This window comes from Pristiophorus japonicus, chromosome 10, assembly GCF_044704955.1.
Source record: "Pristiophorus japonicus isolate sPriJap1 chromosome 10, sPriJap1.hap1, whole genome shotgun sequence".
In the NCBI taxonomy this organism is placed as follows: Eukaryota; Metazoa; Chordata; class Chondrichthyes; family Pristiophoridae; genus Pristiophorus; species Pristiophorus japonicus.
In genome coordinates this window covers 196,180,840-197,334,272 of record NC_091986.1, presented here as the reverse complement: position 1 = coordinate 197,334,272, position 1,153,433 = coordinate 196,180,840, and the positions used below count along the sequence as shown (strand labels likewise).

General features: G+C 46.6%; 1 protein-coding gene and 2 pseudogenes across 2 annotated transcripts; all 3 read right to left on the bottom strand.

Annotated features, from left to right (window-relative positions):
- Positions 1-227,442: 227,442 nt before the first annotated feature.
- Positions 227,443-1,086,789, bottom strand: LOC139274890 (gamma-aminobutyric acid receptor subunit gamma-3). 2 transcript variants are annotated; one of them, XM_070891613.1, is made up of 10 exons: positions 1,086,737-1,086,789; positions 1,084,907-1,085,055; positions 1,063,245-1,063,312; positions 811,978-812,198; positions 745,713-745,795; positions 589,182-589,319; positions 311,147-311,299; positions 264,899-265,095; positions 244,776-244,910; positions 227,443-227,721 (listed from the first exon to the last, which is right to left on the bottom strand). In XM_070891613.1, the coding sequence occupies exons 1-10, from the start codon at positions 1,086,787-1,086,789 to the stop codon at positions 227,443-227,445; spliced, it is 1,476 nt and encodes a 491-aa protein (XP_070747714.1). The 2 variants fall into 2 exon arrangements, with proteins under 2 accessions (XP_070747714.1, XP_070747715.1); XM_070891614.1 differs by lacking the exon at positions 244,776-244,910.
- Positions 662,553-662,672, bottom strand: LOC139275426 (U2 spliceosomal RNA; annotated as a pseudogene).
- On the bottom strand, positions 683,479-684,275 carry LOC139275338 (endoplasmic reticulum lectin 1 pseudogene; annotated as a pseudogene).
- Positions 1,086,790-1,153,433: the final 66,644 nt, after the last annotated feature.

Here is a 1,153,433-nt window from a genome sequence, read left to right as displayed (position 1 = left end):
AAGTGAAATGGAGTGTGGAGGAGTCCACCTTCCACATTGTAGACAGCTCATCATTGGAGCCCATCATTGCCAGTGTGCAGAAGATAGTGGACTCGTAGACTTCGGACACACTGCTCCTCAGTGAAGTTAACATAGGAAAACTATTGACGAAACACCCCGGGTGTGTACGGCCTCTGTTGGCACATCTGTGTAAGCGTCTTCCTCTGCCCACATTCTCAATGACTTCTTCTTGTTGGTCCTGCTGTTGCAGTCCCTCTGCATCCTCCTGCTGCAGTCCCTCTGCCTGCTGCTTTTGCTCTCTTTGCCTCTCCCTCTCCCTCTCCCTCTGCCTCTGTCTGTCCCTCTCCCTCTCCCTGTTCCTCTCCATGTTCTTTTCCATGATCCTCTCCATGGGCCTCTCCCAGTGCCGGTCCCTCTCCCTCTGTCAATGCCTCTGACTGGCTAAATGACAACGTCGTTGTCTTCTGTGAACCCTCCTCCGATGGTGAGGTTGGAGGAGGTGGTCCACTGTCAACATTCAACCCATGATTGGCAAAGAATGTTGTTCTCTCCAAATGGAGCTAACAAAAGCAGGAGGAGCGATGGAAGCCAAAGGAAATTGAGGGTCAGCAATCAACGATGGCGGTGTCACAATCAAAAAACAAAATAACTGCAACCTAGGGAAAAATTTGGCCAAACAAAAAATATCTCGAACAGCATGCCTTTAAATATCGCTGGTGTTGCAGCCTGACGGCTTGAAACTGACAGCAAAAGCTGTCGTTGGCATCGGCAAGCATTAGGTAGAGGGGCGCAGGGCAACTTAACCTTCTGGGGCGGTCACGAAGCGATGCGCACGGTGATGACTCATTAGTGCTCGGTTAGCACTGGACAGAGGAGCGAATTGGCCCTGCGCAAAGAGGCAATTCCGGCCCCCTTTCTTTACTAATGAGTTCACTTCTTGGCCTCTCTCCCACTCTTTTCAATGTTTGTGATAGAAAACATAGACGTAGAAAATAGGTGCAGGAGTAGGCCATTCGGCCCTTCGAGCCTGCACCGCCATTCAATGAGTTCATGGCTGAACATGCAACTTCAGTACCCCATTCCTGCTTTCTCGCCATACCCCTTGATCCCCCTAGTAGTAAGGACTACATCTAACTCCTTTTTGAATATATTTAGTGAATTGGCCTCAACAACTTTCTGTGGTAGAGAATTCCACAGGTTCACCACTCTCTGGGTGAAGAAGTTTCTCCTCATCTTGGTCCTAAATGGCTTACCCCTTTTCCTTAGACTGTGACCCCTGGTTCTGGACTTCCCCAACATTGGGAACATTCTTCCTGCATCTAACCCGTCAGAATTTTAAACGTTTCTATGGGACCCTCTCATTCTTCTGAACTCCAGTGAATACAAGCCCAGTTGATCCAGTCTTTCTTGATATGTCAGTCCTGCCATCCCGGGAATCAGTCTGGTGAACCTTCGCTGCACTCCCTCAATAGCAAGAATGTCCTTCCTCAAGTTAGGAGCCCAAAACTGTACACAATACTCCAGGTGTGGCCTCACCAAGGCCCTGTACAACTGTTAACACCTCCCTGCCCATGTACTCAAATCCCCTCGCTATGAAGGCCAACATGCCATTTGCTTTTTTAACCGCCTGCTGTACCTGCATGCCAACCTTCAATGACTGATGTACTATGACACCCAGGTCTCGTTGCACCTCCCCTTTTCCTAATCTGTCACCATTCAGATAATAGTCTGTCTCTCTGTTTTTACCACCAAAGTGGATGTCCTGTACTATGAGCTTTGGTCCTTCCCATAAGCTAATCAGCCATATAAATATATTGAATCTATCTATCTATCTATCTATCTATCTATCTATCTATCTATCTATCTATCTATCTATCTATCTATCTATTTATCTATCTATCTATCGATCTATCTATTCTTTCCTTTCTATCTATCTATCTTTCTTTCTTTCTTTCTTTCTTTCTTTCTCTCTCTTTCTCCCTTCAATTCCAGCTTCAAATGCCATCCTGGTTTGCTAAATGAACACTGAGCTGGAAATGAAGAGCTACTAATGTCTTTAAGTAGTTTCAATGCTTGTTAAAGTATAGGGACATAATGCTAAAAGCTGTGTTGAGGAATATATATTCATTGTTTTGAATGAAAAAATATGAGCTGATTATGATAGTATATACTTAGCAGCATTTTCAATCTTCAATACACCAATCAGTCAAAACAAACCTTGTTGCCAGCCCATAATTTTGACTAATGAAAGCTTGGTTTTGCATAAATCAGTTTGGCCCATCTGCACACTGTCTCATGATCAATGATCATTTATCATCTTTCAGTATCTCCATTTTCATCACGAACCCTCTTTTATTTATTTCTTTCTACACCTGTCTACACAAGGCAGCACAGTTGCAGGATGAATACATGTAGGGCCACAATGAGGCACTTTAACCTATTTATCTTCCATGCTCTCAGTGTGATTACATATACGCCTGTATTTATTGGGGAGAAGAAAATTGCTCCGGATGTGGGTTTGCCGAATACGATGACTTCACTTCCAAGATGAAGGAGGGAGTTAGATATGGCCCATACAGCTAAGGGGATCAAGGGGTATGGAGAGAAAGCAGGAAAGGGGTACTGAGCTGAATGATCAGCCATGATCTTGTTGAATGGTGGTGCAGGCTCGAAGGGCCGAATGGCCTACTCCTGCACCTATTTTCTATGTTTCTATGTTTCTATGTTTCTAATATTTTTCCATACAAGTGAGGTCGAAATAAGTGGATGCATGTGGCAGAGGAAGGACAGTTGACAGGCATGACTGAAGTAGAGATGCTAAAATTGTGCGGTGATAGGAGGGCTTTGTGTGGGTAAAGACCCTTATATAGTGCGGATGGCAACAGAGCTACAAAGCAAAGGAAGTGGTGCTGCTATTTCTGGAGGTCAAGGGCACCATGAGTGCCTCTGTAAGTAGTGAAGTCTCTAACAGCAACATGAATGGAATTTGGAGTCTTGGAGGTCTTTGGTTTTTGCATGGACGGCCATGACATCATGGAAGGTCCGTGGCCAGAGGGGACAAGGGGGAAATTCTTCCTGTGAGTACTTTCAACTGAAAAGGTCCCATGAATACAAAGGCAAGGTGAGGTACGTCAAACTCATTGGTGAACAAGTGTTGACCGATGAATTGGTTTAGATATTATGTGCTGGACTTTCCGGTCCTTTGCGCTCCGGGTTTCGCCCCGGAGCGACGTGAATGGTGGCGGCGAGGTCTCCAGCGCACCGCTGCTCGGGTTTTGCGGCGGTGCTGACCAGCACCACCTGGAAGAACTGAGCCCAGTGTGCAACGCTCCTGGTTGTGACACCGGCGTGAGTTTTGAGTCCTGCCAGACCCGTCAGCCCGGAATTGCGCCCGCAATGACCGCCTGGGAAATCAGAGTGGTCCAGCGATCCCATCGGTGAAGAGGAAGGTAATGGACTCTAAAAGGTACGATTGTCTTTTCTTTCAATTTTTCATGCGATTTGTGTTGCGGTGACGTGGGCAAGGTTTTGGGAATGTTTTTGTGGGTTTTGTTTAGGTTCCCCCCAACTCCCCCGCCACCCGCCCCAGGCCTCTCTTGGAGCGCTCCCGGGCCGGCTCTTTAACTTGGGAGTTTCCCATCCGAGCGCCGAGAGAGGTGTACAACGCCTCCCTTAGTGCTGTGCCCCCTGACGCAGTGCCCAGATGCCCAAACTTAACAACTAAGACGCAAACTATTCCCAGTCGTAACTTTCCTGCCCCGCCTCCATTATCGCCCCCGAGAACATAAAAGCCTAAAATCAAGACCAAAGGCCCTAAGGTTGTGCCATTGATCATCATCATCATCATAGACAGTCCCTCGGAATCGAGGAAGACTTGCTTCCACTCTTAGAATGAGTCCTTAGGTGACTGAACAGTTCAATACGAGAACCACAGTCCCTGTCACAGATGGGACAGATAGTCATTGAGGGAAAAGGTGGGTGGTTTGCCGCACGTTCTTTCTGCTGCCTGCGCTTGATTTCTGCTTGCTCTCGGCGATGAGACTCGAGGTGCTCAGCGCTCTCCCGGATGCACTTTCTCCACTTAGGGCGGTCTTTGGCCAGGGACTCCCAGGTGTCGGTGGGAATGTTGCACTTTATCAGGGAGGCTTTGAGGGTGTCCTTATACCCTTTAAAATAAATAAAGAAAGAAAGACTTGCATTTATATAGCGCCTTTCATGACCACCGGGCATCTCAAAGCCCTTGACAGCCAATTAACTAATTTTGAAATGGAGTTACTGTTGTACTTTGGGAAACGCAGCAGCCAATTTGTGCACGGTAAGCTCCCACAAACAGCAATGTGATAATAACCAGATAATCTGTTTTTGTTATGTTGATTGAGGGATAAATATTGACCAGGACACCAGGGATAACTCCCCTGCTCTGCTTAGAAATAGTGCCGTGGGATCTGTTACATCCACCTGAGAGAGCAGATGGGGCCTCAGTTTAACGTCTCAACCAGAAGACGGCACCTCTGACAGTGCAGCACTCCCTCATAGCAAAGACAGGAATTTCAGATGAATGTGCTAACATTGGTATATATATCTAATTTCAGGGTGAGTGAGTTTACCTATGTGTAAAGCAAATTACTTGCTTTTTTCAGATGAATGCCTTTTTCTTTTAACAAAGGATAAATAAATTTGCGAAGTTTTGAAATGAGGAAGCAGTTTTATATCATTTTGAATTGTGTCCAGAATCTTGCAAGTTTCCCAAATGCCGAGGCTCTGTTACAGAACATTTAATGCCGTTCTAGTTTGCTTTTTGTACAACTTGTTCTGTAGAGGTGGGAGTGCTAAAATCACTGTGCCTCACCAATAGCAAGAGCAGTCCCAGACCATTAGCTTAGTGTCTGACAGACATTCATGTTGGTTATAAGCATTGTAAAGTAATTATCTTATGATCTCATAACTAATTCGAGCGTCTCGCGAAAGCCATTTTTTTGGTGCGACAAGACACTTGCTTATTAATTAATTGCAAGACGGCTACAAATCATTTGTTGAGTGAAACTGTCCTGCTATTGTAACCCAGGAGCTGAAACAATAGCTGTTAATTACCTTACTCTCAATTAAATGACTAAATGCACAGGAGGTTCTGACTGTTCATACATTAACTAGAAAAAAAAATTTTTGCAAATCATTTGCAGTTACAGGAGTGCAGCCAATAGGAGATGGGCCGGATTCCCTCCATTAGCGGCATGCTATCGTACGATGGGGCTCAATTTTCCCCAGTGATTTGCGCTGTTTTTTTGGAGCAGGCTGCTCTTTTTGGCCTAAGTTGAAAAACCAGTTTCCCCAATCAATTTGCACCAACTCAGTTAGAAACACAGAAACATAGAAACGTAGAAATTTACAGCGCAGAAGAAGGCCATTTCGACCCATCGTGTCCGCGCCGGCCGACAAAGAGCTGCACGGCCCTTGGCCACCAGCCCTAAAAATTACATATAAACCTATGAACAATGAAGGAAAGGCAAAGAGCACCCAGCCCAACCAGTCCGCCTCACACAACTGCGACACCCTTATACTGAAACATTCTACACTCCACCCTGTTATACTCATAATAAATAGTCAGACCGAGTACTGTGTGTAATGAGCAAGTGTGACCTTAGTTCCTTTATTGTAGTTCCAGAGTGCCAGCACCTCGTGGGTGACCTGCTTATATACTGTACTCCCAAGGGATGCTGAGATCCCTTGGGACTCCAACAGGTAGGCCCTCTGGTGGACAGGTGTGATGCAGGTTACAAGGTTACAAGAGGTTAGATACATAACATCACTCCCCCGTGAAGTCAACAATACACTTATTTACAAGGTGAGATGATCTGGGGCCCTGTGCTCCCTTGTCAATTGTCTCAGTACAAATGTTGGTATGGTTGGGTTAGTCAGGTCTACACTGGGCTGTTGGGCAGCCGGCCTTGCCGGGCTGCTGGGGATGATGAGTTCTGTTCTGTGGTCAACTGTGATGTCAGTTGCCACTTGTGTGTATGTTGGAAGGTCAAAGTTGGTGGTGTCTTCTTCGGGTTGTACATAACTGTCGGTGAACCGCAGTTTAATTTGGTCCAGTGGTTTCTGTGCGTTTGTCTATTGGTCAGTTTGACCTGAAACACCCTACTCCCCTCTTTGGCTGTGACCGTGCCAACAAGCCATTTGGGACCATGTCCATAATTGAGCACAAACACAGGATCATTGATCTCGATATCGTGTGACAAGTTTGCGCGGTCATGGTACACACTCTGTTCATGCCGCTTGTCTGCCACATGATCATGTAGATCAGGGTGGACCAGGGAGAGCCTTGTTTTATGCGCCCTTTTCATGAGCAGTTCGGCTGGAGGAATCCCTATGAGTGAATGTGGTCTGCTGTGGTAGCTGAGCAGTACTCGGGACAACCGGCTCTGCAGGGAGCCTTCTGACATGCATTTCAAGCTTTGCTTGATGGTCTGAACTGCCGGTTCTGCCTGGCCGTTAAATGTGGGCTTGAACGGCGCAGATGTGACATGTTTGACCCCGTTGCGGGTCATGAATTCTTTGAATTCAGCACTTGTGAAACACGGCCCATTGTCACTAACTAGGACATCAGGCAGGCCGTACGTGGCAAACATGGCTCTTAGACTTTCAATGGTGGCCATGGACGTGCTTCCAGACATTATTGCACATTCAATCCATTTTGAGAAAGCATCCACGACAACCAAAAACATTTTGCCTAGGAATGGGCCTGCATAATCTACATGGATCCTCGACCATGGTATGGATGGCCAGGACCATAGACATAGCAGTGCCTCTCTGGATGCATTGCTCAACTGAGAGCAAGCATTGCACTGGCGTACACATGATTCTAAAACTGAGTTGATTCCTGGCCACCACACGTGGGATCTGGCTATGGCTTTTGTTAAGTCCTGACTCTAATGTACTGAGACACATACTGAAGTCAAGGTCACTCAGGACCTGCACCTTTAATTCCAGCTCTCCAGTGCTGCATTTGCCTGAGACCTCCCTTTATATACCTCAGTGGGACAGGTATGGAGTGACTCCTGCAAGTGCACCCTTGATGGTAAGGTATGCTTATTGTTACAGATCATATCCAGTTACAGTCATGTATAGCATGGTAAGATACAGTTATATGCAGTAATGTGAGATACATGACATCACCCTCCCCCAAGGTCTTATTGCCTTTATAGATTCAGTCTCTCAGGTGGTCTGCGCTCTCGTGTGGAGCGTCTTAGTTGTGGATCAGTAGTTTGCCTTGGTGCCTATTTTTCATTCGGTGTCATTGCTGGGCTGTCACCTGGGCTGTCTGTTTCGTTCAGTGTGATTGCTGGTATCTCGCCTGGGCTGTCTGTTGAGACTGCCCTTTCCTCAGGTTGTTCCACCTGTCTGTCCACCAGGTGTGGTGTGAGTTCCACATTGTAGTCTGCCTCTGGTTCTTCAGTGTTATCAGTGAATCTACTTTTTTATTTGGTCTACATGCCTCCGGCAGGTTTGGCCATTGTCCATTTGTACAACCAGTAGCCTGTTTCCCTCTTTGTCTGTTACTGTCCCTGCAAGATATTTGGGACCCCGGCCATAGTTTAGCACAAACACTTTGTCCCCTATCTCATTCCACCTCCCCTCGAATTTCAGTCATGGTACTCAGTTAGCTTTTGACGCTTAGCCTCAACAATTTCATGCATGTCTGTGAGGATTAACGAGAGCCTGGTCTTTAAGGTTCATTTCATCAATAGTTGCGCGGAGGGAACCCCAGTCAACGAATGAGGACGAGATCTGTATGCCAGCAGCAGTCGCAACAGGCGGCTCTGCAGCGTGGGACCTTGGATTCTGAGCATGCCTTGTTTAATGATCTGCACTGCTCGCTCCACCTGGCCATTGGAGACCGGCTTGAAAGGTGCCGTCTTAACGTTATTTATACCGTAGCCAACTACAAAATCGTGAAATTCTGCGCTGGTGAAGCACGGACCATTATCACTGACCAATATGTCAGGAATGCCGTTGCAAACATGGTTCTAAGGCTCTCCACAGTGGTGGAGGTGGTGCTCAAGTTTAAAATGGTGCACTCGATCCATTTTGAAAATGCATCAACGACTATGAGTGACATTTTGCCCATGAATGGGCCCGCATAGTCTACATGCACCCGCGACCAATGTTTGGTGGGCTAGGGCCAGGGGCTTAGGGGGGCCTCCCTGGGGGCATTACTGAGTTGGGCACAAATGGTGCACCGATAGACACAGAGCTCCAAGTCCGCGTCAATGCCAGGCCACCAGACATGAGATCTGGCTATGGCCTTCATAAGGACTATCCCCGGGTGCTCGCAATGGAGCTCCTGGACAAATGCCTCCCTGCCTCATAAGGGCATAACTACTCGGCTGCTCCACATCAGGCAATCAGCCTGTAGTGAGAGTTCATGCATGCGCCTATGGAAGGGTTTGACCTCCTCGGGGCAGGCATCGCGAGCCTCTGCCCAGTCACTGGTTAAAACGCATCTTTTAACTAGAGATAACGTAGAGTCGCTGATCGTCCAGGCTCTGATTTGGCGAGCCGTCATGGACGAAACTGTGGATTCAAAGGCATTGATTGCCATGACCATCTCACAGTCTTATCCTTCGGACCCTTCTGTGGTTGCCAGGGGTAGCCTGCTAAGCGCGTCGGCACAGTTGTCTGTGCCTGGTCTGTGCCTTATCGTGTAGTCGTAAGCCGCCAGCATGAGTGCCCACCGCTGAATGCGCGCCGAGGCGTTGCCGTTGATTGCCTTGCTCTCGGATAGTAGGGACGTGAGGGGTTTGTGGTCGGTTTCTAATGCAAACTTGGCCCCGAAAAAGTATTGGTGCATCTTTTTGACACTGTACACGCACGCGAGTGCCTCCTTCTCAACCATACCGTACCCACACTCTGCCCGCGAAAGTGACCTGGAGGCATAAGCAACTGGCTGCAATTTACCCGCATCATTGACGTGCTGTAAAATGCACTGGACCCCATACGCTGACGCATCACACATAAGGACTAACTTTTTACCTGGGTCAAAAAAGGCTAAAACACTCTTGGAACATAGAAGGTTGCGTACCTATTTTCTGTGAAGGCGCGTTCTTGGGCGTCCCCCCAAAACCAATCGTACCCCTTCCTGAGTAGCACATGGCGAGGCTCCAGCAGCGTGCTCAAATTCTGCATAAAGTTCCCAAAGTAATTGAGTAGCCCGAGAAAGGCGCGCGGTTCCGAGACATTCCGGGGCCTGGATGCCAGGCGAATCGCTTCGGTTTTGGATTCGGTTGGGCGATTCCATCAGCGGCAATCCTTCTGCCCAAAAATTCAACCTCAGGCGCGAGAAACAGACACTTGGATTTCTTAACTCTTAGGCCTACCCGATCCAATCGACTTCGTACTTCCTCAAGATTGCGGAGATGAGAGTCGATGTCCCTGCCCGTGATGAGTATGTCATCTTGAAACACAACCGTCCCCTTGAGCAGACTTTCCATGTTGCGCTGGAATATAGCAGCTGCCGACCTGATGCCGAATGGGCATCGATTGTACACAAAAAGGCCTCGATGTGTGTTGATGGTGGTGAGTAGCTTAGACTCTTCGGTCAGTTCTTGCGTCATGTACGCAGATGTGAGGTCAAGTTTCGAGAAAAGTTTTCCTCCAGCCAACGTGGCAAATAGGTCCTCTGCTCTGGGCAGCGGGTATTGGTCCTGTAGGGAGACTCTGTTTATGGTAGACTTGTAATCCCCACAGATTTGCACGGATCCATCAGGCTTCATGAAGGGGGCGATGGGGCTTGCCCAGTCGCTGAATTCTATGGGAGAAATTGTGCTTTCCCGCAGAAGCCGGTCCAGTTCGTTTTCAATCTTTTCCCTCATCACATAAGGCACAGCTCTAGCCTTGTGATGGATCGGTCTGGCATTCTGTGTGATGTAGATTCTAACTTTAGCCCCTTTGAAGGTGCCCACACCTGGCTGAAAGAGATGTTCAAAACGGCTTAGAACTGTTGAGCAGGAGGTCCGTTCCTCTGACGACATGGCGTGAACATCATCCCATTTCCAATTAAGTTCTGCAAGCCAGTTTCTCCCCAACAGTGCTGGGAGATCCCCGGGGACAATCCACAGGGAAAGTCGGTGCACCATCCCTTTGTATGTGACTGAGAGCATGGTGCTGCCAAGGACTGGGACAATTTATTTAGTATAGGTCCTTAGTTTGGTGTCGATCTTTCTGAGTTTTGGTCTGTTGCTTTTGTGCGGGCACAGCTGTTCAAATTGTTGAACGCTCATGAGGGATTGACTGGCCCCCGTGTCCAGTTCCATGTTGACGGGTATCCCGTTGAGTAGAACCCTCATCATAATTGGAGGCATCTTGTTGTAAGAACAGTGGACATTGATCATGTTAACCCGCTGTATCTCGGCATCCCGTGCACTGTTCCAACCGTCTTCTAGTCCGCTTTCCGACCCTTCCGATTCTTATACTAGCCGAGCCACTGTTTTTCTGCACATGCGAGCCAGATGCCCTGTGTAGTTGCAGTTTCTGCAAACGGCATGCTGAAATCAACACACCCTGGTTAAGTGCCTTCCCCCACATCTCCAACACAGACCGTTTCCATTGTTTCCGAAGGATGAACTGCGTCTGGCTGATCTCCCTTGAGCTTCTCTCAATCTGTTGTTGATTGCTCGCATTGTGGGTTGATGAGGTGTGATCGGCTGTTCATGTGGCCCTTATTTTGATAGCTTCTGGTGCCACTGTCTGCTGTTGAAGGCCTGCTCTCCTGCCTTTGCCTGTGTGTGGGGGTAGTAGTTTGTTTCAAAATGTGAACCCCTTGTTCCGATGCCTCGTTTTGGTTGTCAGACCCAAAGTATAGATCAGCCTCGTTTCTTCTTCGCCTGCCAAGAACGTCTGTGCGACCAGTGCTGCTGCCTCTGGAGTCAAGTTCTTAGTCTCCATAAGCTTTCAGAATATTCCTTCAATAAAAAAGTCTCTCAGTATTTCTCTCCTTAGTTCATCGGGGAACTCACATGAACTAGCCAGCCTCCGAAGTTCCGCCACGAAGTCGGGGATGCTTTGGCCCACAAGCATCTGTATTTATAGAACCTGTGTCTGGCCATGTGTAGGCTGCTCACTGGCTTCAGGTGGTCTCTCACCAGTGTGCTCAACTCCTCAAACGACTTGCTTGCTGGTTTCTCGGGTGCCAGCAGGTCTTTCATTAAAGTATATGTTTTCGAGCCACAGCTGGTCAAGAGATGGGCTCTTCTCTTGTCTGACTTATCGTTGCCCAGCCAGTCTTTGGTCACAAAGCTTTGATGGAGCCTTTCTATGAAGTTATCCCAATTGTCTCCAGCATTGTATTTCTCATCTGAGCTGTTGGTCGCCATTCTGTGGATTCTGTGATCCCGTAACTCGTCGCCACTGTTAAGTCCTGACTCTAATGTACTGACTTACACGAGACATAAGCTGAAGTCAAGGTCACTCAGGACCTGCACCTTTAATTCCAGCTCTCCAGTGCTGCACTTGCCTGAGACTTCCCTTTATATACCACAGTGGGACAGGTATGGAGTGTCTCCTGCAAGTGCACCCCTGGTGGTAAGGTATGCTTATTGTTACAGGTCATATCCAGTTACAGTCATGTATAGCATGGTAAAATACAGTTATATACAGTAATGTGAGATACATGACAGCTTTCATCATCACGATGCCCGGGTGGGTGCTGTGTAGTTCCCCAATAAATAAGTCTCTGCCTTTCTTGGTCAAGACCACACGATTGCCCCACAAGAGATAGTCCGCCTGCAGCGACAGCTCATCTTTGCGTCCGTGGAATGGCTTAATCGCTTCCTGCATCTCCACTGGGACACTGGACTAGGTGCCATGGAGGACACAGTTTTTTACCAGGGCCAGTAGCGGATCCTAGCTGGTCCAGGTCCTGATCTGGCAGGCCGTAACGTGAATTTTCTCGTTCCCAAATGCCTCCATGACCATGAGCAAGTCCGCTGGCTGTGCCATTTCCACCCCTGTGGTGGACAATGGTAGCCGACTGAGAGCATCTGCGCAGTTCTCTGTGCCCGGTCTGTGGCGAATTACATAGTTGTATGCCGACAGCGTGAGCACCCATCTTTGGATGCGGGCAGAGGCATTGGTATTGATCCCTTTGCTCTCTGAGAATAGCGATATGAGGGGCTTGTGGTCTGTTTCAAGTTCGAACTTGAGGCCAAACAATTACTGGGGCATTTTCTTTACCCCATAAACGCATGCCAGAGCCTTTTTTTCAACCATGCTGTCGGCCCTTTCAGCCTCAGACAAACTCCAAAATGCATACGCAACCGTTTGTAAAATCCCCGATTCATTAGCCTGTTGTAACACATACCCGACCCCGTATGACAACACATCGCAAGCTACCACTAGTCATTTACATGGGTTATACAGGGACAAGTAGTTTGTTAGAACACAGTAAAGTTCTGGCTTTCTTAAAGGCAGCCCCTTGTGAATTCCCCCATACCCAGTCATCTCCCTTGCGCAGTAGCGCATGCAGGGGTTCTAGTAGGGTCCTTAACCCAGGTAGGAAATTACCGAAGTAGTTAAGGAGTCCCAGAAATGCCCGCAGCTCCGTCACGTTCTGTAGTTGCGGCGCGTTCTTCATCGCCTCCGTCTTGGCGTTGGTGGATCTGATGCCGTCTGCTGCGATCCTTCTTCCTAAAAATTCGACGTTCTGTGCCAGGAAAACACACTTTGAGCGTTTCAACCTGAGCCCCACGCAATCCAAGCGACTAAGAACCTCCTCCAGGTTCTTCAAGTGCTCCATGATGTCCCGACCTGCACCAATATGTTGTCCTGGAAGACCACTGTACAAGGAACAGACTTTAGCAGGCTTTCCATGTTTCACTGGAAGATCGCTGCAGCCGACCGAATCCCGAACGGGCACCGGCTGTAAATAAATAGACCTTTGTGCATGTTGATGCAGGTGAGGCCTTTCGAAGACTCCTCCAGCTCCTGCGTCATGTAGGCCGAGGTCAGGTCCAGCTTGGTGAACGTCTTTCCTCCAGTCAGGGTAGCAATTAGGTCGGCTACCTTGGGGAGCGGGTATTGGTCCTGCAGTGAAAAACGATTAATTGTTACTTTAAAATCACTGCAAATTCTAACTGTACCGTCCTCCTTGAGTATCGGAACAATCGGACTGGCCCAGTCGTTGAACTCCGCCGGTGCGATGATGCCCTCACGTTGTAGCCTGTCCAGCTCGATTTCCACTTGTTCACGCATCATGTACGGTACCGCCTGAGCCTTGTGGTGGATGGGTCGCGTACCGGGAGCCAAATGGATCTGCACTTTCGCCCCTGAGAAACTTCCAATGCCTGGCTCGAATAACGATGGGAACTTGCTTAGAACCTGGGTATATGCGGTGTCGTCAACTGACGAGAGCACTCTGATGTCATCCCAGTTTCAGTGGATTTTCCCCAGCCAGCTTCTGCCAAATAACATGGGGTCATCCCCGGCACAATCCATAGCGGGAGTTCATGTACTGCTCCATCATAGGAGACTTTGACTTCAGCACTGCCAATTACCGGGATTAGTTCCTTTGTATAAGTCCTTAACTTCGTATGAATGGGACTGAGCTTGGGCCTGTGTGCCTTCTTCCCCCACAGCCTGTCGAAGGTTGTTTTACTCATTATGGACTGACTTGCCCCCGTGTCCAGCTCTATAGATACTGGAATACTGTTCAATTCAACTTTCAACATTATTGATGGGCATTTCGTCATGAACGTGTGTACCCCGTACACCTCTGCCTCCTCCGTACGAGTTTCCAATTCCGTCTGATCCACTGTGGACCGATCTTCCTCTGCAACGTGGTGGTTTGCAGTGTTTGCAGCTCGCCTGCATATTCGTTGGATATGTCCCATTGTTCTGCAGCCATTGCACGCATAGTGCTTAAAGCGGCATTGATGGGGCCGATGATCAGCCCCGCAGCACCAACAGGGTGTTAATTGCCTCGCATTAACAGATAATGGCGGACTCTGGGTCAATTGAGGTCGGGCCACAGCAGCCGGCATGTACATTCTGCCCTGTACATTTCTGCTCAAAACCGACGTTACTTTATGCACAGTACTGGCCGAAGCTTCTTTGTTCTGCGAAATTTGCTTGGTGGACATAAATGTCTGGGCTATCATTATGGCTTTACTCAGATTCGGAGTTCCTACAGTCAACAGTTTGCGAAGGATTGTCTCATGTCCGATGCCCAGTACAAAAAAGTCTCTGAGCATTTGTTCTAGGAATCTCTCAAACTCACAATGTCCTGCAAGGCTCCTTAGTTCAGTGACGTAGCTCGCCACTTCCTGGCACTCCGATCGGTGATACGTGTAGAACCGATATTTCGCCATCAAAACGCTTTCCTTAGGATTTAGATGCTCCCAGACCAGCGTACACAGTTCTTCGTAGGATTTATCTGTTGGTTTAGTTGGAGCCAGGAGATTCTTCATGAGGCCATAGGTAGTGGCCCCATAGATGGTTAGGAGGATCGCCCTGCGTTTGGTCGCGTTCTCGTCCCCTTCCAGCTCGTTGGCTACGAAGTATTGGTCGAGTCTCTCCACGAAGGCCTCCCAATCATCCCCCTCTGCGAACTTCTCCAGGATGCCAACTGTCCTTTGCATTTTTGCGCGGTTTGTTACCTCGTCGCCAATTGTTATACTCGTAATAAATGGTCAGACCGAGTACTGTGTGTAATGAGCAAGTGTGACCTTAGCTCCTTTATTATAGTTCCAGAGTGCCGGCACCTCATGGATGACCTGCTTATATACTGTACTCCCAAGGGATGCTGGAATCCCTTGGGACGCCAACAGGTAGGCCCTCTGGTGGACAGGTGTGATGCAGGTTACAAGGTGTTAGATACATAACACACCACAACCGGAGCCATGTGATCTTCTGGGAGAGGCAAAAACCAGATAAAAACCCAGGCCAATTTAGGCAGCAAAAATCTGGGAAAATTCCTCTCCGACCCATCCAGGTAATCAAAACTACTCCAGGAGATCACCCTGGCAGTATGCTATTCCCCACAGTACTTACCATTATATCTGCGCCATCCAACAAAAGGTCATCCAGTCTAATCCCAATTACCAGCTCTAGGTCCGTAACCTTGCAGGTGACTGCACTTTAAGTGTCCATCCAACCATCTCTTAAAAGTGGTGAGGGTTTCTGCATCCACCACTCTTCCAGGCAATGAGTTTCAGATCCCCACAACCTTCTGCATAAAGAAGTCCCCCCTCAAATCCCCTCTAAACCTTCCACTAACCACCTTAAACCTATGCCTCCTCGTTATAGACCCCTCCACCAATGGAAATAGGCCCTTACTATTCACTATGTCCAGGTCCCTCAATATGGGGTCTCCTCTCAACCTCCTCTGTTCCAATGAGAACAAACCCAGCCTATCCAATCTGTCCTCATAACTAAGATTCTCCATTCAGGCAGCATCCTAGTAAATCTCCTCTGCACCCTCTCTAGTGCAATCACGTCCTTCCTATAATATGGTGACCAGAACTGCACGCAGTACTCCAGCTGTGGCCTAACCAAAGTATTATACAATTTAAGCATAACCTCCCTGCTCTTATATTCTATGCCTCAGCCAATAAAGGCAAGCATTCCGTATGCCTTCTTAACCACCTTATCCACCTGGCCTGCTACTTTCAGGGATCTGTGGTTAAGCACTCCAAGGTCTCTTTGTTCATCTACACTATTAAGTGGCCAACTGCCTAATGTGTATACCCTTTCCTTATTAGCCCTCCCAAAGTGCATCACCTCACACTTCTCTGAATTAAATTCCATTTGCCATTGCTCTGCCCACCTGACCAGTAGATTGATATCGTCCTGCAGCCCATGACTTTTCTCTTTATTATCAACCGCACAACCAATTTTAGTATTGTCTGCAAACTTCGTAATCATACTCCCTATATTCAAATCTAAATCGTTGATATATACCACAAAAAGCAAGGGACCCAGTACTGAGCCCTGCGGAACCCCACTGGAAACCTCCTTCTAGTCACAAAAACATCCATCAACCATTACCCTTTGCTTCCTACCTCCAAACCAATTTTGGATCCAACTCACCACTTTGCCCTGTATCCCGTGGGCTTTAACCTTCATGACCAGTCTACCATGTGGGACCTTATCAAAAGCCTTGCTAAAGTTCATATACACTACATCGTACGCACTACCCTCATCGACCCTCTTGGTTACCTCCTCAAAAAATTCAATCAGCTTAGTCAAACACGATCTTCCCTTAACAAATCCGTGCTGACTTTCCAAATGCAGATTTATCCTGTCTTTCAGGATTTTTTCCAATAATTTTCCCACCACTGAGGTTAGGCTGACAGGCCTGTAATTACTCGGCCTATCCCTTCCTCCCTTCTGAAGTTACAATTTTTTTAGGTCAGTTTTTTTTTCAGCCAAAGGAGGCGTAACCAGCCACCCGCACCAATTCTGACCATTTAGGGAAGTTTGGTCAGCTGAGAGTTACTCCAGTTGTGCTTAGGCCAGCGTATGTGGCCTCTGCAAAAAAACCTTCCGGAGAGCTAAGGAAATTGGTGCAGCAGATGCTCGGACACATTAAAAGAATTGAAAAACACATAGCAGCAACTTACCCCCAACTCCGCCCGAAGGCTATCCAGTCCCATTCTCGGTCCCCGTTTCACACACACAAGAGAGAGAGAGAGAGAGAACGAACTGAACGAACCAGTGACCGAGAATGGGACCGGGCTGGCAAGCCCTTCCGGTGGGGTTGGAGGTAAGTTGCTGCTATATATTTCAATGTGCTTTAATGTGTTGGGAGCTGGCTGTATGCTTCACTTTGCAGCCTCAGCTCGCACTGTAGTCCCTGGTTACCATGGCAGCCTGATCTTTTTGGCACAGATCAAGGCTCCACCCCCAAAACTAAAGGTTGGGTTATGCCACGCCAAAATGAAGAAATCCAACGGGGAAACTTAGAATTTTTTGGGGGGGCGTAAAATTGGGCGTAACTCTTCAAGTACGCCAAAAAAATGCTTTGGGGAAAATTGAGCCCGTAGTCTCTTTGATGTAGTAAAATGTCCCAAGGTGCTTCAAGGGGGTTAAGGACGGGGGTTTCACAAGAAAGAACCTGTCGAACTACCTCCCTTGTTTTCACTGACACAGCAGTTCGATCTCCACCTTCCACAGTGGAACAGAATGCCATTGCCACCTGACACAAAAGAGGGAAAATGGTGCTTGGAGCCGCCTCTCCCTGGACAGGTCTAAAACAACCAGGCAATGCAAACTTTGCTGGAAATTAGGTACAGAAATTTCTCCGTGTATGATGAGTCATGGATGCGTCAGAACTTAATCCAACGTCAAATCGGGAAGGCAGAAGATTGAGTTTTGGCCCCCCGCCATAAGCTCCGCTCCTTTGCTAGCGACTCAAATCCCCTCCATGGACCCTCACTCAGGCTGAATCAGATCACGTGTGAAACCTAGGCGTCTTGTTCAACCCTGAGCTTCACTCAAACCCCACATCCCATCCACTGCTTGGGGCCGAAATTGCCCACCGCCCGAAACAGGGCGCACCCTCCGTTTTTTGAAGTTTCTCTCCGCCGCAACCCACGTGATGGAGATGCCGTCGATATTCGGCACGGTGAAGTTTTTTTTTCGGGCGGTGCGGATGTTGTGGCGGCTGAGGGGCAGAAGTGCCCTTGCAGCGGGTCACCCGCGCCGACCAGTCATTTGCGCCGCGCTGATGGCATCAGCCCGACGTGGACGTGCCGTGCCGCGCTGACGTGTAACAACGTCCTTCCCCTTCAGTTAAAGGGGAGGGCCGCTGCGAGTTCTGCATATTTTTCACATAGGTTCACTGGGCCACCAGGGAAGGTTTCGGCCAGGCCAGCGGCCTGGCACTCAAGAGCGGGTGCCAGGCTGCCTATTGGCGGCCCGGTCGAACCCGGGGGCCTAACTGTTGGGCCTGACCTGACAGTTGGCTGACAATAAAAAATAAAATGGCAGTGTTGGCAGCGCCACCTCCCCTTTAAGGGCGGCCGTGTCGCCGACCAACATGGACCAACAAGGAGTGCACCGATACAAAAAGCTGTCGGGAGCACCAGCCGATGGCAGTGCCACTCCCACGGGGCAATTCCGCAAAAGGAATATTTCCCCCGGGGCAATTTTGGGAAAGGGTCGCGGCGATCGGTAAGGGGTCGGTGCATGCACTCCTTGGCGGGAAAATGGGTAGAGTGGTCCTCGACACCGCTCGACCCTGATGAAGGGCAATTTAAAAAATGGCGGTCCCTCCGCGGCGATTCAGCGACCGTCGCTTTCAAGCGCCCAGAGGCCTTATCGGAAGGGGCAGTTTCGGCCCCCTTATTTCCAACACTGCTTGCACCACCAGCATGACGATCCATGTGACTATCTGGGCAGCAGAGACCTGCTCCTCCTCAAACACTACCAGCTACGCCTCTCGTGCATTGTGACTACTGAATCACACCAACTAACTGCAACTTCCTGGGTGTCAACAGCTATGGCTGTTGCTTGCAAATGCTGATGAAGATGCTGAAGGCGCTGTGAGGTGTGGTCTTGTTGCACACCACTGGCTGTTCTAGTGGGCTGTGCCTTCAGGTCTACAACGGTGGAAGAGAGAGTCGCTTTTAAACAGATTTTGCATCAAAAATAAAAAATATCAATTTGAAAGACAATAATAGTACACAAAACTGTTGAGCAAGTATTTAAGGGTTAACATTCAATTTCTACCGCCACCCGTTACCGTGCGCGGGAGGCGGCCCGCGGGCGGCAAAGGTCTACTTTCAACAGTAAGCGACGTTCATGCCCCGGCTGAAATTCAGTTGACTCTTTGGCAGAGGTGCCAAGAGCTAACGCTGCACCGGTAAACGGCACGCACGTGGTGATGTCATCCAGTGTGCAACGGCTCCTTGGTGGCTCTGTCGCGATATTTAGTTTGAACGTCCGACTGGAGAAAGTGGTGTGTAAACAGCGGAACTTGGGCGGAATCGCCCAGAGAGCGAGGTAAGTTTTTTTCTTTATTTGTTTCTTCATTTTTTTTCATTAGTTGTAACAGTGGGGAAGCATGTGTGTGGGTCGGAGAAGTTTAAGGTTTCTTTTTCTTTCTTCCCCTTTCTTCCCGTTTTCCAGCCAGCATGGCGGCAGCCTCCCGTTGGAAAATTCAGTCGTCCTCCTGAGCTCCCACCCGAGGATCAGTGTGCAACGCCACGTTTTAGCGCTGCTCTCTCAACTTTGGGCGTAAGAACTGAATTTGTCAGCCGGAGCCTCCACCTAATGCCTGGTGGTAAAATCAGCACTCGGGCGGTAACACCACCTTAAAAATGGCGGGACCGGATTTCGACCCTTATTGCTTTTTTTAAACCCAATGCTAGTTGTATTTGATTCTTTTTGATAATGTTTTTGTTTCTCGGTCACCTTTATTTTATGCCACGCCCCTTAACCACATGCTTGCAGACAACTGAGTTGCTTGGCTGAGAGGGCAGGCAACTGATTTGCTTCTAGCTGCCTATAAGAAATATGTGCGAGGCCAGGTTGGCTTTTGAGACAAACTTCCTGGTTAAGATTGTAAACCTGCTGTATGGGAAACAGTAGCCATGAGCGTTCGAGTGGAGCCTTTATATTACAACAGTGAAGGAACAGAAGGAGTTAAATAAATAAACTATGAGTGTTAACACTGCTAACAAGAGATGGCCTGAAAGTAACCAAAAGACCTTTGCATAATCAGTAATTGGAGCTCTGTGAGTGTAGATTTGTGACATAAAGGGAAATAATTGGGTTGATGTCTAATTATATCATAGTATGTACATCACGGAAAAGGAGAGAATTAATTATGGAGATTCTAATTTGCCTAAATAGATGGTGCAGAACCATAAGTGATACAGAACCCCCCTTAGTGATAAGAGAGGTGAGATAGTGAGCCATTGGGACACATTCGAGAGTTAAGATAATAAAGCAGTGGGACCGGTGGGAGATTTGAGAGGTAAGGCAAAGGGAGAGGAAGGTCAGGCGTTATAGCGTGCTTCTCCAGAGCTTTGCTTAGTGAATCGTGCATCTTTAGCATTCATGATCCTCGGCTCTCCTCATGACGGAATAAATCTCCAGCCTCGGGGACTGGAGGCCAGATGAGAGACAGCTGCTTCTTGGCTTTCCAGGAGGGCGTTTCCAGATCTTCGGAGGATAAGCTCAGTGTCGAGGAGGTGTCATATGACCAGTCGAGACAGGCCTTGTGCCCAAACACCTTTTGGCAATTGGGATACTTAGAAGAGGTTGGGCAGCCATCGTTCTAACCTGTCTGCCCCAAATGTGGCCTGGATAATATCCAATTCTCCTGTATGCATTGGAGATTTGCACTGTTTTTGTGTTATATATTCTGTGTAATTTCTTGATTTTGAAATAATAGTTTCTCACCTATGAAAATGGGCTTATCCATGAACTATAGTAAAATCATTTCCTCCAAAGCCAATGTGTTATGATTATCAATACTGGAGAGCTTGGACGGAGAGAGTGATAATATCTGTAGGCCTTTCCTATAGTTGATTCCTAGTGTTGGTAAGATATTTATCTTTGTTATATAGGGCTTTTTCACAATCGAATGACCAAGGCAAATGCTCACTGAACATCAAGCTCTTGAACAGCTTACAGTGAAAAATGCAGAGAAACAGTCATGTAAAACCAAGGCTAGAGATTTCCTTCTCAATAAATCAGCTCCATGTTCCTGATATTTATCCTCTTCTTATCCGTTGTGGTTCGTTTACAAACTCATTATGAGATTTATTTTATTTGCTTATATTTCTATTGAATATTCGCTAAATTCAGGTCCACCATGTTGGGGAGGGAATAGATTATGTGAGTGCGAGAACTATATTGGCTTGGATACGATCAATTCCACAGATCTATGTTTAAATCGAGTTTTATATTCTTGAACTACTGAAAATCGTCTGGGTTAAGTCACATATCAACAGCTGTTGAATTGTCGTTTAAGGAACCCCAAACTGCGATATCATTATCTAAAGCTGCTGGTCCCTCCATTAAATACATTACAATTTGATTTTAATTGTTATACATTTATGCTGGTTTTATTTGGATTGAAACATTATATAAGCATACGGATTGCTGGAGTCAAGCTAAAGCGATGCCTTTGCTCGCCATCTGGCTGATAATTTATTGCAGACAACACAGGAGGAATTAAGTTTAATGTCTGGCGCAAGTGCTGTTCCTACTAATGTCTGTCATTGAATTATTCCATGCATTCACGGGAATGGTAGCATACTGGTTATGTTCCTGGACTGGTAATCCAAGGGGCCTACATTAATGATCCGGTGACATGAATTCAAATCCCATCATGGTAGCTGGGGAATTTAAATTCAGTTAATTAAATAAATCTGGAATAAAAAAAGCTAGTATCTGTAAATGGTGACCATGAAACTACTGATTGTCATAAAAACCCATCTGGTTCACTAATCTCCTTTAGGGAAGGAAATCTGTTGTCCTCATCCAGTCTGGCCTATATGTGACTCCAGACCCACAGCAATGTGGTTGACTCTTAACTGCCCTCTGAAATGGCCTAACAAGCCACTCAGTTGTCTCAGCACCACCTTCCCAAGGGCAATTAGGGATGGGCAATTAATGCTGGCCTTGCCAGTGATGCCCACATCCCATGAACAAAGTTAAAAGAACGTATTCTCAATCAGATATTAATGTCTGCAACTGATGTTAATTATTCCACACACTTGTGCAATCTCCATCAGATGTTAATGTCTGCAGGTTCACAAGATTAAAAAAAAAGTGCAAATTCTATTAAATCCTGCTGTTTGGAGCTTGTTGCAAAGCTACAATTAAATTAAGGGGGCAATATTGACAATGCCATACCTCGTGCAAGGCTTCTGCATGATGATGGTGCTGCGGAGGAGAAGATTGATTAAACAACATCAGATGAGGAACCTCAGAACACGTAGGATGATGGGCAGGAGGCCTTACTCACATCGGGTATATCGAGACAGGCATTCATACCTACACCTGAGTGATGCAGACTGTGTGAGATGGCTGTGTTTCCGCAAAGAAGTTGTAACTGAGATCTGTGAGTTAGTAAAAGCAGACTTGTAACCTTGAAGCATCAGGAGGACTGCTTTGTCAGTTGAAGTGAAAGTTACAGCTGCACTTTCATTTTATGCATCTGGGTATTCCAGGTCACAACTGGGGATGTGTGCGCCATTTCTCAACATGCAACACATGTCTGCATTCAGCAAGTGACTGCTGCACTATATGCCCGGAGGAATGTCTACATAGAGTTCCCCATGACTGCCCAGACAATGCGTGACAGGGCTATGGGCTTCTCCAGGATTTCTGGCTTCCCAAAGGTGCAGGGCTGCATTGATTGTTCCCACATCGCCTTGCTTGCACCTTTGGAGGATTCCGAGATGTACAGGAACAGAAAAGGCTTCCAGTCCGTGAATATGCAGCTCATTTGTGATGACATGAATCGCATCATGTCAGTTGATACGAGATACCCTGGGAGCACCCATGATGTGTTCATTCTACATGAGAGCGCTATATCTGCCATGTTTCAGTCGCAGCCAGAAGGGCAGAGTTGGCTGCTGGGAGACAAAGGGTACAGCCTCGCCACCTGGCTCATAACACCCCTATGCTTAACCCGGACGGAAGCTGACTGGGAATACAACATATCACACATAGCGACACGCAGCATAATAGAGAGGACTATCGGCATCAAAAAGCAGCGTTTCCGATGTCTGGACCATTCCGGGGCTATTTGCAATATTCCTCTGAGATTGTCGGTCAGTTCACTGGTGTGTGCTGCATACTGCATAACTTAGCCATCATGAGGCAGCAGCAGCTGGTAATAGAAGACCCACATGGGCTGATGGTGAGGAGGAAGATGCAGATGACGAGGAGGAGGAGGAAGCCACTCAACTACCTGAACCCGGAGCACTACGACGGAGGAGCGTGGGCCGTCATGCCCCTTTAACGATTGCTCGAGTCATGTGCCAGCAGCTCATCAATGAAGTCTTGGCTGCCTGAAGGCTCAGCGGCAACTATTCCAAATGGATCATGTTTACTGTTTAGACATGTTCCGTAATGTTGTGTTGTGTTAATGCAACAAATAATGGACATGATTCTTCTTTAGTTCAAAAAGTTGTGTTAATAATGGAACAGAAAATGGAAATGATTCGGTTGGAATTTAAAATATATTTTATTCAAAAGTTTAACACTTGTTTGTACTTAACTTAAACAAAAAATATTCTTGTATCAAACTTTAAAGTTTTCAGTTAAGATCACTTACAAACTTTAAGATCACTTAAAAACTTTAAGATCACTTACAAACTTTTAAACATAAATTTACATCACTTACAAAATGTTTTAATTTCAGAACAGTTACAACAGTAACAACAATAACAACAGCAGCAAAGAAAGGCTGCACCTATCTCTCCTCCACCTTACTCTAAGACCGCCCGCTGCGCTTGGTCTTGGTGACTCCACCCCTGCCCGCAGACAGTGGCATAGCATTTCTCAGGTTGGTCCCAAGCTTATTCTTTCGAGCATCTCGGATAATGCACACTTCTTAAGGGGCGGGGGGGGGAGGGGAGTGGGGGTGGGGGCGTGGGGGTGGGGGCGCGGCGGGGGCAGGCGGTAATGTGAAAGGCCCGGCCTGGGCCTCTTCAGAGGCTGGTTTGGGGATTGGAGTGGGAGTGGCAGTTTTGATTCTGTCAATGGGCACGGGGTCTGGGCGTGTTCCCTTATTGCAGCAGCTAACTCCGAAGTTCCCTCCCTCATGTGCCCTGATAGTGTCTCAACTACATGCAACATTGCCTCCCTATGTTTACTGACAGTGTATCAGCTACCTGTGGCATTCCCTCCCTCATGTTCCCGGACAATTTTCCCATTTCTCGCGAGAGTGTTGTTCATTCTCCCAACAGTCCCGATACCTCATCACCCACCCCACTGATGGTGTCCAGGAGTGATCACGTAAGGTCAATGCTCTCCCCACTCATTGCCATCATCTGAACCACATCTGTTACATCCTGCACCTCAGGAGAGCGCTGTCGAGCTCTCCTTCCCCTCCTCACCCTGGGTGTGGCTTGTTGCATCCCACTGGAACCCACAGCCTCGGATGGTGGGGCCCTGGGTGTGGCTCGCAGCACCCCACTGGGACCCGCAGCCTCAGACTGTGTGAAACCATGGAATGTCCCAACACTCGTACCACTCAGGAAAGGGGTTGGCACCTCAATGGGTGGCACCAGCACCTCCTCCAGAGTGAGTACAACAGTGGGGGTTTCAGCCCCTCCCCTTCCCCCTCACCCCCATGTTCTTGGTTCTGGAAGGTGGGATTGGAAGATGTTCTCCTCGTCAGGCTCATCCGCGTCTGAATCTTCTTCTCCATCGGCTTTAGCCTAGTCAGTGTTTGCCTCAAGTTCTGCAAAATATAACAGAACAGACAAATGATTAGCAGCAGAGGAGGGGGTAGGGTGGGTGGCATGAGTAGGCTCACACAGCGCAGGCAGCAGGCTGACTTAAGGGACCACGATGAATGATAGCACATTGCATCAACCGAAGTGTAGCTGATGGAGACATCCCCACGAACCGAAGCATTGCTAGCCTGCGCAGTACTTAACTTTTAGCAAAGGCAGAATGTGGAATTTGCAGGACTTACCCTCTCCCTCGAGGTGGGCCCAGCTTGTGCAGTGGTGGTCGCTTTTCTCCAGGCAGGACCCATCAAAGCAGCGATCTTGTCTTGCAACGGTGTCAGTGGATGCAGATTTGCTGGGCCTCCTCCTGTTCAAGTTCTCTCTCTTTTGTTGTGTGCCACCTTCCTCTGCAAAGATGAAATTATAACTTTTTAGAGAGGTTGTCTTTCTGCTGGGTGGGACATACAGATGGTCACATTTACAATTGCAATTCCAGTGAATACATGAAAATATTACTTACACTAACTACTTGACCAAGGTCCTACCATTTCTTTTTGTACTAGCCTCCAGACCTCGGGGTGGTCCCCATTGCACAGTAATCTTCTCAAGTTGGTTCCAGCATTTCTTCAACTCTTTTGTGTTGTGTATGCAATAACTGTTAGACTGAGTACTGTTTAACTCCGAGATATATGACCTTGGCTCTGCTTTATTAAGGCCCAAAGTGAATAATATATAAAATGGCTGGCCTTTTATACTTCGGCTCCAACAGTGATGCCATCTAGTGGCTAATGATCCCGAAAGTACATACATGACAATACCCCGTTCTGAGATATTAACACAGTCTTTTACAAATTGAGACGGTCCGGTGTTTTACCCTCCCGGGTTGACCGTCTCAGTTCAACTGCAGCCTTTGGTGAATGTTCAGAGTCTGTTGTGACTGGTAGCTGGGTGGCCGATCTGGTGGGAGTGGCAATGGCCATGTCAGGGATTGAAAGTCCATTTTCATTGAACATGTCAGTGATTGAAACTCCCGATTCACTGATGACCACTGAGTCCTCTGATGACTGGGGGTAGGTTGGTTGGTCGTCGATTGTCTCTTCCTCCGACTGTTCCGGTTCGTCTGTGTGTCGCAGCTTTGTCTGATCCATATGTGTCCTGCATGTTTGCCCATTTTTGAGCTTGACAATAAATACTCTGTTGCCCACCTTGGCCATGACAGTACCATCGATCCACTTGGGACCTTGACCATAATTCAGAACATATACAGGATCATTTATAGAACTATCACGTGACACAGCTGCGCGATCGTGATACCCTTGCTGACTTTGTCTTCAATATTCAACATGATTATTCAAGTCAGGGTGTACAAGAAATAGCTTGGTCTTAAGACCTCTCTTCATCATTAGTTCAGCAGGCGAGACTCCGGTAAGCATGTGTGGTCTTGTCCTGTAACTAAGCAGTATGCATGACAGGCGGGTCTGCAGTGATCCTTGGGTTACTCGCTTCATACTCTGCTTTATGATTTGGACAGCACGTTCTGCTTGCTCATTGGATGCAGGTTTGAACGGTGCTGACCTTACATGTTTGTTACCATTGAGTTTCATGAACTCTTGAAACTCCTGTCTGGTGAAGCACGATCCGTTGTCACTAACAACGATGTCAGGCAGACCATGTGTCGTGAACATGACATTGAGATTCTCAATGGTAGCTGTGGATGTGCTGGATGACATGATTATACACTCTATCCACTTTGAATATGCACCCACCACAACTAAAAACATCTTCCCCAGAAAGGGATCTGCAAAGTCTATGTGGATCCTGGACCATGGTTTGGACGGCCACGACCACAGACTCAGCGGCGATTCCGCTGGTGCTTTGCTGAGTTGCATGCAAGTGTTGCACTGATGCACACATGATTCCAGCTCAGAGTCAATTTCCGGCCACCATACATGAGACCTGGCAATGGCTTTCATCATTACAATGCTGGGATTTGTGCTATGTAGCTCACGTACAAATTTCTCTCTCCCTTTCTTGGGCATAACAACACGATTGCCCCACAGTATACAATCCAACTGAATAGACAGTTCGTCTTTGCGATGAATGTAAGGTTTGGTTGGGTATGGCAGACCAATCATCTTTGAAGATGCAACTCTTCACCACTGATAAAATCAGGTCCTGGCTGGTCCAGGTCTTAACTTGTTGAGCCATGACAGGGGTTCCTTCACTCTCAAAGCATCCAGAACTAACAATAGTTCTGCCGGTTGTGGCATTTCCACCTCCGGTGTGGGCAATGGCAGACGGCTCAAAGCATCAGCACAATTCTCGGTGCCAGGTCTATGGCGAATGACATAATCATGAGCAGATAATGTCATCGCCCACCTCTGGATGCGGGATGAAGCATTGGTATTGATATCTTTGTTTTCAGAGAACAGTGAAATGAGCGACTTGTGATCTGTCTCCAGTTCAAACTGAAGACCAAACAGGTACTGATGCATCTTTTTAACCCCATACACACAAGCTAGTGCTTCTTTCTCTACCATGCTGTAGGCTCTTTCCGCTTTAGACAAACTTTTTGAAGCATACGCGACTGGTTGAAGTTTACCCGACTCATTAACTTGTTGGAGTATACAACCAATTCCATATAACGAAGCATCACAGACCAATACTAAATGTTTACATGGGTCATAATGTACCAGCAGCTTGTTAGAGCAAAGCAGATTAGTGGCTTTCTCAAAAGCTCTGTCTTGAGATGCACCCCACACCCAGTTGTCGCCTTTTCTTAGCAGCTTGTGCAGTGGTTCTAATAAGGTGCTCAATTTAGGAAGGAAGTTACTGAAGTAGTTGAGTAGACCCAGGAATGAACGCAGCTCCATCACATTCTGTGGCTTGGGTGCATTCTTGATGGCCTTGGTTTTCGTGTCTGTGAGCCTGATGCCGTCAGCAGCAATTTTCCTCCCAGGAATTTGACCTCTGGTGCCATGAAGACGCACTTCGAGCATTTCAGTCTGAGTCCCACTTTGTCCAGACGATGTAGAACCTCTTCCAAGTTGTTCAGATATTCCTCGGAGTCATGACCTGTGATCAGGATGTCATCTTGGAATGCGACGGTTCTGGGAACGGACTCCATGTTCCTCTGAAATATTGCTGCAGCCGAGCGAATTCCAAAAGGGCACCTGTGATAAATAAACAGTCCTTTATTCGTGTTAATGCACGTAAGTCTCTTCGACGTCTCGACCAGCTCCTGTGTCATGTAGGCCGACGTCAAGTTCAGTTTGGTGAACAACTTCCCCCCGCCTAGCATTGCAAACAAGTCATCAGCCTTCGGTAACGGGTATTGATCCGGTTTCGAAACCCTGTTGATCGTAGCCTTGTAGTCTCCACAAATTCTGACTGTGCCATCACTTTTCAGCACAGGAACAATGGGGCTGGCCCGGTGATATGATCCCTTCACGCTGGAGTCTGTCCAATTCGATTTCGACCTTCTCCCTCATCATATACGGAACTGCCCGAACTTTATGATGGACGGGTCGTGCATCCAAGTCCACGTGGATCTGCACCTTGGCTCCCGTGCAGTTGCCGATGCCTAGTTCGAACATACTCAATATTTGGGCACATGTATCTTTCTCCTACGATAACGCCTTGATGTTGTTCCAATCGCGTCTGATTTTTTTCAGGCCAGTTCCTGCCAAACAGCGTTGGGCCATTGCCTGGGACAATCCATAGCGGTAACTCGTGAACCGCACCATCATACGACACTTTAATTGTGGCACTGCCAATCACCGTTATGAGTACGTGCGCAACTTGGCATTGACTGGATTCAGCCTGGGCCTCACAGTCTTAGTATCCCAAAGCTTGTCGAATGCCCTCTGGCTCATTATCGATTGACTTGTCCCCGTGTTCAGTTCCATCGATACCGGCACCCCATTAAATTTCACGTTGATCATTATCGGTTTGCTCTTAGTTAGGACCAAGTATAGTCCATACACTTCCTCCTCTGGTATCTCAGATTGCGTATCCGGATCCGCGCTAGTCTGACCATCATCTTCCACGTGGTGTGTTACAGCACGCTTGCTCATCTGCGGACACTTGCACTGGAGATGCCCCACTCTCAGACAGTCTTTGCAACTATATTGCTTAAATCGGCACTGCTGGTGCCGGTGATTTCCCCCACAATGTCAACACGGAGAAATCGGATGCATTCCTGCTGGCTGACTTTGGGCAGCCACAGGTTTCGCGTATGCATTCGGGTAGGTCCTGCCATGTGCCGATATGCTGAACGGCGAATCAATCATGCTTACAGTTCTTGCTGAGTTTCAATTTTTCACTGATACCTGCTTTAGACTTCTATCCATCATCATGCATGACTGAGCGATCGTGATGGCCCTGTTCAAGTCCAACGTCTCCACCGCCAGTAGTTTATGCAGGATCACCTCATGGTTGATGCCGATTACAAAGAATTTGTTGTGTATGCATGCCTGTTTACTGTGTGATGTCTGTAACACTGTTATGCCACATTGAATGTACCCTAATACTGCACACACATAACCGGTACACCAGAGTGTGCTGCTGCTGGAGACATGGGGTTGCCTGCACACGGCAGGTAACCCAGTATAAAAGGGAACTCACAGCTTGTTGTCCTCACTCAGGAGCTGCAAATAAAGGACTACAGGTCTATACAGTTTAAGTATCATACCCTGCCTCGTGGAGTCATTACTAAAGGTGGCTACATATACTACAACTGGCGACGGGAATACGAGGTCACGAACTACACGCTCAACATGTCTAACCTCAGCAACTTTCAGCAATTTATGGAGGGGGAGGATTGGGACGCTGTTGTGGAAAGATTGGAACACTTATTTATCGTCAATGACCTGGAAGGGGACACACCGGCTACACTACCGAACAAACGCAGGGCCATCCTGCTTAGCAGTTGTGGGCCCACCATCTACGGTCTCGTCAGGGACTTACTAGCCCCGGAGAAGACAACCACCAAGAGCTATGAGCAACTTGTAACAATCATACAGGAACAACTAAAACCAAAAAAAAGCATCCTCACAGCCAGGCACCGGTTCTACACTTACTGACGACCTGAGGGCCAAGAAATTGCCAAGTATGCTGCACACTTAAGAAGACTAGCTGCCCAATGTGATTTTGGTGACCACCTTAATGAAGCACTAAGGGACATATTTGTCATTGGAATCGGCCACGAAGGCCTCCTACACAAATTGCTCTCGGCTGACATCACGGTCACCCTGCAGAAAGTAATCCAAGTGAGCCAGGCACTACATGGTTTCGGCCAGCGACTCCAGGCGAATAATGACCCAGGACTCTAAGCCGGCGAGTGCAGTGCACCGCATGGATACTTCTAAAGGCAGAAATGCTGCCCCGAGTCCCGCAACCCTGAGTCCGCCACATGGGGCAAACCGGATGGCCCCGTGCTGGCGCTGTGGAGGAAACCAGAGGGCCCACCAATGCGCTACAAAGACTATGCATGCAAAGGCTGCAAAGAGAAAGGGCACCTTCAGAGAATGTGCAGAAAAGGCTGTACTCACCGCGCCTCTGATGAGTTGGCTGATCACCGGGGCTCTGACACAGATGAAGGTGAAGCTGCTCAAACCCTGGAAGAAGAGTATGGAATCTTTACCTGCTCCACTGGAAGTTCTCTGTGGATGATGGAAGTGGACATCGACGGGGTCCCAGTCTCCATGGAGATCGACACAGGGGCGAGCCAGTCTGTGATGAGCCAAATGACCTTTGAAAAAATTTGGATGAATCCTGCCACTCAACCAAAACTGTCTCCTGTCCAGGCAAAGCTGCTCACCTACACCAAAGGTAAAATCCAAATCGTTGGTAGTGTAGACGTCCAGGTCTCCCAGGGCGGCATGTTGAACAAACTCCCCCTGTGGATTGTAGCCGCCGACAGTCCCGTGCTGCTGGGCAGGAATTGGATGAACCGGGTCCACATCAGGCGAAGTGGTGCTGTGGAAGAAAAGACCACCACAGCCCTCCTGCAGGAAAGCCAGGAAATGGCTGCAGCACCAGCAGCACAAGGAGAAACATTTGTAATCAAAATGGCCACCGTCATGCCACCAGTGAGCATGGAGGAGCATCACATGACACCAAGCGGCCAATCGGATTTGAAGGTTTCCTTAAAGGAGACCGGTAACCAAAACAATTTAAAGGGAAGTTTCAACTATTTGAGTACACGGACTCTAAAGCTAAAGATGCAATTAAAGGGTGCAAGTATGAAAATGTATGCAATGTAACCATGAATTGTAATGCTGGTTTAACTAATGCGACTAATAAGATGAATGCAGGTGTCAGTAAGGTTAAGAACAAGTTTATTATGCTTAACAATAATGATAAAGAATGTGAACTGCCTAATGTAACCATGTCTGTTGAAACTAGGACACCCAAAAGTGATGCAAATGCTAGAATGTATAATGCAGGCTCGACTATGTGTGATCAGAGCCAAAGTGTCATGTATACCGGTAGGACACTGCCAAGGGACATTGGGTCCTACAGGAACCATGCTGACGCCAATGGAATTCCCCTGTGGGAGATCCCCAGGTCCAGCAGGCAAGCTGATCATGTAGCCTGGACCTTTGGAACGAATGTGATGCCCCTTGCAGGACACACACACAGGCAGTGGGAGCAGACCCACTACAGGGACAGTGGTCAATGGGCAGCCCAGCCACCAACAATGGCAACCTGCACCAGACCAGCCCTACAGCCCCTGTCCACCAGGGCCAACACCAGGAGCATGAGGCCAATACCCTCCAGCTTCCCTGGCAAACCCTGGGATGACCTGATCCTCATCCCAATTGGTGGACAAGGAGCCCACCCAGTCTTGTGGCCCTGCCCATCACCCCACAACTACCCACATCACAGTGTATACACACCACCCACTGCTGCCGTGGCTACCTCCCCGAGGGATCCCACAACAGTGGCACCCACTTGGTTTGTGTGTGAGGGAGGGGAAATGTACGAGGCCAGCCTCAAGCACAGGGGTCACACCTGGCAACCACACAACCCTCACCACAACCTCCCATAGCCCACCACTGATCACCTCCCCTGGTCATGACAATAAGGATATGAAAAATGCTCAGGGGGGAGTATTGTTGTGTATGCATGCCTGTTTGCTGTGTGATGTCTGTAACACTGTTATGCAACACTGAATGTACCCTTACACTGTACACACCTTGCCTGTACACCAGAGGGTGCTGCTGCTGGAGACCTGGGGTTGCCTGCACACGGCAGGTAACCCAGTATAAAAGGGAACTCACAGCTTGTTGTCCTCACTCAGGAGCTGCAAATAAAGGACTACAGGTCTACACAGTTTAAGTATCATACCCTGCCTCGTGGAGTCATTACTAAAGGTGCCTACACACACTACAGAATTCCTGCAGCAGGTCTGCCAACACAGCCCCGAACTTACATGGTCCCGCTAGATGTCTCAGGTCGGCAACGAATTCCGCTGCATTCTGGCCCTCTGAGCGAATGCGCTTGTAAAATCTGTATCTCGAGATAATGATGCCTTTGTCTGGCTTAAGGTGGTCCTGTACCAGTGTACACAATTCTTCATACGTCTTCTCTCAGGCAGGAGTAGATTCTGTATCAGACCATAAACTTTTGGACCACAAACCGTGAGGAACACCGCCCGGCGCCGATCTGCGTCGCCGACCTCCTCCATTTTGTTGGTCACAAAGAACTGGCTCAAATGGCTCACAAAGTCTTCCCAATCTTCTCCTTCCACAAATTGCTCCAACAATCCAATTGTGCTCATTTTTGCATCAAAGGTTCTTGTTGCCTCGTCGCCAAATGTTGTGTATGCAATAACTGTTAGACTGAGTGCTGTTTAACTCCAAGAGGTATGACCTTGGCTCTGCTTTATTATGGCCCAAAGAGAGTAATATACAAAATGGCTGGCCTTTTATACTTGGTGTGCACACACGTGCGTGCAGCCCAACGGCCTCCAACAGTGACGCCATCTAGTGGCTAGTGATTCCAAAAGTACATACATGACATTTTGGTTGAACTTTTGTGTGACCTCTGCTCGTGCCATCTGGCCTCAATTACAGTAACTAATGCCTTCTCTTGGGTGGGGTGGTTTGACCCATCCATCTCCACGGAGGTGTGTGGGGTTGCTGACCCATCCACCTCCATGGCACGAACCTGGTATTGCAGTACTTCCAGGAACGGTGCTTGGGCTCTAGGCCTTTTGGCTAAGAGCATTAGCGCAGGGTGATCCTTGATGTGTGCAAGGTGACCTCTGGCGTTTGTGATCTGACAAAGAATTGGAAAGATTGGCTACGATTTAAAAAAAAACTAATGCCTTCTCTTCCTCTTGTGAGAAATTCTTGGTCCTTGAGCTGCATTGTATATTGCAGCTCTGATTTTTTTCCACTGAAAATTAAAGTTCTCACACTCAACTGGTTCTTTAAAAATGGCTGAATGCAGACCGGGTGATGTACTGGGCATGCGCGTCCATAGCAGTCACGTAAAAAAAGTCTTTTTTATTGCCGCGTGCGTAGAAGTGGGGGACATATTTTCCGGCGCAGACATTAGTCTCCATCCCCCGAAGCTAAAGGACAGGTTGCCGGTGCCAATTAAAAAAATTAGAACGCGCAAACTTTCAAGTTATTTTTTTGGAGTAGTCGGTTCCAAAATAAACGGGCGTAACTCCTGAAATACGCCAAAAAACGGCATTGTGGAAAATTGAGCCCTTGGTCTCATTATTTAAGGAAGGAGATAATTGCACTGGAGGCAGTTCAGAGAAGGTTCACGAGTTTGATTCCTGAGATGAAGGGGTTGTCATACGAGGAAAGGTTGAGCTGGTTGGGCCTATACTCATTAGAGCTTAGAGAGTTGAGACATAGAAACATTGAAAATAGGTGCAAGAGAATGGCCATTCGGCCCTTCGAGCCTGCACCACCATTCAATACGATCATGGCTGATCATGCAACTTCAGTACCTCATTCCTGCCTTCTCTCCATACCCCTTGATCCCTTTAGCCGTAAGGCCACATCTAACTCCCTTTTGAATATATCTAACGAACTGGCCTCAACAACTTTCTGTGGTAGAGAATTCCACAGGTTCACCACTCTCTGAGTGAAGAAGTTTCTCCTCATCTCGGTCCTAAATGGTTTACCCCTTATCCTTAGACTGTGACCCCTGGTTCTGGACTTTCCCAACATTGGGAACATTCTTCCTGCATCTAACCTGTCCAATCCCATCAGAATTTTATATATTTCTATGAGATCCCCTCTCATTCTTCTAAATTCCAGTGAATATAAGCCTAGTCGATCCAGTCTTTCTTCATATGTCAGTCCTGCGATCCTGGGAATCAGTCTGGTGAACCTTCGCTGCACTCCCTCAATAGCAAGAATGTCCTTCCTCAGATTAGGAGACCAAAACTGTACATAATATTCCAAGTGAGGCCTCACCAAGGCCCTGTACAATTGCATTAAGTCCTCCCTGCTCTTATACTCAAATCCTCTCACTATGAAGGCCAACACGCCATTTGCCTTCTTCACCGCCTGCTGTACCTGCATGCCAACTTTCAATGACTGATGTACCATGACACCCAGGTCTCGTTGCACCTCCCCTTTTCCTAATCTGTCACCATTCAGATAATATTCTGCCTTCCTGTTTTTGCCACCAAAGTGGATAACCTCACATTTATCCACATTATACTGCATCTGCCATGCATTTGCCCACTCACCTAACCTGTCCAAGTCACCCTGCAGCCTCTTAGCATCCTCCTCACAGCTCAGTTGAGAGTTGATCTTATTGAAAAGGTCACTGAACAACAAGCTCTTGTACAGCTTACAGTGAAAAATGCAGAGAAGCAGTCAAGTAGAACCAAGGTTGGAGATTTCTTTCTCAATAAATCAGCTCCATGTTCCTGATATTTATCCTCTTCTTAACCATTGTGGTTTGTTTACAAACTCATTATGAGATTTGTTTTATTTGCTTATATTTCTATTGAGTATTCGCTAAATTCAGGTCCACAGTGTTAGCGAGGGATTAGATTATGTGAGTGCCAGAACTATATTGGCTTGGAAACGATCAATTCCATAGATCTATGTTTAAATCGAGTTTTATATTCTTGAACTACTGGTTTAGTGAAAATCATCTGGGTTAAGTCACATATCAACAGCTGTTGAATTGTCGTTTAAGGAACTCCAAACTGCGATATCATTATCTAAAGCTGCTGGTACCTCCATCAAGTACATTACAATTTGATTTTAATTGTTATACATTTATGCTGGTTTTATTTGGATTGAAACATTATATAAGCATACGGATTGCTGGAGTCAAGCTAAAGCGATGCCTTTGCTCGCCATCTGGCTGATAATTTATTGCAGACAACATAGGAGGAATTAAGTTTAATGTCTGGCGCAAGTGTTCTTCTCTACTAATGTCTGTCACTGACATTAATTATTCCAGGTATTCACGGGAACGGTAGCATACTGGTTATGTTCCTGGACTGGTAATCCAAGGGGCCTACATTAATGATCCGGTGACGTGAATTCAAATCCCATCATGGTAGCTGAGGAATTTAAATTCAGTTAATTAAATAAATCTGGAATAAAAAAAGCTAGTATCTGTAAATGGTGACCATGAAACTACCGATTGTCATAAAAACCCATCTGGTTCACTAATGTCCTGTAGGAAAGGAAATCTGTCGTCCTCACCTAGTCTGGCCTATATGTGACTCCAGACCCACAGCAATGTGGTTGACTCTTAACTGCCCTCTGAAATGTCCTAACAAGCCACTCAGTTGTCTCAGCACCACCTTCCCAAGGGCAATTAGGGATGGGCAATTAATGCTGGCCTTGCCAGTGATGCCCACATCCCATGAACAAAGTTAAAAGAACGTATTCTCCATCAGATATTAATGTCTGCAACTGATGTTAATTATTCCACACACTTGTGCAATCTCCATCAGATGTTAATGTCAGATGTTAATTTCTGCAGGTTCACAAGGTAAAAAAAAAGTGCAAATTCTATTAAATTTGCGGCAATTTTAATTATCGGGAAAAATGGAACTGGCTGGTGATTTTTTTCTCTACAAAAGAGAAGATTGGCGGGTATACCTAATGGAGGGCTTTAAAATTATGAAGGGGTTTGATAGGGTAGATGTAGAGAAAATGTTTCCACTTGTGGGGGAATTCAAAACTAGGGGTTATAAATATAAGATAGTCACTAATACATTCAATAAGGAGTTCAGGAGAAACTTTGTTACGCATAGATTGGTTAGAATGTGCTACCACAAGGAATAGTTGAGGCAAAAAGCATCGATGCATTTAAATGGAAGCTAGATAGACTGTGAGGGAGAAAGGGATAGAAGATAGAGGGCGGGGGGCGATGGGGGTCAGTAGGAGGGTTGTGTGGAACATAAAAACCAGCAAAGACCAATAGGGCCGAATGGCCTGTTTCTGTGCTGTACATTCTATGCAATTCAATGTAACAACAATTGATGGAATATGCCAGGATACGGCTGCACAACAGCATTCTTTCTATACCTACAGCTCGATATTAAAAAGAATAGTATTTCCATCAGAATAGCTGCACTGTACATGTTAAGTGCTAGAATATCAGCTATGTGATTATGAATGATCTGCCTTGAGGCGGTTACTCAGGAATCTATTTCTGACAGTACTCCAGTGTATATAAACAGCTGCAAAAGAGAAGGAAAAATAGAAGAGACTTTCATTTATATAGCACCTCTACCAACCTCAGGACATCCCAAAGCGCTTTATAGCCAATGAAGTACTTTTGAAATGTAGTCACTGTTGTGGGAAACATGGAAGCCAATTTCCGCATAGCAAGCTGCCACAAACAGCAATGTGGTAATGACTGGATCATCGACTTTTGGTGATGTGGGTTGAGGGACAAATATTGACCGGGGAGAACTCCCTTGCTTTTCAGAACTCCCTTGCTTTTCTCAGGAATAGACTGAAGTAACAGCTAAGATCAATAGGTGGTGATTTCCTTTTGCTGACACGTACTTTTTAAAACAAGTGCGTTTTTAGCAGGAATACTTCAACTTAGTTTTGAGTCTCGTTTACATTTTGCAATTCCAAACATGCTAACATCCACTGGACATTAAACGTGTACAAAAACAATTAAGCAGTAAAGAACAAGAGATTGTGGATCCACCAGGGATTTTTAACAAGGCATTGATTATGTTGGCATGAAGGAAGGCTGAATTGCAGAACATTCACTGGGCTGATAAGAAACCCAATGTACTCGCATGTTGAATTCAGTATTGATATTAGAGCCCATGAACACAGTTCCAACATAAATGTACAGCAGGAGCGGCGAGGTCAGGGCGAAGGAGCGGCAAGAGTTCGTAGAGGGATGTGATCGGGGCCCAGTAGAGGTGTGAGTTTGGGGTCCAGAAGAGGCGAGGGCCGAGGGGCAGCACGGGCCAGCCCACACTGTGATTGTGTGCGCACTAGATCCGTGCAGCAGAGCTGGTCTTGGTTAATCCTTGCTCCTGGACCAAGACCCAGCTCTGTCAAGCCCGTGTGGTGGCTGGTGTGCAACGGTCACCGCACGTTAAAAAAATCCACGCACAGACATCTTCCACCCTTCACGATGTAGTTCGGGATCTGGAATATTTGGTCCTTCATAGAAACACCTGTGAACTCATCCCTTTTTGGCGTGGAAGCAAGTCATCCTCGTTTCGAGGGACTGCCTATGATGATGTAATCAGTCAAGTGAAGTCAGTGTTTGATGACTGCTTTAGAGGTGAAGAGTCGGCTGTTGTTTAGTACAATACACACGTGCAGAGTTGGTATCATAGAACCTTGCACCACACAGGGAGGCCATTAAGCCATTCTTTGAAAGAGTTGTCCAATTAGATCTGCTGTCCTGCACTTGCCCCGTAGCCCGGCAAATTTTTCCACGTCAAATATTTATCTAATTCCCTTTTGAAAGTTACTAGTTAATCTGCTTCCACCCCCCTTTTCAGGCAGTGCATTCCAGATCACAATAACTTGCTGCGCGCTAAAAAAAGAATCTCCTCATATCGCCTCTGCATTCTTTTGGCAATTACCAATCTGTGGGGAACAAATTGTCCACCGCCCGAAATGGTGGTTTTTACTGCAGCTGCGGTTCAGGTCGACTCTTTCGCAAAATTGCACTCTTTGTTTTTTTTTTGGTTTTGATCTAGAAGTCGGTCTTAATGGGGGCAAAAACGCAGCGGTGACAGCAACTGAGGGGTGGAAGTTGCGGGGGGGGGGGGCGGAGACACTGCCGCGATTACGTCATCACGGCGCCGCGTCACCACGATTCTCCCCTTCACTTAAAGGGGAGAGCCTCCGCGCTTTAAAAACTTCGGCCCACTGGGCCACCAGGGAGGGTTTCGGCCGGGCCAATGGCCCAGAACCCAAGAGGGGTTGGCAGCCCGGCTGAACCCGGGGGCATATTTGACGGGCCGACCTTGCAGTCGGCCGACAAAAAACGAAAACATGGCGGCAACGGCAGTGCGCCCTCCCTGTTAAGGGAAGCTGCACCGCCACTGTAGAAGGCCACAGCCTCACTGGCCCGCATCGCAATGTGTGTACAGTCTATTGCTCCCTGCACCTTGGGGAACTTTGCAATTCTGGAGAATCCTAGAGCCCTCTCACTCTGTGCCCCCCTGGTCATAGGGTAGCTGATCAAGTCCCTCCTGCGTGCATACAGTGCTTCAGTGACCTGTCTAATGCAGTGATGTGTGGCATGCTGAGAAAGTCCGCAAATGTCGTCAGCTGTGGCCTGAAAAGAACCCGAGGCGTCAAACAACAGTGCCGCAGTGACTTTGACCTCGACGGACAGTGCAGTACTGATGGTAGGCTGCAGATCTGCCCTTATCAGCTGGCATACCTCAGTGATAACTTCTTTGTGGAAGTGCAGTCTCTGAAGGCAGGTGGTGTCGGGCAAGTCGAGGTAAGAATGCCTCTCCTTGTACTTGCGGGGGTTGTAATGTCTGCTCCTCCTCATCTGTCTGTCACTTCGTACATTGGGCACATAATGCAGTGGAGTGTTCCTTCGGTGATGTTGAGTCTGCTGCATGTATTTGGTCACCAAGAGAGGGTGAGAAAGGACAGGTCTCATTGTAGCAGCTCTCTGTTTTCCACCGATTACTCACAAACAAGGAATGTCCCGATGAACACACCTCTTCAATTCCAATCGGTCACAGTGTGGTCAAGATGTTTTTAGAGATGTTCACATCAACTCCAATGACCTGCAGAGTACATCCGAACTCCGCCGAGGTTGAAGCACAGCAACCTTTTAAAAGACGTGACATGTGATCTAGAACATGGCGTCCATAACGCTGTGATTCGTTCCGGTTAGTTCCACTTTTTGTGGGCTTTTTTTTGGGCGAGCGATATTGTGGGCAACATGTGTGCGAGGTGGTGAAATTGACGCTCGGCGATCTCCATGGCCGTTAATTTGGGTAAATATACTCTTTAAGACAAAAAACAGTGGGCAGGCATTAATATTGAATCTCGGCATTAATTCTGTGCGGAAATTAACGCTGGGTGACATTATGGGCATATAAAATTCTGACAGGACTGGACAGGTTAGATGCAGGAAGAATGTTCCCGATGTTGGGGAAGTCCAGAATCAGGGGACATAGTCTAAGGATAAGGGGTAAGCCATTTAGGACTGAGATGAGGAAAAACTTCCCATTGAATTTGTGAATTGGGACTCAATGGTCAATTAAATTTCGAGCTGTAAATTCCTTCTGTATGTTACAATGGTGAAAGGGTTATATTGCAAAGACAAAGAGAAGAGTTTGAATGGTTAAAACTGTGACATGCCCCTCCCCCCCTAGATTAGAATTGTTACTTCCTGGTCCTCCTTGCTTTGATTGTGATTGATACCTCATCATCATCATAGGCAGTCCCGTGAAATCGAGGAAGACTTGCTTCCACCCTAAAAGTGAGTTCTCAGGTGACTGTTCAGTGCAATGCGGGAATTACAGTCTCTGTCACAGGTGGGACAGACAGTGGTTGAAGGAAAGGGTGGGTGGGGAGTCTGGTTTGCCACATGCTCCTTCTGCTGTCTGCGCTTGTTTTCTGCATGCTCTCAGCGATGAGACTCAAGATGCTCAGCGCCCTCCCGGATGCACTTCCTCCACTTTGGGCGGTTTTGGGCCAGGAATTCCTAGGTGCTGGTGGGGAGGTCACACTTTATCAATTGATAAATTGATACAGTTTCCATGTTACACGCGGGTTTCACTGTTCCTTGTCAGTTTCTGAGTTGGCAGGCGCTGTTACTTTTCTGCAGTGTATCAGCGCTCTCTCCATCCTCAACAAACGTGTGAAAAAGGGCAGAAAAAGACCAGCCAGCCTATTAAGGTTGTCCTGTCCCGGCATGGTGTAACTTATTTCAGCTGTTGCTCAGTTGGTAGCACTCTCGCCTCTGAGTCAGAAGCTTGTGGGTTCAAGTCCCGCTCCAGGGACTTGAGCACAAACAAATCTAGGCTGACACTTCCCACTGAGGGAACACTGCACTGTCGGAGGTGCTGTCTTTCAGATCAGATGTTAAACCGAGACCCCGTCTGCTCTCTCAAGATAAAAGATCCCACGGTACTATTTTGAAGAAGAGCAGGGGAGTTATCCCCAGTGTCCTGGCCAATATTTATCCCTCAATCAACATAACACAAAACAGATTATCTGGTCATTATCACATTGCTGTTTGTGGGAACTTGCTGTGCACAAATTGGCTGCTGCGCTTCCTACATTACAACAGTGACTACACTTCAAAAAAGTACTTCATTGGCTGTGAAGTGCTTTGAGACATCCAGTGGTCATGAAAGGCGCTATATAAATCCAAGTCTTTCTTTATGCACACCATCGCCACCATTTTCCCTCCCCTCCCAACCGCAACCATCCCTAGGCAGTTGTGCAATATCCTGGATAAAAAGCAAGAAAAAAAACCTGAGGCCAATTTATGAAAAAACAAAATTCCCCAAAGGCAATCAAACAAGGTCCAGGGGATCACGGTGCCTGGTGCCTCTAACCCACAATGATCCTCCTACCTTCTATATGTGGACACTTGCAGGAGCTCATCCAGCTACCTTTTTTGTGTGGTGTTCATACCATGTCACAGAATCATAGGGCGCTGATATTGGTGACCATACCGCCCACTGCCGCCGAGTTTTGCCTCCGGTCTCCTCTCTCTCCCAATTTCCACTTGGGCTGGAGCCGGCGGGAAGGGAGTACCGCCGGGAACTGCCCGCTGACATCCTCTGATGGCCAAGTAGAGTAAGTGGCCTCCTGCCCGCCGAGATGCCAGAGTGGTGCGGGCGGGAGTCGGCGGGAGTCGGCGCCAGCAGGGGGAAGGACCGCTGCATGGAAGCTGTTCTAACCCCGAAGGAGGGAAAAAAAGGTTAGTGAAAATATTTTTAAAATTTATTTACAGAGACTTACCGGGATGGGGTCCCCTGAAGATGTTCCGGTGTTTTTTTTTTTGTTTCCTAAGATTTTTATTTGCAGATCTTCCACCCTCCCTGGGCCCGACTCCATCCTCGGCGGCACTTGGGAGGCAAGAGCCTTTGCCGCCGAGATTTAGAGCACCCGCCAGCTGCCGCCCAGATTGATGGCGTAGGCCGTTGTTTGGCTGCCGGGTGGTACTGCCACCTCTTAGAGGAATCTTCCTGGCAAAGTACCGCCCGGTCTCTCGGCGGCCATTGGCGGTCCTTTGGGTGGCACTTGTGCGGGCTTTGGTCTTCATCAATTTCGGCCCCATAGAAACATAGGATGGTTACAGCACAGAAGGAGACCATTCGGCCCATCGAGCCAGTGCCGGCTCTTTGCAATCTCTTTGGGTTTATAATCATTTCAGCACCTAGTCCATTGAATGACTTCTTTACTAGGAAGATAATGAGCTTACAAATAAATAGGCTCTCATTACTTTTCCAAAGCAAAACATTGGGTAGAAATATAAATCTAAGTTAAAATGGTTAAATTATGAGGGCAGGTTGCATAGACTAGGCCTGTATCCCCTGGAGTATAAAAAATTAAGGGGTGATCTAATTAAGATGTTTAAGATGATTAAAGTATTTGACAGGGTAGATAGAGTGTAAGATTCCAAAATTCGTGGAAACCTCCCAGTGTTTGGACTCACTGAGAAGGAAATTCAATTTGGGCCTATTAAACAGAAAGTTTGGGATCCTAAAATGCATATGGAAGAAAGCTACGAGTCTTAACCAAGTTTGGGATTTTAAAAGGCATGTTTGGGCCTGTGAGGAAAAGCTGCAGAAACAGAGGGGTGAGATCAGCCTTTACTTTTAGAATTTGGATATTGTAGCTAATCAGTTTGTCTGGGGGAGCTATTTAACCATAGCATGTAAAGAATCGACCACGGAAGAAACATTATCCACCCCACCCACAGGACCCAAACATAACATACATATTCCAACACCTTTTCAACATGCATAGAAATATCTGGCTCAGCCCAGACTTCCTGAAGCCAAAGCAGTGCTATTACATTGAACAAGAGCTTATCAGCTCATAAATAAGAGTACTGCGATCCCAAAGTCTATCAACGCCAGATTAAAACATTTAATCAAGTTTCAGTTAGCTAGCCCACCAAAACTTAAACAAAGAAGGCCACTTAAAATCAATGGGCAGCAAAACTTAAACAAAAGAAACGTTAGATTTGGCACGAAGATTAAGCAGCCTTTCAGAGTATAACTGAAGGCCTATCGTACCAAGAGGAAGAACTATCTGACCATCACTTCGGAACAACAAGATCAAGATCGAGAGCACATGGCGAGAAAACACAGGAATAAACATCGCAACATCGGAGAAAAGAACTTCAAAAACCAATCAGTGGACCATTAATACCAATTGACTTGGTAACAGCCATCAATCGGATCACCACGACCGACCAGGAAACCAACTGGGAAAATCAACCACTAAGAAAACCGGGGTCCACGCAAGTTTTCCACTCTACAATTTGTGCCTAGAATATACAGCGGGTAAAAATTACCTAAAGAACTTAAAACTCTATTGATAACAAAGAAAATTGGGTACTCACCAGAGATAAATCCAAAACGCGTCTAACCGCATCAGCGGACTCACCCCGACTGGCTTCAATATGCAGCAGAGGTCTTCTACCACGTCCGGGGTATGGCAAGGCAAACCGGCTATAACCAAAGAACCCTGAAACCGCGAAACAGCCCTAGCTGTCAAAGGAAGAATCTGGTGAGCATGAATCCCTGGAGCCCTAGAGTTTGACCTAGTTAGAGAGTAAGTGGGAGGTGGGAGGTATTTCTGTTGTGTTTATTACCTGTAATAAAGTATTCCCCATTGTTTAGAACCTTTTTGTAAGATTTTACAGTTTTATTGGAGTGTATTTGTGTTATTTGCTTTCTTGAATAAAACCCAAACCTTCTTTGTACAAAACAGTTGTCTGCTGTATTTTATCATACCCTGATTAATAAATCCAAGGTCGAGAACCAGGGAGTGGGAGCGACTCGAAACTGCTCTGGCCAGGAAGGCAAACTGACAGACCCACCACCCCCTACAAGAGAGAAACTATTTCCTCTGATGGGGGTCCAGGACAAGAGGGTATAATCTTAAAATTAGAGCTAGGCCTTTCAGGAGTGATGCTGGGAAGCACTTCTTCACACAATGGTTGTTGAGGCTGAGTTAATTGTGAAGCAAGGGTATTATGGGTAGATAGAGAGAGATATAGATTAGTCATGAACTAATTGAATGGTGGAACAGAACTGAATGACTTACTATGTTCCTTTTCAATTCTTCTCTGTGTATGTCTACTCTGGCTGCTGACTGTGCAGAATAGTTCTGCTCACCTCTCGCCTAATTGATTTCCACAGAAAGCTTCTGGCGAGTCACTTGTGTTGTTTACAGACAGGCCTTCAGAAAAGGTCCAAATAGGCACACAGTTAGTGCTGACTATTGATTCCCACTAAAAAACACAAACAGTTTATTCTGATCCCACAGTAAAGCATTACAGTTCACACAGGAGGATGATTAGCTGTGACAGAATTGATCCTGGTGAAGTAAGGCATCGCTGATTACGGTACAGTCCCGCTGTGCTAGACAGTCTGACCATACTTAGACAACGGGTGAATAATTTAGTCCGTATCTCTGTATGTGTTACTTCGTATTGTTTTAATAGAATATTTGTCAGAATACTGATACAAGCCAAGTGAGAAGTGCCGAAAATCTTTGAAGAAATTACTCATTTATTACATAGAATACATAGAGGCCAAAATTGATCAACTTACCGCCCATTACCAGCCACATTCCTCTGCTTGAACCGCCCAGTGCCACTTTCGATGTGGCCTGGAGCGGGCGAGAGGGGAGAGCCGCCGGGAAGCACCCGCCGACGTCAGCAGACGTCTGTTGAACGTATGTAGACTCCCGCCCACTGAGCTGCCAGATTGGTGTGGCCGGGAGTTGGTAGCAGGACGGCGGTGGACGGCTGCGTGGAGGCTGCTCTGTCCCCTACGGTAAGTGTCAAGGTCCAGAAAAAAAGGTAAGTGGAATGTTTTTAAATTATTTCTTTACAGGTACTTACCTGGATGGGGTCTCCTGAAGGTCCTCAGATGTTTCTTTTGTTTTGTTGGTGATTTTTATTTTTAGGTCTTCGACCCTCCATGGGCCCGGAGGCACTTGGGCGGCACGCACCTCTGCCGCTGAGAATGAGACTTCACGCCCGCTGCCACCCAGATTGGCGGCGTACATTGTTGATTTGCCGGCCGCCAACCCTCGAGGGACCTTAGCCATGAAAATCCCGCCAAAAGTACGATCTGGTCCCTCGGTGGCACTTTGGGTTGCACTTGGGCAAGCGGAGGCCTTGATCAAATTCAGCCGCATAGATTCTACAGCACAGAAATAGGCCATTCAGCCCAAATGGTCTATTTTTAAAAAATTAGTTAATGCGATATGGGCATTGCTGGCAAGGCTGGTAAGGGTTAAGTTACACACAACCAACCAACACATTGTAAGAGAAAAATTTGGCATTAGGGGTACCAGCGGGACAAGGGTTAAAGTGCTGGTTCCTGCACTGACCCATAAGGAGGTAAAAGGCCTTTCTTCTCATGCCTTGTACATTCCAGCACCAAGGCTCCAGAAGGTACTGTTATGGGTTGGGATACCAGTTAGTATTCCAACAAGGAATGTCAATAGGAGAGAACCTAAACAGACCGCTGATAAGGCCGTGAGAAGAGGCCTGAGATAGACTTCATGGCACCAAAGGAAATGTATAACAAATTCCAACCTAATAATACCATTCTGGGAACGGTCTAAGATGGTCACGAGATCATGGCCTGTCAGTCAGAGCTCATGACCTGTCAATCCGGAGTAGCACTGATAAGGTAGTCCAATTAGAAATCTAGGGAGGTCTTGTCCGGGAACAGAGGGGTTTTTGAAATGTATGAAAGTTGTATGATTGTGCTGATCGGGGAGCATCTCCACTCACAGGCGGCTCTGATGAGGAGTGTTCCCGGACGTTCATAATAAAGATCGTTATACTTTGCCATCCGTCTCTGTCTGCTAACTTCGAGAATTGCTACGTGGGCTGGGGCGAGCGTCGACCCTTTATATCAGTAGGCCCGCTCATGGGAAAGGAAGCCTTCTCTCACTCCCCTCAACATTTGGCGCTGCGAGCAGGGTACGGATTTCCCGAACGGAACAATGACCCAGCTGTTGGGGTGAGTATGTTTTAATTTACCATCTTCAAGTTAGAGCTGTGGCATTGTAAGCCATAAGGGAAGGATATCTGTTCAAAGAACCATCTGTAGTGAGTCCCGGAGGGACGGAGACGGAGGACAAGGACGATCTAGGGGTGGAAAGGGGTCAAAGGTATATCCTAAGACGCGCGTGTGTAGGTAGCACGGCAGTGCGAGGGCACGACGCAAGGGAAGATATAGGGGAAGGTCTATTGATCCAAAGCGGTACGAGCGCATGGTGCAGGGACGAGAGAGTGAGGACATAGAGACGACGTCCCCGCAGTGATGGGATATATTGACCCAAAGCGTGGCAGTACGAGTGTACGGCGCCAAGGGAAGACATATAGATATAAATAACGTCCTGCATACCTAACACGAATTAAAGGGAGTACCCAAGATCCTCATAGCCCGAAGAAGATGGGTAACTCGGCAAGTAAAAGAACACACGGAGCTGGTGAGGGAACGGGGACCCAGGCCATTAAACAAGGGAAGAAGGGAGAGTGTAACCGGGGACCCGAAGGGTCTCTATTCGAGTTACTAAGTAACAAATATGCAACCTTAATGGAAGGAATCAAACGGAGAGGGTGGCAGCCCCGATAGGCTGAAAAAATGGTGGGATAGTCAGACCAAAAACAGGGTTAGAATGGCTCAGGAAATTATCCTCACCTGCTACCGGGAACTAGTAATGGAAATAGATACTCATGTTGAGCTGATTCAGAGATTAAACACGAAAATAGCAACCTTAGAAAGGGTCGTAAAGGAGAGCGGTAAACCCTTACAGTGTGCACCAGAAATACCCGACCCAAAGGCAGCCCCGATAACTGCTCCACTGTACCCCTCCCTGGAGGAAATACCAGTAGGAGAGCCTCCAGATGATGGGACGCAGAGAGAGCCCCCGGCATATAATGAATACATACAGGCAGCTCCCGTACGCACGACTACCACCCCTGCACACGGACAGCAACCCGCTCCCGTCACTATACAAGAAGTTCCCCTCACCCCGCATGAGAGACAGACACTATTAAAGGATCTACCCACACCCAAATCCAATAGCAGAAATACAGAGTTCTGGCAAAAGGTTGAGGAAATATTCGATGCGCATCACTTAACCTTAGGTGACATACACAGTTTGGTAAAGGCCAAAACCGGTAGTGTAAATTGGCAGAGGGCTACCCTAGGCGTGCAAAATGGTGGCTGAATGACGATAGGGAACCGGACCAAGCCACAGCGGTTGCTAGACCTAAAACACGGGATGGATGGATGTTGGGGACCTATAAGAACTAACTGGAGCAGAATATTAAAGATAACCCAGAAGCTAAACAAAACTGCAGGAGAGTATGGGGAGCGGAAATGGCTCAAGTACAAGGACCACTCCGGTGCTAATGACCCCGAGAAAGATGACGAGGCATTCCTAGAAATGTTTAAGGATGGGCTGGGGGAGGCGCTTCAAAAAATAATTAAACTAGGATTCAAGATAGGGGATGACTATGATGAGATCTTAGAGTGGGCTCAGAATATAGAGGAGCTAAAGGCTGAGCAGAAGGAGAAAGTGTCAAAGATGGTGGCGGCAGCACTAGCAACAGAAGGAAAGGAAGGGGCTGGAGACCTCCGCGCCGCCCCCTTGACGTGTTACACATGTCATCAGGACGGACATTTTAGCAGAGAATGCCCACGAAAGGAGGCCGGGAAGGGGACGTATAGACCCAGGTGCCATAATTGCAATAAACTGGGACACATAGCAAGAAGATGCCGAGCACCGGGAGGGGGAGAGGCAGGAAAGGGTCCCCAGCAACCTGGGAAACAAGCCCCCCAAACCGGGAAACAAACTGGGACGCCCATTACCCTTGAGGAACTGGTGGAGATCCTCCAGCAAAAAACATTGCCCCCGCCGGAGCCACCCTCTAATGAAGAGCTCCTCAACCTGCTCAAACTGGTTAGTGGTGGCCGCTAGGGGTTACCGGCCCCCGAAGGAAGGTTGGAACGTCCAACGTTAGATTCCCGTATGTTCATTAGTGCGGTGTTAGGGGGCCGGCAGTGCAACATGCTAGTAGACACGGGAGCGTCGGTATCCATAACCAACCTAGACCTCCCCCTTACCCAGACCACGGTCAATATTCAAGGGAAAGAGGGGGGATTTAAAAAAGCAACATTGAGTGAAGTAGTATCTCTAGAGATACAGGGCATAATCATACCCACCCAATTCTGGTGCTGCCCTAACCCAGAAGGCACCATACTAGGGATAGACACTTTGAGGGAAGTAGGGGCACTTATAGACCCCCAGCGTAATCGGATTATATGGGGAGAAAAACATCAGACTGAACAGAAGTTCGATTGTCCGGGGCATCCGCAGCAGCGAGTGGCAAGGATAGTCCCAATACAGCCCGAATGGGAAACGAAGGGCGTGTGGGGCAGTGTCTGCCGACTATACCCGACACTGTGGGCACGGCACAAACAAGATTGCGGGCTGGCCCGGATGAACCCGGTCAATATTCCTGGGCCGGAGCATAAGGCCCATAAACAATACCCCTTAAAACCCGAGGCTGATGCAGCAGTCCGCCAAATAGTCCAAGAGTTAGAAGCGCAAGGGGTGGTGAAGTCAGTAACAGCCACCACTAATTCACTGGTGTGGCCTGTGAAGAAACCCGATGGGACTTATAGGTTCACCGTTGATTATACCGCCCTGAACAAAGTCACCCCAAGGGAATACCCGCTTGTGGTGAGCTCTTCTACTGTGTTCAACGGCCTGAACCCAGAACATAAAATCTTTACGGTACTTGACATAGCAAACGGGTTCTGGGCCATACCTTTAGAGGAGGAGTCACAGAAGAAGTTTGCCTTCACTATAAAGGGGAGACAATATACGTGGACCAGGGTGCCCCAGGGGTTTCACAATAGCCCGGGAATATTTCACCGGGATTGTCAGAGATCTTGGAACCCCTGGATGTAGGGGGAGGAAGCACTGTACTACAGTACGTGGACGATATTCTTATCGCCTCAGGTACTGAGGCACAACACCTGGTGGCCCTAACTACAGTATTAGGGGCTCGGGTTTGAAGGCTAACCCTAGGAAGGTCCAGGTCGGAAGAAGGGAGGTTACATATTTGGGATACGTAGTATCCCAAGGGAACAGACAGATGCCCGCCGATAGGAAGGAGGCTATTAGAACTATGCCTAGACCAGGGACAGTGAGAGGGGTCCAACAGATATTGGGGCTATTTAATTATTGCCGGAACTTTATCCCAGAATATGCAGAAATGGCCCAGCCAATACAGGATCTAGTGAAAGGAGGTAAACCCTCCCAGGAGCCTGTAGACAGGGGCGTCCCCAGGAGGCGACATTCACACAGCTTAAACACGCCCTTATGAGTGCACTCGCCTTGGGGTTGCCGGATCAAAATAGGCCCTTCCACCTGTATATGTACAATAGTGAGACCCACTACAATGCAGTGGTAATGCAGGATCACAGGGATAGACAAAGACCCGTCGCATACTACTCCACGAAACAAGGAGTGATAGCCGCAGGGCTATCTCGATGTGTCGCAGCCCTTGATTGTGTGGCATGGGCCGAGAGGGCTAGCGAGCCTATCATAATGACCAGGCAAATTATCCTGCATACACCGCATACTCTTGTGGAGCTGCTTAACACTGGGAGGCTAAGGACGATATCCGACGCACGACGCGCCAATTGGGAAGCAATGTTTTTGCCCCCAAATGGCGCCTTGACTATAATAAAGGATAGCGGGAATAATCCCGCAGGCTGGATAGTCACCGAAGGCAAAGAGCACCAGTGTGACCCCACGGGAAGCGAGGAAGAAGGGAGCCAGATTAGGGAAACCCCACTCGAAAGGGCAGATATGGATCTTTATATGGATGGATCCCGTCGATATGTAAACGGAACCCCCCCGGACAGGGTGGGCAGTCGTGGACAGCAATGGGCAAGACAGGGGAAAGTATGCCCTCGAGGGAAATCTATCGGCTCAGGGAGTGGAATTGGTAGCCCTTACCAAGGCATTGAAACTAGCAGCAGGAAAAAGGGTCAACATTTTCACTGATAGCCGGTATGCCTTCGGAGTGGTGCACGATTGCATGACTACTTGGAAGAGGCGGGGATACGTGACTTCGGGAGGGGGACCCATTAGGCACGAAGAGATAGTCAAGGGATTGGTAGAAGCTTCCCTCCTCCCTCAGGAATGTGCAGTAATAAAAATTAAAGCGCCCTCGAAAATCACAGACAGGCATCAACAGGGAAATGCCTGGGCAGACGAAGCTGCCAGACAGGCAGCTGAAGCAGACAGGACCCCGATTGGCTCATGTGTCACCCAAACAGAAGAAATAAACCTACTCAAGGTACAGGGAGAATCCACCCCGCAAGAAATAAAAGGGTGGGAATAGAACGGAGCAAGAAAGGGGGCGGATGGAGTGTGGAGGAGAAATGACAACATGGTGGCCCCGGAATGTCTCCGACAGAATCTATTGGGTCTCTACCAGTGTACACCCACACTGGTAGGACTGGCATGATAAGCTCCATGTCACGATGTTGGTGGTGGGAAGGAATGGGGAGAGATGTAGAAAACTATTGTAGGAGGTGTATAACATGCGCAAAATACAACCCGGGAAACAAGATAAAGGTCCGGCTGGGATACCAACCTCGCCCAAAGGGACACTGGGAAGCCCTACAAATAGATTTTACCGGGCCACTGCCCAGCCAGAGGGGAAAATGTACTGCCTGGTAGTAATAGATCAATTTACAAAATGGATAGAAGCCTTTGCTACCAGGAATTGCACCGCCGATACAGTGGCTAAAATCCTGGCTGGGGAAATAATACCCAGGTGGGGGATGCCACTGCAGTTGGACTCAGATCAAGGTACACATTTTACGGGGAAAATCATGAAACAAGCCTGTGCCCTGCTAGGGATTAAACAAAAATTCCACATCCCGTACCATCCGGAATTGTGCTGATGAATAGGACCCTAAAAATCGCATTAGGCAAGGCAATCGAGGAGACCGGGAAGGGGTGGGTGGAGTTACTTCCACGAATCCTAATAAAATTAAGAGCCACCCTGAACCGAACTACTGGACTGACCCCCTTTGAGCTAATGACAGGAAGAGCTATGAGATTGCCAGAAGTATTAGTATCTGGAAGTGAGGACGTAGGACCTTACAAGGACAAGATACGGAGGTTCGTCATGGAGCTATGTAAACAGCTACATGGATTACGAGCGCAAGCTAGGGACCAACAAGCCATTAAAGATTTAGAAATGGATACGAAGGAACAAAGGGTTCAGGTACCCCCCCCCCCCCCATAGGGAGCCAGGTCATGGTGAGGTTGAATCCCGAAGACCCGGATTCTCACCAAAATGGACCGGGCCCCACCAAGTGATCATGATCAGCGATACATGCGCTTGCATAGATATGGGGGATATTGTAGATGGAAGCACTGGACCTAGTTGAAACGATTTGGATCTTAACCGATCGGTAGACACCGGAAACGTTGTGTTTTACAGGATCCTATTCCTCCTTGGAGCCGGGACGTCCTCCGACGAAGGAAGCTACAGACCCCAAGGCCTATACTATAGAACATCTGAAACTATTAACTGTGATTCGAGAGCCTTAGTGGTGGTAGCCGGTACAACAGTAGATTTAAATTGTAGCATCGGACTAACGGGCATAACCCAACTCAACCCGGATGTCAATCAACATTGGGGGTGGACCAATAACCAGGGCATAACAGTTGTAGTAAACGAGACCGCAGTGTGCTTCGTGCGAGAGAAGAAACGGGGAAGTTGTACTCACAGGGAGGGGGCACAAATAAGGTGCATGCCTGTCTTTGCACAATTCTCGGGAGACCTCAACCAGGGGATACCAGTTGGAGAATATGCCCGGCCTCCCCGTGTGTGGGTACAGATTAGTGGTGTTGGGACATTCGGGTCCAGAATAGATCCACCTCCATTGCTCCAACAACCACTCTGGGAACTACAACTCTTTATAGTACCACCACACATCCCCCTCCCACATGCCCGTCCATAAAGACGGGAGTCACAGGGGGACTAGTAATAAAGGAATCTAAGAAGAGGATACATTTTGGGGTGCGGCAATGGCTACTTACGGTGGTCCTAAACCTCACGGCTATCATCCTTCCTAGCTTCTGTGGGAATGAGACTATAAGTCTGTACCAGAACCTGACTCAGAGAATCCTTGAAGGCCCGGAATCCACAACCATGAGATTCAATATCAGAAAGGGGATAGAACGAGATCGAACAAAAAGTGATATACTGGAAATGCTGGGCACGGGTTACACTGCGGGCCTTGCAACAGTGAATATCATAGACCTGTATGTGATAGACGATAGGGTCAATACCTTGACGCAAATCTTAAGGGGTGTACTGGGGCAGGACATAGATAACCAAGCCCTACAAGCGCGGCTGGGAGATAGCGCGCAAGGGGAACTGTTGCAGGTGGCCCATACTGTAAAGTTCTGTCCCCTCAGTACAGATTCACACGAGGCATGTAGTGAAGTCAAGGTCACTCTGGACTTGCACCCTTATTTCACAGCTCTGGAATGCTGCACTTGCCTGAGACCTGTCCTTATATACCTGTCTCTTGCAAGTGCACCCCTGGTGGTAAGGTATGCTGGTGGTTACAGGTCATATCTTATTACAGTCATGTATTGCATGTTAGGATACAGTTATATATAATAATGTAAGATACATGACATCACCCTCCCCCAAGGTCTTATTGTCTTTATAGGTTCAGTCTCTCAGGTGGTCTACGCTCTCACGTGGAGCGTCTGAATTGTGGTTAAGTTGTTTGCCTTGGTGTCTGTTTTTCTTTGGGTGTGGTTGCTGATATCTCGCCTGGGCTGTCTGTTTCGATTGGTGTGATTGTTGTTGACTCACCTGGGCTGTCTGTTGGGATTGCCCTTTCCTCAGGTTGTTCCCTCTGTCTGTCCACCAGGTGTGGTGCGAGTTCCACATTGTAGTCTGCCTCTGGTTCTGCAGTGTTGTTGGTAAATCTGCTTTTGACTTGGTCTACATGCCTCCAGCAGGTTTTGCCATTGTCCATTTGTACTACCAGTAGCCTGTTTCCTTCGTTGCCCGTTACTGTCCCTGCAAGCCATTTGGGACCCCTGCCATAGTTTAGTATAAACACTTTGTCCCCTATCTCATTTCATCTCTTCCTCAAATTTCTGTCATGGTACTCAGTCAGCTTACGGCGCTTTGCCTCAACAATTTCGTGCATGTCTTGGAGGATTAATAAGAGCCTTGTTTTTAAAGTCCTTTTCATCAACAGTTGCGCGGGGGGGGATCCCAGTCAATGAGTGCGTAGGAGATCTGTATGCCAGCAGCAGTCGCGACAGGCGACCCTGCAGCGTGGGACCTTGGATTTTAAGCATGCCTTGTTTAATGATTTGCACTGCTCTCTCCGCCTGGCCGTTGGAGGGCGGCTTGAACGGTGCCGTCTTGACGTGATTTATGCCGTGGTCAATTATAAAGTCTTGGAATTCTGCGCTGGTGAAGCACAGACCATTGTCACTGACCAATATGTCAGAGATTCTATGCGTTGCAAACATGGTTGCGAGGCTCTCCACAGTGGTGGAGGTTGTGCTCGAGGTTAAAATGGTGCATTCGATCCACTTTGAAAATGCATCTACAACTACGAGGAACATTTTGCCCATGAATGGGCCCGCATAGTCTACGTGCACCCGCGACCACGGTTTGGTAGGCCAGGGCCAGGGGTTCAGTGGAGCCTCCCTGGGGACATTGCTGAGTTGGGCACAAATGGTGCACCTTCGGACGCAGAGCTCCAAGTCCGCGTCAATACCAGGCCACCAGATGTGGGATCTGGCTATGGCCTTCATGAGAACGATCCCCGAGTGCTCGTGGTGGAGCTCCCGGACAAATGCCTCTCTGCCTCGCAGAGATATGACTACTCGGCTGCCCCACATCAGGCAGTCTGCTTGTAGTGATAGCTGTGAAAGGGGTTTAATTCCTCGGGGCAGGCATCGCAAGCCTCTGCCCAGTCACCGGTTAGGACACATCTTTTTACTAAAGATAACGTGGGGTCACTGGCCGTCCAGGCTCTGATTTGGCGAACCGTCATGGGCGAACCTGTGGACTCAAAGGCATTGATTGCCATGACTATCTCACAGTTCTGTTCGTCAGACCCTTCCATGGTCGCCAGGGATAGCCTGCTGAGTGCGTCGGCACAGTTGTCTGTGCCTGGTCTGTGCCTTATGGTATAGTCGTAGGATGCCAGCATGAGTGCCCATCATTGAATTAGCGCCGAGGCGTTGCCGTTTATTGCCTTGCTCTTGGATAGGAGGGATGTGAGGGGCTTGTGGTCGGTTTCTAATGCGAACTTTGCCCCGAAAAGGTATTGGTGCATCATTTTGAGACCGTACACGCACGCGAGCATCTCCTTCTCTACCATTCTGTACCCGCGCTCCGCCCGCGAAAGTGACCTGGAGTTGTAATTTGCCCGCATTATTGACATGTTGCAAAACGCACCCGACCCCATATGCTCATGCATCGCATGTGAGAACTAGCTTTTTATCTGGATCAAAGAAAGTCAAAACACTGTTGGAACACAGAAGGTTGCATGCCTTATTGAAGGCGTGTTCCTGGGCATCCCCCCAAAACCAATCGCACCCCTTCCTGAGTAGCACGTGGAGAGGTTCCAGCAGCGTGCTTAAGTTCTGCATAAAGTTCCCAAAGCAATTAAGTAGCCCGAGAAAGGTGCGCAGTTCTGAGACATTCCGGGGCCTGGGTGCCAGGCGAATTGCTTCTGTTTTGGACTCTGTTGGGTGGATTCCATCAGCGGCACTCCTTCTGCCCAAAAATTCAACCTCGGGTGCGAGAAACAGGCACTTGGATTTCTTGACTCGTAGGCCTACCCGATCCAACCACTTTAGTACTTCCTCCAAATTACGGAGATGGGAGTCGGTGTCCCTGCCCGTGATAAGTATGTCGTCTTGAAATACAACCGTCCCCGGGATGGACTTGAGCAGACTCTCCATGTTGCGCTGGAATATGGCAGCTGCCAACCTGATGCCGAATGGGCATTGATTGTACATGAAAAGGCCTCAATGTGTGTTGATGATGGTGAGTAGCTTGGATTCCTCGGTTAATTCTTGCGTCATATATGCAGATGTGAGGTCTAATTTTGAGAAAAGTTTACCTCCAGCCAATGTGGCAAATAAGTTCTCCGCTCTGGGCAGCGGGTACTGGTCCTGTAGGGAGACTCTGTTTATGGTAGATTTGTCGTCCCCACAGATTCGTATGGATCCATCAGGCTTCATGACTGGGACGATGGGACTTGCCCAGTCGCTAAATTCCACAGGTGATATAATGCCTTCCCGCAGAAGCCTGTCTCGTTCATGTTCAAACTTTTCCCTCATCACATAGGGTGCAGCTCAAGCCTTGTGATGGAGCGGTCTAGCATCCTGTGTGATGTAGATTTTGACTTTGGCCCCTTTGAAAGTGCCCACACCTGGCTGAAAGAGATGTTCAAATCACTTTATAACTGTTGAGCAGTTCCTCTGATGACATGGCATGGATGTCATCCCATTTCCAGTTTAATTTTGCCAGCCAGCTTCTCCCCAGCAGTGCTGGGGGGTCTCCGGGGACAATCCATAGGGGAAGTCGGTTCACTGTCCCTTTGTGTGTGACAGAGAGCATGACGCTGCCGAGGACTGGTACGATTTCTTTGGTATAGGTCCTTAGTTTGGTGTCGACCCTTGTGAGTTTTGGTCTGTCTTTTATGCGGCCACAGTTGTTCAAATTGTTGAGCGCCCATGAGAGATTGACTCGCTCCCGTATCCAGCTCCATGTTGACAGATATCCCGTTGAGTAGGACCCTCATCATTATAGGAGGCATCCTGTTGTAGGAGCAGCAGCCATTGATCGTGTTGACCCGCTGTACATCGGTGTCCCGGGTACTGTCCCCACAATCTTCTGGTCCGCTTTCTGACTCATCCGATTCGTATACCAGCCGAGCTGCCGTTTCTTTGCACATGCGGGCCAAATGCCCTGTATTTTCACAATTTCTGCAAACAGCCTGCTGAAATCGACATCCCCTTGATGAGTGCCCACCCCCACACCTCAAGCACAGACATGTTCCATTGTTCAAAGTGTTCCCAAAGAATGAGCTGCGTCTGGCTGATCTCTCTTGAGCTTCTCTCAGTTTGTAGTTGATTGTTCACATTGTGGGTTGATGAGGTGTGAACGGCCGTTCGTGTGGCCCTTGATGGCTTCTGCCTGCTGTCGAGGGCCTGTTCTCCCAGTTTTGTCTGTGTGTGGAGGTAGCAGTTTGTTTAGTGCTGTGAACTTCTTGTTCCGATATTTCATTAGTTGTCGTACCTGCATTGTAAATCAACCTCGTTTCTTCTTCCCCTACCAAGAATGTCTGTGCAACCAGTGCTGCTGCCTCTAAGGTCAGGTTCTTGGTCTCTATGAGCTTTCGGAGTATGCCTGCGTGGCCTATTACTTCAATGAAAAAGTCTCTCAGCATTTCTCTCCTCAGTTCATCAAAGAAGTCACATAAACTAGCCAACCTCCGAAGTTCCGCCACAAAGTCGGGTATGCTCTGGCCCACACAGCATCTGTAGTTGTAGAACCCTGTGTCTGGCCATGTGTAGGCTGCTCGCTGGCCTCAGGTGGTCTCTTACCAGTGTGCTCAAGTCTTCAAACGATTTGCTTGCTGGTTTCTCAGGTGCCAACAGATCCTTCATTAAAGCGTATGTTTTCGAGCCACAGCTGGTCAAGAGATGGGCTCTTCTCTTGTCTGCCTTATCGTCGCCCAACCAGTCTTTGGTTACAAAGCTTTGCTGGAGCCTTTCTATAAAGTCCTCCCAATTGTCTCCTGCATTGTACTTTTCATCTGATCCGTTGTTCGCCATTCTGTGGATTCTGTAATCCCGTAACTCGTCGCCACTGTAAAGTCCTGTCCCCTCAGTACAGATTCACACGAGGCATGTAGTGAAGTCAAGGTCACTCTGGACTTGCACCTTTATTTCACAGCTCTGGAATGCTGCAGTTGCCTGAGACCTGTCCTTATATACCTGTCTCTTGCAAGTGCACCCCTGGTGGTAAGGTATGCTGGTGGTTACAGGTCATATCTTATTACAGCATGTTAGGATACAGTTATATATAATAATGTAAGATTCCAGACACATACATTACAGAAACATGCCAAGACAATAAATTTGATTCACGCAATGGGGAACGATATAAGTAAACGATTACAGGCTGAGATAGTTTGCTCTGGGTATGAGGCCTGGATATTAAGTGAGGTACAACATAATTTGGAGCAACTCCAGAATGGAGATATACCAGATTGGATCCCGAACAGCATACTTAACAATTGGATTCTAGATAAAAAAATTAATAACACATGCCAGGTACGAAGGAATAGTCACGCATGGGTGCCAAAATTCAGCTGTATTACTGGGTGGGTGAATATGATCGGATTTGTGTTGTCCATACCACAGTATGATGTAACAAAGGGAGACCCTTTATACCAGATCGATAATATTGGTGAAGTGAGAAACCAAACACGGTTACGTTACCATCAGCCTGCCAGATAGGCGATTAAAGTTAACAATAGTTCCAAAGGCATTGCCATAACCGACTCCGATAAAAATATTTTATGTCGAGGTACGCCACGAATGACAAATGATGATTGTGGATTCCACCAGATAAACGGATGTATGCTGAGTATCACTCCTCTTGAACATGATCTTGAGACCATCGCTGCCCCGCAAGGGAACTGAGAGTGGTGCGCGAGCACGGGGGCAGCCAACTTAACATTAAGACCAGGGGAGGAGTCACCCCCTGTGTCCTCATTAGTCCTAACTTCTGCTTCAGACCCAAGGGAGAAATAGACATAGACGGATATCACATACATCCCGAGACAACGGAAATCATCCACGGAACAGTCATGGATACCCTCCGAGAAGGGTACGAAGAGGCGGTATGGGAACCGCAAGGCAAACAGATACCGGAATTAAATGAGGAACAATTACGTTTGGTGCAAGGAATCCAGAATCAAAGACGACAGTATATCTGGCTGATGGAAGAAATAGACAACTTACAGAGAGACACTAACGCAATGGTGGCTGATCAGCCCTGGTACTCAAAGCTGTGGGACATTGGAATTAATATTCAAATTCACCCATGGATAAAAATAATATCACATGTACTTGTAATAATACAGGGCCTGGTTCTGATGGTCATGATTGGATTAACATGTGCACGAATTAACCAGGCCAAATGACACGGTACAGCACGCGCTATGATTAAGGCCATAATGGATGAAAATTTAAGCAGTCCTACAGGAAAGACTTACCTTATATAACTCTGTGGGAAGGTTTCAGGAGGTCCCGAAGCTTGGGAGATGGCCACCCAGGTGAACAAAACTATTTGGAACTTGCCTACAGGGAGATAGTTATCGGGAAATATGGCCAACTTGGCGTATAGCCAAGGGCCAAAAGGGAGGATATTTAAGAGAAAAATTTGGCATTAGGGGTACCAGCGGGACAAGGGTTAAAGTGCTGGTTCCTGCACCGACCCATAAGGAGGTAAAAGGCCTTTCTTCTCACGCCTTGTACATTCCAGCACCAAGGCTCCAGAAGGTACTGTTATGGGTTGGGATACCAGATAGTATTCCAACAAGGAATGTCAATAGGAGAGAACCTAAACAGACCGCTGATAAGGCCATGAGAAGAGGCACCAAAGGAAATGTATAACAAATTCAAACCTAATGATACCATTCCCAGAATGGTCTAAGATAGTCACGAGATCATGGCCTGTCAGTCAGAGCTCATGACCTGTCAATCCGGAGTAGCACTGATAAGGTAGTCCAATTAGAGAAGTAGCAATGATAAGGTACTCCAATTAGAAATCTAGGGAGGTCTTGTCTGGGAACAGAGGGGTTTTTGAAATGTATAAAAGTTGTATGATTGGGCTGTTCGGGGAGCATCTCCACTCACAGGCGGCTGTGATGAGGGGTGTTCCTGGACATTCGTAAAAGATCGTTATACTTTGCCATCCATCTCTGTCTGCGAACTTCGAGTATTGCTACATGGGCTGGGGCGAATGTCGACCCTCTATATCAGTGGGCCCGCTCGTGGGAAAAGAAGCCTTCCCTCTCTCCCCTCAACAACATGATAGTATTGAACCTCCTTTACTTCTCTTTCATTTCCTTTGGTCTCCTTGGTAGTACATAACTGCAGAGTTATTTTTAATAGATTTACCTTGAGGAAGGAGACACGTGAATTGATCCATTTTATTCTTTGTCTCATGCTGTATAATGAACGTGAATGTATTTATTAACCATGCAATGGCTACATTGCAGAGAGCCGGCACTGACTCGACGGGCCAAATGGCCTTTCTTCTGTGCTGTAACCATTTATTGTCCATCCCTAATTGCCCTTGAGAAGCTGGTGGTGAGCCGCCTTCTTGAACCGCTGCAGTCCGTGTTGTGAAGGTGCTCCCACAGTGCTGTTCGGGAGGGAGTTCCAGGATTTGGACCCAGCGACGTTGAAGGAACTTCCAAGTCAGGATGGTGTGTGACTTGGAGGGGAATGTGGAGGTAATGATGTTCCCATGCACCTGCTGCCCTTGTCCTTCTAGGTGGTAGAGGTCACGGGTTTTGGGGGGTGCTGCTGAAGAAATCTTGGTGAGTCTATGCCGGTGTTTATGCTCCGCTCAAACCTCCTCCCATCCCTATATGCATAACTTTTTATTCCTTTCTCCTGCATGTACTTTTCTAACTTCTCCTTAAATACATCTATGCTATTAAGCTCAACTATTCCTCATGGTAGCAAGTTCCACATTCTAACCACTTTATGAGTAGAGAAGCTTCTCCTGAATTCCTTAATGGATTTATTAATGACTATCTTATATTGATTTGATTTGATACCACATAACAGACTTTTTCCAAAAATAGAAGCTCATGGTGTAAAAGGGAAGGTGGCAACTTGGGTACAGTTGAGTCCTAACCAGCAATTTTGTAAAGGTTTAGCATGGCTCCCTTGTTTTTGCATTCAATGCCCCTGTTTACAAAACCAAGTATCCCGTATGTTTTCTTAACTGCCTCGTCAACTTGTTCTTCCATCTTCAAGGTTTTGTGAATATTTAACCCCTGTTATGTACGTAAACATTATAACTGTATAAGACTTGCCACCAGAGGGCACACCTGTTGGAGGCCCAAGGGTCACCTGCACACCTTATGCAAGCGAGTAGAAAAGGTTGTCTGCCAAGCTGCTTTGGCACTCTGGAGTTTTATTAAAGAGACTAAGGTCACATCAGTTTAAGCTTACCAGTACTCAGTCTTGTGGAATTATTCTAAACATAACAATTGGCGACGAGTAACAGATCATAAACTTTCATGTGGTTATGGCTGCCATTGGTATTCTTGAGCGATTTGTAGAGGGTCATGATTGGGAAGCCTTCATTGACCATCTTGACCAGTACTTCGTGGCCAACGAGCTGGATGGGGACGATAAAGCGATCAAGCGCAGGGCGATTCTCCTCACCGTTTGTAGGTTTACAACATACAGCCTCATCAATCATCTGCTAGCACCGCCGAAACCAATGGAAAACACATATGCAGAGTTCTGTACGCTGGTTCGGGAACACCTCAAAGCGAAGGAGAGCATCTTAATGGTCAGGTATCGCTTCTATACGCACCATCGCTCCGAGGGCCAGGATATGGCCAGTTATGTCGCCAACCTAAGACATTTTGTGAGACCTTGCGATTTTGCTGGATATTTGGGGGAAATGCTGCGAGACTTTTTCGTGCTTGGAATCGGCCACGAGGTCATTCTTTGCAAGCTGCTGTCTGCTGAATCCCTCGACCCGAACAAGGCCATCACAATAGCCCAGGCTTTCATGTTCACGAATGATAATACTAAACTGATATCTTTTCAGCAGTGAAGCTCACCAGCAAGTACTGTGCATAAAATAATGCTGTTAGCAGGCAGAACTGTACATGGCAGGGCCTACACGTCGGTAGCTGCAAGACCTAGGATGACTCAGAGTCTGCCGTGGGGCGTGAATGCAAATCCTTTAACACCATGTTGGCGCTGCGGGGGTAATCATAGAGCCCATCAATATCGATTCAAGCACTACGTGTGCAAAGGCTGCGAAACAATGGGGCATCTCCAGCGAATGTGTAAACGTGCTGCGACTCATCACGTGGCAGAGTCGGCAGAAAATGGTCGATCTGACGTGGATCATGCAGAACGAGTAAGAGAGGCAACTCAACCCGAGGCAGAGGAAGAAGTGTATGGGGTACACACCTTCACCACCACGAGCCCTCCTATAATGCTGAAAGTCAAATTAAATGGCATTCCAGTTTCCATGAAGTTGGATATGGGGGAAAGTCAGTCAATTATGAGCCAGAAGACTTTTGAGAAACAGTGGAGCAACAAGGCACAAAGGCCCAAACTGAGCCCGATTTATACAAAGCTGCGCATTTACACCAAAGAGCTCATACCAGTCATTGGCAGTGAGGCAGTGAAGGTACCGTACAATGGAGCTGTGCAAGACTTATCACTGTGGATTGTACCAGGCAATTGTCCAATGCTGTTCAGCAAAAGCTGGCTAGGAAAGATTCGATGGAACTGGGATGACATCAAAGCACAATCTTCGGTGGAGGACACCTCGTGTGATCAAGTGCTGAGCAAATTTCCGTCGCTATTTGAACCAGGCATCGGCAACTTCACAGGCGTCAAGGTGCTGATCCATCTAGTCCCTGATGCACGGCCTGTTCATTACAAGGCTCGAGCGTTTCCATATATGGTGAGGGAGAAAGTCGAGATCGAACTGAGAGCGAGGGGTCATCTGTCATGGCTCGCCAGATCAGGACCTGGACCAGCCTGGATCCTGTTCTATCACTAATAAAAGGCTGCGTCATCAATGGGAGCTGGTCGGCTGTTTCTGGGTAAATGCAAGATGAAATTAAGCCGTTTCACCGAGGTAAAGATGACATGTCCATCCAGTCAGATTATCTCTTATGGGGTAATCACGTGGTTTTGAGGAGCGGGAGTCCGGGGACGTCGGAGCGGTCTATAAAGGCCTAGCAGAGTCGGAGGAGGAGGGAGTGTGAGCAGTGGGAGTCCGGGGACGTCAGAACGGTCTATAAAAGACCCAGCAGCGTCGGAGGAGGCGGGAGATCGAGCAGCGGGAGTCTGGGGATGTTGGAGCAGCCTATAAAGGCCCAGCAGAGTCGGAGGAGGAGGGAGATCGAGCAGCAGGAGTCCGGGGATGTCGGAACGGTCTATAAAAGGCCCAGCAGAGTCGGAGGAGGAGGGAGTGTGAGCAGTGGGAGTCCGGGGATGTTGGAGCGGCCTATAAAGGCCCAGCAGAGTCGGAGGAGGAGGGAGATCGAGCAGCGGGAGTCCGGGTATGTCAGAACGGTCTATAAAAGGCCCAGCAGAGTCGGAGGAGGCGGGAGTGTGAGCAGCGGGAGTCCGGGGACGTCAGAACGGTCTATAAAAGGCCCAGCAGCGTCGGAGGAGGAGGGAGATCGAGCAGCGGGAGTCCGGGGATGTCGGAACGGTCTATAAAGGCCCAGCAGAGTCGGAGGAGGAGGGAGATCGAGCAGCGGGAGTCCGGGGATGTTGGAGCGGTCTATAAAAGGCCCAGCAGCGTCGGAGGAGGAGGGAGTGTGAGCAGTGGGAGTCTGGGGATGTTGGAACGGTCTATAAAAAGCCCAGCAGAGTCGGAGGAGGAGGGAGATCGAGCAGCGGGAGTCCGGGGATGTTGGAGCGGCCTATAAAGGCCCAGCAGCATCGGAGGAGGAGGGAGATCGAGCAGCGGGAGTCCGGGGATGTCGGAACGGTCTATAAAGGCCCAGCAGAGTCGGAGGAGGAGGGAGATCGAGCAGCGGGAGTCCGGGGATGTTGGAGCGGTCTATAAAAGGCCCAGCAGCGTCGGAGGAGGAGGGAGTGTGAGCAGTGGGAGTCTGGGGATGTTGGAACGGTCTATAAAAAGCCCAGCAGAGTCGGAGGAGGAGGGAGATCGAGCAGCGGGAGTCCGGGGATGTTGGAGCGGCCTATAAAGGCCCAGCAGCATCGGAGGAGGAGGGAGATCGAGCAGCGGGAGTCCGGGGATGTCGGAACGGTCTATAAAAGGCCCAGCAGAGTCGGAGAAGGCGGGAGTGTGAGCAGTGGGAGTCCGAGGACGTTGGAGCAGCCTATAAAAGGTCAGCCGGTGCAGCTGCAGCAGGGAGAGAAGGTAAAAAAGAAGTCGGAAGAAATCGAACGGTGACTTCACAGCCAAGGGGGTAAGTGATTGGCTGGTGATTGGTGAGTAGTTTTTCTTTTTCTTTTCTTTATCAGTAAGTAACCTTTAGCATTATTGTTGCCAAATTAAGTTAATCTACGGGTTAAGTCATGGCAGGAGAGCTCGGACACATGTTATGCTCCTCCTCTACTCAATTGGGAAGTCAGGGATGCTTTCAGTGTCCCTGACGACTACATGTGCGGGAAGTGTATCCGGCTGCAGCTCCTGACAGACCGCAATGTGGCACTGGAGCTGCAGGTGGATTTACTCTGGAGCATCCGTGATGCTGACGATAATGTGAATAGCACGTTTAGTGAGTTGGTCTTACCACAGGTAAAGATTACACAGCCAGATAGGGGATGGGTGACCAACAGGAAGAGTAGTGGAAGGAAGGTAATGCAAGGGTCCCCTGCAGTCAGCCCCCTGCAAAACAGATAAACCGCTTTGGATAATGTTGAGGGGGATGACTCATCAGGGGATAGCAGCAGCAGCCAAGTTCATGGCACCATCCGTGGCTCTGCTGCACAGGAGGGCAGGAAAAAGAGTGGGAGAGCTATAGTGATAGGGGATTCTATTTTAAGGGGAATAGATAGATGTTTCTGCGGCCGCAACCGAGACTCCAGGATGGTATGTTGCCTCCCTGGTGCAAGGGTCAAGGATGTCTCGGAGCAGGTGCAGGACATTTTGAAGGGGGAGAGCCAGTTGTCGTGGTGCATATAGGTACCAACGATATAGGTACAAAATGGGATGAGGTCCTCCAAGACGAATTTAGGGAGCTAGGAGCTAAATTTAAAAGTAGGACCTCAAAAGTAGTACTGTCAGGATTGCTACCAGTGCCACGTGCTAGTCAGAGTAGGAATCACAAGATAGCTCAGATGAATACGTGCCTTGAGGAGTGGTGCAGAAGGGAGAGATTCAAATTCCTGGGACATTGGAACCAGTTCTAGGGGAGGTAGGACCAGTACAAACCGGACGGTCTGCACCTGGGCAGGACCGGAACCAATGTCCTAGGGGGAGTGTGTTCTAGTGCTGTTGGGAAGGGGTTAAACTAATATGGCAGGGGGATGGGAACCTATGCAGGGAGACAGAGGGAAATAGAAGGGGGGCAGAAGCAAAAGATAGAAAGAAGAAAGGTAAAAGTTGAGGGCAGAGAAACCCAAGGCAAAAATCAAAAAGGGCCACATTACAGCAAAATTCTAAAGGGGCAAAGTGTGTTAAAAAGACAAGCCTGAAGGCTCTGTGCCTCAATGCGAGGAGTATTCGCAATAAGGTGGACGAATTAACTGCGCAGATAGCAGTTAATGGATATGATGTAATTGGCATCATGGAGACATGGCTCCAGGGTGACCAAGGCTGGGAACTCAACACCCAGGGGTATTCAACATTTAGAAAGAATAAACAGAAAGGAAAAGGAGGTGGGGTGGCGTTGCTGGTTAAAGAGGAAATTAATGCAATAGTAAGGAAGGACATGAGCTTGGATGATGTGGAATCGGTATGGGTGGAGCTACGGAATACCAAAGGGCAGAAAACACGAGTGGGAGTTGTGTATACACCACCAAACAGTAGTGGTGAGGTTGGGGACTGCATCAAACAAGAAATTAGGGATGCATGCAATAAAGGTACAGCAGTTATCATGGGCGACTTTAATCTACATTTGATTGTGCTAACCAAACTGGTAGCAATGTGGTGGAGGAGGATTTCCTGGAGTGTATTAGGAATGGTTTTCCAGACCAATATGTCGAGGAGCCAACTCGAGGGTTGGCCATCCTAGACGGGGTGATGTGTAATGAGAAAGGACTAATTAGCAATCTTGTTGTGCGAGGCCCCTTGGGGAAGAGTGACCATAATATGGTGGAATTCTTTATTAAGATGGAGAGTGACACAATTAATTCAGAGACTTGGGTCCTCAACATAAGGAAAGGTAACTTCGATGGTATGAGACGTGAATTGGCTAGAATAGACTGATACTTCAAGGTGGAGAGGCAATGGCAAACATTTAAAGATCACATGGATGAACTTCAACAATTGTACATCCCTGTCTGGAGTAAAAATAATACGGGGAAGGTGGCTCAACCGTGGCTAACAAGGGGAATTAAGGATAGTGTTAAATCCAAGGAAGTGGCATATAAATTGGTCAGAAAAAGCAGCAAACCTGAGGACTGGGAGAATTTTATAATACAGCAGAAGAGGACAAAGGGTTTAATTATCAGGGGGAAAATAGAATATGAGAGGAAGCTTGCTGGGAACATAAAAACTGACTGCAAAAACTTTTATAGATATGTAAAGAGAAAAAGAATAGTGAAGACAAATGTAGGTCCCTTGCAGTCAGACTCAGGTGAATTTATAATGGGGAACAAAGAAATGGCAGACCAGTTAAACAAATACTTTGGTTCTGTCTTCATGAAGGAAGACACAAATAACCTTGCGGAAATACTAAGGGACCGAGGGTCTAGTGAGAAGGAGGAACTGAAGGAAATCCTTATTAGTCTGGAGATTGTGTTCAGGAAATTGATGGGATTGAAGGCCGATAAATCCCGGGGCCTGATAGTCTGCATCCCAGAGTACTTAAGGAAGTGGCCCGAGAAATAGTGGATGCATTGGTGATCATTTTCCAACAGTCTATCGACTCTGGATCGGTTCCTATGGACTGGAGGGTAGCCAATGTAACACCAGTTTTTAAGAAGGGAGGGAGAGAGAATAAGGGTAATTATAGACCGATTAGCCTGACATCAGTAGTGGGGAAAGTGTTGGAATCAATTATTAAAGATGAAATAGCAGCACATTTGGAAAGCAGTGACAGGATCGGTCCAAGTCAGCATGGATTTATGAAAGGGAAATCCTGCTTGACAAAACTTCTAGAATTTTTTGAAGGATGTAACTAGTAGAGTGGACAAGGGAGAACCGGTGGATGTGGTGTATTTATACTTTCAAAAGACTTTTGACAAGGTCACACACAAGAGATTGGTGTGCAAAATCAAAGCACATGGTATTGGGGGTAATGTACTGACATGGATAGAGAACTGGTTGGCAGACAGGAAGCAGCGAGTCAGGATAAACGGGTCCTTTTCAGAATGGCAGGCAGTGATAGTGGGATGCCGCAGGGCTCAGTGCTGGGACCCCAGCTATTTACAATATATATTAATGATTTGGATGAGGGAATTGAGTGTAATATCTCCAAGTTTGCAGATGACACGAAACTGGGTGGCGGTGTGAGCTGTGAGGAGGACGCTAAAAGACTGCAGGGTGACTTGGACAGGTTAGGTGAGTGGGCAAACGAGTGACAGATGCAGTATAATGTGGATAAATGTGAGGTTATCCACTTTGGTGGCAAAAACACAAAGGCAGAATATTATTTGAATGGCGGCAGATTAAGAAAAGAGGAGGTGCAATGAGACCTGGGTGTCATGGTACATCAGTCATTGAAATTTGGCATGCAGGTACAGCAGGTGTTGAAGAAGGCAAATGGTATGTTGGTCTTCATAGCTAGGGGATTTGAGTATAGGATCAGGGAGGTCTTACTGCAGTTGTACAGGGCCTTAGTGAGGCCTCACCTGGAATATTGTGTTCAGTTTTGATCTCCTAATCTGAGGAAGGGCGATCTTGCTATTGAAGGAGTGCAGCGGAAGTTCACCAGACTGATTCCCGGGATGGTTGGACTGACATATGAGGAGAGACTGGATTGACTGGGCCTGTATTCACTGGAGTTTAGAAGGATGAGAGGGGATCTCATAGAAACATATAAAAGTCTGACGGGACTGGACAGTTTAGATGCAGGAAGAATGTTCCCGATGTTGGGGAAGTCCATAACCAGGGGACATAGTCTAAGGATAAGAAGTAAGCCATTTAGGACTGAGATGAGGAGAAACTTCTTCACTCAGTGAGTTGTTAACCTGTGGAATTCCCTATTGCAGAGAGTTGTTGATGCCAGTTCATTGGATATATTCAAGAGGGAGTTAGATATGGCCCTTACGGCTAAAGGGATCAAGGTGTATGGAGAGAAAGCAGGAAAGGGGTACTGAGGTGAATGATCAGCTATGATCTTATTGAATGGTGGTGCAGGCTCGAAGGACCGAATGGCCTACTCCTGCACCTATTTTCTATGTTTCTATGTTTCTATGTTTGCCAAAAAAAGCCCTGGAAACGTTTATATGTACCCATCCAGGCATCGTCATGATGAAGGCTATAGCCAGGTCGCACGTTTGGTGGCCCAGCTTTGACTCGGATTTGGAGTCATGCGTACACCAATGTAACACTTGCTCACAGTTGAGCAATGCACCAAGGGAGGCTCCACTGAGTCTGTGGTCATGGCCCTCCAAACCGTGGTCCAGGATCCACGTAGATGTTGCTGGCTCCCTTCTAGGAAAGATGTTCTTAGTAGTAGTGGGCGCTTACTCTTAATGAATTGAATGTGTAATCATGTCATCCTGCACGTCCAGTGCCACCATTGAAAGCCTCCGGGCCATGTTCGCCATCCATGGCTTGCCCGACGTCCTTGTTAGTGACAATGGACCGTGTTTCACCAACTCAAATTCAACGAGTTTATGACCCGCAATGGCATTAAGCATGTCAGGTCTGCCCCGTTTAAGCCCGCATCCAACGGTCAAGCGGAATAGGAAGTCCAAACTATCAAGCAGAGCTTGTAACGCGTGACGGATGTCTCCCTGCAGACCCGTTTATCTCGGGTTCTGCTCAGCTACCGGATGCGACCCCACTCGCTTACCAGGGTTCCCCCGGCGGAATTGTTAATGAAGAGAACACTCAAAACCAGGCTCCCCTTAGTCCATCTTAATGATCAAGTGGAAACCCGGCGTCACCGGCAAAACATGTACCACAATCGCACGGCTGTATCGTGTGACATTGATGTTAGTGACCCTGTGTTTGTCCTTAATTGCGGTCATGGTCCCAAATGGGTTGCTGGCACTGTCTTGGCCAAGGAGGGGAATAGAGTGTTTATTGTCAAACTATGTAATGGACAAACATGCAGAAAGCATTTGGATCAGACCAAACTGTGATTCACTGACAACCAGGACAACTTGAAGAGTACATCACCATCATCGATCCACCAACACACACCCAACCAGCAATCGACCTCACCATCAATCAAGAGGATGAACCCACCATGCCCAACAGTCCGGTCAGATGAGCCGTGCTGCAGTGCAGCAATGGCCGAGCAACTCACCCATGCCAGGGTTCGAACTCAGGCATTCAACCAGGGAGCGAAGGGCCCCGGACTGCCTCAACTTGCAAATAACTTGTATCAAAGACTTTGGCGGGGAGTGATATTATATATGTAAACATTATAACTGTGTAAGACTTGCCACCAGAGGCCGCATCTGTTGGAGGCCCAAGGGTCACCTGCACACTTCATGTAAGCGAGTATAAAAGGTTGTCTGCCATGCTGCTTTGGCGCTCTGGAGTTTTATTAATGAGACTAAGGTCACATCAGTTTAAGCTTAAAGCACTCAGTCTTGTGGAGTTATTCTAAACACAACACCCCCAGATCCGTCAGTTCTTGCACCCCCCTCAAAAGAGGACCATTTAGATTATAATGCCGCTCCATGTTGTTTCTCACAAAGTGCATCACTTCACACCAAATGGCTTCCTTCAATACTGTAGGATTCTATGATTGATGACCCCTAGTTTTGGACTCCACACAAGTAGAAACATCTTCTCTGTGTCGACCCTATCGAAGCCCTTCATAATTTTTAAGAGCTCTATTAGGTCGCCCCTTAGCCTTCTCTTTTCTTCCCAAGTGTTGAGCTGCTATAAAATGAAACCTGCGATCACCTTTCCAACCAACATTTTCAGTCAGCCCCAGAACTGAGATCAGTATTTTTAGACTTGGGACCGTGCTTTGGTTCATTCTGTTGAGATTTATAATCGAGTGCTTGCTTAGAGGTATTTAATTACCATGAGGAGGGATGTAGCGATACATCAATTGGTAACAGAGATAAATTGTTGCAGAAATTTCCGTGTGTAGGAGGAATAATATTTATCCAAACAGGCTGAGAAGCACACCTTGTTTGGATAGACCAATATTTCAGGTAACTGACTGCACATTAATTCCAATGCGACGGTGTATTGTTATTTTATTTAGCATTAAAAGTGATATATAACAAAGCGATTTTTTTTCACTATTTGCAATTCATAGGAGCTGTAGTGGTGTTCAAGAGTATACAAAAGTCTTAAGCATCCTGGTTCCCTCAGCTCAAACCATAGCCTAAGACTTGGACATTGCACCAGGACTCCTTTCCAAAATTCCAACTATTGATGCACTGAAATAATCCTGTGTGTGTTCCACTACAATGAATAACTTCACTTGAGTATTAAAAACAACAGAGCTGAATTCCAGAAGTGAGGTGAGAGTGACGGTCCTTGACATCAAGGAAGCATTTGACCAAGTGTGGCATCAAGGACCCCTGGTAAAATTGAAGTCAATGGGAATGAGGGGAAAAATCTCCATTGGCTCAAGCCATACCTCGCACAAAGGAAGATGGTTGTAGTTGTTGGAGGTCAATCTTCTCAGCTCCAGGACATCGCTGCAGGAGTTGCTAAGGGCAGTGTCCTCGGCCCAACCATTTTCAGCTGCTTCATCAATAACCTTTCCTCCATCATAAGGTTAAAAGTGGGGATGTTCACTGATGATTGCAGTATTCAGTTCCATTCTCAACTCCGCAGAAAATGAAGCAGTCCATGCCCGCATGCAGCAAGACCTGGATGATATTCAGGCTTGGGCTGATAAGTGGCAAGTAACATTCGTGCCAGACAAGTGCCAGACAATGACTAGCTCCAATAAGTGGGAGTCTAACCACCGCCCCTTGACATTCAACGGCATTACCACGACCAAGTACCCCACCATCAACATCCTGTGGATCTCCATTGACCAGAAACTTAACTGGACCAGCCACATAAATACTGTGGCTACTAGAGCAGGTCAGAGACTGACCATTCTGCAGCAAGTGTCTCACCTCCTGATTCCCCAAAGCCTTTTCTCCATCTGCAAGGCACAAGTCAGGAGTGTGATGGAATACTCTCCACTCGCCTGGATGAGTGCAGCTCCAACAACATTCAAGAAGCTCGACACCATGCAGGACAAAGCAGTCCGCTTGATTGGCACTTCCTCCACCACCTTAAACATTCACTCCCTCCACCACCGGTTCACTGTGGCTACAGTATGTTCCATCTACAAGAGGCACTGCAGCAACTCACCACGATTTCTTCGATAACACCTCCCAAATGCGCTACCTCTACCACCTAGAAGGACATGGGCAACAGGTGCATGGGAACTCCATCAACCTGCAAGTTCCCCTTCAAGTTACACACCATCCTGACTTGGAAATATGTCCCCGTTTCTTCATCATAGCTGGGTCAAAATCCTGGAACTCCCTCCCTGGCAGCACTGTGGGAGAACCTTCACCACACACACTGCAGCGGTTCACTGCCACCTTCTCAAAGGCAATTAGGGATGAGAAATAAATGCTGGCCTTGTTGGCATGGACAACATCCCAGGAACGAATAGAATAAAAGAAAAGAAGGGATATGGAGAAAGGGCAGCAATTTTGGACTGAACAGATTAGCTGCCATGACTAACAAAATGACAGAGCAGGCTTGATGGGCCGAATGGCTGACTTCTGTTCCTATATTCCCTAATCAAAGTCATCATCATAGGCAGTCCCTCAAAACTAGGATGACTTGCTTCCACGCCAAAAAAGGATGAGTTCACAGGTGTTTCAATGATGGACCTAATATTCCAGGTCCTGAACGACATCCTGAAGGGTGGAAGATGCCTGTGCGTGGATTTTTTTAATGTGTGGTGGCCGTTGCACACGAGCCACCACACGGGCTTGACAGAGCTAGGTCTTGGTCCAGTGGCAAGGGTTACCCAAGACGACTGGACACCTGCTCTGCTGCACGGATCTAGTGTACACACATATATCGCAGTGTGGGCTGGCCTGTGCTGCCCTAGGGCCCCGAACTCACGCCTCTCCTGGGCCCCGATCACATCCCTCCACAGTCTCTCGCCGCTCCTGCTGTACCTGTCCACGCTCCAATCACCGACCTGGACCTTGATGATATCACTCTTCACTGCTATCGTCCTCCTGCACTAGCTCGCGCTGCTCCCTGAAGTGGTACGCCTCCACGCTGCTTCCAGGCCTGCCGCTGGTGTTCTCACACAGGTCGGGGCCTGCACATATAGATCAGGCCACAGCAACTGCACTATACCGGTACTATATCCTCTACCAACTCCCTCACCCTGCTCCTGGACATAATCCTGACCACACAACGACCTCAATTTTGGCCGAGCCCGTTTTTTGGCACACTTACCGGAATTGCGCCGCTTATCTATGTTCTGAGGTGCACCGAAAAATGTTGTTGCCACTTTGGTCGCTGTCCGGCCTCTTCACTGCAGTTGTGCAGCGTGGCCAGTCGAATCGGGGGTGGAACCAGAGTTCTGCGCTGGAAAATGTGCCGGGACATCTGCACATGCGCAGTGGAGTCTGCTGGGGATGTCCGCGCATGAGCGGTAGCGCTGCGAGTCTGCAACAACAGTAGGTCTCTCTCACTTTCAGAGTGTGGCATAGAAACATAGAAACATAGAAAATAGGTGCAGGAGCAGGCCATTCAGCCCTTCTAGCCTGCACCGCCATTCAATGAGTTCATGGCTGAACATGAAACTTCAGTACCCCATTCCTGCTTTCTCGCTATAACCCTTGATCCCCCGAGTAGTAAGGACTTCATCTAACTCCCTTTTGAATATATTTAGTGAATTGGCCTCAACTACTTTCTATGGTCGAGAATTCCACAGGTTCACCACTCTCTGGGTGAAGAAGTTTCTCCTCATCTCGGTCCTATATGGCTTACCCCTTATCCTTGGACTGTGACCCCTGGTTCTGGACTTCCCCAACATCAGGAACATTCTTCCTGCATCTAACCTGTCTAAACCCGTCAGAATTTTAAACGTTTCCATGAGGTCCCCTCTCATTCTTCTGAACTCCAGTGAATACAAGCCCAGTTGATCCAGTCTTTCTTGATAGATCAGTCCCGCCATCCCGGGAATCAGTCTGGTGAATCTTCGCTGCACTCCCTCAATAGCAAGAATGTCCTTCCTCAAGTTAGGAGACCAAAACTGTACACAATACTCCAGGTGTGGCCTCACCGAGGCCCTGTACAACTGTAGCAACACCTCCCTGCCCCTGTATTCAAATCCCCTCGCTATGAAGGCCAACATGCCATTTGCTTTCTTAACCGCCTGCTGTACCTGCATGCTAACCTTCAATGACTGATGTACCATGACATCCAGGTCTCGTTGCACCTCCCCTTTTCCTAATCTGTCACCATTCAGATAATAGTCTGTCTCTCGGTTTTTACCACCAAAGTGGATAACCTCACATTTATCCACATTATACTTCATCTGCCATGCATTTTCCCACTCACCTAACCTATCCAAGTCACTCTGCAGCCTCATAGCATCCTCCTCGCAGCTCACACTGCCACCCAACTTAGTGTCATCCGCAAATTTGGAGATACTGCATTTAATCCCCTCGTCTAAATCATTAATGTACAATGTAAACAGCTGGGGCCCCAGCACAGAACCTTGCGGTACCCCACTAGTCACTGCCTGCCATTCTGAAAAGTATCCGTTTACTCCTACTCTTTGCTTCCTGTCTGACAACCAGTTCTCAATCCACATCAGCACACTACCCCCAATCCCATGTGCTTTAACTTTGCACATTAATCTCTTGTGTGGGACCTTGTCGAAAGCCTTCTGAAAGTCCAAATATACCACATCAACTGGTTCTCCTTTGTCCACTTTACTGGAAACATCCTCAAAAAATTCCAGAAGATTTGTCAAGCATGATTTCCCTTTCACAAATCCATGCTGACTTGGACCTATCATGCCACCATTTTCCAGATGCACTGCTATGACATCCTTCCTCCATGTTCTTCCTCCATGTGTTGCTGGGCTCCTTTAGGTAAAGTTCTCTGCATTTATTCTGCCACCTTTATTGGGCTAGGGGTGGGCAGGAGAACTGATAGAAATCACCGGCAGACAGGAGCACTATCAGTTCTCCTGCCCGCCCCTAGTCCTGGCTGAGTGGCCTCCCAGCTGTACACAAAGAAAGCCCAAAGGAAACCCTTTGAGCATGGCTCCTCACTGAGAATGTGGGACTGCTGAGTTTACCCTATAGTTTTATGACAGAGTATCTTGGTGAATTTGTTTGTGCATTAAGATAAAGGCTGAGGAATGGAATAACTTTTTCCTTTATGGAACTGGTTGCACTTACTACCGTCAGGTTGAGCAAATGTTTTTTGCAGTGTCGAGTGTCTATTTTTACATAGCCTATCATTCGAGGCTGGCTGAATGAGATTGCAGAACTTATATTAATTAGAGGCAAAGTACAGGAGCTAGGGGCGGGCAGGAGAACTGATAGAAATCACCGGCAGGCAGGAGCATTGTCAGTTCTCCTGCTCGCCCTTAGCCCAGGCCGAGTGGCCTCCTGGTGCGATCGATCTCTTAGAAATACTAAGAGATCGATCGCACCGGGAGCCCACTCGGCCAGGGCTCGGGGCAGGCTAGCAGGAAAACTGATAGAAATCATCCTGGCAGGAGCACTATCAGTTTTCCTGCTCGCCCTTAGCCCAGGCTGAGTGGCCTTCTGCACCGGCCGGCCCACTGCCTTCCCGGGTCGGGTTTGAAGATGAAGATAGGACTTAATTCAATTTTTTATTTCTTATTGAATTCTTAGTACTATTTGTTTGCAAGGTTTGGTGCTTTGTAAGGCTTGGTAGTTTAGGTACAGGTCCTCTCCGCTGCCTGCCCGAATGGTCTCCGATGTACCTACCTGCGCCGATTTCTTTAACTTTCCGCAAGGGTTTTCTGAAGTGGCCACATACGCTGGCCTAAATATAAATGGAGTAACTATTAGCTGGCCAAAGTTGCCTAAATGGGCAGAACTGGCGTAGGTGGCTGGTAACGCCCCCTTTGGAGAAAAAAAACAAACCTAAAAAAATCATAACGAACTCTGTGGTGCAACTTGATTGGGGAAAATGGGGATTTTTAAGTTACGCCAGAAAAACCAAGTTACTCCAAAAAAACAGAACAACTCCTGGCCAAAATTGAGCCCATAAGATGTGCAGGTACCTTTTAAAAATACAATGGAGTACTGCAAACAGATGTAAGGTACACAATCTTAAGATATAGGTTTGATGTACAGAAATTGTATCATAAATGTGTCCACAGCTTCCCCCATAAAGCGTCTTGAACCTTGAGGTCTTTTGTTACATGAACAGTTTGACAGGTCTGAGCACATTTGGCTGAGGTGAGGTTGTTGTGTGGTCAGGACTAGGTCCAGGAGCAGGGTGAGGGAGTAGGTGGTAGCAGGTGTCATTGAGGAGAGGAGTCTGATGAGAGCTCATGGAGGGAGATGAGGGAAACGACGCAGTTTAGCCTAGCATCACACTTTTCTGCAGCAAACATGTGTGAAGTCTGCAATCTGCTTTTATAATTAAAAGTTACAACATGATGTACGGAGCATAAGAACTTCAATCTATGCAGCATTATTCACAATACAAAAGATAGCAAGATGCTTTATGGAGGGATGGTGAACATCGATCCAGGGAGACACACAGGTAATGTAATATACTATTAGTTTTTACTGGCTAGACACTGCAAAATGTTCTTTCATGTCCCATTATCTCAACGCACCAAAGGAAGCCTGGTGGCCTCTGTGTCAGGCAGCTTCAACCCCCTAAGGTTAATGCTGAAAGTGCTGCATTCCTCCATATGGCTGACTGCACTGATATCACTTGGTCCATGTCCCTCCATATCATCATCATGGTCGGAACAGAAGAGCTTTTGACAGTGGAATTTAATTCCTAACCCATCAACAGCTGTTATCCTGGATCACCACTATCCACGATCACTCATTCAGCAATTTCATTCCCATCACCCTGTCCATCTGGAAGCAGATTATAACTCATGTGTCACAATATCACCATTCTCAGATCTTCACGGCTGTCATCAGAACCTCAGGCGTCAACCACATGTTTAATTGTGTTCCAATCCTTTCTTCGCATTTCAGGCTCCCCGCCGTGGCTCAGTGGGTAGCATTTGCACCTCTGGGTCTGAAGATTGTGGGTTCAAGCCCCACTCCAGGGAGCTGAGTGCAAAATATAGTCTGACACTTCAGTGCAGTAACGAGGGAGTGTTGCACTGTCAGAGATGCTTTCTTTCAGATGAACTGATCAGGTGGATGAAAAGATCCCAGTGTTCTTTTTGAAGAAGAGCAGGGGAGTTCTCCCAATATTTATCCCTCAACCATCACTAAAACAGATTATCTGGTCATTTATCACCTTGCTGTTTGTGGAACCTGGCTGTGAGCATATTGGCTGCCGCGTTTCCTACATTATAACAGTTACTGCACTTCAAAAAGTACTTCTTTGGAGTTAAACATGTTTGGGACATCCTGAGGTCATGAACAGCGTGAGATAAATGCAAGATTTACTTCAGGCCTTACACTTTCCTGGACATCAGCTATCATATAGAAGACAGTTTTAAGGAATTGTTTGTAGTGTCACCAATGTCATAGAAACACATAGAAACTTACAGTGCAGAAGGAGGCCATTTCGGCCCATCGTGTCCATGCCGGCCGACAAAGAGCCGCACGGCCCTCGGTCAGCAGCCCTGAAGGTTACATATAAACCTATGAACAATGAACAATGACGGAAAGATAAAGAGCATCCGGCCCAACCAGTCCGCCCCACACAACTGCGACGCCCCTTACATTGAAACATTCTACACTGAAGCAATAATTTTCACAGCACCTGCTTCTAGTAAATTCATTTCACACTTAGATACCCTGATGCAAGGAGCTGATATTTGTTGGCAAAAGCTTCAATGACTGTATCATCAGCTAACAGACTTTTCTCCTCTGGATGCACTGCTGCCATATGGAAAAGTAAGACTGCCTTGACAAGTTGTCGAATATTTTCCAAATTAGAGTTCACAGCTGGTGCAAGCTAATTGTTAAACCAATCAGAGGACAGATCATTGTTCATCCACATGTTGCATTACAATCTAGCATACAAAAGCTCTCATGTATTGCCAACACAGTTTTGATTGACTTTCCAATAAATAGCAGGGGTTCCAGCTCCACAGGAGCATGCAAGCTGTTTAATGCAGTTATTGAAGACTGAACAATAAAGACCTGCCTCATCATTCCCCTGAGCTTGCAAATGATTCTTAAATGGTCTCAGAGCGCTTACATTTCAAATAAGTGTGTGTGCAAAGGTTTGGCTGTTGATAGACTGGATAGGAGCTTGTGGTGAGAGATGTAAAATTCACCTTGCTCCACCACCAGTGTGGTACAGTGTGAAAAAAAGGTTTCATCAATTTGTCGTGTCAATTTTGAGTGACAGAAACTAAGAATTGACATTTGTGCATTGTTTGTGCACTGGAAACAGCAATATTCTAAAATAGTTACACAATTCATTCAACAACAAGAACAACTTGTAGTTATATAGCACCTTCAACAGAGTAAAATGTCCCAAGGCGCTTTACAGGAGTATTATCAGTTAAAAAAATTGACACCGGGCCGCATAAGTAGAAATTAGGGCAGGTGACCAAAAGCTTGGTCAAAAAGGTATATTTTAAGGAGCGTCTTGAAGGAGGAAAGAGAGGTGGAGAGATTTAAGCAGGGAGTTCCAGAGCTTGGGGCCTCGGCAACAGAAGGCACGGCCACCAATGGTTGAGCGATTATAATCAGGGATCCTCAAGAGGGCAGAATTAGAGGAGGGCAGACATCTCGGGGTTTGCGGGGCTGGAGGAAATTACAGAGATAGGGAGGGGCAAGGTCATGGAGAGATTTGAAAAGTAGGATCTCAAAGGTAGTAATCTCTGGATTGCTACCAGTGCTACGTGCTAATCAGAGTAGAGGGAGTAGGATAGTTAGAATAAATACGTGGCTTGAGCAGTGGTGCAAGAGGGAGGGATTCAAATTCCTGGGACATTGGAACCAGTTCTGGGGGAAGTGGGACCTGTACAAAAGGGACGGTTTGCACTTGGGCAGGACTGGAACTGATGTCCTGGGGGTATCATTGCTAATGCAGTTCGGGAGTGTTTAAACTAATATGGCAGGGGGATGGGAACCTATGCAGCGAGACAGGACAAAGTAATATGGAGTCAGAAACAGATGGTAGAAAGGTAAAAAGCAATAGTGGAAGGCCGAGTAAACAAAGGCAAGAAACAAAAAGGGCCACACTACATCATAATTCTAAAAGGACAAAGGGTGTTAAAAAAACAAGCCTGAAGGCTTTGTGTCTTAATGCAAGGAGTATCCATAATAAGGTGGATGAATTAACTGTGCAAATAGATGTTAACAGATATGATGTGATTGGGATTACAGAGACGTGATCTCCAGGATGATCAGGACTGGGAACTCAACATCCAAGGGTATTCAACCTTCAGGAAGAATAGAATAAAAGGAAAAGGAAGTGGGGTAGCATTGCTGGTTAAAGAGGAGATTAATGCAATAGTTAGGAAGGACATTAGCTTGGATGATATGGAATCTATATGGGTAGAGCTGCAGAACACCAAAGGGCAAAAAACGTTAGTGGGAATTGTGCACAGACCTCCAAACAGTAGTAGTGATGTTGGGGAGGGCATCAAACAGAAAATTAGGGGTGCATGCAATAAAGGTGCAGTAGTTATCATGGGTGACTTTAATATGCATATAGACTGGGCTAACCAAACTGGAAGCAATATGGTGGAGGAAGATTTCCTGGAGTGCATAACGGATGGTTTTTGAGACCAATATGTCAAGGAACCAACTAGGGGGGAGGCCATCTTAGACTGGGTGTTGTGTAATGAGAGAGGATTAATTAGCAATCTCGTTGTGCAAGGCCCCTTGGGGAAGAGTGACCATAATATGGTGGAATTCGACATTAGGATGGAGAATGAAACAGTTAATTCAGAGACCATGGTCCAGAATTTAAAGAAGGGTAACTTTGAAGGTATGAGCTGTGAATTGGCTAGGATAGATTGGCGAATGATACTTAGGGGGTTGACAGTGAAAGGGCAATGGCAGACATTTAGAGACCGCATGGGTGAACTACAACAATTGTACATTCCTTTCTGGCGTAAAAATAAAAAAGTGAAGGTGGCTCAACCATGGCTATCAAGGGAAATCAGGGATAGTATTAAAGCCAAGGAAGTGGCATACAAATTGGCTAGAAATAGCAGCGAACCCGGGGACTGGGAGAAATTTAGAACTCAGTAGAGGAGGACAAAGGGTTTGATTGGGCAGGGAAAATAGAGTATGAGAGGAAACTTGCAGGGGACATTAAGAAGGACTGCAAAAGCTTCTATGGATATGTAAAGAGAAAAAGGTTAGTAAAGACAAACATAGGTCCCCTGCAGCCAGAATCAGGGGAAGTCAGAACTGGGAACAAAGAAATGGCAGACCAATTGAACAAGTACTTTGGTTCGGTATTCACTAAGGAGGACACAAACAACTTTCTGGATATAAAAGGGGTCAGAGGGTCTAGTAAGAAGGAGGAACTAAGGGAAATCCTTATTAGTCGAGAAATTGTGTTGGGGAAATTGATGGGATTGAAGGCCGATAAATCCCCAGGGCCTGATGAACTGCATCCCAGAGTACTTAAGGAGGTGGCCTTGGAAATAGTGGATGCATTGACAGTCATTTTCCAACATTCCATAGACTCTGGATCAGTTCCTATGGAGTGGAGAGTAGCCAATGTAACCCCACTTTTTAAAAAAGGAGGGAGAGAGAAAACAGGGAATTATAGACCGGTCAGCCTGACATCGGTAGTGGGTAAAATGATGGAATCAATTATTAAGGATGTCATAGCAGCGCATTTGGAAAGAGGTGACATGATAGGTCCAAGTCAGCATGGATTTGTGAAAGGGAAATCATGCTTGACAAATCTTCTGGAATTTTTTGAGGATGTTTCCAGTAGAGTGGATAGGGGAGGACCAGTTGATGTGGTATATTTGGACTTTCAGAAGGCTTTCGACAAGGTCCCACATGAGAGATTAATGTGCAAAGTTAAAGCACATGGGATTGGGGGTAGTGTGCTGACATGGATTGAGAACTGGTTGGCAGACATGAAGCAAAGAGTAGGAGTAAATGGGTACTTTTCAGAATGGCAGGCAGTGACTAGTGGGGTACCGCAAGGTTCTGTGCTGGGGCCCCAGCTGTTTACATTGTACATTAATGATTTAGACGAGGGGATTAAAGGTAGTATCTCCAAATTTGCGGATGATACTAAGTTGGGTGGCAGTGTGAGCTGCGAGGAGGATGCTATGAGGCTGCAGAGTGACTTGGATAGGTTAGGTGAGTGGGAAAATGCATGGCAGATGAAGTATAATGTGGATAAATGTGGGGTTATCCACTTTGGTGGTAAAAACAGAGAGACAGGCTATTATCTGAATGGTGACAGATTAGGAAAAGGGGAGGTGCAACGAGACCTGGGTGTCATGGTACATCAGTCATTGAAGGTTAGCATGCAGGTATAGCAGGCGATTAAGAAAGCAAATGGCATGTTGGCCTTCATAGCGAGTGGATTTGAGTACAGGGGCAGGGAGGTGTTACTACAGCTGTACAGGGCCTTGGTGAGACCATACCTGGAGTATTGTGTACAGTTTTGATCTCCTAACTTGAGGAAGGACATTCTTACTATTGAGGGAGTGCAGCGAAGGTTCACCAGACTGATTCCCTGGATGGCAGGACTGACATATCAAGAAAGACTGGATCAACTAGGGTTGTACTCACTGGAGTTCAGAAGAATGAGAGGGGATCTCATCGAAACGTTTAAAATTCTGATGGGTTTAGACAGGTTAGATGCAGGAAGAATGTTCCAATGTTGGGGAAGTCCAGAACCAGGGGTCACAGTCTAAGAATAAGGGGTAAGCCATTTAGGACCGAGATGAGGAGAAACCTCTTCACCCAGAGAGTGGTGAACCTGTGGAATTCTCTACCTCAGAAAGTTGTTGAGGCCAATTCACTAAATATATTCAAAAAGGAGTTAGATGTAGTCCTTACTACTAGGGGGATCAAGGGGTATGGCGAGAAAGCAAGAATGGGGTACTGAAGTTGCATGTTTAACCATGAACTCATTGAATGGTGATGCATGCTCGAAGGGCCGAATGGCCTACTCCTGCACCTATTTTCTATATTTCTATGTTTCTATGAAAGTAAGAATGAGAATTTTAAAATCGAGGCATTGCTTAACCGGAAGCCAATGTCGGTCAGCGAGCAAAGAGGTGATGGGTGAGCGGGACTTGGTGTGAATTAAGACAAGAGCAGCTGAGTTTTGTATCATCTCTAGTTTACGTAGGATAGAATGTGGGAGGCCAGCCAGAAGTGCGTTGGAATAGTGAAGTCTAGAGGTAACAAAGGGATGGATGCGGGCTTCAGCAGCGGATGAGCTGAGGCAAGGGCGGAGACGGGCGATGTTACGGAGGTGGAAATAGGCGGTCTTAGTTATGCTGTGGCATGTTCGCTTTGTCCACAAGTTACATTGTCCGCATGCCCGACACAAGACTCCCAAAGCAAGCGCTCTACTCGGAACTCCTACAAGGCAAGTGAGCCCCAGGTGGGCAGAGGAAATGTTTCAAGGACACCCTCAAAGCCTCCTTGATAAGGTGCAACATCCCCACTGGCACCTGGAAATCCGTAATCCCTGGCCGAAGACCGCACTAAGTGGAGGAAGAGCATCCAGGAGGGCGCTGAGCACCTCGAGTCTCGTCGCCGAGAGCATGTAGAAAACAAGCGCAGACAGCGGAAGAAGTGATTTGCAACCCAGACTCCCCACCCACCCTTCCCTTCAACCACTGTCTGCCCCACCTGTGACAGGGACTGTAATTCCCGTATTGGACTGTACAGTCACCTGAGAACTCATTTTTAGAGTGGAAGCAAGTCTTCCTCGATTTCGAGGAACTGCCTATGATGATGATGGATATGTGGCCAGAAGCTCATTTCAGGGTCAAATATGACACTAAGGTTGCAAATAGTCTGGTTCAGCCTCAGACAGGAGTTGGGGAGCGGGATGGAGTCAGAGTCTAGAGAAGAGAAAGCATTTTCTGCACTGATAACTGTATCTGGACTTGCTGGCTTAAATCTCACCTCCCTTGATCTCAGGGAAACCTGTACATCCAAATGACACATCAGTTATCTGACTGTATCTGACTGTTCTGGTCCTACAATCTTAATTTCTGTAATCGCAAATTGGCTGTTGCGTTTTCTACATTACAATGGTGACTACATTTCATTGGCTGTGGGGCATCCTGAGGTAGTGAAAGGCGCTATATAAATGCAAGCCTTTCTTTTCCAATCCTTCTCTCGCTCTGTTGAAGATGCACTTTCTGATTTTACAGATCTACACATATTAGATAATGCACTGCTGCACCTTTTATTTGAAAGACTACTAAAATAAGAATTAAAATGAAACTAAGGACTGAGAATTGAAAAATTGAAGGCCTTAGTGTCAAAAACTACGAGGCATAAATATAAGATAGTCACTGATAAATCCAATAGAGAACTCAGGAGATAGTTCTTTAACCAGAAAATGGTTTAAAAGTGGAACTCACTACTATGAGGAATAGTTGAGACGAATATCATAGGTGCATTTAAGGAGAAGCTAGATAAACACATGAGGGAGAAAGGAATAGAAGAATATGCTGATAGGATGAGATGAAGAGGGGTGGGTGGAAGCTCATGTCAAGCATCAACACAGGCATGGATCAGTTGGGCCGAATGGCCTGTTGCTGTGCTGTAAATTCTATTTTACTCTCTGTAAAAAAACACAAGGGACCCATTGTAAGGGAATAAAATCTGGTCACTAAAGTGGATACTGAAGGTAGTGAATTGACCTGACGCATGGTCCAGATTGAAGGGCACACCAGTATTAGGAGGTTCTGAGGAATCGCGAGTTCCTCTACCTTATGGTAGAGATTGTAATATATCGTAAATTGACTGATTGTATGTAAAACTCGCTTATGTATGTAAAGCACGCTTATACACTCAATAACAGTCGGTTTTAAGAAGGGGAAGCAGCAAAGCTTTCAACACAGCAAAGCTTGATGGTTAATGAACAATCCGTTGTGTTAATCTTAATACAGACTGATGGAAGCTTACGTTCAGTATTGAATAACACATCCACCAAGGACAGAAGGGAGTCAACAGTCTATTGTAGCAACATCTGAAGGGATGCTTGGGAACATAGATAGCAAACCCTGGGAAACAAGGTTAATTCACATGTCATGAGGAACTGAGGCGATGTTGACACCACTGAACAACACATTCCGGAAGGGTGACATGTGATGGGAGATGGATAAGTGGGGGTGAACCGTTCAGAGCCAGTCTGATGTAACTTCGCTGATAGCAGTCGGCCAATCGGTGGTTTTGTAGGAGCATCGCACACCTCGGAAATTGTACACCTGTAGATGTAAAACCTTTGTTCTTAGAAGGGTCACCCAAGAACCCTTCCCCTACATGCTTGAATAAAAACCGGTTGAACCGAGGTTTCGTCTGAGTGATTCCGTGGTCGCTATATGGGCGGGGATATGGGCGGGTGTCAATTTATTATATCAGGGAATCCACCTTGAAGAAGAGAAGTCTTCTTTTTATGCCAACACCCATTCACTCCGACAAGAAGAGCTGCACCATTCCAGATGTTGTGTGCAAGTTATCCTGCAGCAGATAATACAACTCTGTGACAGCCGATCTTATAAAGTGGAGCTGGGAAGACAGGTCTCCTCTGACATCTACAGGATAATGTGGCAGGATTTATAACCTTGGGACCTGGTGTAGTGACGAATGTGGCAAAATATCTCAGGTGCCATTGCATCTGCATTTGCTGTCCTCCCAAACTCTTCCTTCTCACCTAAATCATACAGCACTATGGGAACCCACTCTATATGGAACTATTTTAACGGTGGCAGATACCAAGAATAATGGAGAGTTCTGCAAAAAAACACCATGTGAAAATGCCAGACTATAAAGCAAGCCCAATGTAGGGAACAAAATGGAGGAAAACGTATTTGCAAATACAAGAGAAACCAAATGCTATTAATAGTAGCACATCATCATCATAGGCAGTCCCTCGGAATCGAGAAAGACTTGCTTCCACTCTAAAAGTGAGTTCAAAGGTGTCTGAACAGTCCAATGCGTGACCTACAGTCTCTGTCATAGGTAGGACAGACAGTGGTTGAAGGAAAGGGTGGGTGGGGAGTCTGGTTTGCCACACGCTCCTTCCGCTATCTGTGCTAGATATCTGCATGCTCTCGGCGACGAGACTCGAGGTGTTCAGCGCCCTCCCGGATGTTCTTCCTCCATTTTGGGCGGTCTTGGGCTAGGGATTCCCAGGTGTTGGTGGGGATGTTGCACTTTATCAAGGAGGCTTTGAGGATGCCCTTGAAACGTTTCCTCTACCCACCTGGGGTTCGCTTGCTGTTAGGAGTTCCGAGTAGGCGTTTACTTAGGGTGTCTCGAATCGGGCATGCGGACGATGTAGCCTGCCCAACGGAGCTGGTCAAGCATGGTCGATGCTGGGGTAACACAAATCTCTCTTTAAAAAGCCTATTTGAACAGGCCGGGCACCAGGGTATCTGATCTACCCATTGTATTTACGGGTGAAGTACAATGCCGTGGATGGATTCTTGCCTGAAGATGTGAAAAAGATGAACTTGCATTTATATTGCGCCATTCACAACATCAGGACATCCCAAAGCACTTTACAACTAACTAAGCACTTCTGAAGTGTAGTCACTGTTGTAATGTAGGAAATGCAGCAGGTAAGTTGCACACAGCAAGCTCCCACAAACAGCAATGAGATAGTGACCAGATAATCAGTTTATAGTGAAATTGGTTGAGGGATAAATATTGGCCAGTGCACGTGAAATTCAGTATGGCACCAAATTAAGATAAATATTGCATAATAATGAAGCATGTGCACACTTAGGGCCCAAGTTTCGGGCTGTGCCTAAAACAGTGCAGCCCGGACCTGGACGCCAATTTTTCGCGCCAGAAAGTGCGCCTAAAAAAAACTTACCTATTCTCCGGCTCCCTGCAGGTCCTCTGGAACTGGGCGCGGTGCAGCATGAGCTGTAGGGGGCGGAGCCAGGTCCCTGCGCTGAAAACAGTGCCGGGACCTCTGCACCTGTGCACTACAGTGGGCGCGCATGTGCAGTAGCTCCAGGCGCCCAAAACTGTGGGAGGGGCCCGAAGCATGCAGCCCCTAGCCCTGGCCGAATGGCCTCACTGGGGCTGCGTGAATAAGGCTCCTCCCACCCGACCGGACTCGACCCGACCCCCGCTCTCACGCCCCCCCCCCCCCCGGCGACTCGACCTCTACTTCCCCACCCCCCCCGGACCTCCACGACTCCCTCCCCCCACCCCCCCGGACCTCCACGACTCTCCCCCACCTCCCCCAGACCTCCGCGACGCTCTCCCCCCACCGCCAGACCTCCGCGACTCTTCCCCCCCCCCCACCCCCGCGACTCTCCCCCCCCCACCCCCCCACCGCCGGACCTCCGCGACCCCCCCCCCCGAGACACGACGCCACCTACTTGTAAATCCAGCCCGAGGTCTTGGGCCCGGCCGTTCAGCCTCCTTCTCTCCCTTCCTCCCCCTCTCTCCTTCCCTCCCCCCCCTCTCCTTCCCTTCCTCCCCCCCTCCTTCCCTCCTTCCCCCCCTCTTCTTCCCTCCCTCCCTCCTCTCTCCCTCCCTCCTCTCTCCTTCCCTCCCTCCTCTCTCCTTCCCTCCCCTCCTCCCCATCCCTTCCCTCCCTCCCTCCTCTCTCCTTCCCTCCCTCCTCTCTCCTTCCCTCCCTCCTCTCTCCTTCCCTTCCTCCCTCCTCTCTCCCTTATTTTTTATTAATTTTTTTTGATTGATTTATTGGTTGATTTATTGATGTATTTATCATTTATTATTGATGATGACTCTTTATTTGTAAAACTGAAGTGTTTAATGTTTGTAAACTTCCCTTTAACCCCCCCCCCCCCATTCCCTACGCCTAATTTGTAACCTACACCTGATTTTCTAAAGTGTAAACAAGGTTTTTTCGAATGTACAAAAATCTTCACTTACTCCATTCTGAGTTAGTTTGGAGTAAGTTTTCACTGCCTAAATTTTGAAAACAGGCGTAAGTGGCCGGACATGCCTCCTTTTGAAAAAAAAATTCTGTTCCAAAGTGAAACTGTTCTAACTGACTAGAACGGGAGCAAACTAAATGCCGAGAATTCAAATTTCTAAGATACTCCGTTCTACACCAGTTGCTCCAAAAAAACAGGAGCAACTCAGGCTGAAACTTGGCCCCTTAGAATGCGGACTCACCCCCACCCCTCCCTGGAAATTGAAAGTTATAAAATGCAATATGCATTCAGTTGGGCAAGTGAGGTCAGGGGTCAGACTTCGCAACCCTCCCCCACCTCCCATGAGGTTCCACACCACTGGTCGAGCTTTAGAAAATCGAAGCTTTTTGCCTGGACACAGTCAAGTGAATGATATCTGTCACATCGATTTGTATTGATGGAAACCTACAATATGATTCTGCAAGTGGAGTAAGTTAAACTGCAAATAACAGAAATCTTTTCATTGTCACCTGAAAACTGTGATCAATAAAGTTTACTGACCATCCATCGTGCTAAAATATGAGCAGTTGTTAACCAAATTCTTCTTGGAAGTGTCCTGTTAAACTGTCGAGGTAATTTGAGTCTATGATGCCGTGACTAAAAGAGAACATTAACATACACAGTTGGGTCTAGGTCATCCACGATGAGGTATGCAGTTGTGAGCCTTGTGGATGAACTGGTAATGTGTAGTGTGATTGCTAAACCTTTGTTAATAAACCAACGAGTTCTAAATAGCAATGTGTTGCTATGAATTTTTAAACAAAGAACCCATGATGCAAATACATTACAGAACCAGAGGAGAGATGAGTTTTTTTTCACGCAGTTATGATGATCTGGAATGCACTGTAAATTCATAGTGACTTCCAATGGGAAATTAGATCTATACTCAAAAAGGTAAAAATTTGCAGAGCTATGGGGAAGGAGCAGAGAATGTGTGACAGAAACCCGTGTACTATTCACTTCTATTATTGTCATGGTGATGCCTCAAAATCGTGTCCTCCATTAAACTCACCAATTCGAATTTGAAGTTTGACTAAAAGGCTCACTTTTCAATTTATCTCTAAAAGTTTGAAGGTCTGCATGAGTTCATTGTCAATGACCTTCATAAGGCCTTAATAATCAAAAATTGAAACATATTCTTTACTCTCCAGTAGCCTTCAGCTATTATTCTGGTAGAGTACGAATATTCAGATCAATGCTAAACACAGATGAATCACCCATAGGCACTCACCCCCCCATCCCTAATATTACATCCTTCTTGTTAAAGTTAGCAAAGCAACGAGCACCAGGCCCAACATGCCTCAGTACAAACCCATAATAGTACCCAATATTTGGCTAGGTTACCATTTTCCCCTATCTTACACCAACCATCCTGTGGCCTCTCTCAGAGGGAAATGAAAGGGAAATCATATCTTCCAAATTTGCTGGAGTTCTTTGAGGATGTAACAATCAGGGTGGATAAGGGGGAACCAGTGGATGTGGTGTATTTGGATTTCCAGAAGGCATTCAATTAGGTGCCACATAAAAGGTTGCTGCACAAGAGAAAAGTAATATATTAGCATGGATAGAGGATTGGCTAACTAACAGAAAATAGAGAGTCGGGATAAATGGGTCATTTTCAGGTTGGCAAGCTGTGACTAGTGGGGTGCCGCAGGAATCGGTGCTGGGGCCTCAAATATTTACAATCTATATTAATGACTTGGATGAAGGGACCGAATGTAATGTAACCAAGTTTGCTGATGATACAAAGCTGGGTTGGAAAGCCAATTGTGAGGAGGACACAAAAAATCTGCAAAGGGGCATAGACAGGCTAAGTGAATGGGCAAAAATTTGGCAGATGGAGTGTAATGTGGGAAAATGTGAGGTTATCCACTTTGGCAGAAATAAAAGAAAAGCAAATTATTATTTAAATGGAGAAAAATTGCAAAGTGCTTCTGCATAAAACACAAAAAGTTAGTATGCAGGTACAGCAAATAATCAGGAAGGCAAATGGAATGTTGGCCTTTATTACAAGGGGAATAGAGTATAAAAGCAGAGAAGTCCTGCTACAACTTTACAGTGTATTGGTGAGGCCACACCTGGGGTACTGCATATAATTTTCGTCTCCGTACTTAAGGAAGGATATACTTGCATTGGAGGCTGTTCAGAGAAGGTTCTCGAAGTTGATTCCAGAGATGAGGGGGTTTACTTATGAAGATAGGTTGAGTAATTTGGACCTATACACATTGGAGTTCAGAAGAGCATATTTCGACTCATAGGGTAAACTAAAACTAGGGGACATAGTCTCAGAATAAGGGGCCGTCCATTGAAAACTGAGATGATGAGGAATTTCTTCTCTCAATGGGTTGTAAATCTATGGACTTCTCTGCCTCAGAGAGCTGTGGAGGCTGTATCTTTGAATATGTTTAAGACGGAGATAGACAGATTTTTGAGCGATAAGGGAATAAAGGGTTATGGGGAGCGGGCGGGGAAGTGGAGCTGAGTCCATGATCAGATCAGCCATAACCTTATTGAATGGCGGAGCAGGTTCGAGGGACCAAATGGCCTACTCCTGCTCCTATTTCTTATGTTCTTATGTTAAAGGTGCTGCTAATTTTCTGTAATGTTTGCTGTGGGCCAATGTCCACATAGAAGCCTTGCAAGTATCAACACCTTTGAAAGTCAGTGTTCAGTATAAGGAGAGTTAAACCTAATTTATACACTTGCGACTTGTCTAAGAACGTATTGGTTCCTGCCAGGTTAGTATGTCATTCATAGTGCTTGGATCTGCTTTGAATTCTCCAGCCCAAGAGAGAGATCTGCATGTTGCTACTAATGAACACTGTTTTGGGTACTGTTGAGGGGGATGACTCATCAGGGGAGGGCAGCAACAGCCAAGTTCATGGCACCATGAGTGGCTATGCTGCACAGGAGGGCAGAAAAAGGAGTGGGAGAGCTATAGTGGAAGGGGATTCTATTGTAAGAGGAATAGATAGGCGTTTCTGCCGTCGCAACCGAGACTCCAGGATGGAATGTTGCCTCCCTGATGAAGGATAGTGTTAAATCCAAGGAAGAGGCATATAAATTAGCCAGAAAAAGCAGCAAACCTGAGCATTGGGAGAAATTTAGAATCCAGCAGAGGAGGACAAAGTGTTTAATTAGGAGAGGGTAAATAGAGTATGAGAGGAAGCTTGCTGGGAACATAAACACTGACTGCAAAAGCTTCTATAGCTATGTGAAGAGAAAGAGATTAGTGAAGACAAATGTAGGTCCCTTGCAGTCAGAATCAGGTGAATTTATAATGGGGAGCAGAGAAATGGCAGACCAATTGAACAAATACTTTGGTTCTGTCTTCACGAAGGAAGACACGAATAATCTTCCGGAAATACTAGGGGACAGAGATCTAGCGAGAAGGAAGAACTGAAGGAAATCCTTATTAGTCAGGAAATTGTGTTTGGGAAATTGATGGAATTGAAGGCCGATAAATCCACAGGGTCTGATAGTCTGCATCGCAGAGTACTTAAGTATGTGGCCCTCGAAATAGTGATCATTGGTGATCATTTTCCAACAGTCTATCGACTCTGGATCAGTTCCTATGGACTGGAGGGTAGCTAATGTAACACCACTTTTTAAAAATGGAGGGAGAGAGAAAACGGAGAATTATAGACCGGTTAGCCTGACATCAGTAATGGGGAAAATGTTGGAATCAATTATTAAAGATGAAATAGCAACGCATTTGGAAAGTAGTGACAGGATCGGTCCAAGTCAGCATGGACTTATGAAAGGGAAATCGTGCTTGACAAATCTTCTAGAATTTTTTGAGGATGTAACTAGTAGAGTGGACAAGGGAGAACCAGTGGATGTGGTGTATTTGGACTTTCAAAAAGCTTTTGACAAGGTCCCACATAAGAGATTGGTGTGCAAAATTAAAGCACATGTTACTGGGGGTAATGTACTGACGTGGATAAAGAACTGTTTGGCAGACAGGAAGCAGAGACTCGGGATAAATGGGTCCTTTTCAGAATGGCAGGCAGTGACTAGTGGGGTGCCGCAGGGCTCAGTGCTGGGACCCCAGCTATTTACAAAATACATCAATGATCTGGATGAAGGAATTGAGTGTAATATCTCCACGTTTGCAGATGACACTAAGCTGGGTGACGGTGTGAGCTGTGAGGAGGATGCTAAGAGGCTGCAGGGTGACTTGGACGGGTTAGGTGAGTGGGTAAATGCATGGAAGATGCAGTATAATGTGGATAAATGTGAGGTTATCCACTTTGGTGGCAAAAATGTGAAGGCAGAATATTATCTGAATGGTGGCAGATTAGGAAAAAGGGAGGTGCAACGAGACCTGGGTGTCATGGTACATCAGTCATTGAAAGTTGGCATGCAGGTACAGCAGGCGGTAAAAAAGGCAAATGGTATGTTGGCCTTCATAGCTAGAGGATTTGAGTATAGGAGCAGGGAGGTCTTACTGCAGTTGTGCAGGGCTTTGGTGAGGCCTCACCTGGAATATTGTGTCAATTTTGGTCTCCTAATCTGAGAAAGGACATTCTTGCTATTGAGGGAGTGCAGCGAAGGTTCACCAGACTGATTCCCGGGATGGAAGAACTGACATATGAGGAGAGACTGGATCGACTGGGCCTGTATTCACTGGAGTTTAGAAGGATGAGTGGGGATTTCATAGAAACATATAAAATTCTGACCGGACTGGACAGGTTAGATGCAGGAAGAGTGTTCCCAATATTGGGAAAGTCCAGAACCAGAGGTCACAGTCTAAGGATAAGGGATAAGCCATTTCGAGATGAGGAGGAACTTCTTTACTCAGAGAGTTGTGAACCTGTGGAATTCTCTACTGCGGAGAGTTGATGCCAGTTCATTAGATATATTCAAGAGGGAGTTAGATATGGTCCTAATGGGTAAACGGATAGATACATAGAAACATAGAAATAGGTGCAGGAATAGGCCATTCGGCCCTTCGAGCCTGCACCGCCATTCCATGAGTTCATGGCTGAACATGCAACTTCAGTACCCCATTCCTGCTTTCTCGCTATATCCCTTGATCCCCCTAGTAGTAAGGACTACATCTAACTCCTTTTTGAATATATTTAGTGAATTGGCCTCAACAACTTTCTGTGGTAGAGAATTCCACAGGTTCACCACTCTCTGGGTGAAGAAGTTTCTCCTCATCTCGGTCCTAAATGGCTTACCTCTTATCCTTAGACTGTGACCCCTGGTTCTGGACTTCCCCAACATTGGGAACATTCTTCCTGCATGTAACCTGTCTAAACCGGTCAGGATTTTAAACGTTTCTATGAGATCCCCTCTCATTCTTCTGAACTCCAGTGAATACAAGCCCAGTTGATCCAGTCTTTCTTGATATGTCAGTCCTGCCATCCCGGGAATCAGTCTGGTGAACCTTCGCTGCACTCCCTCAATAGCAAGAATGTCCTTCCTCAAGTTAGGAGACCAAAACTGTACACAATACTCCAGGTGTGGCCTCACCAAGGCCCTGTACAACTGTAGTAACACCTCCCTGTCCCTGTACTCAAATTCCCTCGCTATGAAGGCCAAGATGCCATTTGCTTTCTTAACCGCCTGCTGTACCTGCATGCCAACCTTCAATGTCTGATGTATCATGACACCCAGGTCTCGTTGCACCTTCCCTTTTCCTAATCTGTCACCATTCAGATAATAGTTTGTCCCTCTGTTTTTATCTGCCATGCATTTGCTCACTCACCTAACCTATCCAAGTCACTCTGCAGCCTCATAGCATCCTCCTCGCAGCTCACACTGCCACCCATCTTAGTGTCATCCGCAAATTTGGAGATACTACATTTAATCCCCTCGTCTAAATCATTAATGTACAATGACAACAGCTGGGGCCCCAGCACAGAACCTTGCGGTACCCCACTAGTCACTACCTGCCATTCTGAAAAGTACCCATTTACTCTTACTCTTTGTTTCCTGTCTGCCAACCAGTTCCCAATCCACGTCAGCACACTATCCCCAATCCCATGTGCTTTAACTTTTCACATTAATCTCTTGTGTGGGACCTTGTCGAAAGCCTTCTGAAAGTCCAAATACACCACATCAACTGGTTCTCCCTTGTCCACTCTGCTGGAAACATCCTCAAAAAATTCCAGAAGATTTGTCAAGCATGATTTCCCTTTCACAAATCCATGCTGACTTGGACCTATCATGTCACCTCTTTCCAAATGCACTGCTGTGACATCCTTAATAATTGATTCCATCACTTTACCCACGACCGATGTCAGGCTATAGGATGGATCAAGGGTTATGGAGAGAAAGCAGGAAAGGGGTACTGAGGTGAATGATCAGCCATGATCTTATTGAATGGCTGGAAGGGCTGAATGGCCTGCTCCTGCACCTATTTTCTATGTTTGTATTTTTCTATGAACCTGATGTGAAACTGGTTATACTCCATAAGCTGCGAGGCCCAAACGACATAAAACATTCAAGTACTTCAAGGGTCTCACAGTTCTACTCTCTGATGCCAGTTTGGGGCTTTACCCCACAGTTATCAGCGTAACTATTTGTACTGCACTTTTGTACGGCCCCGAATCATTCCCTCCAGATGCTGCCGAGACTCTGCTAAGGCTCCGTCTCGCTCCTTCCTTCCTCCCCCACCCCCGCCTCTCTCCTCTTCCCCCACCGACTCTCTTCTCCTCCCCCCCGACTCTCTCCTCCCTCTCTCCCGACTCTCTCCTCCCTTCCCCCCCCCGAATCTCTCCTCCCTTCCCCCCCGACTCTCTCCTCCCTCTCCCCCCCGAATCTCTCCTCCCTCTCCCCCCTCTCCCCTCGACTCTCTCTTCCCTCTCCCCCAACTCTCTCCTCCCTCCCCCCCGACTCTCTCCTCCCTCCCTCCCCGACTCTCTCCTCCCTTCCCCCCCGACTCTCTCCTCCCTCTCCCCCCCGAATCTCTCCTCCCTCTCCCCCCTCTCCCCTCGACTCTCTCTTCCCTCTCCCCCAACTCTCTCCTCCCTCCCCCCCGACTCTCTCCTCCCTCCCTCCCCGACTCTCTCCTCCCTCTCCCCCCCGACTCTCTCCTCCCTCTCCCCCCCAACTCTCTCCTTCTCCCCCCTCGACTCTCTCCTCCACCCCCTCCCCCCCGACTCTCTCTTCAATCCCCCTCTCCTTCCGACTCTCTCCTCCCTCTCCCCCCGACTCTCTCCTCCCTCCCCCCGACTCTCTCCTCCCTCTCCCCCCGACTCTCTCTTCCCTCCCCCCCCGACTCTCTCCTCCCTCCCCCCCGACTCTCTCCTCCCTCCCCCCGCCGACTCTCTCCTCCCTCCCCCTCCCGCCCCCAACTCTCTCCTTCTCCCCCCTCGACTCTCTCCTCCACCCCCTCCCCCCCGACTCTCTCTTCCTCCCCCTCTCCTCCCGACTCTCTCCTCCCTCTCCCCCCGACTCTCTCCTCCCTCCCCCCCGACTCTCTCCTCCCTCCCCCCCCCGACTCTCTCCTCCCTCCCCCTGCCGACTCTCTCCTCCCTCCCCCTCCCGCCCCCAACTCTCTCCTTCTCCCCCCTCGACTCTCTCCTCCACCCCCCTCCCCCCGACTCTCTCTTCCTCCCACTCCCCCCCCTCGGACTCTTTCCTCCACCCTATCCCCGACTCTCTTTCCCCGCTCTGACCCCGCTCGAGGGTCCCTGAGGGCCGGCGGCAAGCAGAGAAGTGGCGTGGGGCCGAGAGAGAGAGAGAGACAAAGAGAGAGCGAGAGACTGGGGGAGAGAGAGAGAGACTGAGAGAGAGAGGCTGGAGGGAGAGTGAGAGAGATGGGGGAGAGATCAGAGGGGAGAGAGGGAACTCAGGGAAGACAGATCACATTCTTCCAATCCCCTACAAGGGACATCGTTGGAGTGAATGATATCCAGAAGTCATGACACTGTCACAATTCACTTCATACCCAATAAACCTGTTAACAATCCGTACACAATGCCCCATCTATGGTGGTGTGGGGGAAGGGGAGGGTTGTACTTGTACTGGGGTAAGGCACTGTGGCTGGGGAAGGCATACACTTGAAGTGGGATAAGGCACTTTGGCTGCCCTTGCCCTCTTCTGGGGAGCTCTTCAGGGTGTGGCTTATCCTCCAAGGGGACCAATCATAGACAAAGGGTGGAGCATGGTGGCCATTTTTGCAGTACAAATAAGCACATCCCACAGTTATACAGTCACTTTAGCAGCATTGCGAAACAAGAAACTGTTTTTCAGTGACACTTAAGTTGCCTTATAAAACATACTATTAGTGAATAGTTCGTACTGCAGTGGCCAAGTTACACAATTAAAATGTGGCATTAATCACAATTTGGTCTAAGATCTGCTCTGCCATCGGAGAGTTCCTTTTGCTGCAGTGTGACTGTGACTGCCTTTTGTTTTGGTCTTAGCTGTGTTTTCAAAAACACTAAGCGGAGAAGTACAAGTCTAGTTGCAATCTGTCCATGTTCCATTAGCATGTTAACTGCAGCGCCAAAAACAATTAACTTTTAATGGACAGTCTCTGTTAAACCACTTGGGCTCTAGGGATCAATGAAATGGTCATTATCAAATCATCCACTCACTTTTTATTTATTCTTCATGACGAAGTAAATTGGGGCTGATGAGAGTAAAGGCTATTCATGATTAATATAATTTGATATCGTTTTGCTAACTGTCACTATTGTGGTTCCTGTTCTCAAATACATTTTGTTTGCTTCTGATTAATGTGACCTAAATTCAAATGTCAGCTGGCATTAAGATGCAAATGTCGAGGGCCAGTGAGGTTGCTCTGTGAAATTAGCCTGCCACTTTCGATCTTGAGTAATGAGTACATTGGCTGCCAACTGTTGAATGATAGAATTAATCAAAGTCACAAATGACATCCACTGCGACTGTGACCAGGAGGCATGACTCCTCCTCATTCTTCTCAACCTGTCTGCAGCCTTTGATACGGTTGACCAAACCATCCTCTCCTCAGTTATCCAACTGGCCTGCCCTTGCCTGATTCCACTCTTACCTTTCTCGTCATAGCCAGAGAATCTCTTGCAATGGCTTCTCTTCTCACCCTCTCTGGAGTCCCTCAAGGATCTATCCCTGGCCCCCTCTTATTTCTCATCTATGTGTCCCTTGGGGACATCATCGGAAGATATAACATCAGGTTGTACATGTGCCCTCGAGTTGTCGGAACAATTGGCACGGCATCCTGACCTGGATGAGCTGAAATCTTCTCCAATTAAATACTGGGAAGGCCAAAACCTCTGTATTTGGGCCCCGCCACAAAATCTATCCCCCGGCCAGGGATTCTACTCCCTTCCTTGGTCACTGCCTCAGGCTGAATCAGACTGTTCGCACCTGAGTGTCCTATTCGACTCCGAGTTGAGCTGCTGACCCCACAACCTCTCCATTACAATGATTGCTTACTTCCACATCTGTAACATCATAAACAGCTATGCCCCTTTCTCAGCTCATCTGTTGCTGAAACCCTCATCCATTCTTTTGTTACCTCCAGATTTAACTGTGACAATACGCTCTTGGCCTGCCTTCCATTTTCCACCCTGCATAAATTTGAGCTCATCCAAAGCTCTGCTGCATGTAACATAGCCCATACCCAAGTTATGTTCACCCATAACATAAGAAGCAGGAGTAGGCCATTTGGCCCCTCAAGCCTGCTCTGCCATTTAATAAGATCATGGCTGATCTGATCATGGACTCAGCTCCACTGACCTACATTGGATTGCGGTCCACCAACGCATCGGGTTCAAATCCTAACATGTCCTCATCTCTCCCTATCTCTGCAACCACCACCAGGCCTACAACCCGCCAAGAACTCTGCGTTCCTCCACCTGTTGTGCAACCTCCACTCCCTTCAGCCCACCATTGACGGCCATGCCTTCAGCCATCGGGGTCTTAAGTTCTGTAATTCCCTCGCTAAACTTCTCTGCCTCTCTCTTCTCCTTTAAGACACTCCTTAAAACCTTTCTCTTTGACCAAGCATGGAGACACCTGTCTGAATATCTTTCCCTTTGACTCGGTGTCAATGTTTCTCTGATTATATTCCTGTGAAGTGCTTTAAACAGGCGGTCACATAATTTAAATAGTAATTCAGAGGGGGGGGGGGGGGCGGGGTTTCTGCATGCCACTTGCTGACATTCTGGCACGCAGAAAGTCAATATAAATCCTGCCAAACAAAAATGTGTGGCAGGGCATCAGTAAATATACAGATCATCTGATTGCTCAGATTTCTGTTGTAACTCATTTTTCATTGATACTTACAGACCGTAAGTAAGTGCTTGTCATTCATTCATCTTGAGTCTATTGGATATTTGATTACTGCTTTAATTGTGCCTACCACTGGACTCAATATCCATGCCCTTTCCCCAACTGCGCTCTGTGGCTGCAGTATGCACAATTTACAGGATGCACCTTAGCAACTGACCAAACTTACTTCAACAGCACATCCCTGCCCTGTAACCTCTACCACTGCGAAAGACAAGAGCAGGAACATCATGGGAACACCATCACCTCCAAGTTCCTCTCCAAATCAGATGCCATCGGGGAGTTCGTGAGGCAGGATGTCGGAGAGACCAGCGGCCTATAAAAGCCCGTCAGCGAGGATTCGGGGAGTTCATGAGGCGAGACTTTGGCGAGACCAGCAGCCTATAAAGGCCCGTCAGCGAGGAGTTCGGGGCATTCATGAGGCGGGACATTGGAGAGACCAGCGGCCTATAAAGGCCCGTCAGCGAGGAGTTCGGGGCGTTCATGAGGCGGGACGACGGAGAGACCAGCTGGTGCAGCTGCAGCGGGGTGAGAAGGCAAAAAAGAATGAGAAATAAATCGAAAGGTGACGTCACAGCCCAAGGGGGTAAGTGATTGGTGAGTAGTTTTTCTTTTTCTTTTCTTTATCAGTAAGTAACCTTTAGCATTATTGTTGCCAAATTAAGTTAATCTAAGGGTTAAGTCATGGCGGGAAAGCTCAGACACATGTCATGCTCCTCCTGTACTATGTGGGAACTCAGTGCCTGCAGCACCTGACAGAACACCTTGCGGCACTGGAGCTGCGGGTGGATTTACTCTGGAGCATCCGTGATGCTGAGGATGACGTGAATAGCACGTTTAGTGAGTTGGTCTTACCGCAGGTAAAGGTACACAGCCAGATAGGGGATGGGTGACCAACAGGAAGAGCAGTGGAATGAAGGTAGTGCAGAGGTCCCCTGCGGTCATCACCTTGCAAAACAGATACACCGCTTTGGGTACTGTTGAGGGGGATGACTCATCAGGGGAGAGCAGCAGCAGCCAAGTGCATGGCACCATGGGTAGCTCTGCTGCACAGGAGGGCAGGAAAAAGAGTGGGAGAGCTATAGGATAGGGGATTCTATTGTAAGGGGAATAGATAGACGTTTCTTTGGCCACAACCGAGACTCCAGGATGATATGTTGCCTCCCTGGTGCAAGGGTCAAGGATGTCTCGGAATGGGTGTAGGACATTTGAAGGGGGAGTGTAAACAGCCAGTTGTCGTGGTGCATATAGGTACCAACGGTATAGGTAAAAAACGGGATGAGGTCATATGAGACAAGCTTAGGAAGCTGGGAGCTAAATAAAAAAGTAGGACCTCAAAAGTAGCAATCTCAGGATTGCTACCGTGCCACGTGCTAGTCAGAGTATGAATCACAGGATAGCTCAGATGAATACGTGGCTTGAGGAGTGGTGCAGAGGGGAGGGAGTCAAATTCCTGGGACATTGGAACCGGTTCTGGGGGAGGTGGGACCAGTACAAACCGGACGGTCTGCACCTGGGTAGGACCGGAACCAATGTCCTAGGGGGAGTGTTTGCTAGTGCTGTTGGGGAGGAGTTAAGCTAATATGGCAGGGGGATGGGAACCTATTCAGGGAGACAGAGGGAAGTAGAATGGGGGCAGAAGCAAAAGATCGAAAGAAGAAAAGTAAAAGTGGAGGGCAGAGAAACCCAAGGCAAAAAGCAAAAAGGGCCACATTACAGCAAAATTCTAAAGGGGCAAAGTGTGTTAAAAAGACAAGCCTGAAGACTCTGTGACTCAATGCGAGGAGTATTCGGAATAAGGTAGACAAATTAACTGTGCAGATAGCAGTTAACGGATATGATGTAATTGGCATCACGGAGACATGGCTCCAGGGTGAGTAAGGCTGGGAACTCAACATCCAGGGGTATTCAACATTTAGGAAGAATAGACAGAAAGGAAAAGAAGGTGTAGTGGCGTTGCTGGTTAAAGAGGAAATGAATGCAATAGTAAGGAAGGACATTAGCTTGGATGAAGTGGAATCAGTATAGGTGGAGCTACGGAATACCAAAGGGCAGAAAACACTAGTGGGAGTTGTGTACAGGCCACCAAATAGTAGTAATGAGGTTGGGGACAGCATCAAACAAGAAAATAGGGATCCGTGTAATAAAGGTACAGCAGTTACCATGGGCGGCTTTAATCTACTTATTGATTGGGCTAACCAAACTGGTAGCAATGCGGTGGAGGAAGATTTCCTGGAGTGTATTAGGGATGGTTTTCTAGACCAATATGTCGAGGAGCCAACTAGAGGGCTGGCCATCCTAGACTGGGTGATGTGTAATGAGAAAGGACGAATTAACAATCTTGTTGTGCGAGACCCCTTGGGGAAGAATGACCATAATATGGTAGAATTCTTTATTAAGATGGAGAGTGACACCGTTAATTCAGAGACTAGGGTCGTGAAATAAGGAAAGGTAACTTCGATGGTATGAGACATGAATTGGCTAGAATAGACTGGCGAGTGATGCTTAAAGGGTTGACGGTGGATAGGCAATGGCAAACATTTAAAGATCACATGGATGAACTTCAACAATTGTACATCCCTGTCTGGAGTAAAAATAAAACGGGGAAGGTGGCTCAACCGTGGTTAACAAGGGACATTAAGGATAGTGTTAAATCCATGGAAGAGGCATATAAATTGGCCAGAAAAAGCAGCAAACCTGATGACTGGGAGAATTTTATAATACAGCAGAGGAGGACAAAGGGTTTAATTAGGAGAGAGAAAATAGGGTATGAGCGGAAGCTTGCTGGGAACATAAAAACTGATTGCAAAAGCTTCTATAGATATGTGAAGAGAAAAAGATTAGTGAAGACAAACGTAAGTCCCTTGCATCAGATTCAGGTGAATTTGTAATAGGGAACAAAGAAATGGCTCACCAGTTAAACAAATACTTTGGTTCTGTCTTCACGAAGGAAGACACAAATAACCTTCCGGAAATACTAAGGGACTGAGGGTCGAGTGAGAAGGAGGAACTGAAGGAAATCCTTATTAGTCAGGAAATTGTGTTAGGGAAATTGATGGGATTGAAGGCCGATAAATCCCCAGGGCCTGATAGTCTGCATCCCAGAGTATTTAAGGAAGTGGCCCTAGAAATAGTGGATGCATTGGTGATCATTTTCCAACAGTCTATCGACTCTGGATCGGTTCCTACGGACTGGAGGGTAGCTAATGTAACACCACTTTTTAAGAAGGAAGGGAGAGAGAAGTCAGGTAATTATAGACCAGTTAGCCCGACATCAATAGTGGAGAAAATGTTGGAATCAATTATTAAAGGTGAAATAGCAGCATATTTGGAAAGCAGTGACGGGATCGGTCCAAGTCAGCATGGATTTATGAAAGGGAAATCCTGCTTCAGAAATCTTCTGGAATTTTTTGAGGATGTAACTGGTAGAGTGGACAATGGAGAACCAGTGGATCTGGTGTATTTAGACTTTCAAAAGGCTTTTGACAAGGTTCCAAACAAAAGATTGGTATGCAAAATTAAAGCACATGGTATTGGGGGTAATGTACTGACGTGGATAGAGAACTGGTTGGCAGACAGGAAGCCGAGAGTCGGGTTAAACGGGTCCTTTTCAGAATGGCAGGCAGTGACTAGTGGAGTGCCGCAGGGCTCAGTGCTGGGACCCCAGCTATTTACAATATACATTAATGATTTGGATGAGGGAATTGTGTGTAATATCTCCAAGTTTGCAGATGACACTAAGCTGGGTGGCGGTGTGAGCTTTGAGGAGGACGCTAAAAAGCTGAAGGGTGACTTGGACAGGTTAGGTTAGTAGGCAAATGAGTGGCAGGCGCAGTATAATGTGGATAAATGTGAGGTTATCCACTTTGGTGGTAAAAACACAAAGGAAGAATATTATCTGAATGTTGGCAGATTAGGAAAAGGGGAGGTGCAACGAGATCTGGGTGTCATGGTACATCAGTCATTGAAAATTGGCATGCAGGTACAGCAGGTGGTGAAGAATAGAATGGTATGTTGGCCTTCATAGCTCGGGGATTTGCGAATCGGAGCAGGGAGGTCTTACTGCAGTTGTACAGGGTCTTGGTGAGGCCTCACCTGGAATATTGTGTTCAGTTTTGGTCTCCTAATCTGAGGAAGGACGTTTTTGCTATTGAGGGAGTGCAGCGAAGGTTCACCAGACTGATTCCTAGGATGGCAGGATTGACATATGAGGAGAGACTGGATCGACTGGGCCTGTATTCACTGGAGTTTAGAAGGATGAGAGGGGATCTCATAGAAACATATAAAATTCTCACCGGACTGGACAGGTTAGATGCAGGAAGAATGTTCCCGATGTTGGGGAAGTCTAGAACCAGGGGACCTAGTCTAAGGATAAGGGGTAAGCCATTTAGGACCGAGATGAGGAGAAACTTCTTCACTCAGAGAGTTGTTAACCTGTGGAATTCCCTACCGCCGAGAGTTGTTGATGCCAGTTCATTGGATATTTTCAAGAGGGAGTTAGATATGGCCCTTACAGCTAAACGGATCAAGGGGTATGGAGAGAAACCAGGAAAGGGGTACTGAGGGAATGATCAGCCATGATCTTATTGGATGGTGGTGCAGGTTCGAAGGGCCGAATGGCCTACTCCTGCACCTATTTTCTATGTTTATATATTTCTATGTTTGTATGACTCGGACATGTATTGCCCTTCCTTGATGACCACTGGGTTAATATTGTGGAATTCCCTACCTAACACCTTCACATAAGAACATAAGCGCATAAAAAATATGAGCAGCAATAGGCCATACGGCCCCTCAAGCCTGCTCTGCCATTTAATAATATCATGGCTGAACTTCTACATCAGCTCCACTATTCCTATACTCCATGATTTCCTCAGTGCCCAAGAATCTATCAATCTCAGTGTTGAATATACTCAACGACTGAGCATCCACAGCCCTCTGAGGTAGATAACTCCAAAGATTCACTACCCTTTGATTGAAGGAATGACTCTTTATCTCAGTTCTAAATGGCCCACTCCTTATCCTGGGACTATTTCCCCTAGTTCTAGACTTTCCAGCCAGGGGAAACAAGCTTCCAATATATCTACCCTGTCAAGCCTTCGAAGACTTTTATACATTTCAATGAGATTACCTCTCATTCTCCTAAACTTCAGGGAATATAGACCAATTCTACTTAATCCAATCATTCCTCATAGGACAGTCCTTTTATCCCAGGAATCAATCTAGTGAACCTTCGTTGCACTTCCTCTAAGGCAAGTATATCCTTACTTAGGTAAGGAGACCGAGGGCTCAATTTTCTCCAATGCCATTTTTTGGCGTACTGCAAGAGTTATGCCAGTTTTTTTCGGTCCAGACTACTCCAAAAAAAAACTAGCAAGTTTCCCTGTTCTATTTTTTTAATTTGGCACCGCTCAGCCTGTCGTTTAGCTTCGGTGGGTGGAGCCGAATGCCTGCGCCGAAAAAATGATGCCCCCCCCACTGTTATGCTCAAAGTAAGGTGTGACCGTCGTCCTTTATTACAGATCTCAGAGTGCCTCTCCAGGCTGTGGGGCCTCCTTATATACAGGTGCTCCCAAGGGATTGTGGGATCCCTTGGGACTCCAGGGGATGAGCCCTCTGGTGGTTAGACATGGTATTTACAGGTTTACATACATAACAACCCCCCTTCTGTGCATGCGGGAGAAAAAAAAGGACATTTTTGACATGATTGCTATGGGGTGCGCATGCCTAGTACAGCTCCCGGTCTGCATTCGGCCATTTTTAGAGAGCCAGTTACAATTTTAATTCTCATCGGAAAAATCGGAGCTGCAATACAAGATGCAACGTGGCTCAAGGACCAAGAATTTCTCACAGGATGAAGTGGAGGCACTGGTTACTGTAATTGAGGCCAGATGGCACGAGCTGGACACCAGCAGAGGTAACATAAAAGTTGGACCAAAAAAAATGAAGAAATGCTGGAACCAACTTGCAGAAGATTACTGTGCAATGGTGACCACCTTGAGTTCTGGAGGCAAGTGCAAAAAGAAGCGGCAGGACCTTGGTCAAGTAGTTAGTGTAAGTAATATTTTAATTTTTTCAATGGAATTGCAATTATAAATGTGACCACCTGTATATGTCCCACCCAGCAGAAAGACACTCTCTCTAAAAAGTTACATTTTCTTCTTTGCAGAGGAAGGTGGCACAAAACAAATGGGAAAGAACTCGAACAGGAGGAGGCCCGGCAAATCTGCAGCCACTGATACCCTTGGAAGACAGGGTTGCTGCTTTGATGGGTCCAGCCTGGAGAAAAGCAACCACCACTGCACAAGCTGGGCCCACACCCGAGGGAGAGAGTAAGTCCTGCAAATTCCACAGTCTGGCTTTGCTAAATGTTATGTCCTGCATGGACTAGCCATGCTTTGGTTCATGGGGATGTCTCTGTCAGCTCGGCTTCGGTTGATGCAATATGCTATCATTCATCATGGTCCTTCAAATGAGCCTGCTGCCTACAGTGTGTGTGCCTCCTGATGCCACCCTGCCCCTCCTCTGCTACTAACCATTTGTCTGTTCTGTTATATTTTGCAGGTTGAGGTCAACCCTGATGAGGCTGCAGCTGATGAAGAAGAAGATTCGGACGCGGACAAGCCTGAAGAGGAGAACATCTTCCAATCCCACCTTCTAGACCAAGAGCATGGGTGTGAAGGGGAGGTGATGGATGAAGCCCCCACTGTTCTACTCACTCTGGAGGTGCCAGGCCCTTTCCTGAGTTGTACAAGTGTTGGTGGGACATTCCATGGTTTCTCACAGTCCAAGGATGCAGGTCCCATTGGAATGCAGCGAGCCACACCCAAGGCCCCACCGTCCGAGGCTGCGGGTCCTAGTGGGATGCAGCGAGCCACGCCTAGGGTGAGGAAGGGAAGGAGAGCTCGACAGCGCTCTCCTGGGGTGCAGGATCTAACAGATATGGTTCAGATGATGGCAATAAGTGCAGAGAGCATTGACCTTACACTCCTGGACACCATCAGTGGGGTGGTTGATGAGGTATCGGGACTGTCGGGAGAAGGAACAACACTGTCACGAGAAATGGGAACACTGTCCGGGAACATGAAAGTGGGAATATCTCAGGCAGCGAATACACTGTCCGAGCACATTAGGGAGGGAATGTCACAGGTACTTGAGACAGTGTCAGGCACTTGAGGGAGGGAATGTCGAAGTTAGCTACTGCAATAAGGGAACACGCCCAGACCTCGCGCCCATTGACAGAATCAACTATCACTCCCACTCCAACCCCCACACCAGCCTCTGAAGAGGCCCAAGCTGGGCCTTCCACATTACTGCCTGCCCCCACCCCCATCAAGAAGTGCACATTACCCGAGATGTTCAAAAGAATAAGCTTGGTACCAACCCGAGAGATGCTGTGCCACTGTCTGCGGGCAGGGGTGGAGTCACCAAGACCAAGCGCAGCGGGCAGTATAAGAATGGCTGCAGCCTTTCTTTGCTGCTGCTGTTTTTCTTATTATTGTTGTTACTGTTGTAACTGTTCTCAAATTAAAAGTTTTTTGTAAGTGATGTAAATTTACAAGTTTAAAAGTTTTGTAAGGATCGACTCCCTAAGGATTGCATTTTAATCCCCAAGAATGTTTTGGTTATCTAGACCTTGCGTTTTAATTTCTCACTGCAGAAAAATGCTGGAAGCCTTTTGTGGGAGGGGCCCAGGTACTTTTTCCATGTTGGACTTGGAATGATGGGCAGGGGTTCTGGGAAGACTGATATGTCCTTACTATACAGTACAAATGCACACGAGGCCCATGCTAGAGAGAAGGTCACTCTGTGACCAGCAACTTTTATTCCAGCCTTGAAGTGATGAAGGTGGATGGAGCTTCCCCTTTTTTCCTGAAAGACCAGGTTAGGAGTGTCTCCCACAAGTTCACCACCTAATGGTCAATGTTCTTACAGTGTACAACTAGTCAGTTTATACATGGGTTACAATGACAGTTAAATACATGACAAAGACAATGGCCAAGATAAGGCAATTTATTGCAGGAGAGTCCATTTGTTAAGCAATGTGAACTCGTCAAGTGAACTGATCACTGATCGAGCCATTACCTGGATGAGATACCAGAACAATAGAAAGCCATTAAGCCTACACTGCTCGGAAGCGAAACCGATTACTAGAAAAACAGGAAACTTCGAAACAAAGGAAAAAAACTTTATTGAGCCAAAAAGAAGACACACAGGAAGCCTTGAAACTTTATTCAGGCTGAAAGGGGCGGATAGTATGGGGGTATAAAAGAAGGCCATGTGGACACAACTCTTTCTCTTGCCTCACTGCTTCACCTCTACTAGAATTCAAAACTCCGTATGGGACGGAGAGAAGAAACCAGAAGAGACAGCTTTTCATCAGAAGCAGAAGCGAGTAAGCCAGCGAATCGGTGAGCATCATCTTTGCACACACATCTTTTAAGAACACAGCTACGGTGTGAGAGGGTATCGTGCATTCTCCCAACCAAATTCTGAGGGGTTTTCAGGGGAGAGGTTAGATGTGTGTACTTCGCATTAGGGGCCCGTTTAGATGGGTCAAACTGTGTATTGTTTTGCATTTGTTTGTTTTACACACCAGGTCGTGTGTTGTTTTACTGAGTGCAGGAATGTGCTTTAATTTTAATAAAAGCATTGCCGCTTGAGGCCAAGGGATTCGTTCATGACTCAGTCATCTGTTCAGTACAATACTCACTCCCAGCTCTAGAACTATTGTAAAGTGGCTTCACCCAAGGGAAACCACTTACAGTTTGTAAGTGACCTTAAAGTTTGTAGGTGATCTTAACGGAAACTTAACTTTAATAAAAATATTTTTTAATCAAATTTTAAAGTTAAGTAGAAACGTTAAACTTTTGAATAAAATATATTTAAAATTATAACTGAATCATTTCCATTATTTGTTCCATTATTAACACAACTTTTCGAAGTAAGAAATCATTTTCATTATTTGTTCCATTAACACAACACAACATTATAGAACAGGTCCAAACAGTAAACATGGTCCATTTGGAATAGTTGCCGCTGAGCCTTCAGGCAGCAAAGCGCTCAGGGCTGAGCTGCTGGCGCAAGGCTCGAGCAATCATTAAAGGGACATGATGGCCCGCCCTTCTCCGCCGTTGTGCTCCAGGTTCAGGTAGTTGCACGGCTTCCTCGTCCTCCTCGTCATCTGCATTCTCCTCCTCATCATCAGCCACTCTCACCTCACGTGGGTCTTCTACTACCAGCTGCTGCTGTCCCATGATGGCTAAGTAATGCAGCATGCAGCACACAACAGTGAACTGACCGACAATCTCAGGGGAGTACAGCAAGTAGCCTCCGGAATGGTCCAGGCATTGGACACGCTGCTTCAAGATGCCGATGGTCCTCTCTATTATGCTGCGTGTCGCAATATGCGACATGTTGTATTCCCGGTCAGCTTCCATTCGGAATTTGCATGGGGGCGTCATAAACCAACCAGATGGCGAGGCCATATCCTTTGTCTCCTAGCATCCAGCTCTGCCCTTCTGCCTGCTGCTGAAACGTGGCAGATATAGCGCTCTTGCTTAGGATGAATGCATCATGGCTGCTCCCAGGATATCTCGCATCAACTGACATGATGTGATGCATGTCGCCACACACGAGCTGTACATTACTGGAGCGGAAGCCTTTTGTGTTCCTGTACATCTCGGAATCCTCCAAAGTTGCTCGCATGGCGATGTGGGTACAATCAATGCAGCCCTGTACCTTTGGGAAACCAACAATCCTGGAGAAGCCCATTGCCCTGTCATGCATTGCCTGGGCAGTCATGGGGAACTCTATGTAGTCATTTCTCCGATTATATAGTGCAACAGTCGCCTGCCAAATGCAGATATGTATTGCATGTTGAGAAATGGTGCACACATCCCCAGTTGTGGCCTGGAATGATCCAGATTGTAAGAATAAAAGTTTAGTAATGACAAAATTGATTCTGTATATATATAAATGTTAAAAAATGAGATTATACGAAAAGACAGCTTTAAAAGAGACAAAATGGAAGCTCACAGACATCCAGCATGTTCTGTTTGTATATTGTCTTCTGGCTGGACAGAGCTTCAAGGAACAAAAGTGTTAATTGGAAAGCCATTAACCTAATCAAGGTATGGCACCGGGTCCTCGCAACAGACACATGTATGAGGCGATATATATATATATATATATATATGTGTTTTAGCGCCCCAAAAAAACCAAAAAAAAACTACAAAAAACCCCAAAATAAACAAAAAAAAAAGGGCCCAGAAAAATGGTTGGAGTGTCCCCCAGAGTGGGGGGCACTCGATTTAACTGGTTAATTTTGTCTCCTCTAAAAAGAGTTGTGTGAGGAGAACCAATAAGGAACTGCCCTGGAACCAAGAGCCAATCCTGGGGCTTTCTGAGAAACAATGTACTTAAGGACTATAAAGACCCAAACACTGGGTCTCTCTTCTTCTCTCCTGGTCCTCTCAAGACCAGCCCAAAGGGCAGGCTGTGTGCGCGGCCAGCCAGCCAGAGGAAAGTGAAGTATATGTTTTTATAATCTATTGTAACTAAGTCGATCCGTAAGATAGCAGATTACTGCTGATCGATGTGTGTGTGTGTGTGTGTATGTGTGTGTGTCAATTTACTGGCAGAGATTTAGAAATCTTACAAAATGTTTAGAAAGAAAGTGCAGCTGTAACTTTCACTTCAACTGACAAAGCAGTCCTCCTGACGCTTCTAGGTTGCAGGTCTGCTTTTACTAACTCACAGATCTCGGTTACAACTTCTTTGCGGAAACACAGCCATCTCACACAGTGTGCATCACTCAGGTGCAGGTATGAATGCCTGTCTCGATATACCCGACGTGGGTAAGGCCTCCTGCCTATCACCCTACGGGATCTGAGGTTTCTCATTTGATGACATTGCATCAATCGTCTACTCCGCAGCACCATCAGGCAGAAGGCTTGCTCGAGGTATGGCATTGTCAGTATTGCCCCCATGATTAAATTGTACCTTTGCAAGAAGCTCAAAACAGAAGGACAAGCTTCTTTGTTCTCTCTCTCCCCAAGGTCGACGCCCTAATATGGACCACACCCAGGTCTGCGCATGTGCAATAGGCTTGCTTAGAACCGGAATATCGGCATTCAAATGAGGATATTTGGGATAACCAAGTCTAATGTAATTCTTTAATTTTAGATTTTTTTCAAAGTACCACCCCACCACTGACCGAACATCTTCTCACCAGGGTCGAGGGTCGGCAGACAGAATCGCTCCCTTGCCCGGACCCTGGACACAGGGGCTTGGCTTCTTTTGATGCTGCTGCATTGTGTAATGGTTCTCATCCCTTCAATTCAGCTTCCACAACCCCTCCAACCCCCTGGACTGCTTTTGATGTTGCTGCATATTGTAAGGGTTCTCATCCCTTCAGTTCGGCTTCCACATACACCTGGGCTTCTTTTGAAGCCGAGCCCCTGTGTCCGGGCAAGGGACTGATTCTGACAGCCGACGCTCTGACCCTCGAGCCCGGTTTGGAGATGGCGTGGCACTTTGAAAAGAATCCAAAATTAAAGAATTACATTAGACTTCCATTTTCTGCATTTTAAGTTTGGAAAAAATTAAGCTCATTGATGCATATTTAATGTATTCTTGACTCCCTTCAAAACTTCACCTAAAAACAATGGCGTCTTTCTTCGTTGATTTTTTAATGTGCACTGCTTTTTCTTAAGTGCCCAGAAGACTTTTTGGGAGTAGTCACATACGCCATCCTAGGAAAAATGTAAGTTGGCCAAACTTGCATAAATGTGAAAGTCTGGCGCAGAAATCAGGTTACGCAACAAAAGCTAACCTAAAAAAAATCGTAACTGAGTTACGCTGGCGCACAATCTTTGGGGAAACTTGGATATTTTAAATTAGGCTAAAAAAATGACGTCAATCAGTGGGGCAAATTGAGCCCCAAGACTGTATACAGTACTCCAAGTGTGGTCTCACCAAAGCCCTATATAATTGCAGCAAGACATCTTTACTCTTGTACTCCAACCCCCTTGCAATGAAGGCGAACATGCCATTTGCTTTCCTAATTGCTTGTGTACCTGCATGTTAACTTTGTGATTTGTGTACAAGGACACCCAGGTCCCTCTGAATACCAACATTCAATATCTCTCACAATCAAAAAATATCCTGCTTTTCCATTCTTCCTACCAAAGTGGATAATTTCACAGTTTCCCACATGATACTCCATCTGCCACCTTCTTGCCCACTTAACCAGTCTACATCCCTTTGCAGTCTCTTTGCATCTTCCTCACAGCTAACTTTCCCACCTAGCTTTGTATTATCTGCAAAGGTGGATACATTACACTTGGTCCCCTCATCTAAGTCATTGATATAAATTCCCACATTACAACAATGACTGCATTCCAAAAGTACTTCATTGGCTGTAAAGCGCTTTGAGACGTCCGGTGGTCGCGAAAGGCACTATATAAATGCAAGTCTTTCTTTCCTTGCTTTAAATAGCTGAGGCCCAAGCACTGATCCTGGTGGCACTTCACTAGTTACACCCTGCCATTCTGAAAATGACCCATTTATTCCTACTCTGTTTTCTGTCCCTTAACCAATCCTCAATCCATGTTGATATATTACCCCCAATCAAATGAGCCTTATTCTTGAGTAACAACCTCTTGTGTGGCACCTTATCGAATGCCTTCTGAAAATCAAAATATACTACATGTACTGGTTTCCCTTTATCTGCCCTGAAAAAAGTCCAATAGATGTGTCAAACACAATTTCCATTTCATAAAGCTATGTTGACTCTGCTTAATCTTATGATTTTTCAAGTGCCCTGTTACCACATCCCTTATGTGTCAGCTGTGACTCAGTGGGTAGCACACTCGCCTCTGAGTCACAGGGTTGTGGGTTCAAGTCTCACTCCAGGGGCTTAAGCACGTAAATCTAGGCGGACACTCCAGTGCAGTGTTGAGGGAGTGCTGCACTGTCGGAGGTGCTGTCTTTCAGATGAGACATTAAACTGAGGCCCCATTTGCCCTCTCAGTTGGAGGTAAAAGATCCCATGGCACTATTTCAAAGAAAGCAGGGAAGTTATCTCCAGTACCCTGGCCAATATTTATCCCTCAATCAACATAACAAAAACAGATTATCTGGTCATTATCACATTGCTGTTTGTGTGAGCTTGCTGTGCGCAAATTGGCTGTAGCGTTTCCCACCAGTGACTACACTCCAAAAGTACTTCATTGCTATAAAGCGCTTTGAGACGTCCGATGGTTGTGAAAAGCACTATATTAATGTAAGTCATTCTTTCTTTCTAATAATAGATTTTAGTATTTTCCCTACTACTGATATCTGGCTACTGGCGTATCGTTCCCTGTTCTCTCTCTCCCCCCTTTCTTGAAAAGCAGGGTTATATTTTCTACCTCCTAATTTACGAGTACTTCTGCAGAAGTACTGCAATAGTTCAAGGAGAAGATATAGCAGCACCTTCTTAGGGGAACTAGGATGGGCAATAAAAGTTGGTCATTATTTCCCACGTCTCAGGAACCATTGAGAGTGAAACCTTTAGCTTGTGACTCTGTGCAGTGGAGCCAATTTTTTTATTATAAAAGATAAGATTCTTGAAGGTGACTGACCGACACGACTTTCCTTTGTCTATTCTGACAATCAAAATACATTAAAAACAGATACCAAGCAACAGGTGAGAATGTAACTTTGACATCCATGTCAGCTTAATAACCACAAGGTACTGTGGGTCTTGCCGGGAAGAGACAAACATTATCAATACTCAGTACCACTGTTATGACATTAATATTGACATATGCTGTATTTCACTCTGGAGGCGAAGCTGCATTATCAGGGTGATGGTGCTTAATTAAGATTATGGCACTAGATATTACTTTCAAATAGAATGCCAGAGTATTTTAATTCCTGATCTTTCTACTGACCTTTTCCGTGCTGTATTAACAACCACTGCAGTCCCAGAACCTGGATTTATGTCTTGGCAGGAATACTGAAAGGAAATGGTTGAGTATCGATGAAGGTGGATGTGTATTTTGTTTTATGCCGCATGCTGATAAAGAGCATGATTTGCGCCTCCGATTCCGTCACGTGGGAGAATAAGATTCAAAGCACATCCTCTTAACACAAGGTTAAAAATTCCCTAATTATACAATTTTAACATGACTGAGAGCAATTGCAGCCATATTAAAAAAATATATATCAGCATTTATATTTACAATTAATTTAGCTTCCGGTTTTCTTTTGATTTTTAAAATCATAATTGAGTGCTTTTATTTGGAGGGGAATGATATAACTACAACAGGATACCGCACCTCAGGGAAGTTTCAGGTTAGTGATGTGAGTAATTGAGGTTAATGAGGTGTTAATGATGCTGGACTGCTTAACCTAGTTAGTCTAAGGGATGTAGATTAAACCATTAAGGTAGTGGAAATCAAAAAAACTGCTAAAACACCTTAGGTCATACAAGAATTCTGTTCCGCCCAGTTTTCAGAGCTGAGTTTAGTCATGCCAGCCCTCCTTATGAAGCCCTAAATAGTGAAAGTGTTGACCAGAATCATTACGAAGGTGAATGAAGATTGATGTTAAACTCCAAGGCAGCAGGGAAACTCAGCATGTAGCTTGTAAAATCTAAGCAAGTGAAACAAAAAAAACTTGATATTGATTTTGCCACGGGGTACGGAGGGACTAGAGAATGGTCTGTTTGTGCTCCATATTGGCATCATTGCTTTGGTAGAGGGGGAGAGGGAAAGACTTCATTGTAATACCGTGCTGTAGATAGTGAGTCATTCAGCCGATGTTGATTCCATCCATCTTGACAAAAAAGGTGATGATTTGCCAACCCATTAAAATGTAATTATCAGCATGGCCCCTATTATTACAGCAATGTGCTGGCAAAGCTTCGAAATTGAAACAAATGCACATTTGACAACCTGGGACCACCCATTCACTCATATATAATTATAAAGAATTTGGCAGAAATTCCCTCTTTTCTGTCATCAGTCATCAGTGCTACAATTGAAAACGTGATGAGGTTAATCATGTGGCTGTACCTACTGTGCCAGCCGTGCCAGTTCTACACACACCAACACTGTTCACAGTTTTGGTCCCCATACCCAAGGAAGGATATACTTGCCAAAGAGGAAATGCAACATAGGTTCCTGAAAATGGGGGGATTGTCCTATGAGGAGAGATTGAGTAGACTGGGCCAATATTCTTTAGAGGTCAGAAGAATGAAAGGTGATCTCATTGAAACATACAAAATTCTTAAAGGGCTTGACAGGGTAGATGCAGGGAGATTGTTTCCCCTGGCTGGGGATTCCAGAACCAGGGGTCACAGTCTCAGAATAAGGGGTTGGCCATTTAGGACTGAGATGAGGAGAAATGTCTTCACTAAGAGAGTGCTGAATCTTTGGAATTCTCTACCCCAGAGAGCTATGGAGGCTCAGTCTTTGAGTATATTCAAGATGCAGATCGATAAAGTTTTGCATATTAAGGGAATCAAGGGATATGGGTATAGTGCAGGAAACATGGAAACATAGAAAATAGGTGCAGGAGTAGGCCATTCGGCCCTTCGAGACTGCAGCACCATTCAATAAGAACATGGCTGATCATTCACCTCAATATGCCTTTCCTGCTTTCTCTCCATACCCCTTGATCCCTTTAGCCGTAAGGGTCATATCTAACTCCCTCTTGAATATATCCAATGAACTGGCATCAACAACTCTCTGCGGTAGAGAATTCCACAGGTTAACAACTCTCTGAGTGAAGACGTTTCTCCTCATCTCAGTCCTAAATGGCTTACCCCTTATCCTTAGACTGTGTCCCCTGGTTCTGGACTTCCACAACATCGGGAACATTCTTCCTGCATCTAACCTGTCCAGTCCCATCGGAATTGTATATGTTTCTATGAGATTCCCCTCTCTTCCTTTTAAACTCCAGTGAATATAGGCCCGGTCGATCCAGTCTCTCCTCATATGTCAGTCCTGCCATCCTAGGAATCAGTCTGGTGAACCTTCATTGCACTCCCTCAATAGCAAGAATGTCCTTCCTCAGATTAGGAGACCAAAACTGAACACAATATTCCAGGTGAGGACTCACCAAGCCCCTGTACAACTGCAGTAAGACCTCCCTGCTCCTATACTCAAATCCCCGAGCTATGAAGGCCAACATACCATTTGCCTTCTTCACCGCCTGCTGTACCTGCATGCCAACTTTCAATGACTGATGTACCATGACACCCAGGTCTTGTTGCACCTCCCCATTTCCTAATCTGCCGCCATTCAGATAATGTTCTGCCTTCGTGTTTTTGCCATCGAAGTGGATAACCTCACATTTATCCATATTATACTGCATCTGCCATGCATTTGCCCACTCACCTAACCTGTCCAAGTCACCCTGCAGCCTTTTAGTATCCTCATAGCTCACACCAGGAAAGTGGAGTTGAGTTCGATGATCAGCCATGATCTTATTGAATGGTACAGCAGGCTTGAGGGGCCGAAAGGCATACTCCTGCTCCTATTTCTTATGTTCTTACACATGGATGGGCTGACACCATCTAACCTGGCTAGCGAGTATCAGGGGCATAGTGTTGGGAAGCCACAGCCAGTGACAGGCTGTGCTGTCTGCCCGTTGTGTGGTGAGTAATTGTCTCGCGAGGGGGGCAGGAATGGTAATGGTGCCAAGAGACACCAGCCCCAAATCTTTGCAACACTTTAATGGTTGCAGTGGCGTGTGACTGGAGCACTGGTCACACACCCCAGTCACATTAAGGGACTATCACCTAATTAGCATTATAGTCGGGGGGCCGAATGATCCAGAGCTTTTGCACCGTCTACCAGCTGCCCCTTTCGCGTTTGCCAGCTGCGATGGGGTGTGCTGGGTGCATTGTCGACCTCGCTCCTCCATACCTGATTTTTTGGGGCTCCTGCCCCAATCTTATTGCTAGCCCTTGGTTATGCACCAAAGTAAAATGGTGATTTTAACCCAGATCAAACCGATTCCTCATTAGCCAAGAAAGAAAGACTTGCATTAATATAGCGCCTTTCATGCCACCGGACGTCTCAAAGCACTTTACAGCCAATGAAGTACTTTAGGAGTGTGGCCACTGTTGTAATGTGGGGAATGTGGCAGCCAATTTGTGCACAGCAAGCTCCCACGAACAGCAATGTGATAATAACCAGATAACCTATTTTTGTTATGTTGATTGAGGGATAAATATTGGCCAGGGCGCGAGGATAACTCCTCTGCTCTTCTTCGAAATAATGCCATGAGATCTTTTATGTCCTCCGAGTTTAATGTCTCATCTGAAAGATGGCACCTCCGACAGTGCAGCACTCCCTCAGCACTGTATTGGAGTGTAAGCCGAAGAATTCAAAAACATCAGAACATAAGAAATAGGAGCAGGAGTAGACCATTTGGCCCCTCGAACCTGCTCCGCCATTCAATAAGATCATGGCTAATCAGATCATGGACTCAGCTCCACTTCCCTGCCAGCTCCCCATAACCCTTTATTCCCTTATCGCTCAAAAATCTGTCTATCTCCGCCTTAAATATATTCAATGACCCAGTCTCCACAGCTTCCAGGGGCAGAGAATGCCACAGATTTACAACCCTCAGAGAAGAAATTCCTCCTCATCTTAGTTTTAAGTGAGCGGCCCCTTATTCTGGGCCCAAGTTTCGGGCCGCGCCTAGAACGGCGCAGCCCCGACCTGGACGCCCGTTTTTCGCGCCACAAAGTGCGCCTAAAAAAAACTTACCTATTCTCCGGCTCCCTGCTGGTCCTCTGGATCCGGGCGTGGCGCAGCACGAGCTGTGGGGGCGGAGCCAGGTCCCTGCGCTGAAAACAGTGCCGGGACCTCTGCACATGCGCTACAGTGGCCGCGCATGTGCAGTAGCTCCAGGCGCCCAAAAGTGTGTGGGAGGGGCCTGAAGCATGCAGCCACTAGCCCTGGCCGAATGGCCTCACTGGGGCTGCGTGAATAAGGCTCCTCCCACCCGACCGGACCCGACCCGACCCCTGCTCTCACGCCCCCCCCCCCCCGGCGACTCGACCTCTGCTTCCCCACCCCCCCCGGACCTCCGTGACTCTCTCCCCCCACCCCCCCGGACCTCCATGACTCTCCCCCACCTCCCCCAGACCTCCGTGACTCTCTCCCCCCACCCCCCCGGACCTCCATGACTCTCCCCCACCTCCCCCAGACCTCCGCGACGCTCTCCCCCTTCCCCGCCTGACCTCCGCGACTCTTCCTCCTCCCACGCCCAGCTCCTGCTTTCTCCCGACCCGACTCGACTCCCGCTATCCCCCACCCCCCGCCCCCGGACCGGACCCGACCCCAACACCGACCCCGACCCGACTCCCGCTTCCCACCCACCCGGACCCGACCCAACCTGACCTCCCTTCCCCCGCCCCCGACACGAACTGACCCGACCCGACCCGACCTCCCTCTGCGCCCCCCTCCCCGCGACCTGAACCGAACCGACCCGACCCGACCCACGCTCCCGACCCCGACCCGACCCAACGCCACCTACCTGTAAATCAGGTGCTGGGGACGGGCCCTGCCCGAAGTCTTGGGCCCGTTCAGCCTCCCTCCCCCTTCACCTTTCCCCCCCCTCTCCTTTCCCCCCCTTCTCCTTTTCTTTCCCCCCCTCGCCTTCCCCTTCTCCCCCTTCTCTTTCCCCTTCTCCCCCCCTCTCCTTCCCCTTCTCCCCCCTTCTCTTTCCCCTTCTCCTCTCCCCCCCTTTCCCCTTCTCCTCCTCCCCCCTTCCCCTTCCCCTTCTCCTCCTCCCCCCCTTCCCCTTCCCCTTCTCCTCCTCCCCTCCTTCCCCTTCTCCTCCTTCCCCCCTCCCCCTTCCCTCCCCCTTCTCCTCCTTCCCCCCTCCCCCTTCCCTCCCCCTTCTTCCCCATCCCTCCCTCCCCCTCTGCCTCCCTCCCTCCCCTCCCCCTGCTCCCCCCCTCTCTCCCTCTAACCCCCTCCTCCCCCTCCCCTCACTGTCAGAAACACAGACACTGACAGACAGAGAATGAGAGACACGCACAGACAGACAGACAGAGAGATAAAGACACTGACACATACGCACTGGGGAGGACCGTCCCAGCACGCTGTTGGAGGGCTCCCGGTGCTGCAGTCGGTAAGTAGAAAATGTTTTATTTATTGATTTTAAAAAAAATTATTTCTAATTAATTTATTTTGATTGATTTATTGGTTGATTTATTGATATTTTTATCATTTATTATTGATGATGGCTCTTTATTTGTAAAACTGAAGTGTTTAATATTTGTAAACTTCCCTTTAAACCCCCCGCCCCCTCCATTCCCTACGCCTGATTTGTAACCTACGCCTGATTTTCTAAAGTGTAGGCAAGGTTTTTTCGAGCGTACAAAAATCTTCACTTACTCCATTCTAAGTTAGTTTGGAGTAAGTTTTCACTGCCGAAACTTTGAAAACAGGCGTAAGTGGCCGGACACGCCCCCTTTTGAAAAAAAAATTCTGTTCCAAAGTGAAACTGTTCTAACTGACTAGAACTGGAGCAAACTAAATGCCGAGAATTTGAATTTCTAAGATACTCCGTTCTACACCAGTTGCTCCAAAAAATCAGGAGCAACTGAGGCCGAAACTTGGGCCTTCTGAGACTATGTCCTCTAGTATTAGTTTCCCCAATGAGTAGAAATATCCTCTCTGCATCTACCTTGTCAATCCCCCTCATTATCGAATAGGTTTCAATAAGATCACCTCTCAGTCTTCTGAACTGCAAAGTGCATAGGCCCAACCTACTCAACCTATCTTCAGAAGTCAACCCTTTCATCTCCGGAATCAACCTAGTGAACCTTCTCTGAACAGCCTCCAACGCAAGTATATCCTTCCTTAAATACGGAGACCAAAACTGTTGCGAGTGCATGCTTTACAGATACACATGTTCCGCCACCAGGGAGTGCATCACCTGAAGTCCCAAGGGATCCCAGCATCCCTTGGGAGCACTGTATATAAGCCGGCCCCTAAAGCCTGTTCCTCACTCTGGAGTGTCTGAATAAAGACTGAGGTCACTGTTACTTTAACCTCCCTGTGTGCAGTCTCATCTGTGTTAGGAACACAATAACTGGCGACGAGTATACGAATCCAACGCATAGATGCAGCAAACTGTGGGTATCCTGGAGAAGTTCTCGGAGGGTGAGGACTGGGAAGCCTATGTCGAACGGCTAGACCAGTACTTTGTAGCCAACGAGCTGGACAGAGAAGGAAGCACTGCAAAAAGGAGAGCGGTCCTCGTCATGGTCTGCAGGGCACCGACCTACAGCCTCATGAAGAATCTTCTGGCTCCGGTGAAACCCACAGATAAGTCGTATGAGGAGCTGTGTACACTGGTTCGGGAGCATCTTAACCCGAGGGAGAGCGTGCTGATGGCAAGGTATCAGTTCTACATGTACCAACAATCTGAAGGTCAGGAAGTGGCGAGCTAAGGCGATTTGCAGGACAATGTGAGTTTGATGGCTACCTGGAGCAGATGCTCAGAGATTTTTTGTACTGGGCAGTGGCCACGAGACCATCCTATGAAAACTTTTGACTGTATAGACACCGACCCTCAGCAATGCCATTGCGATAGCACAGGCATTTATGTCCACCAGTGATAACACCAAACAAATCTCTCAGCACACAAGTGCTAGCGGTGTTCATAAATTAACGGGAACTGTGTTTAGGAGCAGAAATGTACAGGGCAGAAACCACGACACTGCAACTGCCAGCAGGCCTCAGGTGACCCAGATGACTCGGAGTCTGCAACGAAGGATGAATGCAAGGCAATTCACACCTTGTTGGCGTTGTGGAGGCTTTCATTCAGCCTATTCATGCCGCTTCAAAGGGTATGTTTGCAAGAGCTGTGGAACAATGGGGCACCTCCAACGAGCTTGGAGACAAGCTACAAGCTCTGCAAAACATGCTAACCACCACGTGGCAGAGGAAGATCGGTCCATGGTGGATCAAAGCAATTTCAAGCCTCAGAGAGAGGAGGCAGATGCTGAAGTATACGGGGTACACACATTTTCGACGAAATGTCCGCCTAAAATGCTAAATGTACCCGTAGCCATGGAACTGGACACTGACCCTAGCCAATCCATCATGAGGAAAAAGATGTTTGAGAGACTGTGGTGCAACAAGGCACTCAGACCAGCCCTGAGCCCCATCCATACAAAAGTGAGAACGTACATCAAAGAGCTCATCACTGTCCTGGGCAGCGCCACGGTCAAGGTCACCTACGAAGGCACAGTGCACGAACTGCCACTCTGGATTGTCCCGGGCGATGGCCCCTCACTGCTTGGAAGGAGCTGGCTGGGCAAAATCCGCTGGAACTGAGATGACATCCGAGCGCTATCACGTGTCGATGAGGCCTCATGTACCCAGGTTCTAATCAAATTTCCTTCCCTTTTTGAGTCAGGCATTGGAAACTTTTCCGGGGCAAAGGTGTGGATCCACTTGATCCCAGAGGCACGACCCATTCACCACAAGGCGCGAGCGGTACCTCACACGATGAGGGAGAGAGCGGAAATCAAGCTGGACAGGCTGCAACATGAGGGCATCATCTCCCCAGTGGAATTCAGCGAGTGAGCCAGTATTCAAAGGTGATGGCACGGTCAGGATTTGCGGCGATTATAAAGTAACCATTAATCATTTCTCGCTACAGGACCAATACCCGCAACCTAAGGCAGACGACCTATTTGCGACACTGGCAGGAGGCAAGACATTCACCAAGCTCAACCTGACTTCGGCCTACATGATGCTGGAGCTGGAGGAGTATTCGAAGGGCCTCACCTGCATCAACACGCACAAGGGACTGTTCATCTACAACAGATGCCCTTTTGGAATTCGGTCGGCTGCAGCGATTTTCCAAAGAAGCATGGAGGGCCTACTCAAGTCGGTACCACGCACGGTGGTTTTTCAGAACGACATATTGGTCATGGGTTGGAACACCGTTGAGTACCTACAAAACCTGGAGGAGGTCCTCCAGCGACTGGATCGCATGGGCTGCGGCTGAAGAAGTCGAAATGCGTCTTCATGGCAACAGAAGTGGAGTTTTTGGGGAGAAAGACCATAGCGGACGGCATTCGGCCCACAGACGCCAAACAGAGGCTATCAGGAACGCGCCCAGGCCACAGAACATCACAGAGCTGCAGTCGTTCCTGGGACTTCTCAACTATTTTGGTAACTTCCTACCGGGGTTAAGCACCCTCTTCGAGCCCCTACATGTGTTATTGTGCAAAGGTGAGAACTGGGTATGGGGGAAAAAAAACAAGTAATTGCTTTTGAGAAAGCCAGAAACATTTTATGCTCCAACAAGCTGCTTGTATTGTATAACCTGTGTAAAAGACTTGTGCTAGCATGTGATGCATCGTCATACGGAGTCGGGTGTGTATTACAACAAGCTAACGTTGCGGGGAAGTTGCAACCTGTCGCCTATGCCTCCAGGAGCTTGTCGCAGGCCGAAAGGGTCTACAACATGATTGAGAAAGAGGCATTAGCGTGTGTGCTCGGGGTAAAGAAAATGCATCAGTACCTGTTTGGCCTCAAATTTGAGCTGGAAACCGATCACAAGCCCCTCATATCCCTGTTCGCTGAAAACAAGGGGATAAATACTAATGCCTCAGCCCGCATACAAAGGTGGGAACTCACGCTATCAGCGTATAATTATACCATCCGCCACAGGCCAGGCACCAAGAACTGTACAGATGCTCTCAGTCGGCTACCATTGCCCACCACGGGGGCGGAAATGGCGCAGCCTGCAAACTTGTTGATGGTGACGCAGCCCGCAGACTTGTTGATGGTCATGGAAGCGTTTGAAAATGATAAATCACCTGTCACATCCCGCCAGATTAGGACTTGGACCAGCCAAGATCCTCTGCTGTCCCTAGTAAAAAACTGTGTACTGCATGGGAGCTGGGCCAGCATCCCCGTTGAAATGCAAGAGCTAATCAAGCTGTTCCAGCGGCGAAAGGACGAACTGTCCATTTAGGCAGACTGCCTGTTGTGGGGTAACCGTGTAGTGCTACCCAAAAAAGGGCAGGGAGATGTTCATCTCGGATCTCCGCAGCACACACCCGGGTATAGTAATGATGAAAGCGATAGCCAGATCCCACGTGTGGTGTCCCGGTATTGACTCTGACTTAGAGTCCTGTGTACGGCAATGCAGTGTGTGTGCTCAGTTGAGCAACGCGCCCAGAGAGGCACCACTAAGTTTGTGGTCCTGGCCCTCCAGACCATGGTCAAGGATCCATGTCGACTATGCGGGCCCGTTTCTCGGTAAAATGTTCCTGGTGGTGGTGGTGGATGCTTTTACAAAATGGATTGAATGTGAAATAATGTCGGGAAGCACCGCCACCGCCACCATTGAAAGCCTGATGGCCATGTTCGCCACCCACGGCCTGCCTGATATACTGGTCAGTGACAACGGGCCATGTTTCACCAGTGCCGAATTTAAAGAATTCATGACCCGTCATGGGATCAAACATGTCACCTCGGCCCCATTTAAAACAACCTCCAATGGGCAGGCAGAGTGGGCAGTACAAATCATCAAACATAGCCTTAAATGAGTCACAGAAGGCTCACTCCAAACCCGCCTGTCCCGAGTACTGCTCAGCTACCGCACGAGACCCCACTCGCTCACAGGGGTGCCCCTGGCTGAGCTACTCATGAAAAGGACACTTAAAACCAGACTCTCCCTGGTTCACCCCAACCTGCATGATCAGGTAGAGAGCAGGCGGCAGCAACAAAATGTAAATGATGGCCACGCCACTGTGTCATGGGAAATTGATCTGAATGACCCTGTGTATGTGCTAAACTATGGACATGGTCCCAAGTGGATCGCGGGCACGGTGATAGCTAAAGATAGTAAATAATGGACAAATTTGCAGAAAGCACCTGGACCAAACGAGGCTGCGGTTCACAGACTGCCCTGAACAACCCACAGCAGACACCACCTTTTTCGAGCCCAAAAACACACCCAAAGGATTAACGACACCACCCCGGACCAGGAAATTGAACCCATCACGCCCAACAGCCCAGCAAGGCCAGGCTCACCCAGCAGCCCTGCAGGGCCAACAACACGCCAGCCCAGTGAGGGCACAGCCAACACACCAGAACAGACATTTGTACCGAGATGGTCCACCAGGGAAAGAAAGGCTCCCGACCGCCTCACCTTGTAAATAGTTTTCACTTTGACTTTGGCGGGGGGAGTGATGTTGTGCATCTGTAAAGCATGCACTCCCATGTTCCACCACCAGGGAGCGCATCCCCTGAAGTCCTAAGGGATCCCAGCATCCCTTGGGAGCACTGTATATAAGCCGGCCTCTAAGGCCTGTTCCTCACTCTGCAGTGTCTTAATAAAGACTGAGGTCACTGTTACTTTAACCTCTCTGTGTGCAGTCTCATCTGTGTTAGGAACACAATAAAAACTGTACGCAGTACTCCAGGTGTGGCCACACCAATACCCTGTACAATTGTAGCAGGACTTCTCTGCTTTTATACTCCATCTCCCTGGTAATAAAGGCTAACATTCCATTTGCCTTCCTGATCACTTGCTGTACCTGCATACTCACTTTTTGTGTTTCATGCACAAGGACCCCCAGGTCCCTGTATACTGCAGAACTTTGCAATTTTTCTCAATTTAAATAATAAATTTGCTTTTCTATTACTTCTGCCAAAGTGGATAACCTCACATTTTCCCACATTTTACTCCATCTGCCAAATTTTTGCCCACTCATTTAGCCTGTCTATGTCCCTTTGCAGATTTTTTGTGTCCTCCTCACAATTTGCTTTCCTGTCCATCTTTGTATCATCAACAAACTTGGCTACATTACACTCGATCCCTTCATCCAAGTCATTAATATAAATTGTGCATAGTTGAGGCCCCAGCACCGATCCCTGCGGCACCCCACTAGTCACTGTTTGCCAACCGGAAATTGACCCATTTATCCCGACTCTATTTTCTGTTAGTTAGCCAATCCGTTATCTATGCTAATATATTACCCCCAACCCTGTGAGCTTTTATCTTGTGCAGTAACCTCTTACGTGGCACCTTATCGAATGTCTTCTGGAAATCCAAATACACCACATCCACTGGTTCCCCCTTATCCACCCTGCTTGTTACATCCTCAAAAGAACTCCAGCAAATTTGCCAAACATGATTTTCCTTTCATAAAACCATGCTGACTCTGCTTGATTCATGTGTTCAAGTCCCTGGCGTGGTACTTGAACCCACAACCTCTGACTCAGAGGCGAGAGTGCTACCCACTTAAAAAGAAATATTAATATTTATTGAACATTAATAACATCGTGATCATTCCATTGTATCATAAAAATTAATTCCGCCCCTCTGCACAGCCATTCCTCCAACACATATTAGCAAAGCCTGAAGTTTAATTTGTCTCCTGTAACATATAATAATCTATTGTACTTTACAATTTGATCATAAAATACCATCTTTAAATTCTTTTCTGAATAAAACATCTGCAGAGCCTTATTGTGATGTTTTAGTTTATATTTAAAATACTTTTAGGTTTATTCTCTTCCCCTTAAAAAGCAAAGCATTGCTTCTTTGCATAATCACAAATCTAGTCAAACTGAACATGAAATTAATTGCCGCTCCGCTAGACTCGGGCAGACTCTCCTGCAATCCCCATCTCAAAATTGAGTCCCACGGGATTCCCATTCTTGCTCTTTGGTCCTCACCCAGCAAGAAAACCTCAGACAACTGTTGAACATAGTACTTAAAATCCTTTAACTGCGGACATAACGCCAGCAAATGGGATAGTCTCATCCGCGTCCCACACACTGGGCAAGTTGCCACCTCTATTTGCCCAATCTTAAATAAGACTATCATGGTAAAAATCTGGTTTTGAGCCAATTTGAAATCCAATTCAATCCACTCTGGACATTTAACATTCGGACACACTCCCTTCCAAAGCCTGTTGAAGTTCAACTGTGGGTATATATTCTGCCTTGGACCAACTGCTCCCCTTTCTCCAGCAGAAAGCTTGGAAAAGCGGGACGCATTATACCTCTCCTTTGGAAATTTGCGTATTTATTTCTTTCATCCAATCCTGTGGCATTGCCCTCACAGTCTTCTCATACACGATCTTAATTGCTTTTTCCTCTACCCCCTGATCCTGCTCCCAAACCATGTCCCTCACTACCGTTTCCGGCAACCAAACTGGAATTAACTCATAAAATACATCTTTCACATTTATAAAAGCTTGATTAAATAATACCTCTCCTTCAATGTTGATCCACCTGTTCAAAAATAAGGGCTGTTCTAAAAATTCCTCAGCACCTTTGGGCATAAACTGTACACTTTAAAAAAGAATTGGGCCCAAGTGTCTACAACCCCTTATAAAACCTCGGGAGAGGTTTAATCAATTTCAAAAACATATTGTTTTATTCCATATAAGATATTCCCTGTCCTCCTATCCCACTTAATTAAAAAAAATGCTGGCAACAACTCTTCCAAAAACTTGTATTTGACTTCTGAAGAAATCTCTTCACCCATTTAATTCTAAAGGATTTTTTCTTCAAATCAATATCTGGGAGATTGAGCCCTCCCTGATTTCACTGTCCAATGATGGTATTGTAAGCAACCACGGTTGGTTTCCCTTCCCATAAAAACTTTACACAAGCCTCTCAGATCGACTTTCTGCCCACTCAGAAATATCCTCACCGTCATAGTTTAGATAGCAGGAGAGCTGCCACCACTGTCGCTCTTCCTTGCACTTTCAACCACCTTCTTTCCCATCTTCACAAAATCTTTAATTTTCATAACCTTCGGTTCCAAATTTAGTCAATTCACTTCATCCCTATCCTTCTTGCACCCTATATGTACCCCCAGAACTTCTAAAACCTCCACCACTTTAAAAGGACTTTCTTCCAACCACTTCCCCCGACTCCTTCCCATTACAAGGCATTGGGACACTATCATTTACTCTGGCTCCTGAAGCTCTACAATACTCCTCCACTACTCCCATAGCTTTCCTCACTGACTCCCCATCTCTCAATGTTAAGGTGGTGTCATCTGCATATTGGTGTATCGCCAATACCTGCCCGGAACTGGGAACCACAATCCCGACTGCACCTTGATCCTTTTGCATCATGTAACCTAATGGTTTTGCTACCAATGTGTACAACAATGGGGACAGGGGACAACCCTGTCTCACTGATCCCTGTATTGGAAAATACTTGGATAAAAAAACCATTACATTAACACAGCTAAACGTGTTTGAATAAAAAATCCTTAGCAACCTAATGACATTTTTCCCAAGAGCAAATGCTTCCAAAACCATCAATAAAAACTCATGAGGGACTCTATCAAAGGCTTTCTCTTGATCCATCTTCAGCACATAAGCTTCCCTCCCACTTTCTTCCATGAGTTCTATCGCATCTCGGATTGAGACCACAGAATCAGCGATGTCTCAGCCAATGAACTCCATAGGATTGAGAGGGTGAAACTATCTGCGGCATCACCTCCCTCATACGATTTGCCATAACCCTCGACACGATATAATCCACATTTAATAATGTGATGGGCCTCCAGATCCCTTCTATCCCCTTTATTTTTATGTTAAGCTTATAATACCTCGCCTCATAGATGAGGCCAGGCTTCCCTCAGTTTTAATCTCCTTAAAAACCTCCAAGACCAATGGACATAATGTAGTATATGAAATGATACAATGAACGCCGTACTGTGAGCCAGTGACCAGGTGTAACCTGATCAGTCTTTAATGGCTTCCAGAAGTGCAGACACAAAGGTGAAGTTCAGGTTATATAATGGGCCCAGCACAAGTGTGCCTATGACCTTTGGATCTCCCACGGTAATGCCCCCGGTGGTGGACAGACCTTATGTACATACATTACATCATTCCCTCACCACCCCCCCCCACCCCCCCACCCCAGTTCTTGGCACAAGTCCATATTACAAGTTCAGACGGTCCGGAGCCCTTCGTTCCCTGGTTGACCGTCTCAGTACAATCCCAGTGCTTTCCGAGTCTCTCACGACTTGGGACTGGGGGTTGACCACAGTGGGTTCTTCTGATGGCTGGACGTGAGTTGGTTGGTCGTCTAAGCTCGCGGTGTCTTCTTCCAACTGTTCCGGTTCGTCAATGTGTCTTAGCTTGATTTGATCAATGTGTTTCCTGCACATCTGCCCATTCTTGAGCTTAACCATATACACCCGGTTACCCCCCTTATCCGTAACATTGCCCGGGAGCCACTTGGGCCCTTGACCATGGTTAAGTACATACACTGGGTCATTTACAAATATGTCGCGTGACACTGCGGCGCGGTTGTGATACCACTGCTGGCATTGACGAGGGGTTTCGACATGATCGTTAAGGTCAGGATGGACGAGTGAGAGAGACTGATTTTGAGGCCACTCTTCATCAATAGTTCCACAGGCGGGACCCCGGTGAGCATGTGTGGCCTTGTCCTATATCTGAGCAGTATGCGTGACAGGTGTGTCTGCAAGGAACAGAGAGTTATGCGTTTCAGGCTCTGCTTGAACTGCCTGCTCCGCTTGACCATTGGACATGGGTTTGAATGGGGCTGACCTCATGTGTTTTATGCCGTTGTGTTTCATGAACTCTTGAAACTCCAGGCTCGTGAAACACGGTCTGTTGTCGCTGACACCGATGTCTGGCAGACCATGTGTGGCAAACATGCTCTCAGGTTCTCAATGGTGGCAGTGGAAGTGCTGGATGACATGATCACACATTTATATTCATTTGGAATATGCATCCACTACCACAAAAAACATTTTATCGAGGAAGGGGCCCACAAAGTCGATGTGGATTCTAGACCACCGTTTGGATGGCCATGACCACAGACTGAGCGGAGTTTCCTTTGGGGCATTGCTTAACTGCACGCAAGTGCTGCACTGATGCACGCATGACTCTAAGTCCGAGTCAATGCCAGGCCACCAAACATGGGACCTGGCGATGGCCTTCATTATGACAATACCGGGATGCGTACTATGTAACTCCCGTACAAATCTCGCCTTGCCTTTCTTGGGCATTACAACATGATTATCCCACAGTAAACAGTCGGCCTGGATGGAAAGCTCATCTTTGCGACGGCTGTACGGTTTGGTTTCATCACCCATTTCTTTGGGGATGGTCGACCAGTCCCCGTTAAGAACACAATGTTTTACAACCGATCCTGGGTTGGATCCTGGCTGGTCCAGATCTTACCATGTTGAGCAATGACAGGCGACACTTCACTCTCAAATGCTTCCATGACCATGAGTAGAACTGCGGGCATTGGTGTTTCCACCTCCGGTATGGGCAACGGTAACCAGCTCAATGCATCAGCGCAGTTGTTGGTGCCTGGTCTATGGCGAATGACATAATCATAGGCAGATAATGTCAGCGCCCACCTCTGGATGCGGGATGATGTGTTGGTATTGATACCTTTATGTTCCGAGAACAACGATATAAGCGGCTTGTGATCAGTTTCCAGCTCGAAGCGAAGCCCAAACAGATACTGGTGCATTTTTTTTTACCCCATAAACACATACTAAAGCCTCTTTCTCTACCATGCCATAGGCTCTTTCCACCCTGGACAGGCTTCGCGACGCGTATGCAACTGGTTTGCCTGACTCACTGGCTTGCTGGAGTACGCAGCCGACCCCATAGGACGACGCATCACAGGTCAAAACTAGATGCTTGCACGGGTCATACAGTACCAGTAGCTTGTGGGAACACAACAGATTTCTAGCCTTCTCAAAGGCTCTGTCTTGAAGTTCACCCCACACCCATTTGTCTCCTTTCCTGAGCAGCTTATGCAAAGGCTCTAATACTGTGCTCAATTTGGGTAAGAAGTTACCAAAGTAGTTGAGAAAACCCAGGAACGAACACAGCTCCGTCACATTCTGAGGCCTGGGCACATTTTTGATGGCCTCTGTTTTCGCATCTATAGGCCTGATTCCATCTGCAGCAATCTTTCGTCCAAAGAATTCGTCCTCTGGTGCCATGAAAACGCACTTCAAACGTTTCAGCCTGAGTCCCACTTCGTCCAGACGATGCAGAACCGCTTCCAGATTGTGCAGGTGCTCGGCGGTGTCACAATCTGTGACTAGGATGTCTGTCATGTATGTAACCATCACACAACTGTAACCTTCATGTAACTGTAACCTTCATGTAACCACTGCACACTGTACATATATCCTAGAAATGCACACCTTGACCACAGGGGGTGAACTTGTGGGAGACGCTCCTCACCTGGGCATTCAGGTATTTAAAGGGAGGTCCCACGCAGGGTCATCACTTCTTGGTCCTGGGAATAAAGGTTAAGGTCACGTAGTGACTGTGTCTGCAGTACATGCCTCGTGTGATTTTGTAGCAAGGTGCAGGGACACCACATTTGGCGACGAGAAACGGGAATCACCGAACCACGAGGATGGCCACCGGTAGCACAGAGGAACGTTACTGTGTGGGTGAGGACTGGGACGATTTGGTGGAGAGACTCCAGCAGAGCTTTGTCACGAAAGACTGGCTGGGAGCGGCAGCGGCTGACAAGCGGAGGGCGCATCTACTGACGAGCTGCGGACCAAAGACGTATGCGTTGATGAAAGACCTGCTCGCACCCCAGAAGCCGGTGGACAAGTCCTTTGAAGAGCTCAGCCAGCTGATCAGTGAGCATCTCAAACCGGTGAGTAGCGTACACATGGCCCGGCACCGGTTCTATACACACCGGCGTCGGGAGGGACAAAACATCTCGGACTTCGTTGCGGACCTGCGGCGCTTGGCCAGCCTCTAAGTTCACAGACGCCTGCAGGGGTGAGATGTTAAGGGATTTCTTCAGTGAGGGCATTAGTCATGCTGGGATTTTCAGGAAGCTCATAGAGACCAAGGACTTGACGTTAGAAAGGGTGGCGTTGATAGCTCAGACCTTCATGGCAGGGGAAGAGGAGACCAAGCTAATTTATGCACGCAGCCCTGGTTCCAACGTGGCGATGGACCAGGGAATTAACATGGTGAACGCAGCTCAGGACCCCGCAGGCAGGCAAGGGCATTTTGAAACCGCCCAGGCAGCAACAGACTCTAGGGTGGGCCTGCGACAGGGACAATGGAAAGGGGATCGGCAATTCACGCCATCACGAGGAACAATGCGTCCTGTGATGGGACCATTGACACCCACCACCAGAGTGCTTAGAAACAACCAAAGGGACAATCAGAGAGGAATGTCTGGTAACAGTCCTTTTGTTAACAACAATCTCAGCTTATGCTGGAGGTGCGGGGGTAGACATACTGCGAAAAGCTGCAGGTTCCAGCAATTTATCTGTAGGAATTGTAACGTCAGTGGACATTTGGCCAGAATGTGCAGAAAGGCTGTAGCGAGGCTAATCTATGAGACAGAGGAACCAGACGAGGGGTCTGCAATGCAGGATGATGCTTGGGGCAAAACCATGGATGCTGAGGCTCAGCGGGTTCATGTGGATGACGTCCACAGCTCATACACCAAAACGCCACCCATGATGATGAAAGTTTTATTGAATAGCATCCCGGTGCGCATGGAGCTGGACACAGGAGCCAGCCAGTCACTTATGAGTGCCCAACAATTTGAGAGACTATGGCCACACAGAGCTAGCAGGCCCAAACTGGACACGCAGCTAAGGACGCACACCAAAGAGATCATCCCAGTGCTAGGCAGTGCAAACTTGGTGGTAATACATAATGGATCACAGAACTGGCTGCCACTCTGGATTGTCCCAGGAAATGGCCCCGCGCTTTTGGGGAGGAGCTGGCTAGCCGAGATGAACTGGAAATGGGGGGGCGGGGGATGTGTACGCCATTTCATCAGTGGAGCGAAGTTCATTCTCACACGTCCTACAGAAATTCGGGTCACTGTTTCAACCTGGTGTCGGAACTTTCAAGGGCACCAAAGTAGTGATACGTATCACCCGGACGTCAGACCAGTGCACCACAGAGCGGTGCCGTATGTGATGTGTGAGAAAATTGAAAGTGAATTGGACAGGCTGCTCAGGGAGGGCACAATTTCGCGTGTGGAATTCAGTGACGGCAAGCCCCATCGTTCCTGTCCTTAAAGCAGATGGCTCAGTCAGGATTTGTGGCAACTACAAGGCCACTATCAACCGAGTGTCCCTGCAGGACCAATACCCGCTTCCGAGAGCGGAGGACCTTTTTGCCACGCTGGCAGGTGGCAAGCTGTTCACTAAGTTGGACCTCACTTCGGCCTACATGACTCAGGAACTGGCTGAAGAATCCAAGCTTCTGACCACCATCACGACGCAAAAGGGGTTATTTATCTACAATAGGTGTCCATTTGGCATTCGTTCGGCGGCTGCTATCTTTCAGAGGAACATGGAAACCTTGCTCAAATCCATTCCTGGAACAATCGTATTCCAAGACGACATCCTAATAACAGGACGAGATACCGAGGAACACCTTCACAACCTGGAGGAGGTGCTACGCTGACTGGACCGGGTAGGCTTGTGGCTGAAAAAGGCCAAGTATGTGTTTTTGGCCTCAGAGGTCGAGTTTTGGGCAGGAGGGTTGCCGCAGAGGGATCCGGCCTACTGAATCTAAAAGAGAGGCGATCCGTCGTGTGCCCAGGCCCAGCAACACATTGGAGTTGCGATCATTCCTGGAACTTTTGAACTATTTCGGGAACTTTCTGCCGAACTTAAGCCATTACACCTGCTCCTGCATAAAGGTTGTGAATGGTTTTGGGGGGACTGTCAAGAACGGGCTTTCAATAGGGCGAGGAACCTGCTTTGTTCTAACAAGCTGTTGACCTTGTACGACCCCTGTAAAAAAAATGGTTTTAACGTGTGATGCATCATCCTACGGGGTTGGGTGCGTGTTGCAGCAGGGTAATGATGAAGGCCGACTCCAACCGATGGCTTATGCCTTCAGGTTGCTCTCCCAGGCAGAGCGTGGATACGACATGGTCGAAAAGGAAGCACTTGCTTGTGTTTACGGGGTGAAAAAGATACACCAGTACCTTTTCGGTAGATGGTTCGAATTAGAAACGGACCACAAAGCTGTTAACATCCCTGTTGTCCGACAGCAAGGCTGTCAATGCCAATGCGTCAGCTCGTATACAGCGATGGGCTCTCACGCTGGCTACGTATGACTACATCATACGGCACCGGCCAGGTACCGAAAATTGCGCTGACGCGCTCAGCAGGCTCTCACTGGCCACCACGGAGCGGATATCGGAGCAAAGTGCTGAGATGGTCATGGCCGTTGAGGCTTTTGACACCGTAGGCTCCCCTATCACAGTCCACCAGGTCAAAATCTGGATCAACAGAGACCCCCTTCTGTCCATGATAAAGAAATGTGTTCTAACTGGGGATGGGGCGTGCCATGAGGTCAGACCGTTTCACAAACAGATGGATGAGCTCTCCATCCAAGCCGACTGCCTGTTATGGGGCAGCTGGGTAGTCATGCCCCAGAAAGGAAAGGAAGCATTCATCAGGGAACTCCACAGCGAGCACCCTGGCATCGTGCTAATGAAGGCCATTGCCCAGTCACATGTATGGTGGCCGGGAATGTACTCAGACCTGGAACACTGGGTTCGCAGGTGCACGACGTGCGCCCAGCTGGGCAATGCCCCCAGGGAGGCCCCACTCAACCTGTGGCCCTGGCCCACCAGGCCATGGTCACATATTCACGTAGACTACGCGGGCCCGTTCATGGGAAAAATGTTCCTGATTGTTGTCGATGCACACTCGAAATGGATCGAGTGCATCATATTAAACTCGTGCATGACATCCATCACTGTGGAGAGTCTGCGTACGGTTTTTGCGACCCACGGCTTGCCGGACATTCTGGTCAGCGACAATGACCTGTGCTTCACCAGCCATGAATTCCAGGAGTTTATGTCGGGTAATGGTATCAAACACGTCCGGACAGCGCCGTTCAAGCCGGCTTCCAATGGCCAGGCGGAACGTGCGGTCCAAGTCATAAATCAAGGCATGCTCCATATCCAAGGACCCTCCCTTCAGTACCGCCTATCGCGCCTCCTGCTGGCCTATAGGTCCCGCCCGCACTCACTCACGGGAGTCCCGCCAGTGGAACTCCTCATGAAATGCACGCTTAAAACGCGGCTGTCCCTCATTCATCCAGCCCTGGCAGACATTGTTGAGGGCAAGCGCCAGTCCCAAACCGAGTGCCATGATCGAAACTCAAGGGAGAGGTGCATAGAAATGGATGACCCCGTATTTGTTCTTAACCATGCTTTGGGACCCAAGTGGCTTAAGGGCACCGTAATTGGCAAAGAAGGGAATAGGGTCATGGTGGTCCGACTAAACAATGGGCAGATATGCCACAAACACTTGGACCAAGTAAAGAAAAGGTTCAGCATAGACAATGAGGAACCCGAGGAAGAGCATGAGATGTCACCCACACCACTGCCAGTGGACGAGCAACAAGGACATTCACCAGCATGCACAGTCCCTGCGGCCAGCCCGGACAGGCCGGAATCACCTCAGGTGACAGACGCATGCCAAGACTCAGCCACCAGAGCCACAATTGCGGCGCTCCACGAGAGAGCATCGACTGCCTGAAAGACTTGACCTTTGACACAAAAAGACATGAGGAGGGAGGTGATGTCATGTATGTAACCATCACACAACTGTAACCTTCAGGTAACTGTAACCTTCATGTAACCATTGCACACTGTACATATATCCTAGAAATGCATACCTTGACCACAGGGGGTGAACTTGTGGGAGACACTCCTCACCTGGACATTCAGGTATTTAAAGGGAGGTCCCACGCAGGGTCATCACTTCTTGGTCCTGGGAATAAAGGTTAAGGTCACGTAGTGATTATGTCTGCAGTACATGCCTCGTGTGATTTTGTAGAAAGGTGCAGAGACACCACAGTCGTCTTGGAATACCATGGTACTGGGGACGGATTTCAATAGGCTCTCCATGTTTCTCTGAAATATAGCTGTCGCCGAACAAATGTCAAAAGGGCACCTGTTGTAAATAAACAGTCCTTTGTGCATGTTGATGCACGTAAGTTTCTTTGATGATTCAACCAGTTCCTGTGTCATGTAGGCCGATGTTAGATCCAATTTGATGAATGAATTTCCCTCGGCTAGCGTTGCAAACAGGTCATCAGCTTTTGGTAGCGGGTACTGATCTTGTTTCGAAACTCAGTTGATCGTGACTTTGTAGTCTCCACAAATCCTGACCGTGCCATCGCTCTTTAACACCGGAACAATGGGGCTGGCCCATTCATTAAATTCGACCGGTGAGATGACCCCCTTGCGTTGTAGCCTGTCCAATTCGAGCTCGACCTTTTCTCTCATCATGTGCGGGACTGCCCTGGCTTTGTGATGGATGGGCTTTGCGTCTGGGCCTAGGTGGCTGTGCATCCTGGCTCCCTTGAAGCTGCTAATTCCTGGTTCAAACAGTGAGGGAAATTTGCTCAGCACTTGAGCAAAGAAATCATCATCTGCTGATGACAAAGCTTTTGATATCGTACCATTTCCATTTTATTTTCCTGAGCCAACTCCTGACAAATAATGATGGGCCGTTGCCTGGGATAATCCATAACGGTAGATCATGAACCATTCCCTCGTATGACACTCTTACTGCTGCACTACCGATTACTGGTATGAGCTCTTCGGTGTAGGTACGCAACTTCGTATTTAGCGGACTCAACTTGGGTCTCTCTGCCTTGGTCTCCCACAGCTTTGCAAAAGTCCTCTGGCTTATTATCGATTGACTCGCACCCGTGTCTAATTCCATGGATACCGGCACGCCATTTCATTTTACCTCCATCATTATCGGTTGGCTCTTTGTTAGAAATGCACGTACACTATACACTTCCTCCTCGGAGCTATCAAATGCCTTGGGCTGCATCACCAGATCCACACTGGATTGATCATCATCCACCATGGTGTGTCGCAGCTCGCTTGCTCCACTGAAGATGCCCAGTCTTCGCACACCCTCTACATACATACTGCCTGAAGCGGCACTGATGGGGTCGGTGATTGCCCCCACAACGCCAACACGTTGAGGTCGGATTTACGCCCGATGGCGGGCTTTGAGCGGCTCCCGTTCTCGCATACGCAGTCGAGTAGGCCCTGCCATGTGGAGCTCTGCCAGCCGTCAATACAATTTTGTACACAGTACTTCCTGTGGAGTTTCTGTTTTGTCACGATATCTGCTTCATGCTTTTCTGCGTGGACATGCAAGCCTGGGCGATGGTGATGACCTTGCTGAGGTTCGACGTTTCCACAGCCAGCAACTTACTTAAGATCACCTCATGGTTGACCCCGATCATGAAAAGGTCACACAGCATGTCTTCCAACGCAGGCCCAAATTTGCAAGGCACTTCAAGATGGCTCAGGTCGGCAACAAATGCCGCTACGTCCTGGCCTTCTGGACGAACGTGCATATAGAAGCGATATCTGGATATGAGGATTCCTTCTGTGGGTTTAAGGTGTTCCAGAACGAGAGCGCACAGTTCTTTGTAATCCTTTTCTGTAGGAAGAGTGGGTGAAAGCAGATTCTTGATGAGTGTATAGATCGTGGGGCCACAGACAGTGAGAAGAACTGCCCTGCGCTTCTCTGTATCCTCGTCTTTGTTTTGGTCATTTGCCACGAAATACCGGTCAAGATGATCCGTGAAATCACCCCAATCCACTCCCTCATTGATTCTCTCGAGAATTCCAACAGTGCTCAATCGTGGTGTGCTCGCCATACTTTTGCGTGGGTTCGTATTTGCCTCATCGCCAGTTGTGGTGTATGAAATGACACAATGAACTCCGTACTGTGAACCAGTGACCAGGTGTAACCTGGTCAGTCTTTAATGGCTTCCAGAAGTGCAGATACAAAGGTGAAGTTCAGGTTATATACCGGGCCCAGCACGAGTGTACCTATGACCCTAGGACCTCTGACGGTAGTGCCCCCTGGTGGTGGGAAGAGTTTATGTACATACATTACACTTAAAATCTCTGGAAAATTCTTTATAAAATTCTGCACTTAGTCCATCTGACCCTGGGCTTTCCCCACCCCCGCCCCCCCGCCCGCCCCCTTCATTCCACTTATTACTACTTTTATTTCCGCTAATCCTACTTCTTTGTCACACATGCTTCTCTCATCCTCCTTTAAACCCTCTTCAATAAAAGCACACGAACCTTCTCCATCGCCAATTTGGAAATGTATTATTTTGTATATAACTCTTCATAAAAGCTACTGGCACCTCCATAATCTCCCCACTTTCATTAATGATCTTTTCCCCAACCTTCAACTCTCCAATTAATGATAACCTTTGTCGCAACTTCTCTTGCTCTAGAAAATATCGAGTGCATCTTTCTCCCTCCAATGTATCTTTAGCCTTTGCACGGAGAATGGACCCCTTGCATTTTTCAGCTTGCAATAATTCCCACTCTTCCTTTAAAACCTTCCACTTAGTCTATGCTCCCTTATCCCCTCCGTCAACTGCTTTACAGATATCTGTAAACCTTCTGTTTATATTCTCTTCTTGACGCCAGTTATCTGTTGCTCTTTCTTTCCCATAACGTACCGAAAAACTTTTACCTCATATTTGAAATTGTCCCATTAAATTCTTTCTTCTTTCAAGAATAAAGGTCCCTCTGAACATTCTTTATTATATTTAAAATCCCTTCTTTAAAAGCAATTTCTTTCAGGTACTGATTGTTTAAAATCCACACCCCTGGACCGATCTTAACGCTGCTGTTCCTAATTTTAAGAACCAAAGCCGAGTGGTCATTAAAAAATACTTTTTTATAATAAATCTCCATCACCTCAGAACTTAACCCTTCCCGCATTAACACAAAATCTATTCGGCTCTGTTTTAAAACATCACTGATCCCTCCATAAGTCTCTCAAATTTAAATTTGCCATCATTTTTACAATCATCTCTCTGGAGTTATCATCCTTAAAGGTCATCTGGGCTGAAATGTTCATCCGAGATAAAAATACTTTAAAATCCCCCACTATACAAGGGTTTTCTGCCTCTGCCACTTCTGTGAATAACCACCGAAAAAACTCACGACACTTACAATGGTCATTTGGCACATAGATATTACAGAGATCACAATCCAATGAATCCATTTGTACCTTTAGCTGTAAAAGTCTCCCCTCAGTGTCCTTGTCCACCAATGCAACATTCTCTTTTATGGGCGAACTCACTAAAACAGCCACCCTTTTATGGTTATTATTTGCACAACTTGCAAACATTTCTCCCTTCCAAACCTTCCGAACTCTTTCTAGGATATCCTCATCCCAAAAGGTTTCTTGCAGACACAACAGGCCCGTGCCTTTAAAACACGACAACAACTGCTGCAATTTCTTCTCCCCCCTCAGTCCGTTCACATTAATCGAGACCAATGTAATCATTGCTTCTAATAAAAGTGTGCCTGATAATCCCCCCCATCATCATTTAATCTTTGGGCCTTCCTCCTCTCATGCTTCTTCCCAACCTTCTGGGCAGCTGTGCTTTCTCCTGCAGCCTCCGGCTCTTTTTCACCTCCTGTTTGAACCTTCCCTACAGTTTCAGCCTCATCCTTACATTAAATTTAGACCGTGGAACTGCCTCTACTCCCTCCTTCTGCCCCTCACTAATCTTTCCCTTTCCACATGATGCCCCACCCACCCCGCCACTTCCATGTCTCCATCCTCTTCTAACTCCTCACTCTCGAGCTCTTCTGTAATCTCCCGCCCTGTTCCCCATCAGATACAGAATCTCCCTTAGAGAGTCCTCCTGCTAACATGGTTTCTCCAACAGTGCCACTCCCTTCGGCCTCACCTCCACCGCTGACACTTGCTCCCTGTTTCTTCTCTCTCTGGGGCAATGGCGTGTCTCTAACCATCTTGCTCCCTTTTGGCATCTTTGTTTCCCTGCTCCCGTCCTGCTGCTCCTTTAAGGCTCCTGCCTCTTGCACCCTTTCCTGGTCTTGCCCCCTCCTGCTCCCCAAGATATACAACTCCCCGTCTCTCTTTGGAGTACTTACACTTACACCCGCCTCTGCTCCCCCCACGGACACCTGAAGGTGAACCATATTATGGCTCGATTCTGTCCCTGACCCATGATGTTCTCCGCTGTCTTTGTCCTTTTCCACCATACTTGGTGTGCTTTCCACTATCCCCATCCTGTTTTCTGCTCCGCAATTTTCTGCCTTTTCTTGCGCTCTTTCCTCATTCCGTTCGGCGGCTATATCCTCCGCCTTCTGGCCACTTCACTCACACTTCCTCCCATTTCCTCGTCACTCAAGGAGCTTCCTTCTGCCTCACACTCACAGCGGGTGCGGCCTTTGCGACAAACCGCACAGCTCTCTGCCTTGCAGTTCCGAGCGATGTGTCCAGACTTACCACGGTTATAACAGTGCAGGTCTGGACAGCTTCTTACTAAATGGTCATGTCCAAGACAGTAATAGCAAACCTTCAGTTGGTAATCATGCAGAACCCGGAAGTATTGCATTCCTTCTATTGTCTCAAATTTCATGCTGTAGGGTAATGACTTCACCCCCAGGAAACTGCACTTTTACATAACTGGTTCCATTGGCTACCCGCATTCCAGGATAGTATCTCCTCTTTATGACGGAGCAAAGTTTAATGTCCCACGGCTCCAACATTTTTATCAGCACATCATCCTCAACATAAACCGGCAGGTTTAAGAATGAAACTACCACCTCTTCGGAATACAGCAAAGATACTCACCAACCTTCAGGCTCAGTAAAAGTCTTTCCACCTCCTCCCGGCCACTGACCGTCACTTTGAATCTAACATTCGGCTTTGGTCGGCAAACAAAGCAGGTTCCCTCACCGCAGTCCTCAAGTACTGCCTGGATAATATCCCAAGCTCGCATCTCCTTATTCTGGCAGTGAACCACCACGTTTTCTTTTCCAAGCCTCCTGGGGTCCCGACTCAAATCTTTGGGCCTTTTATTCTTCCTTCTCAAGACATTCTCTCCTCTGACTAAATTCACAATGGGAGCATTGTCCTCTGAGGGGCCTGGAGGCCACTCACCAGCCATCTAGTTGATGTGTATGGGGCAAAAAGGCCCAAAAATTTGAAAAAAAAACCCTAAAAGCCCACCACCAATTTTTTACAAACTCACTCCAACTCCTGCAGTAATCAGCAGCACCTGCTCACTCCTAGCCCCTCCCACCTAAAGCGTGCTACCCACTGAGCCACAACTGACACTAAGCTGTAATGATGAGCCAATCTAACAACCTGATAAAACCTCACTGAGTGCTATGTCCAGTATTGGGCTTTAGAGAGGCTGTTGTTGATATGAAGAACTAATTGATTTGCACCTCGGTCACATGTGTCACGATGAAAATTCAAAGCAGAGGATTTGTACTGTTAAAAAGTTCAAGGAAACTTGTGTTTATGGCAATAATGGCAGAAATGTACCCACGTGTGCTAAATCTCCTTGAATTTTCAGCCCAATGCTAGCGTAACAATGGCGGAAAGCATTATGGATACTCCCTGGATATTGGGCATTGACTGCCATGATGTGCTGAGTATAGTCGCAGACGATCTGTACATTCATGGAGTGGAATCACTTTCAGTTTCAGAAAACCTCTGCATTCTATAAAGATGCTCACAGGGCAATGTGCGTACAGTCAACGGCATCCTGAATCTTGGGGAAACCAGCCAATCGTCCAAAACCTACAGCCCTCTCACTTTAGGTCTCACTGGTCATTGGGAAGTTTATGAAGTCCATTCTGCATGAGTATAGTGCATTAGTCACCTGGCAAATGCAGCAATGTGTAGTGTGCTTGTGGAAGTAGGGGCCATAAGGTCACTGGTCTGGGCAGACAACGCGGAGCCAATTTTCCCCAACACAAAGACCGAGTATGCACTGTCAATTTATGAGAATTGGCAGCAGGAAAGAAGCTAATTACCTTAGACTTACTGACCTAATCACCTCAGATTTACTGGCACCAACTCGACTAGCTAGGCATGAAAAGCAAGGTATAAAGATAGACAGGTTCGGACAGTCCACAGCGAGGACCTAGGAGTAACACTCGAAAGAAGTAGGCACCAGGGAAGAGACCCTTGACGGAACAGGCAGAAGTAGGCACCAGGGAAGAGACCCTTGATGGAACAGTGTTAGGACGGACTGATCATCCAGGGACATATTGGGTAACTATAAAGTATAAGTGGTGAGTCTTGTACGTCTTCTGTATTAAACGAACATTAACGGGACCACCATTGTCTAGTGTGTCATTTGGTATTTAACTCAAGAACCGTCGCAGGCAACTACTAGTCATACGACTAGCGAAATTGCCGTTCGAGCAACAGTGACGACCCAGATGGGACGATTCTGAGTTAAAACTATGGGAAAGACATAGGAGAAATGGCAGGAATCTCCCAGTCGTGGGAAGAGCAGTTTAACCAGTTCAGGGGATGGCTTGAAACAATGAGCTCACCCGGATTTCCCTGAGGAGACTCATTTTTCGACAAAATTAAAAAGGAAAAGAAAAGGAGGGAGTCTAAATGTGTCTTATTGGCAGCATGTTATGCAGAATTACTTAAGCAGAGAGACCCCAACAAAATGTCACAAAACCAATGTGAGCACGAAAAATCAGGACGTCAGACAGATGTAGGAAAATTGACAGAAAACAGAGCAGACCATACTCCGTGCAAGAAAACTATCAAAGAATTAGAAAGCCAATTGATCATGCAAAAGGGTGTTATGCATTCTTTTGGGGAAGACGGCCCCCAAGTGCTCCGACAAAATAGGGAGAAGCAGGGAGGGACATGTAAATGTGACCCCTGCGGCGGTGATTGTAGCTCAGATACGGACCGTTGGGAGTATCATCCACCCCCTCAGGCACCTGGCCATGACCCACCCCCATACCCAGGACCCCCAAGGAGCGATCCTATCCCCATGCACCCCGTAACTACTACCCGTACTCCTGGAGCAGATGCCAATGCAAACTCCACATACGTAACCCCCCTTCTCCATAACCCAGTTGAAGGATTTAGCTAAGGAAGTGACCCCGTTTGAAGAACTACCACTTATGGAGAGCAGCTGTAGACCGCAGTAACAGGTGGTTTAGACAAAATGGAGACGGTTAAATTTATACCCGTATGTGTGAGGCCCATTATTTTCGGAGCTCTCCCCCGAGAACAACAGCAAGGCGCAGGCAGCCTAACTGACATGTGGGTAGCCGTGGAGGCAGCCGCTGGAGAAGCTAGTAAAAACCCAGTGGACAAAATGGCTCAATTTAAACAGGGAGACCAGGAACACCCTGTCGCCACTGCAGGAAGATTGTGGGTTGTATTTAAAACCATCTTTGGGGCAGGTTTAGATAGAACAACTTTGACAGACACCCTAAGTTCACAGTGGCGGGAAAACCTTATGGTCCCACGCCAATGTTCATGATAAAGCATCGGTAAAGCATTTTGAAGCCTCCGATGAGAAACATGGATCATTAGGCGCGTGACTATTGCATGGAGAGAGTACCAGGAAAACCCCAAACCCACAGTCCATAAGGGACGAGTGCATGCATATCAGACAGCCCCCGGACATGGGCACGGGTAGAGGAAAGCTGGACTAAAACCTCTGATGTTTCAGTGTGACTGGTAAAGTTAAAAGCATGTGGATGGTTTTTAACTTGTCTTTAAGTGTGTGTGTGTGTGTGTGTCTGTATAGTTTTTTCAACTGGAACTGGTTAGTTTGAAATTGGTTTGAATTAATTTGGAGTTATTGAGATTAATTAACCTGTGAAAACCAAACTTTCATTATGGCCATGGCGGAATTTTGGTTGGTTTAATTTGGGTGAAAAACCTCTAGTTCCAGACATGAGGCAATCACATATATTTGGTATTTTAAAATAAAAATTTTCAGACCAATTCAAGAATGTGGGCCAGTGGAGAAAAGGGTGTATACTGCTATTATGCATGAAAGAGAAAACCATTGTAATGTGTAAGCTATTGGTATGCGTAGTACCATGTATTAGGATGTGTGTTTGTCGAACTGATAAAATGCAGGAAGAAAAAGGTAACACTCTGTACAAGCAGAAAGCAACACCTTGTCAAGAGTCAAATAATGCGGGTCAATCCCAAGAGTGTTATAACTGTGGGAATTTGGGACACTGGAGCAGGGATTGTAGGCTGCCGAAAGGAGGGAAGCCAGGTTACAAGGATGCTGAGGCAAAACAGAGCTACAGGAAGGCAGCCGACGACCCAGTACAAATTTTAGTGGCTGCATTACAGCAGGTTATGGGACATGGGAGGATCGAGAAGCTGCCTCAGTAGTAAACACCAATTCACACATGATGAAATCAGTGACCAGAAAGTCTTACTTAGTGGCTTTACTGGCCATAGCCTAATGGCAACGTTCACTGAGCCATTAGAGATAGGATTGGGACACTATTTCTTTCAACATTCATGCCTATCCACTCCACCCATCATGGGAGAGACAGATATTATAGGAATTGATTTTATGAGAATTTATAATTTAGCCTATGACCCGGCCAATAGATGTATATGGAAAATGTCAGACTTAATGCAGCAATTCGAGGTACCCACCGGAACGTAGGATGCGCAGGTGTGTTGCATGAAAACTTTCACTTTTAACCCTTCAGAGATGACCACCTCCCCAAAACGACAGGATCAATGGGCATCAGGGAATGGATAGGACCATGGCCAAATTGAAGAAGCTATGCTGATGGCCTGGAATACAGCAAGAAGCGGAAGGGTATGTCAAAAACTGTGCCCAGAACAATCCAACACAGTACAAAAACCAGTAAGAATTAGGACATACTGGATAGGGCTAGGGCCCTTGAACTCAACTTCAGATAGACTATGTAGGACCTTTACCCACCTACCCCGGTAGTAAGAAATACATCCTAGTAGTGGTGGACGTATTCTCCAAATAGATCGAAGTATTTCCAATTAACAATAATTCGCCCGCCAGAACCACAAAAATACTTACAGAAGAAGTGTTCTCCAGATGGGGATTGCCAGAGGGCATCGATTCTGACCAGGGAACACATTTCACGGGACAAGTTATGCAGCAGGTCATGCAATTGGCAGGGGTAAAACAGAAATTCCATATCGCCTATCACCCGGAATCAAGCGGAGTGGTAGAGCGCATGAATCGCACATTATAAACAATGTTACAAAAATGAGTACAGCAGAACCACATGTCCTGGAACAAGGTCCTCCCTTACGTATTAATGGCCATCCGAAACACAGTGGTAGCCTCTACAGGCTATTCGCCCCACGAGCTAATGATGGGCAGAGTCATTAGAGGTGTCCAAGCCTTCATGGGATTAGATTTGAACGAGATCCAGAAAACTTCCCTGTCAAGTATTTGGAAGCTGCTCGAATGGCTGCTATCCCTGATTTCCCTTGATAGCCACGGTTGAGCCACCTTCCCTTTTTTATTTTTACGCCAGACAGAGATGTACAATTGTTGTAGTTCATCCATGCGGTCAGGGGCCCAGGGGCAGCACGGACCAGCCCACACTGCGATATGTGTGCGCACTAAGTCCGTGCAGCAGAGCAGGTCTCCAGTTGTCTTGGGTAATCCTTGCCACTGGACCAAGACCTAGCTCTGTCAAGTCCGTGTGGTGGCTGGTGTGCAACGGCCACCACACGTTTAAAAAAATCCACGTACAGGCATTTTCCACCCTTCAGGATATAGTTCGGATTCTTCATTCGAAAGACCTGTGAACTTATCCTTTTTATTGGCATGGAAGCAAGTCATCCTCATTTCGAGGGACTGCCTCTGATGATGATAATACCTGTCTTGCCGCCTATCCAAAATTTAGAGGCCACAAGTAGTTCAGTGGAAGTCACCAAAGAAGAAGGTAATGATTCAGAAGATGACCAGGTAGCCACCCCAGGGACACCTGACAAAGCCCGTGCTCCCACGATGAGATGGCACCAAGTCCGACAGACAGTTTGTCACGGAGTTTCGAAGCTATGAGTCTCACATCTCGAGTCACCCGCTCCCCCCCCAGCCAAAAGAAGGAAGTGAGGACGATGGTTCCCAGAGAGAGAAAGAAACACAGTCGCGTGGGCTAGAAACCATCCAATACCTTTGCCTGGCTCTGCCCCGGGTTCAAGGAGATTGAGAAGACCTACTCCGTAAGGAGAGCACCTGATACTGTGTTTTATTATCCTACAGGGTGGAATCAGAACATTTTTGTGTTTTGTGTGTTTGTTTATTACTGTAATTTGATGACAATGTACAGTATGAGTTGATATCTGTTGTACTTAATATAAGTAATATTCAGTTGCTCAACTGGTGCCTGGACAATTTAAGGAAATTGTATCAGGAGCTGACTTTACCACTGTCGAGACAAGAAATAGGACCGAATAAGACGGAAAGTAAGAGTCGGCGGAAAAGAAGCATTGCAAATGACATAGGTACAGTGTACGGGGCAGGAATGGCCACCGTCAATACCTTAGATATTACTAATTTGAACGCTAAGATAAAGGGATTGACCGGACAAATAAAGCAGGTTTTAAATAGTTTAAATAATAATCAGACACAGGTAATGGAGGCAGGAAAAAAAGGACGGTAAGCTGGAGAAAAGAATGGTCGCCATATTGGAAAGTCACACTCAGACTATCAACCAATTAATCAATGTTGCCAAGAAAGCAGAGAACCATACTCAGGCGCAAGTTATGGAAACTGGATAATAGAATAAATACGGGAAAACCTGCAGGACACCAAAGAGGGTAGAGTCCCCACCTGGATCAATAATACTCAAATTCAGAGTCTGACCTCGAACAAGGGACCCAGCCTCCTGATGGATGCCAGCTGTGGTTTCAAGACCAGCACCGCCAAGAACTGTACTCTGACCATGTTGAATGTGAAGACCCAAACATTCGTCAGGAGTGCCTATTTGGGAAATGGGACTTACTGTTTCACCGCCACCAAAAGGACCTACCATTATGGAACACAAATTTGCCCAATACCCAAACCAAGCTTCTGCATTCAACCGTTGAGACCTACGAGAATTAGAAACGAAGAAATTATCGAAAGAAGAGGACAAGTACAAAGTGGACGCCGTATCGAAGCCGAAACCCTACTGTGATCAAATCATTATGTATTTCTATGATGATTGATCAAAGGGAGGAATGTGGAAGTACAGGCCATAATGTCTGGGCAGACAAAGCGGAGCCAATTTTCCCCAACACAAAGGCTGAGTATGCACTGTCAATTTATGAGAATTGACAACAGGAAAGAAACTAATTACTTTAGACTTACTGACCTAATCACCTCAGACTTACTGGCACCAACTCAACAGTAGGAAAGACCCTGATCACCTCAGACTTATTGGCACCAACTCAACTAGTTAGGCATGAAAAGCAGGGTATAAAGATAGACAGGTTCGGACAGCCCATACCGAGGACCTAGGAGCAATACTTGGCAGAAGTAGGCACCAGGGAAGAGACCCTTGACGGAACAGAGTTAGGACGGACTGATCATCCAGGGACTTATTGGGTAACTATAAAGTATAAGTGGTGAGTCTTGTACTTCTTCTGTATTAAACGAACATTAACGGTACCACTATTGTCTAGTGTGTCATTTGGCATTTAACTCAAGAACCGTCGCAGGCAACTACTAGTCACACGTTTAGTGAAATCGCCGTTCGAGCAACAGTGCTGCAAGATGGAGCATATGTCCCCCGCTGATGCCTGAAATGAGCCAAAGGCATAGAAGGCAAGTGCTACAGTCACCTTCAACTCAACGGGTAGTGCAGTCCTGTTACCGCTGGTAGGCTGCAGGTCTGCCTGTATGAGCTGGAATATCTCTGTGGACCACCCCATTTCAGAAGTGCAGCTTTCTAATGCAGTGTGCCTCAGAGAGCTGGAGGTATGAGCGATGTTTGCTGTAAACTCGTTGGGGTAAGGCCTCCTCCCCATAAGTCTGCGACCTCTTCGATTACGTTGCAAATGATCAACAATAAGCCTTCTTCCAGCTTGAAGTCATATGGCAACAGAAGCCAGGATTACTGGCTCCCGACCTTGCATGGCCCCCATCTTTTAAAATGTCCTTAAATGTCCTTTATAAACAAACTTGAAACTCACATAAAACTTCACAATCAAAAGTATGCAGTAACGCAGAGTACTTCTCCCAATCCTTTTATTCACTCACAATTGCGACTTTCTCCTTCGTTTTCAACATGGCGGCTGTTAGTGCCTGGTGCGCCCTGGGTCCATCCGTTTTTTCTGGGCGGATGCTGAATTGGGTGAAATGCTCGAAAGTTCCGCCCAGGGTGCTAGTGCAGCGATGCACGCCGATTTACGCCATCCAAACGGTCAAAACAGCGGCGGGCCAGTCATTTTTAGCATCGCCGCGAAACCATTGGCGCAAGTTCTGCCCGGGCGCAAAATCTTGTGCCCCTCGTTTCATGCCCAAAATTCATTTTTGTGCCCCGCCGAGGCGCTAAATGGGGAGCAAAGCAGCCGAAAATGCAGCCCTTTTGTGTTCAAAGGTACATCACATCGATGTAATTCCGGGCCAACATTTCTACGCGGATGTACAAACTGTTTGAGGGACGGAGGACACTGCTGCACACTTGAAGCAGACAGATGTTGAAGCACGGCTTACAGTAAAATTAACAGTCATTCTGAAGTATGTGGGCATTCAGTCCCTAAAGCACTGAGGTTCCCCGCATGCTCATTTGGGAACGATGCATGGCAAATACATTCAAACTGAGGGAAAGAGGATATTTTAAAAAAGGATTGTTATGGGATCCTGTTAGCCCGAGGCAGGAGTCTGAGCAGTTAAAAAAACAGTTTTGAATCTTAGCCTTTGGTTCACTCGAGCGCAAGCTCTCAGCCATTTAATGCAACCAGCCTTTGGAGAACATCGTAGAGCTTACTGCAAATAAGGCAGACTTAGTCCTCTTATGCTTGCTCAAGCTCCTGACTGGATGCCTATCGTACTGATCAGGCCATCTGGTTTATTGTTGCTGATACACCAAATTCTGTTTCGGTCATGCGATTAGAGTATTTTCTGAGATTTAAGGGATTTATCTGTGAAAATCATCAATCGGTATCCTTGCGAATGAAGCCTGTTACAGTGCGTACACACTATACTGTTATCAGCTGTCTGTACAGATGGCTGCCAGGGTGGTAAGTCCGTAGGGAGATCCCCCGCTCCAAACAACTCCCACAAAAAAGCCAATGCCGGAGCACTTAAGGACCCAGCTAAGAGAGCTCTTTACAGCCAGCGCCTCACAGCTAACCAAGCGCATTCTGATCCCGAGATACAGAATGCGCTTGGTCTGCCCTCCAGGCCTCCATAACCAGTGCCTGCAAAGAGACGCTCAGTCACTCAACCAGGAAACACCAGGACTGGTTTGATGAGAATGATCAGGAGATCCAAGAGCTAAAAGATCGCAAGCGCAGGGCATTTCTGAGCCTTAACAACAACCCAACACATGAGCAGCAAAGCAGCATTACAGACGGTTCAAGGCTGAGGTCCAACAAAAAGCCCAGGACCTAAAGAACAGGTGGTGGATGGAGAAAGCACAGGAGATACAGCAGCTGGCCGACAGCCATGATGTATGAGGATTCTTCATCGTAGTCAAGGCCACCTACAGGCCAAACACCCAAGGCCCCACCCCACTGCTGGCCAAGAACGGGGAAACACTCATCAAGGACATCGAGGCAGTCAGGGCCCGCCGAAGGAGCACTTCAAAGATCTCCTCAATCGAGACTCTGCCTTTGACTCGAGTGTTCTTGACTCCATCCCGCAGCATGCGACCCGCCACCACCTTAGTGAGACCCCAACACTGTACAAGGTAGAAAAAGCCATAAGGCAGTTTAAAAACAACAAGACTGCAGGTGCGGATGGAATCCCTGCTGAGGCATTGAAGTATGGCGGAGAGGCACTGCTGGCGCGAATACACGACCTCATCTCTCTCATCTGGAGGGCGGAGAGCATGCCGCGGGATCTCAAAGATGCAGTAATCATGACCCTCTTTAACAAAGAGGACAAGTCCGACCAGCAACGACAGAGGAATCTCCCTGCTGTCAGCCACTGGGAAAGTTGTCGCGAGAGTCCTCCTCAACCGTCTTCTTCCCGTGGCCGAGGAGCTCCTCCCAGAGTCTCAGTGCGGATTTCGCCCCTACAGGGCACAACGACATGATTTTTGCAGCGTGACAGCTGAAGGAAAAATGCAGGGAACAGCGCCAGCCCTTATACATGGCCTTCTTCGACCTTACAAAGGCCTTTGATACTGTCAACCGCAAGAGTCTGTGGAGCGACCTCCTCCATTTCGGATGCCCCCAAAAGTTCGTCAACATCCTCCGCCTGCTCCATGACGACATGCAGGCCGTGATCCTTACCAATGGATCCAGTACAGACCCAATCCACGTCCGGACCGGGGTCAAACAGGGCTGCGACATCGCCCCAACCCTCTTCTCAATCTTCCTGGCTGCCATGCTCCACCTCACAATCAACAAGCTCCCCGCTGGAGAGGAACTAAACTACAGAACCAGTGGGAAGCTGTTCAACCTGCACCGTCTCCAGGCCAGGTCCAATACCACCCCAATCTCTCGTCGAGCTACAGTACGCGGACGTAGCCTGCGCCTGCGCACATACGGAGGCTGAACTCCAGGACATAGTCGACGTATTTACTGAGGTGTACAAAAGCATGGGTCTTACGCTAAACATCCGTAAGACAAAGGTCCTCCACCAGCCTGTCCTCACCGCACAGCACTGCCCCCCCCAGTCATCAAGATCCACAGCGCGGCCCTGGACACCGTGGACCACTTCCCCATATCTCGGGAGCCTCCTATCAACAAGAGCAGGCATCGACGACGAGATCCAATACTGCCTCCAGTGCGCCAGTGCAACCTTCGGCCGCCTGAGTAAAAGAGTGTTTCAAGATCATGCCCTCAAAACTGCCACCAAGCTCATGGTCTACAGGGCTGTAGTAATACCTGCCCTCCTGTACGGCTCAGAGACATGGACCATGTACAATAGACACCTCAAGTCACTGGAGAAATACCACCAACGATGTCTCCTCAAGATCCTGCAAATCCCCTGGGAGGACAGGTGCACCAACGTCAGTGTCCTCATTCAGGCTAACATCCCCAGCATTGAAGCACTGACCACACTCCATCAGCTCCGCTGGGCAGGCCACATCGTCCGCATGCCAGACACGAGACTCCCAAAGCAAGTGCTCTACTCAGAGCTCCTTCACAGCAAACAAACCAAAGGTGGACAGAGGAAACATTACAAGGACACCCTCAAAGCCTCCCTGATAAAGTGCAACATCCCCATTGACATCTGGGAGACCCTGGCCCAAGACCGCCCTAAGTGGAGGAAGTGCATCCGGGAAGGCGCTGAGCACCTCGAGTCTCAACGCCGAGAGCATGCAGAAACCAAGGGCAGACAGCGGAAAGAGTGTGCAGCAAACCAGTCCCACCCACCCCTTCCCTCAATGTCTATCTGTCCCACCTGTGACAGAGTCTGTGGCTCTCGTTTTGGACGATTCAGCCACCAAAGAACTCACTTCAGGGGTGGAAGCAAGTCTTCCTCGATTCCGAGGGACTGCCTATGATGATGATGGTCAGCTGTGGCTCAGTGGGTAACATTCTCATCTCTGCGTCAGAAGTTTGGGGGTTCCAGCATTGCTCCAGAGACTTGAGCACAATAAATCTAGGCTGACACTTCATTGCAGTACTGAGGGAGTGCTGCACTGTCAAAAGTGTCTTTCGGATGAAACGTTAAATCGAGGCCCCGTCTGCTCTCTCAAGTGGATGTTAAAAGATCCCATGGCACTATTTGAAGAAGAGCAGGGTGTCTTGGATCATATTTATCCCTCAATCAATATCACTGAAACAGATTATTTGATCATCATCACATTGCTGTTTGTGGGATTGTGCTGTGTGCAAATTGACAACATTACAACAGTGACTGCACTTCAAACATACTTTATTCACTGTAAAGCACTTCAGGCCATCCTGAGGTTGTGAAAGTTGTTCCGAGATTTCTGCGCTCCTCCAATACTGCCCTCTGGCACGTCCTCGATTGTTATCCTTCCACCATTGGTGGCCGTGTCTTCAGCTGCCTAGGCCCTAAGCTCTGGAATTCCCTCCTTGAACCTCTGCCTCTCCACATCTCTCCCCTCCTTTAAGGCGCCTCTTACAAACTACCTCTTTTACCATGTTTTTGGTCATCTGTCCTCATTTCTTTTCATGTGGCTCGGTGTCAAATTTTGTATGATAATGTTCCTGTGCAGTGACTTGCGACTTTTTACTAAGTTAAGTTGTTGTTGCTGATGGAAAATCCTGATTTTTGAGTGGATCCGAGTGATAAAAGAAAGACTTGCATTTATATAGCGCCTTTCATGACCTCAGGACGTCCCAAAGCACTTCAGAGCTAGTGAAGTACTTTTGAAGTGTAGTCACCGTTGTAATTTAGAAAACAGCGGCAGCTGATTTGCGCACAGCAAGCTCCCACAAATAGCAATATGATAATGACCAGATAATCTGTTTTCGTTATGTTGATTGAGGGATAAATGTTGGCCACAGACCAGCGATAACTCCCCTGCTCTTCCTTGAAATATTGTCATGGGATCATTTACGTCCACCTGACAGAGCAGACAGGGCCTCGGTTTAACGTCTCATCTAAAAGACGGCACCTCCGACAGTGCAGCCTTCCCTCAGCACTGCACTTGAATGGCAGCCTAGATTTTTGCACTGAAGTCTCTGGAGTGGGACTTGAGCCCACAACTTTCTAGACTCAGAGGATGGAGTGTTACCCACTGAGCCACGGCTGAGACGTTTCCCAACTAGGACCTCAAGCAGGCCTCGGTTAACGATTCTGATGTGCAGACAGTGTACATGGACTTCAAAGTAAAATGTCTCCCATGCTTGGAGATGTCCTGGCAGAACGAATAGAGCCCAGTGAAAAAACGCAGGCGATGCTGGGCATGAACTTCATAAAGAAGCTGTCAGCATCTCACCAACATTTGAATAGCACAGTGCTTCTATTTTAGTCCAGGAAGAATTGGCTGTGAAGCAATCTGTCGAAATGCATAAGTAGTCACGGTGTTTTAGCTTTCAAGCAGTATTTTGGAGAGCAGTGGGGAGGTCTCGAATTCTGACAGCTTCTTTCTTCTCTGCTTCTCCACCCTGTTGAGCTCGCGAGACTGGATATCCGTCTCCCTCTTGTATGACGGCTGCTTTGCATTTTATATGCTAGCGGGAAATATCTATTCATTTGTAATTCTCGCTTATGTCTGGTGAGCTGTCCTACAGTCTCTTTCTGTTTTCCTATCCTGTGCCCTTTGCTTTGCTTTTTTCTGACGTCATTTACATGAGAGCTTGCTCTTTCGCTTTGACTGTGCCTCTAATTCCTGTGCTTTTCACGAATCAAAAGACCAGGCTAGAAAGCCCCTGCTCTCTTTGTTATCACCCCCACCACTCTGGCCCTCAGAAGCTGGAAGTGATAATCGTACAGAAGCAGTGGGAATTTCCTGATAGCGGCATCTATTATTCTCAATGATAAAACCGAATTAGCGAATATTTCTATCAGCATAAAAAAGTGTGAATGAGTACGGCCGGCTTCAAAGGTATATGTAAATACGGTCTTAAGTGACTGTTCCGTGTGCACCTCTTGGATTTGGTTAGATAATTAAAAAGGTCATGGTAAATTGTTTTATGAGACAGTTACTGAAGAGAAGACATTTTATAAGAGAATAATTTAACAAACATTTGTCGTCCACCATCTTTATCAAAATTGAAACCCTAATGATTAGGCTACCTGAGTTTTGAGGAGTCACTCATGCCACCCAGTAAGAAAGATCTATTAGCGTTAACTCCCTCCCTTCCCATGCCTCATCTCTCCCTGCCTTCAAAAGTCTTATGTTCTTATGTAGGAGGAACCATTATAAGAAATAGGAGCAGGAGTAGGCCATTTGGCCCCTCGAGCCTGCACCGTCATTCAATAAGATCATGGCTGATCTGATCATGGTCTCAGCTCCACTTCCCTGCCAGCTCCTCTATGCGCTTTCATAGGAACAAAGGAATTTCTAGACGCAAAATCATCTCGGTCCATCGAGCTCGACTTCTATCATCCTGGTAGTAACATGATACAGCAACAATGGAGTTGGTGACGAATCATGGCAATCAATATCTATCAATGAGTTTACAGCAGACCCAGACACGAGGTGAGGAAAACCCCCAGTGGGAACCATAGGTCCAAGCGTGCTACACTCACCACTCATCAGGTCTCAAATTACATACATACTGGATCTTAAAATGATGCATTCTGAAATAAATTGATCTAATTAGCATTTGAATGAATGAATACCAACTGATTCTACCGTCTTCCAAGGGAATCTGTTCCATAGATTGAGCACTTGTTCACTGAAATATCGGGTTGAACTTTAACACCCAAAAACGGATGGGATGTAGTCGGGTCAGATGTTAAAATGTAAAAAATCTGGAACCCGAGCCCAACCCGCCCACTCCCAGGTTTAATGGAGGTGGGACAACGGGTGGGCAGCCAACCCGCTCGCAAGAGGTGGGTTGGCAATTTAAATATGTTAATGAGGCTGGCAGCCTCTGCTTTGCAGGTTTCGCAGTGGGCGGGCAGGTTTCCCAGGCCTTGGGAAACCCGATAGCTGAAGGGAGGTGAGGAGAGCTTCGGGGAAATGTTAAGTGCCTTTACAGCATGGCTTGTGGGTCAGCATACGTAGGAATGCTTCCCCCATTGCCATCCAAGTTCCTGGATATCAGACCCCGCCCCCATACAAAGACTCTCGAGGTCGGGGATTGGAAGCCCCCGGAACCGTCCCACCCACCCCTCCCCCGGGGCCTATTTGCTCCTGTGGCCTGCTCCGGAGTCCTCACCGCCTGATTGGAAGCAAGCCTGTCAATCAGGCTGACTTCTGGGTGGGGAACCTGTCAATGACAAAAAAACAAGGGTTTCCTGTCTGAAACTCCACCCCCCGCTTACATAACCCGCCCCTGTTAATAACCAGGCCATTATTTCCGTAGATTCGTTTTGAATTTACCCCCCCTTCAAGCGCAAGATCGTGTCCTCTGGTTCCATGGTACTGGGCAAGGTGAAACAGCTCGACACGGTCAAGATTATCGAGTCCCTTTAGAATCCAAAAAACAGCAATCATCCCACCTCTCAATCTTCTCAAGTCCAGTGTGACCATGCTCCTCAGAATTCAATGCTTCCTTTCCCCGTCATCCTAACCTCGCTCTTCTTCCAGCTCAATGTCCACTCATTGGGGGAGAAATTCACTGTCGACCTGTTTTGGGCATTCATTTGTAAAAGTTTGAAATGTTAGCATCAGGCGCGAACGATTTCAAACTTTTAAAACATTCGTCATTTGAAGTGAAGCGCTAAATCAAGCACTGCAGTTCCTTCTTGGAGTGCAAACAGCAGCAGGTGGGGCGGAGACTTCGACAGCGTTGCACACTGGGCCGTGCAGCACGACCGTGTTCAAAGGCTTCTTCCCTCTCTTAAAGGGAAGGGCCATCACTGCAGGCTCTGCAAAATAAAAATTACCTGGTGGCGGTGCTTCCCGACATTATTTCACATTCAATCCATTTTAAAAAAGCATCCACCACCACCAGGAACATTCTACTGAGAAACGGGCCCGCATAGTCGACATGGATCCTCGACCATGGTCTGGAGGGCCAGGGCCACAAACTTAGTGGTGCCTCTCTGGGCGCGTTGCTCAACTGAGCACATACGCTGCATTGCTGTACACAGGACTCTAAGTCAGAGTCGTCACCGGGCCACCACACGTGGGAGCTGGCTATCGCTTTCATCATTACTATACCTGGGTGTGTGCTGTGGAGATCCAAGATGAACGTCTCCCTGCCCTTTTTGGGTAGCATTACGCGGTTACCCCACAACAGGCAGTCTGCCTAAACGGACAGCTCGTCCTTATGCCGCTGGAACGGCTTTATTAGCTCTTGCATTTCAACGGGCTCCCATGCAGTATACAGTTTTTTACTAGGGACAGCAGAGGATCTTGGCTGGTCCAAGTCTTAATCTAGCGGGCCGTGACAGGTGATTTATCATTTTCAAATGCTTCCATGACCATCAACAAGTCTGCGGGCTGCGCCATTTCCACCCCCATGGTGGGCAATGGTAGCCAACTGAGAGCATCCGCACAGTTCTCGGTGCCTGGCCTGTGCCGGATGGTATAGTTATACGCTGATAGCGCGAGTGCCCACCTTTGTATGCGGGCTGAGGCATTAGTATTTATCCCCTTAATTTCAGCGAACCGGGATATGAGGGGCTTGTGATCGGTTTCCAGCTCAAATTTGAGGCCAAACAGGTATTGATGCATTTTCTTTACCCCGAACACACACGCTAATGCCTCTTTTTCAATCATGCTGCAGGCCCTCTTGGCCTTAGACAAGCTCCTGGAAGCATAGGCGACAGGTTGCAACTTCCCCGCAACGTTAACTTGTTGTAATACACAACTGACTCCGTACGACAACGCATCACATGCTAGCACAAGTCTTTCACACGGGTTAGACAATACAAACATCTTGTTGGAGCATAAAATGTTTCTGGCTTTCTCAAAAGCAATTACTTGGTTTTTCCCCCATACCCAGTTCTCAGCTTTACGCAATAACACATGTAGGGGCTCTAAGGTGGTGCTTAACCCTGGTAGGAAGTTAACAAAATAGTTGAGGAGTCCCAGGAACGATCGCAGCTCCGTGACGTTCTGTGGCCTGGGCGCATTTCTGATAGCCTCTGTCTTGGCATCTGTGGGCCAAATGCCGTCCACCGCGATCTTTCTCCCCAAAAACTCCACTTCTGTTGCCATGAAGATGCATTTCGACCTCTTCAGCCGCAGCTCTACGCGATCCAGTCGCTGGAGGACCTCCTCCAGGTTTTGTAGGTGCTCGACGGTGTCCTGACCCGTGACCAATATGTCGTCCTGAAAAACCACCGAGCGTGGTACCGACTTGAATAGGCTCACCATGTTTCTCTGGAAGATCGCTGCAGCCGACCGAATTCCAAACGGGCATCTGTTGTAGATGAACGGTCCCTTGTGCATGTTGATGCAGGTGAGGCCCTTCGAAGACCCCTCCAGCTCCTGCGTCATGTAGGTCGAAGTCAGGGCGAGCTTGGTGAATGTCTTGCCTCCTGCCAGCATCGCAAATAGGTCATCTGCCTTAGGTAGCGGGAATAGGTCCTGTAGCGAGAAACGATTAGTAATTACTTTATAATCGCCGCAAATCCTGACCGTGCCATCACTTTTGACTACTGGAACAATCGGGCTGGCCCACTCGCTGAATTCCACTGGGGAGATGATGCCCTCGCATTGCAGCCTGTCCAGCTCGATTTCCACTCTCTCCCTCATCATGTGAGGTACCGCTCGCAGCTTGTGGTGAATGGGTCGTGCCTCTGGGATCAAGTGGATCCACACCTTCGCCCCGGAAAAGTTTCCAATGCCTGGCTCAAAAAGGGAAGGAAATTTGTTAAAAACCTGGGTACATGAGGCCTCATTGACATGTGATAGCGCTCGGATGTCATCCCAGTTCCAGCAGATTTTGCCCAGCCAGCTCCTTCCAAGCAGTGTGGGTCCATCGCCCGGGACAATCCAGAGTGGCAGTTCGTGCACCGTGCCCTCATAGCTGACCTTGACCATGGCACTGCCCAGGACAGTGATGAGCTCTTTTGGTGCACGTTCTCAGTTTCATGTGGATGGGGCTCAGGGCTGGTCTGAGTGCCTTGTTGCACCACAGTCTCGCAAATATCTTTTTACTCATATGGATTGGCTAGCGCCAGTGTCCAGTTCCATGGCTACGGGTAAGCCATTCAATTTTACATTTATCATTATAGGCGGACATTTCATTGAAAATGTGTGCACCCCGTATACTTCAGCATCTGCCTCCTCTCTCTGAGGCTCGAAATTGCTTTGATCCACCATGGACCGATCTTCCTCTGCCACGTGGTGGTTAGCAGGTTTTGCAGAGCTTGCAGCTTGTCTGCAAGCTCGTTGGAGGTGCCCCATTGTTCCACAGCTCTTGCAAACATACTCTTTGAAGCGGCATGAATAGGCTGAATGGAAGTCTACACAACGCCAACAAGGTGTGAATTGCCTTGCATTCATCCTTTGTTGCAGACTCTGAGTCATCTGGGTCACCTGAGGCCTGCTGGCAGTTGCAGACTCATGGGTTCTGCCCTGTACATTTCTGCTTGCAAACACAGTTACAATTAATTTATGAACATTGCTAGCACTTGTGTGCTGAGAGATTTGTTTGGTGTTATCACTGATGGACATAAACGCCTGTGCTATCGCAATGGCCTTACTGATGGTCGGTGTGTCTACAGTCAAAAGTTTTCATAGGATGGTCTCGTGGCCAATGCCCAGTACAAAAAAGTCTCTGAGCATCTGCTCCAGGTAGCCATCAAACTCACATTGTCCTGCAAGTCACCTTAGCTCAGCGACGTAGCTCACCGCTTCCTGACCTTCAGATCGCTGGCACGTGTAGAACCGATACCTCACCATCAGCACGCTCTCCCTCAGGTTAAGATGTTCCCAAACGAGTGTATACAGCTCCTCATATAACTTATCTGTGGGTTTCCCTGGAGCCAGAAGATTATTCATGAGGCTGTAGATCGCTGCCCCGCAGACCGTGAGGAGGACCGCTCTCCTTTTTGCAACGCTTCCTTCTCCGTCCAGCTCGTTGGCTACAAAGTACTGGTCTAGCCGTTCGACATTGGCTTCCCAGTCCTCACCCTCCGAGAACTTCTCCAGGATGCCCACAGTTTGCTGCATCTTTGTGTTGGATTCGTATACTCGTCTCCAGTTATTGAGTTCCTAACACAGATGAAACTGCACACAGGGAGGTTAAAGTAACAGTGACCTCAGTCTTTATTAAGACACTCCAGAGTGAGTAACAAGCCTTAGGGGCCGGCTTATATACAGTGCTCCCAAGATGCTGGATCCCTTGGGACTTCAGGGGATGCGCTGCCTGGTGGTGGAACATGGGAGTGCATGCTTTACAGATACACAACACTTTCAATAAGGATTACACTGTGTATATACATTCTGGCACCACTTGAGGGTGCAACTGGTGGAGACCGGGGTTTCCTTCCCTGTGGGCAGGGGCTGTATAAAAGGGGAGCCACCATGCGGTTGCCTCACTCTGAAGTTACGAATAAAGGACCAAGGTCACTACAGTTTGAGCATAACACATTGACTCGTGGAGTCATTCATAGGTACATTACAGACATAACAGACCTGACTACTATGGTACATGGAGGTTCCTCACCATGTCCCGATGCTGTCGATTGCTGCATGGCTTCGACGGTGTCGGCGATTCGCTCCATCTCAGGGATCATACGCAACCTTTCCTAACAGCTGCGATGTTAGTGCCTATTGTAGTCATGGCCTTGAGCAGCTCTCAAACTATGTCGAGGCTGGCCTGTAACAATTTTGCAGTGGCATACACTCCGTGCGTCCGCCGCTGTGGTGTTGGGGTGGATGGTGCGATGGGTTCATCTGCAAGCTCCTCGTCATCCTCCTGCCCCTCATTGTCCTCCTTCCACCTCTGTCTCCTGCACTCTCTCCTCAGGTGGTCCCACAGTCCCCTGTGGCAATTCCTGTCCCCCGCATGATTGCTAAATTATGCAACATGCAGCAAACTACTGTGAACTTGGCAATCTGCCTCCCAAGTGGTCCAAGCATCGAAACCACAATTGTCTTTTTAATTATGTTACGTGTGGCTATGTGGCTTTTATTATATCATTACTCGACTTCTGTCTGAGGGTTCAGCAGGGGTTTCAAGAGCCAGGTGGCGAGGGCATACCCTTTGTCCCCCAGCATCCAGCATTTAACTTGTGGCTCAGACTTCAACAGGTCAGACAATGCTCTCACACAAGATATGCGCATCATGGATGCTCCCTGGACAGTAGGCATTCACTACCATTATACACTATGTATGGTCGCAGATGAGCTGCACGTTGAGGGAGTGAAATCCTTTACGGTTTCGGTACACCTCCGCCTTTTGTAATGGTGCTCGCAGAGCAATATGGGAACAGTCAACAGCACCCAGCACCTTAGGGAAGCCAGCATTGCATGCAAATCCGAAAGCCCTGTCACTCTGAGCTTCCCTCATCATTGGGAAGTTTATAAATTCCATCTGGCATGGATACAGTGCTTCGGTTACCTGTCGAATGCACCAATAAGTAGCATACTGAGAAATACAGCATATGTCCCCAGCTGATGATTGAAAAGTCACATGCATAAAAGGAAAGTGGCACAGTCACCTTCATCTCGACAGAGAGTGCAGTAATGTTGGTGGCACTGGGCTGCAGGTCTGCCTTAATGAGCTGGCAAATCTCAGTGATGATCTCTTTTCAGAAGCGCAGCCTTCGGACACACTGTTGATCGGTCAGGTCCAAGTATGAACACTTCTCACTGAAGATCCTTTGTGGGTAAGGCCTCCTCCTCCTTATTATCATTCTGTGATCTCTTCCATGAGCCTTATAACTCTGCTCAATAAACTTCCTCACATCTGGTTCCTCCATGAGACAGGTTGTCAGCAATACAGGCTGAGATAACACAGGCCTCATTATTTTTAAACTTCCACAATATTTTTCGATCAAAAAAAATTAATAAAATGCCTTTCTAGCTTAATAATTTACTCAGTAATATTAAATATACCTTTTCCAATCAAAGCCGCACTCTAAAATCACTTTTCACCTCAGAGATACAGAGCTGCTGCTTTCGCTGACATTTTCCGATTTCAGTTTAACATCTCATCCATCATCATCATCATAGGCAGTCCCTCGAAATCGAGGAAGACTTACTTCCACTCTAAAAGTGAGTTCTCAGGTGACTGAACAGTCCAATACGGGAATTACAGTCTCTGTCACAAGTGGGACAGACAGTTGTTGAAGGAAAGGGTGTGTGGGACAGGTTTGCCGCACGCTCCTTCCGTTGCCTGCGTTTGGTTTCTGCATGCTCTCGGCAACGAGACTCGAGATGCTGACATGCTGCCGACATAATGCCGAAAAGTTTCTCACCAATTTTGCCTTCTTCGGTCTCGGCGGTATGCCGGTGGTACGAAACGACATACTGCCAGCAGACCGCCGAGAAATGGACGGACCATCGATATCGACCAATTTCTGCCCCTAGGTGTTTGTGCACCTGAAGCTCTCCAGGCAAAGACACATTTCTGCGGAGAGAGAAATCAGTGTATCCTTGCCTGGAGGTTTTTCCGTTATTTTCCTCACGTATGCAGTGTTGATTAACAGTTTGATATTCCTGTCAGATTAAAATAAAATGTCAGCAAAACCAAGATTGCAGCCTTCAAGAAAACATATGACCATTTGTGCCGTGCGATGCATGCTGTGCTCACAGCAAGAAGCCTGCTGATGGATCCCAGCCACTTACAGCGCGTAAATACGCAGTTAGCTCCCTGCCCATTGACAGCCTCAGTGCTTTGTCACTCTTTGCAATTTGTCACTCTTTGCAATTTCCCTCCCACTCGCAAGTTTCACTTTTTACAGACTCTCACCCACTCTTCTGCCTCCATCTTTGGCTGGTATGCACCCAGATTAACGTGAACTTCACTAATTAATGGGTTATCTTCCTTCAACTTGCACTGAAGTATAGTTTTGTAGCCTTATAACTGTTTATAATGAATGTGGCCACAGTCGTGCCTGAATGCTGAGTAAAATAATGAATCAACAAAACCCATTTTGGTTGTTTCTGAAACAGATGGAATGTGATTGAAGATTGTATAAGTGCAGGAGACTGAAAGAGAGAGGAGTTCAGAATAAAATGAATTGCATTTACAGACTGTCTTATATCTCTCCTAAACATGTCAAAACACATCATACAGAGAGTGCAGTGACTTGTTATACACCAGTAACTTGCACCCAGCAAGATTTTTAAAGCAGCAATGAGAAGAATGAACAGTTAACATGTTTTTGAGAGTGCCGGTTGAATTTTGGCGAGGACAGTGGGGAGAATTCACTGCTGCTCTTTCAAGTCAGACCACAGGGTCTTCAACATCCACCGAGACCACCGGAGCAGGCAGACAGCACCTTGATTTAACGTTTCATCTGAAGGAGTGTAAGTTTGCCACTCACACATTACTGCACTGGAAGGCCAGCAACGGCCATGGGGATAACTTTCAATTATAGCGAGGGCAAGAAACTGGCAGAATAGGCCCCGGGGCTCATTATGTACCACAACTGGTTTTGTTTTCAATTGGGCAGAGGATTTGATACTGCCAGTTTTCTGCCTCCACTGTAGTTGAAAGTTACCGTCATGTTTAAATGCTGGACTGGGGTCTGAACACACAATATTTCGATCAATGGTTAAGGTGGAATTAGTTAAGAGGTATGTACTCCTGGCCCTAGGTAATCACTTACCCTCTCCTATAAGCATATAGTCCTGCTAATTTGTCTGACTTTGGCCTTTGTTAAGAAAGAACCTGCATTTATATAGTGCCTTTGAGCACCCCGGGACGTCCCATTGGTTCACAGCCAATTAAGTACTTCTGAAGCCTATTCATGGCTCCAATGTAAGGAAACGCAGCAGTCGATTTGTGCAAAGCAAGGTCTTCCAAACAGCAATGAAAAATGGGCAGATAATCTGTTTCAGTGATATTGGTTGAGATATAAATGTTGGCCAGGACACCAGGAGAATGTTCCTCCTCTTCTTTGAATGCTGTCGTGGGATCTTTTACATCCATCTGGAAGGGCATAGAAACAGAAACATAGAAAATTGGTGCAGGATTAGACCATTCAGCCCTTCGAGCCTGCACCACCATTCAGTAAGATCATGGCTGATCATTCACCTCAGTACCCCTTTCCTGCTTTCTCTCCATACCCCTTGATCCCTTTAGCCGTAAGGACCACATCTAACTCCCTCTTGAATATAGCCAATGAACTGGCATCAACAACTCTCTGCGGTAGAGGATTCCACAGGTTAACAACTCTCTGAGTGAAGACGTTTCTCCTCATCTCAGACGTAAATGGCTTACCCCTTATCCTTAGACTGTGTTCCCTGGTTCTGGACTTCCCCAACATCGGGAAGATTCTTCCTGCATCTAACCTGTCCAGTCCCATCAGAATTTTATATGTTTCTATGAGATCCCCTCTCATCCTTCTAAACTCCAGTGAATACAGGCCCAGTTGATCCAGTCTCTCCTCATATGTCAGTTCAGCCATCCCGGGAATCAGTCTGGTGAACCTTCGCTGCACTCCCTCAATAGCAAGAATGTCCTTCCTCAGATTAGGAGACCAAAACTGAACACAATATTCCAGGTGAGGCCTCACTAAGGCCCTGTACAACTGCAGTAAGACCTCCCTGCTCCTATACTCAAATCCCCTAGCTATGAAGGCCAACATACCATTTGCCTTCTTCATCGCCTGCTGCACCTGCATGGCAACTTTCAATAACCGATGTACCATGACATCCAGGTCTCGTTGCACCTCCCCTTTTCCTAATCTGCTGCCATTCAGATAATATACTGTCTTTGTGTTTTTGCCACCAAAGTGGATAACCTTACATTTATTCACATTACACTGCATCTGCCATGCATTTGCCCACTCACCTAACCTGTCGAAGTCACCCTGCAGCCTCTTAGCATCCTCCACACAGTTCACATTGCCTCCCCCCATCTTAGTGTCATCTGTAAACTTGGAAATATTACACTCAATTCCTTCATCTAAAACATTGATGTAAATTGTAAATAGCTGGGGTCCCAGCACTGAGCTCTGAGGCACCCCACTAGTTACTGCCTGCCATTCTGAAAATGATCCGTTTATCCCGACTCTTTGCTTTCTGTCTATCCAGTTCTCTATCACATCAGTACATTACCCCCAATATCATGTGCTTTAATTTTGCACACCAATCTCTTGTGTGGGACTTGTCAAAAGCCTTTTGAAAGTCCAAATACACCACATCCACTGGTTCTCCCTTGTCCACTCTGCCCGTTACATCCTCAAAAAATTCAAGAAGATTTGTCAAGCATGATTTCCCTTTCATAAATCCATGTTGACTTGGACCGATCCTGTCACTGCTTTCCAAATGCACTGCTATTTCATCTTCAATAATTGATTCCAACATTTTCCCCACCACCGATGTCAGGCTAACCAGTCTATAATTACCCGTTTTCTTTCTCCCTCCTTTTTTAAAAAGTGGTGTTACATTAGCTACCCTCCAGTCCATAGGAACTGATCCCAAGTCGATAGACTGTTGGAAAATAATCACCAATGCATCCACTATTTCTAGGGCCACTTCCTTAAGTACTCTGGGATGCAGACTATCAGGCCTGTGGGATTTATCGGCCTTCATTCCCATCAATTTCCCTAACACAATTTCCTGACTAATAAGGATATCCTTCAGTTCCTCCTTCTCTCTAGATCCTCAGTCCCCTAGTATTTTCGGAAGGTTATTTGTGTCTTCCTTCGTTCCCCATTATAAATTCACCTGAATCTGACTGCAAGGGACCTATGTTTGTCTTCACTAAGCTCTTTCTCTTTACATATCTATAGAAGCTTTTGCAGTCAGTTTTTATGTTCCCAGCAAGCTTCCTCTCATACTCTATTTCCCCCCTCCTAATTAAACCCTTTTTCCTCCTCTCTGAATTCTAAATTTCTCCCAGTCCTCAGGTTTGCTGCTTTTTCTGGGCAATATATATGCCTCTTCCTTGGATTTAACACTATCCTTAATTTCCCTTGTTAGCCACGGTTAAGCCACCTTCCCCGTTTTATTTTTACTCCAGACAGGGATGTACAATTGCTGAAGTTCATCCATGTGATCTTTAAATATTTGCCATTGCCTATCCACCGTCAACCCTTTAAGTATCATTCGCCAGTCTATTCTAGCCAATTCATGTCTCATACCATCGAATTTACCGTTCCTTAAGTTCAGGACCCTAGTCTCTGAATTAACTGTGTCACCCTCCATCTTAATAAAGAATTCTACCATATTATAGTCGCTCTTCCCCAAGGGGCCTCGCACAACCAGATTGCTAATTAGTCCTTTCTCATTACACATCGCCCAGTCTAGGATGGCCAGCTCTCTGGTTGGTTCCTCGACATATCTCAGTTTAACATGTTTTTTCTGAAAGACAGCACAGCACTCCCTCAATACTGCACTGAAGCGTCAGCCTGGATTATGTGCTCCAGGATCTGGAGTGTGCTTGAACCCTCAACCGTCTGATGAAAAGCCAGAGAAATGCTGCTGAGCCATGGCTGATGCCTTTCTTGTCTAATATAGTAGTGATAATCCGATAAAGTAAGAATTTCATAAGTGCATGTTCATATCTGCATAAAATAAGTCAAATAAAGAAGCATTTGTTCCTGTAGTCCCGATGTCACATCATGAAGGTGACAGTAAAGGTGCTGACTGGTACTCCAGTATTCTACTATCCAGAAGAGCCGAGGGCCCAGGGGCAGCACGGGCCAGCCCACACTGCGATATGTGCGCGCACTAGGTCCGTGCAGCAGAGCAGGTCTCCAGTCGCCCTGGTTAACCCTTGCCACTGGACCAAGACCTAGCTCTGTCAAGCCCGTGTGGTAGCTGATGAGCAACGGTCACCACACGTCAAAAAAATCCACGCACAGGCATCTTCCACCCCCTCAATTGGAGTTCAGGACTGGAACATCGGATCCTTCATTGAAACATCTGTGAACTCATGTGGAAGCAAGTCATCCTCGTTCGAGGGACTACTTTTAATGATTCTACTATCATTCAATACATTTGGATGGAAGCTGCTGTGATCCTGGTTGGCATGGTTTCATGCTGAGAGTAGAAAGTAGAGCATTTCCCCTGGGTACATGCTGAGTTTTAACATAACCAGTCATTTTTAAGATACAGCATCCCCACTGATTTGCAATCACCTTGTGTTGATTATGCCTGCTAGTCCAGTATTGGGTTGGACCTGAGCTCTGGAAGCCAGGACACACAGCGTGGTGACTCATTTCTGCACTGAATAATTGTACGTCTTTACAACCTTACATTGCCTGAGGCCAGTGCAACTGTGTGTGTGTGACCCTGTGGTGCAGGCCCCCAGTGCTTTCAATGCTGATTCCGAGGCACTGGGATGAGGATGGGGCTCCTTGGACTGGACATTGAAAAGACGTGCTCCTACTCCAGCTTCTCCTCACTTTGAAATATATAATTCTACCGGTCCCACCCCTTCCATGGCTGGATTGGTGTCTCTGTAACAATGACAATGTTGAATGGTAGAGGTCGATTGAAGTTGTTAATGTCCAACACCAGTGCTACTAACAAGAAGCAGTATCACAATAGCCAATGACATTGGAACTGGCGCAGTGTTGCAGAACATTCCTGCCCACATTAACCCTTCATTCTGACTCAGCAGTGAGAGTGATACCAACTGAGCCAAGCTGAGCAAGCTCATCACAAAACAAATAGCTCAAATGCATTATAAATCTGTCCTTGGATACTTATCAGGAAAGGCTTAACAGGCTAGGGCTCATTTTTCTAGAGAAGGAGAAGGCTGAGGGGTGACCTGACTGAAGTCTTTAAGTTAATGTACAACAACAACAACTTGTATTTATATCAGAGTGACTGTTTTTTCTGCGCCTATGTCCTCTAGACACCGTCCCTGTCGCCTCTCGCGCATGCGCAGACTCCTCGGACCCAAAACCGGAAATCGATGGGAGAGTGAGAAGAGAGAGAGAGAGATGTGTGGCGGGGGGGAGAAGAAAGACATGGGGGGGAGAGAGAGAGACGGGGGTGGGGCGGGAAGAGAGAGACACTGGGGGGAGAGAAAGAGAGAGATGGGGTGGTGGGGAGAGAGAGACACAGGTTGGGGGGAGTGATAGAGAAACGGGGTGGTGGGGAGAGAGACGGTGGAGGGGGAGAGAGAGAGACACATGGGGGGGTGGTGGGAGAGATAAAGACATGGGGGGGGTGGGGATGGAGAGAGATGGAGGAGGAGGGAGAGAGAGACACGGGGCGGGGGGGTGGGAGAGATAGAGACAAGGTGGGGTGGGGAGAGAGAGAGATGGAAGGGGAGGGAGAGAGACACACACGCGGGGGGGCGGGGGAGAGAGATAGAGACTTGGCGGGGTGGGGAGAGAGAGAGATGGAGGGGAGGGAGAGAGAGAGACACGGGGGGTGGGAGAGAGAGAGAGACGGGGGAGGGAGAGAGACACACGGGGGGGGGGAGAGAGAGATGGGGGGACAGAGAGATAGGGAAGCGGGAGGGGGGATCAGAGGGGAGCGAGAAACTCATGGAAGACGTATCACGTTTTTCCAACCCCCTTTACACCCACAACCGATATCTCGGAAAGCTCGGTGCGTGTGTTATAAGGGACATTGTTGGAGTGGATGAAATTGGAAGTCATAACACTGTCACTATTCACTTCATACCCAATAAACCTGTTAACAATCCATGACCCACACACAATGCCCCATCTATGGCTGCGCAGCGGTGTGCGGTGGGGAGAGAGGCGGTGCTGGTGCGGGGGTAATGAACTTGGGCTTGGGGGAGGCATGAACTTGGGCTGGGGGGAATGAACTTGAACTGGGGTAAGGGACTTTGGCTGGAACTTGGGAGGCTTTTGCTGGGTTGGTGGAGATCCATCCTCTCTGGCTTCTGAAAGTAGAATCGATCGAATTACACTGTGCAAAGTCACTCAGAACTTAGGCTGGACGGTTCCAGTTACACATTCCAGAGAAACTTCTGGGTATGGCTTATCCTCCAAGAGGACCGATCAGCAATAAGGTCATGGGACAATGGAGAGCCAATCCGAGAAAATGTGGCCATTTTGACAGTGCAAATAACTGTGTCCTATTTATATAGCACCTTTAACGTAGTATTCACAGGAATATTATGTAATAAAAATTTGACACCGAGCCGCATAAGTAGAAATTAGCGCGGATGACCAAAAGCTTGGTCAAAGTGGTATGTTTTAAGGAGAATCCTGAAGGAAGAAAGAGAGGTAGAGAGGCGGAGAGGTTTAGGCAGTGAGTTCCAGAACTTGGGGCCTAGGCAACAGAAGGCACGGCCACCAATGGTTGAGCAATTACAATCAGGGATGCTCAGGAGGGCAGAATTAGAGGAGCCCAGACATCTCGGGGGGGAGGGGGCAGAGGGGTTGTGGGGCTGGAGGAGATTACAGAGATAGGAAGGGGTGAGGTCATGGACAGATTTGAACATAAGGATAAGAATTTTGAAATATAGGTGTTGCTTCACCGGATGTCAATGTAGGTCAGCGAGCACAGGGGTGATGGGTGAGCAGGATTTGGTGCGAGTTAGGACATGGGCAGCCGAGTTTTGGATCACCTCAAGTTTACGTAGGGTAGAATGTGGGAGGCCAGCCAGGAGTGCATTGGAATAGTCAAATCTAGAGGTAACAAAGGCATGGATGAGAGCTTCAGCAGCGGATGAGCTGAGGCAAGGGCAATGTTATGGAGATGGAAATAGGTGGTCTTAGTTATTCTGCGGATATGTGGTCGAAAGCTCATTTCAGTGTCAAGTATAACACCAAGGTTGCGAATAGTCTGGTTCAGCCTCAGACAGGAATTGGGGAGAGGGATGGTGTCAGAGTTTGTGGCGGGGACCAAAGACAATGGCTTCATTCTTCCCAATATTTAATTGGAGAAAATTTCTGCTCATCCAGAACTGGATGTCGGACAAGCAGTCTGACAATTTAGAGACCGTGGAGGAGTCGAGAGAAGTGGCAGAGAAATGTAAAGGTTTAATAGGGTAGACATAAAGAAAATATTTCCATAGGGTCTATAAATATAAGAAAGTCACTAATAAATCCAATAGGGAATTCAGAAGAAATTCTTTACCCAGAGAGTGATGAGAATGCGGAACTTGCTACCACAAGGAGTAGTTGAGATGAATAGTATAGATGCATTTAAGGGGAAGCTAGATAAGTAGATGAGGGAGAAAGGAATAGAAGGATATGCTGATAGGGTTAGATGAAGTGGGGTGGGAGGATAAATGCCGGCATAGACCAATTGGGCCAAATGGCCTGTTTCTGTGCTGTACACTCGATGTAACGTTATGTCATTTATTCTGTCGTAATTCCACAGGACTCTTCTCATTCAGTTAAACCTTTTCAGAAAAAAAGAACAAACATTTGCAAATCCATGTTTTTTATTCCATTTAAGAAGCTACGGAAAATGGAAGCCATGAATTTGGCTGTTTCTGTCCCGTTCGAAGCTTAATAAAATACCCAGCATTAATTGTGTTGAGAATCGAATACGCGCAGTATTGCATGATGTAGACCCTGCCCAAGAATTTCCCACATTACAACAGTGACTACACTCCAAAAGTACTTCATTGGCTGTAAAGTGCTTTGAGACGTCCAGTGGTCATGAAAGGCGCTATATAAATCCATTTCTTTTTTTCTTTCTTTCTTTAGATTGAAAGCTTAAAGTAGGTTTAAAGGATTATAGGTAACAATTTTATGTAGTGGTTAGTGAATCTATGGAACAGAATATAGCTTTGCGCTGTAACTATTACATTTCAGAAAGAAAATGCTTTCAAAATGATTGAAAGTTGATTAACATTAAACTTTAGAGATGGGTGCTGATCTCCCCTATTGCATTTATTTATCACCTTTAAGGTCCCAAGACCCTTCACAGTGGCAATTTCAAACAAAATTTGATAACGATCCACATAAGGAGATATTAGGACAGGAAGACATAGATTTAAGAGCATCTTAAAAGAGGAGACAGAAGTGGAGATCAGAGCAGTTTAGTGAGGGAATTGCAGAGCTTAGGGACTGGGCAGCTGAAGGCACGGCCGCCAATGGTGGAGGGAAGAAAATCAGGGATGTGCAAGAGGTCAGAATTGGAGGAGCGCAGAGATCTCGGAGGCTTGTAGGGCTGGAGGAGGTTGCAGAGAAAGGGAGGTGTGAGGTCTTAGAAGGATTTGAAAATAAGGATGATAATTTTTAAATCAAGGCTTTGCCAGACCAGAATCAATGTAGGTCAGCAAGCACAGGGGCGATGGGTGAGCGGGATTTGGTGAACGTCTGAAATAGGCATTCATTAAACTGGTCACCTATATAAGAATACCAGCAACATAAGTGTTGGCAATCACGGACTGGGGATGTGCGCTTTCCAAATGTGCATTCCCAGTGTGTGTTCGAAGTGCCAAAGTGGAAAATCTTCCCTATGTTTAGTGTCTTATTACAACAACAACGTATTTATGTATTTATATAGCGCCTTAACGTAGTGAAACGTGCCAAATTGTGTAATGTATGCACCTGTGAGAATACCCACAGGTTTGTAGAGCTGTTGCATTGTGAGTGGCTTAGTCAGTCACGTGATGTTCACAAGACTCAATAAAACCCCAGCCAGTTGAGTCTAGGTCATCCACGATGGGGTATGCAGTTGTGAGCCTAGTGGATGTGTAGTGTGATTATTAAACCTTTGCTAATAAACCAACTAGTTCTTAATGGCAATGTGTTGCTATGAATTCTTCAGCAAAGAACCCATGAAGCAAGTACATTATATGTTGTTTACAAGTTAATTATTTGAATTTCAGCCATGCTTTATGGTCTGATGTGTTTCTTTGCCAGCCAGCTGACTGTCCCTTAAGCTTTTGTCTGACTCAACTCTGTACAGCACTCCATCTGATCCTGGACAGCAGAGAGGGTCAGGAGGTGAGCTGGGACAATAACACGATGACAAGGATGCAGGTTGGAGAGTACTAAGCAGACAGAGATTCTGGTTTAACAAGAATCCTTGGCTCATCTCTCCTTTGTTTCTCTAATAGATTAGCCTCCATTCTGGACAAATAAAACAGAATTTTCTAATTCACGATGTAATCCTCTTGGCTTGTTCCTTATTGCGTTTGACACTTGGACGAGTACCAAACTATGGCACTGAGCTTTATTTCACTCTATACAGTGGCTTAGGGGAATAAGATGGGCAGAAGGGTTTTGAAAATGCAGTATCTAACAATAATTGCTAAACCGTTAACATATGTTGAATTAGGGAGGTAAACTGTGCTGTATTTACATCACAAATCTAGACAAATTGTAAATCCCTTGTGTAGTCTGCCCTTTACTTTCTTCTGTGGTTGCTATGGTAACAATAGAAATGCTGAGCCACAAATGTCAGCATATCAACCAGCAAGGCTTCCTGTATATTGACAGAACAGCACCTTATACCTCCATATATACGTATCTTTATGCATATTCCTTTTTATATATGCTCTACCCCCACTTTGTTCCCCACCTCCTTCCACTTCCCCTTCTGGCAGTTTGCCAACGCCAGGGCCTAAATGGAAGTAATCGCCACCACATCCTCTAATAAACTAATTTTCCTGTAATGATGCATAAGTTGTTTCTTCTGCTTTCAGTGAGAACTATGCTTTACATCAGATGACAGGTTTGGATTAAAATGATTGTGGCCACAGTTGTGCAGAATAAAGACTGAAGTAAGCAAAGGGAATACATTCTGGTAGATACAGCCTACATAACAATCACCGCACAAACGTAATTCATCGTTTGAAGCACTTTGAGATTTTTTCACAGGATTACATAGGATATACGACACTGAAGCAGGCCATTCGGCCCAACCAGTCCATGCTGGCGTTTATGCTCTACTCAAGCCTCCTCCCATCTTTCCTCATCTAACTCTGTCAGCGTAACCCTCTATTCTCTTCTCCCTCATATGCTTATCTAGCCGCCCCTTAAATGCATCTATACTATTTGCCTCAACCAATCCCTGCAGTCACGAGTTCCACATTCTCACTACTCTCTGGGTAAAGAAGTTTCTTCTGAATTGCATATTTGATTCGTTGGTGACTATCTTATATTGATGGCCTCTAGTTATGCTCTTCCCCACAAATGGAAACATTCTCTCTGTCCTCAATTAGGGCACCCCTCAGCCTTCTCTTAGCCTGTTCATCCTTTTCTGGTTTTCATGTGACAAGGTGCGATATAAACGCAATCATTTCATTCTTTTTTAGCTACTGAGGTAGAGGAATAGGCTGGAGAAAGGAGGGATATCATGCAGGCTTGATTCACTCTGCTTTACATAGCATTATATAGAATTTACATCACAGAAACAGGCCATTTGGCCCAACTGGTCTCTACTAGTACCTATGCTCCATACCAGCCTTCTCCCACCATACTGCATGTCGCTCAGTCAGCACATCCTTAAAGGCATTGGTTTCTCCTCTCAGTAGTAACATTGTGAGAAAGCAATGAGTGGATGTAAAGTCCTTACACAATACCACAAATCCACACGAGGCACATTCTATGGACAAGGTCACTCTGTGACCGACACCTTTATTCACAGGACCAAGAAGTGATGACCCTGCGTAGGACCTCCCTTTATATACCTGGTGACCAGGTAAGGAGTGTCTCCCACTTCACCCCCTGTGGTCAATGTGTGCATTTCGCAAGTATATACAGTATTGCAGTGTTGTTACATGAAGGTTAAATACATGACATCACCACCCCCCCCCCCCAATGTCTTATTGGGATCACAGGTTAAGTCTTTCGGGTGGTCTGCGCTCCCTCGTGGCGCGCCGCAGTTGGGGCTCTGGCTGTTGTGCCTTGGCCTGCGTGTCTATCCCCTGTGGTGATTCCGGCCTGTCCGGGCTGACTGCAGGGACTGTGCATGCTGCTGAATGTTGTTGTTGCTTGTTCACTGGCGGTAGTGTGAATACCATCTCATGATCTTACTCAGGTTCCTCAGAGTCCATGCTGAACCTTTATTTCAACTTGGCCCAGATGCTTGCGGCTTGCCCATTGTTAAGTTTAACCACGATGACCCTATTCCCCTCTTTGTCTATTACAGTATCTTCAAGCCATTTGGGCCCCAAAGCGTGATTGAGAACAAATACGGGGTCACCAATTTCTATACATCTCCCCCTTGAATTATGGTCATGGTACTCATTTTGGGACTGGCGCTTGCCTTCAACAATGTCGGACAAGACAGGATGAATGAGGGACAGCCGAGTTTTGAGTGTACATTTCATAAGGAGCTCCGCGGGCGGGACCCCCGTGAGCGAGTGCGGTCGGGACCTATAGGCCAGCAGGAGGCGCGATAGGCGGCATTGAAGGGAGGGACCTTGAATCCTGAGCATGCCTTGTTTTATGACTTGGACTGCACATTCCGCCTGGCCATTGGAGGCTGGCTTGAACGGTGCTGTCCTGACATGGTTGATGCCCTTACCTGACATGAACTCCCGGAATTCGTAGCTAGTAAAACATGGGCCATTATCGCTAACAAGGATGTCTGGCAAATCGTGGGTCGCAAAGACCGCACGTAGACTCCACAGTGGTGGATGTCGTGCACAAATTCAAAATGATGCACTCAATCCATTTTGAGTACGCATCAACCACGATGAGAAACATTTTCCCCATGAATGGACCCACGTAGTCTACGTGAATGCGTGACCATGGCCTAGTGAGCTAGGGCCACGGGCTGAGCGGGGCCTCCATGGGGGCATTTCCCAGCTGAGCACATGTCGTGCACCTGCGAACACAGTGTTCCAGGTCTGAGTCAATTCCCGGCCACCAAACGTGTGACTGGGCAATGGCCTTCATCAGCACGATGCCTGGGTGCTCGCTGTGGAGTTCCCTGATGAAAGCTTCCCTGCCCCTCTGGGGCATGACTACCCGGCTGCCCTAGAGTAGGCAGTCGGCTTGGATGGAGAGCTCATCCATTCGCCTGTGAAACGGTCTGACCTCCTCACTCCTCAGGGCATGCTCCGTGTGCGGGCGCCCAATCCCCAGTCAGAACACATTTCTTAATCAAAGATAGGAGGGGATCTCTGTTGGTCCAGATTTTGATCTGGTGGGCTGTGATGGGGGAGCCTGCGTTGTCAAAGGCATCAATGGCCATGACCATCTCAGCGCTTTGCTCTGCTGCCCCCTCAGTGGTGGCCAGTGGAAGCCTGCTGAGCACGTCAGCGCAATTTCAGTGCCCGGTCGGTGCCGGATAGAAACATAGAAACATAGAAAACAGGTGCAGGAGCAGGCCATTCAGCCCTTCTAGCCTGCACCGCCATTCAACGAGTTCATGGCTGAACATGAAACTTCAGTACCCACTTCCTGCTTTCACGCCATACCCCTTGATCCCCCGAGTAGTAAGGACTTCATCTAACTCCCTTTTGAATATATTTAGTGAATTGGCCTCAACTACTTCCTGTGGTAGAGAATTCCACAGGCTTACCACTCTCTGGGTGAAGAAGTTTCTCCTTATCTCGGTCCTAAATGGCTTACCCCTTATCCTTAGACTGTGACCCCTGGTTCTGGACTTCCCCAACATTGGGAACATTCTTCCTGCATCCAACCTGTCCAAACCCGTCAGAATTTTAAACGTTTCTATGAGGTCCCCTCTCACTCTTCTGAACTCCAGTGAATACAAGCCCAGTTGATCCAGTCTTTCTTGATAGGTCAGTCCCACCATCCCGGGAATCAGTCTGGTGAATCTTCGCTGCACTCCCTCAATAGCAAGTATGTCCTTCCTCAAGTTAGGAGACCAAAACTGTACACAATACTCCAGGTGTGGCCTCACCAAGGCCCTGTACAACTGTAGCAACACCTCCCTGCCCCTGTACTCAAATCCCCTCGCTATGAAGGCCAACATGCCATTTGCTTTCTTAACCGCCTGCTGTACCTGCATGCCAACCTTCAATGACTGATGTACCATGACACCCAGGTCTCGTTGCACCTTCCCTTTTCCTAATCTGTCACCATTCAGATAATAGTCTGTCTCTCTGTTTTTACCATCAAAGTGGATAACCTCACATTTATCCACATTATACTTCATCTGCCACGCATTTGCCCACTCACCTACCCTATCCAAGTCACTCTGTAGCCTCATAGCATCCTCCTCGCAGCTCACACTGCCACCCAACTTAGTGTCATCCGCAAATTTGGAGATACTACATTTAATCCCCTCGTCTAAATCATTAATGTACAATGTAAACAGCTGGGGCCCCAGCACAGAACCCTGTGGTACCCCACTAGTCACTGCCTGCCATTCCAAAAAGTACCCATTTACTCCTACTCTTTGCTTCCTGTCTGACAACCAGTTCTCAATCCACGTCAGCACACTACCCCCAATCCCATGTGCTTTAACTTTGCACATTAATCTCCTGTGTGGGACCTTGTCGAAAGCCTTCTGAAAGTCCAAATATACCACATCAACTGGTACTCGTTTGTCCACTTTATTGGAAACATCCTCAAAAAATTCCAGAAGATTTGTCAAGCATGATCTCCCTTTCACAAATCCATGCTGACTTGGACCTATCATGTCACCATTTTCTAAATGCGCTGCTATGACATCCTTAATAATTGATTCCATCATTTTACCCACTACTGAGGTCAGGCTGACCGGTCTATAATTCCCTGCTTTCTCTCTCCCTCCTTTTTTAAAAAGTGGGGTTACATTGGCTACCCTCCACTCGATAGGAACTGATCCAGAGTCAATGGAATGTTGGAAAATGACTGTCAATGCATCCGCTATTTCCAAGGCCACCTCCTTAAGTACTCTGGGATGCAGTCCATCAGGCCCTGGGGATTTATCGGCCTTCAATCCCATCAATTTCCCCAACACAATTTCCCGACTAATAAAGATTTCCCTCAGTTCCTCCTCCTTAATAGACCCTCTGACCACTTTTATATCCGGAAGGTTGTTTGTGTCCTCCTTAGTGAATACTGAACCAAAGTACTTGTTCAATTGGTCTGCCATTTCTTTGTTCCCCGTTATGACTTCCCCTGATTCTGACTGCAGGAGACCTACGTTTGTCTTTACTAACCTTTTTCTCTTTACATACCTATAGAAACTTTTGCAATCCGCCTTAATGTTCCCTGCAAGCTCCTTCTCGTACTCCATTTTCCCTGCCCTAATCAAACCCTTTGTCCTCCTCTGCTGAGTTCTAAATTTCTCCCAGTCCCCAGGTTCGCTGCTATTTCTGGCCAATTTGTATGCCATTTCCTTGGCTTTAATACTATCCCTGATTTCCCTAGATAGCCACGGTTGAGCCACCTTCCCTTTTTTATTTTTACGCCAGACAGGAATGTACAATTGTTGTAATTCATCCATGCGGTCTCTAAATGTCTGCCATTGCCCATCCACAGTCAACCCCTTAAGTATCATTAGCCAATCTATCTTAGCCAATTCATGCCTCATACCTTCAAAGTTACCCTTCTTTAAGTTCTGGACCATGGATGGAGTAGTCCTAAGGATGGAGTAGTCATACGCAGCCAGCGTGAGAGCCCATCGCTGTATGTGAGCTGACACATTGGCATTGACAGCCTTACTGTCTGACAACAGGGATGTTAATGGCTTGTGGTCCATTTCTAATTCAAACCTCCTGCCAAAAAGGTACTGGTGCATCTTTTTCACCTAGACACATGCGAGTGCTTCCTTCTCAACCATCCCATATCCACGTTCTGCTTGAGAGAGCGAACTGGAGGCATAAGCCATAGGTTGGAGTTGCCCCTCAGCATTGTACTGCTGCAACATGCACCCAACTCCATAGGACGATGCATCACATGTCAGAACCAATTTCTTACAGTGGTTGTACAGGGTCAACAACTTATTTGAACAGAGTAGGTTGCGCGCCCAATTGAAAGCCCGTTATTGACAGTCTCTCCAAAATCAATCGCAACCCTTACGCAGGAGCACGTGTAGCAACTCGGATGTGTTTCAGGGCCTGGGCGCTCGGCGAATCGCCTCTGTTTCGGATTCGGTAGGCTGAATCCCGTCTGCAGCAACCCTCCTGCCCAGAAACTCGACCTCGGGAGCCAAAAACACACACTTAGGTTTCTTGAGTCGCAGGCCTACCCGGCCCAGTCAGCGTAGCGCCTCTTCCAGGTTGTGGAGGTGTTCCTCGGTGTCCCGACCCATGATAAGGATATCGTCCTGGAATACGATCATTCCAGGAATGGATTTGAGCAGGCTTTCCATGTTTCTTTGAAAGATCGCGGCCGCTGATCGAATGCCAAACGGGCACCTGTTGTAAACAAACAGTCCCTTGTGCGTGGTGATTGTGGTCAGTAGTTTGGATTCGTCGGCCAGTTCTTGGGTAATGTAGGCTGAAATGAGGTCCAAATTGGGGAACAGCTTGCCGCCTGCCAGCATGGCAAAAAGATCCTCCGCTCTCGGAAGCGGGTATTGGTCTTGTAGGGACACCCGGTTGATAGTGGCCTTGTAGTCACCACAGATCCTGACCGAGCCATCCGCTTTTAGGATGGGAACAATGGGGCTGAATTCAACGGGCGAGATGATGCCCTCTCTCAGCAAATGGTCCAATTCGCTTTCAATTTTCTCCCACATCACATACAGCGCAGCTCTGGCTTTGTGGTGCACTGGTCTGGTGTCCGGGGTGATGCGAATCACTACTTTGGTACCTTTGAATGTCCCGATGCCAGGTTGAAATAGCGACTCAAATTGCTGTAGGACCTGTGAGCATGAACTTCGCTCCACAGATGACACTGCGTGCACATCCCCCCATTTCCAGTTCATCTCAGCTAACCAGCTCCTCCCCAACAGTGCGGGACCATTGCCCGGGACAATCCAGAGCGGCAGCCGATTCACTGATCTATTGTGTGTGACAGCTAACATTGCACTGCGTAGCACTGAAATGATTTATTTGGTGTACATCCGTAATTGAGTCTCAATGCGTTCTAGTTTGGGTCTGCTGGCTTTAAGTGGCCATAGCTTTTCGAATTGTTGAACGCTCATGCGTGACTGGCTGGCCCCCCTGTCCAGCTCCATGCGTACCGGGATGTCGTTTAATAGGACCTTCATTATCATAGGTGGCGTTTTGGTATATGAGCTGTGAATGTTTGCCACATGAACCCGCTGAACTTCAGCATCCATTGATTTGCCCCACGCGTCATCCTGCCTCGCAGACCCCTCTTCTGGTCCATCCGCCTCGTAAATTAGCCTGGTCGTAGGCTTCCTGCACATTCTGGCTAAATGGCCACTGAGGTTACAATTTCTGCAGGCGAACTGTTGAAACCTGCAAGTCCTGGCAGCATGTCTGCCCCCACACCTCCAGCATGAGCTGAGATTCCCACTGTTGTGAACAAAAGAGCTGTTACCAGGCATTCCTCGCTGATTGTCCCTTTGTCTGCTCTTGAGCATCCTGTTAGTGGGTGTCAATGGCCCCATCCCAGAACGCATTGTCCATTGGGATGGCATAAATGTCCGTTCAGCCTGCCATTGTCTGTGTTGAAAACCTGCTCTGGAGTCTATTGCTGCCTGGGGTGTGTCGAACTGCCCTTGCCTGCCTGCTGGGCTCTGAGTCGCGTTTATGATATTGACCCCATGATCCAGCGCCACGTTGGAGTCAGAGTTGCGCGCATATATTATCTTGGTTTCCTCCTCCCCCGCCATAAAAGTCTGAGCCAGCAACGCCGCCGCTTCCAAGGTCAAGTCCTTGGTTTCGATTAACTTTCTGAAAATCCCGGCATGACCGATGCCCTCAATAAAGAAATCCCCCTGTAGGCGTCTGTGAACTTACAGAGGCTGGCCAAGCGCCAGAGGTCTGCAATGAAGTCCAGTATGCTCTGTCTTTCCCGACGCCGGTGGGTATAAAATCTGTGTCGGGCCATGTGTAAGCTGCTCGCCGGTTTGAGGTGCGCACTGATTAGCTTTCTGAGCTCTTCAAAGGTTTTGTCCGCCGGCTTCTCGGGTGCTAGCAGGTCTTTCATGAGCGCGTAAGTCTTAGATCCACAGCTGGTCAGTAGATGAGCCCTTCGCTTGTTGGCCGCTGCATCTCTCAGCCAGTCCTTCGTGACAAAGCTCTGCTGAAGCCTCTCAATGAAATCGTCCCAGTCCTCACCAACACAATACCGTTCCTCTGTGCTACTGGTGGCCATTCTCGTGGGTCGTTGATTCCCGTTTCTTGTCGCCACTGTAAAGTCCTTACACAATACCACAAATCCACACGAGGCACATTCTATGGACAAGGTCACTCTATGACCTGAACCTTTATTCACAGGACCAAGAAGTAATGACCCTGCGTGGGACCTCCATTTATATACCTGGATGACCAGGTGAGGAGTGTCTCCCACAAGTTCACCCCCTGTGGTCAATGTGTGCATTTCTCAAGTATATACAGTATTGCAGTGTTGTTACATGAAGGTTACATACATGACAGTGGAGACTAGGTCTCCTTCAGAGGAAAGGAAGAAAGTTGAAGGGAGGTAACACTTGGGCAACCCCTAGAAACTATCTGAGGAACACTGTTATCAGAGTTCTGGGATAGGAAGGTGTGTCACCAGAAAGGAACAGAAGGGAAGAAATCAAAAACACAGGAGCTGGAATGTGATGGAAAAAGAGGTTTTGTCAATTCTGATAAAAGAAAGACTTACATTTATCTAGTGCCTTATACGACCACCAGACGTCTCAAAGCGCTTTTATAGCCAATGAAGTACTTTTGGAGTGTCGTCACTGTTGTAATGTAAGAATGTTATAAAGTTTTAATGAAATCTGCTAGAATATATTCACTTTTGTAGCAGTACGCCAATTTTTCTGGTTATTTTCTTGCTGCCCCTTTTGAGATTTCCTTGAACAATAAATTGACTGTGGGCAAAAGCCCCGGTGAGCAATCTGTGCCTAGTTGCCCCAGTTTGTGCCAGTCTGCAGCCAGCTGGCAGGCGAGGGATGAAAGCAGATAGCCCTGCTAGTTTTCTCTCGAACATTCAAATAAAAGTGTTATCATAGAGATGGTAACAGGCACGCAGTTAGATGATAAAATTATGCAGTTTAGTTCCCCTCTGGATTGTTGCCTTTCAGAGAAAGCCCGACAGCAAAGTTTATTTAATTGTCACATTATCAGAAAACAGAGAGTCGGGATGCACGGGTCATTTTCCGGTTGGCAAACAGTGACTAGTGGGGTACCGCAGGGATCGGTTCTGGGGTCTCAACTATTTACAATCTATATTAATGACTTGGATGAAGGGTCCGAGCGTAATGTAGTCAAGTTTGCTGATGACACAAAGATGGGTGGGAAAGCAAATTGTGAGGAGGGATATAGACAGGCTAAGTGAGTGGGCAAAAATTTGGCAGATGGAGTATAATGTGGGAAACTGTGAGGCTATCCACTTTGGCAGAGAAAATAGAAAAACAAATTATAATTTAAATGCAGAAAAATTGCAAAGTGGTGCAATACAGAGGAACCTGGGTGTCCTTGTGCATGAAACACAAAAAGTTAGTGTGCAGGTGCAGCAAGTAATCAGGAAGGCAAATAGAATGTTGGCCTTTATTGCAAGGGGGATGGAATATAAAAGCAGAGAAGTCCTGTTACAACTGTACAGGGTATTGGTGAGGCCACACCTAGAGTACTGCGTACAGTTTTGGTTTCTGAATTTAAGAAAGGATATACTTGCAGTGGAGGCTGTTCAGAAAAGGTTCACTAGGTTGATTGCAGAGATGAGGGGTTTGAGTTATGAAGATAGGTTGAGTAGATTGAGCCTATATTCATTGGAGTTCAGAAGAATGAGAGGTGATCTTGTCAAAACATAAAAGATAATGAAAGGGTTTGACAAGGTGGATGCAGAGAGGATATTTCCACTCATAGGGGAAACTAAAACTAGGGGGCATAGTCTCAGAATAAGGGGCCACCCATTTAAAACTGAGATGAGAAGGAATTTCTTCTCTCAGAGGGTTGTAAATCTTTGGAATTCTTTACTCCAGAGAGCTGTGGAGGCTGGGTCATTGAATATATTTAAGGCGGATATAGACAGATTTTTAAGCGATAAGGGAATAAAGGGTTATGGAGAGCGGGCAGGGAAGTGGAGCTGAGTCCATGATCAGATCAGCCATGATCTTATTAAATGGAGGAGCAGACTCGAGGGGCCAAATGGCCTACTCCTGCTCCTATTTCTTATGTTCTTATGTTCTTATCCTCCCCCCCTAATGGATTTGCTAAAGTTTTGAACAGACACGACTTGGAGATATGTTTTGCTCTGTGAGTCAAGTTCAAGATTCAATTTCTTTTACTGAATAATCATTACTCTATAACAGCAGTTTGGTAAAAAAAAAATCTCTTTAACTTTACAGACCTTTTACTGTGAAGGGTAGGTATTGTGGTAGGTACTTTACATTGACAGTACCTACAATGTGTTTTCTTTTCTTTTAAATTCTAAAATGTCTGTTGATGTTATATTAATCTGCTTGTTAATTGTATCTGGTAAGAAGGAAAGAACTTGCATTCATATGACATCTTGTTACATCTTTCAGGATGTCCCCAAAGTACTTGTGCAAAGCCACCATACCACATCTGGGGACACCCAACTTCATGGTCCTCTACAGGATAAAAGCTTAAACATAGTCATCAGCATCGTTAATTGGGTTGCAAGGGACAGCCAAGGTACATGGACTAATTCTTTTTCCCACTTGCTTCCTACATCTTTTCGATGATTTTTAAGTTCTCTCTTCACAGCTCATCAGGCTGGGGGGATTTGCAAGAATTTCTTTCATGTCAGTTGCAATCCCTAGCTATGTCACCTTTCCAGCGAGATTAAACAACAAACATGTCGGCAAGTCTGAGTTAAGTTGACAGACGGGAGAGTTACATCCCAAGGTGGGACGGCAGGAGATTGATCTCCTCCACAAGACGCCTTCTGAATGCAGGAGAATTGGCAGATCTGATTGCAAATCTGTACCGCTCTGTACTTTGTGCTTTGTTCACTCATCTTTTCATGTCAGTCATTTTACATGGACTTTTAGCCTTGGCTGCACTCAACAATTATTGGCATTTGGAAGAGAATATTTCAGTTACCAAAATACGTAGAATTTTATGGCCTGAACTTGGTCAAAGCCAAGGCCTGCCCAAGTGCCGCCCAAAGGACTGCCGATGGCCACCGAGAGACCAGGTGATACTTTGCTGGGAAGATCCCTCTAAAAGAGGTGGCAGTATCGCCTGGCGGCCAAATAACGGCTTACGCCGTCAATCTGGGTGGCAGCGGACGGGAGCTCTCAATCTCGGCGGCAACTGCAATCCTCGGCAAAGTGCCACTGAGGATTGATTCGGGCCCAGGGAGGGGGGAACACTGAAAATAAAAATCTTCACAAAAAAAAAAATACCTTCAGGGGACCCCCATACAGGTAAAGCACTGAAAAAGAAAAAATTAAAACAAGTTCACTAACCTTTTGTTGCAGGTCTTCGTACTTATCGTCGGGGTTAGACCCGCCTCCATGCAGTGGTCCTTCCCCCTACTGCTGCTGACTCCCACCGACTCCCGCCCGCACCAATATGGCAGCTCAGTGGGTGGGAGGTCACTTATGTGACTTGGTTGCCAGTGGGTACTCTCCTCCCGCCATCAGCAGACCAAGAGGAATCTGTCACCGAGGGGAGACTGCCGAAAAAACTCGGCGGCAGTTGGCGGCAGTGGGCGGTAAGGCCACCAATTTCGGGTCCTTAATCTTTGACATTGTAGTTAGTGCCTCAGTAATAGAGAAGCAAAATACTGCGGATGATGGAATCTGAAATAAAAACAGAAAATGCTGGAAATACCCAGCAGCTCAGGCAGCATCTGTGTTTCTTAACTTGCCCCATTATCATCTCCTTTTCGATCTGAAACGTTAACTCTATTTCTCTCTCCACAGATGCTGCCTGACCTGCTAAGTGTTTGCAGCATTTTCTGTTTTTATCCCCTATGTAACTCTCACGTAACTGAAGCTCGGGAAGGCAATCTTTTAGAGAAGCTTGGTTGTGTTTAATCTGTACAGTGATTTGCTCTAGCGTTCTTTGATCGCGCTATTTAACCATTGCACATGATGCCCAGAGCCAATCAAGATCATTTCAGACTGACACTGAGGACATCAACAACATAAGCCAATCAGCTGTCCATGGATATATATAAAGCAATTGTCCAATTCCTATTTGCTCAAGCAAGCAACTTCATCTGCCAATGTGGCCATTGGGTGATGCAATTTGATGAAATAACAGGAGTCCCAAAGGTTCAGGGGTTATAAATTGAACCCAGGTGGCTCTTGTTATGTATGTAACCCTAGGCAACCTGTATCATACCACCACCAGAGGGCCTACCTGTCGCAGTCCCAAGGGATCCCAGCATCCCTTGGGAGCACTGTATATAAGCTGGCCTCTTATGCTCTACCAGCATTCTGGAGTTTAAATAAAGGAGCTAAGGTCACACTTACTCACTGTCTACAGTACTCAGTTGCATTACTTTATTATGAGCATAGCAATTGGCGACGAGATAATGAACAACCACACGAAAATGCAAAGCACTGTTGCTATCCTGGAGAAATTCTCAGAAGGGGATGATTGGGAGGCCTTTGTGGAGCGACTCGATCAATACTTCGTGGCCAATGAGCTGGAAGGAGACGAGATCACTGCCAAACGAAAGGCGATCCTCCTTACTGTCTGTAGGGCAACAACCTATGGTCTCATGCAGAATCTTCTAGCTCTGGTGAAACCACCAACCAAATCCTATGAAGAACTGTGTACACTGGTCCAGGAGCACCTAAATCTGAAGGAAAGCGTTTTGATGGCAAGGTATCCGACACGTGTCAACGGTCTGAAGGCCAGGAAGTGGCGAGCTACGTCGCCGAACTGAGGCGCCTTGCAGGACATTGCGAATTTGATGGATTCTTGGAGCAAATGCTAAGAGACTTCTTTGTGCTTGGCATTGGCTATGAGGTTATCCTTCACAAACTATTGACTGTTGAAACACCGAATCTGAGCCATAACGATAGCCCAGGCATTTATGTCCACCAGCGATAACACCAACCAAATTTCACAGCATAAAGAGGTTTCGGCTAGTACTGTACATAAATTAACATCGTTTTCAGGCAGGAATGCATATGGCAGAACGTACACGCCGGCAGCTGCACGACGTCAGATGACCCAGAGTCCGCCATCAATCGTTAATGCGAGGCAGTTAACGCCTTGTTGGCGCTGCGAAGGTGATTGTCAAGCCCATCAATGCCGCTTCAAGCACTATGCGTGCAAAGGCTGTGGAACAATGGGACACCTCCAGCGAATGTGCAGATGAGCTGCAAACCCTGCAAACCACCACATTGCAGAGGAAGATCGATCCATGGTGGATCAGGCTGAACTAGAGACTTGAACCAAGGAGGCAGAAGTGTACGGGGTACACACCTTCACCAAGAACTGTCCACGATCATGTCAAAAGTTGAACTGAACGGAATTCCAGTATCCATGGAACTGGATACGGGTATCATCAGCAAAAAGGCCTTTGACAGGCTGTGGTGCAACAAGGCACACAGGTCCAAGCTGAGCCCCATTCACACCAAGCTAAGAATTTAGACCAAAGAGCTGATTCCTGTTATTGGTAGCACAGAAATAAAAGTCTCCTGTGATGGAGCAGTGCACGAACTCCCATTATGGATTGTACCAAGAGATGGCCCCACACTGTTCGGCAGAAGCTGGTTGGAAAAAATCTGCTGGAACTGGGACGACATCCGAGCGCTCCCGTCCGTCGATGACGCCTCATGTGCCCAGGTTCTGAGCAATTTCCCGTCGTTGTTTGAGCCAGGCATTGGAAATTTCTTGGGGGCGAAGGTGCAGATCCACTTGGTTCCCGGTACACGACACATCCACCACAAGGCACGGGCGAGAGAAAGGGGAAATTGAGCTGGACAGGCTGCAGCGAGAAGGCATAATCATGCCGGTGGAGTTCAACGAGTGGGCCAGTCCGATTGTTCCGGTTCTCAAAGGCGACAGCACGGTCAGAATTTGTGGGGTCTATAAAGTAACGATTAACCGTTTTTCACTACAGGACCAGTACCCGCTACCCAAGGCAGACGACCTATTTGCGACCCTGGCTGGAGGAAAGACATTCGCCAAGTTGGACCTGACCTCGGCTTACATGACGCAGGAGCTGGAGGAATTGTTGAAAGGCCTCACCTGCATCAACGCGCACAAAGGCCTGTTTATCTACAGTAAATGTCCATTTGGGATTCGATCAGTCGCAGCAATTTTCCAAAGGAACATGGAGAGCCTGCTAAAGTCGTTTCCGCGCACCGTGATTTTCCAGGACGACATACTGGTCACAGATCGGGACATCATCGAACACTTGCAGAACCTGGAAGCGGTTCTTAGTCGGCTAGATCGCGTGGGACTCAGGTTGAAATGCTCGAAGTGTGTTTTCTTGGCGCCAGAGGTCGAGTTCTTAGGGAGAAGAATCATGGCAGACGGCATCAGACCCACCGACGCCAAGAAAGAGGCCATCAAGAAAGCGCCGAGACCACAGAACTTGATGGAACTGCGGTCGTTCCTGGGACTCCTCAACTATTTTGGTAATTTCCTACCCGGATTAAGCACCTTGCTAAAACCCTACATGTGCTACTACACAAGGGAGACGACTTGGTATGGGGGAAGTCACAAGAGGCTGCTTTTGAGAAATCCAGAAATCTGTTATGTTCCAACAAACTGCTTGTTCTGCATAACCCATGTAAATGATTAGTGCTAGCTTGCGATGCGTCTTCATAGGGGGTCGGGTGTGTGTTACAACAAGCTAACGAATGGAGAACATTGCAACCGGTCGCCTATGCGTCCAGGAGTTTGTCCAAGGCCGAAAGGGCTTACAGCATGATTGAAAAAGAAGCTCTGGCATGCGTTTACGGGGTGAAAAAAATGCACCAGTATCTGTTTGGTCTCAAGTTTGAGCTTGAAACTGATCATAAGCCGCATAGATCGCTATTCTCAGAGAGCAAAGGGATTAACACCAATGCCTCTGCCCGCATCCAAAGATGGGCGCTCACGCTGTCTGCATACAACTATGTAATCCGCCACAGACCAGGCACAGAGAACTGCGCTGATGCTCTTAGTCGGCTACCATTGCCCACCACCGGGGTGGAAATGGCACAGCCTGCAGACTTGCTCTTGGTGATGGATGCATTCGAAAATGAAAAGTCACCCGTTACGGCCCGCCAGATCAGGACCTGGACCAGCCAGGATCCTTTACTGTCCCTTGTAAAAAAACTGTGTCCTCCATGGGAGCTGGTCCAGCGTCCCAGCGGAAATGCATGAAGAGATCAAGCTGTTCCAGTGGCGCAAAGACAAAATATCCATACAGGCGGACTGTCTTTTGTGGGGTAATTGCATGGTTTTGCCTAAGAAATGTTCATACGCGACCTACACAGTACCCACCCAGACATAGTAATGATGAAAGCTATAGCTAGCTCCCACGTGTAGTGGCCCGGCATCGACACAGACTTAGAGTCATGTGTGCGCCAATGCAACATTTGCACTCAACTGAGCAATGCACCCAGAGAGGCATCGCTAAGTTTGTGGTAATGGCCCTCCAAACCGTGGTCTAGGATTCACATTGACTTTGCAGGTCTTCTAGGCAAAATGTTTTTGGTTGTTGTAGATGCATATTCAAAATGGATTGAATGTGTAATAATGTCTGTAAGCACGTCCACTGCCACCATCGAAAGCCTACGAGTCATGTTTGCCATGCATGGCCTGCCTGATGTCCTTGTCAGTGACAATGGGCTGTGCTTCACTAGTGCTGAATTCAAGGAATTCATGACCCGCAATGGGATTATGCATGTCACATCTGCCCCGTTCAAGCCCGCATCCAATGGCCAGGCAGAACGGGCAGTCCAAACCATCAAGTAAAGCTTGAAACATGTGTCGGAAGGCTCCCTGCAGACCCGCCTGTCCCGAGTCTTGCTCAATTACCGCATCAGACCTCATTCGTTCACTGTTGTTCTGCCAGCCGAGCTGCTCAAAACAAGGCTCTCTCTTGTCCACCCTGATCTCCATGATCATGTCGAGGGCAGGCAGCATCAACAAAGCATGTACAATGATCGTGCAAACTTGTCACGTAATATTGAAGTCAATGACCCTGTATTTGTACTCAACTATGGACATGGTCCCAAATGGCTTGCTGGCACTGTCATAGCCAAAGAAGGGAGTAGGGTGTTTCAGGTCAAACTGGTCAATGGACTAACTTGCAGAAAACATTTGGGCCAAACCAAACTGCGATTCACAGACAGCCACGAGCAACCTGAAGAAGACACCACCAACTTCGCCCCTCCGAAATACACACAAGTGGCAACTGACATCATAGTTGACCACGAAGCTGAACTCACCATCCCCAGCAGCCCAGCAAGACCAGCTGCCCAGAAACCCAGCAACCCAGCAAAGAACCAACCAACTCACCCACACCTGCATTTGAACCGAGACGATCGACAAGGGAGCGAAAAGCCCCAGATCATCTCACCCTGTAAATAAGTGTATTATTGACTTTGGGAGGGAGTGATGTTATGTATGTAATCCTAGGCAACCTGTATCATACCGCCACCAGAGGGCCTACCTGTTGGAGTCCCAAGGGATCCCAGCATCCCTTGGGAGCACTGTATATAAGCAGGCCTCCCATGCTGTACCAGCACTCTGGAGTTTAAATAAAGGAGCTAAGATCACACTTATTCTATTCTACAGTACTCAGTTGCATTACTTTATTATGAGTATAACAGCTCTACGTGCTCAATTTCACAACGCCACTAGGCCAAATGAATTGCAAAGGAGTACACTCTATGTTATTTTGAAGAACATAAGAGCATAAGAAATAGGAGCAGGAGTAGGCCATATGGCCCCTCAAACCTGCTCCATCATACATAGAAAATAGGTGCAGGAGTAGGCCATTCGGCCCTTCTAGCCTGCACCGCAATTCAATGAGTTCATGGCTGAACATGCAACTTCAGTACCCCATTCCTGCTTTCTCGCTATACCCCTTGATCCCCCTAGTAGTAAGGACTTCATCTAACTCCTTTTTGAATATATTTAGTGAATTGGCCTCAACAGCTTTCTGTGATAGAGAATTCCACAGGTTCACCACTCTCTGGGTGAAGAAGTTTCTTCTTATCTCGGTCTTAAATGGCTTACCCCTTATCCTTAGACTGTGTCCCCTGGTTCTGGACTTCCCCAACATTGGGAACATTCTTCCTGCATCTAACCTGTCTAACCCCGTCAGAATTTTAAACGTTTCTATGAGGTCCCCTCTCATTCTTCTGAACTCCAGTGAATACAAGCCCAGTTGATCCAGTCTTTCTTGATAGGTCAGTCCCGCCATCCCGGGAATCAGTCTGGTGAACCTTCGCTGCACTCCCTCAATAGCAAGAATGTCCTTCCTCAGGTTAGGAGACTGTTAGCGTGAATGTTTTCTCAGAAGAATCACTCAACACTCAGAGTCGGTTCCAACGCCAATGCGGCCTTTATTAACGCCAGCAGGGAGGAAGCCTCAGGACTGGATCCAGGCACTTCACTCCGCCAAACAAAGAAACTCATCGATATTTATATGTTTTACAATAGTTCTTTACAGTTACTCAGCCCACTTTGGCTGGACACAATCCAATCATAACGATTATAGATTACATATAGATTTCTTTAACCCAATGGAATTTCCCTGACACCTCAGGAACTGCATGTTCGGTTTTTGTCAGCTCGGGCTGATTAATGACCTCGTTATGTGAGGCAGGTTCTCCCCTTATCTCTCTTCCTCGGGCTTCGGCTGTGTGAAATCACTGGTTCATTATAATTATCTTGTATCCAAGGCATTCCTGGTAGTGGGCCTCACAGGGTCATTGCTCGGTCATTGCTTGGTCAGTCCCAGTTCATTACTTGACTAACGGGGTTCCCATCATGCTTGGGCAGCCATTTTATATGTGGCCGCTTTAAACTTATATGAGTTTAGATATATTCAGCAGGTGCCTAATGCCTAGTGTTTTATATATTCAGCAGGTGCCTAATGCCGACAACAATTCCCTCCTTTCGGTAAAGGGACTAGTCCTAGACCCCCTTTAACCGACCGCCCTACTTTTATTAGATTCTGTGCACGGCCTAGTACTCCCTGCCTCAACGTGCTGGCCAGTCACGCGGTTTCAGGAGTCCCGATTGCTTAAATTAAATTGACAAAGGCCAAATCCTCCTGCCCCTTCATTAGATAGGCTTGTTTAGTATTTGGGGACCGATCATGGGTCCCTCTTCGTTGTGCTTGGTGCCTGCATGCCTGGCAGGTCATTACGCCCCATGTTATCGCTAAGATCAATTGTATCCCGACCAGTATGTGTGACATTATTCGAATCCAAGGATGGATGTTCACATTTATTCCCCAGTCCCAGACCTTTCTCCACCAACTCTGACTTTGTAAGTCTACCTCGGTATCTTCTTCCAGTACTTTGATTTTAGTTTGCAATTGGTGGTAGAGCTTTACGGATTGACCCACCCTGAGCCTCAACTCTCATAATACTTCGGTTAGATGTGGGATAGGGACCTGATCTGGCTCATCATAATCCTGCACATGATCATGGAGCTGATCGATTATCTCAATAACTTCGGACTTCCGGCGCCTAACCTGGGTGATATGTGCTTGCCCAATCGTGACAGGTCGTAGTGGCATAAAGCAAAAGTTTGGCTGTGGTATAGGGCACTGCAGGTCATTATACTGGTATGAACGCTCTGTGGTAGAGATGCAGTATTTCCCTTCCCTCCGTAGCCTGCCCTCGCGAAGTGCCTGTGTGCGGGCACTATTTCTAGTACACATCCGTCGGTTCGGTTAAACCCGCACACGTCCAGCTCACCTCAACCTACCGGGGGAGGGCATACTATGATCTCCCCCCTTTGCTTGCAATCTGTTAGGGAAATCCCGGTAAGTATGTTGTTTCGACGAACGGCGGAGGTGGTGGTCAGATAGTAACGCATGAAAACATTTTCCCCTATTACTCCGATATTCTCTAGTTGGTACAGGGGCATCGGCCCTGAGTCCGGCGTGGCTATAGGGATCATCAGGACTATCCCTATCCCAGTATTCCTACCCATCTGGCAATCTGGAATTGCTGGGTATACTCGGGTCAGTCCCTTCAGAGTACAATTATCCAGTGTCCCCTTCTGGCTTGCCAACTGAGCTAAATGTGAACTGTCTGTCCAATCGGGTACTTCCCCGCGTTGGATCTGGTCGAGATTGTGGCGGATCTGTCCCACCATCCACAGACCATAAGCGTGACAGAGTTGCCCCTGTCTTTGCTTTCCGGTATCTTCTTTTTCTCTATCAATGAGGTGATTGATGGTTTTGGCGTGAGCTTCCAGGACTGAAATGCCATCCAACTGGATTTCGGCACCCTCCTTTTCTATGTTGGCTTGGTCTTCCTGGTTTTGCTCCACCCTCTCTAATAACCCCTTCATCACCCCTCTAAGCTGTTCCACCCTCTCATTTAACCCTTGTATGTCTATCGAGTTTATTACGGAGGTCCCTGTATTGAAAACGGTAGCAATATCATTAACTATTTCCCTCTTTATCCTGGGGGCTGACCCCTGTCCTCGGAATCTACTGGCACCCATTGCATCGGCAGCCTGCTGCATTACAACTTTACTTCATACATTGTACATCTTCATTGACTGTTCTGTACAGTATTCCGGCATCTGGATGCCTGAAATATTGATCAGGACAGGCACAATTTCATGCTTAACATTATCATACAATAATTCCCCTTCGTTGTACATTACAATCCCATTTTCTGGTCCCTTAGTAGTTTTGGGACAAGGCAGTCCCTCGGGCAATGTAGTGGTTCTTATGGGGCGCGGTGTCGGAGGGGGTGAGAAGCATACATACAATGATATTGCAGCCGCCCCCACCTCCTCGTAGTACCCACACAGCCCCACTCCCTTTTTGCGGATGACTGATTGCTGGGACTGTCCCGGAGGCGCGCAAATTATGCCGAAAGTACATTTATCGGGTCCTTTGACATCCCTCTGTTTAATGCAGCTGCTCCTTATACCCATGGGACTCTGTACACATACCCGGTTCTTGTGAGGATTTACTTGTAACCATGCATTAAAATAAGTCCTGTCCTTGCTCCAGTCCTTGGCTGCTGGGATGCACATTCCATCCGTTAAATTAAACAAGACTCCATAGTTCATGTAGTTGTTTATTTCCTGAGTGCGCTGCAATCCGTTGGTATCATCCAGTGTTTGCGTGGGTCTTGAGGTTCCCAGCATCATGAAGTCACCACTGCGGTCCCATCTTGGTGAGTGTTTTATCTGAAAATTTTAAACAGATAGCCTGGTCGTCACCAGGTGTTAGGTTCTGGTCTACTTGTGTCGCTGTCACTCTATGGAATCGAAGGTAAGGATTAGGTTAACCATATTCTTTATAGTCGTACCATCTCTATCACTTCATGTCCCTGTCTGGGCTGCCGTCGGTTTTGCGTTTGAGCCTGCTGTGCTCGAGCCTGCACGATGACCCATCTAAATATTATCCAAACTCCAATCAACACCAATGCCACCATTATTCCTCCAGACATCGCTGTCTGCTTTACCGTTAGGTTGGGTTTGTGGACTACACCTATCCACCGTGGGGTACATTGGCTCTATTGCCATAGGTGATGGTGCTATGGCTGCGCACTGCACTATCCGTCTAGTCCCGTTTTTTTTTAAAACATCTCTTCCAGCCTGTTTATCTTAGCTTTTAACTCTTGACCACCTAGTTCCGTTTTATTTTTATTCTGAATATCCCACCATTTCCTCTGTTTGTCAGGTGAGTCTTCTTTATTTTATTAAGAAATCCAAATTAATAATGTCTAGTATAAAACAGCTGTCAATGGAAAAGGTTAACTCCTTTACAGGTTTGTAAGAAAGCCTGATGACAATACGTGACTTCACGTAATCATCCGAAAAATTTTCTTTTTTTTTAAATTGATTTAAAACGAGACCACACATTTTTAATAGCAATTTTGTTTACTGAAATTCAATTTTGTTTTTTTTTAAATTTCTCTCTCAGCACAAAATCTAAACTTCTGTGCCAGTTCCATTTTCTATAAGAATTTAAGAATTCAGTAAGATTCTCTAATTCCCAGTTTTTTTTTTCTGTGCTGAGTTCGCATAGCTTAGATCTTCAAAACCCTCCTGCTTGTTTAGACTGTTCGGGACTTTTCTTGATAAACATTGTCCATCCATGTAGAGTGTTTTTTACCTCTTCCAATGTTTTTTTCTTCTAATTAAACCAATATCTTTTTCACAGCAAACATCAACTAGTATTTAGTAAGTTATGTCTTTTTCCATCACAAATACATTTGTTAATTTAAAATCATTTATTTACTTTCAAAGTGGCGTCTTTATCTTTTTCTTTTCTCCATAACTGGAATGGAGTCCAGCTTTGAGGGTTTGAGGGCTGCTTTTTGTTATCTCAAAATGCTCCAGTTTCAAAGTCGTTAAAATGTCTCTTCTAAACTGCTAAAGCTTGCTGTTATTAACATTTTACAAAAGTTCCTTTTACACCTTCGCAGATAGCTCGCCACTCGCCCAGGAGTTTAACCTGATCAGATTTTTTTTTTGAATCCACCTCAGTATTTTCTGTGCCTTCTCTGAATATCTCAAAATCCCAATTCAAACTTTGTAATTTCAATTTAAAACCTTTTTTTTTGTTTTGAGCTAGAAGCTTTCTTAAAAGGCATTCTTTATCTCATTCCGAGACTAAATTTATGTCTTTCAATCCAATGTAATCAATCATTGCATGTTTTCTTTCGACAAGTAAATTCTTTTTTTTTTATCATGTATTTTTTATCTTTTGCTCAACAAACCTATTCTGTGTACATTTCCTAGCTCCGTAACTTATCATCCGAATAAATCCACACCTGCGTTTCTAACTTAAAATGTCTTAAAACTTCCCACATACAGGACAACACTACAAAGGGTTAGCTAAAATAAACAGACACTTGCATTCCTCTTCCAACCAGGCTTTCAGAAACATGACAACATAAAAATTCATTCCGCAGTCACAAAATCACACAGGGACTCTCACTCAACGACCAGACATTTACAACAGTCTCTCTTCTTTCCTATTAATTGTTTTGGCCAGCTCTATTGTTTTGGATCCATGACCTTTCAGGGAATTCGTAGTTTTATCTAAATAATTCCTCACATAACTTTTGTAGTGGACTACCGGTATTGGTTTTTCCGTTCCTTCACCCACCATTCCTGTTGGGCTGCTGGCAAGTCCTGAGGATCCCACCCTGCTCTAATCATTTTCTCGATTAGTTTCTTTTGCTTTTCCACCAGATGGCGGGTAAGGGACCCTTCTGATTCCCACTCGAGTTTATCTGCTTTATCTGGCCATTCCTGGGTAGGACTAGAACCGTTAGGAATCTACTCTCAGAGGTTTGCCTTTTACCTCGCACAACTTGTAGTAGACCGTCTCTGGGCTGCTGCCAGGTCACAAGTCTGCTGTTACACAAACTTATACAATTCTTAAAACGTGTTTAAGCAATTTCCGCAGTGCTCTACGTATCCTTAACGACTACCTACCACCGCTCTGCCCGTTGGTCCGACCCTGTTCACAGGTTTGGATTCCGTTAGCCGCTGTACACTGCTTGGTTCTCCACCGGGGTATATTTCAAATCACACTACTGGGTCCGGAAGCTGTCTTTCAGTATCACGATCCCACGGTCTAAGTGTGTTCCCTACGCCTACTTGGTTCCTGGCCGTCACGTGGGACAAAAGTCCTCTTAATTCAGGCTCAGGCTAGGCATTTGAGATATTAGACTGTCTCCTCATGTCAATAAACCGGCTTCCACCTTCCACACCCTTTATAATTAAAAATCATTTTTTATACTCACCCGGGTTTTTCCAAGGGCGTCCAGGGACTCCGGGAAATCCTGCCGACTATGCCACTGTTAGCGTGAATGTTTTCTCAGAAGAATCACTCAACACTCAGAGTCAGTTCCAACGCCAATGCGGCCTTTATTAACACCAGCGGGGAGGAAGCCTCAGGACTGGATCCAGGCACTTCACTCCGCCGAACAAAGAAACTCATTGATATTTATATGTTTTACAATAGTTCTTTACAGTTACTCAGCCCACTTCGGCTGGACACAATCCAATCATAACGATTGTAGATTACATATAGGTTTCTTTAACCCAATAGAATTCCCCTGAAACCTCAGGAACTGCATGTTCGGTTTTTGTCAGCTCGGGCTGATTAATGACCTCGTTATGTGAGGCAGGTTCTCCCCTTATCTCTCTTCCTCGGGCTTCGGCTGTGTGAAATCACTGGTTCATTATAATTATTTTGTATGCAAGGCATTCCTGGTAGTGGGCCTCACAGGGTCATTGCTCGGTCATTGCTCGGTCAGCCCCAGTTCATTACTTGACTAACGGGGTTCCCATCATGCTTGGGCAGCCATTTTATATGTGGCCGCTTTAAACTTATATGAGTTTAGATATATTCAGCAGGTGCCTAATGCCTAGTGTTTTATATATTCAGCAGGTGCCTAATGCCTACAACAGAGACCAAAACTGTACACAATAATCCAGGTGTGGCCTCACCAAGGCCCTGTACAACTGTAGCAACACCTCCCTGCCCCTGTACTCAAATCCCCTCGCTATGAAGGCCAACATGCCATTTGCTTTCTTAACCGCCTGCTGTACCTGCATGCCAACCTTCAATGACTGATGTACCATGACACCCAGGTCTCGTTGCACCTCCCCTTTTCCCAATCTGTTACCATTCAGATAATAGTCTGTCTCTCTGTTTTTACCACCAAAGTGGATAACCTCACATTTATCCACATTATACTTCATCTGCCATGCATTTGCCCACTCACCTAACCTATCCAAGTTGCTCTGCAGCCTCATAGCATCCTCCTCGCAGCTCACACTGCCATCCAACTTAGTGTCATCCGCAAATTTGGAGATACTACATTTAATCCCCTCATCTAAATCATTAATGTACAGTGTAAACAGCTGGGGCCCCAGCACAGAACCTTGCGGTACCCCACTAGTCACTGCCTGCCATTCTGAAAAGTCTCCATTTACTCCTACTCTCTGCTTCCTGTCTGACAACCAGTTCTCAATCCATGTCAGCACACTACCCCCAATCCCATGTGCTTTAACTTTGCACATTAATCTCTTGTGTGGGACCTTGTCGAAAGCCTTCTGAAAGTCCAAATATACCACATCAACTGGTTCTCCCTTGTCCACTCTACTGGAAATATCCTCAAAAAATTCCAGAAGATTTGTGAAGCATGATTTCCCTTTCACAAATCCATGCTGACTTGGACCTATCATGTCACCTCTTTCCAAATGCACTGCGATGACATCCTTAATAATTGATTCCATCATTTTACCCACTACCGATGTCAGGCTGACCTGTTTTCTCTCTCCCTCCTTTTTTAAAAAGTGGAGTTACATTGGCTACCCTCCACTCCATAGGAACTGATCCAGAGTCAATGGAATGTTGGAAAATGACTGTCAATGCATCCGCCATTTCCAAGGCCACCTCCTTAAGTACTCTGGGATGCAGTCCATCAGGCCCTGGGGATATATCGGCCTTCAATCCTATCAATTTCCCCAACACAATTTCCCGACTAATAAGGATTTCCCTCAGTTCCTCCTCCTTACTAGACCCTCTGACCCCTTTTACAATCAGATCATGGCAGATCTTTGACCTCAACTCCAATTTACCCACCCCGATCTCCATATCCCTTGATTCCCCTTAGAGTCCAAAAATCTATACTCAATGATTCAGCATCCACAGCCCTCTGGGGCAGAGAATTTCAAAGATTCACAACCCTCTGAGTGAAGAAATTCCTCCTCATCTCCGTCTTAAATGGCCGGCCCCTTATCCTGAGAATGTGACCCCTCGTTCTAGACTCTCCAGCCTGGGTAAACAACTGCTCAGCACCCACCCTGTCAACCCCCCCTCAGGCTCTCAAACAAAAAAATCGAGATCAGACGTTGCTAGCCTGAGTTTAATATGCCTTTTCTACCCGTGTTGAACAATCCTGTTCTCCAGCTGTGGGCTTTATTTCAGCTGTCGGTTGTTCTGGAAACTGGCATTTAAGAAATCATTTTACACACTGATATTAATCAATAACAACAAGAGACAGGAAATATAAATGTACCATCCGTGCAAACACATTAAATCAGAAGGATTGCATCAGACCTTACACTGTGAACATGGTTGTGGTTACAATCGGTTGTGTAATATTTCTTCCTGAATAAATTACAAAGGAAAAAACTAATTTGTTACTGATTTTATGCCACAGGAGATAACTGGTGTTAAAAAGTTACTTCCTCGCAACAGCTTTGTTTACAGAATGTTGTTTTTCAAACTATGGCCACTCATTTGATTTTGTGGTTTTATTACTACATATCGGGCTAGATGATCTGATTAGGAATTAGTTAGGATTAGTAGCTCCTTAAAACCCACCTCTTTAACCAAGCTGTTGGTCATCAGCCATAATTTCTTCTTATGTGGTTCTGTGTCAACTTTATCTGTTTTGTCTTATAACACTATTGTGAAGCGCCTTGAGACGTTTTACTACGTTAAAGGCGCTATATTAATAAAAGTTGTAGCAAACTGATGGGCTAGTAAGATCAAAATTATTATAAGCACAACAGTAAACTTAACTGAATCGCAATATGTTACATGAGCTGCATCTCACTTACTAACAAGAGAACAGATACATTCAATGTCCACGAATGCCATTCAAGGTTAAGTAAGTTAACCACATTATGACACTGATATTCTTCTGTTCAGTCTATTCTTTGGATGACATAAACGTAAAGCTCTACAATGTATTCTCTTGGGTAGAAAGATGACTGTGGAATTGGGTAGTTCTACCTTCCTTTGTGATGTTTTACGTTCATCTCTGGGTTGCGTCTGACATAAGTTGTTCTCTTTGTAGTTGGTCAGAAGGTTGTGGGGTTCAAGTCCCACTCCCAGGGACTTGAGCATAAAAATCCAGGCTGACACACCAGGGCAGTACTGAGGGAGTGCTGCACTGTCGGAGGTGCCGTCTTTCTGATGAGACGGTAAACGGAGGCCACTGTCTGCTCTCTCAGGTGGATGTAAAAGATCTCATGGCCCTCTTTTCGGAGAAGAGCAGGTGAGTTATCCTCGGTGTCCTAGAATCATAGAATCATAGAATGGTTACAGCACAGAAGGAGGTCATTTGGCCTGTTGAGCCCGTGCCGGCTCTCTGAAAGAGCACTTCAGCTAGTCACACTGCCCCGCCTTTCCCCCGTAGCCCTGCAATTTTTTTTCCTTCAGGTACTTATCCAATTTCCTTTTGAAAACCACAATTGAGTCTGCCGCCACCATTTCAAGGCAGTGCATTCCAGATCCTAACCACTCGCTGCGTAAAAAAAGTTTATCCTCATGTCGCCTTTGGTTCTTCTGCCACTCACCTTAAATCTGTGTCCTCCACCTCTCGACCCTTCTGCCAATGGGAACAGTTTATCTCTATCTAGACCCCTCATGATATAGGATTACGTGAAGGGGCCACACTGTGGTATAGCTACAACTGTACAGGATGTTGTTGAGACCACACCTGGAGTACTGCATACCGTTTTGGTCTCCTTATTTAAGGAGGGATGTACTTGCATTGGAGGCAGTTCAGAGAAGGTTTACTAGGTTGATTCCTGAGATGAAATGGTTGTCTTATGAGGAAAGGTTAAGCAGGTTGGGCCTATACTCATTGGAATTTAGAAGAATGAGAGGTAATCTTATTGAAACATAAGATTCTAAGGGGGCGATACAGGGTAGATGCTGAGAGGATGTTTCCCCTCGTGCCGCAATCTAGAACTAGGGGGCATAGTTTCAGAATAAGGGGGCGGCCATTTAAGATGGAGATGAGGAGCAGTTTCTTCTCTCAAAGGGTCGGTGAATCTTTGGAAGTCTCTACCCGAGAGTGCTGTGGAGACTGGGTCTTGAATATATTCAAAGTTGAGATAGATAGACTATTGAACTGCAGGGAGTGAAGAGTTAATGGGAGCAGGCAGGAAAGTGGAGTTGAAGCCATGATCAGATCAGCCATGATCTTATTGAATGGTGGAGCAAGCTTGAGGGGCTAAATGGCCTACTCCTGCTTATGTTTTTATGATTTTAAAGGATTACATCAAACTGCTAGCACAGGATTAAATTAAACGGCCAGCAAATTGGGAATTAAAATAAATTGACTGTTCTTAAACTTTCTAACATTTCATTCTAAACCCTTCCTCGACTTTCTGATCCAATGTTCTCCTTACCAGACTGGTAAAACCTTCATGATTTATGTAAACAATGTCTGACCTTAATAAAATCCTATTTCAGGTTCTCTGATTAATCACAGAATAATTAGGTTGTGCAGGTTACTTTCTAAGGTGTTATTCAACTAAACAGCCGTGTCTTAGACATCACTGTAATATTAATTCTTTCAACAGCTGAGAATTATAGTAGGACGGCGTGTTTTACCGATAATGTTCTGGAAAAAGTACAATACACAATCTAATTGGCGTAAGACTTGCGTGCTTCTTGCTTTTATCCAAAGCTCAAGTTTGCTTGACTAAAAAAATAAGTCCCACTTACCACTTCGTATAAGGACAACTATTCGATGTTCTGCTCAGATCAGGGTTCACCATCCGGAGAGTGCTGCAAAATCGGGCAGGTCGATCCAAGTGCATTTTGCATTAAATTCTCGATTCTGCAGGAGAGGAGGTTCTTAGAATAGTTGAGGTTATCGCTTCAAGCATGGACTGGCCGCATTATTGCACCAATTCCTCTGCGCCAAATCATTTTAAATTATGGAGATTGGTCCCAAGACAAATACCCCGTGCTCTTTGCAAGACAGCTCTGCCTTCACCGAAGCACCTCTTTACATGTGGTGCTGTAAGACTTACCTGTTCTCTGCAGATCCGCAAGGCTTAAAGCTTGGCTGCCTGACTTGTGAAAATTGGACCCTTCTTGCTGTTTTTTGACTTGCCGTATTGAACTCTTAACATGCCAATCATGGTCCTATGACACACAGAGGACCCCCGACTGCAATCGACACGTGCGAGTGGATGGTTTCGTGCACTGTGTATGCTCTGCCAAGTTTTACCGGGCAGTACAACAACAACAACTTGTATTTATATAGCGCCTTTAACATAGTAAAACTACCCAAGGTGCTTCACAGGACAAAAAATAAATACATTTGATACCGAGCCACATCGAAGAAATTATAGGTAGATGAGCAAAAGCTTGGTCAAACAGATAGGTTTTAAGGAACGTCTTCAAAGAAGAAAGAGAGGTAGAGAGGCAGAGAGGTTTAGGCAGGGAGTTCCAGAGCTTGGGGCCCAGGCAACAGAAGGCCACCAAAGGTTGAGTGATTATAATCAGGGATGCTGAAAATGGCAGAAATAGAGGAGCACAGACATCTCAGGGGGGTTGTGGGACTGAAGGAGGTTACAGAGATAGGGCGGGGTGAGGCCATGGAGCGATTTGAAAATAAGGATGAGAATTTTGAAATCGAGGCATTGCTTAACCGGGAGCCAATGTAGGTCAGTACAGCAGAGGAGGCACCAAAAAAAGTGAGTTTAAAATTATTGTTGTGGGGCCAGGAAGAACAGGGGTGCTCCTCTGGTCTCAACAAGAATGATGTGGACTGCTGCCGCCCTGGGCTCTATCCACACTGCCACCTCCCCCACGTTCCTCACACCAATACACCTTGCTGCAGGCAAGGCTGGCCAATGGGCTGCATAAGCCTGGGTGCCTCAAAATGGACATGGCTCGTAAAACTGGCCTTATCCGATAGTTAAAATTGAACCTATCGTGAGCAGTGCCACAGGAGATCGGCTAGTATATATTGTTTTGGTCAGTGACACTTCAGGTGTCACACTTTGTTAGAGATGTTCAAAAACAATGTTCAAAAAAAGGAAAAAAAACTAGTTATACCCTGCTGGCTTTTCTGACCTTGAAGATTAGCCAGGGATTGACAAGTACCCATCAGACTTGCTTAAAGGAATGATCCTGTTATTAAGCTAGAATGCGCTTCTTTCCAGCAATTCGACTATATGGGGTTAATAGGAGACACTCCATCTTAACATCCAGGTAATATATTGGGGGTCAATTTCATCATTACAGCTTGGGTGGTAGGCTGGCACAGTGAGTGCCTTTCTATTGTGATCCTAACACAGATGAGACTGCACACAGGGAGGTTAAAGTAACAGTGACCTCAGTCTTTATTAAGACACTCCAGAGTGAGGAACAGGCCTTAGGGGCCGGCTTATATACAGTGCTCCCAAGGGATCCCAGCATCCCTTGGGACTTCAGTGGATGAGCTCCCTGGTGTCGGAACATGGGAGTGCATGCTTTACAGATACACAACGTCACTCCCCCGCAAAGTCAAAGTGAAAACTATTTACAAGGTGAGGCGGTCGGGAACCTTTCTTTCCCTGGTGGACCGCCTCGGTACAAATGTCTGTTCTGGTGTGTTGGCTGTGCCTTCGCTGGGCTGGCGTGTTGTTGGCCCTGCAGGACTGCTGGGTGAGCCTGGCCTTGCTGGGCTGTTGGGCGTGATGGGTTCGATTTCCTGATCTGGCGTGGTGTCGTTGATTCTTTGGGTGTGTGTTGTGGGCTCGGAAAAGGTGGTGTCTGCTGTGGGTTGTTCAGGGCAGTCTGTGAACCGCAGCATCGTTTGGTCCAGGTGCTTTCTGCAAATTTGTCCATTGTCTAGTTTGACGACAAACACCCTATTCCCTTCTTTAGCTATCACCGTGCCCGCGATCCACTTGGGACCATGTCCATAGTTTAGCACATACACAGGGTCATTCAGATCAATTTCCCGTGACCCAGTGGTGTGACCATTGTTTACATTTTGTTGCTGCCGCCGCCTCTCTACCTGATCATGCAGGTTGGGGTGAACCAGCGAGTGTCTGGTTTTAAGTGTCCTTTTCATGAGAAGCTCAGCCGGGGGCACCCCTGTGAGTGAGTGGGGTCTCGTGCGGTAGCTGAGCAGTACTCTGGACAGGCGGGTTTGGAGTGAGTCTTCTGTGACTCGTTTAAGGCTCTGTTTGATGGTTTGTACTGCCCGCTCTGCCTGCCCATTGGAGGCTGGTTTTAAAAAGGCAGAGGTGACATGTTTGATCCCATTGCGTGTCATGAATTCTTTAAATTCGGCACTGGTAAAACATGGCCCATTGTCACTGACCAGTATGTCAGGCAGGCCGTGGGTGGCAAACATGGGCCTCAGGCTTTCAATGGTGGTGGCGGTGCTTCCCGACATTATTTTACATTCAATCCATTTTGAAAAAGCACCCTCTACCACCAGGAACATTTTACCGAGAAACGGGCCCGCATGGTCGACATGGATCCTTGACCATGGTCTGGAGGGCCAGGACCACAAACTTAGTGGTGCCTCTCTGGGCGCGTTGCTCAACTGAGCACATACGCTGCATTGCCGTACACAGGACTCTAAGTCAGAGTCGATATTGGGCCACCACACATGGGATCTGGCTATCGCTTTAATCATTACTATACCCGGGTGTGTGCTGTGGAGATCCGAGATGAACGACTCCCTGCCCTTTTTTGGCAGCACTACGCGGTTACCCCACAACAGGTAGTCTGCCTGAATGGACAGCTCGTCCTTTCGCCGCTGGAATGGCTTGATTGGCTCTTGCATTTCAACAGAGATGCTGGCCCAGCTCCCATGCAGTACACAGTTTTTTACTAGGGACAGCAGAGGATCTTGGCTGGTCCAAGTCCTAATCTGGCGGGCCGTGACACGTGATTTATCATTTTCAAACGCGTCCATGACCATCAACAAGTCTGCGGGCTGCGCCACCATCAACAAGTTTGCAGGCTGCGCCATTTCCACCCCCGTGGTGGGCAATGGTAGCCGACTGAGAGCATCCGCACAGTTCTCGGTGCCTGGCCTGTGGCAGATGGTATAGTTATACGCTGATAGCGCGAGTGCCCACCTTTGTATGCGGGCTGAGGCATTAGTATTTATCCCCTTGTTTTCGGCGAACTGGGATGTGAGGGGCTTGTGATCAGTTTCCAGCTCAAATTTGAGGCCAAACAGGTACTGATGCATTTTCTTTACCCTGAACACACACGCTAATGCCTCTTTCTCAATCATGCTGTAGGCCCTCTCGGCCTTAGACAAGCTCCTAGAAGCACAGGCGACAGGTTGCAACTTCCCCGCAACGTTAGCTTGTTGTAATACACAACTGACTCCGTACGACGATGCATCACATGCTAGCACAAGGCTTTTGCACGGGTTATACAGTACAAGCAGCTTGTTGGAGCATAAAATGTTTCTGGCTTTCTCAAAACTAATCACTTGTTTTTTTTCTCCATACCCAGTTCTCACCTTTGCGCAATAACACATGTAGGGGCTCTAAAAGGGTGCTTAACCCCAGTAGGAAGTTACTAAAATAGTTGAGGAGTCCCAGGAACGACCGCAGCTCCGTGACGTTCTACGGCCTGGGCGCATTACTGATAGCCTCTGTCTTGGTGTCTGTGGGCCGAATGCCATCCGACGCGATCTTTCTCCCCAAAAACTCCACTTCTGTTGCCACGAAGATGCATTTTGACCTCTTCAGCCGCAGCCCTACGCGATCCAGTCGCTGGAGGACCTCCTCCAGGTTTTGTAGGTGCTCCGCGGTGTCCTGACCCATGACCAATATGTTGTCCTGAAAGACCACCGTGTGTGGTACTGACTTGAGTAGGCTCTCCATGTTTCTCTGGAAGATCGCTGCAGCTGATCGAATTCCAAACGGGCATCTGTTGTAGATGAACAGTCCCTTATGCATGTTGATGCAGTTGAGGCCCTTCGAAGACTCCTCCAACTCCTGCATCATGTTGGCCGAAGTCAGGTCGATCTTGGTGAACGTCATGCCTCCTGCCAGCGTCGCAAATAGGTCGTCTGCCTCAGCTAGCGGGTATTGGTCCTGTAGCGAAAAACGATTAATACTTACTTTATAATCACCGCAAATCCTGACCGTGCCATCACTTTTGAGTACTGGAACAATCGGGCTGGCCCACTCGCTGAATTCCACTGGAGAGATGATGCCCTCGCGTAAAAATAAAAAAGGGAAGGTGGCTCAACTGTGGCTATCAAGGGAAATCAGGGATATTATTACAGCCAAGGAAGTGGAATACAAATTGGCCAGAAATAGCAGTGAACCCGGGGACTGGGAGAAATTTAGAACTCAGCAGAGGAGGACAAAGGGTTTGATTAGGGCAGGGAAAATAGAGTACGAGAGGAAGCTTGCAGGGAACATTAAAATGGACTGCAAAAGCTTCGATAGATATGTAAAGAGAAAAAGGTTAGTAAAGACAAACGTAGGTCCCCTGCAGTCAGAATCAGGGGAAGTCATAACTGGGAACAAAGAAATGGCAGACCAATTGAACAAGTACTTTTCTTCGGTATTCACGAAAGAGGACACAATTAACCTTCCAGATATAAAAGGGATCAGAGGGTCTAGTAATAAGGAGGAACTGAGGGAAATCCTTATTAGTCGGGAAATTGTGTTGGGGAAATTGATGGGATTGAAGGCCGATAAATCCCCAGGGCCTGATGGTCTGCATTCCAGAGTACTTAAGGAGGTGGCCTTGGAAATAACGGATGCATTGACAGTCATTTTCCAACATTCCATAGACTCTGGATCAGTTCCTATGGAGTGGAGGGTAGCCAATGCAACCCCACTTTTTAAAAAAGGAGGGAGAGAGAAAACAGGGAATTATAGACCGGTCAGCCTGACCTCAGTAGTGGGTAAAATGATGGAATCAATTATTAAGGATGTCATCGCAGTGCATTTGGAAAGAGGTGACATGATAGGTCCAAGTCAGCATGGATTTGTGAAAGGGAAATCATGCTTGACAAATCTTCTGGAATTTTTTGAGGATGTTTCCAGTCGAGTGGACAAGGGAGAACAAGTTGATGTGGTGTATTTGGACTTTCAGAAGGCTTTCGACAAGGTCTCACACAAGAGATTAATGTGCAAAGTTAAAGCACATGGGATTAGGGGTAGTGCGCTGATGTGGATTGAGAACTGGTTGTCAGACAGGAAGCAAAGAGTAGGAGTAAATGGGTACTTTTCAGAATGGCAGGCAGTGACTAGTGGGATACCGCAAGGTTCTGTGCTGGGGCCCCAGCTGTTTACATCGTACATTAATGATTTAGACGAGGGGATTAAATGTAGTATCTCCAGATTTGCAGATGACACTATGTTGAGTAGCAGTGTGATCTGCGAGGAGGATGCTATGAGGCTGCAGAGTGACTTGGATAGGATAGGTGAGTGGGCAAATGCATGGCAGATGGAGTATAATGTGGATAAGTGTGAGGTTATCCACTTTGGTTGTAAAAACAGAGAGACAGACTATTATCTGAATGGTGACAGATTAGGAAAAGGGGAGGTGCAACGAGACCTGGGTGTCATGGTACATCAGTCATTGAAGGTTGGCATGCAGGTACAGCAGGTGGTTAAGAAAGCAAATGGCATGTTGGCCTTCATAGCGAGGGGATTTGAGTACAGGGGCAGGGAGGTGTTACTACAGTTGTACAGGGCCTTGGTGAGGACACACCTGGAGTATTGTGTACAGTTTTGGTCTCCTAACTTGAGGAAGGACATTCTTGATATTGAGGGAGTGCAGCGAAGGTTCATCAGACTGATTCCCAGGATGGCGGGACTGACATATCAAGAAAGTTTGGATCAACTGGGCTTGTATTCACTGGAGTTCAGAAGAATGAGAGGGGATCTCATAGAAACGTTTAAAATTCTGACGGGCTTTGACAGGTTAGATGCAGGAAGAATGTTCACAATGTTGGGGAAGTCCAGAACCAGGGGTCACAGTCTAAGGATCAGGGATAATTCATTTATGACCGAGATGCGGAGGAACTTCTTCACCCAGAGAGTGGTGAACCTGTGGAATTCTCTGCCACAGAAAGTTGTTGAGGCCAATTCACTAAATATATTCAAAAAGGAGTTAGATGAGGTCCTTACTACTAGGGGGATCAAGGGGTATGGCGAGAAAGCAGGAATGGGGTACTGAAGTTGAATGTTCAGCCATGAACTCATTGAATGGCGATGCAGGCTAGAAGGGCCGAATGGCCTACTCCTGCACCTATTTTCTATGTTTCTATGAGATGAGGAGAAACCTCTTCACCCAGAGAGTGGTGAACCTGTGGAATTCTCTACCACAGAAAGTTGTTGAGGCCAATTAACTAAATATATTCAAAAAGGAGTTAGATGAGGTCCTTACTACTAGGGGGATCAAGGGGTATGGCGAGAAAGCAGGAATGGGGTACTGAAGTTGCATGTTCAACCATTGAAAGGCGTTGCAGGCTCGACGGGCCGAATGGCCTACTCCTGCACCTATTTTCTTTGTTTCTATCTTTCTATGTTGCAGCCTGTCCAGCTCAATTTCCACTCTCTGCTTTAGCATGCGAGGTACCGCTCGCGCTTTGTGCCTCTGGGAGCAAGTGGATCCGCACCTTTGCCCCGGAATAGTTTCCAAAATCTGGCTCAAAAAGAGAAGGAAATTTGTTAAGAACCTGGGTACATGAGGCCTCATTGACATGCGATAGCGCTTGGATGTCATCCCAGTTCCAGCGGATTTTGCCCAGCCAGCTCCTTCCAAGCAGTGTGGGGCCATCGCCCGGGACAATCTAGAGTGGCAGTTCGTGCACCGTAGCCTCGTAGGTCACCTTGACCATGGCGCTGCCCAGGACAGTGATGAGTTCTTTGGTGTACGTTCTCAGTTTCGTGTGGATGGGGCTCAGGGCTGGTCTGAGTGCCTTGTTACACCACAGTCTCTCAAACATCTTTTTACTCATGATGGATTGGCTAGCGCCAGTGTCCAGTTCCATGGCTATGGGTAAGCCATTCAATTTTACATTTAGCATTATAGGTGGACATTTTGTCGAAAATGTGTGCGCCATGTGTACTTCAGCATCTGCCTCCTTTCTCTGAGGCTTGAAATTGCTTTGATCCACCATGGACCGATCTTCCTCTGCCACGTGCTGTTTAGCAGGTTTTGCAGAGCATGCAGCTCGTTTGCAAGCTCGTTGGAGGTGCCCCATTGTTCCACAACTCTTGCAAACATACCGTTCGAAGCGGCATGAATAGGCTGAATGGAAGCCTCCACAATGCCAACAAGGTGTGAATTGCCTTGCATTCATCCTTTGCTGGGGACTTTGAGTCATCTGGGTCACCTGAGGCCTGCTGGCAGTTGCATACTCGTGGGTTCTGCCCTGTACATTTCTGCTCGCAAACACCGTTCCAGTTAATTTATGAACGTTACTTGCACTTGAGTGCTGAGAGATTTGTTTGGTGTTATCATTGGTGGACATAAATGCCTGTGTTATTGCAATGGCCTTACTGAGGGTCGGTGTCTCTACATTCAAAAGTTTTCGTAGGATGGTCTCGTGGCCAATGCCCAGCCCAAAAAGTCTCTGAGCATTTGCTCCAGGTAGCCATCAAACTCACATTGTCCTGCAAGTCTCCTTAGCTCGGCGACGTAGCTCGCCACTTCCTGACCTTCAGATCGCTGGCACATGTAGAACCAATACCTCACCATCAGAACGCTCTCCCTCGGGTTAAGATGCTCCTGAACCAGTGTACACAGATCCTCATACGCCTTATCTGTGGGTTTCACCGGAGCCAGAAGATTCTTCATGAGGCTGTAGGTCAGTGCCCCGCAGACTGTGAGGAGGAACGCTCTCCTTTTTGCAGCGCTTCCTTCTCCGTCCGGCTTGTTGGCTACAAAGTACTGGTCTAGCCATTCGACATAGGCTTCCCAGTCCTCACCCTCCGAGAACTTCTCCAGGATGCCCACAGTTTGCTGCATCTTTGCATTGGATTTGTATTCTCTTTGCCAGTTATTGTGTTCCTAACACAGATGAGGCTGCACACAGGGAGGTTAAAGTAACAGTGACCTTAGTCTTTATTAAGACACTCCAGAGTGAGGAACAGGCCTTAGGAGCCGGCTTATGTACAATGCTCCCACGGGATGCTGGGATTCCTTGGGACTTCAGGGGATGAGCTCCCTGGTGGTGGAATATGGGAGTTCATGCTTTACAGATACACAACACTTTCCATTATAGAACTCACCCCATTTTCATTTCCATTGGGCGTTCGGCTCCTCCAGTGGTGAAAATGAAAATTAACTAGCTTGTGCATTGTACAATGATCTGTCCTTATAAAACATCCAGCTCATAGCTAGAAATTAATAGGTTTGCCCAAATAGTCATTATGGAGATGTGGTTGCAAATTGACCAAGGTTGGGAACCAAATATTCCAGGATACTAAACTTTTAGAAGAGATAGGCTAATTGGAAAAGGTGGAGGCGTAGCCCTGATAATAAAGGATGGGTAAAAACATTAGAAAGGATCTTAGCTCGGAAAATCAAAAAGTAGAATCAGTTTGGATGGAGCTAAGAAACAGCAAGGGGCAGAAAACTTTGGTGGGATTTGTTTATAGGCCCCCAAATAGTAGTTGTAATGTAGGGCAGAGTATAAATCAGGAAATTAGAGGCGCATGTAACAAGGGTAATATGGTAATCATGGGAGACTTTAATCTACATATAGACTGGGCAAATCAAATTTACAGTAATAATGTGGAGGATGAATTCATGGAATGTATACAAGATAGTTTTCTAGATCAGAATGTTGAGAAACCAACTAGGGAGCAGGCTATTTTAGATCTAGTATTGTGCAATGAGAAAGGGTTAATTCATAACCTTGTAGTAAAGGGGCTCGTAGGGAAGAGAGACCATAATATGATAAAATTTTATAGAATTTAGTTAAATCCGAAACTAGGGCTTTAAATCTAAACAAAGCAAACTACGTAGGTATGAGGGGTGAGTTGGCTAAGGTAGATTGCGAAACTACATTAAAAGATATGTCAGTAGATGAGCAATGGTTAGTAATTGAAGAATTAATACATAATTTCCAACAAATATTCATTCCTTTAAGGTTCAAAAACCCCACAGGAAAAGTGGTCCAACCGTGACTAATAAGAGAATTTAACGATATTATTAGATCAAAGGAAAAGGCTTATAATGTTGCCAAAGAGAGCAGTAAGCCTGAGGACTGGGAGGATTTTATAATTCAGCAAAGGAGGACAATGAAATTGATAAAGAAAGGAAAAATAGAATATGAGAGTAGACTAGTGAGAGACGTAAAAGCAAGTTCTAAAAGCTTCTATAGGTGTGTAAATGCAAAACATTAGCGAAAGTAAATGTGGGCCCCTCATAGGCTGAGACAGGAGGAATTATAATGGGGAATAAGAAAATGGCAGAGAAATTAAATAAATACTTTGGGGTGGAAATTTGGTCGCCCGTCAGTTGGGGCGGTGTCTCGGGCAGAGGGGTAAATTTTGCGCTGGCAGTTGGTTTTGTGTCTGCTGCCACAAAATTCATCAGCTGAACCTGAAGTTTGGAACGGAGCACTAAAGGAGGCGTTGCACGCCTCTTTTAGGGTGCTAGTCCGGCTGAGCAAGGGACAATCTCAAGCTATACCACCGACCTCGGAGTGCCATGACAGAGGCCTGGGGATGGGGGCGGGGTAGCTGAAAAAAATCCCCACCAAAATCACGCCACCGCAACATAAATCTCATAGAAAAACAATCACACTTACCTGAGGTCGGCATTACCTACCTCACTGCAGCCGCTACAGCTGGGAATGCCTGCTTTCACAGACATTCCCACCAGGGCGCGCTACAGAGTGCTATGGGTCGAGCAGCAACCAAGAATCGAGCCGGTGTCGCAACCAAGGGCGTTGCACACCGGCTCGCCTCTCCCTGGTGGTACTGCTCCCGTCGCTACCGGCACCAAATGTCCCAGCGGGGTGCTGGAAGCTGGCCGGCCGGGCGCAACTGCTTTCCATCGCCATTGCCAAACCCTCCAGGGCGCTAAGAGGGGTGGCAGAAGACTGAATTTCCACCCCACAGTGTCTGTTTTCACGGAAGAAGATGCAAAAAAACATCCCGGAAATAGTGGAGAACCAAGGGTCTAGCGAGAATGAAGAACTGAAAGAAATTAATATTGGCAAAAAAATTGTACTGGAGAAATTAATGGGACTGAAAGCTGATAAATCCCCTGGACCTGATGGCCTACATCCGAGGGTTTTGAAAGAGGTAGCTTTTGAGATAGTGGATGCATTGATTGTCATCTTTCAAAATTCCATAGATTCTAGAATGGTTCCCGCAGATTGGATGGTAGCAAATGTAACCCTGCTATTTAAGAAAGGAGGGAAAGAGAAAACGGGAACTACAGACCAGTTAGCCTGACATCAGTAGAAGGGAAATTGCTAGAATCTATTATTAAGGACATGGTAACAGGGCACTTCAAAAATAATAATCGGATTGGGCAGAGTCAACACGGATTTATGAAAGGGAAATCATGTTTGATGAATCTGTTCGAGTTTTTTGAGGTTGTTACTAGCAGAATAGATCAGGGGGAACCAGTGGATGTGATGTATTTGGATTTTCAGAAGGCATTCGATAAGGTTCCACACAAATTAAATTAGGACTCATGAGATTGGGGGCAATACACTAACATGGATTGAGGATTGGTTAATGGACAGAAAACAGAGAGTAGGAATAAAGGGGTTATTTTCAGGTTGGCAGACTAGTGGGGTACCGCAAGGATCATTGCTTGGGCCTCAGCTATTCACAATCTATATCAATGATTTGGATGAGGGGACCAAATGTAATGATACAAAGTTTGCTGAAGATACAAAGCTAGGTGGGAACGTGAGTTGTGAGGAGGATGCAAAGAGGCTTCAAGGGAATATAGACAGGCTAAGTGAGTGGACATGAACATGGCAAATGGAATATAATGTGGAGAATTGTGAAATTATCCACTTTGGTAGGAAAAATAGAAAAGCAGAGTATTTTTTAAACGGTGAGAGATTGGGAAATGTTGGTGTTCAGAGGGACCTGGGTGTCCTTGTACATGAATCACTGAGCGTTTACATGCAGGTACAGCAAGTAATTAAGAAAGCAAATGGTATGTTGGCTTTTATTACAAGAGGATTTGAGTATAAGAGCCCTTAGGCTAGATTTTCGGTTGTCGTTTACCGTTTTAGCTGCGCTACCGTTTTTAGGCCTAAATTTCGGCCTTTACTTCTGCGCCGGGCAGTAAAGTCGGCATTGCACGAGGATTCGCGGTGCAAAAAAGCGATTTTCGGCAACTTTAGTCTGAGGCCAGTAGTGCTGCGAGAGAGGCCTTGGGAGGGGGGGGTTGGAACAAATTGCAAAAATCATTCAAAAAACATTCACAAAACATTCACAAAACCTTTACCTACTAAATCACTGAAAAATAATTAAAAAATAAAAACTTTAACTAACTTTTTTTTGCAGACCTTCATACTTACCACTGCTGGCAGTGCTGCACCGACAAGTTTGACCTGTTGGTATTCTGGGCATGGCGGAGAGTGACGAAATTACGATGGTAACGCAGTCCGTGGCGTTACACATCATTTCATGTTGGTGCACCTCTCCCCGGCGGTGCGTGGAAGCGTCACTGCAAAAAGATGTCCAAAGATCCCACCGAGCGGGTTTTCGCCGCAGAGGGTCAAATCGCGGCGAGAACCTGGTGGCAAAGTCGGTGAAATTCTAGCCCAAGATGTCTTACTACAATTATATAGGGCCCTGGTGAGACCGCACCTGGAGTATTGTGTACAGTTTTTGTCTCCCTACCGAAGGGCTCAAAATTGGCCCACTCCTTTTTTCAGCGCACTCACCAGAGATGCGCCGATTTTGTGGGCTGAAAAGGGCGCCGATAAAATGTCGCCCAATTCTGGCCGCTGTGTTGCCTCTCTCGGGGCTTGGCACGGTGTGGCCAGTCGATTGGGAGGCGGAGCTAGGGCCCTGCTCTCCACATGCGCATTGGAGTGTGCGCGCATGCGCAGCAGCTCCTGCCCCCAGCCTCTGTGTGCGTGCTGCAGCGTGGGACCCGATGCATCCCGTCCCTATCCCAGGCCGAGTGGTCTCCCGCACAGGCCGGCCTGCTGCCTTCCCGGGCTAGAAGGCCACAACAAGCAGGTTGGTGCGGGGCCCAAGCCGGGGCAGTGGGTATGGGGGGGGTGGGGTGAGGAGTTTTGATCCTGGGGTGGCTGAGTTTTGATCGGGGGTGGGGGGGGGTGTAGTTTTGATCCAGGGGGGAGGGAGTTTTGATCCCTGGGGTGGGGAGTTTTGATCCCGGGATGCGCGGGGGTGGGGGGGGAAGGTGGGGGAGGAGGGTGACGCGAAGTGATAACTGTGTAGCCAGTAATTTTAATGAGCTTACTCAAGACTTTCCTTAACCCTGTTGATTGAAAATACTTTCCTAACCAAGTTAATAGAAAATACTTTCAAATACATCATAATCAATTCTTGAACATTAGATTTGGTGGAATAATTTTGCTTGAATTTTCAAAATATTTAAAAGCATTAAACAAACAGTAAATTTCCTGGCTATATGGTATAAAATATCTCTATGATGGTGGGTGAGCTTAGGCGGCTGGGAGAACATAAGAACATAAGAATTACGAGCAGGAAATACTTCTATTTTTTAATTTGGATACTTTGAAATAATTATGTAAATATGTTTTGTCTCTTTACTTCTTTTATTTTCGCAGTTTAAGCTTCCATGAATGCTTCTGTTGTATAGTAAATTAACTTTGCGAAGTTTGTCATATGATGTCCTGTATAGCTGTTTGATTCTATTCACATTCTTTAGTCAAGTCATTAAGTTCTCCTAGCCTCCGATGTACCTACCTGCGCTGATTTCTTAACTCTCCGCGAGGGTTTTCTGTGCGGCCACAAGTGGCCACATACGCTGGCCTAAGTTAGTTTGGAGTAACTATTAGCTGGCCAAAGTGGCCTAAATGGCCAAAACAGTTGTAGGTGGCTGGTAAATCCCCCTTTTGAAAAAAACTAAACTAAACTAAAAAAAAACTAACTAACTCACTTACACTGGTGCAAATTGAATGTGCAAAATGGGGATTTTTAAGATACTGCAGAAAAATCAAGTTGCTCCAAAAAAAACGGAGCAAAGCCTGGCCAATTTTGAGCACTAAGGAAGGATATAATCCTGCTCCTATTTCTTATGTTTTTATGTTCTCATGAAGAACGTTGTCACGGGAGAACTGCGATTATAAGGAACATTTACATCTGTTATTATGCATAATTTTATATATTTACCTAATTTTTAGATTCAGATTTTTCCTGGATTGGATAATATTTATACAATTAGATCTGTTTGCAATGATTATATAATATTGGTATTTAACCTAATGTATTGCATATTATTTGATGAAAGGTCATTGACCTGAAACGTTAATTCTGTTCCTCCCTCCACTGCCTGACTTGCTGAGTATTTCCAGCATTTTCTGTATTGTATATTCTGTGTGTTCCTGATGCTCATCCAGCAACACGTTTATTAATCTATTTATGTAACTGGGACGAGTGAGAGGAGGTGGATCGATTTATTTATTTCATCAGATCGATATGGCTGAGTGAGTCGATTCGGTTGATATTAGCTCATCCATTCAATAACAAAGCTAAATGCTCCCATCACAGCATCCATCCATTTCTGAAACAAGTCCAGAGTTTTTGTTTCCACTGCCGTTGTTTTTTCTGCACCGTCTCCAGAGTCTAGGAACAAAGAACATTTCCGTCAGATCAGTCATCATCACTGTGCCTCTCGGGTCCTTTCTCTGGCCCTTGGAATGCTCCACTCCCAGGCCATTAATGCCTGCTCACAACCTACCAAGCTCCCCTCGCTGGTGCCGATCCCTGTCCCCACCCCCACCATGTATACTGGTCCCAGTCGCCCCCCCCGCCACCCCCCACCCCCCCCCCCCCCCTGCTGCTCTACTTCCAGAGATCTCAGTGCTCCACTTACACAAATCTGTGCTCTCCGGTGCACAGCCCACTGCTTTCTATTCCAAAATCCCACGCTGTTTCCCTGACTTCGAAAGGGACTGCGTTAAACATCACCAACAGTGCCTCGGACCACCCAGCGTAAACTCAAACAAAAGATCAGCGAGCACCTATATGAGAAAGGCTTTGAAAGAGATTTCAATTATTGCGATATTAATCCAGGGAATAGCCCAATTGCAGGTGAGCCACTGTGTGCTTGTTGATGCCTTTCATGATGGTGCCCAGCATTGAAGCACTGACCACACTCGATCAGCTCCGTTGGGTAGGCCACATAGTTCGCATGCCAGACACGAGGCTCCCAAAGCAAATGCTTTATGCGGAGCTCCTTCACGGCAAACGAGCCAAAGGTGGGCAGCGGAAACGTTGCAAGGACACCCTCAAAGCCTCCCTGGCAAAGTGTGACATCACCACTGACACCTGGGAGACCCTGGCTGAAGACCGCCCGAGGTGGAGAAAGTGCATGCGGGAGGGCGTTGAGCTCTTCGAAACTCAACGCCGCGAGCGTGAAGAGGTCAGGCGCAGGCAGCGGAAGGAGCGTGCGGCAAATCAGTCCCACCCCCCCCCCCCTTCCCCTGATGAACGTCTGTCCCACCTGTGACAGGGTCTGTGGCTCTCGTATTGGACTGTTCAGCCACCAAAGGACTCACTTTAGAAGTGGAAGCAAGTCTCCCTCCATTCCGAGGGACAGCCTATGATGATGATGATGATGGTAGGTGCCTTTGTTGTCACAGCAGCCAGTGCCTCTCAGTTGATGGAGACGTGGCAATATAGGTTGTGAGTGCTACTTCTGCTAAACAAAGCCCTTGGATAAATGCAGCTTCACTGAAGCATATCCCAAACTCCTCCAGTTCATGATGAGCACAGCATCAAGCGAATGAAAGATGGGTAGCTTTTTTTATCTTTCACAGCTGGCGCTCATTTTAGATTCATCGATCGTGGCTGAAAAGAGAAATAAGTTTCATTTTAAGTCCCATTGCTACATGTTTTTTTTGAGGCTTTGACATTATCAGACAAAAATGTTTGCATATGTTGGTAAAATGCGTTACAATGAAAATGATCTGCCACAAGAATCGCACTTGTTGTATTGTCACTGCTGAAGGGTTGCAATTACTGTCAGTTTTGCATGAAGCACACAAGTGAGCTTCCTTGGCAGTTCAAACCAAGTTAAGTGTAAGAAAGAACCTTGCCAGATTGACTTAATAAATTAGACAGTAAGTATTTGTCAAAGGATGGAATGGGATTGCCTTTCTCATTGACAGCATGCCATGCAGCAGTGGTATTTGACCCTGAAATGAGCTTTCAACCACATATCCGCAGCATAACTAAGACCGCCTATTTCCACCTCCGTAACATCGCCCGTCTCCGCCCTTGCCGCAGCTCATCCACTGCTGAAGCCCTCATCCATGCTTTCTTAACTCGAGACTTGACTATTCCAAGCACTCTATGCACTCCTGGCTGACCTCCCACATTCTACCCAACGTAAACTAGAGGTCATCCAAAATTCGGCTGCCTGTGTCCTAACTCGCACCAAGTCCCGCTCACCCATCACCCCTGTGCTCGCTGACCTACATTGGCTCCCAGTTAAGCAACACCTCGATTTCAAAATTCTCATCCTTATTTTCAAATCGCTCAATGGCCTCGCATAAGAACATAAGAACATAAGAATTAGGAACAGGAGTAGGCCATCTAGCCCCTCGAGCCTGCTCCGCCATTCAACAAGATCATGGCTGATCTGGCCGTGGACTCAGCTCCACTTACCCGCCCGCTCCCCATAACCCTTAATTCCCTTATTGGTTAAAAATCTATCTATCTGTGACTTGAATACATTCAATGATCTAGCCTCAACTGCTTCCTTGGGCAGAGAATTCCACAGATTCACAACCCTCTGGGAGAAGAAATTCCTTCTCAACTCAGTTTTAAATTGGCTCCCCGTATTTTGAGGCTGTGCCCCCTAGTTCTAGCCTCCCCGACCAGTGGAAACAACCTCTCTGCCTCTATCTTGTCTATCCCTTTCATTATTTTAAATGTTTCTATAAGATTCCCCCTCATCCTTCTGAACTCCAACGAGTAAAGACCCGGTCTACTCAATCTATCATCATAAGGTAACCCCCTCATCTCCGGAATCAGCCTCGTGAATCGTCTCTGTACCCCCTCCAAAGCTAGTATATCCTTCCTTAAGTAAGGTGACCAAAACTGCATGCAGTACTCCAGGTGCGGCCTTACCAATACCCTATACAGTTGCAGCAGGACTGCCCTGCTTTTGTACTCCATCCCTCTCACAATGAAGGCCAACATTCCATTCGCCTTCCTGATTATCTGCTGCACCTGCAAACTAACTTTTTGGGATTCATGCACAAGGACCCCCAGGTCCCTCTGCACCGCAGCATGTTGTAATTTCTCCCCATTCAAGTAATATTCCCTTTTTTACTGTTTTTTTTCCCAAGGTGGATGCCCTCACACTTTCCGACATTGTATTCCATCTGCCAAACCTTAGCCCATTCGCTTAACCTATCTAAATCTCTTTGCAGCCTCTCTGTGTCCTCGACACAACCCGCTTTCCCACTAATCTTTGTGTCATCTGCAAATTTTGTTACACTACACTCTGTCCTCTCTTCCAGGTCATCTATGTATATTGTAAACAGTTGTGGTCCCAGCACCGATCCCTGTGGCAAACCACTAACCACCGATTTCCAACCCGAAAAGGACCCATTTATCCCAACTCTCTACTTTCTGTTAGCCAGCCAATTCTCTATCCATGTTAATACATTTCCTCTGACTCTGCGAACCTTTATCTTCTGCAGTAACCTTTTGTTTGGCACCTTATCGAATGCCTTTTGGAAATCTAAATACACCACATCCATCGGTACACCTCTATCCACCATGCTCGTTATATCCTCAAAGAATTCCAGAAAATTAGTTAAACATGATTTCCTCTTCATGAATCCATGTTGCGTCTGCTTGATTGCACTATTCCTATCTAGATGTCCCGCTATTTCTTCCTTAATGATAGTTTCAAGCATTTTCCCCACTACAGATGTTAAACTAACTGGCCTATAGTTACCTGCCTTTTGTCTGCTCCCTTTTTTAAACAGAGGCGTTACATTAGCTGCTTTCCAATCCACTGGTACCTCCCCAGAGTCCAGAGAATTTTGGTAGATTATAACGAATGCATCTGCTATAACTTCCGCCATCTCTTTTAATACCCTGGGATGCATTTCATCAGGACCAGGGGACTTGTCTACCTTGAGTCCCATTAGCCTGTCCAGCACTACCCCCCTAGTGATAGTGATTGTCTCAAGGTCCTCCCTTCCCACATTCCTGTGACCAGCAACTTTTGGCATGGTTTTTGTGTCTTCCACTGTGAAGACCGAAGCAAAATAATTATTTAAGGTCTCAGCCATTTCCACATTTCCCATTATTAAATCCCCCTTCTCATCTTCCAAGGGACCAACATTTACTTTAGTCACTCTTTTCCGTTTTATATAATCGGTAAAAGCTTTTACTATCTGTTTTTATGTTTTGCGCAAGTTTACCTCGTGATCTATCTTTCCTTTCTTTATTGCTTTCTTAGTCATTCTTTGCTGTTGTTTAAAATTTTCCCAATCTTCTAGTTTCCCACTAACCTTGGCCACCTTATACGCATTGGTTTTTAATTTGATACTCTCCTTTATTTCCTTGGTTATCCACGGCTGGTTATCCCTTCTCTTACCGCCCTTCTTTTTCACCGGAATATATTTTTGTTGAGCACTATGAAAGAGCTCCTTAAAAGTCCTCCACTGTTCCTCAGTTGTGCCACCGTTTAGTCTGTGTTTCCAGTCTACTTTAGCCAACTCTGCCCTCATTCCACTGTAGTCCCCTATGTTTAAGCATAGTACGCTCGTTTGAGACACTACTTCCTCACCCTCAATCTATATTACAAATTCAACCATACTGTGATCACTCATTCCGAGAGGATCTTTTACTCGGAGATCGTTTATTATTCCCGTCTCATTACACAGGAAAAGATCAAAGATAGCTTGCTCCCTTGTAGGTTCTGTAACATACTGTTCTAAGAAACAATCCCATATGCATTCTATGAATTCCTCCTCCAGGCTACCCTGTGCGATTTGATTTGACCAATCGATATGTCGGTTAAAATCCCCTATGATTACTGCCTTTCCTTTTTCACATGCCTCCATTATTCCCTTGATTATTGCCCGCCCCACCGTGAAGTTATTATTTGCCCACCAGTGACTTTTTCCCCTTACTATCTCCAATCTCCACCCACAATGTTTCAACATTTTGTTCATTAGAGCCAATATCGTCTCTCACAACTGCCCTGATATCATCCTTTATTAACAGAGCTACCCCACCTCCTTTCCCTTCTTGTCTATCTTTCCGAATTGTCATATATAGTGTGTGTGTATTCTCACGCTTCATTTCCCAGCTTCTGTAAGTACTGTCCTGCACAGACCATTGAGTCTGGTTGGCATTGCCTACCAGGCAGAGTGGCCCCTGGTTATACCCTGGAGCTCCAAACCATGAAACCATCCTCGCCCCCACCTCATGCAGCCACACATCTACTTACATCAGGGTGCTGCAGCATTCCATCATTTGCCCACCGATTCTTCGCTTATTTTTTGGTGGCATTTTTCCATCGCCTTGGCAAAGGCTGAAAGGTATTTGAAATGCCTTTAAGTTTGAGCTGCAGTCTTTTGAGAGCTGCATTCTTTTGAGAGCTGCATTTAAGCCAGATTTCCCACCTGCGCCCTTAGACTAGTTCACAAGACCAGAGCTTCACAGAGATTTCAGGATAATTGCGTAATGAGTTGACGCCGGAAATCTGCAGTCCGTCAGCTCACTGGGCTTTTGGCTCACTTTTTTAGCTATCAGCTTCTGATTCCCAGATCCACGGCCAATATTGTCTCTCACAACTGCCCTGATATCATCCTTTATTAACAGAGCTACCGCACCTCCTTTCCCTTCTTGTCTATCTTTCCGAATCGTCAGATTGTATGTTTAATTCCCAGTCTTGGCCACCCTGCAACCATGTTTCTGTAATGGCCACCAAATCATACCCATTTGTAATGATTTGTGCCGTCAACTCATTTACTTTATTTCGAATGCTGCGTGCGTTTAGGTAGAGTGTTTTAATACTAGTTTTTAAACCATGATTTTTAGCCCCTCCGTATCTCTGTAATCTCCTCCAGCCCCACAACCATCCGAGATGACCGCGCTCCTCTAATTCTGCCCTCCTGAGCATCCCTGAAGCTCAACCATCGGTGGCCGTGCCTTCTGTTGCCTAGGCCCCAAGCTCTGGAACTCCCTGCCTAAACCTCTCCGCCGCTTTACCTCTCTTTCCTCCTTCAAGACGCTCCTTAAAGCTATTGGTCACCTGTGCTAATTTCTACTTATGCAGCTCGGTGTCAAATTTTTATCACGTAATACTCCTGTGAAGCGCCTTGGAGCATTTCACTATGTTAAAGGCGCTATATAAATACAAGTTGTTGTTGTATAATGCCTTCCAGCACGATTGAAGAACTACTGTTCTTATATTCAATTGAGACTGATTAACATCTGTGGATTTTGTTTACAAATTACCCGGCATTGCTAATGCAGTCCAAAATCATGTCTGTTGTCCTGCTGTCCCCATAACCACCTTTATCTGCTTCTAAATGCTTGTTCATTTTTTCCTTGTGAAGCGCAACAGTCTCGGACTCAAGTACTCCCTGTCACAAAGCTTGCCATGTCCCCAGTAACTCTTTGAGTGAAGGAAACCTTTGCCATTACCTTGAATCCCCAACTCAACAGATAGGATGGACCAAAAGAGTTACGCACAGTAGTGTCGTTGTCATGTTACTGGGCTTGTAATTCAACAGCCTGGACTAATAATCCGCAGAATGTGAGTTCAAATGGCAGTTTGAGAATTTGAATTCAGTCTAAAAGCTTGCAAATAAAAAGGTGATGTCTAAAAAAAGTGAATATGAAAAAGACTTGCATTTATATAGCGCCTTTCACAATGTCAGGATGTCCAAAAGTCAATTACAACCAATGAAATACTTCTGAAGTATTGTCACGGTTGTAATATGGGAAATGCAGCAGCCAATTTGCACACAGCAAGCTCCCACAAACAGCAATGTGATAATGACCAGATAATGTTTTGTTATGTTGATTGAGGGATAAATATTGGCCAGGACACTGGGGATAACTCCCCTGCTCTTCTTCAAAATAGTTCCATGGGATCTTTTATATCCAGCTGAGAGGACAGGGACTCAGTTTAACAACTTATCTGAAAGACGGCACCTCTGACAGTGCAGCACTCCCTCAGTTCTGCACTGGAGTGGCAGTCTAGATTTTGTGCTCAAGTTCCTGGAGTGGGTCTTGAACCCACAACCTTCTGCCTCAGAGGTGAGGGTGCTACCCACTGAGCCACAGCTGACACTGGGGCGATTTTGTAACCGCTGCTTGTGAAACTGGTATAGACATGCATGATCCTGTTGCGGTGATCACAGACCAGCTGGACATTAATGGAGGTGAAAGCTGCTGGCTTGTCTTCTGGAGCCTCGATGGCTACATGAGTGCAGTAATGAATCTAGGCAAATCGGGGCCTTATGATGTCATCAGGACCTCAAATCCCTTTTCATGACAAAAATCAGAAGTACTGTCTGGAGTCCAACCCGCTCAGTAAAACCTCGTAGGATTGGATTGGGAGGCCAACTGGAAGCACTAGTTAAAGGGGCGCTCAGCTTTTAAGGATCTGTGTGCCATTGGGTTTTATGGATTTTCAAGGGATTCTTTTGAGTTCGGAGATCGCTTTTTCCTGATCTTTTTTGCCTTACTCACCCTGCATAAATTTGGTTCAATGTCGATGTTTTGACTGGAACTGAAGTAAAATAATAAAACATGGCAGTATAATTAATCATTTCACATATGCTATAATTTCAACACTTTTCAGCAGGACCCAGAGAGTTAAGAATGTTCTTTCTAAATGAGATAGCACTTTACTACATTTTTCGGTTGCCTCGGCCCCAAGCTCTGGAACTCCCTCTCTGCCTCTCTACCTCTCTTTCCTCCTTCAAGATGCTCCTTAGCCCTACCTCTTTGACCAAGCTTTTGGTCATCTGCTGTAATTTCACATCTGGCTCAGTATCAATTTTTTTTTATCTTATAAGAGCTTTGGGATATTTAGCAACGTTAAAGGCACTATATAAATACAGGTTGTTGCTGATGTTGTTGAAATATCTTAACGTGCTTCCGATGAGTTACTTTGAAATGCAGTTACTATTGTCATGTGGCCAAGGCTCTTGAACTCCCTCCCTAAACCTCGCCGCCTCTCTACCTCTCTCTCCTCCTTCAAGGCACCCCTTAAAACCTACCACTTTGACCAAGCTTTTGATCACCTTACGTGGCTCGCTGTCAAATTTTGTTTGTTAACACTCCTGTGAAGCTTTGCTATGTTAAAGGTGCTATATAAATGCAAGTTGTTGTTGTAGCAAAATGCAGCCGTCTTTTTTGGGCACAGCACAATCCCACATGCAGCAATTAAATGAATAAGGAGTTTGTCCATACGTGGTAGTGTTGGTCGAGGGAGGAATGTTGTCAGGGTACCTCGAGAACTCTGTGTTGTTCTTTAGTGTCAGTTTAACATTTCATAGCAAGGACAGCACCTCTGACAATGCAGCTCTCCTCCAATACTGTACTGGAAGATATGCTTAGATTGGATCTTCAAGGCTTCAACCCCAAGCCTTCTCATTCAGAGGGGAGAGTGCTACCAATTGAGACATGCTGGCATTTTAACATTCACGATAATATAATAACAACCACTCCAACATTGGTAAAAAAGTTTGATTGGTCATTTGACTCATTGTTGTTTGTGGGACCTTGCTGTGCACAAATTGGCGGCGGAATTTCCCTATACAGGTTCGACCTCCAAAATCTGGAGTTCCGGAATCCAGAATGTTCCGGAATCCGGACACCGGGCCGATCCGTGGCGGGGTCGTCCGGAAACCGGAAAATGTTCCGATATCCAGACTCCCCCGCCTTAGCGAACCGACTTTGCCCGCCCCGACCTTGCCATGGCCCGACCTTGCCATGGCCCCCCTCCCTCCCCTTTGCCTCGTCTGCCCGACCCCACCTACCTCGGGCCAGACAAGGTACTCCTCCACGGCGGAGCCCCACCCGAACATCTCCACGGCAGGGCCCCGCACTAACAACATCTCTTTGGTGAGGCCCCGCCCGAACACTTGCACGGTGGTGGGGCCCCACGCGGCGATCTGAACAGCTCATCGACGAGCCTCCTCCGCCCCCCCTGCCCCCTTTGTGACATTCCGAAATCCAGCAATACCCGAACTTGGGCTCGGGTGTTTCCAGATTCGTGATGTCAGAAAGACGTTCCAAAATCTGGCAAAACACAAAATCCGAAACGGCCTCAGTCCCGAGGGTTCCGGATTCGGGACGCTGCACCTGTATTACAACCATGACTACACTTCAAAACAATGTCATTGGACGTAAAAGCACTTTGGGACATCCTGGAGCTTTGAAAGACGTAAAATAAATGCAAGTTCTGTCTTTCTTCGTTGTATCAAGATTTCACAGCAGAGAAACATTTTTGGACCCGTTGCCCACTATATTGCGGGGAGGTGGGGAGAGTGCAGGTGAGGCCAAAAACTGCCGAAGACCCTGTCAAGGCCGGGGACGTGGAGGTCTTGCTGACCTTAACGCCAAGGCCTCATTTGCACCTTGTATGTCTGCCTCCTGCCCGGCAGCTGGCCGAATGGACAGTCTGGCCAGTGGACAGGAGGGCTGAAGGGAGGAGGTCTGCAATCGGGAAGGCTGAGGAGGAGGCGAGGAGACTGGAGTTCGGGACTGGGGGGGGGTTCAATGGCTTCATTGAGGGGACTGGGAGGGAGCACTCCAGCTCCTCCCGGCCCACAAGGAATGCTGAAAGAGCCACTTACCTTTGGGATACAGCAGTTCGCGCCTCTGTTTCACTGCCGAATTTCCTGACCCGCAGGAAACACGTGCAGTGGCAGTTAATTGTTAATCGGGCTCCCAATTACACTCAAGGAGCATGATTTGAATGTGTTAATAAGCTTCCAGCCTCTCCACAGCGGGACACTTGGATGCCCCAATATCCGCCGTCATACATGGCAGGTTGGGGTCAGCTTACACGGATTTCACGTTTAAGTCCACTCCCTCCGCACCCTCTCCTGCCCATCATGGCGAGGTTATTTCTGTAATCCCCTCCAGCCTCACAAACCCCCGCGCTCCTCAAATTCTGCCCTCTTGAGCATCCTTGAGTATAACTGCTCAACCATCGGTGGCCGTGCCTTCAACTGCCTGGGCCCTAAGCTCTGGAATTCCCTCCCTAAACCTCTCCGCCTCGCTATCCTCCATTAAGACGCTCCTTAAAACCTACTCTTTGCCGTAATTTATTCTTAAGCGGCTCGGGGTCAAATTTATTTGTTTTGTCTTATAACACTCCTGTGAAGCGCCTTGTTTTTTTTTTACCACGTTAAAGGTGCTATATAAGTTGTTTTTGTTGTATCGAGGTTTCTGTGCTGATGGCACTGCCAGGGTCCCTGAGAGTCACTAAACCACACTGTAGAGATAGGGAGAGTGAAACAATTGGAAGCAGCACAAAACCATGGCTGGGAAGCTCCTAGGAGCTGTTCCTACTGTGCCACGTGTAAACGGGATTTCTACCGCACTTCCCGTGAAGTTACAGTGGTGGGGCGGGAGCAAATTCCTGACTAAAAGTCACTCTTCCTTTTTACTTGAATTTTAATTTTTTTTTCTACCTGATCTAACCTGCTTTATCTATAACTTGTTTAATCAAGCCATAAACTCTTTACTTTCCTTTTTTTGTAAAACAAAAAGTCCCACTTGACTTCCCGCCTTACTCCGAACTGAGCAACCCTCAGTCGTGGATTAATATTGCCAATTCTCCATATGGGTGGTGAACCTGTGGAATTCTCCACCACAGAAGGCTGTGGAGGCCAAGTCACTGAATATATTTAAGAGGGAGATTGAGAGATTTCTAGAAATAAAAGACCTCAAGGGGTATGGGGAAAAAGCAGGAATATGGCGTGAGATAGAGGATCAGCCATGATCATATTGAATGGCGGTGCAGACTCGAAGGGCCGAATGGCCTACTACTGCTCTTATTTTCTATGTTTCTATGTCTATGTTTCTATAATGTTGAAGACTTCAATTCAGTCACTTTTGAAAGCTCCTCTTCTCCACAGAGAACAAACCCACCTTTCTTATCCTTCAGCTGCCTGATGCTCATTCTGTACTATCTCAAGGACAGTGAGATCCTTCAATTATTTAGCGACCAGAACTCTACAGTTGTTCTGGAAAGAATTTTGAGGGGATCTACTGCTTGATCCGCAACACACTGAATCAGATACACATTGGATATTGAAACAAAAGAATGTGGCATACAATCTCTACTCATAAAATAGTTTTATTTGTTGTAAATACATTTCACTAAAACACTTATAAAGTGCATGGATAAAGTTAATAATTCTTAAACAGAAATGATAAAAACAAAGGTTGATTTTCTTCAGTGGCTTAATGACCTATACAGTTGCCTCACCATTCGATACAGAAATGCGTCATTAACCCTTTGAGTACTGAATTTCTTTTGCTGATACAGGTACATGTCACCTCCCTGTCCCAGGATCATAATTGTGTGGAACTGTTATGCTGAATATTATCAGTTGAAAGTTAGAGACGTGTACAGGGCAACATTATTCAATGCTCCTCGAGGAAACTGAAACATTATAAAGGTCTGTATTTCCTACATTCCTTGTCACTCCCCAGTACCATTAGTTACAAGGGTGGGTAACTCTCGATATCCCCATGGCCATTATTAATACTAATCTACGGTGGCTGACCTAAGGTGCACTCTGATTGAAGGGGAGGCTCTCTGTCGATTCTTTCGCTCCCTCCAGCCCTCCATTGGAACCCCTCACCATTAGCTGGAGATAGCTTACTGGACAATGCAGTTTAATCAGAGAAAGCAGCCACCTTCAAATGGCAGCGACTAGCACTTAAAATGGGATTTTCTGAAGGGGAGTGGTAGTGTGTTACAGTTAAAGTTTATACCTTGTCCCACAAAATTGGAAACTTGTTATAGGGGGCGTTCTGGTGATGTTATAAATGATCATTAACACGGCTGAGGTGTCCATATTAGCCATCATTCTACTGCATGCTGCCAAGGGTGCAATTAAATGAATATATGTGCAAAATTGTGAACTGTTGGGGGGAAATTGGGGGGAAACTGTTGCGGCCACTACGTGTAATAACATTATAAATTGTTCATGATGATTTCCTCTGGTCGGTATTTCTAGCGAAACTGTGACCTGGGTAATAATTTCCCCTTCACTCATTGCACTGTTCAATGGTGGTATTAAATATCAATAAAAACCCAATAATGGTTTTAAAGTGAGATGTATTTGAGCCCAGATTTTATCAGTTATTAGTTTAAAATAAAGAACAATGGGGGTAGTTTTAACCTAACCACCCCTCGGAAAACTGACAGGATCAGGTGCAAAGCTTGCTTTATACCTTGCCCGATTTTACCCTCCATTAAAGTCAATGAAGAGTAATAGTGGGCGGGGTGTTAAACCCAATCCTGTGAGCTTCCCGCCCGGCAAGTTGGGTTAAAGTTAGCCACAATGTTTCTTTTAGTCAAAAAACATCCACGTACAATGACTGATAGTGTGGCCTAAAACATGGAGGAGAAGGAAAGTGAAGCGAAAGAACTGATGGCATTTAAGAACATAAGAAATAGGAGCAGGAGTGGGCCATTCGACCCCTTGAGCCCGCTCCGCCGTTCAATAAGATCATGGCTGATCTTACATAGTTACATCTAGTATTCATAGCACAGAAACAGGCCATTCGGCCCAACAGATCCATGCCAGTGTTTCTGCTCCACACGAGCCTCCTCCCACCCCTCTTCACCTAACCCTATCAACATATTCTTCCATTCCTCAACTCCTTGATGGATGTGCAGGATATAGATCGACAAATGATTATAATAAGGGACTAAACAGTGAGCGGTGGGTCATACAGAACAAGAAAAGTTAACGATGTTGTAGTTTATTTTACAGAGCAACGAGCGATATCACAACTATCAGAAGGGAGGAGATGGCAGCAAAAGGGGAACTACCAGAAGGAATATGGGCTAAGCAGGAAAACAATGCAATAGTTCATGGCTGCCCCTGACTGCCAGTACAACATAGGTACGAGCAGAAATTACTGCTGGTGATGTCAAAGAAAGAAAGACTTGCATTTATATAATGTTTTTCACAATGACCGGATGTCTCAAAGTGCTTCACAGTCAATGAAGTACTTTTAAAGTGTAGTCACTGTTGCAATGTGGGAAACGCGGCAGCCAATTTGCGCACAAGCAAGCTTCCATAAACAGCAATTTGATAATGACCAAATAATCTGTTTTTGTTATGAGGGATAAATATTGACCAGGACACCGGGGATAACTCCCATGCTCTTCTTCAAAATAGTGCCATGAAATCTTTTACATCCACCTGAGAGAGCAGATGGGACCTCGGTTTAATGTCTCATCTGAAAGACAGCACGTCCAGACACTACAGCACTCCCTCAGTACTGCACCGGAGTGTCAGCCTAGAGTTATGTGCTCAAGACCCTAGAGTAGGAATTGAACCCACAACCTTCTGACTCAGAGGCAATTGTGCTACCCACTGAGCCACAGCTGTCACTTCATCTGAATGCTTAATAATGGAATTCCTCTCTCTGATATCTTAGAACTATTAACCCATTTCAGTTTAATGTCTTAATTAAAGGCAATTGGTAGGAGCATATTAAGCATCCCTATGATAATGTTACTATCATTACTTTCTCCCTAATGAGAATTGCTTACAGAAGAAACAGCAGTTAGAGCGAATTGCAGTGCGATAATGATGGGGTTTCAATATTCTATAAAGTGAACAGATCAGCGACGAGCAAAGGACTAGAAGTAATGGAATTCTCGAGGTAAGCATTGACATCTATGGCAGAAACAGTGCTGGATTTTATCTCTAGCCACCCACCAGAATGGAAAGCAACCTGGAAATGAGTGAATATTTGGGTTCCTGTCTAATTGAGTTCAACATCATAATTGACATTGAAGTTCAAACCTAAGGATGTACAAATCTTTCAAGCTGCAAACTGGGAAGGACTCAAGGATGGATTAAGTGTGAAATATCAATGGAAAAAAGTTGATTTTGAATTAAAAGACTTGCATTTATATCGCGCCTTTCACGATCACCGGTCGTCCCAAAGTGCTTTATAGCCAATGAAGTACTTTTTGAAGTGTAGTCACTCTTGTAATGCAGGAAAAGCGGCAACCAATTTGCGCACAGCAAGCTCCCACAAACAGCAATCTGATAGTGATCAGATAATCTGTTTTAGCACTATTTTAAAGGACCTTGTAGAGAATAAATTAGTAGAAAGATAAACATAACATGCCCCAAGTAACAGTGGATGAATAAAAAGGTTGGATTTAACCTGAAGGTCAAGCAGAAGAATTTGACAGTAGTAAAAACTCCCATCGTGCTGCTCACAGTAAGGCAGAAGATGCACTGATCTTTAATGATAAGAGCACTATAATATGTGATGTAATACGTATCACTGCATAACAACAAGGGGAATGCTTATGGCTTGACAGCCTTTTCCTCGTAGTCATGAGGCAACTTCATCAAGGAAAGTTACCTGTTGCTATGTTTAAACTGATTTTCTGGTAAAGGCTACAAAATCTAAGTGCATGAGGAAGCAAATCCTGAGGTCAATTCAGAAGCTAAGAGAAGTTTCTGTGTAAGTTGGCAGTTGCTTGTAAATCCCTGGTTGCTCCCTTTGGGGAGGAGTGAAATTTTCAAGGCCATAAATTTGCCATAACACTGCATGAGCAATAGTAGCAGAAGAATCAGGGGAGATGGTTGAAGAGATAGGTTTTTGAAGGTTGCGGTTATTTGTATCAAGTCAGAGGGCGATCCCCAGTGTCAGGAGCGTGTATGAAGAGGGATAACATGATAAACTTGATCAATCTTGAGATGAAACATCTCGTAGGGGAACGTGTAGGTGTATGTAAGATACTTAATGGTATTGTAAAAGGTAAACATGAAGATTATGTTCAGCTGTGGCAGGCAGAAGGACGCGAGAATTCAGGCTCAGCGTTGCAGGGGGAGAGATTCAACTCGTGCCTGTTTCCAATGCAAAATGGTTGGCGTGATCAGAACGTGCGTCTTAAGACGTCAGCCTGAGGCCTGACCAAAATTCGGCCTTGGGCCTCATTTGCATTAACCATGAGAGCCGTGGACATCAATCAGCCATCCTGATGCAGCTTGCCAGCCTGGGATTCACCGGCTGGCTCTTACTCCGTCCGAGTTGGCCCGCAGGGAAGTCCTGAAGAAAAGGGAAGAAGGCCAGTCCCTTCAGGGACCGCTAGTTAGGCCGCTCAAGTCCCAAACCGCTCGGCAAAGCATGCACAGCGCAAGCTCCGCCCATTTCCTGACTAATTTCAATCTGGTCCTAAAACTGGCATTAGGAAATGAATAGAATGCACAAGGCAGCTAATATCTGTTCAAGTGTCCTGCATACCTAGAAATCCCTAATTCCAAATTGGCAGCCGGTATATTTACAGGGGAGATCGGGCGCAAGAGATAGCCACCTAACATTGGTCGCCCCAACATTGATTTTACACCCAAAAAGTGGGCGTATTGATGCTGAATTTCTCCCTCGTTGTGCAAGCTGAGTTGAGGACAGAATTAGGAAGTACTTCTTTATACAGAAAGTGATTAATGGCTGGAATGAGTTGCCAGAAAATGTGTTTGAGGCCAATATAGTGGACTCATTTAAGAAACGCTGGATTCAGTAATGGAAGATTGTTATTGTGGAAGGATGAGATCTGGCAGGGTGATGGGCACCAGGATGAAAGGCCTGAGAGGAAAAACAAGGTGCACAGAGGACTGGGAGAGACTAAAGCACGAGAGTAAAGAATAGTTCAGAAATAAGACTAATCAGACAGCGGGCAAATGTGAGACAGTCTGAGATGGATTTAGAGTAAATGAACATAAATACATATAACGTGGTGAATAAAGTTGGTGAGCTGCAGGCATAAGTCGCCTCATGGGACGATGATATATTGGCAATAACAAAGACCTGGTTCAAAGAAGGGGAGGATTAAGAACTTAATGGCCCTGAAATTCCAGTCTCCCCAGGTCTGTACGGAGTTCCTACGGACCCGGGAAGGCATCGGAAATGCCGGTTTCAAGCGCGCAATGCGCATGCGTTGGAAACTGGCATTTCCGATCCGTCAAGTTTCTGGCTTGACAGATGGCCGCATCCCGGGAGCGCGGACACTTGTAAGTGGAAATTTCTGATATTTACGCTTACAAATGTCCTCAAAAATCTTGCGCCTGAAAAAGCAGTTGCATAGCCTACTTTTACAGGCGCAAGTGTTTTAAAAAACACAAAAACATATTTAAAAAGTTATTAACACATATATTATCATTAAAAACCCTCCCCACAATGGAACGTTTATTTTTAAAAACTTGTTTAAAAATCAGGAAATTATTTTTTTAAGACATTAATAACTTTAATTTAAATGAATGTAGTGTAATTATTTTCTATTTTTTATTAGTGTTTTGGGTGTTTGGGGCTGTGTTTTGGGTGTTTCGGGCTCTATCGCAATCATAGTAATAGAAGTTTAGGACCCTGCGGAACTCCGATTACTATGATACTTTACCTGATTGGCTGCCCAGAGCCATGTGACTCCAGCTCGCGGCCTGTGCACGCGTCGACGTGCACACGCTGCGAATCGCAGTCGAAGGAGGCCTCAGCATCGGAAAGTTCAACGTGGGCACCAGCTTAAGGTAGGTGCGTATTTTTTCTCTAAAATGCCCGTGGGAAGGCCAAAATGGAATTTCAGGGCCATTATTCCTGGCTACAAGATATTCAGGTTGGGTGTACACTTTAAACAATCAAATAGTGAGAAGGAGAAAGGGGAGCAAATTTGCAAGCTAATTACAGAAAAATGCAAGAACTATAGAGTAGTGATAAGGGGGAGCTTCAATTAACCTAAAATAGACTGAGTTAGTAACAGCATAAAGAGCAAAGAAGGGAAAACATTCCTCAAATATGTATCTTTATCCTTGTGTTTCCAGCCACATGAGGAAGAAAGCAATGCTGGATCTAGTTCTGGGGGATGAAATGGACAAATGCAGCAGTATTCAAAGTAGAAGACATCCGGTCCGGATGGGATGCATCCTCGGATACTGAGGGACGTAAGGGTGTAAATTTTGGAGGCTCTGGCCACAGTCTTCCAATCCTCACTAGATATGCGGATATTGCCAGAGGACTGGAGGATTGCAAACATTACACCCCTGTTCAAAAAGGGGTAAGGGATAAACCCGGCAATTACAGGCCAGTCAGCCGAACGTCGGTGGTGGAGAAGCTTTTAGAGAATCCGAGACAAAATTAATTGGCACTTGGAAAATTATTGGCTTATAAAGGAGAGCCAGCATGGATTTGTGAAAGGCAAATCGTGTTTGACTAACTTGATTGAATTCTTTGAAGAAGTAACAGAGAGGGTTAATGAGGGTAGTACGGTTGTTGGGTATATGGACGCTCAAAAGCTGTTTGATAAAGTACCACATAATAGAACTTGTAAGCAAAATTAAAGCCCAAGGGATTAAAGTGACAATGGCAGCGTGAATATGAAATTGGCCAAGGGACAAAAAACAGAGTAGTGATGAACGGTTGTTTTTCAGACAGGAGGGAATTATGCTGTGGTGTCCCCCAGGGGTTGGTATTAGGACCACTGTTCTTTTTGATATATATTAATGACCTGGACTTGGGTATACGGGGCATAATTTAAAAGTTTGTAGATGACACGAAACTCAGAAATGTAGTAAACAATGAGAAGGATAGTAAAAGGCTTCAGGAGGTCAAAAATCGACTGGTGAAATGGGCAGACACATGGCAGATGCAATTTAACGCAGAGAAGTGTGAAGTGCTACATTTTGGAAGGAAGATTGAGAAGAGGCAATATAAACTAAATGGTACAATTTTAAAGGGGGCGCAGGAACAGAGAGACCTGGGGGTACATGTACACAATCTTTGAGGTGGCACGACAAGTTGAGAAAACTGTTAAAAAAGCATATGAGATCCTTGGCTTTATTAATAGAGTCATTGAGTACAAAAACAAGGAAGTCATGTTAACCTTTATAAAACACTGGTTAGGGCTCAACTGGAATATTGTGTTCAATACTGGGCACCGCACTTTAGGAAGAATGTCAAGGCCTTAGAGAGGGTGCAGAGGAGATTTCCTAGAATGGTACCAGGGATGAGGGACTTCAGTTAGGTAGAGAGACTGGAGAAACTGGAGTTGTTGTTCTTAGAGCAGAGAAAATTAAGAGGCGATTTGATAGAGGTGTTCAAAATCATGAATGGTTTTCATAGAGTGAATAAGGAGAAACTACTCCCATTGGCGGACGACTCGGTAACCAGAGGACACAGGTTCAAGGTGATTAGCAAAAGAACCAAAGGCGACATGAGATTTTTTTTACGTAGCGAGTTGTTGTGATCTAGAATGCATTGCCTGAAAGGGTGGTGGAAGAAGATTCAATAGTAACTTTCAAAAAGGAATCATTTGCAGGCTATGAGGAAAGAATAGAGGAGTGGGACTAATTGGAGAGCTCTTTCAAAGAGCCGGCAAAGGTATGATTGGCTGAATGGCCTCCTTCTGTGCTGTATTGTCCTATAATTCTATTGTAATGGTCCAAAGTGACTTCTGCATCTGAAGCTATCTTGCGAATCCTTGAAGACATGACAAATTAGTAATTGAGAGTTGTCTAGGTGATGTACTTGCATTTTTAAAAAGTATTTTGTATAGTTCTAGTTGTGAGACTTTACAAAAATGAGACCCATGGAAATAATAGTGAGCTCGCTGCTCGAATTGGAATTGGCTTGGTAATAGAAAGTAGCAGGTGAGGATAAATGGAATAATCTCTGTCACTGATCTATTTTTCCAGAAAATAGTAGAGCTGTGGAACAGGTTGCCAACTTGTGTGGTGAGCGCTGTCATATCTTCAAAGGTGAGCTGGACATGTTTCTGGCTAGAGCAGAGATCACGTTGAACAAGAGTCTCCTGGACTAGTTTCAATCGCTTAAAAAGCTGGAGAGCAATTTGCCAGATCTTTTTCACACCCTACCCCCCCGGATTAGCCTCGGTGTTTATCTGCTTTCCGACCTCTCCCAGGAGATTGCATGGCTCCGAGTGGGAGGGAGGGTCTATATCATGATACATAAGGCATATTGACATTGGGGCAGGCTCAATGGACCTGGTCTTTTCCTGTCCGACATGTTTGTATCTCAGTTGGGGCAGCAGTTGAAGTGCTACAACCAACTAGGCTAAGGATGGGAAAGTCAGCCAAGGTTCCTGCAGTCAATTGCTACCTGGTGGCCTCCGTTGAAAACGCTGTATTTGTATGTGTGTGCGTCTGTATAGTGGATGAAGACAGGATTAGGAGATTAGTATCAGCTACGTTGTCCCCATGTTAAGAAACCTGCTAACACATGCGGGCACACAACTGAAGAATGGGCACTTGGACAATGTATTGGAGGCAAATACTGAGCTGCTGAATCCATGGAAATGTAATGCTATGTGAAACAACTAGTTAGTGATGAATACTTTCTAATGTAGAATTAGACAAATATTCTTGAACATTCCTCTTTTGGGGTGGAGTGGGCACTGGGGGGTTGTGGAATGATTGTACATGGGTTGCAAGAGGAGATTAATTAGGTGGATAGATCCTGTCTTCATTCACTATCTATGCACATACACAGAGTTTTCAGCAGGGGTCCATGATGGAACACGTTTACATGACTATTTCAAAGATAATTTTTTTCTCTTTCATGCCCCTCTGCAATTATCTGCCCTTTGTCTCTTATTCTCTGGAGTACGGTACACCGGCATTGACAGACATCTGTCCAAATAGCCATTCATCATATATAAGCAACACAGAATTGTAGCAAACTCACCCCTACCCAGGCTTAGATCACAAGCCAGAGATTGAACCTCATATTCTCTTGGTATATATGGCTCAACGGTACATCACACGTATGTAACTACAAAGCCATTGGAGAGCATGAGTTCATTCCTTCATATTTTCTTATACTCTTATTATTTCTGTTATTGACAGCATGTTCTCTTCCAATTTTTTCCTCCAAGTTCCACAATTTATTTGATGTGAATTTTTGTTCTTTTTTTGTTGCGACTTTTTTTAGAATCATAGAACGGTTACAGCACAGAAGAAGGTCATTCGGCCTGTTGAGCCCGTGCCGGCTCTCTGCAAGAGCACTTCAGCTAGAGCCACTTCCCCGCCCTTTCCCCGTAGCCCCGAATTTTTTTTTTCCTTCAGGTACTTATCCAACTCCCTTTTGATAGCCACGATTGAGTCTGCCTCCATCACCCTTTCAGACAGTGCATTCCGGATCCTAACCACGCGCTGTATAAAAAAGGTTTTTTCTTATATCGCCTTTGTTTCTGCTGCCAATCACCTTAAATCTGTGTCCTCTGTTTCTCGACCCTTCTGCCAGTGGGAACAGTTTCTCTCTATCTACTCTATCCAGACCCCTCATGATTTTGAACACCTCTATCAAATCTCCTCTCAATCTTCTCTGCTCCCCAGGAGAACAACCCCAGCTTCCCCTGTCGATCCATGTTACTGAAGTCCCTCATCCCGGGAATCATTCTTTTCTGCACCCACTCTAAGGCCTTCACATCCTTCTGAAAGTGCGGTGCCATGAATTGGACACAATGGTTTATGGCAGAATCAATGTGAGATCTTAAAGGTTTTATGTTTTCCAGGTAGTGATACATAGTTCAAAGTTGGTGGCCAATATAATGACCACATTTGTGATCATCGTCTCATCACAGCACAGCTATTGAGGCTATGTTTAATTCTTTTCCCTGCTTTCGACTCCCCTTGTCCAAGTCAAACTTGCAGATATCTCCACAGATACCATCAATGCTACTCTTTCGACCTACCGGAAGATGCACTTTAGTGATGTGGGAAAAGCCCCTATGCTCTCCTGGGTGAGGCAGGCATATGTGCCACTCGAGGAGCTGGTGAATGGGAATTAGCCAAGACCCAAGACTTAGATTTGGCTTTTGTTAAATTTGGGTACACAAATACGAACTCAGTCCTCAAAGGGCTAAAGAGAATTGTGATCATTTTTAAGGATGAATGAATGAACCACCTTGTACCTAGTTAATGTTTCATCAATAATTTCAGCTAGTTTATCTCAGTCACCTCTAATATCGTACTACAAAAGAAACCCCACTTAAAAATATGAAGTGCTGTATAATTTTCCAAAACAGTCTAACACTTTGTTCACCCAACACTGTTTTGAAATTTCAATTAATGAAAAGACACAGCATACACAGACACTCCTAGATTTTTTTTCAAAAGAAAACTTTGCAATCCTTCAAAAGACCTGTCTGCACCTCTGGATCCTGTCAAATATAAATGGGTTCACATGAATCGTCTTTAATTTAGAAAGAAAAGAAAAGCTTTTCATGGGTTGCTATGGCCAGAAATGCTTTAATTTATTCTAATTAGCTTGGTAAGAGGAATATGCTTCGGTCTAGTTTGCTCTTAGCTAACTCTTTACTTTTTCTTCATGCAACTATTTAAAAATCGAGTCTTTTCTGACTATCCAGCAAACCTGTGAATAGTTACTCTAACAATGCTGCTGGTTGCAAAACCGAGAATACAGTCCGTGGAATCATTAGGATCAGTCTATTCTCTTTAAGATGCTCAAAAATATTTCAACTGATGACCTTGGAGAGATGCCTTGTCAGCTATGTACACTTTCCGCACCTTTCTCCTTCCATTCGCAGTTTGTATATGAAGGGTGGGAAAAAAAGGAACCAATGCTTTTACTTCATCCCAGATAGCTTCACTTTTCTGACAACATCCAGAGATATATATCAGAGTTACAGGACAAGTGTCAATGAAAGAAGTCTTCACCGGTACAGGCAGAAGCTTAAAGGTAGAGGTATCCAACCCAGTAGACGAGATTAAATAGCAAAAATGTCGTAGGAAAAAACACGCGTGAATAAGTGTCTAATTTCAAAATGTCTACATGGACACGGCCTTTGCGCCACGAGCCTGATTTACATTCCTTGTAGCAGCAGAAGAAGCTCTGGCAGTCTTTACCATCCAGGCATTCATATACGCAGGCTTCCTCAAAGTCCTGCCAGTACATAGAATTGTTTATGGTAATAACTGAAGATGCCGGCCCCAGGTTCAACACAGAGTAGTTCTGGAATGAAGAGAAAAATTAGGTTTAAAATACTGTCAACAGTACAGGGAGCTACCCTCTCCAAAATACTTCCAATTACTAACAAAATGTAAATACAAGCAGTTCTAACGTAGTATAGATATATTTTTTTTCATCTAGAAAATCTTAGCACTTTGCAGATTGCTATATCCTATGAAAAGCATCAGATACAATCCCAGCCATTTTCTTCAGTGTTTTCCAATTACAATGCTGCAAAATGCCTTTTCTTGTCATCTGCCACAAATAAAGTACCAATAGATGCAAGAAAGTAATGGTGATTCCAATGCACTCAAGTTGCACTCACCAAACTCCCAGATAGCAACCAACATGAGTAGGATAGCATTATAGCCTATAAGACATTCTGAGAATTTATAAGTAAATCATGCTTTTCTTTGGAAGCTGAAGACATTGCCCTTGTTGCACCTTATGTTTCATACTTCAGTCTGCATTGAAAGCAAATTGTTTCCCCACCCCCGCTCCCCTCTCTTACCAATGATTAAATTAGATGTCTAAGGGGTTGTACCTGTGAGTATATTCACAGGTTTGTACAGCTGTTGACCTCCCCTTAGGACTGGCCTTGGGCCTCGCCAATGTGGCCATTAACTGGTCCAGGCAGTGGGCAGTCGAGGGGGTCTTTCAGCCCGACTGCCTGCCTCTGTACCGCGGATACATTCGAGCCAGGGTGTCCCTGGAGATGGAGCACAGGGTGTCCACCGGTATGCTCGCGGCCTTCCGCGAGAGGTGGGCACCAGAGGGATTGGAGTGCATCATCACCCCGGCAACCAAATTCTAATTTGATTTAAGTTTCCATTAAAGTTTATTTGGAAATTTGTGGGTTCTAGTGCCCTTGCCAAAAGGGGGCACTTGATTTAATGTTCTACTTTAAAATAGTTGTAGAGCTGTTGAAACCAAATTTTAATTTGATTTATTTAGTTTGCTAGTTCTTGTGCCCCTTTTACAAAAGGGGGCACTTGGTTAATTGTATTTTTAAAAGAGTTGTAGAGCTGTTGAGTTGTGAGTTGCTTAGCCCGTCACACAATGGTCACAAGACTCAATAAAATCCCAGCCAGTTGGATTCAAGGGATCCATGGTGAGCGGGTGGTTGTGAGCCTGGTGGATGGACTGGTCATGTGTAGTGTGATTGTTAAACCTTTGCTAATAGCAATGTATTGCTATGAATTCTTAAGCAAATACATTACAGAGGGGATTCTTAAAACCCACTCTCCCAGGAGGGAGCTGTGCTGATGAGGAGTGCAGACTGGAGAATGGAAACTGCAACCTTGCAGCCCTATCAGCGATTCACGTGCCCTCCAAGCATGGCTTCTCTGCCGAGAGTGTGGGATTGGAGCGTGTTCTTTAATCAGATTTTCTTCATTTGTAGGAAGGAAAAACAAGCAACAATTACAGAGCAGAGTAATCATTTGGCTTGATATTTGGATTGCAATGGCTTTGCATGGGGCACGTGATTCATGGATTGCTACCTTTTGTGTTTTCATTTTACCTTTCGCTAGCTTTTCCTTCCTTATTTTGAGTTCAACACCTTTCTGTCGGGCTGGTGGGAGAGTTCTAGTCTTAGATTTCGCCACAATTATTGTAAATGCTGCAGTTAAATCAACTGGCAGGAAATGAGATGAAAATCTGGAGAGATGTATAACGGGCAGCGGAATCCATATCACCCAAAGTCAAAGGGTTAGATTTTCCCCATGTTGCCGCCTCTGATGTAATTGAGATTACGGAGACATGGCTCCAGGGTGACCAAGGCTGGGAACTCAACATCCAGGGGTATTCAATATTCAGGAAGGATAGACAGAAAGCAAAAGGAGGTGGGGTAGCGTTGCTGGTTAAAGAGGAAATTAATGCAATAGTAAGGAAGGACATTAGCTTGGATGATGTGGAATCTGTATGGGTAGAGCTGCAGAATACCAAAGAGCAGAAAACACTAGTGGGAGTTGTGTATAGACCACCAAACAGTGGTAGTGAGGTTGGGGACAGCATCATACAGGAAATTAGGGATAAGTGCAATAAAGGTACAGCAGTTCTCATGGGTGACTTTAATCTACATATAGATTAGGCTAACCAAACTGGTAGCAATACAGTGGAGGAGGATTTCCTGGAGTCTATTACGGCTGGTTTTCTGGACCAATATGTCAAGGAACCAACTGGAGAGCTGGCCATCCTAGACTGGGTGTTGTGTAATGAGAGAGGATTAATTAGCAATCTTGTTGTGCAAGGCCCCTTGGGGAAGAGTGATCATAATATGGTAGAATTCTTCTTGAAGATGGAGAGTGACACAGTTAATTCAGAAACTAGGGGGTCCTGAACTTAAAGAAAGATAACTTTGATGACGAGACGTGAATTGGCTAGGATAGACTAGCGAATGATACTTAAAGGGTTGATGGTGGATAGGCAATGGCAGACATTTAAAGATCACATGGATGAACTTCAATAATTGTGCATCCCTGTCTGGCATAAAAACAAAACGGAGAAGGTGGCTAACAAGGCAAATTAAGGAAAGTGTTAAATCCAAGGAAAAGGCATATAAATTGGCCAGAAAAAGCAGCAAACCTGAGGACTGGGAGAAATTTAGAATTCAGCAGAGGAGGATAAAGGGCTTAATTAGGAGGAGGAAAATAGAGTGTGAGAGTCGGCTTGCAGGGAACTTAAAAACTGACTGTAAAAGCTTCTATAGATTTGTGAAGAGAAAACGATTAGTGAAGACAAATGTAGGTCCCTTGCAGTCAGAATCAGGTGAATTTATAATGGGGAACAAAGAAATGGCAGACCAATTGAACAAATACTTTGGTTCTGTCTTCACGAAGGAAGACACAAATAACATTTCAGAAATACTAGGGAACCGAGGGTCTAGTGAGAAGGAGGAACTGAAGGATATCCTTATTCGGTGGGAAATTGTGTTAGGGAAATTGATGGGATTGAAGGCCGATAAATCCCCAGGGCCTGAGAGCCTGCATCCCAGAGTACTTAAGGAAGTGGCCCGAGAAATAGTGGACACATTGTTCATCATTTTCCAACATTCCGTAGACTCTGGATCAGCACCGATGGATTGGAGGGTAGCTAATGTAACCCCACTTTTTAAAAAAAGAGTGAGAGAGAAAAAAGGGAATTATAGACCAGTTAGCCTGACATTGGTAATGGGGAAAATGTTGGAATCAATTATTAAAGACGTAATAGCAGCGCATTTGGAAAGCAGTGACAGGATCGGTCCAAGTCAGCATAGATTTGTGAAAGGGAAATCATGCTTGACAAATCTTCTGGAATTTATTGAGGATGTTTCCAGTAGAGTGGACAAGGGAAAACCAGTGGATCTGGTGTATTTGGACTTTCAAAAGGCTTTTGACAAGGTCCCACACAAACGATTAGTATGCAAAATTAAAACACATGGGATTGGGGGTAATGTATTGACATGGATAGAGAACTGGTTGGCAGACAGGAAGCAAAGAGTAGGAATAAACGGGTCCTTTTCAGAATGGCAGGCAGTGACTAGTAGGGTACCGCAAGGTTCAGTGCTAGGACCCCAGCTCTTTACAATATACATTAATGATTTGGACGAAGGAATTGAATGTAATATCTCCAAGTTTGCAGATGACACTAAGCTGGGTGGCAGTGAGAGCTGTGAGGAGGATGCTAAGAGGCTGCAGGATGACTTGGACAGGTTAGCTGAATGGGCAAATGCATGGCAGATGCAGCATAATGTGAATAAATGTGAGGTTATCCACTTTGGTGGCAAAAACAGGGAGGGAGAATATTATCTGAATGGTGACAGATTAGGAAAAGGGGAGGTGCAACGAGACCTGGGTGTCATGATACATCAGTCATTGAAGGTTGGCATGCAGGTACAGCAGGTGGTGAAGAAGGCAAATGGCATGTTGTCCTCGTTAGCGAGAAGATTTGAGTATAGGAGCAGGGAAGTCTTACTGCAGTTGTACAGGGCTTTGGTGTGGCCACACCTTGAATATTGTGTTCAGTTTTGATCTCCTAATCTGAGGAAGGACATTCTTGCTATTGAGAGAGTGCAGCGAAGGTTCACCAGACTGATTCCCGGGATGGCAGGATTGACATATGAAGAAAGACTGGATCGACTAGGCTTATATTCACTGGAATTTAAAAGAATGAGAGGGGATCTCATCGAAACATATAAAATTCTGACAGGATTGGATAGGTTAGATGCAGGTAGAATGTTCCCGATGTTGGGGAAGTCCAGAACCAGGGGTCACAATCTAAGGATAAGGGCTAAGCCATTTAGGACCAAGATGAGGAGAAACTTCTTCACTCAGAGAGTTGTGAACCTGTGGAATTTTCTACCACAGAAAGTTGTTGAGGCCAGTTCGTTAGATATATTCAAAAGGAAGTTACATGTGGCCCTTACGGCTAAAGGGATCAAAGGGTATCGAGAGACAGCAGGAATGGGGTACTGAAGCTGCATGATCAGCCATGATCATATTGAATGGTGGTGCAGGCTCGAAGGGCCGAATGGCCTGCTCCTGCACCTACTTTCTATGTTTCGATGTGCCCCAAAGGGACGATAATGGCAGTGGGGATGGTTTCCGGGCAGGCGGCCAGTTCCCTGCGCTCCACCGGGAAATCTGTTGCTGGTTTTGCAGGGACGCAGAGCAGCACCGCCCGGGAGTGTCGAGCCGGTTTCGACAGCACGGTGAAATTTGTTGTGCGCTGAACCTATCGCGTGCCGTGGTAGGACCGCTGGCAAAACCAGGCAGTCAGAGAGCTGTCTCTGCAGAGGTGAGTAATGGAATTGGTGAATGAGGTAAGTTTGATTGTTTTGTTTACTTTTATTTTTGCGAAGTAGGAGGAGGCGGAGCGGGACGTCGGTGAGGGCGACAAGAGGCCAGCGTCGATTCGGGAGGCCCAATAGGGAGTCGAGGAGGCGGAGCATCGTCGCAGAGGCCTACAAGAGGCCAGAGTTGAGTCGGGGAGGCAGCGGGGAGTTCGAGGCGGTGGAGCAGCATCGGAGAGGCCTACAAGAGGCCAGCGTCGAGTCGGGGAGCCAGCGGGAGGTCGGTGAGCCCAGCCGGTGCAGCTGCAGCAGGGAGGCAAAAAAGAAGTAGAAAGAAATCGAAAGGTGACGTCACAGCCAAGGGGGTAAGTGATTGGCTGGTGATTGGTGAGTAGTTTTTATTTTTCTTTTCTTTATCAGTAAGTAACCTTTAACATTGTTGTTGCCAATTTAAATTTATCTAAAGGTTGAGACATGGCAGGAGAGCTCGGACACGTGTACTGTGTGGGAAGTCAGGGACACTTCCGGTGTCACTGACGACGACATGTGCGAGAAGTACATCCGCCTGCAGCTCCTGACAGACCACATTGCGGAACTGGAGCTGCGGGTGAATTCACTTTGGAGCATCCACGATGCTGAGAATGACGTGAATAGCACGTTTAGTGAGTTGGTCTTACCGCAGGTAAAGGGTACACAGCCAGATAGGGATTGGGTGACCAACAGGAAGAACAGTGCAAGGACATAGTGCAGGGGTCCCCTGCGGTCATCCACCTGCAAAACAGATACACCGCTTTGGATACTGTTGAGGGGCATGACTTATCAGGGGAGGGCAGCAGCAGCCAAGTTCATGGCACCATGGGTGGCTCTGCTGCACAGGAGGGCAGGAAAAAGAGTGGGAGAGCGATAGTGATAGGGGATTCAATTGTAAGGGGAATAGATAGACGTTTCTGCGGCCGCAACCAAGACTCCAAGATGGTATGTTGCCTCCCTGGTGCAAGGGTCAAGGATGTCTCGGAGCGGGTGCAGGGCATTCTGAAAAGGGAGGGTGAACAGCCAGTTGTCGTGGTGCATATAGGTACCAATGATATAAGTAAAAAACGGGATGAGGTCCTACGAGATGAATTTAGGGAGCTCGGAGCTAAATTAAAAAGTAGGACCTCAAAAGTAGTAATTGTCGGGTCTCTGCACCTTGTTACAAACTCACACGAGGCATATATATATATATCAGACACGGTCACTCTGTGACCTTCACTTTATTCCCAGGCCCAAGGAGTGCTGACCCTGGGTGGGACCTCCCCTTTTATACCTGGAAACCCAGGTGAGGAGTGTTTCCCGCAAGCTCAACCCCTGTGATCAGGATGTGCATTTCAAGGGTAAAGGTACAGTGTACATGAGTTACAGTTACATAACTATTGTCATTGCAAGATGGTGAAATACATGACATCACCTCCCCCCTTAGGTTTTTTTGTTTCAGAGGTTAAGTCTATCGGGTGGTCGATGCTCTCTCGTGAAGCGCCGCAGTTGTGGCTCTGGTGGCTGAGCCTCAGCACGCGTCTCTGTCACTTGAGGTGATTCCGGCCTGTCCGGGCTGGCCGCCGGGACTGTGCATGCTGAGGGCTGTCTTTGTTGCTCATATGCTGGCAGTGGTGTGGGTGCTATCTCATCATGCTCTTCTTCCGGTTCCTCCGTGTCTATGCTGAACCTTGTCTTTACTTGGTCCAAGTGTTTGTGGCATATCTGCCCATTGTTTAGTCTGACCACCATGATCCTGTTTCCGTCTTTGCCAATTACGGTGCCCTCAAGCCGTTTGGGTTCCAAAGCATGGTTAAGAACAAATACCGGGTCATCTATTTCGATACACCTCCCCCTTGAGCCTCGATCATGGAGCTCGGTTTGGGACTGGCGCTTGCCCTCAACAATGTCTGCCAGGTCTGGGTGAATGAGGGACAGCTGTGTCTTGAGCGTGCGTTTCATGAGGAGTTCCGCTGACGGAACTCCCGTGAGCGAGTGCGGGCGGGACCTGTAGGCCAGCAGGAGGCGCGATAGGCAGTACTGAAGGGAGGGTCATTGGATGCGTAGCATGCCCTGCTTTATGACTTGGATCGTCCGTTCCACCTGGCCATTGGAGGCCGGCTTGAACGGCGCTGTCCGGACGTGCTTGATCCCATTGCCCGACATAAACTCCTGGAATTCATGGCTGGTAAAACACGGGCCATTGTCGCTGACCAGGATGTCTGGCAAGCCGTGGGTTGCGAAAACCGTACGCAGTGATGGATGTCGTGCACGAGTTCAATATGATGCACTCGATCCACTTCGAGTATGCATCGACTACGATCAGAAACATTTTCCCCATGAACGGGCCCACATAGTCTACGTGAATACGTGACCATGGCCTGGTAGGCCAGGGCCACAGGCTGAGTGGAGCCTACCTGTGGGCATTGTCCTGCTGGGCACATGTCGTGCACCTGCGAACCCAGTGTTCTAGGTCTGAGTCAATCCCCGGCCACCATACTTGTGACCGGGCGATGGCCTTCATTAACACGATGCCAGGGTGCTCGCTGTGGAGTTCCCTGATGAACGCTTCCCTTTCTTTCTGGGGCATGACTACCCAGCTGCCCCATAACAGGCAGTCGGCTTGGATGGAGAGTTCATCCATCCGTCTCTGAAACGGCCTGACTTCCTCGGGGCACGCCCTGTGTGCAGACGCCCAATTCCCAGTCAGGACACATTTCTTTATCATGGATAGGAGGGGTCCCTGTTGGTCCAGAGTTTGATCTGTCGGACTGTGATGGGGGAGCCCGCAGTGTCAAAAGCCTCAACGGCCATGACCATCTCGGTGCTCTGCTCCGATGCCCCCTCGGTGGTGGCCAGTGGGAGCCTGCTGAGTGCGTCAGCGCAATTTTCAGTGCCTGGCCGGTGCCGTATGGTGTAGTCATACGCAGCCAGTGTGAGGGCCCATTGCTGTATGCGAGCTGATGCATTAGCATTGATAGCCTTGCTGTCGGACAACAGGGATGTAAATGGCTTGTGGTCCATCTCTAGCTCGAACTGCCTACCGAAAAGGTACTGGTGCATCTTTTTCACACCGTACACACATGCGAGTGCCTCATTCTCAACCATGCCATATCCACGCTCTGGCTGGGAGAGCGACCTGGAGGCATAAGCCACCGGTTGGAGTCGGCCGTCATCGTTACCCTGCTGCAATACACAGCCAACCCCGTAGGATGACGCATCGCATTTAAAACCAGTTTTTTTACAGGGGTCATACAAAGTCAACAGTTTGTTGGAACACAGCAGGTTCCTCGCCTTATTGAAAGCCCGTACTTGACAATCGCCCCAAAACCATTCACAACCTTTACGGAGGAGCATGTGTAATGGCTCCAACAATATGCTTAAGTTCGGCAGAAAGTTCCCAAAATAGTTCAAAAGTCCCAGGAATGATCACAACTCCGACGTGTTGCCGGGCCTGGGCGCCCAGCGAATCACCTCAGTTTTTGATTCAGTGGGCTGGATCCCATCTGCGGCAACCCTCCTGCCCAGGAACTCAACCTCTGGGGCCAAAAACACGCACTTGGCCTTTTTCAGTCGCAAGCCTACCCGATCCAATCGGCGTTGCACCTCCTCCAGGTTGCGGAGGTATTCCTCGGTGTCTCGACCCATTATAAGGATGTCGTCTTGGAATATGACCGTTCCAGGGATGGACTTGAGCAAGCTTTCCATGTTTCGCTGAAAGATAACCGCTGCCGAACGAATGCCAAACGGGCACCTGTTGTAGACAAATAATCCTTTGTGCGTCGTGATGGTGGTCAGAAGCTTGGAATCTTCCGCCAGTTCCTGAGTCATGTAGGCCGAAGTGAGGTCCAGCTTCGTGAACAGCTTACCACCTGCCAGCATGGCAAAAAGGTCCTCCACTCTCGGGAGCGGGTATTGGTCTTGCAGCGACACTCGGTTGATGGTGGCTTTGTAGTCGCCACAAATCCTGACCGAGCCATCTGCTTTGAGGACGGGAACGATGGGACTTGCCCAGTCGCTGAACTCAATGGCCGAAATTATGCCCTCTCTGAGCAGCCTGTCCAGTTCACTTTCAATTTTCTCACGCATCACGTACGGCACCGCTCTGGCTTTGTGGTGCACTGGTCTGGCGTCCGGAGTGATGCGTATCACTACTTTAGTGCCCTTGAACGTTCCAACACCGGGTTGAAAGAGTGATTCGAATTTTTGCAATACCTGCGAGCATGAACTTCGCTCCACGGATGAAATGGCGTGCACATCCCCCCATTTCCAATTCGTCTCAGCTAGCCAACTCCTCCTCAAAAGCGCGGGGCCATTTCCCGGAACAATCCAGAGTGGCAGCCGGTTCTGTGATCCATTATGTGTTACCACCAAGTTTGCACTGCCCAGCACTGGGATGATCTCTTTGGTGTGCGTACATAGCTGCGTCTCAATGAGCTCCAGTTTGGGCCTGCTAGCTCTGTGCGGCCATAGTCTCTCAAATTGTTGGGTACTCATGAGTGACTGGATAGCTCCCGTATCCAGCTCCATGTGCACCGGGATGCCATTCAGTAAGACTTTCATCATCATGGGTGGCGTTGTAGTGTAAGAGCTGTGGACGTCAGCCACATGAACTCTCTGAACTTCAGCATCCATGGTTGTTCCCCAGGCCCCATCCTGCATTACGGACCCCTCGTCTGGTTCCTCTGTCTCGCAGACTAGCCTCGCTATTGCCTTTTTGCACATCCTGGCCAAGTGTCCACTGACATTACAAATCCTACAGGTATAAAGTTGGAACCTGTAGCTTTTGGCAGTGTGTCTCCCCCCACACCTCCAACATGAGCAGAGATTGCTGTTAACAAAAGGACTATTCCCAGACATTCCTCTCTGATGGCCCGTTTGGCTGTTTCTAAGCACTCTGATGGAGGGTGTTAATGGTCCCACCACGGGATGCATTGTTCCTCGTGATGGCGTGAATTGCCGATCCCCTTTCAATTGTCCCTGTTGCAGGCCCACCCTGGAGCTTGTTGCTGCCTGGGCGGTTTCGAATTGCCCTTGCCTGCCTGCCTGGGCAGTGTCAAATTGCCCTTGCCTGCCTGCGGGGTTCTGTATCACTTTTACAACATTAACTCCCTGGTTCATCGCAACGTTAAAACCGAGGGCTGCGTGTGTAAATTAACTTGGTCTCCTCTTCCCCTGCCATAAAGGTCTGAGCTATCAACGCCGCCCCTTCTAAAGTCAGGTCCTTAGCCTTTATGAGCTTCCTGAAAATGTCGGATTGACTAATGCCCTCGATGAAAAAGTCCCTCAACATCTCCCCCCTGCAGGCATCAGAGAACTTACAGAGACTGGCCAAACGCCGCAGTTCCGCCACGAAGTCCGAGACATTTTGAACCTCCCGACGCCGGTGAGAATAGAACCGGTACCGGGCCATGTGTACGCTACTTGCCGGCTTGAGATGCTCACTGATCAGCTGGCTGAGCTCTTCAAAGGACTTGTCCACTGGCTTTTGGGGTGCGAGCAGGTCTTTCATCAGCGCATACGTCTGTGGTCCGCAGCTGGTCAGTAGATGCGCCCTCCGATTGTCAGCCGCTGTCTCTCCCAGCCAGTCCTTTGTGACAAAGCTCTGCTGGAGTCTTTCCACAAAGTCATCCCAGTCCTCACACACACAGTAGCGTTCCTCTGTGCCACCGGTGGCCATCCTCGTGGTTCGGTGATTCCCGTTTCTCGTCGCCAGATATAGGGGCTCTGCACCTTGTTACAAACTCACACCAGGCATGTATATGTCAGACACAGTCACTCTGTGACCTTCACTTTATTCCCAGGACCAAGGAGTGCTGACCCTGGGTGAGACCTCCCCTTTTATACCTGGAAACCCAGGTGAGGAGTGTCTCCCGCAAGCTCACCCACTGTGGTCAGGGTGTGCATTCCAAGAGTACAGGTACAGTGTGCATGAGTTACAGTTACATAACTATTGTCATTGCAAAATGGTGAAATACATGACAGTAATCTCAGGATTGCTACCAGTGCCACGCCTCGTCAGATTAGGAATCGCAGGATAGCTCAGATGAATACGTGGCTTGAGGAGTGGTGCAGAAGCGAGGGATTCAAATTCCTGGGACAATGGAACTGGTTCTGGGGGAGGTGGGACCAGTACAAACTGGACGGTCTGCACCTGTGCAGGACCGGAACCAATGTCCTCGGGGGAGTATTTGCTGGTGCTGTTGGGGAGGAGTTAAACTAATATGGCAGGGGGATGGGAACCTATGCAGGGAGACAGAGGGAAGTAGAATGGGGGCAGAAGCAAAATATAGAAAGAAGAAAAGTAAAAGTGGAGGGCAGAGAAACCTAAGGCAAAAAGCAAAATGGGCCACATTACAGCAAAATTCTAAAGGGGCAAAGTGTGTTAGAAGGACAAGCCTGAAGGCTCTGTGCCTCAATGCGATGAGTATTCGGAATAAGGTGAATGAATTAACTGCGCAGATATTAGTAAACAGGTATGATGTAATTGGCATCATGGAGACATGGCTCCAGGGTGACCAAGGCTGGGATCTCAACATCCAAGGATGTCCAAAATTTAGGAAGGATAGACAGAAAGGAAAAGGAGGGTGGCATTGCTGGAAATTAATGCAATAGTAAGAAAGGACATTAGCTTGGATGATGTGGAATCGGTATGGGTAGAGCTACGGAATACCAAGGGGCAGAAAACGCTGGTGGGAGTTGTGTATAGACCACCAAACAGTAGTAGTAAGGTTGGGGACGCATCAAACAAGAAATTAGGGATGCATGCAATAAGGGTACAGCAGTTATCATGGGTGACTTTAATCTACATATTGATTGGGCTAACCAAACTGGTAGTAATGCGGTGGAGGAGGATTTCCTGGAGTGTATTAGGGATGGTTTTCTAGACCAGTAGGTTGAGGAAACAACGAGGGAGCTGGCCATCCTAGACTGATGTGTAATGAGAAAGGACTAATATGCAATCTTGTTGTGCGAGGCCCCTTGGGGAAGAGTGACCATAACATGATAGAATTCTTTATTAAGGTGGAGAGTGACACAGTTATTCAGAAATTAGGGTCCTGAACTTAAGGAAAGGTAACTTCGATGTTTTGAGGTGTGAATTGGCTAGAATAGACGGGCAAATGATACTTAAAAGGTTGACAGTGATAGGCATCGGCAAACATTTAAAGATCACATGGATGAACTTCAGCAATTGGACATCTCTGTCCGAGTAAAAATAAAATGAGGAAGATGGCTCAAACGTGGCTAACGAGGGAAATTAAGGATAGTGTTAAATCCAAGGAAGAGGCATATAAATTGGCCAGAAAAAGCAACAAACCTGAGGACTGGGAGAAATTTAGAATTCAGCAGAGGAGGACAAAGGGTTTAATTAGGAGGGAGAAAATAGGGTATGAGAGGAAGCTTGCTGGGAATATAAAAACTGACTGCAAAAGCTTCTGTAGATATGTGAAGAGAAAAAGATTAGTGAAGACAAACACAGGTCCCTTGCAGACAGAATCAGGTGAATTTATAATGGGGAACAAAGAAATGGCAGAACAATTGAACAAATACTTTGGTTCTGTCTTCACGAAGGAAGACACAAATAACCTTCCAGAAATACTAGGGGACCGAGAGTCTAGTGAGAAGGAGGAACTGAAGGATATCCTTATTAGGCGGGAAATTGTGTTGGGGAAATTGATGGGATTGAAGGGCGATAAATCCCACAGGCCTGATAGTCTGCATCCCAGAGTACTTAAGGAAGTGGCCCTAGAAATAGTGGATGCATTGATGATCATTTTCCAACAGCCTATCGACCCTGGATCAGTTCCTATGGACTGGAGGATTGCTAATGTAACACCACATTTTAAAAAGGGAGGGCGAGAGAAGACGGGTAATTATAGACCGGTTAGCCTGACATCAGTAGTGGGGAAAATGTTGGAATCAATCATTAAGGATGAAATAGCAGCGCATTTGGAAAGCAGTGACAGGATCAGTCCAAGTCAGCATGGATTTATGAAAGGGAAACCATGCTTGACAAATCTTCTGGAATTTTTTGAGGATGTAACTAGTAGAGTGGACAAGGGAGAACCAGTGGATGTGGTGTATTTGGACTTTCAAAAGGCTTTTGACAAGGTCCCACACAAGAGATTGGTGTGCAAAATCAAAGCACATGGTATTGGGGGTAATATACTGATGTGGATAGAGAACTGGTTGGCAGACAGGAAGCAGAGAGTCGGGATAAATGGGTCCTTTTCAGAATGGCAGGCAGTGACTAGTGGAGTGCCACAGGGCTCAGTGCTGGGACCCCAGCTCTTTACAATATACAGAGACCATGGTCCAGAACTTAAAGAAGTGTAACTTTGAAGGTATGAGGCGTGAATTGGCTAGGATAGATTGGCGAATGATACTTAAGGGGTTGACTGTGGATGGGCAATGGCAGACATTTAGAGACCGCATGGATGAATTACAACAATTGTACATTCCTGTCTGGCGTAAAAATAAAAAAGGGAAGGTGGCTCAACCGTGGCTATCAAGGGAAATCAGGGATAGTATTAAAGCCAAGGAAGTGGCATACAAATTGGCCAGAAATAGCAGCGAACCCGGGGACTGGGAGAAATTTAGAACTCAGCAGAGGAGGACAAAGAGTTTGATTAGGGCAGGGAAAATGGAGTACGAGAAGAAGCTTGCAGGGAACATTAAGGCGGATTGCAAAAGTTTCTATGGGTATGTAAAGAGAAAAAGGTTAGTAAAGACAAACGTAGGTCCCCTGCAGTCAGAATCAGGGGAAGTCATAACGGGGAACAAAGAAATGGCAGACCAATTGAACAAGTACTTTGGTTCGGTATTCACTAAGGAGGACACAAACAACCTTCCAGATATAAAAGGGGTCAGAGGGTCTAGTAAGGAGGAGGAACTGAGGGAAATCTTTATTAGTCGGGAAATTGTGTTGGGGAAATTGATGCGATTGAAGGCCGATAAATCACCAGGGCCTGATGGACTGCATCCCGGAGTACTTAAGGAGGTGGCCTTGGAAATAACGGATGCATTGACAGTCATTTTCCAACATTCCATTGACTCTGGATTAGTTCCTATCGAGTGGAGGGTAGCCAATGTAACCCCACTTTTTAAAAAAGGAGGGAGAGAGAAAACAGGGAATTATAGACCGGTCAGCCTGACCTCAGTAGTGGGTAAAATGATGGAATCAATTATTAAGGATGTCATAGCAGCGCATTTGGAAAATGGTGACATGATAGGTCCAAGTCAGCATGGATTTGTGAAAGGGAAATCATGCTTGACAAATCTTCTGGAATTTTTTGAGGATGTTTCCAGTAAAGTGGACAAAGGAGAACCAGTTGATGTGGTATATTTGGACTTTCAGAAGGCTTTCGACAAGGTCCTACACAAGAGATTAATGTGCAAAGTTAAAGCACATGGGATTGGGGGTAGTGTGCTGACGTGGATTGAGAACTGGTTGTCAGACAGGAAGCAAAGAGTAGGAGTAAATGGGTACTTTTCAGAATGGCAGGCAGTGACTAGTGGGGTACCGCAAGGTTCTGTGCTGGGGCCCCAGCTGTTTACATTGTACATTAATGATTTAGATGAGGGGATTAAATGTAGTATCTCCAAATTTGCGGATGACACTAAGTTGGGTGGCAGTGTGAGCTGCGAGGAGGATGCTATGAGGCTGCAGAGTGACTTGGATAGGTTAGGTGAGTGGGCAAATGAATGGCAGATGAAGTATAATATGGATAAATGTGAGGTTATCCACTTTGGTGGTAAAAACAGAGAGACAGACTATTATCTGAATGGTGACAGATTAGGAAAAGGGAAGGTGCAACGAGACCTGGGTGTCATGGTACATCAGTCATTGAAGGTTGGCATGCAGGTACAGCAGGCGGTTAAGAAAGCAAATGGCATGTTGGCCTTCATAGCGAGGGGATTTGAGTACAGGGGCAGGGATGTGTTGCTACAGTTGTACAGGGCCTTGGTGAGGCCACACCTGGAGTATTGTGTACAGTTTTCGTCTCCTAACTTGAGGAAGGACATTCTTGCTATTGAGGGAGTGCAGCGAAGATTCACCAGACTGATTCCCGGGATGGTGGGACTGACCTATCAAGAAAGACTGGATCAACTGGGCTTGTATTCACTGGAGTTCAGAAGAATGAGAGGGGACCTCATAGAAACATTTAAAATTCTGACGGGTTTAGACAGGTTAGATGCAGGAAGAATGTTCCCAATGTTGGGGAAGTCCATAACCAGGGGTCACAGTCTAAGGATAAGGGGTAAGCCATTTAGGACCGAGATGAGGAGAAACTTCTTCACCCAGAGAGTGGTGAACCTGTGGAATTCTCTACCACAGAAAGTAGTTGATGCCAATTCACTAAATATATTCAAAAGGGAGTTAGATGAAGTCCTTACTACTCGGGGGATCAAGGGGTATGGCGAGAAAGCAGGAAACGGGTACTGAAGTTTCATGTTCAGCCATGAACTCATTGAATGGCGGTGCAGGCTAGAAGGGCTGAATGGCCTACTGCTGCACCTATTTTCTATGTTTCTATCAATGATTTGGATGAAGGAATTGAGTGTAATATCTCCAAGTTTGCAGATGACACTAAACTGGGTGGCGGTGTGAACTGTGAGCGGGACTCTAAGAGGCTGCAGGACGATGTGGACAGGTTAGGTGAGTCGGCAAATGCATGGCAGATGCAGTATAATGTGGATAAATGTGAGGTTATCCACTTTGGGGGCAAAAACGCGAAGACAGAATATTATCTGAATGGTGGCAGATGAGGAAAAGGGTAAGTGCAACGAGACCTGGGTGTCATGGTTCATCAGTCATGAAAGTTGGCATACAGGTACAGCAGGCGGTGAAGAAGGCAAATGGTATGTTGGCCTCCATCGCTAGGATATTTGAGTATAGGAGCAGAGAGGTCTTACTGCAGTTGTACAGGGCCTTGGTGAGGTCTCACCTGGAATATTGTGTTCAGTTTTGGTCTCCTAATCTGAGGAAGGACCTTCTTGCTATTGAGGGAGTGCAGCGAAGGTTCACCAGACTGATTCCCGGGATGGCAGGACTGACATATGAGGCGAGACTGGATCAACTGGGCCTTTATACATTGCAGTTTAGAAGGATGAGAGGGGATCTCATAGAAACATATAAGATTCTGACGGGGCGGGACAGTTTAGATGCAGGAAGAATGTCCCCGATGTTGGGGAAATCCAGAACCAGGGGACACAGTCTTAGGATAAGCGGTTGGCCATTTAGGACTGAGATAAGGAGAAACTTCTTCACTCAGAGAGTTGTTAACCTGTGGAATTCCCTGCCGCAGAGAGTTGTTGATGCCAGTTCATTGGATATATTCAAGAGGGAGTTAGATATGGCCCTTACGGCTCAGGGGATCAAGAGGTATGGAGAGAAAGCAGGAAAGGGGTACTGAGGGAATGATCAGTCATGATCTAATTGAATGGTGGTGCAGGCTTGAAGGGCTGAATGGCCTACTCCTGCGCCTATTTTCTATGTTTCTATGTTTCTATGTTTCTATTGTGGGGTGTTTAAGGTATTGGCAATGTTTGTAGTGTTTTTAGGTGCGATAACTCCCCCCCCCCATACACAGAGAAGCCTCTGTTAGGGCGCTCCGAAGCCGGCTCTTTAACAATGGATTTTCAGTTGCTCAGCTGACCTTGCACCCTAAAAGAGGTGTGTAACGCCTCCCTTAGCCCTCTGCCCCACACGCAGGGCCCAGGTGATGAATTTTGCTGACTGAGGCACAAACTTTACTGCCCCACTGCCATTACCGCCCCGAAATGATCCGAACTGAAAATCCGGCTCAGAATGACTGCCCACAGAATTTCCAAAGAAATGTGCAAGTCTGACAGAGAGAATGCAATTGATCCTCGCTGGAGAGTCAAGAATGTCACTAAACGATAGGGTTTGACAAGTGGTGACTGAGGGCAGCTGTAGATGGAAATGCCACAAGTCTGACAGACTGACAGACTCATTAAGGAAAGAAACTAACATTGCCTGACTATGCACTGGGTGCTTGGCATTTCTTGGCCTGTCACACAAGTGACATTTCTCCCTCAATCACCGCCTACCAGTACCCGTTATTTTTCTGCACTCTGCCCAATCGGGAAGCACTGTATTATTTGCCAGACTCGTATTTCCTGCATCCACCTCCACAGATGCCTTCATCTGTCGGCAGCACGCTATCCTTTTGATTTAACGCCTTGGTTTCTTAGGTGATTACAGACCCTGTATTTCGAATCAGAGCTGCAATTGTTACGGATAAAGTACCTCTTGGGATCCTTTTTGCTGGGTGAAGAACCATTCACGTCTGCGCTCCCCTTTCCAGTCCTGCTCACATTGACTCGGGAACCCATGACAGTGAGAATTGGGTTTAACTCGACAGCTGAGGGCTGAATCCGGGAGCTGGGAAAGCACAAATGTTTCCATGTGTAGGTAAAATATTCCAACAATTTTGAGCAATCGTCAATACAATTATTAGACCTAGCAATGGAATTGCAATGTCCTTTTACCACCAGAACTTTGGTTTCAGTACAATTCGGAGTGATGTGGAGAAAGTCTCCACCAGCTGCAGGGGCCCGACGTGAAAACCCAGTTTATACTGGCCGTGGTCCCACAACACAAGACAATAGCTTACATTTTTTTATAATACGTTTAACATAGTAAAATTTCCCAAAGTGCTTTCCAGTGCTTTTAAAAAAAACGAACCACATAGGAGATATTAGGACAGGTGATCAATGTAGTGTATGGAGAAAGAGTCAGACTGAACACTGTGAGCTCAAAGTAAAGTGCCTCTCCAACCTGTGAAGCCTCCTTAAAAACCTGTGCTCCCAAGGGATTATGGGATCCCTTGGGACTCCAGGGGATGAGCCCTCCGGCTGTACAGAGTAAATACAAGTCCACATATATAACAACACTCCCCCTCAAAATCAATGGTGTAACTATTTACAATGTGAGTCAATCTGGGGCCCTTCTTACCCTGGTTGATTATCTCAGTGTGAAAGCTGGTGTTGTTGAATCATTTGTTGGGCCCTCACTGGGCTGCTGTGCAGCTGGCCTTGCTGGGCTGCCTGGTGTGTTGGGCCCTGCTGGGCTGCTGGGTGCTGTGGATGATGGGTTCTGTTGCCGGTGGTGCTGGTGCCGGTTGCCATTGGTGTGTATGTTAGGGGATCAAAAAAGGTAGGGTCCAAGGTGGGTTGCTCAGGATAGTCCATGAATCTGAGTTTGATTTGGTCCAAGTGTTTCCGGTGAATGAGTCCATTTGAAAGTATGACCCGAAACACCCTGCTCCCCTCTTTGGCCATGACAGTGCCGGGAAGCCACTTGGGACCTTGTCCATAATTTAATACATATACAGGATCATTGATTTCAATCTCGCGTGACACATTTGCGCTATCATGGTATGCACTTTGTTTAAGCCGCCTGCTCTCTACCTGTTCATGTAGATCAGAGTGAACTAACGAGAGCCTTGTCTTAAGTGCTCTTTTCATGAGCAGTTCAGCAGGTGGGATCCCAGTGAGCGAGTGGGGTCTCATACGATAGCTAAGCAGGACTCGGGATAGGCGAGTCTGCAGTGAGCCTTCAGTTACCCTCTTCAAGCCTTGCTTGATGGTTTGCACTGCTCTCTCTGCCTGTCCATTGGACGCTGGTTTAAACGGGGCAGATGTGACATGTTTGATCCTGTTCCGGGTTATGAATTCTTTGAACTCAGCACTGATAAAACATGGCCCGTTGTCGCTCACCAGGACATCGGATAAGCCGTGAGTGGCAAACATGGCCCACAGGCTTTCAGTAGTGGCAGCGGACGTGCTAGTCGACATTATCTCACATTCAATCCACTTGGAGTACGTGTCTACAACCACAAGGAACATTTTACACAAGAACGGGCGTGCATAGTCAACGTGTACCCTAGACCACGGTTTGGAGGGCCAAGACCATAAACTTAGCGGCGCCTCCCTGGGTACATTACTTAACTGCGAGCATGTATTACATCTGTGAATGCAGGACTCTAAGTCCACATCGATACCGGGCCACCACACGTGGGATCTGGCTATCGCTTTCATCATTACGATGCCTGGGTGGGTACTGTGGAGGTCATTGATAAAAGTGTCTCTGTCCTTCTTGGGGACCACTGCTCGATTGCCCCACAGAAGGCAGTCTAGACATTTCATCTTTGCGCTGCTGGAACGGCTTTATCTCTTCCTGCATTTCCACTGGGACACTGGACACAGCTTTTGACTAGAGATAATAAGGGGTCCTGGCTTGTCCAGGTTTTTATCTGCCAGGCAGTGACGGGTGATTGCTCACTCTCAAATGCTTCCATAACCATGGCTAGATCTGCGGGCTGCACCATTTCCATCCCCGTGGTGGGCAATAGCAGCCTACTGAGAGCATCGGCGCAGTTTTCTGTGCCTGGCCTGTGGCGGATGGCGTAGTTGTATGCGGACAATGTGAGCGCCCATCTCTGGATGTGGGCTGATGCGTTGGTATTTATCCTTTTACGTTCAGAAAACAGGGATATAAGTGGCTTATGGTCAGTTTCCAATTCGAATTTTAGCCCAAACAGGTATTGATGCATTTTCTTTACCCCATAGACACACGCTAATGTTTTTTTTTCAATCATGCTGTAGGCTTTCTCAGCCTTAGATAGACTCCTGGATGCATAAGCAACCGGTTGCAGTTTCCCAAAATCATTAGTTTGTTGCAATACACACCCGACGCCATATGACGACGCATCACATGCTAGTACCAAACGCTTACATAGATCATACAACACATGCAATTTGTTTGAGCATAACAATTTTCTCGCTTTTACAAAGGCATTTTCTTGGCTTTTGCTCCAAATCCATTACCCCCTTTTCATAGTAAGACATGCAGTGGTTCTAGCAGTGTGCTGAGACCCGGTAAGAAGTTACCAAAGTAGTTCAAGAGTCCCAGAAACGACCGCAGCTCCATCACACTCTGTGGCCTCGGTGCGTTCTCGATTGCCTCTGTCTTCGCGTTGGTGGGCCTGATGCCGTCCGCTGCAATCCTCCTTCCCAAGAACTCCACTTCAGGCATCAGGAAAATGCACTTCGAGCGTTTTAATCTGAGCCCCACTCGGCTGAGTCGACTAAGAACCTCCTCCAGGTTCTGCCGGAGCTCGACTGTGTTCCGAACTGTGACCACGATGTCGTCCTGGAAGATCATGGTGTGCAGGACCGACTTCAGTAAACTTTCCATGTTTCTCTGGAATATCGCCGCCGCTGATCGGATTCCAAACGGGCATCTGTTATAAACAAAAAGACCCTTGTGCGTGTTGATGCAGGTGAGGGCCTTCGATGATTCCTCCAATTCCTGCGTCATGTAGGCTGAAGTCAGATCCAGCTTCATGAACGTCTTTCCTCCCGCCAGCGTTGCAAAGATATCTTCGGCTTTTGGTAGTGTTCTGGTCGTGCAGGGAGAAACGATTGATAGTTACTTTGTAATCGCCATAGATTCTGATGGTGCCGTATCCCTTGAGGACTGGGGCAATAGGACTGGCCCCACTTGCTGAACTCGATTGGTGAAATGATGCCCTCTCTTTGCAGCCAGTCTAGCTCGATCTCTCCCCTTTCTCTGATCATGTACAGTACTGCTCTCGCCTTGTGTTGGATGGGTCGTGCCCCCGGAATTAGGTGGATCTGCACTTTTGCTCCTTGGAATTTCCCGATGCCTGTTTCGAACAGAGAAGGAAATTTGTTTAGGACCTGGGCACACGAAGTGTCGTCAGCTGGCGATAGCACTCGGACGTCATCCCAGTTCCAGCGTATCTTTCCCAGCCAGCTCCTGCCAAGCAGCGTGGGACCATCGCCCGGTACCACCCAGAGTGGTAGCTTGTGCACCGCTCCATCGTAGGAGACCTTCACGGTAGCACTGCCGATTACAGGAATCAGTTCTTTAGTGTAAGTTCTTAGTTTTGTGTGAACTGGAGTTAAGAATGGCCCTGAGGCCTTGTTGCACCACAACCTCTCGAAAGTCTTTTCGCCCATGATGGACTGGCTTGCGCCTGTGTCCAGCTCCATTGACACCGGGTGTCCATTTAGTTCAACGTTCAGCATTATCGGGGCACAATTCGTGGTGCCTCTGCCTCCTCTATCTGAGACTCTGGTTCATCGTGATCTTCTGTGGATCTGTCCTCCTCTGCAACGTGGTGGTTTACAGGTTTAACAGGCTTAGCAGCTCGCCTGCACAGTCGTTGGAGGTGTCCCATTGTTCCACAGCCCTTGCAAACCTGCTCTTTGAATCAGCATGAATGGAAACAATGATCACCCCCGCAGCACCAACAAGGTGTTAATGGCCTTGCATTCATCACCCTTGATGGTGGACTCTGAGTCTTCTGCGGACGTGTAGCTGCAGATATGTGTGACCTGCCCTGTCCGTTATGATTCTAAAACAACATCACTTTGTTCACAGTACTTGTAGCAGTCTTTGTGTGTTGAGAGATTTGCTTTGTATTGTCACTGGTGGCAATGAACGCCTGTGCTATCGCTATGGCCTTACTCAAGGTTGGGGTCTCTACAGTCAAAAGTTTACGAAGTATGGTTTCGTGGCCAATGCCAACTACGAAAAAGTCTCTGAGCATGTGCTCCAAATGTCCTTCAAATTCGCAATGTCCTGCAAGGTGTCTCAGCTCGGCCTTCAGACCTTTTGTAGGTGTGGAACCGGTACCTCGCCATCAGAACGCTTTCCTTCGGGTTCAAATGCTCTTGGACCAGTGTGCACAAATCATCATACGATTTCTCCGTGGGTTTCGCTGGAGTGAGCAGATTCTCCATGAGGCCATACGTTGATGCCCCACAGACGGTGAGGAGGATCGCCCTTCGTTTGGCAGCGCTCTCTTCCCCATCTACCTCCTTGGCCACGAAGTATTGGTCAAGTCGCTCCACAAATGGTTCCCAATCATCTCCCTCCGAGAATTTCTCCAGGATGCCCACTGTTCTCTGCATCTTTGGGTTCGCTATCTGTATCTCGTCACCAGTTGTCGTGTATGGAGAAAGAGTCAGACTGAACACTGTGAGCTCAAAGTAAAGTATGACCGTAATCTTTTATTGCAGGTCTCCAGAGTGCTTCTCCAACTTGTGAAGCCTCCTTAAATACCTGTGCTCCCAAGGGATTATGGGATCCCTGGGACTCCAAGGGATGAGCCCTCTGTGGCTGGACAGAGTAAATACAAGTCCACATTTTCAACAGTCAAAAAGGAGCAACTTAAAGGAGGGGAGCGAGGTAGAGAGGCGGAGCAGCTTAGGGAGGGAATTCCAGAGCTTAGGCCTCAGTCAGCTGAAGGCGAGGCGAAGGAAATCGGAAATGCGTAAGCAGCCAGATTTGGAGGAGCGCAGAGTTCTCGGATCATTGTATTGATGGAACTGGTTATCAGGTGCTGCATATAATGGGCAGCCGATCCGATACCGTCGGTTTTGTGCCACTGCCCGAGACGAATTTCACAGCCTTTGTATCTACCGTGCAAGCACTGGAACTTCATGCCGCTCAATGCATTTGGCTGGGGAGCCAGGCAGCGAGTTGCCGTTTTCACAAAGCTAACAATGGAGTGGCGCATCTCCAATGGCAACGATTCGATTTCCGCGTTTAATCATGCATCTGCCTTGGCCTGAAGTTGCTGTAGCATTTGCACTTGCATAACAGCGAGCGATATTAGCCTCATCGCTATATTGACAGCAATCTTTGAGCCAATGCTTTTTTTTTGGTTAATTTGTTTTCTCCATGCTTCACATCTTCAATCTGGGTACAAGCTGACTGTTGGGCAAATCCATGTGTACAAAAGCACACGCTGTAAGAAAGGACTTCATGTAACTGCTCCAAATATGCTTTGCAGGACGACTGCACTGTAACTGGGTGGTAAATGTTTGTCTTGGATGTTTCTTGCACAGAGTTCAGAGTACCATGGGTGCTTTAAATGAAAATGTACCCTTATAAGGTAAAAAAAATAACAAAATTAAAAGGAAATAATCAATTCCACCTCTGCCACTCGATGGACACAATGCTGTCAATCAAACATCCAATATTGTAACTCTCTCTATTATTAATTATGCCTATCATGTTGCTTTCATACTAACTCCAGGGAATTGTCTGTTCATAGACCAAGTGTTCATAACAGTAAACTATCCCTCTTCGTCTTTCTTGACCTGTCTGCAGCCTTTGCCAAGGTTGACCACTCCATCCTCCTCCAACCCCTCTCCTCCGTCCTGCAGCTGAGTGGGACTGTCTTCACCTGGTTCCATTCCTATCTCTCCTTTCACAGCCAGAGAATCACCTGCAATGTCTTCTCTTCCTGCTCCAGCACCGTTCCCTCTGGAGTCCACCAAGGATCTGTCCTTGCCACTTGCCACTTCTCCTATTGCTTATCAAATGCTGTCTATTGCCCATCTATCCTAATATCTCCGAATATAGGCTGAACTCCAGGACACAGTCGATGTATTTACTGAGGCGTACGAAAGCATGGGCCTTACGCTAAACATCTGTAAGACAAAGGTCCTCCATCAGCCTGTCCTGGCCACACAGCACTACCCCCATTTATCAAGATTCATGGTGCGGCCCTGGACAACGTGGACCACTTCCCATATCTCGGGAGCCTCTTATCACCAAGAGCAGACATTGACGACGAGATTCAACACTGCCTCCAGTGCGCCAGTGCAGCCTTCGGCCGCCTGATGAAGTGTTCGAAGACCAGACCCTCAAAACTGCCACCAAGCTCATGGTCTACAGGGCTGTAGTAATACCCGCCCTCCTGTATGGCTCAGGGACATGGAACATGTATAGTAAACACCTCAAGTCACTGGAGAAATATCACCAATGATGTCTCCGCCAGATCCTACAAATCCCCTGGGAGGACAGGTGCACCAACCTCAGTGTCCTCGCCCAGGGTAACATCCCCAGCATTGAAGCACTGACCACACTCGATCAGCTCCGCTGGGCAGACCACATAGTTCACATGCCAGACACGAGACTCCCAAAGCAAACGCTCTACTCGGAACTCTTTCACGGCAAACGAGCCAAAGATGGGCAGCGGAAACATTACAAGGTCACCCTCATAGCCTCCCTGATAAAACACCAACTGCTGCAGGAGGTGCCCATCGGGAGGCCGGGCACTTCGGGGGGCAATGCTTAAAGGCGAGGTGGCCGAGGTAAGTAAGAAAAATATTTCGTAGCCCGCTTTGATTTTTTTCAGATCTTCTTCGCCAGTGATCGGTCAGCCCGGCACTCTGCTGCAGTGTATCGGGCTGATCGGGCCGGATCGCGGCTGCCGTCAGAGACCAGGTAAGTTTTTATTTTGCAGAGCCTGCAGCAATGGGCCTTCCCTTTGCACAAGTACCGCCCCACCTGCCTTACGTTGCGCTCCAGGAAGGAAATGATTTAGCGCTCCCTTTCCTTCCTGGAGCGCTAACCCCAATTTTTTTTTAAAGTAGAAAAATATTAGCACCTGGCGCAAATTTTTTCTACTTTTCAAAGTTAGCGCCACGCTCCCGAATTTCTCCCCCCAGGTCTGCCCCAAGTCGGGCTTAATATCTTCTCCTGTCCCCTTCTTACTCACTCCTACATAGGTTTATATCTTGTACCTTCACCAGATGGAATGCAAAAGTTCAAGAAGGTGGCTCACCACCACCTTCTCAGGGGCAATTAGGAATGGGCAATAAATGCTGGCCTTGCCAGCGATGTCCACACCTTGTGAACAAATTAAAAAAATACTCACACTGCCTTGCAATGAAAGCTCTGTTTGAGGGTATGTTGAGGAACAGGCATTCCAACATTTGTGCCTTTGCTGCCATTGTAGGTGTGGAAGAATAACCTCATCAACAAACAACGGGTGCTACCGATCCCAATTTCGCGCCCAGAATGCGCTTCAGAGGCACGGTGTTTGCACCTGGAAATCTGCAGGATTCAAAATCCCTGTACTATACAAGGTTGCCCCATATCGCACCAACATAATAACAGCCTTTGTACTCAGCTTGGTCGTGGGCGATGTATTCCACCATCTCCTAGCCCAGTTCATCTCTGTGTACTTGAGGCCACCGGCAGGATTGGAGACCTGAAAGGTATTGATGGGTAACTTTATGGTTCAGTGGGATTTATGGTTGACTGTCACAGACATAGAATTTCCCTAAAGGGCTAAACTGTCAGTATCTGACATTTTACAGTTGCCAATATGATTATAGTACAAGTTTAATCATTTAATAAATAGGCACTGTTAGACCAATGTACTTTTGACATTGACGTGCAATTTTGATAATCACTGCCATTTTGCTCTCAGGTCAAGTTTAACAAAGGATGTCGAACCTTTCTAGCACTTTTAATATTTTTAATTCGGAGTCTGCACGGAGAGTTGTTAATGATTATTCTAAAAAAAAGGGTTGGCTAAGAGAAGTAAACATCTATTGCATATTGGTAAATGATTATGATGAAGTGAATCAGCCCCTGAAAGTTGGTGACTGGGGTTATCTAAAGTCATAATATTCATAATATAATATCTATGCAAATTGATCCATCTCTGATGCCCTGCAGTACTGAGGGTCTGACACATAGGAAAAGATACATGCTGCTTTGCAGAAGGAAAGAAATGAGTTTGCAAACAAGGTCACTCATCCTTGCTGCATCTATGGATAGCCAGCTGACTGATTTGGCTTATGTCGACAGTGGTGGCTTGGAAAGAACTTCCACTTTATTGGTACCTTTTATAACCTCAGATGTCTCAAAGTGCTTCACAGCCAATGAAGTACTTTTGAAGTGTAGTCACTGTTGTTATGTCGTGAAACACAACAGCCAGCTTACACATAATCAGGTTCCACAAACAGCAATGAGATAAATGACCAGATAATCTGTTTCAGTGTCGATGACTAAAGGATAAATATTGGCCAGAGGATTGGGAGGACGCTCCTGCTCCTCGTTGAATAGTGTCATGTGATAATTTACGTCCATCTGAGAGGGCAGACAGGGCTTTGTTTTTTTGGAGGGGGTGTAACAAGGCTTGGTCAAAGAGGTGGGTTTTAAGGATGGTCTTAATGGCAGAGCGGGCGATGGAGAGGCAGAGAGTTTATGGGAGGAAATTCCAGAGCATAGGGTCTAGAGAGCTGATGGCACAGCTACCAATGGTAGGTCGAAGGGAGTGCGGGACGCACGAGATCAGATTTGGAGGAATTGATAGTTCTTGAAGGGGTGGAAAAGGATATAGGGATGGGCGTGGCGGAGGGGGCTGGTGGCAGTAGGGGGGACGTAGGGACTGGTGGTAAGCCCATGAAGGGATTTAAATATGAGGATGTTGAATTGTAAATTTAAGGCGTTGGGGGTCTGGGAGTTATTGTAGGTCAGGGAACACATAGGTGATGGGTGAACGGGACTTGTACGGGCTAGGATGCTGGCAGCAGACTTTTGGATGAATTGAAGTTTATGGGGGGGGCGGTGGATGAAGGAATGCCAGCCTTGAGAGCATTGGAATAGTCATGTCTGGAAATAACAAAAAAAATAGAAAGACTTGCATTAATGTAGCACCTTTCACGACCACCAGACGTCTCAAAGCGCTTTACAGCCAATGAAGTACTTTTGGAGTGTATTCACTGTTGTAATGTGGCCAACATGCACACAGCAACTCCCACAAACAGCAATGTGATAATGATCAGATAATCTGTGTTTTTGTTATGTTGATTGAGGGATAAATATTGACCAGAACACCAGTGATAACTCCCCTGTTCTTCTTCAAAATAGTGCCTTGGGATCTTTAATGTCCACCTGAGAGGGCAGACAGGGCCTTAGTTTAATGTTTCATCCGAAAGACGGCAGTGCAGCACTCCCTCGGCACAGCGCTGGAATGTTAGCCTAGATTTTTGTGCTCAAGTCTCTGGATGAGTGTTTCAGTAGCAGATGGGCTGAGGCAGGGGTGATTTTACTGGGGGGCCTATTATCAGCAAGGGCAGACATAGACGACGAGGTTCAACATCGCCTCCAGTGCTCCAGCGCAGCCTTCAGCCACCTGAGAAAGAGAGTGTTCAATGATCAGGCCCTCAAACTTGGCACCAAGTTTATGGTCTACAGGGCTGTAGTAATACCTGCCCTCCTGTATGGCTCATAGACATGGACCATATACAGTAGACACCTCAAATTGCTGGAGAAATACCACCAGTATTGTCTCCGTAAGATCCTGCAAATCCCCTGGGAGGACAGACGCACCAACGTCAGTGTTCTCGATCAGGCCAACATCCCCAGCATCGAAGCACTGACCACACTCGACCAGCTACATTGTACACAAGACTCCCAAAGCAAGCGCTCTATTCGGAACTCCTACACGGCAAGCGAGCCCCAGGTGGGCAGAGGAAACATTTCAAGGACACCCTTAAAGTCTCCTTGATAAAATGCAACATCCCTGGCCAAAGACCGCACTAAGTGGAGGAAGAGCATCCAAGATGAGGAGAAACTTCTTCACCCAGAGAGTGGCGAACCTGTGGAATTCTTTACCACAGAAAGTTGTTGAGGCCAATTCACTAAATATATTCAAAAAGGAGTTAGATGTAGTCCTTACTACTAGGGGGATCAAGGGGTATGGCGAGAAAGCAGGAATGGGTTACTGAAGTTGCATGTTCAGCCATGAACTCATTGAATGGCGGTGCAGGCTCGAAGGGCCAAATTCCCATATTGGACTGTTCAGTCACCTAAGAACTCACTTTTAGAGTGAAAGCAAGTCTTCCTTGATTTCGAGGGGCTGCCTATGATGATGACGATGATGATTTTACGGAGTGGAAGTGGATGGCTTTTGTGATGGATAGGATATGACGTTGGAAGCTCAGCTTAGCGGCAAATAGGATGGCAAGTTTGTGAACTGTCTGGTTGAACCTGAGACAGTGGGAGTGGAATGCAATAGGTGGCAAGTATAAGGAGTTTGTTGTGGGGGCCGAAGACAATGGTTTCATTCTTCCCAATGTTTAACTGGAGGAAATTGTGGCTCATCCAGGATGATCCCACCATAACTGAATTTCAGCCCAATTTTTACTTCACAGCTCCTAAATTTTTCCACTCCAGTTATGAGAGTTTGGGCACTACAGTATCTGAAACCAGAGAATGGGAACAGATGACATTTTGGTCAATATACCAAAAATGTACAGGAATATTGCACACTATAGAAACAGCAGCGTTTTGCAAGATTAATTTACACAGATGGAAAATCATGTGGCTGCAAATGGGCAAGCTGATCTCCACAAACAAATTCCTGATACTTAAAAATTAGGAGCAGGAGTAGGCCATACGGTCCATCGAGCCTGCTCTGCCATTCAATAAGATCATGGCTGATCTTCGACCTCAACTCCACTGTCCCTCCCTATCCCTATATCCCCTTGATTCCCTTAGTGTCCAAAAAAAACCACACTCCCGTCATGTGAATTTCTGCACCGGGAACACCAAACAATGACCGTTACCCTTTATATGAATATGGAGGTTAGCTAAAATGCGCCTTACAAAATTGAATCTCAAAAATATTATCTGCTCAGTGAAAATGATGACAGCCTTTGAAATGAAAATGCAACTTCTACAATCATTCTATTCTCATCAGGCAAGTACAACGGCAGTACCATTCTCCTCCCACTGATGGCAGATAATCAAGATCAAAGTTCCTGTTGAACCAGACACAAAGAAATAACAAATGAGGAAGACGGCTAACTTTCTATTATACCACTGGTAGGAAGAGGATTCAAACCCTATTCATTGTGAGTGCCTTCAGAGATTGAATCCTTAATTTGCCACTAAGTGATTAAAAGAACAGATAAATTGAAATAAATCACAAGACTAACTGGACCTGAAATTCGTTAGAGATTCTACCAGTCTCTTGCTGTCACTCCTGAAGAAGATTGATGGAACCCACAGTCTAAGCTCAGTGGAAGCACTCTCGTCCCCGAGCTAGAAAGTCTTAGGTTTAAGGCTCACTCCAGAGACTTTTAGCATGCAGTCTAGGCTGACATTCCGTACAGGTCTGACAAAGTACTGACAAGTGTCATCTTTCAGATGAGACATTAAACAAAGGTCCTCTGTAATCTCCTTCAGCCTCACAACCCCCTGAGATGTCTGCGCTCCTCAAATTCTGCCCTCTTGAGCACCCCTGATTATAACTGCTCAACCATTGGTGACTGTGTGTTCAGTTGTCTATGGCTCAAGCTCTGGAACTCCCTCCCTCAGGGGTCAAGTTTCAGCCTGAGTTGCTCCTATTTTTTTGGAGCAACTGGTTTAGAATGGAATATGTTAGAAATTGCAATTCTCGGCATTTAGTTTGCTCCAGTTCTAGTCAGTTAGAACAGTTTCATTTTGGAACAGATTTTCTTTTTCAAAAGGGGGCGTGTCTGGCCACTTACACCTGTTTTGAAAGTTTAGGCAGCGAAAACTTACTCCAAACTAACTTAGAATGGAGTAAGTGTAGATTTTTGTACGCTCAGAAAAACCTTGCCTACACTTAGAAAATCAGGGGTAGGTTACAAAGGGAAGAGAGATTGGGGGGGGGGGAGTGGGGGAGAGAAAGGGAAGTTTACAAACATGAAACACATCACTTTTACAAATAAAGAGCCATCAATAATAAATGATAACTAAATCAATAAATCAACCAATAAATCAATCAAAAAAAATTACTAAAAAATTAAAAAATTAAAAAAGCAACTTGCGTTTCTACTCACCGACTGCAGAACCAGGAGCCCTCCAACAGCGTGCTGGGATGGGGCCCCCCAGTGTGTCTCTCTCTGTCTCTGTCTCTCTCCCTCTGTCTGTCAATGTCTCTCTCTCTCTCTGTCTGTCAGTGTCTATGTGTTTCTGACAACGAGGGAAGGGGGGGGGAGGAGGAGGGAGGGAGGGAGGGAGGAGAGGAGAGGGAGGGAGGGGCGGAGGGGGAAAGGAGAGGGAGGGAGGGGGAGAGGAGAGGGAGGGAGGGGGAGAGAAGGGGAGTGGAGGGGAGGGGAAGGGAGGGGAGGGGAGGGGAGCGGAAGGGAGGGGAGAGAGAGGGGAGGGGGAGGGAGAGGGGGAGGGAGAGGGGAGGGAGGGGGAGAGGAGAGGGTGGGTGCGGGGAGGAGGAGAGCGGGGTGCGGGGAAGAGGAGAGAGGAGGGGTGGAGAGGTAAGGGAGGAGGCTGAACAGGCCCGGCCGACGTGAAAAGGCCGGGCCGAAGACTTCGGGCGGGGTCCGCCCCCAGCAAGATGCCGGGTGGGCGGGCACCGCCGAAGGAAGAGGGAGCGGAGCAGGAGCGGGGGGAGAGTATGCAGCGGAGCGGGAGCTGGGGGGGGTGAGCGGGCAGCGGAGCAGGAGCTGGGGGGGGGCGGCAGCGGAGCGGGAGCTGGGGGCAGGGGGAAGGGGGGGTGAGAGAGCCAGAGGGAGCGTGAGCTGAACAGGGGAGGAAGCTGGAGCCCACAGCCAGAGCAGGAGCTGGAGGAGGGAGGTGCAGTCCGATCTTCACCGCCCCAGTGAGCCCATTCGGCCAGGACTCGGGGCGGCATGCCTCGGGCCCCTCCCACACAGTTTCGGGTGCCTGGAGCTACTGCACATGTGCGCCCACTGTAGCGCGCATGTGCAGAGGTCCCAGCACGGTTTTCAGTGCGGGGACTTGGCTCCGTCCCCCACAGCTTGTGCTGCACTGCGCCGAGGGCTTGGATCGACCTGAGGGAGGTAAGTTTTCGGCGTGGTTTTGAGCGCGGAAATCAAGCATGGCACGCGGGGCTGCGCCATTCTAGGCACGGCCCGAAACTTGACCCCCATATCTCTTCGCCTCTCGACCTCTCTTTCCTCCTTTAAGACGCTCCTTAAAACCTACTTCTTTGAGCAAGCTTTTGTCATCTGCTGTAATTTCTTCTTGTGTGGTTCGGTGTCAAATTTATTTGTTTTGTCTTATAATGCTCCTGTGAAGCGCCTTGGGACGTTTTACTACTTTAAAGGCGTTATATAAATACAAGTTGTTGTTGAGGTCTTGACTGCCCTCTCGGGTGGATGTTAAAAATCCCATGGTGCTATTCAAAGAGCACATAAGGTCTCCTGCACTCCTGGCCAATATTAATCCCTGCATCACTAAAATAGATTTTTTCACTTTTTTTCATTTTTGTTTGTGGTACCTTACCGTGTATAAGTTAGCTATCATATTTCTCTGCACTACAAGAATGATTTAATTGGCTGAGAAGCACATTAGAACCTCCTGAGTTGATGAAAGGCGCTATAAGTTGTTTCATTCTCAGTAAAATGGCATGAATGGCTAAAAACGGCCATAGCTCTGGTGGGACACCAGTAGAACTCCAGCCGAATTTATGGGTTTCTCCCCAGCAATTATAAGAGAGGAAGGTACTTTAAGAGGGAAGAAATAGCGAACAGCAACCTGAAAAGAGGACACAAAACCACCTTTCCTGGGGTAGGGTAGCAGAGAAGTGATGAGGTATCCCCACTGAGGGTGTCATGGTACGTCAGTCATTGAAAGTTGGCATGCAGGTACAGCAGGCGATGAAGAAGGCAAATGGCATGTTGGCCTTCATAGCGAGAGGAATTGAGTATAGGAGCAGGGAGGTCTTACTGCAGTTGTACAGGGCCTTGGTGAGGCCACACCTTGAATATTGTGTACAGTTCTGGTCTCCTAATCTGAGGAAGGACATTCATGCTATTGAGGGAGTGCAGCAAAGGTTCACCAGACTGATTCCCGGGATGGCAGGTCTGACCTATGAAGAAAGACTGGTCGACTAGGCTTATATTCACTGGAATTTAGAAGAATGAGAGGGGATCTCACAGAAACATAAAATTCTGATGGGATTGGACAGGTTAGATGCAGGAAGAATGTTCCCGATGTTGGGGAAGTCCAGAACCAGGGGTCACAGTCTAAGGATAAAGGGTAAGCCATTTAGGACTGACATGAGGAAAAACTTCTTCACTCAGAGAATTATGAACCTGTGGAATTCTCTACTACAGAAAGTTGTTGAGGCCAGTTTGTTAGATATATTCAAAGGGGAGTTAGATGGCTAAAGGGCTCAAGGGGTATGGAGAAAAAGCAGAAATGGGGTACTGAAGTTGCATGATCAGCCATGATCATAATGAATGGTGGTGCAGGCTCGAAGGGCCGAATGACCTACTCCTGCTATTTTCTCTGTTTCTATGTTTCTATGTAGCAGGTGATGTATTTTCTGGCCAGGGTGGGCTGGCAGACAATCGCCCTTCGCACCATGGGCACCCACTGGCTACAGGTTAATTTCACGCTCTCACTCCTCACCTACATACTCCAGCAGAGTCAGCACTGGTGGGCACCAGGGCACAATCTTAGTGTAACCTTTTCCGCTGTGCCTCTGTGGATTGCGCCAATCTACACGGCAAGAGATTGGGGGGGAAAAACCCTTCTCAAAATGTTACCTCAATGACACCTGAAGATCTTTTTGAAACACAAAGAGGGATTTGAACCCGAGTCTACCATTAGGGAATTCATTCTGTGGTCTCAATTAAACGATCTACTCCTCTCTGTTCGAAAGAGTGAGGAGAGAGATGAGAAAACACAGGAGAGCTGGAAGACCAGTCTGGGGAGAGCGGGGAGAGTGATGAAACGCCGTGGAAGAGTGAAGCTAGGACCTTGACGCTGCAGGAGAGCAGTTTCTGAGAGAGCCAAATGAATGGCAAGAAGCTGCTGGGCAGAGGTGTGCAGCCGTAAGAGATCTGAAATCTAATAATGGATCAGTCCATGCCCTCATGCAGCAAGTCCTGGATGACATTTAGGCTTGGGCTAATAAGTGGCAAGTAACATTCGCGCCACACAAGTGCCAGGCAATGACCATCTCCAACAAGCGAGAGTCTAACCACCGCCCTTTGACATTCAACGGCATTAACATTGCCGAATCCCCCACCATCAACATCCTGGGATTCACCATTGACCAGAAACTTAACTGGATCAGCCACATAAATACTGTGGCTACAAGAGCAGGTCAGAGGCTGGGTATTCTGCGGTGAGTGTCTCACCTCCTGACTCCTCAAAGCCTTTCCACCGTCTACAAGGCACAAGTCAGGAGTGTGATGGAATACGCTCCACTTGCCTGTATATGAGTGCAAGTCTAGCAACACTCATGAAGCCCGACACCATCCAGGACAAAGCAGCCTACTTGATTGGCACCCCATTCGCCACCTTAACCATTCATTCCCTCCGCTACCGGTGCACTGTGGCTGCAGTGTGTACCATCTACAAGATGCACTGTGGCAACTTGCCAAGGCTTCTTCGGCAGCACCTCCCAAACCTGCGACCTCTACCACCGAGAAGGACAAGGACAACAGGCGCATAGGAATACCTGCTAGTTCACCTCCAAGCTACACACATTCCTGACTTGGAAATATATTGTTGCTCCTTCATCGTCGCTGGGCTAAAATCCTGGAACTTCCTCCTTAACAGCCCTGAGGGAGTACCTTCACCACACGGACTGCAGCTGTTCGAGAAGGCAGCTCACTACCACCTTCTCAAGGGCAATTAGTGATGGGCCTTGCCAGTGACACCCACATCTTGCGAACGAATAAACAAAAGTGCTGCAAACAGCCATAGGATAGACGGGAGAAAGGCAAGTAGCTATGCTAGAGTAGGAAGATTAACAAGTGGCTGTGGGGGAACTGGGAGAGCAGCGAGTAGCCACCATAGAACTGGAAGACTGTCGAGCTGCAGTGACACAATTAGACCACCGGAGGACTACTCCTCTACTTCTGAAAAAAATTTAAAAAGCAAATATTTTGTGTCCCCACTCCCCTACAATTATTATTCATCATGGTTTAGCAAAGTAGCTGATTTACTGCTGTCAGAAGAACATCTGTACACATTTTTGTATAGCACATATCATAGAATCATCAAAAGTTACAGCACGGAAGGAGGCCATTTCAGCCCATCATGTCCGTGCTGGCCAACAAGGAGTTATCCAGCCTAATCCCACTTTCTAGCTCTTGGTCCATAGCCCTACAGGTTATGGCTCTTTAAGTGCACATCGAAGTAGTTTTTAAATGTGATGAGGGTTTCTGCCTCTACCATCCTTTCAGGCACTGAGTTCCAGACTCCCAACACCCTCTGGATGAAAAAATATCCACTCAAATCCCCTCTAACCCTCCCACCAATTACTTGAAATTTATGCCCCCTAGTTCTTGACCCTCTGCTAAGGGAAATAGGTCCTTCCTATCCACTCTATCTAGGCCCCTCATAATTTTATACACCTCAATAAGGTCACCCCTCAGCTGCCTCTGTTCCATAGAAAACAACCCCAGCCTATCTAATCTTTCCTCATAGCTAAAATTCTCCAGGCAACATCCTTGTAAATCTCCTCTGCACCCTTTCCAGTGCAATCACATCTTTCCTGTAATGTGGTGACCAGAACTGCACGCAGTACTCTAGCTGTAGTCAAGCATAACCTCCCTGCTCTTGTATTCTGTGCCTCAGCTAATAAAAGCAAGTATCCCGTATGCCTTCTTAATCACCTTACCTTCAGGGATCTGTGGACCTGCAATCCAAGGTCCCTTTGTTCCTCTACACTTCTCACTGTCCTACCATTTAATGTGCATTCCCTTGCCTTGTTAGACCTCCCCAAATGCATTACCTCACACTTCTCCGGATTGAATTCCATTTGCCACTGTGCTGCCCACCTGACCAGTACACTGATATCTTGAGCACAGAGCACAGAAGGCGGCCATTCAGCCCATCCTGTCTGTGCCAGCATAGGTTTGATTACACTGGTGCTAATAGAATCTATGGGCCCAAATTTCCCTAACCTCTTTTTCTGGCGCCCTCACTCGAGCTGCGCCGCTTTTATCCGCCTCCAAACGCGCCGAAAAAAGACCTCCGTATTTTGGCTGCTCCCCAGCCTCTCCTCCGTTGTGGCACAGCGTGGCCCAATGGATTGGGGGCGGAGCCAGGTCCCGGCGCTGAAATAGCTGAACAGTGTCGGGACCTCTGCACATGCGCGCTAGAGTCTGTGCACATGTGCAGTAGCTCCTGGCAGGCCGTTTCTGCAAACGCGCTCGACAGGCTGTGTGGGAGGGGCCTGAAGCACGCCGTCCCTAGCCCTGGCCGAATGGACTCCCTCATCGGCGGCCCCCTGCGTTCCCTAAGGTAGGACTTCTATTTTTTATTTGTTATTTACTGATTGATTTTGGTGCTTTAGGTGCAGGGTTCCTTCTACCTTTTTACTTGTTATTGATTGATTGCTTATTACTTTTTATGCTTTGCTTGGTGCCTGGTGGTGCTTTAAATGTAGTTACTTGTGCCGATTCCTTAACTGTAAGTAAGGTCTTTCTGTGCAGACAAAAGTGGACACATATGCTGCCCTAAGTTAGTTTAGTACAACTTTTTTCTGGCCAAATTGGCATAAATGGTGTAAGTGGCTGGGAACCCCCCCTTTTGGAAAAAAAAACTGACCTAACAAAAAACCTAACTAACTCACTTACACTGGCGCAAATTAAATGGCCATATTTGCAACTAAAAAGATACACCAGAAAAATCAAGTTACACCCAAAAAAACGGTGCAACTCATGGGGACATTTGGGCCCTATGTACCAGCAATATATAGTTAACATGCCCAGCCACCTGTAAGGCCAGCTAAACTCACAGCAACATCGTTTGTTAATATTACCACTCACTGGAAAGCCCAGGTGGTACTCTGCTGGCTCTGCTGGGGAAGGTTTCCCTCCCTCGTGATTTCACAAACAACGCACCAGGATTTTCAATATTTCCAGTGAAATTATAAACAGCTTTCGAACAGAGCAGGCTTTAAATTTCACGGGAATAGCGAGAAAGAAGAAATTCTCCTGCTATGTTTGCAATGTTTCTAAAACATAAGGACGAAAGGAAATTTCCCTCGCTGTGTTTACAATACAATGGGACCAGATGAATTTCCCTCACTGTGTTTACAATGTTGTTAAATGGTATGTTGGCCTTTATTACAAGAGGATTTGAGTGTAAGAGTAAAGCTTGGGGTAGAAATTCACCTCCGCCCGAAATGGGGCACACCTTCCGTTTTTTAAATTTTTTTCCCGCCACATGGGTTGCGGCGGAGATGCCGTCGATATTCGGCACTTGGAAGTTTTTTGGGGGGCTCGGGGCGGATGTAGTCGCGGCTGAGGGGCGGAAGTGCCCTTGGAGCGGTTCGGCCGCCCCGATCACTCATCAGCGGCGTGCTAATGACGCCAGCATGTCGCTGATGACGTCAGCACGATGGGGATGTGCCGCGTCGTGCTGATGCGTCACAACGTCGCTCCCCTTCAGTTAAAGGGGAGGGCCGCTGCAAGCTCGGCATATTTTTAAGCTAGGTCCACTGAGCCACCAGGGAAGGTTTCGCCCAGGCCAGCAGCCTGGCAGCCAAGAGGCCCGAACCCGGGGGCATAATTGTCGGCCCGACCTGGCAGTCGGCCGACAATAAAATATAAAATGGCGTTGCCAGCAGCGCCACCTCCCCTTTAAGGGCGGCCGTGCCGCCGACCAACCAAAAGCTGTCGGGGGTATCGGCCAGAGACGGCGCCGCTCCTGCAGGGCAATTCTGCAAAAGAGATATTTCCCACGGGGCAATTTCGGGACGTAATTGCCGCCAGTCGGTAAGGGGTTGGCGCGGTGGGAAAACGGGCAAGGCGGTCCCCTACACCGTTCCGCCCCTGATGAAGGGCAATTTGCAAAATGCTGGTCCCTCCGCGGAGAGTCGTCGGCCATTCTGCGCCACCCTGTGGCTGCCGCTTTCAGGCGGCCAGAGGCCTTATCGGAAGGGCAATTTCGGTCCCAAGGTGTCTTACTGCAATTATACAGGGCCCTGGTAAGACAACACTTGGAGTATTGTGTACAATTTTGGTCTCCTTACCTAAGGAAGGATATACTTGCCATTGAGGGAGTGCAACGGAGGTTCACCAGACTGTTCCTGAGATGGAGAGATTGAGTAGACCAGGCTTACATTCTCTCGAGTTTTGAAGAATGAGAGATGATCTCACTGAAACATACAAAACTCTTACAGGGCTTGACAGGGTAGATGCAGGGAGGATGTTTCCCTGGGCTGGGGAGTCTAGAGCCAGGGGTCACAGTCTCAGAATTAGGGGTCGGCCATTTAGGACTGAGATGAGGAGAAATTTCTCCACTCAGAGGGTCATGAATCTTTGGAATTCTCTACCCCAGAGAGCTGTAGATGCTCGGTCGTTGAGTATATTCAAGACAGAGATCGATAGATTTTTGGATATTAAGGGAATCAAAGGATATGGGGATGGGCCGGGAAAGTGGAGTTGAGGTCGAAGATCAGCCATGATCTTATTGAATGGCGGAGCAGGCTCGAGAGACCGAATGGGCCACTCCCGCTTCTAATTCGTATGTTCTTATGTTAACACAGTCCTTAAATTATTCAAGGAAGCACATTTCTCTGCGATCGGCGGAATAACGTCAGACGAGCTTACCGTCCTTTTCTTTTTCGTGCAAGTGGGCTTCCTGCAGCACGTGTAGTAATTGAGAGCTGCGTACTCCATCAACGCCGCAAAGACGAATAAAAAGCACACGGTGACGAATAAATCCATCGCAGTGACGTAGGAGACCTTCGGTAGTGATTTTCTTGCTATACTGCTGAGTGTTGTCATGGTTAGTACTGTTGTGATTCCTGTTTTGTGAAGGGGAAGAAATCTGGTGCAAGTTAACATGAGACAAACACTCCAAGTCCATTTTTACAAATGCCCGATGTTCATTTTATTAATTTATTGATCACTCAATGAGCTACGAGGGTAGTCTAATGCAATGTTCTGCATCCAAGGCAGAAGCCAGCATGCAGAACTATAGAACAGTAAAGTACTTGGCTATGCACTTGAAGTACCATAACCTATAACAACAACAACTTGTATTTATATAACACCTTTAACATAGAAAAACGTTCCAGGGCACTACACAGGAGTTTTATAAGACAACATGTAACACGGGACCAACATAAAAAATTAGGTCACATGACCAAAAGCTTGGTCAAAGTGGTAGGTTTTAAGGAACCTCTTAAAGGAGGAAAGAGAGGCGGAGAGATTTAGGGAGGGATTTCCAGACCCTCGGGCCTATACAGCTGAAGGCATGGCCACCAATGGTTGAGCGATTATAATCAGGGATGCTCAAGAGGGCAGAATTAGAGGAACGCAGACATCTCCGGGCGGGGGGTGTGGGGGGGCGGGTGGGGGGTGGCAGGGGGTCAAGGGTTGTGGGGTTGAAGGAGATTACAGAGATAGGGAGGAGTGAGGCCATGGAGGGATTTGTAAACAAGGATGAGAATTTTGAAATTGAGGTGTTGCTTAACCGCGAGCCAATGTAGATCAACGAGCATAGGGGTGATGGGTGAACAGGATTGGTGTGAGTTAGGACACAGGCAGCTGAGTTTTGGATGACCTCCAGTTTACGTAGGGTAGAATGTGGGAGTCCAGCCAGGAGTGCGTTAGAACAGTCAAGTCTACAATGCTACAAACCAAGAGCTGGAACGTGGGATTAGGTTGGATAGCTCTTTTTTGGCCAGTGCAGACACAATTGGCCGAATGGCCTCCTTCTGTGCAGTGAATTTCTATGATTCTACTAAAATACAATAGCAAATACCATTATGGAACATAAACACATATATAATCATGCAAAATGGCTGCCACATTTCCTACACTACAACAGTTAATGGGACTGGACAGGTTAGATGCAGGAAGAATGTTCCCAATGTTGGGGAAGTCGAGAACCAGGGGTCACAGTCTAACGATAAGGGGTAAGCCATTTAGGACTGAGATGAGGAGAAACTTCTTCACAACATTCCCTACCGCTGAGAGTTGTTGAGGCCAGTTCGTTAGATATATTCAAAAGGGAGTTAGATGAGGCCCTTATGGCTGAAGGGATCAAGGGGTATGGAGAGAAAGCAGGAATGGGGTACTGAGGTGAATGATCAGCCATGATCTTACTGAATGGTGGTGCAGGCTCGAAGGGCTGAATGGCCTACTCCTGCACCTATTTTCTATGTTTCTATGTTTCTAAAAGCGCGCTTCATTGGCTGTAAAGCACTTTGGGATGTCCTGAGGTTGTGAAAGGTGCTTATAAATTAAAGTTTTTCTTTCTTTAAATGACCTGCATTGAATGCTATTTGCTTTGTGAGTGAACACAGCAGTCAATTTACAAGCAGCAAGCTCCCACCAACAGTTATGTAAAGAATAGATTGTCGATCCATTTTTAGGGGAGCTGGTTGAGTGAGGGACATTACAAAGCATCCCTCCTTCCAAAAATGCCACAGGATCTTTGACATCCACCGGAACTGGTAGGCTGGGCCTTGGTTTACCACCATGAACAAGGCAGTAACTATCTCAGTGCTGCACTGGAGCATCAGTCTAGACCATGAGCTGTCTTCCTGGTACAGGACTCTAACCCATACCGTTCTGGTTCACAGAGAAGAGTTTTACCAACTGAGCCAAACTTCCATTGCTACACAGATACTAGAACAACCAGTCAATTTACAATGGTCAAAAAAATAGCCAGAGCCAACAATAGTGCCTCCTAGCCTCCTGATAGTGGTCCAACCTCCCACTTTGCGATTTTATAAATTCTTAATTTAAATTTATCTTTCTTTTCAGGCAATCGAAAAATGTGGAATTTTGATCAACGCAAAGGTCGCATGGACTTTAATGGGTTAATGCATCAATTAAAAAAAAATCTTATTGTTTTTCTATGATTTATAGTGTGAACTTTTAAAACTACTAATCAGGAAGCTGGAGCCAGAGCCAGTGGCTGAGAAAGGCAACTGTTGATAGCCATGGCGTTACACCATGTTTCTTTTGGGGGAAGTACAGTCATATTTATCTTGGGCATTGGAGTCATGTTTCTTGGGCATTATATCCATGTTTCTTGGGCATTGGAGTCATGTTTTGTTTGGACATTACAGCCAAGGTCTTGGGGGCATTACAGCCATGTTTCTTGGGCATTACGGCCATAGTTCTGTTGGGCATTGGCGCCATGCTTCTTGGGCATTACAGCAATGCTTCGGGGGCCGTTACAACCATGTTTATCTTGGGCATTACAGCCATATTTTTTGGGGGCATTACTGCCATGTTATTCCCATACTTTCTATGATCCCACAATGCGATATGTGTGTGCACTAGGTCCGTGCAGCAGAGCAGGTCTCCAGTTGTCTTGGGTAATCCTTGCCACTGGACCAAGGCCTAGTTCTGTCAAGCCCGTGTGGGGGCTGGTGTTAAAAAAATCCACGCACTGGCATCTTCCACCCTTGAGGCTGAAGTTCGGGTTCTTCATTCGAAACACCTGTGAACTCATCCTTTTTTTGGCGTGGAAGCAAGTCACCCTCGATTTGAAGGACCACCTATGATGATATGATGAGCCCACCTGGCGGTACAAATCTAGGTGCTTTGACAAGCAGAAGTCTGTGCTTTTGAATGCTCAGATCCAGAAGTCTGGATCGAAACAGCAATTGGATTTAATGGTGAGGGTTCATAAGAAACACAATAACAACTATTTACTGCTGATTCACAAAGCACAAATTGTAGCCCTGAGCAACCATGGGTGAAACCTTAGCTGGTCTGTACTAGTATTGAATCTGAGGAGTATGATTGCAACATATACCAACCACAGGTTATGTGTTACAGGTATCCTTATTGCCTTCCATTACAGCTAATATTTTTATTAAACAACAACTAGTTACTCCTCCCAGGGAGAACAATGCTTCATTGCACATTACGCAAAGGTGGACACTGAACAGGAAAGAAAAGGGCAAAACACAGTTGTGGAAGAAACACAAAATCAATGTTTTAAGAGAAGGGTTTAGGGAAGCATTTGAAAGCCAGGAAAAGAAGTTCCAGAGGATGGTGACATAGTAGCCGAAGGAAGGGCTGCCGATTGTGGAATGGAGGGAGCAGAGACACCAGAAGCAAACTCGTGCTGCAAGAATGAAGGGGACATGTGCGGCTGGAGGAGGTCACGGAGGGGGAGCGGAAGGATTTGAACACGAGAGCAAGGATGTTAGGGTACAGGATGCCAGTGAAACTTGGCGTAATCGGTAAAATGGAGGTGCAGGTTTTGTGCAGGAAGAAATGTGGGCTATCCCCGAATGTAGAATTGAATTCAGTTTAATGTACATGAGGGGAAAATTCCCTGCATATCAAAATCCTTAATGTGTGTATAACGAACATGTTTATGATCGCAAAAGAAGAAATCTTCTCACATTTTTATTCCCCCCCGTCCAATTTTCTCCCCTTCATTCCTGACTGTGGTGAATTATGATGGAACAAAGTAGCATAGATACTGGCAGCCCTCTCGTACCTCATCCAAGTGGACACACGTGAACCTGGATTTGAAGCCGATTTGACTATGAGCCAAGCTTTCCTGTCCTCATCCAAGATCAGGGAGGTCACTAGATGGTAATCAGGAGCTCATTTCCATCGAAATTTGTTTCATTTTTAATTTGCTTTTCAGAGTTGAAGCTGGAGTTGTTACCCTGACACCACATTCGGAGCCAGCAGAGCACGTAACTGTTGCCTGGCAACAAATGTAGCTTGGCAACATGTTGCCTAGCAACAACTGTAGACCAACAGTTCAGCAGTAAACATGGCTGTTGTAGAAGCCTTGCTATTCATAGAATCATAGAATGGTTCCAGCACAGAAGGAGGCCATTCAGCCCGTCGAGCCCGGGCCGGCTCTCTGCAAGAGCACTTCAGCTGGTCTCACTCCCCCTGCCCTTTCCCCACAGCCCTGCAAAAAATGTTCTTTCAAGTACTCATCCAATTCCCTTTTCAAAGCTACGATTGAGTCTGCCTCCACCACCCCTTCAGGCAGTGAATCGCAGATCCTAACCACTCGATGCGTAAAAACATTTTTCCTCATGGCACCTTTGGTTCTTCTGCCAGTCACCTTAAATCTGTGTCCTCTGGTTCTCGACCTTTCCGCCAATGGGAACAATTTCTCTCCAATCGTGGGAGAAGACAAATATCTGGTCGGGGAATTAGCTCTGCACGCCGGCGGTAGCTTTCGGACTTACCTGCTAAGGGGGAAAACGGACAGAATGGATTCGCCCAACCATTAGAGAAGCCATCTGGTTATCAAATAAACCGGATGGGCACTGTAGCGGGCAGACAAGCCGCTCCACCAGTTTATCATCCAAGCAGTTCAGGGGGAAAACTACGTCATTGTTCAAAAGGAAACAGCTCTTCCAGGACTTTTTAAAAGAAAAACTTTTCTTTTGTGCTCTCCTGAAGTCACTGATTTAGAATCCTAGCAATTACAGCACATGAAGATATAAGAGCAGGTCGCTTAAGTTGAAGCGCTCGCACTGATACACACTTATCGTGCCGATGCCAGTGCGAGCTGTCTCAACTAAAGCTGCCTACTCCAATCTCATTTCCCATTGCCCTGATTTATGCTGGGGTTATTCTCCTTAGAACAGAGAAGGTTAATGAGCGATTTAATTGAGGTGTTCACATTTTGAAGGGTTCTGATCGAGTAAATGCGGAGCAACTGTTTACGCTGACAGGAGGGTCGGGAACTCGAGGACACAGATTTAAGAAGAATCACAGGGGAGATGAGGAGTATTTCTTTTACGCAGCGAGTTGTCATGATCACTGCCTGAAAGGATGGTGGAGGCAGATTCAATAGTAACTTTAAAAAGGGAATCTGATCAATACTTGAAAATAATAAACATTGTAAATACTTGAAAAGAGTAAACATTGTAGGACCTTGGAGACAGAGCTTGGGAGTGGGACTAATTGGATAGCACTTTCAAAGAGTGGTCCGAATGGTCACCATCCGTGTAGTACGATTCTGTGCGGGGGTACAGCCACCGCCCCCGCAATATCTAAACCACATCCAAAAGACAATTTCTCATCTGTGACCTTAGACAGTGAGTGCCTACAGGCTACCTCACCTGTTGAGCACAATCCCGACCTCACCCAACAACTACCTTTTCCATTACGAATGTAAGCAAGGACAAGAATCCTTGCTGATTATCCCCATCTCTAGCCCAAGGCAACTCAATCCAATTATAACATCCCTCATGCTGCCCAGGCTGAGACTGGATAATTCAGCAAAGAGTTCGACACCTTCTTGATCTTAGCAGCAAAACATAGCTGTCAGCCAAGGTACACCGAGCTAACAATAGTCATGGTTCACCTTTTAATAATTTGAAGAGCTAGGAAAAGCATCCAAAGAAAAAAGGTCATGTAGGCAGCAAGGGGGAAATTTTGATTTTTTAAATTTATTCATGGGATGTGGGGCATTGCTGGCCAGGCCAGCATTTAATACCCATCCCATATTTGCCCTCGAAGATAGTGGTGAGCCTTCTTCAGCAACTGCAGTCCGTGTGTGATAGTGTGATTTTTATTTACCGGGCTGCTGACTTGCTATCACCCGGTTTACTCTATCGCACAGAGTCAGGATCTACCCCCAAGCCTGCTCCTTCCACAAACCACGTACAATCTGTTTTATCATAAACTACCTCAAAGGCGCGATATAAATGCAAGCTGTTGTTTTTGTTAAATGCAATCAAACAACATTCCAGAATATTAAACCATCCTCACATGCCACAGAAAAGTTCTGCATAAATACTCCCCGATCCCAATGGTGTAACCACCACCTGGGATAGTGAGGAAATACTCCGCCAACATTTCCTGATCTCCCATTTTGGCTTGGGTGATTTTTTTTCCCTTTCTTTTGGTATTAATAAATAATTTCCAACTGTATTTTATTTCCTACCCATCTAACACTGTTGCATTAAATGAGGAGAAGAATAATGTCAGACTGTTTGGGCTGGAAGTGCTTTGTCACCAAGTTACAACCTAAAAAAAAAACATGGTTGCTTCTGGATGGGAGTATTACTGCATCATCTGTGAGCAGGTGTGAGGGGGGGAGTCGGAATCACCGTTTACTATAATCTGATCTTCTTGAGAGCAACTTTGTCCCTATTTTAGGTTTGCCTGATAAGTTCCCGATTCGATAAGGAAGTCTTAACATTAAAAAAAATGAATTCACAGGATGTGGGCATTGGTGGCAAGGCCAGCATTTATTACCCACCCCTAATTGTCCTTGAGAAGGTGGCAGTGAGCCACCTTCTTGAACCGCTGCAGTTAAGAGTCAACCCCATCGCTATGGGTCTGGAGTCACATATAGGCCAGACCAGGTAAGGATGGTAGATTTCCTTCCCTAAAGGATATTAGTGAATCAGAGGGGTTTTTAACACCAAGTTGGTAAGTGTCCATAGTCAACATTTCTAGCACTAGCTTTTTATTCCAGATTTATTTAATAAACTGAATTTAAATTCCCCAGCTGCTCTGGTGGGATTTGAGCTCATGTCACAGATCATTAGTCCAGGCCTCTGGATTACAAACAAAACCACCATGCTACCATCCTTGAGTCTACGAGTAGCTCTTGGACAGTAAGGTACACAGAAGATCTGAAGGGCAAAGTGGCCTTTTTATTCGGCAAACTATTGCATTGCAACCAATCACTCCCATAGGTATTTAATCAGAGCTTTAATATCCTATTTGTGGTATATGATTTTCCAATCACTATCGTGTTCATGTCGAGTCAGAATCCAATAGCCAATATGCTTGAGTGGCAATTACATTCTGAACTGTTTGTTGAGAATTCACTTTGACTATGAAAATCCAATTCAACTCAAACTATATTTGGACTGCATGATCTGTACTCACCGTTCACAGCAACAGTGCACCCCATAAGTTTACAAGTAACAGCTGAGGCTAGGTTGACCATGGTGGCTGTGGGCATGGCTAATGCCAGTGCTCTGGGCACCATTTGACCCGTGCTTGCATCACTACCTGACCTCGATATTCTTCGCTTCACCATTGGCGGCCGTGCCTTCAGTTGCTCTGGAATTCTCCATCTTTCTCCCTCTCTCACCTCCTTAAAATCTATCTCTTTGACCAAGCGTTTGCTCACCTGTCCTAATATCTCCTTATATGGCCCTGTGTCAAATATTGTTTGCTAACACTCCTGTAAAGCACCTTGGGATGTTTTACTATGTCAAAGGCGCTCTTTAAATGCAAGTTGTTGTTGTTGTTGTTGTTAAAGGCAATCAAACAACATTCCAGAATATTCATCCATCCTCACATCTCCATTGTTCAACCCTGGACTTCTGACAACATTGGCCCCTTCTGTGGGCCTGAGAAATGCAAGGCCCCTCATGTCCCACAGGGCATTTAACTGTCTTGGTCTGTATCTGTCCCTATAACCACTGCCAGATATTGATACTTTTCTTTAAGGAATTAGGGGAAGAAATTCAGGAGTGCCTCGTCTGGGGCGGTAACTTTAAAAAGTTGAAAAAAATTTGCCTCAGGTGCTAATCATTTTCAACTTTGAAAAAAATCCGGGGTTTGTGCTCTCGGAAGGAAGTGGAGCGCTAAATCAAGTGCTCCATATCCTTCCTGAAGTGTAACAGGCAGCAGGCGGGGCAGTAGGTGTGCAGCGATGCACAATGGGCCGTGTAGGGCTGCCGTGTTCAAAGGTTCCCTCCTTCTCTTAAAGGGAAGGTCCATTGCTGCAGGCTCAGCAATGGAAATACTTACCTCGTCCCCGATGGCAACCGCGATCCGGCCCGATCAGCCCGATACACTGCCGCAGAGTGCCGGGCTGATCGATCGCGGCCGAAGGGGAAACAAAAAAAAAGGCTAAACACCATTCTGGAAATGTTTTTACTTACCTCGGTCACCTCGCCTTTCAGCATCGCCCCCGAAGTGCCCGGCCTCCCGATCAAAGCCTCCTGCAGCTGCCGGTGTTTTCGCCCAGCGATGCTACAGGGGACGGAACCCAAGTTCGGGTCCAGGCTTTTATGTCACCCCTCCTAACAGTTCATTCTTTGGCCTGGCATCCATTTTGTTTTTGAGTGCAGTTCTATGAAGTTAATTTGAGGCATTTTTCTACATTAAAGGAGCTCTATAAATACATATTATTATTCTTCAGAGAACTATGGAGTGGTACAGTGCAGTCATTAACTTTTCAAATTTAGCATTTTAAAAAATTTCAAAAATAATTAAAATTTGAAGAGATACTTGTAATAGTTAATTTTCAGTGCCAGAGAGGTTGTTGGCAGCAATTAACACTCATCATGTTGGTAAAAGGGTACTTAGACTGGAATGGACATGACTTAGCTGACTGTGGCGAGTCTGGTTCATATCTGCCACGCAACTACAGCAACTTCACGCTATTAACAGCAATTTGCAACTCAGACAGCAACATTTGGATATTTGTGTTTAACCGAGCAACTGCCCCTTGCCTGAAGTTGCTGCACCATTTGCTCATAAATAACATCAAGTGCCATTAGCCTCACTGTTATTTTAACAGGAAAATCTGAGCCATTAAGCCTTTATCATAAACATAAACAACAACAACTTGTATTTATATAGTGCCTTTAACGTCCCAAGGCGCTTCACAGGAGTAATATGAGATTAAAAATTTGACACTGAGCCGCATAAGTAGAAATTAGTGCAGTTGACCAAAAGCTTGGTCAAAGAGGTAAGTTTTAAGGAGTGTCTTGAAGGAGGAAAGAGAGGGAGAGAAGCGGAGAGGTTTAGGCAGGGAGTTCCAGAGCTTGGGACCCAGGCAACAGAAGACACAACCACCAATGGTTGAGCGATTATAATCAGGGATGCTCAAGAGGGCAGAAATAGAAGAGCACAGACATCTCGGCGGGTTGTGGGGCTGGAAATAGAGGAGCACAGACATCTCGGTGGGTTGTGGGGCTGGAGGAAATTACAGAGATAGGGAGGGGTGAGGTCATGGAGGGATTTGAAAATAAGGATGAGAATTTTGAAATCGAGGCATTGCTTAACTGGAAGCCAATGTAGGTCAGTTTCTAATGTGGATAAATGTGAGGTTATCCACTTTGGTGGCAAAAACACGAAGGCAGAATATTATCCGAATGGTGGCAGATTAGGAAAAGGGGAGGTGCAACGAGACCTGGATGTCATGGTTCATCAGTCATTGAAAGTTAGCATGCAGGTACAACAGGCGGTGAAGAAGGCAAATGGCATGTTGGCCTTCATAGCTAGGGGATTTGAGTATAGGAGCATGGAGGTCATATTGCAACTGTACAGGGTCTTGGTGAGGCCTCACCTGGAATATTGTGTTCAGTTTTGGTCTCCTAATCTGAGGAAGGACATTCTTGCTATTGAGCGAGTGCAGCGAAGGTTCACCAGACTGATTCCAGGGATGGCTGGACTGACATATGAGGAGAGACTGGATCAACTGGGCCTGTATTCACTGGAGTTTAGAAGGATGAGAGGGGATCTCATAGAAACGTATAAGATTCTGATGGGACGGGATAGGTTAGATGCGGGAAGAATGTTCCCGATGATGGGGAAGTCCAGAATAAGGGGTAGGCCATTTAGGACTGAGATGAGGAGAAACTTCTTCACTCAGAGAGTTGCTAACCTGTGGAATTCCCTGCCGCAGAGAATCGTTGATGCCAGTTCATTGGATATATTCAGGAGGGAGTTAGATATGGCCCTTACGGCTAAAGGGATCAAGGGGTATGGAGAGAAAGCGGGAAAGGGGTGCTGAGGTGAATGATCAGCCATGATCATATTAAATGGTGGTGCAGGCTCGAAGGACTGAATGGCCTATTCCTGCACCTATTTTCTATGTTTCTATGTTTCAGCGAGCACAGGGGTGATGGGTGAGCGGGACTTGGGGCGAGTTAGGACGTGATAATCAAAAAGATAATTTTGATTGAACAGTGCTGCTCTCCAATTATCTCTTTGCCCTCTACTCTCTCTTCTTTCCTAGTTTGTCTGTTCTTTTGCACGCTTTTATTTTTTGCTTACCTAATGTAAAAAACTCACTGTAAAATGCAACTTATTTTTCTTCCTGCTTTCTCCGGACGCTTTCTGCAGTTGAGAACAGCTAGCAACAAAGTGGATTTGATTGGTTAATCACCAATTCCAAAGGCATGTTTTTAATCAGCCAAGAAGCCAAGTTTGAATAAGTCATAGCAGTTTCTGCATTTTTATACAATTGATAGAATAAAGGGCTGCCCACCCAACGAATCACAGCCAGACAAATATGTTTGTCCATAGTACACCGAGGGTGCAATCGGGGACGGCTTGGCAATTGAAGTAAGTCATACCGGGAGGGCAAGGGCATGGAGATATTCCTATCATTGCTTGGGATCGATGCAACCTCGAATTGTTTTTCCGTACGCGACCCCTTTAAATTTGCTGAGCGGTGTCTCTCCCAGCGGCAGCAGCTTGTCCCGACTGATGCGCGGAGCGGGCCTGCACATCTGAGGGGGAATGTTGGATGGGGTTATTCCAAAAATATCCTCCTCACTTTAGGCAAAGGCCAGAATTTTGCCGACGCTCAGATGACGGGATCGCAGCAGGTCAGCTGTGAAATTTGAGCTGATTGACAGTGGGTCGGGACCCCGGGGTTAACCTGCCTCCACACTAATCTCCCAGATGTCGGGTCTATCAACGTTGAACAGACCCAACACGCAGTGGTGGGGGAGGCAGTTTAGGTTATTATTAAAAGGCTGTTTTGATGCCAACTTACCATTTTTCCAGGTTTTCTACAAGGTTTTAGCTGCTCGGGGATCACATCAGGAACAACATCTGGAGTTGTGTGACCATGAATTTATTTCATTACCTGGCAGCTGCAAGTGTGCTATAAAAGCTCCCATCTCACAACTGTTCACTTTCCAAGATCAGAACCTCTTGCTTACTGCATTTGGAAGGCACATTGAGCTTTATGCAGGTTGCAAATCTTTGGAGCCAACTCTCTATCCAGTGTCACCTCATTGGAACAACCTCTCTCACCAGTGACAGATTGCTTCTGTCATCTCTACTTCATCTGCCATCTATTACATTAGCATCAGTGCCCTTGATACTAACTTAACTTAGACCTCAGAATTCTACCATGATCATCCCCAACACCAGCAGCACTGGGCACACCAGCAGCACCAACAACAACACCAACCTTTTCCGCAATCAACTGATGCTGCCCAGGACACAGGGCATCTGCACCCGACCACATTGCTGCCCGAGATGCCAGGGATGGCCTCATCATGGCCACATTGACTTCACTTGACGCTGTACCCCCTGGCTGCCACATGATGCACTAGGTTGGCACCACCCCACACCAACATCATAAAGCATTCCAACAATGCCCAGGCCATTTCTTTCACACTCATCACCATTGCGGGGGGTATCCTTATGTCTCATCATTCATTGTAACTCACTAAGCCACTTCCAAAGGTGCACACAAATCATCCAAGAAGACAAAATGTTGAAAGTAAAGATTTCAATGTTTGACAACACATTAACAGAAACTTCACATGAACATTGGCTAAAACACACAAGTTCCTACCCTTGTGGGTATGATTGCACTCGAATGAGGATGAGTGTGAGGGATAGCGAGTGAGATGGGAAAGTGATAATGTAGATAGAGAAAGGGATTGGTGGAGGTGCAAGGTCAGTTGGTGTGAGTAAGGATGTGTAGAAGCAGGGTAGGGAAGGCAGAGTGATGGGGATGTGATGAGTGGCACAACAGGATGAGGTTGAGTGTTGCTTTGCAGTAATGTTTCGTGATCTACTGAGATCATTGAAAAGTTTGAGCCACTACAGCCAGGTCCTCCTGACCACATCCCTGCTTGTGCCCTCCTGTGCGTTGGTCTCTTGGGGGCCGGGGAGGGGAGGGGGTCTCTTACACCCATGGGAAGGGATGAGGACCCCCCTGCATGCTGTGACTCCCTCCATACACATATGGAGGGAGTCATGGGAGAGCCTGGTTGCAGCTGTGCACCTTTGTGCAGTGCTTGCAGCACCTCAATGCTGCAGATCACTGACAGCACCACTGTCAAAATCAATTTGGCCATGGCCCCTTTAGGGAAACTGGCTGATGATGCATCATCAAATGATGTCATCAGACCCACTGGGCAGGCTTAACAAGCGCAATCAACGTAAAATCACTTCTACAGAGTGGGCTGGGGCCAATAGTGGGTTCGGACCCCGCTACCGACCCCGGATGCACCGAACCTGCCTCAGTCGACGAAATCATGGCCGAAGTTTCCTATCCCAACTCTGGAGCCTAAAGAGGAAAAACACAAGTTGTGGGGTGTCTATTATTCTCGCTCACTTTCCTCACCCCTTCTGTCGCTCAGATTTTATCTTCCACTCTCCTTTGCTGTCTATGCATTCTTCCATCGTGGCATCTGGGATTCTAATTGAGTACAATACTAAAAGGCCTGAGGATTTGTCATTAGGTTTGAAAGTATGTGTTGATCTAATATCAAATGATGCATAGCATAAGCAGCATATATTGTGGAGTTTGGTGCATTCTGTACAAAAGAAAATGACCTGGTTGGCAAACCGTCATACGTTTGTATTAATAGACTGATGTAAAAATAGAAAATGCTGCAATTATACAGAATGCTTGTCAGCAAACCTACTAATGGACCTGCCACCTATTTCCGATTTCTCCTATTTTTTTTATTTCAGATTTCCAATAATTCACACTTTTTCCTCTTTTACCACCATTGATACTGTGCTTTCTGATTCTTTTGGATGAGACTTTAAACCAAGGCTGCATTTGCCCTCTCAGGTGGACGTAAAACATCCAATGGCGCAGGCCATACTAGGTTTAGTAATGAGTTATGAGGCAGATTGAGTGAATAATCTAACAGGAAGGGAACATTTATCTAACAGTGATCATAATATGATCGAATTCAATGTTAGGTTTGAAAAGGAGGAACTTAAGCCATGAACTCATTGAATGGCGGTGCAGGCTCGAAGGGCCGAATGGCCTACTCCTGCACCTATTTTCTATGTTTCTATGTTAACAAAGTTAATAAGATTCTAGATTTTGGTACGGCTAATTTTAACGAGTTGAGACTGATGATAGCAAACTGGTCAAAACTGTTATTGGGTAAAACTACAGATGAACAGTGGGAGGTATTGAAAAAAGAATTTAGCACAATACAGGACCAGTATATATACCTAAGGAGCAAGAGCACTACTTACCAAATAAAACAGTCATGGTCATGAAGAGAGGTGAGAGATAACATAAAACCAAAGGAACATAAGAAATAGGAGCAGGCCATACGGCCCCTCAAGCCTGCTCCGCCATTCAATAAGATCATGGCTGATCTTCTACCTCAACTCCACTTTCCCGCCTGATCCCCATATCCCTTGACTGCCCTATAGTTCAATAATCTGTCTATCAACCCTCAACATATTCAATGGCCCAGCCTCCACAGCTCTCTGGGGTAGAGAATTCCACAGACTTATGACCCTCCTCATCTCTGTCTTAAATGGGCAACCCCTTATTCTGAAACTATGCCCCCTAGTTCTAGATTTCCCCACAAGTATTCAAATCACAGATAGATAGATTTTTAACCAATAAGGGAATTAAGGGTTATGGGGAGCGGGCGGGTAAGTGGAGCTGAGTCCACGGCCAAATCAGCCACGATGGCCTACTCCTGTTCCTAATTCTTATGTTCTTAAGTTCTCTCTGCACCTACCTTGTCAAAGGAAAGAACATATAAATGTGCAAAGAATAATGCAGATCCAGGGGACTGGGATAGTTATAAAGAACAGCAAAAGAAGACAAAAAAGATTGTAAGAGATGCAAAAAGAAATACAAAAAGAATTTGTGAAGGGATATCAATATTAACACACAACGTTTTGACAATTATACTAGAAGAAAAAAGGTAGTCAAAGATAATGTGGGCTCTTTAAAAACAGATGGGTGTAATATTGCAACTGAAAATAAAGAAATGGCAGATTTATTGAATAATTGCTTTGTGTCGGTCTTCACAGTAGAGGAAGAGGACAGTATATCTGACATTCCAGGGAAACTAATAATGAATCAAGGACTGAAACTCACTGAAGTTAACATAAGTGAGAATACAGTATTATAAAAAAGTAATGGCACTAAAGACTGAAAATCCCCAGGGTTTTAAAGGATGCAAGTGAGGAAATTGCAGGTGCTTTAGCCACAATCTTCCAAATCTCTCTCGATTCAGGAATTATCCCTTTGGATTGGAAAATTGCAAATGTAACTCCATTATTTAAGATGAGCGAGAGGGACCATGAAATTAGAGACCTGTTAGCCGAATGTCTGTTGTGTGGAAGTTATTGAAATCTATATTTAAGGGTTCAGTGACTGAGCGTTTTGAGAAATTTGATTAGAGAGAGCCGACATGGATTTATAAAGGGTGGGTCATGACTAATGAATCCAGTTGAATTTTTTGAGGAAGTAACTAAAGTAGTAGACAGGGGAATGTAGTTTATTAGACGTCCAGAAGGTATTTGATAAACTTTCACATAAGAGACTGTTTGCTAAAATTAAAACTCACAGAATTGAAGGCAAATTAGTGACCTGGTTAGGAGATTGGTTAGGCGGAAGAAGACAGAGAGTAGGGATAATGGAGGATTTTAACCTCCATATTGATTGGACAAATCAAATTGGTTAGGGTAGCCTTGAGGAAGAGTTCATAGAGTGCATAAGGGATGGGTTCCTTGAGCAGTATGTAACGGAACCAACCAGGGAGCAGGTTATTTTAGATCTGGTCCTGTGTAATGAGACAGGATTAATAAACAATCTCCTAGTAAAGGATTCCCTTGGAATGAGTGATCATAGCTTGATTGAATTTTAAATTCAGATGGAGGGTAAGAAAGTTGGATCTCTAACCAGCATACTAAGCTTAAATAAAGGAGACTATGAAGGTATGAGGGCTGAGTTGGCTAAAGTGGACTGGGAAAATAGATTAAAGTGTAGGACGGTTGAAGAACAGTGGTGTACATTTAAGGAGATATTTCACAACTCTCAAGAAAAATATATTCCAATGAGGAGGAAAGGGCATAAGAGACAAGAGAGTCATCCGTGGCTAACTAAAGAAATAAAGGACGGTATCCAATTAAAAACAAGGGCATACAATGTGGCCAAAACTAGTCGGAGGACAGAAGATTGGGAAGCGTTTAAAAGCCAACAAAGAATTACTAAAAAAATGATTAAGAAAGGGAAGATAGACTATGAAGTAAACTAGCACAAAATATAAAAACAGATAGCAAGAGTTTCTATAGGTATATAAAAAGGAAAAGAATGGATCGAGTAAATGTCGGTCCCTTACAGGACGAGACCGAGGAATTAGTAATGGGGAACATGGAGATGGCAGAAACTCTGAACAAATATTTTGTATCAGTCTTTATGGTAGAGGACACTAACAATATTCCAACAGTGGATAGTCAAGGGACTATAGGGGGGGAGGAACTTAACACAATCACAATCACTAAGGAGGTGATACTCAGTAAGATAATGGGACTAAAGGCAGATAAATCCCCTGGACCTGATGGCTTGCATCCTAGGGTCTTAAGAGAAGTAGCAGCAGGGATAGTGGATGCATTGGTTGTAATTTATCAAAATTCCCTAGTTTCTGGTGAGATCCCAGCAGATTGGTAAACTGCAAATGTAATGCCCCTATTTAAAAAAGGAGGCAGACAAAAAGCAGGAAACTATAGACCAGTTAGCCTAACATCTGTGGTTGGGAAAATATTGGAGCCCATTATTAAGGAAGCAGTAGCAGGACATTTGGAAAAGCAAAATTCGGTCAGGCAGAGTCAGCATGGATTTATTAAGGAGAAGTCATGTTTGACAAATTTGCTAGAATTCTTTGAGGATGTAACGAACAGGGTGGATAAAGGGGAACCAGTGGATTTGGTGTATTTGGATTTCCAGAAGGCATTTGACAAGGTGCCACATAAAAGGTTACTGCACAAGATAAAAGTTTACGGGGTTGTGGTAATATATTAGCATGGATAGAGGATTGGCTAACTAACAGAAAATAGAGAGTCAGGACAAATGGATCATTCTCATAGAAACATAGAAACATAGAAAATAGGTGCAGGAGCAGGCCATTCGGCCCTTCGAGCCTGCACCGCCATTCAATGAGTTCATGGCTGAACATGCAACTTCAGTACCCCTGCTTTCTCGCCATATCCCTTGATCCCCCTAGTAGTAAGGACTATATCTAACTCCTTTTTGAATATATTTAGTGAATTGGCCTCAACAACTTTCTGTGGTAGAGAATTCCACAGGTTCACCACTCTCTGGGTGAAGAAGTTCTCGGGTTGACAATCAATGGGGTGCCGCAGTGGGGCACCGCAGGGATCAGTGCTGGGACCCCAACTATTTACAATCTATATTAACGACTTGGAGGACGGGACTGAGTGTAACGTAGCCAAGTTTGCCAATGAAACAAAGATGGGAGGAAAAGCAATGTGTGAGGAGAACACACAAAATCTGCAAAAGGACACAGACAGGCTAAGTGAGTGGGCAAAAATTTGGCAGATGGAGTATAATGTTGGAAAGTCATGCATTTTGTCAGAAAAAAATCAAAGAGCAAGTTATTATTTAAATGGAGAAAGATTGCAAAGTGCTGCAGTATAGCGGGACCTGGGGATACTTGTGCATGAAACACAAAAGGTTAGTATGCAGGTACAGCAAGTGATCAGGAAGACCATTAGGATCTTGGCCTTTATTGCAAAGGGAATGGAGTATAAAAGCAAGGAAGCCTTGCGACAGTTGTACAGGGTATTGGTGAGGCCACATCTGGAATACTGCGTGCTGTTTTGGTTTCCATATGTACGAAAGGATATACTTGCTTTGGAGGCAGTGCAGAGAAGGTTCACAAGGTTGATTCCAGAGATGAGGGGGTTGACTTATGAGGAAAGGTTGAGTAGGTTGGGCCTCTACTCATTGGAATTCAGAAGAATGAGAGGTGATATTATCGAAATATATAAGTTATGAGGGGTGTGACAAGGTGAATACAGAGAGGAAGTTTCCACTGATAGGGGAGACTAGAACTAGAGGGCATAATCATAGAATAAGGGGCTGCTCATTTAAAACTGAAATGAGGAGAAATTTCTACTCTCAGAGGGTTATGGATCTGTGAAATTCGCTGCCTCAGAGAGCTGTGGAAGCTGGGACATTGAATAAATTTAAGACAGAAATAGACAGTTTCTTAAACGATAAAGGAATAAGGAGTTATGGAGAGCGGGCAGGGAGGTGGACCTGAGTCCATGATCGAATCAGCCATGATCGTATTAAATGGCGGAGCAGACTTGAGGGGCAATATGGCCTACTCCTGCTCCTATTTCTTATGTTCTTATGTTCTTATAATGGCTATATGCTTGAATTGGAAGGAAATGATCTGTGGTGTCCCACAAGGATCTGTGCTGGGACTTCAACTATTCACTATATTTATTAACGATTTTTTTGGAATTTTCTTAAAATGTTAGTTTTGACACTGCCCAAACCCCAGTTACACCAACCCTTTGGGTCTAACATTTAATGGGATATTTAACAGCGGTATTACCACAGAAGAGCCAAAGTTTTTGTCAGTTTCTCTGATTTCACAGATTACACTGATTGGCGGCTGTGGGGGTGCGGAGGGGTGGTGAGGATGGGGTGGGGGTAGCGGGGGGGAGGCACAGCACAGCCAGTGTCGGAGCAGTGAATGACAGACTGTAACTGCAAGATTTCCGCGTTAGGATGCACATGTGCTAAATTCTGAAGTTGCGGTCAGTTTCAAAGGGGCAATAACAGCTACAGACTCACCGCAGATTCTGGGCCATTGTATTAGTATCTGATCTGCTGTTCTAACTTTGATTGTGTGTTTCAAACCAAGTTTTTAGCCCAGCCTATATGGTCTGTCAGTGTGCCAATTCGATGCGATTAAAAGGAGATGGACCTCAGCCGACAGAATTTCCAGAGCACACTCACCTCTGAGTCAGAGGTTGTGGGTTCAAGTCCCACTCCGGGGACTTGAGCACAAAAATCTAGGCTGACACTCCGGAATAGTGCTGAGGGAGCGCTGCACTGTTGGAGGTGCCGGCTTTCGGATGAGACGTTAAACCGAGGCTCCATCTGCTCTCTCAGGTGGATGTAAAAGATTCCATGGCACTATTTTGAACAAGAGTTATCCCCGGTGTCCTGAACAATATTTATCCCTCAATCGACATAACAAAACAGATTATCTGGTCATTATCACATTGCTGTTTGTGGGAGCTTGCTGTGCGCAAGTTGGCTGCTGCGTTTCCCATATTAGAACAGTGACTGCACTTCAAAAGTACTTCATTGACTGTAAAGCGGTTTGAGACGTCCGGTGGTTGTGAAAGGCGCTATATAAATGCAAGTCTTTCTTTCTTTCAATGGTAAAAGGTTTATTGTTTGATTGGCTCCATTCCTAGGAAGCATGGGCTTCCCTTTTGTGTTCAGTACGAGTAGAAATGTGGAAAAATTGCTCGATGTCCTGGACACTCCCTGACGCTAAATTTGATGTTAAATTAGTTTAAACCATATTTTTACACAGTGTCATGGAAACATGCTCATCCTCTCTTCCCCAGTTCACAGAATCATGCTTGTGGACCCTCTCTCCCAGTTGTTTCTGGCTCTCTCCTCTCCCTACTCCCCGCCCTCCATCCACCTCATGAATCTGTCCCCCCTCAGCACGTACTCCCTCTCCAACCTGATGTTGCTGGCTACAGGGGATGGACCTCTGCTGTGGGCAGGAATTCCTAATCTTGCAAAACAATTGTGGGAATTCCTTGACACGGTTCCATCCCTTGGATTGACAGCAGCAACAGGTCGGAGCCGGGACTGAGAGTGAGGAGACAGTGATTTTCATCTGCAAATGCAGAGAAGCAGACACTGAGTTCAAAACACTGAACACCTGTGCGAGACATAGAGGATTGGCACGATTGTTAAACCGAGCTAAAATGCTAGATTGTTAATTGTCAATTAGGAGACCCAGATTCAAATCCCAATCTTGACTGATGTTCGCATTGAATTTTCGAGCCAGCAAGTAGTCAGAAGCAGTCACAGTTATCATAGAATCATCGAAATTTACACTACAGAAGGAGACCGTTCAGCCCATTGTGTCTGTGCGAGACGAAAAAGAGCTATCCAGCCTAATCCCACTTTTCAGCTCTTGGTCTGTAGCCCTGTAGGTTACGGCACTCAAATGCTTATCCACATAACTTTTAGATGCGGTAAGGGTTTCGGCATCTACCACCCTTTCAGACAATGCGTTCCAGACCCCCACCACCTCAACTTTCTCTCTAATACTTCTATCAATTACTTTAAATCTATGCCCCTTTGGTTATTGACTTCTCTGTTAAGAATCTTGGAATCATAGACATTTACAGCACAGAAAGAGGCCATTTTGGTCCATCATGTCCACGTTGGCCAACAAGAGCTATCCAGCCTAATCCCATTTTCCAGCTCTTTGTCCATAGCCTTGTAGGTTACGGCACTTCAAGTGCACATCCAAACACTTTTTAAATGTGTGGTGAGGGTTTTTGCCTCTACCACCCTTTCAGGCAGTGAGTTCCAGACCCCTACCACCCTCTGGGTGAAAAGAAATCCCCCCAAATCTCCTCTAAACCTCCTAACCAATTACTTTAAATCTATGCCCCCTGGTTATTGATTCCTCTGCTAATGGAAATATCCACTCTATCTGGGCCCCTCATAATTGTATTCACCTCAATAAAGGTCTTCCCTCAGCCTCCTCTGTTCCACAGAAAACAAAGCCAGCCTATCCAATCTATCCTCATAGCCAAAATTCTACAGTCCAGGCAACATCCTTGTAAATCTCCTCCATACCCTCTCTAGTGCAATCACATCTTTCCTGTAATATGGTGACCAGAACTGCACGCAGTACTCTAGCTGTGGCCTAACTAGTGTTTTATACAGTTCAAGTTTAACCTCCGAACTCTTGTATTCAATGCCTCAGCTAATAAAGGCAAATATTCCATATGCCTTCTTAACCATCTTATCTACCTGGCCTGCTACCTTCAGGGATCTGTGGACATGCACTCCAAGGTCCCTTTGTTCCTCTACACTTCTCACTGTCCTACCATTTAATGTGTGTTCCCTTGCGTTGTTAGTCCTCCAAAAATGCATTACCTCACATTTCTCCGGATTGAATTCCATTTGGCACTGTTCTGCCCGCCTGACCAGTTCATTGATATCTTCCTGAAGTCTGCAGCTTTCTTCTTCATTATCAACCACACCGCCGATTTTAGTATCATCTGCAAACTTCTTCATAAACCCCCTACATTCAAGTCTAAATGATTGATATATGCCATAAAAAGCAAGGGACCTAGTACTGAGCCCTGCAGAACCCCATTGGAAACAGCCTTCCAATCACAAAAACACCCATCAACCATTACACTTTGCTTCCTGCCTTTGAGCCAAATTTGGATCCAACTTGCCACTTTGCCCTGGATCGCATGGGCTTTTACTTTTGTGACCAGTCTGCTATGTGAGACCTTATCAAACATCTTGCTAAAATCCATATACACTACATCAAATACACTATCCTCATCGACCCTCCTTGTTATCTCCTTAAAAAATTCAATTAAGTTAGTCAGACATGACCTTCGCTTGACAGACCGATGCTGACTGTCCTCAATTAATCCGTGTCTTTCCAAATGAAGATTTATCCTGTCCCTCAGAATTTTTTCCAATAATTTTCCCACCACCGAGGTTAGGCTAACTGGCCTGTAATTACTCGTTCTATCCCTTTCTTCCTTTTTAAACATAAGTGCAACATTAGCAGTCCTCCAGTACCAAGCCTGTAGCCAGAGAGGTTTGGAAAACGATGATCAGAGCCTCTGCTATTTCCTCTTTTGCATCTCTTAACAGTCTGGGATACACTTCATCCGGGTCTGGGGATTTATCCACTTTCAAAGGGAAATAGATCTTTCCTATCCACTCTATCTAGGCCGCTCATAATTTTATACACGTCAGTCGTCACCCCTTAGCCTCCTCTGTTCCAAAGAAAACAACCCCCGCCTATCCAATCTTTCCTCATAGCTAAACTCTCCATTCCTGGCAACATCCTCGTAAATTTCCTCCATAGCCTCTCTAGTGCAATCACATCTTTCCTGTAATATGGTGAGCAGAACTGTACCCAGTACTCTAGCTGTGGCTTATCTATTGTTTTATACAGTTCAAGCCTAACCTCCCTGCTCTTATATTCTCTGCCTTGGCTAATAAAAGAAAGTAACCCATATCCCTTCTGAGACACCTTATCTACCTGTCCTGCTACCTTCAGGGATCTGTGGACATGCACTCCAAGGTCCCTCTGTTCCTCTACACTTCTCAGGATGTTAACATTTAATGTATATTCTCTTGCCCTGTTAGAGTCCCAAATGCATTACCTCACACTTCAATGGAATTGAATTCCATTTGCCACTTTTCTGCCCACTTGACCAGTTCGTTGATGGCACCTGCAATCTACAGCTTTCTTCTTCACCATCAACCACACGTTCAATTTTTGAATCATCGGCAGACTTTTTAATCATTCCCCCTGCATTAAAGTATACCACAAAAAGCAAGGGACCTAGTACTGAGCCCTGTGGAACCCCACTTGAAATAGCTTTCCGCAAAAACATCCGCCGGCCATTACCCTTTGCTTCCTGCCACTGAGCCAATTTTGGATCCAACGTGCCACTTTTCCTTGGATCTCCCAGGCTTCTACTTTTCTGACCAGCCTGCCATATGATCTGAGAAGGGAAATAGCCAGGGAGGAAATGCCTCTCTCTTGCATTATTTAAGAATTCCTTGGGTAAGCTCATCTAATGGGTTGTAAAAAGAATGCAGTTCCACTATTTAACACTCATAGCATACTGAATTTTCTTTGTATTCATTCATTCATGGGATGTGTGCATTGCTGGCAAGGTGGTAATGAGCCGCCTTCTGGAACTGCCGCAGTCCGTGTGGTGAAGGTACTCCCACAGTGCTGTTAGGGAGGGAGTTCCAGGATTTTGACCCAGCAACAATGAAGGAACGGCGGTATCTTTCCAAATCAGGATGGTGTGTGACTTGAAGGGAAAATTGGTGATGATGGTGTTCCCATGCACCTGCTGCCCTTGTTCTTCTAGATGGTTAAGGTTGCGGGTTTGGGAGGTGCTGCCGAAAAAGCCTTGGCGAGTTGCTGCTGTGCATCTTGTCGATGGTACACACTGCAGTGACGTTGTGCCGCTGGTGAAGGGACAGAACGTTTAAGGTGGAGTGCTTTGTCCTGGATGGTGTCGAGCTTCTTGAGTGTTGTTGGAGCTTCACTCATCCAGGCAAGTGGAGAGTATTTAATGCTGACTTGTGCCTTGTAGGCAGTCAGCATTAAACAGAATATCTAAATTAGAGGGATATGAATCATATAACATCTTATATCAAATAATCTTGAGATATAAATTTTTAAGAAGCTAAGTTATTAATATTTTCCTGAGGTCTTCCCAATCTTTCAGACAATGTCCATACAAAGGGCAGTATGTGTGCTCCCAGGCCTCTGATAATCTTGTTCTGTAAATAGGAGAAGCATTAGAGTGACAACAGGTGATGCTCCCTTAGATTCTCCTTCCCACCCTATGAGAAAACGGCAGCCATGTTCCCTCCCTCCTCGGATGACATGGTCGCGTCTAACAAACCCCCCCCCGTCCCCCACCACCCCCGAGGAAATTCAGTGTGAAAGTTTGTGAAGATGGGACTCAAATCCATGTTGCATTACCTCATTTCAAGTCTATATTTTGCGATATTTATAAAGTACCTGAGCTCAAATGCGAGGAATTGAACTGCACAAGTTCGCTGATGTGTCCCTGTTTGGATACGAGCCACTACCACCAAAGTAAGATACCAACATCATTACAGCTTTGCAATTATATAATATCAACTCTAAAATGTGGACAAATAGAACCTGGAGTCTATTCATCAGATTAGTTTAAACTGTACTTTTTTTCATAGATTGAATTAAAATAGAATCGAAGGATATGCAGATAGGGTTTGATGAAGCAGGTTGGGAGGAGGCTTGTGTGGAGCATAAACATTGGCACAGAGCAGTTGGGCTGAATGGCCTGTTTCTGTGATGTATATTATATTGCAATCTGGATTATTTTAGTTAGCAAGCAACAAGCTAAAATTTTGACCTGTATTTGTCATCTACTGTGATGTCGCTATGGGGGAAAATCTCTTCTGTGCAATAACTGAATTTTAAACACATTGGTTTTATCAACAGAATCTTCTTCAGCATCAGATCTCATAGATTAGAGCCTGCTTTGTAACAATCCTTGGCACTGCATATAAAGTGGACTAACAATCTTCTGTGCCACCAGGATGCACCATTTTCACCACAATGCTCATGATTTCTGTTCCAACAGTTATGAAATCCCAAAGCCCCACACTCATCTTGTGGGTACCGTACTCAATAAAACTGCAGAAAAGTGTGTTTAAGAGCGGTACAGGGCAGTGCATCCGTACCCTTATGCCAAATGTACATGTCTCCAACAACCCTTCATGGGTTAACCTTATTCTTATCTTCAGCACAATGACCAGCATATTCCAGAATGCTTGCAATTCATTGCTTGAAGCTTCTCCACTGAACATATTGAAGTTCAGTGAGTCTTGAGGCAATCAGTTAAAACAACCAAGAAAAGTACCCTGCAGCACTCAAGGTGAAAATTAACTGAAAGCTCCGTTTCCTCCACTATCAAAAAATCCTACACCACCATGGCAGAGGTTGGCGGTACTTTTGGAGCACCATGGTCCCATACACTTGGGTATCTCTGCTTCTTCTTCTTAAGTGGTCCCTCGTATCGAGGATGATGCTTCCACGCCAAAAAGGGATGAGTTCACAGGTGTTTCAATGAAAGACCTAATATTCCAGGTCCAAAACTACATCGTGAAGGGTGGAAGATGTCTGTGCGTGGATTTTTTTAAAGTGTGGTGGTCGTTGCACAACAGCCACCACACGGGCTTGACAGAGCTAGGTCTTAGTCCAGTGGCAAGGATTACCCAAGACGGCTGGAGACCAGCTCTGCTGCACGGACCGAGTGCGCACACATATCGCAGTGTGGGCTGACCCGTGCTGCCCCTGGGCCCTCGCTTCTTCTGGGCCCTGAATTCACGCCTCTCCTGGACCCCGATCACTGGAACAGTAGTAAAGCAAGTGTCACAAATCAAACACTACATCATGATCTCAAGATCTTGTTTTACACAAATATGCAGCGCACACTATAATCCCCCCTATTGTTTTGTATATGTCAGTTCTTTGGATGGTGTATGACACAATTCTACATACTGCAGAGACGACAAGCCTTGTTATACAAGAAGAGTTTTGCTTAAACCTACTGAATATAAGTCATCTGCTTTTTCTTCACAGAACTTGACATATGTTCATTAATATTTATCAAACAAAGAGACATCGCTAGGCAGGTGAAGACTGAAGGTGCATTTACAAAAATGTGTTGCATGGGAAATGTATGAGTATAGAGATAATGCTAGCAGTTCATCTCTCATAACCTGAATTATTTCTTGATAGAAATTTGCACCTGAACTTATGAGCTTGAGACATTCGGAAATCAGTGCAACATAAATAGAAACAGGAGATGGTAGAAAACACTTAGCAGATCCAGGAGTATCTTTGGTCGCAAGATCATCGACTTGAAACGCTAACTCTGTTTCTCTCTCCGCAGATGTTGCCTGACCTGCTGAGCAGTTCCAGCACTTGTGTTTTTATTTCAGATTTCCAGCATCTGCAGTATTTTGCTTTTTAATCAACGCTCATCATCATCATCATCATAGGCAGTCCCTCGGAATCGAGGACAACTTGCTTCCACTCTTAAAATTAGTCCTTAGGTGGCTGAATAGTCCAATGCGAGAACCACAGTCCCTGTTACAGTTGGGACAGATAGTCGTTGAGGGAAAGGGTGGGTGGGACAGGTTTGCCGCACGCTTCTGCGCTTGATTTCTGCATGCTCTCGACGATGAGACTCGAGGAGCTCAGCACCCTCCCAGATGCACTTCCTCCACTTAGGGTGGTCTTTGGCCAGGGACTCCCAGGTGTCGGTGGGGATGTGGCACTTTATCAGGGAGGCTTTGAGGGTGTCCTTGTAATGTTTCCTCTGCCCACCTTTGGCTCATTTGCCATGAAGGAGTTCCAAGTAGAGCGCTTGCCTTGGGAGTCTCGTGTCTGGCATGTGAACAATATTTGGGCGTGGCATCTTTGCAAAGAAAGCAGTGTCACAAAGTGTTTCCAGAGTGTACCAAAGCAAGAGTATCTCATTATTAGTCCCCTGATCATTTTCAGTTCTTTAACTGACACCATCTAAATTAGCTTGTCCCCTCTGTGGTTTTTAAAAACTTTTCTTAGCTTATAATAATATTACAATTTCTAACCCCATTTTGGATCCCATGAATTTAAATTTTTTTATCCTGCCTGTTACCTCATAAAATGAAACTCACGCTGTCATTTTATAAATGTGTGTTCCTGCTATGGAGCATTATGGATATTGTTGTTGCATAATCAGGTGGAATTGACCAATTGAGCCAATCTAAAAATTTGTATGTTAAAAGAAAGAAATCAGATTAGAAGGTGGAAATAAACTGTCTCTCTGCATGTCTCACTGTCTCTTTGTCTCTCTACCGCTCTCTCTCGCTTTCTTTCTCCCTCAACTCATAGATGTTAGAAATTCTGCCTCACAGGTGAAGATAATTTTGACCTTTTTCAACTGCAAACAAAACATAAAACTGGTTGCTTTCCAAAAAAATATTTTAATTGAGCATTAAATGAAAAAACTCTCACCCCGTCACTTTCTCTCTCTAATATTTTCTCTGACCTTAGTCTTTCTTTCTCTCACACTCACACTCTGATTCTATTCTGTCTCTAGCTCTTACTCTCACTAATGCCGTCACTCTCTCCCTCAGTTTAATACACTTTCTGAGGCTTATAGAACAAACAAATCAACATTTGCGTGCCATTTTCTGCTCTCTTCCACCCCCACCCCTCCCACACACAGTTTTCATGCTTAAAACACTCTAGAGTCATGTTAGCTCAATAAACGCTTTGACATATTCAAAGTTATTTGAAGAAAAGTGACTGAGTAGAAAGTGCTAGAAGCTAAATAAAAATATTACATTGGCACTACTGACTGAATGGTAGAGGAATATTTGAAAATTAATTTCAGTGTATATGCTCAAACTGCAACATGTGAATTTAATTAACAGTCACAGCTCGAGGCAAAATGGTCAAGTCTAAACCCAGGCTTTTGAGAGAGGCTGAAGCCATTGAGTAAAAACTTTAATAGAAAGATTAAGGGATACAAAAGACTCAATAAATGTTATCATGCTATTGTGAAATAAGTACTTTTTTGACATTTCTATTTTGTTTACACCCTCATTTTGGCTACAAAAAATGGCAGTTACTGAGAAAAAAAACTGGCAGATGAAAAAACTTTCAGAAAGTATTTTGAATGTTTTGTGAGAACCCGGTTGCCAGACTGCACAGAGCAATAAGTTTACATAGGCAAAAGCATAATAAACATGGACATGGGAATTTGTAATGGGATAACGATGATACAACGGAAATTCTATTACGGGTGATGGATCTGCAACACCAGTTTTATGCACAAGTAGCAAGTTGAAAATCTCTCCCAAATATGAGACAAAAGTCAAGCTGTAGAGCCAGGAAGTGTTTGCAACAATATTTTACAGCTTCCATGTAGCCGGCTCACCGACTTTTCAATAGGAAGAACAGCGCATGTGCGGGCGCTGAAATTGTCCTTTGCCCGAAGCGGTCGCACCCTACTGCATTTAAAGTGTTCCATCCGTTCCAATGTATGGGGCGGACAATCCGGAGAAATTCAGGTCTTGGCATTTTGTTTCCAGTCGGAGCGGTGTTGGTGTTCAGTTAAAGGGGAGGGCTGCTGCGAACTCTGCAGAATTTTCAGTTAGGTCCACTGAGCCATCAGGGAGGGTTTTGGCTGGGCCCAGCTGAACCTGAAGGCATAATTGTCGGTCTGACCTGGCAGTTGGCCGACAATAAAAAGTAAATATGCTGGCGGCGGCAGCGAGATCTCCCCTTTAAGGGCGGGCGCACTGCCCAGACACAGCTTCCCGACAGAAATTTCCCGCGGGGGTCGGAAAGTGGGTTGCCGCCAGTCAGTAAGGGATCGCGCTTGCTCGACGCGACGGGAAAATGGGCGGTGCCGGAACCCGTTCCCGCCGCTTCCAGCATGCAGGCAATTTCAGAGGAGTCGGCCCATCCGTCTGCCCTTAGTCAGTACGGCCTCTCCGTTCCATTCCCGCCTCTCAGAGGTGATGATGGAGCTTATGGAGGGGGAAATTTTGGTCCTGTGATATTTTGAATGGACTGCACCCAAAAAAATTAAAGGGAACAGTGGTGTGAGAATGTAAGATGTTTAGTTTAGATATACAAGAAACATTCCTTGTATATTAATTTGGAGTCCGAGGATAATAATTTCTACAAAAGCAAAATACTGCAGATGCTGGAAATCTGAAATAAAAACAGAAAATGTTGGAAATGCTCAACATGTCAGGCAGCATCTGTGGAGAGACAAGAGTTAATGAAGGATCATCAACCTGAAATGTTAACTCTGTTTCTCTCTCCATAAATACTGCCTGACCTGCTGAACAGTTCCAGCATTTTCTGTTTTTACAATAATTTGTGGACTCTGGAATCCTGAAATTGTGAAACTCAGTTCTCAGAACAGAGTCTTGCTCAGTGGGAGCACAGGTCTCAGAACCAGGCATGGGGGTTACAGTGCCTGATCATGGCTGGAAAATCCAGAGTACTGTTAATCAGGAACGTTGACCTCAATGGCCAATTTCCCGATTTATGAGACTCAATCGAAGTCGAAGGACATTGCATGACACAGACTAACGGGTAGAAATTCATTATCGCCCCTTGGGGCTGAAGTCTCACCCCTCTCCGAAAATTCAGGTTACAGCCCCCCGAAGAAAGTGGAGCACTAAATCAAGTGCTCCCCTTCCTTCCTGGGACGCTAATGGAGCAGACTTCTCAGCAGCAGCGCTGTCTTTGCCGAAGGGCCCTTCCCTCACTTAAATTCACCGATGGAGTGGGGGTTCCTCGCGATCAGCACGGCACTCAAGCAGAGTGTCAGGTTGAGCCATCGCGGCAAAGACCCCGCGAAGAAATCCGATCAGCTGCGTCAACAAGAAGGTACGTTTTTGTTTATTTTTCACTCGGCCACTTCGCCTTTAATCACCGCCCCGGTAGCGGCCAGCCGCCCGAGCTGTGCCTCTTGCAGCTGTCGGTGTTTTCGCCCGGCGCTGCTGCAGGGGGCGAAGGTGAATTTCGGGGCCGGGGCGATGCGCACGGTGATGACATCACGAGCTCCGGGCGCAGGAGATTGGGGCACAAAGCCATAGCGCCGCCTCTAAACTCCTGCCCAATATGGTGGGAGGCGTTAACAGCGCCGCGCCTGGGCAGTAACTCATTTGCACCCCTCCCCCCCCCGCTAACGGTAGGCACAAACGCGTTGAATTTCTAGCCCCAAGTCTCACAATTTTTTATGTGTGCATGAAAAGAATGGGGATGTTGTAGGGTTCGTAGTGATGCTGAATCTGAAAATTGCTTTAAATTTATCAGCAGCCTTCTGTTTCCGAAGGGGCAGCGATCAAACTGGTGCCTGAAGCTACTCATTTTCCTGAACTAGCACTTGAATTACCAAATGTTGCAAAGTAATTTCACAGGCAAAAATATTTTTCTATGTAGCTGATAGTCTATGACAATTAGCTGACACTAGATGACAGCATGTAAAATGTTTGTCTTTTAGATCGAAGTTTTCTTATCCCAATACTTTCACAGCCGCCAATCAAACTGGCAGCTGCCGCCAATTTTCCTTCTTTCGATTTCGTGAAACATATTCTCGATTGTAGCAATGCCATTTTCCTACAAACAGTAAGGGTGACTCAATAAAACAAACAATATAAGAATGATAGATTACTGCATAATTTCCATTAAGTTAACTATAAGCTTTACAGTCAACCATTTGGTGATGTTGATTGCTTCATGTACATGGGACCAATGCCAGGAGAGAATTATTTTACATTCTTCATTTGCACCGTTGCAAACTGTGTAGCACGTATTCAAATATTAATCATGCTTCTTGTAAAACCTTAAGCAGGAAAATTTACAAGGCATCTGTCAAAACCAACTGGTGTCAGCATGTTTTGTTGAACAATTTTGGGCAGATTTTTCTCATTTGCACTTATGTATTATATAATTGCCTGGGTGAAGTGCTTAGAGCGAAAATTGGGTGAAGAGAACTGCAGGCCCAAAATGGAGCCTGGGCCATTTCACATCCACTTAAGTTAATGCAAAGTGCACAAAAGGAAAATCAGCCCCACAAACATTTAACAAAAGAAAAGGGGAATAACCTGAAGGAACAACACTTAAAATACCTCAATGTTTAAATGAACAATTAGCAAATGTCATATAACGAGTGCTAATTAGTTAAAAAGTACTTAAATCATTAATTTTATAAAACCTTCAAATTAGGGAGGAAAAAACCTGCCTATTTGAGATGCTTACTCCCATTTGAGAATTCTGGTATATCCAATTATGACTTGATCAATTTTCAAGACATCTTACAGTAACCAGATTATAGACAAGGGGGGAGAAATTTGCATGGTTTGCGACTGCTGTTGGTACCTCTAGGGAGATTTTAATAGAATTATTATATGAGGTGAGTGGAAATTGCCTACCACTGCAGTTTAGAAAGGAGGAGGCCTGTTACCGCTGGTCATCAGCAGCTAATGGTCCACACTGCAGGAAATTGAGAGATAACAATTCATATCATGTTCTGGTGTCTTTTTCTCCATGTACAGATTGTATTAGTAAACACTAATGAGAGTTTTGTTCACAAAAGACATGACGTTGATGTCAAATCCTTCAAATCTTTGTGAAGGCCACACAAAGGAAAACAATAAGGACCTAGTCAAAATGTTAACAAATTTGGTCCTCTTCAGGCAAGTACGTTGAAAATATTATTTCAATTTCACTTAATTAAGTTTTTTTTGTTAGTGTAAAGCACAAGTGAAGGACCAAGAGCCACAGTACAAGGTTGAAAAGAGTGCAAAAGATGAGTTAAATTAATTGGTCTGCCGAGAGTAATGTTCATTAAAAACATAGGAAAAGATGACAAGAAAGGATTATTCAGCGCATTGAAGCTGCTTCGTCTAGTGATATGGATATGATAACATAGTGGTTATGTTATTGGACTAGAAATCCAGAGGCCCGGACTAAAAATTCGGCGATATGAGTTCAATCCCACAATGGTAGCTGTGGAATTTTAATTCAGTTAATTAAATACATATGGAATGAACAAGATACTCTCAGTAATGGTGACCATGAGACTACCGGATTGTCGTAAAAACCCATCTGGTTCACTAATATCCTTCAGGGGAGGAAATCTGCCGTCCTTACCCGGTCTGGTCTATAATGGGGTACTGCAGTTGCATGTTCAGCCATGAACTCATTGAATGGCGGTGCAGGCTCGAAGGGCCGAATGGCCTACTCCTGCACCTATTTTCTATGTGTCTATGTTTCCAAGTGTGACTCCAGACCCACAGCAATGTTAACTGCTCTCTGAAATGGCCTAGCAAGCCACTCAGTTGTACCAAAACATGGTGACAAAGTCACTGTGAGAGTACCTTCACCACCTGAACTGCAACAGTTTAATAAAGCGGCTCATCACTACATTCTCAAGGGCAATTAGGGATGGACAATAAATGCCGGCCTTGCCAGCAACGCCCACATCCCGTGAATGAATTCAAAAAAAGATTCTCCCATTATGGTATCCAATTGGATTTTGAAAGTCCCTAACTTTTTTTCTTTTACTACTCACTCATGCAATCAAATGACTCTCTTGGAGTGATATCGTATGTGATGATACCTTACAAATGCTTTACATACAAGTATAAGATTCCCTTGTTCATCGCATTAACAGAAGAGTTAACCGAGCTATTTCAAATGGATTTGCATGCTAACATCTCAAGTATTATTTTAACTAATTTGAGTAAAAAGCTCATCTTAATGTCTGTCTTAAACTTAATTTAATTTATGTCTTCTGATCCTATTCTCTTGGTTTAACTGGAAGCATTATTCTGGTTTACCTTGTCTATACTATTCATATATGCAATTGTCCAAACCTTGTGCATGTTCTTTATGGTGTGGTGACCAAAATAAAAAGCAGTAGTCGAACTGTGTTCTGAACAAAGCATTGTAAACATCCAACATAACCTCTGAAGAATTGTGTCTTACTATTCCTGGTATATAATCCAGCATTCTATTTGTTTTATTCCTTGCAGGCTCACATTGTCCAGTCATTGAAGGATAGGAGTCCACCATCATTCCCGGATCCTTTTCTACATCTCCTTTTGCAAATTCAACCCAAATTCATCGTGTACTTATAATTCCCGTTTTTTTCAAACGGTGTGCAACATTTTAGTTTAAATTAGGTTTAGTTTTTTAAAAAAAACATTAACTACGACTAAATTAACGCAAAAATTAGATACCTGACATCGTGATGTGACGCATTTACCATCTGCAATGCCCCCTTTCATGACAGATTGATTCATTTTAATGCACTTTAATTTGTTTCTATAGTCCTCTCCAGAGCCGCTCCAGACCAGATATTCAGCATGTTTGTGGGTTTACTGTGTGACTCTGGCTTTATAAGCATCACTAATGCACTGCAAGCCACATAGTTTTAAGCAAATATTTGGACTTGAAATCTGTCGTACAGAGAAGCTTACTGCACGCGCTCAGTCCTGACCTTGATGGCTCAGATAAGGCGGGGAGCTCACCATGACGTGAACTCTTTCCCTCGCATTCTGGGACACAACTTTCAGCTTGCCAAAAATCTGAAAAATCCATTGCAAATACACAGTAGAGAACCGTGTTTGGCAGGCTAATAGTAAGACCTTTAAAGGCCTTTCATTTTTTTAATATGGCTTGCACACTTTAAAGCTTCGATGAGTACAGCAGTCGGGTGTTGAATTTAGAGCCTGAGTCAGGTGCAATGATGCAGACTGCAGCACATTTATTGGCTCTGTCTCTCAGCACAACGAGCTCTCTGGGAAATGGTGTCAGAATACAAATTGATGGGAATACGAGTTCGCAGTTGAGAAATTCCCAAGTCGCTGTGCGCTTTAAAAAAGTGGGTTTTTAAAAAAAAGTAATTTTTTTTTTTCCCCTTTTCTTAAATTTCTCTCCCTGACTATTCACCATGATCAAAGCTATGGACAGATGATCTGCTCCTGAACCTCTGTCAAGCTCACTCCTAAGCTAATTGCTCGAAGTGTGCACAAATGGCTTGCTGTGGCCTGCCCGCCCTGCCTGTAACTCAGTGCCTCGCTACTGATGGCATGACGGAGCTTGGGAAACAACTACATGGGAAACAAACTGACCTATAATTGCAGAGAATTTACAGTGCAGAAACAGGTTATTCGGCTCAGCAGGCGGTGAAGAAGGCAAATGGCATGTTGGCCTTCATAGCGAGAGGATTTAAGTATAGATGCTGGGAAGTCTTACTACAGTTGTACAGGGCCTTGGTGAGGCCACACCTTGAATATTGTGTACAGTTTTGGTCTCCTAATCTGAGGAAGGACATTCTTGCTATTGAGGAAGTGCAGCGAAGGTTCACCAGACTGATTCCCGGGATGACAGGACTGACATATGAAGAAAGGCTGGATCGACTAGGCTTATATTCAATGGAATTTAGAAGAATGAGAGGGGATCTCATAGAAACATATAAAATTCTGACGGGATTGGACAGGTTAGATGCAGGAAGACTGTTCCTGAGGTTGGGGAAGTCCAGAACCAGGGGTCACAGTCTAAGGATAAGGAGTAAGCCATTTAGGACTGAGATGAGGAGAAAGTTCTTCACTCAGAGAGTTGTGAGCATGTGGAATTCTCTACCACAGAAAGTTGTTGAGGCCAGTTCGTTAGATATATTCAAGAGGGAATTAAGATGTGGCCCTTACGGCTAAAGGGATGAAGGGGTATGGAGGGAAAGCAGGAATGGGGTACTGAGGTGCATGATCAGCCATGATCATACTGAATGGCGGTGCAGGCTCGAAGGGCCAAATGGCCTACTCCTGCACCTATTTTCTATGTTTCTATGTTTCTAACTGGTCTATCCTGATCTTTATCCTCCAGACGAGCCTCCACCCACCCTACTTCATCTCACCCTATTAGCATATCCTTTTATTCCTTTCTCTCTCGTTTGCTTATCTAACTTCCCATTGAATGCATCTATGCTATTCCTCTCAACTACACCATGTGTTGGAAGTTCCACATTCTCACCACTCTCTGGATAAAAAAGTTACACTGGATGTATTAGTGACTATCTTATGACCTCTGGTTTTATCTATAACTGCAGATGTGAACCAACACTTTTTTCATCAAGGTGATGGACTTGGGTTCAAAGTGCAGAACCGTCTTGATGCTCTTGTTGAAATTTATGGCCTCCGGTTTTACTTTACGAGCTTAATTTGAAGTAATGTTCTATGTTTATCTTATCTATTCCATTTCGTATTATATACTTCAATCAGGACTTTCTAAAATTCTTCCTTTCGAGACTGTCACGCTAGAACATCTCAAACATTTACTGAGAGGAGGAAAATAACAACATAAGAAAAGTAATGGACACTAGGATAGCAGTTGGGCCTACAAAATCCATCAATTGTGTACCTTTAATCGGGTTGTCAATCCTCCAAAAAAAGTTTATTTTACATATCTTTTGTGATGTCATAAGCAACCCAGGAAAAATCACAGGGGAATTTTAAAAAATAGGTGTTTTTTTCCATTTTCTTTTTAGAACACTTCCATTTATAATTTATAAAAATATTGAAGGTGGGAAAAAGGTTGTTTTGACAGACATCCAATCAGCTTTTCAATTGGCATGGAAATCAGCGCGGTCCAGGCCTGCAAGACCATCAGCAGGCCGGGGCCATTGGAGGGAGCAGCGTGAGGCCTCATACCACTGCAGGGAGCAGTGCGTGCTGCTGCAGGAGGGCGACGGCTTCGAAGCCAGGTTGCTGATTGCAGTGCAGGCGGGCACAGCAGGAGGGGCGAAAGAGCGGCAAGAGTCCATAGAGGGAAGGGCCCAGGAGAGGTGTGAATCTGGGGCCCAGAAGAGGCAAGGGCCCAGGGGCAGCACGGGCCAGCCCACACTGCAATATGTGTGCGCACTCGGTCTGTGCAGCAGAGCTGGTCTCCAGTTAGTCTTGGGTAATCCGTGTGGTGGCTGGTGTGCAACGGCCACCATACATTAAAAAAAATCCAAGCACAGGCTTCTCCCACCCTTCACGATGTAGTTCGGGATCTGGAATATTAGGTCCTTCATTGAAACACCTGTGAACTCATCCCTTTTTTGCATGGAAGCAAGTCATCTTCACTTCGAGGAACTGCCTATGATGATGATCAATTGCCATGGGAAGGATGTGCACTGTGAGGATGGATGAGATGGGTGACTAATGGCGGGAGTGTGAGGCGGGGTAGTTAAAGGCAGGAAACCAGGAATACATGCAACTACAAGTTGGCACCTCTTATGTATCTGGACTTGTATATACTCTGTACAGCCACCAGAGGGCTCATTCCCCAGAGTCCCAAGGGATCTCATAATCCCTTGGAGCACAGGTATTTAAGAGTGCTTCACAGGTTGGAGAGGCACTCTGGAGACCTGCAATAAAAGACTAAGGTCACACATTACTTTGAGCTCACAGTGTTTAGTCTGACTCTTTCTCCATGCACTACAGCACCCATAACCTTAAATCTATCAGCCAACTTTATTTTGAATTGCCCTGCTCGACTGCATTGTGAAGATGACGTAAATCAAGAAGTAATGGATGGTGACACCAAGATTTATAGGAGAAAGGGGAAGTAGTGGGAAAGAACAAGTTAGAGTAGAGATGGCGGGCCAGAAATTGCGGTTGGAGGCTTCCGACAAAATTCTTTTTTTACGAAAGTACCTGGTGGTCCCAGAGGAACAAACACTTCCTGTCCGACGCCCAGATGCGGAGCCCAGCGCAGAGGCCCACACATCCCAGGAGCGCATGCACTTCCTGGGATCACGTGGGCCTGGACCTCCAATGAAAATGGAGTATTCTCATTGATAATAATGGTGAGTTCCATTTGTACGGAGCTCCCATTACTATCAATGAGAATACCCCAAAACGGAGAAACATAATACACAAATAAAAAAAACATCTCACATATTTAAAATGAATTGAAATTGAATTGAATTAAATGTTTTCGAAAAAAAAATTGAAATTATTTTTACGAGTTAAAAATAAACCTACTTTAATGGACATCGTTTTTAAATATAAAAATTAGTGATAACATTTAATTTTTTTATCTTTTAAAACACTTACGCTGGTAAAAGCAGGCCTTACGCAGGCAAATAGTCTAAATCTCCATCCGCAAAGGCCCTTCTCCCAGGGATGCATGTGATCTGTCGAAAGACATTTTGACAGATTGCAAATGCCGGATTTAGGCGCATGCGCTTCGCCGCCTAAACCCGGAACTTGAGGTCCCTTCGGGCACGTCCGCACATTGTACGCACCCAGTGTAACCCAATCTAATCGTTTCGATTTCAACAGTATGCTGATGCAAGAGGGAGGGAGAGCACAATGATTGCCGTATTGGGAGTTTCGTATACACAAAAGAGGTGGGTTTAAAGTCGGTAAACTGCAAGAAAGTCTCTGATGGAGAAAGTATAGTGTGGGAGAGTGAAGGTGAAAGAGAGACACCTATCAGAGGACAAGCTTTTCTATCCTGTTCAAGAATGAAAACGAGACCCTCTTCAGTTATAGGGAGTAAGGTTCAAGTCTAAGGCATTGTTTCCATTTGCCATTTTTTGGAGTTCAATGACAACTTTTTCAAAACACATCAAGAGGTGAAATTGGTCGTTGGTGATAGCTCAAAACTGCGGATGGCGAATCAGCAGCCCCCGATACACCCCGCCCGATATACTTTCCCATTGTGCCTGGTGTGCGCTGCAGCCCAAGACTAATTTCACTCCCATTATCAGTTTGTTTGGACATTGGTGGAAGCAGATTCATCATGTTAGCGATTTTACTCCACAACAAACCAGTCAACTGTGGCAGGATTTCTCCTTTAAAGGTGTGAAATGACGTCAGCCCTAATAATCCGGCAAGGTGCACTTTACCAGTTCAGGCTCAGCTGTGGAAGAAAAATACAGTTCTATCAAGCCCCGACCTCTACCACCTAGAAGGACCAGGGCAGCAGGTGCATGGGAACACCACCAGCTCCCAAGTTCCCCTCCAAGTCACACACCATCCTGACGTGAATGTATATCGTCATTCCTTCATCATCGCTGGGCCAAAATCCTGGAACTCCCTCCCTAACAGCACTGTGGGAGCACATTCACCACACGGACTGCAGCGGTTCAAGAAGACGGCTCACCACCACCTTCTCAAGAGTAATTAGGGATGGACAATAAATGCTGGCCTTGCTAGCGATGCCACATCGCAGGAACAAATAAAATAAAAAGCTTGTCGAATAATCTAACGTGAGGTCTATCAATTCAAGAGTCTGTTGCGCCGTGATGCACAACTTCTTTGACCTCATGAGCTAGAATATATATCCTGTCTGACATACCAAGCACCAACCCTATGATCAAATTGATGTAAAATTTAAACATATGGGCCTAATTTCTCAGGTGCTAAACAGCTTCCTAAGCCTCCAATATGGCAAGCAGGAAGCACCCGCTCATTATGAGCCAGACGCACGCAACCTGCCACATTGGTAAAGGCCAAAAGAATCCGTGTGCTGTGCCCGTGCCTGAAATAAGCATTAGGCCACTTTCATACGGATATAAGAGGTCTAACACCTGATTGAGTCAAGATTGATTTGCCCTGAGGTGCAAACACTGGCACTGACTGCACTCTGGAAAACCAGGCCTACATGCATCCTAACAGGTGCTCCTTCAAAGGGCCATCAGTTAGTCCACAACCACCGAGGTAAGTTTTGAAAATATACTTAGCTGAATGTGGAGTCAAGGGGAGCAGGAGTGGGAATTGTGTGAAATGCTGCTCCTGGTGTCCAATCCTGCTAGGTGGAAGCAGGTATCGGAGATACAGCTATAATTCAGGTCAGCCATAAACTAATTCAATGTGGTACAGTTACGAGGGACTGAATAGCCTATCCTGCACCGATGGGTCAATTCTGTGATCCATGCTCCCAACTAGTGAGGCTCTAAATCATCACAACATTGCCCCTCATATGCAAAATATTACAAAGTATTACAAAGTATTTACAGCACAGAATCAAGCCATTCGGGCCAACAGGTCAATGCCAGTGTTTATGCTCCACACAAGCCTCCTCCCACCCTGCTTCACCTAACCCCATCAACATATCCTTCTATACCTTTCTCCCACATGTGTGAATCTAGGTTCCCCTTGAAGGCATCTCTGCTATTGGTCTCAATTACTTCTTGTGATAGCGAATTCCACATTCTAATCACTCTCTGGCTGAAGACGTTTCTCCCGAAATCCCTTCTGGATTTATTGTCGACTATTTTTTTATTTATATTCCTGAGTTCTGGTCTCACCCACAAGTGGAAACATCCTCGCTATGCTGAGCCAATAAACCCTCTATCAGTTCACACCTCGGTCTTCTCTTTTATAGAGAAAAGAGCAGCAGCCTCTTCAACCTTTCCTGATAGGTATTGCCTTTCAGTTCTGGTATCATTCTAGTAAATCTTTTCTGCACCTGCTCCACTGCATCCTTTTTATAATATGGAGACCAGGGGGAAGAAATTCCCCCGTGCCCCGATTGGTGATGGTGACCAGCTCAGGGCTGGACTTCCTGAACCCGGCGCGGAATGCCACCCCGACCGCGAAATTGCGGTTACCGCCGCTCACAGGAAATGGAGCGCAATCTCGTACGCTCCACTTCCCTTGGGCCAGGTCCCAGCGCGATGCTGTGGCACGAACGGCAGCTCTATGCGGATGCGGTTCAACACCCCTCCCATTCATAAGAACATAAGAAATAGGAGCAGGAGTAGGCCAACTGGCCCCTTGAACCTGCTCCGCCATTTAATAAGATCATGGCTGATCTAATCTTGGGCTCAACTCCACTTCCCTGCCTGCTCCCCATAATCCTTCACTCCCTTATCGTTCAAAAACCTGTCTATCTCTGCCTTAAATATATTCAATGGCCTAGCTTCCACAGCTCTCTGGGGCAAAGAATTCCACAGATTTATGACCCTCTGAGAGAAGAAATTTACATAGAAACATAGAAAATAGATGCAGGAGTAAGCCATTCGGCCCTTTGAGCCTGCACCACCATTCAATATGATCATGGCTGATCATGTAACTTCAGTACCCCATTCCTGCTTTCTCTCCATACCCCTTGATCCCTTTAGCCGTGAGGGCCACATCTAACTCCCTTTTGAATATATCTAACGAACTGGCCTCAACAACTTTCTGTGGTAGAGAACTCCACAGGTTCACAATTCTCTGAGTGAAGAAGTTTCTCCTCATCTTGGTCCTAAATGGCTTACCCCTTACCCTTAGACTGTAATCCCTGGTTCTGGACTTCGCCAACATCGGAAACATTCTTCCTGCATCTAACCTGTCCAATCCCGTCAGAATTTTATGTTTTATGAGATACCCTCTCATTCTTCTAAATTCCAGTGACTATAAGCCGAGTCGATCCAGTCTTTCTTCATATGTCAGTCCTGCCATCCTTGAATCAGTCTGCTGAACCTTTGCTGCACTTCCTCAATAGCAAGAATGCCCTTCCTCAGATTAGGAGACCAAAACTGTACACAATATTCAAGGTGTGGCCTCACCAAGGCCCTGAACAACTGCAGTAAGACCTCCCTGCTCCGATACTCAAATCCTCTCGCTATGAAGGCCAACATTTCTCCTCGTCTCAGTTCTAAATGGGCGACCCCTTATTCTTAAACTATGTCCCCCCCCCAGTTCTAGATTCCCACACGAGTGGAAACATCCTCTCTGCATCTAACCTCTCAAGCTACCTCAGTATCTGATATGTTTCAATAAGATCACCTCTCATTCTTCGAAACTCCAATGTGTATAAGACCAACCTGCTCAACATTTCTTCATAAGTCAACCCTTTCATCTCAGGAATCAACCTAGTGAACCTTCTCTGAACTGCCTCCAATGCAAGTATATCCTTCCTTAAATAAGGAGACCGAAACTGTATGCAGTAACTAAGGTGTGGCATCACCAATACCCCTGTACAGTGGTGTCACCAACAGTTGGAGCAGTACTTCCCTGATTTTATACTCTATCTCCCTTGCAATAAAGGCCAACATTCCATTTGCCTTCCTGATTACTTGCTGTACCTGCATGCTAACTTTTTGTATTTCATGCACAAGGACCCCCGGGTCCCTCTGTACTGAAGCATTTTGTAATCTCTTTCCATTTAAATAATAATTTGCTTTTTTATTTTTTTACCAAAGTAGACAACCTCACACTTTCCCAAATTATACTCCATTTGCCAAATGTTTGCCCACTCACTTAGTCTATCTATATACCTTTACAGATTTTTTGTGTCCTCCTCAAAACTTGCTTTCCCACCCATCTTTGCATCATCAGCAAACTTGTCTACATTACACTCTGTCCCTTCATCCAAGTCATTAATATAGATTGTAAATAGTTGAGGCCCCAGCACCGATCCCTGTGGCACCCCACTCGTTAACGTTTGCCAACCGGAAAATGACCCATTTATCCCGACTCTCTGTTTTCTGTTAGTTAGCCAATCTGATATCCATGCTCATATATTACCCCCAACCCCATGAGCTCTTATCTTGTGTAGTAACCTTTTATGTGCACCTTATCGAATGCCTTCTGGAAATCCAAATACACCACATCTACTGGTTCCCCCTGATCCATCCTGCTCGATACATCCTTAAAGAACTCCAGCAAATTTGTTAAACATGATTTCTCCTTCATAAAACCATGTTGACTCTGCTTGACTACATTCTGCTTTTCCAAATGTCCTGCTACTGCTTCCTTAATAATGGACTCCAGCATTTTCCCAACAACAGATGTTAGGCTAACTGGTCTATAGTTTCCTGCTTTCTGTCTCCCTCCTTTTTTAAATAGGGGCGTTACATTTGCGGTTTTCCAATCCACTGGGACCTATCCAGAATCCAGGAAATTTTGGTGGATTACAACCAATGCATCCACTATCTCTGCAGCCACTTCTTTTAAGACACTAGGATGCAAGCCATCAGGTCCAGGGGACTTGACAACCTCTCGTCCATTATTTTACCGAATACCTTTTCTTTAGTGATAGTTCCTCCCTCCCTATAGCCCCTTGATTATCTATTATTGGGATGTTTTTAATGTCTTCTACCATGAAGACCGATACAAAATATTTGTTCAAAGTCTCTGCCATTTCCCTGTTCCCCATTATTAATACCCCAATTTCATCCTCTAAGGGACCAACGTTTACTTTAGCAACTCTCTTCCTTGTTATATACCTGTAGAAGCTCTTACTATCTGTTTTTATATTTCTTGCTAGTTTACTTTCATAATCTATCTTCTCTCTCTGTTATTTTTTTAGTCATCCTTTGCTGTTTTTAAAAACATTTCCCAATCCCCTGGCCTCCCTCCAATCTTGGCAACTTTGTATGCCCTTGTTTTCAATTTGATACCATCCTTTACTTCCTTAGTTAGCCACGGATGGTTCTCCCTTCTCTTAAAGTCTTTCCTGCTCACTGGAATACATTTTTGTTGAGCGTTACAAAATATCTCCTTAAATGTCTGCCACTGCTTATCAACCATCACACACTTTAATCTATATCCCCAGTCTACTTCAGCCAACTCTGCTTTCATACCTTTGTAATCACTTTATTCAAGATCAAGACACTGGTTTGAGATCCAATTTTCTCACCCTCAAACTTAATTTGAAATTCACCCATGCTATAATCACTCTTTCCTAGAGGATCCTTTACTATGAGATCATTTATTAATCCTGTCTCACTACACAGCACCAGATCCAAGATAGCCTGATCCCTGGTTGGTTCCACAATGTACTGTTCAAGGAAACTATCCTGGATACACTCCATGAACTCTTCCTCAATGCTGTCTCTTCTTACAAGCCTCCATTATTTTTTGATTTATACACCATCCAATAGTGTAGCTACTGTTAGGGGGCCTGTAGACTACGCCCACCAGTGACCTCTTTCTTAATTATTTCTTATCTCCAAACTGAACATAAGAACATAAGAATTAGGAACAGGAGTAGGCCATCTAGCCCCTCGAGCCTGCTCCGCCATTCAACAAGATCATGGCTGATCTGGCCGTGGACTCAGCTCCACTTACCCGCCCGCTCCCCGTAACCCTTAATTCCCTTATTGGTTAAAATGCTTCTACATCTGCTTCTACATCTTGATCTTCTGAGCCAATATCATTTCTCACTACTGCACTGATCTCATCCTTAATTAGCAGGGCTACCCCACCTACTTTTCCTTTCTGTCTATCTTTCCAAATTGTCAGATATCCCTGAATGTTCAGTTCCCAGCCTTGGCCACCTTGCAACCATGTCTCTGTAATGGCTATCAGATCATACCCATTTGTATCTATTTGTGCCATCATATCATCTATTTTGTTATGAATGCTGGCTGCATTCATATAAAGAGCTTTAAATTTTGTCTTTTTACCATTTTTCCCCGTTTTGACCTCACTTTCTGATACACTCTTATTTTTATACGTTCTGTCCCTTCCTGTCACACTCTGGTTATAATTTCCCCCAGTGCTAGCCCGCTCTATTGCCTTCTCCTTATTCTTTGACTTTTACCTACCTACCTCACTCGTAGTCACACCCTCTGTCCCTGACCATGGACCAAATTTGAATTAATTAATCTGAGAGGTGTGACTGCATCCTGGAACACAGCGTCCAGATAACTCTCCCCCTCCTTGATGTGTCGCAGTGTCTGCAGCTCGGACTCCAGCTCATCAACACGGAGCCGAAGTTCCTCGAGCTGCAGACACTTACTGGTGGTCGCCGTGGACCTCAATGGGGTCAACCAGCTCCCGCATACAACAGCAATAACTCATCGCCTCCCCTGCCATCCCTAATGTATTTAATGAATTAAGTTCTCAAGTTTATAACGTTTAGTTTTTAATCCCGGCTGTTAATTTAAACCAATGTCCAAGAAAAGAGAGAAAAATTCACCAACCAATCACTTCCCTGCTTGCCTGTGACATCACACTTTGATTTCTTTTAACTTCTTATCTTCCCAGATCGGTTGGTGCTGCTGCAGCCCGCTGCTTTTGTTCTCCCGCCACTCAGCTACTCTCGCGATGCTCAGACCCGCTGCTTTTGTTCTCCCGCCGCTCAGCTACTCTCGCGATGCTCAGACCCGCTGCTTTTGTTCTCCCGCCACTCAGCTACTCTCGCGATGCTCAGACCCGCTGCTTTTGTTCTCCCGCCACTCAGCTACTCTCGCGATGCTCAGACCCGCTGCTTTTGTTCTCCCGCCACTCAGCTACTCTCGCGATGCTCAGACCCGCTGCTTTTGTTCTCCCGCCACTCAGCTACTCTCGCGATGCTCAGACCCGCTGCTTTTGTTCTCCCGACGCTCAGCTACTCTCGCGATGCTCAGACCCGCTGCTTTTGTTCTCCCGACGCTCAGCTACTCTCGCAGCGCTTCCACTAACTTCCATGCAATTTTGCGGGAGCCGGTAGCCCACGTTGGCCAAAATATTTAGTGCCCCCAGAGGCGTTAATGGGCGTCACATGAAGGGGCAATTCCGGCCCCCAGATCTGTCCACAGTACTCCAAATGTGGTCTAAGCAAGGTTCTATACCAATTTAACATAGCTCTCTGCTTTTCAATTCTATGCCTCTAGAAATGAACCCTAGTGCTTTGTTTGCTTTTTTTGTCGTGGCCTTATTAACCTGTGATGCTACTTTTTGTGATCTGTGCATTTGTACCCAGATCCCTCTGTTCCTCCACCATTTAGACATTTATTTTACAAGGAGTATGTGGCTTCCTGATTCAATCCTACCAAAATTTATTACCCCACATTTATCTATATTATAGGCCAATAATTTTAAGGGGTAATTACCCAACTTTGCAGGGAGCCTTGCCTGTTTGCACCACATATTAGAAATTCCAGCTTAATTTTACAATCAGAACAGTCAGAAATACTTGCACAATGTGCTCTTGAACTTCCAAATATGGGCTCCCGGTGGGGAAGGCCCCTGCCAAATATGTTAGGCTGGGAAAAGACTCATTCATGTAGTCACAGCAATGCAACACATAAAAGTAAAATTGATATAGAAACAAGAGATTCTCAAATATTGACAATAATTATTAAAATGAACAACAAATGCCAGATACAACATCCCCCAGCCTACAGGGAACACTCTTGGCCCAGCTCTTTTGAAGATTCACCATGGGCAGGATGAAAGAAGCGAGTGGGCCGGATTTGGCCTGCAGACATTATGCTGTGCTGCACGCCTGAAGGGATGGCCTAGTTTTGCCTCAATAAAATGTAGAATGCCTTGAATTTTCTTGGCAACCATGAAACAAAGGAAAATTTAGAATGTGATTACTTGCAATGAACATAAGAACATAAGAACATAAGAAATAGGAACAGGAGTAGGCCATACGGCCCCTCGAGCCTGCTCCGCCATTTAATAAGATCATGGCTGATCTGATCATGGACTCAGCTCCACTTCCCTGCCCGCTCCCCATAACCCCTTATCCCCTTATTGTTTAAGAAACTGTCTATTTCTGTCTTAAATTTATTCAATGTCCCAGCTTCCACAGCTCTCTGAGGCAGTGAATTCCACAGATTTTCAACCCTCAGAGAAGAAATTCCTCCTCATCTCTGTTTTAAATGGGCGGCCCCTTATTCTAAGATCATGCCCTCTAGTTCTAGTCTTTCCCTTCAGTGGAAACATCCTTTCTGCATCCACCTTGTCAAACCCCCTGATAATCTTACACGTTTCGATAAGATCACCTCTCGTTCTTCTGAATTCCAATGAGTAGAGGCCCAACCTACTCAACCTTTCCTCATAAGTCAACCCACTCATCCCCAGAATCAACCTCGTGAACCTTCTCTGAACTGCCTCCAAAGCAAGTATATCCTTTCGTAAATATGAAAACCAAAATTGCATGCAGTATTCCAGGTGTGGCCTCACCAATACCTTGTATAGCTGTAGCAAGACTTCCCTGCTTTTGTACTCCATACCCTTTGCAATAAAGACCAAGATACCATTGGCCTTCCTGATCACTTGCTGTGCCTGCATCCTATCCTTTTGTGTTTCATGCACAAGTACCTCCATGTCCCGCTGTACTGCGGCACTTTGCAATCTTTCTCCATTTAAATAATAACTTGCTCTTTGATTTTTTTTCTGCCAAAGTGCATGACCTCACACTTTCCAACATTATACTCATCTGCCAAATTTTTGCCCAGTCACTTAGCCTGTCTATGTCCTTTTGCAGATTTTTTGTGTCTTCCTCACACATTGCTTTTCCCTCCCATCTTTGTATTGTCAGCAAACTTGGCTACGTTACAATCAGTCCCTTCTTCCAAGTCATTAATATAGATTGTAAATAGCTGGGGTTCCAGCACTGATCCCTGAGGCACCCCACTAGTTACTGGTTGTCAACCAGAGAATGAAACTCTTTTTGGAGTTCACCTGCAAAAACATAATACATTAAACGGTGCCACCCAAAACAACCAGAGAATGAACCATTTATCCCGCTCTCTGTTCTTTGTTAGTTAGCCAATCCTCTATCCATGCTAATATATTACCCCCAACCCCGTGAACTTTTATCTTGTGCATTAACCTTTTATGTGGCATCTTTTCAAATGCCTTCTGGAGATCCAAATACACCACATCCACTGGTTCCACTTTATCTTCCCATTTTTTAAGTACACTCTTTAAATTACTGACTGTCTGTGCTGGGAATTGCAGCCTTAACAGAGGTTTCTAAATATTGACCTAGCAAATAAATATCTACAAACAGTTTTCTCAACTACCCTTTGATTTATCACTGGGAAGTTTAGGCGAAGGCGAAGTCTATAATGTAGCACTTCACTGGGGCTGAGAAGTTGCCAAAATCAAGAAATAATGAAATGATCATACCATGTGAGTTTTAAAAGCCTATAAATTGTAGGATGATGAATTTATAGAAATAGAAAAAAAGAAAGGTTTGGATTTATATAGCGCCTTTCATGACCACCTGTAAAGCAATTTACAGCTGATGAAGTACTGGTGTGTATTCACTGTTGGAAACACAGCAGCCAATTTGCACACAAGCTCCCACAAACAGCAATATGATTATAACCAGATAATCTGTTTTTTTGATTGAAGGATAAATAATGGGCAGGTCACAGGGATAACTCCTTCTTCAAAATAGTGCCATGGGATCTTTAACATCCACTTGAGAGCAGCGGGACCTCAGTTTCACAACTCACCCTCAACATCAGCTGAGATTTTTTTTGTGCTCAAGTCCCTGGAGTGGGATGTGAACCCACAACCTTCTGGCTCACAGGCAAGTGCGCTACCCACTGAGCCATTTGGCCCATCCCGCTGGTGCCAGTGCTTTGAAAGAGCTATCCAATTAGCCCCACCCGCTCTTTCCCCATAGCCCAGCATTTTTTTCCTGCTCAAATATTTATCCAATTCCCTTTGGAGAATTCTAATTGAATCTGCTGCCACCACCCTTTCTGGCAATGCACTCCGGATCATAACAACTCATTGTGTAATTTCTCCCCCCTCCTTCCCCACTCATGTTGCCTCTGGCTCCTTTACCAATCAATGAAGAATCTGGGAACTAAATGGGACACAAAACCTACCCAGTGCGGTCCTGGCTGGAGTTGCATCCTTCTTAATCCAGAATGACACCCACGATAGGACGACTGTCAATATGCACGGTATGTAGGTCTGAATCGTGAAATATCCCATTCTTCTACTTAAATCGAAGTACACGGTCATGACGACATATTCTCCTGATTAAGAGAAAAAGACTGTTAATGTCATTTCCAATCGTCGATCAAGGATCCCGTACTCCCAGCCAGAGAGCCACGCTCGAAAAGGAGCACAGGTTGGAGTTGGGGCTACCGCACCCTGCCCCCGTTCTCTGACCCGCGCTCTTTTCAAGGGTGACCCCGCCCCCCCCCCCCCCCCCCCCGAGCTGGTATCGGGGGATCTGCAAGTTAACCCCCATTGCTTTTTGCATACATTGCAAATAATCACATTCTAAAGACACCAAGTCAGTGGGACCGACATGAAACTTTGAATACAATTTCCAGGGCTTTCCAAGGAATTCATCTTATTTTTTGTGCAAATATTGGGTGTCTACTAACATTCGTCACTGTCATTTTAAAACTAAATAGCAGGACTGTAGAAATTGTGGGCTTTCTGCCAAAATAAAAAATAAAATAAAAATACCAGAACTGAGAGGTTATCCCTATCGGGAGAGATTGAACAGACTGGGGCTCTTTTTGTTAGCAAAGAGGAGGCTGATGGGTGACCCGATAGAGGTCTTTAAGATGATGAAAGGGCTCGATAGGGTAGATGTAGAGAAGATGTTTCCACTTGTGGGGGCAGACCAAAATAAGGAGCCATAAATAAAAGGTAGTCACCAACAAATCCAGGCATTAAGAAGAAACTTCTTTACCCAGAGAGTGGTTAGAATGTGGAACTCACTACCACAGGGAGTGGTTGAGGCTAATAGTATAGATGCATTTAAGGGGAAGCTAGATAAGTATACGAGGGAGAAAGGAATAGAGGGTTAAGCTGATAGGGTTGGATGAAGAGGGATGGGAGGAGGCTCGAATGGAGCATAAACACGGGCACAGACCAGTTGGGCCGAATGGCCTGTTTCTGTGCTGAACATTGTATGTAATTCTACCTAACAATTAATGGGTGCTCAAAAATATTGTTTCTTTACACAATAGTGAAGAATAATTATCCAAATTATCCTTTATATCACTGGGAAGGTCTGTCAGCAGATATTAATTGCGATGTTCTTGGCATGCTATTATATTATTCTACTGCAAAGGCTTCCAATTATTATGCCCGCTTGGCCTATCAAACTGAACACAATGCGTGACATGCAGTGGGATCATAATAAAGATAAGAACAAATGTACGGCTGAAGACATAAACAGGAAAGCAAAAAGGGAAGAAGAAAGCCAAGTACAGACGTGAGACAGATGGCTGGAGAAATATCATTCGGAAAGTGTGGAGAGATTAAAGGATTAACTCAAGGAGTAGGACTGTTCAAATAATAATGTGGTAATGGAGCGGGTCACGGATCAGTCACACCTTAGCTGAGTGCAAAATTATTTTTGATACCTGTGCATATTAAATCCACATTATTTTTGACTAGTTAACATAGAGAACATTTTGAATACGTGACAGCTGACACTCCGGTGCACTGTGTGGCAGTAATATATTGTCAGAAGTGCGATTGTTTGAATGAGATGTCAAAGCAAGGTCCTGTCAGCCTAATCTGGTTGATATTAAAGAACCGATTGCATTATTTAAAGAAGAATACGGCATTCTCCCACTTTCCTGGCCTACATTCGTCCCTCAATCTACATCACCAATGGATCAGATGATCATTCATTTTATTGCTGTTTGTGAGAACTTGCTGCAGGCAAAATGGCTGCCCATATTTCCCTCCACATCAGCTGTTATCGCACTTGGAAATAATTTACTGTGTGTGAAGCACTCTGAGACATTCCTGAGAGAAATGGTATGTAAAGGCAGATTTAATCACATTAAATTAAACATTCTTTTAACCCTCTTCTGTATCTGTGACATGGACGGGGTGATTTTAACCCTATCCGTCTGTCAAAAACCAGGCAGTGGGCAATTAAAATAAGCTGGGGTGACTTGCCTTCCAACGTCCCACACGAAGCTTGCCGTCTTCAATTTTAAGCTGCTGTTCTGCACAGATGACAAGTACACCCGCCTTGAACTCTTTAAATATGCAGATTACACGGGCCCCGGCTGCAATTTTAACTGTGACCTGAGTGGGGAAGCCAGGCGAAGATGGCAGCAAGAGGTTCTGGGACCAAAAAAGGCCTGAATGTGTCAGTTTTTCTTTTGCTTTCCTAGTGGGGCCAAGGGTGCTCCTGAGGACCCCAAGAAGGTGGTTTAGGCCTCTCCTGTCCCATATTCTGACCTGTAATGTCTGTAAACTTGTAATGTTTGGAGCTCCACACTCTGGATGTGGACGTATTGTGTACTGCAATTGCACAGTTAATAATTAAACAGAACCAGGCAGATTTCCGGAGGCTTCCGAGAGAGCTGCCTGCCATGTTGGAAGCTGTGTGTGCTTGTGCTCTGTGAAGATATCACATGACCCTTCCCTCCTTTCCCTAAAAACCCCCTCCCTGCGAATTTGCCTCAGTATCGGCGAGTCTCCCTTTGGTGCGAGCTGCCTGAAATTCTGCTCATGCCTGTGGGATAGCTGCCCGTCTGAAACATGCATGAGGATGAGACCCAGTAGTTAAAATTGTCTGGGCATCACGTCGCCGTGGTCGAGGGCGGGCGGGGGCGGAGAGGAAGTGGGGATACTTCAGTGCTCACCGACCCCTCCACCTGCCTGCCCGATTCGCACTCCAGATTAAAATTGGGCCAGTCGTTTCTGACAAATATCCTACCCATGTGGAGAATTTACTGTTGCCAATAAAAAAACCTTCACCGCCTCACTGGAAACAGCCTTGACACTCACGCACATCACACTGGCTACATTAGCTGTCAGAAAGTAGCTTCATCATTGACTCATTTCTCGATACCAATCCAGAGGTGACAGTTATTTAATGACATAGAACATAGCACTATGCTAAAACTGCTGTGCACTTGGTTTGCAGAATAGGAAGTCAGCATAATTCCTAAGATAGTACTAATGAATCCAATAGGGAATTCAGGAGAAACTTCTTCACCCAGAGAGTGGTGAAAATGTGGAACTCGCTCCCGCAGGGAATAGTTGAGGCGAATAGCATCGATGCATTTAAGGAAAAGCTAGATAAGTACAGGAGGGAAAAAGGAATAGTGGGATAGTAGGAATAGTGGGATATGCTGATTGGGTTAGATGAAGTCGGGTGGGAGGAGGCTCGTGTGGATCATAATCACAGGCACAGACCAGTTGGGCCGAATGGCCTGTTTCTGTGCTGCATACTCCATGCAATTCTACGTCGTAATTCGAATCATAAGGAGGTTTGTGAAGATAATATTCCTGGTCCCGTGCCTGCAGTTTTGTAAATAGCACGATAATATAAAAACGTTACCACTTCTTTGAGTGTTTAGGTCGCTTTCTTGCCTTATCCCACAGATGTTCTAGCCTTCAAGCTTCAGCTGGGTCCTACTGAGGTTGGAGAAGTGGATACGCCAATCATAGGGAATGTCTACCCCACATCTGACACTCGGGAGCATGTATGGGGGAAGTCGGAGACTCCCCACAAGTAAAGGCCCTTCTACACTCTCAGGAAAGGCATCAGTGTATACAGGTCCCTGGAGCACACTGCTGTGGTCATTATTCCCATATAAATATGTATTTATGTAAAGCAAGAAGCAACTATTTACCACAGAGGGCTGGCCTTATCCTGAAATCCATCACGTTAAGCTAAAGCGCTACATAATGTTCAATGGGTTTTCTCCTTGTTTGGCTCCATTCTTATCTATTCAACAATAGCCATTGTATCTCCAGCAATGGTTTCTCTTTCTGTTCTTTCAGCAGTATCTCCTGAGGTCCCCATGGATCTATCCTTAGCCCCCTCGCTTCCTCACTTCAATTTCTGCCCCTTGGTGACATCATTCACAGATATGGGCCCATATGTACTCTAATGGTGCTCAGCTCTACTTGTCCAACACCTCTCCCAACCCTTTCGCTGACTCAGTGCTGTCAGCGAAACAGGAAAACTAAAGCCACAAACTCCATACCATTGCCATGGACTCTATCCCCATAATTGTGGCTCAAGAGTGGCACTCACGCCTCTGAGTCAGAAAGTTGTGGGTTTAAGCCCCACTCCAGAGACTTAAGCACACAATTTAGGCTGACACTTCAATGCAGGATTGAGGGTGTGCTGCACTGTCGGAGGTGCTGTCTTTCGGATGAGAAGTTAAACTGAGGCCTCGACTGCCCTCTCAGGTGGGAGTAAAAGATCCCATGGCGCTATTCGAATATGAACAGGGGAGTTATCCCCGGTGTCCTGGCCAATATTTATTACTCAAACAACATCACTAAAATAAATTATCTGGTCATTATTTTGCTGCTGGTTTGTGGGAGCATGCTGTGCGCAATCTGGCGGCCACGTTTCTTACGTTACAACAGTGACACAGAAACATAGAAACATAGAAAATTGGTGCAGGAGTAGGCCATTTGGCCCTTCGAGCCTGCACCACCATGCAATATGATCATTGCTGATCATGCAACTTCAGTACCCCATTCCTGCTTTCTCTCCATACCCTGTGATTCCTTTAGCCGTAAGGGCCACATCTAACTCCCTTTTGAATATATCTAACGAACTGGCCTCAACAACTTTCTGTGGTAGAGCATTCCACAGGTTCACAATTGTCTGAGTGAAGAAGTTATCCTTATCCTTAGACTGTGACCCCGGTTCTGGACTTCCTCAACATCGGGAACATTCTTCCTGCATCTAACCTGTCCAATCCCATCAGAATTTTATATGTTTCTATGAGATCCCCTCTCATTCTTCTAAATTCCAGTGAATATAAGCCTATTCAATCTAGTCTTTCTTCATATGTCAGTCCTGCCAACCCAGGAATCAGTCTGGTGAACCTTCGCTGCACTCCCTCAATAGCAAGAATGTCCTTCCTCAGATTAGGAGACCAAAACTGTACACAATATTTAAGGTGTGGCCTCACCAAGGCTCTGTACAACTGTAGTAAGACCTCCCTGCTCCTATACTCAAATCCTCTCATTAATGAAGGCCAACATGCCATTTGTCTTCTTCACCACCTATACTTCAAAATTAATTAATTCACTATAAAGCACTTTGGGGTGCCCTGAGGTCATGAAAGATGCTATATAAATGCTAAATGTTTAGGGGATGGAAGTGAATGTATTGATTGATGTAGCTCTGTGGATAAGTCAGGATAATTTTGCTTCCTGCCTCCCTCAGATCCGTCAATCTGAGGGAGGGGAGAACTCCAGTATAAGGCCCAATGCCAGCTTCTTGGAGCACCAGCTGGAATGGATGTCTGCGGGCTGCAGGTACAGGAAATTTAAGGTAATCACAAAAAGAATTAAAGGGGAGGTTAAGTAAGAGTTGTTCAAACAGAAAGCATTAATTCACTGCCATAAACCTTTCTGGAAGCAGGGTCCATGGTGTTTTTAGAAAGGGATAGTATGAGACTGGAATTAGAATAAGAAGTTCATGTGCAGAAAAAACCCCAGCATAAAGTTGATGGGCCAACATTCTGTGACTATCTGATACTTTTAATAAACCTATTTCGTATTTACAGCCTTGATCACAATCTGATAGAATGCTTATTCTGTGTCTTTCCAAAGGCTAGGATATCACCAGGTGGTTCATGTCATATTCAGCAAGCTGGAATCATGACTGTTGCAGATGCTGTTGAACCAGGGCTGAATCACACTGTTCACAACCATGGCGTCCTATTTGACCCTGAGCTGAGCTTCCGACCCCACAGCCTGTCCATCACCAAAACCGCCTACTTCCATCTCTGTAATATTGCCCATTTCCGGCCTGCCTCAGTTCATCTGCTGCTGAAACCCTCCAGACTCAACTATTGCAACGCTCTCCTGGCCAGCCTCCCACCTTGCAATCTTGGTAAAACTGAGATCATCCAAACCTCTGCTGCCCATATCCTAACTCGCACGTGATCCCGTTCACCCATCACCTGTGCTCGCTGACCTACACAGGCTCCTTATATAAATGCAAGTTCCTGTTCTTTGTATTCTTCTTAGGCAGTCCCTTGGAATAGAGGATGACTTCCTTCCACGCTAAACATGAGTTCACATGTGACTAATGAGTCGAATGCAGGACCTGTCTCTGTCACAGGTGGGGCAGAATGGTGTTTGAAGGAACGGGTGGGTGCCATGCTTGGGATGCCATTCACTCCTTCCGCTCTTTACGTTTGGTTTTAGCTTGCTCTCGGAGTAGAGACTTGAGGTGTCCAGCGCCTTCCTGGATATTTTTCCTCCACTTTGTGCGATCTTGGGCCAGGGATTCCCAGGTGTCGGTGGGGATGTTGCACTTTTTCAAGGAGGCTTTGAGGGTGTCCTTGAAGCGTTTCCTCTGCCCACCTAGGGCTCGCTTGCCGTGTAGGAGTTCTGAGGAGAGCGCTTGTTTTGGGAGTCTCATATCGGTCATGGGGATGACGTGGCCTACCCAACGGAGCTGATCGAGTGTGGTCAGTGCTTCGACGCTGGGGATGTTGGCCTGAGCGAGAACGCTGATATTGGTGCGCCTAGCCTGCCAATGGATTTGCAGGAACTTGAGGAGGCCGTGTTGGTGGTACTTCTCCAGTGCTTTGAGGTGCCTGCTGTACATAGTCCATGTTTCTGAGACATATAGGGGGGCGGGTATCACTACTGCTCTGTAGACCATGAGCTTGGTGCCGGGTTTGAGGTTCCAGTCTTCAAACATTCTCTTCCTCAGGTGACCGAAGGCTGCACTGGCACACTGAAAATGGTATTGGACTTTGTCATCAACATCAGCCCTTGTTGGCCGTAGGCTCTCAAGGTATGGAAATTAGTCCACGTTGACCAAGGCCTTGTCGTAGACTTTGATAATCAGGGAGCAGTGCTATGTAGCCGGATCAGGTTGGTAGAAGACCTTTGTCTTATGGATGTTTTAAGAAAGGCCATGCTCTCGTACGCTTCGATGAAGGTGTTGACGATGGCTTGGAATGTGGCCTCCGAGTGTGCGCAGACGCAAACTTCATCTGCATACTGTAGTTCAATGACAGAGGATGGGATGACCTTGAATCTGGGCTGAAGGCGGCAGAGGTTGAACAGTTTCCCATTTGTCCTGTAATTTAGCTCCACTCCAGTGGGGAGCTTGCTGAGGGTGATATGGAGCATTGCAGAAAGGAAGATCGAGGAGAACGTTGGTGTGATGACACAGCCTTGCTTGACCGCGGTCCGAACATGAATTGGGTCAGTAGTGGATCCATTGGTCAGGATCGCGGCTTGCATGTCGTCGTGAAGCAGGCGAAGGATAGTGACAAATTTTTGGGGGCATCCGAATTTTAGGAGGACACTCCATAATCCCTCATGGTTGACAGTCGAAGGCCTTTGTGAGCTCAAAGAAGGCCATGTACAGGGATTAGTACTGTTCCCTGCATTTCTCTTGGATTTGCCACGCGGTGAAATTCATGTCCATTGTGCCCCTTAGTGGGCGGAATCCGCATTGCGACTCTGGGAGGAGCTCTTCAGCCACGGGGAGAAGGCGATTGAGGAGGATTCTTGTGATGACTTTCCCTGTGGCAGACAGCAGGGAAACTCCTTTGTAGTTACCGCAGTCGGACTTGTCTCCTTTCTTGAAGATGCTCACGATTACAGCATCTCTGAGATCCCTTGGCATGCTCTCCTCCTTCCAGATGAGAGAAATGAGATCATGTATTCGCAGCAATAGTGCTTCTCCGCCATGTTTTAGTGCTTTGGCGGGGATTCCATCTGCTTCTGTGGCCTTGTTGTTTTTCAGTTGTCGGGTGGCCTTTTCTACCTCATGCCGGGCTGGGATTGTGCTGAGATGGTGGCAGGTAGCATGTTGCGGGATGGAGTCGAGGACACTCACATTGAAGACAGAGTCTCGGTTGAGGAGGTCTTCGAAGTGTTCCTTTCAGTGGGCACTGACTGCCTCTCTGTCCTTGATGAGTACCTCTCCGTTCTTGGCCAACAGTAGGGTAGAGCCATGAGTCCTTGGGCCGTAGGTAGTCTTGACTGTGCTGAAGAATCCACGCATGTTGTGGTTGATGGCTAGTTGCTGGATCTCCAGTGTTTCTCTATCCACCATCTGTTCTTTAGGTCATGAGTTTTTTGTTGGACCTCGGCCTTCAGACATCTGTAGAGCTGCTTTCTTGCTCTCGAAATGTGTTGCTGTTTCCAGTCCAAGAATGCTCCTGGATCTCTTGGTCATTCTCGTCGAACCAGTTTTGGTGTTCCCTGGTCGAGTGAGCGAGCGTCTCTTCACAGGTGCTAATTATGGAAGCCTTGAGGGTAGACCAGGCGCTGTGGACATTCTGCATTTCTGGGTCACTGAGAGTCGTCAGGTTGGCAGTGGGAAGCTGGCTGAATAGTGCTTTCTTACCCGGGTCATGGAGTGCTCCAGCCTTGATTTTCCTGCAGCATTGTTTCTGTTGCCGTCGCTGTTTGGGACTACGTAGATAATGATGCCAGAACGGATTAGGCGGTGGTCCATCCAGCAGTCATCAGCTCCGTCATGACGTGGGTGATGCGCACATCCTTGCGGTCTCTCGCTCGGATGATGACATAGTCTAGCAGATGCCAGTGCTTGGAGCGAGGGTGCTGCCATGAAGCTTTATACTTGTCTTTCTGATGGAACAGGGTGTTGGTTATGATGAGCCCATGTTCTAAGCATTTTATCAGGAGGGGGGTACCATTGGAGTTGGATTTCCATACACCCTCCCTGCCAATCACACCTCCCCAGAAGTCTGTGTCCTTTCCAACTCTGGTGTTAAAGTCACGCTTTAAGGGAGTGCAGGCTCGTTCCGTGCGTTCCACAGAACTTGAAATATTAAGCCTCTTTGGAGATGCAGTGCACTGCTGGGAATATCCCATACTATTTTAATTTTTTCCCCCACATATTATATGGCTAAGACAAAAGAAGGCAAGCTCGTTTGAACATAAGAACATAAGAAATAGGAGCAGTAGCAGGCCATTTGGCCCCTCGGGCCTGCTCCGCCATCCAATAAGATCATGGCTGATCTGATCCTGACCTCAACTCAACTTTCCTGCCCGCTCCCCAAAACCCTTGACTCCCTTACACCCTTGATAAAGATGGGTGGGAAAGCAAATTGTGAGGAGGACACAAAAAATCTGCAAAGGGATATAGATAGGCTAAGTGAGTGGACAAAAATTTGGCAGATGGAGTATAATGTGGGAAAATGTGAGGTTATCTACTTTGGCAGAAAAAATAAAAAAGCAAATTATAATTCAAATTGAGAAGAATTGCAAAGTGCTGCAGTACAGAGGGACCTGGGGGTCCTTGTGCATGAAACACAAAAAGTTAGTATACAGGTATAGCAAGTGATCAGGAAGGCAAATGGAATGTTGGCCTTTATTGCAAGGCGGATAGAGTATAAAAGCAGAGAAGTCCTGCTACAATTGTACAGGGTATTGGTGAGGCCAACTGCGTACTGTTTTGGTCTTCTTATTTAAGGAAAGATATACTTGCATTGGAAGCTGTTCAGAAAAGGTTCACTAGGTTGATTCCGGAGATGAGGGGGTTGACTTATGAAGATAAGTTGAGTAGGTTGGGCCTATACTCATTGAAGTTCAGAAGAATGAGAGGTGATCTTATCGAAACATATAAGGTAATGAGGGGTCTCGACAAGGTGGATGCGAGAGGATATTTCCACTCATAGGGGAAACTAAAACTAGAGACATAGTCTCAGAATAAGGGGCCGTCCATTTAAAACTGAGATGAGGAGGAGTTTATTTTCTCAGAGGGTTGTAAATCTATGGAATTTTCTGTCCCAGAGAGCTTTGGAGGCTGGGTCATTGAATATATTTAAGGCGGAGATAGACAGATTTTTGAGCGATAAGGGAATAAAGGATTATGGGGAGCGGGCAGGGAAGTGTCCATGATCAGATCAGCCACAAACTTATTAAATGGCGGAGCAGGCTCAAGGGGCCAAATGGCCCACTCCTGCTCCTATTTCTTATGTTCTTATGTTCTTATCGTTCAAAAATCTGTCTCCACCTGAAGTATATTCAATGACCCAGCATCCACAGCTCTCGGGGATAGAAAATTCCACAGATCCACGACCCTCTGAGAGAAGAAAGTCCCCTTCATTTCCCCTTATGGGTGACCCCTTATTCTGAAATGTGTATTGAAACGGCTGGATTTTCAGGTGCTTTGTGACCATGTTTTCGCCGCGTTTTGACCCTCCGCGGCGAAAACTCGCTCGCTAAGCCCGATCGCGATCCTTGGCTCCTTGTTTGCAGAGGCGCTAGGAAGCACCGCCTGGGAGAGCTGCGGCGGACGTGCAACGACTTGGATTGCGTTACGTCCGAATTTCGGCACTCACCCGACCCGAACGGCGCGTGCCGAAGGCGGCCAGGTAAAACCTAGCAGTGCAGCCCTGCCAGCAGCGGTAAGTTAGAAAACCTGTAAAAAAGATAAGTTAAAGTTTTCATTTTTTTTGCAGCAATTTGTTAAGCAAGAGTCTTGGTAATGTTTTTTGAATTTTTTTTGAATTTCTCCCCCGTCCTCAGGCCTCCCCCATCCCCCGGCCCCGCACTAAAGTTGGTGAGGATCGCATTTTTGCGCCCCGAATAATTGTGCAACGCCTCCCTTTGCGAGACCCCAAAGGCTGAAAGTTAGGCCTTAAATTGGTAACGTGGCAAAAACGGTAATTTTCACGTATCGCTTACGTTTTCACCCGAAAACGGAGAATCCCGAAAATCCAGCCCATAGTATTCCATTCGCAACCCTCCAGATACAAGCAAGAAAAGTGTGATTTAACCGAATCGAATGGAGCCAAGTGCTTCAGCATTCTAAGATAATAAATAGCTTATGATATACAATGGGGTGATAATAAGCAGTTGCCCCTACAGTTCATTCTTCACATAAATGTCTGTCGTGCTTCATTTCGCTGTCTCCCACTGCTGCTTGAGCTGCCTATTATTTACAGCGTTCCTCCATTATGTATTGCAAGACAACCTTAGATTAATACATTGATGTAGCGACTGTGCCATTTTGAACCACTTTTTTTCAATTATTATTTGATTATGATGTCTCCCAGCAGGTCGGGTTTGATGTCAATTTGCTTCGTACAATTACTCCTTTCAAGGTAGTGATTCTATTTTTGTTATCCATTCTCACGATGTGGGCGTCACTGGCAAGGCTGGCATTTATTGCCCATCCCTCACTGGCCAGAGAAGGTAGGTCGGCCTTCTTGAACCACTAGTTGGTGCGATTTCACACAACCCAGTGGCTTGCTAGGCCACTTCAGAGGGCAGTTAAGAGTCAACCATGTTGATGTGAGACTTGGGTCATATGTAGGCCAGACCGGGTAAGGACGTCAGGTCTCCTTCCCTAAAGGACAGTTGATGAATAGGTTGGGGTTTTACGACAATCCAACAGCTTTACAATCAATATTACTGATACCAGCTTTCTATTTCCAGATTTACAAAAAAAATGCATTCAAATTCTCAAACTGCCACGGTGGGATTTGAATGTAATTTAATAACTATCCAGGATCAACAAGCGGCTAATGGAGTCTTTTGAATTTGAAAGCAATGTTAATCTAACTTAGGGAGCAAAGGCTGAATGTGGGAGCAGAACAAGCTTTGTGAAAGAAGCATACTCATAAAGGCTGTACTTAATCCTATTACGTTAATATGCCAATCTTTTTTTTATAGGGAGTGGGAGGGAATGCATGCTACTTTTTTCTCCCTTACCACAGATTTCTCTCACCTCAGTCGGGAAGGAGAAAAAGGCAGACACACTGGGGCATATGCGATAGTGTTAAACAAGTGATAGCTAGTCAGCAGCCTGACTTCATTGTCTCTCCTGAAGTCAATGGAAATAAAATCCAAGAGAGATTTATAATGGGCTACTGACTCACTATCACCCATTAAAATATTATCTCACAAAGTCAAGATCTACTCCATTTTCTTTAATTTTGGAGTTAGCCGTTAGCAAGCACTATTTGACTTTTATTTTGTCTGGTTTGCTCTATCTTGTTTACGTTAATGATTTTTTATATATATCTGAGTGACAGTTATGCAACAAAATGGAGCACTTGCCCATTTGCAACATCGTGAAGCTCTGACTGGTTCCCCTTGACCACATGACCTGATTGCTGATTGGTCCCCTTGGAGGATAAGACACACCCAGCAGTTTCTCTGGAATGTGTAATTCGAACCCCCCTGCCTACGTACTCAGTGACGTTGCAAAGTGTAATTAGAGCCATTCTGACTGCCGACTCCAGACAGATAAGAGCTCACTTGGAACAGACAGGACTTACTCTCATGGGTTAAAACCTTCTCCCACCCCCCCCAAACAAGTCCTTATCCCACCTCCCATCGCCCAAGTGCCTGACTGTTGTGCATCTGTAAAGCATGCACTCCCAAGTTCCACCACCAGGGAGCGCATCCCCTGAAGTCCCAAGGATCCCAGCATCCCTTGGGAGCACTGTATATAAGCCGGCACCGAAGGCCTGTTCCTCACTCTGGAGTGTCTTAATAAAGACTGAGATCACTGTTACTTTAACCTCCCTGTGTGGAGTCTCACCTGTGTGAGGAACACAATACCTTCACTCCCCCCGCCAAAGTCAAAGTGAAAACTATTTACAAGGTGAGACGGTCAGGAGCCTTTCTTTCCCTGGTGGACCGCCTTGGTACAAATGTCTGTTCTGGTGTGTTGGCTGTACCCTCGCTGGGCTGGCGTGTTGTTGGCCCTTCAGGGCTGCTGGGTGAGCCTGGCCTTGCTGGGCTGTTGGGCGTGATGGGTTCGATTTCCTGGTCCGGGGTGGTGTCGTTGATCCTTTGGGTGTGTGTTATGAGCTCGAAAAAGGTGGTGTCTGCTGTGGGTTGTTTCAGGGCAGTCTGTGAACCGCAGCCTCGTTTGGTCCAAGTGCTTTCTGCAAATTTGTCCATTGTCAAGTTTGACGACAAACACCCTACTATCTTTAGCTATCACCGTGTCCGCGATCCACTTGGGACCATGTCCATAATTTAGTATATACACAGGGACATTCAGATCAATTTCCCGTGACACAGTGGCGCGATCATCGTTTACATTTTGTTGCTGCCGCCTGCTCTCTACCTGATCATGCAGGTTGGGGTGAACCAGTGAGAGTCTGGTTTTAAGTGTCCTTTTCATGAGTAGCTCAGCCGGGGGCACCCCTGTGAGCGAGTGGGGTCTCGTGCGGTAACTGAGCAGTACTCGGGACAGGCGGGTTTGGAGTGAGCCTTCCGTGACTCGTTTAAGGCTCTGTTTGATTGTTTGTACTGCCCCCTCTGCCTGCCCATTGGAGGCTGGTTTAAACGGGGCCGAGGTGACATGTTTGATCCCATTGCGGGTCATGAATTCTTTAAATTCGGCACTGGTGAAACATGGCCCGTTGTCACTGACCAGTATGTCAGGCAGGCCGTGGGTGGCAATCATGGCCCTCAGGCTTTCAATGGTGGCGGTGGCGGTGCTTCCCGACATTATTTCACATTCAATCTATTTTGAAAAAGCATCCACCACCACCAGGAACATTTTACATAGAAACATAGAAACATAGAAAATAGGTGCAGAAGCAGGCCATTCAGCCCTTCTAGCCTACACCGCCACTCAATGAGTTCATGGCTGAACATGAAACTTCAGTACCCCCTTCCTGCTTTCTCGCCATAACCCTTGATCCCCCGAGTAGTAAGGACTTCATCTAACTCCCTTTTGAATATATTTAGTGAATTGGCCTCAACTACTTTCTGTGGTAGAGAATTCCACAGGTTCACCACTCTCTGGGTGAAGAAGTTTCTCCTCATCTCAGTCCTAAATGGCTTACCCCTTATCCTCAGACTGTGACCCCTGGTTCTGGACTTCCCCAACATTGGGAACATTCTTCCTGCATCTAACCTGTCTAAACCCGTCAGAATTTTAAACGTTTCCATGAGGTCCCCTCTCATTCTTCTGAACTCCAGTGAATACAAGCCCAGTTGATCCAGTCTTTCTTGATAGGTCAGTCCCGCCATCCCGGGAATCAGTCTGGTGAATCTTCGCTGCACTCCCTCAATAGCAAGAATGTCCTTCCTCAAGTTAGGAGACCAAAACTGCACACAATACTCCAGGTGTGGCCTCACCAAGGTCCTGTACAACTGTAGCAACACCTCCCTGCCCCTGTATTCAAATCCCCTTGCTATGAAGGCCAACATGCCATTTGCTTTCTTAACCGCCTGCTGTACCTGCATGCTAACCTTCAATGACTGATGTACCATGACACCCAGGTCTCGTTGCACCTTCCCTTTTCCTAATCTGTCACCATTCAGATAATAGTCTGTCTCTCTGTTTTTACCACCAAAGTGGATAACCTCACATTTATCCACATTATATTTTACCGAGAAAAGGGCCCGCATAGTCGACATGGATCCTCGACAATGGTCTGGAGGGCTCAACTGAGCGCACACGCTGCATTGCCGTACACAGGACTCTAAGTCAGAATCGATACCGGGCCACCACACGTGGGATCTGACTATCGCTTTCATCATTACTATACCCGGGTGTGTGCTGTGGAGATCTGAGATGAACGTCTCCCTGCCCTTTTTGGGTAGCACTATGCGGTTACCCCACAACAGGCAGACTGCCTGAATGGACAGCTCATCCTTTCGCTGCTGGAATGGCTTGATTAGCTCTTGCTGGCCCAGCTCACATGCAGAACACAATTCTTTACTAGGGACAGCAGAGGATCTTGGCTGGTCCAAGTCGTAATCTGGCGGGCCGTGACACATGATTTATCATTTTCAAATGCTTCCATGACCATCAACAAGTCTGCGGGCTGCGCCACCATCAACAAGTTTGCAGGCTGCGCCATTTTCACCCCCAGGGTGGGCAATGGTAGCTGACTGAGAGCATCCGCACAGTTCTCAGTTCCTGGCCTGTGGCGGATGGTATAGTTATAGGCTGATAGCGCGAGTGACCACCTTTGTATGCGGGCTGAGGCATTAGTATTTATCCCCTTGTTTTCAGCGAACAGGGATATGAGGGACTTGTGATTGGTTTCCAGTTCAAATTTGAGGTCAAACAGGTACTGATACATTTTCTTTACCCCGAACACATACGCTAATGCCTTTTCTCAATCATGCTGTAGGCCCTCTCGGCCTTAGACAAGCTGCTGGAGGCATAGGCGACAGGTTGCAACTTCCCCGCAATGTTAGCTTGTTGTAATACACACCCGACTCTGTACGACGACGCATCACATGCTAGCACAAGTCTTTTACACGGGTTATACAATACAAGCAGCTTGTTGGAGCATAAAATGTTTCTGGCTTTCTCAAAAGCAATTACTTGGTTTTTTCACCATACCCAGTTCTCTCCTTTACGCAATAATACATCTAGTGGCTCCAAGAGGATGCTTAACCCCGGTAGGAAGCTACCAAAATAGTTCAGGAGGCCCAGGAACGACCGCAGCTCCGTGACTTTCTGTGGCCTGGGCGCGTTCCTGATAGCCTCTGTCTTGGCGGCTGTGGGCGAAATGCCGTCCGCCGCGATATTTCTCCCCAAAAACTCCACTTCTGTTGCCATGAAGACGCATTTCGACCTCTTCAGCCAGTCGCTGGAGGACCTCCTCCAGGTTTTGTAGGTGCTCGGCGGTGTCCCAACCCGTGACCAATATGTCGTCCTGAAAAACCACCGTGCATGGTACCGGCTTGATTAGGCTTTCCATGTTTCTCTGGAAGATCGCTGCAGCTGACCGTATTCCAAACGGGCATTTGTTGTAGATGAACAGTCCTTTGTGAGTGTTGATGCAGGTGATGCCCTTCAATGACTCCTGCAGCTCCTGCGTCATGTAGGCCGAAGTCAGGTCGAGCTTGGTGAATGTCTTGCCTTCTGCCAGCTTCGCAAATAAGTCGTCTGCCTTAGGTAGCAGGTATTGGTCCTGCAGCGAGAAACGATTAATAGTTACTTTATAATCGCCGCAAATCCTGACCGCGTCATCACTTTTGAGTACTGGAACAATCGGGCTGGCCCACTCGCTGAATTCCACTGGGGAGATGATACCCTCAAGTTACAGCCTGTCCAGCTTGATTTCCACTCTCTCCCTCATCATGTGAGGTACCGCTCGCGCCTAATGGTGAATGGGTCGTGCCTCTGGGACCAAGTGGATCCGCACTTCACCCCGGAAAAATTTCCAATGCCTGGCTCAAAAAGGGAAGGAAATTTGTTAAGAACCTGGGTACATGAGGCCTCATTGACATGTCATCCCAGTTCCAGCGGATTTTGCCGAGCCAGCTCCTTCCAAGCAGTGTGGGGCCATCGCCCGGGACAATCCAGAGTGGCAGTTCGTGCACCATGCCCTTGTAGGTGACCTTGACCATGGTACTGCCCAGGACAGTGATAAGCTCTTTGGTGTACGTTCTCAGTTTCGTGTGGATGGGGCTCAGGGCTGGTCTGAGTGCCTTGTTGCACCACAGTCTCTCAAACATATTTTTACTCATGATGGATTGGCGAGCGCCAGTGTCCAGTTCCATGGCTATGGGTAAGCCATTCAATTTTACATTTAGCATTATAGGTGGACATTTCGTCGAAAATGTGTGCACCCCCGTGTACTTCAGCATCTGCCTCCTCTCTCTGAGGCTCGAAATTGCTTTGATCTACCATGGATCGATCTTCCTCTGCCACATGGTGGTTAGCAGGTTTTGCAGAGCTAGCAGCTCGTCTGCAAGCTTGTTGGAGGTGCCCCATTGTTCCACAGCTCTTGCAAACATACCCTTTGAAGCGGCATGAATAGGCTGAATGGAAGCCTCCACAACGCCAACAAGGTGTGAATTGCCTTGCATTCATCCTTTGTTGCGGACTCTGAGTCATCTGGGTCACCTGAGACCTGCTGGTAGTTGCAGACTCGTGGTTCTGCCCTGTACATTTCTGCACGCAAACACAGTTCCAGTTAATTTATGAACATTGCTAGCTAGCAATTGTGTGCTGAGAGATTTGTTTGGTGTTATCAATGATGGACATAAACGCCTGTGCTATCGCAATGGCCTTACTGAGGGTCGGTGTCTCTACAGTTAAAAGTTTTCGTAGGTTGGTCTCGTGGCCAATGCCCAGTACAAAAAAGTCTCTGAGCATTTGCTCCAGGTAGCCATCAAACTCAAATTGTCCTGCAAGTCTATCGACTCTGGATCAGTTCCTATGGACTGGAGGGTAGCTAATGTAACAACACATTTTAAAAAAGGAGGGAGAGAGAAAACAGGAAATTATAGACCGGTTAGCCTGACATCAGTAGTGGGGAAAATGTTGGAATCAATTATTATCGATGAAATAGCAGCGCATTTGGAAAGCAGTGACAGGATCGGTCCAAGTCAGCATGGATTTGTGAAAGGGAAACCATGCTTGACAAATCTTCTGGAATTTTTTGAGGATGTAACTAGTCAAGGGAGAACCAGTGGATGTGGTGTATTTGGACTTTCAAAAGGCCTTTGACAAGGTCCCACATAAGAGATTGGTGTGCAAAATCAAATCACATGGTATTGGGAGTAATGTACTGGCGTGGATAGAGAATTGGTTGGCAGACAGGAAGTAGAGAGTCGGGATAAACGGGTCCTTTTCGGAATGGGAGGCAGTGACTTGTGGAGTGCCGCAGGGCTCAGTGCTGGGACCCCAGCTCTTTGCAACATACATTAATGATTTGGATGCAGGAATTGAGTGTAATATCTCCAAGTTTGCAGATGGCATTAAACTGGGTGGCGGTGTGAGCTGCGAGGAGGATGCTAAGAGGCTGCAGGGTGATTTGGACAGGTTAGGTGAGTGGGCAAATGCATGGCAGATGCAGTACAATGTGGATAAATTTGAGGTTATCCACTTTGGTGGCAAAAACACAAAGGCAGAATATTATCTGAATGGCGGCAGATTAGGAAAAGGGGAGGTGCAACGAGACCTGGGTGTCATGGTTCATCAATCATTGAAAGTTGGCATGCAGGTACAGCAGGCGGTGAAGAAGTCAAATGGTATGTTGGCCTACATAGCGAGGGGATTTGAGTATAGGAGCAGTAGTACAGGGCCTTGGTGAGGCCTCACCTGGAATATTGTGTTCAGTTTTGGTCTCCTAATCTGAGGAAGAATGTTCTTGCTATTGAGGGAGTGCAGCAAAGGTTCACCAGACTGATTCCAGGGATGACTGAACTGACATATGAGGAGAGACTGGATCAATTGGGCCTTTATACACTGGAGTTTAGAAGGATGAGGGGATCTCATAGAAACGTATAAGATTCTGATGGGACGGGACAGGTTAGATGTGGGAAGAATGTTACCGATGTTGGGGAAGTCCAGAACCAGGGGACTCAGTCTTCGAATAAGGGGTAGGCCATTTAGTACTGAGATGAGGAGAAACTTCTTCACTCAGAGAGTTGTTAACCTGTGGAATTCCCTGCCGCAGAGAGTCGTTGATGCCAGTTCATTGGATATATTCAAGAGGGTGTTAGATATGGCCCTTACGGCTAAAGGTATCAAGAGGTATGGAGAGAAAGCGGGAAAGGGGTACTGAGGTGAATGATCAGCCATGATCCTATTGAATGGTGGTGCAGGTTAAAAGGGCCGAATGGTCTTCTCCTGCACCTATTTTCTATGTTTCTATGTTTATATAAGTCGCCTTAGCTCAGCGACGTAGCCCTAACCCTAACCCTAACCCTAACCCTAACCCTAACCCTAACCCTGACCTTCAGATTGCTGGCACATGTCGAACCCGATACCTCGCCATCAGCATGCTCTGCCTCGGCTTAAGATGCTCCCGAACCAGTGTACACGGTTCCTCATATGACTTATCTGTGGGTTTCACCGGAGCCAGAAGATTCTTCATGAGGCTGTAGGTCGGTGTCCCGCAGACCTTGAGGAGGACCGCTCTCCTTTTTGCAGCGCTTCCTTCTCCGTCTAGCTCGTTGGCTACAAAGTACTGGTTGAGCTGTTTGACATAGGCTTCCCAGTCCTCACCCTCCGAGAACTTCTCCAGGATGCCCACAGTTTGCTGCATCGTTGCATTGGATTCGTATACTCGTCGCCAGTTATTGTGTTCCTAACACAGATGAGACTGCACACAGGGAGGTTAAAGTAACAGTGACCTCAGTCTTTATTAAGACACTCCAGAGTGAGGAACAGGCCGTAGGGGCCGGCTTATAGACAATGCTCCCAAGGGATGCTGGGATCTCTTGGGACTTCAGGGGATGCGCTCCCTGGTGGCGGAACATGGGAGTGCATGCTTCACAGATACACCTCCCCTGAGTTTCTGACCTTCTCCAACTTCGCAAGTTTCTAACCTACACCCCACAAGTTTCTGACATTCTCTCCCACCCCCAAGTTCCTGACTTGCTCCCTCTGCCCAAGTTCCTCTCCCATGGATTCATGACCCTCTCCCCCCAACAAGTTCCTGATCTTACCCACCCTCCCACCCGCCACAGGCATTGTGTGTAGGTCTGTAGGGGAGGACGAATATCCCCTCAATTTACCCAGAAGGAAAAGGGCTGTGGGATCGGTCTGTGCTGCAACGTGATTTGAAACCGAGACGGTTTGACCTTGGCAGAGCAGTGATTGGACGGGGGAGGACACCGGAGGGCCCATGGTGGGACAGAGTCAGCCCAAAGCATGGGGCTTTCAAACCAATGGGAGAGCACTTGTTCGAAAACTGTGGGACTGACTGTCTTCCCCATGTTTACACTATGGAGGGAAATTATGCAGACCTTCAGAAAACTAGGGAACCCAAAACAAACCAAGGGCCTACACAATGGCTACAGGAGGCCAATGCAATCAACACCTACTCAAACCTTGGGTAGGTTAACATCAGTGGAAAAAACCCGCAATAATCTAAAACTGCTGCATTTTTCAAAATCACAAAGCCCACCAATGGGAAGGATCGCTTTCAGCACGAGAGGCGGACTGGATAATTTGGCTATAAAAAGGGGTTTCTGACGCAGTGTGTGTGGTTCCCTGCTCTCGTGATCCAACAACCAGCAAGCCTCTCGACACTGAAGGAAAACCAGTGTCCGAAGACACCGAAGATAGAAGAAACAAACCACCAGACTGCAGAAGGCACAGTAGTGAGTATACCCTCTGGTCCCCAGAACTCCCAACTCAGTTAGGCCAGGAAAGGTGGGAGGTTGGGCATTGTACTACTAAACTTGTGTAAAGATTTTCGTTGTGTCCGTTTAGTGGGAATTAGGGGGATTGTTTTGTTGGTGTATTGCTGTTTGTTGAGATATACCTTGTCAAATAAATTGGAAACCTAAGTTCCTCTTGGAATCACCTTGTCTCAGTTCTATTGTATTACATCTCCTGATCATGAGTCTTATGTCAAAACAGTGTAAGGGAAGCTAGGAGCGCCTCAAAAACGCTCAACTGTGTGTCACAGGCTAGGGAAGAAGGGGTTAGGAGTGTTTGACACTCACAGGTGCCTCACAGGCTAGGCATAAGCTGTGGGGATGCACGAGTCTCAAAACCCCCTTCATAAGCTGTGGACACAGTCTCTCCAGGGGTGCTCTTGCAGCATTCAGGGTACCTCACAGGCCAGGCATAAGCTGTGAGGGCAGAAGCCCAGAGAGAGACACCCAAGGCACAACAACACTCCCCGGGAACCCCTTACAGAACATGGTGACCACGAAGGGACATAAGCAAACAGGAGATGTTAATATAACAGATGAGGTGATAAGAGAGGAAACTAAAATGGAGGAGAGAATTTCCTCATACATTTTTGGCAAGGTGAACCTCACCAAACCTTGGGTGCAAGCCCTCACACGGGCAGAGCGCCCAGTGGATGCTGCTGCTCAGTGGACAGCAGGGAAGGACCACAACCACAGGGTGGAAAAGGCCATCTGGCTTATCTGCCTCACCCGCCAAGTCCGAAAGCTCGACCAGCGGGTGAAGGACTTGGAACAGAGTCTCCAGAAATCAGAGGAACTCCCTGCTATCCGGGCTGCGGTTGGGGACAACCTGCTGGCTGAATTAGCTGAGGAGCAGCAAAGGAACAGGCAGTTGGAGGAGACCTTCCGAAATAGCTGGGACTATCTTCAGTGTCAGGTCACTGAGGCCAAGGGTAGTGAGGGGTCCCTCCGGGAACAGAACTCTCGGTAGACCCAGACAATTTGGGAACTCGAGAATAAATTAAAAGACGTACAGGCAGCCTATAAAGTGGCCAGTAGCAGTGAGTTTGCAGATCACGGTCCCTGCCAGGAGAGGATTAAACTCTCACCCATGCTCTATCCCAGGCAAAGGTGATGGTCGCCCTGATAGGACCTGGAGGGTCCACAGGGGACAAAGGAGAGTATTGGGGGGTAGAATCCAAAGGCAAGAGACGCCCGACCACCTCCTGAGGCACCGGTGGTTTGTCCAGTGGGGTACCAGGAGGAGCGGGGCACGCAGGTAGTAGCATACCCAGGGCTGGGGGCAGGACCAATGTGTCCCACTCGGCAGCAGGGATGTGAGGCTCCCACCGAGGGTCAGTTAAGGGCTGAATCACGTGACCAGGCACTGTCTGTTGTACCGGGTATGGCGTGACAGCCGGAAGTAGAGGGACCAGCGCAGAAAGATCCTGAACCAGGGCGGATGTGCCCGGTCAGGCAGCGCAAGTACGGTCCTCCACAGCGAGGTGGCCAAGGTCAGGGAGCGTTGGAGAGCGACTTTTTTATTCCCCATGGAGTTCAATCACTCAGGGCCATGGTGGCCCATTTGGCCAAACTTACTCGCAGCGGGGACCCGTCTATCCACTTCATGGAGGTGATGCAGGCAAGGAAAATTAATGGGTGCAACCAAGCTGCTGCTCTTCTCTCTGGACAGCAAATTGTACCAGGCCCTACCGGCAGAATGCCGGAGGGGGCAGCGCACATTTACTGAGGTCCAGAGGGCCATCCTTGAGGCTATGGGCTTCGATGACGGCAGTCCTTTCGAACGGGTCGAAAGGACAAGGCAGCTCGCAGGGGAAACCCCGCAGGCGTTTGCGGACAGGCTGTGGGTGGTATACCACGCAGCCTGTGGGGAGCTCCTCGACCAGGCGAATCTTTCCGCGGTACAGACTGGCCGCTGGCTGAGGATGCTGGTGGCAAACTGCTTGCCCCGGCTCAAGGCCAGGGCAGAACTGTGGTTCGATTCCCGGGACCCCAACCTCACCGAGGAAGCAGTGGTCAGGCAACTGGCACTGGTCCAACGGAATGGAGGAAGGGAGGAGGAGAAAACCTCCCAAAGGTCGGGTAAATGAAGTAAAACCCAACTCGATTCCCAAAAGGTAATGGCACCAGGAGGGTGGCCGCTTGTCTGATAAGGAGGGAGTGTGCTACGGGTGCGGGAAAGCTGGGCATTTTAAAAGGGATTGTAGGAGCCCAGTAAAGAGATATGGGGGGAGAAGTCCTTCAGGAGCCGCCCAGAGTGGGAGAAGTAGAGGGAGCTCCTCACCATCCCTTGACGAGATAGTAGCTGCAGTAAGGACAGTGCTGGAGGGGACTGGGAAGGTAGCCATGGCAACAGGCAGGGAAGCACCAGCAACCCTGCCAGTACAGAGGCCGTGACTAGCCCAGACACAGCCTGCATACCTGTGCCCACTAGAATACGACCCCTGGGGATGACCCTGGGTCAAGATGGAGGTTGAGGGTGTATTGGGTATTACTTACCTTTTGGACACTGGTGCTTCCAGCACGATAGTCCATTCAGAGGACCCCGCAACCTCACCTCTATCAAACGGGGTGCCGTATCAACTAGTTGGGTTCACAGGAAATGAGAAGGCTGGGTTTTTCTCAGTCCCGCTCGCAGTTCGTTTAGGAGCACTCCAAACACAATGGAAGTACGTCCTGATGAACTGGGAGCAGGTTGGAAAAGGGATCTTGGGGGCTGATTTCATCATCGCTCGCCAGATCCTAGTAGACTTGAGGAATCACTGTCTATGGGGCACAGTGGGCACGGGAGCAAAGGGAGAAGTCATGGTTATTGATAAGAAACAGGGAAAAGGGACTCTGTGTACAATGAAGCCAAAAGTGGGTTACGACCTGGAGGTTCTGGTCGGTAACCCCCGGCCGAGTACCGGGCCTATGTGCAAGCAAATCTTGCAGCATTTGCCACCCAAAAACACGATTGTGGGAGAGTCACAGGAGTGGAGGTTAGAATCGATGGGGATCCCATGTCCCGCCCGCAAAAGCAGTATGGCTTTCCCCGAGAGGCAGAAGCAGACTTGGAGACAGCTTTAAGCTCGCTCAACGAGCAGGGTGTTTTGAGACCCATAGCCACCCATGTCAACTCCCCACTTTAGCCGGTTAGGAAACCGGACAATTCTTGGAGGGCTACGGTGGATTATAGGGTGCTCAATAAAAACATCCCAGCTTGTGCTCCCACAGTAGCGGCGGTTGCGGATCTGATAGGGGAAATCCCTGCATCCGCAACCACGTTCACAGTGTTGGACATATCCAACGGGTTCTGGTCTATCCCTGTACGGAGGGAAGACCAGTACAAGTTTGCCTTCATCTTCCGGGAACAGCAGTATACATGGAGCTGCCTCCCACAGGGCTTTAATAATAGTCCCAGCATCTTTCACCAATGCATGGCGAACTGCTTAAAAGGCTTCAGCCAGCCACACCAGCTGGTCCAGTATGTGGACGACCTGTTGTTGTTCACAGACAGCAGTGAGGAACACGGTCCACTGCTGGCCGAACTGCTGGTCTTACTGAAGGAAGGGGGTTTTAAAGTTAACCCCAAGAAAGCCCAGATAGGTCTAGGAGAAGTAAAATTCCTGGGCCTGACGATAAGGGCAGGAGAAAGGGCCATTGATGAGGCTAGAAGAAAGGCAGTGCAGGAACTCCCTGTCCCTAGGGATGTGTCGGGGGTAAGTTCTTTCCTGGGAATCACTGGCTACTGTAGGGACTTCATCGAGGACTATGCAGCCACAGCCGCCCCTCTGCTCAGACTCCTCCATAAGGGGGTCGAGTGGGAATGGGACGAGGGCTGTGAGGCAGCATTTGTCCGTCTTAAGAGAGACCTGCAGGTAGCACCAGCCCTAGGGGCAATTGATGGGGGGGAGGAATGCTTCCTGGAGGTGGCAGCCAGTGGCGACAGCTTAAGTGCAGTGTTGCTCCAGGGGCGAAACGGTCAGCTGAGACCAGTGGTGTACTCCTCCAGGGTCCTCACGGAGGTAGAAAAGGAATACTACAATTGTGAGAGGCACTTGCTGGCCACCCACTGGGCAGTAAAGAGAGCTTAGATCTTTACCGGAATATCCCCCATTACACTCCTCACCCACCATACCCCGACGCAGATGCTGTAGGACGGGAGGATTAAGGACAGGACAGTGAGCAGTGCTAGAATCACTCGCTGGACCCTCCTCCTCTCCCAAATGACTTTAAAGGTCAAGGGCCTCTGTGAGCCCAGGCTCGCAGCAAATTTAATCTATCCAGGGCAGCCACATAGATGCTCTGTGGAGGGGGTATGGGACATTAACTTTGGATTTCGTGCAGGGATACACCCCACAGGCCGCGAGATCTACGTTGATGGCTCCAGTTCAGTGTCCGCGGACACAAGACTCATGGGCTGCAAGTGTTTGGGATCCCAAGGCAGGGATTGCCTTGGCTCTTAAACTCCCATGAACCCTGAGCGCCCAGCAGGCGGAACTCTCGGCGGTGATGTATGTGGTCACACACCCCGAGGAATTCCCTACCCCATACACGATTTGCTCGGACAGCATGTTCACTTGCAATTCGTGTACAGAGTATCTGACGATTTGGTCACGCCGGGGGTACACCTCTACGGATGGGAAGCCCCTTTTGACCAAACCCCTGCTAGAAAAGATCGTGGCTGCAGTGGGAGAAACCGGGGATGTATATATCCATAAGGTAAAGGCCCACTCCAAAACTGAGCCACGGGGGGAAGGTAACCAGCAGGCAGACCTGCTGGCAAGGGAAGGTGCTCATACAGGTCGCCCATGGGACCCATACGAGGCAGGCATGATAGCAGCAGCAAGAAGCAAGCCAGGGACACAAGGGAGCGTAGGGGCGGCTGCGGCCCCGGACCTTAAAGTAGTCCAGATGCAGGATCCGATCCTGAAGGCTGCCTTGGCTGCTATCAAAAAGGGGGAAAAGGCGAAGGGCCCATACAGTGCTGCAGATATTGCTGTGAGGGAAGGCATGTTGTTTAAAGGGGACAAATGGGTAGTGCCACCACAACACCGGAGGGAATTCCTTCAGCTGGCCCATGAGGGTCCAGCTGCGGGACACCCCGGGCCGGAATCTACCTGGCAACGGGTAGAAAAGGCAGGGTGGTGGCCAGGCCTCCGGGAAGACGTCCGCAACTTCTGTGCGGGCTGTCTGGTTTGCGTTGCAAACAACCCGGACCCTCAGAAAAGGAAGGTGTCTATGGGACACGTCAGGCGGGTAGAGGGACCATGGCAGTCGATCCAGATTGACTACATCGGACCCCTACCGGCCGACCAGGGAGGTTATAAATACTGCCTCGTCCTGGTGGATGTGTTTTCCAAGTGGGTGGAAGCCTTCACTTGCCGAACAACTACCGCGGTGGGGACTGCAAAAATCCTGGTGAGGGAGGTGTTCTCTCGGTGGGGTCTACCTCAAATCGTGGAGTCTGATCGGTGAAGCCACTTCACCGGCCAGGTGATGCAGGCCACCCTAAAGGTGCTGGGGATAAGAGCCAAATGGCATGTCGCCTACAACCCTCAGTCCTCAGGCCCCGTAGAACGCCTGAACCGGACCCTAAAGGAAAGGCTGCGCAAGGAGACGGGAGACTCACCGAACAAGTGGGTGGAGGTCTTACCGTTGGTCCTCATGGGAATCCGGGCCAGTCAGTCAAAGAGCACAGGGTACTCACCCCATGAGCTGATGGCGGGCCGGATCATGAGAACCCCAGTGCATGTGTTGGCGCCGGTTCTCACCGAAGGGCAGCTTCGAGAGGTGAACCGGGACCACTTCATCAGGAATCTGTTTGAACAGCTTCAACAGATTCACTGGCAGGCGGCAAACAACATGGATAAACAGCACCGTGCCAATCGGCTGCTGCTGCAACCCCACAGTCACCATGATCGGGAGGTGGTGACTAGGTGATGGTGAGAAGCTTCGCCCGGGTCGGGGTATTTGAACCACTGTATATGGGACCATACAGCATAGTCGACAAGGCTAGCCCTATGGTCTATGCGGTTCAATTGCCTCGCCGGGTGAAGTGGTATCACATTAATCAGTGTAAATTGTTTGACCCCAAAAGAGGTAAAAAAAACCAGAGGGGACGAGCAAGGGAAGGGAATCAGGCACTGGGGGAAGAACAGGCCCCGGTGGATTTGGAGGCTCCGGAGGAGGCAGCGAGCCTCGAAGCTCTACAGCCGGGGCTGGTTCACTGCTCCTGTAAGGCTATCCCACCACTGGGTAGAGGTTCCCAGCCCACTAACAGAAGTAGGGAGAAAGGCTCTACCATTAGCAAGGTCCAAGGGGAAGCTGAACCTCCCATGGTGGATCAGCTGGGGCTAGCCCAAGAGGTGGAGGAGATAGCATTGCAGCCCATAACGTGGGACTCTGCACCGACAGTAAGGAGAAGTCACAGAGTGCCACAGCCCAGGGCGCCGTGGTCCCCTGTTTACTTAGCTCCCCGCCCCAGACCGAGAAGGCGAAAGACAACAGGGAGGGTGCTCTGTTGCGCTAGCAAGGGTCTCCCACCAATTATCCGGGGCTCGGGAGCGCCTTGGAGGGCAACACAAGACTCATTAAGGGAGTCTATACGAGCCCCTCAGCGGAGGGCATCCTGGTCCCCAGGGTACGGTCAGCCGAGTGGTCGACGACGCCTGTACAGTGACAGGATGTAGCCTGGCCACCCGAGGACGGGTGGCGGTGTATATATTTTCCCTTCCTGTTTTGTTACTTTGTGTTGTGTGCATATGTGTTTAGGTAAGGCAGTGACGGTTGGGTACAGCATTTTTGTGTTCGGAACATGTTACGCGGGCCGAGCCTGGAGAGGTCTCTCAAGGCAAGGCCATGTTCTTCTTGCCTTTTAGACGTCAACACCTCCCTACTGGACGTTGGTGATGCTGGTATCGCTAAGGATCTGCACCGGGCACCGAGGGGACACCGAGGACTCCCTGGTTTTCGGATGCTCCGGGGGCAGAGCGCAGACAGTGACCACAGGAGAAGGGACTCCGGCGGCGGATGGCCGGGTCACCTACTCCCACGAGGGGAGATGGCCTGGGTGGTTGGGATCGAACTCCACCAAGTACTCCAACCATAAGGACTTTACCTACGGAGAGGCCTCCATCCCCTGCCCGGAGATCACTGTGGCCACTTCCAGAGTGAGAGTGACAGACTTGTACAAACAGTGGGATAGGACCGAACCGGGCAGGCAGAGGTGTGGCACTTTAAATGACATTTTCACGGGGTTTAACACCGGGGCGTCCGCCATAAACAGTTTGGATAACATGCAGCTGGCCCTCCAGATAAATGGGTTAAAGAATCAGCTGCGTAAAATGATGGGGGACGAGAATACCGTAGTGGGATCCGCGCTCCACGAAGAGGTGGCAATGACAATTCACTTAAAGGAGATTATCTCTCGATTGGAGGCACAGGCCAGGGCTGAAATCGCCTTGATTCGGGAGGATAGAAACGCCTCCGATCAAGCCGCCCAAAATGAGGTGTGCATGCTCAATGGGGCCTGGTTGCTGGGAGAGGGACGGAGTAACCTCGAGGATCTGAGACAGGGACAGGTCCCCTCCTGGATCAGCAACCAGCACTTAGCAGCACTGCACCCTTATGATAATGCTTTGAGTCCTTGCCAACTTCGTGTAGCGTCAGAAGCCTACCCGGTACCGGTGGACTGTGGAAAGTCAAAGCATACCATCATGGGTGTGGTGGTCAGGATGCCCGTGATGGGGGCGTCCCCATGACCAGCACCCCTGTACCGAGTGGAGAATGTGGGAGTCATTCGTGGAGGGGTGCATGTTCGATTCCAAGAGGTCCCACCTTATGTCACAATGTGGGAGCACACTGTGACAGGTACAGACCTCTCGGGTTCTCGGAGCAGGGGAGCACAGGTAATCCTGTGCCCCCAGCACTTGAACGCTTTTGCAAAGCCACAATGCGGGTTCAGCACTGCTGGGGCAGAGCCTATCAATTGCACAATGGAGGTAATGGCCCCTAACCACATGCCTCCACAAGTAGCATATGTAGTCGGTGGGACATATTGTGTCACCACAAGTGCCCAATGGTATGAACATGGACCGGGAAGGTGGTGTCCAATACTGTACAGCAGCTTTTGTTTTAAACCCAGGGCAGAGGTTCAAGTGGCACACACCAGAATCACACCCATCCCTGAACCTTCCACGATTCACCTCACGGTACAAAACAACCTCAGCCACCTACAACATATGTCGTTCATTTTGGCTATCCCACTGCCCCACTACCTGAGAAACTTACAGCCCTCCTCCAGGCAGTGGATTTGTCTCAAAAACGTTTTTACACCATGGAGCAGAAAACTGAAATTCTAGCAGGGGAGATTGCCCAGATTAAACCCCCAGCATGGTGGGATTTGGGAATACGGGCAGACATACCTGCGTGGATCCGGGTGGGATCGCTTGCCTTAGTAATCGTCCAACTCTTGATTGTAGCTTATCTGCTAGTTACAAGCTGTAAGCTCAAAAAAAAAGAAAAAGAAAGCAGTTCCTCAGGCTACTACACAGACAGGAGAGCCGTTGCTAAACACTCAAAGCGTGTAAACAAAGCTGGACCGTGACACTTAGGCGGTTTTGTTATTCCCAGGGATGACTGCGTTTTCATACATGGCCCCTGGGGAGTTTGCAGGGCAGGTTTCTTTGTTTTACGGTTAAGAATGAAATGAGACTCAATGTACAATTACTGCTGTAACCTTAAGTACATATATGTATATTGCTGTCGTATATTGTAACCTGTTGGATTCTGTGTTTTGTACCGCGTTAAAAGGAATTACGATATATATCGACGGGATCAGTTTAGAGTTAAACTGGGGAAAGTTGGGCCATTTGGGAGACCTAGGGTTTTCTCACCACCCTGAACTTTGACACACTCGAGTGGTGTCTGACTGTGTCAGATGGGGGATTATGTAGAGGAGGACGAAAACCCCCTCATTTTACCCAGAAGGAAAAGGGTTGTGGGATCGGTCTGTGCTGCAATGTGAATTGAAACCGAGATGGTTTGACCTTGGCAGAGCAGTGATTGGACGGGGGAGGACACCGGAGGGCCAATGGTGGGTCAGAGTCAGCCCGAAGCATGGGGCTTTCAAACCAATGGGAGAGCACTTGCTCGAAAACTGTGGGACTGACTCACAGCCATTATCGGACTATTGCCTTCCCCATGTTTACACTATGGAGGGAAATTATGCAGACCTTCAGAAAACTAGGGAACCCAAAACAACACAATGGCTACAGGAGGCCAACGCAATCAACACCTACTCAAACCTTGAGTAGGTTAACATCAGTGGAAAAAACCCGCAATAATCTAAAACTGCTGCATTTTTCAAAATCACAAAGCCCACCAATGGGAAGGATCGCTTTCAGCACGAGAGGCAGACTGGATAATCTGGCTATAAAAAGGGGTTTCTGACGCAGTGTGTGTGGTTCCCTGCTCTCGTGATCCAACAACCAGCAAGCCTCTCGACACTGAAGGAAAACCAGTGTCCGAAGACACCGAAGATAGAAGAAACAAACCACCATACTGCAGAAGGCACAGTAGTGAGTATAACCTCTGGTCCCCAGAACTCCCAACTCAGTTAGGCCAGGAAAGGTGGGAGGTTGGGCATTGTACTGCTAAACTTGTGTAAAAATTTTCGTTGAGTCCGTTTAGTGGGATTTAGGGGGATTGTTTTGTTGGTGTATTGCTGTTTGTTGAGATACACCTTGTCAAATAAATTGGAAACCTAAGTTCCTCTTGGAATCACCTTGTCTCAGTTCTATTGTATTACATCTCCTGATCGTGAGTCTTATGTCAGAACAGTGTAAGGGAAGCTAGGAGCGCCTCGAAAACGCTCAACTGTGTGTCACAGGCTAGGGAAGAAGGGGTTAGGAGTGTTTGACACTCACAGGTGCCTCACAGGCTAGGCATAAGCTGTGGGGACGCACGAGTCTCAAAACCCCCTTCATAAGCTGTGGACACAGTCTCTCCAGGGGTGCTCTTGCAGCACTCATGGTACCTCACAGGCCAGGCATAAGCTGTGAGGGCAGAAGCCCTGAGAGAGAGACACCCAAGGCACAACAACACTCCCCGAGAACCCCTTACAGGTCTCAGATTGTTAACAGATTGATTAGGTAAGAAGTGAATAGCGACAGTGTTGTGACTTCTGGATTTCGTCCACTCCAATGATGTCACTTGTCACACATGCACCGAGCTTTCCGAGAAATTGTGTACAGGGGAGGCGTGCGGGAAAGTGGTACGCTGTCCAATCCCCTTGCCCCCAGTTCCTCTATCTCTGCCCCGCTCTCTCTCTCTCTCTCTCTCTCTCAACTGCAGTTTCTCTCTCTTTCTCCCCCAGCCTCTCTCTCTCACCCCCAGTCTCTCTCTCTCTCACCCCCAGTCTCTCTCTCTCTCAACCCCAGTCTCTCTCACTCTCACCCTCAGTCTCTCTCTCTCTCTCTCTCACCCTCAGTCTCTCTCTCTCTCAACCCCAGTCTCTCTCTCTCTCACCCCCAGTCTCTCTCTCTCACTCACCCCCAGTCTCTCTCTCACTCACCTCCAGTCTCTCTCTCTCACCCCCAGTCTCTCTCTCTCTCACCCTCAGTCTCTCTCTCTCTCACCCCCAGTCTCTCTCTCTCTCACCCTCAGTCACTCTCTCTCACTCACCCCCAGTCTCTCTCTCTCTCACCCTCAGTCTCTCTCTCTCTCACCCCCAGTCTCTCTCTCTCTCACCCTCAGTCTCTCTCTCTCACCCCCAGTCTCTCTCTCTCTCACTCCCAGTGTCTCTCTCTCTCACCCTCAGCCTCTCTCTCTCTCACCCTCAGTCTCTCTCTCTCACCCTCAGTCTCTCTCTCTCACCCCCAGCCTCTCTCTCTCTCACTCCCAGTCTCTCTCTCTCTCAACCCCAGTCTCTCTCTCTTTCTCCCCCAGCCTCTCTCTCACCCCCAGTCTCTCTCTCTCTCACCCTCAGCCTCTCTCTCTCTCACTCACCCCCAGTCTCTCTCTCTCTCACCCCCAGTCTCTCTCTCTCTCACCCTCAGTCTCTCTCTCTCACTCACCCCCAGTCTCTCTCTCTCTCAACCCCAGTCTCTCTCACTCTCACCCTCAGTCTCTCTCTCTCTCTCTCACCCTCAGTCTCTCTCTCTCTCAACCCCAGTCTCTCTCTCTCTCACCCCCAGTCTCTCTCTCTCACTCACCCCCAGTCTCTCTCTCACTCACCCCCAGTCTCTCTCTCTCTCACCCCCAGTCTCTCTCTCTCTCACCCTCAGTCTCTCTCTCTCTCACCCTCAGTCTCTCTCTCTCACTCACCTCCAGTCTCTCTCTCTCACCCCCAGTCTCTCTCTCTCTCACCCTCAGTCTCTCTCTCTCTCACCCCCAGTCTCTCTCTCTCTCTCACCCTCAGCCTCTCTCTCTCACCCCCAGTCTCTCTCTCTCTCACCCTCAGCCTCTCTCTTTCTCACTCCCAGTGTCTCTCTCTCTCAACCCCAGTCTATCTCTCTTTTGCTCCCCTAGCCTCTCTCTCTTACTCCCAGTCTCTCTTTCTCTCAACCCCAGTCTCTCTCTCTTTCTCCCCCAGCCTCTCTCTCTCACCCCAGTCTCTCTCCCTCTCACCCTCAGCCTCTCTCTCTCTCACTCGCAGTCTCTCTCTCTCTCAACCCCAGTCTCTCTCTCTTTCTCCCCCAGCCTCTCTCTCACTCTCTCTCCCAGCCTCTCTCTCAACCCCAGTTTCTCTTTCTTTCTCCCCCAGCCTCTCTCTCTCACCCCCAGTCTCTCTCTCTCTCACCCTCAGCCTCTCTCTCTCTCACTCCCAGTCTCTCACTCTCTCAACCCAGTCTCTCTTTCTCCCCCAGCCTCTCTCTCTCATTCCCAGTTTCTCTTTCTCTCAACCCCAGTCTCTCTCTTTCTCCCCCAGCCTCTCTCTCACTCTCTCTCCCAGCCTCTCTCTCTCTCCCTCAGTCTTTCTCTCTCAACCCCAGTTTCTCTCTTACTCCCTCAGCCTCTCTCTCTCTCTCACTCCCAGTCTATCTTTCTCTCAACCCCAGTCTCTCTCTCTTTCTCCCCCAGCCTCTCTCTCACTCTCTCTCCCAGCCTCTCTCTCTCACCCAGTCTCTCTCTCTCTCTCTCCCCCAGTCTCTCTCTCTCTCTCCCCCAGTCTCTCTCACCCCCAGTCTCTCTCTCACCTCCAGTCTCTCTCTCTCGAGCTGCCCAGTTTCTCTCTCTCTGCCCCACCCCCAGTCTCTCTCTCTCTCACCCTCAGCCTTTCTCTCTCTCCCCCTAGTCCCTCTCTCTCTGCCCCACTCTTACTCTCTCTCCGCCAGTCTCTCTCTCTCCCACCACCAATTTCTTTCTCTTTTAAAAGACGCGAAAATGTTCGTGTAGATAATCACAGCAATATTTTAGGCAAAAGTCCTGGAGATAACCCAAAAGCCCTCGAAGCAGCTCCAGTGGCAATGAGCTCCTCACGAATCGTGGTTTGGCCGCATTTCCGGCTTCCTCATATATCGCACTGCGCATGCGTGATCGGATCGAACACGCATGCGCAAAAAGGGGGCGGAGTCCAAGGTGTGCATGCACAGAAAGACACAAAAAAGTTATCGTAAATAATCACTCTGTTACAGATACCCATGGCCTATCAGAAACATGGCACAGCAGGACTTCTGCCTGCCCATGCGATCCTGCTAACAGCCAACAGCATGTTCACATGGGGGGAACGGAAAGAGGTAACAATATGCTCAACATATTTAAAGTGGGAATTCCACACCTGCCTGATGCTCTGCTACTGAGAGGGAGAGAAAGCTAATTTAACTGCAGAAGTTAAAGGGCTGCTGTAGCTTACAGGTCCAAAAGCTCAGAAATGAGAGAAGGAGAGAGAGTGAGTGCACGAGAGGAGGATTCAAAAGGAAGAATGTGAAGCAGCACTGGGGGTGCCTGCTGTGACCAAAACGCCAAGGTTCGCAGGAGTTTCCAGGAAGGTAATGTTGGCCCAAAAGAGGGCAAAGAGAGACATGCTCTTTGGCAAGACAGTAAGCTCCATAAAATTGTGGCACAGGCAGTAGGAAGGAGGTATCTCAGACAGTCAATGCCACCTCAACTGCCCCAAAAATGGCAATACAGTGCCGGAAATGTTTTCATGATCTCACCAGATTGGCCAAGGTATGTGAAGGCACGAATACACAGGCAGCTCCTGCGATAATACTGGAAGAATGACTCATCCTCATACCATCCATCCCCACACAGTATAAATCCAGTCAATATGCACAAGATACTTTATTAACCGCCCAGAGTCACATCATTACTCCTGCACCTATTTTCTATGTTTCTATGTTTCTATTCTCCCTCCATTCCGCTGTTCCTTATTTCAATTCCTGAGACCAAGGTTGGGAGGGTTTGAGAAAAAGGCGATCGTTCCTTGCTTTGTTCACTGTATAATGACGTATAAAATTTCCAGCATGTCTTCAGTATTAATTTGGAAAATTGAACTAAATATGCAGTTTTAGTGTTCAAAAATGAATGGTTTTATCTTCTTTTCACAAAATTCCCAAATCGCTTACAAATGTCAAAGCAACATACTACCCCAGCAATATGTAAATGGGCAACTGATCCATTGATTGGTTCCCTACAGAGGGAATAGGAGGGCGACTTGCTCATCATTCACATTCAGGTGAGCAAGGGTCTGGAAATTGCATGGCTGGCAGTCCAGCTTGGTCACTGCTGGAAATACAGCACTTTTTAAAATATTATTTCATGTCATGTTTCCAGTATTAATTTTCAGCTCATGTTAATGAATTTCCCCCCGTCTTTTCTGAATCAGACCATGGAGGAATCAGTTACGTAATGAAGAAAATGGCTGAATCATCATTACTAATATCACAGACAAACGGACTTTGCAGCAATGTTTTCTGAAGAAGAACAACAATCTGTATTTATATAGCGCCTTAAAGCAGTGAAATGTCCCAAGGTGCTTCACGGGAGCATTATGGGATTTAAAAAATTGGCACTGAGCCACACAAGTAGAAATTAGCGCAGGTGAACAAAAGCTTGGTCAAAGAGGTAGGTTTTAAGGAGCGCCTTAAAGGAGGAAAGAGGTAGAGAGGCAGAGAGGTTTAGGCAGGGAGACCCAGAGCTTGGGGCCTAGGCAACAGAAGGCACGGCCACCAATGGATGAGCGACAGGGTAGATGCAGAGAGGATGTTTCCCCTCGTGGGGGAATCTAGAACTAGGGGGCATAGTTTCAGAATAAGGGGTCATCCTTTTAAAACGGAAATGAGGAGGAATTTCTTCTCTCGGAGAGTCATGAATCTTTGGAATACTCTACTCCAGAGAGCTGTGGAGGCTGGGTCATTGAATATATTTAAGAAGGAGATAGACAGATTTTTGAATGATAAGGGAGTCAAGGGTTATGGGGAGCAGGCAGGGAAGTGGAGTTGAGGCCAAGATCAGATCAGCCATGATCTTACTGAATGGCAGAGCAGGCTCGAGGAGCCCAATGGCCTACTCCTGCTCCTATCTCTTATGTTCTTATGTATAATCAGGGATGCTCAAGAGGGCAGAATTAGAAGAGCGCAGACATCTCGGAGGACTGTGGGGTTGGAGGAGATTACAGAGATAGGGAGGGGCAAGGCCATGGAGGGATTTGAAAATAAGGATGAGAAGTTTGAAATTGGGGCGTTGCTTAACTGGAAGCCAATGTAGATCAGCGAGCACAGAGGTGATGAGTGAGTGGGACTTGGTGCGAGTTAGGACACGGGCAGCCAAGTTTTGGATCACCTCTAGTTTACGTAGGGTACAATGTGGGAGGCCAGCCAGGAGTGATTTGGAATAGTCAAATCTAGAGGTAACAAAGGCATGGATGAGGGCTTCAGCAGCGGAAGAGCTGAGGCAAGGGTGGGCAATGTTACGGAGGTGGAAATAGGCGGTCTTAGTTGTGATGCAGGAAGAACCTTAAAGAAGTTATAGAACGGGAAGAACCTTAAAGGAAACGGGATGTGTGAAGTGACCCCCCCCCATATCAACGTTGACACCACCTACAATCTCACCACTATGTCACACAATGCAGTCACGCCCCTAGTTTAGCAGTAGTGCCTTCCACAGGGTTAGAACACATTCAGTCAGTCAGATGCATATAACACCACAGCTGCTTCCTACCAGCGCTGTGCACCAACCTGAAAGTCAATGCTAAGAAATGCATGAGGAAAGTATTAATTGTGCAGGGCAATGGTTAAAGAGCTGCAGCTCAGGGTCAGGCATATCTTGGTGAGCAGATCCATACCCTGGGCCAATGATTAATGATCTTGGACTTGTTTCAAAAGTCTAATAAAATGATAAAAAGGTTTTATTAATAAAAAATCTAAAAGCAGAAGGACTTTAAAAAAATACTTTCTAATCTATTTTGTCCCCAAAAGTATATTCCATTTTGTGAAATTAGCTATATTATTCACACTGAGATTACGAGATACTGGAAATGAAAAATAGAAAAATTCAATTTGCTTTGTTCTGTGAAATAGCACCACTCAGCTGCTCGTACTATCGCACATTTTGCTGGCTCTCTCAGAGCAAATTATCTTTATTACAAACCTCTTTATAAAGTGCATCCTTTTTAAAAGATTCCTTTCATTGATTTCTTTTGGAGGGTTGAACTTTTATTTTTATCATGGGGAGCACTGTCAGTGGCGGGGAATAAATTGCTTTTTCCACTTCGCGTCCTTGCTTTCAAACACTCCAAGCTCAGACACAGCACAGAATATACGACTACACCAGGGTCATTTCAGCTGAAGTATCTTGACATCATTGTTATTTTTTTTTGTCCGACCAGCTTCGTGTTTGCCGTACTCTGTTTGCACTTCATTCTTCCCGACACTTGGCGCCATTATGGCAGGAAGAGGAACTTTCATCCTGTCGGTCTTGTCCGGATTTCATCCATCCATCTCAGGATGGTTGGGTGTAAAGGGCGAGACGGCACAACAAAAGGCACAGGGGGCTGGATTTTCCCGGGTCCCACCTGTACAATGCAGAGGGGGATAGCAGGAAACCCGGAACGTCGGGATTCCCGATGGCATGCGAGTGACGTCAGGGGCGGGTTCGAAAGAACTTAAGAAATAGGAACAGGAGTAGGCCATTCGGCCCCTCGAGCCTGCTCCGCCATTTAATAAGATCATGGCTGATCTGATCTTGGCCTCAACTCCACGTCCCTGCCCACTCCCTATAACTCTTGACTCCCTTATCGTTCAAAAATCTGTCTATCTCCACCTTAAATATATTCAATGACCCGGCCTCCACAGCTCTCTGGGGCAGACAATTCCAAAGATTTATGACCCTCTGCGAGAAGAAATTCCTCCTCATCTCTGTTCTAAATGGGCGACGCCTTATTCTGAAACTATGCCCCCTAGTTCTAGATTCCCCCACGAGGGGAAACATCCTCTCTGCATCTACCCTGTCAAGACCCCTCATTTCAATAAGATCACTTCACATTCTTCTAAACTCGAATGAGTATCGGCCCAACCTGCTCAATTTTCCTTCATAAGACAACCCCTTCATTTCAGGAGTCAACCTCGTGAACTTGCTCTAAACTGCCTCCAATGCAAGAGAGGTCTTAAACGGAGTGGAGTTAAATAGAGTGGTTTATTCGGGAATTTGGAAAGGGTGGGAATTCGGAGAAGAGCTGGGATTATAAACTAAACGTTTAAAACTTAAAAAAATAACTAATTGAATACATTAGAGATGGCAGGGCAGGTGGTGTGTTTCTGCTGTTGCATGTGGGAGCTGGTTGACCCCACTGAGGTCCACAGTGGCCACATCTGCAGCAAGTGTCTGCAGCTCGAGGAACTTCGGCTCCGTGTTGATGAGCTGGAGTCCGAGCTGCAGACACTGTGACACATCAGGGAGGGGGAGAGTTACCTGGAGCGATCCAGGAGCTAGTCACACCAATTAGAGTAATTAATTCAAATTCAATCCGTGGTCAGGGACAGGAGGGTGTGACTCTGAATTAGGAAAATATGGGGACTCAGGATGCAGTGATGGAGGAGTCGCGGCCCTTGCTCTTGTCCAACAGGTTCAAGGCTCTTACTCCCTGTATGGACGAGAGCAGGGTCTGCAGGGAGGATGAGCAAACTGATCACAGCACCGTGGTACAGGGGGCCATTCAAGTGGGGGGAGTAAAAAGAAACATAGTAGTGGTATGGGACAGTATCATTAGGGGGATAGATAAGGTTCTCTGCAGCCAAGAGCATGAGTCCCGAAGGCTGTGTTGCCTGCCCGGTGCCAGGGTTAAGGACATCTCCTCAGGGCTGGAAAGGAACTCGGAGTGGGAGGGGGAAACATAGAAACATAGAAAATAGGTGCAGGAGTAGGCCGTTCAGCCCTTCGAGCCTGCACCACCATTCAATAAGATCATGGCTGATCATTCCCTCAGTACCCCCTTCCTGCTTTCTCTCCATACCCCTTGATCCCCTTAGCCATAAGGGCCATATCTAACTCCCTCTTGTATATATCCAATGAATTGGCATCAACAACTCTCTGCAGCAGGGAATTCCATAGGTTAACAACTCTCTGAGTGAAGAAGTTTCTCCTCATCTCAGTCTTAAATGGCCTACGCCTTATCCTAAGACTATGTCCCCTGGTTCTGGACTTCCCCAACATTGGGAACATTCTACCCGCATCTAACCTATCCAGTCCTGTCAGAATCTTATACGTTTCTATGAGATCCCCTCTCATCCTTCTAAACTCCAGTGAATAAAGGCCCAGTTGATCCGGTCTCTCCTCATATGACAGTCCAGCATCCCTGGAATCAGTCTGGTGAATCTTCGCTGCACTCACTCAATAGCAAGAACGTCCTTCCTCAGATTAGGAGACCAAAACTGAACACAATATTCCAGGTGAGGCCTCACCAAGGCCCTGTACAACTGCAGTAAGACCTCCCTGCTCCTATACTCAAATCCCCTAGCTATGAAGACCAACATACCATTTGATTTCTTTACCGCCTGCTGTACCTGCATGCTCACTTTCAGTGACTGATGAACCATGACACCCAGGTCTCGTTGCACCTCCCCTTTTCCTAATCTGCCGCCATTCAGATAATATTCTGCCTTCGTGTTTTTGCCCCCAAAGTGGATAACCTCACATTTATCCACATTATACTGCATCTGCCATGCTCACTGACCTAACCTGTCCAGTTGTCATGGTCCACGTGGATACCAACAACATAGGGAGGACAAACAAAGAGGGATTATGAGCAGCTAGGGGCCAAATTAAAAAGCAGAAAGACCAAGATAATAATCTCTGGATTACTACCTGAGCCACGAGCAAATTTGCATAGAGTAAATAAGATCAGGGAGTTAACATGTGGCTCAAAGATTGGTGTGGGAGAAATTAGTTTTGGTTCGTGGGACACTGGCACTAGTACTGAGGTAAGAGGGAGCTATTCCGTTCGGATGGCTCCATTTATACCGTGCTGGGACTAAGGTCCTGGCGAATCAAATAACTAGGGCTGTAGAGAGGGCTTTCAACTAATTAGGGGAGGTGAGCGGAAATTTTAACAGTCAAAGAATAAGGAGAAGGCACTAGAACAGGATAGCACTGGGGGAAATGAAAACCAGAGTGTGACAGGAAGGGACAGATTGTATAAACATAAGAGTGAATCAGAAAGTGGGGTCAAAGCAGGGAAAAATGGTAAAAAAACAAATTTAAAAGCTCTTTATCTGAATGTACATAGCATTCATAACAAAATAGATGATTTGACGGCACAAATAGGTACAAATGGGTATGATCTGATAGTCATTACAGAAACGTGGTTGCAAGGTGATCAAGGCTGGGAACTAAATATTCAGGGGTATTTGACAATTCAGAAGGACAGACAGAAAGGAAAAGGAGGTGGGGTAGCTCTGTTAATAAAGGATGTGCTCAGTGCATTAGTGAGAAATGATATTGGCTCAAAAGATCAAGATGTTGAATCAGTTTGGGTGGAGATAAGGAATAATAAGGGGAAAAAAATCACTGGTGGGCGTAGTCTATCGGCTCCCTAACAGTAACTACACTGTTGGACAGAGTATAAATCAAGAAATAATGGAATGGCAATTAATCATGGGCGATTTTAACCTTAATATTGATTGGATAAAACAAATTGGCCAGGGTAGCCTTGAGGAAGAGTTCATAGGATGTATCCAGGATGGTTTCCTTGAACAGTACGTTGCGGAGCCAACCAGGGAGCAGGCTATTTTAGATCTAGTACTGTGAAATGAGACAGGATTAATAAATGATCTCCTAGTAAAGGATCCTCCAGGAATGAGTGACCATAGCATGGTTGAATTTCAAATTCAGTTGGAGGGTGAGAAAGTTGGATCTCAAGCTAGTGTTCTAATCTTAAACAAAGGAAACTACAAAGGTATGAAGGCAGTGTTGGCTAAAGTGGACTGCGAAAATAAATTAAAATATAGAAACATAGAAACATAGAAAATAGGTGCAGGAGCAGGCCATTCAGCCCTTCTAGCCTGCACCGCCATTCAATGAGTTCATGGCTGAACATGAAACTTCAGTACCCCATTCCTGCTTTCTCGCCATAACCCTTGATCCCCCGAGTAGTAAGGACTTCATCTAACTCCCTTTTGAATATATTTAGTGAATTGGCCTCAACTACTTTCTGTGGTAGAGAATTCCACAGGTTCACCACTCTCTGGGTGAAGAAGTTTCTCCTCATCTCGGTCCTAAATGGCTTACCCCTTATCCTCAGACTGTGACCCCTGGTTCTGGACTTCCCCAACATTGGGAACATTCTTCCTGCATCTAACCTGTCTAAACCCGTCAGAATTTTAAACGTTTCTATGAGGTCCCCTCTCATTTTTCTGAACTCCAGTGAATACAAGCCCAGTTGATCCAGTCTTTCTTGATAGGTCAGTCCCGCCATCCCGGGAATCAGTCTGGTGAATCTTCGCTGCACTCCCTCAATAGCAAGAATGTCCTTCCTCAAGTTAGGAGACCAAAACTGTATACAATACTCCAGGTGTGGCCTCACCAAGGCCCTGTACAACTGTAGCAACACCTCCCTGCCCCTGTATTCAAATCCCCTCGCTATGAAGGCCAACATCCCATTTGCTTTCTTAACTGCCGGATGTACCTACATGCTAACCTTCAATGACTGATGTACCATGACACCCAGGTCTCGTTGCACCTTCCCTTTTCCTAATCTGTCACCATTCAGATAATAGTCTGTCTCTCTGTTTTTACCACCAAAGTGGATAACCTCACATTTATCCACATTATACTTCATCTGCCATGCATTTGCCCACTCACCTAACCTATCCAAGTCACTCTGCAGCCTAATAGCATCCTCCTCGCAGCTCACACTGCCACCCAACTTAGTGTCATCCGCAAATTTGGAGATACTGCATTTAATCCCCTCGTCTAAATCATTAATGTACAATGTAAACAGCTGGGGCCCCAGCACAGAACTTTGCGACACCCCACTAGTCACTGCCATTCTGAAAAGTACCCGTTTACTCCTACTCTTTGCTTCCTGTCTGACAACCAGTTCTCAATCCACGTCAGCACACTACCCCCAATCTCATGTGCTTTAACTTTGCACATTAATCTCTTGTGTGGGACCTTGTCGAAAGCCTTCTGAAAGTCCAAATATACCACATCAACTGGTTCTCCTTTGTCCACTTTACTGGAAACATCCTCAAAAAATTCCAGAAGATTTGTCAAGCATGATTTCCCTTTCACAAATCCATGCTGACTTGGACCTATCATGTCACCATTTTCCAGATGCACTGCTATGACATCCTTAATAATTGATTCCATCATTTTACCCACTACTGAGGTCAGGCTGACCGGTCTATAATTCCCTGTTTTCTCTCTCCCTCCTTTTTTAAAAAGTGGGGTTACATTGGCTACCCTCCACTCCATAGGAACTGATCCAGAGTCAATGGAATGTTGGAAAATGACTGTCAATGCATCCGCTATTTCCAAGGCCACCTCCTTAAGTACTCTGGGATGCAGTCCATCAGGCCCTGGGGATTTATCGGCCTTCAATCCTATCAATTTCCCCAACACAATTTCCCGACTAATAAAGATTTCCTTCAGTTCCCCCTCCTTACTAGACCCTCTGACCCCTTTTATATCCGGAAGGTTGTTTGTATCCTCCTTAGTGAATACCGAACCAAAGTACTTGTTCAATTGGTCTGCCATTTCTTTGTTCCCTGTTATGACTTCCCCTGATTCTGACTGCAGGGGACCTACGTTTGTCTTTACTAACCTTTTTCTTACATACCTATAGAAACTTTTGCAATCCACCTTAATGTTCCCTGCAAGCTTCTTCTCGTACTCTATTTTCCCTGCCCTAATCAAACCCTTTGTCCTCCTTTGCTGAGTTCTAAATTTCTCCCAGTCCCCAGGTTCGCTGCTATTTCTGGCCAATTTGTATGCCACTTCCTTGGCTTTAATACTATCCCTGATTTCCCTAGATAGCCACGGTTGAGCCACTTTCCCTTTTTTATTTTTACGCCAGACAGGAATGTACAATTGTTGTAATTCATCCATGCGGTCTCTAAATGTCTGCCATTGCTCATCCACAGTCAACCCCCTGTATGGGACAGTTGATGAGCAGTGGCACACATTTAAGGTGATATTTCATAACTCTCAGCAAAACTATATTCCAATGAGAAGGAAAGACTGTAAGAGAAGGGATAACCGTCCGTGGCTAACTGAGGAAATAAGGGATGGTATCAAATTGAAAACAAGAGCGTACAAAGTGGCCAAGATTAATGGGAGGCGAGAGGATTGGGAACATTTTAAAAGCCAGCAAAGAACGACTAAAAAAATAATAAAGAGGGAAGATAGATTATGAAAGCAAAGTAGCACAAAATATAAAAACAGATAGTAGGAGTTTCTACAGGTACATAAAAAGGAAAAGAGTGGCTAAGGTAAACGTTGGTCCCTTAGAGGAGGAGTCTGGGGAATTAACAATGGGGAACAGGGAAATGGCAGAGACTTGGAACAAATATTTTGTATCGGTCTTCATGGTAGAAGACATCAAAAACATCCCAATAGTGGATAATCAAGGGGCTATAAGGAGGGAGAAACTTAATACAATCTCATCACTAAAGAAGTAGTACTCGGTAAAATTATGGGATTAAAGGCGGACTAGTCCCCTGGACCTGATGCTTGCATCCTAAGGTCTTAAAAGAAGTGGCTGCAAAGATAGTGGATGCATTGGTTGTAATCTACCCAAATTCCCTGGATTATGGGGAGGTCTGAGCAGATTGGAAAACCGCAAATGTAATACCCCTATTTAAAAAAGGTGGCAGACAAAAAGTGGAAACTATAGAGCAGTTAGCATAACATCTGTCCTTGTGAAAATGCTGGAGTCCATTATTAAGGAAGCAGTAGCAGCAAGACATTTGGAAAAGTATGGTTCAATCAAGCAGAGTCAACATGGTTTTATGAAAGGGAAATCATGTTTGACAAATTTGCTGGAGTTCTTTGAGGATGTAATGAGCAGGATGGATAAGGGGGAGCCAGTGGATGTTGTGTGTTTGGATTTCCAGAAGGCATTCGATAAGGTGCCACATAAAAGGTTACTACACCATATAAAAGTTCACGGGTTGGGGGTAATATATTAGCATGGATAGAGGATTGGCTAACTAACAGAAAACAGAGAGTCGGGATAAATGGATCATTTTCCAGTTGGCAAACAGTAACTAGTGGGTTGCCGCAGAGATAGCTGCTGGGGCCTCAACTATTAACAATCTATATTAATGACTTGGTTGAAGGGATCGAGTGTAATGTAACCAAGTTTGTTGATGATACAAAGATAGGTGGGAGAGCAAATTGTGAGGAGGACACAAATAATCTGCAAAAGGATATAGACAGGCTAAGTGAGTGGGCAAAAATTTGGCAGATGGAATATAATGTGGGAAAATGTGAGATTATCCTCTTTGGCAGAAAAAATAGAAAAGCAAATTATAATTTAAATGGAGAAAAATTGCAAAGTGCTGCAGTACAGAGGGACCTGGGGGTCCTTGTGCATGAAACACAAAAAGTTAGTATCAGGTACAACAAGTAATCAGGAAGGCAAATGGAATATTAGCCTTTATGGATGGAGTATAAAAGCAGAGAAGTCCTGCTACAACTATACAGGGTATTTGTGAAGCCACACTTAGAGTACTGCATACAGTTTTGGTCTCTGTATTTAAGGAAGGATATACTTGCATTGGAGGCTGTTCAGAGAAGGTTCACGAGGTTGATTCCGGAGATGAGGGGGTTGACTTATGAAGATAGGTTGAGTAGGTTGGGCCTATACTCAATGATGTTCAGAAGAATGAGAGGTGATCTTATCAAAACATATAAGATAATAAGGGGGCTCGAGAAGGTGTGTGCAGAGAGGATATTTCCACTCAAGGAGGAAACTACAACTAGGGGGCATAGTCTCAGAATAAGGGGCCGTCCATTTAAAACTGAGATGAGGAGGAATTTCTTTTCGCAGAGCGTTGTAAATCTGTGGAATTCTCTGCCCCAGAGAACTGTGAAGGCGGAGATAGACAGATTTTTGAGCGATAAGGGAATAAGGGGTTATGGGGAGCGAGCAGGGAAGTGAAGCTGAGTCCATGATCAGATCAACCATGATCTTATTAAATGGCGGAGCAGGCTCGAGGGACCAAATGCTCCTATTTCTTATGTTCTTATATTCTTATCCCTCCTTAAATAAGGAGACCAAAACTGTAAACAGTACTCCAGGTGTGGTCTCACCAATACCCTCTACAGCTGTAGCAGGATTTCCTTACTTTTATACCCCTTGCTATAAAGGCCAAGATTCCATTTGTCTTCCTAATTACTTGCTGTACCTGCATGCAAGCTTTTTGTGTTTTGTGTACAAGGACCTCCAGATCCCTTTGTACATTTTGTAATCTCCCACCATTTAAATAACAATTTGCTTTTTTATTTTTCCTACCAAAGTGGATAACCTCACATTTTCCCACATTACCACACCTTGAGTATTGTGTGCAGTTTTGGTCTCCTAATCGGAGGAAGGATATTCTTGCTATTGAGGGAGTGCAGCGCAGGTTCACCAGACTGATTCCCAGGATGGCAGGACTGACAAATGAAGAAAGATTGGATCGACTAGGCTTACATTCACTGGGATTTAGAAGAATGAGAGGGGATCTCATAGAAATATATAAAATTCTGACGGGATTAGGTAGATTAGATGCAGGAAGAATGTTCCCGATGTTGGGGAAGTCCAGAACCAGGGGTCACAGTCTAAGGCTAAGAGGTAAGCCATTTAGGACTGAGATGAGGAGAAACTTCTTCACTCAGAGAATTGTGAACTTGTGGAATTCTCTGCCACAGAAAGTTATTGAGGCCAGTTCATTAGATATATTCAAAAGAGAGTTAGATGTGGCCCTTTCGGCTAAATGGATCAAGGGGTATGGAGAAAAAGCAGGAATGGGGTACTGAAGTTGCATGATCAGCCATGATCTTATTGAATGGTGGTGCAGGCTCGTAGGGCCGAATGGCCTACTCCTGCACCTACTTTCTATGGGCCCAAGTTTCCACAGGATAAAAAACGGGCGCCCCTCCGAGCTGGGCGCCCGTTTCTCGCGCCTAAAACGGCACCAGAAAAAAACTGCGCTATTCTCGAGCGCTTTGCAGCTCCTTGTCTGTTTGGCGCGGCGCCCAGGGGGGGCGGAGCCTACACTCGCGCCGATTTTGTAAGTGGGAGGGGGCGGGTACTATTTAAATTAGTTTTTTTCCTGCCGGCAACGCTGCGCGTGCGCGTTGGAGCGTTCGCGCACGCGCAGTGTGAAGGAAACATTGGCACTCGGCCATTTTTGTAGTTCTTTGTAGTTGTTTAATTTTTGAACATTTTTAAATAAAAGCACATTGCCATCAGCACATCAGCACTGAGGCTATCCTTCTCACTGTCTCCTTCCCCTCCCTCCCCTCCGCGGCGGCAACAAACCGCTGTCTCCTTCCCCTCCCTCCCCTCCATGGCAACAAACGGCGGTTTCCTTCCCCACCCCCGCGGGAACGAACGATGGCTGAAGCACTTTCACACAGGTAGGAAGATGGTTTATTTAATCTTTTCTTTGCTTATAAATGTTTATTCAGGTTGGATTTATTTGTATAATATTTGTAGAAGTATAAATAAGGATTTATTGTAGAATTTAATGACTTCCCTTCCCCCCACCTCGTTCTGGACGCCTAATTTGTAACCTGCGCCTGATTTTTTAATGTGTAGAACAGGTTTTTTCAGTTCTACAAAAATCTTCACTTGCTCCATTCTACTTTAGTTTGGAGTACGTTTTCACTGTGGAAACTTTCAAATCAGGCGTCAGTGGCCGGACACGCCCCCTTTTGAAGAAAAAATTCTGTTCCAAAGTAGAACTGTTCTACCTCACTAGAAATGCAGAAAAAAAAAATGTGGAGAATTGCGATTTCTAAGATAGTCCGTTCTCCACCAGTTGCTCCTAAAAATCAGGCGCAAATCATGTGGAAACTTGGGTCCAAAGTTTCTATGTTTATACTCCACCTGCATCACTCAGGTGCAGGTACGAATGCCTATCTCGATATATCCAACGTGGGTAAGCCCGGGCGGGGAGGTGGGGGACTGGGGAAGGCAATCAGAAGGCATCAGAAGCCTGTACTATCAATCAAATGCAGCCTGGGTGGGTGGGTGGGGGGCTCTGAGGTTCGTGATGCAAAGACATTGAATCAATTGTCTCCTCCGCAGCACCATGCTGCAAAAGGCTTGCACAGGGTATGATATTGTCAGTATTGCCCCCATGCTTAAATTTTACCTTTGCAAGAAGCTCAAAATGGCAGGCCAGCAGGACAAGGTTCTTTGTTCTCTCTCCCCACAGGTCTGTATGGACCACACCCAGGTCTGAGCAGGCACAGCGATTGGGAACATCCCAACCCCCTCCACCCCCAACCCCCCCCTAAGGCTTCATTTGATGTGTACTGCAGGCTTCTGATGCCTTCCGATCACCTTCCTCAGCCCCCCACCCACCCGGGCTACATTTGATGGCTAGTGCAGGCTTCTGATACCTTCCGATCACCTTGCTCAGCCCCCCACCCACCCGGGCTACATTTGATGGCTAGTGCAGGCTTCTGATACCTTCCGATCACCTTCCTCAGCCCCCCACCCACCCGGGCTACATTTGATGGCTAGTGCAGGCTTCTGATACCTTCCGATCACCTTCCTCAGCCCCTCACCCACCCGGGCTACATTTGATGGCTAGTGCAGGCTTCTGATGCCTTCCGATCACCTTCCACAGCCCCCCACCTCCACGCCCGGGCTTCTTTTGCAGCCGAGCTCCAAGCCCCTGTGTCCGGTCGCGGGACCGATTCTGCCTGCTGACGCTCCGACCCTCCAGCCCTGTTTGCAGACGTTCGGTGGTGGCATGTCAGTCGAAAGAATATGAAAAGTTACAGAATTCCATCAAACTTCCATTTACTGCATTATAAGGTAAAAAAAAACTTTATTATGTATATTTAAGTCCTTTTGACACCCTCCAAAACTTCGCTGAAAAACAACGGTGTCTTTCTGCGCCGATTTTTCAATGTGCGCTGCTTTTTCATAACTCAACAGAAGGTTATTCGGCAGTGGTCAGATGCGCCGTAATTGGTATCAATAGTCGTAAATCACAGCTATTCACTCTCAGCTTTAAACCAAACCAGAATACTCAGTGCTTAAGAAACTGGACACTCTGCCTAAAACTGGTAATACATATAAGGTTATGACTATTATCCCAATGGCCTGAGAAGAAAATGAATCAGCCACAGCTTCAGACCACAATCAACTAACCTCGCTTTAGTACTTCTGGTTTTAGCTCCAGTGAATGGAACATCAAATCAGTGGGCCCCTGACTTTCTCATATGTGCTCTCAGCACACAAAGATCTTCACAGAGAGCACTAAAGAAGATTATTTATCCCAGTATGATTGATGTAAAGTTGTTAGGTTATATTTACCTTTTTTCTTCAAAAAGATAGCACTTGCATTATGCAGTGCAATAAGAAATCGTGAATTGAAAGAAATTGTGAATAGTAAAAAAAAATGATGGTTTCATAAAAGAAATGTGTTTGCCTAGCTCAGCAGCCAGGACAAACTGATGACGCAGAAGAATTTCAATCCTGTCAGATAATGATTGGAGCACTAAGAGCTGAGGTCGTTTATAAATGCAGGAACAGGCCTTCATGTAGGCATGACTGGAACTGTTAAATGGATTGCGTAAGGAGCCACATGATAGACAAACTGTCTAGAAGAGGTAGCAAAATGTCCAAACAAGAGATAAGCAAAGGAATGATCTCATGGGACAGAAGTTTGGTTTGTATGAACAGCTCTTCAGCTGACGGCCTTTCTTCCTCTCATCTAGACCTGCCAAGAATGTTCACTAAAGTCAGCATGGGTCCACCTTCAGAAGAGTGTTAGACCAGTCTCACTCTTGGGAACTCTCCCCTCCACCATCTGTGCTAAAGGCTCTTTAGATCTCTCTTTTATTCTCTTTTTACTGGTGGGTCTGGGGTAAAATATGGACAGGACTATCTAACCTGTAAGGGCTCTTCCTAAACTAAGGTGCCCAATGGTATGTCGAGTTCTTTGTCTCAACTTTCAGATGAAAACCTGTCCCATCGGGACCGGTACCAGCTGCTTGCCATGGTCGTATGTCTTGGGTAGTGTCAGCTGTGGCTCAGTGGGTAGTACTCTCGCCTCTAGGTCAGAAGGTTGTGGGTTCAAGTTCCCACTCCACGAAATAAAGTACATAAATCTAGGCTGACACTCCAGTGGAGTGCTGAGGGAGTGTTGGAGGAGCCATATTTCAGATGAGACGTTGAACTGAGGCCCTGTCTGCTCTCTCAGGTGGATGTAAAAGATCCCATGGCACTATTTTGAAGAAGAGCAGGGGAGTTATCCCCGGTGTCTTGGCCAATATTTATCCCTCAATCAACGGAACAAAAAAAACAGATTATCTGGTGATTATCATATTGCTGCTTGTGGGAGCTTGCTGTGCGCATTTTGTCTGCCGCGTTTCCTTCATTACAAAAGTGACGACACCTCAAAAGTAATACATTGGCTGTAAATGCTTTGGAATGTCCAGTGGTCATGAAGGGCGCTACATAAATGCAAGTATCTCTTTTTATCATCCTTTAACACCTTGCAAGGCACTACCATAAAGGTACCATAAAGAATGACCATTGGATTTATCGAGCCTGCCCCATCTAGAGTCCATGGGGTGGAATATCTGCAAGAGTTCCCCTGATCATCCACTGCAACTGTGACAACCCAGAGAAAAAGCGTTAAATGTGGAAGAAGGCTACACTAAAGAGACTGCCTTCATTTGAGTAAAAACAGCACCAATGTCTTTTCAAAGAGGAAAGATAGAGCCTTAAACTTATATGGCAGTGGGGACAAGGAATGTCCAGGTTTGAGAGGGAAACAAATATTAATAAAGCTTTGGGAATAATAGTTGAAATAAATAGCGACAAAATATTATCAGAGGAGAAAGAGAAAGAATAGGTTCGAAAGGTGGTGGAAGGAAAGGGGAACAAAGGGATACGAGAACCGAGCAAGCACATGGAATTAGGACTAATGCTTGTATAAAGGATAACCACCAACAAGGACTGGTTGGGCTAAACAGTCTGGTGGGAATTTAGAATTCTGGACCCGTCAGGTACGGGAGGGGGGAGTGGGGGATGTACTAGCACCCACCCCCACCACATGCTGTGAGTGACATCACTGACAGGTTCCCCACCCGGAAGTCAGCCTGATAGATGGACTTGACTTTCAGTCGAACGGGGAATGCTGAAAAGAGGCCAAAGACCCTGGGAGGTGTGAGCCCCAAACCTGGGAGGTGGGGGGGGGCAGCAATTACTGACTAGGGAGGGCACTGATCCTGGGGGCGGGGGGGGGAGGGCCTGTTGTATGGGTCAGGGAGATGTCGGAGGGGGAGGGAGGTCAGGGGGAGGCACTCCTGCTTCTCCCGGCCCACAAGGATTGCTCCCCGGGCTCTCCTTGCCTTACTGTAGCGACCTGGATTCCTGAGGCCAGGGATCCCCAGTGGGTGGGGGGGTGGGGGGGCTGGCCACAGGCTAAATCCAAGGCTTCCAGCCTCATTAACATATTTAAAGTGACCCCCCCCACAAAGATCTGCCTCCATTAAAACCGGACGGGTGTGTTGGAGGTGGATTGGGGTCGGGATTCAGGTTTGTATCACTTTAACCTGGGTGTCATGGTTCATCAGTCATTGAAAGTTGGCATACAGGTGCAGCAGGCGGTAAAGAAGTCAAATGGTATGTTGGCCTTCATTGCTAGGGGATTTGAGTATAGGAGCAGGGAGGTCTTACTGCAGTTGTACAGGGCCTTGGTGAGGCCTCACCTGGAATATTGTGTTCAGTTTTGGTCTCCTAATCTGAGGAAGGACATTCTTACTATTGAGGGAGTGCAGCGAAGGTTCACCAGACTGATTCCCGGGATGGCAGGACTGAGAAATGAGGAGAGACTGGATCAACTGGGCCTTTATACATTGGAGTTTAGAAGGATGAGAGGGGATCTCATAGAAACATACAAGATTCTGACGGGACGGGACAGGTTAGATGTGGGTAGATTGTTCCCGATGTTGGGGAAGTCCAGAACCAGGGGACATAGTCTTAGGATAAGGGGTAGGCCATTTAGGACTGAGATGAGGAGAAACTTCTTCACCCAGAGAGTTGTTAACCTGTGGAATTCCCTGCCGCAGAGAGTTGCTGATGCCAGTTCATTGGATATATTCAAGAGGGAGTTAAAATGGCCCTTATGGCTAAAGGGATCAAGGGGTGTGGAGAGAAAGCAGGAAGGGGGTACTGAGGGAATGATCAGCCATGATCTTATCGAATGGTGGTGCAGGCTCAAAGGGCCAAATAGCCCACTCCTGCACATATTTTCTATGTTTCTATGTTTCTGTGTAACCTCCCACCTGATCCAAATCCACCTGTTTTTGGGGGTTAAAATTCCCCTCCCTGTTTCTGCATTGTCGTTTCTAAGCAATTTCCAAACCTGCCACCTTGTGACCTCTTCCAACAAGTTGAGGGGCCATTTCCTCCAGGAACTGGACTGAGCCAGTCCAACTCATTTCACAATGGACTCCTTCACCAAGAGGAGGAAGCTTTAACTTGTGGATTTTGGGCTGGATGTGAAGCGGGGTTCCACATGTGCCCAGCCAGTGCACAAAACTAATGAGCCGTCTCGTTCCTTGCAGGGAACTGAGACAATGTCAGATTATCCAGGAACACAAATGATTATCACGAAAATGCAATATTGCAAGAAAAGAAACTAATTTCCATCAAGAGCCTATAAATTATGTCAGCAATGGTAGGTGTCATATTCACTGACAGAAGAAATAATAATGTAGTGCAGCAGAACCTGAGTAAACTAAGTGTAATAAGAAAAGACCTTTGAATATCAAAAAGGATCTCTCGGTCAGGTACGTGATTCCAGTTTAGAGAGATTCTGTTCTTTGCATTCAACAATAATTTAAAATGGTAGCTGCGAGGAGCAATTGTTTATCATGTCACTTGGATAAATGTGTTTCACCTTCAAAGTAAAAGCTCAGGGCTTATCACAGCTTCCAGCATTATGACCACAGAAGGAACAGAGTAGTGCTAGGAACAAATATAAAGCATAATAATTTACTAATCAGTGTTTACGCAGGGAAGAAAACCCAACTTCATTACAACTAGAATAAATAATTAATAGTTTTATCGTGCTGGATAGTTGGCGGAGCAGGTTCTACTGAGACAAAATATAGTGTGTCTGAACTAGAAGAGGTGGACGGATTTTCTTGACGATCCTTTGCTTTCTGACTGTGTCTCCGTTGTTTGGTGGAGTTGGGTGCACCACGGGTGCGCATTGCAGCCTTTCACCATTGGCACCCAGGCTCAAATGCCAAGCCAGCCTGATGGGATGGAAACAAGCCTCTTTTCTCTGTTTTCCCCTTGGCTGCGTGTGTTGCAAATTAGAGGGCTATTCTGCGCAGTATCTTTCAAAACAATTGCCAGTTGTAACAATTGAACACAATAACTGCATAGTGACTGTTTGTAATTAGTAAGGATTAGTGATGTGGAAGACAGCAACCTGAAAATGGAGCTTAATGAAGTGCAAAAAGATTCCTGTCTCTCATGACAGTAATAGCAATGTAACATTCAGTCACACCTGACTGTACAGCTGACAGCTCATTGGCTAAAAGCTACTTCGCTAACCATGACTGATGTATACCTTGGATCAGTTGATGTGATCTTGATGAATGTTGCTCTATGTTGGAGCTATCCATTCTAATTAAATCTATATACTTGAGCTATTTTTCCACTTTACTTAGATTAAGAGGCAGGTAGAGGAAGCAGCACGAGATCAACAATTACAGAGCAACAGCAATCTTTTAAGAACATATAAGAACAAGAAATAGGAGCAGAAGTAGACCATTCATCCCTTCGAGTCTGCTCCACCACTCAATAAGATCATGGCTGATCTTCTCCCTCAACTCCACCTTCCCGCACTATCCCCATCTCCCTTGATTCCCTTAAGAGTCCAAAAATCTACCTATCTCTGTCTTGAATACGCTAAACGACTGAGCCTCCACAGCCCTCTGGGGTAGAGAATTCCAAAGATTCACCACCCTCTGAATGAAGAAATTTCTCCTCATCTCAGTCCTAAATGGCCAACCACATATTCTGAGACTGTGACCCCTGGTTCTAGACTCCCCAGCCAGAGGAAACATCCTCCCTGCATCTACCCTGTCAAACCCCTTAAAAATGTTATACGTTTCAATGAGATCACCTCTAATTAGAAACATAGAAAATAGGTGCAGGAGTAGGCCATTCGGCCCTTCAAGCTTGCACCACCATTCAATGAGTTCATGGCTGAACATGCAACTTCAGTACCCCATTCCTGCTTTCTCGCCATACCCCTTGATCCCCCTAGTAGTAAGGAGTACATCTAACTCCTTTTTGAATATATTTAGTGAATTGGCCTCAACAACTTTCTGTGCTAGAGAATTCCACAGGTTCACCACTCTCTGGGTGAAGAAGTTTCTCCTCATCTTGGTCCTAAATGGCTTACCCCTTATCCTTAGACTGTGACCCCTGGTTCTGGACTTCCCCAACATTGGGAACATTCTTCCTGCATCGAACCTGTCTAAACCCATCAGTATTTTAAACGTTTCTATGAGATCCCCTCTCATTCTTCTGTGAATACAAGCCCAGTTGATCCAGTCTTTCTTGATATGTCAGTCCCGCCATCTCGGGAATCAGTCTGGTGAACCTTCGCTGCACTCCCTCAATAGCAAGAATGTCCTTCCTCAAGTTAGGAGACCAAAACTGTACACAATACTCCAGGTGTGGCCTCACCAAAGCCCTGTACAACTGTAGCAACACCTCCCTGCCCCTGTACTCAAATCCCCTCGCTATGAAGGCCAACATGCCATTTGCCTTCTTAACCGCCTGCTATACCTGCATGCCAACCTTCAATGACTGATGTACCATGACTCCCAGGTCTCATTGCACCTCCTCTTTTCCTAATCTGTCACCATTCAGATAATAATCTGTCTCTCTGTTTTTACCACCAAAGTGGATAACCTCACATTTATCCACATTATACTTCATCTGCCATGCATTTGCCCACTCACCTAACCTAGCTAAGTCACTCTGCAGCCTCATAGCATCCTCCTCGCAGCTCACACTGCCATCCAACTTAGTGTTATCCGCAAATTTGGAGATACTACATTTAATCCCCTCGTCTAAATCATTTATGTACAATGTAAACAGCTGGGGCCCCAGCACAGAACCTTGCGGCACCCGACTAGTCACTGCCTGCCATTCTGAAAAGTACCCATTTACTCCTACTCTTTGCTTCCTGTCTGCCAATCAGTTCTCAATCCATGTCAGCACACTACCTCCAATCCCATGTGCTTTAACTTTGCACATTAATCTCTTGTGTAGGACTTTGTCGAAAGCCTTCTGAAAGTCCAAATACACCACATCAACTTGTTCTCCCTTGTTCACTCTATTGGAAACATCCTCAAAAAATTCCAGAAGATTTGTCAAGCATGATTTCCCTTTCACAAATCCATGCTGACTTGGACCTATCATGTCACCTCTTTCCAAATACGCTGCTATGACATCCTTAATAATTGATTCCATCATTACCGATGTCAGGCTGACCGGTCTATAATTCCCTGTTTTCTCTCTCCCTCCTTTTTTAAAAAGTGGGGTTACATTGGCTACTCTCCACTCCATAGGAACTGATCCAGAGTCTATGGAATGTTGGAAAATGACTGTCAATGCATCCGCTATTTCCAAGGCCACCTCCTTAAGTACTCTGGGATGCAGACCATCAGGCCCTGGGGATTTATCGGCCTTCAATCCCATCAATTTCACCAACACAATTTCCTGACTAATAAGGATTTCCCTCAGTTCCTCCTTCTTACTAGCCCCTCTGACCCCTTTTATATCCGGAAGGTTGTTTGTGTCCTCCTTAGTGAATACCGAACCAAAGTACTTGTTCAATTGGTCTACCATTTCTTTGTTCCCCGTTATGACTTCCCCTGATTCTGACTGCTGGGGACCTACGTTTGTCTTTACTAACCTTTTCCTCTTTATATATCTATAGAAGCTTTTGCAGTCCGTCTTAATGTTCCCTGCAAGCTTCCTCTCGTACTCTATTGTCCCTGCCCTAATCAAACCCTTTGTCCTCCTCTGCTGAGTTCTAAATTTCTCCCAGTCCCCGGGTTCGCTGCTATTTCTAGCCAATTTGTATGCCACTTCCTCGACTTTAATACTATCCCTGATTTCCCTTGATAGCCACAGTTGAGCCACCTTCCCTTGTTTATTTTTACGCCAGACAAGGATGTACAATTGTTGTAGTTCATCCATGCGGTCTCTAAATGTCTGCCATTGCCCATCCACTGTCAACCCCTTTAGTATCATTCGCCAATCTATCCTAGCCAATTCATGTCTCATACCTTCAAAGTTACCCTTCTTTAAGTTCTGGACCATGGTCTCTGAATTAACTGTTTCATTCTCCAGCCGAATGTAGAATTCCACCATATTATGGTCACTCTTCCCCAAGGGGCCTCGCACAATGAGATTGCTAATTAATCCTCTCTCATTACACAACACCCAGTCTAAGATGGCTTCCCCCCTAGTTGGTTCCTCGACATATTGGTCTAGAAAACCATCCCTTATGCACTCCAAGAAATCCTCCTCCACCGTATTGCTTCCAGTTTGGTTAGCCCAATCTATATGCATATTAAAGTCACCCATGATAACTGCTGCACCTTTATTGTATGCACCCCTAATTTCCTGTTTGATGCCCTCCCCAACATCACTACTACTGTTTGGAGGTCTGTGCACAACTCCCCCTTTGGCATTCTGCAGCTCTACCCATATAGATTCCACATCATCCAAGCTAATGTCCTTCCTAACTATTGCATTAATCTCCTCTTTAGCCAGCAATGCTACCCCACCTCCTTTTCCTTTTATTCTATTCTTCCTGAATGTTGAATACCCTTGGATGTTGAGTTCCCAGCCTTGATCATCCTGGAGCCACGTCTCTGTAATCCCAATCACATCATATCTGTTAACATCTATTTGCAAAGTTAATTCATCCACCTTATTACGGATACTCCTTGCATTAAGACACAAAGCCTTCAGGCTTGTTTTTTTAAACACCTTTGTCCTTTTAGAATTATGATGTAGTGTGGCCCTTTTTGTTTCTTGCCTTTGTTTACTCGGCCTTCCACTATTGCTTTTTACCTTTCTACCATCTGTTTCTGACTCCATATTACTTCGCCCTGTCTCGCTGCATAGGTTCCCATCCCCCTGCAATATTAGTTTAAACACTGCCGAACTGCATTAGCAAATGTTACCCCCAGGACATCAATTCCAGTGCTGCCCAAGTGCAAACCGTCCCTTTTGTACAGGTCCCACTTCCCCCAGAACTGGTCCCAATGTCCCTCCCTTTTGCACCACTCCTCAAGCCACGTATTTATTCTAACTATCCTGCTCCCTCTACTCTGATTAGCACGTGGCACTGGTCGCAAATCTTTGAGGTCCTACTTTTTAATTTAACTCCTAGCTCCCTAAATTCAGCATCTAAATTCTAGAGAATATAGGCTTAGTCTACTCAAAACATACCCAAACAAAATGAAGGAGCTAATGCCACAATGCAGAAAGTCAAATAAATAAAAGTAGATGTGTGGAGAAATCGTTTGAGAAAATGCCATTGAATTTGTCTAGAAAACAGTGGAGGATCTGTGTTCAGATTTGTACTAAAGATGATTAGTAATTGCTTTATGGTTGCATATTGTGACACCACTATTGCTGGCAAGAATTAAGATGATTGGGTAATTCCCTTGTCAAACATGCCTGGAGAGCGCACTGCTGTAAGTGACTGGGATTGATTCTATGCACACATCATTCGGTATTACATAATCGTCCACTAACTCTTTTTTGCTGGAGAAATCACCCTACTTTTATTGGGAGAATTTGCTGCAGCTTTTGGCTTGAGCTCCATTTGCTGCAGTTCGTAGAAACTCATTTTAAGTAGACTATGTAAATAGACTTTGCTTGCGGTAAGTCCTGCTGTACCACTCCACCACCAAATCATTAGAACATAAGAATTAGGAGCAGGAGTAGGCCATACGGCCCCTCGAGCCTGCTCCGCCATTCCATAAGACCATGGCTGAGCTTCAACCTCAATTCTACTTTCCTGCACTCTCCCCATATCCCTTGATTCACTTAATATCCAAAAGTCTATCGATCTCTGTTTTGAATATATTCAAAGACTGAACCTCCACAGCCCTTTGAGGTAGAGAATTCCAAAGATTCACCACCCTCTGAATGAAGACGTTTCTCCTCATCTCAGTCCTAAATGGCCGACCACTTATTCTGAGACTGTGACCCCTGGTTCTAGACTCCCCAGCTAGGGAAAACATCCTCCCAGGATCTACCCTGTCAAACCCTGTAAGAATTTTGTATGTTTCAATGAGATCACTTCTCATTCTTCTAAACTCTAAAAAACATAGGCCTAGTCTGCTCAATCCCTCCTCATAGGACAATCCCCCCCTTCCCAGGAGTCAGTCTGGTGAACCTTCGTTGCACTCTCTCCTTCCTTAGGTAAGGAGACCAAAACTCCAGGTGCGGTCTTACCAGGGAACTATATAATTGCAGTAAGATATCTTTACTCTTATATGCAAATCCTCTTGTAATAAAGGTTAACATATCATTTACTTTCTTAATTACTTGCTGTACCTGCAAGATAACTTTCAGTGATTCGTGTACAAGGTCACCCCAGGTCCCCCTGAACACCAACAGTTTCCAATCTCTCACCATTTAAAAAATACTCTGCTTTTCTATTTTTCCTACCAAAGTGGATAACTTCACATTTCTCCACATTATATTCCATTTGCCATGTTCTTGCCTACTCACTTAGCCTGTCTATATGCCCTTGAAGTCTCTTTACATCCTCCTCACAACTTACATTCCCACCTAACTTTGTATCATCAGCAAACTTGAATATATTGCATTTGGTCCCTTCATCCAAATCATTGATATAGATTGTGAATAGCTGAGGCCCAAGCACCGATCCTTGCGGCACCCCACTAGTTACAGCCTGCCAACCTGAAAATAACCTGTTTATTCCCACTCTCTGTTTTCTTCCATTAACCAATCCTCAATTCATGCTAGTATATTACTCCCAATCCTATGAGCCCTAATTTTGTTTAATAACCTCTTGTGTGGCATCTTATCGAATGCCTTCTGAAAGTCCAAATACATCACATCCACTGGTTCCCCCTTATCTATTCTACTAGTTACAACCTCAAAAAACACGAACAGATTTGTCAAACATGATTTCCCTTTCATGAATCTGTGTTGACTCTACTCAATCGTAATATTACTTTCTAAGTGCCCTGTTACCACGTCCTTAAGAATAGATTCTAGCATTTTCCCTACGACTGATGTCAGGTTAACTGGTTTATAATTCCCTGTTTTCTCTCTCCCTCCTTTCTTAAATAGCAGGGTTACATTAGCTACCTTCCAATCTGCAGGAACCATTCTAGAATCTATGCAATTTTGGAAGATGACAACCAATACATCTATTATCTCTATAGCCACCTCTTTTGCAAAACCCTAGGATGTAAGCCATCGGGTCCAGGGGATTTATCGGCTTTCAGTCCCATTAATTTCTCCAGTACTATGTTTTTTACTAATATTAATTTCTTTCAGTTCCTCATTCTCGCTAGACCCTTGATTCTCCACTATTTCCAGGAGGTTTTTTGTGTCTTCTTCCCTGAAGACAGACACAAAGTATTTGTTTAATTTCACTGCCATTTCCTTATTCCTCATTATAATTTCTCTTGTCTCAGCCTCGTAAGGGACCCACATTTACTTTTGCTAATCTTTTCCTTGTTACATACCTAGAGAAGCTTTTACCATCAGTTTTTATGTTTCTCACTAGTTTACTCTCATATTCTAGCTTCTCTTTCTTTATCAATTTCTTGGTCCTCCTTTGCTGAATTCTAAAATCCTCCCAATCCTCAGGCTTACTGTTCTTTTTGGCAATATTATAAGCCTCTTTCTTTGGTTAACCTTTGTTTCTTGCTATTGCTTCCACCATTTATATAAGAAATAAAAGAACATGCAGTTATAGAGCACCTTAACAGCACATCCTCGAGTGCTTCACATTCAATGAATAAATTCTCAAGTGCTGTCACTCTTTTCATGTGGGTCAATGAAATATGTGAAAATCGGGCAGGGTGTATAACGGTCTGTTGATTTGATTTTGCCCGTTTTACCTGCCTGCCAAAGTTGAAAGTTCCGCCCCATAAATGTGTAAAAAAGTAACCATAGCAACTGAATGGTTGAGATTCTATTCCTGCTGCATTGGTGGCACTAGTCTATTTTGCCCAGAACATTTTGTACAGAGGGAATCTGGGTTTTCTGCTGCCCCCTTGTTTAAATGTAGCTGGTGTACCTCGAGTGTGAATTGCGACATGCACCGGGAGAGTAGAGGTCAGGAGATCCAGCACTTTGCGCTGATGACAAAGACTGAAATTGGACATTTCTGCTGCGTATTGTGCTGAGATAAGGCAGGAACCTCCTGACTTTGAGGGAGCAGACAGGACGGCCTATGTCAGGCAAAGTGTGTTGAACGGTGTGCTCCAAGGCAAAAGGAAACTAATAAACATTCAATTCAAAGAAACAGACAATGATGCGAAGCCAAAGTTGGCAGAATAAAATGACGAATCTCATCAGAAGGTCAATCCACATACCTTTAAAACAATTTCCAGTTCCTGTGGGCCTGCAGGATTCTGGTTTGTTCCAACTTTTAAAGGGGCACAGCTCTGGTCTGGTGCAGAGGGTACAGCACATCCGAATTCCTTGGATAGCCATCGAAACACGGCTTATGAATGCTGTAATGAGAATGAATCATGGAGCAGCGCATTCCTCTTCCGGTGGAAAATCCAGGGGAAAGTACAAGTCTGCTGCACTCACTCTGATCCCAGTTATCCCCTCTCTCCAAGTCGAGAGCATGCCATCAGTGTATGGGAGTAGAATGTCAACCTGTGTTCCTACTTCACTTCACTGTCAACATTCCCACCGACACCTAGGAGTCCCTGGCCAAAGACTGCCCGAAGTGAAGGAAGAGCATCCGTGAGGGCGCTGAGCATCTCGACTCTCATCGCCAAGGGCACGCAGAAGACAATCGCAGGCAGTGGAAGGAGCGTGCTGCAAACCAGTGCCACCCACCCTTTCCCTCAACCACTGTCTGTCCCACCTGTGACAGAGACTGTAATTCCCGTATTGGACTGTACAGTCACCTGAGAACTCATTTTTAGAGTGGAAGCAAGTCTTCCTCAATTTTGAGGGACTGCCTATGATGATGACTGTGAGGAGCAACTGGCAGTATCTATGGGCTGCTTCGGACTATCCTAACTTTCCCTTCATAGTCCTATGAGCAGGCGGTCTCCAACTTGATTGAGCCAGTTCTGTTGATGGCCATGTCTACAGTGTTAACATCTCCTTCTGGTTCAAGTACCAATTGGGCCGCTGCGCACTTCTAGTTGATAGGTCGGGAATTTCCTCTGAACTGCTGAAGCTCTGCCCCCATAACTTAATTGGAAGTGTGGCGGAAAACACCCCAGCTATTGACAATTGCCGGCAAAGTTACTGCAGTGGAGCGGGAGCAGCGGTTTCTCTGGGATCCGTGGGGGCTCCATATTGCAGGCAAGCAGCATCATCACAGCCGACAGCTGATACCGGTGGGCCGTTGGCATTCCAGAGGCAGTCAGGAAATTTGTTTGCGCTCCTTTGACTGCCAAACCGATTATCGGAAGAAGCCTCGGCAGAATGGCGACATTTATTCCCAAACTGGTCTTAAGTTAAAATAAGTTGAGCCGTTAAGCTATATTTTTGAATCAGTGAACCCTTCCTCCAGTTAGCTACGATAGTTTGGTACGTAATGAATATTGCATTCGAGGTTTCACGGCGCCCTTTCGCAGAGAACGTGAACTGTCTCTGCACTAACACGGCCCTGAATTCACATCGTCACAAATCTGTCTTAGCAATGCTTTGCTGCAAGCCATGTAAATATGCGTCCAGTGGGAATATTTTGTGCAGTTTACAATGGGATTCCAGATTTTTCACGGTTAAGCCAGATGCAGATTAATCCTTTTTGAATCGCAAATTGTATTCGGTTGCGCTCAGAGGAATACTCTTTATTTCTATTTAGTGTTCCACCTGAGGTAGCTGAAGTAATCAATTATGTTTTTTCAGCAGTTCTCAACAGTAATGAGATAAACACATGCCTGCAGGGAATGGTCTGAGCAAGCACTTTATTTTTACATCAGAGGTCAACAATTGAAGGCTGGGCCCTCGAATTCTCCTCATCAGCACTTCAGGAGCAAGAAGCACGTTGCGTGCCAGGGAAGCTCGTTAAGGGTAAGCTCGAAGGATCCTCCTGATTCGTCACATTCCCTAGGAGAGGGAAAGGCCAATTCATTGTCCGCTGCTTGTTACTTTCCTGTACTTCATTTGTAATCGGCTGCGTAGTTTTTTTTAATGAATTGTTTTCTCGTCACCATCATCACCCTGTGAGAAATGACATTTTATTGTACTTTTGCCTTTGAAACAAGTGGAAGTCGCCCCAAAACACTTCTGCTCAGAATTTCCACAGATGTTCTTTCAATCTCCTGTTGTAACATCGGCAGGAGATCGCTGGACGCCCGGAAAATGGAGCAAATAGATGTTTATGTCATTTCTCTAGGTGTAATTTATTTGCTTCATGGGTTCTTTGCTTGAGAATTTATAGCATCACATTGCTATTAAGAACTAGTTGGTTTATTAACAACATAGAAACATAGAAAATAGGAGCAGTAGTAGGCCATTCGGCCCTTTGAGTCTGCACTGCCATTCAATATGATCATGGCTGATCCTCTATCTCAACACCATATTCCCTCTTTCTCCCCATACCCCTTGATGCCTTTTGTGTCTAGAAATCTATCTATCTCCTGCTTCAATATATTCAGTGACTTGGCCTCCACAGCATTCTGTGGTAGAGAATTCCACAGGTTCACCACCCTCTGAGTGAAGACATTTCTCCTCATCTCTGTTATGTATGTAAACCTGTAAATACCATGTCTAACCACCAGAGGGCTTATCCCCTGGAGTCCCAAGGGATCCCACAATCCATTGGGAGCACCTGTATATAAGCAGGCCTCACGGGCTGGAGAGGCACTCTGAGATCTGTAATAAAGAACTACGGTCACACCTTACTTTGAGCTTGCAGTATCTAGTCTGACTCTTTATTCAATACATAACAACTGGTGACAAGATACAGATGACGAACACCACCGCAACAATGCAGAGAACTGTGGGCATTCTGGAGAAATTTTCGGAGGGAGAGGATTGGGAAACCTTCGTGGAGCGACTCGACCAATACTTCGTGGCCAACGAGCTGGAAGGAGAAGTGAACGCTGCCAAACGAAGGGCGATCCTCCTCACCGTTTGCGGGGCACCAACGTATGGCCTCATGAAAACCTGATCGCTCCAGCGAAACCCACAGACAAGTCATAGGTTGAGTTTTGCACCTGGTCTGGGAGCATCTAAACCCGAAGAAACGCGTTCTGATGTCAAGCTATCAATTCTACATGTACAAGAGGTCTGAAGGCCAGGAAGTGGCAAGCTACGTCGCCGAGTTAAGGCGCCTTGCAGGACATTGCGAATTTGAAGGACACTTGGAGCACATGCTCAGGGACTTCTTTGTACTTGGCATTGACCATGAAATAATACTTCGCAAACTTTTGACTGTAGAGACCCCACCCTTGAGTAAAGCCATAGTGAGAGCCCAGGCGTTTATTGCCATCAGTGACAATACCAAACAACTTTCTGAGCACACTAGTGCCGCTTCAAGAACTGTGAACAAAGTAACCTTGTTTTCAAATCGAAATGTACATGGCAGGACTTACACACCTACAGCTGCGCATCCACAGATGACTCAGAGTCCACCGTCAAGGGTGGTGAATACAAGGCCATTAACACCTTGCTGGCGCTGCGGGGGTGATTATCATTTCCATTCATGCCACTTCAAAGGATACATTTGCAAGGGCTGTGGAACAATGGGACACCTCCAATGCATGTGCAGGCGAGCTGCAAATCCTGCTAATCCTGCAAACCACCATGTTGCAGAGGAGGCAGATCTACGGTGGATCATGATGAACCAAAGCCTCAGACCGAGGAGGCAGAGGTATATGGGGTGCACATATTTACCACAAAGTGTCCCCCAATAATGCTGAAAGTTAAATTAAATGGACTCCCGGTGTCCATGGAGCTGGACACGGGTGAAAGACAGTCCATAATGAGCAAAAAGACTTGCGATAAATTGTGGTGCAGCAAGGCTTTAAGGCCAGTCCTGACTCCCATTCATACTAAACTGAGAACGTACACAAAGGAACTGATTCCCATAATTGGCAGTGCTACCGTAAAGGTCTCCTACGATGGAGCGGTGCATGAGTTACCACTCTGGGTGGTACCGGGCGATGGCCCCATGCTGCTTGGCAGCAGCTGGCTGGGAAAGATACGCTGGAACTGGGTCGACGTCCGAGCGCTTTTGTCCGTCGACGACATCTCATGTGCCCAGGTCCTAAGCAAATTCCCTTTGCTGTTCGAACCAGGCATCAGGAAGTTCCAAGGAGCAAAAGTGCAGATCCATTTGATTCCGGGAGCGCGACCTATCCATCACCAGGCGAGAGCGGTACCTTACATGATGAGAGAGGGTGGAGATCGAGCTGGATAGGCTGCAATGAGAGGGCATCATTTCGCCGATCGAATTCAACGAGTGGGCCAGTCCGATTGTTCCAGTCCTTAAGGGAGATGGCACCGTCAGAATCTGTGGTGATTACAAAGTAACTATCAATCGTTTCTCACTGCAGGATCAATATCCACTACCAAAGGCAGACAACCTATTTGCAATGTTGGCGGGAGGAAAAACGTTCACGAAGCTGGACTTGACCTCGGCCTACATGACGCAGGAGCTGGAGGAATCATCGAAAGGCCTCACCTGCATCAACACGCACAAAGGTCTCTTCATTTATAACAGATGCCCGTTTGGGATTCGATCGGCTGCAGCGATATTCCAGAGGAACATGGAAAGCTTGCTGAAGTCAGTCCCGCACACCGTGGTCTTCCAGGGCGACATCTTGGTTACAGGTCTGGACACCGTCGAGCACCTGCAGAACCTGGAGGAGATTCTTAGTCGTCTTAATCGTGTGGGGCTCAGGCTAAAACGCTCGAAGTGCGTTTTCCTGGTGCCTGAAGTGGAGTTTCTGGGAGAAGAATTGTGGCGGACGGCATCAGGCCCACCGAGTTGAAGATGGAGGCAATCAAGAACGCACCGAGACCATAGAACATGATGGAGCTGTGGTCGTTTCTGGGACTCCTGAACTATTTTGCTAACTTCTTACCGGGTCTCAGCGCATTGTTAGAACCCCTGCACTCTTTACTGCGTAAAGGAGATGAATGGGTGTGGGGTAAAAGCCAAAAAAATGCCTTTGAGAAAGCTAGAAAACTGTTATTTTCAAACAAATTGCTTGTGCTGTACGATCCATGTAAGCGTTTGGTACTAGCATGTGATGCATCATCGTACGAGGTCGGGTCGAGTGTGTATTGCAACAAGCTAATGAATTTGGGAAATTGCAACCAGAAGTCTGTCTAAGGCTGAGAGGGCCTACAGTATGATCGAAAAACATAAGAACATAAGAACATAAGAACATAAGAACATAAGAATTAGGAACAGGAGTAGGCCATCTAGCCCCTCGAGCCTGCTCCGCCATTTAAAAAGATCATGGCTGATCTGGCCGTGGACTCAGCTCCACTTACACTCCCTCTCCCCGTAACCCTTAATTCCCTTATTGCTTAAAAATCTATCTATCTGTGATTTGAATACATTCAATGAGCTAGCCTCAACTGCTTCCCTGGGCAGAGAATTCCACAAATTCACAACCCTCTGGGAAAAGAAATTCCTTCTCAACTCGGTTTTAAATTGGCTCCCCCGTATTTTGAGGCTGTGCCCCCTAGTTCTCGTCTCCCCGACCAGCGGAAACAACCTCTCTGCCTCTATCTTGTCTATCCCTTTCATTATTTTAAATGTTTCTATAAGATCACCCCTCATCCTTCTGAACTCCAACGAGTAAAGACCCAGTCTACTCAATCTATCATCATAAGGTAACCCCCTCATCTCTGGAATCAGCCTAGTGAATCGTCTCTGTACCCCCTCCAAGGCTAGTATATCCTTCCTTAAGTAAGGTGACCAAAACTGCGCGCAAGCCAGTCCATAATGAGCGAAAAGACTTGCGATAAATTGTGGTGCAGCAAGGCTTCAAGGCTAGTCCTGACTCCCATTCATACTAAACTGAGAACGTACACAAAGGAACTGATTCCCGTAATTGGCAGTGCTACCGTAAAGGTCTCCTACGATGCAGCGGTGCATGAGTTACCACTCTGGGTGGTACCGGGTGATGGCCCCACGCTGCTTGGCAGCAACTGGCTGGGAAAGATATGCTGGAACTGGGTCGACGTCCAAGCGCTTTCGTCCGTCGACGACATCTCATGTGCCCAGAGCTATAGGCATTAAAGAAAGAAAGATTTGCATTTATATGGCGCCTTTCAGGACCACTGGACGTCTCAAAGCACTTTACAGCCAATTAAATACTTTTGGAGTGTAGTCACTGTTGTAATGTGGGAAGCGCAGCAGCTAATTTCTGCACAGCAAGCTCCGACAAACAGCAATGTGATAATAACCAGATAATCTGTTTTTTTTAATGTTGATTGAGGGATAAATATCGTTCAGTACACCAGGGATAATTCCTTGCTCTTCTTCAAAATAGTGCCATGAGATCTTTTACGTCCACCTGAAAGGGAAGACAAGGCCTCAGATTAACGTCTCATCCGAAAGATGGCACCTCCAACAGTGCAAAGCTCCCTCAGCACTGCACTGGCGTGCTCAAAGTCCCTGGAGTGGGACTTGTATCCACAACCTTCTGTCTCAGAGGTGAGTGTGCTACCAACTGAGCTACAGCTGATACTCCAACAATTTATAAACAACAATTTATAAATTTTAAAAGAACCCACTCTGTCTTTTGCCGTAGCTTTTTGTATAAGACATTAGGAAAGAGTGCGATTTGTGCTGACTTGATGAGTAATGCACAGAGCCACCAGTTTTGGGGGATCATCCTAATTTCAATATTCCCGATGAGTTGTCAGCATTAAGAATGCCATATGGTGGGAGCTTGTCCATTATAGGAGGAGGAGAGGGGGACTGGCATTTAAAGGCCTGTAGCTGCTTAAAGGGGCAGACTTCCACCTGACCAGATTGATTCCTGAACAGAAAACCTTCTTCGGCAAAAGTATCTGTGAGGTCTAAAGGAGGGGAGAGAGAGACCTGAAGTATCACTCAAAATGTGAGTGCTGCTTGCTGATGGAAATCAGGCAGAGGCACAATGTGGAATAGAGTGACATAGACCCCCAAGGAGAGCAGCACAGGAGCAGTGGAATGTAAACATTCCATGCATGGTGACTCAGTGCTGGAAAAAATAATTAATGACCTTACCAGAACGGCAAATTAAATGAAACCAGCCAAGAATGCATGGGCATGTCGACCATGTGCACTGATCCCCCATCACATTGAGCTAAAGTGCTTGAATTGCTTTCTATCAATGCCCAAAAAGGAAGCACTGTACCTCTTATGCCTTCACCTAGATATGTTCCTTTACTTACAGCCTCATATGCAGTCACCCCATGAAAGCCTCACAAAGAATCTAGTTGCTTGGTTCCCCTGCCAATGCATCCATTATGGGCTGCATGCAAACATTTTGGCTTTACTGCAAAAATTCTCACTTTTTGCTTTTCTTTTTAAGGACATGACAGTTGATAACCCAAGAGAGGGAGAGAGAGAAATACAACACGTGGCAAAACCTCCAAACCTCTGGCCTCCTGCAGATGTACCAAGGAAGAAGAACCCAGTGCCCAGATCCCAGTGCATTTGTCTCTGCCAGCACTTCAGAATAATGTCACTCACTCCATCCCGCTAAGTGTAAACCCAACAGTGCATTGGGTGATACAAAAAGCTGAGTGAGCAAGAGCAGTTGGTGCTGCAATGGGAGGAGGCAGGTCTCCCTTTGGTTGAAAAGCCTGTAGATTCAGATCTCTCAGGTCCTGATTTTGACAAGAGCAGCGGAGCATATGTGGAAGCACTGTGAGATTGCAGCCAATATCGCGACAGTATGTGGTAAATTAGTTCATAACTGCAAACCAGTGACAAACAATGGCCCGGAAATTGTGGTTTCCTGATGGCACACTCTCAGAGAATGCAGTTGTAATCCATTTGAAAGGTCCCGCAAGTTCTGGGTTGCGCCTGCATGACCCGGGACTCGCGATCTCTCAAGGTACGCCTTGACAAATCATCTGAACCACATGCAAAATCAGTATTGCTGGCATAGAGTTGGACTATTTGACCACCAACAGCCCAGCAGTTGCCCACAAAATTCTTACGGCTGGTAATAGCAGATGTAGGACATGCTTTCATCAGCCTAAGTATATAGATATATATAAGCCTTAAATTAAACATTTAAAAATCAAAAATGATGCACATACACTTTCAATTAGTTTACGTCTCGCAGTGGAATACCTAAATAATTATACAACTTAGACAATTCTAATTAAATATAAATGTACTGAATTGCAATTCAAAATTAATTATTTTTAAAGTTGGGTGCAATGAAGGGACTTATGAATAGAATTGCAATTCAGTACATTTATAATTATTAGAATTGTCTAAATTGTATAATTATTTGGGGATTCCATTGCGTCTCGCAATGAATTGCAATTCTTTAGGAACTACCTTCGTAAATGATTACAACGGAATCCTCCTTTGTGATAGGAGGACCTGGCCCACATGATCCCAGGGACACTTCCGAACCACCTGCATCCCTGGGATCCGTGGGCCTTTACGCTGCCCTCCGCCTGGCGGCCCGACACCACAACTCTCCGTAGCCCAGACGCCTGGAGGTAGGTTCAGATTTGTTTCACGGGTCAGAGACGTACTCCAGACATATACCTCCCACCGCAATTTCTACCCCCATTGAAAATTCCGTTTCAGTGGAACTCAGGACTGATGATGATCATCATCATATCATAAGCAGTCCCTCGATCCGAAGATGACTTGCTTCCACGTCAAAACGTTCACAGGTGTTTCAATGATGTACCTAAAATTCCAAGTCCGAACTAAATCCGACCAGAGACCTGCTCTGCTGCACGGACCTTGTGCGCACACATATCGCAGTGTGGGCTGGTCCGTGCTGCCCCTGGGCCCCTGGCCCCGAACTTGCACCTCTTCTGGGCCCCGATCACGTCCCTCTACATTCTCTCGCCGCTCCTTCGCCCCGACCTCGCCGCTCCTGCAGTGCCTGTCCACGCTCCAATCACCGACCTGGACCTTGATGACGTCACCCTTCACTACCGTTGCTCTCCTGATCCAGCACGTGTTGCTCCCTGGAGTGGTATGACGCCACGCTGCCCCTTCCACTCCCCAGCCTGCTCCGATGGTGCTCGTAGGACAGGTGCTGCTCAGCCTGCTGGGCTTGGCTGCCACACTGCTTCTTCCGCTGCCCGGCCTGCTCCGATGGTCTCTCACAAGCCGGAGGCTGCGCAGAATGCTGGGCTAGGCTGCCAAGCTGCTCCTCTGCTCCCTGGCCTGCTCCGATGGTGCTCGCAGGCGGGGGCCACTCAGCTTGATGGGCTAGGCTGCCACACTGCCCCTTCCGCTCCCCGGTCTGCTCCCATGGTCTCAGATGGTGATGAGCTCATAATAAAGGATGAAACTGAGTACTGTGAGCAATGAGTAAGTGTGACCTTAGCTCCTTTAATAAGACTCCAGATTGCCGGTACCACGTGGGTGGCCTGCTTATATACCGTGCTCCCAATGGATGCTGGGATCCTTTGGAACTCCAACAGATGGGCCCTCTGGTGGTGGTGTGATACAGGTTGTCAAGGGTTAAATACATAACATCACTCCATCGTAAAGTCAATAGTACACTTATTAACAGTGTACCCTAGACCACAGTTTGGAGGGCCAAGACCATAAACTTAGCGGCGCCTCCCTGGATGCATTGCTCAACTGCGAGCATGTATTACATCTGTGAACGCAGGACTCTAAGTCCGCATCGATACCGGACCACCACACGTGGGATCTGGCTATCGCTTTCATCATTACGATGCCTGGGTGGGTACTGTGGAAGTCATTGATGAAGGTGTCTCTGCCCTTCTTGGGGACCACTACTCGATTGTCCCACAGAAGGCAGTATGCCTGTGTAAACATTTCATCTTTGTTCCGCTGGAATGGCTTTATCTCTTCTTGCATTTCCACTGGGACACTAGACCAGCTCCCGTGAAGCACACAGCTTTTGACTCGAGATAAAAAGGGGTCCTGGCTTGTCCAGGTTTTGAGGAGGCTTCACCGGTTGGAGAGGCACTCTGGAGACTCTCTGGGTGCATTGCTCAGTTGAGAGCAAGTGTTGCACTGGCGCACGCATGACTCTAAATCTGAGTTGATGCCGGGCCACCACACATGGGTTCTGGATATGGCTTTCATCATTACAATGCCTGGGTGGGTGCTGTGTAGGTCACAAATGAACATTTCTCTGCCTTTCTTGGGAAGACCACACGATTACCCCACAAAAGACAGTCCGCCTGCAAGGACATTTCGTCTTTGAGCCTGTAGAATGGCTTAATCGTCTCCTGCATCTCCGCTGGGACGCTGGATCAGCTCCCATGGAGGACGCAGTTTTTTACTAGGGACAGTAAAGGATCCTGGCTGGTCCAGGTCCTGATCTGGCGGGCCGTAATGGGTGACTTTTCGTTTCCGAATGCATCCATCACCATGAGCAAGTCTGCAGGCTGTGCCATTTCCACCCCGGTGGTGGACAATGGTATCCGACTGAGAGCATCAGCGCAGTTCTCTGTGCCTCGCCTACGGCGAATTACATAGTTATATGCAGACAATATGAGCGCCTATCTTTGGATGTGAGCAGAGGCATTGATATTAATACCTTTGCTCTCTGAGAATAGTGATGTGAGCGGCTTATGGTCCGTTTCAAGCTCAAACTTGAGGCCAAACAAATATTGGTGCATTTTTTCACCCCGTAAATGCACGTCAGACGTTCTTTTTCAATCATGCTGTAGGTCCTTTCGGCCATGCACAGACTCCTAGACTCATGGGCGACCGGTTGCAAAATCCCCGATTCGTTAGCTTGTTGTAACACTCATCTGACCCCGTATGACGACGCATCGCAAGCTAGCACTAATCGTTTCCATGGGATATACAGAACAAGCAGTTTGTTTGAACATAATAGATTTCTGGATTTCTCAAAGGCAGCATCTTGTGAATTCCTCCATATTCAGTCGTCTCCCTTGCACAGTAGCATATATAGGGGTTCTAGCAAGGTGCTTAACCCGGGTAGGAAATTAGTGAAATAGTTGAGGAGTCCCAGGAACGACCGCAACTCCGTCACGTTCTGTGGTCTTGCCACGTTCTTGATGGCCTCCGTCTTGGCGTCGGTGGGTCTGATGCTGTCCGCTGAGATTCTTCTTCCCAAGAACTCGACCTCCAGCGCCAGGAAAACACACTTGGAGCATTTCAACCTGAGTCTTACCCGATCCAACCAAATTAGAACCTCTTCCAGATTATTCAAGTGTTCGATGGTGTCCCGACCTGTGACCAGTATGCTGTCCTGGAAAACCATGGTGTGAGGAACCGACTTTAGCAGATTCTCAATGTTCTGTTGGAAAATTGCTGCGGCTGAACGAATCCCGAATGGGCAGCTGTTATCGCTGAACAGACCTTTGTGCGTGTTGATGCAGGTGAAGATTCCTCCAGCTCCTGCGTCATGTAGGCCGAGGTCAGGTCCAACTTGGTGAATGTCTTCCCTCCAGCCAGGGTCGCAAATAGGTCGTCTGCCTTTGGTAGCAGGTACTGGTCCTGTAGCGAAAAACGGTTAATCGTTACTTTATAGTCCCCACAAATTCTGACTGTGCCATCACCTTTAAGTACAGGGACAATCGGACTGACCCACTGGTTGAATTCCACCGGCGCGATGATGCCTTCTCGCTACAGCCTGTTTAGCTCAATTTCCACTTTCTCTCGCATCATATACGATACTGCCCGTGCCTTGTGGTGGATGGGTCGTGTACTGGGAACCAAATGGATCTGCATTTTCGCCCCCAAGAAACTTCCAGTGCATGGCTCGAACAATGATGGAAATCTGCTCTGAACCTGGGCACATGATGCGTCGTCGACAGACAAAAGCGCTCGGATGTCATCCCAGTTCCAGCGAATTTTTCCCAGCCAGCTTCTGCCGAATAGTGTGGGGCCATCCCCTGGCATGATCCACAGTGGGAGTTCGTGCACTGCTCCATCATAGGAGATTTTGACTTCTGCACTGCCAATTACAGGGATCCAGGGATCAGTTCTTTGTTTAAGTTCTTAGCTTGGTGTGAATGGGGCTGAGCTTGGGCCTGTGTGTCTTGCTGCACCACAGCCTGTCGAAGACCTTTTTGCTCATTATGGACTGACTCGCACCCATGTCCAGTTCCATGGATACTGGAATTCGATTCAGTTCAACTTTTAATATTATTGGTGGACATTTTGTGGTGAAGGTGTGTACCCCGTACACTTCTGCCTCCTCGGTTCGAGTCTTTATTTCAGCCTGATCCACCGTGGATCGATCTTCCTCTGCAACGTGGTGGTTTGCAGGGTTTGCAGCTCGCCTGCACATTCGCTGGAGGTGTCCCATTGTTCTGCAGCCGTTGCACGCATAGTGCTTGAAGCGGCATTGATGGGCCCGATGATCACCTCCACAACGCCAACAACGCGTTAACTGCCTCGCATGAACGATTGATGACGGACTCTGGGTCATCTGAGGTTGTGCAGCAGCTGGCGTGTACGTTCTGCCATGTATATTCCTGCTCGAAAACAACGTTACTTTGTGCACAGTACTGGCTGAAACCTCTTTATGCTGCGAAATTTGTTTGTTGTTGTCGCTGGTGGACATAAATGCCTGGGCTATCGATATGGCTTTGCTCAGATTCGGTGTTTCCACAGTCAATAGTTTGCAAAGGATTACCTCATGGCCAATGCCAAGCACAAAAAAGTCTCTCAGCATTTGTTCTAGGAATCCGTCAAATTCGCAATATCCTGCGAGGTGCCTTAGTTCAGCGACATAGCTCGCCACTTCCTGGCCCTCCGACCGTTGACACGTGTAGAACCGATACCTCGCCATCAAAATGCTTTCCTTAGGATTTAGGTGCTCCCGGACCAGCGTACACAATTCTTCATAGGATTTGGTTGTTGGTTTTACCGGAGCTAGAAGATTCTTCATGAGGCCATAGTTTGTTGCCCCACAGGCGGTAAGGAGGATCGCCCTTCATTTGGCAGTGTTCTCATCCCTTTCCAGCTAATTGGCCACGAAGTATTGGTCAAGTCTCTCCACGAAGGCCTACCAATCGTCCCCTTCTGAGAACTTCACCAGGATATCAACTGTTCTTCGCATTTTCGTGTGGTTGTTCGTTATCTCGTTGCCAATTGATAAGCTCATAATAAAGGATGAAACTGAGTACTGTGAGAAATTAGTAAGTGTGACCTTAGCTCCTTTAATAAGACTCCAGAGTGCCAGTACTGAGTGGATAGCCTGCTTATATACAGTGCTCCCAAGGGATGTTGGGATCCCTTGGGACTCCAACAGGTAGGCCCTCTGGTGGTGGTGTGATACAGGTTGCCAAGGGTTAAATACATAACAGATGGGACCTGAATTCTGTGGAGGATCTGCTAGTCTCCTGCTGATGTTGTGAAACTGGGAGAACCCCACCCCCTCTCATTCTCCCTGGAATTTTGAAGCCACTTCCTCCAAAATGAAGCAACCTGTATTGCTATCACACTACCCAGCCTGCTGCTACAGGTGGCAGCTAAAGAAGAGTGTCAAGGCATCCTGTGACTCATGCTTATAGGCTGCCGCCATATCATAATTTGTCTCATTTGTAAACGCCCACCCAAAACTGGTGAAAATGCCACTGGTAGATGGGGTGGTCGTAAAATGCAATAGAGATCTCTGCCCCCTTTCCCACTGCTGTCTATCCAATTACCGGTATGAAATCAGGCCGAAGGCGTCAGAAATTCTTGGCTTGTGCTTTTCAGAGGATCTCAGAATTGACTTGCTATCAAACTATCCAGCCCACTGGTACAGGTAACACCTAAGGAAATGACGCAAGTGATCCTGCAGCATCGATGACATGTATTGGAGAAATCTTGGCCTAGAAATTGGCCTCCTTATCGCCTCCTGTTATCGCCTCGGAGTGTGGGGGACGGTGGTGGGGGGGCTGCGATAACATGCGCTAACCACTTACCGACCGGGCGCAGCAAGATGATTGGCTCCCGCTAGATTCGCCCGGAGATTGTGACATCATCGCCGTGCGCATCGCCCCGGTAGCACCCCGGACCTGAACTTCGGATCCGAACGCTGGAACAAGGGCGGGCAAAAATACTGGCAGCTGCAGGAGGCGTTCATGTGGAGACCGGGCGTTTCGGGGATGATGCTTAAAGGATGCGAGGCGGCCGAGGTAAGTGAACAAGATCTCAAAAGTGGTGTCTGTCAATTTATTTGCATCCCCTTCTCCAGTGATCGATCAGCCCGGCACTCTGCTGCAGTGCATCGGACTGATCGGGCCAGATCGCGGCTGCCGTCAGGGATGAAAGGCGATGGCCTTTCCATTTAAGGGAGGGGAGAAGCCTCCAAACGCGGCAGCACTGCACAAGTACCATCCCACCTGCATCCTGTTGCACTCCAGGAATGAAGCGGAGCATTTGATTTAGCGCTCCACTTCCTGGAGCACAAACACCGAATTTTTTAACGGTTGAAAATGATTCACGCTTGGCACTAATATTTTCAGCTTTTAAAAGTTAGCGCCTCAATCGGGCTGCTCCGAATTTCTCCCGTGTCTTTTCTAAGTTACCATAACCTTCGGCAATAGCTGGCTACACCAGTAATGATTTCATGTGCTGGAATACTTCTCATATTTTTGTTGTGTATGGAGGAAGAGTCAGACTGAACACTGTGAGCTCAAAGTAAAGTGTGACCGTAGTCTTTTATTGCAGGTCTCCAGAGTGTCTCTCCAACCGGTGAAGCCTTCTTAAATACCTGTGCTCCTAAGGCATTATGGGATCCCTTGGGACTCTGGGGAATGAGCCCTCTGGTGGCTGTACAGAGTAAATACATGTTTACATATAAAACACACCCATGGACCAATAACCTGGCACCATTCATAGAAACATAGAAAATAGGTGCAGGAGTAGGCCATTTGGCCCTTCGAGCCTGCACCACCATTCAATAAGATCATGGCTGATCATTCACCTCAGTACCCCTTTCCTGCTTTCTCTCCATACCCCTTGATCCCTTTAGCAGTAAGGGCCATAGCTAACTCCCTCTTGAATATATCCAATGAACTGGCATCAACAACTCTCTGTGGTAGAGAATTCCACAGGTTAACAAGTCTCTGAGTGAAGAAGTTTCTCCTCATCTTGGTCCTAAATAGCTTACCCCTTATCCTTAGCCTGTGACCCCTGGTTCTGGACTTCCCCAACGTCACTCTCTGATGCCATGCATGAAGGAGGTGGATACTTGTTGGAGATACTAGAGTCTGCCCAGGAACACGTAAAGGGGCATGAAGAAGGAAAATCGAGGAAGAAAGAAAAAATAGTGACATTAATATCTCTGTTGTTCATGAAGGGAAACTTGCAGCATTATGGGGAAAGAGCAGGGGAGTGAGACTAATTGGGTAGCTCTTCACAGAACCGGTACCAGGAACGATTGGCCAAATCGCTTCTTTCTGTGCTGTATGATTCTATGAAAACAGACAGCTCGAACGTTGGTCTCCCATCTAACTTGAAGTGCAAAGAGCAGCATTCCTCAACTCCTCAAAGTAAATGTTGGTCCCCTGGAGGATGAGACTGGAGAATTAATAATGGAGAACAGGGAAATGGCAGAGATGTTGAACAAATATTTTGTATACGTCTTCTCGGTAGACGACACTAAGGGCAAGATTTTACACTTTTTTGCTTATCGCCCAAAAATGGGCGTTATTTCTGGCGTGGGCAGTAAAAATAGGTTTACAGTTCGCCGGCTTCTCACCCATTCTCAAAGCACCTAGTATCCATTTTTGAAATTGAGCATTATCATGAGCGATATGAAATGGGCGGTAGCGTTAAATCTCGCTGACCTTCTGCCGTAAAGTGTCGCCGTCCTAAGCAACGGCATGGCAACGCTCGATTCCTGCGATTCAGGAGGTCAAGGGTCATCATGAAATGCGCAGAAGAGGAACATAAGAACATAAGAACATAAGAACTAGGAACAGGAGTAGGCCATCTAGCCCCTCGAGCCTGCTCCGCCATTCAACAAGATCATGACTGATCTGGCCGTGGACTCAGCTCCACTTACCCGCCCGCTCCCCATAACCCTTAATTCCCTTATTGGTTAAAAATCTATCTATCTGTGACTTGAATACATTCAATAAACTAACCTCAACTGCTTCCCTGGGCAGAGAATTCCACAGATTCACAACCCTCTGGGAGAAGAAATTCCTTCTCAACTCGGTTTTAAATTGGCTCCCCTGTATTTTGAGGTTGTGGCCCCTAGTTCTAGTCTCCCCGACCAGTGGAAACAACCTCTCTGCCTCTATCTTGTCTATCCCTTTCATTATTTTAAATGTTTTTATAAGATCACCCCTCATCCTTCTGAACTCCAACGAGTAAAGACCCAGTCTACTCAATCTATCATCATAAGGTAACCCCCTCATCTCCGGAATTAGTCTCGTGAATCATCTCTGTACCCCCTCCAAAGCTAGTATATCCTTCCTTAAGTAAGGTGACCAAAACTGCACGCAGTACTCCAGGTGCGGCCTCATCAATACCCTATACAGTTGCAGCAGGACCTCCCTGCTTTTGTACTCCATCCCTCTCGCAATGAAGGCCAACATTCCATTCACCTTCCTGATTACCTGCTGCATCTGCAAACTAACTTTTTGGGATTCATGCACAAGGACCCCCAGGTCCCTCTGCACCGCAGCATGTTGTAATTTCTCCCCATTCAAATAATATTCCCTTTTATTGTTTTTTTTCCCAAGGTAGATGACCTCACACTTTCCGACATTGTATTCCATCTGCCAAACCTTAGCCCATTCGCTTAATCTATCTAAATCTCTTTGCAGCCTCTCTGTGTCCTCTACACAACCCGCTTTCCCACTAATCTTTGCGTCATCTGCAAATTTTGTTACACTACACTCTGTTCCTTCTTCCAGGTCATCTATGTATATTGTAAACAGTTGTGGTCCCAGCACCGATCCCTGTGGCACACCACTAACCACTGATTTCAAACCCGAAAAGGACCTATTTATCTCGACTCTCTGCTTTCTGTTCGCCAGCCAATTCTCTATCCATGCTAATACATTTCCACTGACTCTGCATACCTTTATCTTCTGCAGTAACCTTTTGTGTAGCACCTTATCGAATGCCTTTTGAAAATCTAAATACACCACATCCATCGGTACACCTCTATCCACCATGTTCATTATATCCTCAAAGAATTCCAGTAAATTAGTTAAACATGATTTCCCCTTCATGAATCCATGCTGCATCTGCTTGATTGCACTATTCCTATCTAGATGTCCCGCTATTTCTTCCTTAATGATAGTTTCAAGCATTTTACCCACTACAGATGTTAAACTAACCGGCCTATAGTTACCTGCCTTTTGTCTGCCCCCTTTTTTAAACAGAGGCATTACATTAGCTGCTTTCCAATCCGCTGGTACCTCCCCAGAGTCCACAGAATTTTGGTAGATTATAACGAATGCATCTGCTATAACTTCCGCCATCTCTTTTAATACCCTAGGATGCATTTCATCAGGACCAGGGGACTTGTCTTCCTTGAGTCCCATTAGCCTGTCCAGCACTACCCCCCTAGTGATAGTGATTGTCTCAAGGTCCTCCCTTCCCACATTCCTGTGACCAGCAATTTTTGGCATGGTTTCTGTGTCTTCCACTGTGAAGACCGAAGCATGTTCTTATGTTCTTATGAGGGAGAGGAGGAGGCATCATCGCATGCTGTGGAGATTGACAGTGGAGAGACCAGTGAGGTGGGAGGGGAGCACATTGGCGGGCGCAAAAGAGTGAGGAGGTTCTCGAACGAGGCAAATGCCTCCCTCCGGCAGGAGGTCGAGACACGCTGGGGTGATTGCACACAGGGAGGGCATGGGAAGCCCACCCCAAAGGCCTACCAGAATATATAGGCTGAGATGGCAGAGGTGATCTCGTCGGTGACCAATGAGGTGCATGAGGGCAACCAATGCCGCAAACGATGGAATGACCTTGTGGGGTCCGGAAGAATAAATTTTACATTGATTTACATGTATTTATATATTTGTATAATTTGATTTGTAAAAGTCATGAGTGACTATCAGCAGATGTGAGGTATTTCACTTTTACCGGGAATGTTTTACTCAAAGCCTGCGGTCACGGTGTACGTCTTTAGGTAAAGAATGATAATTATCATAATAATCATTATTACATCTGTCGGTTATGTGTTGTATCAGTCTCTGTGACAGTACCTGGCAAAGATATCACGCAATGATCACATGCCATATCGTCCTGTCACCTTTTACAAAAGAAGCTATCGATGATGAGGTCCGTGCAGAGGTGAATAGGTGGGGGGGGCCACCAGTCCCCAGTAACATCACTGAGATGGAGGAGCGGGTGCTCGAACTCATGGGGAAGCACCCCCGGACAGCCACGGAAGCATCTGCAGACACTGAAGTGATGCCACATGAGTAAAGTTTACACCATTGCGTGATGTAAAGTCAATAGGTGCCAACCCACTCATATTTGAATAATCATGTATGATAGATGATTTCTAAAATTGTCATAACAATAATGCTGGCCGAATGAAAATCAGTGCAATGCAAATGTGTTGATGGTCATGAATTGTAATGTCTGTGATGATTTTGAGAGCGGTGGTGCTTTTATCGAGCATATGTTATGTGTAGCGCTGGAATCACCTTGTGACCGTAGCACCCCCTTCTCCTCTAATAACCTAATTTGTGTTTTGCAGCTCAGCCAGCAGCGCGTCTCAAGGCAAGACCACAGAGGCCAAAACGTGAAGGCGGGGGCCGGACTCACTGGACGATCCTACATCTGGTGCTGAGGAGCTCCGATTCTCGCCCGTCAATCTGCAGGATCTGTTCTCTACAGATGAGAACGCGGAATTTAAGGAACCTGCATCGCCACGCTCCAGAAGCCATTCCACCCCAAGGCCATCTAGTGGTCCTCCGGTCATTCCTGCCTCTTCTCTGGAGGTACCAGCCCCAAGCACCTTGCCACAGGGCACCCCATTTGTCCCCAGGATGGCACCGACCCCGCGAGGCCTCATGGACACGGCAGGTCTGGTCCACGAATGCCACATGAGAGCGGAGAGATGGTACAGTTGTCCAGGAGGACTGTAGACATTGGTGACCAGCTTATCGAAGCATTGGGGGGCATATCCCGACAGCTGGCCACCATGACTGAGTACGTTCCGCAGATGGCGGAGGCCCTGGATGCGATAGCCAGAAACACTGCTGGCACAGACCTCCCAGTGGTCCCAGAGCGCGACACCCCACCCCAGGTTCCGCACTGTTATGTCTTTAGATGCTCTGATAATGACTCCATGAGGCAATGTATTGTACTTGAACTGTAGTGACCTTAGTCCATTCAATGTAACTCCAGAGTGAGGATCACACATGGTGGCCTGCCTTTTATACTAGGCCTGGCACACCTGTGCAGGTAACCTACAAGTCTCCCACCGCAGTGCCCTCTGGTGGCACACCTTAGTGACCATACAGCTGGTGTACAAATTTCCCATATTAGTGCCCTCTGGTGGCGCATCATGTGTAATAGTACAAGCAGTAAACATGTTTGGATACATGACATCACTCGCCCCCAAGTCCTTAGTGCAAATTGTCTTCATGCATTGACTGTGCTCTGGGGTTAGCTCTATCTGGTTGACCCGTGGAGGGTCATTTCCACCTTGGGTGAGTGGGTGGTGTTTCGTTGGCAGTAGAGCTGCTGGAGGTTTCTGTTTGTGAGTCCTTGATCACTCCATTCTCACCCCCCCACATATAGATTATGCCGGTGGCTCACTACATTCATATACATTCAAGTCCAGAAAAAAAAAAATTAATTTACATCATTACATTTGCGGTACAGTTGTGAGGCAAGTACATTTGACTGGTGAGGTAAATACTTGATACATACTTGGAATCAGTACTGGTGTCAGTACCGGTGCGTGAGGACAAACTAGTTCCAGAACTGCTGGATAGTGTCCAGGTAGTCTGGTGCCCAGTGCTGGCAGTGGGAACCCGGTAGGCTCAAGTTGCTAGTGTTTGCTAGTTCTGGTGGGAGGGGTTAAACTGATATGGCAGGGGGGTGGGAACCTATGCAGGGAGACAGAGGGAAGTAGAATGGGGGCAGAAGCAAAAGATAGAAAAAGGAAAAGTAAAATGGAGGGCAGTGAAACCCAAGGCAAAAATCAAAAAGGGCCACATTACAGCAAAATTCTAAAGGGGCAAAGTGTGTTAAAATGACAAGCCTGAAGGCTCTGTGCCTCATGTGAGGAGTATTCGTAATAAGGTGGATGAATTAACTGCGCAGGTAGCAATTAACGAATATGATACAATTGGCATCACGGAGGCATGGCTCCAGGGTGACCAAGGCTGGGAACTAAACATCCAGGGGTATTCAACATTCAGGAAGTAAGACAGAAAGGAAAAGGTGGGGGTAGCGTTGCTGGTTAAAGAGGAAATGAACACAATAGTAAGGAAGGACATTAGCTTGGATGATGTGGAATCTGTATGGGTGGAGCTGCGGAATACCAAAAGGCAGAAAACGTTAGTGGGAGTTGTGTACAGGCCACCAAACAGTGGTTGTGAGGTTGGGGATGGCATCAAACAAGAAATTAGGGATGCGTGCAATAAAGGTACAGCAGTTATCTTGGGTGACTTTAATCTACATATAGATTGGACTAACCAAACTGGTAGCAATACAGTGGAAGAGGATTTCCTGGAGTGTATTAGGGATGGTTTTCAAGACCAAAATGTCGAGGAACCAACTAGAGGGCTGGTCATCTTAGACTGGGTGATGTGTAATGAGAAAGGACTAATTAGCAATCTTGTTGTGCGAGGCCTCTTGGGGAAGAGTGACCATAATATGGTAGAATTATTTATTAAAATGGAGAGTGACCGTGTTAATTCAGAGACTAGGGTCCTGAACTTAAGGAAAGGTAACTTCGATGGTATGAGACGTGAATTGGCTAGAACAGACTGGCGAATGATACTTGAAGGGTTGACAGTGGATAGACAATGGCAAATTTTAAAGATCACATGGATGAACTTCAACAATTGTACATCCCTATTTGGAGTAAAAATAAAATGGGGAAGGTGGCTCAACCGTGGCTAACAACGGAAATTAAGGATAGTGTTAAATCCAAGGAAGAGGCATATAAATTGGCCAGAAAAAGCAGCAAACCTGAGGACTGGGAGAAATTTAGAATTCAGCAGAGGAGGACAAAGGGTTTTATTAGAAATGGAAAATAGAGTATGAGAGGAAGCTTGCTGGGAACATAAAAACTGACTGCAAAAGCTTCTATATATATGTAAAGAGAAAAAGATTAGTGAAGACAAATGTAGGTCCCTTGCAGTCAGATTCAGGTGAATTTATAATGGGGAACAAGGAAATGGCAGACCAGTTGAACAAATACTTTGGTTCTGTCTTCACGAAGGAAGACACAATTAACCTTCCAGAAGCACCGAGGAGACCGAGGGTATAGAGAGAACGAGGAACCGAAGGAAATCCTTATTAGGCAGGAAATTGTGTTAGGCAAATTGATGGGATTGAAGGCCGATAAATTCCCAGGGCCTGATAGTCTTCATCCCAGAGTACTTAAGGACGTGGCCCTAGGAATAGTGGATGCATTGGTGATCATTTTCCAACAGTCTATCGACTGTGGATCAGTTCCTTTGGACTGGAGGGTAGCTAATGTAACACCACTTTTTTAAAAAGGAGGGAGAGAAAATGGGTAATTATAGACCGGTTAGCCTGACATCAGTAGTGGGGAAAATGTTGGAATCAATTATTAAAGATGAAATAGCAGCGCATTTGACAGTCAGCAGGATTTATGAAAGGGAACTCATGCTTGACAAATCTTCGAGAATTTTTTGAGGATGTAACTAGCAGAGTGGACAAGGGAGAACCAGTGAATGTGGTGTATTTGGACTTTCAAAAGGCTTTTGACAAGGTCCCACACAAGAGATTAGTGTGCAAAATCAAAGCACATGGCATTGGGGGTAGTGTGCTGACATGGATTGAGAACTGGTTGTCAGACAGGAAGCAAAGAGTAGGAGTAAATGGGGACTTTTCAGAATGGCAGGCAGTGACTAATGGGGTACCGCAAGGTTCTGTGCTGGGGCCCCAGCTGTTTACACTGTACATTAATGATTTAGACGAGGGGATTAAATGTAGTATCTCCAAATTTGCAGATGACACTAAGTTGGGTGGCAGTGTGAGCTGCGAGGAGGATGCTATGAGGCTGCAGAGCGACTTGGATAGGTTAGGTGAGTGGGCAAATGCATGGCAGATGAAGTATAATGTGGATAAATGTGAGGTTATCCACTTTGGTGGTAAAAACAGAGAGACAGACTATTATCTGAATGGTGACAGATTAGGAAAAGGGGAGGTGCAGCGGGACCTGGGTGTCATGGTACATCAGTCATTGAAGGTTGGCATGCAGGTACAGCAGGCGGTTAAGAAAGCAAATGGCATGTTGGCCTTCATAGCGAGGGGATTTGAGTACAGGGGCAGGGAGGTGTTGCTACAGTTGTACAGGGCCTTGGTGAGGCCACACCTGGAGTATCGTGTACAGTTCTGGTCTCCTAACCTGAGGAAGGACATTCTTGCTATTGAGGGAGTGCAGCGAAGGTTCACCAGATTGATTCCCGGGATGGCGGGACTGACCTATCAAGAAAGACTGGATCAACTGGGCTTGTATTCACTGGAGTTCAGAAAAATGAGAGGGGACCTCATAGAAACATTTAAAATTCTGACGGGGTTAGACAGGTTAGATGCAGGAAGAATGTTCCCAATGTTGGGGAAGTCCAGAACCAGGGGACACAGTCTAAGGATAAGGGGGAAGCCATTTAGGACCGAGATGAGGAGGAATTTCTTCACCCAGAGAGTGGTGAACCTGTGGAATTCTCTACCACAGAAAGTTGTTGAGGCCAATTCACTAAATATATTCAAAAAGGAGTTAGATGAAGTCCTTACTACTAGGGGAATCAAGGGGTATGGTGAGAAAGCAGGAATGGGGTACTGAAGTTGCATGTTCAGCCATGAACTCATTGAATGGTGGTGCAGGCTAGAAGGGCCGAATGGCCTACTCCTGCACCTATTTTCTATGTTTCTCTATGTTTCTATGTTTCTATGTATGTTGGCCTTCATAGCTAGGGGATTTGAGTATAGGAGCAGGGAGGTCTTACTGCAACTGTACAGGGCCTTGGTGAGGCCTCACCTGGAATATTGTGTTCAGTTTTTGTCTCCTAATCTGAGGAAGGACATTCTTGTTATTGAGGGAGTACAGCGAAGGTTCACCAGACTGATTCCCGGGATGGCAGGACTGACATATGAGGAGAGACTGGATCAACTGGGCCTTTATTCACTGGAGTTTAGGAGAATGAGAGGGAATCTTATAGAAACATATACAATTCTGACGGGCCTGAACAGGTTAGATGCGGGAAGAATGTTCCTGATATTGGGGGAGTCCAGAACCAGGGGACACAGTCTAAGGATATGGGGTAAGCCATTTAGGACTGAGATGAGGAGAAACTTCGTCACTCAGAGAGTTGTTAACCTGTGGAATTCCCTACCGCAGAGAGTTGTTGATGCCAGTTTATTGGATATATTCAAGAGAGAGTTAGATATGGCCCTTACGGCTAAAGGGATCAAGGGGCATGGAGAGAAAGCAGGAAAGAGGTACTGAGGTGAATGATCAGCCATGATCTTATTGAATAGTGGCGCCGGCGCGAAGGGCCGAATGGCCTACTCCTGCACCTATTTTCTATGTTTCTATGTAAGTCTGAAATGCTCTCGGAGCCTTTGCCATTGCTCCTAGCGTCGGGCAGGTTCACAGATGCCTGTGACCACCCTGTCCTTTCCATATGCCGCAGGTTGTTGCTGCTCCCTGAGGAGCAGTCATCTGGTAGTGCGCTAGGAACTGGTGACTCGCTTGCCTGGGCGTTATTTGGTTTGGGATCCTGGCTGGTCCCGGTCCCATTTGGGAGAACCATTGCAGGTGACCCTTTGTTCCTGGGTGTAGCCTTGGTGGCGGTGGGGTCTGGGAGCTGCGTCTTAGCGCGGTTTGCTCTTTCAGGCTCGTGGCGGTTGGTGCCATCGGGTGCCTGAGAGGTGGAGCCGATCAGAGGCAGAGTATCGATACCCTTGCTGTTGTCCTCCTGAGGTCGCTTGCTCTGCAGCTTATCTATTTTAGCTGCTTATGGCCACACTCCATAGTGCATCACTCTGGTCCCAGGGACACAGGCTGCTACATTGGGTAGCTCGCTGGACCTGTGTGCTCCCGATGGGTCTTTGCCTGCTCCATTAACTGAATGCAGTTGAAATCCTACATCGCACAATGTTTCATTACTCATTGTAGATAAACTGTAGCTCCGATCGCAATCGCACGACTTTTCTTTGCTTAGTACATGTATAAAACTCTGATCATCATTCACAAGCTTTACATTTAACTCAGAGTTGCTATTACATTGATTGAGAATGTGGACCTGTCCCTTTAAGTGTGATGGGTATCTGGCCTCCTTTAAGGAGTCTTGCTATCTTTAACCCAATCCTCTTCTTCGCTGGGTACCACGTGTTGCTCCATCAGCGCTGCACCTCGTGGTCTGGCCGGCGCCATCTTTTTCTTCAGCGCTTCACCTCGTGGTTTGGGCACCATCTTTCCTCCATCCACGATGTCAACTGCTGTGATCCTCTTCTCCTCGGGTTCTGTCACCGAGGCTGGGAAGTCGCCTTTGGATCCGATTTTCTTCCTCCGGAGTCCTGCCACTGGAGCCTGGGTCATCTCAGCTGGATCATCTCCACGCAGTCGTGCTGAGTGGTCTGTGCCTCGGATGCTGTGCTAGTCTGCTCTCTGGTGCCGGATCCAACTTCAGGTGAGGGCTTGGTTTGCCTCTAAGCGCAGGGGACATCAATCGCTGGAGGGATGGAATCTTCCCAGCTCCAATGGATCTTCTCCATCCACCTTCTTCCGAGTAGCGTTGGTCCATCACCTGCAACAATCCACAGTGGTAACTTGTGCATTGCACCTTTATGGAGTACCTTTACATCTGCACTACCAATGACTGGGATAAGTTCATTGGTGTAGGTGCACAGCTTTGCCTGAACCGGGACCAACTTGGGTCATTCAGCTTGATTGTCCCATAGCCTCTCGAAGGCTTCTTGATTCATCACTGACTGGCTCGCCCCTGTGTCCACTTCCATGAAGACTGGAACGCCATTTATCTTGACATCCATCCTCAAAGGGCAGGTGGCATTATTGAATCTCGGCGTTAATTCCATGTGGAAAGTAACGCTGGGCGATATTATGGCCGTTGATGGCTGATGATTCTGCCCCAAAAAAGTGGGCAGGCGGTATTATTTTTCCCCGGCGTTACGTATATGGGGAAACTAACTCTCGGCGATAAATTTCTGAAAAATGATGGGCAGTTTCCATTTTGTGGCTAAATGGGCGATATATGGGCATTATACGTCATTTCAGCGGTAAAATGGACATTAAGTGGGCGTTAAGCATGCAAAAAAATGAGGAAAATCTAGCCCATAGAACATCCTAATAATGGATAATCAAGGGGCTATAGGTAGGGAGGAACTTAATACAATCACTATCACTAATGACGTAGTACTAGGTAAAATAATGGGACTAAAGGCGGACAAGTCCCCTGGACCTGTTGACTTACATCCTAGGGTCTTAAGAGAAGTGGCAGCAGAGATATTGGATGCATTGGTTGTAATCTACCAAAATTCCCTGGATTCTGGGGCGGTCCCAGAAGATTGGAAAATCGCAAATGTAACGCCCCTAATTCAAAAAAAGAGGCAGACAAAAAGCAGGAAACTATAGACCAGTTAGCCTTACATCTGTCATTGGGAAAATGCTGGAGTCCATTATTAAGGAAGCAGTAGCAGGATATTTGGAAAAAGCATGATTCAATCAAGCAGAGTCAGCATGGTTTTATGAAAGGGAAATCATGTTTGACAAATTTGCTGGAGTTCTTTGAAGATGTAATGAGAAAGGTGGATAAGTGAGAACCAGTGGATGTGGTGTATTTGGATTTCCAGAAGGCATTTGATAAGGTGCCACATAAAAGGTTACTGCACAAGATAAAAGCTCACAGGGTTGGGGGTAATATATTAGCATGGATAAAGGATTGGTTAACTAACAGAAAACAGAGAGTCGGGATAAATGGGTCATTTTGCGGTGGCAAACAGTGACTAGTGGGGTGCCGCAGGGATCGGTGCTGGGTCTCAACTATTTACAATCTGTATTAATGACTTTGATGAAGGGATCGAGTGTAATGTAGCCAAGTTTGCTGATGATACAAAGATGGGTGGGAAAGTAAATTGTGAGGAGGACACACAAAATCTGCAAAAGGACATAGACAGGCTAAGTGAGTGGACAAAAATTTGACAGATGGAGTATAATGTGGGAAAATTTGAGGGAACCCCCTCTTTGGCAGAAATAATAGAAAAGCAAATTATAATATTGAAATGGAGAAAAATTGTAAAGTTCTGCAGTACAGAGGGACTTTGTGCAGGAAACACAAACAATTAGTATGGCGGTACAGCAAGTAATCAGGAAGGCAAATGGAATGTTGGCCTTTATTGCAAGGGGGATGGAATATAAAACCAAGAAATCCTGCTACAACGGTACAGGGTATTGGTCAGACCACACCTGGAGTACTGCGTACAGTTTTGATCTCCGTATTTAAGGAAGGATATACTTGAATTGGAGGCTGTCCAGAGAAGGTTTACTAGGTTGATTCCGGAGATGAGGAGGTTGACTTATGAGGATAGGTGGAGTAGGTTGGGTCTATACACATTGGAGTTTAGAAGAATGAGAGGTGATCCTATTGAAACTTATAAGATAATGAGGAGGCTCGACAAGGTAGATGCAGAGAGGATATTTCCACTCATAGGGGAAACTAAAACTAGGGGACATAGCCTTAGATGAGGAGAAATTTCTTCTCTCAGAGAGTTGTAAATCTATGGAATTCTCTGTCCCTGAGAGCTGTGCAGGCTGGGTCATTGAATATATTTAAGGCGGAGATAAACAGATTTTTGAGCGATAAGGGAGTCAAAGGTTATGGGAATCAGGCAGGGGAGTGGAGCTGAGTCCATGATCAGATCAGCCATAATCTTATTGAATGGTGGAGCAGGCTCGAGGGGCCAAATGGCCTACGCCTGCTCCCATTTCTTATGCTCTTATTAACTCAGTGTTGGGTGACCATCAGCAGGATTGAGCACAACGTCTCAGACTGTGTTTGAACCTCATTGTGCTCTGATCTGGGGAAGAGAAACATGACCAACTGACAGTTATCTGATAAAGTAAATATTTTCAAAAAAACACAAATTGACAATCGCATTTGCGACTCTCTCTTTTAACTTTCAGCTATCCTAATTTATTCTGCAAGGAATAATTTGTGTTTTCTTGCCATATAAGAACTATGCAAGCTTTGAAGGACACAAAAAGTTCAAGCTTACATGAAAAAAATAGATCAAGGAGGAGGGACTAGAGGGAAAAATGACATAAATATCTCTGAAAGCTTTTGATAGAGTAGACAGAGAGAGAGAGTTTCCACTTGTGGGAAAGAGCAAAACGAGAGGCCATCAGTATGAGATAGTCACCAAGAAATCAAATCGGGAATTCAGACAAAACTTTACCTGGAGAGTGGTGAGAATGTGGAACTTGCTACCACAGGGAGTGGTTGAGGCGAATAGTATAGATGCATTTAAGGGGAGGCTCGACAAGCACAATAGGGAGAAGGGAATAGAGGGTTATGCTAATAAAGTGAGATGGGGAAGGATGGGAGGAGGCTCAAGAGGAACACACGGTAAGAGCTTCTACAGGTATATAAAAAGGAAGAGAATAGCTAAAGTAAACATTGGTTCCTTAGAGGATGAGACTGGGGAATTAATAATGGGAAACAGGGAAATGGCAGAGTCTTTGAACAAATATTTTGTATCGGTCTTCATGGTAGAAGACACTAAAAGCATCCCAATAATAGATAATCAAGGGGCTATAGGGAGGAGGGAACTTAAAACAATCACTAGCACTAGAGAAAAAAATACTAGGTAAACTAATGGGCCTAAAGGTGGACAAGTTCCCTGAACCTGATGGGCTGCATTCTAGGATCTTAAAAGAGGTGGCTGCAGAGACAGTGAATGCATTGGTTGTAATCTACCAAAATTCCCTGGATTCTGGAGAGGTCCCAGCGGATTGGAAAACCGTAAATGTAATGCCCCTATTTAAGAAAGGAGGGAGGCAGAAAGCAGGAAACTATAGACTAGTTAGCCTAACATCTATCATTGGGAAAATGCTGGAGTCCATTATTAAGGAAGGCAGGACATTTAGAAAATCATAATGCAGTCAATCAGAGTCAGCATTGGTTTGTGCCACTGCAGCCAGGTCCTCCTGACGACATCCCTGCTTGTGCCCTCCTGTGCAATGAGGAACCAGATTGCGTTGGTCCCCTGGGGAGGTCTCTTCCATCCATCGGACGGGAAGAAAACCTCCCTGCATGAAGTGACTCCCTCCATAAGCATCTGGAGGAAGTCATGGGAGAGTCTTGGTGCAGCCGTGCACCTCTGTGAGTGCTTATCAGTGTTTGCAGCAGCTCAATGCTGTAGAATCCTGACAGAAGAACTGTCAAAAAAAGTTGGCCATGCTCCTTTTAAGGAAACCGACTGATGACATGTCATCAGATGACAGCATCAGACCGGCTTCCTGTTAATTGGCCGGGAAGCCCGCAGGGCGGGCTCCCATCATAGGAAGTTTACTGTCAGAGGGTGGGCTGCTGATGGGAGCACATTTCCTACACACCACCGATACTACCCACACCCAACTCGCTCCCGTTGGTGAAACCGAGGTCATGTGCTCTACTGCTGGCAATGTATTCTCTAGACTTTGGCTACAGACACTGAGAGCTTTGAAGGTCTTCATCGAAGGCCTGGACCATTCTGCAGATTGACACGACAGTTTCAGTTGCCAAACACAGTTTGTTTCTGCCTCTGCCCACATTCTGCCTGAGTGGCTTCTGCTGAAGCTTGGTATAAATAGCCTGGGATATTTGACAACTTTTTGGCATGAGCGCGCATAGCCTTTTCTGCCCTTTGCTAAGTTTACAGCATTATGTACTGCTGGGGTTACATCAGAAGCACCATTGTATTATGGACATAACCTTGTTGAGATTGTTTAATATCTTTCTGTATTGCCTTTTAGAGTGCAGTTTTCCTGCCATTTTCTCATAAAGCCAACAAAACAATACTGTAACTCAGAGGTGCAATGGCCTCTCCAGAAGGCCATTTCACTCCAGTCACTCCATCAGTCTTAAAGATCTGAAGTGAAGTCTCCCTCAGCCCATCTGCTGCTGAAACCCTCATCCATACTTTAGTTGCCTCCAGACTTGACTATTATAATGCTCTCCCGGCCTGCCTCCCATCCTCCACCCACCAGAAACTCATCATCATCATAGGCAGTCCCTCGAACGAGGATGACTTGCTTCCACATGAGTTCACAGATGTTTCAGTGAAGGACCCGATGTTACAGTCCTGAACTCCAGTTAAAAGGGTGGAAGATGCCTGTGCGTGGATTTTTTTAACGTGTGGTGACCGTTGCACATCAGCCACCACACGGGCTTGACAGAGCTAGGCCTTTATCCAGTGGCAAGGGTTAACCAGGACGATTGGAGACCTGCTCTGCTGCACGGACCTAGTGCACACACATATCACCATAAACTGTCCGTATCCTAGCTCCCATCATCCCACTCACCCATCACTCCTGTGTTCGCTAACCTACATTGGCTCCCGGTCCACCAAAACGTTGATTTTAAAATTCTCATCCATTGTATTCAAATCCCTCCATGGTCTCTTCCCTCCCTATCTCTCTAACCTCCTCCAGCACTACAACCTATGGGCTCCTCCAATTCTGGCCTCTTGTCCATCCAGTTGTCTAGGCCCGAAGCTCTGGAATTCCCTCTCTAAACATCTCCACCTCTCTCTCTCTCCTCCTTTAAGAAGCCCCCTAAAACTTACCTCTTTGACCAAGCTTTTGGTTACCTGTCCTAATGTCTCCTTCTTTGGCTCAGTGTCAACTTTTGTCTGATTAGCTCCTGTGAAGTTTTGCTACATTAAAGGTGCCATATAAATGCAAGTTGTTGTTGTTATGTTCCTGATGGATCAATGCAGTGTGATAGATGTGTGAGGAAGTTTGAAAAATCTATTGGGTCCAAAGAAAAGCTCTAAATTAAGCAATGAATAATATTGTGACACATACCTTTGCTTACACAGCTTTTTAATGGAGACCACATTCAGAAGGGAATAAGTTGTGCTCCTTTGAGAATGCAAAGAAATTCCATAATGCAGAATAAGATGAAATGGGCCTGCTTCCTACATAAGGAATGCTGAGAAATATGCAGCTCACACAGTAAGCAAGCAAAAACTGGCAGTGCAATTTCGTGGCAGTGCAGGTAGCATTGCAACACCTTCACTGAGGCATACAAGAGCATGGCCCTCTACCAACCTGACCCCACCACACACCACTGTCCCCCCGATTATCAAAATCCACGACGAGGCCATGGACAACGTGGACCATTTTCCATACCTCGGGAGCCTACTGTCAGCAAGAGCAGACATTGACGACGAGATCCAACACTGCCTTCAGTGTGCCAGTGCAGCCTTCCGTCGCCTGAGGAAGAGAGTGTTTGAAGTCCAGGATCTCAAATCCGGCACCAAGCTTATGGTCGACAGGTCAGTAGTGATACCCGCCCTCCAATATGGCTCAGAAACCTGGACTATGTACAGCAGACACCTCAAAGCGCTGGAGAAGTACCACCAGCGCTGCCTCCGCAAGATCCTGCAAATCCATTGGCAGGATAGACGCACCAACGTCAGTGTTCTCAGTCAGGCCAACATCCCCAGCATCGAAGCATTGACCACGCTCTATCAGCTCCATTGGGCAGGCCACATCGTCCACATGCCCAACACGAGACTCCCAAAGCAAGCGCTCTATATGGAGCTTCGACACGGCAAGCGAGCCACAGGAGGGAAGAGGAAATCTTCAAGGACATCCTCAAAGCCTCCTTGATAAAGTACAATATCACTACCGACTCCTGGGAATCCCTGGCCCATGGCTGCCCAAAGTGGAGGAAGAGCATCCGGGAGGGCGCTGAGCACCTCGCGCCTCATCGCCGAGAGCAAGCAGGAACCAAGCGTAGACAGTGGAAAGAGCATGCGTCAACCCAGGCTCCCAGCCACCCTTTCCTTCAACCATTGTCTGCCCTGCCTGTGACAGAGACTGTAGGTCCTGCACTGGTCTTCTCATTCAGCTGAGAACTCACTTTTAGAGTGGAAGCAAGTCATCCTCGACTCCGAGGGACTGCCTATTATGCTGATGATTGTAACATCAATCTACCTTCATTATGCATTATGTCAGAGGTACTGTCAGTATAATGTGTGCCTTTGAGCACTCCCACAATGGTCTTCTCCTTTCAAGTGAGGCCAACGTTCAATGGTCTGAGCAAAAGCAGATGTTGGGGGAATGGGTGGAAGGGGGCAGCTGAGCTACAAAGCTCACTTCTTTTATGAAGACCATTACAGTGTCAGCTGTGGCTCACTGCGTAGCACACTCACCCCTGAGTCAGAAGGTTTGTGGGTTCAAGTCCCCAACCAGGGACTTGAGCACATAAATCTGGACTGAAAGTCCAGTGCAATGCTGAGTGAGTGCAACACTGTCGGAGGTGCCGTCTTTCAGATGAGACGTTAAACTGAGGCCCTGCGTCTGGCCTCTCAGGTGGATGTAAAAGATCCCATGGCTATATTTCGAAGAAGAGCAGGGGAGTTATACCTGGTGTCCTGGCCAATATTTATCCCTCAATCACCATCACTAAAAAAGCAGATTATCTGGTCATTATCACATGACTGTTTGAGAGAGCTTGCTGTGAGCAAATTGGCTGCCATGTTTCCCACATTACAACAGTGACTACACTCCAAAAGTACTCTATTGGCTGTAAAGCACTTTGAGATGTCCAGTGGTAGTGAAAGACGTTATATAAATCCAAGTCGGTGCTGTTTATGCAACATAGTTAATAAGTAGATCATACAGTGCACGTGTACTGAGAGAGAAGATGCGCAGGGATTTCAAAGGCCATGCACTCAAGATGTCACATATTTTCTTTCGAGTGAAATACAAGAAGAATCAGAGCTGGAGCCTAGACCTTTCCAGTAAACTCCCACAGCACAACACCCTATGTCAGCACCACTCAAAGCAGGGGCCAACTCGTGACAGCCAGGCAGACCTTGCTGCATAAATGTTGCGGTTTCTGGCCACTCTCAAAGCCACAGACACTGCAGTGCTAATGATGACCGTGTCAGGAAGTCTACTTCAATCCGACAGCTCAGATTAATGACTGCCTACCCGCTCAAGCACAGCCTCCTGAGGCACTGATGCTCAATTAAATCTAGGTAGCTGTTCCTGGGTTGGTAAACATGTCGCCTTGGGTACGGCTGACTGCTGTATATATTCCCTCAGCACCCTCCATGCTCCTGGGCTGCTCTCTCTCCTCCTCCCCTTTCACACACAAACAGTGGCGGCTACTCACTGCCACGCCCATGCTGCTGCGAAGACAAAAAATACCAGTCTAGAAATTGGTTCACACAGCACCTCTTTCACACGTGTAAAATGGGTGCCGAAGGACCCAATATGGTGGGCGGTGTACATGGGCCTATTCCATGCTGGAAGTGTGCCACCCGCCATACTGGTAAAGGCTCCTCCATAGGTGTCTGGGGCGCGCTCCTCCTGCTGCTGGTCACCATCCGTCTCCCCCACCACGCCCCCTGCCCACCCACCACTCCTGATTGCTTTACCCACCCTCCCCTGCCTTACCCCCGTCCCTTCGCCCCCTCTCTTGATTGCCTTACCCCCGCCTTCACTACCTTATCCCTCCTCCCCCAACACTTTTATGCCCTCGGCCGGTGTCTGAGTTGGCCAATCCTGGTCCCTCTTGGCACCAGCGAGCTGCCTCTGAGTCCGTGGCCGACAGACCAATTTGCCATGGTCCTGCCACCGCGCTTCTTTGGGCGCATGCAACATGCTCGATCGCACCACGCTTTGTGCACCATCCAATTTCTCGGCCATAATGTTCTCTGAAATGGAGCTCCGCAAGATCACTTCACGGAGGACACCAGAGATTTGCTGTGGTCCATAGAAACCGAATCTTTTCTTTCGTCCTCCTATTTGTAGCTTTCACTATACGGTAACACATTCTGGAGTGACTTGGTCATGAGCCCCTGGCATTCTGGAGCCAACAGCTGCCTACGTGCAGCGAGTGGACCAAGAAGACTGAGACTCTCCTGTTTTCTGCCTCTTGCTGTGAGGAATGGTCCAGCCACTGCTGGTCTCTTCTCCTGAATAGCACAGCTGAGATCAGGAACTGAGCAATGGAGCCAATTTTTCTCGTCACTATATTTGGCAATACTGTAAATAGGTTCTCGAAGATGATCTCCTCAGTGTTTCTAACCATAGAATTATAGAAATTTACAGCACAGAAGGAGGCCATTCAGCCCATCGTGTCCGTGCCAGCCGACAAAGAGCTATCCAGCTTAAACCCACTTTCCAGCTCTTGGTCTGTAGCCCTGTAGGTTTCGGCTCTTCAAGTGCACATCTGAGTACTTTTTAAATGCTATGAGGGTTTCTGCCTCTACCGCCCTTTCAGGCAGTGAGTTCCAGACCCCCACCACCCTCTGGGTGAAAACATTTCTCCTCACTTCTATTGAAATTGCTTACATATTCTAAGAGAACGTGCTTTCCATTTCATCAAGAAAATCTTCCAAAGCTGTTTTTACAAGGTTGTTACACTGGTCGACCAAAGGTATTTTCATCTGGATACAGACAACCGCAGCAACTGCTTATCACTCCATGGTGACTCTGTGCTGCTCTTGGGTGAACTGCTCTCTGGCCGGCTGCAGTCCTGCTTTGAAGCAATGACTGAGGCAAATATCTCCTATTTGTGGATGAGCTCTCAAATCTCTGAAAGCCAAACTAATCTGCACAGGGGAGATTCTGAAGACCGATTCCGATTCATTGAGATTTTGGGATGGCAGATTTGTAGATATGGCGATAGTTGTTGCTACAGATGATGCCTAATTCTATTCATTTAAGCCACAAAATAATCCAAAATTTAAATGATCCTAATACAGATTTGGATTAAGCAACAGATCAAAAATATAAAGCCTAAATTTTGACTCAAACAACGTTGCTGACCCATGCTCGAGAGCGGGATCATCTCCTGCTTAGTTCAGTCCCAGGGTCATAAAGTCAGTCTTTTCTCAGGATATGTTCGACTCTGCCAGAAACACAGGAAACATAGAACAGCTTATAGCGACAGCATTTTTATTTATTTGTTCATGGATGTGGGTGTCGCTGGCAAGGCCAGTATTTATTGCCCCTCCCTAAATGCCCTCGAGAAGATAGTAGTGAGCCAGGATCAATAAACAATCTCCTAGTAAATGATCCCCTTGGAATGAGTGATCATAGCATGATTGAATTTCAGATTTAGGTGGAGGGTGAGAAAGATGGATCTCTAACCAGCGTACTAAGCTTAAATAAAGGAGACTATGAAGGTATGAGGGCAGAGTTGGGTAAAGTGGACTGGGAAAATAGATTAAAGTGTAGGACGGTTGATGAACGGTGGTGTACATTTAAGGAGATATTTCACAACTCTCAAGAATATATTGCAGTGAGGAGGAAAGGGTGTAAGAGAAAAGATAGCCATCCGTGGCCAGCTAAAGAAATAAAGGACGGTATCCAATTAAAAACAAGGGCATACAAAGTGGCCAAAACTAGTGGGAGGACAGAAGACTGGGAAGCTTTTAAAAGCCAGCAAAGAGCGACTAAAAAAATAATTAAGAAAGGGAAGATGGACTATGAAAGTAAACTAGCACAAAATATAAAAACAGACAGCAAGAGTTTCTATAGGTATATAAAAAGGAAAAGAGTGGCTAAAGTAAATGTTGGTCCCTTAGAGGACGAGATCGGGGAACTAGCAATGGGAAACATGGAGATGGCAGAAACTCTGAACAAATATTTTGTATCAGTTTTTACGGTAGAGGACACTAACAATATTCCAACAGTGGATAGTCAAGGGGCTATGGGGGGACGGGAGGAACTTAACACAATCACAATCATAAGGAGGTGGTACTCAGTAAGATAATGGGACTAAAGGCAGATAAATCCCCTGGACCTGATGGCTTGCATCCTAAGGTCTTAAGAGAAATAACAGCAGGAATTGTGGATGCACTGGTTGTAATTTACCAAAATTCCCTGGATTCTGAAGAGGTCCCTGCAGATTGGAAAACTGCAAATGTAACACCCTATTTAAAAAAGGAGGCAGACAAAAAGCAGGAAGCTATAGACCGGTTAGCCTAACATCTGTGGTTGTGAAAATGTTGGAGTCCATTATTAAAGAAGCAGTAGCAGGACATTTGGAAAAGCAAATTTCGGTCAGGCAGAGTCAGCGTGGATTTATGTTTGACAAATTTGCTGGCATTCTTTGAGGATGTAACGAATAGGATGGATAAAGGGGAACCAACGGATGTGGTGTATTTGGACTTCCAGAAGGCATTTGACAAGGTGCCACATAAAAGGTGACTGCACAAGATAAAAGTTCACAGGGTTGGGTGTAATATATTAGCATGAATAGAGGATTGGCTAAATAACCGAGAACAAAGAGTCGGGATAAATGGTTCATTCTCTGGTTGGCAACCAGTAACTAGTGGGGTGCCGCAGGGATCAGTGCTGGGACCACAACTATTTACAATCTGTAGTAACAACTTGGAAGAAGGGACTGAGTGTAACGTAGCCAAGGTTGCTGATGATACAAAGATGGGAGGAAAAGCAATGTGTGAGGAGGACACAAAAAATCTGCAAAAGGACATAGACAGGCTAAATGAGTTGGCAAAAATTTGGCAGATGGAGTATAATGTTGGAAAGTGTGAGGTCATGCACATTGGCAGAAAAAAAATCAAAGAGCAAGTTATTATTTAAATGGAGAAAGATTGTAAAGTGCCACAGTACAGTGGGAGACCTGGGGTACTTGTGCATGAAACACAAAAGGTTAGTATGCAGGTACAGCAAGTGATCAGGAAGGCCAATGGAATCTTGCCCTTTATTGCAAAGGTGATGGGGGGAAGCAGGGAGGTCTTGCTGCAGCTAGACAGGGTATGGGTGAGGCCACACCTGGAATACTGCGTGCAGTTTTGGTTTCCATATATACGAAAGGATATACTTGCTTCGGAGGTTGTTCAGGGAAGGTTCACTAGGTTGATTCTGGGGATGAGGGGGTTGATTATGAGGAAAGGTTGAGTAGGTTGGGCCTCTACTCATTGGAATTCAGAAGAATGAGAGGTGATCTTATTGAAATGTATAAGATTATGAGGGGGCTTGACAAGGTGGATGCAGAGAGGATGTTTCCACTGATGGGGGAGACTAGCACTAGAGGGCATGATCGTAGAATAAGGGGCCGTCCATTTAAAACAGATGAGGAGAAATTTCTTCTCAGAGGGTTGTACGTCTGTGGAATTCGCTGCCTCAGAGAGCTGTGGAAGTTGGTACATTGAATAAATTTAAGACAGTTTTTTAAACCATAAGGGGATAAGGGGTTATGGGGAGCGGGTGTGGAAGTGGAGCTGAATCCATGATCAGATCAGCCACGATCTTATTGAATGGCGGAGCAGGCTCGAGGATCCGTATGGCCTACTTCTGCTCCTATTTCTTATGTTTTTATGTTCTTGAACTGCTGCAGTCGATGTGGTAAAGGTGCTCCCATAGTGCTGTTAGGGAGGGAGTTCCAGCCACGATGAAGGAACGGCGATATGTTTCCAAGTCAGGATGGTGTTTGAATTGGAGGTGACGGTGCTCCCATATGCCTGCTGCCCTAGTCCTTCTAGGCGGTAGAGGTCGCAGATTTGGGAGGTGCTGGCAAAGAAGCTTTGGTGAGTTGCTGCAGTGGATCTTGTAGACGTATTGCATTGTATATAACAGCAAGAGATTCTGGCATACCACAATATGTGCCATATTACATACAGTTTGATGCTTTAATTTGCATCGACTGAAAAATCAACCGGAGGGACACCATCCCGCTCCCTAGCATTTGTCTGAGGCTGAACCAGACTGTTCACAACCTTGGTGTCATATTTGACCCTGAAATGAACTTCTGGCCACATAGCCGCGGCATAACTACAGCAGTCTATTTCCAGCTATGCTCACTATCTGCCTCCGCATTTGCCTCAGCTCCTCCGCTGCTTAACCCTCATCCATCCCTTTGTTAACTCTAGACTTGACTACTGCAATGCACGCCTGGCTAGCCTCCCACATTCTACCCTACATAAATTTGAGATTATACAAAACTCAGCTGCCCGTGTCCTTAGTCACACCAAGTCCTGTCATGTACCTTACCTTATTATATATAACTGTATCCTAACATGCTATACATGACTGTAATAAGATATGACCTGTAACCACCAGCATACCTTACCACCAGGGATGCACTTGCAAGAGACAGGTATGTAAGGGCAGGTCTCAGGCAAGTGCAGCATTCCAAAGCTGTGAAATAAAGGTGCAGGTCCAGAGTGACCTTGACTTCACTACATGCCTCGTGTGAATCTGTACTGAGGGGACAGGACTTTATAGTGGCGATGAGTTACGGGATTACAGAATCCACAGAATGGCGAACAACGGATCAGATGAAAAGTACAATGCGGGAGACAATTGGGAGGACTTTATAGAAAGGCTCCAGCAAAGCTTTGTAACCAAAGACTGGTTAGGCGATGATAAGGCAGACAAGAGAAGAGCCTATCTTTTGACCAGCTGTGGCTCGAAAACTTACGCTTTAATGAAGGATCTGTTGGCACCCGAGAAACCAGCAAGCAAGTCGTTTGAAGAATTGAACACACTGGTAAGAGACCACCTGAAGCCAGCGAGCAGCCTACACATGGCCAGGTTCTACAACTACAGACGCTGTGTGGGCCAGAGCATACCCGACTTTGTGGCGTAACTTCGGAGGTTGGCTAGTTTATGTGAGTTCTCCGATAAACTGAGGAGAGAAATGCTGAGAGACTTTTTCATTGAAGGAATAGACACACAGGCATATTCCGAAAGCTCATAGAGACCAAGAACCTGACCTTAGAGACAGCAGCACTGGTTGCACAGACATTCTTGGTAGAGGAAGAAGAAACGAGGTTGATTTACAATGCAGGTACGACAATTAGCGAAATATCAGAACAAGAAGTTCACAGCACGAAACAAGCTGCTACCCCCACACACAGACAAAACCAGGAGAACAGGCTCTCAACAGCAGGCAGAAGCCATCAAGGGCCACGGGAACGGCCGTTCACACCTCATCAACCCACAATGCAAGCAATCAACTACAAACTGAGAGAAGCTCAAGAGAGATCAGCCAGACGCAGCTCATTCTTTGGGAACACTTTGAACAATGGAACAGGTCTGTGCTGGAGGTGTGGGGGTGGGCACTCATCAAGGGGATGTTGATTTCAGCAGGCTGTTTGCAGAAATTGTGAATATACAGGGCATTTGGCCCGCATGTGCAAAAAAACGGCAGCTCGGCTGGTATACGAATCAGATGGGTCAGAAAGCGGACCAGAAGATGGTGGGGACAGTACCCGGGACACCGATGTACAGCGGGTCAACACGATCAATGGCCGCTGCTCCTACAACAGGATGCCTCCTATAATGATGAGGGTCCTACTCAACGGGATATCTGTCAACATGGAGCTGGATAAGGGAGCGAGTCAATTTCTCATGGGTGCTCAACAATTTGAACAACTGTGGCCGCATAAAAGAGACAGACCAAGACTCACAAGGGTTGACACCAAACTAAGGACCTATACCAAAGAAATCGTACCAGCCTTTGGCAGCACCATGCTCTCCGTCACACACAAAGGGACAGTGAACCCCTGTGGATTGTCCCCGGAGACCCCCCCAGCACTGCTGGGGAGAAGCTGGCTGGCAAAACTAAACTGGAAATGGGGTGATGTCCATGCCATGTCATTAGAGGAATGGACCTCCTGCTCAACAGTTATAAAGCGATTTGAACATTTCTTTCAGCCAGGTGTGGGCACTTTCAAAGGGGCCAAAGTCAAAATCCACATCACACAGGATGCTAGACCGGTCCATCACAAGGCCAGAGCTGTACCCTATGTGATGAGGGAAAAGATTGAACACGAACTAGACAGGCTTCTGTGGGAAGGCATTATATCACCTGTGGAATTTAGCGACTGGGCAAGTTCCATCATCCCAGTCATGAAGCCTGATGGATCCGTACGAATCTGTGGGGACTACAAATCTACCATAAACAGAGTCTCCCTACAGGACCAATACCCGCTGCCCAGAGCGGAGGACTTATTTGCCACATTGGCTGGAAGTAAACTTTTCTCAAAATTAGACCTCACATCTGCATATATGACGCAAGAATTGATCGAGGAATCCAAGCTACTCACCACCATCAACACTCATCGAGGCCTTTTCATGTACAATCGATGCCCATTCGGCATCAGGTCAGCAGCTGCCATATTCCAGCACAACATGGAGAGTCTGCTCAAGTCCATCCCGGGGACAATTGTATTTCAAGACGACATACTTATCACGGGCAGGGACACCGACTCCCATCTCCGTAATTGGAAGGAAGTACTAAAGCGGTTGGATCGAGTCAAGAAATCCAAGTGCCTGTTTCTCACACCTGAGGTTGAAATTTTGGGCAGAAGGATTGCCGCTGATGGAATCCGCCCAACAGAGTCCAAAACAGAAGCAATTCGCCTGGCACCCAGGCCCCGGAATGTCTCAGAACTGCGCGCCTTTCTCGGGCTGCTCAATACTTTGGGAACTTTATGCAGAACTTAAGCACGCTGCTGGAGCCTCTCCACGTGCTACTCAGGAAGGGGTGCGATTGGTTTTGGGGGGACGCCCAGGAACGCGCCTTCAATAAGGCACGCAACCTTCTGTGTTCCAACAGTGTTTTGACTTTCTTTGACCCAGGTAAAAAGCTAGTTCTCACATGCGATGTGTATGGGGGTCAGGGGCGTTTTGCAACATGTCAATAGTGCGGGCAAATTACAACCCATAGCTTATGCCTCCAGGTCATTTTCGCGGGCGGAGCGCGGATACGGAATGGTAGAGAAGGAGGTGCTCGCGTGCGTGTACGGTGTCAAAAAGATGCACCAATACCTTTTCGGGGCCAAGTTCATGTTAGAAACCGACCACAAGCCCCTCACATCTCTCCTATCCAAGAGCATGGCAATAAACGGCAACGCCTCGGCGCGAATTCAACGGTGGGCACTCACGCTGGCGTCCTACGACTATACCATAAGGCACAGACCAGGCACAGACAACTGTGCCGACTCACTCAGCAGGCTACCCCTGGCGACCACGGAAGGGTCTAACGAACAGGACTGTGAGATAGTCATGGCAATCAATGCCTTTGAGTCCACAGGTTCGCCCATGACGGCTCACCAAATCAGAGCCTGGATGGCCAGTGACCCCACGTTATCCTTAGTAAAAAGACGCGATCTAACCGGTGACTGGGCAGAGGCTCGTGATGCCTGCCCCGAAGTCCGTGCTTCACCAGCGCAGAATTCCAAGACTTTATAATTGACCACGGCATAAATCACGTCAAGACGGCACCGTTCAAGCCGGCCTCCAACGGCCAGGCGGAGAGAGCAATGCAAATCATTAAACAAGGCATGCTTAAAGTCCAAGGTCCCACGCTGCAGGGTCGCCTGTCGCAACTGCTGCTGGCATACAGATCTCGTCCGCACTCACTGACTGGGATCCCCCCCGCGCAACTGTTGATGAAAAGGACTTTAAAAACAAGGCTCTCATTAATCCTCCCAGACATGCACGAAATCGTTGAGGCAAAGCGCCATAAGCTGACTGAGTACCATGACAGAAATTTGAAGGGGAGATGGAATGAGATAGGGGACAAAGTGTTTGTACTAAACTATTGCAGGTGTCCCAAATGGCTTGCAGGGACAGTAACGGGCAAGGAAGGAAACAGGCTACTGGTAGTACAAATGGACAATGGCAAAACCTGCCGGAGGCATGTAGACCAAGTCAAAAGCAGATTTACCAACAACACTGCGGAACCAGAGGCAGACTACAATGTGGAACTCACACCACACCTGGTGGACAGACAGAGGGAACAACCTGAGGAAAGGACAATCCCAACAGGCAGCCCAGACGAGTCAACAACAATCACAACAATCGAAACAGACAGCCCAGGCGAGATACCAGCAACCACACCCAAAGAAAAACAGACACCAAGGCAAACAACTGAACCACAACTCAGACGCACCACGCGAGAGCGTAGACCACCTGAGAGACTGAACCTATAAAGACAATAAGACCTTGGGGGAGGGTGATGTCATGTATCTTACATTATTATACAGAACTGTATCCTAACATGCTATACATGACTGTAATAAGATATGACCTGTAACCACCAGCATACCTTACCACCAGGGGTGCACTTGCAAGAGACATGTATGTAAGGACAGGTCTCAGGCAAGTGCAGCATTCCAGAGCTGTGAAATAAAGGTGCAGGTCCAGAGTGACCTTGACTTCACTACATGCCTCGTGTGACTCTGTACTGAGGGGACAGGACTTTACAAGTCCCATTCATCCATCACCCCTGTGCTCGCTGACCTTCATTGGCTCCCGATTAAGCAATGCCTCGATTTCAAACTTTTCATCCTTGTTTACAAATCCCTCCATGGCCTCGCCCCTCCCTATCTCTGTAATCTCCTTCAGCCTCACAACCTCTGAGATATCTGCACTCCTCAAATTCTGCCCTCTTTAGTATCCCTGATTATAAATGCTCAACCATTGGTGGCCACACCTTCAGCTGCCTGGGCCCTAATCTCCGGAACTCCTTCCCGAAACCTCGCCGCCTCGCTACCTCTCTTTCCTCCTTTAAGGCGCTCCTTAAAACCTACCTCTTTGACCAAGCATTTCTTCTTATATGGCACGGTGCCAATTTTTTTTTTGTCTTGTGAAGTGCCTTGGGACGTTAGAGGTGCTATATTAATGCAAGTTGTTGTTGTTATTATGCAAGAACATCCAATAACACCATTTGCCATTCCTGGTCAAGCACAATACATATCTGGTATGTCCTTTTGGGATCCAGGCAAAGAGGAGCAAAACAGAATGACGTAGAATTTAAGGGAAGAAAGATGGATGCTACATATGTATCCACCTGATGAGAAGTGAATCTCCCTGTACGGCATTGCTCACTGTCAAAGACTGATGTTTGACTGCAATGCAAGTGCGTCAGGGAAACCACAGATGCAACAAGAAGCAGAATAGATGAGCAGCTATTTAAATAAATAAAATATACAAAGATTTGGAGCAGAAGTGGATATCAAAAGCAGTGTCAGTTACCATAAGCTTGATGTAACCCATCATATCATAAGCAATGAATCTTTTCTATTGTCACTCCGAGAGAATGTTTCAGCTGGTGTATGTTCCAACTCATGGGGTCCAATGAGCACAGTAATTTTGTCAGCAGCACTGTCACAGTGCAGTTCACAGATGGTTTGCATTCTTAAGCCAGCAGAATACAGTATGGGAAGGGAAAGGGGTTACCAGCATTGCTTTAACACTGTCAATCAGCAAAAGGCCATTCTCAGCAGGCAACGAGAATCCTGCCTCCAGTCATAAACTCTTCAACTGTCCAGGGTGGATGGAAAATAGGTCATTCTGCTGAGAAACAGAGCATGCACTGTTTATTTTTGAAAAATTATATGTTTCATCAGGACTTTTTTAAGGTTGGAATTGGAACTGGTACATTTGCAAATGTCTCCTTAAACATTCACTCCCTCCACCACCGGCGCACCGTGGCTGCAGTGTGCACCATCTACAAGATGTACTGCAGCAACTCGCCAAGGCTTCTTCGGCAGCACCTCCCAAACCCGTGACCTTTCCCACCCAGAAGAACAAGGGCAGCAGGCTCATGGGAACACCATCACCTCCAATTTACACACCATGCTGACTCAGAAATATATCACCATTCCTTCATTGTTGCTGGGCCAAAATCTTGGAACACCCTCCCGAACAGCACTGTGGGAGCACCTTCACCACATGGATTGCAGCGGTTCAAGAAGGTGGCTCACCACCACCTTCTCAAGGACAGTTAGGGATAGGCAATAAATGCTGGCCTTGCCAGCGATGCCCACATACTAGGAGCAAAGAAAAAAAATGCACCATTGCAAGAAAAGAAGAAAAAAATTTTGTATTTATATATCGCCATTCATGATCTCAAGACGTCTAAAAGAACAGTGTCAGTTACCTTAAGATTGATTTATCCATCATATCATAAGCAATGAATCATTTCTATTGTCACTCCGACAGAATGTTTCAGCTGAAGTCTGTTCCAACTCATGGGGCAAATTAAATGCTTTTGAACTGTAGTCACTGTTGCAACATGCAACTAATTTGTTGTACACACCAAGGTCCCACAAACAGCAATATGATAATTACCAGATAATCTTATTGGGGTGATGTTGGTTGAGAGATAAATATTAACCAGGACACCGCAGAGAATACCCCAGCTCTTCTTCGCAACAGTGCCATGGGATCTTTTATGTCCATTTGAGAAGGGGCAGACCGGACCTCGATTGAACATGTCATTCGAAAGACGGCACCTCCGACAGTGCAGCACTCCCTCAGTACTGCACTGAGGTGATGGCTTAGAATATGTGCTCAAGTCTCTGGAGAAGGACTGGAACTCACAATCTTGTGACCCAGAGGCAAGAGAGCTACCATCTGAACCACGGTTGGCACCTGGCATTCCCATTCACATCAATTACATATTATCATATAGAAACCACCTCCACACACAACAAAGCACCAGCGATGGTGAGATCAACATACCAAAGTCTAGACCAAGCAAATTCCATTAAACCGTTGACAGCACGACCTGATCGCCCCCTACTTTAAGTAACACTGAAGGGTAAATCGTACCATTTAGCGCACCTGGTGCAGAGCTTTGTGTGACCAGAACACATATCGGCAATTTAGCTGTGAAGGTAAATTGACCTCCGGCTCAAATTTCCGAAAGGAGCCCTTATTACATGAACTCTGCATCAGGGGCAACAATTGTAAAAAAAAATCAAGGAGCATAAATTCAGAGAAATGCCAGGTTCCCAAAAATGTAAGATTGAAAACATTTATAAGGCCTAAAAATTCGATACCTGGGGGGGGGGGCGCTAACTGGTCGCAAATGTGTTAGCGCCCGGGCGTGGCACTGACAACGACTCCCGCCATCCCGGCCACGAAATTGGCTTTCAATCCCCTGCAGCAGTGCCAGGTGAATACACCGACAGCTGCAGGAGGCATGGATCGGGCCAGCCGTTACCGGGGCAATGATGAACGGTGAGATGGCCGAGGTAAGTAAAAAAAAAAACAACATACCTTTGTTTTTGCTGTTTTGGCCCATTTTCTTCGCAGTGTCCCTCCTGCGATCGCTCAGCCCACCATTCCGCTTGAGTGCCGGGCTGATCGCGCGGGTCCCCCGCTCCCTAGGTGGTCCAGGTAGGTGAATCTTTATTTGCAGAGCCTACAGCGATGGCCTTTCCCTTTAAGGGAGGGAAGGGCCCTTTGTATGCAACAACGCTGCACGACCCAGAGTGCAGCGCTGCTGAAGCACGCGCCTTGTTAGCGCTCCAAGGAGGAAGTGGAGCATTTTATTTAGTGCTCCACTTCCTTCCAGGAGCGCTAAACACAATGTTTTGAGAGGGGGTCAATATTAGCACCTGCTGCCAGGTTTTCCGCTATTTCAAAAGTTACCGCCCCCAAATGGGACGATAATCAATTCTCCCCCTAGTATCCCAGTTAGCCATTGGTTTTTAAACAGCATTGGGTTCATGTTAACAAATTTGGCAGCCAAATATTATTTCAGGAGAAGACCACATTCTATTTGCAGCGTATGCAAATGTTTATTGACACAAATTCTATCATTGCCTTCTCTATGTAAATGAGCCAACAAAGATTTATTCAATGCTTTTCATGATTCTTTTATTTGTAAGGCTCTTTTTTTATTTAACATCCGCTTCTGTATTAGAAAAACACGGTTTATGTGGTTGTTTTATTCATGGACAGATTGGAGCAGATTGCTGCTGTCAGTGTAATGAAATTTAGATTTTCACATGGTAATGAAGCTGATGCACTTAGTTCATGTCTTTCTTGTTAGGAGATCATTGTTGCCCTCAGAAGTCCAGTTAAGGAATATTGAAGGATAAATTGCATTTTCGGTCAGGGTAATGACAATATAAACCACAGCATTTGGAATGCATCATCAATGTAAAATAAATTTTCAAAGAATTTCACAGATATGTGACTGGAAATGATTCCCAGCCAGCAAAGAAGAGAAACAAAATAAAAATACTGTGGGTGCTGGAATCTGAAATAAAAACAGAAAATGCTGGAAATCTCAGCGGGTCAGGCAGCATCTGTGGAGAGAAAAACAGAGTTAACGTTTCGGGCCGATGACCCTTCGTCAGAACTGGCAAATGTTCGGAAAGAAAACATTCTTAAGCACTGAAAGGGGGAGGGGAAGAAGGAACAAAAGGGAAGGTCTGTGATAGAGTGGAAGGCAGGAGAGATTAGAGACAAAAGGGATGATGGGCCGAATCGAAATGGTAATGGCAGAAGTTAGAAAAAGGTTCATCTAGATAGGATGTGAATGGTGGAATAATGACCAGCTGCCATTGGAGACAAAGAGAAAAAAACATAAGATGGCAGTGGGGTGGGGGTGTGGGGGGGGGGGGGGGGAAAGCCAAAGATGGACAGAGGTTATGCTCTGAAATTGTTGAACTCGATGTTGAGTCCAGAAGGCTATAAAGTGCCTAAACGAAAGATGAGTTGCTGCTCCTCGAGCTTGCGTTGAGCTTCATTGGAACAGCGCAGGAGTCTGAGGACAGAGATATCAGAGTGGGAGTGGAGTGGAGAATTCAAGTGACAGGAGACTGGAAGTTCAGGAACGAAGAGATGCAGTGACTGACACATTGCCAAGGTAAGCTTTCCAGTGGCACAGGGGAGAGGGAAAGAAATTGGTGACACTCAATGCTGAACAATTTGACACTTTAATTAATGTTCTCAATGAAACAAGGAGCTGCATGATTATGATTAGAAAGGGACTAGAAAGAAAGTTTGATACCTCAAGGCATTCTACCAGAGGTCCGTTTTTCCTTTTTTTTTTATGAGCCTAAGTTCTATGTCCCCGAACATTTATATTCTTGACGCAAAGGAGCGCTGAAGGTGAAAATCTTTTGCTACATCAATTAAGTTTGGGAGTGGATCCCACTGTTCAGACCAATCAGCAATAAACTGAGATTCTCAGAGAAGCTAATAGGGAAATAGAGCTATCACACTGCTGCACTGGTGATGGCTACTCTCCTGAGGTGACGGGTTGAGGGACATTGTTGGGTCAGACTCGAGGAAGTTTATTTTGCAGCTGGCTACACTGTACTTGATCTGACATTGCTTAGTATTGACGTTGAATGCCACAAGTGGAAAATTATTCTATTTACACTCACCGATCTCCATTGGACAACTCCAGTTGAAGAGCCAGCATTGGTATGTCCACTGCCACAGGCACAATTGTTTGAATGGTTTCCATTGCACCATTCTACGATCAATGTTGTGCCATTGTGCTATCTATACAAATATTTCTTTATTTCTACCTGATCAAAGTGCACAGTAATCCATGGCATCAGTCAAATTACCATTGGTCCAAAAATTGCTGTCCAGCTAAAAGTGAGGCTAATAGCACGCGCAGTGCAAATGCCATGGCAACTTCAGACAAGGGCAGATGCATGGCTTAATACAGAAATCGAGAAGTTGCTGTTGGAGATGCGTCGCTCCGCTCTGCCATTAGCTTTGTGAAAACGGCATCTTGTTGTCTGGCTCACCATTTAAAATACATTGAGTGGTATGAAGTTCCTGTACTTGCATGGTAAATTGAAATAAACTTACCAAGGAAAGTTAAGTCAAGTCATTTCAAGTCTAAGTACTCTTTTAACAATGTGATAAGTGTTAATTACTGCCAGTAACCTCTCTGGCACTGACAATTAACTATTATATGTATGGAGTCTCATTCCTTCAGGTTTTAATTGTTGTTGGAGTATTTTTTAATTGAAAATTTAATTTTTCTTTCTGTCTCTTTTTTCTCTCTCTCTTAATCTAATCTTTCTTTCCCTCTCTTCATTTTTTCTTTCTGTACCTGATTTGACATTGAATTCACCATTCAAACTTACACTTCCTTGTACAGACTTTGCACTGTTCATTTCACAATATTTCAATCTGATTGGTTACCGGAATTTTTGGGCCATTGTCTCAGTCACCTTAGGCCTCATCTCATATGAGATATTGGCTTAGCTTAGAAGACTATCGCACCACCTTCTCAACAACCCTTCACTAGCAATACAGAGCTAAAGAGATATTGTTCTCTTGGATCCAATGACTATACCTATATTCATATTTCTAGGTTTTATTTCATCTATTGCAACAGAAAAAAGCATGTATTCTAAGAACAAAGAGGTGGTACTTGGTGCTGGGAGCAACATCAGAGTTATATATTCCATGTATCTTGTCAACAGCCACTATGCTTATCCTTACTCTTAACACTGCTACAAACATAAGAACATTCCTGGGGCATTGGAACCGGTTCTGGGGAAGGTGGGACCAGTACAAACTGGACGGTCTACACCTGGGCAGGACTGGAACCAATGTGCTCGGGGGAGTGTTTGCTAGTGCTGTTGGGGAGAAGTTAAACTGATATGGCAGGGGGATGGGAACCTATGCAGGGAGGCAGAGGGAAATAAAAGGGAGACAGAGGCATCAGATAGAAAGGAGAATAGTAAAAGTGGAGTGCAGAGAATCCCAAGGCAAAAAACAAAAAGGGCCACATTACAGCAAAATTCTAAAGGGGCAAGGTGTGTTAAAGGGACAAGCCTGAAGGCTCTGTGCCTCAATGCGAGGAGTATTCGGAATAAGGTGGACGAATTAACTGTGCAGATAGCAGTTAATGGATACAATGTAATTGGCATTACAGAAACATGGCTCCAGGGTGACCAAGGCTGGGAACTCAACATCCAGGGGTATTCAGCATTGAGGAAGGATAGACAGAGAGGAAAAGGAGGGGGTGGTGTTGCTGGTCAAAGAAGAAATTAATGCAATTGTAAGGAAGGACATTAGCTTGGATGATGTGGAATCTGTATGGGTGGAGCTGCGGAATACCAAAGGGCAGAAACTGCTGGTGGGAGTTGCGTACAGGCCACCAAATAGTAGTAGTGAGGTTGGGGAAAGCATAAAACAAGAAATAAGGGATTTGTGCAATAAAGGTACAGCAGTTATCATGGGCGACTTTAATTTACATATAGATTGGGTTAACCAAACTGGTAGCAATGCGGTAGAGAAGGATTTCCTGGAGTGTATTAGGGATGGTTTTCTTGACCAATATGTGGAGGAACCGACTAGAGAGCTGGCCATCCTCAACTGGGTGATGTGTAATGAGAAGGGACTAATTAGCAATCTTGTTGTGCGAGGCCCCTTGGGGAAGAGTGACCATAATATGGTAGAATTCTTCATTAAGATTGAGAGTGACACAGTTAATTCAGAAACTATGGTACCAAACTTAAGGAAAGCTAACTTCGATGGCATGAGGCGTGAATTGGCTAGAATGGACTGGCAAATGATACTTAAAGGGTTGACGGTGGATAGGCAATGGCAAACATTTATAGATCACATGGATGAACTTCAACAGTTGTACATCCCTGTCTGGAGTAAAAATAAAACAGGGAAGGTGGCTCAACCGTGGCTAACAAGGGAAATTATGGATAATGTTAGATCCAAGGAAGAGGCATATAAATTGGCCAGAAAAAGTAGCAAACCTGAGTACTGGGAGAAATTTAGAATTCAGCAGAGGAGGACAAAGGGTTTAATTAGGAGGGGGGAAATAGAGTATGAGAAGAGGCTTGCCGGGAACATAAAAACTGACTGCAAAAGCTTCTATAGATATGTGAAGAGAAAAAGATTGGTGAAAACAAACGTAGGTCCCTTGCAGTCGGACTCAGGTGAATTAATAATGTGGAACAAAGAAATGGCAGACCAATTGAACAAATACTTTGGTTCTGTCTTCACGAAGGAAGACACAAATGACCTTCCGGATGTACGAGGGGACCGAGGGTCTAGAGAGAAGGAGGATCTGAAGGATATCCTTATTAGGCGGGAAATTGTGTTGGGGAAATTGTTGGGATTGAAGGCCGATAAATCCCCAGGGCCTGATTGTCTGCATCCCAGAGTACTTAAGGAGGTGGCCCTAGAAATAGTGGATGCATTGGTAATCATTTTCCAACAGTCTATCAACGTTGGATCAGTTCCTATGGACTGGAGGGTAGCTAATGTAACACCACTTTTTAAAAAAGGAGGGAGAGAGAAAATGGGTAATTATAGACCGGTTAGCCTGACATCAATAGTGGGGAAAATGTTGGAATCTATTATTAAGGATGAAATAGCAGCGTATTCGGAAAGCGGTGACAGGATCGGTCCAAGTCAGCATGGATTTATGAAAAGGAAATCATGCTTGACCAATCTTCTGGAATTTTTTGAGAATGTAACTAGTAAAGTGGACAAGGGAGAACCAGTGGATGTGGTGTATTTGGACTATCAAAAGGCCTTTGACAAGGTACCACATAAGAGATTGGTATGCAAAATCAAGGCACAAGGTATTGGGGTAATGTACTGGCGTGAATAGAGAATTGGTTGGCAGGTAGGAAGCAGAGAGTCGGGATAAACGGGTCCTTTTCGGAATGGGAGGCAGTAACTAGTGGAGTACTGCAGGGCTCAGTGCTGGGACCCCAGCTCTTCACAATATACATTAATGATTTGGATGAAGGAATTGAGGGTAATATCTCCAAGTTTGCAGATGACACTAAACTGGGTGGCGGTGTGAGCTGTGAGGAGGATGATAAGAGGCTGCAGGGTGATTTCGACAGGTTAGGAGAGTGGGCAAATGCATGGCAGATGCAGTATAATGTGGATAAATGTGAGGTTATCCACTTTGGTGGGAAAAACAGGAAGGCAGAATATTATCTGAATGGCGGCACATTAGGAAAAGGGGAGGTGCAATGAGACCTGGGTGTCATGGTTCATCAGACATTGAAAGTTGGCATGCAGGTACAGCAGGCGGTGAAGAAGGCAAATGGCATGTTGGCCTTCATAGCGAGGGGATTTGAGTATAGGAGCAGGGAGATATTACTGCAATTGTACACGGCCTTGGTGAGACCTCAACTGGAATATTGTATTCAGTTTGGTCTCCTAATCTGATGAAGGACATTCTTGCTATTGAGGGAGTGCAGCGAAGGTTCATCAGACTGATTCCAGGGATGGCTGGACTGACATATGAGGCTAGACTGGATCAACTGGGCCTTTATACACTGGAGTTTAGAAGGATGAGAGGGGATCTCATAGAAGCGTATAACATTCTGACGGGACGGGACAGGTTAGATGCGGGAAGAATGTTCCCGATGTTGGGGACGTCCAGAATCAGGGGACACAGACTTAGGATAAGGGGTAGGCCATTTAGACTGAGATGAGGAGAAACTTCTTCATTCAGAGAGTTGTTAACCTGTGGAATTCCCTGCCGCAGAGAGTCGTTGATGCCAGTTCATTGGATATATTCAAGAGGGAGTTAGATGTGGCCCTTATGGCTAAAGGGATCAAGGGGTATGGAGAGAAAGCGGGAAAGGGGTACTGAGGTGAATGATTAGCCATGATCATATTGAATGGCGGTGCAGGCTCGAAGGGCCGAATGGCCTACTTCTGCACCTATTTTCTATGTTTCTATGTTTCTATGTAACATAAGAATTTGGAGCAGGAGTTTCGTGGTCAACTGCTGTGTCGGTTGCCACTGGTATGTATGTTGAGGGGGTTAAAGAAGGTAGTGTCGAAAGTGGGTTGCTCAGGATAGTCCGTGAATCTGAGTTTGATTTGGTCCAAGTGTTTCCGGTGAATGAGTCCATTTGAAAGTTTGACCCGAAACACCCTGCTCCCCTCTTTGGCCACAAGAGTGCTGGGAAGCCACTTGGGACCTTGTCCATAATTTAATACAAATACAGGATCATTGATTTCACTTTTGAGTGACAGATTTGTGCTATCATGATATGTACTTTGTTGAAGCTGCCTGCTCTCTACTTATTCATGTAGATCAGGGTGAACTAACGAGAGCCTTGTCTTAAGTGCCCTTTTCATGAGCAGTTCAGCAGGTGGAATCCCAGTGAGCGAGTGGGGTCTCGTGTGGTAGCTAAGCAGGACTCGGGATAGGCGAGTCTGCAGTGAGCCTTTAGTTACCCTCTTCAAGCCTTGCTTGATGGTTTGCACTGCTCTCTCTGCCTGGCCATTGGATGCTAGTTTGAATGTGGCAGGTGTAACATATTTGATCCCGTTATGGGTCATGAATTCTTTGAACTCGGCACTGGTAAAATGGCCCGTTGTCACTCACAAGGACATCAGGTAGTCCGTGCGTGGCAAACATGGCCCGCAGGCTTTCAGTGGTGGCAGCGGATGTGCTTGCCGACATTATCTCACATTCAATCTATTGGAGTATGCATCTACAAACACAAGGGACATTTTACCACAAAACGGGCCTGCATAGTCGAATGGACCATGGACCACGGTTTGGAGGGCCAAGACCATGAACTTCGTGGCGCCTCCCTGGGTGCATTGCTTAACTGCGAGCATGTGTTACATCTGTGCATGCAGGATTCTAAGTCCGCATCAATACCGGGCCACCACATGTGGGATCTGGCTATCGCTTTCATCATTACGATGCCTGGGTGGGTACTGTGGAGGTCACTGATGAAGGTGTCTCTGTCCTTCTTGAGGACCACTACTCAATTGCCCCACAGAAGGCAGTCTGCCTGTATAGACATTTCATCTTTGCGCCGCTGGTACGGCTTTATATCTTCCTGCATTTCCACTGGGACACTGGACCAGCTCATGTGAAGCACACAATTTCTAACTAGGGACAGTAATAGGCCCTAGCTCATCCAGGTTCTAATCTGTCAGGCTACGACGAGTGATTGCTCACTCTCGAATGCTTCCATAACCATGACTAAACCTGTGGGTGGCACCATTTTCACCCCCATGGTGGGCAATGGCAGCCTACTGAGAGCATCGGCACAGTTTTCTGCGCCTGGCCTGTGGCGGATGGTGTAGTTGTATGTGGACAACATGAGCACCCATCTCTGGATGCGGGCCGATGCATTAGTATTTATTCCTTTACTCTCGGAAAACAGGGATATTAGTGGCTTATAGTCAGTTTCCAATTCAAATTTTAGCCCAAACAGATATTGATGCATTTTCTTTACCCCATAGACACATGCTAACGCTTCTTTTTCAATCATATTATAGGCTTTCTCAGCCTTAGACAGACTTCTGAATGCATAAGCAACCGGTTACAATTTCCCAGAATCATTAGCTTGTTGCAATACACACCCGACGTCGTATGATGACGCATCACATGCTAGTACCAAATGCTTACATGGATCATACAACACAAGCAATTTATTTTGAGCATAACAATTTTCTCGTTTTTACAAAAGCATTTTCTTGGCTTCTACCCCATACCCATTCATCTCCTTTATGCAGTAAGGTGTGCAGTGGTTCTAACAGTGTCCTGAGACCCGGTAAGAAATTACCAAAGTAGTTCAGGAGTCCGAGAAACGACCGCAGCTCCGTCACGTTCTGTGGCCTTGGTGCGTTCTCGATTGCCTCCGACTTCGAATCGGTGGGCCTGATGCCGTCCGCCGCGATTCTCCTCTCCAGGAATTCCACTTCAGGCGCCAGGAAATCGCACTTTGAGCGTTTTAACCTGAGCCCCACGCGGTTGAGTCGACTAAGAACCTCCTCCAGGTTCTGCAGATGTTCAAATGTGTCCCGACCTGTAACCAAGATAGCATCCTGGAAGACCACCGTGCGCAGGATCAACTTCAGTAAGCTTTCCATGTTTCTCTGGAATATTGCCACGGATGATCGAATTCCAAACGGGCATCTGTTATAAATGAAGAGACCTTTGTGCGTGTCGATGCAGGTGAGGCCCTTCGATGATTCCTCCAGCTCCTGCGTCATGTAGGCCGAGGTCAAGTCCAGCTTCGTGAACGACTTTCCTCCCACCAGCGTAGCAAAAAAGTCGTCGGCCTTTGGTAGTGGGTATTGATCTTGCAGGGAGAAACGGTTGATAGTTACTTTGTAATCACCATAGATTCTGCCGGTGCCGTCTCCCTTGAGGACTGGAATGATAGAACTGGCCCACTTGTTGAATTCGATCAGCGAAATGATGCCCTCTCGTTGCAGCCGGTCGAGCTTGACCTCTACCCTTTCTCTCATCATGTACGGTCCTGCTCTCGCCTTGTGATGGATGGGTTGCGTCCCTGGAATTAAGTGGATCTGCACTTTTGCTCCTTGGAACTTCCCGATGCCTGGTTCGAACAGCGAAGGGAACTTGTTTAAGACCTGGGTACACGAAGTGTCGTCAGCGGGCGAAAGCGCTCGGATATCATCCCAGTTCCAGTGTATCTTTCCCAGCCAGCTCCTGCCGAGCAGCGTGGGACCATCGCCCGATACCACCCAGAGTGATAGCTTGTGCACTGCTCCATCGTAGGAGATCTTTACAGTAGCATTGCCGATTACAAGAATCAGTTCCTTTGTGTAAGTTCTCAGTTTCGTGCGAATGGGAGTCAAGACTGGCCTTGAGGCCTTGCTGCACCACAATTTTTCGAAAGTCTTTTTGCTCATAATGGACTGGCTCGCGCCCGTGTATAGCTCCATTGACACCGGGAGTCCATTTAATTCAACCTTCTGCATTATCGGGGGACACTTTGTGTTAAAAGTGTGCACCCCATATACCTCTGCCTCCTCGGTCTGAGGCTCTGGTTCATCGTGATCCACCGTGGATCTGTCCTCCTCTGCAACATGGTGATTTGCACGTCACCTGCACATACGTTGGAGGTGTCCCATTGTTCGATAGCCTTTGCAAACTTACCCTTTGAAGCGGCATGAATGGAAATGATGATCACCCCCGCAGCACCAACAAGGTGTTAATGGCCTTGCATTCATCACCCTCGATGGTGGACTCTGAGACATCTGCGATGTGCAGCTGCAGGCATGTGGGGCCTGCCTTGTATGCTGCAATTTGTAAACAACAACACTTTGTTCACAGTACTTGTAGCAGCACTCGTGTGCTGAGAGATTTGCTTCGTATTGTCACTGGTGACAATGAACGCCTGGGCTATTGCTGTGGCCTTACTCAAGTTTGGGGTTTCTACAGTCAAAAGTTTGTGAAGTATCATTTCATGGCCAGTGCCAAGTACGAAAAAGTCTCTGAGCATGTGCACCAAATGTCCTTCAAATTCACAATGTCCTGCAAGGCGTCTTAGCTCGGCGACATAACTCACCACTTCCTGGCCTTCAGACCTTTTGTAGGTGTAGAACTGATACCTCGCCATCAGAACGCTTTCCTTTGGGTTCAGATGCTCCTGGATATGTGTGCACAAATCATCGTATGATTTCTCTGTGGGTTTCGCTGGAGTGAGCAGATTTTTCATGAGGCAACATGTTGGTGCCCGCAGACGGTGAGGATAATCGTACTTCATTTGGCAGTGTTTGCTTTTCCTTCTAGCTCGTTGACCATGAAATATTGATCGAGTCGCTCCACGAAGGTTTTCCCAATCATCTCCCTCTGAGAATTTCTCCAGGATGCCCACTGTTCTCTGCATCGTTGGGTTCATCATCTGTATCTCATTGCCAGTTGTTATGTAGGAATAAAGAGACTGACTGGATACTGTGAGCTCAAAGTAAAGTGTGACCTTGGTCTTTTATTGCAGGTCTCCAGAGTGCCTCTCCAGCCTATGAGGCCTCCTTAAGTACCTGTGCTCCCAAGGGATTGTGGGATCCCTTGGGATGCCAGGTGATGAGCCCTCTGGTGGCTAAACAAGTTTACATATATAACACTGGCTTCAACAACTTTCTGTGGTAGAAAATTCCACAGGTTCACAATTCTCTGAGCGAAGAAATTTCTCCGCATCTTGGTCCTAAATGGTTTACCCCTCATCCTGAGACTGTGACCCCTTTGGACCTTTTCAACTGAACACATCTGATATGAAGCAGGTCCTACATGATGGTAGTGCGGTGTCACTGTAAAGCCTGACTGATATTCCTGTATCTGTGTGTTTTTATTACTCAACTTTTTGTGGGTCTTTCTACAGCCACTGGGGAGTAGTAAATGTTACAGCAAATGGCACAATTAACACATGATTCACTGTCAATATCAATAAATGAGAATGCAAAAGGTTGCTGGATAATGGAATAAAATGAAATAATGCAAAGGCTGCAGGCAAGTGTTGTGTATATTCAGTGAGGCATGTGGCCAAAATGGAAGACAAACTACACCAGCCTCAGGCAAATCTTGTATTGATTCACTGACTATAATTCTGCTTTTCAGATGTGATATTTTCTTATTGGTCACGGACCTGGATCATGCATTAATGCTGTTTGAGAAAATCAGAGAGCTTAGGATCCGAAAAAGTCATTTCAGCAGGAACCTGTACGTGCTCTAATCTTAATGAAATCTATAGGGGCTGAAATTGATGGCCTTACTGCCCATTGCCGCCGACATTCATCCAGTCGAACCGCCCAGTGCCACTTTCGACGTGGCCTGGAGCGGGATGGAGCGGGCGGGAGGGGAGAGCTCCCGGGAAGCGCCCGCTGACGTGGGCGGACGGCCGAGTCGCGCAACTGAGCTCCCGCCCGCCGAGATGCGATATTCATGCGGGCGAGAGTCGCCGGGACTCGGCGGCAGAACGGGGGTGGGCCGCTGGCTGGAGGCTGGTCTGTCCCCGACGGCAAGTAGGAAGATGCTGAAAAAAGGTTCGTGAACGTTTTGAAATTTATGTCTTTACCGGGACTTACCTGGATGGGGTCCCCTGAAGGTCTTCAGATGTTTTTTTTTTCTTCTTGATGCTTTTTCTTTCTAGCTCTTCCGCCCTCCGTGGTCCCGCCTCCAACCTCGGCGTCACTTAGGCGGCAACCGCCTTTGCCACTGAGATTGGGAGCTCCCGCGGCTACCGCCCAGATTGGCGGCGTAAGTCACTCATTTGCCGCCCGCCGACCTTCGAGGGACCCCTTCTTCATGAATATCCTGCCCAAAGAACCGTCAGGAACCTCGGCGGCCATTGGCGGTCCTTCAGGCGGCACCTGGCCGGGCAGAGGCCTTCATCAATTTCGACCCCAAAGACCTTAATAAAAGCTTTTAATGACATTGCTTTAGCAAAAATAGGCGGGACACACTTTTTTAAGTCATACTCTTACGAGTACATACAGTGATGACACCCAGCTCTGCTACCCAACTTTCTTTCCCTAACCCTCCACTTCCTCAATGCTGTTCGACTGTCTGACATCCAGTCTTGGATGAGCCACGATTTCCTCCAGCTAAGCATTGGGAAGCCATCATCTGCAGCCCATCTATTCGGAACAGGTTTATAATTTTGCCGGAAATAACGGAGGAAATTTTCACTGATGTATTGGTTATGTTGCTTTCATCATCATCATAGGCAGTCCCTCGAAATCGAGGAAGACATGCTTCCACTTCTCAGGTGACAGTACAGTCCAATAAGGGAATTACCGTCTCTGTCGCAGGTGGGGAAGGCAGTGGTTGAAGGAAAGGGTGCGAGGGACAGGTTTGCCGCACACTCCTTCCGCTGCCTGCGCTTGTTTCCGGAAGCTCTCGGTGACGAGACTCGAGGTGCTCAGCGCCCTCCCAGATGCTCTTCCTCCACTTAGGGCCGTCTTGGGCCAGGGATTCACAGGTGCCGGTGGGGATATGTTACTTTATCAAGGAGGTTTTGAGGGTGCCCTTGAAACGTTTCTTATGCCCACCTGGGGCTCGCTTGCCGTGTAGGAGTTCCGAGTAGTGCGTTTGCTTTGGGAGTCTCGTTTCGGGCATGCGAACAATGTGGCCCGCCCAACGGAGCTGGTCAAGTGTGGTCAGTGTTTCGATGCTGGGGATGTTGGCCTGATCGAGAACACTGACGTTGGTGTGTCTGTCCTCCCAGTGGATTTGCAGGATCTTGCGGAGGCAGCGCTGGTGGTATTTCTCCAGCACTTTGAGGTAGAAAAAGCCATCAATCAGCTCAAGAACAAGGCATCAGGAGCAGATGGAATCCCCGCCGAGGCACTAAAGTATGGTGGAGAAGCACAATTGGCACGAACGTTGCTTTACATAGCAAGCAGAGGACTTCGTGTCCTTTATTTCTTAACTTAAATTTCTGATAATGGATTTTTCAATATCAAAGCCAAACACCTCTGAAGAGTTGGGCAGACTATAACACAGCACTACTAAAATACAAAAGGCCACTCTCATTTGATCGGGGAGATCTCAAGCAGTTCCAGTTTATGGAATGTTCTGGTCCAAAAACTCTACTGTCATGAGAACATGTTGGCTATTATGGCACATTTTCACTGTATCAGATGTTATGCAGCAGATTAGAGAGAAAAAAAAATCCATTCGAGTGTTTATTAAAACTATAAAGATAAAAAGAACCAAAAGAAAAAGCTATAACTGATGACATAGTATATAGAAATACATAGAAGTTGTAACACATAAACAGGCCTTTCAGCCCAACAATTACAACAAAGGCCATATAGCCTCTCGAGCCTGCTCCGCCATTCAATAAGATCATGGCTGATCTGACCATGGACTCAGCTCCACTTCCCCGCCCACTCCCCATAGCCCCTTAGCCCCTTATCATTTAAGAAACTGCCTATTTCTGTCTCAAATTTATTCAATGTCCAAGCTTCCACAGCTCTCTGAGGCAGCAAATTCCTCAGATTTACAACCATCTGAGAGGAAACACTTCTCATTTCTGTTTTAAATGGGCGGCCCCTTATTCTAAGATCATGCTGCCTAGTTCTCGTTTCCTCCATCAGTGGAAACATCCTCTCTGCATTCACCTTGTCAAGCTCATCATCATGGCCCCAAGTTTCGCCATGATTTGCTCCTGATTTTTAGGAGCAACTGGTGTAGAACGGAGTATCTTAGAAATCGGAATTCTCGCCATTTAGTTTGCTCCAGTTCTAGTCAGTTAAAACAGTTTCACTTTGGAACAGAATTTTTTTTTCAAAAGGGGGCGTGTCCGGCCACTTACGCCTGTTTTCAAAGCTTCGTCAGTGAAAACTTACTACAAACTAACTTAGAATGGAGTAAGTGAAGATTTTTGTTCGCTTGAAAAAACCTTGTCTACACTTTAGAAAATCAGGCGTAGGTTACAAATCAGGCGTAGGGAATGGGGGGAGGGGGGTTTAAAGGGAAGTTTACAAACATTAAACACTTCAGTTTTACAAATAAAGAGCCATCATCAATAATAAATGATAAAAACATCAATAAATCAACCAATAAATTAATTTAAAAAAATCAATAAATAAAACATTTTCTACTTACCGACTGCAGCACCGGGAGCCCTCCAACAGCGTGCTGGGATGCCCCCCTCAGTGTGTCTCTGTCAGTGTCTCTATCTCTCTGTCTGTCTGTGTGTGTCTCTCATTCTCTGTCTGTCAGTATCTGTGTTTCTGACAGCGAGGGGAGTGGGAGGAGAGGGGTAGAGGGAGAGAGGGGGGAGCAGAGGGAGGGAAGGGAGAGGGATGGGGGAGAAGGGGGAGAAGGGGGGAGGAGGAGAAGGGGAAGGGGGAGGAGGAGAAGGGGAAAGGGGGGAGGAGGAGAAGGGGGAAGGGGGAAGGGGGAGGAGGAGGAAAAGGGGGGGAAAGAAAAAGGGGGGAAAGGAGAAGGGGGGAAAGGAGAAGGGGGAAAGGAGAGTGGGGAAAGGAGAGGGGGGAGGAAAGGAGATGAGGGGGAAGGAGATGGGGGGGAAAGGAGATGAGGGAAAGGAGATGGGGGGGAAAGGAGATGGGGAAAGGAGATGGGGGAAAGGAGATGGGGGGGAAAGGAGATGGAGGGGCGGAAGGAGATGGGGGGGGAAAGGAGAAGGGGGAGGGAGGCTGAACGGGCCGGGCCTGAGACTTCAGGCAGGGCCCAAGACTTCGGGCAGGGCCCGTCCCCAGCACCAGATTTACAGGTAGGTGGCGTTGGGTCGGGTCGGGGGCTGCGCGGGTCGGGGTCAGGAGCGCGGGTCGGGGTCGGGGGGGTGGTGGGAGGGAGGTCGGTTCGGTTCGGGTCGGGGGGAGGGAGAGAGGTCAGGTCGGGTCCAGTCGGGGGCAGGGGCGGGGGGGAAGCGGGAGTCGGGTCGGTGTCGGGTCCGGTCCGGAGGCGGGAAGCGGGAGTCGAGTCAGGTCGGGAGGAAGCAGGAGCTGGCCGTGGGAGGAGCCTTATTCACGCAGCCCCAGTGAGGCCATTGGGCCAGGGCTAGGGGCTGCGTGCTTCGGCCCCTCCCACACAGTTTTTGGCGCCTGGAGCGACTGCACATGCGCGCCCACTGTAGCGCGCATGTGCAGAGGTCCCGGCACTGTTTTCAGTGCAGGGACCTGGCTACTCCCCCTGCAGCTCGTGTTGCGCTGCGCCAAGCCCCAGAAGGCCTGCAGGGAGCTGGAGAATCTGGAAGTTTTTTTTAGGCGCACTTTGTGGTGCGAAAAACGGGCGTCCAGGTCGGGACTGCGCCGTTCTAGGCGCGGCTCGAAACTTGGGCCCTATCATAGGCAGTCCCTCGGAATGGAGGAAGACTTGCTTCCATTCCTAAAGTTTGGTGGCTGAAAAGTCCAATGCGAGAGCCACAGACCCTGTCACAGGTGGGGCAGACATTCGTGGGGGGTAGTGGTGGGGTGGGACTGATTTGCCACATGCTCCTTCGGTTGCCTGTGCCTGATCGCTTCACGCTCGCGGCATTGAGATTCGAAGAGCTCAACGCCCTCGAGGATGCACTTTCTCCACCAAGGGTGGTCTTTGGCCAGGGACTCCCAGGTGTCAGTGGTGATGTCGCAATTTACTAGGGAGGCGTTGAGGGTGTCCTTGTAACGTTTCTGCTGCCCACTTTTGGCTTGTTTGCCGTGAAGGAGCTCCGCATACAGCAATTGCTTCAGGAGCCTCGTATCTGGCATGCGAACTGTGTGGCCTGCCCAGCGAAGTTGATCGAGTGTGGTCAGTGCTTCAATGCTGGGGATGTTAGCCTGGGCGAGGATACGGATGTTGGTGCGCCAGTCCTCCCAGGGGATTTTCAGGATCTTGCGGAGACATCATTGGTGATATATCTCCAGCGACTTGAGGTGTCTTCTGTACATCGTCAATGCCTCTAATCCATACAGGAGGGCGGGTATTACTGCAGCCCTGTAGACCATGAGCTTGATGGTAGATTTGAGGGCCTGGTCTTCGAACACTCGTTTCCTCAGGCGGCCAAAGCCCCCTCATAATCTTATACGTTTTGATAAGATCACCTCTCATTCTTCTGAATTCCAATAAGTAGAGGCCCAACCTACTCAACTTTTCCTCATAAGTCAACCTCCTCATCCCCGGAATCAACCGAGTGAAACTTCTCTGAACTGCCTCCAAAGCAAGTATATCCTTTCGTAGATATGGAAAACAAAACTGCACGCAATATTTCACTTGTGGCCTCATCAATACCCTGTATAGCTGTAGCAAGACTTCCCTGCTTTTATACTCCATCCCCTTTGCAATAAAGGCCAAGATACCATTGGCCTTCCTGATCACTTGCTGTATCTGCATACTATCTGTTATGTCCCTAATAATGTAATGTGACTGAGAACTGTAGACATGCGTAAGCGTGACCTTAGTCTCTTTATTCTAACTTCAGAGTACTGGTACAGCATGGGAGGCCTGCTTATATACAGTGCTCCCAAGAGATGTGGGGATCCCTTGGGACTCCAACAGATACGCCCTCTGGTGGCAGTAGAATGCTGGTTACATAGGGTTGCATACATAACATTACTCCCTCCCATCGTCAATTGTACACTTATTTACAGGGTGAGACGATCTGGGGCTTTTCGCTCCCTCGTCGATCGTCTCGCTACAAATGCAGGTGTAGGTGAGTTGGCTGGTTCTTCGCTTTGCTGCTGCACAACTGGCCTTGCTGGGCTGCTGGGGATGATGAGTTCAGCTTCGTGGTCAACCGTGGTATCGGTTGTCACTTGTGTGTGTGTCGGAGAGTCGAAGTTGGTGGTGTCCTCTTCAGGTTGCTCATGGCTGTCTGTGAATCGCAGTTTGGTTTGGTCCAAATGATTTCTGCAAGTTAGTTCATTTGCGAGTTTGACCTGAAACACCCTACATCCTTAGAAACATAGAAACATAGAAAATAGGTGCAGGAGCAGGTCATTCAGCCCTTCTAGCCTGCACCACCATTCAATGAGTTCATGGCTGAACATGAAACTTCAGTACCCCCTTCCTGCTTTCTCGCCATACCCCTTGATCCCCCGAGTAGTAAGGACTTCATCTAACTCCCTTTTGAATATATTTAGTGAATTGGCCTCAACTACTTTCTGTGGTAGAGAAATCCACAGGTTCACCACTCTCTGGGTGAAGAAGTTTCTCCTCATCTCGGTCCTAAATGGCTTACCCCTTATCCTTAGACTGTGACCCCTGGTTCTGGACTTCTCCAACATTGAGAACATTCTTCCTGCATCTAACCTGTCTAAACCCATCAGAATTTTAAACGTTTCTGTGAGGTCCCCTCTCATTCTTCTGAACTCCAGTGAATACAAGCCCAGTTGATCCAGTCTTTCTTGATAGGTCAGTCCCACCATCCCAGGAATCAGTCTGGTGAATCTTCGCTGCACTCCCTCAATAGCAAGAATGTCCTTCCTCAAGTTAGGAGACCAAAACTGTACACAATACTCCAGGTGTGGCATCACCAAGGCCCTGTACAACTGTAGCAACACCTCCCTGCCCCTGTACTCAAATCCCCTCGCGATGAAGGCCAACATGCCATTTGCTTTCTTAACCGCCTGCTGTACCTGCATGCCAACCTTCAATGACTGATGTACCATGACACCCAGGTCTCGTTGCACCTTCCCTTTTCCTAATCTGTCACCATTCAGATAATAGTCTGTCTCTCTGTTTTTACCACCAAAGTGGATAGCCTCACATTTATCCACATTATTCTTCATCTGCCATTCATTTGCCCACTCACCTAACCTATCCAAGTCACTCTGCAGCCTCATAGCATCCTCCTCGCAGCTCACACTGCCAACCAACTTAGTGTCATCGCAAATTTGGAGATACTACATTTAATCCCCTCGTCTAAATCATTAACGTACAATGTAAACAACTGGGGCCCCAGCACTGAACCTTGCGGTACCCCACTAGTCACTGCCTGCCATTCTGAAAAGTACCCATTTACTCCTACTCTTTGCTTCCTGTCTGACAACCAGTTCTCAATCCACGTCAGCACACTACCTCCAATCTCATGTGCTTTAACTTTGCACATTAATCTCTTGTGTGGGACCTTGTCAAAAGCCTTCTGAAAGTCCAAATATACCACATCAACTGGTTCTCCTTTGTCCACTTTACTGGAAACATCCTCAAAAAATTCCAGAAGATTTGTCAAGCATGATTTCCCTTTCACAAATCCATGCTGACTTGGACCTATCATGTCACCATTTTCCAAATGCGCTGCTATGACATCCTTAATAATTGATTCCATCATTTTACCCACTACTGAGGTCAGGCTGACCGGTCTATAATTCCCTGTTTTCTCCCTCCCTCCTTTTTTAAAAAGTGGGGTTACATTGGCTACCCTCCACTCGATAGGAACTGATCCAGAGTCTATGGAATGTTGGAAAATGACTGTCAATGCATCCGCTATTTCCAAGGCCACCTCCTTAAGTACTCTGGGATGCAGTCCATCAGGCCCTGGGGATTTATCAGCCTTCAATCCCATCAATTTCCCCAACACAATTTCCCGACTAATAAAGATTTCCCTCAGTACCTCCTCCTTATTAGACCCTCTGACCCCTTTTATATCCGGAAGGTTGTTTGTGTCCTCCTTAGTGAATACCGAACCAAAGTACTTGTTCAATTGGTCTGCCATTTCTTTGTTCCCCGTTATGACTTCCCCTGATTCTGACTGCAGGGGACCTACGTTTGTCTTTACTAACCTTTTTCTCTTTACATACCTATAGAAACTTTTGCAATCCGCCTTAATGTTCCCTGTAAGCTTCTTCTCGTACTCCATTTTCCCTGCCCTAATCAAACCCTTTGTCCTCCTCTGCCGAGTTCTAAATTTCTCCCAGTCCCCGGGTTCGCTGCTATTTCTGGCCAATTTGTATGCCACTTCCTTGGCTTTAATACTATCCCTGATTTCCCTTGATAGCCACGGTTGAGCCACCTTCCCGTTTTTATTTTTACGCCAGACAGGAATGTACAATTGTTGTAATTCATCCATGCGGTCTCTAAATGTCTGCCATTGCCCATCCACAGTCAACCCCTTAAGTATCATTCGCCAATCTATCCTAGCCAATTCACGCCTCATACCTTCAAAGTTACCCTTCTTTAAGTTCTGGACCATGGTCTCTGAATTAACTGTTTCATTCTCCATCCTAATGCAGAATTCCACCAGATTATGGTCACTCTTCCCCAAGGGGCCTCGTACAATGAGATTGCTAATTAATCCTCTCTCATTACACAACACCCAGTCTAAGATGGCCTCCCCCCTAGTTGGTTCCTCGACATAATGGTCCTTCTTTGGTCATGACAGTGCCAGCAAGCTATTTGGGACCATGTCCATAGTTGAGTACAAATATAGGGTCATTGACTTCAATATTGCATGACAAATTTGCGCGATCATGGTACATGCTTTGTTGATGCCGCCTGCCCTCGACGTGATCATGGAGATCAGGGTGGACGAGAGACAGCCTTGTTTTGAGTGCCGTTTTCACGAGCAGCTCATCTGGGGGAACCCCGTTGAGCGAGTGGGGTCTGTTGCGGTAGCTGAGCAGGACTCGGGACAGGCAGGTCTGCAGGGAGCCTTCTGACACGCGTTTCAAGCTTTGCTTGATGGTTTGTGTTGTGTATCTGTAAAGCATGCACTCCCATGTTCCGCCACCAGGGACCGCATCACCTGAAGTCCCAAGGGATCCCAGAATCCCTTGGAGCACAGTATATCAGCCGGCCCCTAAGGCCTGTTCCTCATTCTGGAGTGCCTGAATAAAGACTGAGGTCACTGTTACTTTAACCTCCCTGTGTGCAGTCTCATCTGTGTTAGGAACACAATAACTGGCGGCGAATATACGAATCCAATGCAAAGATGCAGCAAACTGTGGACATCCTGGAGAAATTCTCAGAGGGTGAGGATTGGAAAGCCTATGTCAAACGGCTAGACCAGTACTTTGTAGCCAACGAGCTGGACGGAGAAGGAAGCGCTGCAAAAAGGAGAGCGGTCCTCCTCACGGTCTGCGGGGCACCAACCGACAGCCTCATGAAGAATCTTTTGGCTCTGGTGAAAGCCACAGATAAGTTGTATGAAGAGCTGTGTACACTGGTTCTGGAGCATCTTAACCCGAGGGAGAGCGTGGTATCGGTTCTACACTTGCCAGCGATCTGAAGGTCAGGAAGTGGCGAGCTACGTCGCCGAGCTAAGGTGACTTGCAGGACAACGTGAGTTTGATGGCTACCTGGAGCAGATGCTCAGAGACTTTTTTCTACTGGGCATTGGCCATGAGACCATCCGACAAAACCTTTGACTGTAGAGACACCGACCCTCGGTAATGCCATTGCGATAGCACAGGCGTTTATGTCCACCAGTGATAACACCAAACAAATCTCTCAGCATACAAGTGCTAGCAATGTTCATAATTTAACTGGAACTGTGTTTGCGAGTAGAAATGTATAGGGCAGAAGCCACGAGTCTGCAACTGCCAGCAGGCCTCAGGTGATCCAGATGACTCAGAATCTGCAACAAAGGATGAATGCAAGGCAATTCACACCTTGTTGGCGTTGTGGAGGCTTCCATTCAGCCTATTCATGCCGCTTCAAAGGGTATGTTTTCAAGAGCTGTGGAACAATGAGGCACCTCCAATGAGCTTGCAGACGAGCTGCAAGCTCTGCAAAACCTGCTAACCACCTCATGGCAGAGGAAGATCAGTCCATGGTGGATCAAAGCAATTTCAAGCCTCAGAGAGAGGAGGCAGATGCTGAAGCACAAGGGGTGCACACATTTTCGACGAAATGTCCACCTATAATGCTAAATGTAAAATTGAATGGCTTACCCGTAGCCATGGAACTGGACACTGGCACTAGCCAATCCATCATGAGTAAAAAGATGTTTGAGAAACTGTGGTGCAACAAGGCACTCAGACCAGCCCTGAGCCCCATCCACATGAAACTGAGAACGTACACCAAAGAGCTTATTACTGTCCTGGGCAGCGTCATGGTCAAGGTCACCTACGAGGGCACGGTGCACGAACTGCCACTCTGGATTGTCCCGGGCGATGGCCCCACACTGCTTGGAAGGAGCTGGCTGGGCAAAATCCGCTGGAACGGGGATGACATCCGAGCGCTATCACATGTCGATGAGGCCTCATGTACCCAGGTTCTTAACAAATTTCCTTCCCTTTTTGAGCCAGGCATTGGAAATTTTTCTGGGACAAAGGTGCGGATCCACTTGGTCCCAGAGGCATGACCCATTCACCACAAGGCGCGAGCGGTACCTCACATGATGAGGGAGAGAGTGGAAATCGAGCTGGACAGGCTGCAACGCGAGGGCACCATCTCCACAGTTGAATTCAGCAAGTGGGCCAGCCCGATTGTTCCAATACTCAAAAGTGATGGCACGGTCAGGATTTGCGGCGATTATAAAGTAACTATTGATCGTTTCTCGCTACAGGACCAATACACGCTACATAAGGCAGACAACCTATTTGTGACGCTGGCAGGAGGCAAGACATTCACCAAACTCGACCTGACTTCGGCCTATATGATGCAGGAGCTGGAGGAGTCTTCGAAGGGCCTCACCTGCATCAACGCGCACAAGGGACTGTTCATCTACAACAGATGCCCGTTTGGAATTCGGTCGGCTGCAGCGATCTTCCAGAGAAACATGGAGAGCCTACTCAAGTCGAAACCACGCACAGTTGTTTTTCAGGACGGCATATTGGTCATGGGTCAGGACACCGTCGAGCACCTACAAAACCTGGAGGAGGTCCTCCAGCGACTGGATCGCGTAGGGCTGCGGCTGAAGAGGTCGAAATGCGTCTTCATGGCAACAGAAGTGGAGTTTTTGGGGTGAAAGATCGCGGCGTACGGCATTCGGCCCACAGACGCCAAGACAGAGGTTATCAGGAATGTGCCCAGGCCACAGAAGGTCACGGAGCTGGGATCGTTCCTGGGAATCCTCAACTATTTTGGTAACTTCCGACTGGGGTTAAGCACCCTCTTAGAGCCCTTACATGTGTTATTGCATAAAGGTGAGAACTGGGTATGGGGAAAAAAAAACAAGTAAATGCTTTTGAGAAAGCCAGAAACATTCTATGCTCCAACAAGCTGCGTGTATTGTACAACCCGTGTAAAAGACTTGTGCTAGCATGTGATGCGTCTTCGTACAGAGTTGGGTGTGTATTACAACAAGCTAACGTTGCGGGGAAGTTGCAACCTGTCGCCTATGTCTCCAGGAGCTTGTCAAAGGCCGAGAGAACCAACAGCATGATTGAGAAAGAGGCATTAGCGTGTGTGTTTGTGGTAAAAAAAAATGCATCAGTACCAGTTTGGCCTCAAATTTGAGCTGGAAACCGATCACAAGCCCCTCATATCCCTTTTCGCTGAAAACAAGGGGATAAATACTAATGCCTCAGCCCGCGTACAAAGGTGGGCACTCGCGCTATCAGCGTATTACTATATCATCCACCACAGGCCGAGAACTGTGCGGATACTCTCAGTCGGCTACCATTGTCCACCACTGGGTGGAAATGGCGCAGCCTGCAAACTTGTTGATGGTGGCGCAGCCCGCAGACTCGTTGATGGTCATGGAAGCGTTTGAAAATGATAAATCACTTGTCACGGCCCGCCAGTTTAGGACTTGGACCAGCCAAGATCCTCTGCTGTCCCTAGTAAAAAACTGTTTACTGCATGAGAGCTGGGCCAGCATCCCCGTTGAAATACAAGGGCTAATCAAGCCGTTCCAGCTGTGAAAGGACGAGCTGTCCATTCAGGCAGACTGCCTGTTGTGGGGTAACCGTGTAGTGCTACCCAAAAAGGGCAGGGAGACGTTCGTCTCGGATCTCCACAGCACATACCCGGGTATAGTAATGATGAAAGCGATAGCCAGATCCCACGTGTGGTGGCCCGGTATCGACTCTGACTTAGAGTCCTGTGTATGGCAATGCAGCGTGTGTGCTCAGTTGAGCAACGCGCCCAGAGAGGCACCACTAAGTTTGTGGTCCTGGTCCTCCAGACCATGGTCGAGGATCCATGTCGACTATGCAGGCCCGTTTCTCGGTAAAATGTTCCTGGTGGTGGTCGATGCTTTTTCAAAATGGATTGAATGTCAAATAATGTCGGGAAGCACCGCCATCACCACCATTGAAAGCCTGAGGGCCATGTTTGCCACCCACGGCCTGCCTGACATACTGGTCAGTGACAATGGGCCATGTTTCACCAGTGCCGAATTTAAAGAATTCATGACCCGCAATGGGATCAAACATGTCACCTCGGCCCCGATTAAACCAGCCTCCAATGGGCAGGCAGAGTGGGCGGTACAAACCATCAAACAGAGCCTTAAACGAGTCACAGAAGGCTCACTGCAAACCCACCTGTCCCGAGTACTGCTCACCTACAGCTCGAGACCACACTCGCTCACAGGGGTGCCCCCGGCTGAGCTACTCATGAAAAGGACTCTTAAAACCAGACTCTCGCTGGTTCACCCCAACCTGCATGATCAGGTAGAGAGCAGGCGGCAGCAACAAAATGTAAACGATGGTCGCACCACTGTGTCACGGGAAAATAATCTGAGTGACCCTGTGTATGTGCTAAACTATGGACATGGTCCCAAGTGGATCGCGGGCACGGTGATAGCTAAAGAAGGGAGTAGGGTGTTTGTAGTCAAACTAGGCAATGGACAAATTTGCAGAAAGCACCTGGACCAAACAAGGCTGCGGTTCACAGACTGCCCTGAACAACCCACAGCAGACACCACCTTTTTCGAGCCCACAACACACACCTAAAGAATCAACGACATCACCCCGGACCAGGAAGTCAAACCCATCATGCCCAACAGCCCAGCAAGCCCAGGCTCACCCAACAGCCCTGCAGGGCCAACAACACGCCAGCCCATCGAGGGCACAGCCAACACACCAGAACAGACATTTGTACCGAGGCGGTCCACCAGGGAAAGAAAGGCTCCCGACCGCCTCATCTTGTAAATAGTTTTCACTTTGACTTTGCGGGAAAGTGATGTTGTGTATCTGTAAAGCATGTACTCCCATGTTCCGCCACCAAGGAGAACATCCCCTGAAGTCCCAAGGGATCCCAGCATCCCTTCGGAGCACTGTATATAAGCCAGCTCCGAAGGCCTGTTCCTCACTCCGGAGTGTCTTAATAAAGACTGAGATCACTGTTACTATAACCTCCCTGTGTGCAGTCTCATCTGTGTTAGGAACACAATAGTTTGAACTGCCCATTCTGCCTGGATGTTGCTTGCGGGCTTGAACGGGGCAGATGTGATGTGCTTGATTGATTGCGGGTCATGAATTCCTTGAAGGCAGCGCTGGTGAAGCGCGGCCCGTTGTCGCTGACAAGGACATCAGGCAGGCCGTGTGTGTCAAACATGGCTCGTAGGTTTTCGATGGTGGCAGTGGACATGCTTACAGATATTATTACACACTCAATCCACTTTGAATAAGCATCCACAACAACCAAGGACATTTTGCCTCGAAACGGGCCAGCGAAGTCAACGTGGATCCTCGACCACGGTTTTTAAAGTACCATCACCACAAACTTAGCGGTGCCTCTCTGGGTGCATTGCTCAGTTAAGAGCAAGTCTTGCATTGGCGCACGGAGGACTCCAAATCTGAGTCGATGCCGGGCCAGCACACATGGGATCTGGCTATAGCTTTCATCATTACTATGCTTGGGTGGGTACTGTGTAGGTCGCGTATGAACATTTCCCTGCCTTTCTTGAGCAAAACCACGCGATTACCCCACAAAAGACAGTCCGTCTGTATGGACATTTAGCCTTTACGCCACTGGAACGGCTTGATCTCTTCATGCATCTCTGCTGGGACGCTGGACCAGCTCCCATGGAGGACACAGTTTTATATAAGGGACAGTAAAGGATCCTAGCTGGTCCAGGTCCTGATCTGGCGGGCCGTAACGGGTGACTTTTCGTTTTCAATCATCTATCACCAAGATCAAGTCTGCAGGTTGTGCCATTTCCACCCCGGTGGTGGGCAATGCTAGCCAACTGAGGGCGTCAGCGCAGTTCTCTGTGCCTGGCCTGTGGTGAATTACATAGTTATATGCAGACAGCATGAGCACCATCTTTGGATGCGAGCAGAGGCATTGGTATTGATACCTTTGCTCTCTGAGAATAGCGATATGAGTGGCGTATGGTCAGTTTCTAACTCGAACTTAAGACCAAACAGATATTGGTACATTTTTTTCACCCTGTAAACGCATGCCAGAGCTTCTTTTTCAATCATGCTGTAGGCTCTTTCGGCCTTGGACAAACTCCTGGAGGCATAAGCGACCGGTTGCAATGTTCCCGATCGTTTGCTTGTTGTAACACACACTCGACCCCGTACGAAGACGCATCGCAAGCTAGCACTAAACGCTTACAAGGATCATACAGGACAAGCAGTTTGTTGGAACATAACAAATTTCGGGATTTCTCAAAAGCTGTCTCTTATGATTTCCCCCATACCCAGTCATCTCCCTTGCATAGCAACACATGTAGAGGTTCGAGCATTACCAAAATAATTGAGGAGTCCCAGGAACGACTGCAGCTCTGTCACATTCTGTGGTCTCGACGCGTTCTTGATGGCTTCCGTCTTGGCGTCGGTGGGTCTGATGCCGTCTGCCGTGATTCTTCTCCCGAAGAACTCGACCTCTGGCGCCAGGAAAACACACTTGGAGCGTTTCAACCTGAGTCCCACACGATCTAGCCAACTTAGAACCTCTTCCAGGTTCTGCAAGTGTTCGATGGTGTCCCGACCTGTGACCAGAATGTCGTCTTGGAAAACCACAGTGCGCGGAATCGACTTTAGTAGACTTTCCAAGTTCCTTTGAAAAATAGCTGCGGCTGATCGAATTACAAACGGGCATCTATTGTAGATGAACAGACCTTTGTGCGTGTTGATGCAGGTGAGGCCTTTCGCCTGCCAGCGTCACAAATAGGTCGTCTGCCTTGGGTAGCGGGTACTGGTCCGGCAGCGAAAAACGGTTAATCGTTACTTTATAGTCCCCGCAAATTCTGACCGTGCTGTCGCCTTTGAGAACAGGAACAATTGGACTGGCCCACTCAGTGAACTCCACCGGTGCGATGATGCCCTCTCGTTGCAGCCTGTCCAGCTCGATCTCCACTTTCTCTCGCATCATGTATGGCACCGCATGTGCCTTGTGGTGATGGATGGGTCGTGTACCGGGAACCAAGTGCATCTGCACCTTCGCCCCCGAGAAACTTCCGATGCCTGGCTCAAACAACGACGGAAATTTGCTCAGATCCTGGACACATGCGACATCATCGAGAGACGAAAGCGCTCGGATGTCGTCCCAGTTCCAGCGGATTTTTCCCAGCCAGCTTTTGCTGAACAGTGTGAGGCCATCTCCTGGTACTATCCATAGTGGTAGTTCGTGCACTGCTCCATCATAGGGGACATTTACTTCTGCGCTGCCAATTACAGGGATCAGTTCTTTGGTGTAAGTTCTCAGCTTGGTGTGAATGGGGCTCAGTTATGACCTGTGTGTCTTGTTGCACCACAAACTGTCGATGGCCTTTTTGCTCATGATGGACTGACTCGCACCTGTGTCTAATTCCATGGATATTGGAATTCTATTCAGTTCAACTTTGAACATGATCGATGGACATTTCGTGGTGAAGGTGTGCACCCCAGTGAAAAAGAAGGGCGGTCAGAGAAGGGATAACCAGCCGTGGATAACCAAGGAAATAAAGGAGAGTATCAAATTAAAAACCAATGCGTATAAGGTGGCCAAGGTTAGTGGGAAACTAGAAGATTGGGAAAATTTTAAACGACAGCAAAGAATGGCTAAGAAAGCAATAAAGAAAGGAAAGATAGATTACGAAGGTAAAATTGCGCAAAACATAAAAACGGATAGTAAAAGCTTTTACAGATATATAAAACAGAAAAGAGTGACTGAAGTAAATGTTGGTCCCTTAGAAGATGAGAAGGGAGATTTAATAATGGGAAATGTGGAAATGGCTGAGACCTGAAACAATTATTTTGCTTCGGTCTTCACAGTGGAAGACACAAAAACCATGCCAAAAATTGCTGGTCACAGGAATGTGGGAAGGGAGGACCTTGAGACAATCACTATCACTAGGGGGGTAGTGCTGGACAGGCTAATGGGACTCAAGGTAGACAAGTCCCCTGGTCCTGATGAAATGCATCCCAGGGTATTAAAAGAGATGGCGGAAGTTATAGCAGATGCATTCGTTATAATCTAGCAAAATTCTCTGGACTCTGGGGAGGTACCAGCGGATTGGAGAGCAGCTAATGTAATGCCTCTGTTTAAAAAAGGGGGCAGACAAAAGAAAGGTAACTATAGGCCAGTTAGTTTAACATCTGTAGTGGGGAAAATGCTTGAAACTATCATTAAGGAAGAAATAGCGGGACATCTAGATAGGAATAGTGCAATCAAGCAGACGCAGCATGGATTCATGAAGGAGAAATCATGTTTAACTAATTTACTGGAATTCTTTGAGGATATAACGAGCATGGTGGATAGAGGTGTACCGATGGATGTGGTGTATTTAGATTTTCAAAAGGCATTCGATTAGGTGCCACACAAAAGGTTACTGCAGAAGATAAAGGTACGCGGAGTCAGAGGAAATGTATTAGCATGGATAGAGAATTGGCTGGCTAACAGAAAGCAGAGAGTCGGGATAAATGAGTCCTTTTCGGGTTGGAAATCAGTGGTTAGTGATGTGCCACAGGGATCGGTGCTGGGACCACAACTGTTTACAATATACATAGATGACCTGGAAGAGGGGACAGAGTGTAGTGTAACAAAATTTGCAGATGACACAAAGATTAGTGGGAAAGCGGGTTGTGTAGAGGACACAGAGAGGCTGCAAAGAGATTTAGATAGGTTAAGTGAATGGGCTAAGGTTTGGCAGATGGAATACAATGTCGGAAAGTTTGAGGTCATCCACCTTGGGAAAAAAACAGTAAAAGGGAATATTATTTGAATGGGGAGAAATTACAACATGCTACGGTGCAGAGGGACCTGGGGGTCCTTATGCATGAATCCCAAAAAGTTAGTTTGCAGGTGCAGCAGGTAATCAGGAAGACGAATGGAATGTTGGCCTTCATTGCGAGAGGGATGGAGTACAAAAGCAGGGTGGTCCTTCTGCAACTGTATAGGGTATTGGTGAGGCCGGACCTGGAGTACTACGTGCCGTTTTGGTCACCTTACTTAAGGAAGGATATACTGGCTTTGGAGGGGGTACAGAGACGATTCACTAGGCTGATTCCGGAGATGAGGGGGTTATCTTATGATGATAGATTGAGTAGACTGGGTCTTTACTCGTTGGAGTTCAGAAGGATGAGGGGTGATCTTATAGAAACATTTAAAATAATGAAAGGGATAGACAAGATAGAGGCAGAGAGGTTGTTTCCACTGGTTGGGGACACTAGAACTAGGGGGCACAGCCTCAAAATACCGGGGAGCCAATTTAAAACTGAGTTGAGAAGGAATTTCTTCTCCCAGAGGGTTGTGAATCTGTGGAATTCTCTGCCCAAGGAAGCAGTTGAGGCGAGCTCATTGAATGTATTCAAGTCACAGATAGATAGATTTTTAACCAATAAGGGAATTAAGGGTTATGGGGAGCAGGCGGGTAAGTGGAGCTGAGTCCACGGCCAGATCAGCCATGATCTTGTTGAATGGCGGAGCAGGCTCGAGAGGCTAGATGGCCTACTCCTGTTCCTAATCCTTATGTTCTTATGTTCTTCTGCCTCCTCGGCTTGAGTCTCTAGTTCAGTTTGATTCGCCATGGATCGGTCTTCCTCTGCAACATGTTGGTTTGTAGGGTTTGCAGCTTGTCTGCACATTCGCTGGAGGTGTCCCATTGTTCCACAGCCTTTGCACGCATCGTGTTTGAAGCGGCATTGATGGGCTCGATGATCACCTCTGCAGTGCCAACAAGTTGTCAATTGCCTCGCATTAACACTTGATGGTGGACTCTGAGTCATCTGAGGTCGTGCAGCTGCAGGCGTGTACGTTCTGTCATATGCATTCCTGCATGAAAACGACGTTACTTTGTGTACAGTACTTGCTGAAACATCTTTATGCTGAGAAATTTGTTTGGTGTTATCGCTGGTGGACATAAATACCTGGGCTATCGTTATGGTTTTGCTCAGGTTCGGTGTTTCAACAGTCAATAGTTTGCAAAGGATAACCTCTTGCCAATGCCAAGCACAAAAAAAGTCTCTTAGCATTTGCTCCAGGAATCAAACTTGCAATGTCCTGCAAGGCACCTGAGTACGGCGATGTAGCTCGCCACTTTCTGGCCTTCAGATCATTGACATGTGTAAAATCGATACCTTGCCATCAGAACGCCCTCCTTCAGATTTAAGTGCTCCCGGACCCAGTTCTTCATACAATTTGGTTGTTGGTTTCACCGAAGCAAGATGATTCTTTTAAGAGGCCATAGGTTGTTGCCCCGAAGACGGGGAGGAGGATCGCCCTTCATTTGGCAGCATTCACACTCCCTTCCAGCTCATTGGCCATGAAGTATTGGTCGAGTCGCTCCACGAAGGCCTCCCAATCATCCCCTTCTGAGAATTTCTCCAGGATACCAACAGTTCTCTGCATTTTCGCGTGATGGTTCGTTATCTCATCGGCAGTTGTTATGTCCCCTATAAAGTAACGTGACTTAGTACTGTAGACAAGAGTAAGTGTGACCTTAATCACTTTATTCTAACTCCAGAGTACTGGTGCAGCATGGGAGGCCTGCTTATATACAGTGCTCCCAAGGCATGCTGGGATCCCTTGGGACTCCAACAGATACGCCCTCTGGTGGCGGTGTAGTGCTGGTTACATAGAGTTGTATACATAACACTATCCTTTTGTGTTTCATGCACAAGTACCCCCGGGTCCCGCTGTACTGCAGCACTTTGCAATCTTTCTCCATTTAAATAATAACTTGTTCTTTGATTTTTTTCTGCCTAAGTGCATGACCTCATGCTTTCCAACATTATACTCCATCTGCCAAATTTTTGCCCACTCACTTAGCCTGTCTATGTCCTTGTCCTTTTGCATATTTTTTGTGTCCTCCTCACACATTGCTTTTCCTCCCATCTTTGTATCATCAGCAAACTTGGCTACGTTACACTCAGTCCCTTCTTCAAAGCCATTAATATAGATTGTAAATAGTTAGGGTCCCCGCACAGTTGCCAAACAGAGAATGAACGTGTTGGTATTTTCTGTCCACCTGATCAAATAGTCTTCGTCACATTTACCTCACCTGTTCCCATATCCCTTTAACCCTTCCCCTTCAACAACAACAACAACAACAACTGGTGTCATCCATTTCCAATCTACTTTTGAATGTTGACATGGTTTCTGCCTCTTCTGTGATGTCATCATGGTTAAGTTTCCTGCTGGCACACATTGTCAAGGCTCACACAAGAATAACGGATACTTTGATGGAGTAGGCTCGAGGGGCCATATGGCCTACTTCTGCTCCTATATCTTATGTTTTTATGTTCTTAAACTGGGACCCGTAAAGCCCAGCAAGCAGTTAATGGCTTCAGGGGAAGGAAGCAAAGGTGAAAATTGGTAGTAGAAATCAGCGAACACCTTTTGCTTTACTCTGCTCATAACTTCTTTACAGGCTGAACTGCCTCTTAAATTGTCGCTCCCCAGACATCAACTAATGGCTAGGAAATCACTCTCAGATATTCATTATTATCCATTTAATCACTGTACTTAGGTATACATTAAAGAAAGAACTTGCATTTATAAAGCTCCTTCAACAACCTCAGGACGTCCCAAAGCACATCACAGCCAATTAAATACTTTTGAAGTGTAATCACTGTAATGTAGGAAACACGGCAACTGATTTGCCCACAGCAAGCTCCCACAAACAGCACAAAATAATGACCGGATTAGTGGTGCCAGTTGAGGGACAAATATTGGCCAGGACTTTGGGGAGAACTTTCCTGCTCTTCTTTAAAAAATGCCATTGAGAATGTTTACGTCCACCTGAGAGGGCAGATCAGGCCTTGGTTTAACATTTCATCTGAAAGATGGCAGCTCTGACAGTGCAGCACTCCCTCAGTGCTGCACTGGAGTTTCGGCTTGGATTGTGTGCTTAATTCTTTGAATTGACTGGGTAATCACTCCGAGGTCTCCATTATTCACTATTCAATGATTCACAAGTATCCCATTGTTTGACTGTGTAATTACCCTGTTTTTTTGGATATTAAGGGATTCAAGGAATATGGAGATAATGCAGGAAAGTGGAGTTGAGGTGGAAGATCAGCCATGATCTTATTGAATGGTGCAGCAAGCTTGAGCAGTCAACTGGCCTACCCCTGCTCCTATTTCTTATGTTCTTATGTTCTTATCCATTATTCATTATGTATTGACATACAGGTATGTACTATTCAGTGTGTAAGCACCCACTGCTGACCATTATTCATATGTAAATAGGCCAGGGATCTATTATTCATTGAGTAATCATTCCCAGGTATCTATTATTCAGTTACATAAATACATAGGCCTCCAATTTTATCTCAGTACCGGGGAGGGAGTGAGTGGGGAGGTGGATTTTATGGTCAGGTCAGGTCCTGCTGAATTTAATGATTCCCACTTTTTATCTGTGTTTACCGGCTGAGATTGAGAGGCTGGCTGTCTGTCGGGCAAGTAGGCCTTTGGCACCAGGCTGTAGCCAGGGAGCGAAGAGGAGGGAAGTTGGAGACCAGAAAGAATATTGGAGACTGGGGGGTCAATGGAAAGTCAGGGTCTGGAGCGGGGTGGGATGGCGGGGGTGGGAGAGGGGGGGGTGGTGGGGGAAGGGTGTGGAGATTGGAGGCAGGAGAGGGGAGATCGGAAGGGTCAGGGAGAGATTGAAAGGGTTGGGGGAGAGATCAGAACGGTCGGGGTGGGGGTGGGGGGGGGGAAGAGATAGGGTGGAAATAGATCGGAAGGGTGTCCTATCGCCGTAAAATCCAGCAAGCAAGGGTATACATTTAAAATGATTGTTAAATCTGAAATACGCAGCCTCATTACAATACTTAAATGACAAATCTGCCTCCTGTGAGCAGGTTGGTTGCCTGCCCTCCCCCCCCATTCTGGGTTAGGGTCGAGTTTCAGATTTTTAACATTTTTACATCGCACTCAACCCAAACCCACCAAATTCCCCCCTACAGCACAGAAACAGACCATTCAGCGCAACAGGTGGTGTTTATCCTCCACACAAGCCTACTCCCACCTATCTTCATCTTAAGCCTATCACCTTCTATTCACTTCTCCCTCATGTGCTTACATAAGAACAAAAGAACATAAGAAATAGGAGCACGAGTAGGCCATACGGCCCCTCGAGCCTGCTCCGCCACTTAATACAATCATGACTGATCCAATCATGGACTCAGATCCACTTCCCCGCCCGCTCCCCATAACCACTTATTCCCTTATCGTTAAGAAAGTGTCTATCTCTGTCTTAAATTTATTCAATATCCCAGCTTCCACAGCTCTCTGAGGCAGCGAATTCCACAGATTTACAACCTTCTGAGAAAAGAAATTTCTCCTCGTCTCTGTTTTAAATGGGCGGCCCCTTATTCTAAGATTATGCGCCTTAGTTCCAGTCTCCCCGATCAGTGCAAACAATTTCTCTGCATCCACCTTGTCAAGCCCCCTCATAATCTTATCCGTTTCGATAAGATCACCTCTCATTCTTCTAAATTCCAATGAGTAGAGGCCCAACTTACTCAACCTTTCCTCATAGGTCAACCCCCTCATCTCTGGAATCAACCGAGTGAACCTTCTCTGAACTGCCACCAAAGCAAGTATATCCTTTTGTAAATATGGAAACCAAAATTGCATGCAGTATTCCAAGTGTGGCCTCACCAATACGCTGTATAACTGTAGCAAGACTTCTCTGCTTTTATATTCCATCCCCTTTGCAATAAAGGCCAAGATTCCATTGGCCTTCCTGATCACTTGCTGTACCTGCATACTAAACTTTTGTGTTTCATGCACAAGTACCCTCAGGTCTCGCTAGACTGTAGCATTTTGCAATCTTCCTCCATTTAAATAATAACTTGGTCTTCGATTTTTTTCTGCCAAAGTGCATGACCTCACACTTTCTAACATTATACTCCATCTGCCAAATTTTTGCCCACTCACTTAGCCTGTCTATGTCCTTTTGCATATTTTCTGTGTCCTCCTCATACATTGCTTTTCCTCCCATCTTTGTATCATCAGCAAACTTGGCTACATTACACTCGGTCCCTTCTTCCAAGTCGTTAATATAGATTGTAAATAGTTGGGGTCCCAGCACTGATCCCTGTGGCACCCCACTAGTTAATGATTGCCAACCCGAGAATGAGCCATTTATCCTGACTCTCTGTTTTCTGTTCATTAGCCAATCCTATATCCATGCTAATATATTACCTGCAACCCTGTGAACTTTTATCTTGTGCAGTAACCTTTTATGTGGCACCTTGTCAAATGCCTTCTGGAAGTCCAAGTACATCACATCCACTGGCTTCCCTTTATCCACCCTGTTCGTTACATCCTCAAAGAATTCTAGCAAATTTGTCAAACATGACTTCCCCTTAATAAATCCATGCTGACTCTGCCTGACCAAATAATGTTTTTCCAAATGTCCTGCTACTACTTCTTTAATAATGGACTCCAACATTTTCCCAACCACAGATGTTAGGTTAACTGGTCTATAGTTTCCTGCTTTTTGTCTGCCTCCTTTTTTAAATAGGGCCGTTATATTTTCAGTTTTCCAATCTGCTGGGACCTCCCCAGAATCCAAGGAATTTTGGTAAATTACAACCAATGCATCCACTATCCCTGCTGCTACTTCTCTTAAGACCCTAGGATGCAAGCCGTCAGGTCCAGGGGATTTATCTGCCTTTAGTCCCATTATCTTACTGAGTACCACCTCCTTAGTGATTGTGATTGTGTTAAGTTCCTCCCCCCCCCTATAGCCCCTTGACTATCCACTGTTGGAATATTGTTAGTGTCCTCTACTGTAAAGACTGATACAAAATATTTGTTCAGAGTTTCTGCCATCTCCATGTTCCCCATTTCCTCGAAGGGACCAACATTTACTTTAGCCACTCTTTTCCTTTTTATATACCTATAGAAACTTTTGCTATCTGTTTTTATATTTTGTGCTAATTTACTTTCATAATCTATCTTCCCTTTCTTTATCATTCTTTTAGTCATTCTTTGCTGGCTTTTAAAAGCTTCCCAGTCTTCTGTCCTCCCACTAGTTTTGGCCACTTTGTATGCTCTTGCTTTTAATTGGATACCATCCTTTATTTCTTTAGTTAGCCATGGATGGCTATCTTTTCTCTTACACCCTTTCCTCCTCACTGGAATATATTTTTCTTGAGAGTTGTGAAATTCTCCTTAAATGTTCACCACTGTTAATCAACCGTCCTACACTTTAATCTATTTTCTCTGTCCACTTTACCCAACTCTGCCCTCATACCTTCATAGTCTCCTTTATTTAAGCTTAGTATGCTGGTTAGAGATCCAACTTTCTCACCCTCCATCTGAATTTGAAATTCAATCATGCTATGATCACTCATTCCGAGGGCATCCTTTGCCAGGACATTGTTTATTAATCCTGTCTCATTACACAGGACCAGATCTAAGATAACCTGCCCCCTGGTTGGTTCAGTTACATACTGCTCAAGGAACCCATCCCTTATGCACTCTATGAACTCGTCCTCAAGGCTATCCCTTAACTGCATCTGTGCTATTCGCCTCAGCTACTCCTTATAGCAGCAAGTGCCACAATCTTTGGTGAAGAAGTTTCATTCGAATTCCCTATTGAGCTTATTAGTGACTATCTTATATTTATAACCTCTAATTTTGGACAACCCCACAAGTGGAAATATGTTTAACCTATCAAACTCTTTCATTATCTTAAAGACCTCAACCACGCCACTCCTCAGCCTTCTCTTTTCCAGAGAAAACAGTCCCAGTCTGTAATAGAAACATAGACATAGAAAATAGGTGTAGGAGTAGGCCATTCGGCACTTTGAGCCTGCACTGCCATTCAATAAGATCATGGCTGATCATTCCCTCAGTATTCGCTTCCTGCCCTCTCTCCATACCCCTTGATCCCCTTAGCTGTAAAGGCTATATCTAACGCCCTCTTTAATATATCCAATGAATTGGCATCAACAACTCTCTGCGGCAGGGAATTCCACAGGTTAACAACTCTCTGAGTGAAGAAGTTTCTCCTCATCTCAGTCCTAAATGGTCTACCCCTTATCCTAAGACTATGTCCCCTGGTTCTGGACTTCCCCAACATCGGGAACATTCTTCCCGCAACTAATCTGTCCAGTCCCGTCAGAATCTTATATGTTTCTATGAGATCCCCTCTCATCCTTCTAAACTCCAGTGAATAAAGGCCCAGTTGATCCAGTCTCTCCTCATTTCTCAGTCCAGCCATCCCTGGAATCAGTCTGGTGAACCTTCGCTGCACTCCTTCAATAGCAAAAACGTCCTTCCTCAGATTGGGAGACCAAAACTGAACACAATATTCCAGGTGAAGCCTCACTAAGGCCCTGTACAACTGCAGTAAGACCTCCCTGCTCCTATATTGAAATCCCCTAGCTATGAAGGCCAACATACCATTTGCCTTCTTCACCACCTGCTGTACCTGCATGCCTACTTTCAGTGGCTGATGAACCATGACACCCAGGTCATTGCACCTCCCCTTTTCCTAATCTTCCGCCATTCAGATAATATTCTGCCTTCGTGTTTTTGCCACCAAAATGCATAACTTCACATTTATCCACATTATATTGCATCTGCCATGCATTTGCCCACTCACCTAACCTGTCCAAGTCACCCTGCAGCCTATTAGCGTCCTCCTCACAGCTCACACCGCCACCCAGTTTAGTGTCATCCGCAAACTTGGAGATATTACACTCGATTCCTTCATCTAAATCGTTAATGTATATTTTAAAGAGCAGGGGTCCCAGCACTGAGCCCTGCGGCACTCCACCAGTCACTGCCTGCCATTCTGAAAAGGACCCGTTTATCCCGACTCTCTGATTCCTGTCTGCCAACCAGTTCTCTATCCACGTCAGTACAATACCCCAATACCATGCGCTTTGATTTTGCACACCAATCTCTTGTGCAGGACCTTATCAAAAGCCTTTTGAAAGTCCAAATACACCACATCCACTGGTTCTCCCTTGTCCACTCTGTTAGTTACATCCTCAAAAAATTCCAGAAGATTCGTCAAGCATGATTTCCCTTTCATAAATCCATGCTGACTTGGTCCGATCCTGTCACTGCTTTCCAAATGCGTTGTTATTTCATCCTTAGCAATTGATTCCAACATTTTCCCCACTACTGATGTCAGGCTAACCGGTGTATATTTCCCCGTTTTCTCTCTCCCTCCTTTTTTAAAAAGTGTTGTTACATTAGCTACCCTCCAGTCCATAGGAACTGCTCCAGAGTCGATAGACTGTTGGAAAATGATCACCAATGCATCCACTATTTCTAGGGCCACTTTCTTAAGTACTCTGGGATGCAGACTATTAGGCCACGGGGATTTATCGGCCTTCAATCCCATCAATTTCCCAAACACAATTTCCCGCCTAATAAGGATATCCTTCAGTTCCTCCTTCTCACTAGACCCACTGTCCCCTAGTGCATTCGGAAGGTTATTTGTGTCTTCCTTCATGAAGACAGAACCAAAGTATTTGTTCAATTGGTCTGCCATTTCTTTATTCCCCATTATAAATTCACCTGAATCCGACTGCAAGGAACCTGTGTTTGTCTTCACTAATCTTTTTCTCTTCACATATCTATAGAATCTTTTGCAGTCAGTTTTTATGTTCCCTGCAAGCTTCCTCTCGTACTCTATTTTCCCCCTCTTAATTAAACCCTTTGTCCTCCTCTGTTGAATTATAAATTTCTCCCAGTCCTCAGGTTTGTTGCTTTTTCTAGCCAATTTATATGCCTCTTCCTTGGCTTTAACACTATCTTTAATTTCCCTTGTTAGCCATGGTTGAGCCACCTTCCCTGTTTTATTTTTTACTCCAGACAGGGATGTACAATTGCTGAAGTTCATCCATGTGATCTTTAAATGTTTGCCATTGCTAATCCACCATCAACCCTTTAAGTATCATTTGTCAGTCTATTCTAGCCAATTCACGCCTCATACTGTCAAAGTTAACTTTCCTTAAGTTCAGGACCCTAGTTTCCAAATTAACTGTGTCACTCTCCATCTTAATAAAGAATTCTACCATATTATGTTCACTCTTCCCCATGGGGCCTCACACAACAAGATTGCTAATTAGTCCCTTCTCATTACACATTACGAGGATGGCCAACTCTCGAGTTGGTTCCTCGACATATTGGTCTCGAAAACCATCCCTAATACACTCGAGGAAATCCTTCTCCACCGCATTGCTACCAGTTTGGTTAGCCCAATCAATATGTAGATTAAAGTCGTCCATGATAACTGCTGTACCTTTATTGCATACATACTTATTTCTTGTTTGGTGCTGTCCACAACCTCACTACTACTGTTTGGTGGTCTGTGCACAACTCCCACTAACTTTTTCTGCCCTTTGGAATTTCGCAGTTCAACCCATACCGATTCCACATCATCCAGGCTAATGTCCCTCCTTACTATTGCGTTAATTTCCTCTTTACCAGCTTTTCCTCTCTGCCTATCCTTCCTTAATGTTGAATACCCCTGGATGTTGAGTTCCCAACCTTGGTCACCCAAGAGCCATGTCTCCATGATGCCAATTACATCATATCCATTAACTGCTGCCTGCGCAGTTAATTCATCCACCTTATTCCGAATACTCCTCGCATTGAGGCACAGAGCCTTCAGGCTTGTCTTTTTAACACACTTTGCCCCTTCAGAATTTTTCTGTAATGTGGCCCTTTTTGTTTTTTGCCTTGGGTTTCTCTGCCCTCCACTTTTACTATTCTCCTTTCTATCTTTTGCTTCTGCCTCCATTTTATTTCCCTCTGTCTCCCTGCATAGGTTCCCATCCCCCTGCCATGTTAGTTCAACTCCTCCCCAACAGCACTAGCAAACACTCCCCCGGGGACATTGGTTCCGGTCCTGCCCAGGTGCAGACCGTCCGGTTTGTACTGGTCCCACCTCCCCCAGAACCGGTTCCAGTGTCCCAGGAATTTGAATCCCTCCCTCTTGCACCACTGCTCAAGCCACGTATTCATCTGAGCTACCCTACGATTCCTACTCTGACTAGCACGTGGTACTGGCAGCAATACTGAGATTACTACCTTTGAGGTGCTACTTTTTAATTTAGCTCCAAGCTCCCTAAATTCGTCTCGTAGGACCTCTTCCCTTTTTTTAACCTATATCATTGGTACCTATATGTACCACGATAACTGACTATTCACCCTCCATTTTCAGAATGTCCTGCACCTGCTCCGAGACATCCTTGACCCTTGCACCAGGGAGACAACATACCATTCTGGAGTCTCGGTTGCGGCCACAGAAACGCCTATCTGTTCCCATTACAATCGAATGCCCTATCACTATAGCTCTCCCACTCTTTTTATTGCCCTCCTGTGCAGCTGGGCCACCCACGGGGCCATGAACATGGCTGCTGCTGCCCTCCCCTGATGAGTCATCCCCTTCAACAGTAACCAAAGCGGTGTATCTGTTTTGCAGGGGGATGACCACAGGGGACCCCTGCACTACCTTCCTTGCACCACTCTTCCTGCTGGTCTTCCATTCCCTATCTGGCTGTGTACCCTTTACCTGCGGTAAGACCAACTCGCTACACGTGCTACTCACGTCATTCTCAGCATCGTGGATGCTCCAGAGTGAATCCACCCTCAGCTCCAACTCCGCAATGCGGTCCGTCAGGAGCTGGAGGTGGATGCGCTTCCCGCACACGTAGTCGTCAGGGACACTGGAGGCATCCCTGACTTCCCACATTGTACAGGAGGAGCATAACATGTATCCGAGCTGTCCTGCCATAACTTAACCCTTAGATAAACTTAATTTGGCAACAGCAATGCTAAATGTTACTTACTGATAGAGAAAAGAAAAAAGAAAAGCTACTTACCAATTACCAGCCAATCACTTACCCTTGGCTATGACGTCACCTTTCAATTTCTTTCGACTTCTTTTTTGCCTTCTCTGCCTGCTGCAGCTGCACCAGCTGGCCTCTCACCGACTCACCAACTCCCCCTGCCTCTCGCCGACTCACCAACTCCCCCTGCCTCTCGCCGACTCACCAACTCCCCCTGCCTCTCGCCGACTCACCAACTCCCCCTGCCTCTCGCCGACTCACCAACTCCCCCTGCCTCTCGCCGACTCACCAACTCCCCCTGCCTCTCGCCGACTCACCAACTCCCCCTGCCTCTCGCCGACTCACCAACTCCCCCTGCCTCTCACCGACTCACCAACTCCCCCTGCCTCTCACCGACTCACCAACTCCCCCTGCCTCTCGCCGACTCACCAACGCTGGGCCTTTTTATAGGCCTCCCCACGCTGCCTCTCGCCAACTCACGAACTCCCGCTGCCTCCAGACGGCACTACCGTGGGAGGTCCTCGGGTCATAGGTACACTCGTGCTGGGCCCAGTATATAACCTGAACTTCACCTTTGTATCTTCACTTCTGGAAGCCATTAAAGACTGACCAGGTTACACCTGGTCAATGGCTCACAGTACAGAGTTCATAGTATCATTTCATACACCATGCAGTCTGTTCCGAATTTCCAAATAAGTATATTCTCTCAGTTCTGGTATCATCCTTGTGAATCTTTTTACCACATTCTCCAATGTCTCTTTATCCTTTTTTTATAATATGGAGATCAGAACAGTGCACAGTACTCCTATTATGGTCTAACCAAGGTTCTATACAAGATTAACATAACATAGCCTTGTTGAAGTGAGCCTCGGTGCTTGGTCTGTTTTTTACTATGGCTTCATTAACTTGTATCGCTACTTTTAATGATTTGTGTATCTGTACGTCTGGATCCCTTTGCTCCTCTACCCCCAGTATGTGGCCTCATTATTCTTACTGCCAAAATGCACCACCTCATACTTATCTACCAATTTGCCAATTACACGCCCATTCTGCAAGTTTATTAATGTCTTCCTATATTTTGTTGCACTCTTCCTTTATATTAATGACCCCTCCCAATTTGGTTTAATTATTCCCAGGCGTCCACTATTCTCTATTTGGAAACACTTAAACCAGCAATGTTGTTCTCAGTACATTGCTCCGAGAAATATTTCATTCCAGGCTTCCTCTGAAATTAATTGATGGGAATGACTGATGTGTTGAATGTAAATGAAGAACATTCTGCAAGGTTAAGGACATGAAGCTAACGGTAATATCTCTCTGCATAATTTTTCCTGTAGTATTCAATAATTCAATGGGTAATTGGAAATAACCAGATAATAGACCTCTTCTCTTTCCCAGCCTGTGAAATTTTTGGCATGCAATATGACCTTGCAAAGCGATAAAAATAAACACAAGCACATAAAACTTAACTAAACAAGCTAAGCAACAACCAATCCTTAGTGAGACATATCATTCCAGGCTCCTTCTATTCTGCTAGTTTTTGTTCTTTCAATCTCACTTTGTGCTTTTTCCCCCTCTCCTCTCTTGAAAGCTGAGGTTTAGTTCTACAGGCAACGACAACCATTCAATACCTCACCCATGGGCCTGGGTAGTGAATATCAGCAACTATTCTACAATGCAGGTCATCCCTTGCTGAACATGATCTCGGCATTATTTCATTTTTGGAGACACCTGCACAGTTATGACAGGTACGGGCAACCTTTGGTGTGGTGGGAGGGAAAGGGGAAAGGGAAAAAGGGAGGGAAAAAGGGAAAAGGAAAGGAAAAGGAAGGAAGGAAGGAAGGAAGGAAGGAAGGAAGGAAGGAAGGAAGGAAGGAAGGAAGGAAGGAAGGCAGGAAGGTTGATGCATTTATATAGCACCTTTCATGACCTCAGGATGCCGTGAAGTGCTTCTCAGCTAAGGAAGTACTTTGAAATATAGTCATTGTTGTAATGTAGGAAATGCGGCAGGCAAATTGCACAAAGCTAGATCCCACAAACAACAATGAAATGAACGACCTGATTATCTGTTGTAGCGATGTTGGTTGAGGGATAAATATTGGTCACGACACTGAAATAATGTCGTGTGAACATTCACCTCCACCTGTGATGGCAGATGGGGGCCACGGTTTAACGTTTTGTCGGAAAGATGGCACCGGTGACAGTGCAGCACTCCCTCAGTACTGCACTGCTGAGAAAGATTATGAGCCCAGGATCGTTATGTCCTTGTGGAAGTTTGCCAAACAAGGACAACCAGTTGACCGTGCATGATTCAGTAAGGTCAGCCAATGAATAGAATTGGAATGAACTCCCTGCACCATTTTCATGAGTGCAGAGTGTGCTATGATTGGCTGTGAGCAGGTATATCTGCTCCTTAGCTGCTGCTGGCCTCACTTCAAACCAATCTGGTTTTTCAGCTGCAGGGCCACCAATGGAAAGTGGACAAGGAAACTGTTATATATGTAAACCTGTATATATCTTGTATAGCCACCAGAGGGCTCATCGGGAGCACAAGTACTTATGGAGGACTCACAGGCTGGAGAGGCACTCTGGAGACCTGCAATAAAAGACCAAGGTCACACTTGACTTTAAGCTCACAGTATCCAGTCAGATTCTTTATTCCTACATAACAACTGGCAATGAGATACAGATGATGAACCCAACGATGCAGAGAACAGTGGGTATCCTGGAGAAATTCTCAGAGGGAGATGATTGGGAAACCTTCGTGGAGCGACTCGACCAATACTTCGTGGCCAACGAGCTGGAAGGAGAAGCGAACGCTTCCAAATGAAGGGCGTTTCTCCTCACCATCTGCGGGGCACCAACATATGGCCTCATGAAAAATCTGCTTGCTCCAGCGAAACCCACAGAGAAATCGTACGATGATTTGTGCACACTGGTCCGGGAGCATCTGAACCCGAAGGAAAGTGTTCTGATGGTGAGGCACCGGTTCTACACCTACAAAAGGTCTGAAGGCCAGGAAGTGGTGAGTTATGTCGCCGAGCTAAGACGCCTTGCAGGACATTGCGAATTTGAAGGACATTTGGAGCACATGCTCAGAGTCTTTTTCGTACTTGGCATTGGCCATGAAGTGATACTTCGCAAACTTTTGACTGTAGAGACCCCAACCTTGAGTAAGGCCATAGCGATAGCCCAGGTGTTCATTGCCACCAGTGACAATACTAAACAAATCTCTCAGTACTGTGAACAAATTGATGTTGTTTTCAAATCGCAACATACAGGGCAGGCCCCACATGCCTGCAGCTGCACGCCCGCAGATGTCTCAGAGTCCACCATCAAGGGTGATGAATGCAAGGCCATTAACACCTTGTTAGCACTGCAGGGGTGATCATCGTTTCTATTCATGCCGCTTCAAAGGGTACATTTGCAAGGGCTGTGGAACAATGGGACACCTCCAACTTAGGTGCAGGCGAGCTGCAAACCCTGTTAATCCTGCAAACTACTATGTTGCAGAGGAGGACAGATCCACGACAGATTACAACAAACCAGAGCCTCAGACCAAGGAGGCAGAGGTAGATGGGTTGCACACATTTACCACGAATTGTCCCCCAATAATGCTGAAGGTTGAATTAAATGGACTCCCGGTGTCAATGGAGCTGGACACGGGCGTGAGCCAGTCCATTATGAGCAAAAAGACTTTCAAAGAATTGTGGTGCAGCAAGGCCTCAAGGCCAGTCTTGACTCCCATTCGCACGAAACCGAGAACTTACACTAAAGAACTGATTCCCATAATCGGCAGTGCTACTGTAAAGGTCTCCTACGATGGAGCGGTGCACAGGCTACCACTCTGTGTGGTACCGGCGATGGTCCCACGTTGTTTGGCAGGAGCTGGCTGGGAAAGATACGCTGGAACTGGGACGACGTCCGAGCGCTATCGCCCGCTGACGACACTTCGTGTGCCCAGGTCTTAAACAAGTTCCATTCGTTGTCCGAACGAAGCATCAGGAAGTTCCAAGGAGCAAAAGTGCAGATCTACCTAATTCTGGGGGCTCGACCCATCCATCACAAGGCGAGAGCAGTACCGTACATGATGAGAGAAAGGATAGAGATCGAGCTAGACTGGCTGCAATGAGGGGGCATCTTTTCGCCAATCAAATTCAATGACTGGGTCAGTCCGATCATTCCAGTCCTCAAGGGAGACGGCACTGTCAGAATCTGTGGTGATTACAAAGTAACTATCAATCGTTTCTCCCTGCAGGATCAATGCCCACTACCAAAGGCTGACGACATTTTTGCTACCCTGGCGGGAGGAAAGACATTCACGAAGCTGGACTTGACCTCGGCCTACATGACGCAGGAGCTGGAGGAATCATCGAAGGGCCTCACCTGCATCAATACTACGCACAAAGGTCTCTTCATTTATAACACATTCCCGTTTGGAATTCGATCAGCTGCGGTGATATTCCAGAGAAACATGGAAAGCTTACTGAAGTCGGTCCAGCGCACGGTGGTCTTCCAGGACGACATCTTGGTTACAGGTCGGGACACAGTCAAGCATCTGCAAAACCTGGAGGAGGTTCTTCGTCGACTCAACTGCGTGGGGCTCAGATTAAAATGTTCGAAGTGCGTTTTCCTGGCGCCTGAAGTGAAGTTCCTGAGGAGAAGAATCGCGGCGGACAGTATCAGGCCCACCAATTTGAAGACGGAGGCAATCGAGAACGCACCGAGGCCACAGAACGTGACGGAGCTGCGGTCGTTTCTAGGACTCCTGAACTACTTTAGTAATTTCTTACCGGGTCTCAGCACACTGTTAGAACCACTGCACGCTTTACTATGTAAAGGAGACGAATGGGTATGGGACAAAAGCCAAGAAAATGCCTTTGTAAAAGCGAGAATATTGTTATGCTCAAACAAATTGCTTGTGTTGCATGACCCATGTAAGCGTTTGGTGCTAGCATGTGATGCATCGTCGTGCGGAGTCGGTTGTGTATTGCAACAAGCTAATGAATCTGGGAAATTGCAACCGGTTGCTTATGCACCCAGAAGTCTGTTTAAGGCTGAGAGAGCCTACAGCATGATTGAAAAAGAAGCGTTAGTGTGTGTTTATGGGGTAAAGAAAATGCATCAATATCTGTTTGGGCTCAAATTTGAATTGGAAACTGACAATAAGCTACTGATAGCCCTTTTTTCCAAAAGGGGATAAATACCAATGCATCGGCCCGCATCCAGAGATGGGCGCTCACGTTGTCCGCATACAACTACGCCATCCGCCACAGGCTAGGCACAGAAAACTGTGCTGATGCTCTCAGTAGGCTGCTATTGCCCACCACAGGGGTGGAAATGGCACAGTCATGGTTATGGAAGCATTCAAGAGTGAGCAATCACCCGTCACAGCTCGACAAATTAGAACCTGGACGAGCCAGGACCCCTTACTGTCCCTAGTAAAATTTGTGTGCTTCACGGGAGCTGGTCCAGTGTCCCAGTGGAAATGCAGGAAGAGATAAAGCCGTACCAGCGGCGCAAAGATGAAATGTCTATACAGGCAGACTGCCTTCTGTGGGATAATCGGGTAGTGGTCCCCAAGAAGGGCAGTGACACTTTCATCAGTGACCTCCACAGTGCTCACCCAGGCATCCTAATGATGAAAGCAATAGCCAGTTCCCACGTGTGATGGCCCGGTATCGATGCGGACTTGGAGTCCTGCATGCACAGATGTAACACATGCTCGCAGTTAAGCAATGCACCCAGGGGACGCGCCGCTAAGTTTATGGTCTTGGCCCTCCAAACTGTGGTCCAGGGTCCATGTCGACTACGCAGGCTGGTTTTTGGGTAAAATGTTCCTTGTGGTTGTAGATGCGTACTCCAAATGGATTGAATGCGACATAATGTCGGCAAGCACATCCGCTGACACCACTGAAAGCCTGCGGGTCATGTTTGCCACGCACGGAGTGCCTGATGTCCTTGTGAGCGACAACCGGCCATGTTTCACCAGTGCCGAGTTCAAAGAGTTCATGACCCGCAACGGGATCAAACATGCTACATCTGCCCTGTTCAAACCAGCATCCAATGGCCAGGCAGAGAGAGCAGTGCAAACCATCAAGCAGGGCTTGAAGAGTGTAACTGAAGGCTCACTGCAGACTCATCTATCCCGAGTCCTGCTTAGCTACTGTACGAGACTCCACTCGCTCACTGGAATTCCACCCGCTGAACTGCTCATGAAATGGGCACTTAAGACAAGGCTCTCGTTAGTTCACCCTGATCTACATGAACAGGTAGAGAGCAGGCGGCTTCATCAAAGTACATATCATGATAGCGCAAATGTGTCACGCGAAATTGAAATCAATGATCCTGTATTTGTGTTGAACTATGGACAAGGTCCCAAGTGGCTTCCCGGCACTATCGTGGCCAAAGAGGGGAGCAGGGTGTTTCGGGTCAAACTTTCAAATGGACTCATTCAACGGAAACGCTTGGACCAAATCAAACTCACATTTAGGGACTATCCTGAGCAACCTACCTTTTTTGACCCCCCAACATACACACCAGTGGCAACCGACACCGTGGTTGGCCAAGAAGTAGAACCCATCATCCACAGCAACGCAGAGGACTCACCACACCAGGCAGCCCAGCAAGGCCAGCTGCACAGCAGCCCAGCGAGGGCCCAACAAACGATTCACCAAGACCAGCATTTGCCCCGAGACGATCAACCAGGGAAAGAAAGGCCCCAGATCGACTCACCTTGTAAATAGTTACACTGTTGACTTTGGCAGGGGGGGGGGGCGGTTTGTTATATATGTAGACTTATATATACATTGTGTAGCCACCACAAGGCTCATCCCCTGGAGTCCCAACGGATTCCACAATCCCTTGGGAGCACAGATACTTAAGGAGGCCTCACAGGCTGGAGAGGCACTCTGGAGACCTGCAATAAAAGACTAAGGTCACATTTTACTTTGAGCTCACAGTATCCAGTCAGACTCTTTATTTATACATAACAGAAACATGGACCAAACTGCCCCATCGAAGATCACAGCCTAAACATTCTCCCAGCAGAGTTGCAGCCGGGGAGGGTAACTATCTTTGGGACTGAGGGGAATTCTATTCTGCACTTCAAATGGCAGAAGGTGATAGATCGAGTCCTCGCCAACTCCCATATCCATAGGTCACATGGATGAGAACAATCACTGTACTCTTGACCTGACGCAGCCTCAGTGAAGGAACATGAGAAGAACCACACAACCTTTCACACCTGCATTTCCGTCTCTGTCTGGCTGCAAGTTGAGATTTGCATTCAAAAATGCGTCTAAGAAAGAACGAACTTACATTTATATAGTGCCCGTCAAGACCGCAGGACTTCCTCAAAGCGCTTTACAACAAATTAAGAATTTAAAAAATGTAGTCGTTATTGTAATGTAGGAAACGCAGCAGCGAATTTGCAAACAGCAAGCTCCCGCAAACCATCACGATCAGTTCCTATGGAGGGGAGGGTAGCCAATGTAACCCCACTTTTTAAAAAAGGAGGGAGAGAGAAAACAGGGAATTATAGATCGGTCAGCCTGACATCGGTAGTGGGTAAAATGATGGAATCAATTATTAAGGATGTCATAGCAGCGCATTTGACATGATAGGTCCAAGTCAGCATGGATTTGTGAAAGGGAAATCATGCTTGACAAATCTTCTGGAATTTTTTGAGGCTGTTTCCAGTAGAGTGGACAAGGGAGAACCAATTGATGTGGTGTATTTGGACTTTCAGAAGGCTTTCGACAAGGTCCCACACAAGAGATTAATGTGCAAAGTTAAAGCACATGGGATTGGGAGTAGTGTGCTGACGTGGATTGAGAACTAGTTGGCAGACAGAAAGCAAAGAGTAGGAGTAAATGGGTACTTTTCAGAATGGCAGGCAGTGACTAGTGGGGTACTGCAAGGTTCTGTGCTGGGGCCCCAGCTGTTACATTGTACATTAATGATTTAGACGAGGGGATTAAATGTAGTATCTCCAAATTTGCGGATGACACTAAGTTGGGTGGCAGTGTGAGCTGCGAGGAGGATGCTATGAGGCTGCAGAGTGACTTGGATAGGTTAGGTGAATGGGCAAATGCATGGCAGATGAAGTATAATGTGGATAAATGTGAGGTTATCCACTTTGGTTGCAAAAACAGAGAGACAGACTATTATCTGAATGGTGACAGATTAGGAAAAGGGAAGGTGCAACGAGACCTGGGTGTCATGGTACATCAGTCATTGAAAGTTGGCATGCAGGTACAGCAGGCGGTTAAGAAAGCAAATGGCATGTTGGCCTTCATAGCGAGGGGATTTGAGTACAGGGGCAGGGAGGTGTTACTACAGTTGTACAGGGCCTTGGTGAGGCCACACCTGGAGTATTGTGTACAGTTTTGGTCTCCTAATTGAGGAAGGACATTCTTGCTATTGAGGGAGTGCAGTGAAGGTTCACCAGACTGATTCCCGGGATGGCGGGACTGACATATCAAGAAAGACTGAATCAAATGGGCTTGTATTCACTGGAGTTCAGAAGAATGAGAGGGGATCTCATAGAAACGTTTAAAATTCTGACGGGTTTAGACAGGTTAGATGCAGGAAGAATGTTCCCAATGTTGGGGAAGTCCAGAACCAGGGGTCACAGTCTAAGGATAAGGGGTAAGCCATTTAGGACCGAGATGAGGAGAAACTTCTTCACCCAGAGAGTGGTGAACCTGTGGAATTCTCTAGCACAGAAAGTTGTTGAGGCCAATTCACTAAATATATTCAAAAAGGAGTTAGATGTAGCCCTTACTACTCGGGGGATCAAGGGGTATGGCGAGAAAGCAGGAATGGGGTACTGAAGTTGCATGTTCAGCCATGAACTCATTGAATGGCGGTGCAGGCTCAAAGGGACGAATGACCTACTCCTGCACCTATTTTCTATGTTTCTATGTTTCTAAATGACCAGATCATCTAGTTTTAGTGGTGTTAGTTGTGGAATAAATATTAGTCAGGACTCCAGTCTTTTACAGTATAGTACCACAGGATCTTTTACATTTACCCGAGAGGGCAGACAGTGCCTCGGTTTAACAACTCATTCGAAAAACAGTGTAATGTATGCACCTGTGAGTATGCTCAGGTTTGTAGAGCTGTTGCACTTTGTCATCCTCGTCTGCCATCCTGACATGCCATGGCGCACCATTTTGCCGTCTGGAGGAGGCGGGGGTCCCCAATGGAGTGCTCTCTCCACGGGCGTCCTCCCTTTATTTATTGGAGGCTTGGCCTGGAGGGTGTTGCCCTGTGTAATCGGTTTTTAAGTCGGATCACGGACGCCCAGGCCGTTTGGAGGAGTCCGCGTTCCATGTGTATGTTCACTGTGTGAGGTTGCAGCCCCTCTTTCAATATGTGAAGGGGCTGCTCCTCAAATTCTGGTTGGACTTCAGTGCCACCCTCCTGATCTTTGGGCATCTGTGCGGAGGGGAGCGGGCAAGTCGGAAGGCCTCCTCGTGGGCCTGCTCCTGGGCATGACCAAGGTGGCTATCAACCGGTCCAGGCAGCGGGCGGTCGAGGGGGTCATTCAGCCCGACTGTCTGCCTCTCTTCCACGGTTACATCTGAGCCAGGGTGTCCTTGGAGATGGAGCACGAGATGTCCACCGGTACGCTCGCGGCCTTCCGCGAGAGGTGGGCACCTGAGGGACTGGATTGCATCATTTCAACAGGGAACAAAATTTAAATTTAATTTGATTTGTTAAGGTTCCCTTTAATGTTTATTGGCTAATTCATTTTGTGCCCTTTTGTGCACTTGAATTAACGTTCTACCAAAATAGTTTTGGAGCTGTTGTCCCTGACTCCACTAGGCGTGTTGAGGAGGCTCAAGCATGTGGGGCGATCCCATCTGAATTGACCACCGTCCGTGGAATCACTGCCTTTCGCGAACGGTGGTCACCGGAGGGACTGGAGTGCATAATCACCCCCAGGAACCACATTTTGATTTAATTTGTTAGGTTTTTTACTTCAACAAGGGGGCACCTTTTTAATAGTATAATTTAAAATAGTTGTGGAGCTGTTGCACTGTGAGTAGCTTAGCCAATCATGTGGTGTTCACAAGACACAATAAAACCGCAGTTAATTGAGTTCAGGTTCTCCATGATGAGGTGTGCAGTTGTGAGCCCGGTGGATGAACTGGTGGTGTTCAGTTTGATTGTTAAACATTTGCTAATAAACCAGCCAGTTCTTTACAGTGAATGTGTGGCTGTAAATTCTTAAGCAAAGAATCCATGAAGCAAATACACTACAACATTGTTGATAATTGACCAGCCAGCCTCACTCACTGATAGCACCTGAATTGTACGGCCTGTCTCTGGGAACTTGGATTCTTCCCAATTGGCTGCAGATATTCCCGCAACCCTGGGCAGTGTTATCCGAGCTGGAAAAGCACTGGAAGCTTACCGGTAAGTGATGCTCGTAAGTTGTTTAGTTTTAGTCGATGGTCTGAAAACCTTTGGTTCTTTGACAATTTGCATCTAACTATAGAAGAAGCTGGTGGACTTCTTCTGGAACAACAGGAAGCACTGGGTCTCTGTTGCGGTTTTGAGACTCCCACTTAGGGAGCACGGTCAGGCGTTGGTGTGCGTCAGCACCCAGCATGTGACTTTCCATCTTCAGACCCTGCAGAGATACCTCTACGTTGAGCCCCCTCCTAGGTGGTGTGCGCTGGCGACGTATTTCTTCCATCAGCAGTACAGTCTCAATTACGACATGCAGCTCCTGTTTGTGAGCCTGGGGGGCATCAGGTCCGCCATGCGGGGGCTGCCTGTCTTTTATCAGGAACTCATCAGGGTCTGGAACAGAGTTGCCACCAAGCACAGTTCTCCCCCGTCTGGAGTGGCGGTTGTCCTGCAGGAGCCGCTGTTCAGGAATCCATACCTCCACGACCGTGGTTTTAGGTGGCAGGCGGACGAGGGGGCTGTGGCTGGCAAGGTGACCAGGATCAGGGACCTGCTCGATGGCGGAGGAGCGGGCTAGATGGCGCCAGACGTGCTGGCACAGCGTCTAAACTGGGCCGACGTCCGGCGCGCGGCCAATGCCATCGAGTCGCTAAAAACAGCGCTGGGCCCTGACTCCGTTCGGTGTGTCGAGGAGGCTCAAGCAGGTGGGGAGATCCCGTCTGAACTGACCCCCGTCCGGACGGAATTCCTCATCGGCGCCAACCCCGAAACCTCCCTCGGGAGCCGGCGCCTCACAACTTGAGCCGCCTCGGAGAAAATCCCCTCTGTGCCTTTCAGTTCTGTGTGGAGGGGTTTCCTGTACGGGCTGCTCTTGCACACTCTCAACTTTGCCATCCTCGCCTGCCATCCGGACATGCCATGGCGTACCATCTTGCCGTCCGGAGGAGGCGGGGGTCCCCAGTGGAGTGGAGTGCACTCTATGTGGGAGTTCTCCCCCTATTCATTGGGGACTTGGCCTGGAGGGTGGTGCATGGAGCAGTCCCGTGCAATAAATTTTTAAGTCAGTTCACGAGCTCCCAGACCGCCTGCAATTTCTGCGGTCTGGAGGAGTCCGTGTTCCATGTTTTTTATGGAATGTGCGAGGTTGCAGCCCCTATTCCAATATTTGAAGGGGTTGCTCCTCAAATTCTGGTTACACTTCAGTCCCTCACTCCTGATCTTTGGGCACCCTGTGCGGAGAGGAGCGGGTAGGTCCGAGGGCCTCCTCGTAGGACTACTCCTGGGCACGGCCAAGGGGGCCATCAGCCAGTCCAGGCAGCGGGCGATGAAAGGGGTCGTTCAGCCCGACTACCTGCCTCTCTTCTACGGTTACATCCGAGCCAGGGTGTCCCTGGAGATGGAGCATGCGGTGTCCACCGGTACGCTCGCGGCCTTCCGCGAGAGGTGGGCGCCGGAGGGACTGGAGTGCATCATCACCCCCGGCCAGCAAATTTTTATTTGATATTTGTCTAAAGTTTAATTTGTTTAATTGCTGGTTTTAGTGCCCCCCGCCCCCCCGTTTTAGCCAGGGGCCACTTGTATAATTTGTGTTTTTAGTGCCCTAAAAAAAATGGCACTTGAAAAGTTTTTGGAGTGTCTCCCCCTTTAATCAGGGGGCACTTGATTTAATGTTTATTTTGTTCGCAACAAAAAGAGTTGTTGACCTGTTGCACTTTGTCATCCTTGTCTGCCATCCGGACATGCCATCACGCAGCATTTTGCTGTCCGGAGGAGGCGGGGGTCCCCAATGGAGTGCTCTGTCCACGGGCGTCCTCCCTCTATTTATTGAGGACTTGGCCTGGAGGGTGTTGCATGGGGCAGCCCTGTGTAATCATTTTTTAAGTCGGTTCACGGACTCCCAGGCTGCCTGTAATTTCTGCTGTTTGGAAGAGTCCGTATTCCATGTGTATTTTCACTGTGTGAGGTTGCAGACCCTCTTTCAATATTTGAAGAGGCTGCTCCTCAAATTCTGGTTGCACTTCAGTCCCACGCTCCTGATCTTTGGGCACCCTGTGTGAAGGGGAGCGGGCAGGTCAGAAGGCCTCCTCATGGGCCTGCTCCTGGGCATGGCCAAGGTGGCCATCAACTGGTCCAGGCAGCAAGGGTCGAGGGGGTCGTTCAGCCCGACTGCCTGCCTCTCTTCCGCGGTTACATCCGAGCCAGGGTGTCCCTGGAGATGGAGCACGCGGTGTCCACCGGTACGCTCGCGGCCATCCGCGAGAGGTAGGCGCCGGAGGGAGTGGAGTGCATCATCACCCCCGGCAACCAAATTTTAATTTGATTTGTTTAACGCCCTAAGTTTACTTTGTTTAATTTGTTGGTTTTAGTGCCCCTTTAATAAGCGGGTACTTGACTTATAGTTTCAACAAAATAGTTGTAGAGCTGTTGCATTGTGAGTGGCTTTGCCAGTCACGTGATGTTCACAAGACTCAATAAAACCCCAGTCAGTTGAGGTATGCAGTCATGAGCCTAGTGGATGAACTGGTAATGTGCAGTGTGATTGTTAAACATTTGTTCATAAACCAACTAGTTCTGAAAAACAATGGCCTGGAAATCGCGGCATCCCTGGGCCCGTACGAATGTGCATGCACTGAAAACCGGCTGGAGCTTAACAGATCCTCCTTATCTCGGGAGCGAGGACATTTGTACGGGCAAGATTGCGGTATTTACCCATATCTTGCCTAGCAAATGTCCTCAAAATTCTTGCGCCTGAAAAAGCAGACGCATAGCCTACTTTTACAGGCGTAAGTGTTTGAAAGCACGCACAAATATAATTTAATTAAATTTAAAAATCACACTCTGTTGTAAAAAACCCTGCCCACTACGTTACATTTATTTTTAACCATAATTAAAAAAACTTGTTAAAAATTTGGAATTTTTTTTTCGATAAGATATTTATTAACTTTAATTTTAATTATGTGAGGTCTGTTTTTTATTTTTTATTATATGTGTTAGTGCGTTTGTTTGTTTTTTCCATTAATAGCAATGAGAACTCGTAGACATGGAGTTCTCATTGCTATTAATGGGAAAGCTGTGGAATACAGTACCTGATTGGCTGAGCAGTCACATGTGACTGCACCTTCTGCGTGGGAACCTGGAGGACGGGAGCGCGCTTTGCAGCGTGGGAAGAGAAGGCCTCCCCGCCGGAATCCCACGCTCCCGGACCACCAGGTATTTTCGTAGAAATGTTTCTGGTCGGAGACAATTGTCGGTCAGGTCAGGTCGGAAACCTCCGACCACAATTTCAGGGCCATTGTGTTGCTATAAATTCTTAAGCAAACAACCCGTGAAGCAAATACATTACAAATGGCACCTCTGAAAATGCAGATCTCTATCAGTACTGCAGTGGAGTATCAGTAATGTGACGCATAACTTCTGTATGTAATCTGCCCAAATCAAATTGACACCTGAAAATATTTGAATGCCTATTTGTCCTGCACTTACAGAAGGTAAATGTAGCCTGTGTGCTTTGCACTGGGATGACCACGCTCGGCTTTTCCAAATTACTAACATCCATAACTGGGAAAACTGCAAGCTGCGAATATGCAATTTCACAGTGTGCCTTCCCAGCATGCACGGAAACAAAATTTTAGATTTTGTATGGCTTTAAACGGCAAGACTTCTCACAACCACGGGCAGACAAAATGGACCACAGCCAGACCTGGCAACTCAGAAGACGCAATTAACATAAGGAAGTACCTTGCAAACAGCTGGAGTAGAGTTGATTGAGGGTAAGGGTCAAATTTTGTCGGCTTCATGTAAGCACAGCATGCATAGCATCCTCGTTCATTTAATCTTCTTACTGCCCTTTTAAGCTCACTCCCTGAGGCCACGGCAGATTTGCAACACAGCAGCATGGTATGCAACGCATTTGCACAGGAGCTCGGTGCACAACATTTCGTGCAGCGCCATTCTAACAATGTTTCTTCATATCAGGGCCTCCCAGGGTGACATGGCTGGCAGCGGAGCTTATCAGAATGCTCGCTTCCACCTCAGCAGCACCACTCACTCATTCCTGATGGCACAGCCATCACCTCAAAAGCATCCACTTTGGGGGATTCAGATGGTCAGGAGGGAGCACACGGTGAAGCACGTAAAGGAAATGAGGAGGAGCAAGTGTAAGGGGGTGAGGGGGGGGGGGGGAGGCAGGCTCCAGGTGAAAGAAGACAAATCCTCAGATGTTCCTCAACTGCAGGCCAGAAGTTGCCTGGAAATATTCCATTACACCAAATATCATCATTTACTTATACTTATTTGGGGATGTTTTAACTCCTGTAGGAAATGCATCAACATTACACAATTTTTATCGGGAAGAAGGTAATCATGATCCACGCACACCATGGGTAATTCTGTGCTCCCCATGCTATCTTTGGGGATAGGTTAGAATCATAGGACCCTAAGTTCCGCCCATGTACCGTCGAAAGGACCGCTAAGATCCTGACAGTACTTTGGGCGGAAGTTTGGTGAAAAAATGTGGGGAAAACCGCCCGGCGGAAAATATGGGCCTTACGCGCCGATTCTCGGCGGTAGGTCGCATTCTGGGTGGCAAATGCGATCCTCGGCAAAGTAACGCCGAGGTTAGAGTCGGGCACGGATGGGTGGGAAATGTGAAAAAAAACTGTCAGAACATTAAAAAAAACACTACAAATCTTTCAGAGGACCCATCCGCCAAAATTCCTGCAAAAGAAATAAAGAAAACCAGTGCACTAACCTTTTTTTGCAGGTCTTCATACTTACCGTTCAGGTCCCTTCTGCTGCTGGAGCGGAGGACCGCCGGGAGCAATCTGGGGAGTGAACGGGCGGGAGGACTTTTGTCGGCGTTGCACGCTGACGCACGCCAGCGGACGCTCCCCGGCGGCCTTCCCTCTCCGGCGGCCGTGAGGACCTGACCAAACTCGCTCGGAGGGGAGAGCGCCCAGAAAACATCGAGGCTATCGAGCTTTCTCGGTGGCAGCCGGCGGTAAGTCGACCAAACTCGGGCCCATGGAATCATAGAATGGTTACAGCACGGAAGAAGGCCATTCGGCCCGTCGAGCCCGTGCCGACTCTCAGCCAATCCCACTCCCCTGGCCTTTCCCCCTTAGACCTGCAAATTTTTTTCCTTCAGACACTTATCCAACTCCCTTTTGAAAGTTAAAATTGAGTCTGCCTCCACCAGTGCATTCCAGAGCTTTACCACTCGCTGTGCAAAAACGTTTTTTTTTACGTCGCCTTTGGTGCTTTTGCCAATCACCTTAAATCTGTAGCCTCTGGTTCTCAATCCTTTTGCCAATGGGAACAGTTTCTCTCTATCTACTCTGTCCAGGCCACTCATGATTTTGAACACCTCTATCAAAATCTCCTCTCAATCTTCTCTGTTCCAAGGAGAACAACCCCAGCTTCTCCAGTCTATCCACGTAACTGAAGTCCCTCATCCCTGGAATCATTCTCAAACCTTCACATCCTTCCAGTTGCGGTGCCCAGAATCAGACACAATACTCCAGTTGGGGCTGAACCAATGTTTTATTCAGGTTCATCATACTTTCCACACTTTTGTACCCTATAACTCTATTTATGAAGCCCAGGATCCCGTAAGCCTTTTTAACTGCTTTCTCAACCTGCCCTGCCACCTTCAACAATTTCTGCACACATACCACCATGTCTCTCTGTTCGTGCACCCCCTTTAGGATTGTACCCTTTAGTTTATATTTCCTCTCCTCATTCTCTCTACCAAAATGCATCACTTCACACTTTTCTGTGTTAAATTTCATCTGCCACGTGTCCGCCCATTTCACAAGGCGTGCAGATTGGAAATAAGGCTGGTTGTAGCCATGATTCTCCGATCAGCATTCCTTAGGAGCACGGGGTTGTGGGATTGCCTCCAGTGTCTGCAGCCACCAGATAAACAGAAAGATTAAGACGCATTAGTGTTATCCAGAAGGCATCCGACTAAAAGCTAATTATAGCCTTTAGCGAGTCAAAGGGGTTTGAGATTGACACCACTGGCTACGTTTACCACAATTCGTCAATTTAAGCAAGAAAAAAAGATGCAAGCATAAACGAGAGAGTATTGTTTTATGTATGCAATTATTTTTCACAAAAATTAATGAGCAGAGCAACACACACCCTGAAGTTTTAGTAAAGGGCCTTTGGTTGCTATGAGTAACAGAACTATAAGGGTCTCCTAGTAGAATTATCAAAATAAATCTTTAAATAAAAATGGATTCTGGATGTCCGTACATACAGAAATTATAAAAACTCCTGCCACACCCTCTTCATCAAACGTCGCTACCTCACCGCCCGACCACCCCACAGCACACATTCCCACCCCATAATCATTCCAGTGGCTACTTGAGGCACCAAGATGATTATAAAAACTGTCTAAAGGTGTTGTCATAGCAATGCAATCTGTGTGATATCACAGGCGGCACCAACCACACAGTCCACCAGCAAGAACGCACAGGGTGCTCCCGGAGCTGTGTTTGAAATGCCGTACCACTGATAGTAATTAGGTTTCATTAAAGAAATGAGCAGGGTCAGTTTCATTCACATTAAAATGCAGCAAAAGAAATATCCTGGAGGTAAAAAAAAAATAAGCATCGACAGTGTGAGACGAAAAGGGAAGCTAATCCTGTTTGCGATCTGATTCGCTGGAAAACAGTCCACATTTCAGGGTTACAGATTACGAGGGCCGTTTTTAACCCTGCGCGCACAATGAGAACTAAACGTGCGTATGTGGCGGGGAGGGGGTTAAAATGGAGGCAGCTTGATGCTGCACTCACTCCAGGCCAGTCTATTAACTCCACTGTTTCGGGGAAGAGTGCAAGACAGGCAGGAGGAGGGGTGGGGGGGTCTCATTAAAATGGAAAAGTCGGTGTCTGATGATGTCATTCAGACGCCAACGCCGTTTTAATTTGCATGTTGCAGATTCAGCGTCCGATGCCCAGCCTCGCCAGGAACACCAGGTGCCAATATACGGCAGGCCCAGAACAAGGCCAAAAAGGTAAGTTTATTTATTTTCTTACAAAAGATATCATTGTCGGCCAGAAGGAGGAGGAGTCTTCCCCCCTCCCCCCAGAAACCTTGGGCCTTCCCAGCCTGGGTTCCCCCAAGTAACCTCCTCGCCCACCTCACACTTAGCTACGCGAGAGACTGTTCACGCGGGTCCCAGGTACCGCACTCACTGCCACTGCCTGCTGAAGCAACGGCAGTTAAAATCACGGCTGTGGTAATTAGATTTTCCGTAAGGAGTCGGTGGAACAAAGATTTTATAAAAATTGAAAACCAAAGGGAAGCCAATACACTAAGGGCTGGATTCTCGGCTTTATTGATTTCGGGCGGTAATGGCGATGGGGCGGTCCTGATACTGCCTGAAAACGTTTGCACCCTCGTCTACAAATTTCGCCAAAAAATGAGGATCCGTGATCAGGGGCACTAAATCAGGTGTTACACCACAAACTTTGTGCTCCCGAGCCAAAACTCGCGGTTTTAAAAAAGGTGGCCATTTTGCGCATGCGCAGACGCGTTTACGTTTTCCTGGGCGCAGTCGATACTTTAGGGCGCGGCGGTTTCTTGCGTGCATGCGCAGATGACCCGACCCACCTCTGAGACTTCGGCACAGATGGTGCAGCAGGAGGGCAGGCAGCGTGCCAGAAGATTCTCCTCAGAAGCCTTAGTGCATGCCGTTGAAAGGAAGTGGTCTGCACGCCATCTGGTTGGAGGAGGGAGGCCGCTGCCCAACGTTTATAAATGGATCCGGTGTGAAATCACACAGAAGGTGTCAGCGGCAGGCACGGTGGCCAGAACTGGCACACAATGCCTCAAGAAGTTCAATGACCGCACGAGGGTCGTCAGGGTGAGTACCCTTCACATTTATGTAGGCTTGCCATCCTTCTAACATCAACATCTCACACAATGTGAATTAATGTGGAGCTGCCCCTTCTCAATGTTTTGAAGGCCATGGTGTGGGTTGTAGAATTCAGCAGAAAGCTGAAGGCTCACTTCTCCAGCCATTGCCTCTGCATTAAGGATGCACTTGCCCTCTTGCACCCAAATCATTGTCAAGCCTCCTCGCACCACTCCCACTGCTGATATGCGTCTTACAAACATCACCCTGAGCCGCTGTGCTACCTGCCCCTCACCTCCTCCCAATCTTTGAAAAACCTCAGTCACCAGCCACACAGTTTGAAGTAAAAACATTTGCACATTCACACAGTGGTAACTATTGAACGATAGAAGGCACATGTGGCACAACAGGCGGTGGACCCTAACTGAACCCTTCTTATTCTTCTTATTGCAGGCCAAGCTCTTGCACAATAGACACGAGCAGTGACGTACAGGAGGGGGCAGCTGGAGCTGCTGGATCTAAGTGATGTTGAGCAACGAGTGTCGGCCCTCATGGGCACCCCCAGTTCGGACAGTGGCCGGGGTGATGCTGACCCCCTTCGGGTAGTGAGGGTATGTAAATGGAACATGCACCTGATGTGACTTCATTGACCACTAATATCAAGTGGCCTAGCCCCTTTACATGAACATGTCCAATGCCATCTTCCTGTATCACCCTGACCTCTCCCTTGGTGCTAACCACATGTCTGTTGTTTTCTGCTTGCAGATGACCAGCCGCCAGCGCAAAACCTTTCTCGGGAGCCATCCACATCTGGCCATGGAGGAGATGATGAGGGAGGGGATGAAAGTCTCCTTCAACCAGACAGCCCAGTAGTGGCTGCAGAATCCACATCTGGGGACGCTGCCAATTTCCCGGGGTTTGAGGACTCTGAGGCCCCAGGCCCCAGTGGACTACAGCAACGCCGAGCAGGAGGGGAAGCTCGGAGGCCAGCTCCCCGGACGGTGAGTCGGCACAGGCAGATGTGGACCTGGACTTGGTGGCAATGTCCAGAGAGAACACGGAAATGCCCCGCGAGCTCATGGGTGCATTGGGGAGGGTCCCCGAGAGCATTGACAAACGTGCTGCGAGTATTGCAGAGGCTGTCACTCATTGTCCCTGCATCTCAGGACTCCAGCGAGGCCACCCCGGCCCACTCACAGAGGCAGGCGGCCTCCAGCAGCAACAGTGGCGTTCCAGAGTGTGTGGCACGTGCCATTGATTACGTCATAGCATCGATTGAATCGCAGGCACAAGCTACGCTGCAGCTTCGTGATATCATGCGGTCACTGACTGCTGCCATCCTCTCTGTCTTCCTCACTGTCCAACGGCGAAGTGACGGTACCGATGCAGGCCAGCAAGTTGTGGTGACACATCGTGCTCTGGATGCTGAGGCCCAGCCCCGTCTTAGAGTGTCATTGGAAGGTGCTGTCCTTCCTCAGGATGGCAGCATTCTGGCTCCCACCATGACTCTCCCACCATGCACTTTACTCGGTCCATGCCACAGCCGATGGTGACGCACAGCAGTCCGTAGCCGAGCCTTCGAGGCCCAGAGCTGGTCCAGGGCATCGTCATACACCGTCTGCACTGTATTCCCCCACAAACACAGCAGCCCTCAAGCAGCCTTGCTGTATGCACTAAGGCCTCATTGAGGAACAGCAGCAGGTGTGGGAGGGGGATACAGAGAATGGGGGGGAAATGTCAGGGCAAGTTCCATTAAGAGGTAGCACAACCTTGTGCAGCTGCATTAGTATGTAATGACGATGCCTGTAACTAGTTTTTTTGGATAAATTAACTTGTTGATCACTGAGTTGCAGCAGAACACTATTTATTGTTTTGTTTGCTTTTGCTGGTTTATTGTTGTTTGGTGTTGTTGGGGGGTATTGTTTATTACTTGTTTTGATAAAAATGTTACGGTGACCATTTGCCATTGGTGTCCTGTGTATCATTCCAAAGTTCACTGGAGATGTGCCTTTATGGTGGCACATGGCATGTCCAATATTAGCTCCATCCCTCAGCTTCCTCCATTCAAGCGAACCAATCCATTATGAGCTGACGACATGCTCCGGCAGCATCTCAATGCTGGCTCCCCTGTGGATGGGGTGGCTGCCCAATCGGTGCTTGCCAGGCTCCTCTTCATTGTCCTCCTCCTCCTGAGGTGGGCCTGCAATCCCACTGGCAATGCATGGCCCCTCATGATGGCCAAGTTATGCAACATGCAGCACACCACAATGAATTCCGACACCTGTTGAGGGGCATATTGAAGGCCGCTCCCAGAGCGGTCTGGGCATCGGAAGTGCTGCTTAAGCACCCTAATTGTCTGTTCGATTATGTTGCGGGTGGCCGCATGGCTCTCATTGTAGTGTTGCTCTGTGGTGGGGTTGCGGAGGGAGGTCATGAGCCAGGTGGCTAGGCCATATCCTTTGACCCCGACCAGCCAGACATGCCCTTCCCTTTGTCGTTGAAACATTTGTGAGACACTGCTCCCACACAAGATGAAAGCATCATGTGCGCTCCCTGGATAGCGGGCATTAACTGCGAGGATGCGCTGCGTGTGGTCGCACATTAACTGGACGTTTAGGGAGTGGTATCCCTTTCGGTTTATGAATAACTCCGCGTTGTTGAATGGTGCTTGCAAGGTGACGTGTGCACAGTCAATGGCACCTTGAACCTTCAGGAAGCCTGCAATCCTGCCAAACCCACATGCCCGCTCATTCTGTCTCTCCCTGCTTATTGGGAACTTTATGAAGTCCATTCTGCGGGAGTAGAGAGTCTCTGTAACGTGCCAAATATAGCGACATTTAGCGTATTGACAGATGCTGCATATGTCCCCTGCTGCCTGGAAGGAGCTGGAGGCTTAGAAGGCTAGCGCCACCTTCACTGCGACAGGAAGCGCAGTCCTGTTGCTGCTGGAAGGCTGTAGGTCTGCATGCAGGAGATGGCAGATCTCTGTCAGCACTTCCTTTCAGAAGTGTAGCCTTCTCACACATTGCTCCTCAGAGAGCTAGAGGTATGAGCATTGGTGCCTGTAAACCCGTGGGGGGGTAAGCCCTCTTCCCCAGACGTCTTCAGTCTCTCCTCATCCGTGGCCCGACATGGCCAGCAGTCCTTCTTCTAGCTTGATGCCACCTGGCAATAGCATGCAGCATGATGCAACTAGTATTGCCCCCATTAAATTCTCTCACTGACCTTGTAAGGACACTGTAATGGCAGATAAAACTGCCATTTTCAACTCAGAGCTTCACACAGCGTGCTGTGCGCAACCTTTGCAGTCAATGTGACCTGCGCTGTACGATCCTCCTGTCTCAATTTAAATACGGCGCCAATTCCGCCTGCTGCACCCTGGGACCGCCTCTTTTTTCAGACGTTTCCTGGGGCGGGCTTTTATTGAGGCGTTAGAGCCAAAATTTGTATCCAGGGCACTAGCGCAGCGTTATGATCTCAGCGAAACAAGAGGGCAGGGCGGTAAGTTTTAGCACCACCACAAACCGTGAGCCGAATTTGCCGGCAGTAAAAGCTGGATGCCTGGCGTTACGCCTAGAAATACCACTTACTGCACCTTCGGGGCGCCTACGGAGGCACAACTGAGCCGAAAATCCTCCCCTAAGTGAGGAGAACTGGATTGCAGGGTGGTACCTATGATTAAAATATGTGCATTGCTGCACTGTTTACAGAGTGATTTATAACCCAAGTACTGCTTTTTTGCATAAACTATCCCCAAGGTAGTGAAAGTTCCACTTTCTGAGAGGAACCGAGTGATGATAAACCACAAAAACCACTTGCCCTATGGATAATACAATGTAAACCAATCACCAACAGTAGCTGTGCCAGTGTAGAGTGATACCAAGTGGTTAACATACCTCAGAATCTCTCGTGCTTTTGTTTACAATCGCCCTTTACATTCATCCTTAAAACTGACTTTTTTTTTATGATGCCCAGTCCTTATTGCGAGTTGTTTGTCTTCCCATCCTTCAAAGTAATTCTTCTCTGGCCTTTTGCTTATTTTTGACCTTCTTATTCAGCCACTATGAACGTTGTCTTTCTATATTTATCCTGTGTTTATCCTGATTCTCAAAGGGATACATTTTCTTTCCACACCACATGTTACGGTCTTTGAAACATTAGAACCTTCTCTTACTTTCCAGCTCCACCTCCCAGTTGGTTGTCCCCAGAGCTGCTCTCATCCTCCTAATGTTTGCTCATCTGAAGCATTGTATAAACACATTGTTATTTTTGGCTTTGGCCCTAATTACTGGAACCCAGGAGCTGACCTACTTCCAGGATACCAAACATTAAATCTAACACAACATCTGCACTGGTTCTCTGCTTCATACGTCATATTCAGGACCAGGCACAGATTGCCACTTTGTGGTTTCCCCCATCTTCCCAAATGTCACTTCTTTGCCCATGTTCCCTCTAGGACATTGACCCATGATTATCACATTATAACTCCTCATAACATCTCTTACTTGCCTAGGCAGCTTGTTATCAGGCTACGCATGGTGAGCTGGTCGTGATACAGGTTGCAGTTTATTACTTAGTTGTTCTTATCATTCACAATTTCCACTGTCAGCTGTGGCTCAGTGGGTAGCACTCTCACCTTTGAGCCAGAAGGTTGCAGTTTTGTGCTCAAGACGCACTCCAGGGACTTGAGCACAAAATATCGAGGCTGAAACTCCAGTACCGTACTGAGGATGCTGTTTTTCAGTTAAACCCTGTGTGATCTTGCAGGTGGGCGTAAAAGATCCTGTTGCAGTATTTCAAAGAAGAGCAGGGGAGAATTGCCCTGGCCAATACTTATCTCTAAACCCACATCACTAAAACAGATTATCTGGTCATTACCACATTGTTGTTTGTGGGACCTTGCTGTGCGATAATTGACTGTCACGTTTCCTACATTACAACAGTGACTGCACTTCAAAAAGTATTTAATTGACGATAAAGCGCTTTTGGATGTCCTGAGGTCATGAAAGGCACCATATAAATGCAAATTCTTTCTGCTTATCTATAATATCATGTTTTATTCTGCTGTCACACCCCATTGCTTTCTAATAATACCACTATTTGTGAAATATATACCTTTGCAGCTCCCATCATTATACATCTATTGCTCACAGCCATGTCTCGGTGCTAACTCCAGTATTCTCACCAGCTATAAGCAGGGCTGACTTGAAGCGGAGGAGTAGTCCAACCATCTTATCTGTTCACTGATCACAAGGGCAAGGTCATGATTTTATAATCAATATTCTTAACTCACTGAGAGCACTCACCTGAAGCATTGAGAGCTAAAGACAAGCTAGTTTTTATTCCTGACTTGTTTTGTTTTATTGCACGACCAGGAAAACAGAATATTGCTGACTTTGGATAATTAATGCTCAAGTGACGAGCCAAGCATATGTCGAGTGGTTACATTGGCAGCTTATCACAATAAATAGCGCACAGTACACCAAGTTCAACTGTGCACTTTTGGATGTTTCTGTGCAAATGGAGAGAACAGGGAGACAGAAAAGTTGTGTTCACTGTTAAGCTCCTGGACGTTTTTGTAGAGAATGTGACTGAGCGGAGAGATGCCCTGAGAAAGTATAGAAAGGAAGCCAGTAGCAAACAATGGTCTGCCAATGTGCTTAACGATGACCATAGAATCGGAGAATCTTACAGCACAAAAGAAGAGCATTCGGCCCACCGTGCTTGTGTTGGCTCTTTGAAAGAGCCATTCGGCCCATCATGCCTCTTTCAATGAGCTCCACTCCCCTGCTCTTCCCCTGCAAATCTTCCCTTTTCAAGTGCATATCCGATTCACTTTTGAAAGTTACTATTGAAGTTACTTCCATCAGCTTTTCAGGCAGTGGATTCCAGATCATAACAACTCGCTGCCTAAACTGTATATTGATCATGTGCCATCCTTCCTTTTTACAGAAAGCCAAGAACTCATGGCGTAGCGAGACAGTCCCTCAGGCCTACAATCAACATAATAACATTCTGTATCACCCACATAACCTGCACCAGACATTGGACACCTATTGCATAAATTTACGCAAGTTGTAAAGAGAAAATGAGCCAGCAGCATTCAGCAGACTGTTAATACTTCAAAGGGGTCCAATCACTCCATCCAAATTCACACCATTAGTTATTACACTTTGAAAGGCAACAAAATGCCTTCGGCAGTGTGAAATTGTGTCTCTCGTCTTCCAAGGACTTACTGTTGTATGGTGTCAACAACAACTTGCATTTATATAGACATTTAACATAGGGAATTATCCTAAAGTGCTTCACAGAGTCACAAGGAAAAGAATGGATGTCGATCCAAAGAAGCAGCTATTAGGAGAGATGATTGAAAGCTTTGTCAAAGAGGTGGGTTTTTAAAGCAGGTCTTAAAGGAGGAGGGGGGGTGAAGGGAGAGAAATTCCGAAGTGTGGGGCCAAGGAGGATGAAGGCACAGCTGCCAAGGGTGAGGTGAAGGGAGGGGGAGATGGACAAGAGGCCGGAGTCTGAGAGCTCAGGAAAAGTGTTGTGAAGGTGAAGATTACAGAGATCGGGAGAGGTAAGAACAGGGATGGATTTAAACACAATGATGAGAATTTTAAATCTAAGCTGTTGGGAAACTTGGAACCAGTGTAGGTCAGCAAGGAGCAGGGTGATGGCCAAGCAGAATTTGGTGTGGGATAAGATACAGGTAGTAGAATTTTTAAATGAGCTCAACTGCACAGAGGGTGGCGAATGGGTTGCTGACCACAGGCCAATCAATTGGGAGATGTGTCCCACAGACCAGTCAAGCAATAGCCCAACATAGTCATACTCGTCTTTCAGCCAACGTCCCAGACTCCTCCATCAACATCCCTGGGCAGGTTTTTTCCCAACAGTAGGACAGACCCACCAAAGGTGGCAGCACATTGGTATACAGTCGGGAGGGAGTGGCCCTGGGAGTCGTCAACATTGACTCTGGACCACATGGAGTCTCATAGCACCAGATCAAATCTGGGCAAGGAAACCTCCTGCTGTTTATCACCTACTGCCCTCCCTCAGCTGATGAATCAGTACTCTTCCATGTGGAACAGCATTTGGAAGAAGCACTGGGAGTAGAAGGGTACAGAATGTACTCTGGGTGGGGGACTTCAATGTCCATCTCCAAGAGTTGCTCGGTAGCACCAATACTATCTGAGCTGGCCGAGTCCTGAAGGACACAGCTGCCAGTCTGGGCCTGCTGCAGGTGGTGAGAGAACCAAGACAAGGAAAAAACCTACTTGGCCTCGGCCTCATCAATCTACCTGTTGGGACAACCACCTTGCTAAATGGGATAGATTCAGAACAGAATAGCAGCTCCAAACTGGGCATCCATGAGGTGCTGTTGGCCATCAGCAGCAACAGAATTGTATTCCACCACAATCTGTAACCTTATGGCCCGGCATATCCCTCACTTTACCATTACCATCAAGTCAGGGGACCAACCCTGATTCAATGAGGAGTGCAGAAGAGCATACCAGGAGCATAAGATCATAAGAAATAGGAGCAGGAGTAGGACATTCAGCCCCTTGAGCCTGTTCCGCCATTCAATAAGATCTTGGCTGATCTTCTACCTCCACTCCACTTTTCTGTAATATCCCCAATATCCCTTGATTCCCTTAATATTCAAAAATCTATCGATCTCGGTCTTGAATATACTCAACGACTGAGCCTCCATAGCCCTCTGAGGTAGAGAATTCCAAAGATTCACCACCCACTGAGTGAAGAAGTTTCTTTTCAACTTAGCCCTAAATGGCCGACCCCTTATTCTGAGACTGTGATCCCTGGTTTTAGACTCCCCAACCAGAGAAAACAACCCCCCTCATCTACCCTGTCAAGCCCTGTAAGAATTTTGTATGTTTCAATGAACAGCACTCGGCGTACCTAAAAATAAAGCTACAACATGCATGCTAAATAGCGGAAGCAGCATGCTACAATCAATGGATACGATCCTGGGCAGTCCTGCCATGTCTAGTCGTGAATGGTGGTGGACAATTAAACAACTAATGGGAGGAAAAGGCTCCATGAATATCCCCATACTCAATGATGGCAGAGTCCAGCACGTGAGTACAAAAGACCAAGGCTGAAGCATTTGTAACCATCTTCAGCCAGAGGTGCAGAGTGGAAGATCCATCTCGGCCTCCTCCTGAGGTCCCCACCATCGCAGAAGCCAGTCTTCAGCCAATTCGATTCACTCCACGTGATATCAAGAAACACTGGATACATCAAAGGCTATGGGCCCCGACAACATCTCGAATGTCGTGCTGAAGCTTTGTGCTCCAGAACTAGCCGCGCCTGTAGACAAGCTGGTCCAGTACAGCTACAACAATGGCATTGAACTGACAAAGGAGAAAATTGCCCAGGTATGTCCTGTCTATAAAAAGCAGGACATATCCAATCTGGCCAATTACCACCCCAACAGCCTACTCTCAATCATCAGCAAAGTGATGGAAGGTGTCGTTGACAGGAACAAATGAACAAAAGGTTGCATTTATCTCGGGCATTCTCAAGACCTTACTTTTCAAGTGTAGTCATTGTTGTTCGGTACACATAATCAGCGTTTAATTTGAAGACACCAACGTCCCACAAACAACAATGAAGTCAATGATGTAAATGTTGGTTGAGGACTACTTGATGGTCAGGACACTGGGAGAAGTCCTCTGATCCTCTTCGAATAGTTCCATGGGATCTTTTACATCCATCTGAGATGGCAGACGGAGCCTCGGTTTAACGTCTCATCCGAATGTGTCAGCCTTATTCTGCAGTTTACAATGTGCTGGACACTGCAGTCAGAGGCTTCCCGCGGACGAATGCCTCTGAACCACAAGTAAACTTTGCACCTCCCTGGTGCCTCTGTACCTTCGAAGACTCCCGCTCGTGGGCCTGCCGGTGTACGCCTAGATAAAGGCCCGCTTATCCCAGGAGTGCATGCGGTTCACAAAAGTTCCTGATATCATGTGGGCTGGCCCAACCAATCACAAAGGGGGATTCCGTATTGGACTGTTCACCCACCGAAGGACTCATTTTAAGAGTGAAAGCAAGTCTTCCTCGATTCCGAGGGACTGCCTATGATGATGATGATAGAGATTCCATTTATGTACGGAATCTCCACAAGCACAATAGGATTCCCTGAAAAAACACACTTTCACAGCACTTAAATAAAAATAAATGATCACATGTTCAAAATTTAAAAAATTACAATTTAATTAAAAATTTAAAACAAAAATTAAATTTTTTGAAAAATAAATTTAAGCATTTTTCAAGGGGCCAAAAATAACCTAAACTAATTTTAGCGGTTTTTGTATGGTTAAATCATTTAAAAAATATATTTTAATATTTATTTAAACCCTTACGCTGGTAAAAGAAGGCCTTGCGTCTGCAAATAGCCCAACCCTGAGCCAGCGAATTTCCTGCGGATCCGTGCGATTTGCCAAGCAGAAACTTGACAGATCTCAAGTATCGGGTTTTCGCGTATGCGCATTGCATGCAGAAACCCGGAACTTCTTGGGCACTTATGACTGTGGGCGCTTGCATATGGGATCACAGACCCCAGAATATCCAGGCCAATGTTTGATAAAATGTGAATATAATCTCCTGAAAATTCTACAAAAAAAACTTCAGCTCAAGTACATAAGAAAGATCCTATATAATTTAATCTTGAGCACATTTAAACTAGGCAAAGTGATTAAGTTGTGCACAGACCTGAAATTAATCATTTTAAGCAAAACATTACCTCCCACTCATAACATTTAATCTTAAAGTCAACTTGATTCAACCAAGCTCAAAGTCTTAATTTTTTCCACGTTATTTTCAATATAACCCACTTAATTAAATGGATTAATTTGTGTACGCCACTTATTTAAATTCAGGCCTTCATCTTGATCCTGGCAATTTTATTTACATATTTCATTCCAAATTGGTCTCCAGATTCTCTAATCAAAATCTCCACTGATTTGACAGACAAGTAGCAGAATGCGTGCGTTGTAAGGTACAAATGTCAGAACTCCAAATATAAAGCTGATGATTAACTGTCTCTGCTTATTGGAGGAGTTTCTACAGTTCTCTTGCGAATGGATCTGATAGGGAACTACAAGTGCTCCTATTACGGAATTGCAAGTAGGGCTGATTCCTCATTCATTTCCATGGAGATTGCTTAATTGCAAAAACTTGGTTACTTGCACTAAGGTTCCTCATCCAATGTTACGCAGTTAGAAGGGATGCAGTGCAGCTCCCCAGGGTTATTATCAATAGCCACAGATTAGGTGCAAATGAATCGTAATTAGCTTCCAGGTTACCCTAACTGGAGCTTTGAAAACAAGCACAGAGTGTTCCTTCAAAGCAGCTTTCAACCGCCTATCAAATTAAAATATATCATTCTAATTTTGTTGGGATTACATAGCGCTGCGTACTGTCTCTGCTCGGATTTGCCATATGTCTTCCCTTTGCATGTCGAAGAACCAAAGTCTACATCATCATTCCTGGGGCTTGCCAAATCTTCCCCCAGTGCTGGATTCCTCAGGTACTTCGCACTGCCTATTTTTCCTGAACTTCAGGCACAGATACACATTTTTTTTTTTAAAGTAACACGTGAGGGAAGCGGGAGGTGCAGTGGGTTAGACAAGGGCCTTTCACTGCTGGGACTCCGGAGGTAAAATTAGACATGTTTTTCTGGGCGGGAAACCAGGTGCATAGAAGTCCAATTTAGTGGGGACAACCTCCTGCGCACGAATAAAGCCGGAAGCACGTGCAACACTGCATTAGTTCAGACACTCCGGAGGTGTCAGCCTTAAACAGGCCTTACTCCCCTTGAATAGGCTTAAGTCCAACATCTGTTTTAGAACCCCTTGCTGAAATTGGCCAAAAACTAGCTGGGGTTTGCACCACACAGACTCTGACGAGTTCTACAGTGTCCTTAAAGGGAGGGCTGGAGGCTGCCAAAGATCAGGCAAATATCGGACGTTCAACTTGTTAAAGCTTAACTTCACGTGGCGCCACTGCCACAACAATACTGCAGCTCACTGCCGGCCCACGAACACCCTCCCTCCCGATTGCCTTACTCCCCTTCTGGGTCGTTTCTGAGAGCTGCCGCTGCCAAGGCTGCTGCCCGAAATTCATCTCCGCCTCTCCGGCGAGCCGTCTGGTGAATAAGATAGCCAACTTTGACTCTCTTATCCGATTGGAGGATTCTTGGCTGTTGGTCAAACTGCTTTTTTCTCCGATCTCAAACGTTTCTATAACTGATAAACAAGAGCCTTCAAAGAAAATGAAAAAAAACATATATTTTTTTTAATACCCTGATGATTATTCTCCCGGGGTTTTCCTTGCAGCAGTGTCCTGCAGGTTAACCTTTAATTCCTGGCTACTTTGGGACAATCCTGGCAAGTTGGCAACTGTGGCATTGGCAGGCATCCACAGCTCGCCGGATTTATTGAAATGGGGCCCGAGGCCCAATATCGATCGGGCCTCGGGCCTATCTGTTCTAGGGCAGGGTTCATCCTCTGCGTCCAGTTTGCCTTGTGGCCTGAATACATTTGTGGCCTTAAATCCAGCCCAGCCTGATGAGATGCAAGTTTCCCCTGTGTGCTGGCTGTGTAAGGATCTATGTGCAATGTGTGCAGGCAGCCTTATCCAGTTCCTAGTGGACATGGGCTTTCAACAGAAAAGTGCCTGTAACTCAGCGGCACTTGGCTATCTCAGTCACAGAGACTACAGAATGGCTGATGCAGAAAGAGTTGGTGTGCTCGTCTGAGGCAGGCCATTTGGGGCAGAGTAAAGTCACTTTTACTCTGCATCTGGCTGTGCTCCACCTCAGCTGGGAAGTCTTATTGCATAGGATTACATAGGATATACAGCGCAGAAACAGGCCATTCAGCCCAACCAGTCCATGCCGGCGTTTATGCTCCACTTGAGCCTCATCCCGTCTTTCCTCATCTAAATCTATCAGCATAACCCTCTAGTCCCTTCTCCTTCATATGCTTGTCTAGCCTCCCCTTAAATGCATCTATAATATTCACTTCAACCACTCCCTGTCGTAGCGAGTTCCACATTCTCACCACTCTCTGGGTAAAGAATTTTCTTCTGAATTCCCTATTGGATTTTTTGGTGACAATCTTATATTGATGGCCTCTAGTTATGCTCTTCCCCACAAGTGGAAACATTCTTTCTGTAACCACTCTATCAAAATCTTTCATAATTTGAAAGACCTCTATTCGGTCAAGAGAAAAGAGACCCAGCCTGTTCATCCTTTCCTGATACGTATACCCTCGCATTTCTGCTATCATCCTTGTAGATCTATTTTTTGCATTCACTGGGTGCCTGAAATGGGAAATGTTCCATCCTCCACTACTAACATCCTCTAACTACAGCACAAAAATTGATAAAAGGGGAAAAAGTAATATATAAATACAAGAATCCAACTAAAAACTGTCTCACAGCTTATTAGTCAGGGGTCAGGAAGCACTTGGCAGCTCCTAGATCCCAGAGCACAATTTTCTGAACTAAATTGGCTCCCGGTCCTGCAACACCTCAATTTTAAAATTCTCATCCTTCTTTACAAATGCCTCCATTGCCTTGCCCCTCCCTACCTCTGTAATCTCCTCCAGCCCTGCTACCCTCCGAGATATCTGCGCTCCTCCAATTCTGGCCTCTGGCCCTGATTATAATCGCTCTACCATTGGCGGCTGTGCCTTCAGCTGCCTTGGCCCTAAGCTCTGGAACTCCCTAAATCTCTCCGCCTCCCTACCTCCCTCACTTCCTTTAAAATTTCCTTAAAACCTATCTCTTTATCTGGCCTAATATCTCCTTATGTGGTTCGGTGTCAAATTTTGTTTGATAACGCTCCTGTGAAGCAACTTCGGACGATTAACTACGTTAAAGGCGCAATATAAATACAGGTTGTTGTTATTGATGTTGTTGTCGCTGAAATCACCTCCCGAATGTTATCAGTCTATACGGGTCATGGCTCCAACAAACAATCCAAACATGCTGTAATCCTCGGTGCGCAATAGACATCTGCTCCACAGAACAGTTCCTCACATCATTCTTTCTCACTTGTTCATGGAATCCTTTCACTTGGTAAATTAACTGCTGCAGGCCTGAGATTTGTTGCGTTTCATTTAACTAGCTTCCGATATTACTGAATCCTGTTTCCTTTTGTGACATGCTCCCAGGAGAACTACCCTAGTTTCAATGTTTGGGCTACACATAGCATTTGTGGGTCCCGCAGGATGCAGAGTATTGGATTGCGGGGGACGCACTTGATCCAGTTTGTTGGACTAGCAGTCTAAGGCCTAGTTCCAGAAGGCCTGAGCTGAGGCTGTTGCCATGGCAAAGTGCCGTAAGGTCCCTTTCCATTTGTTACACTGCCAATTCCTCGGAGTAGGGCAAATCCCTAAAGTTCTTAAACCTAAACATATCTTTTTTCCAGTTTCTCTTTGATCTCCCCTCTTAATCTCTCCAAACTCATCTTATCCATGAGACCCACTTCCTGCTCTCTTGATCCTATTCCCACTAAACTGCTGATCACCCAACTTCCTTTTCTGGCTCCTATGTTAGCCGATATTGTTAACGGTTCTCTGTTCCCCTCTCCCTCACATCTGCTGTCATCATCGCTCTCCTCAAAAAACCAACCCTTGACCCCACTTTGCTTGCTAGCTATTGCCTCATCTCCAACCTCCCTTTGCTGTCCAAAGTACTTGAATGTGTTGTTGCCTCCCAAATCCGTGATCATCTTTCCATGAATTCAATGTTTGAATCCCTTCAATCTGGCTTTCGCCCCTGCCACAGTACCGAAACTGCTCTCATCAAAGTCACAAATAACATCCTTTGTGACTGTGACAAAGATAAACTATCTCTCCTCATCCTTCTGGACCTGACTGTAGCCTTTGACACAGTTGACCACTCCATTCACCTCCAACACCTCTCCACCAATGTCCAGCTGGGTGGGACTGCACTCGCCTGGTTCCATTCTGATCTAACTAATCGTAGCGAGAAAATATCCAGCAATGGCTTCTCTTCCCACTCCCGCATCGTTACCTCTGGTGTCCCCCAAGGATCTGTCCTTGGTCCCCTCTTATTTCTCATCTATATGCTGCCCCTTGGCGTTATCAGCCGAAAACACGGAGTCATAAGAACATAAGAACATAAGAACATAAGAATTAGGAAGAGGAGTAGGCCATCTAGCCCTTCGAGCCTGCTCCGCCACTCAACAAGATCATGGCTGATCTGGCCGTGGACTCAGCTCCACTTACCCGCCCGCTCCCCATAACCCTTAATTCCCTTATTGGTTAAAAATCTATCTATCTGTGACTTGAATACATTCAATGAGCTAGCCTCAACTGCTTCCTTGGGCAGAGAATTCCACAGAGTCACAACCCTCTGGGAGAAGAAATTCCTTCTCAACTCAGTTTTAAATTGGCTCCCCTGTATTTTGAGGCTGTGCCCCCCAGTTCTAGTCTCCCCTACCAGTGGAAACAACCTCTCTGCCTCTATCTTGTATATCCCTTTCATTATTTTAAATGTTTCTATAAGATCACCCCTCATCCTTCTGAACTCCAACGAGTAAAGACCCAGTCTGCTCAATCTATCATCATAAGGTAGCCCCCTCATCTCCGGAATCAGCCTAGTGAATCGTCTCTGTACCACTTCCAAAGCTAGTATATCCTTCCTTAAGTAAGGTGACCAAAACTGCACGCAGTACTCCCGGTGCGGCCTCACCAATACCCTATACAGTTTCAGCAGGACCTCCCTGCTTTTGTATTCCATCCCTCTCGCAATGAAGGCCAACATTCCATTCGCCTTCCTGATTACCTGCTGCACCTGCAAACTAACTTTTTGGGATTCATGCACAAGGACCCTCAGGTCCCTCTGCACCGCAGCATGTTGTAATTTCTCCCCATTCAAATAATATTCCCTTTTACTGTTTTTTTTTCCAAGGTAGATGACCTCACATTTTCCGACATTGTATTCCATCTGCCAAACCTTAGCCCATTCGCTTAACCTATCTAAATCTCTTTGCAGCCTCTCTGTGTCCTCTACACAACCTGCTTTCCCACTAATCTTTGTGTCATCTGCAAATTTTGTTACACTACACTCTGTCCCCTCTTCCAGGTCATCTATGTATATTGTAAACAGTTGTGGTCCCAGCACCAATCCCTGTGGCACACCACTAACCACCGATTTCCAACCCGAAAATGACCCATTCATCCCGATTCTCTGCTCTCTGTCAGCCAGCCAATTCTTGATCCATGCTAATACATTTCCCCTGACTCCGCGTACCTGTATCTTCTGCAGTAACCTTTTGTGTGGCACCTTATCGAATGCCTTTTGGAAATCTAAATACACCACATCCATCGGTACACCTCTATCCACCATGCTCATTATAGCCTCAAAGAATTCCAGTAAATTAATTAAACATGATTTCCCCTTCATGAATCCATGTTGCGTCTGCTTGATTGTACTATTCCTATCTAGATGTCCCGCTATTTCTTCCTTAATGATAGTTTCAAGCATTTTCCCCACTACAGATGTTAAACTAACCGGCCTATAGTTATCTGCCTTTTGTCTGTTTAAACAGAGGCGTTACATTAGTTGCTTTCCAATCCGCTGGTACCTCCCCAGAGTCCAGAAAATTTTGGTAGATTATAACAAATGCATATGCTGTAACGTCTGCCATCTTCCACATGTACGCAGACGACACCCAGCTCTACCTCTTCACCACTTCTCTCGGCCCCTGCTTGGTATCTAAATTGTCAGATTGCTTGTCCAACAGCCAGTACTGGATGAGCAGAAATGTTCTCCAATTAAATATTGGGAAGACCGAAGCCATTATCTTTGGTCCCTGCCTCAAACTGCGTTCCCTAACCACCGACTCCATCCCTCTCCCTAGCATCAATCTGAGGGTGAACAATCCTGTTCACAACCTAGGTTCATACTAAACCCTGAAATCAGTTTCCAGCCACATATCCGCGGCGTAACTAAAACTGCTTTTTTCTACCTCCGTAACATTGCCTGCCTCCAACCCTGCCTCAGCTCCTCTGTTGCTGAAACCCTCATTCATGCCTTTGTTACCTCTAGACTTGACTACTCCAATTGACTCCTGGCCGGCCTCTCACATTCTGCACTTCGTAAATTTGAAGTCATCCAAAACTCAGCAGCCCGTGTCCTAACTCGCACCAAGTCATGACCACCCATCACCCCTGTGCTTTCTACCAACATTGGCTCCCAGTTAAACAATGCCTCGATTTCAAAATTCTCATCCTTGTTTACAAATCACTCCATGGACTCGCCCCTCCCTATCTCCGTAACCTTTTTCAGCCTCACAAGATATCTGTGCTCCTCAAATTCTGGCCTCTTGAACATCCCTCATTATAACTCCTCAATCATCGGTGGACGTGCCTTCAGCTGTCTGGGTCCTAAGCTCTGGAACTCCCTCCCTAAACCTCTACACTTCTCTACCTTTCTTTCCTCCTTTAAGATGCTCCTTAAAGCCTATCTCTTTAAACAAGCTTTTGATCATCTGCCTTAATTTCTTCTGTGGCTGGGTGTCAAATGTATCTGTTTGCCTGTAACACTGCTGTGAAGTGCCTTGAGACATTTTACTACGTTAAAGGCGCTATATAAATAAAAGTTATGATAATTATGTCATGTGAAACCTAGTTATAGTATTAAATTGGATCAATCGGAGGTCAGTGTTGCATGCAGTGCTCTGTAATCCAAATTGTACTCGCAGGTTGATATCCTTCGCTTCTCTCGCTACACCTTCACTTTGATTCACTATTTTTTTTTTGGCTGCGGTAATGCTGCATATTTTGGATACGTCCCAAACTCACTCCCTACTGTACACCCGGCCGTTTATGGGAGAGACAACATGTGCTCCATGCTGTTAAATACCTACTTGAATCTATGAGCACTAACAAAACAAACAGTGGGCAGACCATCACACACAGCTTTCCCTTCAGCCAGCCTGTACCAGCTGCGTGCCTTAATTATTTCACATTTTCAAATCTCTGGCCATAGATTTTTCATCCCTTGTAATTTCCCCTGCTCCATTAGCAGGCACCGTCCCAACCCAGAAGCTTTTGTATGGACTCCACGGAAGCCACTGTCGATGTTGAACAAGTGCTACCATTTCTTTGCTAAACTTTTAAGCTCACCCCAATGGCGCCAAAGCCCCAGCTAACATTCTCCTTACCCCCACGTTACATGGGGCTTGATTTCCGCACGGGCAATCTGACCATCAAAGGAAATACAGAGAAAGAAGCAGAATCGACTGAACATGTCTGGGATCCTCACGACTCTGATGATCATTATTTTTGAAATTTATGCAGAATGGGATTGTGCAGCACAGGGGATTAGCACCCTGCTCAGTTAGTAATGAAAGCTGGATTCGTGTCTAGAGAAAATTGATAGGATTAAAGTGGCTTCGATCTGCTAACTTTAAGGATCATAAATTAATGAGTTGCACTTTTCAACCCAGCTCCTGATGTCCTAGATGCCAACCATTAAGAAGACACTGGCACTAAAAGGGTAATCTCATTAACGTTCACGCTAAACTGCGTGCTCGTTCACCAGCTTTTACAGGGAGGAAATCATACACGCACAAAAATGTGAATGGATAATACAACCAGCTAAAGGGACAGAGTGAATTGGAAAGTCTATTTCCTTTCGTTGGTGAGCCAGGGGCGAAGAGTCAGCCACTTAAAATTGTCAACAAGTGCAGAGAGCGTGTCGGAGTAATGACTTTACACAGAGAGTTGTTAGAGCGTAGAATGCTTTGCCACAGAGAGCAGTGGAAACAGAGACCATGACATCTTTTAAAGGAAGAGTATGCAAACATTTGAAGCAAGGTAAAAGGCTATGAAAATCTTGGCCTCAAACACCTTTTCCCCGACTTGTGCAGTCGGTGAATCGGCATTCTCTGAGGGAAACAATGAAGGTAATCAGCCTCCACATGTCTAGGTGGATTGGGGATAGTTTCATTGTGCAACTTCCTCCCAACAACTTTTATTTATATAGCACCTTTAAAGTAGTAAAACATCCCAAGGCGCTTCACAGCAGCGTTATAAGACAAAACAAATAAATTTGACACCGAGCCACATAGGAAGAAATTAAGGCAGATGACCAAAAGCTTGGTGAAAGAGGTAAGTTTTAAGGAGCGTCTTGAAGTTGGAAAGAGAGGTAGTGGGGCGGAGAGGTTTAGTGAGTGAGTCCCAGAGCTTAGGGCCCAGGCAGCTGAAGGCACGGCCACTGATGGTTGAACAGTTCTAATCAGGGATGCTCAAGAGGGCAGAATTTGAGGAACGCAGACATCTCGTGGGGTTGTGAGGCTGAAAGAGATTACAGAGATAGGGAGGAGCAAGGCCATGGAGGGATTTGTAAACAAGGATGAGAATTTTGAAATCGAGGTGTTGCTTAACCGGGAGCCAAAGTACGTCACGCACATAAAGGTTTCCATAATAACTGCTGTCTGCTACTATCACTCTCATAATTAATATTGTCCCTTTCTCAGACTCCTTGCAGGACCTGACCTGTGAAATTGGTTATTCTCACTATGTATATCAGATCAGTTTTAATTTACCAAATCTCCCTCCCCTCAATTGTGGAGGAAGGTATTTCTGTTTTTGATCACTCAGCATTTTCTGTACTGTTGGTAGGTTAAAAAATGTGTGCCAAAGGCTATAATGTTTGCTTCGACTTTATTCTTCACTTCATCAAAATTTCATTTAGCTGGAAACTGCATGGATTTGCAGTAATAACTCAGAAGTAACTATTTCGAAAATAAAATGGTGCTTTGTTACATTAAAATGGCATAACATTTATATTGAACTGTAAAGTGCAAATTGAGAGTTTAGCACTTTCCTGCACTTAAAAACCCGTGAACTTCTCCCTCTATAAAGGTGCTTACTTCCACTGGAGTATGGTTTTATGCTAACCAGTAGCCTTCCAGTACCTTCACATGTGAACCTAAATGATAAATATTATTGTTTAATCATGAGGGAGGCTTTACATCCGCACTTATCCACACATGCACTTTTTCACCAGTAAGCAACACTTCGATGTTCCCGCTCTCTCTGAGATTAGCACAAATTACTGATTGAACCCAGAATTGAAAATGGAAATTTCCTTCCTTTATAAACTAAAGGGTATAATTCTAAAGAGGTCGCACGAACAGAGAGACCTGGGGGTATAGGTGCCCAAATTGTTGAAGGTGGCAGAGCAGGATGATAAGGTTAAAAAAGCATACGGGATCCTGGGCTTCATAAATAGAGGCATTGAGTACAAAAGTAAGGAAGTTATGATGAACCTGTATAAAACACTGGTTCCGCCACAACTGGAGTATTGTGTCCAATCCTGGGCACCGCACTTTAGGAAGGATGTGAAGGCTTTAGAGAGGGTGCAGAAAAGATATAAAATAATGGTTCCAGGGATGAGGGACTTCAGTTACGTGGATAGACTGGAGAAGCTGATGTTGTTCTCCTTGGAGCAGAGAAGAAAGGAGATTTGATAGAGGTGTTCAAAATCATGATGTGGCTAGACAGAATAGATAGAGAGAAACTGTCCCCGTTGGTGGAAGTGTTGGGAACCAGAGGACACAGATTTAAGGTGATTGACAGAAGGTCGAAAGGCGACATGAGAAAAAAATGTTTGCGCAGCGAGTGGTTAGGATCTGGAATGCACTGTCTGAAGGGATGGTGGATTCAATCACGGCTTTCAAAAGGGAATTGGATAAGTACCTGAAAGAAAGAAATTGCAGGGCTATAGAGAAAAAGCGGGGGGATTAGGACTAGCTGAAGTGCTCTCGCAGTGAGCCGGCATGGGCTCGATGGGCTGAATGGCCTCCTACTGTGCTGTAACAATTCTATGATTCTATGTAACGGCCAGTGTCAGTTGTGGCTCAGTTGGTAGCACTCTCACCTCTGAGTCAAAAGGTTGTGGGTTCTCGGCTGACACTTCAGTGCAGTGCTGAGGGAGTGCTGCACTGTGGAGGTGCTGTCGTTCGGATGAGACGTTAAACCGAGGCCCATCTTCCCTCTCAGGTGCATGTAAAAGATCCCATGGCACTATTTCGAAGAAGAATTATTCCTGGTATTCTGGCCAATATTTATGTTATGTATGCAACCCTATGTAACCAGCATTTTACTGCCACCAGAGGGTGTATCTGTTGGAGTCCCAAGGGATCCCAGCATCCCTTAGGAGCACTGTATATAAGCAGGCCTCCCATGCTGTACCAACACTCTGTGTTAGAATAAAGAGACTAAGGTCACACTTACTCACGTCCACAGTACTCAATCACATTGTTTCACTCGAGACTAACAATTTATCCCTCAATCAATATCACTAAAAATAAAAAAGAGGAATTAATATTTTTACTCAGCAAATTATGAGGTACTTAAACAACTGGAATAGCACTGGCAGAGCAAGGCGAATAATTACTGTGGAATTTTAAAAAAAGAAAAGACTTTTAGATTATCTGGCCATTATCAAATTGTTGTTTGTGGGAGCTTGCTGTGCACAAATTGGCTGCCGTGTTTCCTACATTACAACAGTGACAATACTTCTAAAAGTACTTCATTGGCTGTAAAGAGCTTTGAGACGTCCGGTGGTTGTGAAAGGCGCAATATAAATCCAAGTCTTTTCTTTTTTTTCCACAGCAATTTCGCCTTGCTCTGTCCGTGCTATTCCAGTTGTTTAAGTATCTCATAATTTGCTGATTAAAAATATTAATTCCTCTTCTTTTTCATTTAATGCGTGGGAGATATGACTCATCTCTTAGCCCACAGACTAAAAACAGGAAAACCGTGTGTAAACCGGCAAGCTGCATCACACCCAAAAACATTTTGTAACCCTGCACTGTGCAGTAAAAGTGATTTTTATACTATAGTCATGAAAGACATTTTCTCCTAAAAGGCCATGCTCTAAAAATAATGATATTGTGTGATATTAGTATGCCCACAGTTAGTGCATTCATATGAAATTTTTTTATTTGCATTTTTTAAATGGAAGTATTAATGCATTTAAAATATGGGAACAAATAGAGTCCTGTGTCAGCATAAGTGCAGAGTATGGGGTTGCATACAAGGACATCCATTTGAGGTTAAAGGAAAAGGAGTTTGAAACAATGGGCCCAAGTTTCGGCCTCAGTTGCTCCTGATTTTTTGGAGCAACTGGTGTAGAACGGAGTATCTTAGAAATTCAAATTCTCAGCATTTAGTTTGCTCCAGTTCTAGTCAGTTAGAACAGTTTCACTTTGGAACCAAATTTTTTTTTCAAAAGGGGGCGTGTCCAGCCACTTACGCCTGTTTTCAAAGTTTCGGCAGTGAAAACTTACTCCAAACTAACTTAGAATGGAGTAAGTGAAGATTTTTGTACGCTGGAAAAAACCTCGTCTACACTTTCGAAAATCAGGCGTAGGTTACAAATCAGGCGTAGGGAATGGGTGGGGGGGGTTTAAAGGGAAGTTTACAAACATTAAACACTTCAGTTTTACAAATAAAGAGCCATCATCAATAATAAATGATAAAAACATCAATAAATCAACCAATAAATCAATCAAAAAAAATTAATAAGAAAGAATTTTTTTTTTAAATCAATAAATAAAACATTTTCTACTTACCGACTGCAGCACCGGGAGCCCTCCAACAGCGTGCTGGGATGCCCCCTCCCCCCTCCCCACAGTGTATCTCTGTCAGTGTCTCTATCTCTCTGTCTGTCTGTGTGTGTCTCTCATTCTCTGTCTGTCAGTTTCTGAGTTTCTGACAGTGAGGGGAGGGAGAGGAGGGGGGTAGAGGGAGAGAGGGGGGGCAGGGGGAGGTGAGGGAGGGAGGTAGAGGGGAGGGAGGGAAGGGGGAGGGATGGGGGAGGGGGGGAGAAGGGGGAGGGTGGGGAGAGAAGGGGGGGAGATGGAGAAGGGGAAGGGGGGAGAAGGGGAAGGGGAAGAAGGGGAAGGGGGGAGGAGGAGAAGGGGAAAGGGGGGAGAGAGGAGAAGGGGAAAGGGGGGGAAGAGGAGAGGGTGGGTGGCTGAACGGGTGGGGGGGGGGAGGCTGAACGGGGGGGGAGGCTGAACAGGGGGGGAGGCTGAACGGGGGGCGGGGGGGGGGAGGCTGAATGGGCCGGGCCGGGCCTGGCGGACCGGGCCCAGAACTTCGGACAGACCGTCCCCAGCACCAGATTTACAGGTAGGTAGCGTTGGGTCAGGTCGGGAGCGCGGGTCGGATCGGGTCGGGGCCAGTCCAGGGACGGGGGGGGGGGGGGCGGTCGGGAGCACGGGTCGGGTCGGGGACGGGGGGAGGAGGGAGGTCGGTTCATGTCAGGGGCAGGGGGAGGGAGGTCAGGTTGGGTCAGGTCCGGTCCGGGGGGGGGGGGGCGGTCGGGAGCGCGGATCGGGTCGGGGGGGTGGTGGGAGGGAGGTCGGTTCGGTTTGGGTTGGGGTGGGGGTGCGGGTCGGATCCAGTCCGGTCCAGGGGTGGGGGGGGGGGGGGGGGGAAGCGGGAGTCGGGTCGGTGTCGGGATCGGGTCCGGGGGCGGGGGAGCGGGAGTCGAGTCGGGTCGGGAGGAAGCAGGAGCTGGGCATGGGAGGTGCCTGATGCACACAGCCCCAGTGAGGCCATTCGGCCAGGGCTAGGGGCTGCATGCTTCGGGCCCCTCCCACACAGTTTTGGGCGCCTGGAGCTACTGCACATGCGCGCCCACTGTAGCGCGCATGTGCAGAGGTCCCGGCACTGTTTTCAGCGCAGGGACCTAGCTCCGCCCCCCACAGCTCATGCTGCGCCGCGCCGAGGGCCAGAGGACCAGCAGGGAGCCGGAGAATCTGGACGTTTTTTTTAGGCGCACTTTGTGGCGCGAAAAACGGGCGTCCAGTTCGGGGCTGCGCTGTTCTAGGCGCGGCCCGAAACCTGGGCCCAATGGATTTAAATCATTTTTATGCCTATATTGGTAATAGAAAATAGTGATTTTATTAATATAAATAAATATATACTATAAAACATTAAAATAGATGAAATAACAAATCACTCCATTCATTATAATAGCAGAAAAGGAATTTAGGACCAACTATTTAATATCATATGTCATTATTTCAAAACATTGTTTCATTTCATTTTTCAATCTGGATGTAAATGCAAATAGTAAATAGATTGTTCATTATTCTCAATATTAGCAAATGGAATACAAATTAAATGAAACAATGTAAAGTTGGAATAAAAATCTCATCACTGTAAGTAAAATATTAAAATTAACATTTGTGTTGTATGCAATTTATACTTTAGGTCATTTGACACATTCGGAGGCTTTGTGAAAACTAATTTCAGTCATCCACTCAGCCGTAATTTCTGTAACTGAAAGACATCAGGACAGGTAGCCACACTGACGAAAAATCTAATAGCAAAGACAGGTGTGATGACATTAGAGAAAGAAAGGAAAAGCTGCTTGTATCCCACTACCATCCAGTCAAATAAATTCAAATTTCAGTGGTGCTATGTAACAGTTGCATTGCATACAACATTTATATGCAAGGCTCAGCTATGATCACCTTAAACATTCACTCCCTCCACCACCGGTGCACCGTGGCTGCAGTACATACCATCTACAAGATGCACTGCAGCAACTCGGCAAGGCTTCTTCGGCAGCACCTCCCAAACCCACTTAGAAGGACAAGGGCAGCAGATGCGTGGAAACACCATCAAGTTCCCCTCTAAGACACACATCATTCTGACCAGGAAATATATCGCCGTTCCTTCATAGGTGCTGGGTCAAAAGCCTGGAACTCCTTCCCTAACAGCACTGTGGAAGTTCCTTCACCACACGGATGGCAGTGGTTCAAAGAAGGTGACTCACCACCACCTTCTCAAGGGCAATTAGGGATGGGCAATAAATGCTGGGCTTGCCAGCGACACCCACATCCCATGAACAAATTAAAAAAACTACAAGTCTCCCTCTTCTACCACATCTTCTTGCTTATTTCTGTTTCCACTACTCTGACCCCGCAGCCTGGAAATTTCCCCCAGTTGCTTCACCATTATACTCTTTCATTGCAAACTCTCTCTCCACTGGCCCTCCACCTGCCATGAAATCATTGCCACTGTTGACCTACTCAACAGTTCTCTGAGTTCTGCCTTTGTTCCTCTTGTCTCTGCTATTTCCAATGGTACAATTCATGCCTCTGTACCTCAAGTCCGGAGGCTACAGATTCAAGCACAACTGCCAAACATCTAGCCTGGCCATCCACCACCAGGCCATGTCAATAATCACCACACCTCCCTCTCCGTGGCCAATTCCTTCAACTGCTCAGGGATTGGGCTTGAGGATAAGGATAATCCCAAACTCCTCTTCTCAAAAGTCCAATTGCTCCTTCAACCCTTTAGCTCCGCCCTCTCAATCCTCCCCTCCAACACCTAGTGTGATCAACATGGAGTAGAGATTCTGCTTTGGGTGCAATTGTTTATTTGGGCCCAAATTGCACTTGGAATTGAGCTGGTTTTCTGAAGTGAAGTTATGGTTCAAGCTTCTGCTCAAACTATTTTGCATAATCACAAAGATAAAGGGCTCGATTTTACCAATCTCGGAGGGTCCGTGGCAGGCGATGTCAGTGGTGGGTTCCGGCCTTGCTGCTGGCTCCAACCCACTGTGTAAATGATTTCCCCTCCCAATGGGCTTGCTAAGCCCGCCCTTGCAAGGTTCCCGGCCAATTGAAGGAAGTGAATCTGATGACATCATTTGATGACCCATCCACAGCTGGTGTCCTTAAAAGAACCATGGCCAAATTGATTTTGACATTTTTGCTGTCAGGGTTCGACAGCATTGAGGTGCTGCAAACACTGGCAAACACTGCAGAGGTGCACGGCTGCATCCAGGCTCTCCCATGACTCCCTCCATATGCTTATGGAGGAAGTCACAGCATCCAAGGAGGTTCTCTTCCTTTCCAATGGCTGGAAGAGACCTCCCCAGGACACCAACGCAGCCTGGTTGCACACTGCACAGGATGCCACAAGCAGAGATGTCATCAGGAGGAGCTGACTACAGTGGCACAAACCTTTCAATGATCTCAGTAGATTACGAAATGTTACTGCAAAACCACACTCAACCGCATCCTGCTGTGCCACACATCACATCCCCATCAGTCTGCCTTCTCTACCCTGCTCCTGCACATCCTTACTCATACCAACTTACCTTGCACCTCCACCAATCTGTCTCTATCTACATTATCACATCCACATCTCACTAGCCACGTACACTCACCCTCATCCTCGTGCAAGCATATCAACTAACAACACACAAGGGGAAGCACTTGTGTGTTTTAGCCAATGTTCATGTGAGGTTTCTGTTAATGTGCTGAGACCTTTATGTTCAACACTTTGTGTTCTTGGATAGATCTGTGCGCACCGTTGGAAGTGGTTTCGTGAGTTGCAGTGAATGGTGAGACATAACGATTCATTCCGCAATGCTGATGAGTGTGAAAGGAATGGCTTGGGCATTGTAGGGATGCTTTATGTTGTTGGTGTGGGGTGGTGCCAACCTGGCACATCATGTGGCAGCCAGGGTGCACAGCGTCAAGTGAAGTAAATCTGGCCATGGTGAGGCCATCCCTAGTGTCACCGGCAGCAATGTGGTCGGGTGCTGATGCCCTCTGTCTTGTGCAGCATCAGGTGATTGTGGAGAAGGTTGGTGTTGTTGTTGGTGCTGCTGGTGTGCCCAGTGCTGCTGGTGTTGGAGCTGATCGTAGTGGGATTCTGAGGACCAAGGTGGGATAGTTTCAAGTGCACCGATGCTGATGGAATAGATGGTAGGTGAAGTAGAGATGACAGAAGCAATCTGTCAAGATGGGAGAGGTGATGAGGTCAGACTGGATGGAGACTTGTGTAAAGACTTGCAGAATCCTGAATCTATAGTGGTAATGCAGTTTAGAGAAGCTAGTGCCTAAGGGGACATTTCTCAATCAGCTGGGAGCTTTGACTTGACATTTGAAGCTGTCAACTCATCAGCTGAAACAATGGCCAGTAACCTCCCGCCTCAGCTTCACTGACGAGGTCTAGGCACAGCGGGAAACCCGTGTGCCACCTGTCAAAATCAAAAATGGGGGAAAAAAGCATTGTTAAGTGGCTGTAAACAAGCCACTAATGATTTCAATTGCCTCCCCTGCTGCTGCGTGTCAGGTTTGCTCAGTGTTGGCAGACCCGACATTTTGGAAAGGCGCGCAGCGGCGGGTTGACAGTGGGGTCCTGACCGACCCACCCTGACCCGCCACTGATCATGGCTGCTGACCACCCCCCCACGCACAATTCTGCCCAAAAACCTTCTGTGAACCGTCGTAATCGGGCAGCGTAATAGAACGTAATTGTTTATTTCCTTGCATGAAAAAATATTCACTGATATATTTAAGAGTGGCAAGTTGGTGCAATTTTATTAATACAGCTGAACATGGGTTTTTCATAAAACGTAAGCATTTTCAATAAGAGTGTCTCGTCCAGCCCCTCTGAGTAACCTGATTTTAAATCACTGAAAATTACTTAAAAAAAGCTACAGAACCATCTATTAGTTTAAATGGTGTATATTAGTCAGTTTCTTAGTAAATTACATGTTTTTGAATATTTAAAACATTTTAAAATGTGCCTTCGAGTACCTAGTGCCTAAACAAAGGGCTTAATTTGAAGAGTCTCCTGGAAGGGTTGTAAATGGCCATTATTGGCGGATACTCATCATGATAATTCATTCGATCCGGAAGCTCGATTTATGCACACGGCGACTTGTGCTTAAAATGCTCCGATCTTTTTGGCCGATTTCGGGCAAATTGCACTGGTAAACCAGCACAAACTAGCGGAAACTCCGGGTCCCTATATTTTTGTTCCTGAGAATGCAATCATGAAAACTTTTTCATTTTTAATGTAATTAATTTTGATGCGATAATAATGTATTCAACGGCACTTATGCCCGTAATCCCTAAGTCTTTTATGCCGAAAATTGGCGTAACTTTGTACTAGCCCTCGTATATTCCAAGGAAATTCCGAGCTTAAGCACCTAACCACATTGGGTTATTTAGGCTGCAGCATTAATAAAGAATAGGCCCTTTCTTTCCAAAATTCTATAAATAGCAGTTTTAAAAACAGCGGGAAACAGCCTAAACGGTAAGTGAGTACATAGGATAAAGGACACAGAAACACGCCATTCGGCCCAACCAGTCCATGCTGGCATTTATGCTCCACTCAATACCACAACCCCACTATAACCTGTTTGGCACTGGCATTAAGCTTTAATCCAGCAGCACTATCTAGGCTTATCTAATTTAGCTTTGACTTGCTAAATTTTCGCAATAAATCTGAACACCAAGTGCAAAATGAAGGTGAAATGCACTTAAAAGGCGGACCCAAAGCGGACCGTCGCAGAAGATTCAGCAGAGATATGTGTTCCTGGAATTATAAGCAAGGGCTTGGCTTTCCGCCCAGAGCTGCTGTTAAGAAAGCCTCCAGGGAATGAGGTTTCAGAGGTTGACAAGTATGTGCTGATCGCAGATCCAGTACAATTCATACTGAGCCTCATCGTTCCTCCAAGTAACACATCTGACACCCATCTGATGCTTTGTATTAAATAAAATCTGTTTTATGCAAAGTCATTGCGATTTAACTCATTTAGTATTGACTCGTTTTTTTGTTCAAATCTCAATTTAGCATTAATTTTAATGAATTAAATTTGACAGTGCCAGAGCTTCCCTTCGCTATTAATACCGCAATCATATTTCAGGTAACTGGCTTGAGAATAGTGCAGACTGACAGCTCTGACCTTTGTGACCCACTCACAAAGCTCTCTATTCACTTAAAAGGGAGAGAGTACTGTTAAAGGTGGGGCTCGGTGTACCAAGATTTAAATGTATGTGCAGCGTCCGCTCAGCAGTAACCGCGTAATATTTACGAACATTAAGGGGCTGAAATTCGGAGCCGCCTACGAAGAGGCGGTGATACCGCCTGGTCGCTAACTTTAGCGCTGGGCGATGTTTATCGCCTCCAACCGGAATATTCTCGTTTAGCGCCTCAAGAGGGGAGTGGAGCACTAGCGGAAGCGTTCCACACTCCTCTTAGGGCGCTATCCGTGATTCCTGGGGCGCTATCGCGGGAGCACTGCTGGAGTTCTGGCGCTAGGAAAGCGGCATCCCAGCGCCTAAAGGAGAGGTCAGCTGGACCACCCGAAAAGTTACAGAAAAGCCAAGGCAGTGAAACGACAGTGTCCAGCATCTAGAAGAGATGCATTAATGGGAAACATTTTTAAGATAACTGCCCACCTGCTCCCCCTCGGACATATCGCCCGGCAGCTTTTCCGTGACACCTGCTCTCCCTGTCGGGAGTAACGCCGGGCGCTACGGCAGGCAAAAGCCGTCGAGTTCGTGACCGCGGCACTCCGGAGGCGCTGCACACTCGGTGATGTCACCAAGTGGGCGGCGCTAGAGTGAGCACAGCGCAAACTCTCAGCGCACCGCTAAACCGTCACTGAAGTTCACGTCAGGCATTGACAGCACGGCGCTCGGGCGGAAGGCACTTTGGCTAAAGCTAAACAACCGAATTTCACCCCCTAAAAATCTGAAGGCCATTCTGCAGATTGCCTGGGGATCGTAAACTTTAATATTAAAGCTTAAAAAGTTTTCTTTGCACCAATTGCAGCTCTCCTATAACTGGTGTGAAGGCAAAGAGGGGTGCGACATCCTCCTTCAGGCAGTCTCACACTGCTTTTATAATGAATTGATTAAAAGACCTCAACCTGCAACTATATTACGAGATTGTGCATCGGGCTGTACAAAAACTGCAGCAAATCAATGCACTGTCTGTATTATAATTGGCCTATTAATCATCGGCATCTGGCAGTATGATGACATATGTCCACAGTTTTCTGATCTTGTCAATAAAATGGTCGTTAAATCTAGAAGAGAAACAAAGGCTGTTTATGTTTACACAGAGCTGGCAGTGAGAAACGAAATATGCTCAAAGGATCAGGATGTTGAAACAGTTGGGGTGGAGATAAGGAATAATAAGGGGAAAAAGTCACTAGTGGGCATAGTATATAGGCCCCCAAACAGTAGCAACTCTGTTGGTTGGAGCATAAACCAGGAAATAGTGGGGGCTTGTAAAAAGGGAACAGCAATAATCATGGGTGATTTTAACCTCCATATTGATTGGACAAATCAAATTGGTCAAGGCAGCCTTGAGGAAGAGTTCATAGAGTGCAATATGTAACGGAACCAACCAGGGGGCAGGCTATCCTAGACCTCGTCCTGTGTAATGAGACAGGATTAATAAATAATCTCCTAGTAAAGGATCCCCTTGGAATGAGTGATCATAGCATGATTGAATTTCAAACTCAGATGGAGGGTGAGAAAGTTGGATCTCTAACCAGCGTACTAAGCTTAAATAAAGGAGAATATGAAGGTATGAGGGCAGAGTTGGCTAAAGTGGACTCGGAAAACAAATTGAAGTGGTGTGCATTAAAAGAGATATTTCACAATCGCAAGAAAAATATATTCCAGTAAGGAGGAAAGGGTGTAAGAGAAAAGATAGCCATCCGTGACTAACTAAAGAAATAAAGGATGGTATGCAATTAAAAAAAAGGGCATACAAAGTGGCCAAAACTAGTGGAGGACAGAAGATTGGGAAGCTTTTAAAAACCAGCAAACAATGACTAAAAGAATGATAAAGAAAGGGAAGGTAGACGATGAAAGTAAACTAGCACAAAATATAAAAACAGATAGCAAGAGTTTCTATAGATATATAAAAAAGAAAAGAATGGCTAAAGTAAATGTTGGTCCCTTAGAGGACGAGACCGGGGAATTAGTAATGGAGAACATGGAGATGGCAGAAACTCTGAACAAGTATTTTGTATCGTTTTTTTCGGTAGGGGACACTAACAATATTCCAACAGTGGATAGTCAAGGGGCTATACGGGGAGGAACTTAACACAATCACAATCATTAAGGAGGTGGTACTCAGTAAGATAATGGGACTAAAGGCAGATAAATCCCTTGGATCTGATGGCTTGCATCCTAGGATCTTAAGAGAAGTAGCGGCAGGGATACTGGATGCATTGGTTGTAATTTACCAAAATTCCCTGGGTTCTGGGGAGGTCCCAGCAGATTGGTAAACTGCAAATGTAATAAACCCGATTCAAAAAAGGAGGCAGACAAAAAGCAGGAAACTATAGACCAGTTAGCCTAACATCTGTGTTTGAGAAAATGTTGGAGTCAATTATTAAAGAAGCAGTAACGGGGCATTTGGAAAAGCAAAATTTGGTGAGGCAAAGTCATCATGGATTTATGAAGGGGAAGTCGTGTTTGACAAATTTGCTGGAATTCTTTGAGGATGTAATGAACAGGGTGGATAAAGGGGAACCAGTGGATGTGGTGTATTTGGACTTCCAGAAGGCATTTGACAAGGTGCCACACAAAAGGTTACTGCACAAAATAAAAGTTCACGGGGTTGGGGGTAATATATTAGCATGGATAGAAGATTGGCTAACTAACAGAAAACAGAGAGTCGGGGTAAATGGTTCATTCTCTGGTTGGCAATCAGTAATGAGTAGGGTGCTGCAGGGATCAGTGCTGGGACCCCAGCTATTTACAATCTATATTAATGACTTGGAAGTGGGGACTGAGTGTAACATAGCCAAGTTTGCTGACGATACAAAGATGGGAGGAAGGGCAATGTGTGAGGAGGAGAAAAAGAGGCTGCAGGAGGACATAGACAGGCTAAGTGAGTGGGCAAGAATTTGACAGATGGAGTATAATGTTGGAAAGTGTGAGGTCATGCACTTTGGCAGAAATAAATCAAAGAGCAAGTTATTATTTAAATGGAGAAAAATTGCAAAGTGCTGCAGTACAGTGGGACCTGGGGGTACTTGTGCATGAAACACAAAAGGATAGTATGCAGGTACAGCAAGTGATCAGGAAGGCCAATGGAATCTTGGCCTTTATTGCAAAGGGGATGGAGTATAAAAGCAGGGAAGTCTTGTCACAGTTGTACAGGGTATTGATGAGGCCACACCTGGAATACTGCGTGCAGTTTTGGTTTCCATATTTACGAAAGGATATACCTGCTTTGGAGGCAGTTCAGAGAAGGTTCACTAGGTTGATTCCGGGGATGAGGGGGTTGACTTATGAGAAAAGGTTGAGTAGGTTGGGTCTCTACTCATTGGAATTCAGAAGAATGAGAGGTGATCTTATCGAAACATATAAGATTATGAGGGAGCTTGACAAGGTGGATGCAGAGGGGATGTTTCCACTGGTGGGGGAGACAAGAACTGGAGGGCATGATCTTAGAATAAGGGGTCACCCATTTAAAACAGAGATGAGGAGAAATTTCTTCTCTCAGAGGGTTGTAAATCTGTGGAATTCGCTGCTTCAGAGAATTGTGGAAGCTGGGACATTGAATAAATTTAAGATAGAAATAGACAGTTTCTTAAATGATAAGGGGATAAGGGGTTATGGGGAGCAGGCAGGAAAGTGGAGCTGAGTCCATGATCAGATCAGCCATGAACGTATTGAATGGCGGAGCAGGCTCGGGGGGCCGTATGGCCTACTCCTGCTCCTATTTCTTATATCCTTATGTTTTTATCCTGGAGATTCATTTACTTTTCAAGGGTGATGTTAACCGTGTCTTCTCAGCGGGAACCTGGCGGGGGGGGGCAAGGTTAAAAGCACGCATGGTACTTGCTGTCTTTCTGCAAGTTCCGATTTTAACCCGCTCTCCGAGCAGGCGGGAGAAAGAGGTGCCTGCCGGAAACCAGTGGGGTCCTTCTTTACACATGCAGATCCGGTTCACAAACCTCAATCCAAAACCCTGTGATGCCATCTCCCACACAGTGTAAAAACACAGGAAAATCCAGGAATGGCCTGTTCAGCCCATCAAGTCTACTCCATCCAGAACATGTGTATGAACTCCTTGTAAGACACTGAAAGGGCGAAATTGCCTCTTTTTAAAGTCCTGTTAGTGCCTCCGGGGAGCGCTAATGGGGCATAAACTAGTTTCCGCCCGGGAGAGGCGGATGCTACCGTCTCCTGGAAATTTCCCATAGGTACGGAGGCTCTGGTTTGGTTGCGCCACGCCCCCGCGTTAGAGCCCCGGGATGCCGCGCCACCAGTGATGACATCATTGCCCTCACCGCCCCATGGGGGAAATTGCTCGGCGGGCCGCGATCTGCTCTTCGGGCGATAGTTAAAGTGGAGGGCGCTAGTGACCCGGGCCGCCATCTTTTTTGGTCGGCCGACTCTTAGGCCGGCTCGACCATGGTGGCCCTCTTGTGGACCGGGCCGCCAGCGTGCAGCCCAGCACTCCGTCTTGGGTGCTAGGCTGGTGACCCGGTCTCACGCTGCCCCGGTGGCCCAGCGGCAGCCACCAAAGGGCCTGCAGAGTGCTCAGCAGTCCTCCCCTTTAATCGAAGGAGAATGCCATTGTAGCGCGTGAGTGCTATGTGGAGCATGCGCATAGCATTTGACTGAGCGCCTCAGTCGTGCCCCACCCCTGCAGGAAGTGGAGTGCTGAAGATTGCGCTCCGATTCCTTTGAGGGGCGGTAAGCCTAATTCAGAATCGGGGGCAGGACTTCCACGCCAGGCGCTAAAAGCCCTGGCCCCGGACGGTAACCGCGCCCAATCAGGGTGCGGGGCAATTTCGCCCCCTAAAGGAATCATTTTGTTGGACTCCGTTGCTAGATAAATGGAGTTTGAGGCTGTTGTGGTATAACCCTATCTCTGCCTGCATTTACATTTCGCAAGATTCATACCAACAGGTGTCGGCCATTTAGCCACCTACTCCCCCACTTCCCGCTGCCCCCCGCCTGTTTCGCCATTCAATTAAGTCATGGTTAATCTCTAGCTCAACTTCATTTCCCCGCCTTTGATCACTACCGCTTGATAACCTTACCTAACAAAAATCTATCTTAGTCTTGAAAATTTCAATTGACGTAGCATCCACAAAAAAGAAAGACTTGCAATTATATGGAGTCTTTCACAATCTCAGGAACTGTACTCACTTTTTGGGGGGTGTAAAAATAACCCTGGCTTCTCTTCTCTACCATCAACCAACGTATTAAACCCCTTTCCCCTTCCCCTTCTGTTATGTTCACAATAAAGTGGTGTAACTGAGTACTGTAGACATGAGTAAGTGTGACTTAGTTCCTTTATTCTACTCTAGAGTGCCAGTACAGCATGTATACAGTGCTTGTATACAGTGCTCCTAAGGGATGCTGGGATCACTTGGGACTCCAACAGTTATGCCCTCAGGTGGCAGTACAATACTGGTTACATAGGGTTGCATACATAACACCTTCCACCTCCAACAAGTGTGAGGAGTTCATGGGCAGCTTTGTCAGTAAGATTGGGGCCATCCGTTCAGCTGCCTCTTTCCCTTTTGCCCACTAAGCCAAACTTCTCACAAGGCTCCACCACTGCCCTAGCTGTGAACTCACAGCTTCCTCTATTTTCTCTCCAATCTCCCCTCAGCCCTCTCCGAGATCCAGCTCCTGCTCTTTTGACCCAACTCCAACTAAACTGATGACCACCCAACTCAAGGCTGCGATAGATAGATTTTTGGAGTCTAGGGGAATCAAGGGATATGGAGATTGAACGGAAAAGCGGAATTGAGGTCGATGATCAGCCATGATCTTATTGAATGGCGGAGCAGGCTCAATGGGCCGTAGGGCCTACTCCTGCTCCTACTTCTTATGTTCTCATGTTTCGTTCCTGGCATCCATGTTAGTTTAAAACTGAACGCAGTGCTCCAGTTGGGGTTTGGGCTCTGTACAACTGAAGCATAACTTCCCTCCATTTTGTATTCCAGCTCCCTTGTTATAAAGGCCAACATTCCATTCGCTTTTTTATTACTTTTTGTATCTGTGCCCTAGCTTTTAATAACTTGGAGGAAACAATGTCTTTCCATTGGTTCAGCTGACATTCAAGCTCATATTTCAGAATTTTAAACAAATACATAAAAAGAATCAAATGAGTTACACAGCAAAAGGTGGCCGGAGGTTCTGACTGAAAGTAGTAAGTGTCATGGCTGCCTTTCTTTTCATGGTGGAATTGAGTCTTAGATCTGATTGGCCCGTGTTGGACATGTGTGTGGGAATGACATGTGGTTAGCGATTAGCAAGCCAGATTGAACTGTACAGTTATATATTCTTACAGCGTAACAGACAGAAATGTTGTTAGACAGATGGGTAGATTGGTGTCAGCTTAGCTTAATGATGGCACATGCATCAGGCAGAAGGTAATGGGTTGAAGCCCTGCTCCAGGACTTGACCACATCATCTAGGCTGACATTTCAGTGCAGTATTGATGAAGTGAGTACAAACTGGCGACATAGCAACAGCAGCTGTATATCAAAAGTACTTCATTGACTGTAAACATAGAAACATAGAAATTAGGTGCAGGAGTAGGCCATTCGGCCCTTCGAGTCTGCACCACCATTCAATATGATCATGGCTGATCATGCAACTTCAGTGCCCCTTTCCTGCTATCTCTCCATACCCCTTGACCCCTTTAGCCATAAGGCCACGTCTAACTCCCTTTTGAATACATCTAACGAACTGGCCTCAACAACTTTCTGTGGTAGAGAACTCCACAGGTTCACAATTCTCTGAGTGAAGAAGTTTCTCCTCATCTCAGTCCTAAATGGCTTACCCCTTATCCTTAGACTGTGACCCCTGGTTCTGGACTTCCTTTGGGAGCGCTTTGGGATATCCTGAGAATTTGAAAGGTGCTATATAAATGGAAGTACATTCTTTCTTTCTCAATTGGTTGGATTTACATAAATGAAAAGCACCGAGAAAAGTATAGAAATATTGTAATTTGTTTTCTTGGGCTGTTTGCCGTCATATGTACAAAGGAAAAATACAGAAAAACTAGTCAGAAAATGCAGGAAAAATGTGGGGTGAATATGATCACAATCACTTTGTACTTTCTTTGTAAGTCACCCATTAGACATTTAATATGACTTTTAACATTTATTTCCGTTATTTCAGCAGTGGGAAAGGAGGACAATTTCATCATTTAAAACTATTATTGATAATGGCAGCGTGACCCACTAAGGAATTCTGAATGCCATAAAATCTTTAAGGAGTAATTGAATAAGGGAGAATAGTTCTGAGGGTGGGTGTAATGGATGATGGTGAATGGGCAGCCCATTTTGCACATCGCCTGATTTTCATTCCCCCCCCGCTCCTCCCCCCACGAGAAAATCGGGCAAAGTGCCAAACGGTTTGCCAATTCACCATCACCCATTTTACATTCAAGGATAAAAGTTAAAATGACCCCGAGTATGTGAGAGAGAAATAGAGGAAGAAAGAGAGAGCATGAAAGAAAGAGAGCTGTTGTTGTTGAGTATGTGCAATGACTTATTATCAGGCCTACCACATCAGTCATATGACATTTGTCATATTAGAAAGATTACTTTCAAATTCTGTCATCTGTTCAATGAACACAACCTTTCCTGATATTTTGAAAAATGAGAACTTTACATATCTATGAAATTAAATTTAAAAATAGACTCCAGAGTGGATTTACTGTCATCCCTTATTTTGATTATTTAGCTATCATAGACAGATGCACCAAATAGACTTCCTACCACACCTATTAGAATCCTGCTGTGCTCACAAATAAAGCTGTCAGATATGAAGAATCCTGGACGATGGTGGAGAGAGAGCAGTAAAGAGAACACCTACAAGAGGCACGATAATAATCTGAGGAGTTCATAGATAGCTGTCAACCTTGGGCTATTCATAAGTGTGAGATTTTCAAGTGAGCTGCATTCCTGAAGCATCGTTACATAAACACAATGATGATTATATAAAATTATGGTGTGCACACACCAAACAAAAGGTCCCTTCATGTACCCAATAGTCATCCATCTTTTGCCCATCTATTATTAGTTTACAATACATACTGATACTGTGCGTGTTTGCATGATGTGACTGCTTTGTAATTAATACTAGGCATCGATTAGCTCCTCCGAATAAGCAATAAAATGAAACTCAATTTGATTGTGAAAGCTTGCTAATGACCAATACACCGGGTGACAGAAAGCAAAAGGTTTGCCAACATTGGAATAAGCCGCCCACTCAGAAATGACAAAATGGCTCTGAAATTCCGAGTACGTACAATGTATGCACGGGCCCAAAGAGGCATCGCACGTTCCGGTTTCAGGCGTGCAATGCGCATGCGCCTAAATCCGGCACTTGCGAATTGTCAAACGCATAAGGCCTGCTTTTACCAGCGTAAGAGATTTAAAAGGTAGAAAAATTTAATTTTAACACTCATTTTTATATTAAAAACTCTGTCCATTAAGGTAAGTTTATTTTTAACCCTATTAAAACATGTTAAAAACATTTTCAAAAACATTTTTTTTTCCGTAAACATTAATTTAATTCAATTTCAATTAATTTTAAATATGTGAGGTGTTTTTTTTTTAATTTATTGTTTGTGTTTCTGTGTTTTTGGGGATATTCTCATTGATAGTAATGGGAGCTTGTACAAATGGAACTCACCACTATTATCCATGAGAATACTCCATGTTCATTGGTGGTCCAGGCCCACATGATCCTAGGATGTCCTTACGTTCCTGGGATGAGGGGCCTCTGTGCTGCACTCCGCATCTAGGCCTTGGACCGGAAGTGTTCATTCCTCCAGGAACACCAAGTACTTGCATAAGAATAATTTTGGTCGGAGACATCCGCCCATGGGAAGCCTCCGACCGCAATTTTTGGCCCATTATTTTTAAAAGTCTTATGTACATCAGTTCCTGTAAGCATCACACTTAGGTCCTGTCCCATATTCAAAATCACATTTCAGATGTCACACTTTAGCAAATCTTCTGGCTCACTGCAAGACTACATAATATATGTTACATCGAAATAATACTGACCAGCGTGTTTGTGGAATAGGACATATATCAGGGCTGAGATAGGAAGAGAAGGAAAGCCAGAAAGCAACAGTTTCTGCCAGTACATGCATTCCTGGGGTTCGGGGGATGGCAAATTGGTTCACCTGCAAAGTGATAGCCCAATTAAAATGGAAAGAGATTCAGGGGATGTGACCAAAGCAGCCCAACGTGTGCTCTTAAACTCCAATGGAAAACTGACGGAAAGCTGCAATAAAAAAGAGGTTAATGTGGGTCAGAAGATGGTGGGTCTTAGCCCAATTAGTGGATGGAAAATCATGGTTCTCCAGGCCTGGAATGATTTACATCCTCTCTGGGAGTATGTAAGGAAACCTCTTAAACTCAATTAAATGATTCCTCATGATTCAGGCTCGAGCGTATTGTCCAAATGCAAGGTTATTACTCAGACACCAATAGTATAATAACTATTATGGTTATATAATAGACTCAGACCCAAGGTGATCAAGCTTGGCCTCTGTAGGTGTTGCACAGAAACATAGAAACATAGAAAATAGGTGCAGGAGTAGGCCATTCGGCCCTTCAAGCTGCACCACCATTCAATAAGATCATGGCTGATCATTCCCTCAGTACTCCTTTCCTGATTTCTCTCCATACCCCTTGATCCCTTCAGCCGTAAGGGCCATATCTAACTCCCTCTTGAATATATCCAATGAACTGGCATCAACAACTCGCTGCGGCAGGGAATTCCACAAGTTAACAACTCTCTGAGTGAAAAAGTTTCTCCTCATCTCAGTCCTAAATGGCCTACCCCTTATCCTAAGACTGTGTCCCCTGGTTCTGGACTTCCCCAACATCGGGAACATTCTTCCCGCATCTAACCTGTCCAGTCCAGTCAGAATCTTATATGTTTCTATGAGATCCCCTCTCATCCTTCTAAACTCCAGTGAATACCGGCCCAGTTGATCCAGTCTCTCCTCATATGTCAGTCCAGCCATCCCGGGAATTAGTCTGGTGAATCTTCGCTGCACTCACTCAATAGCAAGAATGTCCTTCCTTAGATCAGGAGACCAAAACTGAACACAATATTCCAGGTGAGGCCTCACCAAGGCCCTGTACAACTGCAGTAAGACCTCCCTGCTCCTATACTCGAATCCCCTAGCTATGAAGGCCAACATACCATTTGCCTTCTTCACCGCCTGCTGTACCTGTATGCCAACTTTCAATGACTGATGAACCATGACACCCAGGTCTCATTGCACCTCCGCTTTTCCTAATCTGCCGCCATTCAGATAATATTCTGCCTTCGTGTTTTTGCCCCCAAAGTGGATAACCTCACATTTATCCACATTATACCGCATCTGCCATGCATTTGCCCACTCACCTAACCTGTCCAAGTCACTCTGCAGCCTCTTAGCATCCTCCTCACAGTTCACACCGCCACCCAGTTTAGTGTCATCTGCAAACTTAGAGATATTACACTCAATTCCTTCATCTAAATTATTAATGTATATTTTAAAGAGCTGGGGTCCCAGCACTGAGCCTTGCGGCACCCCACTAGTCACTGCCTGCCATTCTGAAAAGGACCCGTTTATCACGACTCTCTGCTTCCTGTCTGCCAACCAGTTCTCTATCCATGTCAGTACATTACCCCCAATACCATGTGTTTTGATTTTGCACACCAATCTCTTGTGTAGGACCTTGTCAAAATCCTTTTGAAAGTCAAAATACACCACATCCACTGGTTCTCCCTTGTCCACTCTACTAATTATATCCTCAAAAAATTCCAGAAGATTTGTCAAGCATGATTTCCCCTTCATAAATCCATGCTGACCTGGACTGATCCTGTCACTACTTTCCAAATGCGTCGCTATTTCATCTTTAATAACTGATTCCAACATTTTCCCCATTACTGATGTCAGGCTAACCGGTCTATAATTACCCATTTTCTCTCTCCCTCCTTTTTTAAAAAGTGGTGTTACATTAGCTACCCTCCAGTCCATTGGAACTGATCCAGAGTCGATAGACTGTTGGAAAATGATCACCAATGCATCCACTATTTCTAGGGCCACTTCCTTAAGTACTCTTGGATACAGACTATCAGGCCTCGGGGATTTATCGGCCTCAATTTCCCATCAATTTCCCTAAAACAATTTCCCGCCTAATAAGGATATCCTTCAGTTCCTCCTTCTCACTAGACCCTCGGTCGCCTAGTACTTCCGGAAGGTTATTTGTGTCTTCCTTTGTGAAGACAGAACCAAAGTATTTGTTCAACTGGTCTTCCATTTCTTTGTTCCCCATTATAAATTCACCTGAATCTGACTGCAAGGGATCTACGTTTGTCTTCACTAATCTTTTTCTCTTCACATATCTATAGAAGCTTTTGCAGTCAGTTTTTATGTTCCTGGCAAGCTTCCTCTCATACTCTATTTTCCCCCTCCTTATTAAACCCTTTGTCCCCCTCTGCTGAATTCTAAATTTCTCCCAGTCCTCAAGTTTGCTGCTTTTTCTGGCCAATTTATATGCCTCTTCCTTGGATTTAACACTATCCCTAATTTCCCTTGTTAGCCATGGTTGAGCCACCTTCCCCATTTTATTTTTACTCCAGACAGGGATGTACAATTGTTGAAGTTCAACCATGTGGTCTTTAAATGTTTGCCATTGCCTATCCACCATCAGCCCTTTAAGTATCATTTGCCAGTCTATTCAAGCCAATTCACGCCCCTTACCATCGAAGTTACCTTTCCTTAAGTTCAGGACCCTAGTCTCTGAATTAACTGTGGCACTCTCCATCTTAATAAAGAATTCGACCATATTATGGTCACTCTTCTCCAAAGGACGTTGCACAACAAGATTGCTATTTAGTCCTTTCTCATTACACATCACCCAGTCTAGGATGGCCAGCCCTCGAGTTGATTCCTCGACATATTGGTCTAGAAAACCATCCCTAATACACTCCAGGAAATCCTCCTCCACCTTATTCTACCAGTTTGGTTAGCCCAATCTATATGTAGATTAAAGTCGCCCATGATAACTGCTGTACCTTTATTGCATGCATCCCTAATTTCTTGTTTGATGCTGTCCCCAACCTCACTATTACTGTTTGGTGGTTTGCACAGAACTTCCACTAGCGTTTTCTGCCCTTTGGTATTCCGCAGCTCCACCCATACCGATTCCACATCATTCAAGCTAATGTCCTTCCTTACTATTGCATATCCACCTTACTATTGCACTTCCGATCGTCCCATGAGCTCTCCCTACAGGAAGGCTGCTACTTGTTCTTTTGTGTTCCTCTTTTGTCATCAGTCAGATGTTCAAAAACCTTCCAGGCATCCTTAAAGTACCCTCCCCTTTAACGTGAGTCATATCACATGATGCCCAGAATGTATTTTGAAGCGAGGTTTCTGCTCACCAAACCTCCAGACTTGACACAATGGCCATCTTGATGGTTTAACTGTTAACCAGTTTAACCTGACATCCTGCCTTTAACATTACAAAAGAAACGGGTTGACCGAGACAAACCCAGAAAGTTAATGTGATACTGCGTGGGTGCTTCCATTGTTCTGGCCAAGTCCTGATACTCACACCTCACATGGGAAGTAGCCATCCTGTCTCCTATTGGCGGCTCCCATTGTCCCGACTAATCTCCAATATTAGTATATCCTAATGGGACAATGGCCTAGAGATATATGATGGGACCCCTGACACAGAAAAGCAAGTTCTAACAGAGTACTCAACTGGGGACCAGCCTTATGCTTTTACTAATAAACAATGAGCTTTTTTTAACAATTCCTTTTCAAATTAAATGTATATAAATAAGCTCCTGAACTCTAGGTCTACATCCACAGTGTTCAGCAGTTGGCTTCCAAACTGCAGGGACCACCTCGATTGCTCAAGTGAATCTTTTTTGACCTTCCACTGGATTGACGGTAAAGTGGCTTTCTGATATATGCACAACAACAACAACTTGCATTTATACAGCGCCTTTAATTTGGTAAAACGTCCCCAGGAGCTTCACAGTAGCGTTATCGGACAAAATTTGACTACATATGGAGATATTAGGACAGATGACCAAATGATTGGTCAAAAAGTTAGGCTTTAAGGAGCTTCTTAAAGGAGGAGGTAAAAAAGGAAGACTTACATTTATATAGCGCCTTTAACAATCTCAGGACATGCCAACGCGCTTTACAGCCAATGAAGTACTTTTGAAGTGTAGTCACTGTTGTTAGGTAGGAAATGGGGCAGCCAATTTGCGCACAGCAAGCTCCCACAAACAGCGATGAGATAAATGACCAGATCATCTGTTTTAGAAATTATGATTGAGGGATAAATATTGGCCAGGACACTGGTGATAACCCCACTGCTTGTCTTTGATATAGAGCCACGGGATCTTTTCTGTCCACTTGAGAGAGCAGATGGGGGCCTCGGTTTAATGTTTCATCTGAAAGACGGCGCCTCTGACAGTGCAGCACTCCCGCAGCACTGCACTGGCGTGTCAGCCTAGATTTTTGAGGTGGAGAGGTTTAGAATTCGAAAGCTTAGGGCCGAGGCAGCTGATGGCACGGCCACCATGCTCTGTATTCGGGGATCAGGAAGCATTGACCATGATATTCCACGGTGGTTCTCTCGATTGATCGCTGTAACTTCAGAGGAAGAATCCTCAGAAAAAAGTTGTGAACAGCGGAAACCAGCCCCCATCATGTTTTGTGGGTCTTTTAAGGGGGAGAGACGGGTGATTAGCCGAGAGCTGGAACTAGAATTACTGCAGGGAAACCAATATTTTCTGCAGTGCAGAATGATACCTGGACGCCAAGGGTGAAGTTAAGAGGAGAGACTGCATAAATTAGGGATGTGTTCTCTAGCATCTAGGTTAAGGGCTGATCTGATGAAAGGAGCGGAGATCGAGACCAGTGAGACCCAGAGATCGAGACCAGCGAGGCCCAGAGATCGAGACCAGTGAGGAGCGGATATCGAGACCAGCGAGGAGCGGAGATCGAGACCAGCGAGGCCCGGAGATCGAGACCAGCGAGGCCCGGAGATCGAGACCAGCGAGGCCCGGAGATCGAGACCAGCGAGGCCCGGAGATCGAGACCAGCGAGGAGCGGAGATCGAGACCAGTGAGACCCAGAGATCGAGACCAGAGAGGCCCGGAGATCGAGACCAGCGAGGCCCGGAGATCGAGACCAGCGAGGAGCGGAGATCGAGACCAGTGAGACCCAGAGATCGAGACCAGCGAGGCCCAGAGATCGAGACCAGCGAGGCCCAGAGATCGAGACCAGCGAGGCCCAGAGATCGAGACCAGCGAGGCCTGGAGATTGAGACCAGTGAGGCCCAGAGATCGAGACCAGTGAGGCCCGGAGATCGAGACCAGCGAGGCCTGGAGATTGAGACCAGTGAGACCCAGAGATCGAGACCAGCGAGGCTCAGAGATCGACACCAATGAGGCCTGGAGATTGAGACCAGTGAGGCCCAGAGATCGAGACCAGTGAGGAGCGGATATCGAGACCAGCGAGGAGCGGAGATCGAGACCAGCGAGGAGCGGAGATCGAGACCAGCGAGGCCCGGAGATCGAGACCAGCGAGGAGCGGAGATCGAGACCAGCGAGGCCCAGAGATCGAGACCAGCGAGGCCCAGAGATCGAGACCAGCGAGGCCTGGAGATTGAGACCAGTGAGGCCCAGAGATCGAGACCAGTGAGGCCCGGAGATCGAGACCAGCGAGGCCCAGAGATCGAGACCAGCGAGGAGCGGAGATCAAGGCCAGTGAGGCCCAGAGATCGAGACCAGTGAGGCCCGGAGATCGAGACCAGCGAGGAGCGGAGATCGAGACCAGTGAGACCCAGCGATCGAGGCAAGCGAGGCCCAGCGATCGAGACAAGCGAGGCCCGGAGATCGAGACCAGTGAGGAGCGGAGATCGAGACCAGCGAGGCCTGGAGATTGAGACCAGCGAGGCCTGGAGATTGAGACCAGCGAGGCCTGGAGATTGAGACCAGCGAGGCCTGGAGATTGAGACCAGCGAGGCCTGGAGATTGAGACCAGCGAGGAGCGGAGATCGAGACCAGCGATCCCAGAGATCGAGACCAGCGAGGCCCAGAGATCGAGACCAACGAGGCCCATAGATCGAGACCAACGAGGCCTGGAGATTGAGACCAGCGATCCCAGGGATCGAGACCAGCGAGGCCAAGTGATCGAGACCAGCGAGGCCCAGAGATCGAGACCAGTGAGGCCCGGAGATCGAGACCAGCGAGGCCCAGGGATCGAGACCAGCGAGGCCCAGTGATTGAGACCAGTGAGGCCCAGGGATCGAGACCAGCGAGGAGTGGAGATCGAGACCAGTGAGGCCCAGAGATCGAGACCAGCGAGGCCCAGAGATCAAGACCAGTGAGGCCCAGAGATCAAGACCAGCGAGGCCCAGGGATCAAGACCAGTGAGGCCCAGAGATCGAGACCAGCGAGGAGCGGAGATCGAGACCAGTGAGACCCAGAGATCGAGACCAGCGAGGCTCGGAGATCGACACCAGTGAGGCCCAGAGATCGAGACCAGCGAGGCCCAGAGATCGAGACCAGCGAGGCCCAAAGATCAAGACCAGCGAGGCCCAGAGATCGAGACCAGTGAGGCCCAGAGATCGAGACCAGTGAGGCCCGGAGATCGAGACCAGTGAGGAGCGGAGATCGAGACCAGTGAGACCCAGAGATCGAGACCAGTGAGACCCAGCGATTGAGACCAGTGAGGCCCAGAGATCGAGACCAACGAGGCCCATAGATCAAAACCAACGAGGCCCAAAGATCAAGACCAGCGAGGCCCAGAGATCGAGACCAGTGAGGCCCAGAGATCGAGACCAGTGAGGCCCGGAGATCGAGACCAGTGAGGAGCGGAGATCGAGACCAGTGAGACCCAGAGATCGAGACCAGTGAGACCCAGCGATTGAGACCAGTGAGGCCCAGAGATCGAGACCAACGAGGCCCATAGATCGAAACCAACGAGGCCTGGAGATTGAGACCAGCGAGGCCCAGAGATTGAGACCAGCGAGGCTCAGAGATCGAGACCAGCGAGGCCTGGAGATTGAGACCAGCGAGGCCTGGAGATTGAGACCAGCGAGGAGCGGAGATCGAGACCAGCGATCCCAGGGATCGAGACCAGCGAGGCCCAGGGATTGAGACCAGTGAGGCCCAGAGATCGAGACCAGTGAGGCCCGGAGATCGAGACCAGCGAGGCCCAGGGATCGAGACCAGCGAGGCCCAGAGATTGAGACCAGTGAGGCCCAGGGATCGAGACCAGCGAGGCCCAGAGATCGAGACCAGTGAGGCCCAGGGATCGAGACCAGCGAGGAGTGGAGATCGAGACCAGTGAGGCCCAGAGATCGAGACCAGTGAGGCCCAGAGATCAAGACCAGCGAGGCCCAGAGATCGAGACCAGTGAGGCCCAGAGATCGAGACCAGCGAGGAGTGGAGATCGAGACCATTGAGGCCCAGAGATCGAGACCAGCGAGGCCCAGAGATCAAGACCAGTGAGGCCCAGAGATCGAGACCAGCGAGGAGCAGAGATCGAGACCAGCGAGGCCCAGAGATCGAGACCAGCGAGGCCCAGAGATCGAGACCAGCGAGGCCCAGGGATCGAGACCAGCGAGGCACAGAGATCGAGACCAGCGAGGCCCAGAGATCGAGACCAGTGAGGCCCAGAGATCGAGACCAGCGAGGCCCAGAGATCAAGACCAGTGAGGCCCAGAGATCGAGACCAGCGAGGCCCAGAGATCGAGACCAGTGAGGCCCAGAGATTGAGACCAGCGAGGCTCAGAGATCGAGACCAGCGAGGCCTGGAGATTGAGACCAGCGAGGCCTGGAGATTGAGACCAGCGAGGAGCGGAGATCGAGACCAGCGATCCCAGGGATCGAGACCAGCGAGGCCCAGGGATCGAGACCAGTGAGGCCCAGAGATCGAGACCAGTGAGGCCCGGAGATCGAGACCAGCGAGGCCCAGGGATCGAGACCAGCGAGGCCCAGAGATTGAGACCAGTGAGGCCCAGGGATCGAGACCAGCGAGGCCCAGAGATCGAGACCAGTGAGGCCCAGGGATCGAGACCAGCGAGGAGTGGAGATCGAGACCAGTGAGGCCCAGAGATCGAGACCAGTGAGGCCCAGAGATCAAGACCAGCGAGGCCCAGAGATCGAGACCAGTGAGGCCCAGAGATCGAGACCAGCGAGGAGTGGAGATCGAGACCATTGAGGCCCAGAGATCGAGACCAGCGAGGCCCAGAGATCAAGACCAGTGAGGCCCAGAGATCGAGACCAGCGAGGAGCAGAGATCGAGACCAGCGAGGCCCAGAGATCGAGACCAGCGAGGCCCAGAGATCGAGACCAGCGAGGCCCAGGGATCGAGACCAGCGAGGCACAGAGATCGAGACCAGCGAGGCCCAGAGATCGAGACCAGTGAGGCCCAGAGATCGAGACCAGCGAGGCCCAGAGATCAAGACCAGTGAGGCCCAGAGATCGAGACCAGCGAGGCCCAGAGATCGAGACCAGTGAGGCCTAGAGATCGAGACCAGTGAGGCTGGAGATTGAGACCAGTGAGGCCCAGAGATCGAGACCAGTGAGGCCCAGAGATCGAGACCAGTGAGGCCCAGAGATCGAGGCCAGTGAGGCCTGGAGATTGAGACCAATGAGGCCCAGAGATCGAGACCAGTGAGGCCCGGAGATCGAGACCAGCGAGGAGCGGAGATCGAGATCAGTGAGACCCAGAGATCGAAACCAGCGAGGCCCAGAGATCGAGACCAGCGAGGCCTGGAGATTGAGACCAGTGAGACCCAGAGATCGAGACCAGCGAGGAGCGGAGATCGAGACCAGCGAGGGTCGGAGATCGAGACCAGCGAGGAGTGGAGATCGAGACCAGTGAGACCCAGAGATCGAGACCAGCGAGGCCCAGAGATCGAGACCAGCGAGGCCTGGAGATTGAGACCAGTGAGGCCCAGAGATCGAGACCAGTGAGGCCCGGAGATCGAGACCAGCGAGGAGCGGAGATCGAGATCAGTGAGACCCAGAGATCGAAACCAGCGAGGCCCAGAGATCGAGACCAGCGAGGCCTGGAGATTGAGACCAGTGAGACCCAGAGATCGAGACCAGCGAAGCCTGGAGATTGAGACCAGTGAGGCCCGGGGATCGAGACCAGCGAGGAGCAGAGATTGAGACCAGCGAGGCCCAGAGATCGAGACCAGCGAGGCCCAGAGATCGAGACCAGCGAGGCCTGGAGATTGAGACCAGTGAGGCCCAGAGATCGAGACCAGTGAGGCCCGGAGATCGAGACCAATGAGGCCCAGAGATCGAGACCAGCGAGGAGCGGAGATCAAGGCCAGTGAGGCCCAGAGATCGAGACCAGTGAGGCCCGGAGATCGAGACCAGCGAGGAGCGGAGATCGAGACCAGTGAGACCCAGCGATCGAGACCAGTGAGGCCCAGAGATCGAGACCAGTGAGGCCCGGAGATCGAGACCAGCGAGGAGCGGAGATCAAGGCCAGTGAGGCCCAGAGATCGAGACCAGTGAGGCCCGGAGATCGAGACCAGCGAGGAGCGGAGATCGAGACCAGTGAGACCCAGAGATCGAGACCAGTGAGGCCCAGCGATCGAGACAAGCGAGGCCTGGAGATCGAGACCAGTGAGGAGTGGAGATCGAGACCAGTGAGACCCAGAGATCGAGACCAATGAGGCCCAGAGATTGAGACCAGTGAGGCCCAGGGATCGAGACCAGCGAGGAGTGGAGATCGAGACCAGTGAGGCCCAGAGATCGAGACCAGCGAGGCCCAGAGATCAAGACAAGTGAGGCCCAGAGATCAAGACCAGCGAGGCCCAGGGATCGAGACCAGCGAGGCCCAGAGATCGAGACCAGCGAGGCCTAGAGATCAAGACCAGCGAGGCCCAGGGATCGAGACCAGCGAGGCCCAGAGATTGAGACCAGTGAGGAGCGACGATCGAGACCAGTGGGGAGCGGCGATCGGAGGCGGTGAGCAGTGGAGGATTGATGATGGGAGCGGTGGGGTCGTGGCCCAGGAGCGGTGGTGTCGGAGTAGAGGAGCGAAGGGGTCATGGCCCAGGAGCGGCACAGCATATACCAGCAGCGGGGTCAGGGCCGTGGAATGGCGCAGCAGAGCTGGTCTCCAGTCATCTTGGTTAACCCTTGCTATTGGACCAAGACCGAGCTCTGTCAAGCCCGTGTGGTGGCTGGTGTGCAATGGCCACTCCACGTTAAAAGAATTCACGCATGGGCAAATTCCACCCTTCAACATGTAGTTCTGGACCTAGAATGTCAGGTCCCTCATTGAAACACCTATGAACACATCTTTTTTTTGGTATTGAAGCCGGTCATCCTCGACTCGAGGGACTGCCTAATATTACTATAAAACAAATACATTGCATTTTTGAGAGCTTTAGCTCAAGTGAGATTTTAAATGTCAAATTTTTTTTAATGCGTTCATCGCAGTTGCAAGCAAAGGAACAAGGGGATTCTAGGCCATTCAGGGGTAATGTCCGGAATCACTTCTTCACAGAGCAGTGGAATTCTGGAAATCTCCACAAAAAAGCTGTTGAGGCTAAGTCAATTGAAAATGTCAAAACTGAGATTGATTAGATTTTTGTAAGGTAAGGGTATTAAATGTAACTTAAATACACCACATCCACTGTTTCTCGCTTGTCCACTCTACAAGTTACATCTTCAAAAAATTCTAGAAGATTTGTCAAGCATGATTTCCTTTCCTAAATCCATGCTGACTTGGACCGATCCTGTCACTGCTTTCCAAATGCGCTGCTATTAAATCTTTAATAATTGATTCCAACATTTCCCCCACTACCAATGTCAGGCTAACCGGTCTATAATTTCCTGTTTTCTCTCTCCCTCTTTTTTTAAAAAGTGGGGTTACATTAGTTACCCATCAATCCATAGGAACTGATCCAGAGTCTATAGAATGTTGGAAAATGACCACCAATGCATCCACTATTTCTAGGGCTACTTCCTTAAGTACTCTGGGATGCAGACTATCAGGCCCTGGGGATTTATTGCCTTCAATCCCATTAATTTTCCTATCAAATTTCCTGACTAATAAGGATATATTTCAGTTCCTCCTTCTTGCTAGACCCTCGGTCCTCTAGTATTTCCGAAAGGTTATTTGTGTCTTCCTTAGTGAAGACAGAACCAAAGTATTTGTTCAATTGGTTTGCCCTTTCTTTGCTCCCTATTATAAATTCACCTGATTCTGACTGCAAGGGACCTACATTAGTCTTCACTAATCTTTTTCTCTTCACATATCTATAAAAGCTTTTGCAGTCAGTTTTTATGTTCCTTGCAAGCTTACTCTGATACTCTATTTTCCCCCTCTTAATTAAACCCTTTGTCCTCCTCTGCTGAATTCTAAATTTCTCCCAGTCCTCAGGTTTGCTGCTTTTTCTGGCCAATTTATATGCCTCTTCCTTGGATTTGGCACTATCCCTAATTTCCCTTGTTAGCCATGGTTGAGCCACCTTCCCCGTTTTATTTTTACGCCAGACAGGGATGTACAATTGTTGAAGTTCATCCATGTGATCTTTAAATGTTTGCCATTGCCTATCCACCATCAACCCTTTAAGTATCATTGCCAGTCTATCCTAGCCAATTCACATCTCATACCATCTAAGTTACCTTTCTTTAAGTTCAGGACCCTAGTCTCTGAATTAACTGTGTCACTCTGCATCTTAATGAAGAATTCTACCATATTATGGTCACTCTTCCCCAAGGGGCCTTGCACAACCAGATTGCTAATTACTCCTCTCTTATTACACAACACCCAGCCTAGGATGGCCAGCTTTCTCGTTGGTCCTCGACATATTGGACTAGAAAACCATCCCTTATACATGCCAGGAAATCCTCTTCCACCGCATTGCTACCAGTTTGGTTAGCCCAATCTCTGTGAAGATTACAGTCATGATGGGCGGAATGGCTTCCCTCTGTGCTGTGTCATTCAATGATTCTGTGATTAGACAATACCCTTTGTACCAGCATTCAAACACTGAAGGCTCTCACACAGGGCTTTCAGGATCTGATAGCTACTCTTGGACCAGCTAACCTGCTGACCACTGGACACGTAGTTGGGGTGGGGAAGAATTAAACAGCGACACACAGTGATGGGGTTAGGGTGGAAGGATTAAACAGTGACACACAGTGACGGGGGGGATAGGGGAAGGATTAAACAGTGACACACAGTGACGTGGGTGGGGCAAGTATTAAACAGGGACACACAGTGACGTGGGTGGGGGAAGGATTAAACAGTGACACGCAATGATGGGGGCGCAGGGTAAGGATTAAACAGTGACACACAATGACAGGGGGAGAGGGGAAGGATTAAACAGTGACACAGTGACTGGGGTCGGGGAAGGATTAAAGTGAAATGGTGGTATCGGGAAGTGACCTACATAAGGCTGCAATTTCCCAAGGTGTGCGCTGCCTCCGGCCTATCGCCTTGGTCCACAGTGCAAGGTGTCCATGCACAAAAATCAATAAAAGTTAGTGCACAGGTACAACAAGTAATCAAAAAGTGTAATGCTTTGTTGGCTTTTATGTCAAGGGGATTGGAATTCAATAATGAGGAAGTGAAGACCTTTTTTTGCCTTCGTCATGTGAAGGCATCTGTCTGTACGTATTGAGCACCAACATAATGGAGGCTCACAGATAGAGAAGAATCTGTTTAGAATCAGCTGTAAGAAATGTGTAACTTCTATTTCCAACAGATATTGAAAGCTCCGAGTTATTCAATTTAAGCGCTGCTGAGGAATAGTCCACTTGAAGCGGTAATGTAATACAACAAAGAGGCATTTAATTCCTTTTCCACCATGGGCCAGCATTATAGTTTTATCCAAAATGCCTCCAGGGTTGGCAATATCCAACATTATTGCACTGCTGTTTTCATTCTTTTGTTGATCAATAATACTTCACGTTTGTAAGGCGTTCAAGGAATACAGAATTGACACAAAAGTTGTTACATTTAAACTTTGGCTGCAAGAGTTTTGATGTTACACTTAAATGCAATGGCCCAAAATTTCCTGGAGAGTTTCGGCGTAACTATGGAGTAACAGCAGAGCTGTGTGTGGCGTTTTACATGCTGTAAATTTGCACATGACTGATTTACAGCAGTTGTATACCGAAACATCAGTCTGCACGAATTATCTCGATCATTTGCGACACTCCGGACACGTGCCTGCCAAACTGCTCCGCCCCCATGTGACAGACCAGAGATTGCAAGTTTCCTGTATTTACACCACTTCGAAGTGGGTGTAGATTTATGCCCTAAATTTTAGGTGCAGCTGAACATATAGTCACTGCCTCTGGTGTTTATAGCGACTTATTTTTAGCCATTTTTTTTCTCCTTACACAGACCTGCAATGTATTTTCTTTATCTTTGAACGCCTTGTTTTTTACTGCATCAGAATCTGTTACAATAAAAAAAGAAAAGTTCTACAATTACATTTTCTTAAAAATGCTGGCGGTAAAATTAAACTTTGCAGGATGCAAACGGGCGATAGCGAATCGAGTCCCTATTATACACCTGACCCCATGAATATCAGGCGGATGTATGACGGGCAACTGATCCACTACTGACTGTGTTAAGTATGGAAGAACTCCACAAGACTGAGTACTGTGAGCTAAAACTGATGTGACCTTAGTCTCTTCAATACAACTCCAGAGTGCATAAGCAGCCTGGCAGACAATCTTTTATACTCCCTTGCACAAGGTGTGCAGGTGACCCTTGGGCCTCCAACAGTTGCACCCTCTGGTGGCAAGTCTTACACAGTTACAATGTGTACACACACAACAGACTGATTTCCCCCCCTCCTGTCGCATAGATTCTACTCCTGCTGTGATTAATGTGCATAAATGATGGATTGATAACTTCAAATTTTAATTTTCATAATATCAATAAGATATTGAAGGATTGGAAAGAAAGACTACCGGACGTCTCAAAGCACTTTACAGACAATCACTGTGTTAATGCATAGAAGGAAGATAGCACATGTTCCGCATGTTCCTTGGGACTTGATTGTTTCCGTCTGTTTTATGCCGATTTTTCCATGCCGCGAAGGCCAATAGGGTTCATTTCGGCATAGGTTTCCATTGGCGTGAAAATGGGCACAAATTTCTGGGTAATTTAGATGCAGGAAATTCCAGGCCATTGTGTTTTCTCTTCAGAGAAATAAAAGTGTTTTACCCCTCATGTGCTAAACATCAACAAATCCAACAGCACATGAGCAAGCAACTGGCACATTTAAGTCAGGTGAAGTATTTCATGCCTCTGTCCAACTATGCTTCAAGAAAATTAGAAATAGGATTATTTGATACTTATTCATGATTCCACCAGTACCAAGGAATAAGATGGTTCCGTGAGGAGGACTACAGTGAAATAACATAGGAACATAGGAACAGGAGTAGGCCATTCAGCCCCTCGAGCCTGTTCCGCCATTCAAGTAGATCATGGCTGATCTGTAACTTAACTCCATCTACCCGCAAGGTCCCACAAGAGATTAGTATGCAAAATTAAAGCACGTGGTATTGGGGGTAATGTATTGATGTGGATAGAGAACTGGTTGGCAGACAGGAAGCAAAGAGTAGGAATAAACGGGTCCATTTTCAGAACGGCAGGCAATGATTAGTGGGGTACCGCAAGGTTTATTGCTGGGCCCCCAGCTATTTACAATATACATTAATGATTTAGACGAAGGAATTGAATTTAATATCTCCAAGTTTGCAGATGACACTAAGCTGGGTGGCAGTGTGAGCTGTGAGGAAGATGCTAAAAGGCTGCAGGATGACTTGGACAGGTTAGGTGAGTGGGCAAATGCATGGCAGATGCAGTATAATATAAGTAATGTGAGGTTGCTCACTTTGGTGGCAAAAACAGGAAGGCAGAATATTATCTGAATGGTGACAGATTAGGAAACAGGGAAGTGCAATGAGACCTGGGTGTCACGGTACATCAGTCATTGAAAGTTGGCATGCAGATACAGCAGGTGGTGAAGAAGGCAAATGGCATGTTGGCCTTCATAGCGAGAGGATTTGAGTATAGGAGCAGGGAGATCTTACTGTAGTTGTACAGGGCCTTGGTGAGGCTACACCTGGAATATTGTGTACAGTTTTGGTCTCCTAATCTGAGGAAGGACATTTTTGCTATTGAGGGAGTGCAGCGAAGGTTCACCAGACTGATTCCCGGGATGGCAGGACTGACATATGAAGAAAGAACGGATCGACTAGGATTATATTCACTGGAATTTAGAAGAATGAGAGGGGATCTCATTGAAACATATAAAATTCTGATGTGATTGGACAGGTTAGATGCAGGCAGAATGTTCCCGATGTTGGGGAAGTCCAGAACCAGGAGTCATAGTCTAAGGTTAAGGGGTAAGCCATTTAGGACCGAGATAAGGAGAAACTTCTTCACTCAGAGAATTGTGAACCTGTGGAATTCTCTACCACAGAAAGTTGTTCATTAGATATATTCAAAATGGAGTTAGCTTTGGCCCTTATGGCTAAAGGATTCAAGGGGTATGGAGAGAAAGCAGGAATGGGGTACTGAAATGCATGATCAGCCATGATCATATTGAATGGTGGTGCAGGCTCGAAAGGCCGAATGGCCTACTCCTGCACCTAATTTCTATGTTTCTATGTTTCTATGCCTGTGCCGGCTCTTTGGTAATCCCACTCTCCTGCGCTTTCTCCTAGTCTGCAAATTTTTTCCGTTCCTGAATTTATCCAATTCTCTTTTGAATGTTACTATTGAATCTGGTTCCACCACCCTTTTAGGCAGTGCATTCCAGATCACAACAACTCGCTGCAAAAGAAATGTTTCCTCATGTTGCCTCTGGTTCTTTTGCCAATTACCTTAAATCTGTGTCCTCTGGTTACTGACCTTCTGCCACTGGAAACAGTTTCTCCTTATTTACTCCATGAAAACCATTCATGATTTTGAACACCTCTATCAAATCTCCTCTTAACCTTCTCTGCTCGAAGGAGAGCAACCCCATCTTCTCCAGTCGATCCACATAACTGAAGTCCCTCATCCCTGGTACTATTCTAGTAAATCTCTCTCGCACCCTCTCTAAGGCTTTGACATCCTTCCTAAAGTGTTGTGCCCACAATTAAACACGACACTCCAGCTGAGGCCTACAGGTTTGGCATAACTTCCTTGCTTTTATACTATATTCCTGTATTAATGAAGCCAAAGGTTTCACATGCTTTTTTAAAAGCCTTCTTAACTTGTACTGCCACCTTCAAAGATTTGTGTACATACACCCCCAGGTCTATCTGTTCACAACAACATAACAACTTACATTTATATAGTGCCTTTGACATAGTAAAGTGACCCAAGGTGTTTCACAGGAGTGTTATATGATACCGAGCCACATAAGGAGAAATTAGGACAGGTGACCAAAAGCTTGGTCAAAAGGTGAATCAAAAAAAGCCCGACTTCATGAGACACTCAGAGGAGCAGTTTGGTGTGCGAGGCTGGAGCTGTGGGCAAATCAACAAAAGCTAGCCACCACGGCAGCAGAATCAACAACGCAGAGGTCGGAAGCGGCGAGGAGCGGAGGTCGGGAGCGGGGAGGAGTGGAGGTCGGGAGCGGCGAGGAGCGGAGGTCGGGAGCGGGGAGGAGCGGAGGTCGGAGGGGTCAAGGAGTGGAGGCCAGAGGGGTCAAGGAGCGGAGGTCGGAGGGATCAAGGAGCGGAGGTCAGAAACGGCGAGGAGCGGAGGTCGGAGGGGTCAAGGAGTGGAGGTCAGAGGGGTCAAGGAGTGGAGGTCGGGAGCGACGAAGAGCAGAGGTCAGAAGCGGCGAGGAGTGGAGGTCAGAGCGGCGAGGAGTGGAGGTCGGGAGCGGGGAGGAGCGGAGGTCGGGAGCGGCGAGGAGCAGAGGTCGGGAGCGGCGAGGAGCGGAGGTTGGAGGGGTCAAGGTGCGGAGGTCGGGAGCGGCGAGGAGCGGAGGTCGGGAGCGGCGAGGAGCGGAGGTCAGAGCGGCGAGGAGTGGAGGTTGGGAGCGGCGAGGAGCGGAGGTCGGGAGCGGAGAGGAGCGGAGGTCAGAGCGGCGAGGAGTGGAGGTTGGGAGCGGCGAGGAGCGGAGGTCGGGAGCGGAGAGGAGCGGAGGTCAGGAACGGGGAGGAGCGGAGGTTGGGAGCGGCGAGGAGCGGAGGTCGGGAGCGGAGAGGAGCGGAGGTCAGGAACGGGGAGGAGCGGAGGTCGGGAGCGGCGAGGAGCGGAGGTCGGGAGCGGCGAGGAGCGGAGGTCGGGAGCGGCGAGGAGCGGAGGTCGGGAGCAGCGAGGAGCGGAGGTCGGGAGCGGCGAGGAGCGGAGGTCGGGAGCAGCGAGGAGCGGAGGTCGGGAGCGGCGAGGAGCGGAGGTCGGGAGCAGCGAGGAGCGGAGGAAGGGACCGACTGGAGTGGAGGTCAGAGCGGCGAGGAGCGGAGGAAGGGACCGACTGGAGTGGAGGTCGGAAGTGGTGTGGAGCGGAGGAAGGGACCGACTGGAGCGGAGGTCAGAGCGGCGAGGAGTGGAGGAAGGGACCGACTGGAGTGGAGGTCGGGAGCGGCGAGGAGTGGAGGAAGGGACCGACTGGAGTGGAGGTCGGAAGTGGTGTGGAGCGGAGGTCCAACGGGACGAGGAGCGGAGGTCGGGAGCGGCGAGGAGCGGAGGTCGGGAGCAGCGAGGAGCGGAGGTCGGGAGCGGCGAGGAGCGGAGGAAGGGACCGACTGGAGTGGAGGTCGGAAGTGGTGTGGAGCGGAGGTCCAACGGGACGAGGAGCGGAGGTCAGAAGCAGCAAGGAGGAGTCAGAAGCGGCGAGGAGCAGAGGTCGAAATCGGGGAGGAGCGGAGGTCGGGACTGGCGAGGTCTGGAGATCGGAAGCGGAGAGGAGAGGATGGATGAGGCATGGAGGAGCGGAGAGGTCAGAGCCCAGAGGTGGAGCAGCGTGGACAAGACTCCTCCTGGCACGGGCCAATAGCAAGGCTGTGAGGTCATGAGGCTCACATTGTGGACTATGAATTCCATGTAGAGAGGTGTCCTGTGGGAAGGAGGAAGGAAGGAGGACATTAGGAGAATGTTTGAGTTTGTGTGTATGTATTGGCACATGTGGCAGAGCCTGGTCTCCAGTCATCTTGGATCCCTTTACTACTGGACCAAGACCTTGCTCTGTCAAACCAATGTGGTGGCTGGTGTGCAACGGCCACCCCATGTTAAAAGAATTCACGCAGAGGCATCTTTCACCATTTAAAATGAGTTCATCAGTCACCTGAGTGCTCATTTTTAGTGTGGAAGCAAGTCATCCTCAACCCTGAGGAACTCCCTATGATGATGATGGTCAAAGTGATAGGTTTTACGGAGTGTCTTAAAGGAGGAGAGAGAGGTGGAGAGGCAGAGAGGTTTAGGGAGGAAATTCCAGAGCTTAGGACTTAGGCAGCTGAAGGCACGGCTGGTAATGGTGGAACGACTAAAATCGGGGATGAGAAAAAGGCCAAAATTGGAGGATCGCAGTGACCATGCAGGGTTGCAGGGCTGGAGGAAGTTACCGAGATTAGTGCAACCAGTCGGTCTGTCCTTCCATGCAGGAGGAATCATGGACTGGTCCCTGGCTGCTTCTGAGGTGTGGGGCTCTCGCATGCTAGAGAGCTAGAGACTCCAGAATCACATCCTTGGACAATGACCTCTGCATGTAGAGGTGATGTTCCTTGAACATAGTTTACAGGCCAGTACCTGTGAGTCTTCTCCACAGCCTCGGCTGGGAAGTGGCATGTCCTCATGCCTCAGACTCCCTCGTGCTCTGTTACTCACCCACCGTCACATCTTCACTAACACTATATAAATCCCTCTGGGTGACAGGACCAGAGCTGGTGCTGGTGTACGGAAGTGATGAAGCAAATGACACAGGGGGTGACATCCAGGCGGTTGTGGCAGCGGAACATGGGGTAGGATGTTGCTCTGAGGACCCCTGTGTAGCGTTGTCCTCATCAGCCTGTTCTTCCTCCTCATCAGCCTCGACAGCAGTGCCATGCTTATCAATATAGTCAAAAAGGAAGATAATTCCGGCCTCCTGCTTCTCCTCCTCTCCATCATCTTCTCTGCTCCAGTGCTGCAATGGCTCTTCAGGAGAGGAAACCATAAGATAAGAATGGATGAGCATAACCCCTCTTTGGATTAAGGAAACAGAAAGGTGTGAGAGCTTCTGGCTACTACTGCTTCACAGAGATGCCACGATGACTATCTAAGTGCGCACCCACTAACTTGCACAGCCCCACCAATCCTGCCATCTCCCATGGCTACAACAGCATATCCTCCCCCTAGCAGCAACAAGGCCTCCTCCTTGTGGAGGGTCAGTGTTCTAGTCCCCAGACCCTCCCCTCCACCGCCCTGCTTCTTTCAAACACGTTTTTTTCCTTGAACACGATTGAGTGCATGAAATGAAGGCTAGCATTTGATTCTCAACGCCGATAGCATGCAAAAATCAAGCGCAGGCAGCGGAAAGAGCGTGCGGCAAACCAGTCCCACCCTCTCTTTCCCTCAATGACTGTCTGTCCCACCTGTGACAGAGTCTGTGGTTCTCATACTGGACTGTTCAGCCTCCTAAGGACTCATTTTTAGAGTGGAAGCAAGTCTTCCTCGATTCCGAGGGACTGCCTATGATGACGATGAGCATTTGATAGATAGAAAGACTTGCATTTTTATAGCGCCTTTCACGACCACCAGATGTGTCAAAGCACTTTACAGCCAATGAAGTACTTTTGGAGTGTAGTCACTGTTGTAATGTGGGAAACGAGGCAGCCAACTTGCACACAGCAAGTTCCCACAAAAAGCAATGTGATAATGACTAGATAATCTGTTTTGTTATGTTGATTGAGGAATAAATATTGGCCAAGACACCGGGGATAAGTTTCCTGCCCTTCTTCAAAATAGTGCCATGGGATCTTTTACATCTACCTGAGAGAGCAGACGGGGCCCCGGTTTAATGTCTCATCCAAAAGACGGCACCTCCGACAGTGCAGCACTCCCTCAGTACTGCATTGGAGTGTCAGCCTAGATTTATATGCTCAAGTTCCAGGAGTGGGACATAACCCACAACCTTCTGCCTCAGAGGCATTTGTGCTACCACTGAGCCACAGCTGTCACTGATGTCTGACAGGTAGCATCAGGCAGCTGATGTAATCTGTCAGGATCATGTGTTAAACTGGAGGAGCGGGTTTTAAGGTTTTCCATACAAATAATTGCTGTAACTGCAGATGGCGAGACATATATTGTTACATCCATAGTCAGTAAACTGCTTTTCTGCGCTGTAGTGTGAAGGGTTACTTGTGCACTGATTAATTTTAGAGAGTGAACAGTGAGATAAAGCCCACTGTGCCCAAGGAAGAAAAGATCTCAATCCTCATATTTGCATGAAGTCTGCATGTGTACTTTAACATTTTGTGCGTTTGTTGGTTAAAATGCTATGACAAAAAGCCAAGTGTGAGAGTGTCTTTTGATCGTTGTATGTGTCATGTATCTTACATTATTATATATAACTGTATCCTAACATGCTATATATGATTGTAACAAGATATGATCTGTAACCACCAGCATACCTTACCACCAGGGGTGCACTTGCAAGAGACAGGTATATAAGGACAGGTCTCAGGCAAGTGCAACATTCCAGAGCTGTGAAATAAAGGTGCAGGTCCAGAGTGACCTTGACTTCACTACATGCCTCGTGTGAATCTGTACTGAGGGAACAGGACTTTACAGTGGCGACGAGTTACGGGATTATAGAATCCACAGAATGGCGAACAATGGATCAGATGAAAAGTACAATGCAGGAGACAATTGGGAGGACATTATAGAAAGGCTCCAGCAAAGCTTTGTAACCAAAGGAGATGACAAAGCAGACAAGAGAAGAGCCCATCTCTTGACCAGCTGTGGCTCGAAAACATACGCTTTAATGAAGGATCTGCTGGCATCCGAGAAACCAGCAAGCAAGTCGTTTGAAGAATTGAGCACACTGGTAAGAGACCAACTGAAGCAAGTGAGCAGCTGACACATGGCCAGGCACAGGTTCTACAACTACAGATGCTGTGTGGGCCAGAGCATACCCGACTTTGTGGCGGAACTTCGGAGGTTGGCTAGTTTATGTGAGTTCTCCGATGAACTGAGGAGAGAAATGCTGAGAGACTTTTTCATTGAAGGAATAGGCCATGCAGGCATATTCTGAAAGCTCATAGAGACCAAGAATCTGACCTTAGAGGCAGCAGCACTGGTTGCACAGAAACTCTTGATAGGGGAAGAAGAAACAATGTTGATTTACAATGCAGGTACGACAACTAACGAAATAATGCAACAAGGAGTTCACAGCATTCGACAAGCTGCTACCCCCACACATAGACAAAACCGGGAGAACAGGCTCTCGACAGCAGGCAGTGGCGCCAGAAGCCATCAAGGGCCACAGGAACGGCCATTCACACCTCATCAACCCACAATGCGAGCAATCAACTACAAACTGAGAAAAGCTCAAGAGAGATCAGCCAGATGCAGCTCATTCTTTGGGAACACTTTGAACAATGGAACCGGTCTGTGCTGGAGGTGTGGGGGTGGGCACTCATCAAGGGGATGTCGATTTCAGCAGGCTGTTTGCAGGAACTGTGAATATACAAGACATTTGGCCCGCATGTGCAAAAAAACGGCAGCTTGGCTGATATACGAATCGGATGGGTCGGAAAGCGGACCAGAAGATGGTGGGGATAGTACCCGGGACACTGATGTACAGCGGGTCAACACGATCAATGGCCGCTGCTCCTACAACAGGATGCCTCCTACTCAACGGGATACCTGTCAACATGGAGCTGGATACGGGAACGAGTCAATCTCTCATGGGCGCTCAACAATTTGAACAACTGTGGCCGCATAAAAGAGACAGACCAAAACTCACAAGGGTCGACACCAAACTAAGGACTTATACCAAAGAAATCGTACCAGTCCTCGGCAGTGCCATGCTCTCTGTCACACACAAAGGGACAGTGAACCGACTTCCCCTGTGGATTGTCCCCGGAGACCCCCCAGTACTGCTGGGGAGAAGCTGGCTAGCAAAATTAAACTGGAAATGGGATGACATCCATGCCATGTCATCAGAGGAACGGACTTCCTGCTCAACAGTTATAAAGCGATTTGAACATCTCTTTCAGCCAGGTGTGGGCACTTTCAAAGGGGCCAAAGTCAAAATCTACATCACACAGGATGCTAGACCGGTCCATCACAAGGCCAGAGCTGTACCCTATGTGATGAGGGAAAAGATTGAACACGAACTAGACAGGCTTCTGCAGGAAGGCATTAATTAACCTGTGGAATTTAGCGACTAGGCAAGTTCCATCATCCCAGTCATGAAGCCTGATGGATCCGTATGAATCTGTGGGGACGACAAATCTACCATAAACAGAATCTCCCTACAGGACCAGTACCCGCTGCCCAGAGCAGAGGACTTATTTGCCACATTGGCTGGAGATAAACTTTTCTCAAATCTAAACCTTACATCTGCATATATATGATACAAGAATTGACCGAAGAATCCAAGCTACTCACCACCATCAACACACATTGAGGCCTTTTCATGTACAATCAATGCCCATTCGGCATCAGGTCGGCAGCTGCCATATTCCAGCGCAACATGGAGAGTTTGCTCAAGTCCATCCCGGGGACGGTTGTATTTCAAGATGACATACTTATCACGGGCAGGGACACCGACTCCCATCTACATAATTTGGAGGGAGTACTAAAGCGGTTGGATCGGTTAGGCCTACGAGTCAAGAAATCCAAGTGCCTGTTTCTCGCACCTGAGGTTGAATTTTTGGGCAGAAGGATTGCCGCTGATAGAATCCGTCCAACAGAGTCCAAAACAGAAGCAATTCACCTGGCATCCAGGCCCCGGAATGTCTCAGAACTGCGCGCCTTTCTCAGGCTACACAATTACTTTGGGAACTTTATGCAGAACTTAAGTATGCTGCTGGAGCCTCTCCACATGCTACTCAGGAAGGGGTGCGATTGGTCTTAGGGGGACGCCCAGGAACGCACCTTCAATAAGGCATGCAACCTTCTGTGTTCCAACAGTGTTTTGACTTTCTTTGATCCAGGTAAAAAGCTAGTTCTCACATGTGATGCGTCAGCATATGGGGTCGGGTGCGTTTTACAACATGTCAATAGTGCGGGCAAATTACAACCCATAGCTTATGCCTCCAGGTCACTTTCGCGGGCGGAGCGCGGTACGGAATGGTAGAGAAGGAGGCGCTCGCATGCGTGAACGTGTCAAAAAGATGCACCGATACCTTTTCGGGGCCAAGTTCGCGTTAGAAACCGACCACAAGCCCCTCACGTCCCTCCTATCCGAGAGCAAGGCAATAAACGCCAACGCCTCGGCGCGAATTCAACGGTGGGCACTCATGCTGGCGTCCTGCGACTATACCATAAGGCACAGACCAGGCACAGACAACTGTGCCGATGTGCTCAGCAGGCTACCCCTGGCGAACACGGAAGGGTCTGACGAACAGGACTGTGAGATAGTCATGGCAATCAATGCCTTTGAGTCCACAGGTTCGCCCATGACGGCTCGCCAAATCAGAGCCTGGATGGCCAGCGACCCCATGTTATCCTTAGTAAAAAGATGTGTCCTAACCGGTGACTGGGCAGAGGCTCGCGATGCCTGCCCCGAGGAATTAAAACCCTTTCACAGATGCATGCATGAGCTATCACTACAAGCAGACTGCCTGATGTGGGGCAGCCGAGTAGTCATGCCTCTGCGAGGCAGAGAGGCATTTGTCTGGGAGCTCCACCGCGAGCACCCAGGGATCGTTCTCATGAAGGCCATAGCCAGATCCCACGTCTGATGGCCTGGTATTGACGCGGACTTGGAGCTCTGCGTCCGAAGGTGCACCATTTGTGCCCAACTCAGCAATGCCCCCAGGGAGGCTCCACTGAGCCCCTGGCCTACCAAACCGTGGTCGCGGGTGCACGTAGACTATGCGGGCCCATTCATGGGCAAAATGTTCCTCGTAGTTGTAGATGCATTTGCAAAGTGGATCGAATGCACCATTTTAAACTCGAGCACAACCTCCACCACTGTGGAGAGCCTTGCAACCATGTTTGCAATGCACAGAATCCCTGACATATTGGTCAGTGACAATGGTCCGTGCTTCACCAGCGCAGAATTCCAAGATTTTATAATTGACCAGGGCATAAATCACATCAAGATGGCACCGCTCAAGCCGGCCTCCAACGGCCAGGCGGAGAGAGCAGTGCAAATCATTAAACAACGCATGCTTAAAATCCAAGGTCCCAAGCTGCAGGGTCACCTGTTGTGACTGCTGCTGGCATACAGATCTCGTCCGCACTCATTGACTGGGATCCCCCCGCGCAACTGTTGATGAAAAGAACTTTAAAAACAAGGCTCTCATTAATCCTCCCAGACATGCACGAAATCGTTGAGGCAAAGCACCGTAAGCTGACTGAGTACCATGACAGAAATTTGAGGGGGAGATGGAATGAGATAGGGGACAAAGTTTTTGTACTAAACTATGACAGGGGTCCCAAATGGCTTGCAGGGACAGTAACAGGCAAGGAAGGAAACAGGCTACTGGTAGTACAAATGGACAATGGCAAAACCTGCCGGAGGCATGGAGACCAAGTCAAAAGCAGATTTACCAACAACACTGCGGAACCAGAGGCAGACTACAATGTGGAACTCGCACCACAACTGGTGGACAGACAGAGGGACCAACGTGACGAAAGTGCAATCCCAACAGACAGCCCAGGCGAGTCAACAACAATCACACCAATCGAAACAGACAGCCCAGGCGAGATACCAGCAACCACACCCAAAAAAAAACAGACACCAAGGCAAACAACTGAACCACAACTCAGACGCTCCACGCGAGAGCGTAGATCACCTGAGAGACTGAACCTATAAAGACAATAAGACCTTGGGGGAGGGTGATGTCATGTATCTTACATTATTATATAGAACTGTATCCTAACATGCTATACATGACTGTTATAAGATATGACCTGTAACCACCAGCATACCTTACCACCAGGGGTGCACTTGCAAGAGACAGGTCTAAAAGGACAGGTCTCAGGCAAGTGCAGCATTCCAGAGCTGTGAAATAAAGGTGCAGGTCCAGAGTGACCTTGACTTCACTACATGCCTCGTGTGAATCTGTACTGAGGGGACAGGACTTTACAATATGTGATTTAAATCCTTGGTTATTGCTTATTAGGTATCTGCTAAAATGGTGTGTGACCCGGGTGAAAAAGCCAGCCTTTATCACCATGGAAACACCAGCAACATTGCAGGGAGAAGGTGGTTGTCATCATGTTCGGCTTGACTAATTGTAATAGCCACTCCAGGCCAGCAGATGAAAGCCAGCCCAATCGATAACGAGCAGCTCCAACAGGGCACGTCATGGCAAAGGGCAAAGGGCAGAGGGCAAGCAGCATCCAACCGCGTGATAGAAGGAGGGTAGGGCTCAATCTGGTGGGACTCGCTGTGTGAGTCGATGTTCTCAGCAATCACTCTGACGAAGTCAAAGTACTGCTCACAACTGCTGGACAAAAACCTCGAAAATGCACTAAGATGTGGCATGTCTGTAGAATTTACCAATATTTCATGAAGATTCCTGTATCCTTTCCTCTGCAGAGGAGAAGAATCCCTTTCTGGACTTTTAAAAATGGAAGGAAAATCTTCGGGACACAAATGAGTTTAAAGGGGCAGACAACGTCTGCAGGGGATAAAAGGGGATGCATTCATGGAGATACCCCCTCCCCAGTGTTTGGACTCATAGGAAAGGGAATTTAATTTGGAACTATCGACCAGAAAGTTTGAAATCCTCAAGTGCACATGGAAGAAACTACGAACTTTAATCGAATTTGGGATTTTTAAAAGGTAAATGTTGGGTCTGCAAGAAAAGGGGTGGGGTCAATCTCTGAAGGGCCAGTTTGGACATTGGAGCTAATCAAATTGTCTGGGAACTGTTTACCATTGAAACTTGCCCCTCGAAAACATTAGCATTCAAACAATCGACCATGGAAGAAACATTATCACCCCACCCAGAGGACCCAAATGTCACATACATATTCCAACACTTTTTCAACAGGGATAGAAATATCTGGCTCAAGCCAGACTAGCACAATGGACGAGAGCTCATCAACTTCGAAAAGCCTATTAACACCAGATTAAAACCTCTGCGGGTCATCGGGTCTTGTGGAGCGTTTAAACCGCGCCATTAAAGAAAGGCTGCGAAAGGAGATGGGAGACTCACCCCAAAAGTGGGTGGAGGTCTTACCGTTGGTCCTAATGGGGATCCAAGCCAGCCAGTCAAAGAGCACGGGGTATTCCCTATATGAGCTCATGACTGGCCGGATCATGCGGACCCCCACCCATGTCCTAGCCCCGGTGCTCACAGAAGGTCAGCTCAGAGAGGTGAACCAGGACCGGTTTGTCAGAAACCTGTTTGAACACCTCAAACAGATTCACTGGTAGGCTGCTAGTAACATGGGCAGACAGCATCAGGGGAACCGATTGCTGCTAGAACCCAGCAAACACCACGAATGGGAGATAGGGGACCAGGTCATTGTGAGGAACTATGCTCGGGTAGGGGTTTTTGAAGCATTATATATGGGGCCATACAGCATTGTCGACAAGGCAAGCCCGATGGTCTATGCCATAAAGCTGCCCCGCCGTACTAAGTGGTTCCACATCAACCAGTGCAAGCTGTACAACCCAGGGTCAGCCAAGCACAGAGGGCAGCCGGGAGGGGTGTACCATCCTCAGGATGGGAACCCTCCGTTGGCCACCCCCGACGGTGGAGGACCCACAGGGAATGTGGCAGGCTCAGAAACCATGCCCATAGGGGTGGTGAATTGCAGTACTGGAGGGGCTATCCCACCCATCGTTTGGGATTTGGACGCACCCCCAGTAACCCAAGCCCTGAGAAGGAGCCTCCGTACACCACGGCCAAAGATACCGTGGTCACCGGCATCTGAGCCTCAGCGATTCTACCCTAGGAGAAGGGCAGCCCAACAGGGAAGGCCAAAGGTCAGAAGTACAGAGGCCGCTCAGAGTAGTGACCCCCAGCCAGCCGCCTCCAGCGGTGAGGGTCTCACAGGAGCAGTAGCAATGAGCTGTCCCAGAGACAAGAGTCTCCAGCTCACCGGCTGCGGGGAAACCCTAGCATCAAGGCGGCTATCAGGCCGCACAAGACATGGGCCTGACAGGGACTAACCAGGCCACCTGAGACGGGTGGCGGTTGTACATAGCTCTAATTTTTAGTTTAAGGCAGTTGACTGCACCATCTTACATTTTAAGGTTTAGTTTAGAATTGAGGATAATGTTGCAGTAATGTTTAGATGATGGTTTTGAGTTTGTCTTGTGTATCAGCCAGCCTGAGAGCAGTTCTCAAGGGCAGGATCCAGACATTACCGGGTGATGGACAAACCTCAGGAGACCAATTGATGTTGTTTAATTTTAATCTATGTTCTTCTTTCTGTAAAGTGGTTGTACGTTGCCTACATGCTGGTGAATATAATGTAACTGAAATGAAATGTAACTATGCTGAAATGCATTTGTAGTGATTGAACCCCCCCCCCCCTCCAAGCTGGGGGGGTGTAAATGTAAAACGTTTGTACCTGTAAAGGGAAAAGTGTGCATCTATGGTGATGTTGCATAAGTGTAATGCATATTTTGGGTATTAGTTTAGTTAATTTATGGGGAAGGTTATCTCTTGGGAGTCAGGAATTTTGCTCACCTGGAAGATGATACCATAAGTGGTATGGTATCACAGGGGGAAGTGTAGAATTTACCAATATTTCGCAAAGATTCCTGGTACCTTTCCTCTGCAGAGGTGAAGAATCCCTTTCTGGACTTTTAAAAATGGAAGGGAAAACTTTGGGACACAAATGAGTTTAAAGGGGCAGACAACGGGGATGCATTCATGGAGATCCCCCCTCCCCCAATGTTTGGACTCATATGAAAGGGAATTTAATTTGGAACTATCGACCAGAAAGTTTGAAATCCTCAAGTGCACATGGAAGAAACTACAAACTTTAATCGAATTTGGGATTTTTAAAAGGTAAATGTTGGGTCTGCAAAAAAAGGGGTGAAGTCAATCTCTAAAGGGCCAGTTTGGACATTGGAGCTAATCAAATTGTCTGGGAACTGTTTACCTTCGAAACCTGCCCCTAGAAAACATTAGCATTCAAACAATCGACCATGGAAGAAACATTATCAGCCCACCCAGAGGACCCAAATGTCACATACATATTCCAACACCTTTTCAACAGGCACAGAAATATCTGGCTCAGGCCAGACTAGCACAATGGATGAGAGCTCATCAACTTCGAAAAGCCTATTAACGCCAGATTAAAACCACATAATCAAGTTTTAGTTAGCTGGGCTGCAAAATCGAAACAAAGAGCTGGGCTACATTTGGTGGGAGATAAGAAAGCCTCTTGGGGGTATATCTATTCCCAGTTTTACCAGGAAAATACACAGATTCGAACACAGACAGACACAAGCAGCCGGAGCTAGGGAGTGAAGAAATGGAGTAGTGAAGGAAACTACTTGAACTCATCAAGAACTAACCGAGCACGAGGCCCACAAAACAGGACCAAATTGACAACCACTCTACAATCTACTTCTGAATGACCCAACAGGTGAGAAATTACCAAAAAGGACTAACTAAAACTATTCCTAACCAAAGAAAGTGGGCACTTACCCCACACATCCAAAACGCAACTTACCGCATCAACGGATGCACCCCAACCGAAGACTACGCAGTCCGAAGTCCTCTCCTCCATCCGGGGTACGGCTCACCTAGAAGGCCAAGTGCAGCGAACCCCGAAACTACGATTCACCGGCAACTGTCAAAAGGGAGTGGTGAGCATAGCTCCTGAACCCCCAGAGCTATAACTTAGTTAGTTAGGGGAATTGGGAGGGGAGAGGCTGGGATAACCTGTGTAAATGTATCTGCATTCTCCTCTTTACCCCATTTAGAGTTTAAGCTGTATTCTTTTCCCCACAGGCTGTAATTTGACATTTTATTCAATGTGTTGTACCCCTCAGTGTGTATTGGTATTACTATTCTGTGTGTGTTATTAAAGGTGTGCCTTTTACTTCTTTTTAGACACAATAAAGCCATACCTGCTTCCTACCTTGAAACCGATTGTCTGTCCAAGTCTGTCACAGTCCCTTCATAATTCCAGAGTCTAGAACCAAGGCTGTGGGAGCGATTTGGAACCGCTCATATAAGGTCAGAAGGGAAAGCTGACCCCCTGAAAACCACCCCTTACATGTCTGACAAATTCATGGCAGAAATCCAAATTTTGGTCAAAGAAAAAGCCTGGAAAGTTTTGCATTGAATGGTGATAAATGTTTGTCAAGTGAATAAACACGTGAAGTACATTTACATGTATTGTGTGTAAGGTATTTTCTGCATGTGGCTAAAATGATGTTGTTGTGGTCATGGCTGTAGCCTAGTCAGCGATTTCTAGTGGACTACAAATAAGTCTAAAATCAACATATATTCTGTTCCAACAGAATCCAACAAGGACAATGAACAGACTTGCAATGATTCCTTTTGAAAGTCACAATTCAAGTGTGCAGATTTACAAAAAGACACAAGGGAGCTACCTTTGGCTTGTGATTGAATTGCAAAAGACAGGTCATTAATAGTAAAGGCGTGCAATTTGTATGGTAATATTGCAAATGGCACTGGAGGATAGCATTTGTAGCGAAGCCCCTTTCCAACAAGCAGGGTGCCACTTTAAAGATAGGGAAATCTCCAAGGCCTGTACAAAGGGCCAATGGGGCACCAAGGAGTCAGATAGAGTGCAAAGCAAAGGTAGTAGTCATACTCGATAGAGAGAGGGCCTCACCCACTTCCTCCATCAATTATTCTCCCCTTCCCTTGCCTTCTGAAGGTGATCACTCCTTGCAGGGGGGGAAAGTTCAATGGGTACCACTAATACCTGGCCCAGGTTGCCATTATCAATGTGTGCACCTTGATGATGAGTGTCAGCGGGCTATTTAATAGTGGTGGGGGGGGGGGGGGCAGGGTCATTATTGAGTCTGTTGTTGCCTTCGGCTGTTGCTTGCGTCTTTCCAACATGAGATAATTGGATAACTATCCGAAGTGGAAACCCTGCTTCAGTTTTCCCAATCCCCATCCCTTGCTGCTGAAGCCAGTTCCATTGCCTCTACTGCTGCCCCACCTACGGGATCGGCAACCTCTAGCCTGGGGACCATCCTGGTCTATGAGGCTTAGCTACTTACTGGACAGACTCTCTTATATTTCATAGAATTACACAGAATTTACGACATAGAAACAGGCCATTCAGCCCAACGGGTCCAAGCTGATGTTTATCCTCCACATCAGCCTCCTCCAACCCGATTGCATCCAACCCTATCAGCATATCCTTCTATTCCTTTCTTTCGCCTCTAATTATCTTGCTTCCCCTTAAATGTAAACATAGAAACATAGAAAATAGGTGCAGGAGTCGGCCATTCGGCCCTTCGAGCCTGCACCACCATTCAATAAGGTCATGGCTGATGATTCACCTCAGTGCCCCTTTCCTGCTTTCTCTCCAACAGAAACTGTTCGCCTCGACTGCTGAGGGAGAGAGTTCCACATTCTAACCGCGTCCTGGGTAAAGAAGTTTCTCCTGAATTCCCCATTGGAGTTATTCGGGTCTCTCTTCCCGCTAAACTACATGGCCACGCAGTCACCTGCAGGGCCCCACGCAGGCCGGTCACCGGCGTTTCCACTGTAAGTAGCACGCGTGCGCAATCGTCTGTGAGCCGTATGTTGGGGGAGGCAGGCTGCACCGGAGGCAGCGGAGCTTACATTGGACCTTGTTTATAACCCCTAGGGGTAGAAATTCGGTCGCTTAGCCCCCCCCTGGAAAGGCTCGGAACAGGGGCGCGAAAGGTATTGGAGCCGCGAGCACCGGTATTCGCGCCGCTTGGCACATTCAGTGTGCCGGTGCTAGCGGTGTCGACCAGTACCGCCCACGGGCCTCGAGCCGGTGTGCAATACCTCCGGATTCGACAGTGCAGTGATTTTTGTTTGCCGCTGACCCTGTAGCACCCTGTAGCGCGCCCTAGTGGGGCCGCCTGGGAGAGCAGGCGGTCTGAGCTGTTCCGGCGGCTGAGGGAAGGAACGAATACATCAGGTAAGTGTCATTATTTTTTGTTTTTTTCCTTTCACGATTTACGTTTATGTGGGATGAGCAAGGCTTTGGGAATGTTCTTTTTGGCGATTTTGTTTATTCCAGGGAAGCCTCTCTTAAGGCGCTCCGAGGCCGGCTCTTTAGCTCGGGATTTTCAGTTGCCCAGCCGGCCTAGCGCCCTAAGAGAGGTGTGGAACACTTCCCTTAGCGCCCTGCTCCACACTCAGGGCCCAGCTGCTGAATTTTATAACTGCAGACGCAAACCATTTCCCGCCGCAAAATTTACTGTCCCGCCGCCATTAGCGCCCTAATTAGCCCCTAACCGAATTTCCAGCCCCCAACCGAATTTCCAGCCCCCTAGTTTTGAAATCCCCCACAAGCGGAAACATTTTCTCTGCATCTACCCTGCCAAACCGCTTCATTATTTTAAAGACCTCTATTAAGCCAACCCTCCACCTTCTCTTTTCTGGAGAATGAGCCCCAGCCTGTTGAATCATCGAATCTTTGGGAGAGCCGTAAAAAGAGACATCCCTTCAGAGATTTCAAATGGTAAATGTGACATATCTGCATGGCCCTGACCTCCCTGATGCACTGTGGCAAGCGACTGATGACCTGCTCACCTCGTCCACTGAAAACAATAATGTGGAACAGGAAATCCAGAAGGTGACTGTGCAATTCAGATGCAAAACACTAATGGCTTTATGGTATTACATTGACTTTCAAATCAATTCGACAGTTTGGACAGCCGAATAAAACCATGATATGAAAAATCTATGAGTATAAAATGATTCTCTCCACTGCCACAGCAATAGATTTCTCATGACACGCTTTCAGTTTTATTCATTGAGGCTTTAAAGTCAGAGCCGATCACTCTTGTAGGTCACAGTAATGCCTCAAAGATCTATTTACACTTTTGGTCTCCTTTACTAAGGAAGGATATGCTTGCCTTAGAGGGAGTGCAACGAAGGTTCACCAGACTGATTCCTGGGATGGGGGGGATTGTCTTCTGAGGAGAGATTGAGCAGACTAGGGGGCCATAACTGCCCCTTTCTGAAAGGCTCGTTCGCACCTCCAGGAGGCGCTAACGGGATGATAAAGACTTTTTGCCTGGGGGCAGGCAACGGAAGTGACACGGCAGCAATTGCCCCTGGGATGGCGGTGGAGAAAACGGCGCCCTGTAGTTTGCGCTCCAGGCAGTGGCGCTCACAGTGATGATGTCATTGCCCCACGCGCAATGCCTTATATCCCCGGGCCGACTCCTTTGTGCCCCATGGGGGAAATTGCCCCATGGTAGCGAGGTTGGTGCAGGGCGATGCCACCGACAACTTTGAGGGTCGCATAGCTGTGGTGGCTGGAGCACCCCGTCTGCCCTTAAAGGAGAGGGCCTTGCACCGTGGCGGCAATTTTCTGTCTGTCGGGCAAATTTGCAGTCGGCACGATTGAGCTCGTAGGTGTGAGGGCTGAACTTTCGACCGATTGGTTTTGGAGACGAAAGTGAAGATCCGAGGTTATGACTACGGTTTGGGCGCGTAACTCTGACCCAATCTCCGTTCTTCAGTTGGGGCTTTTGAGCGTGTCGTTTTGTGTCAGTGTACGACTTTGCTTTTCTTTTGCGTTCCAAAATCTGAGATGCGAATGTGGTTATCTGCACCCTACTCGGAACTCCTACATAGGAAGCAAGCCCCAGGTGGGCAGAGGAAACATTTCAAGGAATCCCTCAAAGCCTCCTTGATGAAGTGCAACATCCCCACTGACACCTGGGAGTCCCTGGCCAAAAACCGCCCTAAGTGGAGGAAGAGCATCCACGAGGGCGCTGAGCACCTCGAGTCTCGTTGCCGAGAGCATGCAGAAAGCAAGCAAAGGCAGCAAAAGGAGTGGGCGGCAAACCAGTCCCACCCACCCTTTCCTTCAACTGCTGTTTGTCCCACCTGTGACAGAGACTGTAGTTCCCTTATTGGACGGTTCAGTCACCTGAGAACTCACTTTTAGAGTAGAAGCAAGTCTTCCTCGATTTCGAGGGATTGCTTATGATGAGATTTGGCTGGGGGTTTGAGAATGTCCAGTAGCTAGCGAAGATTCTGCCCAATCATGAGTTCAGCCCCGTTAGCGAGTGCTTTGTTGAACGGCATGTGCGGAGAATGGTTTGAACCGCTTCATTGAATGTTTGGCCGCTCAACACCTCAGTTGCTTTGAGGATTGTACCAAGCAGTAAGGCGATGCTCGATAGCATGACGAGTGAGGAAATCCGTGAACTGGTCGGACACAAATTGTGGTCCATTGTCAGTGATTGTGACCTCTGGGAGGCCCCACTTCGTGAACAAACGCTGCAGAATAGTGATGATCGTTGATGAGATCACTGAATTTGTTATAGTGATTTCTGACCATTTGGAATGCAGGTCATGTACTACAACAAGGAACGCTGGTGCTGTGGACTGAAGATATCCAACTGAAATTGGTGCCATGGTCTTTGTGGCCATGGAATGGGCTTCATTGGTGTTAGTCGGATGTTTGTGCCCTTTTCGCTCAGACTGCATGCTTCGCAGTGTCAAACAAACACCTCGATGCGAGTGTCAATCCCATGCCACCATACTGTATCGCAAAATCTCTGCTTCATGTGGATAATGCCATGTGCAAATGAGAGAATGAGCTGTTGAAGCGACTTGGGAATTTCTGCTCGATCACCACGAGCTAGGCAACCATTGTTCCAAATGGAAAATTCATCGCAAAGTCTGTGGAAGGTTTTCAGCTCTTCCGGAATTTGCTTAGGCCACTCAGTCTGGAGGAAGGGGCACATCTGCTGGAGCGTAACATCATGCTGTGGTTCGGTTTTGAGTTCGTCGCAGGAGACAAGGTTTTTGATGGATTGAGTGACGATCGACGTGACATATGTGTCATCATCTGTGAACAAGTCAGCACCAGAGTCCGAAACAGGAGTCGAGCAGCTGAGCATGTCAACTATGTGGTTGTGACTGCCAGCGATGTGCTGTACATCAAAGTTATACTAATGAAGGCGATCTGACCATCGGTTGATTCGTAGTGGTCTGTGCCCAGATCCAGTTGTAGTAAGTAGCATAGTTAGCGCTTGGTGATTCGTGCGGAGGGTAAATTTCCTGCCATAGAGGTAGATGTGCCAGCATTCACACGCGTAGATGCAAGCGAGTGTTTCACGTTCACAGCCAGATAGGGAATGGAAGACCAACAGGAAGAGCAGTGCAAGGAAGGTAGTGCAGGGGTCCCCTGCGGTCATCCCCCTGCAAAACAGATACACCGCTTTGAGTACTGTTGGGGGAGATGACTCATCAGGGAAGGGCAGCAGCAGCCAAGTTCAAGGCAGCGTGGCTGGCTCTGCTGCACAGGAAGGCAGGAAAAAGAGCGGGAGAGCGATAGTGATAAGGGATTCAATTGTAAGGGGAATAGATAGGCGTTTCTGCGGCCGCAACTGAGACTCCAGGATGGTATGTTGCCTCCCTGGTGCAAGGATCAAGGATGTCTCGGAGCGGGTGCAGGACATTCTAAAAAGGGAGTTGTCGGTAAAAAAAGGGATGAGGTCCTAAGAGACGAATTTAAGGAGCTAGGAGCTAAATTAAAAGGTAGGACCTCAAAAGTAGTAATCTCGGGATTGCTACCAGTGCCACGTACTAGTCAGAGTAGGAATCGCAGGATAGCTGAGATGAATACGTGGCTTGAGCAATGGTGCAGCAGGGAGGGATTCAAATTCCTGGGGCATTGGAGCCGGTTCTGGGGGAGGTGGGACCAGTACAAACCGGACAGTCTGCACCCAGGCAGGACCGGAACCAATGTCCGAGCGGGAGTGTTTGCTAATGCTGTTGGAGAGGAGTTAAACTAATATGGCAGGGGGATGGGAACCTATGCAGGGAGACAGAGGGAAATAAAAAGGAGGCAGAAGCAAAATATAGAAAGGAGATGAGTAAAAGGGGAGGGCAGAGAAACCCAAGGCAAAAAACAAAAAGGGCAACTTTACAGCAAAATTCTAAAGGGTGAAAGTGTCTTAAAAAGGCAAGCCTGAGGGCTTTGTGCCTCAATGCGAGGAGTATTCGGAATAAGTTGGACGAATTAACTGTGCAGATAGCAGTTAACGGATATGATGTGGTCGGCATTACGAGACATGGCTCCAGGGTGACCAAGGCTAGGAACTCAACATCCAAGGGTATTCAACATTTAGGAAAGATAGACAGAAATGAAAAGGAGGCGGGGTGGCGTTGCTGGTTAAAGAGGAAATTAATGCAATTGTAAGGACAGACATTAGCTTGGATGATGTGGAATCGGTATGGGTGGAGCTACGGAATACCAAAGGGCAGAAAATGCTAGTGGGAGTTGTGTACAGACCTCCAAACAGTACTTGTGATGTTGGGGAGGACATCAAACAGGAAATTAGGGGTGCATGCAATAAAGGTACAGCAGCTATCATGCGTGACTTTAATATGCATATAGATTAGGCTAACCAAACTTGAAACAATACGGTGGAGGAGGATTTCCTGGAGTGCATAAGGGATGGTTTTCTCGACCAATATGTCAAGGAACCAACTAGGGGGGAGGCCATTTTAGACTGGGTGTTGTGTAATGAGAGAGGATTAATTAGCAATCTCGTTGTGCGAGGCCCCTTGGGGAAGAGTGACCATAATATGGTGGAATTCTACATTAGGATGGAGAATGAAACAGTTAATTCAGAGACCATGGTCCAGAACTTAAAGAAGGGTAACCTTGAAGGTATGAGGTGTGAATTGGCTAGGATAGATTGGCGAATGATACTGAAGGGGTTGACAGTGGATGGGCAATGGCAGACATTTAGAGACCGCATGGATGAACTACAACAATTGTACATCCCTGTCTGGCGTAAAAATAAAAAAGGGAAGGTGGCTCAACCGTGGCTATCAAGGGAAATCAGGGATAGTATTAAAGCCAAGGAAGTGGCATACAAATTGGCCAGAAATAGCAGTGAACCCGGGGACTGGGAGAAATTTAGAACTCAGCAGAAGAGGACAAAGGGTTTAATTAGGGCAGAGAAAATAGAGTATGACAGGAAGCTTGCAGGGAACATTAAAATGGACTGCAAATGCTTCTATAGATATGTAAAGAGAAAAAGGTTAGTAAATACAAACGTAGGTCCCCTGCAGTCAGAATCAGGGGAAGTCATAACTGAGAACAAAGAAATGGCAGACCAATTGAACAAGTGCTTTGGTTCGGTATTCACTAAGGAGGACACAAACAACCTTCCGGATATAAAAGGGGTCAGAGGGTCTAGTAAGAAGGAGGAACTGAGGGAAGTCCTTATTAGTCGGGAAATTGTGTTGGGGAAATTGATGGGATTGAAGGCCAGTTGTTTACATTGTACAATAATGATTTAGACGAGGGGATTAAATGTAGTATCTCCAAATTTGCGGATGACACTAAGTTGGGTGGCAGTGTGAGCTGCGAGGAGGATGCTATGAGGCTGCAGAGTGACTTGGATAGGTTAGGTGAGTGGGCAAATGCATGGCAGATGAAGTATAATGTGGATAAATGTGAGGTTATCCACTTTGGTGGTAAAAACAGAGAGACAGACTATTATCTGAATGGTGACAGATTAGGAAAAGGGGAGGTGCAACGAGACATGGGTGTCATGGTACATCAGTCATTGAAGGTTGGATTGCAGGTACAGCAGGCGGTTAAGAAATCAAATGGCATGTTGGCCTTCATAGCGAGGGGATTTGAGTACAGGGGCAGGGATGTGTTATTACAGCTGTACAGGGCCTTTGTGAGGCCACACCTGGAGTATTGTGTACAGTTCTGGTCTCCTAACTTGAGGAAGGACATTCTTGCTATTGAGGGAGTACAGCGAAGATTCACCAGACTGATTCCCGGGATAGCGGGACTGACATATCAAGAAAGACTGGATCAACTGGGCTTGTATTCACTGGAGTTCAGAAGAATGAGAGGGAATCTCATCGAAACTTTTAAAATTCTGATGGGTTTAGACAGGTTAGATGCAGGAAGAATGTTCCCAATGTTGGGGAAGTCCAGAACAAGAGGTCACAGTCTAAGGATAAGAGGTAAGCCATTTCGGACCGAGATGAGGAGAAACTTCTTCACCCAGAGAGTGGTGAACCTGTGGAATTCTCTAGCACAGAAAGTTGTTGAGGCCAATTCACTAAATATATTCAAAAAGGAGTTAGTTGTAGTCCTTACTACTAGGGGGATCAAGGGGTATGGTGAGAAAGCAGGAATGGGGTACTGAAGTTGTATGTTCAGCCATGAACTCATTGAATGGCGGTGCATGCTCGAAGGGCCAAATGGCCTACTCCTGCACCTATTTTCTATGTTTCTATGTTTCTATGTTCCCCTGTAGAATATTTACGTACTGCAGATGAGAGCATGCAAAAGGCGAAGGCTACTGTGCGTTCCAGGCCGTCAATCCATTGCGAAAGCTGTTGAAGGGCAAAATTCGTGGGAACCCCCCCCCCACCCCCGAGTGTTTGGACTCATTGGAAAGGAACCAGAAAGTTCGAAATCCTCAAGTGCACATGGAAGAAACTATGAACTTTAATCGAATTTGGGATTTTACAAAGCAGATTGAACCTGTGTGTGCAGGGCTAAGGAACTATCTCTGAAAGAAGCCAGTTTGAGTATTGAAACTGCCTGGGGCATTGAGACTAAAGTAAATTGTCTGGAAATGAATATTCGAAAACTCTTCTCCACAAGAGACATTAACATTGCAACAATTAACTCAGAGATGGCCAGCCATCAACCTGAACCTTGAAAGCCATTTTCAGCCTATGCATAAAAACAAAAGGCTCACTCCAGCCTGCATGTAAAAACCAAGCACAAAGAACATTGCGATTAGCAAGCTAATATTTCCATCAAGAAACAGATTTAGAAGATCAGCCCACCCGAGACATTTTAACTTTTAACGAGCCTACCACAATATGACACAGAATTCGCGGGCCCGCCAAAATTAAACAAAGAATCATGGACTGATTTGGCGTGAAGATTAGGACAGCTCAAAACGTTTAACTGGGCCCTGCTTTAAAAAAGGGTATGATATGCTATGCTTTGCTTTGCTACTGCTTATGCTACTGCCTTGAGAGACACTGCTTGTGCTAGTGCTAGTGCCATACTACGCCTATGCCATCAAGAAGGGAAAGAAACCAATGCGACAGTTGTAAACTAACTTCTCCAGCCTCGACATCCTGAAATCAAAAAGGAAGGAAGAACATCACCATCGCGGCAGCAACTGACCACAGCCAACGTGGTACCACTAAAACAACCGCGATCGACCAACCTCGAAACAAAACTTCACAAGGAAGAAACAGAAGAATCGAAGGTTTCCACTCTCCAATCTAGGCCTGACGACCAACAGGTGAAAACATTCCCGAAAAGGACTTTGAAACCTATTTCTAACGAAAGGAAACGGGTACTTACCCCACAAATCCAAAAGGTGCCGACCACATCAGCGGACTCAACCTAACTGAAGACTGCACAGTAAGAAGTCCTCTCCGACGTTTGGGGTACGGCAAGCAGAACCTACAGAATCCAACGAACCCTGAAACCGCGAACTACCGATAACTGATCAGAAAGGATTGATAAGCATAGTCCCTGTCTGCCCTGGAGTCTAACCTAGCCAGTATTAGGTATTTGGGAGGTGGGAGGTGTAATTTTCACTGCAACCCCTTTGAATGTTTGATGTACTGTTCTTTATTAGTGTAATTATAAGTGTGACATTGTACTTTCCTTTCCTTAATAAAATCAAAGTTCTTTTGCATCAAACCAGTGGTCTTTGCACTTTATCACATCCCCCAAATATATCCAGAGTCTACAACCCAGGGAGTGGGAGTGATTCGAACTGCTCAAGTAGGTTAGAGGTGAACCTGACCCCCGGGACCACCACTTACAAAGCACAGCACCCATGGCGGTGCCTGATGCATCCGTGGTGACGTACGTAGTGACATTCGGATCAAAGTGCGTGAGGATAGGAGGGGGTGTGATTTTCTCCTTAAGCGTGGTGAATGCCTGAGCCTGGGAATCTGTCCATTCCCACGGGACGTCCTTGCGCAGCAATTTGCGAAGTGGTTCAGCAATGTGCGCGTAGTGCGGGACGAACTTCAGATCGAAATTGCAAGTGCCAAGGAATGATGAAAGTTATTAAATGTTGGTAGCCTCCTGCATTCGCTGGATCGCGTCAATGTTGCCAAGCGTCGGCTTGACACCTTGTGCTGTGACTTTGTAGCACAGAAAGATTATTTCTCCAGCAGCGAATGTACACTTATCGGCATTAAGTGTAATGTTATGTGTAGCAAGTCTAACCATAACTGCGTGAAGTCACTGGTCATGTTCTTCCATTGTCCGTCCATGGACGACAATATCATCAAGCAGATTAAGGGCTCCCTCTATACCTGCTTGCATATTAGTGACAATCTTCTGAAATGCACTTGGTGCAAAAGATAGTCCATAGGGCATGCGTCGATACTGATACAGACCATCATGCGTCATGAATGCCATGAGCGGTTTGCTGTCCCCAGCTAGTGGTATTTGCAGGTAACTGCGGCGCATGTCGAGTTTCGTAAAAACTACTCAGCCGTGGAATTCTGAAAACAGTTTGTCGATGTTTGGAAGAGGGTACTTGTCGGGGATGATAGCCGAGTTGACCTCTTTCAGGTCGATGCATAGGCGGCTCTCCCCATTATTATGCCAAGCAATGACTAAGTTCGAGATCCAGGATGAGGAGTCGATGCTCTCAATAATTCCCTGGGATTCGAGTCGCGTTAATTCTGCGGATACTTGGTTGCGAACTGTGAATGGGAGAGGGCGAAGTCGCTGTGTAACCGGTTTGACGGAAGGGTCAACGCGGGGACGATGGCAGAATTTTTTTGTCACTCCAAACCCTGTGAAGATTGAGGGATACTGCTTGTCAAAGTCCACCGTGTACCCAGATGTGCCGGTTGGGTCATAAACTTTGAACCCAAGCTTGTCATGAACCCAACACCCATGAGGCTTCGTCCCTTCACGACATGAAAGGAAAAGTTCTCCAGTGTTATGTCCTTGTAATATATTGGGACAGATATGACTCCCAAGTACCTCAATTTTGGAGTCGGAGTACGCATGTAGAGTGGAAGTTGCAGGCTGCAGTTGACAGTGCGTGAAGTGGGTTTTGTGCACAGCTTCGTTTAATATGGAGACTTTGGCTCCAAGGTCAATGAGGAGGCAGATGGACATGCCATTAATGTTTACATCACAGTCCTTGAATTTGCCGGGACCGATGTGCGAAATGTCACTAACAGTGTAAACCATACTGGGTTCATCACTATCGGGCTTGTCCATATGTCGAATATGCTGCAATGAGTGACAGACACCAGCAAAATGGTTCATTTTACCACATGCAGAGCATTTCTTCCCACATGCAGGGCAGTTAGGACTTTGCTGAGTGTGATTTGTTCCCACAGTTAAAGAAGTGGAAGTTAGGCCCGCGATCCATAGTGGGTGGCTTATTACTAACACTAGGGCTCTGCTGTGATTTCCGCTTTGGACCAACGCCTTGCACATGGGCTGTAGCTGAAGTCTACTGCACAGGGAGAGCAGGAGATCTGATCGCTTTTGAATTGGAGAGCGCTAATTCGATTTGGATGGCCAAATTAGTTGCATTGTCCAATGTTAATTTGTCATCCTCCATTAGCAACTGTTCCCGAATGCAAGGAATCGTTGTTTTCTCAATAATTTGATCCCTGATCATTTCCTCTGTGAGTGCCCCAAAGTTACAGGTAGCGGCCAGTTCAGTTATTGAAATGATATACTGTTTGAATGGTTCACCATTCCCTTTCCCCCTTTGACGAAAATTGTATCGCTCCATCACAATATTTTTCTTTGCCCCAAAAGATTTCTCTAGGGCGTTTGCTGCTTTGTCGTAGAACTCCATGTCTTCGATTTGGCCAAAGCTGCGTTGGCCTTCGGTGCCGAGGCAGTGGATAAGTATTGCACGATGGCGAGTTGGTGTTACGTTGTCTCCGTCTAAATCACTCGCCATGATGTAGGTAGAAAAGCTTTTTGTCCAACTCGGCCACAGGATTGGAGGGTCCCCAGGTGTGGAGAGGAAAGGCGGGGGCTTAGGGAGGTTAATTTGTTTCATCCTCATCGTCAAATTATGTTGTGTACATAAATAAACAGACTAACTGAAACAGGAGTAATGTAACTTAACAGTGTCCTTGATAGCAATTCCTAAAATGGTGTCCCTAACCAGCATGAGTTCAGAAGAATGAGAGGGGACCTCATAGAAACGTTTAAAATTCTGACGGGTTTCGACAGGTTAGATGCAGGAAGAATGTTCCCAATGTTGGGGAAGTCCAGAACCAGGGGTCACAGTCTAAGGATAAGGGGAAAGCCATTTAGGACCGAGATGAGGAGGAACTTCTTCACCCAGAGAGTGGTGAACCTGTGGAATTCTCTACCACAGAAAGTTGTTGAGGACAATTCACTAAATATATTCAAAAAGGAGTTAGATGTAGTCCTTACTACTAGGGGGATCAAGGGTTATGGCGAGAAAGCAGGAATGGGGTACTGAAGTTGCATGTTCAGCCATGAACTCATTGAATGGCGGTGCAGGCTAGAAGGGTCGAATGGCCTACTCCTGCACCTATTTTCTATGTTTCTATGTTTCTATGAACCAGCATGTTTACAGCAGTGTGTGAATAGCTCCCGCAGGGTCTTAATACCTGTTTCGAGATGTTTCGGGTAACAAACAAATAGAGTATGAATACAACAGGCCCGCCCAGCCGAAAGCCTCCCTGGTCGCCGAATGGGCACCTCGGAAGAGGCTGCAGAGTTCGCAGTGGCCCTCCCTTTTAAGAAAAGGGGAGGGACATTGTGGCATGTCCGCGTCGCGCTAATGACATCAGCGCTGCACTGACGTGGTTAGTGCGGCGTTGAGTGACATCACTGCGCTTCTACCCCTCTCTCGCCCCGCTACCGTCCCGCAGTGGCGCAGAGTGCCTCCGATACCGCCTGGATGTTTTTTCACACACCAAGATCCAATTCCATAGAAATATAGAAACATAGAAAATAGGTGCAGGAGTAGGCCATTCGGCCCTTCGAGCCTGCACCACCATTCAATAAGATCATGGCTGACCTTTCACCTCAGTACCCCTTTCCTGCTTTCTCTCCATACTCCTTGATCCCTTTAGCCGTAAGGGCCATATCTAACTCCCTCTTGAATATATCCAATCAACTGGCATCAACAACTCTCTGCGGTAGGGAATTCCACAGGTTAACAACTCTCTGAGTGAAGAAGTTTCTCCTCATCACAGTCCTAAATGGCCTACCCCTTATCCTTAGACTGTGTCCCCTGGTTCTGGACTTCCCCAGTATAGGTAACATTCTTCCTGCCTCTGACCTGTCCAGTCCTGTCAGAATTTTATATGTTTCTATGTGATCCCCTCTCATCCTTCTAAACTCCAGTGAATACAGGCCCAGTCGACCCAGTCTCTCTCATATGTCAGTCCTGCCATCCCGGGAATCAGTCTGGTGAACCTTCGCTGCACTCCCTCAATAGTAAGAACGTCCTTCCTCAGATTAGGAGACCAAAACTGAACACAATATTCCAGGTGAGGCCTCACTAAGGCCCTGTACAACTGCAGTAAGACCTCCCTGTTCCTATACTCAAATCCTCTAGCTATGAAGGCCAACATACCATTTGCCTTCTTCACCGCCTGCTGTACCTGCATGCCAACTTTCAATGATTGATGTACCATGACACCCAGGTCTCGTTGCACCTCACCTTTTCCTAATCTGCCACCATTCAGATAATATTCTGCCTTCGTGTTTTTGCCACCAAAGTGGATAACCTCACATTTATCCATATTGTACTGCATCTGCCATGCATTTGCCCAATCACCTAACCTGTCCAAGTCACCCTGCAGCCTCTTCGCGCCCTCCTCACAGCTCACACCGCCACCCAGCTTGATGTCATCTGCAAACTTGGAGATATTACACTCAATTCCTTCATCTAAATCAGTAATGTATATTGTAAATAGCTGAGGTCCCAGCACTGAGCCCTGCGGCACCCCACTAGTCACTGCCTGCTATTCTGAAAAGTACCCGTTTATCCCGACTCTTTGCTTCCTGTCTGCCAATCAGTTCTCTATCCATGTCAGTACATTACCCCCAATACCATGTGTTTTAATTTTTCACACCAGTCTCTTTTGTGGGACCTTGTCAAAAGCCTTTTGAAAGTCCAAATACACCACATCCATTGGTTCTCCCTTGTCCATTCTACCAGTTACATCCTCAAAAAATTCTAGAAGGGTATGGTGGGAGAGCAGGAATGGGGTACTGAAGTTGCATGTTCAGCCATGAACTCATTGAATGGCGGTGCAGGCTAGAAGGGCCGAATGGCCTACTCCTGCACCTATTTTCTATGTTTCTATGTTTCTATGTATTTCCCTTTCATAAATCCATGCTGACTTGGACCGATCCCGTCACTGCTTTCCAAATGCGCTGCTATTCCATCTTTAATAATTGATTCCAACATTTTTCCCACTACTGATGTCAGGCTAACCGGTCTATAATTACCCGTTTTCTCTCTCCCTCCATTTTTAAAAAGTGGTGTTACATTAGCTACCCTCCAGTCCATAGGAACTGATCCAGAGTCGATAGACTGTTGGAAAATGATCACCAATGCATCCACTATTTCTCGGGCTACTTCTTTAAGTACTCTGGGATGCAGACTATCAGGCCCCGGGGATTTATCGGCCTTCAATCCCATCAATTTCCCTAACACAATTTCCTGACGGTAAAGGATTTCCTTCAGTTCCTCCTTCTCACTAGACCCTCGGTCCCCTAGTATTTCCGGAAGGTTATTTGTGTCTTTCTTCATGAAGACAGAACCGTTTATTTAACTGGCCTGCCATTTCTTTTTTCCCATTATAAATTCACCTGAATCTGACTGCAAGGGACCTACGTTTGTCTTCACTAATCTTTTTCTCTTCACATATCTATAGAAGCTTTTGCAGTCAGTTTTTATGTTCCCAGCAAACTTCCTCTTATATCCTATTTCCCCCTCCTAATTAAACCCTTTGTCCTCCTCTGCTGAATTCTAAATTTCTCCCAGTCCTCAGGTTTGCTGCTTTTTCTGGCCAATTTATTTGCCTCTTCCTTGGATTTAACACTATCCTTCATTTCCCTTGATAGCCACGTTTGAGCCAGCTTCCCCGTTTTATTTACTTTTTTACTTCAGGCCATGTAGAAGGGCTGTCACTGCTCCCTGCATTTTTCCTGCAGTTGTCGTGCTGCAAAGATCATGTCCGTTGTTCCCCATAGGGATGAAATCCGCAATGCGACTCCAGGAGGAGCTCCTCGGCCACAGGGAGAAGACGGTTGAGGAGGACTCTAGCGACAACCTTCCCAGTGGTTGATAGCAGGGAGATTCCCCTGTAGTTGCCGCAGTCGGATTTGTTCCCCTTTTTAAAAATGGACACGATCACTGCATCTCTGAGATCACCTGACATCTTTTCCTCCCTCCAAATGAGCGAGATGAGGTCATGCATCTGCGCCAACGGCGACTCTTCGCCATGTTTTAGCGCCTCAGCAGGAATTCCATCTTCACCTGTAGCCTTGTTATTCTTGAGCTGTTTTATGGCTTTGCCAACCTCGTGCAGCGTTGGAGTTTCACTGAGGTGCTGGCGGGTTGCCTGTTGCGGGATGGAGTTGAGAACACTCGAGTCAAAGGCAGAGTCTCGATTGAGGAGACTCAATCTATGTAACCATTCTATGATTATATGAAGTAGAGGAGTGCCAGATTGTATTGAAGGGGGAGGAAAAGAAATAAAAAATTGATAATGAGGTTCTTTCATTCAATTCGGCAGGACCTCTGCATTACTGGTTTTCCCCCCGCCCCCCACCTCATTCTACTATCGCGCTTCCTCCCCATCTCCCCATAAATATCGGGACCATAGAATCATACAGCCCATCGTGCCTGTGCCAGCTCTCTGAAAGAGCTAATCAATTAGTCCCACTCCCCCACTCTTTCCGCATGGCTCTGAAAATTTTAAATAATGAGGCTCGACTGTTAAAATCAACTGTGCCTCCCTCTGCTGCTCTTGAATAGGCCGGTCGCTCGCTAGACTGCATTCCTGCCTGGGAGTTAAAATTCCTCCCCAAGACTTTTCTGCTGTTTTACTTGGGAATCTTCCTCAGATACTCCTACTTTCCCACCATGAATTCACCAGCAGTGAGGCAGAAACCCTGTTTACATACATCATCATGTATGCTGATTTTCTGGAAGTTCATCAGCCAATACCAACCTACAACAACACCTGAAGATCCTGTGAAATCCATGAAAGAAACACAAGATCCCGGACAGGTCAGATCCAAGGAACAAAATGTTTAATACTCTGATATCTGTCAAATCTAAAATGCTCCTGCAGAGAGGCTAGTAATTTTGTTTCAAAGAAGAGCAAAGGACCTTTAGCTAGGAAGAAAATGAAGTGAACCAACGACACGTGCTGAGGATTTATATAATGTGGGAGTTAGAGACCACAGATAGTACTAGCTATCTGCAAGGTTATGATGACATTATCATGTATGTGTTCAGAACCAATCAAGCTAGGTTGAACTACTCAAGATAATGTGGGGAATGTGGAATTTAAAAGAAAAAAAAATTCCGGGTCATGTAGGCTCCGTTTTCGCCGGCCGATAAGTTGTTAATTAATTTGAATTGTGTGCCCCAAACGGGGAGTGGGGCAATTTCACCCCTGAGGCCTATATTCTCTCGAGTTTAGAAGAATGAGAGGTGATCTCATTGAAACATACAAAATTCTTACAGGGCTTGACAGGGTAGATGCAGGGAGGATGGTTCCTCTGACTGCAGAGTCTAGAACCAGGGGTCACAGTCTCAGAAGAAGGGGTCGGCCATTTAGGACTGACATGAGGAGAAATTTATTCACTCATAGGGTGGTGAATCTTTGGAATTCTCTGCCCCAGAGGGCTGCTGAGGCTCAGTCATTGAGTATATTCAAGACAGAGATTGGTAGATTTTTGGATATTAAGGGAATCAAGTCATATGTCAGTAAAGTGGAGTTGAGGTAGATCAGCCATGACCTTATTGAATGGCGGAGCAGGCTTGAGGGGCTGAATGGCCTACTCCTGCTCTTATTTCTTATGTTCCTATGTTCTTATAGCTAAGAATTTAAAGTTACAGTGGGATCTCAATCATCTGCAACAATGCGGAGGAAATTCTGGTTGCTATTTGAAGCTGGATGGTAATTGAATTGTGGCTCACTGCCAACAAGACATCCGAGGGAACCCACATCTCCATTTGAAGAGGAAGCCTAACAGTTAAAAGAAACCCAGTAGAAGATGAGAGCCAAACCCAGACCCTCGATCTCACCTGAAGCTCGAGCTAACTTCAATCATCGACCTGATCTGACCCAGGGATTGTGTGCAGCATGCTCTATTGTTCTTCAGTCACTAGCTCCAACATATAGCAAGGATCTCGCACGGACAACAATTACACCAATCTGAACATGCCAGATTTTTTTTCAGAACATCGCTGAGACCCATTTTTGATGGGTCTTCCTGGGTGCTGCCAACATACGGCATACAAAATGACTAAATGCAGGAGAAAGACTGTTAGAAGCTAATGCAATTAAACATCTGGAGAGATGTAAAACGGGCTCCCGACTCGCCATCGCACAAAGTCGCGATCTACGCCAGTAACTACACTGGGAATTTCCGCTTACCTGGTTAAGTCCAGATCTGGCGTCTCCATGGAGGTCAGTATGCCAAGTGAAATGAGGCATACTGGCCCCCAAATGGGCAAAAGCAGACCGACTATGGTCGGGGTCCATGTCAGGTAATTATAATGGACAACCAAAGAAAGGTTGCATTTTATTTTTTTAAATCATCGTCGATTGATAGATAATACGTGAGGCAGAAGGAGGAGGTGGCTGGGGCGTGGACAGCCCCCCTTTTCCAGGTGGTGGGCTGGTGCCAGTTTATCCAGCTGCAGAGGGCAACAGGCACCAGAGATGCACTCGCAGTGCCATTTGCAGTTTTATGGTTCTGGGAACTCTGAGTGTAGACCGTGAAGGAATACATTTTTGTTTCATTTAATTTATCAAGGGGTTGGAAATTCGGTCTTCTGCCACCCCTCTTAGCGCCACGGAGGGGCGGCCATGGCGTCAGAAAGCACGTGCACCCAGGTAGCCAGCCTCCAGCGCCCCGCTGGGACATTCGGTGCTGGTATTGACAGGACGCGGAGCATTAGCGCCCGGGAGAGGCAAGCCGGTGTGCAACCCACCCCTGGTTGCGACACCGGCTCGATTTTTGGTTGCCGCCCGACCCGTAGCGCTCCTTGGTGGGAACGTGTGTGAAAGCATGTGTTCCAAGCTGACGCAGCCGCAGTCGGGTACGTAATGCCGACCTCGGGCAAGTGGGATTGTTGTGGTGGCGTGGGCTATGTAATGAAAATGTTTTTGCTGGGGTTTTTTCAATCCTCCCCCAGGCCTCTGTTATGGCGCTCCGAGGCCGGCTGTTTAGCTTGGGAACTTCCCTTGCTCAGCTGGCCTAGCGTCCTAAAAAAGGTATGCAACGCCTCCCTTAGCACCCCGTTCCAAACTCCGGCCCCACTGATGAATTTTGCGGCGGCAGACACAAACCGTTCCACCCGGGACACCGCCCTTGCTGAGGCACGACCGAATTTCTCTCCCAAAGTGTTTTTCTGATAATATTTTTCCAAGTTTGAGTGTTTCACTGCTGTGTCCCTTTCGGTTATTACAGTAGGTGTTGGTGGTTTACACTAGCTGGTGGTTGAAAGGGCTCAACTGAATCCTGTGCTTTCAGTTATATCAGATCATGATAAATGTCCTTTGCACACATTTCATTTCCTCCCTCAATGAAACCGAAAGCAGCTTTACACATATGTGACTTGTCACTTAACTGGTATCATCACATTAGCAGAGGTGGAATAACTTTGAACTGAGCCACAACAACGCAGATTGAATAAATAGCACACTGAAGCAGATACTGACATGTCCCAGCTGCTGATAACCTTCACAACTTGTTATCTGATGTAACACCAAAGATAAGAGAAAAAATCGTACATTTTACGAGAGCTACATTTTCCCTGGTAACCAGGCATAAGCCCTGTGCATCATTCCCATATATATATAACAGCAGCAACTTTAACGTAGTGAAATGTCCCAAGGCGCTTCACAGGAGCGTAAAAATTGACACCAAACCAAAAAAGGAGACATTAGGACAGATGACCAAAAGCTTGGTCAAAGAGATAGGTTTTAAGGAGAGAGAGAGAGGCGGAGAGATTTAGAGAGGGAATTTCAGAACTTAAGGCTGAGACAGCTGAAGGCACGTCCACCAATGCAATGAAAATCGTGGATGCATCAGTTATCAGTTATCAGTATATGTGAAACAAAATGTTACCAACTGTGATCATAGGGTTAACGAGAAATCCGACACATTTCAGGAGAGTTTAGACGGCTGCAAAGTGAAAGTGAAAGTCCTTTCTTTTGTCTCATAATACTCCTGTGAAGCGCCTTGAGACGTTTCATTACATTCATCGTCATCACAGACAGTCCCTCGGAGTTGAGGAAGACTTGCTTCGACTCTAAAAGGGAGTTCTCAGGTGACTGTACAGTCCAATGGGGGACCTACAGTCTCTGTCACAGGTGGGGCAGACCGTGGTTGAAGGAAAGCGTGATCGTGGAGCCTGGGTTGACGCACGCTTCTTCCGCTGTCTACGCTTGGTTTCTGCTTGTTCTCGGCGATGGGACTCGAGGTGCTCAGCGCCCCCCCCCCCCGGATGCTCTTCCTCCACTTTGGGCGGTCGTGGGCCAGGGATTCCCAGGTGTCAGTGGGGATGTTGCACTTTCTCAAGGAGGCTTTGAGGGTGTCCTTGAAGCGTTTCCTCTGCCCACCTGGTGCTTGCTTGCCGTGGTCGAAGCTCCGCGTCAAGCGCTTGCATTGGGAGTCTCGTGTCGGGCATGCGGACGATACCGCCCGCCCAACAGAACTGATCATGGGTGGTCAATGCTTCGATGCTGGGGATGTTGGCCTGAGCGAGAACATTGACGTTGGTGCATCTGTCCTGCCAATGGTTTTGCAGGATTTTGCGGAGGCAACGATGGTGGTACTTCACCAGCGCTTTGGAGGTGTCTGTTGTATATGGTCCACATCTCTGAGCCTTATCGGAGGCTGGGTATCACTACTGCCCTGTAGCTTGGTGCCGGATTTGAGGTCCCGGTCTTCAAACACTCTCTTCCTCAGGCGACCGAAGGCTGTATTGGCGCACTGAAGGCGGTGCTGGAATGTCGTCAATGTCTGCCTATGCTGATAATAGGCTCCCGAGGTATGGAAAATAGTCCATGTTGTCCAAGGCCTCGTCGTGGATTTTGATAACCGGGGGGCTGTGCTGTGTGGTGGGGCAGGTTGGTAGAGGACCATTGTCTTACAGATGTTTAGCATAAGGCCCATGCTCTCATATGCCTCGGTGAAGGTATTGATGATGGCTTGGAGTTCAGCCTCCGAGTGTGTGCAGACGCAAGCGTCGTCTGCGTACTATAGTTCAATGACAGAGGATGGGACAACCTTGGATCAGGGCTGGAGTCAGCGGACGTTGAACAGATTCCTAACTGTTCTATAATTTAGCTCCACTCTGGTGGGGAGATTGCTCAGGGTGAGATGTAGCATTGCAGCAAGGAAGATTGAAAAGAGCGTTGATGCAATGATGCAGCTCTGCTTGACCCCCGGTCCAGATGTGGATTGGGACTGTGGTGGGTCCATTGGTCAGGATCACGGTTTGTATGTCATCGTGGAGCAGACGGAGGATGGTGACAAACTGTTGAAGGCAGCCGAAACGGAGGAGGACGCTCCATTGACCCTCGCGGCTGACAGTGTCAAAGGCCTTTGTGAGGTCAAAGAAGGCCATGTACAAGGGCTGGTGCTGTTCCCTGCATTTAAAAAAGGAGGCAGTCAAAATGAAGGAAACTATAGATCAGTTAGCCTAACATCTGTGGTTGGGAAAATGTTGGAGTCCATTATTAATGAAGCAGTAGCAGGACATTTGGAAAAGCAAAATTCGGTCAGGCAGAGTCAGCATGGATTTATGAAGCGGAAGTCATGTTTGACAAATTTGCTGGAGTTCTATGATGATGTAACGAGCAGGGTGGATAAAGGGGAACCAGTGGATGTGGTGTATTTGGACTTCCAGAAGGCATTGACAAGGTGCCACATAAAAGGTTACTGCACAAGATAAATTTCACTGGGTTGGGGGTAATATATTAACATGAATCGAGGATTGGCTAACTAACAGAAAACAGAGAGTCAAGTTAAATAGTTCATTCTCGCATTGGCAATCAGTAATTAGTGGGGTGCCGCAGGGATCAGTGCTGGGACCCCAGCTATTTACAAACTATATTAACGACTTGGAAGAGGGACTGAGTGTAACATAGCCAAGTTTGCTGATGAGACAAAGATGGGAGGAAATGCAATGTGTGAGGAGGACACAAAAAATCTGCAAAAGGACATAGACAGGCTAAGTGAGTGGGCACAAATTTGGCAGATGGAGTATAATGTTGGAAAGTGTGAGGTCATGCACTTTGGCAGGAAAAATCAAAGAGCAAGTTATTATTTAAATGGAGAAAGATTGCAAAGTACTGCAGCACAGCGGGACCTGGAGGTACTTGTGCATGAAACACAAAAGGATAGTATACAGGTACAACAAGTGATCAGGAAGACCAATGGTATCATGGCATTTATTGCAAAGGGGATGGAGTATAAAAGCAGGGAAGTCTTGCTACAGCTATACAGGGTATTGGTGAGGCTACACCTGGAATACTGCGTGCAGTTTTGGTTTCCATATTTACGAAAGGATACACTTGCTTTGGGGGCAGTTCAGAGCAGGTTCACTAGGTTGATTCCGGGGATGAAGGGGTTGACTTATGAGGAAAGGTTGAGTAGGTTGGGCTTCTACTCATTGGAGTTCCGAAGAATGAGAAGTGATCTTATCGAAACATATAAGATTATGAGGAGGCTTGACAAGGTGGATGCAGAGAGGATGTTTCCACTAATGGGGGAGACTAGAACTAGAGGGCATGATCTTAGAATAAGGGGCCGCCCATTTAAAACTGAGATGAGGAGAAATTTTTCTCTCAGAGGGTTGTAAATCTGTGGAATTGACTGCCTCAGAGAGCTGTGGAGGCTGGGACATTGAATAAATTGAAGACAGAAATAGATAGTTTCTTAAACGACAAGGGGATAAGAGGTTATGGGGAGCGGGCGGGTAAGTGGAGCTGAGTCCATGATCAGATCAGCCATGATCTTATTGCAGGCTCGAGAAGCCATATGGCCTACTCCTGTTCTTATGTTCTTATGTTCTTATTTCTCTTGTAGTTGTCGCGCGGTGAAGATCATGTCTGTTGTACCCCTCAGTGGGCGGAATCCGCATTGCGACTCTGGGAGGAGCTCTTCAGCCACAGGGAGAAGATGATTGAGGAGGATTCTTGCAATGATTTTCCCAGTGGCTGACAGCAGGTAGATTCCTCTATATTTAAGGCAGTCGGACTTGTCCCCTTTTTTGAAGATGGTCACGATTACGGCATCCCTGAGATCTCCTGGCATGCTTTCACTACACTAAAGGTGCAATATAAGTACAAGTTGTTGGGATTGAAATCCTTGGGGATAAGTATGGACTATGATCAAATGTCTCGCATTTATTGCTTATCACTAGTTGCCCTTGAGAAGGTGGTGGTGAGCTGCCTTCTTGAATGGTTGCAATCCGTGTGGTGAAACTGCTCCCACAGTGCTGTTAGGGAGGGAGTTCCAGGAGTTTGACCCATCGACGATGAAGAAACAGCCGATATATTTCCAAATCAGGATAATGTGTGACTTTGAGGGGAACATGGAGGTGGTGGTGTTCCCATATGCCTGCTACCCTTATCCTTCTAGGTGGTAGAGGTTGCAGGCTTGGGAGATGATGTCGAAGAAGCCTTGGTGAGTTGATGCAGTGCATCTTGTAGCTGGTACACACTGCAGCAACAGGTGCGCCGGTGGTGGAGGGAGTGAATGTTTAAAGTGGTGGATGGGGTGCCAATCCACTTGGCTACTTTGTCCTGGGTGGTGTTGAGCTTTTTTAATGCTGTTGGAGCTGTATTCATGCAGGCAAGTGGAGAGTATTCCATCACACTCCTAACTTGTGCCTTGTAGATGGTGGAAAGGCTTCGGGGAGTCAGGAGGTGAGTCACTCGCCCCAGAATACCCCGCCTGGTGTAGCACCAGGGATGAGGGACTTCAGTTACGTGGAGAGACTAGGGAAGCTGGGGTTGTTCTTCTTAGAGCAGAGAAGGATGAGGGGAGATTTAATAGAGGTGTTCAAAATTATGAGGGGTTTTGAGAAGAATAAATAAGGGGAAACTTTTCCGAGCAGCAGAAAGCTTGGTAACTAGAGGGCACCGATTTCAGATAATTGCAAAAAAGCCAGGGGTGAGATGAGTAGAATTTTATTTACGCAGCAAGTTGTTTTGATTAGGAATGTGCTGCCAAGAAGGGAATTCGATAAATACTTCCAGGATAAAAAATTTGCAGTGCTATCGTGAAAGGGCAAGAGAGTGGAACTGATTGGAGAGCTGTTTCAAAGAGCCTCCTTCTGTGACGTATCATTCTATGATTCTGGAATAATGTTTTGATTCTTTTGTGATGTCAAAAGATAAGGAGATTTTCATTGCATAATTCTGTGCTACATTCACATCGAGGTGAAAGCATTTATCCAATTCCCTTTTGAACGTTACTATTGAATCTGTTTTTGCCACCCTTTGAGGTGAAAGGTTATTTGGATAACGTTCTGAATCTCAGCCAATGGGAGGGCTGATCGGACAATCAGCCACACATGATTGCCAGCCCTTCTGAATTTTCCAATTCACATTTTTTTCCAGAATGTAGATTGAAATGCAGAACTTTCTTTTCTTTAATCTTATGGCCATGGTTGGTAAATGTAGAATCTGCTTTCACACGTAACTGATGTCATATGGCACAAGGAACAATGCACATGCATAGTTACTGGAGGAGAATTGGGCGCCTTGGCATGGCGTACAAAAAACATGTCGGATTCATGGGCCTAAAATCGATCACCTTACTGCCCACTGCCGCCGACTGCCACCCACTGCCGCCAACACTCCTCGTGCAGATCCGCCCAGTGCCACTTTCGAGGTGGGCTGGAGCGGGCGGGAGGGGAGAGCCACCGGGAACCACCTGCTGATGTCAGCGGATGGCCAAATGGCGTAAGTGGACTCCCGCCTGCCGAGATGCCAGATTGGTGCGGTCAGGAGTCGGAAGAAGTCAGCGCCAGAACGGGGGTGGACCTCTGGCTGGAGGCTGGTCTGTCCCCGACGGTAGGTATGAAGATCCTGAAAAAAAGGTGAGTAAACTTTTTTTTTCACAGCGACTTACCTCAATGGGATCCCCAGAAGGTCTTCCGATGGATTTTTTTTTCTAATGATTTTAATTTTCAGCTCTTCGACCCTCCGTGGGCCCGACTCCATCCTTGGTGGCACTTGGGCGGCAAACCCTCTACCGCCGAGAATGAGAGCTCCCGCTGGCTGCCGCCCAGATTGGCGGCGTACATCACAGATTTGCCGCCCGCCGACCTTCGAGGGACCTGGGTGATGAAAACCCCGCCCAAAGAACCGTCAGGAACCTCGGCGGCCATCAGCGGTCCTTTGGGCGGCACTTGGGTGGGTGGGGGCCTTCACCAAATTCGACCCCCATATCTTCTCCTCAGTGTAGTAGGTGACATAGTCTATTCTGCCAAATGTATATCTTGAATATTCATCAGCTGGTGTTTATCAACCAGACAAAATGAATGGAAACATGAAAAATGAAAGCCTTTCACAAGATAAGGAGTAGCAGACTAAGTTGCAAATTACAAGGCTTAACCATGCAGCGAAGAGGGGCCCCAATGACTCCGGAAACTCTGAAAGCAACGCTTGAGCAATTTATGAGTGCCATTAGGACTCCATGTTTTCTTTGTAAGGTGCTTCAGGGTATGTGCTGTTTTATATAGGGTACAAGAGCATGGTGGTTATGTTACTGGACTAGTAATCCAGAGGCCTGGACTAATCATCGAGAGACGTGAGTTCAAATCCCATCATGGCAGCTGGAGAATTTAAATTCAGTTAATTAAGTTAAAGTAAATTTGGAATTAAAATGCTCGTATCAGTAATGGTTACCATGAAACTACTGGATTGTCGGAAAAATCCAACTGGTTCACCTTTAGGGAAGGAAATCTGCCATCCTTACCTGGTCTGGCCGATATGTGACTCCAGATCCACAGAAATGTGGTTGACTCTTAACTGCCCTCTGAAATGGCCTAGCAAGCCACTCAGTGCCAAACAGCAATGACAAAGTCAGCACTGTAACAGTACCTTAATCACAAAGACTGCAGCGATTCAAGAAGGCGACTCATCATCACTGTACTGTATGCACCGGTGGGCATGCTCACAGGTTTGTAGAGCTGTTGAATTGTGAGTGGCTTTGCCAGTCATGTGATGTTCACAAGACTCAATAAAACCCCAACCAGTTGCGTTTAGGTCATCCACGATGAGGTATGCAGTTGTGAGCCTAGTGGATGAACTGGTAATGTGCAGTGTGATTGTTAAACCTTTTGTTAATAAACCAAACTAGTTCTTAATAGCAATGTGTTGCTATGAATTCTTAAGCAAGAACCCAGGAAGCAAATACATTACTACCACCTTCTCGAGGGCAATTAGGGATGGGCAATAAATGCCGGCCATGCCAGCAATGCCCACATCCTGGAACGAACAAATAAAAAAGAAATATAGTTGCTGTATGGACAAGTACGACAGCTTTAGTGAGCTTAGGAAGTACTGAGGAATCTGCACGTGAGCGTCGCAGTTCTGCTGTGATTGTTGTATGCTGAAGAAATTGACTTTATAATCTCTTCACCACACGACCCTCTTCCATTACTGAGAGGAATCTTGCAGAGGTTTGAGGTAAGCTAACATGTTTGCCAATAACTTGAAGTGGATTTCGATCAGTGCAGCAAATGCAAAGGGCTATTTTGCTACTAACTGATGTTGAAAGATACAATAGCAAATAAAAAAAAAGTAATGTGAGATAATGTCACGTGACAGAAGTCAATGTGATTATGTCTTGAATTGCGATACCAATCTGGCTGATGAAAATAATGAGGAAGTGTGTCAAGTGGAAAAATCCCCACTGAGATTCAGGTTAGGGTGTGTTGGGGAATATTATCTCTGGCCCCTGCTTTTATCAACGTCGCAAACGTGTTCTTTTAGAATTCTTTTTACGAGTTCACATGGAAACCTCGGGCATCCCATGCCCCCGGCCTTCCCTTCCGAGGGCACATTACAACCAATGGCATACTTTTGAAGTGTAGTCACTGTTGTTATGTAGGGCAATGCATCAGCCAATTTGCACACAGCAAGATCCCAAATCAGCAGTGAGATAGTGACCAGATAATCTGTTTTTAGTGTTGTTGATTGAGGGATAAATATTGGCCAGGGCACCGGGGATAACTCCCCTGCTCTGTCATGTTGATGCTTAATTATTTTGTTTGCTGCTCACATATCAACACAAAGATATACATCATTGGGACTGTTATGCTTGAGACCAATTAGCAAAGGTTAGACACAAGGGTTATCTGCACTTTCAAGTAAATCACTTTCAGTCAACTCTTTTAATTTTATCTCAATTTTCTTCCGCTGAGGAATTGATATCTTACAATGGGGCTGAGCAACAGGAATAACATGCATGTGAATGCCCAGTTTGATCTGCGTACCCCTCAGCTTTCTTATACTGTTGAATACTTGAGAGGATTCACTGCAAATTGCATCCCCCGGCGTTGTTTTATTGATGGTACACAGCGCTGCAGGTAGACTAATGAGACCACAGTGCTCGAGCTGTATGTAGGCCAAGTAGACAGACAGGCCTTCCTTTTCATGACAAACATCAGCTGTGACTGCTTGTTCGCCTAATTCACCTCAGCACTGGAGGAGATGCTTTTGTGTCAAATGAAAACTGCATCTGCATGGGGTGTTGTGCCACTCAGATTCTGCACCAGCAACAATAGGCTAGTAACTGGATTTGTCAATAATATTGCGTGGACACCAGGGGTTGGATTTCCGGCTGGGCGCCATTCGGGCGATAATGGCGACAGGGGGGGGGGGGGTACATTTTGTGCCAGAAAATGGTTTGCGTTTGCAGCCACAACATTCAGCAGCTGGGCCCTGAGTGTGGAGCGGAGCGCGAAGGGAGGTGTTCCACACCCCTCTTAGGGCGCTAGGCCGACTGAGCAACTACAAATCCCGAGCGAAAGAGCCGGCTTTGGAGTGCCCGAAGGGAGGCCTCTCTGCCAAAATAAAATCGGCACACAAAACACAGAAAACATTCCCAATATTTTACTGACCCCAAAGATAAATCGCAACAGGGGGAAAAAAAACAATCACACTTATCCCGTGCAGCCAGTCCTTCCCTTACCGCCCCGGGACAGCTCGGACCTCCCGCTTTCCCTGGCGGTCTCACTCGGGGCCGCTCCAACCAAAAATCAGACCGCTGTCGAAACCGGGGGGCGTTGCACAATCGGCACGGCGCTCCCGGGTGGTACAGCTCAGCGCCTCCGCAAAACCGGCACCACATTTCCCGGTGGGGCGCTAGAAGCTGGCCGCTCAGATGAAACCCATTTCTGAACCCCATTATCGTCCCTCTGGGGCATTAACCGAGGCACAATCAAAACAAAAATCCAGCCCCTGGAATCACCACTGACTTGAACTGGTCCACCTTTGAAATGCTGCTGATTACTGAGTTGATGATGACCAGCTCCGTGGGGCGGGCCACATCGTCCGCATCCCTGGCATCCCAAAGCAAGCGCTCTACTCGGAACTCCTACACGGCAAGCGAGCCCCAGGTGGGCAGAGGAAACGTTTCAAGGACACCCTCAAAGCCTCCTTGATAAAGTGCAACATCCCCACCGACACCTGGGAGTCCCTGGCCAAAGACCGCCCTAAGTGGAGGAAGAACATCTGGGAAGGTGCTGAGCACCTCAAGTCTCGTCGCCGAGAGCACGCAGAAAACAAGCACAGACGGCGGAAGGAGTGTACGGCAAACCAGGCTCTCCACCCACCTTTGCCTCCAACCACTGTCTGTCCCACCTGTGACAGAGACTGTAATTCCCGTATTGGACTGTACCGTCACCTGAAAACTCATTTTTAGAGTGGAAGCAAGTCTTCCTCGATTCCGAGGGACTGCCTATGATGATGATGTGCTTTTCTGATACAGTAAATAAATAAGTGTTATCATTTCCAGTGCTAACGACAGTAAGTTCTCGTTCAGTAACTTGCTGCAGATTGTGCTATTCTGATCGGCTGCTTTTGCCGATATGTACCCAGGTCACCACGTTTCATTGATACTATTGTAGAAACACAGAAACATATAAAATAGGTGCAGGAGTAGGCCATTCGGCCCTTCGAGCCTGCACCACCATTCAATAAAATCATGGCTGATCTTTCACCTCAGTATCCCTTTCCTGCTTTCTCTCCATACCCCTTGATCCCTTTAGCCATAAGGGCCATATCTAACTCCCTCTTGAATATATCTAATGAACTGGCATCAACAACGCTCTGCGGTAGATAATTCCACAGGTTCACAACTCTCTGAGTGAAGAAGTTTCTCCTCATCTCCGTCCTAAATGGCTTACCCCTTATCCTTAGACTATGTCCTCTGGTTCTGGATTTCCCCAACATCGGGAACATTCTTCCTGCATCTAACATGTCCAATCCCGTCAGAATTTAATATATTTCTATGAGATCCTCTCTGATTCTTCTAAACTCCAGTGAATACAGGCCCAGTCGATCCAGTCTCTCCTCATATGTCAGTCCTGCCATCCGGGAATCAGTCTGGTGAACCTTCGCTGCACTCCCTCAATAACAAGATCATCCTTCCTCAGATTAGGAGATCAAAACTAACACAATATTCCAGGTGAGGCCTCACCAAGGCCCTGTACAACTGCAGTAAGACCTCCTTGCTCCTATACTCAAAACCCCTAGCTATGAAGGCCAACATACCATTTGCCTTCTTCACCACCTGCTGTACCTGCATGCCAACTTTCAATGACTGATATACCATGACACCCAGGTCTCGTTGCACCTCCCCTTTTCCTATTCTGCCACCATTCAGATAATATTCTGCCTTTGTGTTTTTGCCCCCAATGTGGATAACCTCACATTTATCCACATTATACTGCATCTGCCATGCATTTGCCCACTCACCTAACCTGTCCAAATCACCCTGCAGCCTCTTAACGTCCTCCTCGCAGCTCACACCATCACCCAGCTTAGTGTCATCTGCAAACTTGGAGATATTACACTCAATTCCTTCATCTAAATCATTAATGTATATTGTAGAGGTCTATAGTTGAATCACGAGTGCAGGGAGAATGCTTTTATTTCCTGTATTTGTCTGGACGATCACCCCTATGGGGTCATTTTCGCTGCAGTAAAGAAAGAAAGATTTTCATTTATATAGCGCCTTTCACAACAATAGGACATCCCAAAGCACTTCACAGCCAATTAAGCATTTTTGAAGTGTAGTCACTGTTGTACTGTAGAAAGCGCAGCAGCCAGTTTGCGCACGACAGGGTCCCAAAAACAGTAATGTGATAATGACCAGATAATTTGTTTTTTAGTGATGTTGGTTGAGGGATAAATATTGGCAAGAGAACTCCCCTGCTCTTCTTCGAATATTGCCATGGGATCGCTTACAGCATCTTCATATGCAATCCCTCAGGGTCGAGGATGACTTGCTCCCACACTAAAAACGAGTACTCAGATGACTGATAAACTCATTTTAAATGGTGGAAGATGCCTGTGCGTGAATTCTTTTAACGTGGAGTGGCCGTTGCACACCAGCCACCACACGGGCTTGACAGAGCCAGGCCTTTGTCCAGTGGCAAGGGGATCCAAGACGACTGGAGACCAGGCTCTGCCACATGTGCCAATACATACACACAAACTCAAACATACCCCTAATGTCCTCCTTCCTTCCTCCTTCCCACAGGACCTCTCTCGACGTGGAATTCATCGTCCACAATGTGAGCCTCACCGCATTCACCTGAGCGGGCAGACAGGTCCTCGGCTTAACATCTCATCCGAAGGACCATACAACATAAACGACCTTAGAATAAGGGGCCGCCCATTTAAAACTGAGATGAAGAGAAATTTCTTCTCTCAGAGGGTTGTAAATCTGTGGAATTCACTGCCTCAGAGAGCTGTGGATGCTGGGTCATTGAATATATTTAAGACAGAAATAGAGAGTTTCTTAAACGATAAGGGGATAAGGGGTAATGGGGAGCGGGCAGGGAAATGGACCTGAGTCCATGATTAGATCAGCCATGATCTTATTGAATGGTGGAGCAGGCTCGAGGGGCCGTATGCCCTACTCCTGTTCCTATTTCTTTTGTTCTTATGTTCTTATGACTGGAGTTGACTTGGTTGACTGGTTTTTGCCGTGGCTTGCTGCAGTTTAAGCTCGACACTGATCCAGTCGATGATTTGTTGCTTAGTTTCCACATCTGCTGCATGACATTTGACTCGACAAAGAGCCCTGACTGGTTCTGAAAGCTCACCTCTGGTACACTCATTCTCCAGGGATCGGCAGCACAAGATTTTAGATGAACTTCCTTCTATAATCTGGTTTGATTTCCCGATCGGCATCAGTGACATCGCGCCCTGCTGCTCGTCGACATAAGCACGTGCAAAAAGCATCAATCAATCAAATTTTGTGCTGTGCAGCCTATTGGAATGTGATTGTATTTTTTTTGGCGTGGAAGGGAAATCAGTTGTGGCTTTCTTAGCCTTATCACAGTCTGCATCATTTCAAGTCTCTAACAGTGTTAAATATATCTTGTCAATGTTCTGACCCACAACGCATCAACAACATCAACTTGCATTGATATAGCACCTTTAACATGGTAAAACATAAGAACATAAGAAATAGGAGCAGGAGTAGGCCATACGGCCTCTCGGGCCTGCTCTCGAGCCTGCTCTGCCATTTAATACGATCCTGACTGAACTGATCATGGACTCAGCTCCATTTCCCTGCCTGCTCCCCATAACCCCTTATCCCCTTATCGTTCAAGAAACTGTCTATTTCTGTTATAAATTTATTCAATGTCCCAGCTTCCACAGCTCTCTGAGGCAACGAATTCCACAGATTTACAACCCTCTGAGAGAAGAAATTTCTCCTCATCTCAGTTTTAAATGTGCGGCCCCTTATTCTAAGATCATGCCCTCTAGTTCTAGTCTCCCCCATCAGTGGAATCATCCTCTCTGCATCCACCTTGTCATAATCTTATACGTTTTGATAAGATCATCTCTCATTCTTCTGAATTCCAATGAGTAGAGGCCCATCCTACTCAACCTTTCCTCATAAGTCAACCCCCTCATCCCCGGAATCAACCCAGTGAACCTTCTCTGAACTGCCTCCAAAGCAGGTATATCCTTTCGTAAATATGGAAACCAAAACTGCACGCAGTATTCCAGGTGTGGCCTCACCAATACCCTGTATAACTGTAGCATGACTTCCCTGCTTTTATACTCCATCCCCTTTGCAATAAAGGCCAAGATTCCATTGGCCTTCCTGATCACTTGCTGTATCTGCATACTAACCTTTTGCGTTTCATGCACAAGTACCCCCAGGTCCCGCTGTACTGCAGCACTTTGAAATCTTTCTCTATTTAAATAATAACTTGTTCTTTGATTTTTTTCTGCCAAAGTGCATGACCTCACACTTCCCAACATTATACTCCATCTGCCAAATTTTTACCCACTCAATTAGCCTGTCTATGTCCTTTTGCAGATTTTTTGTGTCCTCCTCACACCTTGCTTTCCTCCCATCTTTGTATCGTCAGCAAACTTCGAAAGGCGTTTCATAGGAGCGTTAGCAAACAAAATTTGACACTGAGTCACATAAGTAGACATTAGGACAGGTGAGAGGTAGGTTTTAAGGAGTATATTAAAGGAGGAGAGAGAGGTAGAGAGGACGAGGCAGCTGAAGGCATGGCCACCAATGGTGGAGCAATTAAAATCAAAGATGTGCAAGAAGCTAGAATTGGTGGAGTGCAGAGATCTCGGAGGGTTTTAGGACTGGAGGAGGTTACAGAGATAGGGAGGGGCGAGTCCAATGATGGATTTGAAAATAAAGAGGAGCATTTTAAATCAATTACCATCAGTGGTGATAGGTACAGGAGTTGGCCATTCAGGTACTTGAGCCTGTTCTTCCATTCAATGAGGTCATGGCTGATCTGTATCTTAATTCCATCTACCTGCCTTGGTTCCGTATCTCTTAATACCTTTGCCGAACAAAAATCTGTCAATCTCAGTTTTTTAATTTTAAAATGATCTCCCCCAGCCTCAACAGCTTTTTGGGGGAGAGAGTTCCAGATTTCCACTACCCTTTGTGTGAAGAAGTGCTTCCTGGCTTCACCCCTGAACAGCCTCGCTCTAATTTTAAGTTTATGTTCTGGCCTCTCGCACCAGAGGAAATAGTTTATTTCTATCTAAACTACCAACTCCTTTAACGATCCCATTACAATGAATTATGTAGGCAAAGGTGTTTCACGTGAACTAGGGCAATTTATTTGGTACGCCACAACACCCTGCGACAAACTTGTCTAGCTGCCTTAGTAATGCAGTTACGCACTTAAAACTCCCTGAGGGCATGAAAATGCATTGTTTCTGAGCAGATCAGAGCGCTAACAAATCGCTTGTCACAACAAATAATTTTCCTTAATGTTAACCATACATCTAAAGCGTTATTCCTCTGGACTGGTCAATATTGGATCAATGTCAGAAGGTTCTAAACACTCGTGACATTTATTCATTTGGGATTCCCTTTTCTATATTTGTACCATTTATTATTTTGATTTGTTTAACACTTTCACTGGCAAAAATAAGTTTCATTTCGAAATATATAACGAGGGTGGTATCAATCCGTGTCTCTGCATATCTTTGAATTTGGTTCAAACAAGTACTGTAAAATGTTGTGAACGGGTAAAAGATGCAATAAAATAAGGGACCAGTAATTAATAAACAGAAGCTCTCCTCAGACGTTGTCTCCGAATAAACGCTCAAATTGCTGTGGCAATAACTAATTGTTTTCATTTACAAAAGCCTCTGAAATCTTCCATCAAAGAATCACAACAACATGAGCTACCTTGCAGTGTAATTGTTACAATGGGGCAAGAATTGCGGTGACTTCGACGGCATATGTTCAGATTACGCCATCCTAATCATTTGGAAAGGCCCTGCAATTTCGTGTTCCCATACGCATGTGCGAAAACCCGGAACTTGCAATCTGTCAAGGTGTGCCATGACAGATCATACGAACCGAATGGAAATTCATTTTCGCTTGCACAGAGTTGGGCTGCTTGCCCAACAACTGCGCAGTAATTGCTCACGATACTCTTACGGCTGGTACATAGAAACAGAGAAAATAGGTGCAGGAGTAGGCCATTCGGCCTTTCGCTATTCAATATGATCATGGCTGATCATGCAACTTCAGTACTCCATTCCTGCTTTCTCTCCATACCCCTTGATCCCTTTAGCCGTAAGGGCCACATCTACTCCCTTTTGAATATATCTAATGAACTGGCCTCAACAACTTTCTGTGGCAGAGACTTCCACAGGTTCACAACTCTCTGAGTGAAGAAGTTTCTCCTCATCTCGGTCCTAAATGGCTTACCCCTTATCCTTAGACTGTGACCCCTGGATCTGGATTTCCCAACATCGGGAACATTCTTCCTGCATCGAACCTGTCCAATCCCGTCAGAATTTTATACGTTTCTATGAGATCCCCTCTCATCCTTCAAAACTCCAGTGAATGCAGGCCCAGTCGATCCAGTCTCTCCTCATATGTCAGTCCTGCCATCCCAGGAATCAGTCTGGTGAACCTTCGCTGCACTCCCTCAATAGCAAGAATGTCCTTCCTCAGATTAGGAGACTAAAACTGTACACAATATTCAAGGTGTGGCCTCACCAAGGCCTTGTACAACTGCAATGAGACCTCCCTGCTCCGATACTCAAATCCTCTCGCTATGAAGGCCAACATGCCATTTGCCTTCTTCACCGCCTGCTGTACCTGCATGCCAACTTTCAATGACTGAGGTACCATGACACCCAGGTCTCGTTGCACCTCCCCTTTTCCTAATCTGTCACCATTCAGATAATATTCTGCCGTCCTGTTTTTGCCACCAAAGTGGATAACCTCACATGTATCTACATTATACTGCATCTGCCATGCATTTGTCCACTTACCTAACCTGTCCAAGTCACCCTGCAGCCTCTTAGCATCCTCCTCACAGCTCACACTGCCAACCAGCTTAGTGTCATCTGCAAACTTGGAGATATTACACTCAATTCTTTAATCCAAATCATTAATGTATATTGTAACTAGCTGGGGTCCCAGCACTGAACCTTGCGGTACCCTACTAGTCACTGCCTGCCATTCTGAAAAGGACCCGTTTATTCCTACTCTTTGCTTCCTGTCTGCCAACCAGTTCTCTATCCACATCAATACATTACCTCCAATACCATGTATTTTAATTTTGCACACTAATCTCTTGTGTGGGACCTGTCAAAAGCCTTTTGAAAATTCAAATACACCACATCCATTGGTTCTCCCTTGTCCACTCTACTAGTTACATCCACAAAAAATTCTACCACAGACGATTGTTGAGGCCAGTTCATTAGATATATTCAAAAGGGAATTAGATGTGGCCCTTAAAAGGATCAAGGGGTATGGAGAGAAAGCAGGAATGGGGTGCTAAAGATGCAAAAATCATCAGTCATGATCATAGTGACTGGTGGTGCAGGTTCGAAGGTCCAAATGGCCTACTCCTGCACCTATTTTTTATGTTTCTATTTTACTATGTAGTAGATTTGTCAAATATGATTTCCCTATCATAAATCCATGTTGACTTGGACCGATCCTGTCACTTATTTCCAAATGCGCTGCTATTTCATCTTTAATAATTGATTCCAACATTTTCTCCACTACCGAAGTCAGGCTATACGGTCTATAATTCCCTGTTTTCTCTCTCCCTCCTTTTTTAAAAAGTGGAGTTACATTAGCTACCCTCCAATCTATAGGAACTGATCCAGAGCCTATACAATGTTGGAAAATGATCATCAATACATCCACTATTTCTAGGGCCACTTCCTTAAGTACTCTGGGATACAGACTATCAGGCCCTGGGGTTTTATCGGCCTTCAATCCCATCAACTTCCCTAACACAATTTCCTGACTAATAAGGACTTCCTTCAGTTCCTCCTGCTCGCTAGACCCTCGGTCCCCTAGTATTTCCAGAAGGTTATTTGTGTCTTCCTCAGTGAAGACAGAACCAAAGTATTTGTTCAATTGGTCTGCCATTTCTTTGTTCCCCATTATAAATTTACCTGATTCTGACTGCAAGGGACCCACTAATCTTTTTCTCTTCACATATCTATAGAAGCTTTTGCACTCACTTTTTATGATCCCTGCAAGCTTACTGTCATACTCTATTTTCACCTTCCTAATTAAACTCTTTGTCCTCCTCTGCTGAATTCTAAATTTCTCCCAGTCCTCAGGTTTGCTGCTTTTTCTGGCCAATTTATATGCCTCTTCCTTGGATTTACTCTCCTTAATTTCCCTTGTTAGCCACGGTTGAGCCACCTTCCCCGTTTAATTTTTACGCCAAACAGGGATGTACAATTTTTGAAGTTCATCCATGTGATCTTTAAATGTCTGCCATTGCCTATCCACTGTCAACCCTTTGAGTATCATTCGCCAGTCTATCCTAGCCAATTCACGTCTCATAGCATCGAAGTTACCTTTCTTTAAGTTCAGGACCTTAGGTTCTGAATTAACTGTGTCAGTCTCCATCTGAATGAAGAATACTACCATATTATGGTCACTCTTCCCCAAGGGGTCGCGCACAACAAGATTGTTAATTCATTCTCTCTCATTGCACAACACCCTGGTCTAGGATGACCAGCTCTCTAGTTGGTTCCTCGACATATTGGTCTAGAAAACTATCCCTTATACACTGCAGGAAATCCTCCTCCACTGTATTGTTACCAGTTTGGTTAGCCCAATCTGTATGTAGATTAAAGTCACCCATGATAACTGCTGTACCTTTATTGCACGCGTCCCTAATTTCCTGTTTGATGCCATCCCCAACCTTACTACTACTGTTTGGTGGTCGGTACACAACTCCCATGAGCGTTTTCTGCCCTTTGGTGTTCCGCCGGTCTACCCATACAGATTCCACATCATCCAAGCTAATGTCCTTCCTTACTATTGCGTTAATTTCCTCTTTAACCAGAAACGCTAACCCACCTCCTTTTCCTTTCTGTCTATCCTTCCTGAATATTGAATACCCCTAGATGTTGAGTTCCCAGCCTTGGTCATCCTGGAGCCATGTCTCCGTAATCCCAATTACATCATATCTGTTAACAGCTATCTGCGCAGTTAATTCATCCATCTTATTACGAATGCTCCTCGCATTGAGACACAGAGCCTTCAGGCTTGTTTTTTTAACACTCTTTGTCCTTTTAGAATTTAGAATTTTAGAATGTAATTGTCCCATAGAGCCTGCTTTCCTCAGCGTAAGGGTCATTATAAATCATAAATTAAAAATTGATGCACAAACACTTAAAATTAGTTTCGGAAAATATTGGCCAGGATTAAAATGTTTAAAATTATTTTCCAAATATTTTTATTTTTATTGTATTTGGTATACCCAACAGTTGGGAAACTGACATGGAGGTGGGCTGAAAGTGGACTTCTGCCCGCTGTCAATCACTGCCATTTTGACAGCTGACCCGTCTCCAAATTCGGACTAGCCGCGCCGGTAAAATTCCGGCCATCGTGGTCCCTTATCTTGGCTGTTAAGACCTTAGACCCACGATCTCTGTAATTAATTAAGTGGATTGTTTCCATATAGGGAAATAGCGTGCTCTCCAAATTAGACAAACAAAAATTCCAACTGTGTTGTTAGGTTTGAGGTCTCTTCCGGTGCACTTACAATACAACTTCAGTAAAGTGTCAGTACACACTCACAGTAAAGTTGTAAGAGCCAAAATTGTACGGGAATCTGTCAGTTTTCCCACCATAAATCTGGTGGGAGATGGAGAGAACCTCCAGGAAAGTGGCTGGAGACTACTCGGGGTGGAAATTCAGGCGGAGCGGTGAATTTTGTGCCGGGAAATTGGTTAGTGTCCCCAGTTGCAAGATTCACCAGCTGGGCCCTGAGTGTGGAATGGAGCGCTAAGGGAGGTGTTGTAAGGTTTCTAAATCTCTGGCATTAAATTGACAGCGATACGATTCTTTTAAAACAATTCGGAACAGTTTATTAAACACACATACATTTATCAGCAGTCATCGTTACCCTATGGATCTTATTTTGTTACAACAGCTACAATGTTACAATAATGATTTATAAAAAGGAATACGTCACTTTCCTTTTGTTGGCTGGCTGAACACATGGCCTGCTATTGCGGCCAGTCTTTAAGCGGGCGTTTTTCCAAGTGCCCAGGAGAGAAGGAGAGAGAGCAAACTGTAGCTTGAGTTTTTTTATATCCCTTCAGTCCATTGTTCCTCTGAAATCCTCAGGATTGGACCTTATTGGCTCTCCTCACTCATGTCTGCTGGACTGCCCCAGTCGTCCCTTGATTAGATTTAATGGCTTTCCAATTAAGACAATACACAACCACCATGCTGGAGGTTTGTGAGCTTCCATCTTGAATCTTTCAAAACTGTTTTTTCATATAGTCTACACTTTCAACATTTATACATACACAGAATCAATTTTATTACTGAACATTTTTATTCTTACAGCATTCCACACCTCTTTTAGGGCACTGAGCAACTGGAAATCCCAAGCTAAACAGTCGGCCTTGGAGCACCTTAAGAGAGGCTTCCGTGGAAAAAAAATCTGAAAAAACCCACCAAAAACATTCCCAATACATTACTGACACCACATCGACATGTATCATAAAATTAAAAAACTAAGAAATAATCACACTTACCTCAGGTCGACATTATTTTACTCACTGTGGCTGGTACAGATCGGACCACCAGCTTTCACAGGCGGTCCCACTAGGGCGCGCTGCGGGGCGCTATGGATCGGGCGAGTTTCAAATTTTGAGCCGGTGTCGCAACCAGGGGCGTTGCACACCGTACTGTTCCGCGTTCCCGCAAACCTGGCACCGAATGTCCCGGAGGGGCGCTGGAAGCTGGCTGCCCGCCCGGAAATGCTCTCCGTCACCATTACCGCCACTCCTGGGCAAAAACAGAGGCGGCAACAAACCAAAAATCTAGCCCCTTATAGCCTTACAAGGAAATAAACTTCCATCTGACCCTTACAAGGCAAATGACGCCCAGGGGCGGAGCCAATGACGGTCAGGGGTGGAGCTAATGGTGGCCAGGGGCGGAGCCAATAGCGGCCAGGAGCGGAGCCAATGGTGACCAGGGGTGGAGCCAATGGTGGCCAGGGGCGGAGCCAATGGTGGCCAGGGGCGGAGCCAATGATGTAGCTTCCCTACTCTGGGAGTTCCTGTTTCCGTTAGTGCTGAGTGAGTAGATACACGCTAGCCTCCACAAGAGCAGAATTGGGCCCATTGATAGAGTTTAGAATTTTTTGTAAAGAAAGTATGTGCAGATTATGTACAAATTCCGACAAACTGACATGTCCCCCATCTCCATCAAAACTAGACCGTATCTACAAATTACACTTGGTGGTGAATGCCTTATAACACTTCTTACTTTCAAGAGGAGCTTTGTTATTAGACTGAAGAAGGTTGGAGGCTTGATTCTAATCAATGCTGAGCTGTCTTAAGTTGGTGTATCCCATTAAAAGCAAATGAGATACGTGAGGCTGAAACAGCTGAGTGCTGATTAGAATTGAGCTCCTGCTCTGCAGGTCAATCAGTCAAAAACTGAGATAATCGTTAGAAGTGGTCTTCTAGTTTATCAAACATTCCTCACTAGTGTATTATCTGAAGCTAATACAAAATAGAACTTATCCTTGCAGGTCCTTGTGACAATGCCAGCCTTCAAGATCACAAGATGAGTCTGGATAGGAAGGCCATTCAAGCTCATTTTAGCTTATCTCCCCAGAAAATCCTACATTCCTTCCTTTTAACATCCAACTGTTTCTTAATAGACTCCAGCTCTATCTACAAATACATTCTATGCATTGATCTCTCCATATGAAGGAGCTGTGCTTAACATCATTCCTAAGATTGCTTTTTTATCAGTTTGAACCTACATCCCTTTATCTTTCTTTGCAATTTAGTTCAAAGCAACCTTTGGATCTTTTTTGTTTATGTCATTCACTATCCTGTAAACCTCCTTTCAAAGTTGAAAAGCCCTTAAGTTTCTCCAGTCTTTCTTCATACCTCCATCTTCTGATGCTACGGACCAGCTTTGTGGCTGGTCTCTGACCTGACTCCATTATCTAAATATTTCGCTGGCCAAAACAGCACACAGTACTCAAGGTGTGGTCCGACCAGAACAATCTGGTAGATAGAATGTGGTGTTCCCACCAAAAACCATTGTTAAAACTGATTCCATAAATTCTATTAAAAGGGAATTAGACAATTGCTTGAAAAAAAAATATCATTCGGAGTGAAGACTCACTGAGAATGAGAGTGGGATAGGATTGATGTTGATGTTGTGAATCACCCTGATGCAGACGTAATGGGCCAAATGGCCTGTTTCTGTGGTGTAACGTTCTATGATTCTGTATAGTTTGAGTATGACTTCCAGTAACTTGTAGATATTTCACCCCCTTCCCCCCACTTCCCCCCCCCCCCTTCCCCCAAATGCAGTACTATACACTTCCCTGTATTAAATTACATCTACCATTGGCTCTGTCTAACTCATTTTCTGGATCCAGAGCAGCCTCCTCAGAATCACGGGCCTTTCTTATTTTAGCACAGTTTGCAAAATTTAACTAGTTTTCACTGAGTCATGAATGGATGTGGTTAATGAAAGTGTAAGTGCGAACCAGTAATGGTCCCAACACTGACAAAACAATACACAAATTAATTTTGTTTCCCACTGGAAGAGCGAATGTAAGTACTTTGGGAAATTTGCAATAATTTTGATGGAGTTGAGTATTCACTGATGTTTACAATTGTAAACCAATTATCTGTAAGTGCGGGGAATACATCACCATGATGGTCACCAAGGCGATGGGTACAGTGAGGCAGAAGATTTGTGCCCACCCAAAGTGGCACATCCCATTAAACCCAACATTTGGGTCGGGGCTCATTACTTATGAACAGAGTGTCAGCTGTGGCTCAGTGGGTAGCCACTCGCCTCTGAGTCAGAGGGTTGTGGGTTCAAGTCCCACTCCATGGACTTGAGCGCATAAATCTAGACTGACAGTCCAGAGCAGTGTTGAGGGAGAGCTGCATTGTTGGAGGTGCTGTCTTTCAGATGAGACATTAGACGTCTGCCTTCTCAGGTGGATGTAAAAGATTCCGTGGCACTATTTCGAAGAAGAGCAGGGGAGTTATCCCCGGTGTCCTGGCCAATATTTATCCCTCAATCAACATAACAAAAAAAAAATTATCTGGTCATTATCACATTGCTGTTTGTAGGAGCTTGTTCTGCGCAAATTGGCTGCCGCGTTTCCCACATTACAATAGCGACTACACTCCAAAAGTACTTCATTGGCTGTAAAACAATTTGGGATGGCCTGAGGTCGTAAAAGGCGCTATACAAGTGCAAGTCTTTCTGTTTATCCTTTTGATCTTGCCTTCCCTATGGATGAGTCTCCTCTTGCACCTGCCCCATAGATAGGTCTCTGCAGAGACAACAATGATCATGGAGATCTTGATGGGGGGCATATTGCAAGATTCTCCTGACCTAGTCAAAGATTTGACTGCTGCTTCAAGATGCCAATTTGTCTATTATTGCCCTGGCAGATGCATGAACCTTATTCTATCTGTGTTCGGCTTCTATCTATGACTCTCTGCAGGGTGTCAGGGGATAGCTTGGGTCTGATAGATCCCATTGTGCAAACAAACCAGTCACAGAGGAATGCCTTAATATAGAAGAATCATGACTAGTGCTGGAAAGCAGGTTTAGGCTGCATGATGCTGTGTGACTAATCACTGGCTGCCTGGATATTGATGACACCGAAGCTGTCGGGGCTCCTGAACACATGACATCGTATCCAGGGGCTGGATATCAGCCCGAGCGTCATCAATAACCCCCTGGACTTCTACAGCTCCTGTCATATGAAAGAACTGCAGCAGAATCTCAATTTGCTTTTGCTGTTCCATTGAGAAAACATTTAAGGTGTTTGTTTGTCCAAGTGAATAAAGATTCAGCGACCTGTTTGACGCCTCTGTGCATCGTGTGTTGACCAATGTTGCCGCTCTCCCCTGTGACAGCTTGGAAGAAGTAGAAGGTACAGAAATCCAGGCCAGTGGTAACCCTGACTGCCAGTGGTAGATCACTCCTGTGGTGGAAGTGTTGCAGGCCAGAGAAACAAGAAACGGCACAACATCAGCATTGCAGCCCCAGCCTGCAAAGTCGGTTATCTTTTAGACATTCCCCAGTTGGTTGTGCCTGGATCTATGAATGCAGTCGCATGGTTAATGCTGCGTTCAAGCAATCTGTTTCTGGGATAAATCCACCTCACTCAACGTCTCTTCTATCCCAACTTCAAAACACTCAAGTAGGGAGAAGCCTTATTGCGATACCCAATTTATGCTTTTTTTTGATCTAGCAACCAAAAATACCTCAGCTTCCCTTTAAGAAGTCGCTTCCAGAGGTCTCAATGTTGCTGACTTTTATGTCTACTATTTATGAGCGGTTGTTGTGCACAGAGAGACCTTGTTGCCAAACATGGTGTTTTGTGTCTGCACCCATCTCCATCTGATTAACATCCAAGTGATTATCAAACTGCTGCTCTTGTACAAGTTGTTCATGCTGTCCAAAAGGAATGTCCAGAAATTCCCGCTCAGCGTGAGTTGAGTGGATAGCAGATTACGGACAAGGGCAACAGGCGCATGGGAACACCGTCACCTCCAAGTTCCCCTCCAAGTCACACACACCATCCTGACTTGGAAATAAATCGCCGTTCCTGCATCGTCGCTGGGTCAAAATCCTGGAACTCCCTCCGTAACTGTTCTGTGGGAATACCTTCACCGCAAAGGCTGGCGCGGTTTAAGAAGGCGGCTCACCACCATCTTCTCAAGGGCAATTAGGGATGGGCAATAAATGCTGGCCATGACAGTGACACCCACATCACACAAATGAATTAAAAAAATGCAGTAACTATGACACTGGACTAGCAATCCAGAGGGAGTGAATTCAAATTCAACCGTGACAAGTTGTGAAAGTGAGTTGAAAAATATGGTCATTTGTGGCTAACTATGGTCTACATGTGATTGCAATCCCATACTATGTGATTGACTCTTAATGCCCTTTAAAATGGCCTGTTGTAAAAACAATTAACTCAATAAGATGGCCCATCGCCACCTCCTAGGGGTAACTAGATGTGGGCAATCAATATAGTCTTGCCCACACCCTGAAAGCAAGTGAAAGCAATGGGTTGTCACCTGGTTTCATCTCCCCTGCATGCATTGTAATGTTTGCACCTGTGAGGATGCTCACAGGTTTGTAGAGCTGTTGAGGTGTCCACCGGTACGCTCGCGGCCTTCACCACCGGCAACCAAATTTTAATTTGATTTTAATGTCTAAAGTTTAATTTGTTTAAGTTGTCAGTTTTAGTGCCCCCCGCCTTTTTAGCCAGGGGGCACTTGTATAATTTGTATTTCTAGTGCCCTCAAAATCCCCCCCAAAAAACAAGGGGGCACTTGAAAAGTTTTTGGAGTGTGCCCCCCCTTTAATCAGGGGGCACTTGATTACTGATGCAACTAAAATAGTTGTAGAGCTGTTGAGGTGTCCACCGGGAGAGGTGGGCACCGGAGGGACTGGAGTGCATCATCACCCCCAGCAATCGAATTTTAATTTGATTTAAGTTTCCGTAAAAGATTATTTTGAAATTTGTGGGTTCTAGTGCCCTTGCCTAAAGGGGATGCTTGATTTTACGTTTCTACTAAAATAGTTGTTGAGATGTTGAGTTGGGAGTGGCTTAGCCCGTCACGTGATGTTCACAAGACTCAATAAAACCCCAGTCAGTTGAGTTCGGGGGATCCACGATGAGGCAGGTGCTTGTGAGCCTGGTGGATGACCTGGCAATGTGTCATGTGATTGTTAAAGCTTTTGCTAATAAACAAACTAGTTGTTAATAACAATGTGTTGCTATGAATTCTTAAGCAAAGAACCCATGAAACAAATGCATTACATACATGTTCTCTGTCTTTTACGCCAACCAGAATTTCTGGCACCGGTAGTCTCTATTGCAGATCTTTTGCTAAATACTTAAGTTATTTGTACAATGTCTTATCGACTCTCTGATTCCAAAGGTTTGGGTTTCTTGAGCACATAATTAAAGCTGACATTTCAATGCCCTGCTGAGGAAATGCTGTACTGCAGCGGTGGTGTTTTTTTGGATGAGATGCCAAGCTGAGGCCCCATCTGCCTTTCCGGATGGATGTAAAAGATCCCGTGACATTATTCGAATAAGCAGCGAGTTCTCTTGGTGTCCTGGCTAACAGGCTTTCTTCATCTGGCAACCACCAGAGCTTTACAAAGGTGCAATGAATTCAAAGAGGTCATATGAATTCTATACTAACAAAGTTAAATCTGAACAGTTAATTAACATTCAGTAAAACCAGAGATCATATTATCGTCTTGAGCTAACTCATTGATGGATGCAATCAAAAAATTAAAAATGATCTGTTATTCCTCAATGATTTTATTTATTTGTTTTCATTATCAATCTCTTCTCTAATATTTGGCTTACGATCCTGATTACTTCTGTAGTACATTTTTTTTCATGATTCCTTTCATGACTTGTGCAAAAATTATATTTAGCTTTCTGTTGAACAACATGCAGGTATGATTTTAATTATGTACAGCATAACTTGTGATTAAATCTCATTACTAAAGCAATTCGTACGTCTGCTGTAGGGATGTGAGCAAACAGTCTTGTCTGGATGATGATGATATCTGGACTGTGCCTGGGGTGTGACAGGACAGGAGAGATCAAGGGCTGGTGCATGGACAGTGTACCTTTGCTACATGGTTAAGTTCACAGTGAAGAAGTTAACAATGGCTTGAGTTCAGCTTCTGAATGTGCGCAGATACAAGCGTCGTCCGCGTACTTTACTTCGATGACGAAGGATGGGACGACCTTGAACAGGTTCCCATTGGTTCTACAGTTTAGTTGAGAGTGAGATGGAGCATTGCAGCGAGGAAGATCGTGAAGAGCGTTGGTGCGATGATGCAGCCTTGCTGGATCCTGGTCCAGAAATGGATTGGATCTGTGGTGGATCCGTTGGTCAGGATCACGGCTTGTATATCATCGTGGAACAGGCGGAGGATGGTGACAAACTTTTGGGGGCAGCCGAAACGGTCAAAGCCTCTTTGATAACGTGCAACATCCCCACCGGTACCTGGGAATCTCTGGCCCAAGACCGCCCTAAGTGGAGAAAGAGCATCTGGGAGGACACTGAGCACCTCGAGTCTCATCGTCAAGAGCATGCAGAAAACAAGTGCAGACAACGGAAGGAGCATGCGGCAAACCAGACTCCCCATCCACCCTTTCTTTCAACCACTGTCAGTCCCACCTGTGACAGAGACTGTAATTCCCACATTGGACTGTACAGTCACCTGAGAACTCACTTTTAGTGTGGAAGCAAGTCTTCCTCGATTTCGAGGGACTGCCTATGATGATGATGTTCAGAGTAGAATTACGGCATGGCATGCTTGTGATGACAACCAAAAGGCTTCATATTGAAGCATTATTTTCTATTGCCAAACCATGCGTTGTCAGTCCATAAATCTGCAGCAATTACAGCATGATCAGCACTCATTCAATGAGCAATTCACCACATCAATTCATCAAGGATTGATAGATAACGCATGGGCCGTGTAATTTCCTTGACTGGTTTCGATCAGCTGAGGAGAACGAAAGAAAGACTTGGATTTATGTAGCGCCTTTCACGACCACCAGATGTCTCAAAGTGCTTTACAGCCAATTAAGTACTTTTGGAGTGTAATATTGTTAAAGAATTTTCCAGGGTATCTTTTTTCTTATTGCCCCTGGTATTTTTCTTTGGGTATTTTTTTTCTTCTCCCAGGAGATTACATGGTTGCAGGAGGGTGGGGGGGCGACGGGCAGGTGGGGGGGGGGGGGGGTGGTGGGTGGGGGGGAGGGTGGGCGAGGACTGATTGATCATGACACATCATGAGTGTGGGGCAGGCTTGATGGACCAGCTTGTCTTTACCTGCCCGTCATTTTAGTATGTTTCTATGAATTGAATGGAGCGTCCTCCATTGGGATAAACTATGATAACTGTAGAGCAAATATAAAGGCTCCCATCCCATTCGAGGAATCAGGCCACAGTGAACAGAACTGAAGTTTTGCTTTCACTGTTTGCGATGCAGTCTGAACTCTTCAGTGAGATCACATAGTCTTATAACCATGACTGGTCATTGGCCCCGATTCGGTGACAGTCAGAGAAGTGAAGATGTGGACACAGGTATTGAAGGGGAACAGGGCAGACTGCACCAAATTCTGCAATGTAAGGCCCCCTCCCTTACTGGCCGGGGCATGGACAGGGAGTTAAGTCTGCCAGCAGGCTGGTTGCTAGCCGCAGAGTTGGGCCTACCAGCTGCACGTAAAGGGAGGAGGCCCACACTTAAAATGGAGCCAGTCTTCAGGCACCTGAAACTACAGAGAAGTTGGTGAATTGTGGGCAATTCTGCCCTGGATGTCTAGCGGTGGGAAGTCCAGCAACAGAAGGTGGCTCTTCTTGGGGCAGAGGACCACCCTCTGGTGAAGGTGGCAACACAAGCAACATTACACCAATAAGAAAGACTTGCATTTATATTGCGCCTTTCACGACCACCAGACGTCTCAAAGCGTTTTACAGCCAATGAAGTACCTTTGAAGTGTAGTCACTATTGTATTGTAGGAAACGCAGCAGCCAATTTGCACACAGCAAGCTCCCACAAACAGCAATGTGATAATGACCAGATAATCTGTTTTTGTTATGTTGATTGAGGGATAAATATTAGCCAGCACACCAGGGATAACTCTCCTGCTCTTCTTCGAAATAGTGCCATGGGACTTTTTATGTCCACCCAAGAGAGAGACGGGGCCTCTGCTTAACGTCTCATCCGAAAGACAGCACCTCCGACAGTGCAGCACTCCCTCAGCACTGCACTGGAGTGTCAGCCTACATTTTTTAGGTGCTCAAATCCCTTGAGTGGGACTTGAACCCACAACCTTCTGATTCAGAGGTAAGCGTGCCACCCACTGAGCCACAGCTGACAACAGGGACTTGCATTTATGTCGCTTCTTTAACATAGCAAAATGACCCAAGGTGCTTCAGAGGACAAAATTTGACAGCGAGCCACATTCGGGCAGATGACCAAAAACTTGTTCAAAGAAATGGGCAGAAGGTCCCGACAGCAGCAAATCTTTTTCGCCCGGCGATACTTTTGCGCTCCCTGAAAAGTTATCGTCCCAAACAGGGCACGACGCAATTTCTCGCCCTTTGTGTCTCAGATTCGGGTTTATAGTGTACTCGACAATATTCGCAATGAATGTTACTCACATTGCACAGCCCAGTTCAAATCACGTTGAGCATATCTACTTTAGAAGGCCAGGTTAGCTGACCTGTGAAAGTCACAACTCGTCAATCACGAGCAACAGCAGTGAAGGAAGAAACTTCAGCAACATCGCAGGCAAGCGAGGGAATTCTGCCTTCCAGGGTACAAGCCAGTTATGCACGGAGCATAAAACGCCTGCTTTGCAAATGTCTCCGGTGACACCGCACTGCCCTTGCAAAGGTTTCATTATAAACGTGTGGAGGAGGGCCAGGTAACAATATCTGGAAAAATATGACAGATTGGCTGCACCTGAATCTCCTTCAAGAAAACAGTCAGGTCATTGCAAGATCAATTTGGAACAGGCCTCTACGGGTTTCAGACAAAATTGCAACTGCTGCACTTATCGCACTGTTATTCTCCAAATGGCACAGCTTCATTCTGCATTCAGTCAGCACCAGAGGCAAAGTTATTTATCTAGCGCTTATTATATGAACTCATACAATCCAACACTCTGATTGACTTCCGACTATCCTTACAGATGCAGGTTTGGCCCCTTCGATTGCACTGGGGATCATTTTCCCGCCTTCTGCCGGTGCCAATTGCCCACCTATCACAGAGCGTGCCTGGGTTTAGTTACTCGCGATACAAATGTTCGATAATGGGCGGGCAATCTGCTCCGTCCGTTTACCGCCCACTGGGTGAAGGGTAAAAATGACCCGCATTATGCTGCAGCCACAACAGCATGCCTTTATATAGCACATATTACAATGCCTCAAGGCGCTTCACAGGGGGCAATTATCAAACAAAAAATTTGACGCCGGCCCACATAAGAACATAAGAAATAGGAGCAGGAGCAGGCCATACAGCCCCTCGAGCCTGTTCCACCATTTAATATGATCATGGCTGATCCAATCATGGGCTCAGGTCCACTTCGCTGCCTGCTCCCCATAACCCCTTAATTTCTTATCGGTTAAGAAACTGTCTATCTCTGTCTTAAATTTATTCACTGTCCCGGCCTCCACAGCTCTCTGAGGCAGCGAATTCCACAGATTCACAACCCTCTGAGAGAAGAAATTCCTCCTCGTCTCAGTTTTAAATGGGCGGCCCCTTATTCTAAGATCATGCCCTCTAGTTCTAGTCTCCCCCATCAGTGGAAACATCCTCTCTGCATCCACCTTGTCAAGCCCTCTCATAATCTTATACTCAGATAGTAAGACAGGTGGCCAAAAACTCGGTCAAAGATTTAAGGAGCATCTTAAAGGAGGAGAGAAAGGTAGCGAGGCGGAGAGATGCAGGGAGGTTATCCACTTTGGTGGTAAAAACAGAGAGACAGACTATTATCTGAATGGTGACAGATTAGGAAAAGGGGAGGTGCAATGAGACCTGGGTGTCATGGTACATCAGTCATTGAAGGTTAGCATGCAGGTACAGCAGGCGGTTAAGAAAGCAAATGGCATGTTGGCCTTCATAGAGAAGGGATTTGAGTACAGGGGCAGGGAGGTGTTACTACAGTTGTACAGGGCCTTGGTGAGGCCACACCTGGAGTATTGTGTACAGTTTTGGTCTCCTAACTTGAGGAAGGACATTCTTGCTATTGAGGGAGTGCAGGGAAGGTTCACCAGACTGATGGCGGGACTGACATATCAAGAAAGACTGGATCAAATGGGCTTGTATTCACTGGAGTTCAGAAGAATGAGAGGGGATCTCATAGAAACGTTTAAAATTCTGACGGGTTTAGACAGGTTAGATGCAGGAAGAATGTTCCCAATGTTGGGGAAGTCCAGAACCAGGAGTCACAGTCTAAGGATAAGGGGTAAGCCATTTAGGACCGAGATGAGGAAAAACTTCTTCACCCAGAGAGTGGTGAACCTGTGGAATTCTCTACCACAGAAAGTTGTTGAGGCCAATTCATTAAATATATTCAAAAAGGAGTTAGATGTAGTCCTTACTACTAGGGGGATCAAGGGGTATGGCGAGAAAGCAGGAATGGGTACTGAAGTTGCATGTTCAGCCATGAACTCATTGAATGGCAGTGCAGGCTCGAAGGGCTGAATGGCCTACTCCTGTACCTATTTTCTATGTCTATGTTTCTATGTTTCCAGATATCAGAGCCCAGGCAGGTGAAAGCTCGGCCGCCAATGGTGGAGCGATAAAAATCATGCTTGTGCATTACAGGCTCCAGTGCTGATCTGAAGATTGATGGAAATAAAAGTACGGTCAGCCTCTTCATTAAAGAAGCAATTTTCTTCCATTTTTTGAACGATATGATTAGATAAGAATAACCTACTTGCAGTTAGGAATGGAGGGCATTCTGGTTGACGAACGGATGTTCCTTGTGATCTAATCGCTCAACTGGCCAGCCTATCCCCAACCAAAAGAACAGTGCACATCCCCGTACAGGTGATCCTGCAGACTAAGTGGCGGTTTCTCATGAATCCTTGCCTACACCACGCAGATTTCACCATTCACAACCGCACGCAGTGTTACCGTACCATTTACATACAGTGAACACATTATCTGGTACATGTGAGTGACATTAACATGCACTTCAGCACATTTAAATCATCAAAGTCGAATCCTTCTTCAGATGGCACGTAGATTCCTGCTGTCTCACACACTTTGAGAGACTCTGCCAAGCAACCCTGCCTGTGGATCATCTCTAGAACAACAGCAGGCTCCTGCTTGCTCACTGCTCACTTATAAATAATAACTTCTCCACTCTGTAGACTGAGGAAGGTTGAGTGGAAATACTGCAAGAATCTAGTGGAAACACTGACAGGAACCGAAAGTGCTGTCCATGGGTGAATGATAATCGCCTGGAATTTCCGCTGGGGTTCTCCCAATTGAGGTTGAAGCAGATTCCCTTTCAAAAGGAATCGGATAAATACTGGAAAGGGGAGCATTTGCAGGGCTATGGGGAAAGAACCATGGAGTGGGACTAATTGGACAACTCTTTCAAAGGGTTGACAGAGACACCATGGGCTCGATGGCCTGCTTCTGTACTGTATGATTCTATGGGGGAGGAATTCCCCTTCTGTTAATGGGGAGGACCCCTGCACACTCTGCAGAACCTCTGATGACCTCCATTGGACCACCAGGGTGGTGTGGTGACGTGGCCGCAACCCGGCACTAAGACGGAGTGTTGGCCTGCACGATGGCAGCCCGGATTCATGCCACACACCATCAAGACGGGCCGATCGGTGAGTCGGCCAAAACCACAAAATGGCGGCGTGCAGCGCACCTCCCCTTTACATTCCGCCCCGCGAGCAAAGGTCGGTGACCCGCGAGACTGGCGGTGACACCGCTTGCGTCCGGACAGAAAAGGGTTGCTGCGGGGTGCAAAGGGCGCGGCGTTATCACTGGTTGCGCGGCGGCCCGGGGTGCTCCCGGCAGGGCGCGACACAACTGTGATCGCGCCTCTGCTAATTACCGTGTAATTTCGTGGGAGCTGGTAGCACCCCCTCCATCCGGACAAAAACAGGTTCGCGTCACATTAGTGCCCCACCCCCCGCCCCAAAAGGCACACAACTGGGAAATTTTGTCCCCTGTGATTCTTAGCAGCTAGAAGATTTATCTTGGCACTGCCCACTGCCAGCCCAGGATTGCAGCTCCTGATGTTTGCTTTGGCTCCGCACTCACCACTTGCCATTTCCAATTTGTGCTCAATTACTACCTCTCACTTCTCCGTCCATAGTGCACAAAATGAACATTTATACATTTACACAGTATTCAGCTTCCATTTTATTTTTTTCTTCCTCCAAGTACAAATGTTGTCCATTCTAGGAACGTGAGGCAGGGAACATTTCTCTGGCATGCAGTGGGCCTTTATAGAAGAGGCTTGCACCAGTTTTTCTTACCAATGCAAACAGACACCGTAGATGGGCTGGCTTCCTATTTAATCAGGGGAAGTTGTCTTTGAAGAATTAAGAACAGGTAGGAATTTAGCACTGTCCAACTCAGAGTAAGTGGGAGGCACTCGAGCAATCCCTCCCCTCATCCCAACAGTCACTCACTTGCTGCCACGTCCATTTACAGGATTTTGGACCAATCATCTGTAAATAGTGTTGATGGGCGGTTCAGGTGAGATGAAGGTATGAACCTGGACTTGGGTGAATGAATGGCTGGGGCCCAAGCTGACAGTGCTGTCAGCAGAGCTGGGCTTAGTGGAGAATAGGCAACGGGGTGGGATGAGCAGAGGGTGGTTTGAGAAAGAGGGATGGGGTATTGCCTGTGGAGGTCCAGGAACCAGCAGAGGCTCAGTGAGCAGTGGGATCAGGAGACCCAGGAGCCTATAAAGTGACAAAACAGTGGTATCAAGGTAGGGGTAGGCTGCAAAATGAGTGTTACACAAGTTCTGGGACCTGACACACAAGAGGCTCAAGTGGGCAGCTTCATGATGCAGCAGGATACATAGAACAAGGACCGAGAGTGAGAGAGTCGGAGAGCGGGAGATGGTAATCATGGCTGAGGTTGACATTGAGTTTATGAGAAGTGGTGGGGGGGGGGTGGGGGAATGGTAAATTCTCTGGATGCCAAAAACAGGGTGAAATCTTTGGGATTTAATGTGATTAGTTCCGCATGTGGGTTTTAATTAGATTCCTTTTAGTGAATGGGATCTTTTTTTTGAAAAAACAAAAAGAAAGAAGCTTTTATATAGCATTTTTCACAACTTCAGGATGTCCCAAAAGGGCTTCGCAGCCAACAAAGTTTTTTCTGAAGTGCAGTCACTGTTGCAATGTTTTGAAACCTGCCAGCCACTTTATGGGGTGCCCGAAAAATCGCTTGACCCAATATGGGGGTCGGACATATTTCAGGCGTCACTGTGGGACACAGCCCCACAAAATTGATTCTTCTTGCCCCTTTATCCATCTAGACGCACCAAGGTCCAAGTTCTAACCCACTTTTTAAAAATTGCTAAAATGACTAATACAGTAAATCCTAAATTGACCAAAAAGTCATATTGACTTCATTTTTAGTATAGCAAGCTGTGCTCACAATAAGTGAGTTTGAATCTGCAATCCAGTTTCATTATTTGCTCTGCACCTTGGAGCTATGTCGTTTCCTTCAATTGATCCAATTGATTGAAAGTACATGAAATAACACTTGTCGACTATAACATTCAACTGCAAGCAATATTGCTAACCAAAGGTTCATGCTCCATAACCTGAGGGACATAAGGCACGTCAATGTTAAATTTAATATATAACAACTTACCTGCAGTTGTTTCAATGATTTTTGTCGTGTTTCTTAAGCCCAGGAAATCAAATTGGTAGAGTCGCCAGGACTTCTGATCAGAAGCTTTTACTGAATGTTTCTTCCATTTGTAGACCATCTCTTCTTTCGGGTATCCGTCTGGGAAGAGAGCACAGGAAGAAAGCCTCATAGGATTCCATAGATATGCAACACAGGAACAGGACATTCAGCCCAACCAATCCATGCCGGCGTTAATGCTCCACCCAAGCACCCTCCTGTCATTCCCCCTCTATTCCCTACTCACTCATATGCTTGTCTAACCTCCCTTTAAATGCATTTATACTATTTGCCTCAACCACTCCCTGTGGTAGCAAGTTCCACATTCTCACCACTCTCTGGGTAAAGAAGTTTCTTCTGAAGTCTCTATTGGATTTCTTGGTGACTATCTTATATTGATAGCCTCTAGTTTTCCTCTTCCCCACTAAGTGCAATCACTCTCTCTGGGCCAGCGGGCCAGCGGGCCAGCGGGCGAGATTGGTGGTAAGTCGGGTGGGGAAAAAGCTTTTTTTTTTGACAGCGGGTCAGGACCTCGCTGTCAATCCGTCACCACGTGCCGTTCCCAAATGTTGGGTTTGTCAGCACTGAGCAGACCCGACATGCAGAGATGGGGGAGGCAATTTCGGTCATTATGACCTTGTTAACAGACCATGAAGAACTGTTATCAGCTCAGCTTCAGAGGTTATTAGGTCACCCACAGGGTCCACACTGCTCGGGGATCATGCATGTTAAGCTGGGCGGGAATTGAATGGCTATGGAATCATCTCATTACTTGACAGCTGCAAATGCGCTATAAAAGCTCCCATCTCACAGCTGTTCGCTTTCCAAGCTCAGAAGCTGTTGCTTATGGCATTTGGAAGAGACATTAAGCTTTATGCAGGTTGCAAGTGTTTGGAGCAAATTCTCTATCCAACATCAGCTTATTGGATCAACCTTTCTCACCATTGACAGATTGCTTCTGTCATCTCAAGTTCACTTGCCATCTATTACATCAGAATGGGTATGGATTATACTGTCTCAGCTTGGTCCTCAGAATCCCACCATGATCAGCCTCAACACCAGCAGCACCAGGTACACCAGCAGCACCAATAACAACACCAACGATCTCTGCAATCAACTGATGCTGCACAGGACACAGGGCATCAGCATCTGACCACATTAGTGCCCGGGAGGCCAGGGATGTCCTCACCATGGCCACATTTACTTCACTTGATGTCATACACCCTAGCTGCCACATGATGCTCCAGGTTGGCACCAACCCACATCAACACCATAAAGCATCCCTACAATGCCCAAGCCTTTCACACTCACAGTGTTGCGGGGGTTACTATTATATCTCACCATTCACTGCAACTCACTAAGCCACTTCCAAAGGTTCACACAAATCTGTCCAAGAATGCAAAGTATTGAAAATAAATATTTCAATGTTTGACAGTATATTAACAGAAACTTCACATGAACATTGGCTAAAACATACAAGTGGCTATCCTTATGTGTTGTTAGTTGGTATGATTGTACTAGGATGAGGGTGAGTGTGAGGGTGGCTAGAGGGATGGGGAAATGATAATGTAGATAGAGAGGGATGGGTGGAGCTGCAAGGTAAGTTGGTGTGAGTAAGGATGTGCAGGAGTAGGGTAGGGAAGGCAGAGTGATGGGGATGTGATGAGTGACACAGCAGGATGAGGTGGAGTGTGGCTTTGCAGTAATATTTCGTGATCTACTGAGATCATTGAAAGGTTTACGCCACTGCAGCCTGGTCCTCCAGATGACATACCTGCTTGTGTCCTCCTGGGCAGTGTTCAATCAGGCTGCGTTGGTGTCTTGTGGAGATGTCTTACGCCCATTGGCAAGGAATAAAATCTCCCTGTGTGCTGACTCCCATAAAAGCTTATTAAGGGAGTCATGGGAGAGCCTAAGTGCAGTCCTGCACCTTTGTCAGTGTTTGCAGCATCTCAATGCTGTGGAACCCTGACAGCACAAATGTCAAAATTAAGTTGTGCATGGTCGCTTTAAGGAAACCGGCTGAAGACGTGTCATCAAATGACGTCATCAGACCCGTTTCCTTCAATTGGCTGGGAAACGCGTTGGGTGGGCTTAACAAGCCCAATCAGAGGAAAATCATTTTGGACAGTGGGTGGGAGCCAGCAGCAAGGCCGGGACCCACCACCAACACTGCCAAATGCACAGCACTTGTACCAGGGGTATTGTAACAAAAAAAAACACTTTTGATTGATGGACTAGTTTCGATTGCCAAAGAGAGTCAGAGAGGAATTTTCCAGATTGTCTTTCCCCTGATTCGTCTGGGCTTCTATCTCCCAGAAATCGCATGACTTCGGGTATGGTGGGGCATGCATATAATGTGATGCACAAGGCATCGCAATTGTGTGGGACAGGTTGGATAGGCCAGTGAGTCTTTTTCTATCCGCCATTGTTTGTATGTCTTCTTGCCCTTTTGAAATACAGAAATCTGAACTAAGGATATTTATATTCCCTTCCAAAATGAAAAAAAACATGCCTTTAGGCAAGAGCCTATTGCCAGTTCCTACCCTTGTCTTAGTCATTATTTTCAGGAGTAGTTTTGTTTGTTCCCGTTCAATGATAAGTGCAAAAAAAGACTTGCATTTATATAGCGCCTTTCACGCCCTCAGGATGGCCCAAAGCACTTTACAGCCATTTGTAATACTGTGTGATACATAGCGCCATCTGGTGGACTTCTGTGGTACTGCAGCCAGTGTTGTTTATAATAAAGAGGGAACTGGTCACCTGACTTGAGTTCCGGAGTGTTCTGCCATCTTAAGGCTGTGTGTGTGTTTGTGAGTTATACTGAAGATATAACACCAATGAAGTACTTTTGAAGTGCAGTCACGGTTGTATTGTAGCCAATTTGTGCACAACAAGCTCCCACAAACAGCAATGTGATAATGACCAGATAGTACTTTTTCTAGTAATGGTAGTTGAGGGATATATATATTGGTCAGGCCACTGGGCAGTACTCCACTGCTCTTCTTCAAAATAGTGCCATGCAATGTTTCCTCTCATTTTTTTTGTGTGCGTGATCCCTTTACTATCTCTTCCAGTGGCAGCAGCTGGTGATTGGCCTGCGCGGGCCTTGCGATTGGTGCACTGCCGCATTGGTGCCATGGAATCTTTTACATCCACCTGAGAGGGCAGACAGGGCCTCGGTTTGGCATCTCATCCGAAGGACAGCAACTCCAGCAGTGCAGCACTCCCTCAGCACTGCACTGGATTGTCAACCAGTGAGCTAATTAGCTACATATCCACTGGGCTCTTCATAGTTTTGATTTGACATAATTGGGGGATGATATTGTTATTTACGATATACAATGAGAAACAAGAGGATTAAGATCAATATCTCCAACCCATATCCTTGCAGACATCAAACCAATAACATTTTGTTACAACCAGGATTGACGATTTCTGTACCAAATACCAACTGGTAAAAATACTTCACGGAATACATTAGGCCTAGAAATTTGGGCATACCCATTTTTGCATGAACAGGGGACACAGGCTATGTTCCCTGCGTCTGAATGGTGAAACCTGATGCGCCCCCGCTATTGGGCCTCGAGCCTCCTACCAAGGGAGCTATCAAGCTGCACAGAACTGCCGGCGGATCAGGACTGAAGATTGGGCCATGCAGCAGCCCTCAGGTAAGTGAGGAAGGGTGGGCCGCCGGGTCAGGATGGGGCGCAATCGTTGGCCAGGGATGTGGTATTGGGGAAAAGGGAGGGATTGGCCCGGGTTCTGCGTTCTTTAATTTGTGGGCTCAGGAGGACCAAGCTCGACATTCAGTTAAGTATGGGAGCTTTATTGCTGGTTAGCGCCACGTTGCACTGTGCAAGTTCAGTACGTGGCAAGTGAAGGCACTGGGGCATTTGAAAATTGAGAACGGCACAATAAACGCAGGATAAACGCTAATTTAAATCAATTATTTCCACTTTGTAAAAGTTGCCAGAATATGCTCCTCCTTTACCAATACGGCAGGGTACACTTCCTGTCCGCCGTATTGGGGGCTTAGTAGGCCGGTTAACGCCTGAAAAACCTGCACTGCGTAGCTGACTTCATTGGCCATTGTATTTTCCTTATATTATTTGAAGGAACTGAAATTGACAGAGACGTGTTCATTTCACAGCTCCGGGGAGAATAGCCTTTCTCTCTTATCTGGAGAGCTTTGATGCTCCTGGCTTCTGTCTTTAATCCAGCTTTGCAGCTTCATTTACTGACTTCCTGCTGTCTGTCATTAAAGTCCGGGAGCCACGATGGTCTCCACACTACTGAATCCCTGGGCCATAGATATCGGGCAGCTCAATAATCCATTCTTTAATTTGTATCCCATGAACATCTGCAATGTAACAACACTCTGGATTAGCCTGCTGTTTGAACTGTCCTGCTGATTTCAGGTGGGCGAGGGAGGAAAGCAGATGGAATTTTTATAGGTACGGTGCTGTATCGCTGTGTTAAAAATTAAAAACTGCCATAGGAGAATATTATATGTGCTGCAGCTTAGCGCAGCAGTCATAACTATTTGTTATTTTGGTGGGGGTAGTTAACAACAACAACAATTTTTATTTTTATAGCACCTTTAACGTAGTGAAAGTCCCAAGGCGCTTCACAGGAGTATTATAAGATAAAATATTTGACACCGAGCCGCATAAGTAGAAATTAGCCCAGGTGACCAAAAGCTTGGTCAAAGAGGTAGGTTTTAAGGAGCGTCTTGAAGGAGGAAAGAGAGACACAGAGGCGGAGAGGTTTAGGCAGGGAGCTCCAGAGCTTGGGGCCCAGGCAACAGAAGGACGACCACCAATGGTTGAGCAATTATAGTCAGGGATGCTCAAGAGGTCAGAATTCGAGGAACGCAGACACATCGTGGGATTATGGGGCTGGAGGAGATTACAGAGGTAGGGAGGGGCGAGGCCATGGAGGAATTTGAAAATAAGGATGGGAATTTTGAAATCGAGGCATTGCTTAACCGGAAGCCGATGTAGGTCGGCGAGCACAGGGATGATGGGTGAGCGGGACAGTGTGAGTTAAGACACGGGCAGCCGAGTTTTGGATCACCTCTAGTTTACGTAGGGTAGAATGTGGGAGGCCAGCCAGGAGTGCATTGGAATAGTCAAGTCTAGAGGTAACAAAGGCATGGATGAAGGCTTCAGCAGCGGATGAACAGAGGCAAGAGCGGAGATGGGCGTTAAGCTTAAAATCTGCTTAAAATATACAGTGTCACTTATTCTTTTACTGTTCCATAAACTTATTTGGCTTTCCAAGAGTGGAGGAAGATCACATGATTAACATGTGGCAAGCCAAAATAATGACGCTATTTGTTTGATCCTGGGCTGACTGTGAACTTACTTAGAGACCTGAGGACTGAAAGCGTTCCCTGGGGTGCAATGAGCGAAGGGCCACTTACAGGAACAGTGTGGGATGCTAAACCCCAAAATATCCAGAATTAAACAATAGGAAAAGAACTTGAGTGACAAAACAATCACATCTCTCCAAAATGACCTGTGGCATTTCACATTCAATGACTTAATTTGGAGCACAGTCGCTGTTGGTCTGTAGGTGAACATAGCCAGGTCTCACAAAAATAAGGAACAACAATGCGTAGGGCGCTGCAATTGCTACTTCACTGATCTTGAAATTCAGAGGACTCGGCTGATAATCCAGAGAATGTGAGTTCAAATCCCACCATGCCAATTTGAGAATTTGCATCCAGTTTACAGAACTAAGCAAATAAAAAACTGGTATCTGTAAAAGTGACCATGAAGCTGCCGGATTGCCGTAAAAACCCAACTGGTTTACTAATGCCCTTTAGAGAAGGAGTCATGCCTATATGGGACTCCAGTCCCACACCAATGTGGTTGACTCTCATGGGCCCTGTGACGTAGCCTAGCAAGACTGTCAGTGGTATCAAACCGCGACAAAGAAGATGGCCCACCACCACCTTCTCAGGGGAGCAAGGGAGAACAATAAATGCCAGTGGGTAAGTACCACAACTTCACACGCTTCACGTGTTTTGATGCCGAATCTACCAGTGAGGTACTTCAGTAGCCGAGCTTGTGAAGGAGCAGGGAAAATCAGGACAGCAACTTCCTGATTTCTGCGATTAACTGCGCATGGACGGATGTCGAAAGTTGCTGCCCGATTGATGCCGATAGCCCCTCCCTTATTCTTACAACAACAACTTGCATTTATGTAGTGCCTTTTACATAGTGAGATGGCTCTCGGTGTTTCACAGGAGCGTTATCAAGCAAGATTTGACAGTGAGCCACATAAGGGGACATTAGGGCAGCAAAGCGGTAGGTTTTAAGGAGGGTCTTAAAGGAGGATAGAGAGGTAGAGAAGCAGAGATGTGTAGTTAGGGAATTCCCAAACTCAGGGCCTAGGCAGCTGAAGGAACGGCCACCAGTGGTGGAGCGAGAAAAATCGGGGATGCTCAAGAGGCCAGAATTGGAGGAGTGCAGATATCGCAGGGGATTGTAGGGCTGGACAGGTTACAGAGATAGGGAGGGGCAAGGCCATGCAGGGATTTGAAAACAAGGGATGAGAATTTTTAAATCGAGGCGTGGCTCAATCAGGAGCCCATGCATATTCCACCGTAAATCTGAGCCAACATGTCACTTTATGTCTATGAAATGTGCCCAAGTGAGAGAACCAGAGCAAAATGACTTTCATGAGACTTTCTGTTCCTCCAATTTGATCCATTTCATGCAAAGTATCAAATGTTCAAACTAAGATTTGGTGACCATAAGGTTGGAGCAGACCGCAAGCCCACATGTGTGTTAGAAATACAAGGAACTGGAACAGATCATTTGATCTATCAATACAGTCAAGGGTTAACCTTAGCTTACTTTCACATCATATTCCCCGCTTTCTCCAGAACATCACCTTGTCTCCTAAATCCATTCATAGTTTCCCCAGCAACTTATTCTGTCAATCTATTATCTTTTGCATGAAACATCTTTGTGTGTTTTTAAAACAAAGTCATTCAAAATCAGTAAATAGGTTAAAGACTTCATTCAAATAATGAACAGAGAAATTTCTATGAGCTTATTAACCAGGTTATTACAAGTAGCAAACGGAAGTATTACAGCCCCCCTTAGAAACATAGAAACATAGAAAATAGGTGCAGGAGTAGGCCATTCGGCCCTTCTAGCCTGCACCGCCATTCAATGAGTTCATGGCTGAACATGCAACTTCAGTACCCCATTCCTGCTTTCTCACCATACCCCTTGATTCCCCTTGTTTCAGACATCTTCTCCAGTACTACACTGTAACCAAGGGAGACATCATGTGTGGTGAAGTTGTTCAGCCAAGTCTGGCCTTTGTGACTCCAGTCCCACACCAACGTGGTTGACTCTGAACTGCCCTCTGAAGTGGCCTAACAATCCACCAGTTTCTCAGGGCAACGAGAGAAGTGCAATAGCTACTCTCCTTGCCAGCGACGCCCACATCCTGTGAATGAATTTTGAAGAAGGGCTTAGAACCTTAAGCAGCAACCCCTTTACATTGCAGCGAATCGAGATCACCTCAACAGCCTCCCACACAACTTCCCCTGACACTGGTAAAGTAATGCAGCACCAGGTAGCTACGGGCAGCAACATGGACAGCACGAGTGTAGTGCAGCAAAGACACACTGCGCCTATTAACTTTATGGAAGGCAGAGGTATTAGGAATACATTGAATACTAATTGCTGTAGAACTTCCGAGCGGATAGGCAATTAACTTTCAGTGGTGAACAAAGTCATTTGTCTAACAAGTCACAAGAAGACTGGCTGTGCACACAGACAGTAGTGATGTCTATCTCTTTCCTACTGTGTGCAGAGAGAAGATAGACCATCAGTCCTGCCTAAAACCTCAGCCCATTGCGGACGGTGTCTTTGTTTCCATTCAGATTTGTGTTGTTTGCTTTGAATAATTGAATCGAAGTTCCGTTGAATTTTGTTCCCTGTGCATTGCAGCACTGCTTTGTTTACCATTGTCAGCCACTGTGGAAATGCCACAGAATAAATATTAATGAGATTGTTATCAGCAATACCGAGGATGCTTTTACACTGGCACATTGTGCCTATATTTTACTGGACGGGATATCGAGGAGGCAAATGTTCTGCCCATATCATTCTCTCCCCTTTCAGTACACGGGGCCCGAAAGCCCTGTGGGTGGCGATCCTGGCAGTAACGCCAGTATTGTGCCCTCTGGTGCCATCCAGCACTGGTCTCACTGGAAGATGTAGGGTCAGTAGAAGGGCACCTCACTTTCATAGGCCAAACAGGTGTCCACACCACAACAGGTGCCTCTCTAGCACCTGCCAGCCCCATACTCCCATGCTGCAGGGAACTCCAGTGGGCCTGTATTCACTGGAGTTTAGAATGATGAGAGGGGATCTCATAGAAACACATACAATTCTGACCGGACTGGACAGGTTAGATGCAGGAAGAATGTTCCCAATGTTGGGGAAGTCCAGAACTAGGGGTCACAGTCTAAGGATAAGGGGTAAGCCTTTTAGGACTGAGATGAGGAGAAACTTCTTTACTCAGAGAGTTGTTAACCTGCGGAATTCTCTACTGCGGAGAGTTGTTGATGCCAGTTCATTGGATATATTCAAGAGGGAGTTAGATATGGCCCTTACGGCTAAAGGGATTAAGGGGTATGGAGAGAAAGCAGGAAAGGGGTACTGAGGTGAATGATCAGCCATGATCTTATTGAATGGTGGTGCAGGTTCGAAGGGCCGAATGGCCTACTCCTGCATTTATTTTCTATGTTTCTATGTTTCTATGATTGGTAGCCATCCTGGAGGAGTGCCTCATCCCAACACCCCTCTTTCTCCCAGAGATATCTCTTTGGTGGTTCTGTTAGCCAAAACAAAAACAAACGATTCTCCTCTTCATCAGGGGTTTGAGCTATTTCCCTGACCTGAACCCTCCTAAATCTTCCTGGTGGGACACACACGCATCTTTCTGAAGATCGATATACCTTCACCTGACTGGGCAAACCAGCCTCCAGACATAAGCCATTGTAATGTATGCACCTGTGAGTACACTCACAGGTTTGTAGAGCTGTTGGCCTGGCCAAGGTGGTCATCAGCCGGTCCAGGCAGCGGGCGGTCGAGGGGGTCGTTCAGTCTGACTGCCTGCCTCTCTTCCGCGGATACATTCGAGCCAGGGTGTCCCTGGAGATGGAGCACGCGGTGTCCATTGGTACGCTTGCGGCCTTCCGCGAGAGGAGGACGCCGGAGGGACTGGAGTGCATCATTACAGCAGGGGACAGAATTTTAATTTGATTTGGCATGGTTCCCTTTGATGTGTATTTGATCATTTGTGGGTTTTGGTGCCCTTACAAATGGGGGCACTTGGTTTAATGTTAGAATTAAAAGGATGCATCTCTTTGTACTAACTGAAATGCAGCTGATTCTCTGATTGGCTCTGCAGACTTATTGCTGATTGGTCCCCTTGGAGGACAAAAACAGCCATTGCAAAGAATGCTCATTTCCTTTCACATAATTTGTGTTTGTTTGGATTTGTTTGTACAATGCGATTTATTCAGTCCAATCCAGTCGTCTTTTTCACAGCCATGACCCTCATGAACTGACTCGCGCGGTATCTTGAAGTGGTACACTCCACGCTGCTCCTTTGAAGACCCCGATCTGATGATGGTCCTTGCAGGTCAGGGCCTTGCAGGTCACCAAGGTCCAGGTCGATGATTGGAGTATGGGCAGATGCAGCAGGAGCGGCGACGTCGGGGCGAAGGAGCGGCGAGAGATTTTAGAGCAACGTGATCGGGGCCCAGGAGAGGCGTGAGTTACGGGGCCCAGAAGAGGCGAGGGCCCAGGGGCAGTACAGGCCAGCCCACACTGCGATATGTGTGGTCCGTTCAGCAGAGCTGGTCTCCAATTGCCTTGGCTAATCCTTGCCACTGGACCAAGACCAAGCTCTGTCAAGCCCGTGTGGTGGCTGGTGACATCATCATTATAGGTGTCATGTATGTAACCTTTATGTAACAACATTGCAATACTGTATATACATTAGAAATGCACACCTTGACCACAGGGGGTGAACTTGTGAGAGACACTCCTCACCTGGTCATCCAGGTATATAAAGGGAGGTCCCATGCAGGGTCATCACTTCTTGGTCCTGTGAATAAAAGTTCAGGTCATGGAGTGACCTTGTCCATAGAACGTGCCTCGTGTGGATTTGTGATATTGTGTAAGGATTTATGTTGGCGACGAGAAACGGGAATCAACCACCCACGAGAATGGCCACCGGCAGCACAGATGACCGGTACTGTGTTGGTGAGGACTGGGATGATTTCTTTGAGAACCTCCAGCAGAGTTTTGTCACAAAGGACTGGCTGGGAGACGCAGCGGCCGACAAGCGAAGGGCTCATCTGCTGACCAGCTGTGGACCTAAGACTTACGCGCTCATGAAAGACCTGCTAGCACCCGAGAAACCGGCAGACAAAACCTTTGAAGAGCTCAGCAAACTAATTGGTGAGCACCTCAAACCGGCGAGCAGCTTACACATGGCCCGACACAGATTCTATACCCACCGACATCGGGAAGGACAGAGCATACTGGATTTCGTTGCGGACCTCCGGCGCTTGGCCAGCCTCTGTAAGTTCACAGACGCCTGCAGGGGGGAGATGCTAACGGATTTCTTTTTTGGGTGTATCGGTCATGCTGGGATTTTCAGAAAGCTAATTGAGACCAAGGACTTGACCTTGGAGGTGGCGGCGTTGATGGCTCAGGCTTTTATGGCAGGGGAGGAGGAAACCAAAATAATATACGTGCACAATTCTGCCTCCAACGTGGATCAAGGAGTCAATATCATAAACACGACTCAGAGCCCTGCAGGCAGGCAAGGGCAGTTTGACACACCCCAGGCAGCAATAGAACCAATAGAACCAAGAGTAAGTCTCCAACAGAGACAAAGGCAGGCTGAACGGACATTTACGCCGCCCCAGTGGACAATGCGGCCCGGGATGGGGCCATTGACACCCACTAACAGGGTGCTTAAGAGCAGTCAAAGGGACAATCAGTGAGGAATGCCTTCTAACAGCTCTTTTGTTCACAACAATGGGAATCTCAGTTCATGCTGGAGGTGTGGGGGCAGACATGCTGCCAGGACATGCAGGTTTCAACAGTTCATCTGCAGAAACTGTCAGTGACCAGTTAGCCAGAATGTGCAGAAAGCCTGCAACCAGGCTAATATACGAGGCGGATGAACCAGATGAGGGGTCTGCGAGGCAGGATGACGCTTGGAGCAAATCAATGGACGCTGAAGTTCAGTGGGTTCATGTGGCAAACATTCCCAGCCCAAAACGCTACCTATGATGATGAAAGTCCTATTAAACGGCATCCCTGTACACATTGAGCTGGACACGGGGGCCAGCCAGTCACTCATGAGTGTTCAACAATTCAAAAAGCTATGGCCACTCAAAGCCAGCAGACCCAAACTAGAACGCATTGAGACACAATTACGGACGTACACCAAAGAAATCATTCCAGTGCTAGGCAGTGCAATGTTTGCAGTCACATACAATGGATCGGTGAACCGGCTGCCGCTCTGGATTTCCCCGGGCAATGGTCCCGCACTGTTGGGAAGGAGCTGGCTAGCTGAGATGAGCTCGAAATGGGGGGATGTGCACGCCACGTCATCTGTGGAGCGAAGTTCATGCTCACAGGTCCTACAGCAATTTTAGTCACTATTTCAACCTGCCGTCGGAACGTTCAAAGGTACCAAAGTAGTGATACACATCACCCCAGACGCCAGACGGTGCACCACAAAGCGAGAGCTGCACCGTATGTGATGCGGGAGAAAATTGAGAGCGAGTTGGACCGGTTGCTGAGAGAGGGCATCATCTCGCCCGTTGAATTCAGCGAATGGGCGAGCCCCATCGTTCCCGTCCTGAAAGCGGATGGCTCGGTCATGATCTGTGGCGACTACAAGGCCACTATCAACCGGGTGTCCCTATAAGACCAATACCCGCTCCCAAGAGCGGAGGAACATTTTGCCACGCTGGTAGGTCGCAAGCTGTTCACCAAGTTGGACCTCACTTCAGCCTACATGACCCAAGAGCTGGCCGAAAAATCTAAACTAGTGACCAACAGCACAAAGGACTGTTTGTTTACAACAGGTGTTGGTTTGGCATTTGATCAGCGGCCACGATTTTTCAAAGAAACATGGAAAGCCTGCTCAAATCCATTCCTGGAACAATCGTATTTCAGGACGATATCCTCATCACCGGTCGTGACACCGAGGAACACCTCCACAACCTGGAGGAGATGCTACGCCGACTGGACCGGGTAAGCCTGCGACTCAAGAAGTCTAAGTGTGTGTTTTTGGTTCCCAAGGTCGAGTTTCTGGGCAGGAGGGTTGCTGCAGACGGGATTCGGCCTACCAAATCCAAAACAGAGGCGATTCGACAAGCGCCCAGGCCCTGCAACACATCGGAGTTGCGTTCATTTCTGGGACTCTTGAACTATTTTGGGAACTTCTGCCAAACTTAAGCACATTGTTGGAGCCGTTACATATGCTCCTGCGTAAGGGCTGCGATTGGTTTTGGGGGGGACTGTCAGGAACGTGCTTTCAATCGGGCGAGGAACGTACTTTGTTCAAATAAGTTGTTGACTCTGTGGAACTCCTGTAAGAAATTGGTTCTGACATGTGATGCATCGTCCTATGGGGTTGGGTGCGTGTTGCGGCAGTGTAATGCTGAGGGCCAACTCCAACCTGTGGCTTATGCCTCCAGGTCGCTCTCTCAAGCTGAACAGGGATATGGGATGGTTGAGAAGGAAACATTTGCATGTGTCTATGGGGTGAAAAAGATGCATCAGTACCTTTTTGGCAGGAGGTTTGAATTAGAAATGGACCACAAGCCATTAACATCCCTGCTGTCAGACAGCAAGGCTGTCAAGGCCAATGCATCAGCTCGCATACATCGATGGGCTCTCACGCTGGCTGCGTATGACTACACCATCCGGCACCGGCCCGGCACTGAAAATTGCGCTGACTCGCCACCACTGAGGGGACAGTGGAGCAAAGGTCAAAGATCATGGCTGTCGATGCCTTTGACAGCGCAGGCTCCCCCATCACAGCCCACCAGATCAAAATCTGGACCAACAGAGATCCCCTCCTATCCTTGATTAAGAAATGTGTCCTGACTGGGGATTGGGCGCCCACACACAGAGCATGCCCTGAGAAGGTCAGACCGTTTCACAGACGGATGGATGAGCTCTCCATCCAAGCCGACTGCCTACTATCGGGTAGCCAGGTAGTCATGCCCCAGAGGGACAGGGAAGCATTCATCAGGGAATTCCACAGCGAGCACCCAGGCATCGTGCTGATGAAGGCCATTGCCTGGTCACATGTGTGGTGGCCGGGAATTGATTCAGACCTGGAACACTGTGTTTGTAGGTGCACAACGTGTGCTCAGCTAGATAATGCCCCCAGGGAGGCCCCGCTCAGCCCGTGGCCCTGGCCCACCAGGCCATGGTCACGTATTCATGTAGACTACGCGTGCCCGTTCATGGGAAAACTGTTTCTCATTGTGGTTGATGCCTACTTTGAAATGGATCGAGTGCATCATTTTGAATTCGTGCACGACATCCACCACTGTGGAGAGTCTGTGTGCAGTCTTTGCGACCCACGGCTTGCCGGACATCCTGGTTAGTGATAATGGCCCATGTTTCACAAGCTACGAATTCCGGGAGTTCATGTCGGCTAATGGCATTAACCATGTCAGGACAGCACCGTTCAAGCCGGCTTCCAATGGCCAGGCGGAACGTGTGGTCCAAATCATAAAACAAGGCATGTTCCGGATTCAAGGACCCTCCCTTCAATGCCGCCTATCACGCCTCCTGCTGGCCTATAGGTCCCGACCGCACTCGCTCACGGGGGTCCCGCCCGCGGAGCTATTCATGAAACGAACACTCAAAACTCGGCTGTCCCTCATTCATCCAGTCCTGTCCGACATTGTTGAGGGCAAGTGCCAGTCCCAAAACGAGTACCATGACCAAAATTCAAGGGGGAGATGTATAGAAATTGATGACCTCGTATTTGTTCTCAATCACGCTTTGGGGCCCAAATGGCTTGAGGGTACTGTAATAGACAAAGAGGGGAATAGAGCCATAGTGGTTAAACTTAACAATGGGCAGATATGCCGCAAGCACCTGGACCAAGTAAAAAAAAGGTTCAGCATGGACACTGAGGAACCTAAGGAAGATCATGAGATGGTATTCACACCACCGCCAGTGAACGAGCAACAAGAACAGTCAGCAGCATGCACAGTTCCTGCGGTCAGCCCGGACAGGCTGGAATCACCACAGGTGACAGACACGCATACCAAGGCTCAACAACCAGAGCCCCAACTGCGGCGCTCCACGAGAGAGCGCAGACCACCCGAGAGACTCAACCTATGATCCCAATAAGATGTTAAGGGGGAGGTGATGTACTGTATATACGTAAGAAATGCACACCTTGACCACAGGGGGTGAACTTGTGGGAGACACTCCTCACCTGGTCATCCAGGTATATAAAGGGAGGTCCCACGCAGGGTCATCACTTCTTGGTCCTGTGAATAAAGGTTCAGGTCATAGAGTGACCTTGTCCATAGAATGTGCCTCATGTGGATTTGTGGTATTTTGTAAGGACTTTACAATAGGCCGTCACTCAGAATTGAGGAAGACTTGCTTCCACTCCCAAAGTGAGCTCTTTGATGGCCAAACAGTCCGATACGAGAGCCACAGACCCTGTTACAGGTGGGACAGACATTCGTCGAGGGAAGGAGTCGGTGGGGTTGGTTTGCCACGTGCTCCTTCCGCTGCCTGCGCCTGACCTCTTCACGCTCTTTGCATTGAGACTCGAAAAGCTCAACGCGCTCCCGGATGGACTTTCTCCACCTCGGGCGGTCTGCGGCCAGGGTCTCCCAGGTGTCAGTGGTGATGTCGCACTTTACCAGGGAAGCTTTGAGGGTGTCCTTATAATGTTTCCGCTGTCCTCCTTAGACTTGTTTACCATGAAGGAGCTCCGCATAAAGCATTTGCTTAGGGAGTCTCGTATCTGGCATGCGAACTATGTGGTCTGCCCAGCGAAGCTGATCGAGTGTGGTCAGTGCTTCAATACTGGGGATGTTAGCCTGGTCGAGGACACTGATGTTGCTGCGCCTGTCCTCCCAGGGGATTTGCAGGATCTTGTGGAGACAGCGTTGGTGATATATCTCCAGCAGTTTGAGGTGCCTTCTATACGTCGTCCATGCCTCAGATCCATACAGAGAGCGGGTATTACTACAGCCTTGTAGACCATGAGCTTGGTGGTAGATTTGAGGGCCTGGTCTTCAAACATTCTTTTCCTCAGACGGCCAAAGGCTGCGCTGGCGCACTGGAGGCGATGCTGAATCTCTGCATCAATGTCTGCCTTTGTTGATAAGAGGCTCCCGAGATATGGGAAATGGTCCACGTTGTCGAGGGCTACGCCGTGAATCTTGACGATTGGAGGGCAGTGCTGTGCGGCGGTGACAGACTGGTGGAGGACCTTTGTCTTACGGATGTTAAGCGTAAGGCCCATGCTTTCATATGCCTCAGTGAATACATTGACTATATCCTGGAGTTCAGCCTCTGAATGTGCACAGACGCAGGCGTCATCCTCATACTGCAGCTCAACGACAGAGGTTGGGGTGATCTTGGACCTGGCCTGGAGGCGGCATAGGTGAAACAGCTTCCTACTGGTTCTGTAGTTTAGTTCCACTCCAGCGGGGAGCTTGTTGATTGTGAGGTGGAGCATGGCGGCGAGGAAGATTGAGAAGAGGATTGGAGCGATGATGCAGCCCTGTTTGACCCCGGTCCAGACGTGAATTGGGTCTGTAATGGATCCATTGGTAAGGATCACGGCCTGCATGTCATCATGAAACAGGCGAAGGATGTTGACAAACATTTTGCGCATCCGAAATGGAGGAGGACGCTCCATAGACCCTCACGGTTGACAGTGTCAAAGGCCTTTGTAAGATCGAAAAAAGCCATGTATAAAGGCCTGGCGCTGTTCCCTGCATTTTTCCTGCAACTGTCGTGCTGCAAAGATCATGTCTGTTGTGCCCCGTAGGGGACGAAATCCACATTGTGATTCCGGAGGAGCTCCTCGACCACAGGGAGAAGACGATTGAGGAGAACTCTAGCGACAACTTTCCCAGTGGCTGATAGCTGGGAGATTCCCCTGTCGTTACCGCAGTCGGACTTGTCCCCCTTTTTAAAAATGGTCACAATCACAGCATCTCTGAGATCTCCCGGCATGCTCTCCTCCCTCCAGATCAGAGAGATGAGTTCAGGGGAGGTCATGTATCCGCGCCAACAGCGCCTCTCCGCCATACTTTAGCGCCTCAGCAGGGATTCCATCCACACCCGTAGCCTTGTTATACTTGAGCTGTTTTATGGCTTTGCCAACCTCGTGCAGCGTTGGAGTTTCACTGAGTTGATGGCGGGTCGCATGCTGCGGGATGGAGTTGAGAACACTCGAGTCAAAGGCAGAGTCTCGATTGAGGAGATCTTCAAAGTGCTCCTTCCATCAGGCCCTGACAGCCTCAGTGTCCTTGATGAGTGTTTCCCGTTCTTGGCCAGGAGTGGGGTGGGGCCTTGGGAGTTTGGACCGTAGGTGGCCTTGACTGCAGTGAAGAATCCTCGCATAGCGTGGCTGTTGGCCAGTTGTTGTATCTCCTGTGCTTTCTCCATCCACCACCTGTTCTTTAGGTCTCAGATTTTTTGTTGGACCTGAGCTTTGAGCCGTCTGTAATGTTGTTTTGCAGCTCCCGAGTTGGGTTGTTGCTTGAGGCTCAGAAATGCTTTGTGCTTGCGATCTATTAGTTCTTCGATCTCCTGATCATTTTCAGTAGACACTTCAAAGCACTGGAGAAGTACCACCAGTGCTGCCTCTGCAAGATCCTGCAAGTCCATTGGAAGGATAGATGCACCAATGTCAGTGTTCTTGCTCAGGCCAACATCCCCAGCATCGAAGCCCCGACCACACTTGACCAGTTCCGTTGGGTGGGCCACATCGTCCGCATGCCCGACACAAGACTCCCAAAGCAAGCGCTCTACTCGGAACTCCTGCACAGCAAGCGAGCCCCAGGTGGGCAAAGGAAAGGTTTCAAGGACACCCTCAAAGCCTCTTTGATAACATGCAACATCCTCACCGGCACCTGGGAATCCCTGGCCCAAGACCGCTCTAAGTGGAGGAAGAGCATCCAGGAGGGAGCTGAGCACCTCGAGTCTCGTCGCCGAAAGCATGCAGCAATCAAGCGCAGACAGCGGAAGGAGTATGCAGCAAACCAGACTCCCCAACCACCCCTTTCCTTCAACCACTGTCTGTTCCACCTGTGACAGAGACTGTAATTCCCATTTTGGACTGTACAGTCACCTGAGAACTCACTTTTAGAGTTGAAGGAAGTCTTCCTCGATTTCGAGGGGCTGCCTATGATGATGATGATGCTCTTGCAGAGAGCCGGCATGGGCTCGACTGGCCGAATGGCCTCCTTCTGTGCTGTGACCATTCTATGATTCTATAAGGGCTCGGCCATTTCATAGAAACATAGAAACATAGAAAATAGGTGCAGGAGTAGGCCATTTGTCCTTCGAGCCTGCACCGCCATTCAACAAGATCATGGCTGATCACCCATCCCAGCACCGCCCCCCACACCCCCTCCACACCCCCCGACCCCCCCAGCCACAAGGACCACATCCAACTCCCTCCCGAACACATCCAATGAACTGGCATCAACAACCCCCCGCGGTAGGGAACCCCACAGGCCAAAAACTCCCCGAGTGAAGAGGTTCCTCCCAATCCCAGCCCCAAACAGCCCACCCCCCCATCCCAAGAGCGTGCCCCCCCCCACCCGGCTCTGGTCCCACCCAGCACCCAACCCGCCCCGTCCCGTCAGAATACTTCCCAAATGCCGAACACCCCCCAGATGTCGAGCCCCCAGCCCCAGCCACCTTGGAGCCACGCCCCCGCGACGCCAACCACACCACATCCACCAACCACCATCTGCGCAGTCAATCCGTCCACCCCACTCCGAACACTCCCCGCACCGAGGCACAGAGCCCCCAGGCCCACCCCTCCAACACACTTCGCCCCCCCCAGACCTCCGCTGCAATGTGGCCCCTCCTGTCCCCTGCCCTCGGTTTCTCCGACCCCCACCTCCACCACTCTCCCTTCCATCCCCCGCCCCCGTCTCCCCTCAACTTTCCTCTGCCTCCCCACACAGGCTCCCATCTTGGGGGCGGTAACCTTCTGGGGCAGGGAATTTTAGCCCCCAGCATGGAAGTCCTGCTCCCACTGCAGAATTGACCTTACCACTCCTCAATGGAAGCGGAGTGCAATTTTGAGTAGGTTGGACCTATACACATTGGAGTTCAGAAGAATGAGAGCTGATCTTATTGAAACTTGTAAGATAATGAGGGGGCTCGACAAGATGGATGCAGAGAGGATATTTCCACTCACAGGGGAAACTAAAACTAGGGGACATGGTCTTAGAAAAAGGGCCGCCCATTTAAAACTGAGATGAGGAGAAATTTCTTCTCTGAGGGTTGTAAGTCTATGGAATTCTCTATCCCAGAGAGCTGTGGAGGCTGGGTCTGAATATATTCAAGGCAGAGATAGACAGATTTTTGAGTGTTAAGGGAGTGAAGGGTCACGGGGAGCGGGCAGGAAAGTGGAGCCGAGTCCATGATCAGATCAGCCATGATCCCATTGAATGGCGGAGCAGGCTCGAGGGGCCAAATGGCCCACTCCTGCTCCCATTTCTTATGTTCTTATTCACTGTGTGGTGCTTGACAGTGAGCATCGGCAGACTATTTCACTGCTGGATACATTAAAACTGATCCTAATCCTGTTCCCACAAATAATCCACACAAAATTCTGTCAGGGTAACTGGATAGTGTGAACTCTGGCCAATTTTACCCACACCGAGACCCAGTTGAGGTAGTGTAACCCAGCACTGACCAAGGAGTGAATCAAGGATATTCCTGGTTCCTGTATGGCTCAGGCAGTCACTGGACAAAATTGGTAGGCCATTGAGGGATTTCAAAATTTCCAAGGGTAATTACGGCACCTTAAAATGAATTGAGAGGATGCACAGCAGCATAAAAAATTACTTTCCTCTCAACATTTCAGGGAAATAACTGAAATTCTTTCATCCTGTTCCAATTTATATTTGTTGCAAAGTGATGTCCATATTCCTTAAGGAGTTACTCTAGTAAACTACACTTTCTGCTCTACTTTGGTAAAAAAAAATCTTTTAGTGTTAAGAATTAATATTTGATATTTTCTGAATTCAGAATCTAAACTCTTTTCAGTTTCTCAGCTGTTTATAAAGTGAGTCAGTAGGATGTTTCAGAATACAATTTTGAAGCAAGTCTTCACCTATATATGAACAGATTTTTAAAAATAAAAGCAATATTTACATACAATAGCTTCACAGCAGAAAAATACTATTATGCATAACGTAAACATGTGCAGTACAATATTCTTGCTCATATTAAAATGTATTTAAAACGCTGATAAACACATAATTTAAAAATGAATAATGTAAAGAAAAGTGCATGCCAATTGTGATTTTATCAGTCCGTGCTCTTTTCCTTTGTTTTAAATGAGCTACAATGCAGGATCAAGGGCAGTTATAGGAATATTAAAAATGCCACTTTTATAACATTTTCCTTGAACTATTTTATTGTGGTAGATACTATAACATTTTTTTCTTTAAAGAGAGTTAGGAGTGTACTTTCAAATGCTCTCCAAAAGGCAATGTTAGTATCTTCGGTATCATCCATGGGAATCAATTGGTTAATTCAGTCACTGGGGCTGGTTTGAGAATTATGCAAGCTTTCCATTTTCTTTCTCCTGTATTGCCTGAAGACTTGGTTTGGACTTCACCTCCTTATTTCGGACTGAGATGAGGAGGAATTTCTTCATTCAGAGGGTTGTGAATCTTTGGAATTCTCTCCCTCAGAGGGCTGTGGATGCTGAATCGGTGAGTATATTCAAGGCTGGGATAGTTAGATTTTTGGACTAGGTGAATCAAGGGATATGGAGATTGGGTGGGAAATTGGAGTTGCGGTAGAAGATCAACCATGATCTTATTGAATGGCGGAGCCGGCTTGAGGGGCCGTATGGCCCACTCCTGCTCCTAATTATTTTATTCATATGGAAATTCACCCAACTCTCATGGAATTGCAAGAATAGCTGGAAGAAATAATGCACCAACCAACCTGCAAGTAGTTTGACGATCCCTTTAAATAGTGCTGCAGGGGGCCCTGCATAGCGTTGAACGCAGGTTCAGCTGTGCGAGGTTAAGGGAGTGTGTATGCTGCAACATGGAGTTTCAAAACGGCAGTGCTGGTGCAAATCATGATAATGGTGCATTATATGATAAGACACGCTGTGGTCCCAGATCCCTGTCGGGGGCGCTGCGCTGAACCGCATCTCTCATTACTGGAAGCTGCCGCGCTAAAGCCCATGAAAGGTCTGTAGGCAGCTGAAGAGCGAGCGCCGCTCGTTCGCCGCTGACCGCAAAATCTGGGACATTGTTAACTCCATCCTGTTGGCCTGCAAGTTGTCATCGACCTCTCAGTTTTAATGTTGACTTCAATACATCGAGGAGGTGCCAACGATCGGATCTACTGGGGTGGGAATGCGGTTGTCCATCGCTTCGGTTAGCGGCCAGAAGCGGCGTTAAAGTGTGCGTAATAGTTTAGAGACCAGGCACGCGGCTTTTGGCATCCCGCCAGAAAATTCAGTCGCGGACTCACTGGGGCGTGAAACGCTAGCGCCTGGCTGCTGACTATCAGTCCGATCGTGACATCAGTCGGGTGCAACAACCGCACCAGTGGCCCAGACGATAAATGCGGTGTGGCCGCCTCATTTAGTGACCACCACTAATCACGTCGGTACAGCCTTCCACAGTCGTTAACTGGTGGCTACCTAAAGGGATGAGGAGGTGCTTTCCTCGGCGATCACAGTGAGTGCAACGTTTACACAGAGCACGTTGCGTGAGCAGCAGACACACCTACCCTTACAGCTTGCTAACAACTGAATTTGAAAGCTTTAATGGGTGCATTACTAGTCCGACAGCAGGATTTCAAATCGGACTTCGGAGCTTGCGCAATGGATCCCAGAATTTAACGCGAGGATTTTTGTTAGTGCCCGCCCCCCCCCCCAGGTCTGGTGTGTTACAGCTGATTTAGCGCCCATGTCAGCTCTTGGCACGATTCAACCGAATTTATCGGCGGGAGTTGCAAACTTTTTCAAGGCGCTGTACTTACCGCTCCGCCTGGATTAACGCCTCAAAATGGGCGATAACGAATTTCCACCCCATTATCTTCAATCTTAGATGTCAGCAAGGCTATTTCCTGGCAGCCAGCATTCCTCTTCAATCATACAGCTTGGATATGGTGAAAGGGCTTGTGGTTTGATGGGGCACAGGTAGTAATGAAAGGTTGGGTAATAGCACTCGTTCTTTGGCTAGGACAAGAAGTCCTCAAGATTGAATGGCATTTTATGAATTTCTATGGCTATAAGGCACATTGTACTTATGATTTGTCTGACCTTTGCTACGTGACTAACTCTGCTCATCACCTCAGAGGATGGGATCAAACTTGCCGAAGGGGCTTCTTCACCTAAACGTATCTAATTAAAATTGAAATCCAATTAAAATCAAATCTAATTAAAACTATATTGAAGAGGAATTGTTCATACTACATATTTCTTACAGCAAAAAGGCAGCTCTAATTAACATAACCAAGGTCTAGTTCTTTACGAGACATTCATAGAGATACTGAGATAGATTGTTAACTTCCACCTGGGAATAAAACCTGCACTGTGGATCAGCCAGCTGGGATTGATATCGCCTGATATCCCTGTTCCCTGATCGCCTGTTTCCAGTTTGGAAATTAAAATCTCAACGGGCAGCCCATCTGCAACGCTAAATTTATGCCTGGGCGGCTAGTTTAAAATCCAACCCCACTAAAAAGAAAGATTTGCATTTATATAGCGCCTTTCATGACCTCAGGATGTCCCAGAGCACTTTACAGCAATAAATTACTTCTTTGAAAGTGTAGTCACTGCTGTAATGTAGGGAAACGCAACAGCCAATTTCCCACAAACAGCAATGTGATAATAACCAAATAATCTGGGTTTTTTTAGTGATGTTGGTTGAGAGATAAATATTGGTCAGGAAACCGGGGATAACTCCCCTGCTCTTCTTCGAACTAGGATCTTTTACGTCCACCTGAGCGAGCAGACGGGGCCTCGGTTTAACATCTCATCCGAAAGACCGCACTCCCTCAGCACTGCACAGGGGGTGTCAGCCTAGATTTTTATGCTCTCGACCTGCTGGTTCAGAGGGGTACTCGGGCTTTACCGAGGTCTGGTCACAGACATTTGCCCGACACGGTCCGTTTCAGGACTCGGTGCTTTGGTGCGGAAATCCTCTCCCGCCCGCCCGCCAATCCCGATTTTGTGATGTTGCAGCATTTGTCCTCCAGCAGCTGCAAGTCTTTCGGAATTTACAAAACCCAATTGCGTCTGCGGGAAGCAAACAGCAATAATCAACAGTTTGTTGGTTAGCCTCATAGCGGCTGTCAAACATCAATATGCAGCCCGTTTCCACACACAGACACACACACACACACACACAAAGTTCATACTTGTTCCAGCTGCTGTTGATTTAGTAACATGCGCTGCTTGGGGCTTCTATCATTCAGCAACGTGTGGGAGGTTGAAAGTGATGTTGGGTTCTATTATTAGTAAAGCTCGCAGATGCTGAGATTATTTTCACGGTGCACTGCTGTAGAAGTTATTAATATATTCTGTCCCTTTTTTTAATGTGCAGCTGTTGGTACTTGAAGCTGCTGCCAGTTAATGTCTGTCGAGTTGTGCCCCGCTTTGAATTATTTCATCTTCCCTTCGTTTGCTTTCTTTATCTGGCTTCTCCACCGCAATATGTCAGTTATTATCAGCGGTACAGCCTTTTGGAACATTAAGCCTTAGACGACCAGCAGATCCGAGGAAATAATCATTTCCTCCCGAGCCAAGATTTTAGAAAGACCACACTAACATAAAATATCAATCAACAGCTACAGGAACGCAAAGCTCCATCTGGAAAGAAAGACTTGCAACTCTATAGCGCCTTTCACGACCTCAGGATGTCTCAAAGTGCTTTACGCCCAATGAAATACTTTTTGGAGTACAGTCACTGTTGTAATAGATAACTGATACAAAGATGGGTGGGAAAGCAAACTGTGAGGAGGACACAAAAAATCTACAAAGGGATATAGACAGGCTAAGTGAGTGGGCAAAAATCTGGCAGATTGAGTATAATGTGGGAAAATGTGAGGTTATCCACTTTGGCAGTAAAAATAGAAGAACAAATTATAATTTAAATGGAGAAAAATTGCAAAGTGCTGCAGTACAGAGGGACCTGGGGGTCCTTGTGCATGAAACACAAAAAGTGAGTATGCAGGTACAGCAAGTGATCAGGAAGGCAAATGGAATGTTGGCCTCTATTGCGTGGGGGATAGAGTATAAAAGCAGAGAATTTCTGCTACAACTGTACAGGGTATTGATGAGGCCACACCTGGAGTACTGCGTACAGTTTTGGTCTCCATATTTAAGGAAGGATATACTTGCAGTGGAGGTTGTTCGGAGAAGGTTCACTAGGTTGAATCCGGAGATAAGGGGGTTGACTTATGAAGATAGGAAGAATGGCCTACAGACATTGGAGTTTAGAAGAATGAGAGGTGATCTTATTGAAACTTATAAGCTAATGAGGGGGCTCGACAAGGTTGATGCAGAGAGGATATTTCCAATTATAGGGGAAACTAAAACTAGCGGACATAGTCTCAGAATAAGGGGCCGTCCATTTAAAACTGAGATGAGGAGGAATTTCTTTTCTCAGAGGGTTGTAAATCTATGGAATTCTCTGCCCCAGAGAGCGGTGGAGGCTAGGTCTTTGAATATATTTAAGGCGGAGATAGACAGTTTTTTGGCAATAAGGCAGTAAAGGGTTATGGGGAGCGGGCAGGGAAGTGGATCTGAGACCATGATCAGATCAGCCATGATCTTATTGAATGATGGAGCAGGTTCGATGGGCCAAAGGGCCTAATTCTGCTCCTATTTCTTATGTTCTTATGTACTTATGTAATATGGGAAACTTAGCAGCCAATTTTCACAGAGCAAGATCCCACAAACAGTAACGTGATAATGACCAGGTAATCTGTTTTTGGTATGTTGATTAAGGGATAAATATTGGCCGGAACATTGGGGATAACTCCCCTGCTCTTCTTCGAAATAATGCCCGTGGCATCTTTTACATCCACCTGAGAGAGCAGACGGGGCCTCGGTTTAACGTCACATCCAAAAGACAGCATGTCCGACAGTGCGGCACTCCCTCAGCACTGCACTGGAGTATCAGCCTAGATTTTTGTGCTCAACTGGAGAATGGAGATGTTCCAGAGTGCGATCCTATCCGCTGTTTCTACCTGTCGTTGCTCTGTTCCTCCAACATTATGATATGAAGATGGTCATATTTCCCTGCCAACTTGAGCCCTGGTACCTGCTTTAAAACTTTATCCTCCCTCTATCTGTCCTGCTGGGTCATCTGCGATTTTCAAACTGGTAATAGAGAGAGATAGAGAGCAATAGAGAGAGAGGTGCCATTTTAATGTCACAGCAGTGGAGGAGTGGTGTGCCTTGCTGTCTGCTGATGCTCTGTTCCGCACCCTGTGATATCTAAATGTGGCTCTGCCTCCAGACTTTCGACTTCACTCCAGATCCATCCCACTGATTTCACAGAATCTGAGAATCAGATGGCACAGATGGAGGCCATTCGGCCCACGGGTGCCATTTTTGGCTCTTTGAAAGAGCTGCCGAATTACTCCCATTCCCCTATTCTTTCCCCATAGTCTTCAAATGTTCTCTCCTTCAAGCATTTATCCAATTCCCTTTGGAAAATTACTACTGAATCTGCTTTTACCGCCCCTTCAACAACAACAACAAAAACGTGTACCTATATAGCGCCTTTAATGTAGTGAAACGTCCCAAGGCGCTACACAGGACTATTATGAGACAAAAAATTTGACACCGAGCCGCATAAGTAGAAATTAGCGCGGGTGACCAAAAGCTTGATCAAAGAGGTAGGTTTTAAGAAGCGTTTGAAGGAGGAAAGAGTGGTGGTGAGGTGGAGAGGTTTAGGCAGGGAGTTCCAGAGCTTGGGGCCGAGGCAGCTGAAGGCACGGCCACAGTTCAGGCAGCGCATTCCAGATAACAACGACGCGCTGCGTATTAAAACGCCTCCTCATCTCGCTGTTGGATAACATGATTCAAATTGGGAAAAGGTCCAATGGCGAGTCAGGTAGCGGCTCGGGGCCTCAAACATTTAGAGACCGATTTTCATCAAGGCCTCCGCCCTCCCAAGTGCCGCCCAAAGTGCCGCTGATGGCCGCCGAGGTACGGACGGTGCTTTGGGCGGGATATTCGTCGCCAAGGTCCCTCAAAGGTCAGCGGGCGGCAAATGGACGACGTACGCCACCAATCTGGGCGGCAGCGGGCGGGAGGTCACATTCTCGGCGGCACCCAAGTGCTGCCGAGGATGGAGTCGGGCCCACGGAGGGTCGACGACCTGAAAAAAAAAAAATCACAAATGAAAAATACCAAAACTATCTGAAGACCTTCAGGGGACCCCCATCCAGGTAAGTTGCTGCTGAAATTTAAAAAAAAAATGTTCCCTTACCTTTTTTACAGGTTGTTTAGACTTACCGTCGGGGACAGACCAGCCTCCAGCCAGCGGTCCATCCCCGTTCTGCTGCTGAGTCCCGCCGACTCTCAAGCACAGGAATCTGGGAACTCGGCGGGCGAGAGCTCAGTTGCGCCACTCGGCCGTCCGCTGACGTCAGCCGGCGGCTCCCGACCTCCCGTCTGCTCCAGGCCACCCCGAAAGTGGCACTGGGCGGATCTGCAGGAGCAATGTCGGAGGGAGTGGGCGGCAGTCAGCGGCAGCTGCTGAAAATCACCCCCTTAGATATTTTAAGTGTATCATCATCACAAGATGTTGCGAATCTGGCGTTATGTATGCATATCTTTGTTTGAATCGAACTTCACAGCTCTGTATTCGCCCTCTTCCTCCCGATGCTTGAATTGTGTTATGACCGCAGGCGCTCTCCAGCAGCACCTCAAGATCTGACAAGTTTATTGGCGTCAATGGAGCCTCATTTGAGCAAGTACCATTCCAAACAGTTTTTAACCATTGAACATATGAAATATTTCATCATTTGACTGTCACTCATTGAAAATATGCAGCAAATCATTATCTGTTACAGGCAGTAAATATAGGATAATTCATTATCTAACTGTGACAGTCCATACAGAATTATTTGCTATCTACCATGATGTTAATACTGAATTATTTATCATCATATTGCGATGAGTTGTGTGATTTTGGAATAACTCATTATCTGTGACAGGCAGTAAATATAGAATAATTTATTATCTAACGGTGGATTGTAAATATGGAACACTTTATTTTTTAAGAGCGAAGTGCACATAAGTTACCACAAGGCGACACTGAACATATAGAGTAAATATGGAACCATTCACCTAACTGTGGCAGATATGTGCCTAGAAAGTACACGGAAGCAAGATAAAATCAGAGAAAGCCATACAGGAGTAGAAAATGGGCAGAGCCTGGTTGTGTACCCGATGACAGCAATGCCACTGGTCCAAGACCTAGCTCTGTCAAGCCCGTGTGGTGGCTGGTATGCAACTGACACCACACGTTAAAAAAATCCGTGCACAGGCATCTTCCACCCTTCAACATGTAATTCGGGACCTGGAATATCAGGTCCCTCATTGAAACACCTGTGAACTCATCTCTTTTTGGCATGGAAGCAAGTCATCCTCGATACGAGGGACTACCAATGATGATACTGTGTCGGCCCAAACTGGGACGCCCAAGGCCGGCCCTGAAATTGGGCCTCGGGCCTCATCTAAATAATCTAAAAGAAAGACTTGCAATTATTTAGCGCTTTTCACAGCCTCAGGAAATCCCATAGTGCATTGCAGCCACTTAAATGCGAAGTGTAGTCACTGTTGTAATATAGGAAATGGGGCAACCAACTTGGGCACAAATAGCAATGTGATAATGACCAGATCATCTGTTTTAGTGAGGTTGGTTGAAGGATAAATATAGGCCAGGGCATCGGGGATATCCCCTGCTGTTCTTCTTCAAAATAGTGCCATGGGATCTTATAATTCCATCTGAGAGTGCAGACACTGGAGTATCAGCCTAGATTTATGTGCTCAAGTTCCTGGAGTGGGACTTGAACCCACGACCTTCTCATTCAGAGGTGATGGTGCTACCCACTGAGCAATGGCTGATGCAATCTGGGTTACTCGTTGGCATCTATTGCACCACGCTGGCACCGGCAGTTCGCCCTTGCACAGAAACTAATTTTGGGCAGCGGCCCTCAGATAAGTGCCGGGTGGCATTAAGGATAGTGGGGGTGGGAGGGGTGCTGGCGATCGAGGCTGGTAATGGCCATCAGGAACGCTATGGAGCTGGGAGGATCACTCCTGTTTCTCCTGACTCCACATGAGTTGCCTTTTAGGTTAAAATTTACCTGTTCAGAGGTGGCCAGTTCCTAGGCCACATCCATGCCATGCAAACCCGAGCAGGAGCAGGCCTCATGCCATGCTGAGGCCTGTAAGGTATTTGCTTCATGGGCTCTTTGCTTAAAAATTCATAGCAACACATTGCTATTAAAACTAGTTGGTCGATTAGCAAAGGTTTAATAATCACGCTGCACATTACCAGTTCATCCACCAGGCTCAGAACCACCTGCCTCATTGTGAATCCCCTATACCCAACTGGCTGGGGTTTTATTGAGTCTTGTGAACATCACGTGACTGGCTAAGCCACTCACAATGCAACAGCTCTACAAAACTGTGAGCATACTCGCATGTGTATACATTACAAGCTCAGGGTAGGTTTTAAGGGGCGTCTTAAAGGAGGAAAGAGAGATAGAGGGGCGGAGAGTTTTAGGTGGGAATTCTTGAGATTAGAGCCTCGGCAGCCGACGGCACAACCGTCATTGGTGGAGCGATTAAAATCGGGGATGCAGGACCTCCAGAGTGCTGAGTGGCTGCACAGCTTACAGGGAACATTGGCTACAGAAATAGAGAAGGATGAGGCATGGAGGGATTTGAAAACAAGGATGAGAATTTTAAAATGGAGGCATTGCTTAACCGGGAGTCAATGTATAGAGGTGATGGGTGAGTTAGGAACATGGTGCGAGTTAGGATATGGGCAGCAGAGTTTTGAATGAGCTTAAGTTTATGGAGGGTGGAAGATGTGAGGATGGCACATGGGTGGTGGTGAGTGTATTGGAATAGTCAAGAAAGAGGTAACAAAGGCACAGATGAGGGTTTCAGCAGCAGATGAGCTGAGGCAGGGGCAGAGACTATAACGATGGCTGAGCTACACCCACAGTTCTAAGACCAACCAGCGAATTGAAAATCTACCCCACGATGTTGATTTGACTGATTGGGTTGCTGCAGTTTGATGGGAATTGTGACACCTGATTTTGGATTTCAGATGTCTTTTCAGCATTGAATAACCTCCATCTTATCCACATGGACATAGTGGGTGTAATGTAATATAACACATTGCCATTAAGAGCGAGTTGGTTTATTAACAAAGTTTTAACAATTGAACTACACAATACCAGTTCATCCACCAGGCTCACAACTGCATACCTCATGACCTCGACCCAACTGACTGGGGTTTTATTGAGTCTTGCGAACATCAAGTGACTGGCTAAGCCGCTCACAACCCAACAGCTCCACAAACCTGTGAGCATACTCACAGGTGCATACATTACAGTGGGGTAGATCGTGACATTGCGCAGTAGTCATCATCATCTTCATAGGTGGTCCCTCGAACGACCATGACTTGCTTCCACAAGGGATGAGTTCACAGATGTTTCAATGAAGGACCGATATTCCAGTCCTAAACTCCAATTGAAGGGGTGGAAGATGCCTGTGCGTGGATTTTTTTAACGTGTGGTGACCGTTGCACATCAGCCACCACACGGGCTTGACAGAGCTAGGCCTTTATCCAGTGGCAAGGGTTAACCGGACGATTGGAGACCTGCAGTAGTATAATGCGGGTGATAGCGAGTGGACAGCCTGTTTCGCATCACTCTCTCTCTCGATTATTATTTCCAAATAGGGAGAGATGTAAAAAGGGCTGTTGACTCGCTATCACTCGTTTTACACTGTCGCACAAAGTCATGGTCTCGCCCAGTGTGTTACTGTCATTCCCAGGAGGACGAAGAGAGGAACTGAGTATGATGCTGGAAACAGATTTGTAATGTATGTGATACTAATGTGCTGCTAACTGTTAGCAATTAGCACAATTAATATTTGAGGAAATAACTGATTTCCTAATTACTGTATGGTGTCCAAGTCGAGCAGGTGTCATAATAATTAGTGAGAACTCAAATTGTGCAATATCTTTTTTTTGAATCAATATAGCGTGCCTGTATGACTGAATATTCTTCATTTCTCGCCAAATTGTCTGCCCTCTCCTCCTCTCCTGAAAGTGTTGACTTCTTCCTGGGCATCTTTCCACACATGCCCACAGCTTGCTGAACCTTGTCAGAGCAGCCATTATGCAGGTGTTAGCTGCGGCAAGGAGAGTTAATCGGAAATCCACCATAGAGGGATTGGCCAGCATGAACATAAATGAGACTCTCGGGGCGAGAGAACCTTGCCCTTTTTTCCTAGAAGACTTCCTTCAAGTCTCCTCTTTCTGCAGGATGCCAGGCTGCAACAGGAAATACATTTTGGGGGAGACTCCATCCACTTCCCAGTGAATGCTTTCCACACCACAAAAGTGCCCACAATTCAACACAAACATGGCTGTTTACTGGCAATCTCAGCGAGGTAACAAGGTTAGTCAGAGAGGGAAATGAAAAGGCCATAGAAGAAGGATGTTCGTCTGAGAATGAGGTTGCGATAGACTATTGGACCAGAATACGAAGAGCTTTAAAGTTCTTGATATATCTTGTCTTGTTTCCGACTCATTCAATTTCAGTGGTATCCTGATTATGAGCATTGGCCCATCGCCGAGGATTATCACTAATTTAAAAAAATACTTGGAGCACTTGAAGCTGACAAAAAGTGCAAAGTGAAAAAATGTCTCCTTCCCCTTTTTCTATCATCACGAGAACATAAATATTCAAGCCATTTCTGAATACAGCTATCAGTTGTAATGAGAACTACAGGAATAACACAATAGGCCGGGGAATGGGAGAAAATGTTATCTTAATTCTTCCCCCAGCCCTCTCCTGAAGGCATGACTTGTGTTGGAGCAGTTTCATGAAATCTAGGTGTCTCCCAGTTCCTCGTCCTTTCTTCAATCCTCAGCCAGGGTAGTGAGTGTCATTGTGCTGGTAGGACACCACAACCATGCCACATCCTGTTCTCAACTGGCTTTCACACATCAGCACTTTCCAGGAGGGATCAGGAATAGGAACCCTGTCTGCTCCAGAGGTGCTGCAGACTGTTGTGCAGCCCAATCACTGCCCTAGCTAAGATCAGCAAAAGCAACATGGATCACCACGGAACGGGGGAAGCTCTCTCAATGACTCATTTGGTAATGGCCAGAGTAGAACTGAACTATACAAACCTGGATGATTCCAGGAACATTCCCTAATCAATGCTGATCTCATCAAAGATGGCAGTAAAAGCATCCATGGGCTAGGGAAAGGAAAACATCGTTCTTCGGCAGCACCTCCCAAACCCGTGACCTCTACTTCCTAGAAGGTCAAGGGCAGCAGGTGTATGGGAACACCACCACCTCCACGTTCCCCTCCAAGTCACACACCATCCTGACTTGGAGATATATTGCCATTCCTTTATCGTTGCTAGATCAAAATCCTCCCTAACAGCGCTGAGGGAGTATCTTCACCATGCAGACTGCAGCGGTTCAAGAAGGTGGCTCACCACTACCTTCTCAAGGGTGATTAGGGATGGGCAATAAATGCCGGCTTGTCAGTGACGCCCACATCCCAGGAATGAATTAAAAAAGCTTCAGCCCGGGTTCCTACTTCTGATTACTATCCAGAGGCAACTGCACAAGGTACGATAGTGCTTATGTCACTGGAATAGTAAACTGGAGGCCTGCACTAATGATCCGGAGACATGAGTTCAAATCCCACAATGGCAGCTGGGGAATTCAGATTCAGTTAATTAAATAAATCTAGAATAAAAAGCTAGTGTCAGTAATAGTGACCATGAAGCTACCGGATTGTCGTAAAGACCCATCTGGTTCACTAATGTCCTTTAGGGAAGAAAGTCTGCCGTCCTTACCTGGTCTGGCCTATATGTGACTCCAGACCCACAGTAATGTGGTTGACTCTTAACTGCCCTCTGAAATGGCCCAGCAAGCCACTCAGTCGTGCCAAACCGCTATGAAAAACAATAAGAAGAATTCACCACACGGACTGCAGCGGCTCAAGAAGGCGACCACCACCTTCTCTCAAGGGCATTTCAGGATGTGATGCACCTTGGGACGTTTTACTACATTAAAGGCGCTATATAAATACAAGCTGTTGTTGTTGTTGATGGGCAGTAAATGCCGGCCTTGCCAGGGTCACCCACATCTCAGTAATAAATTTTCAAAAACTGCCAAAAAAGGAACATGTGGATGTCTAAGCCGCCGAACATCTTGTCAAAACCGACTATCGAGACTTACAAATGAAATATGGCCACCCAACAACACATTAGCCAACACCTTCCTGAGAGAAATTTGAAGGGACACCAGAAAAAGTCACTTACACAGAGAAACTAGAGGTGACAAAAAAATAATAGCAATGTTCAGCAGCTACGAAACTATTAGTTGCTGCGGCCTTTTCACACATTCCCGGCTTTTAACTGTTCTATTAATGTTCTCTGGCAGTAGTAAGGGCTGTTTCCAATTGGTCAGGAGAGATGTAATAGTTCATGACATAGTCGAGAAGGGAATATCTTTGACTAGTGTAGCTATTTTATTGCTACAGAAAAGCTTCCAACAAAGTCTTAATTAGCTGATTACCTGACAAAATCTTACAGGGACTGTCATGCACTTTTTTAAATCACCCCATTTTACCACCCGCGTTCTCATCACAAGCAGAACAATGCGTTCATTTCTGTTAGAGATATGTCTTTAACGAATGCACTGTATCATAACTAAAGAGAAACTAACGTCCATTCCTTTCATTCCATTCTGACTTTCTTATCCTTTAATTACTCAGAATGCGAGTCAATTAATATAATAAAAGGAAGAAGCTGATTATTGAAATGTCATTCTGCTAAAGTCCCTAAAGTCCTAAATAATGTATTTTCCAAAAAAAAACAAATTACACGTCAGAATTCAATATCACATCAGCACAAACAGTTGAACAAGATTGTTTCATTCTGCTATCTTGCATTTAAAGACCCCTTTTTATTGGAATTGAATATACTGCGTCTTTAATTTATTGGCACTTAGACCAAAAATAGCAAATGATGTTACCTTGCCCTCCCTCTTTATTTTATCATTTTGTTAATGTTGCACATGTTTTTCTCTTGACCTTCGCGCTATTCCTCATGTGACCCCAGATTGACCTTTGCTCTACGCCCAAGATCTTTTGGACAGACGTGTAAAGCTGTTGAACATTTATTTCCACTCGAAATTTTACTCTCACATTTCTGTTGATGGGTCTTGTGTGATTTTAAAAACTCAAATGTCCAACTCACTCACCAGAGATCTGTCATGTGGCAGACAAAATGATGGAAGTAGGACAGGAACCTTTTCATCGACTAGACAACAGGTGACTTTGATGTAAGGAAAGTCTTGCCTGTCGAAAATCCTTCAAGCATGCAATTAAAATGATGTGAGATCCATCACATTTACTTCAGCGGCGGAGTGAAATTGAATCTAATTCAAAAAAACATGTCATACCTTTTCAGAAATTACCTGTTTAATTCATAAAGATAATGATTCATTAATAGATGGTAGCTAAATCCAATTTGGGTAGGAAGAAAGAACTCGCATTAACATAGCTGCTTATCATGACCACGGGACATCCCAAGACACATAAATCTCGTCATTGAAGAGGACATTACGCCGTGAAGTATCAGCCTTAACTTTCGGAGGCGGGTTTAATTCATATTTCTGCAGCAAATGCAGGACTATTTCTTGAAACTCATGGGGGGGTTTGGTGACAAGCTCTAGATTTCACGAGGTTAACGGCTAATTGTCCTGCAATTTGTGGCGATTCACAACTCATGCCGTATGTCCTCCTGGCCGCAAACTGCTGGGTTATTTACACGCTAATAACAGCGTGTGCGTTAAACCCACCGTTACTTTCCAAACGAGTTCTGGGCCAACAGGTTTATGATACTGCTAGAAATACCAGCCAGTGAAAATCTATGAGAAAAAACCGACTGTGTCATACACCAAGGAACCAGTGGATTTCATTCCTAATTGCTCGGGCGTTTTACAGCCCTAACTGATACCAACACCAGGTGCAAAAGTTGAAAGTCGCCCAGTGCTATATTAAAGTCGGATGTCTCTGTGCTGCCAGTTATATCATATTCATTAATTGCTGCCTGTGCAGTTAATTTGTCCACCTTATTTTGAATACTCCTCGCATTGAGGCACAGAGCCTTCAGGCTTGTCTTTTTAACACACTTTGCCCCTTTAGATCCACCGTGGATCTATCCTCCTCTGCAACATGGTGGTTTGCAAAATTAGCAGCGTTTGCAGCTCACCTGCACATACGTTGGAGATGTCCCATTGTTCCACAGCCTTTGCAAACGTATCTTTTGAAGCGGCATGAATGGAAACGATGATCACCCCCGCAGCGCCAACAAGGTGTTAATGGCCTTGCATTCATCACCCTTGATGGTGGACTCTGAGACATCTGCGGACGTGCAGCTGCAGGTATGTGAGGCCTGCCCTGTACGTTATGATTCGAAAACAACATTACTTTGTTCTTAAGGATAATGCTAAATCCAAGGAAGAGGCATATAAATTGGCCAGAAAAAGCAGCAAACCTGAGGACTGGGAGAAATGTAGAATTCAGCAGAGGAGGACAAAAGGTTTAATTAGGAAGGGGAAAATAGAGTATGAGAGGAAGCTTGCCGGGAAAATAAAAACTGACTGCAAAAGCTTCTATAGATATGTGAAGAGAAAAAGATTAGTGAAGACAAACGTAGGTCCCTTGCAGTCGGATTCAGGTGAATTTATAATGGGGAACAAAGAAATGGCAGATTAGTTGAACAAATACTTTGGTTCCGTCTTCACGAAGGAAGACACAAATAACATTCCGGAAATACTAGGGTACCGAGGGTCTAGTAAGATGGAGGAACTGAAGGAAATCGTTATTAGGCGGGAAATTGTGTTGGGGAAATTGATGGGATTGAAGGCCAATAAATCCCCGGGGTCCGATAGTCTGCATCCCAGAGTACTTAAGGAAGTGGCCCTAGAAATAATGGATGCATTGGTGATCATTTTCCAACAGTCTTTCGACTCTGGATCAGTTCCTATGGACTGGAGGGTAGCTAATGTAACACCACTTTTTAAAAAAGGAGGGAGAGAGAAAACGGGAAATTATAGAACAGTTAGTGTGACATCAGTAGTGGGGAAAATGTTGGAATCAATTATTAAATAACAGCACATTTGGAAAGCAGTGACCGGATCGGTCCAAGTCAGCATGGATTTATGAAAGGAAAATCATGCTTGACAAACCTTCTAGAATTTTTTGAGGATGCAACTAATAGAGTGGACAAGGGAGAACCAGTGGATGTGGTGTATTTGGACTTTCAAAATGCTTTTGACAAGGTCCCACACAAGAGATTGGTGTGCAAAATTAAAGCACATGTTATTGGGGATAATGTACTGACGTGGATAGAGAACTGGTTGGCAGACAGGAAGCAGAGAGTCGGGATAAATGGGTCCTTTTCAGACTGGCAGGCCGTGACTAGTGGGGTGCTGCAGGGCTCACTGCTGGGACCAGCTATTTACAATATACATTAATGATTTAGATGAAGGAATTGAGTGTAATATCTCCAAGTTTGCAGATGACACTAAGCTGGGTAGCGGTGTGAGCTGTGAGGAGGATGCTAAGAGGCTGCAGGGTGTCTTGGACATGTTAGGTGAGTGGGCAAATGCATGGCAGATGCAGTATAATGTGGATAAATGTGAGGTTATCCACTTTGGTGGCAAAAACACGAAGGCAGAATATTATCTCAATGGCGGCAGATTAGGAAAAGGGGAGGTGCAACGAGACCTGGGTGTCATGGTAGATCTGTCATTGAAAGTTGGTATGCAGGTACAGCAGGTGGTGAAGAAGGCAAATGGCATGTTGGCCTTCATAGCTAGGGGATTTGAGTATAAGAACAGGGAGGTCTTACTGCAGTTGTACAGGGCCTTGGTGAGGCCTCACCTGGAATATTGTGTTCAGCTTTGGTCTCCTAATCTGAGGAAGGACGTTCTTGCTATTGAGGGAGTGCAGTGAAGGTTCACCTGACTGATTCCTGGGATGGCAGGACTGACATGAGGAGAGACTGGATCGACTGGGCCTGTATTCACTGGACTTTAGAAGGATGAGAGGGGATCTCATAGAAACATATAAAATTCTGACAGGACTGGACAGGTTAGATGCAGGAAGAATGTTCCTGATGTTACATAGAAACTTAGAAACATAGAAACATAGAAAATAGGTGCAGGGGTAGGCCATTCGGCCCTTTGAGCCTGCACCGCCATTCAATGAGTTCATGGCTGAACATGCAACTTCATCAGTACCCCATTCCTGCTTTCTCGCCAGACCCCTTGATCCCCCTAGTAGTAAGGACTACATCCAACTCCTTTTTGAATATATTTAGTGAATTGGCCTCAACAACTTTCTGTAGTAGAGAATTCCATAGGTTCACCACTCTCTGGGTGAAGAAGTTTCTCCTCATCTCGGTCCTAAATAGCTTACCCCTTATCCTTAGACCCCTGGTTCTGGACTTACCCCTTATCCTTAGACCCCTGGTTCTGGAACATTCTTCCTGCATCTAACCTGTCTAAACCCGTCAGAATTTTAAACGTTTCTATGAGATCCCCTCTCATTCTTCTGAACTCCAGTGAATACAAGCCCAGTTGATCCAGTCTTTCTTGATATGTCAGTCCCGCCATCCTGGGAATCAGTCTGGTGAACCTTCGCTGCACTCCCTCAATAGCAAGAATGTCCTTCCTCAAGTTAGGAGACCAAAACTGTACACAATACTCCAGGTGTGGCCTCCCCAAGACCCTGTACAACTGTAGTAACACCTCCCTGTCCCTGTACTCAAATCCCCTCGCTATGAAGGCCAACATGCCATTTGCTTTCTTAACCGCCTGCTGTACCTGCATGCCAACCTTCAATGACTGATGTACCATGAAACCCAGGTCTCGTTGCACCTCCTCTTTTCCTAATCTGTCACCATTCAGATAATAGTATGTCTCTCTGTTTTTAAACCAAAGTGGATAACCTCACATTTATCCACATTATACTTAATCTGCCATGCATTAGCCCACTCACCTAACCTATCCAAGTCACTCTGCAGCCTCATAGCATCCTCCTTGCAGCTCACACTGCCACCCAACTTAGTGTCATCCGCAAATTTGGAGATACTACATTTAATCCCCTCGTCTAAATCATTAATGTACAATGTAAACAGCTGGGGCCCCAGCACAGAACCTTGCGGTACCCCACTCGTCACTGCCTGCCATTCTGAAAAGTACCCATTTACTCCTAATCTTTGCTTTCTATCTGCCAACCAGTTCTCAATCCACGTCAGCACATTACCCCAGTCCCATGTGCTTTAACTTTGCACATTAATCTCTTGTGTGGGACCTTGTCGAAAGCCTTCTGAAAGTCCAAATATACCACATCAACTGGTTCTCCCTTGTCCACTCTACTGGAAACATCCTCAAAAAATTCCAGAAGATATGTCAAGCATGATTTCCCTTTCACAAATCCATGCTGACTTGCACCTATCATGTCAGCTCTTTCCAAATGCGCTGCTATGACATCCTTAATAATTGATTCCATCATTTTACCCACTACTGATGTCAGGCTGACCGGTCTATAATTCCCTGTTTTCTCTTCCCCTCCTTTTTTAAAAAGTGGGTTTATTTTGGCTACTCCATAGGAACTGATCCAGAGTCTATGGAATGTTGGAAAATGACTATCAATGCATCCGCTATTTCCAAGGCCACCTCCTTAAGTACTCTGGGATGCAGTCCATCAGGCCTTGGGGATTTATCGGCCTTCAATCCCATCAATTTCCCCAACACAATTTCCAGACTAATAAGGATTTCCCTCCGTTCCTCCTTCTTACTCGACCCTCTGACCCCTTTTATATCCGGAAGGTTGTTTGTGACCTCCTTAGTGAATAACGAACCAAAGTACTTGTTCAATTGGTCTGTCATTTCTTTGTTCCCCGTTATGACTTCCCCTGATTCTGACTGCAGGGGACCTACATTTGTCTTTACTAACCTTTTGCTCTTTACATATCTAAAGAAGCTTTTGCAGTCCGTCTTAATGTTCCCTGCAAGCTTCCCCTCACACTCTATTTTCCCTGCCCTAATCAAACCCTTTGTCCTCCTCTGCTGAGTTCTAAATTTCTCCCAGTCCCCAGGTTCACTGCTATTTCTGGCCAATTTGTATGCCACTTCCTTGGCTTTAATACTATCCCTGATTTCCCTTGATAGCCACGGTTGAGCCACCTTCCCTTTTTTATTTTTACGCCAGACAGGGATGTACAATTGTTGTAGCTCATCCATGCGGTCTCTAAATGTGTGCCATTGCCCATCCACTGTCAACCCCCTAAGTATCATTTGCCAATCTATCCTAGCCAATTCACGCCTCATATCTTCAAAGTTACCCTTCTTTAAGTTCTGGACCATGGTCTCTGAATTAACTGTTTCATTCTCCATCCTAATGTAGAATACCACCATATTATGGGCACTCTTCCCCAAGGGGCCTCGCACAACGAGATTGCTAATTAATCCTCTCTCATTACACAACACCCAGTCTAAGATGGCCTCCCCCCTCGTTGGTTCCTTGACATATTGGTCTAGAAAACCATCCCTTATGCACTCCAGGAAATCCTCCTCCACCGTATTGCTTCCAGTTTGGTTAGCCCAATCTATATGCATATTGAAGTCACCCATGATAACTGCTGCACCTTTATTGCATGCACCCCTAATTTCCTGTTTGATGCCCTCCCCAACATCACTACTACTGTTTGGAGGTCTGTACACAACTCTCACAAATGTTTTTGGCCCTTTGGTGTTCTGCAGCTCTACCCATATAGATTCCACATCATCCAAGCTATTGTCCTTCCTAACTATTGCATTAATCTCCTCTTTAACCAGCAATGCTACCCCTATTCCTTTTCCTTTTCCAATCCTATTCCTTTTATTCTATCCTTCCTGAATGTTGAATACCCTTGGATGTTGAGTTCCCAGCTCTGATCATCCTGGAGCCACGTCTCTGTAATCCCAATCACATCATATCTATTAACATCTATTTGCACAGTTAATTCATCCACCTTATTACGGATACTCCTTGCATTAAGACACAAAGCCTTCAGGCTTGTTTTTTTAACGCTCTTTGTCCTTTTAGAATTATGATGTAGTGTGGCCCTTTTTGTTTCTTGCCTTTGTTTACTCAGCCTTCCACTATTGCTTTTTACCTTTCTACCATCTGTTTCTGACTCCATATTACTTCGCCTTGTCTCGCTGCATAGGTTCCCATCCTCCTGCCATTTTAGTTTAAACACTCCCAAACTGCATTAGCAAATGTTACCCCCTTGGACATCAGGGGAAGTCCAGAATCAGGGGACACAGGATAAGGGGTAAGCCATTTAGGACAGAGATGAGGAGAAACTTCTTCACTCAGAGAGTTGTTAACCTGTGGAATTCCCTGCCACAGAGAGTTGATGATGCCAGTTCATTGGATATATTCACAATTGAGTTAGATATGGCCCTTACGGCTAAAGGGATCAAGGCGTATGGAGAGAAAGCAGGAAATGGGTACTGAGGTGAATGATCAGCCATGAACTTATTGAATGGTGGTGCAGGCTTGAAGAGCCGAATGGCCTACTCCGGCACCTTTTTTCTATGTTTCTATGTTTCTATGTCCACCCTGATCTGCATGAACAGGTAGAGAGCAGGGCGGCTTCAACAAAGTACATATCATGACAGCGCAAATGTGTCATGCGAAATTGAGATTAATGATCCTGTATTTGTGTTGAACTATGGATAAGGTCCCAAGTGGTTTCCTGGCACTGTTGTGGCCAAAGAGGGGAGTAGGGTGTTTCGGGTCAAACTTTCAAATAGACTCATCTATAGAAAACACTTGGACCAAACCAAGCTCAGACTCATGGACTATCCAGAGCAACCCACATTAGACCCTACCTCTTTTGTCCCCCAACACACACACCAGTGGCAACCGACACAGCGGTTGACCACGAAGCAGAACCCATCACCCGCAGCAGCCCAGTAGGGCTCCCCACACCAGGCAGCCCAGCAAGACCAGCTGCACTGCAGCCAGCGAGGGACCATCAAACGATTCACCAAAACCAGCATTTGCACCGAGACAATCATCCAGGGAAAGAAAGGCCCCAGATTGACTCACCTTGTAAATAGTTGCACTATTACTTTGGGGGGAGTATTGTTATATATGTAAACCTGTAAATACCTTGTTTAACCACCAGAGTGCTCATCCCCTGGAGTCCCAAGGGATCCCACAATCCCTTGGGGGCACCTGTACTTAAGCAGGCCTCACAGGATGGAGAGGCACTCTGGAGACCTGCAATAAAAGACTAAGGTTACACTTTACTTTGAGCTCACAGTGTCTGTTTAGACTCTTTATTCATACACTACAGTCCACTAATTAGTTTCCTTGGTTAATTTGTTTTTCTCCATCTCCGTATTTCCTGCATGGTGCTGGATGTTATTTGAACAGGGATTTTCCTGTCAGGTTTTCATAATATTGTTATTCTGTAAGAGATATTATTAATATTTCTTCCCTTCATCATTAATTTCTCTTGTTCTCTCTTGAAGATATTAACCCTTTGCCAGAAGAAGATGCCACAAGCACATGTCACCTTTCTAGGATGAGCCGAGACAGCGAGTGCCAGCAGTGACCAAGGACATGCTGTTATGGCTGGGCCAGTTCTACCCGTATTCGATGTCTATTCAACCTTACTTTCCAGCAAGGGTTACTGCAATCATCGGGGGTGGATGGGGTGTATATTCATTCTCGGGATGTGGGCACGCTGGCATATATTGCCCATCCCTGGTTACCCTTGAGAAGATGGTGGTGGGCCTTCTTCTTGAATCTTTCCGAGTTAGCAGCTTGACACAACTGCGTGGCTTGCTAGATCACTTTAGAGGGCACTTTAAGAGTCAACCATGTTGGTGTGGGACTGGGGTTCAGGATTGAGTGCAGGATGAAACTCTGGCTAATTCACTCCACAACCCCCACCTCCCTCCCTAACTGATGAGTACTGAGGTGCCCCTACCAACCCTATGGCTGAACTCGGGTTGGATCCACACAGAGCTTGGCACATTTCTGGTGATTACAGCTGGGTTGCTGCACCACAGGAGAGTTCTTTCTCATTTGCTTTAGTATTGCAAGTGATTAAAGATAAATAAATATTTGCTAAATTGCATTTGTACTTTTTGGTGGGGTAATCATTCAAACACATAGTTGTGAGGGGAGGGGGAGTCTCGAAACAACGAAAGGCTTGCATTTATATAGCGCCTTTCACTATCACCGGATGACCCAAAATGTTTTACAGCCAATGAACTACTTTTTTGGAGCGCACTCACTGTTGTAATGGAGGAAATGCAGCAGCCAATTTGCGCACAGCAAGCTCCCACAAACAGCCATGTGATAATGACCAGATAATCTGTTTTAGTGATGCTGATTGAGGTATAAAAATTGGCTGGGACACCAGGGATAACTCTTCTTCAAAATAGTACCATGGGATCTTTTATGTCCATCTGAGAGGACAGACAGGGCCTCGGTTTAACATCTCATCCAAAAGGCGGCACCTCCAACAGTGCAGCACTTCCTCAGCACTGCGCTGGAATGTCAGCCTAGATTTCTGTGCTCAAAGTTCTGGAGTGGTGTTGTGAACCCCCAACCTTCTGACCCAGATGTGAGGGTGCTACCCACTGAGCCACAGCTGACACTAGATTGAGTCAAAACTCCACCAGCACACAGTTGGAAACTACCACTAATGCAGATGTTAAGAGCAGCCTAGGCTCTGTGGTAAATGATATCTCATTCATTGTGGTTGGTACAGTTTGACAATGGTGATTTAAAAACAGTTCTGGCGGTTTGTCAACATGTTGGAATTAATACACCATTGAAGGACGAAATGGTCTCACGTTGTAAAGGAAATGAAAGGGCCTTTGCCTGCTTGGGCAGTGGACAATGTTCTCACTGCCCCCTATAGGCAGACAGCAATAATGCCATTAAAAACCACCACCTCACTTAGTCAGAAAAAAGTAAATATTCTTTGATCAGCACAATTGATTCTAGTACATAGTCTGACTCTGTTAAAGTGGGAATGAGAGACAGTCCTAGCTCTCTAGTTAAGGTAATCAAGAAAAGAATTGCTTCCAAATTTTGCCTGGCCTACTAACTCTATGCTGAGTTAACTGGAAAGTGGTAGGGGTACTACTAGTGGCTTTAGTGTTTATGGGTTAGGAGATCCCAAACCTGATCAATACCCACTGCTCTTGCTGGAAGTGCCATGTGATGGCACTTTGAAAGAACAGGATTGGGCATAACCATGATGCCATTCATAATTTGCGGATAACACTAAGTTGGGTGGCAGTGTGAGCTGCGAAGAGGATGCTATGAGGCTGCAGAGTGACTTGGATAGGTTAGGTGAGTGGGCAAATGCATGGCAGATGAAGTATAATGTGGATAAATGTGAGGTTATCCACTTTGGTGGTAAAAACAGAGAGACAGACTATTATCTGAATGGTGACAGATTAGGAAAAGGGGAGGTGCAATGAGACCTGGGTGTCATGGTACATTAGTCATTGAAGGTTGGCATGCAGGTACAGCAGGCGGTTAAGAAAGCAAATGGCATGTTGGCCTTCATAGCAAGGGTATTTGAGTACAGGGGCAGGGAGGTGTTACTACAGTTGTACAGGGCCTTGGTGAGGCCACACCTGGAGTATTGTGTACAGTTTTGGTCTCCTAACTTGAGGAAGGGCATTCTTGCTATTGAGATTGAGGGAGTGCAGTGAAGGTTCACCAGACTGATTCCCGTGATGGCGGGACTGACATATCAAGAAAGACTGAATCAACTGGGCTTGTATTCACTGGAGTTCAGCAGAATGAGAGGGAATCTCATAGAAACGTTTAAAATTCTGACGGTTTAGACAGGTAAGATGCAGGATGAATGTTCCCAATGTTGGGGAAGTCCAGAACCAGGGGTCACAGTCTAAGGATAAGGGGTAAGCCATTTAGGACCGAGATGAGGAGAAACATCTTCACCCAGAGAGTGGTGAACCTGTTGAATTCTCTACCACAGAAAGTTGTTGAGGCTAATTCACTAAATATATTCAAAAAGGAGTTAGATGTAGTCCTTACGACTAGGGGGATCAAGGGGTATGGTGAGAAAGCAGGAATGGGGTACTGAAGTTGCATGTTCAGCCATGAACTCATTGAATGGTGTTGCAGGCTCAAAGGGCAGAATGGCCTACTCCTGCACCTATTTTCTATGTTTCTATAAATCTGCTAACAATCACGAGAAGGCTCAGTAGGAGAGGCCTGGTACCAATGGAAAGAAATGCAGGATGCCTGGTACCAATGGAAAGAAATAGAACATAAGAACATAAGAACTTAAGAAATAGTAGCAGGAGTAGGCCATTTAGCCCCTCGAGCCTGCCCCACCATTCAATAAGATCATGGCTGATCTTATCTAGGCCTCAATTCGACTTTCCTGCCCGTTTCCCATAACCCTTGACTCCCTTATCATTCAAGAATCCATCTAACTCCACCTTAAATATATTCAATGACCCAGCCTCCACAGCTCTCTGGGGCAGAGAATTCCAAAGATTCACGACCCTCTGAGAGAAGAAATTCCTCCTCATCTCCGTTTTAAATGGGCAACCCCTTAGTCTGAAACTATGCCCCCTAGTTCTAGATTCCCCCACGAGGGGAAACATCCTCTCTGCATCTACCCTGTCGAGCCCCCTCAGAATTTTATGTTTCAATAAGATCACCTCTTATTCTTCTAAACTCCAATGAGCATAGGCCCAACCTGCAGATTCTCCTCTTCTTGTGCTTGGGCCTGAAGTACAAGAACATAAGAATTTGGAGCAGAAGTTGGTCTTTTGACACCTCGAGCCTGCTCCGCCATTAAAAAAGACCATGGCTGATCTATACTTTTTTGTGGCAGTTTAATATAACTGAGGGGCTTGCTAGGCCATTTCAGAGGGCAATTAAGAGTCAGCCACAGTGCTGTGGGTCTGGAGTCACATATAGGCCAGCAGATTGCCTTTGGGCATTAGTGAACCAGATGTTTTTTTACAATAATCCAGTAGTATTTCATATTCACCATTGCTGATACGAGCTTTTTATTCCAGATTTATTTAATTGAATTTAAATTCCCCAGACCGTGGTTGGATTTTAACACATGACTCCAGATCATCAATCCAGGCCTCTGGATTACTAATCCAGTAACATAACCACTACATTACTGTTCCCAATCTTTTTTTAGGAAATCACAGTAGGAAAATTAGATGGGGAGGATGACATACTGGTAACAGAGCCCACCCGATTTTATGTTTGCTTAAATTAATGTGTGGAGATATGTGGTGATATCTTTTATGGGTGTGCAATCCTTCATATGCGATTCTTCTCTGTGGCCAAATGATTTATGCCCAAGCACAATTAAAAGGAAAATCTGCCCCATTATATAAACCATTTCTTTATCAATCATGAATTAGCAGACTTGTTCTTATACATTCAGACCTGCTCTGATCAGTATTTACCAGGTTAAAAGTAGACAGGGGCCGCTTGCCAGCAAGGAAAAGCAAAAGCGAAGGAAATCCCATTATCGTTAAAGAGATAAGGACATAAGAAAAAAAAAGGAAAATGGACAAACACGTCAGCACATTGGCAAAGGTGGTCAGATTTACAGTCAAAACTGTGATGGCCACCTTCGAGCAAAGTGACTGTGAGGAATACGCTAAACATCCGTAAGATAAAGGTCCTCCACCAACTTGACCCCGCCACACAGCACTGCCCCCCCCGATCATCAAAATCCACAGCGTGGCCTTGGACAACGTGGATCATTTTCCATACCTCGGGAGCCTACTGTCAGCAAGGGCAGACATCAATGACGAGGTCCAACACCGCCTCCAGTGTGCCAGCGCAGCCTTCGGTCGCCTGAGGAAGAGAGTGTTTGAAGACCAGTACCTCAAATCTGGCATCAAGCTTATGGTCAACAGGGCAGTAGTGATACCCACCCTCCAAATGGCTCAGAGACGTGGACCATATGCAGCAGACATCTCAAAGCACTGGAGAAGTACCACCAACGCTGCCTCCACAAGATCCTGCAAATCCACTGGGAGGATAGACGCACCAACGTCAGTGTTCTCGCTCAGGCCAACATCACCAGCATCGAAGCACTGACCACACTTGACCAGCTCCGTTGGGTGGGCCACATCGTCTGCATGCCCAACTTGAAACTCCCTAAGCAAGTGCTCTACTCGGAGCTCCTACACAGCAAGTGAGCTCCAGGTGCATAGAGGAAACGTTTCAAGAACACCCTCAAAGCTTCCTTGATAAAGTGCAACATCCCCACCGGTGCCTGTGAATCCCTGGCCCAAGACCGTCCAAATTGGAGGAAGAGCATCCGGGAGGGCGCTGAGCACCTCGGGTCTCGTCGCCAAGAACATGCAGAAATCAAGCACAGACAGCGGAAGGAGCGTGCGGCAAACCAGACTCCCCACCCACCCTTTCCTTCAACTACTGTCTGTCCCACCTGTGACAGAGACTGCATTGGACTGTACAGCCACCTGCGAACTCACTTTTAGAGTGGAAGCAAGTCTTCCTCGATTTCGAGGGACTGCCTATGATTATGATGATGTGGGAATGGAGGATTTGCATTTAAAAGAAGAGTTAAAGGGGAGGACACAGCTTGTGTGCATGCAGTCATGATAATGGTATTTCTCAAAGATACTTTTTCCTGTTTTATCTAATTGGTTGTGAAAGACTACAGCACTTTTTTCCTTCACATTTCCTGCTAATAAATGTGCTGGCAAACTGCTCCAAGATGGCTAAAACCATGGGTTGACCATTTTTAGTGACCCACAAGGCTGTGCTATTCCAAAAGACTTTCTCATGAGTTTTAACATCTGACAGCTGTACAAGACTTGTCTGGGAACTGTAGAAAAAGTATGTCTGGGAGATAAGAGAATGAAAGACCTATTCATCGTGACAGATTGTCCCTTTGTTTTAAACCTAGACAATTACGTACACGTTGAGCAGACATCCAGAAAAAACAGTGTAAGATGGTTGTAACACGTAAGATCAAACACTGCAGTCAAGAGATTAGTAACCTGGTCAGCTACTAAGAGAATCAGTTCCGATTCATTTCCGATCGTTGACCACAACTGGAATTAACTCTGTGAGGGTGTCTTTGCTTTCTATTAATCACTTAGGGAATAGGCAATTTTATCTGTTGTACGGTACTTCAATGGGACAGGTTGGTGTGGGCTAAAAATTTGAAATCATTGTGCATTTGATGCTATTGTAAATTTCTTGTATTTCTTTTGATTATTCTCAGTAAAGATCACCCCTGGATAGGGGTGAGTGAAGAAACATCCTGGGGCCGTGTCATTGGTCTCACAAGTCCGAACTCTGCAAAGTGTAGGGTCAAGACAATATCTTACAGACTAAAACCTGTTTTATTAAGATAAGCCTTGACTCTATTATAGTGGAAAGAAAAGACAAAATCTTACAGGCTAAAACCTGTCCTTATAAAAGATAAGTCTTACAGTTGATCAACATTTTTTTTCTTTGAATGCCTAACCAAAATGTATATACCGTAGCCAAAAGAAAATGACCAACCTTTTTCTGACAGAAAATCTAATGTTCTCTCTCCCTCAATCAAAAGACACAGACGATAACTCATTTAGATTTGAAATTGTTGTTACAGGAGAGACTGACCTGCGGAGTATTTCCAGCATTGTCTGTTTTTATTGCAGGAAAGCCCCTCATCCTTCCAATAATGGTCAGAGTTAATGCTTAAGGTTATCTTGTCCCCATGTACAGTACAAATCCTATTCGCTGTGAGGTCACTTATTGTTGATAAGATCACTGCTTTCTAATCTTGTTTAAGACCACATTTTTAGGTCACTTTATCAGTCCAAGGTCATTTAAGAACAAACTTAGGCTATTATCCTCGTTTCATAGCACATCACTAAGTATTTGAGTCATTGGAAGTGTAGTTAAAAACATTGAGACAAATAAAGGAAGCAGGTGCTAAAAGCATAACTTGAGGGGAAAAAGAAAGACATGCATTCACACAGCACCTTTCACAACCTCGGGGCATCCCAAACTGCGTTACAGCCAATCAGGTGCTTTTGAAATGTAGTCACTGTTGTAATGTAGGAAACACGGCCGCCAATTTGTGCACAGCAAGCTCCCACAAACAGCAGTGTGACAATGACCAGAAAATCTGTTTTAGTGATGTTGATTGAGGGATAAAAATTGGCCAGGACACTGGGGATAACTCCCCTGCTGTTCTTCTAAATAGTGCCATGGGATCTTTTCATCCTCCAGAGAGGACAAACGGGGCCTCGGCTTAACATCTCATCTGAAAGACGCCACCTCCAACAGTACCGCACTGACTCAGTACCGCACTGGATTGTCAGCTTAGATTTTTGCGATCAATTCTCTAGAGTGGGACTTGAACCCACAACCTTCTGAATTTTAGACAAGAGTTCTACCTGTAATGTACGCACCTGTGAGGATGCTCACAGGTTTGTAGAGCTGTTGGTCAAGGTGTTCCTGGAGATGGAGCACGCGGTGTCCACCGCGAGAGGTGGGCGCCGGAGGGACTGGAGTGCATCTTTACCCCCGGCAACCAAATTTTAATTTGATTTTATATGTTTTAAAGTTTAATTTGTTTAATTGCAGGTTTTAGTGCCTCCCCGCCCCCACCCCCTTTTAGCCAGGGGGCACTTGTATAATTTGTGGTTTTAGTGCCCCAAAAAATCCCACGAAAATAAAATCACAAACCCCCCCCCCCCAAAAAAAAAGGGCACTTGAAAACTGTTTGGAGTGTCCGCCCCCCCTTTTAATCAGGGGGCACTTGATTTAATGTTTGTTTTGTTTGCAACAAAATAGTTGTAGAGCTGTTGGCCAGGGTGTCCCTGGAGATGGAGCACGCAGTGTCCACCGGTATGCTCGCGGCCTTCCCCCGGCAACCAAATTTTAATTTGATTTAAATTTAAATTGTTAATTTGTGGATTACAGTGCCCTTGCCAAAAGGGGTACTGGATTTTACTTTCTCACCAAAATAGTGTAGAACTGTTGGATTGTGAATGGCTTAGCCAGTCACATGATGTTCACAAAACTCAATGAAACCCCAGTCAGTTGAATCTCGGTCATCCACGATGAGGTATGCAGTTGTGAGCCTCGTGGATGAACTGGTAATGTGTAGTGTGATTGTTAAACTTTTGTTAATAAACCAACTAGTTCCTAATAGCAATGTGTTGCTATGAATTCTTAAGCAAAGAACCCCTGAAACAAATACATTACATTACCCACTGCGCCAAGGCTGATAGAAACAGGAATAATGAAGAGCAATATAATATAGGTGCATTGATAGAGGCGGCTCTTTATTCACTATAGCATTTCCTTAAGAAGAGTGATGATAGCATGATTTGTGAAGTTTTCTTTTCATGCCATGAGATGTTTACGTTATATATTGAAAACATCCTGAAGAAGAATCGTTACAAAGCAACCAATCACATCCAATGCTTTAAAAAATCTCTTGAAAAAGAGTTTTATATTTTTCTCAAAAATGCTGGAATAAAATTGCTCTTTTATCGTTCATATATTTGACTTTTTTCTCTTTGTTCAAGAAAAAAAGTTCCAACAACGGAATAGATTCAAGTGAAGCAAAATCAAGGCATATTTTGATTCAAAATAGATATAATACAAGTCGAGAAAGGACAGAAGATTTGAAGTGAAAATAATAGCTGAAAGTATCTCAAGCTTATTCATTGCCTGTAAAATGTCAAAAGAAATATCTTTCATTTATATCGTGCCTTTCATGACCTTAGGACATAAATTGCTTCACAGCCAGTGAGTAGTTTGGAAGTGTAACAACTGCTATAATGTCGCATGATTAATTTATTATTTATAAATCATTCCTTTTGTATGTTGTTCTTTTTACACAGTAATATGTATGTACAATACAGGAAAAGGCTAGTGGGGACCACCTTACTGGTCTCGTAGTTTAAACAAATCTATACAGTAGAGTAGAAATTGCTCAATTCACGCCAACTTCCATAATTATAGATCTTTAGAAATCATGTTTTCTCTTTACATCGCTGCAGAGTTGCCGGTGGTGTAACTGCGTGGGGAGTACCGCGACAAGACTCACTCCTAACCCCCAAAACATGTTCAGTAGAAAGCACCCTGAGGACATATGAAAACTACACCCACTAGGGAAGTAAATAGTCACCACTGACATTAGTGTCGAACTGAACAACTGCATTCAGAGCTGCTTATCTCCTTGTTTGAAGGACCTTCACGAGACTCCCTCCTATGATGCAGAATTGCTGAGCACCTCTGCTTCATGTTAAAGGAGTCTCAATATTGCTCTCAGTGTGGATCTAAGTGCATTCGAATGATGCCATCAAGCAGAAATAGAATTCTGCAATTACCTTTTTATTATTTGGCGACAATTCTTCAAATACCAGCAAGTGACATCGTGAATTGTAGATTATCTCAGGAGGCTGGATAATAATGTATAATATCCTCCTGAACGCAGACAAATTGCTAAGACTTCAAACTGTTACAGCTGCAAAGGCACTAGCAGCTTGAAGGCAAATATTTCTGTGTGCGCCAGCATTAAAACAGATACATTGTTAAAATACAATTGAAACTAACTAATCTTACAGGCTGTGTTTTGTTGGGCTGTATGTAGAGCAATGATGGTAGAAGTAGAATCTACAATAACTTTTAAATTGGTTTTCAATGCTAGTGCAAAAGGAGCTACTCTGAAATATTTTGTACTGGTACAGCTTTTATGGAATTCGAAATGATCCGATTACAATCTCACCTTCTCTCAGTTCCTCTCGGGCACTTGCGAATTTATACCTGTCCCTTACCCCCGGCGGCTTTGCCTTCTACCACTTTTTTTCTATCCTTCCAAGCTCACTGCCCAAGCTTATGCTAAGGGAATAATGCATTGGGCTAGATTTTCGGTTCTGCTCATTTCGGGGCGGTAATCCGAAACGGAGGAGGACTCTCCATAGACCCTCACGGTTAACAGTGTCAAAGGCCTTTGTAAGATCGAAAAAGGCCATGTATAAGGGCTGGCGCTGCACCCTGCATTTTTCCTGCAGCTGCTGCGCTGCAAAGATCATGCCCGTTGTGCCCAGTAGGGGACGTAATCCGCACTATGATTCCAGGAAGAGCTCCCCGGTCACAGGGAGAAGACGGTTGAGGAGAACTCTAGCGACAATTTTCCCAGTGGCTGATAGCAGGGAGATTCCCTTGTAGTTGCCGCAGTCGGACTTGTCCCCTTTTTTAAAGATGGTCACGATCACTGCATCTCTGAGATCTCCCAGCATGCTCTCCTCCCTCCAGATGAGAGAGATGAGGTCATGTATCCGCGCCAACAGAACCTCTCCGCCATACTTCAGTGCCTCAGCAGGGATTCCATCCGCACCCGTAGCCTTGTTATTCTTGAGCTGTTTTATGGCTTTGCCAACCTCGTGCAACGTTGGGGTTTCACTGAGTTGATGGCGGGTCGCATGCTGCGGGATGGAGTCGAGAACATTCAAGTCAAAGGCAGAGTCTCGATTGAGGAGATCTTCGAAGTGCTCCTTCCAGCGGGCCCTGAAAGCCTCCAGGATATAGTCAGTGTATTCACCGAGGCATATGAAAGCATGGGCCTTACACTTAACATCCGTAAGACAAAGGTCCTCGTCGCACAGCACTGCCCCTCAGTCATCAAGATGCACGGCGCGGCCTTCGACAACGTGGACCATTTCTCATACCTCGGGAGCCTCTTATCAACAAAGGCAGACATTGATGCGGAGATTCAACACCGCCTCCAGTGCACCAGTTCAGCCTTTGGCCGCCTGAGGAAAAGAGTGTTCGAGGACCAGGCCCTCAAATCTACCACCAAGCTCATGGTCTACAGGCTGTAGTAATACCTGCCCTCCTGTATGGATGATGTACAGAAGACACCTCAAGTTGCTGGAGATATATCACCAACAATGTCTCTGCAAGATCCTGCAAATCCCCTGGGAGGACTGGTGCACCAACATTGGTGTCCTCATCCAGGCTAATATCCCCAGCATTGAAGCACTGACCACACTCGATCAGCTTCGCATGCCAGACACGAGACTCCCGAAGCAAATGCTTTATGTGGAGTTCCTTCACGTCAAAAAAGCCAAAGGTGGGCAGCAGAAACGTTACAAGGACACCCTCAATGCCTCCCTGGTAAAGTGCGACATCACCACTGACACCTGGGAGACCCTGACCGAAGACCGCCCGAGGTGGAGAAAGTGCATCTGGGAGGGCGTTGAGCTCTTCGAATCTCAACGCTGCGAGCATGAAGAGGTTAAGCGCAGGCAGCGGAAGGAGCGCGCGGCAAACCAGCCCCACCCAACCCTTCCCTCGACGAATGTCTGTCCCACCTGAGACAGGGTCTGTGGCTCTCGTATTGAACTGTTCAGCCACCAAAGAACTCATTTCAGGAGTGGAAGCAAGTCCTCCTCGATTCCGAGGGACGGCCTATGATGATGATGAATGTCGGCAGGGCGGTGAAGTTTGCACCCGGGATCAGTTTGCGCCTCAGTCATCCAAATTCAGCAGCTGGGCCCTGAGTGTGGGGCAGAGCGCTAATGGAAGGCATTCCACAGCTAGGCCGGCTGAGCAACTGAAAATCCCGAGCTAAACAGCCGGCCTCGGAGCGCTGTAAGAGAGGCCTGGGTGGTTTAAAAAAAACCTGAAAACCCCCCACCAAAAACATTCCCAATAAATAACACGCCATCTCAACATCAATCGCAAAAAAATAAAAATAATAAACAATCAGACTTACCTAAGGTCGGCATTACCTCACTGCAGCCGCTACAGCTCGGACCTCCCGCTTTCACAGCTGGACCCAGTAGGGGGCGCTCTATGGAGCACTACGGGTCTGGCGGAAGCCAAATATCGAGCCGGTGTTGCAACCGAGGGCGTTGCACACCGGATCGCCTCTTCCAAGCGGTAATGCTCTGCACCTCGTCGAAACCGGCACCGAAAGTCCCGGCGGGGCACTGGCCGCCTGCCCCGAAGTGCCTACCGTAACAGGGGCAACAGAAAACCAAAAATCCAGCCCCATAAGTATAAGTATTTCCTGCTTCTCATCTTTATTTTAGCTCCCTCTGTCTCTCTCTGTGTTTCCTATATTACATCAGTGAATATACTTCAAAAGTACTTCATTGGTTGTAAAGTGCTTTGGGATATCCTGAGGTTGTGAAAGGCGCTATATAAATACAAGTCCTTCTTCAACAGAGCAAGTACAATTAAAGACAAAACACAACAAGCAAAGTATTGCAGAGAAAAGTCAGCAGAAGCTACAGCAACAAAATCATTTGCACTTTACTCCAAACTGTGTAGAGAATGTTAAGAGGACTAGGTTAGCACCTTGGCCTATTATCTCTGAGACCTGGGTTCAAATCCAGCCTGACTAATGGAATACAAGTCTCCTCTGTTTGTTGGCTGTTTGCTAAGTTCAAATGGAGATCAGTCTGGGCAGCTCCGACTGGGAATGGGCTCACAGCAGCAACAAATCTGGCCCTAATCTCATGGGATAACTGATGTGGAAATGGCGAAATGTCACTCTATTGCAGTGGAACGCAATCTTCAGCTGTTCGCTTGAGGCTGAAGGTAGGAGTATAATCTGCATCTAACCATGAGGCTAAACCTGACCAGTGCTTGTTGTGGCAACGGGCATTCAAAATGGCCAAATGTTCAATTCCACCTCGCACATCTGCAGCAGCTCCCTAAAAGAGGGATCCACTTAGTCCCATATCCCCTCCCGCCTTTTCCCTATCCACATCTATTTTTCCTTTTCAAGTATTAAACATCTTGGAGGTAAAATGAGTCCTCGGCAGTTACACAAAGTGAGCGATAGTGATTCGGTTTTATACCTCACTTGATTTGCTTTTCCATGAATTTGAAGAAAAGAGATTCGGGTCGGGTATAGAACAATCCGTCGAATTGGCTGTCGCCTGTTTTATGCTGCCATTGAAGTCCAATGCATTGAAGGATATACTTGCATTGGAGGCTGTTCAGAGAAGGTTCACTAGGTTGATTCCGGAGATGAGGGGGTTGACTTATGAAGATAGGTTGAGTAGGCCTATACTCATTGCAGTTCAGAAGAATGAGAGGTGATCATATCGAAACATATAAGATAAGGAGAGGGCTCGACAAGGTGGATGCAGGGAGGATATTTCCACTCATAGGCGAAACTAAAACTAGGGGACATAGTCTCAGAATAAGGGGCCGTCCATTTAAAACTGAGATGAGGAGGAATTTCTTCTCTCAGAGGGTTGTAAATCTGTGGAATTCTCTTCCCCAGAGAGCTGTGGAGGCTGGGTCATTTAATGTATTTAAGGTGGAGATAGACAGATTTTTGAGCGATAAGGGAGTAAAGGGTTATGGGGAGCGGACAGGGAAGTGGAGCTGAGTCCATGATCAGATCAACAATGATCTTGTTGAATGGCGGAGCAGGCTTGAAGGGTCAGGTGGCCTACTCCTGCTCCTATTTCTTATGTTCAATATGAACCCCTGTGTCCTTCGAAAGCTATTATAGATTCTGCTTCCACCATTGTTTCTTGTGGTAAATTCAACATTCTAACAATCCTCTGAGCAAACAGATTGTTGCTAACCTTTCCCTTCATTCTGTTGGTGATGATCGTAAATTGATGCCCTCTAGTTACAGTCTCATTGAGCAATGGAAGTTGTTTCCTCTGATTTGCCTTATCAAGGCTCCTCACAATTTTGAACACCTCTGTCAGACATCCTCTTGACCTTCGCGATTCTAATGAAAAGAGTCCCAGTTTCTCTAGATCCAATTACGAAAGCTTTTCATTCCTGGTATCTTCTTGATGAATCTCTTTTGCTCCTTCACCACAGCTTTAACATCCTTCCTGATGTAACTGGACACAATATACTGATTATGACTAACAATTTTTTTTTTAGAATTAGCATTAACTCTTTGCTTCTTTACTCAAAGATTCCATTCATAAAACCGAGAGGGGTAGAATTTCAACTTGCCATCCATGCATCAATCTGGCATTATGGATCAGCTGCCAAGAAACAATCTTGAAATCATCCAAAACTCTGCTGCCCCGTAACCTAACTCGTTCACACATCACCCCTGTGCTCGCTGACCTACATTGGCTCCCGATCCAGCAACGCCTCAATTTTAAAATCTCAACCTCGTTTTTAAATCCCTCCATGACCTCGGCCCCTCCCTATCTCGGCAAACCTTCTCCATCCCTAAACCCGACAGCAACAACTTGCAATCACACTGTGCCTTTAACATAGTGAAATGGCCCAAGGCTTTTCAGAGGAGCATTAGCAAACAACATTTGACACTGAGCCACATAAGGCGAAATTAGGGCAGATGACCAAAAGCTTGGTCAAAGAGTTGTAAGGCGCGTCTTAAAGGAGGATAGAGAAGCTGAGAGCTGGAGAGGTTTAGGGAGGGAATGAGACAATTCCAGGGTTTAGGGTCTCGGCAGCTGAAGGCACGGCCGCCAATGGTGGAGCAATTAAAATCGGGGATGCACAAGGGGCCAGAATTGGAGGAGCGCAGATATCTCGGAGGGTTGTAGTACTGGAGGAGGGTGCAGAGATTTAGGGAAGGGCAAGGCTATGGAGGGACTTGAAAACAAGGATGAGAATTTTTTTAATCGAGGCGTTACTTAACCAGGTGCCAATGTAAGTCAGCAAGCACAGGGTTGATGGGTGAATGGGGCTAAGTGCAAGTTAGGATATGGGCAGGTAGAGTTTTGGAAGGCCTTAAGTTTATGGAGGAAGGAAGATGGGATGCCAGCCAGTTGGAATAGTCGAGTCTAAAGGTGACAAAGGCATGGATGAGGGTATCAGCAGCAGATGAGCTGAGGCAGGGGTGGAGCTGGGCGATGTTACGGAGGTGGAAATAGGCGGTCTTCGTGATGGCACAGATATGTGGTCATGGTTCTCCAATTCTGGCCCCTTGTGTACCGCCTACTTTAATCACTCCACCAACGGCGGCCGTGCCTTCAGCTGCCTCAGGCCAAGGCTCTGGAGTTCCCTCCCTAAACTCCTCCCCCTCTCCTCCTCAGTTAAGAAGCTCCTTAAAACTTACCTGTCCCGATATCTCCCTATGTGGGTCGGTGTCAAATTATGTTTGATAACGCTCCTGTGAAATGCCTTGGGACATTTTACCAGGTTAAAGGCGCTACATAAATGCAAGTTGCCGTTGTTGTTGAAATTAATGTAAATGGCAATTGAACTGTTTCTGGAATGAGTGGCCAATCCATAACGCCGGTTTTACGCAGGAGTGAGCAAGTTGAAAATTTACCTCAGGTTCTCATATGCTTATTTTTTTCCAACTTTATCAACTTCTGCCATAGATTTTCAAAGATATCACTATGTTTCTTTGCACTCCACTCCTTTTAAAGATTTACCATTTAATGTGTGGAGTAGGTGTTCATTATCACTGCCTGGGCAGTAATTTGTGGAGTTGATTGACTGCAATGGAATAAAAATTGAACGGTTCCCCTAGGACCACAACAGAACAGCCTCGCAGCGATTATTCTAGCCCCACCTCAGATGGGCAGCAGAACAGTACCATAAACAGCCTCACAACCTCGTTAAGGTATCGAAATGCCCTGATACCAGACAATAGACTGGGCACAACCATGGGATGGGCAGAAAGATAATTGGGCTCAGAGTAAGAACATTTGTGACCATCCCTTGAAGCACAAGGTTAGGGCTAAAGAAATGTTTCTCTTCTCCTTACAAGATGACTGATGATCCCTGGAGCTTGAGCCAGATAGCAACTAGGAGCAGGGCTACAGACTCTATGGGGTAAATGCTCATCATATGGGTGGTAATCTGGCACAGCGGATCACCCTCCTCTGATAGAATCCATCGGCAGGTTCTATAATGGGCGGGCAATCCATTCCAATAGGTTACAGCTCACGTAGTGAAGGCGGACATTTATCCCACGAATCTAAAGTGCAGCGAAATGGGATTTCAAAATTCTCATCCTTGATTTCAAATTCCTCCATGGCCTCGCCCCTCCCTACCTCTGTAATCTCCTCCAGCCCCACAACCCCCGAGATGTCTGCACTCCTCTAATTCTGCCCTCTTGAACATCCCTGATTATAATCGTTCAACCATTGGTGGCCGTGTCTTCTGTTGCTTTGGCCCCAAGCTCGGGAGTTCCCTGCCTAAACCTCTCCACCTCTCTTTCATCTTTCAAGACGCTCCTTAAAACCTACCTCTTTGACCAAGCTTTTGATCACCTGCCCTAATTTCTCCTTTTTGTCTCATAATACTCCTATGAAGCGCCTTGGGACACTGCACTCTGTTAAAGGTGCTATATAAATACAAGTTGTTATTGTATGTGGATTGCTCTTTTAGAGAGCCAGCACAGACACCATCTATAAGATGCTCTGCAGCAACTCGCATGGCTTCTTCGGCAGCACCTCTCAAACCTGTGACCGCTACCACCTAGGATGAAAGCAGCAGGCACATGGGAACACCATCACTTGCAAGTTCCCCTCCAAGTCATATACGATCCTGACTTGGAAATATATAGCCACTCCTTCATCGTCGCTGGGTCAATAGCTTGGAACTCCCTCCCACCAACACTGTGGGAGTATCTTCACCACACGGACTGCAGCGGTTCAAGAAGTTGACTCACCACCATCTTCTCAAGGGCAATTAGGGATGGGCAATAAATGCTGGCCTTGCCAGCAAGGCCCAAATCACGTGAACAAATAAAAAAATATGATAAGCCGAATGACCTCTTTCTGTGATGTAAAATTCTATGATACTACAAAATCAGACATGAGATGGGGCCAGATATGTTCAATTATAAAATACCACTTCACAATTTTTAACACCTATATAACAGAAAGTATTATATTACAAACAGTATAAGAACATAAGAACATAAGAAATAGGAGCAGGAGTATGCCATATGGCCCCTCGAGCTTGCTCCACCATTTGATACAATCAATCATGGCTGATCCGATCATGGACTCAGTTCCACTTCCCTGCCTGCTCCCCATAGCCCTTCTTCCCTTATCGGTTAAGAAACTATCTAACTCTGTCTTGAATTTATTCAATGATCCAGCTTCCACAGCTCTCTGAGGCAGCGAATTCCACAGATTTACAACCCTTTGAGAGAAGAAATTCCTCCTCATCTCAGTTTTAAATGGACAGCCCCTTATTCTAAGATTATGCCCCCTAGTTCTAGTCTCCCCTATCAGAGGAAACATCTTCTCTGCAACCACCTTGTCAAGCCCCCTCATAATCTTATTCGTTTTGATAAGATCTCCTCTCATTCTTCTGAATTCCAACCTTCTCAACCTTTCTTCATAAGTAAACCCCCTCATCTCTGGAATCAACCCAGTGAACCTTCTCTAAACTGCCTCCAAAGCAAGTATATCCTTTCTTAAATATGGAAACCAAAACTACACACAGTATTCCAGGTGTGGCCTCACCAATACCCTGTATAACTGTAGCAAGGCTGTGTGACAGAGATTACTGAATATCAATAATTGTGTCACCAATTTTTCCACCCCTTCACTGGGAAGCTCCAATCGTCCTCGGTGGCAAATGTTAACCGATAAACTAAGAAGCCTTGCGAAATTTTGCATATGCTTCAACAATGCTGCCTTCATTGTGAGTGGATTTTTTTTTTTCTTTTTATATAGTTAGGATTTTCCTGATCTTGTGTTTATTGAGAGAAAAATGTAGCTACGCCTTGTCAGAAAAGCCCAGCGATCAGTCCACGCAGCCGCCGATCACAGTGTGGACTATAATGCAGATGCCTGTGGAAGAATGGAACAGGTGTGGAGAAGCAGATGGCCTAACTAACTGATAGATAACTGAATTCTGACATTCACGTCAATGTGTTTCATCACTGCACCAATTAGCTGCTCTCGCACCCGGCAGCGAGCGCGCAATAAAATGTCCCTGTTCTAAGCATCATCGTTACAACACTGATAGCTCAAGGTCAAATGTCACCTGCCTCGGGATGGATGTATTTTCTTAAATACCTGTCAACTTTTGCAAACAGAACCTTGCGTGGTAACCCCATCTGTTGACGGAGTGGGCCAGCAAAACCTGATCAATCCAATTCTGTTACAGCGGAGTGCGTCATCTAGGGTTAAGGCCTAATGCCAAAAAGTAAGTGCAACCTGGGGGCAAGGAGCAATGTGTTCAATGCAACTGGTGAAAGATCTATCAAAAGGTGTTAGGATCAGCAAGACTGGTGGGTGGCCATTTTGAATGATCAATTATTGGAGTTGTGAGCATCTGAATTTCGGCAACCTATGCATATTAATGGTTCATCCTTAGACAACAACAACAAACTGCATTTATTTAGCGCCTTCAACATCGAACAATATCACAAGCCGCTTTGCAGAGGCATAAGCAGACACAAATAAGCGCTGGGCCAAGGAACCAGATGTTAGGAGGAGTGATGAAAAGATTGGTCAAAGAAGTGGGATTTAAGGAGAGTTTTAAAGGGGAAGAGGGAGGCAGAGAAGCAGATCGGTCAAAGAAGGAAATTCCAGAGCATGGGGACAAGATGTCTGAAGGCAGGACTACTATTATGGCCAAGGGAGTGAGGGAATGCACAAGAGACCAGAGTCAAAGGAACGGAGAGTTTTGGGGTTGGACGGCTAGAAGAGGTTACAGAGATCGTTCTCAATTGCCCCAACAGACTTGAGTTCAGTTATTTTGGTGCAAATGATTCCGATTTCATATATATGTACATTCATGGGTTAAATTTATTTTTTACTGCATTCCTTTTCTTATTTGATCTTTCCGCTATGAAGTTCCTTTCTTGTTTGTCTGTTTTGATCATCCCTCTCATCCACCTTACTAGTTAACAACTTGCATTTATATAGTGCCTTTAATGTGGTAAAGCATCCCAAGGCACTTCACTGGAGCGTTATCAAACAATCTAGGTGTTGCCGGACCGGGAGGCAATATAGGTAAGCGAGCACAGGGGTTAAGGGTTGCACGAGACAGGCAGAAGAGTTTTGGACGAGCTCAAGTTTACGGAGGGTGCAAGGCAGGAGGCCAAACAGCAATTTATTTCTCCCTCGCTGCCCTGTTTAGCTTTTGTGCAAGGACATGGGCTCAATAGCCAATTGAAACCTGTCTCAATCACTGTAGGAAACTTTTTTTGATTAGTATACAACAACAGTCAATCAGAAGAAAAAAGGAGAATTCTCGAGACACAGTGTTCGTGGCACATAGACTGCCGAGTCTCAGACAAACGAAGATCCGATGACCTCGCAGTGCACTCTGAGATCCCCTTGTGGACCCCAGTTTGAAAAGTGATGCACTTGACAGCTAGGGTCAGATCCATTATCTGCCAGTTCTGACAAGAATTAGTCTACTGGGGAATGACAGCAGTCGTCAGCAAAAGATTTGTTTGTTTTTTTAAAATATCACTTGTCATTGTTAATGTAGCATGTCAATTCCATAGCACTTGCCAGATATATTATTAAAAAGAAACACTTGCATTTATATAGCGCCTTTCACAACTACCAGACAACACAAAGCGCTTTACAGCCAATGAAGTACTTTTTGGAGTGTAGTCACTGTTGCAATGTGGGAAACACGGCAGCCTATTTGCACACAGCAAGCTCCCACAAACAGCAATGTGATAAAGACCAGATAATCTATTTTAGTGATATTGATTGAAGGATAAATATTGGCCAGGACACCGGGGATAACTCCACTGCTCTTTTTTAGAATAATGCCACGGGATCTTTTACATCCACCTGAGAGAGCAGATGGAACTTCGGTTTGGAGACTCATCAAACAGACGGCACCTCCGACAGTGCAGCACTCCCTCAGCACTGCGCTGGAGTGTCAGCCTAGATTTTTGTGCTCAAGTCTCTGGAATGGGACTTGAACCCACAACTTTCTGACTCAGAGGTGAAAGCACGACTCACTGAGCCACAGCTGACACAGATTAATCCCGTGAAGATGAATGTGACTGCTTCCCCCACTCGCCCAGTCCAGAAAACAATTTGAATCTGAATTCAGTGCTCCTGAGTTTTGGGAATCTGAGCAATCACATTTCAGATCAGTTGAGGCGGGGATATCGGGGATATGCGTTCATATCTAGCAGCTGGTATGGAAACATGTCTTAATGCCAAAATCAGTCAAAGTTCTCCATGAATTCCCGCCTTTCTTGGCTGTCATTTTAAAACTGAGGCTGGATCACTGAGCCCTTTCCATGGAGTAATTTCCATATACAACACATCACCTTCAGATTTAGCATTAATAACAATTATAAAACTGAATTTTACACATTCTTTTCATACCCAACAGTGTGTTAAAATCTTCATGGCATCAGGATGTAACTGTGACCTTCACACTTATTCTTTGATTTGTTTTTCCACATCAGATATGCCCCCCTCCCTTGAAGTTGTTAATTCATCGCACTGGTGCTTCTTGAACCAGTCAGACTCCAGTAATGCATCTAAATGGCTGTTATTCATGTGTGAATTTTGTCAGGCAGCTGCTCAACTCCAGGGGCCACCACAGTCAATTCTGATCCTGCCTTCGTCCAATATCCATACACCATACTTCTGCTGGCAGGCCTCATAGGCTAGTGAGCGGGGATGTAACCCTCCATAACCCAGGGGCATTGAGGTCAATTGTAGCGCGCTAACTATTGACCAGGCCAAGACCAGCTAACTCAGCACAAACCAAAGATTTGGTACTCGATACGGCTCAGATGCACTCTAGGTAAACTCGTTGTGTCACTGGGGAAACTTTGTATTTTGCGCTTAAACGTTGTCGTCAGATGAATTTACCTCACCGTGACATTAGCAAGCTGCTGCAAAAACAGAACATTTATTGACATATGTTCAGCCTGAATAGTTGGCGTTTCATTAACAAACACCGCCTCGACTGGTATAGTCTGTAACATTGTCAAACACAAGAGAGCTGTGAATATTGTAATTGGTGGATGGAGTCCATGAGAAGAGGCATCAGTGATTACTCATGTGGAGAGATTAGTTGGGAGGAGACAAAAGTCATGTATTGGAAAAATGCTAAATATGAACACTGGTTGCACAGCATTCATGAGAGTGGTGCAGAGATCAGAACGATTTCTTCACGGGTTTCTTCATTGCTAATCTGTAGATGAAGCAATGAAAAATACAGATAAAAATGGCATGAGCTATCGCTGCTTGAATGCTGGTTCCCCTCTCTATTTAAATATCCAAAATTATTTTTTAAAATGTATAAATCTGTCAGTTTTATCAACTAAACCTCATCACCTCTTGGTAAGTGTTGTAAGTGGTGATAATGGGCCAGATTTTTCTGTCAAAATAACAATGAGGCTAATGGTGCTCGCTGTGATTTACGAGCAAATGGTACAGCAACTTTAGGCCGGGGCTGATGCATAGTCACACTCAAAAGTTCAAAGTTTGCTGTCTGAGTTTCACGTCTCGCTGTGCATTTCAAAAACTGACATGCATTTAACGGCATGAAGTTGCTGGATTTACACAGTCGATTCGAAATAAACTCACCGCAGAAGCCCAAGTCATTTCAAGTCGAAGTATGTTTTTAATGGCGTGATAAATGTTCGTTACTGCCAGTCTACATAGAAATATAGAAACATAGAAAATAGGTGCAGGAGTAGGCCATTCGGCCCTTTGAGCCTGCACCACCATTCAATAAGATCATGGCTGATCATTCACCTCAGTACCTCTTTCCTGCTTTCTCTCCATAACCCATGATCCCTTTAGCCGGAAGGGCCATATCTAACCCCCTCTTGAATATATCCAATGAACTGGCATCAACAACTCTCTGCGGTAGGGAATTCCACAGGTGTGATATATTCACAGAGCACAGCACACACAGCTTCCTAACATGGCAGGCAGTTCTCGCTGAAGTCTCCGGAATCTGCCTGGTTCTGTTTATTATTAACCCTGCACTTGCAGTACACAATACGTCCACATCCACAGTGTGGAGCTACAAACATTACAAGCTTACAGACATTACACTTCTCCCTCCTTAATGAAGAAGCCATCATAATAAACATCATACATAACTTTCATGTTTGTACATAACACAGGATATAAACTTATTTTTTTTTCCATTTTTACAAATTTAACTTCAGCACTTGTTTTCTGTTTCGAAGAGGATACCTTCGCTCTCAAACAGAACCTTCCAAACATGGTGTCGATTTCACACTCATTCGAGGCTCATCCTGAGGAACGTTTTCCTCCATGGAATTTCCTTGATTTTCATTTGATCTCACTCTAACTGTAGGCTCTTTGTTTTCCTGACTCGGACTCAGACTTTCATTCTGATTCTCTCCTGGATTTGTTTCCAGTACATTGGATTTAGGATTTGCTATTAGTATATCAAAACTATCTGATGAGTCAGAAATAATTGAATCATTCCCACCTTCAACTCTTTCCATGTCTATAGGTAAAATATGATCAATATGAACAAACCTAACCTGTCCATTATCAAACATCTTTACCAAATATGTGCGAGGACCACATATCTTCACCAATCTTCCTGGTAACCACTTTAACCATTTATGGTGATGGTTTTTCACTCTCACCTTCTGGTTTAATTTCACACATCTCTCTTTTACTCTACCTCTATCACGATTCTCTTTCTGTCTTAATTGTGTCTCTTCTACGGACTGTGCCAAATTTGGCTTTAACAACAAGAATCTGGTTCGTGGCTGTCGTTTGAGAAACAACTCTGCTGGTGTTCTACCAGTAGTCGTATGAGGAATATTTCAATATGTAATCAAAAAGTTAGCCAATTTGTGATCCAATGACAACTGTCATTTCCTTGGATTTGGATCTAACATTTGCTTTATGAGGGAACGTTTTACAATTTGTATAGTGCGCTCTGCTGCACCATTCGAAGCAGGATGGTACGGTGGAACCTTGGTATGTTTCACACCATTTTTGCTTGTGAATTGTGCAAATTCTTCTGAATGAAATTGTGGTCCATTACCCGAAACAATTTCTTCAGGGAGGCCAAATGAAGAAAATAATTTTCGTAAAATGTCCAATGTTTTACTTGTTGTTTTTTTCCACATTGGAAACACCTCAACCCACTTCGAATGGAATCACAATGAACAATTGTTGTCCTTCTAACTCAGCATCATCAATATGTAACCTTTGCCACACCCTAGGAGGCTGTAATGGTACTGGTGGTGGTTGCTTGCTTACCGATTGACATGTTGTACACTGACTCACGACGTACTCTATATCTTTATCAAGACCTGGCCACCATAACTAACTGTGTGCAAAACTCTTGGTCAAGCACATTCCCAGGTGCTGGTCATGGAGGTCTCCTAATAATTTGGACCTGAATTTATTTGGTATAACTCTTGCACCCCACATGATACAATCTTTATCGACTGATAATTCATTCCTACGAATGAAGAATGGATGTGTATCTTTGTCTGTTACCTGGTTTGGCCATCCATTTGCAATATACTCATAAACCTTTGACATCACTGGGTCATGTTTGGTTGCTCTACCAATCTCTTCAGCTGTGACTGGCAGTTCATCGATGTATGAAAACTAAAATAATTCTTCCCTATCGGGTGTAACTTGTGATGGGGAAGGCAATCTAGACATTGCATCAGCATTACTGTGATCAGTTGATCATCTGTATTCAATATCATATGTATATGCTGACAAAATCAAAGTCCATCTCTACATTCGGGCTGCAGCTAATGTTGGAACTGGGGACTTTGGATGGAGGATTGCTGTTAGGGGCTTATGGTCCGTAACGATGGTAAACTTACGACCATACAAGTATTTGTGAAACTTCTTGACCCCAAAAATTAATGCCAAAGCTTCCCTTTCAATTTGTGCATAATTACTCTCACTGGCACTGAGAGTGCGTGAAGCAAAAATAATTGGTCTCTCCTCCCCACTACTTAATACATGAAAGATTACTGCCCCAACTCCATATGGAGTGGCATCACATGCTAGCTTAAACTCCTTATATATGTCATAGTGAACTAATATGGTGCTCTCTACCAATTTGCTTTTACACACCTTGAATGCTGTATCGCATTCTTTTGACCACTTCCAATGGACCTGTTTTTTCAAAAGTTCATTCAGTGGATGTAATACTGTAGCCAAATTTGGTGTGAACTTCCCATAAGAGTTCAAAAGACCCAAGAATGAACGAAGTTCAATGACATTCCTGGGAGTGGGTGCATTTCTAATTGAATCCAATTTTTCCATGGTTGGATGTAAACCATCTTTGTCTACTCTGTACCCTAAGTACTCCACTGAGTTTTTAAATAACTCACACTTACGAGCAGACACACGTACTCTGTGCTTCTCTAGCCGTTTGAGGACTTCATTCAATATGTTATTATGAATTTGCCTAATTGGTGCTGAAATTAGTATGTCATCCAAATAACATACTATCCCTTCAGTACCTTGCAAAACCTGGTTCATCACCCCTTGGAACATGGCAGGGGCAGAAGATTCTCCAAACGGTAGCCTATTAAATTGATATAGGCCTAGATGAGTATTTATTGTCAAACATGATTGGACTCCTCATCCAGTTCAAGCTGTAAGTAGGCATTCGTAAGATCCAGTTTTGAGAAGATCTGACCACCTGTCAGTGTTGTGAACAAATCTTCTATATTTGGCAATGTCTTGGGGACATTACCCTCTAGAACCTGGTTTATGGTTACTTTATAATCACCACGCAATCTTACCTTACCATCGGACTTAGGTACAACAACAATGGGTGTAGCCCAATTACATCGCTCTATCTTAGAAATAATGTTCTCAGTCTCTAGTCTTTTGAGTTCTTGCTCAACTTTCTCCTTGAGTGCATATGGTACGGAATGTGGCTTGTAGTAAACTGATCTAGCGTCCTTCTGTCACTCGCCTTGAAGCCTTGGATTGGACTGCCCATTTCGCAGAACACCTTCGGATACTGCTTGATAACCTCATCCGTTGATGAAAATCTCGCTTCCACACAGAAAATCTTACTCCAATCCAGCTTCAGTGAGCTTAACCAATTTCTTCCTAGTAAGGCCGGCTTGTCTCCTTTCATTACTATTAGAGGCACGTTCTGAAATTGAGCTTTATGTTTCACCGGTACGGTGATACGAACTACCACAGGAATTTTCTCTCCTGAGTAGCCTCGCAGCTCTATCTTGCATTTCTCCAGTTGAAAATCCCGCAATTTGTCGAGGTACTGTGACTCCGGTACTACACTCATGGAAGCACCCGTGTCAATTTCCATTGGTACCTTGAATCCCGCAACATCTATGTGGATTTTGATGCTCTCCGAATCGCTGTCCGTTAACCTCGTGCTCCTGATGACGTGTAACTCTAACATCTCCTCGTCCTGTTGTTGTTCTTCCATGCTATGTAATCTCTTGGGATTTCTACTCATAGCTTTGAACGCTGGACTCATAGCTTTAAAAGCAGATTTACCCGTCAGTCGTCATGCCTTCACAAGATGCCCAGACTTCCTGCAGAAGAAACACTCTGCCTTCATGTATGGACAACTTTGAGCAATGTGTTGTCTCAGGCACCTATAGCATGACTTCGACGCTCTGTTAGAATTTCCAGTTTCTGAGACTTTGGGCCCCCATCGTCTTTTACTTTGAACCTGCAGGTGATTTACCTCGGTTGACTGACGACCGTAATCATTATTTAATTCTCGGGAATATTGTTCGGCCATGTCCATCGACCTCGCTGTCTGACAAGCAATCCCAAAAGTCAAGTCATCCGTCATCAATAACTTCCTTCTGATCGCATAATTTTTCACCCTACAAACAAAACGATCCCGTAATGCTCGGTTTTGAAAGCTTCCAAAATTAAAGTGCATCAATAGCTTTTTTAATGCAACGATATAATCACTGATACTTACATCAGCCTTTTGATTCCGAATCCTGAAACGATAGCTTTCAGCAATTTCTAATGGTTTGGGGTTATAGTGCTGCTCCAGCTTCGCTAAAATTCCTTTAAACGTTTGGCTCGTCAGGCACAAGCAGATTTACAAGAGTGTCATATAATGCCGGACCTGCCTTCGATAAGAAAATCATTTTCTTACATTCCAACACAGCCCGGTTCTGGACTGCATTGTCTGGAACTTCGATTATGTTATTTGCAATGAAATACATTTCTAGCCGATCCACATACGCTTTAAAACGTTCCTGGTCGTGTCTATATTCTCCCAAATATCCCAATCCACCTGCCATTTTAATCTCTAGCTGTTCACACCATGTGTTGTATTTTAGCTCGGATTTTTGTAGCTTTTTCCAAAGACAGAAACTTCTAAAGTCTCTCTGTTGGCTGGCTGAATCCTTCACCAACAAAATTTAAGCTTTAAATCATCCGAAAAATCCCATCTTCTGTTGCCAAATGTGATATATTCACAGAGCACAGCACACACAGCTTCCTAACATGGCAGGCAACTCTCTCGGAAGTCTCCGGAATCTGCCTGGTTCTGTTTATTATTAACCCTGCACTTGCAGTACACAATACTTCCACATCCACAGTGTGGAGCTACAAACATTACAAGCTTACAGACATTATAACAGGTTAACAACTCTCTGAGTGAAGAAGATTTTCCTCATCTCAGTCCTAAATGGCTTACCCCTTATCGTTCGACTATGTCCCCTGGTTCTGGACTTCTCCAACATCGGGAACATTCTTCCTGCATCTAACCTGTCCAGTCCTGTCAGAATTTTATATGTTTCTATGAGATCCCCTCTCAACCTTCTAAACTTCAGTGAATAAAGGCCCAATCGATCCAGTCTCTCCTCACATGTCAGTCCTGCCATCCCGGGAATCAGTCTGGTGAACCTTCGCTGCACTCCCTCAATAGCAAGAACGTCCTTCCTCAGATTAGAGGACCAAACTGAACACAATATTCTCGGTGAGGCCTCACTAAGGCCCTGTACAACTGCAGTAAGACCTGCTCCTATACTCAAATCCCCTACCTGTGAAGGCCAACATACCATTTGCCTTCTTCACCACCTGCTGTACCTGCATGCCAACTTTCAATGACTGATGTACCATGACACCCAGGTCTCATTGCACCTTCCCTTTTCCTAATCTGCCGCCATTCAGATAATATTCTGTCTTCGTGTTTTTGCCACCAAAGTGGATAACCTCACATTTATCCACATTATACTGCATCTACCATGCATTTGCCCGCTCACCTAACCTGTCCAAGTCACCCTGCAGCCTCTTAGCATCCTCCTCACAGCTCACACTGCCACCCAGCTTAGTGTCATCTGCAAACTTGGAGATATTATAGTCAATTCCTTCCTAGCTCTCTGGCACTAAAAATTAACTATTACAAGCGTGGAGTCTCATTCTTTCAGGTTTTAATTGTTGTTGGCGATTTAAAAAATGTAAAATTATATAATGTAACTTTACTCTCCTGTCTCTTTTTTCTCTCTCTCTTTGTCCAATCTTTCTCTCTCTTTATTTCTCTTTCTGTACCTGATTTGACATTGAATTCACCCTCTCTAATTTACACTTCCTTCACAGTCCTTGCGCTGTTCATTTCACAATTCTTCAATTGGATTGGTTAGGGAGATAAGGACATAAAAACTCAGAGCAGGAATAGGCTATTGTGCCCCTTGAGCTTGCTCCACTAGTCAACAAGATCATGGCTGATCTTCTATCTCAACACCACTTTCCTGCACTATCCCCATATCCCTTGATCCCCTTAATATTCAAAAATCTATCGATCTCTGTCTTGAATATACTCAATGGCTGAGCCTCCACAGCTCTCTGAGGTAGAGAATTCCAAACATTCACCACCCTCTGAGTGAAGAAATCTTTCCTCATCTCAGTCCTAAATGGCCGTTCCCTTAATACACAAATACACAGATACACAGTTGCTTACTCTGTTCACTCAGGCCCCAGAGGCCCTGTCCCCTCGCTGTGTTATTATCAGCTCTGTTATAGTTAAATGTAGCCCACTGCTATAGTATTTGCAAATTTATATTTTTGAAAGGTGATTGATCATTTCTCTCCTTCCCACGTTGGTGTTAAAATTGAAATTAAGAGGGGGAGAAATTCGTTTAGGCCCATTATTAGGAGTGAAATGGTTGCTGTTTCCGAGGCTTGTCTGAAATCGGGCCTTAGGCCTCATCAACATAATTCCGGCAAAATGCAGATGCCAATCAGACATCCCAATGCAACTAGCTGGTTTCAAAGACACCAATTTGTGGGCCTTTAGGTAGATCCTGTGAGGCGGGTGTGGGGTGTGGGAGAACGGGAGGGGCTAAGAACGGGTTGGCAGGGGTCCGCCGAGACGCTGCATACTAAAGTAGGTTAAAATTCAAAAAAGGTACCTTTTTGTTGGCCGCTATCAGCAGTCCCTTTAGGGACCACTAGTTCGGTTGCAGAAGAACTCGGTTGAGCATAGTGCTGGGACCGCCTGTGAAAACGGACGGTCCAAGCTGTAGCGGCTGTAGTGAGGGAAGTAATGCCAAGTTAAGTGTGATTTGTTTTTTTTTGCAATTTATGTAGTGGTGGCGTGAGGTATTTTTTGGGAATGTTTTTGGTGTTTTTTTTCAGTTTTTTTTCTCCCCAGGCCTCTCTCAGAGTGCTCCGAGGCCGGCTCTTTAGCTCGGGATTTTCGCTTGCTCAGCCGGCCTAGTGCCTTAAGAGAGGTGTGCAACACCTCCTTTAGCGCTCTGTCCCACACTCAGGGCCCAGCTGCCCAATTATGCTAACTGAAGTGCAAACTTTATCCAGGCAGTATCAGGACCACCCCACCGTCATTAACTCCACAAAATCTTAAAAGCTGAAAATCCTGCCCGTACTGTATGCACCTGTGAGTATGATTACAGGATTGTGGAGCTGTTGCATTGTGAGTGGCTTAGCCAGTCATGTGATGTTCATCAGACTCAATAAAACCCCAGTCAGTTGGGTCTAGATCATCCACGATGAGGTATGCAGTCGTGAGCCTAGTGGATGAACTGGTAATATGTAGTGTGATTGTTAAACCTTTGTTAATAAACCAACTAATATATTGCTATGAATTCTTAAGCAAAGAACTGATGAAGCAAATACATTACAATAATTACCAGATAATCTGTTTTTGTTATAATATAAATTTAACCCCAGAGTGTCATATGAAGAAAAGACCAAAAACTGCAAATATTGTAAGAACATAAGTAATAGGAGCAGGAGTAGGCCACCTGGCCCCTCGGGCCTGCTCTGCCATTTAATAAGATCATGGCTGATCTGATAACGGAGATTACTCTGTAGTTGCTGCAGTCGGACTTGTCCCCTTTTTTAAAGATGGTCACGATTGCTGCATCTCTGCGATCTCCCGGGAACAGCATCAAACCTTGTACATGGCCTTCTTTGACCTTACAAAGGTCTTTGACACTGTCAACTGCGAGGGACTATGGAGCATCCTCCTCCATTTCGGTTGCCCCCAAAGGTTTGTCACCATCCTCCGCCTGCTCCACGACAACATGCAAGCTGTGATCCTTACCAATGGATTCATCACAGACCCATTCCACGTCTGGACCGAGGTCAAGCAGGGCTGCGTCATCACGCCAAACCTCGTCTCGATTTTCCCCATTGCAATGCTCCACTTCACACTCAACAAGCTCCCCGCTGGAGTGGAACTAAAGTACAGAACCAGTGGGAACCAGTTCAACCTTCGTTACCTCCAGGCCAGGTACAAGACTGTCCCAACCTCTGTCATCGAACTATGGTACACGGATGACGCTTGCGTCTGCGCTCATACAGAGACTGAACTCCAAATCATAGTCAACATCTTCACTGAGGCGTACGAAAGCATGGGCCTTACACTAAACATCCGTAAGACAAAGGTCCTCCACCAACCTGACCCCGCCAACAGCACTGCCCCCCATTCATCAAGATCCACGCCACGGCCCTGGACAATGTGGACCATTTTCCATACCTCGGGAGCTTATTATCAGCAAGGACAGACATCGACGACGAGGTTCAACACCACCTCCAGTTCGCCAGCGCAGCCTTCGGCCGCCTGAGGAAAAGAGTGTTCGAAGATCAGGCCCTCAAATCAGCCACCAAGCTAAGCTCATGGTCAACATTGCTTGCATTCCTGACAAAAGATTCCCAAAGCAAGTGCTCTACTCAGAACTCCGACATGGCAAGCAAGCCCAAGGTGAGCAGAGGAAACATTTCAAGCACACCCTCAAAGCTTCCTGGATAAAATGCAACATCCCCTGGCTAAAGACCGCCCTAAGTGGAGTATTGCTGGAGGGTGCTGAGCACCTCAAGTCTCGTCGCCGAGAGCATACAGAAAACAAGCGCAGGCAGCGGAAGGAGCATACGGCAAACCAGACTCCCCACTCACCCTTTCCTTCAACAACTGTCTGTTCCACCTGTGACAGAGACTATAATTCCCGTATTCGACTGTACAGTCACCTAAGAACTCACTTTTAGAGTGGAAGGAAGTCTTCGTCGATTTCGAGGGACTGCCTCTGATGATGGCTGATCTGATCATGGACTCAGCTCCACTTCCCTGCCAGCTCTCAATAACCCTTTACTCCTTTATCGCTCAATAATCTCTCTATCTCCGCCTTAAATATATTCAATGACCCAGCCTCCACAGCTCTGGGGCAGAGAATTTGATAGATTTACAACCCTCCGAGAGAAGAAATTCCTCCTCATCTTTAAATGGGTGGCCCCTTATTCTGAGACTAGTCCCCTAGCTTTAGTTTCCCCTATGAGTGGAAATATCCTCTCTGCATCCACCTTGTCGAGCCCCCTCATTATCTTATATGTTTCGATAAGATCACCTCTCATTCTTCTGAACTCCAATGTATATAGGCCCAACCTACTCAACCTATCTTCATAAGTCAACCCCCTCATCTCCGGAATCAACCTAGTGAACCTTTTCTGAACAGCCCTCAATGCAAGTATATCCTTCCTTAAATACGGAGACCAAAACTGTACGCAGTACTCCAGGTGTGGCCTCACCAATACCCTGTAGCAGGATTTCTCTACTTTTATACTCTATCCCCCTTGCAATAAAGGCCAACATTCCATTTGCCTTCCTGATTACTTGCTGTACCTGATACTAACTTTTTGTGTTTCATGCACAAGGACCCCAAAGGTCAATCTGTCCTGCAGCACTTTGGAATTTTAGTAGATTACAACCAATGCATCCACTATCTCTGCAGTCACTTCTTTAAAGACCCGAGGATGTAAGCCATCAGGTCCAGGGGACTGGTCCGCCTTTAGTCCCATTATTTTACCGAGTACTACTTCATTAGTGATAGTGATTGTATCCTCCCTCCCTATAGCCTCTTGATTATCCAATATTGGGATGTTTTTAGTTTCTTCTACTGTGAAGACTGATACAAAATATTTGTTCAAAGTCTCTGCCATTTCCCTGTTCTCCATTATTAATTCCGCAGTCTCATCCTCTCGGGGACCAACATTTACTTTAGCCACTCTTTTCCTTTTCATGTACTTGAAGAAACTCTTACTATCTGTTTTATATTTCATGCTAGTTTACTTTCATAATCTATCTTCCCGCTCTATCATTATTTTAGTCGTTCTTTGCTGGCTTTTAAAGGTTTCCCAATCCTCTGGCCTCCCACTAGTCTTGGCCACATTGTATGCCCTTATTTTCAATTTGATATCATCCCTTATTTCTTTAGTTTGCCACGGATGGTTATCCCTTCTCTTACAATCTTTCCTTCTCATTGGGATACATTTTTGTTGCAAGTTATGAAATATCTCCTTAAATGTCTGCCACTGTTCATCACCGTCCCATACTTTAATCTATTTTCCCAGTCCACTTTAGCCAACTCTACCCTCATACCGTTGTAGTCTCCTTAATTTAAGCTAAGGACACTGGTTTGAGAACCAACTTTCTCACTCTCCAACTGAGTTTGAAATTCAACCATGTTATGGCCACTCATTCCTAGAGAATCCTTTACTGCAAGATCATTTATTAATCCTGTCTCAGTACACAGTACCAAATCTAAGATAGCCTGTTCCCTGGTTGGTTCCGCAACGTACTGTTCAAGGAAACTATCCCGGATACACTCTATGAACTCTTCCTCAAGGCTACCCTGGCCAATCTACTTTGTCCAAACAATATGAAGGTTGAAATTGCCCATGATTATTGCCGTTCCTTTATTACAAGCCTCCATTATTTCTTGATTTATACTCCGTCCAACAGTGTAGCTACTGTTATGGGGCCTATAGACTATGCCCACCAGCGACTTTTTCCTCTTATTGTTCCTTATCTCCACCCAAACTGATTCTTCTGAGCCAATATCGTTTCTCACAAAAGCACTGACCTCATCCTTTTCCTTTCTGTCTGTCCTTCTGAATTGTCAAATACCCCTGAATATTTAGTTCCCAGTCCTGGTCACCTTGCAACCATGTCTCCGTAATGGCTATCAGATCATACCCATTTGTATCTATTTGTGTTGTCAACTCATCTATTTTGTTACGAATGCTCCATGCATTCAGATAAAGAGCTTTTAAATTTGTTTTTTTAAATTTTTTCCTGATTTGACCCCATTTTCTGATTCACCTTTATGTTTATACATTCTGTCCTTTTCTGGCATGCTCTAGTTTTCATTTTCCCCAGTGCTACCCTGCTCTATTGCCTTCTCCTTATTCTTTGACTTTTTAAATTTTCGCTCACCTGAATCCTCCCCACCACTAATTAGTTTAAAGCCCTCTCGACAGCCCTAGTTATTTGATTCTCCAGGACCCTCGTCCCAGCACAGTCTATTCTAGCTTCAGACTCACCGCAGATGGAAATATCTGGGAGGACCGATCTGAAGATATTTAAAGGGATTCACATGATTAAAGTCCGAACAGAAAATGCTGGATATACACAGAGGGGCTGTCAGGATCTGAAAGAGAAAAGGCAGGCTAGCATTTGATTCTGGAGAGGAATTTCTACCTGAAATATTAATCTGCCCATTCTGTTTCCCAGAATTCACTACTTTTCTTTTTTTATATCAACTTAAGACAAACAAAAACTCAATTTCTTTGGGGCGGGAAGGTGGAGTTGAGGTCGAAGATCAGCCATGATCTTACTGAATGACAGAACAGGTTCGGAAGGGCCATATGGCCTACTGCTATTTCCTATGAAAAGCAAAATAGAGGGCAAAAGAATTTCATATAAAGGTGATAACACAATAGCTACTGATGTCGGATCTGATATTATCCCAGTAAAATGCCCAATGAACACATTGATGTTGATTATAACCATACCCATCCAACGGAAACTGAATTGGTTAGTTACCTGCTCACAACTCACCCCTTTCCTGCCACCTATGATCTTAACTTGGATGGTCCTGCAGGCAGGTAGGAACCTCATGAATGTAATCAAATCAGGGGTCTTTTACATCAACAACAACTTGCATTTATATAGCACCATTAACGCAGTAAAATGTCCCAAGGTGCTGCACAGGAGTGTACGCAGACAAAACTTTGAAACCGAGCCACATAAAGAGATATTAGGACAGGAGGCCAAAAGCCTGGTCAAAGAGGTTGGTTTTAAGGAATATCTTTTTTTCTATTCATTCATGGGATGTGAGCGTTACTGGCAAGGCCAGCATTTATTTATTTATTTATTTTTAAATTATTTTTTTTAAAATCCAATTTCTTTCCAGATCAACTCTAACGCCAAAGATCACTTTGCGCCAATGTGTTTGATCTTAGGCCAAAAGGCCGAGAGGCGAAGTTGCACCGTTCCTGGAAATATTGCAAAACCAGATCGGTGCATGGAGTGGACGGGGCAGGCCCCTGATCCAGCTCCCTGTCCAAAAATCAATTCAATATCATGTCCCCATAGATACAGCATTTATTGCCCATCCCTAATTGGCCTTGAGAAGGTGGTGGTGAGTCGCTTTCTTGAAGTGCTGCAGTCTGTGTGGTGAAGGTACTCCCACAGTGTTGTGAGGGAGGGAGTTCCAGGATTTTGACCTAGTGACGATGAAAGAATGGCAATATATTTCCAAGTCAGGAGGGTGTGTGCCTTGGAGGAGAACTTGAAGGTGGTGGTGTTCCCATGCGTCTGCTGCCCCTGTCCTTCTAGGTAGAGGTTGCGGGTTTTAGAGGTGCTGTCGAAGAATCCTTGGCGTGTTGTGACAGTTAAGTTTCCGGTCAATGGTGATCCCCAGGCAGTTGATGCTGGGGGATTCGGTGATGGTAATGCCGTTGAATGTCAAGGGGATGTGATTAGACTCTCTTGTTGGAGATGGTCACTGCCTGGCACTTGTGTGGCGTGAATGTTATTTGCCACTTATCAACCCAAGCCAGAAGAGAAAGGCCAAGAGGTTTAGGGAGGGAATTCCAGAGCTTCGGACCTAGACACCCTAAGGTATGGCCGCCAATGGTTGTGTGAATGAGCTGGGCGATGTACAACAGGATGTATTAGAGGAACGGAAAGTTTTCCGTGGGCTGGAGTAGGTTACCGAAAGAGGGAGGGGCGAGTCCAGGGAGGGATTTAAACACAAGGATGAGAACCCACGTGAACAGCTTGCGATGAGCATGCTGAGTTCGATACAACGTGGTATAGAACACCTTCCCGCTCTCTCCCCCTCTTTCCCCCTATTGCATGACCCAGGTGGAGATGGACCACACGTGCTCTGGGACCATAAACCTAGCGACCGGCAATATTACAGTGGAGGATTTGAGCAATTTCATCACCTCCAACTGCGATGCCCAGGCTTACCCACATGAAAGCGAGCTCAGAGGCAGAGTGCCGGCGCTGGATCCTGGCTAGATCAACAGGATCGTGACTGAATTTCAACCCACGCCTCGGGAGTCGCCTCAGATTTCCCACTGGTTGGCAACTATTGGGAAGGCCGAAGAGGCCCGAAGGCAAGTCAGAAACCTTCTCTTGTGGGGCAAAGGGGCAAATAAAATAACACCTGGAGGTTAAAATCAGCCAAAGGCTCCCCATTCCCACCAACGGGTGGAAATTCATGGACTGGAGGGGGTTTCCCCTCAGAAAATCACAACGATTTAAAATCTATTCCCTTCTCTGCCACCTCACACCATGGATTCTGATCGCTCATCCATGGCCAGGCCATGGAAGCAATTTTTTCCACTGCTGGAAAACTGCCAAAGTAAGATCGCTAAACAAAGGGTTGGAATAGACAGGCAGGTCGCAGTGCACTCATTTAGCTGATTGTAGAAATCAGAAACAGGCCCACTAATGGGAAAACAGGATGAAGCTTCGCTGGATGTACTGGAACACAACATAAAATGGTACTGAAACTGGTTGTAATCGTTTTGGAAGGAAAAAGAAAGCTTGAAGCCTCTTGGTTTCTGATGTAGTTTTAAGGCTAGAAATTGCGTTGCGCCCCGTTTGGGGCGATCATTTTTGAAATCAGGGAAAAGTATCGCCAGGCGATAATCCTTTTTTGATTCCAGGAAATTCAGCTTTAGCGCTCCAAGGGGGAAGTGGAGTGTCTAAATCAAGCGCTAACCACTTTCCTTGAGGCGCTAACGTGTGCGAGAGGGGCGGTAGTGGCAGAGTGCTGAAGAATGTGCTGTACAGTGCTGCCGGCATCAGACGCTCCTTGCCTCGCTTCGAGTGGAGGGCTGAGGCATCGCGCAGCGATGAGACGCGAAAACAATTAGCAGGCACCAGACTGGTACGAAAAATAGCCACTACTGCCTTTAATTATCGCTCCCCGAACGGCCAGCCGAGGTGGCAACGCCTCCTGCTGCTGACTTCTGGCATTGCAGTAGGAGGCAGGAGTGAATTTCAGATCCGGGGCGGTAACGGGGCGCTGCGCACTTGATGACGTTACAATCTATAGGGCGCTAAAGAGCGAGGCGGTAAGTGTTAGCGCCAGCGCAAAACCGCCAGGGACGTTCACAGGCGTTGCTGAATTTGCCACGCCCGGTAGGTAACCCCTTAACACCCCATTACTGCACCCACCCCCCGCAGGTGCTAACAGGAGGCACAAAGCAGCCAAATCTCTCCCCACCCCCTCACCCCCCATGGCGCCTATTAAAGAAACAGCTCCGTTTGGAACATACTGAATAAAACACATAGGCCGAGACATTCAGTTTCCTCCCAAATCGGGCACGGGATTATGATGAGATTGCAACCCGCGTCCCTTCGTAAGTGTGATGTTATGTATTGATGTGTGTATCGTCCTGGTACCTTCAATGTAATGTAAGTACTATGCTACACCACAGAGGGCGCTGTGGTGGGAAACCTGGAAGTACCTGCAACAGGCACTATAAAAGGCTGACCACCACATCTGAGAGGCACTCTGGAGCTGAACAATAAAGGACAAAGGTCACAGCAGTTAGATTTACACCAGACCATGTGGAGTTAGTGATTTGTGTGCTACATACACCACAGTCAGGCTGCAGGCAGCATGTAAAATTTGTGTTGCCTGCTACTTTACATGATTTTAGCATTCAGCCCAACACTGTACGTGCTGCTGAGTGGCTGAAAGCTCAGCAGGGGTCCCCAAGTTCATGCGAGGCCAGCTCCAATTAAAGCTAGCCTCCACTTCTTAAAGGCAATCTGCACCTCTTAAAGGGGAGGTGTTTTCTGCCTGCAACCGGTGCTAGAAATGGTTGTGGGGGCAAGTGTTATAAAGAAGATGACTGAGTAATAGGTTAACAGGCCCCAAAGTTCTCGGATGCAGCACTGGAGGCCTTGGTCCAGGAGGTCAACTCCAGGAAAAGTCCTATTTCCGCAGGGGGCCAGGAGGCCCTGCAAGCAACAGACAAGACTTCAGTAGGAGCAGATAGCCAATGTTGTAAATGCCAACAGTATAGCCCCAAGGCCCTGGACTTGCCCAGGAAGAAGCTTAATCACCTCACATGAGTGGTCAAGGTAAGTGAATTCCTTTTCAAATGCCATCTACCACCATCTGCACCACGAGCCTCAGAAACTGTTCAATGCACTACACCTCCATCACTTACCTACCAACAATTTCTACCAAACATGACTCACACCTCACATTCATAGCTTTACCTCACCTGCATACACTTACCACTGCTGGAAGCCTCACACCCACATGGCACAGCTTGAACTGTCAGCTATTCAACCATGGCAGGCATATCACTCAAACACATTCAACTACACTCATTGACACATTTCTCTTTCCTTTGCAGGAAAAGGTGGCGTATAACCGGAGCCAGCAGACCTCACCCGGCGGGAGACAGGCTCACATGCATGACATCACCCTTTTGCACAACACGCTGCTGGCCTTTCTTGGCAGGGGCAATGACGGTATCCTCATATGTTATCCTCCTTCTCACATCCCACTTCCCCCTCATCCCACAATCTCTTCTGATTTACAATCTGCACATCTTCCCCCCTCCTCTCTCCACAGCCCCACCCTAGTGCCTTTCCCATTTCAGATACACTTAAGAAATCCAGCCTGCCCAGCCAGTGGGTCAACATGAAGAGGGAGAAGAGAATGAAGAAGAAGAAAAAACATCATCAGTCGATTTCACACGACCAGCCAACAGCTCTGATACTGACACGCTGCGTACTTTAGAGGATAGGTGAGACATGGGATCTGCATGTGGTGAGACACCAGGCATAAGTGGCCCGCAGCCAGGGCAGAGGGAAACGGTCGCTCAGGTGACAGCTCCCGAGAGGGCGAGGTCACTCGCGAGCTGTGCTGCACAGGACTCAGGTGAAGACTTCGGTGGGATGGCCGACAGAAGAACGCTGATGTGTATGCACAATGACATGCTTGGTGCATTGACAAGCCTGCCTGAAAGCCTGAGTGCAATGTCAAGGAGCATGGAGGAGTCAAGCTCCAGCCTTGCACGGGGCTTTGGGCATAGCTTGAAGCCCATCCTTTCCAGGGTGGAAGTGGTGGGCAGATCCATCAGCACACTCGTGGACCTAACCATGATGCTGCGTCTGATGGCCCAAGTCCCAGCTTCCATCACAGCACAAGCAGAAGCCATCCACTGTCTGAGTGCTGCAGTCGGAGATCAGACTGAAGTCGCGCAAGGTCAGACAGCTCTCATGCAAGCTCAGCTTGTTGCCATGCAAGCACCGACTGTTACCACCATGGCTGTGTTTACCAGTGCTGAAAGGTGCTTGCAGTGTGTCACAGCAGCCCAGTGGTCTGTACTCCAACAGCTTACTAGGATTGCTGAGGAACTTCATTACTGAAGCTATTACTTAAGTGGAGAAAGATTGCAAAGTGCTGCAGTACAGCGGGACCTGGGGGTTCTTGTGCATGAAACACAAAAGGATAGTATGCAGGTACAGCAAGTCATCAGGAAGGCCAATGGAATCTTGGCCTTTGTTGCAAAGGGTATGGAGTGTAGAAACATAGAAAAATAGAAAATAGGTGCAGGAGTAGGCCATTCGTCCCTTCGAGCCTGCACCGCCATTCAATGAGTTCATGGCTGAACATGCAACTTCAGTGCTCCATTCCTGCTTTCTCGCCATACCCCTTGATCCCCCTAGTAGTAAGGACTACATCTAACTCCTTTTTGAATATATTTAGTGAATTGGCCTCAACAACTTTCTGTGGTAGAGAATTCCACAGGTTCACCACTCTCTGGGTGAAGAAGTTTCTCCTCATCTCGGTCCTAAATGGCTTACCCCTTATCCTTAGACTGTGACCCCTGGTTCTGGTCTTCCCCAACATTGGGAATATTCTTCCTGTATCTAACCTGTCTAAACCCGTCAGAATTTTAAACATTTCTATGAGATCCCCTCTCATTCTTCTGAACTCCAGTGAATACAAGCCCAGTTGATCCAGTCTTTCTTGATATGTCAGTCCCGCCATCCCGGGAATCAGTCTGGTGAACCTTTGCTGCACTCCCTCAATAGAAAGAAGATCCTTCGTCAAGTTAGGAGACCAAAACTGTACACAATACTCCAGGTGTGGCCTCACCAAGGCCCTGTACAACTGTAGTAACACCTCCCTGCCCCTGTACTAAAATCCCCTCGGTATGAAGGCCAACATGCCATTTGCCTTCTTAACCGCCTGCTGTACCTACATGCCAACCTTCAATGACTGATGTACCATGACATCCAGGTCTCGTTGCACCTCCCCTTTTCCTAATCTGTCACCATTCAGATGATAGTCTGTCTCTCTCTTTTTACCACCAAAGTGGATAACCTCACATTTATCCACATTATACTTTAGCTGCCATGCATTTGCCCATTCACCTAACCTATCCAAGTCACTCTGCAGCCTCATAGCATCCTCCTCGCAGCTCACACTGCCACCCAACTTAGTGTCATCCGCAAATTTGGAGCTACTACATTTAATCTCCTCATCTAAATCATTAATGTACAATGTAAACAGCTGGGGCCCCAGCACAGAACCTTGCAGTACCCCACTAGTCACTGCCTGCTATTTTGAAAAGTACCCATTTACTCCTACTCTTTGCTTCCTGTCTGCCAACCAGTTCTCAATCCACGTCAGCACACTACCACCAATCCCATGTGCTTTAACTTTGCACAGTATAAAAGCAGGGATATCTTGCTACAGTTATACAGGGTATTGGTGAGGCCACACCTGGAATACTGCGTGCAGTTTTGCTTTCCATATTTACGAAAGGATATACTTGCTTTGGAGGCAGTTCAGAGAAGGTTCACTAGGTGGATTCCAGCGATGAGGGGGTTGAATTATGAGGAAAGGTTGAATAGGTTGGGCCTCTACTCAATGGAATTCAGAAGAATGAGAGATAATCTTATCGAAACGTATAAGATTATGAGGGGGCTTGACAAAGTGGATGCAGAGAGGATGTTTCCACTGATGGGGGAGACTAGAATTAGAGGACATGATCTTAGAATAAGGGGCCGCCCATTTAAAACTGAGCTGAGGAGAAATTTCTTCTCTAGAGGTTTGTAAATCTGTGGGGTTCACTGCCTCAGAGAGCTGTGGAAGCTGGGACATTGAATAAATTTAAGACAGAAATAGACAGTTTCTTAAATGATAAGGGGATAAGGGGTTATGGGGAGTGGGCAGGGAAGTGGAGCTGAGTCCATGATCAGATCAGCCATGATCTTATTGAATGGCGGAGCAGGCTCGAGGGGCCGTATTGCCTACTCCTGCTCCTATTTCTTATGTTCTTATTGTTGTGTATCTGTAAAGCATGCACTCCCATGTTCCACCACCAGGGAGCGCATGCCTTGAAGTCCCAAGGGATCCCAGCATCCTTTGGGAGCACTGTATATAAGCCGGCCCCTAAGGCCTGTTCCTCACTCTGGAGTGTCTTATTAAAGACTCAGGTCACTGTTACTTTAACCTCCCTGTGTGCAGTCTCATCTGTGTTAGGAACACAATAACTGACGACGAGTATACGAATCCAACGCAAAGATGCAGCAAACTGTGGGCATCCTGGAGAAGTTCTCGGAGGGTGAGGACTGGGACGCCTATGTCGAACGGCTGGAACTGTACTTTGTAGCTAACGAGCTGGACGGAGAAGAAAGCGCTGCAAAAAGGAGAGCGGTCCACTTCACGGTCTGCGGAGCACCGACCTACAGCCTCATGAAGAACCCTCTGGCTCCGGTGAAACCCACAGATAAGTCATATGAGGAGTTGTGTACACTGGTTCAGGAGCATCTTAACCCGAGGGAGAGCGTGCTGATGGTGAGGTATTGGTTCTACACGTGTCAGCGATCTGAAGGTCAGGAAGTGACGAGCTACATCACCGAACTAAGGCGACTTGTAGGACAATGTGAGTTTGATGGCTATCTGGAGCAAATGCAGTCTTTTTTGTACTGGGCATTGGCCATGAGACCATCCTACGAAAACTTTTGACTGTAGAGACACCGACCCTCAGTAAGGCCATTGCGATAGCACAGGCGTTTATGTCCACCAGTGATAACACCAAACACATCTCTCAGCACACAAGTGCTAGCAATGTTCATACATTAACTGGAACAGTGTTTGCGAGCAGAAATGTACAGGGCAGAAACCACGAGTCTGCAACTGCCAGCAGGCCTCAGGTGACCCAGATGACTCAGAGTCCACAACAAAGGATGAATGCAAGACAATTCACACCTTGTTGGCGTTGTGGAGGCTTCCATTCAGCCTATTCATGCCACATCAAAGGGTATGTTTGCAAGAGCTGTGGAACAATGGGGCACCTCCAACGAGCTTGCAGATGAGCGGCAAGCTCTGCAAAGCTTGCTAACTACTACGTGGCAGAGGAAGATCGGTCCATGGTGGATCAAAGCAATTTCGAGCCTCAGAGAGAGGAGGCAGATGCTGAAGTACACGGGGTGCACACATTTTCGACGAAATGTCCACCTGTAATGCTAAATGTAAAATTGAATGGCTTACGCATAGCCATGGAACTGGACACTGGCGCTAGCCAATCCATCATGAGAAAAAGATGTTTGAGAGACTATGGTGCAACAAGGCACTCAGACCAGACCTGAGCCCCATCCACACGAAACTGAGAACATACACCAAAGAGCTCATCACTGTCCTGGGCAGCGCCATGGTCAAGGTCACCTATGAGGGCACAGTGCAAGAACTGCAACTCTGGATTGTACCAGGCGATGGCCCCACACTGCTTGGAAGGAGCTGGCTGGGCAAAGTCCGCTAGAACTAGGATGACATCTGAGGGGTATCACATGTCGATGAGGCCTCATGTACCTAGGTTTTAAAAAAACTTCCTTCCCTTTTTGAGCCAGGAATTGGAAACTTTTCCGGGGCGAAGGTGCGGATCCACCTGAGGCACGACTCATTCACCACAAGTCGCGAGCGGTACCTCACATGATGAGGGAGAGAATGGAAATTGAGCTGGACAGGCTGCAAAGCGAGGGCATCATCTCCCCAGTGGAATTCAGCGAGTGGGCCAGCCCCATTGTTCCAGTAATGGCACGGTCAGGATATGCGGCAATTATAAAGTAACTATTAATCGTTTCTCGCTGCAAGACCAATACCCGCTACCTAAGGCAGACGACCTATTTGCGACGCTGGCCGGAGGCAAGACGTTCACCAAGCTTGACCTGACTTCGGCCTACATGATGCAGGAGCTGGAGGAGTCTTCGAAGGGCCTCATCTGCATCAACACACACAAGGGACAGTTCATCTACAACAGATGCCCGTTTGGAATTCGGTCGGCTACAGCGATCTTCCAAAGAAACATGGAGAGCCTACTCAAGTCGGTACCACACATGGTGGTCTTTCAGGATGACATATTGGTCACGGGTCAGGACACTGCCAAGCACCTACAAAACCAGGAGGAGGTCCTCCAGTGACTGGATCGCGTAGGGCTGCGGCTGAAGAGGTCGAAATGCGTCTTCATGGCAACAGAAGTGGAGTTTTTGGGGAGAAAGATCGCGGCGGACGGCATTCGGCCCACAGACACCAAGAAGACAGAAGCTATCAGGAAAGCACCCAGACCACAGAATGTCACGGAGCTGCGGGCGTTCCTGGGACTCCTCAACTATTTTGATAACTTCCTACCGGGGTTAAGCACCCTTACTGTACAAAGGTGAGAACTGGATATGGGGTAAAAACCAAGTAATTGCTTTTGAGAAAGCCAGAAACATTTTATGCTGCAACAAACTGCTTGCATTGTATAACCCGTGTAAAAGGCTTGTGCTAGCATGTGACGTGTCATCGTATAGAGTCGGTGTGGATTACAACAAGCTAACGTTGCAGGGAAGTTGCAACCTGTCGCCTATGCTTCCAGGAGCTTGTCTAAGGCTGAGAGGGCCTACAGCATGATTGAGAAAGAGGCATTAACGTGTGTGTTCAGGGTAAAGAAAATGCATAAGTACCTGTTTGGCCTCAAATTTGAGCTGGAAACCAATCACAAGCCCCTCATATCCAAGGGGATAAATACTAATGCCTCAGCCCGCATACAAAGGTGGACACTCGCGCTATCAGCGTATAACTATACCATCAGCCACAGGCCAGGCACTGAGAACTGTGCGGATGCTCTCAGTCGACTACCATTGCCCACCACGGGGGTGGAAATGGCGCAGCCTGCAGACTTGTTGATGGTCATGGAAGCTTTTGAAAATGATAAATCACCTGTCACAGCCCGCCAGATTAGGACTTGGACCAGCCAAGATCCTCTGCTGTCCCTCGTAAAAAACTGTGTGCTGCATGGGAGCTGGGCCAGCATCCCCGTTGAAATGCAAGAGTCAATCAAGGCATTCCTGTGGCGAAAGGACGAGCTGTCCATTCAGGCAGACTGCCTGTTGTGGGGTAACCGCGTAGTGCTACCAAAAAAGGGCAGCGAGACGTTCATCTTGGATCTCCACAGCACAGACGCGGGTATAGTAATGATGAAAGCGATAGCCAGATCCCACATGTGGTGGCCCGTTATCGACTCTGACTTAGAGTCCTAGACGGCAATCGGCGAGAGGCGGGAGCAGCGTGAGTGAGGCCTATAAAGGCCCAGCGGGAGTTCCTGAGGCGGCGGCAGTCGGCGAGAGGCGGGAGCAGCGTGAGTGAGGCCTATAAAGGCCCAGCGGGAGTTCCTGAGGCGGCGGCAGTCGGTGAGAGGTGGGAGCAGTGTGAGTGAGGCCTATAAAGGCCCAGCGGGAGTTCCTGAGGCAGCGGCAGTCGGTGAGAGGTGAGAGCAGTGTGAGTGAGGCCTATAAAGGCCCAGCGGGAGTTCCTGAGGCAGCGGCAGTCGGCGAGAGGTGGGAGCAGTGTGAGTGAGGCCTATAAAGGCCCAGCGGGAGTTCCTGAGGCGGCGGCAGTCGGTGAGAGGTGAGAGCAGCGTGAGTGAGGCCAATAAAGGCGGAGCTTGTACAGCTGCTATGGGGGAGAGAAGGCAAAAAAGAAGGAAAAAGAAATCGAAAAGTAATGTCACAGCCAAGGGGGTAAGTGATTGGCTGGTGATTGGTAAGTAGCTTTTCTTTTTCTTTTCTATTTCAGTAAGTAACCTTTAGCATTGTTGTTGCCAATTTAAGTTAATCTAGGGGTTAAGTCATGGCAGGAGAGCTCGGACACGTGTTATGCTCCTCCAGTGGGAAATCAGGGACGCCTCCGGTGTTCCTGATGACTACGTGTACGGGAAGTGGATCCGCCTCCAGCTCCTGACGAACCGTGTTGCGGAACTGGAGCTGCAGGTGGATTCACTCTGGGAGCATGCACGATGATGAGAATGATGTGAATAGCACATTTAGTGAGTTGGTCTTACCGCAGGTAATGGGTCCACAGCCAGATAGGGAATGGACGACCAACAGGAAGAGCAGTGCAAGGAAGGTTGTGCAGGGTACCCTGCGGTCATCCCCCTGCAAAACAGATACACCGCTTTGGGTATTGTTGAGGGGGATGACTCATCAGGGGAGAGCAGCAGCAGCCAGGTTCGTGGCACCGTGGCTGGCTCTGCTGCACAGGAGGGTAGAAAAAAGAGTGGGAGAGCAATAGTGATAGGAGATTCAATTGTAAGGGGAATAGATAGGCGTTTCTGCAGCCGCAACCGAGACTCAAGGATGGTATGTTGCCTCCCTGGTGCAAGGGGCAAGGATGTCTCGGAGCGGGTTCAGGACATTCTGAAAAGGGAGGGTGAACAGCCAGTTGTCGTGGTGCATATAGGTACTAACGATATCGGTAAAAAATGGGATGAGGTCCTACAAGATGAATTTAGGGAGCTAGGAGTTTAATTAAAAAGTAGGACCTCAAAAGTAGCAATCTCAGGATTGCTACCAGTGCCACTTGGTAGTCAGATTAGGAATCGCAGGATAGCTCAGATGAATACATGGCTTGAGCAGTGGTGCAGAAGGGAGGGATTCAAATTCCTGGGACATTGGAACCGGTTCTGGGGGAGGTGGGACCAGTACAAACCTGACGGTCTGCACCTGGGCAGGACCGGAACCAATGTCCTAGGGGGAGTGTTTGCTCGTGCTGTTTGGGAGGAGTTAAACTAATAAGGCAGGGGGATGGGAACCTATGCAGGGAGACAGAGGGGAATAAAATGGAGACAGAAGCAAATGATAGAAAGGAGAATAGTAAAAGTGGAGGGCAGAGAAACCCAAGGCAAAAAACAAAAAGGACCACTTTACAGCAGAATTCTAAAGGGTTAAAGTGTGTTAAAAAGACAAGCCTGAAGGCTCTGTGCCTCAATGCGAGGAGTATTCGGAATAAGGTGGACGAATTAACTGCACAGATAGCAGTTAACGGGTATGATGTGATTGGCATCACGGAGACATGGCTCCAGGGTGACCAAGGCTGGGAACTCAACATCCAGGGGTATTCAGCATTTAGGAAGGATAGACAGAAAGGAAAAGGAGGCGGGGTGGCATTGGTGGTTAAAGAGGAAATTAATGCAATTGTAAGGAAGGACATTAGCTTGGACGATGTGGAATCGGTATGGGTGGAGCTACGGAATACCAAAGGGCAGAAAACGCTAGTGGGAGTTGTGTACAGGCCACCAAATAGTAGTAGTGAGGTTGGGGACAGCATCAAACAAGAAATAAGGGATGTGTGCAATAAAGGTACAGCAGTAATCATGGGCGACTTTAATCTACATATTGATTGGGCTAACCTAACTGGTAGCAATGAGGTGGAGGAGGATTTCCTGGAGTGTATTAGGGATGGATTTCGAGACCAATATGTCGAGGAACCAACCAGGGAGCTGGCCATCCTCGACTGGGTGATGTGTAATGACAAAGGGACTAATTAGCAATCTTGTTGTGCGAGGCCCCTTGGGGAAGAGTGACCATAATATGGTAGAATTCTTTATTAAGATGGAGAGTAACAAAGTTAATTCAGAGACTAGGGTCCTGAACTTAAGGAAAGGTAACTTTGATGGTATGAGGCGCGAATTGGCTAGATTAGATTGGCAAATGATACTTAAAGGGTTGACGGTGGATAGGCAATGGCAAACCTTTAAAGATCAAATGGACAAACTTCAACAATTGTACATCCCTGTCTGGAGTAAAAATAAAACCGGGAAGGTGGCTCAACTGTGGCTAACAAAGGAAATTAAGGATAGTGTTAAATCCAAGGAAGAGGCATACAAATTAGCTCAAAAAAGTAGCAAGCTGGAGGACTGGGAGAAATTTAGAATTCAGCAGAGGGGGACAAAGGGTTTAATTATGAGGGGGAAAATAGAGTACGAGAGGAAGCTTGCCAGAAACATAAAAAATGACTGCAAAAGCTTCTATAAATATGTGAAGAGAAAAAAATTAATGAAGACAAACGTTGATCCCTTGCAGTTGGAATCGAGTGAATTTATAATGGGGAACAAAGAAACGGCAGATCAATTGAACAGGTACTTTGGTTCTGTCTTCACAAAGGAAGACAAAAATAACCTTCCCGATGTACTAGGGGTCCGAAGGTCTCGTGAGAAGGAGGAACTGAAGGATATCCTTATTAGGCGGGAAATTGTGTTGGGGAAATTGATGGAATTGAAGGCCGATAAATCCCCAGGGCCTAATAGTCTACATCCCAGAGTACTTAAGGAAGTGGCCCTAGAAATAGTGGATGCATTGGTGATAATTTTTCAACAGTCTATCGACTCTGGATCAGTTCCTATGGACTGGAGGGTTGCTAATGTAACACCACTTTTTAACAAAGGAGGGAGAGAGAAAACTGGAAATTATAGACCAGTTAGCCTGACATCAGTAGTGGGGAAAATGTTGGAATCAATCATTAAGGATGAAATAGCAGCACATTTGGAAAGCAGTGATAGGATTGGTCCAAGTCAGCATGGAATTATGAAGGGGACATCATGCTTGACAAATCTTCTGGAATTTTTTGAGGATGCAACTAGTAGAGTGGACAGGGGAGAACCAGTGGATGTGGTGCATTTGGACTTTCAAAAGGCTTTTGACAAGGTCCCACACAAGAGATTGGTGTGCAAAATCAAAGCACATGGTATTGGGGGTAATGTACTGACGTGGATAGAGAACTGGTTGGCAGACAGGAAGAAGAGAGTCGGGATTAATGGGTCCTTTTCAGAATGGTAGGCAGTGACTAGTGGAGTGCCGCAGGGCTCAGTGCTGGGACCCCAGCTCTTTACAATATATATTAATGATTTGGATGATGGAATTGAGTATAATATCTCCAAGTTTGCAGACGACACTAAACTGGGTGGCGGTGTGAGCTGTGAGGAGGATGCTAAGACACTGCAGGGTGATTTGGACAGGTTAGGCGAGTGGTTAAATACATGGCAGATGCAGTATAAGGTGGATAAATGTGAGGTTATCCACTTTGGGGCAAAAACACGAAGGCAGCATATTTTCTGAATGGCGGCAGATTAGGAAAAGGAGAGATGCAGCGAGACCTGGGTGTCATGATTCATCAGTAATTGAAGGTTGGCATACAGGTACAGCAGGCGGTGAAGAAGGCAAATGGTATGTTGGCCTTCATAGCAAGGGGATTTGAGTATTGGAGCAGGGAAGTCTTACTGCAGTTGTACAGGGCCTTGGTGAGGCCCCACCTGGAATATTGTGTTCAGTTTTGGTCTCCTAATCTGAGGAAGGACATTCTTGCTGTTGAGGGAGTGCAGCGGAGGTTCACCAGACTGATTCCTGGGATGGCAGGACTGAGAAATGAGGAGAGACTGGATCGACTGGGCCTGTATTCACTGGAGTTTAGAAGGATGAGAGGGGATCTCATAGAAACATATAAAATTCTGACGGGACTGGACAGGTTAGATGCAGGAAGAATGTTCCCGATGTTGGGGAGTCCAGAACCAGGGTACATTGTCTTAGGATAAGCGGTAAGTCATTTATGACTCAGATGAGGAGGAACTTCTTCACTCAGAGAGTTGTTAACCTATGGAATTCCCGACCGCAGAGAGTTGTTGATGCCAGTTCATTGGATATATTCAAGAGGGAGTTAGCTGTGGCCCTTGCGGCGAAAGGGATCAAGGGGTATGGAGAGAAAGCAGGAACGGGGTACTGAAGGAATGATCAGCCATGATCTTATTGAATGGTGGTGCAGGCTCGAAGAGCCGGATGGCCTACTCCTGCACCTATTTTCTATGTTTCTATGTACGGCAATGCAACGTATGTGCTCATTTGAGCAACGCGCCCAGAGAGGCACCACTAAGTTTGTGGTCCTGGCCCTCCAGACCATGGTCGAGGATCCATGTCGACTATGCGGGCCCGTTTCTCGGTAAAATGTTCCTGGTGGTGGTGGATGCTTTTTCAAAATGGATTGAATGTGAAATAATGTCGGGAAGCACCACCACCACCACCATTGAAAGCCTGAGAGCCATGTTTGCCACCCATGGCCTGCCTGACATACTGGTCAGTGACAACGGGCCATGTTTCACCAGTGTCGAATTTAAAGAATTCATGACCCGCAATGGGATCAAACATGTCACCTTGGCCCCGTTTAAACCAGCCTCCAATGGGCAGGCAGAGCGGGCAGTACAAATCATCAAACGGAGCCTTAAAAGAGTCACAGAAGGCTCACTCCAAACCCGCCTGTCCCGAGTACTGCTCAGCTACCGCATGATACCCCACTCACCCACAGGGGTGCCCCCAGCTGAGTTGCTCATGAAAAGGACACTTAAAACCAGACTCTCGCTGGTTCACCCCAACCTGCACGATCAGGTAGAGGGCAGGCGACAGCAACAAAATGTAAACGATGGTCGCGCCACTGTGTCACGGGAAATTGATCTGAATGATCCTGTGTATGTGTTAAACTATGGACATGGTCCCAAGTGGATCGCGGGCACGGTGATAGCTAAAGAAGGGAATAGGGTGTTTGTAGTCAAACTAGACAATGGACAAATTTGCAGAAAGCACCTGGACCAAACGAGGCTGCGGTTCACAGACTGCCCTGAACAACCCACAGCAGCACCACCTTTTTCGAGCCCACACCACACGCCCATAGGATCAACGACACCACGCCGGACCAGGAAAACTAACCCATCACGCCCAACAGCCCAGCAAGGCCAGGCTCACCCAGCAGCCCTGCAGAGCCAACAACATGCCAGCCCAGCGAGGGCACAGCCAACAGACCAGAACAGACATTTGTACCGAGGCGGTCCACCAGGGAAAGAAAGGCTCCCGACCGCCTCACCTTGTAAATAGTTTTCACTTTGACTTTTGGGAGGAGTGATGTTGTGTATCTGTAAAGCATGCACTCCCATATTCCACCACCAGGGAGCTCATCCCCTGAAGTCCCAAGGGATCTGCATTGTATATAAGCCGGCCCCTAAGGCCTGTTCCGCACTCTGGAGTGTCTTATTAAAGATTGAGGTCACTGTTACTTTAACCTCCCTGTGTTTAACCTTATCTGTGTTAGGAACACAATACTGTCAATCTCCCTCAGAATCTTATACATTTCAATGAAATCACCTCTCATTCTTCTAACTTAAGGAGGTGGCCTTGGAAATAGCAGATGCATTGACAGTCATTTTCCAACATTCCATAGACTCTGGATCAGTTCCTATGGAGTGGAGGATAGCCAATGTAACCACACTTTTTAAAAAAGGAGGAAGAGAGAAAACAGGGAATTATAGACTGGTCAGCCTGACATCGGTAGGGGGTAAAATGATGGAATCAATTTTTAAAGATGTCATTGCAGCGCATTTGGAAAGAGTGACATGATAGGTCCAAGTCAGCATGGATTTGTGAAAGGGAAATCATGCTTGACAAATCTTCTGGAATTCTTTGAGGATGTTTACAGTTGAGTGGACAAGGGAGAACCAGTTGATGTGGTGTATTTGGACTTTCAGAAGGCTTTCGACAAGGTCCCACACAAGAGATTAATGTGCAAAGTTAAAACACATGGGATTGGGGGTAGTGTGCTGACGTGGATTGAGAACTGGTTGTCAGACAGGAAGCAAAGAGTAGGAGTAAATGGGTACTTTTCAGAATGGCACGCAGTGACTAGTGGGGTGCCGCAAGGTTCTGTGCTGGGGCCCCAACTGTTTACATTGTACATTAATGATTAGACGAGGGGATTAAATGCAGTATCTCCAAATTTGCGGATGACACTAAGTTGGGTGGCAGTGTGAGTTGCGAAGAGGATGCTATGAGGCTGCAGAGTGACTTGGATAGGTTAGGTGAATGGGCAAATGCATGGCAGCTAAAGTATAATGTGGATAAATGTGAGGTTATCCACTTTGGTGGTAAAAACAGAGAGACGGACTATTATCTGAATGGTGACAGATTAGGAAAAGGGGAGGTGCAACGAGACCTGGGTGTCATGGTACATTAGTCATTGAAGGTTGTCATGCAGGTACAGCAGGCAGTTAAGAAGGCAAATGGCATGTTGGCCTTCATAGCGAGTGGATTTGAGTACAGGGGCAGGGAGGTGTTGCTACAGTTGTGCAGGACCTTGGTGAGGCCACACTTGGAGCATTGTGTACAGTTTTGGTCTCCTAACTTGAGGAAGGACATTCTTGCTATTGAGGGAGTACAGCGAAGGTTCACCAGACTGATTCCCGGGATGGCGGGACTGACATATCAAGAAAGACTGGATCAACTGGGCTTGTATTCACTGGTGTTCAGAAGAATGAGAGGGGATCTCATAGAAACGTTTAAAATTCTAACGGGTTTAGACAGGTTAGATGCAGGAAGAATGTTCCCAATGTTGGGGAAGTCAAGAACCAGGGGTCACAGTCTACTCCTGCACCTATTTTCTATGTTTCTATGTTTTTATGTAAACTCCAGAGAGTATAGCCCCAATCTACACAATTTCTCCTCATAAGACAGCCCTCTCATCCCAGGAATCAATCTAGTGAACCTCCGTTGCACCGCCTCCAAGGCAAGTATATCCTTTCTCAGATAAGGAGACCAAAACTGTGCACAGTACTCCAGGTGTGGTCTCAGCAAGGCCCTGTACAATTGTAGTAAGACTTCCTTACTCTTGTACTCCAACCTCCTTGCAATAAAGACCAACATACCATTCGCCTTCCTAATTGCTTGCTGTATCTGCATGCTTACTCTCTGTGTTTGCTGTGCAAGGACACCCAAATCTCTCTGAACACCAACATTTAATAGTTTCTTACCAATTAAAAAATATTGTTTTTATATTCTTCCTACCAAAGTGAATAATCTCACAGATCCTCACATTATACTCCATCTGCCACCTTATTGCCCACTCACTTAACCCGTCCATATCCCTTTATCGACTCTTTGTGTCCTCCTTACAGCTTACTTTCCCACCTAAATAGCTGAGGCCCCAGCACTGGTCCTAGTTACTGCCTGCCATCTGGAAAATAACCCATTTATCCCTACGCTCTGTTTTCTGTTCATTAACCAATCCTCTATCCAAGCTAATATATTACCCCCAACCCCATGAGCCTTTATCTTGCGTAGCAACCTTTTATGTGGCACCTTATCGAATGACTTTTGGATATCCAAATATTTGATATCCACTGGTTCCCCTTTATCTACCCTGCTAATTACATCCTCACAAAACTCTAATAAATTTGTTAACCATGATTTCTCTTTCATAATGACTGGGAGAAAGTGGTCTGACCGGAACCCCTGAAGTCAGAAGCAAGTCTTTCTCCACTTGCAGCACCTCTCCTCGTCACCTCAACAACTTTAAACAACTCTAGAAAACTCCACACAGTTCCACAAACTTACACAGTGCAGAGAAATCCAAAACGAGTTATCGGAAAGTTGTTCACAATCCCTTTAAATAGCGCTTGTGGGGTGGTCCTTCCTGCTGCTGAATGCACATTCAGCCGTGCGAGGTTAATACAGGGTGATGACGCCGAAAATGTCAGTGTTGCACGCTGATTGACATCATGATCTACCTACTTACCATCATCCCCGACGCATGCTCCAAACGGCCAAACTACCACCCTCACCAAAATGGCAACTGGCGTGGCCCGCGCGCTGCTCAGACATCACTTTGGACCTAACTTGGCACCTGTAGCGCCCACACAACCAAATTTCTAGGCCATAAAATGTTAATCCACTCAAATTAGCAGCACAATAGAATCCCTTAAGGTGAATGTATGCGTAACTACAAAGATCTGACATGAGAAAGCTCCCAACTTTACCGTCTGAAGTTTGACAAGCAATGCCGAAACTCACAAACCGAAGAGCAGCCGTTTTGTGGGAGTGCGGTGTGTCAAAAATTATCCTTTCATCTCTGGGTCTTAAATCAGACAGGGTGAAAAATCTCGTTGGTAATGAGTTATACAGAAGAAATGGATGTCACCAGTCCCATTCGGTGGATGGGATTCCAAGGGACATAATCACCACAGTTTGGCAGTATTTTGGGACTAATTGGCAATTTTGATGAGAGCAGCCATAAGATCTCTAGTCTCTGGGATTTGTTGGAGCAGTGTGAAAGGAGTTTTACCCTACGTCTGATCCCTGTAATAACTGGCTTGGAAATGCGACATACTGACAGTAAGTGCAAAAAAACAGAAATCAGTCCACTTCCCGGCACAACAATTCCTTGGCATCTAAAGGAAATAAAAAGGGAGGGAACAGGAATAAATTGCTAGCAGAATCGCTGAAGGCAACAGAAAAAAGCAAAGTACCTGGGGGCGATTTTCAGCAGCACGTTCAGGCGATTAGGATCCTTTGAGGTGGCCAAGGGGTCTTCAGCTGAAACACCAGTTTAGCTGGTGTTAAAGGACTGATCGCCATGTAAAATGCCAGCTCGCACTCAATGAGGAGGCTGCACAGCATTATGGTGGCTCATGCTTGTCGTAAAGCCCGCTCCTAACATCGAACAGCTGTTTGGGAATAAAAGGCATTTATGTGAATTTCTAGCTCTACTTAATGGGATACTGACCATTTCCTGTTCACTTGCTGCCAGAGCTGTTTAGAGGACCTCTGAAACACAGCGGGAGACTTCCTGGCACACTTTGTCAAGATGTCACCAACACACTGTGCAAATTTGTTCTCCAAATTCTCGAAGGACTTCACCTCAGAAGAATAGTGTTGTGCTACTCCACCTTATTGGACAGCTTGTAAGGGTCACCAGGAGAAAAGGAAGTGCGTGGTCATGGGTATCTTGCTCGGGGTCCCCCTTGATCTGGATGAGGAATACGAGGAGGAGATGAGGCCAGGCAGAGTAGCACCAGCTGCTGCAGGAGAGAGAGACAGGATGGTGAGGAGGATAAGGTGGAATCCTTCCCCCCCACCGCCCCCGTGGGTACAGGACATCCTTCCTCATCTGGACTTCCTCCACCAGGACCTCCAATGCCACGTCCGAGAATCTCCTCGGTCCCTGAGCTATCCTGCAACATGTCACTGTGTGCCAGCCACAGCACTCCACGCCTTCAGTGGAAGTGGGTGCAAGGTGCCCACATATACTGCTCCACGAAAATAGTGTCTAATCAGCACTTGAGTGCTAAACTTGCAGGTGTCTGATTTAGCGCCTCCAGGCAAGTTCAAATTATAGTAATCAGAAATTAGGACCAAAATTGTGTGCTAAATCTAGACCTTCAAACTGACATGTCTTATTAGCACAGCACTCATTTAGCACCTGTTTTCACAGTTTCACCAAAATAACCCCCTCTATCTTCCACTCACCTTCATACAACAAGGAAAAAAGATAATTGGCCTGATAAATGGACCAAATCCCCAGTCAACCTTCAAATAATTCTGACGTGCCATTCTGGCATGATGGTGAACTTTGAAAGTTATCTCAGAGTGTGTATGGATGAAAGGCATGACAGAATTAACAGGAGAGCAAGCTGGCTTAAGGAATACCAGAGGTAAATAAGACTGGAGGCCCAACATTCCATAGGGGTCCCAATGGTGTCTCGACCCAATTATATCGGGAAACCGGCAATATTATTAATAAATAAATAAAAATATTTGAGATGGAGCATCAAGCCAGTGAATCAAAAAACGGGAGTTTTTTTTCCTCCATTTGATAATGTCAGTATACTTTATAGTGGCATCAATCTTACCGTTATCATTAATGAATAACCCGCTCTTAGGGTTGCCAACTGTGGTTGGATGTATTCCTGGAGGTTTCAACACATGACACCCTGCCTCTCACTGCCCTGCCCCCATGCTCCTGCCATTTCTTGTCCAAAACGTCCATCCCCATGGCACACCATCTTCCCGTGCCAATTAGAAAGTGAACAGGTTCTTCATGACTCACAATAAGAACATAAGAAATAGGAGCAGGAGTTGACCATTCGGCCGCTCGAGCCTGCTCCGCCATTCAATGAGATCATGGCTGATCTTCCACCTCAGCTCCTTTTCCCGCACTATCCCCATGTCCCTCAATTCCTCTGTCTTGAATATACTCAACGACTGAGCCTCCACCGCCCACTGGGATAGAGAATTCCAAATATTCACCACCCACTGAGTGAAGAAATTTCTCCTCATCTCAGACCCTTTATTCTGAGTCTGCGACCCTTAGTTCTAGATTCTCCAGCATCTACCCTAGTAAGGCCCTTATTTTTTTTTTCTGGAAAAAAGTTTAAATTTAAAATTTACATTTTTATAAAATTACACTTAGCACATCAGATGTACAAGTTTCAAGTATCATTTCAAGCGTTATACAAGTTCAAAGGTATCGCAATGCAGTCTACTTCTTTTTATACAGTGTATTTACAACCACGCATCACAGTGGATGGCTTACTCCACTGTTTCCTTATGCTATTTAGATATAAATGTCCATCAAATACTTATTTCCAGGTGTCCATTTTAAAAAGCAACTGATATGTAATAAATGCTGATAATGAAATATTGCACTAAATCTGTGTATTTATTCCCACAAATAGTCAACACTGTAAATTTTGTTCTACCGACAAAAATGTAGTCTGTTCAGTCGTTTAGCTGGGGACTGAAAGCAATCTATTTTCATCAGCTGTATCCAGAATTTTACAAATTACCAGTGATTCCACCCGCAGAATGTATTGCCAGGTTTTTGGCTCAAGCATGTAAATTATGACTGCACGAGGAGACTCTGATTCCTTACACTTCAATTTTACAACTACTTGTCGTGGTTTTCCTGTCAAATCACAAGGATCACCGTTTCTGTAAAAATGTGAAACCTCCCTCATTTTCTGTGTTCCATCTTCTCTCTATTTGTAAGACCTTGCTGAATTTTTTGCAGCCCACGTGATGTGCTCTTCTTTATTCTCGGTTCCAACCACTATGATGCTTTTTCCAGCTCCTTCATCCTCACCATAGCAGAATTCGTATTTCCACCATCCTACACCCCATGAAAACAACAGGGGCCACTTAGAAATTCCTCAATGAGCTGTTCATCAGTCAGTTTTAGAGAGGTGAGTAGTTCCTACAGCAACTGGCTGTTGTCCACCAACACTGATAGACTTGTGGGATGAAAACTTTTAATCTCTTGTGGATGTCGCATCTATTTCCTCGTGGGCTCTTTGGGTAGCGAAAGGTGGTCATATCTTCTTGCTGTTTATCTAACTGCTCAAGACTTTGAGGCCTTAATGGTGAGCCATGTGCTGACTGGCAAAATAGGTCATTAACTGGGGAGGATTTAAATCTGTATTTAAGGATGGCTGCACAATAGCGGTGTCAAGATTACTAATTCATATTCGCAGGTGGTGACTTCAGCAACTGAGAGGATCTCATGTTTGAATTTCAATGAGATCATCTCTCAACTGGATGATTATCGATTGTCAAACAGCCTTTTACCCCAACTCCTATATTTTTACAACTAAAAAATGAAAACAATTGTTTTAACTATGATTTTTTTTCCCTGGGTTAGAAACATAGAAAATAGGTGCAGGAGTAGGTCATTCGCCCTTCGAGCCTGCACCACCATTCAATAAGATCATGGCTGATCATGCAACTTCAGTACTCCATTCCTGCTTTCTCTCCATACCCCTTGATCCATTTAACTGTAAGGGCCACATTTAACTCCCTTTTGAATATATCTAACGAACTGGCCTCAACAACTTTCCGTGGTAGGGAATTCCACAGGTTCACAATTCTCTGAGTGAAGAAGTTTCTCCTCATCTCGGTTCTAAATGGCTTACCCCTTATCCTTAGACTGTGACCCCTCGTTCTGGACATCCTCAACACCGGGAACAGTCTTCCTGCATCTAACCTGTCCAATCCCATCAGAATTTTATATGTTTCTATGAGATCCCCTCTCATTTTTCTAAATTCCAGTGACTATAAGTCTAGTCGATTCAGTCTTTCTTCATATGTCAGTCCTGCTATCCCGGGAATCAGTCTGGTGAACCTTCGTTGCACTCCCTCAATAGCAAGATTATCTTCCTCAGATTAGGAAACCAAAACTGCACACAATAGTCAAGGTGTGGTCTCACCAAGGCCCTGTACATCTGCAGTAAGCCCTCCCTGCTCCGATACTCAAATCCTCTCGCTATGAAGGCCAACATGCCATTTGCCTTCTTCCCGCAGCAGTGTCCAGGAGATTAATATTCAATTCGTGGCAACTCCAGGACAATCCAGGAGGGTTGGCATTCCGACCCACTTTGCCACCGATTATATATGGATTTGCACAGGTTCAGCAACTGAATAAAGGAGAAGGGAAGTGCAGAGGGAAATAGTTCCATTAGGTATTGTTAAAGACTATCATAAACACTAGCTGGTAGGAGATACTCACTTTCAGGAACACGAGAAACAAGAACATGCCTTTTGGTCAATCAAACCTACTCATTCCACATATATAGGTAAACCACATTATCATGGCCTCTACCCAACCCATTTAATCTCTGAGGAAAGACTCTACAAAGTTTTACCAGATTCCCTAAAGTGAATTCAAGTAAAGCTCCAGAATAAACAATCTTCCTTGCTACATTAAACATTGTAAATTACTTGCTTTGCCCTGGTCCTGCGATGACCCAAGAAGTGCTAACATTCCACACATCTGTATCTATAGCTATATTTCACAGTCCTCAGTCAAAATCCAAGCCAGAAATGTGTCTAGTTCCTTTTCTAAAGATTTCTGCGGACACAAATCAAAGCCTACCTTCTCCAATGTTTTGTCAGCGGTTCCATACCACATTCCCAGAATTTTCTGAGGCGTAACAATTCCTTCTCATTTCAAATCTTGTCCGAGGCTAATTAACCTTGTTCACCAGTTCTGTGCCTTGCTGATAACAGCTGCACATTGACTTTCAGTCTTGTTGCTAACGGTTTTGAAATGATTAGCTACTCTTTTGTCCATTTTCCATCTTTGCTAATGCTTCATGTTTCCCTTACATTTATCCATTTTACAAACCATTTGCCATTCCATTTTCCATCCATTCATGGATCCAGGTCTCTTAAGTGTGCTATCAATCTCTCTCATACTTATCACCTACCCTTATAGCTTGATGTTATCAGCAAGACTACTGGTTTGCCATTTCCACAGAGAAATGGAAAGAATCGTGGACTGTGATCCCATTAATAATGTCAGAAACTAACATAACTAAAATGGAATTTGACGAAGTCAGTCACCATAAACCAGCGACCTTGGCCAAATGCTGTAATGTTACAAGAAAGACTTCGCTATATCCCATTGCTATATGCAACGAGGACCAAGAACAAATCCCTGCACTACTCATCACCCCGAACCAGAGCTTTCTCTATATTTGCATTACCAAAAGCTTGGTTAGGGATTTTAAGCAGCGTTTTAAAGGAGGATAGGGAAGTGAAAAGACAAATGGGTTTAGAGAGGGTATTCCAGAGCATGGGGCTTATGTGGCTGAAGTTACATTTGCCAATGGAGAGGGGCATGCTCAAAAGGCCAAAGAGATGAACTTAAGGCTTTGGGGGACCAGTTGCCAATGTAGGTCAGTGAGGACAGGCGCACTGGTGAGCAGGACTTGATACGCAACAGGATACGTATAGGGGTATGGTAGCATAGTGGTTATGTTACTGGACTAGTAATCCAAAGGCCTGGACTAATGATCTGAGAAACATGAGTTCAAATCCCACCATGGCAGCTGGGGAATTTAAATTCAGTTAATGAAATAAATCAGGAAAAAATAGCTAGTATTAATAATGGTGACCATGAAACTACTGGATTATTATAAAAACCCATCTGGTTTACTAATGTTGTTCAGGAAAAAGAAATCTGCTGGCCTATATATGACTCCAGACCTGTGGTTGACATTTAACTGCCCTCTATTGTTCAAGAAGGCAGCTCACCACCACCTTCTCATGGGCAATAAATGCACGCCTTGCCAATGACCCCCACATCCCAGGAACAAATAAAAGAAAAAAATACGTGCAGCATATTTTTGAATGGAGGTGGATGAATATTATGTGAATGGTGACAGATTAGGGAAAGGGGAGGTGCAACGAAACCTGGGTGTCATGGTACATCAGTCATTGAAAGTTGGCATGCAGGTACAGCAGGCGGTGAAGAAGGCAAATGGCATGTTGGCTTTCATAGCGAGAGGATTTGAGTATAGGAGCAGGGAGGTCTTACTGCAGTTGTACAGGGCCTTGGTGAGGCCTCACCTTGAATATTGTGTTCAGTTTTGGACTCCTAATCTGAGGAAGGACATTCTTGCTCTTGAGGGAGTGCAGCGAAGGTTCACCAAACTGATTCCCAGGATGGCAGGACTGACATATGAAGAAAGACTGGATCGACTGGGCCTGTATTCACTGGAATTTAGAAGAATGAGAGGGGATCTCATAGAAACATATAAAATTCTGAGGGGACTGGACAGGTTAGATGCAGGAAGAATGTTCCCAATGTTGGGGAAGTCCAGAACCAGGGGTCACAGTCTAAGGATAAGGGATAAGCCGAGATGAGGAGAAACTTCTTCACTCAGAGAATTGTGAACCTGTGGAAGTCTCTACCACTGAAAGTTGTTGAGGCCAATTCACTAAATATATTCAAAAGGGAGTTAGATGTGGCCTTTACGGCTAAAGGGATCAAGGGGTATAGAGAGAAAGCAGGAATGGAGTACTGAAGTTGCATGATCAGCCATGATCATATTGAATGGTGGTACAGGCTCGAAGGGCCGAATGACCTATTCCTGCACCTATATTCGATGTTTCTATGTTTCTATGGGGTCAAGTTTCGGCCTGAGTTGCTCCTATTTTTTTGGAGCAACTGGTTTAGAATGGAGTATCGTAGAAATTGCAATTCTCGCCATTTAGTTTGTTCCAGTTCTAGTCAGTTATAACAGTTTCATTTTGGAACAGATTTTTTTTTTCAAAAGGGGGCGTGTCCGGCCACTTACGCCTGTTTTGAAAGTTTAGGCAGTGAAAACTTACTCCAAACTAACTTAGAATGGAGTAAGTGTAGATTTTTGTACGCTCAGAAAAACCTTGCCTACACTTAGAAAATCAGGCGTAGGTTACAAATCAGGTGTAGGGAATGGGGAGGGGGGGGGCGGAAGGGGAGTTTCCAAACATTAAACACTTCAGTTTTACAAATAAAGAGCCATCATCAATAATACATGATAAATACATCAATAAATCAACCAATAAGTCAATCAAAAAAAATTAATAAAAAATAAAAAAAATAAAAAATCAATAAATAAAAGATTAAGTTTCTACTCACTGACTGCAGCACCGGGAGCCCTCCAACAGTGTGCTGGGATGGGGACCCCCCCCCAGTATGTCTCTCTCTCTGTCTGTGTCAGTGTCTCTCTCTCTCTCTCTCTGTCTGTCAGTGTCTCTCTCTCACTCTCTGTCTGTCAGTGTCAGTGTCTCTCTCTCTGTCTGTCAGTGTCTATGTGTTTCTGACAGCGAGGGGAGGGGGGGAAGGAGGAGGGGACAGGAGGAGGAGGAGGGAGGAGGAGGGGGGGAGGAAGAGAAGGAGGGAGTGAGGGGGGAGAGAGGGAGAGGAGAGGGAGGGAAGGGAAGGGAGAGGAGAGGGAGGGAAGGGAGAGGAGGGGGAGGGAAGGGAGAGGGAGAGAAGGGAGGGAATGGGAGAGGGAGGGAGGGGGAGAGGAGAGGGAGGCGGAGAGGAGAGGGAGGGAGAGGAAAAAGAGAGGGAGGGAGGGGGAGAGGAGAGGGAGGGAGGGAGGGGGAGAGGGAGGGGGAGAGGAGAGGGAGGGAGGGAAGGGGAGAGGAGAGGGAAGGAGGGAGCGGGAGAGGAGAGGGAGGGAGGGGGAGAGGAGAGGGAGGAAGCTGAATGGGCCCGGCCGAGGTGAGGAAGCCGGGCCCAAGACTTCGGGCGGGGCCCGCCCCCAGCAAGATGCCGGGCGGGCGGGCCCCGCCGAAGGAAGAGGGAGCGGACCGGAGTTAAAGGTAGGGGGCCGGGGGAGCCGGAGCAGAGCAGAGCGGGAGCTGGGACGGGGCGGAGCGGGAGTTGGGGGGTGGGGGGCAGCGGAGCGGAGCGGGAGCTGGCGGGGGGGCAACGGAGCGGGAGCTGGGGGGGGGGGGCGTGGGCAGCGGAGCGGGAGATGGGGAGGGGAGGCAGGCAGCAGAGCGGGAGCTGGGGGGGAAAGAGAGCCAGAGGGAGCGTCAGCTGAACAGGGGAGGAAGCTGGAGCCCACAGCCAGAGCAGGAGCTGGATGAGGGAGGTGCAGCCTGATCTTTGCCGCCACAGTGAGCCATTCGGCCAGGGCTAGGGGCTGCGTGCTTCGGACCCCTCGCACACAGTTTCGGGCGCCTGGAGCTACTGCACATGCACGCCCACTGTAGCGCGCATGTGCAGAGGTCCCGGCACTGGTTGCAGCGCCGGGACCTGGCTCCGTCCCCCACAGCTTGTGCTGCGCCGCACCGAGGGCCTGGATCGACCTGAGGGAGTGGAGAATACCGAGGTAAGTTTTCGGCGTGGTTTTGAGTGCAGAAATCAGGCGTGGCTCGCGGAGCTGCGTCATTCTAGGTGCAGCCTGAAACTTGACCCCTATGTTTCTATGATGGGAGTCAGGCCTGGAGGGCATTGGAATAGTCGAGTCTGGAGGTCACAAAGGCATGGATAAAGGCTCAGCAGCAGATGAGCTGATAAAACTCCACAAAAATAAAGGAAAGTATATTTCTACCACAGTGCCGAGTCTGTTACTGGGAATGAGAGAAAGCACAGTCAGTAAAAGTTGGGTACGGAAGAACATAAGAATTAGGAGCAGGAATAGGCCATTTGGCTCCTCGAGCCTGCTCCGCCATTCAATAAGATCATGGCTGCTCTTCTATCTCAATTCCACTTTCCTGCACTATCTCCATATCCTTTAATTCCCTTAATATCCAAAAATGTATCGATTCCTGTCTTGAATATATTCAAAGACCGAGCCTCCAGAGGCCCCTGGGGTAGAGAATTCCAAAGATTCACCACCCTCTGAGTGAAGAAGTTTCTCCTCATCTCTGTCTTAAATGGCTGACCCCTTATTTTGAAACTGTGACTCCTGGTTCTGGACTCCCCAGCCAGAGGAAACATCCTCCCTGCATCTATTCTGTGAAGCCCTGTAAGAATTGTATATGTTTCAATGAGATCACCTCTCATTCTTCTAAACTCTAGAGAATATAGGTCTCGTCTACTAAATAAAACTTTTGCAATAGTTATTATTAGATTCACACCCAGACGTTGTGCCTTTACCTGTCTCGCACTTCAACAACAACAACATCTTGTATTTATATAGTGCCTTTAACATAGTGAAACGTCCCAAGGTGCTTCACAGGAGTACGATAAGACAATAAAATTGACACCGAGCTACATAAGTAGAAATTAGCACAGGTGACCAAAAGCATGGCAAAGTGGTAGATTTTAAGAAGCGTCTTAAAGCAAGAAAGAGAGGCGGAGAGGGTTAGGGAGGGAATTCAAGAGCTTGGGGCCTTGGCAGTTGAAATCAGGGATGCACAAGAGGCCAGAATTGGAAGAGCGCTCAGTTGGTTGTAGGGCTTGATGAGGTTACAGAGATAGGGAGGGACGAAGCCATGGAGGGTTTGCAAACAAGGATGGAGAATTTTAAAATGGAGGCGTTACTTAAACGGAGCCAATGTGCGTTGATGGGTGAACGGGGCTTGGTACGAGTTAGGTTACGAGTTGGATGACCTCAAGTTTATGTAGGGTAAAGATAGTAAAGATGAGAAGTTGGATTAATTTGAATTGCAGCTTCAGAGGGTCATCTGACAGTCAGTGTTTAATTTACCAGGTTGCTTCATCTGCCTCAACTGCCTCCCTAGTTTACCAGTCTGTATAGAGTTATGCATCAAAATTAATGAATGTAGCTTACAAACAGCAGGGGCCTCAGCACCAAAACCTGCAGCACTCGATTCACTGCTTACCCCACCCAATATTCCCCCGACATGCATCCACTATTTTCTTTCCTTCAGCCTATTCTTTATCCATGCCCAGCTTGTAACTTAAATTCTCATTACTTTCTGCCTAAGTAGTAGCCTTTTGTGAAGAACTTTATCAAAGCCATTTTACAAACCAAAGTACAGCAGGGGAGAATTTTAATTGGGTTCTCCCGATCTCCCACCACAACTTGAGCGGAAATCCAGAAGAAAAAGCGTAAATGGGCATTCACACCGTATCTGATCTTTCTACATTACCACTGTGACTACACTTCAAAAGTACTTAATTGGCTGTAAAGCGCTTTGGGATGTCCTGAGGTCGTAAAAGGAGTTATATAAAATGCAAGACTTTCTTTTTCCACCAAAGTTACAGCAGCAGATTGCGAGAACCCCCCCGTGGAAATTCTTGGCAAACATTTCACTGTCCATATGAGATGTCACTTCCTCAAAAAACATTCAAGGAACATTCATAAGATTATTCTCATGCATCCATGGCTCAGTGGGTAGCACACTCTGAGTCAGAAGGTGGTGGGTTCAAGTCCCACTCCAGGGACTTGAGCACAAAAATCTCGGCTGACACTCCGGCGCAGTGCTGAGGGGGCGCTGCACTGTCAGGGGTGCCGTCTTTCGAATGAGACATTGAACCGAGGTCCTGTCTGCTCTCTCAGGTGGACATGGCACTATTTTGAAGAAGAGTTATCCCCGATGTTCTGGCCAATATTTATCCCTCAATCAACATAACACAAACAGATTATCTGGTCATTATCACATTGTTGTCTGTGGGAGCTTGCTGTGTGCAAATTGGCTGCCGTGTTTCCTACATTACAACAGTAACCACACTCCAAAAGTACTTCATTGGCTGTAAAGGGCTTTGGGATGTCCGGTGGTCATGAAAAGCGCTATATAAATGCAAGCCTTTCTTTTACTCTGAAGTTTGGACCAGATGATTTCTCCCTTTATTTCACCAACATTACAATCACACCTCCACTCGTCTGATTTACTTGCTTGCATTGGTAAACATCCTCCAGCTGGTGTAGGAAATGATACATCAAATGCATAAGCCAACTGAGGTGCAGACTAAAATATTTCTGCAGATCAGACATACAAAGTTGTGATTGCAAGGCTTCGGTTGGAATACAATCGGGAACTTTAAAATCAATGCAGGTGGAAATCAATCACTAACCATGATAAAAATCAATGAACAGGGAAGGGAGCAGGAACTTCTGCTCCTTCATATATATTTGATTTACTGCAAATTTATATCTCCTCATCAGTATAAGGCAACTCATTAAATATTAGTGAGATGACATAACAATTTTCCCTCACCGCCAGGAAACTACAATTAATCAAAGGAAGATCTGAATACTTAAATGTTGGCTGGAAAGTATGAAGAATGCAGCAGCGATCAGCTGTCTGGTACAAAGGATGTGGATTAATGATTTATCTGGTGTCTGATTTGCCTTTTATCCAACCTGATAAGGTTTGCTCTTGGCCGTTCTCCTGCAGCGTACTTATCTTCTCTGAATAAATAAATCTCCTATTGTTAAGGTGTCTACAGACTGAGCCGCACAGTGTAATATCAAAGACACAACAGAAAAGCCATGGACATCGTGGCCCTGAAAACTGTTGGGCGCCGCCAGGATGAACATCAATAAATAGCAAATTGTATTCATTTTTAAAGTGGTGGCTTGACGTGAGGAGTTCTCCAGTGCATTGACAACCCAGCCAAGTATTGACAACGGCCGATGCTGCTAGTAACACTATCTTTAAGCAATGCTACCGATAGGCAGTGTGACATTGATAATGATGCAATAATATGTGCGCACTCGGCCCGTGCAGCAGAGCTGGTCTCCAGTCATCTTGGGTATTCCTTGCTACTGGACCAAGACCTAGCTCTGTCAAGCCCGTGTGGTGGCTGGTGTGCAACGGCCACCACACGTTAAAAAAATCCACGCACAGGCATCTTCCACCCTTCGAGATGTAGTTCGGAATCTCGAATATTAGATCCTTCATTGAAACACCTGTGAACTCATCCCTTTTTGGCATGGAAGCAAGTCATCCTCATTTCGAGGGACTACCTATGATGATGAGTATGGTTCTTGAAACATTTGATATCTATTTGTATTTCTTGTCATTGCGAAACAGCAGTGCCACCTATTTTCAGTTCCCACTAGATATCTGACAGCGCTTATCTTTCAATAAATTACAATGTTCTTCCAACGGCAAACCACTGGGAAATCAATGACTGGGCAGGAAATAGTGACTATATTGGGCTGGTCCTCAAGTCTACACTTAATTGCCAGAAAATCCTCACAGCGCACATTTTTGCTACCATTGCATCAACCCTCATACTTGAGGCTCCTTAACCTAATTATCAGCCCTTATGATACTTTATACTTGACTCTCCCATGTTAAATATGTCATTATCATCATCATCATCATAGGCAGTCCCTCGAAATTGAGGAAGATTTGCTTCCACACTAAAAGTGAGTTCTCAGATGACTGTACAGTCCAACACAGGAATTACAGTCTCTGCCACAGGTGGGGCAGACAGTGGTTGAAGGAAAGGGTGGGTGGGGAGTCTGGTTTGCTGTACGCTCCTTCAGCTGTCTGTGCTTGTTTTCTGCATGCTCTTGGCGACGAGACTCGAGGTGCTCAGCTCCCTCCCGGATGCTCGTCCTCCACTTAGGGCGGTCTTTGGCCAGGGATTCCTAGGTGTCGGTGGGGATGTTCCACTTTATCAAGGAGGCTTTGACGGTGTCCTTGAAAGGTTTCCTCTGCTCACATGGGGATCGCTTGCCGTGTATGAGTTCCGAGTAGAGTGCTTGCTTTGGGAGTCTAGTGTCAGGCATGCAGACAATGTGGCCCGCCCAACAGACCTGGTCGAGTGTGGTCAGTGTTTCGATGCTGGGGATGTTGGCCTGATCGAGAACACTAACGTTGGTGCATCTATCCTCCCAGAGGATTTGCAGGATCCTGCGGAGACAGCGTTGGTGATATTTCTCCAGCAATTTGAGGTGTCTACTGTATATGGTCCATGTCTCTGAGCCATATAGGAGGGCAGGTATGACTACAGCCCTATAGACCATAAGTTTGGCACCAGATTTGAGGTCCTGGTATTCAAACACTCTCTTCCTCAGATGACCGAAGGCTGCACTGGTGCACTGGAGGTGGTGTTGGACCTCGTTATCGATGTCTGCCCTTGATGATAGTAGGCTCCCGAGGTATGGAAAGTGGTCCACATTGTCCAAGGCCGCGCCGTGGATTTTGATGACCAGGGGACAGTGTTTTGTGGCGGGGTCAGGTTGGTGGAGGACCTTTGTCTTTCAGATGTTTAGCGTAAGGCCCATGCTTTCGTATGCCTCGGTGAAGATATTGATGATGATTTGGAGTTCAGCCTCTGAATGTGCGCAGACGCAAGCGTCGTCTGCGTACTGTAGTTCAATGACAGAGGATGGGACGGTCTTGGATCTAGCCTGGAGGCGATGAAGGTTGAATAGGTTCCCACTGGTTCTATAGTTTAGTTCCACTCCGGCGGGGAGCTTGTGGAGCGTGAGATGGAGCATTGCAGCGAGGAAGATCGAGAAGAGGGTTGGCGCGATGACGCAGCCCTGCTTGACCCCGGTCTGGATGTGGATTCGGTCTGTGGTGGATCCGTTGGTCAGGATCACGGCTTGTATGTCGTCGTGGAGCAGGTTGAAGATATTAACGATGGTGACAAACCTTTGGCAACAAACAAATTAAATATGTGCTGTACCATTCCGTACCAGATGACATTTGCTGTATGCTTGCTTTGTTCTGATTTCTCCCATGTCATTCTTTACCACCCTATCCCTTTGAAGTTTTGCTTTGTCTTTACTTCTCACAGTTCCTCTGCTGCTTTTATTTTGACAGTGTTGCACGTAAAAAGCTGACAATTCACTCACAACTGCTAATAAATGGCTTATGTGCGGCTCAGGAATGACTCTGACCTGTACAAGTGTTGCAAACTGAGCAACTGTACGCTCTTTACAAAAGCACCAGGAAGCAGAAAGACATTCATCTTCATTAGGCCGAGAGCACATACAAAATACCCTATCATGGGCTTTCCATGAATTAATTCATTTCCTAAGGGGGATGTTCTGCAATATTTCCCTCTGACACCACCGCCTCTCCCAGGTAACTAGTTGAAACTCCCCACTTATAGCCTCTGTTCTTCCAAAGTTGACATATCACTGTTCCCGGTACCTCAAGAGGTACGCTGCCCATTAATCACTTACACATCTCTGTCCTTACTTATTCTCAAAGCCTTCAATACTGTTCCCAACCACATTATCATTTGGCCCGTTTTCTGAAGGAACAGCACTTCAAAAGAGAAAAAGGAAATGAGAGAAGGTTATCACGACCTCTCCTTCCATATACTACATTCAATATAACCTTTCATAGACTCGATCGAGTCCTTTAGTCTCCTGAGGGGAAGGTTTGTGTAAACACTCCCTAAAAATGAAAAAAATTCACTGAATATTCCTGTATCTTCACATTGCCACTATTGTGACCCAGTCCATTTACACAGCGTTCATCCATTCACTGACCCAGCATCCTGTCCTGTGAAATAGTTGATCATTTCAGACTGTAACTATTCCTATAATCAACAAAGCTATTCCCAAGCAGATATTTGACTAGCTCCTTATTGAAGAATTTCAGCCTCAACTGCTTTTACCATGATTCTGTTCCAAATACTTTGGGTTGGAAATTAGGTTGATGGTTTTTTGAGGCGTTAATGCCAGGCGATGGATAAAGTTAGCGCCTGGAAATGGTTTGCGTCGGCAGCCAAAAAATTCAGCAGCTGCGGCATGACAGTGGAGCGGGGCGCTAAGGGAAGCATTGCACACTTATCTTAGGGAGCTTGGCTGGTTGAGCAACTGAATATCCGTTGCTAAAGAGCCGGCTTCGTAGCGCCCTAAGAGAAGCCTCCCTGCCAAAAAAAAAGAACAAAAATCACAAAAAACATTCCCGATAAAGTATTCCCACCAAATAAAGGTGAATTGCAAAATAAAATCAGAGAAATATAAATTTTACTTAACTTTTTCAATCATTCCTTCCCTTAACGCCCTAGGATAGATCTGTACGCCAGCTTTCTCTAGCGGTGTCCCTACGGGGTGCCGTTCCAAGCAAATATTGCAACATTGTCAAAGCTGGGGTTGTTGCACACCGGCGGGTTGCTCCCAGGCGGTACTGCTCATCGCCACTGGCACCAGCATACTGAATGTGCTGAGGTAATACCGTCGCTCGTGGCCCCGACCCCCTTAGTGCACCTCTTCCGACCCTTTCCAGGGGTGCTAAGCGACCGAATTTCTAGCCCGATGTATTGCAGGAAGAAAATCTCATCTGAGGCTGGTTAAAAACTGCATCCTCCGGTTCAATGTCAACAGTGTCAGTCAGATAGCCAGTGGACATATATTATGGGGCGCTACTTCTATAAAACAATTGTACATTCCTGTCTGGCGTAAAAATAAAAAAGGGAAGGTGGCTCAACCGTGGCTATCAAGGGAAATCACGGATAGTATTAAAGCCAAGGAAGTGGCATACAAATTGGCCAGAAATAGCAGCGAACCCGGGGACTGGGAGAAATTTAGAACTCAGCAGAGGAGGACAAAGGGTTTGATTAGGGCAGGGAAAATGGAGTACGAGAAGAAGCTTGCAGGGAACATTAAGACGGATTGCAAAAGTTTCTATAGATATGTAAAGAGAAAAAGGTTAGTAAAGACAAACGTAGGTCCCCTGCAGTCAGAATCAGGGGAAGTCATAACGGGGAACAAAGAAATGGCGGACCAATTGAACAAGTACTTTGGTTCGGTATTCACTAAGGAGGACACAAACAACCTTCCGGATATAAAAGGGGTCGGAGGGTCTAGTAAGGAGAAGGAACTGAGGGAAATCCTTATTGGTCGGGAAATTGTGTTGGGGAAATTGATAGGATTGAAGGCCGATAAATCCCCAGGGCCTGATGGACTGCATCCCAGAGTACTTAAGGAGGTGGCCTTGGAAATAGTGGATGCATTGACAGTCATTTTCCAACATTCCATTGACTCTGGATCAGTTCCTATCGAGTGGAGGGTAGCCAATGTAACCCCACTTTTTAAAAAAGGAGGGAGAGAGATAACAGGGAATTATAGACCGGTCAGCCTGACATCGGTAGTGGGTAAAATGATGGAAACAATTATTAAGGATGTCATAGCAGTGCTATTTGGAAAGAGGTGATATGATTGGTCCAAGTCAGCATGGATTTGTGAAAGGGAAATCATGCTTGACAAATCTTCTGGAATTTTTTGAGGATGTTTCCAGTAGAGTGGACAAGGGAGAACCAGTTGATGTGGTATATTTGGACTTTCAGAAGGCTTTCGACAAGGTCCCACACAAGAGATTAATGTGCAAAGTTAAAGCACATGGGATTGGGGGTAATGTGCTGACATGGATTGAGAACTGGTTGTCAGACAGGAAGCAAATAGTAGGAGTAAATGGGGACTTTTCAGAATGGCAGGCAGTGACTAGTGGGGTGCCGCAAGGTTCTGTGCTGGGGCCCCAGCTGTTTACATTGTACATTAATGATTTCGACGAGGGGATTAAATGTAGTATCTCCAAATTTGCGGATGACACTAAGTTGGGTGGCAGTGTGAGCTGCGAGGAGGATGCTATGAGGCTGCAGAGCGACTTGGATAGGTTAGGTGAGTGGGCAAATGCATGGCAGATGAAGTATAATGTGGATAAATGTGAGGTTATCCACTTTGGTGGTAAAAACAGAGATACAGATTATTATCTGAATGGTGACAGATTAGGAAAAGGGGAGGTGCAAAGAGACCTGGGTGTCATGGTACATCAGTCATTGAAGGTTGGCATGAAGGTACAGCAGGCGGAAAAGAAAGCAAATGGCATGTTGGCCTTCATAGCGAGGGGATTTGAGTACAGGGGCAGGGAGGTGTTGCTACAGTTGTACAGGGCCTTGGTGAGGCCACACCTGGAGTATTGTGTACAGTTTTGGTCTCCTAACCTGAGGAAGGACATTCTTGCTATTGAGGGAGTGCAGCGAAAGTTCACCAGACTGATTCCCGGGATGGTGGGACTGACATATCAAGAAAGACTGGATCAACTGGGCTTGTATTCACTGGAGTTCAGAAGAATGAGAGGGGACCTCATAGAAACGTTTAAAATTCTGACGGGGTTAGACAGGTTAGATGCAGGAAGAATGTTCCCAATGTTGGGGAAGTCCAGAACCAGGGGACACAGTCTAAGGATAAGGGGTAAGCCATTTAGGACCGAGATGAGGAGGAATTTCTTCACCCAGAGTGGTGAACCTGTGGAATTCTCTACCACAGAAAGTTGTTGAGGCCAATTCACTCAATATATTCAAAAAGGAGTTAGATGAAGTCCTTACTACTAGGGGGATCAAGGGGTATGGTGAGAAAGCAGGAATGGGGTACTGAAGTTGCATGTTCAGCCATGAACTCATTGAATGGCGGTGCAGGCTAGAAGGGCCGAATGGCCTACTCCTGCACCTATTTTCTATGTTTCTATGTTTCTATGTTTCTAAAACAGATACATGAAACGTGCTTAGAATCATAGAATAACATAGCACAGAAGGAGGCCATTCAGCCCATTGAATTGTGCCGGCTCTTTGAAAGAGCTATGTAAGTAGTGCCCTTCCCCCATAGCCCTGCAAAGTTATCACTTTCAAGTATGTATCCAACTCCCTTTTGAAATTTATTGTTGAATCTGCTTCCACCACACTTTCAGTCAGTGCATTCCAGATTGTAGCAACTCGCTGTGTAAAAAGAAAAAAAACTCTCATCTCGCCTCGTTTGCCAATTACCTCAAATCTGTGTCCACTGGTTCCCGACCCTTCTGCCAGTGGGAACAGTATGTGCCAAATTTTTCTCAGTACGTATCATACCTCTAACAGTTTCTGAGGACCTTATATTCCTGTGTTTTCAAAGAATGCATTTCTTCCCTGAACTATTTTATTTTACAGGATATTTTCTGTCAACGTGCCGAATGCTGAGTCATAATTTAACGACTGTGCATTCGATGCACCGATTGGTACCTTTTACCTTTCTCTGCGACTACAATATCCCATTCTTTGAATTCAGCATTGTTCTTCTGAGAGCAATCTATAATCTCAGCAGCATTGCTTCAGCCCCCCTACAGTGATTCCTGGAGGTGTATCTTCCACTGACTGTGATTGTCATCTTTGTGTGGTAGTTGCGTTCATTAGGACTGAGGGGCTGTTGGTTAGCATTAGGTGTGGGGGGAAAAATAACTAAAAGTTGTCTTCTCAAACGTCCAGGCTCACAGTGTTCAAACAGAACAATCCTGAAACTAAGAATTATAGAAAGAAGAAAGAAAGACTTGCATTTATATATGGGATGTCCCAAAGCGCTTCACAGCCAAGTAAGTATTTTTGAAGTGTAGTCACTGCTGTAATGTAGGAAAGGCAGCAGCCAATTTGCACACAGCAAGCTCACACAAACAGCAAAAAACTAGATAATCTGTTTTTTTAGTGATGTGGATTGAGAGATAAATATTGGCCCAGGATACCGGGCATAGCTCTCCTGCTCTTCTTCGAAATAGCCATGCAATCTTTTACATCCACCCAAGAGGGCAGACGGGGCCTCGGCTTTAACATCTCATCCGAAAGACGGCACCGCTGACAGTGGAGTGCTCCCTCAGCACTGCACTGGAATGTCAACCTAGCTTTTTGTGCTCAAGTCTCTGGAGTGGGACTGTGAACCCACAACCTTCTGACTCAGAGACAGGGGTGCTACCCACTGAGCCATGGCTGACACAAATAGGCACCAAAAGGACTGAGTTGCCTAGGCTTCAAGAACTGGATTCTCTGAGCTTGATGGCTGCATGGATCCCAGGACCATATGTCGGGTACGTCTGAATTGGAGGGCGTTTGTTACTTTGTAAATTGACAAATTATTGGTCAATCCCTGTCTCTTCACCAAGGCCAGAAAAACCAGCAAGAAGGGACTGGCTGGTACATCCTCTGGCAGGTGCAATGCCTCGTGCAGCACATTACATCAAATCAGTGTTCACCTCAGGAGGCAGCAATCTGTTCCACACCTTTACTATTCTCTGGGAAAAGAAGAACTGCCTAACATCTCAGCTAATTCTGCCCTTACGTAACTTGAGAGCGTGACTGGATATAACAAAGGCTATTGCCACCGACAACATCCCGGCTGTAGTGCTGAAGACTTGTGCTCCAGAACTAGCCTCGCCTCTAGTCAAGCTGTTCCAGTACAGCTACAACACCGACAATGTGCAAAACTGCCCAGTTATGTCCTGTGCACAAAAAGCAGGACAAATCTAATCTGGCCAATTACCACCCCATCAGTCCAGTTTGTGTTCCGCCAGGACCATTCGGCTCCAGACCTCATTACAGTCATCACAATCCCAGGACATCGCTGCAGGAGTTCTTCAGGGCAGTGTCCTAGGCCCAATCATTTTCAACTGCTTCATTAATGATCTTCCCTCCATCATAAGGTCAGAAGTGGGGATGTTCGCTGATGACTGCACAGTGTTCAGTGCCAATCGCAACTCCTCAGATAATGGAGTAGTCCATGCCCGCATGCAGCAAGACCTGGATGATATTTAGGCTTGGCCGATAAGTGGCAAGTAAAATTCGTGCCACACAAGTGCCAGGCAATGACTAACTCCAACAAGCAAGAGTCTAACCACTGTCCTTTGACATTCAATAGCATCACTATTGCCGAATCCCCCACCATTAACATCCTGGGAGTCACCATTGATCAGAAACTTAACTGGACCAGCCACATAAATACTGTGGCAACAAAAGTAGGTCAGATGCTGGATATTCTGTGGCGAGTGTCTCACCTCCTGACACCCCAAAGCCTTTCCACCATCTACAAGGCATAAGTCAGGAGTGTGATGGAATACTCTCCACTTGCCTGAATGAGTACAGTTCCAACAACACTCAAGAAGCTCAACACCATCCAGGACAAAGCAGCCCACTTGATTGGCACCGCAGCTACCACCTTAAACATTCACTCCCTCAATCACTGGTGCACTGTGACTGCAGTGTGTACCATCTACAAGATGCACTGCAGCAACTTGCCAAGGATTCTTCGGCAGCACCTCCCAAACCTGTGACCTCTAGAAAGACAGGGGCAGCAGGCTCATGGGAACACCACCACCTCTAAGCCTCCAAGGCATACACCATCCTGACTTGGAAGTATATCGCTGTTCTTTCATCATCGCTGGGTGAAAATCCTGGGACTCCCTCCCTAACAACACTGCAGGATTACCTTCACCACACGGACTGCAGCGGTTCAAGAAGGCAACTCACCATCATCTTCACAAGGGAAATTATGGATGGGCAATAAATGCTGGCCTTGCCAGCGACGTCCACATCCCATGAACAAATTTTTAAAAATCAACCCTGGTCCTCCCTAGCCTATTTGGTTGAGACAATTTGTCTACACAAGCACAATCTATTCCCTTTTAGAACTGGAGAACATGTCCTACGTCTTAGCATAGTAAAAACACAGCAGTAACAATCAGCATCCTAAAGCATTAAACATAAGAATTAGGAGCAGGAGTGGGCCATATGGCCCCTCGAGCCTGCTCCGCCATTCCATAAGATCATGGCTGATCTTCTACCTCAACTCCACTTTCCCGTCCGATCCCCATATCCTTTAATTCACCTAGTGTCCAAACATCTATCCATTTCAGGCTCGAATGCCTGTACACATTTAGGAATCTTAGCCTGCCTAAGATGTTAAAGATTATTATAATGCTGTGTCCTTTGCCCTACAAAGGGGAAGGCCAGGGAGCAGATGGGAGGAGAAAGGCAGATGCAACCGGAAGCAGATGATGACTATGACTGCGAGGTAGAAGCTGTGTCTTCACAACAAGCCACCACGCAGTCTGTGATAGGCCAAACATTTAACGGAGTACTTGAAACCTCTGAAGCACAGAAGTAATTTCCATGTGGACTTGGTATCTTAGTCTCCATTAACCTGAGCCAAGACGCGCGAACACCACATTATTTCAAACCAGCTACTGCAATCGGCTTCATATGAAAAGAATGTATTTCAGGGGCAGATGTCAAAGTGTGTGCTGCAGGTCTGTGTAGTATGTCTTTCCCCATATTTGTGATGTTAACCTTTACTTCCTAATCATGGGCTCTTTTTAACTGTTTCCCCGGTGGAAGGAGGAAGTGTGGTGGATGGCTCCTGGATGTCAGTATTTACCTCCAAGGATGGAGGTTACTCAATACCTCCTTTTGCTACATCACTAGATGGCTGTGCAATAACTGCATTCCCAGTGTTAGAGGGATGAGATAGAAGAGTGAATTCCCAGTGTTAGAGGGATGAGATAGAAGAATGAATTCCCAGTGTTAGAGGAATGAGATAGAAGAGTGAATTCCCAGTGTTAGAGGGATGAGATAGAAGAGTGAATTCCCAGTGTTAGAGGGATGAGATAGAAGAGTGCATTCCCAGTGTTAGAGGGATGAGATAGAAGAGTGAATTCCCAGTGTTAGAGGGATGAGATAGAAGAGTGCATTCCCAGTGTTAGAGGGATGAGATAGAAGAGTGAATTCCCAGTGTTAGAGGGATGAGATAGAAGAGTGAATTCCCAGTGTTAGAGGAATGAGATAGAAGAGTGAATTCCCAGTGTTAGAGGGATGAGATAGAAGAGTGAATTCCCAGTGTTAGAGGGATGAGATAGAAGAGTGAATTCCCAGTGTTAGAGGGATGAGATAGAAGAGTGAATTCCCAGTGTTAGAGGAATGAGATAGAAGAGTGAATTCCCAGTGTTAGAGGGATGAGATAGAAGAGTGAATTCCCAGTGTTAGAGGGATGAGATAGAAGAGTGCATTCCCAGTGTTAGAGGGATGAGATAGAAGAGTGAATTCCCAGTGTTAGAGGGATGAGATAGAAGAGTGAATTCCCAGTGTTAGAGGGATGAGATAGAAGAGTGAATTCCTAGTGTTAGAGGGATGAGATAGAAGAGTGAATTCCTAGTGTTAGAGGGATGAGCAATGAAGAAAGATTTTATAAGTTGGGACTATTTGGAAGGAACTTTATAGTGATGTAAAAGATACTTAATTGTCAGGAAAATTATTTTCAGACATATAAGAACATAAGAAATAGGAGCAGGAGTGAGCCATTTGGCCCTTTGAGCCTGCTCTGCCATTCAATAAGATCATGGTTGATCTTCAACCTCAACTCCACCTTCCTGCTCTAACTCCATATCCAATGTTTCCATTTGTATCCAAAAACCTATCGATCTCTGTCTTGAATATACTCAATGACTGAGCATCCACAGCCTGGTGGGGGAGAGAATTCCAAAGATTCCTCCCTCTAAGTGAAGAAATTTCTCCTCATCTCAGTCCTAAAAGGCCAACCTCTTATTCAGAGACTGTGACCCCTTGTTCCAGATTCTCCAGTGAGGGGAAACATCCTCCCAGCATCTACCCTGTCAAGGCCTTTAAGAATTGTATATGTTTCGTTGAGATCAGCTCTCATTCATCTAAACTCTAAGAAATATAGGCCATGTCTATTCAATCCCTCCTCCTAGGACAATCACCTCATCTGCCAAGGCAACAGGACATGAGGGAACACGTTTGAGGTTGTGACGAACCAGTTAACATAAGAACATAAGAACATAAGAATTAGGAACAGGAGTAGGCCATCTAGCCCCTCGAGCCTGCTCCGCCATTCAACAAGATCATGGCTGATCTGGCCGTGGACTCAGCTCCACTTACCCGCCCGCTCCCCGTAACCCTTAATTCCCTTATTGGTTAAAAATCTATCTATCTGTGATTTGAATACATTCAATGAGCTAGCCTCAACTGCTTCCTTGGGCAGAGAATTCCACAGATTCACAACCCTCTGGGAGAAGAAATTCCTTCTCAACTCAGTTTTAAATTGGCTCCCCCGTATTTTGAGGCTGTGGCCCCTAGTTCTAGTCTCCCCGACCAGTGGAAACAACCTCTCCGCCTCTATCTTGTCTATCACTTTCATTATGTTAAATGTTTCTATAAGATCACCCCTCATCCTTCTGAACTCCAACGAGTAAAGACCCAGTCTACTCAATCTATCATCATAAGGTAACCCCCTCATCTCCGGAATCAGCCAAGTGAATCGTCTCTGTAACCCCTCCAAAGCTAGTATATCCTTCCTTAAGTAAGGTGACCAAAACTGCACGCAGAACTCCAGGTGCGGCCTCACCAATACCCTATACAGTTGCAGCAGGACCTCCCTGCTTTTGTACTCCATCCCTCTCGCAATGAAGGCCAACATTCCATTCGCCTTCCTGATTACCTGCTGCACCTGCAAACTAACTTTTTGGGATTCATACACAAGGACCCCCAGGTCCCACTGCACCGCAGCATGTTGTAATTTCTCCCCATTCAAATAATATTCCCTTTTACTGTTTTTTTTCCAAGATGGATGTCCTCACATTTTCCGACATTGTATTCCATCTGCTAAACCTTAGCCCATTCGCTTAACCTATCTAAATCTCTTGGCAGCCTCTCTGTGCCCTCTACACAACCCGCTTTCCCACTAATCTTTGTGTCATCTGCAAATTTTGTTACACTTAACTCTGTCCCCTCTTCCAGGTCATCTTTATATATTGTAAACAGTTGTGGTCCCAGCACCGATCCCTGTGGCACACCACTAACCACCGATTTCCAACGCGAAAAGGACCCATTTATCCCGACTCTCTGCTTTCTGTTAGCTAGCCAATTCTCTATCCATGCTAATACATTTCCTCTGACTCCACGTACCTTTATCTTCTGCAGTAACCTTTTGTGTGGCACCTTATTGAATGCCTTTTGGAAATCTAAATACACCACATCCATCGGTACATCTCTATCCACCATGCTCGTTATATCCTCAAAGAATTCCAGAAAATTAGTTAAACATGATTTCCTCTTCATGAATCCATGTTGCGTCTGCTTGATTGCACTATTCCTATCTAGATGTCCCGCTATTTCTTCCTTAATGATAGCTTCAAGCATTTTCCCCACTACAGATGTTAAACTAACCGGCCTATAGTTACCTGCCTTTTGTCTGCCCCCTTTTTTAAACAAAGGCGTTACATTCGCTGCTTTCCAATCCGCTGGTACCTCCCCAGAGTCCAGAGAATTTTGGCAGATTATAACGAATGCATCTGCTATAACTTCCGCCATCTCTTTTAATACCCTGGGATGCATTTCATCAGGGGACTTGTCTACCTTGAATCCCATTAGCCTGTCCAGCACTACCCCCCTTGTGATAGTGATTATCTCAAGGTCCTCCCTTCCCACATTCCCGTGACCAACAATTTTTGGCATAGTTTTTGTGTCTTCCACTGTGAAGACCGAAGCAAAATAATTGTTTAAGGTCTCAACCATTTCCACATTTCCCATTATTAAATCCCCTTTCTTATCTTCTAAGGGACCAACATTTACTTTAGTCACTCTTTTCCGTTTTATATATCGGTAAAAGCTTTTACTATCTGTTTTTATGTTTTGCGCAAGTTTACTTTCGTAATCTGTCTTTCCTTTCTTTATTGCTTTCTTAGTCATTCTTTGCTGTCGTTTAAAATTTTCCCAATCTGCTAGTTTCCCACTAACCTTGGCCACCTTATACGCATTGGTTTTTAATTTGATACTCTCCTTTATTTCCTTGGTTATCCACGGCTGGTTATCCCTTCTCTTACCGCCCTTCTTTTTCACTGGAATATATTTTTGTTGAGCACTATGAAAGAGCTCCTTAAAAGTCCTCCATTGTTCCTCAATTGTGCCACCGTTTAGTCTGTGTTTCCAGTCTACTTTAGCCAACTCTGCCCTCATCCCACTGTAGTCCCCTTTGTTTCAGCATAGTACGCTCGTTTGAGACACTACTTCCTCACCCTCAATCTGTATTACAAATTCAACCATACTGTGATCACTCATTCCTAGAGGATCTTTTACTAGGAGATCGTTTATTATTCCTGTCTCATTACCCAGGGCCAGATCTAAGATAGCTTGCTCCCTTGTAGGTTCTGTAACATACTGTTCTCAGAAACAATCCCGTATGCATTCTATGAATTCCTCCTCAAGGCTACCCTGTGCGATTTGGTTTGACCAATCGATATGTAGGTTAAAATCCCCCACGATTACTGCTGTTCCTTTTTCACATGCCTCCATTATTCCCTTGATTATTGCCCGTCCCACCGTGAAGTTATTATTTGGGGGCCTATAAAACTACGCCCACCAGTGACTTTTTCCCCTTACTATCTCTAATCTCCACCCACAATAATTCAACATTTTGTTCATTAGAGCCATTATCATCTCTCACAACTGCCCTGATATCATCCTTTATTAACAGAGCTACCCCACCTCCTTTCCCTTCTTGTCTATCTTTCTGAATTGTTAGATACCCCTGTATGTTTAATTACCAGTCTTGGCCACCCTGCAACTACATTTCTGTAATGGCCACCAAATCATACCCATTTGTAATTATTTGTGCCGTCAACTCATTTACTTTATTTCGAATGCTGTGTGCGTTTAGGTAGAGTGTTTTAATACTAGTTTTTAAACCATGATTTTTAGTTTTGACCCTTCCTGCATCCCTTTTATATTCATACATATTGTCCCTTCCTATCACCTTGTGGTTTACACTTACCCCAGTGCTACTCTGCTCTGTTGCATCCTGCCTTTTGCATTCTTTCTTGGGGTCCTGTTCATCTGAGCTCTCACCCACTCTAACTAGCTCAGAGCCCTCTCCTGGGTTCCAAATACGCCTTGCATTGAGGCACCGAGCTTTCATGCTTGCCTTTTTATTACACTTTGACCCTTTAGAATTTTGCTGTAGAGTGGCCCTTTTTGTTTTTTGCCTTGGGTTTCTCTGCCCTCCACTTTTACTCATCTCCTTTCTGTCTTTTGCTTTTGTCTCCATTTTGTTTCCCTCTGTCTCCCTGCATTGGTTCCCATCCCCCTGCCATATTAGTTTAACTCCTCCCCAACAGCACTAGCAAACACTCCCCCTAGGACAGCAATTATTTATTTTTTACTGAAAAGCACAGAGGGGACCAACAGCTCTACAACTCTTTTTTACGAAACAAATTAAACTATAAAATTAAGTGCTCCCTGATCTGGGGGACACTCCAACACTTTTCAAGTGTCCTTATTTTTTTTTGTTTTTATAGCTTTTTTTTAGGGCAGTAAAACACACAAATTTTACAAGTGCCCCCTGGCTAAAAGGGGGGGCATAATAAAACCCGGCACAATAAACAAATTAAACTTTAAACATATAAAATCGAATTAAAATTTGGTTGACGGGGGTGATAATGCAATCCAGTCCCTCCAGCGCCCACCTCTTGCAGAAGGCCGCGAGCTTACCGGTGGACACCACGTGCTCCATCTCCAGGGACACCCTGGCTCGGATGTAACCGCGGAAGAGAGACAGGCAGTCGGGCTGAATGACCCCCTCGACCGCCCGCTGCCTGGACCGGCTGGTGGCTCCCTTGGCCATGCCCAGGATCAGTCCTATGAGGAGGCCCTCGGACCTACCCACTCCCCTCCACACAGGGTGCCCAAAGATCAGGAGTGTGGGACTGAAGTGCAACAAGAATTTGAGGAGCAGCCCCTTGAAATAATGGAATACGGGCTGCAACCTCACACATTCCATAAAAACGTGGAACACGGACTCCTCCAGACCGCAGAAATTGCAGGCGGCCTGGGAGCCCGTGAACCAACTTAAAAATTTATTGCAGAGGACTGCTCCGTGCACCACCCTCCAGGCCAAGTCCCCAATAAATAGTGGGAGGACTCCAGCGTAGAGTGCACTCCATAGGGGACCCTCGCCTCCTCTGGACAGCAAGATGGTACGCCATGGTGTGTCTGGACGGCAGACGAGGATGGCAAGTTGGGGAGTGTGCAGGAGCAGCCCTTGCAGCTAAACGGATCAAGGGGTATGGAGAGAAAGCAGGAAAGGGGTACTGAGGGAATGATCAGCCATGATCTTATTGAATGATGGTGCAGGCTCGAGGAGCCAAATGGCCGACTCCTGCACCTATTTTCTACGTTTCTATGTTTCTATGTACAGGAAACCCCTCCGCACAGAACTGAAAGGAATGGAGGGGATTTCCCCGAGGAGGCTCAAGTTGTGAGGTGCCGGTTCCCAAGGGACGTTTCAGGGCTTGGCACTGGTGAGGAATTCCATCTGGACGAGGGTCAGTTCGGACGAGATCTCCCCACCTGCTTGAGCTTCCTCGACACACCTAACGGAGTCAGGACCCAGCGCTATTTTTAGTGACTCGATGGCATTGGCCGTGCACTGGACGTCGGCCCAGTTTAGGCGCCATGCCAGCACGTCTGACAGCATCCAGCCCGCTCCTCCACCATTGAGCAGGTCCTTGACCCTGGTCACCTCACCAGCCACAGCCCTCTCGTCCGCCTGCCACCTAAAACCGTGGTTGTGGAGGTACGGATTCCTGAGCAGCGGCTCCTGCAGGAGAGCCGTCACTTCAGATGGGGAGAGCTGCGCTTGGTGGCGACTCTGTTCCGGACCCTGATGAGTTCCTGGTAAAAGACAGGCAACCCCTGCACGGCGGTCCTGATGCCCCCCAGGCTCACAAACAGGAGCTGCGTGTCATAATTGAGGCAGTACTGCTGGCGGAAGAAATACGTCGCCAGCGCACACCACCTAGGAGGGGGCTCGACATAACAATTATTTCTTTACACTGATTGTGATCAACAGTTTGCCATGATAGGTGTTTGAGAGTAGGGCACTTACTCATTCAAAAAACAGTTAATACTAATGGATAAATGGTAGGGTTGGGAGAGAAGACGATTAAATGGGCCAAAAGGCCCTGTTTATCCAAATTTATCTCATAATCCTATGTAAATTTGTTTTCGTATTAAGAAAAGAACAGGATATCAAAATCCTTACCTAATTATATCAAATCAATATTTAATGAGAAAGTAAAATGAAAATCTACCAGTAATTAGAATTTCATCAGTGTGTAATCCCTACCTGAAAGGGTTTGTTTTCTACTTACATAATTAACCCCGTTTCTACAAGATAGCTTCTTTTCCCTAAACAGTCGAATTCCAACAAAGGGATTGTTCACATTTGCACTAAAACCTTACACCCACAAAACAATACAGAAAGCAGGGTTAGAAAATGATGAAGTCATTCTTCAATTTCAATATAAGCCTAAGAGTAAATCACTCTGACGCGTGTTCTGAGGCAGCCATACATTTTAAGGTTAGCTGATGATGATCTGTCTGTTCAGTTCCTTCAAGTGCGACTGCCTTGGAAAAGACTGCAAACAATGTTATCCCATATAAACATCAGGTGATGGACTGTGTAGAGTAAATTAAATCCTGTCTCAAATATTTTAATACCATCATTAACCTGTTTATTTTCAAGATGAAAATCAACAACCGAGAAAAATAAATTCCAGGGAAAGATGATTCTCTATTCATCTAGAATGCGGTACAACACATATAATTAGAAATGTGTGCGGCACCGGTGATAGATTCAGGATTACGCCGTAGATCCAAGGGGTGCTGTTAGAAATGATTTGATCCGTCTAAAACGTCTGTCAATAAACAGAGTGAAATGCATGCCTTTGTCATCAGCTTCCTGATACATTGAGCAAATACCAGTGGGTCTCCTGAGTCGATTTTTTGGGGTGGATTTTGGGCTCCTCTCCGCTCTGGGTGAAAAACAGCGGCAATGGCGCGCGGTGAGGTGTTCTGGGCGGGCAGTCAGCCTCTAGCGCCCCGCAGCGATCCTGGGGGGTCTGGTTTTGCGGTGGCGTGGAGCAGCATCGCCTGGAAGAGCTGCGCCGGTGTGCAATGCCGCTGGTTGCGACATCAGCCCGAGTTTTGACGCTTGCCCGACCCGTACGTCCCGAAGCGTGCCCCGCAGTGAATGCCTTGGGAAATCAGCGGAGAGGTAAGTACTGGGCCCCTGAGGTAACTGTGATTGTTTTATCTTTACATTTTTTTTTGCAATTTGTGTTGTGCTGGTGTAGGCAATGTTTTGGGAATGTTTTTGGGGCTTTTTTTTAAGGGTTTTTTCCCTCCCCACCCTGGCGTCTCTCGGAGCTGCTCTTTAGCTCGGAAGTTTCCCATGCTAGCGCCTAAGAGAGGTGTACAACGCCTCCCTTAGCGCTCCGCCCCCTGACTCAGGGCCCAGCTGCCCAATGTTACTTGCTGAGACACTAACTGTTCCCAGGCACAAACTTTATTGCCCCACTGCCATTACCGCCCCAAAAGCCAGAAATTCAGTCCCTTATTTTTACTGACCAGGCATTAAGTATTGCCTGGATAGAATGCAGAAAGGAAAATCTGGCAGAAGGGTTCACATGCTCTTTTCAGAATACGCTTGATTTTCCTTCCATGCATAAGAATTAGGATCAGGAGTAGGCCATATGGCCCCTTGAACCTGCTCCGCCATTCAATAAGATCATGGCTAATCTTCTCCCTCCACTCCGTTTTCCCGCTTTATCACCATATCCCTTGATGCCCTTAGAGTCCAAAAATCTGTTGATTTTTATCTTAAATATACTCAACGACTGAGCATCTACAAGCCCTCTGGGGCAGAGCATTCTGAAGATTCACAACCCTCTGAGTGAAGAAATTTCTCCTTATCTCAGTTCTAAATGGCTGACCCTTTATTATAAGACTATGACCTCTAGTTCTAGATTCCCCAGTGAGGTGGAAACATCTACCCTGTCAAGACATTTAAGATTTGTATATTTTTCGATGCGATTGCCTCTCATTCTTCTAAATTCTAGGAAATATAGACCAAGTCTATTCAATCCCTCCGCATATGACAATCACCTCATCTGCCAAGGCAACAGGACATGGGGGAACCCTGTGAGTGAAGTCATTTCTCCTTATCCCAGCCTGAAATGGCCGACACCTTAACCTGAGAATGGAATTAATTAATGGATGGACTGAAATTGTTACAGGAACAATGGAACAAGATAATGGCAAGATAATCCGGTTGGACCTCTAAGGGATGTGCAAACTTTCCTTTTCCATTTGGCCTCTGCAATGCTAAATGCCTAGATAATAACAGGAAAAATCTACTCCCTGTCTCATTGCTCATGGGAAGTCAGAGGAACTGAGTCATATCGCCAAAAATGTATTAATTAATTAAAAGTAGTGGCCATTTAATAAGAGAATAAGGGGTTATGGGGACCGGGCAGGAAGTGGAGCTGAGTCCATGATCGGATCAGCCATGATCGTATTAAATGGCGGAGCAGGCTCGAGGGGCCGTATGGCCTACTCCTATTTCTTATGTCCTTATGAATGGAATTCTTCAAAAAATGTCGCACACGACTGCTGCCAATGAAGTGTGCAGTCTCAGTGTTTTTCGGTTGTTCGCTAACTGAAAAGAAAATACTGTCGCCATCACAAAGAAAACACTTCCAAAGAGGGAGGAGGTGTGGGGAGCGGTGGGGGGAGGTGAGGGAAAGAGATTGCCACTGCCGAACAGAGCTGCGTCAGGAAAAGAAAATCTGTGGCCAGCAAACCGCAGTAATCATCCATTTTTATTCACTTTTCATTCATTTATTAATCTTCTTCTCCTTTCCCTTCACACCGAGCTCGCACTCCCTACAAATTGATCTCCGTAACCCTCCCCGCGTGAAATTACTACACATTAATACTTAAACCAACTCACGCCGTTATTATACATTATTAAATCAACCCAGAGCTCCATAGATTCTAACAACAACTTGTATTTATATAGCACCTTTAATATAGTGAAACATTCCAAGGCGCTTCACTGGAGTATTCTGAGACAAAAAATTTGACATTGAGCCTCATGAAGAGAAATTAGGGCAGGCTTGGTTAGAGAGGTCGGCTTTAAAGGAGCGTCTTGAAGGAGGAAAGAGAGGTAGAGAGGTGGCGAGGTTTAGGCAGGGAGTTCCAGAGCTTGCGGCCTAGGCAACAGACGGCACAGCCACCAATGGTGCAGCGATTATAATCAGGGATGCTCAGGAGGGCAGAATTATAGGAGTGCAGACATCTTGGGGAATTGTGGGGCTGGAGGAGATTACAGAGATAGGGAGGGGTGAGGCCAGGAAGGCATTTGAAAACAAGGATGAGAATTTTGAAATCGAGGCATTGCTTAGCCAGGAGCTAATGTAGATCAGCGGGTCCATAGATTTAGGCGTGTGATATGACTATATTATTATACATTTGAACTGAAACCACCACAGATTAATGTGCAGAACGCCTATGCACAGCTTCCGGTTGTTGCCAGCAGTCACTCCGAAAAACATATGACTTAAATACAAGCAGTTGCCATTTGATGGTATTGGGGTTGGCCATTTTACATGGCTGCATAAATGTATTTATTAAATAAGAAGGAACGGTCATTAATCCAAGAGGATTCCTCTATAATGTGTTGCCCCCAAAATGTATAAATTAGATCATTGAAGAAAACATTGTAGTGCAATTTATTAATGAAATAAAGGCATCTGTCTTTGTTAGATTAATTAGACAGCAGGTGGGAGCAGGCATAAGAATATTTTCAAATCAATTAATGCAGCAGCGGAGATTTTAAAATTAATTATCCAGCAGTGGGGACGGCGATTGGGACCGGGAATGTTTGATAAAAATTAATTTTGCAGCTGCAGCCTGGAGGGAGGCCAAAGGAGCAGGGACATTCATATCCTTCAATTCAGTTGCATTGCTGCTGGGAGTTGGGCCTGAGGTGCAGGGTTGAAACGGACAACAAAGGTCCAAAGAACATGGCTGGTCTGGGCTGGGAAGATTTTGCCGCGGGCAGCTAGGGTCTAAGGAGGAGGGCTGGGCCAGAAACATTTCTCAACATTTTGTTTTTTAAATCAGGACCCGGCGAGTGTAGCCTAGGGTATTTGCCAACTCTGTGGCTGAATGTATTCCTGGAGCTTTCATAGAATGATGGAATCTTACATCACAGAAGGAGGCCATTCAGCCTGCCATATCTGTGTCGGCTCTGTGTAAGTGCTGGTCAATTTAGTCCCACAACCAAGCTTTTCCCACATAACCCTGCAAATCAGTCCTCTTCAAGTACATGTCCAATTGCCTTTTGAGAGTTCCGGTATAATGTGCTTCCCCCACCCCTTCAGGTAGTGCGTTTACAGATCTTAACAACCGTCTGTGTGAAAACTAATCTCCTCATTTCCCCCCCTGGCTTTTTGGCCAATTAACTTACGTCTGTGCCTTCTGGTTACCGCTCCTCCTGCCAGTGAAAGCAATTTCTCCCTTTCTACTCTATTAAAACACCTCGTAATTTTGAACACCTCTATTAAATCTCCCCTTAACCTTGCTCCAAGGTTGATTAAACTTAATTGCATTTCCTGGTTTTTAAAATCCTTAGGGCCCGAACTTGATGGACCTACTGCCCGCTGCCATCGGCTACCGTCGAGTTTTCTGGGCGATCTCCCCTCGGTGCCAGTTTCCTCTAGGCCTCCCGCCGGCGGGGGCGGGGGGGGGGGGAAGGAGGGGAGGGGAGGACCGCTGGGAACGGCCCACTGACGTCCGCTAGCGCGCAAGTTGCATAAGTATCCTCCCGCCCGCCGAGCTGCCAGATTGCTCCGGGTGGAAGTCGGCAGCAACAGCGGGAAGGACCGCTGTGTGGAGACAGGACTAACCTCAACGGTAAGTATGAAGACCTGCAAAAAAAGGCTGGTAAACTTTTTTTTTTACAGTGATTCGGGTGGATGGGGTCCACTGAAGGTTTTCCAATGCTTTTTTTTGCGTAAATTTTTATTTTTATATGTTCCCCCCCACCTCCCTGGGCCTGACTCAATCCTCAGCAGCACTTTGGCGAGGATTGCATTTGCCGCCGAGATTGGGAGCTCCCGCCCGCTGCCACCCACATTCAGGGCGTAAGTTATTTTTTTGCCACCGGGCGGTCGTTGCAGGTCTTTCTGAGGAATCTCCCTGCCAAAGTACCACCAGGTATCTCAGCGGTCCTTTGGGCTGCACTTGGGCGGGCCTTAGCTTTGACCAAGTTCGGGCCCTTAGATTCTTGAACTATAGGGGAGTCAAGGGTTGTGGGGACCAGACAGGAGAGTGGAGTTGAGGCCAAGATCAGATCAGCCACGATCCTGCTCCTATTTCTCATGTTCTTATGTTAAGTTCTTATTGAAACAACTTGAAGACCAAGAGCTGACCATGTTGGTGTCACAAGAGGAACCTGGCAATTTGAACTTGCACTGTGAATTTGGCCGTTGATGCACAACGTCAATCAACATCACTGAAAAATAGATTATCCCGTCATTATCATATTGCTGTTTGCGGGAGCTTGCTGTGCGCAAATTGGGTGCGGTGTATTCGCAATTACAACAGTGGCTACACTTCAAAAGTACTTCATTGGCTGTAAAGTGCTTTGGGGCATCCTGAGGTGGTGAAAGGCATTATATAAAAGCAAGTCTTTTTTTCTTTTACTCTGTGTTGTGTTTCTATATCATTCTTTCTTCTATAGTCTCTTTTTTTCCCCTATTCATCTGGGGAAGTCAAGTGATGCTAAAAATGTTTAGTCAATATCTAAGTGATTTTACCCAGTTGACCAAACTACGATTATTGAATAAATAGGCTGCTTCATTGAGCTAGAAGGGGGTTCCTTATAGTGAGAATGAGCCTAAAACTTAAGTAAAAGGATTAAATGAAAAGATATGTTTCTTTCTTACCAAACATTGTTGCAACAGTATTTATTGTTGCTAAAGAGTTGTGTATAACCAATCTAAATTCAGGAACTTTGTATTGTAGTAAACAATGAGGCGGATATAGACAGACTGGTGAAATGGGCAGACACATGGCAGATGAAATTAATACAGAGAAGTGTGAAATGATTCATTTTTGGTAGAAATATTTTCCCCAATATTTGCACTTTTTTTTGGAGCAGGCTGCCTTTTCTGGCCAAACTTAAAAATCCCCAGTTTCCCCAATCAATTCGCACCAGCGTAACTCAGTTAGTTACAAATGTTTTAAGTCAGTTGTTTTTTCAGCCAAAGGGAGCGTAACCAGCCATCTACACCACTTCTGGCCATTTAGGGAAGTTTGGCCAGCTGAGAGCTACTGCAGTTGTGCTTAAGCCAGCGTATGTGGCCTGTCTGGAAAAACCTTCCTAAGAGTTAGGGAAATTGTGCAGGTAAGGAAAGCGGTGCAGCAGATGCCCGGACACACTGAAAGAATTGAAAAACACATAGCAGCAACTTACCTCCAACCCCGCCCGAAGGCTGTCCGGTTCCATTCTCGGTCCCTGGTTCACACATACACAGTCCGAGGGGGCGGGGGTGGGGGGAGAGAGAGAGAGAGACCCGAACGAGCGACCGAGAATGGGACCAGACCGGATAGCCTTCGGGCGGGGTTGGAGGTAAGGTGGTACTATGTGTTTTTCAGTGTTGGGAGCTGGCTGTATGCTTCACTTTGCAGCCTCAGCTCGCATTGTGGTCCCTGGTTACTATGGCAGCCTGATCTTTTAGGAGGCGCAGATCAAGGCTCCACCCTCCCTCAGTATAGGCCACACCAAAATGAAGAGATCCAATGGCGAAACTTACAACACTTTTGTTTTGGCGTACTTGAGCCCCCAAAAATCGGGCCTAACTCTTCAAGTACACCAAAAAAATGCTTTTAGGAAAATTGAGCCCAATGAGCAGCAATATGAGCAAAATGGTACAGTTTTAAAGAGGGTGCAGGAACAGACAGACCTGTGGGTACACCTACACAAATCATTGATGGTGGCAGGACGAGTTGAGAAGGCTGTTAAAAAAGCATATGGGATACTGGGCTTTATTAATAGAGGAATAGAATACAAAAGCAAGGAAGATATGCTAAACCTTTATAAAACACTGGTTAGGCCATGGCTGGAGTACCGGCCTGGATTTTGTGGTCAGCGGTGAAGGAACGGCTCAAAGTTCACCTCACTGGCAATTCCCACATAGATTTGACCAGCTTTAGAGCAGAGACTGCTTGTCATCAGGCATCTGTTCCAGTGTGGTGCCCTCTACAGGGGATCTGTGGCATCTGTGAGCAGGTAAAAGAACAGTGAAGCTCTTAAACCAATCAGACTGAAGATTCCTCACTGATTCCTCGCAGAGTCCAAACCAGGAAGTATAAAGCAGGAAATATAAATTATATTTATATAATGTACAGAAGGCAAATTAAAGATTGGGAAATACAAATTGAATTAAGGGAGAGAGGTATAAAAGAGACAGACAGAAAAAGTTTTTTAAAGTTTTGTAATTAAAAAAAAACTCGAACATCAATTTTCTTCTGAGGGAATAGTACTTGTAAAAATCATTTTTCAGGACTAGGGAAGTTGTTCAGCAGTAATAATCACTTATCATGCTGTTAAAAACTCATTTACCCCTGAATGCACCAGCCACAACTTTTTCAGATGTATTTAGGGAGAACTAGTGGGCAAGTACAGCAAGTTCACACTGTTGCAGTAATTTCAATGCCGAGTCTATCGGCGAGGACTGCAACAGCGCACCCTGTGGAGGAGCAGGGTATCTCTGACAGCAACATCTGGATTTCCACGTTTAACTGCGCATGTGAAGACGCCAGATGTTGCTGTCTGATTTACCCCGTGTCGGTGAGTGCTGACAGCCTTATCGTTATTATTAGTACAAAATCCAGCCCATTGTGTCCAATTCTGGGCACCACACTTTAGGAAGGATGCCAAGGCCTTGGCAAGGGTACAGAAGAGATTTACTAGAATGGCACCACGGATGAGAGACTTCAGTTATGTGGAGAGACAAGAGAAGTTGCAGTTGTTTTCATTAGAGCGGAGAAGAAGATTAAGAGGAGATTTGGTAAGAGGTGTTCAAAATCATGAATGGCTTTGATAGAGTAAATAAGGAGAAACTGTTTCCTGTGGCAACATGTCAGTAACCAGAGGACACGGATTTAAGGTGATTGGCAAAAAACCAGAGGCAATATGAGGAAACATTTTTATTACGCAGCGAGGTGTTGTGATCTGGAATGTACCACCCGAAACATAGAAACATAGAATCATAGAAATTTACAGCGCAGAAGGAGGCCATTTTGACCCATCGTGTCCACGCCGGTTGACAAAGAGCTACATGGCCCTTGGTCAGCAGCCCTAAAGGTTACATATAAACCTATGAACAATGACGGAAAGGCAAAGAGCACCCAGCCCAACAAGTCCGCCTCACACAACTGCGACACCCCTTATACTGAAAACATCTAAACTCCATCCCATTGGAGCCATGTGATCTCCTGGGAGAGGCAAAAACCAGATAAAAACCCAGGCCAATTTAGGGAGACAAAATCTGAGAAAATTCCTCTCCGACCCATGCAGCGATCGAAACTAGTCCAGGAGATCACCCTGGCTGTATTCTATTCCCTGCAGTACTTACCATTATATCTGCGCCGTTCAACAAAACGTCATCCAATCTAATTCCAATTACCAGCTCTAGGTCCGTAACCCTGCAGGTTACTGCATTTTAAGTGCCCATCCAACCATCTCTTAAAAGTGGTGAGGGTTTCTGCATCCACCACGCTTCCAGGCAGCGAGTTCCTCTGCGTAAAGAAGCCCCCCCCTCAAATCCCCTCTAAACCTTCCACCAATCACCATAAAACTATCCCCTCGTAATAGGCACCTCCACCAAAGAAATAGACCCTTACTATCCACTATGTCCAGGCCCCTCAATATTTTGTACACCTCAGTGAGGTCTTCTCTCAACCTCCTCTGTTCCAATGAGAACAAACCCAGCCTATCCAATCTGTCCTCATAACTAAGATTCTCCATTCCAGGCAGCATCTTAGTAAATCTCCTCTACACCCTCTCTAGTGCAATCACGTCCTTCCTATAATACGGCGACCGGAACTGCATGCAGTACTCCAGCTGTGACCTAACCAAAGTATTATACAATTTAAGCATAACCTCCCTGCTCTTATGTCTTGGCCAATAAAGGCAAGCATTCCGTATGCCTTCTTAACCACCATTCCACCTGGCCTGCTACTTTCAGGGATCTGTGGACAAACACTCCAAGGTCTCTTTGTTCAGCTACACTATTAAGTGGCCTACCGCTTAATGTGTATACCCTTTCCTTATTAGCCCTCCCAAAGTGCATCACCTCACACTTCTCTGAATTAAATTCCATTTGCCACTGCTCTGCCCACCCAACCAGTAGATTGATATCCTCCTGCAGCCCATGACTTTCCTCTTCATTATCAACCACGCAGCCAATTTTAGTGTCGTCTGCAAACTTCTTAATCATACTCCCTATATTCAAATCTAAATCGTTGATATATACCATAAAAAGCAAAGGGACCCAGTACTGAGCCCAGTGGAACCCCACTGGAAACATCCTTCCAGTTACAAAAGCATCCATCAATCATTACCCTTTGCTTCCTACCTCCAAGCCAATTTTGGATCCAACTTGCCACTTTGCCCTGTATCTCATGGGCTTTAACCTTCATGACCAGTCTACCATGTGGGACCTTATCAAAAGCCTTGCGAAAGTCCTTCTATACTACATCGTAGGAAATGGTGGTGGAAGCAGATTCAATAGTAACATTCAAGAAAGAATTGGATATATACTTCATGGGAAAAAATAATAGGCTCTGAGCAAAGAGCAGGGGAGTGGGATTAATTGGTAGCTCGACCAAAGAGCCGCCACTGGCATGATGGGCTGAATGGCCTCCTTCTGTGCTGTATCATTCTATGATTCTCTGGCGAGAAATTCGTTGGCTTAGCACCACCCGTTAGGTGCCCGAGAGGGGCGTTAATGGGCCGCTATGCACCTACCATGCTGACTATTACTAACGTTTCTTGCAATGTTTGCCTGGTCCACCTCACCTCTTCTTTAGGCCCTACGATGCTGGTATCCTAGCACCTCAATTTCAGTAGTGCTACCATCCCCTTAGCACCCTAAGAGGAGTGTGGAACGCTTCCCTTAGCGCTGCACAACCCTCTTGGGGCACTAACAGTGAATATCCAGGTTGGAGGCGCTAAAGTTAGACATTGATTTGTCTTTGCTCCAAAGAGTTGCTAAAAGCCACAAAGGCAGCTTGCTCTGCGATTATTGTACAGTTGTACCTCTCCAGTCCGGCACCCTTGGGACCTGACCAGTGCCGGACCGGAGAATTTTCCAGACCACGGGTGGTCACGCTGACCTTCAACTTACCGGGTCCTGTTGACCGCGCGCGGGCCCCTGAACACCTCCACCATGCTCCGACTGCAAAACTCCGGCCTCACTCCTTCTCCGCGTTGCTTTGTTGATCGTTGCCTGACAAGATGGCGTCCCGACCCTGAAGCTGGATTTGCGTATGCGCTTACCTCCATGAATAGCGGGACCCTCCATCAACAATGCGGGACCCTCCATCAACAGCACAGGGCCCTCCATGAAGAGCTCGGGTCACCAGGAACAATGCCGGACCAGGGAAGTTGCCAGACCAAAGAGTCCCGGACTGGAGAGGTACAACCTGTACTTGGAGCACGCAATAGATTCCAGCTGAGAGGTGTTAGCCAAGAGCTTCAACCATCAGAGGCTTTGTGCTTGTGTAAGCTAATTGGACCAATTTTACTATTAAGCAGTTAAATTTGACTAATATCTCTCAGCTGGAATCTATTTATTGATAAAAATATAACAATCATGGGAAACATCTTTATGCAGCAGTAACTCGTGTGTCAGAGAAAAGGCAAATCAGAAGCAAGTGTCACGTGATCTGTGAAAAGAGAGCGAGTCTGGTAAATGAAGAGAATATTAATTTCACACGGGTGAAATTCATTGTGCAGTTACTCAACAGACTGTGTTATTTTCCAGTGATTGATTGTAATTAGCACTCGTTAAACCTGCACCAATTAGCTGGTTATTCTGCTAGTGTGAGACAACGCGGTACAAAATAAATGCCCATTTGACCGATCAAGCTGATTCCACCCACCCTCCCACAAGCTATACGTGATTTTTCTAAGAGCTGCATTGTGTTGAAGATTAGCAGCAGCTCGCCTGGGGAGGACAGAAGAACAGATTTTTCCCTGCCAGTTAGCAACAGCAAATGAGCAGATCCATGTCCATTTTTTACCTATGTTAAAATTTCTTCCAAAAGTGCAGAGCAGGTGTTGCAAGCCCCCCGCACCTATGTGACGAGCAATCTAACGATGTGGTAATGATGGAGATATGTACCGTTATTGTGACCGTAGCAATGCTTGGGTGACTGGGAATGCTTGTATATGTAATGTATGCAATTGTGAGTACGCTCACAGGTTTGTAGAGCTGTTGCATTGTGAGTGGCTTAGCCAGTCATCACGTGATGTGACTCAATAAAACCCCAGTCAGTTGGAGCTAGGTCATCCACAATGGGGTATGCAGTTGTGAGCCTCGTGGATGAACTGGTAATGTGTAGTGTGATTGTTAAACCTTAGTTAATAAACCAACTAGTTCCTAATAGCAATTTGTTGCTATGAATGCTTAGGGAAAGAACCCAGGAAGCAAAAACATTACAGTTTACAACAGATGTCCAGCATTGATAGGGCCATTTAAAAATGAACTGGCCCACCATAGTGAGTTCAATTGGCTGTGTTGTAAGAGTGACATCTGGCCCCTTTAAACTGCTGCAGACATCACATTCCAGTAACAGCAATCACTTTCCAACTCCCTGATGCAGTCAGAAACACACCGTCTGCCTGCCAAAGAATATTCAAATTAGTCTGGCCTTGGGAAAGGGGATCATTGGCTCAACAGTCACATGGGCAGGAGTCCTGCCTCCACCAACTTCATGGTGGCACTGCCGCCAATCAGGAAAATCTCAGCACCTTACCTGTGGAGGTGCAAGTTAACTGTTATCATGCAAGGGAGAAGGAATAAATTAAATTCAAGATGTGGGGGTATCATTATGGACTGTTACACATAATCATCCAGAAAAAAGGTAAATAATTGTGGTGTATGTAGCACACAAATCACTGACTCCACACGGTCTGGTGTAAGTCTAACTGCTGTGACCTTCGTCCTTTATTGTTCAGCTCCAGAGTGCCTCCCAGATGTGGTGGTCAGCCTTATATAGCACCTGTTACAGGTACTACCAGGGTTTCCCACCGCAGCGCCCTCTGTGGTGTGGCATAGTACTTACAATACATTTAAAGTACTGGGACGATACACACATCATTACATAACATCACCTTCCCCCCGTCCACCTGGACGCAGGACAACGATACACACATCATAACATAATATCACACTTGTCCAACGGAAAGCAGGTGGGCATAGACAGTGCGTTAGTATGGTACATTTTATCTGGTACATTATCTGGTTATTGACTGGTAGCGGAACCTTGATTTCCTTGTTAGCCGTTATCATTAATTGTACTTCATCCATTATTTTACACAAATACAGTAGCCATTCAGCATAAAAAAAAGTAATTCTTATTATAAATTCACTATCTCACATTAACATAGCTCATTTTAGACTCGCTCTGCCAAACAGAAGTCCTTTGTGGGGACCACCTCTTTGTAAGGCCCTTTTAAGACTCCCAGGTGCATTTCCTCTTTAAGGCGCCATCTTTGATGCAGGAGGATGCCACGAGGCTTCTCCTTGGGCGCCGCCATCTTTGATGCTCTGCAGCTCCGACACGATGCCGCCGCCATTTTCTTCTCCGCCAACGCAGCCTCTGCTCCCCTCCGCTGCCACCTGACTTGCCGTCTCTCCTGCGGCCGTCGTGGCCTGTCCAGCGGCCGCACTTGCCGCGTCCCTCGCGGCCTCCGTAGCCCCCGACCTCCAGCTGCTGCCGCCGCCCGACGCTAACAGTTCCTCTGCGGGGCTCTTGCGATCCGCCGGCCACTGGATCCCTCAGCACCCCGCCCAAAGCGCCCCGCCGGCTCAACTCCCACCCCCCCTTGGGCCCCTCTGTGCAGGGCTGCTTGCCTGTGGGGGCTGGGGCTGCGGGATCTCTGGGGCCTGAGGTCAGGGCCTGGGACTTGCCTGTGGGGATTAAGGCTGCAGGGTCTCTGTGTGAGGTCCGGGCCTGGGACTTGCCTGTGGGGATTAAGGCTGCAGGGTCTCTGTGTGAGGTCCGGGTCTGGGGCTTGCCTGTGGGGGCTGGGGCTGCAGGGTCTCTGTGTGAGGTCCGGGCCTGGGACTTGCCTGTGGGGGGTTTGAGGCTGCAGCTCCAGCTCGGTCAGCGCTGCTCTCTGGGGACCCGGGGCACGGCAGCACCCCGGGGAGCAGCAGCCTGTGGAGTGATGAAGTCTTCCCAGCTCCCACGGACCTTCCCCATCCACCTCCGGCCGAGGAGTGTCGGCCCATCGCCTGCAACGATCCACAGAGATAAAGCGTGCGTCTCGTCCCCGTGGGATACCTGCACCATCGTTCTGCCAAGAACAGGTATTAGTTCCCTGGTGTAGGTACGCATCTTCACCGTGACCGGGACCAGCTTGGGTCATGCAGCTGGGTTAATCCACAGTTTATCAAAAGTTCTCCGACTCATCAACGACGGACCTGAGCCTGTGTCCACTTCCATACTCACAGGGACTCCGTTGATTTATACTTCACTTATCACTGGGGGCGAATCGTCGGCGTATGTATACAGTCCAAGCACCTCATCTTCCCCCATCTCCTCAGCCACATGGTGAGTCTGATTTCTTTTACACATATGCTGAAGGTGGCCTTTAACGTGGCAGGTATTGCACGTGTACTCCGCAAACCTGCACCGGTCAGCCCCATGGCTTCCTCCACAACGCCAGCATGGTACTGCTTGATTGGCCCCCCTCGGCGGACTCTGAGTTCCAGGACCCCGAGGTCCGTGCTCTCTGCCCCGGGCAGAGCCACGTTCTGCAGTTTTGTCCGTGGTGGGCGCTATCCTGTGGACAGTGCCTGCCGGGTTCGAGACTGTGTGGATCATTTGCTCGGTGCTGCAAGTCGAGGTCATTTGTGCCCAGCTGATGGTGATGGCCTTTGTCAGGGTGACTGTGGGTTCCGTGGCCAGCAGCTTGTGAAGGAGGCCCTCGTGGCCAATCCCCATAACGAAAACGTCCCGCAAAGCCTCGTCAAGGTGTGCCCCAAAATCACACGGCGCCGCGAGTCTCCTGAGGTCCGCAGCATATTTAGTGACATCCTGGCCCTCAGGTCTGCAGTGATGGTAAAATTTGTATCTGGCCATGAGGATGCTCTCCTTCGGTTTCAACTGGTCACGAATGAGTTCAGTCAGCTCCTCGTATGACTTGTCCCTGGCGCTCCCGGGTGCCAGCAAATTCCTGACGAGACAGTAAACCTCATCTCCACAACTGGAGAGCAATATCGCCTTACGCTGATCTCTCATTGCCTATGTGTCCTCCGTCAGGTCATTTGCTGTGAAGTAGTACTCGAGCCTTTCCGTAAAGGCCTCCCAATCATTGCCCACGGTAAAATCCTTTAGCGAGCCCAGAGTAGCCATGGTTGCGTGGAGTTCGTCCACTTCCTCGTTGCCAATGTGGTGTATGTAGTACACAAACCACTGACTCCACACAGTCTGGTGTTCATCTAACTGCTGTGACCTTCGTCCTTTATTGTTCAGCTCCAGAGTGCCTCCCAGGTGTGGTGGTCAGCCTTATGTAGCCCTTGTTACAGGTACTACCAGGGTTTCCCACCGCAGCGCCCTCTGTGGTGTGGCATAGTACTTACAATACATTTAAGGTACTGGGACGATAAACACATCATTACATAACATCAATGATGTGTATTGTCAGCAAGGATCCACAAACAGCAATTAAATAATTGACAGATCATCTGTGTTTTTTTAATTTATTAATTCCTGGGATGTGGGCGTTGCTGGCAAAGCCAGCTTTTATTGCCCATCCCTAATTGCCCTTGAGAAGGTGGTGGTGAGCTGCCTTCTTGAACCGCTGCAGTCCGTGTGGTAAAGGTACTCCCATAGTGCTGTTAGGGAGGGAATTCCAGGATTGTGACCCGGCGATGACAATGGAACGGCGATATATTTCCAAGTCAGGGTGGTTTGTGACCTGGAGGGGAACTTGGAGGTGATGGTGTTCCCACGGACCTGCTGCCCTTGTGCTTCCAGGTGGTAGAGGTCGCGTGTTTGGGAGGTGCTGTCGAAGAAGCCTTGGCGAGTTGCTGCACTGCATCTTGTAGATGGTGCACACTGCAGACACGGTGAAAGGATTAAATGTTTAAGGTGATTGATAGCTGCTTTGTTGGGGATGGTGTCGAGCTTCTTGAGTGCTGTTGGAGCTGCACTCATCCAGGCAAGTGGAGAGTATTCTTGTAAAGGCACTAGGGTGTCAGGAGGTGAGTCACTCACCACAGAATACCCAGTCTCTGACCTGCTCTTGTAGCCACAGTATTTATGCGGCTGGTCCAATTAGGTTTCTGGTCAATAGTGACCCCAAGGATTTTGATAGTGGGGGATTTGACAATGGTAATGTCATTGAGTGTCAAGGGGAGGTGTTTAGACTTTCTATTGTTGGAGATGGTCATTGCCTGGCACTTGTGTGGCGCGAATTTTACTTGCCACTTATCAGCCCAAGCCTGAATAAGAACATAAGAACATAAGAAATAGGAGCAGGAGTAGGTCATTTGACCCCTCGAGCCTGCTCATGGCTGATCTGATCATGGACTCAGCTCCACTCCCCATAACATTTTATTCCCTTATCGCTCAAAAATATGTCTATCCCTGCATTAAATATATTCAATGACCCAGTCTTCGCAGCTCTATGGGGCAAAGAATTTCACAGATTTACAACCCTCTGAGAGAAGAAATTCCTCCTCATCTCAGTTTTAAATGGCGGCCCCTTATTCTGAAACTATGGCTCCTAGTTTTAGTTTCCCCTATGAGTGGAAATATCCTCACTGCATCCACCTTGTTGAGCCCCCTACTCAACCTATCTTCAGGCCCAACCTACTCAACCTATCTTCATAAGTCAACCCCCTCATTTCCGGAATCAACCTCGTGAACCTTCTCTGAACAGCCTCCAATGCAAGTATATCCTTCCTTAAATACGGAGACCAAAACTGTACGCTGTACTCCAGGTGTTGCCTCACCAATACCCTGCAGCAGGACTTCTCTGCTTTTATACTCTATCCCCCTTGTAATAAAGGCCAACATTCCATTTGCCTTCCTGATTACTTGCTGTACCTGCATATACACTTTTTGTGTTTCATGCACAAGGACCCAATGTTATCCAGATCTTGCTGCATGCAGACATGGACTGCTTCATTATCTGAGGAGTTGCGATTGGAACTGTTGCGAATTATGAATGAGCATCCCTACTTCTGACCTTACGATGAAGGAAATGTCATTGATGAGGCATCAGGTGTCGATTGAGGGAGAAATGTTGGCCAGTACACCGAGGAGAACTCCTCTGCTCTTCTTCAATCAGTGCCGTGGGATCTTTCCTATCCTCCTGTGAGGGGAGACTAGGCCTTGGTTTAATGTCTCATTTGAAAGACAGCATTTCCAACAGTGCAGCACTCCCTGGGTACTGCACGGATGTGCCAGTCTAGATTATGATCTCATGTCCCTGAAGTGGGGTTTGAACCCACTGACTCTTCTGACTCAGAGGCAACCACTGTGCCAAGCGTGACATACTGCTTTCCAGAAGACCCACAGAGCAATGGATCTCCTTACCTGCCTCAGAATTTCTTCTCTCTTATATACTACAGACTTTTAACACCCAAGCGTTGTGTTGTCCAATCGCTTCTTCTCTCAGCTGTTCATCCTACCCTTGTCAGTATTGGTGGTGCCCTGCAGCTCAAGCCTGGGCTCTTCATTTCCATTTCTCAATGATAATCTAAGGAATCTAAGAACCTTCCTTTCTAGCCCTGATTAACACTAGGGCCCTGCTGTTGAATGACTCCTGTCCTTTCACAATGTTATTCTGACATTTTTTTTAATTTTTTTCGTTCACGGGATGTGGCATTTATTGCCCATCCCTACTTGCCCTTGAGAAGGTGGTGGTGAGCCACCTTCTTGAACCGCTGCAGTCCATGTGGTGAAGGTACTCCCACAGCGCTGTTAGGGAGGGAGTTCCAGGATTTTGACCCAGCCACGATGAAAGAACGGCGATATACTTCCAAGTCAGGTTGGTGTGTGGCTTGGAGGGGAACTTGGAGGTGATGATGTTCCCATGTGCCTGCTGCCCTTGTCCTTCTAGGTGGCAGAGGTCGCGGTTTTGGGAGGTCCTGCCGAAGGAGCCTTGGCGAGTTAGAAACATAGAAACATAGAAAATAGGTGCAGGAGTAGGCCATTCGGCCCTTCGAGCCTGCACCGCCATTCAATGAGTTCATGGCTGAACATGCAACTTCGGTACCCCATTCCTGCTTTCTCGCCATACCCCTTGATCCCCCTAGTAGTAAGGACTACATCTAACTCCTTTTTGAATATATTTAGTGAACTGGCCTCAACTGCAGTGCATCTTGTAGATGGTACACACTGCAGCCATGGGGCACCGGTGGTGGAGGGAGTGAATATTTAAGGTTATCGAGAATAGAAGGAAGAACACCAGCTTACTTCTCTAGCCAGGGGAGCAGGTAATACCGTTTTGCTTATTCCTCTGTACTATTGCTGAAGTGATTGGGACCGAAATTGCCCTCCATCCGAAACGGGGCGCACCTACCGAGTTTTAAGTGTTCCGTCCGCCCTAATACATGAGGCGGACAATTCGGAGATTTTCAGCACTTTGTTTCTTGTTTCCGGTCGGAGCGGTGTTGGTGTTGGGAGAGGGGCGAAAGTGCGGGTGGGTGAGTGACCGTCGTTAGTGGGGCGGAAGTTGGGGTGTGTCAGAACAGCCATCGCTCCAAGTCATCAGTGCTGCGCTTCAGTTAAAGGGGAGGGCCGCTGTGAACTCTGCAGCCACTTTAGTGTACACCCACTGGGCCATCAGGGAAGGTTTCGGCCGGGCCAGTGGCCTGGCATACAAGAGGGGTTGCCAGGCTACCTGTTGGGCATAATTGTCGGTCCGACCTCGCAGTCAGCCGACAAGAAAAAATAAAATGGTGTCGCCGGCAGCGCGACCTCTTCTTTAAGGGCGGACGTGCTGCCCGGCCACAGACAGCTCCACACTGGGCAAAGCCATCAGCGGCACCGACCGGCCACTCCCGGGGAGCAATTCCGCACGGGGCAATGTCCCATGGTGGTCGGAAAGCGGGTCGCCGCCGGTGGGTAAGAGGTCGGTGCGTGCACGACGCGGCGGGAAAACGGGCAGGGCAGTCCCGTACACCGCTCCAAAAATAAAGGTCAATATACAAAATGGTGGCCCCTCCGCACCGACCGAGCGGTGAGTCATTGCTGACCCGTGGCCGCCTCTTTGAGCCGGTCACGGCTCTTATAGAAAGGGGCAATTTCAGCCCCATTGTATTTACTTCAACTTATTCTGTTTCAATAAAGTCATCACATATCCATTATGGAGCCTCAATCCAGTGCTTACAGGCCAGAGAACATTAGCCATAGTTGCCCCCTGATGATTTTTATCCAGCGAACCTTTCTGGAAAGTGTGTGCATGAACCCGTCCGGTAAAAACAGGACTGAAATGAGCTTATCTTTAACTTCCACCGCTGTTGAATCCCCTACCGACACCCACTTTATGGGCTCACGCAAGAAGAATAAGCACTTGGTCAAGGTGCCCTTGGGACGCAGCACAACTCTGAGCCGTAGGGAGAGGCAAAGAGAGAAAATCGGCAAGAAGAGGAGTCGATTGTGAATGGTCTGGTTGTTGAGATTTTATTCCAAGGTGGTAGAACCCAGCATCATTACATCCTTCAGCTCTCAGCTTCCATTGCTCAGTGCCGTTTTCGTATCTCCTTCATGCTTTGTTGATGACACAATGTTCCTTTTACACCTCACTAATCCCAGTTGTGCTGTATGCACACGTGAAGCAACAACCCCCTACAGAAATATAAGGCTGTTGATATATTTTTATAACATGAAATAACCAAACACTGCCAGTCCTTGGGGACCGAAGGGGGGAAATGTTTTTGATGCGTTTTTGTTACTAATTTAGAAAAAATTATCATAACCTAAAACGTTTCTAAATCAATGGCAATGACATTACTGGAAAATATGAAATGATTAAAAGATGAAGCATTTGAAAATTGAGCGGGATGTTTTTGGGCCTCTTCCTCTAATTCGAGATCCAGCCAGAGGACACAAGGCAGAAGGTAAAACCCCACACTGTTAAATGTGGTCACAATGTAACATCAATTGCTCGTGCATTTCAGAATCTATTCTCTTAGTGCCTGTGTAACGATCCTGTGTAACATGTTTAAAGGGGAGGGTCACTGTATTAGGGAGTTTTGTTATCCACCTTCAGTTTTCTGAAGTTCGCAATTCATTCTGAGGTACAGTTTCATGGTGCCAGCTACCTCGCCCAAGTGGCTATTTTCCATATGTGAGCCTCAATAATAAGCTACCAGGTTATCTGACTGTAGGGGTACAACAGAGCAGCTCGATCCTTTCCTCTGTACACATGTGCCTTACAGCAGGGGTCCTTGGAGTTCGACACCTGACTTTTGTTTTCTGCACTTTCCCTGCGATAGCCAAGGTCTATTGCGAACATACTTATGAAGAAAGGTTGAGCAGGTTGGGCCTATACTCATTGGAGTTCAGAAGAATGAGAGGTGATCTTATTGAAACAGGTAAGGTACTGAGGGAGCTCGACAAGACAGATGCAGAGAAGATATTTCCACGCATGAGAATAAGGGGTCACCCATTTAAAATGGAGATAAGAGGAATTTCTTCTCTCAGTGGGTCATAAATCTGTGGAATTCTCTGCCCCAGAGAGCTGTGGTGGCTGGGTCACTGAGTATATTTAAGGTGGAGACAGACAAATTTTTGAATGATAAGGGAGTGAAGGGTTATGGGGAGTGGGCAAGGGAATTGGAGCTGAGCCCAAGATCAGATCAGTCATGATCTTATAAAATGGCGGAGCAGGCTCGAGGGGCCAATGGCCTACTCCTGCTCCTATTTCTTATGTTCTTATATCTATGTAAATATGAACATACAAAATTCTCAGGCAGGAAAGGACCAGCTGGTGCATCAATCCTGCCCCACACACCATGACCACTGGAACATTATGACTAGTGGAAGCCCCGACCTGTGAGGGAACATCAGCGGCAGGTCGGGGCCATAAAAGGAGCAGCGAGTGGCGGCCATGGGCAGCATGGAGGCATACACAGTCGCGAGCTGGTGCAGGAGGACGACGGCAGCAAAGAGTGACATCATTAAGATCCAGGTCGGTGATTGGAGCATGGGCAGATACAGCCGGAGTGGTGAGGTCAGGGCCCACGGGAGGCATGAGTTCGGGTAGGGGGCCCAGGGGCAGCACGGGTCAGGCCACACTGCGATATGTGTGCGCACTCGGTCCATGCAGCAAAGCTGGTCTGCAGTTGTCTTGGGTAATTCTTACCACTGGACCAAGACCTAGCTCTGTCAAGCCCATGTGGTGGCTGGTGTGCAACGGCCATCACACATTAAAAAAATTCATGCACAGGCATCTTCCGCCCTTTAGGATGTAGTTCAGGTCCTTCATTGAAACACCTGTGAACGCGTCCTTTTTTTGGCGTGGAAGCAAGTCATCCTCGTTTCGAGGGACCGCCTATGAAAATGAATGACTGGACACTTCCCACCCCATCCCCTCCCCTCCGCAGCCACCAAATCTCCGGGGAGAAGCAAAAAACCCAAGGCCAGTAACGGAAAAAATATTCTGAAATGAATGTCCTCTCTGACTGTTGTAGGAGGTAGGCACCTTTAGAATATACCAGAATACTAGGCATTAGGCACCTGCTAGATATATCTAAACGCATATAAGTTCAAAGTGGCCACACATAAAATGGCTGCCCAGGCATGATGGGAAATCACGTAGTCAAGCTGTGAACTGTTGAATGTTCAATGACCAAGCAATAACCCTGTGAGGCCCACTATAGGAATGCCTTGGATGCAGGATAAGAATAATGAGGAGAGAACCCATCTCCCGTAGTCAAGGCCATAAACCAATTAATTCCCCAGGAAGAAAGAGATAAGAGAACCCATCTCCTGTAAACAAGGTTATAAACCAATTATTTCTCCAAGAAGAAAGAACTAGTGAGAGAACCTATCTCCTATTGTAAAGTCATCAATCAGCCCAAGCTGACAAGAGACGAACACATGGTTCCCGAGACACTAGGGGAATTCTATTGGGTTAAAAGAACCTATATGTAATCTATAATCGTTGTGATTGGCTTGTGTCCAGCCGTGATGGGCTGTGTAACTGTAGTAAACTGTTTGTAACTGTTGTGAAACATATAAAAGTGAATGTAACCCTTTGTTCTGTGGAGAGAAGCCTGGACTCAGTCTTGTGATTTCCTCCCTGCTAAGCGTAATAAAAGCCGCATCAGCATTGGAACCGACTCTGAGTGTTGAGTGATTCTTCTGAGAAAACACTAACGCTAACAGTGGCGTAGTCGGCAGGATTTCCCGGAGTCGCTGGACGCCCTTGGAAAAACCCGGGTGAGTATAAAAAAAACAATTTTTAAGTATAAAGGGTGTGGAAGGTGGAAGCTGGTTGATCGACACGAGGAGACGGTCTAATATCTCAAACACCTAGCCTGAGCCTGAATTAAGAGGACTTTTGTCCCACGTGACGGCCAGGAACCAAGTAGGCATAGGGAACACACTTAGACCGTGGGATCGTGATACCGAGAGACATCTTCCGGACCCAGTAGTGTAATTTGAAATACCCCGGGGTAGAACCAAGTACAGCGGCTAACGGAATCCAAACCTGTGAACAGGGTCGGACCAACGGGCCGAGCGGTGGTAGGTAGTCGTTAAGGATACGTAGAGCACTGCGGGAATTGCTTAAACGCGTTTTTAAGAATTGTATAAGTTTGTGTAACAGCAGAACTTGTGACCTGACAGTAGCCAAGAGACAGTTTACTACAAGTCGCGCTAGAAAGAAAGTGGACCTCTGAGAGTAGATTCCTAACGGTACTAGTCCTACCCAGGAATGGCCATGAAAACAAGTAAACTCGAGTGGGGACCAGAAGGGTCGCTTACCCATCACCTGGCGGAAAAACAAAAGAAGCTAATTGAAAAAATGATTAAAGCATGGTGGAATCCTCAGGAACTAGTTATGTGAGGAATTATTTAGATAAAACTACGAATTCCCTGAAAGGTCATGGATCCAAAAATAGAGCCGGCCAAAACAAGAAGAGAGACTGTTGTAAATGTCTGATCGTTGAGTGAGAAGTGTCTGTGTGATTTTTGACTGCAGAATGAATTTTTTATGTTTTCATGTTCCGAAAGCCTGGTTGGAAGAGGAATGCAAGTGTCTGTTTATTTTAGAAACAGAGTGAAAGTTTTTTTTTAATCCTTTGTAATGTTGTCCTGTATGTGGGAAGTTTTAAGACATTTAAGTTAGAAACGCAGGTGTGGATTTATTCGGATGATAAGTTACGGAGCTAGGAAAATAAACAAATAAAGGATAGGTTTGTTGAGCAAAAGATTTATTTGACACGCTCACTTACTTGCCGAAAGAAAACATGCAATGATTGATTGGGTTGAAAGACATAAATTTAGTCTCGGAATGAGATAAAGAATGCTTTAAAAAAAAAGAGCTTCTAGCAAAAAAAAAAAGTTTTAAATAAAGATTGAAATTACAAAGTTTGAATTGGGATTTTGAGATATTCAGAGAAGGCACAGAAAATACTGAGGTGGATTCAAAAAAAAAAAATTATTAAATTAAATCTGATCAGGTCAAACTTCTGGGCGAGTGGCGAGCTATCTGCGAAGGTGTAAAAGGGACTTTTGGAAAATGTTAAAAACAGCAAGCTTCAGTAACGACTTTGAAACTGGAGCATTTTGAGATAACGAAAGGCAGCCCTCAAACTCTCAAAGCTGGACTCCATTCCAGTTATGGAGAAAAAGAAAAAGATAAAGACGCCACTTTGAAAGTAAACAAATGATTTTAAATTAACAACTTTATGGAGTTACGAACCCTCCGTGTAAAATACAAAACCTAATTTGAAGAAAGAAAAAAAAGATGTAACGGACTAAATGGAAAAAGACATAACTTACTAAATACTAGTTGATGTTTGCTGTGAAAAAGATATTGGTTTAATTAGAAGGAAAAAAAAATAGGAATAAGTAAAAAACACTCTACATGGATTCGAATTTTAAATTATGAAAAAGTTTCAATGCAGTTTGAAAAGATTTCCAAAATGGACAGTGTTTATCAAAAAAAGTCCCGAACAGTCTAAACAAGCAGGAGGGTTTTGAAGATAACGAGGAGAAAGAGAGAAATAAAAAAAAGCAGAATTGAATTTCAGTAAACAAAATTGCTATTGTATGTGTGGTCTTGTTTTAAAACAATAAAAAAAAATTATTTGGCAAGTACTTGAATTAGAAGTTAAGAAAACATTGGAGTTTACTCTAATGATTTATGCTGTTTAACGGATTCCTAATTTCGAAGCCAGTTTTGAAGGCACAAAGACTTTTTTTCAGATGATTACGTGAAGTCACGTAATGACATCAGGTCTTCTTACAAACCTGGAAAGGAGTTAACCCTTTCCATTGACAGCCGTTTTATACTGAACATTATTAATTTGGATTTCTTAATAGGAAAAAAAAGACTCACCTAACAGAGGAAACAAAAATAAAAACAGAACTAGCTTATGTAATAATACTTGCCTGATACAATAAAGAAATAGATACTCAATAAAACAAATTGAAGAGTTAAAAGCTAAGATAAACAGGCTGGAAGAGATAACGGGACTCGACGGATAGTGCAGTGCGCAGCCATAGCACCATCACCTCTGGCAATAGAGCCAATGTACCCCACGGTGGGTAGGTGTAGTCCACAAACCCAACCTAACGGTAAAGCAGACAGCGATGTTTGGAGGAATAGCTTTGGCCTTTGTCATAGGAGTTTAGGTAATATTTAAGTGGGTAAAGACACGGGCGCACGCCCTACAGATTCAGCTCGAAATGGTTCGATTATAACCTTGTGCTTCTGATTTTGCAGGGTGACAGGGACACTCGTAGAGCAAAAAAACTTAACCCCTGGTGACGACCAGGCCGTCTGTTTAAAATTACAGATAATACTTACCGGAATGGGAATACGAAAGGCGCTACTCGTAATATGGATAGCCCTGCGACATGCACGTACCCTGGGCAACACCGACGGACAGCAGAGCACGCTGGAAATAAACAACTACATGAACTATGGAGTCTTGTTTAATTTAACGGACGGAATGTGCATCCCAGCAGCCAAGGACTGGAGCAAGGACAGGACTTATTTTAATGCATGGTTACAAGTGAATCCTAATAAGAATCCTAATAAGAATCAGAGTATGTGTACAGTGCTCCACGGGTATAAGGAGCAGATGCATTAAACGGAGGGATGTCAAAGGGCCTGATGAATGTACTTTCGGCATAATTTGCACGCCTCCGGGACAATCCCAGCAATCAGTCATCCGCAAGAAGGGAATGGGGCTGTGTGGGTATTACGAGGAGGCGGGGGCGGCTGCAATGTCACTGTATGTATGTTTCTCACCCCCTCCGACACCGCGCCCCATAAGAATCACTACATTGCCCGAGGAACTGCCTTGCCCCATAACTACGAAGGGACCAGAGAATGGGATTGTAATGTACAACGAGGGGGAACTGTTGTATGATAATGTTAAACATGAAATTGTGCCTGTTCTGATCAATATTTCAGGCATCCAGATGCCGGAATACTGTACAGAACAGTCAAGGAAGATGTACAATGTATTAAGTAAAGTTGTAATGCAGCAGGCTGCCGATGCAATGGGTGCCAGTAGGTTCCGGGGACAGGGGTTAGCCCCCAGGATGAAGAGGGAAATAGTTAATGATGTTGCTACCGTTTTCAATACAGGGACCTACGTAGTGAACTCGATAGACATACAAGGATTAAATGAGAGGGTGGAACAGCTTAGAGGGGTGATGAAGGGGTTATTGGAGAGGGTGGAGCAAAACCAGGAAGACCAAGCCAACCTAGGAAAGGAGGGTGCCAAAATCCAGCTGGATGGCATCTCAGTCCTGGAAGCTCACGCCAGAACCATCAATCACCTCATTGATAGAGAACAGGAAGATACAGGGAAAACAAAGACAGGGGCAACTCTGTCACGCTTATGGTCTGGTGGATGGTGGGACAGATCCGCCACTATCTCGACCAGATCCAACGCGGGGAAGTACCCGATTGGATAGATAGTTCACATTTAGCTCAGTTGGCTAACCAAAGGGGGACACTGGATAATTGTACTCTGAAGGGACTGACCAGAGTATATCCAGCAATTCCAGATTGCCAGATGGGTAGGACTACCGGGATAGGGATAGTCCTGATGATCCCTATAGCCACGCCGGACTCAGGGCCGTTCCCCCTATACCAACGAGAGAATATCGGAATAATACGGGAAAATGTCTCCATACGCTACTACCTGACCACCACCTCTGCCGTTCGTCGAAACAACATACTTACCAGGATTTCCCTAGCAGATTGCAAGCAAAAGTGGGAAATCACAGTATGCCCTCACCCGGTGGGCAGAGGGGAGCTAGACGAGTGCGGGTTTAACCGAACCGACGGGTGTGTACTAGAAATAGTGCCCGCACACATGCACTTTGCGAGGGCAGGCTACGGAGGGAAGGGAAGATACTGCGTCTCTACTACTGAGCGTTCATTCCAGTATAATGACCTGCAGTGCCCTATACCACAGCCAAACTTTTGCTTTACACCACTACGACCTGTCGCGATCGGGCAAGCGCATATCACCCAGGTTAGGCGCCGGAAGTCCGAAGTTATTGAGGTAACCGATCAGCTCCATGATCATTTACAGGATTATGACGAACCAGATCAGGTCCTTATCCCACATCTAACCGAAGTATTACGAGAGTTGAGGCTCAGAGTGGGTCAATCCGTAAAGCTCTACCACCAACTACAAACTAAAATCAAAGTACTGGAAGAAGATACCGAGGTAAACTTACAAAGTCAGAGTTGGTGGAGAAAGGTCTGGGACTGGGGAATAAATGTGAACATCCACCCATGGATTTGAATAATTTCACATATACTGGTCGGGATACAATAACATGGGGCATAATGGCCTGCCAGGCATGCAGACACCACGCACAACGAAGACGGACAAATCACCGTTCCCCGGATACTAAACAAGCCTGTTTTATAAGGGGGCAGGAGTATTTGGCCTTTGTCAATTCGATTTAAGCAACTGGGACTCCTGAAACCGCGTGACTGGCCAGCACGTTGAGGCAGGGAGTACCGGGCTGTGCACAAAATCTAATAAAGGTCGAATGGTCGGTTAAAAGGGGACTAGGACTAGTCCCTTTACCGAAAGGGGGAGTTGTTGTAGGAGGTAGGCACCTTTAGAATATACCAGAATACTAGGCATTAGGCACCTGCTAGATATATCTAAACGCATATAAATTCAAAGTGGCCACACATACAATGGCTGCCCAGGCATGATGGGAAATCACGTAGTCAAGCTGTGAACTGTTGAATGTTCAATGACCAAGCAATAACCCTGTGAGGCCCACTATAGGAATGCCTTGGATGCAGGATAAGAATAATGAGGAGAGAACCCATCTCCCGTAGTCAAGGCCATAAACCAATTAATTCCCCAGGAAGAAAGAGATAAGAGAACCCATCTCCTGTAAACAAGGTTATAAACCAATTATTTCTCCAAGAAGAAAGAACTAGTGAGAGAACCTATCTCCTATTGTAAAGTCATCAATCAGCCCAAGCTGACAAGAGACGAACACATGGTTCCCGAGACACTAGGGGAATTCTATTGGGTTAAAAGAACCTATATGTAATCTATAATCATTGTGATTGGCTTGTGTCCAGCCGTGATGGGCTGTGTAACTGTAGTAAACTGTTTGTAACTGTTGTGAAACATATAAAAGTGAATGTAACCCTTTGTTCTGTGGAGAGAAGCCTGGACTCAGTCTTGTGATTTCCTCCCCGCTAAGCGTAATAAAGGCCGCATCAGCATTGGAACCGACTCTGAGTGTTGAGTGATTCTTCTGAGAAAACACTAACGCTAACACTGACATTCTCTCCAATCCAGGGGATCACATGGGCCATCTATAAAGACACTTGCCTTCTATTGCAGCATTCAGTCTGCCTCCACTGAGATTGACTAACTCAGGACAGACTGAGGATAGAAACTGGGATGTCATTGGTCCATATCACTCAGCTTTCCAAGCATTATGTCATGTATTCAACCAGCATTGTAACCCATGTATAATCTGACCTAAGTTGTACACTGTGAGAACAATGACCACTAGGTGGGAGACACTCCTAACCTGGACCTTCAGGTATAAAAGGGGAAGCTCCACCCACCTTCATCACTTGAGTGCTAAGGAATAAAGGACAGGTCACAGACTGACCTTCTCTCAAGCATGGGCCTCGTGTGCATTTATACCGTATAGTAAGGACGTATCAACGGCGACGAGAAACTGGGATTTAAATCATGCGAGCATGGCACTAGCAGAACAGACGAGAGGTACTGTGTTAAGGAATGGTTGGGACAGAGATTCAACATTGTTAAAGCACACACAGTTCTCCAGGCAAACAAGGGCAATCGGGCATGCCCCAACATGTAGTCGAACCCAGAGGGGGAGTTCGACAGAGACAATGGCAAGCTGAACGGCGATTCATGCCATTGCAAGGGACAATGCGGCCAGTAATGGGGCCATCAACACCTGTTAATGGCACACTCAAGGACAGTCACAGGGGCAGCCAGGGATGATCGACTGGCAAGGGACCTTTTGTTTCAAACAACAGCTCATGTTGGATGCGTGGAGGCACGCACTCAGCCGGAGTTTGCAGAGATGATCAAAATACCTGCAGAAATTGAACGCTGGGGGAAATCGCTGGAAGCTGAATTTCAGCGAGTTCATGTGGAGAACGTATACAGTTCATACATCAGGACGCCACCGATAATAATGAAAGTGCTCCTCAATGGCATCCCAGTATCAATGGAGTTAGACACGGGGGCCAGCCAGTCCCTGATGGGTATCAAACAGTTCGAAAAGTTGTGGGTGTCCAAGGCCAGGAGGCCAAAATTATCGCCGATTGACGCACAGCTACAAACTTACACAAAGCAGATCATTCCAGTGCTAGGCAGCGCCACAGTAGTCGTGACCCACAAAGATTCGGAGAACAGGTTGCCACTCTGGATTGTCCCAGGGGACGGTCCAGCACTACTGGGGAGGAGTTGGCTTGCTGTCATGAACTGGAAATGGGGCGATGTCAATGCAATTTCCTCTGTGGAGCGAATATCATGCTCACAGATCCTGGACAAATTTGACTTATTATTTCAACCCGGCATCGGCACTTTCATGGGGGCCAAAGTAGTGATTCACATAAACCCGGACGCCAGGCCAGTACACCACAAGGCCAGAGCGGTGCCGTACGTGATGCGGGAAAAGATAGAAGGCGAATTGGACCGCCTGCTGAGGGAAGGCATCATCTCGCCAGTCGAATTCAGTGACTGGGCGAGCCCGATCGTGCCGGTGCTCAAGGCGGATGGGTCGGTCAGGATATGTGGCGATTACAAGGCCACCATCAATCGGGTGTCACTCCAAGACCAGTACCTGCTACCGAGAGTGGAGGACCTCTTTGCGACGCTATCCGGTGGCAAACTTTTTTCAAAATTGGACCTGACCTCAGCTTACATGACCCAGGAGCTGGCGAGTGAGTCGAAGAAGCTGACCACCATCACGACACACAAGGGGTTGTTTGAGTACAAGAGGTGTCCATTCGGGATTCGCTCGGCCACCGCGATCTTCCAACAAAATATGGAAAGCCTCCTCAAGTCCATTCCAGGGACGGTGGTTTTTCAGGACGACATCCTCATCACGGGTTACGATACTGAAGAACACCTCCACAACCTGGAGGAGGTGCTACGCAGACTGGACCGGGCAGGGCTGCGACTGAAAAATGCGAAGTGCGTCTTCCTAGCTCCAGAGGTAGAATTCCTGGGGATGAGGGTAGCAGCAGACGGGATCAGCCCTACTGCGTCCAAGACAGAAGCGATCCAGAGAGCACCCAGACCCCGTAACACGACGGAGCTGCGTTCGTTCCTGGGGCTCCTGAACTATTTTGGTAACTTTCTTCCTAAATTGAGCACACTGCTAGAGCCGCTACACGTGCTCCTATGCAAAGGTCATGAATGGGTCTGGGGGGACAGCCAGAAAAGCGCTTTTAATAGAGCACGCAATTTGTTATGTTCCAACACTCTGTTAACACTATACGACCCATGTAAGAAACTTGTGTTAACGTGCGATGCGTCGTCCTATGGGGTCGGGTGTGTGTTGCAGCATGTTAATGCCAAGGGTCAGTTACAGCCGATAGCTTATGCCTCCAGAAGTCTGTCCCAGACAGAACGGGGCTACAGGATGGTAGAAAAGGAAGCGCTTGCATGTGTATATGCAGTAAAAAAAATGCACCAGTACCTGTTTGGCAGGAAATTTGAGCTGGAGATAGATTACAAGCCCCTAACATCCCTTTTGGCCGACAACAAGGCCATAAATGCAAACGCATCGGCCCGCATACAGAGGTGGGCACTCATGTTAGCCGACTATGAATATACAATTCGGCACAAACCGGGCACCGAAAACTGCGCCGATACACTCAGCAGGCTCCCACTACCCACCACTGAGGGGGCTACCGAGCATGCTGCTGAGATGGTCATGGCTGTTGAAGCTTTCGGAAGCGAAGGCTCACCCGTGACAGCCCATCAGATTAAAGTCTGGACAAATAGAGACCCGCTATTGTCTCTAGTCAAGAAATGTGTCCTGAATGGGGACTGGGCAGCCACGTACAGGGCATGCCCTGAGGAATTTAAACCATTTCACAAGCGCAGGGATGAACACTCAATTCAGGCCAATTGCCTACTATGGGGAAACCGCGTAGTCATGCCCCAGATGGGCAGAGAGGTGTTCATCAGAGAACTCCACAATGAGCACCTGGGCATTGTCATGATGAAGGCAATTGCCAGGTCACACGTTTGGTGGCCAGGGATAGACGCAAATCTGGAACTTTGTATTCGCAGGTGCAACACGTGTACCCAGCTGGGCAATGCGCCCAGGGAAGCCCCCCTTAGCCCCTGGCCATGGCCCGCCAAGCCTTGGTCACGCGTCCATGTTTTTGGTTGTCGTAGATGCCTACTCCAAATGGATCGAGTGTGTCATTTTAAATTCAAGCACAGCCTCTGCCACAGTAGAAAGTCTATGGGCAATGTTCGCCACCCACGGTCTACTGGACATCTTGGTCAGTGACAATGGCCCATGCTTCACAAGCACTGAATTCCAGGACTTCATGGCAGGCAATGGAATTAACCATATCAGAACGGCACCGCTCAAGCCAGCCTCAAACGGCCAGGCAGAACGAGCAGTGCAGATAATCAAACAGGGGATGCTCAGAATCCAAGGGGGTTCCTTACAAACCCACTTATCATGCCTCCTGTTGGCCTATAGATCCCGACTACACTCGCTCACAGGGGTTCCACCCGCAGAGCTGTTAATGAAAAGGATGCTCAAAACCCGGTTATCCCTTATACACCCCACCATGAAAGAAATTGTCGAGAGCAGGCGCCAGCCACAATATGGCTACCATGACAGGAATGCGAGGGCGCGATGTATTGATGTAAATCATCCTGTTTTTTTCCTCAACTATGCTGCAGGGCCCAAATGGCTCGCAGGCACTGTGATTGCCAAAGAGGGAAATAGGATTCTGGTAGTTAAACTTACCAACTTACCAATGGACAAATCTGCCGCAAACACGTGGATCAAAAAAAAAGGAGGTTCAGCAACCCCATAGAAGAAGCAGAGGAAGAACACTCCACTACAGGTGACCGAACACCGGAACCAAAGGGAGGAGAGCCCAATCACTGTGGGCAGTCTGGATAGGCCTGAGGCACCGCAAACAGCAGACACTCAGGCCAGCGCCCAACAACCGGAGCCCCAACTCAGGCGCTCTACAAGGGAGCGTAAACCACCAGAGAGACTCAACCTGTGATCCCAATAAGATTTTGGCGGGGAGGTGATGTCATGTATTCAACCAGCATTGTAACCCATGTATAATCTGACCTAAGTTGTACACTGTGAGAACACTGACCACTAGGTGGGAGACACTCCCAACCTGGACCTTCAGGTATAAAAGGGGAAGCTCCACCCACCTTCATCACTTGAGTGCTAAGGAATAAAGGACAGGTCATAGACTGACCTTCTCTCAAGCATGGGCCTCGTGTGCATTTATACTGTATAGTAAGGACGTATCACATTACATGTCATATTTATCCATTGAACAATCACAAAAACCTTACTGGGGATTTTATTGGGACTAGTAGATTGTCTACTTCAAACAAGCATGTCTACCTCAGTAGTTCCCAAAGCATGTAGATGTGTACATCCACTGAGGAACCTAAAACTGAGGATGTCTCTAAAATATAACAGCAAAACAGATGGAAGCTTTTTGGGTGTTTCATAGTAACACTAGCTCCCAATGACCTTTTATTTTAAGTATTGGTATTTTGGTATTCCATCCACTTGTGTTTGCCACCTTTTACCAAATGAAAAACCAGACAGATGGCATGATAAAGGAGGGCCATAGTAATAGCCCCAGCAATGAATGCCTCCACATCATCAGGCACCAAAGTGGAAAACATTTACATTTTACTTTGAAAAAAGAAAGAGCTAAAAATTTATTTGCTTAGCGCCACCTGTTAGTGCCCGAGATGGGCGCTAACAGGCCACTCAGCTCTTACCGACCGAGCGCTGCCTCAAACCGAGCTGAATTTATAGCCCTTTAAAGACTTCTAAATATAAAAATGACTGCTGGTGATGATGCCAGTGGAAGCACTCCTGACGTGTTTTTCTGAAATTCACCTTTCCGTAGTTCGTAGAACAATTAGCCGATTACACTCCTCCACTAAATGCAGAGAGAGATGGTTTCAGAGCAACAGATCAAGCGATTGTCTGTTACAACCTGGGCTTTCACTCTGTACCAATCTTTAAACGCCCCACTCAAAAAAAAAACATTCCATTTCAGCCCCGAAACCAGACGGGTGGTAACCCTGCAATGCTACAATGTCCTTTGAATTAGTGAAATATGTGCTGACGATGACTGCGGTCTCCATGAAAGATACTATAACACAACAGGACCGCTTTAATTGCAACGCTGTGCAATCCAATCCAGAATAATGCTCATGACAGATAATGCAGCAGATTTCACACTTTTTTGAATTTAACATTTCAAAAGATCCTTCAGGGAACACGCCCCCAGACACCCCCGTGCTTTGAATCAAGTGTGGGATTCAGAAAAACACCATCCTGTCAGCACCGGCTTGCTGCAAGAACCCGGGGAATCCCTGTGCTGCACATCTAGGATAATTGCCAATTCAAGTCACATACACAGCGTTTCATCGCAGATCTTATAATAAATTATTAACACTGTTTACTAAACTGTGGCTCATATTGAAGGCATTCATAATTCAGTTATGAAATCACGTTATTGTTTTAAAAATATGTCTAAACTTAAGTCAGTTTATATTTACAGTGCTTTACACAAGAACATAAGAAATAGGAACAGGAGTAGGCCATTTGGCCCCTCGAGCCTGCTCCGCCATTTAATAAGATCATGGCTGATCTGACTTTGGACTCAGCTCCACTTCCCTGCCCACTCCCCATAACCCTTGACTCCATTCAAAAATCTCGCTGGGCAGGCCACATAGTTTGCATGCCAGATACGAGACTTTCTAAGCAAATGCTTTATGCAGAGCTCCTTCATGGTAAACGAGCCAAAGGTGGGCAGCGGAAATGTTACAAGGACACCCTCAAAGCCTCCCTGATAAAGTGCGACATCACCACTGACACCTGGGAGACCCTGGCCGAAGACCGCCCGAGGTGGAGAAAGTGCATCCGGGAGAGCGTTGAGCTCTTCGAGTCTCAACGCAAAGAGCATGAAGAGGTCAAGCGCAGGCAGCGGAAGGAACGCGCGGCAAACCAGCCCCACTGATCCCTTCCCTCAACGAATGTCTGTCCCACCTGTAACAAGGTCTGTGGCTCTCGTATTGGACTGTTCAGCCATCAAAGAACTCACTTTGGGAGTGGAAGCAAGTCTTCCTCGATTCCGAGGGACTGCCTATGATGATGAAATATATTCAATGACGAACAGGTTAGTTCCAATGTGCTTTGGAACTAACCTGCTTGATCTGCATACTGTTGGTTAACGAAAGAAAGGACTTGCATTTCTATAGCGCCTTTTACGTCCTTGGGACGTCCCAAAGTGCTTTACAGCCAATGAATTACTTTTGAAGAGCACTCACTGTTGTAGTGTAGGAATGAATTGAAGCAAAGCCTATCTCTGATTAAAAAAAAGGCATGCTAGAATCTGAAATATAAACAGAAAATACTGGAGATATTCAGCGGGTGGAGAGAGAAAGTTAACATTTCAGTTCTGTGTTCTGACGAAGGGTCACAGACCTAAAACATTAACTCTGTTTCTCTCTTCAGCAGATGCTGCCTGACCTATCTGTGCAGATAGGTTCCTTGAAGAGCAAATATCATCAGTACTCTTCTAAAATTATAAACTATTTTTATCCTGTTGTTTTGAATAATGTTGTTTAATTTTTTTTAAATTCCTTCAGTTCTGTTCACACTGTTTCCTCATCCACCACCATCCCACTCTCACAGTATCTAATTTCTATCTAACTTGTAACTTTTAGCATTTAAAAGAAAATTTCAAAGCACTTTCATTATAGGCAGGGGGACGGGTTGTGTGGGTGCAGATGGTTAGAATGCCTTTGGATGTTATGTGCAGCAACATCATAAACATTTTCTGTTTGATATTTCGAGTGGAACCTTAACCACATTCTAGAGGATCTCCTTCATGACCTCAATAGTAATAGGAATCACAGGAGATCTTTACAAATGTATTTGCCAACAGAGTGACAGAACCAAAAGCTCTTGCTAACGAAGCGGAAGGTGCCTTCCACATATAAATCTATGGTGGTTTAATTATTATTGTATAACAATATCGTAATATCGCATAAATCTGTGATGGTTTAATTAGTATTGTATTACAATATCATAACATATCGCATAAATCTGTGATGGTTTAATTAGTATTCTCTTACAATATCATAATATATCGCATAAATCTGTGATGGTTTAATTAGTATTGTATTACAATATCGTAATATCGCATAAATCTGTGGTGGCTTAATTATTATTGTATTATAATATCGTAATATCGCATAAATCTGTGATGGTTTAATTAGTATTGTATTACAATATCGTAATATTGCATAAATCTGTGATGGTTTAATTAGGATTGTATTACAATATCATAATATCGCATAAATCTGTGATGGTTTAATTAGTATTGTATTACAATGTCATAATATCGCATAAATCTGTGGTGGCTTAATTATTATTGTATTACAATATCGTAATATCGCATAAATCTGTGGTGGTTTAATTGGTATTGTATTACAATATCATAATATCGCATAAATCTGTGGTGGCTTAATTATTATTGTATTATAATATCATAATATCGCATAAATCTGTGGTGGTTTAATTAGTATTGTATTACAATATCATAATATCGCATAAATCTGTGATGGTTTAATTATTATAATATTACAATATCGTAATATTGCATGAATCTGTGGTGGTTTAATTATTATTGTATTACAATATCGTAATATTGCAGAAATCTGTGGTGGTTTAATTATTTTGTATTACAATATCGTAATATCGCATAAATTTGTTAGTCTAATAATGTATAATAATATTGCGGGCTGGTTTAAGTATTAATGTTTAATCATTTTGCAGGGGAGGGTTGCGGAGATTTATTTGTATGGAGCGCGATCTCCGTATGAAGGGAATCATAGAATCAGAAGTTTACAGCATGGAAGGAGGCCATTTCGGCCCATCGTGTCCGCGACGGCCAACAAAAAGCTATCCAGCCTAATCCCAATTTCCAGCTCTTGATCCATAGCCCTGTAGGTTATGGCACTTCAAGTGCACATCCAAGTACCCTTTAAATGTGATAAGGGTTTCTGCCTCTACCACCCTTTCAGGCAGTGAGTTCCAGACCCCCACCACCCTCTGGATGAAGACACTTCCCCTCAAATTCCCTCTAAAGCTACCAATTACTTTAAATCTATGCCCCCTGGTTGTTGACCACTCTGCTAAGGGAAATAGGTCCGTTCTATCCACCCTATCTAGGCCCCTCATAATACATGGACATGGACTCCAAGATCGCTTTATTCCTCTACACTTCTCAGTGTCCTACCATTTAATGTGTGGTCCCTTGCCTTATTAGCCCTCCCCAAATGCATTACCTCACATTTCTCCGGATTGAATTCCATTTGCCACTGTTCTGCCCACCTGACTAGTTCATTGATATCTTCCTGCAGTCTACAGCTTTCTTCTTCATTATCAACCACACAGCTGATTTTAGTATCATCTGCAAACTTCTTAATCATACCCCCTACATTCAAGTCTAAATCATTGATATATACCACAAAATGAAAGGGACTGGGTATTGAGCCCTGCAGAATCCCACTGGAAACATCCTTCCAGTCACAAAAACGCCTATCAACCATTATTCTTTGCTTCCTGCCTCTGAACCAATTTTTGAATTCAACTTGCCACTTTGCCCTGGATCCCATGGGCTAATTTTACTTTTGTGACCAGTCTGCCATGTGGAACCTTATCAAAAGCCTTGCTTGAATCTATATACACTACATCAAATGCACTACCCTCATCGACCCTCCTTGTTACCTCCTCAAAAAATTCTATCAAGTTAGTCAGACACGACCTTCCCTCAACAAATCCATGCTGATTGTCCTTGATTAATCAAAAGGAAAGAAGAAAATTCATTAATATTGGTGAATATGAGTCCATTAACCGTAATCCCCCTGCTGTGTTACAATCCTGAACTGCACTTCGAACCGAGACCACAATCGCCGCTCTGTCACTGTTCGACTTCTTCCACCAGGAGTCTCGGCTCTGGTTTAGCTCCCGCCGCAGCTGCTGTGAAAAGGGATCAATCCATAATCTGAAACTACTTGTACAAAGATTGAGCTTGAATATATGTTGTGAATTATCCTTTATCCAAAATGTTACATGTTGAACGAGGATGGCGAATAAACCCACATTTGGAGATCGGATCACAAAAGCAGAGTGTGGAATTAGTGCTGGGCAATGTGTAGAACCCACGGTTGTAAAGAGAGAGACTATAATATCATAAGACAAAAAAACATTGATACTGCGCATGCGCAACCAATTAATTTTGTTGGCAGAAGTCACGTCCATTATATAACTAGGTCAGGCACTGGGCCTTAAATGGCTGAACGTTGGCCCTTACAGCCTGCCTGTAGTGCCCGCCTCCAAAATGGATAGTGGAGTAGGGAGGCAAAAAAAACCTATGATGTGAGAATTGCTCTGGATGATATGCATAGCGACATTGGGAAACTGTCTTCAAGGACCAGCGTTCAGCCATTTAAGGCCCAGAAGTATAGAGCCTGGCTGAGTTATATAATTGACATGATCAAGTCAATCTTTGATACAATTTGTCAGAGTCAAATCGAACCACTCTTATTCATGAGTGACAGGTTAAAGGGTGAGATTAACCTCTACGTTATTTTCAAAGTTTCACACAGATCATTTGCTAAAGGATGAGAGAGCGAGAGCAATAGCGTTCTCGTCAACGTTCCTTCAGCAACTCCCTGATTGCACATTAAGATTGGGAACTGTTAACTGGGAATCACCCTGGGATACAACATGCTGAAGCACCACCAACACAGTTCGTGGCTTCCGAAGAGCAAACAACCGAGCTGCCTAAAACAAAAATAATTCGGTGGGTAATTAGATTTTTATCCGACGTGAATTATGTTTGACTGAGGTAATACTTACAGCTGGAGAAGATGAGGGGACAGGAATGTTCATCCATTGGAAAGTTCTGGAGCTGCAGTTGGCACTCTGCGATTATTGTAAGCCTGTGAAAAGGTATTGTTTATTAATATCAATGCATTTTAGAACTCTGGCACTGCTACAACATTGTTGCAGAGCGGCAAGTGGAAGTGCCAATGTCGATGGCATTATATCTTCCTTAATCCTCCGGCTGACGCAATGAAGAAACTGGCCACAGATAAAAGTAAAGAAAATCTTATACTCACGAACAGAATCTAATCAGATGTTTCTATTGTTAGAAGCAACTAATAACGTATGAAATAACACAAGAGCAGTGGTCATTGTAACTCAGCTAACCTATCCTCCTCAACTGAGTTTTCATATCGATCCAAGAATCCACGTGACTCCTTTCTCAGGAAGAGAATGTTCAAGTTGGACCTGATGTCTAAAGCAACTTTTTCACCAGTTCGTGAAGCCTGTGCAATCTTTACTGATCTTCCCCTTCGACTGCTGGAAAACTGGTGCAAGTGTCCTCTTATTTGGCAAGTGGTGTAATATAAAAGTATTTCCTCACCTTGTGTTCAAATATACCAAAGTGTATCCTCTTTTTCATCATTGTTATAATAAAACGTTCACTCAGGCTTTGGCTTTGAGTCAATGGTTAGGCAGTTACATTTTTGGATGAGACAGGATGGGATAGAATAGGGTGGTTTGCAGCAGAAGATACAATTTGCTTAATCTGATCCCAAAGAGAATCTGAATCTTTTGACTAGTGCCCGATGCCAATCTGAGATATTAATAGCACTCCAGCTGGCCTTGTTATATAAAAAGATAAAAGAAAGACTTGGATTTACACAGCGCCTTTCAACAACCACCAGACTTTAGACCCAATGAAGTATTCTTGGAGTGCAGTCACTGTTGTAATGTGGGAAACATGGCAGCCAATTTAGCACACAGCAAGCTTCCACAAACAGCAATGTGATAATCTGTTTTAGTTATTTGATTGAGGGATAAATGTTGGCCAGGACACCAGGCATAACTTCTTCTTCTTCGAAATAGTGCCAAGAGATCTGTTACATCCACCTGAGAGAGCAGACAGGGCTCTCGGTCTAATATCTCATCTGACAGACGGCACCTCCAATAGGGCAGCACTCCCTCAGAACTGCGCTGGAGCAACAGTCTAGATTTTATGTGCTCAGTCCCTTGAGTGGGACTTGAACCTGCAACCTTCTGCCTCAGTGCTACCCACTGAGCCACAGCTGACACGTGCTTGATATTCCTTTCAATATTGCAAGCCAAATAATGGTCAGAGATGTCATATAGTGCCATGTCAAGTGCCATCCAGTTATATTTGAAGAACTGTCATTCTTTTGGAAGCCTCCATTGTGCCTGCCTTCAAACTTCACTGCTCTAAAGATGACATCAATCAATTTGTCCTAGTAGATAAACCTTCTGCTTTTTAATTTTTGGATTGAATCAAAGCAGCAGTTCGCATCACCTTTGTTTAAGCTCTCAGGGTGAAATGTATTGGCGGGGGATGTTCAGAGAATGGAGTCCAAAACAGGTGTGGGACTTAGGGATTTACATAATAATAAGAGAAGTTTACAGAGTTGAACTTGTTTTTACTGGAGTGAAAAGATTCCAAGCGGACAAGTTCTAGGTCTGTAAAATTTTGAGGACTGTGGTTACTGTAGATGTAAAAGGATATTTAGCTTGACTTCTTGGCTTGGTTTAAAATCAAAAAGCCTGAAGTGATAGATTATTGTTCTTCACATATTAGTGTAAATTCCAGATAATTAAACTAATGCTTGTAAATCTAATTTTTTTTTAATATTGTTGAATATTGTCACGAGAGGTGATCCAAAACTCGGCTGCACTGGCACCAAGTCCCGCTCACCCATCGCCCCTGTAATCACTGACCTACATTGGCTTCCTGTTAAGCAATGCCTCGATCTCAAATTTCTCATCCTTATTTTCAAATCTCTCCATGGCCTCACTCCCACCTAACACAGTAATCTCCTCCAGCCCCACAACCCCTCCGAGATGTCTACGCTCCTCTAATACTGCCCTCTTGCGCATCGCTCATTATAATCGCTCAACCATTGGTGGCTGTGCCTTCTGTTGCCTCGGCCCCAAGCTCTGGAACTCCCTGCCTAAACTTCTCTGCCTCTCTACCTCTCTTTCCTCCTTCAAGACGCTCCTTAAAACCTATCTCTTTGACCAAGCTTTTGGTCACCTGCGCTAATTTCTATTTATGCGGTTCGGTGTCACATTTTTTATCTCAACATACTCCTGTGAAGCACCTTGCGATATTTCACTACGTTAAAGGCGTTATATAAATGCAAGTTGTTGTTGTTGTTGCACGGCCAACATAGGAACAGGAGTAGGCCATTCAGTCCCTTGAGCCTGTTCTGGCTGATCTCTGACCCAGTGCCACATACAGGTTGAACCTCTGGACCTAGCCTGTTCCGAATGAGGGATATTTCTGGATAAGGGAAAGTCACGTGTTTTCAGTGTGTGTGTGCGCCGATTGGCTGGAACGACTGTTAGTCAGACAGTCAGTCAGTCAATGTGGTGTTGGTGGGCCAGTGGGCCCCGAGGTGTCGGCAGGCCCCGAAGTGTCAACTCCGAAGTTGGGTAAATTTATTTGACATGAATATTTTGAGAGGATTTTGAGTAAATTTATTGTGGGACTGTAAGCGCAAATGGGCAAGTTTTCTTTCATTGATATTTTTCGAGGGCTTTGACCTGCCACGTGTGCGCATGCGACACCCGGCGGCTGGGAATGATTCCGAACGAGGGGTGGTTCTGGATAAGGGAGTTCCGGATAAGGGAGGTTCAACCTGTACCTGCCGTTGCCCCATATCCCGTAATACAGTCAGTCTAACAACAGTAGACACGCTTGCAAAAAGATGGCACCTGGGCACTTACGAGGGCCTCAAGTATGCTATTTTCGTGGCGCATTTAATTTGAGGGCGATTGATTGTGTTTTGGAACTCAGCATTTTAGGGGCAGACTGTGCTTTCCCATCCTCCCTCCTTGTGGACTTCCCCTTGCCCCAACCACCACCCCCGAGTCTGCCACTCCAAATTCCGCAGGCATCTGCCCCTTTCATTCACATGACCCTGTCTCCTGGATTTGGGATTGAGGGGGAGGGTCAAGGCAAGGTCAAGCAGCCGGGTGGAAATCACGCCTGACTGCAATTCCAGTGGCAGAGCTGAGCTGCTGGAATTTCAATGCATTTTTCATTGGCCCGGAAACTGCGGCCTGTCCGGGTGTGTATGATATGCGCACGCACCCGAAGAGGGGTCGCGAGTTCCGGCCTGAGGCACGCCAAGCGCATGCACAGAGACTCGCCACTTGCGATCCGTCAAAGTGTCAAAATGTCTTTTGACAGATCGCATGCATCCCCGGGAGAAGGGCCTTCACGGGCGGAGAGTTGGGCTATTTGCCCAACTCTTGCCCAGCGAATGTTCTTCAAATGCTTGGTAAAAGCAGACGGAAGGCCTGCTTTTGCCAGCGTAAGAGTTTTAATAGATAGAAAAAAATTAATGTTATTACTTATTTTTATATTTAAAACCCTGTCTATGAAGGTAAATTTATTTTTTAATTCTAAAAAATACATTTGAATTTTCAATGCAAATTCTATAAATTTTTTTTTAAACTTAAGGGCTAGAATTTGCATTGTTTCGCTGTCCGGTTTCTTGGCGGTTTTGGCCATTTTGGGCGAGAACTGGGTCGGCGAGAAATTCCTCAGCTGAGTTATGCCGGCAGTTTCGAAGTACCGCTGGGGAGTGGACCGCCGGCGTGCACCGTCCACAGATCGCTCTGGCACGATATTTGGCTCAGCGGCGACCCGTAGGTAAGTATAAAAAAAAACACGCCCACAAGAATCAGCGGAGCTGGGTGGTAGGTAGTAGCCCTGCAAGAAAAAGGTAAGTAATTGGTTTTCTACTACTTATTTTAAAATTCTCTTGTCGTGATTTAAGTGAAAAGTGTCCTGAGAATGTTTTTATGATTTTTTATTTTATGTTTTTTTAAAAATATTTTTTGTGTTTTTCTCCTCCGAGGCCCAAACCGCAGCCTCAGGGTAAATTTTCAGTAAATTTATTAATTATCGCCCATTTTCTTTAAAAACCATCCAATCAGCCCAAGATTCCACTTTTTCACCGAGAATCGGGATGCAACGCCCATTTTCTTTTGCTGGGCGGATTTCTTTTTGGGGAGGGATTTTTCGGCGTTGATGATGTTGGGAATCTTAGCGGTCTTTTGGGCGGTAATCGGGCGCTGGTGGGTTGTTTGCATATTTTAGCCTTAAGTGCTTTTTAAAAATTTATATTTGTGTTGCATTTGATTTTAGGAGTACTCTCATTGAGAGTAATGGGAGTTCGGAGGGGGCTCCCATTACTATGAATGAGAATACTCCATTTTGATTGGTGGTCCAGGCCCATGTGATCCCAGGCTCCCGGATGAGGGGCCTCTGCGCTGGACTGCGCATCCAGGCCTCAGAGCGCAAGTGTTCGTTCCTCCGGGACCACCAGGTGCTTTTGTAAAAAGCCTCCAATTGCAATTTTTGTCCCCTTATATTTTGTAGATGTACAAAAAAGATTGAACTTTGAAAAAAAAAATACTTAGTAAATTCTAAATAATTTATGTTCTGACTTCCAGCAGTTCATTACCAAGTAAAACTGCAATACATTGTTAATCACCTAGTTATTCCGCCTGTACTATAATCAGTTTTTATTTGCTTTTTTAATCAGCAAAATTTCAGATAATCAACTAAGCAAATAGACTGTGTCACGGCAATCATCTAGATTAGTTCAACAAAACATGAAAGTGTTATAATCTAACTTTTTCAATTAAGAATTTAACTGCTCTTCATTAAAAGTCCACTGAATTTGTGTTTTTATGTGCTAATGACAGTCTTAGGTTACAGCATTTGTAGTAAGAGCAGGTTGGTATTATTCTACAGACAATTATTCCAAGGTTAAGAACTTAAATAAAAGACTAGATATAATACTCCTCCAACGGCTTAGTTCAGGTGTTTGATGCTGGATTAGGCCATACACCTCTCACCTCTCAGTCAGAAGGTCAGGAGTCAAGTTCCACCCTAGAGGCATGAGCACAAAATCTGGGCTGACACTCCAGTGCAATACCGAGGGAGCGCTGCCCTGACGAAGATGTCATCTTTCGGGTGAGATGTCTCGGGCGAGCGTAAAAGATCCCACGTCACTATTTGAAGAAGAGCAGGGGAGTTTTCCCCGGTGTCCCGGCCAATATTTATCTCTCAACCAACAGCGCTAAAACAGATTATCTGGTCATTATTATATTGCTATTTGTGGGAGTTTGCTGTGCGCAAATTGGCTGCCCTGTGTTCTACATTACTACAGTGGCTACACTTTAAAAGTACTCCTTTGGCTGTAAAGCGTTTTGGGACATTGAGTTCGCGAAAGGCACTGTATAAATGTTTTTTTTTGCAGATTAAAAGGTTTGATAACTCAGTCTACGCTGGGTTGGGTGATCTAAGTCATGATGGTCATTTGGGCACTAAATTGTCATCGCCCCAGAATATAGTAAATTTTAAAAAATGTAAGCTTTCCTAATTTTGATGTCCACGTCCTCTTAAAGTGCTGTATTGCTGCACTGGTTTGTGACGGAGGAGCGGCGAGAGATCATGGCGGAGGTGCGACAGCTGAGGGTACAGGGCCCAGAAGAGCCGAGGGCTCAGGGGCAGACTGGGCCAGCCCACACTGCGATATGTGCGCACACTAGGTCCATGCAGCAGAGCAGGTCTCCAGTCATCCTGGTTAACCCTTGCCACTGGATAAAGGACTAGCTCTGTCAAACCCGTGTGGTGGCTGGTGTGCAATGGTAACCACACGTTAAAAAAATCCACGCACAGGCATCTTCCACCCCCTCAACTGGAGTTCAGGACTGGAACATCAGGTCCTTCATTGAAACATCTGTGAACTCATGTGGATGCAAGTCATCCTCGTTCGAGGGACCGCCTATGATGATAAGATAAAATTATCCTCCACATCATATAAAATAGTTTGGAGACAAGAGCCAGAGGTCCCATGTAGTAACTCTAGCTGCCCATTAGGCATCTATGAAATTGTACACCAGCATGCAATGGTCAATGCCTTTATAAAGGAGGAGAGAAATGGAGCAAAATAAATAAAACCTATGAATTCTGAAATAAAATGAACTGTAGCTTTTTATTTACATCTCTAAAGTGTGTTATTTTCAGGTAACAGTCAACAAAATAAAAGTCACTAAAATAAATCATATAATGCATTATCATTATGGTTTAAGTGCAAAAGTCACTGCTTTTTTTAAGAGGTCCCCCTCATATCCCTCATAGAATCATAGAAATTTACAGCACAGAAGGAGGCCATTTTGGCCGATCATGTCCGTGCCGGCTGACAAAGAACTATCCAGCTTAATACCACTTTCCAGCTCTTGGTCCGTAGCCTTGTAGATTACAGCACTTTAAGTAAACATCCAAGTACTTTTTAAATGTGGTGAGGGTTTCTGCCTCTACCACCCTTTCAAACAGTGAGTTCCAGACCCCCACCACCCCTCAAATTCCCTCTAGACCTCCTACCAATTACTTTAAATCGAGGCCAGCCAGAATTCTTTTCATTCCTCAAAGCCAGTAGGATGTGGATTGGGCTGGCAGCCTGCCAGCTGCTGTTTTGGACAACAGACTGAAGGCCCGGGAACTGGCAGCAGTGACTAGATCTCTACCCTCACTGACAGGCACAAGGCCCTCGCTAATGTAAGTGATCTATACTCATTGGAGTTTAGAGGAATGAGAGGTGATCTTATTGAAACTGTATAAGATTCTGAGGGGGTTTGACATGGTAGATGCAGAGAGGATGTTTCCCTTTGTGGGGGAATCTAGAACTAGGGGGCACAGTTTCAGAATAAGGGGTCGCCCATTTAAAACAAAGATGAGGAGCAATTTCTTCTCTCAGAGGATCGTAAATCTATGAAATTCTTTACCCCAGAGAGCTGTGGAGACTGGGTCAGTGAATGTATTTAAGGTGGAGATAGACAGATTTTTGAAAGATAAGGGAGTCAAGGGTTATGGGGAGCGGGCAGGGAAGTGGAGCTGAGGCCAAGATCAGATCAGGCATGATCTTATTGAATGGCGGAGCAGGCTCGAGTGGCCAAATGGTCTACTCCTGTTCCCCTTTCTTATGTTTTTAAGATTGCACAAATACAGGTGGGTTCAGGTCAGGTCAGGCACAGTGCAAATCGGGAACATGGATTGAAGACATTAACAAGCAGTTAACAAGATGTTTTTATTCGTCGTCTGCTTTTGTTTAATTTGCCACTCTCAGCATTGTACCCATGGGAGGAAAGCATATGTAGACAAGGAAAAACCACTTAACTGACAATCATCACCATTTGACTCATCTTTTTACTATTATTTTAAAACACGAGAAAAACAAAACCTGATGTTTTAAGAGCAGAAATCTACTGATTGATGGGTTCAGATGTAGCTGACAAATGGCTCTCGCCTGCTCTGGTTTATGAGGTTATCTGGACTCTTCTGTTGCTATCTTGTGCTCATTAAGTGTTACTTATAAAACTCCAAGTAACAATAACCCTCCTACACTTGGAAAAAAAATACACATTTTACTGTCAACAGTAAAAATGAAACATGTTTACAGTTGTTCCCGGCACTACTGAAAAAGAGCTTCAGACAGGTTGGAGTATAGAGACTATTAACATTGTCCTGTCTTGAATGAATGTCACATCCCATGAGAAACAAAAGAAAGGCGTCCAATTACAGAGCACCTTTGACGACTTCAGGACCTCCCAAAGTGCTTTACAACCAATAAAGTACTTTTTGAAGTGTAGTCACTTGGTAATGTAGGAAACACAGCAGCCGATTTGCACACAGCAAGCTCCCACAAACAGCAATGAGATACATGACCAGATCATTATAGTTTCGGTGGTGTTACTTGAGGGATAAATATTGGCCAAGACATCAGGGAACAACTGTCCTGCTCTTCTTCGAAATAGTGCCATGGGATCTGGCAGGATTTAACATCTCATCTGAATGACAGCTCCTCCAAAAGTGCAGCACTCCCTCAGCCAAGAGTTGGTTCTCCAGTCTTTGGAGTGGAATTCTAATCCAGAACCTTCTGACTCACGGTACGAGAGCACACTTAAAATAAATCTGTGAATAATGGCAATGCCCTAATGAGCATCACAAAATCAGAGTTGAAACAGTACAGCTGGTAGGTGGATAAAGCAGCAAGGATTTTAGTTTAATGAATTCACGGGATGTGGGCGTCGCTGGCAAGGCCGGCATTTATTGCCTATCCCTAATTGCCCTTGGGAAAGTGATGCTGAGCCGCCTTCTTGAACCACTGCAGTCCGTGTGGATTGTACTTCTCTTTGTGGAAGCAGTTTGATACAACTGAAGGCATTTCGGAGGCAGTTAAGAGTCCACTGGAGTCACATATAGGTTAGACCGTGTAAGGCCAGCAGGTTTCTTTCCTTTCGGTCTAGACGTTACTGAACCACTTGGGTTTTTATGACAATCCGTTATCTTTATGTTCACCATCACTGACACTGGCTTTTTAATTTAATTAACTGAATTCAAATTCACAAATTGCCATCGAGATATTGAACTTACATCTCCGATTGTCACTAGTCCAGTGTCATAACCACTGTGCTACCGTACCTGAACAGAGTTAGTGAAGTTGGCACCAAAGAGGTTGCTGGCAGGAGAGGAATGCCCAACTGATTTCCCTCCCGCCTCCTGCCACCCCCACCCCACCCCCTAACCCCCATTTAGTTCAGCGGTGACAAGACCAACAGCAGTTACTCGAGTCCCAGCTTGGTTGAGCTCAATTAACCTTGCCCAGAAATAAGAAGCCACCACAGAATCTTGCTGGTCATCACCAGGCAGTGCATCTACTAAGTGAGCCAACAGGAAAACCTTTGGGGATTTTCAATGCAAACACAACGAAAAAGTTCAACGATGTTTTACAAGATTACGGGAAATATTAAAGCACCTCCGCACTTTAAATCAAAGTGCTTTCTCCATACTTATGTTACTGGTAAAGTCATTGCATGAATATAATACTCTGTGCAATACAATTTTTACTTCACTGGAAAGAGCTTCGTAATTTTCTTTTGCAACGTGTGAGATTTTAGTCAATGGAACACTTCTTTTTAGCACCAAAGGCCGATATCAACTATTTTCAGGTGGGTATAACACAATTTTATTCCAGTCAATGCTCCCTTCAATTTTTTTTTGAGTGCGCGGCCCCTTTAAGGGGCTGTACAGCCCATTCAGATTACCGCACATGCGCGTTTTTTCCTATTTAAAAGCCAGTGAGCCGGCTGTACAGGAGTTGCACAGCTTAAAGGGAACATTGATTGCAGTACCATCCACTACCATAACTGTTATGTGTTTAATCCCTTGTAACCTGCATTTCACCTGACCACCAGAGGGCTCACCTGTTGGAGTCCCAAGGGATCCCAGCAGCCCTTGGGAGCACTGTATATAAGCAGGCCACCCACGAGGTACCTGCACTCTGGAGTCTTATTAAAGGAGCTAAGGTCACACCTGCTCATTGTACACAGTATTCAGTTACATCCAAATTACGAGTGTACCAATTGGCGATGGGGTAATGAACAACCGCGCGAAAATGGAAAGAACAGTCGGCATCCTGGAGAAGTTCTCAGAAGGGGACAATTGGGAGGCCTTTGTTGAGAGACTCGACCGATACTTTGTGGCCAATGAGTTGGAAGGGGACGAGAACGCTACCAAATAGAGGGTGATCCTCCTAACTGTCTGTGGGGCAACAACCTAATGGCCTCATGAAGAATCTCCTGGCCCCGGCAAAACCAACAGAGAAATCCTATGAAGAATTGTGTACGTTGGTCCGGGAGCACCTAAATCCTAAGGAAAGCGTTTTGATGGCAAGATATCGGTTCTACACGTGTCAATGATCGGAGGACCAGGAAGTGGCGAGCTATGTTGCCAAACTAAGGCGCCTCGCAGAACATTGTGAGTTTGAGGGATTCCTAGAACAAATGCTCAGAGATTACTGGGCATTGGACATGAGACAATCCTTCGCAAACTGTTGACTGTAGAAACTCCGAATCTAAGTAAAGCCATAACAATAGCCCAGGCATTTATGTCCACCAGCGACAACACCAAACAGATTTCGCAGAGTAAAGAAGTTTCGGCCAGTACTGTGCATAAAGTAACGTCGGTTTTGAGCAGAAATGTACAGGGCAGAACGTACACGCCGGCTGCTGCGGCCCGAACTCAGTTGACCCAGAGTCCGCCATCAATCGTTAATGCGAGACAGTTAACACCTTGTTGGCGTTGCGGAGGTGATCATCGGCCCCATCAATGCCGCTTTAAGCACTACGCGTGCAATGGTTGCAGAACTATGGGCCACTTCCAACGAATGTGCAGGCGAGCTGAAAACCTTGCAAAGCACCACGTTGCAGAGGAAGATCGATCCACTGTGGATCAGGCTGAATTGGAGACTCGTACCGAGACTGAAGTGTACAGGGTTCACACATTCACTACGAAATGTCCATCAATAATATTGAAAGTTGAACTGAACGGTATTCCAAAATCTATGGAACTGGACATGGGTGTGAGTCGGTCCATAATGAGTAAAAAGGTCTTCGACAGGCTGTGGAGCAAAAAGGTACACAGGCCCAAGCTCAGCCCCATTCACACCAAACTAAGGACTTGCACCAAGGAACTAATCCCTGTAATTGGCAGTGCAGAAGTCAAAGTCTCCTATGATGGAGCAGTACATGTACACCTGCTGTGGATTGTGCCAGGGGATGGCCCCACATTGTTCGGCAGAAGCTGGCTGGGAAAAATCCACTGGAACTGGGACAACATCCGAGCGCTTTCGTCTGTCGACGACGCCTCATGTACCCAAGTTCTGAGCAAGTTCCCATCATTGTTCGAGCCAGGCATTGAAAGCTTCTCGAGGGCAAAAGTGCAGATCCATTTGGTTCCTGGTACACGACCTATCCATCACAAGGCACGGGCGGTACCGTACATGATGCGTGAAAAAGTGGAAATTGAGCTGGACAGGCTGCAACGAGAAGGTGTCATTGCGCCGGTGGAATTCAACGAGTGGGCCAGTCTGATTGTCCTGGTACCTAAGGAGGGCAGCAAGGTTAGAATTTGTGTGGACTATAAAGTAACGATTAACCATTTTTCGCTGCAGGACCAGTACCCGCTACCCAAGGTAGCCGACCTATTTGCGACCCTGGCTGGAGGGAAGACGTTCACCAAGCTGGACCTGACCTCGGCCTACATGACGCAGGAGCTGGAGGAGTCTTCGAAAGGCCTCACCTGCATCAACACGCACAAAGGTCTGTTCATCTATAACTGGTGTCCGTTCGGGATTCGGTCGGCCACGGCTATCTTCCAGCGGAACATGGAGAGCCTGCTAAAGTCGTTTCCTTGCACCGTGGTTTTCCAGGACGACATACTGGTTACAGGTCAGGACACCATCCAGCACTTGAAGAATCTGGAAGAGGTTCTTAGTCAGTTGGATCGCGTGGGGCACAGGTTGAAATACTCGAAGTGTGTTTTCCTGGCACAGGACGTTGAGTTCTTGGGAAGAAGAATCGCAGCTGACGGCATCAGACCCACCGACGCCAAGACGGAGGCCAGCAAGAACGCGCCAAAACTACACAACATGACAGAGCTGCGGTCGTTCCTGGGACTCCTTAACTATTTTGGTAATTTCCTACCTGGGTTAAGCAACCTGCTAGAACCCCTACATGCGCGACTGCGCAAGGGAGACGACTGGGTATGGGGGAAATCACAAGAGGCTGCCTTTAAGAAAGCCATAAATCTGTTGTGTTCAAACAAACTGCTTGTCCTGTATACGATTGTAAACGATTAGTGCTAGCTTGCGATGCGTCGTCATACGGGGCCGGGTGTGTGTTACAACCGGCTAATGAATCGGAGAATTTGCAACCGGTTGCTTATGTGTCCAGGAGTTTGTCTAAGGCTGAAAGGGCCTTCAGCATGATTGAAAAAGAGGCTCTGGTGTGCGTCTACAGGGTGAAAAAAATGCACCAGTACTTGTTTGGCCACAAGTTTGAGCTTGAAACTGACCACAAGCTGCTCATATCACTGTTCTCTGAGAGCAAAGGGATTAATACCAATGCCTCTGCCCGCATCCAAAGATGGGCGCTCACGCTGTCAGCATACAACTATGTAATCCACCACAGATTGGGCACAGAGAACTGCACAGATGCTCTCAGTCGGCTGCCATTGACCACCACCAGGGTGGAAATGGCACAGCCAGCGGACGTGCTCATGGTCATGCAGGCATTCGAGAATGAGAAGTCGTCGTTACGGCCCACCAGATCAGGACCTGGACCAGCCAGGATCCTTTACTGTCCTTGGTAAAAAACTGTGTCCTCCATGGGAGCTGGTCCGGTGTCCCAGCGGAGATGCAGGAGGCGATTAAACTGTTCCACAGACGCAAAGACGAGTTGTCCCTGCAGGCGGATTGTCTATTGTGCGGTCTTGCCCAAGAAAGGCAGAAATACATTCATATGTGAACTGCACAGCACCTAACCCAGGCATTGTGATGATGAAAGGCATAGCCAGATCCCATGTGTGGTGGCATGGCATTGACTCAGATTTAGAGTCATGTGTGCGCCACTGCAACACTTGCTCTCAGCTGAGCAATGCACCCAGAGAGGCACCGCTAAGTTTGTGGTCATGGCCCTCCAAACCGTGGTAGAATATGCGGGCCCATTTCGAGGCAAAATGTTTTTGGTTGTGAACACTTACTCAAATGGATTGAATGTGCCATAATGTGTGTAAGCACGTTCACGGCCACTATTGAAAGCCTACGAGCCATGATTGCCTGATGTCCTAGTCAGCGACAATGGGCTGTGCTTCACCAGTGCTGAATTCAAGGAATTCATGACCCGCAACGGGATCAAACATATCACATCTGCCCCGTTCAAGCCAGCATCCAACGGCCAGGCAGAACGGGCAGTTCGGACCATCAAGCAAAGCTTGAAATGTGTGTCGGAAGACTCCCTGCAGACCCGGCTGTCCCGAGTGCTGCTCAGCTACCGCACCAGACCTCACTCACTCACCGGGTTTCCCACAGCCGAGCTGCTCATGAAAAGGGCGCTTAAAACAAGGCTCTCTCTTGTCCACCCTGATTGCCATGATCACGTGGAGGGCAAGCGGCATCAACAAAGTGTGTACCATGACCGCGCATATTTGTCACGCGATATTGAGATCAATGATCCCGTGTTTGTGCTCAATTATGGTCCCAAATGGCTCGCTGGCACAGTCACAGCCAAAGAGGGGAGTGGGGTGTTTCAGGTCAAATTGGCCAATGGATAAGCACACAGAAAACATTTGGACCAAATCAAATTGCCATTCGCCAACAGCCACGAACAACCCAAAGAAGACACCACCAACTTTGACCCTCCAACACACACACAAGTGGCAACTGACATCATGGTTGACCACGAAGCCGAACTCATCATCCCAGCAGCCTGGCAAAGCCGGCTGCCCAACAGCCCAGTGAAGAACTGACCAACCCACCCACACCCAGGGAGCGCTAACGGGGCACAGAACTGTTTGGTCCAGGGTGGGCTACCGGCTCTCGTGAAATTGTGTGGGAGTTAATGGCGGCGTGAAAATGGTAGTATCGTGCCCCCATCGGTAGAACCCCAGGCCATCGCGTCACCATTGATGACCTCATCGTCTTGCGCGATGACCCCTTTCCGCCCCACGGCGGAGATTATTCAGCGCCCCGTGAGGCCACCGTGAACGATGCCTGCTCCAGCCTCGCCGGTTGTCTATCGCAGGGCGAACCTTAAAGGGCCAGCAGAGTTCGCAGCATCCCTCCCCTTTAACGGCAGGGGAGGGGCGTTGAAACACGTCAGCGCTATGCGGAGAGGCCGCGTAGCACTCCAGAACCCGCCCCAAAAGGAAGTGGAGCGCGCGACATTGCTCTCCACTTCCTGTGAGGGGCGGTAACTGGAATTTCGCAGCCGGGGGCGGGACTTCTGCGCTGAATGCAGGAAGTCCCGCCTCACCTCAGTTACCGGCCCCAAACGGGGCGAAATCAAATTTCAGCCCCTGAATATTCTGTGCAAGCGCTATGTAACTGCAAGTTGTTGCTGTTGTTGTTGTTATTCATTCTATCTTAATTCATGATGTAAGATGTCTGGTGATTATTTTTTTTAGAAATCTATGAATCACAACATTATAACTGTAGATTTTCTGGAAGTTATTTGAATGGAATGGTTTCACTCAACTCAGGTGTGTCCAAAGTGAAGCCCGTGGATCGCACAAAGCCCCCGAGCTGGGCCCTGGCTATCTGGCTCCAGAAACCTAGGCAACAGGGTCTTATTTGCGTTTTTATTTCTCATTGACTTCTTTGAGCTGTTTGAATTTTGTGGGCCTGGAGGTTCGGAAAGGGCGGTGCTCAGTGCTGTTGATGGATTAAACCCTAAATAAAGCAGCAAGATCTGTTTATATTCACAGCTTGGGATACATGCAAATAACGAGAGAACTTAAATGGTCACTAAATCAATGCAAACCATAAAGACAAACTGCTTCATGACATCATTGCCCTTGTCTGTAGTTTAATCTCTTAAATGATTCACTACCAACAATCTATCAATTAAGAAGATCTATTGCATGCAGAGCATATTTTTTTGCAGCAATCTTTTGTTGCTCTACACTCACTAACCGAATGTCAACCCTTTAGTGTGTGTATATATAAAAATAAAAGTTGTTGTTTACGCACTTAAGAACATAAGAAACAGGAACAGGAGTAGGCCATTCGGCCCCTCGAGCCTGCTCCGTCATTCCATAAGATTGTGGCTGATCTGATCATGGACTCAGTTTCACTTCCCTGCCCGCTCCCTCACTTATCGATCACAGCTCTCTGGGGCAGAGAATTCCACAGATTTACAACCCTTTGAGAGAAGAAATTCCTCCTCATCTCAGTTTTAAATGGACGACCCCTTATTCTGATGCTTCAGTGAGACAGAACACACTGGCAATGATGCCCCACATGATGCTTTTACTAAAGCTAGCCCAGATCGTTTGCTGAGTAAAACCAACCCCATTCATCCCACAGTGTTGGGTATATAAAAGAAAATGGGAATTCGGAGGTTTCAGCGATGTTCCCGTTATGTTGTGTGGCCACACAGTGGTCTTGACGATCCGCGCAGACCATTTACCGGCTAATGTATGGGAAAAATCACGCACCGCGTGAAAATTTGAATGTGTCGGGCAGTCAGTTAAAGGGCCCGCGTACCGAACCGAAAAGAGGGAACATTGGGCATAGGCGCTTCAAGGCTCGGGATTTTTAACCTCTTGGTGAGATTGCTGAGTTGTCTTCAATCCAATATATCTCACTTGCTCGCGTGTGTGCGTGTGTAAGTTTATGTGGTAGAGAACACCAGTTAGCAGGCCACGATTGCCACGTAGAATGGTGGCGGATGAGCGGACTGCAGCTGAGCTGTCACCCACTCAACGTTCGACCCTGCTTCCCAGCTACTGCAGAGGCAATGGGCACCCACCACAGCTGTCATAAGAAATAGGAGCAGGAGTAGGCCATTCGGCCCCTCGAGCCTGCTCCGCCATTCAATAAGATCATGGCTGATCTTCGACTTCAACTCAACTTTTCCGCCTGATCTCCATGTCCCTTGATCCCTTAATATTTAAAAATCTATCGATTTGTCACTCGGGAGAGGTAGAACCAGGTGAGCTCGGAGCTCCTGAATCAACTATTTAAGAAAGTTAAGCGTATGGGCAGGTAATTTTTGGAGTCTATGCTGCCATAGGCAAGGCTCCCTGGAGGTGATGTTAACTTTGGGCGATGGTGTAAAATGGGTGATATTGATTTAGCCGCCTGTTGTACATCTTTCCCGATTTTCATTTTCATTGAAGTTGGCTGAATTGATATTGTCTGTTTCACATTCGACTAATCCTGCTCCTATTTCTTATGTTCTTATGTTACACCATCATCCAAAGTCAAAATGACCCCCTCTGTCAGCATGGTGGATTCTTACAATGACACGTTTTTGATTTAGAAGGATATTGGTACACTTCAATTTTGATATTGTTGCCTGACAGTAAACCATCACTCATAAAGAAAGAAAGACTTGCATTTATAGAGCCCCTTTTATGACTTCAGGATGTCCCAAAGCACTTTACAGCCAATGAAATACTTTTGAGGTGTAGTCACTGTTGCAATGTAGGAGATTAATTGTAAATGAATGGAAAGATGGATATCTCCGACGATCATAATAGCTAACGATCACAATAAATCATCAGGAGTGCATTACTGGGGTTCCTCTCAGTTGCAGAGTCTGCTAGTTATGTCTCGTGAATCATTTGCTTTCAGCAGGTGAAGGTAATTTATGGCGTGTTTATTTCTCAGTATTCCATCACCGTCAGAGAGAGATCCAGTGCTGCTGTCGGAGCGTTTGTCATGCAATTCCACGGCCCGTGAGGTACTGCGTCGATATCATCGTTCACCCGATGTCAATGCAGTCTTGGGTTTTCCAGTCATGGAGTATTTCACACCCAGATGGATGGAAACCTTGGCAAACTGGACCAGAAGTGGAGTATCCACACCACGAGGGCAAACTGGACCAGAAGTGGAGTCTTAACACCAGTTTTGCTCAGCTAGTTCATTCGCATGGTTATTTATCGCTCCATGCTGGGCAAGGAGGCAGACTAATAAGGGAAGGACTGAAAATTTGTAATTCAATTGAAATTTAAAGGGATCTACACATTTAAAAGTAGGTGGCAGAATTGAGGGGCAGAATCCCATGGAAAAGCTTAAAAAGCATTTCAACCCATTTGCAACCGTTTCGTTTCTGGGGGGAGGAGAAATGCAGGTCGTTTGCGTCGCCGGGGGCCGCTGTTGATTGCCACGAAATTCCGTGGGAGTTAGCGGCGGCGCTAACCAGCAGTGCCCCGCTCCGGATGACAACATCATCACCGTGTGCAGTGATCCGTTTTCGCCCCGGAGTGAAAGTTCAGCAGCGCCCCGTGACGCTTCCGCGGTCGCTGTCCGCGCCAACTTCCCGGGTCGCGAACCGGGCTTCAGTCCGCTCGCGGGCCGAAAATTAAACAGGAGGCCCGGCAGGCACTGACATATTTTTTTAAATGGCCGCTTTACCGGTCGTGGCCTTGCCCTCTTCAGATCGCGGTGGGTCCGTGCCACAATGTTGCAGCCCGGCACTCCGCTTCTGTGCTGGGCTGCTGCCACTGCACCCTGTTCCCTAGTGGCCCCTTCTCCCGAATGCAGAGTTCACAGCGTGCACTCCCCCTTTAACAGAAGGGGAGGGCCCTGTGCTCCTGCCCGTTGCAAAATTCTCGATATTAGCGCCCCGGTCCCGCCCCCGGGCAGGACGAGGAGTGCGCGACATTGCGCTCCACATCCTCTCTGGGCGGTAACCCCAATTTAGCTGCAGGGGCGGGACTTCTGCGGCTGGCACAGGAAGACCCACCTCATAGCTGGTACTGGGACGGTATGCAATTCTGCCCCCCTTCTTTTTAAACCTTCTTATCTGTGATTATTCCAGCTCTTACAATTCAGATCATTCTGATGGACAAGGTTCATACTCCCTAAACCTTCTTAAGAACAGAAGAACGTAAGAAATAGGAACAGGAGTAGGCCATACGGCCCCTTGAGCCTGCTCCGCCATTCAATAAGATCATGTGTCTATCCAGCCTTGAAATTTGGAATAGGTTTAGATAATGTACCCGGAATACAAACAGGAAATGCTGTTTAGTAATTGCGAGTAGTTACTGTACTATCTTATGCCTCCATAAGATTTTAGTTCAGTTATTTTGGAAGTGGTAGATCTTATCTTTATAACATGAAGCAAATTCATTACACAAATAATGAACAAGTGAATATTTTCACGGTGATATAATACTATATATTTATATCAGAAGGTATATTATCTATCTCCTCAAGTAGACAAAATAATAAAAAAGAACTCAACTCTAAGAACTAATTCAATCTCTTATAAACGACTTAAAAAAAACAACACTTTTGTTTCTTATTTAATTAGGAATTCCAAACTGTGACAGGTTAATCGTCTCAGATTTTTCAATTGTCTCTTCACGAGAGATTCTCCAATGGATACGCATCCCACGCTCCCCTCTCCCTTTCCCACAGCACCCCCCCCCACCCGCAGCCCTCTAGCAATCCCCCTTCCTCAAAGCTCACGCAAACTGCCTCTGCCTTCATGATGTTCCCAAGCCCCGAAACCGTCCCCGTCGCTGCCATACACCAGTCGTCCCATCCTTCTACATCCATATTCCCTATCCCCCCGCCGGACCCCCATCCCCAGTATTCCCAGGCCCCAGAGACCCCTCCCCAATACTTTCAGGCCTGACAACTCTCCATTTCTCTCAATCCCCATGACCTCTTCCTAATGCTACAGAACACTTAAGCACCCTCCCAACACTCCTAAACCCTATAAGCCCTCCCTTCTATAAGCCCCCCCTTCTGTCTGCCTGCAGCCTGGAATAAAATGGCACATCATCATTGTAGACAGTCCCTCGAAATCGAGAAAGACTTGCTTCCATTCTAAAAGTGAGTTCTTAGGTGGTTGGACAGTCCAATGCGCGAATTACAGTCTCTGTCACAGGTGGGGCAGACAGTGGTTGAAGGAAGGGTGAGGGGAGGAGTCTGGTTTGCCGCACGCTCCTTCCGCTGTCTGCGTTTGTTTTCTGCACGCTCTCGGCGACGAGACTCGAGGTGCTCAGCGCCCTCCTGGATGCTCTTCCTCCACTTTGGGCGGACTTGGGCCAGGGACTCCCAGGTGCCGGTGGGGATGTTGCACTTTATCAGGGAGGGTTTTGAGGGTATCCTTGAAATGTTTCCTCTGCCCACCTGGGGCTCGCTTGCCCTTTAGGAGTTCCGAGTAGAGCGCTTGCTTTGGGAGTCTCGTGTCCGACATGTGGACGATGTGGCCTGCCCAATGGAGCTGGTTGAGTGTGGTCAGTGCTTCGATGCTTGGGATGTTGGCCTGAGCGAGAACACTGATGTTGGTGTGTCTGTCCTCCCAGTGAAATTGCAGGATCTTGCGGAGGCAGCATTGGTGGTACTTCTCCAGCGCTTTGAGATGTCTGTTGTATATGGTCCACATCTTTGAGTCATATAGGAGGGCGAGTATCACTACTGCCCTGTAGACCATAACCTTGGTGCCAGATTTGAGGTCCTGGTCTTCAAACATGCTCTTCCTCAGGCGACCGAAGGCTGTGCTGGCACCCTGAAGATGGTGTTGAACCTTGTCATTGATGCCTGTCCTTACTGATAGTCGGCGCCCAAGCTATGGAAATTGGTCCATGTTGTCCAAGGCCATGCCAAGGATTTTGATGACTGGGGGGCAGTGCTGTGTGATGGGGTCAGGTTGGTCGAGGACCTTTGTCTAATGGATGTTTAGCGTAAAGCCAATGCTTTCGTACGCCTCGGTGAAGGTGTTGACGATGGCTTGGAGTTCGGCTTCTGAGTGTGCGCAGATGCAAGCATCGTCTGTGTACTGTAGTTCAAGCAGGTCTTTTGAAGGTAGGTAACATATCCATGTACATGTGGAGGGGTCTATAAATGTGGGTCCCAGAACAGTGTAATTCCATCTTAATTTGTTGGCTATCCATGCTGAAATCATACAGCTCATTATTAAAATCACGCAGCACTTTTACAAATATCCAAAGGAATTCTAATGCTCACTGGTCTGTCCTGTGCAATTTAAAGGTCAGCAGGAACCAGGGGGGAAAATGCTGCAATGGAGGGATACCCAGCAATACAAATTAATGATTGTAAAAGAATGAATTAGTTGCATTTATATACCTATGGGCATCCCAAAGCACTTTACAGCTAATGAAGTACTTTTGGAGTGTAGTCACTGTTGTAATGTAGGAAACGCAGCAGCCAATTTGTGCACAGCAAGCTCCCACAAACAGTAATGTGATAATGACCAGATATATTGTTTCAGTGGTGTTGGTTGAGGGATAAATTTTGACCAGGATACCAGGACTCCCTTGCTCTTCTTTGAAGTAGAGCCATACAATCTTTTAAGTCCACCTGAGAGGGCAGACAGGGCCTCGTTTTAATGTCTCATCCAAAAGACGGCACCTCCAACAGTGCAGCACTCCCTCAGTACCGCACTGGGAGTGTCAGGCTAGATTTTGTGCTCAAGTCTCTGAAGTGAGACTTCAGCCCACAACCTTCAGACTCAAGGACAATAGTGCTACCGCTGAGCCGTGGCTAACACGTAGCAAAATGCATCAAAATATAATTTAAAATTAAAAGAACAAGAAGATTTCTGGCAATTGCTGCAACGGCCATCTCTGTTTAAGAAGTCTACTCGAGCAGGGCGAGTCCAAGAACACCTGAGGAACCATCTTGTTGAGGTGAGTTTCAGGCCATGTGCCTCACCAACATCCTAATTTGGCGTGGGATCTGTGAATGAGGTCTCTGGCTGTTTGGAACGCTGCCTCAGTTTTTGGCTTCAAATCGTGAGCTGTAAAATGCCCCCATCTGTAACCAGAATCGTGTCTCAAGCACCTCTTGTACTTGCAACACATGAACGAGGGCTCCTAATAAAAAGCACATATTATTTGACAGTGCACCGCACCTGTAACAACAACCATGAGCCGTACAAATATTAACAGGAGTCCTCTCCAGAGGGTTGCAGACTGATCCATTTCCAAAGAGAGGCTGCTCAACTGTTGCAGACACAGCTACAACAAACACATCTAAAAATTGGCCACTGTAGGAGTGTGGTTCAAAGACACAGCAATCTGCTCTGGGTCCATTTCAGTTTGAACAATGCGATTAATATCAGCATATTTAATCATTTCCAACTGGTTGATAGAATTTTCCACGCTGTGCAATTTCATGGACGGAAAGTCCTACGGGGCCTTCCTGCCCAAATGTGGTCCTGGTGTGCGAGGCCCCATTCCAGGGAGAAACTCGGTCACGCCTCTGTTCTGGCGTTAATCCAGGCGGAGCGGTACTTTTAGTAGCTTGAAAAAGTTTGCGCATCGCACCCAGAAATTCAGCAGATTCGGTCGAAGAGCTGACAGGGGCGTTAAATCAGCCGTTGCACACCAGAGCTAGGGGGGTGCGGTTGATGATAACGAAAGTTTGGTCGGTACATTTTCCAGACCCATTGCGTATGCGCAGAACTCCGAATCAGATCCTGGGAAAAGTCGCGTCTTAGAGGCGCAGTGTAGTAATGCACCCATTAAAGTTTTCAAAATCTTTTCAGCCTGCACTGTTATGTCTGTCTGCTGCTGCAAACTGGGAGGCTCACGCACCGTGCTGGGTGTAAACGTTGCACCGACTGTGACCTCCGAGGCAAGCGCTTCCTCATCCCTTTAAGTAGCCACCAATTAACGACTCCTCAAGCCTGTACCGACTGTTTTCCAGATGTTGTTATTGGCGGGCGCTCATTGAGGCGGCCGCATCGAATTTACCATCCAGGGCGCAAGTGTGCGCATTGCACCAGGAATACGTCGGAGTGATCGTAAGCAGCCAGGCGCTAATGGTTTGCGTCCCTGGTGAGTCTCCACTGAATTTTCTGTTAGGGCGCTAAAAACTGCGCGCCCGGTCACTAAGCTCCAACGCTCGCACTAACACCCACTCTGGGCGCTAACTGAGGCTATAGACAACCAAAAATCCAGACCATGAGTTTTATCTGCCAATTTGGCTTGGTAAGGAAGATCTTGCAGGTTCCTCATCACTTACAGAAACCCAGCCATTTACTGTGTCTGGGGGTTATGCAGACAAGGTCAGTTATAAGAATGGATTAATGGCTATTTACATGACGGCATTAAAGATGTTTAACTTGCCATTTTGAAGAGATCAGGTGGTGATAGATTTTGCAGTTATTCAGCAAGTCCACTCATATCAGTAAGATCACCACCTGCCATTTCAGCCCTTCATGTAATTGTCGACAAATGTCACCAGATGTTGAATTGCAGTCTAAAGCTGACATTTTCTGCCATCAAATTCATTTTGAACCCATTTTCTTTTAGCACTTAATTCACTTCTGATCAAGATGACACAATGTTATCATTTGAAACCACCAATAATTCCAGGAAGTATTTTTCCCCACTGATACCCATGACATAAAATGATACAAAATAGTTTGAATTAATATAAGAAATAAGAGTAGGCCATTTGGCCCCTCAAACCTGCTCCATTATTCAATGAGATGGCTGATCTGATCATGGCCTCAACTCCACTTCCCTGCCGCTCACATATCCCTTGATTCCCTTAATATCCAAAAATCTATCGAACTCGGTCTTGAATATACTCAACGACTGAGCCTCTGGGGTAGAGAATTCCAAAGATTCACCACCCTCTGAAGAAATGTCTTCACTTTCTGAGCAAAGAAATTTCTCATCATCTCAGTCCTAAATGGCCAACCCCTTATTCTGAGATTGTGACCCCTGGTTCTAGACTCCCCAGCAACCACCCTGTCAAGCCCTGTGAGAATTTTGTATGTTTCAATGGGATCACCTTTCATTCTTTTAATCTCTAATCTACTCAATCTTTCTTCATAGGACAATCCCAACATCCCAGGAATCAGTCTGGTGAACCTTCATTACACTCCCTCTATGGCAAGTCTATCCTTCTTTAGGTAAGGAGACCAATAGACACAAAACTATACACAATGCTACCTGCTCTATTTTCTAAGTTTACTACCGTGTTGTAAGTCACATATCCGATTTAATACCTAAATGCTGAGTATTTGTATTATTGTGTCCCTTCCGTAACGGGTGAGATTTTTTTCCCTGTCTACCTCCCAAAACCAGCAGTACCAGGACGGATGGAGGAGGGAAACCTGCTTGGTGCCCATTCCATCGGGTACCCGCTGGGATCACCACTTTCGGGATTTTCCTCCGGAAGTGATTGTGGGCACTGAATACACCCACCTCGATTTAGGGAGGTGTATTCAAATAGTATGTTAATGAAAGGAATGGGGGGGAATTTTAACGTGAAAAAAACGGGTGGGTTGGAGGTGGCTGGAAGATAAATTTTTAAAAATCTTATTCCCGACCCACTCAGGCAGGGGGTGGGGGGGGGGAGGGGGGTTCGGTGTGCAGCCAATCTGCTGCGAGGAGGTGGGTTGGCATTTTAATACGATAATGAGGACCGAAGCCTCCACTTTAACCTGCCGTGCAGGTTTAACTGCAACCAGCCGGGCTTCCTGGTAACTGCTGCTGGCAGTGCTTCCTCCCATTCCCCCAAGCTCTCCCACCAGCAGCCCGCCATACAACCCGCCCCCTTCCCCCGGACTCGGGGATCAGACCCCTTCCCCCGAGGTTCAGATATCCGTCCTGAGATTGAGCTCTCCTGGACTCGGGGATCAGAGCACCGCCCCCACCCAGGGGATCAAATCCCCCACCGCAGGAGATCGCCCCCCCCCCCCCAAGCCGCTAGAGATCGGACCCTTCTAGGGGACATAGTCTCAGAATAAGGGGCCGCCCATTTAAAACTGAGATGAGGAGAAATTTCTTCTCTCAGAGGGTTGTAAATCTATGGAATTCTCTGCCCCGGAGAGCTGTGGATGCTGGGTCATTGAATATATTTCAGGCGGAGGTTGACAGATTTTTGAGCGATAAGGGAGTAAAGGGTTATGGGGAGCGGGCAGGGAAGGGAGCTGAGTCCATGATCGGATTAGCCATGATCTTATTGAATGGCGTAGCAGGCTCAATGGGGGTGAATGACCTAATCCTGCTCCTATTTCTTAAGTTAGGTTCTTATGTTCCCCCCGCCCCCACGGCTTGGAACCCCTCACCCCTTGGACCCCACACCTACCTGATGATTCTCCAGCATTCCCCACAGGACTGGAAGCAAGCCTGTTAATCAAGCTGGCTTCCGGGCGGGGAACCTACCCATGATGTCACACACATGCTGTGGATGTAAAACTCCGCAGTTTGCGGGGAAACCCGGACTGACTTCCTGTGGTCTACCGGATCCCCGCGACCAGGCGGGTCGGACAATTCATAATTCAGCCCAATATGCCGTAGCAATGCTGACTGGCAGGAATGCCACTGCATTTAGTAGTTCAACATGGCTAAGGAGGTAGAGTTGAATTCCACACAAGGCAAATGTGATCAATCATGGAACAATCAGTTGCACTCAGCCAGTGTGTCCATTTTAGGACCATTGGTCATTTAGCCCCTTGAGCCTGTTCCACTATTCATTTAGATCTTGGCTGATCTGTGTCTTAATTCCATCTACCCACCTTGGTTCTGTAACGCTTAATACCCTTGCCTAACAAAAATCTATCAAGCTCAATTTTGAAATTTTCCATTGACCCCCAGCCTCAACAGCTTTTTGAGGGAAGAGAGATTTTACATTTCGTTTTAAATTTGGGCTGCAGCAGCAGCAATATTCAGCTCATCGTGCATACCCGCCTCAGAGACGAGCCCCCTGCTACCACCAGAGATCTCACTGGGGAACAAAGCAAAAATATGCTTTGATTGACAAAAAAAGTGGACGACAGCAAACCAGTCACAGATTGACTCTTTATAATGAAAATAAGACCAATGTGAAGTAAAAGGTACCAGTTCAAAGAGAACCCATTAAGATAAGAGAGTTGGCACGTGTTTGAGCAAAGTGACAGCTTTCAGCCTTAGTCTATTTATACTGTGAAAGTGTCTTTGATTACATGTCACTAGAAGAACATCCATTGTACAAGATAGAGATGCAGAATATCCTCTTGCAACCTGATTTCATTCCTTGCCACTCAACGCTAAGTGTAGCTAGGATTCAACTATGGCTCAGAAGGTAGCACACTTAACTTTGAGTCAAAAGGTTATGTGTTCAAATCCCATTTGAGCACATAAATCTAGGATAATAGTGCAATGCAGTACTGAGGGAGATCTGCACTGTCGGAGGTGCTATTTTTCGGATGAGACATTAGCCCTGTCTGTTCTCTCAGGTGGACGTAAAAGATCCCATGGCACTATTTTGAAGAAGAGCAGGGAGTTCTCCCCGGTGTCCTGGCCAATATTTATCCCTCGGTCAACATAACAAAAACAGATTATCTGGTCATTATCACATTGGTGTTTGTGGGAGCTTGCTGTGCGCAAATTGGCCACTGCGTTTCCCACATTGCAACAATGACTACACTTCAAAAGGATTTCATTGGCTGTAAAGGGCTTTGAGACATCTGGTGGTCGTTAAGGGCACTATATAAATGCAAGTCTTTCTTTTTATTTCAAACCATTACTGAGCACCATTTTCTTAAGATGCTGTTTTCACTGATAGTCACGAGGTAGATCTTTGACCAGAAATTATAAGTCATGCACAATTACGCAAAATCATAAAGAAGCATGCACACACACAGAACCTTCTTTGTTATCGCAGTTGCATCTAGTAGGAAAGTTTAGAGCAGCCACCACACAATAATAAATGTTATGAATGCATGGACCCCATAGTTTTCCATCCATTGTGGCCACAATTAAAATCAGCGAAGTTAATAACTGATATTCCATTGCTATCAAGAACTGCTTTTAGAACATAAGAACATAAGAAATAGGAATAGGCCATATGGCCTCTCGAGCCTGCTCCACCATTTAATACGATCATGGACTCAGGTCCACTTCCCTGCCTGCTCCCCATAACCCCTTATTCCCTTATCGGCTAAGAAACTGTCCAACTCGGTCTTAAATTTATTCAATGTCCCAGCTTCCACAGCTCTCTGAGGCAGCAAATTCCACAGATTTACAACCCTCTGAGAGAAGAAATTCCTCCTCATCTCAGTTTTAAATGGGCGGCCACTTTTTCTAAGATTATGCTCCCTAGTTCTAGTCTCCCCTATCAGTGGAAACATCCTCTCTGCATCTTGGTAAGCCCCCTCATAATCTTATATGATTCGATAAGATCACCTCTCATCCTTCTGCATTCCAATGAGTAGAGGCCCAACCTGCTCAACCTTTCCTCATAAGTCAACCCCCTCATCTCCGGAATCAACCTAGTGAACCTTCTCTGAACTGCCTCCAAAGCAAGTATATCTTTTCTTAAATATGGAAAGCAAAACTGCACGCAGTATTCCAGGTGTGGCCTCACCAATACTCTGTATAGCTGTAGCAAGACTTCCCTGCTTTTATATTTCATCCCCTTAGCAATAAAGGCCAAGATTCCATTTGCCTTCCTGATCACTTGCTATACCTGCATACAAACCTTTTTTGTTAAATGCACCAGGACCCCCAGGTTCTGCTGTACTGCAGCACTTTGCAATTTTTCTCCATCTAAATAATAACTTGCTCTTTGATTTTTTTTCTGCCAAAGTGCATAACCTCACACTTTCCAACATTATACTCCATCTGCCAAATTTTTGCCCTCTCACTTAGCCTGTCTATGTCCTTTTGCAGGTTTTTTGTGTCTTCCTCGCGCATTGCTTTTCCTCCCATGTTTGTATCATCAGCAAACTTGGCTATGTTACACACGGTCCCTTCATCCAAGTCGTTAATATAGATTGTAAATAGTTGGGGTCCCAGCACTGATCCCTGAGGCACCCCACCAATTAATGATTGCCAACCCGAGAATGAACCATTTATGCCGACTCTCTGTTTTCTGTTCGTTAGCCAATGTTCTATCCATGCTAATATATTACCCCCAACCCCGTGAACTTTTATCTTGTGCATTAACCTTTTATGTGGCACCTTATGTAGCGTGACAGTTCAAAAGTGTAGGGTAAATTTTATGAATTCACGGTCCCAGTAGAGACTCACACACTCACTAGAAGCATAAGTCAGCTGTAGCTCAGTTGAAGAAATCTTGCCTTGGAATTAGAAGGTTGTGCACATAATCTTGGCTAACACTTCAGTGCAGTACTGAGGGAGTACTCATCTTTCAGATGAGACATTAAACCGAATCTCCATCTGTCCTTCCAGATGGACGTAAAAGATCCCGTGGCACTATTTCGAAGAAGAGCAGGCGAGTTCCTCCAGCCAATATTTACCCCTCAACGAACATCACTAAAACAGATCATATTGCTTGTGGGAGCTTGCTGTGCACAAATTGGCTGCTGCGTTTCCCACATTACAATGGTGACTACACTTCCAAAGTGCTTCATTGACTAAGCACTTTGGGACATCCTGAGGTTGTGAAAAGCACTATTCAAACGCAAATCTTTCATTCTTTCCTCATGTGGGGAACGTTTCCCTTCACCTGCACCCCATCCCCCCGGCCCCTGAATATCAGATGGTACCAGTCACTGAGGTCTCCGCAGGATGGGTTAATGCACGGGCCCATTTCCAGGGGCCCAAGGCAAACATGTCCCCCCCGCCCCCTTTCCTAGTAAAGTTCACACTGCTGTGCATAACTGCTGGATAAAAATATTCTAGCTTTTAAAAATACTGTCAGAAGGGGACAAGACAGTGTCGGCCCATGAGTTACAATGTAAACACTGATGCATGTTTATTGCAGTTCATGGTTGTGTTTTATTGGATCGGGGGGATTGCACCGGGGCGGGTACAGAGGGGACCCAACTGCGCTTGATGCCCAGGACCCCAAGTATTCTTATATTGCCTTCAAAATTGTAGCACATTTTAGCCTTCCTGTCGTGTATCGATAGATCATGCAAAAAGGTCGATAGGGCAGAAAATCCCGATTGGTTCAAATTCCCAGGGATCAGTCAGAATTTTTCAACATTATCCACTTACCATGATTGTCTTTACTCTTGAAGCAATAAGAATAAAAGGATGGTGCTTATATTTTTTCATTGCATCGTTCAAAATTGGAGCCAATCAAAAAACACTTCAACATGAATCATAGAAACAGAGAAACATAGAAAATAGGTGCAGGAGTAGGCCATTCGGCCCTTCTAGCCTGCACCGCCATTCAATGAGTTCATGGCTGAACATGCAACTTCAGTACCCCATTCCTGCTTTCTCACCATACCCCTTGATTCCCCTAGTAGTAAGGACTTCATCTAACTCCTTTTTGAATATATTCAGTGAACTGGCCTCAACAACTTTCTGTGGTAGAGAATTCCACAGGTTCACCACTCTCTGGGTGAAGAAATTCCTCCTCATCTCGGTCCTAAATGGCTTACCCCTTATCCTTAGACTGTGTCCCCTGGTTCTGGACTTCCCCAACATTGGGAACATTCTTCCTGCATCTAACCTATCTAACCCCATCAGAATTTTAAACGTTTCTATGAGGTCCCCTCTCATTCTTCTGAACTCCAGTGAATACAAGCCCAGTTGATCCAGTCTTTCTTGATAGGTCAGTCCCGCCATCCCGGGAATCAGTCTGGTGAACCTTCGCTGCACTCCCTCAATAGCAAGAATGTCCTTCCTCATGTTAGGAGACCAAAACTGTACACAATACTCCAGGTGTGGCCTCACCAAGGCCCTGTACAACTGTAGCAACACCTCCCTGCTCCTGTACTCAAATCCCCTCGCTATGAAGGCCAACATGCCATTTGCTTTCTTAACCGCCTGCTGTACCTGCATGCCAACCTTCAATGACTGATGTACCATGACACCCAGGTCTCTTTGCACCTCCCCTTTTCCTAATCTGTCACCATTCAGATAATAGTCTGTTTCTCTGTTTTTACCACCAAAGTGGATAACCTCACATTTATCCACATTATACTTCATCTGCCATGCATTTGCCCACTCACCTAACCTATCCAAGTCGCTCTGCAGCCTCATAGCATCCTCCTCACAGCTCACACTGCCACCCAACTTGGTGTCATCCGCAAATTTGGAGATACTACATTTAATCCCCTCGTCTAAATCATTAATGTACAGTGTAAACAACTGGGGCCCCAGCACAGAATCTTGCGGTACCCCACTAGTCACTGCCTGCCATTCTGAAAAGTCCCCATTTACTCCTACTCTTTGCTTCCTGTCTGACAACCAGTTCTCAATCCATGTAAGCACACTACCCCCAATCCCATGTGCTTTAACTTTGCACATTAATCTCTTATGTGGGACCTTGTCGAAAGCCTTCTGAAAGTCCAAATATACCACATCAACTGGTTCTCCCTTGTCCACTCTATGGAAACATCCTCAAAAAATTCCAGAAGATTTGTCAATGATTTCCCTTTCACAAATCCATGCTGACTTGGACCTATCATATCACCTCTTTCCAAATGCACTGCTATGACATCCTTAATAATTGATTCCATCATTTTACCCACTACCGATGTCAGGCTGACCGGTCTATAATTCCCTGTTTTCTCTCTCCCTCCTTTTTTAAAAAGTGGGGTTACATTGGCTACCCTCCACTCCATAGGAACTGATCCAGAGTCAATGGAATGTTGGAAAATGACTGTCAATGCATCCACTATTTCCAAGGCCACTTCCTTAAGTACTCTGGGATGCAGTCCATCAGGCCCTGGGGATTTATCGGCCTTCAATCCCATCAGTTTCCCCAACACAATTTCCCGACTAATAAGGATTTCCCTCAGTTCCTCCTCCTTACTAGACCCTCCGACTCCTTTTATATCCGGAAGGTTGTTTGTGTCCTCCTCAGTGAATACCGAACCAAAGTACTTGTTCAATTGGTCCGCCATTTCTTTGTTCCCCGTTATGACTTCCCCTGATTCTGACTGCAGGGGACCTACGTTTGTCTTTACTAACCTTTTTCTCTTTACATATCTATAGAAACTTTTGCAATCCGTCTTAATGTTCCCTGCAAGCTTCTTCTCGTACTCCATTTTCCCTAGAACCAATCACGAGATAAATCACAAGAAAAATCTAGATGTGGGAAAACGTTTAGCTCATCATAACTGATTTATTCAGGAGGGAAAAAAGCTCACGGTTCCCTCCACCACACCATCCTGCTGGATCTTGAATAAATCTTTTTGCCAGCACTACCCTGCCTGGAATAATATTTGAAGTGTTTGATCATTCTTAGCAAGCAGAAGCTCTTCCTGACATCGGCATAAATTGCCTGTCACCATTTTGACCTGTGTCTCCGACTTTACAGCACTTCTGAACTACTTAATTGGCTGTAAAGCGCTTTGGGACATCCTGAGGTTGTGAAAGGCGCTTATATAAATGATGGGGTGATCCTAACCAATGGATCCACCACAGACCCAATCAACATCCGGACTGGGGTCAAGTAGGGCTGTGTCATCGCGCTAACCCTCTTCTCGATCTTCCTCGCTGCAATGCTCCACCTCACACTCAACAAGCTCCTCACTGGAGTGGAACTAAACTACAGAACCAGTGGGAACCTGTTCAACCTTCGTCGTCTCCAGGCCAGATCCAAGACCGTCCCATCCTGTGTCGACGAACTACAGTACGTGGATGACACTTGTGTCTGCGCACATTCAGAGGCTGAACTCCAAGTCATTGTCAACATCTTCACCGAGGCATATCAAAGCATGGGCCTTACACTAAACATCCATAAAACAAAGGCCCTCCACCAACCTGACCCCACCACACAGCACTATCCCCCAGTCATCAAGATCCAAGGCACAGCCCTGGACAACGTAGACCACTTTCCATACCTCGGGAGCCTATTATCAGCAAGGGCAGACATCGACAACGAGGTTCAACACCGCCTCCAGTTCGCCAGTGCAGCCTTCGGCCGCCTGAGGAAGAGAGTGTTCGAAGATCAGGCCTTCAAACCTGGCACCAAGCTTATGGTCTACAGATCTGTAGTGATACCCGCCCTCCTATATGACATGGACCATATACAGTCGACACCGCAAATCGCTGGAGAAATATCACCAACGATGCCTCCGGAAGATCCTGCAAATACCCTGGGAGGACAGACGCTCCAACATCAGTGTTCTTGATCAGGCCAACATCACCAGCATCAAAGCACTGACCACTCTTGATCAGCTCCGTTGGGCGGGCCACATTGACTGCATGCCGGACACAAGGCTCCCAAAGCAAGCGCTCTCCTCGGAACTCCTACACGGCAAGCAAGCCCTAGGTGGGCAGAGGAAACATTTCAAGGACACCTTCAAAGCCTGCTTGATAAAGTGCAACATCCCCACCGACACCTGGGAGTCCCTGGCCAAAGACCGCCCTAAGTGGAGGAAGAGCATCCTGGAGGGCGCTGAGCACCTCGAGTCTCGTCGCCGAGAACATGCAGAAAACAAGCGCAGGCAGTGGAAGGAGCGTGCAGCAAACCAGACTCCCCACCCACCCTTTCCTCCAACAACTGTCTGTCCTACCTGCGACAGAGACTGTAATTCTCATATTGGACTGTACAGTCACCTGAGAACTCACTTTTAGAGTGGAAGCAAGTCTTCCTCGATTTTGAGGGATTGCCTATGATGATGATAAATGCAAGACTTCCTTTCTTTCTATGACTCCATACCTTGAAATTAGTGCTCAGGATTAATCCGGTGTGTATATTTTTAATACTTTACATCCGTCAATAAGGGCCTCTCAGTCACCTCATTTCTAGATTTTTTTTTCTCATAATTAAATCCTCCAACACTCAGGATCTGCCTTGTGGTTCTTCGCTGCACCACCCATGAGGCATGAAGATTTTCTTCTAAAAAGAGCAGGGGGAGTTCTCCCGGCCAATACTTATCACTAAAACAGATCATATTGCTGTTTGTGGGAGCTTGCTGTGCACAAAATGGCAGCCATGTTTCCTACATTACAACAGTGACAACACTTCAAAAGTACTTCATTGGGTGTAAAGTGCTTTGGGACATCCTGAGGTTGTGAAAAGTCTTATGTAAATGCAAATCTTTTGACCGTTCCTTAAATGGGAAATTTGCCGGACCCACCCCTGTACCTCTCCCAATGAATTTCAGATGCAGTCACCACTATCATTCACTGGGTTGGGTTTTCGGGTTTCGGGGCATTAATCACGGCGGGGCGGTCCTGATAGTGCCTGGAAAAAGTTTGCGCCTCCGTCCGTAAAATTCGGCCGAAACTGAGGTTCAATGATCAGGGTCACTAAATCAGGTGTTATGCACCTGTGCTTGGTCACCCCAGCCGAAAACCAGGTCGCACAAAAGCTCTAAACTTTGCGCATGCACAGACGCACTCCGAGCTTCCCGAGCCCAGGCGAAAGTTCAGAGCGGGCCGGTTTCGTTTGCACATGCGCAGATCCACCGGCCTACTTTGCTCAGAGCAAGAGACATGGCTCAGCAGGAGGGACGCCTGAGAGCACGCCGCTTCTCTGCAAGGGCCGTTGCGGCCTTAGTTGGCCTGCACTGCATCCAGTGGGAGGAAGGAGGCCCGTGCCAAGGGTCTTCAGGGGATTTGGAGGGAGATAGCGCTGGAGGTGTCAGTGGCAGACACGGCGGCCAGAATTGCCACCCAATGCCGCAAGAAATTTACCGACCTTACAAGGGTCGTCAGGGTGAGTAGCCGTTACATTTATGGACCCCTGCCATGGTTGCAAGATCACTGTCTCTCACAATGTAAAGTCTTTGATGGAGCTGCCCCTTCTCTATGTGTTGCAGGCCATGGTGTGGGTTGTTGAAGCCACCTGAAAGCTGGAGGCTAAGTTCACCAGCCATGCCCTGCGCATTCAGGCGGCACGGCCACTCTTGTCCACTTATCATTGTCACCCCTCCTCGCACTCCCCTTCCACTGTTGATATGCATTGGCCAAACTTCACCCTGAGCTTCAATGCTACCTGGCTCTTACCTCCTCCCATTGTTTCCACATGCTCAGTCTGCAGCTGTGGTGTATGAAATGATACTATGAACTCCGTTCTGTGAGCCAGTGACCAGGTGTAACCTGGTCAGTCTTTAATGGCTTCCAGAAGTGAAGATACAAAGATGAAGTTCAGGTTATATACTGGGCCCAGCATGAGTGTACCTATGACCCTATGACCTCTGACGATAGTGCCCCCTGTGTTGGTGGGCAGACCTTATGTACATACATTACATAATTTCCACCCCCTCGCTCAGTTCTTTGCACAAGTCCATATTACAAGTTCATATGGTCCGGAGCCTTTCGTTCCCTGGTTGACCGTCTCAGTATAATCCCAGTGCTTTCCGAGTCTCTCACGACATGGGGCTGGGCATTGACCACAGTGGCTTCTTCTGATGGCTGGTCGTGAGTTGGTTGGTCGTCTAAGCTCACGGTGTCTTCTTCCAACTGTTCCGGTTCATCAGTGCGTCTTAGCTTGATTTGATTAATGTGTTTCCTGCACATCTGCACATTCTTGAGCTTAATCATATATACCAAGCTCATGGTCACGGTTGTAGTAATACCTTCCCTCCTGTATGGCTCAGACACGTAGACTATATACAGTAGACACCTCAAATCGCTGGAGAAATACCACCAACGATGCCTCCACAAGATCCTTTAAATCCCCTGGGAGGACAGACGAACCAACGTTTGTGTCCTCGATCAGGCCAACATCACCAGCATCGAAGCACTGACCACACTCGACCAGCTCTGTTGGGCGAGCCACATTGTTTGCATGCCTGACACAAGACTCCCAAAGCAAGCGCTCTACTCAGAACTCCGACATGGCAAGTGAGCCCAAGGTGGGCAGTGTTAAGTATGGAAGAACTCTACAAGACTGAGTACTGTGAGCTAAAACTGATGTGACTTTAGTCTCTTTAATACAACTCCAGATTGCCTAAGCAGCATGGCAGACTCCCTTGCACGAGGTATGCAGGTTACCTTTGGGTCTCTAACAGTTGCGCCTTCTGGTGGCAAGTCTTGTACAGTTACAATGTTTACATACATAACATCACTCCCCCGCAAAGTCTGATACAAATTATTTACAAGTTGAGACGATCCGAGACTCTACATTCCCTGGTTGATCGTCTGAGTTCAAACTCTGGCATGGGTGAGTTGGTCAGACCATTGTTGCACTGCGGCACAGCTGGTCTGACAGGTCTGTTGGGAATGGTGGTTTCATCCTCTTGGTTGACAGTGAGGTCGATTGCTGGTAGGGTGTGTGTTGGTGGATCGATGATGGTGATGACCTCTTCAGGTTATTCCTGGTTGTCGGTGAACTGCAGTTTGGTCTGATCCAAATGCTTTCTGCACGTTTGTCCAGTCAATAGTTTGACTATAAAAACGGTATTCCCCTCCTTGGCCAGACAGTTCCAGTGACCCATTTGGGACCATGACCGTAATTAAGGACAAATACAGGATCGTTAACATCAATGTCACGCGATACAGTCGCACGATCGTGGTACATGTTTTGTTGGTGACGCCGGGTTTCCACATAATCATTTAGATCCGGGTGGACTAGGGAGAGCCTGGTTTTGAGTGCTCTCTTCATTAACAATTCTGCAGGGGTACCCCAGTGAGCGAGTGGGGTCGCGTCCGGTAGCTGAGCAGAATCCAAGATAAGCGGGTCTGCAAGGAGCCTTCCGTCACACGTTTCAAGCTCTGCTTGATAGTTTGGACTGCCCGTTCTGCTTGACCGTTGGATGCGGGCTTAAACGGGGAAGACCTGACATACTTGATGCCATTGCGGGTCATAAACTCGTTGAATTATGAGCTGGCGAAACACAGTCCATTGTCACTAACAAAGACATCGAGCAAGCCATGGGTGGCGAACATAGCCCGGAGGCTTTCAATGGTGGCAGTGGATGTGCTGGATGACATGATTATGCATTCAATCCATTTAGAGTAAGTGTCCACTACAACTACAAACATCTTTGCGAGAAAGCGGCCAGAAAAATCTACGTGGATCCTGGACCACGGTTTGGAGGGCCATGACCACAGACTCAATGGAGCCTCCCTTGGTGCATTGCTCAATTGTGAGCACGTGTTGCACTGGTGTACGCATGACTCTAGGTCCGAGTCAATGCCAGGCCACCAAACATGTGACCTGGCTATAGCCTTCATCATGATTATGCCTGGGTGGGTATTGTGTAGGTCGCATATAAACGTTTCCCTGCCTTTTTTTGGCAAAGCCATGCAATTACCCCATAAGAGACAATCCGACTGCATGGACATTTCATCTTTGCGTCGGTGAAACGGCTTAATTTCATCTTGCATTTCCCCGGGAACGGCCGACCAGCTCCCATTGAGGACGCAACTTTTTACAAGTGATTGCACGGGATCCTGGCTGGTCCAGGTCCTGATTTGGCGAGCAGTGACAGGTGACCCCTCGCTCTCAAAAGCATCCATGACCAGAAGCAAGTCTGCAGGCTGCGCCATTTCCACCCCGGTAGTGGGCAATGGTAGCCGACTGATGGCATCAGCACAGTTTAGTTTTCCGTGCCTGGTCTGTGGCGAATAACATAGTCATAGGCGGACAAAGTTAGTGGCCATCTTTGGATGCGGGATGAAGCATTTGTGTTTATACCTTTGCTTTCTGAAAACAGCGAAATGAGCAGTTTCTGGTCGGTTTCAAGCTCAAATCGAAGTTTAAATAGGTATTGGTGCATTTTCTTAACCCCATATACACATGCTAACACTTCTTTCTCGACCATACTGTAGACTCTTTCAGCCTTAGACTTCTAGACGCATATGCAAACGGTTGAAGTTTGCCCGATTCATTGGTTTGCTATAACACAAAGCTGACCCCGTACGAAGATGCATCACAAGCTAGCACTAATCGTTTACACGGGTCATACAGTACAAGTACATTATTCGAACAAAGTAGGTTTCTGGCCTTCTAACATAAGAACATAAGAATTAGGAACAGGAGTAGGCCATCTAGCCCCTCGAGCCATGGCTGATCTGGCCATGGACTCAGCTCCACTTACCCGCCCGCTCCCCGTAACCCTTAATTCCCTTATTGGTTAAAAATCTATCTATCTGTGACTTGAATACATTCAATGAGCTAGCCTCAACTGCTTCCTTGGGCAGAGAATTCCACAGATTCACAACCCTCTGAGAGAAGAAATTCCTTCTCAACTCGGTTTTAAATTGGCTCCCCCGTATTTTGAGGCTGTGCCCCCTAGTTCTAGTCTCCCCGACCAGTGGAAACAACCTCTCTGCCTCTACCTTATCTATCCCTTTCATTATTTTAAATGTTTCTATAAGATCACCCCTCATCCTTCTGAACTCCAACGAGTAAAGACCCAGTCTACTCAATCTATCATCATAAGGTAACCCCCTCATCTCCGGAATCAGCCTAGTGTATCGTCTCTGTACCCCCTCCAAAGCTAGTATATCCTTCCTTAAGTAAGGTGACCAAAACTGCACGCAGTACTCCAAGTGCGGCCTCACCAATACCCTATACAGTTGCAGCAGGACCTCCCTGCTTTTGTACTCCATCGCTCTCGCAATGAAGGCCAACATTCCATTCGCCTTTCTGATTACTTGCTGCACCTGCAAACTAACTTTTTGGGATTCATGCACAAGGACCCCCAGGTCCCTCTGCACTGCAGCATGTTGTAATTTCTCCCCATTCAAATAATATTCCCTTTTACTGTTTTTTTTCCCAAGGTGGATGACCTCACACTTTCCGACATTGTAGTCCATCTGCCAAACCTTAGCCCATTCGCTTAACCTATCTGAATCTCTTTGCAGCCTCTCTGTGTCCTCTTCACAACCTGCTTTCCCACTAATCTTTGTGTCATCTGCAAATTTTGTTACACTACACTCTGTCCCCTCTTCCAGGTCATCTATGTATATTGTAAACAGTTGTGGTCCCAGCACCGATCCCTGTGGCACACCACTAACTACTGATTTCCTACCCGAAAGGACCCATTTATCCCGACTCTCTGCTTTCTGTTAGCCAGCCAATTCTCTATCCATGCTAATACATTTCCTCTGACTCCGTGTACCTTTATCTTCTGCAGTAACCTTTTGTGTGGCACCTTATCGAATGCCTTTTGGAAATCTAAATACACCACATCCATCGGTACACCTCTATCCACCATGCTCGTTATATCCTCAAAGAATTCCAGTAAATTAGTTCAACATGATTTCTCAAAGACTGTCTCTTGAGATTTACCCCAAAGCCAGTCATCATCCTTATGTAGCAACATGTGCAACGGTTCTAGCAAAGTGCTTAACCCAGGTAGAAAGTTACCAAAATAGTTGAGGAGTCCCAGGAACGAACGCAGCTCCGTCACATTCTGTGGTCTGGGTGCATTCTTGATGGCCTCTGTCTTTTAGTATGTGGGTCTAATGCCGTCTGCCGCAATCTTTCTCACCAAAAATTCAATCTCTGGCACCAGGAAAACATACTTGGAGCCTGAGTCCCACTCTGTCTAGTCAACTTAGAACCTCTTCCAGGTTGTGCAGGTGTTCGGTGGAGTTACGACCGGTGATCAGGATGTCGTCTTGAAACACAACGGTGCGCAGAACAGATTTCAGCAGACTCTTCATGTTCCTCTGGAAGATGGCAGCAGCCGAGTGAATCCCAAAAGAGCAGCTTTTATAAGTCCTTTGTACGTGTTGATGCACGTCAATCTTTTCGAAGATTCAGCCAGCTCCTGTGTCATGGAGGCGGAGGTTCGGTCCAACTTGGTGAATGACTTCCCCCCTACTAACGTTGCGAAAAGGTCATCCACCTTGGGTAGCGGGTACTGGTCCTGTAACGAGACTCTGTTGATTGTTACCTTGTAGTCTCCGCAGATTCTGACCGTGCCATCGCTTTACAACACTGGAACAATCGGACTGGCCCACTCGTTGAACTCGACTGGCGATATGATTCCCTCTCGTTGAAGTCTGTCCAGTTCGATCTTGACTTTCTCCCTTATCATCTATGGAACCGCTCAAGCCTTGTGATGAACAGGCCTTGCATCGGGGACTAGATGGATCTGCACCTTGATGCCTGTGAAGTTGCCGATGCCTGGTTCAAATTGCAACGGAAACCTGCTCAGCATTGGGCGCACAAGGCATCATCCACTGAAGATAGTGCTTTGATGTCTTCCCAGTTCCATCAAATATTTCCCAGCCAGCTTCTGCCGATAGCGTTGGGTCATCGCCTGATACAATCCACAGTGATAAATCATGCACAGCTCCATCGTCGATACCTTAACTGCCGCACTGCCAATAACTGGTATGAGCTGTTTGGTGTAGGTGCGCAGCTTTGTCTAAATCGGGCTCAGTTTGGGCCTTTGTGCCTTGTGTGATATATTCACAGAGCACAAGCACACACAGCTTTCTAACATGGCAGGCAGCTCTCTCGGAAGTCTCCGGAAACTGCTGCTTCTGTTTAATTATTAACTCTGTAGTTGCAGTGCACAATACGTCCACATCAACAGTGTGGAGCTACAAACATTACAAGCTTACAGACATTACACTTCTCCCTCCTTAATAAAGATGTTATTATAACAAACATCATATATAACTTGCATGTATATATATAACACAGGATAAAGACTTATTTTTTCCCATATTTACAAATTTAACTTAACCATTTATTTTCTATTTCGAAGAGGATACCTTCGCTCTCGAACAGAACCTTCAAAACATGGTGTCGAATCTAAACTCATTCGAGGCTCATCCTGAGGAGCGTTTTCCTCCACGGAATTTCTTTGGTTTTTATTTGAACTCACTCTTAACTTCAGGCTGTTTGTTTTCCTGAATCGGACTCAGACTTACATTCTGATTTTCTCTTGGATTTGTTTCCAGTACATTGGATGTAGGATTTGCTACTGGTGTATCAAAACTATCTGTTGAGTCAGAAATAATTGAATCATTCCCACCTTCAACTCCTTCCATGTCTGTAGGTAAAATATAATCAATATGAACAAACCTAACCTGTCCATTATCAACCATCTTGACCTAATATGCGCGACGACCACATATCTTCACCACTCTTCCTAGTAATCACTTTAACCATTAATTGTGATGGTTCTTCACTCTCACCTTCTTAATTTCACACTTCTCTCTTTTACTCTACCTTTATCGTGATTCTCTTTCTGTCTTAATTGTGTCTCTTCTATGGACTGTGCCAAATTTGGTTTTAACAATGAGAATCTGATTCGTGGCTGTCGTTTGAGAAACAATTCTGCTGGTGTTCTACCAGTAGTTGTATGAGGTGTATTACGATACGTAATTAGAAAATTCGCCAATTTGTGATCCAATGACAACTGTCATTTCTTTGGATTTGGATCTAACATTTGTTTTATGAGGGCACGTTTTACAAGTTGTACAGTGTGCTCTGCTGCACTATTCGAAGCAGGGTGGTACGGTGGAACCTTGATATGTTTCACACCATTTTTGCTCATGAATTGTGCAAATTCTTCTGAATGAAATTGTGGTCCATTATCCAAAACAATTTCTTCTGGGAGACCAAATGAAGAAAATAAACTTTTCAAAATGTTCAATGTTTTACTTGTTGTTAGTTTCCACATTGGAAACACCTCAACCCACTTCGAATGGCTATCAATCAAAATGAACAATTGGTGTCCTTCTAACTCAGCAAAATCAATATGTAGCCTTTGCCACAACCTGGGAGGCCATTTCCATGGCTGTAATGGTACTGGTGGTGGTTGCTTGCTTACCAATTGACATGTCGTACACTGTCTCACGACGTACTCTATATCTTTATCAAGACCTGGCCACCATAAATAACTGTGTGCAAAACTCTTGGTCAAGCACATCCCCAGGTGCTGGTCATGGAGGTCTCCTAATAATTTGGACCTGAATTTATTTGGTATAACCACTCTTGCACCCCACATGATACAATCTTTATCGACTGATAATTCATTCCTTTCAATGAAGAATGGATGAATATCTTTGTCTGTTATCTGGTTTGGCCATCTATTGGCAATATAATCATACACCTTTGACATCACTGGGTCATGCTCTTCAGCTGTGACTGGCAGATCATCAATGAATGAAAAATAAAACACTTCTTCCCTTTCGGGTGTAACTTGTGATGGGGAAGGCAATCTCGACATTGCATCAGCATTACTGTGATCAGCTGATTGTCTGTATTCAATATCATATGTAGATGCTGACAAAATCAAAGCCCATCTCTGCATTCGGGCTGCAGCTAATGTTGGAACTGGGGACTTTGGATGGAGGATTGCTGTTAGGGGCTTATGGTCCGTAACGATGGTAAACTTATGACCATACAAGTATTTGTAAAACTTCTTGACCCCATAAATTAATGCCAAAGCTTCCCTTTCAATTTGCGCATAATTACTCTCACTGGCACTGAGAGTGCATGAAGCAAAAGCAATTGGTCTCTCCTCTCCACTATGTGATACATGAGAGATCACTGCCCAACTCCATACAGAGAGGCATCACATGCTAGCTTAATCTCCTTAGATATGTCATAGTGAACTAAAATGGCGCTCTCTACCAATTTGCTTTTACACTCCTTGAATGCTGTATCGCATTCTTTTGACCACTTCCAATGGACCTGTTCTTCAATAGTTAATTCAGTGGATGTAATACTGTAGCCAAATTTGGTAGGAACTTCCCATAATAGTTCAAAAGACCCAAAAATGAACACAGTTCAGTGACATTCCTGGGAGTTGGTGTATTTCTAATTGCATCCAGTTTTCCCATGGTTGGATGTAAACCATCTTTTTCTACTCTGTACCCTAAGTACTCCACTGAGTTTTTAAATAACTCACACTTACAAGCCGACACTCGTACTCTGTGTTTCTCTACTCGTTTGAGGACTTCATTCAATAGGTTATTATGAATTTGCCTATTTGGTGCTGAAATTAGTATGTCATCTAAATAACATACTACCTCTTCAATACCTTGCAAAATCTGGTTCATCATCCCTTGGAATATGGCAGGGGTGGAAGACACTCCAAACGGTAGCCTATTTAATTGATATAGACCTGGATGAGTATTTCTAGTCAAACATTACTTGGACTCCTCATCTAGTTCAAGCTGTAAGTAGGCATTTGTAAGATCCAGTTTTGAGAAGATCTGACCACCTGTCAGTATTGTGAACAAATCTTCTATATTCGGCAATGTATTGGGGACATTACTCTCTAGAACCTGGTTTATGGTTACTTTATAATCACCACACAATCTTACCTTACCATCGGACTTAGGTACAACAACAATGGGTGTAGCCCAATTACATCGATCTATCTTAGAAATAATGTTCTCAGTCTCTAGTCTTTTGAGTTCTTGCTCAACTTTCTCCTTGAGTGCATATGGTACGGAACGTGGCTTGTAGTAAACCGATCTAGCGTCCTTCTGTACCCTGACACTCGCCTTGAAGCCTTGGATCGGGTACTGCTTGATAACATCATCCGTTGATGCATATCTCGCATCCACACGGAAAATCTCACTCAAATTCAGCTTCAGTGATCGCCACCAATTTCTTTCTAGTAAGGCAGGCTTGTCTCCTTTCACTACTATTAGAGGCAAGTTGTGAAATTGATCCTTGTATTTCACCGGTACAGTGATACGACCTACCACAGGAATTTTCTCTCCCAAATAGCCTCGCAGCTCTATCTTGGATTTCTCCAATGGGAAATAACCCAATTTGTCGAGGTATAGCGACTCCGGTACTACACTCACGTATCTTGAATCCTGCAACATCTATGTGAATTTTGATACTTTCTGAATCGTTGTCTGTTAACCTCATGCTCCTGATGACGTGTAACTCTAACATCTCCTCGTCCTGTTGTTGTTCTTCCATGCTATGTAGTCTCTGGGGATTTCTACTCATAGCTTTGAACTCTGGACTCATAGCTTTGAAAGTTCGTTTACCCTTCAGTCGGCATGCCTTCGCAAGATGCCCAGTCTTTCTGCAGAAGAAACACTCTGCCTTCGCATATGGACAACTTTGAGCAATGTGTTGTCCCAGGCACCTATAGCATGACTTCAATGCTTTGTTAGAATTTTCAGTTTCTGAGACTTTGGGCCCCCACCGTCTTTTACTTTGAATCTGCAGGCGATTTACCTCGCTTAACTGATGACCGTAATTATTCTGAAATTCTCGAAATATTGATCGACCATGCCCATCGACCTCGCTGTCTGGCGAGCAAGCTCAAAAGTCAAGTCATCCGTCGTCAATAACTTCCTTCTGATCGCATCATTTTTCACCCCACAAACAAAACGATCCCGCAATGCTCGGTTTTTGAAAGTTTCAGAAATTACAGTGACTAGATAGCTTTTTTAATGCTACAATGTAATCACTGATACTTTCGTTAAACTTTTGATTCCGTATCCCGAAATGATAGCTTTCAGCAATTTCTAACGGTTTGGGGTTATAGTTCTGCTCCAGCTTCGTTAAAATCTCTTTAAGCGTTGTGTCCTTTGGCTTGGCAGGCACAAGCAGATTTCTCAGTGTTTCATACAATTCCGGACCAGCTTCCGATAAGAAGATCGCTCTCTTACGTTCCAATATCACCTGATTCTGGACTGCATTGTCTGGAACTTCAATTATATTATTTGCAGTGAAATACATTTCTAACCGATCCACATACGCTTTAAACCTTTCCTGGTCGTGTCTATATTCACCCAAATGTCCCATTACGCCTGCGGGTGCTGCCATTTTAATTTCTAGCTGTTCACACAGTGTGCTGTATTTTACCTCGGATTTTGTAGCTTTTTCCAAAGACAGAGAAGCTCCCAAAGTCTCTCTGTCGGCTGGCTGAATCCTTCACCAACAAAATTTCAGCTTTAAATCATTCGAAAAATCACATCTCGCTGCCAAATGTGATATTTTCACAGAGCACAAGCACACACAGTTTCTCAAAAGCCTTCTGGCTCATAATTGACTGACTCGCCCCCGTGTCCAACTCTATTGATAACGGAATACCATTTAATTTGACTTTCAGCATGATAGGAGAGCTTTTGGTGGTGAAGGTGTGTACCCTATACACTTCTTCCTCGGGTTGAGTTGCCTCTCTTGTTTGTTCTGCGTGATCCGCGCCGGATCGATCATCCTCTGCCGACTCTGCCACGTGGTGAGTCGCAGCACTCGTGCACATTCGCTGGAGGTGCCCCGTTGTTTCGCAGCCTTTGCACACGTAGTGCTTGAATTGACATTGATGGGCTCGACGATTATCTCTGTAGCACCAACATAGTGCTAATGGATTTGCATTCACGCCCGATGGCGGACTCTGAGTCATCCTAGGTCTTGCAGCTACAGATGTGTAGATCCTGCCATATGCCGTTCTGCCTGCTAGCGAAATTATTTTATGCACAGTAATTGCCGGTGAGCTTCGATGCTGGGAAGATATCTGTCTGGTATTATCGCTTGTAGATATGAATGCCTGGGCTATCGTGATGGCCTTGCTCAGGTCTATGGATTCGGCGGACAGCAGCTTGCGAAGAATGACCTCGTGGCCGATGCTAAGCACAAAAAGGTACCGCAGCATTTCCCCCCAAAATCCAGCAATTCACAAATTCCCGCAAGGTGTCTCAGGTCGGCGACATAACTCGCCACGTCCTAGCCCTCGGAGCTTGGGTGCATGTAGAAGCGATACCTGGCCATTAAGACGTTCTCCTTCGGCTTGAGGTGGTTCCGAACCAACGTACACAACTCTGGATATGTCTTCTCTGTTGGTTTCTCCGATGCTAGCAGATTCTTGTTGAGACCGTCTATTGTGGACCCATACATGGTGAGGAGAATCGCCCTGCGCTTGATCGCTTTATCATTCCCATCCAGCTTGTTGGCCACGAAGTACTGGTTGAGATGCTCAACGAAGGCTTCCCAATCATCACCCTCTATAAATCTCTCAAAAATACCAACGGCAGCCATGACCGCATGAAAGTTCATAATCTGTTACTCGTCGCCAATTATTAAGTATGGAAGAACTTCACAAGACTGAGTACTGTGAGCTAAAACTGATATAACCTTAGTCTCTTTAATACAACTCCAGAGTGGCTAGGCAGCCTGGTAGACAACCATTTATACTCCCTTGCACGAGGTGTGCAGGTGACCCTTGGGCCTCCAACAGTTGCGCCCTCTGGTGGCAAGTCTTACACAGTTACAATGTTTACATACATAACAGGCAGAGAAAATGTTTCAAGGACACCCTCGAAGCCTCCTTGATAAAATGCAACATCCCCACCGACACCTGGGAGTCCCTGGCCAAAGACCGCCCTAAGTGAAGGAAGTGCCTCCAGGAGGGCGCTGAGCACCTAGAGCCTCGTCGCCGAGAGCATGCAGAAACCAAGCACAGGCAGCGGAAGGAGCTTGTGGCAAGCCAGACTCCCCACCCACCCTTTCCTTCAACCACTGTCTGTCCCACCTGTGACAGAGACTGTAATTCCCGTATTGGACTGTTCAGTCACCTAAGAACTCACTTTTAGAGTAGAAGCAAGTCTTCCTCAATTTCGAGGGACTGCCTATGATGATGATGACACATGACCAGCCAGAAGCGCAGCAGCCTTCCCGTGGGCCGTCCACATCTGGGGACAGAGAAGATGATGAGGAAGGGGATGACACTGTGCTCCCTGAGTGAGAGCCCTTCAGTCCCACCAAATGGGGACACAACTTCGGGAGAGGAGGCTGATTTTGAGAGGTTTGATGACTCAGAGGTTTCTGGCCCCAGTGGACTACAGCAACAGTGAGCGGGGTTGGAGGCTCGGAGGCCAACTCCCCGGGGGATGAATTGGTCCAGTAGTCCCGCTCAGAGACAGGCAGACATGGACATGGACTTGGTGGCTATGTTCAAGGAGAACACGGAAATGTACCACGACCTCATGGGTGCATTGGGTAGGGTCCCATGGAGCATCGTCGTACTTGCTGTGCATGTGGTGAAGGCAGCCTCACGCATTGCCCGTGCATCTCTGGAGTCCAGCGAGCTCATTCTTGACCACTTACAGAGGCAGATGTGCTTCAGCAGTGGAGTCCCAGAGTGGATGGCGCGTGCCATGGATGACGTGGCAGCGGCTATTGCATCAGAGGCATAAGCCACGCAGCAGCTAGTTGATGCTATGCAATCACTGACTGCTGCCATCCTCTCTTTGTTCCCTACAGTCCAACGGGGAAGTGATGGTGCCAAAGCAGGCCAGCAAGTTGTGGTGACACATCATGCTCCGGTCGCTGAGTCTCATCCCCGAGTGAGTGTCAGTGGTCCCCTGGAAATGGAAGATGCTGTCCTTCCTCAAGATGACAGCATTCCGGCTCCCAGCACTGCCACTCCGACCTTGCACCGAACGCGGTCCACACCTGAACCATCACAGACTGCTGCCGTCGATCCTGAGGCGGCGGAGTCCAGGCCCAGAGCTGATACAGGGCATCCTCGTAAACCTTCTGTACTGTCTCACTCACACACACAGCAGCCCTCAAACAGCCTTGTTGTAGGCACTGAGGTCTCATTGAGGAGGTGCAGTAGGCATGGGAGGGGGGTAAAAGTTAGGGGGGCAAAAGTCTGGCCAAGTCTGATTAAGGACTAGGACCACGTTAGGGGCATGCACTGAAAATTGTTAATCAGGCCTGTATATAGTTAAGGTACACTGCTGCACTTCATTGTGGTTGAGTGCTTTGCAACAGAACGCTGTATTTTTTTTGCGGGGGGGGGGGGTTTGGGGGGTGTTTGTTTGTTTGTTTCAGTTAAACGTTAGTTTGACCATTGGCATCTTGTGTGTCATTGAAAACTTTACCGGAGATGTGCCATTAGGGTGGAACATAGCGCGGCCAGTATTAGCTGCATCCCTCAGCTTCCTCTATTCAAGAACCAAACCATTACAAACTGCTGACATGCGGCTCTTGGAACGCCAGCATCTCCACGCTGCCTCCCCCGTGGATGGGGTGGCTGGCCATTCGGGGGCCTCGCCAGGCTCCTGTTCATCGTCCTCCTCCTCCTGAGGTGGGGCTACAATCCCCATTGGCAATGCCTGACCCCTCATGATGGCCAAGTTGTTTAACATGCAGCACACCGCAATGAATTCCAAGACCTGTTGAGGGACGTATTGAAGGCTGCCTCTCGAGCACTCCAGGCATTGGAAACGTTGCTTCAGCACTCCTATTGTCTGCTCAATGATGTTGTAGGTGGCTGCATGGTTCTTATTGTAGTGCTGCTCCGCTTCTGTGCTGGGATCATGGAGATGGGTCACGAGCCACGTGGCTAGGCCGTATTCTTTGTCCCTGAGCAGCCAGCGGTAAAAGCTGACCGACCAGCAGTAAGCATTTAGACACCCTTTACCGTCTCTCCGGGCGCTACCAGAGGCGCAAGCCAGCCGAAAAATCCAATGCACTGAGTTCTCCACAGGATAGTTTAATGCTCGGGCCTATTCCCAGGGTCCCCAGGCAAAAATACCACCATCCGCCCCCTGCACTTGCCAGTAAAATTCACCCTAATACTGAAAGATTGCACACAACTGCATGATCAAAATATTCCATTCCAGTGGACCATTTTCCATACCTTGGGAGCTGACTGTCAACAAGGGCAGGCATTGATGCTGAAGTCCTACACCGCCTTCAGTGTGCTAGTGCAGCCTTCGGTTGCCTGAGAAAGAGAGTGTTTGAAGACCAGGATCTCAAACCCGGCACCAAGCTCATGGTCAAAAGAGCAGTAGTGATACCCGCCCCCCTACATGCTTCAGAGACATGGACAATGTATAGCAGGTACCTCAAAACACTGGAGAAGTACCACCAGCGCTGCCTCCGCAAGATCCTGAAAATCCGTCGGCAGGATAGGCACACCAACGTCAGTGTTCTCTCTCAGGCCAACATCCCCACCATCAAAGCATTGACTTACACTCGATCAGCTCCAATGCATGGGTCACATCGTCTGCATGCCCAATACGAGACTCCAAAAACAAATGCTCTATTCAGAGCTCCGACATGGCAAGCGAGCCCCAGGTAGGCAGAGGAAATGCTTTAAGGACACCCTCAAAGCCTCCTTGAAAAAGTGCAACATCCCCACCGACACCTGGGAATCCCTGGCCCAAGACTGCTCAAAATGGAGGAAACATAGAAACATCGAAACATAGAAAATAGGTGCAGGAGTAGGCCATTCGGCCCTTCGAGCCTGCACCACCATTCAATGAGTTCATAGCTGAACATGTAACTTCGGTACCCCATTCCTGCTTTCTCACCATACCCCTTGATCCCCCTAGTAGTAAGGACTACATCTAACTCCTTTTTGAATATATTTAGTGAATTGGCCTCAACAACTTTCTGTGGTAGAGAATTCCACAGGTTCACCACTCTCTGGGTGAAGAAGTTTCTCCTCATCTCGGTCCTAAATGGCTTACCCCTTATCCTTAGATTGTGACCCCTGGTTCTGGACTTCCCCAACATTGGGAACATTCTTCCTGCATCTAACCTGTCTAAACCCGTCAGAATTTAAAACGTTTCTATGAGATCCCCTCTCATTCTTCTGAACTCCAGTGAATACAAGCCCAGTTGATCCAGTCTTTCTTGATCTGTCAGTCCTGCCATCCCGGGAATCAGTCTGGTGAACCTTCACTGCACTCCCTCAATAGCAAGAATGTCCTTCCTCAAGTTAGGAGACCAAAACTGTACACAGAGGAGAAGCATCCGGGAAGGCGAACACTACGGGTCTCTTCGCCGGGAGCACGCGGAAGCCAAGCGCAAACAATGGAAGGAATGCACAACAACCCAAGCACCCCACCCATTCCTCCAACCACCGTCTGCCTCACCTGTGACAGAGACTGGAGTCCTGCATTGGACTCATCAGTCACCTGAGGGGTGAGATATTAGTGTGGATGCAAGTCAGACTCGACTCCAAGGGACTGCCTAAGAAGAAGAAGCATGATCAAAATATTCCAACTTTTAAAAATACTGTCAGAAGGGGACAAGCTATTACAATATAAATACTGACACTTGTTGCTGCAGCTTGCATTTGTGTTTTATTGGATCGGGGGAATGCACAGGAGTGGGTACAGAGGGGACCCGACTATGCTCGATGCCCAAGGCCCCAAGTATTCTTAGTCCGCCCATGGTTGTCTGTTTTTGTCGGTGACATTGAAAAAAGCAATATATAAACTAGAATTCAGCCAGAGTTTTATGTCTGATTATTGACGTATATATTTAGAAACACATTTGAAAATTTAAGTATGGTTTACAATCACTTTCAAAATTGTAGCACATTTCAGCCGACCTGTCGTGTATCAATAGATCAAGTGAAAATGTCTATAGGGCAGAAAATACCGATTGGTTCAAAATCCCAGGCATCAGTCAGAACGTTTCAACATTGTCCAATTGCCCTGATTATGTCTAATCCAGAACCAATAAGAATAAAAGGATGGTGCTCACATTTTTCATTGATGATGATGATGATGATGATGATGATTCGTTCAAATTTGGAGCCAATCAAAAAATACTTCAACATAAGTCACTTATGATTGGTTCTAGGAAATTTGAAGCAATCACGAGATAAATCACAAGACAAATCTCGATGTGGGAAGACATTCACATCATCATAACTGATTTATCCAGGAGAAAAAACACTCACAGTCCCCTCCATCACACCAGCTAGCTGCATCTTGAATAAATCTAAGCTTTTTGCCAGCACTACCCTGCCTGCAAGAATATTTGAAGTGTTTGATCATTCCTTGCAAGCAGGAGCACTTCCTGACATTGGCATAAATTGCCTGTCACCATTTTGACCTATGTTTCCGACATTACAGCACTTCTGAAGTACTCTATTGCTGCGAAGCACTTTGGGACATCGTGAGGTTGGGAAAAACGCTATATAACTGCAAGACTTTGGGGCAGAAATTCATAACAGCTGTGAGGCGGGATGTCTTGTATCTTGGTAGCCAAAACTGGAAGGGTTTCGGCCGGGCCAGCGGCCCAGCACCCAAAAGGGGTTGCCGAGCCACATGTTTGGCTGACATTGTCGGGCCAAATGCAAAGTTGGACAACAAAAAAAAAGATGGCCTGCGGAATTGTCGTTGGCATCGCCCCATGCCAAGCTCACGTCCCCCTGGGCAAATTCCCCCGTGGGGCGCAAAGGGAGAAAAAAGGGCGTAAAGGCACCTCCGCCTGGGGAGAAAAGTAAAGGTTGGAGTGCAAACCTATTTTCGCTCACGGCATCCCAGGGGCAATCCCGGGCAGGTCCTTTCTGCCGCCCTGCCCCGGGCGATAAATTATTAGCGCCACATCTTAATGGGGCCATAAATAGGGGCAATTTCGGACACATCATTTATTGCTGCTCCATGGCAATTGCATATATTGAAGATCAAACCTACAATCAGCTCTCTCAACAGCTTCAATTTAACCTTTAGCTATGTCTATGCCCTCTGGAATATACAGCAACTTTCTGTATTAAATGTTACCTATCGTTGTTTGTCTATTTACATGTTTTAGTTAACTTCTGGTTTGTTTCCTTTGATTCAAATAACTTGCATTGATTTTCAGAAACAGTACAGGCCCTGCACAGATGGTTGGGGCGCTTGATACAATACATCCCTCCACCGTGAAATAATTTCCTACTAAATCCCCGAGGCTTCCTTTACCTCAAAAACAAGTTGCACTTACCGAGTAAAATGTCCCACAGCGCTTCACAGCAGCGTTACCAAACAAAGTTTAACACCGAGCCACATGAAGAGATATTAGGACAGGCTGGTAGGTGTTAAGGAGCATCTTAAAGGAGGAGAGAGATGTAAAGAAGCGGAGAGGTTTAGGAAGAGAATTCAAAACTTTAGGGCCTTGGCAGCTGAAGGCATGGCCACCAATGGTGGAACGATTCAAAGCGGGGATGCATAACAGGCCAGAATAGGAGGTGCGCGGAGATCTCAGAGGCTGTAGGCTGGAGGAAGTTACAGAGCTAGGAAGGGGTGAGGCCATGGAGGGATTTGAAAACAAGGATGAGAATTTTCAAATTGAGGGGTGCCGGACCGGGAGCCAATGTAGGTCAGCGAGCACAGGGGTGATGGGTGAATAGAACTTGGGATGATTTAGGGTACGGGCAGCAGGGTTTGGGATGAGCTGAAGTTTATGGAGGGTTGAAGATGGGGGTGCCAATCAGGAGTCAAGTTTAGAGGTAACAATGTTATAGAGGTAACGTCAACAAATCTCTTAACCATTTTTAGGTTTTGCTATCAATTACCATTATTTTCTGCTTTTGCAATCTGTTTGGGATATTGTTTTTGAGCCTGTGGATGGTGTCACCACACAGCAGTATTATTTAGAGTACTAGGTAGCAAAATGCCCCTTTTTATAGCCCTATTTGTGCCTCCGGGAGTCGTCAATGGGGCACAATGATGTTTTCGCCTAGGAGAGGGGCGTGCTACTGCCTCCCGGGAAATTGCCCTGGAGGTTTGGGGAACGTTGTCCCGGCAATGTCCCAGCGATGACTTCATCGCCATGCGCGCCGATCGCTTTGCGCCCCGTGGGGGAAATTTCCTCTCGGGCCGTGAGGATGGCATGAGCGGATGTCAACGCCAGCTTTGCACGGCACCACTTAGAGGGGAGGCCTTTAGTGCCGCGGGTCGCCATTTTTATTTATCGGTCAACTCTTGCGTCGGTCCGACAATGGTTAGACCCCCGGGCTGGGCGATAAACGTCCCAGCCCTGGAAGGTTACCGCCCCCAATCAGGGCGAGGGATATTTTCACCCCCTAGACTAATGACCAAGTGAATGTGAATTCAAATCCATCTATTCAATAACGTGTGCTAACAGCAGCAAAGTGACCATGAAATCTATTGGTTCACCAACGCTCTTCAGGTCGGAGAACCTGCTACCCTACCCAGTCTGGCCTAGTAGCCACTCCAATCGCATGCTATGTGCTTCACTCTTAATGATTTCAGGCCTACTATGGGTAGACAGTAAATGCTGCCTCACCAGAATTGTTCACATCCCAAGAACAAATAGTTAAAAAAAAAACTGTGCTTCTTACACATTTTAGCATGATAGCACAGGAAAGTTTGCTGGACAGAAACAGTGCTCCATTAGAATGTGAAAAACAGGCATAAGAACATAAGAAACAGGAGCAGGAGTAGGCCATCAGCCCCTCGAGCTTGCTCCGCCATGGCTGATCTTCGACCTCAACTCCACTTTCCCGCCCTTTCCCTATATCCCTTGATTCCCTTGGTATCCAGCATGAGGCCTGCTTGCCAATATCCTAATTCCAGCTCACTCGACGGCAGCGAGAACAATTGGCAAAGCAGACTGCAAAATCTACTTTTATAACTCATGAACAGAAGAAGCTGGTGGATTGGTGAGGATGAGGTCAAGTAGGTTATTTCCTTGCACGAGCAATCGCACCACCTGCCACAAATCCAATCTGGCTGCTATGTCCTTCAGGTCAGAGGTGGTATTGCCGACCTGCGAGAGGACACCACCGCAGGTCGGGAGGATAAAACAGCTGCAGCGCGGGCCCTACAACAGCGTGGGCATACCACTACAACTTCCAGCGCGAGCCCTTCCAAGTCTGCAACGACATCGAGGTGGGGCGACTGGGTGACGTCATCAAGGCCCAGTTCGCCATGTGGAGCCTGGACAGGAACATCGGCGGGGGCCAGGCACAGCGGGGGAGAGAGAACGTCGGGATGGATGAGCGGCGAGAGATCGTGGTGGAGATGTGGCAAATGAGCGTGTGGGGCCCAGAAGAGCCGACGGCCCAGGGGCAGCACGGGCCAACCCACACTGTGATATGTGTGCGCACTAGGTCCGTGCAGCAGAACAGGTCTCCAGTCGTCCTGGTTTACCCTTGCCACTGGATAAAGAACGTAAGAACATAAGAAATAGAAACAGGGATAGGCCATTAGGCCCCTCGAGCCTGCTCCGCCATTCAATAAGATCATGGCGGATCTGATCATGCACTCAGCTCCACTTCCCCGCCTGCTCCCCAAAACCCCTTATCCCCCTATCTTTTAAGAAACTGTCTATTTCTGTCTTAAATGTATTCAATGTCCCAGCTTCCACAGCTCTCTGAGGCAGTGAATTCCACAGATTTACAACCCTCAGAGAAGAAATTGCTCCTCATCTCTGTTTTAAATGGGCAGCCCCTTATTCTAAGGTCATGCCCTCTAGTTCTAGTCTCCCCCATCAGTGGAAACATCCTCTCTGCATCCACCTTGTCAAGCCCCCTCATAATCTTATACATTTTGATAAGATCACCTCTCATTCTTACCGAAACATATAAGATCACTTCTCATTCTTCTGAATTCCAATGAGTAGAGGCCCAACCTACTCAACCTTTCCTCATAAGTCGACCCCCTCAGCTCCAGAATAAACCGAGTGAACCTTCTCTGAACTGCCTCCAAAGCAAGTATATCCTTTCGTAAATATGGAAACCAAAACTGCACGCAGTATTCCAGATGTGGTCTCACCAATACCTTATATAGCTGTAGCAAGACTTCGCTGCTATTATACTCCATCCCCTTTGCAATATAGGCCAAGATATCATTGGCCTACCTGATCACTTGCTGTATCTGCATACCATTCTTTTGTGTTTCATGCACAAGTACGCCCGGGTCTCGCTGTACTGCGGCATTTTGCAATCTTTCTCCATTTAAATAATCACTTGCTCTTTGATTTTTTTCTGCCAAGGTGCACGACCTCACACTTTCCAACATTATACTCCATCTGCCAAATTCTTGCCCACTCACTTAGCCTGCCTATGTCCTTTTGCAGATTTTTTGTGTCTTCCTCACACATTGCTTTTCCTCCCATCTTTGCATCGTCAGTAAACTTGGCTACGTTACACTCAGTCGCTTCTTCCAAGATGTTAATGTAGATTGTAAATAGTTGGGGTCCCAGCACTGATCCCTGGGGAACCCCAATAGTAACTGGTTGCCAACCAGAGAATGAACCATTTATCTCAATTCTCTGTTCTCTGTTAGTTAGCCAATCCTCTATCTATGCTAATATATTACTCCCAACCCCATGACCTTTTATCTCGTGCAGTAACCTTTTACGTGGCACCTTGTCAAATGCCTTCTGGAAGTCCAAATACACCGCATCCACCGGTTCCCCTTTATCCACCCTGTTCATTACATCCTCAAAGAACTCCAACAAATTTGTCAAACATGACTTCTGTTATGTATGTAACCCTTGGCAAACTGTATCATACCACCACCAGAGGGCCTACCTGTTGGAGTCCCAAGAGATTCCAGCATCCCTTGGGAGCACCTTATATAAGCAGACCTCCCATGCTGTACCAAAACTCTGGAATTTAATTAAAGGAGCCAAGGTCACACTTACTCATTGCATACAGTACTCAGTTGTAACACCTGGAGTATTGTGGCCACACCGAGAATATTGTGTACAGTTTTGGTCTCCTAACTTGAGGAAGGGCATTCTTGCTATTGAGGGAGTGCAGCGAAGGTTCACCAGACTGATTCCCGGGATGGCGGGACTGACATATCAAGAAAGACTGGATCAACTGGGCTTGTATTCACTGGAGTTCAGAAGAATGAGAGGGGATCTCATAGAAACGTTTAAAATTCTGACGGGTTTAGACAGGTTAGATGCAGGAAGAATGTTCCCAATGTTGGGGAAGTCCAGAACCGGGGTCACAGTCTAAGGATAAGGGGTAAGCCATTTAGGACCGAGATGAGGAGAAACTTCTTCACCCAGAGAGTGGTGAACCTGTGGAATTCTCTACCACAGAAAGTTGTTGAGGCCAATTCACTAAATATATTCAAAAAGGAGTTAGATGTAGTCCTTACGACTAGGGGGAATCAAGGGGTACGGCGAGAAAGCAGGAATGGGGTACCGAAGTTGCATGTTCAGCCATGAACTCATTGAATGGCGGTGCAGGCTCGAAGGGCCGAATGGCCTATTCCTGCACCTATTTTCTATGTTTCTATGTTTCTATGTTATTATGAGCATAACAATTGGCGATGAGATAACGAACAATCACGCGAAAATGCAAAGAACTGTTGGTATCCTGGACAAATTCTCAGAAGGGGACGATTGGGAAGCCTTCGTGGAGCGACTCGACCAATACTTCGTGGCCAACGAGCTGGAAGGGGACGAGAACGCTGCCAAATGAAGGGCGATCCTACTTATCGTCTGTGAGGCAACAACCTATGGCCTCATGAAGAATCTTCTAACTCCGGTGAAACCAACAACCAAATCCTATGAAGAACTGTGTACGCTGGTCCGGAAGCACCTAAATCCGAAGGAAAGCATTTTGATGGCAAGGTATCGGTTCTACACGTGTCAACAGTCTGAAGGCCAGGAAGTGGCGAACTACGTCGCCAAACTAAGGTGCCTTGCAGGACATTGGAATTCGATGGATTCCTTGAGCAAATGCTAAGAGACATTTTTGTACGTGGCATTGACCATGAGGTTATCCTTCGCAAACTATTGACTGTTGAAACACTGAATCTGAGCAAAGCCATAACGCTACCCCAGGCATTTATGTCCACCGGCGATACGACCTCAGATGACCCAGATGCGAGGCAGTTAACACCTTGTTGGCGCTGTAGAGGTGATCATCGAGCCACCAATGCCACTTCAAACACTATGCGTGCAAAGATTGTGGAACAATGGGACACCTCCAGTGAATGTGCAGAAGAGCTGCAAACCCTGCAAACCACCACGTTGCAGAGCAAGATCGATCCATGGTGGATCAGGCTGAACTAGAGACTCAAGCCGAGGAGGCAGGTGTACGAAATGTCCACCGATCACGGAATTCCAGTATCCATGGAACTGGACACGGGTGCGAGTCAGTCTATCATGAGCAAAAAGGCCTTCGACAGGCTGTGGTGCAACAAGGCACACAGGCCCAAGCTTAGCCCCATTCACACCAAGCTAAGAACTTACACCAAAGAGCTCATTCCTATTCTTTGGCAGCGCAAAAGTAAAAGTCTCCTATGATGGAGCTGTGCACAAACTCCCACTATGGATTGTGCTCGGAGATGGCCCCACACTGTTTGGCAGAAGCTGGCTGGGAAAAATCCGCTGGAACTGGGACGGCATCCGAGTGCTTTCGTGCGTTGACAACGCCTCATATGCCCAGGTTCTGAGCAGGTTCCCATTGTTGTTTGAGCCAGGCAGTGGAAGTTTCTCGGGGGCGAAGGTGCAGATCCACTTGGTTCCCGGTACACGGCCCATCCACCACAAAGCAGGGGCAGTGCCATATATGATACAACAGAAAGTGGAAATTGAGCTGGACAGGCTACAGCGAGAAGGCATCATCGCACCGGTGGAGTTCAACGAGTGGGCCAGTCCGATTGTTCTGGTTTTCAAAGGCGACGGCACGGTCAAAATTTGTGGGGACTATAAAGTAATGATTTACAAGACCAGTACCTGCCACCTATTTGCGACCCTGGATGGAGGAAAGACGTTCACCAAGTTGGACGTGACCTTGGCCTACATGACGCAGGAGCTGGAGGAATCTTTGAAAGGCCTCACCTGTATCAACACGCACAAAGATCTGTTCATCTACAACAGATGTCCATTTGGGATTCATTCGACCATGGCAATTTTCCAATGGAACATGGAGAGCCTGCTAAAGTCGGTTCCACGCACCATAGTCTTCCAGGACGATATACTGGTCACAGGTTGGGACACCATGGAACACTTGCAGAACCTGGAAGAGGTTCTAAGTCGACTAGATCGCGTGGGTCTCAGGTTGAAATGCTCAATGTGTGTTTTCCTGGCGCCAGAGGTCAAGTTCTTAGGAAGAAGAATCGCGGCAGATGGCATCAGACCCACCGACGCCAAGACGGAAGCCATCAAGAACGCGCCGAGACCACAGAACGTGACAGAGCTGCGGTCGTTCCTGGGACTCTTCAACTATTTTGGTAATTTCCTACCCGGGTTAAGCACCTTGCTAGAACCCCTACATGTGCTATTGTGCAAGGGAGATGACTGGGTATGGGGGAAATCACAAGAGACTGCTTTTGAGAAAGCCAGAAATCTGTTATGTTCCAACAAACTGCTTGTTCTGTATAACCCATGTAAACGATTAGTGCTAGCTTGCGATACATCGTCATACGGGGTCGGGTGTGTGTTACAACAGGCTAACGAATCAGGAACATTGCAACCGGTCGCCTATGCATCCAAGAGTTTGTCCAAGGCTGAAAGGGCCTACAGCATGATTGAAAAAGAAGCTCTGGCGTGTGTTTATGGGGTGAAAAAATTGCACTAGTATCTGTTTGGTCTCAAGTTTGAGCTAGAAACTGACCATAAGTCGCTCATATCGCTATTCTCAGAGAGCAAAGAGATTAACAACAATGCCTCTGCCCGCATCCAAAGATGGTCTCATGCTGTCTGCATACAACTATGTAATCCGCCACAGACCAGGCACAGATAGCTGCGCTGATGCTCTCAGTCGGCTACCATTGCCCACCACTGGGGTGGAAATGGCACAGCCTGCAGACTTGCTCTTGGTGATGGATGCATTTGAAAACGAAAAGTCACCCGTTACGGCCCACCAGATCAGGACCTGGTCCTGCCAGGACCCTTTACTCTCCCTTGTAAAAAAAACTGTGTCTTCCATGGGAGCTGGTCCAGCGTCCCAGTGGAGATGTATGAAGAAATCCAGCGGCGCAAAGATGAAATATCCATACAGGCGGACTGTCTTTTGTGGGGAAATTGTGTGGTTTTGCCTCAGAAAGGCAGGGAAAGATTCATACGTGACCTACACAGTACCACCCAGGCATTGTAATGATGAAAGCTATAGCCAGATCCCATCTGTGATGGCCTAGCATCGACTCAGACTTAGAGTCATGCGTGCGCCAATGCAACACTTGTTCTCAACTGAGCAATGCACCCAGAGAGGCACCGCTAAGTTTGTGGTCATGGTCCTTCAAACTGTGGTCTAGGATCCACGTTGACTTTGCAGGCCCATTCCCAGGCAAAATGTTCTTGGTTGTTGTGGATGCTTATTCAAAATGTGTAATAATGTCTGTAAGCATGTCCACTGCCACCATCGAAAGCCTACGAGCCATGTTTGCCACACACGGCTTGTCTGATGTCCGTGTTTCACCAGTGCTGAATTCAAGGAATTCATGACCCACAATGGGATCAAACACGTCACACCTGCCCTGTTGAAGCCTGCATCCAACGGCCAGGCAGAACGGGCAGTCTAAACCATCAAGCAAAGCTTGAAACGTGTGTCGGAAGGCTCCCTGCAGACCCGCCTGTCCTGAGTCCTGCTCAGCTACTGCACCAGACCCCACTTGCTCTCCGGGGTTCCCCCAGCCGAGCTGCTCATGAAAAGGGCGCTCAAAAAGGGCTCTCTCTTGTCCACCCTGATCTCCATGATCATGTCGAGGGCAGGTGGCATTAACAAAGCACGTACCATGATCATGCAAACTTGTCACGTGATATTGAAGTCAATGACCCTGTATTTGTACTCAACTATGGACATGGTCCCAAATGGCTTTCTGGCACAGTCGTAGCCAAAGAAGGGAGTAGTGTGTTTCAGGTCAAACTGGCCAATGGACTAATGTGCAGAAAGTATTTGGACCAAACCAAATTGCAATTCACAAACAGCCACGAGCAACCCGAAGAGGACACCACTAACCTCGACCCTCCAACACACACACAAGTGGCAACCGACATCACGGTTGACCCCGAAGCTGAACTCACCAGCGCCAGCAGCCCAGCAAGGCCACCTGCCCAGCTGCCCAGTGAAGATTTAACCAACTCACCTGCACCTGTATTTGTACTGAGAGGATCGACAAGGGAGCGAAAAGCCCCAAATCGTCTCACCTTGTAAATATGTGTACTATTGACTTTGGGAGGGAGTGATGTTATGTATGTAACCCTTGGCAACCTGTTTCATACTACCACCAGAGGGCCTACATGTTGGAGTCCCAAGGGATCCCAGCAACCCTTGAGAGCACTGTATATAAGCAGGCCTCCCATGCTGTACCAACACTCTGGAGTTTAATTAAAGGAGCTAAGGTCATACTTACTCATTGCATACGGTACTCAGTTGTATCACGTTATTATGAGCATAACAACTTCCCCTTCATAAATCCATGCTGACTCTGCCTGACCGAATTGTGTTGATCCATATGTCCTGCTACTGCTTCTTTAATAATGGACTCTGACATTTTCCCAACCACAGATGTTAGCCTAACTGGTCTATAGTTTCCTGCTTTTTGTCTGCCTCCTTCTTTAAAAAGGCCTAGCTCTGTCAAGCCCGTGTAGTGGCTGATGTGCAACAGTCACCACACGTTAAAAAAAATCCACGCATGGCATCTTCCACTCCTGGAGGTCAGGACTGGAATATCATGTCCTCCATTGAAACATCAATGAACTCATCCTTTTTGGTGTTCGAGGGACCGCCTATGATGATGAGTACTACCGAGCCACTCTTGGCGATGGACATTGAAGTCCACCACCCAGAGTATATTCAATGCCCCTGTTACCCTCAGTGCTTGCACAAAATGGTGTTCCACAATGGAGGAGTATCGATTCATCAACTGAGGGAGGGCGGTAATTATTAAGAGGTTTCCTTGCCCATGACCTGAAACCTTGAGACTTCATGTGGTCCAGAATCAATGTTGAGTACTCTCAGGATCACTCCTCTTTGATAGTAAACTACTGTGCCCCCACCAGTTGAACATAAACATAAAGAACATAAGAAATAGGATCAGGAGTAGACCATCTGGCCCCTCGAGCCTGCTCCGTCATTTAATAAGATCATGGCTGATCCGATCAAATAACTGTTGAATTTTTCCATAAATGATCAGTTGGACAGGAAATACCCAAGAATGGTGACAGAGAAGTCTGGGATGTATGATTCTGTGAGTATGACTATGTCAGGTTGTTTCTGTCTGTGGGATAGATCTCCCAAATTTGGCATTAGTCCCCACACATCAGTGAGGAGCACTCAGCAGGGTCGATTGCGCTGAGTGTAGCTTTGTTCTGTCCTGATTCGATGGCTGGGTCATCAAGTCCATTTCTTTCTTGTTATTTTTTGCAGAGGTTTGATACAACTTACTAACATTGGGAGGGCAGGTCAGAATCAACCCCAAGTTGATGTGGGACTGGTGTCAGATATCAGCCAGACCGGTCAGTTAAGGATGGCAGGCTTCATTCCCTAAAGAACATTTAATGAATCAGCAAGAGGTTTTCCGACATCCAGACAGCTTCATGATCACTTATACTGGTATCAGCTTTATTTCTAAATTGATGTTGAAACTGAATTCAAATGCTGAAGCTGCCATGATAGTATTTCAACTCGCGTTCTCTGGATTAATAGTTCAGTAACATAACCACAACACTACATATCCTTATGGGATGGGGAACCTATGCAGGGAGACAGAGCGAAGTAAAATGGAGGCAGAAGCAAAAGATAGAAAGAAGAAAAGTAAAAGTGGAGGGCAGAGAAACCTAAGGCAAAAATCAAAAAGGGCCACATTACAGCAAAATTCTAAAGGGACAAAGTGTGTTAAAAAGACAAGCCTGAAGGCTCTGTGCCTCAATGCGAGGAGTATTCGCAATAAGGTGGACAAATTAACTGCGCAGGCAGCTATTAACGAATATGATCTAATTGGGATTACAGAGACATGGCTCCAGGGTGACCAAGGCTGGGAACTCAACATCCAGGGGTATTCAACATTCAGGAAGGATAGACAGAAAGGAAAAGGAGATGGGGCAGCGTTGCTGGTTAAAGAGGAAATTAACGCAATAGTAAGGAAGGACATTAGCTTGGATAATGTGGAATCTGTATGGGTAGAGCTGCGGGATACCAAAGGGCAGAAAACGCTAGTGGGAGTTGTGTACAGACCACCAAACAGTAGTAGTGAGGTTGGGGACAGCATCAAATAAGAAATTAGGGATGCATGTAATAAAGGTACAGCAGTTACCATGGGCGACTTTAATCTACATATAGATTGGGCTAACCAAACTGGTAGCAATGCGGTGGAGGAGGATTTCCTGGAGTGTATTAGGGTTGGTTTTCTAGATCAATATGTCGAGGAACCAACTAGAGGGCTGGCCATCCTAGACTGGGTGATGTGTAATGAGAGGGACTAATTAGCAATCTTGTTGTGCGAGGCCCCTTGGGGAAGAGTGACCATAATATGGTAGAATTCTTTATTAAGATGGAGAGTGACACAGTTAATTCAGAGACTAGGATCCTGAACTTAAGGAAAGGTAACTTCGATGGGATGAGACGTGAATTGGCTAGAATAGACTGGCGAATGATACTTAAAGGGTTGACGGTGGATAGGCAATGGCGGACAATTAAATATCACATGGATGAACTTCAACAATTGTATATTCCTGTCTGGAGTAAAAATAAAACGGGAAGGTGGCTCAACCGTGGCTAACAAGGGAAATTAGGGATAGTGTTAAATCCAAGGAAAAGGCATATAAATTGGCCAAAGAAGCAGCAAACCTGAGGACTAGGAGAAATTTAGAATCCAGCAGAGGAGGACAAAGTGTCTAATTAGGAGGGAGAAAGTAGAGTATGAGAGGAACCTTGCTGGGAACATAAAAACTGACTGCAAAAACTTCTATAGATATATAAAGAGAAAGAGATTAGTGAAAACAAACGTAGGTCCCTTGCAGTCAGAATCAGGTGAATTTATAATGGGGAACAAAGAAATGGCAGACCAATTGAACAAATACTTTGGTTCTGTCTTCACTAAGGAAGACACGAATAACCTTCTGGAAATACTAGGGGACAGAGGATCTAGCGAGAAAGAAGAACTAAAGGAAATCCTTATTAGTTGTGTTCGGAAAATTGATGGGATTGAAGGGCGATAAATCCGCAGGGCCCGACAGTCTGAATCCCAGAGTACTTAAGGAAGTGGCCCTAGAAATAGTGGATGCATTGGTGATCATTTTCCAACAGTCTATCGACTCTGGATCAATTCCTATGGACTGGAGGATAGCTAATCTAACACCACTTTTTAAAAAAGGAGGGAGAGAGAAAACAGGGAATTATAGACTGGTTAGCCTGACATTGGTAGTGGAGAAAATGTTGGAATCAATTATTAAAGATGAAATAGCAACGCATTTGGAAAGCAGTGACAGGATCGGTCCAAGTCAGCATGGATTTATGAAATGGAAATCATGCTTGACAAATCTTCTCGAATTTTTTGAGGATGTAACTACCAGAGTGGACAAGGGAGAACCAGTGCATGTGGTGTATTTGGACTTTCAAAAAGCTTTTGACAAGGTCCCACACAAGAGAATGGTGTGCAAAATTAAAGCACATGATATTGGGGGTAATGTACTGACGTGGATAGAGAACTGGTTGGCAGACAAGAGGCAGAGAGTCGGGATAAACGGGTCCTTTTCAGAATGGCGGGCAGTGACTAGTGGGGTGCCACAGGGCTCAGTGCTGGGACCCCAGTTAATTACAATATACATCAATGATTTAGATGAAGGAATCGAGTGTAATATCGACAAGTATGCAGATGACACTAAGCTGGGTGGTGGTGTGAGCTGTGCGGAGGATGCTAAGAAGCTGCAGGGTGACTTGGACAGGTTAGGTGAGTGGGCAAATGCATGGCAGATGTAGTATAATGTGGATAAATGTGAGGTTATCCACTTTGGTGGCAAAAACGTGAAGGCTGAATATTATCTGAATGGTGGCAGATTGGGAAAAGGGGAGGTGCAACGAGACCTGGGTGTCATGGTACATCAGTCATTGAAAGTTGGCATGCAGGTACAGCAGGTGGTGAAGAAGACAAATGGCATGTTGCCCTTCATAGTGAGAGGATTTGAGTATAGGAGCAGGGAGGTCTTACTATAGTTGTACAGAGCCTTGGTGGGGCCTCACCTGGAATATTGCGTTCAGTTTTGGTCTCCTAATTTTGGAAGGACGTTCTTGCTATTGAGGGAATGCAGCGAAGGTTCACTGGACTGATTCCCGGGATGTCAGGACTGACACATGAGGAGAGACTGGATCGACTGGGCCTGTATTCACTGGAATTTAGAAGAATCAGAGGGGATCTCATAGAAATATATTAAATTCTGACAGGACTGGACAGGTTAGATGCAGGAAGAATGTTCCCGATGTTGGGGAAGTCCAGAACTAGAGGACATTGTCTAAGGATAAGGGGTAAGCCACTTAGGACCGAGATAAGGAGAAACTTCTTCACTCAGAGAGTTGTGAACCTGTGGAATTCCCTACCGCAGAGCTTTGTTGATGCCAGTTCGTTCGATATATTCAAGAGGGAGTTAGATATGGCCCTTATGGCTAAAGGGATCAAGGGGTATGGAGAGAAAGCAGGAAATAGGTTCTGAGGTTGAATGATCAGCCATGATCTTAGTGAATGGTGGTGCAGGCTTGAAGGGCTGAATGGCCTACTCCTGCACCTATTTTTTATGTTTCTATGTTTCTCTGCTATTGGCTGGTGTTCTGCTTTGAACAATCTCTTCAAAACTTTTAGGTAAATCTGGTACCAGTAATTAGGAAAACAGTTAAGTATAGAACGGGTCAGTTCATTTGACTGACCCTCAAAATATATACTTCTCAATTGCCCACTCCCTTCTTGATCACTTGCTGTACCTGCATACTATCCTTTTGTGTTCCATGCACAAATACCCCCAGGTCGCGCTGTACTGCGGCACTTTGCAATCTTTCTCCATTTAAATAATAACTTGTTCTTTGATTTTTTTTCTGCCAAAGTGCATGACCTCACACTTTCCAACATTATACTCCATCTGCCAAATTTTTGCCCAGTCACTTAGTCTGTCAATGTCCTTTTGCAGATTTTTTGTGTCCTCCTCACACATTGCTTTTTCTCATCTTTGTATCGTCAGCAAAGTTGGCTACGTTACCCTCGGTCCCTTCTTCCAAGTCGTTAATATAGATTGTAAATAGTTGGGGTCCCAGCACTGATCCCTGCAGCACCCCACTAGTTACTGGTTGCCAACCAGAGAATGAACCATTTATCCCAACTCTCTGTTTTCTGTTAATTAGCCAATCCTCTATCCGTGCTAATATATTACCCCCTACCCCATGAACTTTTATCTTGTGCAGTAACCTTTTTTGTGGCACCTTGTCAAATTTCTTCTGGAAGTCCAAATACACCACATCCACTGGTTCCCCTTTATCCACCCTGCTCGTTACATCCTCAAAGAACTCCAGCAAATTTGTCAAACATGACTTCCTCTTCATAAATCCATATGACTCTGTCGAACCGAATTTTGGTTATCCAAATGTCCTGCTGCTGCTTCTTAAATAATGGACTCCAACATTTTCCCAACCACAGATGTTAGGCTAACTGGTTTATAGTTTCCTGCTTTTTGTCTGCCTCCTTTTTTAAATAGGGGCGTTACATTTGCTGTTTAGCAATCTGCTGGGACCTCCCCAGAATCCAGGGAATGTTGGTAAATTACAACCAATGCATCCACAATCCGTTCTTTACAATATATTGTTGTCATGGTCACCATGTTATTATTTATTACAAATGCTTCATATTTCATGACAACTGCAACATTTATGATATGACTTCTAATAAAAATATTTCCCTCTCAAATGTTTCTTACAGCACGTCCTGTTGTAAATCCCCAATTGTGGCTAACTCATTATTAACAAGTCTGAGATAAACTTCAATTCTTCAATCCAAGATAAGTCTCGGAATGCTTGAAACAAAGACAATTACAACTTTTAAGGGAAATGAATATTGAAAGCAGAGGATGATTTAGAGCTCTGGGGAGAGTGCGGAGCAGTGGGATTAGTTTTCCATTGCTCGAACAGAGAACCAGCACAGACACAATGGACCAAATTATCTCGTTCTATGGTGCAACTAGTTTGGATCCCATGTAAGGTTGTAACGCAACCTGGGGCTAAGCTCAAAAGAAAATAGCAGGTTTCATCAGTACGCATGATAAAGGCTTCCTCCTGAAACCTATCATCCTCTTTCAGACATTTGAAATTCTTGGGGCCGAGTGGAGCCCCTGTATTGACCTTGCCCAGAGTTGACGGCACCATCCCACAGTACAAAGAAGCAGTCATTTGAATAGTCAGGGCAGGTGCATTCAACCTACAAGGATACTGTAATGTATGCAGCTGTGAGTATACTCACAGGTTTGTGGGCACCCTGTGTGGAGGGGAGCGGGCAAGTCCGAGGGCCTCCTCGTAGGACCGCTCCTGGGCATGGCCAAGGGGGCCATCAGCCAGTCCAGGCAGCAGGCGGTCGTTCAGCCCGACTTCCTGCCTCTCTTCCGCGGTTACATCCGAGCCAGGGTGTCCTTAGAGATGGAGCACGCGGTGTCCACCGGTATGCTCGCGGCCTTCCGCGAGAGGTGGGCGCAGGAGGGACTGGAGCCCATCATCACCCCTGGCAACCAAATTTTAATTTGATTTTAAATGTCTAAAGTTTGATTTGTTTAAATTGTCGGCTTCAGCGCCACCCCCCCCTCCCCTTTTAGCTAGGGGGCATTTGTATAATTTGTGTTTTAGTGCCTCAAAAAACCCCCAAAAAAACAAGAGGGTACTTGTCTGAAAATGTTTGGTGTGTCCCCCACCTTTAATCAGGGGGCACTTGATTTATTGTATTACAAAAAAAATAGTTGTAGAGCAGTTGAGCCTGGGGGGTGTCAGGTCCGCCGTGCAGGGGTTGCCTGTCTTTTACCAGGAACTCATCAGGGTCTGGAACAGAGTCGCCACCAAGCGCAGCTCTCCACCGTCTGGAATGGCGGCTGTCCTACAGGAGCCGCTGCTCAGGAATCTGTACCTCCACGACTGCAGTTTTAGGTGGCAGGCAGACGAGACGGCTGTGGCTGGCGAGGTGACCAAGGTCAGGCACCTGCTCGATGGCGGAGGAGCGGGCTGGATGGCGCCACACGTGCCATCGAGTCGCTAAAAACTGCACGGGGCCCTGACCCCATTAGATGTGTCGAGGAGGCTCAAGCACGTGGGGAGATCCCGTCCGAACTGACCCCCGTCTGGACGGATTTCCTCATCGGCACCAAGCCCCGAAACCTCCCTCGGGAGCTGGTGCCTCACAACTTGAGCCGCCTCGGGGAAATCCCCTCCGTGCCTTTCAGTTCTGCGCGGAGGGATTTCCTGTACGGGCTGCTCCTGCACACTCTCCACCTTGCCATCCTCGTCTGCCGTCCGGACACGCCATGGTGTACCATCTTGCCGTCCAGGGGAGGCGGGGGTCCCCAATGGAATGCACTCTACGCAGGTGTCCTCCACTATTTATTGGGGACTTGGCCTGGAGGGTGGTGCACGGAGCAGTGTCGTGCAATAAATTTCTAAGTTGGTTCACGGGCTCCTCGGCCGCCTGCAATTTCTGCGGTCTGAAAGAGTCCGCGTTCCATGTTTTTATGGAATGTGCGAGGTTGCAGCCCCTCTTTCAATATTTGAATGGGCTTGCACCTCAAATTCTGGTTGCACTTCAGTCCCACACTCCTGATCTTTGGGCACCCTGTGCGAAGAGGAGCGGGCAGGTCTGAGGGCCTCCTCGTAGGACTGCTCCTGGGCACGGCCAAGGGGGCCATCAGCCGGTCCAGGAAATGGGCGGTCGAGGGGGTCGTTCAGCCCAACTGCCTGCTTCTTTTCCGCAGTTACATCCGAGCCAGGATATTCCTGGAGATGGAGCACGCGGTGTCCACCGGTACGCTCGCGGCCTTCCGCGAGAGGTGGACACCAGAGGGACTGGAGTGCATCATCACCCTCGGCAACCAAATTTTAATTTGATTTTATATGTCTAAAGTTTAATTTGTTTAAATTACCGGTTTTAGTTTCCGCCCCCCCCTCCTTTTAGCCAGGGGGCACTTGTAAAATTTGTGTTTTTTAGTGCTCCAAAAAAAAAACACAAAAAGACAAGGGGGCACTTGAAAAGTTCTTAGAGTGTGACCCCCCTTTAATCAGGGGTCACTTGATTGGTTGCAACAAAATAATTGTAGAGCAGTTGTGTTGTGAGTGGCTTGGCCAGTCACGTGATGTTCACAAGACTCAATAAAACCCCAGCCAGTTAGGTTTGGGGGATCCACGATGAGGCAGGCGGTTGTGAGCCTGGTGGGTGAACTGGTAATGTGTAGTGTGATTGTTAAACTGTTGCTTATAAACCAATTAGTTCTTAATAACAATGTGTTGCTATGAATTCTTAAACAAAGAATCTAGGAAGCAAATAGATTACAGATACTTCAGCAGCGCTCGCCCTGATCTGTTAGTTGCAACGTTGGAATGGCCCTCGGCTTCTCCGGTAGCAGATTGCAGACCCAGCAAGTGCTCAGCAGAAAACAATCTTTCGTATCCTCTGCTTCAGTAGAGCAAGTGTGCCTCTTTGGGAGGGTAATTTGCCCCATTTGGTTATAAAATCCATTAGCTTCTTGTTTGGGGTCTTCCTAAGGCACTCAGCAGGACTCGTGTTAGGTCTCAGTTGGCGCGAGCTCCCCTAAGGCCTTATAAAGGTCAGAAAGATCAGAATTTTCTCGGGTAGCCCGGGGACTCCCTTGTTACTCCTCCTTGACGTAAGGTGGTGTGGGGCAGAAGATCCACTCATGCCCCTCCCTCCACTGGAATCGAAAGGGAATAAATGGAACAGAATCCTGGTAGAACCAAGCCCCCCCCCCCCCCCCCAAATGGTTTTTCTCCCCATAATTGGAACGACACAAAAACTTTTAGTTATATAGATCTTGTCATGTGGTTCATAACTCACCTCAAAGTGTACAAGATTTTCCCATCATTCCATATCCTCAGCAGCTGATTGGGTGTGGTGATCCAATGAGCATCTGCCGTTTTGGAATTCCTGAAGATCGTGTCTGGTATCCATATGAGACCGACCATGTTGCTATTCAGGGTGATGATTTTCATTGTACTGTTAAACTGCAGGCGACTGTCAGTCCAAGTCTGAGCAAAAAAGATGTCAATGGTATACTCCTGTAAAACAAAGACAATACCCAGTAAATCCAACAGAGCTGAGCTTAGAGTAACAAAAACCCCCATACGTCAATGATACAACCCTTACCGAGCAGCTTTTGAAGGAAAGATTTTATTTTAGAGTGTGAACCTTTTAATTACGCAATAATTTTTTTCTCTCCTAAGGAAATGTCACATACGTTTGTCAGCTTTCTCTGTTTGACATCAAGGCTGTGGAACAAGATTAACTTCAGTGGGGAGGGAACAATGGAGTCCCTTTATTGGTAGAAAATATATATCTAACTGGAGATTAAGTAAAAGAACATTTGACATTACTATAGTGTCCTAAATTGTGATTTTAATCTTTACAAAAGGGCAATAGATGATATAACTTTACTTAATGCTTTCATAGTGTCAGCTGTGGCTCAGTGGGTAGCACACTTGCCTCTGAGTCAGAAGGTTGTTGGATCATAATCCCACTCCAGGGACTTGAGCACATAAATCTAGGCTGACACTCCAGTGCAGTGCTGAGGGAGGGCTGCACAGTCGGAGGTGCCGTCTTTCAGATGAGACGTTAAACCGAGGGCCCATCTGCCCTCAGGTGGACGTAAAAGATCCCATGGCACTATTTCAAAGAAGAGCAGGGGAATTATCCCCAGTGTCCTGGCCAATATTCATCCCTCAATCAACATAATAAAAACAGATTATCTGGTCATTTATCACATTGCTGTTTGTGGGAGCTTGCTGTGTGCAGATTAGCTGCCGCGTTTCCTACATTACCACAGCGACTACACTCCAAAAGTACTTCACTGACTGTAAAGCGCTTTGAGATGTCCGGTGGTTGTGAAAGGCGCTATATAAATGCAAGTCTTTCTTTTTTGTTTTGATTTTCCTGTTTCATTCTCACTGTGTTGAAATTTAGACTCAGCGGACCCTTTTCAACTCTAACTCCTTCTTTCACATGACTTCAAGACTGTGAAATGTCTCCTTCAGTCTTTTCTTCCTCCCATGACTTGCAGGATTTTATAACTCAAGTTGCATCCTGATTTATTTCATATTCGGTCAACCTTACTTGACTGCTGCACTTCAGGCCTTGGCTCTTCACTCAGGGTATTTTTGACAAAAGGAAAAAAAATATTTGACTATTAATAATAAAAACTATGACATTCTCAAAATATCTTTGATGATCAATAAAGAGAAGCTGGGAAACATTTTTTTTTTGGGGGGGGGGGGGGGGCGAAATTTGCACTCTGCCCACCTGGTGGAGAGTGAGTGGATGGGCAGTTAAATGTCCTGAGTTACTTGCCCAATGGATAGCCGCCCAGATCCTGCCATTTCTGATGTTAATGGACACCTCTGGACAGGCGGCTAAGCCACCCGCGCAAAGCCAGCAGGACCACAATTAACATATCCTAATTGGGGCCCAATAACAGTATAACAGTAGCAGGCTCCGACACTGATTTTAACTACAGCCTGAGCAGGGAAAAAGAAAAGAAAGACTTGCATTTATATAGCATCTTTCACATCATCGGATGTCTGAAAGCACTTTACAGCCAATGAAGTACTTTTGGAGTGTAGTCACTGTTGTAATGTGGGAAACACGGCAGCCAATTTGCGCACAGCAAGCTCCCACAAACAGCAATGTGATAATGACCAGATAATCTGTTTTTTTTTGTTATGTTGATTGAGGGATAAGTATTGGCCAGGACACCGGGGATATCTCCCCTGCTCTTCTTCAAAATAGTGCCATGGGATCTTTTATGTCCACCTGAGAGAGAAAACGGGGCCTCGGTTTAACATCTCATCTGAAAGACGGCACCTCCGACAGTGCAGCACTCCCTCAGCTCTGCACTGGAGTGTCAGCCTAGATTTATGCGCTTAAGTTCAAGGGGAAATGAATGCAGTCTTCGTGCCAGGTGAAGGCCAGCATGTAGAGGATCAGAAAGCTGAAGAGGCTTTCCCTGACCTGGGCATCCCCCTTACCTCGCATGAGACCATTCCCTTCCCTGTTCCCTCAGAACCCCCTTTCTTACACTTTGTCAGATTCGCCTGATTTCTGGAGGATGGCAGCCAGCTCCTGTCCATTGTGAGCAGGAACTGGACTGTTGGCATGGCAATGAGGCCCAGCGGTTGTTGTTATTTTTATATCTTCACACTCTTCCCCTGGGGAACAGCGCAAAGTAGCGGAAGGAATCACAGGCTGATCGGCAATCCGACAGGCCTTGAGGTGAATGCTCCTTCTCTGGCCGTAACCATCTTTGTACCAGCTGGTAGACGGCTTAGTCCTGCATGGTTGGAGGTTTTTTTTGTACTCATCGAGCCCATGCAATAAGTGAATGGGGGGGGGCACTCACACTGAGCTGGTATCCAACTGGATGTCAATCGAGAACTCAAGACCAGTGCTCCAGTCGCCACTCGCTGGGACTGTCTGGAGCGACTTTCAAACCCTGCACCTTTTGACTTAGAGGCAGAAATACCAGCGCTAAAGTCTCACTCCTGGGATACACCGGAGAACTAATGGTTTCCCACCAGAAACTCACTGACAGTTAATATTCCCCTTTTGTGAAAGTTGGCAAACGAATGACAGGGCAAATTGAGGAGCCTCGACTACTGGTGAATTTTGCAAATGTTAGGTTTCTATATTTAGGATAATTTACATCCAGGAGTTAGCCATGTCTCAGTGGGTAGCACACTCACTTGTGAGTCAGAAGGTTGTGGGTTCATAGGAACTGGAACACTAAATCAAGGTTGACACTCCAGTGCAGTACTGAGGGAGTGCTGCACTGTCGGAGGTGCTGTCTTTCGGATGAGATATTAAACCGAGGCCCCGTCTGCTCTTTCAGGTGGATGAAAAAGATGCCATGGCACTAATTCCAAAAAGAGCTTGGCCATTCTTCCCAGTGTCCTGGCCAAGATTTATCCAACAGTGACTACACTTCAAAAGTACTTCATTGGCTGTAAACGCTTTGGGATATTGGAGGTTGTGAAAGACATATGTCTTTATTTCTTGTTAAAAGGCATGTGTTTTATAAAAGGTTATTCAGCTGATGTTGTAAACATGAGAGGAAATCTGAAGTGATGCATAATAACTACGGAAACCCAGGGAATAAATGCCAGCCTTGAAATCACCACCCCAAAGTGTATTTCTATAATATACAAGTTAAATCACAATTCAAGACTGAAATTTTAAAATCTACCCATCTGTGTGAACTTTATTGAGGTGACCTGATTATATCCTGGCTCAATTGTTCTGGATGAAGGCCTGTGTGTTCCATTCCTGAAGGATAATCAAGGCTTGTAATCACTGCAAATGTATTGAGTGATAATCAACACTTGATTACTGAGTAATACGAGTTACTGTATGTTATAAAATAATTAGTACCTGAATCACAGATATTAGGCAGTTGCCAACATAATGTCCACTGAATACGAAAGCAACTCATTATTTATGAAGGCATCAAGACATTACCCAGACACGATCAGTCACTATATAAATAGAAATCTTTCTGTTTTGGTGATTCGGTTATGTGCCTGATACAGTTGAGGGGAGTTGATTGAGTTGCATTTTGATATTGACTTCTGCTGCTATGCAGTAGTGCAACTCAATCAACAAAATAAGCTAAGTGAAATATTATTAACATTAATAAAAATGCATAATTAATAACCAAGTTCCAAATATTCATACATTTTGGCTGTAAACAACACTCAACTACTGCAGTGATGAGGGGGACTCAGGGCATTTTAAACAAATGCACTCAAAGATGATCTTTCACTATCAATTATTTTTGACAAGCTCAAAAGTCATACATTTTTAATTTGTGCCCATTTGCAAAAAGTCACTGAAACCACCATCTGTATTACAATTCTTGTTGGTTTTTAAACTTAAGAAAGAAGCCATTTTTTCCCTCTCTTTTGCAGCAATGTCCCAGAAGTCCATGAGAGTGTTGGTAGGAATGGCCACCGCATAGTCCTTGTGGAGACAAAGTTCCTCCTTCATACTGAGGACACCTTCCATCCTATTGTGTGGCACTACCACCGTGCTAAATGGGATAGATTCAGAACAGATCTAACAGCTCAAATCTGGGCATCCATGAGGCGATGTGGGCCATCAGCAGCAGTAGAATTGTATTCCACCACAATTTGTAACCTCATGGACCTGCATATCCCTCACTCTACCATTACCATCAAGCCAGGGGACCAACTCTGGTTCAATGAGGAATGTAGAAGAGCTTGCCAGGAGAAACACCAGGCGTACCTAAAAATGAGTGAAGCTACAACTGCATGCTAAACAGCAGAAGCAGCATATTATAAACAGAGCTACCCCATCCCACAACCAACAAAGCATTTCAAAGCTCTGCAGTCCTGACGCACCCAGTTGTGAATGATGGTGGACAATTAAACAACAGGAGGAGGCTCCGTGAGTATCCCCATCCTCAATGATGGTGGAGCACAGCAGGTGAGTGCGAAAGATAAGGCTGAAGCATTCACAACCATCTTCAGCCAGCAGTGCCGAGTAGATAATCTATGCCAGCCTCCTGAGGTCCACACCATCTTCTCAGAAGCCAGTCTTCAGCAAAACGATTAACTCCACATGATATCAAGAAACGGCTGAGTGCATTGGATACAGCCAAGGCTCTATCCCAATATCCCAGCTGTCATGCTGAAGACTTGTGCTCCAGAAATAGCCACACCTCTAGTCAAGCTGTTCCAGTACAGCTACAACACTGGCATCTACGCGACAAAGAGGAAAATTGCCCAGGTATGTCCTGCCAACAAAAAGCAGGACAAATCCAATCTGGCCAATTACCGCCCCATCAGTCTACTCTCAATCATCAGCAAAGTGATGGAAGATGTCGTCGACAGTACTCGCAGCATTTACTGATCAATAACCTGCTCACCGATGCTCAGCTTGGGATCTGTCAGGACCACGCAGCTCCCAATCTCATTACAGCCTAGGTCCACACATGGACAAACGAGCTGAATTCCAATAGTGAGGAGAGGGTGACCGCCCTTGACATCAAAGCAGCATTTGACCGAGTGTGGCATCAAGGAGCTCTAGTAAAATTGCAATGGGAATCAGGGAGAAAACTCTCCACTGCCTGGAGTAATAACTAACACAAAGGAAGATGGTTGTGGTTGTTGGAGGCTAATCATCCCAGCCCCAGGACATCGCTGCAGGAGATCCTCAGGGCAGTGTCCATCTTCAGCTGCTTCACTAATGACCTTCCCCCCCATCATTAGGTCAGAATTGGGGATATTTACTGATGACTGCACAGTGTTCAGTTCCATTCGCAAATCCTCAGATAATGAAACAGTTTTTGTCCACATGCAGCAAGACCTAAATGACATTAAGGCTTGGGCTGATAAGTGGCAAAGAACATTTGCACCACACAAGTGACAGGCAATTGACATTCAATTGCATTACCATCGGCAAATCCCCCACCATCAACATCCCGAGGGTCGCCATTGGCCAGAAACGTAACTGGGCCAGCCACATAAATAATGATCAGGACAGGGGCAGCAGGTGCATGGGAACACCATGACCTTCAAGTTCACCTCCAAGTCACACACCATCCTGACTTGGAAATATATCACCGTTCCTTCATCATCGCTGAATCAAAATCCTGGAATTCCCTACCTAACAGCACTGTGGGAGGACCTTCACCACACAAATTGCAGCGGTTCAAGAAGGCAGCTCACCACTACCTTCTCAAGGGCAATTAGGGATGGGCAATAAATGCTGGCCTTGTCAGTGATGCCCACAACCCATGAATGAATAAAATAAAAGTTCCTTTGCATCACTTTCTGTTTAGAACAGGAACGTCCTCAAATGACATACACGAAGCAGTTCATTTTGTTACTTTACTTGTTTCTTCATTCACATTTATCGTAAATAAAGCAGTGTAATGTATGCACCTGTGAGTATGCTCAAAGATTTGGAGAGCTGTTGACTGGGCCCTGACTATGTTAGGTGTGTCGAGGAGGCTCAAGCACGTGGAGCAATCCCGTCTGAACTGACCCCCGTCCAGACGGAATTCCTCAACGGCGACAAGCCCCAAAACCTCGCTCGGGAGCCGGCGCCTCACAACTTGAGTCTCCTCCGGGAAATTCCCTCCGTGCCTTTCAGTTCTGCGCGGAGGGAATACCTGTACGGGTCGCTCTTGCACATTCTCCACGTTGCCATCCTCATCTGCTGTCCGGACACGACATGGCGCTCCATCTTGCCGTCCGGAGGAGACGGGAGTCCCCAATGGAGTGCTCTCTATGCAGGAATCCTCCCTTTATTTATTGGGGACTTGGCCTGGAGAGTGTTGCACGGAGCAGTCCCGTGCAATAAGTTTTTAAGCCGGTTCACGGGCTCCCAAGTCGCCTGCAATTTCTGCGGTCCGGAAGAGTCCGTGTTCCATGTCTTTACTGAGTGTGTGAGGTTGCAGCCCCTCTTCCAATATTTGAAGGGGCTGCTCCTCAAATTCTGGTTGCCCTTCAGCCCCAAACTCCTGATCTTTGGGTACCCTGTGCGGAGGGGAGCGGGCAGGTCCGAAGGCCTTTTTGTCGGATTGCTCCTCGGCATGGCCAAGGTGGCCATCAAGTGGGCGGTCCAGGCAGTGGGCGGTCGAGGGGGTCGTTCAGCCCGACTGCCTGCCTCTCTTCCGTGGTTACATCCGAGCCAGGGTATCGCTGGAGATGGAGCACGCGGTGTCCACCAGTATGCTCGTGGCCTTCCGTGAGAGGTGGGCGCCAGAAGGACTGGAGTGCATCATCACCCCCGGCAACCAAATTTTTATTTGAATCACGTAATGTCTAAAGTTTAATTTGTTTAAGTTTGTCGGTTTTAGTGCTCCCCCCACTCCTTTTTAATCAGGGGGCACTTGTTTTAACGTTTTATTGTTTTACAGATACAACAAAACAGTTGTAGAGCTGTTGAGTTGTGAGTGGCTTAGCCAGTCACGTGATGTTCACAAGATTCAATAAAACTCCAGTCAGTTGGGTTTGGGAGATCCACGATGAGGCAGGTGGTTGTGAGCCTGGTGGATGTACTGGTAATGTGTATTGTGATTGTTAAACCTTTTGCTTAATAAACCAACTGGTTCTGAATAGCAATGTGTTGATATGAATTCTTAAGCAAAGAACCCATGAAGAGAATACATTACAGGTTGTTTTTATTATTTAAGTAAAGAGACGGGGGTTTTCCACAGGGATTCCCATAATCATCCCCTTCGTACCACCAGGCTGCCATGAGAACTTGGAGTTAACGATACATATTGGGGGTGAACCTCTGCTGGGTTCTCCAAATTGTCCGTGGTAACTTCAACAGAAGAGCCATGGAAATCCCAGAAAAATTCTGTAAATGCCACCACACGATTTTGCTGGGGGTTTCTGCGGCACTTCTGGCTAAAGTTATGGCGGACGATTCAGAGAATCCTTACGGAAATGCACCTCCAATATGTATAGTTAACGCCAAGCTCTCACAGTCGGCTGAAGGGGCAGGAGTAGCTTAAGTGTTGAAGGAACTTACAAGCCAAATGCACATGAATTGCAGAGTTAAGTGACAAAGACTATCCACCAAAGTATTGCAAGGTCACTTCCTATCCATAGTTCTAAAGGAAATTGTAATGTATTTGCTTCATGGGTTCTTCGCTTAAGAATTCATAGCAACACATTGCTATTAAGTAGTTGGTTTATTAACAAAAGTTGAACAATCATACTACACATTACCAGTTCATCCACCAGGCTCCCAACCACCTGCCTCATCGTGAATGACCTAGACCCAACTGACTGGGGTTTTATTGAGTCTTGTGGCTAAGCCGCCCACAATGCAACAGCTCTACAACTATTTTCATAGAAAACTTTTAATCAAGTGCCCCCTTTTGACACTAGAACCCACAAATTAACAATTTAAACAATTGCAACAAAAACCTTTAATCAAATTAAAATTTGGTTGCCGGGGATGATGATGCACTCCAGTCCCTCCGGCGCCCACCTCTCATGGAAGGCCGCGAGCGTACCCATGGACACTGCGTGCTCCATCTGCAGGGACACACTGACTCGGATGAGAGGCAGGCAGTCGGGCTGAACGACTCCCTCGACCGCCCGTTGCCTGGACCGGCTGATGGCACCCTTGGCCGTGCCCAGGAGCAGTCCTGCGAGGAGACCTTCCGACCTGCCCACTCCCCTCCACATAGGGTGCCCAAAGATCAGGAGTGTGGGACTGAAGTGCAACCAGAATTTGAGGAACAGCTCCTTCAAATATTGGAAGAGGGGCTGCAACCTCGCACATTCCACATAGACGTGGAACATGGACTCCTTCAAACCGCAGAAATTGCAGGCAGCCTTGGAGTACGTGAACCAACTTAAAAACCTATTGCACGTGACTGCTCCGTGCAACACCCTCCAGGCCAAGTCCCCAATAAATAACGGGCGGACTCCCGCGTAGAGAGCATTCCATTGGGGACCCCCGCCTCCTCCAGACAGCAAGATGGACAACAGCTCTACAACTATTTTTGTTGTATCTGTAAAACAATGAATCATTAAATCAAGTGCCCACTGATTAAAGTGACGAAGTGGGGGGGGGGGGGGCACTAAAACCGACAAACGTAAACAAATTAAACTTTAGTCATAACGTGGTTCAAATTAATATTTGGTTGCCGGGGGTGATGATGCACTCCAGTCCCTCCGGCGCCCACCTCTTGTGGAAGGCCGCGAGCGTACCGGTGGACACCACATGCTCCATCTCCAGGGACACCCTGGCTCGGATGTAACCATGGAAGAGAGGCAGGCAGTCAGGCTGAACGACCCCCTCGACCACCAGCTGCCTAGACCGGGTGATGACCCTCTTTGCCATGCCCAGGAGCTGTCCTACGAGGAGGCCTTCCGACCTGCCCGCTCCCCTCAGCACTGGGTGCCCAAAGATCAGGAGCATGGGACTGAAGTGCAACCAGAATTTGAGGAGCAGCCCCTTCAAATAATGGAAGAGGGACTGCAACCTCACACAATGTACATTGCAGGCGGCCCGGGAGTCCGTGAACTGACTTAAAACTGTTGCACGGGACTGCTCCATGCAACACCATCCAGGCCAAGTCCCCAATAACTAAAGGGAGGACTCCCGCGTAGAGAGCACTCCATTGGAGACCCCCGCCTCTTCCGGACGGCAAGATGGTGCGTCATGGCGTGTCCGGACGGCAGACGAGGATGGCAAAGTGGAGAGTGTGCAAAAGCATCATCATCTTCATCATAGGCAGTCCCTCGGAATGGAGGAAGACTTGCTTCCACTCCTGAAGTGAGTTTTTTGGTGGCTGAACAGTCCAATACGAGAGCCACAGACTCTATGTCACAGGTGGAACAGATAGTCGTTTAAGGAAAGGGGTGGGTGGGACTGGTTTGCCACACGCTCTTTCCGCTGGCTGCGCTTGATTTCTGCATGCTCTCGGCGTTGAGACTCGAAGTGCTCAGCACCCTCCCAGATGCACTTTCTCCACTTAGGGTGATCTTTTGCCAGGGACTCCCAGGTGTCAGTGGGGATGTTGCACTTTATCAGGGAGGCTTTGAGGATGTCCTTGTAACATTTCCACTGTCCACCTTTGGCTCGTTTGCCATGAAGGAGTTCCGAGTAGAGCACTTGCTTTGGGATTCTGGTGTCTGACATGCGGACTATGTGGCCTGCCCAGTGGAGCTGATCAAGTGTGGTAAGTGCTTCAATGCTGGGATGTTAGCCTGGACGAGGACCCTGATGTTGGTGCACCTGTCCTCCCAGGGGATTTGTAGGATCTTGCAGAGACATCGTTGGTGATATATCTCCAGCGACTTGAGGTGTCTATGTATAGGAATCCCCTTAGCGCAGAACTGAAAGGCACAGAGGAGATTTCCCGGAGGAGGCTCAAGTTGTGAGGCGCGGGCTCCCGAGGGAGATTTCGGGGATTGGCAACAGCTCTACAACTCTTTTTGTTGTATACTAATTAACAAATTAAATCAAGTACCCCCCTGATTAAAGGGGGAGGACACTCTAAACATTTTTCAAGTGCCCTTTTTTGGGTTTTTAAAAATTTTTTGTGGGGGGGGGGGGTGGTTTTTGTGGGTTTTTTGGGGCACCGAGAGGCAAATTATACAAGTGGCCCCTAACTGGGGGGGACACTAAAACCCGGCAATAAAACAAATTAAACTTTAAAACATGTAAACTCAAATTAAAATTTGGTTGCCGGGGGTGATGATGCACTCCAGTCCCTCCGGCGCCCACCTCTCGCAGAAGGCCGCGAGCGTACCGGTGGACACCGCGTGCTCCATCTCCAGGGACACCCTGGCCCGGATGTACGTGCGGAAGAGAGGCAGGCAGTTGGGCTGAACAACCCCCTTGACCGCCCGCTGCCTTGACCGGCTGATGGCACCCTTGGCCGTGCCCAGGAGCAGTCCTACGAGGAGGCCCTCGGACCTACCCGCTCCCCTCCCCACAGGGTGCCCAAAGATCAGGAGTGTGGGACTGAAGTGCAACCGGAATTTGAGGAGCAGGCCCTTTAAATAATGGAACAGGGTCTGCAACCTCGCACACTCCATAAAAACGTGGAACAAGGACTTCTCCAGATGGCAGAAATTGCAGGCAGCCTGGGAGCCCATGAACCTGCTTAAAAATTTATTGCATAGGACTGCTCTGTGCACCACCCTCCATCCAGGCCAAGTCCTCGATAAATAGTGGGAGGACTCCTGTGTAGAGTGCACTCCATCGGGGACCCCCGCCTCCTCCAGACGGCAAGGTGGTGCGCCATGGCGTGACCGGACGGCAGACGAGGCTGGCAACGTGGAGAGTGTGCAGGAGCAGCCCGTACAGGAAACCCCTCCGCGCAGAACTGAAAGGCACGGAGGGGTTTTCCCCGAGGAGGCTCAAGGTGTGAGGCACCGGCTCCCGAGGGAGGTTCCGGGGATTGGCAACAGCTTTACAACTCTTTTTGGTTGGAAATAAAAGTAACAGTTAAATCAAGTGCCCCTCCGATCTGGGGGACACTCCAAACACTTTTCAACTGCCCTTTTTTTGATTTTTTTGTTTTTTTTTGTGGAGTTTTTTTGTTTTTTTGGGGGGGGGATTTTTGGGCTCTATAATCATAAATTTTACAAGTGCCCCCTATAAAAGGGGAGCGGGACACTAAAACCGGCAATTAAAACAAATTAAACTTTAAAACATATAAAATCCAATTAAAATTTGGTTGCCGGGGGTGATGATGCACTCCAGTCCCTCCGGCGCCCACCTCTCGCGGAAGGCCGCGAGCGTACCGGTGGACACCGTGTGCTCCATCCCTAAGGACACCCTGGCGCGGATGTATGCGCGAAAGAGAGGTAGGCAGTCAGGCTGAACAACCCCCTCGACTGCCCGCTGCCTGGACCGGCTGATGGCACCCTTGGCCGTGCCCAGGAGCAGTCCTACGAGGAGGGCCTCGGACCTACCCGCTCCCCTCCACACAGGGTGCCCAAAGATCAGGAGCGTGGGACTGAAGTGCAACCAGAAATTGAGGAGCAGCCCCTTTAAATAGTGGAACAGGGGCTGCAACCTCGCACACTCCATAAAAACATGGAACACGGACTCCTCCAGGCCGCAGAAATTGCCTGGGAGCCCGTGAACCGACTTAAAAATTTGTTGCACGGCACTGCTCCGTGCACCACCCTCCAGGCCAAGTCCCCGATAAATAGTGGGAGGACTCCCGCGTAGAGTGCACTCCATCGGGGACCCCCGCCTCCTCCGGACGGCAAGATGGTACGCCATGGCGTGTCCGGACGGCAGACGAGGATGGCAAAGTTGAGAGTGTGCAGGAGCAGCCCGTACAGGAAACCCCTCCGCGCAGAACTGAAAGGCACGGAGGGGATTTCCCGGAGGAGGCTCAAGTTGTGAGGCGCCGGCTGCCGAGGGAGGTTTCGGGGATTGGCAACAGCTCGACAAACCTGTGAGCATGCTCACAGGTGCCTGCATTGTCGGGACAACACAGGCAAAATGGCAATTAAAAATTGAAGATGCTGGATAAATAAATGTTGCAGCTCCACCAGCATCTGAAAAGACAGAGAAAAAAAAGGTTCATCTTTCAGGTAGAGAGCCAACTGGAAAGGGAAAGTAGTTGGAACTATTCTGGCTGGACATATTCCTGGAGCTTTTATCATATAATCTCCTGCCTGCCCGCCATGATCTGACCGCTGAATCAAACAGCCTTTTGTCCCATCTAAAATGTTTTTACAACTCGTAATCAAAGAAAACGAGTAAAACAGGCGATTTTTTTGTTTGAATGATCCGTCGATTTTTCTCTGGGTTTGCTCACAGCAGTGTCCAGGAGATGAACCTTCAACCCCGGGGCAATCCTGGAACACTGGCAACCTTCGAAGGCAGGTGAGTCCCTTTTACTGGACTGCAAAATGGCCTCCTCTTTGCACCGTCACACCGAGAGAATTGAATGCCGGCTCTGACATCAGCAGCTGTGCACAGTTGGACACAAACAAACAATCAGTATAATTGTAAGTGACCTTTCAGCTTATTCACAATTATAATTAGGGTGGATTTGTTCTTTGAAATTATGGCAGAGGCAACATGAATTTGCATCATCAGTGCCCCACTGCATCAACAAATAATATGTAATTTCTGTCAAGCATATACCGCATTATACTCCAAGGATTGGAAACTCAATATCTTTTAAGTGATACATCATAAGCAGGTTGAAATGGCACTTGCAACGATCAGAACCATTTTATTTTTTAGTTGATACGAAGCGGATTAGTGGAGACCTTTCCTAACCAGTCTCCCGGAGCACAAAACAAGCCTAATCTTGCAATTATGTTTAAATCCGGCAAGTTGCCTTCAAGTCCGCGCCCATCAGAATTTTGCTGATCAAATAAATGGGCATTTGATATCGTTGCTAACGGACGCAATACCTTCTGGGCCTCTTCTGGTCCAGGATCAGGCTCCCGACAGGCTTGGTGTGATGGACAAGCCAATACTGCAATCCCCAACCCCCATCGCCCCACACAGGGCTCGGGTTGAAATTGTAGGTCTGTATATTTAAAGGAGAACCCCCTAAAGTAGGGTTTCCAACCCCCCCAGCATTGAAAGGCTAATCTCCAGGGCACTGCTGTGGTCCAATCAGAGGTCATTATAAAAAGTGCGGGTTTTCTTTAGTCGATTTTTTTGTGTATTTTGTTTACGAGTTATTAATACACTGGACATGGGAAAAAGGCTGTTTGACCAACAGTCAAGAATCATCCAATCGGGTAATGAAGAGTCTTCCGATTGGCCGTGGGAAGGCAGGGCACCTCGAGTGTGGTCATGCTTGGCGACCAATGGCGGGAGTGTGAGGGCGGGGCCTGTGGGAAACAGGAGGTCATGTGATGATACCTCCAGGAATATATCTGACCAGAGTTGGCAACCCAGTCCTGTGGGTGTCATGCTCAAAAGAGCAAGTTAATATGGGGACACTGTGGGAAGGAAGCGGGGTTAGAGGGGGTAAGTGACTCGTCTTATTTTAACTACGACCTGCTCCCTTGGTTTCTACCGGGCGGGGTGAAGGTTAAATCAGTACAAATATACTTCCTAGTTCTAAAGTAACACTGAGCATACAGAAATATGGAATACAGAATTTATTCTCCACATAAAAATGTGTGGAAGAGAAAAGCCCATCCATTTCATCAAGACTGCTCCTTCCAACAGACAACAGATTACATAGGATATACGGCACAGAAACAGGCCATTCGGCCCAACCAGTCCATGCCGGCATTTATGCTCCACTCCAGCCTCCTCCCCTCTTTCCTCATCTAAATCTATCAGCATAACTCTCTATTCCCTTCTCCCTCATGTACTTGTCTAGCCTCCCCTTAAATGCATCTATACTATTCGCTTCAACCACTCCCTGTGGTAGTAAGTTCCACATTCTCACCACTTTCTGGGTAAAGAATTTTCTTCTGAATTCCCTATTGAATTTCTTGGTGACTTTCATATATTGATGGCCTCTTCCCCACAAATGGAAATACCCTCTCTGTATCCACTCTATCAAAACATTTTATCATTTTAAAGACCTTTATTAGGTTGCCCCTCAGCCTTCTTTTTTAAGAGAAAAGGGACCCAGCCTGTTCATCCTTTCCTGAGCTGCACCATCATGGATCCTCCTTAACTCAGTCTCTTATCGGAAGTGAATAGACATTTGGAAGCAGAGAAAATTCTGAAACATCTCCTTAACAGCAATTGACCAAACCCTTCAGTGTCTCACAATAACCTTCCAATCTAGATGAGTAAAAAATCAGAGTAACTATTTGTACTAAGTCTCCCTTCTGCCCCCCACTGTGCCACAAGCCCTGAGCAAGGGGGGAAGAGAGAGACACGGGGGGAGAGAGCGTGGGTGGGGGCGGGGGGCTGAGAGAGAGAGAGAAGGGGGAGGAGAGAGAGAGAGAGAGACACAGGGGGGGGGGAAGAGAGACACGGGGGTGGGGGTGAGAGACAGAGACACAGGGGGGCAGAGAGAGACACGGGAAGAGAGAGCCTGGATGGGGGGGGGGAGAGAGAGAGACACGGAGGGGGTTGGAGAAGAGAGAAGAGAGATATGCGGGGTTTGGGGGTGAGAGAGAGAGACGGCGGGGTGGGGGGAGAGAGAGCATGGGGGGGCAGAGAGAGCACTGAGGGGCAGGGGGGAAAGAGACACAGGGGGCAGAGAGAGCACTGGGGGGGGGAGGGAGAGAGGGGCACAGGTGGGGCAGGGATTGGAGGGGAGAGAGGGAACTCAGGGAAGATGTATCACATTCTTCCAACCCCCTGGTGCGTGCAAGCTTGGTGCGTGTGTCACAAGGGACATCGTTGGGGTGGATGAAATCCAGAAGTCACGACACTGTCACTATCCAATAAGCCTGTTAACAATCTGCACACAATGCCCCATCTATGGCAGGGGGTGGGGTAAGGTTGGGTAACGGTCTTCAGCTGGGGGCGGAATGCACAAATAAACGCATCCGTAAATAAACAGTTGCATTCCGCAGAAGTAGCCAAAAGAGCAGAAGTTAACGTGATTGTTGTAATTAGCTCTATAACATTTAATCCTGTTTCTAAAAGGCATATGGCTAGTTCCTTTTCAAATGAGTTGATCAATTAGGCACTCTCCAATTTGCATGGGTATCTATTCTACATATCTATTACCCTATATATTCATTTCTTGTGGAAGATCGACGGGCAGATTATCCTATTTTGTGTGCTTGGATATAAATCACCTGGATGGGGCGTTTAGAAAAAATTCGGGCAACAATTGAAAGCTTGTGCACCCATAAATGGATGCAGAAATGGGGCAAGCTCCTGGAAAATGTTCTTATATAAGCTCTGTCCAGGTGATTTTTTATGCTGAAGCCTCAAAAAATGAAAATCTGCCCCATGAGTGATGAGATTATGAAGAGAATTTTAATTTCCCCTCACCCAACATAAAATGGGTGCAAGGGCAGTTAAAATTGCCTGATGTTTCAAGGCATATGAGGTGCCGGTCTGAGTCAGGAAAATAAATCTTTTGCATTCCTGCAATTGAACAGAAATTCCGGATTCATAAGTAGAGATAATGGTGACAATCTATGATCCCTCACACAGGTAAGCAAATTGCGGTCCAATTACTTCAGTAATATCCCAATGTCATCTTAGCACAAAAGAGTGCAGCAGCTAAACCCATTTGTGATCGAAGAGGCTTTCTGCTGTGAGTAGATTCGCTCCTCCGCGCCCCTCCCCTCCCGTGCACCACAAACTGTCCTGAAGCCCCCATCCACACTTGTCCCCAAACTTACCCTGGGCCGAGCAGGCAGCTTCTGGGCCACCCAACTTTCCGCGGCTTCCCTCCCATTTTGGGCAGCAGCAGGTTAAGTTGAAGTTGGTTGGGCCTCCAGCTGCCGCTTCTGAACGTTCGCTCGGTCTCTTACCCATCAGGGAATTAAACATTCACATCCATGATTGTTGAGGTTTCTTCGTGCGGTTTAATTCTCACAATTTCACAAAGACGGAGTTTTGAAATATATTGTAGCCACAAATGGTTTCAAGAACCTTCCAATAACAATGATTGCGCAAAAAGTGGAAGATGCTACATATTCCTCAATAAGGTCATTAAAATTCCTATCAGCTTTCAACATTTTTCAAGTGTCTGAGATTTATCCCACAACACACAGCTACAATCGATGATTTGCTCATTATCACGTTTCTGTTTGTCAGACTGTGCTGTACGCAAATTAGCTACCACATTTCCTACATTACAACAGTGACTACACTTCAAAAAGTGCTTCACTGGTTGTAAAGCGCTTTGGGGTGTCGTGAGGTTGTGAAAGGTGCTATATAAATGCAAGTCTTCTTTTTTCTTTCTTTCTCTCAGAGTGGCTGCTATACGTGAAAGATCCCTTAGTGGGAAATAAAATGCGAAGCTCGAGTGGACAATTCGACTCCAATTAAATAAATTGGAAAGCGCAGTCAATGGGCTACAATGGAGCTCACCCTCTGCCACACAAAAGAGACTCCAAAATAAATCTAAAAGCATTTTTAAAACCAGAGTTCACTTGCTGGGACACAGGGAATGAAAACAAATAGTTACACATAATGAACAGCTGATCAGAACATAAGAACATAAGAAATAGGAGCAGGAGTAGGCCATACGGCCCCTCGAGCCTGCTCCGCATTCAATACGATCATGGCTGATCCGATCATGGACTCAGGTCCACTTCCCCGCCCACTCTCCATAACCCCTTATCCCCTTATTGTTTAAGGAACTGTCTATTTCTGTCTTAAATGTATTCAATGTCCCAGCTTCCACAGCTCTCTGAGGCAGCGAATTCCACAGATTTACAACTCTCTGAGAAAAGAAATTTCTCCTCATCTCAGTTTTAAATGGGCGGCCCCTTATTCTAAGATTATGCCCCCGAGTTCTAGACTCCCCTATCAGTGGGAACATCCTCTCTGCATCCACCTTGTCAAGCCCCTCATAATCTTTGTTTCGATAAGATCACCTCTCATTCTTCTGCATTCCAATGAGTAGAGGCCCAACTTATTCAACCTTTCCTCATAAGTTAACCCCCTCATCTCCGGAATCAACCTAGTGAACCTTCTCTGAACTGCCTCCAAAGCAAGTATATCCTTTCGTAAATATGGAAACCAAAACTGCACGCAGTATTCCAGGTGTGGCCTCACCAATACCTTGTATAGCTGTAGAAAGACTTCCCTGCTTTTATACTCCATCCCCTTTGCAATAAAGGCCAAGATTCCATTGGCCTTCCTGATCACTTGCTGTACCTGCATACTATCCTTTTATGTTTCATGCATAAGTACCCTGGTCCCGCTGTACTGCGGTACCTTGCAATCTTTCTCCATTTAAATAATAACTTGTTTTTTGATTTTTTTCTGCCAAAGTGCATGACCTCACACTTTCCAACATTATATTCCATCTGCCAAATTTTTGCCCACTTGCTTAGCCTGTCTATGTGCTTTTGCAGGTTTTTTTGTGTCCTCCTCACACATTGCTTTTCCTCCCATCTTTGTATCATCAGCAAACTTGGCTATTTTCCACTCGGTCCCTTCTTCCAAGTCGTTAATATAGATTGTAAATGCTAGAGTCACACCTATGTTCCATTCCATTTTGGCACAATACAAGCCATATGAAAAACATGGCCACCATACCTTTTTCCTTTTCTATTCATCTACTGTATACACTTATTAAACGTTTCCAATTCCAATCTGTATGGCCCTATATTATTAGAACATAAGAAATAGGAGCAGGAGTAGGCCATACAGCCGCTTGAGCCTGCTCCGTCATTCAATAAGATCATGTCTGATCTTTTACCTCAACTGCACTTTCCTGCACTATCCCCATATCATTTGATGCCCTTAATATTCAAAAATCTGTCGCTCTCTGTCTTGAATATTTTCAACGACTGAGCATCCACAGCCATCTGGGGTAGAAAATATATTCAATCTATCTCAGCCTTGAATATATTCAGAGACCCAGCCTCCACAGCTCTCTGGGGCAGAGAATTCCAAAGAGTCACGACCTTCTGAGTGAAGAAATTCCTCCTCATCTCTGGCCGACCCCTTGTCCTGAGACTATCCCTTCAGTTCTAGACTCTCGAGTCAGGGGAAACAACCTCTCAGCATCTACCCCGTCAATCCCCTTCAGAATCTTGTATGTTTCAATGAGATCACATCTCATTCTTCTAAACTCAAGAGAGTGTCGGCCCATTCTACACAATCTCTCATCATAAGACAGCCCTCTCATCCCAGGAATCAATCTAGTGAAGCTCCGTTGTACCGCCTCCAAGGCAGGTATATTCTTCCTTAGATAAGGAGACCAAAACTGTGCACAGTACTCCAGGTGTGGTCTCACCAAGGCTTTGTACAATTGCAGCAAAAGACTTCCTGGGGCCAAAATTCAGGTCCCCAGAAAGCTGGCACACCTACCTTTTTTTGTAGTTTTTTTCCATTAGGTGCTTTGAGGTGGCCTTTCCATTGATTTTCAGGACTTAGTATTTTTCTTTTCGTCGGACTGGAAGTCGGTCATAGTGGGGGCGGAAGTGAGGCGGTAAGGCAGGCTGAAGGGCGGAAGTAGGGGCAGGATCAGGAGTCCACCGCTGTCAGTCAGCGATGGAGCGGTGGTGACATCTCAATGCGTTAAAGGAGAGAGAATCTGGCATTTTTTAGGTTCAGCCACTGGCCCACCAGGGAGGGTTTTGGCCGGGCCAGCGGCCTGGCACCCAAGAGGGGGTGCCAGGCTGTCTGTTGGCAGCCCGGCCAAACCTGGGGGCAATACTTTACCGGCCGATCGGGAAGTCGGTCGTCAAAAATAAAAACATGGCGGCTGTGGCAGTGGCCCCCTCCTTTAAGGGCCGCCGCGCTGCCGGGCCACACACATACAGAAGGTGCACTGACAGAGAAAGCTGTCGGGGGCACTGTGCGGCGGGCAGCAATTTTTGTCACTAAATTTCTGTCAGGGTCTTCTGGAGGTGGGGGAGAGTGGGCAGAAATGGGGAAAGGCCGAAAAATCCCCAACCTGAATTTGGGTTGGGACGGCCATTAGACTGCAACACAGCAGCCACTTGATTCCGTCGCATGGCCGCCGGAAAATGGTGAAAATGGGCCTTATACAGACCCTGAATTTCGTCCCCCCTTACTCTTATACTCCAACCCCCTTACAATAAAGGACCACATGCTATTTGCCTTCCTTATTGCTTGCTGTAGCTGCATGCAAGCTTTCTGTGTTTCTCGCACAAGGACACTCAAATCTCTCTGGACACCAACATTTAAAAGTTTCTCACCATTTAAAAAATATTCTGTTTGTCTATTCTTCCTACCAAAGTGAGTAACCTCACATTTCCCTACATTATGCTCCATCTGCCACCTTACCAGCCACCCATTTCGTCGACCTGTATCCTTTTGCAGATGCTTGGTGTTCTCTTCACAGCTTACTGTCCCACCTAGCTTTGCATTGTCAGCAAACTTCGATACATTACACTCGGTCCTTTCATCTAGGTCATTAATATAGATTGTAAATAGTTGAGGATCCAGCACTGATCCTTGCGGCACCCCACGAGTTACTGCCTGCCAACCTGAAAAAGACCCGTTTATCCCTACTCTCTGTTTTCTGTTCATTAATCAATCCTCTTTCAACATTAAATGCAATCTGTTTACAGGGTACTACTTAATTCATCCAATCATAAAACTTGTCCACACATGTCAAGTTTTGTTTGATGACGCTCCTCTGAAGTGCCTTGGGATGTTTTACAATGTTAAAAGCGCTATATAAATGCAAGTTGCTGTTGTTGTTGTACTAGTCACATAAAGTCACCAAGATCCAGGTCGGTGATTGGAGTGTGGGCAGGTACAGCAGGAGCGGCGAGGTCGGGGGCGAAGGAGCAGCAAGAGATTGTAGAGGGATGTGATCGGGGCCCAGGAGAGGCGTGGGTTCGGGGCCCAGAAGAGGCGAGGGCTAGGGGAAGCACGGGCCAGCCCACATTGTGATATATGTGCGCACTAGGACCGTGCAGCAGAGCTGGTCTCCAGTCGTCTTGGTTAATCCTTGCCACTGGACCAAGACCTAGCTCTGTCAAGCCCGTGTGGTGGTTGGTGTGCAACGTTAAAAAAAATCCACGCACAGGCATCTTCCACCCTTCAAGATTTAGTTCGGAATTTTAGGTCCATCATTGAAACACCTGTGAACGTTTTTGACGTGGAAGCAAGTCATCCTCGATTCGAGAGACTGCCGATGATGATGATGATTTCAGATGAGTCTTTTTCATAAATCACCTAAAAAAAATTCTCCGGTATTGGGTTACATTTGCCAGTTCGGTGCTTCTGATGTTTCATCCGGTGATGATCCTGTAAATGTACTGACCTGTTCACATCACTCTCAAGACCAGCACTAATCCTCCTCTATTGTCTTTGCTCCATGTGAAAACACAATCAATCCTGCGAGCCTCTCGACACGGGGAGAGATTTCCTCTGTGCATTGTTCGTAACCAAACTGCAACCAGGTTAAGAAAGAATCCAATTAAGAATTTGCTACCCGCAGTACACAGAGGAAATCATCATCCCAATCACTCAGAACTAAACTCTGAAATAATTGAAGTCAGTATTTCTAAACCATCTCCAGTGCATTAATGTGCTTTCAAAGGTGAGCTGGCCCAAATAATAACACATATTCCTAATGTGATTTTACCAGTGAATTATGCAGGTTTGAAATAGCTTGTTTTTACTCATCATTAAACGCCCTTGAGATGTGTTCAAGTACTTGATTAGCCTTGTTGATAACAGCTTCACATTGACACGATGCAATGATGGATAATTGCATCCAAATTATTTTCCTCCTTCATCTTTCCAAATGGACACCCATTGATTATGAAGCTTTCATTTTTCTAGCAGCGATCTGCACAACTTTCCTTTTATCCACAGGAAAATCCAACTGTTCATCCATTTAGGTTGTTCAGAGTACTTTGAATGATACCCGTGCACCTATATTGATCACGTATCCTGCTGTCATGTAGACTTCTGTCTTGTACAGCCAGGTGTTGGACAGCAGGGAGAATCATCACCAGGATTCAAATCACAAAACCAAGTTGCAAGGAAATCCATACCAGTAGAATTTACTTTTGCCTGATGCACATTGTCTTCTTGCTGGGATAGAGCCTTTTTCCCCTATGACCATCAGAAGTCAGATGCAAATTGTGAAAGAGCCAAAGGCTTTGAGACCCCCAAAGTGTGTATAAAACCACACAACTTACTAGCATCAATTACCGGTAAGCTTCCAGTGCTTTTCCAGCTCGGACAACACTGCTCAGAGTTGCGGGAATATTTGCGACCAATTGGGAAGAATCCAAGTTCCCAGAGACAGGTCGTACAATTCAGGTGCTATCAGTGAGTGAGGCTGCCTGGTCAATTATCAACAATGTTGAAGTGTTTTTGCTTCATGAATTCTTTGCTTAAGAATTCACAGCCACACATTCACTGTAAAGAACTGGCTGGTTTATTAGCAAAGGTTTAACAATCAAACTGAACACCACCAGTTCATCCAGCGGGCTCACAACTGCACAACTCATCGTAGAGAACCTGAACGCAATTAACTGCGGTTTTATTGCATCTTGTGAACATCACATGACTGGCTAAGCTACTCACAGTGCAACAGCTCCACAACTATTTTAAATTATACTATTAACCATGTAGTGTCCCTGCACCTTACTACCAACTCACACGAGGCATGGATATATCATACACGGTCACTCTGTGACCTTCACCTTTATTGCCAGGACCAAGGAGTCTTGACCCTGGGTGGGACCTCCCCTTTTATACCTGGAAACCCATGTGAGGAGTGTCTCCTGCAAGTTCACCCCCTGTGGTCAAGGTGTGAATTTCTAGGGTACAGGTACAGTGTATATGAGTTACAGTTACATGACTATGTAATTGCAAGATGGTTAAATACATGACATCACCTCCCCCCTTAAGTCTTTTTGTTTCAGAGGTTAAGTCTGTCAGGTGGTCGACGCTCTCTTGTGGAGCACCGCAGTTGTGGCTCTGGTGGCTGAGCCTCGGCACGTGTCTCTGTCATTTGAGGTGATTCTGGCCTGTCCGGGCTGGCCGCGGGGACTGTGCATGCTGAGGGCTGTCTTTGTTGCTGGCAGTGGTGTGGGTGCCATCTCATGCTCTTCTTCAGGTTCCTCCGTGTCTATGCTGAACCTTTTTTTTACTTGGTCCAAGTGTTTGGGGCATATCTGCCCATTGTTTCATCAGACCACCATGATTCTATTCCCTTCTTTGCCAATTACGGTGCCCTCAAGCCACTTGGGTCCCAAAGCATGGTTAAGAACAAATACCGGGTCATCTATTTCTATACACCTCCCCCTTGAGTTTCGGTCTTGGAGCTTGGTTTGGGTCTGGCGCTTGCCCTCAACAATGTCTGCCAGGGCTGGGTGAATGAGGGACGGCCGCGTCTTGAGCGTGCGTTTCATGAGGAGTTCCGCTGGCGGGACTCCTGTGAGCGAGTGCGGGCGGGACCTGTAGGCCAGCAGGAGGCGCGATAGGCGGTACTGAAGGGAGGGTCCTTGGATGCGTAGCATGCCCTGTTTTATGACTTGGACCGCCCGTTCCGTCTGGCCATTGGAGGCCGGCTTGAACGGCGCTGTCCGGACGTGCTTGATCCCATTGCCCGACATAAACTCCTGCAATTCATGGTTGGTGAAACACGGGCCATTGTCGCTGACCAGGATGTTCAGCAATCCATGGGTCGCGAAAACCGTCCACAGACTCTCCACGGTGATAGATGTCGTGCACGAGTTCAATATGATGCACTCGATCCACTTCGAGTATGCATCGACAACGATCAGGAACATTTTCCCCATGATCGGGCCCACATAGTCTACATGAATACATGACCATGGTCTGGTGGGCCAAGGTCACGGGCTGAATGGGGCCTCCCTGAGGGCATTGCCCAGCTGGGCACACGTCTTGCACGTGCGAACCCAGTGTTCCAGCTCTGAGTCAATCCACGGCCACCATATATGTAACCAGACAATGGCCTTTATTAACACGATGCCAGGGTGCTCGCTGTGGAGTTCCCTGATGAACGCTTCCCTTCCTTTCTGGGGCATGACTATTCGGTTGCCCCATAGCAGGCAGTCGGCTTGGATGGCGAGCTCATCCATCCGTCTCTGAAATGGTCTGACTTCCTCGGGGCACGCCCTGTGTGCGGGCACCCAATCCCCAGTCAGGACACATTTCTTTATCATGGATAGGAGGGGGTTTCCCTATTGGTCCCGAGTTTGATCTGGCAAGCTGTGATGGGGTAGCCCGCTGTGTCAAAAGCCTCAACGGCCATGACCATCTCAGCACTCTGCTCCGAAGCCCCCTCGGTGGTGGTCAGTGGGAGCCTGCTGAGCGCGTCAGCGCAATTTTCGGTGACTGGCCGGTGCTGTATGGTGTAGTGATACGCAGCCAGCGTGAGGGCCCAGCGCTGTATGCGAGCTGATGCATTGGCATTGACAGCCTTGCTTTCGGACAACAAGGATGTTAACGGCTTGTGGTCCGTCTCTAGCTCAAACTATCTACCAAAAAGGTACTGGTGCATCTTTTTCACACCGTAAACACAAGTGAGTGCTTCCTTTTCGACCATGCCGTATCCACACTCTGCCTGGGAGAGCGACCTGGAGGCGTAAGCCATCGGTTGGAGTCGGCCGTCATCGTTACCCTGCTGCAACACACACCCAGCCCCGTAGGATGACGCATCGCATGTTAAGACCAGTTTTTTACAAGGGTCATACAAAGTCAACAGTTTATTGGAACACAGCAGGTTCCTCGCCTTATTGAAAGCCCGTTCTTGACAGTCCCGCCAAAACCATTCACAACCTTTATGCAGGAGCATATGTGACGGCTCCAGCAATGTGCTTAAGTTCGGCAGAAAATTCCCAAAATAGTTCAAAAGGAAAGATCGCAACTCCGACGTGTTGCCGGGCCTGGGCACCCGGCGGATCACCTCCGTTTTTGATTCAGTGGACCGGATCCTGTCTGCGGCAACCCTCCTGCCCAAAAACTCGACCTCTGGGGCCAAAAACACACACTTGGCCTTTTTCAGCCGCAAGCCTACCCGATCCAATCGGCGTAGCATCTCCTCCAGGTTGTGGAGGTGTTCTTCGGTGTCTCGACCTGTTATGAGAATGTCGTCTTGGAATACGATCGTTCCAGGAATGGATTTGAGCAAGCTTTCCATGTTTCTGTGAAAGATGGCTGCTGCCGAACGAATGCCAAATGGACGCCTGTTGTAGATAAATAATCCCTTGTGCGTCGTGATGGTGGTCAGAAGCTTGGATTCTTTAGCCAGTTCCTGAGTCATGTAGGCTGAAGTGAGGTCCAGCTTCGTGAACAGCTTGCCACCTGCCAGCGTGGCAAAAAGGTCCTCCGCTCTCGGGAGCGGGTATTGGTCTTGCAGCTATACTCGGTTGATGGTGGCTTTGTAGTCGCCACAAATCCTAACCGAGCCATCTGCTTTGAGGACGGGAACGATGGGACTTGTCTAGTCGCTGAATTCAACGGGCAAAATTATGCCCTCTCTGAGCAGCCTGCCCAGTTCACATTCAATTTTTTCACGCATCACATACGGCACCGCTCTGGCTTTGTGGTGCACTGGTCTGGCGTCCAGAGTGATGCATATCACTACTTTAGTGCCCTTGCACGTTCCGACACCAGGTTGAAACAGTGACCCGAATTTTTGCAGGACCTGTGAGCATGAACTTCGCTCCACGGATGAAATGGCGTGCACATCCCCCCATTTCCAATTCATCTCAGCTAGCCAACTCCTCCCCAAGAGCGCGGGGCTATTTCCTGGAACGATCCAGAGTGGCAGCCGGTTCTGTAATCTATTATGTGTTACCACCAAGTTTGCACTGCCCAGCACTGGGATGATCTCTTTGGTGTACGTCCGTAGCTGTGTCTCAATGCGTTCCAGTTTGGGCCTGCTAGCTCTGTGTGGCCATAGTCTCTCAAATTGTTGGGCGCACATGAGTGACTGGCTAGCTTCCGTATCCAGCTCCATGTGCACCGGGATGCCATTCAGTAAGACTTTCATCATCATGGATGGCGTTTTAGTGTATGAGCTGTGGACGTCAGCCACATGAACCCGCTGAACCTCAGCATCTATGGCTTTACCCCAGGCCTCATCCTGCATTGCAGACCCCTCGTCTGGTTCCTCTGTCTCGCAGATTAGCCTCGCTACTGCCTTTTTGCACATCCTGGCCAAGTGTCCACTGACATTACAAATCCTACAGGTATATTGCTGGAACCTGCAGCTTCTCGCAGTGTGTCTATCCCCGCTCCTCCAGCATGAGCTGAGATTGAGATTGCTGTTAACAAAAGGACTATTACCAGACATTCCTCTCTGATTGCCCATTCGGCTGTTTCTAAGCATTCTGATAATGATCCCATCGCGGAACGCATTGTTCCTCGAGATGGCGTGAATTGCCGATCCCCTTTCCATTGTCCTTGTTGCAGGCCCACCCGAGAGTCTGTAGCTGCCTGGGCGGTTTCAAAATGCCCTTGCCTGCCTGCGGGGTCCCAAGCCGCGTTCACTATGTTAACTCCCTGGTCCATCGCCACGTTTGGACCAGGGCTGCGCGCGTAAATTAGCTTGGTCTCCTCTTCCCCTGCCATAAAGGTCTGAGCTATCAATGCCGCCCCTTCTAAAGTCAAGTCCTTAGTCTTTATGAGCTTCCTGAAAATGACAGCATGATTAATGCCCTCGATGAAAAAGTCTCTTAACATCTCCCCCTTGCAGGCATCAGAGAACTTACAGAGACAGGCCAAGCGCCGCAGTTCCGCCACGAAGTGCGAGACGTTTTGTCCCTCCCGACGCCGGTGAGAGTAGAACCGGTGCCGGGCCATGTGTACGCTACTCGCCGGCTTGAGATGCTCACTGATCAGCTGGCTGGGCTCTTCAAAGGACTTGTCCACTGGCTTTTGGGGTGCGAGCAGGTCTTTCATCAGCGCATACACCTGTGGTCTGCAGCTGGTCAGTAGATGCGCCCTCCGCTTGTCAGTCGCTGTCGCTCCCAGCCAGTCCTTTGTGACAAAGCTCTGCTGGAGTCTTTCCACGAAGTCGTCCCAGTCCTCACCCACATAGTAACGTTCCTCTGTGCCACCAGTGGCCATCCTCGTGGTTCGGTGATTCCCATTTCTCGTCGCCAAATGTAGTGTCCCTGCACCTTACTACAAACTCACACGGAGGCATGGATATATCAGACACGGTCACTCTGTGACCTTCACCTTTATTGCCAGGACCAGGGAGTCTTGACCCTGGTTGGGACCTCCCCTTTTATACCTGGAAACCCAGGTGAGGAGTGTCTCCCGCAAGTTCACCCCCTGTGGTCAGGGTGTGCATTTCTAGGGTACAGGTACAGTGTACATGAGTTACAGTTACATGACTATGTCATTGCAAGATGGTTAAAGACATGACAAACCAAGAGCCCCCTTGTTGAAGTAAAAAATCTAACAAATTAAATCAAAATGTGGTTCCTGAGGGTGATTATGCATTCCAGTCCCTCCAGTGTTACCGGTCGCGGAAGCCCGTGAGCCTACGGACGGTGGTCAGTTCAGATGGGATCGCCCCATGTGCTTGAGCCTCCTCAAAATACCTAGTGGAGTCAGGGACAAAGCTCCAAAACTATTTTGGTAGAACATTAATTCAAGTGCTTCCTTTTGTAAGGGCACACAAAAACGCAAATTAACAAATAAACATTAAAGGGAACCTTGACAAATTAAATTAAAATTTTGTTCCCTGTTGAAATGATGCATTCCAGTCCCTCCGGTGTCCACCTCTTGCGGAAGGCCGTGAGCGTACCGATGGACACCGCATGCTTCATCTCCAGGGACACCCTGGCTCGGATGTAACCACGGAAGAGAGGCAGGCAGTCTGGCTGAACGCCCCCTCGACCGCCCACTGCCTGGACTAGTTAATGGCCACCTTGGCCGTGCCCAGGAGCAGTCCTACGAGGAGGCACTCCGACCTGCCCGCTCCCCTCCGCACAGGGTGCCCAAAGATCAGGAGTGTGGGACTGAAGTGCAGCCAGAAATCGAGGAGCAGCCCCTTCAAATAATAGAAGAGGGGCTGCAATCTCACACATTCTATAAAACATGGGTATGGGGCAAAAGCCAAGAAAATGGCTTTGAAAAAACTAAGAAGCTGTTATATTCAAACAAATTGCTTGTGCTGTATGATCCAAGTAAACGTTTGGTACTAGCATGCGATGCGTCGTCGTACGGGGCCGGGTGTGATTGCAACAAGCTAATGAATTTGGGAAACTGCAACCAGTTGCTTCTACATCCAGAAGTCTGTCCAAGGCCGAGAGGGCCTATAGTATGATCGAAAAAGAAGCGTTAGCATGTGTTTACGGGGTAAAGAAAATGCATCAATATCTGTTCGGGCTCAAATTTGAATTGGAAACCAACCATAAGCCACTTATATCCCTCTTTTCTGAAAATAAGGGGGTAAATACGAATGCATCGGCCCGCATCCAGAGATGGCGCTCACGTTGTCCGCAAACAACTATGCCATCTGCCACAGGTCAGGCACTGTGCCGATGCTCTCAGTAGGCTGCTATTGCCCACTACTGGGGTGGAGATGGCACAACCTGCAAATTTAGTTATGGTAATGGAAGCATTTGAGAGTGAGCAATCACCTGTCACCACCCGACAGATTAGAACCTGGACGAGCCAGGACCCCTTATTGTCCTTAGTAAAAAAACTGTGTGCTCCACAGGAATTGGTCTAGTGTCCCGTTAGAGATGCAGGAAGAAATAAAGCCGTACCAGCGGCGCAAAGATGAAATGTCCTATGGGGTAATCGGGTAGTTTTGCCAAAAAAGGGCAGGGACACTTTCATTAGTGATCTCCACAGCACCCACCCAGGCATTGTAATGAGGAAATCAATAGCCAGATCCCACGTATGGTGGCCCGGTATCGATGCAGACTTAGAGTCCTGTGTGCCCAAATGTAATACATGTTCCCAGTTAAGCAATGCACCCAGGGAGGTGCCACTAAGTTTATGGTCTTGGCCCTCCAAACCGTGGTCTATGGTTCATGTCGACTATGCAGACTCATTCTTGGGAAAAATGTTTTTAGTATTTGTAGATGCGTACTCCAAATGGATTGAATGTGAGATAATGTTGGCAAGCACATCTGCTGCCACCATTGAAAGCCTACGGGCCATGTTTGCCACGCACGGCCTGCCTGATGTCCTCGTAAGTCACAATGGGCCGTGTTTTACCAGTGTCGAATTCAAAGAGTTCATGACTCGCAATGGGGTCAAACATGTCACGTCTGCCCCATTTAAGCCAGTGTCCAATGGTCAGGCAGAACGAGCAATTCAAACAATCAAGCAGAGCTTGAAAAGGGTAACTGAAGGCTCACTGCAGACTCTCTTACCTGAGTCCTGCTTAGTTACCACACAAGACCCCACTCGCTCACCGGGGTCCCTCCCGCTGAATTGCTCATGAAAAGGGCACTTAAGATAAGGCTCTCGTTAGTCCACCCTGATCTACACGAACAGGTAGCGAGCAGGCGGCTTCAACAGAATACATATCATGATCGTGCAAATGTGTCACGCGAAATTGAAGTGAATGTTTCTGTATTTGTGTTGAACTATGGACAAGGTCCCAAGTGGATTTCTGGCACTGTTTTGGCCAAAGAGGGGAGTAACGTGTTTGTGGTCAAACTCGCAAACGGACTCACCTGCAGAAAACACTTGGACCAAACCAAACTCAGATTTACGGACTATCCAGAACAAACCACAATGGACTCCACCTTTTTCGACCCTTCAACACACACACAAGTGACAACCGACGCAACGGTTGACCACGAAGCAAAACCCATCACCTGTAGCAGTCCAGCAAGGCTCACCACCCCCAGCGGTCCAGCAAGGCCAGCTGAGCAGCAGCCCAGCGAAGGCCCAACAAACGACTCACCAACACTAGCATTTTCACCGAGACGATCAACCAGGGAAAGGAAGGCCCCAGATTCACTCACATTGTAAATAGTTGCACTATTGACTTTGGCGGGGGGAGGCGGGGGAGTGTTGTTATGTATGTAAACCTGTCAATACCATGTCTAACCACCAGAGGGCTTATCCCCTGCAGTCCCAAGGGATCCCAAAATCCCTTGAGAGCACCTGTATATAAGGAGGCCTCACAGGCTGGAGAGGCACTCTGAGATCTGTACTAAAGGACTACGATCACACTTAATTTGGGCGTGCAGTATCTAGTCTGACTCTTTATTCAAGACATAACACGACTATCATATATAGGGAGGCTTTTCCAACCCTTCTCCTACACTCTAGAGAGGATACAAAAAAAATCTTTCCTTCTCATAGGTGACCCCTCTCTTTCCTGTACGTTCCAACCTCTCTTTCCAATACACGCCTTTCTCTACTTTATCACTGCTCTGATGGTCAGTGCTGCTTGAACTCTTCACTTGTTCCTTTCCAAATGGCAAATATACCCTCTCTTCTTCCTCCCTGCACACTCACTGAAGTCAAGACTCATAGCACAATCTCTATTTAAACCATTCTTTCCCAGATCGCTCAGAAATGCTTTATATTCTTCAATGTTCTCCTCCTCCTATGATTTCAAAACCCAACCTTGGCAACACCAAATGACCGATGTACCTTGTGTTCTGTTTTCTTTTTTTCCAACTAGTGATATCTCAATCAAAATAAATCAAAGAGGAACTTACAACCACAGCAACAACAACTTGTATTTATATAGTGCCTTTAACATTGTGAAATGTCCCAAGACGCTTCACAGGAGTATTATGCGATAAAAATTTGATACCAAGCAGAAATTAGCGCAGATGAGCAAAAGCTTGGTCGAAGAGATAGATTTTAAGGAGAGTCTTGAAGGAGGAAAGAGAGGTAGAGAGGCGGAGAGGTTTAGGCAGGGAATTCCAGAGCTTGGGCCTAGGCAACAGAAGGCACGACCACCAATGGTTGAGTGATTACAATCAGGGATGATCAGCAGGGCAGATTTAGAGGAGTGCAGACATCTTGGGGGGGTTGTGGGTATGGAAGAGATTACAGAGATCAGGAAGGTCGAGGCCATGGAGGTATTTGTAAGCATTGCTTAACTGGGAAGTGTGATATATTCTTTACGACATCACTAAGCATACTACACACAAGATAGTTCTATAGAAAACTGTCATGTGACCTTATCACAAGATCCTTTTATTATATACATCATTAGTTGCATTACCACTGTAGTCCACTAGGTGGAGCAATAGTCCACTAGGGGAGCTCTATATTACACTTTTCCCTCTTAATGAAAAAGTAATCATAACAAAATATGGCTTTGGTCTTCAATTGGAGAAAATTTCTGCTCATTCAGAACTGGATGTCAGAAAAGCAGATGACAATTTAGAGACCGTGGAGGGTTCGAGTGAAGTGGTAGTGTGGTAGAGCTGGGTGTCATCAGCATATATGTAGAAACTAACGCTGTGTTTCCAGATAAATTAACTATCCCATTTTTGTTAAATAACACAGCATGGAGGAGATCAGTTGGAATAGTGGCTGAATACATTATGCATGATCTCTATGAGCTGTATTGTGAGTCCAACTTAGACTGAAGGTTTGAGACTGACTATTGTAAAAATCCTAAGTGAAATAGTTAGACAGACTTGGTGTAAATTCCCATGACTCCACAATTCAAAACTACCCTTAATTTGACATTACCATCTACAATGTGCACTGCAGCAACTCGCCAAGGCTTCTTCGACAGCATCTCCCAAACCCACGACCGCTGCCACCTAGAAGGACAAGAGCAACAGGCGCATGGAAACACCACAACCTCCAAGTTCCCCTCCAAGTCACACGCAATCCTGACTTGGAAATATATCGCCTTTCCTTCGTCACTGGGTCAAAATCCTAAAACTCCCTCCCTAACAGCTCTGTGGGAGCGCCTTCACCACACGGACTGCAGCGGTTTAAGAAGGTGGCTCATCACCACCTTCTCAAGGGCAATTAGGGATGGGCAATAAATGCTGGCCTTGCCAGCGACACCCACATCCCACGGGTGGATAAAAAAAAATTGGCACTCTGGAATGGGACTTGAACCAATCATCTTATAACCTAGAGATGAGTGTGCTATCCACTGAGCCGCAGCTGATGCTGCGGGGCCGAAATTGCCCTTTCCGATAACGCCTCTGGTCGGCTGAAAGCGGCAACCATAGGCCAGCATGGAATGGCCACCGAGTCTCCGCAGAGGGGCTACCATTTTGAAAATTGCCCTTCCTCGGGTTGGGAGCCATGGAGGGGACCGCTCCGCCTGTTTTCCTGCCATGGCGTGCATGCGCTGACCCCTTACCAACTGGCAGGGACCCCTTCCTGAAATTGCCCCTCGGGATATTGCCCCTTTCCTGGTATTGCCCCGCGGGAGCGGCGCTGCCGCCGATCAGTGCCCCCAATAGCTTTTGTTGTCGGTACACTTTCTATGGCTTGGTGGTTCAGCCGCCCTTAAAGGCGAGGTATCTTTCGTCGACCGACTGCCAGGTCAGGCCCACAATTATGGGCCCGGATTCGGCCGGGCAGCCTGGCAGCACCTCTTGGGTGCCCGGCTGAAACCCTCCCTGGTGGCCCAGTGTTGGCCACCACAGCGGCTGCAGAGTTTGCAGCGGCGGTCCCCTTTAACTGAATGGGAGAGACGTGTGACGTGAGACGTGTGATGATGACATCATCAGCGTGGCGCTGATGACTTGCAGCGTCGGCCACTCCATCGCACCCCCACCTCCGCCCCCATGATGAGGCCACTTCTGCCCCGCTCCAAAAAAATCCCCGAAGTGCGGTGGGCAATTTCGGTCCCATGGTTTGTCCCACTGCACGGACTTCCTCTCCTTGAAAAGCATAAGCATTCGCAATATAAGGAAACCAAAGCTTATTAGTAGCACAAAAATAAAATTCCACAGAAATAAACGTATCGTAGAATTAAATCTAATTTGCAGCACAAGAACAGGCCATTTGGCCCATCTGGTCCATGCTGGTGCTTATGCCCCACACAAGCCTCCTCCCACCTCTCTTCATAATTCTGTCAGTATATCCTTTTATTCCTTTCTCCCTCATGGGCTTACCTACCTTTCCCCTAAGTGCATCTACGCTATTCGTCTCAACTACTGTGGCAGTGAGTTCCATGTGCTCTCTGGGTAAAGTAGTTCCTTCTGAATTCCCTACTGGATTTATTAGTGACGATCTTGTTTTTATAACCCCTAGTTTGGGACTCGCCCACAAGTGGAAATTTTTCTCTGCATCTACCCGATCAAAGCCCTTGATGATGTTATAGACCTCTATCAGAAGAAATTTGAAATTATAATGAGTATCTGGCCCTCTCACTTCTAAAAATGATTTTGACAGAGAATGTAACACTATTTTCTATGTTTCTATGTTTCTATGTAACACTGTACAGTTGCTAACCACAAGCCACAAGTCAAAATACAGTGCCATTCCCTATAGCAATCATCTTGATGCATCTTAATTCACCCTAGTTTTCACTGATACCTGCAGCTGCTGCATTTTCAATGGCACCAGGTACCAGCTGGTTTAAGTGACATTGTCATCTGGTAGATTGCCTCACAAGACAATTTTCCAGGGTAGTAAATGGAAGAGAGTCAATGACGCATTGCCAAAGGGATCTGCCAGTAAAAATGTTCTATTTATAATAATGTACAAACAGCAAAGTAAATCTTCACCCTTCAACAGAGTGCGCACCTGGATTTGTTGGGACAGGCTTTTCCTGGTTTAACCAATTATGATACCTGCTCAAAAGCTTTTGATCAAAAGATCCTGTGAGAGCTAAGATACTCTGTTTACATGACAGCGTAAGACGTCAAAACAAAAGATGCTGGAAATCTCAGCAGGTCAGGAAGCATTTGTGGAGAGAATCAGAGTTAACGTTTCGGGTCTGTGAGCCTTCTCCAGAACTGGAAAAGTTCGAGATGCAACAGATACTTGAGGAAGTGCAGGGGCAGGGAAAGGGGGAGGGGATGAAAGAACAAAAAGGGAAGGTCTGTGATAGGGTGGAAGGCAGAAGAGATTTAAGTGACTAAAGGGATGATGGGCAAAAAAGAGATGGTAATGGCACCAGTTAAGAAACAAAAGATGTAAGATATGTTGGCTATCAGAACAAAGCACATGTGGGTGTGAATGCGGTAAAAGGGGTGTGATATAGCTCCACCTAGTGAACTACCGTGGTAATGCAACTACTGGTGTACAACAATAAAAGTGTCATGTGACAAGTCACATGATGAAAGTTTCCAGTAAGAGCCATCTTGTGTAATGTGTGTGTTAGTGATGTCGTAAAAAATATATCACAAGGTGCTCACAACAGGATTTGAAATGTTTAAAGTTATCCGAACCCTCTATGTGAAACTGAAGTAGCAACCAAAGTTCCCGCTACGGTGTACGCGTGTGGCTGCGCAGTAATTGGAAAGGCCCCGCGCAGGCCGCTCACTGGTTTACCGCGCATGCGCAGAGATTTAAAGGGACCACGCATTAAAAGGATCAGGCCGTGCAGAACCAAGCGCAGCTTACAGGGGACATGGGTAGTGACCATTTGAGATTTACAAATGAAAGTCTTATTTGTAAGTGAACGGAGCTGTAATGGAAAGCTGCTAAAAATAAAAGCTATATTGTAAATGTCAGAACGACTCTGCCTCCCCAGATGGGTCTAAAATGCCAGCTCTTATATAAAAACAGACTCTCTGGGGGTAGTTTTGACTTTGTGCAATAGTGCAAAATGAGCGATAGCGAGTTAGCAGCCTGTTTTACATCTTTGCTGATGTTCTTTTCCGCTGGCTTCGATGGGGACAGATGTGTATCGGGCAGCTGCCTGGCTGTCGTCCATTTTGTACGAATGCAGAAAATGAAAATGACCCCCTCTGAGACTAGTTTTGCCAGATTCACCAGTGACGAGGGCAGTGATGGAGTTAGGACCACAGCGTGGTCACTCAGTATATCCAACCTGCTAGCAGGGCTTGCAGAATTATCCCCTCTGACTGGGAACATTGACATTTTATGGGACACTGTTAAAGCATGTGGTTCATTTGTAGAAAAGGTTTCAATTTATTTAACCTGCACAATAGTCAGGCAGTTAAAGTAAGTGAGGGTTTTGTAGGATTCATATCAAATTTATGTGCATAGAATCTACACTGTATTCTCAGGAAGTGCTGGAGTCAAGGATATTGACACTCGGTTGGATCATCTGAATAGCCAAGGCAGGCAATCTGCGTCTGTATGGGCCCAATAGAGATGCCCACCCGACTGCTGGCAAGAAAATCAGGATGGCACCATGCCATTCCAATGGGGGACCCTGAGGTCCGGCAATGGGCACAAACAAATAAGTAAGTAATTTTTCCCTTCTAGTCCTAGTGAACAAATTGGCATCTTTCTAAAGCTGACCATTAATTGGATGGGATTTCCAGCGTAGCAGTGGAGCTCCCAAGACACGCCCACAAAGCAATCTCAGGATGTAAGGATGGTTGGGAGGGGGGGGGGGGGTGGGGGGGCCAAGCAGAGGACTTGTTTTCCGCCTTGTTTGGAATTTGGGATGGAACCGAAACGGCGTAGGAATCCATGTTTCGCCTATAATTCCTGCGCCTCCTCAGGTGAGCCACCCACGTTCCGTCCTCTCCCACCCCAGAAACTTTAAGCCCGCATCTTTTGTGTCAGCAGGCAGATATTTCCAAATTGGCAATGACCTTCTGGCTTAGGTTTACTTCATAGAAACACGGGCATTCAACAGGCACCAGAGTCAGCTCCTGTGGAGTGTGTAGAATCTGTGGATACGATATCACTAAACCATTTGCACTGGACACTTTTTTTAAGCTGTTCTGAACTTTTAAAAAGAGGATCTCAATGATGATTAATTATAGTCTTAACCATTGTGCCGACAGTGCCTGCATCTGCACGACATAGGTTAATGGAATATTCTGCGAAAGAACCACAAAATCCCTATATAGAGGAACTTTCTACATGCATCTGATGGGAAGCACTCTGTAAGAAGAGATAAGAACATAAGAATTAGGAGCAGGAGTAGGCGATTCGGCCCCTCAAGCTTGCACCGCCATTCAATATCATGTCTGATCTTCTACCTCAACTCCATTTTTCTGCACTATCCCCATATCCCTCGATTCCCTCAATATTCAAAAATGTATTGATCTCTGTCTTGAATATCCTCAACGACTGAGCCTCCACAGCCCTCTGGGGTAGAAAATTCCAAAGAAATTTCTCCTCATCTCTGCGACAGATCATAAAAACATAACAAATAGGAACAGGAGAAGGCCATTTGGCCCCTTGAGCCTGCTCCACCATTCAATAAGATCATGGCTGATCAGACCCTGGTCTCAACTCCACTTCCCCGCCTGTTCCCCATAACCCTTGATTCCCGTATCGTTCAAAAATTGATCCAAAGGCACTGGGCAGAAAGGATGTTGTGTATCAATTGCGAGGACAAGAGTGGCCAACACTTAATGCATGTCTGTGCTCCAATAAGAAGACTGCGTTGGATACAGACAGATGCTTGAACTTCAATACCCTTGGAAGCTAATGGAATGGGTTCCAGCTGTGAAAAGCCCACAAGTAATATCAAAGCTTGGATGGTGCATGGAAAACTGAACAAAGCACAGCCAAACAGCTGTGGCAGTTGGCAGAGGGAAAGTACGATTGACAAGGCCTTGGTCCATGGTTGGCTTGGTTATAACTTAATTTAAGCTGGCCACCTAACTAGCAATTTTCTCCATCTGCTCCAAATTCACCAAAATGATTTAGATTATATCTCTTTTGTTTTAAAGTCAAGAGACACAACTGAAAACGTTAGGCTGCGTTCATATTGTAGTTAGACTGATAGCGAGAGAACTGATTCCAGCCCGATAGAACCTGAATTATGCTACCTGGCTATGAATCAATCTCTTAGCGCCTAGAGATGGCCCTCTCAAAGCATTTAAATAAGCTCTGCTTATGTTTAGAAAGTGTCCAAATCATTTTTGAACGATGAGTGACAATGGAGTGCCAATTCAGGTTGTGAGTAAATCTCCTGAAGCCGAACTCACACTGTTCTGCTCTGGGATTACACCAGAGCCTGACTCTACTCTCACATCTGTTGTAGAAGAAGCCTTTCAAATGATTTTGAAAATTTTCGGGGGCAAATGACAAATACCTTGGGGGAACATTTCCTCCATTGTGTTTTTTCCACATTTAGGATTCAATTACAAATAGAAAACAGTGAAAACCCTGAAAGCAGGTTAGTTGGATATGACTTCCCTTCTTGAATCACTATTGACTGCTCTTGCTGAGATATAATGGAAAAGTATAATGCAGATGTGAGATCAATGCATTTTGGGATTGTACAGCTTAGCTGGCAACTAGGTCGCTCATCAGCTGTTTATTGAGATAATAGGGTTTGAGGATTAAGGTAAGAAAGCAAGTGCGGTTGATGTTTGAATAAAGTAACAGCCTTTTCATTGAATCACAACAGCAACTACTTGTATTTATATCGTGTCTTTAACATAATAAAGCGTCCCAACAGTTGAGCCCGAGGAGAGTTTTTCTCCAAGGGCAACCCTTGATCAATATTTTGACACTCTACAACTTCAGACTGTTTGTCTGCCTGACTCGGATTCAGACTTAAATTCTGACATTCTCTTGGATTTCTTTCTAGTACATATGATGTAGGATTTGCTACTGGTACTCTACTTGTAACTGTTGTGTTCCTAACACAGATGAGACTGCATACAGGGAGGTTAAAGTAACAGTGACCTCAGTCTTTATTAAGATAATCCAGAGTGAGTAACAGGCCTTAGGGGCCGGCTTATATACAGTGCTTCCAAGGAATGCTGGGATCCCTTGGGACTTCAGGGGATGAGCTCTCTGGTGGTGGAACATGGGAGTGCATGCTTTACAGATACACAACATCACTCCCCACCAAAGTCAAAGTGAAAACTATTTACAAGGTGAGGCGGTTGGGAGCCTTTCTTTCCCTGGTGGACCGCCTTGATACAAATGTCTGTTCTGGTGTGTTGGCTGTGCCCTCGCTGGGCTGGCGTGTTGTTGGCCCTGCAGGGCTGCTGGTTGAGCCTGGCCTTGCTGGGCTGTTGGGCGTGATGGGTTCAATTTCCTGGTCCGGCGTGGTGTTGTTGATCCTTTGAGTGTGTGTTGTGGGCTCGAACAATGTGGGGTCTGGTGTAGGTTGTTCAGGGCAGTCTGTGAACCGCAACCTCATTTGGTCCAGGTGCTTTCTGCAAATTTGTCCATTGTCTAGTTTGACTACAAACACCCTACTCCCTTCTTTAGCTATCACCGTGCCCGCGATCCACTTGGGACCATGTCCACAGTTTAGCACATATATAGGTTCATTCAGATCAATTTCCCGTGACACAGTGGCGTGACCATAGTTTACATCTTGTTGCTGCCACCTGCTCTCTACCTGTTCATGCAGGTTGGGGTGAACCAGCGAGAGTCTGGTTTTAAGTGACCTTTTCATGAGTAGTTCAGCTGGGGACACCCCTGTGAGCGAGTGGGGGCTCGTGCAGTAGCTGAACAGTACTCGGGACAGGCAGGTTTGGAGTGAGCCTTCTGTGACTCATTTAAGGCTCTGTTTGGTTGTTTGTACTCCCCACTCTGCCTGCCCATTGGAGGCTGGTTTAAACGGGGCCGTATGACATGTTTGATCCCATTGCGGGTCATGAATTCTTTAAATTCGGCACTGGTGAAACATGGCCCGTTGTCACTGACCAGTATGTCAAGCAGGTCATGGGTGGCAAACATGGCCCTCAGGGTGGCAGTGCTTCCCGATATTATTTCATGTTCAATCCATTTTGAAAAAGCATCCACCACCACCAGGAACATTTTACCGACAAACGAGCCCATTTACTGTTACTTTAACCTCCCTGTGTGCAGTCTCATCTGTGTTAGGAACACAACAACTGGCCATGAATACACGAATCCAACGCAAAGATGCAGCAAACTGTGGGCATCCTGGAGAAGTTCTCGGAGGGTGAGGACTGGGAAGGCAATGTCGAACGGCTAGACCAGTACTTTGTAGCTAACGAGCTGGACGGAGAAGGAAGCGCTGCAAAAAAGAGAGCGGTCCTCCTCACAGTCTGCGGGGCTCCGACCTACAGCCTCATGAAGAATCTTCTGGCTCCAGTGAAACCCACAGATAAGTCGTATGAGGAGCTGTGTACACTGGTTCGGGAGGATCTTAACCCAAGGGAGAGCGTGCTGATGACGAGATATCGGTTCGACATGTGGCAGCGATCTGAAGGTCAGGAAGTGGCAAGCTACGTCGCCGAGTTAAGGCGACTTACAGGACAATGTGAGTTTGATGACTACCTGGAGCAAATGCTCAGAGACTTTTTTGTACTGGGCATTGGCCACAAGATCATCCGAAAAAAACTTTTGACTGTAGAGACACCGACCCTCAGTAAGGCCATTGTGATAGCACAGGCGTTTATGTCCACCAGTGATAACACCAAACAAATCTCTCAGCACACTAGCGCTAGCAATGTTCATAAATTAACGAACTGTGTTTGCGAGCAGAAATGTACAGGGCAGAAACCATGAGTCTGCAACTGCCAGCAGGCCTCAGGTGACCCAGATGACTCAGAGTCCGCAGCAAAGGATGAATGCAAGGCAATTCACACATTGTTGATGTTGTAGAGGCTTCCATTCAGCCTATTCATGACACTTCAAAGGGTATGTTTGCAAGAGCTGTGGAATTATGGGGCACCTCCAACGAGCTTGCAGACGAGCTGCAAGCTCTGCAAAACCTGTTAACCACCATGTGGCAGAGGAAGAGCGGTTCATGGTGGACCAAAGCAATTTTGAGCCTGAGAGAGAGGAGGCAGATGCTGAAGTACACGGGGTACACACATTTTCAACGAAATGTCCACTTATAATGCTAAACGTAAAATTGAATGGCTTACCCGTAGCCATGGAACTGGACACTGGTGCTCACCAGTCCATCATGAGTAAAAAGATGTTTGAGAGACTGTGGTACAACAAGGCACTCAGACCAGCCCTGAGCCCCATCCACATGAAACTGAGAACGTACACCAAAGAGCTTATCACTGTCCTGGGCAGCGCCATGGTCAATGTCATCTATGAGGGCACGGTGCATGAACTGGCACTCTGGATTGTCCCGGGCGATGGTCCCACACTGCTTGGAAGGAGCTGGCTGGGCAAAATCCGCTGGAACTGGGATGACATCCGATCGCTATCACATGTCGATGAGGCCTCATGTACCCTGGTTCTCAACAAATTTCCTTCCCTTTTTGAACCAGGCTTTGGAAACTTTTCCGGGGTGAAGGTGCGGATCCACTTGATCCCAGAGGCAGGACCCATTCACCACAAGCTGCGAGCGGTACCTCACATGATGAGGGAGAGAGTGGAAATCGAGCTGGACAGGCTGCAACGCGAGGGCATCATCTCCCCAGTGGAATTCAGCGAGTGGGCCAGCCCGATTGTTCCAGTACTCAAAAGTGATGGCATGGTCAGGATTTGCGGCGATTATAAAGTAACTATTAATCGTTTCTCGCTGCAGGACCAATATCCGCTATCTAAGGCAGACGACCTATTTGCGACGCTGGCAGGAGGCAAGACATTCAGCAAGCTCGACCTGACTTCGGCCTACATGACGCAGGAGCTGGAGGAGTCTTCGAAGGGTCTCACCTGCATCAACACGCACAAGGGACTGTTCATCTACAACAGATGCCCGTTTGGAATTCGGTCGGCTGCAGCGACCTTCCAGAGAAACATGGAGAGCCTACTCAAGTCGGTACCACGCATGGTGGTTTTTCAGGACGACATATTGGTCACGGGTCGGGTCACCGTCGAGCACCTACAAAACCTGGAGGAGGTCCACCAGTGACTGGATTGCGTAGGGCTGCGGCTGAAGAGGTCTAAATGCGTCTTCATGGCAACAGAAGTAAAAACTATTTACAAGATGAGGCGGTCGGGAACCTTTCTTTCCCTGGTGGACCGCCTCGGTACAAATGTCTGTTCTGCTGTGTTGGCTCTGCCCTCGCTGGGCTGATGTGTTGTTAGCCCTGCAGGGCTGCTGGTTGAGCCTGGCCTTGCTGGGCTGTTAGGCGTGATGTGTTCGATTTCCTGGTCTGGCGTGGTGTCGTTCATCCTTTGAGTGTGTGTTGTGGGCTCGAAAAAGTTGGTGTCTGCTGTGGGCAGTCTGTGAACTGTTTGGTCCAGGTGCTTTCTGCAAATTTGTCCATTGTCTAGTTTGACTACAAACACCCTACTCCCTTCTTTGTTGTTGTGTTCCTAACACAGATGAGACTGCACACAGGGAGGTTAAATTAACAGTGACCTCAGACTTTTTTAAGACACTCCAGGGTGAGGAACAGGCCTTAGGGGCCGGCTTATATACAGTGCTTCCAAGGAATGCTGGGATCCTTTGGGACTTCAGGGGATGCGCTCCCTGGTGGCGGAACATTGGAGTGCATGCTTTACAGATACACAACATCAACAAGACGATCTGACTCTTCAGAAATAATTGAATCATTCCAACTTTCAACTCCTTCCACATCTGTAGGTAAAATATGATCAGTGTGAACAAAACTAACCTGTCCATGAGCAAACATCTTGACCAAATATGTGCCACGGCCATATAGCTTCACTATTCGTCCTGGTAACCACTTCAACAGACAAAAATTTGACACCGAGCCATAAAAGAAAAAATTAAGGCAGATGTCCAAAAGTTTGGTCAAAGAGGTAGATTTAAAAGAGCATCTTAAAGGAGGACAGAGAGGTAGAGAGGTTTAGGGAGGGAGTTCCAGAGCTTAGGGCCTAAGCAGCTGAAGGCACAGCCAGCGATGGTTGAGCGCTTATAATCAGGGATGCTCAAGAGGGCAGAATTTGAGAAGCCCAGACATCTTGGGAGGTTGTGAGGCTGAAGGAAATTACAGAGATATCAAGGGGCGAGGCCATGGAGGGATTTGTAAGCATTGCTTCATCGGGAAGTGTATTCTTTACGACATCACTAAGCACACTACACACAAGATAGTTCTATAGAAAACTATTATTTGACCTTGTCCTTTTATTGTATGCATCATTAGTTGCATTACCACTGTAGTCCACTAGGTGGAGCAATAGTCCACTAGGGGAGCTCAATATTACACTTCTCCAGCCTTAATGAAAAAGTAATCATAACAAAATAACCATTATACATGGTTATATACAACAAAAGATATGGACTTATTTTGCATTTTTAGAAATCAATTTTAACCACTGGTTTTCTGTTTCAAAGAGGATACCTTCACTCTCGAACAGAACTTTCCAAACTTGGTGTTCAACTTAGACTCATTCTAGGCTGAGCCTGAGGAGAGATTTTCTCGAAGGGCAACCCCTGATCTACATTTTGACTCTGTACAACTTAAGACTGTTTGTCTGCCTCACTCGGACTCAGACTTAAATTCTGACATTCTCTTGGATTTATTACTAGTACATCTGATGTAGGATTTGCTACTGGTACTCTACTTGTAACAAGACTATCTGACTCATCAGAAATAATTGAATCATTCCAACTTTCAACTCCTTCCACATCTGTAGGTAAAATATGATCAATGTGAACAAACCTAACACTGTCCATGATCAAAAATCTTGATGAAATATGTGCGACGGCCACATACCTTCACAATTCGTCCTGGTAACCACTTTAACCATTTATGGTGATAGTTCTTCAGTCTAACCTGATTCATTTCACATTTCTGTCTCTTACTCTATCTCTATCAGGATTCTCTTTCGGTCTTAATTGTTTTTCTTCTACTGACTGTGGCAGGCTTGGCTTTAACAACGAGAACCTGGTTCATGGCTGTCATTTGAGAAAAAACTCTGCTGATGTTCTACCAGTAGTTGTATGAGGGGTATTACGATAAGTAATCAGAAAATTTGTTAGTTATTGATCCTTGACAACTGCATTTCTTTGGATTTGGATCCAACATTTGCTTCATGAAGGCACGTTTTACAATTTGTACTGTGCACTCTGTTGCACCATTTGAAGCAGGGTGGTACAGTGCAACCTTGCTATGTTTCACGCCATTTTTCTCACGAACTTGCAAATTCTTCTGAATAAAATTGTGGCCCATTATCAGACACAATTTCTTCTGTGAGGCCATATGAAGAAAACAATCTTCGCAAATAGTCTAGTGTTTTACTTGTTTGTTATTTTCCGCATCGGAAACACCTCTACCCACTTTGAATGGCTATCAATCACAATGAACAATTGTTGTCCTTCTATCTCAGCAAAATCTACATGTAACCTTTGCCACACCCTGCGAGGCCATTTCCATGTCTGTACTGATGGTGTTTCTTGCTTACCAATTGATGTGTTGTACACTGACTAACAATGTACTCTATATCTTTATCTAAACCTGGCCACCATAAGTAACTGCATGCAACACTCTTGGTCAAGCACATTCCCAGGTGCTGGTCATGAAGATCTCCTAACAATTTGGACCTGAACTTATTTGGAAAACTACTCCTGCACCCGACATGATACATTCTTTATCCACTGATAATTAATTCCTATGAACAAAGTATGGATCAATATCTTCCTCTGATACCTGGTTTGGCCAGCCATTTGCTATGTAATCATATACCTTTGACATAACTGGGTTATGTTTGATTGCTCTACCAATCTCTTCAGCTGTGACTGACAATTTATCAATGTATGAAAATAGAACACTTCTTCCTTATTGGGTGTAACTTGTGATGAGGATGGCAACCTGGACATAGCATCAGCATTAATGTGATCAGCTGATCACTGTACTCAATGTCATACATATATACTGTCAAAATTAAAACCCACCTCTGCATTTGAGCTGCAACTAATGTTGGAACTGGGGACTTTGGATGGAGGATTGCTGTCAGGGGCTTATGGTCGGTAACGATGGTAAACTTACGACCATAAAAGTATTTGTGGAACTTCTTGATCCCAAAAATCAATGCCAAAGCTTCCCTTTCGATCTGCATATAATTACCCTCACTGGTACTGAGAGTGCGTGAAACAAAAGCAATTTGTCTCCCCTCCCCATTATGTAGTACATAAGAGATCACTGCCCCAACTCCATATGGAGAAGCGTCACATACTAGCTTGATCTCCTGAGATACATCATAGTGAACTGACATGGTACTCTCTATCAATTGGCTTTTACACTCTTTGAATGCTGTGTCACATTCTTCTGACCTGTTTTTTCAACAGCTCATTCAGTGGATGCAACACTGTAGCCAAATTTGGTAGGAACTTATAAGAACATAAGAACATAAGAATTAGGAACAGGAGTAGGCCATCTAGCCCCTCGAGCCTGCTCCGCCATTCAATAAGATCATGGCTGACCTGGCCGTGGACTCAGCTCCACTTACCCACCCGCTCCCCGTAACCCTTAATTCCCTTATTGGTTAAAAATCTATCTATCTGTGATTTGAATACATTCAATGAGCTAGCCTCAACTGCTTCCTTGGGCAGAGAATTCCACAGATTCACAACCCTCTGGGAGAAGAAATTCCTTCTCAACTTGGTTTTAAATTGACTCCCCCGTATTTTGAGGTTGTGCCCCCTAATTCTAGTCTCACCGACCAGTGGAAACAACCTCTCTGCCTCCATCTTGTCTATTCCTTTCATTATTTTAAATGTTTCTGTAAGATACACATCATTAGTTGCATTACCACAGTATTCCACTAGATGGATCATTAGTCCACTAGGGGAGCTCTCTATTACAGGATGATATTCACGAAGGCAGATATTCATAGCAATGGATTGCATGAACGCAGTGAGCATTGGAACATCGGGTGGGTGGCAGTGAACCCTTGTCAAGGAACCCATCCAATTTGCCTCCATTGATTTAAATGGAGGACAATCAGGTGGCTCCCTTTACAGATCTATGCTCTGACATTCCCAATTTTCCGATGATGGCTATGCCCAGTGCCCCTGAGCTCTTCAACTAGAGCAGCTTCATCCCATTCCCCTGCCCTTTTATAACTGCCCTTTGCAGATACTCATCCAATTCTCTTTTAAATGATGCTATGGCTTCTGCCTCAATACAGCTTATGGTAAAGCTACCTTGTTCTGATAATACTCTGTATGCAGGAATTTCCCCCTGTCTTTGTTCTTCTAGTAATAATCCAGTCTACACCCCTTTATTACCCTTTCATTAACCAGTAGAAATAATCTTTCATATTTTGGTGTTCCTAAAATTTCTTGAGGTGGAATTCTTACCATGACTTCAGTGGAAGGTAAGTGGAAACATGGGAGAAATGGTGTAAGTGATGGAAATTCTACCCGCTTCTGGTATTATTTCTCAGATCAAGAGCTAACATATGTTATGGGAGGTTTGGAGCTCTGATTCTTTACCATCTGAAACGGATATTAGATGCGGGCCCACGAATCCAGGCCTCCTTTGTATTGTCAACATGCTGTCAAAGCAGCTCCAGAGGCAAGGGATGGAAATGTCACAACAGCCTCTGGAGGAGGGAGTGCTCTTCTGAGACCGAGGCTGAGGCTTAAGTCACGTGATTGGAGCAGAATAGGAGGAGTTTTATCCTTTATCTAATCTTTGCTATACCTAACCTGTGAGATGCAGAGACTCATAGACTGAGTCATAGAATGGAGTGCTGGGCCTTGGAACATCATGGGCCGCCCCGACCTGTGTGAGAACACCAACGCAGGTCGGGGCTATAAATAGAGCTGGAGCGCCGGGCACTGGTGGGCGAAGGTGTGGAAAGGAGGGTACAGGGCCCAGAAGAGCCGAGGGCCCAGGGGCAGTACGGGCCAGGCCACACTGCGATATGTGGGCTGGCCCGTACTGGGTCCGTGCAACAGAGCGGGCCCTTCATTGAAATACCTGTGAACTCTTGTGGAAGCAAGTCATCCTCGTTCGAGGGACCGCCTATGAAGATGATGAGAATGGTTACAGCACAGAAGGAGGCCATTCGGCTTATCGAGCCCTGTGCCAGCTCTCTGCAAGAGCACTGCAGCTTGTCACACTCCCTCGCCCTTTCCCCGTAGCCCTGCAATTCTTTTTCCTTCAGGTACTTATTCAACTCCCGTTTAAAAGCCACGATTGAGTCTGCCTCCACCACTCTTTCAGGAAGTGCATTCCAGATCCTAACCACTCGCTGCGTAAAAAAGGTGTTCCTCCTGTCACCTTTGGGTTCTTCTGCCATCAATTATTCTCCGGCTTTAGTGGTTAAATTGGCCAAATTGACAATAACTCCCCTTAGCCTATGGTGTATGCCTACCCAGTGCCCCTGGATGGTGTCAGGTTCATATGCATTTCCTTTACTGCCTCATTAACACTCTGTCTCTGACTGCGCTCTCATTCACTACCCCTTATCAGTCTCACTATAACCTGAACAATATTATCAGGAATTAGCTGTTCTCATTAAAATAATCTAATTTGAATGTGCACATGTGAGGGATAATTCTTCAAGTGTTTGATGCTAGCAGGGAGCCTCAGACAGCAGCAGGACAGACTTGTAAAATAATCCACGTGGTGATTTTCTGTAACGTATTGTACACTACAGGATTCTGTGCTGGCAACAGAGCTTCACAAAATTGCCCCCTGTATCGTGCTTTTGTGTGAGTTTTGAGATAATAATAACATCATTAATTAAATCGCAGTTTTTCGCAAAGCAACCTATTGATGCATTTTTATTGTCCCTTGAATTATTGATGCTTAAAAAATATATTGACTACCCTCTCAATTTATGGTCCTCAATGTGGTCTTGGCAGTTGTTATATTTAAATAAAAGCTGCTTGATGTCAACTCTATACTTGACAGTGAAGTGGGTCACAGCTGAACCGTAATCTGTCCTCACACAATTTCCACAGATGTAGACTTTCCACCGAAGGTCACTAGACGATAACAACGAGACTCATAGAATGAATCATAGAATCATAAAATGATTACAGCACAGAAGGAGGTCATTTGGCCCATCGAGCCCGTGCCGGCTCTCTGCCAGAGCATCTCAGCTATTCCCACTCCCCCCGCCCTTTCACCGTAGCCCTACAATTTTTTTTTCCCTTCAGGTACTTATCCAATTACCTTTTGAAAGCCGTGATTGAGTCTGCTTCCACCACTCTTTCAGGCAGTGCATTCCAGATCCTAACTGTGGCTCATTTTCCCTCCTTAGCCTGGCCATGTTGAAGCCGACTAATGTACCGCTATACTCAGTGAACTGAGTTAACAGCACACAGACAAAGAATGTAAGCTGGCACCTTCATGGCATGCCTGGCTTTGTAGCACACCCTACAGGCGCACCACACAGGAGAACTTATCCATTGAGCCAATGGAGAACTTACAATGTGACCCTGAAATCTTCCAATCTTCCCGCCTTAACTTCAACAAGAGGATGGTAGAATCCTTGGGGAAACGGTGTAAAAGGCAAAAAGAGCAGGTTGCACCATTGACCTGGGGTCCCCGCTGGCCTCCCACTGGTGGTAGGCCAGGAGAACCTCGGTGGAATTTTGGGGCCCGTGTGCATTCTCGTTGGGTTGGACGGTACTGCTTTTCTCTATTCAGGATTGTTCGGGGCTTCAGGTTCCTCACAAACCTTTCTTCTATTATTTCTTGTGCTACGGACTGTTATTTCTATCTGAATGCACTGACATGAGTGAAACAGAAAAATTGCCTTTGCAAACTGTGAAGGGATTATTTGAGCAATTTGATTGGTAGGGTGTAAGGCTCATGAGTGGTAGTTTAGCAAAAAGCAGTGAAGTGATTTTGATTGCTGAGCATCTTTACTTGTTGCCCAATTATTACTTTTTGGTTTGCTCACATTTGGGGACCCAGTTCAATATTCCTTCATTCCCAGCAAAAGGGAAGGTCTGTGATAGGACGGGTGGCAGGAGTGATTAAATGACAAAAGGGGTGATAGTACAAAGGAAAAGTAGTTGGTAATGGGGCAAGTAAAGAAACAAAAGATGAGTCGAGTTGTGTTGTAAATGGGAATGGCAGAATCATCAACAGCTGCCATGTTAAACAATAGGAGCAGAGGATGTGCTCTGAAATTGTTGAATTCGATGTTGAGTCCAGAAGGCTGTAAAGTGCTAATCGAAAGATGAAGTGCTGTTCCTCGAGCTTGTGTTGAGCTTCACTGGAACAATGGAGGAGGTCGAGGACAGAGAGGTCAGAGTGGGAGTGGAGCAGGGAATTAAAATGACAGTTGACCGGAAGCTCGGGGTCACGCTTATAAGAACATAAGAACATAAGAAATAGGCCATACAGCCCCTCAAGTCTGCTCCGCCATTCAATAAGATCATGACTGATCCGATCATGGACTCATCTCCACTTCCCCGTCCGCTCCCCAGAACCCCTCATCACCTTATTGTACAGAAACTGTCTATTTCTGTCTTAAAGTTATTCAATGTCCCAGCCTCCACAGCTCTGTGAGGCAGCAAATTCCACAGATTTACAACCCTCTGAGAGAAGAAATTTCTCCTCATCTCAGTTTTAAATGGTGGCCCCTGATTCTAAGATCATGCCCACTAGTTCTAGTCTCCCCTATCAGTGGAAACATTCTCTCTGCATCCACCTTGTCAAGCCCCCTCATAATCTTATACGTTTCAATAAGATCACCTCTCATACTTATGAATTCCAATGAGTAGAGGCCCAACCTACTCAACCTTTTCTCATAAGTCAACCCCCTCATCTCCGTAATCAACCGAGTGAACCTTCTCTGAACTGCTTCCAAAGCAAGTATATCCTTTCGTAAACATGGAAACCAAAACTGCACGCAGTATTCCAGGTGTGGCCTTACCAATACCCTGTATAGCTGTAGCAAGAACATAAGAACATAAGAATTAGGAACAGGAGTAGGCCATCTAGCCCATCAAGCCTGCTCCGCCATTCAACAAGATCATGGCTGATCTGGCCGTGGACTCAGTTCCACTTACCCGCCCGCTCCCCGTAACCCTTAATTCCCTTATTGGTTAAAAATCTATCTATCTGTGATTTGAATACATTCAATGAGCTAGCCACAATTGCTTCCTTGTGCAGAGAATTCCACAGATTCACAACCCTCTGGGAGAAGAAATTCTTTCTCAACTCGGTTTTAAATTGGCTCCCCCGTGTTTTGAGGCTGTGCCCCCTAGTTCTAGTCTTCCCGACCAGTGGAAACAACCTCTCTGCCTCTATCTTGTCCATCCCTTTCATTATTTTAAATGTTTCTATAAGATCACCCCTCATCCTTCTGAACTCCAATGAGTAAAGACCCAGTCTACTCAATCTATCATCATAAGGTAACCCCCTCATCTCCGGTATCAGCCTAGTGAATCGTCTCTGTACTCCCTCCAAAGCTAATATATCCTTCCTTAAGTAAGGTGACCAAAACAGCACACAGTACTCCAAGTGCGGCCTCACCAACACCCTGTACAGTTGCAGCAGGACCTCCCTGCTTTTGTATTCCATCCCTCTCGCAATGAAGGCCAACATTCCATTCGCCTTCCTGATTACCTGCTGCACCTGCAAACTAACTTTTTGGAATTCATGCACAAGGACCCCCAGGTCCGTTGTAATTTCTCCCCATTCAAATAATATTCCCTTTTACTGTGTTTTTTTCCAAGGTGAATGAGCTCACATTTTCCAACATTGTATTCCATCTGCCAAACCTTAGCCCATTCGCTTAACCTATCTAAATCTCTTTGCAGTCTCTCTGTGTCCTCGACACAACCCGCTTTCCCACTAATCTTTGTGTCATCTGCAAATTTTGTTACACTACACTCTGTCCCCTCTTCCAGGTCATCTATGTATATTGTAAACAGTTGTGATCCCTGCACCGATCCCTGTGGCACACCACTAACCACCGATTTTCAACCCAAAAAGGACCCATTTATCCCGACTATCTGCTTTCTGTTAGCTAGCCAATTCTCGATCCATGCTAATACATTTCCTCTGACTCCGCGTACCTTTATCTTCTGCAGTAACCTTTTGTGTGGCACCTTATCGAATGCCTTTTGGAAATCTAAATACACCACATCCATCGGTACACCTCTATCCACCATGCTCGTTATATCCTCAAAGAATTCCAGCAAATTAGTTAAACATGATTTCCCCTTCATGAATCCATGTTGCGTCTGCTTGATTGCATTATTCCTATCTAGATGTCCCGCTATTTCTTCCTTAATGATAGCTTCAAGCATTTTCCCCACTACAGATGTTAAACTAACCGGCCTATAGTTATCTGCCTTTTGTCTGCCCCCTTTTTTAAACAGAAGCGTTACATTAGCTGCTTTCCAATCCGCTGGTACCTCCCCAGAGTCCAGAGAATTTTGGTAGATTATAACGAATGCATCTGCTATAACTTCCGCCATCTCTTTTAATACCCTGGGATGCATTTCATCAGGACCAGGGGACTTGTCTACCTTGAGTCCTATTAGCCTGTCCAGCACTACCGCCCTTGTGATAGTGATTATCTCAAGGTCCTCCCTTCCCACATTCCCGTGACCAGCAATTTTTGGCATGGTTTTTGTGTCTTCCACTGTGAAGACCGAAGCAAAATAATTGTTTTCGGTCTCAGCCATTTCCACATTTCCCATTATTAAATCCCCCTTCTCATCTTCGAAGGGACGAACATTTACTTTCGTCACTCTCTTCCGTTTTATATATCGGTAAAAGCTTTTACTATCTGTTTTTATGTTTTGTGCAAGTTTACTTTCGTAATCTATCTTTCCTTTCTTTATTGCTTTCTAAGTCATTTTTTGCTGTCGTTTAAAATTTTCCCAATCTTCTAGTTTCCCACTAACCTTGGCCACCTTATACGCATTAGTTTTTAATTTGATTCTCTCCTTTATTTCCTTGGTTATCCACGGCTGGTTATCCCTTCTCTTACCGTCCTTCTTTTTCACTGGAATATATTTTTGTTGAGCACTATGAAAGAGCTCCTTAAAAGTCCTCCACTGTTCCTCAATTGTGCCACCGTTTAGTCTGTGTTCCCAGTCTACTTTAGCCAACTTTGTCCTCATCCCACTGTAGTCCCCATTTGTTTAAGCATAGTACGTTTGTTTGAGACACTACTTCCTCACTCTCAATCTGTATTACAAATTCAACCATACTGTGATCACTCATTCCGAGAGGATCTTTTACTAGGAGATCGTTTATTATTCCTGTCTCATTACACAGGACCAGATCTAAGATAGCTTGCTCCCTTGTAGGTTCTATAACATACTGTTCTAAGAAACAATCCCGTATGCATTCTATGAATTCCTCCTCTAGGCTACCCCGTGCGATTTGATTTGACCAATCGATATGTAGATTAAAATCCTTCATGATTACTGCCGTTCCTTTTTCACATGCCTCTATTATTCCCTTGATTATTGTCTGCCCCACCGTGAAGTTATTATTTGGGGGCCTATAAACGACGCCCACCAGTGACTTTTTCCCATTACTATCTCTAATCTCCACCCACAATGATTCAACATTTTGTTCATTGGAGCCAATATCTTCTCTCACAATTAACAGAGCTACCTCCTTTCCCTTCTTGTCTATCTTTCTGAATTGTCAGATACCCCTGTATGTTTAATTCCCAGTCCTGGCCACCCTGCAACCATGTTTCTGTAATGGCCACCAAATCATCCCCATTTGTATGAATTGTGCCATCAACGCATTTACTTTATTTCGAATGCTGCGTGCGTTTAGGTCGAGTGTTTTAATACTCGTTTTTAAACCATGATTTTTAGTTTTGACCCCTCCTGCAGCCCCTTTATATTCATACATATTGTCCCTTCCTATCACCTTGTGGTTTACACTTACCCCAGTGCTACTCTGCTCTGTTGCCTCCTGCCTTTTGCATTCTTTCTTAGGGTCCTGTTCATCTGAGCTCTCACCCACTCTAACTATCTCAGAGCCCTCTCCTGGGTTACGAATACTGCTCGCATTGAGGCACAGAGCTTTCAGGCTTGCCTTTTTATTACACTTTGACTCTTTATAATTTTGCTGTACAGTGGCCCTTTTTGTTTTTTGCCTTGGGTTTCTGTGCCCTCCACTTTGACTCATCTCCTTTCTGTCTTTTGCTTCTGTCTCCATTTTATTTCCCTCTGTCTCCCTGCATTGGTTCCCATCCCCCTGCCATATTAGTTTAATTCCTCCCCAACAACACTTCCCCGAGGACATTGGTTCCGGTCCTGCCTAGGTGCAGACCGTCCCTGCTTTTATATTCGATCCCCTTTGCAAGAAAGGCCAAGATTCCATTGGCCTTCCTGATCACTTGCTGCACCTGCATAATATCTGTTCTATATGTAAACTTGTATTTACTCTGTACAGCCACCAGAGGGCTCATTCCCTGGAGTCCCAAGGGATCCCATAATCCCTTGGGAACACAGGTATTTAAGGAGGACTCACAGGTTAGAGAGGCACTCTGGAGACCTGCAATAAAAGACGACAGTCACACTTTACTTTGAGCTCACAGTGTTCAGTCTAACTCTTTCTCCATACATAATAACTGGCGACGAGATACAGATAGCGAACCCAAAGATGCGGAGAACAATGGGCATCCTGGAAAAATTCCTCAGAGGGAGATGATTGGGAAACATTTGTGGAGCGACTCGACCAATACTTTGTGGCCAACGAGCTGGATCAGGAAGAGAACGCTGCCAAACGAAGGGCGATCCTCCTCACCGTCTGTGGGGCACCAACGTATGGCCTCATGAAGAATCTGCTCACTCCAGCGAAACCCACGGAGAAATCGTACGATGATTTGTGCACACTGGTCCGAGAGCATTTGAACCCGAAGGAAAGTGTTCTGATGGCGAGGTACCGATTCTACACCTACAAAAGTCTGAAGGCCAGGAAGTGGCGAGTTATGTCACCGAGCTGAGACGCCTTGCAGGATATTGCGAATTTGAAGGACATTTGGAGCACATGCTCAGAGACTTTTTCATTCTTTGCACTGGCCACGAAACCATACGTTGTAAACATTTGACTGCAGAGACCCCAATCTTGAGTAAGGCCAAAGCGATAGTCCAGGCGTTCATTGCCACCAGTGACAATACGAAGCAAATCTCTCAGCACACAAGTGCTGCTACAAATACTGTGAACAAAATGATGTTGTTTTCGAATCACAATGTACAGGGCAGGTCACACATTTTAACAGCCGCATTTCCTCAGATGTCTCAGAGTCCACCATCAAGGGTGACGAATGCAAAATCATTAACACCTTGTTGGTGCTGCGGGGGCGATCATCGGTTCCATTCATGCCGATTCAAAGGGTATGTTTGTAAGGGCTGTGGAACAATGGGACACCTCCAACGTATGTGCAGGCGAGCTGCTAATCCTGTTAAACCTGCAAACGACCACATTGCAGAGGAGGACAGATCCATGGAGGATCACGATGAACCGGAGCCTCAGACCGAGGAGGTAAAGGTATATGGGGTGCACACATTCACCACGAATTGTCCCCCGATAATGCTGAATGTTGAACTAAATGGAACTGGACACGGGAGCGAGCCAGTCCATCATGGGCAAAAAGACTTTCGAAAGATTGTGGTGCAACAAGGCCTCAAGGCCAGTCTTAACTCCAATTCGTACGAAACTAAGAACTTACACGAAAGAACTGATTCCCGTAATCAGCAGTGCTACCATAAAGGTCTCCTACGATGGAGCGGTGCGCAAGCTACCACTCTGGGTGGTACCGGGCGATGGTCCCACGCTGCTTGGCAGGAGCTGGCTGGGAAAGATACACTGGAACTGGGACGATGTCCGAGCGCTATCGCCCGCTGACGACACTTCGTGTGCCCAGGTCTTAAACAAGTTCCCTTTGCTGTTCGAACCAGGCATCGGGAAATCCCAACGAGCAAAAGTGAAGATCCACCTAGTTCCAGGGTTAGTCGGAAACTAGAGGATTGGGAAAATTTTAAGCAACAGCAAAGAATGACTAAAAAAGCAATAAAGAAAGGGAAGATAGATTACGAAGGTAAACTTGCACAAAACATAAAAACAGATTGTAAAAGCTTTTACAGATATATAAAACGGAAAAGAGTGACTAAAGTAAATGTTGGTCCCTTAGAAGATGAAAAGGGGGTTTAATAATGGGAAATGTGGAAATGGCTGAGACTTTAAACAATTATTTTGCTTCCGTCTTCACAGTGGAAGACACAAAAACCATGCCAAAATTTGCAGGCCACAGAAATGTGGGAAGGGAGGACCTTGAGACAATCACTATCACTAGGAGGGTAGTGCTGGACAGGCTAATGGGACTGAAGGTAGACAAGTCCCCCGGTCCTGATGAAATGCATCCCAGGGTATTAAAAGAGATGGCGGAAGTTATAGCAGATGCATTCGTTATAATCTACCAAAATTCTCTGGACTCTGGGGAGGTGCCAGCGGATTGGAAAGCAGCTAATGTAACGCCTCTGTTTAAAAAAGGGGGCAGGCAAAAGGCAGGTAACTATAGGCCGGTTAGTTTAACATCTGTAGTGGGGAAAATGCTTGAAACTATCATTAAGGAAGAAATAGCGGGACATCTAGATAGGAATAGTGCAATCAAGCAGACGCAGCATGGATTCATGAAGGGGAAATCATGTTTAACTAATTTGCTGGAATTCTTTGAGGATATAACGAGCATGGTGGATAGAGGTGTACCGATGGATGTGGTGTATTTAGATTTCCAAAAGGCATTCGATAAGGTGCCACACAAAAGGTTACTGCAGAAGATAGAGGTATGCAGAGTCGGAGGAAATGTATTAGCATGGATAGAGAATTGACTGCCGAACAGAAAGCAGAGAGTCGGGATAAATGGGTCCTTTTCCGATTGGAAATCAGTGGTTAATGGTGCGCCACAGCGATCAGTGCTGGGACCACAACTGTTTACAATATACATAGATGACCTAGAAGAGGGGACAGAGTATAGTGCAACAAAATTTGCAGATGACACATAGATTAGTGGGAAAGCGGGTTGTGTAGAGGACACAGAGAGGCTGCAAAGAGATTTAGATAGGTTAAGCGAATGGGCTAAAGTTTGGCAGATGGAATACAATGTCGGAAAGTGTGAGCTCATCCACCTTGGGAAAAAAAACAGTAAAAGGGAATATTATTTGAATGGGGAGAAATTACAACATGCTGTGGTGCAGAGGAACCTGGGGGTCCTTGTGCATGAATCCCAAAAGGTTAGTTTGCAGGTGCAGCAGGTAATCAGGAAGGCGAATGGAATGTTGGCCTTCATTACGAGAGGGATGGAGTACAAAAGCAGGGAGGTCTTGCTGCAACTGTATAAGGTATTGGTAAGGCCGCACCTGGAGTACTGCATGCAATTTTGGTCACCTTACTTAAGGAAGGACATACTAGCTTTGGAAGGGGTACAGAGACGATTCACTCGGCTGATTCCAGAAATGAGGGGGTTACCTTATGATGATAGATTGAGTAGACTGGGTCTTTACTCATTGGAGTTCAGAAGGATGAGGGGTGATCTTATAGAAACATTTAAAATCATGAAAGGGATAGACAAGATATAGGCAGCGAGGTTCTTTCCACTGGTAGGGGAGACTAGAACTAGGGGGCACAGCCTCAAAATACGGAGGAGCCAATTTAAAACCGAGTTGAGAAAGAATTTCTTCTCCCAGAGGGTTGTGAATCTGTGGAATTCTCTGCCCAAGGAAGCAGTTGAGGCTAGCTCATTGAACGTTTTCAAGTCAAAGATAGATAGATTTTTAACCAATAAGGGAATTAAGGTTTTCGGGGAGAGGGCGGGTAAGTGGAGCTGAGTCCATGACCAGATCAGCCATGATCTTGTTGAATGGCGGAGCAGGCTCGAGGGGCTAGATGGTCTACTCCTGTTCCTAATTCTAATGTTCTTATGTTCTTATGACCCATCCATCACAAGACGAGAGCAATACCGTACATGATGAGAGAACGGGTAGAGATTGAGCGAGACCGGCTGCAACGAGAGGGCATCATTTCACCGATTGAGTTCAACGAGTGGGCCAGCCCGATCGTTCCTGTCCTCAAGGGAGACGGTTCTATCAAAATCTGTGGCGATTACAAAGTAACTATCAATTGTTTCTCTCTGCAGGACAAATTCCCACAACCAAAGGTCGATGACATGTTTGCAACGCTCGCGGGAGGAAAGACGTTCACGAAGCTGGATCTGACTTCAGCGTACATGACGCAGGAACTGGAGGAATCATCGAAGGGCCTCACCTGCATCAACACGCACAGAGGTCTTTTTATTTATAACAGATGCCCATTTGGAATTCGATCAGTGGCGGCGATATTTCAGAGAAACATGGAAACCTGACTGAAGTCGGTCCCGCACAACATGATCTTGCAGGACGACATCTTGGTTACAGGTCAGAACACAGTCGAGCATGTGCAGAATCTGGAGGAGGTTCTTCGTTGACTCAACCACGTGGGGCTCAGGTTAAAATGCTCAAAGAGCATTTTTCTGGTGCCTGAAGTGGAGTTCCTGGGAAGGAGGATTGCGGCGGACGGCACCAGGCCCACCAACGCGAAGACGGAGTCAATCGAGAACGCACTGAGGCCACATAACTTGATGGAGTTGCGGTCGTTTCTTGGACTCCTGAACTACTTTGGTAACTTCTTACCGGGTCTCAGCACACTGCTAGAACCACTGCATGTCTTACTACGAAAAGGGGACGAATGGGTTTGGGGCAAAAGCCAAGAAAATGCCTTTGTAAAAGCGAGAAAATTGTTATGCTCTAACAAATTGCTTGTGTTGTATGATCCATGTAAGCGTTTGGTACTAGCATGTGATGCGTCGTCATATGGCGTCGGGTGTGTATTGTAACAAGCTAATGATTTCGGGAAACTGCAACCGGTTGCTTATGCATCCAGGAGTCTGTCTAAGGCTGAGAGAGCCTACAGCATGATTGAAAAAGAAGCGTTAGCGTGTGTCTATGGGGTAAAGAAAATGCATCAATACCTGTTTGGGCTAAAATTCAAATTAGAAACTGACCATAAGCCACTTATATCCCTGTTTTCTGAGAGTAAGGGGATAAATGCTAATGCATCGGCCCGCATCCAGAGATGGGTGCTCACGTTGTCCGCATACAACTACACCATCTGCCACAGGCCAGGCACAGAAAACTGTGCCGATGCTCTCAGTAGGCTGTCATTGCCCACCACGGGGGTGGAAATAGTGCAGCAAGCAGATTTAGCCATGGTTATGGAAGCATTTGAGAGTGAGCAACCACCAGTCACTGCCCGGCAGATCAAAACCTGGACGAGCCAGGACTTCTTATTGTCCCTCGTCAAAAACTGTGTGCTTCACGGGAGCTGGTCCAGTGTCCCAGTGGAAATGCAGGAAGAGATAAAGCCATACCAGCGGCACAAAGATGAAATGTCTATACTGGCAGACTGCCTTCTGTGGGGCAATCGAGTAGTGGTTCCCAAGAAGGGCAGAGACACCTTTATCAATGAACTCCACAGTACCCACCCAGGCATCATAATGATGAAAGCGATAGCCAGATCTCACGGGTAGTGGCCGGATATCGATGCGGACTTAGAGTCCTGCGTTCACAGATGTAATACATGCTCGCAGTTAAGCAATGTACCCAAGGAGGCGCCGCTAAGTTTATGGTCTTGGCCCTCCAAACCATGGTCTCGGGTACATGTCGACTATGCAGGCCCGTTCTTGGGTAAAATGTTCCTTGTCGTTGTAGATGCGTACTCCAAGTGGATTGAATGTGAAATAATGTTGGCTAGCACGTCCGATGCCACTACTGAAAGCCTGCGGGCCATGTTTGCCACACACGGCTTACCCGATGTCCTGGTGAGCGACAATGGGCCATGTTTTACCAGTGCTGAGTTCAAAGAATTTATGACCCGTAACGGGATCAAACATGTCACATCTGGCTCGTTTAAACCAGCGTCCAATGGTCAGGCAGAGAGAGCAGTGCAAACCATCAAGCAAGGCTTGAAGAGGGTAACAGAAGGCTCACTGCAGTTTCACCTATCCCGAGTCCTGTTTAGCTACTGCACGAGACCCCACTCTCTCACTGGGACCCCACTGCTGAACTGCTCAAGAAAAGAGCACTTAAGACAAGGCTCTTGCTAGTTCACTCTGATCTACATGAACAGATAGAGAGCAGGCGGCTTCAGCAAAGTACGTACTATGATAGCGCAAATGTGTCATGCGCGATTAAAATCAATGATCCTCTATTTGTATTGAACTATGGACAAGGTCCCAGAGGCTTCCCGGCACTGTCATGGCCAAAGAGGGGAGCAGGGTGTTTCGGGTCAAACTTTCAAATGGACTCATTCACCGGAAACACTTGGACCAAATCAAACTCAGATTCACGGACTATCCTGAGCAACCCATCTTGGACCCTAACTTTTTTGATCCCCCAACATACACACCAGTGGCAACCGGCACCACGGTTGACCACGAAGCAGAACCCATCATCCACAGCAGCCTTAGCAGGACCCAACACACCAGGCAGCCCAGCAAGGCCAGCTGCACAGCAGCCCAGTGAGGGCCCAACCAATGATTCAACAATACCAGCTTTCACACCGAGATGATCAACCAGGGCAAGAAGGGCCCCAGATCGACTCACATTGTAAATAGTTACACTATTGACTTTGCGGGGAGGTGGGGGTGGGAGTGTTGTTTTATATGTTAACTTGTATTTACTCTGTACAGCCACCAGAGGGCTCATCCACTGGAGTCCCAAGGGATCCCATAATCCCTTGAAGCAAAGGTATTTAAGGAGGCCTCACAGGTCGGAGAGGCACTCTGGAGACCTGCAATAAAGGACTAAAGTCACACTTTACTTTGAGTTCACAGTGTTCAGTCTGACACTTTCTCCATACATAACAGTATCCTTTTGTGTTTCATGCACAAGTACCCCCAGGTCCTGCTGTATTGCAGCACTTTGCAATCTTTCTCCATTTAAATAATAACTTGCTCTTTGATTTTTTTCTGCCAAAGTGCATGACTTCACACTTTCCAACATTATACTCCATCTGACAAAGTTTTGCCCACTCACTTAGCCTGTCTATAGAAACATAGAAAATAGGTGCAGGAGCAGGCCATTCAGCCCTTCTAGCCTGCACCGCCATTCAATGAGTTCATGGCTGAACATGAAACTTCAGTACCCACTTCCTGCTTTCACGCCATACCCCTTGATCCCCCGAGTAGTAAGGACTTCATCTAACTCCCTTTTGAATATATTTAGTGAATTGGCCTCAACTACTTCCTGTGGTAGAGAATTCCACAGGTTCACCACTCTCTGGGTGAAGAAGTTTCTCCTTATCTCGGTCCTAAATGGCTTACCCCTTATCCTTAGACTGTGACCCCTGGTTCTGGACTTCCCCAACATTGGGAACATTCTTCCTGCATCCAACCTGTCCAAACCCGTCAGAATTTTAAATGTTTCTATGAGGTACCCTCTCACTCTTCTGAACTCCAGTGAATACAAGCCCAGTTGATCCAGTCTTTCTTGATAGGTCAGTCCCACCATCCCGGGAATCAGTCTGGTGAATCTTCGCTGCACTCCCTCAATAGCGAGAATGTCCTTCCTCAAGTTAGGAGACCAAAACTGTACACAATACTCCAGGTGTGGCCTCACCAAGGCCCTGTACAACTGTAGCAACACCTCCCTGCCCCTGTACTCAAATCCCCTCGCTATGAAGGCCAACATGCCATTTGCTTTCTTAACCGCCTGCTGTACCTGCATGCCAACCTTCAATGACTGATGTACCATGACACCCAGGTCTCGTTGCACCTTCCCTTTTCCTAATCTGTCACCATTCAGATAATAGTCTGTCTCTCTGTTTTTACCACCAAAGTGGATAACCTCACATTTATCCACATTATACTTCATCTGCCACGCATTTGCCCACTCACCTAACCTATCCAAGTCACTCTGTAGCCTCATAGCATCCTCCTCGCAGCTCACACTGCCACCCAACTTAGTGTCATCCGCAAATTTGGAGATACGACATTTAATCCCCTCGTCTAAATCATTAATGTACAATGTAAACAGCTGGGGCCCCAGCACAGAACCCTGCGGTACCCCACTAGTCACTGCCTGCCATTCCGAAAAGTACCCATTTACTCCTACTCTTTGCTTCCTGTCTGACAACCAGTTCTCAATCCACGTCAGCACACTACCCCCAATCCCATGTGCTTTAACTTTGCACATTAATCTCCTGTGTGGGACCTTGTCGAAAGCCTTCTGAAAGTCCAAATATACCACATCAACTGGTACTCCTTTGTCCACTTTATTGGAAACATCCTCAAAAAATTCCAGAAGATTTGTCAAGCATGATCTCCCTTTCACAAATCCATGCTGACTTGGACCTATCATGTCACCATTTTCCAAATGCGCTGCTATGACATCCTTAATAATTGATTCCATCATTTTACCCACTACTGAGGTCAGGCTGACCGGTCTATAATTCCCTGCTTTCTCTCTCCCTCCTTTTTTAAAAAGTGGGGTTACATTGGCTACCCTCCACTCCATAGGAACTGATCCAGAGTCAATGGAATGTTGGAAAATGACTGTCAATGCATCCGCTATTTCCAAGGCCACCTCCTTAAGTACTCTGGATGCAGTCCATCAGGCCCTGGGGATTTATCGGCCTTCAATCCCATCAATTTCCCCAACACAATTTCCCGACTAATAAAGATTTCCCTCAGTTCCTCCTCCTTAATAGACCCTCTGACCACTTTTATATCCGGAAGGTTGTTTGTGTCCTCCTTAGTGAATACTGAACCAAAGTACTTGTTCAATTGGTCTGCCATTTCTTTGTTCCCCGTTATGACTTCCCCTGATTCTGACTGCAGGGGACCTACGTTTGTCTTTACTAACCTTTTTCTCTTTACATACCTATAGAAACTTTTGCAATCCGCCTTAATGTTCCCTGCAAGCTTCTTCTCGTACTCCATTTTCCCTGCCCTAATCAAACCCTTTGTCCTCCTCTGCTGAGTTCTAAATTTCTCCCAGTCCCCAGGTTCGCTGCTATTTCTGGCCAATTTGTATGCCATTTCCTTGGCTTTAATACTATCCCTGATTTCCCTAGATAGCCACGGTTGAGCCACCTTCCCTTTTTTATTTTTACGCCAGACAGGAATGTACAATTGTTGTAATTCATCCATGCGGTCTCTAAATGTCTGCCATTGCCCATCCACAGTCAACCCCTTAAGTATCATTAGCCAATCTATCTTAGCCAATTCATGCCTCATACCTTCAAAGTTACCCTTCTTTAAGTTCTGGACCATGGTCTCTGAATTAACTGTTTCATTCTCCATCCTAATGCAGAATTCCACCATATTATGGTCACTCTTCCCCAAGGGGCCTCCCACAATGAGATTGCTAATTAATCCTCTCTCATTACACAACACCCAGTCTAAGATGGCCTCCCCCCTAATTGGTTCCTCGACATATTGGTCTAGAAAACCATCCCTTATGCATTCCAGGAAATCCTCCTCCACCGTATTGCTTCCAGTTTGGCTAGCCCAATCTATGTGCATATTAAAGTCACCCATTATAACTGCTGCACCTTTATTGCATGCACTCCTAATTTTCTGTTTGATGCCCTCCCCAACATCACTGCTACTGTTTGGAGGTCTGTACACAACTCCCACTAACGATTTTTGCCCTTTACTGTTCTGCAGCTCTACCCATATAGATTCCACATCATCCAAGCTAATGTCTTTCCTAACTATTGCATTAATCTCCTCTTTAAACAGCAATGCTACCCCACCTCCTTTTCCTTTTATTCTATCCTTCCTGAATGTTGAATACCCCTGGATGTTGAGTTCCCAGCCCTGATCATCCTGGAGCCACGTCTCCGTAATCCCAATCACATCATATTTGTTAACATCTATTTGCACAGTTAATTCATCCACCTTATTGCGGATACTCCTTGCATTAAGACACAAAGCCTTCAGGCTTGCTTTTTTAACACCCTTTGTCCTTCTAGAATTTTGCTGTACAGTGGCCCTTTTTGTTCTTTGCCTTGGGTTTCTCTGCCCTCCACTTTTCCTCATCTCCTTTCTGTCTTTTGCTTTTGCCTCATTTTTGTCTCCCTCTGTCTCCCTGTATAGGTTCCCATCCCCCTGCAATATTAGTTTAACTCCTCCCCAACAGCACTAGCAAACACTCCCCCTAGGACATTGGTTCCAGACCTGCCCAGGTGCAGACCGTCCGGTTTGTACTGGTCCCACCTCCCCCAGAACCGGTTCCAATGCCCCAAGAATTTGAATCCCTCCCTGCTGCACCACTGCTCAAGCCATGTATTCATCTGCGCTATCCTGCGATTCCTACTCTGACTAGCACGTGGCACTGGTAGCAATCCCGAGATTACTACTTTTGAGGTCCTACTTTTTAATTTAGCTCCTAGCTCCTTAAATCCTTTTCGTAGGACCTCATCCCTTTTTTTACCTATGTCGTTGGTACCAATGTGCACCACGACAACTGGCTGTTCTCCCTCCCATTTCAGAATGTCCTGAACCCGCTCCGAGACATCCTTGACCCTTGCACCAGGGAGGCAACATACCATCCTGGAGTCTCGGTTGCGTCCGCAGAAACGCCTATCTATTCCCCTCACCATCGAATCCCCTATCACTATCGCGCTCCCACTCTTTTTCCTGCCCTCCTTTGCAGCAGAGCCACCTACGGTGCCATGAACTTGGCTGCTGCTGCCCTCCCCTGATGAGTCATCCTCCCCAACAGTACTCAAAGCAGTGTATCTGTTTTGCAGGGGGATGACTACAGGGGACCCCTGCACTATCTTTCTTGCACTGCTCTTCCTGCTGGTCTTCCATTCCCTATCTGGCTGTGGACCCTTCTCCTGCGGTAAGACCAACTCACTACACGTGATACTCACATCATTCTCAGCATCGAGGATGCTCCAGAGTGAATCCACCCTCAGCTCCAATTCCGCAACGCGGACCGTCAAGAGCTCGAGGCGGATACACTTCCCACACACGTAGCGCCCAGGGACACCGGAAGTGTCCCCGAGTTCCCACATGGTACAGGAGGAGCATATCACATGGCCGAGCTCTCCTGCCATGTCTTAACCTTAGATACCCTTAAATTGGTAATAACAATAAAAAGAAAAGAAAAGCTACTCACCAATCACCAGCCAATCACTTACCACATTGGCTGTGACGTCACTTTTTGATTACTTTCTACTTCTATTTTGCTTTCTCTCCCGCTGTAGCTGCACCGGTATGCTTTTGACAGGTCGCTCCCCTCTCACCAACTGCTGCTGGCTCTCGATCTCCCGCTGGGCTTTTGACAGGTCGCTCCCCTCTCACCAACTGCTGCTGGCTCTCGATCTCCCGCTGGGCTTTTGACAGGTCGCTCCCCTCTCACCAACTGCCGCTGGCTCTCGATCTCCCGCTGGGCTTTTGACAGGTCGCTCCCCTCTCACCAACTGCTGCTGGCTCTCGATCTCCCGCTGGGCTTTTGACAGGTCGCTCCCCTCTCACCAACTGCTGCTGGCTCTCGATCTCCCGCTGGGCTTTTGATAGGTCGCTCCCCTCTCACCAACTGCCGCTGGCTCTCGATCTCCCGCTGGGCTTTTGACAGGTCGCTCCCCTCTCACCAACTGCTGCTGGCTCTCGATCTCCCGCTGGGCTTTTGATAGGTCGCTCCCCTCTCACCAACTGCCGCTGGCTCTCGATCTCCCGCTGGGCTTTTGACAGGTCGCTCCCCTCTCACCAACTGCCGCTGGCTCTCGATCTCCCGCTGGGCTTTTGACAGGTCGCTCCCCTCTCACCAACTGCCGCTGGCTCTCGATCTCCCGCTGGGCTTTTGACAGGTCGCTCCCCTCTCACCAACTGCCGCTGGCTCTCGATCTCCCGCTGGGCTTTTGACAGGTCGCTCCCCTCTCACCAACTGCCGCTGGTGTCCTTTTGCAGATTTTTGTGTCCTCCTCACACATTGCCCTTCCTCCCATCTTTGTATCGTCAGTAAACTTGGCTACATTACATTCAGTTCCTTCTTCCAAGTCATTAATATAGATTGTAAATAGTTGGGGTCCCAGCACTGATCCCTGCGGTACCCCACTGGCTACTGATTGCCAATCCGAGAATGAACCATTTATCCCAACTCTCAGTTATCTGTTAGTTAGCCAATCTTCTATCCATGCTAATATATTCCCCCCAATCCCGTGAACTGTTATCTTGTGCAGTAACCTTTTATGTGGCACCTTATTGAATGCCTTCTGGAAATCCAAATACACCACATCCACTGGTTCCACTTTATCCACCCTGTTCGTTACATCTTCAAAGAATTCCAGCAAATTTGTCAAGCATGACTTCCCCTTCATAAATCCATGCTGACTCTGCCTGACCGAATTGTGCTTTTCCAAATGTCCTGCTACTGTTTCTTTAATAAGGAACATTTTCCCAACCACAGATGTTAGGCTAACTGGTTTATAGTTTCCTGCTTTTTGTCTGCCTCCTTTTTTAAATAGGGACGTTACATTTGCAGTTTTCCAATCTGCTGGGACCGCCCCAGAATCCAGGGAATTTTGGTAAATTACAACCAATGCATCCACAATCCCTGCCTCTACTTCTCTTAAGACCCTAGGATGCAAGCCATCAGATCCAAGGGATTTATCTGCCTTTCGTCCCATTATTTTACTGAGTACCACCTCCTTAGTGATTGTGATAAGTTCCTCTCCCCCCCATAGCCCCTTGACTATCCACTGTTGGAATATTGTTAGTGTCCTCTACCTTAAAGACTGATACAAAATGTTTGTTCAAACTGAACCGAGGTGTTATGGACTAAACCAATGTGTTCTGCCTTCCACTCTATCACAGACCTTCCCTTTTGTTCTCCCCTCCCCCCATCTCCACTTTCACTGCCTCTGCACCTGCTTAAAACCTGTTACATCTCTAACTTTTTCCAGTTCTGACGAAAGGTCATCGACCCGAAAGGTTAACTCTGTTTCTCTCTCCACAGATGCTGCCTGACCTGCTGAGTATTTCCAGCATTTTCTGACAACTTATTAGCTCATATTAAATAAACAGATTAAATATTTTGTTGAAATAGTGGACAATTGATTTTGAACACGTTAACCAGTGTATTAGAAATAGTGCACAAAAGAATATCAATTCTTGCTGCGTTATGAAGGTGACGACACTCAGTGTGGGGTTCTTGGCTTCTCCATGTTTACTACAAGCATTCAGATATCCTTGGAAGAAGAGGATAGAGTTTCAGGGGTCTGCTTCCAGCTGTGCCTGGAGTATTCTTGACTGAGAGAATTGCTGAGTTTGAAATGAAGAAAAGTGTCACCATCTCCTGTTCGTGATTACTGCAGCCTCTGTCATTACAGCTGTTAATGACCATTATCAGTCTCATCAACAACCTGGGGGTACCGCAGCAATTGGGACTCATTAATCTGTTCAGCATGGAGCCTAGATGTCTTGCACTTTCCTGTGCTAATGTCATATTTATAGTACAGAGATACTGTCAAAAGTAACTCTGTACACTGCTTCACACAAAGGGGAGTGGAAATCCATAACCATCTCCCCTAAATAGCTGTTGAGGCTGGGGGTCAATGGAAAATTTAAAAACTGAGATTGATAAATTTTTGTTGGACAAGGGTATTAAGGGTTACGGAACCAAGGCGGCAGATGGAGTTAAGGTACAGATCAGCCATAATCTAATTGAGTGGCAGAACAGGCTCGAGGGGCTGAATGGTGTACTCCTGTTCCTAATCTCATGTGTTGGTAAAATAGTCTTGATTCTAGTTGTGAACAGAAAAGGTGGCAACTGCCAGTCCAACTAACTCCTGATCGGCTTTGAACTCCAATTGTAATAGATGCGACCTCTACCACCTAGAAGGACAAGGGCAGCAGGCGCATGGGAACACCACCACCTCCAAGTTCCCCTCCAAGTCACACACCATCCTGACTTGGAAATATATCGCCGTTCCTTCATCGTCGCTTTGTCAAGATCCAGGAACTCCCTCCCTAACAGCATTGTGGGAGTGCCTTCACTGCAGTGGTTCAAGAAGGCGGCTCACCACCACCTTCGCAAGGGCGGGCGATAAATGCTGGTCTTGCCAGTGATGCTCACATCCCATGAACGACTAAAAAAAAACTCTACTAGTGTTGAATCATTCAAATGCAAACGAGATAGATTTCTTTCAGAAAATAATGGGGTAGAATTTGCAGTCGGGACCTGGGGGCCCAGGAGGTTCTGCAACTTGCGGTCCCGGTCCTCTATGCGTAGGCCTGCCTAGGGCCCCACGTATCCCAGGGGCGCAGACGTTTCGCGAGCACCCCTGGGATCACGTGGGCCAGCCCAACCAGTGAAAGTGGGGGATCCCTATTCATACTTAATGGTGAGTTCCGTTTTTACGGAGCTGCCATGTGTATGAATGGGAATAGCCCAAAAATACACAAACACTTGAAAGAAAGAAATTTTAAAAACACATTACATATTTTAAATTAAAATTATATGTTTGAATTTTTAAAAATATTTTAACGGGTCGAAAAAATAAAATTACCTTAATGGACAGAGTTTTTAATGTATAAATGACTGAAAAAAAATGTTTTCCTATTTTTTAAAACTTCTTGGGGTGGAAATTCAGTCACCCCTTAGTTGGGGCGCTGCCCCAGGCAGAGCGGTAAATTTTGCGCTGGGAAACGGTTTGCGTCTGCCACCGCAAAATTCAGCAGCTGGGCCCTGAGTGTGGAGCTGAGCGCTAAGGGAGGCGTTACACACCTCTTTTAGGGCACTAGGCCGGCTGAGCAACTGAAAATCCTGAGCTAAACAGCCGGCCTCGTAGCTCCCCAAGAGATGTTTCCGTGGAAAAAAAATCTGAAAAAAAAAACCACCAAAAACATTCCCAATATTTTACTGGCACCACAAAATAAATCGCAAACAATTTAAAAAACAATCACACTTACCTCAGCTCCACATTACTTCACTCACTGTGGCCGGTACAGCTGGGAACGCTTGCTTTCACAGGCGGTCCCACTCGGCCGTAACTACGGATCGGCCAAATTTCAAATTTCGAGATGGTGTCACAACCAGGGGAGTTACACACCGGCTCACCTCTCGCGGGTGGTGCCGCATCCGTGCCCCCTCAAAACTGGCACCGAATGTCTCAGCGGGGCGCCGGATGCTGGCCGCCCACCCGGAAGTGCTTTCCGCTGCCATTGCCACCCCTCCGGGGCGCGAACAGTGGCGGAAAAAGACTGGAAATCCAGCCCATACACTGGTAAATGCAGGCCTTACGCTGCTTTTACCAGGCATAAGAATTTCCAGGGCACTCGCTGGGCAGAAGTTGGGCAAATGGCCCAACTCTCCACTTGTGAATGTCCTTTTCTGTCAGATTTGTACAAATTCCGGGTTTCGGTGCATGCGCAGTGCATGGCTAAAGCCGGAACTTGCGGGGACCCAGGGAAACGTGCGCACCTCGCACACACCCGTAGGGGACGCAAATTCAGCCCCAATATTTTGGGACACAGTATATGAATAATTTGAGACACACATGTTGTATGTGTAGCAAGCTTTTGAGGAAGAGCTGACTTGGAAGTATGGTTCCCCAAAGCTTTCTTCCAGTGGGGGATTTCCTTACCTCATGTCTGGATCTACTGTAGACTAATTGATAAAGATTGATTGGTATGATTAATGTTGTATTATTCAATTAATGTTGTATTATGTGACTACCAGAATGGTAGAAGGTGAACTTGATCGACCTTATATATTATATTTTCATAGACCTTGTTTTTTGTTATCTAGCAATTCCTATTCTTTTCTTACTGCTTGAAATGGAGATGCTTGAAAAGTCGCTCCAAAAATCCGTGATTTCGCTCCACCGTCTTGACAATGACGAAATGGGACTTCCTTTGCACTTATAGCCCTGACCCTATCGGAATAATGAGGGAGTGCCTCAACCGTTGGAGGTGCCGTCTATCGGACGCGATATAAAACCAAGCTGCTCTCTCAGGTGGATATAAAAGATCCCATGGCACTATTTCGAAGAAGAGCAGGAGAGTTCTCCCCGGTGCCCTGGCCAATATTTATCCCTCAATCAACATCACTAAAACAGATTATTTGGTCATTATCACATTGCTGTTTATGGCTGCCATTTTTCCTACATTACAACAGCGACTACACCTCAAAAGTACTTCATTGGCTGTAAAACGATTTGGGACGTCCTGAGGTTGTGCAAGGCACTATATAAATGCAAGTCTTTTTACCCTGCCTGGTGACAGACCTGCATTGGAGAGCATGCAGGTCAGGAAATTCAGGGACATCTCTTTCTTCTTACAGGCACAGTGCAGTTCCGGTAATGTTTCACCGCGCGAGGGCACAGGAGGAAAATTAGGCCTGCACAAAACTCCGATTATTGGATTACCACTAAAAATAATTTACCGAGAATACTAGTCACACGGAGAAATAAACAGTCCACTGATACAATCTACACAGAACAAGCATGACATTAAAAGGCACTGTCCAGGAGACATTGATAAAATGGCTGCTTAGAAACACGTATCAACTGCGTATAAGAGCGCAAGAATAAATAAGAAGCATTAACTGTAATGTACACAGTACAACTTTCAGTAACAGGATTAAATACCACGGATGTCCATAAATAATAAGTTGTTGAGTGCAGAGCACGTGTGGCAATTTCTCGGATTCATTGCCATTACGGTTTCCATTGGTATTAAAACCACGAAGTGCTTACTGGTACAGGCCGCATGGAAATTGGATCCGAATCTTATGATGGATGGAATTCAATGGGAATTTGCTTATTTTCCAGAGTTATCTGCAAAAGGCAAAGATAAGCTCAGCCAGAAAGCCTCACTCTCTCTGAAGCCACGCAGCCAGTGGAAGCCTCACCAACCAGCACCATATGTTGGACATTCCCACAGGGCACTGCGGTTGCTTCTCTGACCAATTGTGGACATCCAACTTTCCAATATGCTCTGCGAGTGGGTCAGGTTCCCCATTGGCAGAACAGACTCGTAAAATTTCTGTCCCCTAACAATTAACTCCTTTCCCTTGCTCTCCTTATCTCCTGAAGGCACTGGCTCCTTGTTTGGTTATAGTTCAATAGGATTCTTGAACAAAATGCAAAATTGCAGATGATGCAAACCTGAAACAGAAGCAGCAATATGTTGGAAATACTCCGCAGGTCAGGCATCGTCGGCGGAGAGAACAGATAAGTTGATGTCTCACGTACGAACAAAAATATATCCCAATGAGAAGGAAAGACTGTAAGAGAAGGGATAACCATACGTGGCTAACTAAGGAAATAAGGGAGGGTATCAAATTGAAAACAAAGGCATACAATGTGGCCAAGATTAGTGGGAGGTCAGAGGATTGGGAATGTGTTACAAGCCAGCGAAGAACAACTAAAAAAATGATTAAGAGAGGGAAGAGAGATTATGAAAGTAAACTAGCACGAAATATAAAAACAGATAGTAAGAGTTTCTACAGGTGCATAAAAAGGAAAAGAGTGGCTAAAGTCAATGTTGGTCCCCTGGAGAATGAGACTGGGGAATTAATAATGGAGAACTGCGAAATGGCAGAAACGTTGAACAAATATTTTGTATCGGTCTTCACGGTAGAAGGCGCTAACATCATCCCAATTGTGGATAATCAAGTAGCTACACGTAGGGAGAAACAATACAATCATTATCACTAATGAGGTAGCACTAGATAAAATAATGGGACTAAAGGAGGACCTGATGCATTACATCCTCGGGTCTTAAGAGAAGTGGCTGCAGAGATAGTGGATGCATTAGTTGTAATCTACCAAAATTCTCTGGATTCTGGGGAGGTCCCAGCAGATTGGAAAACCTCAAATGTAACGCCCCTATTTAAAAAAGGAGGCAGACAAAAAGCAGGAAACTATAGACCAGTTAGCCTAACATCTGTCATTGGGAAAATGCTGGAGTCCATTATTAAGGAAGCAGTAGTGGGACATTTGGAAAAAGCATGATTCAATCAAGCAGAGTCAGCACGGATTTATGAAAGGAAAATCATGTTTGACAAATTTGCTGGAGTTATTTGAGGGTGCAACGAGCAGGATGGATAAGGGGGAACCAGTGGATGTGGTGTATTTGGATTTCCAGAAGGCATTCGATAAGGTGCCACATAAAAGGTTACTGCACAAGATAAAAGCTCATGGGGTTGGGGGTAATATAATAGCATGGATAGAGGATTGGCTAACTAACAGAAAACAGAGAGTCGGGATAAATGGGTCATTTTCCAGTTGGCAAACAGTAATTAGTGGTGTGCTACAGGGGTCGGTGATGAGGCCTCAACTATTTACAATCTATATTAATGATTTGGATGAAGGGACTGAGTATAATATAGCCACCTTTGCTAATGATACAAAGATGGGTGGGAAAGCATATTGTGAGGAGGACACAGAAAATCTGTAAAGGGATATAGACAGGCTAAGCGACTGGGCAAAAATTTGGCAGATGGAGTATAATGTGGGAAAATGTGAGGTTATTCACTTTGGCAGAAATAATAGAAAAGCAAATTATAATTTAAATGGAGAAAAATTGTAAAGTGCTGCAGTACAGAGGGATCTGGGGGTCCTTGTGCATGAAACACAAAAAGTTAGTATGCAGGTACAGCAAGTAATCAGGAAGGCAAATGGAATGTTGACCTTTATTGCAAGGGGGTTGGAGTAAAGAAGCAGAGAAGTCCTGCTCCAACTGTACCGGGTATTGGTGAGGCCACACCTGGAGTACTGCTTACAGTTTTGGTGTCCGTATTTAAGGAAGGATATACTTGCTTTGGAGGCTGTTCAGAGAAGGTTCACTAGGTTAATTCCAGAGTTGAGGGGGTTGACTTATGAAGATAGGTTGAGTAGGTTGGGCCTATACACATTGGAGTTCAGAAGAATGAGAGGTGATCTTGTTGAAACTGATCAGATAATGAGGGGGCTCGACAAGATGGATGCAGAGAGGATATTTCCACTCACAGGGGAAACTAAAACTAGGGGACATAGTCTTAGAATAAGGGGCTTCCCATTTAAAATGAGGAGAAATTTCTTCTCTCAGAGGGTTGTAAATCTATGGAAGTCTCTTCCCCAGAGAGCTGTGGATGCTGGGTCATTGAGTATATTTAAGACGGAGATAGACAGATTTTTGAGCGATAGGGAGTAAAGGGTTATGGGGAGCGGGCAGGGAAGTGGAGCTGAGTCCATGATCAGATCAGCCATAATCTTATTGAATGGCGGAGCAGGCTCGAGGGACCAAATGGCCTACTAATGCTCCGATTTCTTATGTTCTTATGTTCTTATCAATCTCATCCAGTACTTGACTTTAAGAAGGTTGCTGGAAAATGTAGCTAAAGCCTTGAAATTGATGGTGATGGTGGTGAAAAACAGATGTGTGCCTCTTGTGGAAGTTGCTGCCATACTTGTAGGTCATCTTACTGAGGGTAGCATGCACATTGTGAATAGGAGAGAACTAATTATCCTGTCCTGGGACACACTAGAGGTGCCTATGAGCATGAGAGGGGAAACAGGTTGCGAATGTACAGTTCCGACATTGTGTGGAACTCAAGGGAGTGATGGACCAAGGAGGAATGGCGGTGGAGGAGAGGAGAGGGATTCATAGTTGTAATATATGCATCTATGAGTATGCTCACGGGTTTGCTGTGCTGTTGCATTTTGAGTGGCTTAGCCAGTCACGTGACATTCACAAGATTCAATAAAACCCCAGTTAGTTGAGTCTAGGTCATCCACGATGAGGTATGCCATTGTGAGCCTCGGGGATGAACTGGTAATGTGTAATCTGATTGTTAAACCTCTGTTAATAAACCAACTAGTTCTTAGTAGCAATGTGTTGCTATGAATTATTAAGCAATGAACCCATGAAGCAAATACATTACAATAGTGTTGAGCAGTAGCATCAGCAAAGAAATTCAAAATAAGGGTGTCTATTGGCGACTAAAACCAGGGTAGTTGTGGGTGCTGTGGGATAGTTGAAAGCCATATTGGAGGGAATCAGATACCGTAGGTGAGTGAGGTGAACTTATAGTTTAAAGGCAGTGATATATTCAAAAACTTGAAGAGAAAGTATCAGTTGTATGGTAGAATGGTAGTGAGATAAAATACACAGATTCAGGGTGAGATTTTTAAGAGGTGGAGAAAGTCTAAATGGGCAGACAGTCGTAGCCAGAGAATCACCTACAATAGCTTCTCTTCCCGCTCCCGCATAGTTACCTGTGGTGTCCCTCAAGGATTTATCCTCGGCAGTCTCCTATTTCTCATCAATATGCTGAGCCTCGGCATCCGAAAACACAGCGTCAGTTTCCACATGTACGCCGATGACACCCAGCCTCACCTCTACCTCACCACCACCTCTCTTGGTCCCTGCAATGTCTCTAAATTGCCTAACTGCTTGTCCAACATTCAGTACTGAATGAAATATTGGTAAGCCCGAAGCCATTGGCCTGTAAATTGCAGTCAGTGATGAAATAACGGTAATTGCCATTGACCTCGCTGACAGCTATCCAAGGGGATCTCGCGAATTCTGTGGCGAGAAATTGAGCTTCCTCAAGGTGAAATTGATTGTAGCGCAGCCAACAGAGGATTCCTAGCATCGAACAGCAGTGACGTCATCAAGCTGTCTCAGCAGCCAATCATATTCAATAATTCTCACGGACAGTAAACCAGGAAATGAAAAGCACTGAGTGAAATAAAGATTGGGACATACACATGGGGTTAAGGAAGAAGCTGAAATGTCATAAACAAACTTTAAAAAATATATATATTTTTTAAATCTAGTAATTATTATCAGAATGCAGTAATTTGACTTTCCGTAAATATAAAACTACTTTTTCAGGGTCATAACATTTGTTTAGCAGTCAGTACGCTGTAAAAACGCCAGTTCCGCCTATTCCAACAGGGCATAACATTTAATGGGGAGTTTAACAACGATATTAGCATGGAAAAGCTTAAGTTTTCATCAGTTCCACTGATTTCACTAATTGCTGGATATGGGTTGGGTGACGGGTGTGGGGACAAGGCGGGGTGCCACAGTGCAGCCAGGGTCGGAGCAGTGAATGACTGACTGCAACTTCAGGATTTCCGTGTTTAGCTGCACGTGCACTAAATCCTGAAGTTGCAGTCAGTTTCAGAGGAGTAATGATGTCGAACGCTGACAGTTCGCCGTCATTACCCACGGCAAAATCCGGGTCATTGTCTTCGGTGCCCGCCACAAAATCCGTCCATGCCTTTGTTACCTCCAGACTTGACTATTCCAACGCACTCCTGGCTGGCCTCCCATCTTCCACCCTCTGTAAACTTGAGGTCATCCTGAACTCTGCTGCCCGTGTCCTAACTCGCATCTAAGTCCCGCTCACCCATCACCCCTGTGCTTGCTGACCTACACTGGCTCCCAGTAAAGCAACGCCTCGATTTTAAAAGTCTCATCCTTGTTTTCAAATCCCTCCACGGCCTCACCCCTCCCTATCTCTGTAAGCTCCTCTAACCGTTCAACCCCCCGAGATATCTGCGCTCCTCCAATTCTGGCCTTTTGCACGGCCCCGATTTTAATCACTCCACCATTGGCGGCCGTGCTTTCAGCTGCCGAGGCCCCAAGCTCTGGAATTCCCTCTTCAAACCTCTCTGTGTCTCTTTCCTCATTCTGCCTTAAGATCTCCTTATATGGCTCCGTCTCAAATTTTATTTGATAATGCTCCTGTGAAGCGCCTTGGGACGTTTTATTATGTTAAAGGCGCTATATGAATACAAGTTGCTGTTGCTGAGTGCTGCAATGTGTCAGGAAGAGGGAAGAAAGTGTTGGAGGCAGAGACCAGAAAGCGGCAGATGAGATTAAGGATCACTGGAAGGCAGAAAGGGTGTAGACAGAGTAGATCGGGCCTGGAATGTTGGTCAATAATTGCATGTGAGTGGACGTGAAAAAACTAAGTTGATAACACTGAGGAAGGCACAGACTGTGCTGTTACCAAAGCTAGAAAGTGGTGTTGAGGCCGGAATGGGCATCAAAATTCAAGGCTTGACTGGAAGTTATAGATAAGGCCTGTCTGGGAGCCATGGCCCATGGGATGCCTTGAAGATTGTAGTTCAAGGCCACTGTCTGACAGCTGGAGATTTGGGAATGGCCGGGGCATTGGAGTTCAAGGTCTATTTGGAGATTGAAGCTTGGGGCCTTCCCAGAGGTAGAGGCATGTCTTGAGGCTTGGCTATATGGTACAGCAGCAGGACAGTCTGGGTTTCTCATTAACATAGGAACCTCGGAACAGTTAAGACATTTACGTCTCGAGCCTGTTCCACCATTCAATGAGACCATGCTTGAGCTGTGACCTAACTCCATTTACCCGTCTTTACCCCATATCCCTTCATACCTTTAGTTAACAAAAAATCTATCAAGCTCAGATCTTGCATCAATTGCCGTTTGTGGAAGAGAGTTCTAAACTTCTACCACCCTTCATGTGGAGCTATTTCCTTGCCCCAACTCCTTAGCTTGTGCTTTGCCACCGCAGGGTAATTGAGTGAGGCGGACGCCAGCGACCAGCTGTGAACTTTGGCAGTATTGTCTGGCTGCATCCTGCATCAGTTAAATCAGTCAGGTTCTGGTTGGTTGCTGCGATTCCCTTGCCCACCCCGTCGCCACAGCTCAGACGTGCAGTCGGACAAAGTGTGAATTGTGCAAGGTACTGTTCCCGTCAGCGGAGGGTGGGTATTCTATCTATTGGTTAGATCTCTTGAGTCCGAGGTGACGATGTGAGCAGGTCTCATGGAAAACATGGAGTCAGCTGGGCTGCAGATCACAAAGGGGATAATGTTTTGTGCTTTCATAAAATCATAGAAAAATGAGAAAAACTGTGCTTTCTCTTCCTTTGGAGATGGGGGGCGTACTCATGGGTAAGGGAGTCTGTTGTTAGAGTAAGATAGATTGTTCTGAGGCACTGTGCAGCACTTTTGCCATCTGCTTCACTGGCCTGCAGCCAGATTTAATTCCCTGCAGTGTTCTTTTGCAACTGCAACAAGTAGATGAGCTGAGAGATCATCTGCGGAGAGAGCAAGTAGATCACGGCCCCTGAATCGTGTAGGCTGGTTGGACGCTATAAGGGGTTATGTCAGCACTGGGTACCAGTATGGTTACCTGTACAATTTGAAATAAGTCCGAGTACAGGACAGGCAATGTGCAGAGTAAATCTTCCTCTGCTCCTTTCTCCGCCTACTAGTATCAAGCAGCCAAAGGGGGCGATAATTGTCCCACGCTCTGTTTGGAGGTGGCCGGGACATTTGTCGCCCAGCCCGAAGGTTCCGCCCTAGCCACGAAATTCGTCCCTTCTGCTCCACGTCCATGGAGGGGCTCTCCCGGGGTGGTGCCGAGCCCAGCGCCCCACCGGCAATGTCAGCGCTACATTCCGTGTAGCACTGATGCGGTAGAACGCCCCTCCCCTTCAATTAAAGGGGAGGTTCATTGCGCGCTCAGCGGCCCCTTTGGCAGCCACCACAGGGCCACCAGGGACGCCTTCGACCCTGCCAACAGCTCGGCACCCAAGTGCCAAGCTGCAGGATGGCGGCCTGGTCGAGGCGAGGGCTGCCATTGTCGGGCTGACAGAAAAGTTGGCCGACATAAAAATATGGCGGCCCACGGCGCAAACGGCTTCCCCTTTAAGGGCCGCCCTGGCGGCGGATGTCTGCCAGCTTCGCCTCCCGCGGGCGATGAGGGGTCAGCGCGCACGGCGATGACGTAATCACCATGCGTTCAGCAGCCCGGGGTGCAAATGCAGGGCACGGCACTAACGGCACACTGCCCTCCAAACTTTCCACAGGCACTATCAACCCTGTCCCCTGGGCGATAACCTTGTTGTGCCCCATTAGTGCCCCGGAGAAGCGAATGGGGCTATAAAAAAGGGCAATTTTGCCCCCAAAGTCTCTCAATCGATTGTTAAATGTGCTTGAGATGGAACTTAGTACTTGTATAGCCTTGTTAGTAACAGCTTCACATTGACTTGTATCTTTCAGCTATCTCAAGGACTGGCTGCCTCACTGGGCAGCATAATATCAATCATGTGTGATTTTAAAGAAAATCAGCTTTGTGAAATGTTTTCATGTATGGACAGCAGATGGTGGATGTCACTGAGGTTGGCCAACCCAAGTTGCATAGCTGCACAGTTATATAGAGACTTAGCTATAATGAAACCCAAGTAAGGACAAAACAGTGACTATCCTGAAGGTTTCATAAGAACATAAGAAATAGGAGCAGGAGTAGGCTATTCAGCCCTTCGAGTCTGCTCCACCATTCAATAAGATCATGGCTGATCTTCGACCTCAACACTTTCCTGCACGATCCCCATATCCCTCCCTGACTGAGGGTAGAAAATTTCAAAGATTCACCATCTTTTGAGTGAAGAAATTTTTCCTCATCTCAGTCCTGAAAGGCCGACCCCTTATTCTGAGACTGTGACCCCTGGTTCTAGACTCCCCAGCCCAGGGGAAACATTCTCCCAGCATCTACCCTGTCAAGCCCTGTAAGAATTTTATATGTTTCAATGAGATCACCTCTCATTCTTCTAAATGCTAGGGAATATAGGCCTAGTCTACTCAATCTCTCCTCACAGGACAATCCCCCCATCTCAGGAATCAGGCTGGTGAACCTTTGCTGCACTCCCTCTAAAGTTCAAATATCAGGAAACGCACAAGTTACAACAGGAGAAGTTAGGAGTAAGAAGGGAAAGCTGGCAGAACTACGTCTCCCAGAGAGTAATAGATCTGCAAAATAATTTATCAGGGTAGGCCACTGAATTAGTCAGTGCAAATTAGTTCAAGGGGCAACTAGATGCAGTTCTGGAGAGAGAAGAGATTGAATGATTTTAAGGCTCCTGAGATTACTGCTGCCGATACTACTGCATTAATTCTTGCTGTTCTTGTGTCAAATTCCTAACCACACTCTTTTAAAGGAGGAATTAATCTGGTTATAAAATAAATAGGTAAATCTCTCCGTTAAAATAGCAGAGAGGGATCCGATATGAGCATATTGGACATTTGCACACTGACCACTATGCCCAGACTATGTTGAGAAGCCGAGGGGGTAGGTTGATTGCTGAGAAAGGAAAGTGCTTCTTGGATTGATACGTTTTTTTTCCTGTTCCTAAAAATTCTTTATGTAAGTGCTTCGAACAAAACAAAGGCCGTGTCGTTTGTAACAAACCCAGCACAACACAAGCAAATTGTGTCCTCTTTGTTTTTTTGGGGGGGGTGGGGGGGGGGGGGGGTGAATTCTATTCTCACCTTAGCAGATACAGAAATGCTATTGTCAGACTGTAGAAAATCCCCACAAAAGCAAAGCATTGATTTTGTTTTCAGCTCTGCTGTGCACAGAAATGGATTATCAGGGGAATTTGCAAAGCGACTAATTGATTTTGATTAGTTCTGCCACCCTTAATTACGACTGCACTTGAAACATGCTCAGTGGCCAGGAAATAGTGTGATGAGGAAGGTAACATTCAGAACTGAGATAATCAATCGAGATATTTACAGGCCACCATTCTACAGTGAAGCTTTCTCTCTTGGAAATTGGTGGAAGTATCGGCCATTGATTTGGGAGAAACATTGGTTCATCATGATTACTGAAATGGAGCGATGAGTAATTGGCTAATACCATCATAGACTCCCACCCTACTCTTACATTTGTTCTTTGATACGCAAATTGCCAGAAGAGAACTATTTTTTCTATAGTTTATGCCATATTATCCTGAAGACATCCGAGTCTGGATGAGGTACTTTATCGCAGGCAATAAGAACATAAGAACATAACAATTAGGAGCAGGAGTAGGCCATACGGCCCTTCAAGCCTGCTCCGCCATTCAATAAGATCATGGCTGATCTTCAACCTCAACTCCATTTTCCTGCTCGAGCCCCATATCCTTTGAATCCTCGAGAGTCCAAAAATCTATCTATCTCAGCCTTGAATATACTCAACGTCCACAGCCCTTTTGGACAGAGAATTCCAAAGATTCACAACCCTCTGAGTGAAGAAATTCCTTCTCATCTCTGTCTTAAATGGCCAAGCCCTTATCCTGAGACTATGCCCCCAAATTCTATACCCTCCAGCCAGGGGACACAGCCTCTCAGCATCTACCCTGTCAATCCCCCTCAGAATCTCATATATTTCAATCAGATCACCTCTCATTCTTCTAAGCTCAGAGAGTATAGGCCCAATGGTATCGGCACAGACACGATAGGTCGAATGGCCTCCTTCTGTGTCGTAATTTTTTCATGACTATGATTCTATTTGCTCAATCTCACCTCATAGGACAATCCTATATAATGACTACTCTGGTACCCTCTCCAAAGTGACCATCCTTCAGAATGAGACTATGTCATGTGCCCCATTTTAATTTAATTTTAAAATTTTCTGCTCGTCCAAGGAAGTCCAGCTTTTACTTTACCACCTTTTCTTCTTGTGGGAATGTGCCTAGTCTACCTTAATCTCCTGTTTAAATATTTCCCATTGTTTATCCACTTCTCTTTTTAATTTAGCTCCAATAGTTCCATTTTTATCAAAATGAAATTGTCTCTTTTCAACAACAACAACTTGCATTTATATAGTGCCTTTATTCACCAGCTGGGCCCTGAGTGTGGAGCGCAGCACTATGGGAGGCATTCCACAAGTCTTTTAGGGCACTAGGCCAGCTGAGTACTGAAAATTCTGAGCTAAGCAGCCAGCCTGAGAGCGCCATAAGAGAGGTATCTGTGGAGAAAAAAACCTTGAATAAAACCCACCAAAAACATTGCCTGTTCATTACTGACGCGGCCCCAACATAAATTAAAAAAATAAAAACAATCACATTTACCTGAGGTAGACATTTCTTCAATCACTTCGGCTGGTACAGCTTTGAAAAACAGCTTTCACTGGCATTCCCACAAGGGGGCGCTATGAGGCGATACAAAGTGGGTGCGATCCAAATTTCGAGCTGGTGTCACAACCAGGGACATTGCACACTGGCTCGCCTCTCCCGGGCGGTACTGCTCCACGCCCCCACAAACCCGGCACCGAATGAGCTGGCGGGGCGCTGGAAGCTAGCCGCCCGGGCGCAACTGCTCTCCGTCGCCATTGCCGTCGCTCCGGGGCGCTAAGAGGGGTGGAAAAATCCAGCCCTTAGCGTACTGCATACAGTTCTGATCGCCATATTATAAAAAGGATATACAGGCACTGGAAAGAGTGTAGAGAAGATTTACAAGGATGATACCAGAAATGCAAGGATATACATATCAGTAAAGGGCGAACAGGTCGGGTCTCTTTTCTCTTGAAAAGAGAAGGCTGAGGGGTGACCTAATAGAGGTCTTTAAAATTATGAAAGGCTTTGATAGAGTGGATACAGAGAGAATGTTTCCACTTGTGGGGAAGAGCATAACTAGAGGCCATCAATATAAGATAGTCACCAAGAAATCCAAAAGGGAATTCAGAAGAAACTTCTTTACCCGGAGAGTGGTGAGAATGTGGAACTCGCTACCACAGGGAGTGGTTGAAGCAAATAGCATAGATGCATTTAAGGGAAAGCTAGGCAAGCATATGAGGGAGAAAGGAACAGAGGGGTGTGTGGATAGGTTTAGATGGGGAAAGTCAGGAGGAGGCTCAAGTGGAGCATAAACGCTGGCATTGACTGGTTGGGCTGAATGGCCTGATCCTATGCCGTATGTCCTATGTAATCCTATGTAATATAATATATTCTCAATAAAATATAGTTTCTTTCTATTTCTTAACTCTAACCAAATAGATTCAGCTTTGGTACCATTCTCATATCATCCTGATGTGCTGGTGCTGTAATGAAATCTTCTGACATCCCTCCATATTTTATTCCTGCTCTATCCCACCTGATCTCTTTGTAACTAGGAATGTTCAGCACCCAGTCCTGTCCTATCCACGTCTCTGTTCCATCATACGCCTCGTAGCAATATGTGCCTCTAGCCCACCAATTTTACCAAAAATATGTACATACTTCAACCTGCCAACCCTTTTGTCAATTTTGCTCCTTGTTATCTCTCGTGTCCTCAGAATGTTCCGAAGCATTGTACATCCAATGAATCACTGAGCTGTCAGTAGCGATTGAATATAAACACTGGTTTAAAATTCAGCTGTGCAAATCCCGTTTTTAGGTGCTAAATGGCCTCCTAAATCTTCAATATGACGGGTGGCAAGCGCACACTCATTACAAACCGGAAATGCACCAACCGGCATATTGGCAAAGGTCAAATATATCAGCGTGCAGTGCTCATGTATGAAAAAGTCATGAGGCCCTTTGCAAACACAAGTAAGGAGCCCAACGCTTGTTTGAGGCACCCTGTGCAAGATTGGTTTGCGCTGAGTAGCTGGCACTGGCTGCTCTCAGGAAAACCAGGACGACATGTGGCCTACTAGCTGCGCCTGTTATGCCAAAATCAACAAGGTAAGATTTTAAAATATCCTTAGCTGAATGTGGAGCTGGGAGGAGCTGCAGTGCATCTCCCAACCCAATGTTCAAAGAATGCAGGCCACAACCGCCCTCCGCCCCAGATAGCAGCCACGACCTCCAACTAGCCATCACTACTTCCCAAATCATACTTGATTGGCACCTCATCCACCACCTTAAACTTTCACTCTCTCCACCATCTGCGCACCGTGGCTGCAGTGTGTACCATCTACAAGATGCACAGCAGCAACTCGCCAAGGCTTCTTTGACAGTACCTCCCAAACCAGCGACCTCTACCACCTAGAAGGACAAGGGCAGCAGGCACATGGGAACACCATCATCTTCACGTTCCCCTCCAAGTCACACACCATCCTGTCTTGGAAGTATATCGCCGTTCCTTCATCGTCGCTGGATCAAAATCCTGGAACTCCCTCCCTAACAGCACTGTGGGAGTTCCTTCACCACACGGACTGCAGCGGTTTAAGAAGACAGCTCACCACGAACTTTGCAAGGGCAATCAGGAATGGGCAATAAATGCCAGCCTTGCCAGCGACGCCCACATCCCTTGAATGAATCATTTAAAAGAACAATTGCACCCATTTCCTGAAAATGGGTGCCCTCAAATTTCAGGTCACGGAGTGGATTAAATCATACCAATATAGTTTGATGATAACAATGAATTCTTGTACATATTTGTTGTGTATAGAAGAACTCCACGAGGCTGAGTACTGTGAGCTAAACTTAGTGTGACCTTAATCTTCTTTATTACAATTCCAGCGTGCCTAAACAACATGGCAGCCAACCTTTTATACTGGCCCTGCACGTGTGTGCAGGTGACCATTAGGACTCCAACAGTCGCGCCCTCTGGTAGCAAGTATTATATAGTTACATACATATCAATATTGGCCGCACTTAAGAAATGCTTTTGTAACTTTGCACATTTGGTGGCCCTTCCACACCCAGCTGATTCCGATGATTAAGCCAGTTATTTTTTGAGGTAACTGAGAAAAAAATCTCTATTAATGTAATTCTGCAATGCAAATGTTGGCACATATAGACAGGTCAATGAGATGGAGTATAATAGTGACATTTTAGTAAAATAGTGAATATTGTAATACATTGGAAAGCTAAGTAAACCAGCCAAACATACAAACTGTCTGAATATATAAACCGGTTGGATATGAAATCGATTATCAAGTAATGAAACGTATTTGAGATATATAAGAAATTCTTCTTTGCTAAATCCTGTTAGCTTTTCACCTCTATAGCTGTGCTGTATGAATTAAGTGTAAGGCAGCTCTCCTAGCTGTTGCTCTGAATGCATTGTCATTTGTATCTACACAGCAAACAGCAGTCCTTACCCGGTCTAGCCTGTATGTGACTCCAGACCTACAGCAATGTGGTTATCTCTTAACTACCCTCTGTACTGGCCTCACACTCAGTTTTCAATAAGGCGGCTCCCCACTACCTTCTCAAGGGCCATTGGGGATGGGCAATAAATGCTGGCCTTGCCAGCAATGCCCACATCCCGTGAATGAATTCAAAAAAAACTACATACACTCAATAGAGATGAGAGTCAATATGGTCTGAATTGGGCTTCGAGCTACCAAGGAGGCATAGACTGCCAACTAGGTCTTTGAATTGGTTGAAGGATTTGAAGGGGAACTGGACTGATTCATAATTCAGAAGATTGTGCGGGAATCTGGGTTTGGAGCAGGTGTCAAACTGAGCACTGAAACAGGGCACAGGTAACACCGGATGGGTAGTGTTGTGTATGCATGCCTGTTTACTGTGTGATGTCTGTTACACTGTATGCAACATTGAATGTACCCTTGTACTGAACACACCTTACCGGTACACTAGAGGGTGCTGTTGCTGGAGACCCAGGGGTTACCTGCACACGGCAGGTAACCCAGTATAAAAAGGAACACACAGCTTGTTGGCAGGCATTCAGGAGCTGCTAATAAAAGACTGCAAGCCTGCAGAGTTTAAGACCATACCCTGCCTCGTGGAGTCATTACATACACTACAACTGGCGATGGGAATACGGAATCACAAACTACACGCTCAACATGTCTAACCTCAGCAACTTTCAGCAATTTATGGAGGGGGAGGATTGGGACGCTGTTGTGGAAAGACTGGAACACTTATTTATCGCCAACGACCTGGACGGGGGCACACCGGCTACACTACCGAACAAACGCAGGGCCATCCTGCTTAGCAGTTGTGGACCCACCATCTACGGTCTCATCAGGGACTTACTAGCCCCGGAGAAGACAACCACCAAGAGCTATGAGCAACTTGTAACAATCATACAGGAACAACTAAAACCGAAAGAAAGCATCCTCACAGCCAGGCACCGGTTCTACACTTACCGGCGACCTGAGGGCCAAGAAATTGCCAAGTATGCTGCACACTTAAGAAGACTAGCTGCCCAATGTGATTTTGACGACCACCTTAATGAAGCACTAAGGGACATATTTGTCATCGGAATCGGCCACGAAGGCCTCCTACACAAGTTGCTCTCGGCTGACATCACGGTCACCCTGCAGAAAGCAATCCAAGTGAGCCAGGCCTGTATGGTTTCGGCCAGCGACTCCAGGTAAATACTGACCCAGGACTCTAAACCGGCGAGCGCAGTGCACCTCATGGATACTTCTAAAGGCAGAAATGCTGCCCCGAGTCCCGCAACCCTGAGTCCGCCACATGGGGCAAACCGGATGGCCCCGTGCTGGCCCTGTGGAGGAAACCAGAGGGCCCACCAGTGCCGTTACAAAGACTATGCATGCAAAGGCTGCAAAGAAAAAGGATACCTTCAGAGAATGTGCAGAAAAGGCTGTGCTCCCCGCATCCCTGATGAGTTCGCTGATCACCGGGGCTCTGACACAGATGAAGATGTAGCTGCTCTAACCCTGGGAGAGGAGTATGGAATCTTTACCTGCTCCACTGGAAGTTCTCCATGGATGATGGAAGTGAACATCGACGAGGTCCCAATCTCCATGGATATCGACACAGGGGCGAGCCAGTCTGTGATGAGCCAAAAGACCTTTGAAAAAATTTGGAGGAATCCTGCCACTTGACCAAAACTGTCCCCTGTCCAGGCAAAGCTGCTCACCTACACCAAAGGTAAAATCCAAATTGTTGGCAGTGTAGACGTCCAGGTCTCCCAGGGCGGCGTGTTGCACAAACTCCCCCTGTGGATTGTAGCCGCCGACGGTCCCACGCTGCTGGGCAGGAATTGGATGAATCGGGTCCACATCAGGCAAAGTGGTGCTGTGGAAGAAAAGACCACCACAGCCTGCCTGCAGCAAGACCACAGAAAGACTGCAGCACCACAAGTATGTGGAAGAAAAGAGCACCACAGCCTGCCTGCAACAACACCACAAAATGGCTGCAGCAGACCTGCATTCAAAATGGCCTCCTCCATGCCATGAGTCAACATGGAGGAGCATCATGTGACATCGAGTGGCCAATCGGATTTGAAAGCTCCCTTAAAGGAGACCGGTAACCAAAAACATTTAAAGGGGAAGTTCCAACTATTTGAGTACACGGACTTTAAAGCTAAAGATGCAATTAAAGGGTGCAAGTATGAAAATGTATGCAATGTAACCATGAATTGTGATGCGGGTTTAACTAATGTGACTAATGAGATGAATGCAGGTGTCAGTAAGGTTAAGAACAAGTTTATTATGCTGAACAATAATGATAGAGATTGTGAAATGCCTAATGTAACCATGTCTGTTGAAACCAGGACACCCAAAAGTGATGCAAGTGCTAGAATGTATAATGCAGGCTCGACTATGTGTGATCAGAGCCAAGGTGTCATGTATGCCGGTCGGACACTGCCAAAGGACATTGGGTCCTACAGGGACCATGCTGATGCCAATGGAATCCCCCTGTAGGAGACCCCCAGGTCCAGCAGGCTACCCGACCATGTAGCCTGGACCTTTGGAACGAATGCGATGTCCCTTGCAGGACACACACAGGCAGTGGGAGCAGACCCACTACAAGGACAGTGGTCAATGGGCAGCCCAGCCACCACCAATGGCAACCTGCACCAGACCAGCCCTACAGCCCCTGGCCACCAGGGCCAACACCAGAAGCATGAGGCCAATACCCTCCAGCTTCCCTGGCAAATCCTGGGATGACCTGACCCTCATCCCCATTGGTGGACAAGGAGCCCACCCAGTCTTGTGGCCCTGCCCACCACCCCACAACTACCCACATCACAGTGTATACACACCACCCACTGCTGCCGTGGCTACCTCCCCGAGGGATCCCACAACAGTGGCACCCACTTGGTTTGTGTGTGAGGGAGGGGAAACGTACGAGGCCAGCCCTCAAGCACAGGGGTCACACCTGGCAACCACACAACCCTCACCACAACCTCCCATAGCCCACCACTGATCACTTCCCCTGGTCATGACAATAAGGATATGAAAAATGCTCAGGGGGGAGTATTGTTGTGTAAGCATGCCTGTTTACTATGTGATGTCTGTAACACTGTATGCAACACTGAATGTGCCCTTTACTGTACATACCTTACCGGTACACTAGAGGGTGCTGTTGCTGGAGACCCAGGGGTTACCTGCACATGGCAGGTAACCCAGTATAAAAAGGAACACACAGCTTGTTGGCAGGCACTCAGGAGCTGCTAATAAAAGACTGCAAGCCTGCAGAGTTTAAGACCATACCCTGCCTCATGGAGTCATTACTAAAGGTGCCTACACACACACTACAGGTCGAGTTACAATCTTCACCACCAAGCAATGGGTCACCATAAAAGATGAAGCAGAATTACCATACTAACATGCTTGCCATTAGTAAGGCAGGATAATTAAAATCAATTATGTATTTTAAAACTGTAATTTTGCTGCACCAAGGGGTTTTATTGTATCCTTTTTATTGCCCGGGCTCTCTGCAGTTGTGATGTTTGTCACAGTGTTGTGCATTGCAGTAACAGTAAAAACAAAGCTTGGAAATTATGTTGTGTGATATTAGCATACAAAGCATCACAAATTCAATTTGTCTGATATTTTAAAGGCATTAACCTGCCAAAAATGTTTACTTGTCCAGTAAAGTGTTGGCAAAGGTATTTCATATGAACTCTAAATGCTTGGTCATTAGTATCACCCTGCATAAATTCTAGATTAAAAAATAAAAATATGATAATCGGGAATATTAAATTCTCAGTCCTAACCTAATATAAACCATTTCTCTGATACAGAAACATATTTTTTTACAATTATTCATGTATCTATCTCTCTAATTTTGTACATATCACTTAATTCTGACTCCAATATTTTTGAAACATTGACCCTTATTTTCCTTGCCGACCATCCCTTTTGTCTCTCGAATCTCTCCTGCCTTCCACCCTATCACAGACCTTCTCTTTTGTTCTTTCCTCCCCTCTGCCTTTCACTACCCCTGCACTTCCTTAAGAACCTGTTACATCTCAAACTTTTCCAGTTCTGACGAAGGGTCATCGATTTAAAACATTAACTCTGTTTGTCTCCACAAATGCTGCCTGACCCGCTGAGATTTCCAGGAATTTTTGTTTTTATTTCAGATTCAAGCATCCGCAGTATTTTGCTTTAGTCCCTTATTCTTCTTCCTGGTTTTCTCATTTAATCTTTTGACACTTGGTTAGTTTTACAACAATGGCCCTGGATTTCCATGGACGTTCTCGCCATCTCTTGCGTAACATTAATGGAAGGAGCTAAAGCTGAAGATCAGCAGGGTGTTTACATAAGAATATAAGTACATAAGAATTAGGAGCAGGCGTAGGCCATTTGGCCCCTCGAGCCTGCTCTGCCATTCAATAAGATCATGGCTGATCTTCTACCTCAACTCCACTTTCCTGCACTATCCCCATATCCCTTGATCCCCTTAATATTCAAAAATCTATCGATCTCTGTCTTGAATGTGCTCAACGACTGAGCCTCCATAGCCCTCTGGCATAGAGAATTTCAAAGATTCACCACCCTCTGAGTGAAGAAATTTCTCCTCATCTCAGTCCTAAATGGCCGACCCCTTATTCTGACACTGTGACTCCTGATTCTTGACTCCCCAGCCAGGGGAAACATCTTTTCTGCATCTACCCTGGCAAGCCCTGTAAGAATTGTGTATGTTTCAAGAGATCACCTCTCGTTCTTCTAAACTCGAGAGAATACAGGCCTAGTCTACGCAATCTCTGCTCACAGGACAATCCCTCCATCCCAGGAATCAGTCTGGTGAACCTTTGTTGCACTCCCTCTATGGCAATATATCTTTCCTTAGGTAAGGAGACCAAATCTGTACATAATACTCCAGGTGCGATCACACCAGGACTCTATACAATTACAGTAAGACACTTTTACTCTTATACTCAAATCCTCTTGTAATAAAGGCCAACATACCATTTGCTTTCTTAATTGCTTGCTGTACCTGCATGTTAATGCTCAGTGATTTGTGTACAAGGACACCTAGGTCCCTCTGAACACCAACAGTTTACCAATCTCTCACCACTTAAAAAATTACTCTGTTGTTCTATTTTTCCGACCAAAGTAGATAACTTCACATTTCTCCACATTATATTCCATTTGCCATGTTCTTGCCCACTCACTTAGCCTGTCTAATCCACTTGAAGTCTTTTTGCATCCTCCTCACAGATTACATTCCCACCTAGCTTTGTATCATCAGCAAACATGGATATATTACATTTGATCCCCTCATCCAAATCATTGATATAGATTGTGAATAGCTGAGGCCCAAGCACCGATCCTTGCGGCACCCCACTAGTTACAGCCTGCCAACCCATTTATTCCTACTCTCTGTTTTCTGTCCATTAACCAATCTTCAATCCATGCTAGTATATTACCCCCAATCATATAAATGTATGTGCAGGTATTAATAGGCATTCTCAGAGAATGTGCGCTATGTTGTGAGTCAATTGGGGAAGTTCACTACCTGGCTCTGTAGCACCTTAATGGATGGCAATCCAGCATGATATGATAGGGGCCCTAAAGACAGGTTTAATTTTTGGCATGGATGTTTGAACTGCTGCCTCCGGAGATCGCGTGGGGGGCAGTGGGCTGCAGTATTTAAAGGGTTTGCTTGTTGGGCCTGGAGGGAACACTCAATCAAACTGAGCCCTGCACCAATTTCACAACTGCACAACTCATCATGGGGAACCTGAACTCAATTAACCGGGGTTTTATTGAGTCTTGTGAACATCACAGGACTGGCTAAGCCACTCACAGTGGCAACAGGTCCACAAACCTGTGAGGTGCATACATTACAGCAGTCTTGTTGCATAGCACATTGACAACTTCTTTTGTGCTGAACATCCTCTATAAGCACGGTCAGCTGGAGATAGAAGTGTATTCTAGTGTGGGGGCAGTGGAGGGTGGGGACGGTGGGAAGGGTGGGGGAGGGCATTGGTTACTGTTCATCGCTTGTGCTGCCTGACCAGCCATTTGCTCCTCTTCTCTGATACATATGCTTATCACTATAATAAATCACACGTGGCCCATGCTGGAGCTGATCACCTTGTGACCTTTAGGTTTAATGTAAACTCCAAAAGTGAGCACTGCAGGGGGAGCCTGCTTTATATTGGGAGGTAGCACGAGGTGCAGTAATGTGTGCCTCCCGAGCTTTCCCCATCTGTTGGCTATTACATGTAATTTCATGGTACAGAGCACGGCTGCAAATACATCACATTCTCCCTCCAAAAAGTGTCGACACGGGAGTGTTTCCTGTGGGAAATCCGTAGTGGCCTCATTGGAACTGGGGTTGAGGAGGAGCAAGAAATGGGAGCCCCAGAGCAGGGAGCACAAAGATAGATGGTGAAGCAGTTGTCAGCAATAAAAAAAAATGCCTTTAAGGAATCCTTTTACAATAGCTGCTTGTCCCTTTAAGCCAACTTCTGCCTTTTCTTTATCACCTAGCAATGCTGGATACCCATTTTATGCAGGTTTGATGTATGTCTGGTGCTAATGAGACTGTACTGATGGAAAATGGGATGTATAACATCACCATATTATTATCGCCTCATTTCAATATGCCCGTCCACTTTAACATGGTCGCTCCCATGGTCGGTGACAAAGTACAGCAGCGGAGGAGCATTAAAGTGGGCCAAGATCTGGCAGGAGGGGTCCTCTTTCTAACACCCACCTCTTCCTGCCTGAGAAGCAGAGGAGAGTGTCGGATTTAGATTCCGATTTTTAAAATCAATGTCAGCTTCATGCCTGGGCACAAATTTAACTCATCATATCACTAAAAGAATGCTTTCGATATTCACTCAGCTTCCCTTTGGCCACAGAGGGGGTTTTCTCCTCGTTCTGACTGCACTGTAATGCACTGCGATTTTCCTTCGTGTACGACAGAGCTGTGAGCCGCAGCACTCGCTGCTAATACTGTACAGGAATAATATTCAGGGGGCTCCTAGTTCAGTCCGCTGTGGATTTCCTTCCCCGTGGCTATCCCATTTCACTTTCTGCAAAGCAACAACACTGCAGTACCTGCTGTTCGCAGTCACATGTCTGCCGCCCACTCAAACTGAAACTGGCAGCAAACGAGAAAAGAACAATCGACCCTAATCTGTTCTGACTGCATTATCACTCTCTGCTCTTCACCCCCATCTCCCTTCATAGCTTTTCTCTCCCTCACGAGCATCTCACTCTATTCCACCCCTCTCACCTCTCATTTAAAATTCTCGTTCTCTACCGCCCACTCAAGTACCATTAAAATGTTATTACCGAGATTTCTTCACTACTTCCCTCCCTCAGCCTCTGCACCGAGCGACTTCTCATTCTCGGTGATTTCAACCTCCGTCTCAATTCATCATGCTCCCTCTCCTCTGAGTTCACTAGCCTCCTCTCCTCCCTTCTTCTCCCTCTCCACGGAAACTCCCCAACCCATAATCACGGCCAGCCCCTCGAACTTGCCATCTCTCGTGGCCTCGTTACACTCATCGTGTCAATCGCAGAGAAGGCCAGCTTTGACCACTTGCTCGTATCGCTCTCCACCTACATCGCCCTTCTATCACCCCTCCACCCCCAACCCTACCTCCTTCTGTGTCCGCCCCTGGAAAAAACTCTCTCCTGACTCTCTTACAACTACATTTTTATCAACTCCCAATGGTCCAGCCTTTGACCCTTCATTCACTATGACATCTTTGCAACTAGCGATCTGCTCAATCACACCCTCACCACAACCTTTGATGCCCTAGACCCTGTTAAAACAATTACTCTCTCTCACCCTGGCCGTTCCCCCGGTACAGCCCTGATCTTTGCTCCCTTAAGTCCAAGAGACGTAGACTTGAATGGATATGGCGGACAACTGGTTTAGCCATTCACCGCCAGGTCTGGCTGGACTGCATAAAGCACTATCGGGTCCTGCTCTCGACTGCCACAATCGCTCGCTATTCCAGAATAATTCTGGAATGTAAAGATAAACCCCAACTTCTTTTCTCCACTGCTAACCGGCTTTTTAAACCCCTCTTCCCAGTCTCCACCCTCAACTCTGACAATAGTGTGAGGAGATCATGAGGAGCTCAGGGAAGTGGAGTTGAGGCCAAAATCAGATCAGCCATGATGTTATTGAATGGTGGAGCAGGCTCAAGGGGCCAAATGGCCTATTCCTGCTCCTATTTCTTATGTTCTAATGACTTCTTTGTCTCTCAGATTGAGACCATCCGTTCGGCTGCCTCCGCCTCTTCCCTTCCTTCCCTTAGCCCACTGGGCCAAACTTCCTCTAAGGATCCCCCCTGCCCTTGCCCTGACCTCACATCTTTCTCCAGCTTCTCGCCGATCTCCCCTCATGACCTTTCCGAGCTCATCCTGCCCATGAGACCCACTTCCTGCTCCCTTGACCCTATTCCTATCAAATTGCTGACCACTCAACTTCCTTTTCTGGCTCCCATTTTAGCTGACATTGTTAGCGGTTCTCTCTCCTCAGGTACTGTCCCCCTCTCCCTCACATCTGCCGTCATCACCCCTCTGCTCAAAAAAACAACCCTTGATTCTCCGTCCTTGTAAACTACCGTCCCATCTCCAACCTCCCTTTCCTCTCCAAAGTCCTTGTTGCCCCCCAAATCCGTGCCCATCTTTCCCACAATTCCATGTTTCAATCCTTCCAATCCAGTTTCCGCGCCTGCCACAGTATCGAAACAGCTCTCATCAAAATCACAAATTACATCCTTTGTGACTGTAACAAAGGCAAACTATCCCTCCTCACCTTTCTTGACCGGTCATTTAGCCTTTAACATGATTGACACTCTATCTTCCTTCAACGCCTCTCCAAATGTTGTCCAGCTGGGTGGGACTGCACTCGCCTGGTTCCATTCTTATCTATCTAATCACAACCAGAGAATCACCTGCAACGGCTTCTCTTCCCACCCCCACATCGTTACCTCTGGTGTTCCCCAAGGATCTATCCTTGGTTCCCTCCTTTTTCTCATCTACATGTTGCCCTTGGTGACATCATCCGAAAATACAGCATCAGTTTCCACATGTACGCTGATGACCAGCTCTACCTCACTACCACTTCTCTCGACCCTTCCAAGGTCTCTAAATTGTCATTCCTCTGGATGAGCAGAAATTATCTACAATTGAATACTGGGAAGACCGAAGCCATTATTTTCAGTCCCAGCCACAAACTCCGTTCCCTAGAATCTGACTCCATCCCACTCCTCAACTCCTGTCTGAGGCTGAACCAGACTGTTCGCAATCTTGGTATCATATTTGACCCTGAAATGAGCTTTCGACCCACATGTCCGCAGCATAACTAAGACCATCTATTTCCACCACCGTAACATCGTCCATCTGCACCCTTGTCTCAGCTCATCCGCTGCTGAAGCCCTCATCCATGCCTCCCACATTCTACCCTGCATAAACTAGAGGTGATCCAAAACTCAGCTGCCCGTGTCCTAACTCGCACCAAGTCCCGCTCACCCATCACCCCTGTGCTCGCTGATCTACATTGGCTCCCGGTTAACCAGCGCCTCGATTTCAAAATTCTCATCTTTATTTTCAAATCCCTCCATGGCCTCACCCCTCCCTATCTCTGTAATGACCTCCAGCCCCACAAACCCACAAGATGTCTGTGTTCCTCTAATTCTGCCCTCCTGAGCATCCCTGATTATAATCGCTCAACCATTGGTGGCCGTGCCTTCTGTTGCCTGGGCCCCAAGCTCTGAAACTTCCTGCCTAAACCTCTTTGCCTCTCTACCTCTCTTTCTTACTTCAAGGCGCTCCTTAAAAATACCTCTTTGACCAAGCTTTTGGTCACCTGCCCTAATTTCTACTTATGCGGCATGGTGTCAAATTTTTATCGCGTAATACTCCTTCCTGTATTGGAAGGCCGTGGAATGTTTCACTACAATAAGGAACTATATAAATACAAGTTGTTGTTGCTGAGCACAAATTCTCTCTTTGCTTCCCTCAGAATCAAAAGCCTATATTTTTTTCATGGGATAATGAATGATCCCTACCGGAAGTATGTAGGGCCAGGATATCTTCCGATTAGCATCACAGCTGCTCCCACCTCAGTATTAGCTGTGCCACCAGGTGCAGTAATTTGTAACACCAATACCTAACATTATTTTTACAAACTAAGGCCTAGAAATTGGCCCCCTTAGCGCTTCCCGTTATCGCCTACAGGGGGTGCTAACTGGGCGCTAACGAATTATCGATCGGCATGGCGAGAAGATCAACTCCGGCTAACTTTGGCGAGAGGCTTGTGGCGGCGGTAAGACATTGCACCCCGATCTCCATCGCCCGAATATCGTGATGCCATTGCCGTGCATATCGCCCCGGTAGCACCCCAGACCAAGACTTGGGTTCCGCCCCCTGCAGCATCGCCCGTTGCTGCAGGAGGCTGTTGTTCGGGAGGCCGGGAGCTTCGAGGGCTAAAGGTAAAGGGGAGCGCAAACAGAATTTTAAAGAAGGCTGGGAACCATTACTGCCTGGCTTTCAAAAGTTAGTGCCCAAACGGGGCACTCCGTAATTTATCCCCCTAACTCATTCTTGGCCTAGGAATAGGAATAGGATTAGGCCATTGAGCGCCTCAAGCCTGTACCACCATTCAATGAGATCGGTGACCTAACTCCATATACTCTCCTTTGGCCCATATCCCTTAATACCTTTGGTTGACAAAAATGATCAATCTCATATTAAAAATTAACAATTGATGTAGCGTCAATTATTGTTTGCAGAAGAGAGTTCCTAACTTCTACCACCCTTTGTGTGTAGAAGTGTTCCTTAATTTCACTCCTGAAAGATCTAGCTCTAATTTCTGGCCTTATTCACCCACTGCGGACTTGGGGCCCGAAATTCAGTACCACTGGAAAGCTAGTGCTCCGACCACCTTTTTGGGGCCATTCGCGGCAAAATTTTTTCGTGGCTGGGCCACCCCATATTCAGCTCCAAAATTGAAAAAATGCATTCCAGCACTAATGAATCCTTCCAAAGTGGATTTTTCAGCGGTGTGGCTGTCTTAATTTGAGCATTATCGCCGCTGAGAAATTCAGCATGCAGGTAAGGGTTTCTAATGAGCCAGCTGCTCCCTGGCCTTTTTAAAGGCCAAGGTTTGCAGCAAGGCCCTGAGCGGGTAAGGAGTTTGGAAGGAAGTTGGAAGGAGTTTGGAAGGATGGCTGGTGTAAGAGGTGCAAGGAGAGCCAACAGCTTCACTGATAGGTAGCTAGAGGCACTGATGGACAGTGTGGAGGACAGAAGAAGAATAATGTTTCCTGATGTGGGGAGACCTGGCAGACTGCCAGTACATAATGCATGGAGGGAGATTGCAGGGGAGGTGTCAGACACCTCCATATATGTGAGGACGCACCCTCCAAGGAGGGTGCTGGCCAGTCTGCACCCAGCCCTTTCAGGCCCAGAGGTCTTCCAGTGCATCCTAGAAGGACAGCTGTAGGTCCCAGGCAACAAACACAGCAGCCTTCCCGGACCCATGATGCAGCCACAGGGATGACAGTTAGGCGTAGTGTTAGGGTAGTCACGCGTAACAAGTGTTATAGTGAGATGCACAGGGATAAAAAAATGATTGCAGTGTTATTATATTGTTCTTTATGTTCTGTTTTTGCAGTGATTTGGATAATTGGATAAATCTTTATTTTTGGTACATATATCTGTTCAGGTGTTTCATCTGGGAGTGGGCAATTCTGCATTAAGGCACTCATTGCGATGGCCATTGAAAGCGGGACCTGAAGGGTCCTGTGTGGATGGGATTATCTGAAGCGAGCAGCTATGAGACGCAGCTGCACCTCCCTTCCAGGGTTGCAATAGGGATGACACCTCCTAGCTCTGAGGCGACAGGGATCCTCCTCCTCCTCCTCCTGCTGCGCCTCCTCTTCCTCCTCCTCAGGTGGTACTGCTGGCTCGATCTCCAGCGACTGTCCCCTCATGATAGCCAGGTTGTGCAGCATGCAGCAGACCACAATGATTATGGAGACCCATTGAGGAGAGTATTGGAAGGTGCCACAAGAGCGGTCCAGGCTCCGAAACCTCTGCTTAAGGATGCCTATGCACTGCCTGGTGGCACAATGAACGTCATTGTAGGCATGCTCTGGCCCTGTCCTGGGGTTCTGCAGAGGAATGAGCAGCCAAGTGGACAGGGGATATCCCTTGTCCCCAAGCAGCCAACCGCAATCCTGGTTCAGGCCGGTGAAGACGGCGGGCATACTGGTCTGGCGCAGAATGAACAAATCATGGCTGCTGCCTCCTGTGCCCACTGCCCTTCTGAATGGTGTTGATGGCGATGCCTTCTCCTGCGTGTATCTGAGCAGATGTACCAGGTGTCGCCCTCCCAACACTCCTACCATCCTCAGGGTGAACCCTGTCACTGCAGCCCAGAATGAGGCCTACAGACCTCCACTAAAGAGTCAGACCTGAAAGTCCTCCAAAAGTCTCTCAAAACCTCTGAGCTGCACTCAGCAGGTTCAATGGAGGCAACAAAAAAAAATCCACTCCTTTATCATTACACCTGTACTTGCAACTACCAGGATATGAGAAGTCAAAGTAGATGGACATTAGTCTTTTTTTGTCTAACAATTCCTATGTTTCTAAAGAATTTCCTCTCCCCTCATTCTTTTAGTGATGATCTTAAATTTATGCCTTACAATAAATGACTGACCAGTGGAAATATTTTTTTCCTACTATACCTTATCAAAACACTTCATGAATTTCTAGTCCTCAATCCAATCTCCTCTTTAACCTTCTTTGTTCCAATGAACAGAGCCCAAATTTATTGACACTATGTTCATGGTTAAAGCCCCTCATCCCTGCTACTATCTAATTGAGAAAGGAAAACGAAAAAGTGCACCCGACCGTCGGAAGAGTCCAGCGGTGTCGCGTTTGAGAACCGACAAAAAACGGCGTGCGGGCACTGCCGGAAAAAATCCTACCTTTTTGACGCTCAATATCACTGGCCTGGCCGTTTCCAGCGGCCCACACGCTGCTGAGGTCACCGCTGTACAACTACCTTTACCGCGGCTTCACCGCACCATTTCCGGTGGAGGTGCGCACTACTGGAATCCCTCCCAAGCTGAATATGGCTCGGGGACGAAAAAACAACCGAACATGGTGGCTGTTTGATTTTTTTTCAATCGGCCGCCCAAACTCCACGGTAACTGTCCCTTCAGGGACAGTGAATTTTGGCCCCTTGAACTTTTTATTCTCCTTTTTATCCACACTGGGATACATTTTTTCACATTTGTTACAAAAGAAAATGATTGTTTTCCTTCTATAATTTTATTCCCTCCCATTTAATTTTATTTAGAATGAATCTCATTACTCCTACGCACTTCGGCACATCTGTGTTGCTAGCTTTGGCTTTTACTGTGACATCAAATCCAAGCAACCTGTGATCATCAAAGCATAAGTGCCCACCAGGTGACTAATTAGTTTGGGTGGACTAAACATTAAATCAAATATTACACCAAATAATATATGTCCTGGAACCCTGCCTCGCATCTTGTGTTGGAAAAGTCTGGTACACTGTATCAGATTTTCGTTTCCAAATTTATACTGATTGGTCTACTTACACTGAAGACTGAGGAGAAGATGGCCATGGTTAAGGGGAAGGTCTGGGCAATTGGAAAAAGGCAGGGCTTTGGGATTAAATTGGACAGCTCTTTCCAAGAGCTGGCACAGGCATGACGGGCCGAATGGCCGCCTTCTGTGCTGTAAGATTCTATGTTTCTATAACCCATGGTGGGTGGGTAGCAGAGTTTCCGGACAAATGGGGCAGGTACGTGCTGGAAATTCATCTGTAACATAATGTGCCCAGGTTCCCGAAGCCATTGAGGTGAGCTCCCGCTGACACCACCAACTACAGCGGAGCTAACATTGGGAGTCAACAGTAGAACTGCCAAGATCGGGTCCTGTAGATTTTCAGTCATCTTTTGGGCTTTCCAGGGTGCAATGCCTCAATGTAGCAACACGTTATACAACAGAGTGCAGAGGTCTGGGCTTGTAGCCAAGATATTGATTCAGAATTTGAGGTCGGTATGAAATACCGCCTTCGAAATTGACCCCAATGATTGGGATTTCTGCATGCGCTTGCGCATGCGCTAAATCCAGAACTTGCGATCTGTCAGTTTCCAACTTGACAGACCATCCGCTACGACTGTGAAATCTTCATTGCTGATGTAGAGTAGGACCAATTGCCCACAAATTGCCCACCAATTACGCAGGAAAATTTAACAGCTGGTGCAGACAGGCGCAGGAGTCTGCTTGCACAATGTAAGTGGAGGCGGGGTAGTTGTCCATACTGTTTCAATATTCAACATAGGTTTGTATTGCCGTATAAACACTGCCATTACTTTGTATTGTTCTCACTCTGCTGTCCATCACTCTGATTACGAATTATTCCCAGCCACTAGAAGGTTTGCATAATAAAGTAATTCATTATTGTTGAAACAAGATTTGCTGCCTAATATTTCTTTGCTGTACCTCACTTTGAATAATTGTGGATTTTATTCATTTCACTCTATGTAAGTAAAACTGGACAGATCCTCGAAAAGGGATCAGTGTTTATTTTACAAAACAGATTCCTTTACAGTTTAGCTTGAGGTTGTAATGATTATCATTATTAATTACAGTGGGAGTGATATGTCGTCAATTCAAATCAATATTCACGCCACTTCATTTAAAATTTGGTTGATGTCGGGCAACGGAGATTTCTGTTTCCTGATTGGCTCACCACCCCACGTGATCCCAGGTATGCCTACACACAATGTGCGGTCCTGGGATCCACGGGCCACTGCGCTGTGCTCAACTCCACAGCGAAACAATGCAAGTTGTTGAAGGAGGCTTCGCACCAGATAAGTGTGGATTCCTGTCTGAGGTCAGCGGAGTACACCTTTGTTACACCGCCGACCGCAATTTCGGCTCAATTGCTTTAAACCAAGGCAGCTACGGTAGACATTGAAAGAATGAACATAAGAACATAAGAATTCCGAGCAGGAGTAGGCCATTCAGCCCCTCGAGCCTGCTCCGCCATTCAATAAGATCATGGCTGATCTTCCACCTCAACTCCATTTTCCTGCACTTTCCACATATCCCTTGATTCCCTTAATATTCAAAAATCTATCGATCTCTGTCTTAAATATATTCAAAGACTGAGCCTCCACAGCCCTCTGGGGTAGAGAATTCCAAATATTCACCACCCACTGAGTGAAGAAGTTTCTCCTCATCTCAGTCCTAAAGATATATTCAGCAAAAATATATTCCAGTGAGAAAGAAAGACTGTAAGGGAAGGATGAACCATCCGTGGCTAACTAAGAAAGTAAACATAATCATAAGAACATAAGAACATAAGGAATAGGAGCAGGAGTAGGCCATATGGCCCCTCGAGCCTGCTCCGTCATTCAATAAGATCATGGCTGATCTGATTATGGACTCAGCTCCACTTCCCTGCCCGCTCCACATAACCCCTTATCCCTTTATCGTTTAAGAAACTGTCTATTTCTGTTTTAAGTTTATTTAATGTCCCAGCTTCCACAGCTCTCTGAGTTCCACAGATTCACAACCCTCTGAGAGAAGAAATTTCTCCTCATCACAGTTCTAAATGGGCGGCCCTTATCATGTCCTCTAGTCCTCTAGTTCTAGTCTCCCCCACTAGTGGAAACATCCTCTCTGCATCCACCTTGTCAAGCCCCCTCATAATCTTATACGTTTCGATAAGATCACCTCTCATTCTTCTAAATTCCAATGAGTAGAGGCCCAACCTACTCAACCTTTCCTCATAAGTCAACCCCCTCATCCCCGGGAACAACCTAGTGAACCTTCTCTGAGCTGCCTCCACAGCAAGTATATCCTTTCGCAAATATGGAAACCAAAACTGCACGCATTATTCCAGGTGTGGCCTCACCAATACCCTGTACAGCTATAACAAGACTTCCTTGCTTTTATACTCCATCCCCTCAGCACCAAGATTCAATTTGCCTTCCTGATCACTTGCTATACCTGCATACTATCCTTTTGTGTTTCGTGCACAAGTACCCCCAGGTCCCGCTGGACTGCAGCACTTTGCAATCTTTCTCCATTTAAATAATAACTTGCTCTTTGATGTTTTTTCTGCTAAAGTGCATGACCTCACACTTTCCAACATTATATTCCATCTGTCAAATTCTTGCCCACTCACTTAGCCTGTCTATGTCCTCCTGCAGCCTCTTTATGTCCTCCTCACACATTGCCCTTCCTCCCATCTTTGTATCGTCAGCAAACTTGGCTACGTTATACTCAGTGCCCTCTTCCAAGTCGTTAATATAGATTGTAAATAGTTGGGGTCCCAGCACTGATCCCTGTGGCACCCCACTCGTTACTGATTGCCAACCAGAGAATGAACCATTTATCCCGACTCTCTGCTTTCTGTTTGTCAGCCAATCTTCTATCCATGCTAATATATTACCCCAACCCCGTGAACTTTTATCTTGTGCAGTAACCTTTTGTGTGGCACCTTGTCAAATGCCTTCTGGAAGTCCAAATATACAACATCCACTGGTTCCCCTTTATCCACCCTGTTCGTTACATCCTCAAAGAATTCCAGCAAATTTGTCAAACATGACTTCCCCTTCATAAATCCATGCTGACTTTGCCTCACCAAATTTTGCTTTTCCAAATGTCCTGTTACGGCTTCTTTAATAATGGACTCCAACATTTTCCCAACCACAGATGTTAGGCTAACTGGTCTATAGTTTCCTGCTTTTTGGTCTGCCTGCTTTGTTGTTTCGGGGCATTACATTTGCAGTTTTCGAATCTGCTGGGACTTCACCAGAATCCAGGGAATTTTGGTAAATTACAACCAATGCCTCCACTATCCCTGCTGCTAGTTCTCTTAAGACCCTCGAATGCAAGCCATCAGGTCCAGGGGATTTATCTGCCTTTAGTCCCATTATCTTATTGAACACTGCCTCCTTAGTGAATGTGATTGTGTTAAGTGCCTCCCCCCGAGTAGCCCTTGACTATCCACTGTTGGAATATTGTTAGTGTCCTCTGCCATCTCCATGTTCCCCATTACTAATTCCTCGGTCTCGTTCTCTAAGGGACCAACATTTACTTTAGCCACTCTTTTTTTATATTTTGTGCTAGTTTACTTCATAGTCTATCTTCCCTTTCTTAAATCATTTTTTTAGTCATTCTTTGTAGGCTTTTAAAAGCTTCCCAGTCTTCTGTTCTCCCACTAGTTTTGGCCACTTTGTATGCCCTTGTTTTTAATCGGATACCGTCCTTTATTTCTTTAGGTAGCCATGGATGGCTTTCTTTTCTCTTGCACTCTTTCCTTCTTACTGGAATATATTTTTCTTGAGAGTTGTGAAATATCCCTTTAAATGTACACCACTGTTCATCAACCGTCCCACACTTCAATCTATTTTCCCAGCCCACTTTAGCCAACTCTGCCCTCATACCTTCATAGTCTCCTTTATTTAAGCTTAGTATGCTGGTTAGAGATCCAACTTTCTCACCCTCCACCTGAATTTGAAACTCAATCATGCTATGATCACTCATTCCAAGGGGATCCTTTACTAGGAGATTGTTTACTAATCCTGTCACGTTATACAGGACCAGATCCAAGATAGCCTGCCCCCTGGTTGGTTACAAACAGTATCAAATTGAAAACAATGGCAGGGAAATAGCAGAGACTTTGAACAAATATTTTGTATTGGTCTTCACGGTAGAAGACACTAAAAGCATTGATAAATTGATAATCAAGGGACTATAGGGAGGGGAGAGCTAAAAACAATCACTGTCATTAGAGAAAATGTACGAGGAAAACTAATGGGACTAAAGGTGAACAAGTCTGCTGGACCTAATGGCCTGTATCCTAGGGTCTTTAAAGAAGTGGCTGCAGAAATAGTGGATGCATTGGTTGTAATCTACCAAAATTCCCTGGATTTTAGAGAGGTCCCAGTGGATTGGAAAACTGCAAATGTAATACCCCTATTTAAGAAAGGAGGGAGACAGAAAGCAGGCAACTACAGACCAGTTAGCCTAACATCTGTCATTGGGAAAATGCTGGAGTCCATTATTAAGGAAGTGGTAATAGGACATTTAGAAAATCATAATACAGTCAAGCAGAGTCAGCATCGTTTTATGAAAGGGAAATCATGTTTGATGAATTTGTTGGAGTTCTTTGAGGATGTAATGAGCAGGGTGGATGAAGGGGAACCAGTAGATGTTGTGTATTTGGATTTCCAGAAGGCATTCGATAATGTGCCACATAAAAGGTTACTGCACAAGATAAGAACTCCTGGAGTTGGGGCAATATATTAGCATGGATAGAGAATTGGCTCATTAACAGAAAACAGTGAGTCGGGATAAATGGATCATTTTCAGGTTGGCAAACTGTAACTAGTGGGGTGCCACAGGGATCTGTGCTGGAGCATCAATTATTTACAATCTATATTAATAACTTGGATGAAGGGACCGAGTGTAATGTAGCCAAATTTGTTGATGATACAAAGATAAGTGGGAAAGCAAATTGTGTGGAGGACGCAAAGAATCTGCAAAGAGATATAGATAGGCTAAGTAAGTGGGACGTAATCTTGCAGATGCAGTATAATGTGGAAAAATGTGAAGTTATCCACTTAGGTAGGAAAAATAAAAAAGCAAATTATTATTTACATGGGGAGAGATTACAAAATGCTGAGGTACAGAGGGATCTAGGGGTCCTTGTACATGAAACACAAAAAGTTAGCATGCAGGTAGAGCAAGTAATTCGGAAGGCAAATGTAATGTTGGCCTTTATTGCAAGAAGGATGGAGTATAAAAGTAAGGAAGTCCTGCTACAACTGTGAGACCACACCTGATGTACTGTGTACAGTTTTGGTCTCCTTATTTGAGGAGCAATCTATTTTCATTGGAGGCAGTACAGAGAAGGTTTACGAGGTTGATTCCTGAGATGAAAGGGTTGTCTTATGAAGAAATGTTGAGCAGGTTGAGCCTATATTCATTGGAGTTTAGAAAAATGAGAGGTGATCTTATTGAAATGTATAAGATTCTGAAGAGGCTTGACAGGGTAGATGCTGAGAGCATGTTTCCCCTCGTGGGGGAATCTAGAACTAGGGGGCATAATTTCAGAATAAAGGGTCGCCCATTTAAAGCGGAAATAAGGAGGAATTTCTTCTCTCAGAGGGTTGTAAATCTTTGGAATTCTCTGCCCCAGAGAGCTGTGGAGGCCAGGTCACTGAATATATTTAAGGTGGAGGTAGACAGATTTTTGAATAGTAAGGGAGTCAAGGGTTATGAGAGCCAAGGGTTATGGGAGCAGGCAGGAAGTGGAGTTGAGGCCAAGATTGGAACAGCCATGATCTTATTAAATGTCGGAGCAGGCTCAAGGGGCCAAATGACCTACTCCTTCTCCTATTTCTTATGTTCTTATGTAAATGGTTGACCCCTTATTCTGAAATTGTGACCCCTGGTTCTAGACTCCCCATCTGGGGGAAATATCCTCCTGCATCTACCCTGTCAAGCCCTGTAAATATTTTTTATGTTTCAATGAGATCACATCTCATTCTTCTAAGCTCGAGAGAATATAGGGCTAGTCTACTCAATCTCTTCTCATCGGACAATTCCCCCCATCCCTGGAATCAGTCTGGTGAACCTTCATTGCACTCCCTTTATGGCAAGTATACACTTTCTTAACTGTAGACAATACTCCAGTCTTACCAGGGCCCTGTATAATTGCAGTAAGACATCTTTACTCTTATACGCAAATCCTCTTGTAATAAAGGCCAACGTACTATTTGCTTTCTTAATTGCTTGCTGTACCTGCATGTTAACGTGCAGAGATTTGTGTACAAGGACACCCAGGTCCCTCTGAACACCAACATTTCCCAATCTCTCACCATTTAAAAAAATATTCTGCTTTTCTAGTTTTCCTACCAAAGTGGATAACTTCACATTTCCCACATTATATTCTATTTTCCATGTTCTTGCCCATTCACTTGAAGCCTTTATGCATCCTCCTCATAGCTTGCATTCCCACCTAGCTTTGTATTATCAGCAAACTTGGATACATTACAGATGGTCCCCTCATCAAAATCATTGATATAGATTGTGAATGGTTGAGGCAGAGCTGAGAGCATCATCAGTTCACTCCGTTAGATGAAAAAAATAAGTACAATGCAAGAGTCTTCTAAAATACCTTTAAAGATTGTGACATTGGGATATAAATAAATCATGTAGGTTGCAGGATAAGTTTAAAGGAAAAGTTGCAAACATTTTTGTGCATGGGTTGTCTCCAGCGCTATCTGGGACATGGAAAGAATGAGCAGGACACTTGACATCACTGTCTGGTTATTAAAATGCTGTGCAAAGCAGAAAATTGAATTTGTAGTCAGATATCGAGATTTCACAGGTAAAAATGCTTGCCTTTATTAGCCGAGGCATAGAATATAAGAGCAGGGAGGTTATGCTTAAATTGTATAATGCTTTGGTTAGGCCACAGCTGGAATACTGCGTGCAGTTTTGGTCGCCATATTATAGGAAGGACGTGATTGCATTAGAGAGGGTGCAGAGGAGATTTACTAGGTTGCTGCCTGGAATGGAGAATCTTAGTTATGAGCGCAGATTGGATAGGCTGGGTTTGTTCTCATTGGAACAGAGGAGATTGAGAGACCTCATTGAGGTGTACAAAATATTGAGGGGCCTGGACATAGTGGATAGTAAGGGCCTATTTCCATTAGTGGTGGGGTCTATTACGAGGGGCATAGTTTTAAGGTGGTTGGTGGAAGATTTAGAGGGGATTTGAGGGGGGCTTCTTTTGGCAGAGGGTTGTGGGGATCTGGAACTCGCTGCCTGGAAGAGCGGTGGATGCAGAAACCCTCATCATTTTTGGTTGGATGGGCACTTAAAGTGCAGTAACCTGCAGGGTTACGGACCTAGAGCTGGTAATTGGGATTAGACTGGATGACCTTTTGTTGGGCGGCACAGATATAATGGCAAGTACTGCAGAGAATAGAATATGGCCAGGGAGATCTCATGGACTAGTTTTGATCACCTCTGAGAGGAATTTTCCCAGATTTTTTCTCCCTAAATTGGCCTGGATTTTTATCTGCTTTTTTGCCACTTCCAGGAGATCACATGGCTCCGGTGGGGGTGGAGTGTAAAATGTTTCAGTATAAGGGGTGTCACAGTTGTGTGAGGCGGACTGGTTGGGCTGGGTGCTCTTTGCCTTTCCCTCATTGTTCATAGGTTTATATGTAACCTTTAGAGTTGCTGACCAAGAGCCATGTGGTTCTTTGTTGGCCGGTGCGGACACAATGGGCCGCAATGGCCTCCTTCTGTGCTGTAACTTTCTATGTTTCTATGTTCTAAAAAGAATTATGGGCTGTGCAGATTCATATGGGGAGCTAAATTGTTAGCACAAATTGTGAAAACAGTAATTTGGATTGATTTAAACCTGACTTGTGATTAAGAAACTGGTAAATAAAAAGAATACGGGAGTTCTGCTCAGAGGCAGATGAAAACAATGTACAATGCAAAGGAGAGAATGAAAATACATATAAGTTGCTAATTATTCCCCCCTATTCTTCCCTCTCCAAAGACTTTCACTCATGGTACGACATGGTTCGTACAGGCCTCAATGCATCACCCAAGTTGCCATTTTTCACGTGTACAGAATACCAAGTTACTTTTTACTGTTTTCCTGGGTCCAGAGTGTTGTGCATGGAGAAAGAGTCAGACTGAACACTGTGAGCTCAAAGTAAATTGTGACCGTAATCTTTTATTGCAGCTCTCCAGAGTGCCTCTCCAACCTGTGAAACCTCCTTAAATACCTGTGCTCCCAAGGGATTATGGGATCCCTTGGGACTCCGGGGAATGAGCCCTCTGGTGGCTGTACAGAGTAAATATAAGTCCACATATATAACAACATTCCCCCCCAAAGTCAATAGTGCAACTATTTACAATGTGAGTCAATCTGGGGCCCTTCTTGCCCTGGTTGATCGTCTCGGTATGAAAGCTGGTGTTGTTGAATCATTTGTTGGGCTCTCGCTGGGCTGCTGTGCAGCTAGCCTTGCTGGGCTGCCTGATGTGTTGGGCCCTGCAGGGCTGCTGTGGATGATGGGTTCTGCTTCGTGGTCAACCATGCTGTCGGTTGTCACTGGTGTATGTGTTGGGGATCAAAAAAGGTAGGGTTCAAGGTGGGTTGCTCAGGATAGTCCGTGAATCTGAGTTTGATTTGCTCCAAGTGTTTCTGCTGAATGAGTCCATTTAAAAGTTAGACCCGAAACATCCTGCTCCCCTCTTAGGCCACGGCAGTGCCGGGAAGCCACTTGGGACCTTGTCCATAATTTAATACAAATACAGGATCATTGACTTCAATCTCGCATGACACATTTGCGCTATCATGGTATGCACTTTGTTGAAGCCACCTGCTCTCTACCTGTTCATGAGCAGTTCAGCAGGTGGGATCCCAGTGAGTGAGTGCGGTCTCGTGCGGTAGCTAAGCAAGACTCGGGATAGGTGAGTCTGCAATGAGCCTTTAGTTACCCTCTTCAAGCCTTACTTGATGGTTTGCACTGCTCTCTCTGCCTGACCATTGGATGCTGGTTTAAACGGGGCAGATGTGACATGTTTGATCCCATTATGGGTCATGAATTCTTTGAACTCAGCACTGGTAAAACATGGCCCTTTGTCGCTCACTGGGACATCGGGTAAGTCGTGTGTGGCAAACATGGCCCGCAGGCTTTCAGTAGCGGCAGCGGACGTGCTAGCCGACATTACCTCACATTCAATCCACTTGGAGTACGCATCTACAGCCACAAGGAACATTTTACCCAAGAACGGGCCTGCATAGTCGACGTGTACCCTAGACCACGGTTTGGAGGGCCAAGACCATAAACTTAGCGGTGCCTCCCTGGGTACATTGCTTAACTGCGAGCATGTATTACATATGTGAACGGAGGACTCTAAGTACGCATCAATACCGGGCCACCACACGTGGGATCTGGCTATCGCTTTCATCATTACGATGCTGCATGGGTGGGTACTGTGGAGGTCACTGACGAAGGTTTCTCTGCTCTTCTTGGGGACCACTACTCGATTGCCCCACAGAAGGCAGTCTGCCTGAATAGACATTTCATCTTTGCGCCACTGGAACGGCTTTATATCTTCCTGCATTTCCACTGGGACACTGGAACAGCTCCTGTGAAGCACACAGCTTTTGATGAGAGATAATAAGGGGTCCTGGCTTGTCCAGGTTTTGATCTGCCGGGCAGTGACAGGTGATTGCTCACTTTCAAATGCTTCCATAACCATGGCTAGATCTGCGGGTTGCGCCATTTCCACCCCTGTGGTGGGCAATGGCAGCCTACTGAGAGCATCGGCGCATTTTTCTGTGCCTGGCCTGTGGTGGATGACATAGTTGTATGCGGACAACGTGAATGCCCATCTCTGGATGCGGGCCGATGTGTAGGTATTTATCCCTTTACTCTTGGAAAACAGGGATATAAGTGGCTTATGGTCAGTTTCCAATTCGAATTTTAGCCCAAACAGGTATTGATGCATTCTCTTTACTCCATAGACACACACTAACACTTCTTTTTCAATCATGCTGTAGGATCTCTCAGCCTTAGACAGACTCCTGGATGCATAAGCAACCGGTTGCAGTTTCCCAAAATCATTAGCTTGTTGCAATACACACCGATGCCACATGACGACGCATCACATGCTAGTACCAAACGCTTACATGGATCATACAACGCAAGCAATTTATTAGAGAATATCAATTTTATCGCTTTTACAAAGGCATTTTCTTGGCTCTTGCCCCAAACCCATTCGCCCCCTTTTCGTAGTAAGACATGCAGTGCTGAGACCCAGTAAGAAGTTACCAAAGTAATTCAAGAGTCGCAGAAACGATCGCAGCTCCGTCACATTCTGTGGCCTTGGTGTGTTCTCGATTGCCTCCGTCTTCGCATTGGTGGGCCTGATGCCATCCGCCGCAATCCTCCTTCCCAAGAACTCCACTTCAGGCGTCAGGAAAACGCACTTTGAGCGTTTTAACCTGAGTCCCGCGCAGTTGAGTCGACGAAGAACCTCCTCCAGGTTCTGCAGGTGCTCGACTGTGTTCCGACCTGTGACCACGATGTCATGCTAGGAAGACCACGGTGTGCGGGATCGACTTCAGTACACTTTCCCTGTTTCTCTGGAATATCGCCGTTGCTGATCGGTTTCTAAATGGGCATCTGTTATAAACAAAAAGACCTTTGTGCGCATTGATGCAGGTGAGGGCCTTCCTACATCATGTATGTTTAAGTCAGATCCAGCTTCGTGAACGTCTTTCCTCCCGTCAACATTGCAAAGAGGTCGTCGGCCTTTGGTTGTGGGTATTGGTCCTGCAGGGAGAAACAATTGATAGTTACTTTGTAATCGCCACAGATTCTGACGGTGCCATCTCCCTTGAGGACTGGGACAATAGGACTGGCCCACTCGCCGACCTCGATCAGTGAAATGATGCCCTCTTATTGCAGCCGGACTAGTTCGATCTCTACCCTTTCTCTCATCATGTACGGTACTGCTCTCACCTTGTGATGGATGGGTCGCGCCCCCGGAATGAGATGGATCTGCACTTTTGCTCCTTGGAATTTCCCGATTCCTGGTTTGAACAGCGAAGGAAATTTGTTTAAGACCTGGGCACACGTAGTGTCGTCAGCTGGCAATAGCGCTTGGACATCGTCCCAGTTCCAGCGTATCTTTACCAGCCAGCTCCTGCCAAGCAGTGTGGGACCATCGCACGGTACCACCCAGAGTGGTAGCTTGTGCACCGCTCCGTCGTAGGAGACCTTTATGGTAGCAGTGCCGATTACAGGAATCAGTTCTTTCATGTAAGTTCTTAGTTTCATGCGAACTGGAGTTAAGACTGGCCTTGAGGCCTTGTTGCACCACAACCTTTTAAAAGTCTTTTTGCCCATGATAGACTGACTCGCGCCTGTGTCCAGCTCCATGGACACCGGGTGTCCATTTTGTTCAACATTCAGCATTATCAGGGGACAAGTCATGGAGAATGTGTGCACCCCATGTACCTCTGCCTCCTCGGTCTGTGGCTCTGGTTTGCCATGATCCTCCATGGATCTGTCCTCCTCTGCAACATAGTAGTTTGCAGGTGTAACAGGCTTTGCAGCTTGCCTGCACACTCGTTGGAGGTGTCCCATTGTTTCACAGCCCATGCAAACATACTCTTTGAATCAACATGAATGGAAACGATGATCACCCCCGCAGCGCCAACAAGGTGTTAATGGCCTTCCATTCATCACCCTTGATGGTGGACTCTGAGTCATCTGTGGACATGCTGCTGCAGGTATGTATGACCTGCCCTGTACGTTACGATTCGAAAACAACATCAATTTGTTCACAGTACTTGTAGCAGCACTTGTGTACTGAGAGATTTGCTTTGTATTGTCACTGGTGGCAATGAACGCCTGGGCTATCGCTATGGCCTTACTCAAGGTTGGGGTCTCTACAGTCAAAAGTTTGTGACGTATGGTTTCGTGGCCAATGCCAAGTACGAAAAAGTCTCTGAGCATGTGCTCCAAATGCCCTTCAAATGCGCAATGTCCTGCAAGGCTTCTTAGCTCGGTGACATAATTCGCCAGTTCCTGACCTTTTGTGGGTGTAGACCCGGTACCTCTTCATCAGAACGCTTTCCTTCGGGTTCAAATGCTCTCGGACCAGTGTGCACAAATCGTCGTATTTCACTGGAGAGAGCAGATTCTTCATGAGGCCATATGTTGGTGCCCCACAGATGGTGAGGAGAGTCACCCTTCGTTTGGCAGTGCTTTCTTTCCCCATCTAGCTCATTGGCCACAAAGTATTGGTTGAGTTGCTCCACAAAAGTTTCCCAATCATCTCCCTCCGAAAATTTCTCCAGGATGCCCACTGTTCTCTGCATCTTTGGGTTCGCTATCTGTACCTCGTCGCCAGTTGTTGTGTATGGAGAAAGAGTCAGGCTGAACACTGTGAGCTCAAAGTAAAGTGTGACCCTAGTCTTTTATTGCAGGTGTCCAGAGTGCCTCTCCAACCTGTGAGGCTTCCTTAAATACCTGTGCTCCCAAAGAATTATGGGATCCCTTGAGACTCCAGGGGATGAGCTCTCTGGCGGCTATACAGAGTAAATACAAGTCCACATATATTACAATAATGATAATGGGAGATGTGCTAATGAGGTGTTAATTGTTTCAACAAATTGTACACTAAGTGAAATGTTTAGCTTGTCTGCAGTGCTTTTTTCCATTGAAAGCAACACTGTCAAACACTGATGGAAAGTCATCAATCAATTCACAGAAGAACCACACTGAACTCGCTGTCCTGAAGAAGACCATTGCTCCTCTTCCCAGTCACAGAAAAAACAAGACATAAAGATATATCATCCATGTTATTCTATTAATACTTTGAAGTGTGTTTAGGTTTTTTTGTGGGAGAATCACATTTAATCCTCTTGGGCAACGTGACCTAAGTCACAAACTGCTGCACAGTTCAATACTCAATAAATCTCACACATTAGCCCTTTTAGCATTTGTGGTTACATTGTTACGAATGTTACTGGTTTAATTGTTGCAGTAAATTCTGGGTGTTGTGAATATTCTGCAGCTACATTTGAACATTGAAAATAATAAAGCCTGCAAATATAAATTCATCCTGAAAACATTTATATTATCGTTTTGCACCATTTTTGAGATAGAAACACATGCAAGTGATGCGACCATCCTGTGACTATCCTGTCAATCATTCAAGACATGCAGCATACTGATGTCACTGCGCGACACATTGATCGCGAGATATTGCTTTTAGTTTTCCTGTCTCAGTCAGTCACGGGGCATCAACCTGACAGTGAATAATGACATTAACTTTCTGCATATTGGTGACCCTTAAGGCAGAATTTGTGCTTCTGAACAAATGAAGATAGAAGTTACCTTCGCTGATGTGAATTTTAACCGAAGCATTAATTGTTTTAAAACATACAGGTTAAAGCCTCCGTTAAAATAGCAGAGGAATTTGCCGGGGGGGGGGGGGCGATAATGCGCTGCGCTAGGTTTGGGGTGCATAATTCGAATAAAGTGAAAATTTATCGCCCGCCACCAAAGAAAGGAAAGTGACCCGGAATCAGGGTCATTAACTTGAAAAAATTGTGAACATTATCGGAAGCGCTCTGTGCCTGCGTGAGGCAGGAGCGTGGCGCTGTCAGTCAACGCTGCACTGATGCATCATAATGTCCCTCCCCTTCTCTTAAAGGGGAAGGCCGCTGCGAACATTGCAGCCACTTCTGTGGCACCCACTGAGCCACCAGAAAGGGTTTCGGCTGGGCCAGCGGCCCGGCACCCAAGAGGACGTGCTAGGCTCCCTGTTGGCGGCCCGGCCGATCCAGCGGCCGCCATTGTTGTGCCAACTGCAAAGTCGGCCGACGAAAAAAAGATGGCGGCCGTGGCGCAAGGCCTTTGCGGGCGGCCAGGGCACACCTGTCACCACAACTTTGCGACCCGCGCCCCACGCCCACTTCGCTCCCGCGGGCAATTTCCATCGTGGGACGTTTTCGCTACTGGCACAACAGCCCCAAACCTCTGGAGCAATTTCCCCGGAAGCACTATCGACCCTTTCCCCCGGGCGATAACCTCGTTGCCTCCCAATAGCGCCCTTCGGAGGCGCTCATGGCACTATTAAAAAAAGGGTCCTTTCATCCCCTTGGTGTGAAGGAGTTAGGTATTCACACAATGATGTTACTGGTCATAATTTCTACCCTGTGGAGCTTTTGAAGATTCCTATGTGTCACTAGCAGTAAAACTGTTTCATGTTTATGCCCCTTTGTTTGGTCTTCACTTTCTCACTTACCAATTGATTATTTTAATAATGGTTTCCTCTTTCTAAATTATCAATTGATTTTCTTGGTAGTGGCTTTCTCTTTCTAAATTATTATTATTATTTATTCTTGGGATGCAGACATCGTTGGTAAGGTTGGCCTGCAAGGCCCTATCCCTAGTTGCCCTGATTGAGTGACTTGCTGGGCCACTTCAGTGGGCAGTAAGAATCAACCACCTTGGTGTGAGACTAGAGTCCTATAAAGGCCAGATCAGATAAAGAGGGTAGGTTTTCTTCCTGGAGGGACATTAGTGAACCAGTTGGGTTTTTTCAACAATTTTATCAGCTTTTTGGTCACTTTATTTTGCTGGTTGATTATCTTGGTATCGGTTTTCTCCTTCTAAATTATTGACATATTATCCCAGTAACGGTCTTCACTTTCCAAATTACTTTTGCTTTATCCTTTTGAAATTAATAATTTTTCATTTTGGTATTGATTTTTCCTAATAAAAATTATTGCATTATTATTTTAGTGGTGATTTCCTGGGGCCGAAATTCAGGGCCACCAGAAACCTTTTTTTAAAAGTTTTTTCCGTCAGGAGCGTTGAGGCGGTCCTTGGATTGGTTTCAGCACTTAGAATATTTTTTAATGTTGGACCAGAAGTCGGTCATAGTGTAGTCAGAAATAAGGCAGGCTGAGGAGTGGAAGTTGGGACGGCATTGAATTTCCGCCGCGGTCACTCAGAGGTGGTGATGTCACAGCGCGTGTGTGTCACCATTTTAAAGGGGAGAGAATCCAGCATTTTTTATTTTTGGCACTGTGCCACCAGGGAGGGTTTTGGCCAGGTCACCGGCCCCCAGCACCCAAGAGAGGATGCCAGGATGCCTGTTGGTGGCCTGGCCGAACTTGGGGGAGCAATAGTCCGGCCGACATGGAAGTCGGCCGGCAAAAAATATAAGACGGCGGCCGTGGCATTCGGCCCTTGTCTTTAATGGCCGGTGCACCGCCGGGCAGAGAGCAAACAAGGTGCACCGACAGAGAAAGCTGTCGGGGGCACCGCGCAGCGGGGGAATGCTTTTTTCCACTAAATTTGGGGCAGAGTATTCTGCAGGTGAGGGAGAGCGGCAGTGCGCATTTTGATGATGTGCTTGCTGCAGTCATCAGCAGCGATGCGGAATTGGGGACAGACCGAAAAACCGCCGACCTGAATTTGGGTCGGGGTGGCCAATGGACTGCAGCACAGAGGCCACTCGATTCCACCATATGGTCGCTGCAAAACGGTGAAAACGGGCCTTATATGGACCCTGAATTTCGGCCCTCTCTTTCTAAATTATTAATTGATTATCTCTGTATTGGTGTTCTCTTTATAAAATACAAATTGATTATTTCAGTACTGTATTGGTATTCTTTTTCTAAATAACTGGTTTGACTATCTTAGTATTGATGCCTTTCTTTATTTCTAACCCCCCCACCCCGCCCACTGGTCACTTGTCCGCTGTGCCTCAGTTGATAGCACTGTCAGAAGAGCGTGGGTTCAGAACCTGGAGAACATAAATCTAGGCTGACACTCCAGTGCAGTGTTGAGGGAGTGCTGCATTGTCCCAGGTGCCATCTTTTGGATGAGACGTGAAAACGAGGCTCTCTCAGGTGGATGTAAAAGATCCCATGGCACTATTTCGAAGAAGAGCAAGGGAGTTCTCCCTGGTGTCCTGGCCAATACTTATCCCTCAACCAACATCACTAAAACAGATTATTTGACCATTGTTATTTCTGACAGCTCGCTGTGCGCAAATTGGCTGCCGCGTTTCCTACATTTCAAAAGTACTTCATTGGCAGTGAAGCACTTTGGGACATCCTGAGGTTGTGAAAGGCACTATAGAAATGCAAGTCTTTCCTTTTTTTCTTTCAAGTTAAATATGTTGGGGCTGAAATGCCTTGGAGGTTCCGCCGGGCTCCTGCTATAATTCTGGCAAGAGACCAGCAAAATGCCCCTGGAAAATGGTGGAGTCTTGGTTGAGCCAGGGATGGGGACTCTCTACGTTGGGAGTTGCCACCCATTGGCTCAGCCGGTATCCATAATATCGGTGGAGGTTGTTAAACCAAGTGATTCAGATGTACCAGTCTCCAGAAGGGGGCATGTGGATCTCACCTGTAGGATCCACATGAAAAAAATAGTGCTCTGTGTCAAGTATGTAACCTCAATGTAACACCACTGTATCACTGTCTATACTCAACCTGGATGCACACCTTGACCACAAGGGGTGAACTTGTGGGAGACACTCCTTACCTGATCACACAGGTATAAAAAGGGAGGTCCCTCGCAGGGTCATCACTTGGAGTCCTGTGAATAAAGAGTTACGGTCACCTTGTTCCCAGAATGTGCCTCATGTGGTTTCATGCTGTAGAGTAAGGACTTTACATTGGCGACGAGAAACGGGAATTCACGACCCACGGGAATGGCCACCGGTAGCACAGAGGAACGGTACTGTGTTGGGCAAGACTGGGACGATTTTGTCGAGAGGCTTCAGAAAAGCCTCGTTACAAAAGAATGGCTGGGGGATGCAGTGGCCGACAAGCGAAGAGCTCATCTTTTGACCAGCTGCAGACCAAAGACACGCTCATGAAGGACTTACTAGCATCCGAAAAGCCGGCGGACAAAACCTTTGAAGAACTTAGCAAATTGATCGGGGTGTACCTCAAACCAGCGAGTAGCATACATATGGCCCGACACAGATTCTACACCCACTGACATCAGGAAGGACAGAGCATACCGGACTTCGTAGCGGACCTCCGGCATTTGGCCAGCCTCTAAGTTCACAGATGCCTGCAGGGGGGAGATGCTAAGGGACTTCTTTATCGAGGGCATCGGTCATGCAGGGATTTTCCGCAAGTTAATTGAGACCAAAGATTTGACCTTGGAAGCGGCGGCGTTGCTAGATCAAACTTTCATGGCGGGGGAGGAAGAGTCGAAAATAATATATGCGCGCAATTCTGCCCCTAATGCGGCGAGGGATCAGGGAGTCAACATCATCAATGCGACTCAGAGCCGCGCAGGCTGGCAGGGGCAGTCCGACACTCCCCAGGCAGCAATAGACCCCAGAGTAGGACTTCAACAGAGACAATGGCAGGCTGAACGGACATTCTCGCCATCACAGCGGACAATGCAGCCCGGGATGGGGCCACTGACACCCACCAATAGGGTACTTAAGAGCAGTCAAAGGGACAATCAGCATGGAATGCCTGGCCATAGTCCCTTTGTTCCCAACAATGGAAGTTTCAACTCATGCTGGAGGTGTGGGGGAAAATACCCAGCCAGAACTTGCAGATTTCAACAGTTTGGCTGCAGAAATTGCAATCTCAGTGGTCATTTAGCTCAAATGTGCAGGAAGCCTGCAATCAGACTAATATATGAGGCGGATGGACCAGAAGAGGTGAACTTGTGGGAGACACTCCTTACCTGATCACACAGGTATAAAAAGGGAGGTCCCATGCAGGGTCATCACTTGGAGTCCTGTGAATAAAGAGTTAAGGTCACAGAGTGGCCTTGTTCCCAGAATGTGCCTCGTGTGGTTTCATGCTGTAGAGTAAGGACTTTACACTCTGGACCCAACAAAATAGTAAGAAATAACTTGGTAATCTGGCACACGTGAAAAATGGCTAGTTGGGCGATGCATTGAGGCCTGTACAAACCATGTCGTACCATGAGTGAAAGTCTTGGAGATGGAAGAATAGGGGGGAATAATTAGCAACTTATATGTATTTCAATTCTCTCCTTTGCATTGTATATTGTTTTCATCTGCCTCTGAGCAGAACTCCTATATTATTTTTATTTACCAGTATCTTAATCACAAGTCAGGTTTAAATCAATCCAAATTACTGTTTTCACAATTTATGCTAAGAATTTAGCTCCCCATATGAATCTGCACAGCCTATAATTCTTTTTACCTGTGAAATCTCCATATCTGACTACAAATTCAATTTTCTGCTTTGCACAGCATTTTAATAACCAGACAGTGAAGTCAAATGTGCTGCTCATTCTTTCCATGTCCCAGATAGCGCTGGAGACAACCCAGGTACAAACTTGTTTGCAACTTTTCCTTTAAACTTATCCTACAACCTACATGTTTTCTTTATATCTCAAAGCCACAATCTTTAAAGATACTTTACGAGACTCTTGCATGGTTCTTATTATTTCAACTGATGGACTGAACCGGTAGCTCTTCCAGTTTGCTTCCAACTTCGTCTCCACTCTTTCAATGCCTACCCAAGCTGGCTTGGTTTAGAGCAATGGAGCCTAACATTGCGGAGAGAGGAGTAACTAAGGAGTAAGCCACCGATCACCGAAAGAAATCCGCACTTACCCGGTGCGAAGTCCCCTTCGACAACCTGCATTATTTCGCTGCGGGCTTGTGCACAGCATAGGGCCCGTGGATCCCAGGACTGCACCATGTGTGTGAGCGTACCTGGGATCATGTGGAGCGGTGCGCCAATCAGGAAACAGAAATCTCTGATGCCCGACATCAATCAAATTTTAAATTAACTGGCAAGGAATACACTCAAGCTGAACAGGCAAGGAATATTTTTTGCAAAATAAACACGGATCCCTTTTTGAGGATCTGTCCAGTTTTACTTTCATAGAGTGAAATGAATAAAATCCACAATTATTCAAAGTGAGGTATGGCAAAGAAATATTAGGCCGGAAATCTTGTTTCAACAATATCCAATTACTTTATCATACAAAATGTCCGGTGGCTGGGAAAATTCGTAATCAGAGTGATGGACAGCAGAGTGAGAACAATACAAAGTAATGGCAGTGTTTATACGGCAATACAAACCTATGTTGAATATTGAAACAGTATGGACAACTACCCCGCCTCCACTTACATTGTGCAAGCAGACTCCTGCGCCTATCTGCACCAACTGTTAAATTTTTCTGCGTAATTGGTGGGCAATTTGTGGGCAATTGGTCCAACTCTACATCAGCAATGAAGATTTCACAGTCGCATCGGATGGTCTGTCAAGTTGGAAACTGACAGATCGCAAGTTCTGGATTTAGCGCATGCGCAAGCGCATGCAGAAATCCCAAACATGGGGTCAATTTCGAAGGCGGTATTTAATACCGACCTCAAATTCTGAATCAATATCTTGGCTACAAGCCCAGACCTTTGCACTCTGTTGTATAACGTGTTGCTACATTGAGGCATTGCACCCTGGAAAGCCCAAAAGATGACTGAAAATCTACAGGACCCGATCTTGGCAATTATACTGTTGATTCCCAATGTTAGCTCCGCTAGAGTTGGCAGTGTCAGCGGGAGCTCATCTCAATGGCTTTGGGAACCAGGGCACGTTATGTTACAGATGAATTTCCAGAACATACCTGCCCCATTTGTCCGGAAACTCTGCTACCCACCCACCATGGGTTATAGAAGCATAGAATCTTACAGCACAGAAGGCGGCCAAACAGCCCGTCATGCCTGTGCCAGCTCTTGGAAAGAGCTGTCCAATTTAATCCCAAAGCCCTGCCTTTTCCCAATTGCCCAGACCTTCCCCTTAACCATGGCCATCTTCTCCTCAGTCTTCAGTGTAAGTAGACCAATCAGTATATATTTGGATACGAAAATCTGATACAGTGTACCAGACTTTTCCAACACAAGATGCGAGGCAGGGTTCCAGGACATATATTATTTAGTGTAACATTTGATTTAATATTTAGTCCACCCAAACTAATTAGTCACCTGGTGGGCACTTATGCTTTGATGATCACAGGTTGCTTGGATTTGATGTCACAGTAAAAGCCAAAGCTAGCAACACAGATGTGCCGAAGTGCGTAGGAGTAATGAGATTCATTCTAAATAAGATTAAATGGGAGGGAATAAAATTATAGAAGGAAAATAATAGTTTTCTTTTGTAACAAATGTGGAAAAATGTATCCCGGTGTGGATAAAAAGGAGGAAAATAAAAAGATCAAGTCTGCAGTGGGCGAATAAGGACAGAGATTAGAGCCAGACATTTCAGGAGTGAAATTAGGAAACACTTCTACACACAAAGGGTGGTAGAAGTTAGGAACTCTCCTCCGCAAATGGCAATTGACGCTAGATCAATTGTTAATTTTAAATCAGAGATTGATAACTTTTTGTTAACCAAAAAGGGATCTGGGCCAAAGGCGGGTATATGGAGTTAGGTCGCAGTGTGAATGTTCGAAAATGTATAGAGACATTGAAGTTGAGAACGTGGGAATTATATATGGACAGTATAAGCTAACAAAGAATTCATGGAGGAATAGCCATGACATCTCAGACTCGAGACTGCAAAATGTTACAACACTAACACATATTGAAACAAAACCCACAGCTTGCAGAAAAACCTCAAGGTCTTAGTAACTCATAATGGGCCTTTGTGTAAAATCATACCATTCTTAGATTGGCTTATGAGTGGACAATGGTAAAGAGGGATCAAAGAGGAGAGGCTGAAATAGGATGTCACTCTAATTGTATCTCGTTATCTTTTACCGAAAATGTATAACCGTCGTCCCTTTACAATGTAAACTCACTTTGTCCGTAGGAAGTGAGTGCAATCTACCAGGAAGCATTCCTTCTGTCTGATAAGGTTCCCGATCGGGATTTGCTTTTTAAATAAAAGCTTGCTTTGTTTAAAGCACAATCGGTATTCGACTCAGTGATTTCACTGAACCAGATTGAGGGAAAAGAATCCAGAAATCAACATTAAATCAGCCATGATCTCAATGAATGGCAGAACATTCTCCAGGGGCTCAAATGGCCTACTCCTGTTCCGATGTTCCTAAATTATTAGTAGGCCAAGCATAAAAGTTAGGGGGAGAAATTTGGGAGCGCTCGTTTTGGGCACCAAGTTTTGAAAGCATCAGGCGCGAATGATTCCCAGCTTTTAAAAAATGTGGTGTTTGCGCTCCAGGACATAGGGCTGCACGATGGGCCGTGCAGCGCTGTCGTGTTCCGAGCTTCTTCCCTCCCTTAAAGGAAAGGGCCATCACTGCTGGCTCTGCATTGGGCCCAGTGAGCTGGTCCCCGACTGCAGCCGTGATATGGCCCGATCAGCCCCATGCACTGCAGCAGAGTGCCGGCCCAGTCTATTGTGATCCTAACACAGATGAGACTGCACACAGGGAGGTTAAAGTAACAGTGACCTCAGTCTTTAATAGGATACTCCAGAGTGAGGAACAGGCCTTAGGGGTCGGCTTATACACAGGGGCTCCCAAGGGATACTGGGATTCCTTGGGACTTCAGGGGATGAGCTCCCTGGTGGCAGAACATGGGAGTGCATGCTTTACAGATACACAACATCACTCCCGCCCCAAAGTCAAAGTGAAAACTATTTACAAGGTGAGGTGGTCGGGTTCTTTCCCTGGTAGACCGCCTTGGTACAAATGTCTGTTCTGGTGTGTTGGCTGTGCCCTCACTGGGCTGGCGTGTTGTTGGCCCTGCAGGGCTGCTGGGTGAACCTGGCCTTGCTGGGCTGTTGGGTGTGATGGGTTTGATTTCCTGGTCCAGCGTGGTGTCGCTGATCCTTTGGGTGTGTGTTGTGGGGTCGAAAAAGGTGGTGTCTGCTGTGGGTTGTTCAGGGCAGTCTGTGAACCGCAGCCTCGTTTGGTCCAGGTGCTTTCTGCAAATTTGTCCATTGTCTAGTTTGACTACAGACACCCTACTCCCTTTTTTAGCTATCAGCGTGCCCGTGATCCACTTGGGACCATGTCCATAGTTTAGCACGTACACAGGGTCATTCAGATCAATTTCCTGTGACACAGTGGCGTGACCATCGTTTACATTTTGTTGCTGCCGCCTGCTCTCTACTTGATCATGCAGGTTGGGGTGAACCAGCGAGAGTCTGGTTTTAAGGGTCCTTTTCATGAGTAGCTCAGCCGGGGGCACCCCTGTGAGTGAGTGGGGTCTCGTGCGGTAGCTGAGCAGTACTCGGGACAGGCGGGTTTGGAGTGAGCCTTCTGTGACTCGTTTAAGGCTCTGTTTGATGGTTTGTACTGCCCGCTCTGCCTACCCATTGAGGCTGGTTTAAACGGGGCCGAGGTGACATGTTTGATCCCATTGCGGGTCATGAATTCTTTAAATTCGGCACTGGTGAAACATGGCCCGTTGTCATTGACCAGTATGTCAGGCAGGCCGTGGGTGGCAAACATGGCCCTCAAGCTTTCAATGGTGGCAGTGGCGGTGCTTCCCGACATTATTTCACAGTCAATCCATTTTGAAAAAGCATCCACCACCACCAGGAACGTTTTACCGAGAAACGGGCCCGCATAGTCGACATGAATCCTCAACCATGGTCTGGAGGGCCAGGACCACAAACTTAGTGGTGCCTCTCTGGGTGCGTTGCTCAACTGAGCACACATGCTGCATTGTCGTACACAGGACTCGAAGTCAGAGTCGATACCAGGCCACCACACGTGGGATCTGGCTATCGCTTTCATCATTACTATACCCGGGTGTGTGCTGTGGAGTTCCGAGATGAACATCTCCCTGTCCTTTTTGGGTAGCGCTACGCGGTTACCCCACAACAGGCAGTCTGCCTGAATGGACAACTCGTCCTTTCACTGCTGGAATGGCTTGATTGGCTCTTGCATTTCAACGGGGATGCTGGCCCAGCTCCCATGCAGTACACAGTTTTTTACTAGGGACAGCAGAGGATCTTGGCTGGTCCAAATCCTAATCTGGCGGGCTGTGACAGGTGATTTATCATTTTCAAATGCTTCCATGACCATCAACAAGTCTGCGGGCTGTGCCACCATCCAGAAGTTTGCAGGCTGCACCATTTCCACCTCCGTGCTGGGCAATAGTAGCCGACTGAGAGCATCCGCAGTGCCTGGCCTGTGGCGGATAGTATAGTTACACGCTGGTAGTGCGAGTGCCCACCGTTGTATGCGGGCTGAGGCATTAGTATTTATCCCCTTGTTTTCAGCCAACAGGGATGTGAGGGGCTTGTGATCGGTTTCCAGCTCAAATTTGAGGCCAAACAGTTATTGATGCATTTTCTTTACCCCGAACACACACGCTAATGCCTCTTTCTCAATCATGCTGTCGGCCCGCTCAGCTTTAGACAAGCTCCTGGAGACATAGGCGACAAGTTGCAACTTCCCCTCAACGTTAACTTGTTGTAATACACACCCGACTCCGTTCAACGACGCGTAACATGCTTGCACAAGTCTTTTACACGGGTTATACAATACAAGCAGCTTGTTGGAGCATAAAATGTTTCTGGCTTTCTCAAAAGCAATTACTTGTTTTTTTCCCTATACCCAGTTCTCACCTTTACGCAATAACACATGTAGGGGCTCTAAAAGGGTGCTTAACCCCGGTAGGAAGTTACCAAAATAGTTGAGGAGTCCCAGGAATGACCGTAGCTCCATGACGTTCTGTGGCCTGGGCGCGTTCCTGATAGCCTCTGTCTTGGCGTCTGTGGGCCGAATGCCATCTGCCGCGATCTTTCTCCCCAAAAACTGCACTTCTGTTGCCATGAAGACGCATTTTGACCTCTTCAGCTGCAGCCCTATGCGATCCAGTCGCTGTAGGACCTCCTCCAGGTTTTGTAGGTGCTCAGCAGTGTCCTGACCCGTGACCAATATGTCGTCCTGAAAGACCACAGTGTGTGGTACTGACTTGAGTAGGCTCTCCATGTTTCTCTGAAAGATCGCTGCAGCCGACCGAATTCCAAACAGGCATCTGTTCAAGATGAACAGTCCCTTGTGCGTGTTGATGCAGGTGAGGCCCTTCGAAGACTCCTCCAGCTCCAGCATCATGTAGGCCGAAGCATGTAGGCCGAAGTCAGGTTGAGCTTGGTGAATGTCTTGCCTCCTGCCAGCGTTGCAAATAGGTCATCTGCCTTAGGTAGCGGGTATTGGTCCTGTAGCAAGAAATGATTCATAGTTATTTTATAATCGCTGCAAATCTTGACCGTGCCATCACTTTTGAGCACTGGAATAATCGGGCTGGCCCACTCGCTGAATTCCACTGGGGAGATGATGCCCTCACACTGTAGCCTGTCCAGCTCGATTTCCACTCTCTCTCCCTCATCATGTGAGGTACCGCTTGTGCCTTGTGGTGAATGGGTCGTGCCTCTGGGACCAAGTGGATCCGCACCTTCGCCTCGGAAAAGTTTCCAGTGCCTGGCTCAAAAAGGGAAGGAAATTTGTGAAGAACCTGGGTACATGAGGCCTCATCGACATGTGATAGCACTCGGATGTCATCCCAGTTCCAGCGGATTTTGCCCAGCCAGCTCCTTCCAAGCAGTGTGGGGCCATCGCCCGGGACCATCCAGAGTGGCAGTTCATGTATCGTGCCCTCGTAGGTGACCTTGACCATGGAGCTGCCCAGGACAGTGATAAGCTCTTTGGTGTATGGATGTGAGACCTGGACACCCTACAGGCGACACACCAAAAAGCTGGAAGCTTTCCACATGCGCAGTCTCAGGTCTATACTCCACATACGCTGGCAAGACCGGGTGTTCTGGAGAGAGCACAATCAACTAGCATTGAGGTGATGATCATGCGAGCCCAGTTCCGGTGGGCTGGACATGTCATCCGCATGGATGAGTCAAGGGTTCCTCATCAGCTTCTTCACGGCGAGCTCTGTGAAGGCCGAAGACACCAGGGGCGTCCCCGCAAGCGCTATAAAGATTGCATTAAGGCTAACCTCCAGTACTGTGGCATCCGACGAAAGGACCTCGAGAATACAGCAGCTAATAAAATCCAGTGGCGCACCTTCATGAGGACTGCTTGCCAGACCTTCGAAGAAAGCCGATGTCAACGCCTGCGGGACACGAGAGATAGACGACATCAGGTGGCAGTACTGTCAGCATCAGGCACACTAAACTTCTCTTGTCTGGTGTGCAAGAGACTATGTGCATCCAGAATTGGCCTATACAGCCACTTGAAGACACATGCCATTGATGATTAGCACAACAACGTCATTGTTGGATACGACAGACTACCAAGAAAGTACATTCTCAGTTTCTTGTGGATGAGGCTCAGGCTGGTCTGGATGCCTTGTTGCACCACAGTCTCTCAAACATCTTTTTACTCATGATGGATTGGCTAGCGCAATTGTCCAGTTCCATGGCTACGGGTAAGCCATTCAATTTTACGTTTAGCATTATAGGTGGACATTTCGTCGAAAATATGTGCACCCCGTGTACTTCAGCATCTGCCTCCTCTCTCTGAGGCTCGAAATTGCTTTGATCCACCATGGACCGATCTTCCTCTGTCACGTGGTGGTCAGCAGGTTTTGCGGAGCTTGCAGCTCGTCTGCAAGCTCGTTGGAGGTGCCCCATTGTTCCACAGCTCTTGAAAAAATACTCTTTGAAGCAGCATGAATAGGCTGAATGGAAGCCTCCACAACACCAACAAGGTGTGAATTGCCTTGCATTCAACCTTTGTTGGGGATTCTGAGTCATCTAGTCAACTGAGGCCTGCTGGCAGTTGCAGACTCGTGGGTTCTGCCCTGTACATTTCTGCTCGCAAACACAGTTCCAGTTAATTTATGAACATTGCTAGCACTTGTGTGCTGAGAGATTTGTTTGGTGCTATCACTAGTGGACATAAACGCATGTGCTATCGCAATGGCCTTACTGAGGGTCGGTGTCTCTACAGTCAAAAGTTTTCGTAGGATGGTCTTGTGGCCAATGCCCAGTACAAAAAAAGTCTCTGAGCATTTGCTCCAGGTAGCCATCAAACTCACATTGTCCTGCAAGTCGCCTCAGCTCAGCGACATAGCTCGCCTCTTCCTGACCTTCAGATCACTGGCACGTGTCGAACCGATACCTCGCCATCAGCATGCTCTCCCTCAGGTAAAGATGCTCCCGAACCAGTGTACACAGCTCCTCATATGACTTATCTGTGGGTTTCACCAGAGCCAGAAGATTCTTCATGAGGCTGTAGGCCGATGCCCCGCAGACTGTGAGGAGGACCGCTCTCCTTTTTGCAGCGCTTCCTTCTCCGTCCAGCTCGTTGGCTGCAAAGTACTGGTCTAGCCGTTCGACATAGGCTTCCCAGTCCTCACCCTCCGAGAACTTCTCCAGGATGCCCACAGTTTGCTGCATCTTTGCATTGGATTCATATTCTCGTCGCCAGTTATTGTGTTCCTAACACAGATGAGGCTGCACACAGGGAGGTTAAAGTAAAAGTAACCTCAGTCTTTAATATGACACTCCAGAGTGAGGAACAGGCCTTAGGGGCCGGCTTATATACAGTGCTCCCAAGGGATGCTGGGATCCCTTGGGACTTCAGGGGATGAGCTCCCTGGTGGCGGAACATGGGAGTGCATACTTTACAGATACACAACACAATCGATCGCGGCCGAAGAGGAATGAGAAAAATTGTAAAACAGTATTGCTGAAATGTTTGTACTTACCTCAGCCAGCTCTCCTTTTCCTTTCTGCCCCGAAGCTCCGGGCCTCCCGAGCAATGCCTCCTGCAGCTGCCGGCGATGCTGCAGGGGGCAGAACCCAAGTTCGAGTCCAGGGTGCTACCTGGGGCGATGCACACGGCAATGATGTCACAATCTCCGGGCAAAGGAGATCGAGGCGCAACATCTTACCGCCGCAGCAAACAACTCGCCGAAGTTCATTCGGTCGGTAAGTCGCTTTGGGATGTCCTGAGGTTGTGAAAGGTGCTACATAAATGCAAGACTTTCTTTTTTTTTTGAACTATTCCAGAAGGGCCAATGAGTCAGCTTGGGTGGCTGCCTGTCAAAGCGAGCAGTATGTATTCTGATGGGAGTGACAGAAAATTAAGAGATTAGAGCAGAGGGTAGGCATGCATCTTCTGGAACAGACAAGAATCCAGCAGAACAGTAGGATAGCGATTCAATGGTGAATGAGCGATGGATGGAATCGCAGAACAGGATGGGCAACAGGCAATGTGTCATGGAGGAGGGAGGAGATTATGAAGAAGGAGATTGGGAGCACATGAAGGTAGGGAGGCAACTAAAGTGACAGGTGTTCATTGCAGCAGCCATAAAGAGGCCTTAGAAAGGGTGCAGAGGAAATTCGCTGGAATGGTATAAAGCATGCAAAACTTATGTGGAGAGACGAAAGAAGCTGGGGTTGTTTTCAAAGGTTAAGGGAGATTTAATAGAGGTGTTCAAAATCATGAGCGGTTTTGATAGAGTAAATAAGGAGAAACTGTATTCTGTGGCAGAAGCATTGGTAACCAGAGGACACAGATTTAAGGTAATTGGTAAAGAATGAGAGGTGAGTTGAAAAGAATGATTTTGCTGCAGTGAGTTGTGATCTGGAATGCTCTGCCTGAAAGGGTGCTGGAAGCAGATTCAATAATAACTTTCAAAAGGGAATTTGATAAACACCCAAGGGGTAAAATCTGCAGGACATGGGGAAAGGGCAGGCGAGTGAGACCTAATTGGATAGCTCTTTCAAAGAGCACGACTGAACGAATAGTCTCTTTCTGTGCTGTATCATTCGATGTTTTATCATGCTGGGAGTAGTTTATGTACATAGGGAGGCTGTGGATGCTTGGGTATGTGCAGACTCTGCTTTAATAATCTGCTGAAGTGTATTGTTGGGGGTTCCATGGAGAGCTTGCCGAGAGTTTGGAAACAGATCCTGCCTGCGATCGAAGTCACGATCGGCTTGGGCTCAAAGTTAAGGTCTGGTTAGAGATCAGAACACAGGTTCAGGGATACAGGAATTGACTGGACACCATGATTTGATTTGCCAAAGGAGCCAGGCAAAGAGGTGATTAACATTGATGATCCCATGCATTACTGTGTGCCATGCGCTTTGGTCCTGTTCCAAAAGCTTGTTAGCAGAGAGGAGCAGAAGCAGCAGGGATAGAGGAGTGTTGTCTTTTACTGTTGTTTTTTATATTTCGCTGTAGTGGTAATGAGGAACTGCTATTGGGTGGAGAAAATCTCGGGACTCATCAATATCCTTCATCAATCCCTCCCAAAGCTAAGCAATTTACCTCAGTCTTGTCGTTCAATGCTGAGAATGCATTTAATCAGATTGATTGACAATTCAATTCTTGGTGAATTACTGTTCCCACAAAAGGTTTTAGAGATCTTAGCAGCGTTTTTAACAGATTTATTTGGCTCAGTAAGTAATCAAAGAACCAGGCTGAAGTTCGAGCAAATTAAGTATTTTTTCAAAGAGCTGAGAACAAAGAGTTGTACCCCAAACCGCTAAATAAAGAACAGCGGTTCTTCTCGAGGGCACTTAGAGATGGGCAATAAATGCCAGCCTTGCTGACAATGTCCACATCCCCCGTGAACGAATAAATAAATAAAAAAGGTTAGGGTATGAGATCTTCAAAATCATGAAAGGCAAAGATAATGTAAGCAGCGATAGATGTTTACACTCAGCAAAACAGGTCACAAATTTAACATCAACAACAAAAACTTGCATTTATATAGCGCCTTTAATGTAGTGAAGCTTCCCTACTGGCATCTGGAAATCCCTGGCCCAAGACCGCCCTAAGGTGGAAGAGCATCCGGGAGGGCGCTGAGCACCTCGAGTCTCGTCGCCAAGAGCATGCAGAAAACAAGCGCAGACAGCGGAAAGAGTGCGGCAAACCAAACTCCCCACCCTCCCTCTCCTTCAACCACTGTCTGTTCCACCTGTGACAGACTGTAATTCCCGTATTGGACTGTTCATTCACCTGAGAACTCACTTTTAGAGTGGAAGCAAGTCTTCCCTCGATTTCGAGGGACTGCCTATGATGATGATGATGACATCCCAAGGCACTTCACAGGAGTATTATGAGATTAAAAATTTGATACCGAGCCGCATAATAGAAATTAGCATCGGTGACCAAAAGCTTGGTCAAAGAGGTATGTTTTAAGGAGCGTCTTAAAGGAGGAAAGAGAGGTAGAGAGGCAGAGAGGTTTAGGCAGGGGGTTCCAGAGCTTGGGCCTAGCCAACAGAAGGCACGGCCACCAGTGGTTGAGTGATTATAATTGGGGATGCTTAAGAGGACAGAATCGCAAAATAATTAAGGCGGGGAGGGGGGGGGAGCGGGGAGGTGATGGTGAAAACATTTCTTTACATATAGGGTGTCTAGAATGAAGAATTAGCTGCCACAAACTGTTGTTAAATCATGGCTAATAAGTCTTTTTAAAAAGGAATTAGATAGTTGGTTGAAGAAAGATTAATATTGAAGATTATGTTGATGTTGGGATGTGGTGGCTCATATGGAGAATAACACCATGAAGGATGAGTTAAATGATCTGTTTCTGTACTACGATAAGCCGTCCTGTGCCAAAATGCTGATGGCATGATCAAGATCAGGTATTCCCAAGAAAATATACAGCAGAATAGTGCACGGTTTCTCCAATGGCAGATTATAGTCAGGAAACAGACTGTGAGGGCATTTTGCTTGGACCACGCCAGGCTGCAAGATGCAAGCACCAAGGTGCAATTGTATGAAGAAAGACGACTAAGCCAAGGTCAGTCGGCTGTCAGAAACTTGTGGGGATTTGTGTTCGAAGTTAACGTTCATGTTTCATGCTCTGCTCAATGACGAGTTTCAAAAACATTATCAATAAGTCTTTTCTACATTTTATGTAACTATCCCATGAGAGTAAAATTGTTACCCGATACAACACATGAGAATTGGAGAAAGCAATCGGGTACAGCAATAGCAGTGTGACCCTGGATTGTTAGACTGTTCTTTCTACATTATGGGATAGTGTTTCCACTTTGGGTGCAATTGGCAATTCGGGCGAAAATTGTGCCCAAAATTGCACTAGTTTTGAGCAGTGTTTTTTTTCCCTCAAGTTTCCATTGAAACTCATAAGAACATAAGAAATAGGAGCAGGAGTTTGGCCCCTCGAGCCTGCTCCACCATTCAATAAGATCATGGCTGATCTGATCATGGACTGAGCCACCAATTCACTGCCCGCTCTGCCTTAAATATATTCAATGAACCAGCCTCCACACCTCTCTGGATCAGAGAATGCCATAGATTTACAACCTTCTGAGAGAAGAAATTTCTTCTCATAAGAACATAAGAACAAAAGAAAGAGGAACAGGAGTAGGCCATACGGCCCTTCGAGCCTGTTCCGCCATTCAATAAGAACATGGCTGATCTGATCATGGACTCAGCTCCACTTCCCTGCCCACTCCCCATATCACCTTATCCCCTTATCGTTTAAGAAACTGTCTATTTCTGTCTTAAATTTATTCAATCTCCCAGCTTCCATAGCTCTCTGAGGCAGCAAATTCCACAGATTCAGAACCCTCTGAGAGAAGAAATTTCTCCTCATCTCAGTTTTAAATGGGCGGCCCCTTATTCTAAGATTATGCCCTCTAGTTCTAGTCTCCCCCATCCGTGGAAACATCCTCTCTGCAACCACCTTGTCAAGCCCCCTCATAATTTTATACGTTTTGATAAGATCACCTCTCATTCTTCTGAATTCCAATGAGTAGAGGCCCAACCTACTCAACCTTTCCTCATGCCCCCCCCTCATCTCTGGAATCAACCTAGTGAACCTTCTCTGAACTGCCTCCACAGCAAGTATATCCTTTCGTAAATAAGGAAACCAAAACTGCACGCAGTATTCCAGGTGTGGCCTCACCAATACCCTGTATAGCTGTAGCAAGACTTCCCTGCTTTTATGGTCAATCCCCTTTTCAATAAAGACCAAGATTCCACTGGCCTTCCTGATCACTTGCTGTACCTGCATACTATCCTTTTGTGTTTCATGCACAAGTACCCCCAGGTCCCGCTGTTTTGCAGCACTTTGCAATCTTTATCCATTTAAATAATAACTTGCTCTTTGATTTTTTTTCTGCTAAAGTGCACAACCTCACACTTTCCAACATTATACTCCATCTGCCAAATTTTTGCCCACTTACCTAGCCTGTCTATGTCTTTTTGCAGATTTTTTTGTATCCTCCTCACACAATGCTTTTCCTCCCATCTTTGTATCATCAGCAAACTTGGCTATGTTACACTCATCTCAGGTTTAAAAGGGCAGCCTTTATTCTGAGACTATGTCCCCTAGTTTTAGTTTCCCCTATGAGTGAAAATATCCTCTCTGCATCCACCTTGTCGAGCCCCCTCATTATCTTACATGTTTCGATATGATCACCTCTCATTCTTCTGAACTCCAATGAGTATAGGCCCAACCTACTCAACCTTTCCTCATAAGTCAACCCCCTCATCTCCAGAATCAACCTAGTGAACCTTCTTTGAACAGCCTCCAATGCAAGTATATCCTTCCTTAAATACGGAGACCAAAACTGTACGCAGTTCACCAGGTGTGGTCTCACCAGTATCCTGTACAGTCATCTGCATATGTAACATCTGCCATGAACCAGCGCAATCGAGCAGCATTTTATAACATTATTTTCAAAAAACAATTTACTTTAAAACTATTCCTTGCTATATTTAACAGTCGTAACTTGATGCAGTTTGATTAATACAACTGGAAATGGGTTTATCACAAACAATAAGCATTTTTAATTACTGTCTATTCCAGCAACTGCGAGTAATCCCATTATAAATAACTGAAAATGAGTGAAAAAAAAATATGGAACCATTTGCTAGTTATATTAGTGTAGAGTAGTCGGTTTCTTAGTGAATTAAATATATATATATATTCAAAAGCTTTTAAAACATGCCTATTAGTGTCCTTGCACCCAAAAGAACTGGCTTCATTTTAAGAGCCTCCCCGAAGGCCTGCAAATGGGTGCAATTCGATCTGGGGGTGTGGCCATTCCTGTGGATAGGGCCATCTTCGAGCACAATGGAGGAGAAATTGATTACCGCCCCAATTGGGGGTGGTAACTTGTGAGTGGCGGGAAACTTAGCGGCGCTAATGTTTCACCCCTTTCAAAAAATTTGCAATGGCGCTCCCAAAAGGAAGTAGGAGTGCTAAATCAAGTGCTCCAGTTCCTTCTTGGAGCGAGAATGGTGTTACTGCCTTGAAAGGGAAGGGCCATTCCTGCAGGCTCTGTAATTAAAGAATCACCTACCTGGACCACCTAGGGAGTGGGGGACCCGTGCGATCAGCCTGACACTCGAGCACAGTGCCGGGCTGAGCAATCGTGGGCAGGACCCCGTGAAGAAAACAGTGGAACACAGCGAAAACAAAGATAACTCTTTGTTTTACTTACGTCAGCCACCTCGTCTTCAATTATCGCACCGGTAGTAGCCGGCTACCCGATCCATGCCTTCTGCAGCTGTCGGTGTTTTCGCCCAGCGCTGCTGCAGGGATCGAAAGTCAATTTCAAGTCCGAGGCGCCAATGGAGCAATGCGAACAGTCATGATGTCATGATCCCCGGGCACAGGGGATCAGGGTGTAACGCCGTAGAGCCTCCGCTAAACTCCCATCCAATATGGCGGGAGTTGTAGTCAGCGCCATGCTCAGGCGCTAACAGGTGGTGCAAATGCACCGGATTTCTCAGCCAATGTTTTTAAAAGGCGCGCGACAGATTGCAGCTTGTTTTGTGCTGGATCTAATTTGCGCCTGATATTCCGCAATCTTTTGCGCTGGTTTGACCGATTTCGGGTGAATTGCACTGAAAAAGAATTGCCACCTAGCAGAAACTCAGTCACAAGAAGGGCCTGTCTCAACAGGCCCTCCCCTCCTCCCCATGTTAGCAGGCTCCCTCTGCACGAGAAAGGAGCATAAGGCCAACAGTGCAAATGGAATGCGGCATACCCTAAATGATCAGGATTTTAACAGAGTAAATAATCGAGAAGTGCCAATAGAGATCTAGTTAAAGGTTGGGGTGCATGTGTAAAGGTTATAAAACCTCAAATGAGATTCTAGATTGTATACATAGGGGAATACAAATAACAATAAGGAAATTATGTAAATGTGCAAGACATTAGTGAGGGCCACAGTTGGAGTATTGCAGGCAGGTCTTTAGAGCCTGGAAGTGGTACAGCAAAGTTTCACTAGACTGATACCAGGGGCTATAATTATGAACAAGAGCTGGGAAATTTGAGGCTTTTTCCCACAGGAACTGAATAGTTAAACAGGTGGATCTAATTGAGGTTTTCAAAATTCTATTATGCTCAGAGAGGGCAAACAGTGAAAGAAGGGTTGGTGAATCAGTAACAGGGAGACACTGGGATAGAAATTTGTCTTATGTGGATGCTTAAAATGGGCGGTATCGCGTCTGCCACCTGATGTATGCCCGGCTTGATATTCAGTTCGACTGAAATCAACGGATCTGAATATCAGACAGGGCGTATAACAGACTGCTGATCTGAACCTGACCGCTTTGAATTTCTACCCCCATAGACTCAGGTATATCCACATCCACAAGGCACAAGACAGGGGTGTGATGGAATACTCTCCACTTGCCTTGATGAGTGCAGCTTCAACTTAAGAATCTCGACACCATCCAGAACAAAGCACCACACAAGTGCCAGGCAATGACTATCTCCAACAAACAAGAGTCGAACAACTGCCCCTTGACATTCAATGGCATTAACATCACTGAATTCCCCCACCATCAATATCCTGGGGGTCACCTTAGACCAGAAACGTAACTGGACTAGCCACATAAAAACAAACGCAGGGCAGAGGCTGGGTGTTCTGCGGCGAGTGTCTCACCTCCTGACTCCCCAAAGTCTTTCCACCATCTGCAAGGTACAAGTCAGGTGTGTGATGGAAAAATCTCCACTTGCCTGGCTGAGTGCAGCTCCAACAACATTCAAGAACCTCAACACCATCCAGGACAAAGCAGCCCTCTTGATTGGCACCCCATCCACCACCTTAAACATTCACTCCCTCCACCACCAAGATGCACTGCAGCAACTCCCTGAGTTTTCTTCGGCAGCACCTCCCAAACCTGCGACCTCTACCACCTGGACGGACAAGGGCAGCAGGCGCACTGGAACACCATCACCTCCATGTTCACCTCCAAGTCACACACCATTCTGACTTGGAAATATATCGCTGTTCCTTCATCGTTGCTGGGCCAAAATCCTTGAACTCGCTCCCTGACAGCACTGTGGGAGTACTTTCACCACAAGCGGTTCAAGAAGAAGGCCCACCACCACCTTCTCAAGGGCAATTAGGGATGGGCAATAAATGTTGGTCTTGCCAGCGATGCCCACATCCCATGAACAAATGTTTTAAAAATCACCCGAAGAATGAAGAGAGAAGTTACGATATTTTATTTCCACGTACAGCATTATTAGAATGATTTACCACAAGTGGAGACTGAGGCAGAAACTCTGACATCAATTCAAAGTGAATTGGATTAGTATTTGAAAAGTAAGAGCATAAGTGAAATCAGGGGAAAATGGGATTAAAGTAGACAGCTCCAGTTGTAGATCGTTGCAAGTGCAACGAGCTTAATGGCTTCATATGGGGCTGATAGAGAATTTAAACAGGCTGCATTCAGACAGGCTGTGACAATTCACAGACCCCAAGTCAAAGCTGCTACGTGCAACTCAGCATGTTGCATTAAGTCATCAATCAACTTGACATTTTAGGACTTTGGGTAGCGAGTCAATTAAAGGTTAACAGACTATCAAATGAGCCAATAAGGTCAAAGAAGGCGAGTTCTTTTCTGTAAATTGAACCAGGTATAAGTACAGCCATTTTGGCCATATGGTCTCAGAAGGACAAAGGCCTGGCTTAAAGCCAAGAGCTTGTTGCTGCTGTCAGAATAAAATTACATTAAAACTACAATCGGAGTTCGTATTTCATTGGAAATTAAGAGATCTAACAATTTTGGCGTCACGCACACGATCACTGAGGGTAGAAATTGAATTTTGGACATCGGACCTACATACTGAGGTAAGGACTCCTTTTTATAAAAGTTCTCGGTCAAAAGTCTAAATTCGCCACTCCTTCTACGCGATTCCGAAAGCCTCCGGTTTGCGAACCCTCCAGTTGGTAGTCGGCTCCAGGTCCCATAGACGTCTAAGTTCGACAGTGTGTTAGTTAATTAATCACCGACCCACTGATCAGCTGGAAAGCCTACGACTCGAGACCCCAGTAAAGAAATCAGTTTTATGGCAGCAGGAGATAAGAGCAAAGAATTGCCTACAACTGTTAAAGGCGGGCGGGCACCACCTGAGGATTCGATAGATGAAATCTTCGAACAGTTGAAAGAATACATAGAGCAACAATTCAACTTATCTAAAACCTGTATTAAGATCGAACAAAAGTACGGTACCTCCAAAGGACAATGGTCCTTGGACGAGATTAAAAGGGTCTGGGGAAAAATGACCCGTATGAAAAATAAAGAGCGAACTAGATGGTCCTGAGCCGTTATGGGACAGATCCGAAAGCAGAACATGATCGAGAACTGACCAGTACAAAGGACCAATTGCAAACTGTTTTTGCACAGCTACGACAGAAAAGATTTGAACTTGAAAAGTCGGAAGCAGAAGTTAAAGATCTTAAAGGTGATATTAAAGAATGGAAAAAATCATTAGGTCAAGAGACAGTAATAGGAAAAGGAAAATGTATCGGTCAATTCCCAGGGTACCCATGTTTGGATAAATTAAAAGCGCAAACCCGAAGACACGACCGAGGAATAGATATGGATTCTGAATCCTCCGACAATACAGGGTCGGAGGATGAAGAATTAGGGGCGCACTTTGCCCCATTTAAAAAAAGACAAGTTGTAGTCAAATCAGAAGAGACTGCGGATGAGGGCAGAACCAAAAAAACGAGGAAAAGGGTGTATGCAGAATACTTATTTCATGATCCGGCAGACCCAGAGAAAATTGATAAATGGTCCAAGGAGTTGCCCAATCCAAAGAAAGGGGGAGTGAAAACGTGGGACCAATTGGACCGCTTAAAAAATATATATCAACTTCATCAATGGGACGGAGTGCAAATTTTGACCATAATGGTGCCAAAAACACAAGGAAGAAAATTGCATGACAAGGTAGAAGAAGCTTTGGGGCAGGATGAGCAAGAATTAAACGCAGGGTGGGAGGCGATTAAACACTGGCTGCAAGCCTTCAGTCCAGCTAAGACAGGCTGGGGAAAAATTGCAGCCTGCCAACAGAAAGGAACAGAGGAGGTCCTGGAGTATGACGAGCGGTTTAGATGCACATGGCTAGAACATTCGGGTATGAATAATACGGATGAGGAAATGGATGAACAAGTGTTTGGACCCCTGAAAGCAGCTTTCATGGCAGGTCTAAAGCCAGAACTGTCCAAAATGCTTAAGGTAGTGTTACCGGACTGGGAAGGTAGAGGAACTACCTTTGCAGCATTGGTGGATCGATGTAACCAATTAGACAGGGATATGGGAGCTAAAGTCCGAGCTGTACAGGCTGTGGGATGGAAATCCCAGGATTCCGATAAACAGTTATTAGGAAAATTACCCGGAAAATGTCATTATTGTGGGAAAGAAGGTCACTGGGCCAAGACGTGCAGGGCAAAACAGAAAGGTCGCAGCCGGGGAAGAGGACGCAACCAGGGATACAATTCAGCCAACAAACCAGGCTTGTCACAAGATACCGACCTCATAGAAGCTTTTAAGCGACTGACAATACAACAACAGAAGGAGTTACTTGGGATAGCAAAAAATGATTAGAGCCCACCCTGGTCCACCTCCTTGCACTAATATAACAAAGGGGAGATGGCTATATATAACTGTGAGGGTGGGCGATAAGGATGTGGACTGTCTTTTAGACACGGGCGGAATTAACATGCTTACCCCTACAATATGGAGACTTTTTGCTGTTGGATGATAGGGCACGTACAGCCTACGGAGTTGGGGGCCATAAAATGGAAATTAAAAGGACAACTTATAGGGCTGGGTCCACATGAACTAACCACGCCGGTCTGGATAGGCCCAGTAGATCAACCCCTTTTGGGAATGGACGTTCTAATCCAAATAGATTCATCGTTGCATTTCGAGAATGGCCGGGTGACATGGTTAATTAGAACTTTGAAGAAAGAAGAATTGAAGGAACATCCGATATGGGCTAAAGATAAGAACGATTGTGGCCTACTCCAGATGGAGCCTGCGTCATTTACCGGGACCAAGCCTCCATGCACTAAACAGTATCCCATCAGTCCAACTGCCATCACGGGAATCTTACCGGTTATTCAGCAATTGGAGAAACAAGGGGTGCTTATTAAAACGCATAGCTCCTCCAATAGCCCCGTGTGGCCGGTACAGAAATCTAATGAGACTTGGCGTTTGACTGTCGATTATAGGAAAGCTAACCAGTGTATTGATCAAAAAACTCCTTTGGTCGCAGATCCCTCCACCATTTTTAATGCCCTCAAACCGGAACATAAATATTTCTCGGTTCTCGATATGGCCAACGGATTTTGGTCGGTGCCTCTGGCACCGGAGGTTCGACAGTGGTTTGCTTTCATGGTCCAAGGACAACAGCATACTTGTACCCAGTTACTGCAGGGTTTCCACAACAGCCCTATGGTATTCCACATGGCTTTACAAAGCCATTTGCGAGAATTACCTCCCCTGTCATCCACAGTCATCCAATATGTAGACAATATCCTGCTAGCTTCAAACACGGAAGAACAGCATGAACAAGATTTACGAGCTTTGCTGGACCACCTTTGGCTGAAAGGACATAAAGCCAGCATCGACAAAGCACAAATATCCTGGGACAAAAGATTTCACAAGGAAAGAGAGAACTTACCCAGGATAGAACTGCAGCCATTCGGGCTGCTAAAAAACCCACCACTATTCAGGAACTAAGGTCTTTTTTGGGATTGTGTAACTTTAACAGAAATTGGATTGACTCCTTCACATAGCTTGCTCAGCCACTGAATGATATCTTAAAGGGGAAATGTGCCTCTAAAGAAGCCATCGCCCTCACTAAGGAACAGCAAGAGGACTTCCTGAGTTTGAAAAAGGCTTTGTGTTCGGCACCGGCTCTGGGAATCCCCGACAGTGGTAAGCCATTTACTCTGTTTGTCCATGAGAAAGAAGGATATATGACAGCTATACTGACACAAGAACATGGGGATCGGCAAAGACCTATTGGCTATTATTCGGCAAAACTGGATGCGGTAGCCCTCGGATGGGGAAGTTGCCTAAGGGCCATGGAAGCTACATGTCGAGCGGTAATGATCACTGCGGGTCTAGTCCTCGACCAAAAGTTGATTGTCCAGTGTCCCCACACCGTACATGCTTTGCTGTCTATGAATAGAATGTCTCAGGTGACGGCAGCTAGATGGACCCGCTGGACAGCAGTTTTGGAAACTCCTAATCTCCATATCGTCCGGGCCAGCCCGGTTAATCCTGCAACTATGCTCCCGATGTCAGAATCGAGGGAGCATGAGAGGGGAGAATATGAAGAGCATGACTGCGTGGAGATTTTTAAAGAAACAGAAGAAGCAGCCTTAGCAGCAGAGGAGCCTCTGCACAACCCAGACCTCATCCTGTTTACAGATGGTTCCTCCTTTGTTGACAATGGTACCAGAAAAGCAGGATGGGCAGTTACAACCTTATATTAGGTAGTGGCAAAAGGATGTTTACCCTCAGGAATGTCAGCACAACAGGCCGAGTTACGGGCTCTGTCAGAAGCATGTCGAATAGCAGAAGGACAGACAGCTAATGCCTACACAGATTCGCGTTATGCTTTTGGAGTCGCTCACGCCTTTGGTCTGTTATGGCGGAAAAGGGGATTCCTCACTGCTGCTGGTACCCCTGTCCGAAATGGAAAAGAAGTCTGAGACTTACTAGAGGCCATACAATTACCTCAGGAAGTGTCCATCCTGAAGAGTAAGGCCCATACCAAGGAAAATACCACAGAAGCACAGGGAAATGCCCTAGCCGACCAGGCAGCTAAAGATGCCGCCTCACAGAGCGTTCCCCCAGAAGAACCAACACAGATGTGCAGATTGAAAGCACTCAGGACTCTGACACGAGACCTTCAAACAATGCAAGGCGAGTGCTCCAGAGAGGAAAAATGGACATGGATTGAGGCAGGAATTAAGCTATGCGAAGATGGTGTCTGGAGACAAAGAGTTACCGACAAGCCAGTCGCGCCACAAGCACTTATGCCTTTTTTAGCCCAACAGATCCACTCGTGGGGACACTTGGCCTCACAACAGATGACGGCACGGTTCCAGAAAAGCTGGTGGGGTCGGGGATTTAAAAAACATGCCCAGCTGGTAGCAGACTGCTGTGTGGTCTGTCAGAAAAATAATTCTGGACCTATCACGGTAATGCCCCAACTGAGGCCCCTGCCCATCGGACCATTCCAGCATCTGCAGGTTGATTATATATCTTTTCCTTCATGCCAAGGATACACTAACATTCTTGTCATGGTCAATAGATTCTCTAGATGGATAGAAGCTGTCCAAACTAAAAGAGCCACAGCCAATCACACTGCAAAGGTCTTGTGTAAGGATTACATTCCCCGATGGGGAGTCCCGAGTAGCATTGACTCAGATCAGGGAACACACTTCACAGGTGCTGTCTGCCAAGAAGTCTGTAGGTTACTGAACATTACATGGGATTTACACTGTCCTTATCATCCACAATCATCAGGACAAGTAGAGCGAATGAATCGAACTCTGAAACAACAGCTTGCCAAATATCACCAAGAAGGAACACCATGGCCCCAGGCACTACCAATAGTGCTATGTAGCATTAGGGCAACCCCAAACAGAACTACAGGTCAAAGCACATTTGTAATTATAAAAGGAAGACCCATGTCACTGCCAGGAACTATTGATTTAAGGAAAGCTGATGTTCACTTAATGAGTGACACTTTGTTATCATACTGTCAGAACCTAACCAATCCTATTAGTTCTGTTTCCCGACAGGTATCGGCAGCTTGGGGTAATCCACCCGAAGGAGGACACGACATCATCCCGGGAGTCTGGGTGTATGTGAAAAAGTTGCATAAAGAACCTTTGGGTGCCAAGTGGGAGGGACCTTATTAAGTGTTATTGACCACCCAGGCAGCTGTTAAAGTCCAAGGAAAGAAAGCCTGGATCCACACTCCACACGTTAAACGAGCACCCGTAATTGAAGCTGAAATCTAATAAGGACAATTACTTTTTGCCAAAATGTATAAATTTACTGTACTACTGATTGTAGGTATTCTAGGCATAGGCCTACTTCTTACTAGCCGACCCTCTGCACCAAAGGGAAATAGTAAGGTAGCAAGGGAATTACATGTAAATACCTTTTTATATATGTCATACATTTATGCCAAACAAGGTAACATTTCTAGTTGTTGGGTGTGTGCGCATATTCCTATTCACTCAAAGGGAGGGATTCCCTTGAGGCCAGTTCCCTTGAATATCTCGGAAATGGCTGAGTGGATAATTAATCAAAACAAAACAGGCAATGCGTTTCAGGATACGGAAAAATGGGCACGTAAATGGAAGTCAGCAGGTTACAATCTGACTACCTTTGAAGGGGGATACCAACCGTGCTACAATAATTCCAAACGGCCCCCATTTTTTGTTATCACGAATACAACGGGAATAGGAAGACCGGGGGAATCGGTCTGTCTGATTAGAAACATCAAAGGAGGCCAAAATATGGGTTATAGTAACTGCTCCCGGAATTATAATATAATCAAGCCACGGAACCGCCCAAACTGGGCCGAGGTGGGAATTTTTAACGTAACGGGGATTCTGAATAAAACAGATGGAAAAGCCTGGACAGGCCTCGGAGTGTTGCTGACAAAGAAACAGCTAACCTTCATTGCCTATAATGGCACCTATTGGGTGTATGGCCACAAGGCCTACCCTTGGCTGCCCCAGAATTGGACAGGATCCTGCTATTTAGCCTACATTGTGCCATATTTGTATCATATAAAGTCACTGGAACATTTACACCGTCCTAAGAGAGCTATCACAGAAACAGAGCGGTTCTTTGCCATTCTGATCCCCAGGTATGGGTCCGCCAGACTGGCAAGGGAATCCATTAACATGGCATCCATTGTGGAATGGGTAGCCAATGATACCTCAGAGACCCTAGTTAAAATCAATGCAGAAATGGTAGCAATCCGCACAGTAGCCCTACAGAATAGACTGGCCCTTGATTACATCCTGGCTGAAAAGGGAGGTACTTGCGCCCTACTCGGAACTGAGTGTTGCACATATATCCCAGATAGCTCCGAAGAAATTACCCACTTAGTGGAGCATATCCAAAAGGAGGTAGAAAACCTTAAGCAACCCCCATCATTCACTTTGTGGAGCGGAGCCACTGAATGACTAGGTTCAATAGGAACTTCATTGGTGGAAGGTTTAATTCTAGTCGTTGTAATTATTTTACTTTTATATTGTTTGTTCATGTTGATTAAATGTTGTTGTGACCAGGCGGCTGTAGATGCTGTCCCTTGCAGGTCCCAGCAGTCTGTCTGTACGTGGTACAGGGGTATGTTATGCTTAAGGGAAGGTTGTTTACTGGTTGAATTAAGATATTGATTTGGATTAAATTGGAATAACATAGAAACATAGAAACATAGAAAATAGGTGCAGGAGTAGGCCATTCGGCCCTTCTAGCCTGCATCGCCATTCAATGAGTTCATGGCTGAACATGCAACTTCAGTACCCCATTCCTGCTTTCTTGCCATACCCCTTGATCCCCCTAGTAGTAAGGACTTCATCTAATTCCCTTTTGAATATATTTAGTGAATTGGCCTCAACAATTTTCTGTGGTAGAGAATTCCACAGGTTCACCACTCTCTGGGTGAAGAAGTTTCTCCTCATTGCGGTCCTAAATGGCTTACCCCTTATCCTTAGACTGTGACCCCTGGTTCTGGACTTCCCCAACATTGGGAACATTCTTCCTGCATCTAACCTGTCTAAACCCGTCAGAATTTTAAACATTTCTATGAGGTCCCCTCTCATTCTTCTGAACTCCAGTGAATACAAGCCCAGTTGATCCAGTCTTTCTTGATAGGTCAGTCCCACCATCCCGGGAATCAGTCTGGTGAACCTTCGCTGCACTCCCTCAATAGCAAGAATGTCCTTCCTCAAGTTAGGAGACCAAAACTGTACACAATACTCCAGGTGTGGCCTCACCAAGGCCCTGTACAACTGTAGCAACACCTCCCTGCCCCTGTACTCAAATCCCCTCGCTATGAAGGCCAACATGCCATTTGCTTTCTTAACCGCCTGCTGTACCTGCATGTCAACCTTCAATGACTGATGTACCATGACACCCAGGTCTCGTTGCACCTCCCCTTTTCCTAATCTGTCACCAGTCAGATAATAGTCTGTCTCTCTGTTTCTACCACCAAAGTGGATAACCTCACATTTATCCACATTATATTTCATCTGCCATGCATTTGCCCACTCACTTAACCTATCCAAGTCACTCTGCAGCCTCATAGCATCCTCCTCGCAGCTCACACTGCCACCCAACTTAGTGTCATCCGCAAATTTGGAGATACTACATTTAATCCCCTCGTCTCAATCATTAATGTACAGTGTAAACAGCTGGGGCCCCAGCACAGAACTTTGCGGTACCCCACTAGTCACTGCCTGCCATTCTGAAAAGTCCCCATTTACTCCTACTCTTTGCTTCCTGTCTGACAACCAGTTCTCAATCCATGTCAGCACACTACCCCCAATCCCATGTGCTTTAACTTTGCACATTAATCTCTTGCGTGGGACCTTGTCGAAATCTTCTGAAAGTCCAAATATACCACATCAACTGGTTCTCCCTTGTCCACTCTACTGGAAACATCCTCAAAAAATTCCAGAAGATTTGTCAAGCATGATTTCCCTTTCACAAATCCATGCTGACTTGGACCTATCATGTCACCTCTTTCCAAATGCGCTGCTATGACATCCTTAATAATTGATTCCATCATTTTACTCACTACTGAGGTCAGGCTGACCGGTCTATAATTCCCTGTTTTTTCACTCCCTCCTTTTTTAAAAAGTGGGGTTACATTGGCTACCCTCCACTCGATAGGAACTGATGCAGAGTCAATGGAATGTTGGAAAATGACTGTCAATGCATCCGCTATTTCCAAGGCCACCTCCTTAAGTACTCTGGAATGCAGTCCATCAGGCCCTGGGGATTTATCGGCCTTCAATCCCATCAATTTCCCCAACACAATTTCCCGATTAATAAGGATTTCTCTCAGTTCCTCCTCCTTACTAGACGCTCTGACCCCTTTTATATCCGGAAGGTTGGTTGTGTCCTCCTTAGTGAATACCGAACTAAAGTACTTGTTCAATTGGTCTGTCATTTCTTTGTTCCCCATTATGACTTCCCCTGATTCTGACTGCAGGGGACCTACGTTTGTCTTTACTAACCTTTTTCTCTTTACATATCGATAGCAACTTTTGCAATCCGTCTTAATGTTCCCTGCAAGCTTCTTCTCGTACTCCATTTTCCCTGCCCTAATCAAGCCCTTTGTCCTCCTCTGCTGAGTTCTAAATTTCTCCCAGTCCCTGGGTTCGCTGCTATTTCTGGCCAATTTGTATGCCACTTCCTTGGCTTTAATACTATCCCTGATTTCCCTTGATAGCCACGGTTGAGCCACCTTCCCTTTTTTATTTTTACGCCAGACAGAAATGTACAATTGTTGTAGTTCATCCATGCGGTCTCTAAATGTCTGCCATTGCCCATCCACAGTCAACCCCTTCAGTATCATTTGCCAATCTATCCTAGCCAATTCACGCCTCATACCTTCAAAGTTACCCTTCTTTAAGTTCTGGACCATGGTCTCTGAATTAACTGTTTCATTCTCCATCCTAATGCAGAATTCCACCATATTAAGGTTAATTAACCTACTCAAATCAGACTTCCATTGTGGCCACGATGGAACTCGGGTTGGTGTAAATTTGTGTGGCAGCTACTAGTCCGGACATGTGGTGAAACACATCAACAAATTTTAGAAGGAAACTCTGTTAACATATATGAAATTATTTTGTAGAATGTTTAACCAGTGATAGCTGATGTTTTATGATTCAGTTTGTGAAAGAATCAAAGGGGGGGATTGATAGAGAATTCAAACAGGCTGCATTCAGACAGGCTGTGAAAATTCACAGACCCCAAGTCAAAGCTGCTACGTGCAACTCAGCATGTTGCATTAAGTCATCAATCAACTTGACATTTTAGGACTTTGGGTAAAAGTTAACTAAAGGTTAACAGACTATCAAATGAGCCAATAAGGTCAAAGAAGGCGAGTTATTTTCTGTAAATTGAACCAGGTATAAGTACAGCCATTTTGGCCATGTGGTCTCAGAAGGACAAAGGCCTGGCTTAAAGCCAAGAGCGTGTTGCTGCTGCCAGAATAAAATTACATTAAAACTACAATCAGAGTTCGTATTTCATAGTAAATTAAGAGATCTAACATGGGCTGTAGTTTCTATATGTCTATAAGAATGAGAAAGGGAAGGAACACTGAACATCAGAAAAATTAATTTGCAACCTAAAATAAAATATTATTAAAAAAGGGATTTTTCAAAAAATATATCTCATGGATTACACTGAAGTTAGAAATTTAAAACCACATTTAAAAATACAGACCTTTATTAGCGAACAAAGATGTGTGTAAACCTTCCTGTATAAATGACAGATTGTTCTAAGCCTGTAATGCCAGTGAGCTCTCTGTATTCTAGATATCAGTGGTCTTGGAGCATAAGGAGAGAGTATCCAGAAAAAGAATAAGAGAGGAAGGTCAGAAAGTAATAAGGAGAGATTAACGGAGAGAACACAACAAAATGAAGGGAATTTAGGACATTATCCTCATGGGCGAGGTGGGGGGGGTGCGTGTGCTATTGATGTTGGGGAGGGTTTAAACCAGCGTGGTGGGGGATGGGAACCTGAGCATAGATTCACAAGGGAGTGAAGCAAAGCTGGAAATAGAAGGCAGAAAATGAGTAAGTGAGTTTGGAAGGCAGAGTAAACAAAAGCGAGAAAATAGACAACAAAGGTGTTCAGCAGTGCTTAAATGGTATTTACTTTAAGGCAAGGAGTAAGATAGATGAGCTGAGGGTCCAGACATACACATGGAAGTACGATACCATAGATATTACTTTAACATGGCTGAAAGAAGGGCAGGAATGGTAGCTCAACATTCCTGGTTACAGGGTTTTGAGACGAGATAGAGAGGGGGATTAAAAAAGGATGGGGGGGGTGGTCGCAATATTGGTTAAATAAACAATTATAGCTGTGAGGAGGGATGATATGTTAGATGAGATCATATGGGTTGAACTGAAGAACAAAAAAGGGGCAATCACAATGCTGGGCGTGTTCTATAGACCTCCAAATAGTCAGAAGGAGATAGAAGAGCAAATATGTAGGCAAATTTCTGAGAGGTGCAAAACAATAGTAGGGGATTTCAGCTACCCTAATATTAACTGGAATAGAATCAGTTCAAAAGGTAAAAGGCTAAACGTTCCCTGAAGCCTCCCACTGCCAGATTGCTGCCCAAAAAGACCGCTAAGATTCTTCAAGTAACGCTGGTGAAAAATTCCATAAAAAGGGGAATAAATACCACCCGGTGAGAAAATGGATCTTACAGGTAGATTATCGACGGTTTATCGGTGGTTAAATGCAAAACTTGGCAAAATGGGCAGTTCTTACCAGAATGGACTGTAGGTACTCAAAATTTAGACCAAGGCTGCGGTTGGGCCTAGGAAGGGGGGAAAACTCCCAAAATATTTTTTTAATGAAACAAAAAAAAAAAAAATTTAGAAAACATTCTCAAGACCCTTTTTAACTTAATCGTCATGAAAGAATTTTTAAATAATTATTAAAAAAACCTTTTAACTTACCTTTCTTTGCAGGGTACATACCTACCGCCCTGTTTCCGGGCGTTTTTTTCGATCTTACATATGGGTCACCATTGAGGCAAAACTCAGGATATGGCGGTTTTCTCGGCGTTGCACGCCGGTGGTTCGCTCCCCAGCGGTATTTTGAAAATGTCGGCGGAACTCTATAACAAATGAAGAGGAAACTTTCGCCGGGTGGTTTTCTGCCAAAAAGGAGCTGTACCGCCGAGAAAACGGCCGAAAATGAAGAGGAATGTCTCGTCCATAGAAGGCACAGAATTCCTAAAATGCATTTAGGAGAACTTTTTGAGCCAGTATGTCGGCTCTGGGGAGTTTTAATTGAGGTGTATAAAATTGTGAGCGGTCTGGATAGAGTGGATAGGAAGGACCTATTTCCTTCTGCAGAGAGATCAATAACCAAGGGGCATAGATTTAAAGTAATTAGTAGAAGCATTACCGGGAGTTGAGGGGAACCCTTTTCACCCAGAGGGTGGTGGGGTCTGAAAGGGTGGTAGCGGCAGAAACACTCAATGCATTTAAAAAGTACTTGGATGTGCACTTAAATTGCCGTAACCTACAGGTCTACGGACCAAGAGCTGGGAAGCGGGATTAGGCCGGATAGCTCTTTCGACTGGCGAAGACACAATGGGATGAATGGTCTCCTTCTGTGCCATAAATTTCTATGACTCTATGACCGAGTCAGAGGAAGTGTATTAGGCATAGGTAATTAGTAATAGAGTGAAAAAGAAAAAAACCCACTTCTATTGACATAACAAAAAATGGTTGAGGTCGAGTTTGATCTGGATTGATGAATGAGGTAGGTAGACCTTGTCTGAATATAACTTGCATTGCCAAGAAAGTGAGGACCTTTCAGTATTTTAATGATGGCAGGTTTCATATGGGCATGAGGATTTATTCTGCCATAAATATATTGATAGCAGTATAGAGCACCTTCTTTGAAAGGAAATTGGAGTGAGACAGCATGCCAGTGCTCCATTATCATGTTATTTTAGTAACCTTAATCTCAAAGTGACATCCCCTTCCTTCGACAGTGTGAAATTTTCCAATTCCAATACCAGCTCTCTTCCTGGTTCCTTCGACTGAGATTACCAATTTCTGTTGAACATTTTCCAGAAAAGATTTCATACGAATGAAATCCTATCAAACCTCAGAACGATCTCAAAGTGATTCACGTGCAGCAGGTTACTTTGAAGAGGAGCGACGGCTTGGCCTGGAGATTTCACTCGACTGCGTTGGTTTTTTCAGCGCAACTCCCCGATTTCGGCGTTACCGCGTAAAAGATTGCTGAACTCGCGCCGGATTCGCATCCAATGCGGAAACTATAACTCTAGCCAAATATGGCAGCCATTTTACCTACAGCAAGATCCCTAAATCAGTCATAAGATGATTGAACAGTTAATTTATTTCTGGCAATGTTAGGTCAGGGAGAAATTCTACCCAACCAGAGAAAGATACACTGATTATTTATCATTTAATGTTCATGGGACCTTGCTGTGCACAAACTGTTCACTGCGTTTACCTGCATACTGTGACCCCCCTAACCTCCCATTCTGAACCCCAGTGGGCCACTGACTCTCCCAGTGCCTGCCCCCAGCCAAGGGATTAACGAACGCCTCAAGACTCTTCGACTCACACTATCCCAGAATCAATGTGCCAAGTCATTAATGCATATGCCCCAACACTCAATGCAACAGATGAGACCAAAGAGGGTTTCTACTCCAAACTCGAAAAATCTCTGTCCTGCGTCCTCGCGGACAACAAACTTATCCTCCTCGGTGAATTCAACGTCAGGGTCGGCAAGGACAGAGCCCTCTGGGGAAGCGTGATTGGCAGAGAGTGGGTAGGGAAAGCCGACTCCAGCGGCACACTACTCCTGACAAAATGTCTGGAGCATGAACTTGTCATCACCAACAACTTGTTCCACCAGAGGGACAAATACAAGGCATTGTGGCAACACCCTCGCTCCAAAAACTGTCACCTGCTCGACTGTGTCATCATCCGAGCCAGGGATCGCAAGGATGTGCGCATCACCTGCGCCATGACAGGAGCTGATGACTGCTGGATGGACCACCACCTAATCCAATGCATCATTGACATCAACTTAGCCCCAAAGCGGAGGGGGCAGCAGAAGCAGTGCCGCAAAAAAGTCAATGCCGGGGCACTTAAAGACCCAGCTAAGAGAGCCCTTTACAATCAGCTTCTCACAGCTAACCTGGCATGCCTTGATGATGCAGAATGTCCACAGCGCTTGGTCTGCCCTCCAAGCCTCCATAACCAGTGCCTGCAAAGAGACACTCGGTCACTCGACCAGGAAATACCAGGATTGGTTTGTTGAGAATGATCAGGAGATCCAAGAGCTAATAGATTGAAAACGCAGGGCATTTCTGAGCCTTAAGCAGCAACCCAACTCCGGAGCAGAAAGCAACATTACAAATGCCTCAAGGCTGAGGTCCAACAAAAAACCCGGGAACTAAGAACAGGTGGTGGCTGGAAAAAGCACAGGAGATACAGCAGCTGGCCGACAGCCATGACGTGCGAGGATTCTTCATCGCAGTCAAGGTCACCTACGGTCCAAACATCCAAGGCCCCACCCCACTGCAGGCCAAGAACGGGGAAACACTCATCAAAGACACTGAGGCAGTCAGGACCCGCTGTAAGGAGCACTTCGAAGATCTCCTCAATCGAGACTCTGCCTTTGAGTCGAGTGTTCGCGACTCCATTCCACAGCATGCTACTCGCCACCACCTCAATAAAACTCCAACAGTGCACGAGGTAGAAAAAGCCATAAGACAGCTTAAGAACAACAAGGCTTCGGGAGCAGATGGAATCCTTGCCGAGGCACTGAAGTATGGTGGAGAGGCACTACTGGTGCGAATATATGACATCATCTCTTTCATCTGGAGGGAGGAGAGCATGCCGGGAGGTCTCAGAGATGCAGTGATCGTGACCATCTTTAAAAGAGGGGACAAGTCCGACTGCGGCAACTACAGAGGAATCTCCCTGCTATTAACCACTGGGAAAGTCATCGCTAGAGTCCTCCTCAACCGTCTTCTCCCTGTGGCTGAGGAGCTCCTCTCGGAGACACAGTGCAGAGTTCATCCCCTTCAGGGAACAACGGACATGATTTTTGCAGCGCAACAGCTGGAGGAAAAATGCAGGGAACAGCACCAGCCCTGATACATGGCCTTCTTCGACCTTACAAAGGCCTTTGACACTGTCAACCACAAGGGTCTATGGAGCGTCCTCCGTTTCGGATGCCCCCAAAAGTTCGTCATTATCCTCCGCCTGCTGCGCAGGCCGTGATGCTTACCAATGGATCCTTTACAGACCCAATCCACGTCTGGACCGGGGTCAAACAGGGCTGCATCATCGCCCCAACCATCTTCTCAATCTTCCTCACTGCCATGCTCCACCTCACAGTCAACAAGCTCCCCACTGGAGTGGAACTAAACTACAGAACCAGTGGGAATCTGTTCAACTTTCACCATTTCCAGGCCAGATCCAAGACCGTCCCAACCTCTGTCGTCGAGCTACAGTACGCGGATGACGCCTGTGTCTGCGCACATACAGAGGCTGATCTCCAAGATATAGTCAACGTATCTACTGATGTGTACGAAAGCATGGGCCTTATGCTAAACATCAGCAAGACAAAGGTCTTCCACCAGCCTGTCCTCACCGCACAGCACTGTCCCCCAGTCATCAAGATCCACGGCACGGCCCTGGACACCGTGGACCACTTCCCATATCTCGGGAGCCTCCTATCAACAAGAGCAGGCATCAACGACGAGATTCAACACCGCCTCCAGTGCGTCAGTGCAGCCTTCAGCCGCCTGAGGAAAAGAGTGTTTGAAGAACAGGTCCTCAAATCTGCCATCAAGCTCATGGTCTAAAGGCTGTAGTAATATCCGCCCTCCTGTATGGCTCAGAAACATGGACCATGTACAGTAGACATCTTAAGTCGCTGGAGAAATAGCACCAACGACGTCTCCGCAAGATCCTACAAATCCCCTGGGAGGACAGATGCACCAACATTAGCGTCCTCGACCAGGCCAACATCCCCAGCTTTGAAGCATTTACCACACTTGATCAGCTCCACTGGGCAGGCCACATTGTTCGCATGCCAAACACGAGACTCCCAAAGCAAGCACTCTACTCGGAACTCCTTCACGGCAAACGAGCCAAAGGTGGGCAGCGGAAACATTACAAGGACACCCTCAAAGCCTTCCTGATAAAATGCAACATCCCCACTGACACCTGGGAGACCCTGGCCAAAGACCGCCCTAAGTGGAGGAAGCGCATCGGGGAGTGCACTGAGCACCTTGATTCTCGTCGCCGAGAGCATGCAGAAATCAAGCGTAGGCAGCGGAAGGAGCGTGCAGCAAACCTGTCCCACCCACCCCTTCCCTCAATGACTATCTGCCCCACCTGTGACAGAGACTGTGGTTCTCGTATTGGACTGTTCAGCCACCTAAGAACTCATGTTGAAAGTTGAAGCAAGTCTTCCTCGATTCCAAGGGATTGCCTATGATGATGATAATAACAGCACCTACACTCCAGAAGTAACTCATTAGTTGTTTGGAGCTTTGGGACATTCTGAGGGCATAAAGGCCTAGAAATTCATTATCGCTATGTTAGGGGGAAGTAACATCCGGGAGGCACAAAACTTTGCACCAGGAGCGGAGGTCCCACCCCACTCGAACAACTCGGCTGACCATCCCCAGAAGGAAGTGGAGCGCTAAGTGCTTGACTTCATTTCTGGGGCGCTTCGGGGTGGACATCTCAGCAGTTCTACACTCTGTGACGCGTAGCACTGCCTCGTCCGAGGGGCTCAGCCCTCAATTAAAGGGAAGAGCCCGAGCTGCATATGCCAAAGAAGAAGCCACTTACCTGGGGTTGCCGCATGATCAGCCCGGCACTCGAGCAGAGTGCCAGGCTGAGCGATCGCGGTCCTGACCCCCGCAAAGAAACCGCAACCGGAGCGGCTACGAAAAGGTCAGATTTTATTTCTCCGAAGTCGGCCACCTCCCCTTTAATTTTCGCCCCCGTAGCAGCCATCCGCCCGGTACGCATCCCCTGAAGCATTTCACCCGGCGCAGCTGCAGGGGGCGAAATCCAATTTAGGGTCCGGGTCGCTAACGGGGCGATGCGAGGCGGTGACATCACGATCTCCGGGTGCAGGAGATCGGGGTGCAACGCCATAGCACTGCCACTAAACTCCTGCTGAATATGGCGGGAGTCACTGTCAGTGCCACGCCTGAGCGGTAAGGCATTTACGCCCCGCTAGCTTCCCCCGGGGGGCGCTAACAGGAGGCACAAATGCACTGAATTTCTCTCACAAATTGTATTATATAAAGTCCTTCTTCCTTCTTTCTGTAAGCCCAGATTTGGGTTATTATAGTCAATGGATTGAGTGCAACTGGTACACAATGAATTGCATACAATCTAACAAAGACATGTTGTCTCACCTCCGTCTGCTCAACCAGACTCATTGGCCAGAATTTTATCGGTTTGGTAGCGGGCGTGATCGGTGGCGGGTCAGGTGGGAAAGTTGTTAGTTTTGATGGTGGTTCGGGAACCTGATGACATCTCGCTCCCACCTGCCTTTCCCCCAGGCGTGCCTGTCATCGCAGAGCCGATCAGACTAGCAGCAGCGGGTGACCCAATTGAGATGATTGACAGCTGGTTGTCAGACCCTTAACCGTTTTTTTTGACTTACTTTTAAAATTTCCCTGCATGGCCATGGCAACCGCATTGCTCGGGAAGCAGATCTGTCAACCTGAGACGGGAGTTCAATGGACATTGCTCCAGCTGATTGCTTGACAGCATCAAATGTACAGTAAAAGCTCCCACCTGACAGATGATCACTTTCCTCAGGCAGAAGCTGTTGCTCAGTCCATTTCCAGCACAGATTCTGCAGGCTGCAAGTGTTTCCAGCAAAGTCTCCATCCAGTCTCACCTCGTTGGAAGAACTCGCTCACCATTGACAAAATGCTTCTGTCATCTGTACTCCACCTGCCATCTATTCCATCAACTTGGGAGCCGTTTATACTCTCTCACCTTGGCCCTCAGAATCAGACCATGATCAGTCCCAACACCAGCAGCACCAGGCACACCAGCAGCACCATCAACAACACCAATCTTCTCCACAATCACCTGATGCTGCACAGGACACAAGGCATCAGTACCCAAGCACGTTGCTGCCCAGGAGGCCAAGGATGGCTTCAACATGGCCAGATTTAGTTTACTTTATGCTGTGCAGCCATATGGCTGTCACATGATGCACCAGATTGACGACACCCCACAACGCCACCATAAAGCATCCTTACAAAAACCAAGCCATTCCTTTCACACTGACCACCATTGCTGTAGGTATTGTTATGTCTCACCATTTGCCGGCGAAAAATTTACCGCTCCGCCTGGATTAACGCCGCAACAGTGGCATGACCGAATTTCCATGCCAATATGTTTGACAGCACATTGAAACAAACTTCATATAAACATTGGATAAAACATCCAAGTGGCTACCCGTATGTGTTGTTAGTTGGTATAATTGCACTAGGATGAGGGTGTGTGTGAGGGATGGCTAGTGAGATGGGGAAGTGATAATGTAGATAGAGCGGGATGGGTGGACAAGCAAGGTGTGAGTCAGGATGTGCAGGAGTAGGGTAGGGAAGGCAGAGTAGTGAGAGGCATGGCAGGATGAAGTTGAGTTTGGCTTTCTACTGATGCTTCCTGATGTAAAGCGATAATTGAAACATTTGCAACACTACCCAAGTCCTCCTGAACACATCTCTGCTTGTGACCTCCTCTGTAATCTGCATCCAGGTTGTTTTGGTCTTTTGCACACCTGCTCCCAACCAGCCATGGAACAACACTGACAGCAGCCTGAGCAGAGCTCAATACAAATCCTCATTCTCAGAATATGGTGATTGGAAGATAGCAGGATGGGGACCAGAGGAAGAGCAGCAAATTTAGAAAAATGGGAATAAGAAAACAAAGGCCAGAAATATTCAGGGATAATACAATTTACACAATTCCTAGTTAAATAGAAATCTCAATATGCTGTCTCTGGTAAACTGCTTAAAAAAATGTATCACTTCACGCATATCAGCGTTATATGTGTTGATGAATGTCTCATATTTTCACAACTCCAATCACTATTTAATATGTTTTAATTTAGACTCATTTTACCAAAAGACCAATGTATCTGCCTCATATTAGCATCTGTATTTTGCTCATGTCAGGTGATAAAATATATTTGGAAATATGGGCCATATGTTTTACCCCTCTCTGTTGAATTAAATACTAAAAATTCTTTCAGACTAATGTTTTATATAGTGTTGCAGGGAATGATTTTTTTGAATTTGTTTACGAGATGTGGACATCGCCGGCAAAACCATCATTTATTGCCCATCCCTACTTGCTCTTGCGAAGGTAGTGGTGAGCTGCCTTCAGAATCGTTGATACGGTTTGGTACAACTGAGTGGTTTGCTAAGGCTATTTCAGAGTCATTTCATCATTTTTCATAGGCAGTCCCTCGAAACGAGGATGACTTGCTTCCACGCCAAAAAAGGATGAGTTCACAGGTGTTTCTATGAAGGACCTGAACAACATCCTGAAGGGTCGAAGATGCCTGTGCGTGGATTTTTTTAACGTGTGGTGGCCGTTGCACACCAGCCACCACACGGGCTTGACAGAGCTGGGTCTTACCCAAGACGACTGGAGACCAGCTCTGCTGCACAGACCTAGTGCGCACACATATCGCAGTGTGGGCTGGTCCTTGCTGTCCCTGGGCCCCTGGCCCCGAACTCGCGCCTCCCCTGCACCCCGATCACATCCCTCTCCAGTCCTTCGCCCCGACCTCGCCGCTCCTGCTGTATCTGCCATGCTCCAATCACCGACCTGGACCTCTTCACAGCCGTCACCCTCCTGCACCAACTCGTGCTGCTCCCTGCAGTAGCATGCCTCCACGCTGCTCCCGAGGCCTCCATGCCGCTCCTTTTATGGCCCCGACCTGCTGTCAACCACATTGCTGTGTGTCTGGAGTCTGGAGTCACATATAGGCCAGACCAGGTATGGACGGCAGATTTCCTTCCCCAAAGGACATTAGTAAACCAGCTGGGTTTTTACAACAATCCGGTAGTTTCACAGTCACCATTACTGACACTAGCTTTTTATTACAGAGTAATTTAACTGAATTTAAATTCCCCAGCTGGTGGGATTTGAACTTATGTCTCTGGATAATTAGTCCAGGTCTCTGACAGTTTGGGAAAAACAGTATTGCACTTACAGAAGATTTATATGAGTTCTGCTTGATGTACTTTTGGTGCAATAAAAATTATTAGTCTTCATTTGTTTGTATGGTATCAACCTTCAATATCGATTAAAGCATTTGTGGGTATTTGGAACTGTAGATATATATTCAAATATTCCATGTAAGATAATGCTTTCCTGTGTTCTGGATCCCAGGAAGATCATCTTTGGTATATAATGGCTACAGCAAAATAGGAACATGAGTAGGTCATTCAGCCACTCGAGCCTGTGCTGCCACTCAATTAGAACATGACTGATCTGTACCTCAACTCTATTTACCTGCCTTTGATCCATATTCCTTGATGCCTTTGCCTAATAAATATTTGTCAATCTCAGACTTGAAAATCTCAATCGAACCAACAGCCGCAGCCTTTTGTGAGAGAGAATTTCGGATTCCTGCTCCCCTCTGGGTGAATAAGTGCTTCCAGATTTCACTCCTCTAATGTTCTGGAATCCCGCACCAGAGGAAATCGTTTCTCTGTATCTACTCTATCGAATTCTTTTGTCACTAGAGATGCGGAAATGGATTGATATTCTGTAGCTTTGCTCGATTATCCCCAGAGTTCAGGCAGTTATTATGCCGAGCCTTCCCTCAGTACATAAGAACATAAGAAATAGGAGCAGGGGTAGGCCATTTGGCCCCTCGAGCCTGCTCCGCCATTTAATACGATCATGGCTGATCTGGACATGTACAGACGCAGATCACATTAGACTCCATGATACGGTAAATTCTACATGGAATGGGCTGGATGGTCCAAATGGACCACTGGTTAATGGTTAAACCCTGACTGCAGGACAAGGATTTAATCATGGCTGCAGGAGTGAACCAGTTGGGTTTTTAAGAGAATCCGACAGCTTGATGGCCACTTTGGAACTGATGCCACTCTTTTTTAATTTCCAGATTTTGTTTTTAACTGAATTTAAATTCTCAAACTGCCGTGGTGGGATTTGAACTGACGTTTTCTGGATTATTAGTCCAGGCCTCAGGATGACAACACTGGTAACATAACTACTTGATGTTATGGTACAGCACCACAAAAGAAGGACAATCACGTTCAATTTCCATCTGTGCAAGCGCGGTGTTATATCTCATAACAAAGGTAATTATTTTGAATAATGTCCTTAATCAAATATCCCTTTCAGTAGTGTAATGCAATACGCAATGTCAAACTATACAAGTGATGGTAATGGAGGGCTTCTGTGTGACTTGCCAGTTGAAATTGTGTTGGTTCGGCTGCCTTCCTAAATAAATGCCATCTGCTGTGATTGGCTGTCCTCTGCGGAATACATTACCTGACCCTATGCTAACGAAGTGCAAAAAAAGTTTACGCAGATGATATATCATTCTGTCTGCTTTAGCTTCTTTGCTACATTAGTAATATACTGTACATCCCCGGTGAACAGTTAGACTGGGAATCAAATTAATCTTGGAGTCCAAATTTGCCGTATAAGAATTGATTACACTGCAGGAAAAAAGCAAGCAAAATTAAAAATAGAAGGAACTGCGTAACCCGAAAAAATTAGGTCATTTAACTACTCCCAGTGTAACCCTTTTATACCAAGTATTCCTGTGAGCTTTCAAGATATACATTTTTTTCCTTACGTCCATTCTAATGAAGGTATTATCAAGAGGGTTTAGAAAATTGAATGGACCATTTTTTTTTACACAGAATATATCAGTTTTTTCTCCTCCTGATAATTCCGGGATTTTATTTACAAAATTAAATTCTACTGCAGTTCACAAAGGGTTTGTGTTACTTTGCACTCCCCATCACCAACTCCTGCGGGCACCACCTCTTGCTGGGATGGTCTCGCGGTTACCAGGGGACCTCCAGTACCTCGCGGATGTGGCCATCCTCCATAAGTGAGTCTGGACATTGCCCATCAGTAGATTATTTGACTCTGAGGAATTGCACAGACGAACCTAATCCTGTTCACCAACTAAACGTGCACTCACTGGCAGAAGTCACTGTATGGTGGACAGGAGCAGGAACACTGGACTGGTTTCCCATTCTCTAGCCCACCTGCAAGATTTAAGACAGATGTATTCAGGTGGGTGGTGGATCGCTCCATTCGTTTGATGACCCCGAGCACTCTTTGGCTACGGGGTTTTTAAAAAGGGTTTGGAGTGGGTCTTCATGAAGACAGCCACAATTCATGGTGCCTCTCCATATCTCATGGACTGGTATTTGTCCTATCTGTTTATCGTGGGGAAGTTGGGTTGAGTCAGAATTATCTGATGTAACATCTCACTGCAAGCAGAGAGTGAGACTTGCAGCACGAGAGTTGTGGAAGAGCCTTGCCTTCCTGATGGATACGAGATGGGTCTTGGGAAGCTGCAGCACCAGCCATATCCCTTGCTACTACATGCAGCTTAAATCCCACCCTCATTCCATATCCAACCTTACCCGTTCCATTTGCTTAGCTAAGCCCCCGTGGCATGGAACATCCTTAGCTCTAACCAATGTGTTGGAATTCTCAAATAAATACAGCTCTCTTCTGGATAGACATCTGTTTTGGGTGCCAGAGATTTATTTGTTTTTCTGCACTTTTCCAATACGACCCAACAAAGTAAGCTTTTCTTGGTGAACAGGTAGGACAAGGGAAATTTGTGCATTTCAGACAGATTAAATGCGCTGTGTCATACTGTTTGACATGTTATGATTTTTATGACCTGATTAAGGTAACATGACATTTCAAGGTTTCATTTCGTACTTTCCCAAAAATGGGTCAATTGAAGAGTGGAGTTACAAAATAAAAATAACTCCAGTATTCAGAAAGGACAAAAAAATGTTCAAATGATTTACCTCTTTCCTCAAGAAACATGCCTGACATCATATTAAAAAATCTGCCATCCTTGACAAACCTTGGAAAGCTGAGGTCGTTGGCGAAGCTCCTTGACCAAAATATAATTGTCTGTAACAAAGGAGATGCAAAAATAATGTAAACACTAGTGATCTCCCCTGCCATTGCTCACAGGTCAGAGGAGAAAACAAGTATGTTATAGCATGTTGTTGTGTGTGGAGAAAGAGTCAGACTGAACACTGTGAGCTCAAAGTAAAGTGTGACCTTAGTCTTTTATTGCAAGTCTCCAGAGTGCCTCTCCAACCTGGGAAACCTCCTTAAATACCTTTGCTCCCAAGGGATTATGGGATCCCTTGGGACTCCAGGGAATGAGCCCTCTAGTGGCTGTACAGAGTAAAAACAAGTCCACATAAAAACAACACTCCCCCTCCAAAGTCAATAATGTAACTATTTACAATATGAGTCGATCTGCGGCCCTTCTTGCCCTGGTTGATCACCTCAGTGTGAAAGCTGGTGTTGTTGAATCATTTGTTGGGCCCTAACTGGGCTGCTGTGCAGCTGGCCTTGCTGGGTTGCCTGGTGTATTGGGCCCTGCAGGGCTGCTGTGGATGATGGGTTCTGCTTCGTGGTCAACCGTGGTGCCGGTTGCCACTGGTGTGTATATTCCGGTGAATGAGTCCATTTGAAAGTTTGATCCGAAACACCCTGCTCCTCTCTTTGGCCACAACAGTGCCGGGAAGCCACTTGGGACCTTGTCCATAATTTAAAACAAATACAGGATCATCGACTTCGATCTCGCGTGACACATTTGCGCTATCATGGTATGCACTTTGTTGAAGCCAACTGCTCTCTACCTGTTCATGTAAATGAGGGTGAACTAACGAGAGCCTTGTCTTAAGTGCTCTTTTCATGAGCAGTTCAGCAGGTGGGATCCCAGTGAGTGAGTGGGGTCTCGTGCGGTAGCTAAGCAAGACTCGGGATAGGCGAATCTGCAGTGAGCCTTCAGTTACCCTCTTCAAGCCTTGCTTGATGGTTTGCACTGCTCTCTCTGCCTGACCATTGGACGCTGGTTTAAACGGGGCAGATGTGACATGTTTGATCCCGTTACGGGTCATGAATTCTTTGAACTCAACACTGGTAAAACATGGCCCGTTGTCGCTCACCAGGACATCGGGTAAGCCGTGTTTGGCAAACATGGCCCGCAGGCTTTCAGTAGTGGCAGCGGACGTGCTAGCTGACATTATCTCGCATTCAATCCACTTGGAGTATGCGTCTACAACCACAAGGAACATTTTACCCAAGAAAGGGCCTGCATAGTCGACGTGTACCCTAGACCACGGTTTGGAGGGCTAAGACGATAAACGTGGTGGCGCCTCCCTGGGTACATTGCTTAACTACGAGCATGTATTACATCTGTGAACATAGGACTCTAAGTCCGCATCAATACCGGGCCACCACACGTGGGATCTGGCTAGCGCTTTCATCATTACAATGCCTGGCTGGGTATTGTGGAGGTCATTGATGAAGGTGTCTCTGTCCTTCATCAATGACCTCCAAGGACATTCTTGCTATTAAGGGAGTGCAGCGAAGGTTCACCAGACTGATTCCCGGGATGGCGGGATTGACATATCAAGAAAGACTGGATCAACTGGGCTTGTATTCACTGCAGTTCAGAAGAATGAGAGGAGATCTCATAGAAACGTTTAAAATTCTGACGGGTTTAGACAGGTTAGATGCAGGAAGAATGTTCCCAATGTTGGGAAAGTCCAGAACCAGGGGGTCACAGTCTAAGGATAAGGGGTAAGCCATTTAGGACCGAGATGAGGAGAAACTTCTTCACCCAGAGAGTGGTGAGCCTGTGGAATTCTCAACCACAGAAAGTTGTTGAGGCTAATTCACTAAATATATTCAAAAAGGAGTTAAATGTAGTCCTTACTACTAGGGGGATCAAGGGGTATGGCGAGAAAGCAGGAATGGGGTACTGAAGTTGCATGTTCAGCCATGAACTCATTGAATGGCGGTGCAGGCTCGAAGGGCCGAATGGCCTACTCCTGTACCTAGTTTCTATGTTTCTATGTTTTTTCTTGGGGACCACAACTCGATTGCCCCACAGAAGGCAGTCTGCCTGTATAGACATTTCTTCTTTGCGCCGCTGGAACGGCTTTATCTCTTCCTGCATTTCCACAGGGACACTGGACCAGCTCCCGTGAAGCACACAGCTTTTGACTAGGGATAATAAGGGGTCCTGGCTTGTACAGGTTTTGATCTGCCGGGCAGTGACGGGTGACTGCTCACTCTCAAATGCTTCCATTACCATGGCTAGATCTGCGGGCTGCACCATCTCCACCCCTATGGTGGGCAATGGCAGCCTACTGAGAGCGTTGGCGCAGTTTTCTGTGCCTGGCCTGTGGCGGATGGCGTAGTTGTCTGCGGACAACGTGAGCACGCATCTCTGGATGCGGGCCGATGCCTTGGTATTTATCCCTTTGCTCTCGGAAAACAGGGATATAAGTGGCTTATGGTTAGTTTCCAATTCGAATTTTAGCCCAAACAGGTATTGATGCATTTTCTTTACCCCATAGACACACGCTAAGGTGTGTTTTTCAATCATGTTGTAGGCTCTCTCAGCCTTAGACAAACTCCTGGATGCATAAGCAACTGGTTGCAGTTACCCAAAATCATTAGCTTGTTACAATACACACTCGACGCCATATGACGACGCATCACATGCTCGTACCAAACGCTTACATTGATCATGCAACGCAAGCAATTTGTTTGAGCATAACAATTTTCTCGCTTTTACAAAAGCGTTTTCTTGGCTTTTGCCCCAAATCCATTCGCCCCGTTTTCGTAGTCAGACATGTAGCGGTTCTAGCAGTGTGCTGAGACCCGGTAAGAAGTTACCAAAGTAGTTCAAGAATCCTAGAAACGACCGCAGCTCCGTCACGTTCTGTGGCCTCGGTGCGTTCTCCATTGCCTCCGTCTTTGCGTTGGTGGGCCTGATGCCGTCCGCCGAAATCCTCCTTCCCAAGAACTCCACTTCAGGTGCCAGGAAAATGCACTTTGAGCATTTTACCCTAAGCTCAACGCGGTTGAGCCGACTAAGAACCTCCTCCAGGTTCTGCAGGTGCTCAACCATGTTCCGACCTGTGACCAAGATGTCATCCTGGAAGACCACGGTGTGCGGGACCAACTTCAGTAAACTTTCCATGTTTCTCTGTAATATCGCCGCCGCTGATCGGATTCCAAACGGGCATCTATTATCAACAAAAAGAGCCTTGTGCGTGTTGATGCAGGTGAGAGCCTTCGATGATTCCTCCAGTTCCTGCGTCATGCAGGCTGAAGTCAGATCAGCTTTGTGAACGTCTTTCCTCCCGCCAGCGCTGCAAAGAGGTCGTCAGCATTTGGTAGTGGGTATTGGTCCTGCAGGGAGAAACAATTGATAGTTACTTTGTAATCGCCATAGATGCTGACGGTGCTGTCTCCCTTGAGGACTGGGACAATAGGATTGGCCCAATCACTGAACTCGATCGGTGAAATGATGCCCTCTCATTGCAGCCGGTCTAGCTCGATTTCTACCCTTTCTCTCATCATGTACGGTACTGCTCTCGCCTTGTGATGGATGGGTCGTGCCCCCGGAATTAGGTGGATCTGCACTTTTGCTCCTTGGAATTTCCTGATGCCTGGTTCGAACAGCGAAGGAAATTTGTTTAAGACCTGGGCACACAAGGCGTCGTCAGCAGACGATAGCACTTGGACGTCGTCCCAGTTCCAGCGTGTTTTTCCCAGCCAGCTCCTGCCGAGCAGCGTGGGACCATCGCACGGTACCACCCAGAGTGGTAGCTTGTGCACAGCTCCATCGTAGGAGACCTTTATGGTAACACTACCGATTACAGGAATCAGTTCTTTCGTGTAAGTTCTTAATTTCATGCGAATTGGAGTTAAGAATGGCCTTGAGGCCTTGTTGCACCACAACCTTTCGAAAGTCTTTTTGCCCATGATGAACTGGCTCATGCCTGTGTCCAGCTCCATTGACACCGGGAGTTCATTTAGTTCAACATTCAGCATTATCAGGGGACAATTCGTGGTGAATGTGTGCACCCCATGTACCTGTGCCCCCTCTATCTGAGGCTCTGGTTCGTCGTGATCCTACGTGGATCTGTCCTCCTCTGTGGTTTGCAGGTTTAACAGGCTTAGCAGCTTGCCTGCACACTCATTGGAGGTGTCTCATTGTTCCACAGCCCTTGCAAACATACTCTTTGAAATCGGCATGAATGGAAACCATGATCACCCCCGCAGCGCCAACAAGGTGTTAATGGCCTTCCAGTCATCACCCTTGATGGTGGACTCTGAGTCATCTGCGGACGTGCAGCTGCATGTATGTGTGACCTGCCCTGTACGTTATGATTCGAAAACAACATCACTTTGTTCACAGTACTTGTAGCAGAGATTTGCTTCGTATTGTCACTGGTGGCAATGAACACCTGGGCTATCGCTATGGCCTTACTCAAGGTTGGGTCTCGACAGTCAAAAGCTTGTGAAGTATGGTTTCATGGCCAATGCCAAGCTCCAAATGTCCTTCAAATTCGCAATGTCCTGCATGGCGTCTTAGCTCGGTGACATTAGTCACCACTTCCTGGCCTTCAGACCTTTTGTAGGTGTAGAACCGGTACCTCGCCATCAGAATGCTTTCCTTTGGGTTCAAATGCTTGCAGAACAGTGTGCACAAATTGGCATACTATTTCTCCGTGGGTTTCACTGGAGTGAGCAGATTCTTCATGACGCCATACGTTGGTGCCCCACAGATGGTGAGGAGGATCGCCCATCCTTTGGCAGCGCTCTCTTCCCCATCTAGCTCGTTGGCCACAAGGTATTGGTCGAGTCGCTCCACAAAAGTTTCCCAATCATCTCCCTCCGCAAATTTCTCCAGGATGCCCACTGTTCTCTGCATCTTTGGGTTCGCTATCTGTATCTCGTGGCCAGTTGTTTTGTATGGAGAAAGAGGCAGACTGAACACTGTGAGCTCAAAGTAAAGTATGACCTTCGTCTTTTATTGCAGGTCTCCAGGGTGCCTCTCCAACCTGTGAGGCCTCCTTAAATACCTGTGCTCCCAAAGGATTATGGGATCCCTTGGGACTCCAGGAGATGAGCCCTGTGGTGGCTGTACAGTGTAAATACAAGTCCACATATATAACACATGTAATGTACAATTTATTATTATATTACACCGGTGGATCATTGAAGGAATTTCACTTGGTAAGTCTGAGAATATCGTCACTCTTTGCCTTTCCCTCTTGCCTTTGCGTGCTGTTTGGCGCTCAACCATTGGTGGTCGTGCCTTCTGTTGCCTAGGCCCCAAGCTCTGGAACTCCCTGGCTAAACCTCTCCACCTCTCTACCTCTCTTTCCCCCTTCAAGACGCTCTGTAAAACATACCTCTTTGAGCAAGCTTTTGGTCACCTGCGCTAATTTCTACTTATGCAGCTCGGTGTCAAATTTTTTATCTTGTACTACTCGTGTGAAGCACCTTGGGACGTTTCACTACGTTAAAGGCACTATAAAAATATACATTGGTGTTGTTGTTTGACTATTCCAAGGTCAAGAAATTACTTTTGGGCTGAACGGAGCTGTAGCCAGACTTGCTCCAGTCAGGATTCTTCAGCATCCTCCACCTAAAGTTATTGTTTTTTTAATTTCTAAAAATCGTTGCCCCCACCTGGAAAATAACTTACTTGCTGAGCAACACATCAAACCACGTAGAATTTATCAAACACCCCAAGAATATAAATTCCTGTAAAGCATGCATATGTGGATGCACCTAGCTGCAATTATTCACACACATGCACAAAAATTTAACTCCCCCCAGCTATCTCCTTCCCCAGACAAAAAAAATGACCATGCTATCAGCTTTCAATTCACAATGACACAGCTAGCGTTGCATTGTAACAAAGGAAATCATGGAAAAAGACTTAAATCTTAATGGGATTTGCTCTTAAAGAGGATATCAATGTTTAAACCATTGATTCCAAAGAAATCAAGCTAATGTCCTTTCATTTTTCTATATTTTATCCAGTTAAACCAACGTTGTTGATACCATCAACAATGACAACAACATGTATTTATATAGAGCCGTTAAAGTAGTAAAATTTCCTAAGGCGATTCACAGGAGCGATTATCAACCAAAGATTTGACACTAAGCCTAATAAGGAGATATTAGGACAGATGAAAGAGGTAGGTTTTAAGGAGTATCCTTAAGGAGAGAGAGGTGGAGAGGTTTAGGAGGGAAATCGAGAGATTTAGGGCCTAGGCAGCTGAAGGCACAGCCGTGGAAGGCCGGGCGATGAAAATCAGGGAAGCGCGAGAGGCCAGAATCGGAGGAGTGCAGAGATCTCAGAGCATTGTAGGGCTGGAGGAGGTTACAGAGATATGGAGGGTCAAGGTCATGGAAGGATTTGAAAATAAGAATGAACATTTTTAAATCGAGGCACTGCCGGACCGGGTGCCATTGTAAGTCAGCGAGCACAGGGGTGATAGGTGAACGGGACTTGGTGTGAGTTAGAATATAGGAAGCAGAGTTTCGAATGAGCTCATAGAGGAACAGGCTGACAATTCCTAACTCCTTTCTGACATCAGTCCTGAACCTCCATTTTACTGATACCTATCTATGACCCTTGTTATGTCTTGGATAAAGAGTCAGACTAGATACCGCAAGCTCAAAGTAAGTGTGACCATAGTCCTTTATTACAGATCTCAGAGTGCCTCCCCAGCCTGTGAGGCCTCCTTATATACAGGTGCTCCCAAGGGATTGTGGGATCCCTTGGGACTCCAGGGGATAAGCCCTCTGGTGGTTAGACATGGTAATTACAGGTTTACGTACATAACAACCCTTTGCCCCACACTCCTGCTTTATTGGCCTTTTCTATTCCACTTGGTATCTTACATACCTCTGTATTCCTTAATCGCTTCTCTCCAGGAAAACAATGAGATGCTTCTTGAAATAATTTACTATTAACATGAATGTCTTTCCTAATAATTGTTTTCCTTTACAATATAAGTGCCAATATAATACAAGGCTATGCCCCTTGGAGTGAAAAAGATCTGTCAGATTTTCCCCCTTTACTCTTAATTTCCTAAGTTATTGCATTTTGCTTCTCATTCTGATTTTATCCCCTCCTCTCCTGAATGGGTTGACTCCCTTGCTTGGAGTTAAGGTTCCACAGGTAACGGTGCTTTCTAATACCTTGCCCATGGAGAATGCAAACAGTGAGTGCTGGCAGGGTATTTAAGTGCAGGGGACAGCGCGACTAAGAATGACCTCCGATCTTTGCACATGGCCCCGTCCAATAGGAGCTGCTGGGCAGCAGTCAGAAGTGAAAGCCATTGGCTGATTTTGTCTTCCCTGGTCTGTGGCACTGAGGCTAACCGCAGTATCCCAAATGTCGCCCCTGGGTGAGATCAGTTGGCTTAGCACAGACCGGGAATCAAACCTTGGACCTTCCAGGTCTTAGATCTTGGCCCCTGGCTCCGAGCAAGTGAATGCCGAAACTGCTACCCACTCCCTGAAGACAGCAGGGATAGCAGCTGCAACAGGATCAGTACAAAGGCAGTGCTGATTCAGGTCTTCAAAATGTTGAGGTAAGCATACAGCAGAATCACAAGCAGATGCTCAGACAAACTCACAAGAACATTTAGGGCTTCTTACATCCAACAGTACATCAATTAGAATGACCATGACTCATCGGTACACTTTGCACAAATGACATCATATTAACCAACACCACAAATCCATTATTATTCACTATCGCTGACATAAAGATACAATATACCACTTTTACCATCATGCAGACATTGTATTCTTTCAAAATTAACATTTTCCAGATAAGCAGTGGTACACAAACATTATTAATGGGAAAAAAGGGGAAATTGAAATTGAATGAAAAACAGAAAATGCTTTAAATACTCCTCAGGTCAGGCAGCATCTGTGGAGAAAGTAACAGAGTTAACGGCCGCAATTTCCCCAACTGAGGCGGGCGACATCGGGGGCGGATTCAAATTCCGCTCCTGGCTCCATGTCGGCTTCCCCCCACGACTTTCCCCTTGTTAATCCCGCCCTGCGAGTTTCGCAGCCAATCATCAGCCGGATTCCATAAAGGTACCATTGTCCATATTCATTTTGCCAGTTGTGCTGTCAGTGTTCTGCAGCAGTGAGGTGCTGCAAACACTGCACAAAGGTGTACGGCTGCACCCAGGCTCTCCCATGGCTCCCTCCATATGCTTATGGAGGGAGTCACAGCACACAGGGAGGTTCCCTTCCCTTCCAATGGACGGAAGAGACCTCTCCAGGACACCAACGCAGCCTACTTGAACATTGCACAGGAGGACACAAGCAGGGATGTCATCAGGAGGACCAGGCTGCAGTGGTACAAACCTTTCAATTATCTCAGTAGATCACAAAGCGTTACTGCAAAGCCACACTCAACCTCATCCTGTTGTGCCATTCATCACATCCCCATCACTCTGCCTTCCCTACCCTACTCCTGCACATCCTTACGCACACTAACTTACCTTGCACCTCCACCCATCCCTCTCTCTCTATCTACATTATGAAGACCCCATCTCACTAGCCACCCCTCACACTCACCCTCATCCTAATGCAATCATACCAACTAACATCACACAAGGGTAGACACTTGGGTCTTTATCCAATGTTCATGTAAAGTTTCGGTTAATGTGTTGTCAAACATTGAAATCTTTATTTTCAACACTTTGCCTTCTTGGACAGATCTGTGTGCTCCTTTGGAAGTGGCTTAATGAGTTGTAGTGAATGGTGAGATATAAGGGGGCCTCCCCGGAATGATGAGTGTGAAAGGAATGGCTTGAGCATTGCAGAGATGTTTTATGGAGCTGGTGTCGGGTGATGCCAACCTGGCACATCATGTGGCAGCCAGGGTGTACAGCATCAAGTGAAGTAAATGTGGCCATGGTGAGGCCATCCCTGGCAGCACTGTGGTCATGTGCTGTGTCCTGTACAGCATCAGGTGATTGAGGAAACCGTTGGTGTTGTTGTTGGTGATGATGGTGTGCCTGGTGATGCTGGTGTTGGGGCTGATCGTGGTGGGATTCTGAGGACCAAGGTGAGATTTTTTCAAGCGCACCAATGCTGTTGGAATAGATGGCAGCTGAAGTTGAGATGACAGAAGCGATCTGTCAATGGTGAGAGAGTTTGTTCCAATGAGGTAACACTGGATAGAAAGTTCACTCCAAACACTTCCAACCTTCCTAAAGCTGAAACGTGTATTCCAAATCCTGAAGGTGCCAGCTGATAACATTGGAAAGTGAACAGCTGTGAAATGATAACTTTTTTACCAGTTTTGTAGCTGTCACCAATTCAAAGCAGTGGGGAGTCACTGAAAACCCAACGCACTTACCTGATGTGATCCCCGAGCGACAGGAACCTCGTGAAAAAGTTGGAAAATAGTAAGTAAGTGGTAAAATGCTGTTCAACTACCTTTAAACACCCTCTTAACTATTTCAATTGGCTCACCCGTCACTTAGTGCCGGCACTTGAGAAATTTACACGGAGGTGGGTTCAGAGCGGGATACCTCCCCACTGTCAATCTTTTAGATTTTGATAACCGACCCACTTCCGAACCCGCTCTCTGAACGGCGGTAAAACTTCATTCCAACATTTCAGGGCAGTGAAGTATTAACTCTGTTTCTCTCTCCACAGAAGCTGCCTGACCTGCTGAGTATTTCCCGCGTGTTCTATTTTTATTTCAGATTTCCAGCACCTACAGTATTTTGGTTTGTAAGCTGGTAAATCCACATTTGCTCTGCTTCTGTTAATTCCTCCGCCTCCACCGTGGCTTAGTGCATCTCCTCCATAAACAAGAGGGTGCCGTGTTTTGCAGTGTTTTGTATAACACCTTGGCCTAAAAATTGGATCCTGCCCGAATCCCAGGGCAGCTGGCGGCAGAACCATGCTGGTTATGGAACGGGAACGAGTACGGCAGGTTCGAGGCTGGCCGAGGTTCTTAACAGAGTCCGGCGGGTGGGGAGATAGTCAATCAGGAGGGGTAGAGGGAGAAGATGCAGTATAATGTGGATAAATGTGAGGTTATCCACTTTGGGGGCAAAAACGCAAAGACAGAATATTATCTGAATGGCGGCAGATTAGGAAAAGGGGAGATGCAACGAGACCTGGGTGTCATGGTACATCAGTCATTGAAAGGTGGCATACAGGTGCAGCAGGCTGTGAAGAAGGCAAATGGTATGTTGGCCTTCATAGCTATACTCATTTGAGTATAGGAGCAGGGAGGTCGTACTGCGGTTGTACAGGGCCTTGGTGAGGCCTCACCTGGAATATTGTGTTCAGTTTTGGTCTCTTAATCTGAGGAAGGAGGTTCTTGCTATTGAGGGAGTGCAGCGAAGGTTCACCAGACTGATTCCGGGATGGCTGGACTGACATATGAGGAGAGACTGGATCAACTGGGCCTTTATACACTGGAGTTTAGAAGGATGAGAGGGGATCTCATAGAAACATATAAGATTCTGACGGGACGGGACAGGTTAGATGCGTATAGAATATTCCCGATGTTGGGGAAGTCCAGAACCAGGGGACACAGTCTTAGGATAAGGGGTAAGCCATTTAGAACTGAGATGAGGAGAAACTTCTTCACTCAGAGAGTTGTTAACCTGTGGAATTCCCTGCTGCAGAGAGTTGTTGATGCCAGTTCATTGGATATATTCAAGAGGGAGTTAGATATGGCCCTTACGGCTAAAGGGATCAAGGGGTATGGAGAGAAAGCAGGAAAGGGGTACTGAGGGAATGATCAGCCATGATCTTATTGAATGACGGTGCAGCTTGAAGGGCTGAATGGCCTACTCCTGCACCTATTTTCTATGTTTCTATGAGTGGAGGCCCGCTGTGGCCCGTGGGGTTAACGTGGAGACAGGAGGAGCACTCCCACTCCCCGGATCCACAATACGATAAGTAAATCAGTTAAAACTTACCTATCGGGCGGCAGCCTCCTCAGTTCCCTTTCGAGACCGCTGCTTTGGCATGCTGCGGGCATTCGCAGTAGAATTTTGCAAAGAGGGCCTGAAACAAATGTTAGACCCCAAGTTGCATGTGGAAAGTGTGGTGTTGATATTGCACCTTGACTGTGGGTTGGCCTACTTAATCCATGGCTTGCTCAGTACTCGTGACTGAGGTCAAGGTATCTCTGTTCCTATAGTCGATATTTTGCCTTGGGTGGTAGTTAGTTTTGGTGTCCTTTCCTGGCTCCTCCTTCTCCTCCTCCAATGTTTCGAGAGAATGGGACTTTCCGATGCACCAGTGTTGCTGTGTGGCCTGAAGCAGGTAAGCTGTTCCTGTGAATGTCCTCTGCTCTGCTCCATGCTAGACCACTGGTGACAATCTCCGCTATCGTGATAGGCTCTTACATGCAGTTATCATTAGCACAATCTGTGCTTGCAAGTAAATGCAATTAATTTTGTACCTTTCCTTTAATTGTTGCTTAACAAGGCTTTAACAAGCAAAACAAAAACATTCACGTCAGTTATATGTTAATGTTCATTAGATTTGTTTACTCCCAGGAGCAATTCTTAGGAACAGACACAAACATTTGCATCTGCTCTGTTAATGATAAAAACAAAATTACTACACCCTAACACATTTTGTGCATGTGCTGGCTCCAACAACAACAACAACAACTTGTATTTATATAGCACCTTTCAAGTAGTAAAAAGTCCCAAGGCGCTTCACAGGAAGGTGATGAAACAAAATTTGATGCTGAGCCATGTAAGAAGATATTAGGACAGGTGACCAAAAGCTTGGTCAAAGAGGTTTTAAGGAGCGTCTTAAAGGAAGAAAGAGTGATAGAAAGGCGGAGGGGTTTAACATACGGAGAAGTTATACCCCTATAGTTTCTTGCTACTCTAACATTTACCTTCGATGGCTCCAAAATCTTTATCGCTTGACAATTTTGGACAATATTTCACTTCAAGATTTCAAATAAAACTCTCACATCCCCTCCATTGTTACCTTCAAGAACATTTCCTCTTTGTGTCAAACATTACATAGGATTTACGGCACAGAAACAGGCCATTCAGCCCAACTAGACTATGCCAGCATTTATGCTCCACTCGAGTCTCCTCTTGTCTTTCCTCATCTAAATCTATCAGCATAACCCTCTATTCCCTTCTCCCTCATATGCTTGTCTAGCCTCCCCTTAAATGCATCTAAACTATTCACTTCATGCCTGTGGCATGGATTTTCCAATCGATGTTATTTTAGCACTCAGGGTAACTTATTTGCTTATAATAACACCAAGTGGAAAATCTGGCCTGTGGCAGTGAGTTCCACATTCTCACCACTCTTTGGGTAAAGAAGTTTCTTCTGAATTCCCTATTGGATTTCCTTGTGACTATCTTATATTGATGGCCTCAAATTATGCTCTTCGCCACAAGTGGGAACATTCTCTCTCTTCCACTCTATCAAAACCTTTCATAATTTTAAAGACCTCAATTAGGTCACCCCCTTAGCCTTCTTTTTTCAAGAGAAAAGAGACCCAGCCTGTTCATCCTTTCCTAATATGTATACCTTAGCATTTCTGATATCATCCTTGTAAATCTTCTCTGCACTCTCTCCAGTGCCTCAATATCCTTTTTATAATATGGCCTAACCATATAGTGAGGTCTAACCAAGGTTTGATACAGGTTTAGTACAACTTCCCTACTTTTCAATTCTATACTTCTAGAAATAAACTCTAGTGCTTGGTTTGCTTTTTTTATGGCCTTGCTAACCTGTGGCGCAACCTTTAGTGATTGGTGTATTTGTACTCTGAGATCCCTTTGTTCCTCTAACCCACCTGGACTTGCACCCTCCAAGTAGTAAGTGACCTCCCTATTCTTCCTACCAACATGTACTAGCTTATATTTATCTGTGTTGAACTTCATTTGCCAATTATTTGCCCATTTTGCAAGTTTATTAATGTCCCCCTGTAATTTGTTGCAGTCCTCCTCAGTATTGACTATCCCCTCTAATTTGGTGTCATCCGCAAATTTAGAAATTGTGTTTTTGATTCCAAAGTCTAAATCATTAATGTACTCTGACATTCCTTTGACCCCTCTTGTCCCCAACAGCTTTCAATCCTTTCGGAATTCCGTTCCAGCCTTCTCGCCTTTCCATTTCTGGAGAGGCTCCTCTTCTAGCCTGTGGCATGGATTTTCCAATCAATGTTATTTTAGCACTCAGGGTAACTTATTTGTTTCTAACACCAAGTGGAAAATCTGGCCTCGAGTCTCTGAAACTGTTGCCCTGCCGAAGTGAATATAGAGGTCAATTTGTCGCGTTTTAACCGTTGCACTGCAAGAGTAAAGGGAGTGTGTGATTGAAAAGAAATCCACAAGATAGTTATGGATTAGGAACGCCATTCATCCCACCTTGATTTTCCCATCCAGAAAGACCCCACAATCCCTCCATTGGGGCATCTAATTGTTTCATAAATTATTCCAGAGTGTTTACCTGCAATACTCCATCTTGAAGTCCATTCCAAATGTTGATCATTCTCTGCATGAAGAAGAACTTCCTTATATTAGTCCTAACCTGTGTCCCCTTGCCTTACTCAGTTTAATTTGAAGCAGTTTTCCAGATTAACTTTTTCCTTTCCATTAACTATCTTTTAACTATCTAACTCAGACCTTCGGTACTAGGGATCAGCCCATAGTTCTTCCCTGCACTGTCTCTTGTGCTTGCATCTCTCCCTTGTGTCCCTTGTGACCAGAACTTGTATACAATAGTCACAGTGTGATCTGACCAGTTGGTCATAAGGACATAAGAATTAGGAGCAGAAGTAGGCCATTCGGACCCTCGAGCCTGCTCTACCATTCGATCTTCTAGCTCAACTCCACTTTCCTGTACTATTCCCATATCCCTTGATTCCCTTATTATTCAAAAAATCTATCAATCTCTGTCTTAAATATACTCAAAGACTGAGCCTCCACAGCCCTCTGGGGTAGAGAATTCCAAAAATTCACCACCCCTTGAGTGAGGAAGTTTCTCCTCATCTGAGCCCTAAATGGCCAACCCCTTATTCTGATACTGTGACCCCTGATTCTAGATTCCCCAGCCAGAGGAAACATCTTCCCTGCATCTACCCTGTCAAGCCATGTAAGAATTTTGTATTTTTCAATGAGACCACCTCTCATTTTTCTAAACTCTAGAGAATATAGGCCTAGTCTGCTCAATCTCTCATCATAGGACAATCCCCCCATCCCAGGAATCAGTCTGGTGAACCTTCGTTGCACTCCCTCTATGGCAAGTATATCCTTCCTTAGGTAAAGAGACCAAAACTGTACACAATATTCCAGACATGATCTCACCAGGGCCTTATATAATTGCAGTGAGACGTCTTTACCTTTATACTCAAATCCTCAAGTCATGACTTGTATTCTATTGTTTTAGCTATGCAGGTCAACATTCTATTGACTTGGCTGATTGCTGCTCTGCTTTGTGAGACAGGTTGAGTATGGATACTACCAAGGCCTCCTACATGTCTTTCAACTTTATCCTAAGCTAGTTCAACACCATTCATGAAGTACACCTTGCCTATTTTTCCTTCAATTGTGCAATACTTAACATTTGCTTGCATTAAATTTCATCAGCCATTGTTCTGCCCACTGTCATATTTTGTCTAGCATATTCTGCCATTTCTGGGCTGCCTCCATGGTGGCCACTACCATTCCTATTTCATCTGTAAATCTGACCAATTTGCAATGGCCCTGAATTTACGACCCGTATGGGTGTGTATGAGGTGTGCACGTACCCGTAGGGCCCCACTAGTTCCGGGTTTAGGCATGTGAAGCGTATGCACCTGAACCTGGAACTTGCGATCTGTCAAGAATCTGTCAAGAATCCTCTTGACAGATCACGTGCATCCGGAAGTAAGGGCCTCGGCAGGCGCTGCCCAGTGAATGCCCTTGATAAAAGCAGGCATAAGGCGGGCCTGCTTTTATCAGCATAAGATATTTAAAGGACAGAAAAAAAATTCAATTATTTGAACATTTAAAATCCTGTTAAATAAGCAAAGTTTATTTTTAGACCCTTTAAAATATGTAAATTTATTTTTCCAAAAATTCAATTTTGATTCATTTCAAATATGTGATTGTTTTTCTTAATTTATTTTAAGTTTTTGTGTGTTTTTGGGGGTATTCCCATCAAACTTATGCTGATTCCATACAAACGGAATCACCCTAAGAATGAATGGAAATACCCCTCCTTGGATTGGTTGTGCCGGCCCACATGATCACAGGGACGTTTACGAAGCGCTTACATCCCTGTAGTACGTGGGCCTCTACCCAGGCCTTTGCATGGAGGCCCAGGAACGCAAGTCTCCGAACCTCCTGGACTACCAGGTAAATTCGTAGCAATAGTTCAGGTCGGAGGCATCCGACAGCAATTTTTGGACCATTGTATTTCTGAATCCCGGTCATTAGAATCTTACAGCACAGAAGGAGACCATTCAGCCCATCATGCCTGTGCCTGCTCTCTGAAAGAGCTACCAATTAGTCCAACTCCGCTGCTCTTTTACCTGTAGCCCTGAAATGTTTTCCTTTTTAAGCTTATAATTAGAATTGGAAACAGTAATGGTACCAACACCTGGGATACTCAGTAATTCTCTCCGCCCCAATATAGCTTCTGTCATGTATCCTACGTGGTTACTGCTTGCACTATTTACAAGGTGTGCCACCAGAGGGCACCACAGTGGGAGACTTGCAGGTTACTTGTACAGGTGTGCCTGGCCTAGTATAAAAGGCAGGCCACCAGGTGTGAGCCTCACTCTGGAGTTATCAATAAAGGACTAAGGTCACCACAGTTCAAGTATAACACACTGCCTCGTGGAGTCATTACTAGGGCATCTAAGGACACATCAGCTTCTCGATCAAGTGGTCATCGTTTTCGACTCTTACGCCAATCTCTTACCTTTTCTCAAATTTTCCCCTGAATTGTCACAGATTTGAGTGTAACTGCTAAATTTTCATGTAGAACTTTGTCAAGTGCCTTTTGGAAACCTTAGCACACAATGTTGTAGGGCTTACCGCAGGAAAATTGGGCAGTCAATTCATCAAAGACATTAAGGTGGTCAGTTGGGCAGGATCTTCCCTTTCTAAATCCGTGTTGACTGCTGTTACTAGGTTGTCATTGCACATTCTTCTGTATGGGAATGTAAGTGTGAGTAATGGCTCTGTAGTTGTATCTGTTTTGTCAATACGGTGAAAGTAGAGTGGAACTGTCAACAGATGAGTAGATAACATTGGATGACGAGTGTAGGAGGTCACTGATAGGAAAAAGGAACGGAGTGGCAGAGGACGCAGTGCCTGGGGAGCCCGAGTTGAAGCAAAATAAGTTGCAGATTGAGCTTTCACAGCACAGCTCGATCGATTGAAAATAACGTAGGTGGCAATTAGCATAGCTTTGCTGCAAGATTTTGCAAATCTTTCAAAGGCTTTAATCAGGTAAAGTCGTGTAAAAGCACAAATGGAATGATAACGGGGGCAGGAGTTTCTGCAAGGCTGTGCTGTTTTTTTTCAGCGCAAGTCGCACAAGATCAGCCAAACCCATGCAAAAGACCGAAGAATTTCAAGTGCAAATTACATTCACTGCAGATCATGTCTAAAAAATCGAGTTTAAAAAATATTGTGCTAGAAGCTGGCCCCACCCACAGAACTGATCAAATTCATCATTATTGGAGGTTTCCATAAATTGCACTCCTTTGCAGGCCTTCAAGGAGGCTCTTAAAATTAAGCTATTTTATGGCGCAAGGAGATTAATAGGCATGCTTTAAAGGCTTTTAAATATTATTTAATTTAATAAGAAACTGACTACTGTACATCAATGTAACTAGTAAATAGTTCTGGACAGTTTTTTAAAATCATTTTCAGTTGTTTAAAATTGGGTTACTCACAAGTGGGGAACTGACATTGTGATTAAACATGCTCATTTTTTGTGATAAAGGGTTACCACTGTTAAATATATCAAGGAATATTCTTAGTGCAAATGTTTTTTAAATTACGTTTTAAGAGGTTGTGCTGGTTGAGGGAAGATTTTACATTTGGCAATATGCAAATCAATTTGAGTGGAAACTTGAGCAATAAAAAAATCTCAAAGCTAGCGCAATTTTTTGAGCGGAATTTGCACCCGGATCGCTGATTACGTCCAAAGTGGAAACATTTGGCTCGGGTCGAAAAGGGTTAAATTATGAGGACCGGTTGCATAGACTAGGTTTGTATTCCCTTGGAGAAGATTAAGGGGTGATCTAATTGAGATGTTTAAGATGATTGAAGGAGTTGGTAGGGTAGGTAGAGAGAAACTCTTTCCTCTGGTGGAAGAGTCCAGAACCAGGGGAACACAACCTTAAAATTTGAACTAGGCAGTTCAGGGGTGATGTCAGGAAGCATTTCTTCACACAAACGGATAGTGGAATTCTGGAGCTCTCTCTGCCCCCAAAATGCTGTTGAGACTAGGTCAATAAAAAAGTTCAAAACTGAGATTGACAAATTTTTGTTAGATAAGATTATTAGAAGATATGGAACCGAGGTGACTAAATTGAGTTAAGATGTCAATTAGCCATGAATGAACTGATTTGGTAGAACAGGCTCGAGGGGCTGAATGGTCCACTCTTATTACTATGTTCCTATCTTTCCTGTGAAAATGTGTGGACTGTGTTATAGTCACAGGTATATAATTATGTACAAATATACACCAGTGAAATGTGCCAAGTGAATAATGCAAGGTCTATTTCTGGTTGTACTATGTGTGGTTTCAAACACTCAATGAAGTAAAGAAAAGAACGATTAAATGGATGACGCCAGATGATGCAGTAGGTATCCAAGTTACTGGTTCCATTAGTTACCACATGTCATACTCCTTGATGTCTTACACTGGAGCCATTAAATAGCCTGCACACCCTATGGATATTATCCCATGGTTGCCTTGGCCACAGGACTTAGTGCAACCAGTCTCGTTAACTAGTGGTGTGCCCACACCTTTCTGTGAAATTCCCCAGGCTGTACATACTGAAGCTCAATACACACACGCAAAACAAACCCTGTAGTCAAGACACTTGGGGGGCGAAATTGCCCCTTTCCTTAAGGCCTCTTAACACCGGAAATCGGCTGCCATGCTGCGGAGTGCAATGGCTGCCGACTTTTCGTGTAATGACTGCCATTATCAAAATTCCACTCCTGCGATATCTCAGCGGTGACCTGCTCCCCTCTCTACTGAGCCACTGCTGCCGATCCATGCTAAGTGCATCATCACAGTGCACACCGCTGATGTTCCCACCCCGACGGCGAAATTCCGCCGAGAATATCTTCCACCCGCCGAGCGGTGCCAAAAACTGCTTTTCACGATGATGCACTGAGGCTGTGGTCTTCTGCAACGGTGGTGCGGCTCCCATTAAAGGGGAGAAAGCACTGCCGCTGCCGTCATTTTTTTTTGTATGGCCAACTGCCAGGTCGGGCCAACAATTATGCCCCCAGGTACGGCCAGGCCACCAACAAGCAGCCTGGCACCCCCTCTTGGGTGCCAGGCCACTGGCCCAGCCGAACCCCTCCCTGGTGGCTACACTGATGACTGACAACAGCAGCTGCTCCACATCGCCCCAACGTCCACCCCTCTAGTGTGCTCACCACCCCAACTTCCACCCCTCTAGTGTGCTCATTGCTCCAACTTCCACCCCTCTAGTGTGCTCACCGCCTGACTTCTGCCCCCCTAATGGGCTCACCGCCCAACCTCTGCCCCTCTAGTGTGCTCACCACCCCAACTTCGATCCGTCTAGTGTGCTCTCTGCCCGACCTCTGCCCCCCCAAGTGTGCTCATCACCCCAACTTCCACCTCCCTAGTGTGCTCACCGCCAGACCTCTGCCCCCGCTTGTGTGCTCGTCACCCCAACTTCCACCCGTCTAGTGTGCTAATTGACCCAACTTCCATCCCCTTAGTGTGCTCATCGCCCCAACTTCCACCCGTCTAGTGTGCTAATTGACCCAACTTCCATCTCCCTAGTGTGCTCATCACTCCAACTTCCACCCGTCTAGTGTGCTAATTGACCCAACTTCCATCCCCCTAGTGTGCTCATCGCCCCAACTTCCACCCGTCTAGTGTGCTAATTGACCCAACTTCCATCCCCCTAGTGTGCTCATCACTCCAACTTCCACCCGTCTAGTGTGCTAATTGACCCAACTTCCATCCCCCTAGTGTGCTCATAGCCCCAACTTCCACCCGTCTAGTGTGCTCACCGCCCGACCTCTGCCCCCACTAGAGTGCTCATCGCACCAACTTCCACCCGTCTAGTGTGCTCACCGCCCGACCTCTGCCCCCCCTAGTGTGCTCATCACTCCAACTTCCACCTGTCTAGTGTGCTCATTGCCCCAACTTCCACCCCCCTAGTGTGCTCATTGCCCCAACTTCCACCCCTCTAGTGTGCTCACCGCCTGACTTCTGCCCCCCTAGTGTGCTCACCGCCCGACCTCTGCCCCTCCAGTGTGCTCACCACCCCAACTTCCACCCGTCTAGTGTGCTCAACGCCAGACCTCTGCCCCCCGCCTAGTGTGCTCATCACCCCAACTTCCACCCGTCTAGTGTACTAATTGACCCAACTTCCATCCCCCTAGTGTGCTCATCACTCCAACTTCCACCTGTCTAGTGTGCTCATCGCCCCAACTTCCACCCGTCTAGTGTGCTCACCGCCCGACCTCTGCCCCCACTAGAGTGCTCATCACACCAACTTCCACCCGTCTAGGGTGCTCACCGCCAGGACCTCTGCCCCCGCTAGTGTGCTCATCACTCCAACTTCCACCTGTCTAGTGTGCTCATTGCCCCAACTTCCATCCCCCCTAGTGTGCTCATTGCCCCAACTTCCACCCCTCTAGTGTGCTCACCGCCTGACTTCTGCCCCGCTAGTGTGCTCACCGCCCGACCTCTGCCCCTCTAGTGTGCTCACCACCCCAACTTCCACCCATCTAGTGTGCTCACCGCCAGACCTCTGCCCCCCGCCCAGTGTGCTCATCACCCCAACTTCCACGTGTCTAGTGTGCTCATTGCCCCAACTTCCATCCCCCTAGTGTGCTCATCGCCCCAACTTCCACCCGTCTAGTGTGCTCACCGCCCGACCTCTGCCCCCCCTAGTGTGCTCATCAATCCAACTTCCACCTGTCTAGTGTGCTCATTGCCCCAACTTCCACCCCTCTAGTGTGCTCATTGCCCCAACTTCCACCCCTCTAGTGTGCTCATCGCCCCAACTCCCACCTGTCTAGTGTGCTCATCGCCCCAAATTTCACCCCCCCAGTGTGCTCATTGCCCCAACTTCCACCCCCCGTAGTGTGCTCATCACCCCAACTTTCACTCCCCCTAGTGTGCTCATTGCCCCAACTTCCACCCTCCCCAAGTGTGCTCATCACCCCAACTTTCACCCCCCTAGTGTGCTCATTGCCCAAACTTCCACCCCCCTAGTGTGCTCATCACCCCAACTTTCACCCCCCCAGTGTGCTCATTGCCCCAACTTCCACCCCCTAGTGTGCTCATTGCCCCAACTTCCACCCCCTCTAGTGTGCTCTTTGCCCCAACTTCCACCCCCCCAGTGTGCTCATTGCCCCAACTTCCACCCCGCCTAGTGTGCTCATTGCCCCAACTTCCACTCCTCCTAGTGTGCTCATTGCCCCAACTTCCATCCCGCCTAGTGTGCTCACCGCCCGACCTCTGCCCTCTACTGTGCTCATCGCCCCACACCTGCCCCTCTACTGTGCTCATCGCCCCAACTTCCACCCCCCTAGTGTACTCATTGCCTCAACTTCCACCCTCCAGTGCGCTCCTCACCCCAACTTCCACGCATCTAGTGTGCTCATTGCCCCAACTTCCAGCCCTCTAGTGTGCTCACCACCTGACTTCTGCCCCCCTAATGTGCTCACCGCCCGACCTCTGCCCCTCGAGTGTGCTCACCACCCCAACTTCCATCCGTCTAGTGTGCTCACTGCCCGACCTCTGCCCCCCCAAGTGTGCTCATCACCCCAACTTCCACCCCCCGAGTGTGCTCACCGCCAGACCTCTGCCCCCGCTAGTGTGCTCGTCACCCCAACTTCCACCCATCTAGTGTGATAATTGATCCAACCTCCATCCCCCTAGTGTGCTCATCGCCACAACTTCCACCCGTCTAGTGTGCTCACCGACCGACCTCTGCCCCCCCTAGTGTGCTCATCACTCCAACTTCCACCTGTCTAGTATGCTCATTGCCCCAACTTCCACCCCTCTAGTGTGCTCACCGCCTGACTTCTGCCCCTCTAGTGTGCTCACCACCCCAACTTCCACCCATCTAGTGTGCTCACCGCCCGACCTCTGCCCCTCCCCTAGTGTGCTCATCAACCCAACTTCCACCCGTCTAGTGTGCTCATTGCCCCAACTTCCATCCCCCTAGTGTGCTCATCGCCCCAACTTCCACCCGTATCATGTGCTCACCGCCCGACCTCTGCCCCTCTAGTGTGCTCACCACCCCAACTTCCACCCATCTATTGTGCTCACCGCCAGACCTCTGCCCCCCCTAGTGTGCTCATCACCCCAACTTCCACCCGTCTAGTGTGCTCATTGCCCCAACTTCCATCCCCCTAGTGTGCTCATTGCCCCAACTTCCACCCCCCCAGTGTGCTCATCATCCCAACTTCCACCCATCTAGTGAGCTCATCGCCCCAACTTCCACCCCTCTAGTGTGCTCATTGCCCCACCTTCCAACCTCCAGTGTGTTCATTGCCCCAACGTCCACCCTTCTAGTGTGTTCATTGCCCCAACTTCCGCCCTCTAGTGTGCTCATCGCCCCAACTTCCACCCTCTAGTGTGCTCATTGCCCCAACTTACACCCGTCTAGTGTGCTCATCGCCCCAACTTCCACCCCTCTAGTGTGCTCATTGCCCCAACTTCCACCCCTCTATTGTGCTCATCGCCCCAACTTCCACCTGTCTAGTGTGCTCATTGCCCCAACTTCCACCCCTCTAGTGTGCTCATTGCCCCAACTTCCACCCCTCTAGTCTGCTCATCGCCCCAACTTCCACCCCTCTGGTGTGCTCATCGCCCCAACTTCCGCCTGTCTAGTGTGCTCATTGCCCCAACTTCCACCCATCTAGTGTGTTCATCGCCCCAACTTTCACCCCCGCTAGTGTGCTCATTGCCCCAACTACCACACCCCCTAGTGTGCTCATCACCCCAACTTTCACCCCCCTAGTGTGCTCATTGCCCCAACTTCCACCCCCCTAGTGTGCTCATCACCCCAACTTTCACCTTCCCTTGTGTGCTCATGGCCCCAACTTTCACCCCCCATAGTGTACTCATTGCCCCAACTTCCACCCCCCCTAGTTTGCTCTTCACCCCAACTTTCACCCCCCCTAGTGTGCTCATTGCCACAACTTCCACCCCCCTAGTGTGCTCATTGCCTCAACTTCCACCCCCCCAGTGTGCTCATTGCCCGACCTCTGCCCTCTACTGTGCACATCGCCCCACCTCTGCACCTCTACTGTGCTCAACGCCCCAACCTCCACCCCCCTAGTGTACTCATTGCCTCAACTTCCACCTTCCAGTGTGCTCATCTCCCCAACTTCCACCCATCTCGTGTGCTCATTTCCCCAACTTCCACCCCTCTAGTGTGCTCACCGCCTGACTTCTGCCCCTCTAATGTGCTCACCGCCCGACCTCTGCCCCTCACGTGTGCTCACCACCCCAACTTCCACCCGTCTAGTGTGCTCACCGCCAGACCTCTGCCCCCCCTAGAGTCCTCATCACTCCAACTTCCACCTGTCTAGTGTGCTCATTGCCCCAACTTCCAGCCCCCTAGTGTGCTCATTGCCCCAACTTCCACCCCTCTAGTGTGCTCACCGCCCGACCTCTGCCTCTCGAGTGTGCTCATCACCCCAACTTCCACCCGTCTAGTGTGCTCACCGCCAGACCTCTGCCCCCACTAGTGTGCTCATCACCCCAACTTCCACCCGTCTAGTGTGCTCATTGCCCCAACTTTCACCCCCCCTAGTGTGCTCATTGTCCCAAAGTCCACCCCCGCTAGTGTGCTCATCACCCCAACTTTCACCCCCCTAGTGTGCTCATTGCCCCAACTTTCACCCCCCCTAGTGGACTCATTGCCCCAACTTCCACCCTCCCCAAGTGTGCTCATCACCCCAACTTTCACCCCCCCAGTGTGCTCTTTGCCCAAACTTTCACCCCCTAGTGTGCTCATTGCCCCAACTTCCACCCCCCTAGTGTGCTCATCACCCCAACTTTCACCTTCCCTTGTGTGCTCATGGCCCCAACTTTCACCCCCCATAGTGTACTCATTGCCCCAACTTCCACCCCCCTAGTTTGCTCTTCACCCCAACTTTCACCCCCCCTAGTGTGCTCATTACCACAACTTCCACCCCCCTAGTGTGCTCATTGCCTCAACTTCCACCCCACCAGTGTGCTCATTGCCCGACCTCTGCCCTCTACTGTGCACATCGCCCCACCTCTGCACCTCTACTGTGCTCAACGCCCCAACCTCCACCCCCCTAGTGTACTCATTGCCTCAACTTCCACCTTCCAGTGTGCTCATCTCCCCAACTTCCACCCATCTCGTGTGCTCATTTCCCCAACTTCCACCCCTCTAGTGTGCTCACCGCCTGACTTCTGCCCCTCTAATGTGCTCACCGCCCGACCTCTGCCCCTCTCGTGTGCTCACCACCCCAACTTCCACCCGTCTAGTGTGCTCACCGCCAGACCTCTGCCCCCCCTAGAGTCCTCATCACTCCAACTTCCACCTGTCTAGTGTGCTCATTGCCCCAACTTCCAGCCCCCTCGTGTGCTCATTGCCCCAACTTCCACCCCTCTAGTGTGCTCACCGCCCGACCTCTGCCTCTCGAGTGTGCTCATCACCCCAACTTCCACCCGTCTAGTGTGCTCACCGCCCGACCTCTGCCCCCCCTAGTGTGCTCATCACTCCAACTTCCACCTGTCTAGTGTGCTCATTGCCCCAACTTCCACCCCTCTAGTGTGCTCATCGCCCCATCTTCCACCTGTCTAGTGTGCTCATCGCCCCAACTTTCACCCCCCCTAGTGTGCTCATTGCCCCAACTTCCACCCCCGCTAGTGTGCTCATTGCCCCAACTTTCACCGCCCGTCGTGTACTCATTGCCCCAACTACCACCCTCCCCAAGTGTACTCATCACCCCAACTTTCACTCCCCTAGTGTGCTCATTGCCCAAACTTCAACCCCCCTAGTGTGCTCATTGCCCCAACTTCCACCCTCCCCAAGTGTGCTCATCACCCCAACTTTCAACCCCCCTAGTGTGCTCATTGCCCCAACTTCCACCCCCCCTAGTGTGCTCACCGCCCGACCTCTGCCCTCTACTGTGCTCATCGCCCCACCTCTGCCCCTCTACTGTGCTCATCGCCCCAACTTCCACCCCCCTAGTGTACTCATTGCCTCAACTTCCAACTTCCAATGTGCTCATCATCCCAACTTCCACCCATCTAGTGTGCTCATCGCCCCAACTTCCACCCCTCTAGTGTGCTCATTGCCCCACCTTCCACCCTCCAGTGTGTTCATTGCCCCAAATTCCACCCCTCTAGTGTGTTCATTGCCCCAACTTCCACCCTCCAGTGTGCTCATTGCCCTAACTTCCACCCTTCTAGTGTGCTCATCGCCCCAACTTCCACCCTCTAGTGTGCTCATTGCCCCAACTTCCACCCGTCTAGTGTGCTCATCGCCTGACTTCTGCCCCCCTAGTGTGCTCACCGCCCGACCTCTGCCCCTCTAGTGTGCTCATCATCCTAACTTCCACCCATCTAGTGTGCTCACCGCCTGACCTCTGCCCCTCTAGTGTGCTCACCACCCCAACTTCCACCCGTCTAGTGTGCTCACCGCCAGACCTCTGCCCCACCTAGTGTGCTCATTGCCCCAACTTCCATCCCCCGAGTGTGCTCATCGCCCCAACTTCCACCCGTCTAGTGTGCTCACCGCCCGACCTCTGCCCCCCCTAGTCTGCTCATCACTCCATCTTCCACCTGTCTAGTGTGCTCATTGCCCCAACTTCCACCCCTCTAATGTGCTCATTGCCCCAACTTCCACCCCTCTAGTGTGCTCATCGCCTCAAATTCCGCCTGTCTAGTGTGCTCATTGCCCCAACTTCCACCTGCCTAGTATGCTCATTGCCCCAACTTCCACCCCCCTAGTGTGTTCATCGCCCCAACTTTCACCCCCCCTAGTGTGCTCATTGCCCCAACTTCCACCCCACTCGTGTGTTCATCGCCCCAACTTTCACCCCCCCTAGTGTGCTCATTGCCCCAACTTCCACCCCTCTAGTGTGCTCATCGCCTCAACTTCCGCCTGTCTAGTGTGCTCATCACCCCAACTTCCACCCGTCTAGTGTGCTCATTGCCCCAACTTCCATCCCCCTAGTGTGCTCATTGCCCCAACTTCCACCCCCCCTAGTGTGCTCACCGCCCGACCTCTGCCCTCTACTGTGCTCATCGCCCCACCTCTGCCCCTCTACTGTGCTCATTGCCCCACCTTCCACCCTCCAGTGTGTTCATTGCCCCAAATTCCACCCCTCTAGTGTGTTCATTGCCCCAACTTCCACCCTCCAGTGTGCTCATTGCCCTAACTTCCACCCTTCTAGTGTGCTCATCGCCCCAACTTCCACCCTCTAGTGTGCTCATTGCCCCAACTTCCACCCGTCTAGTGTGCTCATCGCCTGATTTCTGCCCCCCTAGTGTGCTCACCGCCCGACCTCTGCCCCTCTAGTGTGCTCATCATCCCAACTTCCACCCATCTAGTGTGCTCATCGCCCCAACTTCCACCCCTCTAGTGTGCTCATCGCCCCAACTTCCACCCCTCTAGTGTGCTCACCGCCTGACTTCTGCCCCCCTAGTGTGCTCACCGGCCGACCTCTGCCCCTCTAGTGTGCTCACCACCCCAACTTCCACCCATCTAGTGTGCTCACCGCCTGACCTCTGCCCCTCTAGTGTGCTCACCACCCCAACTTCCACCCGTCTAGTGTGCTCACCGCCAGACCTCTGCCCCACCTAGTGTGCTCATTGCCCCAACTTCCATCCCCCGAGTGTGCTCATCGCCCCACCTTCCACCCGTCTAGTGTGCTCACCGCCCGACCTCTGCCCCCCCTAGTCTGCTCATCACTCCATCTTCCACCTGTCTAGTGTGCTCATTGCCCCAACTTCCACCCCTCTAGTGTGCTCATTGCCCCAACTTCCACCCCTCTAGTGTGCTCATCGCCTCAACTTCCGCCTGTCTAGTGTGCTCATTGCCCCAAATTCCACCTGCCTAGTATGCTCATTGCCCCAACTTCCACCCCCCTAGTGTGTTCATCGCCCCAACTTTCACCCCCCCTAGTGTGCTCATTGCCCCAACTTCCACCCCACTCGTGTGTTCATCGCCCCAACTTTCACCCCCCCTAGTGTGCTCATTGCCCCAACTTCCACCCCTCTAGTGTGCTCATCGCCTCAACTTCCGCCTGTCTAGTGTGCTCATCACCCCACTTCCACCAGTCTAGTGTGCTCATTGCCCCAACTTCCATCCCCCTAGTGTGCTCATCACCCCAACTTCCACCCGTCTAGTGTGCTCATTGCCCCAACTTCCATCCCCCTAGTGTGCTCATCGCCCCAACTTCCATCCCCCTAGTGTGCTCATCGCCCCAACTTCCACCCAACTAGTGTGCTCACCGCACGACCTCTGCCCCCCCTAGTCTGCTCATCACTCCATCTTCCACCTGTCTAGTGTGCTCATTGCCCCAACTTCCACCCCTCTAGTGTGTTCATTGCCCCAACTTCCACCCCTCTAGTGTGCTCATCGCCTCAACTTCCGCCTGTCTAGTGTGCTCATTGCCCCAACTTCCACCTGCCTAGTATGCTCATTGCCCCAACTTCCACCCCCCTAGTGTGTTCATCGCCCCAACTTTCACCCCCCCTAGTGTGCTCATTGCCCCAACTTCCACCCCACTCGTGTGTTCATCGCCCCAACTTTCACCCCCCCTAGTGTGCTCATTGCCCCAACTTCCACCCCTCTAGTGTGCTCATCGCCTCAACTTCCGCCTGTCTAGTGTGCTCATCACCCCAACTTCCACCAGTCTAGTGTGCTCATTGCCCCAACTTCCATCCCCCTAGTGTGCTCATCACCCCAACTTCCACCCGTCTAGTGTGCTCATTGCCCCAACTTCCATCCCCCTAGTGTGCTCATCGCCCCAACTTCCACCCGTCTAGTGTGCTCATTGCCCCAACTTCCATCCCCCTAGTGTGCTCATCGCCCCAACTTCCACCCAACTAGTGTGCTCACCGCACGACCTCTGCCCCCACTAGTGTGCTCATCACTCCAACATCCACCTGTCTCGTGTGCTCATTGCCCCAACTTCCACCCCTCTAGTGTGCTCATCGCCCCAACTTTCACCTGTCGAGTGTGCTCATCGCCCCAACTTTCACCCCCCCTAGTGTGCTCATTGCCCCAACTTCCACCCCCCCTAGTGTGCTCATCACCCCAACTTTCACCCCCCCTAGTGTGCTCATTGTCCCAAAGTCCACCCCCCCTAGTGTGCTCATCACCCCAACTTTCACCCCCCCAGTGTGCTCATTGCCCCAACTTTCACCCCCCCTAGTGGACTCATTGCCCCAACTTCCACCCTCCCCAAGTGTGCTCATCACCCCAACTTTCACCCCCCCAGTGTGCTCTTTGCCCAAACTTCCACCCCGCTAGTGTGCTCATTGCCCCAACTTCCACCCCCCCTAGTGTGCTCATTGCCCCAACTTCCACCCCGCCTCGTGTGCTCATTGCCCCAACTTCCAACCCCCATAGTGTGCTCACCGCCCGACCTCTGCCCCTCTAGTGTGCTCATCATCCCAACTTCCACCCATCTAGTGTGCTCATCGCCCCAACTTCCACCCCTCTCGTGTGCTCATTGCCCCAACTTCCACCCGTCTAGTGTGCTCATCGCCCCAACTTCCACCCCTCTAGTGTGCTCACCGCCTGACTTCTGCCCCCCTAGTGTGCTCACCGGCCGACCTCTGCCCCTCTAGTGTGCTCACCACCCCAACTTCCACCCGTCTAGTGTGCTCACCGCCAGACCTCTGCCCCACCTAGTGTGCTCATTGCCCCAACTTCCATCCCCCGAGTGTGCTCATTGCCCCAATTTCCACCCGTCTAGTGTGCTCACCGCCCGACCTCTGCCCCCCCTAGTCTGCTCATCACTCCATCTTCCACCTGTCTAGTGTGCTCATTGCCCCAACTTCCACCCCTCTAGTGTGCTCATTGCCCCAACTTCCACCCCTCTAGTGTGCTCATCGCCTCAACTTCCGCCTGTCTAGTGTGCTCATTGCCCCAACTTCCACCTGCCTAGTATGCTCATTGCCCCAACTTCCACCCCCCTAGTGTGTTCATCGCTCCAATTTTCACCCCCCCTAGTGTGCTCATTGCCCCAACTTCCACCCGCCTGGTATGCTCATTGCCCCAACTTCCACCCCCCTAGTGTGCTCATCACCCCAACTTCCACCCGTCTAGTGTGCTCATTGCCCCAACTTCCATCCCCCTAGTGTGCTCATCGCCCCAACTTCCACCCGTCTAGTGTGCTCATTGCCCCAACTTCCATCCCCCTAGTGTGCTCATCGCCCCAACTTCCACCCGTCTAGTGTGCTCATTGCCCCAACTTCCATCCCCCTAGTGTGCTCATCGCCCCAACTTCCACCCGTCTAGTGTGCTCACCGCACGACCTCTGCCCCCCCGAGTGTGCTCATCACTCCAACTTCCACCTGTCTCGTGTGCTCATTGCCCCAACTTCCACCCCTCTAGTGTGCTCATCGCCCCAACTTTCACCTGTCTAGTGTGCTCATTGCCCCAACTTTCACCCCCCCTAGTGTGCTCATTGCCCCAACTTCCACCCCCGCTAGTGTGCTCATCACCCCAACTTTCACCCCCCCCAGTGTGCACATTGTCCCAAAGTCCACCCCCCCTAGTGTACTCATTGCCCCAACTTCCACCCTCCCCAAGTGTGCTCATCACCCCAACTTTCACCCCCCCTAGTGTGCTCTTTTCCCTATCTTCCACCCCCCTAGTGTGCTCATTGCCCCAACTTCCACCCCCCCTAGTGTGCTCATTGCCCCAACTTCCACCCCCCCTCGTGTGCTCATTGCCCCAACTTCCACCCTCCCTAATGTGCTCACCGCCCGACCTCTGCCCTCTACTGTGCTCATCGCCGCACCTCTGCCCCTCTACTGTGCTCATCGCCCCAACTTCCACCCCCCTAGTGTACTCATTGCCCCAACTTCCACCCCCCCATTGTGCTCATCATCCCAACTTCCACCCATCTAGTGAGCTCATCGCCCCAACTTCCACCCCTCTAGTGTGCTCATTGCCCCACCTTCCACCCTCCAGTGTGTTCATTGCCCCAACGTCCACCCCTCTAGTGTGTTCATTGCCCCAACTTCCGCCCTCTAGTGTGCTCATCGCCCCAACTTCCACCCTCTAGTGTGCTCATTGCCCCAACTTACACCCGTCTAGTGTGCTCATCGCCCCAACTTCCACCCCTCTAGTGTGCTCATTGCCCCAACTTACACCCGTCTAGTGTGCTCATCGCCCCAACTTCCACCCCTCTAGTGTGCTCACCGCCTGACTTCTGCCCCCCTAGTGTGCTCACCGCCCGACCTCTGCCCCTCTAGTGTGCTCACCACCCCAACTTCCACCCATCTAGTGAGCTCACCGCCCGATCTCTGCCCCTCTAGTGTGCTCACCACCCCAATTTCCACCCGTCTAGTGTGCTCACCGCCAGACCTCTGCCCCCCCGCTAGTGTGCTCATCACCCCAACTTCCACCCGTCTAGTGTGCTCATTGCCCCAACTTCCATCCCCCTAGTGTGCTCATCACCCCAACTTCCACCCGTCTAGTGTGCTCACCGCCCGACCTCAGCCCCCCATCGTGTGCTCATCACTCCAACTTCCACCTGTCTCGTGTGCTCATTGCCCCAACTTCCACCCCTCTAGTGTGCTCATTGCCCCAACTTCCACCCCTCTAGTGTGCTCATCGCCCCAACTTCCGCCTGTCCAGTGTGCTCATTGCCCCAACTTCCACCCCTCTTGTGTGCTCATCGCCCCAACTTCCATCCCCCTAGTGTGCTCATCGCCCCAACTTCCACCCGTCTAGTGTGCTCACCGCCCGACCTCAGCCCACCCTAGTGTGCTCATCGCCCCAACTTCCGTCTGTCTCGTGAGCTCATTGCCCCAACTTCCACCCGCCCAGTATGTTCATCACCCCAACTTCCACCCCCCTAGTGTGTTCATCGCCCCAACTTTCACCCCCCCTAGTGTGCTCATTGCCCCAACTTCCACCCCCCCTAGTGTGCTCATCACCCCAACTTTCACCCCCCTAGTGTGCTCATTGCCCCAACTTCCACCCCCCTAGTGTGCTCATCACCCCAACTTTCACCTTCCCTAGTGTGCTCATGGCCCTAACTTTCACCCCCCATAGTGTACTCATTGCCCCAACTTCCACCCCCCCTAGTGTACTCATTGCCCCAACTTCCACCCCCCCAAGTGTGCTCTTCATCCCAACTTTCACCCCCCTAGTGTGCTCATTTCCCCAACTTCCACCCCCCCCAGTATGCTCATTGCCCCAACTTCCACCCCCCCAGTGTGCTCATTGCCCCAACTTTCACCCCCCTAGTGTACTCATTGCCCCAACTTCCACCCTCCCCAAGTGTGCTCATCACCCCAACTTTTACCCCCCCTAGTGTGCTCTTTTCCCTTTCTTCCACCCCGCTAGTGTGCTCATTGCCCCAACTTCCACCCCCCCAGTGTGCTCATTGCCCCAACTTCCACCCCCCCTCGTGTGCTCATTGCCCCAACTTCCACCCCCCCTAGTGTGCTCACCGCCCGACCTCTGCCCTCTACTGTGCTCATCGCCGCACCTCTGCCCCTCTACTGTGCTCATCGCCCCAACTTCCACCCCCCTAGTGTACTCATTGCCCCAACTTCCACCCCCCCAGTTTGCTCATCATCCCAACTTCCACCCATCTAGTGAGCTCATCGCCCCAACTTCCACCCCTCTAGTGTGCTCATTGCCCCACCTTCCACCCTCCAGTGTGTTCATTGCCCCAACGTCCACCCCTCTAGTGTGTTCATTGCCCCAACTTCCGCCCTCTAGTGTGCTCATCGCCCCAACTTCCACCCTCGAGTGTGCTCATTGCCCCAACTTACACCCGTCTAGTGTGCTCATCGCCCCAACTTCCACCCCTCTAGTGTGCTCACCGCCTGACTTCTGCCCCCTTCGTGTGCTCACCGGCCGACCTCTGCCCCTCTAGTGTGCTCACCACCCCAACTTCCACCCATCTAGTGAGCTCACCGCCCGACCTCTGCCCCTCTAGTGTGCTCACCACCCCAACTTCCACCCGTCTAGTGTGCTCACCGCCAGACCTCTGCCCCCCCGCTAGTGTGCTCATCACCCCAACTTCCACCCGTCTAGTGTGCTCATTGCCCCAACTTCCATCCCCCCAGTGTGCTCATCACCCCAACTTCCACCCGTCTAGTGTGCTCACCGCCCGACCTCAGCCCCCCATCGTGTGCTCATCACTCCAACTTCCACCTGTCTAGTGTGTTCATTGCCCCAACTTCCACCCCTCTAGTGTGCTCATTGCCCCAACTTCCACCCCTCTAGTGTGCTCATCGCCCCAACTTCCGCCTGTCCAGTGTGCTCATTGCCCCAACTTCCACCCCTCTAGTGTGCTCATCGCCCCAACTTCCGCCTGTCCAGTGTGCTCATCGCCCCAACTTCCACCCGTCTAGTGTGCTCACCGCCCGACCTCAGCCCACCCTAGTGTGCTCATTGCCCCAACTTCCGTCTGTCTCGTGAGCTCATTGCCCCAACTTCCACCCCCCTAGTGTGTTCATCGCCCCAACTTCCGCCTGTCTCGTGAGCTCATTGCCCCAACTTCCACCCCCCTAGTGTGTTCATCGCCCCAACTTCCGCCTGTCTCGTGAGCTCATTGCCCCAACTTCCACCCCTCTAGTGTGCTCATCGCCCCAACTTCCGCCTGTCTCGTGAGCTCATTGCCCCAACTTCCACCCGCCCAGTATGTTCATTGCCCAAACTTCCACCCCCCTAGTGTGTTCATCGCCCCAACTTTCACCTTCCCTAGTGTGCTCATGGCCCTAACTTTCACCCCCTATAGTGTACTCATTGCCCCAACTTCCACCCCCCCTAGTGTACTCATTGCCCCAACTTCCACCCCCCCAAGTGTGCTCTTCACCCCAACTTTCACCCCTCCCTAGTGTGCTCACCGCCCGACCTCTGCCCTCTGCTGTGCTCATCGCCCCACATCTGCCCCTCTACTGTGCTCATCGCCCCAACTTCCACCCCCCTAGTGTACTCATTGCCTCAACTTCCACCTTCCAGTGTGCTCATTTTCCCAACTTCCACCCCTCTAGTGTGCTCACCGCCTGACTTCTGCCCCCCCTAGTGTGCTCACCGCCAGACCTCTGCCCCCCCGCTAGTGTGCTCATCACCCCAACTTCCACCCGTCTAGTGTGCTCATTGCCCCAACTTCCATCCCCCTAGTGTGCTCATCACCCCAACTTCCACCCGTCTAGTGTGCTCACCGCCCGACCTCAGCCCCCCATCGTGTGCTCATCACTCCAACTTCCACCTGTCTCGTGTGCTCATTGCCCCAACTTCCACCCCTCTAGTGTGCTCATTGCCCCAACTTCCACCCCTCTAGTGTGCTCATCGCCCCAACTTCCGCCTGTCCAGTGTGCTCATTGCCCCAACTTCCACCCCTCTTGTGTGCTCATCGCCCCAACTTCCATCCCCCTAGTGTGCTCATCGCCCCAACTTCCACCCGTCTAGTGTGCTCACCGCCCGACCTCAGCCCACCCTAGTGTGCTCATCGCCCCAACTTCCGTCTGTCTCGTGAGCTCATTGCCCCAACTTCCACCCGCCCAGTATGTTCATCACCCCAACTTCCACCCCCCTAGTGTGTTCATCGCCCCAACTTTCACCCCCCCTAGTGTGCTCATTGCCCCAACTTCCACCCCCCCTAGTGTGCTCATCACCCCAACTTTCACCCCCCTAGTGTGCTCATTGCCCCAACTTCCACCCCCCTAGTGTGCTCATCACCCCAACTTTCACCTTCCCTAGTGTGCTCATGGCCCTAACTTTCACCCCCCATAGTGTACTCATTGCCCCAACTTCCACCCCCCCTAGTGTACTCATTGCCCCAACTTCCACCCCCCCAAGTGTGCTCTTCATCCCAACTTTCACCCCCCTAGTGTGCTCATTTCCCCAACTTCCACCCCCCCCAGTATGCTCATTGCCCCAACTTCCACCCCCCCAGTGTGCTCATTGCCCCAACTTTCACCCCCCTAGTGTACTCATTGCCCCAACTTCCACCCTCCCCAAGTGTGCTCATCACCCCAACTTTTACCCCCCCTAGTGTGCTCTTTTCCCTTTCTTCCACCCCGCTAGTGTGCTCATTGCCCCAACTTCCACCCCCCCAGTGTGCTCATTGCCCCAACTTCCACCCCCCCTCGTGTGCTCATTGCCCCAACTTCCACCCCCCCTAGTGTGCTCACCGCCCGACCTCTGCCCTCTACTGTGCTCATCGCCGCACCTCTGCCCCTCTACTGTGCTCATCGCCCCAACTTCCACCCCCCTAGTGTACTCATTGCCCCAACTTCCACCCCCCCAGTTTGCTCATCATCCCAACTTCCACCCATCTAGTGAGCTCATCGCCCCAACTTCCACCCCTCTAGTGTGCTCATTGCCCCACCTTCCACCCTCCAGTGTGTTCATTGCCCCAACGTCCATCCCTCTAGTGTGTTCATTGCCCCAACTTCCGCCCTCTAGTGTGCTCATCGCCCCAACTTCCACCCTCGAGTGTGCTCATTGCCCCAACTTACACCCGTCTAGTGTGCTCATCGCCCCAACTTCCACCCCTCTAGTGTGCTCACCGCCTGTCTTCTGCCCCCTTCGTGTGCTCACCGGCCGACCTCTGCCCCTCTAGTGTGCTCACCACCCCAACTTCCACCCATCTAGTGAGCTCACCGCCCGACCTCTGCCCCTCTAGTGTGCTCACCACCCCAACTTCCACCCGTCTAGTGTGCTCACCGCCAGACCTCTGCCCCCCCGCTAGTGTGCTCATCACCCCAACTTCCACCCGTCTAGTGTGCTCATTGCCCCAACTTCCATCCCCCCAGTGTGCTCATCACCCCAACTTCCACCCGTCTAGTGTGCTCACCGCCCGACCTCAGCCCCCCATCGTGTGCTCATCACTCCAACTTCCACCTGTCTAGTGTGTTCATTGCCCCAACTTCCACCCCTCTAGTGTGCTCATTGCCCCAACTTCCACCCCTCTAGTGTGCTCATCGCCCCAACTTCCGCCTGTCCAGTGTGCTCATTGCCCCAACTTCCACCCCTCTAGTGTGCTCATCGCCCCAACTTCCGCCTGTCCAGTGTGCTCATCGCCCCAACTTCCACCCGTCTAGTGTGCTCACCGCCCGACCTCAGCCCACCCTAGTGTGCTCATTGCCCCAACTTCCGTCTGTCTCGTGAGCTCATTGCCCCAACTTCCACCCCCCTAGTGTGTTCATCGCCCCAACTTCCGCCTGTCTCGTGAGCTCATTGCCCCAACTTCCACCCCCCTAGTGTGTTCATCGCCCCAACTTCCGCCTGTCTCGTGAGCTCATTGCCCCAACTTCCACCCCTCTAGTGTGCTCATCGCCCCAACTTCCGCCTGTCTCGTGAGCTCATTGCCCCAACTTCCACCCGCCCAGTATGTTCATTGCCCAAACTTCCACCCCCCTAGTGTGTTCATCGCCCCAACTTTCACCTTCCCTAGTGTGCTCATGGCCCTAACTTTCACCCCCTATAGTGTACTCATTGCCCCAACTTCCACCCCCCCTAGTGTACTCATTGCCCCAACTTCCACCCCCCCAAGTGTGCTCTTCACCCCAACTTTCACCCCTCCCTAGTGTGCTCACCGCCCGACCTCTGCCCTCTGCTGTGCTCATCGCCCCACATCTGCCCCTCTACTGTGCTCATCGCCCCAACTTCCACCCCCCTAGTGTACTCATTGCCTCAACTTCCACCTTCCAGTGTGCTCATTTTCCCAACTTCCACCCCTCTAGTGTGCTCACCGCCCGACCTCTGCCCCTCTCGTGTGCTCACCACCCCAACTTCCACCCGTCTAGTGTCCTCACCGCCAGACCTCTGCCCCCCCTAGAGTCCTCATCACTCCAACTTCCACCTGTCTAGTGTGCTGATTGCCACAACTTCCAGCCCCCTAGTGTGCTCATTGCCCCAACTTCCACCCCCCCAGTGTGCTCATTGCCCCAACTTTCACCCTCCCTCGTGTACACATTGCCCCAACTACCACCCTCCCCAAGTGTACTCATCACCCCAACTTTCACCCCCCCTAGTGTGCTCATTGCCTAAACTTCCACCCCCCTAGTGTGCTCATTGCCCCAACTTCCACCCCCCCTAGTGTGCTCATTGCCCAAACTTCCACCTCCCTACTGTGCTCATCGCCCCACCTCTGCCCCTCTACTGTGCTCATCGCCCCAACTTCCAACCCCTAGTGTACTCATTGCTCCAACTTCCACCCTCCAGTGTTCTCATCATCCCAACTTCCACCCATCTAGTGTGCTCATCGCCCGAACTTCCACCCCTCAAGTGTGCTCATTGCCCCAACTTCCACCCGTCTAGTGTGCTCATCGCCCCAACTTCCACCCCTCTAGTGTGCTCACCGCCTGACTTCTGCCCCCCCTAGTGTGCTCACCGCCAGACCTCTGCCCCACCTAGTGTGCTCATCACCCCAACTTCCACCTGTCTAGTGTGCTCATTGCCCCAACTTCCATCCCCCGAGTGTGCTCATCGCCCCAACTTCCACCCGTCTAGTGTGCTCACCGCCCGACCTCTGACCCCCTAGTGTGCTCATCACTCCATCTTCCACCTGTCTAGTGTGCTCATTGCCCCAACTTCCACCCCTCTAGTGTGCTCATTGCCCCAACTTCCACCCGTCTAGTGTGCTCATCGCCCCAACTTCCACCTGTCTAGTGTGCTCATTACCCCAACTTTCACCTCCCTAGTGTGCTTATTGCCCCAACTTCCACCCCCCTAGTGTGCTCATCACCCCAACTTTCACCTTCCCTAGTGTGCTCACCGCCTGACTTCTGCCCCCCCTAGTGTGCTCACCGCCAGACCTCTGCCCCACCTAGTGTGCTCATCACCCCAACTTCCACCCGTCTAGTGTGCTCATTGCCCCAACTTCCATCCCCCGAGTGTGCTCATCGCCCCAACTTCCACCCTTCTAGTGTGCTCACCGCCCGACCTCTGACCCCCTAGTGTGCTCATCACTCCATCTTCCACCTGTCTAGTGTGCTCATTGCCCCAACTTCCACCCCTCTAGTGTGCTCATTGCCCCAACTTCCACCCGTCTAGTGTGCTCATCGCCCCAACTTCCACCTGTCTAGTGTGCTCATTACCCCAACTTTCACCCCCCTAGTGTGCTCATTGCCCCAACTTCCACCCCCTAGTGTGCTCATCACCCCAACTTTCACCTTCCCTAGTGTGCTCATGGCCCTAACTTTCACCCCCTATAGTGTACTCATTGCCCCAACTTCCACCCCCCCTAGTGTACTCATTGCCCCAACTTCCACCCCCCCAAGTGTGCTCTTCACCCCAACTTTCACCCCCCCTAGTGTGCTCACCGCCCGACCTCTGCCCTCTACTGTGCTCATCGCCCCACATCTGCCCCTCTACAGTGCTCATCGCCCCAACTTCCACCCCCCTAGTGTACTCATTGCCTCAACTTCCACCTTCCAGTGTGCTCATTTTCCCAACTTCCACCCCTCTAGTGTGCTCACCGCCCGACCTCTGCCCCTCTCGTGTGCTCACCACCCCAACTTCCACCCGTCTAGTGTCCTCACCGCCAGACCTCTGCCCCCCCTAGAGTCCTCATCACTCCAACTTCCACCTGTCTAGTGTGCTCATTGCCACAACTTCCAGCCCCCTAGTGTGCTCATTGCCCCAACTTCCACCCCCCAGTGTGCTCATTGCCCCAACTTTCACCCTCCCTCGTGTACTCATTGCCCCAACTACCACCCTCCCCAAGTGTACTCATCACCCCAACTTTCACCCCCCCTAGTGTGCTCATTGCCCAAACTTCCACCCCCCTAGTGTGCTCATTGCCCCAACTTCCACCCCCGCTAGTGTGCTCATTGCCCAAACTTCCACCTCCCTACTGTGCTCATCGCCCCACCTCTGCCCCTCTAGTGTGCTCATCGCCCCAACTTCCAACCCCTAGTGTACTCATTGCTCCAACTTCCACCCTCCAGTGTGCTCATCATCCCAACTTCCACCCATCTAGTGTGCTCATCACCCGAACTTCCACCCCTCAAGTGTGCTCATTGCCCCAACTTCCACCCGTCTAGTGTGCTCATCGCCCCAACTTCCACCCCTCTAGTGTGCTCACCGCCTGACTTCTGCCCCCCTAGTGTGCTCACCGCCAGACCTCTGCCCCACCTAGTGTGCTCATCACCCCAACTTCCACCCGTCTAGTGTGCTCATTGCCCCAACTTCCATCCCCCGAGTGTGCTCATCGCCCCAACTTCCACCCGTCTAGTGTGCTCATCGCCCGACCTCTGACCCCCTAGTGTGCTCATCACTCCATCTTCCACCTGTCTAGTGTGCTCATTGCCCCAACTTCCACCCTTCTAGTGTGCTCATTGCCCCAACTTCCACCCGTCTAGTGTGCTCATCGCCCCAACTTCCACCTGTCTAGTGTGCTCATTGCCCCAACTTCCACCCCTCTAGTGTGCTCATTGCCCCAACTTCCACCCCTCTAGTGTGCTCATCGCCCCAACTTCCGCCTGTCTAGTGTGCTCATTGCCCCAACTTCCACCCGGCTTGTATGCTCATTGCCCCAACTTCCACCCCCCTAGTGTGTTCATCGCCCCAACTTTCACTCCCCCTAGTGTGCTCATTGCCCCAACTTCCACCCCCCCTAGTGTGCTCATCACCCCAACTTCCACCCCCCTAGTGTGCTCATTGCCCCAACTTCCACCCCTCCTCGTGTACTCATTGCCCCAACTTCCACCCCCCCTAGTGTGCTCACCGCCCGACCTCTGCCCTCTACTGTGCTCATCGCCCCATCTCTGCCCCTCTAATATGCTCATTGCCCCAACTTCCACCCTCCAGTGTGCTCATTGCCCCAACTTCCACCCTTCTAGTGTGTTCATTGCCCCAACTTCCGCCCTCCAGTGTGCTCATTGCCCCAATTCTACCCCTCTCGTGTGCTCTTCGCCCCAACTTCCGCCTGTCTAGTGTGCTCATTGCCCCAACTTCCACCCGGCTAGTATGCTCATTGCCCCAACTTCCACCCCCCTAGTGTGTTCATCGCCCCAACTTTCACCCCCCCTAGTGAGCTCATCACCCCAACTTACACCCCCCCAGTGTGCTCATCACCCCAACTTCCACCCCCCTAGTGTGCTCATTGCCCCAACTTCCACCCCTCCTCGTGTGCTCATTGCCCCAACTTCCACCCCCCCTAGTGTGCTCACCGCCCAACCTCTGCCCTCTACTGTGCTCATCGCCCCACCTCTGCCCCTCTAGTGTGCTCATTGCCCCAACTTCCACCCCTCTAGTGTGCTCTTCGCCCCAACTTCCTCCCGTCTAGTGTGCTCATCGCCCCAACTTCCACCCCTCTATTGTGCTCATCACCCCAACTTCCACCCCTCTCGTGTGCTCATCACCCCAACTTCCACCCTCTAGTGTGCTCATCGCCCCAACTTCTACCCCTCTAGTGTGCTCATAGCCCCAACTTCCACCCGTCTAGTGTGCTCATCGCCGCAACTTCCACCCCTCTCGTGTGCTCATCACCCCAACTTCCACCCTCTAGTGTGCTCATCACCCCAACTTCCACCCGTCTAGTGTGCTCATAGCCCCAACTTCCACCCGTCTAGTGTGCTCATCGCCGCAACTTCTACCCCTCTAGTGTGCTCATAGCCCCAACTTCCACCCGTCTAGTGTGCTCATCGCCCCAACTTCCACCCCTCTAGTGTGCTCATTGCCCCAAACTCCGCCCCTCTCGTGTGCTCATCGCCCCAACTTCCACCCTCTAGAGTGCTCATCTCCCCAACTTCCACCCTCTAGTGTACTCATTGCCCCAACTTCCAGCTCCAGTGTGCTTAGTGCCCCAATCTCTGCCCCTCTAGTGTGCTCATTGCCCCAATCTCTGCCCCTCTAGTGTGCTGATTGCCCCAACCTCTGCCCCTCTCGTGTGCTCATTGCCCCAATCTCTGCCCCTCTCGTGTGCTGATTGCCCCAACCTCTGCCCCTCTCGTGTGCTCATTGCCCCACCTCTGCCCCTCTCGTGTGCTCATTGCCCCACCTCTGCCCCTCTCGTGTGCTCATTGCCCCACCTCTGCCCCTCTCGTGTGCTCATTGCCCCACCTCTGCCACTCTAGAGTGCTCACCGCCCCACTTCCGCCCCCATTATGAGCTTCCGATCCGCCTGAAAAAAAACCAAAGAGCGGAATATCGCTCAAGACGCCACCTCAACCACAGCTGCGATAGAAACAGTAGAAACGGGGTGCATGCGCCCCGTTTCAGCTGGGGGGTAATTTTGGCCCCCTGGAATTGTGCAAATCCGTAGAAATGATCTTTGGTCGCAGAATGATCTTCTACTTCCGAGGGAAGTGGACGGGTGGGATAAGATTCAATGAAGCTGTTCACTGGATTGACAGTGCTGCTGCCTGGGGGTATTCTCCGTGCTTCTGGCCTGAGCTACAATTGTACAGATGAAAAGATGTGCCTGCTAACCCTATTGTGCACCGCTGATTTAGTAAAGTATCATTCTCCGGAGAGCCTTGCTGAGCTGCGAGTTTCACACACATATTATGGACGCAAAGGATAGGATTATAATTTAGATCACCAGAAAAAGAAGGTGGGGAGTCAAAATTGAAGCAGTAAATTACTCGACCTGTTTATATAACTTTTCATTTAATTTCCACCAAAGAATAAATACTTTTAATCACTGCACAGTTAGCGAAATTTTGTTTTACAATCCCACTGTCTATTGCCACAGAATCCCAGAGGACCTTGGCTGTAACTCAAAAGCTAATTTGTTTATAATAAAAAATGACGTTGTTTAATATTTTCAACAACAGCAGAGCATCAGACCATTTAAAGAAGCAAAGGCACTGATTTGGCCGCCCTTCACTTGGTGTTAATAGAGTGGTAACGGCCTCAAATTGGGGTCGTGAGCTTCATCACCCGTTAATACCAGCAATCTGGCCATTCCACAAGGGGATCTAGGCTTCCAAAGCACCCGCCTGATTCAAGCGATGGGGCCCCCTTTTAACATGGTTATCGGGGTCCTATGACATAAATAGGGCCACCATTGTCATTTTAGATAGGAACTGGTCAGAGTCTGAGCATGGCAGGCTTTGACTAGTTCCATGGGCATTGACCTCATTCAATCCGATGGATGGGGCACATTGTCCGCATGTCTGATACAAGACTCCTGAAACAAATGCTCTACTCCGAGTTCCGTCACGGCAAGCGAGCCCCAGGAGAGCAGAGAAATCGCCACAATGACACCCTCAAAGTCTTCTTGAAAAAATGTAACAACCCACCAACTCTTGGGTATCCCTGGCCCAAGACCGCTCAAAGTGGAGGAGAAGCTTCCGAGAAGGCGCCAAACACTTCGAGATGCTTCGCCAGGAGCATGCGGTAGCCAAGTACAAACAGTGGAAGGAGTGTACGAGAAATCAAGCACCCCACCCACCCGTCCCTCCAACCACCACCTGCCGCACCTGTGACAGAGACTGTAGAGCCCACATAGGACTCATTCGTCACCTGATCAAGTGTGGTCAGTGCTTCGATGCTGGGGATGTTAGCCTGAATGAGGACGCTGATGTTGGTGCGCCTGTCCTCCCAGGGGATTTGTAGGATCCTGCGGAGACATCGTTGGTGGTATTTCTCCAGCAACTTGAGGGAATACTTCCATGGTATAAAATAATTCTGGGACTATGAAATAAAACAGCAGAAAATACACAGCCCGACCACACCTGCAAACTTTGAGTGTTAGCCGCAGGCAGAACTTTCAAGATTCGGCACGAGTACAACTGACTACCCCGTTATACACCTCGCCTGAGTTTCCTTTCCATTGTGGAATGGGGCGAGTGTATACCGGGCAGCCGAGCAGTTGCCGCCCATTTAGTACACCTACCCAAGGCGAAAGTTCCGCCTCATGTGCCCAAAATCCTTTGTTAGAGTTCCGTCAAAGGGTTACTCAAAATGGTAATCTATCTTCCTTTTTTTTTCCAGTTGCAGCAAGCCAGCTTTTTATTTCTTACCATCATTACTTTCCACAGGAACTGCAAGGAAACACGGATATCTAAAAAATACTAGATGTTCACTCTATTTTTCTGCTCTCTTTTCTGGAAAGAACCGCCTTGTGGGTACAGGTCCTTGAGCAGCAGTGGTCCACCAGTATTCCACCCAAGTCGCCATTCTTTATGTGTGAAGCAGAGCAAACACGTGCCCATAGAGTGTATCAAAGCTATCCCGTTCTCACCCAGTGTCCACACATATTCAAACTGCAGCAGGAATCACTGGGGGCTAGACTTTCCATTAGTGTCCAGATCTCCCAAAAGTGCACGATATTTCCAGCGTTAGCATTTATATTGTTTTTTGAGATCGACGGAATAACGGCCGTTTTCAAATCCCCTAGTTTCCATTTTATAATCTGGCCGTTAACGGGAGTGATGTGAAATGGGCGTTAGCGGTTTTTTCAGTTTTTTTCTGTCGTAAACGGCCGGCGTGCATAGCAACGGTCTTTTCCCGCATTTTAGGAGGTTAGGGGTCATCTGCACATGCGCCAAAGAGAGTGAAAGTGGAGAGAGATAGAGAGAAAGAAAGAGAGAGGAGAAAGCTTGCGTTGTTGGAGTTTGAAGTATTGAGAGCATTGAAAGTGTTTGAGGAGAGTTTCACATCAATTTTTCAAAGAATGGGAATGCGGCCTGATTTTTACATTGGGCTAAATCACTGAAGCCATTTCTAGCACTCCAACTGTTGCTGTACCTCAGGTCAGCTAACTCAGCACACACCAGGAATTCAACTTGGGATCTTCTAGTCTGTATGGTGAAGTGTTAAACTGGGCGTTTACGCAGTGTGCCCTTGGTACCTAACAGTTACAAAGTTAAGTGGGGCAACTCTATTGAAAACACTGTCATTTCACAGAGGAACAAAAATCATCCAAGACACAGGTTGGCCATGTATTACCCTTTTCAGAGACTCTCTTTATGCTAACCAACTTGGCTGAGTGTTGTTACAACGAAGGGATCTCTGAAGTTGTTCTGGCATCACTCCAGTACTTTGCTGATGTAGTTATCATGCTTATTTTTTCCCCCAGTTCCTCCACTATCCGACATGTGGTGCCGGCTACTGGGATCTGGTGCCACAGCAGAGAACACGAGGATTTAACCCGAGTGACCATTCTTTGTGGACTTAGACAATAAACATTAGTGAGCTATTTGCATGAATCTAGGTCTGCCCTCTTGGGTTCAGTAGCATCAGTCACTCCTCTAAGTGGATCCCACTCCCCTTGCATAGCTATGCACACTGTCCAATATTTGCTTATGCAAGAGCTCAACTCAAGGGTAAAGCAAAGAAAGACTTGTACTTAAATAACGCCTTTCTCAACCTCAGGATCTCCCAAAGCACTTTGTAACCAATTCAGTACATAGAAGTGTGGTCACTGTTGTAATGCAGCTAATTTATGCACAGTCATCATCATCCTAGGCAGTCCCTCGGAATCAAGACTTGCTTCCACTCTTGAAATGAGTTCTTAGGTGGCTGAACAGTCCAATACGAGAACCACAGTCCCTGTCACAGGTGGGACAGATAGTCATTGAGGGAAAGGGTGGGTGGGACAGGTTTGCTGCACGCTCTTTCCGCTGCCTGCGATTGATTTCTGCATTCTCTCGGCGATGAGACTAAACAGGGCTGCGTCATCGCCCCAACCCTCTTCTCAATCTTCCTCGTTGCCATGCTCCACCTCACAGTCAACAAGCTCCCCACTGGAGTGGAACTAAATGACAGAACCAGTGGGAACCTGTTCAACCTTTGCCGTCTCTAGGCCAGGTCCAAGACCACCCCAACCTCTGTCGTCGAGCTACAGTATGCGGATGATGTCTGCGTCTGTGCACATACAGGGGCTGAACTCCAGGACATAGTCAACATATTTACTGAGGCATACGAAAGCATGAGCCTTACATAGAAATACAGAAACATAGAAAATAAGTGCAGGAGTAGGCCATTCGGCCCTTCGAGCCTGCACCACCATTCAATAAGGTCGTGGCTGATCATTCACCTCAGTAACCCTTTCCTGCTTTCTCTCCATACCCCTTGATCCCTTTAGCCATAAGGGCCATATCAAACTCCCTCTTGAATATATCTAACGAATTGGCATCAACAACTCTCTGCGGCAGGGAATTCCACAGGTTAACAACTCTCTGCGAAGAAGTTTCTTCTCATCTCATCCTAAATGGCTTACCCCTTATCCTTAGACTGTGACCCCTGCTTCTGGACATCAGGAACATTCTTCCTGCATCTAACCTGTTCAGTCCTGTCAGAATTTTATATGTTTCTATGAGATCCCCTCTCATCCTTCTAAACTACAGTGAATACAGGCTCAGTCGATCCAGTCTCTCCTCATATGTCAGTCCTGCCATCCCGGGAATCAGTCTGGTGAACCTTCGCTGCACTCCCTCAATAGCAAGAACATCCTTCCTCAGATTAGGAGACCAAAACTGAACACAATATTCCAGGTGAGGCCTCACCAAGACCCTGTACAATTGCAGTAAGACCTCCCTGCTCCTATACTCAAATCCCCTAGCTATGAAGACCAATATGCCTTACGCTAAACATCTGTAAGCAAAAGGTCCTCTACCAGACTGCCCTCGCACAGTAAGATCCCACAGTCATCAATATCATAGTGACCAGACAATCTGAGCTTTGTAATGCTGATTGAGGATTAAATATTGGCCAGGGTACTGGAAAGATCTCTCTGTTCTTCTTCAAAATAGTGCCATGGGATCTTTTACATCCAACTGAAAGGGCAGACGGGGCCTCGGTTTAGCATCTTATTTAAAAGACAGCATCTCCAACAGTGCAGCACTTGCTCAAAGTCAGTCTAGATTTATGCTCAAATCTCTGGAGTGGGACTTGAACCAGCTCCAAGAGTATAACAATAGTACCATTTGTGCTCTGAATCAGACATTTATGTTTTTCACACATGCCCCCATATGATTCTCGATTTCTTTAAAATGTGCAATGAGAATCAGGGGGGAAACTCTCCACTGGCTGGAGTCATACCTAGCACAAAGGAAGATGGTTGTGGTTGGTGGAGGTCAATCATTACAGCCCCAGCACATCACTGCAGAAGTTCCTCAGGGTAGTGTCCTGGGCCCAACCATCTTCAGCTGCTTCATCAATGACCTTCCTTCCATCATAAGGTCAGAAGTGGGGATATCCACTGATGGTTGTACTGTGTTCAGTTCCATTTGTAACTCCTCAGATAATGAAGCAGTCCATGCCCGCATACAGCAAGACCTGGATGGTAAGTAACATTCACGCCACACAAGTGCCAGGCAATGACCATCACTAACAAGCAAGAGTTTAACATTGTCAAATTACCCACCATCAACATCCTGGGGGTCACCATTGACCAGAAACTTAACTGGACCAGCCACATAAATAATGTGGCAATAAGAGCACGTCAGAGGCTGGGTATTCTCTGCCGAGTGTCTCACCTCCTGACTCCCAAAAGCCTTTCCACCATCTACAAGGCACAAGTCAGGAGTGTGATGGAATACTCTCCACTTGCCTGGATGTGTGCAGCTCCAACAACACTCAAGAAGCTCGACATCATCTAGGACAAAGCAGCCCGCTTGACTGGCACCCCATCCACCACCTTAAACATTCACCCCCTCCACCACTGATGCACCGTGGCTGCAGTGTGTACCATCTACAAGATGCATTGCAGCAACTCGCCAAGGCTTCTTCGGCAGCACCTCCCAAACCCGCGACCTCGACCACCTAGAAGTAGGCGCATGGGAGCACCATCATCTCCAAGTTCCCCTCCAAGTTACAGACGGAAATATATTGCCATTCCTTGATGATCGCTGGGTCAAAATCCTGGAATTCCCTCCCTAACAGCACTGTGGGAGTACCTTCACCACACGGACTGCAGCGGTTCAGGGAGGTGGCTCACCACCACCTTCTCAAGGTGATTAGGAATGGGCAAAAAATGCCGGCCTTGCCAGCGACGCCCACACCCGGAACAAATAAAACAACACACTTGGTAAAATGAGGTTACATACGAATCATTAAGCTGCTTTTACTTCACAGCAAGTGAACATAAAGAGTAGCAATAATGATTAGTTTTACTTCATTCAATCAGTGCAACTTGTCTTTGTGTAATTGTACAAGAATAACAAACATACTGTGCTTCACCATGCCAGTGGGTCACCTTGAATGACTTATACAAAATAGCACCGAACATTTTCAATCTAGGCTGGACCTTGGCTTGCCCGTGCCATTTTGTGCTTAAAACTTGACAGATTTCCGATGTATCTACCTTTATTTTTATCTCCATGCACACAGCCAGAAACAGAATCTGCTGGGTAAACACTGTCGAGTGCGCCGGACCAGAGACTACCTAAGACAAAGGTTGTGAGGTATTTATCAATTGCCAAATTGCATATTGTTTCGAATCATAGAACCATAGAATAGTTCCAGCATGGAAGAAAGCCATTTGGCCCGTCAATCCTGTGCCGGCTCTCTGCAAGAGCATCTCAGCTAGTCCCACTAACCCCACCCTTTCCAATATGACAGCATGAGGGACTTCAGTAATGTGGATAGACTGGAGAAGCTGAGATTGTTCTCCTTAGAGCAGAGAAGATTGAAATGAGATATGATGGAGATGTTCAAAATCATGAGGGGTCTGGACAGAGCAGATAGAGGGAAACTGTTCTCATTGGCAGAAGAGTCCAGACCCAGAGGACACAGATTTAAGGTGATTGGTCAAAGAAAGGAGGCTCCATGAATATCCCCATGAATATCTCCATCCTTAATGATGGCGGAGCCCAGCATGTGAGTGCAAAAGGCAGGGCTGAAGCATTTGCAATCATCTTCAGCCAGAAGTGCCGAGTGGATGATCCATATCGGCCTCCTCCTGAGATCCCCACCATCACAGAAGCCAGTCTTCAGCCAATTCGATTCACTCTACATGATATCAAGAAAAGGCTGAGCGCACTGGATACAGCTAAGGCTATGGGCCCTGACAACATCGTGTCTGTTGTGCTTATTACTTGTGCTCCAGCACCTCGAGCCAAGCTGTTCCAGTATAGCTACAACAGTGGCATCTACCCAACAATGTGAAAAATTGCCACGGTATGTCCTGTCCACAAAAAGCAGGACAAATCTAATCCGGCCAATTACCGCCCCATCAGTCTACTCTCAATTATCAGCAAAATGATGGAAGATGTTGTCGATAGTGCTATCAAGCTGCACTTACTCACCAATAACCTGCTCACCAATGCTCAGTTTGGGTTCTGCCTGGACCATTTGGCTGCTGACCCTATTATAGTCTTGGTCCAAATTTGGACAAAAGAGCTGAATACCAAAGGTGAGGTGAGAGTGACTGCCCTTGACATCAAGGCAGCATTTGACCGAATGTGGCATCAAGGAGCTCTTGTAAAACTGAATTCAATGGGAATCAGGGGGAAAATTTTCCATTGGCTGGAGTCATACCTCGCACAAAGGAAGATGGTTGCGGTTATTGGAAGTCAATCATCTGAGCCCCAGGACATCACTGCAGGAGTTCCTCAGGTTAGTGTCCTCGGCCCAACCATCTTCAGCTGTTTCATCAATGACCTTCCCTCCATCATAAGATCAGAAGTGGGGATGTTCGCTGATCATTGCAGTATTCAGTTCCATTCGCAACTCCTCAGATCATTGAGCAGTCCATGCCTACATGCAGCAATACCTGGACGGCATTCTGGCTTGGGCTGCTAGTGGCAAGTAACATTCACGCCACACAAGTATCAGGCAATGACTATCTCCAAAAAGCAAGGGTCTAACCACCACCCGCTTGACATTCAATGGTATTACTGTTATGTATGAATAAAGAGTCTGACTCAAAGTAAAGTGTGACCTTAGTCTTTTATTGCAGGTCTTCAGAGTGTCTCTCTAGCCTATGAGGCCTCCTTAAATATAGGTGCTCCCAAGGGATTGTGGGATCCCTTGGGACTCTAGGGGATGAGCCCCCTGGTGCCTATATAAGATATATACAGGTTTACATAGATAACAACACTCCCCGCAAAGTCAATCATGTAACTAGTTACAAGGTGAGTTGATCTGGGGCCTTTCTTTTCCTGGTTGATTGTCTCGGTGCAAATGCTGGTCATGGTGAATCGTTTGTTGGGCCCTCGCTGGGCTGCTGTGTAGCTGGCCTTGCTGGGCTGCCTGGTGTGGTGATTCGTGCTGGGTTGCTGCAGATGATGGGTTCTGCTTCGTGGTCAACCGCATTGTCGGTTGCCACTGGTGTGTATGTTGGGGGGTCAAAGAAGGTAGGGTCCAAGGTGGGTTGCTCAGGATAGTCCGTGAATCTGAGTTTGATTTGGTCCAAGTGTTTCCGGTGGATGAGTCCATTTGAAAGTTTGACCCGAAACACCCTGCTCCCCTCTTTGGCGACAACAGTGCCGGGAAGCCACTTGGGACCTTGTCCATAGTTCAACACAAATACAGGATCATTGATTTCAATTTTGCATGACAAATTTGCGCAATCATGATATGTACTTTGTTGAAGCTGCCTGCTCTCAACCTGTAGATCGGTGTGAACTAACGAGAGCCTTGTCTTAAGTGACCTTTTCATGAGCAGTTCTTTGGGTGGAATCCCAGTGAGTGAGTGGGGTCTCGTGCGGTAACTAAGCAGGACTCGGGATAGGCGAGTCTGCAGTGAGCCTTCGGTTACCCGCCTCAAGCTCTGCTTGATGGTTTGCACTGTTCTCTCTGCCTAACCATTGGATGCTGGTTTGAATGGGGCATATGTAACATGTTTGATCCCATTACGGGACATGAACACTTTGAACTCAGCACTGGTGAAACATGACCCGTTATCGCTTACAAGGACATCAGGCAGGCCGTGCGTGGAAAACATGGCCTGCAGGCTTTCAGTGGTGGCAGCGGATGTGCTTACCGACATTATCTCACATTCAATCCATTTGAAGTATGCATCTACAACCACTCAGAACATTTTACCCAAAAACGGGCCTGCATGGACCATGGACCACGGTTTGGAGGGCCAAGACCATAAACTTAGCGGCGCCTCCCTGGGTACATTGCTTAACTGCGAGCATGTATTACATCTGTTAATGCAGGACTCTAAGTCCGCATCGATACCGGGCCACCACACGTGGGATCTGGCTATCGCTTTCATCATTACAATGCCTGGGTGAGTACTGTGGAGATCACTAATGAAAGTTTCCCTGCCCTTCTTGGGGACCGCTACTCGATTATCCCACAGAAGGCAGTCTGCCTGTATAGACATTTCATCTTTGCGCTGCTGGTACGGCTTTATCTCTTCCTGCATTTCCAATGGGACACTGGACCAGCTCCCGTGAAGCACACAATTTTTTATTCGGGACAGTAAGGGATCCTGGCTCATCCAGGTTCTACTCGGTCGGGCTGTGACGGATGAATGCTTCCATTACCATGACTAAATCTGCGGGCTGTGCCATTTCCACCCCAGTGGTGAGCAATGGCAGCCTACAGAGAGCATCGGCACAGTTTTCTGTGCCTGGCATGTGGCGGATGGCATAGTTGTATGCGGACAACGTGAGCGCCCATCTCTGGATGCGGGCTCATGCATTCGTATTTATTCCCTTACTTTTGGGAAAAAGTGGCTTATGGTCAGTTTCCAATTCAAATCTGAGCCCAAACAGATATTGATGCATTTTCTTTACACCATAAACACACGCTAACGCTTCTTTTTCAATCATGCTGTCGGCTTTCTCAGCCTTAGACAGACTTCTGGATGCATAAGCAATCGGTTACAATTTCCCAGATTCATTAGTTTGTTGCAATACACACCCGACCCTGTACGACGACGCATCACATGCTAGTACCAGACACTTACATAGATCATACAACACAAGCAATTTGTTTGAGCATAACAATTTTCTAGCTTTTACAAAGGCATTCCCATACCCATTTGTCTCCTTTATTCAGTAAGGCGTGCACTGGTTCTAACAGTGTGCTGAGATGGTAAGAAGTTACCAAAATAGTTCAGGAGTCCTAGAAACGACCGTAGCTCGGTCATATTCTGTGGCCCCGGTGCATTCCCGATTGGCTCCATCTTCGAATCGGTGGGCCTGATACCGTCCGCCACGATTTTTCTCCCAGGAACTCCACTTCAGGCGCCAGGAAAACGCACTTTGAGCATTTTAACCTGAGCCCCACGTGGTTGAGTCGACTAAGAACCTCCTCCAGGTTCTGCAGATGCTCGACTGTGTCCCGACATGTGACCAAGATGTCATCCTGGAAGACCGCAGTGCACGGGACTGACTTCAGTAAGCTCTTCATGCTTCTCTGGAATATCGCCAGGGCTGATCGAATCCTAAATGGGCATCTGTTGTAAATGAAGAGACCTTTGTGCATGTTGATGCAGGTGAGGCCCTTTGATGATTCCTTCAGCTCCTGTGTCATGTAGGCCAAGGTGAAGTCCAGCTTCGTGAACCTCTTTCCTCCTGCCATCGTCGCAAAAAGCTCGTCCTCCTTTGGTAGTGGGTATTGATCCTTCAGGGAGAAACGATTGATAGTTACTTTGTAATCACCACAGATTCTGATGGTGCTATCTCCCTTGAGGACTGGAAAAATCGGATTGGCCCACTCGTTGAATTCGATCGGCTAAATGATGCCCTCTCATTGCAGCTGGTCTAGCTCGATCTCTACCCTCTCTCTTATTATGTACGGTACTGCTCTCACCTTGTGATGGATGGGTCGCACCCCCGGAATTAGGTGGATCTGCACTTTTGCTTCTTGGAACTTCCCGATGCCTGGTTCGAACAGCGAGGTGAACTTGTTTAAGACCTGGGCACACGAAGTGTCGTCAATGGACGAGAGCGCTCGGACGTCGTCCCATTTCCAGCATATCTTTCCCAGCCAGCTCCTGCCGAGCAGCGAGGGTCTATCGCCCGGTACCACCCGGAGTGGTAGCTTGTGCATCGCTCCATCGTCGGAGACCTTTACAGTAGCACTGCCAATTACGGGAATCAGTTCCTTTGTGTAAGTTCTCTGTTTAGTGCGAATGGGAGTCAGGACTGGCTTTGAGGCCTTGCTGCACTACAATTTAACGAAAGTCTTTTTGCTCATAATAGACTGGCTCGCTTCCGTGTCCAGCTCCATTGACACTGGGAGTCCATTTAATTCAACCTTCAGTATTATCGGGGGACACTTTGTGGTAAATGTGTGCACCCCATATACCTCTGCCTCCTCGGTCTGAGGCTCTGGTTCATCGTGATCCGCCGTGGATCTGTCCTCCTCTGCAACATGATGGTTTGCAGGATTAGCAGTGTTTGCAGCTCGCCTGCACATACATTGGAGGTGTCCCATTGTTCCACAGCCCTTGCAAACGTACCCTTTGAAGCGGCATGAATGGAAACGACGATCATCCCCGCAGAGCCAACAAGGTGTTAATGGCCTTGTATTCATCACCCTTGATGGTGGACTCTGAGACATCTGCGGATGTGCAGCTGCAGGCAAGTGGGGCCTGCCTTGTATGTTGCAATTTGAAAACAACATCACTTTGTTCACAGTACTTATAGCAGCACTCGTGTGCTAAGAGATTTGCTTAGTATTGACACTGGTGGCAATGAACGCCTGGGCTATCGCTATGGCATTACTCAAGGTTGGGGTCTCTACAGTCAAAAGTTTGTAAAGTGTCACTTCATGCCCAATGCCAAGTACGAAGAAGTCCCTGAGTATGTGCTTCAAGTGTCCTTCAAATTCGCAATGTCCTGCAAGGCGTCTCAGCTCAGCGACATGGCTCACCACTTCCTGGCCTTCAGACCTTTTGTAGGTGTGGAACTGGTACCTCACCATCAGAATGCTTTCCTTCAGGTCCAGATGCTCCCGGACCAGTGTGCACAAATCATCGTATGATTTCTCTGTGGGTTTCGCTGGAGCAAGCAGATTTTTCATGAGGCCATACGTTGGTGCCCCGCAGACGGTGAGGAGAATCGCCCTTCGTTTGGCAGCGTTCGCTTCTCCTTCCAGCTCATTGGCCACGAAGTATTGGTCGAGTCACTCCATGAAGGTTTCCCAATCATCTCCCTCCAAAAATTTCTCCATGATGCTCACTGTTCTCTGCATCGTTGGGTTCGTCATCTGTATCTCGTCACCAGTTGTTATGTATGAATAAAGAGTCTGACTAGATACTGTGAGCTCAAAGTAAAGTGTGACCTTAGTCTTTTATTGCAGGTCTTCAGAGTGCCTCTCCAGCCTGTGAGGTCTCCTTAAGTACAGGTGTTCCCAATGGATTGTGGGATTCCTTGGGACTCCAGGGGATGAGCCCTCTGGTGGCTACACAAGGTATTTACAGGTTTACATATATAACAATTACCATTGCTGAATCCCTCACCATCAACATCCTGGGGGTCATCATTGACCAGAAACTTAACTGGACCAGCCACATAAATACTGTGGCAACAAGAGCTGGTTAGAGGCTGGGCATTCTGCAGCTAGTATCTCACCTCCTGACTCCCCAAAGCCTTTCCACAATCTACAAGGTACAAGTCAGGAGTGTGATGGAATACTCTCCACTTGCCAGGCTGAGTCCAGCTCCAACAACACTCAAGAAGCTAGACACCATCCAGGACAAAGCAGCCCGCTTGATTGATACCTCATTCACCACTTTAAACATTCACTCCCTCCATCACTGGCATACCGTGGCTGCAGTGTGTACCATCTACAAGATGCACTGCAGCACCTCGCCAAGGCTTCTTCAGCAACGTCTCCCAAACCCACAATCTCTACCACCTAGATGGACAAAGGGCAGCAGGTGCATGGAAGCACCACCACCTCCAAGTTCCTCTCCAACTCACATACCATCCTGACTTGGAAATATATCATTGTTCCTTCACCATCGCTGGGTCAAAATCCTGGAAATCCCTCCCTCCCGAACAGCACTGTGGGAGTACCTTCACCACACAGACTGCAAGAAGGCAGCTCACCGCCACCTTCTCAATGACAATTAGGGTTGAACAATAAATGCTGGCTTTGCCAGTGACACTCACTTCCTATGAATGAATAATTAAAAAAAGAACCAAAGGCGACATGAGGAAAAACAATTGTACGCAGCGAGTGGTTATGATCTGGAATGCACTGCCTGAAAGGATGGTGGTGGCAGAATCAATCACGGCTTTCAAAAGGGAGTTGGATGAATAGCTGACAAAGAAAAATTTGCAGAGCTACAGGGAAAGGGTGGGGGAGTGGGACTAGCTGAGGTGCTCTTGCAGTGAACCAGCACGGGCTCGATGGGAGGAATGACCTTCTTCTGTGCTGCAACCATTCTATGATTCTATGATTCTATAACATTGATATTTTAATAAAAACAGAAAATGCTGGAAATACTTACCATCTTCAGCCAGAAGTGATGAATGGATGATCCATATCGGCCTCCTCCTGAGATTCCCACCATCAATGAAGCCAGTCTTCAGCCAATTCCATTCATTCCACTTGATATCAAGAAATGGCTGAGCGCACTGGATATAGCTAAGGCTATGGACTCTGACAATATCCAGGCTGTCGTGCTGCAGACTTGTGCTCCAGAACTAGCCCCGCTTCTAGCCAGGCTGTTCCAGTACAGCTACAACACTGGCATCTACCCAACAATGTGGAAAACTGCCCAGGTATGTCCTATCCACAAAAGGCAGCACAAATCCAATCCGGCCAATTACCATCCCATCAGTCTGCTCTCAATCATCAGCAAAATGACGGAAGGTGTCGCCGACAGGACTATCAAGCGGCACTTACTCACCAATAACCTGCTCACTGAATCTCAGTTTGGGTTCAACATGGGCCAGTCGGCTACAGAACTCATTACACTTTTGGTCTGAATATGCACAAAAGAGCTGAATTCCAGAGGTGAGGTGAGAGTGACTGCCCTTTACATCAAGGCAACATTTGACCAAGTGTGGCATCAAGGAGCTCTAGTAAAACTGAAGTCAATATGAATCAGGGGAAAACTCTCCACTGGCTGGAGTCATACCTCGCACAAAGGAAGATGGTTGTGTTGGTTGGAGGTCAATCATATCGGGTCCAGGACATCACTGCAGGAGTTCCTCAGGGCAGTGTCCTCGGCCCAACCATCTTCAGCTGCTTCATCAATGACTTTCCCTCCATCAAACGATCAGAAGTGGGGATGTTTGCTGATGACTGAACAGTGTTCAGTGCCATTCGCAACTCCTCAGATAATGAAGCAGTCCATGCTTGCATGCAACAAGACCTGGACGACATTCAGGCTTGGGCTGATAAGTAGAAATAACAGTCACACCACACAAGTGTCAGGCAATGACTATCTCCAACAAGCAAGAGTCTAGCCACCACCCCTTGACATTCAATGGCATTACCATTGCTGAATCCCCCACCATCAACATTCTGCGGGTCACCATTGACCAAAAGCTTAACTGGACCAGCCACATAAATACTGGTAACAAGAACAGGTCAGAGGCTGGGTATTCTGTGTCAAATGTCTCACCTCCTGACTCCCCAAAGCCTTTCCACCATCTACAACTTCCAGCGCGAGTCGTCCCAAGTGTGCAACGACTTCGAGGTGGGTGACTGGGTGGTGTCATCAAGGCCAAGTCGCCGGTTAGCACGTGGGCAGGAACATCGGCGGGCCCAGGCACAGTGGAGGAAATATATCGCCGTTCCTTCATCGTCGCTGGGTCAAAATCCTGGAACTGCCTCCCTAACAGCACTGTGGGAGCACCTTCACCACACGGACTGCAGCAGTTCAAGAAGACAGCTCACCATCACCCTTTCGAGTACAATTTGGGATGGGCAACAAATGCTGGCCTTGCCAGCGACGCCCACATCCCGTGAACAAATTTAAAAAAGGATCAGGCAGCATCTGTGGAGAGAGAAACAGAATTCACGTTTCAGGTCAATGAAGGGTAATCAACCTGAAACGTTAACTCTGTTTCTCTCTCCATAGATGCTGCCTGACCTGCTGAGTATTTTCAGCATTTTCTCTTTTTATTTCACATTTCCAGCATCCGCCGTACTTTTGTATTTGGATTTTAATCACCTTCCGTCTCAGTTCCATTTAAAAAAAAAACCTTGTGTAAATATGCTTTGCCTTAAAAGCAGTTCTTTTTCTGAATCCTTTCTGTGGAAAAATGGACAAAAAAATTCTAATCTGTGAGGGGTACCATTCTGTCCTTAACTGACATCCACATACATAAGAACATCAGAAAATAAGAAATAGGAACAGGAGACGGCCATACGGCCCCTCAAGCCTGCTCCGCCATTTAATACGATCATGGCTGATTCGATCATGGACTCAGGCCCACTTCCCTGCCCGCTCCCCATAACCCCTTATTCCCTATCGGTTAAGAAACTGTCAATTTCTGTCTTAAATTTATTCAATGTCCCAGCTTCCACAGCTCTCTGAGGCAACGAATTCCACAGATTTACAACCCTCTGAGAAGAAATTTCTCCTCATCTCAGTTTTAAATGGGCGGCCCCTTATTCTAAGATTATGCCCTCTAGTTCTAGTCTCACCTATCAGTGGAAACATCCTCTCTGCATCCACCTTGTCAAGCCCCCTCATAATCTTATATGTTTCGATAATATCACCTCTCATTCTTCTGAATGCCAATGAGTAGAGGCACAACCTACTCAACTTTTCCTCATAACTCAAACCCCTTATCTCCAGAATCAACCTAGTGTACCTTCTCTGAACTGCCTCCAAAGCAAGTATATCCTTTCTTATATATGGAAACCAAAACTGTACTCAGTATTCCAGGTGTGGTCCCACCGATACCCTGTATAACTATAGCAAGACTTCCCTGTTTTTATACTCCTTCCATTTGCAATAAAGGCCAAGATTCCATTGGCCTTCCTGATCATGTGCTGTACTTGCATAATAACCTTTTATGTTTCATGCATTAGGACCTCCAACTCCAGCTGTACTGCGGCACTTTGCAATTTTTCTCCATTTAAATAATAACTTGCTCTTCGATTTTTTTCTGTCAAATGCATGACCTCACACTTTCCAACATTATACTCCATCTGCCAGTCACTTAGCCTGTCTATGTCCTTTTGCAGTTATTTTGTGTCCTCCTCACACATTGCTTTTCCTCCCATCTTTGTATCGTCAGCAAACTTGGCTACGTTACACTCGGTCCCTTCTTCCAAGTCGTTAATATAGATATAGATGCATGTTTCAGCCAAGGTTATTGTGAGTTGTTGAATTATGGCTGATCTTTTCCACTCCCATGCTCAAAAAGAGACTACTTGTAGCTCCGCTGCCCCCAATTAGATCAGCTAATTCAGCACGAACCCAGGCTTTCGCTATTCGTTAATCACCGAATTATCTTTTGGGGCCGTGACATTTGCCACTGTGCTTCAACCAAAGAAGCACAATAGCCGAGCCAATTTTTGTGAACAAGTAAACTTCTGTGGGGAGTACAATTTTTCTTGCGATTGACACCCATCAGAGCTTGTTCCCAGATCAAACAATCCTTCCCCTGAAGTGCTTAACTTTCAATAGTCCTGATTTCAGTCGGAAGTTGAACTTTGGTCTTTGACCTCAGAATCTGTACCACATGCTGAGAACACCCCAGAAAACTGAATGCAGCAGCTTTAATACATATAGGGGGAGAAATTTGTATTGTTTGCGCCTCCTGTTAGCATGGGATTCCTCGCCCGGGGTTGTGGTAGTGGGGGGGCTCTACTGGCTCCTGCGTAATTGCGCAGGAGTTAGCAAAACTGCAAAACTAACCACCCCCGCTCCCACTGGTAGCACTCCAGGCCGCTACACAGCGATGATGATGCCATTGTCGTGTGCAGCGACCCATTTTCGCCCCACGATGGAAATTGGGCTGCGCCCCATCAGGCTGCCGCAGGCGATGTCCACGGCAGCCCTGCGGGTCACAAACTGGGCGCACTCCGCTCGCGGGACAAAAAGTAAAGGGGAGGTGCGTGCCGCCATTTTTCTTTCTCGGCCGACTTACCGGTCAGGCCTTTCGTGGTGTATTTCGCGGGGGTCCGTGCTGTGATGGTGCAGCCCGGCACTCCGTTTCTGTGCCAGGCTGCAGCCACAGCACCCTGCTCCTCAGTGGTGTAGTGGAGGCCCCTCGCCCCACTGCAGAGCTCGCAACATGCCCTCCCTTTAACGGAAGGGGAGGGCCCTGTGCTCGCGTCAATGCTATGTGGAGAGGCCGGGTAGTGCTGGACAATTTGCACGCTTACCGTCCAGGTCTCACTCCTATGAGGAAGTGGAATGCCCAACATTGTGCTCCACTTCCTCTCCGGGGCGGTACCCCCAATTTCACGGTTGCGGGGCGATTTCCACGTCAGGCGCAGGAGGTCCTGCCTCACCTCAGTTACCGTCCCCAAACAGAACAATATCGAATTTCACCCCCTCAGACTTAAACTCGTTTATCTATGCTTATACTGTAACTGTTCTGCATTTTTCTGTTTCAGTAGCCTTACATTGATTTGCGTTGACAGGTATGTGAGTTGTTCATTCATATCAACAGATCTAATTCAATAAACTATGAGAAAATGCATCACGTTTACCACAGACCAGCATTTCTGAAGGCGTTGTGCTTCTAGTATCTCAGTCAAGTGGTTTTTGTTTATACGTCGGCTCTAACAAGTTATTCAATTGCAGGGGTTTCACAGCCAAGCCCAATCCAGTCTTTACCCATTGTTGATAAATACAGACTTTTGTTTTATTAGTTCATGGGATGTGGGCATCGCTGGCAAAGCCAGCATTTCTTGCCCAGCGTTAATTGCCCTTGAGCAGGTGGTGGTGAGCCGCCTTCTTGAACTGTGTGGTGAGGATCATTGTTCATAGTGGTTTGGTACAACTGAGTGACTTACTAGGCCATTTCAGCATGCAGTTAAGTGTCAACCAAATTGCTGTGGGTCTGGAATCATATATAGGCCAGACTGGGTGAGGCAGCAGATTTCCTTCCTTAAAAGACATTATTGAATCAGATTGTTTTTTATGGTAATCCGGTAGTTTCTTGATTACCATTAGTGATACCAGCTTTTAAAAAATTCTTAACTAAATTTAAATTCCCCAGCTGCCATGGTGGGATTTTAACTTATGTCTCTAGATCATTAGAATCATAGAATGATAGAAATTTACAACAGGGAAGGCGGCCATTTCGGCACATTGTGTCCCTGCCGGCCGACAAAGAGTTATCCAGCCTAATCCCACTTTCCAGCTCTTGGTCCTTAACCCTGTAGGTTACGGCACTTCAAGTGCACATCCAAGTACTTTTTAAATGTGGTGCGGGTTTCTGCCTCTACCACCCTTTCAGGCAGTGAGTTCCTGAATAAAAACAGAGAATGCTGGAAATCTCAGCGAGTCAGGCAGCATCTGTGGAGAGAGAAACAGAATTAACATTTCGGGTCGATGACCCTTCGTCAGAACTATCGAATGTTTGAAAAAAGCACATTCTTAAGCACTGAAAGGGGGAGGGGAAGAAAGAACAAAAGAGAAGGTCTGTGATAGGGTGGAAGGCAGGAGAGATTAGAGAGACAAAAGGGATGATGGCCGAATTAAAATGGTAATGACAGAAGTTAGAAAAAGGTTAATCCGAATAGGGTATAAATGGTGGAGTCATGATCAGCTGCCATTAGAGACAAAGAGGAAAAAAAAAGGAAATAGAAAGATGGTGGGCGGTGCGGGGGGGGGGGGCGGTGCCGGGGGGGAGTGGGGGTGGAGGCAGGAAAGGGAGCCAAAGATGGCCAGAGGTTATGCTCTGAAATTGTTGAACTCAATGTTGATTCCACAAAACTGTAAAGTGCCTAAACAAAAGTTGAGGTGTTGTTCCTCGAGCTTGCGTTGAGCTTCATTGGAACAGTGCAGGAGACCAAGGACGGAGAGGTCAGAGCGAGAGTGGAATGGAGAATTAAAGTGACAGGCGACTGACCGGAAGCTCAGGGTCACACATACAGACTGAATGGAGGTGTTCAGCAAAGCAGTCACCCAATCAACGCTTGGTCTCCTCAATGTAAAGGAGACCGCATTGTGAGCAGCGAATACAGTATACTAAATTGAAAGAAGTACAAGTAAATCACTGTTTCACCTGGAAGGAGTATTTGGGGCCCTGGACGGTGGGAAGGGAGGAGGTAAAAGGGCAGGTGTTGCATCTCCTGCGCTTGCAAGGAAAGTTGCCGTGGGAAGGGGATGACTGCGGAATGGACCAGGGTGTCGCAGAGGGAGCGGTCCCTTCAGATCGCTGAGAGGGGAGGGGAAGATGTGATTGGTGGTGGGATCACGCTGGAAGTGGTGCAAATGGCGGAAGATGATCCGGCATTCTCTGTTTTTATTTCAGGTTCCAGCATCCGCAGTATTTTACTTTTGTATTAGTGAGTTCCAGACATCCACCACACACAAGGTGAAGAAAATTCCCCTCAAATCCCCTCTAAACCTCCTACCAATTACTTTAAATATATGCCCGCTGGTTGTTGACCCCTCTGCCAAAGGAAATAGGTCCTTCGTATCCACTCTATCCAGGCCCCTCATAATTTTATACACCTCAGTAAGGTCTCCCCTCAGCCTCCTCTGTTCCAAAGAAAACAAACTCAGCTTATCCAATCTTTCCTCATAGCTAACGTTCTCCAGTCCAGGCAACATCCTCGTAAATCTCCTCTATACTCTCTCTTGTGCAATCACAGCTTTCCTGTAACGTGGTGACCAGAACTGCTCACATTTTTCTAGCTGTGACCTAACTAGTGTTTTATATAGTTCAAGCATAACTTCCCTGCTCTTGTATTCCATGCCTCAACTAATAAAGGCAAGTATTCCATATGCTTTCTTAATCACTTTATCTACCTGACCTGCTACCTTCAGGGATTCCAAGGTCCCTTGTTCCTCTATACTTCTCAGTGTCCTACCATTTAATATGTATTCCCTTGTCTTGTTAGCCCTCCCCAAATGCATTACCTCACACTTCTCAGGATTGAATTCCATTTGCCACTGTTCTGCCCACCTGACCAGTTCATTGATATCTTCCTGCAGTCGATAGCTTTCTTCTTCATTATCAACCACACAGCTGAGTTTAGTGTCATCTGCAAACTTCTTAATCATACCAGCTGCATTCAAGTCTAAATCATTGATATATATCATAAAAAGCCAGGGACCTAGTCCCGAGCCCTGTGGAGCCCCACTAGAAACAGGCTTCCAATCACAAAAACAACCATCAACCATTACCCTTTGTTTCCTGCTTCTGAGCCAACTTGCCACTTGCCTGGATCCCATGGGTTTTTACTTTCGTGACCAGTCTGCCATGTGGGCCTTGCTAAAATCCATATACATTACATCAAACGCACTACCCTCATTGATCCTCCTTGTTACCTCCTTGACCAAAGTCCAGGACTTTGGATTACTGGTCCAGTAACGTAACCACTATGCTTCCATATCCCGTTCTCCAATGGACTGCTGGATAATGAAAACTCTGGATAATTCCATACCACCGCCCCCTCCCTGGCCCACCAAACCAATGACATTGGGGTTGATTTTGATTTTGTGTGATAGTGTAAAATAGGTGATAGTGATCTGGCATCTCTCACGGTTTGAAGTCATGGAAATAAAAATAGGGAGAGATGTAACACATGCTGCCAATTCACTATATCCCTCTTACACTATTGCACAAAACCAGAATCTACACCACTGGGTCCAATAAGAGATCCCCTAACTAAATGCAGGGAGGGTATTGAATCCCAGACCTCCTTGATCTTGATTGCTTGGGAAAAATCTGCTGAGTCGTTGAGGGAAAACTTTCTCCAATAATGGTTGGATAAAGAAATCAATGAGGTACTCAAGGCTGTTCTTCCATTAACAATCACCCCACCATAAGGAGGCAGAGTGGTACATCAAAGTGTTTTTGGACAAACTGGAAATCTCTACACTCTGTCAGCTATAAGGGGCCCAGGTGAAATGTTTTCTGGGTGACATCAACCAAATGTCTAACGGTGATAGATCTACAGCACAAATCCCCACAGTGTAACAGACATTGGACTGGATTTTCCCGTCCTTTGCGCTCCGGGTTTTGCCCCATCGCGGTGTGAAATGGGGCGGCGAAGTCTCGTGCGTCCGGTTGCAATCCTCGGGTCGGGTTTTGCAGCGGGAAGAGCTGCTCCGGGTGTGCAATGCCGCTCGGTGTGACACTGTCCGAGTTTTGACTGGAACTGGACCCGTATGCCTGGAACTGCACCTCGCAATGACCGCCTGGGAAACCAGAGCGGTTCAGCCATGCCGGCGGCAGTGAGGAAGGTAAAGTGCAGTAAAGGTAAGTGCGAGTGTTTGTTCTTTTAATTTTATTGAGAGAATTGTGTTGTGGTGGCATGGGCAATGTTTTGGGAATGTTTTTTTTTAAGGTCCCCCCCCGCCCAGCCCCACCGGCCCCTCCCAAGGCCTGTCTTGGAGCGCACACAGCCCGGCACTTTAGTTCGCGAATTTCACATTTTTGCGCCTCGAAAGTTGAACAACGCGTTGTGCCCCCTGGCGCAGGGCCCCGATGGCATCAATTCCTTACTAAAGCGCAACCTATTCCCAGCCAATAACTTTCTCGCCCTGCCACCGTTTTCACCCCTACAACAGAAAAGCTTAAAATCCAGCCCAAAGGGTAATTAGTCAGCTGACACACAAAGAGGCTGCAAAGCGGGTTGGGGTGGGAACTGAAAATGTAGGGAACACTTCTGTGGTGGCATTTACGGGCAGGGTGAAGAGAAGGTTATTCTGTATCTAACTTGTACTATACGTGCCCTGGGATTGCTTTATGCCATCATTGCATCCACTGAAACAGAAAAGTGTTCCATTTCCCACCACTTACTGCCTTCAGAGGGAGAGCGAGGCCCATAAAAGGGCGGCAGTCAGGAGAGCAACTCAACAGAGGGAGAGCGATGCCCATAAAAGGGCGGCAGTCGGGAGAACAGATCAACAGAGGGAGAGAATGTTCAGGTTCAAAAGGCAAAAAGAAGTGGAAAGAAATTGAGTGTGACATCACAGCCAAGCGGGTAAGTGATTGGCTAGTCGATTGGTGAGAAGTTTTTCTTTTTTCATTATATATTTTTTTTCTTATCAGTAAGAAACCTTTGGCACTGTTACCAATTAGGGTAGTTTAAGGTTTAAGGAGAGCCCAGACCTGTCTCATGCTCCTCCTGTGCTATGTGGGAAATCAGGGACACTACAACTACATGTGCAGGAAGTGTATCCAGCTGCAGCTCCTGTCAGACCCCATTGCAGCACTGGAGCTGTGGATGGATTCACTGTGGAGCATCTGCGATGCTAAGGATGTCGTGAATAGCACGTTTAGTGAGTTATTCACACTGCAGGTAAAGGTTACACAGCCAGATAGGGAATGGGTGACCATTAGGAAGAGCAAGGGAAAGCAGGTAGTGCAGGGGTCCGCTGTGGTCACCTCCCTCCAAAACAGATATACCATTTTGGGTACTGTTGGGGGAGATGACTCATCAGGGGAAGGCAGCAGCCAAGTTCATGGCACCATGGGTGGCTCTGCTGTGTAGGAGGGTAGGAAAAAGAGTGGGAGAGCTATAGTGATATGAGATTCTATTGTAAGGGGAATGGATAGACTTTCCTGCAACCACAAATGAGACTCCAGGATGGTATGTTGCCCCCCTGGTGCAAGAATCAAGGGTGTCTCGGAGCGGCTGTAGCACATTCTAGAGGGGAAGGGTGAACAGCCAGCTGTCATGGTACATATAGGTACCAACGATATAGGTAAAACATGGGATGAGATCTTATGAGCTGAATTCAGGGAGCTAGGAGTTAAATTAAAAAGTAGGACCTCAAAGGTAGTAATCTCAGGATTCCTACCAGTGCCACATGCTAGTCAGAGTAGGAATTGCAGGATAGCTCAGATGAATACGTGAGGAATGGTGCATGGGGGAGGGATTCAAATTCCTGGAACATTGGAATCGGTTCTAGGGGAGGTGGGACCAGTACAACCGGATGGTCTGCACCTGGGCAGGACCGGAACCGGTGTGCTAGGCAGAGTGTTTGCTCATGCTGTTGTGGAGGGTTTAAACTAAAATGGCAGGGGGATGGGAATCTATGCAGGGAGGCAAAGGAAAGTAAAAAGGGGGCAGAAGCAAAAGATAGGAAGGAGAAAATCCAGAGTGGAGAGCAGAGAAATCAAGGGCAAAAATCAAAAAGAGCAACATTACAACATAATTCTAAAAGGACCAAGAGTGTTAAAAGAACAAGCCTGAAGGCTCTGAGTTTCAATGCGAGGAGCATTCGTAATACGGTGGATGAATTGACTGCGCAGATAGCTGTTAATGGATATGATGTAATTGGGATTATGGAGACATGGCTCTAGGGTAACTAAGGCTGGGAACTCAACATCCAGGGGTATTCAATATTCAGGAAGGACAGACAGGAAGGAAAAGGAGATGGGGTAGCGTTACTGGTTAAAGAGGAGATTAATGCAATGGTAAGGAAGGAAATTAGCGTGGATGATGTGGAATCTATATGGGTAGAGCTGTGAAAGGGCAGAAAACGTTAGTGGGAGTTGTGTGCAGATCACCAAACAGTAGTAGGGAGGTTGGGGATGGCATCAAGCGGGAAATTAGGGACGCGTGCAATAAGGGTACAGCAGTTATCATGGGTGACTTTAATCTACATATTGATTGGGTTAACCAAACTGGTAGCAATACTGTGGAGGAGGATTTCCTAGAGTGTATTAGGGATGGTTTTCTTGATCAATATGTCGAGGAACCAACTAGAGAGCAGGCCATCCTAGACTGGGTCTTGTGTAACGAGAGAGGATTAATTAGCAATCTGGTTGTGGGGAAGAGTGACCATAATATGGTAGAATTCTTTATTAAGATGGAGAGTGACTCAGTTAATTCAGAGACTAGGGTCCTGAACTTAAAGAAAGGAAGCTTCGACGGTATGAGACGTGAATTGGCTAGGATAGACTGGAGAATGATACTTAAAGGGTTCACAGTGGATAGGCAATGGCAGACATTTAAAGATCACATGGATGAACTACAACAATTGTACAACCGTGTGTGGCGTAAGATTAAAAAAGGGAAAGTGGCTCAACCGTAGCTAACAAGGGAAATTAGGGAAAATGTTAAATCCAAGGAAGAGGCATATAAATTGGCCAGACAAAGCAGCAAATCTGAGGACTGGGAGAAATTTAGAATTCAGCAGAGGAGGATTAAGAGTTTAATTAGGAGGGGGAAAATAGAGAATGAGAGTAAGCTTGCAGGGAACATAAAAACTGACTGCAAAAGCTTCTACAGATATGTGAAGAGAAAAAGATTAGTGAAGACTAATGTAGGTCCCTTGCAGTCAGAATCAGGTGAATTCATAATGGGGAACAAGGAAATGGCAGATCAATTGAACAAATACTTTGGTTCTGTCTTCACTAAGGAAGACATGAATAACCTCCCGAAAATACTAGGGAACCGAGGGGTGAGCGAGAAGGAGGAACTGAGGAAAATCCTTATTAGTCAGGAAATGGTGTTAGGGAAATTGAAGGGACTGAAGGCTAATAAATCCCCAGAGCCTGATATCCCAGAGTACTTAAAGAAGTGGCCCTAGAAATAGTGGATGCATTATTGGTCATTTTCCAACATTCCATGGACTCTGGTTCAGTTCCTATGGATTGGAGGGTAGCTAATGTAAACCCACTTTTTACAAAAGGAGGGAGAGAGAAAACAGGGAATTATAGACCAGTTAGTCTGACATCGGTGGTGGGGAAAATGCTGAAATCAATTATTAAAGATGTAATAGCAGCGCATTTGGAAAGCAGTGACAGAATTGGTCCAAGTCAGCATGGATTTATGAAAGAGAAATCATGCTTGACAAATCTTCTAGAGATTTTTGAGGATGTAACTAGTAGAGTGGATAAGGGAGAACCAGTGGATGTGGTGTATTTGGACTTTCAAAAGGCTTTTGACAAGGTCCCACACTAGAGATTAGTGTGCAAAATTAAGTCACATGTTATTGGGGGTAATGTATTGATGTGAGTAGAGAACTGGTTGGCAGACAGGAAGCAAAGAGTGGGAATAAACGGGTCCTTTTCAGAATGGCAGGCAGTGACTAGTGGGGTGCCGCAAGGCTCAGTGCTAGGACCTCAGCTATTTCCAATATACATTAATGATTTAGACGAAGGAGTTGAATGTAATATCTCCAAGTTTTCAGATGACACTAAGCTGGGTGGCAGTGCAAGCTGCGAGGAGCATGCTAAGAGGCTGCAGGGGACTTGGTCAGGTTAGGTAAATGGGCAAATGCATTGCAGATGCAGTATAATGTGGATAAATGTGAGGTTATCCACTTTGGTGGCAAAAACCGGAAGGCAGATTATTATCTGAATGGTGACAGATTAGTAAAAGGGGAGGTGCAACGAGACCTGGGTGTCATGTTACATCAGTCATTGAAGGTAGGCATGCAGGTACAGCAGCTAGTAAAGAAAGTAAATGGCATGTTGGCCTTCATAGCGAGGAGATTTCAGTATAGGAGCAGGGAGGTCTTACTGCAGTTGTACAGGGCCTTAGTGAGGCCTCACCTGGAATATTGTGTGCAGTTTTGGTCTCCTAATCTGAGGAAGGACGTGCTTGCGATTGAGGGAGTGCAGCAAAGATTCACCAGACTGATTCCCAGGATGGCAGGCCTGACATATGAGGAAAGACTGGATTGGCTAGACGTATACTCACTTGAATTTAGAAGAATGAAAGGGGATCTCATAGAAACTTATAAAATTCTGACGGGACTGGACAGTTTAGACGCAGGAAGAATGTTCCCGATGTTGGGGAAGTCCAGAACCAGGGGGTCACAGTCTAAAGATAAGGGATAAGCCACATAGGACCGAGATAGGGAGAAACTTTTTCACCCAGAGAGTTGTGAACCTGTGGAATTCTCTGCCACAGAAAGTTGTTGAGTCCAGTTCGTTGGTCATATTCAAAAGAGAGTTAAATGTGGCCCTTACGGCTAAAGGGATCAGCGGGTATGGAGAGAAGGCAGTGGTCGAATACTGAGGTTGCATGATCAGCCATGATCATATTGAATGGCGGTGCAGGCTCAAAGGGCCGAATGGCTTGCTCCTGCACCTATATTCTATGTTTCTATGTTTCATCTGAATAAATACTGGTCAGTCACAAAATGGCTTCCATGTTCGCCTACAGATAAGAGTGAGGGCACTTCAAAATAATTCATTGTCGGTGAAATGCTTTGAGATGTTTAGAAGAGATGTGATCAGACACTGTGTTGATCAAAATCTTTCTTTTAGGAAACGTACCAGAATTTATCAATTTAAAACAATTTAAAAAGGCAGAATACAGAAAAAATCTTTCACATGTGAACATTTAAGTCCAGGTTTCTTTCAAACTGAGGTGCAGTGTTGCCCTGTCACCATGCCTGGGCATAAATGACCTCAACAATCGATGCAATCATTCTATTCAGTGCTCGTAGTTTGAACTTCTTTGTAGAAATAACATTCATTTTTCAGCCCTCTCTCCTATTCACCGCACCTTTTCCCATTAAATTGCCACTGAGTTCAGTTCATCGTTATCAGTTGAGGTTAATTTGCTGAACTCGCTCTCCGACGACACCCCGATATTGCCATTGTTCAGCTGTTTTTTTTTTCAACAAGCATACATTGTTCCCTGAAGTAACAGCTGAGATGATAAGAGCAAAAGGTTCAAAGGAAAGAAGAGAAAACAGCTTACGGTGTTCCCCTTTCCTGCAATACAAGCTCAGAATGTCAGAATAACTATTTCTCTAGCTACAGAGACTCAGGAAAGACTTGTCACACACAGCCTGGATTCTCCTGCAACCTGTCCGTGCCACAAAGTTTACTGGAGATTTATTTTTATGTTGCAGAGATTTCACAGGTGCGGGTTTTCTCTCATGAATTCCCTCCCCTCTTCATCCACAAGATGTGTGAATCGTCGATAAGGCCAGCATTTATTGCCCACGCCGAGTTGCCCCTGAGAAAGTGGTGATGAGCTGCTTTCTTGAACCGCTGCAGTCCGTACTCCCACAGAGCTGTTAGGGAGGGAACTCCAGGATTTTGACCCAGCGACGATGAAGGAACAGCGATATACTTCCAAGGCAGGATGGTGTGTGACTTGCAGGAGGACTTGGAGGTGGTGGTGTTTCCCTGCACCTGAGCCTTTGTTCTTCTAGACGGGAAAGGTCGTGGGTTTGGGAGATGCTGTCGAATTGATTGTTGAGATTATGGGTGCTGCATGCCCAAGTGGCCAATATTCCCGGATGAGGTTTGACAATAAAGAGCATCGCATCTAGTGAGGTTTCACATCAACGGTGCAGCTTCTCAAAGTGTACCCTTCAGTGTTGCTCACCTTGTCAACTATACTCATCATCATAGGCAGTCCCTCGAAATCGAGGAAGACTTGCTTCCACTCTAAAAGTGACTTCTTAGGCGACTGAACAGTCTAATATGGGAATTACAGTCTCTGTCACAGGTGGGACAGACAGTCGTTGAAGGAAAGGGTGGGTGGGACTGGTTTGCCGCAAGCTCCTTCCGCTGCCTGTGCTTGATTTCTGCATGCTCTCAGCGATGAGACTCGAGGTGCTCAGCGTCCTCCCGGATACTTTTCCTCCACTTAGGGTGGTCTTGGGCCAGGGATTCCCAGGTGTCGTTGGGGATGTTCTCGATCAGGCCAACATTCCCAGTGATATTTCCAGAGAGCACACAGCACAGACAGCTTTTAAGATAGCAGAACATTCCATAAGTCACCTTCTTGTCAGATGATCTGCGTTCTTTATTATAAGCAGCATTGGCTGCAGTAACACAGGAGTCCACAGTGTGGAGCTACAGACATTACACTTCTCCCTACTTAATGAAGAAGTTATAATAACAAACAATCATCATATATAACTTACATGGTTATACATAACAAAGTATATGGACTTATTTTGCCATATTTACAAATCAAGCTTAACCACTTGTTTTCTGTTTCGAAGAGGATACCTTCACTCTCAAACAGAACCTTCTAAACATGGTGTCGAATTTAAACTCATTCGAGGCTGATCCTGAGGAAAGTTTTCTTCCAAGGGATGCCCTTGATTTCCATTTGAACTCTCTCTAACTTCAAACTGTTTGTCTGCCTGACTCGGACTCAGACTTAAATTCTGACTTTCTCTTGGATTTGTTTCCAGTACATTGGATGTAGGATATGCTACTGGTGTATCAAAACTATCTGATGAGTCAGAAATAATTGAATCATTCCCAACCTCAAGTAATTCCACATCTGTCGGTAAAATATGATCAATGTGAGCCAACCTAACCTTTCAATGATCAAACATCTTGACCAAATATGTGCGAGGACCACATATCTTCACCACTCTTCCTTGCAACCACTTTAACTATTTATGGTAATGGTTCTTCACTCTCACCTTCTGATTTAATTTCACACTTCTCTCTTTTACTCTACCTCTATCATGATTCTCTTTCTGTCTTAATTGTGTCTCTTCTACAGACTGTGCCAAGTTTGGTTTTAACAACGAGAATCTGGTTCGTGGCTGTCATTTGAGAAACAACTCTGCTGGTGTTCTATCAGTAGTTGAGTGAGGAGTATTACGATATGTAATTAGGAAATTAGCCAATTTGTGGTCCAATGACAACTGTTGTTTCTTTGGATTTGGATCCAACATTTGTTTGATAAGGGCAGTTTTACAATTTCTGCAGTGCACTCTGCTGCACCATTCGAAGCAGGGTGGTATGGTGGAACTTGGTATGTTTCACACCATTTTTGCTCGTGAACTGTGCAAATTCTTCTGAATGAAATTGTGGTCCATTATCAGAAACAATTTCTTCTGGGAGGCCAAATGAAGAAAATAATCTTCGTAAAATGTCTAATGTTTTACTTGTTGTTATTTTCCACATTGGAAACACCTCGACCCACTTCAAATGGCTATCAATCACAATGAACAATTGTTGTCCTTCTGGCTCAGTAAAATCGATACGTAGCCTTTGCCATACTCTGGGAGGCCATTGCCATGGCTGTAATGGTACTGATGGTGGTTGCTTGCTTAGCGATTGACATGTCATACACTGACTCATGATGTACTCTATATCTTTATCAAGACATGGCCACCAAAAGTAACTGCATGCAAAACTATTGGGCAAGCAAATTCCCAGGTGCTGGTCATGGAGGTCTCCTAATAATTTGGACCTGAATTTATTTGGTATAACCACTCTTGCACCCCACATAATACAATCTTTATCGACTGATAATTCATTCCTACAAATGAAGAATGGATGAAAATCTACCTGGTTCGGCCATCCATTTGTAATATAATCATCCACCTTTGACATCGCTGGGTCACGTTTGGTTGCTCTACCAATCTCTTCAGCTGTGACTGGCAGTTCATCAATGTATGAAAAATAAAACACTTCTTCCCTTTCGGGTGTAACTTGTGATGGGGAAGGCAATCTAGACATAGCAACAGCATTACTGTGATCAGCTGATCGTCTGTATTCAATATCATATGTATATGCTGACAAAATCAAAGCCCATCTCTGCATTCGGGCTGCAGCTAATGTTGGAACTGGAGACTTTGGATGGAGGATTGCTGTCAGGGGCTTATGGTCTGTAACGATGGTAAACTTACGACCATACAAATATTTATGGAACTTCTTGACCTCAAAAATTAATGCCAAAGCTTCCCTTTCGATTTGCGCATAATTACGTTCACTGGCACTGAGAGTGCATGAAGCAAAAGCAATTGGTCTTTCCTCCCCACTATGTAATACATGAGAGATTACTGCCCCAACTCCATACGGAGAGGCATCACATGCTAGCTTGATCTCCTTAGCTACGTCATAGTGAACTAACATGGTGTTCTCTACCAATTTGCTTTTACACACCTTGAATGCTGTATCGCATTCTTCTGACCACTTCCAATGGACCTGTTTTTTCAATAGTTCATTCAGTGGTTGTAATTCTGTAGCCAAATTTGATAGGAATTTCCCATAATAGTTCAAAAGACCCAAAAATGATCGAAGCTACAGACATTAGAGCATCAAAGCACTGACGGCACTCGACCAGCTCCAGTGGGCGCGCCATATTGTCCGCATGCCCAACACAAGATTCCCAAAGCAAGCGCTCTTCTCGGAACTCCTACACGGCAGGCGATCCCCAGGTGCGCAGAGGAAACGTTTCAAGGACACCCTCAAAGCCTCCTTGATAAAGTGCTCAACTATAGCACACATCAAGGCTGTTGCTATCCTCATTCCAGATCCATACATGACTAATTTTAGCAAGGGGCTGTTAGACAGTGATCAGGAGCTTGATTTCTTCTTCCCCAACCCAGGCGTGATTTGAATGGAAATGAAAATTGGGCCGTTTCTATATAACCCGCGGCCAATCCACAATGCCAGTCTTATGCCCAAGTGGCAGGTTGCAAAGTTACCCCAGTAATACTCATTTGTGCTACACTCCACCCGAGTGAGACACTGAGGGCTGCTGATACTCATGAGTCAACAACTGTACGATAGCATGTGTCAGCACTTTCAGGACAGAGAGATGTAATTGGGGATCAAGAGAATTTTAAAAAGTAAAATTAAATAACTGTCTTAAAATCTAATTGATTTTAAAACAAAAGCAAAGGTTGATGAAACATGAGGAATCTGCAAAGGAATTTTCTTTTACGGGCGAGAGAAATTATGATATTGGTTTAAAGTGATCAAGAGACATGTATGAAATCTGGAGCAGAAATGCAAAATAGTCATCTCTTTGCCTTCCAAGAAATCTCTTTATGAAATACCTGGGTATATGTTTCTTGAGAAATGAATAAACCGTGCCACCTAACCAACTGAATGTATCTCACTCGTCGAATTAATATTTCTAATACAAGGCTAATTTTTTACTCTGATTCTTATTGGTTACTTTAAAGGAGAAGGCATTTCAAGAAGTATTTTCAGTCGCAATTATTCTCCCTCCCAGCTGAGTAATTAAACAATTAGTTCATTTTAGGCTTTGCTTAAATTGTTGCAGGTGTATGCATTGCCTGGCAAATAGATTTCCACTCATTGCGAGGTATTGTAACCCCCAAAAATGGGTGCTTGGGGACAGGTGGGAGGTTAGAGTGTGTAAATCTGAATCTCAACCTCAACCCACCTCCAACTCGCCAATTCCGGTTTCCACGGAGACGGGAGAGGGTCAGGCAACCAGCCCGCTCCCAGGAGGCGGGTCGGCACTTTAAATATTATAATGAGATGGCGTGCCACATTTTGAATCTCCATTTTAAATTTAACTCTGGCTGGCCAGGTTTCTCAGGCCTCAGAAAACCTACCAGCTAAAGGGAGGCGTGGACTGCTGGATCCAGGAGGTAAGTGCCTTTCCACTTCTCTGCTGGATTTCAGGGTTCCTACCTCACCAACCCGCCCCCGCAATCGGACACCCACTGCCTTCCACCACCCCCTTCCCACAATGCTTCCGATTTCCCTCTGACCTCCCCTGCGAGGCCTCCGATCCCTGGCCCCCGACACACCCACTGGCCTTCCGACCCCTGGTTCCCGGACCAATGCCCAGCTTCCGAACGTCGGCCACAGCCCTCAATCCCCCTCCCCGGCCTCTGATCCTCGGCCCTCGATACTCTGTCCGGCCTCGGATCTCTGGCCCCTTCCAATCCCGATCTTCCTAGCTCTCCTCCTGCCCTGGCCGATGTGGCAGGCCCTGCCGTTAAATTCGTCAGGGCCTGACCCCGTTCCAGCATCCCCCTTGCCCACCCTCACTCCCTCCCCGCCATCAAGTTAAAATTATGGCCACTACAAGAGTGAGATCGCCCACTCCCAGCCTACCTTTGTTGTATTTATATTGTTGGGGCACATGGAAACATAGATCACATTTCCTTCAGAAATGAGAGCGACTGTGCCTTTATTGGATGTGGGGGATGTATGCAGAGCTGTGGCAGCTGAGTGCCTCTGGCCTAGTTTTCTGCGTGCAAATTGGCTGCTGCGTGTTTTACCCAGATAGACAACAGTGGCTACATTTCAAAAATAATTCAGTGGCTGCAAAGCGCTTTGGGACATCCTGGGGTTGTGCACGGCAAGATAAGTGATGTGTCCTTACTATACAGTATAAATGCACACGAGGCCCATACTTGAAAGAAGGTCACTCTGTGACCAGTTACCTTTCTTTCCAAGACCTCAAGTGATGAAGGTGGGTGAAGCTTCCCCTTTTATATCTGAAAGTCCAGGTTAGGAGTGTCTCCCACAAGTTCACCCTTTTGTGGTCAATGTTCTCAAGGTGTACAACTTAGGTCAGCTTATACATGGGTTACAATGATAGTTGAATACATGACATCACCTCCCCCCCAAAGTCTTATTGGAATCGCAGGTTAAGTCTCTCTGGTGGTTTACGCTCCCTTGTAGAGCGCCTGAGTTGGGGCTCCGGTTGTTGGGTGCTGGCCTGAGTGTCTGCTGTTTGCGGTGCCTCAGGCCTGTCCGGACTGCCCACAGTGACTGGGCTCTCCTCCACTTGGTTCCGGTGTTCGATCACCTGTGGTGGAGTAAACTCTACGTCGTGTTCTTCCTCTGCTTCTTCTATGGGGTTGCTGAACCTCCTTTTAGTTTGATCCACGTGTTTGCAGCAGATTTGTCCATTGGTAAGTTTAACCACCAAAACCCTATTCCCCTCTTTGGCAATCACAGTGCCTGCGAGCCATTTGGGCCCTGCAGCGTAATTAAGGACAAAAACAGGGTCATTGACATCAATAAATCGCGCCCTCGCATTCCTGTCATGGTAGTCACATTGTGACTGATGCCTGCTCTCAACAATTTCTTTCATAGTCGGGTGTATAAGGGATAACCTGGTTTTGAACGTCCTTTTCATTAGCAGCTCTGCGGGTGGAACCCCTGTGAGCGAGTGTGGTCGGGATCTATTGGCCAACAGGAGGTGTGATAAGCGGCTTTGTAGGGAACCCCCTTGGATTCTGAGCATCCCCTGTTTGATTATCTGCACTGCTCGTTCCGCCTGGCCATTTGAGGCCAGCTTGAACGGTGCCGTTCTGACATGGTTGATTCCATTGCCTGCCATGAAGTCCTGGAATTCAGTGCTTGTGAAGCACGGGCCATTATCGCTGACCAAGACATCAGGTAGACCATGGGCGGCGAATATTGCCCGTAGACTTTCTACCGTGGCAGAGGATGTGCTTGAATTTAAAATGGCATACTCAATCCATTTGGAGTAGGTGTCTACTACAACCAAAAACATTTTTCCCATGAAAGGACCTGCGTAGTCCACATGGATGTGTGACCATGGCTTGGCGGGCCAGGACCAGGGGCTAAGGGGGCCTTCCATGGGTGCGTTGCCCAGCTGTGCGCACGTGTTGCACCTGCAAACACAAAGTTCCAGATCTGCATCTATCCCTGGCCACCAAACATGTGATCTGGCAATTGCCTTCATCGTGACAATGCCCGGGTGCTCATTGTGAAGTTCTCTGATAAACACCTCTCTGCACTTCTGGGGCATGACTACTCGGTTTCCACACAGTAGGCAATCGGCCTGAATGGAGAGTTCATCCTTGCGCCGATGAAATGGTTTAAATTCCTCAGGGCATGCCCCGTACATGGCTCTCCAGTCCCCATTCAGGACACATTTCTTAACTAAAAGCAGTAGCGGTCTTTATTTGTCCAGACTTTAATCTGACGGGCTGTCACAAGTGAGCCTTCGCTTTCGAAAGCTTCAACAGCCATGACCATCTCAGCATCATGCTCAGTTGCCCCTCAGTGGTGGCTAGCGGGAGCTTGCTGAGTGCATTGGCGCAGTTTTCAGTGCCGGGTCTGTGCCGAATTGTGTAGTCATAGGCGGCTAACGTAAGTGCCCATCTCTGTATGTGGGCCGATGCATTCGCACTTATGGCCTTGTTGTCGGCCAAAAGGGACGTTAGGGGTTTGTGATCTGTCTCCAGCTCAAATTTCCTGCCAAACAGGTACTGGTGCATTTTTTTTACTGCATATACACATGCTAGCGCTTCCTTTTCTACCATCCCGTAGCCCCTTTCTGCCTGGGACAGACTTCTGGAGGCATAAGCTACCAGCTGTAACTGAACATTGGCATTCACATGCTGCAACATATACCCTACCCCATAGGACGACGCATCGCACGTTAGAACAAGTTTCTTACACGGGTCATATAAAGTTAACAGTTTGTTGGAGCATAACAAGTTGCGTGCTCTATCAAAAGCCGTTTCCTGGCTGTCCCCCCAGACCCAATCGCGACCTTTGTGTAGGAGCACGTGTAGCGGTTCTAACAGCGTACTCAATTTGGGAAGAAAGTTACCAAAATAGTTCAGGAGCCCCAGGAACGAATGCAGCTCCGTCGTGTTACGGGGTCTGGGTGCTCTCTGGATCGCTTCCATTTTGGACGCAGTGGGTCTGATCCCGTCTGCTGCTACCCTCCTCCCCAGGAATTCTACCTCTGAAGCTAAGAAAACGCACTTCGCCTGTTTCAGTCGCAGACCTACCCGGTCCAGTCTGCATAGCACCTCCTCCAGGTTGTAGAGGTGTTCTTCAGTATTGCGACCCGTGATAAGGATGTTGTCTTGAAAAACCACCGTCCTTGGAATTGACTTGAGGGGGCTTTCCATATTTTGCTGAAAGATCGCGGCGGCCGAACGAATCCTGAACGAACATGTTATTCTCAAACAACCCCTTGTGTGTCATGATGGTGGTCAACTTCTTCGACTCACTCACCAGCTCCTGGGTCATGTAAGCTGAGGTCAGGTCCAATTTTGAAAAAAGTTTGCCACCGGATAGCGTCGCAAAGAGGTCCACCGCTCTCGGTAGCGGGTACTGGTCTTGGAGTGACACCCAATTGATGGTGGCCTTGTAATCGCCCGCCTTGAGCACTGACACGATCGGGCTCGCCCAGTCACTGAATTCGACTGGCGAGATGATGCCTTCTCTCAGCAAGCAGTCCAATTCGCATTCTATCTTTTCCCGCATCACGTACGGCACCGCTCTGGCCTTGTGGTGTACTGGCCTGGCATCCGGGTTTATGTGAATCACTACCTTAGCCCCCATGAAAGTGCCGATGCCGGGATGAAATAATGAGTCAAATTTGTCCAGGACCTGTGAACATGATATTTGCTCCACAGAAGAAATTGCATTGACATCGCCCCATTTCCAGTTCATGACAGCAAGCCAACTCCTCCCCAGAAGGGTGGGACCGTCCCCTGGGACAATCAAAGAGGCAACCTGTTCTCCGAATCTTTGTGGGTCACGACTACCATGGCGCTGCCTAGCACTGGAATGATCTCCTTTGTATATGTCCGTCGCTGTGCATCAATCGGCAATAATTTTGGCCTCCTGGCCTTGGACACCCACAACCTTTCGAACTGTTTGATACTCATCAGCGACTGGCTGGCCCCCGTGTCTAGCTCCATTAATACTGGGATGCCATTGAGGAGAACTTTCATCATTATCGGTGGCGTCCTGGTATATGAACTGTATATGTGCTCCACATGAACTCGCTGAATTTCAGCTTCCAGCGATTTCCCCCAGTATTCATTTGGCCTCGTAGGGCTTACATCGGGCCTGTCCTCCTCGTACATCAACCTGGCTGCAGGCTTCCTGCACATACGCGCCAAGTGACCGCTGACGTTGCAGTTTCTGCAGGTATATTCCTGATACCTGCAACCTCTGGCTGGGTGTTTGCCTCCACACCTCCAGCATGAGCTGGAGGCCCTGTTGTTGGAAACAAAAGGTCCATTACTAGTCGATCGTCTCTGACTGTCTCTGTAACTGTCCTTAAGCGCATCATTAACAGGTGTTGATGGCCCCATTACTGGCCGCATTGTCCATTGCGATGGCATGAATCGCCGTTCAGCTAGCCATTGTCTCTGTTGAATTCCTCCTTTAGGTTCGACTACATGCTGGGGCATGTCTGATTGCCCTTGTCTGCCTAGAGAACTGTGTGCTGCGTTAACAATGTTGACTCCGCATCGTTTGCCGCATTTGAGTCAAGATTTTAGTCATACATCATTCTGGTCTCTTCCTCCCCTGAGATCAATGTCTGGGCGATCAGAGCCGCCGCTTCCAAAGTCAAGTCTTTGGTCTCAATCAGTTTCCTGAAAACCCCAGCGTGCCCGATGTCCTCAATAAAAAAGTCTCGCAGCCTTTCCGCTCTGCATGCGTCTGGGAACTTACATAGGCTTGCCAGTCGCCGGAGATCTGCCACGAAGTCAGGAACGCTTTGCCCTTCTCGCCGCCGGTGCGTGTAAAACCGGTGTCTCGCCATGTGCATGCTGCTCGCCGGTTTAAGGTATTCCCTGATCAACTTGCTGAGCTCTTCAAACGTCTTGTCTGCCGGCTTCTCTGGCGCTAGAAGGTCCTTCATCAGGGAGTATGTCCTGGATCCACAAACTGTCAAGAGATGAGCCCTGCGTTTGTCGGCCGAATCCTGTCCCAACCATTCCTTAGTGACAAAACTTTGCTGTAGTCTCTCAATAAAGTCGTCCAATCATCACCAACACAGCACCTCTCTTCTGTGCTGCTAGTGGCCATGTTCACGTGCTTTAAATCCCAGTTTCTCGTCACCAATGATATGTCTTTACTATACAGTATAAATGCACACGAGGCCCATACTTGAGAGAAGGTCACTCTGTGACCAGTTACCTTTATTACCAAGACCTCAAGTGATGAAGGAGCTTCCCTTTTTATACCTGAAAGTCCAGGTTAGGAGTGTCTCCGACAAGTTCACCCCCTTGTGGTCAATGTTCTCAAGGTGTACAACTTAGGTCAGCTTATACATGGGTTACGATGATAGTTGAATACATGACAATATGAATGCAAGCCCTTTCTTTGTTGGGTCCATCAGATAGGAGGCCATTCATTTGCAGGCATGACGGTGGAATTGAACTCAGCGGGGTGTTGGGGAAATTACTAATTCCATTGTCAGTGACATCGACACTCACCTGTGCAAAACATGGGTGGAAGAGCAGGACTGAGGCACACTGACAGGGAGGATCCGTGAAGCATGGGAAATTTGAATTGATTAACAGCAGACACAGATAAACAAGCTGCTGGCTTCCAAGCCTCAACAACAAGGTAAGGAACCCATCCCAAGCAGCATAACGGCAATTAGAATACAAGGCTTGCAGCTAGATGCTTACTGTGTGTATATATATATGTGTGTGTGTGTGTGTGCAGTCTACATGCTTAAAGTGAGCGCATTGGTTTTAACGCGATTTGCATGCTATGAGGCGTGAACAGTAAAACATCTTTGCTACTAGTTATTGTAATGACACCACTCTAGCTACCTCCTGCTGCCCTACAATCCTCCGGGATCTCTGTGCTCCTCCAATTCTCACCTCTTGCGCATCCCTGATTTTCATCACGTCACTATTGCCTTCAGCTGCAAAGGCCCTCAGCTCTGGAATTCCCTCCCTAAACCTCTCCACCTCTCTCTCCTCCTTTAAGGCGCACCTTAAAACCTACCTCTCTGACCAAGCCTGTCCCAATATCTCCTTATGTAGCACGGTGTTTGAGATGTGCTCTGTGGTGTATGTAGGCACCTTTAGTAATGACTCCACGAGGCAGGGTATGATACTTAAACTGTGCAGACCTGTAGTCCTTTATTTGCAGCTCCCGAGTGACCCCAACAAGCTGTGAGTTCCCTTTTATACTGGGTTACCTGCCGTGTGCAGGCAACCCCTAGGTCTCCAGCAGCAGCACCCTCTGGTGTACCGGTAAGGTGTGTGCAGTATAAGGGTACATTCAATGTGGCATAACAGTGTTACAGACATCACACAGTAAACAGGCATGCATACATAACAATACTCCCCCCTGAGCATTTTTCATATCCTTATTGTCATGACCAGGGGAGGTGATCAGTGGTGGGCTATGGGAGGCTTGTGTGGTTGCCAGGTATGACCCCTGTGCTTGAGGCTGGCCTCGTACGTTTCCCCTCCCTCACACACAAACCAAGTGGGTGTCACTGTTGTGGGATCCCTCGGGGAAGTAGCCACGGCAGCAGTGGGTGGTGTGTATACACAGTGATGTGGGTAGTTGTGAGGTGGTGGGCAGGGCCACAAGACTGGGTTTGCCAGGGAAGCTGGAGGATATTGGCCTCATGTTCCTGGTGTTGGCCCTGGTGGCCAGGGGCTGTAGGGCTGGTCTGGTGCAGGTTACTATTGGTGGTGGCTGGGTTGCCCATTGACCTCTGTCCCTGTAGTGGTCTGCTCCCACTGCCTGTGTGTGTGTCCTGCAAGGGGCATCACATTCGTTCCAAAGGTCCAGGCTACATGGTCAGGTAGCCTGCTGGACCTGGGGGTCTCCCACAGGGGGATTCCATTGGCATCAGCATGGTCCCTGCAGGACCCAATGTCCTTTGGCAGTGTCCTACCGGTATACATGACACCTTGGCTCTGATCACACACAGTCGAGCCTGCATTATACATTCTAGCATTTGCATCACTTTTGGATGTTCTGGTTTCAACAGACATGGTTACATTAGGCATTTCACAATCTCTATCATTACTGTTAAGCATAATAAACGTGTTCTTAATCTTACTGACACCTGCATTCATATCATTAGTCACATTAGTTAAACCCGCAATTCATTGTTACGTTGCATACATTTTCATACTTGCACCCTTTAATCGCATCTTTAGCTTTAAAGTCCGTGTACTCAAATAGTTGAAACTTCCCCTTTAAATTTCTTTGGTTACCGGTCTCCTTTAAGGGAGCCTTCAATTCCGATTGGCCGCTCGGTGTCATGTGATGCTCCTCCATGCTCACTGGTGGCATGGCGGCAGCCATTTTGATTACAAGTGTTTCTCCTTGTGCTGCTGGTGCTGCAGCCATTTCCTGACTTTCCTGCAGGAGGGCTGTGGTGGTCTTTTCTTCCACAGGGCCACTTCACCTGATGTGGACCCGGTTCATCCAATTCCTGCCCAGCAGCGTGGGACTGTCGCCGACTAAAATCCACAGGGGGAGTTTGTTCAACATGCCGCCCTGGGAGACCTGGACGTCTACACTACCAACGATTTGGATTTTACCTTTGGTATAGGTGAGCAGCTTTGCCCGGATAGGAGACAGTTTTGGTCGAGTGGCAGGATTCATCCAAATTTTTTCAAAGGTCATTTGGCTCATCACAGACTGGCTCGCCCCTGTGTCGATCTCCATGGAGACTGGGACCCCGTCGATGTCCACTTCCATCGTCCACGGAGAACTTCCGGTGGAGCAGGTAAAGATTCCATACTCTTCTTCCAGGGTTTGAGCAGCTTCATCTTCATCTGTGTCAGAGCCCCGGTGATCAGCCAACTCATCAGAGACGCGGTGAGTACAGCCTTTTCTGTACATTCTCTGGAGGTGCCCTTTCTCTTTGCAGCCTTTGCATGCATAGTCTTTGTAGCGCACTGGTGGGCCCTGTGGTTTCCTCCACAGCGCCAGCACGGGGCCATCAGGTTTGCCCCATGTGGCGGACTCAGGGTTGCGGGACTCGGGGCAGCATTTCTGCCTTTAGAAGTATCCATGCGGTGCATTGCGCTCGCCAGTTTAGAGTCCTGGGTCAGTATTCGCCTGGAGTCGCTGGCCGAAACCATGTAGGCCTGGCTCACTTGGATTGCTTTCTGCAGGGTGACAATGATGTCACCCGAGAGCAATTTGTGTAGGAGGCCTTCGTGGCCGATTCCGATGACAAATATGTCCCTTAGTGCTTCATTAAGGTGGTCACCAAAATCATACGGTGCAGCTAGTCTTCTTAAGTGTGCAGCATACTTGGCAATTTCTTGGCCCTCAGGTCGCCAGTAAGTGTAGAACCGGTGCCTGGCTGTGAGGATGCTTTCTTTCGGTTTTAGTTGTTCCTGTATGATTGTTACAAGTTGCTCATAGCTCTTGGTGGTTGTCTTCTCCGGGGCTAGTAAGTCCTTAACGAGACCATAGATGGTGGGCCCACAACTGCTAAGCAGGATGGCCCTGCGTTTGTTCGGTAGTGTGGCCGGTGTGTCCCCTTCCAGGTCGTTGGCTATAAAGAAATGTTCCAGTCTTTCCACAAAAGCGTTCCAATCCTCCCCCTCCGTAAATTGCTGAAAGTTGCTGAGGTTAGACATGTTGAGCGTGTAGTTCGTGACCTCGTATTCCCGTTGCCAGTTGTGGTGTATGTCGGCACCTTTAGTCATGACTCCACGAGGCAGGGTATGATACTTAAACTGTGCAGACCTGTTGTCCTTTATTTGCAGCTCCTGAGTGACCCCAACAAGCTGTGAGTTCCCTTTTATACAGGGTTACTTGCCGTGTGCAGGCAACCCCTAGGTCTCCAGCAGCAGCACCCTCTGGTGTACAGGTAAGGTGTGTGCAGGAAAAGGATACATTCAGTGTTGCATAACAGTGTTACAGACATCACACAGTAAACAGGCATGCATACACAACATGCTCCTGTGAAGCGCCTTGGGTCAATTTACTACATTAAAGGTGCTGTATAACTGCAAGTTGTTGAAGGTAGCTGGACGGGGGCAATCAGTGCAGTGTATGCTTTGGAAAGCAGAGAGGCTCCCAAAGAAAATCGGTGCCTACAAGAGGATTCAACAGCGCATGCGACATAATCTCCTTCAGAAACGGTCTGCTAACAGCTCTCTGCCGAGGCAAGGTGTCGAGGGAAAGCAAGGCTTTGGTCCACCAAAGGATTCAAGTGATGTCATAAGCGGCAAGATGTCGTCCAAAACCTTTCATCATAGGATCGTGGTCTCATAGAAATTTACAGCACAGAAGGAGGCCATTCGGCCCATCGAGTCTGTACCAGCCAAGAAAGAGATTCACAGCCTAATCCCACTTTCCAGCTCTTGGTCCACAGCCCTGTAGGTTACAGTACTTCAAATGCACATCCAAGTACTTCTTAAATGTGATGAGAATTGGATTTCGCTTAAAATAGGAGGGAGGCGGGGGGGTGGGGAGGGGTGGTGTGACTGTTCTAAAACTCGTGGCCCAGTTATGTTATTTGGTTACTATGCATTATGACAAGTATGATACACGGCTGCCTGGAACAGCCAGCCTATTTAATCTGTTAGAATTGACTTCAGTGGAAATGACAAATGGATAGCGGCATTTGTTCAATATAGGCGGCTGACTGTGATAAGTATGGACGGTGCAATTGGTGTGCATGGTACATCATACATACACGTACACAGATCTTGCTCGGCCACTGTAAGCCCTGCAGCAACAAACAACTTCCCTCCCCCTGTTTTAAACAAGGACCAGTTCTCAGCCGGTGCTCATGCCCAGTGCTTGCCCTGACCATTTCGATGAGCCGAACTTGCTGAACCTTGAAACACATCTGGATTCAGCAGAGGTCAAGTCGGTCGGGAGGAGAACAACCAGCACCACGATGTGATCACGAAAAATATACGAGCCCCCCCACCAATCAATCTGCATTAACTGGTGTCGTTTAGAAATGGTTCCTTATTGTGTCTGCTTTCCAGGCAAAGAAAAGGAGACAAGAAGGACAAATTTTTTTTGGGGGGGCAAGATCCCAATCGTGCATTACTGGTGCCATCATTTTGATAAAGGCGGCTTTCCAGGCATCCTGGGATGCCACCTCAAGCAGGCATTAGGCCCCTTGAATAATTAAATACCTGGTTAAGGGCTCTTCCAGAAAGGTTGTCATTGCTGAGTGGCCAAGACCTTGGGCCTGTTCTACTCATTTCTTTGGTTCTCCATGTGGCCTAGCCATGGTCTTTAAAGCAAACCCTGATGGCCACCACCAGTAAGATAAGTTAATTCTTTTAAGCTTACCTTTCTTTGGAGTTGGTGGTGGGAGGGGGAGGCGGGGGGGAGTAGTATCGCTTCGCCTGGCACCACAGCACACCTGAAGGCTTCTCTCACCATTACCCATCCAATTCTCCTCCTCTTCCCTCCCAGGATGGACCTGAGGGGTTCTGCCAGCATTGCAGTTGTTATATATGTAAACCTGTAAATACCTTGTTTAATCACCAGAGGGCTCATCCCCTGGAGTCCCAAGGGATCCCACAATCCCTTGGGAGCACCGGTACATAAGGAGGCCTCACAGGCTGGAGAGGCACTCTGGAGATCTGTAATAAAGGACTATGGTCACACTTTACTTTGAGCTTACAATATCTGGTCAGAGTCTTTATTCAAGACATAACAGCAGCGGCCTAAAATTGACCTGTGCTTCACCGGTGAGCTTTTGTAGAGACACATAATAGGTGTTGGCAATTCACTATACACGAGAATCAGGCCCAAGGATTGGTGTCAGTGCCGAGATTGTGTATTGACCTGGCAGCACTAACAAATTTCTACCTTTGTTGATATAATTCCTTAACCTATGTGGCTGACTGCAAGCTTTTGGGTATTTTTGCAGCAGTCTTATGTAATATTGTAGGCAGATCACAAAAACACATTTCAAAATAAGGAGGCAGGAATCTGAACCAAGCTGTCGAAGCAGCAACAGTAATAAAGTGGCAATCATTGGCCTCACCACAGCAATTACTGAGGACATGCAATAAACGTTATATAATAAATCTCCAAAATTCCAAAACATTCAAGTAAAAGTTCAGCTTTAATCCTCTCCCAAAGGAAATCAGTATAGTTACTTCGACCCCTGCCCCCTCACACACACACACACACACACACACACACACACACATCACACAGTGTTCACTTCAATCGAATACCATTTATGAAAACAGTGGAAATGTAAATTCATTGTTGGATGTTTTGCTCTTAATTATTCTGGAATACAGTGAATTCTGGAACCTCCAATTGTCCATCTTCCAGATTATCACAGGCCAAAGCCTTGCAGAAGACAAGAAAATATTAAGACTTGCATTTATCTAGCTCCTTTCACAACCTCAGGATGTCCCAAAGCACTCTACAGCCAATGAAGTACTTTTGAAGTGTAGTTACTGTGGCGTATGAAATGCTACAATGAACTCTGTACTGTGAGCCAGTGACTAGGTGTAACCTGGTCAGTCTTTAATGGCTTCCAGAAGTGAAGATACAAAGGTGAAGTTCAGGTTATATACCGGGCCCAGCATGAGTGTACCTATGACCCAAGGACCTCTGACGGTAGTGCCTCCTGGTGGTGAGCAGACCTTATGTACATACATTACAGTTACTGTTATAATATAAAACATGCAACACCCAATGTGCGTACAGCAAGGTCCCACACACAGCAATGTGATAATGACCAGATAATCTGTTTTTTTTGTGATGTTTGAGGGATTAATATTGGCCAGGAATCTGGGGATAACACCCCTGCTCTTCTTCAAAATAGTGCCATGGAATCTTTTACGACCACCTGAGAGGGCGTGGTTCAATGTCTCATCCAAAAGACGGCACCCCCGTTTAGTGCAGTACTCCCTCAGCACTGCACTGGAATGTCAGCCTAAATGTTTTGGTGCTCAGGTCTTTGGAATGGGACTTGAACGCACAACCTTCCAGACTCAGAGGTGAGGGTGCTACCCACTGAGCAATGACAGAGACATTGCTTCATTGCACAGCTCTATTTCATTTTTTATGTCATTTTCTTCTCATGTGCTTGGTGAATAAAACCATATCACGTTTCTTTTGTTCAATGTATTGTACTTGGTTTCATTTGGATGCCCAACATACTCTGTTATCAGAGCTGCTGTATCAAATTTTAACGACTCCCAATTATCTGCCAATGTCCCTTATATACTAGGGGGACCAACAATTATAGGGAATAATGAACATTCTATTGTATTTTATGTCCCACTTTTAAAACAGTACATTAAACTGAACTAAAAGATTTCCTTAGGTACCATCAACTGAATGAACAGAAATACTTCAGATATAACTCTGTGTGGAGCTTCTCCAAGTAACTTTTACATATGACAGTTTGCCTGCAGTTGCAACCTGTTAAATTAGCCGATTCACAATTCCTGTGCTATCCAAAAAGTAGTAGTAAGGTTGGAGACAGCATCAAGGAGCTCCACATAGAGCAATTGCTTAGGGAGCCTCGTGTCTGGCATGCGAACTATGTGGCCTACCCAACGGAGCTGATCGAGTGTGGTCAGTGCTTCAATGCTGGGGATGTTAGCCTGGTCAAGGACACTGATGTTGGTGCGCCTGTCCTCGCAGGGGATTTTCAGGATCTTGCGGAGACATCGTTGGTGATATATCTCCAGCGACTTGAGGTGTCTTCTGTACATTGTCCATGCCTCAGATCCATACAGGAGGGCGGGTATTACTACAGCCCTGTAGACCATGAGCTTGGTGGTAGATTTGAGGGCCTGGTCTTCGAACACTCTTTACGTCAGGCGGCCGAAGGCTGCACTGGCGCACTGGAGGCGATGTTGAATCTCCGCATCAATGTCTGCCATTGTTGATAAGAGGCTCCCAAGATATGGGAAGTGGTCCATGTTGTTGAGGGCCGCGCCGTGGATCTTGATGACTGGGGGGCAGTGCTGTGCGGCGAGGACAGGCTGGTGGAGGACATTTGTCTTACGGATGTTAAGCGTAAGGCCCATGTTTTCATATGCCTCACTGAGTACATTGACTATGTCCTGGAGTTCAGCCTCAGAATGTGCGCAGACGCAGGCGTCGTCCGCATACTGCAGCTCAACGACAGAGGTTGGGGTGATCTTGGACCTGTCCTGGAGGCAGCGTAAGTTAAACAGCTTCCCACTGGTTCTGTAGTTTAGTTCCACCCCAGCGGGGAGCTTGTTGACTGTGAGGTGGAGCATGGCAGCGAGGAAGATTGCGAGGAGGGTTGGAGCGATGACGCAGCCCTGTTTGACCCCAGTCCGGACGTGGATTGTGTCTGTAATGGAATATCTCAGACTAATCCTGCCTCCACAACTCTGTGTTACTCAATTCCGTATAGATGTACTGCCATATGTACTAACATATGATGCATTGTTATGTAACGTCTCCTGGTCTCATTTATTGTAGTAGTGATGCTCCTCTGCAATCTGTACCCCTCTGCTATAATAAACTCAATAAGCTCAATTGTGTTTTGCAGGGCCCACAACACCCACAGCACAAATGTACAGATCACCAGCCGTTCCGTTACAGGTGATCCTCACCACGGGTGGGGAGGAGGAGGAGGAAGATACCACGAAGCCTGAGGAGGGGTAGGAGGAAGAGGAAGTGGATTCGGAGGACGATGCCCCCAGCATCCCTCAGCATGTGGTGGAATCACCTGTGGGACCTGTGGCCATAACGTCGGCATCTTCGACGGAAGCAGCAGCGGGACCAAGCGGCGTGGAGCATGGCGACGCCAAGGCGAGCATTAGTGCCCTCACAGACCCCGCGGAGGTTACATCAAGCGAGTGGACCACATGCCTACCCTGGCCGATCGCTTCGATGGCTTGGCTCAAATGTGCAAGGAGACCGCCGTGATAAGTCACAACCATCTCCAGGCGTTTCTGGACTTCACGGAGACCTTCTCCCGGGTGTCACAACAGATGCTCGAGCAGGTGATGCCGCAGACCGCAAATGTCAGTGCGCCAGCGGGTCAGGAGTAAGCAATTCCTTCTGACTCGGAAGGCGATCCCCATACTTCGTCTTCCCCTCCTTCAACTCCCCCAACAGGTGATCGGACCAGCAATTCCCCCACCATGGCAGGAAGTCTTGCCGTCGGCAGTTGCACGCCCACAACGTCTCGCCGCCACCCAGGGACCAAATTGGGTGGGTGGGGCTAGAGTACGGGGAGGGAAACAGGGTCACAGGTGAAGTGTGAATATTGCTTATTCTGTTAATGGTTAACTGTTGGGGTGTTGTTTGGGGAGGTCTGGTGGGAGGTTGGGTGGGAGGGTGAGTGGGTGAGTAGGTTGTTTGGGTTGCTCCTGTTGCAGTTGAAATTGAAATTTTGTTTGAGTAAAAATGTTTTATTGCATTTTACAATTTACAATTGTTGTGCATTTTTCTTATAATAATGTAATAATATATTAATGTAAACAATGGCCGACCAGACCGGACAATGAGGCAATCTAGCTCAACGCTACTGCAAATGCAACCGTTGTTTTGCGATAAACATAACTGTAACTTTGACTGTCCACAATGAAAGTTCATGATAAGCGTTCATTTACGAGCTGCTCATGCAACACTTTTGCAGCCGCGTAACTCCCACAGGGTTTTTCCAGTCTTCGGCTGTAAGGTCTCCTCATACGTCCACGCGTTAGTCTGCGACCTCTACGATTGAGCCCTTCACTTAACCCTTCACTTAATCAAGCTCAGATGCCAGCAGTTCTGCACTTACAAATAATGGCAGAGAAGATGCAGCTCCCATTCTTTCACTGTTTATATAAATACCTTTTCTACTACTAAACTGACCCTTCTATGAAAATAAATGAAACTATAATTATAATAAGTAATATAAGTTTAACTTGACTGGATATATCTGTCAAATACACTTATAACTCATAAATTATTAGAGCACTTCTGTTTTTGCGGCTTCCCTCCTTTCCTCCGATAATTTAAAATGGCGTCAAAATGGCGTCCGTAGCACTGAGCTCTGTGAGTAAAGCCTGGGAAAAGCAACTATTACCCGGCAATGTTGTTGATGAGCGATCAGCCCGGCGATGTGCCGGCGATGTGCTGAAAGTCAGACTGGGCGATGTGCGGGCAATCACCTCGGCGATGTGAGCCGAAGTCAGGGGAATAATTTTTGGCGATGATCCAGCCTGAATTTCCACTTTTTTGTCAAAATGGGCGATGAAAGGCCGTTTTGGGCAATATATGGGCGATATATGGGCGATGTGAAGTGGAAAGTCTAGCCCTAAGTCTCTTCAGGGAGAAAAAAACTGTTGGTGCTAATGGCAGCCAGCAGCCTTTCACTGACTGCTGACGTTTAGCATTACAGCCCCTGACCCACGTGGCACTCTCAATATGTCATGTGCTACCCACTAGTAGCTCTATTAAAAAAAATTAAATGAACAGTTGTTGTATTGTCATGCCAGATCTGTTCATGGCTCAGTTGATGGCACTCTTGCCTCTGAGTTAGAAGGTTGTGGGTTCAAGTCCCACCCCAGGGACTTGAGCACATAAATCTAGGCTGACACTGCAGTGTAGTGTTGAGGGAGGGCTGCACTGTTGGAAGTGCCGTCTTTCAGATGAGATTTTAAACCGAGGACCTATCTGTTCTCTCAGGTGGACGTAAAAGATCCCATGGCACTATTTCGAAGAAGAACAGCGGAGTTATCCCCGGTGTACTGGCCAATATTTATCCCTCAATCAACATAACAAAAACAGATTATCTGGTCGTCATCATCATCATTAAAATTGAGGAAGACTTGCTTCCACACTAAAAGTGAGTTTTCAGGTGACTGTACAGTCCAATATGGGAATTATAGTCTCTGTCACAGGTGGAACTGACAGTGGTTGAAGGGTAGGTGTGGAGCATGGTTTGCCACATGCTCCTTCCACTGTATGAGTTTGGTTTCTGCATGCTCTCGGCGATGAGGCTCGAGGTGCTCAGCGCCCTCCCGGATGCTCTTCCTCCACTTTGGGCGGTCTTGGGCCAGGGATTCCCAGGTGCCAGTGGGGTGTTTCACTTTGTCAAGGAGGCTTTGAGGGTGTCCTTGAAACAATTCCTCTGCCCACCTGGAGCTCGCTTGCTTGCCGTGTAGGAGTTCAGAGTAGAGCGCTTGCTTTGGGAGTCTCGTGTCGGGCATGCAGATGATGTGGCCCACCCAACGGAGCTGGTCAAGTGTGGTCAGTGCTTCGATGCTGGGGATGTTGGCCTTATCATATTGCTGTTGGTGGGAGCTTGCTTGTGCACAAATTAGCTGCCGCATTTCCCACATTACAACAGTGACAACACTCCAGAAAGTACTTCATTGGCTGTAAAACGCTTTGAGACATCCGGTGGTCATGAAAGGCACTATATAAATGCAATTATGTTGTTCTTTTCTTTCTTATAGGGGGCACAGCATCTCGGGACTGGCATTGTCTGAAGTACTAAGTCCACCTTGCATGTCGTCTCAGATATGAGTACTTTTTAACTGCACTGAATTCTGAAATGTTTCCAAGCAGTCACTTGTTTGAATTAGTTTCTTTAACATTGAATAACTGAGGGAAAAAAATGAAATACTGCAGTTTATATAATGACCTTATTACATTGTCAAAATGTCTTGAAATGCTTTGAATAATGAATTCTGTTTTGGCTGCAGTGACTGCTATGTAGGCAAGCAATACCTCAAAAATATTCTCGAGTGTCAAAGGCATGTCATGATATTGCTGTTCATTCTTACAGGCTGTACTGTTGTAAGGAGGGCAGAGTGGTTGACAATGGACTCAATTCCGATTCCAGCAGACAGTAATGGCATTATGCTCCACAGCTGAAGGAAAGAAGGATTCAAAGTGTGATTGCGGCCATACCGTCTTACACTGCAGTGGGTTTGTACACAGGCATTCAAAATAAGTGGAAATTTATCCTCTGAACACTGACCTGAAGTTCTCTCTGATGCAATAGCTGCTGTCAAAAAAAATACTCCACCTGTCTAGCTGCACCAGCCTCGGGAATCTTGAAACACTCCGCAAGATAATTGACAGACTTTTGCAAACAAGACCCAGAACCTGCTACCTTGCTGCCTTCCCCCTGCTCCCCGGTTATCATCACAGTGCAATCCCAAAGGAGCCGGGCAGATCTACATATTCATATTCAAGCTTGGTTGTACATGTGAGTAGGTGGAACCTGTTATCTATGGAGAAAGAGTCAGACTGAACACTGTGAGCTCAAAGTAAAGTGTGACCTAAGTATTTTATTGCAGGTCTCCAGAGTGCCTCTCCAACCTGTGAAGCCTCCTTAAATACCTGTGCACCCAAGGGATTATGGGATCTCTTGGGCCTCCAGAGGATGAGCTCTCTGGTGGCTGTACAGAGTAAATACAAGTCCACATATAAAACAACACTCCCCCGCAAAGTCAATAGTGTAACTATTTACAATGTGAGTCGAACTGGGGCCCTTCTTGCCCTGGTTGATCGTCTCGGTGTGAAAGCTGGTGTTGTTAAATAATTTGTTGTGCCCTCGCTGGACTGTTGTGCAGCTGGCCAATGCGTATAAGGTGGCCAAGGTTAGTGGGAAACTAGAAGATTGGGAAAATTTTAAAACGACAGCAAAGAATGACTAAGAAAGCAATAAAGAAAGGAAAGATAGATTACGAAAGTAAACTTGCGCAAAACATAAAAACAGATAGTAAAAGCTTTTACAGATATATAAAACGGCAAAGAGTGACTAAAGTAAATGTTGGTCCCTTAGAAGATGAGAAGGGGGATTTAATAATGGGAAATGTGTAAATGTCTGAGACCTTAAACAATTATTTTGCTTCGGTCTTCCCAGTGGAAGACACAAAAACCATGCCAAAAATTGCTGGTCACAGGAATGTGGGAAGGGAGGACCTTGAGACAATCACTATCACTAGGGGGGTAGTGCTGGGCAGGCTAATGGAACTCAAGATAGACAAGTCCCCTGGTCCTGATGAAATGCATCCCAGGGTATTAAAAGAGATGGCGGAAGTTAAAGCAGATGCATTCGTTATAATAGATCAAAATTCTCTGGACTCTGGGGAGGTACCAGCGGATTGGAAAGCAGTTAATGTAACGCCTCTGTTTAAAAAAGGGGGCAGACAAAAGGCAGGTAACTATAAGCCGGTTAGTTTAACATCTGTAGTTGGCAAAATGCTTGAAGCTATCATTAAGGAAGAAATAGTGGGACATCTAGATAGGAATAGTGCAATCAAGTAGACGCAACATGGATTCATGAAGGGGAAATCATGTTTAACTAATTTACTGGAATTCTTTGAGGATATAACGAGCATGGTGGATAGAGGTGTACCGATGGATGTGGTGTATTTAGATTTCCAAAAGGCATTCGATAAGGTGCCACACAAAAGGTTACTGCAGAAGATAAAGGTATGCGGAGTCAGAGGAAATGTATTAGCATGGATAGAGAATTGGCTGGCTAACAGAAAGCAGAGAGTCGGGATAAATGGGTGCTTTTCGGGTTGGAAATCGGTGGTTAGTGATGTGCCACAGGGATCGGTGCTGGGACAACAACTGTTTACAATATACATAGATGACCTGGAAGAGGGGACAGAGTGTAGTGTAACAAAATTTGCAGATGACACAAAGATTAGTGGGAATGCGGGTTGTGTGGAGGACACAGAGAGGCTGCAAAGAGATTTAGATAGATTAAGCGAATGGGCTAAGGTTTGGCAGATGGAATACAATGTCGGAAAATGTGAAGTCATCCACCTTGGAAAAAAAAACAGTAAAAGGGAATATTATTTGAATGGGGAGAAATTACAACATGCTGCAGTACAGAGGGACCTGGGAGTCCTTGTGCAATGAATCCCAAAAAGTTAGTTTGCAAGTGCAGCAGGTAATCAGGAAGGCGAATGGAATGTTGGCCTTCATTGCGAGAGGGATGGAGTAAAACAGCAGGGCGGTCCTGCTGCAACTGTATAGGGTATTGGTGAGGCCGCACCTGGAGTACTGTGTGCAGTTTTGGTCACCTTACTTAAGGAAGGATATACTAGCATTGGAGGGGGTACAGAGACGATTCACTAGGCTGATTCCGGAGATGAGGGGGTTACCTTATGAGGATAGATTGAGTAGACTGGGTCTTTACTCGTTGGAGTTCAGAAGGATGAGGGGTGATCTTATAGAAACATTTTAAATAATGAAAGGGATAGACAAGATAGAGGCAGAGAGGTTGTTTCCACTGGTCGGGGAGACTAGAACTAGGGGGCACAGCCTGAAAATACGGGGGAGCCAATTTAAAACCGAGTTGAAAAGGAATTTCTTCTCCCAGAGGATTGTGAATCTGTGGAATTCTCTGCCCAAGGAAGCAGTTGAGGCTAGCTCATTGAATGTATCCTAATCACAGATAGATAGATTTTTAACCAATAAGGGAATTAAGGGTTACGGGGAGCGGGCGGGCAAGTGGAGCTGAATCCACGACCAGATCAGCCATGATCTTGTTGAATGGCGGAGCAGGCTCGAGGGGCTAGATGGCCTACTCCTGTTCCTAATTCTTATGTTCTTATGTTCTTATGGCCTTGCTGGGCTGCCTGGTGTGTTGGGCCCTTCAGGACTGCTGTGGATGAAGGGTTCTGCTTCGTGGTTAACCGTGGTGCCGGTTGCCACTGGTGTGTATGTTGGGGAATCAAAAAAGGTAGGGTCCAAGGTGGGTTGCTCAGGATAGTCCGTGAATCTGAGTTTGATTGGGTCCAAGTGTTTCCGGTGAATGAGTCCATTTGAAAGCTTGACACGAAACACCCTGCTTTCCTCTTTGGCCACGACAGTGCTAGGAAGCCACTTGGGAACTTGTCCATAATTTAATACAAATACAGGATCATTTATTTCAATCTCGCTTGACACATTTGCACTATCATGGTATGCATTTTGTTGAAGCCACCTGCTCTCTGCCTGTTCATGTAGATCAGGGTGAGCGAACGAGAGCCTTGTCTTAAGTGCTCTTTTCATGAGCAGTTCAGCAGGTGGGATCCCTGTGGGTGAGTGGGGTCTCGCGCGGTAACTAAGCAGGACTCGGGATAGGTGAGTCTGCAGTGAGCCTTCAGTTACCCTCTTCAAGCCTTGCTTGATGGTTTGCATTGCTCTCTTTGCCTGACCATTGAATGCTGGTTTAAATGGGGCAGATGTGACATGTTTGAACCCGTTACGGGTCATGAATTCTTTGAACTCAGCACTGGTAAAACATGGCCCGTTGTCGCTCACCAGGACATCGGGTAAGCTGTGTGTGGCAAACATGGCTCGCAGGCTTTCAATAGAGGCAGCGGACGTGCTAGCCGACATTATCTCACATTCAATCTACTTGGAGTACGCGTATGGTAGCAATGCGGTGGAGGAGGATTTCCTGGAGTGTTTTAGGGATGGTTTTCTAGACCAATAGGTCGAGGAACCAACTAGCGGGCTGGCTATCCTAGACTGGGTGATGAGTAATGAGAAAGGACTAATCAGCAATCTGTTGTGTGAGGCCCCTTGGGGAAGAGTGACCATAATATGGTAGAATTATTTATTAAGATGAAGAGTGACACAGTTAATTCAGAGACTATGGTCCTGAAATTAAGGAAAGGTAACTTCGATGATATGAGACGTGAACTGGCTAGAATAGACTGGCGAGTGATACTTAAAGGGTTGACGGTGGATAGGCAATGGCAAACATTTAAAAGTTACATGGATGAACTTCAACAATTGTACATCCCTGTCTGGAATAAAAATAAAACGGGGAAGGTGGCTCAACCATGGCTAACAAGGGAAATTAAGGATAGTGTTAAATCCAAGGAAAAGGCATATAAATTGGACAGAAAAAGCAGCAAAGCTGAGGACTGGGAGAATTTTATAATACAGCAGAGGAGGGCAAAGGGTTTAATTAGGAGGGGAAAATAGAGTATGAGAGGAAGCTTGCTGGGAGCATAAAATCTGACTGCAAAAGCTTCTACTGCGATGTGAGGACAAAAAGATTAGTGCAGACAAATGTAGGTCCCTTGCAGTCAGATTCAGGTGAATTTATAATGGGGAACAAAGAACTGGCGGACCAGTTAAACAAATACTTTGGTTCTGTCTTCACGAAGGAAGACACAAATAACCTTCCGGAAATACTAGGGGACCGAGGGTCTAGTGAGAAGGAGGAACTGAAGGAAATCCTTATTAGGCGGGAAATTGTGTTGGGGAAATTGATGGGATTGAAGGCCAATAAATACCCGGGGCCTGATAGTCTGCACCCCAGAGTACTTAAGGAAGTAGCCCTAGAAATAGCGGATGCATTGGTGATCATTTTCCAATAGTCTATCGACTCGGGGTCCGTTCCTATGGACTGGAGGGTAGCTAATGTAACACCACTTTTTAAGAAAGGAGGGAGTGAGAAAATGGGTTATTATAGACCGGTTAGCCTGACATCAGTCGTGGGGAAAATGTTGGAATCAATTATTAAAGATGAAATAGCAGCGCATTTGGAAAGCAGTGGCAGGATCAGCCCAAGTCAGCATGGATTTATGAAAGGGAAATCATGCTTGGCAAATTTTTTGAGGACGTAACTGGTAGAGTGAACAAGGGAGAACCAGTGGATGTGGCGTATTTGGACTTTCAAAAGGCTTTTGACAAGGTCCCACACAAGAGATTGGTGTGAACAATTAAAGCACATGGTATTGGGTGTAATATACTGATGTGGATAGAGAACTGGTTGACAGACAGGAAGCAGAGAGTCGGGATAAACGGGTCCTTTTCAGAATGGCAGGCAGTGACTAGTGGAGTGCGCAGGGCTCAGTGCTGGGACCCCAGCTCTTTACAATATACATTAATGATTTAGATGAAGAAATTGAGTGTAATATCTCCAAGTTTGCAGATGACACTAAACTGGGTGGCGGTATGAGCTGTGAGGAGGACGCTACAAAGCTGCAGGGTGACTTGGACAGGTTAGGTGAGTGGGCAAATGCATGGCAGATGCAGTATAATGTGGATAAATGTGAGGTTATCCACTTTGGTGACAAAAACACGAAGGCAGAATATTATCTGAATGGCGGCAGATTAGGAAAAGGAGAGGTGCAACGAGACCTGGGTGTCACGGTACATCAGTCATTGAAAGTTGGCATGCAGTTACAGCAGGCGGTGAAGAAGGCAAATGGTATGTTGGCCTTCATAGCTGGAGGATTTGAGTATAGGAGCAGGGAGGTCTTACTGCAGTTGCACAGGGCCTTAGTGAGGCCTCACCTGAATATTGTGTTCAGTTTTGGTCTCCTGATCTGAGGAAGGACATTCTTGCTATTGAGGTAGTGCAACAGACTGATTCCCGGGATGGCAGGACTGACATATGAGGAGAGATTGGATCGACTGGGCCTGTATTCACTGGAGTTTAGAAGGATGAGAGGGGATCTCATAGAAACATGTAAAATTCTGACGGCCCTGGACAGGTTAGATGCAGGAAGAATGTTCCCGATGTTGGGGAAGTCCAGAACCAGGGGACATAGCCTAAGGATAAGGGGTACGCCATTTAGGACTGAGATGAGGAGAAACTTCTTCACTCAGAGAGTTATTAACCTATGGAATTCCCTACTGCAGAGAGTTGTTGATGCCAATTCATTGGATATGTTGAAGAGGGAGTTAGATATGGCCCTTATAACTAAAGGGATCAAGGGGTATGGAGAGAAAGCAGGAAAGGGGTACTGAGGCGAATGATCAGCCATGATTTGATTGAATGGTGGTGCAGGCTTGAGGGGCTGAATGGCCTATTCCTGCACCTATTTTCTATGTTTCTGCAACCACAAGGAACTTTTTACCAAGAATGGGCCTGCATAGTCAATATGCACCCTCGACCATGGTTTGGAGGGCCAAGTTGAACTTAGCGGCGCCTCTCTGGGTATATTGCTTAACTGTGAGCATGTATTACATCTGTGAATGCAGGACTCTAAGTCCGCATCGATACCGGGCCACCACACGTGGGATCTGGCTATGGCTTTCATCATTACGATGCCTGGGTGGGTACTGTGCAGATCATTGATGAAGGTTTGTCTGCTCTTCTTGGGGACCACTACTCGATTGCCCCACAGAAGGCAGTCTGCCTGTATAGACATTTCATCTTTGCGCCGCTGGAACAGCTTTATCTCTTCCTGCATTTCCACTGGGACACTGGACCTGCTCCCATGAAGCACACAGCTTTTGACTAGAAATAATAAGGCTTTGTCCAGGTTTTGATCTGCCGGGCAGTGACAGGTGATTGCTCACTCTCAAATGCTTCCATAACCATGGCAAAATCTGCGGCCTGCGCCAATTCCACCACAGTGGTAGGCGATGGCAGCCTACTGAGAGCATAGGCGCATTTTCCGTGCCTAGCCTGTGGTGGATGGCATAGTTGTATGCGGACAACGTAAGTGCCCATCTCTGGATGCGGGCCGATGCATTGGTATTTAGCCCTTTACTCTCGGAAAACAGGGATATAAGTGGCTTATGGTTAGTTTCCAATTCGAATTTTAGCCCAAACAGGTATTGATGCATTTTCTTTACCCCATAGACACACACTAACACTTCTTTTTCATTTATATTGTCGGCTCTCTCAGACTCCTGGATGCATAAGCAACCAGTTGCAGTTTCCCGAAATCATTAGCTTGTTGCAATACACATTCGACGCCATATGTCGACGCATCACATGCTAGTACCAAACGCTTACATTGATCATGCAACACAAGTAATTTGTTTGAGCATAACAATTTTCTCGCTTTTACAAAGGCATTTTCTTGGCTTTTGCCCCAAACCCATTCGCCACCTTTTCGTAGTAAGACATGTATTGGTTCTAGCAAGGTGCTGAGACCCGGTAAGAAGTTACCAAAGTAGTTCAAGAGTCCCAGAAACAACCATGTTCTGTGGCCTTGGTGCGTTCTCGATTGCCTCCGTCTTCGTGTTGGTGGCCTGATGCCATACGCCGCAATCCTCCTTCCCAAGAACTCCACTTCAGGCGTCAGGAAAACGCACTTCGAGCGTTTTAACCTGAGCTTCATGCGGTTGAGTCCACTAAGAACCTCCTCTGGGTTCTACAGGTGCTCGACTGTGTTCCGACCTGTGACCAAGATGTCGTCCTGGAAGACCACGGTTTGCGGGACCGACTTCAGTAAACTTTCCATGTTTCTCTGGAATATCACCACCGCTGATCAGATTCCAAATGGGCATCTGTAATAAACAAAAAGACCTTTTACGTGTTGATGCAGGTGAGAGCCTTCGATGATTCCTCCAGTTCCTGCATCATGTAGGCTGAAGTCAGATCCAGCTTCGTGAACGTCTTTCCTCCCGCCAGCGTTGCAAAGAGGTCGTCAGCCTTTGGTAGTGGGTATTGGTCCTGCAAGGAGAAACGTTTGATAATTACTTTGTAATCGCCACTGATTCTCACGGTGCCCTCTCCCTTGAGGACTGGGACAATAGGACTGGCCCACTCGCTGAACTCGATCGGTGAAATGATGCCCTCTCTTTGCAGCCAGTCTCGCTCGATCTCTACCCTTTCTCTCATCATGTACGGTACTGCTCTCGCCTTGTGATGGATGGGTCGCGCCCCCGGAATTAGGTGGATCTGCACTTTTGCTCTTTGTAATTTCCCGATGCCTGGTTCGAACAGCGAAGGAAATTTGTTTAAGACCTGGGCACACGAAGTATCATCAGTGGGCAATAACGCTCGGACGTCGTCCAAGTTCCAGCGTATCTTTCCCAGCCAGCTCCTGCCGAGCAGCGTGGGACCATCGCCCGATACCACCCAGAGTGGTAGCTTCAGCACCGCTCTATCGTAGGAGACCTTTACGGTAGCACTGCCAATTACAAGAATCAGTTCTTTCGTGTAAGTTCTTAGTTTTGTGCGAACTGGAGTTAAGACTGGCCTTGAGGCCTTGTTGCACCACAACATTTCGAAAGTCTTTTTGCTCATGATGGACTGGCTTGTGCCTGTGTTCAGCTCCATTGACACCGGGAGTCCATTTAGTTCAACCTTCAGCATTATCGGGGGAAAATTCGTGGTGAATGTGTGCACCCCATGTACCTCTGCCTCCTCTATCTGAGGCTCTGGTTTGTCGTGATCCTCCGTTGATCTGTCCTCCTCTGCAACATAGTAGTTTGCAGGTTTAACTGGCTTAGCAGCTCGCCTACACACTCGTTGGAGTTGTCCCATTGTTCCACCGCCCTTGCAAACGTACTCTTTGAATCAGCATAAATGGAAACGATGATCACCCCCGCAGCGCCAACAAGGTGTTAATGGCCTTCCATTCATCACCTTTGATGGTGGACTCTGAGTCATCTGCGGACATGCAGCTACAGGTATCTGTGACCTGCCCTGTACGTTACAATTCAAAAACAACATCACTTTGTTCACAGTACTTGTAGCAACTCTTGTGTGCTGAGAGATTTGCTTCGTATTGTCACTGGTGGCAATGAATGCCTGGGCTATCGTTATGACCTTACTCAAGGTTGGGGTCTCTATAGTCAAAAGTTTGCGAAGTATGGTTTCGTGGCCAATGCCAAGTATGAAAAGGTCTCTGAGCATGTGCTCCAAATGTCCTTCAAATTCGCAATGTCCTGCAAGGCGTCTTAGCTCGGCGACATAACTCGCCACTTCCTGGCCTTCAGACCTTTTGTAGGTGTAGAACCGGTACCTCGCCATCAGAACACTTTCCTTCGGGTTCAAATGCTCTCGGACCATTGTGCACAAATCGTCATATGATTTCTCCGTGGGTTTCGCTGGAGTGAGCAGATTCTTCATGAGGCCATACGTTGGTGCCCCACAGATGGTGAGGAGGATCGCCCTTCATTTGGCAGCGCTCTCTTCCCCATCTAGCTCGTTGGCCACGAAGTATTGGTTGAGTCGCTCCTCAAAAGTTTCCCAATCATCTCCCTCCGAAAATTTCTCCAGGATGCCCACTGTTCTCTGCATCTTTGAGTTCGCTATCTGTATCTCGTCGCCAGTTGTTGTGTATGGAGAAAGAGTCAGACTGAACACTGAGCTCAATGTAAAGTGTGACCTTAGTCTTTTATTGCATGTCTCCAGAGTGCCTCTCCAACCTGTGAAGCCTCCTTAAATACCTGTGCTCCCAAGGGATTATGGGATCCCTTGGGACTCCAGAGGATGAGCCCTCTGGTGGCTGTACAGGGTAAATACAAGTCCACATATATAACAGAACCCTTGAAGGAATTGGCACTTTACTATAGGCAGGCTTCCACACAACTGGGACTAATTTTAGTGCTTTTCACGAATGCACACAATCGCAGAGGACACTGAATGACCCGCTCGCATTCAAATTGGCAGGTCCTGTGCTGTTAGCGCATGGGGATTGCATTTCACATTGAAGCTTAAAAACATCAACACAACCATCGCTCTTGCAGATCTCTGACTTTTACAATGTTACCATTTTTTTCCCCTTTTAAAATATACAAGTTACTTTACTGACATAAACAGTGTCGAATAAATACCGCCTGTAGGGCTTCCAGACTGTAAACTATTTCTCGATAAACCTGCAGTTGATCCTTCAGTGTGAATGTCATTGCGCCCTGGAGAGAGGGAGATGGAGCGAAAGAGAGAAAGAAAGAGAGCGAGCATTGAAATGCAGGAATCTGCACTGGGAGCCATACAAAACCAGATAAAATTGCATCCAGTTTGCAGTGTTATAAAAATAATCGTTACCCTGGAGCGTTTTTCTCAGCTGTAATCTAATCTCAGAATTCACATTAAACTTGATTTGAGCTTTGCACTTTTGGTTTATGACATCATTTGAACCTTTCCATTCGATTTCTGCTTTCTGCCCTCTTTAAGATAGCAATTATTCTCCATCTGAAACCATTACTGTGTATTGTTCAATATACTCTGATCATTAATAAAAACATGGGATTATTTATCATCCATTTGATCTATATATATGTGTAATATAATGTACCATTATTCATATAATATATTGGCTCTTTGAAATCACATATTAAATTGTAGGTGTTTGGACCTACGGGTCAATTTGAATTAAACATTATTTATGTTTTGAATGGTCGGGTTATGCTAGTCCATGGACGAATTTCAACAGCGATTGTGCTCATGTGTAAATCTTCAAATCTGCTTTTCAAAAACAGCAAAACGGAGCTGAAAATACTGCAATACATCGGAAACGGTAGTGTTGTGGTTATGTTACTGGACTAGTAATCCAGAGGCCTGGACTAGTGATCCAGAGACGCAAGCTCAAATCCCACCACGGCAGCTGGGGAATTTAAATTCAGTTAATTAAATAACTCTGGAATATAAAAGCTTGTATCAGTAATGGTGGTAGTTTGTCATCAAAATCCATCTGGCTTACTAATCTCCTTTAGGCAAGAAAATCTGCTGCCTTTACCTAGTCTGGCCTATATGTGACTCCAGACCCACAGCAATATGACTGACTTTTAACTGCCCTCTGAAATGGCCTAGTATGCCACTCAGTTGTACCAACCCACTGTGAAAAATGATCTTCACCACACAGCTTATGAAGGCAGCTCACCAGCACCTTCTCAAGGGCAATTAGTGATGGGCAATAACAACTAATGTGCTCTTGGGAAGAAAATCTGCCATCCTTACCTGGTCTGGCCTATAAGTGACTCCAGACCCACAGCAATGTGGTTAACTCTTAACTGCCCTCTGCAAGGACTCAGTTGTTCAAGAGCAATTAGGGACGGGGAAAAAATGCCAGCCTTGCCAATGGCGCCCACCTCGCATAAACGAATTTTTAAAAATACCTGAAATTTTCATTAAAGAGCTATCTAAAGCAGGGTGGGTACTGATGTGAAGCTGTCAAATCACAGAGCAAACACACTACTGGCAAAGTAGGCAGTGTACCCAAGCACTTGCAGCTCCTCCAGGTTGACTGATGCAAAGTTGCAACTCACGCTAAAATGAATTGAATTTATATATTTCACAACCTCAGGATGTCCCAAAGCACTTTACAACCAACAAAGCACTTTTGGAGTGTAGTCACTGTTGTAATGTGGGAAACGCAGCAGACAATTTGCACACAGCAAGCTGGCTTATCATCCATTGGAGTAACTTCGAGAAAAGATCTGAAATAGTGAATCTCCATTGGAGCAGCAAATTCAAAGTTACTTTTTTTTTTAAATCGTCACAAAAAACTCTCTCCAAGAGACTCTTTCCTCTCTAATTTAATGTCCCTTTGCTCTGCTCTTTCTCACTATTGACTTTATGAATCTTTTTGTTTCAACAGTGATGCTGATCGCATCATCAGGGGAAATATACTGAGCCGGACAACATGAGGGAGCAAAACTAACATGCACAGTTGCAATGACCTCTGAGGCAGCATGTCTTTAATGATGCCAATTCAGAATTGGGCTCAGTATCGCCTCCAAACTGGGTCCCCCGACAAGGCTATTGGAAGGAAAATAGAAAGGAACATGGGAACAGGAGTAGGCCATTTAGCCCCTCAGCCTGTTCCGCCATTCAATTAGATCGTGGCTGATCCACAGCTTAACCCCATTTACCCACCTTGGCCCCAATGGTACTCAGAAGTAAAACACAATTATCTAAATATTGACACAAAATAAAACATTGACTCACAGGCTTTTTTGTGTACCTTCAATTTTTGAAAAGGATCCCAATGTGAAGTTTAATCTTCAGTTGATAATAGTATTCATCTCAACCTGTTGCCATTTTAGGTCATGAATACAGTCCATTTTGAAACAACATATATACAAATTGTTTTCTACGTTAACTTTGAAAAGCCAAACCATGACCACTATAGTTCAGCAATCCATTGTTTCAAAGCGCAACACAACAAATGAAACCAGAATGAATTTGCCCTTTGGCGTAAAGGTTACTTACCATGTTAATTGATGAAACAGGCCCAATGCTGTTCACATAAATATCAACATCTATAACAGTTGGTTTTACTGTCAAATGAAGGGAAACAAAAGCCGTATGTTAATAAACAGCAAAAAGGCAGAACGAATGCACAGCCTCTCTGACTATTTTCCACATTTTATGTTCCCTTATTGAAACCTACCTATATCCATATCTGTAGCAGTTATAATGACGGAATTGTAACATAGGAAAAAAGATAGAACTTGCATTTATATAGTGCCTTTAAAAGAATGTCCTAAAGCGCTTTACAGCCAATGAAGTACAGTCACTGTTGTAATGCAGGAAACACAGCAGCCAATTTGCATACAGCAAGCTCCATCAAACAGCATTGTGATAATGACCAGATGATCTGTGTTTTTTAAGTGATGTTAATTGAGGGATGAGTATTGTCCAGGACAATGGGGAGAACAATCCTGCTCTTCTTTGAAATAGTGCCATGGGCTCTTTTATATCCACCTGAGAGAGCAGATGGGGCCTTGGTTTAGCATCTCATCCGAAAAACAGCACCTCCAACAGTGCAGCACTCCCTCAGCACTGCGCTGGAGTGTCAGCCTAGATTTTTGCACTAAGGACCCTGGAGTGGGACTTGAACCCACAACCTTCTGACTCAGAGGCAAGGGTGCTACCCACTGAGCCACAGCTGACAACAAATCTATAGTTTAAATTGTATCTTAATTAAAATGAACACGTATTACTGGAGTGTTTTCTTTTACCTGCCAATCCTGATGTATTAGGATGAGGGTTTATATTCTGATGATTATTTATAATTTTATTTTTCATAGCAAACAGAGGAAATCTTCACCCATTGTCTCAACATCTGGAAACTGATATATTTAGACAATAGATCTTCATTGTCCCCTAGCTGAAATCAACTGACGTCCGTGATTAAACCTAGGAAAGTCTGCCATTCAGTCCCTAGGCTGTGCTCTGTCAGATTTCAGCAAGAGCAGTTGTGGGAGAAGCCATATTTGGCATGTATTCCTGGGCTCGGAAGGTAGGGGGAAATGAGTTCCCACTCCCGGTCTTCTTGGCAGTCCCTTGGAGTCGAGGATGACTTGCTTCCACACTAAAAATGAGTTCTCAGGTGACTGAAGAGTCCAATGCGGGACCCACAGTCTCTGTCACAGGTGGGGCAGACGGTGGTTGAAGGGACGGGAGGTTGAGATGCCTGGGTTGCCACACGCTCCTTCCGCTGCCTGCGCTTAATTTCTGCGTGCTCTCGGCTTCGAGACTCGAGGTGCTCAGCGCCATCCCGGATGGTCTTCCTCCACTTTGGGCGGTCTTTGGCCAGGGACTCCCAGGTATCGGTGGGGATGTTGCACTTTTTTAAGGAGGCTTTGAGCGTGTCCCTGAAGTGTTTCCTCTGCCACCACCCCCCCCCCCGCCCCCCGGGGCTCGCTTGCTGTGTTGAAGCTCCGAGTGGAGCGCTTGCTTTGGGAGTCTTGTGTCGGGCATGCGAACGATGTGGCCCGACCACCATCATCATAGGCAGTCCCTCGGAATCGAGGAGGACTTGCTTCCACTCCCTAAGTGAGTTCTTTGATGGCTGAACAGTCCGATACGAGAGCCACAGACCCTGGGACAGATATTCGTCGAGGGAAGGGATCAGTGGGGCTGGTTTGCCGCGCGCTCCTTCCGCTGCCTGCGCTTGGTCTCTTCATGCTCTTTGCGTTGAGACTCGAAGAGCTCAACGCCCTCCCGGATGCATTTTCTCCACCTCGGGCGGTCTGCGGCCAGGGTCTCCCAGGTGTCAGTGGTGATGTCGCACTTTACCAGGGAGGCTTTGAGGGTGCCCTTATAATGTTTCCACTGTCCTCCTTTGGCTCATTTACCACGAAGGAGCTCCGCATAAAGCATTTGCTTAGGGAGTCTCGTATCTGGCATGTGTACTATGTGGCCTGCCCAGCGCAGCTGATCGAGTGTGGTCAGTGCTTCAATACTGGGGATGTTAGCCTGGTCGAGGACACTGATGTTGGTCCGCCTGTCCTCCCAGGAGATTTGCAGGATCTTGCAGAGACATCGTTGGTGATATATCTCCAGTGACTTGAGGTGCCTTCTATACATCGTCCATGCCTCAGATCCATACAGGAGGGCGGGTATTACTACAGCCCTATTGACCATGAGCTTGGTGGTAGATTTGAGGGCCCGGTCTTCAAACACTCTTTTCCTCAGACGGCCGAAGGCTGCACTGGCACACTGGAGGCGATGTTGAATCTCTGCATCAATGTCTGCCTTTGTTGATAAAAGGCTCCTGAGATATGGGAAATGGTCCACTTTGTCGAGGGTCACACCGTGAATCTTGATGATTGGAGGGCAGTGCTGTGCGGCGGTGATAGGCTAATGAAGGAGCCTTACGGATGTTAAGCGTAAGGCCCATGCTTTCATATGCCTCAGTGAATACATTGACTATATCCTGGAGTTCAGCCTCTGAATGTGGCAGACGCAGGCATCGTCTGCATACTGCAACTCAACGACAGAGGTTGGGGTGATCTTGGACCTGGCCTGGAGGCAGCATAGGTTAAACAGCTTCCCACCCAACAGAGCTGATTGAGCGTGGTCAATGCTTTGATGCTGGAGATGTTGGCCTGAGCAAGAACACGGACATGGGTGTACCTATCCTGCCAATGGATTTGCAGGATCTTGCAGAGGCAGCGCTGGTGGTACTTCTCCAGCGTTTTGAGGTCTGCTGTACCTAGTCCTAGTCTCTGAGCCATATAGGAGGGTGGGTATCATTATTGACCTGTAGACCATAAGCTTGGTGCCAGGTTTGAGGTCCTGGTCTTCAAACACTCTCTTCCTCAGGTGACCGAAGGCTGCACTGGCACATTGAAGGCAGTGCTGGACCTCGTCATCGATGTCTGCCCTTGTTGACAGTAGGCTTCCGAGGTATGGAAAATGGTCCACGTTGTCCAAGGCCCCGTCCTGGATTTTGATAACCAGGAGGCAGTGCTGTGTGGCAGGGGGCAGGTTGGTAGAGAACCTCTGTCTTATGGATGTTTGGTGTAAGGCCCATGCTCTCGTACGCCTCGGTGAAGATGTTGACGATGATTTGGAGTTCGGCCTCCGAGTGTGTGCAGACACAAGCGTTGTCTGCGTACTGTAGTTCAATGACAGAGGATGGTACAACCTTGGATCTGGCCTGGAGGCGGCGGAAGTTGAACAGATTTCCACTGGTTCTATAGCTTAGTTCCACTCCAGTGGGGAGCTTGCTAAGGGTGAGTTGGTGCATTTCAGCAAGGAAGATCGAGAAGAACGTTGGTGCAATGATGCAGCCCTGCTTGACCCCAGTCTGGATGTGAATTGGGTCAGTGGTGGATCCATTGGTCAGGATCACAGCTTGCATGTCGTCATGGAGCAAGCAGAGGATGGTGACAAACTTTTGAGGGCAGCCGGAGGAGGATGCTCCATAATCCCTCACACTTGACAGTGTCAAAGGCCTTTGTGAGGTCAAAGAAGGCCATGTACAATGGTTGGTGCTATTCCCTGCATTTCTCTTGTAATTGCTGCGCAGTGAAGATCAAGTTCATTGTGCCCCTTAGTGGGCAGAATCCGCATTGTGACTCTGGGAGGTGCTGTTCAGCCACAGGGAGAAGACGATTGAGAAGAAATCTTGCAATGACTTTTCCTGTGGCTGACTGCAGGGAAACTCCTCTATAGTTACCGCAGTCGGACTTGTCACCTTTCTTGAAGATGGTCACGATTATGGCATCTCTGAGATCTCCTGGCATGCTCTCCTCCTTCCAGATAAGAGAAATGAGGTCATGTATTCGCACCAATAGTGCTTCTCCGCCATGTTTTAGTGCTTCGGCGGGTAATCCATCTGCTCCTGTTGCCTTGTTATTCTTCAGCTGACAGATGGCCTTTTCTACATCGTGCCATGCTGGGGTTGTGCTGAGATGGTGGTGGGTAGCATGCTGCGGGATGGAATCGAGGACACTCGTGTCGAAGGCAGAGTCTCGGCAGCGGGTTAGGGCCTTGGGTGCTTGGGCCGTAGGTGGTCTTGACTGTGCTGAAAAATCCTCGCCCGTCATGGTTGTCGGCTGGCTGCTGGATCTCCTGTGCTTTCTCCACCGACCATCTGTTCTTTAGGTCATGAGTTTTTTGTTGGACCTCAGCCTTCAGCTGTCTGTAGAGCTGCTTTCTTGCTTTCAAGTTGGGTTGCTGTCAGAAATACCTTGCGCTTGCGGCTTATTAGCTCCTGGATCGACTGGTCGTTCTTGTTGAACCAGACTTGGTGTTTCCTGGTCGAGTGACTGAGCGTCCCTTCACAGGTGTTAATTATGGAGGCCTTGAGGGCAGACCAGGTGCTGTGGATACTCTGCGTCTCTGGGTCACCGGGAGTCGTCAGGTTGGCAGTGAGGCGCTGGCTGAATCGGGCTTTCTTATCAGGGTCTTTGAGTGCCTTTGCGTTTATTTTCCTGTGGCATTTTTTTGTTGCCATCACTGTTTTGGGGCTACATTGATGATGATGACAGAGCGGATTAGGCGGTGGTCCATCCAGCAGTCGTCAGCTCCTGTCATGACGCAGGTGATGCGCACGTCCCTGCGGTCCCTGGCTCGGACGATGATGCAGTCGAGCAGATGCCAGTGCTTGGAGCGAGGGTGTTGCCAAGAAGCCTTGTACTTGTCTCTCTGACAGAACAAGGTGTTGATTATGACAAGGCCATGTTCTAGGCATTTATCAAGAGCAGGGTACCGCTGGAGCTGGATTTCCCTACCTCCTCTCTGCCGATCACACCTCCCCAGAGGATTCTGACCTTTCCAACTCTAGCGTTGAAGTCGCCAAGGAAGATCAGCTTGTCGCCCGTTGGGACTCGGGACAGGCTGGAGTAGAATTCCACTCCTGGTACTTTTCTCTTGTTGAAAGGCACACATGTGTGGATATGCAGTGAGGACAGGGACAAGCTTTTGACAGCAGCTCCCAAACTTTCCAACACTTAGAAGGACCTGGGAAAAAGGTGCATTGGAAAACCATCACATGTAGTAAGTTCCCCTCCAAGTCACACACTATCCCGACTTGGACATATATCACTGTTCCTTCATGGTCGCTGAGTCAAAATCCTGGAACTCTCTCCCTATCATCATCATCAAAGGCAGTCCCTTGAAATCGAGGAAGACTTGCTTCCACTCTAAAAGTGAGTTCTTAGGTAACTGAACAGTCCAATATGGGAACCACAGTCTCTGTCACAGGTGGGGCAGACAGTGGTTGAAGGAAAGGATGGGTGGGGAGTCTGGTTTGCTGCACGCTCCTTCGCTGCCTGCGCTTGTTTTCTGCATGCTGTTTAGTGCCCTCCCGGATGCACTTCCTCCACTTACTTTCCACTATAATTTTCGGGATCATTTCTATAGTTGGTTTCTTGAGAAATGTATTCTAGAGTGTTTGGTCTCACTAACCCTCCCTAACTGTACCTTCACCACAGGGACTGCAGCGGTTCAAGGAGATGGCTCACCACCGCCTTCTCAAGGGCAATTAGGGATGGGCAATAAATGCTGGCCTTGCTAGCAATAACCATATCCTGAGAATGAATTAAAATAAAAGGCGCGGTTGTGATGTGCTATGCAGTTAAAGGCTGACACTTTCCCAGGCTGGCACATGTGGTTGTGAGCATTGGTCAAGGTATTGGAGTGCTAGTGGGACTATATCTTAACACGTGTCACTGACCTCAGGAGAGCACGAGAGAAAATTAGAAAAAATAAGTGCGTTTTTTTTCCCCGTCTCTTTTTGCGCCTAAATTTTCCCTAACATCGCCCCATAATTGGCCCGTAGGATAACAAAACATCCCAAGGCAGGCTAAATAAGTGAATTATGCAGGTGGATAAGATGCACAATGAAGCAATAGGGAATAGAGTGAGGAACAAGACGTCAGAGGTTGAGGAATTTAAAGGATCAAGGCCTCTGATGCAAGATATTATTAAGGTTGAAAGAAATTGGGTGAGGTGACTAGATAAATCAAGGTATTGTAGTTAAGTGACTAATGCAATGTAATGAAAATTAATTACTTTATCATAGAGTTTCATACCTGACTTTATACTCTGTTAAATATGAAGGATGCTACGCTCAATTTGCATACATTCTAGTTAAATCCTATCAAACTCCAAACTAGTTTTTCAGGAAGTGTGATGCTTACAGCAGGATCTCTATATATTATATATAAAATAGTAGGTTTACAAATCTTTCGATCAGAACCTGAATAACAATGTATTCAGCAATTAAATCAAAGGAATACCAACAGGAAGCTTCGAATCAAAATATCTATTTTACACAGAAGTGACCGGATATCAGAAATATGCTTCTATCTTCCCAAATTAGCAATGCATTTGCTGTATTTAGTATACTATACATTACAAGATACTAGCTCCTGAAGAGAGCCAACACGGGCTCGACAGGCCAAATGGCCTCCTTCTGTGATGTAACCTTTCTCTGATTCTGTTCTATGATTCTATAAATGGAATAATTGGTAAGTGTTTTAAACTTGTCCAGATTAGAAAGTTTATACAATGGGAATAAATAGAACATGGCTTGGTAGATTGGGATTCTGTACGTGGATCAGAATTAGGGGGTGTAGTGGTATAGTGGTTATGTTAGTGGACTAGTAATCCAGCAGCCTGGACTAATAGTCCAGACACAAATTCAACTCCCACCACAGCAGCTCAGGAATTGAAATTCAGTTGATTAGATAAATCTGGAATTAAACAGCTAGTATCAGGATTGTTGCAAAAACCCATCTGGTTCACTAATGTCCTGTAGGGAAGGAAATCTGGCGTCCTTACCTGGCCTGGCCTATATGTGACTCCAGCCCCACAGCAATGTGCTTGACTCTTAACTGCTCGAAAACCATTGCGAAAAAGTCACCACAAGGATTGCAGCAGCTCACCACAACCTTCTCGAGAGCAATGAGGGATGGGGAATAAATGCCAGTCCCGTGAATGAATAAATTAATTATGCTTGGATTAGCGATATTCTCATCTGAATTTTAGGCACAAACTGATGCATTGAGCTGAATTGAATAGATCTACATCTTTTACAATTACGACTGATAATTGATGGTAGAAGTGTTGGAAATTATAAGAACAGCGTTACTGGATGGAATAAGTGATGATTCAGAGCTGCAGGGATTTTGTACCAAGCATTCTAACAGGAAGAACACTTCTATAAAAGTATAGCGATCGAGGACTTGATTTTGTGTTTGTCAACATTCTCAAACATGACAGATACAATCATCACATACAGGTATTGCATTATTTAGTTCTTTAGTTCAAAGCTGGTTAAATCCACTCTGGTAGCCAACAGAAAGCAGCAGTGTTTGTAAGTTGACGTTTTATCTTCAATGAGCAATAGAATGCATGATACCCAACCAGCCAAGTCTCTGGAATGTGTGAACTGCTGGTTGGATTAATTGTCTCAACAGGCAATTCTAGTCAGTTAGAATAATTAAGTCCTCACAAACGCCCATTCTAATGGACTGAATTTGTTCTGTCAGGTGCTGCTGTGCAACAAAAGGATCCATTTTTGCATCCTTCTTGCGTGAGTCCATAATATCATATTAAGTGAGCAGCCATCTGAAATTTGGATATCTTTAAAAAATATGAACTGATACAGAGGCACTGGAGCGGGCGCAGAGAAGATTTACAAGGCTGATACCAGAAATGCGAGGGTATACATAATCAGGAAAAGATAAACAGGCTGGGTCACTTTTCTCTTGAAAAAAGAATGCTGAGAGGTGACCTAACAGAGGTCTTTAAAATTATGAAAGATTTTGATAGAGTGGATACAGAGAGAATATTTCTACTTGTGGGGAAAAGCATAACCAGAGGCTATCAATATAAGATAGTCACCAAGAAATCCAATAGGGAATTCAAAAGAAGATTCTTTATCCAAAGGGTTGTGATAATGTGGAACTCTCTACCACAAGCAGTAGTTGAAGCACATATTATAGATGCATTTAAAGGGAGGTTAGATAAGCATATGAAGGAGAAGGGGATAGAGGGTTATGCTGATGGATTTAGATGAGTAAAGACAGGAGGAGGCTCGAATGGAGCAAAAATGCCGGCATGGATTGGTTGGGCCGAATGGCCTGTTTCTGTGCCATATATCCAATGTAATCCTATGCTAAAGTAATAAACTCTATATCATACTGGGATTTGCTAACATTTCCAACAGTTTAATTGACCAGTTAGATGGGATAGCTTCATTAACCTCATTACATGCTGGAATAAACTAAAATTAACTGATCAAAAAGCATTTGGAATAATAATTGTGTTGAAGTCATTTGCTGTCAGATGACAAATATACTAAGAAATCAATCAATTTAAACTTGTTTTATTATTATTTTGGTAGAACAATCTTCAAGGTGACTAAATGGCTCCCTTGAAGGCTCAGCTCGTTTAACAAACGAGTAGCTCAGACACATGTTCCAATACGCCAGCCCACACTGTGTTAACTGACTTCAGCCGGGCTGGAAATAGGGTTGCTACAATTTATCTGGTTTAGGGAAAAGAAAATCACAAAGAAAGAGAGAAAGAAAGATAGAAAGAGAGAAAGAAAGAGAGAGAAAGAAAGATAAATAAAGAAAGAAAAGCAAAGAGAAAGACTTGCATCTATATAGCGCCTTTCACAACCACCAGATGTCTCAAAGCACTTTACAGCCAATGAAGTACTTTTGAAGAGTAGTCACTGTTGTAATGTGGGAAACACAGCAGCCAATTTGCACACAGCAAGCTTCCACAAACAGCAATGCTATAATGACCAGATAATCTGTTTTTGTTATGTTGATTGAGGGATAAATATTGGCCAGGACACCGGGGATACCTCGGTTTAACATCTTATCCGAAAGACAGCACCTCCAACAGTGCAGAACTCCCTCAGCATTGCACTGGAGTGTCAGCGTGAATTTTTGTGCTCATATCCCACGGAGTGAGATTTGAACCCACAACTTTCTGACTCAGAGCGACAGCTGCCACTGAAGAAAAAGAAAGAAAGAAAGAAAGAAAGAAAGAAAGAAAGAAAGAAAGAAAGAAAGAAAGAAAGAAAGAAAGAAAGAAAGAAGTAACGTATTTATATAGCACCATTCATGATCTCAGGACATCCCATAGTGCGTCATAGCCAATTAATTACTTTTGAAGTGTTGTAATGTAGGGAAACACAGCAGTCAATTTGCGTCCCACAAAACACATGAATAATTAAATTATTTTATTGATGTTGGCCAGAAGATATTCAAATAAAAGATGAGAACAGGATCGAGTTCAGATATGGTCCCCCAATCATGAATATTTTGCCATCCTTTACTCTCCATGCACGCATCGATAATGGCCACTCCAACAGGATGTTGGAAAGCATAGTGCCTGTGACCATATGCCAGTAAAGGTTAACACCTTCAGAGAGAAGGGAGAAAATGGGGAAATAAATGTCTGAACAAAATCTAATTCCAAAACACTCCGCTTCCATTTGAACATTTAATACATTTGTCTCAAGTTCCTGACAATACTGTATCACAGGAGACAGTAACTCATTCTAACCCAGATTTCAGAAGAATGTGTTCAGTATTGAAATTTTTAGTACTGATATGGTGTTATGTCAAGGCCTGTGTATTTCTCATCCGCAGCATTGCTAATAGTAATGAAAGAAAGGCTTGAATTTATATAGCACCTTTCACGTCCACTAGGCGTCCCAAAGCGCTTTACAGCCAATGAAGTACTTTTTGAAGTGTAGTCACTGTTGTAATGTAGGAAACACAGCAGCCAATTTGCGCTCAGCCAGCTCCCACAAATAGCAATGTGATAATGACCAGATAATGGGCGGAAAATTGTGGTCGGAGGCTTCCTTCGTACGAACACCTCCAACCCAAAATCTATGAAAGTACCTGGTGGTCCCGGAGGAACATAGGATTCCAGTCGGAGGCCTAGATTCACTGCGCAGCACATGCGAAAATGTCTTTCAGGTACATACGAACATGCTGGAGTCACATGGGCCTAGACCACAAATCACCACGCAGTATTCTCATTGATAAAAATGGGAACTCCGTTTGTACGAGTTTCCATTACTATCAACGAGAAAACCCCCTAAAACACTGAAACACAGCATAATAAATAAATAAAACACCTCACATATTTAAAATTAATTGAAATTAAATGCAATTAAATGTTTTAGGAAAAATATATATTTTGGGGATTTTTTAAAATGTTTTAATAGAGTTAAAAATAAACTTACCTTAATGGCAGGGTTTTTAACATAAAAATTAGTGTTTCAATATAATTTATATATGTTTTAAAAGTTTTACGCCGGTAAAAGTAAGCTATGTGCCTGCTTTTACCAGGTGTAAAAGTTTGAAGGACATTCGCTGGGCATGAGTTGGGCAAATAGCCCAATCTCTCCCATGCGGATGTCCTTCTCCCGAGGATGCAGAAGATCTGTCTAGAAAATTTTGACAGATCAGAAAAGCCAGTTTTTGATGCATGCGCATTGCGCCCTGAAAACCGGCTTTTGCGAGGCCTCGCTGGGTCTGTGTGCACTTCATCCGGTCCCGACAAGGTCGGAATCTTCGGCCCAATCTGTTTTAGTAATGTTGATTGAGGGATAAATATTGACCAAGACTCCGTGGATAACTCCCCTGCTCTTCTTCGAAAGAGTGCCATAGGATATTTTACATTCACCTGAGCGAGTCAACAGGGTTTAACATTGCATCCGAAAGACGGCACCTCTGACAGTGCAGCGCTCCCTCAGCGCTGCGCTGGAGTGTCAGCCTAGATTTTCATGCTCAAGTCTAGGCTAATAATACAGTATAGTCAATTGATTATTCAATATATATAAAATATGTGGCATTTTTCTGCTACAGTTTTAGTAGTTATTTTTAAAATATTTATTTATTCATATTAAATTATTTAGATTATTAAATATGTATATATTTATTTTAAATGGGTTACTGTCTCTGGTGATACAGTGTTTTCAGGAATTTCAGACAAATGTAGTAAGTGTTCAAATGAAAATTGAGTTTTTGAGAATTACATTTTGGTTAGTCACAGAAAACCCAAAACACGATATGCCAAAAATTGAAAGGAGTAGAAAAGAAGGCAAAATAGATTAAGATGTGGTAATTAGGTGACACCAAGGTTGAATTTTAAAAGCCTGAAAATTATCGGAAGACAGAGGGAGGTAAGGAGTTCCATGGATTTCAGGCCTGGACATAAATTATATTCATTGCTACAATATTTTCCCTGATCTAAAAGGCCCACAGTATGGAATGACACATCTGTAGTGCTCAAATCAACAATGCAGCCCCTTAAGCAGTAGTTGCTTTATAACCAGCTTTAGGAGTGATTGATGGGGGAGAGGAATTTTTTTTGGAGGTAGCTGCCACAGGAGGCAGTTTATGCGCAGTGCTGCTCCAGGAGCGGCATTGCAAGCTGAGGCCTGTGGCCACTCCAGGGAGCAGCACATGCTGGAGCAGGCGAGCAACGGCAGTGAAGAGTGACGTCATCAAGGTCCAGGTCGGTGATTAGAGCGTGGGCAGGTACAGCAGGAGCGGCGAGGTTGGGGCGAAGGAGCGGCAAGAGATTGTGGAGGGACATGATCGGGGCCCAGGAGAGGTGCGAGTTCGGGGCCCAGAAGAGGCGAGGGGCCCAGGGGCAGCACAGGCCAGCCCACACTGCGATATGTCCGTGCAGCAGAGCAGGTCTCCGGTCGTCTTGGTTAATCCTTGCTACTGGACCAAGACCCAGCTCTGTCAAGCCTGTGTGGTGGCTGGTGTGCAACGGCCACCAGACGTTAAAAAAATCTAAGCACAGGCATCTTCCACCCTTCAAGATTTAGTTCGGACCTGGAATTTTAGGTCCATCATTGAAACACCTGTGAACTTTTTGACGTGGAAGCAAGTCATCCTCGATTCGAGAGACTGCCTATGATGATGATGATGATATAAGCCATTAGATGTAGCGTTTTCATTAATGTGATTTGAACATCAAAATAGAAAGATGAAAAGGTGATGGGAGTAACTGTAGGTTAGCCATCATGTAACATGGGAACTTACAACACTTCTGATCAGAAAAGCAAACTTTTCATGATTATCAACTCTTGAGATTGATGTGCTGTTTTTGTAATAGGCAACGACATCACAAATATTTTGTCCATAGGGTTGATGTCCTCCCTTTATTTCTACCGTATGTAGCCAGTTTCTCAATGGAAAGTTCAATTTGTTCCAATGAATCACAGGAAAGAAAATAATAACAGAGTATCTTAGCATTCCTCACTGCATTGGTTACAGTCACGCTAGATTTATACAGGACTTCTTCAGGAAAGCTTCTTTTAAAAATGACTTTACCTTTGTGTGTATATTTGGGTATATTTTATGCTACATAAATGTGCGGGATTGTTCAAATATTGTGCCTACTGCATTTAAAAGGTAATGTAGATGTAAAATGTGTCCTGTCAATAGCTGGCACTCAAATGACTAAAGTAACACAATTTCAGTCACACAATCATAATTTAGCACTTAGCTTACTTGTCATCATTATCAGTGGCCCACATATGTCAACAAACTAACTGTGTACCACACATGTTAGGATTACTTGCTTTGCTACTCAGCCAGTTACATAACACTTGTGGGTGTCAAAAGTATGTGCATAGATGTCTGAATAAAATATAAGTATCACTGTGCAAGCGGAGGAGGGAGAGCTTAAAGGATGATTCCCTACCAGACTGAGAGATCAGATGCCATGGTAGTGTTAGCGGAGTACAGAGGGTATCCTGAATGAATTATCTTCATCATTTGAACTTCGCTTGTTGACAACTCTGCATACCATATCATCCATTACCCATAAAACAAATAACAACTTGTAGTTATAGAATGCCTTTAACAACAGTAAATGTCCCAAGCACAGAAGGAAATAAAAGGAGTGCTGATGACCCGTGGACCAGAGCTAGCCACTCCCCAATCAAGCTGTTCCTATAGAGCTATGACGCTGGCATCCACCCAGCAATGTTGAAGATTGCCCAGGTATGTCCAATCCACAAAACAGGCAATGTCTAACCTGACTAATTATGACCCTGTCAACCCTCTGGCAATCATCAGTAAAGTGATGGAAGAAGTCATCAATAGTGTTTCCCAGCAGCACTGACTTCCCAATAACCAGCTCATCAGCACTCTGTTCAAATTCTGTCAAAACCACTTGGTTCCAGACCTCATCAAAACCTTGGCCCAGACATGAATGCAAGAGCTGAATGCTGGAGGAGAGGTGTGAGTATTTGACTGAGTATGGCACCAAGCAGCCATGGACAAACTGGTCAATGGAGGTCATGGGAAAGCCCTGCAGTAATTGGTCAAACCCTGGTGCAAAGGAAGATAGTTGTGGTTGTTGGAGGCTAGTCATCAACGTCCCAGGATGCAGTTCCTCAAGGAAACATCCTCAACCAAACCATCTTCAGTTGCTTCATCAATGGCCTGCCGTCTGTCATAAAGTCAGTACTGTTTCCTGAGGTTTCCACAATCTTCAGCTCCTTCAATAATGAAGTAACCCATGTCAGCCAAAAGAACATAAGAAATAGGAGCACAGAAGAATCTGGAGAGCATCCAGCATTGGGTTGACAATTGGCAGTTAATATTCATGCCACATCAGTGGCAGGTAATGACCACCTTCAGTAAGAGAAAGCCCAGCCAACTCCCCTTGACCTTCAATGGAACCACCATCACTATGCTCCTCTCCAGCACTGACTAGTAGCTTAACTAGAACAGCCATATCAACACCATGGACACAAAAGCAGGGCAGAGGCTTGGTATTCTGCAATCGGCATCACACCTACTGCCCCCCTAAAAGCTCCCCACCATTTACATGGCTCAAGTCCGAAATATGACTGAATAACCATCACTTGCTTAGATGAGTGTAGCGATAACAGCTCTCAAAAAGCTCAACATCATCCAGGACAAAGCAGTTTGCTTGATCAGTGCCTCTGCCAGTTGACTCCATATCCACCACCGGCACAAACCCTGGCATATATTTGATCCACCAGATCCACTGCAACAATTCACCATAATTATTTTGATGGCAATCCCTCCCCTGCCAATTAGACTAAGAGCAGCATCATCATCAGAGGCAGTCCCTCGTACCAAGGATGACTTGCTTCCAGGCCTAAAGGGGATGAGTTCACAGGTGTTTCAATGAAGGACCAAATATTCGAGGTCCCGACCAACATTTTGAAGGGTGGAAACATAGAAACATAGGCCATTCGGCCCTTCGAGCCTGCACCACCATCCAATAAGATCATGGCTGATCTCTCCAGACCCCTTGATCCCTTTAGCCATCTAACTCCCTCTTGAATATATCTAACGAACTGGCATTAACAACTCTCTGTGGAAGGAAATTCCACAGATTAACAACTCTCTGAGTGAAGAAGTTTCTCCTCATCTCAGTCCTAAATGGCCTACCCCTTATCCTTAGACTGTGTCCCCTGGTTCTGGACTTCCCCAACATCGGCAACATTCTTCGTGTATGTAACCTGTCCAGTCCCATGAGAATTTTATATGTTTCTATGAGATCCGCTCTCATCCTTCTAAACTCCAGTGAATAAAGGCCCAGTCGATCCAGTCTCTCCTCATATGTCAGTCCAGTCATCCCGGGAATCAGTCTGGTGAACCTTCGCTGCATTCCCTCAATAACAAGAACGTCCTTCCTCAGATTAGGAGACCAAAACTGAACGCAATATTCCAGGTGAGGCCTCACCAAGGCCCTGTACAACTACAGTAAGACCTCCCTGCATCTGTACTCAAAACCCCTAGCTATGAAGGCCAACATACCATTTGCCTTCTTTACCACCTGCTGTACCTGCATGCCAACTTTCAATGACTGATGTACCATGACACCCAGGTTTCGTTGCACCTCCCCTTTCCCTAATCTGCCGCTATTCAGATAATATTCTGCCTTCGTGTTTTTGCCACCAAAGTGGATAACCTCACATTTATCCACATTATACTGTATCTGCCATGCATTTGCCCACTCACCTAACCTGTCCAAGTCACCCTGCAGCCTCTTAGCGTCCTCCTCACAGCTCACACCACCACCCAGTTTAGTGTCATCTGCAAACTTGGAGATATTACACTCAATTCCTTCATCTAAATCATTAATGTATATTGTAAATAGCTGGGGTCCCAGCACTGAGCCCTGCAGCACCCCACTAGTCACTGCCTGCCATTCTGAAAAGGACTCGTTTATCGCAACTCTCTGCTTTCTGTCTGCCAACCAGAACTCTATCCACGTCAGTATATTACCCCCAATACCATGTGCTTTGATTTTACACACCAATCTCTTGTGTGGGACCTTGTCAAAAGCCTTTTGAAAATCCAAATACACCACATCCACTGGTTCTCCCTTGTCCACTCTAATAGTTACATCCTCAAAAAATTCCAGAAGATTTGTCAAGCATGATTTCCCTTTCATAAATCCATGTTGACTGCTTTCCAAATGTGCTGTTATTTCATCTTTAACAATTGATTCCAACATTTTCCCCACCACTGATGTCAGGCTAACTGTTCTATAATTACCCGTTTTCTCTCTCACTCCTTTTTTAAAAAGTGGTGTTACCTTAGCTACCCTCCAGTCCATAGGAACTGATCCAGAGTCGATAGACTGTTGGAAAATGATCACCAATGCATCCACTATTTCTAGGGCCACTTCCTTAAGTACTCTGGGATGCAGAGTATCAGGCCCCGGGGATTTATCGGCCTTCAATCCCATCAATTTCCCTAACACAATTTCCCGCCTAATAAGGATATCTTCAGTTCCTCCTGATGTCTCTGTGTGGATTATTTTAATGTGTGGTGGCCATTGCACACCAGCCACCACATGGGCTTGACAGAGCTAGGTCTTGGTCCAGTGGCAAGGATTAACCAAGACGACTGGAGAGCAGATCTGCTGCACGGACCTAGTGTGCACACATATTGCAGTGTGGTCTGGCCCGTGGTGCCCCTGGGCCCTTGCCTCTTCTAGGCGAAGAGTAGCATTGTGGTGGAAACTCCATTATTCCAAGCTCTCCTCTAAGTCATACACCATACTGAACTGGCCATTTATCAATGTTCCTTCATTGTGGTTGGTTCAATATCCTGGAATTCCCTATCCAACACCATTATAAAAGCACCATCATCACAAAGATTGCAGTGGTTTAAGGACGAGACACACCAGCACCTTCTCAGGACAACTAAGAAAGGGCAATAAATGTGGTCTTGCCAGAATTTCCCATATCCTGCCAAGAAATGGACACCAAGCAATTGTAGAAGAGTTATGGGAGGTCACTAAAAGTATAATGCAAGAATTAGGTTTTGAATAGGATTTGAAAGTAGGTAGAAGTAGGGGTTTACGGAAAGAGTTCCAGGGTGCATGCTGACAGCTACACCACAATGTTGGAGCAGAGGGAGAAGGAGACGCACAAGCAGGCCAAAATTTGAAGAACATACATAAAAGCACAAGAACATAAGAAATAGAAGCAGACCACCTGTCCCCTCGAGCCTGCTCCACAATTTAATAAGCTCCACTTCCCTGCCCGCTCCCCATAACCCTTTATTGCCTTATCACTCAAAAACCTGTCTATCTCCACCTTAAATATATTCAATGACCAAGCCTCCACAGTTCTCTGGGGATAGAGAATTCCATAGATTTATAACCCTCTTAGAGAAGAAATTCCTCCTCATCTCAGTTTTAAATGGGCGGCCCCTTACTCTGAGACTGTGTCCCCTAGTTTTAGTTTCTTCTATGAAATATCCTCTCTGCATCCACCTTGTCGCGCCCCCTCATTATCTTACATGTTTCGATAAGATCACCTCTCATTCTTCTGAACTCCAACGTGTATAAGCCCGACCTACTCAACCTATCTTCATAAGTCAACCCCCTCATCTCCGGAATCAACCTAGTGAACCTTCTCTGAACAGCCTCCAATGCAAGTATATCCTTCCTTAAATACGGAGACCAAAATTACACGCAGTACTCTAGGTGTGGTCTTATCAATACCCTGTACAGTTGTAGCAGGACTTCTCTGCTTTTATATTCTATCTTCCTTGCAACAAAGGGCAACATTCCATTTGCCTTCCTGATTATTTTCTGTACCTGCATACTACACAGAATAAGACACAGAACTGGAGGAGTTACAGAAATAGATTGGGGCCAGGATGTTGACATCAATTTGTTGGGAGTACAGGGAATCAATGGAGGTTGCTGACAGGGGTGATCGGAGAATAGAACTTAGTGAGGCTTAGAATCCATTGATGAAGGTTATTAGTCAATGTAGTCCTTGGTGTATCATCCTCCTTTTCACAAGCACTAATTTTCAAAATGAGCTTTCTAAGGGGGTCTAATCATAGAATCATAGAATAGTACATCACAGAAGGAGGCCATTCGGCCCATCGAGTCTGCGTGGGTTCTTTTGAAAAGCAGTCCCACTCCCCCACTCGTTCCGCTTCTCCCTGTCATTTTTTTCCTTCAAGTATTTATCCAATTCCCTTTTGGAGGCTACCATTGAATCAACTATCCTATCAGGCAGTGCATTCCAAATCCTAATCACTCATTGCATAAATAAAGTTTTCCTCGTGTTGCCTCTGGTTCTTTTGCCAATCATCTTAAGTCTGTGCTCTCTCGTTATCGACCCTTCAGCCACTGAAAACAGTTTCTCTTTATTTACTCTATCTATCTTCATGATTTTAAGCACCTCTATCAAATCTCCTTGTAGCCTTCACTGCTGCAAGGAGAACAACCCCAGCTTCTCAAGTCTATCCACGTAACTGTATTCCCTCATCCCTGGAACCATTCTAGTCAATCTCTTCTGTACCCTCTCTAAAGACTTCTTGTCATTCCTAAAGTGCGGTGCCCAGAATTGGGCACAATACTAGTGCTTTATATAGGTTTGGCATAACTTTCTGGCTTTTGTACTCGATGTCTCTATTTATAAAGCCCAGGATCCCATATGCTTTATTAATTGCTTTGTTAACCTGTCCTACCACCTTCAAAGGTTTGTGCACAAGCATCCCCAGGTCTCTCTATTCTGGCACCCCCTTTAAAATTGTGCCATTTAGTGTGTATGGTCTTTCCTCATTCTTCCTACCAAAATATATCACCTCACACTTCTCTGCACTGAATTTAATCTGCAATGTGTCCATCCATTCTACCAGCCTGTCTATTTCTTCTTGAAGTCTATTACTATCTTTCTCGCTATTTACTACACATCCATATATGGTGATATGTTTGGTTACATAACAGTCGCTGCATTCCAAAAAGTAATTCACTCTGCAAAGCACATTATAACAGTGTTATAAGGCACTATATAAGTGCAAGTACTTCATAAGTGCAAATTAGATTGTCTCCACTTCTCGATAAAACTTTTTCATTCTAATTTTGTTTCCACAATTACTTAATTTGCTTTGTTGCCCTGCTAGTATATGTTCAATGTGATTATAATATCACATGATAGGTGTCTTTTTCAATCCTCTGCAATTAATATACTTAAACAGAAATTGCTAAGAATTTGATCTGTTTCCTTTTACATAGAATTACGTACAAATTACAGCACAGACACCGAACCAGTCCATGTTGGTGTTTATTCTCCACATGAGCATTCGTTATAATCCCATGTGCTTGCTCTGTTCCCATATACCTTTATCCTCTTTTTCTTAAATTTCCTATCTAGCCTGTTTATAAATGTTGCCATGGTCTCTACTTCAGTCATTAACACTGTGCACTTCACAACCTCATAGCCTTCTATGTAAAAAAGGTTCTCCTGCTCTCTGCTCTAAATCCCTTACATTTAATCTTATATCTATGTTGTATTGTTTTATACCCTTCAACCACTCAAAATGTTTAGTTTCTACATACCTTGTCCCATCCCTACATAATGGTAAACCTCTCTATCAACCCCACAATCTAACGAAAACAGTCCCAGTTTTTATTTGCAAATCTTTCTTTATATTTGTATTAACTTATACCAGGCAGCATCCTAATAAATTGCATTGTATCTTTCCAATTGTCGACATATTTGCTATAGTGTGGAATCCAAAACTGCACATATTACTTTGATTGTGGGGTCTTACTAATGGTTTCTATAGATGCACTGCTAATCCTCTTCCATAAAGCCAATATTGCATCAGGGTTCTTTATCTCCTTGAAGTGTTGCTTTTAATGTCTTGTAAACGTGAACTCCCAAATCCCTCTGCTCTCCATATCATTCAACACTTCCTCATTCAAAGTATAATCATTACTTTCATTGTTTTTACCACAATGTGTAATTTAATTATATTTAATTGCATCTGTCACTTTTTTGCCCATTCCACCATCTTATTAATATCCTCTTACAACTTATTTTGGTCCTCACAATTATTTACTATGCCTCCTATTTTAATATTGTCTGCAAAGTTGGACACCACTCCCTGTCACCCTTTATCCAAATCATTGATGTACAAAGTACACATAAGCAATCTGAGAACTGAACCCTGTGGGATACCATTCCTCCACCCACTTCCAACCACTCTGAGAAACTGGCCTTAACGCCGACTTTCTTGTTTTCTTCCAATTACCCAGTTTTTAATCCATTTTACTATCCTTCCCCTAATTCCACACCTCTTAATCTTCTTCCATAGTGCCCTGTGTGTTATCTTGTCAAAGGCTTTCTGAAAGTTCATATACACCATACCCACTGCAGTTCCCCCCTCTGCCATATCTATCAGCTACTCACTCTATCAGCTTTGCTGTGCAGATTGATTACTCTGTCTTCCCAGATGGTGCTTGAATCCTTTCTTTCAATCAGTTGCAATTCCGTTCAGTTTTGAGTGTCTTCTGCCTGTTTATGTTTGCCCGATGCAAGTGAATTTAGTTGCCTCCTTCATTACTTTGCCCCTGCATTAACATCGTGCAAATAACTTAGGCTAAAGAATCCAGGATTGCATGATCCTTGTCTTCATAACATTGTGCATCAGGTGTCTTTTTCTGCTGACCTGATGTAGTTAAGTTTTTGTCTTTAACTTGCTATCACATCACCCAAACACCTTGATGTACTATGTATTAATATGCACAGCTGGCACTTTTTTCATTTGAGACTTTGTTAATGATCCTTCCAGTGCACTGAAGAAGTATAGAAAATATGTACAACTCAACAGAAAGAAGCTGGCAACATATAGAGGTGTTCCAGCTATATGCCTTAGTCCAGTCTAATTTATTAACATTTATACTGATGGCTTGTTATTTTCCACAGTAAAATGTGGCAAATGTGTCTACCAAGTAATCTGCTGCAAAGTAACATTAAGAGGTTGACTGAAATGGACTTGACAGGTTGAAAAACCTCTCAGATTATTGTTTCCAGTAGGAAACTACTTACAGAGGCTAACAGAAGATTGAAGTATGAGTGAATCACTAAGCTTGACTAGAAGATAGCAAAGTGCACAATATATATGTTGGCAAAAAATAATTTAGCTTTATATCCCTTCAGTTCATGTGTCGACTCTCCAACTGGTGCCATTGTTTATCCTGTGTGGTTTATATCCATGAATTTAACATTTTATTGCGCTATTCAAACATCTTGAAGCAGAATGGACATCCATTCCACTGCCCTTCAATGACATTAAGTAAGATTTGTGATTACAAATAAGGAACGTATCCTCTTCCCTCACAGTTTATGAGCATTCATTGGAGAAACCACAAAGGTTTCACATGAGTTTTGTGCATTTGAAGTGCTGTAATTTGAAATATTCTACATGACACATAAATCATATATATTAAAATGCCAGACCGCATATCCTGCCAGGGAACTAGTTTTGTTCAGTGTGAGCGTAATTAAAGAACATTGCACTTTTTTATGCACTAGAAGTAAATGATGCACCCTTCCTAGAAGTAGTTTTTCCTCATCCTGTCTGCATTACAATTAGGTTGTGTGTTGTTTTGATAAATCCAGAGATATCTTTGCTGACAGGTGTATGATATTGAGATACTCTGAATAATGGAATGAATGTTCAGTAAGAGAGCCAAAACTGATAGTTCCAGCATTTGATTAATGTAGCCCAGTAAAGACTCCCTCCTCAATCACGCTATTGTCAAGCTACACAAGATACAAGATTCCATGTGTGAGGGAAACCTTTCTTAGAATTGTATCTTAGAGATGAAATTAAACTCAGCAGTTCTGTAACTCAAGAGTTTAGTGGCCAATATATTGGATTTCCTGTTGTGTACAGAATTGATTTCAGAGGGAGAGAAGAAATAGCAAGGGGCTGTGTGTATGTTGTAGTCCTAAACATCCAATAAGCCATATTGCATTCTTTATTTATATACTTTCAGGATGGCAGCAAGCTTTGCTAATCAACATTTGCCATTGAATCTTGCACTTGCCAATTTCGCCATTGGCTGAGCCTGCAATAACTTTACAAAAGGTTTTGATGTGCAGATTACATCACAGGACTGCACTGTATGTAGTGGAATATGATTTGTTTTTATCACTGGGCATACATTATCATCTCCCTCTCACACAGTGCGCACAAAGCAGCACATGTATTTAATGGATATCACCTGACCAGACACAGATAATCCAAACCAAAACATTTACAACAAAAAGCAAGGCCTTAAGGTGGGGAAAGAGGTAGGACATGGGCTACAAAATACCTGCGAGTACTCACTTCCAATGTCAGGTCGGAGTTTTTTGTCATATTCCTTCAGCAAATGGTTTAAAATCTTCGTCGTATCTCGATCCTGCAACTTGGGGGCCAGCACCCACTTCTGGTTGACTGTGAGATCTTCGTACTCATCATCGTCAATTTTTCTCGAACTGCAAGATGAGAAGATTGTATTTGTGTTACTGCCTTGGTGCTGGTGTGAATCTTGATGGTCGGCACCAAACTTAAAACCTCAGCTTGGACAGTTTTGGCAACTATTGCTCTGAATCGACATCTTTCAGAAGATCTGATGTCCCTCAAAATAAGCATCGGTTGTTTGGGGGGCGGGAGCGGGGGGGACTCCTGCATTCTAGCAGTTTGATCATAAACGACTCTGCAGAATGCAACAGGTGCCCGAGCTAAGAAATGGGTCACATATCTAGGACACTTACGAATACAGATGCATTTCTCCCAGGTTCTGCACTGGCAGTTTGCATCTGATGTCCCAGCTTCCTCCAAATCCTCACCTCATCTCTTCGAGGGGTGCGAGAGGGAGGTTCATTGTTTTAAATATCTGAATCTTTGCCAAGGAACAAACTTCAACAGCTCGGTCAGCTAGGAATCGAAATCTTCCATTTGTCAAAAGGAAAGAAGGGGGAAACATCTCTAAATAAATTAGATTCAGATGTCATCGCATGCAATGATCAGTATATTTGACTTGGTTTCGTTCCACAAGGTTTATTTATTTATTTGCCAGATACCCTTGCAATTTAAGAGTGTACTTCTGTGGCCAGCTCACATTACCAAACAGAAACAGCACATATTTCCACATATCACACTGCTTTCGACGCATTACTGCCGGACACAGGACAGGAGGTGGAATCAAAGAGAAGTCACAAATTACATGCGTAGAAAGCGCTTTTTCAGGTACCCCGAATCCGTCCGAGGTAATTGAGCGCAAGTCAGCAATCCGCTGAATGCCATGCCAACCTGCTTCCAGTGTTCTCGTCTTTCACTTTATCAGAAGAAAATGCCAGGTCTGACCGTATTCTAATACAATCAGCGCGGTTTATTTACTGCGGGGACAGACTGAATGTTGGCACAGGGATGTGTTACAGTTCCCGCCGCCTGGCCTCAGAAAGATGAATTTCCATCATTTCTCCATTTATTATTAAATAATGATGATTATTACATGCTCAGTTAACCCTACTCCTATCGCCTCAGGATTCTCACCATGGCACTCAATTCTGTGTAATCTCTTACGGAAGATTTGCAGATTCAAAACTGCCCCTTTGCATTTCAGAGTTACTCAGAAAGGTTTCATTCTGATCTGTACCGCGTAACGTATTAGTCGCTTTCACGAAAGATAACGCAATTCAAATCATTTGGTGAGCCCATTTCTCTTTGAAGTATGTGGTCAATCAGTTCGAAGCCATAGGTTGTGTGTGCTTAACCAGTTCGCTGAAGTCGCTGCCCATTTGCGTGCATGTCACTGTCAACATATAGCAGCGAACTGGAGACCAGTACAAGATCCGAATCTCTCACCCCCCCTCCCCCTCCCCACCCCCAAAAGCAAGGGAAGGGGATACAGCTCCGGGACCCAGTCTGAACACCTGCACTAAAGCATCATAAATTCAACTGCGACATCAGAGATAATGCTGGGGGTGGGGGGAAGAGAAACCAGGCATTTAATAAGCCCACCATTCGCTCCATACTCCAGCCTGTGCATTTCAGAACTTTTGCATAAAACGAAAGCATCTGCCGTCTCAATGCAAACACACATAAAGAACCCGCCACCATGAAGGCAGGACTGTTGTTTTTAAAAAATAATTAATAACAATAATACTTGCTTACCACGCTTGGAAGACTGAAAGAAGTAAGAAAGCTGCCAGCAGTTTGGTTGGCATAGCTGGGAGAGACGCGAGGGAGAGAACGAGCCGCCGGACTGCCGGAAAGTAACCAGACGATATTGGGAGAGAAAGAGATGGAGAGTTTCTTGCCTTCCCCGTGCAAACCAGCAGCAGCCTCCCAGTATCTGTCACTTCGGAACCATCAAGAGGCACGGCACAGATAAGAGAGACAGAGCGATCCTTCCAGAGGCAGCCATAAATCACACATGCACCTCTGACAGGTGTGAGCGTTTGGACAGCCTTTCCACCCAGCACCAAGTGTCTGGCACAGTGAAGTGGCCCCTCCTAGGTCCACAGCCCCTCTTCAGACGCTCTCTACTTCATTCGGCTTGTTTGCATTGGGAGAGAAAGTGGCGGAGGAACGATCTCCAAGTGGCTCCAATTCCCACTTTGCCCATTATTCCAACCGATGGCAGTCCCATTGGGTTAACTGACGTCAGCTTTCACCGCAGGATCGTGCGGTTCGTTTGAGGAACCTTGCATTTCCTGAAACGAGTCTGAATGAGGTATCGACCTATCTTTGACTATTTAACGGCGTTGATGCGTGCTGTGTCTGACTGAGTGCCTGTGTGTCTGTGTACATGTGTGACTGTATACATATGTGACTGTGTACATGTGTGACTGTGTACATGTGTACATGTGTGTCTGTGTGCATGTGTACATGTGTGACTCTGAATGAGTGACTGTGTGCATGTGTGGCTGTGTACATTTGTGACTGTGTGCATGTGTGACTGTGTACATGTGTGCATGTGTACATGCATGACTGTGTGCATGTGTGCATGTGTGCACGTGTGACTGTGCATGTGTGACTGTGTACATGTGTGACTGTGCATGTGCGACTGCATATGTGATGGTGTGCATGAGTGCACGTGTGACTGTGTGCATGTATACATGTGTGACTGTGTGCATGTGTAACTGTGCATGTGTGACTATGTGCATGTGTGACTGTGCATGTGTGACTGTACATGTGTGATGGTGTGCATGTGTGACTGTGTGCATGTGTGACTGTGCATGTGTGACTGCATGTGTAACTGTGCATATGTGACTGCGTGTGTGACTGTGATGTGTGACTGTGCATGTCTGTGTGCATGGGTGACTGTGCATGTGTGACTGTGCATGCGTGACTGTGTGCATGGGTGACTGTGCATGTATGACTTTGTGCATGTGTGACTGTGCATGTGTGCCTGCTGTTAAGGGCGATGCCACGATAATATTGCCATTGGGTTTGGACGCCTATTGATTCCGAATTACGTTATTACATTAACAAAGGTCATCCATTCTCACCCTCTGGCAATGTTTCGTATTACCTAAAATGAGTTGTGCGATCAAATTTCTTACAGGTCTAATTTAACGTAATTTATCTCGAGTCAAATGTTGACGTCCCTCACTCCGCCGGTCACAGATACCAATGGTTATGTCCGGTTTGGTCCATAACAGTAATATTTAATCTCTGTGCAATCCGTTGCTCTTTGGGGGCAAGTTGGTAAACAGGAAGGCAATTCCCCTTGGAATATGCTGTAAACTTAAACTGGTTACACGGAGTAAAGTGCCATCCAATGGACTCTTTAATATGGTCTCTGGTGCCAATGGTTTAAGTAGTCTCTGGGCTCATGCCCACTGGGTACTGGACTGACACTGATCAAAGGCATCCTGTCGTGGACCCTTCCAGAGCTTCTAGATTGCATTTGTTTAAGTTGGTTTCAGAAACATGGCAACAGATTCCTGCAATCCAACTAGTAAAACTATAAGATCTATTGCTAGGCTTGGGAAAGCCTTTAAGAATATGTTGCTAACTACGGTCGCGGGATCCAAAAACCAAATGCCGACAGCGCTCCCTCTTCTGCAGAAACCAGCCTCAAGTGAGTGGGATCACCTTTAGACTTTCAGCGTCAGCCGAGGCTGAATTATTTTTTGTTTTGGTTTGGCTAGGTGACGGTGGGCAATCTTGTTGCAATGTCTAACCTATCAAAGGCGTATAAATCCTCAGGCGAGTGGAACCTGCACTTGTCTAAATTTCTCTGCGAGCCTCACGGAGATGCAGGCAGCGTCTCGCCCGGTGCGAACTAACTGTTGCTGCCGGGAGCGCTGGTAAACCAAGAGTATTCAACAGGACATGGATCAGATCACAGCCGCCCTTGGATGTCAGCAGCTCAGACGTCGCTGCCACCCGCCTCTGTGTTAACACACAGGTAAGCGCCTTGTTGTGGCGAAATCCGCCAGATGTTTGTCGTTCTGAGACGTATGTGTGGGGCGACGATCTGACATTTTTTGAAACGCGTTGGCATTCGGCATTCGAACATGTGTCTTAGAATAGGCTGCGCAGAATTGCAGCCCACCTGAACGGCATCCTCCCGAAGTTAGGGGTCTCTCGGACACTGACTCAAGATAGCGCGCAGAATTGCAGGAGGCCGGCAAATATTGTTAATCACTTCCAATCCTCACTTTGCCGTGTAAACCGCTGTGTGCTTATGTGCGGAAAGATGGACACATAACTTCACAACAGAATGGTCGATTAGTGTGCCTATATCTCAAGACTTCAAGGCTAGAATGAGGCTAGAATTGTTTATATGATAAACACTGCGCATAGTCGGTGCCTTTTTATCCTGTGCGGTGTTAATACTGAAAACCTGTGACACGGTGGGCGCTGTAGAGAAGCATGTCCTATTTTCAATCTCTCTCGAAATTCTTAGTGTATTCTGAATACTATATATATCACACTGTGTGTCTTCTGAATATTATATCTATAAAAGTCAGTGTATCCTCAGAATATTATAGAGATCTAACACTGTCAGTGTGTACGTTAAATATATATATAAGATTCTGTGTACTCTGAATATATACACATAACTATATGTAACTATCAGTGTGTACTCTGAACGTTTTTTATTAGTTCATAGGATGTGGGCATCGCTGGCAAGACCATCATTTATTGCCCATCCCTAATTGCCCTTGAGAAGGTGGTGATGAGCCGCCTTCTTGAACAGTTGCAGTCCGTGCAGTGAAGGTACTCCCACAGTGCTGTTCGGGAGGGAGTTCCAGGATTTTGACCCAGCGAAGATGAAGGAACGACGATATATTTCCAAGTCAGGATGGTGTGTGACTTGGAGGGGAACTTGGAGGTGGTGGTGTTCCCATGTACCTGCTACCCTTGTCCTTCTAGGTGGTAGAGGTCGCGGGTTTGGGAGGTGCTGTCGAAGAAGCCTTGGCGAGTTCATCAGTGCATCTTATAGATGGTATACACTGCAGACATAGTGCGCCATTGGTGGAAGGGGCGAATGTTTAAAGTGACGGATGAGATGCCAATCAAGCTGGCTGTTTTGTCCTGGATGGTGTTGAGCTTCTTGAGTATTATTCTTGAGTGAATATTATATATATATAAAACTGTCAGTGTGTACTCTGAATATCTCATCCATGCCTTTGTTACCTCTAGATCTGACTATTCCAATGCACTCCTGGTTGTCCTCCAACATTCTACCCTACGTAAACTTCAGATCATCCAAAACTCTGCTGCTCGTGTCCTAACTCGCACCAAGTCCCATTCGCCCATTACCCCTGTGCTCGCTGACCTACATTGGCTCTTGGTTAAGCAATGCCTCGATTTAAAAATTCTTATCCTTGTTTTCAAATCACTTCATGACCTCTCCCCTCCCTATCTCTGTAATCTCCTCCAGCCCCACAATGCCAGAGATGTCTGCGCTCCTGTAAATCTGGCCTGCTGAGCATCCCTGATTATAATCGCTCAACCATTGGTGGCCGTGCCTTCAGATACCTAGGCCTAAGCTCTGGAATTCCCTCCCTAAACCTCTCTACCTCTCTTTCATCCTTTAAGATGTTCCTTAAAACCAACTCTTTGACCAAGCTTTTGACGATCTGCCATCGTTTCTCCTTATGTGGCTCGCTGTCAAATGTTGCTTGACAACACTCCTGTTAAGCGTCTAGGGTCGTTAAAGGTGCTATAAAAATGCAAGTTGCTGTTGTTGTTGCTATATATATATGAAAACACTGTGTACTTTGAATATATATATAACTAATTAGTTTGTATTGAGTAATATATTATATATATATAAACGATCAGTGTCTACATCAGCTATTTATATATAAATAGCTATATTTACAGCTGAGTCCACACTGATAGTTACTTATATATTCAATCAGTGTGTGTGCTCTGAATATATATAAAACTGTCAATATATATATAAAATGGCATAGATCTCAGACAGTCGAGCAGAAGGTTGCTCATCTGGAAATGAAATGTATCATCAGAGTATTAGTCTTTGAAGTGCTTTGTGAGACTCAGTTTAGCTCCCTGCAGCTGACCCTGAGAAACCTCCACAAGAGCCAAAGAGTTGGAGCAGCCTGTGGGCGGGTGGGAAAGTCATGGTGTGGTCTGAAAAGGAATGGATGGATGTCTGCAAAACTCTCCGTCCTTTTAAAGAGCCTTCCCATGTCACAACGTTTGTCTTCTTTTTTTAAAATTGGAGACGATCCTCTGGCACGGACTGTAAGAACTGCTCCTTTCTCTGGAGGATCGGGGGGGCCCCCGGACCACATGTGAAGAGAAGGCTGGGCTGCCCCAGTGACGCCTAACGCCGACGCAGGAGGAGGAGGCGCCGGGCGCGGTGACAGGTAGATTTCCACGGGGGAGAAATCGATCTGGAAGTCGAGTAACAATAAGTGACACTAACTGGGTCTCATCGATCGCCAGTGAGAAATGGAGCTGGCTCGCTCGCTCGCAGGAGGAGGTTTCCCTGCATGAGGATCAGCACAGACACATGCCAAGTTTCCGGGGGCTATCGCCCTGGAAATGCTCCAACCCCTTTAGAATGAAGGTGAATCCCAGTGAGCGGCGTTTCCAGTTCTATCTTCATCCAGCACCGTGTGCAGTTGCAGTCGTTTCTCTCGCTCTCTCTCCGGTTTATTTTTAGGCATTTGGATCGCCTTTAACTCATTGGGGTTTGAGTCACATTGGAACGGGGAGGAGGAGGGAGATTCACTCTGAATCTGCTGAAACAAAGACTAATATGAAATGAGACATTTGTAGTACACTCAAGAAACGGAGCAACTGTGTAAAATACAACTTGAAGATATGGGGAGCAGGAATCTATCCTTGTTTTGTTTGAAGAGAGGAGGGGAGGAGGAGAAGCATATCTTAAAACAAAGATAAATTGAAGCTAGTCCGCAAGTAGTCATTCTCAATCCAGTCCAGTAATCCAACATTGCTGCATGGGTGGGGGGTTGTCTCAATGTTATCAGTACACCGACACCCTTTCCTTCACAGGCAGCGATGGTCTGGTCTCCAGGGGATGCCGTGTCTGTCGACTGCGGGCTTGTCTTTGTAACACTGGCGATGGATAAAACAGGGCATTAAAACGCCGATGGAATGAGCAAGGCTAGCTGCTTAGGTGGGGCGTGAGTATGTGTGGTCTCAGATCATTGATGTAAACAACCACTCGCCTGGGATCAGAAATCTTGCAGTGATGTCATTTCTAAATGCAACGCAGCGAACAACTAATGTTGTAAAAACACACACACACAATTGCCAACCTCAATATTGTTCTCTAAAATGCCATCCTGCTTAACTATATGTGCACTCCGTTTTTAAAGGTTAACACTATCTCTGGAAAGGTGGCGTGGAGATGTCCTAATTTCTCTCATGTTACAGACACTCACCGGTATAGCCCTCAAGTGCTTTGAGGGATTCACTTGAATACATTCATTGAGAAAGAAGATAATTAACATTTCAGAACCTTGTTAACTAGTTGGAGGAATTCCTCTCTTCAGTACTGTTTCACACACTCATACTTTTATTTTGGGGGCTAATGGCCTCTTGGGCTATCACCACCTGACCCCAGGTATCAGTTTTATTGCATCTTGTGAACATCAAATGACTGGCAAAGCCATTCACAGTGCAACGGCTCCACAACTATTTTAATTAAACTATAAATCAAGTGCCCCCTTAAAAAGAGGGCACTAGAACTGACAAATCCACAAATTAAACTTTGGACGTTAAACAGCCAAATTAAAATGTGGTTGCTGGGGGTAATGATGCACTCCAGTCCCTCCGGTGCCCACCTCTCACGGAAGGCCGCGAGCGTACTGGTATCTGTCACCTTAACTGTGGTGCAAGGTTTCAACTGGCCCTGTAATTATACAGACTATTCGACAAACACGGACGCAGAGATTGAATGATCTGCCAGCTAATTCAGTTCAGCAATCACCATGTATGCCTGCTACTGGGGAGAATCTTGCAGAATTTGTAATCCAGAATCTATTTTTAGTTTTAAATGAAAAGCAGTGATTATATAAATTAGCGCCAATGTATGGGGAAAAAGTGAGGTTAAATTTACTTTAAAAAAAACTATTAGATGGCTAGCAAAAGGCAGAGATTTCAGCAAGGAGTTCTTCACATAAAAGGAGGGGATTGACTTCTAAACATAGCAGCCAGTGGAGGTGAAAACCCACATTACAACATGGTGCGCTGGGGAGAGTTGGGGTGACTATTTCTGAATGAATGAATCAATAAACTAGGATGGGTCTCATCTATATAAAAATATAGCAATGCCCTCTTATTTTGACGAGAAGTAAAAATTATTATTTTTCTATTCTTCTGTTTATTTAACAAAATAGCAATTGTTATTGCTCTTCAAAGGGGATTAATGAGACATTGTTGTAAGTGGGCAATAGTATGTTTATGTGTTTACTACTTGTGAGTAAAATCAGGCCCTGAGTTTCCAAAAGTTTATGAGGTATCTATTTATCATTGAATGAACTATCTTTACCTTTATTCCTTATTATGCAGGACAAAGAAGAGCACATTTGTAGTGTTTTTAGTTGTCAGCCTTGGCTCAGTGGGTAGCACGCTCATCTCTGGGTCAGAAAGTTGCGGGTTCCAGTCCTACTTCAGAGACTTCAGCACAAAATCTAGGCTGCCACTTCAGTACAGTGCTGAGGGAGTGCTTTCTATGGTGCTACTTTGAAGAAGACCGTGGAAGTTCGCCCAATATTTATTCCTCTCGGTCAATATTTATTCCTCAATCAACATCAGTAAAACACATTATCTGGTCATTAGCACATTGCTGTTTGTGCAAACTTGCTATGCGCAAATTGATTGCCACATTTCCCACATTACAACACTTCAAAAGTACTTCATTGGCTGTAAAGCATGTTGGGATGCCCTGAGGTCATGAAAGATGCTATATAAATGCAAATATTAGAACAAAAGAAATAGGAACAGGAGTAGGCCATACAGCCCCTCGAGCCTGCTCCGCCATTCAATAAGATCATGGCTGATCTGATCATGGACTCAGCTCCACTTCCACGCCCGCTCCCCATAACCCCTTATAGTTTAAGTTTGTATAATCGCTGCTATTCATTTTGCTTCAAATTGTCTATTGTGACCTGAGGCTATCTACCAGATACCTATCTGCCAGTCTACATTTGCAATATTGTAAAGTGCCCTCACTTCTTGTCAGCTGTATGAATATAGAGAGAAGTGAAGTATGGTCCCAGAATTTGCTGGAGTGGGATGTTCGGCATGCCCCAATTATTCGACTTTTCCTTACCCTTCAGCTCAAAATCATTTGCCGGAAATGTGAGCTGATAATGGTATGGCGAGGGTAATGGGACATCTGGGACCTCGGTGCATGACAGGACCAACAGTTTATCACTTTAACCAGTGAGATTAAAGGATAGAGGAAGGATGCACAGAGGATGTTTCCCCTCGTGGGGGAATCTAGAACTGGGGGGCATAGTTTCAGAATAAAGGGTCGCATATTTAAAACGGAGATGAGGAGGAATTTCTTCTCTCAGAGGGTTGTAAATCTATGGAATTCTCTGCCCCAGAGAGCTGTGGAGGTTTGGACATTGAATATATTTCAGGTGAAGATAGACAGACTTTTGAACGATAAGGGAGTTAAGGGCTATGGGGAGCAGGCAGGGAAGTAGAGTTGAGGCCAAGATCAGATCAGCCGTGATCTTATTGAATGGTGGAGCAGGCTCGAGGGGCCACATGGCCTACTCCTGCTCCTATTTCTTATGTTCTTATGAAACAGAGGAACAATGGAGTAGGAAATATGGCGCATTTGAGTCAAATTAGGTACAGGATGAGAAATAAAGGGGGGTAATTTTAACCATCAAAAACAGTGAGTTTGGGTCCAGTGAGAAGTTAAAATTTAAAAACATTTCAAACCCGAACCCAACCCACTTCAGACCCTTCCATTCCTGGTTTCAATATAAACGGGAAAGAGGGGGGTGGGTGCAGGTGACCAATCTGCTCTCAGGTGCTGGGTCGGTCAGTAATAGCAGTTAAGGAGGCTTTCTGCCTCCATTTTAATCACATTTTTATTTATAACTAATGATGGCAGGTAATAGGAGACGAGAAGGACCGGATCTATCAGATAAGTGCCTTTACAGCACAGCTTGTGCACTCGGAGGAGCAGGAGTCTTTCCCCTGGCCCAACCAATTTACCTGTAAACCCCCACCCACTGCGATCTGTTTGATCCTCCTTGTGATCACACCCTCCCGACCAGCACCCCATCCACCCCCTCCCCCTCGCAAACACCACCTTGCCCCTCCAACCACCATCTTGCCCCTCCTGCCCATGCTCTACTTCCACCGTGATCTCTCTCCCCAACCACAAGACCCCCCCCTTCCCCCGACAGTGATCTCTCGCTGCCTCCCTCGCTGCATCCTTGGTGCAGGCTCTCCCACCCAACAGGCAGGCAACCTGTCAATCAGAAAATGCTGGAAATCTCAGCAGATCAGGCAGCATCTGTGGAGAGAAACAGAGTTAAAGTGTCAAAGATTCCGGCCTCGTTGGTTCCGTACGAAGTGCGGACCGACCTGGCGAGGCCTCGCAAAAGCCGGTTTTCGGGGCGCTATGCACATGCGCCAAAAACCGGCTTTCACGATCTGTCAAGATTTCTCTAGACAGATCCTCCGCATCCCTGGGAGAAGGACATGTGCAGGGCAGAGATTGGGCTATTTGCCCAACTCATGCCCAGCGAATGTCCTTCAAACATGTACGCCTGGTAAATCATCATCAACATAGGCAGCCCCTCGAAATCGAGGAAGACATACTTCCACTCTAAAAATGAGTTCTTAGTTGACTGAACAGTCCAATACAGGAATTACAGTCTCTGTCACAGGTGGGACAGACAATCCTTGAAGGAAAGGGTGAGTGGGGAGTCTGGTAAAAGCAGGAGTACAGCTTACTTTTGCCTGCAAAAGAGTTATAAACCTTATAAAAATTTAATTTAATCATTCATTTTCATGTTAAAAAACTCTGTCCATTAAGGTAGGTTTATTTTTAACCCTATTAAAACACATTAAAAAAATTTAAAAAAAAAAAATATTTTTTCGAATACATTTAATTACATTTAATTTCAATTAATTTCAAATATGTGAGATGTTTCTTAAAATTTATTATGCTGTGTTTCTTGTTTTAGGAGGGTGTTCTCATTGGTAGTAATGGGATCTCGCACAAACGGAGATCCGATTTTTATCAATGAGAATGTTACCTAGTGATTGTTGGTCCAGGCCCACGTGACTCCAGCGTTTCCCTACATATGGAGAAGTCATCTCCCGGTACGCTGCGCATCGAATGAAGGCCTCCGACCAGAATCAAAGGTGCCTCCGTGACCACCAGGTATTTTCGCAACATTCGACTGCAATTTTGCCCCCATGGGGTGTGAATGGCGGAATGACCCCCTCACATCTTCCCCTCCCCTCTCAGCATTCCGAAGGGACTGTTCCCTCCGCGACACCCTGGTCCATTCCGCAGTCACCCCCAGGAACCCCACCCCTTCCCACGGCACCTTCCCGTGCAAGCACAGGAGATACAACACCTGCCCTTTTACCTCCTCCCTTCCCATTGTCCAGGGCTCCAAAAACTCCATCCAGATGAAACAGCGATTTACTTGTACTTCTTTCAATTACTATACTGTATTCGCTGCTCACGATGTGGTCTCCTCTACACTGGGGAGACCAAACGCAGATTGGGTGACCGCTTTGCAGAACATCTTCGTTCAGTCCATAAGCCTGACCCCAAGCCTCCAATCGCCTGTCACTTTAATTCCCTGCTCCATTCCCACTCTGATCTTTCCATCCTCGACCTCCTACACTGGTCCAATGACGCTCAACACAAGCTCGAGCAACAGCACCTCATCTTTCGTTTCCGTACTTTACAGCCTCCTGGACTCAACATCGAGTTCAACAATGTCAGAGCATTACCTCTGCCCATTTTTATCCCCTTTCCTCCCCTTTTTGTTAACAAACCTCTCGTCTTTTATTTTCTTTCCCATGGCAGCTGGTGATCATTCTGCCATTCACACCCCATCTAGACTCAATTTTAATTTCCTAACTTGTGCCATTACCATCTCATTTTTGCCCATCATCCCTTTTGTCTCTTAAATCTCTCCTGCCTTCCACCCTATCACAGATCTTCCGTTTTGTATTTTCCTCCCTTCCCCCTTTCAGTGCCTTTGCACTTCCTTAAGAATCTGTTTGATCTCGGACTTTTCTACTTCTGACGAAGGGTCACAGACTCAAAACTGTTTCTCTCCACAGATGCTGCCTGACCTGCTGAGATTTCCAGCATATTTTATTTTTATTTCAGATTCCAGCATCCGCAGTATTTTGATTTTGTGTAGCCTGTCAATCAGCTTGGCTGTCAGTCAGGAAACCTGCAGATAAACTATGGCGAACCCGTACTTCCTGTCCGTAACTCCTTCTCCCCGCTCTGAATGGATGACACTGTAAATATTGGGGACAAAGAGAGGGAATGAAAGATTGGATTAAGAGAATGAAAAAAAGAGACGGAAAGCAAAAGTAAGAAAAAAAAATGATGTTTTATATTTTAAAAACCTCTAAGAACAATTTACTACCTGCAGGAATGAGACGCCACAGTTTCAATTGTTCCTTTTCTGGGCCAGACTGGTTGACTGTCATTTCAGGAATATAAATCTCATCATTAAATGGGTCATTACAATGTTAAGTACCAGTCCTACTTTTCTGCAGCAAGTTTAATTTGTATTTAATGTGCAAATGCAGCAATTTCTAGAAACTCACGGGGAGGCTGAGGGTGAGCTGCCATTTTTGCGAGGCTAACAGCGGAGGGACACAAATTGTACAGCAACCTGTGGTGATTCATAACTCACAGGGTTTTTCTTCCTCGCCACAAATTGCTGGGCAATTTACACACTAATAACGACGAGTGCCATTAAACTCATCGTCACTTTCCCAGCAAATTCTGGGCAATTAAGTCATTCAGACAAAGTAAATGCTGAAGATTAAGTAAACCAATAGTAGTAGAACCAAAAGCATTAATTTAACTTCATGAAAAGCACAAATAAAACATACCAGGAAGAACATATTTACTAAACGGGTGATAAATATTTGGTGTAACCTGCAAAGTTGCAACAAAAAAATATTAGCAGCATTGTTGACTTTTTGCATGTGAAAAATCAGCAGTCTAAAGGATAGTGAATTTTCAACAGTGGTAATGAAGACATGAAGATCCAATGATAAAACTAATCAGACAAGAAGTGAAAGAAAGATTTGCATTTATATAGCATCTTTCACAACTGTAATGTGTTTGCGTCATGGGTTGTTTGCTTAAGAATTCATAGCAACATGCTGCTATTAAGAACTAGTTGGTTTATTAACAAAGGTTTAACAATCTGTCGGAGTAAAAAGAAGACTTCTTTTCTTCACGGTGGACTCCCTGATGTTGTAAGGCTGTCTTGCTCTTTTCGCTTCGTTGCTTTAAACGTCGAATTACACACACACTCAGTTGTAGTAAAGGTAGGATCGGGTGTTTTATACAGACATTCACACTAAACAAACCCAGTATGAAAGTTACTGAGATACTTCACAAAGGCAGCTCTATGCTTGCTCTGATTTCCATGGCTGCTTGTGAGGCACATCTTCCGAGATTCCAATGTCAGAACAGTCCGTGTGTGTGTGTGTGTGTGTGTGTGTGTGTGTGTGTCTAACAAAAAACAATTCCATCTCTTATGCCGAAAAAGCCTTTGAACTCTTATTTCTTTGCATTTAGACAATTAACATGCAGATGATGTAGAATCCAAAATGGCATCATGGCTAACTGCTTTCTGAATCGTTTAACATATAGACGATGTCATCAAATCATTATTCGCATAGTAACAAGGTACACCAAAGACAGACAATGTCATGAATACACAATGATCAGCAGAGGAGTTTTTTTGATTCCGTGCATAGATTATTATTCGCATAGTAACAAGTTACACTCAAATACTCAACATTTCAATGGCTAAAAGGCACCATATCGTCTAGCAGCCTCTTTCGATCCAAACATCCTGTTTTTAATCCAAACTTCAATCTTCCAAATTTTAGCCCTTTTGATTTCTCCAGACTGTGCCAAAGCAAAGAGTTCCAGAATTGCAGGCTTGCACTCCCACATCTGATAAAAAGAATTGACACCCGCCCGTATCCCCACCCGTATAGTGACCACGGAATCACTTAGACTAAACCACAGTTCAACCGGTCTTTATTCAAGCATGCAGGGGAAGAATTCGGGAATGAACCTTCAAAGTACAAGAGTTCTACATGCACAGTTATACGATTTTTCGAGGTGTGCGACCCTCCTACAAAACTTCTATGACCACTATGGTTTACAGTTGATTTACGAAGCTATATTGATTCATTAACCCTTATCAGGCTGGCTGCTGAGTGGTTTCGCAACCTCTCCATCTCAGCCTTAGTTGGAATGTTTTGTTCCACAGTCTTAACCTTGCTCTAGCGTTTAGAGCTTGGTCTTCAGTTTTTAAAGATAAACACACAAGCAAAGCTATTCCCTTTAACATGATTCTATGCCATTTTCTATCATTCTGTAGCAAAGTTCAACACATTGTTTAGTTACTTAGGATGGTTCATTTAACATCAAGCTTTGCTTCATGGCTCCTCTCCATTTTAAAACCCAATTGTAAGCGAATTTTACATACAATCTGTCAATAGTCGATAAATTACGATCCCTACCATGAGGTGGAGGAACTTCTGACTCCTCACAACCTCCTAATACTGATAAGCCCTATAATCTGGACCATTTTAATGCATCAGATCAATTCACTACATTCAGTATCCACTTTAGTGACCATCTCTTTCCCCTTACAATACTCTACCCCCTTACAATCCCCCCTTATGGCCCTTGGCTATATGCACAAGATAGATCATTTCCCAATCTATTCCTCATGGATGAGCCTCCAGGGTTGTCCTTTCGCTTGGGTAGCTACTTCCCGAGCTGCAGCTTTCCCGTCAAGGTTATACAAGATAAGTCCTTTCGGCCGGACTGCCTATTTTTCCTTTATTCAGTGTTTTAACTATTGTCCATGCTATTTTTTACAGGCTAACAATAGCCAATATTATCCCTTGCATCACAACCAGTACATGTGATATTATCCTTATCCACGGATGCACTTGCATGTTGAGTCCAGCATTCCAAAACTTCATGTACCAAGGCTGACTAGATAACATTTCCTCAGTGTCCTTTCGAAGTTTGTCTATGTCTTCCATCAGGACTATATACTTCAGTCTCTACCTCTGAATATCCTGCTCCAGTCGAGTTTGTTCCTCATCCAGTTCAGGTACCGGTTCTCCTTGCGGCCTGATTGCCTTCTCATACCCTTCTCGGATAGTGTCAATCATTGTCCCATTGATGGTTTCTTCCTTTAGTTCAGGGTTTATAACGTACCCATTTAAATGTATTTTGTCAAGCGGGGTAAAGCAGAAGTCAGTATTCTTGATGGCGCATGAGGTATCTCCTCCCTGATTTGTGACCGTCATTTCAGTCGCTGTGGTGCTCACACACCATTCCCCATTTCCTCATGGAACAGCGGTAGTTTCGTAATCCCATGCTAGGGGGGTGATACTCAAGGTGCACCCGTCAATTTGCCCATATCCACAGTCTTCTTTGATCATTCGTAGTAGATCTCGGCATAAAACAACTTGGTTATTTTTATAACAATCATCTCTGCTCAGATTCTTAGTACTGTTGTTCCATAGAAACATAGAAAATAGGTGCAGGAGTAGGCCATTCGGCCCTTCGAGCCTGCACCACCATTCAATAAGATCATGGCTGATCATTCCCTCAGTACCCCTTTCCTACAATTACATATCTGGATAGATCATGGTAACGCACGCAAGTTTGATTTCTTATTTCCCCTATATTGTCTGTTTGGTATAGGGGATCTCCCTTTGTCACATCATACTGTGGTATTGATAGTACAAAACCATTATATAAATGTCCGGTTACACATCTGACCTTTGGGACCCAAGCATGACTGTTTCTCCGCACCTCACCGACATGAGTCATTTTGAAGTTGCTCTAGGAAATGTTGTATACCACTGAGTTACCATGCTCTGTACCCTGCGCAAACTATTTCTGTCTGTTTGGTTCTGCTCAAGTTTCTTTCCGCTCTGCCCATCAAATAGTTCTGGCGTGGCCTCGCAATGTGTGGACTACTTGTAACAATTCCCTCTCCGCGCCACTACCCAGTTGTGCCTGTACCCTTTCATTATCCTCATCCCTATCCAACAATCCCTGTAAGATTTGGGTTAGGGCGTTGACCCGATCATCTATCGTGTGCAGGTCTATAGTGTTTACCGTCGCAACTCCCACCGCGTATCCCACGCCTACCATTTCTAATATCCCTCTTTTTCCCCGATCCCTCTTTTTCCCTGATCCTGCTTTTTACCCGACCCTCTTTACATATTAAACTTCATGGTTTTTGATTCAGGGCCTTCAAGTGCTCGCAGGGTCAGGTTTTTATCAGGCTTATAGTTTTTGACCCTCAGAAGCTGGGGCTGGTTAAGTCTGTTAAGTTTAGGATTACTGTAATTATTCGCTGACGTATTCTGAAGTGTATCTTATCCTTGTTTTCCACTCATCTGCACCCCTCTTTCCTGGGTGCAGGCTCCTTGTTCCCCCTTTAGTACAAAACACACCGTGGTCTTATTCACCCGAGGCGTTATTTCCTTATCTGACTTCTCGCTATGTTGTCTTTTGCCCGTTAGTCCGACATGGCAATTTAAGTCCCCTGTTGCTCCGACCGTCACCGTCAGCGTTCTTGAATCTTTATCACAACTAATGTCGCCCAAGTCCCTGTAACACAGGCCTTGCTGTCCCTCAGCCTGTTGTCCTATGAGGATGAGTTACCCCACGTTGTTCCCACGAGCACCAGAATCTTGAAAAAAACAAATATTTCCCGGTTGTCACCAGTTAGTTAGTGACTATGTTTTTTCAACTGGGTCCAGTGTTTCCACTTACTGATACCCCTTATAACGACGCCGGCAGACGTGTCGCTCACCATTTTGGTAAGAACCCGGGTTTCTCTGGGTTAATCCTCACCATTACCTGACTGCCTACTTGAGGTATTTGGACCTCCTGTTCTTTAGTGTAGTTCTCTAAGTTTTTGATTACTTGTTGATCTCTAGCCTGTGCTTTTGTCATGCAACTGCTTACAGAGTTCCATCACAAACCTCCGTATTCAAAGGGTGTCAGTCCTGTAGTCCGACCAGGTGTTGCCCTTAATTTCATCAGTACTCAGGGTAACATGTTTACCCACCCCTTTCCAGTTTCCTCGATTGCTTTGGCAAGGGCCGCTTTTAAGGTCCTATTCATTCGTTCCACCAATCCGGAAAATTCCGTATGGTATTTTTGCCTGATTCCCAGTAAAGCGCAGGCCTGTTTCATCACCTTCCCTGTGAAGTTTGTACCTTGATCTGAGTCCAGCTGTAGTGGCATTCCCCATCGGGGTATGACTGCCTATGATGATTACTTCCTCTGCTAGGAACCTTGTCACAGTTTCTGATGAACAATTTCTAGTGGCAAAGATAGAAAGAAGAAAAGTAAAAGTGGAGGGTAGAGAAACCTAAGGCAAAAAGCAAAAAGGGCCACATTACAGCAAAATTCTAAAGCGGCAAAGTTGTTAAAAAGATAAGCCTGAAGGCTCTGTGCCTCAATGCGAGGAGTATTCATAATAAGGTGAATGAATTAACTGCGCAGATAGCAGTTAACGGGTATGATGTAATTGGCATCACGGAGACATGGCTCAAGGGTGACCAAGCCTGGGAACTCAACATCCAGGGGTATTCAACATTCAAGAAGGCTAGACAGAAAGGAAAAGGAGGTGGGGTGGCGTTGCTGGTTAAAGAGGAAGTTAAGGCAATAGTAAAGAAGGACATTAGCTTGGATGATGTGGAATCTGTATGGGTGGAGCTACGGAACACCAAAGGGCATAAAATGCTAGTGGGATTTGTGTACAGACCACCAAATAGTAGTAGTGAGGTTGGGGACAGCATCAAACAAGAAAATAGGGATGAGTGCAATAAAGGTACAGCAGTTATCATGGGCGACTTTAATCTACATAAGAACATAACAAACGAATTAGGAACAGGAGTAGGCCATCGAGCCCCTCGAGCCTACTCCGCCATTCAAAAACATCACGGCTGATCTGGCCGTGGACTCAGCTCCACTTACCCGCCGCTCCCCATAACCCTTAATTCCCTTATTGGTTAAAAATCTATCTATCTGTGATTTGAATACATTCAATGAGCTAGCCTCAACTGCTTCCTTGGGCAGAGAATTCCACAGATTCACAACCCTCTGGGAGAAGAAATTCCTTCTCAACTCAGTTTTAAATTGGCTCCCCCGAATTTTGAGGCTGTGCCCCCTAGTTCTAGTCTCCTCAACCAGTGGAAACAACCTCTCTGCCTCTATCTTGTCTATCCCTTTCATTATTTTAAATGTTTCTATAAGATCACCCCTCATCCTTCTGAACTCCAACGAGTAAAGACCCAGTCTACTCAATCTATCATCATAAGGTAACCTCCTCATCTCCGGAATCAGCCTCGTGAATCGTCTCTGTACCCGCTCCAAGGCTAGTATATCCTTCCTTAAGTAAGGTGACCAAAACTGCATGCAGTACTCCAGGTGCGGCCTCACCAATACCCTGTATAGTTGCAGCAGGACCTCCCTGCTTTTGTACTCCATCCCTCTCACAATGAAGGCCAACATTCCATTCGCCTTCCTGATTACCTGCTGCACCTGCAAACTAACTTTTTGGGATTCATGCACAAGGACCCCCAGGTCCCTCTGCACCGCAGCATGTTGTAATTTCTCCCCATTCAAATAATATTCCCTTTGACATTTTTTTTTCAAGGTGGATGACCTCACATTTTCCGACATTGTATTCTATCTGCCAAACCTTAGCCCATTCGCTTAACCTATCTAAATCTCTTTGCAGCCTCTCTATGTCCTCTACACAACCCGCTTTCCCACTAATCTTTGTGTCATCTGCAAATTTTGTTACATTACACTCTGTACCCTCTTGCAGGTCATCTATGTATATTGTAAACAGTTGTGGTCCCAGCACCGATCCCTGTGGCACACCACTAACCACCGATTTCCAACCCGAAAAGGACCCATTTATCCCAACTCTCTGCTTTCTGTTCGCCAGCCAATTCTCGATCCATGCTAACACATTTCCTCTGACTCCGCGTACCTTTATCTTCTGCAGTAACCTTTTGTGAGGCACCTTATTGAATGCCTTTTGGAAATCTAAATACACCACATCCATCGGTACACCTCTATCCACCATGCTCGTTATATCCTCAAAGAATTCTAGTAAATTAATTAAACATGATTTCTCCTTCGTGAATCCATGTTGCGTCTGCTTGATTGCACTATTCCTATCTAGATGTCCTGCTTTTTCTTCCTTAATGATAGCTCCAAGCATTTTCCCCACGAAACTAACTGGCCAAGAGTTACCTGCCTTTTGTCTGCCCCCTTTTTTAAACAGAGGCAATACATTAGCTGCTTTCCAATCCGCTGGTACCTCCCAAGAGTCCAGAGAATTTTGGTACATAGAAACATAGAAACATAGAAAATAGGTGCAGGTGTAGGCCACTCGGCCTTTCTAGCCTGCACCGCCATTCAATGAGTTCATGGCTGAACATTCAACTTCAGTACCCCATTCCTGCTTTCTCGCCATACCCCTTGATCCCCCTAGTAGTAAGGACCTCATCTAACTCCTTTTTGAATATATTTAGTGAATTGGCCTCAACAACTTTCTGTGGTAGAGAATTCCACAGGTTCACCACTCTCTGGGTGAAGAAGTTCCTCCACATCTCGGTCCTAAATGGCTTACCCCTTATCCTTAGACTGTGACCTCTGGTTCTGGACTTCCCCAACATTGGGAACATTCTTCCTGCATCTAACCTGTCGAACTCCGTCAGAATTTTAAATGTTTCTATGAGGTCCCCTCTCATTCTTCTGAACTCCAGTGAATACAAGCCCAGTTGATCCAGTCTTTCTTGATATGTCAGTCCCGCCATCCCGGGAATCAGTCTGGTGAACCTTCGCTGCACTCTCTCAATAGCAAGAATGTCCTTCCTCAGGTTAGGAGGCCAAAACTGTACACAATACTCCAGGTGTGGCCTCACCAATGCCCTGTACAACTGTAGCAACACCTCCCTGCCCCTGTACTCAAATCCCCTTGCTATGAAGGCCAACATGCCATTTGCTTTCTTAACCGCTTGCTGTACCTGCATGCCAACCTTCAATGACTGATGTACCATGACACCCAGGTCTCTTTGCACCTCCCCTTTTCCTAATCTGTCACCATTCAGATAATAGTCTGTCTCTCTGTTTTTACCACCAAAGTGGATAACCTCACATTTATCCACATTATACTTCATCTGCCATAAATTTGCCCACTCACCTAACCTATCCAAGTTGCTCTGCAGCCTCACAGCATCCTCCTCGCAGCTCACACTGCCACCCAACTTAGTGTCATCTGCAAATTTGGAGATACTACATTTAATCCCCTCATCTAAATCATTAATGTACAGTGTAAACAGCTGGGGCCCCAGCACAGAACCTTGCGGTACCCCACTAGTCACTGCCTGCCATTCTGAAAAGTACCCACTTACTCCTACTCTTTGCTTCCTGTCTGACAACCAATTCTCAATCCACGTCAGCACACTACCCCCAATCCCATGTGCTTTAACTTTGCACATCAATCTCTTGTGTGGGACCTTGTCGAACGCCTTCTGAAAGTCCAAATATACCACATCAATTGGTTCTCCCTTGTCCACTCTACTGGAAACATCCTCAAAAAATTCCAGAAGATTTGTCAAGCATGATTTCCCTTTCACAAATCCATGCTGACTTGGACCTATCATGTCACCTCTTTCCAAATGCACTGCTATGACATCCTTAATAATTGATTCCATCATTTTACCCACTACCGATGTCAGGCTGACTGGTCTATAATTCCCTGTTTTCTCTCCCCCTCCTTTTTTAAAAAGTGGGGTTACATTGGCTACCGTCCACTCTATAGGAACTGATCCAGAGTCAATGGAATGTTGGAAAATGACTGTCAATGCATCCACTATTTCCAAGGCCACCTCCTTAAGTATCTGGGATGCAGTCCATCAGGCCCTGGGGATTTATCGGCCTTCAATCCCATCAATTTCCCAACACAATTTCCCGGCTAATAAGGATTTCCCTCAGTTCCTCCTCCTTACTAGACCCCCCGACCCCTTTTATAACCGGAAGGTTGTTTGTGTTCTCCTTCGTGAATACCGAACCAAAGTACTTGTTCAATTGGTCCGCCATTTCTTTGTTCCCCGTTATGACTGCCCCTGATTCTGACTGCAGGGGACCTATGTTTGTCTTTACTAACCTTTTTCTCTTTACATATCGATAGAAAGTTTTGCAATCCGTCTTAATGTTCCCTGCAAGCTTCTTCTCATACTCCATTTTCCCTGCCCTAATCAAACCCTTTGTCCTCCTCTGCTGAGTTCTAAATTTCTCCCAGTCCCCAGGTTCGCTGCTATTTCTGGCCAATTTGTATGCCACTTCCTCGGCTTTAATACTATCCCTGATTTCCCTTGATAGCCACGGTTGAGCCACCTTCCCTTTTTTATTTTTATGCCAGACAGGAATGTACAATTGTTGTAGTTCATCCATGCGGTCTCTAAATGTCTGCCATTGCCCATCCACAGTCAACCCCTTAAGTATCATTCGCCAATCCATCCCAGCCCTGTATAATGGTAGATTATAATGAATGCATCTGCTATAACTTCCACCATCTCTTTTAATACCCTGGGATGCATTTCATCAGGACCAGGGGACTCGTCTACCTTGGGTCCCATTAGCCTGTCCAGCACTACCTCCTTAGTGATAGTGATTGTCTCAAGTTCCTCCCTTCCCACATTCCCGTGACCAGCAATTTTTGGCATGGTTTTTGTGTCTTCCACTGTGAAGACCGAAGCAAAATAATTGTTTAAAGTCTCAGCCATTTCCACATTTCCCATTATAAATCCCCCTTCTCATCTTCTAAGGGACCAACATTTACTTTAGTCACTCTCTTCCATTTTATATATCGGTAAAAGCTATTACTATCTGTTTTTATGTTTTGCGCAAGTTTACTTTCGTAATCTATCTTTCCTTTTTTTATTGCTTTCTTAGTCATTCTTTGCTGTCCTTTAAAATTTTCCCAATCTTCTAGTTTCCCACTAACCTTGGCCACCTTATACGCATTGGTTTTTAATTTGATACTCTCCTTTATTTCCTTGGTTATCCACGACTGGTTATACCTTCTCTTACCGCCCTTTTTCACTGGAATATATTTTTGTTGATCACTGTGAAAGAGCTCCTTAAAAGTCCTCCACTGTTCCTCAATTGTGCCGCCGTTTAGTCTGTGTTCCCAGTCTACTTTAGCTAACTCTGCCCTCATCCCACTGTAGTCCCCTTTGTTTAAGCATGGTACGCTCGTTTGAGACACTACTTCCTTACCCTCAATCTGTAGTACAAATTCAACCATACTGTGATCACTCATTCCGAGAGAATCTTTTACTAGGAGATCGTTTATTATTCCTGTCTCATTACACAGGATCAGATCTAAGATAGCTTGCTCCCTTGTAGGTTCTGTAACATACTGTTCTAAGAAACAATCCCGTATGCATTCTATGAATTCCTCCTCCAGGCTATCCCGTGCGATTTGATTTGACCAATCGATATGTAGGTTAAAATCCCCCATGATTACTGCCATTCCTTTTTCACATGCCTCTATTATTACCTTGATTATTGTCTGCCCCACTGTGAAGTTATTATTTGGGGGCCTATAAACTATGCCCACCAGTGACTTTTTCCCCTTACTATCTCTAATCTCCACCCACAATGATTCAACATTTTGTTCATAAGAGCCAATATCATCTCTCACAACTGCCCTGATATCATCCTTTATTAACAGAGCTACCCCACCTCCTTTCCCTTCTTGTCTATCCTTCTGAATTGTCAGATACCCCTGTATGTTTAATTCCCAGTCTTGGCCACCCTGCAACCACGTTTCTGTAATGACCACCAAATCATACCCATTTGTAATGATTTGTGCCGTCAACTCATTTACTTTATTTCGAATGCCGCGTGCGTTTAGGTAGAGTGTTTTAATACTAGTTTTTAAACCATGATTTTTAGTTTTGACCCCTCCTGCAGCCCCTTTATATTCATACATATTGTCCCTTCCTATCACCTTGTGATTTACACTTACCCCAGTGCTACTCTGCTCTGTTGCCTCCTACCTTTTGCATTCTTTCTTGGGGTCCTGTTCATCTGAGCTCTCACCCACTCTAACTAGCTCAGAGCCCTCTCCTGGATTCCGAATACTCCTCACCTTGAGGCACCGAGCTTGCAGGCTTGCCTTTTTATTACACTTTGACCCTTTAGAATTTTGCTGTACAGTGGCCCTTTTTGTTTTTTTGCCTTCGGTTTCTCTGCTCTCCACTTTTACTCATCTCCTTTCTTTCTTTTGCTTCTGTCTCCATTTTGTTTCCCTCTGTCTCCCTGCATTGGTTCCCATCCCCCTGCCATATTAGTTTAACTCCTCTCCAACAGCTCTAGCAAACACTCCCCCTGGGACATTGGTTCCGGTCCTGCCTAGGTGCAGACTGTCCAGTTTGTACTGGTCCCACCTCCCCCAGAACCGGTTCCAATGCCCCAGGAATTTGAATCCCTCCCTGCTGCACCACTGCTCAAGCCACGTATTCATCTGCGCTATCCTGCGATTCCTACTCTGACTCGCACGTGGCACTGGTAGCAATCTCGAGATTACTACTTTTGAGGTCCTACTTTTTAATTTAGCTCCTAGCTCCTTAAATTCGTCTCGTAGGACCTCATCCCTTTTTTTTTACCTGTGTCGTTGGTACCAATGTGCACCACGACAACTGGCTGTTCTCTCTCCCTTTTCAGAATGTCCTTCACCCGCTCCGAGACATCCTTGACCCTTGCACCAGGGAGGCAACATACCATCCTGAAGTCTCGGTTGCGACCGCAGAAACGCCTATCTATTCCCACTACAATTGAATCCGCTATCACTATCGCTCTCCCACTCTTTTTCCTGCCCTCCTGTGCAACAGAGCCAGCCACGATGCCATGAACTTGGCTGCTGCTGCCCTCCCCTGATGAGTCATCCCCCTCAACAGTACTCAAAGCAGTGTATCTGTTTTGCAGGGGGATGACCGCAGGGCACCCACACACTACCTTCCTTGCACTGCTCTTCCTGCTGGTCTTCCATTCCCTAGCTGGCTGTGGACCCTTCACCTGCGGTAAGACCAACTCGCTAAATGTGTTACTCACGTCATTCTCAGCATTGTGGATGCTCCAGAGTGAGTCCACCCTCAGCTACAATTCCGCAATGCGGTACGTCAGGAGTGGGAGGCGGATACACTTCCCGCACATGTAGTCGTCAGGGACACCGGAAATGTCCGTGAGTTCCCACATGGTATAGGAGGAGCATATCACGTGACCGAGCTCTCCTGCCATGACTTAACCCTTAGATACACTTAATTTGGCAACAACAATGTTAACAGGTTGCTTACTGATATAAAAAAGAAAATGAAAAGCTACTCACCAAGCACCAGCCAATCACTTACCCCTTTGGCTGTGATGTCACCTTTTGATTTCTTTCTACTTCTTTTTTGCTTTTTCTCCCGGCTGGAGCTGTACAAGCTGGGCCTTTATAGGCCTCTCCAACTCACGCTGCTCCCGCCTCTCGCCAACTTCCGCCGCCTCAGGAACACCTTGATTGCGCTACATATTGATTAGGCTAACCAAACTTGTAGCAATGTGATGGAGAAGGATTTCCTGGAGTGTATTAGGGATGGTTTTCTTGACCAATATGTTGAGGAACCAATTAGAGGGCTGGCCATCCTCGACTGGGTGATGTGTAATGAGAAAGGACTAATTAGCAATCTTGTTGTGCGAGGCCCCTTGGGGAAGAGTGACCATAATGTGGTAGAATTCTTTATTAAGATGGAGAGTGACACAGTTAATTCAGAGACTAGGGTCCTGAACTTAAGGAAAGGGAATTTCGATGGTATGAGATGTGAATTGGCTAGAATAGACTGGCAACTGATACTTAAAGGGTTGATGGTGGATAGGCAATGGCAAACATTTAAAGATCACATGGATGAACTCCAGCAATTGTACATCTTTGTCTGGAGTAAAAATAAAATGGGGAAGGTGGCTCAACTGTGGCTAACAAGGGAAATTAAGGATAGTGTTAAATCCAAGGAAGAGGCATATAAATTGGCCAGAAAAAGCAGCAAACCTGAGGACTAGGAGAATTTTATAATTCAGCAGAGGAGGACAAAGGGTTTAATTAGGAGGGGGGAAATCGAGTATGAAAGGAAGCTTGCTGGGAACATAAAATCTGACTGCAAAAGCTTCCAGAGATATGTGAAGAGAAAAAGATTAGTGAAGACAAACGTAGGTCCCTTGCAGTCAGATTCAGGTGAATTTATAACAAAGAAATGGCAGACCAGTTGAACAAATACTTTGGTTCTGTCTTCACGAAGGAAGACACAAATAACCTTCCGGAAATACTAAGGGACTGAGGATCGCGTGAGAAGGAGGAACTGAAGGAAATCCTTATTAGGCAGGAAATTGTGTTCGGAAAATTGATGGGATTGAAGGCCGATAAATCCCTGGGCCCTGATAGTCTGCATCCCACAGTACTTAAGGAAGTAACACTAGAAATAGTGGATGCATTGGTGATCATTTTCCAACAGTCTATCGATTCTGGATCATTTCTCATGGACTGGAGGGTAGCTAATGTAACACCACTTTTTAAGAAAGGAGGGAGAGAGAAAACAGGGAATTATAGACCGTTTATCCTGACATCAGTAGTGGGGAAAATGTTGGAATCAATTATTAAAGATGAAATAGCAACGCATTTGGCAAGCAGTGACAGGATCGGTCCAAGTCAGCATGGATTTATGAAAGGGAAATCATGCTTGACAAGTCTTCTAGAATTTTTTGAGGATATAACTGGTAGAATGAACAAGGGAGAACCAGTGGATGTGGTGTATTTGGACTTTCAAAAGGCTTTTGACAAGGTCCCACACAAGAGATTCGTGTGCAAAATTAAAGCACATGATATTGGGTGTAATGTACTGTCGTGGATAGAGAACTGGTTGGCAGACAAGAGGCAGAGAGTCGGGATACACGGGTCCTTTTCAGAATGGCAGGCAGTGACTAGTGGGGTGCCGCAGGGCTCACTGCTGGGACCCCAGCTATTTACAATATACATTAATGATTTAGATGAAGGAATTGAGTGTAATATCTCCAAGTTTGCAGATGACACTAAGCTGGGTAGTGGTGTGAGCTGTAAGGAGGATGCTAAGAGGTTGCAGGGTGACTTGGACAGGTTAGGTGAGTGGGCAAAAGCATGGCAGATGCAGTATAATGTGGATAAATGTGAGGTTATCCACTTTGGGGGCAAAAACACAAAGGCAGAATATTATCTGAATGGCGGCAGATTAGGAAATGTGCAACGAGACCTGGGTGTCATGGTACATCAGTCATTGAAAGTTAGCATGCAGGTACAGTAGGCGGTGAAGAAGGCAAATGGTATGTTGGTCTTCATAGCTAGGGGATTTGAGTATAGGAGCAGGGAGGTCTTACTGCCGTTGTACAGGGCCTTGGTGAGGCCTCACCTGGAATATTATGTTCAGTTTTGGTCTCCTAATCTGAGGAAGGACATTCTTGCTATTGAGGGAGTGCAGCGAAGGTTCACCAGACTGATTCCCGGGATGGAAGGACTGACATATGATGAGAGACTGGATCTACTGGCACTGTATTCCTTGGAGTTTAGAAGGATGAGAGGGGATCTCATAGAAACATGTAAAATTCTGACGGAACTGGACAGGTTAGATGCAGGAAGAATGTTCCCAATGTTGGGGGATGTCCAGAACCAGGGGACATAGTCTAAGGATAAGGGGTAAGCCATTTAAGACTGAGATGAGGAGAAACTTCTTCACTCAGAGAGTTGTTAACCTGTGGAATTTCCTTCCGCAGAGAGTTGTTGATGCCAGTTTTTGGATATATGCAAGAGGGAATTAGATATGGCCCTTACAGCTAAAGGGATCAAGGGGTATGGAGAGAAAGCAGGAAAGGGGTACTGAGGTGAATGATCAGTCATGATCTTATTGAATGGTGGTGCAGGCTCGAAGGGCCGACTGGCCTAGTCCTGCACCTATTTTCCATGTTTCTATGAAAGCTTCTACCCACTTCGTAAACTGGTCTATTATAACTAAACAGTATGTCTTCCCCTTGTTGCTGGGTAACGGTCCAGTAAAATCTATCTGTAAGTTTTCCCAGGGTTCTTTCTGTCGGGGCTGATGTCCCATTCTGACCATTACTTTCCCCCCTGGGTTGTATTTTGCGTATGTCACGCACCTTCTACAGTGGTCCTCTATATCTCTACCCATTCCATTCCACCACCAACATCTGGACATCGAGCTTATCCTGTTGGTTCTACCCCTATGGACATAACCATGCTATAAATTTAGTAGGCTTCCCTGGATGCATTCCGGGGCCACCAGATTCATATCTTTCTTCTCTATCCTGTCGGTCCCTTGTTGGACCCCTCTCTGCTTCCACCCCTCCTTTCCCTGTGGAGTGGCTTCTCCCTGTACCTTAAGCATGTTCCTCAGGCCCGATTGTACATGCTCCGACCTGGGCTTTCCCGGCCAGTGTACCTGTCTCCACCATCCACTTGTCCCCTCATCTCCCCATGCATTCCCCTGTTGATGTTGATCGGTAATGTTTATGTGCGCTTTGACTTTTATTATCGCACACTCCTGGGGTAGGAAGGAGGCTTCCACTAATTTTTTAACAACATTTATTGGCCCTCCTCCTGAGGTCATGCATCCCCCTTTACTCCAGGCTATCATATAATCATGCTCTACTCCAAAAGCATACCCACTCTCTTTATAGATGTTTACTCTTTTTCCTTTGGCCATCCTCAGAGCCTCAGTGGGAGACACCAATTCAGCCACTTGAGCCGATAGGCCCCCTTTTAGCCATCCTTCCCTTCTCACCTGCCGCTGCTATCTACCACTGCCCATCCCATCCATGGTTTCCCGTTGATATAGCGCGGGACTCATCTTTGTATAGATCCGTGTCTGCCTCCTCAAGCGGTGTTTCACTAGTCTGACTACTTCCCTCGTCTTCTCCTGTTGGGCTACACTGATGCTCCTCTCCCTCCGTAATGATCCACCCTTCAGGGTTGTTACAATTGCCTTTTATTATTGTTACCGTCCCGATGGGGGGTAAGAGCATTGCTTCCCACCTAGCCCTTTGTGCGTCGGATACCATTTTTAGCCTTCCTACGTTAAGCAATTCTACTAAGACATGCTGGGTATGTAGGATAACTTGTCCCTCCATTACTATTGGTTTGCTAACTTTGATAGCCCACACAGCACAGTCGAGAGCAGCAACGCACTTCGATCGTCCTGCGGCCACAGGTTGCGGTTTACCTGAGTAATATGCCACTGGTCTATGCCTGTTCCCATGTAATTGAGTCACCACCATGTTATAATGATCGTTACTGTGGTAGGTATAGATGTGGAAGAGCCTATTCTCGTCAGGTAATCCCAGGGCTGGAGCACTTCTGAGAGCTTGTTTTAACTTTATAAATGCCGTTTTCTGATCCGGGCCCCAGTCCACTGGCTCTTGGGAGGGTTTCCCCTCTTTGACCAGGTCCTGTAGGGGTTGGGCCATCTCGGCATATTCGGGGATAAAATTTCGGCAATCGTTGAATAGCCCTAGTACCTGCCTGACCGCTTTCATGGTCCCTGGCTTTGATATCAATCTAATAGCCTCCTTTCTGTCCTTGGGCATTTGTCTTTTCCCTTGTGTTATGATGTATCCTAGATATGTTACTTCCATCTTTCCATATTAAAGATTACACTTTTAAAAATTCTTTTCACTATTATAAGTTATTTATTTTCCTTCTGGCACGTGGGAAAACATTCACTTCCAATTAACAAACCCAAATTAATAATGTCCAGTATTTTTTTTAATTTCATGCAGCGATGCTAAAGTTGTTTGGTGAACTAAATAAAACAGTTGTCAGTAGAAAGGGTTAACTCCTTTGCAGATTTGTAAGAAGGCATGACGTCATTACATGACTTCGCGTAATTCTTTTTTTTAAAAACCTTTCCCGATATGAGAGACAAGTGCTCGCAATTCATCTTAATCATCAGAGAATACGATATTTTAAATTGCCTCTAAATTCTCGAGCATTATTTCCAAACTGTCTGGTATCATCCATTTTAAAAAGGTTTTCAAACCCGAAATTTAAATCTCCTTTACTGAAGTGGAAACTTTCCCGTAATTTAAAATAACATTTTCCAAACAACCAAACGGCAACTTTTATTTTTCTTAGCAAAAATCATTATCAACATAGAGTGTCTTTTATTTCTTTTCCAATGTGATGAAAGTTTCATATTTGGAGCTAGGGACATTCACACTTTGAAATAACCAGAATTTCACCGTGGCCACAATGAAAGTCCGGTTTTCATTGGTTAATTACCCTCACGAATCCAATTAAACCAATATCTTTTTCATTAACTAAACACAATACGGAGCAGATGAAATAAAATAAAATAGCATGCAGTAAGTTATGTCAGTTTCCATTTTCTCCTTTCTTCAGATGCCTTTCCAATGAACTGTAAAAATACTGAATTAGTTTTTGTATCTCACAAACATTTTACACATTTTACGCAGAAGGCTTGTAGCTCCGAGAAATTTATGCAGGCTTTTTTTCAAAAGGGAGACTAATGAGACGGTGCTTTTTAAACATAGCCGAATTGAAAAGACAGTGCTTTGTTATGATTTTTAATTAATTTACAACAAGACCACACATTGTTAATTTAAACTACATAAGACCATTGCAATTTGTTGTACTCCAATTAAAACGTTCAAATTTGTTTTTCTTTTAGTAACTGTAACTTCAAGGTTGCAGTTTTATCTTTTGTTAAACAACCCGGCTTTTGTGCGTTTCATGGCTCCATAAATCAAAATAACTCTGCACCTGTGTTTCTAATTTCAAATCTAATTCAATTCCAGGTGCACAATGAACATTTTAACACTTAAGGTTTGAAAAAGCTTTCAGCTCCATATCGAAAAGTGGGGAGCTAAAACAAACACACAGACAATCTTTTAAAAGACTGGCTTTTAGACACATTCCACAGTCAAGAAAACACCCACACAAACACTTCCATATAAACTGAAACTTTAAAAGTGATCTTCCTGATTGCAGTTAAAACATATCAGGGGAGCTGCACGGGGCTGTTCCTCCTCCTGTTTCATCTCTGTTGCTACCGTCACTGACGCCATTTTAGTTTTCTTTCCTTTTGTTCTTCCTTTAATTTGTTTTTCCAGTTCTGATATTTTATCCTCTAGTTCTGTCTTGACCTTTGATTCACATTATGCGAAGTATGAAGCTGCATAGGTGACTAAACTCATCGCCTTATCCAGCTTCCACTTCTTAGCTTTAATTTTATTTTCAATTTGTTCTTCGGCAACTTAAGTGTCGGTTTTAACTTCTAAGTTTTTTTTTGATTATTTTCACATTCTTTTCTGCTAGCATTTATACTCGAGACCCTTCTGGTCCATATATCAGAGATTCCTCTGGTCCTCAATCCATCCCACTGGCCAGTTTTTTCTAAAGATCCTGGGGTCGGCACCACCGCCCCTTTAGGCTGTATTCTTTCTTGTTTGCGCTGCGGACAATCAATCCAGGCTTCTCCTTGTTTTATTACCGTGTCACCCGTCACACTTCAGGACATACATACCTATCCTACGTCGGTCTTCGTCCATCCATGGTTCACTATAACTTAGTTCTTTGTACAGATTACCTCCTTCCCCATCGATGCTACAGCTCTGTAGGTGGTACAAAAAAGAATACTCACCGCAATAGCTGCCACATCATCCGGGTCGGAGTGCCTGTACCCTGCTCGCAGCACCAAATGTTGGGGTAAAATGAAGACTTCTCTTCTTCACGGTGGATTCCCTGATATAAGGAATTGACACCCACCCGCTGGTATAGCGACCACGGAATCACTCAGACGAAACCTTGGTTCAACCGGTCTTTATTCAAGCATGCAGGGGATGAGTTCAGGAATGAACCTTTAAAGTACAAGAGTTCTACATGCACAGTTATGCAATTTTTCGAGGTGTGCCACCCTCCTACAAAACTTCTATGACCACCGGTTGGTTTACAGCTGATTTACGAAGCTATATTGATTCGTTAACCCTTATCAGACTGGCTGCTGACTGGTTTCGCAACCTCTCCATCTCAGCCTTAGTTGAAATGTGTTGTTCCACAGTCTTAACCTTGCTCAGGCATTTCCAGCTTGGTCTGCAGTTTTTAAAGATAAACACACAAGCAAAGCCATTCCTTTTAACATGATTACATGCCATTTTCTGTCATTCTGTAGCAAAGTTCAACACATTGTTTAGTTATTTAGGATGATTCATTTACCATCAAGCTTTGCTTCTGAGCTTCTCTCCATTTTAAAACCCATTTGTAAGCGAGTTTTACATACAATCGGTCAATAAGCAATATATTACGATCCCTACCATGAGGTGGAGGAACTCCCGACTTCTCACAACCTCCTAATACTGATAAACCCTAGCATCTGGACCATTTTATATGTCAGATCAATTCCCTACCTTCAGTATCCACTTTAGTGACCATCTTTTTCTCCTTACAATACTCTACCCCCTTACAAATCACACTACACAGTAGCAGTTCATTCACGAGGCTCACAACTGCATACCTCACCATGGATGACCTAGACCCAACTGACTGGGGTTTTATTGAGTCTTGTGAACATCACGTGACTGGCTAAGCCACTCACAATACAACAGATCTACAATTATCTTGGTAAAACTTTTAACAACATCTCTACAAACCTGTGAGCATACTCACAGATGCATACATTACAATAACCATCGAACATCCCAAAGGATTTTACAACCAATCACTTTTTGAAGTGTAGTCACATTGTAATGTAGGAACTGCAGCAGCCAATTTTCACATAACAAGCTCCCACAAATAGCAATGTGATAATGACCAGATAATCTGTTTTAGCGATATTGATTGAGGGATACATTTTGGCCAGGACACCGGGGATAACTCCCCTGCTCTTCTTCGAATCATGCCATGGGATCGTGTACATCTACCTGAGAGAGCAGACAGGGCTCAGTTTAACATCTCTTCTGAAAGACGGCACCTCTAACAATGCAGCATTCCTTCAGCACTGCACTGGAGTATCAGCCTAAATAGTTGTGCTCAAATCCCTGGAGTGGGACTTGAACCCACAGCCTTCTGACTCAGAGGTAAGGGCACTATCAACTCATCATCATAGGCAGTCCCTCGAAATGAAGATGATTTGCTTCCACACCGAAAAGGTTTGAGTTCACAGGTGTTTCAATGAAGGACCTAATATTCCGGATCCCGAACTACATCTTGAAGGGTGGAAGATGCCTGTGCGTGGATTTTTTTAACGTGGGGTGGCCGTTGCACCCCAGCCACCTCACGGGCTTGACAGAGCTAGGTCTTGATCCAGTGGCAAGTGTTATCCAGGACGACTGGAGACCAGCTCGGCTGCACAGACCTAGTGCGCACACATATCACAGTGTGGACTGGCCCGTGCTGCCCCTGGGCCCTCGCCTCTTCTGGGCCCCAACCTCTCGCCTCTCCTGGGCCCCAATCACATCCCTCTATGAACTCTTACTGCTCCTTCGCCCTGACCTCGCCACTCCTGCTGTACCTGCCCACACTGCAGTCAGCCATTGCCCTCGTGCAGCAGCATGCGCTGCTCCCTGCAGTGGTATGCCGCTGCATGCTGTTCCCTCTAATGGCCCTGGCCTGCTGAAGCTCTCTCACTACCAACTAAGCCATTGCCGACACACAAAAGATCCAAATAGTTCACAATAGAATCTAAACTAAAGGAAGAACTTGCATTTATATAACGCATGTCATGACTCCAGGACTTCTCAATGCGCTTTACAGGCAATGATGTGCTTTTGAATTGTAGTCACTGTTGTATAGTAGGAAATGTAACAGTCAATGTTGCACACAGTAAGGTCCCAAAGGAGCAGTGAATTAATGACCAACTAATCTGTCTTAGTGATGTTGGTTGAGGGATAAATATTGACCTTCTCTTCTTCAAATAGAGCCATGGAATCTACTTACATTAATTTGAGGGGACAAATGGGACCTCAGTTCAACATCTCATGTGAAAGACGGCACCTCTGACAGCGCAGCACTGAGGTGTCAGCCTAGACCAGCTCAACTCTCTGGAGTGGGATGTGAACCTTCTGACTCAGAGGTGAAAGTGCTACCGCTAAGCCAAGACTGACTCCTTACTAAAACTAAACATATTATCAATAGAAATAGAAGAATAAAGGTAAAAGGCTATGGGGAAAGGGGACTAATTGGATAGTGTTTTCAAAGAGCCAGCGCAGATGATATGGACCAAATTGGTTTGTAAATTCCAGGATCTTATGTATATACAATATATAAAATATGTTGGGAGTATAGTTAAGACTGTAATACATTCTCAGACTATGGACATAAAATGCTCAAACTTTGCCCTCGCAATTTATGGTGTGATCTGTAACTCTTGATTGTGTTACAGCCTCACAGCACATTCTCAGGCATTGTTATTCTCTGCGTAATTTGCCAATGATTGTAACTTATAGCATTTCATTCACAAGTGTGAAAGACCCATAACTCAGCTTTGTGGCATCAGTGAGCAACAATGGCCTTCAGCGTGTGTGAAACAGTACATGAAACCTGCCACATCAAATATTCTTTCCCCCTTCATAAATGCTAGAGAGAATGGTTATCAGGAATTGACATGTTGGGTAATGCCCTGTGCATGATGTGAGACTGACTGGATGACAAGAGATTTGGATAACCAATTAGAAGATGTGGTCCCGTGAAGAGGGTGTCCAAAATGAAAGTTAAACACTTGAAAAATAAGTAAGCCCATGTCACCACAAAGATGTCGTGGAGCCCCGAAGAGAACAAAGTTCACCTTGGGGCAAATATTTCAAGTTGCTTAACACAAAAGATAACCCTCCTCAGAATCATTACCATCTGAAATAATATTTGCTTTTAACAATTGTCCCATGTCGCAGATGTAATGTTCAAGCACTGTTCATACGGTTATCTTAATTTGTATCTTAATACAGATGTCAGTGTCATGAAAGAACATGGATAGAGTCCTAGATTCCCTTTCTACCTTCCTCTGCTGCACCTGAACTATATTAAGTTATTCTGTGTCTCCCTGGCTTCTGTAGCACCCATCTGCATTTTCATTGCATGTCTTTTCCAAAAGAAATGAATGGAACAATATCTCTTTTGTCTCTGCGAATGAGTTGTCTTCATCTAGATCTGTTGAATTCCTGAGGCAACTATTACCCGAGGGGAGAAATGATGCTACACAGGAGGGTACTCAATACTCAAATGAAGTGAGATCAATAGCAGGTAAAAAGCTATCTTCAATGGATCAAATTTCACACTATACTACGAATAGTGGGGAAACCCTGCACTTGTGGTCCATAGGCCTTCCGCTCTGTTGTACAACATGCAAACCAAAAACTGAAACAACAGACCAAGGGTCAGGTAGCATTCAACTGAAAATTTGATAGATTTCTTTCAGAAAATAATATTTGGGGGTAAAGTATATAATTAAGATATGACATGTGGTAAGTGTAGAATGCTTGAGAGTAACAGGTGTCGTTGGACCTATGGTTCCCAAAGTTCTCCACCACTGGGAGCTTTCCTCATCTCGTGTCTGGGTATGTTGTGGACTAATTGATAGAGATTAATTACCATGATTAGTGAACAACTCCATTATTGTTGTATCAGGCGACGGCCAGGATGGTAGAAGGTGAACTAGATGGGCCATGGTCTTTTTTCATTTAGAAATCCCTTTGTTATGATATTATAAGAATCTACTATTGTGGCTGCAAATTTTGTTTCCAACCATCTGGTTGGTCTGTAGTATCACATGTTTAGAATGGATCAGTGTTGGGATTAGTTTAGCCCGTGGTGTCACATGATTAGCATAAACCAATCAGCTCACTACAATTTGAAATCATACCTGAGGTGCAATCACAAGATTTTTGGTAATATAGTTTAAAATCATTACATATGATTGATTTGAAGGTAACAAATCTGATATGTGTATTGGCTTTATAGAACAACACAAAGTACACCTGTAACAGTTTTCAGATTTGTCAAATAAAAATAATTATATTTCTCGCTTCTTCCAGTGTTTTCTTTTCCCCCTCGATGATAGTTTTTCAAATGCGTGTCAGATTTTAAACCTATTTGATAGTTTCAGTAAGTTACCTCTTCACCTTGGTTGAGTGCACTTATTGAGTTGCAACAGAGAAATGATTTCCTTTACATAAATGTTACATTTGCGCTCATTTTCCATTGGCCAACTAGTGACTACCCTTCTCTAGGAGGGCGAGGTAAGCACAGTCTCTTTGCAGTTAAGGTAGCTGCAAGAAAACGTGGCTAGTGATAGAAGATTGGAACCAAATTAACCCCTATGTCAGATGTGGTTATTTGATACTTGAGCCAACCAGGCCTACAGTACCACAAGGGCATTGTGGCTCATTAATGGCATTTTGTGTGGTAGGTGTATCAGTGTGAGTTACATTTCTTCCCATCTAGCTCCAGTTAACCCTGCAAGCCAATGCCCAGATATGTAGGGGAGTCCTGGCTGGACAAACAGTGGGAATCTTTGTGGTGGTATGCTGTGTGGTTTTAGCTAGATAACCTCCAGTGTTACTTCTGCTAAAGTTGGGGGTTTGGGGGGCGGGGAGTGGGGTGGTGGGGAAGTGGAGGAGGCGAGTGAAGAGAGGTCACCAAAGCTTGGTGTAATGTATTTGTTTCATAGGTTCTTTGCTTAAGAACTCATAGCAACATATTGCTATTAATAACTAGTTGGTTTATTAACAAAGGTTTAACAATCACACGACACATTACCAGTTCATCCATTGGGCTCACAACTGCATACCTCATCATGGATGACTTAGACCCAACTGACTGGGGTTTTATTGAGTCTTGTGAATATCACATGACTGGCTAAGCCACTCACAATGCAACAGCTCTATAAACCTGTGAGCACGCTCACAGGTGCATACATTACACTTGGCTGCCGCCAACCTGTGCCAAAACTCTCTGGACTTAGGTAAGCAAGTTGTGTGCATACAGGGATAGAGCGTCTGCTGTCCATAGCAGTCAAAAAATAAACTCTTATCTGTAGGAATTTGGTTTGGAGACTCTTGAGTATTCTGATAGGTTTCCATGCAACAGACATGTGACTGATCCCCAAAAAATTAACTCACTTTGAATGGTGCATTAATACAATGTGTTTCAAAATGGCTCATTGCCCACTGTGTAACAATGCAGACAAAAGCGATAAGCATTAAGCCTTAGTATGCTGCAGACAAAGAAATTGGTTGGCTTGAGTCCAATATAAGGCACATTGTACCTAAGTTGATGATCTATGTCCGAAATAGTAATTTATTTTCTCCTTTCTTTCTCACGTTCTAGCCTTGGCTTCTTTTGTATGTTCTCCCAACTGGTGTCCTCATGTTTCCAATCTTAATCGATGTGTTATGTACATTTCCTAATGTGTACCTACATGTGACAGCTTCCTAATTGCTAAAACATAAAACAGGCTGATAACATGACTGAGAAGGAATGCTCCAGTTTACATCTGAGGGAGCAGAATGTTCATGGGGGGTCACCCCCAGTCTCCCACCGTAATTTCAGTGGACAATTGGTGGAAATCTCAGAGAAAAGGGGGCATGGAGGGAGCGGTTGCAGGCCAGGAGATTTGTCTGGAGCCAGACGGAGCATTCATGCATTGCTTAGCATTTTGGAGCAGCCTGGGGTGGGGATATAGCGTCCCTTTAAGGAATAACAAAGTTGAGTTAAGGACTTACAAACGGCAGTGGACCTTGACCTAAATAATTTAATAAGGCTCTCGTCTGTTTTGGGTGGGAGTGGTGGCCGCTCGGTTTGAGGCCCACTCAAAAAGTCTAATTGGGCGGGCCTTGGGCATTTCTTTACCAAATCTTTGCCTGCCTACTGCAATTTAGCGCCACCTAGTGGTCTTCTGCTCCACCTAGTAGACTACTGTGGTAATGCAACTACTGCGTAAATACAATAAAAGAGTCATGTGACAAGTCACATGATGACAAGTTCCCAGTAAGAGCCATTTGTGTGTGTGTTTGTTTGTGATGTCATAAAGAATATATCACACATACCGTCCCATTTTATAGTGACTATGGGGCAGTAGGCAGATGGAAATCGCCCCTTTAATATTTCTTGTCACTCCTTTGACATTTGGTTGGCTGTAGTGGCACAGGCGGGAAGCCTGGCTCAGAGAAGCCTTTGCCTGTTGGTCAGCATGGGACATCTACATTCATTTGCTTCCCTAAGCTCGTGAGTCCAAACGCAACTGGGACCTTGGACTGAGACAGAGTTTTGTACTCCGAGTCAAGCAGCCACAGCCTTAAATGAGATCAAATACTTTTCAGGCCAGTGAGATGGATGGCCAGTTAATTTCTTGTTGGCGGTATTGGTTGAGGGAAGAATGTTGGCCAAGGCCCCAGGGAGGAATCCTTGCTCCTCTTCAAATAGTGCCTTGGGATCTCTAACATCTATCTCAACAAGCAGATGGGTCCTTCAGTATAACATTTCATCCAAAGGAGAGCATGGCTCATAATACAGCACTTCCTGAGTACCGCACTAAAATATCAAGTGTGCTATGAACTGAGTCAAGCTACATGTTTCCCCTGGCTGTGGAGTCTAGAACCAGGGGTCACAATCTCAGAATAAGGGATCGGCCATTAGGACTAAGATGAGAAATTTCTTCACTCAGAGGATGGTGAGTCTTTGGAATTCTCTACCCCAGAGGGCTGTGGATGCTCAGTTGCTGAGTATTTTCAAGGCAGAGATTGTTAGATTTTTGGATATTAAGAGAATCGAGGGATATGGGGACAGTGCAGGAAAGTGGAGTTGAGGTAGAAGATAAGCCATGATCTCATTGAATGGCAGAGCAGGCTCGAGGGGCCGAATGGCCTACTCCTGCTCCTATTTGTTATGTTCTTATGATCTTATTAACATTGGCTATATTGGAATCCAAATTGTCTGAATTAAACAATGGCCCAGAGTACGCCACCGACCACTGAAAGAAATCTGCACTTACTTGGTGTGAAGTCCCCTTCAAACACTTGCATTGTTTTGCTGTGGAATTGTGCGCAGTGTAGGGCCCGCGGATCCCAGGACCGCACCGTGTGCGTAGCCGTACCTGGGACCACGTGGGGCGGTGCGCCAATCAGAAAACAGAAATCTCCAATGCCTGACATCAATCAAATTTTTAATTAAATGGCTTGAATATTGATTTGAATTGACGATTTATCACTCTCACTGTAAATAATAATGATAATCATTATAACAAGCTAAACTGGCACGGAATATATTTTGTAAAATAAACACGGATCCCTTTTCGAGGATCTGTCCAGTTTAACTTACATAAAATGAAATGAATAAAAGCAACAATTATTCAAAGTGAGGTGTAGCAAAGAAATATTAGGCAGCAAATCTTGTTTCAGCAATATCCAATTACTTTATTATGCGAAACGTCTAGTGGTTTGGGAACAATTCATAATCAGAGTGATGGACAGCAGAGTGAGAACAATACAAAGTGATGGTAGTGTTTGTATGGCAATAGAGAACGATGTTGAATATTAAAACAGTATGGACAACTGCCCCGCGTCCCCTTACTCTGTGCAAACAAGCTCGTGTGCCTGTCCGCACCAGCCGTAAATGTTTCCTGCATAATTGATGGGCAGTTGGTGTGCAATTAGCCCAACTCTATGCTAGCAATGAGGATTTGACAGTTGCAGCAGATCATCTGTCCAATCGGGACTGGACAGATCGCAAGTTTGGGATTTAGCGCATGTGCAAGCAGAAATCCCAAACATGCGGTCAATTTCAAAGGCGGTACAACGGCGTGCTTTCAAAGTACCGTCATGCCGACTGCAAATTCTGCCGCATTGTATCTTAGTGAGGCTTACAAAGAAGCCCAGCTCATCTATCTGCACAATATTGTAGCGCCGCTTTGTTATTTTGTGCAATTAATTCCATGTTAAATTATGCGCTAATCAGAGACTGAGAAGCAGGAACAGTTACCATTCCTCGTCACCTCTGGATCTATATGAAGCCAGCTTAGATTGAAAGTTTTCACAACCAGCCAGATGTAATGAGTTTGCACATATCTAATCGAGCTCCGAATGGGCATTGATCCACAGTGCAACACTGCCCACAATCCAGCAGTAAATTGGTAATCTCACTCAGAGCAGTCACAAGGATGACTGAAGTAGGAAATGAAAGACCATTATCATCATATCATCATAGACAGTCTCTCGTTATCGAGGAAATAGAAACATAAAAACATAGAAAATAGGTGCAGGAGTAGGCCATTTGGCCCTTCGAGCCTGCACCGCCATTCAACAAGATCATGGCTGATCACCCACCCCAGCACCTCCCCCCCACGCCCCCTCCACACCCCCCCGATCCCCCCCCAGCCGCAAGGACCACATCCAACTCCCTCCCGAACACATCCAATGAACTGACATCAACAACCCCCCGCAACAGGGAACCCCACAGGCCAACAACTCCCCGAGTGAAGAAGTCTCTCCCAATCCCAGCCCCAAACAGCCCAACCCCCATCCCAAGAGTGTGCCCCACTCCCGTCTCTGGAACCACCCAACACTGGGAACACTCCCCCTGCACCCAATCCGCCCCATCCTGTCAGAAACCTTCCCAAATGCCGAACACTCCCGGATGTCGAGCCCCCAGCCCCGGCCACCCCGGAGCCATGCCCCCACGACGCCAACCACACCACATCCACCAACCACCATCTGCACAGTCAACCCATCCACCCCACTCTGAACACTCCCCGCACCGAGGCACAGCGCCCCCAGGCCCACCCCTCCAAACACACTTCGCCCCCCCCCAGACCTTCGCTGCAATGTGGCCCCTCCTGTCCCCCGCCCTGGGTTTCTCCTCAACTTCCCTCTGCCTCCCCGCACAGGCTCCCATCTTGCGGGCGGTAACCTTCTGGGGCAGGGAATTTTAGCCCCCAGCGTGGAAGTTCTGCTCCCGCCGTAGAATTGGCCTTACCACGCCTCAATGGAAGCGGAGTGCAATTTCCCACACTCCACTTCTTTTGGGGGCAGTTACCGGGGCACGACTGGATGCTCCTGTGACAGTTTGAACTGCTGCTCTCCACTCTCCATCCTATGACAGTGGGAACTGGTGCTCTCCACTCTCTGTCCTGTGACAGTGGGAACTGGTGCTCTCCACTCTCTGTCCTGTGACAGTTGGAACTGGTGCTCTCCACTCTCTGTCCTGTGACAGTTGGAACTGGTGCTCTCCACTCTCTGTCCTGTGACAGTGGGAACTGGTGCTCTCCACTCTCCCGTCCTGTGACAGTTGGAACTGGTGCTCTCCACTCTCTGTCCTGTGACAGTGGGAACTGGTGCTCTCCACTCTCTGTCCTGTGACAGTTGGAACTGGTGCTCTCCACTCTCTGTCCTGTGACAGTTGGAACTGGTGCTCTCCACTCTCTGTCCTGTGACAGTTGGAACTGGTGCTCTCCATTCTCTGTCCTGTGACAGTTGGAACTGGTGCTCTCCACTCTCCATCCTATGACAGTGGGAACTGGTGCTCTCCACTCTCTGTCCTCTGACAGTTTGAACAGACTAGCTGCCACTCTTAACTTGAGTTCTTATGTGGCTGTACAGTCCAATACGAGAACCACAGTCTCTGTCACAGGTGGGGCAGATAGTCATTGAGGGAAGGGGTGGGTGGGATTGGTTTGCCGCATGCTCTTTCCGCTGCTTGCGCTTGATTTCTGTACGCTCTCGGCGACAAGACTCGAGGTGTTCAACGCCCTCCCGAATGCACGTCCTCCACTTAGGGTGATCTTTGACCAAGGATCCCCAGGTGCCGATGGGGATGTTGCACTTTATCAAGGAGGCTTTGAGGGTGTCCTTGTGTTGTGTATGCAATAACTGTTAGACTGAGTACTGTTTAACTCCAAGCGGTATGACCTTGGCTCTGCTTTATTAAGGCTCAAAGTGACTAATATACAAAATGGCTGGCCTTTTATACTTGGGCTGCACACATGTGCGTGCAGCTCTATGGCCTCCAACAGTGACGCCATCTAGTGGCCAGTGATCCCAAAGTACATACATGACAATACCCCGCTCTGAGATATTAACACAGTCTTTTACAAATTGAGATGGTCCAGTGTTTTACGCTTCCGGGTTGACCGTCTCAGTTCAACTCAAGCCTGGGTGAGTGTTCAGAGTCTGTGTGACTGGTGGCTGGGTGGCTGACCTGGTGGGAGTGGCAATGGTCATGTCAGGGATTGAAAGTCCATTTTCATTGAACATGTCAGTGATTGAAAGTACCGATTCACTGATGACCACTGAGTCCTCTGATGACTGGGGGTAAGTTGGTTGGTCGTCGATTGTCTCTTCCTCCGACTGTTCTGGTTCGTCTGTGTGTCGCAGCTTTGTCTGATCACTGTTTCCTGCATGGTTGCTCATTTTTGAGCTTGACAATAAATACTCTGTTACCATCCTTGGCCATGACAGTACCAGTGATCCACTTGGGACCCTGACCATAATTCAGAACATATGCAGGATCATTTACAGAAAAATCGCGTGACACAGCTGCACGATCTTGATACCCTTGCTGACTTTGTCTTATATATTCAACATGATTATTCAAGTCAGGGTGTACAAGAGATAGCTTGGTCTTAAGATCTCTCTTCATCACTAGTTCAGGAGGTGAGACCCCGGTAAGCGTGTGTGGTCTTGTCCTGTAACTAAGCAGTAATAATGACAGGCGGGTCTGCATTGACCCTTGAGTTACTCGCTTCGTACTCTGCTTTATGATTTGGACAGCATGTTCTGCTTGCCCATTGGATGCAGGTTTGAATTGGTGCTGACCTTACATGTTTGATACCATTGAGTTTCATGAACTCTTGAAACTCCTGACTTGTGAAGCACGATCCGTTATTGCTAACAACGATGTCAGACAGACCATGTGTCGCAAACATGACACTGAGATTCTCAATGGTAGCTGTGGATGTGCTGGATGACATGATTATACACTCTATCCACTTTGAATAGGCACCCACCACAACTAAAAACATCTTCCCCAGGAAGGGACCTGCAAAGTCTATGTCGATCCTGGACCATGGTTTGGACGGCCACAACCACAGATTCAGCGGCGATTCCGCTGGTGCTTTGCTGAGCCGCATGCAAGTGTTGCACTGATGCACATATGATTCCAGCTCAGAGTCAATTCCTGGCCACCATACATGAGACCTGGCAATAGCTTTCATCAGTACAATGCCGGGATGTGTGCTATGTAGCTCACGTACAAATTTCTCTCTCCCTCTCTTGGGCATAACAACACGATTGCCCCACAGTATACAATCCGACTAAATAGACAGTTCGTCTTTGCGACGAATGTAAGGTTTGGTCTCCTTGCACATTTGCTTAGGTATGGCAGACCAATCACCTTTGAGGATGCAAATCTTCACCACCGATAAAATCGGGTCCTGGCTGGTCCAGGTCTTAACTTGTTGAGCCGTGACAGGGGTTCCTTCACTCTCAAAAGCATCCATAACTAACAATAGGTCTGCCGGTTGTGGCATTTTCCACCTCCGGTGTGGGCAACGGCAGACGGCTCAAAGCATTGGCACAATTCTCGGTGCCAGGTCTGTGGTGAATGAAATAATCATAAGCGGATAATGTCAGCGCCCACCTCTGGATGCGGGATGAAGCATTGGTATTGATACCTTTGTTTTCAGAGAACAGTGAAATGAGCAGCTTGTGATCTGTCTCCAGTTCAAACCGAAGACCAAACAGGTACTGATGCATCTCTTTAACTCCATAGATACAGGCTAGTGCTTCTTTCTCTACCATGCTGTAGGCTCTTTCTGCTTTAGACAAACTTTTTGAAGCATCTGCGACTGGTTGAAGTTTACCCGACTTATTAACTTGTTGGAGTACACAACCAATTCCATATAACGAAGCATCACAGACCAATACTAAACATTTACATGGGTCATAATGTACCAGCAGCTTGTTAGAGCAAAGCAGATTAGTGGCTTTCTCAAAAGCTCTGTCTTGAGGCGCACCCCACATCCAGTTGTCGCCTTTTCTTAGCAGCGTGTGCAGTGGTTCTAATAAGGTGCTCAATTTAGGTAGGAATTTACCGAAGTAGTTGAGTAGACCCAGGAACGAATGCAGCTCCGTCACATTCTGCGGCTTGGGTGCATTCTTGATGGCCTTGGTTTTCGTGTCCGTGGGCCTGATGCCGTCAGCAGCAATTTTCCTCCCCTGGAATTCTACCTCTGGTGCCATGAAGACGCACTTCGAGCGTTTCAGTCTGAGTCCCACTTTGTTCAGACGATGTAGAATCTCTTCCCGGTTGTTCAGATGTTCCTCGGAGTCACGGCCTGTGATCCGGATGTCATCCTGGAACACGACGGTTCTGGGAACAGACTTCAGTAGACTCTCCATGTTCCTCTGAAATATTGCTGCATCCGAGCGAATTCCAAAAGGATACGTGTGATCAATAAACATTCCTTTATGCGTGTTAATGCACGTAAGTCTCTTTGACATCTCGACCAGCTCCTGTATTATGTAGGTCGGCGTCAAGTCCAGTTTGATGAACGACTTCCCCCCCCCGCTAGCGTTGCAAACAAGTCATCAGCCTTCGGTAACGGGTACTGATCCTGTTTCAAAACCCGGTTGATCGTAGCCTTGTAGTCTCCACAGATTCTGACTGTGCCGTCACTTTTCAGCACAGGAACAATGGGGCTGGCCTATTCATTAAATTCAACCGGTGATATGATCCCTTCACGCTGAAGTCTGTCCAGTTTGATTTCGATCTTCTCCCTCATCATATACGGAACTGCCCGAGCTTTATGATGGACGGGTCTTGCATCCGAGTCCACGTGGATCTGAACCTTGGCTCCCGTAAAGTTGCCGATGCCTGGTTCAAACAGCGAGGGGAACTTGCTCAGTACTTGGGCACACATATCTTTCACCGACACCAATGCCTTGATGTCGTTCCAATCGCATCTGATTTTTTTAAGCCAGTCCCTGCCGAACAGCGTTGGGCCATTGCCTGGGACAATCCATAGTGGTAATTCGTGAACCGCACTGTCATACGACACGTTAATTGTGGCACTGCCAATCACCGTTATGAGTTCTTTGGTGTACGTGCGCAACTTGGCATTGACTGGACTCAGCCTGGGCCTCACAGCCTTCGTATCCCACAGCTTGTCAAATGCCCTCTGGCTCATTATCGATTGACTCGCCCCCATATCCAGTTCCGTTGTTACCGGCACCCCATTAAATTTCACGTTGATCTTTATCGGTTTGCTCTTAATTAGGAACATGTACAGTCCATACACTTCCTCCTCTGGTATCTCGGATTGCATATCCGGATCCATGCTAGTCTGACCATCATCCTCCATGTGGTGTGTCGCAGCACGCTTGCTCATCTGCGGACACTTGCGCTGGAGATGCCCCACTCTCAGACAGCCTTTGCAACTATATGGCTTAAATCGGCACTGCTGGTGCCGGTGATTTCCCCCACAACGCCAACACGGAGAAATCGGATGCATTCCGGCTGGCGGACTTTGGGCAGCCACAAGTTTTGCGTACACAGTCGGTTAGGCCCTGCCATGTGTTGCTCTGCAAAACGCTGAATCAATCATATTTACAGTACTTGCTGAGTTTCAATTTTTCACGAATATTCGGTTTATACTTCTAACCGTCGTCATGCATGACTGAACGATCGTGATGGCCCTGTTCAAGTCCAACGTCTCCACCACCAGTAGTTTACGCAGGATCACTTCGTGGTTGATGCCGATTACAAAGAAGTCCCGCAGCACATCTGCCAACACAGCCCCGAAGTTACACGGTCCCACTAGACGTCTCAGGTCAACAACGAATTCCGCCGCATTCTGGCCCCCTGAGAAAATGTGCGTGTAAAATCTGTATCTCGAGATGCTGATGTCTTAAGGTGGTCCTGTACCAGTGTACACAACATACGTCTTCTCTGTTGGACTCACAGGCAAGAGTAAATTCTTTATCAGACCATAAATTTTTGGATCGCAAACCGTGAGGAACACCGCCCGGCGCCGATCTGCGTCGCTGACCTCCTCCATTTTGTTGGCCACGAAGAACTGGCTCAAATGGCTCACAAAGTCTTCCCAATCTTCTCCTTCCACAAATCGCTCCAACAATCCAATTGTGCTCATTTTTGCATCAAAGGTTCTTGTTGCCTCGTCGCCAAATGTTGTGTATGCAATAACTGTTAGACTGAGTATTGTTTAACTCCAAGAGGTATGACCTTGGCTCTGTTCTATTAAGGCCCAAAGTGACTAATATACAAAATGGCTGGCCTTTTATATTTGGGCTGCACACACGTGGCCTCCAACAGTGATGACATCACATGGCTAGTGATCCCAAAAGTACGTACAGGACACCTTGCCGCATTTCTACTGCCCACCTTTGCCTCGCTTGCCGTGAAGCAGTTCCGAGTAGAGCGCTTGCTTTGAGAGTCTCGTGTCTGGTATGCAAACTATGTGGCCTGCCCAGCAGAGCAAAAACCATCACATGCATGAACTGCATAAATTGGGATTAAGGTAACATTGTTGGATCAGACTTCACTCTGCTTTCTAACCATGCTGCATTTGAGTGCAGAGTGTGTGATACTACCACGAATGTTAACGTGGAAGTGTGTTCCATTCTCCAATAATGACATTTCACCTTTCTGCGTGCAAAAACAGAAGGAAAATTAAACTTAAGTAAACAAAATGTAATTTCTTTTCTGATTTTCAGTTGTGTCTTGCAAGTTAGATAAGTTGACTCCTGTCTGAAATTGTGTTTAAATTATGGTGCATGTACCAGCAGTAACTGTGGGTGAACTATCACAACAGTGGAACTTGAGTTAAAACAGGTATGTCTGTGATATTGGTCTAATAGGAGTCAAGTTTGATCTTTGGCCGACCAACCGGTGGAGAGCACCAACCGGTTGCCCATATCCGTGGCGATAAGGTGGTCGCCATTTTGAGACAATGACCTCATTTACAATGAACCACCTCGGCTGCAATGAAGGTGTGTGTTGAGGGGTGGGGCGCATTCTCGGAGGCGAGGAGCCTTGGAACCACAGTGGCCCAGATTATTCCTGTAGGATCTGGAAAAGCACTCCTGCTCCTCCAGGTGTCATAAAAATATCAAACTTGCCTTGGCCGAGTCTGTCCGACTCTATTCCCTGTGGAAATGATCGGAGTATGTATTGCACACCCTACGACCAGTTTCAACCTAAAATGGCAATCATGGTCCGAAGACCCCTATTTATTAATGGAAATGGTTCTAACGCCTGAGCATTAGGCCTCTTTCAAAATGGCATCAGACAGCTCGTCGTGATTAACAAAGCAGTTAAAATTGTCCCGATAGAGTATGATATATGTAGAATTGTTTGCTTTTGGTAGGTCATTATAGAAGGGCACATCTGAAGCTGCATCCATAAAGAAATGAAAGAATGGAACTGTAGAGATACACAAGTAGTGTGCAAGATGGATAAAATCAGGGACATAACTCTGAGGATATAACTGTTCTGGTGACTGATGCAAGTCCAATTTGGATATGGAAGTTGAAACAAAATCCCTGATTTTAACCCACCCATTTACAACGAGAATGTGGAAGTATGGGGGGTTAAAATCAGAGCGGCGTCCTACACACTGCACACACATCCCTCGCCATTTTAACAGTGAGCTTGTGGGGTCCTTTAGTCCCATTAGTCCCATTATCTTACTGAGTGATTGTGATTGTGTTAAGTTCCTCCCTCCCGATAGCCCCTTGACTATCCACTGTTGAAATATTGTTAGTGTCCTCTACCGTTACAAAATATTTGTTCAGAGTTTCTGCCATCTCCATGTTCCCCATTACTAATTTCCCGGTCTCGTCCTCTAAGGGACCAACATTTACTTTAGCCACTCTTTTCCTTTTTATATACCTACAGAAACGTTTGCTATCTGTTTTTATATTTTGTGCTAGTTTACTTTCATAGTCTATCTTCCCTTTCTTATTCATTTTTTTCATCATTCTTTGCTGGCTTTTAAAAGCTTCCCAATCTTCTGTCCTCGCAGTAGTTTTGGCCACTTTGGATGTTTTTAATTGGATACCGTATTTCTTTAGTTAGCCATGGATGGTTATCTTTTCTCTTACACTCTTTCCTCCTCACTGGAATATATTTTTCTTGAGAGTTGTGAAATATCTCCTTCGATGTACACCACTGTTCATCAACCGTCCTACACTTTAATCTATTTTCCGAGTCCACTTTACCCAACCCTGCCCTCATACCTCCATAGTCTCTTTTATTTAAGCTTAGTACGCTGGTTAGAGATCCAACTTTCTCACCCTCCATCTGAATTTGAAATTCAATCATGCTATGATCACTCATTCCGGGGGATCCTTTACTAGGAGATTGTTTATTAATTCTGTCTCATTACACAGGACCAGATCTAAGATAGCCTGCCCCCTGGTTGGTTCCGTTACATACTGCTCTTTATGCACTCTATGAACTTCTCCTCAAGGCTACCCTGACCAATTTGATTTGTCCAATCAATATGGAGGTTAAAATCACCCATGATTATTGCTGTTCTCTTTTTGCAAGCCCCCACTATTTCCTGGTTTATGCTCCGACCAACAGAGTTGCTACTGTTCGGGAAGGCCCATAGACTATGCCCACGTGATTGTTTTCCCCTTTTTGTTCCTTATCTCCACCCAAACTGTTTCAACACCCTTATCATTTGAGCCAATATCGTTTCTTACAATTGCAGTGATTTCATCCTTTATCAATAGAGCTATCCCATCTCCTTTTCCTTTCTGTCTGTCCTTCCAGATTGTCAAGTACCCCTGACTATTTAGAAACATAGAAAACATAGAAAATAGGTGCAGGAGTAGGCCATTCGGCCATGCAACTTCAGTACCCCATTCCTGCTTTCTCGCCAGACCCCTTGATCCCCCTAGTAGTAAGGACTACATCTAACTACTTTTTGAATATATTTAGTGAATTGGCCTCAACAACTTTCTGTGGTAGAGAATTCCACAGGTTCACCACTCTCTGGGTGAAGAAGTTTCTCCTCATCTCGGTCCTAAATAGCTTACCCCTTATCCTTAGACTGTGACCCCCTGGTTCTGGACTTCCCCAACATTGGGAACATTCTTCCTGCATCTAACCTGTCTAAACCCGTCAGAATTTTAAACGTTTCTATGAGATCCCCTCTCATTCTTCTGAACTCCAGTGAATACAAGCCCAGTTGATCCAGTCTTTCTTGATAGGTCAGTCCCGCCATCCCGGGAATCAGTCTGCACTCCCTCAATAGCAAGAATGTCCTTCCTCAAGTTAGGATACCAAAACTGCACACAATACTCCAGGTGTGGCCTCATCAAGGCCCTGTACAACTATAATAACACATCCCTGACCCTGTACTCAAATCCCCTCGCTATGAAGGCCAACATGCCATTTGCCTTCTTAACCGCCTGCTGTACCTGCATGCCAACCATCAATGACTGATGTACCATGACACCCAGGTCTCGTTGCACCTCCCCTTTTCCTAATCTGTCACCATTCAGATAATAGTCTGTCTCTCTGTTTTTACCACCAAAGTGGATAACCTCACATTTACCCACATTATACTGCATCTGCCATGCATTTGCCCACTCACCTAACCTATCCAAGTCACTCTGCAGCCTCATAGCATCCTCCTCGTAGCTCACACTGCCACCCAACTTAGTGTCATCCGCAAATTTGGAGATATTACATTTAATCCGCTCGTCTAAATCATTAATGTACAATGTAAACAGCTGGGGCCCCAGCACAGAACCCTGTGGTACCCCACTAGTCACTGCCTGCCATTCTGAAAAGTACCCATTTACTCCTACTCTTTCCTTCCTGTCTGCCAACCAGTTCTCAATCCGCGTCAGCACACTACCCCCAATCCCATGTGCTTTAACTTTGCACATTAATCTCTTGTGTGGGACCTTGTCGAAAGCCTTCTGAAAGTCCAAATACACCACATCAACTGGTTCTCCCTTGTCCACTCTACTGGAAACATCCTCAAAAAATTCCAGAAGATTTATTAAGCATGATTTTCCTTTCACAAATCCATGCTGACTTGGACCTATCATGTCACCTCTTTCCAAATGCGCTGCTATGACATCCTTAATAATTGATTCCATCATTTTACCCACTACCGATGTCAGGCTGACCGGTCTATAATTCCCTGTTTTCTCTCTCCCTCCTTTTTTAAAAAGTGGGGTTACATTGGCTACTATCCACTCCATAGGAACTGATCCAGAGTCTATGGAATGTTGGAAAATGGCTGTCAATGCATCCGCTATTTCCAAGGCCACCTCCTTAAGTACTCTGGGATGCAGACCATCAGACCCTGGGGATTTATCGGCCTTCAATCCCATCAATTTTCCCAACACAATTTCCCGACTAATAAGGATTTCCCTCAGTTCTTCCTTCTTACGAGACTCTCTGACACCTTTTATATCTGGAAGGTTGTTTGTGTCCTCCTTAGTGAATACCGAACCAAAGTACTTATTCAATTGGTCTGCCATTTCTTTGTTCCCCGTTATGACTTCCCCTGATTCTGACTGCAGGGGACCGACGTTTGTCTTTACTAACCTTTTTCTCTTTACATATCTATAGAAGCTTTTGCAGTCCGTCTTAATGTTCCCTGCAAGCTTCCTCTCGTACTCTATTTTCCCTGCCCTAATCAAACCCTTTGTCCTCCTCTGCTGAGTTCTAAATTTCTCCCAGTCCCCTGGTTCGCTGCTATTTCTGGCCAATTTGTATGCCACTTCCTTGGCTGTTATACTATCCCTGATTTTCCTTGATAGCCACGGTTGAGCCACCTTCCCTTTTTTATTTTTTCGCCAGACAGGGATGTACAATTGTTGTTGCTCATCCATGCAGTCTCTGAATGTCTGCCATTGCCCATCCACAGTCAACCCCTTCAGTATCATTCGCCAATCTATCCTAGCCAATTCACGCCTCATACCTTCAAAGTTACCCTTCTTTAAGTTCTGGACCATGGTCTCTGAATTAACTGTTTCCTTCTCCATCCTAATGTAGAATTCCACCATATTATGGTCACTCTTCCCCAAGGGGCCTCACACAATGAGATTGCTAATCAATCCTCTCTCATTACACAACACCCAGTCTAAGATGGCCAACTCTCTAGTTGGTTCCTCGACATATTGGTCTAGAAAACCATCCCTTATGCACTCCAGGAAATCCTCCTCCACCGTATTGTTTCTAGTTTGGTTAGCCTTATCGATATGCATATTAAAGTCACCCGTGATAACTGCTGCACCTTTATTGCATGCAACTCTAATTTCCTGTTTGATGCCCTCCACAACATCACTACTACTGTTTGGAGGTCTGTACACAACTCCCAGTAGCGTTTTCTGCCCTTTGGTATTCCGTAGCTCCACCCATACCGATTCCACATCATCCAAGCTAATGTCTTTCCTTACAATTGCATTAATTTCCTTTTTAACCAGCAACGCCACCCCGCCTCCTTTTCCTTTCTGTCTATCTTTCCTAAATGTTGAATACCTTGGATGTTGAATTCCCAGCCTTGGTCACTCTGGAGCCAAGTCTCTGTGATGCCAACCACATCGTATCCGTTAACTGCTATCTGCACAGTTTATTCGTCCACCTTATTCTGAATACTCCTCGCATTGAGGCACAGAGCCTTCAGGCTTGCCTTTTTAATACACTTTGACCCTTTAGAATTTTGCTGTAAAGTGGTCCTTTTTGTTTTTTGCCTTGGGTTTCTCTGCCTTCCCCTTTTACTCATCTCCTTTCTGTCTTTTGCTTCTGTCTCCATTTTGCTTCCCTCTGTCTCCCTGCATTGGTTCCCATCCCCCTGCCATATTAGTTTAACTCCTCCACAACAGCACTAGCAAACACTCCCCCTAGGACATTGGTTCTGGTCCTGCCTAGGTACAGACCGTCTGGTTTGCACTGGTCCCACCTCCCCCAGAACCGGTTCCAATGCCCCAGGAATTTGAATCCCTCCTGCTGCACCACTGCTCAAGCCACGTATTCATCTGAGCTATCCTGCGATTCCTACTCTGACTAGCATGTGGCACTGGTAGCAATCCCGAGATTACTACTTTTGAGGTCCTACTTTTTAATTTAGCTCCTGGCTCCTTAAATTCGTCTCTTAGTACCTCATCCCGTTTTTTACCTATGTTTTGGTACCAATGTGCACCACGACAACTGGCTGTTCACCCTCCCTTTTCAGAATGTCCTGCACCCACTCCGAGACATCCTTGACCCTTGCACCACAGAAGCAACATACCATCCTGGAGTCTCGGTTGCGGCCGCAGAAACGCCTATCTATTCCCCTTACAATTGAATCCCCTATCACTATTGGTCTCCCACTCTTTTTCCTGCCCTCCTGTGCAGCAGAGCCAACCATGGTGCCTTGAACTTGGCTGCTGCTGCCCTCCCCTGATGAGTTATCCCCCCCCAACAGTACCCAAAGCGGTGTATCTGTTTTTCAGGGGGATGACCGCAGGGGACCCCTGCACTACCTTCCTTGCACTGCTCTTCCTGTTGGTCTTCCATTCCCTATCTGGCTGTGTACCCTTTACCTGTGGTAAGACCAACTTGCTACACGTGCTAATCACATCATTCTCAGCATCGTAGATGCTCCAGAGTGAATCCACCCTCAGTTCCAATTCCACAACGCGGTCCGTCAGGAGCTGGAGGCGGATACACTTCCCGCACACATAGTCGTCAGGGACACCGGAAGTGTCCCTGAGTTCCCACATGGTACAGGAGGAGCATATCATGTGTCCGAGCTCTCCTGCCATGACTTAACCTTTAGATACACTTAATTTGGTGACAACAATGTTCACAGGTTACTTACTGATATAAAAAAGAAAAAGACAACAATTTTAACAGGTTACTTCCTGATATAAAAAAGAAAAAGAGAAGCTACTCTCCAATCACCAACCAATCACTTACCCCTTTGTCTGTGACGTCACCTTTTGATTTCTTTCTACTTCTTTTTTGCTTTTTAATTCCCAGTCCTGGTCACCTTGCAAGCCACGTCTCTGTAATGGCTCTCAGATCATACCCATTTGTCTCAATTTGTGCCGTCAATTCATCTATTTTGTTACAAATGCTACGTGCATTTCGACAAAGTGCCTTTAAGTTTGTTTTTTTACCTTTTTTTCCTGCTTGTTTCCTCTCTCCTTCAAACTCACTTTCTTTATTTTTGCTTGCTAATTTCAACTTTACTCCCCTCCCTACCGAATCTATTTTCAGGTTCCCATCCCCCTGCCAAGCTAGTTTAAACCTTCCCCAACAGCACTCGCAACCCTCCCCCCCCCGCGAGGATATTGGTCCCGGCTCTGTTGAGGTGCAACCCGTCCGAGGTCAAGAAGTTAAAATGGCCTGGGGCCCACGTTGGTGAGCAGGGGTGAGCGTGGCACTCGCCTTGTCTGTTCCTTGCTTGTCCCTTGGCCCGGGTTAAAATCGCGGCTTAACGATACAGAAACTCAAACGCACATTTAAAGGTCTTATTTCCAGGGCGTACATGTTTAGTTTCCATGGTAACACAGGATCCGATACCGAGATGTTCTTGACACTACATAATACATATTTTTCATAGACTGCATTTAATCTCTGGGAAATTTTTCCCCCATTTCTTCCCTTCTGTCCTGAAAATATTGGTGTATGATTTCACAGGAGCCAGCAGCCTCCTTTACAACAGCAGCAACATGCATTTATATAGCACCTGTAACGCAGTAAAACATCCTAAGGTGCCTTCACAAGAGCGTTATTAAATAAAATTTAACACTGAGCCACATAAGGAGATATTAGGACAGGTGATGAAAAGCTTGGTCAAAGAGGTAGGTTTTAAGGAGCATCTTAAAGCAGGATAGAGAGGTAGAGGCAGAGAGGTTTACGGAGGGAATTCCAGAATTTAGGGCCTCGGCAACTGAAGCATGGCCGCCAATGGTGGAGCGATTAAAATCGGGATGAGCAAGAGGCCAGAGATCTCCGAGGATTGTGGGGCTGGAGGAAGAGATAAGTAGGGGAAAAGCCATAGAGTGATTTGAAAATAAGGATGAGAATTTTAAAATCATGCGTCGCTGCACTGGGTGTCAATGTGGGCCAGCGAGCAGAGGGGTGATGGGTGAACGGGACTTGGTGCGCGTTAGGATCGGGAACAGAGTTTTGAATGATCCTAACTGGCTTTTATGTGAATGCTCAAACAGTAACTTATCATCAGGCTCTTATACCTTGGCTACAACAGCCAAACCCATTCATGATCTTTCTGGTTGACCTCAAAAATGCATTTTCCAACCGGAGGATGTTGCTTGATTTATTTCCCTTCCTCTCCTTGCCCCGGGTTGTAGCATCTGTAGTGAAATCTTGGCTGAATTCAGCTCACTAAACACAAGCCAGGTTTTGGACCTGGGTGAGCTTGCTTCAGCACCACACTGGGTAGTGCAGTTACCCACTGAGCCAGCAGGGGGCTCAACACTTGTGATTCTGTTGGCTGCACAACCAACATTCCTGGAATGAGTTGAACTGGCACCGCTCAATACAGTCTACATACTGATTATCGCGATGAGTGCTCCAGTATATTTTATGTGTGTGTCGCTTCAAATCTTTTCATTTTTTAAATGTTCTCCCCTGATCACTACAGTTTAGAAGGTGGTGACTTATCTTGGGACAGGATTCCAATGGTGTTGATCATTTGTCCCACCAACTAGCTATTGTTTAATCCGTAAATGTCAACTGGCTACCACTATGGGAGCATTGCTGCCCTGCCTGACTATATCCTTATCTCGTGTCAGCACTCACACCTCTTCAGGTGTGATCGATGTACAGCAATCAGAAGACTGAATCCTAGATAATTGTTCCCCCCTCTAGCTCAGGGGTGTGAAGGTTAATGATACTGCCTCAAATGAACCCTTGGCTGAGATTTGATAACTCAACTAGGGGGCATCGTTTCAAAATAAGGGGTCGCGCATTTATAAAACTGAATATAAGACTGGATCGACTAGGCTTATATTCACTGGAATTTCAAACAATGAGAGGGGATCTCATAGAAACATATAAAATTCTGACAGGATTGGACAGGTTAGATGCAGGAAGAATGTTCCCGATGTTGGGGAAGTCCAGAACAGGGTCACAGTCTAAGGATAAGTGGTAAGCCATTTAGGACTGAGATGAGGAGAAACTTCTTCACTCAGAGAATTGTGAACCTGTGGAATTCTCTACCACAGAAAGTTGTTGATGCCAGTTCGTTAGATATATTCAAACGGGAGTTAGATGTGGCCCATATGGCTAAAGGGATCAAGGGGTATGGAGAGAAAGCAGGAATAAGGTACTGAAGTTGCATGATCAGCCATGATCATATTGAATGGTGGTGCAGGCTCGAAGGGCCGAATGGTCTACGCCTGCACCTATTTTCTATGTTTCTATGTTTCTATGCTAAAACGGAAATGAGGAGGAATTTCTTTTATCAGAGAGCCGTGAATCTTTGGAATTCTCTACTCCAGAGAGCTGTGGAGGCTGGGTCATTGATTATATTTAAGGTGAAGGAGATAGACAGATTTTTGAATGATAAGGGAGTGAAAGGTTATGGGGAGCGGGTGGGGAAATGGAGTTGAGGCCAGGATCAGATCAGTCATGATCTTATTGAATGGCGGAGCAGGCTTGAGGGGCCATATGTCCTACTCCTGCTCCTATTTCTTAGGTTCTTTTGTTCTTATGTTCAACACACATCAGCCATTGAACCTGGGCTCACACTATGCAGTTTGCACACTCATTTTATATCAGCTGTGGCACAGTCGGGTGGCACTCCTGCCTCTGAGTCAGAAGGTTGTGGGTTCAAGTCCCACTCCAGAGATTTAAGCACAAAATCTGGGTGACATTCCAGTGCAGTGCTGAGTGAGTGCTGCATTGTTGGAGGTGACAGCTTTTGGATGAGACGTTAATCCGAAGGCCTGTCTACCTTCCAGGTGGACGGGAAGGATCCATGGCACTATTTGAAAAAGAGCAGCGGTGTTTTCCTGGTATCCTGGCCAATATTTATCCCTAAATCACGTCAGTAAAACGGATTAACTGGTCATCAAATCATTGCTGTTTGTAGCACCTTGCTGTGCGCAAAGTGGGTTTTCTGTTTCCCTACATTGACCACATTCAAAAAACAGCAGTGACTATAATTTAAAAAAACGTCATTGGCGTTTTGGACATCCTGAGATTGTGCAAAGCATTATATAAATGCAAATCTTCCTTTTTATTATATTATTGGAGAACATCCAAACCAATTGTCATGCGATGAACATAAACTGATTCAGTAGCTATCATGATGCCAATCCAAGCCAAAGCAAATGTTGAAGTGACCTAAATTTGACTACTGTGGATTAATTTTTAAACATGACATCTTCCCAAATTTTGATCATTTCTTATTTACATTGACATATTTTGTAAAGCTGAAGATCATGTAGCACATATATAGAGCCACAAAATGGTCCTTTTACTTAATTCTGTTGTACATTTTCTCACGGTCATTGTGGTTTGTGAGTCAAACGGTCGATAGCTGTGGCTTTATTCAAAATAACAGAGATGGGGCATCGATTTTGGGGCAGGTTTAGGGCAGGTGGGGCTGAGGAGCGAGGGGAGCACGGTTGTGGTGGGATTGAAGTGCATGTGAAAAGCCCTCACTGGTCCAGATTCCAGGCCCAGTGTATGTTATCTCCTTAGTAGTCCACACTGCGATATGTGTGTGCACTAGATCCATGCAGCAGAGCAGGTAATCCAGTCGTCTTGGATAACTCTTCCCACTGGACCAAGACCTGGCTCTGTCAAGCCCGTGTGGTGGCTGGTGTGCAACGGCCACCACACGTTAAAAAAATCCAAGCACAGGCATCTTCCACACTTCAGGATGTAGTTCAGGACCTGGAACATTTGATCCTTCATTGAAGCACCTGTGAACTCATCCTTTTTTGGCGTGGAAGCAAGTCATCCTCGTTTCGAGGGACTGCCAATGATGTTGATGAGTTAAGTGGCGTCGGGAACAAGAAGCGTGCCCGCTTTCTGGGTATAATTTCTGGCGCGCCTGCAGGAACCTATTTAAAACGGGCATGTATCACTTAAAGGAAGGTTGCATTCTCTGCTGGAAGATTGCTGCTGGAAGATTTTTTGATAGAAAAATCGTAATTGGGAATGGGAGGGGGTTGGGGTAGAGCCCAGGACATAAGAACATAAGAACATAAGAAATAAGAGCAGGAATAGGCTATTTGTCCCCTCGAGCCTGCTCCACCATTTAATAAGATCATGGCTGATCTGATCATGGACTCAGTTCCACTTCCCTGCCCGCTCCCCATAACCCTTTACCCGCTTATCGCTCAAATATTTGTCTATCTCCGCCTTATATTCAATATATTCAATGACCCAGCTCTCTGGGGCAGAGAATTCCATAGATTTACAACCCTCTGAGAGAAGAAATTACTCTTCATCTCAGTTTTAAATGGGCAGCCCCTTATTCGAAGACTATGTCCCCCAGTTTTAGTTTCCCTCATGAGTGGAAATATTCTCTCTGTAACCACCTTGTCGAGCACTCTCATTATCTTATAAGTTTCAATAAGATCACCTCTCATTCTTCTGAACTCCAATGTGTATAGGCCCAACCTACTCAAACTTTCCTCATGTCAACCCCCTCATCGCCGGGATCAACCGAATGAACCTTCTCTGAACAGCTTCCAATGCAAAGGGAGGCCTCTCTTTTTCTCATCACAGGACCCCAGTACCCTTCTTTCCGCTAACTTCACCTGGTGTGAAATCACATGGCCACTGGTTAAAATAGCAATTGGACCCCAGTGACATCATCAGAGCTCAATTAGCATATTTAAAGAAGAACTCGGCCAGTTTCTAGTGGGTGTCCTTCCTGCCTGTTCAGAAGAGCATGGTAAAATGAAAGATTGTGGGTAGGGAGCAGGATGTTAGCAGGCCAGTCTTCCAGGAAATTCTAACTGCCCACCTGCCCAGTCTAACATACGAACATAAGAACATAAGAAATAGGAGCAGGATTAGGCCATTCGGCCCCTCGAGCCTGCTCTACCATTTAATATGATCATGGCTGATCCGATCATGGACTCAGGTCCACTTCCCTGCCTGCTCCCCATGGCCTCTTAATCCCTTATCGGTTAAACATAAGAACATAAGAACTAGGAGCAGGAGTAGGCCATACAGCCCCTCGAGCCTGCTCCACCATTCAATAAGATCATGGCTGATCTGATCATGGACACAGCTCCACCTCCCTGCCCGCTCCCCATAACCCTGTATCCCCCTATCGTTTAAGAAACTGTTTATTTCTGTCTTAAATTTATTCAATCTCCCAGCTTCCACAGCTCTCTGAGGCAGTGACTTCCACAGATTTACAACCCTCTGAGAGAAGAAATTTCTCCTCATCTCTGTTTTAAATGGGCGGCCCCTTATTCTAAGATCATGCCCTCTAGTGCTAGTCTCCCCCATCAGTGGAAACATCCTCTCTGCATTCACCTTGTCAAGCCCCCTCATAATCTTATACTTTTCGATAAGATCACCTCTCATTCTTCTGAATTCCAATGAGTCCAGCATTACTTTATGCACGGAATTAATGCCAAGATTCAATATGAACGCCCGCCCACTGTTTTTTGTCGTAAAGAGCATATTTACCGAAACTAGCAGCCATGGAGATCGCCCATCGTCAATTTTACCCCCTCGCACGCATATCCGCCATTATATTGCTCGCTCAAAAAACCGCCCACAAAAAGTGGAACTAACCGGAACGAACAGCAGCAGTGTGGCTGGCATTTGTTAAATCCCACTCTTACGTGAGAAGCTGATATCTGAAAGATTTGCCTGAAAGAGAGCTGATGTGAATGACAACGCTGACACACTGCTGTGTGTGTGCAGCTCAAACATCAATTACGTTGATTGAAGTTAAGTTGTATTTAACCCTTTCATGGTAAGGGATCACTAGTGTGTAATGGTCCAGCTATCTGAGACACTGCGCTACAACAACAAAAATTTAATAACAACATTGGTCTGAAATCATAAGTATCACAGCCAATAATACCCAACCCCCGCCCACACCCCACTTTTTCCACCATTGATATAAATCACATCTTCAACATGTCCAGCAACACAGAATACAAAGGCAAAGCAGGAGCCTGGTCCCCAGCCCCCATACATTGCAACAAATTGCATACACCCAGATGGAGATATAACACAGCCATCACCTGCGCATATGCACCTCACTTTCCTGCCCCCCTCCCCTTCTTCTCCCCACCTCTACCTCTTCTCCTCCTCGCTCCACGGCGCCTGGCCAAGGAGCTCCTCAGGCGGTGCCTCATTGGGGGAGATGAATGTAGATGCGGTGGTTGCACGGGTACAGGGGCTGAAGGTGCCGAGGGGGCAACATTCTCTGATGCAGAAGCAAGATCTTGGTCCTTGCTCTCATCTGTCATTCGCAGTGGTGGTGCGGAACCTAGGGGTGGAGTGCCGCGCTCGGGGACTACTGGGAGGCCTGTGGCAGCAGTGTTCCTGGCTGTCGCATCCAGGGACTCCGCCATGCGTGGAATGTACTCAGTCATGGTGGCCAGCTGTCGGGATATACCCCCCAATGCTTCGATGAGCTGGTCACCAATGTCTACAGTCCTCCTGGACAACTGTACCATCTCTCCGCTCTCATGTTGCGCTCGTGGAACAGAGCTGCCTCGTTCACGAGGCCTCTGCGGGATCAGCGCCATCCTGGGGACAAATAGGGTGCCCTGTGGAGAGGTGCTTGGGGCCAGTACCTCCCGAGTGGAGGCAGAAATTACCGGAGGACCACTAGATGGCCTTGGGGTGGAATGGTTTCTGGAGCGTGGTGATGCATGTTCTTCGAAGTCCGCGCTCTCATCCGCGGAGAACAGACCCAGCGGATTGACGGGTGAGAATCGGAGCTCCTCAGCACCAGATGTAGGATCGTCTGCCGACTCCTGCTCCGCGCCTCCACCTTCTGGCCTCTGTGGTCTTGCCTGGGGCCGCGCTGCTGGCTGAGCTGCAAAACACAAATGAGGTTATTAGAGGAGAAGGGTGTGCTAGGGTCACAAGGTGAGTCCAGCGCTACACATAACATATGCACGACAAAAGCACCACTGCTCTCAAAATCATCACAGACATCACATTTCATGACCATCAACACATTGTGCATTGCAATGATTTTCATTTTGCCAGCATTATTTCTCTGACAATTTTAGAAATCATCTATCATATATGTAAGGGGGAGATGGGAAGGCTTCCACTCCCACGAACGGGCCCACTGATATAGAGGGTCGACGCTCGCCCCAGCCCACGTAGCAATTCTCGAAGTTAGCAGACAGAGACGGATGGCAAAGTATAACGATCTTTATTACGAACGTCCGGGAACACCTCTTATCACAGTCGCCTGTGAGTGGAGATGCTCTCCGAACAGCACAATCATACAACTCTTATACATTTCAAAACCCCTCTGTTCCCAGACAAGACCTCCCTAGATCTCTAATTATCACCTTATCAGTGTTACTTCTCTAATTGGACTACCTTATTAGTGCTACTTTGGATTGACAGGCCAAGACCCTCGTGACCGCTTTAGGCCGTGACTAGAATGACTTCATTAGGTCGGAATTTGTTATACATTTCCTTGGTGCCTGTGAGTCGCCTTGAGTCTCTTCGCAAGGTCTTATCAATGTCTGTTTAGGTTCTCACATCGTATCCTGTTGGAATATTATTGAATTGATAACTTCTGGAGCTTTGGTACAAGGCCGACGAGGGGCCTTTTACCTCCTTATGGGTCGGTGCAGGAACCAGCACTTTAACCCTTGTCCCACTGGTACCCCTAATGCCAAATTTCTCTTACAATTCCCCCCTTTTGGCCCTTGGCTATACGCCAAGCTGGCCATATTTCCCGATAACTATCTCCCTGTCGGCGAGTTCCAGATAGGTTCGTTCACCTGGGTGGCCATCTCCCAAGCTTCGGGACCTCCTGAAACCTTCCCACAGAGTTATATAAGGTAAGTCCTTCCTGTAGGACTGCTTAAATTTTCATCCCTTATGGCCTTAATCATAGTGCGTGCCCTGACGTATCGTTTGACCTGTTTAATTCGTGCACATGTTAATCCCATCATTACCATCAGAACCAGGCCCTGTATTACTATAAGTACATGTGATATTATTTTTATCCATGGGTGAATTTGATTATCAAGTCCAATGTCCCACAGCTTTGAGTACCAGGGCTGATCAGCCAGCATTGCGTTAGTGTCTCTCTGTAAGTTGTCTATTTCTTCCATCAGCCGGATATACTGTCATCTTTGATTCTGGATTCCTTGCACCAGACGTAATTGTTCCTCATTTAATTCCGGTATTGTTCCGTGAATGATTTCCGTAGTCTCGGGATGTATATGGTTAAGTTGGCTTCCCCCGTGCTCACGCACCACTCTCCGTTCCCTTGCGGGGCAGCGATGGTCTCCAGGTCGTGTTCAAGAGGAGTGATACTCAACATACATCCGTTTATCTGGTGGAATCCGCACTCATCGTTCGTCATTCGTGGCGTACATCGACATAAAACCACTTGGTTATTTTTATAGCAGTCGGTTATGGCAATGCCTCTGGTACTATTGTTAACTTTAATCACCCATCTGGCAGGCTGATGGTAACGCAACCGAGTTTGGTTTCTCACTTCACCGATATTATCAATCTGGTATAAGGGGTCTCCCTTTGTTACATCATACTGTGGTATGGACAACACAAATCCAATCATATTCACTCGCCCAGTAATACATCTGAATTTTGGCACCCATGCGTGGCTATTCCTTCGTACCTCGTATGTGTTATTCACCTTTTTATCTCGAGTCCAATTGTTAAGTATACTGTTTGGGATCCAATCTGGTATGTCCCCATTTTGGAGTTGCTCCAAGTTATGTTGTACCTCACTTAATATCCAGGCCCCATACCCGGAGCAAACTATCTCAACTTGTAATCGTTTACTTATAGCGTTTCCCATTGCATGGATCAAATTTATTGTCTTGGTATGTTTCTGCAATGTATGGGCCACCTGTAACAGTTCCCCTTCCGCGCCATCTCCCAACCGCGCTTGTAGGACTTGGTTATCCATGTCCCTCCCCAGCACACCCTTCAAGATTTGCGTCAAGGTATTGACCCTATCGTCTATCGCATACAGGTCTATGGTATTCACTGTTGCAAGTCCCGCAGCGTAACCCGTGACCAGCATTTCCAGTATATCCCTCTTCGTTCAACCTCATTCTATCCCTTTTCTGGTATTGAATCTCATGGTTGTGGATTCCGGGCCTTCAAGGATTCTCTGAGTTAGATTCTGGTACAGACTTATAGTCTCATTCCCACAGAAGCTAGGAAGAATGATATCCATTAGATTTAGGTTAAGTAGTCGCTGACGCATCCTAATTATATCCTTTCTTTAGATTATTTTATTACTAGCCCCCCTTTGGCTTCAGTCTTTATGGACAGGCTTATGGGGGGACTTGCGTGGTTGTGCTGGGAAGATTTGTTGTCCCCAGGGTGGTTGTTGGGGCAGTGGTAGGGCTTCACACTCCATCCGCCCCCCTTTTTGTTCCGTTCTGTTCCCACCCTTCTGATCTTGCGCGGTGGATTTGGCGGCTTGTTTTGCAGCTTCGCCCGCCCAGGCATGAGCTTCTAGAACTGAAATTCCATCCAGTTGGATTTCTGCGCCCTTCCCCCTACTGGTGCCCATAGCATCAGCAGCCTGCTGCATTACAACCTTACTTAATACACTATACATAGCCATGCGTTAAAATAAGTTCTGTCCTTGCTCCAGTCCTTGGCTGCTGGGATGCATATTTCGGCAGTTAAATTAAACAAAGCTAGTTCATGTAGTTGTGTCTTTCCTGCGTGTGCTATATCTCTCGTAGTCCGTCTGTATTATCCAGTACTTGCGTGGGCCTTAAGTTTCCCAGTATCCTGAGTCTCCAGAGTCGAAGTAGCCGCTGCAGTCCCATCTCGGTGAGTGTTTTATCTGCAAATTTTAAACAGATAGCCTGGTCGTCACCAGGTGTTAGGTTCTGGTCTACTCATCTTTTATCCATGCATGTCGAGGTCACTTTGTGAAATCGGAGGTAAGGGTTAGGTTGGGTTTGTGGACTACACTTATCCACCGTGGGCTCTATTGCCATAGGTGATGGTGCTATGGCTGCGCACTGCACTATCCGTCTGGTCCCATTTTTAAAAAAAAATCTCTTCCAGCTTATTTATCTTAGTCTTTAACTCTTGACCAGCTAGTTCTGTTTTGTTTGAGTATCTTTCTTTTATTTGTATCAGGCGAGTATTATTACATAGGCTAGTTCTGTTTTTATTTTTATTCTGACTATCGCACCATTTCCTCTATCTGTCAGGTGAGCCTTTTTTATTCTATTTAGAAATCCAAATTAATAATGTTCAGTATAAAACAGCTGTCAATGGAAAGGGTTAACTCCTTTACAGGTTTGTAAGAAAGCCTGATGTCATTACGTGACTTCACGTAATCATCCGAAAAATTCTCTTTTTTTTAAAATTGATTTAAAATGAGACCACACAATTTTAATAGCTATTTTGTTTAGACTGTTCGGGACTTTTCTTGATAAACAACGTCCATCAATGGAGAGTGTCTTTTACCTCTTCAAATTCTTTTTTTTTTCCAATTAAACCAATTCTTTTCACAGCCGATATCAACTAGTATGTCTTTTTCCATCACAAACACCCCTTTTTTTTGTCAGCACCTATTTAATACGTTCCGTCTTTTTTTTCAGATCTCCTTTCTTCAAATTAGGTTTTGTATTTTACACGGAGGGCTGCTTTTCGTTATCTCAAATTCCAGTTTCAAGGTCGTTACAAAGTCTCTTCTAAACTGCTAAAGCTTGCTGTTTTCTGCTCAACAAACCTATCCTTTGTGCATTTCCTAGCTCCATAACTACAGAATAAATCCACACCTGCATTTCTAACTTAAAATGTCTTAAAACTTCCCACATACAGGACAACACTGCAAAGGGTTAAAAAACTTTCACTCTTGTTTGGAAAACATGAAAAGTTCATTCCGCAGACAAAAAATCACACAGGGACTCTCACTCAACGACAGACATTCATTCAACAAAGCTTATTAATTGGTTGGCCGGTTCTAATTTTCGATCCATTTGTCACTTAAGATAGTCATTATCAGCTTTTTTATGGCCTTACGTAATTACGCAAGTTACAATTACTGATTGGTTTTATTCGCCTTTTTACTAGCCGTGTTACCCATCTTCTTCGGGCTATGAGGGTCTTGGATACTCCCTTAAATTCGTGTCAGGTATGCAGGACGCTATTTATATGTCTTCCCTTGGCGCCGTGCACTCGTACCACTGCACGCTTTTGCGTCAATATATCCCGTCACTGCCCAGGGACGTTGTCTCTATTCCCTCTCTCTCTCTCGTCCCAGCACTGTGCGCTTGTACCGCTTCGGGTCAATAGACCTCTCTCTCCCTCTATATGTTCCCTTGCATCGTACCCTGAACGCACTGCCGTGCTACCTCCACGCGCGCGTTTTAGGATGCACCTTTTGACCCCCTTTTACCCCTAGATCGTCCTTGTCCTCCGTCTCCGTCCCTCCGGGACTCACTACAGATGGTTCTTTTGTACGGATGTCCTTCCCTTGCGGTTTACAATGCCACAGCTCTAACTTGAAGGTGGTAAATTAAAACATACTCACCCCAACAGCTGGGTCATTGTTCCGTTCGGGAAGTTCGTACCCTGCTCGCAGCGCCAAATGTAAGGGGGAGATGGGAAGGCTTCCACTCCCACGAGCGGGCCCACTGATATAGAGGGTCGATGGTCGCCCCAGCCCACGTAGCAATTCTCGAAGTTAGCAGACAGAGACGGATGGCAAAGTATAACGATCTTTATTACGAACGTCCGGGAACACCTCTTATCACAGTCGCCTGTGAGTGGAGATGCTCTCCGAACAGCACAATCATACAACTCTTATACATTTCAAAACCCCTCTGTTCCCGGACAAGACCTCCCTAGATTTCTAATTGGACTACCTTATCAGTGCTACTTTGGATTGCCAGGCCAAGACCCTCATGACCACTTTAGGCCGTGACTAGAATGACTTCATTAGGTCGGAATTTGTTATACATTTCCTTGGTGCCTGTGAGTCGCCTTGAGCTTCTTCGCAGGGTCTTATCAATGTCTGTTTAGGTTCTCACATCGTATCCTGTTGGAATATTATTGAATTGATAACTTCTGGAGCCTTGGTACAAGGCCGACGAGGGGCCTTTTACCTCCTTATGGGTCGGTGCAGGAACCAGCACTTTAACCCTTGTCCCGCTGGTACCCCCAATGCCAAATTTCTCTTACAATATATGATTGTTCAGATATGAGTGGGTGTGGCACCTGTAGATTTTACGTGATGCAATGGTGTAAGTTTTACTCACGTGGCATCACTTCAGGTTCTGCAGATGCACCCGTGGCTATCCGGGGGCGCTTCCCCATGGGTGCGAGCACTCGCTCCTCCATCTCTGTGATATCGCTGGGGACTGGTGGCCCCCCACCCGTTCGCCTCTGCATGGACCGCATCGTCGATAGCTTCTTCTGTAAAAGGTGACAGGATGACATGGCATGAGATCATTGCGTGATATCATTGCTAGGTCCTGTCACAGACACTGATACAACACATAACCGACAGATGTAATCACGATTATTATGATAATTATCATTCTTTACTTAAAGACGTACACCGTGACCGCAGGCTTTAAGTAAAACATTCCCGGTAAAAATGCAAGACCTCACATCTGCTGATAGTCACTGATGACTGTTACAAATCAAATTATATAAACACATAAGTACATGTAAATCAATGTAATACTTACTCTTGCGGATCCCACAAGATCGTTCCATCATTAGTGGCATTGGTTGCCCTCATGCACCTCGTTGGTCGCCGACAAGACCACCTCTGATATCTCGGTTCATATCCTTTGGTAGGCTTTTGGAGTGGGCTTCCCACGCCCTCCCTGTGTCAAATCACCCGAGCGTACCTCGACCTCCTGCAAGAGGGAGGCATTTGCCTCGTCCGAGTATCTCCTGGTTCTTTTGTGGCCTTCAATGTGCTCCTCTCACACCTCACTGCTCTCTCCAGCGTCAGTCGCCACAGCGTCCTGTGATGCCTCCTCCTCTCTCTCCATTATAGGCCAAATTTGGTCAAATATTTGGCTGGTAACAGCTACTTTTTGTTTGCCTACTTGCTGTGAAGCTCTAAAGTCTTCCTACTTCCTCCCAGAGCAGCCACACCACACCCAGCCATGCCTTCAGCCCCTCTGACCTCCCTCTCTTTCTGTCTCCTCTTCTGTGCATGTCATGATGACCATTGACCTCTAGAATCGCAGGAATCGAGCGTTGCCATGTCGTTGCTAAGGACGGCCACACTTTATGGCAGAAGGTCAAAAATATTTAATGCTACCGCCCATTTTATATCGCTCGCGGTAACACCCATTTTCAAAGATGGAGACTAGGTGGTTTGAGAATGGGCGAGAAGCCAGCGATCTAAATACCCTTTTTTAATGCCCATGCCAACAATATAGCCCATTTTTGGGCGATAACCACAAAAGTGGAGGTGCTAGCCCTTGACATTTTACCCCCTGTCCCAATACACTACTTGTAAAGGCGCATTTTTGTATACAAATAAGAGTCTGAAAATTCAATTGCGTAGCACTCATTGTTTGGGGTCTACGGGTGCCGTTCTGGGGGAAAAATGGTGTCTGAGCCATGTGCGTACAATTCTGGTGTGGGCTGCGCTGGACACTGTTGTGATCCTAACACAGATGAGACTGCACACAGCGGGGTTAAAGTAACAGTGACCGCCGTTTTTATTAAGACACTCCAGAGTGAGGAACAGGTCTTAGGGTCCGTCTAATATACAGTGCTCCCAAGGGATGCTGGGATCTCTTGGGACTTCAGGGGATGCACTCCCTGGTGGCAGAACATGGGAGTGCATGCTTTACAGATACACAACATCACTCCCCCCCTCCAAAGTCAAAGTGAAAACTATTTACAAGGTGAGGCGGTCGGGAACCTTTCTTTCCCTGGTGGACCGCCTCGGTACAAATGTCTGTTCTGGTGTGTTGGCTGTGCCCTCGCTGGGCTGGCGTGTTGTTGACCCTGCAGGGCAGCTGGGTGAGCCTGGCCTTGCTGGGCTGTTGGGCGTGATGGGTTCAATTTCCTGGTCCGGGGTGGTGTCGTTGATTTTTTGAGTGTGTGTTGTGGGCTCAAAAAAGGTGGTGTCTGCTGTGGGTTGTTCAGGGCAGTCTGTGAACCGCAGCCTCGTTTGGTCCAGGTGCTTTCTGCAAATTTGTCCATTGTCTAGTTTGACTACAAACACTCTACTCCCTTCTTTAGCTATCACCATGCCCGCGATCCACTTGGGACCATGTACATAGTTTAGCATATACACGGGGTCATTCAGATCAATTTCCCGTGACACAGTGGCACGACCATCGTTTACATTTTGTTGCTGCCGCCTGCTCTCTACCTGATCATGTAGGTTGGGGTTAACCAGCAAGAGTCTGGTTTTAAGTGTCCTTTTTATGAGTAGCTCAGCCGGGGGCACCCCTGTGAGCGAGTGGGGTCTCGTGCGGTAGCTGAGCAGTACTTGAGACAGGCGGGTTTGGAGTGAGCCTTCTGTGACTCGTTTAAGGCTCTGTTTGATTGTTTGTACTGCCCGCTCTGCCTGCCCATTAGAGGCTGGTTTAAACGGGGCTGAGGTGACATGTTTGATCTCATTGCGGGTCATGAATTCTTTAAATTCGGCACTGGTGAAACATGGCCCATTGTCACTGACCAGTATGTCAGGCAGGCCATGGGTGGCAAACATGGCCCTCAGGTTGTCAATGGTGGCGGTGGCGGTGCTTCCCGACATTATTTCACATTCAATTCATTTTTAAAAATCCTAAACCACCACCAGGAACATTTTACCGAGAAACGGGCCTGCATCGTCAACACCTTTGCCCCGTAAAAGTTTCCAATGCCTGGCTCAAAAAGGGAAGGAAATTTGTTAAGAATCTGGGTACATGAGGCCTCATCAAAATGTGATAGCGCTCAAATGTCATCCCAGTTCCAGCGGATTTTGCCCAGCCAGCTCCTTCCAAGCAGTGTGGGGCCATCGCCCGGGACAATCCAGAGTGGCAGTTCATGCACCGTGCCCTCGTAGGTGACCTTGACCATGGCGCTGCCCAGGACAGTGAGAAACTCTTTGGTGTATGTTTTCAGTGTTGTGTGGATGGGGCTCAGGGCTGGTCTGAGTGCCTTGTTACAAACATCTTTTTACTCATGATGGATTGGCTAGTGTCAGTGTCCAGTTCCATGGCTACGGGTAAACCATTCAATTTTACATTTAGCATTATAGGTGGACATTTCATCGAAAATGTGTGCACCCTGTGTACTTCAGCATCTGTCTCCTCTCTCTGAGGCTCGAAATTGCTTTGATCCACCATGGACTGATCTTCCTCTGCCACGTGGTGGTTAGCAGGTTTTGCAGAGCTTGCAGCTCATCTGCAAGCTCGTTGGAGGTGCCCCATTGTTCCACAGCTCTTGCAAACATACCCTTTGAAGCGGCATGAATAGGTTGAATGTAAGTCTCCACAACGCCATCCATCCTTTGTTGCGGACTCAGTCATCTGGGTCACCTGAGGCCTGCTGGCAGTTGCAGACTCGTGGTTTCTGCACGCAAACACAGTTCCAGTTAATTTATGAACATTGCTAGCACTTGTGTGCTGAGAGATTTGTTTGGTGTTATCACTGGTGGACATAAACGCCTGTGCTATCGCGATGGCCTTTCTGAGGGTCGGTGTCTCTACAATCAAAAGTTTTCGTAGGATTGTCTTGTGGCCAATGCCCAGTACAAAAAAAGCCTCTGAGCATTTGCTCCAGGTAGCCATCAAACTCACATTGTCCTGCAAGTCGCCTTAGCTCGGCGACGTAGCTCGCCACTTCCT

Coding starts and splice junctions, on each gene's coding strand:
- LOC139274890 (XM_070891613.1), bottom strand. CDS start 1,086,789: ATGCCAACCAAACTGCTGGCAGCTTTCTTACTTCTTTCAGTCTTCCAA. Junction 745,796..811,977: donor AAAATCTTGTACACTTTGAG/GTGAGTTATGAA, acceptor ACCTTTTCACAG/GCTTACAATAATCGCAGAGT. Junction 589,320..745,712: donor TCCCCTCATCTTCTCCAGCT/GTAAGTATTACC, acceptor CTCTCTTCCCAG/ACGGATACCCGAAAGAAGAG.